General features: G+C 40.9%; 3 protein-coding genes and 4 long non-coding RNA genes across 20 annotated transcripts; 4 read left to right on the top strand and 3 right to left on the bottom strand.

Annotated features, from left to right (window-relative positions):
* Window positions 1–36,734: 36,734 nt before the first annotated feature.
* On the bottom strand, window positions 36,735–54,469 carry LOC310900986. Its single transcript, XR_014585501.1, has 3 exons — window positions 50,056–54,469; window positions 47,554–47,634; window positions 36,735–37,422 (listed from the first exon to the last, which is right to left on the bottom strand). It is a non-coding gene; the product is annotated as an uncharacterized lncRNA (long non-coding RNA).
* Window positions 54,470–59,691: 5,222 nt separating this feature from the next.
* LOC310900983 lies at window positions 59,692–72,608 on the bottom strand. Its single transcript, XR_014585498.1, has 4 exons — window positions 67,952–72,608; window positions 66,824–67,068; window positions 63,413–63,634; window positions 59,692–61,015 (listed from the first exon to the last, which is right to left on the bottom strand). It is a non-coding gene; the product is annotated as an uncharacterized lncRNA (long non-coding RNA).
* A 17-nt stretch (window positions 72,609–72,625) lies between these two features.
* LOC310900985 lies at window positions 72,626–90,525 on the top strand. The gene is made up of 3 exons (XR_014585500.1): window positions 72,626–72,838; window positions 72,945–73,011; window positions 88,708–90,525. It is a non-coding gene; the product is annotated as an uncharacterized lncRNA (long non-coding RNA).
* Window positions 90,526–94,693: 4,168 nt separating this feature from the next.
* DIO2 (iodothyronine deiodinase 2) lies at window positions 94,694–112,033 on the top strand. Of its 2 annotated transcripts, none has more exons than XM_083839795.1 (2): window positions 94,694–95,506; window positions 106,692–112,033. In XM_083839795.1, the coding sequence occupies exons 1-2, from the start codon at window positions 95,285–95,287 to the stop codon at window positions 107,307–107,309; spliced, it is 840 nt and encodes a 279-aa protein (XP_083695921.1). In that variant the 5' UTR covers window positions 94,694–95,284; the 3' UTR covers window positions 107,310–112,033. The 2 variants fall into 2 exon arrangements, with proteins under 2 accessions (XP_083695921.1, XP_083695922.1); XM_083839796.1 differs by having other exon boundaries at window positions 106,692–107,342.
* A 13,891-nt stretch (window positions 112,034–125,924) lies between these two features.
* LOC310900981 lies at window positions 125,925–141,123 on the top strand. Of its 2 annotated transcripts, XR_014585495.1 has the most exons (5): window positions 126,376–126,540; window positions 137,994–138,161; window positions 138,424–138,649; window positions 139,123–139,212; window positions 139,585–141,123. It is a non-coding gene; the product is annotated as an uncharacterized lncRNA (long non-coding RNA). The 2 variants fall into 2 exon arrangements; XR_014585494.1 differs by having other exon boundaries at window positions 125,925–126,540; window positions 137,994–138,649.
* A 50,829-nt stretch (window positions 141,124–191,952) lies between these two features.
* NRXN3 (neurexin 3) lies at window positions 191,953–1,132,370 on the bottom strand. 11 transcript variants are annotated; one of them, XM_083837468.1, is made up of 22 exons: window positions 1,131,098–1,132,370; window positions 1,100,728–1,100,745; window positions 1,090,740–1,090,769; window positions 1,088,449–1,088,460; window positions 924,268–924,569; window positions 917,498–917,659; window positions 882,801–883,239; window positions 877,004–877,387; window positions 843,958–844,161; window positions 836,656–836,682; window positions 756,179–756,298; window positions 747,056–747,437; window positions 745,503–745,693; window positions 744,231–744,404; window positions 729,102–729,221; window positions 449,140–449,321; window positions 329,419–329,590; window positions 307,794–307,883; window positions 302,872–302,931; window positions 301,262–301,569; window positions 229,792–229,876; window positions 193,201–195,573 (listed from the first exon to the last, which is right to left on the bottom strand). In XM_083837468.1, exons 1-22 carry the CDS (start codon window positions 1,131,804–1,131,806, stop codon window positions 194,648–194,650), a joined length of 5,097 nt encoding a protein of 1,698 aa, XP_083693594.1. In that variant the 5' UTR covers window positions 1,131,807–1,132,370; the 3' UTR covers window positions 193,201–194,647. The 11 variants fall into 11 exon arrangements, with proteins under 11 accessions (XP_083693593.1, XP_083693601.1, XP_083693594.1 ...); XM_083837465.1 differs by lacking the exon at window positions 1,088,449–1,088,460 and adding an exon at window positions 1,085,290–1,085,439 and having other exon boundaries at window positions 229,801–229,876; XM_083837469.1 differs by lacking the exon at window positions 1,088,449–1,088,460.
* Window positions 561,452–662,501, top strand: LOC310900096 (uncharacterized protein; the record flags this gene model as incomplete). Of its 2 annotated transcripts, XM_083837477.1 has the most annotated exons (3): window positions 561,452–561,692; window positions 643,699–643,776; window positions 656,035–662,501. In XM_083837477.1, 3 exons carry the CDS (start codon window positions 561,452–561,454, stop codon window positions 656,037–656,039), a joined length of 324 nt encoding a protein of 107 aa, XP_083693603.1. In that variant the 3' UTR covers window positions 656,040–662,501. The 2 variants fall into 2 exon arrangements, 1 of the variants encoding a protein (XP_083693603.1); XR_014584834.1 differs by lacking the exon at window positions 561,452–561,692 and having other exon boundaries at window positions 620,158–643,776; window positions 659,240–662,501.
* Window positions 1,132,371–1,136,496: the final 4,126 nt, after the last annotated feature.

Raw genomic sequence — 1,136,496 nt, 5'->3', positions numbered from 1 at the left:
CAGAAAGTGTAATATATCTTTCTACTGTTCATTTTTCAATTTTTTTTTTTTAAAGAAATGGCAAGAGGCTTGCAGAACCTTTATAAATTTTGCATTACTAATTTTGAGTCCATGTATATGAGCAATTGTGGGGCACAGCCATGCCAAGCACAGAGGAGAATTAGATGTGAATTAGGGAAGTAGGGAGTAAATCAGCACAGGAAGACTGTGAAATTAAATGCAAAAGTAATGGAAGGAAAACAGTACTTCAAAAGGCACAAGTCTGTGATTGGTTACAGCTGTCAGAAAACATCAGTCCTGCTCCCAATCTTCTTTGCTATTTAAGGAAAGAAAAGAAATATGAAGAATTTAATTTTAATTATATAAAATAACAAGCTGGGGAAGTTGAGCATGCCAGGGCCTACCCTGTATCTAAAGTTTCACATAATTTGCCTGGTGCCCTGGCTGGGAACTCCTATACATGCCTGTCACGTGAACTGCCATTCCTCAAGGCTTTGGGATTATTTTGTTTTTGTGCCACAACTCTCTGTTCTTGCTGCTTTAAACCTGATTAATGAATTGGAAGTTGTGTTGATTTAGTACTTCAGGTACCAGCATCCAATTAATGGTTGTAATAACTTTCTCAGATCCTAGTGCCCTACTCTTCCTGTTATCTTCAAAGAAAGGAGAAGAGCAGCAAGTTAAGTTTTAATATAACTTTGTTTCATTAAGCCCTAGAAACTCAGATGCAAATACAGGGAATGGAAACAGGGTGTGTTATCCCTCCCAATGAAGTCTCCAGGCAGTGTTAGAGCAGGTACATTAGCTTCAAAGACATGCAAAATTGTTTCTGTGTTTTGTTTGCCTTCCGGCTAGGAAAATGTTCTGTACCCCTTTAACAACAACAAAAATGTCAAAGGAACCACGAGGGTCTGCCCAAGTAAGAGCAAATACCTTTCTTATCCTCCTTGGTGCTGCCTGGCATGAGTGTAGTCGGGTGTCCCGATGCGCTGGAGGGAGTTCAGAGCATAATCCACAGCACAGCCTGGGAACAGGAAGCGGACCTGGGCTGCAGAGTGCTCCTGCTACTATGCCAAAGTGTCACAGAGTGCTACTGTGTTCTCCATGCCCCCAGCTCGAAGGGAAAGTTTTGTTCCATCAGTTCTGGCAGCCTCACAATTTCCCTTCTAAACCCCTGAAACTGAGCCATGGTTGTGTCACATGAGATTTGCTGTACAAGGAAAATGGCACAAAAATCCCAAAGCCAGAACACTACCTCTGACTTTAAACTTACCCATTGCATAGGAGCAGCAGATAAAACCAGTGTAGGAGCAGCAGATAAAACCAGTGATCAGGGAAAAAAAGACTGCTCTGACAGCACCAAAAATGTGCCATTGGGATAGATTGCCAGGAAGATCATCAGCCTCCTCTTGGGAGAGCTGTCCATGACCAAACCTACCCTACAACAATGGATACAAGGACAAGAAAGTTGCTTCCTCTGGAAATCAGACACACTTTTCTAACCTTTTCTACTCTTGACGTTCACTGCTGATAAAAGGAAAAGGCAACAGAGTGTAAAGTTCATTGGGGTGCAAGCTGATAAACTATATATTAATGGGCCAGAATCTATTTTGAATTTTCAAGGATAGCACTGGATTTTAGAGTGTGAGTCTCAGGTTACTGACGGCACAGTATTAATATGTCCTAAACCCTGGGTTTGTCATGCAGATTTAGTACATCTACTGAACGGAAATCACAATAACTAAACAAACCCAAACAATCCCATGGGTTTACGTAGGACGCTGTCTCAGCTTCAGATGTTTCAAACTTTGGGTGTTCATTTCCTTTAATGCAAGTCTCCAAAGGTCTGTAGTTCAAAGAGGAAACAAATGGAGCACTTTTGCTTAAATAACACTGTGTACTGTTTATTCTATTAGTGACGGTGATCCAGGCACTTGTATCATTCTTTGTATCAGACTTTGACACTTGGATGTCTATCGTTGGATTGGCTGTTAGTTACAAAAGGCTGTTGCTTCAGTCATTGCTTGAAACACTGGAACGAAGCCTGAGTGTCTTGGACATTTTAAGTAGCTGGTTTATTTGTCTTTCCAAAGCAATTTATCTAAATAGGCCAACACAATCAAATTACACGGGATTCTAAATATTGCCCAGTCTGACATCTTAATTAGAACTTTTAAAAAATAATGGTTACCTTTCAGCTCCCAAAATTTCACAAACCTTTCTTAAAAATTGGCCAGTGAATATCACTAACAGCCACACAAAGCTATTTGTTTTTCAGAGTTGATCAGACTTTCCATTGGCACATATCCTGAAAAAAAAAAAAAAAAAAAAAAGGCAAGGAGGAATACAATTTACACTAGTTTGAAAACACAAAAGCAGAGAATCACTGATAGTTCCAGTTATGATCTTTATCTTGCATAAAGCCTTTCTCATCCACATTTGTCTTTAAAGTAGTGCCTTATAAAAACATTTCTTTTCAGACATATCATAACCTAATTGGGTTACACAATATTGTGAGTAATTTAAAATACCATGATGATTGCATTGCCTTTTCCACACTGCTTCCAGCTGAACTTTGTTTCCACAGAGACTGTGAAAGTGGAAAAGTTGCTGCTAAGTGTAACTTTGACTTTTTCTGTATTCATATAGAAATTGCGTCATGTGCCTCAGAGTGAACTCTCATTTGAGGATGAATGACTAGAAATATTCCATGCTACTGGGAAACAGAAGACTTTGGAGTGTGTGAAAGACAGAGTATCAGAGCTAAGGGATGATGATTTAACAAGATGCTAATTAGTATTATTACCTCTTGCTTTTCTGTGGGTGATCAAAACTAAAAAAAAAAAAGAGATATACAGTCAGCTGTTTTGCACCAGACTTTAAAAATAAAATCTCAGAATTTCAGTATAGTTGTCAGAGTTACAAAAGGTTCTTTTAATATTTTGTTCTAGATGTGCGTGTTTGAGGGTCTAGATACTAAGTTTGAGAGAGGATGGGTATTTCCCTTCAGGACAGTTATAACTGACCACAAACTTATTTAGAAGTCTGCTGGTCAAGGTAAGGTCAGTACAACTTGCTAGAAATTAAAAGTTGTTAAATATTATTACACTTAACTTTTGTTTGTTTGTTTTGTTTGTTTGTTTTTTCATAAAAAACAAGGCTCCATATAGTGGAAACTAAATTAGAATTTTCACTCCAGCATGTTAAATGCACAGCAACCCCTACCAGAGACACCAGAAACAAGAGCTGGGCCTTCAGGCAACTTCAAACCATGTTCATGACCCCTTTCATTCTAGGTGACCAAAATGAACCTAGGCTGACTTAAATCCCTGAAAAGCAGACAGCTGAGGTGTAGGAGTCTTAGAACGAGCTGCTTTGATTCTGCTCTTGTATTGTGTCAGATTGCTCTGTTGAAACTTTTTCTTGAAAACCACTTTTACCCTCACAGATACTAGGCACTATTCAGCTGAAAACTATCTGAGTGAAAATAATGAGCATCAAAAGTTTGATGGTGTATATGTTGAGACCGTAACACAATCAGTTTCTGTATTCCTTATTTGCTTGTTACAATTCTGTGGTCATACTTCTTTTATTGCACTGGACGATCATACTCAGTTTCTACTACCACAGCTAGAGTTATGCTTAGTATTTTCCATTAAAGTTTCAGATTATTTTACAGGGTAAGACAGTATCATTTGAATCTTATGACAAATTAAGCAATGTACTTACAAAAGAAAAAAGGCCAGTGCTTTATATTTCTTTCTTGTAGTTTAAGCTTTCCTAAAAACGTTTAGGGAACGACTTCTCAAGTGTAGTTGTCACTGGTTTTGACTGGATCATATTCTATTCTTGCTTTTCTCATAATTCATTCCATACAGTTAGTCTCATCTGCTTTTCTGTCTCTGTATGGAGAGGCTAGAGTGCTGCTGCCAAAACCAAAGGACCCTTCTGTTCTCAAGCTGTTGCTCAGTGAAAGCAGGAGTCAAAGTTGACAGTGGGAAGAATGGGTGAATGAAAGTCCAGCAACCAGGATAAAGTTATCAAGTAATGAGGAATCTGTTTGGGAACCCGTATAAAACACAACAGAAGGAATGGGGAGAGTCAGAGACTTGTAAGCAGCAGAACTGTAGGAGAGAGATGGCAGCACAAGACCAGTTAAGGAGACTATGAAAACAAAATTCATGAAAAGCAGAGCAAGAAAATGATGCTAAATGAGGGAAGACAGAGAATGTGGAAGGATGAGTTGCCACCAGAGAAATTCAGCATGATCACCTAAGAACAATGGCAGCTCTGCATGCATAAATTGTCGTAAATTTATGCAGTAGATCTAGTAGCTGTTTTGTTTGCTGAGGAAATAATAGCCAGTTGGCAACTCCTGGAGAGGAATTTATAGATGGAAATGATGATATCAAAGAGGGATTGGACAAGATGACATCCAGAGGTCACTTCCAACCTCAACCATTATGATTCTGTGATCTTTATTTGCCTTCCTAAAAAGGTGAGAGGGCAATTAGGTTGAGATATAAAGAAATACTGCAAACATTTTCTTTACTGGTTAACAAGTAAGTGATAATGCAAGGTTATGACTACTAGGTCAATATAATTTGCAGGCTGCTCATGGTAAGATTTGTGAGAAATAACCCAAATTGTCCCTGGAAATGAAAACTGCACTGTTGTACATATTAAAACACCTTCTCTCATGCTCCTGAAGCAAGCTAGGCTTTTTCAGATTTATTCTAAGTAAAAGGAAAAGACAATGCTTTGCTAGCCTGAATGGCCTGACTTTCAGTTTATCCAGGATATATAGCTTGTCTTGAGGTCTGTACTTCCACAGCAGGACTTCCTTCCAAGTAGGCTAACTTAAAGCTTGTCTGAATTTCTCTTGTAGGATAGACTTTGCAGAATAGACTTGCCCACAGCTATTGAGTTGTTGGTAAAAGTAGTTCAACTTTTATTAATTGAATTGTTCATCTTAAATGGCACACATTAAATAAAAAATGAGACTGGGTCAAAACTTCTTCAACAATAGAAGCATACCAATTTGCACAGCTGAAAATATGAAACAGAAGAAAACAGAATTCTTCCAAACATTGAAGATTTTTTAAATCATTTTCTTTGGGAAGGCCAAACACCTTTGGAAATTTGTCAGCTTACTCTAACCTGGCAATGGATGATTGCACAGGTACTGAACAAACACCGCGCTGGAGAGATCTGTACATTATGTTCAGACACCAGTAAACACAAAATGTTGCCAAGCTGAGCAAATGTTAGTTTTCCAGTTGAGTGAACAAAACCTGATGTGCTTAATTCAAACTGTGCTTGAGCTTGAACTTTTATGTGACTTCTTTATTAAGGTAGTACTCTTGGCCAATATTTTAAACACCTACTAGTTCATTACTGAAATGCTGAAAGATAATTGACATATGTAAAAAGGAAGGGAAGTCTCACAGATCTAGATAAAAAGTAGAACTTCCACTTGTAAGCAAAAGTAGTTAGAAATGAGGCATCACTTATCTTAACCCTCTGCAGTGGAAATAAAGGCAAGACATCAAAGAATCAAAGTTCAGTTTCTGTCTGCTTAATGCAGACCATGGGTGAAATCCTGTCCCGGTACAAGCCCCTTGTACTTACATTGGTGGTATACTTACATTGGCTTGGTGTCCCAGCCCGTTGTACTTAAATTGCAAAATGTCCATCAATGTCAGGAAGAAAAATCAACTGGGATTCTCTTTCTTTTTCTTGACTATATCCCCTTTTCTTGTGACTTTAAGGAACCTTGCAATCTCCAGTCTTGATTCTCATAGGTATGGAACCACTGACAATGCTCATGTGCAGGATCCACAATACTGGGTCCCATCTTTGATCATATAGGCAAGATTTTGTTAAGTACCACAACAGTAAGATGAAATTCAAGTAATATTTCATGCTACAGACTGGAAGATATCACCAAATTACAAGACTCTCAGCTCTTTTCAAGTTTTGGCCATGCTAAAACTTTACAATGCTGGAACATGAAATCTTTTTGAATTCAGACATACCAGAGTTCCAATTCTTGCAAGTTGTTCAATAATATTAGTATACTCATTATTTTTATGTTTTTGGTTTATAGATATATATATAAACCCTGTAAAAATGAATTTACAGCTCTAACAAGCTTATACCTATAATAGAATGGATAATTCATTAACATGAGTGACTCAGTTTGCAGAATTGGTTATTGGTCTTTAGAGGCCTTCACATGAAAGCAGTAAAACTTTAATTTTATGTATAGCTCGAGGTATTCTAAATATTGTTATCAATTCTGTTTTACATTTGTCCTATAGTACAATTTATCATGAGTGCCACCACATGGTACATATTGGACAACCAAATGATCAGACCCGGTCAGCATGGGTTTATGAAAGCCCTGACTAATCTGATCCCCTTCTATGATAAGAAGATCCATTTAGTGGACAAGGGAAAGGCTGTGGATGTTGTTTACTTGGACTTTAGCAAGGCATTTGATAATATTTCCCACAGCCTTCTGAAGAAACTGGCTGCTCATGGCTTGGACAGATGTGCTGTTTGCTGGGTAAAATCTGGCCGGATGTCTGGGCCCAAAGGTTCGCTGTGAATGGAGTTAAAACTGTGTGGTGGCTGGTCATAAGTGGTGTTCCCCCGGGCTCAGTACTGGGGCCAGTTTTGTTTAACATATTTATCGATGGTCTTGATAAGGGGATCGAATGCACCCTCGGTAAGTTTGCAGATGAAACCAGGTTAGGCGAGAATGTTGATCAGCTTGAGGGTAGGAAGATTTGCAGAGGGAACTGGACAGGCTAGATCAGTGGGCCCTGTGAAACTCTATGGCACTCAACAAGGCTAAATGCTGGGTGCTGCACATGGGGCATAACAGCCCCATGCAGTGGTACAGGCTTGGGGAAGAGTGGCTGGGCAGTTGTCTGGCAGTAAAGGACCTGGGAGTGCTGGTTGACAGATAGCTGAACATGAGTCAGCAGTGTGCCCAGGTGGCCAAGAAGGTCAATAGCATTCTGGCTTGTATCAGAAATAGTGTGGCCAGCAGGACTAGGAAAGTGATTTTCACTTAGCATGCAACATTGGTGAGACCATATCTTAAATATTACATTCAGTTTTGGGCCCCTCACCACAAGAAGGGTATTCAGTTGCTCAAGCATGTGCAGTTAAGAGCAACAAAATCCTTGGTGAAGGGACTAGAAAACTAGACATATAAGGAGTGACTGAGGGAACTGGGAAGGGGAGTTTGAGAGGATACCTCATCACTTTGTACAACTAACTGAAAGGAGGTTGCAGTGAGGAGGTCTGTCTCTTTCCTATGGTGGCAAGTGATAGGATGCAAGGAAGCAACTTCAGGTTGTGCCAGAAAAGGTTTAGATTACATGTCAGGAAGAAATTTTTCACAGAGAGTGTGGCTAAGCATTGGAACAGGCTGCCCAGGGAAGTGGTGGAGTCCTCATCACTAGAGATATTCAAGAGATGTGTAGACATGGCACTATGGAACATGGTTTAGTGATGGGACTTGGTAAGTCAGGTTGATGGTTGTACTTGATCCTGAAGGTCTTTTCCAACTTAAACGATTCTATGATTCTCTAAATGCCAGGTTTTGTTTGCACTATGGAGTCGTTAGTTTTGAGGAATAGCTTGAAGGTAGATGAAAAAATTTCTACATATGGTTTAAATCAAAAACAGTCATCTGAAGGGAGAAGTAATAAGAAAATCAGCCAGCCAGCTAAGCAACAGAATAAAATTCCTGCTAAGTCTTTGGCACAGAAGTGCCCTCACAATGCCCCAAAGCATCAGGGGAATAAATATGACATTCAGAGCCTGACAGATGGTGAGAGCATCCTGCTTGTACTTACACTGTGCTGTATCTTTGCCAGCTGATTTTACCTGGTCTTTAATGGTCAGAATTGCACTTAAATGCAAAATTTTTTCAAGCATCTTAAAGTTGAGCTCATCTAGATGAATACAATATTGGGCAAATATAGTTTTGCTGGTTTTGATGAGAAACAGAACAATGGTTTTGTTATTAAAGCAAAACACCAGAGCCCTTAGAATGAAAGCTGAATGCTTCTCTCTGTGAAACTGTGTTCTTTTCAGATCCACACTCTTCTTTAAATCATCTTGTGTTAGCAACTGTGTGTTACTGAGATATTAACTCTTTCCCAGACAGATTTTTAATGGAGGATTTTTCTGGTCCTATTCCTTGTGGAGGGCAAACCAAAGCACCCTTGAAGTAGGCAACTTCTAAGTGGAGCCCCAAGAAATTTGGCTCCATGGACAGCAGTTGAATAGGTAAAAGAGGCATGTCTTTAAGGAGCAGCCAAACAGCTTTTCAGACTGCTGGCTTTTGCACATGGTGGTTAAAGGAACATGTATCATTCCTAGAGCTTGATCTGTAACAGGCAGGATACCCAAACGGTGTGAGTTCAGCTTTGCTCCAACCTTTGCTAGAATTTGGAGGGAAAGTTAAGTTATTATATTTCTAAAATACTTCTGTCAGTGAATTTTTATTTTGTAGGAAAGTTTTCTGAATACTGCAGAGAACTCTGAAGGCTCTCCACTTCCTCCTACAAATAAAATACATTGCATCTACAACTGCTTGTTAAGAGGAGAAAGGATTAAATTAATTGAAGGATTGAGGCAGATGCAGCTATGCCTAACAGCTGGAGGATGGACAAAGAATAAAAGATTTTGAGATGTTGGAAGCAAAGGGAGAGAACATACCCATGTGATATTATTTCTTTTAATAAGTAGCAGGAGCTGGGAAGTCCTGTCTCTTTGAGGGGTATATTTGATATGCTTTCTTGTCATTCCATGTGCCGTCTGAGAGGGAGGATTCCTGGGACCTCTGAATGTATCTGTCCTTTAGCATGTGATCTAGGACTAGGAACTTTGCATTTACTGCCATGGAAACATCTGAGCTACTGTGTTTGTCTTTGTGGGCCAAGAAATCCAAATAAAGTCAGATCTCCTTTACCCATGTGCTTATCAATTTCTTCAAAGAACTTCAACAGGGTTGTGAGCTGCAATTTCCTTTACCAAAGCTATCCTAATGTTTCCCTAGGATATCAGATTTATCCAAGTTTCCATCAGTTCTGTTCTCTGTTACAGATCCTATCAATACATCATTTACTGATCCATAGTTTTCCAGTTCTCCACTGGATTTTTTTATTTTTTTATTTTTTAATTGGCCTCAAACATGTCACCTTCCCATCCTTAGGTACCCAAACTGTATTAAGCTACAGTGTAACAGAGGTTACACAAGAGTGTTATTTTATTCACAGATTTTTTAGGACATTGTTGGTCCTGGTGACTGGTAATTTTTCATTTTGTTATTTGTCCTATAATATTTCCTATAGTTGTTTAAATTTCAAGCAGACCTCTGGACTCTGTGTTAAGGTAGATTCCTTCATGGGAATATTCCAAAAGTCTTCCATATTGGGCACATACGAAAAGTATTCATTTAGCATCTTTACTTATGGTTTTATTTTTTTCAGAGTTTGATGGCTTATTTGTTTGTTTTGTACAGATCATCTCTCAAACCTAAAGATTCTGACAGGCTTCCTAATTCTGATCTATTTAAAAAAATACTTATTATAATTTATTAAGCTTTTTGGAAATATGTTTCTAAAGTTCAGCTCTGAAGCATGGTGGTTTTGAACAGCAGAATCATAGTATTTTTAAAGTTAACTCATAAGAGCTAATGATATATTATTTATTTATTTGTTTATTAGTTTTGAATAAAAATACAGTTTTCTGAAACTACTAACTATGTCTCATATTTCTAGCTAGCCACATTGGTATTATTCTATTTCTTTGTAAGTTTTCTCAATATGTAGTATACATTCACCACATGCATCTAGTAGGGCATCTTTAGACGGGCTCCATACCTTGAATGGATTTAAGTCTCTCAGTTGTTTCTTGGACCTGTTTTTAAAGGATATATTCTCATTTTAATCTATTTCTCATTTTTGAAGGCGAATGCAACTGTGTTGTTTCTTGAGTTTTTTGTTTGTTTTCTAAGCATGTTAAAGTCAATGCCACAATTCTTTAATTGTAAAGTTTTTAAACCTGGTCCTGAGCACCACTCAGCAACAGGTCAAGGGCTGTTTTTGTTATGGGATCCATAATTGTCCACCCTATTAACCATTTGTTGATTGTACATCAAAATATAGTACCAGTGTCATATTCCAGTATGATGTCCATTCTATATACATGGAGCTCGTTGAAGTCTACAGTTAGCCTTGCAAGTAACTGTATTGAAGTAAGCATCACCATCTGAATCAGTAAAGTATATGCAATACTATAGTTTCATACTGATCTGGAATCTCAGTTGGTAGGGATTCTGTGTTATTTCTTGATGTGGTTTACCTCTTTAATCTTTTTTGACTTCAAATTTCTTTAACATACAATAATATTATATTACCAACACAGCTTACTGCTTTTTTCCTTGGGTATTTTGTATCCTGGTATTACAACGTCCCAGGGAGATTGCCTCTCTTTCACCAAGATTTGGATATGGCTATATTTTCTGTGACTTTTTTTTTTCTTTTTTTGGGGGGGAGAAGATGTACTAGTTTCTGTATTTAAATTTTCTGATTTCTAACATTCATATAGAAACTTCTGTACCACTGTTTTTCTTTTTCACATACCAGTGAACTGGCAGTCTTTTTCATCTGTCTTTTACCTCTGACTTGAATAGTCTTATTCTCTGCCCTATCATCTAATTGAGCGTGGAGAATTTCCTTGACTTTGCTCATAGTCATTGTACTGCCTCAAACTATGTTCTGTATCTGTAAATAATGTTGAATGTATTTGTTGGATATTGAAAAAATATCCAAAAATTGGACTTTGATGAAAATTTAATTCATTGTTGTATCTGTGGGGAGACCTGACAGACTACCCAATCTGAAAGGCCATCAAATGCTATAAATGTTGTTAATAGTACGTGTTTCAATGCTGTTTATTTTTATTTTTGTGCTATGAAATGGGGTGATGATCGGGAATAAATTTCTTTATATTGAAATGAGATGACTGACAAGGAGAAGGACCAACTAGTTTTCTGTCCACTGTCTGAAGCGACAATGTCTCCGCAGTCCCCTGATGCTTTTGGGGATTAGTTGTTACTGCTGAGGAAGCAGCTGATGCTTTACTTCTTTCAAAGAGCTAAACTGCCATTTATAGTTCATAAGAATGATGCTAATTCATGTTCACAGAAAACATTAAAAGCTTTACTTTGTAGATACAGAAAAGAAAGACTTCCAATATTTCTTTAACCTTGAGTAATTTCTTCATTGAACATGAATTGAAAATGTGTTCCGATCTCACTGCTGATATAAAACATCAAACATGATTTAGTTTATGATATTTGCAAGTAAATACCTTCCCAAGTATGTAGTTAATGAAAACTGGAACAAGGATTTTTATTTATTTATTTATGTGTTTTCAGGAGTTCCTCAGTCAGTTATTGGTTAAAATATGATACATTTCACTTCTAGTATTTTTACCTTTTTTTTTTTTTTTCTTTCTTTACCAGAACTCCACCAAAAGTTGAAGGACCTGTCCAAGCTTTTAACTAGTTGTGGTTAAAGGCATATTTTTGGTACGAAGTTGGGAACTAGAGCTGTTCTTGTCACCAGTGGTCATGCATAAGCAAATTTTACCGAAAACCAGCAAGTTTGTATCTGTAGAACTACTAACACATTTGATAATGGTCACTGATTTTGCTGACTCTCCCACAAACTACAAAAACTTTTCATATTTTATATTCTATGCAGAACTTTTCCTAAGTGTCTTAGATAGTATTATAATAGTACAATCTACTTCAAGATAGGAAAAAGAAAATTCTTCAACTGTAACTGTAAAACAGAAAAACTAAAAAATCAGAGATTTCAAGAGATTAACATCTGTATGGCAGAATCTGGATACATTTGCTTGTATTCTACAGAAGAAACTGATATCACAGCTTTTGATCTCCATCTACATTATTTTTAAAAAGTAAGAATGTGGAGAACAACCTCTGTCTTTTCATTGTTCTTTGTGTGGGAAAGCTTTAAATGAAATTACAGTTTGTTTTCCCTAACTTGTAGGCCAACCTCCATTACCATATAATACTACCTAAGCACACAACTGAAATGAAATTCTGAAGCCAAAACCAGCTTTTACAGTGTAGCTGGTAGAACAGATCATGCTTACGAGCTTTGTGTTTAATTTGCATTGTTTTACACTCTGTAATGGAAAGGAGTCAATAAGATCCTGGAATTCAGACCCCACTGTCTGCTTCCATTGTTGCAGAATTCAGTCCTGTGGAGGCAAATGCCGTTGTCATCTTTGCTTTAGTATTAGCCAGTGCTCCATACGGACATTTTAGAGCTGCGGGCACGATTTTGAGCTGTGAATGCAAATTGTTTCTTGGCTGGTAAAAATCACTAGGGAGGTGTTAGAGCCATTGTCTGAAGTTTATTTTTGAATGCCTTCCATCTAAAAGGCAAGATGCCAATTTCCTTTGGGTTCTTTTTTCTGGGTTTTCTTTGGCTTCCATAATGAAGAGCCATCTCCTGATGCTAACAAAAATCTCCAGCTTCTCTCTGTTTTGAAGCTTTCACTCTCGTTTCAGATATGGTGGAGGATCTCCAGTGACATGTGAGTTATACGCACACACACAATTACGTATTCTTCAGCGAGCGATCAGATTGTGTTCACTGATGAGCTCCTGATGAATTAGACTTATAATCATAGATTTAGCAAATGCCTTTAATATTGCTTACCTGAGATGCTATTGATGTTTATCCAGAGCTTGACAGGAGTGATTAGTGTCCACTCTATTCATTTCTTCCTGAATATTCACTGGGAGCAATAGCGCACAGCTGCCCCAGTGGGAATAATTACCTGTTTAAATAAGAAGTTCACAAAAATATTTTATCTGGCTGCTTCACTACCTTCTCTTCTGTACACTACGTTCCTTCCTAGGCTATAACCTCTGTGGTCCAGTACTGTCCTTGCAAAGATCTCTGTTATGTTGTGAATATAGTGAATCTCGGTACTGGCGGAGACCTCAGGAGGGTATACCAGTCAGTCTAAGTGCTAAATACTAATATACTAATGTATTAATAGCTATTAGTTATTTTTCCTAATATATATCCAAGGAAAAAAAAATGTTTAGTGTGATTTTAAACATTAGGAGAAAAAGTATAAATAATGTGTCCAGATTTGGAACTTTGGGGTCTTTTAACTAAGAAACAGATTTACTTACTAATGCAGTCAGTTTTTTTTGGTTTTTTTTTTTTTTTTTTTTTGCTAAAGTAATCTTAGCTTCTTTGCTTTCACCTTTACCTTGCAGATATTACTAAGTTCAGCATGAATCTGTTAACTTAACTGCTCTGTATGCTAGGAGTGCCCAGTCTAATAAATATTAATGACTGACATTTATAATGGCATCAATCTCAAACTGTGTTCTACCAAAGGTTACTTTACTAGTGAATCCATCCTTCACCTCCTTTCCCCACTGAAATGGAGTTAAAGACATCAGTCAATTACAGAAATGCCAGTGTAAGAACATATGAGCAGCCCTTTTGTGTCTAACTGCTGATCCATCCAGCTTACCAGCCTGTCTGTGATACTGTTCAGCAGAAGATTCTTAGAGAGGAAAGTATTGAGTGAACTCTATATTCAGTTTCCCTCAAGCAGTGGTTTAGAAACTGCATCCAGAGCACTGAGTTTTAGTCATGATAATAGACCTACTTTCCAATAGTCTATCTCCTGAACCTTTTTGTTTATTTAGTGCTGTCCTGGTTCCAGTTAGGTGAAGGATTGCTACATGTAGCAATGAATTCTTTTAACAGTGTGTCGAGGGAAAAGTTCTCTCTTGTTTTGGCCTTAAACCTTCTGCCAGATCATTTATTTTGCTGCCCCATCCCAGAATGCTGTTAAGAACAGCAGAATAGGATTTGAAGGATCTTATCCAGACCCAGTTTGTAAAAGGATGGAATGTCAAGACTGTAAATGGCCATGACTACCAGACTTTATTTTTATTGAAACATCTGTCAAGGCATTGAGAACCTCAGCCTTTTCCTTATCCTCAGTAGTCATGTTACCTTCTGTGTCCAGTAAAGGATGGAGATTCTCCTTGGCCCTCCTCTTACCCTTAATATATTTGTAAAAACATTTTTTGTTATCTTTTACCATAGTGGTTGGGTTGAGCTCATGCTGGGCTTTAGCCTTTCTGATTTTCTCTCTGAATATGCTAGTAAAAGTCTGCTATAAATATGCTAGCAGAAGTCTGATACTAGATGTCTCTTTGGAAAAGGATAGAGAGTCATAATTATTGCTGCCACTGCCCAGACAGAGACCTGAGAAATGTCCTTGTGCACTGCGTCCTACAACTTCTACTCACAAGCATCTTCAGCTACTTTTAGCCATTCCTGCCTGCAGAGACATGGCCAACAGGAGTGTGTCAAGCACAGCAGCAACTCCAGAAGGCTGTGAGAAATAGGGTATAGAAGAAGAAGGTGAGGAAGAGACTGGAGTTAGAAAAACAGGTAGTAGTGAATGTAAGAAAAGTCATGCTAAATCAGACCAAAGATCCATCTAACCCAGTGTCCTAACTCCACCAGGGCTCACTTACTAGGAAAAGAAGCAGAACTGATGTAGACCAGAACTGGTCATGAAGTGAATTGTTAGTGGAGCAGTGGTTCCCTCACATGGCCTTAGCCTTATTGCAGCAGGATCTTTGAGACAGGGATGTTCATGAAGCTAGGTAGGTGATGCTGGTGCTGGTCAGCTCATGCTCTCTGCATAGTAGACACAGTATGAAGTTTAACAAGAGCAAGTGCTGAATTCTGCACCTGGGAAGGGACAACCCAAGTGTTTCAATGTTTGAGAAGTCTTTGGACAATGATCTTAGATATATGGTTTAACCTCAGGATATTCTGTGATTCTATGATTTCAGTCTTCCTGGTTTGTGCTCCCTATCTTCAGTAATACTTGTCCTTTTTTGATATCTTTTCCAATTCTATCTTATTTCTTTTGGGAAACAAGTATCAGAGTGACTCACAATTTTCAAGATACCAATGCATCAGGGAGTTATGCAGTGGAATAATCCTGTCCTCATAAATTCTGATATTCCACATGCTTTATTGACTGTTACAAAGTATTAAAATTGTGTTTTAATTGAACTACTTAATAAAACCTCAAGTTTATCATCCTGCTTGGTAATAGCCCAAAGCAACTGTGTGTAAAGTTCAGGTTGTTTTTTCCCATGTGCATTTATCTAATCTGAATTTCATCTGCTCTTTCTTTGCCAAGTCACTCATTAACATGAGGCTTTTCTGAAACCGTCTCTCTTCTTTATTGCCTTAAATAGTTTAGTGTCATCAGTATTCTTTGTCACCTCAGTATTCTCTCCCCTTTAATTCATTTCTGAATATGCTGAGAAGCTTAGGTCCGAGCACAGAGTCCTATGGGATGTCATTGGCTTTTTATTCTTCGGCTCTGTTTCCGATCTTCTAAACAATTCTTTATCCATCCAAGGACCTTCCCATATTTTTTAGTATATTTAAGAGTCTTTGGTTGAAGAACATTACTGGATGCAGTTTGGAAATGCAAGTAGACCATATCAAAGGGATATTCCATGTCCACATAGTTAATTGCTTTTTCAGAGAAATTAAATAAATTCATGAGGCACAATTTTTCTTTAAAAACAAACAAACAAATCATGTTGACTTTTCTGTATTCATTTTTATCCATATGTCCTCTAACTTTATTATTCAGAATAATTTCCACTAACTTGCCCAGAGTATTGTGTGGCTCATTGATTAGGTCTTCCTTGCATCTGTCTGGAATTTCTGAAAAAAAAAATGGCACCTTGTTCTAGTACCAAAGCAATTTTAGGCAAGAAGTTTTATTCTACAAGTAGCACTTCTATATTTCATCTTGAGTTCCCTTAGAACTTTGGGGTGAACTGCAGTTGCTGATGACTCATTATTAGTTTCTTACATCTTCTGCAAGTTCCTTCCCACACTTTTTTTTTTTTTTGCCTGTCTTACTGTGCTTTTTTTCACTTAACATGCCAACACTTGAGTTTTATGAAGTGTTTTCTTGCTTTAGAATCTGACTTTATCCTGCTTTTTAGTCAGGCTGGCTTTCTTCTGGACCTTTTTCAGTCTTTCTCTATGTGTAGTACTAGTTTTTCCTGAGAATCCAGTAAATGGTGGCCATTCCAAGCTATGGGAGGATGCTGATAATGGTGGTGGTAGAACAGAACATAGCAAAGAGAAAGAAGGGGTGCAGAGGAAGGGAGTGTACTTCTTGTGATGGAGTCACTTGGCATGGCTGTAAAAGAGCAAGAAAGCATTACCTATACTTCACCAATGTATGATGGTTAAGGGTCATGGAATTTTGCTAAAAGGCATACAGGATGTTTGCTGTAGAGCAGAAAATTGAACTCAGATCTTTAGAGTTCAGGACTGTCACACAGCCAAAACACCAGATGGATCTCTCTTGTTCTTATAATAACTGCTATTGCTAGGATGATCTTGGTCCCATTAGCAAGTCAGCATTTTCACTAACACAGTGGCTTAAATAATATTACAAATTAACTATAAAGAAAATAAAATAAAAACAGAGATCATTGCCAATGGCTTTCAAAGGAGTCTGCTTCTTTCTCAAGCATTTGACTGGTTGCTTCAGGAGGCAGTTGTGGAGGAAAAGGAATAAATGCAGGAAATATGAGAGAGAGAACTGGGATGTGTGGGGTTTCTCTTGAGAAAGAAAACAGCAAAATTTGTGGATGTATGGGGAAGAAACAGCACTTTATTCTGCTAACTCCATATTTTAAGGAAGAAAGATCCATGAAATACTTTTATTATTATTATTATTATTTTGAAGATTTCATATGGCTAGTTGCAAATAGTAGAAAGTTGCAAATAGTAGAAAAAGACAGATATAGGATGAAGAGAAGAAAATACCAACATGCTCACTACCCAATGATTTTTTTTTTCTTAATGGAACTGAAAAACATTTCTTTAATATGTTAAAATATGGTTCATTTTAAAAGGTCAGACACTGAGAATTGCTTATCTGGAGATGTATTAATGTAATGCAGACCTGTTTCATAAATATGGCTATGTAATATAATGATAAAAAAGAGTGGTGCAGAAAAGAATACTTGGCTTCTACTCTTAGCTCAGGCACTGATTTCTTTGTAACCTCTAGCATGTGGCTTCACATGTGCTGTCTGTTGTTATAGTAAGTACTTATAATATGTTGACACTTAGATTATTGGTGTTATGAATTCTCAGCATATTCAGCTTTCAGTATGTGTGGTTTCTTTTTATTCTTAGTTTCCTTCTTTTCTTTCTAACAGAAGAAGCTATCTGGACACATTTTGACTTTCATAATCTATTTCTCCAGGAAGCAGAAGACATCTTTTTATTATTATTATTATTTACAGTAGTTGCATATGTACATTTCTGTTCATTTTGGTGTAAATAATATGCAATGTAGCTCTATTTTTAAAATATTTCATTAAAAATAAATAAAGGGCTTTAGAGTTATGTGCTATTATAAATGCTGTTTATACAATAAACTTTTAGTTTTAGTAGAGAACATTTTAAAATGCCTTGGATCAGTTGTTCAGTCTTGGATCTACAAATTTTTGCCTTGAGCCCCACTGAAGATTAGGGGGCATAGAATACAGTGCAGGAAAGAATAGGAAGCTTTGATACAGCTCTCTCTGATATAGAGAACTATATTTAAACCCTAGCTGCTTGTGCCATCTGGGCCTTTGCAGCACAGGGATCTGTAGTGGTGAAAGAAGATGTAAGAGAAAAAATAAGGTACTTCAGGTAGAATGGAGCATATTGAAGATTTATTTCTTATTTCCAGTTTTAGAAAAAGAAAAAAAAAGACACTATAACTATACTTCTTGATATTGATTCCTAATTGATACAGTAACTTTAAAATGATTAGTCAATTGTGAAATGGAGTTTATTTTGTAATGAAGCCAATTGACCTAGTTCTGGGTGGGGTTTTTTGTTTGCAACTTTAAATATACATCTCAGAAGCTCTTTCTTTTCTTTTTGATTATAGTTTGTTCCTGATTTTGTAGACTTTTTACGGCATTTTAAGTGCTATCAACCTTAGTATTCTGCATTTGTAGCCGTAATACCATTTATAAGATGCTTATATTCAAGCCATCAGAAGAATAGAAAATAATTTTACAATACCCATCAACATAGTATTACATATTCAGTGTTGTTTCCTTTATTTCCTTGCCCTGAACCTCACAAATATCTTTCTCTACTGATTACTTTATGATGATTTCATACCAGACCCCAAGTTTGTTAAATATGATCCTGGCCTCATGAATGTGATAAACGAGTACTGTGAAATTTTGAGATGTTCTAGCTTTTCCCAGATAAAAGATAAGACCTTCACCTCTTTCAGTGTTCAGAATACTAGTCTCTTTTGAATCTATTCCAGTAATGTAAAAATAAATAAAGAATCAATACTTCCTGGAACCTAGTACAAGATTTGGAAGAGCAATGGAGATAAGCTTTCCCTGTGTGAAATCCTTTCACCTTTGCAGTTTTTCCTTGCGTCATGGTTTTCCAGTGAAACGATTAGCAGGAACTGACATAACGTTCAGAATGAAACCAGGTGGATTCCCTTTCCCATTGTCGTTTCACATGCTGTTCTAATGGCTGTGCTCTTCTGCATACTGAAGATCATTAATAATATGGGGGTTGGAAGTGGGTGAGGGACAGTTCTGTAGTCTTAAAACTTTAAAGAGTTTGGAGAATAACATAACAGCTTCTGAAGTGCAAAACATGAGGGTGTTGTTTTTATTCTGTAGCATCTGACACAAGTCTTCTGGATTAGATAGACAGTGGACATGGTATGATATAGAAACTCTTAAAAGCAAAAAAAGGGAATACTGATGAAACAAAATGAAGACACAGAATAAATTTTCTAACATAACTACCATGAGTTGGAAGGCATTTTGCTGCTCGCTCTTTGGATAAGCTCCCAACAGAAAAGACTAATATTTAGTCTTGTCCATGGCTATCTATCAGGAAAATGTGTTGCATCATTTGTCTGCTGCTTCCAGGTGCTTAAAAAAGCTCAGTGGTTGCTCCCATTGAAACTTGAGTGCTGTCCAAATGTTAAAATAAGTCTCTAAAAAGCTCAGTTCATTATAGAAGGCCATGCCCTATGGGACAGGAACCAAAGCACCCACTGCCCTACTTTGTCACTATCATTGGCACTTTCCTCTCGGTTTTGCTGGCACAAGTCTTTGTGGGACCATGTGGTAAACTGGATCAAGGGCTGAAAAACACCCTTCTTTTCTGCTGGGTTGTTTTGAAGCAGGATCATTTCCCTAATTCATCTTAAGGTGTGATACCACAAATAGTTGTGCCAACACCAGTGATGGTATACTACACAGCTGACTAGAAATAAGTGGTAGAGTTGGGAATATCTTAAGCTGCATTATTATCAGTGGAAAATTTTATCTGATTTAGTCAATCTGATCTGCTGGTTAGATAAAGCTGTTGTACTACAGAGAGACCCCAGAGGGCATATAGGCACCGATATTTCATATGCATTGAAGTTCAGAGCCTAGAAAATTTTCCCAGAGAAAGGACACACTATGAAGTCTTTTGAAAGGCTGTGCATGTTAAGAATAGTTTGTGTTTGATTTTATTAGATTCTTTTCAGTTTCTATTCTTCTACCATACAAAAAAAGTCTTGTTACTTCCTTCCTAATTTCACTTAATCAGTATTTTTTTCATTTATTATACAAATAAGACAATTGGAATACATGATGGAAAAATTAAGTTACAAAAATATGTGTTCTAAATATGACAAGCTGTAAATACTTTATGGATATGTAAATAACGGTCCCTTCTCTGAAGACATTACAAAACAATTTGAAAGAACGCAAAATGAATGCAAAAATTGGAAGAAAGAGCACAAAGGAACAATAGTTTTCTGATCAGATTCTGATAAATTGTATCAGGTCACCATATGCATAATCCTTCAAAGAAGTAATTTCAAATGAAAGAACACTTCTTCATGAGGCATTCTCCTCAGTGTCTTGGTTGTGACTGGGTGCAAGTTTAACCATCATCTGCCACTGTTGGAAAATGAGCTTGTGACTACTGGGGATTCCTCCTGGTCAGTTGCAATCCATCCTTCAAGATCACACTACAGTTACAAGCTGGTCAGCAGACTCAGAAGACAGAAGGACCAGACCCCTGCTCCACCCAATGCAGTATCCTGCTTTAAAGAGAGGAAGCAATGCCAGTGCTCTGAAAAGAAGGTGCAAACACCAACCCGGGCTATATGAATGGTGGATGATGATTTTGAGAGATGGTGATGATGATATATACTATAAGTGTGTTTATCCCTTACATTTCTAATATGATCGTGCTTCTTATCTCTCAAAGTATCCAGCATTCTTCCAGGGCAAGGAACAATGGTAAGAGTCTGTGGGGGAAGCTTTCCTTTCAGCTTTCTGCTCTATACATGTTCTGTAAATAAATAAAACTTCCCTCCCTTAGCTTGACATTCACTGAGTCAATTTATTTCAGACCACTTAAACAGGTTTTTTTAAGTTCCATAGAGCAGAATATGTTTAAGGAAGTCATTATGAAACAGAACCTGGACTCATCTTGGGAGGGTTGGTCTCTCCCACCTTACCCTCGCTTCTAATTAGTACAGCTGGGGTGTGGCAGATAATCTCCCCCTCTGGCAGTACAGCTGAATGCTCTTAATCTTTCAAATTGTCTTTATTTTATCACCCTCGTTCCTCATTTTGTATACACTCCATTAGAAAAAGGAGTATATCCCTAGTGGAAAGAAAGCTTTTCTCAGCTAAGAGAATTGATCCCAGAGAAAAATGAGAAGTTGTGATGACATTGATTCATGTACCAGCTGAGGTATGAAATACAAGAAACTTGTTGCAGTTTTTTTTTTTCTTGGTTGCCTTTTTTTTTTTTTTCCCTTAGCAACCCTTTAAAAATGTTAAGGATAGCTCAAATTACTGGTGACTTAAGAACACTGAATGTAGTAGAACTTCACTCTGTCTTGGTTTTGTTTATGGCTTAGGTGTTGCTACGTGTGTAGCAGCAGGAGGAACCAGTCTGGTGTACCCATGCATACTAGAAGAGCCCCCCTTGCATGCAGACACACCTACCTGTGTAGTAGGGAAATGGCTCTCAACAGATAAGCATAGAGTAGGTGTAGTGAAGTAAAAACTGCTTCACAGTATTCTTTTTTCCTTCTTGTTCATCTTTGTATCTTCACTATACACGTGTAATTTTATCCTTCTTTCCCTCCTCCTTTCATATGCCATGTATTATTTTGATCCAGATCTAAAGTTCATTAAGTACTCTGAATTATCTCAATGTTAATAGTATGTTTAGAAGTATATCCTTAAACTTTAAATGCATCCTGCTCATGCAATGTGTAAGCTAGGGGTGTTCAGTTCTGACAGGTTTCTGGATGTACTATAAGGACTAGTTATTCTTGCAGAATAGTTCAATATATTCAGTTTTATTTTTATTGTTTTCCTTAGGGCTTTTTGTTTGTTTTCTTTATTCTGCTCAAATTCATCTAGGGTGAGGTATGTTCAGAGAAGCAGATTTATTAAATGTTAAAATGGGATTTTAAGATGGGAAAAAATAAGGCTCTTAGTCAGAAGTTTCCTAAATCTGAGGTCTTTACCACAACCATTCTACAGAGCTTGCATCTGACTGCCCTTACAACAACAACATCAATAAAAATTAAAGCTAGAGGGATATCAAAATGTTTTAAGAGGCTCAAAATATGAAAAAACAATTTGAAATTCTTCATGGTCTCATGCTTGCTTGCTTGAGTGGCATAATTAGCCTTAGTTTAAAAGATGAAAGTTTAACCACTTCATGTATTTTTTTAGTATAGACAAAGAGGCTAGGATTATATTAAAAATTTCACTGAAAATAATACAGATGCAAATGTAACTAACCTTCCCATTGGAATTTCCTGACTTTTGAAAGTGGTTTACCAGAGTTGGATCAGATTTTTGAAGCATTTGTACCTCTGTATAAATTTGTTTATACATGGATAAATTTAGTCATTAGATAAACGTCTGCAGGAACGTAAGAATGCACTCTAGTCTTGCAGTTAATTTTTTAGATTCTTTTTTTCTTAAAATGCTTGAAATTTCTCATTTAAAATTCTCCAAGTAATATTGCTGAGGGTGAGGGAGGTCAGTAGCTGGAGAACTGCTGAGACCAATTAGTCATTAGAAGCCCCTCAACATACTATGACCTGAAGCCACATGACTTTCCAACTCTTCCCTTGTCCTTTGCTCAGATTTTCTTGCCAGATATTAAGTAGTGAGAGATTAAGAGACCACTGAAAGAATGCTGTGGGGAGAGAGAAGGACTAGGGGCATTAAGAGTGTGAAGTGAAAATATTTTTGTCTACAGCTTGGTGGCTGTGAGGTCTGACCCTAAATGCACGCTGTATATGTTTTTAAGCTAGCACACTTGTATCTAATCATTGCAGCAGTAAATTTATAATTTAAGATGCTTTTTATTGAGAAAGGTATTTGATCAAGGTCATTTTTGAGCAGAATTCACCCAGCTCCATTATAGGGAGGTGCTAAAAAATTCTAACTTGTGGAGGAAAGCTGAAGGTGGTTCTAATACCCAATTAATTAAAGAAAATAATTTAAAAACAATATTTGAAAATTGGCATGAGTTTCATTTTCTCAATATGGCTAAAACCAAGTTGACATTTGTTACCTCAAGCAGTTGAGTTACATACTTTTTTTCCTTTAATATGTCTCTACTTTTTTTTTTTTTAATATGTCTCTAGTTTTCCTCTTTCATTCTTCCATCTATGAAGTATTTAGCTGCTGACTGTCAGCTTGATGCTCATGACTTAAAGTGCATCATGGGAAACTGAGAAACTTGTTCTAGAGCAACTGGGAGATCTGGATTACTTGTGAAAAAGATGCTTTCCATTCCTGTTCTGAGGAGAAAAAAATTCAAGCAGCTTTTCTCAAATGGGCTTATCAATTTCATATGAATTAAGATAAAAACAAACCCTTTCATATTTCAGCTAAAAATATGCTCTGAAGAAAAACTTATAGTCCTCCTTCTGTCTCCACAAAGGAATCCCTCTGGCAAAGATGGGAACATTTGAAGAAGCTGACTAAGAGTAAAAGGTTTTACAATTATATTCATGATGTACAGCAAAGCACATTGAAGGTCTGATTTTTCCAGTACTGGAAAAGGTATTTGGTGACATTCTCTTGTCTCAAAACTTCCTTTAACAAATTTCTTCCACATATTGGAAGATATATTTTCCCCTCACAGCAAGAATAGCAAAGGAAATTCAGTTCTTCCTCCTTTACAACTGTTGATGCAAGAAAAACAGACTTATTTTTTTGCTTTGGGATCCTTAGATGTCAGAATTACCCTTTGGAACTATTAGTAGCAGGTGTTAATTAGAACAGTCTCTTGGCTGCTGTGATATACTCCAGGGGCAAGCCATGATTTTAAAGCCATATGTACATATCCACTCCAATCCCCCTTCCTGAGCATTACAAAATGCTTCTTGGCCACAGCCCAAGATCTAGATCTGAATAATTAAAGCAGAAAGTTTGGCATTTCACATTTCAGCCTTTTTATCATGCTTTTGTCCTTGCACTGATTTTTAAATGTATGAATGGAGTTTGTGTTAACAGTTAGGGATCTTGGCCAGAACTCATGGTGTTCTTTTGCTTCAGGGTATTGCCGATAAGGAACAAGGAATGGTTTAATTTTCTATATCAACTAAGTTTCTTTAAAGCTACTCACAAAAAGCGTCCACCCTCATACATTTCCAACAAATCCGTATTTGTATCTTTTCAATGTAGTTTGGAGAAGATGGATGAGAAAAATGTTAAATGGGATTCACTTGGGCACTTACTTTCTCAAATATGTGACTTACTCTTAGCTCATTGTAGTTTCCTTGGCAGTTAGCACACACGTTTAAAACAGTATTTCCTCCTAATTCCAGTATATCTCATCATGCTTTCAGTACCTCTCTACTTGGTTTTGCTCTCTGACCTCGGATAATCAGAACATGCTGCATACACAGCAGTAGTAGGTGCATTCCCTTTGTGACCAAACCCAGAAAACATCCGAACATAGCTGTTCAGTGGCGATGCATTACTATTCTAATCTTAAAAAGTCATGTCTTAAACCCAGTCATACACTTTTCAAATTCTGTGCAAGCCTTACAGGGTGTTAAGAGAAAGCCAAGCAGTAACTTTTTAGCTACTGCCTTACATTTTATCCTGCGTGTAATGGAACTGAAAGTGCTTCTGTGTGATTTGAAACCTTCTGGCAGAGAGTGTGCAGATGCAATTCCAGGAATGCTCTTGCACCTTGTAGAGGAGGCACTGGGAATAAAATGCCACTGATAAGTATTTAGGCAAGGTTACGTTGGCGATGCTCTAATAATAAAGCAAAATACATCTTAATGCTGTATACCAAACACATGAGGAATGTGGTGGTGCAAATGCCTTGGGGTAATGGGAGTTTGGGCTGTTGCTGCGTGCCCGTGGTGCATGGTTCTGAGCTGGGAACTAGTGTGCGAAGATCCTCACACTGCTCTGCAGTGTTGCCACTGCGTTTTCTGACATCACTGAAAACACAGAGCCCATTGACATGTTGTTTGGCTTGGAAAACAGCGGAACAGCTTGTGGATATATTTTAAAAAGGAGATTTCACTTAAATGCCATTTCTACTGTAGGATAAGGGTCACAGGAAAAAAAAAAAAAGTTGAGCTAAAAGCCTTGCTTTAATTAGCGAGCATTAACTTGGACTGTAAGATATCCATAAATGTACTTAAGGCCCAGAATTGATATTTAAATATGAAATAGTTCCTTCCCCCCACGCCAGGGAGAACAGCTGATGTGAGGAGCCACGCTAGGCATGGAGCTCTCATCCTGACTCTGCTACAAATTTAGTTCAATTTCCCTTCATTCTAATTTCTCACCCTTTAGAATGGAGGTGAAGGGAAGATTATTTGCCATTAAGGTATTTTATGATTTTTTTAATGAATAAAGTATTTCCACCAAAATAATTTTTAAAAGATATTTCTTCATTTTATGTGAAAATGTTTTTTAACATCAAAACTAAAGAAACTGGAAAAGGCAAGCTTGAATTTAAAAAACTTTTGCCAAGTTCTTAAAGATTTGAGGATGAACACTTTTTCACCAAAAAGCTTTATTGAAATTTTTAAGTTTTGAGAAAATGTATTTTGAGGAAAAACCACAGAAAATGCTAACACTAAAGTATGCTTCTTGTGAAAACTTAATTTCAGTGGAAAAGATATATATATATATATATACACACACATAAATTATTGCCACTTTTTTTTTAGTCAGGATTTGCTGTAAGGCTAAATTCACTACTTCAGAATTATCCTTTTCTTATTAAATAAGAGAAATAACCATTTTCTTCTAGTACATTATGTTTGGGACTCTCTTGCTTTTTCTTTTCACTTAACATGTTTGCTACCAAACTCATGTTACAGATTGGAGGGACAGTGAGGTACAAATCCTGAATGCTAGGTGGATTTGCAGACTTGCTCTGCTAACTGGCCACCAATGTCTTTACTGTCCCTATACTTTCTAATTCTTTTAAATTCTTATTGGAGAAAGACTTTTCACTTCTTTGTGTGTGCCCATCCCTTCCCTGTCCCCCTACTTCCAAGATGATATTTGACTTGCAGAGCTGGAATATCTCACAGCAACAGTTCAAAAAGAGCTTTGAAATACACTTGACCATTTCCATTTGCTAAACTGTGCTAAGCTAGCATACACTTAAAATTTTGTCATGCTGAGAAATCATGACTCTCCTAAGTCCTGAGATCCTCAGCACATCAAATCCCTAGAGGACTGCAGAGTTGTAAAAGATTTATGATCATTTTTCATATGGCATGTTCTTGTTAACCCCAAGGGGCCATTTTTGCAGACTTCTGAGAGAATGTTGTGAGCTGGAGCTGTTGGTAACAATAAATACATCTGATATGCACAGAGGCTTGTTGGAGCTGGGGCTGGTCTCCCTTTCATTCCGTTTTCATTGCTGCTTTGTCAGGAAGAGGGTGGGAAGCGGTCAGGTTGCCTTGGGAGAGCAATCTTTTCTGTGTGCAGCTCCCTGTTACATATCGTCTTCCTATGTTATGCATTCCTGCAGCCTTACACGTGGAGATTATGGCAGCGTAGGGAAGGGAACCTGGCTGGATTGTGCTGCAGCAATTCCCAACCGACACTGGGCTTTGGCGAAGCAGCTGGTATAGATTAGAGCAGCTCTTGGAGTGCTTTCATCTATGGAAGGGCTGGGCTGGCAAAGAACTGGCCCCAGGATAAGAGAAATGTATTGGCTTTTTATGGACCTCATCCTCAGCCTCCTCCTTAGTTACATCTAATGAACAATGGCACAGCTGAGAATGAGGCCACACACAGTCTGGAGAGTTTCTTTTTGTAACTAGATCTTGGGAAAGATTTCCCTCTAATGCAGAATTTCATGGATTTCCTTTGTGTGAGTTGTGAAAATAAGCAAATAAACCTAGCCTTGCAGCTGGAATTTTCCTGACACGGTGAAATGAATTTGATTTCCCTGTGCGGCGGTGTCCCAGAGGCACTGCTCCTTATAGAGGGCCTTGTAACATGTGATATCTGAGCATGTCTGGGTGTGGCTCTTCCAGCCAAGCATCAAATATCTGGAGTGAATGCATACATTGAAGGTGAGATTATTTTGTTGTTGTTGGATGAATGAGAGTTTGGCCACCAGAGCTGCCTCACAGAGTCTGTCTGCAGGGTTGGTTGTCAGCTGTGCACCAAGGCCCTTCAGCTTCATGTGTCACAGTTTTCCTGCTGTCAGACTAGTACCAGGGGTTTTATGTAACCTGCCTATAACCAGCAGGAGGGTCGTGGAGCAGAAAGTATTGAAGAAAATTACAGGATGGATGTATTTGCAAAGAAAAACACAAGTAAGGTGAGATTCCATGAGAAACTCCTGAAGCTAAAGGGAAGAAAAGTGGAAAAAAAAAAATTGTATATATTTCCCAATCACAGAATGGAAAATCTCTACAAAACGTCAGAAAAGCTCTAGAGAAAAGACAAAGGAGGGGGTGGCACAATGCAAGTGTCTGTAGGGAGAAAAAAAGCTGGAGTTGTTACTTTCAGCATCAGTGCTCTATTACTTTGGCTTAAATATCCTCTGAAATCTCATGTAAGACCATATGAATATATTACAGATAACTGAATGCAAGTGCGGAACTATATTCCTTTTCCTGTTCATGTATACCCAGGTCTGGTCACATCTCTTTCCAGAGTGAAAAAAACAGCCAGCAACCACAACATTTAATCATGTAATGCCTTTGCAGGATGCCTGAAAGAATTTCCAGCTATGATAGCTGTGATTTGACCTTCATCTGTTTTCCATGGCTTGGTGAAAAGCATGATTTTCCAATACTTTCTCATTTTTATTTGTGGTCAAGCCAGCAAAAAGATTGCACCTTCAACTTCCTGTTTTAAAATTATTATTTTTAAATGTTTGGAATGTGATGTAATGTGGAGAACTGAAGCAGAGAACTTTTCTCAAGAACTTGAAAACCATACTGGATACCAGGAATACAACGTGTAAATTAAATACTGGTTTCAGGAGGCACTAGGGAATACCAGACAATAAAAGAGGATTAGTTTACTCATTTGCAAACATGTGTATATAGACTAGCACAAGGCATGAACTTCAGTGAAGCAACTCATTTTAGATCCCAATTTATTTGTACTGCAGTTTGCTGTTATCTAGTCTTAAAGCTGTCGCTGGGAAAATCAAATCACTGCTGTGGTTTAAAATTCTTATAGATGTGTTTAAAATGAATTCTATATCAATGTCCAACAAATAAATCACACAAGCCATAATTCATCCTGTTGCTGACATACTAGCTGCTAGTTGCCTGACTGTTTCTAGATGGTTGAGGGGTCCCTCTCTTATGTTTTTTAGATGACATGATACAGACAGCAGACTCTCTGACAATTTCACTGCCTATTATGACTGTTAGAGCTTTTTTTTTTGTTTAAAGCTGATGCTCACCAAAGAGGTCTGAGGCCTTTAATAAAGATGAAGTGTGACTGTATTGTTGTTTTAGAAGTTAATGTCACACTTGAGTGAAAGGTGGAAATGGAGAGACCCTTCTTCTCTTTCAGTTCTTATTCCTCATCAGTGCTATTCCTGTGAGTCCCACAAAATGTGTATAAATAAATACTTCATTCATAAGGTACTGAGATACTGATGCCTCCATGTTTCTGATGGGTACTGAAACAGAGAGGCAAATGGCTTCCTAAATAATGTCCAAGATGCAGACACTCTCCTGTTTTCTCCTTCTGTGATTTAACCCTGTGACCTGCAACAACTTTGCCAGTGTGCTAGCTGTTAAAGGTTTGAGGCAAATCCCATTAAAATCAGTGCGACTTGTTCTGCTGGCTCTTATCAGGCTCTCTGTTCTTTGGTGTTATGGAAACGGTGTGACCCACAGTTGACTTGTAATTATACACTTGAGGAGCAAAGAGAGTGATAAAATGAAGTTGATATTTTATTCCAGTAATAAGCTGACTGAATAGGGCAGGATTTACTGCAGCTGGCCAGGACTAATAGCTGTGAGTACTGTGGTGGCTGCAAGTTCTCTCTCTCGTCTGAATGGAAACTCTGAGGAAAATCTGACTCCACCAAGACTGAAACAGTCTTACTAGTGGGAATAAAAGGGATCACGTGATATGGGGATGTCTGTCTCCAGGCTGGAATGTTTCCAGGCAAGAGACAAGGAGCCAGCATATTGGAAGTTTGGGGTAGGACACACAAGCTGCTGCTGAAAGGGCCTGTCCACAGTCGTCTTCTGCACATCCAAACAGGGAATCTCCTCTAAGGGGGAGATGGTTTTCACCCATTCTGTTTTCCCATTGTTGGTTTTCTTCCAATTCTTTGATTAAGGGAGCAAAAAGTGGTCTTAGTTACATGCAATGGTTGCTCCAATGCTCTTTAGGTAGTGGGGTCCCCTATTAAAGCTCCCTGCAGTGCAAGTGCTCTGTCTGTCCTCTCCCATTGTGCTGGGTGGCTGCTAGCATGTACACCATCTGCACTTATTGCAAGGAGAAAATTAAATTGAAAGATATTTACCAAGAGTTACAAAGTTCTGGTGGGGATGAATACTGCTTTCCTCAACATCAAAACTTTCCTTGCCTTAGTACTGGGTGAAGTACAGAAGGATAGGGTAACTAAAAAACTTAATAAAACATCATTAAATGCTTAAGCCTCTGGTCTTCACCTTCATCCACTACATGTTCTCTATAACCAGCTGTGATTACCCAGTAACAATCTAAATTTCTAGTACAGTTTTCTCCCTTCTGATGAAGAAGTCAGTGACTTTAAGGCAGTAAACTTTGCTTGTAGATTTTCAGGTAAAATAGCATTTTTTGACATGTCAATCCACTTCTAAAACTTCAGAACACATGTGCCAAGTATTTCTTTTAAATATGTATCAGTATCACCTATTATATATATATATACACACATACATACTATACTAGGTGATACTCATACTATACTATACAGTATCACCTAGGAGTGCTAGGTCTTGTTGCCTGAGGTACTGTACCAACACAAAAGAGAGAGTCTGGGTGCTAGCAAGTTTACAAGCTGTTTAACTATGTTTATGGTACTTCTTGCTTGTATTCTGGCTCCAATCAAAAAATAACTTTATAGTGATCCAGGAGTATCGTGCTATTAGTTTCTTCTGTGAGAGGTGGAGGAGCAGGAGACAGAAAACCTTTATGTGTTCATACACATACACATATGGAGGTAAGCATACATGTACCTTGACAGACCAATATTTTGGAAGTATAACTTAGGGTAACAGCACCAAATAACCTAGAAGACATTTCCATTCCCTGTGCACTGCTGGAGTACCTCTATGAGGCACACGAATACCCAGAGGATAGAAATCTTCTCTGGGTGATTTGTTGTTTCTGTAAAAGTGCCAAAGGAGAAATCAGCCAAGTAGACATGTGCATGTCCATCATTACGAAAAGAAGAAAACTAATCTATTGCCTGAATCCAACAAAAATGAATATTTGGATTAGGACAGCTTGTATGATTCAGATAACTTTCTGAACTCCCACTTTGATTTTGAATGACGTTAGTTTTCATTGAAATGGTATTGTGTAATGATTCTTTCCCATCGTCTGAATTCCCCATAAATAAGAATCCTACTTAAAGCCAAATTCAACACTCATGAAACTCTAGAGATGATTTTGGCTCCTCATACTATAGACATTTATTGTTATATGAACTTTTAATCTGGTTTCTTCCTTTACTTTTTTTTTTTTCCTTCTGGTTGGGCTTTGCTCTTGGATACACTCTGCTTTATTATTCTATTGTTATAATTCAACTCCAGTTACCCTCTCAGAACTGCATTTGTTTCTTATTCTCCAGGACTAAATTCAGCAAAAGAATTTGACTTGGTATATTATGATTACTTTTGTCAGTAAATCTACTATATATTAACGCATACTTGACATGAAATAATAATAAAAAATTGTCACATACAGTATCAAAGTTGACTTCAGAAACAAATCAAAAAATAATCCCTATATTCATATAGCCCAAGATATTTCTTCCTTTAGAATACTCTGTAAGAAATCTGGCTTTAATTTTGACTTGTGGCTTTTGTTAGAGCTTGTTAACTTTATTAATCTTTCGTCTTACCCATGCAATACTTCCTCATTTTTGTGTTTAATACTAATATTTCAATTGCCAATAGATGAATGAAAATAGCCACTGCAGTATGAGCATTTCAGTTAGGAATTCTCTTTTATGTAGTAATGTATTCATTTTTAAAGTGAAAGGGAAAAAATATAGGGGAGTAGCACATTAGCAAGGTTCTTCCTGAGATCTCAGCAAGGTAATTCCCTTCTCTTTGAAGTGTCTCTTTCAAAGTCATCCTAAGGATGCTCTGCAGAGGTGGTTTAGGTTAGAAATTAGGAGATATTTCTTCTCAGAAAGAGCAGTCAGGCATTGGAATGGGTTGTCCAGGGAAGTGGTGGCATTGCCATCCCTGGAAGTGTTCAAGGAAAGATTGGACGTGGTGCTTAGAGACATGGTTTGGTGGGTGACATTGGTAGTAGGGGGATGGTTGGACCAGATGATCTTGGAGGTCTTTTCCAACCTTAGTGATTCTATGATCTTCTTCAGTCCTTGCTGTTTGTTTTATGGAAAAGTCATTAAGACCAATATGGATAGTATTCATTTTATCAGGATAGAATTGGCTTTTTAATTTGGGATAAGGGCCTCCTGTTGGAGAAACAATTACAGTAAACACAGATATTCGATATCATCTTTTGTGTTGTCTAATCTTATGGTGTTACTTCAGTTTTCCATGGAATACCCTTGGAAATTCCAAGGAACTGTCATTTTGCTTCCCATTTTACTGCTAATAGCTGCAGAATGGACATACAATGTACTTTCTCACAGAAATGATTTACTTTTCATTTACATTTTATTGACCCTATCTGAATAAAAGTCTTTTTTTAATTATTACTATGATTATTTTTAATTTTCTGTTAGCTACCTCTTGCTTAATCAATTTCCAACTAATTTACATTTCCCCCACATCCTCAGCCAACACATAGCATGTAGCCTTCAACACTCATCATTTCCCTTGGGACCTGTCTTACACATATTTTTAACTTCCTTTTTATGTTGCTGTAATATATGTTCCCCACTGAGTGGGGACATTTATTTTCCTGGCTTCACCTTTCCTCGGGGGGGGACAACACCCTAAAAACACCCTAAAAACACCCTCTAGAGGTCGAACACTTTCTCTAATGTCTACCCAATCACACAGGTCTACCCAAAAATCAGAATACAGACCATATGACTGAGAGCACAGTTCAAATGCTTCTTAAACTCTGACAGGCTTGGTGTCATGACTACATCCCTGGGGAGCCTGTTCCAGTGCATAACCACCCTTTTGGTGCAGAACCTTTTCCTGATATCCAGCCTGAGCCTCCCCTGTCGCAGCTTGACTCTGTTCCCTTAGGTCCTATTGCTGGTCACCAGAGAGAAGAGATTGGTGCCTGCCCCTCCACTCCCACTCGTGAGGAAGCTGTAAACTGTCATGAGTTTTATAGTTGCTGTATCAACATCACCTAGAGCAATGCATTTGGTCCTAATTGTGCAGGTGGTAATGGCCCTGTATAAGGTTGAACAAAGAATTTTCAAGTAAGACCCTCTAAATTATTCTGGCCTCTCTTTTGATTCTCTTAGTGCTACGTGAGTGATGTTAATTGCAGATCAGTAAGTAGATTGCACTCAATATAGCAATACAAGCTCATAAGGGTAGGTAAGAGATCAATCTATTGATGCTCCCAGGTGCACAGGAATTACGTTAATGTGGTGCAGAACTCAGTCTTTACTCAGGGCTTTATTTGGGTCAGAAATGTGCACCTAAGTAGGTGTATATCTTTGTACTGGATACATCAAGGGGAGGAAAGAGAGAAGCATCACATCAATTTATATCTTCCTTTACATTTCTTCTGGACCTGAGCTGTGGTTCTAAAAACATGAAGGCAAATTCAGTTTTCCAATGTATATTTCATGTAACTTCTCTGAAACTGGTAGAATTGCACTAGACTTACAGGAATGTACTTAAGGATAAAACTGGGCTGTTATCACTGAATATGTTCTAAGAGAATCTGTAATGTCACTTCCTGCAGTCCCCCTGAAACAGTAGCTGTAAAGAGTAAATTATTTTAATGGTGAAACTTCATTCCTTATATTTTATATTATGTTCTTTGGGCCTGGCTTATTGTGTTTGCACTTGGCGTGATTTTACAGTGTGATACAGAAAGTAAAATTTGTCCTAAAGTGTTTACAGGGGAGCAAAAGGTGAAAACAAACAACAAAGTTAGTAGTTGTGTAGTTCTTTATATTTTTGCCTTTTCCAGATCAGCATATGCTTTGCAGTTCAGAATCACTATCTGTTTAATTTAGTCAAATAATTTTAAATTCAGTATTTGTCTAAGGTCACACTACAGAATTGTTGCATAATTTTACTTTTTCAAAATTAAAATGTTTACTTGACTGTTCCAGAATAAAATTCTACTGTTTATCCTCTTTCCAAAACACATGCAACTAGATCCTCCCTAACTTATTTACTGAAGATGATGTAAGAACCAATGCTAAATGATATCCCACAGAAGATAGTTGCCATTATCTTTCCAGGGTATGCTGAATGTAGGTGGATAAATTTGCAGCTGTATGCGAGGACTATGTGGTCAGAAGGCTTGCCTAAAACAATAGGTGAAAATCTCTGGAGTCAGTTAAATCTGTGAGAACGCTCACTCGAGGAAATCTTGTAGCTGCCTCATCTGGTCTGTTCTGGTTTTCTGCCCATTGCTTAAGAGCCCTGTCCCACAGGAACATCCTCCACCACTCCTCAGTGAGGCTGTGGTACCTACTGCCTCAGATCTGTCACCGAATTTGGCCTTTTCAACCTCCTCACATGCAGAGGACTTGCTTGCCTAGTTGGTAAATGCTATGCAGGTATTGAGATGGGGACATGAGCTGTGCAGTTGTCACTGCTAAACATAGCAAGCCCTGAGTTTTGTGGGAGAAACCAGCACTTCTTAGATTCTTTGGTGTTGCTGTAGGCCTGTTAGAACCCTACTAAGCACTGGGAAAGGCTTAGCATGAAAAAGTCCCAAACAACCATGTCTTAAGTCTCCGCTAAAAAGAAGACGGGTTTCAGGTCCCACCCTTAAATGTGATCCAGGCCTCACTAGTAGAGCCAGGCTTCTTTTTAAAGATGAGTTAGCAAAAGCAACTCAGACAGGAAAAGTTCCTGCAGCTAGTTTGTTTGAGTGGTGACATTTATCTTTCTCCAAATGAAAATGAAACCTCTTCCTACGCTGCATGACCTCTGGTGAGGTTTAGTCAGTTGAATCACGATGAGACGATGTTATATATCAACATCTGTTTCCACTGTGTCTATTTCCCATACGTATCTTTCCATTTTATGAACTTTTCCTCTCTTTGTTTTTCTCTCTCTCATTGTGTTTTTATTTTATTTTATTTCTTATTACACCTCATCTATCTTCTGGCATTCATATTCAGTAGTGTAACAATGAGGAGAAAGCTGTCTGAATGTTCTGCTTTGTTCCCAGTTTCTCGGTCTTTTTCAGTTTAACTAGCTACCTTTGCTGGAAGGGACCTTTGTGATTTTGTGCTGACTTTGCCAGAGTGCAAGTAGTATAACGGACTCCAAATTGAATTAATTTTAAATGTTGGAGCAGAAGCATGGTGTTACATATGTTCCTGTTAGGAGTGGGTCAGGGAAGGACTTTTTAGATGCAGTTGGTAAGAATGTTGGCTAAGAAAACATCAACTCTCCACTGAGAATGAGGAAACTTTTAGAAGAAAGTAGCATGCCAAATTCAAGTCAGAAATTTGATATTTTTCCTGCATTATCTGCCTTAATCTAGTTCTTTAGTTAATTCTTCTTTCCAGTAGCTGTTTCTCTTGGAAAACATTTTGCTTGCAAAGTCTCTCTTTGTGTAAAGAACTGATTTCAGCTGTTATTTCTCTGATAGCTCTCTGGGATATAGAATCCTCAAAGTTAAACACATCATGCAGAATAAAAGCACAGCATGTATAAATTGAATCCAAGTCCTAAAAGTACAACTCACGGCAAATACTTAGTGATGCTGAATGATAGCATCATCATCACTTAACCTTTGTGATGTTCTATAATCTATGTCTTTGAAGCATCTTGACACTGTGCTGCTTCTTTATCTACAAAACTGTTTTCTCTGCAGGAGATTACTTCTTAGTTGTCATCTTGTTACCTCTTTTTCTTGCAGACAAGCTCCTTTTTTCAGTGATGATGTGGAGGCCTGTTAGCCTCCGCCCTGGCAATATCAGCTTCTATTCTAGAATCTGCCATCCAGTCATAACAAATTTCTGAATTTGGTTCTGGGAAGGCAGGGGAAAGAGATTCCATATCTGAACCAGAAGTGCTTTTCACTATTATTGAGAGAAGAAAGACAAGGACAGTGCTAGAGTACAGACGATTGCTTTGCTGTCCCTCCTGGACAAGGGCTGTCCATCTGCTTGTGTGGTACATGACACAGTAAAGCCCCAAGTCTGAGAGAGACTTTTGGCTCTAATATAAGATGAGCAGTTAATAGTAAATCTGCCATGGGGCATGACTCAGCTTTGGTAGTAAGATAAGCAGATGGAACAAAATAGGTCTCTTCTGTCTCAGGTTTATATATACTGCAGATTCTAAGCTGAATTCAGCCCTGAAGCGTGACATCCAAGCAAGAACATTTCACTGGATCAAAAGATTTATGAATCACAAGCAAGCCATATGAAACTGAAATTACTACCTACAAAAATTACTTCCTAAGAGTTGGAAAGAATCCTGTGAAGCACTGAGGTATATGGACAGATGTAACTTAGAGATAAGGTAATATGAAAGAAAATGCATTTATGATTACTTGAGTTAAGAAAACTGGATCTGGTAAGGGTTACCTGATATGTCTGAAGGCAGCCAGGAGCATAGACAATACTACAAACAATGGTGATGTATAGAGGGAACAGGATTCCAGTGCAGATACCAACTGGGAAAAAGTGAAGAGCTCTACAGGACTTCACCTGTAAGCCCACTTAACTCAAGGTGAATCCACTAACTACTCCTTTCTGGTAGCCTTTAGATTGGCTCTTTCTGGTGCTGTAAGAATAAGTTACAGCCATTTTAAAATGAAGGAGTACAAAAGCAGCTTTGCCTGTGGAAATGCTTACTCAGTTCCAAGAGCATGCAGCAGACAGAGCAAATGGGTGTGAAGGATAACTCCCTCTCTTTGCAGTTTTATGTTGACAGAAGCAGAGGAGAAACATGAAACAGACCGGTTTCATCCCTGCATATCTCTTTTACCTCAGGAAAATGTGCATGTCTGGTGAGAATTGTTGAGCACAGAGCTCTAAATGGACATGTTTCAAGTTATACAATCATCAGGAAGACCAAATAAGGGGATCCATATTACCCTTTTTCACACCCGTTTCCGAGACTGCATCCATCCAGATGATTTGTGTTGTTAGTGTTTCTCACAACTACCTTTTTTCTTTTTCCTCTCCCCCCCTTTCTTCTTTTCAAGAAGTGCTCTTCCCCACAGCAAGAGTACCTGTGGTTGAGCAGCTGCAAAGAGGTCTCAGCATGACGTAGAGTGCTGACACTGCAGTTTTATTCTCACAAAGCAGAAATGCCAATTCTTGCTACTCAAAAGGCTGTAAAAGGAAAACTGCTTAAAGTAGAAGTAGCGATGCTAGCAAACTTGGCTGTATTGTTATTAATATATGTGCACCTACTTTTGGAAGAGACTATATTGCATTTAGACTGATTGTAGATGCTTTTTTGAGGACCTAAGCCTGACCATGGTTTCTTGTGTTTGTTTTTTTATCTTTAAAACAAACAAACAAAAAGAGCAGCAGAAGATTTTAATCATGCCTCAGATTTCATACTTGGGAGAAATCACAAGATGTCCCTTCCTTAGTCTCCTGAAGAGCTAGAAAAACAATTAGGCTTAGCTGGTCTAGTGTTGGAAACTGTATGGAAGGATTTCCATCCAGAAAGCAAAGGTGCATTGGAATGAAGAGAAAATTCACATCTAAGGAGGAATTGGAAGAGAATTTTAATTTTCATCTCATATTTTTAAATTTTGTTCTCTGTTGGGTGAGATCCTGAAAACAAAGGATTAGAAAGCAAATGTTTTCACTCTTCATTTTCCCTATAGCAAGATTATATCAGAGTCCATGATGAGTTGTTAAAGTGATGAAATCCCCAAAGTTAGAGATGCCAAACTGCTTGCTGATGGCTATATTTGGTAGTTGTTAGTCTACCTTCATGTAGAGGATTTAGGATTAAACCAGAACATTTCATTTTTCTTTCTCCTTTGAATGAACAGCAACTCAGAGATTTATAGCGTACACGTTTGCCTCTCCTATAAGCTCAGTATCATCTTTTCATCTTTTCTTCCCATATGTCCACTCATCCGTGACAAAGGCATGAAAAAAGAATGAATGCTGTCTCTCTTCTATCCCACCCCCCTTAATACAGTTCTGCATCTTACTCAATACCAGAGATTGTGAAATTTCAAACAATGATCCATCAAGCTCATTCTGAATGCCTGAGGCTTCAGAGAAAGGCAGCACCCATGTCACTTCTCCGTGCCTCTGGTCCACAGTTCAGAGTTGTGGCTTCTTTAGAACACAGAACTGGATTTCATCACTGATCTTTGGTGATTTGCTGAAACGACAATTTATGACCAGTTATTAACCCTCTCTTAACATGTAGAATTACAGAAGCTGGTGGCATGAGTGTTTTCTTCATGGAAACCTGTTTCAAGTACTTCTGAATAGATCTGAAACAGCACATTGAACAACTAACTGTGTTATCAATCAGGAAAAGTTTCTCCTTTGCCCCCTTCATTTGGTATTTCACATATGCTTTTTTTTAGTAAGGAAGTTCACGCATGAGCATTTTTACATAAAGAAGTAAGAGTTGTTGAGAGGTAAGAGCTGTTCATTTAGATTCCCTAGTAGATAATTTGCAAAATATGCATACCTAGTGTAGTCCTACTGCTCTTGTCCAACTCTATCTCCACATAGCTCAGATTTTGGTATGGGGAGGCAGAGATGGGTCATAAAAAGGTTTTGCAGACACCAGCAGTTGCAGTGCCTGGGCAGAGGTGTGGGTGGGAGGCAAGATGTGACAAAATGACCCCCCCCAAAGTGATTCCCTCCATCTGAATGCTTGTATTGGAGACTTGCTCTTTCAGGGATCCAATCTGGGGGCCAACCTTGTGGTCTGCTTAGATCCCTTAAGGAGATGCAGTAGAACTCTGAATCTTCTTCTACATGAGAGCTGTTCTATATTTATACCCATTCCCCAATATTTTTGTTTCCCTTTTTATGTAAATGGAGATGTTGTCTTTAGCCATATGTACATTTCAGCCTGTTCTAAATCCTAGAAATCTCAGAGTACCTTATGTTACAGTTGTAATTTAAGCTGAGACCACTGGTCACAAAATTATTTTCTTGCTCTGAATTTGAGACGTGAATTTACATACTCCAAGAACATGTTGATGAGGGAAGGATCTTCTTCGTTTTGTATTGAATTTCTCAAATTCTGTTCCCTTAACACAATTTTTTTTGATGCAAAGCAGTGCCAGAATGAGAATAAATACATTTACCCCTCAGACTTCTAAGGATAAAAGTAAATAGAATTGCAAGTTTGAAAGTTTTCCTGGAACTTTCTGTCCTTCGTATTTTTTCTCTCTGCCAGTTTGCTGAACCCAGTCATGACGTAAAAGAGTGACTGGACATAACACGGTTTTTGTTTTGGCTTTTTGTTTGACCATATGACTCCACAAGAGTTGTTAACTTAAGCCCAGATAAATGGTGTTAATACACATTTAAAAAAATATAGGTGTAGCTGAAACTATTGGTTGAAGGAAAACACAATGGGAGAAAAGCAAAGCCAGTGAGAAGGTGGTAATAAAAGAGCTGTGATACTTGTTTCATAGCAGAAGCAATGGCAATAGCATGTTTAATGAAACTGCTTCATCTTTTTTATCTTTTATCCTTTGTCACATTTGTACTGTACTGTCCCAGAGGAATACACAATTTTTCTTTTGCAGGAAAGTTTGCTTTGTTTCTCTCTTCCAATCTTTTCCCTAAATACATTTAAAGAAGCTGTTCATGAGACATTCTATGTTGTCAATATATCCTTTATGTGTCAGACTAGATGTGAGGTATGATTAGCCTCCATGGGTTGTAAAGCACTTTTAGAGCTCAAGTTGGAGCTGGGAGGAATTTATGCAACCTAAATATGCAAAAGAAGGCAGCAATACAGAAAGGGTGGTTGGGAAGTTGGTCACTGAAGTCTAAACTGCAGGCTTAGGAGATCACTTGTGAGCTCCTAAACCCAGTCATATTTAGGGAAAGAATGAAGTGTACAACAGCCAGCTGCTTGTTTTGGCAAAGATAACATGCATGCATATAGCTTACAGCCCCTGTGAGGGGTACACTCGAAAACCAGGTTAGATCTAGACATGGACAACCTAATATAACAGAAGTATTGTTGCATTGTTATAGCAATGTTATCATGAGGTTTGTCCTCAGATGTGAGGTTGGTTTGTGTTAGACCATGTCACCTGATCTACCCATGCCTCAATCTACTTTTCTGAAAAGGAGATAGTGGTTTATGATCTTTCTCTTTAAAAATGCTTTGAAATCTGTAGTGGTGGGGTAAAAAGTGCTAGTGATGATTTCAGTAGAGACTGATGAACTGCAGTGAAGAACAACGTATTTTTTAAGTATCTGAAGAAATGGAGCACCGTGTTCTCACAGGGCATAAACGTAGAAAGGCTCCAACTGATGTCAATGGAGCTGTGTTGATCTACATCAGCTGAGGTCTGGCCCACTCTTTATGAAGACCATTTCATACTATTCTGTGTGTAAAGTGACCTACAAGGCCTCTGTCTCTGGCTGTCCTCTTATTGTTGGCCACTGGCTCAGTCCTTTCAGCACAAGATCTCCCTGCCAGAGGCACCTTGTGCTCCAGATGACAAATGGTATGTTGAGATTATGATAACCCAGTGTAATCAGAAGTCTGGCATCTGCAAAGCTGTAGTTTGCAGACTCTTCAGCCATTTTGCAATAATGTTTCAGGACTAGTGCACTAACAGGTTTAAATGTGCCTTAATCCACTTATGTAATTTAAGCTCCTCTGGAAGTGGTGGGCATTCATTAAATTATTTTTTTATGGTGGGAGTTCTATCATATTGAGCCAGATGCTGCTTTCCATGAGATATCCTATTGAGTCTGGCCCAAACTAAGCTGAATAACTCCATCAAATTCGATTAGGCTATAAAATAGGTCTCTGCTATGTATTAGAACGCATCAGAGCACATCCTTGGCTCCTCTAAGCACCTGAAAAGGTTTCCTGAATGTAACTTTATCAGCTATGCTACAGCTGACAGTTTTTCCCTTTCTTTCAATATTACTTTTGACTTTTTCTACATCATTACCTGTGCTACAGACAAATGCTCATAACGGCTGATTTAGTTGAGGAGGATAAATACATCGGTATGCAATGACTCAGGGGTCTCCTTTATTGCTTAATATTGCAGGAAGGTATCCAAATTAGAGCAAACTTCATTCTGAAGGGAACAAAGAATAATGATTCAAGACCATGTTCTACATTATTTACTCATTCACCATTTAGTGTATTAACACATTTCACAGCAAAATAGCTCTGCATGTTTTGCAAATGTAGATCCAGTCCTGTGTTTCTGCCATGCCCAGACTGCTCTTCATCTTGCAGGAGTTTGGAATTTGCTAGGAATGTGAGGGCAAACAGTCATATAAGGCACGTGCTCTCTTGACAGGAGTTACAGCTGAGATAAGGCCAGACCAGAAGCCCTATAGGTGTAAATAATGTATACAACAGCAGTATCATTGTTTTTTCAGTTCCTTTTTGAAACATTTTCTCTAAGCACTCTATTTTATTTATTTATAGTTGAAATTGTCGGCATCTCCTGGATAGGTCTGAAATATGTTTTCTGTCTTACTTTCTCTGTTGGCTCCCAGGGAGGGATAGTTGTGTGTGTTTGTACATCACCAAGCACTATTCCTCTGTGGCTTTTGTGCTCTGTAGTCTGTGCTTGGGCTCGTTCAGTTTGATTCTCTTGAACTGTCAGTTTAGATTGCAGCCAGTATGCTGACACTGCTTGATCTTTTGCTGCTCAGTTTTCTGGGACCTGCCTGGTGTTCTGCTTCCTGTCACGTTGCCCAAGTGCTGTATCGCCTCGTACAGTCACTGGGCAAGGCAGGACCTCATCAGTCGCACTCTGTCGAGCCAGGCTGAGACACTTATATCTGTGTCTCCGATGTCAACAGGCCTGGTTCCTGAAGGCTCTGGGTCTTATTCACATCCCTAGTGCTCCTTCCCATACTCCTTACACTTTCATTTATTCAAAAAGTAAAATAGACAAAAGACACCCTGTCCATGTCAGAAGTTGTGTTGCGCAATCACTGTTAAATAATATGCCCTACAAGAACTATGTGTAGATTTCTGTAGGTATCTGCAACTTCAAGAAGTGTTCGGTTTAAGTCCTATAAATCCTTTCTTGAAATAAACATATTTATGGTTTGAGCATAAGCCAGAGCTATATTCTTTTTTCTGAGTCAAAGAAATAAAAGTAAGTTCTTATGTCATATTTTGAAGATTACTCTTCTCAGCTTGCAGAAATTTAGGCATCTTTTGGAATATGAAATAATAAAATATTTTTTATGGAATGGGGAGGAAAACAAAAACCCACAAGAAACACGATAACCATGTATATCATCTGTGTAATAAACTAAAAAGTAAAAAAAAAAAAAAAAAAAATAGTTTGACTGGAAATTTGGCCAACTTCAGTGTTCCCAGCTGCAACTATCTGAACTGAAGCTGCAAACTGTCACAGAGCAACTCCTGAGACTCAAAAAATCCACCTGTAATTCCCGACAGGCTTAGCAAAAGTGAAGGCTGCTGGGATGTGGCCTACACCACTCCTTCTAGGCCTTGCAGCCAGGTCTTGTTTGATGAGGAGCTCTGGGGTTCAGCCCTGGCACAGGAGCTGGTGGGTCCCACTGACTGAAGTTTAGCTCTGTGCTGTCATGGACCCCTTCTGACCAATTTCAAAGTGGAGAACATGGGGAGAAAAAGCACGCCTGGAGGGAACCCAAGCTCCCTGGCACAGTGTTCTGGACCATGCGAGAGCGAGCTCCTTGACCTGTTTTCAAACCACAGACTGCTGCCTGTAAAAACAGGAACATGTGCTTAGTTCAGCACTGATCTTGTGCAGCTCCTGTGCCTTTTCTTGTCTCTGCACAGCAGCAATCTTTTATCATTTATACAGCTGGAATACAGACAAATGCTAAAAACAGCAGCAAAGTATGGTGCATAGAAGAATCTGTAAGCAACGTATAGATGACCTGGCATTAGACTTCAGTGGGTCCCCAAATGTAGTGGCTAGACTACACTTAGGCTATTATCTTATTAGATTATTATCCTCCTAAAAATGAAATAAATCACGCTGCTGGTGAGGTGAGAGCATCCCATACTGTTCTATGGCCTCTGAATGACAGTTTAAGCAGCACTATCTAAGGTAACTACAGTGTCAACTACGTTCTCTCAGAGCCAAACCTGTGAAAGTCAAGAAGTTAAATAAAAATGTTTTTATACACATGGAGTTTTATCACATGCATCTGGAGCCAATCAAACACTTCCCTAATGAAATGTGTAATGGCAAGCCAAGGACAAATTTTAAAAATACACATTTTAGGAAATGTCTTTGATGGAAAGTCAGTTTTCCAACCACTGGAGAGTGACAAACATTACATTGTTCTTAAAGGTGGCACACAATTTAGTAAATGATTTTAAAGAGAGTTCATCAGCTCTGAAGGAAATATTACCAGCAGTGTTACAAGACTTAATGAGAGTGGAAGGGAGGGATGTTACTGAAATGCCTAGCTCATTTAGGACTAAGAACAGTTAATGAGCTCCTGACATGGGAGGTCTTGTTCCAAGTAATTTCTCTGAATTCCTGGAGTGTATTAGCCCTGATCTTTTTCCATGGGAGTCAACGGGAATGCCACTACTATGCTGTGTGGGAGCAGGCCTGTCTTATTATTAGCTGCTTTATGGTAGCCAATGAAGACGTGGTATTTTGGGTTTCTTCTGTTTAGTTTGAGATTGCAGATGGAATGTTATGGGCTTTGTGTCTATTTTGCTTTTATTTCTTATGTCTACCAAAAGTACAACCAAAGGCAGATTGTAACATTCAAGATTCTATTTCTTAAATCTATCAGTAGGTAACTTGTCACGAATGCTTTTGCCCCCACTAAAAGGAGAAAAAAATTTTTTTGATTTTCTTTAACTTCGCTGATTATAACAGCTGAGATTTCTGAACAATGCTTAACTACTCATAGATGACTCAGATGGATACTATTCCACTGAAATTTTGTAAATATTATTTATATATTACCGTTTAGTCTGTTTTATTTATTTATTTATTTATTTATTTTTGTCCCAGATAATAGGCGTTAGGGTAAATCTAGATTCCTGAAAGGTATTTTCTTCTATTAGTTCTTCTCACGGTGAATTTTGTGGTAGTTACCAGCTCCACTTTGATTTCTCCTGAATGGAAATCCTTCGTAGCTGAAAAGCTATAACATGGTGTCAGTAGAATTAAGTGCTTCTTTCTTTATGAGAGTTTCCCATTTGGCCTCTGTCTGTTCAGCTGCTGAATGAAACACCAGTTTTCGTGAACCATTCCCTATCTATGCAAGCTGTGAAGTTCCTCTCTTGTGACATCTTGAAAAGACACATTATTTGGGAAAAGCTGAGTTGCTGTCCCTTGATAACCTAAGCCAATGTAAATGTGTGTTTTGAAGATCACCCAAATACCATCACCTATGTCTATCACTCAGTTCAGTTCATCCTGATGTTAAGTAACTCACTCTGATAAAATGGGTAATAGAAAAAAACAATTATAAAGCCTCCTCTGCTACTCAATAGACAGCTGTCTTTCCAAACATAGTTTTGGGTTTAAAATTTGTGTTATTAAAATACAGTGAATATGTTAAAATGTTAAGCAATTACATAAAAGATATACTGGAAGTTCTTACATGGAATAAGAACCCTGTTGCAAATTCTGGTGTGTGGCTGAGTAGTAGAACAGGCAAGCACATGCTGAGAAAGTGATGTGTGCCATTACAGAGTATGAAGCCTGGAGACAAAATACTAAAATGCAGAATCGCTTGCTAAAGCACATACGTGGTAGGAAAATATTTTATGAAGAAAATCTCAAAACTATTTACAGACTTTCTAACTGAGGAAAGTTATGTTGTAAGGGATTTGTAATGACGGGCTGGAAGGGTACAAATTACCTGACACAACACAGTTTTAGTGTAGAACAAAAATAGGGTCATTTAGGAGTGGTCCTAACTTCAAAGCTACTTCCAGAACTGGAAGAACAACTCAAATGGACCAAAATAGTCATGGATGATGAGGTCTGAATGGCAGACACACCTATTGACATTTTTCTATCTGCCAATTTTTATAACCTTATAAACAATCAGCAAGTGGGGCAAACACCACAGTTTCTTGCTTTCACCACCCACAGAAAAAAGTTGTTCTGTAGGAATCTCTGAGACCTAAGGAGCTCTGAGATTCTGGTGAACTTAGAATGAAGTACAAAACCAGAGTCCTGACCGTTTGTGGTCACCAACATTTTCATGGCACTTCTTGTGTGAGTAGGAGTTCTGGCACCAGTAGGCTGGCCAGAGCCAGAGGGGTCAGCACATTCTGGTGACCTGAAAGGACCCAGCACAGTTTCAGTCCTGTGTAGTGTGCTCACAGGTCAGAGACCTTTAGGTTGTGCTGTGTGCAGCTAAACAGCTGCAAAGTTCCACCTCTATGGCGGGTAAAGCAGGGACTGATGTGATTTAAATTTTTTAGATGTTTACCAAGGAGATACACATCAATGAGATAGATATATGTAAGAATTTTAATATAGATGCAAAGAACCTCAGGACTATATTGTGTCCATGACTTATGCAGTCTATATAGCTTTCTGGACCTCTTTCAACATGAGAAAGTCCAGTACACCTCTAGAAGGATATTCTGATGCAGATACTTGCTTTAAGAAGACAGAAAAGGAAAAAATGCAATGGAAAGTTGGACTGGCATCCTGGTTCCATTCATGTTAATGGCAAAGAGCCCTATGATTTAAATAATTTAGGATATTGCCTTAATTGGTTCTGGATACACAATCTTCTGTTAATGTCTTTCCTCCCACAGTTTCTCTGAAGGAATGTGCTCTAATGAGAAAATGTTCTGTCTATTTTATTAAGGACTGAGTGCTAGCCATGAAGACAGTTCCCATAAAAATCACCATGCAGAGGTGGATTAAATCATGAACTCCAGAGCCAAGGGCCCCAGCTGCTGGAGTCATGTGATTATCACAGAATTCAAGCTTCTGTCTTTTGTTTAGGGGAAGAAAAAAAAAAAAAAGATTTTAAAAACACAACTACTGTGTAACTGAGGAAGCAGTGTTTGAAAAACACAGAGAGCCCTGAGAGGTACAAACTGTATCTTAGTACAAAACCAATTCCAGATTCATTGGCTAGGTCAACACAACAAACCTCTTCATTTGCAAGAGCCTTAAAGCATTTTGTATGAAAAAAAATCTCAGAATTTAACTGAAGTGCTTCAGCCCAGGCCACCTATGGATATTGACCCAGAGGTTAGGAACAAAGTCCTCGTACTCCATTCTGCTCTGTGGACACAAGAAGTAGCCTTTATTTTTTTTTTTCTTTTTTTTTTTTTTCTCCTGACCAAGTGTGCCTCCTGATCACGCTTTGTACACCTGAAAGTCAGGCAGGCACGTGGCAGCTGTCACTGCTTGTCCTGGGCAAGGAATTAGACTGCCTGCAGAGATCCCTTGCAGCGAGCTCTCCTCCCTCCACACCCCAGCTTTAGAGCCTTGGCTCAGCACAGGCTGTGAGTGAAAGTAATTGCAGCCAGCAGCTCTGCTGCAACCCAGTCCAAGAGGATTTTTTTTTAAAGAGATTCGTTACTTTAGGATATTTTGTTTACATTTGTCCTCTTCTACTTGCAAAAGGGCATCAGGAAGTCTTGTTGGTAATTCAGAGTGAAGAGAGAAGGGAGAGGGAAATGGTTACACAGGGTTGTCGCTGGTGGTTCAGGCAGTCTTAAGATATAGTAAAATAGAAAGATTAACTAAAGGTTTGTGTTGCTTCATGTCAGAGCCTTGTTGCATCACTTAAGGGCTCATCTGTGGGAAGAGCCTGACTTGGATGCCAGTAGGAAAGGTGAAATGCAGAAGCTAGACAGTAAGTCATTTTGGGATGAGGGAATGAGTAGGGACAACCCCAGTGTCACTCAGGTAGAAAAGAATCCTCTGCCATTTTATCCCACTAGGAAAAGAAGACCATATACTGGCCTGGAAGGGACAGAGACCCTTTGCCAGTGTGCTTGCAAGAGAGGAGAAGAGAGCCTTCCCTGTCTTTTCTAGGGCACCGGGGTGTCCTCTCCCAGCCCTGCACTTTAGAACAGTGGTTCTCTTTTCCTAGACACAGCAAGAGGTTAAAGCACAAGCATGTTTATCTGCCTGTGAGGTGAATAACTTTACCTATTTCTTGGATGGGAAATGTGTCCTCACATCTGTGTACACGTGTCTTTTTTTTTTTTTTTTTTCATATAGCATGTGTGATGTTTTGCTGTGGAAATTAAAAAGTTAAAATGCCTGTATAGAATTTAAGAGTAACTGTTTTATCCAGGCACCTCTACCTTTTCTGCAAACTCTGCACATAATAGATTATAGTTAAGTGAGCTTTCAGTATGAATAATAATTTCAGCAACTTTCTTCAGCAAGCTGTAGCCACTGCATCTGCTTAATGGATTATTGATTATAAGGGTCCTTGAGATCTCTCTGCAGCCTATCTCTGGTGCATTTTAAGATATATCCTCTATGGGCCTTCATGTCAGTCTATTGGTACATATAGCCGTGTATAACCGTTTGCATGCTATATATGTGAACAGATATGCTTTTATGTCACTCGTCTGCATTTTCTCACGAATATATGCATTTCCTACCAAAAGCTATAAAGGCTTGGATGACCTTGTATTGTTTTTCCTTCAGAGCAGCAGGTTTGTTCTGAATGTTTCATCAAGTGAACATGGTTCTCTAATACTGTTTCTTGAAAATTGGATTAAAGGTTTCTATGTAAATCTCAAAATGTTAGCTGACACCTGAGCTTCTGAAAATTGGCAGTGAAGTTATTTCGCACTGCTTAAAAAATTGAAGCCACTTAGTTTCCAGTGAAGACTGGTTCTGATTGAAGTTTTCTGATTTCCTAATGTATAGCTCAGGAAGGCTCTTGCTTTTGCATATACTTTTGTAAGAAGTCAGAAGGAGGTCTGCTCCCCAGCATTACCTGAAGTTAGAGATCAGTGTGTTGGGTCTTGTGGCACTGCAGTGATTTTGCTATGGAAAAGTTTTGTCTGAAGTGACCATGTGAAACGAACTGTGGTACTGCACTGAAGAGGTGCCATGTGCAATCTTTTGCTAGGGATATGCAAATGCTTTCCTCCTGTTCAGGCATTCTGTGGTTGAATTTTTGTGTAAACATAGTGAAAGAATGAATGGTCAGTGGCACAGAGCAGGACTATGATATTGATTGGTGTCACCGTTGCATAACACATAGGGACCCTGGAAGAAGCAGGGACAAATCAATCTTTATGTGTTTAAATACCCAGAAAAAAAGTGGTGGAATTTTTTTTTGGAAAAAAATGATCAGATCTTACCTGAACATGATGTTCATTAAGCACTGAGCCAGACCAAACTCCCCTTGTCTTCAACAGTCATGATTTCACCAGTTGTTTTAGCTGAGGCAATGATAACAGATAATTAATATTGAAATCAGTGGAAATGCAAGGCAGTCTACATATCAAAATGTACTTCACAGATTTATATCTTCATTTACTGAAATTAATAGTGTGGGCCACATGCTTACAGCTTTTTGATGCAAGAATATATGGAATTCCAACATTTACGTCAAGGTAGAGCTGAAATCCCTAAAAATGTATATGTTTATATTGTTATGCTGAATGTACACATGGGAGTGTGAGGCACAGAGAGCATAAATGATTTGCTTAGAGCACCTGGCAGGTTCATGAGGAAAGTAGGCTATATTTTACTTGCCTTTATTCCCCATCCCAGGAACTACAAACATCCACTGCAGGCAGTGGGCAGATAGCAGAATGTGAGGCCCTCCTGTATCAGCTTTGTGTTAGAAGACTTTTATTGCTACATAAACACTCCTTCCACTTTGAAGTTCATGGCCCATTATTTTCACCTAAAAATGCCTTACACTGGGAAGTAATCTCTTTGGTATATCCCCTTACCCTGGGAAGTAACCCTTACCCTGGGAAGTAACCTCTTTGGTATATAATTTGTTTTTGAAGATGTTTTTACATGTGAAAGTATAGATTCCACTTGAGACTATTTTGGAGTGCAGCAACTAAAGCTTGTATGTTTACTGGCAATCTGTATGTTATACACAGATCAATAAATTAATTCTTTTGGGGGTGAGATTAGAACTTTAGTTTTAATTTAGATTCACACTCAGAATAAGCCTACAAAGTAAATTCTAGTTCTGTATCAAAATATCCTCAACATTGAACTAGGCTGAGATGTAACATTGTGGCTTCTGATTTATCTCCCCAGATTTTTCATTTTTTCATGATTCTTTTATGCTTTTCATTTTTTTTTTAATGAGAATAGTTTTTAATCTTGCCTATTGGCACATGAAACATTCAGCTGAGAGAAAGAATGTATTTCTCAAATAGCTAAGTAGTGCTGTTTTAAAATCAGCTTTGAGTCTGGAAAAAGCTGTTTTGTGAGGTTTCCAGAGGTTCCTGCCAAAATGCCATGAGACCATTTTTTCACATTTGCTTCCAGATTTATCTGGAACCCACAACTGCAGACACAACATAGAAGAACTGGAAGAAACAAGAGTTCACCAGCCATTTCTGAACTTTCAAAATGAATTATTTCTGGTTCAGCTTGAGAAAAACATAGAACTTTGTGCAGGGAGGAAGTTGACTTTATTTCTCAACACTTTTCTATTCTAAAGCAAATCCTCTTCAGATTAAAGATCAGTTTGATTAATTAGAAGATAATTATCCATTTGCTGACTAAACAATAGTTTCTTCTGTTGAAACTAAACAATAGTTTCTTCTGTTGAAGCCTATGCTTAAAACATGGTCCTATTCAGAAAAAAAAAAAGACAGAATAATTGCCATAGAAAGTTTCTATATTTATTTCTCACCAATACCAGAAAAATATGCTCTATTTTAGCGAAAACAAGAATAGAAGACAATACTCATAAAATAACTAGTATTTCAGTGAGCAGGACAAACTAGTGTGTACGTCAGGGTGACATTCAAGTGTTTGATCAGAGTCAGACAGGAAAGGGACTGAGTCCAAATACTTCTTGTGCTGTCTAAAAGCACTGCCTATCAGCCAGGTACCTATTTTGGGCCTATCCAATCTCTGGTTTTGATCAGAGTTGCTATCCTGGAAGGAAGCTTTTGTTGAAGCTGTTCTACTTTTAAGAAGAATTTCAGTTTCAACAAGCTGAGGTTTTCAGGCAAAACGAATTTCATAACAAACTGCATTTGATTAAACATTTGTTTTTAGGGAGTTGATTTTTTTTCCCCTTTCTTAGTATCATCCTTCATTAAAAGGAAAAGAAAAGAAAAGAAAAAAAAAAAAAGAGTGGTGTTCCTTCAGCCAAAGCCTGCAGAGTTAAACCAGTTCATACTTCAACTGGTCAAACTTCAGGTTAGTCTAACATCTGAGGGTACGTAAGCTACATTATCCAGTGGTGGCACACACATCTAGTGAAGCGCAGCACTAACTACAGGTCTGCCTGAACTTCAGGAGAGCATTTTGAAGATAACTACAGAGTTTTTGCACTGCCTGTGAAATTGCTTGAGGTATGTTCAAGGAATCATGACAAAATATTGCAATTCATCTGCTTGAGTTTCTCTTCAATATGTACATGTGTATGTATATGTGACTACGTGATACAGAAATAACAGTTTCTGCCAGTAACTCACTTATCATCTTGCACGTATTGGCAGCAGATCTTATGTGCATACTGAGGAAAAGGTTGACAGGTTACGTCCCTGTGGGAATGTGTGCATGTGGAGGAAAAAAAAACAGTCAAGTCTTACTGGAGAGGGGTGATTATAATGCTGTGCACATTCCTTCAGGTATATGCAAGTCAAATACCTACTGACCTGAAGCAGTCATGTTTCAGGCAGCCCAGCATGGCTTCCTGCCTGCTGTGACCTGGCATAGCCTAGGACAGCACGAGGTTCCTTGGCGAGTGGCTGGCAGCCACTGCTTCACTAGGAGTGGAAATTCAAAGGCTGGTGATAGAAGACAAGAACATTCTGCAATTAGCTTTCTGAAGTCATGAAATAGGCAAGTAAATTTATTCAAATTATTGCTTTTAGGTAGTGGTCATTCTTCCCTCCCTTCTGCTGGTGAGCTTTCCTGGGAGCTTTCCTGAGTAAAGGTCCAGACCTCAGTACTTCTCTAAATGCTCAGCAAAGACCACCCCCAATATGATACAAATGCAGTGGAAGAGATATTTGCTTTTGCCTACCTTGTTTGGACCTTCTTTGATTTTTTTTTTTTTCAGTGAGTTTTATTATAAGAAAACTGCTTTCTCTAAGATAAAGTACATTTTAATTTCTGGAAGGGAAGCCAGTTGAGACATACCTTCTTTTTTTTTTTCTTTTTTTCCCCACGTAAATTAACTTTTTGTTATTAACACAGCAGTAGACAAGCCTCAAGGAAATCCAAGTTGCTTTTCATAAAGCAGAACACAATAGCTTGGGTGCTTTTCTACACAGCTTGGTGCTCCTAAACTTAAGGATAGGTGTATGCCCAAATATACTAAAAAGGAAGCATTTCCTGGGGTAATTTGGTGCTCCTGTTTGGCTCTAGGTGGAACCAACAAATGTAGAATCCATTACAGACAGGAGAAATAGCTGCAATAGTTTGCATTTGTGCAGTGGTCCAGATACTAACAATAATGGGCTGTGGTTTGAGTGAGAATGGTAAAATGGCTCTGTTACAAGCACATTGCTTCAAATGAAGCAGTGAAGAGAAGGGAAAGACATTAATTATATTCAGGCTGGTATACTTTGATTAGAGGTATAGCTGCCTATGAAATTGATATGTCTGTTAATTCAACCACTGACATCCATTAACACAAAATAATGGATGTGTGACAATTTTTAAATAAAGGTAAGAGACTTTAATTACCTAGAACTTAGACTTGCTTGGGATTGCAGAAAAAAGGGATAGGTCATACATCATGCCTGGTGTAAAGGCAGGTCTCATTCTGCTTTACACATAGAGACAGTCAACATCAAGTAAAGGGTTTCAATAGGTTTAATTCATGTAGTGAATTCCTCTAGACAGTTTAACAACTCCTACTGTACCTAGGCATATTTCGCCCTCAGATACAAAAAGACCTAAATTTTCTTTAGTAAGTAAACATGACCATTTTTATATAATATAAGGGGAGCAGGGGAGGCCTGGAGTTGACTGGCATGATTTAGTCTGAAAAATGACCATGGACGTGAATGTTCATGGAGAGGAACAGATGCTTTTACTTGCATTGAGAATTCTTGACAGCAGTTACTGAATTTGATGGTATCTTTTTACATACATATTCTTGGACTACATGCACTCAGTCAGATAAAGTTTGGACTATGCACGTTGATTTGTTGTGCCAAATCCACAAACAACAGTTACTGCCCGTTCAAAACATCTGGTAATCTCAGACAATTACTGGGGTGACTGCATTTATAGTGTCAAAAATAAATAAATTTTTCTGATAACAGCAAGTGGGAACTCTTTCTAGTAACTTTTATTGCATAAGCACCAAATTAAGACAACCCAGGCTTAGGTGCTATCATATTAAATGCTAAAGAATACCCAAAGATATAGTTTGTGCCTTAAAAACTCTTGCAGAGTCAGTGGAAAATACAAGTTAGTGTTGACTTTTTAACAGCAGTATTATCCTTGCATCCCAGGAAAATCAAACAACAAATCACATTCATGCAGGACTCATCAGTAAAACACAAAGCTGAGCTGAACAACATTTACATGACATGAATCACAAACTGTAAAACGCCCAATAAAATTTCACAACATACCTGTGGAACAAGTTTTGCAATGTGCAAATAACACAGATTCCCCATTACCAGGAACTAAAAAAAAAGTCTACCAACGTACACAATACGAATTCTACAGCGTACATGAAAAACAAGTTTCACCGTATGTATGAGGGTTTGAAAAATAAATAGAATATCTTAATAGTTGCTTAAACCTGAAGTGACCTTTTTTTTTTTTTTTTTGTGGTCTTCTGTTGCCTCATGGTTTCATTTATGAAGGTGAATTAATGTGAGAATGGTCTTTAAATAAATTTTCATATCTGTGACCTGAAATACCAAAAAAAGGCTAGGTCTGGTCTTTCATCGGTCACATGGATTGGCCACTGACAGATTCATGAAAGCTTCTGCAAAGCAGAAATGCAGATAGAAAGGAATATGTCCATCCTGAAGCACAGATACAAAAACTCTGATCTATGTACATGTGCAACATACACACTGCAAATTCATGGCTGAACTCTGTGATAACCAGAGGAACGAGCTTCCAGCAAGAGGAAAGACAAAATGCACTATATATATTTACAAAACAAATGATGCAATGAATTCCACATATAGACTGGAGCTTGCCCCACATAATTTTAAGCACCTAAATGAGATGTGTCAGGCTCTTTTTAGCTTTTGCTCCTTCCATACTTGGTGAAGACTACAGACAGCAGTTGGCCTGCTTGGTAGTCAGCTCCTGTGGTATGTGCCAGTCTGCCATTCTCTCCCAACCTGCCAAGTCATTGCACACTACCCTCTTTGCAGGCTAGGCAAGAAGCAGCATCTTCTGAGGTTGCTTTGAAGATATACATGTGCAGGTCAGCTAGTTGTGTGGGTTGGCTGGCTACGTGGTTTGTCTCGCTTTGCGGGTTGGCTATCTTTGCAAGTTGGCGAGCTGTGCTGTTTGGTTAGCTATGCTGGTCAGCTAGTGTGTGGGTTGGCTAGCTGTGCTGGCTGGCTCGCTGTGTGGATCGGTGTGCCATCCTGGCACATCACGCAGAGCTCATAGCTATGATGCACACAGGGTAACATTCCCTTCAGGTAGCCTTTAGCTTGTGTCTTCCGTCTCTCTAGCTGCTGGGTTTTCACAAAATACGTGGAAATATCTTACTTCAGAAACCTCTAATCTGTGGTTGGTTTTGTGTGTAATAAATAAACAGATCACAGAAGTTACTGGGAGAGAGAGGGCAGACAGGTAGGCAGTAGCAGCATGCTATGGGAAGGTTTTTCTTCTTAGGAGACGAGATAAAATAGCACCACAACAATGAACAGAAGATGATAGGAGTAAATGTCCCTAAGCATAGAGACCTAGGGAAAACTAAAACAAAACAAAACAAATCATTAAACACATCTACAGATAACAGAAATAGCCTCAATTTTATGTTACTAGCTAAGGAATAGAAGACATATAAAGGAATCCACACTCCTAATATCAATATGTAAGCTAACTATCATTGCCTTTGAGTTAGAAAGATGCATCTCCTCTTTGTTAGTTTTTCCCAGTTAGATTTCTTTGAAGTACTTGGCCTTGCAGCTGTGGAGGCATATGAATGTTGCCCCAGCCATAGGAACCTCTAGACACAGAGAAGTTTAATGACAGTGTCCTAATAACAGCAGAAGCATGCAAGAACTCAAACTGAAGAAAGGAGATGTATATTTCTTTGGTTTTAACTGAAGCAAAAAGGAGTGATGGAAAAGAAGAGTAGAAAGAGAAGGCAAGCCTGGGTATGGAGAGAAGAACAGGAAAGAAAATTACAAAAATAAAGAAGTGGAGAAAGTAGAAAAAATAAAATTTACCAATCCCAGGCAATCTCTCAGGGAGAGTATTAAAACATGAAGAGCTTTATTCTAGTTCAGGAACATGTGCACAGTGGAGAAGTATCCCATTTGTCTACAGTTGTTGGAAGGGGTGTCTGTACTTTTCTTTCTGTTTCCTTGCAACAAATTATTTGGCCACATATTGTATAACTGGGGAAAGAACAAGCCCATGTGGTATCCAAACGGGCAGTACTGTGCATTAGGCTCTGTCAGTTCGGTACCCCAGCAATATTCTTTCCACTGATGCTGCTGATTACGGTGATGATGATACTCCTTTGCCTACTGGAACTCTTCTATATAAACTATAGTTTATCTTTGGAAAAGGGTGACAATTCATCAAAGAATGACAGGCTTTGTTCTTCTTGGGTTTCTGTGAGGCCTAGTCCACATGCATCCAACAGCTAACAGAAAATTATTAGATATACATTATCTTTTCAGTGCTGTTTAATATCAAATAAATTGGAAAATCTGGCAGTAAATGAATATTCATGCAATTAGGAGTCAGAATCTTGTATCTTATTCCTGCCTGATCATTCAGTTTTCCTTTGTGGCCTTAAAGTATACTCTCAGCTCTACTTGTTTGTTCCACTCAACAAAGGAGGCTCATATGTTTGAAGTAGGGCACCTACTTAAGTGTTTAGTTGGATTAGGGTCCTTCAGAGGATTTCCTCATCTCTGAAAAAAGAAAAGAAAAGAAAAAAAAAGATTAATTGTTTAAGCATTAGGCCCTTAAGGCCTAGCCTTCCAAGAAATTCATCTCTGAATCCTGGGCTAGGCTGACTGAACCGTTTTATAATGGCCAGACTTAGAATTTGTGCAGGTTTTTGTCTTCTGGGTGTTGGAGAGAGGGTGAAAACAGGAAGAGGGGAATGCTGAGCAAGTAAAATGGGACTTAACAACCAAAAGAAACAGTGGAAAGGAAAACAAGGGAAAGCATTCTACAATTACAGTTTAAAACTTCCTCAGGACATAGTTATGGCAGAGAAGATAATATCAGATTCTGTCTTCTCATTCAGTTATATCTTATCAGCATTCAAGATGAATAAAATCAGAGCTGTGATTACACTAAATTTTGAGATGTTGCAATTGACCACAAGGACCTGACCACATTACTGATAATGATACAGCTTTCCAAAAGTGCTGTGCCATGTAAGATAAATCAAAAAGAAACTTCAGAAATGTAACAATATTTGGAAGAAGGGTTAATGGTATGACAACTAGCAAAGCCCATTTTTTCCTATCTGAAAAGCATCCTTGTTTAACATGATGACATTTCTTTAACCTGAATAGGTGACCTGAAAACTATCAAAAGTTCCCATAGTCACCCTATGTCCTTGAAGACTTTTTTGCTCCTCTTACATGTCGCAAAAAAAAAGCTAAAATTACTTTCCTGCCACCTTGCACATACTTTGGATAATTTTAGCCAGTGATTGGTTTCCACGTAACCTAGTCCCTCGAAATGTCTTTTGTTCAGAGTTTGCCAAAGGGTTTACTAGAAATGTTATTTCTTACAAATCTCGCCTCACTTTGTTCTGACTAAGCCCTCCTGAAATGCTGTCTGTTCCACAGAGCATTCCTTCTACAGCAATCACATGCCACTGTGTTTGCTCTGCGCTCACTGAACTGCATTGTACTTGCGCATGCCCCTCAATTGTTTTTTCAAGAGAGAGTTTCTGTTCTGCCCTGTATTTTTTTTCCTTGGTTGTGAATAACTTATGGTACTCTATAAATGACAAAAAAGCTCATAACAATCTTAAATAGCAGAGGAGATCATCCAAGGCAAAAAGCGAATAATATAGCACTTCTCTGAGTGTTGATATAAACTTAAATGATGGTATGAAGCAAGTCAATAAATCACCTTGCAGTGCACTTCAAACACTTTTTTTTTTTGACACTGTGAGTAAATACACTTGCCGAGACAGGTCAGACCTGGGATATCACAGGGTTTTTCTAAGAACTGAAGTTTTCCCAGGTATGCAGGAGTACTTTGTAAGTTTAACCTGCTAATCCTCCTTCACCCTTACCACCTATTTCCCCCAGCTCTCCACATTTTAAATGAATTTTTACATTGTGTTCATGGAAATTCTAGAACAAAGATTACAGAGCTCTGAAATTTCAACCAAGGAGAAACTCTGCCAACAATGTTTACCTGGAAAAAGAATGCTTTTCAAAAAGAAAAGATAAGGGATAGTCTTTGTTTTAATCTAGAATTGCACAAATCAGTTGGCTACTCTGCGGCATAGTTGTTTGGCATAACGTGTGGCTTTGGGAGCTGTTTCCAGGTACTGTGCAGAGCAAATCAAGCCCTTTCTTGTTTCTGGGAGTTCCCTGTCCTTGCCATGGAATTGCATTAAGCAGTCAGATTGCTGTGGTCACTGGCATAATTGGGACTGGTCCCGGAAATGATGGGAATTAAGCCAAAGTCTCTGAGGGAGATAGAAAGGGCTCTGTAAACAGTTGTAATTGGGTCTGACTTTGAAAAAATCATTAATGGTGCTGTGTCTTTTAAAGTCCTAAAGGCACTTTTACACCCTAACCCACCCTTCAAATGTCTGCATTGTGTGCCTATTGTTATTCATGTATCTATATGGAAGACATAGAAGAGACAGGTTGGACTCTTGCTTTTTTTTCCCATGCTTTTTTATCTCTTCCCTCTGGTTTGAGAGACAGAAATACTGCTAGAAGGCAGAAGTAGTAAAGGTTTCTGCTACCCAGTGAGGCAGCCTCCTGTATGTAACAGGAGAACCATTGCAAGTTCTCATTCCTACCATCACAGCTGCAGTTGTATGTAACCCAGCTGATAAGCAGGTTCTTTGAGTACCCTGTCTCCTGAGTGATCTTTCAGCAAATACCTGAATTGGTTTCTGCAGAATCTAAAGGACAGAGGTACAGGGGCAAGATACCCAAAGGAAATCAATCATGTCAGATAATAGTGCTCTCTGTTGTGAAAGAACTAAATGTGAGACAGGAAGAACGGGTGGGTGGGTGGGAAAACAGCTAGAAGTTGGGAAAAGAATTGGATCTTTAGTGCCTCTTCTGCTAGAAAAGGCAGGAAAAAAATGTATATCCATACACCTTAAAGAAATTATTGGTGTATGAGAGAACAGGATGAATAAGGCTCATAGCTTTTTACATGAGGAACTTCTTGGTCAAGACAATGAAATCCCATTCTACAGCTGACTTTGTGTGGCATAAGGCAGGCTGGTCAATTTGCCTTTCTGTATTTCTCCAGCTCTAAGATGGTAAAACGATATTTGACATGTTTTCTGTTTTGGGCTCAGCAGGGTGGCAGTTGTAGGAACATGGAATGGTTTTCTTTAAAGGTCTTTCTTGCCTGTAAGAAATGATTGAGTCAGATCAAGTCCTCAATGTGAAAGAATAAAAAAAAATAGCTTAAAGAATGTTTTTTCCTGAAAGCTTGTCTGCTAGTTGATCTGACAAAATATATTGACTGTCTAGAAACATTGTTCTAGATAGAAATAAACTAGAGTCATGGTGTAAAATCTAATGTCAAGACAGGACTTTCTTCACTTGAAAAAATGGAAATGCAAAAACCAGAGTGTAACTGTATCCTGTCTGTATTGGCACTCCAGAATGGGGCTCTACTAGTGTAAGTTAACTAAGACACTTATGTTAGGATTGGTGTGTGATATATCTGATGATCAGGAAAGAGTAAATTGGATGTTCTCCCTGCAGGCATGGATCTACGCACAGAAAGACAGCTGTATTTTTCAGAAGTTGAGATTATCACTTAACTTGCACACAATGTGTGCGATTCATTAAAACTAGCACTGTTTTCTAACTAGTGAAGAATGGCAAAAATCTATGGAACTGAAATCATGTAATACTCTGAAAGCCAGCCCCATCTGTATTTAGGAGAAAAAATGCAGTAGACACAATGCGATCTGAGAACCATTTTTCTCAGATTGAGTTCTCATCCCAAAGTTCAGGGATGGACCTGTCTAGGTTTCTGCTTTTTTTGGCCTCATCTCAGCAACATCTGAATGTTTAATGGTGTTTGGGAATCTTCATGATGCCTCTGAGGTAGGAAAAGTATTCTTGTTTTCCTGTTGGTTTAAGGAGGAAAAGAAAGATATGTTAACTGAATTGCCAAAGGGCATGCTAATGTCTGTGCCAGAGCCAGAAATCAGCTGCAAATCTTCAGTGTACCAAGCCCAGTGCCTGAACCAGCAGATTTTTTTTCATTCATATCTATTTATGCACCATATGAATAGGTAGATGTGTTGTGTAAAGATATTGTACGATGTGCTTGCTCAAAGCATGGGTGTTTTATGTAATGGCTATGACATTATTGGAGCATTCCTTGGTTAAATACACACCGAACTCACTTCCTTGAAGACCATTTCAGGGTTCTGATACACAAGAAGTGGCCCTAATATCTTCCACCTTCTTGGCCCCTATTCAGGGTCAAGGGAATATTTCCAACAGTTGCTTTTTTCAACAAAGAATGTTCTGAAGCCCCAGGCTGTGTGAACTGAATAAGTGCTCAGAGCACACACATCTATAAGAAGCTTGCTTGCCTACTAAGCAATTCTCAGCAATGTCTTTGGCCGCTAGCTATTGTTATTTGTTTGTACTGTGGCAATGCCTAGAGGCTCCAGTCATGGATCAGGGACCCATTGTGCTAGGTATTGTAGAGACACAACAAAAAGGTCTTTGTCATACTCTTAAGGCAAATCTGAGGTGGGTCTGGGAAAAGAACTTTCCTGAATCCAAAGACCCAAGGCCAACTTCTAAGCAGTTTACTGTACTCCAGGCTTTGGTTTTATCCTTGGTTTTCTCATCTATACAGTTCATTCAACACAGATAATAAGTAAACTCTGAAAATATAATGAAAAATGCAAAAACCTGATGTAATTGCTTATATACTTCTCCCTGCCTTTTTAAACGAATATCCAGTCAGTGACTGATGGAGGTGCCTTGGGGACTCTGTTGCTGTTGGAGTCACCTATCTTTGTCTTTCTCTGTCCATAAAAGTGTTTTGCTGTGGTGACTAAAACATATTCTGAGGCAGAAATGAAACTTTCCAAAAGCAATCTTTTTTCTTTTTTCTTTTTTCTGTGCATGTCAGATGTGTGTATTTCATCTGCCTCGTGCATATGCCATTGCTGGGGGTATTTGCATGACAACAGGATTTTTGCTCCTCAGTCATTCATCATCTGCTGGCACTTGAAGTCACATTCCTTTCTGTACCAGATCACATTTAGTTGCTCTGGATACTGTTGTGATGCCACAAACAGAGGATTAAAGCTTGCTGTAGACCTTCCTCTCCTAGAACAAAAAGTTCTGCTTCTCAGTGTTGTACCTGCAGTACAGGCAAGAGGAGCAATGATGGCTGCTCTAGAGGGATGGTACTGAAGCTCCCTAAAATCTCCCACCTTTTGCCTGTGACAATGATATACATATCTCCCCAGAGGACCCTGGGTGAACAGAATAAAGAATGAAACTGATATCAAAACTATGAAAGTGCAGGTACCTATGATGTTATATCCCATATCTGTGCCATTCTGCTAAGTCTTACTTTTTTTTTTTTTTTTTTTCCCTTCTAGAAGTCCTATTTGCCTCTTCTCACAAACTAAGAATGGGAAGAAATTTTTTCCATATTGTGGATATATTGCTTATCTGGGGCACAGAATAGCTGGACACAATCACAGAAAATGGGTCTGGAAAGTCCCTTGCGGGGATTCATTATTCACTAGGGAAACATTGTGTAATGCAAGGGAAGAGAAGAAGGTCTGAGAATGTAGTTTATATATTTCTGACCCTCAAAAGCAGCTCCTTAATAAGTGATCCTATTTCAAAATCCACATTCAGCTAATGGAAATTAAAAAACAAACAAACAACGACAACTAAACCCAACCACAGTTAAGGGAAAATAATAATATTAAGGACCATGTAAATTCTCAAAATATTTCAACACTTAACACTGATAAGTCCTAGCTATTTTTATTTATATGCTGATTAGTTAAACACCTTTACAGCTCATTTTTAGATGAATTTTGCTGTAGTATTTTTATCCCTAAAATAAAAATGGAATTAATAGATTTAGCCACTGATGTTGGACATGATTCATTATCCTTCTCTGGCGTGGATTAAAACCTTTAGAGAACAAACATTTATCAGCTGGAATCAAGACTTTTCTTGGTTTCCTTTTTGTCTTCTGAGATGCATTCCAGACTTTCAAAGAAGCCACAATAAAGCTTTTGTTTTCTATTTATATGCTCATACATTATTTTCATTTGTGTATCTATAACCAGATTAACATTTTGCAAATTCACATGGAAGTATAATCACTTTGTTCTTCTTTTGGGATAATGACTCATAATTAAATACATGCAGCCGAAAGATGAAAATGTGGAGTTCAGACTGTAATGCTGGAGTAAGGGGAAAAAGATGGAGACAGAGGTTCTAAGGCCAGCATAGATGGTAAGAATGAAGGCTCAAAAAATTAAGTTCATATTTTGGTGCATCCACAAATACCCCTGTATTTACACCTGGTGTTTTATCCTTGGGCTTCAAAATGGACTTATTTTTCCTGTGTTAAGGGCTTTGTGGGGAATAACATTTAACAGTGACTGTAAAAAAATCAGACAGTGTGATAACACTCACTTAAGTATCAAGAGAAAGAAGGTTAATTAAAATCATACTAGAGACTGATATTCTGGTTAGAAAGTGCAGTAGAGTAGAGGTATTGAAGGCAGCCAAAATTCAACACTTTGCTGTTTACATAATGAGCTAACTCACAGTTAGTATTTGTTGTGAATTGCACAGTGAAAGAATTTCATTTAAAAATGCCTTTTTGTTGAGTCTTGAGTGTCTTGTCCAAAATGTCTCAGATTTAACAAACTTTCAGAGAATTTGAACCTGACCTGGATTCTGAACCTGGCCAGATGTAACACTGCCAGGCAGTGTCTCGCTCCAGCCGCCTGCAGATTCCAGTGTCTGCAGCTCTTGCTCAGGGAGCTGCAGGAACCTTTCCAGGGTAAGGCTGTGCACTCCAGGTCTGCAGCCCGACTGGACTTCACCACTCTGCTGGAAGGGGGCTCAGGCTCCTACCGTGGAGCCAAGACTGACAGCACTGGAAGTTTTGGAAAAGGCTTCCTAGATCTTCTGTGCAGACCTTTGCCACCACTCAAGCACAGGCTGTAGGCATGGTCTCCTCCATCCCACAGCAGTCTCTTCATGGCTTCTTGTAGTGGAGCCAGGCATGGAGGCAGAAAAAAAGGTGTTAGATTTGCTATTTTATAAGCCCCTGCCTAAATGCAAAATATGTCCCTCTTGGGGACAAATTGTCCCTTAAATAAAAGCACTGTATTTCTTACAAATTCTGCTGATGCTGCTGAAATGTCAGACATGATCACTGTAATCATTGTTTTTAAGGAGTCAGCAATGTTCATGGTCATATTAGAACAAAGTTTGGTCTGCTTCAAACTGACCACATGTAGTAAGGAACTACAACAGCATCTAAATTATTTTTGAAAAAAACTTTAGAGATGTCCTTGTTTAAAAATAGGTTTTACCCACACATTTTTAAGCAATTTAAACTCTTTACAGTTTGGGTCATAATAAATTATATTTATACTATTGAGTTTAATCACTTGTCTTTAGGTATAGGATAGGCAATTTCCCTGAGTTCTTTGAGGTCTTTCTACTAAAGTCTCATTTGTTCATGTGGTAATTTTCCATATGAAGCTTCAATTTTATTAGAAAGGAAACTTTCTTGACTCACTGTTTCCCTGCTACACGCTGCACTGCAAAGGAAAAATAGGTGTTTTCACAAGACATCTGAAGCAAGGTGATCTGCCTTTGCATGCAACTCTTGCAAATGCAGTGCTGCCACTTTTATAAAATATGATACCGTGAAATAGATATATCCTTGAGATATATTGTAGAGTATTAGGAAATTAAGATCTTAGCCAAACAGAAGGTGGATTCTTAAAGTATCTTGTATCATTCATGGCTTATGTAACATTTTTTATGTGGAAGATCTGCTTAGAATATAGCTAATGACCCATAAAGGGCAAAATATACCTGGTCGGAAATTGAAATGCAGGTAATTTTTTAGACATTTTACTTTCCTTAATCTTAAAATTTGCCTGTGTTACAGGCAAATTTTCATTAAATTTGACCATAATAGGTCCGACAGTTCTTGATTTTATGTGCCCAGTATATAGGCAGAGGAGCATATGACTGACTCTGGTAGGTTTCCCATGACTTCTAGATTCCCTCTCACTGGGCATCCCTGAAGGATGTTTCTAGGCTATTAGAATTAGAGCAACCCATCCATCTGGATCAGCCTGTGCCAGCTGATGACACTGCTCAGAATATCAATTTCATTCAGCAGCTGCAAGCTCAGGGAATATACTTTTGGAGGCTGCACAGAAAGTGTACATCCCAAAAAAATCATCTGGAATCTTGAGCTTGTGAAAAAACAAAGAAGATGCTGGTTTCAGTGTGGCTCAGGCAAACACTATATTTCCAAAATATGAGATTTTCATAGAATCATAAAATGGCTTGGATTGGAAGGGATCTTAAAGACAACCTAGTTAGCAACCCCCCTGCCATGGGCAGGGAAACCTTGCACAAGACCAGGTTGCGTTAAGGCCCATCCAGCCTGGCCTTGAACACCTCCAGGGATGGGGCATCCACAGCTTCTCTGGGCAACTTGTTCCAGCACCTCACCACCCTCTGAGTAAAGAACTTGTTCCTAATGCCTAATCTAAATCTGCCCTCTTTTAGTTTAAAAACATCTCCCTTTGTCCTAACACTATCTGCGGATGTAAAATATTGTTTTTTTTGCAAGTCTCCTGTAAGTACTGAAAGGACTTTTTCATTAATCCAAAGTCCTTCACTCTGGATAGATCTTGGTGAATTTGCATGTCATTGCACATGGCATTGTTATATCTTTGGATAGAACAGGAATGCTAAAAAACAAAACAAAACAAAACAGCTTGCTATTTAGATAGAGAGGATGGAGACCTTATTCTGAGGCATCAACAAGGATTGTTCCCCAGCCATTGTTGCTGCAATTTCAGAAGATAAACTGCCATTTTGTGTTTCATTTCAGCTGCTGTTCTGTGTATCCTCACTAAGTGAGGACAAGACCATCCCCTTCAGCCCTTGGCTCACATTGCAAGTTGGCCCCAGGGCCAACTGGGTATGGGTCAGTGCAGACAGCCACTGAATTCCTGGGTTGTTCTTGCCATAAGTAGACATGGTCCACACCTGAGAGGACAAGGGCTGAAATAAACAAATATAAGAAAAATGTTTATCTTATTATTTCCTGGGCTTCTTCAAAATTAAGAGAGCAGCTTACACTGGTAAGCTGTTCTTTGTTGTGAGCAGAATCTTGCTGGCTTTGTTCAAGGAGGAATTTCATTTTCTGGCCCTTTGCAGAGTTAAAGGAGTCTGGACATTTCCTAGAAGTCTGAAGATTTTTGGCTACTAGAAACACTAGAGATTTCCCCATCCTGAGAAAAACCACAGCCTTCTCCGATTACTAATATCATTGAAATCCACTGTTAGAAGTTACAATAAAATAACATTTCCTAGAGATCACTCTTCCCAAAGACAAGTTTAAACTTACAATCATTACTTGGAGAGGGGGAGGATGGGACTGAATTGTGACCAGTACCATTTCTGTGGATTATGCATTGCCATAAGTGAAAGAAACATTACATCCAACTTGGGCATACTGTTGAAATGTGAAGTAAAAGATTTGGAATAAGAAAGGCATTTCTCAAATGGCTTTTTCATCTTCTCCATCATTCAGTCCTGAAGCGTTCAAGAAACATTGTCATCTGTCAGACTTAAGAGATAAAGGAAAGCATTATTCAATTCTTGAAATATTTCAGTGCCCACACATCTTCAGTTCTCATGGCTTTTTTTTTTTTTTTTTTGTTCAGCCATTTGTGTCAACGATATTATGTATTCAGAGAAGCATGAGGCAATACTATAGAATGTTAAATTCTATAATGTCTTTCATTTCAAGTACTGCCCCAAACAAACACTTTAGTAAGTTAAACAACATAGCTAGAGAACTAAAATTGTCCAGAGGGAGAAAGGGGCAAGGAAAAAGCCAGTGTTTTCACCTGAAAGTGGGTAAATGACAACAAATGGCAATTTCTGAGGGCTGTTCTGGGATGCAAAAGAGGATACATGAGGTTCTTGTAATCTCATTGTCTGTATTTCAGGGTTTTTTAAGGGCAGGCTGCTCAAGTAGAATTTGGAAAAAGGAATTTCCTGCCTCTTCCAAATGCAGGAAGAGGCAGGAAAATGAGACAGAATGGCATTTTAGTTCTAGCCTAAAGCAGCTGAGATCCAACCTTCTCTCATATGTTTCTTTCAGGTTGAATTCAGTTGAACTTGAAGGGATACAGTTTTTCAGACTGGCATAAATTGATGTAACTCATTAATTTTGCAATGTAATGCGGGTTTATAGAAATTAGATGCCTGGTGTATCAAAGTGAAGATACTAAGGAGTTTGTGATTTTCTTTTAGCAGTGAGCTGAAACTTTACTCATTTGGCCTGTGAGATTTTTGGTACTGCAGGGTAAGATCTGATACTCTAGACAGGGTTTAGCTTCCAGCACAAATCTGAACTTCAGGTTCAGGTCTGAAGCTTCATGTTAACCCAGATCTGAATTCTCTGTCTTCAGTATGTTTCTCTCTCTTTAATTCTGTTCCTGCCATATGGATACAATATGCTGATATTGTCTCACTAATCTGTTCCTGATCACTGACGTGATAGATGTATATATGAAAGTAAATATAAAAACAGAATAAAGCCTAATTACATTGAAGTCAAATCTTTGGCAACTGGCTACTGAAAATAGTCACTAAGACAATTTTTAAGTCGGCATTGTGCTACCATAAATATCACTAGTAAGTGCCACAGCTTTATGCTTTCCACAGTATTCTCCTTACAACAATCAGATCAGTCAGTCAGTGATTTATGTGGGTAGATTTGTCATCCTCATGAGAGCCATCAGCTAAGCTTTTTCCTTTTGACATTTGGTGATCATTAACAAAGTACATCTTTCATATGCAAGATATGTATATGCTTGAATTTGATACTAATATGAAATTGTACTGGGAAATGCTATGAGCTCTTGATGCCTAATGAAAGAAAAATATATGTTTATAATCATCTAGACGTTATGGAGTTCAGATGAACAGGGTGTAAACTCTCCCCTCCTTGTGTATTGGAATGTATTTTCAGTGTTATACTATTAGCATCATTTTGTGAGTGAAGAATATAAAAGGTAGATGTAAAGTAGAAGAGTTCCATTTGCAAGAGACAGACTATTCTTTAACAGAATTTTTAAAATTGAAGAGATGGTAGAAATGAATATATTTGTTTATATTTAAATTAATGAAATTAATCTTCACATAATCCCAGTAGCAGACATGACATTCCTTAACAACATCTTCCAGTATTTAGGTTAACAAATACAGAACAGCAGTGTTTGTAATGGTATTTAAAAATTCTTAGCTATTGTTGGTTTTTGAAGTTCTGCAATTCTACCTCTGAATTTATGAATGTATTTGTCAAGCAGTTATATACTCTAATCAAAATCAAGTACTTTTGAATTAACAGTCTTGCTTTTGGACTTCAGTCAAAGCATTTCATTTCAGCATTTCAATGACTGTAGAAAAGTAATGACAGCAGCAGCTGGCATGAGTCTAAATGATACTTTTTAAAGGAAACTTTATGTGGGAAAGCCAGCTGGTCAGCAGATTGCATGACCTCACTTGAGCTGGCTGCTAGAGGAATATGCAACAGGAGGGTGAAACAAGGGAGTATTTCCTGCTGCTTTACCCTGTAGTATTTGCCACAAGTCCTGTTACCATAAACCCTTTATGTGTTCTTTATTCATCCCTGTGAACACTCTGCAAAGAAAGGTCAGGGAACTATAGAGCTAAGCTTAATACTGTTATTGAAATAGACTGCAAGCAGACCAGAATCCAACACATGAGAAGGTCTGATTATCTCCACTTATACAAACTACCATCATATCTAGTGACTCAAATTAGGTCCAGATGAACAGTTGGTTTCCTTAGGTGAATTAAGAGTTCTCTAAGGTATAAAGGGAAAGCTAATCCTCTGTCTTCTGAAACAAGTTGTGAATACCCCAAGGAATTGGAAAAAATGGACGGTCCTCTTCATGTATAATCTCATTTATTTGCCTTTTAGCATTCTCAGAAAATCTGAATCTGACACAGCTGCAGCAATTCTCAAAAGTGTGAGCTAAATACTCTGGGCTGTGCTGCTCAAGAGAAATACAAGGAAACCATTCACCCTCCTCCATATTATACACAATAACAACATTTTAAACTACAAATAAAATATTGTTAGCTTAATACCTGTTTAACAGAATCCTGTAGATTCAAGTCCTTCTAGTATTTTGCTCTACTGGTGTAACCATTTACAACCACTGATACTTTTGCACTGAGCATTCTAATGGCATCTCCTATAAGGGCTGGATTTGTTTAAGTGCTAACCATATGACTTAATTTTTGCAACTTGCTTTGTTTCTGAGAATGTTTCTTCTGCATAAAATATAATTCTGTTTATGTACATAATGATAACAATAGTTGATAAAACCAAAAGTCCAGCTAGCTTAAGGTCTTGCCCCTACAATTGTGGCTGTAAGAAGAATTTCAGAAAAGAGTACTACTATTTCTACATCACACTTTCCCAGCGTTCTGTATTTCAAATGCTTCCTAGGTCACCAATGATATTTCTTCAATAGAAATATAAATAAAGTATCCAGTATGTGGGCACCTGTCTTATAGAAAATAAATATATCAAGATTAGCCCAAGTGCACATAAGCGTGTTGTCAGAGTTTTAATATGTACATAGAGAGATACTTAGCATTCTAAATCAAAAGTGGATGCTTGATATACAGGTATGTAGACCATGGCAATATAGAGGCCTACTATATATCACTGTATATCTCCTTAAAAATGTTACTTACTGTCTACTCAGTATACCTTTGCCAGTTCCAAACATCCAGCCTTTGTGTATCAGTCCTCGAAACCACGATCAGTTGAAAAAACATGTAACTTCATCATTTAAAAAAATAATCTTTAAAAAAGTAGAAGGGATATTTTCATCATTTTATGAGTCCCAGGGATTCATCTGGGGCACATTTTTGACTTTTTTTTTCTTTTTTTTTAATAGGAATTAGTGTCCAGTTCATGAGGTATCATGTAGCCACATCTTCCAATAACCTGAGCTGTAAGGAAAGTACCAGATATAGTTATTCACACCAAGTCATTCTTTACGTAAAAAGCTTCAGTCAGCTTTCACAGCCACTAATACATTCCTTCTTTATGATGCTTTAGAAGTTCCAGACAGAAGAGGAAGTGCTGAAATACTCAGAGAAAGGCGCTTCTCTGCCCCAGGATGGAGTTCTGGCTGAAACTCGGTGTGAACTACTACCAGGGATAGGAGATCGTCCCTGGGTGGGACTGATTCTGGCTTCTGCAAACCTATGGCAGCTGAAGACTTCAGCTAAGACGCAGGGCAATAGAGTCTGACCTTTTGTGCACATTCTTCCTACAATAATACAATAAAAATGCAGACTGTTATTTCTGTTTTGCTAAGTATCAACTGCGAGCTTGAAACCGTCCAAGAGCAAGACTAAAACACTTTCCCTAACCTAAAAGCTAGACATTTAAAAAGTAGGCAAAACCCCACAAGTTGGAGATTAGGGATAGCAGTGTGTGCTACAAAAAGAGGCATGGTATTACAATACTGATGGGAATTGGTACTTGTGAGTTGGGTAGAAAATGGAAAATTTCCAAGAACTTCAAGGAGAAGGCAGTATGGTGTGTGGTTTGTGCTGTCAGAAAACTTTGACAGCTCTCGGGTGGAGATAGCCTTTGGGAAGGTCAGAGAATGGGCTGAAGGAAGAATCCAAAGAAGTCATTGCTGAATTTACACAAAGTGTGAAGTAAGACAGGTTAAGAAATAAGGACAGAAGCATAAAGGAACAGAAGTCTTTCTACTTACTGAAATGACATTTGCCAAATGAAGCATTGTTAATCAATGAGAACAAGTGAGAACAATTCCCGAGGAGACATCATGGAGCTCCTGCACATTTAATACTTGCTCACCTGTGTACTTATAAGATCAGAGTGGGAGAACAGTCCCTGTGTCAGGTCAGCAGATTTCTTTTTGGCATGAATCTGTGCTTCCCTTCCAGACCATCAGAGAAACTTCTGCTGAGCAGCAGGTTGTTGTGTTCAGTGACAGAGCAGAAGACATTGTAGCTCTTTTGGATATTTGTCCAGCTCTGTGCCTGCACCAAGCCACAGCTGTTCCTACTGAGATAGACAGGTAAAGCTCCATGTCATGCTTACCGAGCTTTTCCTATTCAGTACGAAACACTTACATGAAGTTAACCCAGAGCAGACTATCCATATTGTCAGGTATCCAGAAATTCAGTGGCCAGTTGTTTTGTGGGGTTCGTGGTCACCATGGTCCTTGCAAAACAGAACTGTAGTCTCAGCCCCTCCCTCTGGAGCACCCTCTGAAACGCGTGCACTGCCAATTGCCATTCATGCCACTTCATTCATTTCCTCTGTTTGCTTCTCAAAATATCTTGTACTTTCAAAAGGTTGTTTCTAAAAAGGCTGAATGGTGAACTTTGTCTCGTGGTCAATAGTAACCCAGATAAGAATGAACAGGCACGGCAGACTTTAAAGAGTTGGATTCAAGTCAAGTCTGCCAGCACAGCTCATTGGCATACCAAAAAGATCAAGATGTGAGTTATGATGTATCTCCTGAGTGTTGTAATTTTTGGAACATGGAATATTCAAGGAGAAATAGTAACGGTGGCTTCATTGTATTTCTGATGCAATTCTGATGTAATTCTGATGCATTATTTAGAAATCATACACAGTTTTGAAAAATTAACAAATGGAGACATGTTGTGCACTGTTGAAGAAATAATTTCTCTGAGAAATTTATTTGTTGTAATAAAAAGCTTTTGCAGAATTTTTCTACTTCCAGTTATAATTTTGTTAGGACACTGTAGTAAGTCTAGAATGGAGTTTTTAGTGAAGATGAAACGTCGTTGCAGAGCAGATGATAACTCAGTATGCAGAGCCTGATTCCAGTCACAAACCTTAATTAAAATCTCCAGCATCCTAGAAACTTTTATTGTTCTCTCTTTTCCTCTCTCTTCTTTTTCTTTTTGAAGGGCTTTGTTTCATGTTGTGTCGAAGCAAGTATCAGAACCTGGAAATTTCCATAAAATTAAATTCCTGTTCTCCGTTCAGCTTCAGTCATAACCAAGAATCATAGATTCCTTTGAGGACTTTTTTTTTCCTACAGAACCTGGTAATATTTAAGCCTATCATAGCCTAAAATAAATGTGCACAAAAAAATGAGATATGATTTTTCAAGTATTTTATGAGACAATAGAATTTAACCCATAAATTTACAGGCACAGCTGTGCCTTCTGCCAAGCCCAACAAAATTTATGGAAAGCAGTCATCTTATTTTTTGTCTTGGACATCTATCTTACATGCAAGTGTTACTATTCATGCTGAAAATAAATTCAACACTGAAAATAGAAAAAATCAGTATTTTAATAAGATTTTTCTGTGGTGACAGTCAAATCCAGAACTGTCCAATGATTTTGTGAAGGAAGTGATTATCTCCACAGAGAGTCTGAAGTGACTACAGACAGACTTGGAGAGAGCCAACAGAACTATAAGCAAAATTTGTGTCTATCCATAACGTTGATTTTGGCACAAAGGGAGATGACTGAGCAAGTGCAAGAATAGGAAATAGTTTGACTTTACATCAGCAATTTTTCAGTGTTTGGAAGAGGCCTGTGAATAAATCTGCTAAAGAGAAAATCCCCAGATGTCTCCACAAAATTACCTCTCAGCAGACAAAGGGTGGTGAACAGTGGCTTTCTGGGAGAGCAATGGCTACAGCTGTAAGCGGGCCATGCTTTAGGCAGGACCAGGGTACATTTTTGAAGGTGATCCAAGTAAGGAAAATAGGGAGATGATAGGAAGTGGGGAGAGTAACAGCAAAATGTAGAACAGCATTATCGGATTTATTAAATACCTTACTTTCTCTCCTGTGATAAATGAACATGCAAGGCCCAAGGGCACATGCTCTGGGCTTGGGACTTGTTTACTTTTCAGGCCAGAAATAGATCTCCTGAGTTTGTTTGGTGTTGTCCTTGAATTTGGCAATACTATCTCTTGCCAAGCAAGGGCAACCTTTTCGGTGCTGTTGCTACCTTCTCCATGTCCACCCATGGTGACAGGCTGAAAGGGCTGATTGAGTCAAGCAGAAATATTTCATATATTCTCTGTTTTTTGTTTTCTAGCTTTAAAGTTGCTCCCTCTTTGTACTGGAAAAGTATGGAAACAGCTTCTGGATTGCCATTTAATAGAATTCCCCCCTAAGATAAGCAGAGGATGGGCACTCATATGAGATCAGCTGTGCCTCTGTATTTTATTTTTTTTTCATTTACAATTTTGGCAAATGTGCTAAGATAACATACACAGATTTTTGCTTTCATTCTTGTCTTCACTATTTTAGGATTCGTTTCTTATAAGCGAGAACCCATTATCATTTGGAAATTTTAATTTTAGAACAAATATTTCAACATCTTGTAAACATAGGCCTGAATGTGTTTACAAAGCAGTTTTGGGGGTGGGGTAGAGAGTTGTGGCAACATGAAAATCTAGAATTTTTTTGCAGATAAGAAAAGACCTTAGTACCTTCTGTGAACATCACATCTTTGAGGGGGGAAAAAATCTCAAATGTTTTCCACCTTCCCTCGGGTATAATCTGAACAAATAGCTTCCTTCTACAAAACAGCTATGCTCCCTTTCACAATGAACTGTGTACTCATAATAATCTGGAAGAGATTTGTTGGTTTTTTTTTTGGCAGTAAAAGGGGGACAGTGATACTTGCAGTGGAGTGTATATCCTATCATATGGATGTAGGAGAGCTGCAAATAGAGCCTTTTTTTTTTTTTTTCTTCTACACAGAGGTATGCACTTGGGCTCAGTTCTTGCAGACACTACTCTACATGTGTTTATCTTCTGACACATGAATAATTCAACTGAAGTCAAACACATATGATTCCACGAACCCCTCTTGAGAAAATAGTTATTACTGCTGGGAATATTACATGGAGCTATATATATGCAGGCTACCTATATCGAGAACAAATGTAGACAGTGTTGCCAGGGAACCTCAGGACTTTTGAAGGCAAGAACAGACTGAAAGGGTCTGTCCTCTGCTGCTTACACTACAAAATTACACAGTGTGGATTATACTCTGCCCCGCGAGGTCTCCCTGCTTATTCTGCCTGCATTTCACTGCAAATCATTCTTCTCAGCTGGGTGCACGGCTGCAGGAACACCACAGGTCATTTAGGCTGAGCAAAGATGTCCTAACAACAACTTCTTTGACAAAACAGGGATGGCTTTATAACAAAAGTCATTCCTGAGCACCTAGAGTCCAGTACATCCTTATTTGTTTTGGTCTCAGATGTTTTTAAAGATTTGGCTACAGAATTAAAACTTGCCAGTTGGGTCAATAATGTTAACCAGGTACCTTCCTCCTCTCTTCTACCATACTCAAATATCATCCCTGCATATGGGCCAGAATATTGCTATTTATGTCTTTCCCTGCTGTTGCTTTTTGACCCTATCACCACTTGTTTTCTTCTTTCTCACAGCTGCTTAAAAATCAAGATTTGTCTTTGCCTTCAGGGCATTTCTTGATTTAAGTCTTTTACAGTCAGGGTGGCTGTAGCTGGTGTTGAGGAACATGGCCACAGAGCTCAGACGACCACTGCAAACTGTTTTCTGTTTGCACCCCATCTTGTTGTCGTGGTGTCACCTCTGCCTGACTTGTTTGTGCATTTTCACTCAACCTTTTCTTCACCTGCTTCTACACTACCATGTGGGATGTGTTTTCTGACTGAGCCAAAAGCCCACAATACCACAACTCTTCCATATTTGTCTTTTGCTGTGTACAAGATCTTAGTCAGCGGACACAGTTAAAGGTAACTGTATACACAAGGATTTGTAAATGTAATATATGTGTATGCTGGCAACTGTGCTGCTTAATTTTGTCTGTTGTGTGGTTAGCTCTTTAGGCAGACTTGTACTTTCCTTTGCATGGGGATTCTTTAGATGACACAACGAATATTTTTAAAAAAAAAAAAAAGGAACATGAATTCACACAGCTTTGGTCTGTTGCATCTGAAAATTGTAGGTACAATCTTAAGAACAAAGACAAAAACAAATAATTGATGCGGGTCAGGAAAACAGAACGCCTCTGTAGCTAATTTAAGGGCAAGAGGTGGAAATGAGGAGAAGTCAGAGTGCCTTAAGAGATTCCTCATTTGCCCATCAAGGCTCTGAGGTTTAATTCCTCTGTGCCAGTCTCCACCTTTTCATAGAACCTTAGAATCATAGAGCATCTTGGGTTGGAAGGGACCTTAAAGGTCATCTAGTTCATTATGTAACACAACAGTATTGCTTCACGGTGGTAGTTTAAAAATTAATTGGCCACTGTTTATGAAATTAGTTTCTAAATGGTAATGAGGAACAATACAATTTCCTCAAATTTGGCTGAGGAGAATTTTATACTACATTTTGACTCCATTTCAGTGAAAGTAATGATTTTCTATTTCAGTCCGGCTACTCAGTGAACAGGAAGTAGGTATACTAATGAATTCATTGAAAACGCTCGGTAGGGTAAATGCATGGAAGCAACTGGTGCAAAAACTAGCCAGGTGTTTTCAATTCTAGAATAAAAACTGATCTCCTCAGAGAAAGTAGGGAGCACACTCTCCTTTAATAGAGGTGATCTGTCTTAGGCAGTTGGTTTACTCTTTTTCAACTGTGCCGTTCAGATGGAGAGAGGGAGAGACTCACCTGTTTCTTTCTTCCAATGAGTTTGTTATTTCAGATTTAAAAAAAAAAAAAAAAAGGCAGTTCTATATTTAAAATAGGTATTCTGCCTGTCTTTGTTGCCCCCCCCCCCCCCCCCCCCCCGGTAGGATACTAGAGTAAAGTATGGATTTTTAGTGTGTCTCATCTTTATTTCAAAAACTTCAGTAACAGACTCCCTCAATAGGCAGTAAGCTGTAATACTGGATATGGCCTGATAACCTGAAGAATATGGGTAAGTGTAATATTTTTAAACGATATTAGACATAGAGGGTCAAATCTTACTTATTTTTTTCTCAGAATTTTGTTCTTTCATACAGAAGTAAGCCTTGAGTGAGATCCTGTGAGTGCTGGAATTTCATTCACCCACACAGTATTGTTCAAACGTTAATTGCTGTGGGAGACTTCTAATGTATGAGGGGCTGGTAACTGAAGAGTGTGTTTGTATAGCATGTTACAAAGTTCTTGGGGGGAGTGAGGAGGACAAGGAAGGTACCTGCATGCTATGGCTGTTTTTCATTGCATTTCCCAGTTCACTTTTTGTTGTTGTTGTTGTTATTTTCTGTGAGTAGAAGTTTAAATCTGTAAGAATACTGCTGCTGAAGAGCTTCTCCAGGTGCTAGTATTGTCCCTCTGGCCTTAGTAACTGTGTGTATTAAAAATGCATAGATTTCCAGCACCTTGATGACAAGAGAAGTGTGATTATCCCAGTTTTAAGGACTGGACTTGTGACACAGCGTGTCTGTGCAGCTTTCCAACAGGACATAGTCTCTGTGTGAAGATCAAAATTAAGTTCACAAGTGCTGGATCCCAGTTCAGCTCTGGCCTGATCTTCCACTGCATTGGAGATGGAGAAATGGGACCTTTCCTAATCCAGAATGAAGCTTCTTCTCTAGCACAGAAGTGCTGGTTAGTTTTTAACATATGAGCAACAACTATATGAATGCAGTGCAGGATAGATCCTTGGCTGATGTATGTTGGCCTGACTCCACTGGAGTAATATGAAACTATGAAAAGTGTCAGCAGCTGTGGATCTGCTGTGTTGTGTATGCTCACATTCATTACAAGAAATCATTCTCTCTATGAATGATGAACGAGCTCTTAGAAAAATCTTATTCATTCTAAAGACTGAATCTTTGGTCTCTCAGCTTTCCCCAAGTATTGAACACTGTGGCCCTTACCTCAGCTCTTTGAAGCTGCGCTGGAACGTAACCCTTCTTTTCTTTTTTACTTCTTTCCCTTGAACAGCCTCGCTATCAGAGCACTTGAGTGGGCCTCCAGAAATCTGTTCTTGCTACAGGCCCCCTTCAGCCGATACTTTAGACTTTCTAGTTTTAGTAGGCTACAGATTTACAACTGTGGCCTGCTGCATATGGGTGAAGAGACTTAATTTTTCAGTAGCTCCAGTACTACAATGATGCAACCATGACTAATCCTACAAATAACATGTGTGCATGTATATATGTGTGTATTTGTGTTTATATGTGTATATACACATGCTTTGAGTCTCACTCACGCTTGTGTCATGATTTGGGCACATGAAAAGAAAAATAATGATAAAGTGTAATAATTTAGGATTTGGCAGGCTGAAGGGTGCTATCTCTTTGTGCAATCTCACAAAATCATGATGAAGTGTCTAGGCAGGAAAGGGACAATGCCCCGAAGCTTATTTCTCCTGCATGCGTGTTTTTTCTTCTCCTCTGTATTTTCCTGTGCTTTTTACCACTGCAAAAATTCTTTTAAATCTTCCTGCCATCAATTGGTGCATATGCCAGTGATTTAATTTAAAGAAGTTCAATTATGCTGAAAACAAGAAATTAATAATGTTCATTAAAGTGATGATTGTTGTTCACATCAAAAAGACTTTTAGCAATATACAGACATATAAATTAAAAGCATGTACTGGTGTATATGCAATAACAAGCAGAGGCCCTTTCTCACAATATAAATATATCCTGACTGTCAGTCAAATCTCAAGCATTTCAGTTGAATCTGAAGAAATAAATCCAGTGAAAATTATGAAAGTTTAAACTGTACAAATGATTGCTGAGTCATATGGAGACACATTCACGTGTTGCTCACAGTGGCAGCTCTTGTACTAGATGGGTTCTCCTTTTGTGTTAGGTGCTGCACAAACACTGGGCTCAGTAGTGAAGAGAAATTAGATGTTAAGGTCTGTCCCATTAGACAAAGGCAGAGGAATCTCAGTGTCAGTGGCAAAAAAGAAAATTCCTTAGTGCAGCTCCAGAGATGAGGGAGGAATAGGAGGCAGAGTTATGGTGAAAGTCTTCCTATAAATGTGATTTAAAAAAAATAAAAAAAATCCAGTAGTTTATCTGAAGTAATCTTCCATTTTTTCACATGGGAAATTTAAGTAAATGAATGGGGGGGGCAAAAAACTAACAACAAAAAGCCCACAGTAAAATGCAAACTAAAGCCTGTTAAGGCCAGGATGAGACCTTACTTCTTGGGTCCTAGTTTCTTGCAGTAACTAGATCACACTGCATCCATCAGTGTCATTCATCATGTGTTTTGGTCGTCCCTCTTCTGACCAGTTTATTTGTTCAAAATGATTCATCAGCATAGATTGTCTTGAGTCAGTAGAAATAATATACTCAGTCTACAAAGTTCTCTCTCCCCTAAAAGTCTGCTGTTCCTAATTCCCAGATAAACAGGAAGACCTCCCGTAAACACGATCGTTATATGTTTTTGCATATTTAAGTGGTATCTCTTAGCCTGTGTGATCAATGCCTGGCTTGCTTGCCATTTGTAGAAGCCTGAGTGTTTAAAGAAAAGCCAGTGTTTCTGTACAGTACAAGAAAACAGACATTGTCTATGGATGGCAATTATTCAATTACTCCAAATATTTTTATTATGTTCAATGGCTCTGCTCTTTTACAGCAGATGGTGTCAGCTGCAGGTTGTTTTTTTTCACCATGGATGTTTCTTTATTTTTTTTTTTATTTTCCTAAAATCTACTCATTTTCTCCTTAGTGCCTCAGCCACTTTTGCCAAAAAGATTTTTTTTGTTTTTATTCCTTGCAATGGGACATAGAATGGTGTTGAAAGGTATTGTAGCTGGCATAGCCTGCAGGTGCTGTGAAGCTGGGTAGAATACTTCAGCTCTTTCTCACTCTTAATCTTGGCTTACATTCATACTGACTTATTAAAAACAAAATGGAAAAAAACCAACCCACCCAAATATTTCAGCTTGATTTTTATCATGAAAGAGCTTTTGTGCCAAGAAGACACCTGGCTGGTTTCAGAGTGCTGTTTTCTAATATGGCCAGATTTCCAGATTATTTATTTTTCCAAGTGCCATGGCAGTTTTTTGAGGTCTGAACATCAGTTACCTGTCCACAAACAAATCAAAAATATAGAAAGGCTTTCTAGAATCACCCCATCCAGAGATTGTGGTATGCTGACAGAGGGCACAGTTATATCAGCCAGATGAGATTTAGAATTTTCCTGTGTTATTATGACTTCACCTTTTCATCAGCGTACTCCAGGATCTTTATTTTCCTTATATTTCCAGTGTGGTTTCAGACTTCTGCCTAGTGTTTATCAGATCTTGCTTAGTTTATGACCTTGAACACTTGGAGACAAACTCCTGAACTTACTGATTCCAAACCATAGGATTATGGCAGTGATACAAGAAGTCAGGAGCCAACTGGAAATTCAGTTGCAGAAGTGAAATTCAGAACTACCAGTGTACTGTGAGTCCAAAGAGGTGTTTCCAGTGAGAAAGCTTGGAAGCTGTGATACTACCTTGCCAAGAAATGAAGCTGTGGCTGTCAGTTGCTGTTGTTATTGTCTAAAAAATGACAATCGGTGGCACTCAGGAGGTTCTTCCGTGATCTTGCAACAGGAAGTTTTAGTTGTGACCCACTGGAGTAAAAGGGCTATCAAGGATGTACTGAGTGGGCTCTGTGGCAGAATGAAACTGAAATAACTGCTCTTCAGTGTTATGCTTATGAAAGAATGCTTCTGAGGCGGGCTGTAGACTCCTTACTGGTAGTTCCTAGTGAACTCTGGACATATATTGTCTCAGGACTTCATATTTACAACAGCCCTATGGACATACCTACTTGCCCAGGCACGCTCTGGCTCTCCAGTCTTCTCTCTTTTGATAACATTGGTCCAAAAAGAAAGCTCTAGAGGCTCTCTACCAGTATTCTGATGTTGCCTACCATAAATTTGTTTGGGATTTGTAGTCTATTTGAGCTCAGACTGAGAGCATTTTTCTTTTTTTTTTTTGTAGCCTGGCTCAGTTATGGGAAAATCCAGTAATACAGAATACTCCTCAAGTGCTCAGTCACATACTGTGACTATGTAACCAAGAAGTATGTTTCTATAATATGTAATATAAATGAGGACCTTGGAGTACAACATTCTCTGTACTCTTTTGTTAGTTGTTCTTTTTATACTATGGAAACTTTTTATTTCACAAAGAAATTCACCCTGACCAGAATCAGGTGTCTATTGTCTCTGAACCATTTCATCATATGAGTACAATGTATTTTTTCATTATGCCATCCTAGATAATTTACTGTTTCATCTCAAAGACTAAGCAAGGTTGAGCCTGTGTGGTATCTGGATGAACGCCTTCCAAGAAAAAGTTAGTATCATACAGGAAATAGTGTTGGTGATTCATGACAGAATTATGACTGTTCAGATTTAAAGTACTTCAGAAATAATTACTCTTTTAGATTGTGAAGAGGTGAAAAAGTTGAATCATTCTCTTTACCATGAATCATAAAGTTTTTCTGGTGTCGTGGGTAACTTGTAATTTTTGCTTTTTATTCTTTTTTTTTTTTTCTTTTTGTGGGAAACTTCTCTCATGAATCATGCTATGCTGTTCTACAGTTGCCCCTTAGCAGCCTTAATCTACCTGATTCTCTCTCAGGTGTTTGTAAAGTAGAATGCATTTGGTCATAAATCCCTTGGCCTACCACTGCCACCCTTGCTGCCAAGGCAACCAATACATTACACTTCCTCCGTGGCATGGCAGGAGCAGAAAACTACATCATGTAGAACTAACTCACTGCTTAAGTGAGCTGAGTAGTAAAGGCAGATGGCTTTTTAATATGAATCACCTGTGTTGAAGAAAATTTTGCTGTCAAAAAAAAAAAAGGAAAAAGAAGAAAAACTTTATTAACTTTATTGAGAAAACTACTTGATAACTCCTAGCAGGAATTGAGGATATGGATCAGGATGGGTAGGATGCTCAGGGAATGAGATTTTAAAATCTAAAAGAAAATCAACTTTGCACTACCAGTTTTCCATTAAGATTATTGTCTCTCATCAGCTTTTATATTTGTGTCAAATGGGAGACATGAAGATGAGAGGCTTACTGACAGTCACAAAGTGAGCCGATGATCAGTGTGCATTATTTTCCTAGTTTCCTGGTTTTGCTGTACTTCTGAAATCTTTTTTTCCTTTTCTGTGTGATTTTAGGAGAAAGATTTTGTTTTTCTGAATTAAAAAATAAACTACATATCCCATTATATGAGTAAGATGCATCTCTACCAGCATAGACCCTCTCCTTGGTATAGGCTTTGCAAGGCCTGTCACAGCTGTCAAAGCCTTATCATGATCACTTTGTGCTAACAACGACACAAACTGGGCCAAACCGAGACTGATCTCAGAAATAATTTAGCTGAACTTGGATTACAGACTTGCTTGGTCCAATGCATATTTTTTGCCCAAAGAGGCAAAAAGGGGTTTGCCAAAGAGGCAAAATTCAGAGGGGGGTGATGCACCAGATGGTTGTGCTGCCATTCAGAGGCACATCAACAGGCTGGAGAAATATGCCTTCAGGAATCTTGTGATGTTCAACAATGGGAAATGCCAAGTCCTGCAACAGAGGAGGAATAACCACAGGCACCAGTGTATACTGGTGGCTGTCTGTCTGCAAAGCAGCTTGGAAGAAAGGGACCTGAGGGTCCTGATGGAGACAAAGTTGAACGTGAGCCAGCAGTGTGCCTTTGCAGCAAAGAAGGCTAACAGCCTCTTAGTCTGCATGAGGGAGAGCAGTGCCAGCAGGACAAGGGAGGTGATGCTTTCCCTCTACTCAGCAGTGCTGAGACCCTACCTGGGGTGTTGTAACAGGGATCCCAGCACTGGACACAAGAGAAGCATGGACCTACTAGAGTGAGTCCAGTGAGGGACCATGAAGTTGATTAGGGTACTGGAGCATCTCATATGAGGACAGGCTGAGAGAGCTGGACTGTTCACCCTGCAGAGGAGAAGGCTCAGGGGGTTCATGTATAATATCTGAGGGGGGAGGGGGGGATAAAGACGATGAGGCCAGACTCTTACTGGTGTTGCCCAGTGGTGAGACAATAGGAACAAGCAAACACTGGAAAGTACATTTTAGCAGAATAGCGGGGAAAAAAAAAAGCTGCTTAACTGGGAAGGTGGTCAGATACCAGAACAGGTTGCACTGAGAGGTTATGGAGTCTCCATCACGGAGATACTCAAAATCTGAATGGATAATGCCCTACTCTAGCTGACCCTGATTTGAGCAGGGGGCCTTGGACCTCTGAGGGTCTTGGTTAACCTCCACCACTCTTTGATTCTGCATAGCTCTCTATAGGTAACTGAACTGTCTAAGCACAGTGGGGAAAGCTAACTGCCATACTTTGCATTCCTCAGCAAAACTAAGGTCAGTGGAGTGACCTTTTGAGAAGAAAATGTAGAGATTGAAAACCTTTTGAGCTCTAGAAGTTGTTGGTTTGTCAAATCCTCTGCATGAGAGAAGTGGCAGAAGTCACATACCTTGAAACTTCTACCAGTTGAGACTATCTCTTCAGAATAATTGTAGAGATCAAGCCTCTTTTGGCATAAAGGTGGACTGCACAGGTCTCTGCCTGTGGAGGCAAATATCTGTGATTCAGATATTGCAACACAAAGGGACACGTTACTAAAGCAGTATATTACATGCATTATATGGAAGTAATAGTATATGACAGTAACTCAAAAATGCAGTTTAAATTTACTAGAAAAAAAATTCGTCAAGAGGAGGTGACTCACTTTGTAATGTTGTTACCTGGAACAGTTTGAGCTGACCCTCTTATGTTCTAGAGCATTTGAGTGATTTATCTGCATAATGCAAGTGGATGTCCTGGTTTGGTTGGAATAGATTTAATTTTCTTCATGGTAGCTTGTATATTAAGAATTTGTAAGGAAAATAGTGCTGATAACATAGAGATGATTTAGTTGCTGCTGAGTGGTGCTTACACAGAGTCAGGGACTTCTATGTTTCTCAAGCTGCCTGCTAGTGAATAGGCTGGGGGTGCACAAGAAGCTGGGAGGGAACACAGTCAGGAGAGCTAACCCAAGGTGACCAAAAGAATATATGCTGTACCATATGACATCGTGCTTAAACATAAAACTGAGGGGAGCTGCCTGGAGGGCTGCAGCTGGGCATTGGTCAATTTGTGGCAAGCAATTGTTCTGCATCACTCCTACCCCCCTCTGTCCTCTTCTGTTGTGTGTGTGTGTGTTCTCCCCCTATCCCCCATTCTTATTAAACTGTCTTTATTTCAACCCATGAGTATTTTAACCTTTGCCCTTCCAATTCTCTTCCCCCCATCCAGCTGGGGCTGGGAGGTGGAGTGAGCAAATGAGTGGCGGTGCAGTGCTTAGCTGCTTACCAGGGTTAAACCACAACCAGTGGGCACAGGAAAGTGAAATGCATGAAGCCAAGTTTGTTAGTCTAGCTGTGCTCTTCTGGAACGCTTATCAGTTCCTTACATATTTTTGTCTGTCTACAGAACCTGAAATTGGAGGTTTGTTGGTTTTGTTGTTCATACCTTCAAATATGTCTAAAACCTTTAGAGAAAGCTGGGACAGCAATGCCTTCCCAGCATACTGTGTGAATTCACCCAGCTACTGCAGCAGAAAAGGCATGGGCCTCGGATTTTACCAGGAAAAGTGTATTTCTGCTTACCTGCTGAAATAAAGAATTAGTTTTTATTGCATGGCCCCTCATTAATTTTTAATTAGTTGCTAGTTGGTTCCTTAACTCAATTCACTCTAATTAATTGATGTGATAAGATAGAATACCCTAATAGTTCTTGCTTACACACTTATTAATACAAATGAGTGGAATCAACATCATGCACCTGTTCTTGGTAATCTGTGCACATACTAGTGAATTATCACTGCCTCTCAGAAATAACATCCATAGTGATGTTTTGTTATTCCTTAATGCTGGCTGATAGAAGCTCATGTTATCACATTGCATAGGATGCTTTGGAAAATAGTCACTCACTGTGACTGTGAACTATGGCTGAACTTCATACATCCAGAAGACATAGCTTTAATTTACTCGCTACACCGAAAACATTTATCTAAATTCATGGCCTGAAATGCTGTAATTGGAAAGTGTCTTAGAAATATCAATATATTAAATATCACTAAGTTACAAAGCCAGAAAGCATAAAGTACATGAGCATCTTCCATTTTGCCCTTTTCTCACTCCCATTCTTTTTCTTGTTTTTTTTTTAAAAAAAAAAAAAGAAAGAAAAAAGATAAAAATATTTATCTTGTTTAAAACTTGTTTTCCAGAGCTTGAGCTTTGGCCCTCCAAAAATACTGTGCTAATGCTCAAGCTCAGAGTTGTGGCATTTTGCATGTGCTGGAATAGGCAAAACTGACATCCTGAGTGGTAGATTCTTATTTAGGCTGTGGACATTTGGAAACTACTCCTAAATGTACATAGATGAACTCTTCACATATAATGTTTTGCGTTGGAAGGGACTTTAAATACCATCTAATTCCAACACCCCTGCCATGGGCAGGGACATCTTCCACCAGATCAGGTTGCCCAGGGCCCTATCTAACCTGGCCTTGAACACCTCCAGGGATGGGGCATCTACAGCTTCTCTGGGCAACCTGTTCCAGTGCTTCACCACCCTCTGAGTGTAGAATTTTCTTTTAATATCTAATCCTACCTACTTTCTTTTAGTTTAAAACTGTTATTCCTTGTCCTATCACTACAATCCCTGACAAAGAGTCCCTCCCCAGCTTTTGTGTAGGCCCTCTTTAGATACCGCAAGGCTGCTATAAGGTCTCCCTGGAGCCTTCTGTTCCTTAGGCTGAACAGCTCGAACTCTCTCAGCCTCTGTTCACAGGAGAGGTGTTCCAGCCCTCTGGTTATCCTTGTGGCCCTCCTCTAGGCTCACTTCAACAAGTTCATGTCTTCCTTAAGCTGTGGGCCCCAGAGCTGAATGAAGTACTCTGGGTGGGGCTTGTGAGAGCAGAGTAGAGGGGGAGAATCCCCTCCCTTGACCTGCTGGTCACATTTCTTTTGATGCAAGTGCACATTGCTAGCTCGTGTCGAGCTCTTCATCCACCAGTACCCCCAAGTCCTTCTCCTCAGGGCTGCTCTGAGTCCATTCTCCACCCAGTCTGTGTTTGTCCTTAAGAGTGCTTGACTCACATGCAGGACCTTGTACTTAGCCTTGTTGAAGTGTATGAGGTTCACACAGGCCCAGCTCTCAAGCCTGTCAAGGTTCCTCTGGATGGCATCCCTTCCCTCCAGTGTGTCAACTGTACCACACAGCTTGGTGTCATCCACAAAATTCCTGAGGGTGCACTCAATCCCACTGTGATTGTCACCAACCAAAGTGTTAAATGATACTGGTCCCAACACAGACCCCTGAGGGACACCGCTTCCCAATGGTCTTTACCTGGGCATTGTGTCATTGACTGCAACTTTTATCCACCTTATCCGCCAAGTGGTCAGTCCATCAATTCCATGTCTCTTCAATTTAGAGACAAGGATGTTGTGCAGGATAGTATCAAATGCTTTACACAGGGCTGGGTAGATGTCAGTTGCTCCAAATCCTCTCACCCAGTTTTACCCAAATTCATAAATTACATATCTTGGCTTCCAAAGTAATCTGGAATTGCTGATTATTTCTGGTGCAACTGTTCCTCTATTGTTATGTGTTGTCCCTCTGATTTATACTTTACCCTTTTCTCCTGTACCTCCTCCTACAAAGAACATACACAAGTGGAACACTTCCCTGTCTTTTCTGTTGAGAAGTTTATAAGGACTTTGATGCAAGTAGCAGTGCCTTTTTCATTCTCATACAAATCTGCTGAGAGTGACCAGAAATCAGGACTTCATTGGTCTTACACACTTACAGACTGCCTGCTGTAGGCATGTTATGGTCTCAGGGAGTGACCTCTGGGAGCACGATATGAAGAAGCGCATACTGCTGAAACAGAAAGGATGTTTTATATATATTTAGTTAAAATGTTTATGGAATGGATTGCTGAAAGTTGTTAGGAGGACCAATGGATTTCCATAGCCAGAGGGATATTTTCCTGCTCTCAGCAGAGATAGCAGTGACTGGCTGGGCTTAATATTGCACTGAATGGATCAATTATGTACAAAATTATTTTTGCACTGTAAAAATGTTGGGGGGGGTGTTAATGTTATAAGGATCAAAATTTAGTATGCTCAAAAATGAAAAGCAAAATCGAGAGATGTATCACAAGTACATGTAGACCTCTTAGGATGAAGAAAGTGAGTCAGAAGAGAGAAGGATAGAAAGTCTTAGGGGAAGAGAGGCTGAAAATTTGTACGTCAGGTTGTATGGCATTTAGCCGTGAGAAGAAGCTGAAGGAAATGCTTGCTTGCTGCATGTGGCCTCGACATTTTGGCCGGTATAACAGGGAGAACAGCAGCTGCAACTGGTGTGCAACTGTCACTCTAGAGGAGCAGCTCCTACCAGATGTGAGCAAAGTAGAAAAAACCAAACAAGTAGAATGAGGATGTGAAAGTCAGTTGGTGCAGTGTATGGTGTTTCAGCCCTTTTACTGGCAATCTCCTTCTTATAAGGAGCAAAACAGGCCTCTGATAGGAACTGCAGCATTTTTCTCTATGACAGATGGCAGGAGTGCTGAGATCAAGCCTTGTTCTTAGAAATATAAAGGTGTGGTTTTGCACAAAAAAAAATAAATATTTTTTCATTTTATAGCTATGATAGATATGAGGACCACAGCTCACTTGTGAAATGGAACAACTCAAGATAAACAAAGGCTTTCTTAGAAAGCATATAAAAATTTCTAAGGGACTGCTCCTGGTGAAGTCAGAGAGACTTTTTCCCTGGTATGTAGAAAGGCTGAAATCTTAGAATAAAGAAAAAAGGAAAAAAAAAGTGGGGACAAATCATTGTAGGATTTGGTCTTACAGCTTTTACTCATGCAAGTAGCTTCACTGATTTCCAAAAGCTTATTCCATGTAGTTAAGCATTGTTTTTCCCAAAGCTTAGGTTGCAGTGTTAGTTTCTTAATCATTTTCAAACATAAAGGTATTTGGAGCCAGATCTTTCTGCTGTTGAGGTAATGAACAGCACTTCTTACTTATTTCAAGGGTCCTTTAATCTTTTCAAGGCCTTTTTAATTAAAATGAACTATTTAGTATTTGTACAGCACGTTGAAAGTACACAGCTGCGTAAGAGCTAAGAGCTGTTGTTGTTATTCACCTCATTATTATCTTTTACATTTCCTATAAAACTAGCTATGACTTAGCAGCTAAGCTCCTCAGTTCTCAAGGAAAATAGACATTAGAAAATGCTTTGACTTTTTTTAGTAAGCCACAGTAAATTAATACTGCTGATGATTACAACAGTGATGATATTGTATGAGTACCAACTGAATCAATATACACCATTGAGTTGCCATGCCGAACTGGATCACGATCCTGTTGTTTGCAAGCATGGGCACATAAAAATGATCTGTTCTCTTTACACTCACAAATGTTACACACCATGCATGTAAACTGATACACCCTTGGAAAATGATAACCTCATACCATACCAATGCTGGTGTCAATTGTCATAAGTATATAGGCAAGTTGACAGTCAAAAGTGGAAGTATCCTGCCAGATACTTCCATTATCCCTGTACATATGTGTTTCAAGGATGGAGCACTTCACATAACACTGTTATAGTAAATTGATCTATGTACAAATGCAAGATGCCAGTCGTATTTGAAAAGCAATTTGAAGTTTTTATGCTGAAGTGAAGAATCCTTGCTTAAAATCAGGTGTGTGTATACTTCAGTATTTCGGAAGGTATTTTGAGGGGGTTCTAGAAAAATTATCTGATTTTGTTTAAAGTAGGTGCAAGTTTAACTTCTTTTCTGTGAAATTAGAGTTCTGCTAGTTTCTGAAAACACACTGCCAAATTTCCTCTAGTATAGGTATAGTAGTAAGTATAAAAGTGTAACTCTAAATGTGTCTATAAATCTATCTTTTTATGATTGTATATACATACACTGTCTCGATGTTTTGATTTAAAAGAGTTTTATATAAGCAAATAATTTGAATTAATAATAAAAGCGGGATCAGATGATAGTGGCAGTGGAAATTGTATACCCCTAAAGTAAATGCTGCACAACATTATGTAAGCTACCACAATACTTGCCTAACTCTTAGTCATCTTTTGGTTTGGTTGTACCAGAAGGAATTTCTTTCATTATTTATTACGTGGCATACTGGGCAGTACAATACTTTAGCTCTCAGAGTTTTTAAAAAAAAATACATTGCAACGGATTGGATATAGTCTTTTTTTTTTCTTGATTTAACAATGTTAGTCCTACCTGTACGCTGTGAAGATGAGGGCCCTTTATTCACTTGTAATAAAACTTCGTAAAGAAAATCACATAAAATCTTGATAAGTTTCTTGGTACTTTGAGCATAAGGGAATAATAGACTGCTGCCTAGATAACTCACAAGAAATAGCACAAGATATTCCTATAATCAAACCTCACAGATGAATGGCATTAATTTGCATCTTGGCTGTGTTATTCTTATTACTGTTGTTAGTAATATTTTACTTATACAGAATATTTACTCTGAAAATATTAAAAAAAAAAACTTTAAAAAGCTCACTTAAGTTTCATGAAAACCTGTGTTTGCTTTAACTCTTTAGGTAAATATATATATATGGATCTTACATGTATATATGTATATGGAAGCCTTGGCAGAGCTTTTCAGTGGCTTATTTAAAAGCACACAGCAAGTTGCTTGTTGAATGGGGACAGGTTTTTTGACTCTTAATCTACTATTCTGTCTAAACTCACTTATTTCCACCTCCAACAGGATTCTTATGATATAAAGGGAATTATATTTATCTTTCTGAATCTCTGTTTCCTTTCATATGCCTGTTAAAATTTTGTTAGGAGAAAATGAAGACTAATGTTCTTGGATACGTGCTCACTGCTGTTATTGAAATGGCCTGTCATACTGAATGTCTGAACTAGCAGCTTTCATCATCTATAATGACTCTACCTTTCCCAAGAGGAGGCTAGTTGCTTGGAAATTTTTTGCTTCTTAAGGTTAGGAAGGTGGCATAATTGAGCAAACAACAAGTATTTAGGCAACTTTAAACAGCAAACCGTACCTATTCAGAGCAAAGGACATGATGAAGTGAAAAAAAACAACAAAAAGCCCAACACCTAAACCCTGTACCCGTGCTAAACTTCTCTTTAAGACAAAGTTGTGGGTTTTTTTTGTTGTTTGTTTCTTAGTTATGCTCATTGGATTATCCTACTTTATATGCTTGCTTTTCTGGGCTACTTTAATATTAAATTATTAAGATCTTTTTTTTTTCCCTGTCTTTGACCAACACTGATTGTGGCAGCATCAATGGAATAAAGACCCAATGATGATCAAACATATTATTTTTCTACTTGTTTCTGGTTTAAACGATTCTTAGACTTAATAAGATGTGTAGAGAGGTTGATGGAGATAAAACAACTATAGAACCCCAAATTCAAGTCCTTGCTGCTATATGACTGTGCGAATTGCTGAGTTCCTCTGGGATTCCACCCCTTTCTCCGATTCTTTCCTTTAGTCTTTTCTATTTAAATTGAAACCCTTCAAGGCAGGGATAGTCAATAATATCTACTAACACAACACTTAGTACAGTTTATTATATAATCTAAACACCATATTTACTATTTTAATGCACAGACCATAAAGGGCATGAATCATGATCCTAACTGGGAACTGTGGGAGGAAATAGATGGAACAGGTTGTTGGATAGTGCAGATTGTCACACAGTTCTGACCACGCAGAAATTGAACACCGAAAGAACTGCACTTCTACAAGGCTTCCTAGATCTAAATAATTTCTAAGTAACATAGGGTAATGGGGTTAAAATCAATTTAAAATGCCTCAGTCAGAATGAAGAAGTTAAATTTCACTGACTCAAAGCAAAGGTGTGAATAAAGCTACAATCTCAATGAGCTTGAAACATGTGCCAGGAGAGCAGAAGACAAACTATGCTTATATCTCACAGTACACAATTCTATTGTTCATATTTTTCAGTTAGTATCCCCTGTAGCACCATATTATCTATGGAAATACAGCTCAGAAATGTGAGGAGTACTGAGAAATGTGATGAGTGTTCCATGTAAAAATGAAATATTGTTGAAAAGAAAGGAATATTTTTAGAGCAATGACTGATTTCAAATACTTTCCTCAATTTCATGTCACCAGAGGTCTGGAAAGTACTCTAAGAAAAAAAAAAAGCACATAACTTTGTACATATTTGACATCTCACTATGGGAAACACTGAATGCTTCTTGCATTATCATCTAGATTGTTTTAGGATGATAGAATTATCTGTTTATAATACAGTAAAGAAAATGTTCTGTGTAGGCAGTTCTTCCAACTGGAGGAAAATGAGGGTGGTTGGGTGGGGGTACAGAGGAGAGACCATGACCAGATGTTCTGAGCAACTTAGGAAAAAGCTAGAGTCCTGGGGCTAGGGCAGACTTTGAACAATATTGTGCAAATATGTCCCATGTATGTTTAACAGTTTTTAATAAAAATGTGGGAAACTGAATGAGTTAATTAAAGAAACAACAGCCTTTAAATGGCCTGAAAGGAAACATAAAAGTAGTTTACAAGGAGCTTTGGACCACTGTAAAATGGTTTAATTCAAAGATCTGTAGTTTCTGTCATGAACACTGAAAATGTTCAAGTGAAAAATGAAGCCTTGGACTTCTGTCTTTGATATAAGTTGTTCCTTGTCCTTAATTAGGAAAGTGAAGCACCTATGAACTCCTTACTGCCTCAGCCGTGAAGGTCTAGGTATTTGGTCCCAAGGATGCAAAGACAAATATTTCATCTGCAAACTCATGATTTTTAAATGGAATGAAAATGACAATACTGGAGTATCAGACAAAACAGACACAAAGCTAGGCTGGAAATTTGAATCCTATTCAAAGAAACAAGCAAACAAAACCCACAAAACCAACCAACCAACCAAAAAAAAAAGTTTGAATTGTATTTAGCTGAGACACAGCTGAAAATGAGGCCCTGGTGAAAATGCTCATGGCTATCAACTGTGATAGTCATTCCACCACATTCCTGCCTGGCAAGACTGGTGTGTGTGTGTGAAATGGACAAAGGGGTGTGTAAGGGTGCTAGGGTGGTAGTTTGTGAGATATTAAATGTGTAACAGGATTAAAGATCTGATTTACAGACTAAGAAGCCTAGGAGATGTGCAGCTGATACTGACCTCAGAATGGGAATGGTATTCTCAAAAGTTTATTGCTTACATTTATAGTATTGACCAGGTCAAACTGACAATAAACCACACTGTCTATATGTTTTTAAGCCAGCAAGTTTAGTTAATTATTTTTACTGGTATGTTAAGCTGAAGAAAAAGATGGAGATAATGCCACTTCAATATCAAATTCTGAACAGGATGAAGATAAAATAACAGATTTCTAATGACTTCCACTTCAGAACCCACCACTTCCTGGATTTTGATTAATACTCAGAGCATCTGGTTTCTAAATTTACACACCTAAGTTGCTCCTCTTGAAAAGGAGCTGTCTTCTGAGAAAGGCAAACTGCTGCTATTGTAAAGCTTTTGATTTTTTTTGTGTGTTCCAGACAGCCCAGCATGTGGAATATTCCATTCCCTCCTGAAGCAAATCAATTTTTATGTTAGACCTTCCATAAGGAGGTACTGTGACCACCTTATTCTACTGGCTGGTTATCTTTTGATATAGATTGGCGTCCTCTGATCTCAGTACAAATAAGACCTGAACTTTCTAATTTTCTTGGTTTGGGAAGAAAGGGTTAGAGGTTGGAGAACGGTATTCAAGTTCAAGAAAATAAGATTCTTGGCAATTTCTGTTTCTGACTGAACTGGAAATATAAGAAGAACCTTTATTATGGTATTTCAACATTTCTACCTCCACTCCTGCACAGAAAATTATCCATGGAGGGTGGAACTTTAAAATGCCTCAGGATATGAAAGAGGGAGATGGAAAACTTGAGCTGTGTATAGCTATCATCAGCAACTGAAGTTCACATACAAATGTGGGACGAGAATGACAGGAGCACACACCTGATTTAGTTCTCCTGAAACACACTGGATTAGGAGGAGCTCTCCAGAGGAACACAGTGAAGAAGAGTGTCAATAGCTTGCCAGGAAAGAGGGAAATGGCCCCTTCTCAGCTGAGAATGCTGGGGCTGGAGGACTTTTCTAGAACTGAGTTTACCCTAAATTGGTTAGAAAACTGATTAGAAAGCCCTACAGAGATGTTACTAAAATTGTAGACTCTGGTGCTTCAGATGGCTAGGAATACATTATCACCATAATTTATGGAGAACCATATGAGACCCTCCTATACATATCCTTCAGCTGGAGAGTCACATGAGTGGAAGACTTCCAATCCTAGTCCCAGCATCTCTCAGGAGTTTGGGAGGTGATTTACAGAATCTTCAAGGAGATGAAGTTGTTCTGTTCTCATGTTCAATACATTTGAAGTCCTTTTTCTTCCTCTTGTGCAATGATCAGAGTGTTTGTGCTGATTGATTTCGCTTGTGACGAAGTCTTCTGATTGTTCTTATTCATAAATTAGCTTTCCTGTTTTTCTTAAGAGGAACTACCTTATCTTTTAGTGTGGGTAGGGTGTTTTGTTTTGTTCCAAAATTAAGTCTGACTCAGCCAGGTGTGTTTTAGCATCAGGTTTGTTCACTGTAGTTTATTGAAACAGGGAGATTATTTTTGTTTTGCATAGAAATTTGGGGTTCATTAGCCAAGGGATGCGGGGAATTTTTCAGGCCTCAAAGTTGTCACTATTACACACCCACACCCACGAGTCAATTATTTCACTTTGCTGTCATACAGTGAATGCAGGCTCTCAGAAGGTGCCAGACTGACAGCTTTGAAGTCTACAGAACAGGTTTCGCAGAGGCATCAGCAGTCCCAGTTCTCGTGCACTTCTGTCTTTTTGAACCATAGTGGTTTGACAGCCAGAGTTATACCCAGAATCTGTGTATAGCTTACAATTTCTTAAGATACTCTGTTCTTTCCTTATCCAGAGGTATCCAGTTATAAAGCCTTTTTCGTCCTTAATTCACTTGAATACTGTCTTAGTCTGGGATCTCTTGGATGGAATGACTTCCATTTGTAGTGCTGCCTTGTGGACTGAGCAGGCAGTGAGACTGGCTTCCTTTTCCTGCTCTGAGGGCTCCCCTCCAAATTGTCACGGTGAGCTGCTCTGTGTGGGTAGTTTGCATTCTCACTACCTGTACTCAGTCCCACTTCAGATAAGCTAGAGGCATCGGGTCTTCTGGGCTGTTATATCAGCACCTTTTTTAAACCCGCAGTTATGCGGCAAAATGGCAGTGGCAGAATAACCCAAATAAAACAAAACCAAGGCTGATAAAAAAGATAAATAAATTAGGCAGTAGAGATATGTTTAGTGCACTCACCTTTTGAAGGCTGGTAAATGGATTGCTGTGGAGAACAGAGGCAGCTTTAAGCAGGCAGAATGGGGCTGGGTGCCAGCGGGATGAACGTTGTTCCATTCCGACGTAGTGCTGCAGCCGGGAGTGATGGAGAAAGGCAGGGCCTGGTGATTCCACACCATGGGTAATCCGTCCAGGTATCACTGTGGCTTGCTTGTAAAATTTTATTTTTAATTGGAGACATTATTTCTTTAAGAAAATACTTTGCTGATCCTAATAAAAAAAAAATAGATACTCAGTCAATCAACACCCCAAGGCATTTTAAGTGAGGGAATTGTTGCTGAGACATGGGAGATTTTTCTTTTTTGGCAAAGGAGAAAATGCAGTTTTATAAGAGGGACAAATTCTTGTTTAGCTGTAATAAATTTTGCCCAGGGCCAGGGAGGCAAAGATATGGCTAAGCTAAACTATCTCCTCCCCATCTCAAGCCATATCACTCTGCAGCTGCACAATTCTCCAGTGATAAGCTCATGGACACACTAACTAGCCCTCAAACAAAAAGCTTCATTCTTTGATTTTGGCAGGGAAAGCAGTGGGAAGCAGCAAGACAGGCACACAGGTTATGTGGAATCCTTTGGGATGATTTCTCCCATGAACCTCCTGGGAGCCTGGGAGCAGGACTGGAGCAGCAGCCTTTTGCTTGCCTGTCACGACGTACCCTTTTACAGCTGTGCAGCAAAGAGTAACTGCATTCAAAATGGTCTTGTTTAGGCCAAGAAAAAAAGAATGAGTAATTAAAATATCAGTATACTCTGCTTGTTCTGGGGTTTAGGGTCTTGCATTTAAGTACCTAGATATGGCAGGACTGAGTTCTGTGGAATCTTAAACAGGGAGTTCAGCCATAAACACATGAAGACCTACACAACCAAGTGAAAACTGTTAAATACACCATCTGAGATGCAGAAAGTTCATGTAGTTCTTGTATAAAATGAGATCAGAGAAAGTGGCCTGAGCAGGAGTAACTCCACCTCAGATTTCCTGTGTCCAGGCACAGTTATCAAGAGAGTCGCAGTAAACAAACTTACTAGCTGCCTGTGTCCTAATCTTCACGCTACTGTGGTTGAAACTGGGAAGAAACATGAAGCTATGCATGGATATGGTTTTGATGGCACTGATTTCTATAAACATTACAGAATATGAACATCTATACCGATACTGTTGACTTTAGCCACATACAAGGTCTAGTAACAGTGAATGCTTTGATGTTGTTGGCTTTACTCATTCCACCTTGACAAATTATGGATGATATGTTTAATTTCCCATTACTGAACCTGACTGCTCCTTAGATTACGGGAGGACTTGTATTTTCTTTTGCTGATGGAGAACTGAGGTACATTGTAGGGCTGTGCCCAGATAATATAGGAAGGTATGGCAGAGCAGGTAACTGAAAGAATCTTTAAATGAAACCTATCTCAGTTCTTCCATGCATTATCTTTATCCCTGCCTAATTCTTCCTCACATATCAAATGCATCCAGTTTTCCTTCAAGAGAGCAAAAGTTCTCTCAATGCTTCTAGATCTGAAAGATCTAGCATTTCTTCCTTCCTTTGAGAAGGTCTGCAGGGAAATAGCAAGAGACTGTTGACTTCACCATTGAGTGTGTGCTGCAGATAACCTCTTGTACTTGTCTTTCAAAAAAGATGCAAAGTGGTCTACCCTGTATTTTTGGTGTCTGAGAGAAATAAGCACAGTGATGAGTTGTTTCAGCTTAGAAGGAGAGGAGTGATAACAATTATAAAAAGCAGGGATTAAGGTTTCATTCTCTGTTGAGGGCTGCCGTATTCCATCAAGCTGAGAAGCAGTGCTTGTGTCTGGCAGGGACGGACTGCTTCTGAAGACAGCAGTGGCAAAAAAGTGTCTTTTTGCATCTTTATTTAGTCAAAAATCTGCCTTACAGGCAAGGAAGGTTGACAGAATAAATATGAAATAGCACCTCACACTAGTGCTCCACGAGCTTCCTGCTCAGCTTCCGATGCACTTCAAAGCTCCATAGCTGTCTGGTCTCCAGCTGTCTTACAAACAACCTCTTCACCCACGAAGCACTCTGCGGGTAGGGGCAGTTTTTTCACAGGAACCCAGAATACATTGTGTTCCCAGCATAGGTTCTTGCCTGACTTTACCTCTAGGGAACAGGAAGAGCCTGAGCTGGACTGTCCTCAGTGCTGTTTGCAAACTGTTCTCAGAAACAATGGCTGATGATTCATCTGGCATCATCATCAACAATCCCCAAGCCTGCCTTTTAACAAACCTTCCCAAAATAAAGAAAGGAGACCTTCACAGACAGGATCATGTATGTTTTAGTGGTGGATCTACAGAAGAATAATCGAGGTTTATGAGTGCTTGTAATCAAGTGATTACGTATGCTTGCCTGAGGTCAGACAGTAAGCTAGTTTAGCAGCTCAGGGGACCCTTGTTCCTGTGTTGTACTCACATGACAAGAGCACACTGACTCATCCATGTGTTTGGGGATATATAAATGACTGCTTATAACATGTTTTTGCAAGTTTTAGTAATAAAGCCAAATCTGTGAGGTTGCAGTCCTATCTATGGCAACAGAACATAGTCATCACCAACATTTTGACTTAAAAGTTGTTATAGTTTGAGAAAGAAACTCAATTCCTTTTTTTGTTTATGCTAGTAATGCAAAAGGTCAGTGGTTTAATGTGCATAACCTTTTAAAGTTATTTCTGAGTAAACACTTGCTGGAAGTTATCCTGTCTGGGTGATATCTTTTGGAAATGCCTGGTACTGTCGCTCCCAAACAAACTTTTCTTTGGTGAACCCAAGACAAGACATGGGGTGCCTTTCTAGAGGTATGCATCCTTACGTAATGGCAGCCCAAGTGATATTACAACATATGAAAGTAAATTACCCAAGAATAGAGAAGATCGATGGTGTTTAACTTTTGCAGTTGCTAGCATTGGAAGGATGGTGATGACTGACAAAGACTAAGACATGTTAATGAAGGAAACTTGAACTACTCATCAGGGATGTGAGATGACAGAGGTTAGACATCATGCTGGCACCTGTGGGAATGAAATGTACCTGGTGGGGAGAGCCCACATAAGCACCTAGGGAAGACATTCACTCAAAAATAAAATTATGGATGTCTGCAACATGAAATAAATTAAATATTTACCTAAGCAAACTAAAACAATTTTTTTAAAAAAAAAAAAGTCTTCTCTAAAAAAAAAATCATCTGGGAAGAGGACTAAAATTTGGGGGGAAAAGTTGAAACAGATGAGTAAATGAACAAAAACCTTCAGCATGGGGCTGCAAGGAAAGCTTATGGTTGTTAAAGCACATGTGGATCTGCCAGGGCAAACTTTTTTTTTGGATAGACTTTTAAACAAAAATTACTTATTCTTATTTGACAAGTGGATGTAAATTTTTATTATAGGGGAATACTACAGTCCTTGAAGTTCAGCTGATTAACAGCATCTAAAGATGTAATGTTATTTTTAAGAGGAGTAATTCTGCTTAAAAACCCCAAGTCCTTCAAAAACTCCTTTCTCTCTCTTTCTTATCTTCTTCTCTTACACATCAGTAAATGAAGTCAATGCTGGGTGTTTACTTACGTTTCTTTAAGTACCTAGAAGACAACAAAAGATATTTAAACACTATACATGTTGTACCTAAAGGAGGTGGGAGGAAAATGTACATAAATATGCCCTTTCTTGGGATGTATCACCTCACACACCTTCCCGGAAAAGACAAAAGGGCAAAGAAAAAAAAAACAGCCATGAGAAAAAAAACATCCACAACAGAAGTCTGCGTTGCTGTGTCACCTTCCACGTCATATGAAAATACCTTTTCCAAAATTTGAAAGCATTTCTTAAGAGCAGTCAGAAGCGTATTGTTTTTTTTCTTCTTCCTTTTCAAAGCAAAGCAAAGTTCCACCCTTGCTGTCTGTCTCTCTTTTTTCTCCTCTCTTAAAAAAAAAAAAAAAAAAGTTTTGAGAATTTCACTTTTCTATTCACTGCAGTCCTGGCCAAAGTAAAGCCCTCTTTTACATTGACGTCAAGATCTTTACTAAGATTAGGGTTTCATTTCTCTATTGCAGCAATTAGCCAGGGAATGTATAAAAGGCTTCAGGGAAGCAAGCTGGGACTCCAGAGGGGAAAGCACTTTGCACCATAGGCAGATAGCAAGAGAGAGGGAGAGAGGAGGAAGGCAGGAACAGAGAGGGAGGGGGGGAAAGAGAGAAGGAGGGAGGGAGGGAGGGAGGAAGGAACAGAAAGTTTATGTACATAAACCTTTTTATAAAAATGTATTGTTGCACCTGGTAGCTAGCTTTCCTGACACAGAAATGAGAGGTCTGCTCAGTGCTTAAATAGCTGAGAAACAATGGGATAGTGCAGGAAAGTTAACAATTAACAATCTCAGCTTAAATTTTGTAACTGCAGGGAACTGGAAACACAGCTGCCTCTCTCTTCAACAAAATCAGAAGGTCTTCTGGTTAAGGGAAGAATTTCTGTTAACGTCTTAGTTTCTGAGAAATAAGCAGCTCCGAGTTGAATGACTATCATGCAGTTACACTTTTAACCAGCCTGCTCGTATTTAACCATCTCTGCTCGTTTTAAAGAAAGAGAGAGACAGAAAGGGGGCAACGAGGCTTTTAAAATGCTTTTTACTTCACTTTTCTAAATGAGGGCATAGGGCAAAAAAGGGAGCTGAAGTCATCCGGCAGAAGAGAAGCAGCGAGGAAGATGGGTCTGCTAAGTGTGGATTTGCTGATCACGCTTCAGATCTTGCCGGTCTTTTTCTCCAATTGCCTCTTCCTTGCACTCTATGACTCTGTGATCCTCCTGAAGCACATGGTGCTGTTCCTGAGCCGCTCCAAGGCTGCGCGCGGCGAGTGGCGGAGGATGCTCACCTCGGAGGGGCTGCGCTGCGTCTGGAACAGCTTCCTCCTGGACGCCTACAAGCAGGTGGGTGCCGGGCACCGGCACGGCCCCGGCCCCGGCCCCCGCACGGCCCCGGCGGGTGGGCGAGCGCTGGGGGCCGGCCGTGGCGCCGCCGCGGAGGGGAAGGAAGGGAAGGGAAGGGAAGGAAGGGAAGAGGATGAGCGTGTGCGCAGCACGGTGTCTCCTCTTCCAAGCTCAGCTGGGTGGGAGAGGGGGGCTAAGGGTTGGGGAGGCTGGAGAGCTGCGGGCTCTCTGCTCTACTGCTCGCACTCCGTGTTGTAGCCACGGCCGAGCCACTTTACAGCCGTGCCTCAGTTTCCCCACCGGTAGGAATAACCACGTTCATAAAGTACTTCAGGCTCTTCGTGTAAGAATAATTACACGATGCTCTCAGTGCTCTTAAAGTTGTCGTTTGTTTGCCACCTGAGATCCTCAGAGATTATGCAGCCTGCATCTTGAGACAGAGCTCTAGATACACAGATGTTATCTATGCGACACAGATAGAATTGTTTTAATTAGCGTAAAGGATAAAAATGAACCTTTGTCATTGCACTGGCATTTTCTCTTACTCATATGTTAATTTTTAGGTTGGAGGAAGCATCCATCTAGTAGTAAAACTGCATGGAGTGAAACAGTGAGCCTTTTTTCCTCATGAAAGCAGTGACAGAGGGACATGTCAGAGATTAAAAATGAACTTGACTAGCTGAGGGACAGCTGCCTGGTGATTTAAGTTAATAATGCTAATAGCAGTTATGCAACATGTACTTTTTTTTTTTTTTCCTTTTAAGTTATGTACAAACATTACCCAGTGGTGCTGCCCAGGTCTCAGGAGGTAGTTATAGTTCCCTTTTATAGATTGAAAAGGTGGACCCAAAAAGATGAAATTTCTTGCACAGGCCACCCAGTTAGCAAGTAGAAGAGCTGGATTCAGAGCCTTGTGGCTTCCAAAACAGTGCTTAGTCTGTTAATGTGTTGTCTTATTTAGACCATCTAATTTAACATACCTCATGTGATGTCATGAAGTCACAGGGATCCTATCCAAATGATAGCTCTGTGTCTTCTGAAATATTTCTTTTTGTGTCACCTTACCCCCCAGATCCCTTTCACCTCCCCTCAATGGCTTTTGTAATTTGCTCTTACCTAGAGATGTGAAGAGCTGGTGGTGGTGATTGCTGGCTTTGTGATGTGGAATACAAGCTGCTTAGCCTGAAACCAAAGCCACGGAGACATTAATTTTCAGTATAAGACAAATATAAATAACAGTAGTCTTTGCCAAATGGGTCAACCTCTTATTGCCACCCTAGGAATAAGTCAGCTGGCTACCCAAATGAAGTAATGATGAATACTGAAACTCACTATGCTCCTAACCCTTTTAGTTTCTGGTTTTGGTCTCTTCACAGGCATTAAGTAAGTTTTTCAGTGGCCTCATTAAATGGGCCACTGAACGTTATTGTTCCAGTTTTACAGACCAGGCAAGACAGGACAGTTAATGCATGACTTGGTCAAGACTCCAGTGGAAGTTGGTAGCACAGCTCTGAAACAGCCAAATTTCCGCTTCCCAAAACTTTAGCCTGTATACAGCCCAGGTTCTAGAGAAGGTATAGAGCTATAGAGAACCACATATCCATGGATTTTCTTCAATCTTATTTTACTTGGATAATATAAAATGATTTAAAATAAAGAAGGTGCATGCCATTCTATGCTTTCTAAAGTCAAACGTTACATTTCCCTCAGTACTGTCGATATCAGCTGCAGAAGATACAGGTAGGCTGTTTCTGTGTTATTTTTGGTGTTTGCAATGAAACACATAACTTGAACTTAGGTGTCTTCCTTATCACCAGTAAATGACCTAGGTTATTCAAGTCAATTAAGCTCTACAGTCCTTAGAATAAATTCTGGGCCTCAATGGACTCAGCAGAAAAATTCATAAAAACATAACCAGATTTTCTCACCTTGTTACAAAAAGGGGAAATAATCCATTTCTGCCGGCCTCAAGACAAAAGTAATTGACCAACAATTAGTTGGCTTCTTTTTCCTTTATGGAATTATGGACCATAAGGCTAGAAGATTATTGGAAAACCTTGATTGTCAAAGAGGTATATAAATGTAGAGATCAAACTATAGAGATGACAAGTAAGCTGAGGAGTAATATTAGCAGAAGGAGAGTCATCACATTGACAGTAGAGGAGAGTCTTCTGCTGATTCTTTAGGGAAGAGAGAAAAAAGTGTTCAGCTGGAAAACTACTGGTAGAATTGAAAAAAAATAATCAAATATACCCTGTGTTATAGCATAAAAGTTTAAAGAGCATGAGAAAATAGTGAAATGTATTAAATGTTTTCCTACAAAATATCTTTTTCCTCAAAAATATCTTTTTCTAAATGGGACCATCCAGTTGTCATATCTTAATCTTAGCCAATTAGTGAAGGTAGGAAATGAAAATACTGTATGGAATCAGGATACTGAATAGCAATACAAAATGCAGTCTATATCATAACCATGATTGCTTACTACTCCAGTTTTCTAAATAAAGTCAGGTATTAGCAAAGTACTTAGGCAGGTGCTTAAGCTCATTCCATTCAGGAGCATTTATGAGATAATCACCATTTTTCAGCTAGAATAGCAACATTGAAGATGGTTGAGGTAGACCAAAGTTTAGCAGAAGCTTTGCCAGTTAGCAGAAGACTGGATCCAGAGCAGTAACTATTCTTGGTTGTACAATGTTTGTCACTTACACAGAACTCTTTTTAGTACATTTCACAGCGTTTTACATAAAAGTACTTCAGGTACTATTTATATTCACAGGAAAATTTACTGGAAGCCATTCCAGAAAAACTCAATGGGTAAATACTAGGTTCTAGATTAAATGTGAATTTAAGAAAGGAGCTCTGCCTTGACAGCACACAGACTGTTCCAGAATTAAGGGAATTTTATTTCAAGACTAGTGTGTACAAGAGATGATCTGGGAATAGCTAAAGTAGAGTATATTTGAAATAAGTCATTCTGATGCACTTTCCCTTCTAGATTTTTTTTAATATCTTACCCAGATTTCAACTTCCTTTTGTTCTGCTTTTTGTTGTTATTAAGTATTGCTGCACATGACTTTTTTGTTAAGGCACTAATTTCACATGCAAGATTACCTAGCAACAGTTGAAGATTTTAATATCCTCAGTGGATAAGCAATGCACAGTCTGATGTATTGTATGTACAGTATTTTCCGTATTCTCTTTTATTGGCACATTTTATATTTGTTTTCTCCACATTTTATTGTTGTACTGGAATCAAAATGACTGGTATCTTGTTTATTTTCTTATGTAAATTTTATCAGAGATTAATATGTTTCTTTTTACTTCCTTAGCTTTGAGTTCAGTATCTGTTACACTCAGTGTTGGTATTGTCTACACTGCACCATATTTGTAATTTAAGGAACATCTTCCTCCTACTCTTTCCCAAGAGGCAAGCATATCTTCAACAAGGGAGTCTTTAGGACCAGATTAATTGTCACAAGAGAGATAGACACAGCTAGCAGACAAGCTACAGTAACTTTATATAATTGGAAGAGTACAACTGTTTTATTTAGATGTTATTTTTCTAATTTACTGCTGTGCTCTGTTTATCTACAGAAACAAGTGGATTGACTCCTGAAGAGCAAATCATGTATGTATATGTGTGTAGGTATTTACACATTCATATGTTTTTGTATGTATACAGTTACATACACATGTGTGTATCTGTCTATATATATGTACATAAATGTATGTGTATAAATGCAAAAATACACACACATAGGCATACATAACTTGCTCTTTAAAGAGTCAGTCCACTCTCATTTCTCTGTATTTGTATAAACACATACATGTGTAGATTGAATGCATGGACAGCACCAATAAGAGATTATAAACAAAAGAGATTTTGGGGAGGATATTAGTATGCCTTCTGCATGCTCTATATAGGCCCTCTATATGAATGCAGTGAAGCATCACAACATGGATGTTGAACATGTCGTGTATCTGACAGAAATCCAGAGAGAAAGTGAAAAAGCTAGAGAGGTTTTGAAGAAGTATTGTACTTCATTTGAAAATTTCCCCCTCCCCCCCCCCATAAGCTCCATGCTTCACCTCTAGTACAGGGACCAATTTCTAGGATTTCAAAGGTGAGAAACTGTTATCCTAAGGTTCTTTTAAAATGGGTACAAAAACATTTTTCCATAGCAGCACCCAGTGGTAAGGCCTTGTGCTGGGAGCATTTTCAGTGCCAGATATGAACTTTGTGTTTTGACAGCACAGTTTCTGCTCGTGGCCCCCTGCACAGATCTCTAAGACTACCCTAGAGGAAATCCTCCCTCTTCTCCAACCTAGTGTGTTTCTTTGGGAAAGATCTATGCCAGGTATTTTTTTCAATGTCATCTTTCTGACGCAGCCAAATGCTGAGCAGTCCACCTGTGGGCATACAAAGTACACGTGGATATACACGTGTGTGTGTAGATGTGCGTTAAAATCCTCAGAAGAATGCTGGTATTTCCACAGGGGCATAGTAATGGGTGTGTGCATGTAGTTGTACAGCTTTTGGCTGTCTTTGTAATGGGACAGCAGCAAGCTTTGGCATGACGAGCCCAGCAGAGAGGGAAGGTCTGGCACAGGGTCCCAGCTTCAGAGCCTGGGCCCACTTCTGGGCTCAGCAGCAAGTAGACTGGTTCAGTAACGCCAAGCGAGATCTTCCTGACACTGCGGGGATGCACACTCATTCTGCCTTTGGCTACTTCTGCCTGGCTAATGGACACATTTATACTTAAAAGTAAAAATCAGCATGCAAAGGAGGAAAACTGTCAGCTTTTCAGATGTTAAGTGTGTGCTACGCAACACTGTCACAAAGCAGTATATGAAGGTAATAGAAGAGCATGATGCTTTATATGCTTTTTGTCTGTCCAGTCTCTCTCTGCTTTTTGGTGACCTCCTTTAAAGATCAGAGAGAATGCTACATAGTTTCAGGGTTTAGAGCTAGACATTGTGTGGTATTAAAAGCTTTCATTGGTTTTACAAAGTTCAGAGTTAGCAGAATTGTTTTCATTGACATTTTCAAATAAAAACAATCATGAAAGGAATGAAAAAAAGCCCAAAACAAAACCACAATTAAAACCTTTCCTGCAGTGTTTGGAACGTAAATTCAACAGGATTTGGGTTTGTCATTGGCATTATTATTAAAACATTGTCATTTTTATTAATATATAATCATGTTTGTTGTAGCACTGTCTGGGGACCAACCTAGATCAGGAACCCATTGTGCTAGGCAATGTACTAAACAAGAGCAGCAGACAGTTTTTCCCAAGGAGCTTACAGTTTAAACAATCAAGGCAGACAAAGGGTAGGAAAAATAATATGGTGACTCCAGTTCTTGATGGGGTCTCAACCTGCCCGTTTCATTTTGAGGATTTACATTTCTTCTGCACTATCTCTGTGCAGTCTTCTGTTTTCACCCTTATGTAGGAAAAAAACCCTCTTGAACTGGTGGAAAGGACTGGTTGCCTTTTCATGAAACCCTTGTGAAACCCCACTTTGGCTGTAATAGCCACATGAAAATTAGCTAATGTGCACCATCCAGGAAAAGGATTGCACCCAGTCCTTGCACCTCAGTCCTGCCTCTCAAAAAAAAAAAAAAAAAAAAAAAGCACTGTGAATTTGCACAGTACTAAAGCTGAGGAAAAAGAATAAATAATCCTTCAGACTACTTTCAAGTGTGCCTCAAGTGTCCATTACCCAGGAGCTGGTGATTAATAGACTGGTGAAGGCCTCTGGCATCTGTAGGTAGGGTTCATGGTGACAGCCAGTGTCCCACAGGTCAGGGTGTCCCAAAAGCCACAGTGTCATAGACCATGCTCCCATCTTTAGGGAATCATGAGCTATAAGAAATGTTTCTACAGGCTCCCTGTAGATCGGAGGAAGTAAAATTGTCTTTTTTCTTTATAAGAGCGCAAGGCAAAAGGCTCCTTTATGTTTTCCCTCTGCCTTGCATGGTCATTTGTGGGACTGTCAGTTTTTAAATAAAGAGGGCAGCATATGACTAGTTATTTTTAACTGGACTGTGACCTTTTAATTTGTCTCCCACTTCCATTCCTCAGCTTCACACACCTGATCCTAAATAAAGACTCTGGAAGAACTCTAGCAAATTCCAATCTCTGCCCTCCAATTCGGGTACTTGAGTTTCTTAAAGCAAACTGCCACCTCCCCACGATAAATGAAGAGTTCCCATTCCTGTACACTACTCCTAAGACGAGCCTCCTGTAATTTTTATCCACTGCACAAATCTGGGATTTATAAAAACAGAAAACAAAAATAATAATATGTACACTTCTGCAGCCAGAGTCTGATTATGATTTGGATGAAGCACTGAGAAATATCAGGCTGTTTGGAGGCTATGTTTAGCTGAATGGAATCAAATCAAAGAAAAGCACGGAATTTGTAAAGGAGCAAAAGGCTCCAGGGACTCAGTTCATAACCAACTGCTGGACTCCAGTCCCGATCACAGCATGTCTGCATTTAAATAGCTAATATCACAGACTGCTAATTGTCTGGCAACACCTATTTTCTTTAGGGGGTTGACACAGCCTGATGGGTCTGCCAAACTGTTCGAAAATCTCTCATGCGGGGAATGAAAGCCATATTCCAGTGCACAGGATCCCAGGAGGGTTATGCTAAAGCTGATAAAAGCAAAGCAACAAAAAAGAAAAGGTAAATGAGGAGGCGATGTTTTGTCCATGAGGCTTTTCCTCGTCCTCATGTAGCATGTACAAAGTTAGCAGTATGCGCTATTTCTAGCCTGTAGTTTATGAATAGGGCTTTCTTTCCCACTCCTAAGTCTCCTTCGTTTTGCAGTCTGCATGCTAAAACATCAGCAGCCCTGCTCCCTTTTTGCTCTGTGTGCAGACTCAGAGGAGGAGATGCAGTACCAAGGCTGTCAAGCTGACACAGAATTCACTCAAACGATGCAAGTCAGTGCTTTATTGCCAGGCTGGCTCTTGCTCTTGCTGATGGCTGGGCTGGCTCACACGCGTGGTTGGCCTACCTTGTCTGGTTTCCACCTCAGCCTGCTGCCCAGAAGGCTGGCAGCCGAACGCCTGAATCTCCACAAACACACAAGTACGTGATTATAGAAATGCTGGATTGCGTGTGAGGGAAATTCTGCTGGTTTGTTTCTCAGAATATATATTTTGCCTGCCTTTGTGTAAGATTTCAAAAGTGGTTTGGCTGAATGCATGGTTTTTTTGTTCGTGTTGATTTTCTTTTCCAAGAGCTATTTTTTCTTTCAATAAATAACAACAAAGAAGACAGCCAAGGCCCACAATGCAGATGATCAGCAAGGATGATATTGTTCATCCTGTGTCAATCGGTTCCCGAGCCTGGTGAAATAAAGAGTCCCTTTGGGAACGTCAGCGCTTCATCAAGACCAATTAGTGGAGATGCCGCTGCTTATGTTTAAGCATTAACGACTGGGCAGGGCGGCTTTTTGGAGTGCCTGACACTGGCATGGAACAAGGCACCGACCTAATTACTCCTCTGCAAGAGCAGAAAATGCCTTGTGAATGCCCTCTTGGCAAGGATGTCTCATTAAGGGGGGAAAAAAAAACACAACACAAGCACTCCTAGAAACAAAAGTTAACGTGATAGGTAACCTGCGGCCATGAGACTTACTGTGTGGCTGTGGGAAATAAAGAGAAACTGCTATAAGGTGACATTGGGCGTAGTTGTACTTTATTTCTTAAATCCATCTGTTTCTTAGTCAATAGGAAGTACGAGAGAATACAAACTTGCGTCATTGGAGAATAGTGAAATGCATTGCCACCATTGGTATCAATGTTAAAATAGTACTTGAAAGGCATTCTCGTGCTGGTGTTCAATGGGAGTGCTTTTGTTAGTCTGTTCTTTCAGGGTTTGCAAACTTGCCTAGGAAAAGAAACATTTGGTAGATCCGAGCAAAGAGTTGGTAATGAGGAGCTTACGATATTTAGCCTCTTTCTGCATAAAGATGTTCAAGGAGCAGACTTGTGGTTTCTCAATTAAAGATTTTATTGTTGGTTAGAGTATTTCAGGCATAATACTGTTGTTAACTAAAGCCAGAAATGTCAGGGGAACAGCTGCTCAGACGTTTCTTGTCACCTGAGCAACTCCTGTTCATTGCTCTTATTTTTTTAGTTCTGTCCTTTTTACCTTTATTTTTTTTTCTCTGAATAGTGCCAGCAAATATCAGGAATTCAAAGTGTGTTGCTTAATTGTGATTTATGAGATAAATCACATGCCATTACTTCTTTTCCTTGACTGGTTGAGCACACGCTCCTAAATACTGAGGTCCATTATTCATCCAGTGAGTGGGTGCAGCACAGATACTTACATGTCAGGCTTTGCCCAAAAGACATATTTTGGGCAACTCAGCTCTGAAAAAGCAATCGCTTGGTAGTGCAAGAACAGTTAAGCTTTCTAGGTAAGGGGGGGCAGGATCTAGTGTTTGTGCAGATGTGCAGGTGTTGTGTTTTTTGGGATGTGCCTTTTTTTTTTTTTTGAAATTACCAGTTTAAATCTGCGGAGTTGTCTAGCTAGCTTTGGATTGAATGCAGCCCTCAGGATGATTGTATCACCTACAGATGATCATGACCTCTGTGTCTTTTGCTCATATCTGGACCTTTACCTTACTTCTGCTTTGCCTATCTTACTGCATAGAATGGCAGACAAAAATGAGATGTTCGACAGCTCTGCAAGCTCTGCAGAAGAGTACCTACTACCTGTAAAGGAGTAGGTGGCATGCAGCAGCACCTCTTAAATGCTACAAGGTGAATCTCTTGTAACATGGACAAATGTTATATCCTGAGCCTCTGAGCCTGCCTCTCTCCAGAGACATAATTTCTTCTCAATAACAAGGATACAGCATTTTTCCTTCCTTGAGTTCAATGGAAAGACCACACTCCCAGCAGGTCCTAACCTCAGCTATTTCAAACCTTGTTTCCTTCCAAAAGTAAATGAGCACGAGGCTTTTCCTTCCTCCCTCCCTCATTTCTCTTTCTCCCTCCCTTTCTCCCTTTCTCTCTTTCATTTTTTATTTTAAACTGTTACCAGGGCTCTAGCAGATAACACATGCTGCAGATGCAGGTTTACAGGGGCCATGGAGGGCTGTGCTTTCTTGGGGCAGCACTTGCTCCCCTTGCCTGTCATTACAGCTGTGTTGCTTTCAGTGGTGCCATCACTGCGTGTTCAGCCTGAAGAGATTCATGGGTCTCTCTTGGTCTTTCTTTCTGTGGTTCTCTCTCTTGCTGTTCTCTGAGTGAAGGGCACCACATTTTGTCTCAATGTGCCCCACAGAAAATAGCTGAAATGATGTTTATATCCTGTGCCAACACGCTGTGAGACCTTCTCATGCAACTCTGAAATCTGGCATCTTTAAGGAGAGGGTCTTACAAAATCTACTTTAGTTAGACTCCGTTTCTATGGGTATTCTGATGAAACAATGCTGAGTGATGATAACTGTAGATTTGTTCAGGGTAGTCAGGTTTCTGGAGGGAAATGGAAGATCCAGCATTTACAATATACTTGTCTCTGGAAATGTGTACAGCAGCAATCGCATCAGTTAACTATACAGCTGTTAATATATCTTCTTACTGTATCTGACTAATCAGAATACCCTAGCATGAAATGTAGATTAAAAATTTACTCCAAAATCAGTAATTTATTCACTTTTTACACAGTTCTAATTCATTGTTCACTTCTGTTGACTTCATTTGGAGTGTAGCTTGAGAAAGAAATGGACGAAATATGAAGGAATTCAGAATTTGGCCCTGTATGTGTCCATCAAAGCAACACTTCTGAACATAATCAAATAGACAGGAAACAGAGAGAGAGAGAAAGAGTTTGAGAAATATAAAAGGATAATTGCATAGTTGTACTAGAGCTTGATGTTAAAGGCAGATACATAGGAATTGCTGTGGCAGAGCTCATTAAACCTAATTGTCTTATGCAGTAATATTTTGTGGTTCTATAGCAGTTATCAGCTAAGGATCTTGGAGCCCTCTGCAGGCTCCACCTTATTCTGGCAGTCCCCTCTGTGAGATGTATATATTCTGCCTTCCTTCTGTAGGAAGGGAAATTGAAACAGTCAAGCAAAATGACTTTTCCATAATTGCCTGTTGGATCTGAGTTAGATCTGGGGGTTAGATCTGAGAACGGTTAACTTTTATTTCGTCATACTTCAGCTATCATATAAAGTTTCTCCTTTTCTTGCTGCTTTTGTCTCAGTTTTATAGAGAAGTATTCCAATAGAAGGAAATGTGTCACTCTAATCAAAGTACAGCAAAGTGGTTAGAAAACGCTTTGAGGAGCACAGTCATCAATGGTCCACAGAATGATGTACTGAGTGGGTGTCTGCAGAGATCTCTCTTGTGTTTGGTACTTGAGTATTTTCATCACTGGACTCTAGGATGGAAGAGAATACACACATGGAATCTGCAAACCTCTCAAAATTGAGAGGCACTGCATGTGTTGTGAAGGTCAGGAATACAATGCAGAATGATTTTGAAGAATTGGGAAAACGGCTTGGAAATGTGAGATGCTGCTCTATGGGGCCAAGTGCAAAGTGGCAGATTCAGGTTGGACTGGTGAAGTACACAAATCCATAATGGGGAGCAACTAGAAAGGCTGAAAAAAGGACTTAGGCATTATAACTGCTCACTAGCTAACTCCTAGTCAACTCCTAGTCCTAGACTATAGTTTTACCAAAGCAGTTATGATGCCTTGGGAAAAGCAAACATCTGGAATGCATAAACAGGTGTAGCTTATGAGACACAGGAAGTAACTGTCACAGAAAAAAAATGAGAAGAAATGGAAAGTAGTCTGCCTGAAAGCAACTTAGAGTCTGCAAATACATAAGGCTGACAGGGCTACGTGTGTGGTGGACAGGATAAGACAGGTTTTGGAACCACTTTTGTAACCCTAATGCAGTAGTATACCTGTCAGGAAGGCCGCATTTCCCTGCTCTGTGAGTGGGGATGCACAGGATGAACTTTTTGAGGCTACTGTTATTGATGATTTGCTCTATCTAGAATCCCTATGCTAGTGTCCACGTGGGCAGTTTGTATTTGAACATGTAACTATTGATTTGAATACAGTAATCATAAAGGATACTGGACAAGCAAGTCGCACTAACTTGCTATATTTTCATTTGTTCTGCTGTCAGGTCAAATTGGGAGGAGAAGCCCCAAACTCCAGTGTAATCCACATAGCCAAGGGCAGCGATGGCAGCAGTAGCAGCTGGAAGAGTGTTGGTGGCAAGTGTGGAACCAAATGCCACCTTCTGGATTTCGCCAACTCTGAGCGGCCACTGGTGGTCAACTTTGGTTCAGCTACCTGACCTCCATTCACAAGCCAGCTGTCAGCCTTCAGCAAGCTGGTGGAAGAGTTCTCTGGTGTGGCTGACTTTCTGTTGGTCTACATTGATGAGGCTCACCCGTCAGATGGCTGGGCTGCCCCTGGAATCTCTCCCTCTTCATTTGAAGTTAAGAAACACAGAAACCAGGAAGATCGATGCGCAGCTGCTCACCAACTCCTAGAGCGCTTCTCCTTGCCACCTCAGTGCCAGGTGGTGGCTGACTGCATGGACAACAATGCCAATGTGGCCTATGGGGTTTCATTTGAACGAGTATGCATTGTGCAGAGACAAAAAATCGCCTATCTAGGAGGCAAAGGCCCCTTTTTCTACAATCTGCAGGAGGTTCGGCTTTGGCTGGAACAAAATTTCAGCAAAAGATGAAATCCATTTCCGACAGAAGATATGTCAACAGGTGTGTCCTTTTAAGGTGATGTAAAAGGGAAAAAAAAAAAAAGAAAACATGCTGGTTTGAATAAGGCCTTTCAGATGACTGCAGGAGAACACATTTGATAAAAAGGTCAAATGAACATTAACTAGGAAAAGAAAACTGAAAAAAAATAAAGAACTAACTCCACAGAAACATTATTGTATGAAAAAAAATCCCACTCCTGCGCTCCCTATGGGACAGAAAAGGTGAAGAGGCTCCTCTGAAAAGGTGCTGCAGTTGAGCAGGAAGAGTGGTGAGATAAGAGCTGTCTCCCAGAGGAACCCATCTCATGAAGTGTCGGCCCTGGGGTGAGCTGGAAGCTCTGCTGCCTGGAAGACAATCTGCGGAAAGGCAATACCGTGCATTTCATCAGAAGCGCTTCTTTACCCTCCTGTGGCCAATGCAAGCAACTTTGGAGGAAACAGGGGCTTGCAATTACTTTGCATAGAAATGCAGTGCAGTATGGCAAGCGTCCTCTCCTGGTAGAGATTTTCTTGTTCAGAGACTACAGGAACCACCATGCAATGCATCATGCATGCAGAGGGCTGCTCAGATCAAGATGAAACATTGTATGCTGGTATTTGTACTCTCTATGGACACCTCTGCACAACATATTAACTATGTAATTCCATCTACATGTTTGCATCCAGTAGGTAGGCCTGTGCCTGCTGAGAAAAACGTTAAAATCTTTGAAGTCGTACCAAAAAGAGAAAGGTGATCAAATAAACCCATTACGATCCACTTCAAAAACTAAAAAACTTGGACTATTTGTAACAACACAACGAGAACCATCTAGAAGTGGTGTCATGAGACAAAACTCACCTGATGCCATCTCTCGGTTCTTACAGCAGCATGCGTTTATCAATATTCTCTGGTTTTCCTCCCTCTTCCTCCCTCCCCCCCCTGCCCTTGATCTCTTTCTGTCTAGCAATAGGCTTAAAGGTAATTTCATTTTTAGCTTTTAAAAAGTAACTTATTTCTCCTTTGTTTTTATTTTTTATTTGAGTTAACGACCATACAGATGCATTTTGGCGATGGGGAAACTTATACACAACATACTTTACCTCATTGAAATGGAAACCTATCCTATTATTTACTTTGTCAAATGTAGTCATGCTGATTTTTGCTGTCTTAGATTACCCGCAAATAGTTTATAGATTCAGCTAGATTAGTTTAGCTGAAAGTTAAGTGATTTGCAGCCTCAGAATTTCCGAGTTGCACTTCTGCTATCGGATGAGATGATAGTCTGTGTTTCACTCCTGTTCTCAACAGCCTTCTCAGAGAAACAGGGAGGACAAATAGTGTGAATCAACATGAATGAGTGTAAAAGATGACAGAATTTTCATAAGAATGGGTTTGAGGAATAATTTAAATTATCTTTAAAGAGATGCTGTCAATTCAGAGTAGACATTAAATTTAGATATTTTTAAAACAAAAATGATTTAATCAAGCCTGATGAAAGGGCATGTTTACAATGAGCTAACCTGATAGAGCTGAGAAGTGAAAACCCATAAGAGGAGATGGACTATCCAAGTTTTTTTCTCAGCTTTGGCAGAAACATGAAACAGATAAACGGGGTAAGTGGCAAAAATCAAATTAGCTCTTTTACTTTCTCATCCTGCCAGTTATCAAGAAAATATTAGTACTAACACAGGAAAGAACAGAAAATGCATACATAAATATTTTAATTTTCAAGATGTCCCCTTATTTTTTTTTTTCTTGGCTGTTGGTCAAGTTAGCCAATATACAAGATATTTGGAAATGTATTTTCAAGCACAGATCTAAAATTATGACAGTAACATGAGTGATTTCTATCATATTAAGGTTCATACTTCCCTTTCTTCTCATATTCTCCTCTGCACACTGTTAAGCATACACAAGTGCGCTTATCTCTGGTAAAGTCTGCCAGAAGAGGGGTGTAAAGAATGGCCTTCAGGCCTTCTGTTGACCCCTGTTTCTCAGAAAATGTGTGTGTGTGCTTATGTATGTATACGTATATATGAATATTGTATACATACACATGTGCATACGTATGCATACACACATAAGTGGTGTCTAAGGCCAATAATAATCACCATTCTGTCCTTCCATTCATTAATGTTACTGTAACTCATTGCTCATATGAAAGTTTGCTATACTTTTTCATGACTAACTGGGATATATAACTGAAAATTTTAAACCTAATATTGTAAAACCAGTAACATAGCCAAATTATATAGTTTATTTAATCCAGTATCCTGCCTCTGACTGTATCGGATGCTTCAGGGGAAGGTGCAATAATTTCTTCTGGATATTCATTTGTTTCAGCCCTTGCTATTTCTATCTTTTTTAATGTGATCACTGATGTTTCATCCCTATGAGATGCTGATCCAGAACTGTGAGACCTAAATATTTCTTGAGGTGATGAATTCTAAAGTAATAATTAAAAAAATGTTTAAAACCAAAGAAAAACAGAAAAACATTTTTTTTCAGATTTGAATTGGCTGCTCAGATGGCATTTTCATCTCTTGCTCTTGTACGCTAAAGCAGTACAAGCAGGAATGATCCCAGTTTTTCTTCTGTATATCAGTGCTGATATATTCTACATAGAATTTTACATAGCTCTTATTGTTTCTTAAGCCAAAACAATAATTCACATTCTTACACAGGTCCATATTCTGTGCCTATCTCTGAATCTCTTCTGTTTTCTACACTCTCCTTTTACTCAGGTGAGTAAAGCTGTGGACATTAGTCCAACTGAAAATATGCATTGGTGTACCCAGTACAACATCTTTTCCTTATTATATTCTATTCTTAGTCATTTGAAACTTCATAAATCCATAGCAACTCCATATCCATTGTAAAGCTTAAACTACTATGCCTTCTTTCTCTTTCTCCATCATACAGATTAAGTCTCAACTGTTTCATCTGGGATTTCCCAAATGCTAGCAAAATGTTTAGCACAGCTGTTGAAACATACCTTTAGCTCGGAGGAGGGAGTCTGAGTTAGTAATTCATTTAGTTAATACCCCTTTGTGTATCTAAAGTCACAGTTATTTTTCAAGTCTATTTTCTCCCTCCATTTGGATTTCCATTATTTTGTCTTAGTGCAGTACCTTGTTATTCATAGATGCCTGTCCATCACACAATATAAAGGGATTATAAAACTGGCGGCTCTAAATGGGAAATCCACAAGGATTTTCCACAAGAAAAAATACACAATAACTTAATTTCTTTCTTGGCAGAATGAATGCCTTACCCTGCCCAAAACTTAAAGATGGTTCAGCCTGACTGACTATCAAGACAGAAATAAGTTTTGTAAATCTTTAAATTTCCCCAGAAAATTTGCAGTCAGAAACGAGGGGAAATGTTCTGAAAAAGAAATAGGTTTAAAGCAAAAAATATCTTCTATAAGTGGATGACATACATACAAGCTCTTCAATTTTTTGTTGACAAAATTAAAACTTTTTAGAGGCAAGGTTTTAAATTAAACTTCATAAATTGTCTGTAGTTAATGTAAGAAGTGGAAGTATGTCAGATACCTGAAATTATCATATAACTGTGGGTTGTTTTGGGTCCAGGTAGAAATTTTGCTATCATTGTGTTTTGTGTTTTGCTATCATTGTGCTAGCATTGTGTTTCACAGTTGGTCTAATCTACTATGAGGCTAGATTTGCTTTTGTCTCTTACTCTCACTGTTCGAGGGCACTAAACCGTTTTACTTGAGGTGCTTCAGTGTGATGTACATATCGAGCAACAGCTCACAGAACAGGTGCCTGAAAGTGTTCTGGAAGGCTTGTGTACATAATAGAGACTCCAGTACTGTGCCTCAGCATTAGTATGGGAAGCTTCCAGTACTTTCTCATTCTGAGCAAGGTAAATAGCTATTCTGGGCTATCATTCTACATTGTTCTGTGCTTAGCATCATTATTTAGCACTGTATAAAATGAATGTAAAACATTTTGTACAGGTGAAAACGATAGCATTTTGCTGTTGCTTATGTAGACAATGACATAAATTTAAGGCAGCAGGAAAACATGCCCTATCCTTTAAAAAGAAGGAAAGATATTCCAAAATATATTGTTGAACAACTGTCTGAACACTTTGAAAATGCAGTCATTTTTATGAAGGTGATCTTGGTGAGAAAACTCACAGAGCTTCTCAAAAATGTATCAGTGATTCATTCAGGTATGCATGGGGATGGAGGTTATGTTTCTGTATGTGTGAAGGTGGCTTTTCTGTGGTGTGGAGTGTAGGTTTAAAGGTTTTTAAGACTTTCATTCAGTACTATAACCAAAGCAATAAGAGGTATCAGGTAGGGAATATTGGCCAGTTTTGTTCAACTCTACACCATGTCAATGATGGATACATATTCGGTGAGCTAGGGGCCCAGTTTGGAGGCTTCAAAGAAGAGGGGTGGGGTGAGACATGAATGCTTGTGTGTTTATGAAGAGCACTAACAAAAGAGTAATTAACTCAGTTGGTGTTCAGATGCCCTCACACTGGCATTCCTCTGTGCACCTTAGTGTTTCTGTATTTGGAAAGGGGTTCTCTTTGGAGCTGTTAATAAGTTTGCTGGGGTGTAGATGCCTGTGTGTACTGATTACGTGTGTGTCATTGTTTAAATGTCAAAATACACTTTGTAGGAGAGCCAGCAAAATTTTGTTACAATATGGTGCTCCATGAAATGTGCTTTTTAGATTTTTTTTTCCTTCTATTATAATAAAATATAAAGTAAAATACATCTCTTCTGTGCCTTTTTATTCTAACATTGGTTATTAATGTCCAATGGAATCTTGATAATAGACCAGGAAAACTTAATGGCATAGCCTATGCCACCCTGATTTGATCATAAGCAATACAAGCAAACCCCTTTATAAACGTTAAGACTTATGTTTTCCTTATTTAGTATCTGACTGCTGCTCAGCTTTTAAGAAAGAAAAGGGAGAGAAACTGAGCTAATAGGACATTTGAGTCTGCACAGAATAACTGTTTCCAAAAAAAAGCACATGCCTGAAGAAAACATACTACATCATACATAGCACACAAAACCTGGACAAATTGCTTGTGAATGCAACCATTATACATGCAGCTCCCATTTCAATTAACATACAAAAAAAAAATAACTGCACACATTATTTAAATGTATTAAAATTAAAAGCACAGCTGAATAGCTGTTACAGGTAAGAAAAATTCAAAAGCAACTTCTGAAACAAGCTCACTTTGTGATTTAGTTGTATTTAGAATTTTTTTCCTCTTTGTCATCCTGTGTTCCTGTGAGTTTTAAAGGACCATATTATCTGAAAACTACTTCTCAATATAGGTAAGAAAGGAAAAACCAAATCACCAAAAGGAAAGCCATCGAAGAAGTTACATGTCTGTTCTAAGCAGAAATGTTTGTTACGGTATGGTGGACATGCCTTTGGAACAACCAAACAAATAACACACTTTAGATTCAATCTCCAGTTCAGGTTGCGAAAATGACCATCAAAAGTACTTCAAGGAGAATTTTGATCTGTGTGAATACACCTTTAATCTGGCCAGATTATGACCTTTATATTAATTATTGCTATAAGGAATTAACTCAATAACCTGGAAGTATAAAAACACCATTCAGGGTTTGCTTCTTATTTGACATCTGTATAGACAGGTAAGGAGAGATGTGATGAAATAATAGTTTAATTAGAACAATAAGATCATTGATATACAACTTGTTACCAAAAATTAGACTCTGACAGAAATTTGTACTCCCCCCAAATTGTAAGAATATATATATATATTTTCTGGCTTGGATGGTGCCCATGGTAGAAGGAAAAAACAAAAGGGGGGGGGGTGGTATTTATAGAGCATTATAGAGCAGTATCTCAATGGGGTTGATTACTGCTTGAGATTTTACTTTCAAGAAGGGAATTCCTGAGGCGTAATGAACCTGTCCCAAACATTAGCTTCAAACAAAGGACCTAAATGTTGTTTAAAGACTTTGATCACAGACAAATCAAATTCAGCTAAAGTAGCCTGATTAATTGACTCACGTTATTCCAGTGTGCTTCTAATGTTCATGTTAATGAATCCACTGGCCTAAATGTGCCTTGAAGAGCTAATGTGTGACATTCTGGAAACACCTTGACTGAGCATCCTGTTCAATTCATTATGGCCTCAAAAATTTGCAAGCCTCATTCTGTTACTTGAGAGGAAACATTCATTCTAGGTCATACATATGAAACGTGTGAATACTTTGAACATTTTAGTTCCCGCTAAGATGTTGCCTAGTATATAGAATTAAAGAAGAGTTAGCAAGCAGGAAAAAACAAACCACCCTCTTTTTAAATCAGTATTTCTTGTATCTTCATATATATAGTCTTTGCTTTAACTTTAAAAAAAGCTCAGCAATTGGTGATTTAGCAATTGTTTAAATGTGCAGGTAATAGAAGGGGAAGTTTTCTCCAAAGCTTTATCTTCTTTAGGAACTAATCAGCCTTTGATGTCCTTTAATGCAGTTCCTTTTTCCTTATATCCTTCCTGCACCTGACTTCCCGACTCTTATTCTTCTTACCCTGTAATACTCTTGGTGATGATTTTCCCATCACAGCCTTAGGTTTTGTGGAGTCAAGGCTACAGATTAGCAGAGGACTTCACTTCGAGTACTTTTGAAAGGCTGCTAGATGTCAGAAGGTCAGATTAGGTGTGGGAGGACACAGCATTTTGTTCTATTAACTTTGGTAACCTCAGTGTATCACTGATTATCTGCACACAGGTTTGTTCTCACAGATAGTTTTCCACATGCCAGCCTAAAGAGATAAACACTGGGTTTCTGGGCAGGCAATAACAGCACAAACATGTATTTAGCTTCCTGCAGACTGGAAGGGAGTGAACATACAGATTTTAATCTAACCCTGGCTACCAGAGCTCCTCTCTCCCCATGTCTGTCAGCAGTTAGTAAAAACTTGTAAAGCCAACATTCCAGCCTTGCACAGGGTGAAGGTCTGAGCACTGGGAGTGCCATATGCTAGACCCGGCCAGATGTCTTATGAGGCAAATCTTTCTGAGGTTTGCTCAGAGACTCTCAGGAAATTAGATCAGTCCCTCCAAACCAGAAATTGGTGGACTGTGCTTGTAAATGTAAAGCACTTGCTTCATGAGAAGAGAGAGTCTTGTAGCTGCTGTCACTAGGGAAGGAACAGCAGATTTGTACCAGCTGCAGATGTTCTCTCTAGTGAGCCTTGCAGATCTTTACAGACTGACTGAATGGCACTGCGTGGGGCTTAGCAGTTCACAGTACTAAAACTGTCCACAGCAATTCACCTAAATACTGAACACATCTGATGGAAAACAGCGCCACTTTGCCAAGAGTGTTTCCAGAGCATCTAAAAGTACTTGAAAAGCCAGAAGTACAGCTCCACCATAGAATAGTTTGAAAACAGCAGGACTGGATGCAAAAATCGTAACTGTTATCTCAGGACATTTGTCGTGCCTGTCACCAACACCTGTATACCTCAGTATAATGATGCTCCTCTGTTGTACAATACCATGGCAAACTGTCCAGCATCACACCTAGTTCCTCTTGTGCAGATTGCAGTGACCCCTTTATTCATACTGCATGACACTGGTGCTGAGCTGATCGGAAGTTCAACTATCCTGTTTATTATTGGGACAGATATCTACGAAACAGTAGTTCAACAAGTTTTCCCAGTGCTTCTTTCAGCAGTAGAAGTATGACAATAGTTGAGTCTGGGAGAGAAAGTTCAACAGACCTTTTCTGTTCCAGTGGGACTAGCTTTTTGTTGTTTGTTGTAAGAGTTTTTCATTATATGTTTAGATATTTATGAAAATCTCCAGGAGACCTCCATTTCCATTTACTTGTACCTTCTACAGACCTTGGAGTATCTGAAACAGAATTTTACATGGCACAAATAATTTTCTTCAGGTTTTAGATTTTTTTTTTTTTTTAGTGACAAAACCAGGAGATGCTCCTTGTGGTTTATGACAGCTGTTTGGACTTAAGTTGTAAAAGAAAGGAGAAAAAACAGTCATTGTAAGCTTAGTATAACAGTCCATATCAATGTAAGGCAAAAGGCAGATTTTAAGGGCACCCAACTGTCCCTCGTAACACCATAAAGCCTCCATTACACTCATTTCCCTTGTTCTGAAAGCAGATCACCACTCCATGAGAAGAGGCATGCAAGGAGTGGCCCCTTGATGCTGTGAGACCTTTTTGCTTTAAAGGACAGAATTTCACCAGAACTGACCAGAGCAACAACAGAAAAACAAATGGACCATGAGAACTAGGTATGTTTCCATTCCCAAACTGGCTGCGGAGGAGGAAGATTTTCCTGTTGCATTTATGCTCTTTTAATCAATTTCATGTTTTCTCCCGCTGCAGAAATGAATGGGCTGCTTCAGTGATTTAAACATTTACAGTGCCAGATCAGCCTAAACCAATTGAATCATTTTAGCTTTTTTCCCCCTTTGTTTCAGGCCAGGTAAATAGATACTATAAGTCATTACAGAGATTGTGGCTGTCTGGATCATTACCCAGAATACCATCTGCGAGTATTTTGTCAAGCTTCCTTCTATTAAAATGTCATTAGATTGCTTCTGATGTTCATTTGTGGACAGTGGATAAATCAGTCCACTTGATAGATAAACAGGAACCCAAGTAACTATTTTTTAATTGGGTCTACTACCATATGTTGGCACTCAAGATATATTTAATCATTGATAAGAATTTGGTTAAGTATATCTTAAATCTATTTGATTTGTCAGTGGAATTAAAAAATAGCATCACTTGACAGGGCTTTTGAGTTAATTGTGGGCTTATTCTTACATTGACATACAACAAGGAATACAATTTTAAAATGCATACATTATACTAAAATGTAGCATGTATGCATGTTTACTAATATTTACAGAATGAGAACTATTGAGTCAAGTCAGTGGTTCTTGACTTTGGAATTGAAATTAAGTAGTAGTAGTATTTTTATTAATAAAAAGAACGTATTGTCTGAAAGCCTTTTTGTATGCTTTTGGGGGAATAACTAATTTGAATATAGTGGGCAACTAATTCTAAGATATAAGATACACCTTTTTAAGTGTATGTATACGCTTTTATTGTGTAGTTTTCAGTTTTAACAGAATGAAAAAAAACTTTACCTTCAAAACTTAGTCTGCTTTACGTCACGCTCTTTTTAGTTTTCATATCACAGTGAGTTTAAAAATGCTGTGGAGTGCCCTGAGGATAACTCTGCTGGAAATTCAATCACAGTTCATACAAGATCACACTGCTCAGCTTGCTTTCTCCATCCTGGCAGCCTGAACCAGAGATGCTCATGAGTCACCACAGAATGCAACAATCCGTGGCTCCTTCAGGGCATTATGTAAATTTACAAATAAGTCTGTCATGTGACTAGCATTTCTTAAGGATTTATGAGCTTAAAAATTTAAACGTGGTTAACCTAAATACAACTGATATGATAGAACTTCACAGTTCATACTTTCCATTATTCATCACTCCCTTTTGAAATATAATCTTCTGTGAATTTTTTTTCTGAAACATTCCAGGCATGAACTCATCCCAAAGTTGTTTTTTTTTTTTTTTTTTTTGTTATTGCTTTAATTTTCTGGTGGAAAATGTCAAGACATTTTACATAGGTTTTTCAGAAATGGTGAATAATGGAGATAGATCCACACACAGACACATGCACACAGACGTATGTTTTTCCCATGGAAGATAAGAAGATACATTATCACACCTACAAAAGAAGATGCCCATGCCAAGTATGATTGATGTTTGTCAACTGCATCAAAACAATTAAGTAGGACTCCCCAGGAAAAATAATACTCAGGTAAGTTGTTGAGAACTTGCAGGTGAGCATTTTGCTGTGGAACACAAACACATCATACTAACTGTGATAGTACTTGCCCCAGGCTAGAACTTTATCATCTCTCTAAGCATAAAGATGAAGGACTCATGGAGCAGATTATCTTGAGGGTCATCACGCGGCACTTGCAGGGCAAGCAGGCGATCAGGCCCAGTCAGCATGGGTTTATGAAAGGCAGGTCCTGCTTGACGAACCTGATCTCCTTCTATGACCAAGTGACGCGCTTGGTGGATGAGGGAAAGGCTGTGGACGTGGTCTACCTTGACCTCAGTAAGGCTTTTGACACCGTTCCCCACAACATTCTCCTCGAGAAACTGGCTGCTCGGGGCTTGGACTGGCGTACGCTTCGCTGGGTTAGAAACTGGCTGGATGGCCGGGCCCAGAGAGTTGTGGTGAATGGAGTCAAATCTGGTTGGAGGCCGGTCACTAGTGGAGTCCCCCAGGGCTCGGTACTGGGGCCGGTCCTCTTTAATATCTTTATTGATGATCTGGATGAGGGCGTCCAGTGCACCCTCAGTAAGTTTGCAGACGACACCAAGCTAAGTGCGTGTGTCGATCTGCTCGAGGGCAGGAAGGCTCTGCAGGAGGATCTGGATAGGCTGGAGCGATGGGCTGAGGTCAACTGCATGAAGTTCAACAAGGCCAAGTGCCGGGTCCTGCACCTGGGCTGCAACAACCCCAAGCAGAGCTACAGGCTGGGAGATGAGTGGCTGGAAAGCTGCCTGGCCGAGAAGGACCTGGGAGTATTGGTGGATAGTCGGCTGAATATGAGCCAGCAGTGTGCTCAGGTGGCCAAGAAGGCCAACAGCATCCTGGCCTGTATAAGAAGCAGTGTGGCCAGCAGGTCGAGGGAAGTGATTGTGCCCCTGTACTCGGCTCTGGTGAGGCCGCACCTCGAGTACTGTGTTCAGTTTTGGGCCCCTCGCTACAGGAAGGACATGGACGTGCTCGAGAGAGTCCAGAGAAGGGCGACCAAGCTGGTGAGGGGTCTGGAGAACAAGTCTTACGAGGAGCGGCTGAGGGAGCTGGGCTTGTTCAGCCTGGAGAAGAGGAGGCTCAGGGGCGACCTCATCGCTCTCTACAGTTACCTGAAAGGAGGCTGTAGAGAGGTGGGGGTTGGTCTATTCTCCCACGTGCCTAGTGACAGGATGAGGGGGAATGGGCTAAAGTTGCGACAGGGGAGTTTTAGGTTGGATGTTAGGAAGTACTTCTTTACCGAAAGGGTTATTAAGCATTGGAACGGGCTGCCCAGGGAGGTGGTGGAGTCACCATCCCTGGAGGTCTTTAAAAGACGCTTAGATGTAGAGCTTAGGGATATGGTTTAGTGGAGTACTTAGTGTTAGGTCGGAGGTTGGACTCGATGATCTTGAGGTCTCTTCCAACCTAGAGAAATCTGTGAATCTGTGAATCTGTGACTGGATCAGCATGGAGGACGACTTGTTTAAAGCAAGTTTTTAAAAGAAGTCAGGGCACATTAAACAAATACTATAGTAGAATATGTGCCACCAAACATGTCTCTATTTTCAGAAGACTTTGTTTCCATTGGTAAGAATCAGCCCCTTGTCCAGCCAAACTCTCATTATGACTATCTAGGTATTTCTGTGGAACATTGCTGAAACTTTTTTTTTGTTTTTTTTTTTGTGGGGTGGGGGTGAGGGTGGGGGAGTCTCTCTTCTTCTCTAAATAGGCAAATGTAACTTCACTGCTCTGGAGAAGCACATACTCTCATGAGCCTTTAGAGACACATATGCTTTCTTTCCCACTCATCTTATGTTGGCATGGGTGCTTTGCAGGTAATCTGTTTAGTGTGAAAGCCTATGCTTGTGTTTCTAGGGACATGCCAATCCAACCTGGTGTATACACATGGTCTGCATGCTCCTAAGAGCACATTCTGGTTGTGCCTGTAGTTGTGCTTGCTGGGGCAGATGCAGAAAGTTGGCAGATCTGGGCCACAGTATGGATACAGTCTTCTGTTCAGAAGGCCACATGTAATATATACGTTATTTACATATATCTTGCAGAAATATATAAATAACTTGCTTCATTTTCTTTCTTCTTCTGCATCAGTGTAAAGATGTTCTAGCTGTTCCTCTGCTGCTGTTGGTCATACCAATGGTCTGTTAGCAAGGAAAGTAGTAATATGGCACAGCTTAAACTCAGATCAAAGATCCAAAGACACCCAACACTAAACAAACTTCTTAGTCCACGTAAAATCTCCCTTATTCAATGGATCAGATTCATAGGAAAATTAGAAGGATAGGTTGAACATCACGAGTTTCTAGGGCCATTGAATAAGGAGACAGATGAGCTCTGAGGACTCCCTGCCATGCACCATTCCCGTTCATCAGGGCATAAGATGCTCAACAGTCTTTTTTATCAAGGACGGATGATCCCTCTGTAGATAGAAACCAAGTCACCTGGATGTTTTGCAGCAATTAAATTAGCTGTTAAATTCCTGTATTCAAATTCCTGTATTTTAATTCTACAAATTTCTCTATACTACTAAGTTGCTTATTGAGAAATATAGTCAATATTTACTTGAAAACTCCAAATGTTATGTGAATTTAAGCAATTTTTTAGACTCCATTTAATGGCATGATCTGCTATGATAAGATCTTAAATTCAGCTTATTTCTTTATGTAGCAAGAAAAGAAAAGTATCTCTGGCAGAAGAAATATATCAACAAGAAGGATATATTTATTCTATTTTTGAAAACTAAAGTGTGTCTTAAATGCCTAGATTTTCTTCCTTAAATTAATGTTCATATTATTCTCTAGAGATTGCTAATTTAATTGCTTTTCCTACTCATTTACAAGAGAGCTATTATTAGAAATCTCTTTTATTTTCTCATATTAACCTCAATTACCTTATTGTGTAAATATTAATGAGATTAGTGTGATGATTATTATTTATATTTTAATTTTTAATGATTATTACTTTTAATAATTATTAATTAATATTTTAATTATTTTTCCATGGCTTATTTGTAACATGATGCACAAGGTGCACCTGAAGGAAAAAAAAAAAAAAAAGAAGTGGAAAACCTAAATATATTTCTGTAAAACTCTCTGGAATTTTACCTTTCTCCAACATTCTCCTCTGCCTAGCTATCACTGGCCTGAGGTTTCAAGAACCTAATTCCATCACCAAAGTACAGTGCTACTGTGCTGTGAAGGTGCTGTCAGTTTTCACACACCACATTAAAACATGCTTTCAGCTGCTAACTGTCTTCTGTTATTTTCTGTGAAAGTCAAAGTGCTAGTTCTGGAGCCTGAAACAACTCCAGAATCCTCAAAGAAGACACGGGATGCCTTCAAGGTAATGTTGGGAAACATTATGTCATAGAATCATGGAATATCCTGAGCTGGAAGGGACCCACAAGGATCATTGGGTCCAACACCTGGTTCCATACAGGACAAACCCCAAATCAGACCACGTGTCAGAATGTTGTCTAAATGCTACTTGAACTCCAACAGGCTCCGTACCATGACTACTTCCCTGGGGAGCCTGTCCCAGTGCCCAAATGCCCTCTCAGTGAAGAACTTTTCCCTAACCCCCAGCCTGACCCTCCCCTGTCCCAGCTCCATGCCGTTCCCTCGGGTCCTGTCGCTGTCCCCAGAGAGCAGAGCTCAGCACCTGCCCCTCCGCTCCCCTCGTGAGGGAGCTGCAGGCCGCCATGAGGCCTCCCCTCAGCCTCCTCTGCTCTGGGCTGAACAAACCAAGGGGCCTCAGCCACACCTCATACATCTTGCTGTCTAGATCCTTCATCATCTTTGTAGCTCTCCTTTGGACACTCCAATAGTTTTATGTAATTCTTATATTGTGGATATTATATCCTCCAGAATAATGTCCTTATACTCCAATCCAGTTGCACCAGGCAATTTGATCCAGACAAAAAAGATCCAGAGAATCTGACAAACCTGATGTGAAAAATTATTTTTGTTCATTTCCTCATCACACTTTCTTTCATTGATCATATTTGTCCACAAAAGATTAAAGGTATGATAAATAACCAAAGGCATGCAGAAACCTAGAAACCTGTGTTAGCGACTGATTTGGAATATTTGCTGTAGATAAAAGCTTGTAGAAACTTTTATCATCTACTTATAAAGGTGATGGATACATTGACAGGCCAGCATCTTTAAAAGGTTGGCACCACTGGAGCTGAGTTTTCATCTTTTGACATTTCTTACGCATTAGAAAACTGAAAATTACAACTCATGTAACTTTAGAGAACAATGTCAAGGAAATGCAAGTTTTGCAGCAATATGAAGGAACAGGCAAAGACAGACTAAAAAAAAAATCCCGTGACTGAGGACCTCATTCAAGGAACTGAGAAGGGTTCAATGTGGAGATCCATAAGCATTATCTCTAGTAGTGTACAATAAACCTGTGAACTAACAAGGTTGTTACACAAAGTGGACACACCTTGAAAGCTATGTTTTTATGCTCTACGCACTCAAGGTGTAGTAGCCAGTTGAGCATAATATTTAGGTGCTGAGTGAGTGTAATATTTAAGCAGGAGGGTGATAATGGCTGTTAATTTTGACTTTTCAATCAAGAATAAATTTAGATAATAATTTATGGCAGAAAGTTAAGACAGGTAATCTCTAAAAGATAAAATTTTGAGAACAAACTGATCTGACATTCCATACTGATAAGGATAAGGATATCTCAAAAGAAAATTTCAAGTTTAAGAAATAATACCTAAGCAATAATATTTCAGCGATTAATCAACAGTATTCACAAGCCTGATTAGTAAGCTAGTATTAAGCAGTTGAAATTCAGCGTGATGTAAGAGACTTGGTTATTTTTATTGCTAAGTCTTACTGCAAAATAGTTTGCCTGAATCTTTAAATGACTTCCATTTAAAGGCTTAAATTCACTATGTGAAAATACTCTGAACTGAGGCACTAGATGAATCAGATTTAAGTTAAGCACCTGGTACTTCTTTGACTCCAGAGCTAGCACTCTCACATCTAAGACCGAGCCACGTCTGTACAACATGAACCATGTCTCAAAATCTAAGTCTTTTTGGCAAATGAATTAATACTGTAATGCTAACATAGTTTCTGCCAATATCAAATAGGCCCAGTAGTATTTTCCATATAGTGAAGTTGTGGGATTGACCTTTTATAGTTCTCAGGTAAAAAGGGCTTGCTGTGATATAAAATTATGATTATTGACCAGAAACAGAAGTCTCTCAAGCAAGGAGCAATAATTTATTGATGTCTTCATTCCTAAGTTTGCAAATAAAGCCAGATAGGTATCCTGGTAATACAGTCTCAAGGAGAATAAGAAGTGTGACAGAAGACTTGCCCGCTTCTACATGCTCCATTATGCAAGCTGAGAAACTTTCAGATATTTTTTTTTTAAACTGAAGTTATGAAAATATAAGCACAGGACTAATATTCAGGAAATAAAAAAGTAGTATGATTCACACCAGAAAACAGATCCACTCTATGTGCAGTGCTCACCACAAGGTCAGAGCTTCGCTTGACTTGGTCTTTTCTACAAACCTTTGGAGCTTGTGTTGATCTGCAGTTTAGAAAAGGAATGAACATCAAGATCAAAAAAGAGACACAGCCTTGAAATCAGCAGTGGAACAATAAAATATCTACTAAATTATCCCTTTCTTCACCTCAAATAATTGGATGTCTTTTTCCTGCAGACTTATTTATGAGTGTTGTATTGACTCTTTGGAGTCTCCTTTAAAAAAATAAAAAATAAAAAATAAAAAATGGTGCCTTTAGTTAACCTCTTGGGCACCTCTCCAAGCTTCAAAAGATCAGACCTTCGCATGCGTGCACACATGCACAGAAACAACAATATCTGAACTTGCCCTAGGTAGAATAATAATTATAAGTGTTATTAGGCCTCATGTGCTCTTGGATGAGCAGGTCTGGGAAAACCAGTATCAGCTAAAGAATGTTTTTAACTGTTTCCATAATAAATTGAAAGGATTTTGTTCAGATTTTTGTGAATCATTGTTTGGCATCAGTGACAGGACAAGAACACTTAGCTAGTCCCTGGTTGTCCCAGCACTTCTGCAATCACAAGTGGAAAAAGATCAACTATTTTGGATGTCCTGCTGTAAATTGGCACAGGACTGTCCCTTGCAGTTCATTTATCTAGTGCCTCCTCCATTTCAATTCTAAGACACAACTACTTTCCATAGCTATTTATAAGTTCAGTTACCTTCATATGAAGTTTTCTTTTTTCTTCTTTTTTCCTAACTGGAAGGATGAAGAATTATTTCCCTTTTCTGAATTTTCTGAGACATCCAATCTCCCTTGTTATTAACTGAAAATCATGCAAACAAACCACATACATTTATCCAGGCTGTCATCCAACCCAATTCTCCCAAGTTTCCTGTTTCTCAGCCGTTTGCTTTAAACCTTAGACCACATTGCCTAGTCCAAAATCTATTTAAAAAATCACTTATGTATAAATAAGGTTTAGAGTAGTTGTAGGATTCTGAAAATCCCAGGTATGAAAATCAATAGCCAACATTCTGTCTTGGTCTTTTGCAAATCTCAGAGCCATTTGCAAATATAATCCAGGTTTTGCTCATCCAATTTCTGCTTGGGATATGTACAAACAGGCATTTTGTGCTAGCTTGTCCTCTGTTTAAAGTAAGAAAAAAACAAGATGTGTTAAATTTGGCACTGTAGGTTTTTGGAAGAAATTGGTAGTTCAGACAGAATATTGTGTAGTAAATACTTATTGAATATCTTGTTATATTCTGGAAGTTACTTGGAGAATGTTGATATTGGTAATATTTACAGTAAGCATTCAGTCTTTCTGCCTTATTTCCATAAAAGAAGAGAATCTTTCCTTTCAGTCATCATTTTAATATTATGGAGGGAAGCATGAGAAACATGTCTGCTCCTTTGGATGACATTGTTATTTAGAAATAAATCTTTATTTCTTGCAACACTAGACACCTTCTTTTTTCATTACTGATTCTTCCAGATCTACCATCATTCCTGGACTATTCATTACACACTTAATGTAATTAGGGATCTCCACCTTTCATGCAATGCATATGTGGGGGCCTTATTTAATTCAGATCTGTGGGCATTTTTCTACGATTTTTTTTTCTTTTTTTTTTTTTTTTTTAGAAAAATGGGCGGATGTGGGAAGTCATGCTATCAGCAGCCTAACAGTTACAGCAGTGCTCTCTGAATTGGCTTTGGACTACAAATCCTCTAACACAGGTCTGGAGGCTGCTGCCAGGCCAGCCTCAATGACCCTTGGCACTACCGAATTTCTGTTAAGCTTGCACAAGAATGGTGGTATTTCCCCACTCTCTTTCAAAATATTAGTTTGCGCAAGTCACTTTTCCTTTCTTGTATTTGAGCAGCACTCTCTGGGCAGAGGATGCAGTCCTGCTGATCACGAGTTCAGTCCTGGCACTGTGGGCTTTCACGTGAAGCTCGGGCACGGGCCAGCTCTCACTGCATTTCTGTAGCAGGTGGCGAGAGGACAACTGCTGATACACTGGTTATCAGGGCTCGTTTGCTAATGCTGCGTCCAGAGCTGCCTGAGTGTCATGCTGCTGAGCTGTATGTGGAGGAGAGGTCTGCATACAGAGCAAGTGGCATTGGCATAACCCTGACCCAAACCGGGGTAAACAGTGCATTAAAATAGTTGCCAACCTAGAGAAGACCTACCACGTATATAGTCCATGGCATTAAAACAAGCAGTACTAACAGGACCTGTGATCACATATATTGACCAAATTGCTGCTGTTTATCTTGTGAGCCCTCTATTTGTAAGGACTACAGGTTTTGTTATTTTTATCTAACTCTTGTGAAACTGCCTGGTGGTGCTTCTTTTGTTTTTTAAATTCTGGGCACAACATACTCAACTGTTACATTCCTTTACTCCTTACCCTCAAACACACTTGCATACCCATACCCCCAAAGTTGTCTCGAGCTCTTCATACATGAAGGTACTGATTTTCAAAGTCATTCTGGTCCTATACAGGTAACTTCATAAATGACCAGATTTCTAGAAGAGCCTGAGTTGAAAGTTTTGTGAATTGGAAGTAAATGGGGCTGAGATTCTGACATAACAGATTTGGGGACTTACTGAGTCTGCAAGATCAGAGCGACTGGGAGCTTTGTTTATTGCTACATCAGACAGACACTAAACCACAATCCAAAAAAATTGGAAATCACATAAGAAGCTGTGGTTCAGGTGATGGGCATTAAAGAAAACTCCTTAGACTCTTCTTGTCTTCCTTAATATGGGCTAATGCTGCTCGCTTGGCTTTGAACTGCAGTAGGCTCTGGACCTGATCCTTTTCTTTTTAATGCACTGCCAGCCCTTTCTAGGCTTAGCAGTATCTCCTAAATTGCAGCTCAGGACATGTGGAAATCTCATCAGACATGTTTAATCCTTGCCTTCCAGTGGGGTTGTTACTCAGCGAATGACCCTCCTTTTGAGCTCTCCCTATCAGAACTAATTGCCTTGTTCGGAGCAGAAAAGTTGTTTTTCTTTTCTTAACTGAAGAGATGAGGTGAAGCTTACACCTAGCCAACAAAAAGAATTTGCTTGTATTAAACAGGATCTGACCTAAGTCTATCTTCTGCTGGTTTTAGTAAGTAAAAAGCCATGTGTACACATTCCTTCAATCAAATGAGACATCCCAAGGTAGAATCATAGAATACCTTAAGTTGGAATGGACCCACAAGGATCATCAAGTCCAGCTAGTACTATAGGGTTATTTTCAAGGTACTTGGGGTACTATTGCTAACAGGTTATTTTGTTAGGCTGAATAGCACTGGACTGCTCATCATGGAGGGGTACACTTCTTGTTGCTAGCCATCTTTGTATTCAAACAAGAAAAAAACCTGATCATCAAATGTTGCTGTTGGCTGGGCCAATTATGATATTTCAAGATACAAGGAAAGTTTTGAAAGAATGTGGATTTGCACAGTAAAATATCAACAACAACATTAACAAAGCTGAAAAGGAAGGCACTGAGACATCTTTGTAAATCAAAGCTCTAAAACTCTGAAAACCTACTCTGGTCTGTTTGGCACCCTACAAAGAAAGAAAAAACATGCTCAGTTCATCTAGAATTCATTTTTTCTCTTGTTTATTAATAGTCTTTTTTCAGAGGAACCTCTCCTGCCTTCCTTAAATTACCAACTAATTGCTAATTGCTAAATTAAACCAGAGGCAGGTGTAAATTTACACCACCCCTGACACAGCAGGCACAAAAGGACTCAGATTGCCATGTCAGGGCTTCCAGCACAGTATAGCTGAGGACCTGGCTGTGGAGCTGCCTACTCAGAGGCATACAAGAAGAGTCTTTATTTTTGAATATCTTCTTACGTAGAGATTCTGGATATGGTACAAGGTATGTGCTTTTAGCAGAGACCTGGGCTGTCCCTTAGGGAGAAGGAGGCAGTAGCGAATGTCTTTTAGGTCTGTGGTTTCTTCCAAAATCTGAAAGACTATACACTTATACCAGATCAATTATAGACATGCTGGTGTACTAGATGGTGACAAGAAATTTAAAGAGGGTAGAAATTTTTACTATCTTTCTTCATATATCTGTCCTCAGTATACTTCTGCTGCATTCTTAGAAGCATTATTTTAGCCTCTGGCTCAAGTAGTTTGGTACTTCCACTGCTGATGATCCCTTATGCACTGTAAAGGGAGCTAAAGTAAGTCTTAAAGAGAACATTTGGCATTCAAGAATAAAGAGACTTGTACTCCTTGGTGAAGATACTCACTTAGTATTCAGTGCTCCAGACATATTTTGATTGCCCTTAAAATTCTTCAGCTTAAAGCTGTGATGGTCAGGACTTGGGGTGTATCACAGACTTGCTGGCTTTGTCCTCAGGGTTATTGCAACAGTTGTGTTGTGCAGGAACAATGAGATGGTGGGAAAGGGCTCTTAGATCTGGGGTATGACTTCTTTGCAACTGGTACTTAAGTCTGGAAATCATGTCACGTGAGGAGGCCCTGTAATGTGGCTACAGTTAAATGAATGCTTTACCTCTTACATAATAAATCATAAGTGGGATACTCTGAGAAACAGTCCATGTGTTGGCTAAAGTTCCTGAAAGGCCTTCAGAAGTCTGGGTAATTCTTGTATTGAATTAACTAATATTCCCAGTATGTAAACAGGAAAAATAGGGCTTAGAATCTATCGCTAGGGACTTTGTCAAGGTTAAACAGTGAATTAGTTGTAGTGATTAATTACATCTCACCTCTTAATTCTTGAGCAATTACAGAAGCATACTGCCTTGCAGACTAATTCTCATGTCTTTCTTCTATTCTTCCATACTATTTCCCCACAAACAAAAGCCTAAGGCTGGACATGCTGTTCTCCAGCCTAGAGTCAAGGCCTGTGAAGATGTGAAGAGCCAGTTGTGCACTTGATTTTTTTTTTTCTCTCAGACAGCGGTTGTTCAGCCTGGAGAGCCAAATAGCTCTGGGGCAAAGTAATCAGTCTGCATGCATGGTTTTCAACTAATTGTAAAACAGAAGAAGCCTAGAGCATTGGATATCTCTTTCCAGTACTGTGATGCTCAAAGAAGTAAGATGTGTTTGAGACATGCCAGCTTCTTAACCCCCAAGAGTCTACATGATAAAAATGCTATTACAGGTTAGAACAGGCAAAGAAATCTCCTGCCTTCTCCTTATGGCACAGTGTTCTCATATTCACAGAGTGCCAAGTTGTAAATTACTGTTTCTCTCACTATATTTAGTGTTGGTGTGGCATCACCTTTAATGTAGTGTGCAGTTCTGGTCTGCACAATCTAAACAATATGTTAAGGCTCTTGAAAGCATTCAGAGGAGGGTAACAAAGCTGGTAAAAGGCATGGAAAGCATGTCCCATGAGGAGAGGCTGAGGACACTTGGATTGGAGAAGGAGAGGCTCAGGGGCTGCCTCATTGCTCTCTACAACTGCCTGAGGAGGAGTGGATAGGAAGGGGCTGGTCTCTTTTCCCTGGTAACCAATGGCAGGGCATGCAGGAACAGCACAATGCTGTGACAAGGGAGGTTCAGGTTGGGTATTAGGAAGAATCTCTTTACCATGAGAGTTAGCCAAACACTGGGACGGGCTTCCTAGAGAGGTGGTTGATTCCCATGGCTGTCAGTGTTCAAGAGGCATTTGGATAATGTCCACATTAATATGCTTTAACTTTTGGGTAGCCCTGAAGAGGTCAGGCAGTTGGATTGGGGTGATTTTTGAAGGTCTCTTCCACTGAACTACTCTATTACAGTATCACGTATCTGAATTAGGGAAGCAAAGTTATTTTCTGTGTTCTCCAAATGAAGTAAAAGAAGTCAGAGGGTTTAAAAAAAATAAAATTTGGGATTTCCATGCTCGAAGTGAAATTTCTGCATCATCTTCAGTGTGCTAAAACTTGGTGATGTGCTCTTTGGGGATTCTGAGCATTGGTTTATACATGAACACTTTCATGAGGGAGAAAGATGGTGTCTGTTTACTCTTCTTTCTCACTTGCCTTTTAAAGTACTTCTCATTGTAATAGCAGGAAGTGTGGTGGTGCTGGTGGGAGACTATGCTGAGACAGGTTAGTGGTCTGCATGGTCTGGGTGCCTGTTCCGAATGCAGCCTCTTCAGGAGGCTGGTTCTCTTCCCTTAGCAGATCTCTGAGCACATTGCAAGAAATCTTACCTATTTAACGTAGGGAAGCAAGTATTTAAAGTCTTTCTCCTCCTGCTTCCACTAAGCCAATATTTTCAGATAACCTTACAGCTATCTGGGCCTAAACTAGATTTTCAGTTTCCCAAGTTTATCGGGGCCTGAATGAAAGTGGCATCACTTCTTGCCTCTATGACATGTAGGAATCACTCTTAGATTATTATATTGCAAAGGTAAACATCCCTCATACTTTCCTTATGTGACTGCTAATCCAGATATATCTTTTACAGTGATGGGGGTTTGACTTCTCTGTGTTGTGGGGGCAATAGAACTTAAATTTTCTCTAATAGCAATGTGCTGTCTAATGTTTTTATTAATCCACTTGTCTTCAAAACAGTGGCTTTAAACACAGGACAGAAGGTAAATTTGGGTCCTTTCCAGCTGCGGATTGCCAGCAGATTTGCAAGACTTGTGTAATTTTTTTTATAGATTATTAAACTTGGCAGGCAGGATTCAACCATCACCAGGATTTCATTTAATATATCTATTCCCTTACACATTGCCATTTGCTAACAGCACATGGAGTAAATCCTAGGTGGCCCTGCTTTTGGAAGCTGCAGGCTGAATTAGTTGAAAAGGACTTGAGACACATTGCCTAAATGATTTTGTGAGGCTTTTTTTGGATAGTAAGTTATCCTGCAGCTTAAACTGGAAATGGATCCAGACAAGTATCCCTAAACTTGAGAGGAAATATGGATACAAACTTTGAAACTAATATTCTTCTCTACTGGAAAAGAACCCCCTAATTTTCTATTTATCCCATTCCTCCTTTCCCTAACAAAGCAGTATTTTTCAGATCACGTGAATTTTATTTACTGACTACCAAGTAATTACATGGTGAGTAATTGGATGGCTTCACAGGACTGGAAATGGAATAGTGATTGCTTAACCTGTAGGTGAGTATTTCAGCTCTGTGCTATCCTGGCAGTGAGCGTAGATGGGTCCCAAATGTCTGCTGTGTGCCATATGTTGGGGTTCAGCTCAGTTGTGTCAGGTGTCTGCATCACAAATAACCACCAGTACAAATAGTGGATATTGGCAGTCTTGGGATAGAAGTAAAACCAAAATGGGTCTTGAAGAATGCCCTTTTTTTTTTAATCTTTGTCTGGATGGACTGATTTGTGGGTATCCGGAGAACATGGAGGTGGTAATCCAAATCTCTCCTTGTTTGTGCTGAGTACCTGTGGAGCTCTCTTATCTTTGACACTAGATTAAAATTAAATATTTAATTTAGCTGCAGGGTTTTAAGTAACTGTCTTTATTGCTGCTGGAGAAGTAAATATGACTTTAAAAGAATCTTGTAGTACAGAAACTGCCAGAAGGAATCAGTACATGGCATGACTTTTGTTCAGATCAGGGGAACAACTCTTGCCATTTCACAGCAGTGGATCTTTTCTTTCTGATCCAGCAACAGTTGATTAGTTAGCCTGAGCAGTTGTAATCTGCACCAGGTCCTGCTAATATGTCTGGTTTTTCACTTAAGAAGGAATGGTGAAAAAATGTAGTCCAGCTGTTACAATATAGAAACTTACAACATGAGCAAAGCTTGTGAAAGGAAGCGCAGCAGGGAGAGCTTTTATTCATATGGATACAGTTTTTTTCATTCTATTTTTTTCCCAAAAAATCTCATGGAACTTTTTCCTCCTATAGGTTTTTGTAAATCTTCTTCCCCTTGTTGCTGGGAGATTTAAAACAAACAGCCAAACAACCAAGAGTATTTAATGAACTCTGAATTGCCTTGCTATAAACTGAGAGAATTTCTAGGTTTCCCACTTACCCAATTGGCCTAAAATCACAAAAATAACCTCATCTCATTATAATCCTATTTCACAACTCATTTTTCACGGCTCAATTCCATCCTAGACTGGTTTTTCTTTCTTCTTAGTTCTTGTTTTTCCCCTACCACACATGCATCCACTCTTTTCCTCTCTCACAAACAGGCTTGCTCACACACCCCCACACATCCACACTCACATACATTAGGAGCAGTTTACAGCTCAATTTGAAAGATAGTTCTTAAAAAAAAAAAGTTTCTGATGTGGAGAACAACTAACAAAACAAAGGAAACCAGAGTGGGCAGTAAAACCCTTGGGGTCTGCAAGCTTAGTTGTGGGAAATGTGGTGTTAATTTTTCTTATTTTGAAATTCACTAATGCCTCTCTCATAGAACTTGAAAGAACATTTTGTTTACTTAAAAATAATAAAAAAAAAATCTGGTGACTTTGTTATATGGGATTTATTTGGGTTCTTTCTTTTTCTTAACTAGGAAAGTTTGTAGGAAAACAGGATATTTGTCTCTGAAGAGGTTGTCTGCTACTTATTTCCCACATAAACTTCCTGCTGTTGCTACTTTGGAAATTACTGTCTAATCTGCTTGGGTCCCAGGCCTTTAACTCCATCACTGTGCACTAGGTTCCCAAATCCTATGCTTTCAAAGTGAATTTGTCCTCTCATATCACCCCTGCCTCTAATTTCTAAGGCATCAACTGCCTAAGGCATCTGTCAAGTTCACCCTCTCTCATCTTTCCCTTTAACAATCATTTTGTTCCTTTATCCCTCAAATTTCACTGCTTCCTCTCATTCTATTCTTCGTGGTACCTAAACTTGAACTGTCACCACCCTCTGTTGTAGCCTGTGGGATGGAGTTCCCTCCTTTTGTGGATCAAAACTTCAGCACTTTCCCACTGAACACAGTAAACACCCACAGGCTTGCAAATCTCCCTGGAAATTTGATTTCCTGTTTTTTCTTCAGCTTCATATTCAGTCCTTTCATCCTCGCATTAGCACACTCGCTATGACCCTCTTTTCTTTAGCTTAACTACTCTCTGCGGATTGTGGTATTACTCTGCCAAAACATTTTTTTGTAAATCTTAGTGGTGAAATGCCATTCTCTTCAATCAGGGCAGATTACACAGTCAGATGTGTATTAAAAGGTCAATGTACAAAAACCTCATAAAAGTATCGATCAGCCTGGAAGCCAGTGATATTTTTGTAATGTCCTGGGGCCACATTGATTAAACTGTTTAAACCATAAACGATGACATCCACTTCAGTCAGTCCAGCTCCTGGAATAGCCCTACAGTCCCTGTCTCCCAGTGTTCTGGATAAATGTGCTTGGACTTCATTGTAAAACACCGGGTCAATGAACGGCCGAGTACTCAAACAAACCCTTCTGACCATGTGCAAAGACAGCCCTCCAGCCTGTGCTGCTACAGGTGAACCCATGGCAGGGAAATGTGAGCAGTTGGCAGACTTACAGCAGATGCCATCTTAATTGGCCTGTGATGAAGGTGAGCTGTTCCCTCTCAATGGTAGCATGCTTTGCTCTCCTGCCTGGCAATATGACCGCTTACATAAGCTGTGCTTAAGATCTTTATTGTCCTGGGCAGGAGTTCAGTTTATGCTAATAACTCTGGCATCTGGATCTGGATTGAAAATATGTTAATGAGGCAAAACAGCACAGGGATGGCCCCAAACTGCTTTTTGTTTGTTTTTCCTTGAGATTTGCATTTTTTCTTTGCATTACAGCTGCAGTGACTTTTGCTTTTTTATGATTCTAATACCATATTGACTTGATGACCAGAGTGCAAGGTGGGGGAACAAACTCCACTGTAGGCTGAGGGAAGCCATATGGCAGTAGGGTTGAATGACAAGCATACCTCAACCATTGCATCTCAAAGTGAGGTGCAGTGAGAGGTGTCAATATTATGACATTTTTGAGTATAACAAGCCTTAGCTCTGGAGAAACTGAGGCCCAGTTTAGGCTGGGGAAGCTGAGGTGAAGAGTCTTACCCACTGTCACTGTACTGAGACACGGTTGTTATACAGGGCACCCAAGTCATGTCTCTACAGTTAGTAGTACTGAGGCAAGTCACTCTCAGCAAGAACCCAGCAATTGCTGTGTGTGTGTGTATATATATGTTTTGGCTGAATAACAGTGGCTAGGATAAAGGGGTTTTCTTTGTGCTAGGGAAACAAAGGCTGATGTTTCTCAAAAGATAGAGGCTGTATAGAGTATCTCCCTGTGTGCTTTTCACATAAGAAACCGCAGCAGCTTGGCAGACAAACAAGAAAGTTTACTTTTTTTTCAAAAAAAAAAAAAGGAAGAATTAGTTCTTATTATGCAGAGAGTCTCAGGTCTGACGTAATTTGATGTGGAAATATTTTCCAGCTAATTCTTGCTAGGAAATAATCTCAATGCAATGGCTTCAAAGAGCCTGAATGTGTCCGGCACTAACTACTGAGGCTATGCTAATGGCTCTGACAAATGAAGCTGAACTTTGGGACCATTTGGAGAGTGGAATGAGTGTAGGTGGTGGTGGTGGTAGCTTGCTTATTAAGTATTTCACACCAGCTTTCTGTGAGCTGGGGGGAGTGCCAGGACTCTGGGCCAACACTGTTTAGGGCCCTGATTACCTGAGAGATGCTCCTTGTTTGCAATGTCACAGACCCCGGGCTGGTGACGAGGGAGCTGGAGGGGGAATGCGTCAGGAAGACGTCTGTGGCAGTACACTCTGTATTGCAGCCTGCGTTGGCTAGCTTGCTAGGCAACCTCTGAACGCAGGCTTTCTCAAGTGTTTGGGAGGAGGTGAGCTGATCTCCTTTGAGCAGGATAGAACAGAGTGGCTCTGATCCTGAATCATTATTCCGCTGCTGATTAATTAACAATGGGAACAGTTTATTCATTAACTGAATTTGTCTCTCTTCTCTGCTTTAATTTGGGAAAAGCAATTAAGCACTAATGCTGTTGAACCAGAGTGTAAACACACAAACATCTAGCCACAAAGACCTATGGCTTTCTTTATAAAAGAAGGACATTAATGCACCTGTAATGTAAACTTCTGGCAACTCTCATGCTAGAGCTTGTAGGGATGAGGATATGGGGAGCGAGCAGTGTGGGTGCAGAGCTGGCACCTGCACTCTACAGAAGCTGGGCCCTCGGCCAAGACCAGCATGCAGATGAGGGCTGTGCATCAGGCCTGAATTTAGCAGTTGCTGTGCGTCCCTGCAACTAGCAGTGGTGCACAACCACCTGTGTTGAAGGACTTTCCTTCTCACTTTTTGCTTTTATTATGGCCCTCTTTGGAAGTGTAGCTACTTGTACATGCTGCAGTAGCAGAGAGGACTTGTTATGTATGTAAAGGTCACTAATCCATCACTTCTGGATGGAAAGCAGCAGCCTTTATTATCATCTCCTGTGGACTTTACAGTATTGCCCCTCTCCTTTTCTTAGTACTCAGCATAGATGAGAAAAACAGTCAGGTGAATCAGCAACCAGTGGGATCTTGCACAGGCACTACTTAAAGTTACATGTGATAAAAATCTGTAATGATCTCTGCCCTTCTAGGGATCAGTTGGCCAGCTATTAGCAAAAAGTGATTCTAGGTTTGAGAGGTCTTAGCAGCTGGAAGGATAAGCTGTTGAACGGTCATTTACTGATGCAGGCAGACAGTTGACTCTTAGAATCCCTAAAGCAAAAGGAAAAATAACTCTTGGGAAAGATATCTATTTTTCTTTAAATCTGTTCTTCCGCTACTGCTTCTTATCATGGCCCACTGATTTTGTAGTTAATTTTGTGGCAGAGTCTATATAGTTAACTTGCAAACTCAGGTCTCATTTTTCAAGGAGTGAGTTCAATCATTTAGACTTTGTCTCGGACTCTCATGTGGCAGATTAGGCACCTGCATTGTAATTACAACCAGGCGTTCTCTTTTCCCAAGGACTATTCTTGGCTCTTTCCCATTGATGCCAGGAAGAGTTTAGTAACAGCCAAGAGGAGTTAATGACTTAGCTACTAACTTGCTTTCTTCTTCAGTCCTTGGTGAAATGAGTTTGTGAAACTACAGATTTGTTTCACAAGTGTGGTAGCACCTAAAAGAGAGACTGAGAGTACAGCTCAGTTTCCAATGGTCAAATGCCCTCCTTGCTGGGCAATTAGCGTGTGACAAAAGGAAAGAATTGAGGCAGAGGTGGAAGTAGAGAGACAGCATCAATAACGGGGAAGATATTGAATAACCAGCTCTTCCAGGCTCATCCATAAGTCTTATCTTTCTCTTCAGATCTTTTAGAGAGGATCATGCTGACAATCAAATTGGAAGTGGGAGGTAAAGCCTGAGTGTTCAGGGGAATAAGATGGCAGCCCAAAACCTTGAGATACCTCTGTCATGTGGAGAAGAATTGCCACAGGACTCTTGACAAGGGGATGGATATGGGTTGGCCTCAGACAGGCTGTGAGGAATGTAGCAGGTAATAAAGGATCAGACTCTTGGTGACATTTCTGTCACTGACATAACTGAGAGGAAGACAGAACATTCAATTACAGCAGCTTTTGACTAGACATTGCACCAGCAACTCATGTAGTTAAAGGCCTGTATGGAATATGCCCTCCGATTTGTTGAGCTCACTTTCAAGACAAGTTACTACAGACAGTAGACATATGAATCAAAACTATGCTTGGCGAAGATGCACTACAAGGCATTTTGCTATTGAAAGTGAAGTTTGTAAGTGGGCAAATGAAGAACCGACTCTGTTTTATATGAGACCACCACCATGAGCTTGCTTGACTTGTGACAGCCATAAACTGAAGTAAAAGAATAAAATTAAACCTAACCCTGCAACCTGTGAATGCCTCTCTTCTGCCAGAAAAAAAAAAATGCTTTTAGGTCTCTGCTGAAGCAATTGGTTTGTGAAGAGCCTTTTTTTTTAAAAAAAAAAAAGTAAATAAAAATAGAAGCTAATGACATACCCCTTGCATAGGTGAATAAGATGTTCCTCTTCAGTTGGTTTTATGACTCCTCTTCCCATCCTCTATAGTGTTTGTTCAGCAGACAGCAGCAGAGCTGCCTGCTCACTCCTGCCCTGGAAACCCACTGCGTGGAATAAGCAGAAGGAATGAGCAAAGGGAAACTTGAGGTGTAACTGGGCGTTTGGACTTGAGGAAAAAATAAGAATAAATGTTTGTCATAGAGCCTGCATGTTAATGTCCAGCCAGAGTTCAGAAAATACGAAGCTCAACAGTCTGATTGAGCATGACAAACTCCCCTTTAGGAAGGGAATCCAAGGCCTTACTTTCTCAGGACCAGATCCAGAGTAGGAATTAGATATGACATTCAGTACAGCAATTCCTTCCCCAAATTCAAAAGCTTGGTTACAGTACAGGAATGCGCAGGGCTGACTTCTGATCATTACATAATGAATTTAGGTGTCTAAGAATAGCAGTCACACCAAATGGAGAAGATGAGAGAAAGTCTAATCCAGCCAACTGGCAATGCTGATGAGACAGAAGAATCTTATGCTCTCTGTATTGCCTAGATTTAGAGGGTGATCTCAGAGGTGGCATTTCTGGAACAGAGATTCAGGTTTTGAAACTGCTTCTGGCAGATAAGTGCCTGGCTTGCATTTTTGGGTAAACATTGTTATTTTTTCATGAAATTTGAGGAGGAGCTACCACCTTTCTTTCATGGCTAGATTACTCATTCGAGAAGTGTTAAAGATGAGTATAGACCTTCAGTCTGCAAAAAGGCCGTAAATAATTCCCATATGGGAAAACTTTCAGCGTTTCTGAAGGCTGGGTCAATATGCACAAGGTTGAAAAGCAAGTAGGAATACAATATGATTGACTAGTACAGTGAATGCAATGCTAGACTGTTTGTAGTTTTCAATGGTTTACTTGTTCCTCTTGAGAGGGCAGGGGTCGTCATACATTTGTACAACTTCACTTAAAAATATGAATGGCAAGCTCTGGCGTACCCATAGCTAACAAGTTCAAGATTACTTCTTCAGTGACAAGTTACCACTTTACTGTTCTTATCCTTCACTCTAATGTGTAGTTTTTCAACTTATAGCACTAATTAATGATTAGGCCACTAAAATATAAATATATATAAAATAAGACAGACTAAAGAGCAGATGACATGACATAAAATGGCATAGTTGTCTTTTCTTCAGAGCAGGCAATACGACAAAAGAAAATTCAATAGGAAAGCAGTAGACTGACATACATCTGGGTTGCAACAGTCACCTAGACTGAAAACCATCATACCCTTTATTATAAGTGTGTTACAGGCTGCTTTCTGTGCCCAAGGTTTACCAAGACATCTTAGAATTCTTTTGTATGTCCTCCCATCTTCTCACTTTCACCTGAGAGATGATACAGAAACATGATCATTATGATTTCCAATGACTCATGCTCAGCAGCACAAACTCAAATTGATTACCAAACCATCCTCCAGGAAATACTGGTGGGTATCCTCAGGAATTTAGGGTAGGTTCAGGTAAACATCTCTCACACTGGTTCTTCTGATGACTGGAGCAATTTGGTCCTTCCTGCTTTCTGTTTCTAACAACAAAGGCCCTGTTCTCAGTTAAATAAAAAAGTATATACTTGGTAATGTTAAAAAAAAAAAGAATAAAAAAACAAAACTTGCCACCAGAAAATATAATGATATACCAGAAGAACCATTTATGCATTAAAAGCCCTTCTCAATTTTCCAGAAGGCATCCGAAGCTCATTAAAAGAGGCTTTATTTTTGTGTGGTTGTGGTTTTCATTTTCTCTCTTAAAACAGTTTCTGTCATAGACAAATCACTTTCTCTGGCATTTTCAAGCACATATTTCCTAGCAGTCATGCTAATACTGTCACAGGAGGGAGGCATTTAACCATTGCTGTTTCACCTCTGCTTCAGCATTTAGCAGTTTTGTCATACAATTCCCATTGATTAGAACTTCTGCTGTAGGCAAATGTAGCCACAATACAGCCCTTCACTTAAATAATAAAAACAACCAAGTTATACAATGGTTAGTTCTTGGGCTATGCAAACCTATTCTTCCGCTTGGTTGAATTGGTGGAACACAGAGACCTCAGAGTCAAGTAATAATGATGGTCTCAAGCTGCAGCACGCAGACTTGGGATTGTGTTGCAGACCATGTTAAAGATCAGCCAGGGATAAGGGACAGATCCTTTACTTAGTGGTGGTGTGTTTGGGCCAAGCTTCTTTCATTATATCTACAATCTGTCTCCAGCCTCTGAGTGCCAATCTGAGGCAGGATTGTTTGCTATGGAATAGTCTTATCCAAAATGTTTTTAAGTCAACACAAGACTTCTCATTGCTTCTAATGGTTTTCTTTGTCAGGCCCTGATCTGAACATGCATGGAAAGCCTCAATTACAAGCTTCACCTCTCTGCTTTGAAAATGTGGTGTTGGCCACCCAGTATGAAGAAGGCTTCCTCAATGCCAACAGCTGGATTTTTATTGTTGTATCCTTTATGGTCATTGCTCAGTGAAGTCCTATTTAGTAAGGTACTTAAAACACTCTTAATTTTAAGTCAGCTTATGGGCCTGTGTAAATCAGAGACACTCCTCTGATACTTAAAGTCAGACAGGCTCTAACCTGAGTCCTAACAAATACAGACATTCAGAATAGTTGTACCCACATCTAGCAACCCTCCTTGTTACTGCCACTGTTAACTAATACTATAATACTGGGGAAAGAAGATGGGGTGCTTTTTACTCTGAGGTGTTCTGTTGAAGAGTTGAAACAAAGTACGCGCTTACTTGGCAGAAGAATAGAAGAGAAAGAAAGAGATGGCCTTGGAATAGGGAAGATGTGACAGGATTTATGTGGGGACAGTCACTGGCAGAAATAAGCCCATCAGTAGAGAGGAAATAGTTCAAGAGGACCAGCAGTCCCAGCACTAAGTACTGGAACATTAACCTCTGCCTGAGCTTTTGCTGTGGATGTGGAAAGTTGATAGGAGCGTGGAGCTGAGTTCTCTCCTGCTGCTAAGGCAAGCCTGTCCCAATGCTTGTGGAGGTGTCACACTTACTGCTTGCTTCATGGGTCTCCTGAGCTAAGAAGGTGAAATAGCACTGTCAATAGAGTATACCTGATTTAAATGGGCTTGGTGTGCTTTCTAGGCACGGTAGGGTGAGGTTTTGTAGAACACCAGAGGTGGCTTGCCATCTTGTCCCTTTTTGCAAGAGGTGAACTTGGTAATTACGTGCTGTATTATTAGCTTCATTTTTAGCTGGTTCATCAAGTTGAGTCAGCTCACAAATTAGATAAGCAACAGGATGAGTGCAAAGAAAAGGGCAACATTTTCAGCTATGGCAGAGGGAATGACTCTCTCTGCATCAGCAATTAAACAAGTGAAGCCACCTCTTGCAAAGTCATCACTTTTTGTACCTCTTTCCCCTGTAGCACGGCCTATAGTTTCAGAGCTCATTGATTTACCTTGGTTCATGTCATCCTCTTATGTAGGACAGTATTGCAGATGAAAAGGGATACTGAGGATTATTGTGCAGATGAAGGAAGATTGTTAGAGCAGCACTTTATATGGATCCTGACGAGGTATTGAGAAACAAGTAACTTCTCATTTACTCTGTCTTCTTATAGAGTCCTGACCAAGCCATTTTTTCTTCAAGAGCCCTTATTTTCCTATCTTTACAGGAAAACAATAGCTTTCTGCCTCGTCAAACTATGGCAAGGCTAAATTATTCACTTTCCAGAAAAAAGTAGTTGGTTTCAGCTTCAGACCTATCACTCATTCTCATGGTTGTTGTGCATATACTTATTTTTTTTTAAAAAAAGTACAGGAGATGAGAAGACTGGAGGGTAGTGCTCCAAAACAAATTTTAGTGGTTATTACTGTAGCAAATAGCTGGATTTGGTAAACATATGAACAAGACTTTTTTATTCTCAGCATTTTTTTTCTCCCCACAGAAGAATGTGAGCCACTCTTTATTAGGTGTAAATTGTGTATTACTGCATCAAGAGAATGATGTCGATTTACATGGAATCATGGCTTGGCTCACTCAAGCTCTGCTCCACTTCGCTGGACTCCTTTGGAACTGCAAAGTGGCATCCTACTGATTTCTTCTGCAACTCTATTCCTCACATCTCCCAGGCCCTGGCGTTTGTATTTCCTGATCTTAAAGCACAATGTCTTAATTATGGTCAGAGAAAAGACATAAGGAAAAGGAATGTCCTGACTTGTCTTTTAACTGCAGTTCTTACTGGTATTTATTTCAAAGTGCAATTACAGGAACGGAAATGACTATGCAAAAATGCCCTTTTCCTACTAACAATCTCAGCAGCTTGTGTACATTTGAGTAAAATCTTCAGACCTTTGTTGACATAAGTTTTAGTGCATGTCATATTTATTTTCTAGCCTGTATTACAAAATAGCCTTGCAGGAAAGTGTCTTCAGGGAGAGGAGAAGGGTAAAGAACCAGAGGGACCAGCGGTGCAGAAGTCACTTCTGTCAGTTGCTTCTCTTGAGTCAGGCAGCCTTAGCTGCCGAAACTGTTAGCTTCTCCTGCCCCCTCGTGCAGGCTTGTGAACACTGCCAGCGACTTTCTCTGGCAGAAATCTGCCAGAGAAACTGCAAAATAGAATAAACGAACACAAGACCTTCGGGATATAGCAGTTTTGTGAAGGAATCTCTTTGTTAGCCATGGGAAGACAGCTGTCTAGTCCTGCGCAGGAGAATCTCCCAGGCCATCAGAAAAGACAACATATTTCTTGAAACCTTGGTTTTCCAGGCTGTAGGAAGCAGAGGCCTCTAAAAACATGTTCAGATTTGAAGCTAAATGTTTCCAAACATGGAATCTGAGGAATGGTATCTTTGGTTTCCTCAGGAATTAAGTGTGGAACGGTCAGCTGAGCCTTCCTGCCTTCCTCCTTGTCTCTGCAGGGCAGCGGTGAGCAGCTCTCCCTTCCCTGCTCAGCATCTGTTTGCTGGCATCTGGCTGGGGTCCCGCTGTCACCTGATGCTCTTTATCCTATCATCTTGTATCCAGATGTCTCAGGCTAGACATCTGTTCTGCTGCCCTATGTCTCTCACTGTGCTGCGTTTTTATTTTTTTTTTGTGTGCCATTAATTGAAAAAAAATGTCAGGACAAGTATCAAACAGTGCCTCAGAAACAGCATGGTGGTCAAAGGGTGAGAGAAGCTGCAATACCTAGGTTTTGCACTGATATTTCAATGTACAGTTTTATGTATCTATACCAATCCTAGACCATGTTCAGAAGACTTTTGTTTTGTTTTTGGCAGTGCTAACTTAGGCAAAAGTTCACTAAGGTTAATGGGAGTTCATCTGACCAGAGAATGAATACCACTAAAATCAGGACTGTGATAATCGGTCTTCCCCCCCCCAGTACAATCAGGATCAGAGCGGATTGATCCATGTTCCAAAAATACCATAGCATAAAACAGTGAACAAAGCAGCTTCCTCACCTTGTTTTTGAGGGCCAAGCAGTTTTAGGACACAGACAGGTTAGATAACTAATGCTATCAAGCAAACACATAGCTATGTTTGATGCAGTCTTATATACATTTTGGGTGCACTTGAACTGCCTTGGAAAAAACAGCAGCAGTAATACTCAAGAAGAAATAGATAGGACAAGAGGAACAGTCAGGATTACAATTCTATGTCTTTTCTAGAGGTTTTGTAAGTTTGAGCCTTTTTCATCTTGCATTGTTTAGGAGCAGTCCAAAAAACCTCCCCCCGGGATGCAGAAAATGAAGGGAGGAAAGTGCTGCTGCTATTACTGAGAACAGACCCTTGAGAGCAGATATGTATGGTCCCAAATTCTCTAAACTGTCTTTGCTTAATGGAAAACCTAGCTGTAAGTTACAGGGTACCATCTTGTCGTGGGAAAAACTATAATAAAGAAAGGCCCACAAGAAAAATCTGCAAACAGTTGTTAAACACGAGAATACAGCCCTCTGTGTCAAGAAGTCCCTAAACTATGGATTTCTGAAGCCAATAACTTTCCCAGGGGAGGTATAACAGTAAGCTTGCTCTGCCACCCCTCTACCTAAGTGCCTACAACCACTGCTAGGAACTATGAAATCAGCTAGATGAATCTTTGATCTGATCTTGCAGTTCTGTTCTTATGGGGTCTCTTTATCTGAAACCCAATGGGAACAAATAAGCTGTGATCTAGAAGGAAAGGAATTAGGAATAGAGAGTAATTTACACACTTTTTCCAGCACTGAGTAGAGTTGGCTGCAAATGTACAAGTAGCTATGAAAGCAGAGAGTTTTTAAAAAAAAAAAAAAAGGAAGAAAAGCTAAGAATGGATTCATCAGATCCAAATTTTAAATAATTCAACCTAGAGCGATAGTGTTGTTGTTGTAGTGTTATTGCAACTTTTTTTAAGGCCTCAATTAAGCCTCGAGAAAGGGAGCCAATGCACCTTTAAAACTTTCTGCTTAATCAACTATAGTGAATGCTCATTTAATGATTGTCTTTTTGTACCAACAAGAAGTAACAATGCTTTTAGCAAAAGAAATGGAATGAGAGAGAAATTGCCTAATCAGCCCTACTCATGCAGTGCTTTGTGAGACAGATTATTGAATTTTCAGTCTCTGCAGAATTTTAATGAAGCTCCGTCTTGCTGGAAAATCCAGCCCTTTGTCAATAAAGTTCAATAACTCGACCACCCATGTAATAAGATGTACCGGCTGAAATCTTTCACTTGCCAAAGCCAGAACCCTGCTGGAATCTCCCTGAGAGTTAGAAGTACTTATTTGTGTTGTGTATTTTCCTACAGTGTGCTTGCAGTGGTATTTGTATTTACTGTAGTGAAAGTCAGTTTACAGTGAGGTAGAGAAGAAATTCGCATTTGTCTCAGTGTGCTGGTTGATATTCTAATAGGAATGTTGCCCCACTCAAAGGGAATGCAATCATCTTATGTTTAGGACTGCATCTGCCACACAAAGAGAACAGCAAAATGCTTTACTGATTTAAGAAATAAGTAAAAAGGTACTGAGAAAGACAGAACTATAAGCAGGGGGAGCTGAAAGGCACTTCAGTAAGATCTGAGGTGAAAAAATGGATGGGCAGATGGAAGTTCAGAAAGCCACTGAGTAGCAGAATACCCTTGAGCTACTGCTGATGGTAGGTATCTGAGGAACAGAGAGAACACATCTGCTAAATTGACTGGAACAGATTCAAAGGGATATTCACAAAAAATGAAAAAGTTAATTTGGCTGGATGGGTATGGAGTATCTCTTATGTATCTGCCAAACTTGAAGTTAAAATCAGAAAGCAAAGGGTTTTGAACAGGTGTTTCTCTTGAATAACTGGCCATACTGGGGGCCTCTCTGTGCAGCTAGTTTTGAATAGAAATTCCATTCTGGATATACAAGATCTCCTCTTGAAGAAAGTTTCATTGTGGCATTAGCCTGTTCCAGCGACACACTGGTATTTATTAATTGTCTTTTTCCAATGCAAAAACTTTTGCTGAAATAATTTCCAGGCTGATTCTGCTCTAACTCTGGACTGGTTTCTGAGAAGAGAAAGAAAGGAACAGAAAAATCTGAAGGGGAATTTGCATAAAGGAAAACTCATAGACACCAATAGGGAGGTGAGATTTGATGAAGCCAGTAGATGAAGGCTTGGTAGTTCAGATGAGAGGACAAAGGCACATGAAGAATGTTATCAGAAAACAATAGGATGGTATTCAGAGAATATCACAGTGTCAGATTTGCAGCGGCAGGAAAAAGTTCAGAATAAACCCTGACATCAAGGTTGTGACAGAAATGAAAAGAAGCCTACAGAATACACATCACAGAGAGCAGCAGGGTGTGAGAAGATTTTCTTGCCCAGGTTCCCATATATATCTTCCAGAAAACTGTTTAAATGAAACAAATGTAATAGCACAGTTAGATTGACAGAATAGACAGGAAAGTAATTAGAGATACCAAGAGGATGGAGAACAGGCAGTCAAAGAACAGTTATGCAATGGCTAGTGTCTGCTTTACGTAGACAGTAGCAGCCCAGAGAAGTTTAATGAAGATCCTGATAAGCTATGGGAATCTGTCAATCAAAATAGGATGAGTAGCTGGAATGTTGAAATCTGCTTTGGAGAAGCATGTTTGTCGGCTGCTTAACTCAAAGCCTTGTCGAGAGATGCCAAAAATGCATTAAAAGCTTCATAGTGATTGCCCGGGGGGGGGGGGGAGAGGGGGGGGAGTCTGATGAACCCTAGTTTTGGGTAGCAATACAATACAAAAAGAATGTGTTTCTAAGTTAGATAGGAGTCTGAAGTTCTTGCCACCCTGACCAATATGACTCACCAAGTCATCCAGATGAAAGATGTGGGTAACAAAGGAATCCTGTTCCAAAACTGGTTGCAGGTAGCATTATGGATCCTCTGGGAATCTTATGACATTCAGCTGAAAAAATGGAAAGAACCAAGAAAGAAATTAAATAATAAATATTCAGAACCACTGCTAAGGCTGTGGGGACTTGGCTCAATGAAAGAAGTAATTTGTGAGTGGAGGAAAGCAGGCAGAAATGGAAAGAGACTGGGAAAGAAAGAAATGATTCTGGAAGGAAATGGAGATGATGGCACCACTGAAGAGTCATTTAATGAAATAGATCTGTCTGCCATGTTGAAAGTTGATTTAGGTAGAAAGATTATTAAATACTTGTAGAATTGTTTTCATGTCAAGCCAAAGTAAAACTCAGAGATAAGAAGAACATGGTTTGAATTTTTAAAAGCAAGGCTTCTTTTTTGAGCATTAGCTGGGTAAGAGGCTATAGTTGGACTAGCAGAGAATGTATTGGAGAAAGGAAGTTTATAAATGGTGGAGAGAATAAACCTTAGAGACCTCAGGAATAGGCTGGTAAAATAGTGTGAAAGAAGCAGCTATTTTAAATGTTGTGCATACTAGTAAAGACCTAAGTGAACAAAGTCTGGAAAGAAAAAAAAAAGGAGAAAAACACCAGAGTAAGAAACACATGAAAGTTAATGCATGAGACATAAGACATGTCCTAATAGCAATGAAGACAGACGAAAGGATTGCCAGCAGACTAGAAGTCAGAGAGGGTGTGAAGAACAATGAGTTTGCATATACCAGTGTTTGTTTGCTGGAATCAGATAATTGCCAGAGCATTTGTGGTTTATGTCTTAGAACAAATGTCTGGGAAGTGTCCAGGCTTAGTCTTACTGAGTTCCTCTCTACTTGCCAGCTCTCTCAAAGGTGGGTGTAGTCACACAAACCTTTTTAAAGTCATGTGTTGTCTGTCTCATGAAGTTGTTCAGACAAGATAAAATGCGCTATTGAATGATACACCCTGGGTCAGTCACAAGACACGTTGCAGCATGCAGTTGTTGACAGGTAAGATTTTGTGCTTTTGTAGGAAGGAGCCAGAAAAGTCAATCTTAATGGTTCCTTTTAGTTTTACTCTTCATTAACACAAAGCATTACATCTCTTCTTCAAATGGAGGCATTCATTAGAAAACCACAGCCTGGTGCATTCTCTGTATCCAGAGTACATAGTATTTTCTCACAAGAAGATTTCTTACTGCACTCCTTTATATTAGCGTGAATCCTTAATTAATAAAAAGATATAATTTTAATCAGGTGAATGATTAATCTCTAGGTGGTAGAAAGTGATAGAACCTGAGCAACATGTATTGAGGGAACTGGATACCAAGCAGACAGGATGTGTTGGTGCCTGGACCAACAGTTTATTTGCCAGAACCAGTTTATTCAGTCCCTTAATACAAAGTGAGAATTAGCAATAAAGGGACAGCTAAGCAAGAGTGGAAGCCCATTGCATGTGAAATGTATGGCTTTCTAAGAAGCAGGAATCCCCACTATGGGATTACCAGTATTACCAAGACAGGGATTCAGTTGCAGCCTTGCAGATGACAGTTATGTAGGTCATTGTGACTAATTATATACCCGAGATTCTATTTTCTTTCCTGAAAAGGTGCAAATAAGCTGTGAATAGATGGATACCTTGCTGAGTTGAAATTGCAGGGGATATCAAGATTTAGTTACACTAAATGTAAGATATTGCAACCTTGTTAACAGCATGTCTGAAAGGTAAGAAGCATGAGTTTTATTCCTGTCTTTGCTAGAGCATTTCCTTCATTATTAGGAACTTGCATAGATCCAAACTTTGTTGAATTTACTCTTGCTGAGTAGTACTGCACTTAAGAACTTCGCAAAAAGCAATGCACCAGTCTATTGGTTAATCCTAGTTCTTTCTCTTCTGATAGGCATCATTTTATATCTGTAAATATGTTTTATGTCCCTGATCTCAGACACTAAAGAAATACAGTGATTAATAATACAATGAAAAACTGATGCTAATGAGTATGCAAAAGTAAATTCCACTCTGAAAATAAACACGCGGTAACCTATAACTGAGACATTAAAGATTATCTTTCATGTGAAATTGGGTAAAGCAGTATCAGTAGCCTATATAGTATAGACCAGTACAGTCTAGGAAGACGAGATTTTTGCACAGATATAATTCCATCAAAGAAGCAGCACCACTGGAAAAGTCAACACTGCAGGCAAGAGCCTGGGAATATAGTTGACCTTTATGAACTGATATTCTTTGCCTTGGGTTCATTTGCTTTCATCTCTAAAATAAAACTTCTTTCAGTTTAATGCAGCTTAAGTTGTACAATTAGAAAATGCTGAAAATCATATTATTCTTCTTAGCTGTTGCCTATAAATATAAATTTTCATTATCTACCACAAAAAACTATTTTGTGGTTATATGGCAAAAATACTGTGAGATACTTCTACCTACCTCCTCTCATGATATGCCCATGTTCTCCCTAAAAGGGGACACTTCAACATGCTAGCTAGCGCTCTCTCTTTGCAGTACAAGAACCAAATGAGTCAGGGAGGCTGGAAGAAAGCTCTTCATTTTTGAAGTTGGTAGAAGTGGTTTCAAGTACCAGCTAAGGGCTTGGATTATATAATAACTGCTGGCACACATCATCATAGGTATTTCACATCTTTCATTTCCTTCAGTTCTTTGAGTATCACAGATTTCAGAGTATAAAAAAGTGATGTGAGCTCTATTATGTGGACAAAAGTCCAAATCACAAAACTCATTCTTTCTCTCTGAATGCCACCCCCATCATCACCACATCGTATAAGGATATTTTCAAGACATAAAATAAAAGAGTGCTTAATACAACATTGTTACAGTTGGATACTATAACAATGACAAAAATCCTACTTGTGAATCTACTCCTTTAAAGTTTGCTTTCTCTCTTCTCTTTTATATTTAGCATATACATATCTCTAGTGTTGTTTAATGTCTCTCTATATGATTACCCTTCTCTAGACATGTGTGGGAGTGTTAGTTGCCTGGTGAAAGCAGATGGCAAGCGAGCTCAGGGTAGAATCCTGTTATCTTTTTTTGTATTATATCTCAACTTTTCTTGATTAATCCTGTGCTAAAGCTAGAGGAGGATCTTTTATTTGCTTGGCCTGACTTCCTCATCCTAAAAAGCACTTTGATTTGCATGGAAGGAATTGCAATGGAAAGATTACACAGAAAGGGATTTATATGAGGGAAAGCTGGTTGAGAAAGCTTCTTTTAAAAAGTCTGGTCCTTTTAGTTTTGTATTATACATTAACTTATTTCCTTACTCTTTTCTGCTATCCTTCTGTGCCACTGGTTTGAAGAAGAAAACGTAGCTTTTTAATATACCATAAAATCTCCAACACATCTCCCCCAGAAATCTGCAGTTTTAAACCTGAGGATAGATCCAAGGAGGAGTTAGATATCTCTGGTCCTGTTGAGAGCTGGGGAAAGGTTAGCAAGCCTGACCTCATTCCTGCTTCCCTCCTGGGGTTTAGCAGAGGACAGGAGGAGTGGAGTCTTTTTGTTGTTGTTTTAGGAAGAGTGTTTTGATGGGGGGTCTGAACTGGCACCAGGGGAATAATATGTAGAAGTAGATAGACCAAACTTTTATTAAAAAAAAAAAAAAAGATAAGCATTAATCATGAAATCAGATAAATCACCCTCAGATGGAAGAATCAAGGGTCATTTAGTACTCAGAGAAATTTTGGAAAGGCAATCCTATCCTCTTCGTTTCATTTCATTTACCTTTTTCATTTCATTTCAAAGGCAATCCTATCTTTTTCCAGTGTTTTTTGAGGCACTGGAACAGGTTGTCCAGAGAAACTGTGGATGCCTAATCCCTAGAGGTGTTCCTGACCGGGTTAGGCAAGGTCCTAGGCAACCTGATCTAGAGGGCAGTATCCTTGCCCGTGGCAGGGGGATTGGAACTCCATGATCTTTAAGGTCCCTTCCAACCCAAGCCGTTCTATGACTCTATGATTAATCATTAAAAATCCCATGTTAGGTAGTTTTGTTATCGGAGAAAAAAAAAATGCAGTTTTCCCTCTCTGCTGTTTTTAATGTTGTATTTTGTATGTGTAATGCCCAGAGACTTAGCTTGTCCTAATTCTTTCTCCAATGTCTGTTATTTCTGATGCTACTGTAAAATGATACTCCTGCACTCTCCAACTTTTTATTGTATATATGACAGAGGAAAGAACAGAAAAGGTGACGAAAGGAATCAAAAGCATTTTGTGTCACAGGTTTGCATAGTACTGAGTCTCGGATTTTGAGTCCTTGCAGCTAATAAAAAGCTACTTGCCACAGGAAGATGTTTTTGCTACTCCTGCGGGCCAGTGGTCTACCTCCAAGTTTATACACTTGGTGTCTTCCCCTAGCTGAGTAAAGTATATGTCACTCCATGAGTAAATAGATGTAACATGCATGTTTACACACTGATATGTTTTATGCCACTCCTGGGAAATGTGATTGTCATATTTGTGCCACTAACCTGAAATTCTACTTAATACTGGATATAATTCAATGATATAGTGAAACAGCAGTTTATTCTAGTAAAATGTGAAGAAAAGAAATTAGCTACTGCATGTGAAAATAGACAAGAAGATACAAACTTCATAATTATCTGAGACTTTCACTGAGCTTTAGAACTTCTCTGTTAGGTTCATTTGGCAGAGAGGAAAGGATAATTGTCAAAACTTGTGAGAACAGTGGCCCATTTCTTCCCAAAACAGAACGTCTGCCTAGAACTCTGTTCTCCCTCAGGTAACCTTTTCCTCAGTGGTGATAAATATACTTGCAAAGATTTCCGAACACTTCTAACTTTAATGAGCAGTTCAATCAAGATACTCAGTTATAACACAACATCTAATGAAGTAGACAGAACATTTTTGCACATACAATTGGGAGGTGTCTTTTCCTATAAACTGGTTAGTGAGAATAAGCATTTCTGAATTGTCAGAACAATTTCATCCAAGTCTATAAGCAGTTATAGCCTGGAATTTTAGAACAACTTAATTATGTGAACATTGCAATGGTAATAAGGAAGACTGCTTATTGCTAGCAGAGATAATACATGATAGGTAATGAGACAAAGCTGGCAGAAAGTAGTAAGCTTGGTCTAGCAAGTTCTGCACTCTGAATCTGCTGTATTTGGAGAAGTGTGGGCATGTAACTCTTTTCATGGTCCTGTGAATGTTTACAGATGGAAGCCATTCTGGGGGTTGCCAAATGGTGATAAAGTGAAGGGATATGCAGGATGCTTTGTGCATCTTCAGGGCAGGACACAAAAGCCATAATTCCTTAAACTGGCGTTTTCATAGAGTTATATTTGACTTAGCCACAGTATCTGTATGTACAGTCTCAAAGAAGTCACCCAGAGTTAAGCAGTGAGTCATCAGAAGCACCCACAGAGGGCAATGGAATTGTGCAGGCTTTTGGTAGAACCACATTTGATTCGTTGTCTGTCTCTTTGGCTTATTTCTCTTGTTTCCTATGCACGGCCATCCGCTGCTGTGAGAAATAAACGACTCAACATTCCTGCCTTCTTCCAAGTGGTTCAACATGGCACATGTAGTAATGCTCAGTAGTGAGCCTATTATTTTATTTGCATTCCTCTGCCCAGCTGCTGGTTCTGTACTCCAGGGTCACTGTCAGTGCACAGCCATTTGAATGTGTATGGCATAGCTGTGTTTTCAGCGTTTCTTTTCCTCAAAGTGGCCCTTTCTGACTGAAGTCACCAAATACCCCTTGAGCTTTGCACTCCTGGAGTGTGACATTGCCAGCCTCTTCAAAAAGTAACAGCTGTGCAATTTCTGTATCTGTAGATGGCTCTGCTTCAGAAGCATGTGTGAGAAATGGGTCTGACTGCCCTTATTTCATTCTGTCATTGTCTATTGCACTTTGGGAAGCAGACATATTCTTATGCCCTGTATAACATGTCACTGAGCCTATGATTTTCATATTTGTACTGCCCGATGTCACCTTTTCTTCAGTGGTTTTGGAGAGAAGGATGTGCAATGAAGGAAGACTGTCCATTCGTAAAATGATATTCTTGCTCGGAATCCACGTGAGCACTGTGCCTGTCACACTGGTTTACATGTTAAATGGAAGAAGATACGCTTTTTTCACATCTTTATTGTACCTTTCCGTTTTCATTTTTTCTGAGTTTTGATGGTGCTTAGATTAGCGTATGTTGTAAAACAGCAGTGAAATTCACTGTGCCATGGAGACCACCGTCCAAGAAGCATAATTCTAGACCCTAGCACTCTGACTTAGCATAAGCAGGTGGATACAGCTGCTGCCCACAGAAATGACAAACATCTTGAGAAATAATGCACAAAACTGAGCAAGAAGACAGTGCAACATACCATTATTCCTGCTAATGCCCAAACTCAGCAGTGGTGGCTGTGAAAGTATGCGGTGAACTGATTGAATCTGCCTGAATGTGTGCAATAGCACCCTTTGCTCATTCAGATGTGGTGATGAAAAACATTCAATTTTTTTCCTCCTTTCCTCCCTCCCTGCCTCCCTCCCTCCCCCTTTGCAGCGTACATTTTTCTGTGCCTTTGTCTTTGCAATTGGCCTTTGCCAAACGAAAACACCTCCCATAATGGTTACACTCAGAAATAATGTTGCAGGCTGTAATAGTCTTTCTATGCAAAAGTAAGCTAACGTTTTTGAAAACGTGTATTCTGCACAAGGCTGGGTAACATGCCAAGGCTTTTTGCCTCTTTGAAAGTGGAACTCTGTGTTATACCCACAGTGGCAAAGCAGCAACAGGTTACCACTGTGAACCAAATTCTCTATGCTTCTTTCAAACCATTTTTTTTTTTGGTACAAATGTTTCTTCCTGGTTATGTCAAACAAAGGTGTCCAGAACTGTGGAATGACTCTATGTGTATACTGCTGATGTGGAGGAGTTTGTTTTATTGTGTTTTACTCTGCTTCTAGTTTTTAAATTTCTTACAGTCAGTGCTCCCTTGCTGAGTTGCTTTATCTCTGAATTTTATAGATGTATCATTAAGGCTAACTTTAGATAGCTTTCTGGTCACACAGAACTGTCAACAGAAACCATCAGATGTATTGTTCAAATCTGCTTTGCTCAGAAAGTTCATCCTCATAACTGTCTGTATCAAAGAATTAATTAGGCTGAACCATGTCACATCTTGCAAATTGCAAATATGGAAATACCATGCAAATTGTACTTTTATAAGTACAGTTTGTATGAGCTATATCTGTGGGCTTCTTTCCCCAGCAAGTCACTGAGTTTGTCAGCCATTCCTCCTAATTTTTGTGCTATGGATTCACAGTATTTTTGGGTCTGGTGGGAATTTTCAGTCACTTCCCAAAATTCCAGATGGGATCATATGAGTCCTTTATTCACCCCTCCATTCCTTATTTGATACTTAGCACAGGACTGGCTGAAGATGCAGGTGAAACAGGTTATTACCTAGGTCTGGGGAAGCATCATAGACCTACTGTCTCCTTTTCCTGTGCCAGGACTCTGTAAAGCCAGACTTCTTGCTGCTGATGCCACTGGAAGATGGCTGTGATCTGTCATGTAGTAGATGTGAGTGTGTGAGGAAGGCAGTCTCCCCAGGGAGCAGATATTACCCTTCTTCACCCTCTCCCTACTTGGCTCTAGTAGGAAGTGTTCCTTCAACAGTGCTCGCCCCCAGTACTCCATCCTGGGGTCCCTGTTTCTGTCATCTCTCTTGGTGCCAAACAGCAGTCACCCAGCCCCATCCCTCCATCATGGGACTGCAGAGTCAGTGTCAGCAGTGCTGCCTGAACCCCCGAGCTTATCACTACGATGCTCTGCTCTTCTGTAACTGACCCACTTCTGGACTGTGGGCATGTCACATCCATTCTCCCTGACTCAGTTTCCCATGCGTAAAATGTGAAATACAGCCCTTTCCTTCTTGAGGGTGTAGTGAAGGCTGGTTAATATCTGATTAATGTTTTCAGAAACAGTGTTAATTATAACCTCTATTCACCCTTTCCCTCCTGTGACAGCACTGTGGAATGTAATCAGTAACAATCAATCACCTAGAAGTAAATAAGCCTAAAAAGCTAAAATGTAACTACTGTGGGTGCTAGAGGGTAAAAATATTAAGAGATGGAAGTGAACTAGTTTTTTTTTTTTGATGATACTAGTGGAAAAAATCATGGACTACAGGAATGTAAACCATAAATATAGCCCTTGGAAAAATAATTTGGGAAAAAAAACTCACAATGTCTATCTCTGGTGGTCCTAACAAGATGACAGTACAAGAGTGATGATGTAGGAAGGAGCTGAGGGGGAGACTGTTACTATCAGAATCAGGGCTGCTTCTGGAGGTGCAAACAGCATGCTGTTAGTCAAGGTCTAGTACCGTATTTCCAACTTCAAGATGAATCTTGCCCCTGAAGGAGGATTTATTTTTCAGTTCAGTAAAGAACATCTAAACTCATGGCAAATAAGTCTTAACTTAAGGAATCACAGTTCTTTTAAACCTCTCTTACTGTGTATGGACACGTATATTTGTGAATGCAAATACTTTGTCCCTGAAATGAATTTGGTATAAATAGCATGCTTAGGGGAAGTCAGCAGACATTTGCTTATGCAGCAGGGTTTTTGACAAGAAAATACTTCTAATGTGTTTGAAAGAATGTGAAATCCATTTGTCAGCTACTCAGTAAGGTGAGTGCTGGAGATACTAAATCTGATTTGATGGTGGTGTACATCTTCTAATTTATTGGAAGCTTACTTCTTTCATAAGGTAAATTATGTATCATTAATCTTGCTGGGAGGCTGGTGTCCTCAAGTTAATTTAGTGATTATTTTCTCAGATAATCTACCTGCTAGGAAAGTATGATTTGATCAATATAGGGAAGTAATCTGGCTATCAGTGATTTATGTACATGCACATGCAGTATGTAGCCCACCACACTTGACCTCTCCTCTCAAAGGCATTCACATTTGTTTTGGGAAGAGAAATATTTTATTTCACATCTTTTGGCACTAGATGTTGATAGCAGCTAAGATTTATAATGGCAAAGGGAATACATTGATTGATTTCCACACTCATCTACCTAAACATTTCTAAGATGTGGGAAATTAGCACTGATTCTTCAATAAGCTCCATGAAGCTAATGCCATGAAGCTAGTGCACTGCAAGAAGAGGGTTGTAATCAGTGTTGGAAGGACCAACTGATTCTTAATTCAGGAAAGCAATTAACCATATGCTTAACTTCAAGCATATTCTATGCCTATGGTAATCAGCTGCCACAAAACTCATGTGCCTTTATGGCAGAGCACTGGAGGCTGAGAGGAAGGTCCAGAGCCTGATCTACTCACCTGTAAATCATGAGGTTGCTGCAAGAAAGGCTGAAGTGGGCGGAAGGTAGTGGACTAAGCTGAGAGAGAGCTTGTGCCTGCCTACCTGCTAGATAACTGTGTTCAGGAGTGCTCCTGCAGTGCAGGGATGCCCTGGAGTTTCACTCAAGACTACTAGGTGGGATGCTGCAGTGTGTCTGGTCAGTGAACTTGGTCTCGGCTACAGCCTTGAGGCCCCTCATGAACACTACAAGGCCAGATACTCTGGTCTAAGGATGCAGCAAAGATGAGATTCGGTGTTTTCCTGTAATGAGTGGCTGCTGAATCAGACCCTGTCCAGCTGTCCCTCAGTCAGCTTCTGGCATTAGCAGTAACCTTCCTTCCAATATGGCTATGTTTCTAACCTGATGGTCCTGTTACGGTAATAAAAAAGGGAGACAGGATCTAGATGAGTTTGGTGGAAACTATAGCTTAAATGAGAAAGTAAAATGGTTTTGAGAAAGTATGGTTCTGCTTGTGTCTTTGCCCCAGCTGTAAGCTTTTGAAAAAGGCCGGGTAAATAAATGTATCTCTGATAAAGTCCATTTTTGCTGCCTTCTGTGAATTTGCTGGTTCCAATTGGAGCTTGGAAATAAAATTAGCAATACTTTCCAGCAGCAGATATTTCTATCATGTTTTTAAGTGAAAGGGATGTTTTGGTTGAAAGTCCCTTCTCAGGAGATTTGCTGCCTGATGAGACAGATAAATTGCTTGTGTAATGCTACGGAAATTAAAAGGCCAATACCTGCTCTCCATTACCTTCATTTATATCTCATAAATGACAGCAGAGCATGGTCTGTTTTCTTATGCCACAGAAGAGTATAGTCCAAAAGTTTAAAGAAATAACTGAACTTTGAATTGTCCATATGGAGTTGATTTTTGAACTTTTAAGGTTTACTTGTCACTGAAGCTAATGTGTTCCAGAAAAAGCTGCCTCCTTTGTGACCTTCTACTCATTTATAATGCCTAACTATTCTACTCTATTCCATTTTTTATTTCACACCTCTCACCTTCGTATTTGGATGCCATTGGGATGAACGCCTTGAAAAGTGATTGAATTCAAAAGACTCCAACTTTCTCCCTAACTTTAGTTTTATAGAAACCTATTTTTTGCTCCAGCTAGCTGGCCTCTTGGAGATTGCTTTCTGACTGTAACCTGGGAACACTGCAGCCTATTATCCTACAGGATCAAAGGACATGTTTTTTTTTGCAGTGGAGTCTTTTCTAATCTTATATCAACCATAGTATCTGAGAATCTGCACACAGAAGCTGAACCCACTGGGGCTTTATGATGCAAAGGGTTATTTCATTACTTTTTCACCTTAGAAGACCTTGCTTGAAAGATGGCTTGGGCTTGAGACATAACGGGATAAAAATGTGTATGTCACTTTGAGATATATAGACAACAGATGTTATACAGCCCCCTGCTTCCTACTGTAAGGAGCACGTAGAAAAGTCTTACATTCAAACAAATGCCTGAGTTACCTGGGTGCTTACAGGATCAGCTGGTGTTCACTTACATCCAAAACCCCTTTGATCCTCAAAACTCCTCTGTACTTGCTTTAGGCTCTTAAATTTTCCTCAACAAAGTTTTCTAGGAAACTAATATCTCCCAGCATGGTCATGCCTAGCAGTGCACTGAATGGAGGGTCACCTGTCCTGGGATCAGAAGTACAGCCGTTCCTTCACGTGACTGCTCTGTATGGTCTAACGCAAGAGGTATTCCTGGAATACAGTAAGCACGTGGATCCCTGCACCAAGGTGGATGTTTTACCCTGCATGCTTTTATCCAATGACTTAGTCATGAGAGCTGTCACTTCAGAGACAGAGAAAATTAATCTCAGTCTCCTATGCCTGGGAAGATGTGAAGCTGCATCTCCCACGCTAATTGTCCATCTATCAGTCTATCAAATATTGTGGGATGAATAATCTTTTTTTCCCTTGAAACTATACCAGTTCGTATAGCAAAATTATTGACTGTGAAAATCTGGATGGGAAAAAAGGAGGATATTACTTCCCCACAATTACAAAGCTACAAGGGAAATGTGAGAGATATTTTGCTTCAGTTAACCTTATGTGTATATTTACTGAAATTATACAGTCACTGGAACCCAGGTCTGCCCTTTGCCAGATGGGTGGCACAACCGTCTGTGTTTCTGTGCAGTCCCTCAGACAGCAAAAGCCCTAAAATGTTGGTGTTACAATGCTTGATTCTGGTTGCAAGGGCCAACTCCCTTTGAGAATTTAGCACTGACTTTTGCAATAGCTGGATGTTTTATAGTTAGTAATTATGGAAATTATCTATTATAATTTGCATTTCGATATACTCTATTCTCTTAGGTGAGTGATGATAGCTCAGGATTTAATTATCACAAATGCATAGCCTTCCTGCCTCCAATTTTAGTCTGTTCTGCTACACCTGTCTCTCATCTGCTATGCTCATCTCAGTTGCAATATGAATGGAATGTATTTGTCTTCTCTACCTTTTCATTCCTAAGATTTCTTTCCTTGGTGTCAGTGGCTGTTTTGTTCCCTGAGCTCTTTCAGTTTGTTACACCAGTCTGTAAAACTTCTTAGAAGCTACACATTTTTTTTTCCTTGATGTTGTTTTGCCTTAATTTAAAAATTTTAAAAAATATAAATAAATAAAACTATGTTAGCCTTATTTATTTTAAGCAATATCTCTTGCCTCCTGCGGCCTTTATTTTTATAAACCTTTTTTTTTATAAACCTTTTATATTTTTTTTATAAACCTTGGATGCAAAGCAAATGGAAAAGTAACCCTAAATGAGAAGCTGCCAACAACACAGGATGGAAATTCTTTGGTTTTGTGAGAAATTCTGAACTTGTACGCTTGCAGCTAGGTCAAATCTGGGGATGAAAAAAGTCTGTCATTGAAATATTTTTTGGCCCTCTATCTTGTTAAACCTCTCAACTCCATTTTCTTCTCAGCCTGGCAGTCCTACAAAGGCAATGTTTTGATTCTCTCCTGTTTGTTGCTCTTGTGCTTCGCTTAGTAGTGCTGATTGATGTACAATTTATGAAACATTTTTTAAAGTTTCAAACAGAGGCAATTCCAGCTCAAAATAGCTGGATGTTTGAAACTCTCCAAATACGTATTGAATTTTGTGATGTTGTCAGTACTTGCTGAATACCAATGGACTAATCAACCTCTGTGTTGCAGTGGTGAAAGAAACATTCTTGAGATCCTAAGGTAAACAAGTATTGGTTGCAACTGTTAAGCAATACGTGCAGTTCTTAGAGTGTGGCACAAAAGAAGGCAGTAACAACAATCATATTATTTGTGTCTACTTATATTCCTTTCCTAAACTGGAATACAGATAGGAAACCTGTTTGTAAGTGGCATCCTTAGCAGTTGCCAAAGAATAAAATTTTGAAGCTAAACTTCTTTGCTGAAATGACGTCCAAGACTAATTCATCTGTCACGTGGTGTCCTACTTCTTGACACAGCTGTTTATGGGAGACCCCTCAGGGGTACAGTCACTGGAAGTGATTAGTGTACAAAGGAAATCCTGGCATACTGTGGTTAGGAAATACAGTCTCTGTGTGGAAGTTCTTGCTGGGAGGCATATGTCTTATTCAAACTTGCTAGGCTATATATTGTGAAATCTGGAAAGGAACAGGAGTATGATTATGAAAAGGAAGCTGGATATCTAAGAACAAACAAGCAGCAATTTTCCTGGGATATGGCATTGTAAGTGCAGAGCACACAATGCTAGTCAGGTGAAAGGTGGTATTAGCTGTTTAAAATCAGCTGAATTTAATAAGTCAAACAGCACGTTTGTGGAAAAACATGATTTTCTTCTCAAATTAGGTTGGGCAGCAGGTTCCTCTGTAATGAATTCCAGAGCAATGCCAGCCTTCAGCCATTAGTGCTGGGCTGACGGATTTACCGCGTATTGCCATGTTGAGCCTTCTGTATTTACTGTGAATAATGCTTACAGTTTTCAGAGTCTGGGAAAATTTGGAGCTGTCTTACACCAGATGTGGAGGCACTGGTAATTTAAGTTAGTGTATGAGTCCAAGCTATAATATGTCTATGTAGTGGACAAGGAGTGGAAGGAATGAAAAAGTTCTCAGGGTGGTGGTGTAACATTGGTATCTTCCTCCACCCCTCTTCCTCTCTGAGCTGTTAATGTGGATGAATGGTAATAATATGAGCACTACACTGCTGGTTCAGATGCAACATCCTGTCTTGTCAGCAACCCTGCTGAGAGCAGTAGGCCGCTATGAGCACAGATGAATTCCCACTTTGTTAGGGTCTCATAAAAAATATTAGCAACCTTCACAGTCCCAATATCTATGATTTAATTTCAAGATGCTCAGTGGTCTGAGCCCAGGATATCCCAAAAGTCACCTAAAACTTTAGGATGAGGATAGTCAAAGGCTTCTTTCCTCTGCTATGAATAAATTTTCCTCAGCAAGAGTGAAACTTGCATGTATTGGAAGTAGAACTGTAGCTGGCTCAGACTGTGGTCATGGTGGATCTTAAAACCATCTCAAATATCAATACAATTCATACAGGTGTGCTGCTTGACTGCCTGTGGTGAGACAGCTGAAACACTGAGAACATACAATAAGTAACTAGAAAATAAAACAGCATGAAAACCTTATCTTCTCTGAAAACCATATCTTCTCTGAAGAGTAAAGCAAGAAACAGAATCTTATGTGATGGGTGGCAGTCATTACTTAAGATGCTTCTAGAGCACACTGCAAAGCTATGGTAGAAGAGGAAATTTAAGAATCTGAATGACATAATCTCTCGTTTCCCTTCCATTTCCATTTCCAGTGCTTAGTGTTAAAGTACGTTCTGATGGGAAGAAGACCACTTATTCGCTTTTATAAAATAAGGTATTCTTTTCTGGGATGATAGTTTTACTCCATCTCTTACTCTCTGGACTATGACTAAATGCCAGCTGGTAGTGGGTCTTTGCAGTGGTAACACTGCACTCCCACTGAACTGGGACTTCATGACTCCCAGTTCAGAAAATACTGCTTCCTAAACTAGACCGGGTGCAGAGAAAAAAATCATTCAAGAAAGCAGGATTCCGGAATCTGAGGAATTTGAGATTCCAAGCTATCTAATTCAGAGTCTGCAGAGGACAGACTCAGCCTTGAAAACACAGCCAATGTGCTCTTACACAAGTATGCAATGCAGCAAGAGCCTGAGCTGCTGCACAGCAAAGAGAATTGCACATGCAGAGGCTAGGAAAGCCTGAGGAAAATGGTAACTAATGAGTGTATCCCAGAAGAGAAGAATGAACCCATGCTAGGTTCTTTTCAGCTTGTAGTAGAGATATATAATCCAATATTTTCAGGAGATCTCTAATCCCATAAGATCACGGCTAGGTTAGACGAGATCCAAGCACAAAGGATATTGAATTAAAAGGAAATTGAAAAGAGAATGGAGGAAGCTGAAGCCAAAGCCTCAACAGAAACTGCTTTTGTTCTTGTACCCTTAGGCCAGAGTCAGTGCTCTTTCCTGATAATAAAAAGTAAACAAAATAAAATGTGACAAGGCTTTCCTCTTGACGGATGGGTGAAATTGAAATACATCCTACTTATGTTGCAGTTTCAAAGGAGCTAGAAGTCCTTTCCCTATTCCAGCCACCAAATCATTGTGAACTCTTAAGCATACATCTTTTCAGTTTTCCCACCTGTAAAATGGGGACAATTACATTCTTTTTACACATTTTTTTTTTAGCAGCTCATAAGAAGTGAAATTTCCTGTAGACCTTGCAATGGAGCAAATTGAATGTAAACACTTTTTTATGTTATTGAAGTTCTCACAAGGTTGATGGGATAAAGATAAGCACTATGCTTATGTTGCTAGTGAACAGAGACATACAAATTCTGTATGACTTTGCTTGGTATAAGAACTATGAAAGTCAGTCTCCCAGGGAAGGTTCAAACTGTCTCCAGGCACACTGTGGCCTGGGAGAGCTCCCTGAAAAGTGGACTCATGTTCTGTATCTGTCTAATTTTAAAGTATATCAATATTCAATGTTTCTACCCCATCTAGATAGAAGAAGTGTGTATCTATTGTCATGAACACTGAACTGAATTTCAAGCTAGGCAAACAGAGGTGAAAATACAGAAACAAACCTCAGTATATCTTACATCTGGTTAATCGCTGTAGAAAAGAAAGCCATGTCTCTGCAGCCTCTTCAGTCTGCTCCTCTGGCAGCATGAGGTTTCTCTATTTTTGCCATCTCCCTCACACTGGAGCTGATATTGCTCAGCTTAGAATAAGCCAACAGGCAAACTCCAGACTTGTAAAATAGCATTTACAGCAATGGCAGAAATACATTTAATAACAGCTGGTTTTGTAGTTATGCTAAGTTTTGGTATCCCGTGTCTGCTTCCGAGTAATGTCTGCAAGTCACCTAGAACTTTTTCTTTTTAAATCATGTTCAGCTATTAACTACCATGTCCTGATAATTATATCTCTTCCTGGAAAAATCTCAGAGAGCTTTACCTCCATGAAAAATGAAAGATCACATTTAAGCCATTCAACATGTAGCTTTGCTTTTATGTATTCAAACACAGCTAATGTCTGAATCAAAAACCAGATACTCAGTTTCCTTTTTGCTGTCATCACTTGCTCTAACGCATCCAGAACAGAATTTCAGTCCACTGCTATGCTGTTAAGACAATTAGACAATTTCTGCCAGAAAATAAAGATGCGTTGTTGTTGTTATGTCCTTTGTTTGGTGGTGTTTGTTTATTTTTTTTTATCTATGTGTGGTAAAAGAAACAGTCTTGATTTTTTTTTTCAGGGCAAATGGTATAATATGAATCTGCTTTTCTTTTTCAAAACTGCATCCATTTGTTTTGCTTTGTCATTAGCAAATCTTGCCTCAGAACTTCTAAGTATTGATTCAGTTTCTGTTAGTAGTGTCTGAGCCTGGTTGGCACACGAGGTGCTATTACAAAGTGAGATGAGAGAGATCCATTACAGAGTGAGACAAGTTGGGCTTCTCCAGCTTTTGTGACCTCAGAGAAGCATGGATGGATAGAACAGGATCGGACTTTCTGTACTACAGCAGTTGCTTCTTCACATCAAAAGCTGCAATATGTTACATTAGGGTAGTGCACAGGCAGCGTGATGCCATGAGGAATATTACTTTTTTTTTCTTTTTCTTTCAGAATTCCACTATGTGGCTTGTGGCACGACCTCTTACACGTCTCCTGCATTTCAGCTTACTGGTCTCCTTGGCACTCTGCTTGTCCCAGACAGAAAAACCCCAGATTCCTTTTGATCTTTCTGATGGATGAGGCATTCCAAGCATTATGAGCATTATTAAGGATACTGAATCAGTGGAAAAATTTCTTATTATTGATTTAAATACAATATCAGTTTCTGCATAATCCAAATATTCTGAAGAAAAAGCTGATTAAGACATTTTGTTCTGGCTTTGCTCATCTTCAAAGATATAAATTATAGTAATGTACAGGTAAATGATGTAATTATTGTAATGTATATTATATGCATGAAACATATTTTAAGTTTGTTCAGCAGGCCTAAATGGAATCATTTCAATACTTTCAACTGCACTTTTTATCACCTTTTGACAGTTGTGTCTTGTGTTGGACCTTTTAAATATGCACCTCTTCATGTCTGTTTGTGGCTGAGTAATCTGCACCTCACACCCTCCTCCTTTGGTTTGGGGAGCTGGATGTAAGTCCCCATGGGACTCTCTTGCTCCTATTACTAGGGCTGTGTAATGAACCTCTGGAAGGAGTTTTTCTGATTTTTTTGGATGTAAGTTTGTAAAATCTGCCTAAGCTCCATGCCACAGTAGTGGTGTCTTGGTACCCATTTCTACATTGCAAATTTGTTTATAGCCCAGCTATTTAAAATGGTGCACTATGTAAATGCTGTTGGTTGCTATCAGCATGTTTGGATGGATAACTAAAATGTTGAGAGTTGTATATTAAAAAGGTCCTGTTATGAGTTAGTTGGAACTGGTTGCAGTGTTGCAGAAGTGAATGACTTGCTGTACAAACCTGAGAGGGGAGCTGCTTTGAAGAAAGGAGACCTGTTAGACTTCTGGATTCTGGTGATTCCTGAACAGCGTACCCAAATCAAAATATACCAGGTCAGAAAAAAGGGGTGATATTCATAAATTCATTTATCTACACTGTGGGATAGTTATATAACTTTTATAAGTGTGGAAATCTCATCTATACGTGGAGCTTAGTATTCACTGCTAAACTCAAGGCTATTGGCAAACTTTGATCAGTCAGTCGTGGTGTAAACTCCATTAACTGTATTGACTAAATTTTCAGTGATTCCATTGAGGTTCCAAACAACAAAGCTGGAGTTATTAACATGTGGTCAGATAACTCTAAGCCCCTTTGTTTCTTAGAAGAGATGTATTGCATCTGCCAGATCATAAAATCCAGTGCTGCACAGATCCTTCAAACTTTCTTGAAGGTTGCTGCTTATATTCAGCAGAGGATTTCAAAGAACTTTATAGGCATGCATTGTGTGTAAAAATAATACCATTATAATATGACAGAGTAGTAACTGTAGTAGCACTAAGAGGTTGATATTATAACTGTTTCCATTGATGCAGTTGCTGGAAATGCACATATAAATGGTTGTAATTTTATGCATAAAGGAAAAGATATAAAATAGCCCAAATACTGCATGGAAATCAGAGCCTGAACCAATGAAATCTGAGTATTATGGTTGTTACGTTGCCAATGTTTGGCAGCTTGAGTGATATGCTATATGGGGGACCTGAGGCTAAAAACTGTTAGGGTTAAATTCTGCAAAGACTCTGTCAGGCAACCCTACTCATAGTTCCTTTTCTATTCTGTGGACTCGAAAGCACACAAGCAGATGTTCAGTTTCCTGGAATCTCATAGGTACTCAAGGTAGTAGATATATCTTGCAGACAAGTATATTTGCCATTTGCATGCTGCACTGTATCAGCTTTTCTTTCCTTGGTATGCACTATGCAAAAAATCCTCAGCTCTCAAAGATCAGAGAAGTTAATTTGCTTGAAGGAATGGAAAGAAATGGTGACAAAACTGAAAACATGGCTGGGAATCCAAGCCCTCGGACACCATCACAATAACTTTTTGATAGCATACCTTTCAGAAACAGCTCCAGTGCCACACGTTCTCCACTCTTTTTAGGAGAGAAGCTGTCTGCCAGGCTGAAAGAAGTTCAATTAAAAAGTAAAAACAATCAGCTCTTTATGATTTCTTTCAGGAAAGCTAACGACATATCTCAAATTTTCATACTTGTGTAGCTGAAACTGGTTAATTTTGCTCCATATAAAACAAGAAATCAAGAGCCTGACAGTAATGAAACATTCACTTTATTTATCTTTTTACAAGGCAGATAATTAGTAATTTTATGGTTGAAAAAGCTTATTCTTAAACCTTGCATGAGGATGTTATTGCTAGACCTATTCTGATGTCACCTTTATGAAAAAATGTGTAACTTGTTCTGAATCTGTTCCCTTCTGAAGGGGGAAGTATCCTTCAAAACAAACAAATTGGGAAACTTGTTTCATAAGATTTATAAGTCTTGTAAATTTGCTCCTTAAAGCTATCACCACAGCTAAAAACAAAAGGAAAGGAACTGCATAATCTCACAGTAAGTTTATGTTTCACATAACTGGCCCTTCTCTTAAAGTCCTGTACATCTTTTCCCTTTTGAGAAAAAAAATGTCCTGTCTTAACCATTCTCTCCAGTAGTAGCTCTTCCTGTAGCATGTTGCACAGAGAGTTCATTGCTACTGGTTTGGGTAGACTTGTTTGCAATGGAGTCCCAGCTCTTACACAAAGATACAGAAATGACTGTTCAGGTGAATCCCTTTTTTTCCAAATACAGCTCATGAGCCAGGTCCTGTCTGACAAAAAGAGTGCTAGAATTCACCTCTGTGAGTGTCTACTGAAAAGGCTTAAATAACTTTTATTTGTGACCTTCTCCCCTGTAATCTCTCCCTGAAACCTGAGAAACTGCATCCTCCAGGACTTCATGACAAGCCTTAATTTTCTCCTTTGTTTTTTTCCATGCCAAGGAAATAAGTCCAAGGGGATGCAACATAAAGTGTTATCAGAGGGGAAAAAAGGAATCAAAGTAAATAATCATGATAGGAAAATATGAATAAATTCCCACCAGGGGATCCTAAACTACAAAGAGTTGAAGGGGTATCTGGTTATTATTTTTCTCCCCTTAAGAGCTGGGTTTAAGAGCTGATGGTTTCAGCTTGGAGAACACCAACCTCTGAGCAAATTTTAATGCATATGCCATATTCAGAACCCAGTGCTTTTTGATATTTGAACAGCGGGCTGCTCAGGGGGAATCCAAGCTGCTTTGGAGCTGCTTGTTTTGTCTCTCAGCAGATGGTTGTGTTCTCCTTCCCAAACCAAACAGCTCTCTAGGATTTTTGAAAAGACAAATATTTAATGAAATTACATTTGCAAACTGAATGTAACTTAATAGCCTTGCAGATTTTGTTGACCTGTGCAACACATTTTTTCTTGCCAAAAAACGGAAGGTTTGCTAGTATGCCTACTGTCTGAATGCTTAGAGTGCCTACTGTCAGAGCTTGCTATGTTGGAAATGAGGGCTCAGTCACAGCCATAGAGGTGTTTCCTGTGGCTCTGTACTAACAAGGGCAAGTTCTACTTCTGGGGTTTAACTGAAAACTCTTTAATCTCAAAGTGGTAGTCTAATGCTTAAGCTGAAGGAGACTCTCCCTTAACTGCTTGCAGCCAGTAGTTTAAAGGCTAGGTTTTGATATCTATTATACCTGTGTACATCCAGTCCTTCAGTAGAATGACCCCATGAACAAAATCTCTTCCTCATCCCTCCTTTTGACATGATGCCTGGCCCTGAGCTTTTTGACATCAAGAGATGTTTGAGGATTGTTCTTTTAAATTTGTCTCCTCAGTGGTGTGCTTGCTCACAGGCACCAGCCCAGCCCAGCCTGTACGTGACAGATGTTGTGGCTGCAGGCTGTAAAGCACAAGCAGCACTATGATATGTAGATACCTTATTTTGATTAAGGCACTGAAACACTCACTCCTGCCAATTTGAATTGGAGATTATGTACTTGAAACTTTGTAGATCTGGGCCTGAAAGACAACTAATGGCCAACCCTGCAAACCCCAAAATGCGTGCAAAAGAGTAAAGTATTATTTCTTGCCAGCAACTTCTAATGCAGCTGTGCAGATCTATCACAGGCCACAGCACACCAAACTTGGTCAATTTCTTGTTCACAAGAATAATTTCTATGACGACCTCCATTAAACTGAATGGTGGAATGTTTCAGCTTTTCACAGCTTGGACATATCTTATAAATTACAGGAGTCAGGACCTGTTATATCATCATAACAGCTTTCCTGCAGGAAGAGGTTTGAAACAAATCTCTTCAATACAGTGGAGATCATTTTATGCTCCAGAATATCAGCATTAAGTAGACTCTTTAAAATGATACTATGACTTTAAAGATTTTTCCTTTGTCGTTTCCTTGTAGTGTTCCTCCAGTTGTTTTCCCAATGCCAAACTGCTATGCTCTACAAGGGCCACATGCTGCCCCTATGAGAGATGAAGTTTAGTGCTCCTGCTGCATATGCAACTAGCCTGTATTGAGGAATCTTCGATTTTGAGTTGAAAAGGACCCCTATTGCCTCCATGAACAATTAAACCTCAAAATCTGTTTGTCTCTCTCTCTCTCTCTCTCTCTCTCTCTCTCTCTCCCCCTTGTATCACCCCTAAGGAGAAAAATAACACTTCAGGGCTTTCCCATGCAAAACTCCCTATAAAAAACTCCCTATAATTAACTGAGTTGGTCCAAAATGGACAGGAATCTTTTTTATTTTTTTGTTTGTTTGTTTGTTTTGAGGATATATTCTTTTTTTGCTTAGAAGCCGTATCATGAGAAAAAAAAAATATGATAGCACTGAGTACCAAGGTCTGGCAACACTGACATTTGAAAGTCTTTGTATCTATACTGACTGAATGAGAATTTTGATTGTATTTAATATAATGTGGTACAAGCCCTAGTAGGGCATACAGAACCGTGTGTAATTTTCTGAATTAAGATATCCATTTTAAACAAAGCTTGTCTTAAATGAAATTTCATCAGAAGTTTGAGAATCAGCAATATAGCTACTCATACATGAGAAATAAAAGTTAAAGTAGAGTAGAAATTTGGGAAGTTGACTGAACAACATTAATTGTCACGCTGAGGAGTGTAAAAATGTAATGGCATAAGCGGAGACATGGAAGTTAGATTAAAAAATCTGACTGCTACCTTTGGTGCTTTTACGTGGTCATCAGCCATGACGTTCAGGTGCTATATCAATAGTTTGACAGATGTGAAAGACTGCCATTTCAGCAAAGAGTGGTATTTATAAACCTGGAATAGCTACACTGATTTTTCTGGATTTAATTCAAATTCACACCTGCTTTTCTCTATGAGCCAGTGTGAATACTTAAATCTTTTGAAGAGCATTGCTTTGGACTCCGGTCTTTGGCTACAACTGATCAAAGCAGCTTTCATGAGAAAGCACGTAGCACGTAAATGAAAGAGCCAAGAGTTTGTTGTATGGACTGGTGCATGCAGAAGCTCCCTGCTCTCAGAAAAACAGCCTGTGGCACTCTTGTTAAGTGACTACCAGTGCCAAGGTTCGTGACGGGTCCGTGGAGTACAAACTAATTATCTCCAACAATTGTGTCTGCTTATTTCTCGCATGAACGGATAACATCTTCAGTGGAACTGGTCACATATCATCGCTCAGGTTTAAGGGCTGTTGATTGGATAGTGGATGTTTTGTGGCTATTCATAAAGAGGAAGAGTAAAAATATGGCCAGTTTTGCATTTTATAACTGCGTCTGCAGTTCCAGGATAATTACCTACTAAATACACTCTGAAATCTCTTCTAGTTGCAGCAGGTGAGAAGTGCAAAGTGTGGAGGATACAGAATAAAGAAATGTCATAATGTTTACAGATGATTTAGGCACCTCTTCCCCAAATTAAAGCAGCTGCCTGTCAGCGTCTGTAAGGGTTTAGTCACACAAAATGCTAACTCTTACAGTTAGCTTTGCATCCTCTGCCTCCAGGCAGTTCAGTAGAGCCTGTATCTGCAAGGTACTGTGCTATCTTGGGTCCAGCTGACTCCACAGAGGTTTGAAGGAGCCTTCTAGAAAAAATGGTTTGTAAGTTTCTGGGCAGTGAGCATGGTCCAGATCCCCACATAAGCACGCACTGAGAAAGTATAGGCAGGAATGAAAGCAGCACCAGCTACAGCTGAGCCTGAGAGGTGGCTGCTGGTGGGCTCCTGTCTGTGTGCACTTGGAAGGAGCCTGGCATGAAAGGAGCAGCTGGTGCTCGGTTGCTGGAAGGCGATGGGAGGGAGGACAAGCAGAAGACAGAAGACGGGGGCAGGGTTCTGGATGCTAAAGTGTCTCTTTATAGCTCAGCAAGCATTGCAGGTAGAGCCAGCATGTTTTAATAGACTAGCTGATGTAGTTGCAAAAGAAAATGTATAAAAATAAACCAGGCAGGCTCTCAGGCCTCCAAGCTCTTCTCATAGGTTAGAAATGGAAACTACAGCTGTCAAAGCTAAACATAATCAAAAAAGAGACGTTTGGTATAGGACTAAATATGAATCAGTTATCCGGTGTCTAAAGCAAAAGGTAGATGGTATCTGTGAAATGCTGGGGTTTACTAAGGATGGGGAAGAGGGACAGTTGAATGGTTGTCTGTGTGGAAAGAGAGGGGAACTCTGCAGTCCAGGAAACCTGGGAGCTAAGGACTTTGCATATGCATATCCACACACATTTGTCTGCTTACTGAGGCTCTCCCTTTGGAGTAATGGCTAGAACTGAGAAATGGAGTGACTGGAGTGAGAAAAGCACTGCTGTTAATGAGGTATCACATCTAAAAAGCCAAAACAAAGCAGAAGGATGGCAGTTTTTCCTATTTGGCATGTACTGCTGCTGGGAAAATACAGATAATTATTTGACTTTTGTTTTTGTTTTTAAATTTATGCATCTGAGAGTTTTTTAAGAATGTATTACTGAAGTCGCTGTTGTTGAGATCATCAGGACCTAACTCAGAAGGCTGGTGAGAGCATAGAATAATTAGTGTGCATAGTAGGTTATTTAGGAAAATGGGCGAAAGAGAAAGAAATGCTTCTGCCAATGTTGACTTCATTTTAAAAGAGTAAAGCGCTTCAGTGAGCATTTCAGCACTGTAAACCTCCCTGTTTCAAACAGTCATTTCTCTCATCTTTCCCTCCCTTCTCTGTTTTTGCATGACAGCTCCCAAGAACATTGCACTAAATCATACGAAGGACATTTCTCAAGGTGTCTGCCTGTCTTTTTTTTTTTTTTTTTCACAGTAAAGTCATTCTTCTTTGGAGCTGCTGCTCTCCTGGAAGGAGAAACCAGGTTGTTTGAAGTAAGAAATCCTGATTGTGCTGGAGCCTGGGCTCCTCTGTGAACACCAAGATGCTCTGAACTAAACAGACATCTGGATGCTGGGATAGAGTCTGGGTTTGGCTGGTCCTGACTGCCAGCTGCTTTGGAGCCCCCTGCTTTTTCGATGCATTCTGTCCTCTACCCCTTCACTTGCATGCCCAGAGAAGTACTTAGATGTTTTTTGAGCACAAACAGCTGTTTTTTCCTTGCACAGGTCTCTGTTTTTATTCTGCAGGTGGCATTGATGGACGGTGCTGCCTGTTCATTTAGCTGGAGGACTCTGTGAATGCATGCCATGAGTGAAGGGGAGCAGTGAAAGCCCTGAAGCTTTGTAATGGAGAGGAAAATCATCAGGATTTTTCTCACTCCCACAGAACAAGCTGCTTATCAGAACACCATTATTTTCCTGGACTGTTCCTGATGTCTCCCCCAGCTTCAGCTCTGAAAATGATCTCTCTGAGTCACAGCAAATGACTCATCTGTATCTGTTAGGTCAGACCTTGGGACACAGGCGATGCAGAGGGAGAAGGAGACTCTTCCCTGGAGGAACTCTTGAGACTTCCGAATGCTTGACTCAGTTTGATAAGTGGCCTTGTGCAGCTATCGTGCCCTCTTTCCCTCACTCCTCCACCTGTGGCTTTTAGCACTGCCTCTCATCTCGGCAGTGACAATGCTGCCAATGGCAATGCAGTACGTGGGTTCTGTGCAGGGCATGATCCCTTCTGTACATAGGGAGCCTTGCTACAAAAAAGTCGTTATGCAAATGCAACGCTGACCTTGTATCATGGGGCAGGCACCAAGCCAAAGGCAGCTCCCAAAAGCAGGCTACTCGGAAGAGTTCATATGAAAGTAATGTGACTTATTTGACACTCTCTCTGGATGAGAAACCAACCAGAGCATAGTTGTAAAATGCTGAAGATCATTTGAAATGAACTGAGTTGAACTGAATGAAATATAAAGATGACACTAAACAGTTAGTACAATTTGCAAATACATAATTGTTCCAATATATAGTAAATATACAATAGAAATACACAAATGTGGGGGGGACCAAGCTGCCTATTTTGTAACTTTGTAAATGACACTTATGACAATCAGTGTTGCTACTACTGAGAATCTGCAGGAATTCTTTATGCTAACATGTACATTTGTGTCAAAGGTTGTATTATTTCAACAGCTATATGCTCCCTATTCACAGGGAACTGCTATTCACAGCTTGACAATGCCAAAGTGGTGTAGCCATTTTAGGAGCGTAAGATTTCTGATTTTCCATCAGAAAAGTTAATTATTGGACAGTGTTGAAGAAATAATCTGGGTCAAGGCTGGAAACTTGGACTCTTGGTGTTTTGTTGGGAAAATACAAATTTTACTAGAATAGATAGTCTGATGAAAGTGAAATTTCCAGACTGGAATTTGTTTCTCTCTCTCAATGACCTTTTATGTGACTTGTGGGAAATTAGTCACTGTGTTTCAATTACCCTGTCTCTACGGTGAGCAAAACATAATGTAGAACTTGAGCTCAGGTGCAAGAAATTATCTTGACTCTGATCCCTTATTTGAAGTCCTAATTTCCCAGTGAAATCAATCTGGTACACCTCAACAAGTCTCATATTCAAAATGATTTGCCCTCTTGTCTTCTAACAACTGAAGAGTGTTTTTTTTTTTTTTCTTTTTTTTTTTAAGGTATATAAAACTGAGTATTTAACTCCATTATTTCTGAAAATTTTGGTCACTATATTTATTGTACAAAATGACAAAGTGAAGCAGAGTGGGTGGCTGACTTGTCAAGGGCCACACACACAGTAAGTAGCAGAGTCAGAAGCCTGATTTTGAGTCCCCGGCTGAAAACACAAGATAAAAAATACTTATCTTTAAAAATAACTTGGAAAAGGGCTTACTAAAAAGAAAAAAAAGGAAAAAAGAAAAAAAGAAGAAAAAAGTCCAGGTCTGGCACATGTACTTGAAGTCCAAGGTCCTGTAAATGAGGGGGAAAGGGTGAAACATGAAAGATATTTATCTAGCTTTCTAAGGGTACAACAAAGACAGAGAAAAGAAGAGAAAAAAGATTGATCAGGAAAGTCAGTAGCTTGACATGAGGGTTAGGACTTGTGAAATGGATTAAAGATTAGCTTAGAGACTGATAGGACACAGGGGATGTCAGTGAAAGATAACAGTTAAGAGCTGGAAAAGGTAGCAAGTTGAGGACCACGCTTATCTTTCCCTTGAGTATAAGTGATCCAAACAGCCTGCCATTCTAAAGTCCTGAAACTTGCAGATGACTGAGAAATATGAGGACAGTGGGGAAAATTTGAGGAAAACAGGAGAGAACATAGGCCCAGATTTCTAATTCCTCAGAACTGCTTATGTTTATTGTAAAATACACAAATTAGGGGCCACCTGAGATATGCATCTTTGTTCAAGAGCATTTTGAAATAAATATACTTCCCTTGAGGGGGGGAATGTGACTGTAATAGGAACCAGGTAAGCTCTTAGAAAGGTTTTCTGCATCTGATCAGAACTGAGGATTTAGGTCTTACAACCACATATGTTGGAAGCAGAACAAGACACTGAAGTGACAAGTTTTATGGAAAGCACCACAAGTCAGCTAATGATTAAGCCTTTAAGGGTCTTACTGTCTGAAAAAAGGAGAAACTCTCAGTGTATTTGGGATAACAGTAACACAATTAAAATCAGGTAATTCACAATCAGGGCTCCCTCCAGTCCAGGCTGTCTAGGCAGCAAGGTTTGTGATCTCTACTCTTACATTGGGAAAAAGGGGTTATGGTTGGATGTAAGAGAACTCTGCCACAAGATTTTTCCATGGTTTCTCTTCAATAGCCTGCCCTGTCCAACAGGGCTGCTCTTCTGCCCTTTGCTGAAATGACAGATCTGCAGAGAAGGCCTGTCCAAGAGTATGATGCAGTTTTGTAAGAACTCTCTTATGTGTGCATTTGTTCTCAGTCACGCAGTTCTTCCACCCAGTGCCACCACCGTCTTGTTGTTCTGTGCATACTGAAAAGCCATTCCAATTTAAATGTACCCCTGTTGTGGTACCTCTATTACCCAAATTCACCTTGAGTGTGCGGAAAGGAATCACGATGGCTTTTTGGTTTTAAATGGAATCTGATCTCTGTCAAGACCTCTGCACAGGGCTTTAGTTAACAGATCGCAGTTTACTAACCAGTTCATCTCTTGAGCTTCAGGCATTAACCATTTATGCCTTAATGCTCGATAGGATCTTCTGCATGTCAGATTGCTATTGTTTGCTAAGAGTGAAAAGGCTGAGTTTGTTTAAGTTGGTGTCTGATGAGAGAACATATTGTTAGCACGGGAAATAAAAACAGCCATGCTGTAACATAACCACAGCCCATTTAGAGTTTGACAGCAGCCAGAGCTAAGTGCTTCGTCAGGAGGTGTAGAATTTCCTTGTATAAATAACCATAACCCTTTGTGCCAGAAGATTTCTTCCTTATCCAAACTTATGCTCATTCTGCGCCAGAAATCGTGAATACTAATAACCTTAACGTTCTTTGCAGTAACATTAATTAGGCTAACATTTTCCATCTACTAAATCAAAGCCAACATGGTACAGAACTTCACATGTTTAATAGGAAACTCAAACAGCCAGTGGGATACCAAGTCTCACCCCAACACAAAACACGGTTGGCAAGATTTTTGTGACTAGCACACAGGCAGTGCTCATTGAGCTGCGTTATTTAGATGGTGAAACAACCACTGCTGCAGAAACATCAGAGCTGCTCCTTTGCCTAACCTGCTTGTGGCTACCTTGGGTTGGTTAGCTCAGGGTTGTCTGAGGGACATGCTGTCTGCCTGTTGAACCAAGGTGGGTGTCTTTGTATTGACTTCTGCAATCTGAAGCTTGGGTGGAGACACACCAAAACATCTGTTTGTGGAGACAGCTTGCTTCCAGCAATAGTCCCTGCCAGTGTTAGTTTTGCTGCATCCAGTGATGCTCCTGAGGTGTCTCTGCAGCTTGCTGCTCCCTGACAGAGATCTGGCAGCACTTAAACAACTCAGGCACAGTCCATAAGTATCTGGCAGATTTTACACCTGAGCTCAAATGCTTCCCTGCACTTTAGATAAGGCTGTGCTGGGCCAGTGCTGAAGCTGTTCTAATAAGTCTGCCTGCACTCATGCTTCCTTAGAATTAGAAACCCCATAGAATTGAGATTTCCCCATAGCCCAGAAAATGGAGAACCACCGAAATATGTGGGATACTTTACAGGTAGGGAAAAGTTCAGAGGCCAGAAGTTATCCACACATCTTCAAGCCTTCTCCCCAGACTTCTTCTCTACCTATAGAGGCACCTGAAATCCTGCTGTGGAGTATTTCAGCCTCCTACATTGGCTGCATTGGAGAACTACTTAATACTCAGCCATCCAGTGCCTAACATCTTGCAGTGCCTCCTTTTTGAGTTCAATATACTCTGGGTACTTAAAAAAATGTTCAGAAGTGTCCAGTCTGGGACATATAGACTCCTGGTTCCTGTCTGAGTACCAGAGAAACTTGGAGAGGGACAATCATCTAAATATAGTCTTGGAGAAACATTTAAACACAGTCTCGAATCCTTTCAGTTATTCTCTGATGTAGCTAAAACACTCAGGCACAGAATAGGTTAAAGATATTTATTTTAAAACAGACCACTGGATGCAAAATCTTTTGTAAATCAGAAGCAGGATCACAACAATACAACGCACCATTCTTTATAGAGCCTAGAATTCTCCAACAGAGATATCTAGGCAGACATGGGGTAAAAATCCTTTTTAAGATTAGAATTTTAGCTGATAATGACTGACCTCTATGATGTATCTAAGGTGAGACTAGTTTAATCTAACACAACGCTAATCCTCCTCTCTTCTAAATTAGTATTAAAACCCCTAATAGCATCATGAACTGATAATTGAGTGGAGGTATCCCGTTTTATTTGTCAGTAACTGAGCCATTAAGATGTTAAAGAGTAGGATTTGCAATGTGCTGAGAGCTCACCCAACTTTTCTCCATATGAGATGTCTGAGAATTTTGCTGCTGCATTTGTCAGCACCAAAATGTTTCTGAAACCTCACTGGATTCTCTTAAATACACTCAGTAGATGCAGAGCACTCTGAAGTATTGTGTTTGCCTCCTCTGCTTGACCGCTGCATGTCCTCTGTCTCTCTGAGCACTCACTCCCCTGGGTCATACGGTGTCAAATACATCCTGAAGGAGATAGATAAAACAGTCTCTCCTACATTCATGAAACCCCTTTTTCTTCCCTCTCACCCCTCTCCATGTGTTCTATCTCCCCCACCCCAACCCCCCCCCCAAAAAAAAAAAAAAAAAAAAAGAGACTGTGAAACGGTAATCAGAAAGGACACAGACATACTTTAAGGGAGTTTTTTTGGTGTGTGTAAAATAGGACAAAGTAGATTGAATGTGGTTTTGAATAGAGGTCACTGAAAAATAGCAGCAGTGAACTGAGAAATGAGATTATTAATTAAATGAGAAATATAAAAGGAGAGAGAGGGAAGACTTGTTTAATAGAGTACATATGTGCTGATGCTGTGCTTTATCCAGTAGAAATGAATAGCTCCCTTGGAACCATAGCAATCCATTGCGGATAAATATATACTTCAACAATTTAAAAAATGTGTATTATTTACCTTGAGCAGTAACAAAGAATAAAGGCTGTGGAACAAAGCAGACCTTGTGGGGGGATATGTGTGTGTCCCTGAGTGGATGTGTGAGTGCTCATGCATCCTCAAAAGCAAACTCCTGCAGCAGTATATTCAGTCTGCAAAGCTAAGACACTGTTTCTTTTCTGTGAAACACAACTGCTGCTGGCACTGCCTCAGGCCTTTTGCATTTCTTCACATGTTCCCAGCCAAACGAGGCAAGAGTTCATCAATACTTAGGTGAGATGCAGCAGAAAAAAGGGGCTAATGAAGTGTATTCCACCCCAATCTTTCTTGAATCTAGTGGAGTAGAGCTCAGTTGAGCTAATTCCTAGGAACCACACAGACACAGAGGTCTTTTCCACCTTAAGTAAACTCATTTTTATGCAAAGAGTTCAGTGTCATATTAGGGCACCAGAGCTAGCGTGAACCATAAAGTACTCTTGCTGGAAGCCATACGTAATCCTGAATCAATGCACAACTCAAAACCTTCCTGCTTCATGAGCAGAACAGCATATGTTGTTTTACTGGAACTTTATTTTGGTTTCAGATTGAAATGGTCTGTGCAAATCACTTCATTGAAAATCATCATCTCCGCCTGCAATATCCGCTGGATCTAGCATAGTACTAGACCAAATATTACAGGCCTTTGTGACTTGGATGCAGATGAGGTTGGTGTTTGCCCTGTCCTGCTGGAAAAAGGAAAGGGACATTGCCTTCTCTGATCTTGCATAGAGATGATTCCACAGTGCACATGCAGCAGGCAGGTGGGAGAGTCTTGAACAGGGAAGGAGGGAGTTTGTGGGCATTGAATAACAAACTAGGCTTTTACAGCATATCAGTGCCAGACATTGCAGAGAGAAACAGGGAGCAGAGGCAGAGCCAGATTGAGCTCCAACCCTTAGTTGTTTTGGAGTCTGCTCTAGTCCTTGACTAAGATATGAAGGATTTGTACAGAAGAGCACCCAAGCAAAAATGGTCAGGCTGTACAACAGCCCATGACCCTCTGTGGCCACCTGGCTTGTCAAATTGGGCAAGAAGTACTGCATAATAAACCTGGTCATGCCAGAAATGCTCCTTTCCTTGGCCACTTCGCCAAGAATATTTGAAGTATCTCCATTGGTGGCATGACCAACTTGACAGCACAGAATTCAAGGTGGCAGAAAGGTGGGAGCCCTTCAGGGTGCTGCTTCATTTTGGTGCAGAGCTGGGAGGTGAGAGCTTGTTGCTGTTAGACAGCTGGCGGGGTGACTGAAGGGTTTTATCTTGCAGTGCTTTGTGAAAGCAAAACCTATTAAGGACTTGTGGCTATCAGATCAGTGAAACAATGAGTGCTGCACAGTCCTAGTGGTAACAAAAGGAGAAACATGGGAATGTGGTTCTATATATTTGGGATTCTTACCCCAAATGATTGAATTTGCTGCTGCATGTCTGTTGCCCTAACGAAGCTTGGACCACATCACATCTTTTTATTCTAATTTGTCACATTCTTTTTGCAGCGTTTATTCAATTATTTTTTCCATCAATTAAGAAGATGTATGAATATGTTTTCTATTATGTGATCATCTTTGTCAAGTAAATTATTCATTACTTTTCTCTCAGCCAGCAAATTATTTGTGAACCATCATTTTCCCTTTTGTTTTTTTAAACCTGCTTAGACTTCTAGAATGGTGACAGAGCTTATATGTTTGAGGAATGTGCATTGTTCTTACTCATAACTCTGTAAAATCCCCAAATACACTTTTTATAGGCTATAAGATTAATAGCTAATTCTGGCTGAACTTAATAATGGGCACATCGAAGACCCCAGCACATAATATGTTCTGCAAAGATGAAATATACTTTGATCCTGGGTAGCACGTTATAGTTCAGTGAGTGGTAGTCTAGCCTCAAGCATAGATAATTGAAACTCATCGGAGAAGGAGTGGACCTTAACTCTCACACTTGCCCAATAATCACCCTAACACCAGGCCACCTATCCAATTTGCATTTGATGGCTCCTCTCCCCAGAGTCCTAGATAGAGCAATGAGTAACAAAGGTTGAGAGAAATGGTCACCTGCAATGCTGTGGTAGTTAAGGTTACCTAGATGATTTCAGTTTACTCATTAGTTGCCATCTCATGCAAGTGGTGGAGCATCTGTCTTGTAGATGAATATCTAGTAGATATATCTATAAGATGACTATCATTGGATTTTTGGCAGCAGTGAACCAAGATGCCTGCCCCCAGGATGGTGTTTTGTACAATTGCAGATCTCCTAAGCAGCACTCAGCAGGGGAGGGCAAGAAGGGCAATACCTTGTTCGAGAATTGAGGCAGGGTTTGGGTGAAGCATACAGGAACCTAAAATAATGCGCGTATATGAATGTGCAGTATGGGAAAGAGAGATCTGAGACACAAAACTTTACAGAGAAACTTGAGAAATTGGTAGAGGCCCTGGCCCAGGTTCTGCTGCCACGGAGTGCTTAATATGATTAAACTGGACAACGGCGGATTAAGATGCAAAAGTATTCCCTGTGGCTTGGCTTTTTCCTATCACTGTGCTAGTTTTCTGGGTTACAGTAAAATGCAAGGCAAGGAAGGCTGGTTTTTATGTTATACTGGCTAATGGTATCTCTCTAGGGTGAAGCACCAGTGCTGAATTATCACTCTGCATTTCCCAGCCATGTCCACATCCCAGGTGGGTTGTAGGGAGAGGTGTTTTGGTGTCTGTGCCTCTCTGTTAGGGTCTCAGTGAGCAGGAGGGCATTGTCTGAGGGATAACTGTGCATGTCTGAGGGATAACTGTGCAATGTCTAAATCTGTTTTGCTTTGTCCATGTTGCAACTCATTCTCAGATCAAACTTGGTATTTCGTACCGTCTGTTATTTACCTGTAATCACCTGTGTAACGTTAGATATTGACCTCCTGTCAGGTCCCAGGAGACAGGTGCTTGGGTGACACAGAACGTGGGCATCACCAGAACCTCACTGCTGGCAGGCTAAACGCAGGGGCCAAATGGGGTGGCGGTGGTAACTTTGATTTGCCTTTGCCATTGATTGCTGAGCCCTTAGGGAGGTGGCATGGTGCTAACCTGCTGGCAGCAGGAAAAAAAACTGCCCTGTTTCGAGCAGGTTGGAAGTGGAGATGAAAGAAAATGGCTGGAGTCAGTCATGCCTACTCCGCATTTGATCTATACATAAAGCAAGCTGGAAGTCCCAAACGTTTTCAATAATTTAGCTGTTTCTATTGTTCTTTCTCCAGCTATTGTTTTTCTGTTCCTTCATGGTGATATTTTACGCTGGACTGAGACTGTTTTTAACCTCTACTGCTATGGAATTTATCTCCAGTGCTCATACGAGAATGTTAAAAGAGTACGACATGGGTGTGCATGTGAAAATCATCTGTAATCTTTAGCCTGCAATAGCAGAACTCTCTTATCTCAGGAAGAGGGAGGGGGGAATGAAATTGAATTTCTTGCTTCTCATGACAGTTTCTTTAGCTGCACTGTGGTAGCCCCATAGGGTGCAATACAACAGAGCTAACCTAAGCTGCTTTTCTAATTGGGGGCAGCTGCCAGTTTCTCTTCAAAATTGAGCAATGTGAACACATTATGTACAAAATCTGCACTTCCCTTTTCGGTTTATCATATCCTGACTTACCTTATGTCCTTATGTAAACTTTTCTCAATCTTTGTGTCTCAAAAGAATAAGCCCCAAGCAATTAAAAAAACAACCCCCACAGCTCTTCATGGGAACAATGCAAAGAGGTTTTATTGCAATTGTGACCTTAGATTTCATCTGGAGAGACAGATCAACAGCAGATGATACATTTGAAAATGACTGACTGAATTAACCGTGTACGGCATGTCTTGGAGGTGCCATAATGCATAACAGAGACTCTTAACACCCACACTCTCAATGACACGCGGAGTGCATTGGTATAATAGGAGCAATCAGATATTTGTAGAGGTGGCGCATGAGACAGAGAAGCAGGTTGCCACGTGTCATCCTGCTTGTTGGAGGTAGCCCTCAGCTTGGTGCAATCCACGAGGTTATTCTCTGCTGCTTCTTAAGGCAATGTCTTTGGGGGATTATAGTAGGGAGGGAGGAAAAAAGTGCAGTTCAGTCCAGATATATACCCTGAACTAACCTTTTCCCTTCCTTACTGCCTTTTCCTCAAATATTCCTGCTTTCAGTTGTGTGGGGTGATACTGAAACCTTTGGCTTATCCCTTCTGTCTCATGCTATTTATTGAGAGTGGGAGCCTTTCACCTTTTTACTGCTCTCTTCTGTTGCTATAGCAATGGTGAATCCCATCCTTGTTGTCTGGTTAAATGTACTTTTAATTGCTTCAATAAATGAGCTTTAAACATATACAGTGAATGTTAATGTTATAGTTACACTGCATCACATATAATAAGGGGAATAAAAAATAAATGTTAATAAAATCTGATCTTCAACTGCTTGTGAAGCTGGTGTTTTAGCTTTCAGCACTCTACCTTCCAGGTAGCAGCGGGGCTAATTGCTTAGGGTAAACACTTGTGTTCAGCTGAAACCATGGGCACATATGCTTGGAAAGGTCCACCAGAATTCAGAGCCTTACCATCACAGGTGACTGCATGACAGACATTTAGTCCAGAGTGATGCACAGAGCATATGGTTCACACGTTTTAGAACAACAGTCAGAATATGTTCCAAAATTCTCTAACAAAGTTAAAATCTTCATGTGCAGAGTGCTATTGGGAAGAAAACAGGAGATAGGAATATTGGTAATGTTCTGTATTTTCATGATTATACCATCCTACAGAGCACAGGGAAAGCATACAGCATGGCAATTTAATGTGTTTCTTTCTTTCTCAATGCTTAGACAGGGAAAAGGGTCTCTGGGAGAACGTTAGTGGCAACTGCTTTTGTTCTTTTCACACATGAATGGCGAAATATGAGTTGGAATAGGAAGATGATAGTTTCATCTTCTGACAAGACACTGATGAGACTGACAGTGGGCCAGTACACTCAGTCTGATACCCACTATTTTTTTATTAACAAACACCAAATTGTGGAAAGGGGCAGCAAAGAGCTGAAAAATTGGTTTGGAAATTAGAGAAAACATCCTGCAGTGAAAAAGCTACAGAATCAGCATGTTCAGATTTTTTTAAAAAACTTTAGAGAAAGCTAGGAAAGAGTGAATAAATATCTCCCTAAGGAGAAAACGACAGATGCTAACAGGCCCTTTTATTTAGTAGAGAGAGGACTTAAGATCAGGCATATTCAAATAGGAAATAAGACTCACAATTAAGCTTTTGGACAGGCTAATCAGGCGTAAAGAGAGCTTCCCTCAAGTCTTCAGATGAAAACTAGCACATTTCTAGAGAAGTTATTCTAGTCTAGAACAAAGGGGTGGGCAAAAAGTGGTACTGGAAGGGGAACTTCAACATTTTATATACAGATACCATCACCATGTTTGTGTGTGTTCACACACATATGCACATGAGGTTGAAGTGATGAATTCATGTATCTTTTTGGTGTTAGATTCTATGACAAGTCTCTGGCAGGATGAGGGTTATTGTTTATAAAATAATGTGTATATATTGTTTATAAAATAATTTGCATCTTGAACATAAGTGTATGGTGGTTTACTTTGATATGTGAAGGAAACATGGTATCCTGTAATAGAGCAATAACAGCAATTAAACCTGGCACTTCTGTTACGTGCTCAAGATATTTGCAAACTAGATCATACAAACACAGAACAGTTTGGGTGGGAAGGGACCTCAAAGATCATCTAATGCCAACCCCCTGCCATGGGCAGGGACACCTCCCACTAGACCAGGTTGCTCAAAGACTCATCCAGCCTGGCCTTGAACACTTCCAAATAAAGTAGATTAAGGATATGAAATACCAGACCAGTGGATATCGTGTTTAAATGCATATGTAAATCATATATGATGGAAAAAAGTGTTCAGAAAACTGTTTTCTAAAGAAATAAATTTCATATCTCTCTGTCATCTTGTTGCTAGCAAGTATTGCTAATAAGAGTTATATGAAGTTTGGTTGTGTGAGAAGTTTTGATTTATTATTTGTTATAAATAAACAACATTTTAAAAAAGTGATAAGCTTCATTTCTCTGAAGTGTTATTGCTCTGGTTTGGCCATGTCTGAATTTACTAGATGAAATGAAACAAAAATGTTAAACTTATTTTATTCTACAGAATTACAATGTTTCCTATGATAATTTAATCATTTTCATGATTTCCAAGGCCTTAGCGGTGTTAATCTTTAAAAATTCTTAGGGCCCAGTAATATGATAATGTAAAAGCAATGTTAACCAATCGAAAAAGGTTTAATGTGAAGGCATGCAGCATCTGTTGTACTAATTTAACCATTTTTACGTGACCAGTTAGAGGACGTGACTTAAGTAACGAGCAGTTTTGGGTGGCTTGCCAGCCCACAGCTGGGCCGTGCTCTCCCACAGTGCTGGCTGCAGCCTGGGCAGCGGTGCTGGCAGTGGCGTGCCTCCATGCTCTGCTCCTGCAGACAGCACAAGCCTCCTGGCAGTGCTGTGCTCCCCGGTAAGGGTTGGAACTGTCAAAAAGGAAGGACCATTTAGGACCCGCTCGGGGTGCCCAGCGTTTAAATAAATAAACAAAAAGGATGTATGTAAGGAGATCAATTTACATTAAAATAATGGCTGCAAGTAGCTAATGCTGTATTGAACAATGTTAATTTGATGAGTATGACTTGAGCTATTTAATTTGCAATGAATCATCTCCTTGCAGCCAGATTCTAACTCCTAAAAACAATGGGTATCTGATAAATCACAGGAGTTGAAGTGGCAGGTAAATCTGGTGGGTACCTTAGAATTCGCAGTACACCATAATCCTAACAAAACAATTCTGAAGCACGCTGAATAATTCACGGCACACGATACTGAGATACATTTTAGCTGTCTTTCAGTTAATACATAATCTATCAAAAGCTTGGGAGCTTTTTAGGCCTGTTATTACCAATTATTTCCTGAATCCTTTCTCTCAGTAATTGGACTGTCATACAGCAGGCAAAGATGAAATTGTCACTCCTTTGATGATCAATTCATGAGTAATAAAGGTATATGTGTATTAAAGTAAAGTATACATATAATGATGAACATCTTTTCCTGGTTAAACCTGTGCCATCCTCTGAATTATGTTCATCTACTTCATATTAATTTTGGAATTACTGCATGAATGAAAGTTAATAAAAAATCAATATAACATTTATCTAGGAGTAAAGGACACGGACAAAATCTGTGGATCACAGATCTGGGTCTAGACCTGCTTCTAATGCTACCTAACTATGGGAATGCATGAACCCCCCCCTTTTTTTTTTTAATGCCACTACTTCTCCATATGTCAGGTGAGAGCAGTGATGATACCAGCTTCTCTTGTGATTTGTCCCTGCAGCTGGTGCTTCACATCATAATCACCAGGACTAGATCATATGGATCAAATCTTTTCTGATGGCAGACTTTCCTTGCTACTGTTGGTGTGGCCAAGCCCAAGTTTGTAAACTGAAATTTGGAGCCTGGTAACAAACTTGCTTGTTCAGCCAGATTTCTATTTTGTGAGTTTCATGGGAAACACGAAGGTTTCTTGGTTAGAAAAATATACTTTATGTACTTCAGTGACTACATTTTTTTTGTAAGGCCTTATGATCCTTTGATTATAAGTGCACCAAGAGGATAATGACAGCGCAGTTATGCTTATGACAAAATTGTTCAGCAAATTGCACTTTTGACTGAGATTTGAGATGTTTACCTCTAAAGCAGAAAACAAGACTTGAGCACCTGGGTCCAGCTTCCTCAAAAGAGACTAGAGAAGACTGTTCTTTCTGTGGGGTTGTTAGGCATAATCAAATCAGACAGTCTTGCATGCAGCTGCTGGGGAATACTTTTGCAGAGCTGCTATCCTCCTGAAAAATGTTTATTCATCTAAGTATTCTGTCAAAGAAAACTGACAAATTCCATGCTAAAGGAATAGGTCTGGGAAAGTCTTCACAAGCCTTTGGCTGGCTGGGGTATGTGATCTTGTGAAACCCAGCTTGCTGCTGCCCTGTGTCACAAACATAAAGGTTACAAGCATTTGCTGTTTGCATGGCTAGGAGCCCCAGCATAGTCTATGAGGACTATGTGGGTGGTGGAAATTAAAGGTTATGGTCCCCTCCTTGTGTGGTCCAGGGGGTGGGGTGGGGGCAAGTGGGACAGGGAGGTGGGAGTCAATGCAGCCCGCACTGCTGTGCTTGCACTGAGAATAACCAGAGGAGTCTTGGCTCCAGGGTCATTACTCTGATACCATTCAGTGACATTACATTTACTTAAAGAAGAGGAAAAAAAAAATTAAAATTATATTAATCCATCACCACCTCAGTGCAATTTCACTTGACTATTGTCATGCATTTTAATGTGGTTCTGCTACACTTACTCTTCCGCTTCCTTTTCATTATAGCTAGTCACAGTTCAGCAATGATCCCGCTCTTAGCCCTGCGTGCCTCTCCCCTACCACACACACCCCCTGGAAAACAAGCAGCTCTTCTCTCCTCTTCTTTCCTGCTCTCCTATTTTAATAAGTAAACCGGTAGATAAAACATTGTTCTTAATTGGACTGGACAGTAATATCGTCTGATGCAAATTAGCACCTCCGAGTATGTGTGCGCCAGTCACACCACCACCAAACTGGGCAGTGGAGGCCTCTGTTGCTAAGTGGTGTTGCTAGGCTTACATGGGTGGAAGTACAGGCTCGGGGTGGGTGAGAAGGCCACGTGTGTGTGTCTGTGAGTCCATGTGTGTAGCTGTGCCCCCATGCATTGCTGTGGCTTATGGCCATGCCTATGTGTGCCTCTGCACATGTCCACAGCTCAGCGGCATGGCCAGCGTCTGGGTCCCAGCTCACTCTATGTGGTGCAAGAGAGACATATTATTTAAATTAGACGCATACTAATAGCCTGACAGGCTGAGCAGCCCTGGCACTGTTAGATGCAATCAGCACTTGATCGCAAAAGTTTTATCCCATTAGCCCTGGTTTCCCTCATCCTTTCACCAGTGTCTATACTTGAAAACAAAAATGAGAGAAGTAAAAATGTAAAAATAAAAAATCTTGACTACCTCCCTGTTACATTGTTAAATGGATTGTCTTTGGCTGAGCTCTGAGACTTGAGATCCAGACAAAAACATCTATTAAAATTCTGAAGGCACATTTGTTAACTGCAAAACTATTTAACTTGGTGCCTTGACTAAATTCTGCTTGTATGAATTACATTGTGTTTCCCTGATCACCCCAGGTACTTCACTCGGAAGACCTCTGTTTTTCCTGCAGCAAATCATCAGGCATTGTTTAGAAAAAAAAACACACCAAACTTGCTTTACTTTGGAAGATGTTGAATAGAAGTTCTGTATTTAAACCTCTTCTTGAGTCTACTGTGGGCCCTATGGTACCAGGACCAGGACCTAGTTTCCCTCTTAGGCTGTATTTGATAAGGTGGAAAACTGGTAAGATGGAGCAGCTGGTGTTTTTCTAGCACCTGAAGCACATTCAGACTGGATTTTGTTACTAACCTGGACCCCAGACTTGCATGTACATAGCATGGAGGTGTGGACGGCCTGCTCATTCCAAACATCACAGGATTACGTTAAACAGAGATAAGTCCTGCTCTGGAGATGTTGATGCAGACTGGTTTATATAGCTTGCAATATGTATCCTCCTGCAATATGCAGGCCTCTTCCCTGTGGGACCCTTGGATTCAGGCCAGGACAAGCTGTTCTGGGGATCCGCAGCCCCAAATCTGCTGCCCCCTCCTCCACAGGCCCCAGTGCTCCCTGCCTCTCTTCCTTCTCCCTGCTCTCTCCCCTTCCTGACAATCTCTTTCTACTTATGCATACGTAACTGAGATTCTTCAGGGTTATTAAGTTAATTTCAACACAAATCTCCAATTTATAGGCAAGAACTGAAGCACCAGGGCAGACCCTGCAATAATTAGCTTAGGTTTTAGTAGACTGATGAAGTTTTTTTTTTTTTTTTTTTTTTTTTTCTGGAGTGCTGTGTCCAGTTCTGTGCTCCTCAGTACAGAAGAGACACGGAGCTACTAGGGAAAGTCCAATGAAGGGACTGGAGCACCTGTCCTATGAGGAAAAGCTGAGAGAGCTGGGACTGTTTAGCCTGGAGAAGAGAAGGCTCAGGAGGGATCTCATCAATCTGTACAAATACCTGCAGGGAGGGTGCAAAGAAGACAGAGCCAGGCTCTTTTTAGTGGTGCCTATTGACAGGACAGGACAGGACAAAACAGTGTTGATTCTTCTGTGTTCAGATCATGCTTATCAGACTGTGCTCTGTAGGGTATTTAGTTGTGGAGGATCCTGTGCTGTGCCTCTCAGGCTCACACGAGCATATAGACAGGAAGAGCGTAATAGATGTGACACTGAGGCCAGCAAATATGGCTGAACCTAATCTCATTTTAAAGGGAACTTTAACTGCTGACAGCAAGAGGTTGGCTTGAAATTTATTTATTTTTATTTTTTGGAGGGGAGGTGGAATTTCCCCCCCATCCTCTTGGTTAGATGTACGTATTTATATACATCAGACAACTCAAAGAACATATAAATAACCTCAAATATTTCATACCTCTAAGGGAACGGTTGACATTTATTCAGAAAAGTATGTTCTAGGATAAGACACCAGATTTCCTTCCCTCCCAACCCTCAACTACTTTAATCATGAGATCATTCAGCTTCTCACCCATTTGTCACTATCCATCCCTGTTAAACAACCCTATAGCAAAAGTTTGGTGCTAATCACTGGCAGCAAGTGCTGACAATGCTTTAAAGGCTACACAGCCAAAGCAAGATGTCTTTGGAGATTTATCTTCGATATGGAAAATAGGATAGGCTGGGAATCCAGGCTAACCCATTTAGGGAATGGAAAAGAATTTGTGATTGAGAGATGCACATACAGGGATCTAAGCGTAGTTCTGTATTTTAATGCGAATGAGTAAACAGTCAGCACTATAATAAATCTCCAAGGCATTTGATCCCAATAAACCATCTTAATCCTTAGGGCTATTCTGGCAGTGAGAGATAACTGCACAGAAGCAGAAATGTTCTTAGCATAAAACTCATATATCTATGTTTATTCTGCGTGTTAGAGGTCTTCAGACTCTTTCCTCTTCCTCCCCAGCCCTGATGTGCACTTCATCAGCATAGTCTGTCAGCTCCTTGCTTCACTAATAAGATCCTTTTAATTTGGATTTTTGTTGTTACCAGCAAGGGCCAAGACAAAACAAAAAAAAAAAAAATCAAGCCACACAGTAATGCTTGGGCTGATGCTTCCCTAGTGGCATGCCCTCTGCTTCAATAGTGTCTCACTAGGGATAAGACTATTTTTTTTTTTTTTAAGTAGCCATATATGTGAGCCTGTGCTTTGTGGGAGGATGTATTTCCACATCTCTGTGTTTAAAAAGCCTCTGAGATGAATGTTTTTGTGGCTATTGTCTCCTGGTTGCTGCATTGTCTTCATTGTTGTCTGCATTGCAGACAAAAGGCTATGGATCAGAATTGCAGAGGCAATGAAGTGCTGAAACTTATTTAATTTGTTGCTTTGACTGAAGTCTGAATGACGCTTTTGAAAGATTGAGAGTATCCTACATCCAGAAATGGGTAGCGTGGTTTCAGGTTGTATTGCTACATCATATTTGCACCTCTCAACCAAAGATTCCGTTAAAGAGGATCACTGGTGGACTGCAGCCCACCTGCTATTCAAGGCTGAGACACATGCAAGGTGCTGTGATTTTTTTCTTTTTCTGACAGTCTTTAACCCAGCATTTGCTCCTCTACTATTTCAGTCCTGGTGCCTAAAGATACTTCAGCCATGCCCTGTAGCACCTGAGGACACTGTACGTCAGTATAGAAATATAATACCTGATGCTGCTGGTCTAGCACTAATGCTCTTCTGGCCTAAACTATGAGGCAGAAATAAAACTGGGACTACTATTTATAGTTCAGAAAGCTCCTAAATAAAGATTAAGATTGATCCATAAAATTTATTGGTCAGTAAGCTTGTGAAATCTTTCTTGGCTAGGAGTTTGAATGGCTGTTAGGTATCAGGCTTTAACTCAGTTCACAGTTGCTCACCATGTAAGTAAAAGCCCAGTGATGACCCTGACAAATGGACACTATGGGCAGGGGTATGAGTCTTGTTGCATAGTATGTTTTTTCTTCCTTTTTTTTTTAGAGTGATCATTGAGAAAAGTCAGTTACTCACATTCTCTTAACAGCCTATAATTTGAGGTGTTAGGACTCTTTAGTATGAATGTTACCATATAAATGTTATTAAAAATAATTCAAATGGATTTGTTTTGAAGAATCTAGTTATGTATTTGGTTTTGAGTGCTTCAAGGCTTGGAACTGGGATTTGAGTTCACCTCACAGTTACACAAATAACAGTGCTGAACATGACAGCAAAAACATTAACCTAGCTGGGAATTTCCTTAAGTGGGGCAAAACAACCATTTTGCATCCATTTTTCACTTTTAGTCTTTGCTCTATATTGTGTCTTTGGAACAAGCATCTCTAGTTCTGTTTCACATTGTTTGGAAAGGACTTGTAAGAATTTTAACTTACTTAAACAAAGCTTTGAGATGTAACTGCACAGGCAGCGCTGTGTTAAATGACCCTTAGCACGTGGGATATATTAGGTCATACTATTGATTGGGAAACTTGTGATGGAAAGTATGGATCCTTTAATTTATGTGAGGAAATCTAGGCATTAAATTGCCGTGGTAAAACCTGGAAGGGACAGCTGAAGTGCAATATTTCTGAAATAAAAGAATCATTTGGAAGGTAATATCATGATGAATGACAGGAAAAGGGACTGAAAGAGACTTACAAAAGGGTTGGAGAGTCTTAACTGGTCCTGTTTAAAGCTTTTCACTTAAAACTTCTTTTCAATTAGATGTTGACGATTGTCTTTAAAATTACTTTTTGTTTGTACTTTTTTTGTTTTTGTTTTTTGTGTGTGTGGTGAGTTTGTTCTGCAGCCATTGCACTGCTGAGATTCATTAAAATGTTGCTCCAGTGCTCTCTGAACACAGTGGCAAAGCATTTCTTGACTTCAGTAGTAAGTGCTCAAGCTGCAGTATGTCACAGTGCTAAATAGTAAAGTATTATGTCTGGTGTGTTCCCCCTGTATGTGTATGTTAAGTGCAACAGCCCATTATGTTTAGTGCAATGGCCCAGTTGAAGGACTGGGCTTGCTTTTACCCAAAGATGACAGATATGCAGTTTATTTTGTTCAATTGTTTGAGAAAAATAGCAATAGTTTCATGAGAAACTAATAAAACAAAGTGCTACCAGCTATGAAAAATAAGAATTTTAAATCCATTTACAGGTCCCATTCTTTAGAAGAAATCTTTACTTTATGGTCACTAAAAAATAAGTCCTGTTGAGGTACCAGAAATCTCAGGTGAACGGAGAATCCTAGGCTTTTGGCAGTTTACTAGCAAGGCAGTTGTTAGCAAGGCTTTGAGGTAGTAGAAACTGACCTCCAAAATTTTCCTTTTTACCAAGTAAGACTTTACAATGCTTAACATCACAATTTTTCTTCCTGATCATAATGCAGATAATATTTTTAAAAAATTAGTGAACACTAAGGTAAAGGAAAAAAGTCCATAGCATTTTAAAAGCAAAACTTTCAGAGGATTATGAAATGGGGGAAGCTTTGCTACCAGCTTCAAAGGAAGTAACATTAGGTTCTGACTGTTTGTAATAGCTATAACCCAATTTATCCAGATAACAAGATCTTCATTAGCTAAAATCTTGGCAACACTATGCATTTCAGTGCAGATTGGGAAAGATAACAATAACCTCAACTCCTGCTGACCCAGGAGTTGAAGGGCTGTAGTATGGCATTTAGTCTTAGCTCCTATAATTAGATGTAATAAAATTGTGTTGTCATTGATGTTATCATAAGTTATCATACGTTATCATAATTGGTATAAAATCTTGTTTATAGCAAAATATTACAGACTGGGGCAGTGATTTTCTGCAGGAATTTGCAGCTGGTAAAGAATACCGGCATACTAGAAGTTGCTTTGGGTATTCAACTGAATGCATGTGCACATGGTTTTACCAGTATGTATAAAAATAGGAGGCATTTTTAGTAAGCAGTTGGCAAACCAACACTTTCCATTTTAAAATGGTTCTTTCTTAGTTTAGAAGGGTATTATTCTCTTTTAAGAAGCTCCTGTACTTCTGTTACTTGCTCTGAGTCTTTGAAAACTGTCAGCCAGGTCTTGATTTAGAGAAGCTTAGGTTAATGTGAGGACTGGATGCATTCTACCTCTGGCAGCACCACAGTGTACTTTGGAGGCATGAGTAAAGAGAGGGGGAGTCCAGAAGCTCTGAGAGCTAATCTTGTTACAACCATGGATTTTAAATATAACAACAGGCAAGTCTCTTTGTCTTAGTTTCCATCCTTGCACAGAGGAGATACTAGCATCAGCTCACCAGGGAACGGTGGATGTAAATTAACATTTGTGACTCAGGAAACAGGCAGGAATGAATAAATCATCAAGCATTATACAATGCAGCAGAAGTGGCAGGGATCAAATACTTAGAGAGTCCAAATAGACCTACCGACAGAGTCCTGTTCTTTATGCATGGGTGTGGTTGGGATTCTGAGGGAGAAAGCAGCAATGCAAGTAAACTCTAGTCTATAATGCAGATGGACAAGAGGGCTTGATTTGAGTTACATAAACACTATTAGTGCTGGCACTTCTCAGCTCTTGCATTCTTGGCTTTGGAAATCAAAATCCCATTTTCACCTGCTGCTTTGGTAGGTGCCTGGTGGCATGCTGCATGTGTGTGTTTCCCTTCTCGTTTGCTCTTACAAATAGCCCTTAGAAACTGTTCTTCAGAATGGGGTTCCTGATCACTCTGTAAAAGATCCTCCCATTTACCTCTTTCTGTCACTCTACTGAAGACTTGCTCTTACCGCCACATGGTTATACTGGCTAAATTATTGCACCAAGCTGTAAGATTGAGAACTGTGAAGAACCATCTGAACTGAGGAAATATTTGGATATCATTACTGATGGTTTACAGAACCTTCATTTCTACCTTTTCCACTTTTGTGTTCATGGTGTGATTTGGTCACATTTTGTGGTTCAGTATTTTTTAACACTTTATGTAACTACTCTTGAAAGCGAAGTGAATATTTTTAGTGTTCCAAAGTCTTTGGCAGCATTGTTAAATATACCAATATTTTATTAAAAGTCTTTTCCAGTGAGTTTAATTTTTGTTGTGCTCCAGCCAAAGCTGTTAGGCATAGTGCCTGGCTTACAAACGATTGAAAAAAAAGCATGCCTAAGTTTTTCCCTGCTGCTTACTTGGAATTTCACCAGCTCCACATGGTCGTTGCTTCTTGTTCGTCTTCTGTGAACAGGTGGATGAAAGAGATGCATGGAGTGGTAGATGAAAACTACCAATCCATTGCTGAAGTTGAATGATTTCAAGTTGTGCTTGGTAGCAGGAGTACAGGTTTGTGCTTATGTTGGTTTTGTACAAGGCTTGGAATTGTGCAAATTTATCTATCTATCTATCTCTCTATCATCTATCTATTGTCCACTTCAAATGAATTTAAGGAAACAACATGCTCCTGTAGCTCTACCCTAGCATGTTGAAATGATTTTCTCTCCAGGTAATTTAGAGCAGACCTGAGCTACCTCTGAATTTGACTCCCAGTTTGAAAGCAGATGAGTTCTGTAAGCAATATGAAAAGCAGAGTCGGAGGTATCTTCTCCACCACTTGCCTACACTACTTGGCACAGGAAAAGCACAAGCAATTAACACTAGTTGATTTATATTATCTGACTATTAGAGTAAAATAGCCTCAATTTTTAAAGGTATTTATGTAGTTGATTTTCATTGTTTTCTATAAGAATTAGCCACTTTTTAATACCTTTAAGCGCTTTTTCAGCTGTATGCAGTCCAACATCTCTTGCATATGCACATTCTAGTCCTGCCTCATGCAATCCACATGACCAATTTATAAACATTGAATCCCTGCAGACTAAAATGTTTACCAGAATTTTACTTTGAATGGCACTATATTTGCTGGTCAGAGAAAGTCAATGTGAACAGGTTCTCTAGGGAATGGAGATTTTAGGGAACTTTTGGAGACAGAGAGAACATACTGCACTGTGCAATGTGCGTGATCTGAGGAGAAAGATTGAGGTAGTTTGCTTTATCTAATGCAGTGTTCCACCAAATTAGATAGCAGGTTTTAATTTTGTTTCTTAAATAACCCAACAAATGTTGTTTCTGGAAAACTTTCACCAACGAGGGAGTAAGACTCAGTCAGCCAAGACCTCCCACCCCAAACTCCTGCATTTATGGTGACACCCCTGGTTTTGCAATAATTTATTGCAACCAGGGCAAATGTGCTCTCAGACCCCTTCCAGGGAGCCGAGCAGCAGGCAATAGTCTTTCTTTTCTTGTGGGTGCTTCTGGTTACCCCAGGAATCTGAGCGATTCTGAGAGCTGGAAGGCAAGTCTTGTTTTCCTTCTCTATGTCATGGCTTGCATGTGCGGAGGAAAAGGTGGTGATTTGTTCTGCCATACAAGTACTATCTTCTATGGAGCAAAGCCAGCCTTGGCAGCTAGGGACTATCATGATAGAATAGGAACAGTAGCACATACTATTGATATGTTTTCACACATCACTCGACAGGACTTTGTGATCCTGCATGTTCCCTCCCCACTGTGTTTGATACAGTAAGTGGAATGCTGTTTTACCTGTAGAAAAATGCCAGGAAGAGAAGCAACTGCTGAGCCTTGGTCCTTGAAAAGAGCTATATCCCTAGGTCAGGGATCATGGTAAGGTTTCTGTGTCTGCTACAGATTTTTCAGATACCAGAGGAAGTCCAGCAAAGGGTCACAAAGATGGTGAGGAATTGGAGCATCTGTTGTACAAGGAGAGGCTGATATAGCCAGAACTGTTCAGCCCGGAGAAGAGAAGGTTCAGGGAGGGGATCTTTATCAATAAATAGCAGATGGGAGGTTAGAAAGAAGACAGAGACAGGACCTTCTCTGTGGTGCCCAGCAAAAGGATAGGAGGCAACGGGCACAAATCAAAACGTATTTGATCTGAACAGAACAAAAAAATTGCTTTCTGTGAGGTTGGTCAGACATTGGAACAGGTTACCCAGAGAGGCTGTGGAGTCTGCGGTGATATTTAAAACACAGTTGGACAAAGCCCTGGGCAACCTTCTGTAGCTGACCATGCTTTGGGGAGGTGGCGTCTGGAGTAGATGAACTCCAGAGGCCTTTTTCAGTCTCAACAATTCTGTGATTTTGTGTTCATCCAAAACCATGCAATAAGCATAAGCATTTAGGCAACAATGAAGACTCCTTTTTGACACTTTCATTTAGCCGAAGTAATAAAATGGTCATTACATGACAGAGAAAATAAAAAAGAGCGGCTATAGCCACAGGGTTAGGGCATTTCAGGCTGAATTTTCTTGCTTCAAATAACATTTCATAATGATATGAAGCTTCAAGAAAAGCACTGAGAAAAAATAAATCCTTTTCTCAGAATACCCACTGCTTGGTGATAAGTGAAATTTCTGCATGATGAGAAAGAGACCATTAAGTTCAGACCTCGATGTTCCACATGCCAGCTGACTGTTTCACTACTGGGAGTATTAGGTACCAGTCATCACTCTGGACTGTCATGATTTTAGGAGAGGGAAAAGTGTGGAAAGGAGTTTAGACCAGAACCTGTGGTTTAGAGCCTTGTAAGGGATCTATAAGGTGTTAGAACATAATTCACAAAAGAACTGAAAGCAGCTAAATGACAAGAAAATCCCACATTTATATACACATGCGTATTCTCACCCATGCAACAATGTGAGCAAAATAGCTAGCCAAAAAGGAAATACTGAGGATGGGCTAGGTCCAAACTCCTATCCCTCAAATACCTTGCACTGTTCTGTGGGAAAGCAGACCATTTTTGCCCTAAAGATCTACATCTACAGCTTCTTCTTGAAGGTAAAATGGCTGTGTTTCACTTTCAAATGCTGAGTAAGGTTTGATAATGATGATGATTATTATTATTATTTAATTTTCAACTATAGTTCTCTTTATCGTCTGCAGTCACAACAACCCATCTTCCAGAGTACTATTATTTTATGCACTGAGGTGGTCTTGGGAGGCAAGGAGTTGGGGGTGATATGAGGTAGGGCCCACTCTCTAGTACAGTTTATGTCCCTGCAAAGGAAAGATTTAAGATTCATTGGATGAAAGAAAGGATAGCAAACATGAACATGATTTGGTAATCTAGTGGTTAGACACTCCTGTGGGATATTTGTTTCGCAGACTACTTTTCACCTTTAAAGGGTTGGAACTTCCCTTAAGCCTTTTGGAAATAAAAACCCAGTAACATCCAGGGCTTTGGGAAGAACATTTTATTGCTAAGCATATCTTTAAACAAAATGCAAATAAGAAAAGAAAAAGAATCAAAAAGGAAGAAGAAAAAGAAGGGCAAAAAAAAGCAATAACATCACGATAACTCAAATAAAAATTCTTACGTTTTTCCATAAAGCAACAGGGATATGGTAGAAGCCCACATACAGAAATGCACATGTTCCCAAAAACTGTCCAATAGAAACTTACACAAAAAAAAGGAAAGTGTAATTATTTTTCCCCTTAACTTAAAAAGTAAAGCAAAAAGGAAAGGAAGAAAGAAAGCAGGAAATCATTTCACAAGACTCCAAGACTCCAAGAACAGCAATCTTTTACAGACATCAAGATATAATCAACTTTATATAGTTTCGGCCAGTTAAGTCATCTAAAATCGTGCTTTCATACCTTTTTAAAACCTGTCTTTTTTTTTTTCTTTTTAGTATAAAAAATAAAAAAGGAAAAAAAAGCTCAACCTCTCACGCACACGCACCACACACACGCACACATACACACATTGAAAATATTTGTTAACATGAAAGCATCTTCTCTAAATGTTTGAGAAGGCTGTTTTTCTTTTTTAAGTTCCCATGTGCGTGTGTGTATTTGATGACACTTCTTCAAAGTCAAATAATCATGCGACTTATAAACACCAGCAAGAGTAGATTTCTAAACCTAAACAGCTGATTAGTTTTCATCTGTATACAGAAAAAGTGTACATTTCTGATATTCCAGAGTTCTCAATCCATCTTGGCTTTTGTTGTTCTCCTCTCTGTCTCTCTCTCCCTCATTTGCTTTTTTTTTGCACATGACAGGCATAGCCATCAAACCACCTGGCTATTGTTCTGTACAGTAAGATAATCCTTTTCACAGTAATTGGGCAAATGTGGAAACCAACCAACCAAGTTAAATCACGTAAATAAAAACAAAAGATGTTCCCAATTTAACCATAAAACAGTATATACACCTTCAGGGTATCCATATAGAAATTATACTTGCAAAAAAAAAATAGTAGTAAAATATGTAAACAAAATTTCAGATTTTTTTTCTTTTTGACACAGATAACTGTGACAAAGCTAAAACACACACTCTCTTCACATTTTGTTTGCTTCTGTTGTCTGTTTCTTTTTACTTTGTTCTTCAAGAACATTCTCATTCCACGTTAAGACCATAACAGAACTTCTGTTCCAGTCGTCCCATCAAACATACCATGATAAATATATCTGTGTGTATATATATATATTATATTATTAAATTCCTTTTTCTTTATTATTTTGTGTGTCACAGCAGCTTTATTTTCTTTTATATAAAAGAGAAGGAAAAGGGAGAATAGGGCAAATGGAAAGACAGAGATGATCTGAAATGTCAAGCTACAAAATTAAAATATTACATATGAAAAACAGTTTCATGTCAAAAAAAACACTATGCATTTTTGCATTCTTTTACAAGTGTTTAGCTTTTCTGACATTTTATGTATCTTGTCACAAGTTGAACTCCAGTGGTGTCTTTCTGATATCTTTATTAAACTGATTTATTATTGTTGTTTTGCATGCTCTGCAATCAGTCACAGAACCAGAACCCGGAGGAAGGCTCCTTTGTTTTTGCATGGTATACTCAGCTCAGAATGGCTAACCATTTTTAAGCATTCTTTTTTGAATCTTCAAATCCCTTTAACCATAGTTTGGCTGTGCTAATGCATACTAAATGATATTCCCAAATAAAGCCAATGATTCTGATCAGAACAGACCCAAAACCATCTATTCTTCAGTTCAATTGCAAATACTGGAGCCAGATCCAAGGGGACCAGCTTTCCATGACAATTTTCTTCATCACCACCCATCACACACTTCACTGTGTTGTTAGCAACTTACTGCAAGACGACGGATTCTAGAGACAACACAACCAGATATGCAGAGTAAACACCATGGGTAGCTTTTGAGTTCATATATGGCAATAGTCTCTCTTTATTTATTATGGATTTTTTTTCCGAGATTTCTTCTCAGCTCATGTCCCAGTTCATGCTCCCTCCCCCCCGAAATAGTCCTCTCCACCCTTTCCTCCCACACCCAAAAGTAAACAAAAATCCAAAAAAAAAATAAAAAAAAAGCAACCCAGGAAACCAAACCAACCAAACCAAAATCCAACAATCTCCAAAATCATTTATTCCCCTCCTCCAATCTCGAAAAATTATATGTATGCTGGACATGGCCAGATCAGTTTGTTCGATATTTTTTGTTGTTTAATAATGTTTGCATTTTTTTTCTTTTTCCTTCCTTCCTTATTTTTTTTCTTTTAAATAAGTAAACTGAAAAATTATCGATACAGTCAGGGATCACGAACATTGTTAAAGACTCACTTGGAGATATGAAACAAGTAAGCCATGAAGTCTTCTACCTTTGCAGAAAGTTCAGCGGAGGAGGAGATTTGGAGACGTCCGAGTTCACTAACAGGGCAGAGCTGTATGCGCCATCTCCAGAACGCTAAGTGTGCTTTATAATACATTAGGGCAGAGTTTGCTGACTCCAAGTGATGACTGAGACATTAACAGTCACTGCTGAATTATTTTTTTCCCAATACTTTTTCCCATAAACGATATCTCCCAATCTCATTCGCTGCAATGGTTCTGATATTTCAGTTAAATCTCATTAAGTATTTATATATTTATATATAAATAAGTATTCTTTTTTACACATAATACTCTTTGTCCTTGTTTTTCTGTTTCTTGTGGCCACTCTTTGAACTCTGCTGCTTCTCCTTCACGAGCGTGCCGTTGCTCTGGGCTGAGTTGCTGATGTAGTTCCGCGTCTCGTCCACCTGATAGGACCCCTCGTCCCTGTTCCTGTACTTGTACATGGCGTACAGGAGGATGAGGATGCAGAGGGCAGCGGCAGCCACAATGCCGACGACCATCCCCGTTGTGCTGCTCGACTCGCGGACCACCTCTGAGGCCCCCGGAACCCGTCTGATTCCCGGCTCCGTGGGGTTTGCTGTGGGCACATTACGGAACATGGGGGAAGTGATTAGCGGGCTCTTCAGCTTTGTGCTGTCTAGCTCATAGGCAGTGGGCAACGGAAGCAAGACTATGTCAGGCTGGGGTTTGAGCTCACGGTTATTCATTTTGCCGGCTGGCAATTTGGGCACCATCCCAGTCGAGGACGAAGCTGTGGAGCGGATCAGCTCAGGGGACAAAGACGTGGTAGTAGTCCTACCAGTTTCGGAGACTTTGTTAGGTCTAAAGTCCTTGGATTCCCACTTGGGTGCGTGTGCTTTGTAGCCACCTTCGAAGATTGAAGTGGAAAGACTCTTATCTGTTACCAAGGAGAAGGTGGTGTAAAAATCTTCATCATCAGTAGGGGGTAGGTTAGAGTCAAAGGTTTCCCCTGAGCCATACCCAGATATCACCAAGCCATCATCATCACAACCATCGCTGCCTTGGTCCGACAAGCAAGGTAACCCCGCCTCAGAGGTCATGGACAGGGAATCTTTGGTGGTCTCAATAATGGTGAGGAGGGGGCGAAAGGTAGGGGGAAGTGTAATGAAAGGTGCACGAGTAGCAATAGGAGGGATATCTAAAGGGTCTTCTACAAGTAGAGGGATAACTAATTCACCTCCTGGGATGGAAAAGAGAAAAAACAGAAGATTAGTACATTTTACTGATACAATGCACCATTTTCAATTCACGTAACTCAAGGGCAGTACAAGGATTTGGGCATTACAAAAAAAGTGTCAGGGATCAGACTTGCTGCTCAGCTACACTACCAACATAATTTTCTGGGGGATCCTTTGATTCTTCCCTCCCGTCCTGTGTCTGACATAGATAAACTGCATGTTCCATTTCCTTTCTCTTTTAGCCTATGCTAGCTTCATACAGTGAAATGCTCTGAATTTTGGGGGGACCCAAATTTTTGCTTTTGAAGATACTCTCAAGTGACTCTGTGGACACCAATTTTTGGCAGTGATCTTCGTAGGCAATTGGTTACAAGACTGTTAAAATGAACTATTTCAGATCTCCATACAGCAATATTCTCTTAGAGGGATTTTACTGCTCATCTTAGTTTTCCCCGCTGATTCTTTTCATTGAAGACAACATTGTTATTTCTTCTCTGCCATTCAAGCCTGCTTTTCCTTCTGTAGCAGTTTCTAAAGCCTTTCCACAAGGCCTTTCCCATTCATCCATTTCTTCTTGATTGTTGTCTGGTTTTTAAATTGTGGGAAGGTTCATAAAAGTGAGGGATGGAATAAGAACCAAGTACTTACTGGGGTCCATGAAGGTACAGAGCTCTGCTCAAAGCTTGTTCATTTCTTTTTAATCTTTCTTTACCATTCTGTTCTACGTTAGACACGTCCCTTGCCTGTCATCTTCTTGGACTGCTAATGCCGTATCATTTTGACATTCTGTTCTTCTTGATATTCTTTTAGTATAATTTGATTAGAAATTAAGATAGACATAATTGCAATTGAGGATCTAACTAAATAACGCTCTGAAGACCCAAATTAGTACTTGAACCTGCATTGCAGAGGTTACCTCACACCTGCTGTTACTTCTTGATACACAGATAGCTGTGAACAGTGCTACTTTTTCCCAGCATGGTGGCTAAGTGCCTACAGGGGACTAAAAATGAGGCAGGCTTATAGCCTACTCCCGAAGTACAACAAAGCTACAGCTACAACTTCTATATCTTACCAGAGTACAGCTGAAGCAAGAAAACCGAGGTGTCATTTCTAAGATTTGGTTGCTGTGCTGCAATGTTGCTACTCTTAGTAGCAACACTTTGATTTGTCAATACATTGTAATATGACTGTATTTCTGCTTTTCAGTTTATGAGTAATTAACACTCCAGTGTTATACTCCAATGTGGAGGCTTAATTAATTTCTTTAATTCACTGAGTTCAGATCATATAGTCTTCTGCTAACATACAGGCTGCTGACACATTTTCGGGCATGCCATATTGCTTTTGAAAGTTTGTGTATAAATTTTCCCTTGCTCATTTTTATTTGGTTAGCCACTTAAGCTAGTTGATTTAAATATATACTGAAGATTTTATCTGACACCATGAGTAGTCATCCAGATCTGTTGGAAGGAGTGCAACTCACTATGAAGTATTCCTAATGCATAGGAAAATTTTAATTTATATTCACTGTTGCTTAAGGAAAGAGATGCAAAAGGGGTTTCAGATTCTAAAAAAAAATAACTCTGGCTTTTACTTATGTATTAGTAATAACTAATGAACAGTCTGGCATTGTTATGATGCTGAATGGCATTACGGTCAAATTTTTGCTCTCTTCAATCTGCACTATGTATTACATGAACTTGTTTTCTTCCTATTGAATGCTGCCAGTAATGTCCCTGGAATTTTTATAAATAATAAAATCAAAATCTGTTTTAAATATATTTGGAGAGCAATATGTTTGAACAAATCACATATTGAAGATAGCAATATACTGAAAAGGTACTTAACAGTTTGATTAAATCTAGATAGCAGAACTAGCAGTATGGCTTATTCTTATACTTAATGAGAAACTAAGTGCTGACAGTTTAATCAATTGAAACAGTTATATTTAACTCATAGGTAGTAGGGTAGAAATGAGGCCAAAATAAGGAACGTGGCACTTTACTTATTCTCTTAACATACTTTTATGTTAAGTGATTTTTTAAATTAAGATACAAAGGGCCAGTTGGAATATGCTGTTTCATTTTCTGGGCTTCCTTAGCATGTTCATGCCAATTCTCTTACTGAAGGTACGTAGAAGAAATAAGTATCATATGTGTATCAAAAAATATGGAAAAAGCTAAAAGTGTTGTCTGCCAAGTGACTGCACGGCATTTTGTGTTCATGTATCTGAGCTGTTTCTGTGCAATGTAGAAACTGGAGCATGTAATATGATTTAGATATGTCTAGAAGCCCTATCCATGTTTAGAATAGGGCATCTATAATCTAAGTAAGGTGTTCTCAGGACAAACTTGGAGTACACCTCAGAGGGAAATACCATCTGTGAGTCTGCAAAAAAATGAAGAAAAAAAAAAAGAAAAGAATTTAAGTGCACATTAAATCAAGTTGCATGCATGGGGAATTTAAGTTCCAAAAAGACATGGATAGCTAGTGTCCCTTTAAGCGTTTTTTTTTTTTTTTTTTTTAAGATCAGTGTTTTGCTGTTAAACAACAGTATTCATCTGTGAATTTCATGCACCATCTGTGACATCAATTGGAAAAAAAATCAGTTTGGCAGCTTTTAATGATTTGTCTAAAGCTTTGAAGTGCCTCTGTTATTAAAATCTATTATCCTAGCACATAGCATCAGTATGCAGTTCATCTGCTACCCACTGGGGCAATATTTTGGGCAGTTTTCTTCCAAAGAGGATTTTTTTGGTACTATTTGCAATTAGTTTCCTTGGAGGAATCTGAAACATATCACATTTAATTTGAAAAAAACTTTCTTTCACCCCAGTAAGCCTTGCCTTAAAAACAGGTAACGGCTCTACATTTTTTGTTGCTGTTGAGGCCTTGAGTCAATGATCAAGACTACTGCAACAATAAAACCATCACGGTCTTCCTGAAATGTCAAAGAACTTTGCTTGAGTTGCTATGTTAAATAAGGCTTCGCATAAGTGATGGAGAGCAGATCAGAATTTCTTGATTCCAGCAAGTCTGGTAGATGGAGGACAATTGGACAGAATCGGGAATGAGTTTTATGGAGTTTTAATCTCACTTCGGGTGCAAGAAGAGAAATGACTTTCATACCAGAAAGGCTGGATTAATTTTGACTTCCCCTACAATTAATCTCATCTCTAGTTTTATTCCAAAGTGTCAAATAAGCCATTCTATGTTTGCCTGTATACTACAGAAATAGACTGCTAAAGGTCCTTCTTTAGGAATCACTTCTCCATTAAGGAATTCATTTGTTATTTTAACTTAAAAAAAACCAACCAAACAAAAAACAAACAAAAAAAACTTTAGGGGAGTAGCAGGTAGCTGGCTTTAAGGATGGTAGTGACACTTCGAATGTTTGATTTTTCTTTCTGTCTGAAAGAAGCTGTAAGACTGAAAAAAAAGCCATGTGGGAGAAGGTAACTCAGAAAAAAGTACTCTAAATGTCAAATGTGACCTCAGTTTTATTGGCATATTAGGCATCTATGCAAAACACACAGCAAGATAGAAGTTATATGTCTAATAGTATGCACACACAATGAATACTTCTTGGGATATGTGATTTATAAAGGAGTTAAAACATCCTTTAAAACGACATGATAAAAATGCCACTCAGTCTAAAAGAAAAGTGTTATTTAAGGATGACAGGAAATGTAAATTCTGAAAAGCTCCCAGGAACGTGCGAGAAACATGATCACAATATCTATAGAGGAGAGCAAGTGCAAATTTTTATACCATCCCTCCAAACAACTGTGTTACTGCTACTACATTTCTACTTGTAAGAAACACAAGAGGGAGTCTGATGACAGGTAGCTGATAAGTGTGTGTGTAGTGGGGACCACCTTTCACAAAATGACAGCTGAGACAGTACGAAGCTGCATGTAGCGAGTGGTCCTTTGATGGAGAAGTGGTGCCTCTTGCCCAGGGCTCTGCATTGCTTTAAAGGTAAGCTCTGAAAGCTTTAAAAGACAAAGTGCAATGCCATTGCCAAGTCTCTTTGTACACGAGAGTCGGATCCTGAAAGGCAAGTGCTTTAAAGACTTGGATCTCTGGAAAAAGCTAAGGAGGAGCCTCTGAAAATCCATGGGTTTTCAATTGGGAAGGGAAATACATTTCAGGCAGGTTTCCTATTTTCATATTACTATCTGAAGTTTTGTTTTTCTCATAGTGTCTCCAAGCTTTTCAATCACTAAATTCATGCCTTGCAGTCTTGAATAAAGCTAACAGTTTCAATTTCCAAACTATTTCATGCTTAAAATAAAATGACAAGATTGCCACCCAGCTGGGCCCTGGTTTCAAAACAAATATTTATATGAGACTTTGATTCTGTCTGTGGATGGTATGGACTGTTTCCAGGTAGTTACAGCTTTCTTTCCCTCATTTTTTCTGCTGGCTGCTGAGCACCAGTTACCAGTGTTAACTCTCCCAAGCAGGGAATGGATAGTTCCCAAAAAGAAATATGTTTTTTAAAAAGCTTCTGTTGACAAGAATTAAATGGAAGGGAAACTGATAAAATGGTTTCCTCTACAGTGATACAGATACAAGACTAGTTTGCCCATTGGCAGTACAATTGCAAAAAAAAATAAAATACTGAAGAGCAAACTAGCAGCAGCACTGTGAGAACTGAGGTCTGTGACGTGGGAAACTTTGTACCAAGCAGCCCCATGCTCTGCTCGGCCTTCTCATTTTATGAAACAAACACAGCATGTATATTCCTTAAAAGTTAGCCCTTTAATCTAGTCCATACACTGTTTTCATAGAGTTGTGCATTTATTTAAACTACCAAGATCAGTGGGGATATAAAAGGTCTACTTTAGCCTTGAAGCTGCCCTGTTTTTAGCTGTATGAGTATATTTATAGATATATAATTCATACCTCTGGGGCTGATCTCCAGTAAGTTCTCTGCCACTGGAAAACACAGAGTATTAAAAATTTAATAGAAGCCTTATGAACTGTGAGGCTGCTGTGGGCGAGTCATGAATGCAGAGGGCATCCAAAAAAAAAAAAAAAAAGCAGCTGCCAGCTTTCATCTTCACAGCCATGTCTACTTCACTGGAGTCTCAGGCAGCAAACTGATAGAGGACAATAGGAGCACAAAGATGAAGCCTGGAAGATTCGCCTTATGGTGACCATAAGGGACACGCCCTTATCGTCTCTTTTCCAGCTTTTTTTGAAGAGATTTAAAAGGACATCCAAACTCTGCAACTAAAGTTTGTCATTTGTATTATATTCTTATGCTGTTCCTCTGAAGTTTGACTCCACATTTAGGATGAAATACTTGCCACAGAAAATAATTCCTTACCTTTTTCCCCTCTGTATGAACGCAGTAACTGCGAATAATTTCCTATTAAATGACTTGAGTTCATAAAGTTCTGTCTAATGGTGTTTTACTTAATTCTCCTTTGAGTCCTCTGAGGATGAGAAGGGGAAAAATATTCACAGGAAAAAATAATGCTAACATGAAGTCTAGTAGATGAACATCCTTAATATTTTCTACTCCTTGCAGTCTGATTTAATTGCAATTGACAGTCAGTAGTAGAGAGAAAAACATCTTTCCCACAATGGAATACTGCAGCATTTCATCTCAAAAATCTCATTTTCCTTTTGGAGAATATAGTGTCCTCAAAGTGATTAGATAAAACAGTACTTCTTGTGGTGGAGTTGGTTGAACAGCATTTCTTAAGCCCACAAAACTATATTAAAAGATGTTAGTTATTGCATTACTCAGGGCTCACGAGCAACAGGAAGGTACAGACTTTGAGAGGTCACAAAGACCGTATTAATGCTGGGCTGTGGTTCGTTGCTGCACGTTCTTGGTCATCTTCATGCAGTTTCAGTGAAACAGGTGTGAGGCATTGTGTTTGCAGGCAGGATTCTAGAGCAAAAACAAGTATTTTGGTACCAGACACTGAGCTGCTTTGAACCACCTGAAACATGCGCTTTTCCATCTCCCATCATTATTTTAAACTCTTATGATTAATTGGTGACAGCTTCCTATTCAGTGTGATGATTTGTTCTGTTTTCAGCATTAGCTGTTCAGGGGACTTGACAGTTGAACCTGAGATACCTACTAAGTACTTAGTACAGCACTGCCATGCAGGAAAGCTGAAAATATGCAATGCTTATAAGGGAATACAACTTTTTCTTACTTTTAACAAAAGCTCACTGTTTTTTAAAGAAATCAATGCAAACCTTGTTTGAATTTTTAGAAGGTCAGGACGTGAGTTTCAGTAGGGAAGTGTCTGCCACATGTAGGATTTCTGGAAGATACTGGCAAGCCTGATACTAGTCATAAAAAGATGGGTGAGTTTACTTGGTAAGAGTGCACTTGAGAGTATCATTTAGACAGGACATCAGGCAGATAATCAGCAATCAAGAAAAATAATAGAAATAAAACACTTTCACTAGAACAAAGTAGGAATGACGTAGAGCTGCAATAACAAGACCCTGAGAGCTACTGAAATGCTACAGAAGTCTAATCGTGTTTTACTTGAAGAAGGCTACAACACCAGGCTACATACAAAGTAGCATCAAAGAAAGTAGCACTACTGGTGGTTCATTGTGGGAAAGGGGAAAGAAAGATAGACAGAGACAGACCGATAAAAAATATGAGCAAACTACCAGACTTCTTCACCCCCTGCTATGCAGAACACAGTCCAGTAATTGACAATACACAAAGAGCACATAACATAAAAGCAAATACAAACTGATTCAAAAATAAATAAGTGAATTTACATACTTTTCCCAAAACAAAACCATATACTAGAAAATAAAAATGCCACAACAACAAGATCAGAGAAAGGAAAAACATAAGTCATTCACTTTATCAGCTAAAGAAAGATTAAAACCTACAAGAACTGAAAAAAAATGATGAAAATAATAATAAAAAATTCTTTAAAAAAGTAATCAAAAATACATAAAAATATTTAGAAAGCATACCACATTGATTTCATAACAGTCAACTTACATCAACAAATTGCCCGCATGTTTTTTGGCATGAAAGGAAAAATTTACAAAAGAAAGTTGTGTAAGAATGCTCTTGGACAAGTAGCATTGCCACATTCTTGTAACTTGCTTTGTTTCGCTGTTGTTTCTTAAAAACTTTTTTTAGCAAAATTTTTATTATTTCTTTTTAAATATAATTGTTTTACAACAAAGGGCGATACAGGGAGGCAACAACACATACATCCACACCACATAACATGAAAAGAAAAAAATCTTGCACCTTAACAAATTCAAACTTTTTTTTTCTGCTGTTTTTGGTTGTATTTTTTTTATCTTATGTAAAGTTGTTAGCATATTACAGTTGAAAAATCCTGTACATTTTATAGAATTTACTCTGCTTGTTTGCATATCTACATATATAATGTTTTTTTGAAAAGCAAAGTTTTCTTTTTTTTGCCTTTTTGGTCAATTTGATATATATTTTTTTAAACATTTTCTTTTTTTTTCTATAATTTTTGTGTGTGTGTTTTAAGGAATGGATGACTGCACATAAAATTTTAACAATGCTAAAGAAAGGGGTGGTAGAGGGGAACTTATGGGAAGAAAAAATGCCTAGGGTAGATGGAGTGGGAGTGTAAAAATCTATGAGTGTACTACACAGGAGATGAAGATGATGGGAGTGAATGTGTAAGTCAGTTGCCATGTCCATGTAAGGGCGGTACGGAGTGATCTAGCAGCATTAGAGCTTCTGGCTGTAAGGAAGGGATGGGCAATATACAAAAACAAATGAGCATATTCATGCCCATCAACAAAAAGAAAGAACAGAACTCTAACATTGACAATCTCACAAACCCTAAGCTGCAACTTCTTCAACATGCAAGTTACAAAAAATTAATAATTATAGTATTATTATTTACATTTTCATTAAAGGTTCTCAAATTATAAAAGCAGTTTAAACTTTTCCCTACTAAAAATAGCAGTAAAATACATAAACTAATAATAATAATAATAATAACCAGAGAGTAAAACAAAAAGAAAACAAGGAAACTAGTTTTATGCATTGGAATTAGAACAACTTCATCTGTAGCTACCCACAGCCTCCTTCTTCTAAGAATCATCTCTTCTGAAGTCCACCAAATTAATATCAATACTCTCAATAATTTGAGACAATCATATATTGAGCACATCAAATCCCTGTTTCAAATGTAATGACGGTGTTGGCACACCCCTTCCCCACTTTCAAATTAGATTGCTTTTATATTCAGATTCTCTGTAGAATGTCAAAAATACAGCTGTGGGATTCTGCCAGTGAAGTAGTTCCTTATTTAAAGAGGGAAGTAGAGGGAAAAATTGCAGAAAACAATTCATAACTCTTTTGTTTTGTTTGTTTCTTTTTCATTATTAGATTGGAACAAACCAAATCTAAGATAGAAATTCAACCATTGAAAAGAAATACATCAAAATATAGCTATGTAGAGATATACTAAAAAAAAAAGCAAAAATGAAAAAGCACTTTGTTCCCAATAAGAAGGGAGATAAGAACAATTGTGGGGTTTTTAAATTTTATTTTTTAAAGAAAATGTACTCCACACACTTTCAAATATGAACAAACCGGATGCACACATTGAAAAGGAACAGACAAAGCAGTCTAGGGACACTTTCATCATTTGGATATTTTTTTTTTTCCTTAAGAATTCTATTCCCTTCCCTCCCTCTCTCATTTAAATTTGTTTTCAATTGTTGGCCAAAAACCCCACCACCCTCCGGTGTTGCTTTTTTTTTTAATACATCTTTTTTTCATCACTTCTTTTTAAAATAAACATGGAGAGGAGAAAAAAAAAAAAAAGGACGTGCAGTCTGGATGTACGTCATAAATAGACATAGAAAAAGATAGAAGAAATTGGCTGAGATCGACAAATGGGTTATATAATAGCTTAATTTTACTGTAGGATGTTAATAATAATGCATGCTTAAAGTAAGTTGCATTTAGGGAAAGTAGAAAAACAGAACAGCAAGCAAGGAGTGGGGTGGGCGGAGGAGAGGGGCTAGCGGACAGGGGGGGATCATTCCATGCCTCTCCAGAAAGGGCAAAGCACATTCCAGCGGGTTCTCTGCATTTCTAGGAGAGGTCAGAAGGGGAAAAGGGTAAGGAGAAGTCATAAACTATACTGGGACATACTTTGCACCCTAACTATGATCTTGTATTTGGATGAAATGCACAGAACATGTAGAACCCCAGACACTTGCCCTTAAACTAGACCTAATTCTCTAGCATATTCCCAAAATATGATCAGTGCTGATCAGCTTGAGTAAAGGGTGAAGAATTAATTCTATTAATTCTCATAAATGTACTCTACTATGCTAGAAATCGCTGTTGCTGTAGTGAATATTTGTTCATGTTGGTGAGCAGTTATTCAGACATGCTGTCCACAACCACTTTGGGGAGCCCACCACTGCCACATTAGGATAGCAGAATTAAGGTCAACTGAGCTACTTATTGAGGTAAGCATCAGTTTGGTATGAACTGTCTGAAAGAACAAACCTGTCACTGGTGTAAGTGACAACTCAAAGTTGTAAACAATACAATTAGTAGAATTTGGTAATAAGACCGTATAATTTTGCATAGGCAAACCTTCCAATGTTACCATTAAAACTGTGAGACTAGTTCCTCCTGTGCTGCAAAAGAATTTATAGTTCAAGAAGATATTACTACTCAGTCCTATCAGTTACTTAAACGGCATGCCAAATACTCTTTGTTTTTGATGGGTCCTCAGATTCCTCTGAATTCTCCAGGTTTCACATGATGTCCATATTCTTCTTGAATGAAGACCATCATTCTGACATCAGAGTCCTTCTAAAAAGGAACTCAAGGTCCCAGCCTGTTTTTCTTAATGTTTTAGGAAAGGGAAAACATTATATATAAAGCTTTGAACCCTGTCCATGCTGAATCTTTCCATGAGGTAGGAAAAACATACTGTAAGCACTGCATGTACCCTAGGTTTCCATCAGGAATGCCAACATTTTTGCTTCATAACCATTCTTAAAGGTCATGCTACCACCAGTCAGTGGAAGTGTGTGACTATCTTGAATTTCTGGGAAGAATGGGGCTATCCACCTTGCAAATATTGTCAGTGGCTCTTTTGTATAAATTTGATAATAACAAACTGGTAGGATGTTTTGGTACTTATTAACGCGAGGGGAAATAGTACCTCTAAACCACTAAGAGTTCAGTATTAATTCTGGGGAACGTGGAATAAGAATAAATGACTAAAAAAAATAGCCCAGTTTGTTCTTAGATACATTACTGAAAAGTGTCCAGTTCTGAGAGGAGTTATATGGGAAGACCCTCAGCTCCTACTTCAGAAGTGATGAGGTTGTGCTGAATACTAGCACAGTGCTTCCATAGCTAGAACGTACTATGCCTGTGCTGGAAGACTGCACTGGAACTATCTACTACATCCCTCCAGAAAGCATGTTAGAAAGGGAAGTTGTTCAACCAAGGAAGAGGAAACCTGGTCAGGGTAGTCTCAGGGACAGAACGTGCAGGTTACAGGAAGCAAAATATTGGCCTACATAGGATATTTTTGGGCATTCATTTGTGGATCAGAAAAGACTGGCTATGAATAGAAAACAGTGACAGAAGTGAGGCCTCTGCAGACCTCACTGGGAATTTTTATTTGGTCACGTTTCAAGGTTAGTGTCCCTGGACACCACTCCCTACCAGGATTCTCAGCCTCTGGTTTAATTGTACTTTGGGAGTTTCACAATGAGGCATTTAAGCTTTGAATTTTAATCAGTATCTGTCGTGACTTGCAGCTGGATTTTCAGAGCAGTGAAATGTCCCCCTTCAGCACATTAGAACCGAGTGCCTTCTCTTTGATGCAAAACAGACCGGAAGGCATGGGGTCTGGTTGCCAACTGTGAAGTCTATGTCAGGCCACTTAAGTAAATACTTATGCCCTATTTGACAATAAATGCCTAACTCATTGCGTGAGGGCCTCGAAAAGCCTTCTACTGCCTGAAAGATCAAAAGGACTAAAGAACCACAACTGGAGCCAGAGACACTTAAAGAGATGACAAGATTTTGAGAAGGAAATCTTGATGTTTGTTAGGCTCTAAAGAGGATTTAAGAGTGCTAAGCAATTCTTTCCCCACTTGGTAAATGCATAGGTGCTTGAACAGAAACAGTGTGTTTTGGAAAATCTGGGTCCAGCAATTACTGCTGATTACAGAAAAAACCTCCCAAGTCTTTTCAAAATCTAGCCCTTATTAGCCAAAAGTAGATGTTCTAATTTGAGAACTGGAAGCCAAATGTTCCCACGTGAAGCTACACAGATAATATTTTATTACTTAACATTTACAAATTATTCCCCAGAAAAGCAAAGATTAAAAAAGTATAGCCACTGCAGCCTTTTTGTACTTTCAAACCTTCAAGCGGACAGGACTAGGAAGAGAGGCAGCTATGCTATCAAGGGTTATAGACTTTCTTGAAAGATTGGGCCATATTGCCAAATGTTTCAAATGAAAAACTACACAATTAAAAAAAAGAAGGTATTTTTTCAAAAAGTCCCTTGTTCATCAGACTTAATTATACAGTTGTATTTTCTCACTTTTTGTTTTTAAGTTGCATTTTGAAAGGCTTCTGCTGAAGGCAATGAATATTTCTCTGTGTTACGCAGCAAGATTATAGATGGTAAATTAGGATCTGCATTACTGTCTCTGGGTTCAGGCTAACATCTAGAACTGCAGTATCTTCTACCACTCTAGTCTTCAGGCTCCATCTCTTCCCTAACACAGTGAAACCTAAATTATTTGAGTACCGTGCACTGCAACACAACCCTATCAATATATCTCATTAACAACCGACAGTACCAGCTACTTCTTACCTAGCTGTCCAGCAACACTGTCAATACACTACAAATATCCAGGATTCCCTGATGGCCTATAAGCAGGAAATAATATGATCATAAGTTTTTCCTTATTCAGGGTATTTTCATTTCTTTCTATATTTTTAATTGCAGCAATTGCAGAAATAGGATGAGGCCAGAATATTTATTTAATTATTTATTGTACTTTGACCTAATTAGAATGGGACCCAAGACAGTGGCAAACAGGAACATACATTTCACCATTGTGTAATCCAGCCTTCCAAACTGCTGTTACTTTTGTAAGTTTACTTTGTACACCAGGCAGCACCCTCTTTGGGTCATTTAAAGCCATATGCTTTGAGCAAGGATGCTAATAACATACTTCTAAGCAGCTGATGCTATCAAAACATCAGTGAAAAGAAACAAATAGAGAATTTCCATCAAACTGAAAAGTGTTCACTTTTCTGTAAAACGTTTACAGAAATAGGGCTTTGTTAGCTATGCACCTGCTTTTAGCTTCAAGAGGTGTTGGCAGCATTTTCTGCTCTGGCTAGAATATTTTGGTAGCAGAAATATATGATAAACAGATAAGGGGAAAAAAGCTCTGCAAAAAATCCACACCTCATACATATATCTGTACATCAAGGAGGAGAAGAATCTTCCCAATTTCCAATGATTTCTCCACAAAAGAATACAAACACAGACGGAGACTGGTTAAGCACACTCTGTAGCTGTTTAAAAATTAGTGAATTTACCACTTCCTAATATAAACACTAGAAATGCTAGATCTATTAAAGTGGATCGAATTTGGGATCTAATTAGCCTAATATCCTATCTCTAACAGATGGAAAAGTGATTAGTGAAGAATATAAGAACAAGGAATCTATACAGCAGTGCTTCCCACATACAGTGCTTCCTTACCTTCTGACAGTCATCCTGTTTAGGCATTTTCTGGGATGAAGGTCACAGTAAAGACCACAACAATTACTAAGTGTGTACCCAATTTTCAACAATGCTTACATGTTGACTGAAGATCCAGCAAGAAACCCTAGGAGGTCTAGATGAAACATGGCTTTTCTGATTGTCCACAAGTCAGGCATTGTCAAAAAAAAAAAAAAAAAAAAGTTATCTGGTTTAAGGGGAAAATGGGAGAAAGTAGGCAGAAGAGGGGGAGGATTGTTCTCCAAGACAGGGTCCCAGTGAGAATATGGACTCCGGGGGATTCTGGCAGGAATCTGGGAAACGGTGTTTCTAGGTGGTGCTTCTTGCTGGTAGTAACTCCCAAAGCAACCTGTCACTTCTTGAACGCTTTTAACCTTTCTCAGAGTAATATTTTTCAGACATCGAGCCAAATAAATGCTTAATAGACCACAAATAACAAACAATTTGTAGGTTAATAGGAGTAAAATATTAATCTTTAAGGCAACTCCTCATCCCCAGCCCCCAATCAGACTAAAAATCTACTTGTGGGATTTTCATCTGCTACTTGCACCAATGTAAATTGCAACAGAAGAGTGCCAGCTTAGCTGGTCCAGTAAAAAAACACAGAGAAAGAGGCATTGCCTAAGAAGGGAAAGTAGTTGTATCACTTTCCTTTTACCAGCTCTTTGTACTAGCAAAATCCTTTCTCATCCTAAGCCTATGGATGCATAGGAACCTACAGAAATAAGTAATCTGTATTAACAATGCCTACATGGGCACCACTCACACAGTGCCACATACCACCTTGTTTGGTTTTGCATGTAAGAATTAATGGGGTTTCTTTATAGCAACGAGTAGCTAGAAAACTATAAAATATGAAAACACATTTACAGATATCAGAAGCTAAGGAAATAATAGGGCTAAACTGCCACAACTTTGAGGTAAAAGACTTTTTCAGGTGTTTGCCATAAGCTTATTATCTTTTCACATTCTGAACCAAAGAGCATTTTGATGCTTCCAGAGCTAAGCAGCCCATCCAATATCACTGACCTGAAAGCATTCTTTCTGTGCATCTCTACTCAACCGTCTCCTTCTCCTCTCAGAAGAAGCCGATATGTTTTTTTGAAAGTCTTAAGATTGACATTTGTAATCAGACCAGCTATGTTTTTTTTTCTTTTTATGTAAAACTAAACTTATTTAATCCTAAGAGTTAGTCACATGGGAAAAAATCTTTCTAAATCCTGAAGGACTTTGCAACCACTACCAGATCCTTGTACTGACAAACTAAGTAACAGAACTCTGTCCAATAATCTGAGTGGGAGCAGGAATAGTTTATTGTTTTTGGTCTAAACCCATACAGCAAATGTTTACTGTGTATTTATGGCATACTAAAATGTCCATATGTTTTTGCTTATCTACAAACAGAAAGCAGCACAGGTATTTCAGTGTCCCTTCCTTTCTTCAGCATATACAGCCACAAAACAGCTAGATAAAAATATCAGTTTGCCAGAATGCTAATGAATACTGTATGACTACCATATTCCTTTTTGGTACGTATAACCCAAGAAACCTTATACTGTCACACCATTTAATATTAATTTTTGGAATGTATCCAGGAAACAAATCAAGGCAACACTCAAGTATGCTGGCTAAGGGCTTGCTAGGTATGTTTGTATATGAAACTTGTGTCTTAGAAAAGTTACAGGAGATAATTACATGGAAAGATCGAAGAATTTAGGAAGTAATTTGAATGCCCAAATCCTAAAAGAGACCTGAAATGCATGTCTATGTATGGGGTGTGTGCCATACTGAGATATTTAATAAAAATAGTATCTACTTGGCTGTCATAAAAATATTCTCCTAGGTGCCGCTAAATTGTAACCACATAAAGGACTATTGACTCTACATTATCCTCTGTAGGAGTTGTACATACAAGTTTACCAATGACTAGCATTTATTCCTATGACCCCCTCCATTTATACATAATTACTCATAAACATATTTCCATATTTGGTTCTTTAACACGAAGACATTTCTGGTAAACTTCAGAGATGAGCAGGAGCCATTTCCAGTGCATTATTTTCATTCACTTGCATGCTAGGCTACATTCCCCATTTTTGTTCATCCCTCAGCTAGCGTAACTGTGTTACATTCTCAGGTTGTGCACCGTGTCCAGCCATAAGTGACTCAATGGATGGAGCTTCCTCCCTTGCTTTCTGAGAGGAGGATCCAAACCACAGAGGATTCACTGTTAAAAGGTTTCTCTTACAAACAATTGAAAAACTCTTCTGATTGTGGTGTGGTGATCCTGGTTCTCAAAATTCTCTCTTATTTTAGTATTTCTTGTTCCTCTTACAGACATAAATCAGTGCTGGGAAGAACCTGCATTTGCAGCTTGCATGCAGAGATAGTTCCTGTGCTTTTATCTTGGAGCAGTAAACAAAACAACACTAAACGAAACCAGACAAAGATGTCCACTTCTTGGATAGCTGAATAATTCAGGATCATCTCAGACACTACTTCTCTCTCTGGAAGACATTCAGGATCCAGAGATTTCACTTTTGAAGTGTCTTTGGTGAGGCAGCTGCAGCTTATTCTTGAGGATACGTGGGAAGCTATTACTACAGAGCTTTAACAAGTACCTTTAACAATGTACACACCAGACTAAGGAAATATTCTATAAGCCGTAGAAAAAAACAGGTACGTAAATGAATAAGGATAAATTGGGCAATCAGAAATGGTGATGAATTCCATCTAAAAACAATACATGATTTCCCTGGAAATGGTATCAAGTGAAATATTGCACTAACTGAGAAGAAACATTAAACTAGGTGTCCATTCAGCGCTGTGAACATCAGTCCCTGGTTAAATCTGGAGTGAAGAGAATTTACATTGTGATGGCTGAGGAGAAGCTCTCCACAGCAGGCTTTGAACAAGATTCATTTACATGTGCCTTCAAACCTAAACTTCTTTCACTAATGAATGGTACTGAAAAAGGCACATTATGTATCTGCATATTGTCTTCTATTAAGTTTGATCCCTTTCATATCCATTCCTATCCTTTATGATTCATTCAAAATCATATAGAAAAACTGTGATAAATCAGAGACTCAAAGCACATCTTCCCAATGATGGATTATCCAGTGGTATTGCCTTGCTTATAAAGTTACTCTACTTTGGCTACTGGATGTCAAAGTATGTTCTTTCTGCTGTGGATTGACTCGGAGTAATGTTATTCCCATATGAAAACTGAAAGAAAACAAGCCAAAAAATGGTAGTTTCCATAATGGAGGTTAAATCTTGAAAGTGCAAAATACTACCAGGGAATTAACTAGGCTGGACAAAGTTCTGAATAATGCTGAGAAAAATACTGTTGCCGCAGTTAAAATAAATTAGACAGAGGCTAGTAGAAATAGGCTAATAGAAAATTTTGATCTGTTATTTTCCTGCAAGAAGTCATTGGGACTCCAGAATTGAGGATAAGTCCTTCAATCTCCTCTTCAGTCAAATACAAGTCAAAATATTCCTCGTAATTAATATGAGGATTCAGCCCCACAGCCATGCTGAAAAGGCTAGACCAAATTCCCTATCAGTAAAATGAAGTGATGCCAGGTACACTAAGTCTTTGTGTAATACCTGGATACCTGTGGAGGAAAAATGATATGTTACTGTTATATGCTACGAAACTGTTACTGATGAGAAGATGACTACCAAACTGACTGCTAAGAGGTTCTACTAAAATACCACTGGGAAGTGGTAGAAAATCCTGGGTAGAAATGATGATACTGAGTAAGCTGAAATAAATACAACCACAATTCTTCCTCTGAAAAGCAAGAGAAGGGAACACCAACCTTTTGAGCAGTATGTTAGGTGTTGTTCTCTCACATCAGTTCAGAGAATGTGTGATTCTCTTCCCTTTTGATTGTACTAATGTTTGAATGCACCACAATCCCATTGAGACCTCAAGCAGAAGTATTTGGAGACAGAATGGCAATGATTATCAATCTGTGCTTTGAAGTCAGTTCCACTAGGCAGCACTTGTCACTGCATCAGAAATACAATAGAGCCAACTAATGTATGAACTATCTAGCTCTGAAACACTGCAGGGGAGCCCTTTGTAAAGTAGCTTTCAACATGTGAGCTAGTTCTGTCTATCACTTGGAAAAGACAAGAGGGGATATTACTGTGATCCAGGCATTTTGGGATGGATTTTTGGCAGGACTTTTTGTTTGTTTTTATGGGCAAGTTTAATACTGCTGGGAAGTGCAGGAGCATAAAGAGAGAGGGTCGTTTTTGCAGATTTCTTTTTGAAAGTTCAGGATTACAGTGGTGAAAGGCTGCTGCAGGCAAGTTTGAATCCTCTTTTTCAACACAGTGAATGACTGGAATAAACTCTACAGCGATTCAGGAGCCAAAGCTTTAAGCTGTTTATCAGAGGTTGCATTATAGCAAGAAAGTGGCTGGGAAGCGTATTTACTTTGCTTGCACAACGAATTGGATTAAAAGAGAAACACGTCACTGCAAAAGTTAACCTTATTTAATATTGATGATAATGATCATACTTCAGACTACTTTAGGACAGTAAAGATAGTATATCCATGAATAAAATTGAGGAGCTGGACACCAAAATTCTTCAGGCCCATTCAGACCCTAAGGGCTTTATGAACAAAATTCAGGATGACTGACTTCTGCTACTGATTAATTCTGCTCCGCACCGGCAAGCTAGGTGGCCTTGATATTCACTCTCCCTTATCTTCACGCCATGATAAGATAAAGTATATCACGCTATTACAAATGTTTAATTGTTTTCTTTGAGGCACTGGCGAAGCACTAACTTGCAAAACATTTTTATTTTTTTTAATAGAGCAGTTAATATTCATAGGCCAGTGGTGCAGGTCAGATTGCTGTTGAATCACTATTCAAACAGATATATAGTCATACACTTAAATGTATTTTCCATGTGACTACTTACTGTATTACCTGAAATATTTACATTTAAATTTTAAAGTCACTGTTAGAAAATCAGCTAAAACAAGACTTCGCATAGCTATTAACCATCATGTCTCAGCTTCATGGTTTGGTAATTCACAGGAGCATAACAATCATGAATACCTGTGAAATGAAAGTTAACTGCAAACCAAGCCTAATAGGATGAAATGTTAATTAAAAGAAGCTAAAAAAAACACCTTATCACATTAGGCCTTCCTCTGCTATGAAGTAAGACATTATACTGTTAGATTTTAATAGGGAAGTCTATTACTTTCTCATAGACTCTAATTTCCTTTATCTGTGCAAGCCACAAAATTTTCTCATACAGATTTTTTTTTTCCCAGCAAATTTATTATTCCTTTTCATATTCTTATTACACATGACGTTCTTAAGCACAATCAAAACAGTGATGGAATTGGAAATATTGTGTTAGAAGAACAAACACTTTATTTGGGTAATTCTGCTATTGGCAAAACCTGCAAATGTGAACTTTATGAGTGAATTAAAAAGCTGTTGAAATTCTAACCTTAGTGCCCTGAGGTTTACTGACATATTAGAGTAGTAGCGAACAACACTGTTTTGAAGTTAGAAGAAAAGTTCCACAATTCAAAAGACTCATTATAAATACTTGGACATGTATGGCTCCTTCCTTGCCTTTTGCAAAAGGACACTAAGCATGAGCAGGCACATGGACCAACAACATGCTGAAGAAAAACTGCTAGATTTGCCTGTCATTCCCAGTGCCTAAACAATGCGTGCCAGTCTTTAATGGCAAATTTAAGTGTTTAATGCAAGCTGGCTTCTTTTCATAACCTTCCATGGCACTAAGATATTCATCAAAATGGAGGCATGTCAGAAGTCAAATTATCAGCTGCTCGATTTCAACTACATGTTAAACAGGCACATGCATAAGATACTCTCCTTCTCAACATTTAATTATTTCAGATGTCTCACTCTTGCACATGTGGATGCCCCATGTTTTCAGACATTTGTCTTTGGCTGTTTATTGGCTAATGAATTCATACAAGGAACTCAGAAGTGCCATTACCACATTGTAGCTCCATCCCAATTTCATATTATTATCTTATTTTACTGTCAGGTAATTTAGAAGTGGTAACAATAGTATAAAAATATAGAAAAAGAGAACCAAGTGTCAATTCAAATATATAACTACAAAGAAAGGGAAGAATTCAGTGTGGAAGTACTAAGCTTCCCCCCCCCCCCCCCCAAAAAAAAAAGCTGCATGTGCTCTATCTTCATTGGAAGAGAGACAGTGCACAGGGTTAACTGGAAAAGTACTTCATTTCTGCTCTTTGCCCAGCTTTACTTTTCCCTTAGAAAAACACATTCCACTTTGAAAACCCTGCCACGGGGTTCCATGCTTATTATGTCTCAGTGGATGCATTTCCAACTTAAATTTTTGATCTATTTCCAGCTTAAAAATATTCTTCATACCAACTCTCTGCCAACTTAGTCTGGGATCTGAGTCAAGTTCAGGTCTCCTATCATCACCACTCATAAATAAAGACTGCAGGTCAAAGTATGCCCTCAACAACCTTGGAGCTACCCTATTGCCTTCAGTGGTGACACAGGAATATTACTGACTGAACTTGTAATTAGGATGTGGGTAGACGGCTCCACTGAAGAAGTGAGAAACAGACTGGAACCCAGCCTCCGTCCCAGCGCTGCATGGACTCTGCAGGGGCTAGCAGGATACAAAACCATTAAAGCCAGTGGACCAGACTCTAGAAGCAAACGCACATATAGATGGGAATGAGGAAAGACTTGATTGCTCATCTACAGCTTTGACATAAAGCTATATGTGAAATTGTTCCCTGTGTTTTAACAAATATGGATTTTTTGTAAGGAAAAAATCATTTTATTTAGAAACATTCCTTCCCCTTTGCTAGTGCAATTCTTCTTTTAACACCAGTAATACTTTTTTCCTCCTCCCTCCTATGCAACTTCTACATGTTCTACAAATCCTTTTCTCCATGCATCTGTACAACTTTCTCCATGTATCTCAACTAAAGCTTGTTAGTAAGACACTTAAGAAAACATCCTTCTAACTTCTCTGATTTCAGTATTTATAAAGCGGGGACAACAGTATTCATCTGCCTCATAATAGGTCTGTAAAGCTTCTTTCCAGTACCTGCAAAACATTTTCAGTTTGAGATAAACAATGTTACTGAAGTACTTACAGTCCATTTCTGGTCAAACACTGCACCAGCCATACAGGGCTCGGTGTTATCACAGAATCGTCTAGGTTGGAAGAGACCTCCAAGATCACCGAGTCCAACCTCTGACCTAACACTAACAAGTCCTCCACTAAGCCATATCACTAAGCGCTACATCTAAACGTCTCTTAAAGACCTCCAGGGATGGTGAGTCAACCACTTCCCTGGGCAGCCCATTCCAATGCCTAACAACCCTTTCAGTAAAGTTCTTCCTAATATCCAACCTAAACCTCCCCTGGCGCAACTTTAGCTCATTCCCCCTCGTCCTGTCACCAGGCACGTGGGAGAAGAGTCAGATCTGAATTTCAGATAAGACTGAGACGATCCGAAATATTATCAGATGATGAAAAAAATGGAAGTTGCAATGGCTGACTTCAAAGACAGTACATACTTTCTAAGCAAAAGCAGGCTTCATCTCTTATCTCTTCTAGAATATCAATGTGCAGAGAATAGATGCACCAACTGGGCTCAAAAAATTAAATACAACTCAGAAGCTGCCTGGTCTCAGAAAACCAACAGGCATGTCTCATATATTCAAACCATGTAGAATAAAGTAGAGCATTGTAATGAAATACAGTAAGAAACATGGTTGATATTTTTCTTTCTACTGACGCTTTCTACTTTCATTAACCCCAGTAAAAACCGAAGCCACTAAACATTTCACAGAATCTGGCTGTCAGCTTTTCCAGACATGTGGTTAATGAAATTAGTCATTATGCATGTGCATGCATACATACTGGAATTTTTTGAAATTTTGACCATGAAAATATTTAATTTGCATCCAGATTCTAAACTGCTATGGAGATCCAAGTGCTGACTACTTCCTTTTCCACAACAAAATCAACATCACATTCATAAATGCTCTGGACAAAAGTTTTGGAAGAGATTTATAAACAAGTGAGGAATGCAATGAAAAAGTTCTACTGTTACCATTTGATGCCAATTACCTAACTTAGTCTCTCAGGAATTCCTTCTGCATACGGATTTCTTTCATGCATGCAATGAATTTCATAATTCACTGTTTCTGATCTGAAATTTAGGTCTGGTAAACTACCCTATGTCTGAACTTAAGAGACTTATCTGCCACAGTTTTACACTGATAATAATGCTTCTATGCATTATTGCCAACTTACTTTGGCATTAGAGTAGAGCAAGGACATAATTTCTTACAGTAGACTCATAGACCTGAAATATGACATGCAGTCCATCTCCTAGGGACCAGTAGAGTGTATTACCAGCACTCCATTTTCATAGCTGAGATATTTGCTAGTTTGAAATCTGTCACCATATTCTGTGACTGAATAACGCTAACTTTTTTATATCTATGCTTACACACATATCTATATATACATGATCACACACATGTATTATATACACACATATATGCAAACATATGTATTTCCCTCAATTCCTATTTCCAGTACCTTTCCCACTGCTCCAGTTAGAGATGCAGAGCTCAAATGTTCTGGATTTTATAAAAACATACATTTTTATATAAAAAGGAAACTGCATTTGTCATCCCTTAATCCTCTGTTGCAGAGAATCTCTTTCCTCCACACCAGCTCCCTATGCTTATTAAGCTTTCCAACTATTTTCAGAACTCAGGCTGTATAAGCAGAGGCTTCACTGTAATGGAGCAGAGAGATAACAGTGCCTCTCTACACAGCTTTGTCACTGCTACCCCTGAAATGATGTGTAGAGCTCTATGCATTTCATTACCAGAAAAGAACAGCACAACACAAAACAAAAGAGAAAACTGATAGAGAACTGCTGTTCAACAAGGAACAATGATCATTGCTCTAAGCTCATGTCTGAAATCTTTAACTTCACACTAGATAGCTCATTTGTCTTGTTTTTCATTTGCTGAAATATCATTTGTATAAGAAAATTAATGTAATATGACATACCACAGTAAAAACTGTTGTTGCCCTAACATGACTGGATCCCCAGAAAAATGACCTCCTGGAGTGTGTATCTGACAAAAGGTTTAAGAAATCTGTAGGATCAAAATGCAACCTTTGTTTAAAAGTGAAGGACAGATTAAGTGGGGTTGGAATGTGAAAGAAGAATTAAGACTCTAAGGTCTTAAACCAAGTCTTGCCATTCACACGGTCCTTAAGGGCCCAGTGCACAAAAGGATTAACTATCTCTTGTCAGTGTATAAATCTAAAATTTAGATCTTTGAAGTAAGTGCTCAGCTGTACTAATATCCACAAAGCTCCTCTCAGATGCTGGATAAAATATGGTAATACAGCTATAAAATTGGACATTCACATGTGCAACCATTCCCAGGATCCAACTGCTAAAATTCTTTTTAAATAAACATGTTGAACGTGTAGCTTGCATCAGAAATTAAAAACCCCAAAATATAGGAAATAATTTTTTTTTTACAGAGGTTTTAAGGGAAAAGCAATAGGTATCAATACCCGCTGATATTCCATCATAGATCTGGGCCTTCACAAAATGTCTGTTTTAGGAGTACTAATGACTGTTGCCTCATTTGGTGCTCAGCTTCTTAATTGCTGACCTTTAGTGGAAACTAAGCAAATTTGCTATGGAAAAAGAAATAAAACAGCTCAAATTCCTCAGGACACTGTAAACATTTCTGTGTGAAGACAGTTTTCTCACACTAGGAACCCCTAGCCTGGCAGCTCCTACGACTTTCTTAAGCTATCTGAACTGGCAGCTTGTGTCTGGACACTTACCACCTACAAGACGGGCCAACAGAAAACTCGTAACTTCCCCATTGGGAAGGAAAGGTCATCTGGGAGGCAGAGAAAAAAAGTCCCCGGAAGAACAAGGAATCCACTAATTTGAGGTGCAGATGACTGAGACGTGTTTTTCCTATGGTATCACTTCTTTGTGTTTGTCACAGAAAGCACCACCCGAACCTACAGAGCAGCGTTTAAGCACCTTGGCAGAGAAAGCAAGAAGGCAAGCTACCTGAGCAGGTTCCCCCACTGTGGGGTGTGGAGGGAGCATTACTAGCAGAGTGAGCTAGACACACAAATGGCTGCTTTCATCTTTAAACGATTCTGCTATTAGAATAGAGGTGCTCTAGGCATAACATTTGCAGTTTGTTTTACCAGCTGTTTCTAAAAATACTGCGTTAGTGAAGGAGAGGTATTTTCTTCTCCCTCCAAAATCATTTTTGTTTGCCTTTCCTTTCCAAGGGAAAAGTGATAGATATGGAAAACAGCATATGCTGGAAAGATCACACAGCTTCAGGGATGGACTTTTACCAGTGCTGTTCAAAATATAATGACAAGCTATGAACGAAACAACTGAAGACGCAGAAACATACTAGCCCAACTCCTTTGATAAATTTAATTAATGGTTGTATCCATCTAATAAAATTGATGTAGAACTAGTGACAGATGGCACTATGTGGAAAAGTATAGGTTAATGTTCCGGAGAGCCAAACAAGGGAGAAAGGAAGTTGAAAAACTGAAAAGAATTAGTGAAAGAACTCCTAAGTTAATGAATGGTGAAGGTTTTTAGTCTTATTTTGGACATAAAAAAAAGAGACAAGCATACTGAAATCCCCACACAATGCTTATGACTATAAAACTTAATACATACATGTAGGATACAGGATACTACTTGGCAACCTCAGCAGTGAAGTGAGTGTGTCCTAGTTCATGTGAATGTAGCATGTTGTGTCAAAGCTCTATGAAAGAAGGGCATTAAAGATCTGGAAATAAAAATAGTTACTGAGTTAAAAACAAACCAACCAAACAAACCAAAAAAACCTTGCATTGTTCCCACTTGCTTGTGGGTAGTCATTTTACTTCACTTATTTATTTTCCAATTCACTCACAATTCTGAAAACCATAGAAAGAATGTTGTTCAGCAATATACATATGTATATTTTGTGAATTGTTTTTAGGATAAAAATACCGAAAAAGTTTATTTTGCAATGAGATACTTTGAAGGTGAACTTTGATTTTTTTTTTTTAAACAAATTTCAAAATGAAAGGAATTTTAAGATAAAAAGTTGAAAATTGCATTTTAGGGGTCATACGACATTTTCTGCAAATGAATTTGACAAAGAGGGTTCAGAATAAATTAGTTGGTGTCCCTGCAGTATTTTGCCAACATCAAATCCTCACATTTTACCAAAAAAGAATTAGGGCAAAATGTTTTCAACAACTCTTCCAGTCTCTGTATTCTGTTTGGGTTTATATGATGTGTTTAAGCACATGAAGTAAAGGGCTTCAGGCAAACCCCCAAAAGCTCTCAGTTATCTTATCAGAAAACAAAGCTCAAAAGTCCTTCATCATTTCATGCTCAGAGCTCGCTCACTCTCTGCTGTGCGGAGCATATCACAGTGCTTTGTTCATGGGAAGGCTAGCTATTAAATCCCACCTTCAGCCACTGGAACAAGGGCAAATCTGGTAGTATGTCCAACCCACTGTACCAAAAAAAAGTTCTTTTTTCCTTTGGATACACAGATATTCCTGCTACACCGCCAAGTCACTTGACTTTCTCTCCAGCTGTCAAACCCTCCCTAATCCTCCCCACAGCTCTCTGAGTGCCCCTAATTCCCTGGCAGAGATAAGTGACTCAAAACTTGGCCGGGGGCTGACCCTTCTTCTCCTCTCTGCTGCGAGTTCAGACGTGTGCCTGGGGTCCTCTACCACAGACGATGCTGAGCTCTCAAACCTGAGAGCCACACTTGCCCGTGCTCACAGAACGCCTCCCCTTTCTCACTGGGATGCACTGGTTGCTTTCAGAGATACACAGAAGTGGAAGACTTGAATTAACAGAACTTAATGGGAATATGAGAAAGAGGATTAGGCAAGATACAATCTATTTGTTCCCCATTTGCTTGTAAATCTCCTAAACAAGCTTATTCTGCTCTTCTATTTCTGTTCCCCCAAATGCGCCTTTTAGCCAGAAGAGAAAAATAGCATTGACAGATTTATATATATGTATATACGGAGAGAGAGAGTGCACACACATGATTTGCTATATATTAATGATCCACGTTTTGACACTAAAATAATTAGCAGACAGGAGAACTACAGATTCTGGGGGAAATACAGAAATACAAAAAATAAAATAAAATAAAATAAAATAAATCTCCAGGCACTCAATAGTAGACTTGTTGCTTCATGGAGAACAAGAAAGAGCAAGGAGAACATGGAGAGCAAGAAGAGAAAACTGAAATTATATTTTGATAGCCTGGAAAATACCTGGACTAATTACAGAGCATTTTTTTTTTTTCTTTTTGGTGTGTCACATACAAAGTTTATGAAGCCCCAGAGATTTTAGTAGAGAAGACATAGTCACTAAAACTAGTATCTAAAATCAGTTATACTTGTTATACTTGCTCAATGCAAGTATATACACTCAATGCAAGTATTGAGTATAATACAATTATTAATTATATTATACTCAATACTTAATACTTAATATTTAATACTCAATACATAATACTTAATAATTGAGTATATACACTCAATACAAGTATTAACACTTCACTTCACTCAAGAACTGGGATTCCCGGCTGCTTACAGTTGGGATAAAACACGGATTTCTAGCTCTTGTGATCAATAAATTGGAACTGAAAAAGGCAGAATGCAGGCAAAGTAGTAATCCCTTTGACCTGATTTGGTATCTTATGAACTACTTTGGTTGAAAATGGAAGGAGAATAGGTTGTCCTGCTCTGCTGAGGTGTCATTCCACTTGTTGTCACTCATGTGAACATCAGTACTTTCTAATACACAGGACACCACCTTCAGGTCTAGGCATGATGACCAGAGGAAATATAAATAAAAGCCTTTATGAGCAAAACTATATCTCTGTCCATAGTATTAGTAAATGCTCAGCATGTTTTCCCTTTAACAGAACGTTTCCCTAATCTTCTAAAAGACTCACGGATATTATTTGTCTTCCAGAAATCAGATAGTTCCTTCTTGTCTAGAGCTAACGAATCGGTTGCTATAGGCATTGAAGGGTCTAATACACATACATTTGCCTTTGAGGCAAAATCTTTCCCTGAGTCATGTGCTACCTATTCTCTTTCACTGAATGTGTCATTGCTTATTTTTTCTTTCTTTCCCATATATTTTATGAAGCTGAAAATCAAAGCTAACAGGGAGAAAAAGCAAGTCCCAGCAGGTTGAAAATATCATATCTTAGTATTTTAGACATGTGTCAGCTTGATAACAAAGGCACAGCACTAGAGGGATTGCCAGAATGTGACAGTGCACATGGCTTCGAGTTTAGAGAACACGCTTCTAAAAAAGTCTGGAAGGCAGCAAGGGCAAGGTAGCCAGACTGTGGGGCTGATCCTGATCTCCTCCCGATCCTAAATTGAAAGCCAGGGAACCTTACACCAGCTAAGTCATGCTGGAAAAACTGTGAAGTTTTTGAAGAAAACTTCAGGATACTTGAACAGTTATGGAAGTGCTGATAAAAAAGATCTGTATATTGTAGTCTACACATGGTATTAATTTACGGAGCCTGAACACGGTTCATTCCAATTGCATGCGTTAACGCTAGAGGAAAATGTGATATTTAATAAAAATGGTTCCACGCAGATATTCCGTGACATGGAAATATTTGTTTTTTGTATCCCTCACCTGCTCCCCATTGCATTTAATTTCAGGGAATTCTTGTTGCTTTTGTAGGTTTGTACCTATTTCATAATATACACAGTAATGTTACTTCCACAGCAAGTGAAGACAGTAATAAAACCTTAACAGTGACATTGTTTGCTTGTGCATTTTTAATAGTTAGCAGCATTTTACTGTATTGTATAGCAACCTGCACCTGGATATCAAAGCCCATTAAAATATCAATTACATCTCCCTCTTTCCCTTCATCTCCACCTCATTTGTCTAAGAAATATTTCATTTACCCTGCCTCGCAGGTAGGCAAATGAGCAAAAACAGAGAAGAAGCCAACAGCAGAGCTGGGAGAGGCACGCTGACATTGAGGCTTTTTATCATGGGTTTTAACAATTCACACCCCAGCTCTCCCTTGCAAAGTGACAAATGGCCCAAGAGCTGAAGCCAGCAGCCATCCCTGATACAGAAAACAAAAGTATGAACTATTTCAAGTGCCAGAAATCCCTATATAGGCTCAGTGGAATACAAGTGCAACAGCAACAGCACCTCCTGCCTTGGAAGGAACCTCTGGCTCTCTGCAGCGGATGGCCAGTGGCAGGGGGTGCTGTGGCTGCATCAGGAGAATAAAAGCAACCATTCAGCAGGACAAGGCAGCTCATCCACAGCCTGGAGCTTTGCATCCTGATGACCGGGCACTTGGTTAACTCATCACAATACCCGGACGTGGTTACCCTGAGCCTCATGATGCAGAGGGACTAAAACTCAGATTGTTCTGCTCTGATAACACCTGCTGCTTGAGTTTAAAAAAAAAAAAAATAATAAAATTCTTCCACTGTTAGCAATACAGGGCTCACAATACCCAGCTGGACTGTTCTGGTCTATCTGACAGAGGGCAGTATTACACAGAACCATGAACCTGTTGATTATACTGCAATTCTATAAGCAGCTGCTCTATTTAAGCAATTTCCAAGAAAAAGATTTAGATTTGGTAGGAATCAACAGATGTGGAAAGCACTGAGATATAAAACTTAAATCTAGCAAGCTTTAAATATTGATTCATTTTTGATATAATTAATATCAGCAATGTCTCTTGGATCATATATAAAGAAAACTGAACTGTGCCTAAGATGATAGGTTTTATTGGTAACAGAAAAGCTATTTTCTTTTCATCCTTGTGCAACTATACGACACATATCTATTGGGAAGTTAAATGAAATAATTAAATGAAATAATTCCATGTTGGAGATCTAAATATATCCCATTACTTCCCTCTTCTGGTAACTTTTAGATTAAACAGGTAAGTCTTATATCATTCTCTTGTGAAGAAAGTTCACAGATTTTGTCATCTTGTCCCCTCTGCAGAACAAACTAATTAGTGGAAAAACAACAACAAAAAAAAAATTAGCTAGGCTAAAGGTAAGTGTGAGTATGCTTTTCGTGATGTCCTGCACATCATCTACAAGGATACTGGCTGCCTCTTCCCCCATGAGCATGAGCTCAGGCCCCCACTGATGCTAGCTGAAGTACCCTAACACCCTAATGTGGCTCATTTGTTTAGTGGGAACAGAATTAAGTATTCTGGGGAATGCACCACTGTACAAAACAGGGGATTCTTTTTTTCTAAAAAAGGTTTCAAGTCTGAGCAGACACTTGGAAACTCATCTTTTTTTCTTCTGCCTTACACACTGCTGCACATTTATGCTGCCCATGGCAGAAGACACTCCAGTTGACTTTCCAGAATTGTGTTCAGCTTATACAGGCTAACAACAGCAAGGCAATTTTTACCAGCTTCGGTAAAGAGGCAGATACTACACAGTGACAGAGGGAAGGCTGAGCACCATTTTTAGAATCTTAAGCACATTCTACATTTTTGTGTCCTAAGTACAAGTCTATTATCAACTGTAGATGTTAGAAATACATTCACACAGATACAATTTCAGTTCTATGTGCACAGATATTCCCTTCCCAGGACTACCTTTTATGAAAAGACCTATGTACTTTCTATTTAGCAGACAGCCTGCACCATCCGTAGTGTTTCCTGGCACCCAAAGCACAGATAACAGGAATTCTACCTCTAAAATGTCAGCATGCACGTGCAAATTCCCTAACAACCAGACACATATAAGAAGTCACTTTAATGCCAACAAACCGTTTTTAAGAGTGAAATGGTAACAGTGTTTGAAAACCTTCCAGCTGCAAATTTATCTTTCTTAAGAAGCTGTATGGACACCTTGCTATATCCAGCCTGAAACCTCGGGATGCCACTCACGGCATCATTCAAAGCTTGCTGCCCCTTTGTGGACCCCCACCTCAGGAAAGTCGGGAGGGAAGGAGGGGAAAGGGAAGCGGGAGAGGGATGACAGAGCAGCGGGGAGCTTACGAACAGAGAACAGAATCACATAACAACACTGGACCAATGGACTCCAAGACACACCGACAAGACAGATGGACACAGACAAGACATAAGATTGCTACTGAGAAATAAATTTAAAAAAAAAAAGAGCAAAAACCCTGTAACGCAAAGTAGATATATAACACTGAGGCTGCAAGAAGCAGCCAATGGTATTGGCATAACTATTCCAAAAAGAAAAAATTATAATACAACTAAAAATGAAAATTAAAGCGATATCCCCCCAAATCATATACTACGGACTTGCTTGGTTAGCCTGAATGCGTAGCTCTGATGAAACACGAGATGGCGTCATCACAGGCCATGCACAGATTAATGAAGGCCATGGTTAGTTAAATCAGCTAAACTACAGCATGCCACAAAAATGATCTTGCACTGACCCAGAAATAAAAGATACAACAGATACTCTGCATTGCAATAAAATTCTTTTTATGCCATCTGCAGTTTGTAGGGTTTTTTTTGTTGTTGTTGGAGGAATTTTTCCTGGGAGAATGCAGGGGTAAAGGGGATTCTCTTTTTCCTTCTAGATAGTTTTTTCTCTGAACTCAATTTAAAAAAAAAAAAAAAAAAAAAAAAAGGGGAAGGAGGGGGAAGGGAAAAGACGGGATAGATTTTCAAAAGTTTTAAAAAAGATAGGGAAAAGAGAAAAGAATAGAAAGAAAGGCAGGGTAAGTATCTCCATTCTTTTGCACACAACTTTCTTGGGATGTCTAAAAATGTGGTTTTCTTAAGGATGGCAAGAAAAGATTTTGTTGCCTTTATTGGTTTGCAGATCTATATCTCTTTTTTTGAGATGATTAAAACATTATTTTGTTGGAAGAACTCCAAAAGTATAAATTAAAAAGTACAGCAATGATTTAAAAAATTAAAAAATAGCGGTATGGCACCATTAAATGCCAAAAAAAAAAAAAAGAAATAAAAAGAAACTAAAATATCAATCACCAAAAATTCATGCGGCACAAGATGAGGTGAAACGACAGAAAATGTTCTTCAAATATATACAATGTATATATCTATCTATATATACACGGAGCATGTGTGTATATATCGATGGATATACCTGTATAATTTTTTTATTCTCCCTGCCCCACCCTACCCCAAGGCTAATTGGTAGATGAAACTATTGATTACAATAAATAAATAAATAAATAAATAAATAAGAGGAAGAAAGAAAAAACTCCAACAAAAAAAGAAATTAACGTGCTTTGTTCACCAAGAAATAACAGTATCATGCATCTGTCCACGCCAGCGGATGCCAGGGTTAGATGAAGGCATGAATTTCTGTGTAAACGTGATTGGATGATAGGGGCTACTGCTGATATTGGTCATTTATTGCTTTAGTATATACGCTATATGCATATATATATATATATATACACACCTTATATGGTGCGTATATAGATAAAATATACTCATGGGTAGGGCCTTTGTAGTGTACATAGGAAAAAGGACCAATATGCTGAAAACCAAACTCAATATAAATTCCTAACACAAAAAAGAACAAAAGTTCCTGTAAGTTGTCTGCATGATTGATTAGTAAAACTTGTTCATCTGTTTTTGTTTTGGCTGTAAGACCATAGCTAGGAAATTCCATCAAATGAGAGATGCTTTTACCCACTGGCAAGTGCCCCAGGGCAATCTCCTTCCTTGGGGTTGGTGTGGTGTTCAGCCTGTGAGGTGGGAAGCCTACTTCTCAGCATACTCTGAGACACGCACCCAACTTTAAAGGGCATTCCTCATTCACAGCATGAGAAATGGAGCAGATTTCCTTCTGCTTGATACCAGGAGAGACTGAGGATAGCTGAGCACCATATTTATGGGGGATGTTTCTCCAAGGAGAGACAGGAAAATCCAGAGGGCAGTGAGGAAATTTCCTCTACACAATCTTCTTTTAAAGAGATGCAAGCATCCAGATGCAGATCATATGTTTACTGAGATTCAAGGCTTGGATCCAGCAGACAATCAGAGTTAAGTGCCAGTAAGATCTGGCAAATGGTTCTCATAAGAAATTTAGCCTCAAAGAGGACATGGTTTTATGTCTTCTAAACTATCTTTGGGTACACTGAAACCAAAGTCTTCAAATGGACTCTGCAGGGCAGTGGCTCTGATCCAGGATCAAGTCCAAAGTAATATATTTAGATCTTGGGATTTGATTCTGACCCATATGAAATCTGAAAGCTTTTGATTTACAGGGCGGCATCGCAGCTGCCCTTGTCTCAGTTATAGCACAGCAGGTTCACAGTGATGTATATCATATCTCACAGCTGCAGCAGTGAGTTCAGTAACCTTTGCGTTACTGGACCATAGCACTGAGGGTGATGGAAGGCCAAGTTCTGGTGTTTGGCAGAAACTCAAGAGCTTTAAAAGCTACACATTATCAGAGCAACAAAGAGGGGCCTGCGCTAGGTTGAGTCATTTCATTTTCAATTTGCTGCAAAAGCGATCGGGCAAGCCAGAAGGCAGCGTAAAATACACTGACCTGTCAACCGAACAGGAGGAAGCAACTTCAAATGGGCCTAATTAAAAAAAAAAAACACCACAAACTTGCACACTAGAAAATACAGGCAAAATGATCTGGTTCTTTTCTTTCCACACTGTATATATGTTTAAGTACCAGCCCTTGGCATATGGCCAGAATCCTGACTTGGCTGCTGAAGTGGAAAGGCAAACATATCTGCTCAGCCAAGCCAGCACCGCTGGATTTTGATAAGCCAGCTCAGATCACTTTAGCGTTTCACTGTGGCCTGGGTTGTGAGAGTGCTTCAGTACCGGGTGTATTGCAGACACAGTTCTATCTTCCCTGGATGCAGTGGGAATGGGGAGAAAAAGATAGACAAAGAAACCTAAATGAGGAGCTCCACGAACCTATCGCTGTTCCTTCTTATCGTGATGCAATGAGTGAAGTTTACACTTCTAGAAATAAAAAGGACCTGCGTGTCCCGCTGCCTTCTGGTGGCTTTGTACACCAGTGCCTCTGAGAGCAGTAAACCTCAAAATCTGGAAGTGTAAATCTCATCAGCAAGGACCATCTGGGAGACTGTTTTTTACATATAACCAGGCCAGCTTTTTTCTAAGTACCACAGTAACTCCCAGGGAAAGAATCCAAACTCAGTGGCTCAGGCAGACCCCCATGCTATGGAGGGGGAATAGAATGCAGTAAAGGAATGTCTAGTTGTTTAGGAGAGTACCTTCAGCAGATTTTCAGTGAATCATATTATTTTACACGGCAGATACTGAGATGTCTGTGGGCACTTATAGCTGCTGACTGTAACGCGTAGCAGGATTTTCAAAAGCATGTCATTTTATAAATCCAGTTTGTACCTGTCTGTAGCATTAGATATCTGTGTCAGGAGAGAGGTATTTTTAGTATGGAAATGTTGGCACTCTGAAATTTCATGCTAAACATCCTGTTTTACCAAATTTCTCCTCACACTTTGATTTTTCCACTGGCAGCATAAACTGAAAACATTGCTATTCCAACTTATAGCCATTGAAGTAAGTGTGATTTCTGCGTTGAAACATAAATGACAAAAATATACCATAGGAGGAGTCTGATAAAGACCCCATTTCCTCGTTTAATTGAAATGCTTGGCAATCAGGATAATAATAAAAAAAGAAGCTGAAGTATTGAAATGTTAGTGAAGCTTTAATGAAATGATTCTTACCCACTCATTTGCACATCACTTGTGGTACATTAGTCCTTTTAGCATGGTCCTGTAAAACTCATTCCTCACTTTCATTATAAACATTGTGCTGGTATTTCACTACTGCCTTTATTTCAAATCCCAGTACCCACACTGTTTAGGCTTTACAATTTGTATTACTTGGACTGCTCTTTTGCCAGGTGGGGAGTTAAAAACTCAGAGAGATTTGTGAAAAAAAGAGAAGGGAGTAGGCTGAGCTATCTGTTAGCACTGTGTCCCTGCCGTCCCTGACGACTCAAGGAAATCGAGAGTTTGAAGGCTGCTACATGGTGGAAGTTCCCAGCTACAAAGCATCGCCAAAATCAGGTTATTGCAGGACCAAGTTCTACCAAAAAATGCAGGCACAGAATGATGAACTCAAAACAAATGTGAAAGCACTAGCCTTGGGTGAATTTTAAAGTTATTATTGTATTAATCAAATGGCTTCAGGAAACTAGGAACATAACATTTATAATGCATTCTGGGGATTTTTTTAAAGCAAAAAAAAAAAAATCATCCCAAATAAATAATAAGACAAAGCAAAAAAACAAACAAAACAAAACAAAAAGCCTGAACTATTTATATGTTTCACTTTTAAGGACATAAGATTCTAACCAAACTCCTTTTTTTTTTTTTTTAAATGTACACAGAAATTCGATGATGTCTGTTCTCTATTATAGAAATGCTTAACTCATGACAAGCCTCAAAAAAGAAGACTTGAAAAAGCCTGTAAGAAATAAAATAGACTGCAGTTGCCTGCTGGATATCACTTCATATATCTCACCAGAAAGAAAAGCCATCAATTTATCAAAATGTATCTGAAAGGAAGAAGTTGAGTCAGTTCCATATGGCCAGTCCTTCTGACTCTTTAATGGATACATTTTGAAGCATCACAGCAGATAACATGGCAAGAATTACTACGAATTTTGTTATGTTGGAACTATGTTTTGATACTCCCCAATTTGTTTGGGCTCACAGAAAACAAAATTAGTATAAATACATTACCATGTTAACTGTATTAAAAATCCCATGGACAAATGTATCCTTGTACATTTTCATCTTCAGAGCAATTAATGAGGATTAAAGAACACTAATAAACCGCTACTGCTTCACTTTTGTTTCTCGTCTGTTTTTCAAACATTAACCCACCCCACTTCATAAATCTTTATTATTTACCATGTGCCACATTGATATTTTTGCTTTCCCTCTGTGTCAGTGAAATAACCGCTACAAACATGTAAACTATTAATTAGCTAGGATCGCTTTTGGGAAGTGTGGCTTTCTATGCAAACAACTTTATATTAACCAAACAGTGATGATTTTTTTTTTTTTTTTTTGCTGTTGCCAAGTCCATGGGATCCGATGCTTGGCTTGTATATTTTTTATTTTATATACAGTGTGCATATACATAAGTATATATATACACATATACACACACATATATATACATATATAATCATATATGTATACATACATTCACACACATATCCATATATGTATGCATTGTTTTTTGCAAATGAAGTAAGAAAGCAAGCAAAAGAAGACTGACCTGACTTACCTGTACTGGGTTCACAGTCAATGAAGTCTTCATCATCACTGGAACATTCGGCTGATGAAACAATGTCATCTGTTGTCTGGCGTGTGAAGGGAAGGAACAAAGGAAAAAGAACAGAGAAAAAAAATATGAGAGAGTTGCAAGCCAAGAGGCTGCTACTGAGGCAGCTAAGTACCCTAGGAAAAAATGTTTCAGAATGGTTAACTTTTAAAACATTTAATTTGCACCAAGCATTCCAGCTCTGCCTGTGTAAATGGCACCCAACGTGGAGCTGGATTCCCCTGTCAGAGGACTAGTGCTTTTACTGTGCTGTTGAATATTTCAGGTGGGCACAGGTGCGAGGTGCCTGCCGTGCTGTTTGGGCTAGCAGTGGCTGGCACTGTGCTGTCGAGCACAGTAGGTGCAGGGGGCTGCGACACCTGCTTGGCTGGCAAACGTTCCTCCGACAGCCAAGGTAGATGTGTCCAGTTGGAACACGCTGGGCTCCTTGATAAACATCAACACCATGCAGGGCCAGCCAGAAGGCACCCACTGACAGACTGAACAGATGAGGCATGTCCAGGCTGAACATGCTTTCTGCAAAGAAAAACATACAAGATAGACCCAGATAATATGCATCACCCAGGCAGCTAACAGTACTCTGCTGTGTTGCTGAATGCATCACTCTGAGGCAGAGGTAACTTCTGTTCTACTAATGTACCTCCTGGGCTGGGCATCTCTTATATTTTCCAAGCTAGGACATGCTTGCTGCATTGCGAAGAACTGCTTCGTGTTTCAGGTATGCCCAACCAACATGCAACTGCACCTGCTTGCCTGCCAAATGAACTGGGATCAGTCTGGCTGTGACTGGGCTGACAGGCTGGCAAGTCCAATTCTGAAAGGCTTAAGCCAAACTGTGACTGTTCATGGCCCTGACAAGTTTCATCGCATTTCTTTGCATTTTCAGCTGGTGATTATTTTTATATTATTATTATTTTTATTTTTGCTGCTGGTCTAATTAATGAACAGCATGTACCGCAGCATGTTAGAGAGAAGCGTACTGGCGTCTCTTCCCAGCAGCATCTCCTGCCTGTAATTGCTGCAATTAGTTGAATTAGTAATGCAGACCATTAGGGATAGAGTCTGTGGCAGCCTCTGGACACAGGTAGTAACAGTACTGCACACAGAACGAAATTACCCCAGCTCAGCAGCATCGGCTTAGACTACAGCTTCTGCTGAAATTGCCTCCCTTAACAACTTCTCCTTGCAGAAAGCTGCCTTTTCCGCTGAGCAGCAGGATCAGCGGGATGTCTCCTGAAACAAAACAAATGATATGTTCCTCACCAGGCAGGAAGTATTGCTTAAATCTCAGCTCTTCAGGAGCAGGAGGGCTGTACTGCAGTACGCTGTACTTCAGTACTCCAGGTGAATATTCCTGGCAATCTCACATCATGACAAACCTTCAAAATCCTTATTCTGGAAAAAAATTCTCCAGCTTTAATTAAGGTCTCTTTTACATTCACACGCCTGTTACGTTGCCTCCAAAATGCTGCATGTTCCTTCTTTTTACGTGAACAAAGTATTCTGAGATCCCAATCTTTTCTTCAGCCACCCGTGGTTCTAATGCCAACAAGTGCCTCTCTGTCTTTTGACAGGAGCTCCTCGCACCCCCCAACTTTTTCTTTTTTAATTTGAAAAAACAGAAAAAAAACGGAATTGAGCAGTCAGTCAGAAAGCTCAGATTCAACCTGACGTTCATTCACTCTTGATTTCAGTGAGCCAAGAAATAAAAATAGGACTGTTCATCTGTAAATTAAAATTATAAAAGCAGAGGATCTGTAAAAAAGCAGGCATGAACTAAGGAAATCCCTATCGTATGTGTTACTTACTCTTGCACCGGCAATGCTGTATGGCTACTATTTGTAGGATGCAATCTTGCAGTAATCTCATGCATAAATACTTTCATGGGGAGGCAAGATTAAAAAGAATAGAGGGTGGCATGTACAGAGTAATTTCCCATTTTATGTGTTAAGGTCATTTTTTGGTATCTTCTCTCAGTCATGGAAAATGGAAGAACTTGGTTGAAATCCTGGTACTGAATTCTCTCTGAAAATGAACTGGCTTTAAAAGTTTGTCTGCTCAGTGAGAGGTCAAGAAAGGAGGAATGCACAAAATATAAATTCACTTTCTATAATTCTGGCTCTGTCACATCTATTTTATGAAGCATTATTTATCCCAAAGGGCAGCAAACCTCTTTAAAACTTCTGCAAACAGTGATCACATCCTCCAACAGTGAAATGCAGCTGTCCCTGGGTAGAAAGATATCAGTCTTTAATAGTACCACTGTAAAGTAATTTAGCATAATAAGTCAACAAAATTATACTGAAAGAAAAATATTTAAGGAGGCAAAATGTATCTACTGAAAATGCAGGTGTCTAAAGCATCCATGTTAAGGGAGTGTTAAGGATAGTATTCTGAATAAAGAATAAATCATCCATCACTACTAGAAGGCCTTGCTTACACAGTACTGAGACCCTGGCGATTCTTTTGATTTCCAGGTTGGATTTAGAGCGTGTGAGTTTTGCCCCTAGTTGAAGATCTGACAATTCTCACATAGGGTTTTCATAGAAGAAAGCGATGATTTTCTTGAAGTAGGAAACGAACATAAAAGTTTTAACACTGTGTCATCACTTACCAACTGCTGTACCTATCTACTTGCCCACTTACTTGCTCACATCTAAGAGCTTCATGCAACATTAACTTGGAATCAGATCCAATTGAATTGACAATCTGATTCAGTATAGTAAAGAATAGGGAGTTCCTTTCTAATTTCTTTTTTTCCCTCAATTATTAGGGGCATCATATGAAACCTGAAAGGTAACAGTTTCAGAAAAAAAAAAACACAAAAAAAAAAACAACAAACACAAAACAAAACAAAAAAAAAACAAAACAGAGTTAGTATTTCTTCACATAATAAAAAATCTTTTAAAAATAGGGAATGCCTTGCAACAGAGTACTGTTAGGTGGTAAAGATTTGAATGCACTTTGAAAGTGATTGGTCAAATTAAGGGTAAAAACACCCATCCAGCACGATTAAACACACTGCATTCAGCACAGAAAGTCCCTGTGCCACAGACACTGAAGACCAAACAAGTATTCACTGCTTGCATTGTCCTGTTTGGAACTCTCCCTGAGGACCCTCACAGCAGGGTCAGAAGCAGGATGCTGAGTAAGGTGAGCCTTTGGGACGTCCCACCCAACCACGTGTGACAGATCCTGAACACCGGGAGATGCAGAATTTTGAAGCCAAGATGAGTGTTCTAAGCAGGACCTGAAAGGTCACGAAGCCTGATCCTTGTTTATCTTGGACAATTTCCTATATAATAAGCAGCTTAAAGATAGTAAATACAATCTACATATTATGCACTCTTAGATGCGTGTTCTAGTTTTTCTTCTATAAAACACTCCTGCAGCTTGCTTTGGTTCTGAACAGAGAAGGACACAGTCAGCCAGGCTTAGACAAAATTCAAGTGTGTGATGTGCAATACTCACCAAGCCTGACAACTCCAATCTGTACCTGCACTTTTTCATAAGTAGTTGCACGCTTGAGTCTATCAATTAATCTCTGTCCTTATCTCCCCACCTCCACTGCACGCTATTTCCCTTGATGCTCCAGTTTTCTTGCTCTGTGACTGCTGTTTGTCCCATGCTAGTGATTTTGTATGTATAAAAATGAGGGTTAGAAAAGGAGAAAAGCCTCCAGAAGCGGTGTTAGACTTAAGTCAAGGTCATTAATGAGATCTCTACAAACCACAGAAGAGATAAGTACACTAATCTGTCTTGCCATTTCCTATCTTGTATTTTTAATCTCAGTACTTTCCATCACAATTCATCACTAACTGATTTTCTAGTCCCATCACATATTGGTTTTCCATGCACCTTCCGCTCAGATACTAACATCTGAATCATCCCAGAGGAATAAAGCTATTTCAATGAGAAGCAGCAGGAAATTCCTGACCACAGAAACAGAGCTGGGGAAACCTCCAAAAGACCATAACTTCTTGTAACTGGAATCTGTAACTTTTAAAAGAGAATTTTCCCTGGATGTTTATTAATCTTCTGCATCTACCAGATGGGACAGGCTAGTGAGCTGCAACCTCAGGAATCTCTCCACCATCAATTTCTTATCAGAAACAGTTCACTGTAAGGGAATAAGCAAAACCAGCTATTCCATTTCTGGTTTGCTCTTAGCATTTTTGAAATTGGGCTGATTACGCTCATCCATTGGCCCAAGGTTAGGTAAATGGATTTGGTTTTTAGTGTCGGTCCAGTAATCTAAACAGCTTACCTTTCTCACATACAGGCAACATGACAGTAAAGAAAGTTCCCCGCATGCTATGATGGAACCAATTTGTTTTCACTGGAGACAACATGAGAGAGAAAATATTTTCCTATTCCATATATTAGCTAAATTCTATATTAAAAATAATAATTCATACTATACTATTTTAAAATATGTACTTCATTTTTAAAAAATCCCAGCTTTGAAATTACTTGGCCCTGTATTAAAGGACATAAAACTAAAGATAGGTATTATAATAACTTTCAATAAAATTTCTCTCTGGCAGGAACCCTTTTTATTTCTTCCTCTGTAAGATTTTTTATGGCATTTATATTATTATTTTTCCTCTCCCTCTCTCTAGTGTTTAATGAAATTGCCTTGGAATAAAACTGGGGCAGGAGAAAGTGCTAAACTCTGAGTCCACCCTAGAGGATTTATGGGTGTATTTACCTTCAAATTCTTTCAATTTCACTGAATTGGCTCCCCGTTCCCTTCAATGACTTATTAGTGCTGTAATCACCTCCTCCTAATTATTCATTCTAAGGGCCTCTTCAATCTTGCCACCGTGATACTTCTACATCTTTGTTCATTAAAGTGTACATACAGGTGTGGGATGCAAAGTGTAAGGGAAGTTGAGATGGCATGGCAAGACCTGCTCAAGATGACTCCATGCCTGTCCAATCTTTCCAAGTGCCCGAAGCCGCAATTTATGTGTCAGATCCCACACCTTTGCTCCTTTGTTCTACACAAAATGGCAGGTGCTGAATCTTCCCTTTTCCCAACCATAAAGTTTCTTTGACACCTTGCTCTTTGGGTGCACCATTATGTGAGAAAGATTAGGCATACTGGGTAAAATAAGTCCTGTCACAGAACAGCTTTATGAAATTATAAATAACACACCCTAGAATGATGGAGTCCTCACTTCTACTGAGAAAGAAAAGACAAGGACCCATAAATTCAAACCCTGCAAACAAATTCTTCCAGAACTATGTACTTGGCAGTTGCTTCAGTCTGTAAAGTAGGATTCAATTTTCCTACTTGCCTTTTGCTTGAAATTCTTCTGCACACACTACTTCCAATTCAGCATCATTATTTGAAAAGTGACACTTAATGCTTTGTTGCAAGAGAAGTGTAAATCTCTTTGCCACCAAGGAACCACAATTTACAGTTCTTCTTGAGATATGACCACCACAAAATGCCAGGTACAAATACCTTACCAACACCAGGGAAATTCAGCTGTATTTATCTGAGCAGTGCATTTGCATTTCACACCTAAAATGTACAGAAATGAAACTCAGCAAACTTTTAAAAAATCTGACCACTTGAATCCCTCCTCTGCTCCCATACTGCCTTATTTCCTAAATATTTCAAACTTACTATGGAATATGTACAACGTATAGTCTGCTGTGCATACCAGTACACAGTGTGAATGCTCCCCCAGAATGGCAAAGTGTTAGTGATGCTGTTCTGTCTTCTAGAAACCAAGACATTTCCTGGCTACAAGATAGAAGAGGAAGCGTCTCTCTCATTAGGTGTAATTTCTAGCTTGAATACCTCAAGTTTTTGTATTTTGATAACTGGTCTTTTCAAAGCATCTGTATTCTGTTCACATTATTTCAATTAAATGGAAATCCTTCATCTGTCCTTTATACATCTTTTGTTTCTTACTTTCTTTTTAATCCTTATTTGCAAAATACTCTGGAGTTCATTACAGTCTAGCAGGCCTGAGAGACTCCGCCTGGACAAATTCAAGCTACCACATACAGATAAAAAGAATCTGCATACAAACAGGAAAATACTAGAAATGTTCCACAAATTGTATTGAGGTATTTTAAAAGAAGTTGTAATTTGGGGCTGTATAAACTCTTAAAGACAGTCTTGAATCTCTTATCAGTATTAATCCTCTCCAACCTGTTAGAATTGGTAGTACTACAGGTACTTTCACATCACAACACAGCCACAGCCACAAAGCTGTTCAAGCCCTTTGTATTCCATCCTCTACACCCCGAGATACTACTAGGGTTGTGTCTGCCTCTGCAGAAGCAATGCATCAAAGAACATGAAACTAGTCATTTTTCTCCATATAGCTCTTCTGAGGTAAAAGCAAAGAGAAGAGGGCCAAATTCTCTGTTGTTTTAAATTGGCATTGATTTCAACTGGTCTACAACAATTTACACCAAGAAACCATAGCTCATTTCATTTGGTTTTGTGCAATTCAATGCCAAAAGACAGAGTAACTGAAAGCAACTTAGAGAAGAGCCACAGAAAAGATGAAAGGACTGAAGAGATGTATGAATGAGACAAGCTTAGCAAAAACTAAACATCAGAGCTTGAGCTTGATTTATCAAAGACTATAGGTGTGGTAAACATCTGCAGGTATTACAAGGGTTTAATAAATATTAGGAAAGAAGAGGAGCTATTTAGGGTGTTTCAGAAAAAGCAGTGGATAAAATTCAGCAAAAAAATAATAATTCTGACTTTCAGCAAGAAAAATCTCAGTAGTGATCTTTATAAATTATGGAGAAGTTTCCCCAGGGAAATACCAGAAAACACCAGCACTGAGATTAGCAGCTGCCCAAGCCATTCAGGTATGAATATTATCGGGGTAGGCCCTAGTGGGGAAGAGCTTGCCCCATTTATCTTCAGTCTGATCTAATTCAATCTAAATCAATCTGGTATTTGCACTCTCTCCATCACTATGTAATATAAGCACATCATTATGCATTTCTCTTTGTCATTCCAAAGCAGGCAGTAAAGCTATCCAGCACAGCTTTCAGCTAGTTGCACTCACACTAAGAAGGTGTCACCGCTGTAGACCTCTTCAGACCATGGGAACAAATCCATCCCCTTATGCTCCCAGGACCCTGCCTGGCTGGGAGCTGGTAGGTAACCAGGAAGCATGTACCCTTCAACAGTAGCCCAGCAAAGTGTGTTTCCTGCTTGTGTGATCCTGGCTGGACATAAAACCTGATTTGCTGTCAAATTATATCACTATGTAGGGATCATGAGAGAGCTACCCCCTAACAAAATCAGTCATTCGTCCATTACTACAGCAAGCAAGAGATTAAGTAACTAGTCAGTTAAGTGACAGAAAGCAAAAAATAATCCCCCCAATTGTGTGTCAATCCAGTCAGAGACAGACATGTTTAAAAAAAGCCTCGAAAGCTGAATTAGTTCTTTGCAAACTGAAAGCCTGTCTCAACAGAATCAATAGTTCATTAAGACTGCAAAGCCTGACTCTTCTTCACCAGGTTTGATGCCAGATTTCAGGGACTTTGTTCTGTTCCTAAGATGTGCAAAGACAATGGGAAAAAATCATGTTTCTGCCTTTTGTCTCTATCTGCTGGCAGTGGGAAGGGTGATGGTGTTGTGAAGGATGTGAGCAGAGACAGACAGGAGGGCAAACAGGGGAGAAAGAGAAGTGGGGAGGATTAATCTGACTGTTGTTAAAGGCACCCTAACAGGGGAAAGAGAAGTATTGAACCACAGCAGCTTAGGCCAACTTCAATGTACCTTCCCAAAAGCAGAAGGAATGTAATGCTACGTGCTGTTCTGCTGATAAGCAAATCCTTCTAAATCCTTTCAATTTATTTCTTGGCCTGAAGAAATTACATACTATTTAGGAGCTAAATAAATAAATAAAATTTCATCTCCAGGAATCTAGATTGGATGTTTATTGATTATGTATGCACACAGAGTCACTTGCTTTTCTGTTCCTTTCCTTTCCCAACAGACCAGCACTCCTCCCATCTTGATGTGGTAAAGGATCAACTGGCAGATCTTTTCCAAAATAATCAGTATAACTCTAAAGATTTCCAGGAGTTTTGGACGGGACTATAAAATATAAATTCTTGGCTCAAGTACAAAAGACACAGTGTTGGCATGAGAGGAGAGTCTTTCTTCCTCCTTATCAACCTATTGCTCCTTCCCACATTAATTTGCCTGCACCCAAAGAAGCACCTTGAAGACGAAAGTTGTGTGTCTATACACTGAAGTCATCTGAGTATAGTGTTTCTCAGATCTTAATTTAAGCTACTATAGCTGAAGACACAACTTTCTCTCTGAAATCAGTGAGCTGCTGAAAGGGCAGAACTGCTGAAATTCAGGCACTGCTCAGGAGTTTTTGGCTTTCTGAAAATCACATCGATCTACACAGTGCTGTTTTGCAATGTTTGTCAGGAGTTTACAAAAGGAAGACATTTTGACAAAAGCTGAATAAAGATTTTCGGACATATGTAGGTAAAAATCAACCTTTTGCCAGAATTTAGCATCCTCCCAGTATGGATCTTAGCCCTCTGATGCACACAGTCTGATGAACTAACTTAAACTGCCACAGAAATAATTTTATTAATATGTTGAGCCATGATCTATACTTGCGGAAGAACAAACACATTATCTACTCCACCAGCAGAAAGGCAGGGCAGACCTCCGGGGAGCAGTAACTTCTTAAATTGCCCCAGTCCAAATTGCCAAGGACATTGAATCTGAACCCTTGTGCTGCTTGATTTTATATTCCTGATACTGTCATAAATTCACTGTCTGACATCAGGAAAATTGCCTCCTTTCCTCATGCTTTTGTTTATACTGCTATAAAATAAGAAGAAAACAACTTTTCTGCTCACTAGGCGCACAATAAGAATTTTAGTAAACCTTTTACATTCTCAAAGCAAAGCCTAAATACGGAAAAATCCTTTACATTTACTACAGGGAAGCCTATGTCTCAGAAAGTGAGACTCAAATGATCTGAGATGAATCAGCTGCCCTTTGAAGACTCAGCCTCTAGTAAGAGTAAATGGGTTTTCTTTACGTGCTAGCTTGCACTTAATAACTGTGTCAGAAGAATATTTTTCATTTACACTTTGCTCCTTTCCTGGAAATCAATATGTCGTTTGCTGGCATTTTCTCCTGGACATCTTTATTTAGCTTGTCTTTTCTTCCTTGGAGGGGAGGGAGTTGTATTTGATTTTGTTCTGTTATTGATTGGATCACTCCAAGCAAGAAATAAATAAGTACATCACAGCAGCTTTAATGACTATCTCTTAAGCCTCAAAATCTGCACACCCTGTTGCACTCCCGTCTAACGCATGATTTAAATGAAAAAAACCAACCCTGTAAAGTGAGGTTACTATGTAGCAAAAACAAAGCAGCAGTGACATATGCTATTTAACTGGTATTTCTATTTATGTGCTCATTAATAAAACCACATAAGTCCTGTTTTTATTTTTAAAGCAGTATGCCTATTGCAGTAGTACTTAGTATTGGGATCTCATCATCTCTTACAAATGAGGCTTAACGAGAAATTAGATATGGGAGACCTTCTCCTAGCAGACATCTTACGTGCTAGAAAATCTGAGCACGTTCATGTATTTATCACTCATGGAAGTGACAGCACAGCCTAATATGTTGCACCCATTCTGCAAAAGCCTGGTCCTGCAAAAGGTGGTGGAGAGGCAGATGCTGTGTCCTGGCTGCACTGAAACTCCAGGAGGGCCCACAGCGTCCCTCCCCACATCAAACCACGATGGATAAGTGAACAAAACAACGTGCCACAGTAGGGAATGAATTCTACAGGAGATGCACCAGTACCATTAAAAAAATTAAAGACATCTGAACATTTTTTCAAAGAAGGTGTGGCCTGGATTTTTATTTAAACAAAAGCCAAGTACTTTTATCTGTTATAATTTTCCTGATAACTTCACTTCAGTATTCTTTGTCTTGTACTGGACCATGAGCTAGTGATGCTGTCCACCAGCAGATCCTACACCCTATTGCAGACACAGCTGCGTTGGGTTGGGGTGCACAGTAATCTCCACCATTTGTTTAAATTAGGGAGTCCTCCTCCCCTTGCTTGTCTTTTAATTTCTGCTGCTTATTATTATGTAGGCCACAGAAAGTCGGCATATGTAATGGTAAAATTCAAAAGGGAGAAAAAAACCCTTTCTATCGTCTAAACTGTGGCACTTAAATTCTAATGTGACAGGGTATGTTATTCGTAAAGTAACAATGAACATAATTACTCTGAATAAATGTGCCTTAAAACAGCTTCGGCAATTATTGTAAGTACCTCTGAGCCCAATAAGATAAACATCTATCTTTGAATATTCACATTAATGCATTAGACTACTCTTTCCAGGCAAATCTTCCTTTCTCTTCAAACATTAACACATGCTTAGAAAATGGCATTTAAATACTGCTACTCACAGGACACACATTTGCTCACCGGGGAAAGGGGGTTGCCACACACACTTAAACTCGGAATAAACGTAATGCAGCATAAATAACTGTAGAATAAACCCTTGCCCAGTAGGTACACATCAGCACCTGGAATTGCTCCCTGAATAACATTATATATACAGAGGAGTTAACAAAGGAAAATAGCCACTAAATACCAATATATAAGCATAAAACAGCATACCTATTAAAAAAAGACCATAAATAGTCCTAGATTATAAACAATAAGAAGGTTCATAAGCACAAAGAAGGTCACAAAAAAGACTATGCTATAACATAGATTTCCCAGGATCTGTGACAGGATGACTTAACCACAAGCCCATCCTTCTTCTAATATAAGTACCTGTCAGCAGATAGTATGGAAATATCTGCACACACAACAGACAGTATATATTAATGTTAATTTATTAACATACTAAGATATTAATGTTAGTAAGGTGAATTCAAATAAAAATGAAATTAAATAGCTCCAGACATTATTTCACCCAGGAATACCTCTGGTGCTTATATCTGATGCTTAAAAATCATGCTTTTCCAGCATTAGCACTTTTTTCTCTCTTTTTGATATGCAAATAGACTAACAGCTTTACTGAGGGGATAGGGACTGACTTCACACTACATATTAGTGAAAGACAACAAAAAAGTAAATAAGCAACTCAAGTCAGTGCCACCACCACCAAGAGTCACAGGGGAAAACTTACAAAAGTTAGAGACAGACAGGGTTTTTTACTGAGATTCTAAATGCTGGTACTCACAACCTACTGAAAGCAAATAGCACCTGAGGCAGATGGTTGTATAGCCATGTGGTACTCCTACCAAAAGCTTGTGTCTAGATCTCAAAATTGTACTGTTTAGTCAGCAAATTAACTGATTAAAAAAAAAAAACCAACAGAAAGTTTGTCCATTCCTCTCTAATGTTAAATAAGAGATCTACACAGTACTTCCATCAAACATTTACCCATCAGCTTAAACATATTTGGTCTATCAAGTATTGATGAAGCCAGGTAAACTTCAACCTCCTGAGCTGCTGAACATAACAAACGCCCCCTGGGATCCCATTAAATTTAAACTGAACTTCACTTAAATGCCACATCAAGTGGTCCAAGCTGCAAACAGTCGTCATGCAAGAAAATTCTGCATTGGGTAGGCACACTCCCATGCACAACAGGCATGGTGAACACTTATCCCCGCTGGGTTTCCCTGCAGCCCCCGCCTAATCAGAACATTTGCTCTCTGTGATGGATAAGAAGGCCATTTTCCTTGCTTATTTACTTAGCTCTCTATTGGGTTTGATTAACTGTAGTAAAGGCAAATCAATCTTTTGTGTTTGTGTAAAATAAAAAAAGGAACAAAGTTAGCTTTAATGGCCCAATAGATGCTCAGCTGGAATGCACTTACTGAGCGAGAGAGCTCGACAAAGGAATTCAGGCAGCTTTAAACACCACCGGGAACATGCTGAGCTCATCTATATTTCTACCTGTTTAAAGAAGAAAAGAAGAAGGGTGTGTGTGTGTGTGTGTGTGTGTGTGGAACCACAACACAAAACACCCCGCACCCATTGAATAAGCTTTCTGTGTCTCTGCAAACCTATTGAGGCAACAAGTACTGCCAGGCTTTTCTCTTGCACTATCCAGCTTTCCATGGCCAAATATGGGACCAACTAGGAAAACAGTATCCAAAGGAAGGGAGGACATGAAGCCCTGAAGCCAGGAGAAAACTTCCTACACTGCCAGGAAAGCTGCCTCTAAACTCAGCTTTGTTCTTTTCGGTAACATGTCTGGCATCAGTAACCTCCAGTAAGTTTTGCAAGGTAGCGTGAAATTCATGATGAATATGAAATGAAGAAGCTTGTGCGTTAATGAATTTGAGTGAGACACGTATTTCAAGACAGCACTCTAAGAAAGTCTTTCGTATAGCCTAATCATGGTGTTGACAGCAGTGAAAATCATGACAGAAATTATGCCTAATTTTATGCAATGCTCATTAAAAGCCTTTAGTAATATAAAGAAATATTCACTTCTTCTGGACTAGGGATAGACAAGTTTTAGCCTGCAGAAAACTTAACGTCAGTCATAGAAACACATAAAACAGGACATCTTGATCAGGGCAAGGGCCAAAATGTAGAGTGATGCATTTTTCCCTACATCCAAAGTACTCCAGTTCCTGCGTAGAGATACATGAGGGTGTGTGCATTGGTGTGTTGTATCTGCTGGGGCTGTTCAACAAGAAGGGGGAAAAAAAGCAGACAGACCATCCTTGCTTTAAGATGAAATTTGATGTTCTCTCTCTGAAACAGCTATAGAAATAGCTTTAGGATGATGGCATGCCTCTTCCTGGGAGGAAATTAGTTCACTTGTCTTTAAATTCCTTTCTGTGTGCTGTCATTATCGTAGCTTCACATGTGCTATCCAGAAACAAGTCACAGAAGCCACTAGCATTAAAAGGTAAAGCCTTCTGGCATTTTTACCACTTAATTTTCAGACTTAGGCCCTGTTCATGCCAAAGAGCTCTACTGGCATTACAGCCATGCTGTATCCAAGTTGGCAGAGTTGCTCACTTCAGATCCAGCAATGCAGACAGAAGGAGGGGTTTTGCCAACACACTTACACCACCTCTGAGTGTTGCTAGCTAAGCTGACAAAGTTGGCATACTGATATCCATACCAGGCTTCTGACTGGCAGCAGCATGTAAAATCAAAGCACGTGCATTTTGGCACTCTGGGATATTGCAGCGACGTTGGCTGAACTTAGTAGGATAACAGTATTACTTTGAAATGCTTTAGATGGCAAAACAGTTTTTTAAAAAGTCTCTTGTCTCCACAGGTGTTACTAGGCATATAGCTGCACTAAGAGAAGTTAGGAATTTGCAAGAAAAGGATTGCAGCCAATGCTTGTTGTTGGTGTTTTGTTTGTTTGTTTGACTCAGAGATCAGAATGCTCAGAAGGGACCATTACTTTCATCTACCATAATCTTCATTTAGACTAACACAGAAGAAAGAGCCTGATGCCAGGACACCTCTGCCACTGATTTGCAATGCCTCTTGACAGGGCAGCTAGCCTGCCAGCCCACCGTGGTTTCCCTGTTAAGACAGGGAAGCTGCACGTGCATCTTTTGGAAGCAAACACGTATAAGCTGTTCTGAGACTACTTGGAGGAGAGCGCTGTGCAAAGCACCAGACGGAAGGTACTGTGATTGTAACCAGTTTGTTGTATTCTGTGAGCTGGAAGACACGAAGTCCAAGTGGAACTCCCATAATTACCAGAACAAACTGTTAGGCACAGCTGAGATAGGAGGGACCTAAGACATAATCTTCTCTCTTTAGTGTTTCTGAAAGGAAATAAAATTCAGGAAAAGACTGCATATTCCTACAAATTGGGATTCCTGCATAAGAAGGAAAAGAACTTCCTTCAATTTCTCCTCAGTACAGAAAACCTGCAGTGCACATCTACAGAAATAAATGGCAGCAGAACTTAACACTATTCATCACCAAAGGCAAACGACTCAGAAAAACACCCCTACCACGGTGGACTACCAGTACACATCCAGTCAGAAAGCAAACCTTTATTTCAGAGGAAGCACAGCTTTTCCAACAGGTGCAGAGAAATGCTCTGTAACCTCTATACCACACAGCTTTGAATCTCTGCACCTCATAGGTAGTGGAACAAATTGCCTGGCTGGTCCCAGGGTATCCCTTGTACCTAAGTTTCCCACTTGCACACAATGTGCAAATGATCGAAACAAATGCTACAATCCGACACCATGGAGTTCTCGACAGCTGTCAACTCATTAAGTTCTATTCACTGGCTTCCCACCTCCTTGCCAATGTATTACATAAATTGCTTTTTAGCTGACAGACTTTCGTTTTGCCTAAAACCAGTTTGCACTGAGCATGTTTGAGTCTGTTGTTTGGAAAAAAAAAAAAAAAAAAAGCATTTATTCCCTTCCCTTTGGTGATTTGCCTTGCTTTGCAACAGTTTGAATGGGCTGCAGCATACTGTTTCGTTATCAAGCTGCAACTGGAAATGAATATTTTATAGCTGTTGAACAAAGGTTTGGCTGTAAATGACTATATCCTAATTAAACAAAACAGAAAGTGAGAAAGACAGAAAGAAAAAATGAATTTAATTAATGAAATATTGATGCAACTTACAGACAAAGGTCTTCCCATTTAGAAGGGGATTCCTGCCATGTGAATTTTTAAAAAATTATAGAAAGAGTTGGGGGCTTACTACTTTTTTTTTTTTTATCTAGTGATGTTTAAGTTATTTCATTTTTGCCTTTTCCAGCCTTTTTAAAATGCCTGAAGGTACCTTTGGGATCCATCAGTACAAAGTCACAGATGCAAGTGCTCTAAATGTAAATATATACTTATAACGACTGGGCATTAACAACATGCAAAAATAGAACCTAAGTGTAGTCATGCTAGCTCAGGCTCCATCTTCATTCTGCTTCTGGCATTAGCCAGTTATGTGTGTTTGTTCAAGAGATAGGATAAAGACAAGACGAACATGCAGAAGTACTTTTCTCTCTTCTTATATGCTTACTGAAGTGACACGCATCAGTGTAGCAAGTGGTTATACCTGCATCTTCATGCTCCACAGACTGTGTATTTCGTAGATCTTAATGGGCTTTCTACCACAAACTGGCATATTAGCTTTTGAAATTCATTTTTTATTTCTACAATATTCTGTGGCAGTGAGTTCACATTTTGAGTAAAAGTACTTCTTCCTGTTTGATCTCAGCCTAATATTACTTTATTTCTTCTTCATCTTTGTTGCATGAAAGACAGTGAATAGTTATCCCCTAGTCACAACTTCTCTTCACCCTTTTGATTGTAGAGCCCTCTACTATCCCTCTGTTTAGTTATCAATTTTTAGCCTGAAGAATGCCAGCCTATTTAACCTCTCCTCAGGTGGAAACCATTCCACCTCCTTCACTATCCCTGCTGATCTCTTTTCTAGGCATCACAGGTTGTTTTTTGAGAGGCAACAACCAAAACAGAGTGCAGCACAAAAGGCAAGGTACAACACAGATTTACACAGTGGCACAATGACATTTTCAATTTGTCTCTTTCCTAATAATTTCTAAATTCATTTTGCCTTTTTGAACATGAACACATGTCCAGAAGTTAGCAAATCTGGCCATTTGTCAGTATAAAAACCTCACTTTAAATGTTCAGTGTGGTTAAGCACATACATAAAACAGTGCCCAATAATGCATTTCTTCTGACATTTCTTCCTCATTTCCTGACATTTAAAAATTAAGTCCCTATTACAGGATGGAATGTATTGATTCTCAAGACACCTCAGAAGCATCCGTTGAAATGTATATGGCAGTGGGGCCTAGGAAGAAGCAATAAAGCATTTGGGAGGATGCTGGATTTCTCAGTCATTCTAAATCCTACAAGCTGGCACCTTTCTGATGTTGCAGAAGGCACCTGACTAAGCCCATGGGAAACCTGTCAAATCCATGTTCTCAGGAGGCAGAAGTAATATACTGCAATGTGGCTGGCCTCATTTGAAACAGACTGGAGTGATCCTCCTGATGCACACAAGATCAGTAATAGAGAGAAACCTCAGAATTCAAATTAGAAATGTGAAACATATATCTATACCTACCAATAGTGGGGCAGAAATGCTCTATAATTCATCCCATTTCCTTATTTCTTTTCCATTGTTGAAGTTCTTTAAATCTTGTATGCTGTAAAGTGAATCAGCTTAATATAAAGCTGAAATGCTGTCTGAATCTAATTAGTAGATGAGAATAGCCCTGAACTTTATAGAAAGACACAGATGTACTTTATGGCCCAACAGAGAATGGAAAAGGGAAAAACTATGGCATATGTTTGCCCACAATAATCTGTTCTCCTCATACCATTTGTATCACTGTGGGTGGTTGTGACATTTTACTCTGGAGTGGACTCTACTCTAAGAGTGCTTCATTTGGGATCACTGACAAAAGAGTTCTAAGGAACTGCTTTGGTTTAAAGTTAGTAAGTGCAAAGAGAAAAGAAACAAATAAGTGCACAACCACAGCCTCAGACAAAAGACACAACCGGGCTCTGTGTGGAATGGAGTCTTCGGAAACCCAGGACAGTAGCTATTGACTCTTGCCAGGCCATCCGTGATTTGACTAGCTGAATATCAGCAGAATATCTTTGCAGAAGGAAAATAAGTTATTGTCCTGAAATCATACAACCTATAATGTTCTACAGTCACAGTTTCTTTGAATCCTGTATGGCATGTAAAAGACATAAATGAAAACATGCAACTCCTATACAATTCCATGCCTTGACATTCACTTAATGGAAATACAATTTCTTATCCACTTTAGCAAAAGAGAGAAAAGTACATCTGAAGTGTAAGAATGAAGTAAATTCATAATAGGCAAGACAAGTTTGGAAGACAAGATACTATTCAAGCTTTGGAGACACATACTTCAGATGGATACACAGACTTCACTTACCTCTCTCCCTGTGCACCCTATGAGTTACTTTCTAGCTAAGATCTAAAGAGAAAGTGCTAAAGGGAGACTTCAGTCTCCAGTTCCCACTCAGAGTTCCCACCTTCAGCCCAGAGCTGTCAGAGCCTTCCTGCTCCCTGTATGCCTCTCACTCCTTGCAGTATTACTGAAGCTCATAGCCTTTGCTCTCCTACTTTCAGCAGTACTCCTGTTTTTCTCTGCCATCCCTTCTTCTTTTAGACTGTCAGGAAAGCTGAATGGCTCTTTAATACCTGTGAAGATACTGATCTTGACTCAAATACCGACTTTTAAATTTGCAGGAGAAAGACTTCTTTAAACTCCATATTACCAGAGAATATACAGCTTATATGTGAAGATACAATTGCTACTACCTGAATTTTAATAATAATGATAATACCCACAGCCTCTAATCAGATCAAGGTCCCAGTATTTAGATACTGCAGTATCAATGGGATGAAATAGACCCTGTTCCAAGTAGCACTGTTTAGGCAAACAAGCAACATATTTAGAACAGTTGACAGGGGAATAACAGCTAACTTTTATGATAAATTATAATGCTGAAACATTGGCTTTTGCTCTATGCTGGAACAAAACAAAACATCCTTTAAAATCTATTTCAGAAAAAGAATTGCACTGAAGCATCAGTTTTCAAATAACAATCTAACTTTTTTTAATTTGCACCTAAATGTGGGACATCCTATTTGGTATGTGCATGGCAGCAAAGCACCCAGAGGAGATGTCAGAAAGCGTTATCCATGTGAAAAGGATCCACACTTGACATCTATGATTCTCAATGGTTCACAGCAAGGGATTTCCTACTGGATCACTCTGCATCAGGAGCATATGAACAAGAACCTACAGCATCTCCTTCCCAGAGCAGCATCCAGACTGCAGCCTGTGGTAATGAGAGTGCCCCATGCAGATACCTTGCAGAGAGCATCACATAAGCACAGGGTAACGTGAACAAGAGCAAAAAGACAGCTTAAGGAAATATTGGTTATAGACAGCACTATTAATGGTGTGGGGGAAGTATGGGCAGCACAAGATTGTTTGCCTGAACATGGATTCTTTAATCTGGTCAGCCTGGGATATTTCTGAAGAAGCTACCGAAGGCTAAGCTAAGGAAAGCTGTTAGTGCAGCTTTAGCACTGAGTGAGACTATACCTTAATAATCTACAAAATAACGCTGCTAAAGATGATATTCTTATGCTAGCAGGGCCTTCTGACAAGAACAACTTCAGGAAAAATAAGGAGAGAAAGAGAGAGAACAAAAATGTAATTGCCTGCCTATCAGCTCCACTATCATAATTACTTTCAAACTCTGACATGGGTTGAATCAGATGAACACCAAATCAATTTTTGCAGCCAGCAATCAGTGCATTTTTAGCTCATAAATTAAAATGTCACTGGTAGAGTGAGTACAAAATAATGACTGTTTCACTACTTTCCACTGCAGAGAGAGCAACTTCCTTCTTTTTCCTTCTGTTTGATTCAATAGCCCAGTGAGTGTTGCTCGTATGTCCTAAAGCACTGTACAGTACATTACACTCGTCTAATTCAAAACAGAGCTTGCACAGCTGGATGCCACACATGAAAACAAAAGAAATTATACACTAGCTGTGGAGTGGGCTAAGTGTTACCCCCCTGGGTATCCAGAGCCCTATTCTAGATGTGGGGAGATGGCAGCGTGAGCATTTTTCCTGCATCTGCACTTTGTGCAATGTTGGGAATTTGCTGACTGCACACAGCTGAAGGGGAGGAAATGCCTTAAGGCTCCACTCCACTGTCATCTTTCCCTTCATCCCATTCTGACCCGCGGTGAACCTCCTCAGGCAGAAGTGAGCAGAAAGCTCTCCAACAAAATTTTCCCTCAAAACGTTTCAAGGCCAGAACCTAGTCATTGCTGTGATTTCTTAAGAACTCAAGTGATCTGATTAAACTGAAGAATTGATACTGTATGTTGAAACCCAACCCCTACTAATAAAGTGCTTAATTTCTTTTAACCTTCTGGACCTCATTTCTCAGGCTGAGAAGGAATAATGTCATGGGCCTTTCTGTGTCCAGAACCCTGCCTATTGCTTTTCACTCTCTCCTTTAAACCACAAACTCTGCCACTGACTGGCGCAGCACCAGGCTGTATGTAATTCATGTAACTGGAGTTGTCAAGCTATCTCATGCCTTTCTCCTTTTCAGGGGCTTTTGTACTTTATGTGTACTTTTTCACTTTAAGTGCAGTACCTAATCTTCACCTAATGATTGAGATAACTTGACTTCATCTGATGTCATCAGCCAAGCCCCATATTTACTGTGCTCTGACTAGCTCTAACATCATACTTACTTTCCAAAACAGAAAACTTCAAGCACCTTCCTCTCCCATCCAGCTGGAAAACAGGTTTGAAAGTCAATACAAACTCAAATTCAATCCAAAATTCTCCAACTTTCCAGCTCCAGATGTTCTCACTGAACAGGACATCCAGTTGTGCTAGAAAATCCAGCTTATCATTTTTAATGCAGTTCTGTAACAGGCAATGTCAGTACTGAGAGCATTGCCTCAAATGATAACTTGGAAGAGCTCAGGATTTCTCTTCTGCTCTTTCTAGCCTTCAGAAGCTGAGTTATAAACTTACTGAAACTTGAATATAAAATAGCGTCTTATATATTAAAAATAGGAGTGACTATCATTTCAACCCAACCAGAAGCCAGTATATAGGATTTATGGAGTGCTGAATTCAGGAGAAGTCTCTCTTGCAGTTGATTACTTCTCCGGTTAAGAAAGAAAATTTTCACTTTAAGTGGAATAGCTGGCTCTTTATCTAATGATTGGAGTAATTTTACCTCATGTGATGTGACTAGCCAAGCAAACAAAAGGTCTTATGTACTGTGCCTATCAATGAGTTGTCTGCAACCGTCTGCTGTGAGGAACTGTGCACTTTATTGTGAGAGCCTCTTGCTCAGCTGCACTGCCTAAGAGCTGACAACTCATCGCTGTGAAGCGCAGCAGAACTTTGAGACAGCAGTTCTCTATGTAGTATCTCTGTGATATTCTCATTGATATAGTACTAAAATGTCAGTAGGTGCAGACTCATCGTGTACACAAATCACATAAAAAAAAAAGAAGGAACCTCTGAAGTCTTAAGAGCTAATACTCAGCTACTTCAGGACCACATAATAAAGCTATAAATAAACTTATTCTCCTGCAACCCTTCCTCCAGAGGACTCCCCTTTTTGATAGGAACCCCTTTCTAATTACCACTCAGCGTATTCATAGCTAGGTAGTGGGTCGGTATTTGCCCTTGGGCCATACAACCCTTTAGTTTAAATAAATAAACTACCCTTTAGTGTAAATAAATATTTTTCCCACATCCTCTTTGTAAACATGATAGAGTTTCAGAGAACAATCATATCTCCTTTATTCCTTCAGTTTGCAAGCTAAAGAAACTAAATTCTAACAATGTCTTCTCCTAAGACAGATTCCCCATTCATGACTTCGGCCTAAAAACCCTCTTTGTACCTGCGCCAATTCCTAGTCATTCTTGGACATGAGCAGATATACTTTGAAATAGCACTGAGCAAATTCAGAGAGAGATTTAAAAAATATATTTTAGAGAACAATCCGGCTGTAGTAATATGGTAGGTATATCTGTGGAGAAACGGCTTAAGAGGTCCGTATTTCCACAGGTAAAGGAATGTAGCTAATTATGTTCTGCCAGATAGAAAGCCTGGATTGCTACCACTTTTAACTAGGTTGCTATTCAGAGACTACAAAAAAACCCTGAAACCAGTTCTTAAGGAAGGGATTTTGGAATGAGGCTTAAAGCTCAGCCACACATACCCTTGAATGAATTCAAAGCAGAGCATCTACAAAATGGTTGGAAACAGAAATGTATGCCTTGCATAAGTACAGAAGGAAGCAAAGAGATCAAGCTGGAGGAAAAAAAAAAAGGCAGTTAATTTTCTAACTGCCATCTTTTATCTCTGAAGAAACACAAGAAACAGAACTGATAACTGTCTCGATAAGTTATCAGTTATGATAACTACATTACAGAGATGCAATACAGAGCAAGTCCTTAGAATTTTCAAACTTTCAAATCAAATATAATGAATAACTGAGAAAGCCTCACTTTCCATTTCAATTCTGCTCTCCTTATCTGCCATGCTAATATTTAGAAAGTAATTATTGCTCTTGATGATTAGACTTTTTTTCCCCTCTTGAAATGACTGATTTTTCTTTTGAAGTCTGCATCACCCTGAAGGGAAAATCCATTTCTCAGCAGATTTTTTCTTTTTCCTTTTTGCCTTAAAAGTAAAGGGGATTAGGAAAAATAGAATAGAATGACAGTGAAAAGAAAGGGGGAATGGGAAGGAGTGAGCAAGGAATGGTTTTTCTTTCTTTATTTATTTTTGGTTGTATAAACTTCTTTAGGAATTCATGAAGAGGAAGAAGTGAAAAGTGATGAGCTCATCTCATAGGTTATGGAACCTTGGGCTGAAATCCAGAGTTCGTATACTGAAGTGAACGAGCACTGCTGACAGTTTATTGCTGGAGTGAGGTTAGAATGAGTTCAGCTTTAGCAGACCAGGCCCATCAGCACTTGGCATCTTCATCATACCAAATTACACACACAGTGTTTTGCAGAACCACTGCAGCTGGGTTAGTTTTCCAAAGTGAGCACAAATAAATCTTAACCTATAGTCTGACTAGCATGACCAAGTTAATCTTGCCTAGATGGAAAGGAATTCACACTGTAATGATGGAGGTGGATGAACCTAGATGTCTGAATACTTGTGTCAATATAAAAATATTAAATTATACAAGCTTAGCTATGCTTATGAGAGACTCATGCTTTTTTCTATAGTAAGTTTCATAATAAAAGGCAAAATTAATAAAAATTAATATACTATAGGAGATACCACAGACAAAATATAGATCTACATGATTGCTTGTTCTCCAAACTTCTCCAATTAAAGTGCTATAACACATCATTTTATGGGCCCTAAAGTATATGTGAAACAACAAAATTGAAAAACCTCTGAGAACCAAAGTCTGCACCTACTAATATACTTACGCCCAACTTGCCTCCTCCAAAAGAGTGGACAAAATGTCATATTTCATACACATTTCTTGGAAAACACTAAAGCCCAAACTATTCAGTGGTCATTTCTAAGACAAAAAAAAAAAAAAAAAGAAAAGAAAAAAAAAAACGGGGGAGATCCTATAAGAAGAAATACTGACCATAGCTCTCAGCTAAACTTTCTGACAGCCACTGAATGAAGCAGCTACTCAAGCCAGAATATATTTCACACAAACAAGCTGGCAGAGAGCCATCAATGGATGAAGTGATTGGCTTACTTCAGAATATGAAGTGTTTCTTCTTGACAGCAAGCCATGCTGACTGTCTTTGGGGAGATGCTATAAAGCAAGCTGAGAAGAAACCTTGATCAGAAGTAAGACGAAGCAGCAGTTTTGGGTTGTATAATGGATGACCATTCAACACCCTCGTATCTGCAAAGTAGCTTTCTCAGTAGAACCCAAAATAAAATAAAGGTCTCCATATGCTAAAGGGGCTAAGCATATAGATCTTGGACCTGTTGTTAGTGCTTGGTATAGAGCAAGTTTTGTCATTGACATCTTCTATATTTTAAACACACTGCTTTTGAAGTTAATAAAATGACTTGTTTCTCCCTTGTGCTAGGCCATTTGCATAATTATAAAGAGGGTTCATGGAAGAGAGTCTATCAGATAATTCCCACATGCAAATTAAAGATCTTTCAATTAACATGGCAGGACGTGTGTGAAAACTATGCTAATGTAGCAGAAGATATTCCTAGTGGCAGTTCAGCTCTCTGCCTGTATGCCAAGGTATCTTTTGTCTCACTTCACTTTCCCACTAGTGGCCTCTGCTTGGGCAAGAGAGGATGATGGAACAGGGCAAAACCAAAGGTTTATTAAAGATCTTTATTATAATGTTACTGGCAGGGTGTGTGTGGGGGGCCATTGCCTTGCTTTTAATCTTCTTTCAAGAAAAAAATCAACCTGGTTGATGAATCAACTGTGTCTCACCACATCAGAGCAAAATTGTGAGAATTCAATTTCTAGAAATTCCAAAAAGAATCTGATTTCCAGAAAGCTCTCTTTCACAGGTAACTTTGATTACAGTTCCCCAGCTGAAAGATGGTGTCTTTTGCCTATCTTCAGTAGTAATGCACACTCTCTTTTCATAAGGTTTTCCTTGCTTCTCCACCTGCAAGAAGTGGCCCCACAGAACAGCTTATGAAAAGCAGGTATGAGTAGAAAATGATGCCAGATACTTGGTAGTATATTAGGTTTTATCTGCTAAAAAACAAAGTCATCAGATCTTTAGATTTCATAGTTGGTGACCAACTTCAAAATGAGAATTTAATATTTCCACGAGTATAGAGATTAAATACACATTGACTGTTTATGAAAGTATTATATCTTTCCCTGAAGCATACAAAATGCTAAAGACTGTACACCAAAGGATCCCTGCTTTCTGCTATGGCACCCTGCTAGCTTTCTAATCGCTGAATGACTTTTCAAAAGCAGCTCTTGCACAGGAGAAATGGCATGTCTGCGTCTTCCAGCAAATGAAACCAAACTCTTTTATTTCAGGTGCCAGCCCTAGTTTGTTCCTGAACTGGAACCAAAAACAGGAGTCTGTAAGGCTGAAAAGTAAGAATCCCTAAGTAAAGATATCAGAACTCCCCCATTAAGGCATCTGCAGCTCCAGCAGCTCTGACAGCATCCCCAAGAAGCAGCAATACTTGTATCATCAAAAAGAACCCACTGATTGCTCCAGATAACCATTCATCAGAATATACATTTGGATGATGAAGGGATGTAATACTGTCAAAAAAAACCATGCTATTTTAAAGAAAAAGAGAAAAAGACCTTTTCTGAACATAATCAAAATCTATTTTAACACTCTTGAAAGCAATGAAATGAATACAACTTTCAGAAATAGGAGAAATCTTCTAACAGTTAATTGAGAGCATGAACTAGTACTGGTCTTGGTATTAGCATCTCTCCCTCAGTTATATTAATCCCATTACCAAACTACCTGATCAAATAATAACAGTATGGTCCTGGAAAGCTTAAAATGGATTTGTATGGGCTCCAACCAGCCCACTGTGTGGTCTTCCTAGAAGTAGTTCTGCTTCCTACTACTGAAGTAGCAGGGAGCTTAATTCCATGGACTAATTCCATGACCTAATTCCATGGACTAAGCACAAAACAGAATTGTGAACGGCTATCTTAAGGCCCATTACTTTTCCCTGGAGGTTATGGCAAGATTCTCACAGGGCAGACATAATCCATCTTTGTTTCATCTCTGCTTTTGGGGCAAATCATTTTATCATTCAGGTCTTAGTGGTCAAAACTCACAAGGGGATATTTTGGTGGATGAATCTAGCTGAGACGCACGCCAAAGAGAGCTGCTAAGTTTGCACAGGAAGTTTTCAGCTCCCATGTTGTGCATATAACCTTAAGGTACTTGGGGTTTCATCCACTTACTGGCATCTAAGAATAAAAATAATAATAATAATAATGAAAAACCTCTCTGTTTGTGTCCCTGTGCTTCTGGATCTGACCAGCTTACAGAGTGGTTTCAACCGATCAAAAGTTTTAAATGTTATATTTGTGGTAGCCAATAAGAAGCAGGAGTTCATTCTCAGCAGTCTATTAGCGGTATAATTATTATTAACACTAGTTGCTTTATTATGCGGCATTAGCAAAGTAAACTCAAGCTTTTTCAGCACATTTTAGCTTTAATGAAGCAATTACTTGAGTCAAAATCATTTATCATATTGAGCAACTCCTAGCAAGAATTATATTTCTGACTTCAAGTCTTTGTTTTTCAAATAGTAATGCATAATAACTTCTTGAGGAATTAGTAATCAATGTGTCACTCCTGTAAGTAATTATTTTACTTGAAACAAGTAATAAGTCTGTGTTACCATTTGAGGGCACAGGTAATTGTAATGTATTGTTAATTCTGTAGTCTTTTGTATAGAATGAATATTCAACCTTACTAATCATAGGAAACTATCAAACTATCTCTAGTGTATGTTCTCTTTAGAAAAAGACTAATAAAAGAGTTAGCATACTGAGTATCGTTTTAAGTTTCAAACTTCAGAAAATAACACAATTTATTGAAATGCATTCTGTGTGTGGTGTTTGTACGCATACTCAGCACGTCTTGTTTTTTCTTGTTTTGAAAGAAAGCCTAAACCTAGGAGAACTTGGAATGAGATGTGTTTGTTTCTTTATGCTTGTCTCTTTCATTGCATTCACTGTCAGACAAGGAGCATAGCACAAGGCTCTTCTCTGCCTCAGTTTCGCTCCCTTTAACATGAAAAACACTAAATCCATCTTAGGGGCACAGAATATTGTCGTCATGAGTTATTGTTTGTTAAGCACTTTAAGATCAGTAATAGAAGTTCTTAGAGAAGCATCGAGTATTACTTGTTTTTAAAAGAAAATAAATTAAAATGAAATATAATAAAATTTTCCAGCTGCAAGATACGTCTTAAGACAGTTTTATACCACATTAGACCATGAAGTCACATTTTCAAATGAATTAAACATTTCCACATAAAAAAAACAAACAGATATTTTACACTGTATATGAACACTATACCACAGTATGAGGCAGGACTTCCATCCTTGGAGGTGTTCAAGACTTGACTGAAAAAGTGAAAGCCTCAATCCAAACAAAGCACTTGGCAGCACATGGTGCAGACAGTCAAGCCTCTGCTTTGAGCCAGCGCTGGTCCCAAAGATGATTACACACATTACCTCATGACCATGCCTGTGCAAAGAAGTCTTGCCTCACAGCTGGACTTTTTATGTGGGCATTGTCCTGCGTTAATGCAGCCAGATGGCCTTTCTACCACAGCTAGCTCAGGGAGCGCACACAACTGTCTACACCTGACCACGTAGCACTGCCAATAATGTCTTCCACAACCACAGAAAAGCAACATTTATCCCAGGCTCCAAAAGCACAGGTGCCACTGTTGTGTCTCTGTCATCACCTCTTGCAGCCCAGTGCTTACAGCACCATGCTGGGGCTTTAATTAGCTCTTGACAGAAGAGAGAACAGTAGCTGCTCAGGCATTAGGGAGGTCTGGGATCACTCACGAAGCACCATCGCCACAAGTCCAAGATGAAACCAGGTCTCCAAACTGGACCAATGCTATTGCTCTTATTTTGTTTGTTTGTTTGAGCTTTAATGCCTGTGCTGTTAATTTGAGGGCGATAAATAACTTTTTGAGAAAAACTAATTTGTACACAGCTGCAATTAATCAGAGTGCATAGAAGAGTGCAGCAGAGCTGAACACCCTGCTGAAACAGATGGCTGTGCTGCTGCCACACACCCCTGCATTCCTGCGAAGGTTAAGCCAAATTGCAGAGCCCTGGGAATTGGAGCTCGCACACGTGCTGGCTCTCCCCGCATCAGGCCTGCTAGGGAAAAGCTTGAATGATTTTCACCTGGAACCCCCGTGGGGCTTGCTGCCGTTACTTGAGAAGTTTAATAACCACTGGCAGGGAGGAATAAAAGAAACAAACAACTCACTGAACTTTTCCAGCCACACAGCTGAATTTAGCATCTAGTCCCTTCCTCTGGCTGTATTTTGCATTCTGCCTGATCCTCAAAACTTTCTTGGTATGTGAGCAACAAAATATCAGCCAAATGGCAGCTGCTGTTTACAACAAAGCAACCCAAGAAGTCAGTAGTGCTAGTTGTTTCTACTGGTTTCCATTTGAATGCAATAACAAGTTAATATTCCCAAAGAAAGAGAAATTGGGGTGCACAGACAGAAGAGTGATGTTTTCCAGCTTCAGGATTACCGGGTGGCTCCCTGCAAGCCTTGGGGACAGACATGCAGCAGCAGCGAAAGGTGACATGCTGATTCAATTTGAAATGGTGAGAGCTGGTGCCAAACAGAATTTCTTTGCAATGAGAGAAAAATTTCACTGGGACACCCACCAGGGCACACAATGTCTTACAAGAGGGCTATTTATTAGGCTATTCACACCACTTGCTTGAGGTGCACTGAAGAGTCACCAGGAAGAGATTTAGCAATCACCTTAAAAATCTTGTTGTGATTTAAGGCAAACAACTGGCAAAATGTTGAAAGAGGGTTATGTCTAAAATCTGAGCTTCTTTTAAACACATGGATATATGGATGCTCCTCTACATAGTCACTAAAAGATGACTAATATCCTTAAGGTATTACCACTAAAGTGGATCTTAAATGCAAAAAAAACAGTGACTGTGCAAATGCCATATCTATTATGAGTGATTTTTCAAAGGTCAGAGTAAAAGGTCATCCCACGTGTGCCATTATATTAAAGATGACAGTCCCAAAAGAGACCAAGTAATCTCTGCTTTAATGTTGCTGATTTCAAAGCTGCTTGAATCAATTTTTGTGATTTGATTGAGAAACAAAAGGCAACACAGAAGCCAAGTCCTGACTGTATAGACTTGCTGCAGCCATGGGAAGAGGATTTAATTTTGCTCCCCGTTTTTCTTTCATGTGCAATGACAGACACTCCTGCAGCAATGCCATGAGTAAGGGAAGCACTTCAGCTGGGGATTAAAAAGAAGGTAGACTGAGGAGTTAAAACCTATCAAGCTCCCTCCAGTAAATCCACATCTGATAATTACTGTCAGTTTTCTACTTCTCTCTTCCTTGCTGACTCCTCAATGGCTTCAATATCTTGGCTATTATCTTGTAAAGGAGTGAAGAGAAAAAGGACGTTCACAAATGGTTGCTTAAAGATGTTAGCACTGCAGCAGACTTTTGGGGAATTCTAGTCACAGGGCAGAAAGATATCTGCATAGTTCTTTAAGGAGACTGAACTTGTGAACCTCAGAGTAGAAAAGCTTTTTATGATTCTGCACAAAATGGGTGTGCTTTTCCTTATGGCCAGGACCTTGCGTTCCTCAGATACAAAATGTAATTACAATGATGATTCCAACAAAATCACAGAGATTTTTGTTTCTCTCCAAGTACATGTAAATGTATTCAACAGGCTGGTATGGTTGGCAGTGGCTGCAGACAAGCAAAAGGAGTCACCATTCCAAGATGAATCATAACAGTGGTGATCAAAACAAAAGCAAGGCCCAGAGTATGATGACTGACACTTTTGAAGGTAAAGAGGGAGATTCAATTCTGGGATGAGAAACTGAGAGAATTTCCTTGTAGGCAATAATGGCTGCACATGCAACTTCAGGTGATAAACCAGGAGTTTAGCAGGAGCTCCCGTGGCACTCCAGCAGTGATAAAAAGCCAGGATGTTGCAGACCTTATAGAACAAAGGCATACTGTGCTCTGTTATCTAACTTTGCCAAAGACAAAGCTATAGATCAAATGTAATTTAGTTATTTCAGTCAGAGACAGAAGCCCAGATTTCTAGTTTCTGCTCCTGGCTCTGATATTAGACTTCACTTTATAGTGCCACCACTACCATAGCATCTGAACACTTTTTATGATTTATCCTCATAACTGATAGTAAAGATTACTAAACTCACTTTCAGGAGGAGAACCAAGGCACTGAAAGGATATCTTCCTTAAGATCATATGGGAAATTTGTAATGGGAATGAACTGACCCAATTCTCCAAAGACTCAAGCTTTAAATTTTCTTCTTAGCTCATATCCACTCAAATGGCCATGACCTCAGCTAACTTTGGATATAGTTGTATTTTTTCCAAGATGGGTAAGAAGGCACAATTTTAAAGATTTCTAGAATGAAAGGCACTGCAAAAAGCCCAGTGTACTATAATAATCATTGGCCTCATATCTTGCAGTGGTGACACTAAATGATAACATCTCTACAGCACATTATTCATTAGATAAAATGCTCTTATTATTTCTACTTTATTTATATTTCTGAAGTGCTCAACTCTAACATCTGAGCTCTCCTGTTTACTCTCCAAGCTCCATGTCACAGTTAAGAATTGCTCTGAAGCACCTTATAGCAAGTTTTGGGTGGGTACCTGACAGCTAACAGTTGCAATAAAACAAATCTCAAAATTTATTACTGTAGTACACCAGTTGTCTTTGCTCCTAAATGCACTGACCAAGTTTATATTTTGGCCAAAGATAAAAAGTGAAGGATATCCTACTGGGAGTTGTATACCAGCATTAGGAAGCAACCCGACCAATCCTACACAAACAAATCGGTGCACACTGTTCAGAATGAAAATGAGAAAGAAATGTAAGGCATAACATTAAGCAAAAATCAACAGCCTAATGGTGGCCAAACAGGTTTATCACTGCCTGCAACAGGACAGCTGATGCAGTTCAGCACTGCTCCTGGGATGCTCTGCTTTTCTGTGACAGTAGTTCCCTCAAGTGAACTAGCAGAAAAAAATCCCCCAGGCTAAGCTAGCAGGAGCATTGCTAACACCTATCTGAGATGTACTTTTACAATAATAGAAGACGACTGCTGCTACCAGCTTTTTAAACAGTTACGGGGAGCTAGCACATATCAGCCCAGCAGAACAAATTGCCTCATTAAGAGCTCTTTCCATTAAAGTAATCATCACCCTCTGCCTACAATTTACATGAGCTCTTCCTATCCACATCAGAGCTGAAAAGGAAATGGTGTGAAAGGGAAAAGCACTGATCTGAAATAAAAGTTGCACAGAAGTCCTAAATCGTATTCAAGTGCTTGCTGTTAGATCAATTCATGAGTCCCCATTGCCCCCGTTGTACAAAGCCCCCTTTATGTGGTTCATAATTTTTCTGCATTCTCCTACAAAAGACATTGAGATTTTCTGGAGATGATTCTTCTTCCTTCACTTGGAGATGATAGAAAGCTTTTTAAGGGCTATGCTAATGTGACCTGATTACACTTGTGTGCGTGCATGGCAAGCTGCGTCTACTACGTATGCTAAGTGTGAGCGTGGGCTCATGCATGTGTTTCTCAGTGCCTGCAGCTTGCTTAATGATATCACTGCTTGTGGGAAGGAGTTTGCTGTACCTGAGAGCACTGATATGTGTGGGTGAAGAAGATGACATGTAGGAGGGTGTAGTACACAGATACGAGCACACGTGTGGGTCTAAGAAATAGTTACAGCAGACGGAATGACATGACTGTGAACTTTTCTATCACTTTTTGGAGCAAGAGTGTCTGCTGTCTAGGCAAACTGCATGTGGTCATTTCAAGTTGTATTGTAAAGAAACACATGTGGCTACGTATAGACTTCCATGAATTTATTGAGTATCTCCAACCATACTTTAACCTTTGCCCTCTCCCCTAATATACAGTTACTACTGGCCAGTATGGGAGGGACTGATACATAATGTAAGTTTTTGTTATGCAACCAGATAGGCTACTCTGCTCTTCCCTTCCCTTCTCAGCCTTTTTACTCATCCACACGAGGCTGTTGAATACCTGTCCCTGCAATATGCTTGTCTGTGAAGCTTGTCTTTTTGGATATATTTCCCATCACGCATGTGGAACATGCAAGAAATGTGTAGTTCTATGGGAGGGTAAACTATGGGAAACTTTCACAACATCACCAAAGGTCTTCTCTTCCCTCCATAGGAAGAAAACAGGAAGCTGATAGGAGCCAGACCAGATGCCTGTACCTATTTCACATCAGATTAATTAATTAATTAAGCCTTCAGAGGCATACACACATGATTTGACTTACATTTCAAGAGATTTTAATACCGTATCCTTTACACTCCTGAAAGAAAGGTTGACTCTCCCTAGCACTTTGCTTGCCCTTCCTTTTAAAGTTGCTTGATCCTTGCAAACAGAAGCATGTGTAACGTCTCCTTGCTATGACTGGCATTTTTGGGGCAAATTCACCTGTGCAACTGAAATTCACCTTGCATTTACAAGCCAGAGAAGAGAAAAAGAGACTGGAGTGGAAAGGAACCTTTTCCAGCAGGGAGCAGAGCACCACAAGGAAATAAAAAGATGAATAAACCTGCCATAGGCTTTTTCTTTATGGAGCAGAGGCACAGTTATTAGGTACCCGCAAAGAAGGCATGCTGGATATATGACTGCTAATACATCGTCCATAATATAGCACGGTGCAGAAGGCATACTACTTTTCAAACCACTTGTCAGAGGCAGAAATAAATACAAGGCCTTAGTGGGAAAAAATGACCAAAAGGATTACAAGTGAGCATTTGGGTGGCTCAAGTAGGAGTCAGACAGCTGTCTCTGATAGCCTTTTTTCACACTTGCCACTTGTCAGAAACTGGAAAATTATTAAGTTTTTATTACTTTTCTCTTAATAATTTGGGTGACTTTTTTTACTGTTCATAAAATGTGACAGATTGATAGTGCTCACTAGAAAACAAAGACTGCAAACACAGGGCTCTGACAAGCATATCCTCATACACAACTGTGACACCCTCTTTACTAGAGACTGGGGTCACAACACCCCTTTGGAACTCTTGATTTGATTCACAGCTCCCTATCCTTAGTTATTCCAGACCTGAAGGCCACATAAAAACACTGCCCATTGTCCTCACTGCAAATGTGCAACATCCTATCTCTTCCTCTCTTCAATACTGATCTGCTGTTCCAACAAAGTATGGCAATCTAAACATATATTTCTCTTCAATATTTTAGGTCTGGGGTCATCTGCACACTCCATCGTGCTCTGTAGCATCCTATCTTATCACAATATTGATCTCCTAAAAACGATCCGCTAATGTGCTTTGTTAGTTTGCAAATATTTATGCTTTTTCATTCTCAGACAGATACAGAAAAATTAAGTTCAGTTTAATTTCCCTTTATATACTCAAGCATACTGCAAAACAATGAAGTGGTATGCTCATGAATCTTACAAAGTGCATAAAAGAAGTTAGACATCAGGGGTGGATACACTGAAAATATCTGAGAGATCAGGCAGAAAGCGCACAGGGTAATCTAAGACACACCAGTTGAGGTGGTATGTCCAAACTGAGTACATTTCCAGTAATTCATCTAGAATCTGAGTTTCCTTCAGCCTAGTGACTGTTGAGGTAGGAGACCACAACTCAACTCCATCCATTAGCACTGTAGAAAAAATTATGTTGGAGGGGACCTCAAAAGGTCTCTAGCCCAAAGCATGGACAACTTCAGAGATAAAGCTGCTCATGACCACATCCAGTTGAGTTTCCACAACCTCCGTGTGGGGAGATTCTTGCAAATACCTTTTGGGTACTTGGTCCACTACGCAAACATTCTTATCCTTATATTTTTTTTTCTTATTTCCCTGGAATTTCCCTTGCTACAGGTTGTGTTTGTTACTTTTTGTCCTTTCACCTGAATCTTTTGCAATCTTTGGATGTCTTTACAAACCCCTGTAAGTAGTGGAAGTCAACAATTAGATCCCTTTTTTTTCTTCTCTCTAGACTGAACAACGCCGGTTCCTCCGGTTCCTTCCTGTATTAGTGTACCTCCACTGGTCTATTCACAGTCTGTACGCACCCTTTGGAAGAAGCCAAAAACTGGACATAGCACTCCAAACACAGCCTCTCAGATACTGAGGGGACTAATCACCTTCTTCAACCTGCCAGAAGCGTCCTCATGGCTGCAGTTGACCGTGCAGTTAGATTTCATCCCTCCAAGGGCACACTGCTGACTCATGGACAACAAAAAAATCTTCCACCAGGATTTTCAGGTTCCTTGCTACAGAGCTGCTCCCTATCCAAGCAGTCCCTAGCCCATACTGGTATGGGGTTAAGTTCTACGTGCTGGACTTTCCATTTGTCTTTTCTGAACTTGATTAGGTTCCTGTGGCCCATTCCTCCAGCACATTGACCACTTCCCACCAGTTGGTGGCATCTGTGAATTTTATGAGGATGTATTCATCCCATCATTCAAGTTGATACAGCAATTAAACAAAATCAGCGTAATATCAACAACCCTGAAAAATACCGCTTGTAACTTGTGACTTGTCAGACTCTGAATGATGGAACCATATTCCTTAAGCCCAATAGTCCAGCCAGTTTGTCACTCACCTTGTTGTCCATCTATTAACTTCACATCTCCCCCAATGTGGCGGACAAAGAGGCCATGAATATCGTGTCGAAAGTTCTGCTACACTCTTCCCCATCTTTCAGGCGATCTGTTTTCATCCGTAGTACTTTGGCTATCCTGGGCAAGTCCTCTCTGCACCCCACTTGCTGGGTCTGTGCCATAGTGGAAAAAAGACTGCAGGTTTCACTGCAGCATTAGAGAGTATCAGCAGAACCACCACCTGCAGCGGTTATTACATTCTGCTAGGTATAGAAAAAAAGAAGAAAGGATCCTCAACACTGTTTCTTGCTCCCAGCACAGTTTGTGTAATTTATAAGATACAAGTCTTGGATGAAAACCAAGACTCTCCTTTCAACAGTGGAATGTCCTAATCCCCGAGCTATGCAATCACTGTAGCCTCTCTTGGTGCAATAATTTATGTGGTACATTGGCTTGGCTTCCTCCAGGTGATGGAGGGAAAGAATGCCTCCATCACACAGTTTTACCTATGTGGCTGTCTGCCTACTGCCATAGCATCCCAGACTTGGGGCGTTGGGGGAGAAGTATCAACATATACAGGTTAATTTGGGGCACACAGATATTGAAAATGGGTGTTTTAGGAATGTTCAGGTAAGAAATAGAAGTTTCTTCTGCTGTTACAAATATTGAGTGGGAGATGTTTTCTTCTGTAAATTTGTTCATTAATATTTTGAACTAAGTAACAGTCAAAATCTAAAATAAAAAAAAATAACTGCTAAAATGCCTGTACTATTTTTTTCTGGATAACATTCAAATATTATTAAGAATAAAAGTAATAAGTAATAAGTATAAGTATTATCTGACAACTATTGCCTTCATCACTGCATTAGGCCATGCTGTCTCCATGCTAAATAATAAGAATTGATTCTGAAATGAGAAACTTGAAGACCTTTTCTATCCTTTGTTCTCTAGTTTGCCATTTGACATATGGCAATTCACATAGGAACTACTTCACATCCTAGCCCAGATTTCTTTATAGGCAGCCTTATTTCAGACTCTGTCCTGAAAGAGAAAATACAGCGATTTACAATGATGGATGATCTCAATAGCAAAATTCCATCTGACCTACTGCTAAAAGCAAGAAGCATATTACTGACTTGAGATAGGTAAGTTGGTTAGGATCAAATATCATAAAACCCAGAGCCTTCAAACGAAACTGAACTTGCATGTGAATGAAACTTTTTTTTTTTTCTGAGATTTAGAAAAAAAACTTTTTTCTTTTCTGCATTGAGCAGTACATATCAGAGTTCTGGCTGAAACAAGTATCCTGTCACCAGCAAGATAAAACTGCTGACAATCAACCAAGATTGTCAATGCTTGTTCACTTTCACTGCCCTAACTATCTTTCATTCTCTCTCCTTTTCTGATTTCCTCCTCTGATCCTCTCCCTCCTGGCCTCACATCTTCCTCCCCCTCCACACAACCTTCTTCACTATTTCAATAAAACTATCGCATAACACAGTAACTCTTTCTTATATTACACTGACAAGTTATGAAAAAATACAAGTAACTTTCTATGCCCTGAAAGTAAGCAAGAAACTCATTTCTGACCCCAAGCATGGCAACTGGTGATCCCCAGATATGATTTTCAAAAAATAAAAATGATGTCCCAGCAGTAAAGTCTCAAATGATATCAAAATCACAAATCGCATTAGTTTCTGGCTGGCTTATAACCAAAACCAGGAACAGAACCTACTCAGTCTTAGAAAAATCAGTTCTTTCCTAACTGTGGAAAATTACATAAAAAAAAGACGTAAAATGGGACCAATTTTTTTATGCCAGCTCTTTTCTTTCCCATAGTGCTGCTTGGTAGCTGTCAGCCTCTTGCTTTGAGCAAAGGTCTTCCTTCCATTTCTTTCTTCAGTGCTCTGCCATACTCGGAAATGTATAAATCTGCAGATTAGCTTTATGGAAAAGGCCAGGGCATTGAAGCAGTGATTTGTTCTCTCAATAAGGGTGAGTGACATCTTCATATAATTAAGTCCTTCATTCCCTCTGCAGTTAAGCTTTATTCATCTCGTTTTTTAATGTAACATAAACAAGTTTTATGGGTCATTACTTAGACAGGTGTGCCACACACCAAGTCTCTTAGATTTGCAGGCCAGAAGAGTGGAAACTGAAATGGCAAAATTACTTGGCTGCAAACATTTAGGGAGTGCTGTGAAATGTTTAATGACACACAAGTTTCACATTTTATTTTCACAAAACTCTTTGAAGTTGAACATTACACTTCTTTACTCCTCACCCCTGTACTGCGTCTGGCTGGGATGGCGTTAACTTTCCCTGCAGCAGCCCATACAAGTGCTGTGCTCTGCACTTGTAGCTAGAACAGCACTGGTATCACACCGGTGTTGTGTCTATTGCTGAGCAGTGCTGGCACTGCACCAGGACTCCCTCCAAGCCCCCAAGAGCCAGGCTGGGGGTGGGCAAGAGGTGGGGAGGGGACATCACCAGGGCGGCTGACCTGAACCACCCATACCACATGGTGTCACACTCAGCAATAAAAGGTGGGGAAGGAGCAGAGGAGTTCTTGTTATGAAGATGTCTGTCCTCCCAAACAACCACTATACGTATTGAGACCCTGCTTCTTGGGATGTGGCCAAACATCAATCATTGATGGGAAGTACAGAGTAAATTTTTTTTTCTCTCTATGCTTCCACAATGCCTTTGCATGTTTTTTTCCCTCTTCCTTTTCCCTTTAATTAAATTATCCATATCTCAACCAGTGAGTCTTATTTTTTTTTTCTTTTCTTTCTGACATAATTTCTTCTCCCGTTTTCCCTTTGAGGAGGGGGAGTGAGAGTGCAGTTGTGGTGGAGCTCAGGTGCCCAGCTGTGTAAAACCTCCACAACCCCTTTCCTACCTTTTACACTCTACTGAAAGCATCAAGTAGGGATCAGACAATTCATTGCTTTCCTAACTTTATAAATGCTGCAAAAATAAAATATTCACTTCCCACAGAATTTAAAAATCTAATCCTGTTAATATGAATCCTTTACAACACAACACAATCTGCCGTTTACACCTGATGTGTAGTGCTTAGGGGAGGATGTTCCTCACACCACAGTGATGACTAGACCACTTCCTTGCTAATGCATAATCACATTTTAAAATATTATTAGTTGGGCTAATTCTAACCTCTAAGAGTTAAAATGAATGTGCTTTTGCAACTGCATTAAAATGATCTGAGAACTTTTTCTCCTTCAGCTTCTACATACTGCCAACAAACTCCTCCTGCTGCAGTAGCTATAATTTCCAGAGAGTTTCAATTCAAAATAAAAGCAGTTTCACATAATTATCCTCATTGATGGCTTTGATTAGTGTATTTTGTACTGCACTAGAAGCACTGACATAGTCAATTGCTATATCTCAACCAGGACTGGCAATGTCTGTCACCATGCAAACTGTTTTACACAATCACAACTACACCTTCAGCATCCTGTATCATCCGTCCTCTTTCTACATTGAAAATGGACAAAGACTTGAGTACTGATTACTAACTTGCAAAAATTTAACAGATGAAATCAAATAGATAAATAATTCGCTCTGCAAGGTGCCTGAAGATGTACCACACTATTCCATGACTGCTGTTAATGCCTCACATTCTTGTAAAACAATGAATCTTTCAACATTTATAGAGAAGTCTGACTAACATCTTTACTGGACAAGTACCTATAGAAGTCTGAACACGACATGCCCTTCCTTCTTTTGTTGCCTTTTCTCCCTCTCCATGGTCTGCATGAAAATGGGGATTAACAAATGCATCTTCAGGAATTAAGCGGATTTGCACCTGCTCAAATCTGTTCTAAAGTGTTGTGTGCTATTTCTGCACACAGCTTCTACACTCTGCAGAAGATAGCTGCATATGAGAAGTGAGGGTTTTCCCTGATGCCTGAAGAGACCAGAAAGACAAATATATAAACCTGTTAGGGATCTTTGCGCGAAAATGCTGAGTAAAAACAAGATTTTGTTGCTACTAATCTGCAATCCTTCTTGCACAATCAATATTTTATGCTAATAATTTACATTTAGCACTCTTTCATTCTCAAGAACTGTAAAAAAATAAAAAAACCAACAAACTTGAAACAAGAACATTTTGGGCAAGGTTGGCTTCCAGCTGTATCCCACTGTAGAGGAGAGAAAAACATCCACATACCTACATTTGTTAACTATTTCTCAATATCTATTGCAGGTTAAGAGATGCTTCTACAAACACAAATTATATATTATACATATATATATATATTTTTTTTTTTTCTCTAGCTCATAGAAACTTAGAGCAGATGGGATTCAGTGTTTTGACTTGCCTGAAAGACCTGGTTTCACTGCAACTGTAAAGAACAGACAACTTCCACTCAGGATTGTTTCTGCAGAGACCTGCCACTAATAGATTTAAAAGCTAAAAAGAACCAGAGAATCTCATCCACTTATGAAAACTGTTCCCATTCCCAAATCGGAATGTGGTCTTTTCACACCAAGAAGAAAACCCAAACTCTTCTGACAGAAAAAAAACCCACTTGTATTTCACTACCTAGGTAGAAGAGCTCTGCTATTAACGGATACAACTATGCTATGTTGAGTGCAACTATTTACATATTACAGCTTGAATGGAGGGGAAAACACAAGATCAGCTCAGACTTATCGCACGATTAAGTACATGGAGTTAATCGTAATTATAGTAAATTATGCCAGGCTTGACATAGATAATCACAGGACAAACAAATCCTAGTTCAATTAACAACAGAAATATATTTTTTTTTGTAAATTTTGAAACAATTTCTATTAAGGTTGACCAGGAGGAAAAATAAACTAGAGAACCACTATATAGAGAAATATACTAGAGAATATACTAGAGTACACAGTTTACTGTTTCAAAACTAGAATGAGAATAATTCCCTACCAGTTTTATATACTTGTGTATACAAGAAGGAGTATTCAGTTACTTTGAAGCTTGAAATAACAGAAGTGTACATGCAAAGTAAATGGTGTGTTAGAACAGTACGCGTATTCAAAGGACAAAGGTGCCTATTCATACAGACTGGTATCTTAGAATTTGAAAAACCTAATATGTGTAGTTAAGCTATATATCTTTCAACAAAGCTACAGAAAAATGTTGCAAATGAAATTTTCTAACTAGCTTTGAAAGACAACACTATTTTTCTTTCATCACTGAGAAACAGGACATAGCATTACAAATTGTTAGCAGGGGTTTTTGTAACACTCAGGTACCCAATCTTATACACAGAATGATGCAAAATTGCACAATCCAGTGCTTGGAAAAAAATAGTTGAACTCTGAGTGAGTAAATTTGGATACGAGAGGCAATAAAGCTATGCATACCACCTTTACCGCACCAATTTTCCCAGTTTCTCAACCATGCAACAAAACCTGCATGGAGCTCTGTGCTGCCATAGTTAAACTGCTCCTAATATCCATGCAAGCTTGTCTGGTGCTAACTTGCCTACCTCTGTACAGGACTACATCACTGTGCAGGTTTCACCAAGGGAAGGAGCAAGCTCAGAGGCCAAAAGGTGGAGTTAGCTGATGTATTGCTTATTAGACTTGTCTTTAATAGCAGTCAGCAATAGCTCAGAGCTAATGTTTTGCAGTGTAACAGAATTCAGTCTGAAGTGGGATGTGAAGGCAGAGAGAGCTTTGTGCTCTGTTGACTTGAGCGCTCAGCACCTGGCTTACTGCAGCTCTGAGCCACATGAACAATTCACAGAAAGCAAAGTCACTGAAACTAAAGACAGTAAAGCCACAATGCATGTTGGAGGTGGTCCCAGTTAGAACAAGCTCTTTGACAAAGGCTAAGGATGAAAGTTGTATACTGCAGATATCAGCAAGAATGCCAAGAAGAAATCACTCACAGAAAACAAGAAGAACGAAAGATAATCTGCTTCACATCTGCAACACGAAGCTTTAATTAACATTTCACAAGCCCTGGAACATTTGAAATGTCAGTTTCTATTCATTATGGGTCATCTGTGGGGTTTTGAACCACAGATATGGACATGACACAAAGAAGGGGCTACAACTAGGATACATTTGAAATAAAATCAAGCTGCCTCTCCTTGTGGCCATGTGAATCATGACAAAAATAGAAGCAGCTTTTACTGTTGGTTTGGTCACACTGGGGACAGCTGTTGCCGCTGGCATGAATAACTGGCTAGCTGCTAGCACTGCCATAGTGGTTTGGCTGGCACAGATCACCACTTTCCTCTCTGCAACAGCTTTATAAAAATATCATTGTTTGAAAATTTCCGGTTGGTTCAATTTCTTAACCAATTGCTTTCTTTAGAAATAAATATCCTAAGTGTTTTTGAGGACGAAGGCCCCTCATGACCCTTTTATACACAAACCAGATCCCAGACACCAGAAGTGGAAGGTATTTCTTTTTTTTTTTTTTTTTTGTCCTGTGAGCTAACCCAGTCTTGCCTGCTTCACAGCCAGCAAAAAACAGCCCACTACAGCATGTTCAGCTGTACTCCACACAATCCGGATCTAAGTTTGCTGATCAACAATGCATTCAGCTCTTCCCTACAGAGACTGTTCCACAGTTTAACAAGTCTTGCTCTTATGAAAGTGCTTCTGCTTTCAACTTGTATTTATCTGATCTTAATTTCAGTCCGATACTCCTATTTATATGCCCTCAATGCCTCACTCTGAACAATTTATACTCTTAAAATTTTTAATGTCTATTACCACATTGACTATCATTTAGCAAACTGCACATTTGTAATTTGCGTCATTTCTTGTCAGCTTGGATCATGTTTAAATTTTTTTTTTCTCTTCTATTTTGACATATAAAGTGGCATGCAGCAGCATCACAGGACAGATAATTCTGTTCAAAGCTGTTCTGAAACTCTTTGTTTGGTACTGGCAAGGTCTGCACATAGCCTATTTGTAGCATGGTCTGTTACATACCAGTATGGTTTCTTAGCTCACATAGGTTAGGAAAAGCCTTGTGTTTCTGACATCTTCTACAGCAGCGGCAGTCTTCTCAATGAAGCATCTCTATTTCTTTTTGCAGGTAACACTAGCTGGAGGCTCTAATTCAGCTACAGCTGTGCTAGACTTAAAGGGAATAGAAATAAATATTACTATGGCTACCTGTTACATGTTTTGACTTTTTGGTCTGTGTGACTCATGCCTGCCACTGCACTGTCTCTAAAACATTACTGTTCATTTCAGTGGCTTGTGGCTTACAGAACGAACCTCAGCAGTTAAGATTCAAGTAACTCTGCGTGGTCTCTGTAATGGACATTTTGGATGGCTAAATGCCCTGTTCCTCTGATAATGGTACACATGTGCTTTGTTTGAGATTTCTTCACATAAAATTGTTTCAGAGTTTCCAATATGCAAGGTGCCCAGAAAGACCCCTACCTTTTTTTAACTAGAACTGTCAAGACCATTGCCCTAGTGGTACAGCTGCAGGAGTTTCCATAAGAACTCAGCATGAAGTTTTGTGACCTGCAAGTTCAGGACACCGTAACTTCTAAGCTCTCTTACCATCGTTTCCAAGATAACAAAAACAAATTGTTTTAAAAGGTGTAGCAGGAAACAACACGGCAGCAAATTCCATTTTCACAGCATCAGAAGCAGCTGAATATTTGTACCAGTGCGTATACATATTATATATTCAAGTATCAGTCCAGGAATACACAGAGGGATTATTAGAAAGTGGAAATGGATTTTAGAGCATTAAATGTTGTAGATGTTTGATATGCTGAAGCTCTGCTACTTTAACTGACTGCAAGTCAATGAATATTAAATAACTGATTCAGAGAATACATGTAGAGGACCGCAATGAAGCTTCAGCCCTGTTTATGACTTTTAAACTAATTACACCTACTTTACTTCTATCTGATGCTTTTATCTTTTCATTCTTTGTGTGGGGATATTAGAATTTGTATTTACATGTAATGTATCTAATATAATTTTGTATGCCTGTGTGCATATATGTGTGAATAGCAAAGGAGTATGAAAAACTATGCATTTTGAGTATGTGTAAGGATAAACTCCTCCAATGCCAGTGAATGAACAGTCTACACATAAATGTGAGCAAGAGTAAGTGTGAGTAGGAGTGGGAATGTGTGTGTGCAAGGTGTAAAGCTAAATGAAAGATAGGCATGTGAGTTCGAGTATAGCAAATAGAGGCTTCCCATTTGAATTAAAATCTTAGGTAGGCAGAAGCTTAGAAAGGCCATGGAATTATGTTTTCTTTTGTTGAAATTCTTTTTCAAAACAGTCTCTTCAGTTTTGAATGGTAGGTTTGGGGCATTCTTTAAATATTCTGACTCTTCCACATACAGCAAAATATGTTCTCAAAAATGATAGCTATCTGTGAGCTCAGCAACTTCACTGACTAGAAAAACAGCTTTCAGCCCCACAGCCCATTTGGAGTGATAAAGAATTGCTGTGGTCTTGCACTGGAAAGGACTGACTTCATTATCACACTCAGTGATGGCTTTAACTTCATATTTCCACAGCTCTGCCTGAAGGAAGAATGATACCCCCGATAACCAAAGAACATTATTAAAGCTAGTTTCCCAAGGAGTTTAATGATAACTACATTATTTCTCCTTAAGAAAACTAAATTGTGAAGCTAGTTATGTTCAGTGTGCTTAAAATTGGGAGACTTTTTTCTATTGGGTGTTGAATAGCCAGCTGGTTTGATTTTTTATACATCAGTATGTTGGATTATTCCCTGGAAGGATTTTGCAGCATACTTTGAAGGTAAAAGTGCGGCATACCTTGTAAGTGATTTTTTAAAGAGTTTGTGGTCTTTTTTTTTCTTTCATGCCTATCAACAATAGAAATGACATCTGGATTTAATTATTCATTTGCTGTGTATTTCACTGTTTGATCACATTAGTGACTTCATGACAGTGACAACTTTTGTTGTACCACAGATAGCAACTCCTTATCTTTGGTGCCTACTATACAGCTGATCTCACTGCTATGTACAAGGTTGGCAAAATGTGCTATTTTTTTTCTTAAGCTAATGTGAACATGCTGAAGAGCCTTCACAAGCTCAAAATTTTCATAACTTGGTTTCTTCAAACAGAAGGTGATGAATTATATACAATAATTTGTTATTTACAATAAATCCTTGTATTCTAAGGGGTGTCAGGATGGATTCTGTTCCCAGTAACGTTTCAGTAGAATGGTAATTATACTGTGGTATACTACCGCTAATCATAGAATCATAAAGGTTGGAAAAGACCCCCAAGATCATCTGGTCCAACCGTCCCCCTAGCACCATTACCCACTAAACCATGTCCCTAAGTACCACATCTAACCTTTTCCTAAACACCCCCAGGGGACAGTGCATCTCTAACTGTACAAGATATACTACCATTAGCAATCTCTCAGTGCTAACAAAGGTCCTCTGACTTGACAAGTTCTCATTCTAAGCAAGATATTTCCATCTGAAAAAGCAAAACAAAAATCAATCTTTTGCAATATGCTTAATAATTTTTCATTTACTAAGTTTAATGTCATCCTTAAGAAGACAGCAATTACTCAACCAGATCAGATGACTAATCCATCCATCTAAACCAGCACGGTGTACTCCCCAGAGAGAAGAGAAGCTGCTGTCTCCAGAAACAGCCTATACTCACCATTTTATGCAGCAACATGGACCCACTGCTAGAGAATGTCTTTAATTCTATGGTGTCTTTCCATTAATGCCTTAAAACAAATTTAAATCTCTTTTAGGAAACCTACAAAATATTGCTTAGGATTTTCTCATTAGTATACACTTGCTTAATCCTCTTTTGAGCACTGATAAATTCTTTGGTTTAGGCTCTTTTTGTAATTAGTTTTACAGGTTAATTATCTTTTGAATACAACACATTTTCTTCTATCATCTTCAGATGTATCAACTTTCAAATCCATTGAAATCCTCCTGTTCTTGCAGTTTCAGAAAGGACAAGTAATATGGTTCAGTATTTCTTTCCCAAATTATTCAGGAATTTTCATCATGCCTTCCTTCCTTTTTCTGTGACAGTCAAAACCTCTTCAGTATTTCCTGATGCAATTTACTCTTGTATTTCTTGTCAACATTAGCAGCTGTTTTTTGAACTTGCTTTAGTTATGCTATTTTATGATACTATGTGCAGAAATGAATGCCACATCCTTGGTGAGGATGTACCACTGTTTTAAATAATGGCATGATCAGTAGAATTTTCAAGCCTATTATTTCGGTATCACAGTGTAGTATTTGCTTTTTTTGACTTCTGCTGTGCAATGAGCAGATGTTTTCACTGAGCTGCTGGCAATGTCCCCCAGGTTTATTTTTTTTTCTCCCTGAATGGTCACAGTTAATTTAGAATTCACTAATGTGTATGAACAATTCAAATTATTCCCTGCAATGGGCATTACTTTGTATTTGTCAACAATGGATTGCATATGATGCTCTACTGTCAATACCGCCTCCTTGATTAGGTGCCCCTGAAATTCCTCATGGTCTTCTCTAACACTGATTCCCATAAATAATTTTGCATTATCTGTAAATCTTGCAACATCACTGCCTACTCCCTTTTCTACATCACTGATTAAATGACAGTAGTCCTCAAACAGAAATTTGAGGCACCTTTCCATTAACCTTTATTCATTTTTCTATTAACCTGAAAATCTAGCATTTATTTCTCTTTTTGGTTTTCAGTCCTTTGCTAGATTCAAATCAATGACAGACATTTACCTCTTATTCTCTGACAGCTTTGTTTCCCTACCCTATTTGAAAAAGAATTTTTGAAAGACTGAATAAGTCCCATTTATTTGTTTCACTGTGTAGATGGCGCAGAATAAATACTAGCAGACTGGTCAAGTGCAAAGTTAACCTTGGGTACTCTCTCATAATATATTAACTTCAGTGCTGTTTTGTACATCAAACTCTTCTAATCACGATTTCAACCAGCCTTCCTAAAGTCAGTATTACTGAGCTATACAAAAACATATCAAAAATCACATACTGGATTTCTGTTTCTGTGCTACGGTAGTTTTGAAGAGTGTTTTTTTTTTTTTTTTTTTTTTTGGTGGTGGTGGTGTTTTTCATGCACTTGCTCATCCACTTTATCAGAAATCTTTTCTTGTTAATCCAAGCACCTCTCCCTTTTACTATTCTAATCTCTGTCTTCGTGGAAAAAGAAGGTTTGGGGCATACCAATGCTGTATTGCCAGAACAGAATTACTCAGCAACACTATAACACTCTTTACGAAGCAAAAATTTCCCCTTTACTTCTTCATTGTTGAGCTGACCCAAGGATTTTATATGGAATGAACATCCTGATTCTGATACTCTACCTATGACAATCATTATCCTATTACTGCAGACAGTTAACAAAGGATTTCCAAAGCAAATTACACATCCAGGTCAGAGATTCAGCTGGTAGGAGATATAGAAGCCCACCATCATGATTCTTTTTTATAACTTTTAGGTGGCATTAGCATTATCAACTTAAATTCTCAAGTATGGAAGAAGAAGAGAAACACATTCAAAATTCAAGTACTTGGAATATAACAAGAGGGTGAGTAACAGGACACCTGGATTTGTCAAAAACAAACTGCGTCACACCAGTCTGTTTTCTTTATGGATTGTTAACAGGTGTAAAAACAGAACACGTTATACCTTGAATATCCTTCAACGCAATCTCACATGCCACAGGAAAGCACATAAAATGGTGCAAAAACAATGGAAAAATCTTATTCTGAGAATACTTAGCAATAATTCACAATGAAAACAGAAGGTCATATTAAATAGGTTTGTCCTGGTTTTGGTATCAGTCATTAAGTTCTTTAGGACCTGGATGATGGAAGAAAAGGTGGGCTAACTTAAATTCTCAGGTTAAATTATATGGGAGCTTGAAACAAAGCTAAAAACGAAAATTACTTCAAATTGTTTCTGAAATAAGAAATATGAAAAAAAGATTGAAAATATAGGAAGTGCAATCCAATAAAGATATATATAAATTTCTACATCAGGTTAAAATAAAGCTGTCTGACTGCAGAACAGTGGGTGATCAGCTGGGCATGAGTTCTGAAGAGGATGACCTAGAGATAAGAGTACACCACAGGATACAAGCAAGTCAAAAAAGTAGACTAATGTTAAAATGGGGAAAAATAAACCAAGATGTATAAATAGAGCTATGGTTTATCTCACAAATACAAGCCAGAGCTGTTCTATTGTTTCCTGTTCAATGTATTCAACATTGGTAAAACTTTCTCTTGAGCACTGTGTTTGAGCACTACAAAGCCTGTTAATATACAGGGCAAACAGCTGGAGACTATCAAGGAGATAGCAACAAGAACAAGCAGAGCTCCAAAAAACAGAGACCAGAAGAAAGAAAAACCTGTTCTCTAGTCATGAAATTCTGGCCTGAACATGGCAGCAATATTAAAATATGTAAAAGTGTGCTGCAAAGAGCACTGCTTGTAATGTGGATGACAAGAATTCTGAGATTGATTTGAAGGTCTGGAGATATACGCTAGAATAAATTTCCTACAGATAAGGATGTATAAGCATTGGGAAGATTTTGGTAAAGGATATGCAGAATCTCCATTTTTAGGAGCTTTTTTTTTTTTTTTTTTTTTTAAGACGAACCAACCACACAAACATCTATTTAGATTGACCAGATGCTCTTATGAGTTTCTTCCCAGCCACATTGTATGCAATCCTAGTTAAAAGAAATAACAAAAACAAGAATCTTCAAGGAAAATGCTGAAGGTAACAGAATGCTCTTGTGCAAACAGGAATAGGACATGATACTGAGGAAATAAGGCAGCACTGTGCTAGTCAAAATACATGTTTTATTCCCCATTTTAAGCTGTGAGCATTAACTGAAATGACAGCATCCATCAGGGAGAGCATCGTGCAGTCACAGTAAGGGAACTGAGTCACATACTCCAGATTCATCCTCTAGCACTGACTCACTGTGCAGCCTTAGGCAAAATGTTTGAGCTTTCTGCATTTGCTTTCCTATCTATAAAAGAAAAGTACGTACCTCTACCTCAAAAACATGTCACAAGTGCAGCATTGTAGGAACCCTGCTTGGAAAGGTTTGTCATAAAGGAAACGGAGAAAAAACATGCTTCCCATAATACAGTTTCAGATAACTTAAGGGCCAAGGGCATTGTTCTCTGCTACCGTTTGAGATGCCTGCACAGTGCAGGGTGTTTTGATCCTTTCAGGCAGGCTGTCAAAACAGCTGAAATAGTTCCCAACAAATACACAGAAAGATCTCAGCAGATGGTCACCACTTACACTTTCAACCTATTTCTCTGCCTTTTGCTTGCCTTTACAGGCAGAACGATCGCAGCTCCTTGCACACTCCTACTGAAGGCATTTTATAACTTCCCTCAGTGGAACAAATAGTTTCAATCTAAGAAAAGGTTGTTCTACAAAACATTTTCTTCTGAGGTTCCTGGATGGTCCTAGCTCCTATGCCTCCTACCTGATATCCCACTACTGCAGAAGATCAGAAGCACAAAACCGTTCTTCTGTGCACTTACTTTTCATCCAATTTCAAGGTATTTTATGAATGTTAATTCAAGTGAGCAATATCCTATGAGAGAGGCATATTTACACTTTATGACTGGAAAGTTAGAGTTCCAGTAATTAATTCAAGACCGCAAAGCAGAACAGTGGCTGACCTGAAAACAGGTTCTGGTTAATTTGATTTCCAGTTCTGTGCTATGATAATCTATACATATATATCTGTGTGTATGTGTAAAGCAGTTGTCTGTTTATCTACAAATACAAGTAGAAGTGTATTATTCCAATTTCCTTTTGTAAAAATCAACTCCAAGCATCTTCAATGCCAAAATATGCAAGGGACAACTACATGTTTTAAACTATATATTATAAGGAATAACGAATGCTTTATCAGGATGGAGTCTCTGGAAGAAAAAGAGGAGAAAGTGTACAGGTTGGCTAAAGATATTCTGAATACTGTATGCCTTATTGAGAAAAACAAGTCTGATCTTCCTGTTTCTGGAGATCTTGCATTCTTAATTTTGATTGCTTCTCTCTGTGTTGACTACAGGACTGATCGCTTTGATTTTCATACATGACTTATCTAGTGTCTGTGTGTTTCATAGCTGTGCAGCCCGGAGGCATCTGTTCTGGCCTCAGTCCAAGACAGTCTTCAATACTTAGTGGCAACTGGGGACATGCATGCTAGAGAACACTCTTGGATTTCTTTATTTAAAGGAAAAGGGTGAATTGTCAGATACAAAAAATAAGATCTGTGACAAAGGCACAATGTAGAAGTCACTATATGGAAGAGAACAAAAAAAAAAGTGTGCCTTTTTGAAAGAATCCAATTGATAACTGACATTTCTCTTGCCTTGTGAAGCCTCCTCTTTCAATCTTCTACCAAGTGATTTGGAACAATTTATAGTAACACAGCATTTGCCAAAGCAGATCAGAGCTTTGGTCCCTCCAGTCACAACCCCTGTCCCATCACGTACCTGGAGAGAACACTATTTTCTCTAATCTCATATTCAGTATCCCATTATATTCAGAATGAGCACCCTAGACTCACAGCCAGCAATGACCATATAAAACTGCACTGTTACTCTGTTTATAGTCATTGTCTATATATTGCCTTAGGATCAGGGCAGTATGTCCGATATGAGAGAGCTCTTATACCACAATATTGCAAATCCCAAGTGCTTTACATCAGTATATTAAAGACAATGACTATATGGCTGAATCAATTGGTTTCTCTCATTTTATCAGCCTAACCTATTCACCTGGAAAACATTTTCTCTTAGCAGGGAGGAAGATCATGAGCTTCTGTCCTAGGCTGTTCTCTCACTGGAAGAGTGAGCCTGGGTCACTAGGAATAGAAAGGCAGGCTGGAGAGAAGCAGGAATAAGAAAGGTTTTGGAAGAAGAAATGACCACTAGCTATTAGAAGAAGTACTCTTTCCTCTTGCAGATCTGCATCATTTGCTAGAATGAGTGAGCAAGAGGTCAGGAAGCCAGAATCAGAGGAGGCGATATACAGATCCATGATTCAATGCAGATACAAAAGTGCCCTGCAACTCGTCTTGACAATATCCTGGTATAAATGCTGTTGATTCAATAGCTGATGGTATCTTACAGAAAAGAAGAGCACAAAATAGTGTTGCTTCAGGAATACATTACGGCTAAAATATGTACGTGAATTCATATGCAAATTAAATGTGGCTTTCTGCTTCTGGAACATTGCTGAGTATCCCCCAGTGTCACAGACTTTGGGAGTGCCTGTTATGCTAGTATCAACCTACACATCAAAGCTCAGCTATTTCTACAAGGGATAGGGAAGGAAGCAGCTCTTCCTTCCTTGCTGGTAATTAATCATTTTGTACTGCAGCAAAAGCCATACTCTGTAGGTTTCTGACTGGCAACAATACGAAAAACAGCAGGATGGCCATTCGACGGAAAATCATTCTCTCTCCTCTCCTGTGTATGACCACACTGACAGCTGCATAGAAGTACATGAACAACCTGTATGAGTCGCAGAGTTGAGCACATGTTTTCTTCAACTTAGCTTTCAGCAGCATCACCTCCAGCTCTGCAAATATTCTTTTAAAAACAACACTTTTGAGCCTTCAGATCATCTTTAATTGAAAACATCTGGCAAGAGTGAATTTCATCAGTGCTGAAGACCAAAGGCTTCTCATTGCAAGCAAACTTCCTTCAGAAAGTATGCCATAATCTTATTCTGCAGGAATCATATATTTTGTTAAGATGACTTCTTTCCCTAAAGCCATATAATCCCTGGCCTCTGGGATACTTGCCATTTAAAGGGAATGGTTGAATGCCTGCTCTGGTCACATTCTCAATATGTACACATATAGGAAATGAGAATATTTCAGTTATCAAGCTCAAGATTTTACTACTGTGAACAAGATTTCAGGGGTGATTTCACTTTTAAAGGTCTCCTTCTCAATCTAGACAGCTTTACAGGTTATAGTATATGTGTGTATATATATATATATATATATCTCTTTACTATCTATAGAATGGTTTAGGTTGGAAGGGACCTTAAAAGGTCATCTAATGCCATCTCCCCGCCACATACAGGGACATTTCCTAATAGACCAGGTTGCTTAAAGCGCCATCCAACCTGGCCTTGACCACCACCAGGGATGGGGCATCCACATCTTCTCTGGGCAACCTGTGCCAGTGCTTCACCACCCTCTGAGTGAAGAATTTCTTCCTTATACCTAATCTAACCCTATCCTCTTCTAGTTTAAAGCCATTAATCCTCATCCTATCACTCCACTCCCTGGCAAAGAGTCCCTCCCCAGCTTTCCTGTAGGCCCCCTTTAGGTACTGGAAGGCTGCTATAAGGGCTCCCTTTGGCCTTCTCTTCTCCAGGCTGAACAACCCAGCTCCCTGAGCCTGTCCTTCAGAGGAGGGGTGCTTCAGCACCTTGAGCCCCCTATGATGCTTACTGGAATCTTTCAGAAAAAGGACAGAAGTCATCCCTTCACTTTAATACATGAATATGCAGAAATACGATTGCTGGTGTAACATATTGTGTAGCTATGGAGAGCAATTTTTTCTTTTTTAACTCAGTGTACTGCAAGCAATGAATTAATAAAACTGCAGTTTTGGCATAGACTGGATCAATCATGATACTCTTTAATAAACTAAACCAAATAAACTAGATTACCTACTATGTCTATGATGCCCATATTATTTTGTTGAAAATACAAGATCAGTATCCAGAATATAGTGCTTTTCATTAGCATTCAGTTAACCATTAAATAGAATATTGCAAAAAAATCTCCCTTTAATGTTTCTATATCTATCTGATTAGAAAAGAAAAAAACAACACACTATGAAGGAACTTTGCCGTTCTCAGTTGTAAATGAAAAGGCCTTGCCTTACCGATGAAATGCATAAATTAGAGGGAGAGAGAAAGACAGCGACAGAGTGTGAAAGGAAAAGAGTGTGACTGACTGCAACACAATATATTAGCTTCAAAGGTCAAGGCAGCCAGTGTTTTCCCTGAATCTGATTACCTAGAGGCATTTGCAGTGCCTTGACCTGAAACAAACAAGTTGTTGTGGCAGTGCTTCCATATATTTATGTAATTCCAGAGCTAATGTGATCATTTCTTCAAGTTCTAGCGCAGCATGGCTAGCTCTGTTCAACCACTGGCCCTTGCTGAAAAGGCCAGGCAACAGACAGTAGCGCAGCACTGTCAAGTAAGTTTCTCCAGCCTTCATTTTCTCACCACTGGATCATCTTTTGCCTTGGGCTGCTCTGGTAGAAAACATCCTCCACAGGAGGAGATGGCAGCAAGGGGGTCTGTAGAGCTACTGCAGGGAAGCCACCAAGGAGCTCACCTGGTCACACAGCAAGAGCGTTCCCCCTGTAGTTATTCCTTCACCAGGGTACTTCAGATAGAATCTGGAATATTCACAAAAGCAACAACATAAAAGAATAAATAAATAAAAACTGGGTAACCAGGAGCTTTCCAACTGACTTCCTTTCAGCTGCACTTCCACTCGAATTTCCAAGCTTGTGACTCTTGGAAAGAATGACTCATCTAGTAAAGAAGGAAAGTTCAGGACAGTGGAGCTGTCCAGATCATTCCAATAAAATTTCCTATGGCAGTGGCTCAAATGTCAAGTCTAATGCCTATAGTGGAAGATGGCATCCTGGCTGATACAGCATATGTTATGAAGGACTGACTTTTATGTTTACCCCATTTTTTTCTATACGCATAGGAATAAGAGCTACATGAATTTTCTAGATTTAGAATACAGCTCTGAAATTCCTAGGAATTCTTTTCCTTAAGCCCTTTGAGAGCGATGAAGGTTGTCAGCCAGCCTCTGGCCTCTAAAGTTGGGTTACTGAGTCTCTTCTTGAGGGAACAACTCCTTGAAGAGAAGATGGTGCCAGAAGATGACACAAGTATTCTACTGTCCTGTCCTCATGCAGGTTTCCTCCAGAAATGGTTACATATCCAGCATTGGAAAAAATGATTCTAAAATGGAGAGGTGAGCTGTGAGCAATGCCTAGGGCTTTACATGAACAGAGGAAGAAAATGGCAGATAACATCCATACTCCTGTGCAGGTGAAGGGTACTACAGTGCCACACTTGACAAGTGAATGATCAATTCTATCAGGCTGTGGGTTAGTACTAATACCAGTTTCCACCAAATTATCCCCGTGTTGCTTCACACCTGAACCAGTGGTAGGTTTACTGCAGACTTCTACAGATGAAGAAGGAAAGCAGTTACAGCCAAGTGCACTATATAAGACATACATTATGGCATAATATAATACCTACGCACTCATTTCACATAAGCCATGGAAATCTTACAAAGGATAATCGCTCTCAACCACTACTGACTTACACTGGGTGTGTTCTGGAGATCTGGAAGCAGTAAATACTGTCTCTTTCTCATTCACGTGAATTATTCACAGGCTTTTTCATTTATTTCAAAAGTGGGTAAAACCTTTAGAGGATTAATAAAAAACTATATACTAGAAAAATGAATAATTTCTTTTTAAAATGTTCCTTCCATCTCAGTGAACATAGTATCACTAGTGCTTACACATGCCAGCAATGCAGAAGCTTGTCATATAATAATAACTGAAGAAGTATTCGAAGTTTCTGTGATGCTTAAAGTCTGAATCACCTTTAAGGTCCTTCCAGCTGGGGACAGTCTGTTTCTGAGACATGCAGCTCGACAGAGAGGGGAAAGACAACATTCCGACCTGGGGGTTCTTATATATTCAGCAGAAATTAAGAAATCAAGAGGAAAAACTGTCTTGAGAGCAGTGCTGTCAGGAGATGACAAAATTAGTTGGAGCTTTAGGTCTGCAGTGCTAAAGAAGAATCTTCTTTTAGCCTCTATATAAAATGAAGGCTTTATAGAGGGAACGTTTTACAGAAGCTAAGACACAAACAAATTATCCATGCATTAAAAAGTACTGCAAGTATTAATTTAAGAAAAGCAATAATCCTTTTCCTGTGCGGTGCAGATACCAGACATAAGAGCAGGCAGAGGCTGATAAGAGGTAACTGGAACAGTGACAGAAAGTCATTGTGAGACAGGAACAAATAGTGAAGTTAAGAAATGACATTGAGTGAAAATTCCCCCCCTTCCCATCAAAAGTTTCAATACGATATTTTAATCCAAACTGATAATATTCGGCAATATATCTTCATTTTTCAACACGAAGAGCAGTCCAACATTTATATTCAGTTTTGACAGTTGAAACAGCTACTAACAGCATTTGGTAGCTATTGGTAACCACCAGATACCATGGTAGTGGTATCAGCAATTATAGTTTTACATAACTCAGAGAAATAGCCTGAAGTATGTACTAGGAACAAAAAAAAAAAAAACCACAAAGGATCAGCTGGACACAGGCTCACTGAGTACTACTGCTAAAATTATGTGGCATGTTCACCTGTAAGAAAGCTCTTAGCGAATTCATTATCAAGAAGTATAAGTGTAAGTTCAGCAACATAGCCTGATTGAATGTAAAATGGGCCTAAAGAGAGTGATATCACATTTTGCTTGACAGCCTAAGTGCTCAAAATCTTTCCTAATTGTTCTTATCTCTGACCTGCAGCTCAGGCCACCTTTTCCTTTTTTAAACATCCTTTTCCCTTAATCTAGGACACTGCAGAATGGATGGAGGAAGGGACACAACTAGAGCTTTTTTACTGATGGCCAAGTGAATGCTTTTGAGAGAGATCAAAAAAGCTCAAATCTGAGACTAGTCACTGTAAGTTCAGACCAATACTCTTTCTGTGACTCCAGCCACAGGGAAGAGCCATCCAAGCTCCCTGCACTGGAATTATTGTGTCAGGCAAGACCCACTTGCTGAAGGTGCACCACCCAGTTTCTATTAAATATCTATGGTGTCCCTTGCTTTTTTTCGAGGTGTAAGTGGAGGCTTGTCCCAGAAATCCTAACAAGTTGTGCCCTGGAAGAAAAAGGCTGGACAGGACTAGAAGTCAGTATTCAGAAAAGAAAAGGAAAGTTATTTTTACACAGCTCAGAATAGAACGCACTGCATGCACAGCTTGTCATCTGCTGTGGTTAGCTTCAGTCCCAGCAGTGACAAATGCTGAGCTGTATGTTCATTTTCATTTATCTCTGCAGTACCAGGCTGAGGGAAAACAGCATCCATTTTACCATATGACCATGCTTGTGAGCTAAGACAAGTGTACGTTCAATTTGCAAGTTGGCAAACAGAGTCCTGTCAAGGGCAGCTTTCATTTCTGCGGTATCCCAAAAAGGAGCTCATTACTTCTGACTCTACCTCCGCTTGGTTTCTTGTGCTTTAAATAAATAAAAGTAATTCCAAAGAAGGGTATTTGATGTTGCCAATGTTCTCCATGATGATTTGTCAGCTAAGGGGAGGTGTCTTTAGGCTTTAGGAAGAAATGCATCAGACATAACCTAATAGTACTAATACAAGCAATTAATTGGTATTTTTTCAGCCACACATCTGAAAAAAGTTTACAAAAGAAGAAAATAGAAATATCAATGTCACTTTACATAAGGAAGTAAATATTAGGCACCCAGAAAGTTAAAGTGCCTAGGGTAACATTACACTGAAATGTCAGGCAAAGCCTGGGAACAAAATGTTATTGAAGAGACCATAGTAAATAGTGCCTGTAGTAGCGGAGGAATTTAACTCAGTGACTCATGTAGGCTTTTCCTATAATGGACTCCTATTATCATATAGTTCAGGCCTAGAGATTTTTTTCTTGTGTCCTATCTGGTGCACAGTACTAGACAGAGTACTAACTATCAGTAAGGCATATGTCAATTAAAGAATGCAACAGGATTGTTATCTCAGAAAAACTCCCAGAAAGGGGAAGGGTTGCACTTCATATCTTTGAATGGCAGCAGAAGCTGCCATGAAAATACAGACAGATAAGAAAGAAGATTTTGGCTCTCATGAAGGACAAGAGAAATGCTCCAAGGAAGGATTACTTCAGTGCTAGACAGCTGCAGATACAGCTAATTGACAACTTCCCCAACCAGCTGAAATACTGAATGAGTTTAGAAACATCCTTACTTTTAAATACATCTCATAATTACATTTTACTGTTAACACCTCTTTTTTATTTATGACTCCATTTCTAGGCTAATATTCAGAAAAATTTAAACCCATGCCTCTTGCTTTCCTCCTTATTTTGTCTGACGAGTGATCTCAGGCAATTCGGGGGCAGTAGAATTCTGGGTTTGATCTAGAAATGAGCAATCCGAATAAAGCTGTTGCAGAGAAGTCCCCTGGGCATCAGCAATCAAGAGTAAATGCAGGCCTTTCCCACCCCAGGTGCAAGCATCAGATCACAGCCTGTTGGTGTCAAGACCCACTAAGACAAGACTCCTCAGTAGAAAGGAAGTCCTCACCTGCCATGGGTAGGCACTGAAGGGAACAGCCACAATTCTCCTAATCCCAGATTATCATGCCTACCCATTTCTGCAGTAATCAAAGAATCCCAGATGAATTGACTTTACTTCGAGAATGAAATGAAGTCCTGCTTTACTGGCAGAAAAGAAACAGCCCTTGGACTGCACTGGGTAGCACATACAACATAATGCTGAGGTTGTTATAAAACTGTAGAAGATGGTCACAAACTGGACCTTGAGCTTGTCATTTCCCCTTAAAGGAGAGAGCATAAAAATAAAAGAAAGAGAGCTAGTATAAAGTAACAACTAGATTAGAAGCTTATTTTCTCAGTACTTTTCTTGTACGTGGTTATTTCTAATTCACATAATTTCAGTTTGAAAGAAAGAGTCAAGTTATTTTAATTTATAACTAGCTGAAGTCTTCACCTCTGTGCAGTCACTACGCTGACTACAGTGGAGTGAAGTTACATGACTCAGCTTTGAAGTTAACAGTTACACGGGAGTGAGAGCATTCTGCTTAGAGGCATGGAGTTTAATGAAGGCTGACTTAATCTGCTTCTCCGGTATCCACTGACTTTTCAGCTGCCACTGTTTATGGATTAGGATAGCTTAGTTTAGAAAATGAGAGAAAGACTGTATTATAGAATACATCAAATAACAGGTGTGGTTGACCAGAGGTCCCATTTATGCTGTGCTATAATACAAAACTAAGGCAAAAAAGCATCTGATTTTAAACAAGTAACTGTCAATACTTTATGTATTTTGTGAAATGTACTGCAATATTACCATGGCTAATTGAGTAACAAACATCCTGGGAGGATTAGGCGTTTTCATGAATAGTGCCTGCAGGAACCTCAGCCAGGATAATATTATAAGGCAGTCAATCCTCACATTCTGGGAATCAACAGCCAGGGACAGAATCCAAGAGAAATAGAGTGCACACATGCAACAGACATAAGCAGGTGCACTGGGCAGGTAATAGCATCCTCTGAAACCTCCTGCCTCTTTCAGGGTCTCAGCTACTGTCTGCTAAGCCTGTCAGTGAAAATAGGACTAGCCTTGCAAGGCAGATGCCTCCATCCTTCCCAGGGAATAGCTTCCTCCACTCTGTGCTCTGTGAACCTGCTAGAAGAGGGAAGGGCACACCTTGTTCAAAGGGGGCAAGGGTGTTGCAGGGCTCCTAGCATCTGTGGGACTCAGAAAAGAAATACCATGTCAGTGAGTTTATATCAGTGGATAAGGTTTGTATTCTGTTGAGATTATAATAAACAGAATGTGGAAGCACGGAAGAAGCATTGGGGGGTTGTGGTAGATCTGCGTAAGAAAGGAGAAAGTGTGATGTGATGTAATGGCACAAGATTGGAGAAGAAGAAAAAAAAAAAAGAGGGGGAGAAAAAAAGACGCAGGCTGAGACAGGAAAGGTTAAGTCAGAGCCCTGGCAGTCTAACAATGCTACTGCGAATTCTTTGGGGAGAGACAGCTGCCACTGACAGCACGTAAATGCTCCACAGCAGAGCAGCTTCAGAAAGCACAGCGGAGGTCATTCAGAAGTGCTCCACATCTCAGAAATCCTTTTTAAATTTAGAAGAAAAAATCCAGAGTTTGACATGAATGGTTTTTCTTTGATATGTTTTCCAGGTCTGAAGATAAAGACAACACAGTAAGGACTGGAAAGCACATGTGAGCTCATCTTTTTACAAAAGCCTTGAACAGCGCAGCAAGCAGCTCAGCCTTAGTGAGAGGACCATGCAGGTATGCCACTTGAGGTGTATTTTAATAAGAAACATCGCACTCCTGGGCAGGGAAATAATTAGGCTCACTTGACTTTTCTTTTTTAAAGAGAAAGAAATCCCTCAGAAGCCGTAAGATTTTAGCCTGGTGCAGAAGGAGCAATGAATAAACCATTCTCATGGGATGCCAACACAGGGAGAGAGATCTCCGTGTATGAGGCCAAAGCCACAGAACATTTTAATGAAAACCCTCGACAGCTAATGAAAATCTTTCACTGGTTTAAGACGGATTTCAAAGTGGCAGAGCTGTCACAGAAGGAACAGCAGCCCAGAAATAAGTTATTAGGTGAATACACCTAGGAAAAAGGATATTCTGTTGAAGCACGTACTGTGTCCCATTGAAAGCTTTGGATACGTATCTCCACTTAGCACTATGCAGAGAAGCTTCAACAAAGCATTCATTGCAAACGCATTGAAAAAGCTCGCCAGATTAAGAAATAGCCTTGTTTATAACAAAAAGTTCTGACAGACATTATTTTTGGCTCTTGCAGCAGTAATTTAAGATGTTAGCATCCCTAGCTCTCTGCTTCACCCACCAGTCAGAGGTTACTGCCTCTGCAGCAAGGGCAACCAGGAGGAATGTGTGCCTGTGCCTCCTCGGCTCCATTTCAGGAGCCAGCACACCGGGTAAGCTGCTCATCTGAAGGGGCTGGCATGGAGCACAGCCTGGGTGACCTGAAGCGGCAGCTCAGGCACAAGCGTTATGTCCTCCTGCTCTGCCAGGTCTGCCAGGAGGCAGCTTAAAGGGGTGGATGGAGACGTATGAATTATGACCTGTTAAACTGCAAAATTCAGTAAGGGAAGTCTTCGAGTCCCAGACATTTACATTTTGCTGTCTCTCTGATTCTGCTACTGAAGCTGGCCACTTGCACTGGGTACTCGTGCCAATCTTGAATCCCAGCTCTGCCTCTGAAAACACATGCAATATAACCACATAGCAATAAAATCATGTCAATCTGGAGTCACATGTGAAGTCGTTTGCCTGAGCTAACATCCCCTGCTTCTCAATAAGCAGTGTGGCAAATTAATATGGGGAATGCTTTCCACTGCCTATAATGAGTTAATTCAGATCTGGTTTGGACACTGCTTCACTGTTGTCCAGATCTACCTGCCTTTTCTTGGATGACAAAAAAAAAACAAATCCAACCAACCAACCAAAAAAAGAATTTACTTGCTGTCTCAGTGGAAAAAAACTGCTTGCACAGGTTAAGAAGATACACAAACACCACCATGAAATGCAGTGCTATAGGAAGGATTGTCTAATCAGTGCATGTAATTTTGCATGTTGGAAGGGGCCATTGCTGAGGTGAGAAAACAGTCTTAGTGAGATCATTTGACTATTCAACAACCTTTTTTTTATTAAAAAAAAATGTGATTTAGGGGTGGTGTCCTGAGGCCACAAAAACTGGGTTAATTATATGCTGTTTCTTTACGTTTTTTTGCTTCATGGCATCTTTAGCTGCCACCTGAAACCACTGCTGCTTCAGTTGTGCACTATTAAACAATAACTAGGTTCTATCCTACAATTAGCTATGTAGCTATGATGACAAAAACAATCCTCAGATTCAGTCTATATGGTGCTTTGGAAATATATTTTGTAAATTTCTGTTTTCATTACTGCTAGCATGTATACACAGTGCTCCAATAGGTGCCAGATCATCTCTCCCAGAGACTGAAGCCTTCAGTCAAGGGGATCTGAAGTCCACTCATTTCCTTTGCTACAGAACAAAGAATCACAGCCCTACCCAGACAGATTTGGCTACAGGGATTGCTTTAGACAACTCCCTCTACCTGGTGCTATGTCAAAGGCATCAACTGAATTACAAGTTTCCCTAAATTACACGCAAGAGGGAAAGTAAAAGCTGGGTCTATAACCAGTAATGACTGCATGACCATATGAATACCTGCATGTGGTTTGATGCCAAAGAAGGTCATTCAAGTTAAAACTGGCTTCACTGATGTTGCCATATAGGTTAAAGCCCAAATTTCACTGCTCTGTGCAAACAAGAATCAGGCCAGATGCATTAAAATGGAGCAGAAACAGCATCCGGAACAACATGATCCTGTTAGATAGCAATCATTATAAACAGTGACCAGAAAAAAAACAGTCCCACTATGGACTCCATGCCAGAGTTATAGAAGAGTCCATGTTTAACTGATCCATATCTCTTTCAGGGTATATATGAACAAGTTTCAGTAACAAGTGCTTATGAGTATACTCTTTTTCAGTTATGTGAACTTTTTGCTAAAATATTGCTTGGTGTTTTCAGAAGGAATAGCAATTTTCACAAACAGAAATATCTTTCCTGTTATTCTATAGCTTTTAGAACTGGTCACCTGCTTTTCTTACATGGAGGTTTTCATTAAAGAAAATTGGCTTCTAGGAACAATGAGCATGGCCATTCATGACCTCCGATACCTTTGACAATTTTGAAACCAAAATTCATATTGTGTTTTTTACCATAATTTTTATCCATACATCTCAAAAAAGCCTGAAAGTTGTGTTTTCTAAAGCCTACACTCAACATACAGTTCTACAGTAAAAGGAATTTGTCAGATCAATAAAATTTACTGATAGAAAGAAATGATTTCTGGCTTAAAGAGACATAACAAGTGAATTTCTGATTTCTTGGTAAAAGTACATAGGTGTTTTGAGTTAATAATTCACTTTTTCTCCTCAGAATCTTAGTCTGAATTTATAGACCACTGCAGGTAGGTGCTGCTGAAAGACTCACAGATGACAAGGCAATACACATGACAGGTACTGCAAATGTAACTTGAAAGATAGAGCTTAGCTGTATCCATGGATGATATTAATTACTCCTCTTATCTTCTCCATAATGCCCCATTGCAAGAAATAGGGTATGATTCTGTCTAACCACTGTCACCTGTCATTGTCACCACAGAAGTTGCCTCTCAGCTTCAAAAGGAAAAAAAAAAAAAAAAGGCAAGGGAAGAACAGCTAACAACAGGAAAAAAAAAAGAAGTTAAAACAAACAACAAAAAATCCCCAAATGCTCCTGACCTTCAGCTACTGCTGTCATTAAATGGGGTTTGTATAGAAGAAAAACAGTCAATAAATTCAAAGTGACCAAGCCTGACAGAAGCAGAGGGACAGCCAGTCTGTGCCATGCCCTCCCTCGGCCTCTAAAATGATTCTTGGTGTTGTAAAACTGTTATTTACACCCTCTGGTCTGTTTCATCTGCAATTCTCTGATGGAAGGTGATTACACTGCCCTCCTTTCACCCTATTTCTCCCCTCCCAGCAGAAGCTCTGGTGCCATTTAACTTCCTAATCCTCTGGCAGCCTCTGATGCCTAGTCTTCATCCCTGCAATAGTAAGCAGGAGAGCATAAATTCCTGCCAAGAGTTGCAGCAGAAAAGATTTCCAGGTCCCCCCAAAGAAAATCTGACATGGAAATGAGAGGCAATTCGGACTCAGAACCTTATCCAGGGACCTCGTAGGTACTGTACAACAAACTGTCATAAAAAGAGCAACACACAGACTGCAGAGCTGCAACTCACTCCAATTGCTACAGCATCTCCTAAGGCAAAGGCAAATATTGCAGACTGTGCTCCTTAGTAATCCACATCCAGGCCCTTGCCCTCCTTTACAACTTCTTCCTTGCCTCCCCCAGGAAGCACAGGGAGCAGGAGCTAACACCATTTCCATGGCTTAAGTTAAGAAAGGACAAAACAAACAACTTACGAGCATCACACATTAGCTGAGAGGCAGCCTGAGAGACACCAAGCCTTTTCACAGCAGATTGTAAGTGGTGCTTGCTTCTTGCCAGGGTAACAACTGCTACAGCCAAACAACCAGAAATTTCTCTGCTATGCTTGAGTCCACAAACAGAAGGACAATGTGTAATCAGCCATCTGAGCACCAAAGAATTATTCATCTTCAGGCAAGCAACAATGCCTCTCAATTAGTCAGATGTGAGGTGGGGGAAGAAGTCCTCTACAGGAGAGGCTCCCACCGCAGTTGTTCTTTCTGAGCCATACACACAACACACAAGTCTCCTCCACACAGCACACAACATACAAGCCCCTCCTTTTTCCTCCCATCTTTCTCTGCCCTTTCCACCTTGGCACCCTTATCCATGTTGAGCAGCTGGAAATCCTACCTGGTGTCCCCAGCACCCCCACACAACTCTTTCACAGGGCAGGGCTCTTTGAGGAAGCTCATAAGCTGTGTTGCACAGGTCCTTCTCTGGTGCTGGTAAAGCTGAATTCCTTCAGGGATTCCAGATGTGTAGGCTGTATATTCAGATCTGCACAGCATATCTACGTTTCTGAATTTAATTCCCAGAGATTCCTAAATTTCAAGATAAGACAAGCAGGTGACAACAGTAGTCACCTGAACCACCATTGCTCACCAGCTTAAAGACAACATTGGTTCGTCATGCAAGTACAGTTTAAAGTGTGACGGACTAAAGGGCAATGAATTAGGCAGTGACAGCTTAGGTAGTATATGTAAACTGGGAGACATATATGGGACTAGAATGAGTGAAGGAGTCGCATATACCAGGTGTACAGAATCAGTTTTCATTTGTTTTTCTATAAATGTCTCTAATGAGGTTATGTCCCCCACAATGAAACAAACACGGGCACTAGATACCCACGTGTTAATGTATATGTTAATACAAAGAGAGAGCATTGATTTAACAGAGAACAACTGGGTTAACTGCAGCCTAAATTGGAAGCTAAGATGATTGTGCTTAAGATCTGTACCCTAAACACATTTGCAAGTTTTAAGTCTACCCTGTGAAGACAGACAGCATTATGCCAATACACCCACAGAGAAGAGTAACAAAACAAAAAGCACTGATCATACAAAAATATGCTCCTATAGTAGAGCTACAGAGTCATTCTATTTGTCTAATTTCTTTTTTGATGTCCATCGGCACAGCAAGAATATATTTGGAAAAATGAGTGGTCACACTTGCTAAAACAGCCACAATGCTGAGATAAGAAGAAAGGAAACATGAACCCTAACCCAAACAAGTCTAATTGTTATTATAGGTGCTCCTTTCTGCTTTACTCTTTTGAAGGGAAACCAAAATAAAGTATGACCTTTTAATTACCGTATATGAAGCTTACAGAAAGCATATAGCAAAGCTATTCAGTATCATAGCAAAAATTATACATAGTGCTAGAGTTTAATACCCATACCTGGTTTGGGACATAGCTCATTCTTAAAGTCTGCTTTCTTAAGATCCTGAAGAAGCAAGACAATTAAAATCCATTCCTACTTACTTAGAAGACAGATGTCCTACTAAAATCTAAGTAATACCTAATTAAAACATCCAGTTTTGTTTTTACCACAGCACAGAAAAATTTTTCTGCTCTATGCTGTACAGATCTGTAGGATCAAAGCTGGAACTACAGGGTCATAGCACCACTATGAAACAACAGTGCCAAGGAGGCAGGAGGGTGAATACAACACTCGGGGGAATTTTCAAATTATTACCCATACTACCAGTATAGTGCCTGTAAACTTCGCTGCGAGACAGAACAAGGACCAATGCATCCTTATTTCACTATAGAGGGAAACTAAAGAACAATTTAGGGAGGAGGCTTGTCAACAACTCTCGAGTGAAAGAGATGGGCTTAGAAAACAGTAGTGCCTGGTTCAGGACTCTGTTCAGCCCACTACAGTCTCTTGGTTTTCTAGGTAAAATGCCAAAGTAGCTCAGCAGCTCACCACCTTCCTGCAAAATTCCACTTGCTGTGGTCTGTCCCATTCATCTTCCTGCCATCAAATCTGCTCTCACCTCTCCTGCTGTGTCAGTACATTAAGCTCTTCTAACAGGAGGAAAATAAATTAAAGGAATAATGATAACACTGATAACAATAGTCTAAGAAATACATATTTCTTTCTCCATATTTCCCCTCATTTGATTAGTCTCCCAGCAAGAGCCACATTAATCACTGGGCCAACAGATAAAAGATAAAGACCAATTTGAATTTTGCTGTGTGCTACTGAGTGCGTGTGTGCGTGCTCAGGCAGCAGGGAGGGAGGTAGCAGGATTATCTGTCAGTTTGTATATTTATGCTGTTAGAGTCGGTCAGGACTGGTTCTCCATTGTTACCACAGATTAAAATCATTCATGTCCTTACAGCTTCATTGGAGGTCATCTTTCAGAAAAAAAAAAAAAAAAGGACACTATGATCAAGTTGAATTCAAACTATCTGAGCAAATATCTGTATATGGCTTAGGCACTGATGGCTTTGCTTGAATATTAGAAGACAACAACATTTAGTTGTTTTTTCTCCTTACCTGACCTCTTTATACACTAAGAAAGAGTTTTCCTGCTCCAACACAGTTCCTGGAACACAGCTGTTGCAGGTGAGGGGAAGATGTGCTTTTCATATGGTCTTAATACAAGTGTGTGACAGTTCAACTCAGCACGACGCTGAGCTGCTATGGAAGAAGCTGTGGTTCCTCAGAGCTCACTGCCAACAGTCCTTCTACCGAAATAAGTTCCTGCCAACTTGGCAAAAAGGACTTCCCTTTATCCCTAAGGAAGATGGAGAGTGGTACAAAGCAGAAATTAAAAAGTAGAAGAGTGGCTGCTAAGCCATATGGGTAGGAGTTTCTCCTCCAAATCTTTGTTTATCCAAAACAGAATAGCTAAAAGCACAACTCCACCATTTCTAGGCATGTCATTCTCCATCTTTAAGTCATGATGTTTCCTTCCAGTATCTCTACAAGATAGATGTATCTTGTCCCCTGGACATAGCTTTCTTTTCTACACCTCAGTATTCATCCTTTCTCTACTCACTTTCATACATTTAGCCAATAGACCATTCCTAACATTCCCTACTCTCTGGTACATGCCTCCTAATAAACTACTGGTATGCCTAGAATTGTCCTTACCCACAACATTTCTTTTAGCACACCCAATCACAGACACAGCAAAAGAGACAGCACAGATACAGTGGAAAATTTCAGAGCAGTAAGAGCAAAGAGACAAAAGACCAATTTTTCTCCAAAACCATACTATTAGAAAGCACAACAGGGGCATCTGCATCCCACACAATACCAAGAGAACTGGAATCCAAGTCCTCACCACTTTGTCTTTATTTTTCTGTAGAAAAATTTTTGAAAACAAATTCTTATCTTTGACATTATAATAGAAGTAATTTTGCCATCAAAATGAACGACATACCAGTGGCTCACACACTATCTAAGGGAGGAGAGAAAGGATTGGTAGTAACATAGCTTGGCTTCTTAACAGCTACTTTTATAAGACTTACCATGACAGACGTATCTTGCAAATCAGTGACAACTCATCCTACGGATGAAACTAGCAGAATCCCTTATGTTTTTGCTGATTAACAACACTATCATTCCACAGAAAATCCAAGGCATTAATTAGGTGGTTTCAGAAAGTGGTTCTGTCACAACAGCTTAGATGCGTTTCTAACTTCTGCATATTCATCCAAAGATAAGCTAGAAAAGTAAGAGGTACCTTCCCACCCCTCAGCCAGCCTTGCAAAGACAAACAAACAAAAACACAACCAAACAAGCAAAAAAACCCATGGAACTATATGATCTGGAAGCATTCTGGCAATGTCTGCAGCTTCTAGGCATTTCCCTGAAGTATATATACAGCAAGCAAGCAAAGCAGATACACTCTAACAAAATGTGATCCAGTTCTACAACTGTATTTGAGCTATAACCATTGATTCTACTTCATTTATTTCTAAGCAGTTGCTTTTGCAGTATTGGAAGTCTTTACCACATATTGTTGCTGAACAACCACCCTAGTACAACATAATTTTTTCTATCCTTTCATTTGGCTTGTGATCAAATGTATGGTCAACTACAGTAGCTTTAGTTCCTGAGTATTGTATTAATCAGATTTTGAAAACAATGTGACTTAAAAAAAACCTTTCTGGCAGGGCAAATGACATGTCTAAGTACACAAAGGGATATTGCGCCTTGAAAAAAAAAGTACATGCTGATGTTATTAAGAGTACTTTCTGCGAAATTAATGTCTGCCTGTCTGAAGAAGGTCATTATCAGTTTACTACAGCTGTTATTCCAGCTTCCTACCATTTTATTACAGAAAATGGTGTGCTTTTTGGTCACCTGAAATCAAGGAAATATTTCAAGTAGTTCTTGATCAAGATAAAAAAAATTACCAGAGAAAAACTAAAAAAAGAGCTGAAATTACTAGAAAAGTGCAAGACCAGGCCCCATCTTTATATGGTAGGCCAAGTTTTCATTTCAAAAATTCACAGTACAACAGAACTGGGTATATGTTTCAAAAACACCAGATGAGATTTTGCTGCAAGTCCCAAATGATTGTTCAGATATGCAGATTAAAGGCAATGTAAACTCAATCCTTGTACAAATCAATCAGCTGATTTGGGCCCTTGGTGAACTATTAGCCTGAAAAAGTAGAAAGAAAATGTAGATCTCAACAGTACACCCATAGAAGTGGCTGAAGCGACATTACAAAGCCACTACATGAAAACAGGTTATCCAAAAGTAAGCTACATATTGAGAAACCATAGTCTGCATCAACTTGTGACACTGAGTTTGCTACACACATTCAAGCAAGTCCCTTCCCAGAGTCATGCAAAAGTTGTCTCCATTTGTTGCTCACAATGGTTTCCAAGTTTAACATTCATATATCACTGCTGATAACATAAACAGTTGACAGCATAACCCAGGATGTGCACGAGCTGTTTTACAAATGCAGTGGTATGTATTACTATTGGGCTTAGGAGAAATAGAGAACAAAGCTTATTCCCATCATGGGGGTACTTGTCAGCACTTGGGAGCATAGGTAACTCAAGAATATTCATAGAATCATGGAACCATTCAGGTTGGAAAAGACTTATAAATCATCTAGTCCAACCTTTAAGCTAGTAGTGGTAAGCTCTAAATCTACATATTTCTTGAAGACCTCCAGGCACGGTGATTCAACCACTTCGCTGGGCAGCCTATTCCAACGCTGCACAACTTTTTCAGTAAATAAATTTCTCCTAATATCCAACGTAAACCTCCCCTGGTGCAACTTGAAGTCATTTCCCCTCGTCTGATCACATGGATAATAGTACAGTAAAATCATGTTCTCTTTTTGGATTGAGCTTCTGGTTACAGAAGTGCAGCATATGTATCTTCTGCAGAAAGTGAATGAAATAATGAACATACCGGATTGTGTTTTAGATTATTTGAGCTTTACAGGTAATCTGAGCATCCCGATCACTACATCAATAAATATAATTTACATCCCCTCCCCAGAACAACATTACCACCTAATCACCACATCTCTTCAGAATAGATGTGACATTGAATAGGCAAGTGTCATTTTGTGGATTTGTCTGCAACAATGCAAATCCATGATCTCACTCAAAAGAACTATAGGGCAAGAGAAAAGATTCTACTCTGAAAGAAGGTACAAGTTGGATGTTCTGGTCTCTTTAAGAAAAAACGGTTCAGGAAGAAGCAGAAAGGGAGAGATGAAAGCCAGACTTCATAATTCTCAGCAGCACCAATAGGCCAACGAAGTCCATCTTTAAAGCAGACTCATCAAAAGCTCTTTTTTCATTAGAGCTTTGCAGTCTGGGATGAAAATGTCACTAGTGACTTATAAGAAGCAAAAAGTAAATTAAAGGCCAATTTCTGCCCCCCACCCCCCTCCCCCAAATTATTATCTATGAGAGTAAAAGAAAGTACCTAGGCAAGGCCAAGAGTGACACAACTATATCTGTCTTTGCTGACAGTGAAAGTCTAATTAGACTGACAAATCTTCTGTGCTATTTTCCTTTGTGAGATACACAGCAAGAAAGGATTTAGCCTGGAGCTGCACATTATGGAAAGACATTAATCAAGATTATTGGAACCTCCATCTAAAATAAAGTTAAAAGGCTGGAAAGCCCAATGGTTAAAACAAAAGGTTGAGAACCTTATTCTGAGCCATGCCAGTGAGCTGGACTCTATATTGATAATGGGCAGATACCCTCTTCTACTCTACATAAAATCATTCTGCATATTATATAACGTACACCATCATTCCACGGCTTTACAATAATAGCTGATAACATCCACAAGTAATTTATTCTTTTAAGCTCTAAGCTACAGTTTGAACAGTTTGGCAAGCATCATTATCCCCATCTTTAAGATCAAGAAATTGCGACATGCACTGGATCTGTGACAGAGTAAACATTTTCTTGTTCCTCATGGACAACATAATCCACCTATCCTCCCAGAAGGGTCCTGATCTCTTTTCCACAGAAAACTATCCGTGGTTCTGGTCTTGTGACCATAGCCATTCAATGCCATGGGGCAGAGATACTAGAAGCTTATCAGGAGCAGATCTGAAGGGTCCATACATCATCTGGAATGTATCTTGGATGCTCTGAATTGAAGGTGTTTTGGATGAAAGACTTATGTGTCACCATTCACGCTTTTCCAGACTACCTTGACTTAGTAACTGACTTCAAAGGTATCTTTACACAAATCATTTGAAAACTGAATAGCTCAGCTGTGAGCTGGACAGACATTGCCACCTGAGAGCATATGACATCTAAAATGCTTTGGGCAGCAGCTTACTGAAGAAATTCTGAGCATATAAGCAGCTGCCATAGAAGCAGAAGAAATAAATGTCACTAACCCATTTTCAGACAAGTCTCCCAAACACAGAAATCATGGAGCTACTTAACTAATAATTGAAACTGTGTTTTAAATAAAGAAATATGGACACACGGAATCCTAGGACCTTTAAAAACTGCTAATGAAGCAGCCCTCCTAGACACATGGCTGTCCTGAAAGAATACATGACACAGTACTTTAATAACTCATTTAGTAACAGCCTGCATGGCATGCTACTTAACCATACGCAAGAGCTAATGGCTTGTCTTTGTGGCCTTCATAAGGCAGAAGCCGAAGTCCCAGAGAAGGTGTTATTATTACAGAAGAGTTTGGTATGTCAGGGCCAGCAGAGATTGCCAGCAGTGATTTAATACAACGCATGTCACTTGTGTATAGACCATGCCTGAATCCAGGCATAAACCATGTGTAAAAAAGTCAAATAACCATTTCTATTCAGGGACAGCACAGCACAATCCCTGTTTTGAATTCACTGAAATAAACAGTAGTTTTTCTGTCTCATTTTCAGTTAACAGAAAAAGGTCAGCTCTTTTTATCTTCCTTCAGGGCCACCCTGAAGGATATTTGAATTACAGACATTTCTATCAGAGACTTTACTACTATACAGGCATACTTCTCACCCTTTTCTCACTCAAATCCTGCTTGTCCTCCACTGATCTGAGTTTCACTGCCTTGCAAAAATAAATTTAAATTATTAAATTAATTATTAAATATAAATTTTGAAGCATAATGAAGCTATAGTCATACAATCGCCATGTGATATTTCCAATAACATTCTCTCACTTTGTTTTGCTCTGGATGTTTGTCCAAGACTATATCTCATATTTGGGATCTTGACAAATTGAAAAGCATGTCACTGGTCAATGCAAATACTGTGTATTTTAGAGCATTTCATTTTCCCAGCTATTTTAGCCTAACTGTGCTCTAAAACACTTCTGATAGTATCCAAGCTAACTAATTGTAGGAGGTATCCTGGTGTACATTACAAACAGAAGAAATCTTTGCAGTTACCATGCTCTTTTACGCAGACAAGTGATGTGTAAGATCTAAACCCTACTGAAGTTCCCCTGGATTCTGTATCACTTTGGGATGACAGACACAGAATTCTGCACAAGCTTTATGTGCATTTCAACAAGGAGGAGTTTTAATTACTTACCTATGAAAATGAATAATACAAATAGCAAAGACTGTTTTAATACATTAAAATAATAATTCTCTATCCTGATTCTTGCCATTATACATTAGATGCTTTACTTTTCTTTGTAACATAGTTGGTATTTCTGCAATGGACTACCATCATTCCGTGCTGAGTAGTGTCCACATACAGAATAAACAGTACATTTTGAACCCCCAACGTGTGCGATTTAAGTATAAAACAAGATATCACACATGGATACAAACTGAGAATATGAAGATGAAAAATATGGTGGTATAGATCAGCTCAATAAACAGCTGCCTTAGAACATCATCAACCTGATGACTGACAACTTTGTGCATGCATCATATGATTGAAGGAGGATTTCAATGGCATTGGAAGCATAACCTGATCTTGCTTTGTGGATGGTAACAGGAAGTAGAAAGATTCTTATGATCAAATTTAACAAGCGAGCAAAAAAAATAAAAATGCTCTAATCATGTGCTGATCAGAATGGGAAAGGAAGAGGCTAAACTGTGAATGGTCTTGAAAGTGAAGAAAAATTGTTTACTTCTGAGAAGAGAAAGAGAAGAGAAAGCTGAAGCAAGGTAATAACTAACTGTATTTGTACTGTGCATAGCCTTAGGTGGCTATATTTTACGTTCCCCAAAGAACAAACTTGTTCTATTAGATTTTTCTACCACTTAGATCTAAAGTTGTAAGCAGGCCTGACAATGGTGCTGTCTAACACTAGCAAGATAACCATTCGGCATCTCAAAAACACAGCTGGAGATACTGCCAAAACGGAAAAAGACAATTTCTTCTAACTTTTACTGTACAAATAATGCAACTTAAGCTGACAGAATCAAATTCTACCAAGAGTAAGGAAGAAAGGAGAGCCATCTGTGCTGCGGCAGCAATAAAATGGCCTGCTATTGAAATGCAGAAAGTTGTAATGGAGGTACATATTGACTTTTATCTTTCTTTCAGTGGGCAGCATGAAGTGTCAAAGAGTTATTGCTTTAATATCATCTGAGATGAGGCCATTTGTTGTGGTGCATGTGTATCCAGGAAATCATTGCTCTAACCATGTTTTTAGAAGCACTTTGACACCTTATTAAATCTTCTTGTTGCGCTTTCAGCGCATAGTGGTCTTTACAGTCCCAGTGAACTGTCTTGTAGCTTTGGCAGGAAGCTTTCTGGAAGACTTCCTCATCAAGTAAGGCAGGGTGATTTCCAGCTTCATCCAGACCACAAAGGTCCAGTGCTACTCTCTGTTACTCCCTATAGCTAAACACAGTTCTGCTGCCTTTAAAAATTATAGAAAATCTCCAACAAACTACAGTAACGAGAGCAGGATCTGGACCACAGAATTTATTCTTCTGGAGATGTAATTGTACAAAGATTTTCTCTAAAATTAGAGCAAGCTACTGAGGACAAGGAACTGTAATTCTTTTACAATTTATGACAAACAGTGATGAAATCAGGGTTAATTTCCCCTCATTTGGCTGAAACTTTATAAATCACTTATTGGATGTTTGAGGCTAGTAGTTCAACTAATCCCAGTCCTGCTACCAACTGGATTTAGTGTCAAAGGGGCTGGGGCAATGCTAAACCTTGGCTTAGAATTAATTACTCTAATAGCTGTGAATTCTACTGCAGTAAGAAGTACCTCACAGGACTGCAGAGCAGTTGAGGTTAGAAGGGACCTCTGGAGGTCTCCTGGCCCTACCCCCGGCTCAAGCAGGGTCCCCTAGAGCAGGCTGCCCAGGACCATGTCTAGACAGCTTTTGACTATCTCCAAGAAGGGAGACTCTTGGCAACCTCTGCCAGTGCTCCGTCACCCTCACAGTGAGAAAGTGTTTCATGATGCTTAGATGGAACCTTCTGTGTTTCAGTTTGTGCCCACTGCCTCTTGTCCTGCCACTGGGCACTACTGAAAAGAGCCTGGCTCTTTTTGTTATATTCTTCCTTGCAGGTGTTTGTACACATTGATTAGATGATCCCCCTGAGCCTTGTCTTCTCCAGGATGAACGGTTCCAGCTCTCAGCCTTTACTTATAGGAGAGTTGCTCCAGTTCCTTAATTATCTTTGAGGCCCGTTTCTGGACTCTCTCCAGTAGCTCCATATTTCTTTTGTACTGGGGAGCCCAGAACTGGACACAGTGCTCTGGGTGTGGCCTCACCTCCTACACAGTTAAGAGGAGGATATTTGTATTTTCTTATCCTTAGTGACTAACAATGCTAGATTAAAAATAAAGAGAATGGCCATATATACAGAAACACACACAGTAACTATTAAGTCTTCTGAAGCAGGCTTCATCAGTTAGAAAGCAAGCATGCGACCTGCATGATTCCAGATTTCAAAGTCCTTTATTTCATTATGCTTTTCTGTCTCAAGCAACAGAAATGGTTTCATGGAAGGCGATGGAATCATTTACGCATTTCCTCTAAATAGACAAAAATACACCGTTCTCTGGGGATTTAGTGAAGGCCCTCTCTGACCAATAATCCCTAGCTAGTGTCTCAACCAGTGTACATAGGTATCAATGAAAGCATGTTATTCCTGTTTGTTGAAGTTCTGATGTAAATAAAGATCGTAAAACAAATATTTTATCCTAGTTGGTAACATGACAGTACACTACTGAAACAATTTCCAAATTCTAATCCACTGCTTAGAATTGGTTATTCGCCTTATTCTTTTACCTGCACACACAAGAAGAGACGATTTAAGGTGTTCATTTCTAATCAATACCATAGTCTGGCTTCCACACAAGTGGTTCCAAAACCACTACGTTTTTAGGACTGAAAATGCTACGTTGGCATAATTAAACTAGAACATCTGAAATTCACTTTTTGTAGGAATGAGTTTTACCAAAAATGTTGGAACTGCTCCATGTTGAAACAACTACATTTTGTAAGAAACTGATCTTGATAGCGTTCCCTTAAAATTTTCTAAGGGAACGCTATAAAAGGAAAATGAAAAATGGCTCAACCTGGAAGTAATGCTCCATTTTCTCTCCATTATGAACTTCACTGTTGCAGCAGTACATATTATGGTAATAATAAATAACCATACACCAACCCCCCATAAGGCTTTGTAACTCACTTAGCAATACATTTCACAGCATATCCAACCACAGAAACAGTTAAAACCTTGTTCTCATTTCCACTGGAGTAATCTTACTTACCTAAATGGGGTTGGACTAGAACAGGAGCAAAACCAGTTGTTATTATGCTATTACATACATGTACAATAATAATTCAACTAGTTTGATCACCAGCACAAGAGGGCAGCACATTTTGTGATGATTTATCTTTCACAATATTATTAAAATAAGTTATATGGAGCATCGTTCAGAGAACATGGCTCCAGTGAACTTAAAAGTGAGCAGCAAAACAAGAGGCTAAGAACCCAAGGAAACACAGAAGACAAACTGACTCACCTGGATGCTGGGTGGTGAACGATTTTTTCGGGTTGTAGTGGTGGCCATTGTAGTTGTGGTTTCCATGACGGTAGTAGACATTTCTGGTGGTACGGAGGTTGTGGGTGTTGTTCCCAAGATGGAAGGGACTTCCCCAACTAGTCGGACACTTCCATTGATTTTAATGTTGGGGTTGTTCTCTGCTGCCATGTTCAGCACTTTCAAGCCATTGTAATAGAGACCGGAGAGCTGGCCTTGGAAGAGACGCCCTCTGTCCTTCCCTCCTATGGCTATTTGCGCCTGGGTGTTGAAGATCGTTAACTGTCGTCCTAGTGAAGGGGGTGAATAACATTATTGCTAGACATTTCCTTCACATTGTATCTTACATTGAGTCCTGGCCAGAAATGACAGACAACAAAGAAGTAGATTCATTCTTGGTAGTGTTTATGAAGACTGCAGGGTAGAAATACAGCATGGAAATGTACTGCCTAAGACTTATTAATAATAAAGATTATCCTGAAAGCAAGAACAGCTGAACCTGAACCTCATACTTCCACATCCACTCATACATCAAAACTCTGGAGGACCTTTGATTCAGTCAGAAATTTGAGCTCTAGAGTCAGACCCATTTTAAACTACAGATAACGCTTTAATATGTGGCAATTTTTCTACTATCAATTCAGATCTCAGTACCTGTCAAGCTTTAGCCCATTAAAAACCCTTCTCTTTTCACTGGTCAAAGGATAGGATTATGTCATAAAGCCACTTTTACTAATGCAAAGGGGTGGCTTCAGGAGAGTAAAACATCAAAAAAAATTGACATTGATCAACTGGATTGTAAAGAAAACTTAAGGTAGGTCCAGTTACTATCTTCTACCTGGAAGTTCTGTGTTGTGAAGTCTCACAAAGCTAAAAGGTAAAACAAAAAAACACCAAATGCAAACATTGTGATGTCTCTGAAAGAGCAAAATTCTTGAAGCAGTAAGGACAACAAAGTGCTTCAGCTGACTAACCCCCAGAATGCTATACCTGTGAATACCCTCTTACAGATGGTGAAATTCAAGTGTAGGCAGGTTAAGTGGTTTCCTCAAGGTCACACTTTGAGTATTAGGAGGGGACTGATATCATATATAATTAGAAATATATTTATTAAAAATACATCCTTGTAACAACTGCTAATTCTAGTTTTTGCAGGCCACTTAAATCACGTTCAGCCTGGACTCTATAAATACCGCTTATGTCCTAGGCTGATTGGCTATGTTAAAAAGACAAATTGCTTCATGCCGTGAAAAGGCAGTGCCTGTAATTTCACTGCTCTTCAGAAGATTAGGGCCACGCCACCTGAAATCTGTTGAATTACCAGACATCCAGGCTGGGCAGAGCTCAGGAGTGGTATCAAAACAGCATCAAGTCTATCATCATTCAAATATTTGTGTTTTCCTATTTTTATCAAATTTGCACCATGTGTCCCCATCCCATTCCCTCTCTCCCCAGTTCTCACTCACTGCTTCCTGTCTCTAGTCCACCCTGACTAGAGCTGTAGCATGTGTAGCAAAGCACAGAGTATAACCCACTGCTCATTTCTTCACAGACAGTGGTTAAAGTAGATCAAAATACAATGGGGAGCTCACCAATTTTGGTGGTCGTCGTGGCAGGTCTCGAAGTCAAGTGGTGATGCGGTGTTGCATCATCTTATGGTGACAGGATGGACCATGGGGAAGAGAATGGGGACAAGAGAAGAAATGTATCTGAAAGGAGTTCCTGTCCCCAAAGACGGCCCTTGCTAACCAAGTAAAAGTGTATGGAGAGGTGCAAATTATGGATATATGGAGGTAGGCTGCACATCCTTTGTGCTCCTCACCCACAGGTTTGGAAATGAAACACTAGGACTTGATCAGGGTGAAGGAACTGCTTTGATGAAGAAATGAGAAATAAAAATGGAGGATATCCTACCCCTGGAAAGTGTTGAAACACTTGATGCAGTATTCTGCACCTTAGAAGGTTTTAAACTTACCAGAGGCAATTTAATTAAAACATCTAGAAACATGCACTGAAGCCACACATCCCTGGCCAAGTAAAATCAGGGCAGTTTCTCTCTTCTCCTGTCTATGAGGAAAATGCCCATCAAAACATTCAGCCTTCTCAGCCCAACTCCTCTCTAAGCCAGAGGAGGTTGCACTGTACACTGTAGAAGGCCATACTTGTCATATAACATGTTAGGTTGCTTTTCTTCCTGATAGCTCTGCCCTGTCGTGTCTTGGATTTTCTAATGGATATGCTGTCAGTTTCTGACTTCACCATGTTCTGTTCTCCTTGCATATTCCCTCCCCCTAACACTGTATTTCCCTCCATACTGTCCCTGCCCCTACATACCCAGAAATTTCATTTGCATCGTTCCCTCCTTCCCACCTTACTTATAATAGAGTGGCAGAAGACGGAGGTCAGATGTGTAAAGACCAGGGAATTATTTCACTAATCTTGAGATGTTATCCATGAAAATGCAGGGAAGGTACTAACAATTCAAAAACTTTCCAATTCCATTACTTTCTCCCCTTGAATCAATGCTGCCTCTTTCTATTGTCTTTTATCAAAGAGAAATGATGGGTGATGGTGAAAAATTTATACTGTTCCAGTGAGGAAAGCTCCCCAAGCTGGGAAATAAAAGGGGTTCCTTCACTTTCACTGGAGGATTATAGCACTCCTCAGGATGCCATCTACTCTAACTCAAGCTCATAGTACATGTCTGTCATATCTCTTGTTTTATTTTCAAAAATGAGTATTTAGGGCTGCAAAAAAATCACCTCTCCATTTCTAGGTCTTCCTCTGCATCTTCTAATCCTGAAAGAAAGCATACACCAGGGAGGTGGCCCCATTCCAGGTTAAAAAAAAAAGAAAAAAAGGAACTTTGATTATGAATTTTGGGGTTGTCCTTGTTTGGTAAGTGGTCTGCCAGTCCAGGAGAATTCATGCACTGCACCAAATGGTTAACACTGTAGACAGCACTGGTACTAGAACTGTTTGCTAAAAGAACAATCACTTGTTGGAGTTACCTACAACCTGTCATTCCTCGCTCTTCATGATGGTGTACACACATACGAATAAAGACAACAGGGAAAAGCATATGGAATGAGAGAAAATCATTGAGAAAATACACACAGTTCTGCCACCACAGACCTCTTCTAATAACTCTTTTGATGATGTGGTTCTGCAGCCCTTACTCCCCCTAAGTAAAATTTATTTGGCCACTGAATTTGATTGAGGAAATGTATTTGTAAATTCTACTAGCTGTGTGAGGGTTGCAAACTTATAGCCTGCCTTTTCCACAGAGAACTCTTCCTACTGCTTAGTGTCACAGTAGAAGAAAATGACAAGCATATTTTAAGTCTGAGGTGTTTTTGTAAATATTCTGCATAGTTCAAGCTCTCACTTCTTTGTTTGCTCTCCCATTGACTTTTTCATTCAAAAAATGAATACCAATTAAAAATATCATAGAGAAATCTTAATGAAATGTAACATTTTTGTAATGCTAGGAGAGATTTTGGGCCTGAATTTGCAAACCCTAATTCGCATTAATAGTTCTTGCTTCAAAAGTAGTCACTCACATCAACGAGACTCATCTAAGTATGAGAAATTTGCTGAATTAACTACTTCCAGGATCAGTCCCTCTGATGAGATGCTTCTAGGTCTTTATTAGCTCCTCCTATTGCAGAACAGGTTGTGCCTGAAACTTAGCAGGCACCAAGTATTCTACTAATGAAATCTCTTGGTTTTATGACATCTTCAAATAATCAATTTAGGACTAACGTTTCATTTTTTAACTCACATAATTGCAGCAAAGTTATTAGTGGTTGATGTTTTGCTTATTACTCATAAAATTCAAGATTGTAAATCTGTGCTTATCTTAAAACTATTGTACACAATTTATAAAATTTAGAAAAACAACACCACCAAAAACCCACCAAACAGTAATGATGCCACTTCAGAAAGATATTGTGTTATGTTTGTTTTCCAAGAATGAAGTATTTCATTATGAACAATATAACAGTGGTACCAAAATAATACCAAACCTATGCCATTAAAAATGTCAACTAAAAAGTGTTTAATCTCACCTCACTCAAGCCAAGAACTCATATGGGGAAGACAGCTATTCTATACTTTGTTTCACTGATGAATCTATCTATTCCTTCACCCATCAGTTCATCTTGTTCCATTTTGATAGTGAGCTATGCCTTCACTCATCATCTTTATAAAGTCTTCTGACAGAAGGCTTCCACGGTACAGTAAGTATTGGATGGATGAGCAGATGGATGAGCAGATTGGTGAATGGCTAGGTAAATTATTTATTCTTTTAATTTTTTAATTTGAGTGCTACCTAAGTTGCTGAAAAAGTAGTCTACCTACTTTGGAACGAAGGAACAAAGCTGTACTGTCTCAGGTGTTGCACTGCATGATGCCATTCCCTAGTACAGAGTGTGAAGACTGACTTTCCTTTCACTCTTGTAAAAAACACGGATACACATTTCTAGCCTAAATAAAAAACAGTGCTTTAAGAGTGTCTAAAATTCCCAAATATTGTCTTTCAGACCCCGCTGCATGTGTGATTGTCTTTTAACAAAGCATCAATATCCACAAAAGGTAGACTTCAGATCAAAACTTCAGGATGGCTTACAAATGAAAGTGCCTTGGCATGCTTATAAGCTCAAACTTGGAGAAGCAACAAAATAAAAGAATTATGGAAAACTAAAAAAAGGAAAAATAAAAAGAAAAAAATGGGGTTCTCAAGCACATGAATTGCATCAAGGAATTAGACATGCATTTGTTTTAATAAAGTTGAGGCAATCATTGTCTTTAGTGTTAAAGGGACTTTAGCAATTCAAACTTACCAAAATTATCCACTTTTTAGTGACAAACTTTATTTATTTATTTTAGTTTGATCTTGTAAATTAATAGGGCAGCCCACTGAGACTCAATAAGCATTTTCTGTATACCTTTATCTTAATATCTTCTTAGTAGTTGGCTGAAATTCGCTGTTCCATAAAACCATTATGGCTTTAGTTACACATGTAATTTCACTTACTTTCGCAAATATTTTAGCTTTTGTTACAAACATTACTCAGTTGTAGACCAAACCTGAAAAGCAGGCAACACTGTCAGCTCTCACTGAAGTCAATGGGAACTGAGTTTGCACAGCACTTTGCAGGATCAGATCCCTCATAAAAAATACTTTGACTGCAGCTGTCCACATTTTTTGTGGATTTAACATAATCTTTGCTAGCTAAATCAATTTGCTAATCCAGCTGCAGAAAGAAGTTAGCAGATAAATGATATTTTTCCCATCCTACAAAATACTTTTCCCTCTTGGAAAATGCAGTAACACTCATAGTCTATGTCAATACAGAAAATGCAAGATCTGAGTTCAAAGGTCACCCCTTTTTTTTTTTTTAATCAGCAGTACTTTCTTTAAAGGAAACCAGAGAAGATTGTGTTCTGCTTTTCCAAGACTTCAAGGAAATAAACTAGTTCCAGTGACTTTTTATTTTAAATAGCACAGGTAGTATAGATAAATAGTACCCCTATCTTACTCCCCACAGTTTAGCCCAGTCTAAACCCTGCTGAAATCAGTGAGAGTTATTCTGTTACCTTCAACCAGCTTTGGAATGGGCTCTACTTCCAAGATTTTATTTTTTCACTAAACTCTTGATAAAAGAACATTACTGTTCTGGTGCAAGTCCCATTTCAGCAGGTCACTGAAGTGTACGCTCAAGCCAATTGGACTTACGATGCATGTTGGTAAGTCTTTAGCTGAACTGAGGCCAATTACCCGATGCAAGCCCACAAAACTTAATAGCACTACCTGAGAATAATTTAGGGAAGAATTTGACCCATAACTTAGAAAAACGTGTCATTTGAGTGTTGCAACTGCACTTCAGATACAGAATAAAAGTGACAGAACAATCATCTTTCTCTGTCTCCTTCACTGTAGTTTAAAGGAAAACATTAAAAAATGTTTTCTTTACAAAATTTTTAAAAATTGTTTGATTATGTGAATACAATTAGAAAACACATAGCCATAGCGGCTAATGAAACTAATGAGAAAAAAAAAATAGAGGAAGTGGTTTAACAAGTAGGTTTGAAGTTTTGTTTTTTTTTTTTTAATGAAAACTTTGATAATAAAGATAGAAATGTAGTTTAAAAACAAACCAAAACAGGAAGATCATGCAGTGGTTAAATTGCCATAATACATGTTGTTGCTCTTCTCCTTTCTTCTTCTTCATTTTTTTTTTTAAATGCCTCCTGCTAAATTTTTTGCTTGTTTGTCATTACTGTGATAGCAAGCTCAGAATTTCGTCCCTTTAACTGCATTTTAATAGCAATGTATTATAGCATGATTTATCAACATATGGCAGGTGGAAGCTGACACAAATTATAATGAAAATTAAAACAGTCATTTATGCAGCAGGCGATTATCATTTAAGAAACATTTATTTGCAGGCTTTAAAAATGAGGGTTTAGAATCAAATGGGTTTAAAATGAAAGTTTTAATGACTATTACCTTTTTCCTGCAGCCACTCCTCTACGGGCCGGTTATATTTGAAGGGGATTTTCTGTTTTACCATTTGGAACCGTTCACTATCAGTGTTCCCTTTAAAGTTTAAAAAACAGCTTAAAAACAATCTGAAAAGTCAATGAAATGGTTAACACATCCTAGATTGATAGTTTATGACCTTATTTAGCTATAAATAAATAAGTGCGTGTGTGCGTACATATATATTAGAAAAGAAAGAGTTTTATCTTTAGTATGGTGGAGAATAGTTATACATCCAATTGCCTGAGGTTCTGGAAGGTCAAACAAGTTAAATCCCATGAATAACATCTCTCTTTAGTTCTCAGAGTATTTGTTTATCCAGATTGGTTAAAAGGCATGTATAATTTGTCCGGGACATGAGACCTTGAGTGAACTCAATGACATGAATTAAAACATTTTGATCAGACTCTAGATCTGATGACAAAAGAATATGGCAGAATATGTCAGTTACACAAACATATAAATAGTACTATTTTGATAAACCTTCTTGCAGTAGTAGGAGATATGTGTTAGGACTAGAAACCCAGTAAACAAAAAAAAAAAGTACTGAAGAAATTAGAAGAAATTAATATTGAAAAGATGTAACAGAAGCAGTTTAAAAAAAAATCGAAGAGTAGGAAGATAGAAAAAAAACTAAAATTAAAAAAAATGAAGAGTTGTTAATTAAAGATATATGAGGGCGTGTGTCTGTTTACCAAAGACTTGGGTCTTTTGCCGGAGGAAAACAAAAGCTTGGAAACTAAAATGAAAGTAGAATGATTACTCAAAATGTAAACTCTGGCAAATACAGTTCTATTGCTCCATGTTGATGGATAATAGCATTATTCAGTAAAGTGCATTTTGGAGGAAAACCCTCATCATTTCCACAGTGTACGATACAGATAGGAATAAGATTCATACAAAGTCATTGTCCAAATTCACTGGTTATTGAAAAAAAATCAGGTACCAATCAGAAGAGTTGGTCTAACCTTTAGTAGAAAGGAGCAGTTCAGTTTGATAGTGTTAGGAGTGACAGTAAACAAGTGCCATCATTCTGTTTTTCTTTTCTTCAGCTACAGTCACTTTATGACTCATTCTAGTATTTGCTTCATATATTATTTTTATAAAAGCTCTTTAGTCAGACAGGCATAAAAAGAGCGCTTCCTTTGGGGAAAATGAATAAAGATAATACTGAGAAAACTAGAAAACTAGAGTAAGCCCCCAGCTTACCACAGTAATACTACCACCAACAGAAGTCCTGCTAGTCAGCAGTGCTCCAATACGTGTGCAATAAATGGCAGTGCAAGAGTCACAACTGTTCTGCAGAATCTGCAGTGCATCTTTTGAAATCCCACAAATAAATAACCTAAAGGGGCTTCATATTTATTTGACTTTCTGAAAGAGATGCTGAAATCTTTTTTCAATGTAAAGACACGTCTAGAAAAAAATATAGAGATTATATATATATATATGACCAACTACTGGCAGGATGCTCTACCTGCCAACAGCAGACACTTACAAACTTCAAACACTACGACTGGTGAATTGTGTGTGCTCAATAATCCTTACTCTTTAACTGTTGTTCGGAAAATGCTGATAGTCTGTGTGAGGTACCTGCTGACTATCCCCTCCAGGATCAGTTTGTCACTTCTGATTTTCTGGAAGAGGTTGGAGGCATTACTGTGATATACTGGCAACATTCCTGCAAGGATTCACATTCGCTATAGCAGGGACTTAACATTCAGGGTATTTGTAAAAATCATCTTCACCTCTTTAACCTCCAATGTAACGCAGACAGTAAACTGGATTTGCCTTAATATCAATATCTATAACCATGAACATTCAGGAGTCTTGCTGCTTATTTGAGGCAACAGGCAAAACAATGTAAAAACTTCTAAGAAGGGCTTTACTGGTCTGACCCCTTATCACCTCCCTGGAAAGGTGTCTACTTTTTTTCTTCCATGTAACCAATCCATTGTGGGAAACTGCTATTCTCCACAGCAGAAAGATCTAATTAGGCACTAGCTGACGCATGCTGATGGTACCAGTTTCTCTGTCCCATGTCAGATGCCTGCTGTGTACAATTGGTTACTCTGATAAACTAGAAGGAAAAGATAAAATACTAGAAACACGCTCTGTTGGTCATGCACCAAATAACATCAAACAGTGTGGTGACTGGGAGTCATTCACAGACATTAGGTTACCTTTAAGTACATTCCCAGCTCTCGTAATTCATCACCACTACCAAAAGGTACCGATAGTCACTCCTGTACTTCTGTGAAGACAGATTCACAAACAGAAAACTTGAATCATGTTCAGTACAGGATCTACTCACAGGACAGGAAACATACCTAATTTGAGGAGAACTGAAACAAAAGTAATAAAGTCAAGCTTACTATGAAAATAATTTCTTTCTTATGAACAATTAGCAAGGCATTCTGCTTATCCATTAGGCCTTCTTACAACACACTAATCCACATATTTCTTCACCAAACCAGCCAAATCTGGTAAATGTAATCACAGAAATTCTGCATCTCTTTTAGGATATTTTTGTTTTCAGCAGGGATATTTTTCACTGTGTAAGAAAGGAGTACTAGGTTTTGAAAGACACTCGGGAGGTGTTTCAATGGGACTTAGAGTCCTAAATTTCTACATAAACTACTAAATTAGCCTGTCAACCCAGACTTGAACACTTATGAAGAATCTGCTACTACACCTGTATTGCATAGGATATAGTACAGTATAGTTTCAGTAGAAATGGATGTTATTCAACACTTCAGATTATATATTTTGAGTGAGGACTCCTGGTTAGATTAAATTGTACTGAAACGTCAATGTTGATGAGCAGGAACAATTTCTATGGGGCCAAAGAAATTTTATAGCACACTTTATTTGGAACAAAAAATCTCCACTGGCTTCACTCAATATATATGTAAGCAACCTTTTACCAGAGTCAATGAATTATTTTTCAGAATAAAGAATGATCCAGTGTTCATAGGAACACAAGCATCAGCCCAATGACTGGCATGGAGTGCTTCTTCTGTTTAGAGGGCTGACTGTAGAAGGGAAGAAATGTAGTCAATTTAAATTTCTCAGAAACAGAGCATCTCACAAGAACAGGCCAGCAAGACTGAGGTAAAAAGGAAATGGGACGATGAAAGAATGACAGATAAAATGGGTTTCTTGTAATACAGTCCTAGACCTTCAAGAAAGCCAGAAATGACAACTATTGCCCACCACATCTTTAAAGACTTTTTAAAAAAAATCAGGTTTAATTTAATTTTATAATTACTGTTATTAGGTAGATATATTCAACAAAATTAATATATGTATAAAAATCATACCTTTAAAATCTATGAAAAACTGGAGGACATTAGAAAATTCAAATAGATTTAAATTGCAATATTAGTACCTGAGCTATTTTTTTTTTTGTTTTGGCTTTGCTTTTATATTTTATTTCAGACATTAGTGAGAATGAGTTTTAAAAACACGTGCATGAGAACGTGTTCACTGATATACCCAGTTACAATATAGAGTTAAAAAACATGTTTTGCCTTGTTAAGAGCTAGGGATGTTAGGTAAATACCATTAAACACATACAATTATTAAATTAATTTTGACTTTGAGTTGTGCTTTAAAAAAATAAACACAGCACTTGATATGAGAATTCAAAAAGGAAATATGGTTTGCAAAACAATGTGACGTAAATTCAACGTGAAGTAAACTCATTGGCCCTCTCACAGCTGAGCTACATAATATGATTACGCAGGATTCTTGTCTGTCTTCATATACAGAAATTTTCAGTAAAGATCCTTTTGTGACCTCAGTGCAATGCCTTTCTAGAGCTAAATGACACATACGTTCACATGTTTGAAAAATCCCTTCAACTCACATAATCTGGACTCCTTTTTTTCCCTCTTTGAGTCCAGCTCAGATTCAAGGCCCTACTTCAGAAAAGAACGTGTAAATAAAAGGTCATTTTAGTTTAATTTAGAAAATACACTTAATCCCATAGTTCTTTTGCAATCAAAATCCATGTGGGTCTCAAAGGTCTGCAGGACATAATTTGTTATAATAAAGTTGTGTTAATTAGTTTTGCTACTTGTGATTGACTAAATATTTTTCCTCCCATAGGTAGTAGTTGTTTAAATACCAGTAGCAATAGCAACTGATCATTTAAAATAATCTCCATGCTTTTTCTTTCTTCCGCACAACAAATTCCTGTCTATTAATAACACTTACGATCTGCTTCATGACTCAGCTTCATCTAAAAAACCCTCAGAAATGCATTCCTTCACCTAGTTTTTCTCTTTTCTTATGCAAAATTCTGTAACACAGTCAAATCTAGATATGTGATGACTAGTATAAAACAATTGTTTTCCTTTTAATGCTCACATGTGCGATTAACAGAAATCCAGCTACATCTCCTAAGTAATTACATAGATATTGGAAACAGAGATATCTGAAAACCTCAGTTTTCCAACAAACTGCTAAGTATTGAGGTTCCTATGTCCTTCAGGATTCTAATGGTAGTATTTTGAAATCTTCTGGATCTCAGTCTTTTTTTAACCTGAATATTCAAAATATTTCAAGTACCACAGACGTTCCTGATGAAAGAATATTTTGGAGAGGAATCTGGCAGAAGAGACAGATCTGTTTGTTTGTTCCCCCTGCCACAAGAAAGCCTGGCAGCTAAATCATAAAAATCACAGCCTGCTGGTTAAATATGATCAGTTGCCAGCCTTCTGTTTTCTTTTCTGGAACCCTCAGTGTGCTCCTGCTCCACTGACTATACAGATAAATCAGATTCACTTCTAGCTTTAGCTCTTGATAATTTTCAAATTAGATCAAACTATAATGGGAAAAATCAACAGAACTTGCTTCTGCTAATCACTATTAGCAGTTCCCCCAGGAAATGCTTTTGATACAGCGTAACAGTCCAGAGGGAGATATTTTAAATTTACCCATGAGCAAAGCAGAATTTTCCTCCCAAACCCTACAACACTGGATGACATTTTGCTTGCTGTCTCATGGTTCCTTTAAGAAAACAATCAATCTTTATTGCATTACGCCTATTTCTAAACCAAAATGGATTCTTAAGCCAAAGAAAGTAAAAGAGCAATTGAAGCACTGAAAAATGTTTCTTCTTGGCCTAGATACCAATCACGATGATTTACTGCCTCTTTGGTAAGGAAGGGAAAAGCTGAAAGGTTCTAGCAAATTGCACTGGGCAGAAAGAAAGTGCCTGTTTCCAGGTGGAATATTAATACAACCTGATGTGTTGTCAAGTCTGTGAAGATGCTAAGAAGAATATCATAAGAAAACATTCATCTGTCCTAAATTAATGCCAAAGGCTGTTTCATGAAGAGAAAATACAGCAGCAATGTCTTCTTCTTTGATTATAAGTTTTTAAAAACAAGGAGACATATAATCTAATAAGCACTTATTAAATGAAAGGCTATATGGTGACACTAATGATTTAAGAAAATGTTACGAGATCAGTCCTCAACGTTTAAACTGATTCCATATCCCTTTTCCTTAATGTAGATGGAATTTCAGTGGGAGGACCAGTAAGTAGTTCGTGTTTGATAGCTTTATTCACCCAACAGCTTTTGATATGAGCTCCCTTTGAGCTTTATGGATGCCCATAATCTCAACATGATTTATATACAATTAATTGACATGAATATGGGAGAACGGCATGGTAGCCTGCAAAGTTGACCTTAAGAGTGCTAAATCCACTACTGACATAAACTGATTCAGTTCAGTTTAGCCCCCAAATTCCTCTAGAGCTGATGAAATGTGCTCTGGAAAAGGAGGCTCACATGTATCAAGGAGAAATGACCATTTCACTCTAATATTTAATAAAAGGCACAGACTTTGACAGCTTCAAAAGTTACGGAAGTACATTTGTGATAGACACACTGTACCTATTTAACCATTTCTGTTTGCAAGCAGATGCACTTAAAAACTTACAGTATACTGAATAGTCCCATTTTCTCATTTCTTTAAATACGTGTTTTGCTCTGAACACTATTAAGTAAAGCTATTATTTGTTATCACTTTACATTCAGCAGGGAAACTGACACAAGCCTATTAGTAAAGTTCATATTTACAACTTGAACCTTCCCTCTTCCATAAATCAGGAAGGAATAACGACACTATAGCTGGCACTAAAATAAAGCCTATTTTTGCATAGCTGTGTATTTTGCTGTATTACTGTAAGGCCATATTGTGGTTTATGTTATATAACACAGGGAGTGTTTGCATCAAAATCAAAACATGTAAAAAACGTCTACTCGCAGTGGTTTTTATAAAAACACTTGGAAAAAGTCCAAACTTGAAACCACAGATGTGACTTACACAGAAATGAAGTAAGACAGCCATGAAACTAAACAAAATAATTATAAGGTAGGTGATCTGGAATCTGTCTTTGCAACTACCACAAATTGTCCCTCTACAAATTCTTGCAAAGGTTCATTTTTGCCTTATGTAAGAAGATATTATGGAAGATTAATTGAAATTTGTGATTTTGTTTTGTTTAAGGAGACTGAAGAATAGCCAAGTCTTGACATTGTTTATTTTTGCTTCAGCTCTTGGATATTGTGTTTTCCCTTCTGTCTGCATTGTTAGATTAAGGTGCATCTTTTGTATTGAATTCTCATTTTATTTCCTGTTCTTGTTTTCCCTTTAGTCCTGGATGCCCTTGACTTTTATCTTTAATTCCCTCTGATCACTTTGTTTGCGGGGAGCCACACCTTTCCTTTCGTTCATCTCACTGTGGAATGGAGTTAAAAGATGACCTTCACACTGCAGCTCTCCTCAGCTCACTGCCCTCATGACAAAAGACAACGAGGTCTCTGTAGCATAAGTACTAAAAATAGGAAAGAGAATTATCTAGGAAGACTACAAAAACAAAAGCTACTCCCCTGATGGGGCATCTGAAGTGGTTTCTAAGTTTCTACTGCATCACCATGAGGTTTTTTGCTGTGGCCACTCTCTACTCTATTTCGATCTCTCCTGATGTTTACTTTTTCAAATCTACCATCTCTCTACTTCAGGTACTCAGATTCAGTATGCTAGCTACAAATTGTTTTTTAAACCATTTTAAACTAAATAATTCTGGATTTTAATGCAAAAAACGTAGGCGCTAAATTCAAAGCAAGGCAGCATGTAGGCCAAAATCACTGGGAAATTTGGAGGCAAACTAGGAGATTAGGGTTTAAATGTTAGTAACATTTTAAGCTCCCTAATGTTACTAACTAGTTAATGTCAGTTAACTAAATATTAGTAACATTTTAAGATTAATATTTCAGTCCTGTCTTATATGGCTGAGAAAATGAGTGCCTTGCCCCTGATAATCTAACCCAGAACCACAATAAAAGCAAAACTAAAAGAAAACTCAGACTAGCAAAGGTGGAAGTTAATCAAACTTTTTCAAGGGTGCAAAAGAAAAGTTAGTTTTGGAAAAATGTGGTCCAGATTTTATATGACAGATTATACTGAATCATCTCTGTCCTAAAGAAGCTGAGGTCATAGTCATGAGATATCAGTCTCCTTTAGTTCTCTTGATTTATATTAAAAAAGTGAACTAGGGTACAGTATAGAGAAGGAAGCCACCAGTTCAACCTTTTTTTTTTTTTTTTTTTTTACATATATGAAAAAAATTGAGTGTCTGTATTACCATATCCTTGGGACATTCTGTAAGTAATGTGTAAATTGTTTTTTCACTGTCCAGGTCCAAATTAAGCCCCATGTCAGGCAGCCAAAGCTAAAGTGACTATTAAAGAACAACCGAAACTAAACTACATATTGATCTTTCCAATTTAAACCAGAGCAAATTTCATTTTGTGGGAAGAGATATGAGACAGAGATCTGGGAATTGCTTAGCTAAGTTGTAGATATGCAAGTCAGGGTAGGGAAACACTGTAGTTTACACTGTAGGGAAAACTGTAGTTTACAGGTATTGGCTTAAACCTGGAGTTTCGTGAATGCAGCTGTATTGCTTTCAGGGTCAATACAAGATTGAAAACAGAACAATAGCCTTTTTGTGTTACAGAATCTCAGGTAAGAAAGCCTGTGGCCTTACTACACCTGCTTCATAAATGTCTCACTATCACACTCCTGAAAACAAGAGCATACAGTTAGACTACTAGCTTAGGTTTGACAAAGCCAACAGGGAGATAGGGCTAGAAAGTCCAGTCAAAGTTGAACCTCCTCGGGCTCCGTGTGCTGTGCTCCCTGCTCTTGATATTTACTGGCCATTACACCAAAAACAAGGCTCACTGTTGGAAGGTGCTGAAAGGCCCTCCAGTAGCTATGCAGGAACTGGCTCAGCTCCAGCAGAACTTCCCACTCTCTGCCCTGGTGCTGGCAGCGATGAAGCTGGGTTGCCTCCACCAGAAGCTTTCAGCTGTTTGTTTCTCATTTCCCTGTGCACCTATTATCAGGGAGATTATATGGGGAGCTGAATATACAACAAATGGAGAAAGCATGTTCAGTACCTTCCCAGGGCTACAGCTTGGAGAGGCTGCTCAGTCAGTGATGTTAATGAGAATGTTGACTACAAAAAGCATTTAGTCAAATATGCAGTGGGGACTGGAAAGCTGACCAGTGAGAAGTAACAGAAATGTAAAAATCCTATGGAAGGGAGGCAAGTTCCCTAGGGTAAGTGCCAGGAAATCACAGAATCATCTAGGTTGGAAGAGACCTCCAAGATCACCGAGTCCAACCTCTGACCTAACACTAACAAGTCCTCCACTAAACCATATCACTAAGGGCTACATCTAAACGTCTTTTAAAGACCTCCAGGGATGGCGACTCAACCACCTCCCTGGGCAGCCCATTCCAATGCCTAACAACCCTTTCAGTAAAGAAGTTCTTCCTAACATCCAACCCAAACCTCCCCCCTGGCGCAACTTTAGCCCATTCCCCCTTGTCCTGTCACCAGGCACGTGGGAGAATAGACCAACCCCCACCTCTCTACAGCCTCCTTTAAGGTACCTGTAGAGTGCGATAAGGTTGCCCCTGAGCCTCCTCTTCTAATAACTAAAAGCAAGTAAGAAACTGATGAAAGAAGTTTATTAAGAAGTACTTCCTATTAAGACTGCATATTACACAGTGCTAGTCTCCTCAGGGAAATTCTTGCATTATTTAAAATTATACTTGATAACGCCTCATAGAATATGGTGGGGGATATCAGTTGATTACGGAACAGAATAAACGGGACCAACCATGTTTTTTCCATCTCTGTTTGCTACAAATCTGCAAACTTTGCCTCCTCTTGAAATAATTTCTTCTGTTTGCACTGCCCTAGAAATAGCAAAGAATTCCAGGTCTCTGTAGTAACCCAGTAAGCCTTCTCAAAGAGAGGCGCAGTTCATAAAGCCAAGCCAAGAAACAGAGGCACAGGAAACATCCTGTGAAAAAATCATTACTGAATAACAGAGTGTTAGAAGTAAGGTGGACCTGTGGGAAAAGGTACTTGCAGTTTTTGTAGGTATGCTTTTTCCACTCTAACCTTTTAAATCAATTGCTTTCTTGGAAGTGACCTGAGCTGTGCAAACTGCTATGGAAAAGGTAGTAGTGAAGGGGCAAAATACTACTCAGTCTGCACATGTCAGACTGTTATGCAGAATGAATCTCACTATGAATTTGTGCAAGTTTCCATCTCCATAGTGCTCCAGGTACTTAGTGACTAATAGTGAAGACGTAGGTTGGCTGATCCAGAAAGGTTTTAATACTCAGTGCATTTTATAATATTTTATTTTGAATATAAGGTAAATTGAGGCTTTAACCCCACATTACCGATCAGAAAACTGTTGATTTTAGTAAGATCATTGCCCACCATCACAAAGAACGGCACTTATACAGCTAAGACTGGAGTTCAGGAACCTCTGGCTTCCAGTTCTGTCTGGTCCCTTTCATTTCTGACTACCCTTTCACACAGTTGCTCTGCTTCGGTCCTCAGTAACACCATTGAATTTCAATGACTTTCCGCTCTCCAGTGTCTTTTAGTGAGCAGGGAGAAGGCTGATGTGGATGCGTGAGCCCCTTCTGTCACTGCATGTCAGCTGTGTCAACCTGGGATTACAGCTGGCACTGTTCTTTCTGGAGGCAATAAGATCAGAAAAGCACAAAGTTGTTGTTCAAGCCCCTGATCCCCCAGGCAAGATGTTTGTTCTCTCTCACTCTGTGAGTGTATGTGTGTACGGCGGGGCTGTGTGTGTGTGTGTGTGTGTTTATATTACAGAGAGAGAGACAGGGACAGAAGTGGAGGGTGAGAAAAGACACAATATTATAGCAGCTCCATTTGACCACAAAAACTGAAACAGTACTAACCCAGGAGAGAAACGTAACTATATTAATGTCTGTGAGTTCACTGCACTGTGCTGTCTAGCAGAATTCCTACTTTCCAGCAATCTTATTTAGCCTGATTCTATATCTGAGAAATATTTCTCCGTCTTTCTCTGCACCACATTATACAGATACATTATATGTTTCTGCAGATAACTGAATCCATTATAATTCATCTTCCTTTAGCAAACAAGAAATCTATCAGAAATTTTTGATGATAGTGCTTATGCTTGGTACCTGGACATTCATACAGTCATGGACCAGTGGGCGCAAACAGGTAGAATCATTAAGGCTGAGAAAGACACAGTTCACCGCATTTGAATATTCAGTCAGGATTATCATGCTTATGTGAGCAGCCATGTACTTTAACCTGGAATTGTTAGCAAGACCAAGCTATCAGGACATAGCTACATCTCTTCAAGTGTAATGACTGTTCCTAGAAAATAGCATGGTGATGACTTTACCAAGAAGCGTGCTGGATGTCAAAGAGAGGCAAGAGAAAATAACATGGCCTGGATCCCTCTGGGAATGCAATACATCTGTTTTTCACCACAGTATCTCAGGGTCAGGGACTCAAAGGCCTGCAGTGACTGTAGGAATTTTATCCCAGTATTTAGGGAAATCCCTCAGCTCAGGGGGTTTACATCAGATGTGCGAAGGGAAAGAACACCTCCGCAGAAAGATGCATCAGTGCTCTATGGATGCTATATCTTGGCATACTTTAAGTCATTATTCTGACATATAGCATGTCTACAACTGGGGAAGTGTAAAGCTCATCTCCTCCCTAGTTATGCTGCATGCCATACTGCCACTGTCAAAGGTTAACATGGCCTTTTAGAAGCATTCATTCTGTGTTGGTAGAATTTCTCTTACAGGGAATAGTAGTCTGTAGAACTAAGCTTAGAGGAAAGAACTGCAATTTGAGAATCAAGATCATCAGTGGAAAAAGAATCAGAGATGGAGGAAAAGTTAGAAATGCGCCTTAACTGCCTAAGTTTTGTTTTGTGTTATATTCTGGAGCAATATTTTTACAATGTAGCACAGTAACTTCTATCAAATTCCAGCTGAAGAGGGAGCAGGAATATTTCCACATCATTGTGTCTCCCTGGATAAATTAATGAGGGAAAAAAGAAAGCATTTGCTTTCCTATGAAGTAATACAAATGCAATGACTGTAGACAAGATATAAACACGTATTGTTTATGTGACCTTGTGTTTCAGGTCACAAACTAAGCCCAAGGGTAGAATAAAACTTCTCAGAAGGACATCTTTCAAGGCACATTTTTATTGTTACCATGGTGGATTTACTATCGTTCTCTGAAGTATCAGCCACTTGTTTGTTCTCTGGCTCAAGAAGATGATTAGATGGACAAGCAGGCTCTGAGAGGACAGAATAGAAACTATTCTGAATCCAGAACCATTGCAGAGAAGTGTCATTTGGACCATTCTAGCAAATTTTCTTCTTTTGTATTTGGTATTCATCTATAGATTGGACTCTCTGGACATCTAGTCTGATGTTCAGTTTTAGTGCTTGCAGCAATATAATACATATGCCTGTTCTTTTGGACCACACTGACAAAAAGTTTCCTCAAATTGTCAGTGCTTTCTGACAGCAATTTCTTTACCCAAGGCTATAAACAAGAGAAAGTATTTTGGCTAACTGAAATCTAATACTGCCTCTGTGGCATATATTTAAATGTTAGGACAACCTTTTAGGTGGCTGTTATGCAGTAGTACTAAAAGACTGCTACGTAAACATATTTGTCATTCCTTCCCCCCTCTTTCCCATAGCTCAAGGACTCTCTGTGGGATCCTACATAGGAATTAGACAATCATGGCTACTTGCATGAAGGTACCATTCTATATGTACGCTTCCTTAGGTAAACTCTTTCTTCTTTTAGTCCTACTGCTGTTAAGTAATTCTGTACTATCTGTTCTGCCTAGTTAGCTCACACTCCTGTATAAGAAACCAAGCATCTCCGTCTTGCTTAATGCTAAGCTTACAGAAATGCTGGTGCTTGATAGACTACCACTCACGTGGGCTTGAGCTATTTGGTGAAGTTAAGGCTGCATCTCATGCAGAATGATTGAGTGCAGCATGTTGTAAAAGCCTGGACCAGTTTTAAGAAATGAAACTCTGACAGGAAGGATGAGTATTAAAAGTTGCAACATAGTCACTTTGTTCTTTTTTCCTCTGTCGTTCCTCTCCTTTTTCCTCAAAGACAAAATTCAGAAGACAGACAAGCCCTACCACACCTCCATGCAACTATTTGGGCATAAGGACAACATTGAAAAGAACCACAGCATTATTCTTGTGGGAAAGCAAAAGACAAAGTATACAAAAGTGAAACTGTGAGCGTAGTGGCAATATTTACATAACTTTTTTTTATCATGTGAGATTCTATCCCATCACTCTGTATGGATGTGCATGCATTAACATGTGTGCATGGGTGTTTCTGCACAAATTCCAAAGTACATTTTTTTGTTGGTGTCTTAGTATGTGTAAGTTTATATCTTAGTGGGTACAGGGTCCCAAAACTGAGTGCTCGTCTCACGTATCCATATTTATCTGTTTTTCTACCTTATAAATATGTTATAGATGTTATGGCCCTAGAGTGACAAGCTACAATCAACTCTTGATTTCATCAACTTGTCATGCTTTAATCATCCCTCTTGGCAGATCTTTCAACATATGTCACAGTACTCCCTTCAGAATGTGTTTTTCCAATGCTGTTTTATTAACCTTGTCTTTTTATATGTTTTAGCCTCATTATAAAACGCAGTAAATCTGTCAAAGGTACTTTACATGCTGTCTCTAATTCATGCTGATAGGAAGCATCTATGAGCTCATTTAAGTCCCACAAAATGAGTACGATATGAAAAATCAAAACCCACAAACAAGTGTATGACAGGAACTCTGGGGATCACATTCAACCCACAAGGCTAATCGAAATTCAGCGCTCTTGTTCTTAACTCATTACCCACTGACAGGGGCATTTGGATAGGAAAATATTAAAACCACAGCGGGATCTGGCAGTACCACAAAGACATCCCTTCAGCTTGCACATCAAACAATAGGATTTATTAATGACTGCAAGTGGTAATGTACAAGATCCACATGCTTCTTCATGGAAACAACTCGATTCAGCCAAGTTTCTTATTACCTTGGTTTCGGTATCAGTGAGAAGAGATCATAACAAGTCTAAAGAAGGGAAAGGAGAACTAAAGGGCACAAGAAGGCAGAAACTTGAGTTGGGGGTGGTAGAAAGTAGCTGCCAAAAAGAAGAGATGCTAAAATCACTTTGAAGCAGACAGGAGTTTGGGGGAGGAGGAGCCATGCTCTGCAAGGACAGAAAGCTACCTGTTTCCTCTAATAAGGCTCATCAACCAAATATTTGGAAATCATTCAAGTAATACAAGAGAAGCCGTGCAGAGGTACTCTGCAAGGATAATAAAAAACTTAGAAAGGAAGAACATTTTGCAGTGACTCAGACATCCCACTTAGTTCTGCTTTTGCGTTTTCCTCGTTAATGTCCCAATCAGCATCGGACTCGGCATTATTGAGCTCAAGAGAACTAATAATCACAGTATTTGCATATCATCTCCAATATCAGAGGACATATTAGCTGACGAATGAGCATGTAGTCTTCTCTTAAATCCTCCAGTGATGATACTATTAGACTATCCAAACCTCTCCACCTTCTTGGCTAATGCATTACAAATTAAATAAAGCAAAGGTGGGAGAGGTAATATCCCTTATTAGGCCAATTGATACATTTTGAAAATACAGAGAAGCTTTCAGAAACACAGGACCTTAAAGAAAGCTTCTTTGCAGAGGGAGAAAAAGAAAATGCCACTAATGAAAGAACTAGGGGAACCTGCATATCCAGAAGCAAGGCTGCTTTTTACTGTGGTACTGGACTGACTCATAAAGATCCTGTCTCCAGAAATCCTGCCTTGGCTATATTCAAAAACTATTACGGGTATAACACACTATTTCTCCATAATTAATTAAGGCATTTCTATTTCCTAAAAGATTAGTGTTATCTCTGGTTTGCATACAGGAGGGTTAAGTTACCTGAGTTCAGATGGTCAGTTGGTAACAAAAGCAGAGCTAGCTCAGACCCCTGCTCTACTCTCGGGAAATCTACCATGTCCCTGTATTCAGCATCAAGCCGGTGAGACATACCCAAGCCAGCATGCACGAGGCATCTGGATGTAACCTTGTGTGACCTCATGTTTCTAGGACAAGATGGGAACTAATATATAAAAATCGGCAGATATGCCTAGAAGCTGTTTCCTACTGCTCCGCTCCATGCTTCACATCAAACAAATCCCTGCTAAATTTTGTCCTTAACAACTACAACAATCACTGAATTATCTGAGGAAATTCCTCATCATAACAAGCTCTTGTATGTTTTGTGTAATTCCTTTACAAATAACCTTGAGCCTTGTGCATGTCCTCTTAATATCTCAAGAGAGGATCTCACTTTCTCCTCCTCTCTTCCTCTCCTGCCTGCCCTCCCCCAACCCCCCAAATTATCTCTTGCTGTCTTCTGGGTGGTTATGTTTAATCTCAGGATTAGGCAGCAGCCTGCAGTTTGCCTTGAACATCTTATCAGCTTCCAAGAGACATTTACAGGGAGAGAAAGACTCTGTTTTTGATAGCAGTAATTGTATTTAGCTTGTAAGATACAAGGCTATTTATCTCATGGCTGGGAAATCACAGAGGGAGAGAAAGAAATTGTTGCTGATAAAACCTAAATAAAACCAGAAAGAAAGAAGAGAAGAAAAGAAACAACACCCTCCTCAAAGTCCCTCAAGTGGAGGGATGAGGTGGAAAAGGGACTTCTTTGAATAAAAAGATCACGCCACTTTGGAAGGAGATTGAAAATATCAAGGGAAAGGTGATAAATGGCTCAAGTAGGACAAGAAATGACCTGTTTCAAAGCAGGCTATGAACTCTAGTTTGGCAGTCATGTAAAGCTCAAGGAATTTGATTTGTAGAGATGTGAATAACCGTTTTTAGAGATATTGAGTACTAATACTCCATTTAAAGACAGCTAAAGCTGTGAACAACCAGCATTTCTGACAATAAAGTCAGTTTTTATTTTTCACAGAAAATTCCAACTGCACCTATTATTGGACACAAGGTATCAATACAACACCTAATATTTAAACCAACCTCAGTCTGTTTGCTTATTAAGTGCCCTTCCCTTTTCACATTTAGAGTATTCAGCTTCCTCTCCCTGAAACAGCTCAATTCTCCTTTCCCCCCATCCTAAAAGCCCCGTTAAATTCCTGATGCTCACGTAACTCAAGTTCTATTTGGTCTACTGTACTGCTGCATGTTTTTTGCATTTTTAAAATCCCTACAATAATTTTGGGTAGGTATTAAGGAAAAAAAAAAAGTTATCATCCCATTACGACATACTTAGCACTTTGTTGAAGTATCCAATGGTCTTGGACCACTCCATCAGCAGGACCAAAAAACCCCCACATCTCCATCTGTATCTCTTTAGTCACAGAAGATGTTTAGTAACAGAAAGATAAGGTGGAATCATGCATATCATTGAATTGTATCAAAAGGGGATAATCAACATAAATATTTTACTTGTTTCCACCACTATAATTCCTTCTCTACAGTTAAAACAGATGAGAAGTAGTATCCATTAAATCAATACACAGATGTAATACATCATTTCAGCTGTCCCAAAACTAACCTTCTAGGTAATTTTCTCAAAGATGAAGGCGATAAGGTGAAAAATACTTTTAAAATGGGTAGTCACTAGATTTTTTTTCTAGAGCTTCTCCTTTCATTTAAACAAACACTGTAACCTTTGCCAAATATCTTCTGATATCACTGGAGTGGAACAATGTGCTGGAAAACTTCTTGAAAGATAGTGTAGGAACTCAGCCAATTTTCCTCTCTGCCTCACATCGCCTCCCTGGTACTAACAAGCAATTGCCAATCTTTCCACTGAGTAAATGAAAGTGAGTATTGTTGGAAGAAAAACTTCATGCCTTTCACATTTTAGGTTGGTAAGACAACCTAGAGCACTATCATTTTAATGTGTGCTTCTGGAAAGCAATTTGTTTTAGGCAGCGGCAAGTGAGAAAAAGATTTTTTTTTTCTCACAAACTCCTAAGGATGTAGTTCAGTAAAGACATTACACTGGCATAAAGCAGCCTTGCTGACAAAGGAAGTAATTTTATCTTTCACCATCTCCTGGCCACTCATTTTCACAACCATGTGGCCTCTTCTCCTGGGCCAGTTACAAGGGGGATAGCATTGGTGAAATGACCCAGCTGAAGAGAAGATGGGAGCAGAAATCATAAATTTGACTGTTTAAGCAGCATGAGTATGAGATGTAGTAATGAAAGAATGAGCTCCCTTGTCCAGCTCTAGCTCCTGAGGCATGCTCCTTTTCATCAGGAGCATGCCTCCGAGGTGTGCCTCCTAACACTCTCTACTTGCTACACTTTGGTTGACATACTGAAATGCTCTCAGGGAATGCAAACAGGATTCCTTTCAAATGAAATTAACACAGAAGATACACTCCAGCTGTTCAGGGACAATCAGTCCTTGAGACTGGAACTAGTCTGAAGAAAAACCTCAGCGCTGACATCAGGGGCCTCAGAACCAACTTTCTGTTTTAAAGATATATTCTTAGCAGGCCACAGAACTTGCCAGAACAGTCACAAAGTCCCTGAAGTTCTGTCATTGAGATCTAACTGTCCAGCTTCCTAAGATTCCTCACAAATGTGTACTTGAGACAGAGAATGAAGTAGGCGCACAGAAGACAAAATCTTTTTCTTTTATTCAGTGCCAATAGAACTGCAAATTAATGTCATTTGAAAGGGCAGAGACTCCTAGAAGACAGAGATCACTCAAGAGAATGATAAGAGGGAAAAATATAAAATCTGTATTGGGTGACTGAACTAATGAATTCAGATAAGGATCCAGTTGTTTAATGCTGTCCTATTTCTTTTCTTTCTTTCTTTCTTTAATGTGTGAATAAAATTCAGGGTACCATTCCCTCTCTAAAACATATATTTATTTAAATGACGGCATATTCCTGCCTCTTGCCTCCCCCCTTCCTTTAATCTTCTCCTTTTAAATATTACTCCAATGGAGGCTTTTTGTTTGTTTGTTTGTTTTTCACTCATACTTTCACAATTTAAAGCTTCTCTACGCCTAGTTTTGTTTCTTTTTCTACTGCAGAAGATGTAGTCATAGAGAATGGATGGAACAGTAGCATGGATGGATGGATGAAGGGGAACATCAGGCTCGTTTCAATGTATGCTACAAATTTGGCAACATACAAAGTAATTCTTTGCAAACAGAGTGGAGAGGGAAAAAAAACAACTCCCACCTCAGAACTAATGAAAACATGGGCACTGAAGTATCTGTGTCAAGGTAGAAGATTGGTTTTTAACCCTTCTGGTAATTGCTGACTCTTTGCCAAACCTCAGGATTCCTGATTTGAATCCTTCTCACCAAATTTGAGTGCCTCAAGTTTTATGGGTTTCACTGTAATCTGAAACAAAGTCATGTCAGAGGCTTCATCTGCTTTAACTAGCTTTCTTATCTTCCTTTTATCCCAAAACGACTCCGACTTCATCACCAAAAAGATTAATTTAGATTTAGAGAAGGCTCTCAGCAACAACATAAAAGAAAGAAAAACATCCACCAAGTACAATCTGTTATCCGGGACATACACCAGAAGTTGAGAGCATGTGAGACAGCAGAAGGGAGGCAGTCATTGAAAACTGCACTGTAGGGCACAGAAATTCATACATATTTGTTAAAAAGGGTTTACATACCCTGACTGAGAAATACGTTGTAATGATCGACTTCATGAATGAAGCATCAAGGAATTGGTTATCAATACAGCCTATGGATAAAGCCCATCTCCTTATTGCACACTTGAGGGAGAGAAGAGAGAGCAAAACTAACATAAATCATAAACAGCTCAACAGCTTTGCCTGAACTAAGTCACAACAGCTGAGCAGCAGACTGCAGTCCCACTGCAACTGCTGCTTGCTGTTTCCCACTTCTCAAGAGCTTCGTCTCAGATACCTGCACTGGGTCACTGTTCAGAGTCTTATTGCCCAGTAAGAGAGACTCTGGTAGACTTGGAATGGTACGAACATTGAGTGATCATCTTTAATGATTGGGATTATTTCAGACCCAAAGCTTAGCCAAATTTAGCTTCAAGTTAATTCCCTCCTAATTTACAATTTATCTCTAGCCCTTTTCGTCACAAGAAAGCATAAAGCTCATGTTGCAGGTGGCTGAGATGTCATTGAATGTTATAAAAAACAAAATGTCAGCTTCTGAATTGTAGGTTTGTTGCTTTTCTGTTTTCCTTCCACTTCCTTGTCTTTTATACGAAGTTGCAAAAATGCATCTTTGGAGTCTTTCAATCGCATTGGGGTAATTTCATTTAATTTCAATTTAACTGAAGACCACGCTTTAAGTAAAGCCAATATTCTCTCTCTCTGCTCATAATGAACATCAAACTTTTATTTGTACTTTCCATTGAGCAAGTAATTATGAGTCTAATGTACAATCCTTCAACAGCTAATAAAGCTCAGAGGTGAGCATAGAAAGACCATTAAGAATGCCACCCTGATGCCCAAAGTTAGCAGCATGTGTGATGACAAAGAAGATACTTTTATTATTTTGTCAAATTTGTGAACATTAGGCTGCAGCTCTGTTCAGGAAATTATGTACATGTGAAATTGTTCATATTACAAGACAACATGGCATGCCCAAACATGCATGTGCCAGAAGTTGTTTTTTAAACATTACATATAACAATATAGCCGTCTCTTCCAAAATTGAATTAATTCTACATGTAAAATACAGGATTCCTTAGATATTATTACACAAGTTTGATATGAATTGCAGTTTCAGCAGTCTCTAGCTGAAACATACTGGATTAGTCAACCCAACCACAAAGCTTGTTCCAAAGCTGAAATTCTGCTGAACACCAGTTTAATCTCTGTACAAAAAATATTAGGTGTATGTTTAGTCCGTGAAAGATAACAAAATATTCATTTCAAAAGCTCCTGTTCAGTTGTCTTTTAAGCCATTACTTCCCCAGAAAACTGAACTAATAAGGTTTGGTTTCCTGTCGCTATTGGCTTCTCTCACTGAAGTTTTTTGCAAAGCTGAGACATCCATAATGCCTTTTCATTATATGGATATTCTGTCATTTAACATGAATTGAGATCAAGACACAGATCTTTCCCCTGGGAGGGCTAGAATGTTGCACTCCTCCACTGGTTATTTTCGCTAGCCATGTAGGACCTTAATTTATTTTGTTTTTCAGACTTTTGTCCCCTCTGTCAAATTTGGCTAAAAATCCATTTGAAATCAGCTGGAAAAAATTAGAGACACATGCACACACAAAGTATGATCCCGAAGCCTTACTTTCACAGGGACAGGCTGAAAACCGTATTCCCTGCAAACAGACAGAAACTGAAATACACACATGGAAAGGAAAAGGTGTGGAATGTAAAGGTGTCCTTTTCCCTTGGGGTACAACAGCCTATGCTCTATACTGGCACAGAACGTAAGATTAATGCTAATACTATAAAACCATACATCTTTTAATGAAAAGACAGGACTATCTTAACCAAGGCAGAAGCAGAGGGTACTGAGGTATACTCTGAGTGTGATTTATTTTCCGTTTTTAAAAAGTCTCTAAAGCAATGAGATGAATATTTTGTTTCTTTACACCAGGGACTTACTACAGCAAGTAATACGAGAAGAAAATTTATTCATGGGGTTTTTACTGTCTATAATTGGCTGCCAACAGGATCAGAGGCACTTTACCACAAAATAATTGATGAAAGGAGCAGAAGAAAGATGCTCAGTTTGGGCCTCTCCTAGCCACCCTACCTTCTCTAACCAATAGAAAGCAGAGCTAGAATTTAACTCAGCATGCTTGTCATTGCTTTCTTGGAAAGCTATTATTTCACAAAAACAACGATAATTATTAAAACTTACTCTTTTGCATATACAGCATCAAAACACTGACAAAGTATCATATTGAATATGAAGTAGAAAGCACCATAGAATAGATCACTTGTATTAAAAACTTCCATGTGCACTTTCTGAGTAAGTGGAAGAGATGAAATTATCCCCTTAGAGTAATTTATTAGTGTCTGAGGTAAACAGTTAGGATATTTCTCATTATCTGAGGTTAAGTGGCTCATGGGCAACGCCTACACAACCAGCAAATTGCCTTATGTTTATCAGTAAATTCTTCCCTCCTCTATCCCAGGTCAGTTATGCATAACCTAGAAAGGAAGAACTGGAAGTTGCATAGACTTAATACTGGAAAGCAAAAAGATCGTCACTTGATCTTAGACAACCAAATGTTAATAAGAAGTATGTGGCTACCCTTGGAATTGTTTCCTTGTGCTCCTCCTACCTTTTGTAAACATCCACATCACCAAGACTCAGCTATCTTACGTACAGCAATCTGTTTTCCACTTGGGGTGAGTTTGACCTTTTAACATGGTGACATGGTATCATAAGGTTGTGTATCACCAGTGGTGGGAGAATATATGGGACAGTGATTCAAAAGCCACTTGTTCCCTACTCCTAGTGTACTTGGTGTGATGACTTCCACAGAGAAACTGAATTGCTCCCCTGTATTTTGACCCAAAGTCATCTAAGAGTTGACAGATTTGGCTAGATTTTATATAAATCTCTACACCTGCAAACCTTAAAGAGTGAAAAACAGATGAAGAAAAATTGAGGCAAGCGTAAGGTTCATTCAAATATTTGCAACTTAATCTCTCACATTACAGTTCACCTATATATCTATATAGTCTGTATCTTGTGACTGACTAGAGATGCCTCTCCTTTTCATAAGGTCCATTCAAAACTTTTCTCGCTTCAATAGTTAGAAAACATCACAAGTAGCAAAACCAAGTTTATTGTTGAATCAGGTTTTTGACTCTCTGCAGACCCAGGATTCACTTAGAGACCTCCAAAATAGCATGAGCTACGTGTATCATACCACATAGTTGTTGTGCTTTACTCTTCATATATATAAAAAAAAACATTACTGTGTTTTCTGAAAGACAGAATACGCACCACTAGGCTCTGGTCAATTTATTGCCGAGATGAAGCAACAAAGATTTATATAGTATCCGGTTGTTGTTAAACGTTAGTTTGTAGATATGGGCAGACAGAAAGAGAGACAAAAAAGACAAAAAGACAAAAAAGTATGTACCTGTCGGGTAGTGTTCATTCACTGGCCAGCTGTCAACCTGAAGAGTGGCGTTGCCACCGTTCCTGGTAAAGCGCACCACGTGGTATTTGCCATCATTTACAGGTGTGCTTTCCTCTTTAATAGAGATGTCCACTGTACCAATATTGAAGACCACACCAATCTTGCCTTGCTCCTGAAATGAAAGAAAAAAGAAAAAAATGTTTGCAAATTGCTGCATATTAGGAGAATGTTCCCGGCCTATAAATCTCTACTGGGTAATTGTGCCAGTAGATGGCACTACAGAATACACAGAAGCATCATTTTGAGCTTTGTCAGGATACATTTCATTGGCTCTGCTTCAATGCTAACATCGTCTTCTGCACTCTTCTTTACAGCTTTCACCTGAACATAGTGACTCATTTGCTCTCTTAAAACATCGCAGAGGACAGTTGAGAAATCAGGCAATAAAACCAAAGGGATGTGGATATATAGTTACTTGAGCAACAACTCCACTGATTAATTATTCTCCTGTTCAATTGCCATCTGAAATGCAGCCACAGGCAGGCTTTAACTCAACTGTTTCACAAACAGATTAACAGAACAGAACAGCCCTCACCCCCCAAAAAATAACCATGGGATCCAGCGGGGTGAACACAGGTACAAGGAGGAAAGAATTAGAAGGTAGCAAAAACATATTAACCAACTTTGACCACCTGAGGGAAGCTAATTACTCCTAAGCCAAATGGAAAACACTCCAGACTTTCAAAGGATGGGAGTGGCTGCAGTCTTTACCTTTTCTATATCACACACTTCAAGCAATGACTTACTAATAAAGCAGTCCCCTGCAGTGTTCTCCCAAAACTTTCCACCAGCCATTGACTGAATGGGAAGAGCAGACAGATGCAATTTTACTGGCCATAACACGTTTTCCTGCAGCTCGCCCCATCTAGTTCCAAGCAATAACCAGATTCAATGACTTGAGGTTGTAAAATGTGGACCCAAAGTACATCCAGGTTAGATACATAGAAGTATAAATATTGATTTAAAGGATATCAGAAATCCCCACCAGTGTACATATGGAAGCAACCAAAACACACCTTCAGGCCTTCAGCAAGGGAGGGCATCAGTGTGCTGACCATCCGTACCATAAAATCGGCATTAGCCTTATTAGCTGTTTTAACAGAGAAGTCAAGGAAGAAACAAAACCAGAGAGTGGATAGCTGTCTCATATCTAAATATAGCCTCTTCAAAACAGACCTGCAGTATAACTCAGACTTCTTTTTTTCTAATGCTATCCCCCCTATTCTTTGAACTACAATACTGTTATCAGTTCAAAAGGAAAACAGTCCTGCAGCTAAAGAGATCACTACAAAACTAGACTGTGCTTCAATTACTTGGAATTTGCACTGTAATAGTATGCACCCTAACATTACTTTCTTTCTCCTTATAATGATAAATTTTAGACTTTACTATGTACATACTGGATAGCAAGAGTCTCATGTTCATTCACACTACTGTGCTTTGGACTGACTTCTCTGCAAGATAACAATGATCCTTTTACCCCTGTAACAGAGGGTAAGTGGACTGATGCTCCCAGCAGATGCATGAACTCAGACATCATTTGAAAATAATCAAACTTTCCTCTCTTATGCTACCCCCAAAATACAGGAGTTTTCACTGAGCAGAGGTTTATTCCAGGTAAGGCTATTGCTGGCATAGCTTTACCATTTTTTGACTTATAAAGTGATCTTGTATCACTGTGAGTGAATCTCTTGTGTTAATAAAGTGTCTCCATAGTAATTAGCTAAGAACAAGCGATTACTTCTTCCTAGACAGCAGGACTCAAAGAATGTCTACTGACCAGGTCACTTGGTTACTGTCTCCATATATTTTCGCAAGGTGCTGCCTTATAAACAACCTCCCAGAGAAACTCTCATACTGCTTTTCGGTCACCCTCAGAACGTCAATCATGTTCTCCAAACTAGCACAGTGACCGCTTAGACAAGAGTCCACCCTGGTGAAGACTTAGCGTAAACATGTAACATGAAAAGCTACGCCATGTCTAGTGGAACAGATAGCTGCCACCACCACCACTGAGGAAGGGATTAAGAGGTATTCAGCAGAGAGAAAGATATGTATTTTCAAGCCCTACAGGCTGAATGAAGCAGAGATAAAAATTTGTAAATGGGGAAGGAGACAGTGAGAAGTTTAACTAATCTCCCCTGAAGAAGGAGAAAACATTTCTGATCTCCCCTTTGATGAAAATGAGATAGTACCTTTCACCATTCCCTTCCCCAGGCTTGAAGGACAAACCTAATTTAAAGAAGTAGTGAAAACCCATGGATAAGAGGATAAACTGCAATAGAGAAGATTCTGCAAGTGAAGGACTGCAAACTGCACCCCATCTTGGATTACTGCATCCTGGTCTGGGCCCCCAGCACAAGAAAGACACACACTTGTAGAGCAGGTCGAGAAGGGCCATGAGGATGACCAGAGGGCCAGAGCACCTCTCCTATTAAAGAAAGGCTGAGGGAGTTGGAGTTGTTCAGCCTCGAGAAGAGAAGGCTCCAGGGAGACCTCATGGAGGCCTTCCAGTACCTAGAGAGGCCTTATAAAAAAGACGGAGAATGATTTCTTACTTAGGCAGATAGTTACAGCACGGGGGGGACAGTTTTAAACTAAAAGGGGGAAGATCTATATCAGATGTTAGAAGGAAATTCTTCAGAAGGTGATGAGGCACTGGCACAGGCTGCCCAGAGAAGCTGTGGATGCCCCATCCCTGGAGGTGTTCAAGGCCAGGCTGGATGGGGCTTTAAGCAACCTGATCTAGTGGGTGGCATCCCTTCCCATGGCATGGGGGTTGGAACAAGGTGATCTTTAAGGTCCCTTCCAACCCCATCCATTCTGTGGTTCTATGAAATGGCCCCTCAAGCTGCTAGAGAAAGGAGGGAAATGAGCAAACTGGCACCCTCCCTACCCCAAACAGACTGCCACCCACTTTCACAGCCAAGGAAACATACCCCTGCTAAAAGCAGCACAACACTTGGTTGTAACTGAGAAACACCAAAATAAATGTGTAAAACAAATCATGGCCCTAATCGAAGGCCTCCTCCAGCTTTATTCAGTCCCTTCTTGGGCAGAGCTCCCCATGACTCTCTAAGTTTTGCAGGAGCAGGACATTAAGCCAGATTTTGATACTCTTACTCGGACTGAGTAGGAGTTTGTCATGAAAATGGTTCCTTTCCAATTACCAGGATAAAACACAATGTAACACAATTATCTAAAAGCAGGGCTATTGAAGCCATACTGCACACACAGACTTCAAGATACAGTTTATTCAAGGTATTTTATATCTCTAGGGCACCAGACTCTCTCTGGAGAAAGAAAAAAAAAAGACAAGAAAAAAAAGCAACAATTACTTTACTCATTCCTGTTAGAAAGAAGTAAAGCAAAGCAGAAAGAAAAACCTACAGCAAAGGACAATGACTGCGGACACAGGGCAAATTCAGGATTTATTTTCAAGATCTCTTCATTTCCACAGTTTCCTACACTACAACACCTCATTAAAAGCAGCTTTTATGAAGACTTTTTCCTTCCTTCTAAATTTGAAAGACAAACTTTACCATTAAAATTTAACATTTCATGATGGACATGACCTCTTTCGTTCAATTTTCAGTACAGATAGTAGCTTTTTTTTTTTTTCTTACCAGACACAGGTATTAACTAGACCAGCAAGTATACGTCAAAGAAAGATTTACCTTTGAACCACTATGTTTATTTTGTAGTTAGAGGAAAAAAAAATCTATCCATAAAGGAAGGGAAAGGATGAATACATAGCCGCACGGAGTATGTAAGTCACATGCTCCAGAAGGGCTCCAGAGAATTTTAATAGACAGTGTGTGTTTTTTCCTCTCTGCATCAGCATTCAACTGGGCTGCCACAAACACCTTCCATGAAAAGGTGATCATGTGTCCCCCAAAATTGCTGTCCTCAAAAGCCACGTTGCCTTCTCCTCACTTAATACCCTTTTTGGAGATATACTTCTGCCAAGACTTGAGGCAAATAATTATGATTACATAATTGAATGGTTGCAGATAAATTACATGAACAAAAGAAAGCAAAGTACTAAAAAGAATGTACAAGGCCTCACCTTGGTGTCTCTATTCTACGCCACCCTTCCACAAGCTCCTGGCAGCAGTTGGTTGTTATATACACTGCTCCCAAAACATTAAGAACATCATTACATAACACAGGGACTAATCTACAGCCTGGGATCTGGAATCTCACCCTTAAGTGTTATTATATTTTCAGCAGTGTTTTCTTTTACCTTTCCATGAAACAGATTCTTCATCTGTGAAAGATGGGTGACAGTCACATATCTTACCCTGCTTTACAAGCCCTGTAACCCAGACACATTTTACTTAAACACTAATGACATTATGATAATTTAAAGAGTAAATACATGTTGGAAATATGAACTGGGCAGGAGCTGATAATGGCCTCTTAAAGCACCAAGGGCAATGTCTGCATCTCACTTTGGTGGACAGAAAGCAACCTGACTGGAAGAATCTGGAGGGCACTGAAGGAGCATGATATTATCCTTTTAGTCCAGAGAGTACTATCCAACAGCTTCACAATGCACTAGTTTGAGACAGAGATTGTGAAATTCCAGCCTTTTGGCAATGAAATCCTAACCTTGCTACCTCCCCTCAACAGTCTCATCCCTGAAAACAGCTGCAATCCAAGTGGGGCAAGGTCCTAACCTTTTTTCAGCTTCTACCTTCAGCTCCTCTGAAACCCATTCCCTTCCTCTGAAGGGACCTCCAAAACATTTCTGAGGTCTGACATTTTCACAGGTAGGTTTTTTTTCTTTTTTCTTTTGTTTTCCCTAACCCAAGGAGGGCTAGAGCCTGTCTGCATGCAAATACTTCATGTGATGTATGTTGTTGTGTAACTGTCAGGTCTTCCCCCCACCCCCACCCCCCAAGTGTGCCATTGCATTTTAAAGGCACCTATATTTCTGTAGCAGATTAGGTGGAAAATCAAATGGGGGTGGCAGTAATTTTGTCAGATTAGCAGTTGGACTGTGGTAGAGATGGCACATACACTGATAGCCACATATACTGTGTACTCTCGAAAGGGCTTTATCTTTCATTCTTCTTTTTCTTAATCTAAAATTCACATCACCCAGACTGAAAGTATACAGCTGTTCCCTGTGTACAGAAAGGATTTCATTCCAAAAACCAAGAGAGAGAACCCCAGGCAATAGGACAAATCCTACTCTTGGCTGCATCGATATGAATCAATAGCAATTCTGCTGAAGAAACTCAGAATTCTTACTGATGCAAGCAGAAGCAGAGTTTATCCCAGTACCATTATGTTGTTTTGCTTCTTTTTCTGAAACTAAGTGTAAAAGAAAAAAATTAAAACATATCCTACGATTCTAGCAGGATTTCAAGTAACTGTGTTTTCTCACACTCATTTTACTTTATTATTTTTCACAAGTCACAAGTGTGCAGACTGCTTCCTCCCACCCTGGCAGGTTCCAGCATGAGTAGACCTCAGCCCAAACCTGGCAGACAATACTCCTAGTTACTACTTCCTGAAGACCACTCCTGATTGTGCTGCCCACATTTCCAAGTGACACATGTTCCTTCAGTAATACAACAAGCCTTTTGCCCTGTAGGAAGGTTTTGTAAACTTCCCCCTCCTAAATGCCTCATGCATATATTTTTAACTCTGCTACCTTTAAGTTCAGGAAAATTGTTTTTTTTCTTACAAGCTCAAGCACTGCTCTTCCTGGAATGGCTTCCTTCTGTGTAAGGCCCTCAGAATCGTAAAGAGGGGCAAAAGAGACTGAACGTTTATTTCTCCCTCTTTGGAGGGTTTTTTTTTTCCCCCTATTTATTCTTCAAGTCTGTCTTTGCTTGGTTTCCTTTTTTTATGGGAGGGGTTGTCTTTTTTTTTTTTTCTTTGCGAAAAAAAAGGATTCTGGATGTTAGCCCAGCTGTCAGATCACTCACTTTCTGTGGTTTGGTGGACTTTGCACAATAGTATTAAATGTAGTGAAGTATTCAGTAGAACTGAAGGCATAGATGTATACTCCTCAGAGGACATTCACTAGTTACTACAATGTCAAAGCACTTGATGTCAAAGTTCTTTACTGACTAGGAAGGGCGTGAAAACCAGCATTGCACTCAGAGTGCCCTTCTGAGCTGCAACTAGAAGGAAACGTGCGGCTGGACAGGCCTTTCTGGGATAAATATTTTCACTGGATTTAAGGAGAGACACTAGAGGCTGTATTCAGTGCAGACATTTCTTTTTTTTCACTCTGGTTATATTTAATACCATTTCTAATACTACTTGGAACTAATTCTGAAATTAGTTTAATACATACAAAACTCTACAGTTGGGTAAAGGGAGAGCTTACTGGCTGAAGTCTTCCTTTAACTAAATAAACAGCGATGGCAGGGAAGCCACGCTCAATGAGCAGCACAGCCATCTGGCAAACGTAAGAATCAAAAGTTGCAAATGTTGTTAAAGAAGTGATAGTCTCACTCAACTTGGAAGTTTTTGATCAAGGTTCCAGCACTTTATAGTTATCTTGAAACAAGAAAAAATGTTATTGAGGTGACAACATGTACACAGGACAGCTAATTTGGGGTGACTTTTGTGTGATATTCTAAGAAGCATTAGGTCATCTTTTGTTTTGTACTGCTTGTTGCTGCTGCTTTAAGATGTCAAACCAGATCCACTAAATCCCAGTTACAAATCTATTTATCAGAGAGAACAATATACATACAGGACAAAATAAATAGCAATTATTACTCTTAATGGCCATGTTTTTTAAAAGAACCAAATCTCACAAATACGTAATTTATAAGGCTAAAAAGATCATCTAGTCTGCTCTTAAATTTTACGAGACCATATATTGTGCCTGAACTGATTCTTTTTTGAACTACAGAATATATTTTTAGAACAACGCTCAATTGTGATTTGAACATTTACAGCTGAGGAAAGAATCATTACAGCTCAGAGTCATTGCATTTGCTTCTTTGATAAGATTGGCCTAGTGTTGAACACAGTCAAAAAGGCAAGTGGTATGTCAAAAATTATAAAGAAAAGGAACAGTAGACTAAAGGAAAATCTGTTATAATTAATGGTGTACCTTTGAGTTTAATTTCTGAATACAGTACGCAGATCTGTACACGCTCAATCAGCAAAGAAAATGAGGAAATATAAAAGGTTCAAAAACACCAAACTTGAAACTGTATATATAAAAACAAAAAAACCCAGATGTTTTCTTTTTAATAACTCAAATAACTACAAATACGTAATAAAATCATTTGGTAATAAAATTTAAGCAAAGGAAGTACATTTTGAGACAGTAAATAACTGAACTGGGCAACTCACTCTCACAGGGTATGTTGCATGCCTAAGATACATTCAAAAATAGACAAATTCATGGCAGGAAAGTCAATCAAGAGCTATTGAACACAACAGTGGGAATATAATCTTCTGCTCAGCGGGTCCTTAAAAGCAGATCATTACCATTTGTTTTAACTTTTACCTCTTGCATTAAAAAAAAAATAAATAAATAAAATTAAAATCTAATGTCTTACTTCCAGAAATTAATTGTAGGACTGTGATCAAGTCAAAAATTTTTGAAGGTTATTGCCATTTCTTATTCATTTTGTAAAGTGGTGAAATGCTGACACTGGCAAGGTTTAATGGGTATCTTTTTTACTGAAGGTTTTGAAAGCGTGGTTTAGATAAGGATCTGCCAGAGTCATGCTGGTGTATATAGTCCTGCCTTAGAGCAAGAAAAGTGCTAGAACAGATGACTTGAGATTCCAGGTTCATCTTTCTGTGACTGTAAACACTCCCCACAGCTTTCCAAGGCATAATAGAAACCTACTCAGTCCTCTGACTTTCTCATTGGAAAGCATGTCTTCCAGTCCTTACTTTATTCTTCCCATGACCCCTGAAACTCCTTCAGTTTAGTAATACCTATCTTCAAATGTAGCCAACAGAAATTTTCAACTTCAGTTCACAGAAATCACACAACCAGTTTGGTTTACACGTTCAAAGGCCATATTGTATCTTTTGGCTGCAATCTTACACTGGGGGCTCACCAGTTGAGCCTTATTCATCATGACCCCACAGCCTTGTACAGGAGTGCTCTCTGGGAGCGCCCCTTGTACTGAGAGATGGCCTCTAGCTGAAGTAAAATGCAACCATGCTCCTCACTAAGACCTCATCAAGATATTTGGAAAGCAATTTTATATTTTTGATTGCGTATTTGGGGCACAGACTATTAGATAATACTTTTGAATAGCCCATTCTACAAGAAATAATAGCACAGAAATAAAGCAATACCGAACCATGTTTTTTCTATTTTTTTCTTGAAAATTTTTTTTGACTAAACTCCCTGGCAACACCATAGGAATACTGAGTTACCAGTTGTCTGTGACAGTTCAGCTCTTTTAACAAATCATTCTTCCCAATTTACCATATGTCCTCTCCCTTCATCATTCCATCCTTCACTGTTTGCCTTTTTTCTAATAAAAGTTTGTTTTTAAAAAAATCCTGAAGTCAAGAAAAAACAAAGAAAAAAAACCACAAAACTGCCCCTCACAAAGGGCAGCCAAAGAACAGTATATATGTGATATAGAAGCTGCATTCCCTTTCCTGTCCCACCAACCCAGATATCTTGCAATTGATAAAAGCTTTATGCATCATTGCAGGTTTTCAGGTAACATTAATACACAATATCAACAGAATTAAACTTAGAAATTATTTTGGCACCAGAAGTTTCCTTATTTCTTGAAAGGGGATACTATTAATGCAGCTTGAGACCTTTTGAAATTTTAAGTCACTCATAGATGTAATCTCGTCTGGTTTGAGCACACTGCTGAAAGGCAGAAAAGATCTCTTTTCTGCTTTTACTGCTGCTCAGCTATACCTTAAACAAGCCACTCCACTTTGTCTTTTTAGACTATGAAGTCTCTGACTTACCATGCAGTGCATGTGTGTGGTACCTACCACAGTGGAGCCCTAGTAACCTGGGCGGCCTCAGGATGCTGTTGTTGTACAAATAATTAACACCGAGCAGAGCATCCTGATCTACAGTATCACAACATCATTACCATGACCAGGCGTGTACTAAGCTTGCCCTAGACCCATTTCCTCAAAATCAGGAGAACAATGTGGCATATCCGGTTGCTCTTACTTAAACCTGACACCCGCTGAGCAAAGCCGAGCAATCAGAAATGTTCTGGAGTCTTAAGAGGGAGGCTTGATTCTGTGCTATTCAGCACCTAGGATTACATGCCCAATTAAACTGTTTCTTCCTCTGACCTAACAAAGCAACAGTACACTGCCAGTTGATTACCAAGCAGTGAAATGTAATAAGAAATACACTCAGGTGTGTTTAGGCCACACAATTTGTGGAAAACAATTGTTGCTACACAGCTAGCAAATAAGACCAGCCATAAGACCGCTAATCCTTCTCATATAGGGACATCATAATGCAAATAAGGAAATAGAAATTAACAACACGCTGAAAATGGGGCATTACTTAGGCAAACAGGATGCAAAAAGAATTATGAAAGCGATACCTGTCCATCAGTTCACTGGCAAATACATTATTCAGATGGCTAATTTGTTCCCTCAGTTTACAATATGCGTCAGGTAAACCTGCCTTACATGATGGTATGAGCTTCAACTATAATTAGGACTAAACAGTCAGCCTTTTCAAAACATTAATAACATATCCTGGACATTTTTGAGAAATGATACTTTTTAGATATAATGCTGGACTAGGAAAAATACAGGAACCATTCTGAATGTTGATGTTAACTTCTATTTCTCTAAAGGACTGACACAATACACACCGTGTGTTGCATTTTAAGCTTAGAGCATCCCTAAAGTGTACCCTTCTCCTGTATTACAGAAGTCAGCTGATTAAAAGCAGCCCCTTCCACTTCTGTTCGTAAGTGCTGTCATGTAACTCACTCAGACAAAAATGTGACTAACTGCTAAAAATGCCACATCTGCTCAGTAAGGAAAAGGGTGCAATAACGTCAGATTTTAGAAGGACACAAGAACAAGCAACCTGCTTTCCAGGAGAAAGCATCTCCATCCATCTCAAAATGTCTCCACTGGAGTTTTAATCCACTGGGTAACGTTGCCAAAGATTTATGCTGACAGAAACTCAAGTGTCAGTTACACAAAATACAGTACCAGAGATCTGATACAGGCAGCACGAAATAAACGGCGTACCTTAACTAGTAGGCTTCCTTATCAAGAGAGCTGGTATAATTGCGTGATGTCTGTGGGCTGAAGGCGCAGCATGCATCATACGCACTGTAACAGCAATCAGAGCTGTCTGTCTCAACCCATAACCCATAGAAAAGTGAGCACTTGTCAGGAAAATGGCATTAAAAAAGGACACCGCTGCCTGACAGGAAAGGTGATCACAAATATCAGCTTGCCACCATCCAATTAACCCAGGCATAGCAGATACGGAAGTACAAGGGCTGAAGCTGCATTGGACAGAAGTAATCAATCTAAACTTTGTTTTGCCTAGAGTATGTTCGTAAAACCTATTCTACCCTTAGTCGTGCACAGTATTGTAGGGCTTCAGAGAGTTCAAAAAAATACATGTTCAAAATTATTTTATTACTAAGCACTATATATCACTATATTTCCTTTTTTCAGTATGTGTATTTATAGAATTCTAATAGAATTTAATGCATCAGAGTCTATGTTGCATGTTGCTTTTGAGATGAACATAACAGATTTCACAAACTATATATAAAATCAACAGTGTATTGTAAACACAGCAGTAAGTCGTCTTTACTAGACAAACGAGGCGTATGAGCTAAAGTTCAATAGGCCTCTCCAATCAGACAAGATAATGAGGAAAATATGAATATATGCAAACACAAACAGTGACTGGATTCTTTAACAGATTATTTCTAGCTTTTCAAACCTTACTTTTTTTAAACTGCTTTTTTTTTTCTCTCTCTCTCTCTAAAGGAAGCTTAATATGGCTTTTGAGATGTGGCTGCATTCCAGCAGAAGGCTTTTCCAGTCCTCAATTGGTTTCCTAAAACTTTGAATTGGAGTAAGAAATGCAGATAAAAATATGCGTGAACATGAACACTCTGAATATCACAGCATGGGAAACCTATACTCATATTTCTAATGAAAATTGCCCAAACTAATTTACTTATCTGCAGATTTTAATAACTTTCTATGACACAGCACTACTTAGTAAGGAACAGTGGAATATTAGACAGTGATGCTAAAAGATAAACACACTGCGTTTGAACACACAGCTCAAAGGAAACCACCAGCACCATTTCCGTTTTGAGCGTTAGAAAGCAGAGACAAAAGGAAATGCCAGAATCTCACAGGAAACAGAAGTGACAGGAACAGAAAAAATAGAGGTTTTTAGAGAAAAAATAATTTGAGTTATTACAAAATTACCACTGAGTATTTCAAATATTCACATTTTATGTATGCATAGGACCTCCTACTTAAATAAATTCACATAAAACCCTCCCATTTTCCCTGGCAACCTGTTTATCTAGCTCAATGTGTGCTTTTTCAAGATTCACTATTGGAGGATCTCTGCGTCTAGAATTTTCATTATTTCTAGGCCCTTCAACCTGAGTGCCTCTACTCCTGGAGGGGCATTTGGCTCTTTCCAAGGCCAAGGGAATTTTTGTGTTAATCTTAACCAAAAGTCAATAGTTGCTTCTGAACCTAGCAGGAAACATTATATTACATTCAGGTTGAATTTTTCTATAGATAAAAGACAGCAATTTTACTGAATCAAAATCTAGATGAGCCTCTGGGAAAAAAGTTATGACTTGCCTATTTTGTGTTGCGGAATTCACTTACTGTAAAGCTGCTTGGCAAGGATCTATCAGACAGACAGCCTTGCCAAGTTTGCAATATGTTGGTTAAATCGGAACTCCTGATGTCAAATTCAAACTTGATTATCGGGAAGGGATGTTGTACAGAAAGCTGAAGTATTTCCAGGACTCATTTTTGACATATTAGGTGTAGAAAAAGTAAAGAGAAGATTAATGTCAACTTCTGTACCTTTCTCTGATATTTTCTCCTCTCTACTATCTAGGAAAAAAAATTATCATGAGACATGATAGGACAACCAATAAATGAAATGAAACCGCTTTTGTAGGACTATGCTGAGCGCGCAACCCTATTGCAATTACAGCTGACCTTGATTCACTTCTTGATTCAGATTCCAACTCTGTATGGCTGATCAGTTGTTCACATTAGCTTTTGTGGGAAGAAGCTATGTTTCTTTAGGCCTGCAGGAAGAGATAAAGGACTACCTCTACAGATAACCCTTTATTCATAAATTTCTGTAGGTACCATTACGAACACCAGGGTAATGAAGTGTCAAGGGCATGGGAGGCAAGATCATTACAGATAGATTTAAATCATGGTTTGGGAAGCCTACTTCTTTGAATCAAGCTATTTCCCTGTATCTCATGGTGCAACAATAAGGCAGCTCACATCTGAAATAAAAATAGAGAAGGAATCAGAGAGATTCCTATGGCAGCAATGCTGGGCAAATGTTGGGAGAATGTGAGGTAACTGAATAGCTTACCTAGACAAGACACAAAGATCATAAAATGACTTTGTAGTGTGCTGTATAGGAACAGACCACAGATGTCTATTCCTTGATTAGGTCAGAGTTTTTATGAGCCAATGGAAACAGCCAATGGCATTGGCAACGGAACTGCTGCGACCTAGACTGTTTGTATTTACAACCTGGTAGTAGAAAATTTCTTGTCTGTGTCCAGCACTTCGTGATTTGGCCACTCAGTAAATATTACCGAAGTAGAAGAACAGAGTTTCTCCCCTCATTAGATATTTTGTCAGCATGCTATTGAAATTAATAGGTCAAACTCTGACATTTGCATTGAGGAGAAAGCCCTACAGAGGACCCAGATTTGGAGAAGAAAAAAAAAAAAGATTTGGCTTGATACTGTATGTTCAGCACAAAATATCATAGCCTTTAGAAATCAAATTTTCAAGAGTTGCCACTTAGCTTAGGGAAATAAAAGATGTGCCTTATTTCATCTTTTTTTCCAATATGACTGTTGCCCCACCCAGCCTTCCTCCTTTCTACACAAAAAACTCACCTGATGAGCTGATTGGGAGAGTCAGTTAAGTCCTAACAGGTTGATTGTGTGAAATAAAAAGTGAAGGAGAGATAAGGGTGATAGATGTCTCTGGCCAGCTATTACAGCTGTTGTCTGTGGGTGTGCTTCATGCAGATGAAGGGCTGTATTGGCAGCCTATGGCATGGGATTTGGGGCTTGGAAGGTAGAGCAGAAGCTGCCTGGGGGATAACAAGTCTGACAGATTGAACTGTTGACCACCTTCTTAGTTCCTTCACCTCTACACCTTACCAAGACCTCTAGGATCCCATCAACATTCCTACTGCTTGCCTTTCCTCTCTGCCTGTAAAGAGGGAGCCAGGAAGCCTCAGCTGGAAAGGGGCTAAAGCCAATAACCATTCCATTTGATACATCCAGGCAGTGGTCTGAGAAGGCTGGCTATCTGGATGGAAGTCTCAAAATGCTATAAATACTGCTTGCTCCTTGAAAGCCCAGGTAACCAAGTGCTTTAGACAATGGTCATTTGGACTCTTTGGTCGGTGTGATACATAGAAGCATAAGGTGATGGAGACCAGCAGCTGTCCTTCGAGTAAAATTCCTGTTACAGCTACGGTGATAAGGTACATAGGAATATGGCATCCCATGCCTTGGAGAATCACAGGATACCCTCTATGTCACAGAGTCATCCTGCCACTGAAGCCAAGAACTTAATCTCTTGCACTAACTGTGACCTAGGTTCCTGGGGAGTTATAGTTTATTCCTATTTCTTCTGAAAAAATACCCGACTGATTTTTAACACTAATTCTGGACAACATTTCTTCTCACACGGTCATACCAGTTTGGATTGTTTCTCCTCCTAGTAGATTCCCTGTTTCTTTCCTTTTGGCATCTTTAATCCTCTTCATGTAAAACCATTTAAACTATACTGTAAAACAGGAAGGGGCTTCTCTGAAGACTGGGAAAAATCTCAGAACGTTGACCAGACTCCTTGTGATACATTTTTTTTTAAACATTTAAATCAAAAGAGGGGAGGCTAGTTTTAATTGACCCTCCAAATATTGAATAGATCATTAAAAATGACCTGCTTTCTCAACATTATTGATGGGTCTACCTATGTCCATGCACAATAGTGTAAATGAGTCAGTAGCCAGATCCTTTCAATGTCTCTGCTATACCCACGCTATGGATAGACTATGGCCTTCAAGAACTTTTTAAAGAACAACTACCAGCCAGCTCAATAGAAACTTTAACATTGCCAATTCAAACATAAATGCATCAGAAATATCAGACATTTAACTCTTAGAGCACTGGCTTTCATAGACAAATGTCTGTGACACCTAAAGACAATAAACATCAGCATCCAAAAGATTATTCTGCAAATCAGTGTGCAATGCTGGTAACATATCCTTGTCAGGCTGCAACATAGACAAAGCTGTACCAAAAAAAAAAACCCAAAGCAGACAGAATGTGTACAGATATGGGAGCACATTAGAAAAAGAAAATAAGGAATGCTGGCATGGATTCTGTGTTTGTAGCTATCTCATGTTCTAGTTTTTCTCATGGTACAGCAACAAAGAGAGCAGAAACAGAAAATACAACAAAATAGGCTGTGTCTACTTCTTAAAATATTCCTATTCATCTCTGTGGAATCTCACTGCTCCTCTCAATAAACATCATTATTATCAAATTGCTTTCTACTTCATTAGAATGCTAAATCCTTGAAGACTCTCCTTCTGAAAATTGATAGTTTTTTTTCTAGGAGTTAGTAATATGAAGAAGTTCATGTTGATCCACCAAACATCAGTCATACTCTGGTACCAGACAAGAACATATTACATGACATAAGTGAAAGAAGCTCTAGGCAATACGAATAACATCAGCCCGCATGCAGGGATAACCTGTATTATAGCTTCGGGGCTGGATAAAACAAGCAGATTGTGACTCTGTATCATGATATTGTAATGTTCTTTTCTCACACTGCAACACAAGTTAACCCAATTACAGTCTCCTAAATAGATGGATACAAATGACAGCCTGAATGCACAGCAAATTCCTAAGGCAGGGCTCTGAAAGTTTCAGAATGGTTTACACAGCTTCACACCTTCAGGTCTCACACACTAACAGAGAAATGTCCCAGCGCATGAAAGGAAACCATCAATGAATGGCCAGAATACTTCAGGAAGCACAACAGATGGCTCAGTGTTTCAGTTTTGTAAGAAAAATATCAAGGATTTCAAAGAAAACACATTATTTTCTGTAGAAAAATGAAGGAGGCATAAAAAAGAAGCAATTTTATTTATATACCTAAATTTTGAATTTCTAGCCATATTACTCTTGCTTCCACTTGTCTTTACCTTCATCCTCCTCTTCTCTTTGAAGAAAAAAAAGGAAGCAGAAAAAATGAGAAAATGAGATGAAGAAATGTTCTTAACATTTATAAGACTAAAATTAAGATGTTCATTTTATCTGAAGACACAATTTTCTTTTCTAACAGAAACAAAAATCAATTTCAATGGAGAATATTCCAACTCTAAAAATATGTCCAATCACAAATTTTTATTTATATATCCTTTTTTTCACAGTGAAGGACATGGGTTTCTCAACTGGAATTACATGCAGAGCACAGCCACCTTGAACTGGTAACTAGTGGCTTCTACTATTATCTTAAAAAAGACGTGTCATAATCACCTATCTTAGTATAATGTATTTACTCAGAGCCCACATGGCTATTGCTAGAGAGGTTGGCTTTCCTTAATCTCCCTGCCAAACTTTAGGCAGTGTTATCTCAAGAGACCAATAAGAAGAATTATCAGGCATTTCATATCTATCAGAAGAGATAACATTGCTGGCCTTCTAATACGGACTCTTCTTGACATTGAAGCATGTGCTACGTGGTGGCAAAGGAAAGTTTGTTGGGTATGTTATATTCTGGAGTTTGTTCGAAACCAGTGGAAGTGCAAATAACACGTGCCTGGAAGAAAGAGCCTGGCTGCACTCCAAACGTGATATTAATTCTTCATAGGTTTAGTTAGGTTAGCAGGTTTAGAGAGATGCTTTCTGCTAGAATCCAACATTTTCATCTGCCATTAATATTTAAAAAATAGTTTTTTTAAAGTGAAGTTATTTGGATCTTACAGTGCCATTTTGGAGCATTTAAAAATACAGTTACTAATTCGCTTTTACCATGATACCTTCTTCTTTCACATGACCTCATCTTTATTTATTTTACTTTGTTTTCACTATTGCATGTTAAACACTAAAAGATGCCACCCTAATGAAATGGGTTCAGTATCACAGCCAGTAGTTAACAGCTCTGCAGCCTTCAAGGTGGTATTGGATGCATATACTTTCCCAGCCTTGAGTGATGCATTTCTTCCTTTCTTTGTGAAACTGGGTAGGTGGTTTCAAGAAGAAAAGGAAACATGAAAGCCTTGCCCTCTTTTCTAGCAAACGCTTCACAAACAGAATGATTTGAAATGGGAAAGAAGCTTGAAAGAGGCTTTATTGTTTTTCTGAGAGAGGTTAATGGCAATAACTGCGTTTAAGAAAGGGAAAAAAAAACCTGATGAGAGAATCAAAAAGCCAGCAGCTGTGTCTTGATCTGGATCAAAGCGATAGAGAAGGAGCTGTGCCAAGAATCTCCTGTAAGATGCCAAGTGTCTCCCCATTTTCCTGCATAATTTTACACTCATGCAAGATATGACACTCAATTAGGTATGTGGTTTTTTTTGTTTATTTTGTTTAAAACACAGCTGACTGTATGCAACAAACAGCCACTGAAACTCCAAACATGCCACCCTCACTAGCCAATGAACCTTCTAGGAGGGCTTATAAAAAAAGGAGTGGGATTCAAGCCCCACAAACCATTCCCTTTTCAGCCATTCAGGAAGTCACAGTGCATACTGAAGACAGTTTTGCAGTTCTCCAATCATTATCAACTGGGCCGAGACTCATAACTCATTTACTGGAGACTACCAAACAGCTACAGAAGAACTGCGATCGTCTTTTCTTACTTGTATGGACTGAATTCACGTGGTAGCTAGAAAGGAAAGGCATTGCTTAATACTGGCACCATCCCCTTGACTTCAGTGACATTTATCTGGAAACCCACTTGACTTGCCAACTGTTGCTCTAAATTGATGCTTGGACTCTTAACCCTGTTAACACCTGAGAATTGGGTATACTGCACTATTTTCCAAGGTTTACCTGTGGTTTATTTGAAAAAGACACCTTTCTATCACTGTATACACAGTATCCACACAAATGGAACCTGCACTTAACCCTGCCACATTTTCTAACTGAACACAAATCAAAGATTTCCACTCTTCATTGTCAAAGAGGTGAACTGTTTTCTGTCCAACCCAAACAGCTCTGGTACATCCAGATTAGTCATTTTCCAGAACTGATGTAAGCTGCAATATCAGGTCTTGACCACTAACACATCAGAACATTTCCTTGCCTTGACTATGGACGAGTTTGTGTGTAATTTTCTTGCTGTGACAATCAATTTTGGGAAAAACCATTCTGCTATTCCATTTGTATGTGCTACTTTCTCTTTCAGGGCTTTACGCAAGAGTAAGTTATAGCACAGTATAGGGCTTTTTGTCTTGTACACGAGGCTTGGAACAATGATCTGAATTTCTCCTTCCTGAAGAGCCTTTCATAAGGCTATGAAAAGGAAAAATGAGGAGAATAAAGGAGGAGGGAGACCCACAAAAGTATCAACACCACGTACCAAAATACTACTGCTAGCACAGATCAGCGCCTCCGCTGAGTGTCTGAGATGTCTCAAAAAGGGAACAGACGCAATGACTCGTGTTATGAGAGGTACAGAGCTGAGTTTCCTGGACTGTTAAATCAGCAACTTTCACAAGTACCGAATTAAATATGTTTTAAGTGGTATTTCAAAGTTACAGCTGGTTACATTTGGGCCTGCTGACCTTAAGAATGTCATGTTAAATATTTTCTTTTTAATTAAGGTAATGGCTAAGCTCTGAGGATGAGTATTGTTTTTTGCTTCATTAATTTTACTGTTAAATTGCAAAAAAGATATTGAAACAGATTAGCAAAGCAACAAGACAGAGGGGACATTTCAGGTGGTCTGAACTGTCACCACAGTACTTGTAGGTCCAGACTTTTAATGATAACCAAGCTCTGGGCACAGGAGCCCTGACCTCCGAATTGTTCAGCACCCATGGTTCCAAATTGACCTAACAGCTCACCCGGTCTGACGGTCATGCCAGCCTGACTCCTTGGTCTCCACACAACAGAGGACCTGCCTTTTAATAAATGTAGGCAACCCTGTTTGTAGAGGTAGCCAGCAGTTGGGCAAACTTCCTTTCTGGTGGCTGTTACAGTGTTAACAGTAGATATTCTTCCAACATGGTAAGGGAAAAGGTACATATGCTAGCAATAACTTATGCAACACAGACAGTGACCAAAACCACCTAAGTTTAACTAAATTATCATGTCATTATGCAACATTGCTATCACGTAACATAACTCTACATTTTCAAGGAAATCACTTCAACTTTATGAAAATGAGTAGAGCTATACAGAGCCCTTCAAAAGTCTCAAAAAACCTCAAAATACTTCAACTCGGGCAAGTTTTGAATGGGAAAGAAAATGAAAATACGTAGGAAAATGTACAAAGTCAGGCAATGATGTGCAACATGCAAGTCAGGCACTGATTCACCCTTTCTGATTAATAGACAGATAAAACTAAGATACTTTTTTTTTTCCTTAATGAAATTCCTGGTCATAATCTAGGCACATACTTGCTACAAAATGTTGAGACCATTGCATTAGGGATTAACATTCATACAAGTAACAAAAGTATCTAAGGATGCAATTTTCTTTTCGAGAAAACAAGAATGCATTCTCTCCTGCTCCAGCGTTTGATGAACTTACTGTGCTTAGAAAAAAGCTCTTGCAAAAGTCCAAATCTAGATACGCTTCCTCTTCTTGTGCTGACTTTCCTTGGTAAAAGTTACTGTCCCAGAAATTCTCTTCTGGAACGGGCTGATCATTTTTCTATTTTCAAAATTAGCATTACAGATAAGAGCCATTTATACATGCTTTCACCACAGATCGGGGCACTGCTTTCACAAGCAGTAAAGATTCAGCCTGATTTTTCAAAATCAGTTCCATACATCCCAACCAAAATGCACTGAAGTTTCTTTGCCCTTCGTAATTATTAGAGAAAAGTGTTAATTTACAGTAAGACAAGTAAACAGTTTCCCTCATGCTGTCATCATCACTCTTGCTCACAGGATTTATTACAGCTTAAGGGAACATTCTCCTTGGACCCACTCCTGAAAATACATGTAGCACATCACTGCCTTCTACTCACTAAGTAAAGGGGGACAACTGGAGGAGCATTTACTCTGGTGACTGTAAAACAGCTAGTCATCTGTTTTTGTGAGGGTAAATATGATTTAATAAATGACTTGCAGAGCTGCAGGTCAGAAGATCTTAATCCTACTCCTTATTCTAGAAGGGGCTTGCTGTGTTGGTTCCAGGAGGCATAATAGCGTTTTTGGCCCCATTACCTTCTCTTTGAAATGAGAACAACAATATTTTTATTAAATGGTTGTAGACTGCTCAGAGATCCCAGAATAGGAAAAGTCTAGACAACTGCTAACTTTGGCCAAGAAATTCTGAACTCTTACTGAAATGTTTGCAAATGTGCTCGCAGGCCAAACAGCTCCCGATCGCAGGATAGCTTGTTTCCCTGCTCAGTCCACCCATTCCGTCTGCAGCTGTTCTCAGGGGACACATATAATCATCACATTTGTCGCGATGGCAATGGTGATAATGATACCGTGTGCACTAATGAGAGGCAAGTACACATTTCACTTTCTGTAAGGCTTGGTGCTTGGGCAATACTGTCTGCCAGCTGTCTCTGTCCATAGCACAACCTGTAATTTTGTTAACAAAATGAGCCATTTCAGAGATCAATCATTATCCTGGCTGTCTTTATCCGTTTATTGTTGCAGCCTGCGATAAACATAGGAGATCTCACAAACAAGGTCTTTTCAGTTGGAGAGGATGGAGAAATAAACATTAAAAATATCTGATTTGCCCATTCAGAGCTAGCTATTTGTCAGCACTGGAAGTTCTGCTGCTTCTCACCTCTGAAGTTAAGCAAAAGCATCTTTGCATACATTTTTATTCTCATTTTTTGCATTTTCAAGTCCACCCCTTCACTACCAGCTTTTAAAGGATTCAGCACGGTATGCGTGGTCTGACTAGAAATTTTCACGTAAAACTGTTTCTGCTTTACAGCAGAAAGTTTTCACTGAGTTTTCAGATCCAGGTGGATGCTATGGTTCAGTTAGTTTCCCAGCCAGATGAACTTTTAGGGATCAAACAGCTTCAGTGGCCACAAAGAAACAAAGTTTGACGCTACTGATGTTTCACCGCCCATTTACGTGAAAGTTAAGGAAAGAAGTCACAACATTTAATTGATTTACCGTTTCTCTCTACTGATGGACTATGTATATCAGAACTGTGTGCTCACAGTTCAATAGTGCAGACTACCATTCTGAGCACAAATCATTCCACATCATGGTCTAAATCTTCAAGCTCCCCCTCAATTTCCCCTCAGTGTTTAGTTAACATTTGGTATTGCATGCTCCTTTAATTCAGTTTCCATTTATTCCACTCCCATGTCTCCAACAACCAAAGGGAACTTCTCTTTGAGAAGAATATGGACATCTCAAGGATGAGGTAGGAAGGAAGTTCTCCTTTAGCCCTGAGGGCTTCAGAGTAGTGGCAGAAGAGCCCTAACTCATTTTTTGAGAGGCTACTCAAGTCTCCCATTGTCACTGCTGGTTTGGAGCACCCACACTCCTTGCTCTGTGAAGGCAATCAGCTTAGGTTTAGAAGACTCTCCAGCTGATTTAAAATGTCTAGAGCCATAACCTCATCACACGGACTTTCCCCATTAGGTTTGTTGCTGAAAAGGGTAACTTGAAAAGAAAATTGAACCATCTTCAGTCTACAGTTCAAAGAAAGGTACTGAATTGGAACACAAGAGGTAGAAAAGGCATGTTACTGGGCCTGGCTTCTCCCTATTCATGCAACAAGAGTAATCATATGCTACCATCCCATGGGACTGTGGTGTAACTTACACCATAAATAGTTGCCAAGAGCTGTGATAGCTACTGAAAGATATATAAATAGTTGATATATATTATTCTTAGAATAAAATGCAAACTGTGACCCTAAAACAGTTACTTGTATATTTAATTGTTAAAAGCAAAGTTGATTTGCTAGCAAAATTATGAAACCTTTCATACATTGTAGTACAGAGTATAGACATTACAGTACTGGAAGGACACACGTACAATCTATTTCCTTCCTCCCCCTCCTCCTTTTTTTTTCCCAGGATATACATATATGTGATGCTCCTAAGAATTAGAGGTTTGCAAACCTTACCCCATTGCCAGGCAAATTAACAGAAGCTAATGTCATATATTATTAAAATATGATAATATAAAACCAATATTCATACTACATGTAATCAATTGTACAAGGATTATTTAGATTTACAAAGACATAGCAAAATACCAGATAAAAGAAAACAGGTGTCATCTAGAATTTCAAAAGGCCTTTTTAAAAAGCACTCAACCGAAACACACTATAAAAAATCATAATAGGAGAAAGTGCTGTAAAGAATTAGAAACTGATAAAAAAAGACAGTAAACAGTGGGAACAAAATTCTGTGGGTTGTTTATTTTTTTCCTTTTTTTCCCCCCTCCAATATGACAAAGAAAACAATGGAGAAGTTCTGCTTAAGGAGCCTTGTCTCACATAACTGTCAGTACTGTGGAAAAGGAGGTAGATAACAAAGAAACAAATCCGCAGCTGGCATAAAATTATTTAAGTTATTTCTTAGTAGGAGCCCTATGAAAATGGTTTAAACAATGGCAAATTAAATTTACTGTTGACAGATGCAAAGAAACGCATGCTGAAGATAACTAATAACTGCATATATGCTGCTGAGCTCCAAATTAACTGGAAGCACCAGAAAATGCCCCTGTGCTCATCTCTCAACCTGTCAAGGCCTGAACACGAGATACAATACGGGACAAAGTTCCTAAATGAGTGACACAGCAAAACCACTCAGGCAGAGAGGTTGAAACACTCTTGGATTTATTGTGGATAGTTGGTTTGTTTGTTTTGTAGTTTTTTGTTATTTTTTTTTAAACCTGTCCTCTCCTCCCCCCTCCCCTTGATATAAGCCAGTTTTTTACATTGAAATTTGGCAGACACTGAACAGAGGCAGAATCTTGGTTGATCTGGGACTAGAAAAAAGTGATATCCCTTAAATAGACAGAAAAAAATACGTCCACAGATGTGTCTGCACATGAAGAGGTCACTATAAGCATCATGTATCATGGAAACTGCAACAAGTCCGCATGGATGGTGGACCACTGTTCTGAAGAATAATAATCATACCTATGGTATTACAATGCAATCCAGTTTTACCCTTGATAGTGCTTTGTCAAAACATGCATAGGCAAGGTGCAAATTCAATCTTCTTTCATTTTTCATTTGATTACAAAGGAATCATTGCTCAGGCTCAACTTTTAGATTTCCCAGATTGTGACACATCTCTGAAGGGTGGATGATTCATGTCAAATGAACCAAAGCCATGCACAGGCTTACATCAGTGCTGGAAAGATGCTCAAAGCACTAGCCACGTTTGTTTAGCTCTCAGGGGATCCCATTCGCAGCAAGGCAAAAGAAAAGCCTGCTTGACTTTGTGGGAGACGCAAACAATGGAGGCAGTATTCACGTTGCATTAAGTGTTTTGTAACAACTTGTGAAGCAGAGAATGTGATCTGTCAGAGGAATGGAGGGCGTAGGAGGAATAAAAACCTTCAGAGTATTTTCCCAGCATAACCATGGGTTAAATATACAAGATGTAAGATGCAGAAAATGCATCTAAGGAATGGAAGCTACAAAAAAAAAAATTACTGCTCCCCCAACTCACGGGGCTCCCTACTGACACAATTACAGTGGAGGAAACAAAAACAAGAAAAAAAAAAAAACAGGCAAACAGGGCAGCAAACTCACTTTGGGATGGATGTGATCTCATTTAAGGAGACATTGGGCTTCCCAGAACTAAGGTAGACAAGAAAGCCAAAGGGGCTCCCATTTTTTCCTATCTTGCTCATGTACAAGCATTCGTAGTTGTGCAAACATACTCAATTTTAGAAGTTACTAGAGCAGGATCACTGCATTTCTATCTGCCCCTACTGGGATAAACATAAGGGCAAAGCATAACAGGCAGGAGTGATCTCAGCATGCAAAACAAAGGAATGTTAATAACAAAACAGTACTGAACCACACATGTCCTCTTGGTCCTGCACACTGAGAGAGGACAAAATTCAGATGTCAGAAAAAAATGAACAAAAGGAAAAGGAGGAAAGAAGGAGCTAAAAATACCCCTTTTTTCAGAGCAATAGCCATTTTCACATTCTTATTAATAGCCTAAGAGATGGGAGAACGGCAAGGGGGAGAGGATGAGCCAGCAGCCTAAATGTCCCTAATCTACTGCACCTCTATGTCTACTGATACGCTCCTTACACAACCCAGACCTGTTCAGAACGACCACACATTTGGGTGTTGTCTACCCGTCTCTGTCCCAGTCAGCAGAATGCACCATTCTAACCATGTGCATGGTTTAAACCCCCAAAGACCCGGTGGGCCTGGTGAAATCAGGATATGAAGAAATAGGCTTGGAAGAAAATATGACTGTGAATGAGTTTAGTGGAGAAAGTAAGCAAGAAACAGGACATCCAGCATATATCCGTATCAGAGAAAATGGGCTAATAGCAGACATTACCACCTCATCTTTTCTTCCCCTGCCTCCACAGCTTCATCCAAATAACTTGGATGTTATTAACTCCAATTAACATAACGGGAGAAGATATTTCACTTTTACTCCTTAAGATCAACCTGACATCTTGCCAGCTGTTTCTGTAACTCTTCTTCCCACAACGGCATGAGTAATCCAAAGCGCGTTCTCACTTTCTCTGCCAGCAGCACGGTTACCTGCTGTTCATTTCTCCTAGCCTGTTCCCTGAGCAGGGACGTACCATCTCTTGTTTCCCACTCACTTTGCAAGCCATAAGTTCTGATATATATAAGCACAGTTATTACCTCTAACTCATTCCACAAGTTCTTATGCCAGGAAAATAGTCTCCCACCTCTGACCTCTAACATCACTACCCTAAAGATACATTGGTTGTTTCTGGGTGCTATCCCAGTACCTGGACAAGTGCAAAGGGCATCGAGGGCCTGTAGGTCTTGTACTCTGAAAAAAATACTACAAGAAAATCACTACCTAGGACTAGAGCCAATCCTCGCAGATACTGGTAACTTATTTTGGGTTGTACCACATCACCCAAAGTCTGGAAGTCTGAAGAAACTACATTTAGTAACACAATCAATAGCTGGAAGGACACTTGAAAAACAGAATGACATATGCCCCAAAATCTCTGGTGTATCTTATGGGCTAACACTTGCCATGTCCCATTAAATCAGCTTGATGAAAGTTAAGGGACCAAAATGTGTGCAGCCTCATTCAACAGATTTTTTTTTTTTTTTTTTTTAGGATATTTTTCCTATTGCCTGTGCCATTCACTATTTTCCAAGTAATTGTGTCTGTGTAGGTAACAGGCCTGTGGGATTTGTTTGCCCTTCTGGCGAACCACACAGACACGTCCTAAAACAGAGAGCCAGACTTACAGTGTGTTTGCCAGTGTCATACAACTGGTCTTTTTGAATTGCTGCAAAGCAGAAAGAGAAACAAAGTAAGGGAGCTTGGCAGTGCTTGCCAAATGGCATCTTCTGTCATATGCAGACACTGGTCTGGATAGTCACTTGGGTGCAGAAGTGAAAAGCTATTAGCATCGGGATAGAAACAGGCATCCAATTTCCCCACCCACCCAGATGGAAGAAAATAGAGCACCTCACTGGTAATGGTTCTCAGAGAGAAAGGGATACAAAACAGGAAACGAAACAGGACAGACTCCAACAGCATTCTTTTTCAGCACGCAGTTTTGCCCTCTCTCTCTTTTAGTGTCTAATCCATAAAAGAATCTAAATCTCATCTGAAAAAACCACCTCTGTTCCTGGATACACTTTAGAGGCAAGGCAGTATAAAGAGAGGAAAGCACTGCAGTTAATAAAAAAGGACTTTCCTCTCTCATTCTCTGTAAGTATATAATATCTAGTACACCCAATAAATGGAGGTAGATCATAGAAAAGAACGAAGGCTGAGGATTCAAAATGTGTAGCATAGCTTTTGACTGTTTCTCTGGAGCTCCCTTGAAATAAGATGATAAAATCAACACTAATAATACTGGTAATGCTAACAATAATAGTTTATCCTGTGGCAGAGCAAGAAGGGGCCGTCAGGAAAGTGGCCCTGCTGCATTCAGTGATAGGACTGCAGTTGTAGCATAAAGGAGGTGATATGTGATACAAGTGAGTAACACAACGGGGTGCAGGAAAGGTAATGCTTAGCTTCTCTTCAAACAGGACTTTGTTAGCAGTGGATCAGATAGCGGAAGAATAATGGTGGAAGAGACAAGGAAACACAAAGTCTCAGAAGGAGGGAAGAAGTAGAAAGGACAGATTAAATCACCAATCAACAGAGATAGTAGGAAATTTTCAGCCTTTTTGTTCTCTTTATAAATTCTTTTAAGAAAACAGAGCTGTGGAATAATGTGCCAAAGCTCCAGTGAAGTCCATGATGCAGTACAGTCACTATTATTATTACCGTTTAATAAAACTTTCTATTCTATACAGACACAGCCCCAAGACCACTACAAACCATTCTGAAGCATTTTGAGACCATGACATGGCAAAATGGCTATCAGTTAAATGAAGGCACAGATGAAATTTGCAATAAAAAGTGTGGAGGCAATTTTGGGGCTGGGAATTAATTTGCTATCATGAAGTCAGTCCTCTCTAAAAAATACCGGGAAAAAGGCCATAATGGGAAGTACAGGTCTAAATTTCAGGTGCCAAGTGATTACAGTCCAATCTGAACCAGGCCAAGGAACCAGGGCTAGCACACCGTCTGCTGTGAAAAGCACACAGAGATATTTAAAGAACACAAGCATGGTTGGAATGTCAGTTCTACCATCTGTCCCAACATCATTTGAAAGCTTTTTTTTTTTTTTTTTTGGTCAACTCTGAGACCAAGACAGGGTTTTAGGTAACCAGTTTTAATGGATTTGAATGGTAGCTTCAGGATCTAGGTAGCTTCAGGTAGGTACAGCATCTAGAATTGTCCTTACTTGAGCTCCTTTCCAACTTACATACCTTGTTGGACTAAGCAAGATTGCAGCCAAAACCATATATGACACTCAATGATTCTAAGAGAATTTAACATGAGACTCACATTTATCTGCTTTTATTATTATTATTATTCAAGACCTGCCATAGAAAAGTTAGTCAGCATTTCACAAAAAAAAATAGTAGTTGTGATGGGAGAAATACAGGTGAAAACAATGCTAACAACAACCACAAATGGGCTGACATTTACACTTGCTCCACCCAGGTTTCAAAAGCTCATTTGATCTGAGCAGACAACTCATTACACAAATTCCATTCAGAGCCAGAATCACTACATACATCATATGACAGCTGAGCCAAATTTTAATGATCATACTTCTGAGAACATATCTATTCCTTTCAGAATCTGATTTTGATTTTAAATCAATGTTCCAAGATTTACCTTTGATAAGGCACAGTTAATGATTCCAATAAGCTCCAAGGCCATTTCGCATTTTTCTTATAGCACTTACTTTTAGCATAGATTAGATTCTCCATAGCTTTAACCAAGTGCAAATTTTAGAATTAAACAAAGCATCTCCCTTCACCTTCCCGAGAAGGGTAGCTGTGAGAAATGAGAACATACTGTAAGTATGGAGATGACAATCTGACTGATGCCAAGATTATTAAATTGTGGAGGTTGCTGTCAAATGAAAATACAACCCACTTTCAAAGAAACTGTTAATATGGACAATAAAGTCATCCATCTCCTTATATGGCTTCAGAAAACATAAAAAGTTCTCACTGTGCGTAGGAGTAAATCCTGTATGGGAAATATGCTGAGTACCAGAACCTCGCACCGTGAATTGTAAGTACCATACTAACAATATGTAAGCATGACTCACTGATCTATCTGTACAGATGAATTGCACTGTTACTTAAATGAGATGGAGCATTATAGTTCCTTCAGAGCACATAGAAATGTCAAATATCAGTTTTAAACAGGAAACACTTTTTTCTTTTAACCAAAGCAATATAGAAATTAAGTATAGCATAATCTAACCTATATGTTAGGCCAATACATTTTTTAGGGTTCTTGGCTTCCTAGCAATTCAGACTAGCACTCCAGCCTGAGACTCATTGATACACAATGTACCTGCACTTGATTTAGTTGCCCATGTGAACATAAAGCAACACAAACTCCCATTAGTTTTTGAAAAGTACCAATACCAAGATTGCAGACAGACACACGTCTACAATTGCACATATACTTCAGCGTGATATGGAAGAGAAATACAGAAGAATGGAGCACATCAGTAGTACATTGCTCTGAACAACCAGCTATCGACTACTATACAGGTCCTTCAAGACCTTCTTTGCATGGAAAGATAGGGTTTCACTCCCAGATTTAGCCACTGAAAATCAGACATCTACTCAAAGTTAGATATCCAGAATCCTTCCATATTCAGTACTGAATACTAATACTAACAGTTTCAAAGTGCAATTCAGACCATTTATCTTGGTGATATGATCTGCTCACTGGAACTGTTTATCCTTCTTCACTTGCTATAAACAGAACCCAGAAAACAATGCTAGGCTGAAAGCATAAAATCTCAGACAGCTTAGGTATGTAATCTGAATCTCACATTACAACTGAATTGTTTTTCTTTCTATAGCTCTTTCCCATTATTTTTATCCTTGGACTCCGTACCAAAACAAGTGTTACAGTCCAGCTGGTCTTCCGGCTTTTCAAAGAAAGATGAGATCTCATCGATGTATGTATACTGCCGGAAGGGAGGACACAATGAAGATCACAGAATCATAGAACAGCTTTGGTTGGAAGGGACCTTAAAGATTATCTAGTTCCAAATCCCCTGCTATGGGGGCAGGAAGATAGAGCCAGGCTCTTTCCAGCGGTGCCCAGTGCCAGGACAAGTGACAATGGGCACAAACTGGAACACAAGAGGTTCTGTCTAAATATCAGGAAGGAATATCTCTTCTTTACTGTGCAGGTGACAGAGTACTGGCACAGCTTGCCCAGAGATCTTCTTGGAGATCTTCAAATGCTGCCTGGACATAGTCCTGGGCAACCTGCTCTGGGTGGCCCTGCTTGAGCAGAGGGTTTGGATTAGATGACTTTCAGAGGTCCCTTCCAAATTCGGCCATTTAGTGATTCTGTGATCTCGAAATATTCCAAATCCTGCCATCCTTTGTTATCAGCTAACATTGCTTATTGACCTCAAGTGGCACCACTTAACATGCTCTCAAGTAATTATTGCAATTACTGCATTTGCCCGTATTTTTTTGCAATCATCTCAAATATAGACGGAAACACTCAGAGTAAGAGAGAGATAGTTAACATATAGATGATGTCACCAAATCTGCCACAGCTTTTTCTCCAAGCAAACAAGTCTTTGAATATATTGTGTATCACCTCCACCCTACATAAACAGGCATTACAGCACTCGCCTATTTTGTCATACTCAAAAACTAGAACAGAAAGATAATGAAATTGAGTAGTGTTATTGCTGGACTATTTTACTGCATTCATGTTTTTTAAATCCTGCTTTTCCATGAACCACATTCTCATTAGATTTTGATGCAGTTAGTATCAAATTCCAAATAGCAATACTGAATTTCTCATGAATTGTTTTGGCAAAACCTTCCTGGAATTGACTTTGAAAAAGCAAGATTTTTGTTAAACTTGATCATTGTCTTTTTTCTGACTTTGAAAACTGGCAGCATCACACACTTAGTCCTCTTCCACTTGTAAACGGAAACATACTTATAGCTAACTTCCTACCTCTTGTAGTTTGAAACTTCAAAAATCACCTTCCTAATATGTGCTTCTAATTAAATTTCAGTCCCTAACCACAGCTGCTGTGATTCATGCATACCCTGCAAGGTTCAGTGTTAATTAATGAGGGCTCTTTAAATTCTCTGAGCTGAGGTGTGGGAGGGAAGTAGGGCGTATGCAAGACACTAGGATTTCTCACAGTTGGTTGTGGTGTGTTGTGATGCCCCTCTGGGAGGGGGTTCAATTACTGAATGCATCCAAACAAGAATGAAAGAGGAGGTGGAGAACTGGGAACAAAAACCCACACAGTGTATTATTCATAAGCAAATACACAATTATGCAGTCTCATGAATTAGGGATCTCCACTTTTAAAGACGGAAAGACAAATATGTGTCAGAACGTTGCTTTGTGGTGTATTGGTTTGATATTCCCTTCTTCCTATGAAAATGTAGAGAAAAAGTGGGACATAATCAACAGAAGCCAGGGGCCTCCAGGCAATCCAGGGACAACTTCTGACAGGTTCAAGATGAGCTATTAATAAATTTCATGGAGTGCAGATTTCTACAAACTCTCTTGGGATTGCAAATCTAGGCCGCAAATGAGAGGACTCAGCATCTCCGCAGATAAGGATTTTCAAGGCAAGATCCATGAGCTTGTGATCATCAGGCTAAATAAGCAAAGCAGTCATTTCTGGCTTTCCTGCATGTGAGTTCATAAACATTCACAGTTATTAACTCATATTTGTGTTACACTTTGAGATGGCACAACTACCCTGTCATCGGTTAAATGGCTGCCAGTCTAAAACACAGCTACTTAATACAATTTGTCCAAAATATTGAACTGAAGAGGCTATAATTGGTTGCAGATAAAGATGAGCATTTCAGCTTTGTCATTTGTGCCTTAGTGTTGTTTTTTTTTTTTCTTCCGAACTGCAATAGCTTGCATCTTTAGAATGTCTTTCCTCCTTAATCCTCTAAGCAATGCAGAGGATACAGTACACAACAGCACAGTGTTAGGATCTGAAATTAAGTAGCACATAGCCAAATCAAACTTCAGAGGGGAAGTTAAGAACAGAGTGCAAATTCATGAGGAGGGATTTGTCCTAGATGTTCACAATAGCACCTCTTACAAAACATTTTTTGGGATATTTAACAGCCCTAAATAGTCATAGCCTCAGACTTTGTTTTACCCAAAGACTGATATTACAGATGCATTGAAAACTACAGTCTAACAGGTGATGAGTGTAGCGCTTGCAGGTGGGGTGGAAGCACATCCTTCCTTTTCTTTCACACCAAAGCTGGCAGTAAAGAAATTCAGCAAGCCTTCCCAGAATCAATTTCATGTTTGGTCCTCCAAAAATTTTAACCAATGGTGGATAGATGATAACCATAAAGTCCTTCAAAACATAGTATTTTTTCCTATTAATAGAAATACTGCATGGAAAAAAAGAAAAAGATTTTTAATGTAACAGGAAAAATTATATCAGTATCTATCCCAGCCTAGCGCTCACTGTTCCTTTGATGCTGATTTGGAAACCCCAACTCCAGGACACTCAACTACTTTTTCTTAACAAGTATGTAAGTACCAGATAATTTGATCATGACTTTTTCAAGCCTAGGGGTGGCTCTGATGGGCTAATCTGACCTACGTACTCGCTTTGCTCGGGGCAAACTGCAGCTGCTCACTGCATAAAAAAAGGCAGACTTTAAAAAAGACAGTCAGAAAGCAAAGCTGGATTGCTGTCATGGTCCAAGCAAAATTTATTTACTGGCTAGATCTAGTCCTGAGCCAACCTCACGAGGAGCCCTTGACAAACTTCTTCAAAATTTCCCCAAGGCAAAGGTGATTGCTCCATAAATATCCCCCAACAACTAGTTTTCCTTTCTGTAAAGCCTCTTTCAGGCTACAGGTTCTCAACTCTGATTAATATCTTTCGGATTTTAACACTTGGGCCTTGACTAATAAATCCAGAAACTGTAGATATACTGACACTAGAGCCTTTTTATTACTAGCAATGGCAAGTTGAAGCCAGCATGGTGTAAGGACAGATGTTGAAGCCAGAATGGTGTAAAGACTGATGTAAGGACAGAATGTTGTCTTCTGGCTATTTCTCTGCCTCTAAGAGGTGACGGATATCACCACCTCCTTCTAGGAGAATTTTGCCATTGGCAACCATTCTCCTCCCCCCCAAAGCAATTATAAACTGCCTAGTCTATTTTCTTAAAGATAGAAATGATTTATTTACACTTGGGTTTTAACATGGGAAAAGAAGATTTAACTTCTTTTCCTCAGTTTACTCAGAATGAGGTGCTCCCAGTCTGACCTCCTGGGAGAACAGGATTTCTGTCAGCTAGCTTGACAGAGGAGTCCAAAAACTGCATCAACACTAGTGATAAGAGGAATTGTTAGTCTACTCTGGTGAGCCCTAAACATTATAGCAAGAGACACTTCTCTTGGTGGAAGAAGAGGCCTAGTTTTGCAAGCCAGAAGGGCTCCCAATTCCCATATACACTTGATTTTACTGTGGATAGTTATGGGGCGCGCATGGGTGCATTGCTTTTTATTTTTTAAAATGCTTCTGGGACAAACTAAAATAAGCAAAGCAACTGTTATGCTAACAACTTAGCTGAGAAGTCTTGAATCTTTACTACCACAGTTTTGTACAATTCAGCTCTGTAATCTCACTTGCTAGATTTGTTGTTAAAATTTGATTCTGTTCTGATTTTAACCCAGATCATAAGCTGCACTACAAGATGAGGCTGCCATTCTCCAAAATCTCCCTCTAAAGGTTTAGATGCTACTATCAGATTGTAATATAGATGCATTCCTCTAGGTATCTATATGTCCTCCCTGTCTTTTGGCCAGTACAGACCCACTGCTTTTCCAACATTTGTTCATTTGTTTCTGAAAAGGTAATTGCTTAACCCAGCCACCTATTTCAGAGCTACAAGGATTCTGGAAAGACAACAAAGGTTAAGCAGAAAGAAAACTAGATTAAAAGCACTAGAGAACATACAATATTATTAAATCTGCATGAGTTGGCAGTTTTGCTTCATCTTCACACTTCTGAGTCTCTGAAACACTCTCAATTTTAAGCAGTGCAGATAAAACAACAAGTCATTTTCTCTACTGTGTTATCTAGGTCAGTTCTGTTTTTCAATACAAATGCAAAAATTTTGCTCTTTATAGCATGTAGGAGGGGGTTTCCTCGCACATGATTATGAGAACATACAAGACTATGATGGAAGCGGCATAACCTTGTTACATGGACACAGAGTAATACTGCTACTCATTCCAGAAAATTATGCAAAAGATTTGAAGTTTACGACAAAAAGCCAAAATCTCTGACTAGAGATGGAGAAAGTTGTTCTACCACAAACTGCCAAGTACCCATTCAGTCACTTCCTTTAGGACCACTAATATAGCATTTCACAGTGCTAGCATTTATTTCAAATAACTGGAAACCCATTTAAAATAAACTGTAGCACCCACAGACCTGAGTACATAACTCTGCATTCCCATGCGCTTTTCCACAGCACTTAGCAGCAAGCCACAAGTTGCTTCCTTCTTTCTTAAGAGAGCCTTCCCTTATCCTCCCACATCCCTTTGGTGTCACACAGCTTTTTTCACATGAAGGGGAAGTAACATCAACTCTGGTAGCTTTTTCTTCTGAGGCAATGAAGCCACTAAAAATGACAAATCCCCAGGAAAATGACAAATCCCCAGAAAAGAGCCCCCCAGGCAAATGCTCTATTATCCTCTAAGACAAAGACAACAAAGAACTGACAACTTCTTATATAATACAATTATTTCTACCTTTAAAGCCATATTAGGGTACCCTGTGCCACATTTCATCCAGCCATGAAATTTTCAGGACGTGAGACTGTTCTCTATTCTTCCCCAAGGATATGTCCCTCTCGCCTTATGTGATCAAATAGCCATTATGATTACAGAGGGAGACAAAAACATCGCAGATTAGAGACGTCTCTAGAAAAGCCTAGAAAGTGATCTAACACTTGTTGGAGGACAATCGTTGAAAAGAATGTTTGCAGTTCTTTCAATATTCTCCACGGTGCTGAGAACTAAAGAACTGCATGCCTGAAGAACTGAGAGAGCAAAGGCAATGTGTAACAAGCGAATTGAAGCCTCGGTGGCCTCACAAAAACGCCAACAGATAATGGAGTTTATTTTTGTTTCTGGAACACTGTCCTCGCAGTTTTTATATTTGGAGAAAGGTTTGCAGAAACATCACAAAGACTACCTAAGGAACAGAACAGGTGACTTCCCTCTCTAAATCACTAATGACACTTCTCTATTCAGATTTGAGATCATCGTGCTTATAAGGCCCTTACTGCAAAGCGGGATCAGGACTTCAGTCAAACCCTGCTTTCCAGAGCTCTGAAAGACCATGGCCACACTACCATGTGCAAAGACGTTAAAAGCAGAAGGGTAAAGTCTTCTCACCTTTAATCATAACAACATGTTTATTAACATATGCAGAATCAAGTGGAGTTACAGCTTCATCCCATTACAATTCCGTTTTTTTTTTTTCCTCCATCAAACCATAACGATTTGTAGTTTTATCAAGCTGCCACTTTTAGAACACCAAACAAGCATACATATGAGAAATGTAACAGGGTGGTACCTAAGCTACCAGGACATTTTAGTTCCATAATCAATATTTCAGCAGAACACCCTTTATGAACTGGATATTGTCTATTTATAATCCTTAGATAAAAGGATGTTCAAGACTTTGCAATGCATCTTCTGCAGCTGTTGATTATTATAATGATAACAGCCTTTTTTCTCTACAAGTTTTAAAGGTACCAAATAGCAAAGTTATCTATGCTTTCTCCATTATGACACTTATCCATAAACATTCAAAATCATTTATTTCTCACTTTTCAGTGAGTTGGAAAGAAATACACACACACACAGTGCATATGGTTGATACATTTTTATTTACAGTGTCATTCACCACTCTTTTAATCCATGCATACAATCCTCAATAGGTTGAAAAGCACCAGTTTTATATCTCATCTCTTTCTCCTAGGTTTCCATAATTTCAACTAAGTCAAATTATGCATATAAATGAGCAATTCAAAACCTTTTCACTTATTAGTCAGGTCCCTAATCTCTATGTACAGACTATTCAAAACATAAATTCCTTTCAGAGTCTTTGTTGAGAACAAAATTAATCAAAGCAATAACTAGATTCGGGCTGAAATTAATGTTCATTTATTCATCTCTTTTTTCACTCCTCTTCTGTTACAAGTCTATGATTATAGCCTGTCTTGCAAGGTCTCCACTGACTTTACTGAAAGCTATGCAAATCTTACAACCTTTTTACCCCTCAACCACTTATAAATAAACCCATTATTCCACCAAATCAAAAGCTTTTAGGAAACTAGCTGTTTCATTCATAAGACAGGAGAAAAATGAGAAAAATCATTTCGACTTTCTTCCCCTTCAGCTACTCAAGAGTTTTTTCCATGCAGACCAAAGAGTTATGCTGTGAAACGATGTTTTAACAGTTACTTTTGTAATCTGTCAGTTAGCTCTTGCCCAGTGACATCTGAAAAGAATACAAAAGTCACATTTTGCTTTTCAAGTTTTGATAAACAACGCACTCTTTTATTGTTTCTGTCAGCTGAACAATTTTTCCCCCATTATTTTTAATAAAACTAGCTGAATTGATTATGTATGTCTTTCTTGAATTTTTAGATATCTCTGATATAGCCAGCTGATCTTTCCAAGTAGGCAGAAAACCTATGTGCATGAATATCTCATGCCAATTTCTGTTCTATTTAACTGGGGAGATTTTTAAAATGCTATGCAGTAGCCACCTTGAGAACATAACAGCTAGCTGCCTTTAGTTGCATCAAATCTTTATGATCCCCTTCAGCCTTGTAGTAATAGCTTGCCCAGCTTCTTGATATTCCAACTATCTAAAGTGCTACATGGTTTGCTTTAATCTCAAATAGTTACAAAACAAACAACAACAACAACAAACATGTTTTTATAGCTTTCATTATTTCTGGTTGTTTCATAATATTTTCTATTTCTGTTGAATTTCAGATGGAAATACTGTCTACCTCTGGGTATGAGCCATGCTCTCTGCCTAGAGATGCAGGCTTCTCTAACCTAGTGTATTGGGAGCCTTGCTTCACAGAAGACATTGCATTTGAAGATTAGTGATGTTGTCCAGGCTATGTCTGCTCTACTGGGTGTGGTACTTAAGGCTTGAGAAGCCCATACATTAGCACGAGTACCCATTGCATCGGAATCTGTTGGAGTGTCCCATGCCGGCCTGTGGTGCCCGCTTGGTGGATGTTATGACAGAAATAACATCCCAGACTGTCAGAAGATGATATACAATTCTGTTTGCTACACAATAAAAGGCACTAAAAGATGGGAGGGAGATATGAGCCTGTGCACAGACAAGATCTGTGTAACATGTGAGAAAATCTTTCTGGGGTGCATCCAATGCTTCTGTGAAAACAGGCTTCCCAGGACCTGAACAGATCAATGATTGCCCACTTTATTCTATCTTATTGAAAAAAGCTATTTAAACCATTTGTTGTTGGGCCTTTCTTATTGAGATCCATAAAAAACCCTGCTCTCTCTGAGCTCACCCCACCTCCTTGTTGCAGAACACCTAGGCAGTCCAAAGGACCCCAGATCTTGCTGGAATAAAACACATACTTTGCCAAGTACTTTTACATTCACCCACAAGGTCAGCAAATACTCATCTAAAAGATCTATTGGTTCCTTGTACTAAAAGGATACTCCGCTAATTGACATGACAAATACCAAGAAGTATGGTCTGGGAAAACATATCATTAATCAATAAACATTGAAAGGACTTATAGAAATTGAAAGCCTTACATCAATTGACATTTATTTTATAGTTGTCACCTGTTGTTGTTCAGATGAGTGTTCTTAGGCAGTATCAATAACTACATATGTAAGTTACTACCAGAATGATCATAAACAAAATCATGAATGAGAGTAGATCACAACAGGGAAGCAAATAAATCATGTAGATATGTAAAATCCTGGACTTCAGGGTTGTGAATTTCAGATTGTTCGGGAAATCTGCTCAGCAGGATCCTACGGGAGACTGCACTAGAGGATGAAGGAGCCCAAAGACACAGAACCAGAGAACAGCAGGGGTTTGAAAAGACCTCTGGATATTGTCTAGTCCAAGACCCTTTATCAGAGCAGGGTCAGTTACAACAGACTGCTCAGGACCTTGTGTCCAGTCAGGTTTTGAATGTCTCCAGGAGTGGAGCCTCCACAATCTCTCTCGGACAATCTCTTCCAGTGCTCGTTCACCTTCACAGTAAAGGGTGAACTAAAACAAACAACAAAACAAAACACAAACAAAACCACAAAACAACCAACAAGCAAACAAACGACAAAACACCTTTGTATATTAATCAGGAAATAGAGTTTTCTGTGTTTCAATTTTAACCCATTGCTTCTTGTTCTTTCCTTAGGACACGATGAGAAAAAGTCTGGCTGTCTTCTTCACTACCCATATCAGATACCTGTACACATTGATAAAATTGCCCCTGAGCCTCCTCTTCTCCAGGCTGAACAGTCCCAGCTCTCTCACCCTTTCCTCATAGGACAGGTGCTCCAGTCCCTTAATCATCTTTGTGGTCCTCTGTGGGACCTGCTCCAGTATTTCTCTTTCTCCCCTACACTGAGGAACCCAGAACTCCATACAGGTTCTCATCAGTGCTGAGCAGAAGGAAAGGATCACCTCCCTTGACCTGCTAGCAACACTCCTAATGCAGCCCACAATGCCAAAACTGGCACAAAGGCACGTCTGGCTCAGGTTCAGCTTGCTGTCTAGCAGGACCCTCAAGGCCTTTTCTGCTAAGCTGCTCTCCAGCCAGTCAGCCCCCAGCCTGTATAGGTGGCATGGGGTTATGCCTCTCCAGGCATGGAACTTAGTATTCCCCTTTGCTGAACTTCGTGAGGTACTAGTGGAGCCATTTTTACAGCTTGCTAAGGTCCCTCTCAACGTCAGCACAACCATCTGATATATCAGGCATGCCTCCCACTTTTGTATCATCTGCACACTTGCTGCAAGTGCACTCCATCCTATCATCTAGACCATTATTGAACATGTTACACATTACCAACCCAACTACTGACCAATGGTCAGTGTGGCAGTGGTCTCCAAAGTGGGGTGTGTACACCCCAGAGAGAGCACAAGACAAACCACCGGGACATCTGAAAAAAAAAACACCAGAGCTTCTGTTTAGCTTTTACCTAAGAAAAATAAGGAAGAAAATAAGCTTGCTAAGATTTGATATTTAGTTGGACAGTGGTGCCCCACTCCATTGGTTCATATGTCAGAGGGTCCATTGTCATGAAGTGACCTGTGGGATGAATGAGTGCTCCGGAGCGTGGAGGAGTTGACTGCACCCTCACTAATTCATTCACTTTCAGCATATTTTGACTTTTTGCAATTGACGTGTGCCCGCTTAAGTGGATTTACAGATTATATTATCTAGTTTTAACTAAACTAGTCCTCACAAAACATGCAAGTGGATTAAAAAGATTCCCACAAAGAAATGGCAGACCAAAGGTTAGACTGATAATGCAAATACAAGTGAAAACAAAATGGCAGAGCTGACACTTCTAATCCTAGTACAAAAGCTCCTTATCTGCCTAATTATGAGGTGAAAACAGTGATATAAATCAGACCTGATGAGAATTTGGTCAAATTAAGATTATTTGAAATATACGTTTTCTTTCATGATCTCAATGACAAACCTTGCTTTGAGATATTAGCTAATGTTAGTATGAAACCACCACGATTAGCAAGACATTTAAAAACTAAGCATCCAGAACATGAAGACAAGCATCTATAATTTTTTTCAGCAATGTTTGAAGTCATGAGATATTAAATTCAGTACTTCACAAAACGTAATAGTAACTGTTTAGCAGCCTCTTCTGAGGTTTCTTACTTAATAGCAAAAGACAAAACCACATGACACCGTAGTAACACTTGTTCTTCCTGTCATGGTAAAAATGTCTGAAATACATGGAAAATACGAAGAACGAACTAAAATGCCTTCCTTTGTCAGCAAATACTGCTAGAAGATGTACAGAAAATGTTGCAAAAGATCTGAAGAAACGAGTATCAGAATGAATTACACAGTGTGGGAGGTCTGCTCTACAGCTGAGTGAAAGTACAGATGTTGCTAACATGTCTCGGCTTATGGGATTTGCCAGATTCTGTTTCAATAACGAAATGCAGGAATAACTTCTTTTTGTGAGCTACTATAGGAAAGATGTACTGGAAAAGATGCATTTTCAACAGTAAATGGCTTCTTTAATAAAAGCAATGTTTTATGGAAAAACTGCAAGTGTAACCACTCATGGTGGATGCTTTGACTGGAATAAAAAAGGGATTACAGGGTAAGGTTACAGAGATAGCACTGCACATGAAATTCATGTACTGGATCCCTGATAGGCAAGCTACTGAGGCCAGAAGTGGTCTAAGTGCTACAGAATGTCATCAATGTAGTTAATTTTATAAGAACAAGTCCTTTAAATAGTAGAGTCTTCACAATACTTTGTAATGAGATAGGGAGTGACTGTGAAAATCTTTCCTGTACCAGACAGAGGTTTCCTGGTTATTTCATGGCAAAGGGCTTAAAAGAGTTTTTGAACTGAACAATGAGTTAGATACTTTTCTTCTACAAAAAGACAAGTGCTCAAAATCTGTTGACCTCTTCTGTGATAACAAGTGGCTGTCAGTAGTACATTACATAGCAAATATTCTGGAAGAAATAAATACACAGTTTGTCCCTTCAAGGTAAAGGTGACGTTTTAAGAATGGGTGAGAAAGTAACTGCTTTTTGAAATTAACTCATGCTACAGAGAGCAACTTGAAAACAGTTGTTTGGAAATGTTCCTGTTACACGATTTATTTTTTGGTCCAAACCAATGTATTTCACCTAAAAAAAAAAATCTCTCTTATCCATGAACTTAAAAAAAAAAACACTTGGAAACAATTTTCTAACCCATTTAAAAATTGTCCAAAGAGCTCAGTGAGTTTTGAACCCACTCATTAAAAATATAAAAACATGATACTTTCCAAGTAGTTTGCAATAAAAGATGATTGACATCAGGGAAGATGAAAATTTACTAATCAAATTTCAACAAAAAAATCTCTGCATATTGGTGAATGAGACTGAAAAACAAGCATCATGATTTAGTAAGCACAGTTAGTGATGTACTTGTGTTTGGATCTAAGCATCTTTGTTCAGTATCTTTTTTTGATTGGTTATTAGAGTATGTGGAAATGCCATATAAAAATGCCCCCAAAAAGGAAGAACTGGAGACCACATAGACAGCTTGCAAGGAATAGGAATTGATTGAGCTGGTACAGCAGCTGAAAAACATCAGCCTGTGACTGAGCTGAGGAGTCTGGGTTAAAAGGCAGCAAGGACTGGGAGAGCAAAGCGAGTAGTAGCCTATGGCATGCGCCTTATGAATTTGGAACTACAAACATTCACACATCAGCTGCAAAATGCGGCTAAAGCTGTACTGCTTGTGATGAGATGCTGAAGTGCATTTCTATCAATGTCCTTTGCTTATGTGACACGATGGCTTTATCTCTGTATATAAATATTGCAGCTGCTGAAGGGGAAATAAAAAAGCAGCTTCTTTCTGGGAATCTGGAATCACATTTTTAAAGTGTACCATTGCCTCTTTGGTAGGTCCTTCTGAAAATGCTGAGGAATGATGACTGAGCTTAAAATACTTCATTGTATACTACAGAATTCCATCATTAAATCTATCAAAGTTTCACTCATCATTCATCCCACACTTGTAGTAATACTTATTACCAGAGATGGAAAGCTGCCACATTTCTTCCTCACAGCTACCTAGTACTTGTTGTCAAGAAATACAACTGCTCTTTACACACAATAGATCCCCTTAGCACAGTAAATGCACTCTTACTCACCTTGCCTTCAATGGTCTTCACCTTATCTCATCATTCAGAGAGGGCAAAATAGCAAAACTCTGTTTTTGTTGCAGTCCTAATGGGACTAAAATCCTATTCTGAATGCAGTATGTGCTTTGTACACCAGGTGGTATGAAACAAGATCCAAAAGTAGCCATAGGTTTTTAAGCTAATATTTTCTATGCAGTAAAAAGATCAGTAAACCCAGAACTAGACAACCTAAGATCTGAACACAGAGAATTCAGAAGACATGCTTGGAAGCTACCATAGTATTAGACTTTGTTTGAAGTTGCTATAAGCAACAAGGAGAAAACATAAGAACAATTGTATTCACGGCAATGTTAACTGAAAATATTACAGCCAAATACAATAATTGAAGGGATGAGGCAGCGGGGCACTTAGTTCTTTACTGCACTCTTTCACCAGCTACTGAGCTGCATATTCCTTTTCAACTCACTGGGACAGCAGCTTTCCCTTTGGAATTAAAGTTGCATTCCCCTCAGCAGGATTTTCACATCACACAAAAAGCTGGATAAAAGCAGTCTTTCTTGATTAGCACTGCCATGAGAGTCTGTTCCCTCCCGATTTGTTGTAGTCACTCCGTAGTACTGAACACCACCAAAATACAGGCAAAAAAACATACCTCAGAACAGACGAAACTGCTTTTGTCTTCTCGTAACTGTTTCCACTGGGGGGTGTTACTAGTCCGTACTTGGTCTAGCTTTGACCCTGCTCTTCAGTTCTATGGTAACACATTTGTGGCTACCTGGGACCTACTGGCTTGCCACCTTGCACACTGCTTATTTCCACCTCCTGGGTCAAAAGAAGAGTAAACTTCAGACTTGTCTCTCCAAAACCATACACCTTTCCCACTGGAGCTAAAAGAGCATTTCCATCAGCAGCACAGGGCTTACAGCTCACCGAGTTACCACCGGTCCACTCATAAAGGAGCGTTCATACCTACAGCAAAGCATCATCCCATTTCCTATCTTCTAGGTCTGTTAGAGAGACAGTACTAAGGAATTCCCTTGGCATGTCTCAGTTTGTTTCTCAGTGTTTCTCAAAGCATGGGTTGATTGACAGCTGCATAGATTCTGGATGCAGAAAGGGCTCATGTAGTTGCACATGGCCCAGTTTTATCACCTTTACAAGAGTTTTCCCTTTCCTATTGTTTGCAGTACCATGTTTGACCATTCAAACATCAAAACCATCCTGGTTTACTCAAAACCCTATACCTAAAGGCCAGAGGAGAGGAGATTGTTCTCTGAAATGAAAATGAAAGCACAATACTGTGCTTATACCTGTAAACTATTCCTCATAGTTAAATCTACTTCATCTACTCCAAGCAATCTTTCCTCGGTGTTTGCATTCTTCAAATGTCAATTGCAAGTTAACAGTCAATATTTCCAAGCTGTTAGTAGACCGAGCTTCTGAGGAATGACATTCTTCCTCTTGGGACAGGAAACAACACATCTCAAATGCCATAGTGGCGTAGTTGTAGGTAAATCGTACAAGATTACTGACAAGCATCTACTGGAAACATGGTTATCATGCCACTGTACTGCCTTAACTTCTTTTTTTCCAGAGATATACCTTTGTGAACACCACAAGAACCTATCAGTTGAATTATGTAAATTCTTTTCTTGTAAATGCCTAATAGCTATCTGAAGTGACTCTAATAGTTAAATTTCCCTGTTCAGTATTCAGCACATTAAAATTTCTGTTTTATGATTTGTTCATTAATGGCATTATAATAACTCAGCACCTCATCAGCTGCTCTAAACAACCATATTTTAACTAAATAAATAATTCATAAATATTTATAATTAATAAATTAGAGAGCAGAAAGATCAATTGTTGTGTATGCTGTATGAAAAGTATGTTCCATTAAGGCATCAGCAGTGCTGTTGGCTGGAATATTAAAGAAGAGAGAGTAGCTGTATATGAGTGGAAATGTAATGCCTTCAGTCTAGTCTCTTTTTGTATCATATTCTGCCTTAGTTTTGTACGTTATTTGTACTGATTCAAACCTACATTTCTACTAGTAAGTAGACCTTGCCTACTTACATTTCAACACAACCTCAGTCTAGCCTTCTGGCCAGCTTGTATACAACATTTAGCCTTCTCACAAAAGTCAGGGTGAAAGGTTTCTGAACAGTCCACTCAAGTGTAGTATGTCTGAAACGGAGCTCCTCAACTTAACCTCTCCAAATCTTTCCTTTCACCATCACTTATTCCTACATCCTTTCCTATCCCTTACAGGATTGTAAGGATCAGAAAGAAGTATTTCTTCTACTCTTTCTGCATCTCATTTGGCAATACTTCCCCCATTTCTCTTTGCACATTCTGCTAAAAGCTCCTTTCCTACTCAGTTAATACAACCCTTATTTCTTCTGCTTTTCTGGTAGACATTTTGGTCTTTTCCAAGGCAATACAAAATGCTTTTCTCAAGGTTATCTTTGTGGTCCCCATCCTAATCACATTCTCTTGCAAAGTTATGCTGCCAAGCCCTCCTTTCTTTCTGGAACCAAGACAACCCACGTCCCTGAAAGTTCTTCACCTTGAAGACTGTTCCTCAGGCTGTCCCATTTATTTCTTCTCATACTTGACAATACTCCTGGCTGTGTTTCATTTCTCCTCTTTTAACACCACTTGCCACTGTTTTATTATGTGTTTCTTATACATAACCTTATCTTCTCTGACATCCACCCCCCAAAAAACAAAGAACACAAATAATTATTATTGGCAGGAGTCCTAGTTGAGCCAAGTCATTAGCTGATTACTTGACCTGCTCAATGATCAGAAGTCTCCCATCCTGTACAGCAATAAACTGCATTAAATTCTGAACACACAGAATACTGCATAAAACACTAGCAAAAAGCCAAGATTGTTTTTCCTGTCATGAGAGTTTAACCTTACCACCCTGCACCAAACGGGAAATTATTTGGCTGTTTTCTACTTCACCTATCCAGTACCTAAACACTCTCTGCATGTGCAGTGTTATAGCACTGCTCATTCCCCAAGCCCTCAGATTTTTACATGTTACCACAGAGGAGTCCATCACTGAAATGGAGGCATCTCATAGATAATATATGACAGTTTTTCAATGGACTGCAACACAACATGCAGCAATTCAGGGCAGGGAGAGAAGAAAATTAATTTAACCAAATTCAGAGAGACAATGATATTACTACCAGGCACAGAATTATGGCATACCAAAAGTAATATCCTTTTATCTTGACAAATACGTTTGGATGACAACATAGGCAAGTAGGTCAGACAAAGCAGCAGTGCAATGCTTGTAGCCTACATTTCCATTTCCTAACATCTACCTCTCTTACCATCCTCCCGTAATCTCTGCTGCTAATGTATGAGGACAGAGGGAGGTGTTTCCTGATGCAATTCTGAAAGACCAAAGGAATTGAATTTCAAAGCAGAAAAATATTTTTTCTGATGTCTTTGTCATCAAGGAAATCAGGGGAAAAAAAAAAGAGATGCCTCCGATGTGTGAACAATCACCTGCCATCAGTCTCTAGCATGGATTTTCTTCTGTCCTTGATCCTTCTGATTGATTGTATTAAACTTAACCTATTAAATATTTAATTCTTATCTTTATTGGCTTCTGTACATCTTTAACTCACTTTGAAGACACCTGGTTTTGTACCATAAGATTAAGATCCTGTTCATTTTCTGTTCATTTTCTCATCTATCACATGCCAAAAATAATGTAGTGTGAAAATATATTTTTAAAAAAGATCCAACAACTCTATTTGCACCTCCTATATTTTGCTCAGAGAAACACAGGATGACAGTTGTCCTATTCCTCCCAGCTGACATCAGCACAAAGAAAAAAATAGTATAGTTTATTACAATTAATGGTCTTATTCTTTCCTCCCTTTTTTAAAGGGTTCACATTCTCTACTAACAGCACAGGGTGGTTTTATTACACTTTTGCAAGGCCTGTGAGAGCACAGCAAATCACAAACAATATTACACTCCATTAGGATGTCTCCCTAAGAACTGAGCAATGAATAGATGTGAACAACTGCTAGACAAAGCTACAGGGAGTCACACAACTGCGTGGCTGACTGTCTCTTTAAAGTACTTTGTCCAGCATCTGCTCCAGTCCTACCACTGAAGTATCCACAGCATGAAGTTACTACCAGGTGTGATCACCAGTACCTTTCCGAAAATGGGTTCATTGCACTATTTTCCTTGCCTCTTCTGCATTCCTCTAGCTCGCCAGTGCTGTCATGCTACTCAAATTTGTCCCTACCTCACAGACAGAATCAGACTTCTTCAAGGTTCATTTCACTGAATTTTAATAAGAGTACTTGGCAGCTTGGAGATTAGTTACAAGAAAGTACAAGCCAGAGCTGCAAGACCCAAGAACTGAGTAGCCTACCTGCTGAGTTCATTGGGAGACAGCTAAAGGGCCACATTCATGGAAATAATTATGTTCTTGTGATGAGTAGTGTCAACAACAGTAGAGGTAAGAGGACTATGAAATTAAGCATTTCGGGCTTGGCCTTTTGTCTTACAAAAAGAGTGACAAATTCCTTTCCTTTCCTCTTCAGCTACTACTATATTACATCACAAATATCAAGAGAGCAGGTGGCAACTTGCCAGGAAAAGTCATTCTTGGCATAACTGTTATTTCTTTGCTTTTTTGGCATAACAGTTATGCAGAATGATAGTTAATTCTTTTTATTTCTAGTTCTATTCATCAACAAGTCTCCTACAATTTTGATTTGAGAAATACTAATTGTATAGGCAAAGGACAGAGTGGAAACCAAAGAAGTAGGAAGGAAGCAGCTGTAAAGCTATTTCTCTTTAACAGCATGAAGAAGGAGCGTTTAAACCCCTTAGATATATAATGACTTTTTTTTTCCTTCCCATTTTTCTTCTGTGTTTGTTTTTCCTCTAGAACCTCAGGAAATAAGCTGTGTCATACAATCCCCTTCCCTCTTTCCAACACTCTTCTTTAATGCTGCCATATTTCCAGCAAACATCTGCATTTTTCTTACCTTTGCCACAACTTCATTACATTGTAAAAGCCTGCAGGCTGCAAAGACAGCTGATTCTTTACTAAAAGCTTGTGTACAGCTCACTTTCTATTCAGCAATGTGTGCCTTTCAACAGCATTCATAACAAAATGTATGCTACATATATGAATGACTTAATCCATGAAAAAAATGGGATGAGACTAGCTAGATAAGAGTTATATTGGGTAGTGGGTTTTTTTACTTTTTAAGTATATATTTGAAATTTCTTCAGAAGAGTATGAAAACAGGTTGCCAGTGTAGTTCCCAGTCAAGCATACTATGAGCACTGATAACTCCTGAGTATTTCAAGGGATGCTTATCAGAAATGCAGGGAGCAGAACAGGCCATACAATCTGTTAATTCCTGTTCCTTCCAAGAGTGTTTTCCACACTATGATTCTTCTCTCTCCCTTCAGTCCTTAACTGTGTAGCACATTTTTTTTCCTCCCTCCCTGCTTTCCTACTTATTAATGCAGTTAATTGTCAATTTTCTGTTTACAAACATGTGATAGCGATAACAAATATTCCAATTAAGTTCATGGCTCAATCTCTTCCTTGGGCTGTAGTGAGAGCAGTCCAACTGTCTTATACAGTGTACAACTAACAAAAACCTGAGGGCAATGTTATTTTCATCAGAGGTTGACTTCTTTTGCGAGATAGGTTCCAAGTTTGTCTCAGAGAAATTTGGACTGATGCTACACAGCAATATCGTAACAGGTGGGCAGTGAGTACATACTACTCAAAATATCTGTATTGTCATTTTGGACTGGATGTTTCTAAACATTACAGTAATACACAAATTCAATTTCATAGCAGTAAGTTTGCACATTTATGAAGTAACAAGTTGATGATAATACCCAAAGTTAATAGCATTCAGAGTTGCACTGCTCATATACTCACAGCATACACTTTTCAGTACGTAGTCAGTATAACATTGCAGCAGTAAATGTTACTTCCAACCCTGTCCCCAGAGTAGTCTGCTTGCAGGAGTATGTGAGGTGAATAGGAACCACTGAGGAGCACGCGTTGAGGAGCATGGCCATGTGCCCAATTTGACAAAAAGCACTTGGTTTCCAAACTTTGGATCCACTGTTGGTGTCAATCCTGCTCTGACTAGGAAGTTGGACTAGAAACTTCTACAGACCCTTCCCCCTGTAGTTTCAACCACCACATTTCTTTATCTCTTCTGAGTTCAAAAGACTCCATGACACTTTATAACAAGGAATAATTTTATCCTATCACAATAGCCTTCTTTACCTGACCAGTTGGTTCATCCCACCCCAAGACATCAAAACACAACAACAAATATATGGCAGGAATACATCCTTAGATAGAAGCGAAATAGCATTTCTAGGAAGGATAGATTTTGTTTACTGCAAATATGATGCTGCATGCCTTTGACCAAGAGAATCTTTTCATAGGATGAGATAGTAAGGACCTCTGGTCATTTTTGTCATTAAAAACAAAACAAAACAAACAAAAACAACAAAAAAAACATTTTTTGTGGTACAAAAAAAAGGAAGGAAAGAAGGAAAGGAAGGAAAGAATTTCATACGCTGGAGTCAAATTAATTGCTGCAGTGCCCTGGTGGTTGCTAAAGGAAAAATACAAGAACACTGACCAATTTCAGTGTTGGCTAGCTCTTGAGACAAGACCCTATCATTATTTGTGACAGTAGTGTCAAAAAGACCAAGTGGGAAACTAGGTTTCCTCATTTTTCTTTGGCCTAAGCCAGTACCTGTCAATTTAGCCCACAACCCTTCCCCAACCAATTATCACCTCTTCTTGTCCTTACACCGTGATGGGGTGCTTCGCACTTCATTTACAGCTCTAGGACCCTTACTAACAAACAGTGCCTTATTAGCAGAGATGTGGTCTATATAATACACAATTGCTGTATCACTTTTACCCTGGCCATAGCCTTATTCTATACTCCTCCCTCAATTTTTTCCTTCCTTCCCTTACCTGCAGCCACTCATGCATCACATAGTCCTTACTGGGAATTTGCCCTGGACAAAATGATTCAGATGCAACAAACAGAAGGAGAAACAGCCATATGACTGAATGCTAGAGATTTTAATACTAAAATCCCACCATTTTATTATGGAAATCGAATGCAATCTGGTTACTATTGCTGTTTAATGTAACATTTTAGTGGATACAGGAGAAGCAATTAGACTGCTGAAAACAGTGCTAACCACCCCTGGAATTCAATACTGACCATTATCAGCAATGCAGTTGTGTGATGCAACTGAAAATTTTGTATGCAATGTTGTAATAACACAGGAAAAGAACATTGAAGAGATTGGAGGAGAGACAGACGTGACACAGTAGTGTTGTGGGCTTGTCTGCACAAAACAAAGCAATGTTGCAGAGAAGCGACCAGCTTCATTTTATCCTGCACTATTTACCACAAAATGGTTCCAGTTTTGACAAAATATTGTTGGCATAATTATAGGCAACCTAATCACAACTGCACCAATACTGACACGTTCCAAGACTGAGACAAATGTATTCTCATCATTTTTCCCAGCAAAACTCCCAGGAAACGGGATTCTGGGCATTACAAAATGTGTGAGAATATGTCATGAAATGTAATTGGGAGAGAGCTATGGAAGAAAAATACCACACATAAAAACAGCTGAGATACATGCAGCTTCTAGCTCAAAATTATACATCATTTATACATTGTCCTAACTAAGTGAAACCAAACCATTACATCAAAGATATACCACCTCTGAATAATAAAAGTGCCAACAGTATCAATAGAAGGTGACCACAATATACACAAAGAATACAAACTTAAGGCCTTCCACGCAACAATGTGTTGTAGCATTAAAGAAAAAGGGCTAGTTGAAAAGGATGAGAATGCTGTAACAAATTCCATGTAATTACCCTGTAAGTCATACAGGATCTTACTATTGAAAGGTTGTGGAACAGCATATAGTAGAAGCAGTGGCCTTTCCACTTATAAATAAGTGGAAGTAGAACTGAACAAAAGACAAATCGGGAAAAAAACACAACCTCCAAACAACTACTTTGTGCTGCAAGAGAGGAACAAAAGCACAAAGAGTCATTTCTAGAGAAACTAGAAAACAACAAATACATTGGCTTAAGATTTGTCCAAAATATTGTGGCAGATTTGGACATAAATGGATGACATAACTAGGAAGGATTCAGTTCCCTAATGAAGGCAAGATGCTCAGGCTGAGAAACACTATGGCCTGAAGCCCATGGCCACTCTGTGCTCCAAACCTTTTCAAAGGTCTCTTTAATAATTGGTCTTTCTGTTTACACTCATAAATAAGTGAGCAGTTGCCCTTCCACAGACGGATCTTGTATACACACTTTCTCTCTGTGGCTTGCATTTGAGTGAAATATTTATTTCAAACAGCTCCACTGCATTTCTTCTATCTGAAGAAATACGAACAAGTCTGAAAGGTGAAAATTTGAAAGTTTCAAATGGGTTTCATTCAGCGACATAAGACAGACAGTTGTATACTCTTGTGAGACTCAATTCACAAAGCATATCAGAAAGCCATTAAATATAGTTATTAGACAGCTAACTTGTGATTTCATAAATACTATACAAAAAGACAAGGGACAATGAAGCATGGAGATAAGGAAGTATGTATAAACATCTGTTCATATTCATTGCATCCAGAACAAACCACTACATCTTTTTCAAAAATAAAAATTAAAGCAACTGCCTGTAATATCTTAGTTGATGGACTGTATTGGATGCATGTTAAGATAGAATTATATATTTTGCTCACATGTCAGGCACACACAAGCATTATTGAAAATGTAGCCCTGTGAGGGAACAACCAAATCATTTCATGGTGGTAATTCTAGTAATTGTTCCTATTTCATCACTTGTAGACCATTCCATTCTGAGGAACGTGCAAGAAAACTGCAATTAGTTATCCCTCCCCTGGGAATGCCTGTTTCTAACTGATCACTAGATTTTAGGTTAAGTTACCTTTCTCATCGTCTTCTCAGCCCCTGGCTAACATGAATAACTATTTAGGAAAGCAGTCAAAAAAAAGGATAACTTGAGCAATGACAATTTTCTGAACATACTGCATACATTCTCTCCTCCATGCACAGCCAGACGCTGGAGTTTGGTGCATTAACCATATCATGCAAGCTGGAAAGAAGAACTGGCAATCAGAAACACACGAAGAACCACAGACTTTCCATCCTTAACTGGGGCTTTGTATCATTCTGTATCGCTGTAGCTAGTAGCAAAGTTGCCATTGAATTCAAAAAGAACAGAACTTGTGACTATTTAGACTGGTATTATGAGCCCCTGGAATGGGAAAATAAACAAGGATGAAGCCCACTGAGACCCCACAGGCAACTTTCTCAAATGTCATTTCCTCTAGTCTTTCACTGTTTTTGTTTATTAACTTCTTTGGATGTGCTTTGTAAGGCCCACAGAACTACACATTTATTGGCCTCTCCCCTGACTGCAGGTGGTTCCCAAATTCTCTGAGCTTTCCTGCTTCTATGCACTAAGTGCAACTTTTGGCTTAAATATTCCTGTTTCAAGAATATGCTGTTTCAGGAACGACTGTGTACATTTTGTGGTTTAATGACTAAAGGAGCATTTGCTGACAAAAGTTTAATAGAAGCGTAGCAATTCCTTGTATTTACAGATTGTCCTTTGTCAAACATCTCAAAGCACTTTACAAATATTCATGACATAAGCCTTCCAACTGTATTTTGAAGGAGATATCAGGCCTACTATTCAGAAAGGAAAACTACAGCACAAAAAAATAATAAATTGAGAACTTCCCAGATAATATATTCAAAACCATAAACAAATTTTCTAATTTCTAAACCCTGTGTTTAATTACTAGCCCATTGTTCACTGACACATCAAACAGTTATGTTTCTGTGTCACCTCTTCTTAGAAAGGTTGCACTGGAGTAATTCAACCCAGTAACACTGAAACAGTATAACGTCCCCTCCTTAACCTTTCCCTTCTGCCTGTCTGCCACGGATTCATACATAATTTACTGATGTCTCTTTCTGGCTTTTGGCCTCCTGCCTGACAAGTTGGTGTAACCCATGATTTTAGCAGACAGACTGACAAGAAACAATGGGAATGATCAAATATGCTCACCCATATTTAATTAGCCTTCAACATGACTGCTTCACGTGAGAGCAAGGAAGGTTCATAAAACAGAACTAAAGCATCAAAATAATCTGCATTCTTATTTTACCACTGCCAGCGACATGAAGGCCAGGGGCAGGGATGAACAGCCCTGAACTTAAGGGTCATAACAGAACCTCAGAAATTAGGAATGAGTAGACTGTAAGTAGTCCATCATTCTGAAAGACCAAGTCATCTAATGTCCCCATCTCACTTTTTTTTTTTTTTAAGCTTTGTATCTCATAGCCTCAAATAACCTGGACTTATCCCACACTTCTGAAGAGCTGTTCATATTTACAGATGGGGAAACTAAAGCTGGGGAGAAGGCAGCTGTGAAATGCCCGGATGAACATATTTCAAAATAGTGACAAGATAGTCAGCTCAGGAACATTTACTTACAATCCTTGCTTTGACCACTGAACTTGAGTGGATTCCTCATAATAAAAAGGAGCAGAACTTAGGTACTACACTACATCAATGAAAAACACAAAAAAATAAGACTTGATAGTAAAATCTCCAGCTGCTGATGAATACGTGCCCTATTTCTAGGCTGGCCTAGAGAATAGATCAAAGCCAAAAACATTTCTGCATTAGGGCTCATTTAGTTTACGATGTATTCGAGTATCTTGCAAGTCTTCCACTAATCATTTTCCCACATTAGAAATAGATTTCCAGAATGATATAGATGGAGATTTTCCTGATGTCTGCAGCCGTAAGACCCACTGTTTAGAAAAACCTTGGATAATTTTCAAACCACTTCTCTTCCTCCCCCTTCAATTAGTCTTAATTTACCAGTGTCTTTCTTCCTTGTACTCCCACTCTTTTCGTTCCCCCACCAAAACTACTCTGGTGTTGATTAGATGGTGATGATGGAGAGAGTACGTTTCTGCATTTCAGCAAGACAATTTCGCTTCAGGTAACAAAAAGACATTTGTTAATTTCTCTCTTGAGTGGATCTTGGAGACTTTCCAAGACTCAAAGAAAGAAAGTCTCATTAACTACTTATACAGCATATAACTGTTACAAAGCTTCAGCTTAGAGTTCAGGGTATTTTTATTACCCAAATTAGGCAATTCTTCTATCAGCTTGCTGCGATCTGCCAGCAAGGACTCCTGAGCACGTTCTTATTGCACACCTCTTGTTCCGAGGTTTGATGTCATAGCTGGCATCCTCTCCTTCTCGTCAGTGCCTGCCAGCAACCCCCATGGTGCCCGCATGGCACCCTTCCATCGTTGCCCACCTGCCACAGAGCACACAGCAGCAGGCACACACACACCACAACCAGCCCTGACAAAACAAGGCCAGTGTGGGCACTGCTGCCCAGAAAGGGAGTGCTGTTGTCAGAGCAAAGAAGAAGCAAGCAACCAAAACAGCTGCTCCCTCAAGCTTCCTCCAGGCCACATTTGCTTCCACACATGCTTCCAGGATGCCGAACTTAAAGGAGTCGTATCATGGGCTCTGGCAGCGCTGCTGGGACATACATCACTGACATCCGTTCTATATTTGCCTGTCCTCGGCTCACTGAAGTCATCCAGCGGACCTCCTGACTGCGATGCGTGCTTCCTACCGACTGCAGTTAGATCCGAGTCGTGCCCCCGCTGAGCTGTATTACGGTGGCAGGCTTAAGAAGAGCAGTGACACAAGAGGTTTTACCTGAGATTGGTAAGTCTCATGTATGACGTGTAACGATGAGTATGCTGGGAGTTTAAGCTCTATTTTCACCTACGAGGACTGGCGCACAGTTCAAAGGATGTGCTGCAACAGCCAGCCTACAAAAAATCTCACACTGAAACGAATAAGAAACATATCTATTTAAATAATCACTGCCACCCAAGGATATCCTTTATCAAGGGTAAATACATCATTACTGCTAGTTTCCAGATAGGTTAATAGATGCACCACAAACATGGGAGCCAACTCACTGCCTGTACGAGAAAAAGATATTGTGTCACTAGCCCAGACAGATACAACTTTTGTAGTCTTAAATGAACCATTAAAAACTATCTTGGAAGGGAGAAAGTGACCTCAATTGAATTCTGTAAGGGGTAATACAGTAGCCAGAAGAGCTTGTCGCTCTTTGTTACAGAAATCATTTTACCTGCATATATAAACTTCTTTCATAGCAACATTAGATGCATCTGTTTCTAATTGATTGATATGGTTCCCTCCCTCAGCCACAACTCTAGGACTTAAGAGAGAAGTAGGATATGAAAAATTGGACTCTAGCTCTTCTTCACAACTGGACACCCTTCTCTCTTCCTTTCCTCCCTTGTCTTTTTTGTTAGCATGCATCAGCAATAGTAAATCTATCAGTTTTCCCGTACACTTTAGACGATTCATGTGCTTGGTTTGCGTAGGGTTTTTTTCCACTACAGAACAGGAATTTCTCGGCTTGTTAAACAGGTTCTTGGCAGTGTTGCAGAGAGGGAAGACTACTAACAGAGACACAGAACAGGTGAGTCCCGGGAACAGGAAGATGGTTCCATGACATATAGCCTTCTTACTAATAATTTGCCTCCTGATTTACACTGAAATAGGAGGAATGTAGTTTGTCTTTTTGCATTCTGCATCCAAGTCCTGCTTGAGGGGTCAACTGATTATCTTTTGAAACTTCCCATATACCTTCCAATTTAGATCACAACTCTAAAACGTTGATACCATGCCTGCTCATCTTTGCTTACAAACAAGACTTTACTAAATTACCTATTTTCTCTTATTATGCTCTTTTTCTATGGCTAGAAAGAAAACCAAAATATTAAGGGAGAAGGAAGAATTCCCAAAAAGGAGACAAGTCCAAATTTTTCTTTTCAGATCTCCAAACTAGAAGTACACAGGAATCCCTTAACCGTACCTGCTAGAGATGTGAGCAACATTCATACATTTCCTAAGCATAGAGAGGAATCAAAGTAACACTGAATGCTGAATCTCAGACCCTGACCATTATCAAACACAGTGCACGATATAGTGACCAAATTTTTGCCCTACTGCTTTGCAAAGCAAAACCACTAAGCTGTTTCTACATAGTAACGTCTAGTCACGTTTTCTAAACATTTTCTTCTTTTCAGATTCTACCCGTTGTATTCTTTACCAGCTTCACTTTGCCTTAAAGGAGGTACACCCTTTGAACCACAGCCTTTCAACCACGTGCACAAGGACTGAAAGTTCAGATACTTTTCACATACACTAGCTTCTAGACAGATGCCACACGTGGCCTTTGCTTGCAGAAGGAATCCAAACATACAGCTATTTTCCCTCAGCTTTGCTCTCAAAAATGGCTAACTTATTTGGATTGAACTCTTTCAAAATAACTCATCATTCTAAATTCTCCCCCGACACTAAAAAAATACTGAAAACAAGACCTTCAAATATTAGCCTATCACTTCACCTAGAACTGGTGCACTCCTTCCCCCACCCTTGATATGCCTCAAACACTGATAAACAAACAGATATTTATTTACTTATGAAGATGTTATCTTTATATTCTCATCAGCTTTGACCACACATACGAAAAATGTGGTTTTGACCTTGCAAGTCATGCCCTTTAGTCTCCTCCTTCCTCAGACCAGATATGTATCTCTGAAGATTAGCAGCAATTGTATTTGCCAAAATTTGATTCCTTTAAGATCATTACAATTGTGAAATGATTATTTCTTGAGCATGATTATTTGCTGTTCCTACGAGTTCACAGCATCTGAGAGTTAAGAGATAGCACTGCAAAAAGTTTCAGGAAACTAACATTGGAAGAACACTGACTACACTCAAAGTGAAATAATGTACAGGGAAATTCAAGTTATCTTTGTCAGGTGTCAAGTTTTTAAACTATGATGAACTAGAGGCAAGACAATATAATGCAGACTTTACAGAAGATACACAGCTATAGCATCTATACCTGTATCTCTCACAGGCACTTCAACATTCCTCAACAGTAGTAAATGACCCAAGTGTGAAAGAATATATAAAGACCACATTTTACCCAGTAACAGCATCTTACACTTCCAATGGAATTTTAACCGGAAACAAATTGACTGCTTTCTTTGTTCCTCTGAACAGGAAGGAACAAAGACCGAGTCTCCCAGAGGAATAATTTGGATACACAGAAACTAATGTAAGCCATTTATCACCACTCTGATGGCCCTTCCTAATGAGTGTACTCCAGGTACTGAAAAATACCATAACGTAACACATATTTTGCTACCTTAGTAAAAATGCCTCTGGCATCTTCTCTTTATCTTAACTGTAGGATACAGAGAAAGTTAAACCATGTAGAATCTTCTACAGAATGAAACAGATTTATTCGTATAAGATCTTCCAACAAAGAATACTTTATAGGAGTGAAATATCTGAAGAGAACAAAATATTAGATGCCTATAAGGAAAAGTATTGCAACTCCTAGCCTCTGGGTTACCCGTTCCAATTCTGTCTAGATAAAGAGAGGCTGAAAGTGACTGCTATCTATCAGATGTTCAGTGGACTGCATGAAACCAGTAGGTGGATTTTAGTTCAGTTGCCAGTGGGCAGATATGTCCATCTTACAGAATCAGTGAAGTGTGCAATAATCACTTCCCCTTGTTTTTGCTACTTTCAACAACAACCAAAATAAAATCCAATGGTGACTGTCTCATGGACCACCTGAAAGCAACCCTATCAGGTACAGAAAGTGAGGAATACAAGAACTTTCCAGAGATCACTCCTGTGATAACCACTAACCAAATGACAAGGGATCATCACTATTCTTTACACAGCTGTCACTCATTAAATTCGGCTAAAATACTAAGCAAAAATATATAATCATAAAGATAATGAAACGTTAAAGGAAACTCCATAAACTTTTCAGTTAATTTTGTCTATTAAAAAGGCATTTGATAATGATCTGTGAACATACAAAATTACCAATTAACTTTTTGTACTAATTTCTCATAATAAATATATAAAAATTAATATGTAAGTAAAAATCATAGTGTTTGATTTCTGCTATTATTTTGCCTATTACTGCATCAATTATTTGTGCATAAGTTTAATTCAGAATTGCACATTCACATACACACAGCAGCTTGAAGATTTCGATTCCTACTGTAATCCCCCACTTCCTGGCTGTACTGAGTGATGAAGCTGTCCAGCCATTCTGCAGTGCCGAAACAGTGATTCAGTAAGGAGGTGAAGGCATCAGATTTGATTTGTTAGCTTGCAGCATGGTTTCCAGAACCCATGAATCCTTCTTATTAAATAACCATCCATCGTGTTGGAAATGATTAAGTTCTGAAGAATTAAATCAGCATTGAATCTGCACTGCTATTAGTACAGTTAATTTTCTGTTTGATGGCTGATATGCCAGCTGTCCATTGTTCAGTGTAACTTAAAAAGTGAAAAAAAAATAATTGCACGCATATGTTTTTCTTATTTCAATAATACTCAGGATTCAATTTTGTTTTAAAGAGTGGGTGAGAGCAGTGGGAATTATAATAGCATTGACCTTCCCCTCTGTGGAGGATGCTAATGCTGCAAAACAATCAATATACTAAGAAGACAACCTAAAAAAATTAAGCCACATTTTTCTCTTTCCTCCTCTAAGATTTTTATACTGATTATGTGCCAGGAAACTCATATTACATTAGACCAATAACTCCTTCTACACAAAGTGAGTGCTACATTAGCAGTTGTAGGAGTCAAGAGAGCCCTTTTGAGAAGGGGGTAAAGAGAGAGAGGTTGGGGAACAAAGACTTTCACTTATTTCACGAAGACAAGAAAAAAGTTCCCAAGGCAATAGTTACCCATCACAAACAAATAACCTGATCACACAGCAATTCTCTGTCTTCCATTGCAAACACAGTGAGAAACCTATGTGCTACTTTGAAGGGAGGCAAAAAAACAGCCAAGAAATAAAACCACACACACCTGCCTGTCAGCTGAGCATTCTTCTGTCATTGCCAGTTCTTTCCGAGCAGTATATGAGGTTTATCTTTAGTTTTGCAGGCAATAGTCTCTCTGCTTGGCACAGAGTCAGAGCTAAATTTTTTATAACAAGGATTTAGGAAGTCAGCTTTTGCACAACAGGAGGTGGTTATCATATTGTGTACTCTTCTCATAAGAAAAATACTGTAGAAGTAGGACTTCTTGTTCATGCTTAATTGTTGGGCACAGAGATGAGGTATCAATAAAACAAGGCATCGAGTTTGCTGTAAGTACTGTGAATAGCAATCATAGGACACTCTGCAAAGCTAGGCATCTCTTCTACTTTGCATTCAGGAAATTTTTGATTATGTTACAGTTTTGCCTGCCTCACACAGCTAGCTAGGTAAGGTGATATAGATTAGCTGTTTTTAGGAGTCTACTTCCACCATGTTAAATGATCAACCCAACTACTGGTACCAAATGGGCACTTTCATTCAAATGATAAAAGAATTGATACCAGTCAGAAGATATGAGAAGCAACATGCAACAAGTAGCCAGTTTCCCCCCAAGACTGTAGCTCTCCTATAGTACCTAACTTCAGGAGCACTTGTCTCATGTCCACATACAGAGTATAAAATTAGCTGAGGTGCAGATTGGGCAGAGATGTGAAAAAGGGACAGATGAGGAAGGGGTCACACCATTGGCATACGCATTAACAGCAACAACCTGCCTGGTTATGACAACATAAACGCCAAGTATCTGACCTGTGGATGAGCATTGGCCACTGAGAGACATCACAGAATCACAAAACGGCCGAGGTTGGAAGGGACCTCTGAAGATCATCTAGTCCAACCTCCCTGCCGAACAGGATCACCCAGAGCACGTTGTGCAGGATGGCATCCACGCAGGGTTTGAGTATTTCCAGAAAAGGAGACTCCACAGCCTCTCTGGGTAACCTGTGCCAGCGCTCTGTCACCCTCACAGTAAAAAAAAAAAAAGCCCTCTTATATTCAGATGGAACCTCCTGTGCTTCAGTTTGCGCCCATTGCCTCTCATCCTATCGCTGGGCACAACTGAAAAGAGACTGGGTCCATCCTCTAAATGCCTCCCCCTTAGGTATTTATACACATTGGTGAGGTCTCCCCTCAGTCTTCTCTTTTCCAGGCTAAACAGGCCCAGCTCTCTCAGCCTGTCCTTGTACGACAGGTGCTCCAGTCCCTTCACCATCTTAGTATCATAGAATCATAAAGGTTGGAAAAGACCTCCAAGATCATCTGGTCCAACCACCTTCCTACCACCAATATCACCCACTAGACCATGTACTTAAGCGAGAAGTCCAACCTTTCCTTACACACCCCCAGGGACGGTGACACCACCACTTCCCTGGGCAACCTGTTCTGATGCCTGACTACTCTTTCTGAGAAGAAATGTCTCCTAATTTCTAACCTAAACCTCCCCTGGTACAACTTGAGGCCATTCCCTTGTGTCCTATCACTAGTTATCTGCGAGAAGAGGCCGACCCCCAGCTCCCCACCTCTTTGTTTCAGGTAGTTGTAGAGAGCAGTAAGGTCTCCCCTGAATCTCCTCTTCTCCAGACTAAACAACCCCACTTCCCTCAGCCGCTCCTCATAAGACTTGTGTTCTAGACCCTCCACTAGTAGCCCTCCTCTGGACACGATCCAGTCCCTCTTGCACTGGAGAGCCCAGAACTGGACACAATACTCCAGGTGAGGCCTCACCAGGGCTGAGCAGACGGGGAGGATCGCCTCCCTTGACCTGCTGGCAACACTCTTCTGAATGCACCCCAGGATACCTTTTGCCTTCTTAGCCACACGGGCACATTGCTGACTCATGGTCAGCCTTCTGTTCACCAGGACTCCCAGGCCCCTCTCTGCAGAGCTGCTCTCCAGCAGGTCAGCCCCCAGCCTGTACCGGTGCTTGGGGTTATTCCTCCCTAGGTGCAGGACCCTGCACTTGCCTTTGTTGAACTTCATGAAGTTCCTCTCAGCTCATCTCTCCAGCCTGTCAACGTCCATCTGAATGGTAGCACAGCCCCCTGGGGTATTAGCCACTCCTCCCCACTTTGTGTCATCAGCAAACCTGCAGAGCATGCGCTCTGTTCCATCATCCAGGTCACTGTGACATCCCCATCATCTTGGCAGCAAGCACCAGAAAGTTGAGCAAATGCAACCTGTCTGCAGCACGGGACTACCAACAGGAGGTAGAAAGACATCTTACACAGGCCCATTATCACTTCTTGAATATATGGATACAGTTGTTTAAAAATAAAACAGGAAAGAATATTTTTTAGAAGACAACTGGAGGAGCAAGTTGATGGGACAGCAAACATTAGTGTTTGCCATAACAACAAGTTTTTGTAGGTGTGTTTTTATCATGGTGATCCTTTATTAATTCAGTATTTAACTATTTAAGAACTTACAAGCTGTTCAGCTGTGTACTTAACCACACAATTGGTTCAGCTACTCCTTCCTTCTCCTATTTAATAAATTTATCAGATTTGGCATTGGCAAGTTGTCAGGGCTAGGGACTATGTTCTACTGTGTTTTAGTTACATACCAGCATAATTTGGCTTTACTGCTTCAGTATGTCTTATAGGCACTACAGTATTAGTGACAGAAGATTGGGAGAAACATTGTTATCTGTAAATCTTAGTTTATTCAAAGGGATCATAAAAGACCATATAGAAGAGGGTTTCAGAGAACAGATTCCTTGGCTTTATTATTATTTTCATTTACTATGACTAATTAGAAAAAAAGCCTAAGAAATTGTATACATGTAGTAGTTGGCCCCTCGATCTACTTTAAAAGCCAAATTCAAATTATCTTTCCTGAAAACAAAAATAGCCTTATAGCCAACATACCAACTTACCTATGCTAATGGAACCACTTGTTCTGTAAACCAGTCTGTCATTAACACACCAAATATTCAAGAGCATTTACTTGCTTTTTATTACAGCCTTCTGCCATGACATTGTTGTTATTTGACTGTACAGTTTTAGGCAGCCCATTTTTACCATCAGGGACTCATTAAGAGTGAGCAATTTGGTGCTTAATGAGTTGTTAACCCTGAGTAAATATATTAAAATAATAGAGTGATAAATTCAAATTGAATTGCATTGGGCTTTTTTTGTGTGTGTGTATGTTCAATAATGTCTCCTGTAGCAAGAGAAAGCAGCATTTAAAAAGCAATTTTTGATAAAATGTATTCCAGATTGCTCACACTTGACTTTTAACATACCATCCATCTTTCCTCTGCACGGTTCTCACCCTTTCATTTCCTGGGATTTCCTTTTGGTTTATATAGTTTCTTCTATACCATAGAAGTGTATATATATAGAAGTATATATACATAGAAGTATACATATACCATATATAGTTTCTTCTACCAGCCATGGTATTAGCTGTATGGTATTGAAGAGGGAAGGAACTTGGGCCTAGCCTCAAACACAGCTTTTAAGTTATTGAATTTAAATTATTTGAATAATAATCTTCCCTCTGCTGCAGTTTCACTCCATTCATTCCAAATTCCAATCTATTTGTCACATTTAAGAAGCACCTACACCTGTTTGTCACAGAATTTGGACATCATTTCCCTCTGTCATATATCACACTATGAAGAAAGCCAAATAGAATAAGAATTCCTTAAAACACTAATAGAACACAATACAAATACTCAGAATCATGTTCCATTGTACAGAAATGTTATTCAAATCTCCAAGGCATGATTCCAGCAGACTTGTGGTAGGTGATGAGACATTAATTTGTCATCTGTAATGAATTACCTACTTCTTAAATTTTCACTGTAGTGAGAAAGACTCAATAAAATGAAAGTGTCACACAGAACTGTAGACAAATTTAGGTCGTAAGGGAATCTGGATGTTTCTAACCCAGCTCAAAGCAGGGAAGGTTGCTCAGGCCTCTGTCCAACTGAGCCTAAGATTTGGAAAGAGCAGATTGCACACACTCATTGCAGCCAATGAGCTTGTGATTCAGCCAGTTTTTCACACAACGAATAAATGAAAGTATGAGTAGTATAGGTCTTTCCCCCCATGAACCAGATTCACCAGCAGGAGTATCTGGTACAGCTCTGCTGAAGAGGAATAAAATCTACTAAACGCACAGGTTTTTCTACGATGTACCTACTGAATTGACTGACAAAACTGGTACTGAAATCAGTAATTCAGGGAAGAGGTAGCTCCAAGACAATGACCCGGATTTTACTCTTCTTGTATATCAGACAGGTTCTGAATATGATGTCAGTTGGGCCAAATGGTGAAATCCTGACCCTACGTGAATCTTCAATATTGTTATTGGGATCTTCAGCTGAATGGGTCTTCAGTACCTAAAGGAAATAAATGTTGTTAAAGTTGTAAGAAAAGGTTAAAGATGACAGGCTGAAATGTGAAATCAAGCCTTCCAAGTAAACTGAAGGTTAAGTAATTTTTAACTGTTTTTATTTCTTAAACCTTTGTTAGCCTTTCAAATTATCAGAAACTTATTTACTTGGAAGCGTTAAAAAGGCTTCTTATTTATACAGAGTTCTGGCATTTGCGCCTAACAAGTTCTAAGTTCATATACCATTCTAAACAAGAAAAAGCAGAGGAAGCACAGATGCTTACAAGTCTTGAGGGGCAGAGCTTGAGTAAGATTTGCAATAGCATTTTTCCCCTTGTGCTCTACTTGACAGATGTCACATGAGAAAGACAAAAACCTGCAATTAAACACAAGCCAAAAGATGGTCTCTCAGAGTCAGAAGAAGAAGTGCGTTCAATTTAGCATTTGCATGTTGCTCAAAAATAATTTCCACAAAATAAATGAGATTTGATGAGTAAGTGAAGAGGGTGCCTTTTGGGTCTCTTGTGAACCATGGGTTGATCTCAGTTAAGTGTTATACTTCCCTTATGTAAAAGCAGCAAAGAAATTCTGGGATGAATACAGAAAGAGGAAAAAAATAGAAGACTGCAGTAAATTGTACTGGTGGAATTATTCACAATTTCTTAAGAAAAAACACTTCAACATTGTACATTTAATTTGAGGATGTGGCTTTGATTGTGCATATATATTTAATATTAGTTGAGAACTCAAAGCACTTAATTGAGTCTTGTAATAGTGCTATTTCTTGGATAGAACACAGCAACTGCTGAGTTCAGAAGAAGAGCAAATACCATATAAGTTATCCTGTAGAATCAAGGGAAGGACACACTGCGCACCCAATACAGAATTTGATGCAACACGAGCCTACCATCACAGATTCTGGAAAGAATTTTGAGTAATCTGACCAAATGCAAAACAAGGCTGCTGTTTTCCATGCACACTGAGTTGAACTGGGAGCTATTGCTTCAGTTTATTAAAGAACCGCTGCTACGGAATTCAGACATTTGCACTTACAGTTTCGACCATTTGTAATTTTAAAGTTCCTCACAGACCGTTCAGCAAATAAAATCCTAAAAAGACTTGCCATCATAATTGTGGCTTTGCAAAATCAGAACTTTGAGGATGTTCAGACATGCCAGCTGACTGACACAGATACTTCTCTAGAGCAGAAAATAGAGGGAAAAAAAATAGTTCCTTCACTGCTCTGGAAAACAATCAAATACAGTTACAAGAAGCAAGTGCAGCATCACACACTAAACTAACTGTTCTGACCTCGGACTGTTCTGTTCTCGCAGAATCAAACTCACTTATGAGAATAGATGAGTAAGTGAACAAGTGAAGGAACAGCCCACTATGGCAAATCCTTGCAGTGAAGACAACAAAAAAGCATTCCATTCTTCCTAAGTGGCATGCTAAACATGCAATCAATGAAAGGCAATCTCCTCAAACTGGCTGGGTTGGTGTAGGCTGTATAACAGAATTGGATGACCTAGTCTCAATCTGATGCAATGCAATGAGAGGCTCACTCGGACCCAGAGACAAAACAGAAAAGAGCACAGAAAGCATGCAGTTTCTGCCAGAAAATATTCATCTTTCCATTGTTATGTTCATTTAGGGAAGCCTGCTAATCTTATGAGAGGTTAAGGCCCATTCTCATTTTCTCTCATGAACAGAAAGGCCTTCATGCCAACTTTACATATTGGAACTGAAGAACAGGAATGTCTGAAGTCAATCTTTAGCATTAACATTTAACTCTGAAGACTTTGCTTACCTCCTTCTTCTGAAGTCATTCTTTTTGTTGAAATAAAAGGGTGTGTGTGGGAGACCAGCCTATTTCTTTAGCAATGAGAAGTCTATGCTCTGTCATAAGAACCAAGTCTTTTTACATTTTCCTTTCCTGCTCTATAAGGTAAGGTAACAGTGTTTTGATGTGTAACACTAGGCAAGGCACAGATTGGTAAAATATCAGTTTTTATGGGATAAAACCTATGCATTTACTTTCAATTCCTTCATTAAGTGGATTTAGGCCAGTACTATCTGATCAGTATTTAACAGTGTTTCTCACATAAAAAGAATCTGGGAGAGCAGAGAGAGAGAGAGAGAGAGAGAGAGAGAGAGAGAGAGAGAGAGAGAGATGTTTACATCTTATACGGCAAACTAAATCAAATGACAAGAAAACCAGAAACGAGGTAACTCGTGACAGCAGCATGTTTTACTTAAAATTTTACTTGCGTATTATTGTGAACAATCAGGTATGAAAAATGTTATAGACGTTTATTTAATCTTCCTCTCTCTCACTGCAGGATTGTCTAACTGCTCCTAGCACCTTAGCTTCTCCATTATTAAGACAGGATATCTGTTCCTCAGGGAAGGTATGATGCTTATGAAGTACTTTGTTTATGAAGCACTTGATACTCCTCAGGTGAAAGAGATAATAAAAATCTAGAACATCTTAATTATTTAGTTCATTTTCTAATGTTTTGTCCTGTTTTGTTTTATTGTATTCATATCATCAGCAATACAAAGGGAAGTGGCAAAAATCCCAAATCTATAGCACAAACACAAGGGAAACCACTGTAGCATTAAGGCTTTTACATTCCCCAATTTGCTGAATCTCGCTAGTAACAAGTTTCTACTCTTTAGCAGTATCTGTGTTTTCCTTTTCTTTAATTGCAATGCTTTCCTTCCTTGTACAACCTTTTGGTCACCCTACCAATTCTTTTCCCTTCTTGGTGGTTACACTCAAAATGGATTTTGAGAGAGGAGACTGGATGAATTTGTAACTTCAGTGGAGTTTTAATTTTAGAGACAGAAAGCAAGGATATTACAGTTATTTCTCTTATGATTTCAAAGATGCAAGTGGTTTTGTTTTTGTCTAAAATTCAATCCAAGTTTGCTTTTGCACTCTAAGCAATGAGAATGATAAGGAACTAATTTCTGAGTTGCTGGCCTCCCCTAACAGGCCTGCTTCTCCTGTAACAGTGCTGGTAATATGCCACAGCAGGCAAAGGTAAATTAGATGCTTAAAAACTCAGAGTACAAGTAACTATGTAATGACAGTAAGCAGTATTTGGACATCCATCAGTTTTTCCAGGGAATTGACTGCATCTTTATGATACCTTCACAGACTTTTGGCTGACATTACTTACAGTACACAGCGCTGCAATGATGTATCCTGGTTAATCCTTTCATCTCTCAACCCCCATCATAAACAGAGCAGCTGTCTCTCCACAAACACGAACAGTCAGTATAATAGTTTCATGAGAGCTATGCAACACACACTCACAGCCATCACGAGAATGGTTTATGGGCAAAGTGAAGTTCAAAGGAGAGCAAGTGCAGGGAAGTCAGCAATTTGAGACTGATGTTGAGGTGGAGAATCCAGACTGCTGTACTGTTGTCACTAAGTACTGTATTCTCTTCCAAAACAATTTTCACCTACCTCTTCCGCTTTTTAAAAGGATAGAGAGGAGTGATTTTTTTGCAGGTGAAAAGATTTGTATAAACAAAATATAGATAGTGCTGGCTACAGACAAACAGTGCATGAGTGCTGTGGCAAAACTGCAGGTATATGGTGCAACTTGGCAGTATCCTTTAGTTTTCAGCTCCGTCTGGCCCTTCAACATCACTCGTATAGCTTTTCTCAACTTACCATGCCTTATTTATTGCAACCCCACTATTGCTTCAACCTAAGGATTCGGGTGCTGCATTGTAATAATCCCTATTTGGTCCTGCTACTAGGCTCTGTTAATGCACTTGAGTCCTGACCTGCTATTCCAGTTCTTAGAAACATAGGATTTGTGTTGGAAGAGACCTTAACAATCACCCAGTTCCAACCTCCCTGCCATGGGCTGGGATGCCTCCCACTAGACCAGGTTACCCAAAGCCCCATCCAGCCTGGCCTTGAACACCTCCAGGGATGGGGCATCCACAGCTTCTCTGGGCAGCCTGTGCCAGTGCCTCACCACCCTCACAGGAAGAATTTTTTCCTACTGTCTAATCTAAATATACCCTCTTCCAGTTTAAAGCCATTATCCTTGTCCTGTCACTACATACCCCTTTCTAAAAGCATCTCTCTATCTTTCTTACAAGTCCCCTTTAGGTTTTAGAAGGTTGCAATAAGGTATCCCCGGATCCTTTCTCTTCTCCAGGCTGAACAACCCCAGCTCCCTCAGCCCGTCTTCAAGGAAGAGGTACTCCAGAACTCTAATCATCCTCACAGCACCCCTCTGAACTCACTACTTACATGGTCCATGTCCTTTTCTTGTGCTGGGCGCCCCAGAGCTGAACACCGTACTCTAGGCAGGGTCTAATGAGAGTGGAGTAGAAAGGGAGAATCCCCTCCCTCAACCTGCTGGTTCCGCTTTTTTTTGATGCGGCCCAGGATATGGCTGGCTTTCTTGGCTGCAACCACACACTGCCAGCTCACGTCCAATTTTTCATCCCGCAGTACACCCAAATCCTTCTCTGCATGACTGCTCTCAATCCATTCATCACCCAGTCCATTCATGCTTGGAATTGCCCCAACCCAGATGTAGCACCTAGCACTTGGCCTTGCCGAACTTGATGAGGTTCCTGTGGGTCCACTTCTCAAATCTGCCCAGGTCACTCTGGATGGCATCCCTTCCTTCCTACTTTATCATTCCTATCTCATTTTTAAGAAACCACCTCTGTTGTTTCAAAACTTCCTGCTAGAATACTTTATGTCGAGGGATATCCTAAACCAATTTGTTATGACTTATGTCCTGATCAGAAGACAGATGTGTAGTGAAGTTATAGACAGGAAATTTCTGCTTCATTTTATTGTGTTGGTGGCATTGAGGCCTGGCCTCACTATCAGCTTGAAAAATACTGCCTGTGCAAAGGAAGGAAATCCAAATAAAGGAAGAGCTCATTTCTCACACTATACCACTGAGGACCTCAGTGGATTGTGAGAAGTATCTACTCTGGTCAGACTGGCCAGGGAGCCCATGGTCCCCATGACACCTACAGATTGGGATATAAATGGGCTGACTACATGGAGACGAATATACTTCTTCCAAGTATTTTCTTAACTTTTGTCAGTTGGCTGTTTTCATAGCTACGCGTTGCCTCTGTGCATGAGGAAGTCCACATACATTACTCTGCAATATAAGTTTATCTCTTTATGGCTGTCTATTTTTCCACTATGTCTTCCCATTTGTGAGAAGTCAGATCATATGTCTACAGCAGCCATACGAGTACTATCTTTCCCCATGTAACTACTGCTCACGAGCTTTTAAATTCACTGGTTTGAATAAACTTCAAAGGAGGCCTTTAAGAAAATGAGTTTCTAAAGTAACTACATTTCTCTTTTCTTCCTTTCCCCCCTTCAGTCCAGATCATGAGTAGTGGCAGAGTAGGACAGGTCTTTTTCCAGCATTCCCAAACTGAAGCAATCCTACATGCCTTTGCTCCTTCGTTTGCAACTGTCCAGAAAAGACAAAAAAAAGTTTTTGCACTATTTCCTGCTGCACAGGTTTCTTCCCTCCTCTTTATTTCTGGCAAGAAAAGCAAGTCTCAGCTGGGGGCAGGGGTGGCAGAGGGGGGAGCAGCCTCGTTGACTGACCAGTTTCCCAGCAGAGAGCCTGTTGTGTGTGAATTACATCTTCCTGCTTGGATTGAGCATGTGATTAACTGACAGTATTTGCTAGTGACTGCAAATGGGAAGTCAGTCTTCCCATTTTTAATAGTCAAAAAGAGGTAGGATTTTTTTCCACAGGCATATTTATTCAAACCTTTATGCAGCTGGAAATATCTGCTAGGGATGACAATCAGAGCTGCTTATGTGGGCAGAAAAGATTAAGGATATTAAAAGCTTTCCTAGATGATGGAAAGAGACATGCAAAGTCTGAAAAAGTGTAGAGAAAGGATCCGCACCCATCATCTTCCCTCTCCCAGCCCAGTTCTGAGCTTTCTTTTTATATCTGTTCAGGTACATCCTCTCTCACTATTTTCAATTCATTGTCCCATACTCGAACATACTGTCTCCATGCATTGTCTGTCTACCAGCACAATTGGCTTTAGAGCACCAGGACTCCCAGGTCCCTCTCTGCAGCGCTGCTCTCCAGCAGGTCAGCCCCCAGCCCGTACTGGTGCTTGGGGTTATTCCTCCCTAGGTGCAGGACCCTGCATTTGCCCTTGTTGAGCTCCATAGAGGTTCCTCACCACCCAACTCTCATTTGGCAGTATGAAATGTTTCTTAGCAATGTATAATGGCCAGTTGGAAATCTTGGTCTGTATTTGATATTCTTTAGTTTTTGCTGTTCCAGACTCATCAATTTCCACAGCGGTCAGTCGCTTGTACTGACAATCCATCAGTTTATTTAAATACCAGAGCATGAGAAATGTCTTACTAGACACTCTGGACAGAAATGCAGGTCTGTAACCTTAAAATATACTCTTGGTGATATTAATATTGGAGTTTGATCTGTGCTAAAGCTCCTATAACCATGGCATGCCTATGCTGGAGAGAGAGCTAATGAAAGTTAAATTTAAATAAAAGATAAAAGATTGAAAATAACTGATGAAGACATAAAAGCATTAGAGTATAAAACCCATGCACGTTACAATGTTCCTCAGCTACTGCAGGACAAGCCAGACTTAGCATAGATCAAGATTTAAACAAACAAACAAAAACTAAAAAACAAAAACAAAAGAACAAAAACTATGCTTATGATACATTTTAGATTTTGCAGTCCTACTTTTTGTTGCCTTCCCCCATCTTTGGGCACAAAAGGGAGCTACAGTATAGCTACCAGCTGTAACTTTTAAGACTTTTTGAGTCTTCTGTTCACTTTGAAACAGTATGTCATGAACTGTGAACCTTTTACTTTAGACTTGATCACTGCACAGTGGAAATCACATTGTCATGCTTACAGCAAAGTCTTGTATTTGTTTAAGAACAAGGAGAACCATCTCAAAGACTTCAATGATCTCTAAATTTTCTGAATCTAAATTCACTCTTTTTAAATGACAACCTTCTGTTTTAAATGGAGGTAAGAGCAAAAACCAGTCTTACAGTAACTTTTGGTCTGACGATATAGTCGTTGCGAAGTGTAAGTATCTGCTCAGCTTGAGACATACACAAAATGTAAATCTGAAGTGAAAAAAGTTGCAAGAGTTATTTCATTGAGCAACTCTTTCTTTCCTCCCAACACTTCGATAACACCATGGCTAGCTGAAAAAAATCTCAGACAGTATCACAGCTCCTGTGAGAGTTTTAGGGTCTCCCCGACATTTTTTCGTGCTAAATTGTGGAGCACACATTAAGTTTTCATTAAAATGAAAAAAAAAAAAAGAAAAAGAAAAAAAGAGAACCATTTTTTCTTTTTAGTTTGGAATGAAATAGATGTCCAAATACAGCCAGATCTTGGGATGGTGTCCTGCTAATTCAATTTTAAAGCAAACTCTCTGCATGCAGACAATAGCAACCTATAAAATGGAACTCAACCATCATCTGTGCCATTAATTGTAATTATGGATTGTTTAAATGCTAGCATGACCAGAGAGAAATGTTCACTTAAAATAAACAAAAAACAAAAAATAACAAATGTAAAAAACATTTACACAGCATGGCTACACAATTAAAACACAAGAGAGAAAGAGGGAGGGAGAGGTAGTTGAGGGGTTGCGCACACTTTCCTAAAGTGTTATTAACATTGGTCTGTACCTAACATAAGTCAATTTAGTCTTCCCCAAAGAACAAGACTTAATTTTCAAGGCATAGAAGTTTCTACCTGTGCTAAGGGAAAGAGTGGGTGTTGTGAAAATCAGAAACCATTGCACAACAGGAAGACTGTTTCACCTATGTTACCCTAAATATTTAGCCAGGGCAATGAAATCTGAAAAGCTGTGTTTTTCCTCCCCAGAAATTTCTCTAGAATGAAGATGGACAGAGATAAAGAAAAGTAAAGAAAAAGGACAACAATGCCCTAAGAATCGGTTTCTACAAGGACTAAAACAAATGATGGGATACAAATTAAAAACTGTATCTCCTCATTAAAGGACTTGGGTTCTGCAGCACCTTTTCCAATAACACAGTAGAGTAAGAAATCCAATAAGTTAAGATGCAGAGTTTATTACTAATGAAACGAATTAAATTACACAGCTATTTGCAATAGCAATGGCTTGGTCTTGGTGACCCATGGGTCTTTTCCAGAGTCAAGGCCTGTATTCTAAAGGAATAAATGAAGCTATGGCAGTAAGAGAAGCTGTTTAGGCTGTCACCGTCTAGGTCACAGGAATGATGTTGTAATTGGGCATCCTGTAGTACTGATGTGTGTTCCTGCAGCCTTGGCGAGTGCTTCGGCAAGGAGCTGCCACCTGAAGACAGTCCCTTAAGGGCAGGACTATGCTCAGTGCTAATGCCAGGGCTCATTCCTGTGAGCTAATAGAAAGACACAGTCAAGGAACTAACTGGGAAGATTTACTGGAAAAGGGGAAGCACACTATGCCGTGCCATTTATTTGCTATGAAAACCCGTCAGCTGGCCTGGCAAGGTATAATCTTCCTAGACAACCCGAAGTAACAGCAGCCTGACAATACAGATTCCCTGTCAGAATAATCACTGTCGTGCTATTATATAGCAGGCCCTGCGAATGCATCTGTCTTCATACTGGTGGCAGCTCAAGATCCTGCTGTGGGAAACCCATTCTCTCTCTCACTCCCACCCGTGCTAAAAGCCATTATAAACCAGCATCTGCCTATTAATATCATTCCACTTGTACATTAAAAATGATGCTTATATTTAAATAACACCCTCAGTTACAGTGGGAGCAATTTGAGCTTTTTGATGAGACTGAAGATCAGTGGCAGATATTTCACTTTTTTCATGTAATGATGTGTTTTCCTCAGCCTCTGCTGCACACAGCGTATTTTGGAGATATGCTTCAAAGTTTCAGTTTGACTAAGTTTAATAAAAATTACCCTTTCAAGTTTTAATATCCTACCTGACTGAAACAGAGTACCTCCCAAGAACAGCAATGTCTACTCTAAGGAGAAAGACCTACTTAATAAACGTGAGACTGTGTGAAATGGAAGAAAATGTGAGAACACACAAGGGTTACACAGTAGGACAGCAAGGCTGCAGGACAGCTTGAACATGAGCATCTGGAAAAAATGTGATTGACAGTTTTGTTTCCTGGTTGCAAAAGCATTGGAGTAACAGTAAATACAAACTGTAGCTCCCCCTTATCACTGTACCTACCTGAAACCTGTCACCTGTTTCTACCACATGCTGCCATTCCAAGACACTAACAAAATTGAAATATGAAGAGTTGTCCACTTTGCGTCCCTTCCTCCTCAAAGCTTATCAGCTGTGGTTTTTTTTCTTTCCCTACCTGAAAGGTTTCAGTTCAGGCTGGATATTACTTGGTCCAAACTGAACTATAACGGGAAATGCTTACTGAACACTGAGAAGGAAAGGCTTCCATTTTATTAGCAGATGCTTGCATTCCTCCAGATTACTTGTGACACAAATGACACAGTGCAACGAAACAAAAACACTCTGGTCTCATTTAGTATTTCACGTAGCCAAGCGGACAATTTGCTCTGTCCATCCACATCTGAGCATGCATTACCTCACAGGGAGCATGGAGCCAGTTTCCCTACCTGCAGTTGTCCATGACACAGGAAGGAAATACTGTAGGAAGCAGCTTCAGCTGGAGAATGACACCTCAAAGTCTATCCAAGCCAACGTGTGAACATCACAATGTGGCATCCCCTGTGCTGTACAGAATGGGTACCCTCACCATCAAATCTTAATTTTTACCTAGTGAGATAGCCAAGTATTTTGTAAAACTGTTGCTTTCATAACAAATAAATCTTGGCAATACTGAATAGTTCCAAATCCCATGACCTCTGTAGAGCCTAAGAATGTCCTAGAAGATGACTGTGTCAAAGGAACACCCGTTATAATATTTGTTACTACATTGTATCAAAAACTTGAGAACAACAGTCCCTATTATGCAAGGCTTATAATTTAACTTTTCATTTGACATCTCTTTTGTATACCTCTGAACCAAACAGGCTGTCTTTTCTGAGCAGAACAACAGTTCTCATTTCATGTATCTCATTGAAGCAAGATCACAATAGAAGAGATGGGTCTCCTTTGCACTACACACTGTGAAAAGAAGTGTCATTTAAACAGGAGGCCTTTATTACAACTGCAAATGGAAAAATAACACCAGCATGGCTTTCTGATCCCAATAGAATCTTTGTCTGCTAGCTTCTACTTGTACACAGTTTCAGGATAAAAGTCTGAGGAAGAACAAAGAAGCAAGGAAAATCTTAGAAAAGTTGAAAGCCAAGACTTATCTCTTCCCCTCAACTCCAATCCTGTTAATTCTTCCCCTTAAGGTGAGATGGAAGATATTTATGGCTTGTGTAAGTGCACATGTGTATATGGACCCCTTGCATAGCTGTAGAAGAAAACTTAATTTCAGGAGCACAGCCAGCTGAACCAAGTTGAGCAAACAAACCATATTTGTACATAATCTCACAGTGCTCTCCACTCCCACAGTGTTTAATGGACATCTTCCCCTGGCAGCGCAACGTTTACAATCCCCCACCCTCTCTCTACTGCACAATTCAAGTAGAAAGCAAAACACCCTGCTTAAGCAATAGGTTTTTGTCTGGCTGCTGCATGATGCCATCTGGGCTACAATTTTTCTTCCCTAAGCTAGAAAGTCACGATGGCACGGAGTTATTTTGGGGGATGGCTACTGCATACCAGTCCCAATTTGAAGCCACTTTCTTCCATTGACAGAAATGAGAAAGATGCTCAAGAAATGCACTTTGTGGAACTGACTTTAGCTACCTAGCTCTACATGACTATAGTTTGCCTTCCAGTTAGGAAGGGGAGCAAAAAGGCATAATTAAATAATTATGTTCACAGGCTCATGACAGCTAGAAAACAAAAAAAAAACGTGGTAAGAATGAATTGATGTATGGCACTTTCTAGGTTCATGAGGGTAGGAAACCATAGCACTGACAAATGGTGCAATACCAAGAAAACGCTTCTGCCTGTCTGCTCTGAAGCAAATAAAAAAACACACAGATTAACTCAAAACATAACCCTATACTCCCAAAAACGATAAGCACAAACATTAACCTTATTCCAGCAAAAGGGAGCATGCATAAAAATAGTCTCTCTTCCAGACAAAAAACACAGACAACTATGGAGAAAGAGGGCTGAATTGCCAAGCATACTAAGATGCATAGGTGTCTTATGTCAGCTAATCTTCAAGGAAACATCCAGAGGAAACCCACAGTTCAGTGCACTTCTCATCAACCCTCCTTGCTCGAACCACACTAGCTTTTGCAACTGCATCAACCAACCATTAACAGGCCGTTGGATATGCAAAAGACTTGGGAAAAGATGACTGCCCTGTTAGATTAACTAAGGAACAGATTGAACGTTCAAACAACGCATGAAAAATTCTCTGAAAAAAAAAAAACACCTGTTTTTACTTAACAGAAACCAATGTTTCCAGGATTAGGACAATGCTGAAGGTAGAAGTCTGGAGAAGGGTTTGTCATAGCCAGATAGCCCCAAGGTTATGTGCTGGTTTATCACTAGAGAGGAGACAAGGGAGAGCGTAAAAGAATAGATAGATCAAATCCAAATTAGATTATGATGACAGCTTCCTGAGGAAATACATTCTGGTGAGATTTCTAGACTATGAATCTCTTACAGATCCTTATATGAGAGCTTTTAAAAGGCATTCACATAAGGCTCAATACTCCAAAGCCTTCTCAGTTGTCAATGCAGCAGGAGGACGGCACAGGAAAATACAGCCATAAGTCAGCTAGGGAGGAGAGACTGCTTTTTGCTACCAAATGACTATACTGGGACTGCAACCTTTGCTCTCTTGCAGCTGTGTTCACTTTCCCACACTACATGGCACCCACCTCCACAGAAGACAACCTGCCGTAGATTTCACTGTGCTAAATGCTACCAAGATCAATGGAGCTACTGACCTTTTTATTCCAGTAACATAGGCAATACCAAGATGACACAACAGGTGCAACAGACACCTACAGTTGAGATATTTTGTTTGTTTAAAGGACTTGAAGCCCTATATTCAGCCATATATGACAGAAGTACAAATACATATGAATAGGAACTCTTTTAGATCTAATGATCAGAGACTAACGCTCAGATGCTCAGGCTCCATCACATCCTTCTCATATCTCACAAATGAGCAGGTCGTAATGAGTGTACCACATCTTGCACGTAATATAACCAGGACAACGGTTCCTTCCATTACTATTTTCTTTCCCGTAATCTGGGAACTGTACTGGAGAAGAGATTTTTGTCAGTGGGAGAGCAAATCGTAGTGCTACTTTATCATACCTCCCAGCCGGGTATCCCTCCACTTCTCTCAATGCCCCGGGTAGCTCAGAACCCCATCATCTACCTTTATTTTTTACAAATATACAATGTTCTGTCTCTTTTCCCCCCTCTTACTCTCCTCCACATCTCACATTCCTTTTCTTATTTTATTTAAAACTAGTAAAGTTGTTATTCAGCAGCTGTGAGAAAAGAGGTTTGGTAAGACTCATCCATTGTTGAGACCATGCTGACCTGGATCTTTCACTCTTCTCTTTCTCTCCCCAATGAGCTGCAGTAATAAGAGCTCAGCAGCTCTAAAAGCAATCGATACAGAGATGACATGGGCAATTACCAGCCTGGACGACTCAGAGGACTTCCAGTAAAATAAATAAAGAATAAACAAAAAGGGTTTCTGAAGCTAAATTATCCTAACCAGAATCCTTTGTTGGGGTGAAGGGGCACAAGGGTTTGTGTGCGTTGGGGGGAACAACTCACACACCAAAAAAAAAAAAAGGGGGGCTAAGGCAGACAAAGAAGGCTACAATGAGGGCATGAGAACAGGTGAACTGACACAACAGAAAGACAAGGATGCAAAGAAACAAGGACCAGACCCAAGTTTGTTCCAGCAATTTGTCTGCACCATTATAACTACTGACTTAAGCGGAACAGAAACTGCTTAGGTTCAGGCTGTCTTCAGAGGAATGAGTAGGGAGCAATAGAAAGGCCAGCATATGGACTAAAAATATGATAATTCAAAATCACAAGAGTGCAGAGTGACACATGATTTTATATTTATTATGTGAATTCAAGCAGGACAAGAAGTGCCACTCTAACAGTATTTCCTTACAGGCAATTGTAATTCACAAGACAGAAATCCCAGACTGAGCCTTCTAGGATGCTTCAGTCTCTCCCTGTTGGACAGAAATGGCTTGTCTGCTGTTACGTTCAACTGTATAGCAGGACAGATAAGAGCCAGCCAGGCCTCAACAACTTGCAGCCTTTCTATCCTCAGTTACAAAGAAGTACTTTTAAGCAGCTGTGATCATTTCATAATGCAATGATATCAGGGAGCCTACAAAGACAGGTAAATTTGTGCACAGCCAGAAGATCTTGTCATGGATATCCGTTAGCATGCACAGCAGCCCTCAGATGTAGAGATGACCAAACCCACCTCTGAAGCAACTCTACCTAAGTTAGTCCACTCTCCTCATTTGAAATGTAGACAGACTGGAAGCAGAAGGTCACTCCATCAGTGCTGCACATGCTTGGAGCTCTTAGCATCAACGCTGTAGGCAACAGAGCAACACTGCCTTCCCAACCCAGGGGATTTCTGGTTGAGAACTCACCGCCAGGAAACACTGATTTCAAAGAGGAGGAGTGGGCTTTCTGTCTGCCAGTTATTTTTCTTGTACCCTTTCAGGACTGGAGCTGAGGGAATCGACAGCAGCCGACAAACAAGTAGGTCTCTGAGGTCACTACTCGGTATTTAGAGCAAAAGGAAGTAAATTGTTGCCTCTTCGCAGGAGCTGTGCCAGTCTCACTGCCAAAATCAAATGCCATCAATTAACATGGTATGTTTACAAACTCACAGCCATACTGAGACATACCTCAAGAACATATTAACACAGCCATTCCCCTCTCCATTTCAACCCCCACTCAGAAAGCCAGCAGCATCACAACAAGCAGCTCGTACTTCACTGCTGCCCTTTCTCAAAGGCCAAGACTAAATCTATTTCCCCGAGCAATGCTGAGAGGGAGAGCACCGCAGTTGTGGCAGCATCCCAGACTCTCCCATCACTCTTCAGGATGTTAATATAATCCTGGAGCGCTAGAAAGCTCAAAAAAATAAATAAAAAAAATCACCAAACCATATACATCATCTCACTAATGCTGTGCTTCCACCAGTCCCATTAACCTAAAATATTGCTTATTGAAAGGAATTTGTAATGGCTCCCTTTTTGCATACTGGCTGAAAGAAAAATTCTCCCAGATCAAACTATTTGCATTTGTTTTGCTTGACCAATTTCTTCGACTTTCCCATCTTCCCCTTTTATGTATGTATACACTCCTTATTCCTTCAACTAACTTCCTTCCCTCCCTCTGCAACCCCCATCTCCACCCACTGAACATTGGAGACATCTGAAACCTCTCCCTCTCCTATCAAGACTGTGCCAGCAGCAGCAAACAAGATGTCCTGAGACTGCCATGCAGCCCAGCGGAACCATCTCTCGTAACTCACGAAGCCATTTTGCCACATGGTGTTCTGCATCAAACAGCTCTGCGCTAACCTCCTGAACCCTCAGGGGCTTCGACCCAGGCTTCAGCAGCAGCAGGCAAGTCTAGAGAAAGCCTGACTCTTCAGTATTTACCGGGGGGTGGGGGGCTGGTGGAAGGAGCATAGATATTAGATATTTCTTGTCTGTCAGTGACAATAGAAAAGTGAAAAAACATGTGGCACCTGCTGCTAATGACAAACAATGAGCTCAGGTTCAGAAATGTTCATTCACATTATAGGCACATATGATGCACTATGACTCTGAAATCCTGAGCATCTTAAGACACTCACAACACCTGGATGAGGGAAAAGAGGAAGATGAACAGCGCAAAGCAGAGGGCACTGTGTGCTGGGTTCAGAACCTCCACCCCGGTGCAGCTTTCCCCTCTTCTCACAACTTGCATGAACTATCATACGGACTGCACACACATACTAGACACTCAGCTGTTGATAAGAGATCCCAATATTGTTTGAGACCTGTAAGGTTCAGAAAGCAGCAGCTAAAAGTGCAGACTGGCATGGTATTAATCAAAGGGCAGAGGTTGGGTCAGGATTAATCTAGGTCTACAGAGATAAATGGAGCCCTTAGCCATGGGAGCTCCAGTATTGACTTTTAAATGTGGGATTTCTGCCTATTCAGCAACATCCACATACAGTCCCTGCACTTCTGCTGTTATGGAATCACCTGTAGCCATTGATACCACCATGAAAACACCACGACCAAGTGCCTGTACTGGAGTTACTACAGCAATGTGATCCTCTGAGGGGGCAACTATCACATCCAGTTCTGCAACACGAACCCTTCTTCAGCAGCAACTGGGCTGATCCACTCACTCATTCATCACTTTTTCAAATGGATAGCCATTAGACAGATGGCCGTGAGATGGAAACGCTACAGCTCACTACACACAACGGCTTCGTTGGCAGCCTTTGGAGACTACGCATCATTACATAGATCATCTCCAATGCTTCCTGGAGACCGTTCAATGGACAACAATTTCTCCTACCTACGTTTCTTCCCTTTTGCTAAATCTTGGAGGCAAAAGCAGCATTTTTTTATTTTTTTTTTTTAAAGAAAGGAGTGAATCACAAAAGTGGAGCTTGCTGACTTAGGCTTGGATTATTGACAGAAAGGTTGATGAATAGTCCTGGCTTGAGTGATAAACTCGGATATCAGAGAGTAAATCTAGTGGAAAAGAAAATCTATCGGTCTTTCTTGGTCACAGCTTCAGAGGCTGAATTGGCAACTGGGATTTATTTTCTTAATTCTGAGCAACTTGGAGGCCTTCTGTGACCCCTTCTATCACCCCTCAGACCCCACAGACAATATACTAGAACATTTCATTGTAAAGCAAAAATGTTCACCTTGATTCACCATCGCTCCCAGCTGAGCAGCCTCATTTCAGACATCTGAAAGCAACAGTCTAGCAGTATTGGCCAACATCCAGGGATTTATGACACTTGAGGCTCTCACAACTCATTAACAGCCAGTAAATATATTGTATTTTCTTTCAAAACTTGCTAGCTCTCTCCCTTGGCTACCATCCTCAAGGTATTTGCTATAAAGACTACTCAATCATCTGACTCGAAGAAAAGTCACACTGACCCTACAAATCATTAAAAATGAATAAGAATGAGAAAAGTTCCTCCATTATGCATGTTATATAATGGTCTACTACAAAAGTGGTTTTGCTATGGCTGTGCTTACATTTACCATTTAAGCCAGCAATCGGAATTTTTCTTGTGCCTAAGGAATTTTGCGTGGTGCTAATCTTGCAGTGTCACGTAGAAGTGAATGTTCATTCACACAACGTAGGGGATGAGTCATCCAGATGTAAAGTAACAAGTCAGAATAAAAGCACAGGATAAAGAGACCAATCCCAACCTCCTTCTGCAAAGTGGGCTTCCCATCTACAGTAGTTCTATAGCGTGACCTAATAGGGAGTACTGAGTACACGGTGATTAGCAGTTAGAGCATGACTATAAAGAGAAACAAAAAGTTATTGTACATATCTACATTAAACTTTCCATTCAGGCAAGAAAGTGAAGTGGTGCAAGGTATGCATTTTGAAGTAAATCATCCGATTGTCCCCACTTATGAGGATTTGCTTCACATCAGAGTAACCGAGCTGAAAGATGAGCTCTAGAAGTGCACCTAATGTACTCCATTGACTGACATAGCACTCACTCCTCAGCAGGAAATTACAATTAGTCCAGAACAAGCCAATGTGGACACCGCGCCCTCAAAAACATCTTCTTCACTTTACTGACATTCTCCCACATGACTTGCTAACCAAGACAAAGCCATTGCTTATTCTTTTACACCACGAACCTACTACAGTTAAGCTGACGTAAAATTCCCCAGTCATGCACTAACTTCAAAAGTACTAGCGAAGGGGTTCGCCACCATTTCCCAAGAAAAGCCTGTTTTTTGGCATGCTGTAAGCCTCTCCTCCTGTAACTACTGCTGTTGTCAGCTTCCCCTTCCATAACACCATTAGCAAACTTCATCAAAAATCCAAGGCCTAGCCCTGATACAACCCAGCTGCAAACCTTGGATCAAACACCTAAGAAAGTTAGGAGAAAGACTGCAGAGAGACAGAAAAAGTAAAAGTTACAAGCAGAAGTAGGGCTAGCGAGATCAAATAAACTAAATCCTAATAACTAAAGGATTCAAGAGGGAAAACCCCAACATGCAAAGGTAAAAAATCCTGAAGACCAAAACAAATAAACAGAGAGGCTACTCAGGCCTGCTGCTCTAACTGGAGACCAGTTCCGAATCCGCACTCAGAGCAAAGATGCCCAACATCACCTCTCACAGCCCACTCCCTACAGACCCCAGCACTCCCTCCCTCTGCTTCTGAAGTATGCCCCAGTATTCGCAGGAGACTGCCAACTCTCACAGCACTAATGCACAAACAGTATCCCACACAGGTGCTGAAAGAGTCACTTAGTGGCAGAGGTAACAGACCCCATTACCTTCACAAACTATTTCCTATTTACTCTCATAATGGCTGCTGCCACCCCGTGTCTCTGCACACACGAAGCACACGCTTCATTCAGCTCCTGCCTCTTCCCTTATGCTTCCCATCACAAGTTCACTGAGGCAGGGAATTTCTCCCATTCTCTTTCCAGGGCAGACAATGAGCTCCTTGCTTCATTATTAGGGTTCCACCGCATTATAGGGCTATTGATGAAACTGAATAAAATTATCCGTGTGGCTCGGATGAGTCAGTGCTGCCTCATCACAAATTTTCCAATAAAAATAAAGTTAGGGCACCTTCACTGAAATGTAAAAACTGGCATGGAAGAAATACTTCCAAGACTCTAATAATCATCCTGAATGTCTTGCCAAGTGTATAAACCCAGAGCTGCACACACTATGCTAGATTGCACCCAATCCAAGATTTATTCAGATTGTATCCATTTTAAATGATGTTTTCATTTGCTTCTCTGCTTTCATCATATTTCAAACACAGTCACACCTTCCCTAATCATCTTCTGCTTCCTTTATTGACCTTTCTATCTTCTAAAATGATTCATTTCTGGCATAAAACCTGTTAGCTTTGTGTCTTGTTATGCAACAGTCCCGACAACAATCATTTCCACGAGCAGCTGTTAATGTTCACTGCCCATTATAGACTTACTTTTTCTGCCATTTCTTTGTGATCAACCCCCCAACACTCAAAGGTGCTCTAATTTTGCCAGCTGATTTTAAAGGGAAGACATTCAGGGGCCTATTATGACCCACAATCTTAGCACCCAAACTGAAATGGGGGCAAGGAAATTGCAGGATGAAACACACTGTGCACGTCCTCAAAGGACAAAGCACACTCCAAGGTCTTGTACTGCAGAACACTGTCATGGAGTAGGAGGTAAGAGAACAAAAATAACTGGAGAAATCACAAAGATCTGAACCAGCATTAGCCAGTTAATAATGACATTTCTGCAACATATGGAGAGGCTAATAGGAGGGGAAAGGTATGACAACATCAATAAGCTGAAAATGCTAGCGACAGCAGGGAATGAGCAAATCTGTTCTGACATAGCAAGAACGGATCTGAGCTTCTGCCACGTGATAACTGGGAGAAGCTTGGCAATTGGTTTCCGCCACCCCAGGGTGGGGGATGGCAAGTGAAAAAATAGGCTACATAATATTGGACAATATGGCTGGTATTTATTATTGGTAATTCTCTTGGAAAGACAGATTTGCTGAAATCATAAAGGTTGCAGTTTTATGTTTCCAAAAAAAAATAAAAATAAAATAAAATCAAGGGATAAGCATGCTTACTTTGTTGTCGTTATTGTTAAATATTTATACTGCTGTAACACAGAAAAGACCTCAGGTCAGGACACAACTGTGCTGTGCAAATATTACAAAAGACAGCCCAGACTCAAGGACATAACTGTAAAAGACAATAAAGAAAAAATAAGAACAAAAAAAGACAGACATAGAAGGAAGAGTCAGAGAAGAGACTGTGCTAAAAAAAAATCTTTGTGTTGTCTCCCTTTTCATGAATTCCTTCTCCCCTCCACCACTGCAGAGAAGGACTAATGTCCTGTTATCACAGAACGAGACTCCACTGAGGGAAAAACTTCAGAATCCCACTCATGCTACCTCATCCACAAGTTTGGCTTTTTAGCATGAATCCATTTATGCCCTCTGCCTGCATGGAGCTAAATTCAACTCTCCAGCCCAGTCTTCCAAGTCATCTGCCAGGGAAAGATCAAGAGTCACAACTGGCAGGAGGACAAAAGCAAGGAGTGAAAGGAAGGTGCTCAGAGCAGGGGAGAAGAGAGTCCTAAGGAGTCCTGGCTACTGCACACTTCTTCTGACACTTCTCTGGCTTGTACCACAGGGACTAGCTAGTTTAGATGATGTAAAACACCATAGACTCTTTGCATTCCAACAACAGACACATATTTACATGTTCATGTGAAAACACATGCACCACTACACTGTGATGTGCCCTGAAATCAGAAGAAAAGGTAATTTCATCTCTTGGTAGTGAGAAAATCGAGGTTAGGGGATAAGGAAGAAAAAAAAAAACATCCCTCACCATCACTTAAAAAAAACATTTTTGGAGAAATTAAAAGGTATTTTGCTTTAGAAGTACAAGCAAGTTCCTGGTGCAAAAAGTATTTTAGCTTCCTAAATAAAACATGCTTCTCATTTTCCCTGGATACTAAAAAAATGCAGAAGCCTCTCCCAAGCACCTCTTTATGTGAGCCTCTTGGATTTCATGGCACCAGAAACCCGAGCCTTGGGTGTCTGTGGATCTCCACGTTCCAAGTTCTCAGCTAGGCACTGTGCCAAGAAGAAACCATTATCCTATACCTCTGGGACATCTCCAGGCAGTTTGTTTAAAATACCAGAAAAGAAGGGAAAGGAGATAGTATGCAGTCTGTTGGATGGGCGCCTCTCAGGAGGCTAGACAGGTTTCCATGGCAAATCCATTTGGTTTCTTTCAAAGATTTCTCCAAACCAAAAGGCTCGTATGGAACGTTTTGCTCTTAGGGAATTAACTTTTCCAATTAGAAATCTCTTGACCCTGATCCAGGGCTCATTAATCAGTATGTATTACTGACCACAGAAGACTAATTCATCTGTGCGTATACAGGCATGCACTTCCTTTTCTCAAGCACTTTGAGGTCCAAAACAGTGGCCTACAATATTTTATAGAATCTCAGAATAACCTGGGCTGGAAGGGACCCACAAGGACCATCAGGTCCAGCTCCTGGCTCCCCATAGGACCACGGCACCATCTCAGAGATGTACACATGGCACACAGCCTCAGGCATACTGCACCTGCTGAAAGGGTTGGAGAACTGCCAAACATCTTGCTTTTGGAAAAAAGCATTTGCTTTAATATCTGCTAATTCCAGGAAGGAGGCTGTGCTGCTCTTGTTTAGCTCTGATTTTGCATCTGTAATGAACAAGACGAAAGGACAACACAATTGTTGTGCTTTAACCTGGCAGGCAGCTCAGTACCACGCAGCTCGCTCTCCCCAGGAGAGGTTGGGAAAAGAACCAGAAAGGTAAAAGTGCGAGAACTCGTGGGCTGAGATAAGGACAGCTCACCAGGTAAAGCAAAACCACACATGCAAGCAAAGCAAACCAAGGAATCCGTTTCACTGCTTCCCGCCAGCAGGCAGGTGCTCAGCCGCTCCCAGGACAGGAGGGCTCATCATGCGTGGTGGTTTCTTGGGAAGCCAAATGCCATCACCACCAATGTCCCTCCTTTTTTCCCCCTGGCTTTTATTACTCAGCACAGTGCCACATGACACAGGACACCCCTCTGGCCAGCCTGGGCCAGCTGTCCCGGCTCTGTTCCCTCCAGCTCCTGGGGCACCCCCAGCCTCCCCCCGCTGGCAGGGCAGCACCAGGAACAGGGAAGTCCTTGACCCGGTGTAAGCACTGCTCTGCGACAACTAAAACATTTGTGTGTTACTGATGCTTTTTTCTTCAAAGTTCCAAAACACAGCATCATACAGGCCATTACAGAGAAAATTAACTCTAACCCAGCCAAAACCGTGACAGCCACCATCTGTGGGCGGTTCATAGAAAAATAAGCCCCAGTGGACTCCCTATTACAGGAAGAAAAAGAAAAAGCATAAGAGGTAAAACAAGTTTAATGAAGCAACCCAAACCCCTGAGCTCACTTCCCTACAGAGGCCTTGTTTAAGCATTCCTGCCCATACAACCTGTGAAGCCTTTGAAATAAAATTTTAAAAAGCTTTCAGAAAATATTTACTTTTCCCTCTGTTTTGTTCCATCTAGTTCAGAGAAAGGGGATCCTACCCTTCCCTCACATTTCCATGGTCCAGAACAAAACACAGCTTGGGGATCTGTCAGACATCAGTGGTCAGACACATTAAAGGCATTTGCATTTGGTAGCTAAAGATGCTGAGAAGTATGTTGTGGGATTTTAATATAGTACATATGCATCTAGTTAGAAATATGTAATTGCTATTCTGTGATCAGATTCACTCTGCATCAACCCTAGAATTCATAATGTGAGATAAGCTGAATTTTGCAAGCCCCCTCCCTCCCCTCCATGTGTTATGCTGTCTCTGTGAACATAAACACCACAGTAAATATTAGCAGAAGATAGCATAGCCTTCCTCCAAATATGGTCTCACATCTCCTACTCTATCAGCATTTCAAGATGATTACTAGCTTGAGCCAAAATGTCATTTTTTTAGTAGAAAACTAAAGCTTCATACTAAAACAAAAGAGTGAATCAGCAAAAGAAAACTCAGCCTCCTCCCCCCATACTGAACAGCAAAGTAACAGCCTTCTCCCTGGAGGTTTCCAGTAATGAATTCTTGTTTTAATTGAAGCTGCAGCCAATGCAGGAACTCCAAATGGGCCTCCTTCTCTTTCTCTCTCTAGGTGATGCTGTGCAGGAAAGAGCTTTTAAATCAGTCAGTGAACATAATGAACTTCAATTTCCCTTTGACAGGGGCAAAATTACATACACACACTTCACTTCCAGACAATTAATTAATTTGTTTACACAATTTCTTTTCTTTGTTTTACTTTCACGATTTTTCCCTCCACTTCCTCAGGCTCTTTAACTCTCTAAGGTGTAGGATTAGCTTTTGACCACTCATCCTGTTCTCTCAGGCATGGAGAAATGAAACTGCAACAGAGCCGTTTGCAGAAGGGAAAAGACATCTGTGCAATTACCTTCAGACTGACTGCTAATGCCCAGTGACAACGTTAAAGCACACATGCCCATTTTGCAGGTGACAGCACTCACCCATCGTTAGCAAGGCGGACACAGTTGTTGCCATTTGGAAAGCGCTTGCCCACTTACCAGCATGAAAAGACCTGCTTCTCAAACTGCTCCTGTCTGTAAAAACAACAGCCTGACTTTTGGAGATTAACAGAAATGACTTCCAGGGACAAAATCCTCCCCTCACCAGTGGGACCAAAAAGCAGAAGACATCAAAGTAGTCAGCCAGCGCCAGCAACCACCAGTGCCGCACAAGAGCAAGCTCAGCGCTGACTCCCAGCACTGCGCTCCTGGGAGATCCGGAGGCCAACCCGAAAAGCGCCTGAGAGAAGCAGTGGTGGAGAAAAGTACAGTGGACTCAGTGGGGATAGAAGGGCTGATAGATTTGAAACAGTGAATATAAATTATTTTGTCCTATAGGGAGAATGTTTATTCTAGATAATGGCACAGACTAAATCCCTCTAGCAATATCAATACTGTCTACGTTACCACAGTGGTGCATGTTTAATTTCATTTCTGCTGCTACAAATATAGGCCAATAAATTTGACAACACATCTGTTATTTACTTGCACTCAACATGAAAGCATATTCATGACATTTACTTTGCCAGTTTCAAATTTAACAGCTTTCCTTTTATTTATATCTACTTAGCGTTAGTGAAAAGTGCTCTGGTGACTTTCCATATACATGCAGTAAGTACAGCACATGTAGCAACTGTAAAAGATTGCCTTGGCTATGTACCGTTACCACGCATATTTCTGATTACATAGAGCTAAGTACAGTTGGAAGTGGTGCAAGATCACTGTGGCCACTCATTTTGAACATAACTAGTGCCTTTCTACAGCTTAAACATGCCTGCAGTTGTCCCAACAGCTGCACAGAGACCCAGGAACTCGTCCAGTCAGGTCCTTCACAGATTTGGGCTTACACACAAACAAGCCACACTATGAAATATTGGCTCATAACCCCCAACTCCTCCACCCCCCCTCCATTTTATTATGCTGTTAGGCCTCCTGTTAGAACAAAATATGAGTAAGGGCATAAGAAGTTGTGACTGCAGATAAGGAAACATCTTTCAAAACTATTACGCAGCATGCACTTAGGAGCGGTGTGACTGCTTTGCAAAGGCACCAGAGAGAGGTGCAGAGCGCATCTCGGTCACTCCAGAAGGACGATCTTGGGAAAGGAGTGCTGACAGAGATTAGTGCCTTGTACACACTCATGCTGCTGACACAGGAGGAACGGGGGACGGGGATGTGACAAGAGAGCACAGCTAAATTGCCTTGCTGTTATACTACCCCTGAGGTAACTTATCCATCCCCTCGTGAGCATCCGTCTTCTGTCTCTAATACCATAAATCCTGTATTACAATTGTTAGGACCGTGTAAGTTCTTGAGCAGAGTTCGACAAATTACAGAAGCCCAATGAAGATGAAAATTCATAGAGCGGTACAATAGTGCAGACATATGAAATTACAGTACAAAGATGACTTTTTTTCTCTGACCTCCAGCTTTGCATTCTCTGCATTTTGACTGTACTGCAACCGGTACAAACAAGTTCATTCACATTTGAAAAACCTATACAATGACTACACATTCATGTGTAGTGGCCTTTTTCTTTTGCTATTACTTGTAGTTGTTAATTGCACTCAACTCACCTCTTTAAACAAAAGATCACAACGCCGTTAAAACAACTGAATAATTGTGCTACAGTCAACAACAAGCCTCGGCCAGCAGTCAGGCTTTACAGTTCCTTCAGACTCAGGTGTGGCATGTTACAACAAAAACACGCTCACAAATTGAAGACGATAATCTGCTGTTCTGAAATGAGGTGTACACAGAGCCACACACATGGATATACTTTTGAACAGCAGGTCTGGCGCAGACACAGCAGGGGGGTCTTTTAGAAGCTATTTTGTAGCTTTGCAGATATAACAGCTTTGTGGAGAGAAAGAATGAACAGTGCGGGGGAAACTGGTATTCATCTATCGAGGGGAAGTTCATACTGCAGCTAAACTGCACACCTGTGGGTGGAGGGGGAAGAATTCAAGAAACGCATTTGCTCCCCCCCCCTTTCAGCCTCCTAAATCTTCCTGTCCTGTACTGATCAGGTACCTATTTTCTAACTTCCAGAAACATCTTTAGCTCCAGCACGGGACACCCTTGCTCCAGCTTCACATTGCCACCATCAACAGTGTTTCTGCTGTTCCAGCTCCCAGATCTACCATGGTGATGTAGTCACCTCCAACCTGCTCTGGAAATTCTGCCAAATAAACAAATGTCCTCTAGTTTCTCAATCATGACTCATCAGTCTCATTTCACTCGAACTCTTAATACCTTACAAAAATTAAATGCATCTTCTATAAAGAGCACTCCTGTTTATAAAACACTATCTTGCACATGCCGAAGCGCACACGTTCAGAGCAGAACTGGCATAAACTACAGCTTATGCTGTTAAATGTCTGCTTCTGGCTTTGCAGCACTGCTGACTGAAAGATATTGGATAAGAACCTCTTTGATTAAGTGAACAACATTAGGTATCATTACAGTACCACCTTCATCCTTATTTCTTAGATAAGGCTTTTAGAATAAAACTCCAAATGAGAAAACATGATCAAGCTGCCCAAACCCTAACGTACTGCTGTGCACCAAAGAACTCCATGGACCATGCCATCAGCATGAGTTCCCCCCACTCCCCTCCCTACCCAAGCCACATTTTCCCTGCTTCCTAATCATGTTCAGGGAGAAGACCGAGCAGGATACAAAGGAATCCACACGAATTCCAGTTATAAACGGGCTTGCAAGGACTTTCCAAGAATGAATGATGGCTCTCTTCTACCTGCCCATACACTTACATACAAATTCCAGAGATGATCTACCACTAAATGTTTTCTAGGTGATTATCACTAAAAAGGCCAACTTGTTGCAGAATTTCTGGATTCTGAAATTACATTATCTGGCTACCTCCACTTACCACTGTTATCTCTCCTGCTCTAAAGAGAAAGCATAAGGAACTGTAAAACAACTCCACTCGTGGTTAGCTAGCCTTTGGCTTCACTATTAAAAAAAAGACATCTGAAGAAAGAGGACACCTTTGGCAAATTATACTGAGCTTCCATTCATGTTATTTTACAGCTCTTAAGCCAGGAAAGTATTTGTTGTGCTAGTCAGCATTGTAGAAGTCTGTCAACAGCCACAGATATTGTCACTGCTCTTTTCTCTGCATGATGAATCTCATTTGTCTCTCATCACACCATTTCATAGTAATGTGACTGTATGGCTTTAAGGTCAAGCTAATTTTGATTAAAATAGGACAAATCAATGCTTCTACAAAAACAGGTGTAGCTACAAAAAACAAGAACAAGTAATTGTGCCCCTTAATCATCAATTGTGCCCCTTAATCAACAACACACCCTCCTCCTTGCCAGAAGCATACCTCATAAAAAGTTGCATACATTGCACTGCAAACACTGGCATTTGTGTAGTAACACAACTCCTTTCCCTCATTCTTCCTTCTTTTTCACAACCAGCTGGTCTTTTTTTTTTTGTTTCCCTCTCCACTGTTCCCTTTCTCTTTCCTGAGATGAAATTCTAACAGCCCATTTCTCATTGTTTTGTACAGTGGTAACGACTATAGACTGTAAAACTTAACACCAGTAAAAGGAGGGGGGGAACACTGCCTGCATAGACAACGTATTAGATTTGCTCCTTAGCTAACAGCCCAAGAGCAATTTTGAAGAGTAGTCGAGGCAAGCTTGGAAGAAGAAATGCACAAATACAAAGAGCAGTTTAAGTCTCTGTCGTTAGCTGAATGTCGTTCACACACAAAGGGCTATTTCATTTAAATAATCTATCATTTTTAATTTGCCTTTCAAACTCAAAGCCGTTTTTCAGTTAAAATTGGATTCTGGCATGATGGAAACAGTCAGGGCATGTATTATAGAGCACATATGCAATCTGGAATTAGACATCATTACTAACTCAGCCTATTCTCTATGCCTTTCCCCTAGCTCTGCTCCAGCCACCTTAAACAACCCTCTGCATTGAGCCTAAGCACTTTCACAAGCTTCTCTCAAGCTTAGTTTGCTTCTTACGCAGAGTCTAGCCAAAAAGCTTTCATGAGCAAATATTTTTTGGTTTAACTCAGTGTTTGTTAGTGTGTCTGTTAACACAGATTGTTTCATTTTCTTGCAATCATGTCCACTTTGAGACAGATCTTTGAAACTAAAAAACTCCTGGAGGCACCAGGAGTCTCCCAACCCTTTTCTAGGAACCATGTTCTGATTCCCATAACATCCTGGTAAGATCCTCGTTAAGGTTCAGGGAAAAAGGCACAAGGCAACTATGAGCCAGCACCTTGAAGGCATAGGCCACTATACTCCACAGTATTTGTGATACACCATAGAAACTACCTTCAGGACAAGAAGATTCTATTAAGATCATTTTTTCCTAAATACATACGTGGGACACAGCTTCTTTCCACTCACTACAGATTGCATTTCTCCTAAGACTCTACAAGACAGAGTGAACCAGAAAGACACATGCTACTGGTAACAGGAGCAACCAGCACTCCGTTGAGCCTCGTTTAATGCCACTGGCACAAGAGAGAGCAGCCAGATGCCGTTCTCATTTTCACTTCTGTAAGTTCGGACTAAATCCTCTCATGTTACTGGAACCACTGAAAGTCTACGCTAGGTAAAACTCCAGGCCTACAACTCTGAATAACCATGTTTGAGATGCAAGGTACTTAGGTATTTAAAGTACACAAAATATGGTGCAAGCAACACTGAATGAGACTGTCAAATTTACATGACAGATAATATTTTTCTAACAGAGAATATTTAAAAAGTGTTTAAGATTATCCAAATATTCCTTCACATAAATGGAAGGAAGCTGGTTGTTATGAAGTTTTTCAGCACTACTGTTTGACCAGTTTTATTTCTGAACAGGAAACAGCCTGATGCTAGGACACACTTCAGAGAGTTCGAGACCACATTCTGTTCATTTCATTAAGGGCTCTTGACTGTGCACAAAACAACAGACAAGTCAAACAACTCAGAAGGAAGATGACTAATGGATAGTTTAATTTCCAGAAAACTAATATTCATGCTACTAGGTAAGTAGTTGAACAACAGTAGGTTACACACCTCTTGTAACTTTTATTATGAGTATGAGCTAGTCTGTGAAAGATACAAATTAAACAATGTCTTATTCTCTACGGCTGTGTACACTTCTCAAAACAGCAGAGCCATATTCAACTGATGATCAGCCTGCATTCCACCTTGCTGCACGCATTTAACTACTATTGTATTGGGGAGAAACCGTAACTGATTGAAGTTCTTTGGTAAGTGTTTGGTCAATCAACACAGAAAGGGACAGCCAACAGAAATTAGGACTCTCAATGCCATTTAGAAGCTCTCTACAAATCAGCAAGGCTTAAGGACTTACGAGAGATGCTCCCAAGTAGAATTTTCATTACACAAGGTAAACTACAGACTTCAATCAAGAAGACACTTCAACTTTGGGAAACCATGGGAGTTGGTGTGGCTTTAGGACCAGGGTAGGTCTTGTAGCTTTGCCATTGGGTTCACTGAAGATTAAAATGCAGGTTTTCAGCTCTCCACAGGTTCTGGAGATGAGGCTGTTGAACATCCATCCAAGTCAAGTAAAGAATTAATGATAACATGACAGGAGGAGAGGAAGGTTAAGGACATTGACTCCCTGTTCCAGTAACCCTTGCAGTAAAGTTCAGAGTTGTTTTTACCAGATATTGGGTGATACAGAACACACAAATAAGCAAGTTCTTATGCCCAGACCTATAAGCAGACAGAAGCAATACACACGTAACAATTATCAAGATGCATGCCGCTGACATGAGTCATCAGAAACAAATGCAGCTAATCTCAGCAATATATTTTCCTCAAGAAAAGATACTTATAACAAGAAAACAGAATAAATTAATACAGGCAGGCGTAAAAGGAAACGTGAAATTTCCCCCATCTTATAATTTCTACAATGAGCATGGGATCCAACCCATTTCAAAGCCCCCTGCTCACAACCATTAAACTGATTTTTTCTTCCTTCCCTATGCCATGCAGAAAGAAAGAGAAAGGTGAGCTGAGGCTATCCCCTTGCTCATTGAAAACCAAGCATCACTGTTTCAGAGTCTCAAAATAAGCTTTGAACACACAGAAATTTCAATCAGGTAACGCCTCAATCCGTCTGATTTACTTCTCTAGTCAGCTAATATAAGCATCACTTCTCCATGGTAATTCAAAAATTCCACTTTCCCCAAAACCACTGCCTGGCCCTGTATCTAAATCTAGAATTGACAACCTCTCTAATGCTCAGCAAAAAATCTCAGCAAACCTGAGCACTCCGTTGCTGCTTTAGATCTGCCTTGGGTATATGGACAAAACCAGAACCAAGACAACATTGTGTAATCTTGTCCTGTAGATACAAGTCTTATCCTCAGCTTCCCTCATACCTTTAATGTAAGTATAATTTACACTTAAATACATAACATTTTACATAACACTCATGCTCTCTCTACTTACTCCTCGGCCTCTCCCACTCCCTCCCACCCTGCCTTCCAACCCCCCAAAATATATACACACATATACATACACACACCCATGCATAGGTAGAAACACATACTATACACATATTCATGAATAAATACACATGTGAGTATGTGTATGGGTTTAATACAAATCTCAAAGGCCATTTGTGTGACAGGTATGGAAATAAATCATGAGCCTTGCTTCTAAGATGCTGCAGAGAAGAATAACTCAGAAAAGCTGCAAAGGCAACAAGCTATTGCTAAGAACTGCTGAAGCTCCAAGATTTCACAGGTTAGAGAGTAGCGTTATCAAAATGCCCATCTCTCCACAAGGGTGTTCCAGTTGAAAGACTACGCACATTCAGGAGTTTTTCCCTTCTCCACCAGACTACTTATTTGCAGCCAGCACCTATTAGAATATCATGTCATTTTAGCTTAAAAAGAACAACGTGGCAAAAGCCATTATAAATTGTCTGGGCTCCTACCTTTGACTAATGCATTGTGCTGCTGGCACAGCATGACTGCCTAAATGGCTCCTGCTCATGATGTGATGTTGATTTTACTGACACTGTAGGGGAAACAGTTTTGTCTGTAGTGACTATATTTGGTACTATACTGGGTACTACATAAAAAGAAAAAAACAAAACAAAAAAAACATGGTTTTATGCCTTTTAAAACCCAGATATTCCAAATCATTTCACAATACAGTCAATTTTTTTTTTTTTTTTGTAAGTTAAGTGACTGGGCATGATGAAAAAGCAGCAGACACTATGTATTTGAGAAAAGCTTGCTCAGACTCAGAGGTAAAAGCTGTTTTGGTACACATTGCACCGATACTTGTTTTCATATTGGTTAAAATACCAATATTGATCTGGGTATGCCAAGTGGGACTTCATGCCTTCTTTGGGTCTCAAGTAATTGATACTGCAGTCTTTAACAGAAAAATAAGAGAGTCGGGCTTGTTTCATCAATACCAAAAGCCAGTAAGTGCTGTGATCCCACAGTTGCCAACAAATTTATCAAATAAATGTACTTTTCTGTAGGCACTCAAGCAAGGGTGAAACAATTTTGCATCCAGCCTTATAAGCCTGAAAATTTGTGTTGCAGTATTTGGTTTTGCTCTCATTTGCTGATGTCACATGAAAATCTAGACTCCAACATCTTGACCTGGGAAGCAGTCTCCTGGTATGCGTGGTTTGCATTATTACACATATTGCATGTATTCTGTATAATTCTACCATATAATGTTGTTTAGAGTGTGTGTGTATATATATACACATATATAAAATGGTATTCTCTAGATACGCAGAGCATTAGTTACTTACATCTGTGTGATTCATACAATATACCGCTAAGATCTGGTAAAGATACTTTTCCCCCAAATGGTGAAGGCCAGCACTTTCTGGGAGAACGGTCTTCACCCTTACCATATACTGCTGTATTCAGTCTAACACCCATGATGTGTAGAAAATATACTAAACGTTGTTTGTCATGGGTCTGCTGACACAACTGTACGGTTTACTTAAGCATCTCAACTTGGTATCTATAGGTGAAAAAATTCTCTCATACAGTATAGCAAACTGGCCTGAGTGAAGTCAGAAGATGACCTTGATTTTGCTTGACTTTAGTCTATGTTTTGCTTCAGAATCTCATGTACCTTTGTAAACAAAAAGAAAAAATGCAGGATAAGAATAAACCATATCAGTTGATGAAATTCATCTGAATTTAAGAGCTCTTATTACAAAAGTTTAACAAGCCACTAACTTTTACAGTCCTTAGACAGCTGCAGATACAACACTAATCTCTGCTAACACTTCATAGCCATCTATAACTCTGCCACAAAGATTATTTTCCTAATCCGTCACTGAGACATGGTCACACGTCACAGTCACCCGAGCTCTGTGCTGCTCCACAGATTTCCCCTCCCTGCCCAACATACAGGAACAGTTTTTACTTTCACAGCCTAGCCTGCCTAATTTTTCTCTCTTATTAACAGGTCACCTCCAATGATCTATTGTGTCAGCCTCCACTCAAATTTGCATGCCGACATCTTTTTGCCAGTACTGTACCTCATACCTGGGAGAAGTTCCCAATTAAATATACACAGAAGTACCCTACTGTTCTCCTTCAATTTCTATTTAAAATTTTTCATCACTCGTGAAGTGTGGAGATCACCTCCTATACCTGTCTGTTACTCCTGTCTTATTCCTTATTCCCTTAATTTATATAAGCAGCTCTATCTGTTGTCTTTCCTGTTTCACTAGGTCAGTAGTGCAACACTATTAATAGGATAACATAGGCATTCTTTTACATGCAAATTCAGCTAATTTCTGAATATAAAATAGTTCCAAATTCTGAAATTCAATACCTTTTACTCATTTTCTTTCAAAGTTCTCTTCTACATAAAGTAACAGATGATAAGCACAGAAAGAAAAGCAAGAAACCGCTAGAGAAAACATGAACAAAAGGCAGCAGACAGTCATTTCTGAGCTAAGGGGACCTTCCTACCAATTACAATGAAGGATACCTTGAAATTACTAAATCGTCTTCCTCAAAGCCTACAGCCAACTAGATTGAGCAGATTCAACTTGCACATAAGTGAATAGACACACACAGCACAGATTCAACACTTAAAACCCCAGAAACCTCAGTTTTCTGCAAGCTAAGATTTCCCCCTCCACCCTTCTCCTCCTCTTCTGCAAGCATATGTACGTGTAGCCAGCCAGCCCACAAAGAAAAGAGCTGCATCCTCCCCAAGCTAGGGACTGTCCCTGCAGCTGTTAGCATAATATCTCCCCTGGGAGTCTTTCTGAAGCGCTAATAGTTCACTGTAACTTCCACACCACTTCTCTCACCATTTTTACCCAATTCCACTTAAGATATAAACTGTAAGATACACAAAGGGACAAATAGCTTCTACGTACAGACTTCTAGAATTCCCTTTGATGGAAACAGTTTCTCCTTCACAGTTTCTTCTGTCTTAGAAATCAAGCATGCTGAGAAGCATACACCCCAGATTTATTTTACAATTATATATATAAACCACTGTCCTGGTTCCAGTTAGGACAGAGTTAAGTAGCTCATAGTAGCTGGTAGGGTGCTATGTTTTGGATTAGGATGAGAAGAGCGCTGATAACATGCTGATGTTTTAATTGTTGCAGAGCAGTGTTTACACCAGGCCAAGGACTTTTCGGCTTCTTGCTCTGTCCTGCCAGCGAGCAGGCTGGGGGTGCAGCAGGAGCTGGGAGGGGACAGACCCAGGACAGCTGACCCAAACTGGCCAAAGGGGTATTCCATACCATCTGACGTCATGCTAAACAATATATAGGGGTGGCTGGCCGGGGTGGGGGGGCCGGCTGCTCGGGAATAGGCTGGGCATCGGTCAGCGGGTGGTGAGCAATTGCATTGTGCATCACTTGTTTTCTTACACATTATTATTGTTAATACTATTACCATTATCACTATTATTATTATTATTGTTATTATTATTTTCCTGTCTTAATAAACCGTCTTTATCTCAACTCACAGGCTTCACTTTCCCGTTTCTCTCCCCCCATCCCAGAGAGGGAGGGGGGAGGGTGAGCGAACGGCTGTGTGGTGTTTAGCTGCCAGCCGGGTTAAACCACAACACCACCTTTAACATGAATGTAAGCAAGCAAAACCACCTTAGGAATGGCTGGATTAGTTATAACAATGCCTCAGTTCGTAACAGCTGGGGACTCAGGAACACACAAACAGAAATGTGCAGGGGAATAGTCTCTCGGTTGTAGGCTACATTTAATTATTCTTTGCCACTCATCTATCATACTGCATAATCTCAGTATATAAGAAAAGACAATACCATCCTCAGCTGGCAACAAAACAAGTCTCAAGGGTTTCAATACAGGCTTTCAAGCCCTCTTCAAGCTGGCAGAGAAGAAAAGACTGGCTAGCCTAGCTGATTGACCCATGTTATGTAAACATGATTTTCCTGGAAACCTTTTAGCAGTGGCATTTTTCAGGCACACAGCAGGGTGGATTCAGATAAAGCAGCGCAGCAGCTAGGGTGACTCTGTTTGATACCATCGGGCTCCTTGAGTCCGTATCTGGCTCTACCAATGAAACCCTGTGTGACCTTGCTTTAGACAGCTCATGCATCTGAGATTCATTTGCCACATCTGTAAAACAGGTACAATAATGACCATCTAGCTATTCTATTACCCCTGCATTGAAACATTTTTTCTTTTTTCTTTTTAAGTATTACTGATTTTTTTTTTTTTAGTTTTAAAACACATTGCTCAGACCCTGAATTCATCCAGTGGGAGCATCACTTAAAGTGAAAAGCCCTAACTGCACATCCTGTAACTGCGTGGTTTCCAGATGGCCGTTCCTACTTAGGTTGCACTAAGCCAGAACTGCCGCAGTCTACGTTGCCAGTGGTGTGCTGTGAAATCTAAGGTAAATCACTTACCTCTCTGCCTCATTTTGCCCATACTTGTCGAATAGCAATATTATTGTTCTCCTGACAGTACCTGCAAGGCTGTTCTTAGGGTCAGCTAAATACAGCTGTTCAATACCCACAAGATCCTCAACAGTACCAAAACACCAAGCAGCCTATTCCAGTTGTATAGTGTGTTCAGCAAAAATGGATGTGTGATTGTTTGCTAAGAAAGAAGTGGTGACACTAGCTCTAGATAGTACCTTCTTTTAATAAATGCCAGGTATCTGTTACCAAGTGCATGTTTAAGGAAAGACTATTCATAATTAAACAAGGGCAGATGGAAGAACCCCCTTTTCTGAGTACAGAAAAGCCCTATCAAGCAGTAAATAAAAGCAAAGGGAATAGTTTTAACCCATATACTGACCTAAGTATGGCTGAAAGAAGAGGCTGATGAGTGATTATCAAAAGATTAGACGTTTATTGTAGATGAATGATAGCTTGGAGTATAACTTAAGGCAGAAATTCCCAGAAGTAACTGGACAGTCAGGGTGTAGTTATGGAATAGCCTACTGGGCACGAGGAATCTCCCTTTACTATGGGGTTCCCACGTTCTTTGAAAGAAAAAGGCAGCATTACAGAACTTTTGACTATGGGACATGACTAAAGGCATCACTGCAACATAGCAGAGACCTGAACTAAAGCTCATCTGCTGGAAGCAGTTAATGCACAGCATGTTAACGTGGGCTAGAAACCCCTTCTAAGCTTAAATACACCTGCATACTTTGATACCAAAGCACAATTGCCAGTAGCAGCTGTGTTAAAACTGACTTTTAGTGTTTATTCTATGACTGGCAATCACAACATTTATTGAAGGTGGAGACGTCACAAAGGGCATAAAATTATAGCTCCAATTTTTATTTATTTTTAAAACCTACTGTGAAGTATCTGAAGCTCCTGTGTACATGCCCTGGCTAAAAACAATTGTCTGAAAGTACCCAAGGAACAGATATCTTCCAGACTGAAGGCAAAAAAGAACATGCGATCTTATCCTGGCTGGTTCTGGAAACAGAAGGGATTTCAGGTAGTACTCTTGTGTATGGATGTTTTTTGAAGTTAGCTGTAGCTTTTTGTTGTTGTTGCTGCTGCTGTTGAGTACCCAGGAAGCTTTACTGTAAATTACAAGCAGCAGAGCCATTTAATTGTGTTGTTACATCCAGCCACAGGCTCAAATTTGCCTACAAACCACGTGAATCCCAATGCTGTTGTCCATCTCATTTTTTTAGTACAAAAAGATTTTTAAAGGAAAAAAACAAATGAGGAAACAAAGGTGGCAGGATATGCTACTAATATAAAAAAATAGAACTTGCCGTGATTTGAAAGGTGTGGCATTCAGCATCTGCTCCTCCTTCAGTAACAATTCTCCATGCATTTCAGGTATTGCTCATTGAGAGCTATACCAATTACCATAACTCTCTCTTTTTAACTATGCATAGAACAACATAATTATATGATAGAGCTTTTCTTCTTCCTTTTTTTTTTTCCCACTTCAAAATACATCTGATTTTTTTCACTTCACTTTCACTCTTTGTGCAATGGTAAAACTTCCCTTCATTGCTTTGTATTTCTCTCATCCCGAACATCTAAGGGACTATCTTGCACATGCTCCCTCACAGTATTCACAATCAGAAAGCCCATAACCAGGATTTTGAAACTACAAATTACAATTACAGAAAAGAATCTGGAACAATTTGCATAAAAATAATTGTTTCCTATTGAAAAACATATTTTTTTCTCTGAACTGCAAGACCTGTCTCGCAAATCTCTTCCCTTCCACTCATCCCTCTCCATCCTCAAAAGCCTCTGCGTAACAGCTTAAGCCAGGTTTTACATGTTCTTCCTTCTTAAAGTGATTAATTCAAAATTCACCTCAGGTGAATTACATAGTAGGAAATGGATGCATTTCAGCTTTTATGAAATATATTTGGGTCAAAGGATGGTTTCCTTTTGGTTCCTTATAAATAGCATCTGCACCACCTAAAAATCCATCAAAATTACCATTCTAGACAGAAACTGCTTCCTGTAATACAGCTGGTCCCTACAGCAAAAATAAATAAATAAAATAGAAATACTGGAGCCGACAAAACATCACAGTAAACCCTAGCTGCCTATCCATACAGCAATGTTGATAATACCTATGATTATCTTCATCATTAATCACTTTATAGAGACTTGCATACATTCTTTCCCACAAACAACTTGCCATCGTGTTCAGACAGATGCCCCTTTGAATGAAAGGTTGAGATATTGAACATAAAGCAATATATACGCAACAGAAAATGATCTGATTATGGCTACAGTTAGACTTCACACCCATACACATTGTTACATCCACAACGCTAGAGGGAAAAAAAAAGTGCTGAACAAACTCTCCTACTATCCAATTCTACCTACTTATAGTACAGTTTTCTCAAATACTTTTCAGCTATTCACCTGACCCATTTTGTTCTCCTATAAACTCTGTATGTCTTCTATTTTGTTAGCACACATTCCAAGCCAATGCAGACTTAAATGACAACACTACAGAGTTTTAAGGGCAAACTGACTAGTCCTATCATTTCATTTACAATAATAATAGAACATTCACAAAGATTGGTTTAATAAAACTTGGAGCATGGATTGAGTGCCTTAGAGCATCCAACATGAAGTGGTTTAACTTCTGATAAGGACATCTGCAATAGGAGTATTTAACATATATAGTTATAGGATGCATCTAGTTTTATACAAAATCACACACGCACCCCAAACAAATTCCAGCCAAAGCTAGTCATTACTCCTTGGCTGAAGTGCTTGCTTGCTGTGGGGAAAACAAGAGATACTTTGTGCCTATTCACTAATTCTAACTATGTATTTCTAACAGGGATTTCTGATATATTTCCAGATAACTTTTTAATCTATTATCAACATAAACTTGGATATACAGATATTTTTCTCTGTAGTGCCATAGAGACCTAAAGGCACACAGTCGCAATATAAAAATTCAACAGAGTAAAACTAAAACTGTAAAAAGAAAAAAAAAAGCTAGATATTGAAATTATTGTTATTGAAAATAATAGTTACACAACCTCAAGGAATAACCTAGCAGTTTAGCTTCAAAAACGTTCAACTAACCTCAGGCCATCTGTAAACATATTACTACTAAAGCCTCATTTAACTGCTCTGCCTCCTTTTTTAACACTGCTAATTACCAACATGAAGAAATATCCTCTCCATTCCTCCGTTTTGTCATTGTGCTGCCGAACTTGCCTGATTTATTTGATGGCATAATCCAGTGTTTGAGATATGACAAACGTTTCTGCAGTATGAAATTACAATATAAAATGATATTGTCAAGCAACCTCTGAATGAGCACTACGTTAATGAGAACCGAAGTCTGAATTGTGAGATAAGTCAAATAGAAACAACAGATCAACAGTCCTCTATTACAGAGGGGACTTCCTCCTAATAATGGTGTTTGACATTTCCCATTAAAATAACTTATTTCAAGCTATTATAACTGCAAAATTAAAATATTTATAAGTCTCCCATACTACACGTCTGCCTTAGGTTGTTTGTTTCATTACATTTTAGCTTCGAAAGAATCTCTGCTCCTTCGTTACTGTTCCTCTCTGGAGCCAAGTAGAGCCCCCACAACTTCCTGAACCACACCATTCTATACTTTAAACAAGTATTTATGAGTATGACTCATCCAGTTCATTTTCTCAACTCACTTTAGTGACTGCTTAACACAAAGAATAGCATTAACAACCTCGGGATGGTTTATGGAGCAAGGTAACACCTTTTATTAGACTAAACAGCAAGAAAAAAAAAAGCTTTGGGGACATATAAGTCCTTTCTTCGCATCCCAAAACAGGATAACATTGGTTTACTATGGTTTTCAAGAAGAAAACTTCATTTCCCCATCAGCTTGTTGGTCTACTGAAAGTTACCACTACCATACAAATCTTGCTTTGATCTTTCAGACATCACAGCTAAACAAAAATAACAGTATTCTCATGCTAGCTCAAGGAGGAAAAATAAGTGAAGTTATGGTTAAAATTCCAGTCCTGTTATGATCTGTATACATCCATACAATGCCACAAGACAGAATCTCAGGTTTGTTTGTTTTGGTTAAAGCCAAGGAATCTGAACAGAACACACAGAACAGTTAATTTTGCACAGTGAGTATTTACATGGTCAGGTACTCCAAACCACTGAACAGGATTAATTGACTATTCATTTTTACTTGCTAACTATAGACCCTAGGATATGATTTGTGGAAGTTTGAACAGTCACAGCTACAACTGAAAGCAACAGGAGTTTTGTCTGAACACATGAAATGCCAACCTGTGTTAAAACAGTTTCATAAGGATAGTAAATTTGTCCCCAAATCCATGGACACTTTAAAATTTCCTAGCCCTAATAACAGTCTTCCAATAGAATTGTGTGCACTGGTGGTGACAACAGAGATGGGTATGCAGTGGTAACAAGCAAGGGCTTGGCTCATTAGAATGAGAATATACTTGTGCCCTTGCAAATGTATCAGTATTTTGTGCTGATGACCTACTGATTAAACCATTTTACCAATGAAGAATATTTGAATGTCAGTACGTAAGAATGCTAACACATTATTCAGTCTATAATGTTGTATTAATAATTTACAAACAGGAACAAACTTTGCCCCAAACACGTGATAGTCTCCATAAAAATAAACTTTAACATCAGATAGCAGCATTATGTCAATATTCAAAGATAGTGGATCTCAACAGTGCTCTGCGATGTTTCACAGAATGACCTTGCATCACGCTTCTAAGTCAATAATGATGGCAATGGCACAGTAGGCATGAGACTGAACCCTAATGTTGAATCAATAATCGCTATGCCGGGTCACGGCACTCCATCAATCTGAGACAGTTTTGCATTATGATGTTGCATCAAGTTGCATGATACCACAAGGTCACTTTGCATCAGTTTAGTGGTACTATGCCATGAAGTTGCATGAATATACAGAGATACTTTCCTGTGACAGCAAATTAGTATAGCAGGATACTATGGCACAGAGTTGTCACGCATGACATTAATGTTGATGAGTGGTGACTCGTGTCACAGAGACAGTTAATTTTCTCTTTGCAGGACAAATTCAGGTGAGGGCAAGTTCTAACTGGGCAACATTTTGCTAAAAACAGCAAAGGCACCTCTTTTCCCAATACCGCCCTTCCACGTTTTATCTCCAGCCTTCATGGACAGCAGGTACTTCGTTCTACTACACTTTTTAACTGCTCAGCCATTTGACTGAATGTGATTGACCTCACTACAACCCGTGGAGAGTAACAAGATTCAAAAGGAAACCACTGTGACAGGGAAATGGCCCAATTATGCTGAGCCTAGCTTTTTCCCTGGCAAAACAGATTCAAAGCATAACACATCAAGACGCAGAAGGAGGCAGGCACCCAGTGATTGCTGTCGAAGAAAAAGAACAAAAAGATGGCAATTATTTTAATCATCTTCCAAGAGGTGGCAATAATGTTTCTTATAATTGCAAATAGAAGCAGAAATGTCAATAGTTTCAACCTGCCTTTCTTACTGAACGGAGCCTGAATCAGCTCTTCATTTAGGCTACTGAAGCATCATCTATTTCCCATTGAAGTATACTTGGGTCAGTCTGTTTCAGTCTCACTCAGCTTAGATGGAAGTTGAGAGTAATAATTGCTGTAAATTCACATCACTTTTCTGTGATGAATTTGTTTTGATTTGTTGGTATTGTTTCCCATGTATATTCCCTTATATTTCTTTATTATTGCCAGTGATGATTGCTGTTAAAGTAGATTTTTCTGATCTCCATTCCATTGGGTTCTATCTTTAAACCTAACAGAGGTTTATTTATATCAATAAAATAAAATATAGCAGGGCTGTTTTGAACAAAATGCAGAAACAGTCCAGTAAAATTAAATGGCAGCTGGCACAGCTGTTACTAGTTCTTTTGCCCTCATTTCAGTGGCACCTAGTAAAAAATATCCAAAGCTATCAGTATAGCCCCTGCTCCCTCTACTGGGGGGGGGGGGGGGGGGGGGAGGACATTGCGGGGCGGGGGGGTTGTATTGGGTTGGAATAAGTGTCTTCTAAGGTTTCAGTTTGAAACTGGAATGCAAGCTAGTCGTGGCACTAAAGGTTTAGAGTCATTGGATATCCTGAGGTGGAATAGAACCACAAGGATCACTGAGTTCAACTCCTGGCTCTACACAGGTCCACCCCAAAATCAGACCATGTGTTTTTGAGAATGTTGTCTAAACGCCTGCTTCCCTGTGGAGTCTTTTTCAGTGCCTGACCACCCCCTCATTGAAAAGCCTTCTCCTGATATCGAGCCTGACCCTCCCCATCCCATCTCCATGACCTTCTCTCCGTTCCTATCGCTGTCAGGACAGGAGAGAGCAGAGCTCAGCGCCTGCCCCTCCACTCCCCTCGTGAGGGAGCTGCAGGCCGCCATGAGGCCTCCCCTCAGCCTGCTCTGCTCAGGGCTGAACAAACCAAGGGACCTCAACCACTCCTTATGGATCTTCCCCCTAGACTCCTCATCATCTTCATAGCCCTCCTTTGAAGACTCTACCATAGTTTTATGTCCTTCTTATACTGTGGCACCCAAAACTACACACAGTACTTGAGGTGAGGCTGCTCCAGTGCAGAGCAAGGAGAGACAATCCCTTCCCTCCACTGATAAGCAATGCCAAGTTTGATGCATCTGAGGATATGACTGGCCCTTCTTGCTGTCAAGACACACTGTTGGCTCATATTCAACTTGCCATCAACCAAAACCCCCAACATCCCTTTCTGGACAGCTACTCTTTAGCCTCTCATCTCCCTAGTCTACCTATTTTCTAGGTTGCCCCATCCCAGGTGCAGAATGTGTCACTTGCTCTTGTTAAACTCCATATTGTTGGTGATTGCCCAGCCCTTTAATTTAATTTGTCAAGATCTCTCTGTATGGCCTCTCTACCCTCAGAGTCAGCAGCTCCTCGCTTTAATGATGAGGCTGCGTAAGTCAGGTTGGTGATCTTGAGAGTCTAAGCTAGATGACTCTTTGATTCTAGTCAATGTTTTGAGGAATACTCTCCTCAGCCAAAGAACAAAACCCAGCAAAACAGAGGCCTATGCAATATTCAAAGGCTGGAAAAGCAAGCTTAACTGAAAGGTTGGTGTGCAATATAAGCGTTACATGCCCTCTCATGTTGCATACAGAGATCTTGCACAAGGATTCCAGGATGAGTCATCTCCTTCCTTCTATCATTTACTCAACTGCTGTAGCATTACAGGTGGACTGATCCAAAAAGCTGATGTAATACAAGTGTGTGTAATGAAGTTGGCACACAACAGTGAATTTTAAATAGCACTTGTCTCAGGCTCCCAGTACTGTGCATAACCTGTAGTTCCCCGCACATCATTTCATCCTTCATTTTGACAGTTCAGCGTATCCCACCCCAAGTGCTTGACCTGAAAATGTAGACACGTTTCAGGTGAAACAGAAGGTTAATTACAAAGGCTGAAGCCATTAAATGAAGGCTATCAAATATTAATCAGTTTGTCGACTCTTCTCTTTTCCCATATCCAAAAGTATTATAAAGACAGTGACTAGTTTTTAGGGTTGATAACTCTTAGCAACTGTATTACTCTGGTTGTATGGTTAGACCCCACAAATAAAGAAAACATCAAATACATTTTTAGACAGGAGACTTCTTAAAAAAAATTCTAGGTGATGCAAAATGAAAGATGAACCCTTCAAAACCTTTCTGATTCTGGCATTGCAGTGGGTTCTGATCTTGCATCCAAATCACTGAGCATTGCCAAAAATGAAGCACCGAACCATGTGGCAGAGAAGGTTTTTACATAGGGTCTACATGGTCTATAAAAAAAAAAAGCAATATTTGATGAACGTTAAAGGGCATTAGTGAAAGCAACATGCACATGCTAAGATAGTAAAGAAACTGTCAGGACATTGCCAGACAGTTATTTTTGACTAATCACAGGCAGCTTTGAAAGATACCAGAATATTAGCAGGGAAAGTTATCTTCAGAAAAGCAAAACAGAGATTCTATTAACTGTCTTCACATATGTGAAATTTATTTCCCTTGAAAAACAAATCCCTCGTTGAGGAAAACGTTCAATTAAGTAGTATTAACAGAAACATGTCTTTTCAACAATTTATATTAAGAATTATTACCACATTAAAGATAAAAAGCCTACTCAGGTGTGAAATCATCACTTCTACAACATGGTCAAATCCTCATCACTTGTTAACAGTAGAGTTGGTGAAAAACTCTCAGGAAATGCAAAGCAATCTGTGCTGAGTAGAAATGAAGATTACATTGGACTTTTCTGACTTCTGTTGACATTTGGGACTATTTTACACCTTCATTCCCCTTTGTACAAACCCTCAGGAAGGCCTGGCCCATTTTAAATATTAACTCGCACCTTCTTGGCAGATTTTTCAGAAATGCACATATTCAGAAGTATGGCCTAAAACGGTGTGGTGTGCTTCTTCAGGCTAAGGTAAGTCTGTCACAGAAAGGACATTAGTAATACAGAAATCTAACAACAAAAACTACCAGGGTTGTTACTGAGACCATATCATTATCAAACCTTCAGACCTAATATTGATTTCAGAGAATATTCTCAAAATAATATTCTCTTCCTATCAAGAACAATCAAAGTGCATTCAGAAGAGTCACACTATGGAGTTTGGATTAGTACAATAAAACACCCTTTTACCTTCAAACAGGACTCCTACCACACCCTGCAAATTAATTCCAGCTCCTTTGATGGTTTCAAGATTCTTTCAAATCAACAAATAAGTACAGTTATGTTCTGTGGTCTCATCTGAATCGGCACAGAATCTGAAGGTTGGATTTCCTGTTCACCCTTATAACCACACATTTCCAGGCATATCACCTGTTTGTTAATAAACAGCTCTGACATGGAAAGGGTAGCAGGAATACAGATCATGAGAAAGAGAAAAAACAGCATGTGAGACAGTGACAAATCTTTGAAGACTAAGTTTACTGACTATGAGGTGTACACCTTTGGCTATCTTGGCCTATTTCCATCCTCATTAAAAAAAATAAATCTTTAGACTCAATGTGGTCTTTAGTGTCAAATTTAGTCAATGTCACATGGGGTGGGCTCAGCTCTATCAACAAGAGGATTAAAGGATTTTTACCCTCCCATTGCATAAAATTGTGCTGCTAATGCTTGGTGGTAGGTTGGCCCTAGTGGCAGTCAAACTCCCACCCAGCCACTCATTTCTCTCCCCCTCAGGAAACAAAGGACAAACAAGGAAGATCTGGAGTAGAAAAGCTCATGGACCAAGATAAGGACAGTCATAGGCAAAAAAGAAAAATAGACTCAACTTGGGGAACTCAGTTTATTACCAATTAACACATTTAATTACTGAATTGGTAACTGGGAAACAAAAAAGACCAAAGTTTAAACACAAAGGGAAAATCTCTCTTTCCCCTTTCCTAGGTTGAACTTCACTCCTTCATTGTAGACTCCTGTCCTCTGCCATTGCCTCTATCACAGGTTACACTCAGCATAGCTGTGCAAGGGTCAGGGCAGCTGGTTACTGTCCGTACACAGCAGTTTCAGCTGCTCTCTCCATCTCACCCTTTTCCTCTACTCTGGCATGGGCTCTCCAAAGGCCACGCTTCCTTTGGGAATACCTATCTGCTCCAGCACGGGGTCCTCCATGGGCCTTAGTGGGCACCTGCCCTGCCATGGAGCACCTCCTCCTCTGAGCTTGGAGTTTCCTCTCATGTTTATAACTTTCCCCATCCTTCTCTCTCTATAGCATATTCTGCCATTCTTTAAGCACTATCAGAGAAGCACTGCCAGACGGGCTATCAGTTCTGGCCATATCCAGCAGTGGGTCTGCTAGACCCAGTGTCTGGCACAGGGCAGCCCCTGGCCTCTCCTTAAAAGAGCCCATCCTGCTGCCAACCCCTCATTTACACCCAATTCGTGGTCCTATGTATCAATAACACTATCACATGGCTGCACAATTCCCTCTCTTGCCTCTCCCCATTGACCTTTAGACAAGTTGCATTCATGTCTATGGATGTGGCACATTTATGTCTGACTAACTTCACAGTGATCTGCCCACTTATACTAGTTTGTAATGCTTCCTCTCATCTCTAGACCTAATTTACACACTCAAGACAGTGCAGTTCGACAGTGAAAGGGACCACGGGCTCTTTAGTTCAGGCAATATAAGCCAAGAGTCCCAAAGTACCCAGGAACTTATTGTCTTTGTTCTGATCTTAAGCCACTGACAAGAACAACTGTTCTCCCTTTCACTCTTCTATTTGGCAAAAGCACAGTACAAGGGAAGACAGACAACAACACTGACCAGCTCACTAGATAAAGATAGAAAGCAACAATCCCTCCAGAGACCATAGCCCTGCAGATGAACTCATCCCACCCCATGTTCACCTGGTTCCAGAAACAAGCGGCCAGTTCCAATATGCAGAAGACACAAAGAATTTGTTGTAGGTGCACTGCAGCCCCCCCTCCTAACACATCAATATTAAAAATGAATGACTTATTAAAAAGCACTGAACAATAGTCAGCAGCTAAAGCTCTGAGCTCTGACTAGTTCAAACACATTGCTCTGACCTGGCTTTGCCCTGGCGATACAAGCGACCTCCAAGTCCCCCAGACAACTTCCTCCCATCAGCAGTTCCAGTGAAGGAGCAACACAACTCATCCTCCCAGGAGAAGGGTGGCTTTTGACACAGGAATACAAACAAATTATAAGAGGCAAGCAGCTTCTATAAGAACCTGAATACATTTTTTTCCCCCTTTGGAATCCAAGGAACCATCAGTGATGATTAATGATTAGCATCTAGTGTCACCTTCATGGGTAGGTCCAAATCAGGAACTTCTCAGTGAGCATTGGGGAACACGTATCATAAGCCAAATTCTCGCACAGCTCCAAGAACACTAATGGAGGGATCTTGCACTCATAATACCCCTGTTGAAATCAAAACTTGCCTTAACAATAACAACCTCAGCATATTTAACTCATTTAAAAACTAGAATTTTCTGCTTTTGCTGAAGATTGTGTTTTATTCAAAGCAGTACGAACCAGGAACCACATACATCTCACTGCAACATTATTAAGAAGTTTACTGGATTGTCATCAGATCTTCAGTTTCTCTGGTCACAACAACGTGTATCAGATTAAGAGAGTTACATGAAAAACAATACTGAAAGCACTAATGCAATATGTAAACGAAGTGGAAAGACAAGCTCCCAAATTTTACTTTTTGCCTATTTCTACATTTTAAAATGCGGAATACTTTCCTGTGCCTCTACAAAGCTATCATTTTCTTGGCTATCACAGCCAGTTCCATAACCTAATTTTTCATTAAGGAAATCGAATTATTCTGCCAATAAATAGTCCTTGCAATAGGAAGGAGATAGGAGCATGGCAAGTATGAAATACATTGGGCAGCCACTCAAGGGACGTTAAGACATGGCCAAACTGGATCAATATTGGGTGCACTGCTTCAGAATTGCATGTAACAAGGTATTATCCTCTGTCCCCAAAGAGCAGCAATCATCCTTCAGTGCAGCTGCTCACATTACAAGTGACGTCTTTTCAATTATCTCAAAGGCCAGATTTACCATGCTCTATTCCCAAGTTCACAAGCCCATTAATAACCATCTCGGGAATCAAGGCTCCAGACTACATATCACGTGATTTCCAGTCTGATATAGGTTTTATAAACTGAGCCAACATGTCAGCTAATGTGTCAAAATGCTTGTCATTTCCTGGGCCGACAATAAGAAACCAGAGGACAGCCCATCTCCTTTCTAACTCAGCATTATCATTTAACACAGCTGCCACTGAAAGCTGTAAAAATGAGTGATCAAATACAAGAATTATATATACAAAGCATTGAAGTTATGACACATGGCAACGCATTGGAAAGGAACCTAAAGCCTTCGGTTGAGAATGTTCTTTAAATTGATCACACTACTTCTGCAAAAGGATTCTGAAAGAAAGATGATTGGATGACATCTGCATGCAAATGCACTGAGCTGTGGTGGTTTCACAGACAGCAGCTAAACTCCACCACACCACTCTCTCACTCCTCTTCCTCAAAGGCAAAGGGGGAGAAAATACAGTGGAAAGGGCTCAATGCTTCAGATAAGGACAGGGAGATCACTCAACAAATACCATCACAGGCAGAACAGAACCAGCATAGGGAGATTAATATAATTTATTGCCTCTTATTAACAGAGTACAGCAGTGAGAAAATAAAAGCAAGGTGAAAACACTTTTGCCCACATCTACCCTCTTCTACCTCCCCCCCGCTCAAGTGGTGCAGGGGAATGGGGGCTGCGGTCAGTCCCTCACGCTTCACCTCCGCCGCGCCTTCACGGTCACTCTCTGCCCCTGCTCCATGTGGGGTCCCTCCCACGGGATGCCGTCCTTCCTGAACTGATCCTGTGGGGGCTGCCCACAGGCAGCAGCTCTTCAAGAACTGCTCCAACACGGCTCCGTACCACGGGGTCCATCCCCCAGGAGTAAACTGCTCCAGCACGGGTTCCCCACGGGCAGCAGCTCCCCCCCCAGACCCTGTGCTCCTGCGTGGGCTCCTCTCCACGGGCTGCAGCTCCGGCCCGGGGCCTGCTCCTGCGGGGGCTCTCCATGGGCCGCAGCCTCCTCCAGGCCACATCCACCTGCTCCACCGGGGGCTCCTCCACGGGCTGCAGCGTGGAGATCTGCTCCATGTGGGACCCATGGGCTGCAGGGGGACAGCCTGCTCCACCAGGGGCCTCTCCACAGGCCGCAGGGGAACTGCTGCTCTGTGCCTGGAGCACCTCCTGCCCTCCTGCTGCACTCACCTTGGGGTCTGCAGGGCTGGTTCTCACACCTTGCTCTCCTCCCAGCTGCTGTTGCACAGCAGTTTTTTCCCCTTTCTTAAATCTGCTCTCCCAGAAGTGCAACCAGTGTTACTCACTGACTTAGCTCTAGCCAGCAGCAAGTCAGTCCCTTTTGGAGGTGGCTAGAACTGGCTCCGATCTAACACGGGGCAGATTTTGGACTCTTCTCCCAGAAAACACTCCTGCACTCTCCCTTCTACCAGAACCTTGCCATGTAAGCCTGATACATAGCCAAACTTAGAACTAAATGTACAGCTCCAAGATACCCAAAGTAACTTGCACAGACCCAACTTGGGTCTTTGGTTTGAGCATCCTGTTCTGGTGGGAGGCATCCCTGCCCATGGCAGAGGGGTTGGACCTAGATGATCTTTAAGGTCCCTTCCAACCCAAACCATTCCATGATTCTATAACAAAGCAGCAATGCTTATCTAGTACTGTGTTTGACTAAGTCCTCCTGAACACAGCTGAATAGTTCAGCTGCAGAAGCAATGAAGTTTGTCTATAGCTGCAGATTGTAGACTTCTATGTTTGAATGAATATTAGTCCTGGGATATCTTGATGCCCCATTGTGCTATACAGATAGCCCAGAAAAGCCTGAAGGGGAATTGAGGGGGAGCCACTGATAGAAAGCACAGGCAATAGAATTACTTTCCATAAATGCAGCTGATGGATAAAGATCAAAAAACAGAGAGGAGCTGAATGACAATATTGGCACAAAACAAACGGAGATTAAACTGACATATATGAAGGCAAATAGATTGGAAAATAAGATAAACTTTAAAATCACAGGGGGAAAAAAAGATTTTTAGAACAGCATTTCAAGAGAAATAGCAGAAGGAGAAAATCAGAAGGGATGAAGTAAATCTGATAAGGCCAGAAAAGAGAAAGGTATGGTACAATCACCATCAAGTATAGGGTGATGATCTATCTAGGTCCCTTCATGACCTACATTGTTAAATTGAGATGCACAACCATCATCCTAAAAAACTTCATCCATTTGCGAAGCTCCAAAAGTAAATGATAGTTTTCCCTATCAGAAAGCCAGTAAACGTTTCTTACACGGGAAACAAATTCTAATCACAACACAAATCCATAAGCGTTTTAAAATCAGTTTCAAGCAAAACAGTTCAGGCTATCTTGTATTACAAAATTGTGTGTCTTTTTCTTACAGACTCCAATCAAAGTGGAGATCATTTCATTTAAAAACATTAAGGTAATTCACAGTAACCATTATAGAAGAGCTACATTTAATTTGGCTTCCCACAGGTTAAGACTTAAAGAAATATGAATGAGTAACCACAACCAACTTCTCTTCTGCACAGAAACAGAGGACAGAAGACAAGAATACAGTGCAAGGGCTTGAAAAATAACGCAAACAGTGAGAATCACATTTGTGTGTTAAAACAAATAGAGAAGTCTCACATAAGGACACATTCTTCAAAACAAGTACAAGAAGAGAATTATTCAGTATCACAAGAGGACAGAGTCATCAGTGCAGCTAGATTTTACCATATCACAGGAAAACCCTTTCAGCGTAACACAAAGGACTAAAATTGCTCTCGTAAACCCCTCCCAGTACCGTAAGGCTACAAAAACAAGCTAGGTCTTAGTGGTAATCCAACGTGATAGTTCTTTTATAGAACTACCTGTAGCGAGGTGGTGACAGTCCCACACTCCCCATGATGTTGGAAGCTGTCGAGTATTAACTTATATATTCAGCATGAGCAGACTTACTTGTTTAAATGACCGTTCCTGTCCCAACTCTTCAGTACACTCGTACAATACCATCCATAAAACAGGACTTTAAAGGAAGCCTTCTCTCTCCCTTGGAACCCCCCTAGCTTTAATACCTTTCAGCATGTCCTCAATTCTTTTGAAGCGGTGCCTAACTCGTTACCTGAGAAAGCCCAACAGTTACTACAGAAAGGCTGTGTCAACCTCTCATGTTTCAGAGATGCATTTACTTCGATCTGAATTGCTGCAGCACTTTCAGCCCACCTGAATTATGCCAGTGAGGGCATACTCTCTCTAAATATATTTGGGTTACAATATACTATCTACAAAAAGATAACCTACCAAAAATAAGAACATTCCTAAAAACTTAACAATGCATCCAAAGCAGCGTCCAAGAAAAAGTAGATCCTGCTCCCCTTAAAGAAGGGGAAATGCCTGTGGCGTTTGAGTCTCTTTCCTATCTCTAGTCTAAATTGCATACTAGAAGCATAATATGGTTCTCCACAGAACTGAATAATCCCACCATCTCTTTAAGGTTGAGCAGCACCACACTAAAGAGTTTTACGCTATCCAAAAGCTGAAATCCTGTACATGTTATTGGTCTCTGATAAGATTGTCTGAAAATAATAGGAGAAACATGGTAGAATAGCAGAAGAAGTTTGAGTGTATTTTTCTTTATCATACTGAATGGTTTATATTATCCAGCTTCTATGAACTGCACTCCTGACATCAGTAATTGACAAGAATAAAGAATAAGCCTACCAAGGACTGTGCGCACTGAAAGTAAGTTTGGACTTTCCGAGCTAGTAATGTACTTGGTTATCACGTACAGGCAAAAACATTCTCAGCTGATTCTTTACATTGGCCCAAATTATACCAGTTATGAGGCAGTCTCTGTAGGCTGCAAATTGCTTAAACAAAGCACCAAGAATTTAAATGTAGCAGAAAAAAAAAATACGAAGAAATTTAAGAGAGCTTTCACACTACATAAGATTTACTTCAACTGTTTTTCAGACTGTGTTTGCAGTCTCCCCCATCCTACTTCTTTTGCATAAGGAGATGGAAGAGGAAAATGCCTGTATCATGTATTTAACATAAAAGCTTTTCAAACCAGCAGGAAGCTCTCAGTTCAATCATGCTTTATGTACTGAAAGGTTAACTAATGGGAGAGGCTTATTAGCACAAATAATACCACTTCAGCCTACAATCCCAACAACACACAAGCTAAGCAAGTTCAGGACCCATCAGCATTTAAATGGAAACTAAAAAAAAGCAAAACAACAAAAAACCCACACCACACACCACCTCCTGCCATAAAAGAGGGGCACGTCTTGGGGTCCTCATATCTTGTGGGCAACAGCAGTAGTTCCAAGGACACTACCTCTCCCTGGCAGTTGGTATTGAACCACTCTTTCAGGGCACAAAAGGAAGCACTGGGAGACCTTACTGTTTTAAGAAAAGATGATCATTCAGAGCATACCACCTCTGATTCTGGCGCTATAGATTTAGTTACATCATTTCATCTCAGTTTTCTCATTTTATTAGGACATTGATGTGTACCTTTCAAAGGGATATTAAGATGTATCGTGATTGTGTACATCTTTTAAAATGAAATGCGTATGTTTTAACTATTATAACAACAGTTATAAGAACTGTTTTGAATAAAGAACTGTATCCCTCTCTTGCAAACTCAGAGAATATTTCATGAATAAGCTTGCAGGAACTTAGGTGCTGGAGTTCTAGCAAAACTCTAGTTCTGTATGCTTCTCTCCTCTAAATTGTCTCTGCCTTGTCTTTTTAGAATGGAAAAAGCAGCATCTTCATTCATTTCCCATGTAAAACTGTGAAGGATTAGTCTTCCACGTTCTACAGAAAAGTGAATTTTTACCCCAGAACCAGCTGTATGTTATTGATCATGTTGTCTTTTCTCTGCATTATATTTTGAAAACCTCAAAAATTAAAATCATGTTATAAACATGTACACATTGTTTGGATTAGATAAGATTTATATATTTTGTTAGTAAGATTCAATAATACGTTTTCATCTAAGACGTTCTTCCTAGAGGCATAACAGAGAAACAATTCATTTTGCTGTAACTGATGTAGTACCAAGCAGTTGTTAACCTTTGATGAGAAGGTTACATCAGATACCAAGTCAGGGGTAAATTAAACTGACGATTGCCCTTGTTTAATTGCTTTTGAGTAGTACTTGGTATGTTTGAATACACAGTGAGTTATTACCGTACCCTGCTGCTATCCATTAACACCAAGATCAAGAATTTTATTTTACTTTTTAAATGCAACCATAGAGAAGGTGATAAAGGCTTTAATTACAAACAGATTTAATTTAGAATCTATTAGTGCAACTTATCCATGCATACAGAAGGAAGATGTGTTGGTCTGAACAAACTTGTAGGTTCGGTGCTTCTTGTAAAGAAAAATACAGAGACTGCCAATTGTTAGTATAGAGTCTACAAATATAAGAGATGAACACTAAAAGACTCAGACTTATTTCCTTCAGGTCTTTGATATTTCAAGAAAAGAACTTCACTGGAGCTTGTCTGTATTTCTTTTTATTTTTTGAACCAGCTGAACAAACGAACAAAAAAACCCAAATTCACCATTTCACTACCTCGTATTTACTTCTTCAGAAAAACAACAACAGCAAAAATGTTAAGAGGCAAAATCTCTATTTTCTCAGCATCAGAAAGAGTCCCAATATTTCATGGTTTACTCAGTCACTGACAGACTATGTTCCAAAATGTGAAGATTCCAATTAGTTCTGAAATACTAAGAAAGTACTGCAAAGCAGTAAAGGCAGTTCAGCTCAAATTATACTGAAATTATAATATATCAAAGCCCTAGATGAAGTATTCCAACAAATACTATAATCACAGGAGACTCTAAAATAAATATTAAGCAATGCACAGTATGTTTATATAGTGTACAAGCAATAACATAACCTTTATTGTCATATAGGGTCTTTGGATAGACACTATGGAAGGCTCCGAGAACTGATCATTGAACAACTCTCAGTGATTTAAAGAACCACAGCAGAGCCCAAAACAGATATTCACAAATTAAACAGGTTTCAAGCTTCATTTTAAATAGAAGCTATATATCTAGGGATAAATCTTTCTCTCAACAGCAATCCCATTTAGATTTTTGCTTCTAATTAGGAGCATACTTTTTTTATTTCTGCACTTACACTGAAGTACTAGGGTCTGGCTTTGCTAGATGTACAACACTAAAATGAGCAGATTTGTATTTGGGGAGAGACGTAAAAAGCTGTTTGTTCTGTCCACTACACCAAATGACGATCTTATGAGTAGAAGCCAGCTTCCTTGATGAAACACACAAGGATGTGTTAAAGCACAGCAAAGCTCTCTCTTTTTATGGAAAAATGAGCAAAGATAGTGCGTTTAGTTATCCATATCTTTAAGGAAGGTTTCACAAAATTACCTATATAATTTGCCATAGATTCTTCCTCTATATTCTCCAGTTCTTAATTTTCCACTCTCCATTGTCCACCAGAAGTCAACCGGGCTGCGGAACTGAAGCCCCAAGATTATATTCAGACTTGTGGCTCTAATTAGGTTAATGTGTGGTCCTACTCATAACTTGACCATTCATGCTAACATAACCCTTCCAGCTCTTTATACTGTATCTCAAATCAGCTTCACAACCTTCAGTAACAGTGAAAGCACTAAGATCTATGCATAAACTGTTTCTGAGAGGAGAATTAATGAATCCCTGTATCAAAGCACTGAGTTTCCATGCTGCCTGAGTGCAACCAGGGATCTGAAATCCATCATCTTTAGCCGCAGGACATCAGTGCGCTATTTCCTGCACTATTGCATTCAGCTACATACATTCATTCATACACCTGGTGCAGCCACCAGCAACAAAGCAGGAACTGAACCTCAAAAGGTCATCAGGATAACTTGATGAGGCATACTGACAAGCTGTAGCAGCCATAAACAGGCATACTGGGGTGAGAAGCTCCTTAACCTCCAGAGGTTTACTCTCAACTCCTGATCTGCTTGCTACCAGAGATCTTCCCAAGAGCTAGTAGATTACAATAGATGGACCATTCCTATGCATAATGTGAACCAGATCAAATAAGTTAAAAGGGGATTTTAATCAACTTCTCAAAATAAAAGCAGAAGTAACAGCAGCACGTTTTAAAGCTGTAGGTCAATTCTCTTTCCTTCAAATTAATTTTCCTTCACTAACTTGTCTGTGCTCTAGGGAATAATCAATGAATGCAGCATGCACAAGCACATGGGACTCTGTAGACCCAGAGAGTTTAGAGGAGAACAAGATAAGGCTGAAGACATTTTGGGACAGTATCCCTAAGTGTTTCAATAAAACAGTTCCATAAAAAAGATCAGAATTGCTGGCAATTTTACACTAGCAGACAAAAGAGACACTGATGTGTATACCTAAAATTAGAAGCTCATTCAGACATAGCTTCTCAAGCAAACTAATGATGCTGAAGTCTAATGTGTTTGCCATGCTTTTTTCACTCCATAAGCCTGACATAACTGGCAAGCGGTTGTGCTCTGGTTTTTGTGCGCATGATCTGGGTATACATGCGTCTTTGTACACTTAAGTATTTTCCAAGTACTCAGTCAGGAAACAGAAACCTTCTTCCAGGTAAAAATCACATCTGTCAGGCTGACCCTGGCCAGCACAGATTACAAAGCAGGTCTTTGCTGATGTTACATATACTTTCTCCAACTCTTTTGCTCAGTAAGTTCCAATTTTGTGTGTCCTCTTAGGACACTAATAATGGAAAAAGGTACTTCAACTCAGATGTGGACATACCACCTTTAAGAACTTAAAGAACATTTAGCTGCTGTCGTGTCTCCTACATCTACATCTCTGTTTTCATTTGATCCAAAAGAAATAAAAACAACCTAAGTTCTCAGGACCAGGTTTAAAAGTAATCTATTTTCTTTAGTTGAAAACAGGTTTATGAGTTCATTGAGATTTGTCTTTAAAATTACCCTAAAGTCTAATGTGTAAGTTAATTACCTCCAGACAAGCATCTCCTATAATAAACCATGCCCACTGAGCATGTCATGATAGATGTGAAAAAACAGTTGTGATTTGTATGAAATACCACAAAATTCATCCCTACATTATGTACCACACCTCGTTACACAGAGACAGCAAATGATTTGCATCTCAACAAAATGCCTGTTATGACTTCGAATAGGCCTTTTTGTGTGAAGTAAATATCCACGTTACACATACATCAGTCTTCTGCCTGATTTCTTAGCTTTTAGTATTTAAATGATACATTAATATTATTTTTCTGCTCTCTTCCTCCTTGTCCAGACAAATCATAATGCTGGGCAATCTTATGTCCTCTTGCAAAGAAGTTCAAGTAAATTAAGAATTTACCAGTCACTAACAAGAAGTTACTTTTCCCTCTCAGGAAAAGTAGTAACTCACTGCAGATGATGTTAATCTCTCTCAGTGGTGATTAATACAGATGTACCTAAATCATCTTCTGTGATCAACATAAAGAAATGGAGTGTAATTAACAGTCAAGTCTCATCTGAAAATTACTGCCATCTAAGCAAAAAGGAAGATGTGACTTACAATTTAGTTTTAGCAATAATTATAGAGGGGAGGTAGACACTTGTGATGCATTCTGTGTGATCCTCAGAACATGTCTGCAATGCTCAACAAGCATTACAGAGTTTAAGGTACCCGTTGTTGCTAAGGGTCAATACACCCATCCCAGCCCTTATGATGACAGCACGCTACATGGTCCATGCGGATAACTTGAGGAGTTTATAAACTACAGCTACACACTTATAAAAAATATGTGAAGTGAAACTCCACTGAATCTTCATATGCTAACATAAATTATAACTGCTCTGACTCCTTCATTCAGCTCATTTGCCACCTTACCTGGAAAGTTAGCAGTCAAGCTTTTGAGTCTTCATACATATGTTAATCCCCAGGTTGCACCAATTCAGCAGTCTGCACTACAGAACTCACCCATAACAGAAAGCTGCATTCAGATATTTTTTGTATGAATAGTTACAGGAGACCTGCAGAGTATACCTTCAGACAGGTTGCTGGATTTTGTCCTGGTTGAAAACATCTTTAGACTTTTTTTTTTTTTTTTTTAAGACTTTCCAAGGATCCAGACAATATAATCTTTTGTTTGAAAACTCATTCTAATCCCCTCCCTTAACCAGTAGATGGTCCAGCTGTTCTCATGCACCAGTTGCTTCACTTCCTTGGCTATACAGATAAGCATTACACAAGATATTGCCTCCTGTATCTAGCCAGTCAGTAAACAACTCCTTGCTTCACTGAAGAAGGCCCTGCCCCACCTTACCTTTCGGCGATCTGCTGGCATGCTTCAGTATAAAACATCTACCCCTGATTTTAAATTTCATGCCAACCTGTAAGGGCTCACCAGTTGTTTAAACAGAAGAAATATACACAGGTCATTACTGATTCTTGAGTGAAAACAGAAATGATAAGCATTAAGCCTCAAGTGATAACACTTTTTGGAACACTAATATTCAATCACTTTCAGTATGCTATAAGAACTGTATCAAACAAAGACTTATTTTATACTGGTTTAAAGCTTGAAAAGGCAAGAACAGCAACGCTATACTGAACTCATCACTAAAAGTGAGGTTAAGATATGGTGAAGTTTTTGTATTCACAATAATTAATTTATTCTTACATTAAGTCTGAGTTGGTTAAAAAAATGAAGTCTAACACAGTGAAACATGCACTTTAAGAGAAAACTAACCATAAGGACAATGAAAGTAGCTAAAAAAACATGAAACAAGATAGGAGACTGAAGCAGATCACCTTTTTTTCTTCCTCCCCTCTCCACATGGTTTACAGCCTCTGCACGCCTAACGCCTGGAAAATGAAGCAAGCTACTCTTAAGTAAAACCCCTTCTTTCTACTCACTGGAGTAGAAAAACCTAACTCTCTTAATGTCTTCTCTGAATTTGGCCTAAGAAAGGCTGAAACATTTTGTATCAAGCTTATTTTGGTCACAGAAAAGAAAAACACCAATTGCTATTATTATTTTATTATTTATCATTTCTGCCTAGTCCTCAAGATACTCAGCTCATCATACACCTTCGGTGGTTATTCTTCTCCTGATACCAACTTTTTTTTTTTTTTTTACTGCTTCTGTCTCTTCTCAGATGACATACCTCAGCTGGGCACTGCAGTTTGGCAGAGAGTCTCCAGGGGACTTTTAGCAAAGAGGAGCCAGAGAAGCCCCTAGAGCCATAAACCCAAACACAGACTTAGGCCAATCAGTACAGGGCAAGAGTCTTTCCAACAACTGAAGAATAAATTTAGCAGCACGTACACCTACATTTTCTTCCTTATCTGCAGATTCTCATTTAGCAATGCTGTCTTTAACTTGAGGAAAACTGACTTTTTATTCGTATCTATCACTTGAGAATCAGAATATTCTATATCAAATCCTGTAGCCTTCATTTGCCACCTGGTGCTAAGTGATAGATATTCATTAACATAACGATTACTTAAGCAGTATTTCTTCCAAAATCACTAGCATTTTTTCTTCAACTTAGAGTTTACTTTCTACGAGCAATTAAGAAATTGGACTAGTATTACTACCAAGCCTTACTAGTCTTACAAGACCAGCCTGAGGAACCATAGGTAAAATGACATTTAACAAACAAATAAAAATGAAAAGCTGCAAAATAAAACAGCAGCACACATGGGTAGATGATTTGTCTCTCTGTAGTCATCAACAGAACGATATTCATCATAACCTGCAGCTGTTTTCCTCTCCTGGTTTGTTCTCTGTAAAGATTTTTGCATGTTGTAAAACCAAAAAGTAGAAGGTTTGGTAGTGTAAGGTGAATGATAGTATAGAAACACACAACCATAACTCAAATCTGCAGTAGATTGTAGAATGCAATTTTCTGGTACATGTTTGGACTTCATTCTTTGAATGAATCGACAGGAAAAAAAATCTTACAAGAAAGGATCTGATATTGTAACAACACTTTGATTCCAAATGCTACAGTTAGCTCTGTTCACACAAACACCTCATGCTTCATATATGACATTGATCTGGAAGGTATGCCATCCATTTTCCCAGGGCTGCCAACCTATGCTTCATTGTAAATCAGGAGAGAAAATAGTTTGAGGTTGTAATTTTTTCTCATATGAAACAGACACCTTAGCTAATGAATTTCCACAATGTCTGAAAGACTCAATTAAAAAATGAATCCAAACAGAACAACCATAAATTAAACAAGCAAATATGCAAGTCTTTAATAAAGATATGTTTTTTGGCTTTTAACCTCTTACAAATCAAAAGAGATTATAATGAACGCTCCAAAACATACATGGTGTTCAAAAAACATGGAAACTATTAGAAAGTCTCCTCAGAGCACAAGCCCCTCTCACAACCTTTAAAATGGTATCAGATCTTGATAAACCATAGGCTGTACAATGAATTTTGTATTAAATTTTAATCTAGTGATGCACAGTAGAAAATAATGATCACCAAATTGCTTTTGTGACCAGTCATCACCAACAGAGCACCCAGGGAAGAGCAAGAAGGCCTGAATTCAGTGGATAGCATCCTTAAAAAAATAAATAAAAGCATGACTGGAATACTCAGAAAGGTCCCCAAAGAAGACACCTCCCTAGCATTCATCCAGAAAAGTTTCACTTTTTTTTTTAAACAAAAATAAAACGAAAAACACAACTGCTCCTGAAAATTTAAATTGTTAAATATATATAAAATGAATTACCTTAACATCATTTTGCCTGTTTTAATACCTAGTTTAACTCTTCTTCCTACAGTTTACTTTGTGGTTTAACTAATTACCTTCTTCGAGTTTTATTTAATTATCAGTTTAATAAGCTTTTGCAACTGTCAGGATATGCAAATAAATTTCTCCTATACCTTTATTACCATTTGATCCATTGCCTTGTTTCTTTAGACACAGAAAAATTGCCTAATGGAAGAACAAGGCTTTGAAAAAAGGAAGATGGACAGCATCTTTGAACATGACAGCACACAGCATGTGGTAGATTTCAGTTAGTCAAAAAGACTGATCTCATGAAAACCTTGCATATATTTTGCAAAGTAAGAGGTCATATGGTCTCACATTTAAAGTGTCATTTCAAAAGGCTATTGTTGGTGATAGACATAAGCAGTAATACCAGGCCCAGGAGAGCACTGTAACTTAGCTTTGGATACTCACAAATAACTGGCAAATGCTCCTAAATCCATCCTGACCACAAAAGAATAAGAGAAACTGAACTAGTTCTGTATTTGCTGCTAGTGAACATCTTCAGGCATAAAATTAGCCAAACTACACCAGAAACAGTCAACAGAACTTTTAGTACTAATATCAACTGCAATTAATAGCTTAGCTTTACATATCTGATGTCTGTAGGTATCAGATAATGTTAGGAAAAAGTCAAAAAAGTTCCGTTGGACTCATTTGTAAGAAAAGAGTTGAAATATTCAAAACCAAGTTATAGAGAAAGACTATGTGCCTTCATTATTAATGCTGAGAAATTCCATTTTGGTATTTGTGTACATTTCCCCTCTTCCTTCCACTGAGCACCACCAAGAAGAGTCTAACTTCTCTTTCCTCTATTAACATCCCAGAAGGCAACCAAAAGCAACGAGATCCCATCTTAGACTTCTCTAAGACTGAACAAATTCATATATCTGTACTTCTCCTCACATGTTCTCCAGTTACTCGATAGCATTTTACAAATATGCTTTTTTACAACAGCTGAAGAATATATAGTGGCTTGTTCAATTATGTCCAACCACTTTTGCTTCACATGAGTTATGGAATTCTAACCCATTAGGCTTAACATATTGTTCATATTGACAGTATCTTCGGCTTTTCAGCCCTTTTATTGTTGTTGTTGTTTTTTAATGTTTGTTTTGAGAAAGCAAGAAAAATGTGGGGGGAAAACATAGTGCCGGGATTTTTAAAATGCTGACAATGAGTGCTAGCCTTAACCCTTGCTTCAGAGCCATCCTGCAGTACACCGAGTGCTTCCAGAAGACTCCAAACATTGTAAATTCTTCTGTAACTCAGCAGCAGACTAAGACGGTCAGTCATTCACATCAGGTCTGTATATTGGACCCTGACATTCCTCATGCTTACTTATACTTTCTCTAGGTTCCAATGAAATGTCAACAACTCCCCAGCTCATTCAAATCCTGCAAATGTCACATCCCTCTTTCACTATGAATTGATGCATAAGACATGGCAAACAAGAGCATTAAGCAACATGACCAGCTTCTACCTCTAGTAAATGTCTTGGCTACTTCATTTAGAAAGGAAAACAAGTGCTTCCTTCCCAGCCCCCTCACCACCACATCAGGAAAAAAAAAAAAAAAACTCTCCAAAAGTTTCCAGTCTTAGTCTCATTTTCTCAAATAATTCCACATTTTCACTAAAGCCACTTTCATCCAAACTTCCCTATTTGAATATTTGCTCTCACAAAGGAGAAGTTTATTTTCTTTTTCAAAGCTACGTTGTTTTGAACTAACTGATGCTTGCAATAGCAGATTAGATCAACTCTTCCTGCAGTAGGTGAGGATCTGGTCAGTTCTCACTTAACTTTCTCAGTGAGAAAAATTAATTATCACTCCATTTCATTCTTTGCCTTCTGAGAATAGCAATGTTACACCATAAGTTCAGTTGTATTCAGGACTATGCAGTTGTCAAGTAGATTAACTCTGCCATGATACGGAATCTTATGAGTGACCCCCCCGCCTCCCCTTCTTCTGGCACCACATCTTGGCTCCCTGTTCATCCCATTCAGTAAACATCATGAGTGCTGAAGACACAAAGTGCAGAGTATGACACATGTTATTTTATATTAATAGTATAGTATAGGGTCTATCTATACTCACTATGTGCAGTTGCAGAAAGTCACCAAGCCCAGGGGCACTGTCAATCCTCACAAGGATGCCATCCTTCACTGTTGTGCTGAAGCCCACAGCAAGACGGTCTGTCCTTGTGCTTGGTCTGTCGTTAGCTGGCCAGGTGTACAAGATGAGACCTCCACTCTTCCCAAATATATATGTGGCACCAGCTACAAAACAGAAAACAAAAGAAAAAATCATTAATTATTTGTTTCATTTATTTGTCAACTCTGGAAATAATTCTATGACTTCTGAAAAGGAATATATGCAAGCATATGCTTTCAGTAGTTAACATGGTAAAATCAAGGCCCCCTACTGGCCAGGCTACTGACAGCACACAGAGAAGACCAGGCAAGTCAATTTCAGCCGACAATGGAAATGTATTTTCCAGGCTCCGCTAGGTAATAGTGGAGGACAGCACACTAAAATACATTTTGTGACAAATGACATGGAGAGTCCTCTTGGATATTTATGACACGTGTTATAATGCACACAAAATGGCTATTCAGACTGCCCTCCCACATGCATTCCACTAGTTTTCCTTTGTGGAGCCACAACCCTAAAATGCTAGATGCTTTTCCTAACAGGAGGAGATAAGAAGGTGAAATAGCTTTTTAAATCTGACAAAATGCATCTGTTCCTCCACCATTAGCCTTGCACCATTAGACTCAATAACAAACAACATAATTTCTTCCTTATGGAAGAAATTTCATCCTTCAGATGAACATGGACTCAAGACTCCAAATACTTCCAGCATGTAATCTAAATGTGCATGTATGTTATTCAGAGCAGCCTCATGTTCCTACATTCATAACAGCAGGAGAACCACAAGCAAACAAACAAGCTTCCTCTTGAGGTATAAATCACTTAAGACTTCTCTGCTGTATGCAACCAGCTAAATTGTATCTCAGGCTTCCAACGTAAGTTATTTCAGTTCCTAAATAAAGGCAAGGAGCCTTTGAGATAAAGATAAGTGAAATGCTTATCAAGAATGAATGATTTCATTAGCGCTTAATGTCATCCCAGACAATGTCAGATAGCATAATGCTCCTTTTTTTCGGGGGGAGGGGAGGGAAGAGTTTAAAAAACAAAAGAGAAACACCAAAAGCCAACCAAACATCTGTTTCAGAAGACTGAATCCCTTAACCCATGCTTATTTGGGTATTCAAAGGAAATATTTGGCCTCTTTGAAGCTTGTCTTGTCTTCAGTTCAAGACTCCTCACAGTGAGAGACTATTTTTTCAACACTGCTTAAGACTTTTGGAAATCTAGTACATACATCTCCAGCAGAATTTGTCTTCACAATCAGCTTGGGAATTTGTTCCCTGACTCTTTGTTTTTGAAAAAGGACAATACCAAACCTCTCCAAACCTGGATGCTGTCCTCTCACATTTACAAGGGCCATCTCAGCTCAGTTAGACAGACACACAAGTGAGAAATCTACCATCACAGATGAATAAGCTGAGAAGCAGAAGTGTTCAGAGACCACTTTCTCACTTGTACTCAAGACTCAAAGTTAGGAAGATTTCTATAACTCATCAAAACAGTCTCTGAGCTTCTTGGAAAATGTGATTAAAATCGCCATTCCAGATCCAAATCTACAGGCAAGTCAGGAACATATATCTTAATGCCTCAGCCACTTACTGTACCTGAGTTTCTAAGTACTATTACAACAGATCACAAGCTACAAAATAATAAGCAAAAATATCCAGCTCCCATTTCAGCACCAGGGATGAGAAGGCATAGGCAGCATGGGACAACTAGGGTCTGAGTGAAACTACAACTAATGCTATTTCCACCCCCACCATGCATACCAACCAGCGATGCGTATCAAATAACCCTGAAAAGAATAAGAGTAACTAGATAAAGAAACAGGCTGAATCTTATATTGGTCACTTCAACACTTGCCTACAAAGCTGCAGCTCCAGTAAAGCTCTTCATGACCTGAATTCCAATTGAATAGTACATATTAGTGGAAATAATTGATACCCTTCACCCTAGTTTAAGAAGCTTCCTCTCAGCACATATTATCAAGACAGCAAAAACTCGGGCACATAGAAGGGAAATGATTTATAAGCAGCTGACTCAATGATAAGAGTGAAAATGTATCCATGTTCCCTACCTTCCAGGTTTCTCCATACCCGCCAGAACATACTCCCAGTAAATTCAAACAAACATGTCTGAAATCAGAGTTAGGTAGGAAATTCCACTTGTAAATGTGAGTTAACAGAAAAGCATGCTGACATACTGGAATTTTGAACACACATTGTTTCAGTTTCAGAAAGGTTAATTCTACAGACTGAACTACAACTGCTCATCAAGACAGAACATGCACAACTTGAAAAATATGTAGAGTATGTTTTTGTTTCTTTCCTTTTAAACACATCCCCAACCATATAAGTAAACTCTTCAAATCAGTTAGCAATGACTGGGTATTGAATCATCTATGGCTTTCACCATGGTTGGGAATAGGAACTGCCCACTATAAACTTCATTACAAATACATTCCTTTAGTTATTAGCTTGTTCTGAAAGCTGTGTGTATTTCATTACAGATTAAAACAAGACACAGCAGCGTGTTAAGTAAAGCAAGATGAGTTTATGTATTGTTAATGACTTCATGGATTAAAACCTGCTTTCCAAAACTATTCTCACTTGAACTGCAAGTTTGGTTGGTTTCCTTCCACCACCTCCCCCCTTGCCTTTTTTTTTTTTTTTTTTAAACTGGTTATCAGGCCCTTTATAAGGAAAGATGAACTTGGAAGAGTTCTTCACTATTTATAAGGACAGATGATTTCATTGCCTAAGAGCCATTTGGCTGCAGGTAGAGCATGTCAGAGCTCCTGTGAGCTCCAATTAGAACCAATTATGTCTTCATAGGCCTGTCATGGGACTTAACTGCTTAACAGAGCTCGTTTTTCCCTCGCAAAACACAGATTTTGCTTCTAGGCTTAACTTGAAGAAATTCAGTACTTTGAGTTTGTGCACAAAGCTCCATCAGATGAAACCACTAAAAGATCACTATCTAAAGTAACCTTTTAACACAAGCCTGATGGTCAGCAGTTGTTTCTTTGTTGTACAGGTCAAAATTACCTGCATAATAATAGACGGGCTGGTTGGTTCACCTGTGCATAACTGAATATACTATTATTTGTTGGGTATATAAGTGCCCCTTTCCTTTCCTTCCATTTTGAGGCTATACAGGATACACGTTGCCTTGTGTTGAAATCCATGTCACATTAACTTTATACAAATAAATTAGTTTTCCTCCTCAAGTATAAACAGAATAGTAACTCCAATCTAAAAACACAAGGTGCAGATATTAACTAAAAATTGAAGAGGAAGAATAACCAGAGTTACTACCACAAAGCAATCATATTAGAAAAGCAAACAAACAGAAATCCAAACAAACATTTGACTTGAGTGCTTCCGTTTGACTGCAGCAACCATGAGTTAGTTCACAGAGTTCGAAACTTAAGAGAACTGAACAAGATAAAAAGTAGGTTTTCCCTTCCTCCCAAGACAATTTCTATTTGAGACTGATGATGGATAGGACACTGTTAACGAGCAACTACTAGATGTTTAGTTTTTCCTCATTGTTCAAGGCTTAGTTGCATACCTCATTTAATAAACAACTCCAACCATGCCCTGGAAACAAGAAATTCTGAGGGACTGATTAATTCCATGGTATTTGTTGTTAATGTTCCACTACTTCCACTATATTACCCACACTTTGTAAAGACAACAAAGATACAAGTGCACAAAATCATTTCCCCCCTCAGCTGTGAGAAATCCCACTTCCCACAGTGCCCTGGGCCACCTTTACTGTACCAACGTGCGAAAACAAGCAGGAGCAGAATACGTTCAGCTGTTTTACTGGGACGCTGCATGCAGAATTTGGAGCTCAGAGAAGCCAAGAAGTATATGGTAAGGAAACACTCCGTAGAGATTTAAGCTACTAGGACACCACTACCCATTTCGCATACACAAGACTGCAATTTCTCAAAAATATAATTTAGCAAAATGGCAGTTGACTATTATAACTTTGGTATTTAGAGATGTAAAAAATCAGAGACTGACACGTCACAATACATGCGACAAGGCTGTTGTTCAGAGCCTGCCTACCTAGCTTAGGGAAGTTGTGTATTTTGCTAGCTACATTCATGGACAGAAATGTTAGATTATTTAGTTCCAGTCAAAATAGGATAGTTTAAGGCAAAATCCTCATCACAGAAAATTCCTAACAGAAAAGTTATCAGCGATGTTATAAGCCACAGCAAGTAAAACCTCACAGTGAGTTGTGCTAAGAAACATTTACTTGAAGTTGGCACCACCACCTATAATTTTAAATCAGTTATCGTTTTTTCTAATCATCGCCCAAAGTCCTCAAAATCTATCTTAAGGAAGAGTATTCTTCAATCAACGCTGAAGAACTGCAGCAGCTCTATCTTGCCTAGAACTAATCCTGTAAAGCAGTAGAGAACAAGTCTGCCACATTTACACAAGATATAACTTCTCTTGTCCCTTAGGGATTCTGCAAATCTCCTGATGTTAAATAAAAACATTCTCTATTTGCATCTACTAAGCCATTTTATCAACAGCCCATTTTGTCTTTGCTACACCACAACTCTAACAGACTCTTCTTCACTGCGGCCAGGAAAATGCCACATCTGACAGATATTACAGCCCATGAACATATACACATTGTTTACAGCAGCAGCTCCGCACTGGGATGAGTTTAATGTACTGTGAGCAGCACAGTTCAGATTTTTAAAACCAAAAACTGCCTTTAACATGAAAATTAGTAAGGATCTCAGGTAACAATTGTAGCTTTTAACCAGGCCTGAGTTAAAAGAACAAAATTTATGACCAGAATCCTACATTCCTTCATGACAACATTGACAAAACAATCTGAACTGAGGTAATCTCACATGGTTTTATTGACAGCTAACAAACTTTTGTTTTTATTCAGGGACTCATGCAACTTTTATTCATGCCACTCATGCAACTAGAAGTCTCCTGATCATGGTGGTAATTGACCACAAAATATTTAGGTTTATGTATCACAGTAACATCTCTCTACCTAAAATAACACGAGACACTGCACGTGCCTTTCCCTCAATTGTCGTCTTTGTTCTCTTGCACAGGATTCTAAACAAATAGTTTTACTTCACATCTGTGTAAAAGGACTGGAAGACTATTTTTATTTTCCTTAATAAGGGAAGAAATGGAACAATCACAATTTTAGAAGTTAGACTCATAAGTATAAAAACAAAACCACCCTATTATTTTTCTTACCCTACTGCTACTTTTTTTTGAATTTATTTTTTTTTCTTTTTGTGACTACTTCATGGTCCTACTATATTTCCTGATAGTCTATTTTTTTCCTGATGAGCCACCTATGGTACTTCATATGTTGCTGTAAAGGTCCTACCATGTTTACAAATAATCAAGGCACTAGTAAAGGAATGCAAGTTAGAATTCTGGCATGAAAGCAGGCAAGAAGAGTTCAGACATACAACTGCTGAAACTCAATAAGGAGATAATGCTTCCTGCAGCAGTAAATGTTATGTGGTCATGTAATGAAAAAAAACCAGCTCCCCAAAAAACAAGGTGGAGAGAGCTATTCTGCCCTAGCAAGTGGAGATGAACAAAACAACTAGGGAGAGTTGTACATCAATTTCTGCTCGGATTAATAGAAATCTCTGACCAAATAGAGTGGAGGTTTTGACTGAAATAGGTCTGAATGAAAACCTCAAACGAGTGTCCAGGTCTCTGCCCAACAGTTTTGAGTGTTTCAAATAAAAGTAATACAAATAGGTAAATCAGATTAACCAGATTACTAACCTCAAAAATTAAGGTCTCTCCCACATATTCACAGCTTAAGGTAAACTGCATATTTGACCACTCAGTTCACAAACAGGAAAAGAATGGCATAGCTCTTCATGGCTTTACTCAGTTCAACATCTTATTTGCACTAGTTACTCTCTTCAGGAAAAAACATACATAGACTGAGTAAAAATAAAGCTTCAGACAATTGTTTTTCCTGTTTATTCCTTCTGGTTTATCAAATAGGCCATGCATGTTGTGCAACTCTGAGTTTCCTCCAAATGAATTTCTTAGGAGTAAAAAATTAAAACAATGGTAAAAGAATGTTTTGAGGACAATGAGTGTCCATATCAATTAAGAGTAACAGTGATTAAAACAGGTAAAATTCTTACCTAATTTTGCAATGAACTCCTGAATAGCATGGATTTGACTGACTTCATAACTGGAAATCACCAGAACTGGGTCAACTCTAAATGTGCTGGAAGATCTATACTGCCTAGAGAGGACTTAATATGTGTTTCCCATTTCCAAGATAAACATTTAAGAATTATTCCTATGGGTGCTGTCCACTACACACACTGTATACAGGTACCATTATCAAATTAAGAACTGAGAGGGGGGTAAAAAAAAGATCAAGAAGCAGTTTGACTGAATTTAAGATTCATAAACGGTTTTAGGATTTAAGTAAGACAATAACAGCACTAATACCAAGAAGCTTGCTAACCCCCTTCCCTCTGTCGTTCCATATTTGCAAAAGCATCAGCCACACTTAATACCTTCTTAATAAGAAAGAACTAAAGGGAGGTTGAAAGTTTACAGGGGAGCTGGCCATCATTATCTGACTTGACTATTCCATCACAGGATCCTTCTTAGGAGAAAACAGGCAGACCTGATACTTTTTATGAAATGACTGGTGAAATGTCTATTTATTTAATCAAGAGTTTTAAATTGCCTAAGAATAAAGAAAATTTAAGGCCCTGAAGAACGCAAAGCTTCCTGTCTAATTCCCACAAAAACAAGCTTCTGTGCTTAAAAGGACTTCATATGAAGTAGCTCTTTTTCATTTCAGTACACTCTCCTCTTGACAATCCTCTGAGATGCAGATTGAACAACATTTTCTTCTCCCTTCTCAAAAAACATACATTGTTTGTTATGAAACTGCAATTCCTTTCCACCTATAAAATATGAAGAAGCTTATTCTACGCAAAAAGGAGGAGTTAGGAAATCTGCAGGACTAACTCAAAATGGAAGCAGCCATTTGGATCATGCCTTCTTTGTTTGTCTTTTTTAACGACAGCAAATTAATATGAGTCACTTTCCTCCTCGCATGTGTGCATCAGCCAACAATAGGATCAGACAGTATGCTGCTTCTTGTTAGTTACACTGCATTAAAAAGATTGGAAGAGTAAAAGGGGGAGAAGAAGGGAGTGTTCCTAGAACTACCAGACAGTCCAGGATAGTTTACACTTGAACTACGAATTTCCCTAAATCCAGTATACAGAGAACATCAATTTTTCTTTCTAATCTCAGTTAGTGATGGGGCACATTGGGGATGTTTGCTATCTTGGAAGGAATTTAGGGATTAGCTGCTAAATAAAATACACCCCAAATGACCAAAGACATACCAATTTAAACATAACAGATTACAGCCAGGAAATATTCTTTGTTAATATTTCCATTTACATAAAATGAATGTGTCAACTAATTCATTGTCATGTCTTTATCACTGATCTTAAGTGGGCACCCATAGAAAATGGGGAACAGAGCACGTGTTACTTCCTTAAAGTAGACACCCAGACTATGAACCTTTTTAGCCATTGCCTCAGTGTTATATGGTTCATTTATATAGTAATTCCAAACAGACCTAATTTCCAGGTACTTATCCAGTCTCCCCTTGAAAGCATTTAGAAGTTTTGCATTCACAATAATGGCTTACAAACCTTCAGCAATCACATACGTAACTGTCACTGACGTAGCTAGCTGAACAACAGCCAGCCATGTGCCTTAGCAAAGGCAACTGGCAGCATCCTGCGCTGTGTTAAGAGGATGACAGCCAGCGGTTCAAGTGATTATTCCTCTTTATTCAGTGCTTGTTAGACTACTTCTAGAGTAATGCATCCAATTTTGGGGACCCTAATACAAACAGACGTTGACAAACTGAAGTGAGTTCAGTGGAGGGCCACAAATACTGCCACAGGAGACCGAAGTGTCTGCCTTGTGAGGAAAGACCAAAGGAATTGGGCTTACTCAGCTTGGAGAAGACAACTTCAAGAGGACCTAAGGGCAATCTCACAGCACTTGCACAGAAGTTAATGAGAAGACAAAAGCCACGGTCTTCATTGATGAACTTGAGAACAAGCAGCAATGGACATGGTTTGAAATAAGAGATTCTGACTTCACAGGATTTAAAGTTTTTTTTTTTTTCCCCCCCCTCACAAAGACAGATATACAGTCAAACAGGTCATCCAAGGAGATTTGAGAGCCTCCACGCTTGGACTTCTCAATATCTGACTACATGAAACTCCAAGCAATCTGATCTGACCTCATAGCTGACCCTGCTCTGAGCAGGGGTTTGAAGCAGAGACTTTCTAAGGTCCCTCCCAGTACTCTATTAAGTGAAGATTCAACTTCATTTTTCATACTTGCTGTTGATAAATAGATATTCCCTAGTTCTTGTACTGGAAGACACAGTGATCTGTCCCTGCATCTATCCTCTCAGTGTCAACCTTGCCTCGTAGAGTGTTATTGTACCACCAGCCTCAGCCCTCAAGTCCTGTCTTTCAGTTGAATCATCAATTTCAGCCCCCACAACTTTAGGCAGACATATGACAGACATCAATCTAAAAGAGGTCCACAAGGACAATCCCTCCAGGACTTCTCTATGCACCACGGAAAAAGAAAAACATCTGACAAAGAAAACATGTACTGCTCGTAAAAAATATAGAACTTGCATTAGAGGAAGATACAAGTCTTAAAACCAAAATGCACCAGAAGCAGTCAAAAGAAATTACAAGTCCTGCAACTGAAATATGAAATTTGCTGAGTGTAAGTGCACAGAGAACAGTGCCCAGTTACTGTGACCCTTGCAGGACAGGTTTGGGAGCACAGATATCAGGGACAAAATGTTACCTGCCACCTGGTGGGAGACTTCATTAGGTAACTAAATTCAGTAAAAGCAGATGCAAGAGTTTCTTAGTTATGTTCATCTGCCAGAGAAGCTGGAATCTGAATGTGATTTCTTGTTTCTTGGCATTTCCTGATAGAACAGCCCACAGAGAGAATGTCCTTGGAGAAGCCCAGAAGGCAGCATGCCAGAGGAACTCAGAGACTACTGTTAGCAGACAAAAGCGCAGTAGGATTCATAGTACATTTGGGGCCTGGAGTGAGAATAGGGATGTTAGTTAACTAAAATAGTTTTTTCAGAATCCGAATGGTAACAAGATGGCCTAGACAGCTCAGAATGGATGGAGGCCAGAGAGCTATTATTGATCCCAGCCCGTTCAGCTCTTCTCTGAAAAAAAAATCTCTCTAGTTTTGATCCTTAAGCTATGGCTTACAGCATCAAAACAAATGAACTATCAGGAAAAAAAAATACAAATACAAGCACTGTTCTCTCACTTTCTTTTACTCACCTGTTGTTTAGAAGAAAGAACATACAGAATAAAAGGTTTTGCTTGTTTTAAACTGGCCACTCGGTAAGAGTAAATAGTTCTTTATTCTTCCTTAAATGTGTTCACATTTCTATAGTCTATGTAGTAAAAACGGTAAATACAGTTTACATTTATGGTCTCCACAGCAGGAGATCAAAGCCCAAACTTTCAGGCTTGAATGCAGAAGAGGGTTAGACTCAAAATACTAGCTACTAGATACTCCCCAGAGCCACAGAAGGTGGCTAAATCACACACCAAGTCTGCAGTTGAGCTACTCTGGCAGATTTTTAGAGATCTAACCTACTGGCCACAAGCATTTCAGAAGCATGCTATAAAAATAGCAAGTTTCATTCTGAAAACCTACTCTTTTGCTATTTATTACTGTAAACACAGAGTAGTCCTTTAGAATTAAGGAAGGCTGTTTTGGTCTGCCAAGAAAACATACACTACAAGTTCTGAGCTTTTTTACCGCACACCAAATACATCATCAGAACTACTGGAAGGCCAGCGATGAAAAGAAATACCTGTTCAGAAGCTTACCTTTCCAAAGACTCTCTAACCTTCCCCCCAAGGTCACATAGTGGGAATGCAAAAACAAAGCAATCCAGGGCTAATAGCATAGCATACAAACCCTCCATAAATGATATGCAGCTTTTCTTAGTTTTCTTCCCTTCTCACCACCACGAAAGGACAGTCACCGTTAGGAGAGGTGTACCGGTGTGAGCTTTATACAGGCTATCTGTTTAAAAGGTACTGTGCCAAAGTAAAAGACAAGTGTAATGGTTGTTTAATCATTCTCACCATGAAGTGCCAATTCTTTAGTCTCTTATGACATTCATGAATGATGCAGAGGGCTGGCATGATGAATGCAGAGCAATTCCGACTGACAGATACTTTCAGAGAATTTATATCCTTCCCGTACTCCCAGGACAAAAGGGCTCTTGAGCTGAGTTATCATTTGTTCCATGAGAGGATTTACAGTCTTGCCAGCAACTCCTTTTACCTTACTCTCTAAAGCGTTTATTTTGATATACTGATTGTGATCATTCAAGAACAACTGTATCTGAAGAAAGTCAGCTGAGGAGAGAAAAAGCACAGTGGTTCTGAATAACTCGCTCACCTTGACCCAGGACTTTCTTCCCCTCAGCCAGTTTGCTTTGTCTTTGGTATCAGTTCTTTCCTGGCATCCTCTGCTATCCCCATTACAATCGCAATATGACTCAAGGGAGACATCTAATCTCCCATGCCTGGCTACCCTTCTTTCAAGGCAAAATATGAAGTTTAGCAGAAAAGCACAGCCACCTCACACCTTTCTTATCATTCCACTAGAAAGCACCTTCTCCAGGAATCAGTTTTCACACCAGACTTGAGTGGCCTACGTCTTACAGCTACAAGCAGCAACAGCTCCTGACACAGGATTCAGTGGCAAAGCTGCACCTGTGCCTCATCTGGAAGAGCGGGCTGATACAAGGATCATGGAATATCCCGACTTGGAAGGGACCCATAAGGATCATCGAGTCCAACTCCTCATGTAACACCACAGACCCAACAGCACCAGGTGACCAAGATATTCCCATTGCTATTACAAACATCACCGACAAATCGCACAAGGCATGTTTGCCCACAAGAAGCCAACACTTCTCACCCCAGGCAGAGGCTACCACGGGCTCTTACGGCTTTGATATTCAGCCACTCTCCAAAAGTTCTTCTGATGCAAGTATACTGTCAGGAAATCAGCAGTTAAAAACTAGACTATAAAATGTATCATCATCTCAGAGACCCGGAGTGCATGGCCTTCGGTAGCATGGCGCAATACGCTCATTTGTGTGAGATATTTTATTGAAAGGGCTGTGGGCTGCCTGTGTTGATCTAATGATCACAGCAATTTCCCTACACTTCATTTTAAAAGTATTAGGTGACTTCAGGCACAGAAGCAATAAGTTTCTATGAATATTACAGATAATATCCATAACATTCTCACAGAGAAGGCTATTGTAATCTCTTACAAATTATAAATTATTGCTTTAACACTACATTTTTGCACCTGTATACAGCATTTGATCTTAAATGCCCTGGCATGTCCTGTTCTTGAAGAGGGCTTATATAAATTATCAGGAGGAATTTAACTGCTTGCCTTTGAAATGAACCTATCTTTATATTAAAAAGCAATGTACCCCATCACCACATAGTACTATGGTAGACTAGTTACAGCTGCTATCCAAACACCTACTTAGACAGGGAGAGGGGACTCAATTAACCATATAGCATTTAACAGGTATTACTAAGAGGTTTTAGATAGCATGTTTAAATTAATATGGCTAAGAAAACAGCTAAAATGGATAGAATATGGCCTCTTAACCCCACCCCCTACTCTAATTGATAAAGATTTCCTTCATTCATATCTTTCAAGTGCATCTTCATCTCCATGTCTTTGAGCACTGACCCTCAATATTTTGGTTTCAGCCTATAGCTTGATTGTCAATTGCCAGCTGCAGTCCTAATAAAACATTTAGTTGCTAGATCATTTCTTTGGCAGGTAGCATGGAGAAGAGTGCACTTTTGGTACACCTTCCAGGATGCCAAAGGCATACATTCTTCAGAAACCCCAGTTCTGTGCTTCCTAAAGATGGTGTGTGGGTGTGTGGAAGCAGAAGAAATCTCTCTCAAATAAGCTGGAAAAATAAATCCCAGTATATATCTTTTTTCTCTCCTGCACCATAAATGAAACTATTGATCTACCTTTCACTCTTTCATGCCTTTCACACGCTTCAATAATACAGAGGATTTTTTCTTCATCCTTTCATCTCTAGGTCTGGAATGCCCCTTAAGCCCCATGTTAAGGGTCACTCATTCTTCCTCAAACTGCAGCAATTGCATCCTCCAGAGCCCTACAGGTGCCAGCTAGAGCGCATGCAAATAGCACAATCACATCCTGACTTCTTTGGAGAGTGAGACAACTAGACAGATTTTTAAATTATTATTTAAATAAACCCTATGTTTTCAAACTTGAGATGACTTACATTTCGTCTTTTAGAAGCATCCTTCTAAATACAATATAACAAACAGGATTTGGCCCAGGATGACAAGTAACTTCCAAGAACTGCACCTTGCATTGAAGTTAAATTGGCAGTACGGAATAACTGATGGCTCAACCATCAGGAACCATAACTTCTTGCTCCTATTGAAAACAGAGAACACATCGGCCTATTTCCTACAATTGCCTAGAAACAAAGAACCACAGAATAATCAGAAGGAACCTCTCAAAGTCACACTGTTCCCCTCTTCTCCAACTCAAAGCAGGGCTGACAAGATCAGGTTCCTCAAGGACTTGTCCAGTTAAGTTTTGAATGCCAAAGGAAGGACATTCAATAGCTTCTCCAGGCAACTGCTTCCAGTGTTTGACCACCCTAGTATTTAAAACACTATTTTCCATATTCCATCTTGTATCCATTGCATCTTATATTATCACTGGGGGTCTCCAAGAAGAGTCTTCTCTGTGAACTCCTATTCTGGCAGTTCAAGGCAACAGTACTATTTCCTCCCTCTCCTCTTTTCTCTCAGACTTTCCTCATGTGTCACATTCTCCAGCACCTTCATCACCCTCTGCCAGATTTGCTCCATTATCAGTATCTGTCTCATACTGCAAAGCCAAAACCCAGGCACAGTACTCCAGGTGTGGTCTTACACAAGCGCTGACTAGAGGGGAAGAATCCATTCCCTCAGCCTGCTGGCTGCATCCTTGCTAAGGCAGATCACTGTGAAGTTGTACCCATTTGCCACAAGGGCACAGTGCTGATTCAAACTGTCACCCACCTCTTTCACAGAGCTGTTTTCCATTCCTTAACACCTGGCCTGGCCTGTTGCACAGCAATTCTCCATCCCAGGTGTAGGAGTTGACATTTACCTTTATCAAACTTCACAAGACTGATGACAGCCTAAACTCCAGCCTATTGAAGACCCTCTGAACTGCAGCTGCACCCTCCAGTTTATCAAACTTTGCCCACAATTTGGTATCATATGCAAGCTGGTTGAGAGTCACCTCTGTCCCATAACCAAGGCCATCACCACAGACATTAAATAGTACTGGCATCAGCACTGACCCGAGGGACACCACAGTCAAAAGCTGCCTGTTGGACTTTCTGCCACTGAACACAGCCTTTTGAGCCAGCAGTCAAGCCAACAATTTCCCACATGTATCTACTTACCCAGCCCACCTCTGCCAGTTTGATTACAAGGATACTGCTGGACACAGTGTCAAAACCTTGGTTGAAGCAACAAAAAACCATCTCCTGTACCCACTTTGTGCACAAAGCCAGTCTCACCGTAAAAGGCAGTGTGGTTGGTCAGGCATCGGAAATCCACGTGGGTTCTGTCAAGATAGCTTTTCTTTTTTTTTTTTTTTGCCTGCTTCTAGGCTAATCTGCTCTGTAGTCTCCTTAGGCTGGTCGGCCTGTATTTCTCCAGGAGCCTCCTTTTTGCCTTCCTTGAAGACAGATATGACATTTGTCTTTTTTTTTCCCCTCCCCCAGCCATAATATACTATTAATAACATTTTCATTTTTTTTTCCTACTTGCTTCCTTCTTCAAATATCTCCTCACTATGTTTATTAAAGATAAAAGCACCAAAGTGTGATGTAGCTCTTGGATCTTAATATTTCTCCTACCATAGGAACATTTTCCTCCCTTGAAACACGCTATCCTCAATAATCTCATTAAAAATAAATCTCCCTTTTGACAACTCAGGAAATCGCTTTCAGTATCAGGGTATACAAGCAAGTGTTACTTCATCTGTTAAAACGAAGAGAAGTCCCTGTTGCAAGACCACATACATAGCTCACCAAACAGCAAAAACCTGCTCCTGAACTTATGATTAGCTTTTTCATGCCATAGACCACGTGTTACCAGTGTTCCGTATATCGTAATGCCCTATATTCTTACAAATCCATAGAATTGTTTTCCTTATGGTGGGAATGTGCCTTGAACCCTAGTTAATTAATCTAATCTTTTCTCCTTCATTGTGACCAAGTCAAATGGTCTCTGTCACGTAGCAGACTGTAGTTAACGCAGTAACTGTAGTCATGCAGTAGACTGTAGTTAGACCAGCTCCTCAGATTTAGGTGTTCTGCTCCAGATCCACCTCACAGCTTTGTTCTACCTTTAGCAGAAAATAAGATTACTACAGGATTGTTTTTGCTTTTCCAAAGGAGAATGTTGTTACAAGATACTCACAAAGCCTGCGGGAGCTGTGGTTTCTTCAGGGGAGTCCTTCCAACATGTCATTCTGACAACTATATCTTCCTTTCAGTACTACTAAAACTATCAGGATGCATACTTATAACAAAAAGTAAACTCAATAAAAAGCCCATTTTCTTTCACTGGCCTAAGAAGTGCAGGCTGTTATATGGCCTTATTCTAATTTGTTCAAAGGCTCACTGGTGATCCCAAAAGGTATCTTCCATACAGGGTGAACTTTGAGTTACTGATTACATTTAAGCATTATTTCATTTCTTTTTACGTACAGTTTCCCTATCGCTTTTGCTAAATCTTAAAATGGTTTATATTTAAACAGGAGCCTCTGCCTTTTCCCTTGATTTGATCCTCCAGTAAAGTCATAAAATGCTGGATTGAAAAGGGCACAATAATTGGCACAGCAGAACAATGAAGTCAAAAACATGAGGAAGGGGAGTGACATTCTGACGTTGCAACAAATGTCAGTCTATAGCAATTCATATTTGGTCCATGACTTGAAAATGCAAATACATTTAATTATGAATGAAAACATGCCCAATTGCAGTACTTAAGACAGAATTCTACTTTCACCTTAATTCTTATTCAAATAGAATACTTTCTTTAACCTAATGAGGAAATACTGGTGAAAATAATTATTTGAAACCTGAAGTTACTGCTAATGAAGTTTTCTATCTATTACAGAACATATAAGAAATTCCTCCATCAGTTGCATTCTTCTCTAACATACTCCACAAGTGAGTTGAACAGATCTCTCTCTTTCAAGGAAATCTTCAAAAAACACTACAAGACCAGATTTATCCCCCACACAGTGGAACAGTGGAATAGACATTTGTCTGGTTATTTGGTTATTTTGGCATTAGGCATAGACTATTGGTAACCAATTCTTATCACAGTCAAGGAAGAGGGAATGATTTACATGGCAGCTAGACCACCCAGTGGAAAAAGCCTAGAAATCAAACACAATGCAAAAGATGTACAGTCCTATCTTGAGTTAAGTCAAGTGGGTATATGCTGCAAAAAAGTTAAAGACTGTCTCATGCAAGTTAATTTGCACTACTGTGGTTAGGGCTAAACTACCCCAAACAGTATGTATAAATAATGATTTACAGAAGAACAAACACAGATTGTGTGCTAGTGGATGTCAAAATAACCTTGTCTTATTTGTGTCTTCACTGAAAATAAAGCAATCCAGATATTGAGCAGCTATGACATTTCTGTATTCAGTCAGCAATGACTCACAAAATGGCAACTCTCTTAACCTCTGGTTAAAACAAGTTAGCCATCTCAAGAACATTAGTAACAAAAAAAAAGCATTGAATTTTTTTGACGTGACTTAAGATTAGTTTTGTAGAAACAAAGGAATCAAGATAAGCTGTAAGAACAACAACAAAATAGCAGCACAGAAAGAAAGAAACCAGAAGTTTGCCATATAAATTCCCAAAAGCACAAGTTTCAGGTCCCACAGCAGTGGTAACTACCCATGCACATGTAACAAAAAAAAAAAACAACCCCATGAACCATCACTCACACACACACTTTTTAAGAGTATACCATCTCCTTGCTTAAGAAGTTTATGGGAAAGCATCAATTTAAAACCATAGAATACACAAGTTTTAACAGACCCACGAGGATCATGGAGTCCAACTCCTCCAACAATTTCCAGCATCAGATTATCACTTAATCCTTAATTTCAGATGCATAAATTTGTATCATTAAGTAACATGTAACTGAAATGTTTCGTTTTACTTACAGTGAGCATATTGTTATAACCCTTTGGTTACATGGGGAAAGGCTAAAGAAGTGGCTTCCTTCAATAAGATTGCAAAATTACTTTTTACTTCAACAACATTAGTATCACACATTTTTGCACTCATGTTTATTCCTCCTTCCATACAACCCTTTGCATGCAGAAAGGAAGACTAATCCCAACATTCTTTCCTGTAGCTCTTCTCCAAGGACGTCCATCTTCAAGACCCATGAGAAGCAAGTTATGAAACGATGGCTAGGGTACGTAGCATTTAATCAGACAGAACAGTACCATTAAGTTCTTAGCTACATGTGCATACCACTTAAGATTGGTCACTGATTAGACTCTCTAGAGACTACTGCAATACAACCCAAAAGGTATTTCTCTCTTAAATTACATCCTTTCCAGCACTCTGAAATCAAGTTCTTCTTGCTTCCAGGCGCACAATCCTATTACTGCAGCTCCCATTATTCCTTTGATTTTCCTTGTGTTTCTTACTATATTCATTTGCCTCCATTTTGACATTCCAGAGTACTACCTCCTATGCAGCAACTAAGATTACTCATTGGTTTGTTCAGCGCTGGCCAAAAGGATCTTGATTTTTTACCTGCCACCTCTATACAAGCAAATAATCTGGTCAACACCAAGGTATCCATCAATAATGTTGAAATGTAGACATCTGAAAAGCACGCATTTTCCTCCATCCACTTGAACACAAATTATTAACCTAGTTAAATTTGCCAAGAAAAACAGATAAGAGTTCTGGGTAACTCCACCCTTTTTTGCTTATATATTCTTATTTAAGTTATCCAGGAGTAAAAGGACTAACTGATGAGATTTTAAAAAGCTGTTTACTATACATATAGCCCATTTAAAGACTGCTTGAAAGATGCATATAGCAAGAAAGGAGAAACTTTCAAAGCAACACCAAAAACAAATTGGCAGCAGTCATAAGAAACTGGGATGTGGTGGTGTAGGGAGAAAAGAAGAAGTAGCTGAGAACTGAAAAGAAAAAGTGGAAGTATTGATGAGTGCTCTCCATTGGAAGTACTTCCTTCCAGCTAAGTCCTGCCATGGCCCAACCAACTACTATGCAGTGCTTGCTGTTGTGAGAAAATAGTCTGCTTCTTGCCAGCAGTGAGACACAATGCTTGCTGCCTTGTGGTTCTGAAGCTGACCTTCACATGACCATCCTTCTTAGTATCTATGCCAATGATCAAATTCACTGTAATTTTCATATATGAAAAGTCTTTAATTTTTTCCAGTGGGGACACACAGAAATTGTCCTGCAGAAGTGCCTATGGGCCCTGAAAACCCAGTGCCCACACCACTGCTCCTGGTGACCAACACGCACTGCTGTGTAACTGCTGACATTTTTGTACAGAGCCCGTAACCATGGCATCCCAGCACCATTAGATGTGTGCTTACACGTGCCAGTTCAAAGCACATCACCACCAATATTTATTTCTCCGCACCCCTCCCCCACATACCCAGAACCTTTTGCTTGGGGGCTTTTGTTTGACATTGGGTTTGGTTTTACTGTCCCCCCCACCCGCCCCTGCTGATGTCTGCCAGAGGCATCACCATGGCAACTAAAAGACCTCCTGAGAGGATAACAAACCCTCAAAGTTTTCCTTCAGTGCAGCCTCCAGCTGTTGCAAACTTTATCCATTTATCTCTTCACAGCCTCAATTAGAGCAATTGCATCCTGGAACCGATTTCCTCCTCCCTCCTACTGAAAAGTCTTTGGTCCACCTGTCAATTGGCATCCTTGCTTCATTACTTGCTGACAGCTCACAGTACAGCTCCCTTCCCCTGGCAAATTGCTCCTAATCAATTCCTTCTCTAACATTATCTCCTCAGCTCTTCCACACACAGGCACATACCCTTGCACGCTGGGAAGGGGCTAGCTGCAACTGCTGCCTCCCTCTGGAAGTTCAGCAGATAAGGAGCTCAGTGCATGGGATGTGTTCCCAGGTTTGCTGCTGTCTTGTTCTGGGACAGCAGGCAAGTTTCAGAGCCTCCCTCTCCCCTTCTGCAAACTAGAAAAGAGAAATACTTCCATCTTCACAGGGTGCTTTGAGAGGTGGTGATAGAAGAGCGCTCGATTACTTGGGGCACAAACTCTTCTGGCAATGGGCAAGCAAATAAACAGCAGGCAGCATTAGCAAATGATGCAATATACTACGATTGACTGTTTGTCCCCAGTAAACCTCCTAATGGCAATTTCATAGATTTTAAATCAGCTGCCCTATCAGGCATCTGCTTTGCATTCACTCCTGTTCTCCATCCCTTTCCCTTACACTGATAAGCTGATATACCCACTACTGCAGAAAGAGAGCTACCCATTCTATATCTAAAGACAAAAATAAAAAAAAGTCTCCTTGATGCATCACCTGTGGAACTTTAATCACATAAAGTGAACCAGACTGCCTGATTCAGAGAAGACGGAAGACTCAAGTCATCATGAAGCACGACTTTTATCAACAAAGACTAACACATGCCTTTCTGACAGGTGGATAGTGTTGCATCCTGTTATTTCAATTTTTCTTAATATTGAGTCTACTTTGTGGTTCTGTGCTATTTCCCACACATCAGTTCAAAAGAAATGTGCTTTAAGGAGTTTTATGTATATATTTCTATGTAAGCGTCTCCTTTGGTTTGATGCTGTTGCCTCTAATGCTGCCAGGAAGGAAATATAATTAGCTGTGAAAACACAAGTTTTAAATAGTTTGTCAGAGTGCCAAAACACATTGAAAGTACCAGTGAATGTGGATTTAAACTCATCAACTGCTTCTAAAGGATGCAGAGCACACAAGGGCACGTTGCAGGGATTTTAAAGGTTTTTCTTTGCTAGTACATTTAGAACCGCTGAAATTTTTCTCAGTTGACACAGCTCTGAATTAAGGACATCTGCTCACAGGTTTATCATAGGGAGAAAAAGCCACAAAGGTTTTAACTGCACTGCCTCCAATACCACTGTTAGTGAGTCATGAATTGTTAGGGCTAGGAAGTAAAGTTAACCTTTGAACTGTTTTCCCTCCTGGCTGCCCCAGGTAGGGTTGCCAAAAAGATGAGCAGAGTCAAGAGCAATAATGAGAACTGCCAAATGGATCTCAGATACAGCAGCCTTTCCCTCTGGTCTGCAGACACAGCACTAAGCCAATAAGGGTTACTGCAACGTCATGGAGTAGTATATGTTCTGCCTTCTCATTAGCTGTAGGGAAGCGGTTTTCCCTCTGTCCTACAGAGCACAGAAACTCCGGGCTGAACACAAAGATCAGAATTGGGAAGAATTACTCTGTATTCATATTTTTCCATATGGAAGAAGAAGAAAACCACCATCTTACCTCTAAACAACAAGCTGCAACAACCTTTTTTTTTTTAAATTAAACTTTTTAAAGTACTTATTAGTGCAGAGGGTGTGCTTTTGTCGGTATTAGTAAGCACGTGACAAGTATAAAGGATTACTACAGGCGGACTGGATAAACCGTATGTCATTCAAACTTATAGCTGGGGAAATGGCATGCTTTGTACTAATATCCCCAGAGACATGAGCCTTCCTAGACAGCAAGTAACATCTCATTTGAAATTAAAGGGAAAAGGAAATAATACATTCCTTTTCAAATCTACGTTGGCACACAAAGAAATAGCCTAGAACTATTAATTAAAGGGCAGTAAATGACTCCCAGGAATCTGTAATAAAAAGCATGTTTAGAAACGGACCTGACCTTATAATTTAAGCAAAGTGTTTTTCCTCTCTCCTTCCTACTCAGAAAACAATTATCAGGAGAACATGATAATGAGATCTTATAATACAGGTTTTTCAAGATGTACGCTATCACAGACGTGTGCACACACAAGCCTTCAATAAGGTCATTGACAACTAACTCACAACAGACAAAAAGAATTTATTATTTCCTTTTGCAATCTGCTTGCACTGACTCCAGGCACCCAATCTACCACCGGGGGGCAAATTCCAGCACCCCCAACAAAGCTTTCATATAGGTTCAGCAACCTCCTTGCTCAGCCACTTTCTGTTAAAGTGAATTCTGACACAGCCTGGGAGCTCACCTTCCACTTCTTTATGAAGAACACCTGCACGACACTATCTTTATGAACTGTGATGATTATTTTCAACCTGTAATCATAACACTGTGCAATTGATATGCATTTTTTCATGTATTACAGTGCTTAGGAAAAATAATGTCTTCCTTTGACAGGGAAAAAAGATGGCAGCATTCCACACATCCAGAAAACCCTTCAATTCCCAGTACGTTATATCAGCAATAGCAGAAGCACAGCCCATCTTTAGCCCCACACGATATGCCAAGCACCACAAAGTCAGTGACACAGCAGAGAAAGAATTCAGGATTCCCAGACCCAGGATAGAGATCCCAGAAGTGGCCTAGGACTCCAATACAGGCCATGTAAAAGTGATCTGCAGAGAACCCTATTGCTGTCAGATTTGTTTCTGTTCAGAAGTTGTAAGCACTTTTTCTTCTGATAGCAATGCAATAGTCCAAAGTCAGAAAGCCAGAGAACCACGTCTGCTCCTTACGACATCTCAGCCATTTTGCTAGGAGCCTATTCTGATACCAGCATTACAGCTTCTGAGGAGAAGGAAGCACCAATAATAGAGGTGACAAATCCCTTTTCATGGAATTTAAGTTATAAGGAAGAATCCCTAGTAAGAAACAATTGGGAATGACAACTATTGAAAATCAAAGATGCAAAATCACTGTCATGCCTTCCTAAGTCTTCTCCTTCTGAACACATTCAATAGGACTTCTGCTGCTCTCTAACCTTGCTTAGAAGCGGCTATATCTCACAAGGAGAGAAAGATTTATCCCGACCTACCAGTGGCACATGAAATGTAAGCAAAGCTGATGTAGTAATTTGATGCTTATAGAGGTCTGTATTTGCTTAAAATACTGTAACAGCACCGTGATGTTTGTGCGTGTTTGCTTTCCTCCTCCTCCTCCTGAAAAAGGCACTCAATAGAAACTGGGCAGGGGGAGGAAATGACACCACACAAATACAGACAAAAAAGCAAAATACTTGCCCCATAAGATTCAGGGGCTATTACTTTGCCAATGCAGACCCCTAACCTCGGCTCCCTGCAGCTGGGACCAGGAGCCCTGAGGTGATTTTCCACTGAGGTGGTGCACACGGATCTTACCACATGGATCCCTGTTATGTTATCCTACAAGTGCAGTCTCGGCATAAGAATTAGTAGAAGCTACAAGCTACACAACAATTACAAAAATTAGTCAAAAATATGCTGATCAAGAGAAGAAAGGGTGCGTACAGAAGTGCACTGAACTGGAAACTATGCCGCAGAGCCCTGCAGCAGAACGGTCAGGAACATCTAATTAGCTGTTGCCAAACAGAAATTTATTTTAACTCAAAGTTTTCCTCTTGGACTCATTTGTAGAGATTTTTCACCAGAGAACAACAAAATTGTTTCCAAATCAGAACAGAAAATGAATTTGTGGTATGTTTGCAAGACATTAAATTCATACATCTGTAATACAACCAGAGTTGTCTATGTGGCTTCTTTCTGAAGACCAGTGCTAGAAGTTTTCCAAACACAAAGAAACTGCTGCTGCTGTCCTATTTTCTCCACCCAGGATGGAAATATCTAAACCTTATCTTTTGCCCAAACTGCAGAAATACAGACTATGGAATAACTGAAGAAAAGATTTCAGGCCAGAGAGCTTTGTGACAGTGAAATAGAATATAGCCCTACATTTTCCACATGGTTAGTGTAATTTCCTTCTGCTGGTCAAGCCTCTATTTGATAAGTCTCTAAGGGACGACAGACCACTTCTGTGTATATTGTCAGTTTATGGGGACAAAAAAAAAAAAACATTTGGAAATGTTTTCATTTTTAGGAAAACCATAGAAGAGATCACATTTATTACAAATCATCTACAATTGGTTTACAAATAAGGTTATTACTATAGCATGCAGGAATCTTATTACCAATAACAGTAGTAAACAGCATGTTCAACCGTTTGAACACATTACACGTACCTTCTGAGATAAGTATTTGCTTATCTAAGGTGGGAAGAAAGACACACCAAGCGTCATTCCATTTGATGGAAGCTTTCTGTGACCATGTAAATTATTCTGAGTTTCCCCTCCAGTTTTCAGACATGACTAGAACAATCAACCATGCAGCAGTGAAAGGCTTCTTTTGGCCTGACAAGGCATGAGCTGAGAGCTTTGGGTTTCTCCTGGCACAACAGACAGCATATGGAACCTCCCAAGGCAAGGAGGGAGCTCCTGCAGTACGCTGACTTGAAGATTAGTGATACTCTCCCCAGCTGAGAAAATCCTCAAGCTTACATCTAACAGAGGAACTGCATTAACTCTAACTAAATAGCTTAGCTTACTTAAAAAGCTGTGGAGCTTTGCATGTACGTACTAGAGAAAAAGCAGGAGTGTTTCCTATATTCATATCACTCTGGTCAGACCAAGACTTTAATAGTACAAGCATCCTTTGGAGCTTACCCTGGGGTCCTTTGCTGGGAATGTCAACAAAAAAAATTCTTGCAATATGGAGAGACAAGGGAAAGCTGATAGATTTAATTAATAATACATTTTCATGCATTATAGAATGAGCAGTTGAAAGCCAACTAATCTGTTAGAATGCTGAATCCCAGTCTTAGAAATAAGTATTCCTAAAGAGCATTCTCTTCAACTCTCATTGCAAATCTAATTGCAACATCACCTGCAAAAACACCCAGAATTAAAAACAAAGGTTTCCTTGTTTCTGGTAACAATGTAATGTTGTACTTACTAACATATTTACCACAAACAGGTGTAAAAGCTTGAAATGACAAGCTAAATACAGCTCTAAGCCATCCAGGATGCTTCCTACAATGTTCTTCCTTTGTTACCCAAGTAGAGTTTTGTTCCTGCTCATAACAAACACAGCTGCAGATCTTCCACAGCTCTTCAACACATCAAGAATAGGCACTTACTGTTTCTCAGTTGAGCCTTCATTAAGGTCAAAAAGGTAAGCATCTATCACATCTTCACTTTCCTTGCACATACTGCATTTTGAACATGCAAATTGAAACTCACGGCTTTTCCATACCTTTAAGTTCTAGACATGCAAGTCACAATAGTATTGAAGCTACAGTCTTCGTTTGATCCAAAACCTATTGAGATCAAAGGCTATGAAACAGGACCTTGTATGTTTGGAAGCGATCTCCAATAGAAGAACTTATTTTATTCTTGGAGCATTAATCTTCATGATGGAGTTATTTAAGGTATAACGGGACACATACTTGCAAAGCTCTGATGAACACTATATTGATATAGAAGGGCTCAAAGAATGTTTTTGGTTTTATCACCTGTAACTGCTAGTATTTCTCCCACCTTTAAGTAGCATCTGCTAATAGGAGATTTTAGCCAGAAGGATACAGCTGCTCAGGATATTCTGTGTTCAGCTCTCTCTTAATTGTATATTATCAACCATTCCCTGGTGATCACATTTAATAGATGATGAACCTGTTTCACAAACAAACTTTCTCAAGAGCACTGTGAGAATTGAAAGCCCTGACAGAGAGCAATGATGTGTATAACTTCATGTTCCTTGGGGAACACCACTGCTGTGTGAGCTCTCAACAAACGGGTGTGGGAAATTCATGGTAATTCTCAGAAAAAAAAAGTTAGTGAGCATTCATGGTGTTGGGCAGAAAAAGATAAACTTGTTGGCTCAGTACTATATATTTCAGTTTCTTGTAGATATTAAAGTATGCTACACTACATCCAGTGGCCATTTTCTCCTTATTCCCTTTTAGCTCACAATTCTGTGGTCTCCTGTACACTGAGACCTGTTGGGGTGTACACTGAGACTCCTGTTGGGGTGGAGGCACAGAACCTGAAAGCAGTCTACAATTTGAGAGGCAGGTGCAGCAGTCAGTGGTCACTTGTGAGCTGCAGTCACTGGTCTATACTCTGTGTAACTGCCCAGTATCCACAGGAGGGGATATGGAGGAGACACTGAAATGGAAGCAGTCCGTAACAGAAAATTGCTTCACTGTGGGTAGAGTACAGGAGGCATAACACTATACAGAGCATTTTTTCCTGCTATGTTTATGCAACATTTAGTTCTGCAACAACCTGATCCATTTATAGATAGATGACAGATTACAGACACTCAAGCACATGCTGAGGTATTTGGGGAAGGGAGTGTGTGCCGCAAAGCCTGTTCTTCAGGTGTACAGCAGTGTCCTGGACCATTACAGTTTTATAAACACAGGAGTGTATTAATTAGATTGTGACAAAACTAAAGTCTCCTTAAGAAAGTCTGTCAATACATTTAGATGAAAAACATGGCTGCAAAGCAAATATCTTGACCCACACATACATACATTTAAGTAAACTCCTAGATTAATGTTTGTGGGTTAAGCTCACTGTACACTCAGTAGCACATACTACATTTACCTGACAAATAGCAGGGCAAAGAGAAAGCTATGCAATAAGCCTAGACAGAAGGCTCAGTGAGCTAGTTTCAGAACAAGAAAGCCAGAAGGGAAAAAGCCCACAGCAGCCCACTGAAGAACTCACTGCAGCCAAGCATTTCTGCAAGCTCCCAGATCTCTTGTTGCATTCGAGAAGATATAAATAGAAGGATTTCTATTTCACTATGGGAGGATCTTCCAAGTGATTTTCCAGAAGAATTGGATATTACAAAGGTTCCACTTCTGACTTAATGCACTTCTTCCCTTCCTTACACTGTTTCCAAAAAAACAACGATACATAACACAAACTGAAGAAAACAAAACCCAAAACCACAAACTTGAAAACCCCAAAGGACCTTCCCATAGTCAAATGTGTCAAAGGCAAGTGTTTCTCTTCAGATCTACATTTAGCTTGTTTTAATGAAGTGGATAGCACCCCCTATAAAATATTGCTTTCTATCTATATATTTTTATCCAACTAGGAGAATCTAGAATCACTTGAAAATTCATTAACACTGACATTTAGACAACATAAAGCCATTTCAATTCAATTAAACAAACATAGTGTGCTAACCTTCAGCAAAAGAAGTAGCCGCACATTGTTATAGGCTGCTGTAAACAGATTTCTGGGCTTCAAAGCCAAGATCAATAAAGCTTCTGCAAACAATAATAATCTTACACACACTCCATCGACAGCTGCTCAGAAAATATAGCCTGATTCTAAAGGTCTTAGTGACTGGGTGCTTTCCCAGTCTTTTCTTCTTGCTCTCTAACATCACAGTGCAAATGCCAAGACCTTAGTGAATTCCTTTGCAGCAGCAGCTAAAAGGAGCTGCCCCCTCCCAGCGCAAGACTGCCTATTGTGAGAAAACCCAGAGGGGAAAACAAACAAAATCAACAACACACACACACAAAAAGCGAACCCACATGTTGTGCAGCTACCTAAATACTGATGAGGTACAAACTGCACAGCCTAAAACTACAAGACATCTTACTTCTATAAAGCAGGACACAGACAGATGAAGAATTAAAGATGTTGGATTAAAACTAATGAAAAACTTCCATTCCTCCACAGACTAGACACAAAGCAGTGTCCAGCTCCCTTCACGACTGTCTTGTCTTCTTTCATATAAAGTCACTAATAAATCTGAATTTCAGAATAGCAGCTCCAGAATTCCTTAGCCTGCAAAGGCTGCTGATGCAAAGCCCTACCTTATGTTCTCATCTACTCCATTAAACATGCTACTACTGCCTCCTTACATTCCCAACAGTTTTTCAACCCTTATTTCACCTTTAAAAAAAAAAAGAAACTTTTTCTTTTTAGGGACATAGACCATATCTTTAGTACTGCCATACTTAAAGCCCACTGATGTCTGATGATGGCCAACAAATAAAACAGGGCACTTTTTCAAGTGTGACTCAATTACCAACAGCAGACACCAAAACTGTTGCCTGATCAGGAAGCATACAAAATGCCAAGAGGCAGATGGCAACTAATCTTTGATCTTCCCAGCAGCATTAAGGATAATACTTTGGAATCTTGAAGTCACTTGACATCTCAGAAATTAATATTTAAACATTGAAAAGAAATTATGCTATAGTTACGCAACCACATATAGTCAGCATTAGGAGGATGATTCTACTATGGATAAGTCTTACGATCCTTACTCAGTTTTTACTTCTTAGCTAATTACCCTCTTTCCTGGGGAGAAGGGCACTTTAAGAACCGAAGTTTGGAGACTTCCTCCTATCTTCTCTTAGATGTTAGCGAAGAGTTGAGGCAACAACTCAAACTGTACTCTTTGACAGGTGAGATGAGGTTTCACTCAGGACTATGGATTAGATTGGTCAAGAGCAACTGAAAAGTCTTGTCATTGAATGGAAGCTTAGGGATAAACTGAATGGACACTGTGATGGATTTTGAGGGTTTTTGTGATTGGTCGATTAAGTTACTGCAGTTAAAAAAAAAGACGACTTCCCTAAATACCTACAGCACCGCACTGAGAAGTTGAGGTGCATCACGTGAAAAGGAAGATGTCACACGCATGTCTGTAAGGCACTGTATATCAACAAGTCACACACAATATAAGTTTCATTCTGTCAGTGCTAAGGATATCAGGCACAGCCACCTGATGCGGTGAGGTAAAGCATAGTTTAATCACAACGATCAGACACATCAAAGGAACTTAGAGGATATGTTGTCCATTTTACCGATGGAAAAAAAAAGCATTTCTGTACATGGTCATTTTGGAGTACCACTGATAAATTCAAAGTCACGCTACTTTCACATTGGTGAAAATTAGAATGGGACTGAACCTTCTGAGGGTTCTTACTGAGATGCACATGTCACCGTGCTGGCAAATAAGCAGCTTCCTAATCAATATGTATCACCCAATGAATATGTTAAGACTACTTGATACACAGATGACATGCTGCTGAACACCTGCAGCTTGCAAGTGGAATATGTTTGGTGCTTGCTGAATGCCTTTGGTTTGTATTTACTGCTTCTTCAGTCTAGTCCCAACAACTTATTTTCTATGCATGGAGGATCTCAACTCCTTATTTCCAGGAGTCCAACAGCAACTCATTATTTAACAGAAGAAACCACTGAACAAGTTGCTACAAAAACCAAATAGTAAGCCTGGTGGGATATATTCCTGTTTAGGTTGATTTCCAAATTACCTTGATAAAGGTTAAAAGAAATTCTGTGTACTATTTATTTAGGTCTCCTAGGTGTAAGCCTATAATATCTATAGCAACTATTTCTCCTTTCTCTATCTGATGCAAACTAGTGCTAGATTCAGTTTGCCACTTATCATGAATTTTACAAGGAATCCTGTAAGTATTCCAAACAGCGCTGCTGGAAATAGGGCACTACTCTGCACAGCTGGCAGTGTTATTTCTGCTTTTAAGGGCATTCACCAGAACAATATCAGCCACACTAAATATTAAAAACAAGTGTATCCACGCTAGTTAACAACCTTTGGATCACCTCATAACAGGCTGCAATAAGTTGTTGTGCATTTGTAAGCCTACTTGGTTCTGTCCACTTCTTTTCTTAGCCCTGAGTTTATGAATTTAGTTGACCTTTAGATATGAATACAACTTCTGAAACAAGCAAAAATGGATACATATAAATTCAGCAATAGCATAACTGTGAAGAGGTACCAATGGAATTTCAGGGAGTGGAAGAGAAACAGGTTGGGGTTACACAAATTTTCCCCGTCCTATTGCAGAGGACTCTCACCTACTGCTGAATACAGTTGACCAGCACAAGTGTACTGCCTAGTCAACTGGAAAGAAAGCAATAAGCTTACTTCTTCCAAAGGCACCACTTCACCGTGCCTCAACTTTAGAGGTTAAAGGTTTACCCAGACAAAGGAAGTTGTCAGGTAGTTTATCACATCTGGCCTAAATGGGGAAATCTGTTGGTGTGGAAGGACGTGCTTTATACCTCTCTCCACTCAAGACGCTGATTTTGACTGTTCATTTGGGAGCTCATGGGGCTGCCATTCTAAGTTTGCTCTCTCATTCCACATCGTAAGAACAGCATAATTTGATCCCTGATCCTGTGTGGACAGAGTACTTCTTGTCACGTATTTGTTCTTATATTATCTTCATTTATACCCACACTGGCATGAACAGCTGAATGAAATCTACATTTCAAAAAAAAAAAGTGATTAAAACATCTTACCTGCCACCCCATGAAATCATGTTAAAGATCAGAGACTAATCCACGTGAATCACATAACCTGACTCCTTAAGACATTCAGCTTGTCAAGTCACCCTTCACAGTTCTCAGCAATTTAACCAAAATACCAGCAAAGAAAGCCTCACAACTCCCCATGGTGTGGTCTGTGGGTGAAGTCATTATCTGTACATTATTCTTGGACAAAATGAAAAAGAAGATGAAGAGCCAAATTTCTGGCATAGCGTGTATATCTCAAAAAGCACATGAATATTACAAATCTATTCCATTCTTTTGTTCTACCCTCCCTACATTCTTTATTCTCCAAACATATGGTCAACGGGACATCAGCTCAAAACATGAGCACCAACTACTGAGTCAACATTTCAATGCAATGCCCTTTAGGAAGAAAGCATCTCTTCCTCCAGACACAGTCCAGGCCTAGACAGGTGATACTAACATATGTAAATAATAAATACCTACTTCCTGTTTAGAAATATATATATTCTTAAAGAAAAAACCATGCAAACAGAAGGCCTTTAAGATAATGCAGAATAATGAAAAAAGTGTGTAAAATAGGGAGAGGCATCAACCCTGATTCAAATAGCAGATTCCGATCTAAAGCTGCTATTAACAATATGCATATTTTTGCAGTTAGTGCTTTTAAAAAATAAAAAAAAACAACAGAAGTGTACAGACTTCTTAGTGATTTTCAAATTGTACCTTAAGAGTGGGAACCACTAAAGTTATCACAGCTGCTTTAACTCAATAGAATAAAAAGTACATTATGGATTATTTCCCATTTACTCTCCCCAAACATAATTTAACAGACTTGTTTTTCTCCAAATACATAATGTGAAAGCTACACAAAACAGATTTAATCACCTGAGACTTCTGCATTTCCTGTGATTTCAATTGATTTCAAACGTGACCCTGCACCAACAACGTACATACACATAAATAACAATTACCACGTTCCAGAGGGAAGGCATTCCAATTTCCTCCTCACAAAGTGCTGCTGTATTACACCCAGCAGTTCAGATCTTGCCTTCCTGAAAATATTTAGAGGTGTTATATGGCAGTAAAAGGACTTAACTAAACAAACTTTATTATCTACTTTTGGGATAGCAAAATGAACAGACAAGTGCTTGCTGTCACTTTGCCTATGTTACACGCAAACCAAATGAATCCAGTTCACATCACATTTTGAAGAGCATCCTCAGTGTACGCTAAACTAGGATCTAATATGGAAGGCTATTTGCAATATAGAGCATCTTGCTTTTGCATGGAAAAGACCACCCATGGTTTCCAGAGCTTTCTTTTTACCATCCCATGCAACTTTGTTAAAGAAAATAATAGCTTTTATATAATTTATCACATGGCATAAAAGACTTAGAAAAATGCTATAATTTTACCACATGGTTGCAGTGTTCCCATTTCCTTCATCGCATTGGCATTCATGTCACCAGCACTTAACTGATGTTCCAAACCTACACAGTTAATGATGCTTCTGCTCAAAAAAATAAAGTGCCCAAAACAGCAAGGATGCTAATCAGAACATGTTTCTCCAAGTTTTCATAGTAGAAATCTAAATCTGGAAATGCCTTCCTTCTTCCTTCCACACCGGAAGCACACATGCAAGGTGCTGGTGACAAAATGAAACATGGCACCTTAATTCATTTTGCGCCCCCATCTCCTTTTCAAATTACTCTGTTACAGCCTTCATTAGTGGAAATTAATACTACTGTTAATGAAGCACCATCCGCCTCGTGCTATGGTGCTGCCCCAGGACATCACAATGACATGTTCTCAAGACAAGTGCCAAAGGAAAATAAGTATACTCATCCAAATGGTACCACTCAGTGGCAGCACCAATGCCTCACACTGGCTGCAGCAAGTAGTTAGCAGGGCCAGCCAAGTGTATCAGCTTTGGAACAGCTTTGCTCCCGGAGGAGAACAGGGTACAGAAAGAGCAATAAACAACAGCAAAAGCACATAAAGACGACAGTGAAGAGCTGAGGGTGGAAAAAGAAGGTAGGACAGGAAAGACAATAAGATAAACGTAGGGTTGTGGGTTTTTTTTTTAGACACAGAGAGAGGCAAATAAAGGATGAAATTTTAGGAACACACAGACGCATTCTCCCACTCAGTTACTGCAATAGACCATGAAAATACTCTCTTCAGCAGCACCTGCCTGCCCTTCCCAAAGAGAGGTCATGCTCTGATCTTCTGAATTTACTAGAAACCTGAACAGAAAGTCCTTTAGAAATAATTATAGTTGTAAAAGGACCACCTAAAGCACAAAGAGAAAGTCATGGCCAAAGCACCCAGAGAAACAGTACTTCGGTGTGTTTAATGCCTCGTGGAAAAACTATTAAGTGTGAAAAGTCCATGCAGTGGGTTCGATGATTCACTAAGAGGCTGTGGTTTGTTTGTTTTTAAGAAGATCTCTGCTGATGCTGCATATGCTTTCACAAGCTGCTGCCCGAACGCAAAGCACACCCCACAGGCTGCAGGTTGTGAGATTGTCTTGCCAGCTCATACTCCTTCAGGCAAAATCCTCAGGGCTCTCCTATGTACTATACCGAGGAAAGCTCTCATGAAGGCAATGGATCAAACTTTCAAGCAGTTACAGTGACTATGACTGATAACAAAAACTGCTCAGACACTAAGACTCGAAGAAAGATTAAGGAAATTAGAATTCAGTTATTTCAGCTGTTTGCTTTATCCATCCATCTCTAAGCAACCTACTTGTAGATTAATCAATATCTAGATGGAAAATGACTTCATACACACAGTAACCTTGGAAAATATTCTGATAGGAAGAGAACTATTCAATTGGGCTCTTTGCACAAGAACAGGATTATTTGCTACAGACCCTGCGAATAGCAGGAGCATACAGCTGAGACAAGTATTAAAGCCACAGCAGCATTAATGCCTAACACAATCTACCTGCAAGATATCTGCTTCCATCCCCTTTGACAGGGGTGAGGGTTTACATCCTTGCCCCCGTTTCTGTCTCCATTGTGCTGATGCAGCTACTTGGAGTGAACCAAACCAAGAAGCTGTTTTCTTCATTTAGTTTTCAGCTGGATCAGTTCATTCTACCGGTTCACAACGTGAACTTGCACAATAGGGTCAACATCCTCCAGGCAAAAGCAAAGGCCTGAAGTGGGAGCGTTTGATCTGGCACTGCTACCAAAATCTACACATTAACCAATACTTAAAGGGACAATAGCGAACAACTGATGAATGTTTAATGATTTATTAAGTATTTTTAATCCCATGCAAAAAGTCACATTATTCTTGCAGAGAAAAGTGACCGGCTACATGCTAACATAACTCAGCATGTGGATCACCAATTGATCGCAGATCACAAGACATCAGAAAGTGATAGACACCAAAAATATAATTACTGCATCTCTCTCCCCTCTTTTTTAACATTAAAAAAAAATCCAAAAAAGTTGACTACAAATATTGAGATTACAATTCTCTATATAGACTTGTTTCTATACGGACACAAAAGTAGGTACTAAGCCGAAGTCCTGAAGAGTAAAATAGGAGACGGTTTATTTGGAATACCACCCCCCCCTTTGAACTTTAAAAAAATAAAATAAAAAACAAATAATGATTAAAGTTCAACAGTGACTCATCAGATGCCTCAAAAAACTCAATCTAGTGTTAGAATACATAAGTTCAGTAGGTAATTTTTGCTTTCCAACTCGCATCTTCAGCTGTTATTCAACCCACTTCAGCCTACCAAGATTGCATTTCTTTTCTTTCCTGCCCCCAAAGTGGTTTACCTGGGAGAAAGGTACTCTCAGCCCAGACACAAATGCTATGACTGCCTTATTAGAATTACCATTCTCCACAAAAAGCATTTTGTCTCAGTGAAAGGTAATATAACAAAATACACCCTTACTCAGTGCATCGGATCTGCCCTAACAATCACAGCTCCCACTGTTTCAGACTGACTGTATACAGTATTTTTAGATTACATCTGAGCTTTAACTTCAGAAAAACATGCCGTTAGGGAAAGCAGAGCCAGAAAGCTTAACTGCCGCATTACTGGCAGAAGCCACAGGTAGAAAAATCCACACCATCACAAAGATTTACACAGCATGTTCTGCAATAGCCACAAGCTGAAATTGTTCAAATAATAATCACAGGCACCTCAAACTTCATTAGGGAATGTATTCCCATTTCGGCAGCTGGCAAGAGGAATACATCTCAAGTATGAAATTAAGATCTGTTAGCAGCTTCTAAAGAAATGTTGAAATGGGTAGTAAGACAAAGAATTGGTATTTCACTGAGGAGTTATCAAGTTATAGTTCCTTAGCATATTAGTGGACATAAATTAAGTATTGACAAGTCATGTGCTAGAACTTTCCTTGGGTTTGGTTACGTCCCATGAACTGATTTTTCACAAGTTTCAACTTCAGGTTCAGATGCTTTGCATGCGTTTCATGTTTCAGCTGATCTTGGAACTCCTCAGCAAATTCTGAACGATCTGACAATGATCCATGCAATCTGGTGGTCATGACTATTCCTCTTGGAATTCTTGTAAAATTTTTCAACTCCCTTACTGCACCTATCACAGGCAATAAATGAAGTGACTGCTGGAAATTAACCAGGTTTAGCAACTCAGAGCTTTAAGTGCTATGAGATCTCTTGACACAAAAAGCTTGAAACCCATTCCTGATGCTGCTCCTTGAAGTGTATCAAGTGCCTGAGGAGCAGTGCACAAGAAATGCAATGGGGAAGAAGGGCAGAGCAGACAAACCCTAACAGCCTTCAAAAGCCACAGAGTACCTCAGACCTGGGCAAGATGCAGCAAAGTAAAGAATAACCAGCTGGTAACTTCCCACCCCATTGCTTGTGTCCAGCTAGGAATAGTTCTCTACCTGCAAGACCTCTCCTCTCAGCTGAAGGGGAATAAGTAGGAGGGCTTCGGGTGTTAGATGTGTGTGCCAGATAGGCTGCTAGACTTCTTTGCTATGAGTCACCATCACAATTTTATCACTTACCTCATTACAGGTGCTTGGTCTGCCAATGCCAATCCCTTTATAGCCTTCCTCTTAGGGAAACATTGGGCACAAAGATGTAAAGAAATACGTAAGAAGCAACAAAGGAGGCAGAAACTCATTGCAGTTAAGGATTCAAAGCTGGTAAGTGTGAGTTATTTTTAAACACTGCTGTGATATTGGAATGTGCTAAAGTGCCTAAAAGCCGCATCATAAAATACACTGCCTTGGATTCTGTAAAATGAAAGCACTTCCAACACGCTAGTCAACGTGTTAACAACAGAGCTTCGGTGTTTTTTTTTTGTTTTCCTTTTCCCCCTTAAATAGTATTCTAATATTCAAACAGGAATATTAATTACTTCATTGAAAAGAAGCGTCCTAGGGCTCTTCATCTCCTGTTCAGCACATTATCATCCACTACATGGATTAGATTGCACCAGCTGCTACTTTTACAACAGTGTTCACTCCGACCTTCTACATGTGTGCTATTACACAGGAATTGTCAAGCCAATTAGGACTAATGCAGCCTAAGCTCAAGTAGTGGTTGCTTGATTACCACTGGGATAAAGCTGAAGAAAGGATACGGGAGATACAACAGTTTTAAGGAAGAAGAAGAATTCTCCTAAGTACTTGACAGGCATTAGCCACAACTCTTTTTCTGAACACACAGTAATTTGCAACCCTGGTATTGATTTACTTGGTGACCTTGAATCGGTCCCTACAAATCTCACCAGGGATGTTACTGGATTTGAGAGTCTTGGCAAAGAGATACAAGATCCATACAAAATTAAGGCCTCTTTCTGGAACACAGGTGCCATGCTCTGTGAATTTGGTAAGAGACTAAAACTTGCATAGCACAGCCATCCCGCTCACAGCCCCACCACTCTCCCCCTGCCCTTCGACTCCTTATTTACCCCACAAACATATGCAAATTGACTCGCATTTGGGGGAAAAAAAAAAGTCAAGAAGCAAAAGCCTTCCAGATTTAAGACCTGACACTGAATGGATATTTATTAAGTACCCTAAGCAGACAGTGAGTGGCATTGGTTAGTCAGGTTCCACACATCCCTGCCCCTCCTCCATAGTTACTTTAAAGACAATAAACTTTATAATGAAGCATCGATAACATCTTCCCATTTAGGCTAACAGGCTTATCGTGTGCTCCACCACAGAGTATGCTGTTTTAATTAGCAAGATGGATCTCGGAGCTGATATGTTCTGTTGTGCTATAATTCCTGCCTTTACAGTAATTTTCTCCTGTTTTTCACACTATAATGTGCTATAAATCCTACTTAGGCTGCCGCGCTGGCCTGTTGCTACTCCGAGTCGATCTGCCAGGCCCCGCGTTTCCATGGCAACCCCACCACCCTGGTGGCAGGCCTGTCCTAGGCCCCTGGGGGACACCTGCGGTGCTCGGGGCCCCCAGACCTCCCACTCCCTTCAGCCACCCCTCTGCCTCCTCGGGTCCAGCCACCTACGGCTGCCCCCAGCCCTCTCCCCATTCCTCCTGGATGGGGATGCCAGGGAAATAACAGCTGCTCAGCTGGTTTAATGCCAAGTGAAGTGACCTCTCCTCCCACTCTGGTGCTTTTGCTTCCTTTTGTTGCTGTTTTTTTTTTGTTTGTTTGTTTCCTCCCCTCCTTCTTTTTCCTGTCTCCTCTGCTCCCATGCTCCGTCTCAGCACAGCCTAATGGCACATATCCTTAGCTGGTCTTAATTCCCAGCCTTCATCCTGTTGCCTCTCTCCTCATTTTTTTCCTCCCTATTTCATCTTGCTTCTTGTTCTTTTCTCCTCTCTTCTGCTCTTTTATATGCTCATTTCTACTTTTTTTCCCTCTGCAATTCTTTCTAAAGCACAGCTATGAGGATCCAGAAACCATTACAAGGTCATCCATCAACTGATCCATCTCCCCCAGGTCACACACCACATCCTACCAATACTTAATTAAATTCCAGTCACTGAAAAGACAAACAGGCCTTTTTTTTCCTTCCTATGGCCTTCCTTATTTACTTTTTCTTCAGTCTCATTTTGAGTTGTTAAACATTTATAACTTAGGAACAACTATCAATCTGTCTATGCTACTTCAAGGAGCGAAGGGAGCCTTGCTGAGCTAAAGGAGAACAACGCCTCTAGGTAGAAGGGCCACGTTATTAAACGGCATCTTCTCTGATGTCACTGGGGGAAGACGACAACTGCAAGCTAACAAACGTTTGCAGGCAGTGGGAAAATAGCTTCTCTCAGATTTTCTTCTGCATTGTCTATTTATTCTCCAAGCCTACTGCTGTTTCTGTGGACAAAATTCCCTACAAAGGGTATGCAACTGCTCACAGGAGATGCTACAGGGATATACACAGGACCTAATATAATCAAAAGCTCCTAGGTTTGCACCTTATGAACCAACAGGCCCTTACACATTATTTTTTTCCAGAACTTCAGCCTAGCCACCTAACTGAATGCCTAAGGTAGGCAGGGTGAAAAAGAAACCTCCTTTCAGAAGATCTTCCCTACAGCTTATTATTTCCCTAAAATTGACAGACATCTGCAATGTGGCAGGTTTTCATTTGTCTTCAGTTGAGTATGACACTCAGGCATCAATACCTAATCATACATATGCCACAGTTAAAACAAAGTGGCTTATACATGGAAATATGGGATCATTCCTGGCCTTTAGTCTCAGAAAGACGACACAGGAAGCTCTTCAAACCAACAAATGCAGACCACAGGCATAAGTCTATCTAATTTGAGAGCAAATGTATTATAGTATTGTAGCATCATATTGCTAGTAAAGCGTCTTATGACTTAGAATGTCTATGATCCTTAGATTTCAACTGCAGATCCAATTTCCAAAATTTTCAAGTGGCAATCCAGGCTTTGAAATACCTGCTGCCCTTCCAGTTCCAGAGCTAGCTCTTTAACAGAAACCTTCACAGAGAAGCAGAAAGCAAGTCACAGAAAAAAAAAATTGGATCAACTAGAAACACTTTCCTTAGGAAAGCCTCACTTTGCAGATTTTTCCACTAATTTTTTCCTTTTGTTGCTGGTTTACATTTAACAGACCTCATTACTAATGTTTAAAAAAAAAAAAAAGAAAAAAGCGTTTCCAAACAGCTTCAGTTTAATAAGCACCATTTTTTATTTGCCTGAATCTCTAGAGCAATGCGTCTTGTAACTTTAAATTCTGGATTTTTTTTTAATATCACTTCTTCTGAGAAGGCAGCTAAAAAAAATGTACTTCAGAAAGAGGGCTAAGCAAATATTAGAAAATCCAGAATTAATTTCTATTAAGGAAACTTACTTAGAATATTTTTCAGAACTTCAGTCACTGATGTCTCGAAGCAGATTTCTGGAATTTCCTGCTTACATTTGTCAGGATCTCCTTCCTTCTTGCATAGGACTCCAGAAGCTGAATAAAGCAATATTTGCCATAGTCTTCTCATATACAGTATTTCCTTACAGGAATTCAATCACTAAGTGCCTTATGCTGTACCCTTTATACAGGCCACTCAGTTTAATGCATCTGTGACACTCATCACAAGAATTTCAACACCTTCATGAAAATAAAGAACGAACCACACTTTGTCTGAACTGGACAGTATTGAACTGGTTCAGCTTGACCTTTTCTACTACTTCTTTACTCTCCAGTCTGTTTCTCATTTTAGAACCAGACTTCATACTCCCTGACACAAGGACCATCTTTGCTTTAATTCAGATAACAGATGAGGTTTCTGCAAGGTGTTATTTGAACTGCCACTCCTATAATACCCAAGTAATTATTAATGATAGTTTTAATTGGCACATATAAAGAAGGAGCATTCTGTGTCAGATTCACACTCCATCTATTCCAATGTTTCACCTTCGATGGCCATCAGTACCAGATACTTGGCCTACTGGTTAACTCCTACTAATAGGAATCCCTCTACTGAGATACAGCTCAATTTAAAATGTCCTTCATCTTATTAAAGAGAACCAGAACTGCTCAGATGTCTCAGATTCCATACCTCAAGCCACTGATTCACTTAAACATTAAATAACTTCTCCAGATCACATACATTAATATATTTGAGTGTACGTCTACAGATATGTTATCAGGGAGCTAGCTACTGTCTCAGGTATTCTAGTAAGGGCTTTCCATCCACATGATTGAAGGTCCATTCTGCTTTCAGCAGGACTACAAGAAGTCCTGAGAGCAAAGCTCATGAGGATGATGAAAGCTGAGATTTTAGTTCATTTTCCTCAAAAGGTACGAGTGTTTTTGCCATCAACACATACATTTTCCAAGCCCTATTTTAACATGAAACTCAAACTCAGAACACCTAAGGACATCTCCTAAACACCTTATGAAGGTGAAACATTTATCCTACAGTGGTATTGCACTGCATTGACAGTAGCTTTGTTCATGAGGGCAAGTGACAGAATAAGGCAGCCTGCAACCTTGATGAGCTCAAGATAGACAGGCAGCTGATAAGCTAGAAACTACATTCACAGAAAAAGGGTTCTTCACAGCTCTCAGTAGAATTAATAAGTAAATAAAGCTGTTCATTATTGTCACAAACTAGTTGTCTTCTTTTATAATACCAAGTCCCAACAATCAAACGTGAGGTTGACGTTCTCCAAAAGCATGAGCTAACTTTAACTGGAACTGTTGTGGTCTCCCTCTTCCTTCCATGGTGCAATCCTCATCTCTTCAGACTCCATGCTGTGGTTTGGCTCACAAGGCAAATAGTTCAGGAGTGCTGATCCAGCTGACTAAGAAAAGTCATTTTGGGGTGGGGGGGGTGTCTATATTCACTTCTGGCTGGTTAAGGTCATAGAGATGTCATTTTTTCACCCAAATTCCTAAAGTAACACCTGCACAAGGCCAGCAGCTTGTAGCTGCAGCCTTCACTTAAGGATGGGTTACATTATCTCAGAACAATATCCTTATGTTTTCAACAGCACAGTAGTGGGATTTAGCTCATTTTGAACTCAAAGGACACAATTTTATTCAACTGAAACATTGTATAAAGAGAATGAACTGAAGTGACTGTACTTGTTGTACAAGTCAAAAAAAAAAAGCTGCTTTCCTAGATGTAGCTGTACTTCAATGACTGGTTAAAACAACTCCCTCTAATTATGTACTGCAGATAGTAAAATAATTTTAGAACTTCCAGGTATATCAAAAAAAGTTAGAACACCATAGGCATGCATCTTACCTGTATTTTTCAAGAAAAAAAAAAAACAGCACACCAAATCCCCACACACACTTGGTCAGAAGCATTTCATATGTTTCAGACACCTGACAGCTCACACCACATCCTTGTCTTTGCTCAGGACAGTCCATCAGTGGTGAACTGACCCCAATCCAACAGTACTACACAATTCCAGTTCCCTAACACATACAAACCGTAGATATTCAAGGGTATGATTATGTGAAAAATTGCTCTAATGCTCCTCTGACAACACCCCAGCTGAGAAGACTCCCTGAGCAGCAAACAGTTGTGAGGGATTTACATCTCCTTATCTTGGAAATAGCTCCCAGTCTAAGCCAGCACTGCAAAAGGATGACATGCTAATGATTATCTGAGGCCTGGTTTATGTTTTCAAAAGTTATGCTATGCAGACTTGCAAAAAAAATATTTTGAGTTGCGTTGTGGAACTTGACACTTCGAAAATCGGAAGGCAAAAAAGGAAATTGTAAATCTATCTTTACAGACTGAACTACACAAATTTCTGTCCAGGTCTTCAGTGAAGGAAGCTTCCCTGCACAAAAACCTTCACTGCACTTTGCACTATTGCTGACCTTTCTGTAAGAGGCCAGACAATGCCCAGAGACAGGCATTCCTCCAAAGCCATTTGAAGGCAGCTGTGCATGCGTGGAATGAGAACGAGGGAAGCTGGCGGCCTCCTGAGCAAGAATTACCAAAGTGGTGTGGATAAACAACAGGTTCCTGACTCCTTTTCTGCCTGTTCAATATCTGTTAGTAACACATCAGGTCAATTAGTTTTTAAACTGGGAACAAAAACACAAATCCAGAAGTTAGTTACTTTTAATGCCAATTTGTTTTCCTGCATGGATATGTAATAGATATTGAAATAACTTGTATTTTTAAACAAGACTATCCTCATCATGAAGAGGCAACAAATTCAAGGAAAACAGAAGGAAATATTGCACTTATTTTAGCTGTATTATTAACCTCGGGAAGCTATTTACTTCAGCATACTCTTGTTCCAAGAGTTGAGTAATACCCCTGAGGAAAGCACACATTTCTAGTGGCAGGAGCAACCCAGTGATGATATTCGCTAGAAAAAAAATCAAAGATCAGCTTTCCTACTGTAGCATTACCCTATCTGGGTTTTAGAAGAAACATTTTTGCCCAATATTGTATGCCATGCATGCTGTAAACAACATTATTCATGGTAAGATACCAGTTAGCTGGAAGTCTATTCTAGTTGATAAGAGAGCTTACAATCTCCAGGCTGTATAAAAATCAGGCAATGAGTTTACGAGTTCTGTTCCACTGCATTTCCACAAAAAGATCCTGGTCTCCTGGCACACACACATGCACGGAGATGCAGTTTCTCCATACACAACTCTACTTGGCAGTACTGGGCCACACGAGGAGGATACGCTGCTGGGACCATATGCTGAAGTTCAAATTAGACTCCCCAGAGCACAGACATGGCAGCCACCTGAGGTCAGAATTGCAGCATTACAAAACAGAACATTAAAGTCTTTAACAGACTTGGACTTTTCTTTTTAAAGCCTGAGATAAAACTTTCCATAACAGATTCCACTGGTTCATCACTGTTATTCATTACCAGGTAAATAACAGTCGATTTCAATGTCCCCACACGCATACCAACTCAATAATCCATTTCTCCCCTGATGAGCTACAGCTGTCTCCAAGATAAATACCACCCAATTTTAAAACTCCATTAGATCACATCTACTTCAGCACAACTACTGCAGTTTCTGTTCTGTGACATAAGTTAAGTCAATGGATGTCGGCAACTGCTTTGGTTATGCAGCTAAATGTGCATGGTTTACTTTTCTCTGTATTAAGTTTTATGGTCAACTTTAGTATCCATAATAATACTTAGCACTTATAGGGCACTTCACATTTACAAACATTAACTAATCAAGAAATAAGAACTAGGAAGTACCAGAACAGTGCCAAGACGAGTTGGCCTTTTCTTCTGTATGGGCTACATGCCTATTACCTGAAGCATAGTGCATCTTTTTTGTTCCAGTCCAGTTTTCACCCTAAGCTGTCTTGCCTAAGTGCTTCAGCCCCAGAAGGCAGAGCTCCTCTTGATGTCCCCCATGCTCACCCAGCCCTGGTAGCACATCCCACCTCCCCTTTAGTCAGAAAGGATCCCTTTCTATCCCTGTTAGGGAATAGCACAAAGTGGAGGTTGTGAGGGGGTGGGGGGGAGCACCCACTCTAAAAAAAACCAACTAAATAAACAAACCACCAAATCTTATTCTTTTTGCAACATTATCAGCCATCTCCGCCTATGTTTACTTAGCCCTCTCTTTTTTCAGATGCCATCCCAAGACTCACACAGCTCATCTTCCTTGGCATCTTGTGCTCAGTTTTCCAGTCCAGCCCAACACACATTCTTGGGGTACATCACAACCCATCTGCCCCCACATTTAAAGAAAAAAAAAAAGAAAAAAACAACTCTTTTCTTCCTTATATCCATCAGCACTAGCCACCTGCACTTCTGTCTGCACTCTTGCTTTCCACCCTCTCTCCCTCTCAAGCTTGAGAGCACTGATGGCATCAAATTGTGCACGGTTACATTTAGTGGCTCAGTATCCACACAGGACAGGCTCCAGCCATTTGAAATCTCCATTTAAGCTCCCTGCTGAGCTTGCAGGCTTTCAGAGTCAAGGATGCACTGAAACTTAGGTGGACATTGTGCTACCAATGATTGCCTTATTTGTGTCAGCGCCTTGCACCAGGGGAATACTTCAGACGCGCAATCTGTGATGATTTTGTACCGAGCTGTGACACGACGTGCCGAGGCAGAGGATTAATGGTTCTTCTCCCCACCCCATCCATATACACAGATGTAAAATGCTAGGATAAGGTAGCTTCACAAGTAAATTATGCAACTGCTGACTCAGGAACTCATTTGTGCAAGGAACCAGTATCAACTAAAGAAACCTTCATTACCCTGGAGGTGAGAACTCCTCTGACATTCCATATTCTTTTACTAGACCAGATTGCACCAGCTCAGCCTCGGCGCCAGAGCAGCCCAGCGCTCCTCCATGCACAACTCGCTCCTGCTGGCTCGTGGTGGCTGCAGCCCACTTCTGCTTCCCTGCTTCTTCTCTAGTGCTGGCATAAGCTGCACTGCAAGCGCTCTGCAGCCTCCCTGCAGCAAGGTGACCAGTGGAAAAACAGGCAAGAGAAGGCTTTAGTTAATAACCCCTCCCAAGCCACACTTCTGGCTGAATCTTTATCCACCTAGATGGCTAGAGTTACCCAGCACAAACAGCATAAATGCCACTTTGCATCAATTACACAACTGATCTCAATATCCTCTGTAATACAAAAAACCTACAAAAGACAGAAATGCTGCAGATGATGAACTCTAATGGGCTGAACATATCCACACAGGGCTACACTGAACGATAAGCTGGATACATTTTTGAAGTCCTTTCCTGTGTGGTTGATGGAGTGTAGGATTTTTTCAGCAGTAAACAGGACAGACTATTTTTAAAGAAGTTATTGCACCAATCATCCTTGTGTAAGCTGTCCAAATCACCCTGACAGTGAGAGCAAGGGTACCTCTGAACAAGTGAAAACGGGTTTTTACCTGCTTGCTACTTAGCATACGTAAAGGTACCACTTTTACCCACAGAAACATTTGGTTCTCACAGGAGTTTTTAATCTGTAAATAGAAGAGCAACAGGCAAAGATAGGCCAAGTATCATTATGCTTATCATAGTCATACGAACACAGAGGCAAGGGGAAAAAAAAGGCATAGCTTGCACAAGATTGTGGCACAGGACAAAGAACACAGAGCATCAACAAACCTCAGGAAAGCAGAACGCTTGCCTCAGCACGCTGTGTATATAACCACTTGCAAAGACTTGGAGTGAGTAAAAACAAGGTCAAAGAATATCTTAACTCTAACACAGAAGAAATACGGGAGGGGAGGGAGAAGGGTAAAATTAGGCATAGAAAATTGTAGTTTGAATGCCAGAGTATTTCCTTTGGGGGATTTTTTTGTTGTTGTTAGTAATACATGATTAAAGAGGTTCAAGACAACATGCCAGAAATACATTGAAAAGAGTAATCCTTCCTGAAATGGCTACTCAACACGTTCTGACCAATAAACAAATAAATAAGCTTGCATAGTTTTTCTTTCTTCACCTTCAGCATCAGACAGATGCCAGAATAGCACTCAATATTAAGCAACAGCCTCACACTGGTACCTTTGGAAATGAGCTTCAAAGCCTTAATTAAGCCAATACATCTTTGGCAATGTCTATAACCCTTACATAGGCACAGCAGTAAGAATCGTGCAATCATGAAATTTAAGCAGGAAAACAGATGGTCTTAAATAAAATAAAAACTTCGCCTGCAATTTGTTTTGCAACATCGTGTGAGGTCTCCAACTTGATAAAAAAAATAAGGAGGAGCAATACTGAAGAGACCCTTGCCTCTGAGCTCTTGTGCTTAACTTCAGTTCATAGATTAAAATGAAACAGCAAAGATATAAAATCAAAGGCATCCAAGAACACATTGGTCTGTATCACAGAACTGAGATGCAGTTTAGTATGATGGAGAAAACTCTCAGAGGACAGCAATGCAATTATTTTCATTAGTGCATTTCATTTTCAGCAAGATGCAAGCAGCTGCAGATACAAGAAGGAAGCACCATGGGACTCTGCAGGGGCGGGCCACTAGCTCAGCTTGAAGCACACTAGCAAAGCTGGACGTGTCAGCAGTCAGGCTGCTCCAGGTCAGGACTGAAGCAGACTCCTACAGTTCGCTTAAGTAGCCCATGCTTCAAATTCTAGACTCGCAGAGCAAAACCATAAGGGACATGGAGCAGAGCCAAGGAGAGGGAGCAGTGTGTGTGCAGAGGGACACTTCACTGGGAGGTACACCTGGCAACGCGGAGCAGGATGGGGGTGGCAGGGAGAAGGAAAATAACACAAACAGATCACATTTATCTACCCCATGATACAGCTTCCAAACACGTATCAGCACATCATTTGTGCAAGCACTAAACTCCATCGATTTGGAAAAGAAAACAATTAATGGCAAAGCCAACATCTGTGACATCTCTAAATATGATACTGCAAACCACAGGAGTGTAACTTAATAGTTGAGCATTCTGAAACTCTGTAAGGTTTATTCAAGCACTACAGGAGGAACCTTTCAAATCTGAGAAAAAGTCATCCAGTGTACAGGCTGGTACTGTGATATGCACCTGGGCTGCTGTTATAGGAGTTGTCACACTGACGTGAACAAACATAAAAATTCTGATGTCTCAGGAGGGCGCATGCTATAAAATCCACTAGCAACTTGTGATTCATTCAACGCATGAAAAAAATTGAATCCACAGACCAAATGCAAATGAGACTAACAGGTAACTGCGTTTGTTCATCCTCAGCATATATAACAGTCTTGGTAACACACAGCTTCTGTCCAGCTTTACCTCCTCAAGCTCAACCAACTCTCCCTGCTTGGTTAACAGTGAGCTATCTTAGTTACGCCATCAAACCTGAAGCCGATGGAGCACAGTATCAGCCACAAATTGGCTCTGTTAAGTACTGACAGCACTGTAGCTATGGCAGCATCTGGGCTCTGTCTCTGACCAAGTCCAGTGCTTTTCATAGAAGTGCACAGCTGTGCATTCTCTTATTTCAGGCATCAGCTGTACATTTCTCTTAAAAAAAAGTCAGCAAAGGCATCTAAGTTATGCCTAATTTGACCTCCTAGTTTCAAGACCTAGATGGAATCCTTTCATAGGCTAGCATAAAACCTAGGGAGCTCCACACTATCAGACTCACGCTGCCAACAGCAGCATTAACTAGGCAAGGTGCACATACCAAAAACAAAATCTCACTTCAAAAATTGTGCAGAGATTATTATTTTTTGTTAAGAGCTCTGAAGATACTACTGGCACATCAAACAGGGACACAAAATAACCAAATTTAATCTTTCACCTTGAAAGCCTGCTGAGATGGGAGGAAGGGAGATTAGGCCTGCATAATGTGCTATGTGTTTGGTAACCAAAGCCTAAAAGGAAAGTACTCTCTCCAAAATGTCCAGACATAAGAAACATGAAGAAAAAAGAGAGCCATGGATATACAAGATAGATATGTTTATTCTGCTTATGTTCTCCTTACTGTTGGCAATCTTAAGAAAAAAAAAAAAGATGCAGAGCATGATGGAAGGCATAGAAACGTCCACCACTAAGATAACACATGGAAGTCTGTCTTCACAGTTAGTCATCCTAAATTGGTGGGTAGCTCAGAGCCTTTACATGAAAGCGTTATTGCCACTGAGGAGGAGGAAGGACAAAGGCAGGAAGTAAAGGAAGCCTGTATGCAGGTCAATGTGCTGCTATTATTTGTGTTCTGGAGCAGCAACAAAAGTAAGTAAAGCCACAAGGACCCACGACAGTGAGTCAAACCAAGATTGCTGAAATCCTGGAACAGCTTTCAGTGTCCAGCAAGAGAGGCCACAAAAGTGGGACCTCAAACCACCAGAGAGCAGCTGCTGAGTGGTGGGAAGCTGGTCAAGCAGCTGTGCCACCACAAAACAAGGTCTGGGGCCTTACCTCAGGGAAAAGGAACAGTTAGATATCACAGGTCGCTGAGTTTATTTACCTTGGAGAGTGGGGCTCCTTTCAATGCTTACTTCTTCCTTTTAAAGAAATACACAATTAAGCACAGAAAGTTAGCTCACTGCACCCCAGAAGCTCACTCTGAAGGAAGACAGTCAAACTCCGCTGGCCCAAGCCAGGCCATACGCAAGCCTACAGGATGCAGCAGACGGCACATACGTTTACATAATGGCTGAGGAGAAGCTAGCAAGGATGGTTTATATCCATTTAGATCCCTGGTAGATTCAGGATGGCAAAACTCTTTCACGTGGGCACATCTCCACCACACTTAAATAAGGTACCTTATTTGTGGAGGAGGAAGGAAGACTGTCATCTGGGGCCAATAGCAGGCTGCAAGGTGAAGGGATCAGGATGTTCCCGTCCTCACAGTGCAGCAAGCACAAGTGCTCCTTCCTCCTCCATCCCCAATTTCAAGAGCTGCTTTCTGTCAGAAACCCATGGCTGACAGCCTCTAGCTGACAAGGAGCCCCAGCACCACACCAGATTGCAATTTGACATGACTTGGTTTCAGCTTCTCTCCTGGCAAGGGGCCACACACAGAGGTCACCTACAACGACCATCTCTGGATTCAGCAAGCTGTCTGCTCTCTCATTCCTCCCACATTTGCCTCTGCACCCTTCCCAGTCTATACACATTAAGGACAAGGTAACTTGCTGCTTTTATGTACAGCAGATTAGAGAATTTCATCTGTGGGGGCTGTGATCGGCTCAGCTTTTTCATGTACTTCCAGAGCAGCTTGTATTGCAATCAAAAGCATCCCTAAAGAGTTAGGATGGCTAAACCAGAGCTAGAGGTCTGAGCACTGAATGACAGGAATGGTTTCAAACAAAATAAGTGAACTTGCAGCAGAGTCATTAATTATTCAGTGCTGAACCAAGTACCTGCCACCCCAACATCCACCCATTTCCACCTTCCTCTAGGGCAAGGAAACACCTCTCACTACTAAGAAACTTTTACCAGCTTTCCACAGTCAAGGCAAGGAGCCTCTTCTATCTGGTCCTTGTTTTAAGGACAAGCATAACTCTAAGTTACTCATAGACCATGTCTCTTTTAACCATGTTGTGCAAACGTCACCATCTAACATTAATTATTTTCCAGGAGAAAGGTTCAGAATGAAAACCTCCAAGTTCTGTTAAAAGTGTCAGTTGCACCAATCTACACACAACTTGAATGTTTTCAGCAGATACTTGGCCAGAATTAATCTTTGGTCTGCTGATTTCTGCATCATTCACTATTTATTCATCAAGGGATACTCTTTTTCCTTATTATGTGCAAGACTTTTTTCTGCTTACAAGATATATATGAATATTCTTAGTTCTTCTCTGAATACTATTAGTCTCTGCCCCTCTAGTTGCTCATTAGTGCCCAGAAGTAGATAAAAAAATGAATATTGAAGAGTGTTAAAAAAGTACAAGTGTTTTCTTCCTGTAGCCAGAGCACATTGCTTCTTGAAAGCCATCTTAAACCCTCCTTTGCAGAAATGTGATCCTCAAGCACGTCATCAGCAACCTTAAAGCAAGGCTGGCATACCTTTACTTGCTAAGTGTTCATTTCAAACATAGTCCTTCTGGAATGCCAAGAAGCAAATAATTTCTCACAGTTTCAATTGGATTTTCATATTATTAACTTACAGACTGACCATATGACTATATTAACTATATTGACTTATATTAACTATACTGATATACTATATGACCATATTAACTATGCTGACTATATTAACTTACAGACTGACTAACCCTGGAGGTCTTTAAAAAGACGTTTAGATGTAGCCCTTAGTGATATGGTTTAGTGGAGGACTTGTTAGTGTTAGGTTAGAGGTTGGACTCGGTGATCTTGGAGGTCTCTTCCAACCTAGATGATTCTGTGATTCTATATGTTGTATTGATACAACACATAAGTTGTTCCATCACTGACCTAAAGATCTGGGGAACTACATACAGACTAATTACTTATCATATACTTCTGTCAATCTGTACACTTGGGCTAATTTCTGAAGACAAGTTACAGAAAACTCACCCACAACCTCCTATAATATATATATACATAAATATGTTTTCACATCAGCTATTCTATCTACAGAGACCTCAACTCTAGACACACTGTACCTTTTATATGACCGCAAATTACATCATCTTAGATATCTTACCACAGCTTTGAATTTTTTTTTTTTTTTTTTTTTGTCTCCCTGAAGGGTCAAGAGACTAATGCTGGAAGACAGAGCATGTTTTTAAATGCCATTTCTCGTATTGAGCAGGCAGGTTGTACTAGATGACCTCCAGAGGTTCCTTCCAACCTAAATCATTCTGTGATTCTACAAAAAACGGAAGTAATTTTAGAAAGCAACTTTAAAGCTAAATCGAACTGGTAGAATATCAGCTTCGCTTCCATCCCTCTCATCCTTCTGTTCTTCCACTTAAACCAGAAGTACAATTGACACCAATTCATCAGCACCCGCATAAGCTCTTGAACCGGTCTGTGAGCACAAGCATAGCACCACACAAGCTACATAATAAGGTATGGGATCTCACACAAAAGAAGATAGAAAACTCTAACTTAAGGTAGAGTCCTGTTTATGTATTCTTCATTCTCAGTCTTGTGACCTCAGGACACAGAACAATTATTTTTTAAAGGTTAAAAAATTAGATCCCTTTCATGTCTGGCATTTACATGCAGCTATCACTTTTAGATAAACTGTACCTGCACATAGTAGGTCAAAAAAGCAAACAAAAACCAAAACACTTTTCTTGGACTTCACTTAAATAGTTCAAGCTACCTGTTGCTGTCTTCTTCCCCCCCAACACAGGTAAAACTGTGAAGTAAGTTTCCTCCAGCTGATACTTAAACACTTTACAGCTAGGAAGGAGAGGTAAAAATTGTAGCTTATGAGCAGCACTGACAGCAAACCGAACCTTTTGGACTAACATATTCATACTTCTCATACACAGCTCATCCATGCTGGGCAGTCAAATTATACTCCTGTGGTTCTGAGAGGCAGACACAGTCAAGATGCATTAATCACATCCACCTTAAATTAACACCGCTATTAAACCCCTCTTATCCACATCTTTCCAGAGCAGAGACCTCTCTTACCAACCTCTGCCCCATTGCTAGTCTAGGAACTACTTTCAGGTAAAGTTTAAGACTAGTTAAGCCAAGTTTGCCAGGCTGCCAGCAAACATTAAAAGTCTGTCTAAGGCTGTATTTATTGCCACTTAAGGTTGTTCTAGCAGAAGACTTCTGAGGGCTCATCAGTAGATGCAAGAAACAACTTGGAAGTTCCAGAAGAATCAGAAGTGACGTGGATCGTCAATTGCTTGTTGGTCTTGAGGGCTGGCTAGCACGTCCATAATGGCATTACCAATGCATGTGGGAGGGGCAAGGGGGAAGAACACCCTTTATTACACTTACGAATAAAATGAAACTCATGAGTTTCAGTGGTATGGAGGTGGAGGCACCAGAACACCAAAAGCACATAGGTTCAGATGCATAAAGTGTTTTACAAGAAACAGCACACCACAAAAGCACTGAAACTAAGTTTTGTTTTTCAAGTGAGTCCTAGTAACAGCAATACAGAAATAATTTAGGACCAACCATGTAATTATGTGCATTTATTTCAACCTTCCATTACTGGAGATAACAAGATGAATAGTGAAATGTGAACTTTAACAATCCTATAATTATAGCCACTGAACCGTATGTTATTGAAAGAATTGTGCAAAACCCAGATGCAAAAGAATCAATGGGGTATGTAAACAGAAATGAAACAGTAAAATAATCAAGTGATGATGAAGTAACGTGCAGCACTAAATAACTGCTTGGCATTTCTTGCTATGAAGTTTAACAAATACTTTGGTTGTTCTTCCCTCCTTCCCCCCAATGTTTGTTACCCTTTCCCCTACCATATATTGTTCATAGGTTATTATTACAAGTAGCCCAGTAGAAAATACTTTGATGACTGCTGACAACAATCACCTTCAAACAGAATTACGGTGATACTGTAGGGTCTTCTGAGCACACAGTTTATACAAACAAGAGAAATTTGAAGACATTATTACAATTGACCAGAAATAGCACCAGTTCTTACCAGAACACAGAAACCAGGCTGAGCCCTTGAGACGCAGCAGCTGTGTGACTTGCAGAGGCTGAGCTGTGGCACTCACACCAGCTCACAAGCCAGGGCACCTGAGGGGTGGACTGGCTGTAGGAGCCAAACTACAGACACCGAAGGAAGAAGACTATTCACCAGAGGCAAGTTACCTGGCACTGAAGTTTCTGTTAATACACAGCACTGCCGCATGATTAACACTCGTTTTCTTTAAGATGAGTAGAGACAAGGAAAACAGCTTTTTCTCCTCCCCCAGAAAAGCTACTTTGTGACATATGATAACCTGTATTTCAAGTAGTCTGAAGCTATTTTGGTCTATAGAAGAAGGAAAAAAACATTCAACTTGGATTTTAACACTTATTAAGGCATCTTAACCTCCTGTGAGTGTCCTCTACTCCATTTAACCTATTATTTGACTTCTGGTTGATGGCACAGACTAAGACTACTGAACTCTGCATTCCCAGGTGGGTCTCCCTTCTTCACAAACACCTCAAAAAAAGAAAGCAGGAAACTGAATTAGTGTCTAATACTGCAGCAAGAACCTTCTCCCAGCATTCAAAACCTTAAGTTCATTCCCATGCTTAGCCATTTAGTCAAGTTACTGCAGATCAGCAAAGGCAAACAGCCTCCAAGGTGGGGGATATGCAGGCTTACAGAAAAGAAGTCATAACCTCCTCGCTCCAGGAAACAAGACCATGACTCCGTCCATTGCAGGGGTTTAGGAGAAAATGGAAAAACCTCACAATAAACTAGATATTAATCAGTGCCACTGGCCCAACATTCACTCCAGGACCTACTTTACAGGTTAGCTCTTCCAGCACCTACAGTAGCTAGGAAAGCCTTCTTTTCTACAGCTCTCCATAGCTACAGTGTGCTACACGTAACAGCTCTTAATATCAAAAGCTACCATACAACATTCATTTCCCTACTCTTGCCCTTCAAGAATAGCATTTTACTTCATTGTTCCCCCCCACTGTTACAACTGACCAGGTTTGGCATAATAATCTTTTCGTTCATAGCCCTTTTTGCTAAGGCTATCCTTATAAATGTATTTGTTCAAGATTAAACCCCAAAGAGGAGACAATTAGGCAGCCCATCCTCACACCTTCCAAATCTCAGAAGCCACTGCTATATACCACCACCACATTTCTTACTCTAAAAGACAGAAAAATCCATAGCTCCCTCTTTAAGTTCCTTGCCTTAAGTTATGAAGTCTTCTTATCATTCACCAACATTCCAGGTATCTTTCCAGCTTCAAAATCCACACATTCCCCCTACCGAACAGGCTCACAGCTGTCCTTCTGCCCAGACTGCCCTCTTTTACAGTGGCCAGATCTATCTGGTCACTGAGTCCCAGCTGCAGGAAATAATGAAGCCATTCCTTAACCTTTACCAGGCTGCAGCTGTGATGTTCTGCCCTCCCCTCAAATCCTCCTACTAAAAAAGTTCCAGGCATTTGCTAAGTGGGGGGAGGAAAGGTTATATAAATGAATCATGTAAAAAGTTACATGTGCTGTATTTTAAATCATCAGTGTTTGGTGGGTTTTGCAGTCACATATTTCTACACCTGACTGATCTTTACAGTGCATCATTAAGATTCCTGCTGACTAAGCAGAGAACAGCACCAAGGACTTGTTCGCAATTTGTTTCACCAGGTTTTGTAAAGACTTAAGGAAAATTTTCATTCTACATGCTTTAAATGTTCTATAACAATTAGAAGCGTCTCCTTATTTGTCAAGTCTCCGAACTTTTGTTATCACTAAAAATACAGAGTCATCAGTGAGACACATCGAAACAAAATTCCAGTGAAAAACAAAAGTAATTTCTATCTGTTCTCCTCCTATATTTCCTACTGGTAAATTACTTATCACACGTTCAATTCAGCAGCACCTAATCAAAACACCCTCTGTGCACAGAGGTCAAAGACCACTGACTGTCCTTTTCTCCTTCCTACGGTACCCTTATGCTTACTTATCCCAACTGCCACTGAAGGAGCAATCTTGACTTCCCAAGAGTTGACAGAGATTAAATTCCTTCCATCTCCTATTAAAATATTTGAACATTTCTGTTTGATTGTAAACGCTGTTAATGATGCCAGGAAAGAAACTCAGACCTGTGTAATTAAATTGAAAAGATAGGGAGCTGAACTCCAGTCCCAATTCCCAGTTGGTTTGCCGTATCTGATGGTATACTACACTTGCAAGCAAAGGGCAAACTGTAAGCTCCTTAGACCCTTTTTCCCAGATTCAAGAAAACAGAAGGATAAATGCAAACTCTGTAAGACTAGAAGATCACAAATATAACTTGGTCTGTTTCTAAAATGTTATCATTAAATACTTACTAATTCACTGTTTGCCTCTGCCTTTAATCCTGGAGCAGATATGACATCAGTTACCTCTTTTATATACCTTAATACATACTTTTTCTAGTATTGGTGCAATAAGATAGCACTTGGTAACTTCTTTCCCCAAACACAGGGAGGGAGTTGATTTTCCACAACATCGAAGAGCTCAGAGCTGACCCTCTGTTATTTAGAGACCAAAAGTAGATGCATTAAGTGAACAGCATGGGAAGAGTCTCTCTGTGTGGACTTTCCAAACTCTTCTCCCACACCCTTAATCATGCAATTTTTACTACACCCCAGGAGCAAAACTAATGCAGAAGCAGTAGTAATCCTTTTCCCAGACTTCTTCAGCCAGGGTTGAAAAAGCATGCCACATCCCAATGTCCCCATGTTATTTTACATGAAGGTAACATCGAAAGCCCCATCTGAGAGAAACTCACTTCCCTTCAGCACAATTTGTTCAGTGGTGAAGTAGGCTGCAAACAACGCTAGGGCTTAAACAAAAGGAAACAAAGTTATGATCAAATGACCCCTAAGGGATGGACTTAAACCGACAGACTGTCAGAGGGAGAAGATAAAAGAAGATAAACAACCATGACATACATTAGGAAGCCAAGGTATTTCTACTGTATTTCTTTAGTCATTATTAAGTTCCAAAGAGAATTTCCAAGTGCTCAGAAGTTTAACATGGTACCAAAAACCTGCCTATGTTTTCTGCCATGTTTATACTTCTCTTTTGACCACCATAGCAGCAGACCCATTGTATAAATTGCACTTTGTTAATAATTCTAGTAGCAAATATCATTTAATACTTGATCTGTCCTGCACAGTAGGAATGCAACAGACATATGAACTACTGCCTAGCCAGGTGCTTGTGAGCTAATTAACACCTTCATTGTTGAACTAAGCTACCACAAGCTGCAAAGCACATATCTAAGAAGGGAAGGAAAGGGAAGAAAACACCTATGCACAGAGGGTAAGAAGAAAAAGATTAGATAAGGGCAGAAGAATAGCACAGCAAGCATTTTACAAATCTCTGCTAAAATCATTGCTTTGTTGGCTGGGTGAGAGGAGGTTAAGAGAAAGGCAGAACCTGTTTCTGAGCTCCTGTTTACTTCAGCAGATAAACAAGTTTGGATTAAAGGGGAAAAAAATTGAGATGTCAGCATACTTCAAAAGCAAAACATTTTACTCAGTACACTTTCCATTAGCTGGATTGCTTCTAGCTGTCTCTCTCTTGCTCTCTCTAATATTTTTCTCACTGATTTAGCTTACAATGGTGTCAATGACAAAATTGAAGTTACTGATAAAAGCATCGTGGAATCATTCTAATCCATAAAGCATAGACACACTCTTCCCTAATTACACCAAATATTACTGTTGGGTAATTTTCTGCACAATAACAGAAAAATAAAAAAAAGGCTTACTATCTCTCCCTGCCCCCCCCCCCCAATCTTCTTTCTAATCTGTCTTTTTGTAGCAGAAGGAAAAACTAACTATAGAACTATAGAAATTAATAGGGGGGGGATGGATACTGGAGGGAAAAAAAAAGAAGTTAAATCTAGTGTTTCCCAAGCAAACCTGAGACCAGATTCCCTTTTGGTGTAAAAAGCCACTAAAACATGAAAACCAAATCGATTAAGACCAGTAAATATTCTAAATATTTTATGACGACTGAGAGCTGTTCATCTTCATCTTTCTTTCTGCTCTTACTAACCTTCCCTTTTTCCCCATATACCCTTTTTTGGCCGTTGCTCTATCAGGAACAAACAGTGGAAGACATTGTAATAGCCTCCAAGTACCTGAAGGCTGCTCCAAAGAAAGAAATTAGCCATTCTCCTGGTCAAGGGTGGACAAGACAAGAAATAATGGCCTTAAACTGCAGCAAAAGAGATTCAAGTGAGATATAAGGAAAGACTTTCCATTACTTAAATATGGCATCCCTGGAATAGACTGCCTGGGGAGGTTGTTGTGTCTCTGTTACTGGGAGTCTCTACAAACAGCCTAGATCATCATCCATCAAGAATGACACAGGTACAGTTTATCCTGCCTTGAGGCAGGAGGACAAATGAGATGATTTCTTAAAGTTTTTTCTGATCCCGAGTTTCTGTGATCTCACAAACTAAAAAAGGGCTAGGTTGGGTCTGGTAGGTACTTGGAAGTCAGGTCATCTGAGAAATTAGCTATGGAATGATTTCTGAGAGTTCTCATCCCTCTAATCACCTAGTCAATGCCCCCACCAAAAATGCCAATGATTCTGTAAAAAAAAAAAAAGATTTATTTTTTTTTTACTGTTCCTTCACTTGATGGCACAGGGCTGTTAGGATGGTCCCTTTTGGAATAAGGCAATCAACAACATTTTTCTGTTTTTTTAGTTTATTTAGTTTGTTCCCTAGATCCTGACTCTAAATTGAAGAGTCAACCACACCTGTCTGTGATTTACCATCTCAGTAAGTCCTTAGATGCCAATTGCTTACAGCAGTTGTTTCAAGAGGCACACTGGGCAGAGATCATCACCTACTCAGGGTGCTTTGAAGTGGCCAGAGCTGATCAGTAGCACATGATGAAGGTGCAGTCCCAGATCCAGCAGAAGCTGGAAGCTTGATAACATCATATGGACGTGAAAATAAAGCAGACACAAATCCTTTAGGCAGAGAACAGATGAAGAGAGAAATATGGCAGCACTTGCTTGATTGTTTTTGTCCCAGTTCCCAGACTTGAGTTTTAAAGTCATATAACCCATAACCCTGGAAACTTTACTCAACCAGACAAATTTCGTTTGCAGTAGCTACTGACCAAAAAGCCGTAATGAAAGTCCAATGAGACAAAATAACACAATGAGTTTTTAAGTACAGGAACTCACTTTGCTTGCTTGCAGGCTATGCATTTCTACTGCATTAAGAAAGCTCTAATTACAGCTTGAAGCACCTGCTGGAGCAGCAAAAGGAGGAGATTCTCACCTCAGTGCAATCTTTCCTGTCTATGTACACTCATTTCATTTCTATATGCAACCCTGCTAATATAATGAAGCAAACAACTTAAAATTTTCACTTCAGATTTGGGAGACAGATCATCCTTAGCATCACAGAATCAAAATACTCCAATGCAAGCAGATCAAAGTCACCACAGACAAGAAGTTTGAAAGAAAAATGTCAAGGAATAAGTTAAAGAAAAATATGTTTTGTCTGCCATAATCATTCCCTCATTATTGTCACAGAGCACAATCTAATTTTGCACAGATATGTACAAACTATTCTAGAGATTACGTGTTATTCAGTTTTTGCTGAGTTCTAGCAAAAACACACATAGAAAACAGGAATTCCTGTGGTCCTCAGCCACCTTCATTAAATCCAAGTGCAGGTGCTAAGCAGACACAGCTAACCAGAATATTGCTGAGCACTCATACTCCAACAGCTATAGGTCCAAAGCTGCTCTCTTAAGCTGTAGTGCAGACAAACACATACATAATATTGCTCATACCAAGCACACTAGAATGCTAGGCACCATAGCAAAATAAAAACAGTTACTGGGTAGGAGCCGCCTCCTGCTTACACCAGTGCCAATAAAGATTATCTCCACTGCCTGCATGGGAATTATACAGGTGGAAAATCTGCGTGAGAAGAGAGTCTGAGGCAATCCTGCATTTGAGGACCTCAGGATGTTGATTGTTACCAAAGAGAATGGGGCTCACTCAGTGTTTCACAGGAATCAAGCTTCCCTGAAAGCCCTGACAGTATCAGCAGTACTGCAGGCTACTGCGGCAGGACAGGGTCACTTGCTAGATGAATACGGCTCCAGGAGCAGACTGCATCAAGACAGAACAGGACAGGGAGAGAGAGTTGGAATAAACATCACAAATACATCATGTTTTTCCACTCACATTTACAAAAGCTGCATAATTGGCAGATGAAAGAAGGAAGCGATCAATTAAGGGAACGAAACAACGAAGTCAGAAGGGAAGAGAATGCGCAACACAACCCCACAGAGAACAGAGCAACTGTAAGGCACCAAGTGGAGGCACTACAGAAAAAGAAAGGTAGAAATCTGATATTGCTTTTGATTTACAAAGGGTGACACACTTAAGAGTCTTCTAAGCGTTTTTTTCCAAAGCAGGAAAAAATAGTAGCACACTGATATTTTGCTTCCAGCAACAAAGTTTTAGTGCCTAGGAGGCCTGGACAGATGCATTACTGGGGATCCGAAATTGGTTGTGTCCTTACTGGTGCATTCATCAAGCTGCAGAGCTATGCATCTCCTGCTATAAACCACTCTGGAGAAACGGAGTACCTCATTCTTATTTATAGTAAGGACACATTACTCATTTAGTTTAAAGGATTCTTAAACATGTATTTTTTCTCAAGCACTTCTGTATTGCCTCTATATGTCTTCTATACCAGCACCACTTCCTAAAAAGGAATAAATGAGAATCATGTTTCTACGTTATAATCAATTATTGTTCTATATATTTTATTTTATTTTTTTTTTTTTTTACTGTGGATGTTATTTCACTTCATTACTGCCCTGTTTTCCAGAGAAGCCTATTGCCAATGACTGCAGTCAGAACATTACGTTAATTTTATTTTCACCCTGGACTTATCAGAAGCCTGTTTTACAGACAGCATAAGGAAAACTCAGGAGTCTAGCTAGAGCAACTCCCCCTCCCCTTGTTTATGGAACATAACTATAAGATCTATCTACATAAGGTGGCCATACACTGTCATGATGGATATAATAAATAAACTGAGATGTCTGTATGATACACAGGATAGCAATATACTAATTAACTAGAATTAGGTGAATAAGTTGCCAGGCTCCGTAAGTACAATCTACCAGTTAGAATACAAGCTGCACAGCTATTTGCATCTACTTGTAGCATGCTCTCAGTAAAGTACTAACCACCTCCTTAAATCCTTATTTTCATCAGAAAACACCATGAATTACTGTTCTTGCATCTCACATGCGGGACCACATCCTTCATTATAATTTGATTATACCTATTCTGGATCAGAACTCTGTAGTTCCATGATCTATACCATGGCCCCACAGTGCAGAATTAAGCAGACTTAATGCTGCTTGCAGGAGATACCACATAAAACCGTAATCTTGGAGCACAAGATGCATCTCCCCACTTTCTCCTCCAGGTTTCTCCCATTTTCACAAAGCCCCTGCATAGTTTTTTCCCCCACAGTGAAGATTTCCACATTTACCTTTCCAAACTCATTAATGTATGGAGTATGTTTTGGCTTGTCTGGTCCACAATTATTATTGAGAAAAGATAAGAAAACAGAAGAGAAAGAAAAAGGAAAAATAAATGTGTGCACGTGAAAAAAGGGAAAGTGTTAAAGATGGTGTGAGAAGAGTGAAAAAATAGAAAAATGAAAGATGAAAACATGTCAAAGCAAGTCTGCAAGAAAAAAAGAAGTTAAAAGGGGAAAGGAAGGAGAACAGATAAAACACATTTCCTACAAAATGATATATAAGAAGAGACACACGCACCCCATTAGAATCACACATTCTTCCTATTGACAATCCACTACAATACAACACCTCAAGTCTCTGTTATTCTTTTCAATCTGCTAAAGAGTAGATATCAAGATGAGAGATGCTGAAGTACAGTATCAACATTTCCCTACAGCCACAGAGCCTGCTATCAGCGCCGATAAACCTGTGCCAGGATACACTCCTTATCAGAATATGGGCAAAGAACAGTTTAAAATTGTGTTAGATTGAAAAGATCATCATTGTTGCAGCTCCCTTACAGCAATCAGAAGAGCATCACAAATATACGTCAGAATCAAAACACATTCTTTGCCTCTTACTAGTTGGGTACCAGTTCCACTCCAGGAATCAGCATTGAAAGGCTATTTCTCCTTGCTGACCTATGCCTGCTGAGACATTAGCTATAGGTTTAAAAAACAGTGCTCTGGCCCAGTCTTATCCTTTCTGGAACTCTAGGAATAGAGAGACAGGATTGTGCAAATTTTGTTAATCAAACTTTCTGAGGCCTGCAAATTATAACTAATGAGAAGTGCTTTGTTGTTTGCTCCTAGGAGAATAAATACCTGCTGTTGACAGCAAGAGATCTAATCTATGGCCAGCATTTCCACTCTGAAGAAAACATGGTTAATTATAGAGTTTTATTTGTTTGTGAAAAATTCAAGAGGAGCAATAAAAGGAAAATTAAGGTTCATTAGCAAAAAAACTTCTTGACGGTGAGCTCTATTTGGCTATGAAATTCTCTCTCAAAGGAAAACGGTAGATGCCTTAGTCTATTGGTCATTTTATCTGGAATGGATAAAAATCCTATAGAAGGTTACAGCCCTCAGTGAATTGCAGTGAGTCCTTGGGAAATTAATCCTAAATTCTCCTGAAGAGATATGGCCTTCGATGTAGGTTTCTACCAACCGTCTTAAAATCCCCAGAGAAAGATTATAATTCTAAATTTACAATAATCAATACACAGTACTTTTCCATACAGGACGTACCATATAAAATCATCATCAACACCGTATGTATTCACACACCACGCTTGACATGGTCTTTCTTATCACTAATTTACACACATTAATAGGGCCTTCTGGTTTAATATTTCATGTTCAGTAGCTGAAATACCATTAAAAATATTAATCTATATCAGTTTATACTGAACATTTATGAGTTTTGAATAATTTTGAGAAATACTAGTACAGTTTTCTGTAAATAATCACTTGGATTTGCTAACAAATTCCATGTTCTGTTATCATTATGATAATAATTATCTTTAGTTTTTGTACAAGTTTTGACATGTTTTTAGTTCTTTGTTAGTCCCTTATTTATTTATATTTATTTATTTTAAACTCCCATGGTTAATGTAAGTAGCCCACTAGGAACCAGGATATCTTAGTTATCAACTTATTATGTTTGTTCCCTGGGGCAAGTTTCATTATTTCCGTGTGCTGTGCTTTCACCTACTCACTGAATGTTGGCTGACTTATTTCAAAGAAAACTGACAGGCTTATTTACTATAATGCTGTCAGAAGGGGCAGATATAGAACAAGACTCAGGAGTTGAATTGCAAATTAGAACCTCTGACAAGATCCTCATTCCTTATCAGCTTAATTTTAACAAAATAAATGTATTCCCATTCTAAACAGGAATATACTCCATTCTAAATACCACCACAGGGTATGTTAAAAAAGCAGAGCAACAGATACAGACAGGTAGTTGTTGTGGTCAGGATTTCTTAAAGTATCCCTCCTTAGAAAGTGAATTCCTCTTTTTAGATACCTGAACCTCAAGGGACTGTGCCATAGCAAGGACATCTCTACTGCTTCATGGTACAACCTCTTAGCATGACCTTCCTACTTGTACTTTCACAAACACAACACAATGCTTGTGGTGGGAAGCTAGTGAAACTTATTAGAGGCCAAATGCACGAAGACCTTGTTATATAATCCAATCTTTTTGCAACTGAAAATCCCATTTCCTTATTATCTTGTCCCATAATTCCTGGGAGAAAATGCAGCCCCCACCATCTTACTACAAATCTGCCAATTTTTGACTATTTCATGCTCCTCTGGTTACGAAAAGCAGGAGATCTTCAACAGAGCATGAGTTACTAGATACTAGCTGCTGGCAACTTTGATGACTGACGATTTAAAGAGTGATGGTCAGCATATGAAACACAAGTATGGTTTTTGACCTGTCTCTTGAGAGAGACTTTCCTGCTCTGAACATTTGTAGAATCACACTTGATATTGTTATTTCAATTATAAATAATTGCTGCCTAATCAACGTTGCCATAAATGGCCAAGCAAGTACCACAGACTATACTGAAGTTCACTGGATGATAAGTTTTAATAGCCATGACTCATAATCACAATGAAATATCTTCCACTGATGTGTTGTGATTAACTGCAACATTTTCTCCTGGTGCTTATTTGTCACATATGAACACTGATAACCATTTACTACTTATTATAAATGAGACTAGGTAAAATATAAGGAAGAACGTGCTAAGGCTCTGAAGAGAGGAGCATTTTGTGCTCAGCAGGCCATCAGCTTCATGTTCTTGTACAGAAACATACATACACTCTCCTCTCCTTTGTCATGAAACAAAGAGACTGTTTACAAAACACGGTTGACTCTAAATAGATTATTACATACACTGTGACCCTGTAGGGGTGGGACAACTTTCAGAGTCTGATGAAATTGTTATGTACGTTGGTCTCTCTTAGTGGTCAGTCCCTTTCATTCTCTGCAAGAACAGCTCTTAGGGTTTCCCTGAAGGTGACTTCCACCCACAGGAGAAAAGTCAAGATACTTAATTTCTATATACTCCAGTTTAGTAAGCTTAGAATAAAAAAGGTGCATGCAGTAGAATAGCTGTGCTAGTGCCGCATACGGGCAAAATATTCTGCAAATGAATGCAGGCACTCATTTGAAAATTGGCATTTTCAATTACGGAAATTGATCAAAATATTACACAAGTTGCTGCACCTGATTCTTCCATTGAGGCTGATGTTATTATAAAAGAGTTATTCCCTAAACAAATGCAGTTATTTAAAATAAGTAACAAATCAAAGCGCTGCATTAAACATGCATTAGAATTCTTGTTTTCCTATTCTTTTTCTTGTCGGTCCCCTTCTTCCTCCTCCAAATCTCAAATATTATTTTTTTCTCCTATGAGGATTTGGGGAAATGCCATTTCATTTCCCTGTATTCCTTCTGATTTTCTATGACTTAAAGTTTAAGAGAATGTTTAAAACGTGGGCCCAAATATTGTTGTCTAATGAGGAAAAATGAAAGGTTTAGTCCACACGTGGAAGGGGAGATGACTCAAATCATAGGCTATTTGTTTCCTCTCTGAAAATAAATACAGCTTCCACAAAGCTACATGTATTAGTAACAAGTGAAAGCTGACATTCCCAAAAACCCAGCTATTCTAGTTAATCTCCAAGGCTTTCAAATCCGTGCACCATTTTTTTTTGTTCTGCTTATTCCACAAGACAATAGAGTTGGGGAACCTATAGGAAAATCTCCCTTTTTTTCCTTTAACCCACAAAAAGCCTACAGTGGTGAGCTGACAGGGGAAAAATAAAACAAAAGAAAAAAAAAACACACCTACCAAGGTCCAGTTCACTCTTGGCTATGGCATAATCCAAAGCCCTCTGAAATCCCAAGGTCCTGAATGAGGGCAGTGGGATGTGGATAAGCTTTTTCAAACTACATAGCTGAAGCTGCAGCAGAGCCTGCCGTGACAGACTGGTGTTTGCACGTATCAATATGCGAGCTGGGGTCTCTATCAGTGCCCATCAGGTGTGCACAGAGGTGCACTTCAGGTACACCTTTGAGCAATAGAGGGTAATCAGCAGTGCTTGAAATTGGCTGCCTTTTACTGATAAGCAGTACATTGAACTGCATATATTTCAAACGTGTACTAGTCCTTTCTGCAGAGGGAAAATGATCCTAGTAGAAGTCATAGCCACCTCCGAAAGATACAACAGAACCAGACAAAGTACAGGAAAGGGCAAAATGTGAACGGCTGATGTACAAGGAGAAATTAAATTGATGAAGATTCTTCGACTTGGAAGACATGATTAGGAAGATTTACGAGAGGAATAGACAATGCCATGAAAGGCACAGAGAAGACGAATAGGGAACAATTAGTCACTATTTCACAATAAGAAAGGGACATCAGAATAGCAAGCCAAAGCTTTATGAAAAATAAAAGGAAAGGCTTTTTCCACATAATTCTTAATTACAGTAGTGATACACATTTTTATAGGACAGAATCCAGTTTTCTACCACAAGTACAAATGGACTGAAAAAGTCATTAGACCAATTCACAAAAGAAAATTCCACTGATGATTTAAAACCAGAGATGTAAATAAAACTTCTGACCTTGGAAGATTTTTTTTTGGAACATAGGAGCGTATTTCAGGAAAATAATAACTATATTTCTGTGTTGTTTTTATACTTTCTCTTATTATTGTAATGTTTTAATTTCTATTTTGACAACTGACCATGACTAGAAATGATCAGGAGCATGCAGCTGTGTATTAGAGCTAATTAATGCTGACAAAGACGCTCCTTCAGCTCATGTAGCAGATGCACATATTTTTGGAGCAGAAGCTCTTCCATTGTTTCTTTAATGCTATTGTGGACTTCAAAGTAATCAGAATGTGGTAAAAACTTCAGCATAACACAAAATCCGAAATGCTTAGAGAGCCACAGTTCTGCAAGACATACCTCCTAAAAGACAATACAAATCCCATGACATCAGTGTCTGACACCATCAGAATTCTGACTTTGTTCTGCACTTGTGAACTGGCTCAGTTCCACTCACTGTACGTTTAAGAGTATCTAAGAGTTAAGAGTAAAGGACTACAGTGTGATAGTACAAGAGAATGCATTTTTTTGCAAGGCGCTGCCCATAACGCTAACAGCATATTACAAATATAAAAGCAAAGTCATCGCCATAAAAAGCTAAAAAGAAAATAGATTTGTGGCACAAAGCAGAAATGCCCTAGTTGTACCCTTTGTGCTCCACAGACCACAAGACATTTTTTGACTGTCTGGGGAGAATGGTTTCATCACAAAGTTCTTTCTCTGTCTCCTTATTTCCAATGACAGTTACGTTAAAAAGAAGGACACAAACATACACATTCCTAATCTCACTTTTCCTTGCAAGCAGTTTATATTGCTGCTACCAGGATGTTGTGGGTTGAGAATCAGTGAAGAGATGTCCCAAAAGAGAACGTATCTTTAAAATGTTTTGGAATCCCTGTCATAAATAATGTATATAACAGCATGTGAAATAATATGACTAAAATCTAAAAGGCACAGTTCAGGAGTTATCAGCTCAGCTGGATTCAAAGTTAAACCTTTAGACGTGAGTAACACAAACCGAGCTCCAGGTCTGAACATAGCTTCCTATATACAGTTCAAACAAGCTAATTCATTTTTAACCTAAGCACTTTCAGTGCTTTGTGAAAATGACTATCCAGTACGAGGTACGTCCATTCCAGGATAAATGCTGTAAAGAATGTGGCTTATGTAGTCTTCTGTGTGCCTACCCAATAATCATACCTTTTGAACACTGCTGCTATACAACTCTTGCATTTAGTGTTGCTTTTGTACTCCAAGAAAAATAATCAGTAGCTTTTCATAAACAAACAAGTTACAGATTAATAAATTTGTAGATAACTACTTACATGCATAATCGCTGTACATTTGGTAAAGTTAAGCTTCAACTCACCCACTCAATGTGAAAAATTCAGGTATGCAAAACAAACCACATTGTGTAAGCCTATACACCACTAAAAGAGCCTTTCAGCTTCACCACCTTTTCCAGAATCCCAAATTATGAATCCAAATCTGAATCAAAATCCCACACTTCGTTAGTGCAAAACCAGGCATAATTGACTTCTAATCAAAGATATACAGACAGTTAACAACCAGCAGGTCAACAGAATTGGAATTTAATTGTGTCTCCTTTCATTAGTCTCTTCATTCACCCATTATGCAGCTATCAGGGGCTATTCAGTGCAGAGGAGTTTGGCATGGGCCTGTGTGATCAGGACCTAACACTGCATAATAGCCATATTGATGTCTCAGACTGGCAGCCATAGCCCATAACTCACAGATCCCAGCATCTTTTCTCTCCGTTCCACAGTTTGTACAACTGCCTGCCTCTAAGAAGAGTTGTTTCCTGGCACAGACAGCTGCGTTTTCCAGGTGGGGATTAGCGGTGTTTATGATACCCTTCAAAACATCCAGTTGTAGGAACCACAGACATTGCAAAGGGTTTTAACAAATGCAGAGAACAGAGAACTCCCAGTTGTCTACATCCTATTAAAAGAGTGGCTCTGCACATAAGCAAATAAATAATAATATATTCACATAAATATAATGGATTTCTTTTTTTTTTTTTCCATCCATGGTTCTTTCCCTCCTGCAATTATTTCTGAGTGAAGTGAAATTGTAAATAGCTTTACCCACTAAATGATCTTGAGAAAATTATTTCCGAAGTGCCACAGTGCAGCTTGGGGGCTTTTCCTGATCATTCAGTGCTCAGATGATTTGCTCAGAGCAAATTTTTGCAACTATGCTCACCAGGGCAAAAACACGTTGCAAGGAATGAAGGCAGAATGTAAGTCACAATTGACTTTCAGCAGCAAAAGGCATTGGTCTAGGACTACAGAGATGCTGAAGGCCATGGCAGAAGTGCTTGCAAGAGCTGGGGTTGCGAACTGGAACAGTGAAAGCTGCAGTTGGCCATAATGGACTAGGAAATCTACAAACATCTCTTCAACTCGGGATAAAAACGCCAGCCTGGCCTGTGTGGAGGCCAAGGACAGCAGTAAAAATTGTATGTCAAAAACAAAGCACGTTGGAAATACTGCCAACCAAGCACAGGCTGGGACAGCACGGAAGAGAGAGCAGCCCTGGCAGAGCCATACCATACCTCTGCATGGTACCTGGATCTGGCCAGCAATGCTCAGCCTTTCCAGTCATGAAGAGACAAAAGCAAATCCATCAGTTTCACAGCTTCTTTAGAGGCTCTCCAAGGCCATTTATCTTTCCAACTGAGGCATCAAGGAAACAGAATGGTTAGCTACCTAGCTTGAATTAGTTCCTTCCAGAAGCTGGTAGGGAGCACATAAGAACCTTTGAAACACCTGTAAAAAAACACTCCTGTGGCTAAACTAATCTTCTGCTCTATTTCCAGTGGTCCTCCATAGAAATGCAACAACGAGGCTGATGTGACAAGAGAAAGGTGCTGCCTTGGTCAGATGGTGATTTTTTTTTTAACCCAGTATACTTCTATCAGATCTACCAATTCCCTCCCTGTCTGCTGTGAGCTTACATCTCATCGAACTCGGAAGCCACATGAAATCCGCTGTGCAGTCAGTATCTCGCTTGTTTTCATAACAAAGGGAATCGTTTGCACAATACATCACTTTGAAGAAAATTCATCACAAGCCATTCCACAGAAGGCAACATATGTTATTATTTATAATGAATTTCATTAGGATTTAACTTTACCTTTTCTTAAGACCGAGAAGCAGTTTTGATTTTTATAAGGTCCCAATCATTTCCATCTGGAAAGGACAACAATCTCCACATATAAAAGCAAGCAGGTGCTTCTACACAAGTCACATGAGCTATGAGATATATTGAAAACCACCCACAAGTGCAATAAATTGTTTCTGAAAATCTTTAAAGATATGCCAAAGACCATGATCTGCAGCTGGACTGAAAGACCAGAGTGCTTGTGAGTAGGCTGCATGAGCTTCTGTGGCCACTTCAGCAACAGCGTTCAGATCAAGAATTTTCTCTCCCTACATTTGTATGGATGTCAGCAGTGATGCCTCTACATGATATATACACTATGATGCTGCAGGATGGAGTCAGGAAAGGTTATTCAGAAATAACGAACCAGGTTCCATCAGGCTCCACATCACCTGAGATCAGAGTGTGAACATGCAAGAAAGAGGCAGAGAACAAGCGTGTCTGAATAAACAGAGTTTAACCCTGGTTCTCATCATCCTGTGGAGATATTCAGCTTCACTCTGTTAATAGGAAAGGACGTCTAGATGATTACCTAAGGTTGCTCGTTAGCAAATGACTGGGGTCATTCTGCTCTCCACTTCTTTCCTTCAGAACTTATACGCAATGCTGTGATAACTGCAGTAGGCAGGTCTGTACCCTGCAGCTGATTTATCCAATGCAAACATGGTTGTTTAGGAGGCTCAGTTACTGAGTTAAATCATCACCAAAGATAGCTACACATTGGAAATAAAAGATCTAGCCAATGATGCAAGAGGTGTTGCTCTTGCTCCTGTAACGGCACATGGTCACAAGGCAGTAGCTTACTAAACACACCCCACACTCCACATCTCAGCAACTGCTTGAAGAAGGTTGTTAGTTGAAGGCTAGGCTTACCCTAGCAGGACTGATGTGGCAGCCTCTCAAATGGACTTGGGGTACTTCCAAATCAAGGGACCAGAGAAAGCCTGTTCCAGGGGTACCCTGTTCCCAGAAGTTCTTTGTGACTGAAGAAACATCCTCATCTAGGTGTAGCCCCAGGTATCATGATGGAAAGAAATAAATGTAAGAAAGCCATAAATAGTCATTTTAACCTTCTATTTTAATAGAAGAATTAGCAAGTGGTAAGATTCAGTAGACAGTTTCTGTAAGAAACAGATAGTATAAGTGCACGTGTTAAAATGGATTTTTAAATGTACGTTGGCCTGAGGGAAACAGCTTTGCTCACATCTTTGTAAACAGCTATTCACTCTCTCCTTGCTTCTTGAAGTAGATGTTCATTGAACTGTGAGGGGGAAAAATACACACGTCTGGGATGTGTTAAAGATCTGCAGCCTCATCAAAAGGTTCAGGTACATCTTTTGTCACTGTGATGGGTACAGCTCATCTCAGCTTACAGTAAATTAAAGCTGATCCCAGCAGCTGAGACTACACTATGTCAAAGAACTAGGTGTGCAATAGAGCAGAAGATGCAATTGGAATAGCCATCATCACAACAACAACATGCCATCAGCTAACAAATGATTCCTCTGATCTTTGTCCTCATTGCTAGTTTATTGCAAGGCATCATCTATTGAGGAGTACCATTAGATGTCCTCTTGGATTTCATATTTCATACTCAAAACTAAATTTTAATTTTAGATCCATGCTGTGTGTTACAAACATCTAACAAGGGAGACCTTTCCTAATGCTTGAGCATGTTGTAGTGAGAAGAACAAAGCTCTGATATAGCTATGAAGGGATGTCTCATTTGCAACAGTACCTTCCCTTGTAAATTAGTAATGAATCAATGAAATTATGTGATAGTAGGAACAAGCCTATAGTGGTGTGCTGACGGGAAAAAACAAACAAAAACTACCAAGGTCCAGTTCACTCTTGGCTATGACATAATCCAAAGGCTTCTGAAATCCCAAGGTCCTGAATGAGGGCAGTGGGATGTGGATAAACTTTTTCAAACTGCATAGTGGAAGCTGCATCAGAGTCTGCCATGAAAGAACAGACAGTAGAAACACAATTCGTTCATTTTTATCTGGTCTCCAATTAGCACAAAATAAAATAGTAGGCATGCAACCACCTCTACTTCAAAACAATGCACTCCCATAAGCAAGCAGGGTGAAGGTACTTCAAGAAACTAAAGACATCTCTGTAAAAACCTCCTGGCAGAAAGAAAGAGAGAGAACTCCCTACTACTTTTGATATTTTTGTGTAAACCATCAATCACCTTCTCTATTAAAAATGTATCTAATTCTTCATTTGAATTCCTCTGGATTCAGCTTTTAGTTACTGTTTCTGGTTACACTTTCATCTGCAGATTAAAGATCCCTTTAGTGCTTGATACTCTCCTTCTGTGAACACACTTTTATGCTGCTACCAGGTCACCTCATTTTTCATTTACTAAGGTAGCGTTTTAATAGTGATGGAACAGTGTTGCAGATAATACACCTGGGGACACTTTCAGGCACTTATTTTATTCTGTACCTGATTTTTTTCCCCCTGAGATTTCAGATGCTCCAGGATCTGTGTATGCAAACACTGCATGTAAACTAATCAGGAATTTGCTGAAAGTATGAACCACAGATCTGCAGAGCTGCACTGCACTATCAAAATCAGAAAGGGTTTTACCTTGTGTCCTCCTCACATCCCACTTCAGAAGTAGCTACATAAGCCTAGGTTTTGAAAGGTTTCCTGAACATTGGAAGTTATTAGAGATTACCAGGGCTTTTTTTTTTTTTTTTAAGGAAAATTAAAGTGGTATGAAATTAATTACTTTATATTATAAAGTAAATATCTGCTAAGAAAAACACTGAAAATAAAAAAAGTCCAGGCTTTACTTTTGACCTTGACACTACAATTTGCATCTTATCCAGATCCACTGCAGCAATCTGAAACCACACGTGCTCTGCATTTAGCCATGCCAACAATGATGAGTCTGGCTATCAGAGGGAATACTTAAAGCTGTCAATTTGCATTAAAGCTATATTTGTCCTTCAAAACGCTAATGATAACTAATGATTTCTTCATAAAGTAAATAACCCCTTAAAAATGTAATAATAAAAAAAGAAGCAACAAGTTCAATTATTTATTTATCAAAAAGCATCTTCCACTCTTATCTTCTGTGTTGAGGTGAAGATAGTAGCACCATAGATGGGAATCTACGACTTCCAGATATATGGATCAAAATAACAGTCCCAGGGCTCCAATTCAACAAAGTCAATGAGCTCTAATCAAGTACAATACTGCACTGCAAGAGCTTTAAGCAGAGGCTTAAAGTTTGTCTTATGTTCATGCACTGTGCTTAATGGAGACATGCAGAAGAAAGGTCTTTCAGATACCATCAACATTTTCAGAGTAAAACTGGTTCTTCTCCAAGCCATCTTGTACTTCTTCCCATCTAGTCTACATGGTTGTAGCAATTAGGAGTCCACAACCCCCTTCCTCTAATCTACATCAGAATACCTCTTCCATCTCAATTCCTCTCACAGAACAGAGGAGAGCAGAGGAAGACACAAAGATAGCTGCATAGGTGCTTTTACTTCATAACTAAAGAAACAGAACGATTATGTTTATAATATTTGTGGCATTAAGGATGAGCAAATTACCAAGAACTGAAATAATTCTCTGTATTTGGAAACAACCACTTGCTTAAAGAACACATGGGTGATGTGGTCTTGACTAACGTGATTTGCAATAGAACTTGATCAAATTGCAGTGACATTAGCACTGGTACAGTGCTAGACTCTCACCCCAGAATATCAAGTCCACAGAACAGATACAGCTTGGATTATAAAGGAGGGATTAACAGTGATTCCTGCAAATGTGTTACATTGGGAAAGACATTTTCCAGTAAGGTCACAACATTTCCTTTGGTTTTTCAGCTGCTGTCATTAAGGATGTCAGCAAACTGTGTGCACGCTTTTTGAAGTGGGATAGGTACTAGTCTACAGACTAATACAATTTTTTCCACTAGAAACTGGAAAAAGTCAGCCAACCTCACAAAAAATAAATGACCACTTGATAATTACTACTACAGAAGTGGACTGGCGTTTACCTCTTTTCTTCTATGTTCTCCACTACTCCTTTCTTGGGTTTTAAATATTAGAAAAACCTGCTGAACACACATGTTATGGGAAAATAATGAATGAAGAGAATAATAATTACCTCCACGTGAAAACCTAAGGAACCAATATACATCAGGTTACAAGGTCGAAAATTACATCTATTAAGCCAAATAAATTACCTGTGTACTGTACTTGAGGTAATCCATAAAGTAATTTACTACTTCTGCCTTTGAGCCAATCTGTGTTAATTTAGATAATGATAATTGATGATTTGCCCCATTAAATGATTGAAATAAATCCATAAAGTTTTATCCTATCAATCAGCCCTTCTCAATTAAAGAAAGGACAGCATTAATCAAAGTCAAGTTTCCCTAGGAGAGCTTCTCTACCTACTATTGAACTGATAAGAGGGATCAAGAGGTCACCATCTGAAATCTACCTGGAGCTCTCAATAGAGCCGTTACCACTATTGCACCAACACAGTTGATATGGTTTAACTGTAGCTTGAACACTGCAAACATATCTTAGTAATACAATAACCTTGGCTTATTTCCATATGGTGGGTAATTGCCCTGTACTAAGTGATAAATTAAAAAGATTAACCAAAGTACTAACTACAATAAAGACAGCTAATTTAAGAATTTCAGCTCTATATTATCTTCTCTTTATTGAAATTGAACTTAAAAATCCTCCCTCTGCTTCAACTAATGATAAACCTTTAGATAAAGATAGGTTTCTTTATTCTATTTTGGTTGACAAATAACAATTTATCCTCTAATTATGCAGCTCAAATAGCATTTTCCTTATGGACTGCAATTCCACACTTGCATACAGATCTCAGCCTGCCTAAGCGTAGGACTGCCCCCACAGCAGTAGTTGTCAATCTCCTGCAGGTTAGAGATGCTGTCAGTACGTCAACAAAGGCAGAAGAAATTCCCAGTGTAATGTGGAAAAAGGGAAGAACAGAACATTAAGGCCCCATAAACACTCCGGAGTTTATAGAGCTTTTCCCATTATCTATAAGCCTTTCAAGACATATTCAAAAGCTATAATTAAACAATAATAAAAGCATCTTCAGTTAATGAACAACTCATCAAATTCTCTTCAAGCAATCTGTCTCTTCTGTACCCCTTCCTTAAACAAATGGCATGTGTAGATGGTCAACAGATTCAGGCTCTTTTGGTCCTGGAAGGCAGTGAGACTTCCAACACTGGGTTGGAAACCCAAAGCCCACACTGCCTGCCGCCTGGTCAAACCACTCCACCTCCCCAGCATTTCCCTTACTGCAGGTCGTGAATTCACCCACTACAATTTGGAGTGTGGGAAAGACAAAGAATGCAAGAACGTAGAGCTACACAGGATGTATACTCTTAGCTGGAGGTGGGCTTTAGAGGGAGACTGTGCAGTTACAACTCTATGAAATCCCAAACATGGATTCATAACATATCTTGATAAACACTGCAATTAGGGTTCCTTGCTACCATTCATGGGATGGTTTTTATGTTCGCTGCAAGAAGTCTTTAGCATCACACTCTAGCTTTCCATCTTTGTAGTACAAAAGCAGCACAAATGGCTTTTTGCCTCAGTTGTTTCTGCCAAACTCAAAGTGTGTCTATATAAAAAGACATAACTATGTCTTATGTCTGTGCTCAGTACTGGCTCAAAACGAACCAGCTGCAGATCTGCAGGTACATTACTGCGGTGCTGTGCCCAGGCTAACGCATCCTCCCACTCAACAGGTCTCATTATCTGGCTCGCAGTAGCAGACTATCACAGCCCTGCAACTTCTGGATCAGATCTTAGTCACGTCTGAACAACTTCAAGTTCAGGCAGAGTGATCTCATACCTTTCTCCATCTGTCCATTCTGTCCACAGCAACTCTGTTTGAAAAAGGGTTCAAGCTCCATCTCAAAAAAACACTCGTTTTTTTGACCCTTTTCTCCCTACTCAAATTTCTTTGGAAACTATCCAAAAAAAGCCAACACCAAAAGCAGTTTTAAGGGTTAAGAATTTCCCTCTTACCTCCAAATTCCATTTAACCATTTGTTGTGGTTTAACCCGGCTGGCAGCTAAACACCACACAGCCGTTCGCTCACCCTCCCCCCTCCCTCTCTGGGATGGGGGGAGAGAAACGGGAAAGTGAAGCCTGTGAGTTGAGATAAAGACGGTTTATTAAGACAGGAAAATAATAATAACAATAATAATAATAATAGTGATAATGGTAATAGTATTAACAATAATAATGTGTAAGAAAACAAGTGATGCACAATGCAATTGCTCACCACCCGCTGACCGATGCCCAGCCTATTCCCGAGCAGCCGGCCCCCCCACCCCGGCCAGCCACCCCTATATATTGTTTAGCATGACGTCAGATGGTATGGAATACCCCTTTGGCCAGTTTGGGTCAGCTGTCCTGGGTCTGTCCCCTCCCAGCTCCTGCTGCACCCCCAGCCTGCTCGCTGGCAGGACAGAGCAAGAAGCCGAAAAGTCCTTGGCCTGGTGTAAACACTGCTCTGCAACAATTAAAACATCAGCATGTTATCAGTGCTCTTCTCATCCTAATCCAAAACATAGCACCCTACCAGCTACTATGAGCTACTTAACTCTGTCCTAACTGGAACCAGGACACCATTTCAAATTTACACTCTTTTCTTCTTAGGGAAAACTTGCCTTTACAAGACCAAAGAGCATTTGTCTTTCTTGGTGCTCAACTGATTGATGTAGATGCACAGAGAGTTATCATATTCCCTACTGGCCTTTGTTATGCTAGGTTAAATAAATCAAACTCTTTGACAATCATTTTCTGTGAAGGACTTTCCATTCCCTCAATCAACCTAGGAGCTCTTCTCTTTATCTCTTCCAGAAGAAATTCATCTTTCATAAATAGGAGCGACCAGAAACACACACACTTCCTAAGAGAATTATCACGCGTGTTGTACGCAATAGCACTAATACTCCCTTACTTCTACTGGAAGTATGACAGTTCTGCTGATATATCCTGGGATGTAATTTGACATTTCCATCACCTTTTCACATTTGTTCAGAGTCCTTTGTTTCACTAAGCTGCATTTTAAATCCCAGAGGACTATATGTTCATTCACAACATTTCTAATGCCTCTTAATTCCAAGCAAAGACAAACTTAATCAAAAAAAGTTCAAGTTTTTATCTGGGCACATATACCTTGGAATGTATATTCAAACATGGTTTTTAATTGGATCCAGATTTTATTTGTAGTGAGCTAAAAAAAAAAAAGTGCCTACTGGGGGACTGGCATTTCCACTTTTGGTCTAATCCATCTTTTCTATTAATGCAAACATTCAAGGCAATTGAATAGCACAACTGCACCAAATACCAATAAAACAAACCAATAAAACAAACCCAGTTCTATTTCTGAACGAGCCAAACAGCCAAGAAAAGGAGAATATTCTCCATCTCTCTGGAATGGTTTACTCCTTCTTAACCACTCCTGTGCTCTTTCTGAGTAAATCAAACACTAGCATTTTGTTCTCAGAATCCCCTTCATGCTTTTTGCACTCCTGCTACAACGTATAAGATTATTGCAAAGCCAACGTGGTTTGTCAGCCAGGATCTGACACCAGCCTCTGTCTCTCTTCTCTCTAGTGGCTCTTGAAATTCAACATGAAGATGATTCAAGTGCTGCTGGAGGGAGAGAGGGTATAGCTATGCCATCCAAACCACATTCCAGATAATTGCTGAAGAGCCTACAACAAATGACACCAAATAATCTCTTCATTACAAGCTTTAACCAGCTCCTCTCTGAGACGTGATTAAGTTCCATCTTTATTAAAAAGACCCTGCCAGGTATTCTATATTGCTTTGAATTATTTTTCCTCTGAATGTCTTAAGACATTTCCTCTGCTGTGAAATAGAATCTGATTTTGAGCCAGGTTTTCAGCCAAGGTAAATCTGTGCAGCTCTGCTGAAGTCAGTTCACACCACCTGAAAATCGTTACTTCACCACACAGATTATTTTTTTATATCCGAATCATTTAAGCCAGAAAACAAACTCTTTATACTCTTTATACTGTTTATTTTTGTATTTGAGGTCAAATCCAGAGTACCAGCAGCAAACTATACAAGCTAATTCATTCTCTCTCCTGACAAGTTGGTTGCATTTGGAAAAAAAAAAAGGCAAACATTAAAAATGTGCAAGGCTGGTTATAAATTCCTTATTACTTATTAAAATACTGATAAAAAATAAATATTTTTTTCAGATTCAGCAGTATTTACATTTTTTTTTCTTCCCAAATAGAAAAGGAACGTGTTGGTGTGTGTGCATGTGTGTGTGGAATAAGAGCCCCGCTCTGTCAGATCAAGATGGGCGAAATGATGAACGAGCAGCTAAGGACACGGCGTAACCTATTGAACGATAACTTACGGGAGCTGACTGGTACTTGCAATGCCATCAGTGACACGCTTCATAGCTGTGAATGTTATCTCCTGTGCCTCAATTTGCCTATCTGCAAAGCAACAATACCGATTCAGATTTTGCTTAGTAATTTGAAATTCGGAAGTGAAAAATGAAACCTAAATACTGGGTATCAACATATGAATTTTTCACGTAAAACGCAGAAGAGTTCTTAATGGTTGTGGAAAAAAAAAAAACGACAACAACAAAAGCCACAAACGTGCATTGAAATTTTGGATTAGATTTTCACAGTGTTCCCATAAGGCTTTAATGCAGATCCTCCCCAAGCCTCCTTTCATCTCTGCTATATTTTGCATAGGTATTTTCTGTATTGATTCGTCTTTGCTTAGCTGGGTGGTGGTGTTTTTTTTTTTCAGAATGAGATTTTCCAGGTGTTCTGTACATTAACAAATGGCCTTTGAAGCAATCCAATATGATTTCAGCTATATTAATTCAATCTACTTGTTATCCTTGAAACTGTTTTTGACTTTGCAGAAACCAGCGTTTGCATCTAATGTAACAAGTACTGTAAATTGCCCTTAAGTGCTTAAAAATTAGTTCCAGACCGTATCTGGCATCCATTTGTCACATAAAGGCAGCAACTATAAGGCTTTTATCAGCAACATCCAACATTTGTATCTGAAAGCCAGTGAAGAACTGCCAAATGGTGACAAATTTTGTTTGATTCTAACAAATAGAAGAAAGTGAAAAAATTCAGTAGCCAGTTTACAATATAGCAAGCTAGACAGTTCCCATCACGTATATGGGAATCCATAACTGCTTTAAATTGCTCACTATTTTTATCTAGAATTTGTGGCATATATATATATGTATGTATGTATATCTTATACTTGGATAATGAGCCCCTAGTTCTTACCAAATTAATTTTTAAGACACTACAATCCCACCAGGTTAAGGTCAGGCCAGAGTTCTGTAATACAATGAACTAGCTAAATAGACACATACCACTGTTGTTTGTGCGCAGTACCGAAGTTTGAACTTTTGAACAGTTAAATTATGAATACTTCCACTGAAGTAAAAGGAACAATGTCAGAATAGTCCTAATGCATTCTACCTCCAAGTACAGGTGCCATCAGCCTCATTTGCTAGATGTAAAACCACTTAATTTTAAGCACTTACATCTAAATGAAATAATTTCTTAAAAGTCTGACTTTCGAGATAAAAGATATGTAACCCTTCCTGAAGATAATTATGTTTAAAGATGTTCAAACTTAGATTGTTAACGGTATTGAGGCACATAACTTGGTCTCTTAGTTTTTCACTTTCCTCAGTTAATGAATAAATATCTAAATAGGCGCTAGAAGTTGCTCCGTGAGAAATGAATGGAGAAAATGGTTCCATTCCTCTCCTTCAAATCCCACACTCTTTTTATGCTGCCACAGCATCAATAATGCCTATGACAGTTGAGGAATGCATGAGAAAGCCTCTTAATTCTTTTTTAGGGTCAATCCTTTCAGACTAGAATGACAATGTTTTCTGTATATGGTTCCTGCTGTCATTCTCCTATATTCATCTTGTTTCTTATTCCCAGTTCTCACAACTTTCTTCTCAGAAGAAAGGAAGGATTGTTTTCCTCCACCTTTCCTATACAGAATAATTTGGAGATAAGAGTTATCACGTTCTTTGCCTTCTAGAGGATTGCCTTTTGTAAAAAGGTATTGAAAGCTCTTTGAAAGAAATATCTTTTTCTTCACCCTAGAGTTGACACGGCAAGTAATGATATTCATTTGTGGGTAGGCAAAGCAGGAGTTAAGGCTCCCTGGTTCATTGAATGAACTTCATGTAATCACATTAGAAAACTGTACAGAAGCAGAATTAACCAGGAATGATTCTTCAGACAAACCTCTTGAAACTAAGCAATTATGTTAAAAATTAGCCCAAACCCTCTTCCATTTATGCCAATTTCACTCTGAGGCAAATTCACCAACTTCTGTAGCACTCCTTTCAGACCACAGGCACACTGAGGAAAGAACCAAACCCCGGGGCTCTTATTCCCAGGTCTTGAGCAACACAAATTCAGCCTGGGGTTTAGGAAATCACTTCCGTGCCACGTATCCCTCCATTCTTCCTCTGCCTCATTTGCTGAACAAATGAAAAAAATCACTTTCCGTGAAAAAGCAGCAGTAATGAAATTATAGCTGTGAAGGTAACCTTAGCCTGCTCTGACTCCACAGCAGAGCAGCCTGCGAGCTGCTGTCCCAGAGAGCAGCCCGCTGGGGTGGCCAGGTAGCAACCTCATTAATTTGGGCTTCCTGCAGCACCAGGACACCATCCTGTCTCACCTGGGCCTCCCTCGCATGCGTCTGTTACTTTTCTCCCCCTTCTACTCAGTGGGTATTAAACTGATGATGACATTCAATGATAGTATAAGGTCACGTGCACTGCTAGCTTTATAATTAATCCATCGTGCTTCTTTCTTTAATAAAAAAGAAAGATGTAAAAACAAAGGAAAATTCTGTCTCGGTGCTCCAGTGCACTTTTTCACCAAGCAATTGCACAGTTTAACGCTCTTATACTGTGCGGAATAATGTTGTCCCCTCCAAACTTCAGTGATAAAGCTGGAAGAAAAGCAATGAGAATGAGGAATCAAGAGACTTGTCTCTGTTAGGTTTTCTGGCTTCTGCTGTCCGTTCTGAGAGAGCATGTTGACTAATTATTACAACACAAACTGGGGATGGGGACTCTGTTTTCCCTACTTCTCGGTCATGCCTTTTTTTTTTTTTTTTTAATCTCCGTGCTGCTGGGAAAAGGGCTAACAATACTTCTACTTCAAGAGGCTCAGCTAGCCCCAGAGCTGCAGCCAAAAGGCTACACTGAATTTCCTTTGTTCTCTCTCCCTGCAGCTTCCACACGCACGGAAGCACGAACACACCTGGCTCTAAATCCTGTCCTTTCCTTGAAACTGAGGGGTTTGAAAGGAAGGCTCCCCTACCTGTCCTGCATACGCAGGTTTCAGTGTATTTGAATAACTACTGAAGCATGGCTCTGGGAACTACTCCTCATCTCTGCAAGGCTGCAGACAGAAGGATGAGCTCGGCGCAGCAGAGAAAATGCAAACACATATTACAACCAAAGACAGGCTCAGGCTTGAGTCAAGTCCTGCTCCGGATTTTAAACTCCCATCAGAATTTGGAGAGACTGCTTTTCAGGACTGAGAACCAGCTTGGAGAAAGGAATAACAACAGCAACACTATCAAGAACAGGGAGTGGAGGTGACTGTTTGCTATTTTCTCAGGACTTAAGAGGGAAAAGAACAAAATATCAACAAACGATTCTTCCAGATAGGAGAGAGGACAAGGCAGGCAGCAAACACTAGTCTGCTACAAAATGACCAGGAAGGCAAGACAGAAGAAAAAATCCTACAAAAAGATATTACACTGGCAGCAAGAAAGGGCTACCACAGAGGAGGTCAGCAAAGAGCCTGAAAATAAGGCCCTGAGATTTTAGATTTTAGAGAGAATAAGCATACATCTGGTCCTGGTATAGGAACAGGGTACCATGCCCAGTTCACACTAAACACCTGCAAGTTTTAACACTACTTTCATTGTCTTGATATTATTAGCAACAGAAGCTCTGCAAGAAAAAAAAAAGCTGAAACACATTGCATACACACAGTCCCCATCTTAAACACAACACAGGACAGGCTTCTGCCCAGGGGCTGCAATCCCAACTAAGAGTGGCTTGCATCAGAGATCTGGTGTAAAACAATCACACATTGTCACTCTCATGCCATCCATCCCTCCAGTTGTTACAAGAGAAATGATAATGCACAGGAAATGAGGGAGGGCTAAGGAGCTAAATGTTCCACCATGCTTCCAGGCAGTTATTAGGGCCCTACTGTCTTTGGGAGCTCTATAAACCACATCACACCCTAAGGATGTTTAACTTCCTCTACTTACTGCCTCTTTTTGCTGAGCCAGTCAAACGTGCGGTTGGCCTGCTTTCAGCATGTGAAAGTCCAAATTCAGACATAACTGGCCAAGTTCAAGTGAGGTATATGCCAAGCTTTGCAAAGAATAAGGTGATTTGAACTCAAGAAAATGTAAGTCGAGTCAACTTAAATCAAGGAAATATGGGAAGACACAACCTATGCTGTAGAAGTAAAAGGAAAAAAGTATTTTGAGCATACCTTTGAAAAAGTCTGGGACACATTCGTAATGGCATGATATCCCTTAAGGGCATTTTCTTAAAGGATACTCAGGCTGGCACTAGCCACAAAGCAGCAGGCTGAGGAAGACAGTGGGAGGTAGCAACAGAAATTTGGGACAAGAAAGGAGAATGCTCTAAAGCAGTCATGTGCTGGAAGGCTGAAAATAAATCACTTCACAAAGCTAGTATAGGTTGTTACGCAACGGTGCATGTGATGCACGAGCACCCTCAGATCTGGTCATTAATATCAGTAGCCAAGGCAAGAAAGAATTTTTTGGCATGAAACGTGGCAATTCATTACTGCAGCTGCTTATTGCATGTTACCTTAGGAGGAGACTGGAAATACAAACGTCCTCATATTTATTTACTTATTTAAATTATATAAAGGCAGCCTACATGTAAAGGAGTGAAGTACACTTTCACTATCCTTGAGCTTAATCCCATAACTTGTTTCAAATGTGGTCATAAGGGTCCTGGCTCTTTTCTAGCAATTGGCTGACACGCTGCACTGCAGCTGTGCTACTGGTTTCAGCAGTATGGTACAATTCGGTCTTAAAACATTTCTGTATTTTAGCTACCCTCATGGCAGACAAACCACAGCTCTGCTGTGCGCTGCATTTGCTCTCCTCAGAGAATGTCTCCTCAACAATGTGGAGAACCTCTTCAGTTGCCACATACGCTTTTGTTCAAGGAAACATTAATCAACATTCTTATTACGTTTCTTTCCCTGACGTATTTCCATTTTGCGCAGCTTATCAGGCTCCTCTCTGTCTCCAGCTGTCATTCCAGCTTCAGAATGTTTCTGGGACTGAGAAGAGAATCTGGAAACTTATCTCACCTAAGTTTAGATCCAAACGTGGCACAAAGGGGACAAGAAGTGGCCACATAGTGCTTCACTGCTAGACTGCTGGTCTTGAGCCGACCCAGGGCAGAATCGAAGGAAAGTGTATGCTGGTGGTTCAAGACCCTCCTGGCATGAGTTTCATAGATATTGATCCTGTCCCTAAAAATCAGACCAATGCAGCAAAAAACATAAGCGCATCACGTTTTCCTAGAAGCACCCTAAAAGCAAGGAGAAATGTAGTCCCTTGAGGAACACCTCAACAGAGAATACCAGGAACGAGTACGTAATGGAGATTCCCTTTTCAGCCAGATAAGCCAGCTCTCTAAGCCAGGCTAAACATACGTGGGGAGCTCACATGCCTGTCACTGTATAAATATGCTGTAAATAAAAGGAGGAAGCTGGCAGAAAGGCTGTCAGTCTAGTACTGTACCCATATTAAAATCAATTAAATAACACAGCAATTCAGCACTTTACCCAGCTGCACTACACACACACAAACTAACATGCCTGTGGTACAATTCCTCTAAGGGCTCTAGGTAAAGGGCCAGTTTCCCTCTAGGTGGAATCAGAGGTATGACAAGAAATTACATGTTGTTGGGTTTTTTATTACCAATTATGAGGGTAGTCATGCAGTGCTGCTTAAATATTATCTTCAAAAACTGATAAATGCAATGTAAAGGGGAATTCTTCAGAGAGCAGAAGACTAGACAATTAGAGCTCTTAATTACAAGGCAACACCCAAGAACATCAAAATAACACCCAGACTCAAAATTTCTGTTCTCTATACTGATGTTCATCCCCCATGTTCCTTAAAAAAAATAAAAAAAAAAGTCTACCCATCATAATTCTCTGTCATGTTTTTAAAGAATTTTAAGAACATTTCATGCACCAGTTAGTTCAAAGATACTGTGATACATTAAAAGTTCAAAGCCACAGCTTCTCTCCTTCCTTTTATACAGCATTTTAAGAAGCAAAAGTTAAGAGAAGGGAAAGTTGTGTGCAGTTTAATATGCCTCTTCTCCCAAGGTTTGTACTTGTTGCTCTTACCTCAACGCTGTCGGAGAATCGCCGAGGAGGAAAAAACCCAACAGAGTAGTGATGGCACAGTAACAGACAGAGATCACACGCTTGAGAGAACATGGGAAAATGCAAACCTAGAATGCTTTGCCCACAGAGGAGCGTAGGTCAAGTACCTCAGCCACCTGCAGGTGCTCCCAGTCAGCTACCAGCTGATACCTAGGCAGCATCCTCCCGGTGCGCTACCACCGCCGAGAGAAGGGGAGCAGGTGGTGCGGTACTACCTCTAATTCATCATCTTAACCAGTGACATATAAAAAGCAGTGAAACATAAAGTGCTATTAGACCTGAAAAGCTGCCATAATTGCAATAGTGCTGCTAACTAACCGTTCAGCCCCATGTTCTGAGTAATTAGGGCAATGGTTTATGACCAGCTCTCGGTGGCATTAGCAAAATGTAACAGGAGGTTGAGCATGACAGGTGGGTTGGTGAAGAGGAGGAGGAGGAGCTGTAAATTATAGCTTTAAGGAATCACCTGTTAAAAAACATGTGTCCTTCTAATCAAAAAAGAAAAAGCTCCTCACATCTAATGGGTAGGGAGAAGGGATTCGAGACAATGATAAGATGCTGGTGTTCTATGAGAATGGTTTTGACTTATTTTTTCATTTCACATATGGATTATGTGATTTCATTCCAACAAGTCAGCAGAAGAAAGAAAAGTTTAGCAGACAAGCTTCTGGAAGATAAATTCAGTCTGCTTAAATGATTTGAGCAATGTGTTAGCTTACTTCCTGTTAGGATGAAAAGGCTGATGCTGTAAGTCACCTACGCTGCAGTTTTGTACGCAGCAGGAGGAGGCTGGGGGATTTGGGCCAATGCAAAAAAACACCAGGGAGTGAGGAGAAGCCTTTACGTTATGCCATCAAGTGCTAGGCTTACAACAGTGCAGATTCTGCAGTAGATGTACGAGATGGATATTCATAACTTTTTTTTTCCCCTCAGCCATGAAGTAATCTGCTCTGAACTCCAGCACAACTCATGCTGCTTGACTTCTTCGTTTTAATTCCTATTTCAAGTCCAATAGCTGTGTCTGAACTATAGTATTCCCTTTTTTTAATCCTTTGGAGGGGGTGGGAAAGGGGATTTTTGACTGAAAATTGCCAGCGATGATGGCTTTCCCGCAATGTAGAAAACCATTCTATTATTACTTAATCCCCATTATTTAAAATGGGCAGGCTATTTCTAGTCTATATTTGTCAAGCTTAAACTTTCAGCTACATGATAATGTCATGCTTTTACTTCTAAGAATGTAAAAGCTCTCTATTATTAAATTGCTGTTTACCATTGTAAGTAACTGTAGATTATGATCATCACCCCTTTACCTTCTCTTTTTTCAGGTGGATACCTTTCAACTTTCACTAAAGGGCAAATTTTCCAATCGTTTAACAATTCTTGCATCTAATAATGAATGACCTCTAATATAATAACTGTTGTGAGCATAAGAAATGGATAGCAGTTACACTTACCAAAACTAGATATATTTATTCCTACTCACTGCTCTCCCGTTTACATAGCTAGGGAGTGATTTAGTTCTTTGGCCATGTTAACCTCAGAGCTCATATTCACCTAAGCAAAAGTCATAGCCCCGGAGTCTTTTGCAAAAATCACTGCTTCCTAAAATGCTCTGTAAGGGTGCCCTACTTTCTTTGTTTTAATGCTAATGCATTTCCACACAGTGTTTGTAACCGTATCTTGCTCAACCGCCCTCAATTTACAATACGATGCAGCCTAACGGTGGTGAGTCTTCTCTGAACGTTTGGACTACTCTGAGCAACTCAATGCCAGGCAGTCTGTGAAAAGGACTCGCAAGACACCGTTTACCTATACACATACATATGCTTTTCTTCTCCAAACAGCTGCTTGAGGCGTAACTGTACACCCTCATCCTTTCAGAGGAAGCTGCAATAGAGCTAGCAGTGACATTGTGAAGAGGAGAGAAAATAAGCCAACTCTGCTGGATAAGGCATAAAGAACGGTTCATGCTGGGAGACTGGCTCAGCAGAACGGAGCTGGCATATGTGGCATAGGAGGGAAGCAGGGATGGCCCTTCTCCATGTTCCACATAACCCACCAGTAGGCCTGGGTGCCTCCCTACATCCTAAACACCAAAATCCAAGTCTGTCATCACTGTCCCAGGGTTGGCACAGAGGCTACGTGGCAAGGGAGTGTTGATGGGGAGACATACATCAGACTGCCATCACGGGAGAAGCAATGGGCCTAAATAGATCGTAGTTTTCCTGATAGGAATTTGATTTTTTTTTTTGAAGAAAAAAAAACTAAATTAACAACCAGTTCACCCTTGGGGTTTTGGCAACAAAAGTTAGCAGATTTTGAAGAGGAAAAGTGGAAGCATTTTCCTGCTAAAGAACATATCTTTCTCTTATGGGGAGTATAAAAGCTTCTATAGCCTCATCTGACCTACCACACAGTGGTGCACGCCCCAGAACAGCACGCGTTGGGAAGCTAGCAAAGGTAGTGAGAACCCTTGAAGGTGGAAAACAAAAAAAGGCATTGAGTCCTTCCCCCTCTCTCTCAGCTGTCACAGTGCTGCGCTGCACCCATACAACAAGTCAGGGCCTCCTGAGAAGTCACAGCTCTGAGGGATCTCATTTCCATCCTCTGAGAGTTGGAGACCCAGAGGAAATACTGTGGCAAGCAAAACAGCAAGACTGGAAAGGGAAAAAGTGTGTTGCTGGATTTACAGCCATTTGTTCTGAGCCAACCAACAGAATCCCAAGTGGGAGGGTGAAGAACACAGGCAGCAAAATTAGTCTGCATTTAAATAACAGACATGTGGGTTTGGATTCCCCCCCACTTCTTGCTCTGTTTAAACAGCCCAGCGCTGCCTGCAAACAAAGCCTAAGAAGATTACGCTCTGTGAGGATAATCTCAGCTTTCTAGTGCTGCCTTGGCTTCAGAAGTACAGCATTCCAGTTTTCTCCCAGGGTCATTTCAATTCCTTTCCCATCAGCTCCTATATGCTTTTCCACCTACCCCTTGATTTCTGGGGTGAAATGTTTTTAATGTTATAACCATCACGGCTTCTTGGATTTTCCTGCCATTCAGGCTTGAGAGGGACGGATTCCCCACCTGAAGGCATCAGGATTAGGCAGCAAGTAACTTGCTCGGCAATCCAGGTACCCCTAGAGCAGAGCTGCAGTGGGAAGCCAGCAGCCCGGAGCGCTCCACTGCCCACCCAAATGCATTATCCCATCTCAGCAGTGAATTATGCAGAACATACTTCAGTACCTCAAATATTGAGCAAGTGGTAATGACGTTGTCACTTTGGCAGAAGGTGCAAGTGTCAGTGCAGATGGACAGCATTCGCAAAGGAGACGAGCGAGAGGAGGGAGGCCTGCTTTTATCTGCCCTGTGTAGCTCCAGTGCCAGCAGGGCGGCCTTGCCCGCTGAAGGCTCTCTGCTGTCCGCAGGCCATGGGACAGATGCTGCCGCCCTCGCCCACCTTTTCCAACTCGCAGGCAGATTTGCTTTCCTCCCCAGCTACAGGAAAGAAGGGCAGTGCAGAACAGCCTGCCCAGCAGGCGTGTGCGCCGAATTGAAGCACGCTGAAGCCAGAAGAGAAGCATCTGTTTGTGCTGGGCTCAACTCTGGCTCTGCGCCTGCTGGAACACTTGAGAACACGCTGTGGAGGGGTTTGGCTGGCTTTTAGCAGGCTGGATCTATATGTACATGAATGTCAGGGATATTTTACCTGTCTGAATATACTGTGCATAAAGTGCCTTGGCTACAGATATTGTGTGCGCATTTTTGGGTTCGTAGTGCCTAATTTATACCTAAATGGTTGCGTACAGAGGGTAGTGCAACTGTTGAAAACACTGATCAAAATGTGGGAGAAACGACTGAGAAAGAAGGCAACACAAGGCTCAACAGCATAAAAATTGCTAAGAGTTGTAGCCCTGTACTAAGATGGGGTCTGGGGTACCTGGGAGCCCACTGCACAGAACTGGTGCAAATCTCTTGACTTCCCTGTGACAAGAGCATGGGATAGATCTCGTCCAACTCCTGCACACCATAACCACATTAAATAGCCTGTGAATGCACCTTCTTCTTCCTCTGGTCCAACATAGGCTAGTCTATATCGTACTCGGTCTTTTTTATGCTACTTTTAGTCTTTTATTTGGGATGTAAACATGGAAATTTGCCAGAGACATGACAGCAACATGCCAAATACCCCACATCACATAAATATCCCAAATAACTGTAATTGTTCTTTGTGACACCAAGTCCTGCAGTGCTGACACTGAACAGGTGCCTTTGACTTCTACGGATGTTTGGCCTGAATATGGATTGACTGAATCAGCCTCCATACCACAAACTGAGGTGGAAGTAGAGTGATAGAAGAACAAAACCAACATACACAAACGTCAAGTTCACCCTCAGAATTCAGAGGGGCTGAGACCAGGCCCCCACTGATTTGGAGGTGCTGCGTCAAAAATTCCCAGTCTTTCATATTAGAGCCCAGGGTGGGAAATCCCAATTCCCAGTAAGGCCAAACAAATGCCAAAACTAAAAGAAACAAACGTTGCAATAAAACCACATATTCTAATGTAATTTCCTTTTCATTGACATGTTGCAAAGCACAACCAGCAGCACACCTTCCTACAGGAGCATCCCAAGGGCATTGTGTACGATTTCCCTCATTCCTGACAAAAATGGCCAAGAAATAATCTAGGTGTTAGAGTATCATTTCTTAAAACCTGTTGGAAAGCTCTGATGGATGGAATATAGTCTCTCTAGTCAATAGCTTTCAGCTCAAAGTACTCCATCAGGATATACGCACAGCACAACTGATCATAGCCTCCCTGAGGTGGCAGACAGCAGGTACACTCAGTACAAAGGAGTGAAAAGGAGACGAAATATTGACATGCTTCAGAAACGCTGTAAGAATACCTTATGCCCTTTCAGATCACATAGTTGCCCTGGGTGTTAAAACATGGACACAGTGAATCCTCCAGGCCCAGCTCCTGCTGGAAATCCAGTGTGCCAGGTGAGAAGCCAGCCAAACCACTCCTGTCCCAAGTCGCCCCAAGGGTTAGAAGAGCTGTTTTCCTGAGGCACAAGCTCCTGGTGGCAGTGATGCCTCCATCCTAGATAAGATCCCATTTGCAAGCCTTTCATTCCTTTCCCACAGCAACCAGCCTCCAAAGCTTCATGCCAGATATTAGAAACAATATTTCAACAGTGTGAAGTCTGGTGGCACTTGGTGATATATGACATGAGCACATGCATATGTGCATGTAATTCTGTGTATGTGCACATGTACCCTCAACTGCCTGTGTTTGCTGAGACTCGTGTCTCCCCAAAACCCCACAGACACAGCATCAAAGGAACACTGCCCCTGGCCAAGAAAGAAAAGAGGTACTAAAATGACAGCCACTTTGCATATTTTATGAGGTTTGTCTCCTACGTGTCTCTGTACATCCGCAAAAGCTTCTCACTGCTGCTTCAAAGACCATCTTGTTTCTCTCAGCTGATTAGGAAGTTTCATTCTTGTCTGTCTCCCGTCCTTCCTGTCTGTCCCTGTGCCCTTGGCATCACTATGTCCTGAAAGTGGAGTCTCTACGGCACTTTCCTATTATATTGTCTTTCCCAAACACCTCTACCACCACTAACTTCTTTGCATTGTCTGTTAACCACAAATATTTCTGCTCCTGCACTATCCTCTCCAGGCTGACAGGGAAGCCAGTCTTTGTCAGGCTCCCTGTTTCTCCCCATCCTGAGGGGAAGGAGTATGCACTACGCACTGGGGAGCTTCCATGCTCCAAAGTCCATCTTTGCACCCTAACTCTGTCCCAAATCCAAACTAGGGCAAAAACAAGGTACATGTCAGTCCTCCCACTTAACACCCTAGTTTTCATGAATGGAAAACCTGGAAAAATCAGATGGTGGGGAGGTGACACATGGTCTAATCCTGGCAGAAGATGCAGATGACTGTGAGAACAGAACTTCATGGGGCAACACAGTACATGTGTAGAGGTAAATTTAGCTATAACCTGATGGTATTGTTTTCCTGCTTGTAAACACAGATAATAACACTTCCTTAATTCATCACAGGTGTTGAGAATAAACATAAAAATTCTTGAAGCACATCCTACCCTAAGAACACAACTCACAGAGGCACAAAAGACCTACATAGGCCATGGCAAAGCTTTACTTAGCTTACAGAGGATGTGCTCATGGAAGGCTGATTGTTTCCCAAATGAAACAAAACCACCTTAAAGCCTTAAAACCTGCAGAGTACCTCTAACACTACTGGACAACCCTTTCTTCCACAAGCTCTTTTCACCCCTCTTCTTCCTCAACCAGTCATCCTAACACAATGCAGCAGCTAAGGTTGAGTAAAGAGCACTAATGCCAGGTTACCAAAGCCTTTGTTTCACTGGACTTCCTCAACACATGCACAGCTCAGTCTCTTCACTTCATCCCAGAATCCAAGGTTTAGATAACCCTCTGTGGCCAGCAAGGGTGAATGGCTTGACTATACATCAAATATTTCAGGAGTAGAATAAGTATTATGAACTACGAACTCTTCTTAGTCTCTTGGCCCGTTTGTTGTCCAAGCCTTTGACGGCCCAGTAAACTATTAAGTCTTGCCAGTTCCGATGCCAAAATCTTCGTTCCTACAAAACTGTCCAGGGGGTCAAAACAAAGCATGTGGTTACTCTTCAGGCACGACAAGTGAGGCCAACACAGCCAGTTTATTTAAATTCTGGTTATAAAGGATTGGTAATGTTGTAGCAAATGATGGTTTCTAATCTATGTAGCACTGTAGCCTCACAGCAAAGGAAAAGTCTTAGTGAGAAAGTTGAATCCTTCTGGCAGGTTTATTCACTCGTAAGGAATTCCTTTCATTATTTAGTACAAGTAAAGACCTACCTTTCTGAAAGGCTTCTGCTGCTCATGCTGCTCACATTCGTATCCGATAGCTGAACAGAGAGCTAGAGCCCTTTGCCAGTTCCATGCCAGTATGCAAGAGAGGTTCTTCTGTGAGACTGCTGATTTTTCAGAAGAACATTGGGTTTTCATACTGAATTGGACTGACGGTCCATCAAATCACGCCTCCTGCCTCTGAACTCCACTGAGGGAGAGAAAAGAGCTTGCAGCATGCTTGACTCATCCAGCAAACCCAGGCACCACAGGAAGATATGAGAGACCCCTTCCTGACCTCTACAGTGATTAGATAATGACTTGCAGCATGCAATTTGATTATCCCTCTGCTAGAGACAGAATATGCCTCTGAGACACTGTCCATGAGGGCACGGAGTGAACCACGACTTCAAACAGGAACTCTGACTCTCTCTACTCTAATTCTACCCCAAGTTAAGAAGGGAGTATCTATGAGACCCTATATATGCTTCCACTCTGCCCATCCCTGCTCTCCTAGGAACAGCTGCTCTTACAGCAGCACAAGCCTGCCACCATGCTCACAATCACCAAAAGGTTTGGAGTTAGGCTTCAAGAAAAAGAAGCAAGGGTTATGACATCTCTCCTCCTTCTCTATGAAGAAGGTTGAACACAATTTAGACTCTTACAGCAGCGAGTGTTACTACTTCAAGAGAATGTATGAACTGGGCCCTACTGCGCAGTGGCAGTAGATAGTATCAGGATGTAGGCTTTGTTCACAGAGCAAAATGATATTTCCTTCCACATCTCTGTTCTCTGTGTAACTGGTTGGACCTTAGGTGCCATCTTACTGAAGACTGAAAACTAGGTGCTGATCATTTGCTGCCTGATCCTTCAGTCCTTGCACTAACAGTTAAGTAGTCCAATTCATCTGCTTTCAAGCTTTCAATATCTCCACCACTTATAAACTTCAACAGTCAGTGAGTGTATCTTTCTCCCCAGATTTTGCCAATGCCAGGAAATTCCAAAGCAGCAGTGTGTGCTCTGATTATGTCCAAGCCAGAAACTGCAAGTGCAGAACTCACTAGGGGAAATCACTGCAAAATAAACAGATGATTAAGATACTCAACATTTTACAGCTCTATAAAGAGCTGGGCTAGAACAGAGGGGGCAGGAACTGAAGGGCTGAGTGCCAGGCAGGATAGCTGAGGGGTCTGTTAATTTATCCCCCAAAGATTTCCTCCTCCCTTAGGTTGTATCTAATAACACAAACTCCTATCTAATGCCACTAATGCTATTATGCTGGAAAGCCCAAACCTGAGGATGGAAAAGGCAGTGCGTGGCAGCAGATGCCAGCAATCAGCCAGGATCAGAAGCAGAGCTATACTCCTGGCTATATGTATGAGATAAATGTTGACTTCATTTCCATCTGTATCACCCATACCCTGCCCCCCTGAACCCTCCCAGTGTTTCCTCTTCCAAAACTCTCCTCTGTTCCTATCACAATGATAGTTGTTAATTTATTCCACTTTTCTGGTTGCCGTGCTAACCCAGAGCTTGTGCTGCCTGGTGTCTAAGCAGCTTGTCCTGGGGATATGGTTAAACCTGCCTTTGATCAGCATTTAATCCTTCAAGGTGCTCAAGGGGCTGGAGTTTAGTTTCTATGTGGAAGCAACTAGAAAAGATGGAAAGGAAGGAAGAGGACTCTCACACCTTTTTTTTTTCCATCTCTCCATCCCTCCCTACCTCTGAAAGAAGGGAATGAGAAACATTTATCATGGATTGGGGTGGCTGTTACAGTGGAAAGTGAAGCCGAAAGCAAATCAGATCTGAACCAGATCTGATTAACGTGAGAAGTGGGAACCCTGGCCATCAGAAGCCTAATCTGCCCAAGTAGCCCAAAGATCTGGGTTATTTTGTTCTTCATCTAAATATAAGCTGCTTGTTAGGGAGGGAGGCTTATCCTCCCTTCCCTCAAGGCTCCATCAGGGAGGACAAGCAGAGCTAGCATTTTTAACAGATGGAAGCCAAGTTCTCTAAGGGAGTCTTTCAAAATAAATAAATAAAAAGCAACTTGTAGTTCCTACACACAGCTAAATATGTCTGTCTAGATAAAGCCCTAACTGTGGGGTACAGCCATCTGCAAGGACACAGAAGCTGCAGATGGAAAAGAAGGGAAAGAGTTGGAGAAGAACTTGAGAAGGCAAAGCTAGACTGGATGAAAAAAGGTAACTAATGGCAAACATCCCAGAGAATGCTACTAAGAACAGGCCTCGGTTAATGCCCTGGGACAGTACCTTGTATTGGGTTTGCATGATAAGGTTTTGGTAGCAGGGGGCTGCAGGGGTGGCCTCTGTAAGAAGAATCTAGAAGCTGCCCCATGTTAAATAGGGACCAGTTTCAGACAGCTCCAAAGGGACCCACCACTGGCCAGAGCTGAGCCAATAAGTGATGTTGTCTGTGCCTGTATTAAAGCAGATTCAAGAAAGGGAAAAAAAAAAAATTCTGCTGCACTACAGTAGCTGGCAGAGTGAGGAGTGAGAACCAGCCCCGTAGGCACAAAGGTCAGTGCAGCAGGAGGGCAGGAGGTGCTCCAGGCAGGCAGCAGCAGTTCCCCTGCGGCCCATGGAGAGCCCCCACAGGAGCAGGCCCCAGGCCGGAGCTGCAGCCCGTGGAGAGGAGCCCACGCAGGAGCAGTTCTGGGAGGACTGCATCCCGTGGGAAGGGACCCACGCTGGACACCAAAAAGCACTGTGGTGGAGCTCAGCTTCCCAGCTGAGTAAAACCACCAGACACCTCTAGGAAAACTCCACACCTAAAATCATTGAAAATGAAAAGTGGTGCAAGGTCCACAACCAACGTACTGCCACTGCACAGGACTTTCTTCCCCCAAAGGAGAAAATGTATTAGTCCTTTTAGCAATTTACAAGAACTTGTCACTTTTCAAGCAAAGAGGGGCACTGCTGCTCAGCTACCACAGGCCCACTTGCCCTACTTATTTTTGGTCCAAGACTTACAGTGTAGAGGCTACAGAATGGCCATTCTTGGACTCTCTGTACTTGGAAGTTGTTCATCACAGTGATTTGGCATACACTTCTTTGTTAGGAAGTTAGATCCTGTCAGCCATGCTCTTGGTGTTACAGAAATAAAATATAATTCAGCTTCTTTATCTAGCTATGCTATTCCTAGAGTGCTGATCAACGTAGCTATCTAGGAAACATAACATCAGAATATTGAAGACGATTATTGATTATTGGTCTTCAAGTACTGTGGTGGCTTAGTCAATTGGAGCTTAAAAGTATAAATCTAAAAACGTCCAGAACCACAACATAAGAAGGAATTTGCCACCGTTACTACCTACATATGGCTCAGTACAGCAAACCAGGGACATGCTACAGCTCCTGGATTCTGCTTGTTCTGCAACAGAACAGTTCTGTGCACCTGGATGACATGCTTCTTTCCTCTAGGCCTCAGTGATCTTATGATAATTCGTTTCCTTATGAATCTCCATTTCTAAAGAACTGGAATTAATGACATTGTCCTATCTTTAGTATGATAGTTTTAGGTGGCTCTAGACATGTAAACAGCTGTGAAATTGCAAATAATAATTTATCTCATTTGCACATGCTTACAGTTGTAAAAGTTGTAACATTTTATACACTCTTACGTATGTCTGCTCTGTAACTGGAGACGGCAATTGGGATTTTAACCTGACACTAGTCACATAATAAAGTATGACTCACTCACCTCTTGCATCTAGAAAAAAATTCTAGCAACCATAGGTAATTTCAAAATACCAAATAATCTTCACTGCTTGACCTCAGTCTCACAAATCTTCACGCCATGACACCGTACTAAAGGATTGTCAGTTGAATAAGTAGCAAAGTAATGAAAATCCCTTAGCAGTTAAATGAGTTACTTGTTCGAATACCAGGTAGGAGAAACGTTTTTTATCTGGTGTGGTAGAAATGAGAAACATGTCATCCCCGTTTAGACAGTCACTAAACTCTGTGAAACATGCCTTTTATCACACCTAAGACATGGGGGAAATACTGATGACACAGGGTTAAACTGGTCTCACACAGAACTGAAACAGATTCCAGGGGTAACTCCGCAGACAGAAGCACCTCTGCTCTCGCACCTCCTGTCGTGCCCTGCTCCATGGCTCAGAGTTGCCCTGGAGCAGGCAAGGAGCCCCTTCCTTCCCTCTTCCCCTGCTCAGCTCACACAAGCCTTGCAGCCTTACAAGGACTCTTGCTTTCTCATCTCTTGTGTTGTACAGCTCTAAAGAAAACACTGCCTGTGCTTTCCCTCCTCTGCAAATACACAGAGCATTAAATTTGCTGCACAAAAATATCACTGCTACCCTAGGCATCCTAGCAGAAAAGTGAGAAACAGCTGAAAGAAAGAGTTAAATCAATTACAGAAGCATGTGTCCCCCTGTCCTCCCTCCCTTCTCCCTTACCTGAGCTTCAGCTTTCCTCACCCATTTTTCTCAGGCTTTTTCAATATGGAAGACAAATTGTGTAAAGGAAAAAAAAGAAGCAGCCAGCTGGCTCAGCAGGAGCTACATGCTGATTAGGAAAGTTTTGCTTTGGGGGTTCAGGGTTGGGGGTGGGAGGAAATGAAGCAAATAAATGGTATTAATCCTCTAAACCTGAGAGTTTTAGCTACTGCATTAAGGAGTTGGCAGTGGTATCTTCTAATCCCAAAGCCCAAGTGCAGCGTATTATCCAGCAGACTGCATTCCCACACTTGACACCTCCCTAAAAGCTTTCCTGCATGCGTGCCAGTTTTATCAGCTACCTGGAGGACTAAAAGAGAACTTGGTTACTAATTCCCAACATTAGAGCAACCCTGCTCTATTCCTTGAATAGCGGGGTGAATAGGGTACTATCTTTAGAAAAGCTTTGCTTGTTCAGTTCTAGCACCTTGCTTTGCTGTTAGCCCTGAATCAAACCAGTATTACTTAGTAGTTGTATCAAAGCATTCAGTGGTGGTGGTCTAATTCTGCTCTTCCTGCTTTGCTGCATGACTCTCTCTGCCATGGAGCCTGAAAGCAACTGAACAGTTCACAAAAGCAAGAGGAAACAGTGTAGGCCAAGAAATGATGAAAAAAAATCAGTATCTGAGTAAGTCTGCAGGAAGAATTTAAGGAGTCAGGATAAAAATAACAGAACTGGGACAGCCAGAAATGAGGACTAACACCCCAGAATCTTGAGAAAGCACTAGACAGCTTCAGGGGCAATGATTGATGCGGATTTCCAGTTACTTGTCTAATACCAAAAATGACTCCACAAGTGGCAACCTGCTCCCTAGCATCAAGAACGGTGAGCTCAGTGCTTAAATGCCAGAGCTGACATTTCAGATGAAATCTAGGTCAACGTAGACCAGTCAGTATGTGCCTATGACAGCAGCCATCTCTCAGTGAAAGGACACAGCAAAACCCGCCGTAAGAGACAACTGATATAGTTCAACAGAACTGATGTAGTTGGAGTAAGCAAACTTGATTTCAGCCGGATGTTAGAAAGCTAGCCTGTTATAGTCCAGTTATATCAGTTAATTTACTAACCTTGCTCCAGTATATGTTAAAACCATTGCAGCCACAACAACACTATTAACTGCAATCTGTTCTAGTCAGATTTGGGAAAACGTGCTCCTGCACTTCCTAGGTCTCATCCTCATTTCTAGGGATAAGCCTTGAAGCAGCAGGCTTATTGCTAGCAGTGAAGACCTGTCACGCTGCCTTGTCAATGGTCCCTGCACAGCACCACCTCCCAAACATCATGCTGAACCATCTCAGTCCTAAGTCAGAGGGAATACGGAAACACCCGTTTAAAGTAGAATTTGACAGCTTTAGTATACTTAATATTGATGCTTAATGATTCCAGATCCCCTGCTCCTTTGTGAGTTCATCCATAAATGCAAAATTTCTCCAGGTCTGCAAGGAACATTCTACCTGGCCTTTGATCTTTTTCTTTTTTGAGTTACAAAATAAGATTTCTTATTAAAATCTGGGGGAAGGGACAAACAGTGTAGCATTACAACGTACTGAATGTATTATTTTTTCCAAATCACAGCTTCCTTTGGATTCTGTCATGAAACGGCTGACACACCGGATGGACCAGGGAAGAAATTAGATCATACACAATCTGTTACTCTCTTTTTCTTTCTTTCTTTCTTTCTTTTTAAGACACCTGAAGCAGACAAAGAACAGAGAGAGAGCGTCAGAAGCTCTGTGGGTATTAAGCTGGCATAGCTCTCACATAGTCAATGAATAGAATGAGTCAATATATTGATACCTACTGAGAAGTTATCCTGTGTATCTTAAAATACTAACAGCAGAGTCAACAAAAAGCAAAAGGGAAAGGGTTTTTTCACCTCACCCATTCAGATCTTCATCCTATTGAATATACAACCTCCCTATCATGCATATGTGCTAAAAGGAGCCTGGCTGAGTCACAGAGGAACTGCAGCATCAGGCCGTCCCAGCTGGCCACCTTCCTCCTCCTGAGCACTCGCCTTCTGCCCTAGAGCACTCCCTGCCCTGTGGCCACACTGCCGTGTCAGGCGGTAAGTCCCCTGCACCAGAAGAGGAAATAAAGATAATAGTCTAAGCAGGCTTCTAAAAATCATTTATCTACCTGCATTGCTTTTTATTTACAAGTAAAATGGTCCACGTTCCACTGCTACTAATATCAACATAAATCTGCTAGATCGCTGTTAAAAACAGCAGAATAGTTCAAATTTACATCAATATAACTAGGATTAGAACCACTACGTTCCTGCTGTATCTGAATCAACAACATTTTGTGCTGTATTTAATGGGCTGTCTTGCTTTTTCTTGTGCACATTCATTTTACAGTACTAGATCATGAATTTATTATTTAACCTTGAGAAATATCACACCTTTTCTTCATTAATTATATTATCAACATTATTCTCTGTGAGGTCAGTCCATAGCTCTTTGATCAGACAGAAATATCCAAAAATCAGACTTGGAGAAAACCACAGTAAGAGGAACTTTGCCCGGCTGTTAGATGGTGAGAAAAATCCAATGGTATTTACACGTACGACAACTAAGAAGCAGAGCGTGCTGGGTGGCTGCAGAGGTACCTTATACAACTGTGTGTACAGCACTCTCTCTCCCAGCTGCAGGAACCAGTTATGGAGGCAATTTCCATGCTCTGAAAGGCTGGGGTTTGCTGCCTGAAATGGAGGCTGAAGAACAGTAGCAGCACTGTCCTCCTCAGATCCCAACATAAAGAACACACAGGAGGCAGGACCTGTGTGTTCCCCTCCCCTGTGGAGTGCAGCTTTCCAGTTGGGTCCATCAGACACCGTATTCGGCCTCTGAAACTCTCCCCAGCACCAACAGACATTTACAAACCTGATTGCAGAAACTTCGGGAATTCTTGGCTGTGTCACACAACAAGTGAAATAATCCAACAGATTGGACTCCCCTGGAAATCTTTGGCATGGGCATGGCTATCCCTCAAAACAGAAATGGACTGTAGTCAACAGCTGTTAGGGATTTACGCTGCTTGGGGAAGTTTAATAACCAGCCATGCTGGGCAAAGGATTAAAATGCTTCCGTATTACAGGTCAGTCAAACACAAGGTGATTCAACTCAATCCACTTAACGCTTTTGTGTTCCTCCCACACCTTCACATGCTATTGGCATCACCCAGGGAGATGACCTGCTTCTCTAGGATAAGCATTTTTCCCTTCCAGGGGAGGATCCCCATGGTTAGGTTTGAAGGAGCAGCCTGTTCCTCCTCCCCTCCCAGCCTCTGCTTCCTTTGGCAGCATTCTGGTGCAGATTTTCTTAGATAATACAGTTGCTTTAATGTCTCCAAACTAAAGGCTTCTTAAATTGAAAAAACGGTCTTTTAAAAACAGCAATATTTTACTTTTCAACATTTTTCATTTTTGCAACATTTTAAATGCTAATTCCTTTATCAAAAATACTATTGGAACTGTTATCAGGATGGTTATAACTGTAGCAAAAACCCTCAGAACATGAAAAACATCCATTCTGAACCATGAGAAACAGCAAAAGCATCAAAACCTCTATACTGAAAGGAGAAGTTGAAAAATGTTTTCCAGCCCAGTGCTGTACGAAAGGCAAGCAGTTAACCCTCTCCTTGCTGTGCTCTCTCCCTTTCCTTCTCTTCTATGCAAAGGCAAGCACTGAGGTGAGGCTGGCATTCATTCCCTTTCAGTACGGACACAACAGAGACTGAACTTCCCACAGGCTACCAACCTGCCAGCATACCTACCTACAAACCTACCAGCCAGCATTTCTCGGGGCTAGCTGTTCACATGTTCATAATTTCACATACGAATTATGAACTATACAGCTTAAGGACACTCTTAAGCTTTACTCAGGCACACTTTGCAAGAAAATGCACAGAACACTAAGTGGTTCTTACCACATGACTCAGGGATCCTACTTGCCTTTTACCTCTAACATGCCAGAACTACCGAACACCTGTATTGGAAATAAACAACTACAGAAGGGGAGAAAATAAAACCTTTCTTGAGACATGAATTTAGATCTTTTTAAATGTTGATGTAATGGTACACGGCTGTCACAAAAGCCACTACACTGTGATCCTTCCTCTCTCTCTTGTTTAAGTGCTCTCTGGGAGCACAGCCTCAGAGAGGTTCAGTGTAACAACTAAAAGGGTTGTCATGTTTAGAGGGGAGCCAATGATGGCTCTATCCTCTGTCAATCATTTGTGCTTGCCAGCGTGGTAAAGCTGAGCAACCCAAATCTCCAGGACAGTAGTGTTAATGGAATAAGTAAAAAAGTCAAGTGAGATGCTATCTGAGCTTGCCTGATGAGATTGCAGTTTGCAGACAACCCTGGCTTATCTCAGATGATGAACTATCGGGGATAAGCAGAATGCATCAAGTCTATTTCCCCAAGACCTTGACTTGCTGTTGGTAGGGGAATATGAATAACATCTAGGCAGCTCAGTATAGATTAAATGTGGAACTGGATAAGATCAGGTTGTTAATGAATATACACTTTAAAAATACCCTCAAATACCTAGTCCAATAACCACACAATGCAGAGGATTAAGTTTCTGGTATATGCTGTTTGAAGAAAGGCAAGTTAAGGGTAAAATCAAGGACTCTCTTCTAGATATAATGTGCATATGAAGACATAAGACATATATCATTCTTTCTATGTGTACACTTACAATTATACTTGACTTAGTCAAAAATTGCTATGCATCTCAAAAGGGTTTAAAAAGCTAGGTCACTATCACACTTCCCATACACAGGAGAAAATTACTTGACTAAAAACAGAAAATGGAAGATCCAGATCCAGATTCCCAGACCCTGCTGTCAAGCACACAGCTATGCATTAATGATGCTAGTCAAGAAACAGTTTTCTAAGAAAAATATAGACAGAAATCTTACAAAATGAAGGCTAAGTCATGTGCCACACATCTGTGATCCCACTGAAATTACATATTCTATTCTATAACTGCCGCGGAGAAACAAGTTTTAAAACATCTAGGTTAGGTGTGCATATCCGTAACGCGTAGATACATGCAAGGATTATTCATTTATGCAAATGTGACTCGTATTTGCCCAAATAAAGCATTGTAAAGTACTGCATTAACATATCATATTGTTTATCCTAAACAACATATTGCTTAAACAGTGAATTGTTTAGACTTTAAATTTATTTACGATTAACCACTAAAACATTATGGTATGGCATCTAGCAGCAAAGGTGGGACTGACCCATGATGCAGGCTTGCTCTAGTAGCCGGTTACAGGCTTGGGTTTCTTGGTGCAGAATTAGCACAGAAGTTCACAATGAAATACTCTCATAACAGAATCAACAACACTTGAAGATGTCCACAACCACAGACTGGAAAAACCTAAAGTTTACTTCACAGTGATGGTTAAAAAAATATCACGAACACATTACTGATGTACCACACTGCTCCATGGCCTTCGAATGCCCTTTTTTTTTTTTTTTTTTTTAAGAATTCCACTTATACCAAATTCAGTTTAAAAAAATCTCCTTCAATAAAATCCCAACATCAGAACCACTTTGCAACACACATCCGGTTTTAAAGCTAAAAACTTGAGAATGATTTAGAATATTCGCTTGCAGAGCCCCAGTCACCTACAGCAAATATCCACAAATATTTCTCATTCTTTCCACTGTTCAAGCCACACTGTATCAAGTAAGGGAGAAATAACAGCAACTATTTTGGGAGCCTTCTAAATGGATTAATGCTCATGTAACCCAGGCTCTCAGAATGGTTCTAATGGCATAGATGAGCGTTTATACTTGCATTTGTGTCCAAATCTTTTTATGACCAGCATTGGCTAAGAATTTTCCACTGGAAGGTAATTCATCAGAACTAAGCTATTTATAGGAATTGTTCTAAATCCAGTTTTTTAAAAGTTTAGGCATTTAACAACAAGGTTTCAAGTTTCATTAAAAATACGTGTTGTTTAGAAAGCTTAATTAATAAATACTTAATGAAGTTTAAAAATGTCAAAGATTGAAACTCTTGTAATGATGTTGTTATAAGTACGATGATCAAAGGATATAAATGAGCAAGGTTTGCCTTTAGTAGTCCAACTGGCATAGAAGAAGAAAATGCAAAACAATAATCAGATCTAAAAGAGCAACGGCAACATGCAAAGCTACATGCAGGTTTAGGTTATCCGCTCTGAACTGAACACGGTTACGTTAAGAAATGAGTTAATCTGAGAGAACAGGTCACTGCTACCTGTAGATCTGTGGGGAGTGGTACTAGCAAAGGACAGGTAATATGATCTGCCCCTCCGTTGGAGAGAGAGAGAACTAATTAATGTCTATAGGACATGAAGGAGTTCACAGGCAGCAGCATGTAAGAAGAAATATAACATACTGTAAATCAATATTACTATATCAAGCCCTTGATTTTTAGAGTCTAACAGAGTTACAAATTTTAGTTTCTAAGATCTTTTGAAACTGTTTTGAAGTACTCCCTTGAGGATCAGGGCTGATAGGTTAGAGTGGTTATTTGTGAAAAATGTTCTCCCACTATTAACTGGATATTTCTATTTACTGAAGCTCTGTGCGAGTTCACCATGGTACAGGGCAGGCTTTTGGTCCCATCAGCTTACATCCCATGAGGGCCTTTGCAGCACTGGATGAAGTATGCCACATCCTGGACTATCTGTTAAATCCATGGCTTTGGATGATTTTGTTATGACATTTTACTGTGGTGAATTTACAAACCAGGCTGTCTGTGCCTTGGTTTCACGGAATGAATTTTGTTTATGGTGATGAATTCAGTAAGGTTGTTGTGGAGGTAAACTGAGGGCTACAGGCATTTCAGTGAAGGAATGAGTTCTGGGAAAACAACTTCCAATTATTTTATTTTTTTTCCTATCATTTTCTGTTAAAGGTTCTGTATATGATTTTAAGTCATGAACAAATGTATATATACAATGGTGTATTTGTGAGGAAGGGTTATATTACAGTAATTTTGTGTGAGATGCTTGGATGTCTCACATAAAGATATGATCTATCTATGTTCTTTGAGCAGTAGCTGTTGAAAGCAGAAAATTGGACCCACCTTCTCTAAATTCCCTCGAATAGCCAGCTCAACATTTTCAACGTTTCAGAAGTTTGTCCTATTTCATAGAATCATAGAGTCACAGAACTTCCTGAGTTGGAAGGGACCCACAAGGATCATCGAGTCCAACTCACAGCTTCACAAAGGACCACCAAACAATGAGCCCATGTGTCTGAGAGCTTTGTCCAAACGCCTCCTGAACTCCAACAGGCTCGGTGCCGTGACCACTGCCCTGGGGAGCCTGTACCAGTGCCCGACCACCCTCTGGTGCAGAACCTTTCCCTAACCCCCAGCCTGACCCTCCCCTGTCCCAGCCCCATGCCGTTCCCTCGGGTCCTGTCGCTGTCCCCAGAGAGCAGAGCTCAGCGCCTGCCCCTCCGCTCCCCTCGTGAGGGAGCTGCAGGCCGCCATGAGGCCTCCCCTCAGCCTCCTCTGCTCTGGGCTGGACAAACCAAGGGGCCTCAGCCACACCTCATACATCTTGCCCTCCAGACCCTTCACCATCTTTGTTGCCCTCCTTTAGACACAGTGGACACATTTCACTGAGTGAAAAGAAAAAGAAATATTGAATATACTATATGGGACAGCCCTTCATTGTCTATACCCTACCCTACTCACTTCATAGGTTCCAACAACAGAATGAAGTCCTTTCTGCCCAGACCAGATGTTCCCTGGCATTCCTTTTCTGCTGCTGAGTCTGCCAATAGCTAGATAAATATAAAAGATCAATATTTTCATCTGTGGTTAGCACCATGTACGTGAACGCTCTGCACACTGCTACAGTTGAGGCTGAAACTGGGAACTACAGATGACAACTACTTCTTTGGCCATGTAGGTACAGACTGTGCCAGCGAGGGCACCTCTGGCCTCCCAGGAACACAATGCCAATACAATACATTCTGTCTTGATGCCAAATGTTTCCTGGTTTGTAATAAAAATAATAAATAATTTTTTAAAAAAAGTAAGATTGGGCTGATTATGGCTCCCAAACTTCTAGGAAATACACACATATTTCATCTCGACGCTACCACCTGTGAGTTTACGGCATGTAGAGGTGGAGCTCTGCTAGAGCTAGAGCAGAAAGCATGGTCAAAAGAGGAGTCATATTCAGAAGTTACTTCTGCATAGACCACTCTGCCTCTAGGATATTCTTACCTGAAAGTTGCTCTTTGGGAGGCTTACATTAGTTTAGAAGAAAACACGTAATAGAAAGGACTTAATTTTATGCACCATAGGCTGCAACTGAAACATTGTGAGTACATGGCAGCTGCTGTTTGAAAATGGACACAACAGGCTTGACTTTATACAGTTTGGAGGCAGAAAAAAAACATTTTTGCCAGCATTTAGCATGCCTGAAGTTTTTTTTTTTATTACACACAAATACACACAAATCCAGCTTTTCTGCAGAGCAATGTGTATTGCACTCTCACATGCAAATACCATGTATTTCCAATCCTCTGAACTCACTGATGTAAGTTTCTATTGGGAAGAGGAAGTATGGCTGCCATATGCACAGATTTTTCCCAAACACATCTTATGCCTCTACCTGGAAATTCTGACTGAGGAAGCTAAATGGTTGTGTACATGTGTCTGGCATTTCTGGACATCCAGTTTTCCTGTGCTCATTGCACAGCTCAATGCTACAATGCGTATGCAGTGAACCAAATTCTCCAAGACGACCCAATGCACACACATCGCACCAAAGACCTGCCCACAAACAATAATCACAAGTACCTGAGAGATGTTGGAGTCAAGGTTTATGTGTGGATTAATCAAGCAGTACACAGGTGACAGTCAACACTTCTTGGCAGCATGACACTAACTATGCATGTGCCTTCTTTCCCTGTGCACTTATTTCTGCAAGGAAATCCTGAACAGAAACAGCCACACCACAAAGTAAAAGCAATGTGAATGGTGCAGTGGACAAGACGTTACCAGTGCCAGGTTCTACTGTCAGGTTTGGCTCTGCACGGCCACATTCAGATAGCCTAAACTCTATTATCCACAAAAGCCTATTGATTAGGCACCCTGATGGTCTGAAGTCAAGTGACAAAAACCAGCAAACCCAGGGACTTCAGCAGAAATCAGGCTGTTTAAATGTGGCAACTGTTTCTGACTCAGCAAACTGCTTTCTTTCTCCATGCCCCATTTTCTCTTCTTAGAACAAGAAATACAAAAACTGGTTGCTTGCCCTCTATCAATCCTGTGATGCTCTAATAAGCTATATAAAATGCTTTGAGATAGCAATATAAAAATAGCTAAGCAAAAATTTATCATAAGAAATAAACTTAAGAATGGCGAGTGAAATTTTAATAACTAGGATAAAACTGCAGTAAGTCTTCTCTGCTCTTTACAACATAAGGTGATAATCATTCGTGAGGTCAAGGAAAAAAAAAAACACAACCCTCCCTTGGGATATACAATTAAACATATCAAAGAGGTTATTTGCGTCCATCTGTAGCATCTGGCACTGGCCACTGCCAGAGACAGAATACCAGACCAGATGGACCAATGTGTATGGCAATTCTTATCATCTTGTGTGATTAATTTCTTCCTTCAGGTTGGATATGTCTTTTCTAATTGCATATCAACATATAACCAAAATTGGTGCTGACATGTCATTGATTGTACTGTGAGTTTATCTGCAGCTCAGCATTCTGGGACATTTTAGTCCCTTGCTTAGTTCAATCCTAATGCAGGATTTCTTTATCAGTAAATTTCTACACTTACTCATACATTTTCCAAATCTCGTCCTCAGAGATTACCAACAGAATGCATGACTCAACTGTAATATAAACCAAAAATCTTTTTTAGTTCCTGAATCTCTGCTACTGAAAGACTATAACCTACAAGGCTGTAGACTGTAAGACTCCAAATAATCTTACAGCTGCAGTCTCGTCTGTGAATTTTTAGAGCCTAGACCTGCATGGCAGGATCCTAAAACCTTTCCACAAACTCTTTTGGAATGACTGCACAGTCCTGATCTTTCCTCAGCAAACTGTAGGGAATTCATCTTCCTTGCTTGAAGTATCTCAGAAAGAAACAGAGAAAAACAGAAATCTTATTTTATACAAGAGCCATCCATTGCACTGCATTGTTTTTTATATGAGGATCATATAAGTAATAATAACTATTTAATTTTATATTCTTAATAATTATTTTTTAAATAATTATAAACAGAAATCAGTAGCACTACACCATAAAATGATGATGATGCTTGTGGCATCACAGCAGGGACTCGCTTTCTATTGCCATATTTTAAGTTTCTTGACTAAATAGGACTTCTGTAAACACAGGCAAGTTCAGCTACATGAAGACCAGGGACTGAGGCAGCCTCTCTAGAAGGTGCCTTTGAATCCAACAGGAAATCTACAGAGGTTTTAGAAAAGGGTTGCTGTAGGATGGTCACTCGAGAGGTGAAATGGGATAAAAGAAGAAACAAATTGCTCCTGCAGATATGACTGCTTTGTCTTAACTCAGCGTTTGGGGGAAATATTCTATACACACAGCCCCTGGCCTTTTCTGGAATCTGTACACAGCTTCCCCATGGACATGAATTACGCATAATCCTAAACCTCAACAGAAACATAAAAACCAGACAGGGTTTCTGAAGTGAAGCAAGCTTCCCTGAGGAGAAATACTACAGATATCCCTACGTACACGTACTGAGGGGGGCAAAGAAAAATGCCCACTATTCAGACACTGCACTTGAACAGAACTGCTCTTGCCTGTACAAAACAGGAACACACACAGGGAAAGCACAGCCCAGGCATCACGGCACACCGCAGCGCAGCCCAGCCCCTACCTGGGCTTGTCCCAGCGACCCGCTCAGCAACACAGAGGAAGCATTTCATGGCTCTTCCCGTGCCAAGCAATAGCGGAAGCCGCCCCTTTTCTCTCCACAGAAAACACTTCTTTAGAAAGTGACTTGACTCTTTAGAAAAGTAGGTAATAAACCAAATGTATTAATGCCTCATTCTAGATATTGGCAATAAGACTTATAAGAACACAGGCAATGGTAAAAAATAAGAATTAAGCTAAGTAGGTGTTTCAATCATCATAATAAGCTGGATTTGTAAAAACTAATGGAACACTGTCAAATTTAGGTCCAAGGTAAAAAGAAAAAAAAAAAGTGACTAAAAGATGACATTATACCAAACATCAGCAGCACAGGGCTCTGGCGGGCAAGCTACAGACCCGAGAGCCTTCTGCAGAGCACCTTGAACATCCTCAGCTCAGACCAACAGGACAACCATGCTGCTGAGCTCTGAGACTCCCCTTCCATTTCCTTTTTCTTTACTTAGTCTGTTTTTCCTCCAGCTTCAAATGGTCCATGTCTTCTGTTGAGAACTACTTGGATCTTTAATTATCTTATCAAGGATTATCTTCTGATAATCCTTACCTCCTTTACTTCTGATTAAAGAGAAAGAAAGAATGGGAATTGTACCCTTGAGTGATTTACGCTTCATCTTAATTTCCATCTTCCTCCTCTTCTCTCCCTTCCCGTTCTCTCCCTTGCTAGCTGAAATCACCCAGATAATTTAGTTCACAATTTTTGTTAAAATGAACTGATTGAACAGTTGTAGACAAGACCTAACCAGTGACAGAAGAAATAGAGTGAATAGGGTACACTGAAAGTAAAGGGTGATGTGGACAGCTCTGTGGGTGTCTCCAAAAATTCCCCAACGTTCTGGAACCAGTGAAGGGAAATGCATGTCCATAGCGCTCCTTGCAGCAGTAAATGAAACACTCACTAAATGCTGAGAATCAGTTGTTCTCAGAAAGAAGTAACTGAAACAAAACACTGCATTTAACCACGCAGTGCAGGTACTTCCCATTTTTCAGACAACATATTCCTGGGATGAGGATTAATATTTCTTTGTAGACCTGGCTGCATGGAAAGTTACCTGTCCTTCTCAGGTCACCACTAGGATGAGCTGCCAGAACTTCATGCAAAGACAGGGCCATAACACTGTGATGTTCCCGAAATTCAAAGGACCAAGCAGCAGTGACAAAGTTTGAAAATATCCCTCCAATGTACTGTAAGAGCTAGGGAAAACATCTGGGGTTTTCTGTCCCCAGTTCTCCCTACTGCTGCTGCCCAGGAAAAACCTCTTCAGCGTTTCCCATTGCAAAGTGAAATTTGGCTTCACTGACATCAGTGGCAGAAGTGCTCAACAAGGATTCCCAAAGGGCTCATGATTCACCATTTCTGTAAATCAGCTATCGAGTACTAATCAGTTCAGTAGGGGAGGCGGCTCATTTTGCCAGCGTATATTTTCCTAATGAATGACCAGGAAAAGTAGCCTGAGTCTATGGCTTGTTAAGTAGAAAACAACCTGTCTGGAATAACAATTGTCTGAAATTAAATAAGCTTATACATACACACTATTGGCACTCATCTGAGCAGAATTTGCCACCTGGATCTTACTTATATGACATATCCTTTTCTTCCTAAGCCAATGAACATCCATTCTAGAGGATGGGCACCCCCGTTACCTTACTGTGTTCCAGGCTCCTGCAAGCCTGACTTGCTCGCAGTACCTAGTGTCAGAAAAGCAAATCACCAGGTAAAGGGATGCTTGCAGGGCACAGACATTTTTCTCTGTGATCATCCATGAACATCAGAAAAAAAGAATTTAAAAGAAAATAGTACGAATTTTATGCTCTGTTTCTCTTTTTCAAGCCCTTATAAGGTGCTGAATATGTTTCTCAAGGAAAATTAATTTCTTTGCCTTTTCCTTGCCTCTAATGAACTGCCTCTGAATGCATGAGGGCACAGGAAGGAGAGCAGACTCTGCGGTGAGATAATAAAAAGTGAAAAGGCATTCAAAGCCATCAGTATCTCGCAAACTTACACTGATAGAAATATGTTGGACTGCAGACAAGGGAGAAACATCAGGGAAACTTGGAATATCTTTGGCATTCGTTACCTAACTGCACAGAAAAGATGACACTGGGGGAGCAGCAGGTTACCCTGCAGTCCTACAGAGAGATAAGGAGGCAGATGACTAGATATTGGCCACATAAACTTCAGATTTCTCTAGGTCCTGTCCAGGCCCCCTGCATTCCTTAGCACTGTACTCAGTGGAAATGAAGAGTCCACAAACTCTTCTGTGAAAGCCTAGGACATCATAATTATCAGCAGAATAATCCAAATGTGAGAAAAGTGTAAGATTGGCTACCATTAGGTAAGTAAATCAATAAGAAAACACCTACTGTTTCCATTTTTACCTCACCAGGTATCAAAAGATCCAAAGCACTTGTAAGTCAGAAAATGTGTCTATATAACTGTGAGCTCAGGGCAGTTCCAGTAATCTTGGGAATGAAAGTGCCTTCACAACACTGTTCAGAAAATATTTATAATCAGCTGCTTTGCCCTCATAGTGTGGTTGGAAGCCTTCTCCAATGGTGGAGTACACGTTTGCACTGAAACATCTGGTAGCTGAAACAGCAAACCCAGATAGATGGAAACATTTCCAGACACATCGTCTCTGTAAGGTCTCCTCTGGCTGGGGTCATTAAGCAAACCAGATGGGGTGGAAGCAGAAGGCTGCTCTAACTGCAGGATCCAGCCACAACAGGGAGTCCTGAACACACTCACTAGGCGGTGCAGCAGGTGAGCAGGGAACCAAAGGGTTCGCCAAACAGGTCCAGCCAACTGGGGGATGTCATCCAGATTGATGATAAAGCTCAAACTGTTAGGGAAAAAAACAAACAAACAAACAAACAAAACACCCTTCTCCTCCTCTCCCCTTCCGATCATTTGATCTGCTTGATGTAGATATGCTGAATCCATTCTAAATTCAAAAAAAACATTTTCCAAGGAGAGAGCGGAGACTGATTTCCTCTGCAGTTGTTACATGGACCCTGGCCTGAGGATAAGCAGGCAAGTCAGCTTGATGGTACTCTTTTCCTGAACTTTCCAGAAAACAAAGTCTTCCCCAATTCTTTACTGTGCGGTATTTACAGAATAAGTGGAGGATCTTTTTTTAGCAGCATCTTACGTCTTTCTGATTCATTCACCTTGTCGCTTGAGCTTCTGCAACACATGGTCCTCTATAGTCTGTGAAATACTTCGTATCCTCCTCTTCTCCATCATCAAGAATGCAAACAGATGAAAGGTGCAAAAGTAGATGTTAAATAAACCTTAGCACTGGATCAATTTAGTAATGTCCTTTATCAGCCTGCTATTCATGCTTAGCAACCACTATAGCTCACACCAACTTCATTTTCATTTTAATATACCATACAGAAAAGTAGCCTAAATATACATCCCCAGATATAAAGCGTATAATCTGTAAACTACAGGAACAGGCAGATCATTTCCATTAGTTTCTTATGTAGCAAAAACCACAATTTACACCCAAAGCATATAATTATATTCAAATTCTAAAAGACAGTGTCGGAAGTACTTTAAATTCATAGTTTGGGGGAAAGTCACTCAGGGGTATACGTAGTTATGTTTTAATGTGCAAAATCAACACACATACAAAGAGAGTGCAAGAGAAGTAATTTGTGAGTGGTGAGGGAGCCGTGGTGAATTGCTGGCCCCTGGCTCAGGCAGCTGATTTCTTCAGGAACACCGGCGGTGGCACCAGCACTACAGCCTGTCCGGGCTTTTGAGCCAAGGGGAAGATGTGGCTGGGATCTACCTCCAGAACACGCAGATGTCTTGCTTGTCCTTCAAGCAGACATCAATGCATCTAAAGCACAAGGGGAATATCAGGATTTCTGTGGCTCCCTGCCAGAGATCTCAAAGCACACAGGTGCACCAGGACTGCTCACCTCACCTAGGAGAGAAATGGTTTTGCCTTTGTCTCACGACAAAGAAAACAAGCCAGAGAAAAAGGCAGTGTTTCAGCAAGGTCACACAGTAAGCCTGAGCCACTGGTCAACTGCCTGTAGTCTTGTGTGTAGAGGTTACACGGAAGACAGGAAAACCACCTTTTTCTCTTTAGTTCAAGTGATCTTTCACAGTTACCAAAGCCCTCCAGAACAACTGAAATGCAAAACCAAAGAATACCTGCCTACCAGCACAGGTCTACCATCCTGAGCAACTAGACAGGGTCCTCCTGGGTCACAGCACATGGAAATGGAGGGAATAAAAACCCATCACCCACCCTACTTCCCAGACAAAACTCACACTCTTTGCACTGAAAAACTCCAGTTCTTCACGCAGCCACCCTCTGAGGAACACACTGTGGAAGTGCCCCACCTCCAGCTGGGGACCATCATGTCCTTTGGGGTATTCCCACCTGAGATTACCCAGGTGCTTCCTCCTGCTTCTAGTAAGACTTGTGTGAAGAATTAGAAGCTTCCAAGAGCACAGTATGTAATATCCTGGTGACTATCATAGCACTATTCAAGCATATGTTTTCATGCTACAGCAAAAGAAGGGGAGGGGGAGGAAAACTAACCGGTATCTTTAAGAATATTTTCTTCCACTTTTTTTTTTCCCTAAGCGTGTGAATACTATTAAAAGTACCATTCTCATTTTGCAGTGTTCTGACTGTGGAGCTTGAGTCACATATCCCAATATTCTTTACAACTTCAATGTCTATACAGAGCATACAGCAGAATCCTTCATCTGTCTTTGAAATGCAGTCACCTCTGCAGCAGAGTGTGGCAGTTGCTTGACAAGTCAGGGCTATATTATCCAAAAGCAGAAATGATAAAGTGAAGAAGGAGCCTCTTTCCAGGCTAACTTGCAAAAAAAAATAAATACAGGGAGGAAAAAAGCCCTGATCTAATTCTGACTCAGGACTAACAATCCCACTTTCGCAAAATGTGCTACGAAATGTTGAGTAAACACAAAGTATCTATCAGAAGGGGTTTTTTTTGAAAGATTTCTTAAGAAACAGTACCTTCAGCAGCACAGTTCTGAACATGTTTCAAAGAACAGAGAGACATACATTAAATCAGTATGACAGGGTCCAACGGTAACATTAGGCTTCTCGTTCCACATTTCATAAAATCACTGAGATCTCACCGGATCAAGTAGCAGGTGAACAGACTTAAGCTGTGATTTTACAGATCAACACAAGCTGCTCCATATCGTGAACAGCGAATTGTGAGCACTCCATAGGATGGCAGAATGAGAAGTCAAAGCACCCTAGTAGAAACTGCTTTATGCTAATAATGCATAAAATAATAGTAACCTCATTTTGAGGAAGCAGCCTTTGTGTATACCAGAATTTTCCTGTGTGCAACTACCAAATCCTGCATTTTCTCAGAAGAGCTATGGAAACTCAGCACAGGGGAAAAAGGGAAGCTCAGCTGGAGACACTTAAGCGAAACTAAGGGGGACTAGTGAGTCTTGGTGCTTAAATTTCTGGATAACCAGCTTCAGACAATTTAAAGAGACCTCACCTTTCTTTAAAAATATTAGTTATTGTTAATGGCTCTGAGGAAGGAATCCGAACATCCAAGCATACAGTCACCAGTCTGCAGAAAATACAGGCTTCATTGTTGACAGAGACTAGACACGGAAAGTAGACAGACTTCTGGCTCTTCACTTTTGCAGAACTGAACTGCAACCCTAATTTAAGCTCTGAATGAAGTTAATTTTACTGGATCACTGACTGTTCTGTATAGGAAGACTTCTTCCCTTTTGTTAAAGCGCCAACCATTTCTCAAAGTAATCTCCTGGGTGAACAGCGAAGGTCCAGCTCGGTACTGGGGAATGGGCAGTGCCAGGGACGGGGAATTAGTTTTCTATTGTACAGAGAGGCTGGATCGGAATAACAAAGACACTTCAGACAAGGAAGAGGTCACACTGGAGGAACAACAAGAAGCAGAGCGTGTGTATTGTACAGAGGGCGCAGGGGCACAGCTCGCCACCGTGTGTGGCAAGCTTTGACATGGGTTTGCAGAGTGCTTGCCCATTTCATGGAAACACTCCCCGATTTGTCCAAGCATTCGTTCTCATGTGCTAATTTTAAGAATGACATTAGAGATAGAAAAGCTTCATATAAACGACAAGACTTCCGAGAATTGACGAAGACCTGGCAGTTACACCTGCAAGATCTGGTGACTGACTGCTCGGTGCCAGTCCTTGTGACAAACCTTCACGTTTTGCTGTGTCTTGTCCAACAGCCCGAACGAGCCTAGCCCCTGCAAGGTGAAAACCAAAAGAGAAATGCTCCCCCACATCCCCATTTCTCCCACAGCTGCCCCTGCTCAGCAGCATTGTGAGGGCTGAGGCAACCTGCACAATGCATCACACATCACCTCTGTGCACCCCTGTACCCCCACCCATTAAAGAGGGGCAGGAAATTACAGCCAGAAAACCAAAGTAATTAATTCATCACAAAGACAAAACATACACAAATCTCTTCATTTTATCTGTTAACCTGATCAGGCATGCATTATTTAGCAGCTGAGGTGACGAAGACATGGAAAGAGGGGCTGTGAAGCCAGTGCTGCAGGCTTGGTAAAGCAGCTGACCCAGCAGGGTGCTAAATAAGGGCGTGAAGAAGGATTCTGCACACGCGGATTTTCAGTAAACACAGTCCCAACTTTGTTCCATGGTTGGACATTTATCATCCCTCTGTCCCAAGAGCACTCGGTGAAACAAAGAGGCATCGTGCCTTTCCCTTCCTGCTGTTTGGGGAGCAAGATTGTGGCAGTCTGGAGAGCTCCTCATGTGCAAAAAAGGTTTCTTCTGCCTTGCAGAACACCCCTGCCGGTGCGGGTTTGCTCACCTGCTGACGGGGAGGTAAGCCTGTTACAAAGAGTTTCTCCTTGAGACGACGCGCTGTGCAAAGCAGTACATCTGCAGGTTGCAGCTCGACTACCGGCAAGCACCAGCCTGGTGTTTAGGATTAACTCTCCTTACACCAGTACTGTGAGGACTGCACAACCTGCACCTGGTCCTGCTGACGTTAAGCCACAGGAAGGGTTTTGACCGATTTCAAAGGAGCGCTGAACACAGGCTCCAAACAAGCGTTCATCGCTTGGGAGACGTTTACTTTTCCTCTGTTCTAGATACTAATAGACTACTTCAAACAGATTGAAATCTACTGGGATGCGTCAGAAAGAAAGCAAAACACAGTTAGATACAAAACTGAGCGCCGGCGGCCGGCACTGCGGGACTGGAAGGCGGCACGGCAGGGTGGTCGGGGTCCTGAACCCCTTCCTTCTGAAGTCAGTGAGCACGTAGCCACCGAGCAGGGCAGGAGTCAGATGGAATTTTTTATTTCCCTCCAGCACAGAAAAAAATCAAAATCCCAACAAGCACAGAGAGCGTACGACCTCCTAGGGATCTGAGTCCTCAGCACTGTCACAGATACAAATTCCTAGGGCCTCTGTCATGCAACAGAGAAAGAAAACACAAAAATAAACCATGTGTGTGTTTACAAGACCAGCTGTCTTTGTGGTCTCCTTTTCATCTCTCTCTCTCTCATACTCTTCCCCTTACTCTTGGCCAAAGGAGGGGGGGCCCAAGCCAGTTTTGCTACATGGCATGAGTAGGAGAGGAAAAAAAAAACAACTCATGCTGGCTTATGTGCTGGCCTGAGCTCCAAGAGCTCTCCATTTCCCTTGATTCCTTACTGCAATGAGGATACTGAAAAAAATGCCTGTCTCTCACTGAAGTTGATAACAGCTTTTGCACAGGGCTCTTAAATGAGGCTTTGCTGGGTTTTCAGGGCAGATGGAAAAGTCATCAGGGAGAAAAGAACTATCATTTCTTGACCAGGAAACAGACTATGGGCTCTCCCGCAGACTATCACCTGCATTTTATGTCAAGGCTAACCACTATCACATTTTGGAACATCCTTTTCTCCTTTCCTCACAAGTGACCTATGAGCCAGACTTCACTATCCCCTTCCATCACAGGAGCACTCAGTTAGCTAAAAAAGCATGCCTGAACAGGGTCAGAATAAGAAGAACTGGTGTCAGAAGGGAGGGAGAAGACAGGTTGGAAGGAGAGAAGGGAGGGGAGAGCCCCGGGACGGTAGGTTGAAATGCCGCATGACATGGCTGCAGTAGGTGCTAGGAGGATGTGCTGGCAGAGCTGCGCAGGGGTTACAGGGACACTGAAACCAGGAGTGTCACGGATAAGCCCTCGGATGAGCAGCAGAGCAGCATGAAGAGGTCAAATGGCACAGCAAGGGATGGCCCTCCAGTTAAGGCTATAGGAACATGGGCAGGGTTGTAGGAGCTTGGTACTGCAGGTCTGAGACGAGGCACAGTGGCGAGGGAATGGGCTCAGGAAGAAAGCCAGGAGGCAGATGCTGCGGGTCACAAGCGAGCTCCAGCAGAGCAGGGCTGCGATAGCAGGAGGTGCTTTGGCAGGGCTGCTGGAGGGTGCGGGAATAGGGTGGCAGGGAGTGCTGCAGGGCAGGTTGCAGGTGCTCTGGCGGCGTGGGAGGGGGCAGCCCGGGGCGCTGCAGAACAGCACCGTGCCGCAGAGGCGAGGGCTTGGGACTGAAGCGGTGCTGGGCAAAGCGGGTCGAGCCGGAGGTGCGCAGCCACTTCTTCCGACAGAAGTGATGGCATCCCGTCAACCTCACAATTTCCCACTTCCACTCCTAAGTTCACCTCCACCCCAAAGAGCGAGCAGAACACATTCAGGCCCCACATGGGAAGGGAACCAGTGCCATGCCAGACTGCAAGACCATCTGTTAAGTACCACCCATGTGAAACTCAGATTTCGGTTATTAATCACCGGCAGCAGGAGCCCTGGTGGTTGCAGCAGTGCTCAAGGACTGTGAGGCAGTCCCAGTTGTGCTGAAGTGAGGAACCAGCCTGTCCCAGCCCCAGAGGAGCTCCAGCTGGAGTAGCCCCGGGAGAAGCAAGCTGTGAGGGAGGAGAAGCACAGCGCTGGGTGTGACGGCAGACTTCAGTCACCTTTCCAGTCTGTCGCTCCCGCTGCCTTTGCCTTAGCCTTACAAAGCGGCTGAGCAGGGCTGCTGCAGGATCCTCGCTCTGGCTGGACCTGCCCCTGACCCGCAGCCCTGCAGGGAAAGGCACAGGCCCTGGCCTGCCTGCCTCGCCCGGCCACGGTGGCAGAAGGTGAGGGACACGGGACAGGGGGACAGTGGAAGGGGGAGGTGAGGGGAAGCCCCCAGGTCGGCCGGGCCCAGGCGAACTCCTCTCAGGCAGGCAGGCTCGGCAGAGCCGGGCACGGGCACTGCTGGTCCCGCTGCCGGGCGCTGCTCAGCATTTCAGAGGCACGATGCTGGCGGGTCCTTGGCATTCCTCACACCCCAATTCCCCTTGCTGCCGGGGCTGAAACCCACTCCCCTTATCTCCCACCACCAGCTTTTGGGGGAAGCCACCGGCATGCACCCAGCGGGGAGCCGGGGTAAGGAGACCGGCGGGTCCCTCCGTGCACCCCGAGTGGGAAGGATGAGAGCGGGCAGGACAGGGCAGGGCAGGGCAGGGCAGGAGCATCGCGGTGGGCGCCTTCCCCAGGTCCCCGGCAAGGCCCCGGGGCCGCCGTGACTACGGCCGGGACCCCCCGGCCCCCTCTGCCCGCCGCTGCCGCCAGCCCGAAGGGACCCGACCCGGCCCCCGGCGCCCACCCTCCCGGCCCGCTGGGAGCCCCCGGCCGGGACAGCTGGCCCTGGAAGCGGCCCGACCTCGGCACCCGGCTCGGCTCGGGGGGCCGGGGAGGGTCGGCGGGCAGGGGTCGGTGAGCGCCCCCCCATCCCCCGGAGTCCCGGGCATCGTGCGCGGGGCGCTCCCGGCTCCCCCGCCGCCGCTCCGGCTGCTCCGCGGAAAGGTTAGAAAGAAACGAGCGGGCACCCACCGTGTCCTCCTCGCAGGGAGACGGGGGAGCGGTAGATAGAGATAGGCACAGAGTGGTGCTTGCTGCCGTGGAAGTGATGCTCATACTGAGCCTGGGATACGGACGAGGAAGAGGAGGCAGAAGAAGCCACGTTAGAGGAACTCCACACAGAGCTGACGATACATCCCCAAAAGAGGGAGCACATCCACAGGGTCCAGGCGGGGCGGCGTCCCGGGCAGGTGCTGGGGTCTGTTCTCAGGTGCATGGTCAAGGCACGGGGCACCTACAGGCGGGCGGTCTGGATTCCAGCCGGGGAGAGAGGCCGAGGTTCATGATGCCAGGGGACCCATGCTAGCGGAGAGGACAGTCGCTTCCGAGGCTCTGGGGCGGGCGGGCGTGCGTGCAGGAGGCAAAGAGACGGCGTGTGGCTGGGCGAGAGAGCGTGTGCGGGGAGGGAAGGGGAGGGAGGGGGGAGGTTGGGAACCGCACACGCACCACGAGAAAGATGCGCCGCTTCCCGGGGCTGGAGCTACAGCGGCAGGAGCCCCGCGGCCGGTCCGAGCCTGCCGGGGAGCGGCGGAGAGCCGCACATGGCAGCGGGGGGCTCCGCTCCCCCGGCACCGTCCCCCGGGACGCTCGAGGACTTGGCCCGGCCCGCGATCCCTGCCTCGCACCGAGCTCGGAGGGGCTACTGAGCGCGGAAAAAAAGAAGAACAAGAAGAAGAAAAAAAAGCCAGAGACCCCAGGTAAATGGTGGATTTTTTTTTTTTTTTATCCCGGTTCCAGGGGGGTTCTGGTGCTTCTCCACTACACGCGTTGCAATGCAGAACTGCCGGGCGCGCACACACACACGGCTCGGGATTGTTATCCTCCGTCCTCCGGGTCCGGGCGGCCGAGGGCTGAAGCCGGTTAACCCTGTGCAGCCGGGGGGGGGCAGCGCCAGCTCTTCGGACCGGGCCGGGATGCCGGCGGGGCTGGGCTGTGCTGTGCGGCGCCGAGCCGAGCCGAGCCGAGCCGGGGGCGGGCAGCCGGCGGCCGGCGCGCCAAGTGCGGCCAACTCGGCGGCGCAGGTGAAGCGCAGCCGGGGGAGCGGCTCGGCCAATGGGCGAGCCGTATGCAAATGTACCGGCCGCGGCGAGCCAATGGGGGCGGCGGCAGCTCTCCGCAGAGGGACTGGCTGGCTCCGGGGGGAGGCGGGGCCGGGCGGGGATGGGCACGGCTCCGCCCACCGCATCTGCCCGCCGGGGCCGCGCGCAGGCGGCCGGCCCCGGCCCTGGCCCTGGCCTGGGCCTGTCAGTGCCTCCCCACCCCGGGCCTGTCAGCGCCCCCCGGCCCTGCCCCATGTGCCCCGGCAGCACCGGGCCGAGCCCCCCAGCGGCCCCCCGCTGCACCTCCCGTACACCTGCCGGTGGTTCCCCAGGGGCTGGCAGTGTAGGGGATCTAACCCGGTGGTGGTCGGTCGGGAATACTGCTGGGTCTGCCCAGCGGTTGTGGTGCCCAAGCTGGAAAGCGAGCTGTGGAAGTGTGTCCCACAGCTGCCACCCGAGATTCGGGGTGGTCTTTAAGATCTTTTAGGAACGAAGCCATTTGACCCCTTGAGGCATTGCTTTGCCTTCCTGCAGACCAGGACACAGGCTCAGAGCGGAAACCAACAGAACGGGCACATGGTTCTCCGTTCTCACTAGCACGTCCTGTTAGCACGTATGCTCGGGGAGCACGTTGCATGTTCTGGTGGCCACTTGTTCACCTGACCCGTGACTACCCAGAATTTTGCTGAGGAAATGAGTTGCTGCCTTGCATGTGGCAGGATGCTCAGAAGCATCATGTCTTCAACAAGAAGCCTCCCCATGCTCCTGGTTTTACCATTAAACTCTAACCCAGGAGAGGAGGGGAGATATAACCTGGCACAAAAGGCTGCTGACCCATCAGGATGCTGCTGACGTCCCCCTTTTGACAAAGACAAAAAACACGAGAAGGACATTCTTTGTTGACTGACCTATGGTAGCACACTTGGGCTCTCCATTCCCATTTAATGGTCTGACAGACCACATCCCCATCTTACTTTGGAGTTACCAAGCTCCAAAACAAGTCACTGCTCCTTCCCTCAGCTCTCCGCTCACCCTTCCCCACACAGAGGTACCGCCTTCACCCGCTCTGCCACCAGCTCTTCCTCACGTACCAAGGTACCAGTTCAGGAGCAGGGGGTGTACAAAGGAGATGGGCATCACTTCCAGCTGCCCTGGCCTAAGCCAGAAAACACCCGCTAGTCCCTGCACGGGAGAAACGGGGAGCTGCTGTGTGTCGTCCCTGTGCTGGGGAGCCCTCCCGTCCAAGCTCTGCCTACCAGCCTTCCTTTGCTACAAACCACTGGGTAAACTGCCTCAGGCAAAAAGGAGGAAGGCCAAGAGAGCCAATCTGTACAACATAAAAAAATAATATTAATAAAAAAAAAATAAAAAGGAAAAACTGTGAAGCTGGCTATAAATACATCACAGGGTTCTGGTGACACCATAAAGTACTGGAACTTCACTCTGCCTTGCTTTATGAGGTGCTGGTGGATGTATTTACTGCCCTGTAATTCACAAGTGACTCATTTATTTAGCAGCACCACTGCAGGAACAGGGCAGACTTCAACTCGATTTCCCCTCTTGGGTGGCAAGGGGAAGTTTAGAGGCAGAAGCACAGTTTGAACAACATTATTCCCAACGGATTTACTTCAAAAGAGGCATTGTTATTTTCCTATTAGGTTCATCTGGGTAAAGATACAATCTAAGTGTGCTGGTGTCTTCAGAACTGAGATGGGTGCCTTCAAGGATAACCTTGCTCCCTACAGATATGAGAAAAGTAGTTTTATTTCTTATATATGTTTCTTTTACTACAAGAGCAGAGGGCCAACATGTTCTGAGAGGTGAGAAATAATAAACCAAATGTTTCTGGGTTTTTAAAACCCTAGAAAGAGACCAAGATGGCATCAAGCTCTGGAAAACTGTGTAGTCTACCTTACTCATGTCAGCAAGTACAACTCTATAGATCATTATTTCACATTAAATCGTTGTTGTTAATTATTTTGCTGCATTCAGAACTGAAAAAGCTCTACTCTAAAAACACAGTTTTCTAAAACCAGATCCAAAGGGGAATCTCCATTAGCTTTTAGCAGTACGGGGTGACTGCCACAGAGATGGCAGCGCTGGCTCCACCCATCAGAGGCTAACTAGGTACAGCATTAGCCCGTGCATCACTACATGATAAGGTCAAGAGAGTAAAGTCAGCAAGGACAGGCTTTGACCCAAAAGCTTTTCCCTGACTTGCACTATTTCTCTCAAGATTCAGAATAGTTCCATTCTTTGCCTTCCCCCCCCCCCCCCCAAGAACAGGAAGGAGGGTGAGAGATGGTTCCTCTTACAATCCTAAAATAGAGGCTTAAATAAAATAAAATAAACCAGAGAAGACTGCCTGCTGTATAGAGCTTAGGACTGGTGTACAAGACACCTTTGTCTTTAGTGAGCTAGTTCAAATACTGCTGAGGACAGCAGTGACTGGGATACTGGTAGCTCCTCAGCACTGCTGGCAGAACGAAGTGCTCTGAGGCAGTCCCCAGCACCCCACTGCCCATGTCAGAGCTGCCTCTCTGGCAGTAAGAGCCAGCAGCACCAAGGAATTATCAGCGTCTGCTTATCCAGAGGGAGAGGGGAGAGGTGTGCCAGGACAGGGCTGAAGACCACGGACACAGCTGCTGCTGTGCAGTACCTTTTCTGTGCATCCCCAACCAGCTGCAGTCCCTCTAGCTCTCAGTTTTATTCTGTATCTCTGAAAAAAAAAAGAGCAATCTGTTCTCAGGGCTTCTGTGCTTTCGTTCAGCATCCAGTTAAGTTACCTACCAAAGCCGAGACATAAGCCTCGGTGTTACCAGTGACACAGGCAGGTCTAATTCTCTTTCCAGCTCAGCCCCAAGGGATTGTGGTTTGCCCCCAGCAACTAATACAGAAGCTCTGGAGCCTAGATTTGCTCTCATTTATGTCAGGGTGAGTAAACTCAACAGAGACAGTAGGACTGACATCAGTGAAGGGCAATCAGATGCTTGATACTGATTTGTGAGAGGAGAAATGCAAGCTGATTACAAGCAGTTAGGTTGGGCTAGCAGTAAGTTAGCCCAAAGCAATAGGAACCACGGGGAGCTCTGACAGAAGATGAGGGACACGAATTCAGTTCTGCCAACCGTCCAGTTTAAGGGTCAGAAATCTTGCAAAGTTCAGCCTTTTTTCTGAAGTTTCACGCCTACAGTCTTGTGTTAGTGGAAACAAGCAAGAACAAGCATGGGGGCAATAAATGCACCAATATATCACATTTTGGTAATCATTAATCAATTGTGATAGAGAAAGAGGCAACGTCAGAATTTGCTAACGCAAACTGACAATAACATGATAGAATTGGCCCTGTTCATTAGATTAATGTACAAAAGACAATCCAGTGTACTCAGTGCTGTGTAAACTTACAGAAGCTGAGTCCCTTTCCCAGAGAGTTTACAGACTTGCTTGGAAAGGCATGAGCCAACATATGTTGGGACAGCTTAATGAGCAAACAGTTCTTTCTTGGCTTAAATCTGCTAGTCTGTGAACCTAAGAGAATGAAAAGGTTCAGATATTGGCAGTAGTGACTTTACAAAGGAGTGACTAGTGCAACTGCCTTGAGCTTGTTAATCTCCTTTCTGTCTTCTCTGAGTATGCCTCAGAGATACCTCATCTGTCTCCATGGCCCCACCAAGCCTCCCTCCTCCTAAAGCTGCCTCAAAATGAGGATAAGATCCTTCTCACATTCTGGACCCTCTGCAAGATCATTAACTATGAATGTGCTTTGTGCTAAATGAAGGATATCTAGGTTTGGTTTCCTTCAGCCATCACAAGGATCTCTTCTGTCCAAGCACCTGCCATCTCCCCCTTTGTCTCACAAAGGCTTTAATCCCTGCACTCGGGGTATTTTACTGCAGTGGGCTACACGGGCTCTGGTCTGCCTGGCAGCAGTGTGCTGAATGCTCTCATCTCACGTGAGAAAACTGATCCTGTGTGGCTGCGGAGCTCTCTCCCCCAGGAAGACTGGAACAGCATCTATTCCTTTTACTCTCAGTACACGCTGGGTTCAGTGAGAGCTCTCAAATCTCACCAGGCCGAGAAACAGAAGCTACTTCTACCTCTTGTACCATTTAAAGCAATGTGCCTTTTTATCCAAGGTTTTACAAGCTCAGAAAGACTACAGAACTTAGAAGAATGACCAAGTTTGAAGAAATCGAGGTTGCCCACTGCTCAACCTTAGATAGCTATTCAATCACCAGTGTAAAAAAAGGAGCCTGATGGATTTCATTTCCTTAACTTTCTGTCACAGAGTTCATACCTGAGTACCACTACTACCTATGTTTCACTGAAGATACCAGAATAGAACGGCAGTGACCTGTAGCACGCGCTGAGAACCGCATTATCTATCATTCATAAGAGCCCCTCTTGCAGGCAGGCAACTCTGCAATTAGCCAGGTTTTATGCTGAGCCAAATTAATCTCTAGCATAACTCCTAGCAACTGATACTATGGATGCAAGTAGTTATTGTGTCTGTGGAAACAAAAATATACGTGTACCTTGCTCTCCCTATGCCTAGAATCAGCATTGGCAAGTTTCAGGTGAAGGCTACCAGCCTGTTCCCAGCCGAGGTGTGAGCCCTGCCTGGGATAACACGCTGCTGCAATCAGTCCCTCGCCACTAGTGAGCCTCACAGCAGCGAAAGGTTAGATACATAAGCAGAGCACAGGGGAGGAAGTGTGACCTACCGTTGTCTTGGCACTATCTATTCTGTAGATCTAGATTTAGGTGTCCAAGGTCTGCCAGCCCAGCACCTTACATGCTAGTGCTAAATATTAACGCTTCAGAATTAACATTTATGTCATGAATTTTTTAGGGTGGAAGAAAAGTGCAGGGAAATTATTTCTGAAAAGCTCTGAAATCTAAAACTCGAATGGTACCTGAAAGGCTGAATTAGAAAGAGACAGGGAATAGACGGAGTTAAAATAGCTGCTGTGATAGATAAGGAACTGTTTTAATTTTTACTCATGAGAACAGGAGGGAGACTTTTACACTCAAAGAAATCTTGTCTGATGCAGAAAGGAAAAGCTGGAAAAAACTGTTGCTTTTGCTCCTTTAAACTGGCTTCTGTGCTAATGAAAAACAAGCTCTCTAATAGACACTGCACAGGCTCCCCCCTCTGCTTCTCTTCTCCTTTCCACCTATCATCTTCCCTGGCTTTTGCCTGTAATCACCTGTTCATCTCGCAGCAATAACTGCCAGGTGACTGGTGTTTGCGGTAGTCTCCCGAATGCCAAAGAAAAAAAAAAAAAGAATTAAAAGAAAAGCAAAGAGAGATATAGGGGGAAAATCTTTCAATGACACAAGTGTCTCACCACCAGCCAGACAAAGAGTGAAGCGTCTCCTGCGGCCAAGCCTGCTCGTGTGGGAGCTGCTGATAGGTGTAATTTCCCAAGATGTATACCTTGTCAGTGTGCAGAAGATGAAGAGAAAAAGAAGGTCAGAGCAGCCAAAGCTAAAAAATTGGAAGGACAAAAGGAGACACTGTGGGGAATGATTCTTCAGCTTTTAACCCTGAAAGAGCCCATGCTGCACGGTCTGTGGCAAACCGACCTCCTGACTAGGGCACAGCAATCAGTCAGCCTGTTAGATGAACATCTCCTCACCCGGAGGAAGCAGCCATTTCTACCTACCGTGCCTGCGCCACACCACCTGCGTGGTGGTACACCACAACCCCAGTGTGGCACACAGAACATAGCCCGGCTGTTCTCAACCACGGCAGAAAAGAAATTTTCTCTCCAAGTAACTAGGCTGGTAATAGACAAAGCAGGCAGGGAGCCACAGGAGTCTACCGAGTCCATCTCTCTGCTCCAGGGTGGAATAAACTTCACCTATGACATTCCTGGTGATGTCTAACTTGCAGTGCTGAAGAATCAATGTCTCTGGAAGCTCTATATACACCAGTGCTCAGCTTTCTTTATCAGCAGATTTTTTTTTTCCTTTTCAGAAATTTGTTTTAAAGAAGTGGCTTCTGACATCTATAAATCAAAATGTTTTAAACTATAATTAATATCAGCGTTCCTTATGCCCAGAAGGAAATATATAATAATATTATAACAACATTATATAATATATTGCAATACTTCTACAATATATATAAGCATTTCACTGAGAATGTGAGCAACGTGACCACCAAAGGGGCAAACAACATATTTACTTGTTCATAGGAGGCATCCAAGTAATGGAAAGTTGCAACATGAAGGACAAGATAAGCATATGGGATGCAAATAGGCAGGACATCCTGCTAAAGGCACAAAAAGAATGGTGGGGTCGGAGGGAATGGAAAAAAGAACAAGAGAAACACCACTGTTAGCAGTTGAGGATCCCACGTCTGAGAGGGTGAAAGTAGCATTAAAACAATGGGCATGAAAAGAGAAGTTGGCTAAGACGACAAACCACCATTACTTCCAGCTTCTCTCATCCTCCTCTTCACCTTCTGCAACTAGACCATCCAGGGCGACAGCTGTCAGTGCCGACTGCAGGGAATTGGCTCTGCAGTACTGTGCAGTCACAGTTACTTCGGGCATAAGTGTTAGAGACTAACAGTTCTGTATACGAAGGAATAATTTATGATAGTGATTGATAATTAACCATTAGCATAAAGTGTGCTGTTAATGAATGAGTTTAGTGAAGTTTTGTTTTGAAGCTTAAAACTGTCCCAATTTATCAGTCTTCTAAGGATTCCCATCCTGGCAATCTGTAATGCCCTTAGACACACACACACACACACACACACAGTCACACTCACTTTTAATTGCAATACTACTGCCTGTTATTTCTTGCCCTCTCACAGAAGAATGATTATTTGCTTTCTCTTTACGGATACCCGTTATATATTTGAGGACTTCTGCTGTCTGTCTTCACTAGACAAAGAAATTTGTTTTACTCCTCCTTAGAGAACCAGGGCTGTTAGACTGTGATCATTATTGCTCGTTTCTTAGAGACTTTTCCTAAATATCTACATTTTTCTTGAAGTGCAACGCCACAGACTGGATGCAGTCCTCCAGATGAAGATTAGCACTGCATACAGAAGAACGTTACCTCTATCATCTCACTGATGATAGTCCTGTTTACATCACTTGTATGATTTTTGTCCCTCTTGCATAGAAGAAGGACCCTTATTCACACCCTGCCACCTATTTCTATTTTTATATTCTGTAATGTGGAAAATACGGCTGAGCCCTGACACTAGGCCTTTTTCACTGAGATTTTTAATAGGTTTTGCATCTCAGAAAATGCAGCTTAGGTCACCACAGCACTGCGCTGGGATGGGTGACAGTACAGTATCAACCACCTGTTCCCTGCCGGTGCATTTAATGCTGCTGAGGACAGGCCCCGGCAGCAAGCCCATGCCTCAAGGCATGCAGCACACCCACACAAGCAAATCAAAGATGTGGGAGCAAAATACACCGCAGGTCGTCTTATGGCAGCTGATCGGAGGATTTACTAGGACACCGGGTCTCCAGCAGAGAAGCTGAACAAAAGCACAATAGTGAGAATTAACGTAAGGCGCACAAACTGCTTTAAAAACACCTCTCTGTTAAAAGCACCTCACCCTCCTACCATTCCCCAGGGTCTCCAGCTCCACTCCACCCCCACGAGCTCCTCCAGCACTGCAGGTCTCCTGAGACACCAGCAGTTTCCTTGTCTTGTCAAATCCCCCATCCTGCCCGTGATTCAACGCGTGTGCGCTACTCACAGGGATGCAAGAAGCCTGCTTTCTCAAACTGAACGCTTCCCTTCACCTGGCACCCTCGTCTCTGAGCAACATGAGAAGGAATTAGTGGGGGGGGGGGAGCAGGGGGAGGCACCCAGCAGCAATAAATCCCGACCCGAGCTGCAAAGGCTAACACCAGAGCAAGTGCAGGCATCAGGAATACACAGGCTTTAACCACCAAGCAGCCGTGAAAATCGGGAAGAGGGAACAAAGAAGGGGAAGGAGCAGCACGCTCCCTTGCTGATAACCTGTATACAACAGATAAGTGTAAACTGCTCCGACACAGGTGTGCTATTTACTGGGCAGGACAGACAGACAACTCCAGCTACTCATTGTAAAGTGTAAAGGGAAGAGCTAATGACAGGAACACAGGGATTATGTTTAAATTAGTCAGATGCGTGCATGCACACGTGCATGCACACGTTACTTCTGCCCCTCTCTCTCCTTTGTAGCCCTTTATCTCTCCCTCAGACTGTCAACCAGGGATAACTACAGAAGATCCCAGAAAAGGGGAAAAATAAGGAAATTCCTATGGTGGAAGAGTCACACTTATTTCCATTCCTTATGAACTGCTGGTTGGTCACAGAAAAGCCACCCACACCCTGGACAAATCCATCCCTTAAATCATCCCTTAAGGTTATGTCTGCATAGTTATAACTAGATGCCACATTTCATCACATGTTTTCGTGTTCTCTTTTTATCAGTCACCAAAAATGAGCATTCAGGAAGGCAACACGCAGCCTGTCACTGACTCCTTCAGGGTACTGGCAGAAGTGTGGTGGCTATCCTGAGGATGAAAGAAAACTGAGTGGTCTTCGGGATGACTAACTCTGAATCATGTTGTCGCTGGCTTCATCTCTGCTTTCTCATCTCCTCCTGCACAGAAATCAGAACATAGCTATTCTGTGACAGCCCAAGCTACCAAAAAAAACCTAAAAGAGACAGTCAGCAGTGTGTGATGAACAAAATAAACAGATATACAGGTGCTTGGTATAACACCTTTTTTTGCACTGACACAGAGATGCTTCTTGCCCACTACCAGCCCCTACGCTGCACGTAATCCTCAGAAACTTAGTGGTAGGCAGATAAAAAGAGGACATCTGATATTCCTGGCTACCCAAAAAGAAGTTGTTCTACAGACAGCAGAACTACAGAAATAACTGAGTAGGAAACTTGGCATCGTGTGTCCCCTTTATCAGCAACCCCCCCCCCCATACTCACTGTAATAACCTCACCATACCACGCTCAGTTCCCCCCTCCTTTTCTCTCCCTCCCTCCTCTGACACGCTCAGATTTTTGTCATATTTCCTTATTTCCCCTTCCGCTTTCTCCTAGCTTCATGTCGTGTCCTGGCAGAGGAAGAGGCAGCCTGTGCTGTGCAGGTTCAGAGCCGTAAGCCTGCCAGCTGGTAGACCAGCCCTCAGCCTCAGCGGGGACGAGGAACAAATGCTGGAGGAATTCAGCGTCTCTGGGGCTTCTGCCCTTCTGTCAAACGTGGTGGTTGTTCGCCAGGCGACCAAAGAGGCAACGACCTTAGGGTGACTTCAGAAGTGTCATTTCCTTAGAAAACCAGACAAAAATAACACTGTGCTTCTGCTCAAGTACAGTATGGCCTCAAGTAGTGTGACTACTTAAGTTATAGTATGTCAGCTTCTCACTACAGGCTATATATTGAAAGAAACCTTTCTGTAAAAAGAATACCGGAGCCAAACAATATGCTATGAAAGACAGATAATTCGATGTCTTAGAGCTCTACTACATATATATGGTAATGAAGCACATTTTAGTTAAAGGACAACAGCAATAGCAGCAGCAGAAGGAAACCTTCAAAGGTGAGTAATTCTGTGCCACTTCAATCAAGCATTACTCTCCACTGGAAACAGAAGATTTCGTCTAGTGCTGGCAACAAGACCTAGCCTGCCTAGGACACAAATGCAGGGAGACTGCTGCTCCTTCCCCCTCCACAAACACTGCTTTGGTATCAGAGCCAGCCACTGAACTGAAATTGCATGGGGAAAGAGAAATAAATTATCTAATGCGGTCTGAGGCAGCAGGAAAGTATTTCACAAATGTTAACTTCAAAACTAGTGTGACAGTGCATCTCCAACTTCCGTTGGGGAAATAGGCCCAAAGAAAGTGCCAGAAGTCTCGCTGCTGTAGGATCAAAAAAATAACCGTATGGAACAATCTTGCTCTGGTGTGTATGAGATAGGATTCAAGACAACTTTTGTGTTTGCAGTATCACTGATCCCACAATCAATGTACCACTCCACTGTTTCATCCTTTGCATTGTTTCTTTACTGCTGATCAGTAGTAACGAGATGAAAACAGATCCTGTTTTTCAACATCACATACAAATCGGCTGGGAAGGGAAAGAAGTGCAGGGGCTATTATTTAGAGTAGGGGGAGCCAGAGATCCCCATCCTATTATCGGTGACATTTGATATTTGATTTTCAAAACACAAACTATCAATTTTGAAAGGAGGTGTGCTTTTCATTGCCAAGGAACTTCTAAAAATCCAGCTTTCCTTTTTCTTACCTCTGACTCAAGTGAGGACTGTATTGTACATAGGGTAAGCGAAAAGACAATTCCACTGCGTTAAGAAAATGGAGATTTTGATAGTTGTTTTCATTTAAAGTCAAGCTAATTCAAAACTAATACCTTTCAAGGAAAATCATGAACAGTGAGAATGGCCACAGCTAACCCCGGGGGACCCCCTACGTTAGGACTGACAGATGGCACACAGGCACACAATCTGGATCCTCTCTCATTCGGGCATTTCCGAGTTTCCCACTTTTCCAACAAAGCCCCTAACTGAGGCACTCTTTCTAGTTTAATCTCACCAGCTCAACCAATTCCACATTGTTAGAGAGCATGAAAACCTATGAACTACACATAGGGCAAGAAGGGATTGACCTGGTAGGCCTGAAACAAGGGTGTTCACTGGGAACACGTGCGATGCAGAACCAGATCCCTGGCAGGATTCAGCATTAGAGCCCAGATCTGTGCATCTGAGGGAACTCCCCAACCCATCCTTGGATTTGTGGGTTCTATGACACTCTTTGCTCCATTCCAGAAATACCAATGAGCTTTAGAGAACTTCTTAGGATTTTTTTTTTTTGTCTAAAGAAATAAGTTCCTGAAAAGCTTCGACTTTCAACAGAGAAAGGTCTAATTGTTTTGTTTTACTTTTTCACAGCAAGCTGTATTGCAACAAACAGCTCTCATTAGAGGGCTTTCTTAGGTTGCTAGTTACAGGCTGAAAATGATACATACCCAGATGTCGATACAGAGCCTAACCTGGCTTACATTACATATGTCATGGTGAAAAAAAGCTCGAAGGGTTAAAATCAGACTAGACAAAGCACTAAGACTACCCCAGGCAAAATCCCACACCATCCAAGTGAGACAGCTGGCATTTAGCAAGTATTTTTACCTCCAGCCATCTCCACTTTTCTCCCTTTCTGTCTCCCATTTTTGTAATTGCCCTTCCCATCCTGCACACGAACACACACAGGCTCACCCACTCACTCCCATTTCTCTTCTCGCCAAGAAGAGCATCCTGCGTGGGACTCAGTCATTTGTTGTCCACAGAACTTCTGGTGTGTGTCTCTCTAAATAGCTGACATCTGGAGGAGCTAGATGCTACTTATACCCTGCTTAGCATGATCAGATGCTGCTAAGGAATGTGAACAGAATGTCTCATTTTTAAAATACCTTACGTTACCCTCTCTACTCCTTCCTAACAGAGATTTTGAACTATCCAGGTGATTGGCCTTTCAAAGCCATTGTTCTCAGGGATATAAATAGACTAAAATAAAAGCATACACCAGTAACAACCCATTGCTCCTGCTTTTCAGGACTCACTTCTGCAACATATTCACTTGTTTCCAGGAAGAATGTGTCTCTAAAAACCTGTAGTAAAGACAGGAGTACAAGCCAGGTAGTCAAGGTGGAATTCAAGTTCTTTAATTATTAGATCCCCTCGTTCCTCTTCGTTATTCAACACACCCCTAATTTTTATAGTGACTAAAACAGGGGTTTCACAGGCTACAGTATTTTTATATTACATATATCACATTTATATATCACAGGCTACAGTATTTTCATATTACACAAACGTGTTTCAAACAATGATTGTTACTGCCTCACAAAGAAATCATGAGTCCACAATAACATGTAACTCCTGTAATTAAAGACTGAAAGAAATGTAGAAAGGGGAAGACGTAACATTTACTTGCAGCATGCCTCAACTTTGAATGCTTGATTTTGCAACAAAAACCAAAATCACTGAGAACAGGGCTGACGGTGGCTTTTTAAATGTTCTCTCATTCTTATCTATCTAAGTGCATGTATAATCTTTATTTCAGTGGAGTGTGCCTTCATTTAAAAAAATACAGATTGGACATATATGCCTGAAGTCACCCAGGCAAAAGAAATCCAACAAAGCCAACAAAGTGATGGGAACCACAGATGCACCTAAATTGATTAAATTGCTGTTGCTAGAACATGCACACTGCAATCTCTTTCCCTTTTGGTTTATCCAATGTACCCTGTCATTCTTCTCCAGTCCTTCCAAAGTGCTCTTGTTAGCACGTTGAGAGAATTAAGTTAAGTTGACTCACCAATATTAATAGGTCTAATTCAATAGTGGCATGTTCATAGAACGCCACCTGCCTTCTCTTTAAGCAAAAAATACTGAAACACAGCCAATACTTTGCCCAGCTGTTTCAAAAGCTAAAATTAGACACACCTGTTTTAACAGTTGTTTCAGCAGCTGGACACTGGGATGTGGATCAAAAAGATTTACTCACAGCTTTCTCCCCTCAGAGCCAACTGTGTGACTTTAGTGCCTCATCTTGCACTGAGAGAAATTTGTGTTGCAGGGAATAGCGTGCATGAATCAAAAGAGGTCAGGATGTTCTCCTTCTCCACTGCTGTACCTTGCTGGAGTGCAAGAAAAATTGCTTATTCAGTGGACTAGGTGATCAAGATATACTGGTCTCAATCTAGAAGTATATAGGGAGAAGATCTTGAACCACACATAAAGCAATGCAGTGATAAGCCTGCAGGTATCATAAAACTACAGGCTTGTGAGGTCTGTACCCTTCCATTCACTGCAATGAGTTGTTAAGCCTGACAGCTAAATCCAACAAGTCAATCCTGCCAACTTTTCTAGTAGTGGTCCTGGAGTAATCCAGCTAACATGTAAAAATCCTGCTTCCACAGCATCTACAGCTCAATGTTCACACCAGTTGTCTCCAGGCTCAGTGTGCACCTCCACTGCAGAGACCTACTGCTTGTTAGATATAGTAAACACTGAGATGTTAATAAAAGAATTAACTGTAAAGACAAAATAAGTTAAATCTTGGTTAGATTAGCTGGAGTTTCTATATCTGACCATGTTGATTGAGAATCCCAATACCTTATCCTAAAGGAAGTCCCCTTTCCCTAACGTTGCTGTATTTCACGATCGAATTGTTTGCCCTTTTCCTGGAGGCAAATCACTTTATACAGTGCTATCCAGAGCCACTTGCTCCCAAGCTGGTGGCAACCCCTCTGGTGTGACTGTGGGACCAAGTGGTAAACAGGATTAGTGAGATAATCTGTGTTAGGAACAAGTGTGCAAAACCAGAAACCCCATGCATTTATGTTGCAGCTGGGGAAAAGATACATGAGACAATCCTAAATTATAGCTCTCCCAGAAGCCTTAGAGAACCCATATAACCAGAAGCCATAAATCTGTAGATATGAACACACTGAATGCACAAAGTACTGTGCGCAATGTAAACATCTCCCAGAGTATGTGCTCAAAACACACTCCCCTGGGATGTGCACCTGAGTGTTTTCACAGAAGAGACACAAGTACATTCATCCATATGAATGCAGACAGGTGCACGCCCATCTACAGAGATATCTGCACTGTACAAAAATGCACGCGAGCGTACAACTGTGCCCACACACCTCTACAGCCAAGGGAGCAGATGCCTCAGAAGACACTGCACATCAGCCAGTTCCTATCAAACACACCTCAGATTTTCCCTTTCAAGCAGAAAGAGGCGGGGGGAGAGAGAGAGCACTTGGTTGTCAAACCCAGTTATAAATGCTTGTCAGGAGCATTTCTGATGGGATCTAAAGATCCTTAGAGAAGTGGGGCCATCGTGGTCAAACGGCACGGGTTGAACTCAAGAGCAGCGAAGACGGAGCGAGACAGTGACACAAAGACTTTTCCCCTCTGTCTTTCTGGGAAATAATGAACAAATCCTTCAGAGTGATTACTCTGTTACACCTGCTGGCCCTGCTCTCAAGTCTGTATTAGATGGAAGATGCTCCTATCTTCCTTCAGATTAAATGCACCTAGTAAAAAGCGGTCAGAGATTGGCACGATAATTATCTTTCCTCATTAGAAAGAAAGCCCTGGTCCTGGCTGAATATGACTCTGCTGTCAAGGCCCTTTGTGGGCTGTAATAGTACTCAGCCAACATCAACGGGCACAACGCTTCATGTGAACAAAACAAAGCAACATATCAAGTAATCTTGTCTTTTTATTTGCTTTTTCTCTTCTAAGCCTGCTGAGTGAGGTGGGAAGGTGCCAAATTCCTTTTTAACTTGTACAAATGCATCTAAATGTCACAGAAGAGCCTTGTTAAGTGAAAAGCTTTCCAAATGTTTTTCTCTCCCATATCTAAAATGGATTGCTCTTTTTTTCCCCCTTTTAATTTAAGAATTGCCCTCTGTCTCAGACCACTGCCCTTGACCGTTCCTGGGGCCAGCTGACTGCAGTGACCCACAGCACAGCTCGTGGTGTTCACCCGCAGCATCGTGCAGGATACGGCTCTGCCCAGGGAAGCAGGAGGGTGGGAAAACACATAGGGAAAGATGAGGCCGAAAATGTCTCCAGATGGGGCATGAGCAGACCTAAAGGGCCTTTCTCTCACAGAAGACTCCTCCATTTTAAAAATGCATTTGAAGCCTATTTATTGCTTTATTATTATTGTTGTTATTATTTAATTATTTATTATTACTATTAGCATGAGCTTGAAGGCAGTGACTAATCCCCTGGAGCTGTGACCCCGGCGCCTCCAGCACCTCCACAGACAAGGCAGCGCCGAGGCCTTTGAGAAACACCAGCCCTGCGGCAGACAGTGCAGCTGGGAAAACTTCACTTAAAAAGGGCTGAGTGGGAACAGCTCGAGCCTCCACACTGGTGCTCATCCAGGCATGGCTCTGGGAGCCATGACATCCTGAGAAAGATGGGTGGTGTAGTAAATTGTTATGAGAGCTGTGCAATAACAGACGAGGGCAGGCAGTGCTGACTGCTCTACAGACCAGAGAATTAGGGAGAGTTGCAGAGCCTGGCTGTGCTCGGTGGCCGCTCTGAATCACCTCCTTCCCTTTTAGTACAACCAACCACAGTTCTTCCATCATTCCAAAGGTAACTCCTAGCTGCTTGGTCCATCTCACTCCTCACTGCTCTCAGATTTTGAAAAAATGGCTCTGGACAATAGATTACATTTCTGATCTTACCGAAAAGATGTCAGGAGGAGCACCCAATTTTGTTCTGTAGACAACTCTAGGGCTCAGAGAAATGGTCATATCCTATGTTCAACATGTTCACGAACATATCCTATGTTCAACAAAACATGCTGCAAAATGGCATCACTGCACAGCAGCAGAAGCAGAACTGCATTAATGCATTTCTATATCCTGCACCACTGTCAAGTGAGATGTGTGGTCCCAAAATTTGATGGAATTTAATCAGACAAAACTTGTTCTTCAATTCATTATATAAGCTTTGAAAACTTGAAAGTTGAGAAGGGGAACCTCGGGATCACTGCGAAGCAGCCCTCTGCAAGAGGGCTTGCACATGAGTCTACTGCAGCCTGGGCCATCCCTGGGTCCGCTCAGACAGCCAGCTCAAGAGGGACCTTCTACTCTGGAAAAACGAAGTCTCACAAAGGTCATTTTCCTTGTTCACCACCCACCACAGTTGGCCCATTCCCAAGCAGAAATGGGGGCCACCCCACTGCAGACTGCAATCCTTGAGCCCAGGCTGATAAATCTACCGGTCTCTAAGGTCCCAAACTGGGAATTGTCCCCTCTAGTGCAAAAAGGGACGTACATAACATAGTAGCGTTTGTTTTATTTGCCTTTTCCTTTTGGCTTTGAGGAAGGGTAGAGGCAAACTGGGGGTGTTTTCATGTTTCTATCTGTAATAGCTAGACAATTTATATTCAGAAGAATTAAACGAGCAGATACACTGACACACCATGTACCTGCAGGAGCTCAGATTTTAAGATACACATCAGACACCAGTGGCCTCAAAATTAAATTATGCACTAGCAATAAAAAGACATCTCACATTTAAGACCCAACTAGAATCCTTGATCAGTGAGCACTTCAAAATCTCTTTTCTGCGGAGGCACATCCAGGTGTTTGCTAGGCAGATGTAACAGAATGCTACTTCACTGGAGCAGTGTTTAACTGCTTTGATCATTTAAATATGCATTTATTTGCCTTTGGAGTGAGGGAATAAAAAGCTAAAATTGGGTTGTTTTGGTTCCCCACTGCTAGTTACTAGCCTTCTTGTCTAGTTAAAGCTTAGCTAGGCAACAGCGTTCTCCCTTGCGTGCTGCCTTAGCTTTCCCAGAACTCGACTTTCCCTTGAGAATCTGAGATACTTCCTCTGTCTCCCCTCTCTGTGACCACCTGTCTTCCCTTTTCTTTCCTTCCTGTCTCCCTGTTCCATGGGCTAGAGTGGAACAAGGAGCAAGGCTAGCACATGCATATCCCATCTCTTTACCTTGTGGCATGCAGCGTTTCTTAATTCCAGGGACTATTCCCTTCTCACTATTGCCAGCTGGCACCTTATTTGCATAAGAAAGAACTATGCAGCCACGTTACCCCTCCTCTTCTGCAATACTACAGCGTGCTGATGAGCCTGAGTAGTTTTAAATAGGGTTATGCTTTCTCTCATACCCTCTTGCAAGCTTGGTGCTCTGCCAGACGGCTGCAGGACGGATGCACTGAATGCTGAATGTTCCCCGCGTAGCAGGCCGGCAGCAGCTCCGAGGTGGAGGCACATCCAAGCTCCTGCAGCTAGCGCCTGGCAAAAAGAATGAGCCTTCCCACTGCCTTGAAAATGATGGATGTACACAGATGCTTTTCACAGCCTACAGCCGTCTGATCCCCCACACTGTCCCCCGGAGCCCTGCACACAATACAAATTGCCACACAAAGAAACGTGCTCAACTGCACTGACCTTAATGGTACCTGGAACAAGAGGCAACGTAAAAGGCAACAGAACTCCACTGCACAGGATCAGCCTGTGCTTGCAGGGTGTGTTTATACGTAGAGCCTACATATTCATGTATTAGATTCACTGCTGGCACATTCAAGGGGACAGCAGGAGATAACCTGTCTTGTTCCTTTTGGATAGGATTAAAAGCTTTCAGATTGGTTGAGGGCTTCTTGAGAAACGAAACTGTTTCTCCCACAGACCTCAAAAGACAGTATGTTCTTGTCTCGCTAGAAACGGTGAGAGCAGTCCTTCGTTTGGTACTCCTGCTCTAAAAGGAATTCTGTAAAATCACACACATTTTCTCACCTTCTAGGAATTAACCAGATCAAAAATGTTTGACATTCTGATGAGAGAGAAGTGGCTTTCTGTTTTTGTTTTTGTTTTTTTTTTTTTTCTCCAAACTGTCAAGTCTGAGAGCTGAGAGGAAAGCTGAGGTCACATCTAGCAGGAAAGGCTACGTTACAAAGACTATGGAGTTCAACCTCGACAGTACCCTCGCAGAAGGAGCTCTAGGAACTCCTGGTCAGTGTGATCCCAGCAGACCGCATACATTTCACCTCTATTGTGTCCTCGAGCAAGGGGTGGGTATACAACTAGTCACATGCTAAGTACAGCTTGTGGCTTGCTAGAGCTGAGAAGGCGTGCTGCTAGCAAAGGTTAAGGAGCAGCACAGCTTCTTTGCACCAGTTGTGCAAGCCAGGCTGGTAAGTCTCTGCTTTTTCTGGGGAAACTGCCTGACAAGATTATACCATACCACAGACATCTTGTTTTCTCTATGCTCGCTAATTTGGCCCATTAACAAATTTCATTACAGTCACCTTGGTGATATTCAGCCAAGCTTTCAAGTTTTGCAAATCATTCATCAATTAAAGAAAAAATAGAGTTTGCATGTCAGATTCATACAAAACACCAAACTCTGCAGTGGTAGCAGGAAGAGACCTTGGAATATCCCGCTCCAGGGCTAGCACCTTCTGCATGGCAGCAGGCATGCTCGGGGCAGGTCTGAGTCCATTCGGTGCAGCAGCAGACCGCTCAGCTTTATTCTACAATGCATGCGCAATCCTGACAATATAAGAAAATAAGCTTCCAAAATACCATACGGCATCAAACTTTTCCACAGGAATTTAGTGCCATGAGAGATCAATGCTAATCACCTCCAATTAATGGAAAGTGGGGCTGAGGCACTGGGGGCAGAATAGACTTTGAGGGGGGAGCAGGCTCTGCCCAGACCCCGGCCGTTAGCCCTCCTCACCCAGCCCAGCTCACCAGTAGCAAGCATTATTATTTTTAACAGAAATGGAGGTTGATCTGCAGGCATAAATTCCTGCGTAACTCCAGCATAAAAGCAGTTCCCGGTTTTCGTGTGTGTATGTTTTGATACAGCCTGTAATTACGTGAGCGCGCACTACTCGTTTTGCCGTGACCTTTCCTTCACACAGAACGCAGGAACAACGCCTGTTGAACATGGAGTTATTTGATACCATGGTTTATCTTCATTGTTCAATTTGTGGCCCCTTCTCCCGCACACAAGTCTAATCCGGCTCTGAAGAGTAATTTATTTCCACGTGTGCTTTTCTGCGGTGCCACTCAGCGGAGCAGTGGACTGTTTTGCAAAAACTAATTACTTTGGACAGCACCTTCCTGAGGTGATAGGCTCACTTTACAAATGTAGAACTCAGGAACAGAGGAATTAAGTCAAAATGCCCACTAGTACTGAATGCGCAATTTCAGGTTGCAAATTCCGGTTACACAGAGCGCTTAGCACCTTATGGCACCTCGCACAACGGAAGCACGCTTAGTGCTGACCTGACTGCTGCTTTCAGGCACAATATTGTTCCCATCCAAGCTGTAGGATCTCCAGTTGAGGACCAGAACACAAGGAACTCATAATTCAGGGATGGCTTGGGAAAAAGACCTGATTTTTGTAACATATCCACCATCATACCGTGACCGTGGGGGAAAATGAGGGGCAGACAGAACGAGATGCCCCTTAGTGCTTTTTTACTCAGGAGACCTCCCTCCCTGGTGAGAATCCCCCGCCCCATCCACTACACATGCTGTTTCAGCACAACTGAAGCAGGCATCCTACGCACAAGGCAGTCCTTTTTAGAGCAAATCTCCAGTTAATGCCAGAAGCTCATTCTTGCTGTGCATAGCATGGGGAGAAAGTCATAGGGGGGAAATAACAATTAAAGACGTTAGCAAAGATCGCATCATAAAGCCTGTACCAAAGGAGCACAAGTGAGGTTCGCCAACACTGACTTTAAACTGCTTAATGTTCAATTCTCCCTGTTCCTTTCAGATTTGTTAAATATAGAACAGTTGCGAGTTTCAAAATATGTATTTATGTACTAATAGATATATTTGTAAATACACGCATACAAACGCATATACGTACACACAAAACCACACAGCCTTCTTTGAAACTTACTTAAACTTCCAGTGAGTTCCTTTTGATTTAAAGAGATGCTGCCATATCCACCAGCATTTCTGTTTTACATTTTTTATTGAACAAATCTAGAACTGAAAACTAGATTTCCTTCAAATTCCCCTACCTGCATGATGCAAGGAAATGAAAATGCCTGTCAGCAAAAGTAATGTGTTTAATACCATGCCAGCCCTAAACATCAGTAGAGATTTCTGTGTATTGCAGATAATTCTATCACCAAGCCATATTGCTCTGTGATGTGCTTTTATCTTTGCTGTAGGATAATATCAATATTTCAAGCATGAGCAAAAGAATGTTTTATGAGATTGATGTGGGAAAATACAGTGACAAGTACATAAAAAAGGGCAGAGAAAAATGCCAGGTAGTCATCATAAATGCCTTCCATTCCCACCAGAATTTGTCTAGTTTATCCAACTCTAATCAACAGGTTGAGGTCCACTGGGGTCCCAGTGACTTTGATTACATTTTCAGTGCTGAAGAAGAACAGCAAATGAAAGAGAGCACTGATAACGGGGTGAGGAGGCTGTCACCTACATCATAGGAGCCTGCACTACCTTTACAGGCCAGAAAGACATATTTCATTAAACTTTTAAATTAAAATAAGTGAATTATAAAAGAAGAAAATAGAATGGGAAAGAATTGTATTAAGCCATTCGTCGCATTGCGTATACGCACCCTGTAAGGGCAGGATCTCACGGGCTGTTGAGATGCACATATGCTCACAGGAACAACCTGTGCAAATCCAGGATGATGCCCCAAGCAGGCAGCTATGTGGGCACCCGAACAAGAAGTTCTCCCTGTCTGGCTCTGGTTGGGTGAATTATCCACCTTGTCTACCTCTGCAAAGGACACAGCTCTTCTGAGGAAAACCTCTGTGTTACAGATGCTATTACACTGACAAAAAGGTGTTTTTCCCCAGTACAGCTATCTCTGCCCCACACTGGCAGAAGATAGAAGCTTGTTGATATAAGCAGTGACTATAACTCTTCTGGCAAATTCTGTAACACAGACAATTTGTTATATTGTCTTTTTTCTCTGGGGCTTGCAATTCCTCCCTGTTTGACAACAGAACTGATGACTATTACTTAACCCCTTTCCAGATTAACACTGCAGCTGTTCAGCCAGACTGATGTTTTATGGCATGCAGTATGGTGTTAGGTACCTCAGTACTTGGGTGCTCAACTAGCGAACCCTTGCAGAAAGCTGAGTTTCAGGAGAAGAGTGATCGACACTTTCTGCAATCAGCTTTTAAACCCAGTTTCCAATCATGAAAATCAAGGTAACCAAACCCTCTAGTCACTTCTGTAAATCTTGACTTGTTTTGATTGGAAGCAAAAGCTAATCTTGCAGCCCAACGTTTCCTGAAGTGCCCTCCAACTCTGCCATCCCCTTATCTCCCTGACTCAACGTGCTGTCCCTGGGGACATTCTGATAGTTTTAGTCCATCTGGAACACTGCTCATTTCAAAGCCAATTTAAATGAAATGCCTAAAAATCTCTTAGAAAATAACTCTCATAATAAGCACTGTACCTTTTATGATGTTACATTATTACCGAACAGTAAATTCATTTGTTTCCCCAAATCCCTTACCGACATCTTTTAAATACATAAATAAAAACAGGGAATTTCAGTAGATATTATTTCACAATGTGTGGATCTGAGACATTTTAATAAGAAATGCACCTCCAGGCTAAGAGGTATGAATTGTACACCAAAGGGAATGGTTTAATACACTGTTTAATGCTATCATCAAAACTGATGATAGGATGATGGCTTTTATACATTTCAACATTTCTTTAGAGCTAGGAAAAATGAGTGAGAACCGTATTCGTATATTGGCTGAGTGTCAGAAGTGACACTGCACCAGCCAGACGGCATGCAGCTCCTACAACACTCCCTCTCGCTGACCACAAAATACTACCTGAACAGGGAGATCCAGGGATTTCCTCTAAGAGTGACCCTCTGGAGCTGACTCCTGCATCTCCTGTGTACCCCACTAGGTCATGCACAATGACCCTCACATACCACGTCCTCACACCACAGCCTACCCAACCACGTACAATGTGTATTTTCAGCAGCTTTGCCACCTAGTCAAGGTAGACCTGTTACCAGCATTTGAAACAGGAGCTAGATGGACAGGATACCCCATCAGCCAGGGAACAACCTGGAGCTGGTGGGAGCCCCGCATACCCTTTGCTGGGCAGCAGGACATGCTGGGCACACAGCACGTGCTTGGTTACGGTATTCCTATACACTCGGGTTGACCAGGTCACTTCTTAGTATTTGAGAAACTGTTGCTATTTGGGAGTGCTTTTAGACTTGTGAAATGCCATGTAAAAATAGAATCGGCCTTTTAGTGTTCTGTTGCAGGTCTGCTACCCAGTTTACTCCAACTGTGCAGGCCCTAGCAAAAAGTATTAGCCTGCACATAAATGTTTTATCTTGCTTTTTTATTTTTCCAATGAACAGAAAGTCCCTAGGGACCCGTTAACAGTGAATAATACAGACTATTTGCAGCTGTCCACAGAAAAAGGTTTTTACACCTAACAATAACGTATTAGAGCACTTCACAATGTGCATCTGTTCTTAGCTCTATACCCTTTAAGACGGACGCTAGCACTTTTAAACATTCGCTGGAGGTAAATGGAGAACACATGAAGACCTGTGCTCATTTTCTGGAGGAGGGGACCTTGCTCATTCCACGGCACACCATTATCTTCTTGAGGACCAAATAATCACTTTCAGATAATCAGGCAATGTTTTCCAAGTTAGCGTTCAGATATATCAAGTATATAGGACAACCGCCTAATTTACTTTTTGTTGAGTTCCTGTCAAAGCAGCAGTTCCCATTCTCCTCCTGGTCAAGACCCATAGTTTCATTTCCATGGCAGTGGAAGTTTTTCCACGTTGAAGTGAGCCTTCTCCCTTTAGTGAGCCTTCTCCTTTTTATAGCTTCACCTCCATTCACAGGTGAAAAGTCTTGACCAATTTTTTTTCATATGAAGGTATGATTGGTGAAAGGGTCAGGAAAGTCTAGCCCAAGGCATAGTGATCAAGACAAAAGAATTTCTAGGATTTTAGACAGTGGATTTTTTTTTTTTTGAACATACTAATTCTTATTTCTGAAACACACATGTGGAGGGGAAGAAAGTGAATTACACAGGTAATCAATCTGAGTTTCAGCCGGCTTTTCCCTGTATACAGCTTAGCCCTTCCTCCAGTGTTTCTGGGAGTTCTCACGAACTTGACTTCTCCCAGAAGTGACTTCCATTCACTCAAATGTGTACGCTAAATTGTGTAAATATACTTACCTCAATGTAAAAGTCTTCATGAGCTTTACAGAGACAGAATGTTCTTTTCCTCAAATATAAAAGCACAGAACATTTAGGGTTCATTTATTCTTTACCTCAATAATAAATAGCTGGCATTTTGGCATGATCTGGTTTTAAGTCAGCGTACAAAGACAGTACGCTATCAGGATCTAAAGCTGCTTCAGGAAATGAACATCTCAGGCATAGAAATACTTCTATTTTTTCATACCTCTGATAGGTTTCCCATTCCAACTTTTTGTAGCTTAAAAAAAAAAAAGTCAATAACATACAATTATTCCCTACCCAGGCAATATGAGCACTGCATCAAAGTTGCCTAAACAGCTATAGCTAGGAAAATTCACGAGGCAAGAGATTTTATTTATTTTTTTTTAAGAAACATAAGTTGATTTGGGTCTTAAAACTGTATCTATAATTAAACACCACACTTGTGGATTCTCTTTGAGTGCTGAACAGGCAGAGCGCTTCTCCTCAGCTCTGCATTGCTGCTCTGCGATTATGTCACAACTGATCTTTAACTGTTCCATCTGTGGGTTATTCATTGCCTCTCCTCATGCTCGTCTGCTGGCTATTTATAAATTAAACTCCACTATCACAGCATTCACTAGCTTCCTTGAAAGAGTGTCTAAATTTGCAGAATAAAATGCTGAAGTTGCACAAAGACTCCCTACATTGGGGAAAAAAAAAATAAAAATCCCATCTCAGAAACAGCAGAGTTACTGTGGATAATTGAAAGTATTTCCACTTGGGTCTATTCTAAGTACCTCTATTTGATGCAACCATTTTGGACTTTCAGGAGGCATGAGGGCACAAACTAGCTTACTGAGAAACATTTGCACATACGATGATAAAGTCCTAGCTTGCAATATATTGGAAAAAGCAATCACCACCAGTAGGTAGTTTAGCTTCCCACAGCTTCAGAAAGCCTGTGCATAAGTGACTGGAGACTGAAAATCCCCAGGCATCTTACAGCCATACATTTCCAGAAATAAGCCCTAGGGACCAGATCCTCAGGTATAAGTTGTCACATTCCCATTGCTTTTGGGAAGTCTTCTTATTTATACCAGCTGAAGAACCAGCTTTTATATGTGTAGGCTCCACAATTCTCTTCCTGTGAATAAAATGAGAATGGTAGGAGCTAAATGTGTATGAGGAGCTTGAAAAAGAAGCAAGTCTTTCTTTGTCTCACACTAGTAAAATCCTGAAAAATGCAGAGCTTGGAACAGTCCCTTCAGATGCACAGAGCAAAACCTGGCCAAGGCAACCTTCAGAACTAGGAGCACACATCTTGGTCCATTTTCTTCTCTCTGCCAAACTTTCTTCCTGACCTTGGGTAAGATGATTAACCTTTCTTTTCTAACTGTGGTATGACTCCATGCCTTCCGTAGAGGTTGTGGTGCTTAATTGGCCAATATCTCTAAAATACTTGAAGTGCTTTGGATGAAATATGTTGTGCAAGAGAAATAATTGAAGTCAATGGAGCTGTGACAACTGACACTAACTGAGGATCTTCCCCCCGGTGTTTAATAGGATCAGAAGGAGGCTCAGTTGAAATGACAGGAAGCTGGAGAGACATTTGGTGGTAATAAGATCATAAATGAGTCAAAGGGGTTACTATTTGCTGTGGTAATACTCAGCATTTTTCATCTTCCAGGCACTCTATCAGCATCCATTAATTCTGAGACCTCCCCTTAAAGAGAGGTCTGTAATATGTCCCCCATTATACAGATAAGAAAAATCAGGCAGACGGGTGATGTGACTTAGCCAACAGAACAAGATGCAAGAAATCAAATTTGAGCCCCTGGCTCCTAAGCCTATTCTCAGGACTCCCTTTTTCAGCACTCTTTTTTATTACATGTACATTTCCTTATCTTTCTCTTTCAATGATGAAAGCTCATCTATTGCTTCTTTTTCTGCAAGCATCCCTGCCTAATTCCCTGCCAGATAGTGCTCAGATGCTCTCCCATAAAATTCTCAAAGCCCACAGGCAGAAAGCGAAGCTGAGGAGAGTACTGCTGGGCTGAGCAGCTCTCCTTGTCTCAACAGCCCCGTTCCTCAAGTACCAAGAAAGAATTAACAGTATTTGCCCTTGCAAATATTTTTTATTGCTCACTGTCAATCCCACGCAGCACCTGGCTGCTCCCCTGCAACCTCCCGCCTCAGAAGCAGTTCTTCCTAGAACATGCCAGGACAGGGTCTGTCACTTCAAACTGCCTACTGCTCATCGCAGGAAGAGATTCGTGACCTGCTTAAGCCCGTAGGACAAATTATTGTCGTGGCTTCAGCTCTTGAAGGCGCCTGCCGTGAGAGGACGCGAGGCTGAGGTTATGTAACTGTGCTGGCCGAATCCAGCTGTTTTCAGGGAGCCCGAGCGCAGCTGCTCTGCTCTGCTCCCACCCCCATCTGCAATGGGTGCCAGGCCGGGCTTTTTTCATTCAGATGCTCAGTCTGAATAATGGCCTTAAGGGGAGTCTCCACAGATTAGTTTCTATGTAGAGAGAATAAATGTATTCGAATCAGTACCCTACTTCAAAATAGGAAAATATCACAGTGTGCCTAGATGCTGCTGTGCTAAAGTGCTGTGGCAGATGGAAGAGTAACATGAAATGGTACAAATTATTCAACTGTTATAATGTTATCAATCTGCAACAACCCCAAAGAATGCAGTTTACTTTATAATAAAGACTTCCACTGCTGCTTACAACAAGCGTGCTACAGCAATATTTGGGGTAATTACTCTTGAATGCTAGAGATTTTTATTTTTTTTTTAAGTGGCATGCCCTAGATTTACACTTAGAGATTGGAAAGCGGGTCTTTGGCTACATTAACTTTACTTAAACAGTAGCCCAAAACGGAATGAAGAAGAAAACGTAAAACACTACCCTATCAAACCTCAGCGCTTACTTTTGAAAACACCACAATGAGCCACACTTGCACGTTTTTTCCCCATTTAAAAACAAAAACATTTTAATTACAATAAAAGTAAACATTTTACTCCAAATTAAATTTGAGAGAATAAGGAACTAAAATGAGCGTGTGTGATTAGATAATCATTTTTCTTAATTTTCTGCAGAACAGAAAAGTAAAGAAGGATGCATATTTGCCCTTGTTGACACTTTTGTGCTTTGATGATGATATAACACTTCAGGTGCATCTGTATTGTATGTATTAGAGAAAAAATGCCAGGCAAACTGTAAAGTTCTTTCTATTCAGATGATATGGCAATAACACTCAGCCAAAAACTTCTGTGATGACATTGTTACTGGTGGCTCCTTCAGTGTTTTTTGTTTACTAAGAGGTATGTTCATTCCAGCAGATTGTCGTATTTCAAAAATTTTGATTTGCATATTAGGTTCTTAACACATATCATCTGTTACAACCCAAGTGAACTCCATAACAAAAGTTTAACTCAAAGCTAACAGATAGGGTTCAGCCAGAAGGGACTCTGACACTGATTCCCTGCATAACCTTGGGAAAATCTCTTATTTTTTGTATTCCTCTACTGGGAGCTATTAGGCTTGATTCATTAACATACATAAATGTGATTTAAGACCATCAAACAGAAGTTCTTAAAGAAAAAGCACCACCATCATAGACTCACATTAAATTATCTTAACAAAGTGAATGCTATGTTATCTTTAATTACAAGGTAGGAAATGCAGGCAGGCAGATTCACACTATCTGATAACTAATGTGATAGGGAAATCTGTGACAAGTATATGAACAGATTCACAACAGCTAAAACATCAGAGCCTTTGTGCAAAACTACAGGTGAAAGCAATGGCATGTTTCATTTAGAGGCTTGCTCAGAGCACATCTCCTAATGCTGTTTGTCTGAAAAAACAGAAGAGAGAAGGTAGCAATTACCATTGGGGAAAACATAAAAGATGACTGCTGTGCGTGTGCCAGGCATTGGGGAAAATTACTACTTTGTCTTTAGCACAGAGATTCTCCCTGCAGACAAACAGAAACTCCGCTGTAAATGCAAAGTCCAGCCCTATTCAACAAGGAAAGGTGATGAATTCAGCTGGATCAGAAATGGAGCCACTCGCCACCTATTTTGGGCAGAGGAGTTTTGCTAACAGTCTGGACAGCGTACCAGTTACCTAGAAGAGGTGATGGTGCCATCCCTGTTTGGGGAGAGGTAGCCGGATACTGACGGGAATTACTCGGGATGATGATGGGAAGCTGAGTGGTCATGAGCACAAGGGAGGCAATCGCAGTTGGTAGTTGGCTTTTTGGATGGGCTTAGATGAAAGATAGCTCTGTGCTGGCAAATGGACAGAGCGTACTTTCAAGTTTGGGAATAGATTCCGGGATTTTCCCTTCCCTTGGCAGCACTGATCTGGAATAGTGTGTAACGATACAGTAGGTATATCCCAAACACACTGATGAGGTACTAGGCATGTGAACTTTTCACACGTAGACCTGGATTTCTCTACGTGGCTGCTGGCTTAGAGAGAAAGACCTTGACTATCTAAATAAACAAATAAAAGAAAATGAAACCCAACACAAAAGCCCAAGGGAAATGGGGCTACACTGTAATGAGAAAAAGGAATAAATAAATGGGAAGCAATGTGCAAGCGGCACTTAAGTCTGTGAGAGGTTAACACTAACCACTTACTCCAAGCTAAATAAATGCTGCCTGGGGATTGCGATTAGAGCAGGCAGCTCGGGGGAGGCAAGGGCTCCTCAAAGCCAGGAGGAAGCCCAGGGAGCTTGGCAGAGTAGCATCCATTTCTGAGCAATACCCACATCTGCCCAAAGGAAAGATGATGATTGCAATACAGGTGTAAGCACTCCGCTCCCATACCACATCCATCTAATGCAGTGCCATCGTGCTGCCAGGCCGTGCAGAGATGTCATGTCTTTGTCACATCACCGTCTGGGAGTCTCAGCACGGCTGCAGCTGTCACGTGCCCTGCCCCAACTGACCACCCTGTGTAGACAACAGCTCGAAATGCCTCCTTATCGCTTTACAGTCCCAGCTCAGAGACAAATGAAGAGGCAGTCAAATGCAGATCAAAATCCTCTTCTGAATACTCTGCCTCTTGTAATACCGCTGCTTTTTCAGAAGCAGGTATTGGATAAGACTGCTCAGGCACAGCCCACAGACAGAAGCAGCAGCCAAATTATTCATTTACTTGTTCTGATTCTTATTACATTCTACCTCCAGGTACGTAATCAGGCTTTTATTCACCTAACTGCTTTATCCTCTAACAAGCTATTCATCTGAAGAGTTTGCGCTGCAGGATTTCCACTGTAAGGATCTTTCTTTGTTGTGTTAGAGATGGAATTCACTGCTTCAGTGCCGCGCTTCTGCTCATTAAAAATAATTTCCCAGTGAGTTTGGTTCCAGTAGCTCTTCAGTCTTATTAAAGGCCCTGTTGCAGCATTAGCTCCAGAGAGCGTGCTAAAGACCAGCAGGGAAAATGAAAGGGAGAGGAGAAGACAAGAAGCTGGAAGGGCAAGACAGATTGCTGGCAAATGATAAGCAAGCCCAGACGTGCTGCTGCCCGCTGGGTAGTGATTCTAGCACCCTGGGAAACGTGTTTCACTGTACAATCAGACTGTGTCCTCACCAGAACGTCTCCCCAGCCCCCAAACACACCTCTTTTTATTTTCTCTCCTGCCTCACCCTCTTCCCTGCTCCCTTCTGCCTTACACCTTCCTTGGATTTTCTCCTTTACTACCACATCTTCCATGCTCCCTAGAGATGCTTTGGAGCTTGTTTTCCAAGCACAGATTCTTTCCAATCCTTGGGGAAATTTGGTAGAGGGAAGGTCTGTGGCTTATAGCAGCAAAATCACTAGCAGGAGCACACGAGATGGCATGCGCAGCTGCCAGTCAGCTTGCTTCAGCTCCTTTGCTTTTGGAGCAGGCAGCTCCCGCATCAGGAAGTTTTGTGTGTGTGGTGTAGAGCCCACTTGCAGCAGCCTTCTATTTGCTACAATATGCAACATAAATTGACAACTTTCAGTGTAGCTCCCTGTTTCCACATAAATCAGAGAGGTAGCACAGTCTGGAGGTAAAGAAAAATTATTTCAAGATGCAAAGCATGTTAATCTCCCTCCTTTTGTGATTTAACCACACGTACCAGTCAATGATCTATTGCTAATATACCATGTAAATAATGAGTCACATTATTCAATGAAGCATCAGCTCAGGCAAATACAGGAAGAAGAAATGTACAGCTTCTCACTGAGTGGGCCAATTTCACCTCCAATGCAAGCCAAAAGCCTTCCTGAGACTTTTCCTCAGCTGAATACAGATTTATTAAAAATAAATAAATCACAGCAATTTAAGACTCCCTTAGTATAGAAGTGCTGATTGCTTCAGGGAATTCATGACAGTACAATGCCATCTACTTCTCTTCAACTAGTAGAACTGGAGAAGTGGGGCAGCCTCTTGTGGCACTCCTGGACATAGAAAAAATAATGTGACTGGCCACAGTTCAGCCTAAGGGAATCTACTAAAAGATCCAAAAAGAAACTGCTTTTCTTACTTAGAGAGAGAATATTGCTCTAGCCCTAAGTCAGTGTGCTGGAAACCTCAGTGCCTCAGGTGATACTAGCAGACATAAAACCACTGGGCTTATACTGCAGGGAGAGGCTCTCTAGACCTTCTCTATCTTTGATCTTATTGAAAAGAGCTGTCCCACGCCCTGTGACCATGTAATCTACTAGGTGGACAAGGGGATGTAAATTGGGGCTTCCAGGCTTGAGTGGCTCATGTCAGTATTCACTACTGACTGTCCGCTTTGTTCCTCCGCTGCACCACAAGAGTCCTTTGATTCACTTCTAGCTTCCTGCTATTCTAGCACTGCCAAGTGAGAAATGGCTCTTCCACCTGTGTTTAAGCCCTTGGGAAATACTGCAGTCTGTTTCATCTCCAGTATCTGTTGAACTGGTATAATTGGGTTGTTTCAGGATGGATGAGGCGGGACCTGAGAACTGGGTATCCAAAAGTGTTACTGAAATGAGAAAATGTAAACAAAACCTAAGACTTGAAGTTAAAGCCTTAGACACTCCCTTCTCTTCCAAAATCTCATCTGTAACCTGTCAGCACAACAGCTGGTACGGCAATACAAAACGTACTGGGAAAGTGCCTGTCCTCCTCACACTGGTCCAGGGGGCGGTGATGGTAAAGTTGGAGAGTATCTTTCACCTGAAGGGGGAAGTAGTAGTTTTTCCATTCAACAAAAGATGGAATTAAAGCAAAGAGAATGCGAAATGATGAAGCCAGCATCAAAGAGCAAGCAGAGGCAGAGCTGAGAGCGTAAACAGACCTTCTAGGTGCCCGGCCAGTACCCTCTCCCAGAAGGTGTGCTTCATAAAGCACTTAAAAGAAAAATCTGTATGCTGACAGATAGAACAGATATCCCCAAGGGACTGTGGAAAAAATTTCAGAGGGTACACACTGGAAACACTGTTTCCTAAACAATTAAGTAGTCCCAGCCCTTATAAATGCACGAATACCTGTAAAGAAATAACCATGAACTAGTAGCAAACGTATAACAGAAAGCCTCACAAGCCACTCGGTACTCTGTCACTCCTACCTGTTCTTTACTGGTTGCAATACGTGTCTTCTAGCTAGACTTGCCAAGGGCAGTTGCCAGCACATGGGGGTGACCGCTGGTCACTGGCCGAGGTTCGGACAGCCTGATTTTGGGACCCAAGGCAGCACAGTTACATCACGGGCGGCACGGCTGGGACTCTGCAGGTAGGCCTCTACCCCCGGGCAAGAGACAAGGGGGGCGTTTCCTAGGCTGAATTCATCTGGTATCATCTAGATGTCTGGGTTAGAGAAAGGGTAGATACTAAGCCCACGTGGCCCACAATGAAACATAGGCTGGAAATCCAAATTTGGATGCGTCAGCAGACAGATGAATATACATGCATAACAGAACTGTACCCCTGTCAACAGATGAGATTTGAGGATTCAGATAAATTCATGTAAAATTCAAGTAAGCAGAGCTAAAATGAAAGGTTACAAGAAGTGCCCTGTAGCTTAAAAATGGAACCTCGTGCCACAAAGACCAGCAATGATACCATGCTCCTTCAAATACATTCCCCTCTATCGCTGCGTGCTGCCAGGAGCAAGGTGGTACAGGATCCATACCATGCTCCACACCAGGCTGTTTGCCACCAAATCTAGAGCATGCACTGTGGATCTATTGCAACTGGTCAACAGTCATGGCTGGTCATGACAATAAAAATTATGACTGTAAATCCATATAAAGTCCAACAAGAGAATACTACAACTCCAGGACCAAGATTCAAGCCGTTATAAGTGAAATTTGATTCAGAGTGCAGGGGTTAGTTTGGCAAACCGAGTTCTTTCTCATGAATTCAATGAAGGGAAGGTAGTTAGCAATGACTAATCAGAACATTCTCTTAGGGAAATGTAGAGTTTAATTACCCTAGTGTACTATTCAGTGACTTCCCTAGACATACCACACACTGAAAGATACGTGACAATGTGGGTGCCGCAAAGTTTGTATCGTCACGAGCTCGGGACAGCCATGTTAGTCACGAGTTTGATTCCTGTCTCCCTCTTCCCCGAAGTGCATTAGCTGCTATGGAAACAGTGCCATTAGAATGGGCAGGGCATCCAAATGAAGGACATACTTATGCTAAATGATGCATCCTCTATTCAGAGCTCTAGCTAGGTCTAATAACAGCGTATTAACTAGTCCAGGTCCATCACACATGGTCTGAGGTGCGTTTCTACATGGAGGAGGTAATTCAGAGGAACATTATGGTTCATTTCTTTACTCTTGACTCATGGTAGGTTTCTTATACACTGTAATGTGATGAAGACAACAAATTGCACAGCACAAACAGCTGCAGTGATCAGCAATGTGCTATTTAGGAATACCTCCCTGCTCCTAAAATGTAAGACTAGGATCCCTCTGATGAATTACAGCAACAATTAAATTCATTTATTTATTTTTTATTATTTCTTGCAATTCTGCTTTTGAAGGGAGGCTGCAATAGATGCTACTTCAGCTGGATCAAGAGACACACAGAGAAGCCAGACTTTTACATCCTCTTGTGAAACACCACTTATCAAAAAAAAAAAAGGGGGGGCATCGAACTTTAACAAAACAAGACAAACAAATGAAAGAAGCAAACAAAACAAAAAGCTCTCTAATTTAGGGCCCTATCAAATTCTATATTTCTCAATGAAAATTTTTACAGAAGAACAATGAAACAAGAACTTCACTGCTTGATCCAATCAATGGCTCATCTGTTCCTGTATCTAAAAGTGACACCAGCCAAATGTTTGCAGCAAGGTGTAACCAGTTCCCTTTCGGCAGCTGCTACTCATTTCTAAACTCCTCCTGATCCCAGTCCCTGATCATAGACAGGACAATCGATTTGGTAAAGCTTAAAATGGTCTGAAATACTCACTAGACTTTAAAGCACTTTGAAAACTATGAAATAATACTAAAAACAACCATTGTAATACATAATGCTTTTCCAATACGAATATGTTTGTAATCTATTTAACTTCCACAGTCTTTTCTGCTCTGCAATTTTTTAATAACTAAAGCGTAAATTCTGAGCTATCACAAGGAAAGCAACAGTCTGGATCGCTCATGCAAGCCCTGAAGAGACTGAAATATCTTTTATTTAAGAACCAGTCCTACACTGTTGTGAAGACCCAAAAGACTTGGGAAACCTCAGTGAAGCTTCTAAGACAAGAAAACTGTAAAATTCAACTTATCACCTTATGCAGTAATAACTATTGGTCATAACACTCAATCTCCAGAAAGTCATTTTGTCTCTTTTTGCAAGAAGCAGCAAATGCCATCAGTATTTCAATGAAGTATATGCAAACCTCAGTTTCCCAATCCACTTTTAACAGAAACCTCCTGTGACGGAAGAAGCCAATTTCTTTTTTTCTCTGAAAGAGACCAATCAAATTAGATATTAGTAAATCGCTCATGGTAAATTTGACCTAACTAAAAGTCTACCACTCTGGGAAACTGAATGGAGGAACATCGTATGAATATAAACTTTTATCAAACTGAAGCCAGAGAAGTCAATATATATAACAACACCTGAGCTACACATCACAATGAAGCAGCAAGTTGAGGACTTGAAAAGATAAAGCCTTGGACTCCCCATTGCAATAAATAGTTGCAGTGCTCTGTGTTTGGAAAAAGGACACCAGCCACAGGAAATGGGCATGTGTACGTTTAGCTTTTTTCTTCTTAGATAGAAAACTTCAAATGCTGTCTCTGAAATTGCTAATAATCTGTCATGCTTTGACAAGGCTGTTCTGTCTGCTATTTGTTGTTAAACAGAACCAAAACGGAGCATGCCTGTGATGAGGATCTTACGCATCTTCAGTCTTCCTGGAAGAACACCAGTAACAGATGGGCTGTGAAGCCAAATAGTTCTTCAAAGACCAGTGGAGCTGCACTGCTCTGCATTGCACCCTAGTTGAATCTGATGGCTGAGTACAAAGAGTTAAAATCCCCCAAAGTCTGTATAAAGTCTAGAGGCAGAGCATTCCTGTGGAGCTATGACAGATAGTCACTACAGCCTTATCAACACATGTGCAGTTCTCAGTCACATCAGCAGATATTTTGTTTAACCTAGGACTTTTACAACTCAAAGGAAACAATGACACATTCTTCAGGAGACTGGGTGATCTAATTATAATGCTTTTCAACCTTTCCAGTTTGTACACACTTAACATTTTTTCAGACCTCTTTTGTAGATCTCTGTGCAGTTATTTTAAGCCAAATGACAATAGCTTTGCTTTTAATTACTTTTTATATAGCTCAGATGTAGTCCACCCACCTCTAAGTCAAAAACTAAAGACATTCCAGCAGATCTTTTCCACACCTTACTACCAAATCCACAAACTTAAATGAAAAAGCCAGTTAACTAGTAAACTTCTGTAGCAGTGATCCCTCTTTTGAAGATGCTTCCACATTCTTTAATCTCCAAGAGAAGAGCACCGTGCAACCACGTGGTAGTATTTGCATTTCACTCTGCATGGCTAAGACACTATCTTGATGTCTGGATGCTGCAGGTTCACCTTTCAAGACAGATAATCCTGAGCACCCCTGCAGCCAGTGTAGCATGAATGCATCTACTTCTGCCTGCATCTCTCGGTATGCTATTCCTATGTGGTGCTCACAGTTTTGAGAAAAAAGTCTGCAGAGATAATGACTGCAATTTGGAAGGGCTTCTCTTTGTTTCCCTTTCCAAGCCGGCTTGCTGAGGCGGCACTAATTGCAGAACAAGGCTTCAGCTCAGGGGGCCTCACAAGCAGAGCTGCCTCTTCCTGAAGCTTAATTCCCTGATTCTTGACCTTGGAACAGCAGGAACAGGGGAGAAGAGGGAACGTATCTGACAGTTGTTCCAGTGAGGATGGCAGAGCGGCCTCAGGGTTTAGGACATGGATCTTGTCCTCAGCTCTATTTTCTGCTGGATGTCAGCTGTGGACATCTCACAAAACCTTCCTTGGACTTAAGTTTCTTTGTCTCTTAATGGGGATGATCAACTGCTTTGAGATATTTGGAAGACAGGAAATGTGAAGAATTCTTGCAACATTTCATTATTAAATATAGGACTAGACAAACACCTCTGAATTTTGTTATTTTTCAGATAGATAAATATAGAGCTGGTTGCACTGAGTTCCTTCTGTGTTTTCCTTCTGTGAATATTATAGCAAGTGACATGCAATGTGGAATGAGAAAAAATGGAGAAAAAGGTAAAGGGAACAATTTTAAACTTGTAGGAGAAACTATTCACAGAAAATTAATTTTGACTGTGTTAGCTTATTTGCATTTGAGGCCTGACTTTAAGAGCTACATCTATCTTATAGAAAAAAACACAATGTGATTTTACAGTAAAAATAATAATAAAAAATGATTCTCAAGTCTGCTGAACTCTCCTATAGCCAAATCCCTGAGTAGCTTCTTCTTCTATGACATCTGAAGAACCTTTTTTCTCTTCAAGGAGTGAGTGTTCAGTGTAGCAATACAAAAATAAATCATATTGCACCATGCTTGCACAGGAAACTAAAAATAGGGATTTGCACCAAACGCACAATTACTGGCCCGGAGCCACTGCTAAGCTACAAACTGAGCAGGGCAGTCAAATCTCAAAAGCTTAAGGAAAGCAGTATTATCAGGTAAGAGGAGAGGGACTAACTGTCCACAAGGAAGGTGAGAAGGCAACACCTCTCCATAAGGGTAAGCAAGGAGTATTTCAGCTGACTAACTTAGCCTTTCAGCTGCACAGACCCTGAAACATGGGGCCAACAGAAGGGCTTCCTTCCTGCCATCAGTGTGTACCAAGGGCAGCTCCATCAGTTATACCACCATGACTGACCCACACCCAAGACAGTCCTGCTGGGCAGAAAAAGGCACAGAAGGCTCCACCTCTAGCGAAAACAAGGTCAAACTTCCAAGTGATGTTCTTTCAGTTTGGTCCCCTGAGCTTTATCTATTCTCCCTGCTTATGGCGCCCAGGTAAATGGATAAGCACATGGCTAATTTTCAGAGACTCAAACTAACTCCCAAAGATAGTAGTGCACCTTGTGGGGGTATCTTTGCTTACTCTTCACTAATGGCTTCAAAATTTCCCCACTAGGACTGACGGGAGATTTATGCTTACTTCACTGTATGCAAAAGGTGAACGTTCAAAGCAGTTTTACATCAGTGGAGGCAGATGGATAGAGGTGAAGAAACTGAGATGAGAGGATACTATGCTGAAATAACACAGAAGTACTTCCCAGTCTTACCTCTTTTCTTTCAGACTGCTTATGAACCTTACAGATACTAAAATAATGGCAATAGAAATGCAGAGAAGAGCACAGAAGAAAAAGACCAGTACAAAACATCATGTTGTACACAATAGCCAGACTATGACCAAGTGATCAGAAAAGAAAGCAGCATACAGAAGGACTCCTGATTTTTACGCCTGATCTGCCACAATCAGTTCATCCTCAGCACATCACTTACATGTCTTTTGTACACGTAAGGGGACAAAGATACTTTGAGGTGCTATGAGTTCTTCAGAAAAGAGGTGCTGCATGTGAGCAGGGTGTTATAATTATTCCATAGTGCTTACACTTAACAACAACGAAACCAAATCCATGAGCAAATGCTTATTACAATGTATTTCTGAGAATTTCTGAGAATAATTTCTGTACCACTTTTATCCTATGTAGCCACCGATGTAGAAACCCTTCACAGAAAGAGGAAGGGTGTAGACACCCTTTAACTTGCAAGAAAGGTGCTCTGAGAGCAAATGAACTGCTCTGAGAGCAAATGAACTGCAAATGCTCCTGAAATGACAGTTTGTTGGGTCACATTGGCATCTCACGACAACATTTTGCAATTTTATTCTTTACTGTATGTCACTTGACTAGAATGAGCCTTTGTAAACCCAAAGAGAAACAAGTTTATAGCAGTTAGTACTTCCAAATTAAACAAAACCCCTTCTCTCTTATTGACAAAGACATGTATATTTTTGTCTCCAAGTGTTTCCATTCTACAACTGTGACCAAGAAAAATCTGTAGCGTGACAATGCAGTCCTGGCAGCTGCTACTGAAAGAAGCCAATTCCTACCTGACATCCTCAATGACTATTAAAGGGCTCTTCCCAAGCATCTTCTAACATTTACATTATATGAAAATATATAACTATACATTATTATATAGTAACATAGAGTAGTATATAGCAATATAACAATATACAATTACATTAGAAATAAAAATAATACTAAAAGTTAGTAACTTTTGGTGCAGCATAAGAATCATTTGAAAATGTAGCATTATTGCAGAATACTGCAAGTCAGAATGTTTTGTATTAAGATGGTTAATACAGTGGAATGGAAAAGAAAAGCTCAGTACCAGAGCTACTTCCCATGGATAGATGGGGCTTCATGTAGTCAGCTAGAAAAGAACATTCCACTTCCGTACCCTCTCATAAACATATATTAGCAGTTGTGCTGGACGAGCACAGGCTTAACAAACTCACTGCACTGCTCTGGCTACACCAACTGCATGCTCAGAGCTGCTAGTATCAAGCACATCAAGCCTGTTCTGTACAACATAGATACTTCCTTCATCATTGCAGCTGCTGAGCATTTGAAGTGAAATGCTACTTTCTTCTTTTCTTACGTTTTTCTTTTGAATGCAAGGTTCTTTTCCAGATACTTGCTAACATAGCAAGTTTCCACAGACCAAGTGTTCATTATTGTCTCAGTTTCAGAAAGGCTGTAGTCACAGCATATCGTGTTGGTCAGAACTGTCACTTTTATCCATGCTGTCCCTGTCCATGGATCATCTCTGCCCATCATCTCTTCTTCTTTTTAAAATATAATCTCTTTGGGAAAGGGATTACCTCTTCATAACACGTTTACCCAGTGACATAAGTAGTATAAGAAGTGACCCAGTAGCATAAGATGACCTCAATACAAATAAACGGATTTCAAGAATGAACAGAAAGAAGCACAGAGGGCTTCACTGGCCATAGCAGTGATCTTTGAAACCCAAAGACACCTGGCTTGATGTATTGCACAGAGGGTTCCATTTCTCAATAATGAAGTTCACATTTTAGTTTGAAGAGTTTTGGAGCAAACATTGCTGGCGTTTGTCCATCTAGGAGGTACCAGCCACCATACTATATAAGGACCAAAGATAAAATTAGATTGAGAACAATGTGTGGCATCTTCTAGAGCACAATGACTCACATTCACACATGAGACTGTCAAGCTGGAACACAGTCACAGGGAATGTAGAAACAAGAGTGCAGTTGAAAGTACATCTCTATATTCTTTTGTTGAAAATATGGAGAAAACTTCAGAGCTAGGAACATGCTGGTGCTCTCCAGCTAATAAGTTCTACAGGCCACAGATATTCATAGACCATAACAGACAAATAATATCACCACCTCCTTCCCTACAATCTGCAAATCACCAAACAGAAAGAATTCGCAGGAAAAATGACATCAAAACACACATTAAATATCCCTAAGAGAAGTTTCAGGAGAACCTATTCAGAAGGTGAAACCTTCTGTAATGACATAGCAGCTTGCACAAACACTCCCTGCTGCTTTGATCATATATCCTAAGCTTAGCAGAAACTAGAAAATGTGGGGTTCTGTACAATTCTGCCACTCAGAAAAAGCATATTGTTCCCATCGTGGTACACGCAAAAGGAGAGAGGTGAGTAGATCTGTTTGTTTGCAACCATCCCTTCTCTTCCCTCACTTCAACTTCCCATGAAGTAAGCAATATTGTTGAACGCCATTTCGGCTCATTCTCTATCCCAATAATGGTTGCACAGCCTTGAACATCAACTAATGCAAACAGAGTAAGGAAAGACCACTTTTGCCTTCTAGTCTGATACTGTCAATTTGAGTCCACAACCACTCATGTTTTATAACTCATCAGAAAATGGTCCTTCAAACAATTGCTGGGTCCTGAATGATGTCAGTGCCTACAGCAAATATTGTCAGGAACCACACTCCAAGCCCTGTCAACACCTCTCAGTGAACATGTTCAAAAGATGCCTCCCAACTCCTGTTAAGAGCTATCAAAAGATGTGGTCTGATGCTAGCAACCAATTGCTATCACCTCACAACAGGTAGTCAAATCCACCTTCTGACTGCTGTTGGCTCCAGCCAGCCGAAGCACTCGTCTTTATTTATCATACAGTCAGATTCCATTTTTTTTTATTTATTTTTTTTACTTACATAACTGCTAAATATGTTATTTACAGATTCATCTCACAATCAGCAAACACGTTATTCTGTACCTTGGCCTAGGCAAGCGGGAAACCCCTTACAACACATAAGAGTCCTGGCACTGCATACCAATGAACAAGAATTATCCATCCATTTTGTCCAGGTCTCAATAAACAACTACTAAACCCATATCACCACTTACGCTTGGTGGATCTTACTGATATGAGATTTACCCTCTATCATATTCAGCTGAAGCTTCCTTTCTTAACATTTCTCTTTTCCCTTGTTGTACCTTTTTTTTTTTTTTTTTTAGCTATGGTTCAATATAAGCAACACTTCTCATTCCTTGATTTTCAATAATTATCTCATCCCTACTTAGTCACGAATTGACTCAAGTTGCACATATTTAGTTTGTTCACATAAATTCTCATGCAACTGTTTGACTCCCTTAGGAGATGTGAAAAGCAAACCGTGCTTTTAGTGAAAGGAGAAAAACGACAGATTGTCCCTCAATGTGTGTGTGTATATATATACACACATACACTGTATGTTCTGGCACATGGTAGGATGTATTTACTGTATGAGGCCATATGCTTGAAGAATTAGAACAGAGGAAAAAAGCCAATTTCTGGATGTTGTATGTCTACTTTACATATTGTCAAATAGATTCTAAATATATGGGAAACAGAGTTCAAGAGATTCACAATTTAATTCACACAGGACAGGCAAACATATATAAAGATCAGCAAGTGTTCAGGAGTCAGATTTACAAAGAAAGAAGGTGCAACACTTATTTGTATGAAGATGTTATTACTGCTTCTGTCTTTTCAACTTGCCAAAACACCTCTCTCTCAAAACATTGAATGAGCTAAATGCAACAGAAGCATTAACATAATCCTTGCATTATGTGGATTTACTGGACTAAGTTTCCATCAGCTCAGTGATCTCTGCACCATACTACATCACATATACAAATATGTCCACAGTGAACATGTAGATGCGTTCAATGGATTGAAACAGTGGGAGTTAACAGGCTTTTCAACCTAACAGAAAACAACATAAGAAGAATTGGCTGGGAGCTGCAAACTGAAGCCAGATAAATTCTGATGAAAAACAGGGCTCAATATCTTCCAGCCAGGTTGAATAATCATTTGAATAAATGATCACGGGAAGTGAAAGGTTTTCCAACCCTTAATATCTTAAAGTCCAGACCGGGTATCCTTCTGCAGGTTTTGCCTTACCAACACAAGCTTCAAGACGCAGTGTAAGGATCACTGGGTACAATTCCAGTGCCTGTTTTGTACAGAAAGAAGGTCAAACCACTTCTGGCCTTAAAGTTTAGGAATCTTAAAGCAATAGTGAATTTTATGACTTACAAAGTAGAAGAGTGCCTGTCCATGGGTTCCCTTAACATTTTTTCTTATTTTACTTGCATATGTCTGTTAAAAATAAATAAATAAAAAAGCATAGATCCAGTTGCCACTTGAAGGAACCTAAACTAATGGAAAAAAAATAACTGATTGACCATAAAAGAGAAACAATTAAAATTAACTGAAACAAAATACTGTGAAATACTAGGAAATACTGGGTACTGAGTGAACAAGACTTTTCTGTGAATTAACTCTCTGAAATCCAATCTCAGATTCTCCCCAACCCCAATTAAAAAAAAAAAAACACTAAATATTTTTCACAATTCTTAGTAATATTACAAAATGATCTGGCACCACAAAGGGCTTCTTTCAGTTTTAGAAAATATAGATTATGCTTGTAATCAGAAGAAATTTATATATTCAGAAAGACTAATTCATGTGGTTGCTTCCATACCCTTTGTTGCCTGCTGTTTTTTTGCATTAGAGACTTCTTTTATTCCCTTCTATTATTAGGGGGGAGAAATAGCCATGTTTCCTCCATTCCACCAGTGTTTAAGTGGACAGAGAGGAGATTAGTTCTTCAACAGCAGTAGTTAAAGTTAAAGGCCACACATAATACATTTGTGCCTATTTGTCTAAGTCAAGTCTTGCCTTGTGAATTCATCACTAAAATAAGAGTTGGGACAATGGTTTTTCTGCAGAAATTCTAGATGGAATTGGATCTCCTTTACTTAGGTGTATAGATAATAAGACATAATCTTTTGAGCTTATGCAGCATCTTCTCTGCAGCCTCCTAACTGGACTGCATAGTGCCATTGTGAAATGACCAGCTCTCTGATTTTGTAAAGTTATTCTATTAAATTAACTATTTTGAATAATTCAAATTACTAAAAGGTTTATGTTCCTTTCAGTCTAGCAAATAAATGACTTCACTGTGCATCAAATCATGATCTCCTCTTCAAAAATGTTCCAAAACTACAGATGACTTAATAAGTGACCTTAAAATTTAGGTTCTTCACAAGTAACAGATTAGAAACTCTGGTGCTTTCATAGAAAGCCATTCTAACACTGTGACGGCACTAGAGATAACATACACAATGTATTCCCTAATATTTCAGTTAGCTGCTGCCTACAGCATACTTTGGCAGAGAGACCAGAGACCTCTGAGGCCTCTCTTGAGAGACCAGACCTAACTTCCAATTCCTGACCAGCCACTGATTCTTCATGAAATATAAAATCTCTTCCAATTCCAGTACCTTAGTTTCCCTTACTTTTAACAATGAGTGTAACAATGTTGTCAGCTTCTACCTCAGAGGGCTTCTGAGAATTAATTCTCAGATGACTTGAAGTGCTTTGATATTCAGGTAGAAACTACTAGTGATTAGCAGATGTTATTACAATGACAACTTGTAACATTTAAAAATCTAACTTTTGTATGAAAGAAAAAAAACAAACAAAAAAAAAACACACCTCTTGGTTGAAGACTTTTACTTGATTTTAACCTTAAAGTTTCTTTTAAAATTTTATTGTGCAGGGAAAGAAGACTGAAAGCAGGGGCTGGAAAAGAATCAGAAATTCACACAAACTCTTCTCCATCTTACTTATTAATAGCCACATCAGACCTGTAGCACTGACCCCTATTAACCATTATTATGGTACTTTGCCCACTGGTTAGAGGAGCTTTTCTCCTACTGTGCAGAAGAACTACAGTGTCCAGCCAGCCCAAGCAGAAGTAGGACTCAACGCAAAATGTGAAACAAACAGCAACAATGACAGGACAAAAGGGCCTTTGACAGGGGAAGATCGATGGTGGCAAAGAGAGAAGTGTCACAAAGCCAACCTCACGCTTGCCAAACTCCAAAGCCACATTTGTCATCTGTGGCACTTTCTCTCTGGTGCAGGCTGCTTGTCAAAGGGACTAGTTCGAGTGTTCAGCAGGCGACGAGACGTGGAGGTGAAGAAGTGAAGACATCATTCCTCATTACTCACTTCAGAAAGGGGGAAAAGAAAATAAGAAAGAGTCGACCACAGTACAGTCTTGATTAATTACCAGAGTTGGCAGTGGCAGTGAAAGGAAGAGCTGGGCGAATTTTATTGCTATATACACTCAGCACAAACACAATTTCCCTGAGAACCATCAGCTAAATGAGGCAAGAATTAGCACCCAGCTAGGCCTGAAGGCTGAAAACACAGACCTGCAGAGACATCCAGCCCTTCTCCCCTCTGCACAGCTGCTCTGAGCCTCAGGCCTTTCCGATGGGCAAATCTCACGGACTACCGGTAACGTTAGCCTTACGGTAAGCAAGATCTTGCATATGGAGTTGTCAATGAACAAGTTGCACAGAGAAACAGTGAGAACAATTCTATTGAGTAAAAACAAAATGACTACAAAGAGGATTTAAAAACTTTCAAAGTGTTAATCACTTATAACTCTTATACTTTTTCTCTAGCTGATCTCTATCCTAAATTTGACAAAGACTTCGAAAAACCTACTTGTGTTGCCAAAATTGCCAATAACTGGTCTCTCCTTAGATGTTATTTAAAGCAATTTAGAGTGCAATTATGCTAGGAAAGCAACTCAGTTAAAATGCCATTATGGGTCTCATATCACGTGCACTTAGTCTTCAAGAAAAAAATGTTGTGGTTTTTTTTCCCTTTTCTAATTGCCAACCTTGTAAACTCAGCTTGTGATCTGAAGTTTACACCTCACCAGCTCATACATTATCTGAAATAAAGAATGCATTTTTGGACTTTTTAAACAATTATATAAAAATGCATAAATCATGAAGATGCATCTCTTTGCTCTCAAACTTGTGCTGACTTTAATGAGAGTGAAAAATATTTCGAATGCATCTTAATCTGTATATCCTTCAACTCGAAGTCTGCAGTCAGAATGGATAACAAATTGTTTCTGTTATTATTTGAGCAAATGGGTTTGAGATCGTATTCCCCCTGGTTCCAATCACAGTGGCAGCTACTGGAAACTACTTGTTCCATGTTCTTCAATAGTAAAATTGCTTTCATCAGTGGTGGAGTGGAGATCAGACCAACTGATGACAAGCACAGTTAAATGACTGGTCACTTTCCCAGTACATACACACCTAGAGGCCTAGGGCTGATGAAGGGCTCTCTCCAGTACCCTAAGTAAAGGGCTCAGAGACAGAAGACCTGGACCATGAGCAATGTATTTTCACAGCCCCTGGAAGCAGGAAAAATTTCTAAATTCAATGGTCTGAATAGGGGTGTGGGGGGGGGGGGGGGGGAGGTGTCTAAAAAGCATACCCACCAATATGGCCTCTCCTGTTCCTGCTGCTCCTATTTCCAAGATAGGCACAAGAGCATCCAAAAAGCCTGGACAACGGAAAACTACACAGGTATTCAATTCAGCTAAGTCAGCAACACTTCTGGGCGTATGCAGGAACAGAGTAAGATGCATTTTGGTGAAAAAACAGTAAAAGTAGATATATATGGTATGCCAGGCAGTTATGCTGCCTAAGCAGTTTTCGCTACCACCCAAAATGAACTTTATACACACCAAAGTGCTTTCGTGGATCCCGCTCACAATCTTTTGGAACCCAACATATCCATCTGCCTGGTAGCAGAAGATTTTACAACCTTCAATGTACACATCTTACCAAAACACAAAAGAGGCAAGAGCTATTACCATCACTTTCACATCTGGGAAGCTGAGGCCTACAACGCAGCCAGAAAGCAATGCAGCAGATGGAAGAGTATCCTTCAGAAGGACATGAACCAGCTGTAACCGAGTTACAACAGTCAGAAGCAGCACACCTGGAAAGCACTACATCCACATCAAATAGCTTTGTTGAGAGGCAGAGACCCACAGCTCTATGTGGATATCAAACACTGCTGTGAGCATAGCGTGTCTCTCTGCTCCGACCCGCCCTATACAGTATGAAGACACCAGTTGTGAGGGGCTGGAGCAACGCACCCTGCACCATGCCCCACTGCGCGGCACAGGAAGGCCAAGCATTGCTCAGGATCACCTTCCACGTCTGTGCCCAGCAGAAGTTACGGCAAATGCACAAAACCTAAATTCCTAAAAACAGCACCATTTTCACCTCGCTGTTTCACCCTCTATCCAGGTTATGTTAAAAATGGTCCTGTTTCTTCAATGCAGAAAGACTTTCACCCTCCAAGTACGTATGTTTTCTCAGGAAGAATGAGTCAGTTTCTGAGTAAAAGTAAACTTCCTCCCAAAGCTTTGTAAATCATTGCCCTCAGCACTGTTTTCATGCAAAACCACAATATCTGTTTTATCAGAACTTCTCACAAAGCAAGATCTGAGTAGGTGTGAAATCCAGAGAAGGAAAACTAAAGTTTTGTGCATTTAAAAAAAAAATAGTTTTAATTTCACCTGGTTCTAAATTTCAGCTTAAGGAGCAGAAAATACGTACAACATACTACCTGTCTTTTCCCTGACACACTTTATTCATTGATCCTATGCAACGAAAGCCAGCTGTTGAAAGACTGCTCTCCTTTGCATCCATTTTTCATGTTCACTGGTTCACAGAGTGCCTCCCTACAGCTGAGGCCTCAGTACAGCTCTGAAGATCTGTGCCGTCCCCTCCTCATCAATTCCACTCTGGAAGCGCCCAAATCTGCTCTCCGAAAAGGAAAAATGTACCTCCAAATCCTGAATGGATTTCCCCTTCACCCCGCCCTGCAGGTATCAGTAACATTGCCCTTTCCACATAAGTCTCCAAGTTATTGCCACTATCCCTCTTGCTGGCCTGCCAAGGAAGCCTGACAACACTTTCTCTTAATCACCTGAAGCCATCAGTCATTATGAGTGACATCCCGACTCACAGCTTGAACATATTACACCCACAGGAATCCCATCACTGTCTAGGCTATGCAGTGACAGCTCCTGAACAAGCACTCTAAAACCAGGCCTGGGCAAAAGATCTGAACAGAATAACACAACAGATCTGCAGCCACAAGGTTGGCACCCTCCTGCATCCTGTGGCCATCTCAGAGCTCCACAGCAACAGCAGGAACGAGATTTAGACCCTAAAACTGCTGAGGCAGAAACCATATATTTTGTCATGCACAAATTCAAAGCACCGTATGACATGTCTTTATCTTTATGCTTGAACTAACAGAGAATCGCCATCCATGGAGGTGGAGTTATGACACAGTTTGAGAAATTCTTGCTCCAGCTGGTAGTGGAAGCTATATGCAAGCGCACAGTTCACCAGACAAAGGAAGAACTTCCTACATCTTACCCCAGAGCTCAAACTGAATGCTCTAGATGTTGAAAAACATGCTGAGTTCCTCCATGTTTATTCTTCCACATTTGCTGCTAACCATAAAGGCATTCATGAAACTTAGAAACAAAAGAATGACCAAGAAACAAATTAAAAAAGCACTTCTTCAGTCATAAAAGCAAACATGAGCTAGAAATACTAGAACAGGTACAAGGGAAGTCCTTCCGCATCAGGAAAAAATACACATAAAGTTCTGCAAAAATGCTGAGTGGATCTTAGATATCACTGAGCCCATGCTTAAGCAGCACGATCTCTCCATACTACCCTACCCCACGGCTCTATCATGGGGAGCAGATGTAACTCTCACAGTTCTTTTCATGAGGTGTCAAACTCCAGGGCACATATACCAAAAGAGAAATGCATTCCCTAGGTTCAATACCTGCAAAAGCAACATCAGTCTTGTCATTTAGTGTGTGTTGAGATGTTTATCCCCGCTCTGCTTAGGCTGGTAAAAAGTATGGATCAGATGCTTAATGTTTTTAACAGCCACCTAACACTAGAATCGATACTGCCAAACACCAGGGGCTGTCCCTCATTAATGCCCTTACATTAGTGGTGTCTCTGATTTAACATGCTTTCAATGGCTTGCAACATTTGATCTATATACTTCGCTTGCCTAAACAGTAAGAAACGAACATCTCTTGACACACCTCACAAAATGTGCACAGGCTGTGCAACTAGAGAAGAAGCAAAGTAAGAACGCGGGGGTAGTGGCTATAGGTCAGTCATGCTCATCGCTGGTCCTGGCTCTTTAATTAACAGATAAAATTTCAAGATTACAGCAGAAAAGTGGTAGTAACAATTAGGAAATGTATCGTTTTGCAGACATCGGAAAAAGAGCACTGAAGAGAGTAACTTTTATGTCACTTCTCAAGTTTAAGGTGTACACACCTGTACTGTGTGTGTACAAATACTTGTATATACACATACATGCACACAAGATAAACAATCTCTTCTTAACCTCCAGAAACTAATTACAGCTGTGACAGGCTGGGTCTTGTATCCTAATAAATTGCATAGCCAAAACCTATAAGTAGTCTACAGAGATGCATCTCCGGATTTCTACACTTGTGGCCCCATCTCAGTGAAAAGCATCCTTCTTTAAAGGATGACAAACAGCATCCACTTGCTTTTTAGAGCTTTGCTATTACGACTGTATCCTAGCAGCTTATCATATGTTTCCATCCCTGGGGTCTCCAAGGAAATTCCTTTGCACCTGGTAACTGCTGGATTTTAGACTCCACGATGACAGAGACCAGCTTTACATTTCCACAGGGGCTCTGCCTTCTACCTTCACAACCAGCACAGACCTTACTCTATGAAATAACTCCAGCGGGCAGACGACAAGGCATTGCTCCCCCATGCATCTTGGCCTACCTATCACCTCATCTTAGCTCAAAAATTTTGTTGCAGCCTTATACTGCAGCTGCCACCCCTATAAATAAATATTTCACCTTCCACCTTTTTGTCATGAGCTATTCTGAAAATGTAATATTCCCTGCCCTGCAGAAACCAGAGGACAGGAACCTGGGAGCCCCTTGGCCCTAAGAGAGTGGCGCACCACTCTCAGAAATGCACATAGGGATTTTTTTTTTTTTTAACTTAGTATCATCTGTAACTCAGCTCATACTTCTGTTCCATCTCTGCCTCTGTCAGCCTCATTTCTTTCCAGTATGCACAGCTGTGCACATCTCCCTCAAGAGAAGAAGAATACAAGACAGGGCTGGTAGAGGGGAAGAGGAGGAAGACAGCCCATGCTGTCTGTTCGGTAATAGCAGGAGGAAGGTGTGCGGGGGATGGAGTAAGGCTAGAGCCATCATCCAATAATCACAGCTCAGGGAGAAAAGCTTGCACTGCAAAGCATGTGACATCTTTGGAATGTGTTTTTCACTTGATAACCAGATTTTCTTTTATATTCTCTTCCCTTCCCTGGTTTTCTCTCTCCAACCTGTAGCACATGGGAATATTTTACTTCTATTATTAAAGTGGAGTTTTTTTCTCTCCTGTTCTTGACAATGAAAGAAAAAAATAAATAAATCACAAAAAACAGCACTCTCTCTCTTCAAATCCAGATAGAGTAGCTCAGGAAAGCAACTAAGTTGGATCAAATATAGGAGATATAGACGGAGGGCTTCTGGCCTCACAGTTCCCTTGGGGATTTGCTATGTGGTCATGTTCTGCAACAAAAGTCCTAGGGAGAGCTTTCAGACTGCTGCTCTCCAGGCTTTGGAAGTAAGAACCTGGAGTATCTCTACTGCCTACCTGCATAATGCCCCTCCCTCATTTTAATGTTTCAAAGCCATCAGGACTCTATCATCAAGTGCTGTGTGCAAGGAAGCATGCTGTGCTAAAAAGGAGTCTTAAATGGTCAGTACAGTGGGCAAGTGCTTTGAACCAGGACACTGAGGCAGCAGCCCATTGCTGTACTGTGTAGAAGTTCATTGTCCTTCTCACCAAAGGGAGGTGAAGGAATAGGAAGCCCTGGTACCATCCATAAGAATGGAAAACATGGTCTGGTAGCACAGGGTCTAGACTAGAGGTTAGGAGGTCTGGGCTTATTCCCAGCCACGCTTCTGCTCCACAGTGAAGTACTGATCTTGTCACCTCTTCTCCAAAGTTCAATTTCTCCATCTGCGAAATGGGCACGTGTTGGCACTCTTCCACAAAGCACAAAGATCCACAGAAGACTGCCAGATAAGTGTTAATTACTGTCAAAAATATAATTCTGTCCTAACTCCTTCAGACACAGTAGCAGCAGCTTAGCAAGTGAAAAGCACAATCTCAATGATGATCATCCCAACAGCAGTAGTATGTTTAGCTCTGTATAAATCAGGCATGGCAGTTTGATGAGTTGCAAGGAAGGCGATATTACGTCTCAAGAGGAATGGACAAGTGCTGACAGCTCACCAAAACTTCCTCTGCACAGACATTAAGAAGCTTTCTGCAAATGCTCCAACTCCCGCGAGAGAAAAGAATGGTGGGGAGGAAGGGAAAGGAAAACATTTTGTAAACTTTTTTTCTCAATTGTTTTGACTTCTGCTGCTGCTCCATCTCCCTCCCTAACTCTTTTTATTACAAATTAAATAATTACTGGGCTGTAGCCCAAAACACTGAAGATTTCACATCTTGCTTGGTCTAATTATATCAGCCGACCTGACAAAATGGTTTCATCAATGGAATTGCATTGCAAGAGCTCTGGCTAATCAATTGTTTGACACTTAATTAAGAACTCTGCTGGTCTGTGAGGATTAAGGGAAGAGGGGGGAGAAGCTGGGCAGCAGAGTGTCTGGATATGCGATGTAGAGCGCAGGTTGTTAAAACTCCTGGCACAAATAGACCTCCGTTTCCCTCACTGCTCCTGCTCATCTTCCAGCTTAATATTACACCTCACACTTTACCCATCTCTCTAACCACTTGGTTCAGTTTTTTTTTTTTTTTTTTCCTTCTTTTCCTTATTGCTTTAATCTCAGCCCTGCCACCAGTAATGGCTTCAAAACCCCTCTAGGGCCTTAGATCTACTTTCAGACAGATGTTTCCAAAGCAGGCTGCAGCAGACAGGCTTGAAGCATAACACTTCAAGCAGAAAGTGCACTGGACCTCACACGCTAATCAGGCTGAAGTTCAGGCAGCATTTGGAGAGATCTCCACAGAAAACTCAGGCCACCGTGGTGAGAGGAACCGCAGAGAGGGTGCATGCACTTCCCCTGAGTCAGCAGCCACCCTCCCAGTGAGTGCAGTGCTTGTTGCAGATCCTCCCCAGCTGCGGAGCAAAGGCTTCCCTTTGAAAAACACTGCTGCAACCCGTGAGATGCAGCAATCAGCCAGCAGAATAACCTGCGATCTAGGTGTGCTGAAGCAGGTCGTTGAGTTTCTTTTGAATGACTAGTGCACACAATTCAGAGCTTAGGTTGGTTTTCATGGTTAGAGTGGCTTTCAGTTGGCTATGAGGGGACTGATGATACTTATTCTAGCATGAAGTTGGAAAAAAAAAAAACTATCTAGCACAAATCTTGCAATTTGCTGCAAAGATAACCCACTAACACTTTTAGAGTAACTCTACAACAGCAACGTAAGTTCAGTCTGTATCAGTGCATTGTATCATTTGGTGGCTGTGTGCTTTGATCTGGCCCCAGAGGAGAAAATAAAACCTGTGAGCTATTTAAAAACTACCATTTAAGAAAGTGGCGTTTAAAAATAAATAAAATCAAATAATAAGAACCAACCTGCTTATCAGGGTCTAAAGGTGGTTTATCAGAGTTTAAGGAAAACACATGGGAGTTGGACCCCGTGACACTGCAGTTGCTAAAGCTGCATCACCAACCCACCTACACAGCCCCCGCTTGCTGCTCCTGTCAGGGGAGGTCAGAGGTTGGCAACACCAGATTAGGCAAGAAATGTGAAAGCGGATAACCTGACAAACGTGTCATCTGTTGCTTTCAAGTAAGAAGATGGGAAACCAGAGTTAGACCATTCCCATAATTACAATGCCAGCATCCAAGAAAAGTGAAAAGAAAAAAAAAAAAAACAGTTTTCAAGACTTCCTGCTTCTGCACTGGGTAAAGCACGCTGCATGGAACACAGTGCCACGCAGTAACAGCCAGGGAAAGGAAAACGTAGCAGCACATAAGGAGGGCTCTTCCCAGCAGAGGTTGCAGAGGACCATGTGAGTAGTTAGTATCTTTCCACGCTGTACGCCCCTGAACTTTGCAGTTTAACTCAGAGGGCTTTGGATGAAAGACAAGCCTTAACCTTTTGAAGTTTAGCATTCAGATTTGAGGACTGCCGTTCAGGTTCCAATAATCAGACACTTATTAGGAAAGGATTCAACCAACAAAGTAACAGGAAATTAGAAAGTACGTTTTACCCACATTTTCTCTCAAACACAGTAGCTTGTAAACATAAATTCCTCTACTTGTTGGGTCCATTCCTGAAATGAAAAAGCCCACAAGAGTCCAAACAGTCAAAAGAATATCTACATTAAAAAATACATATGTGTGTATGTATATATATATATATATATATCCCACTGTTAGGGGAAACTTGTCTAACTTATCATTACCAGACAGCAGGACTGGTGCACATTTAGGAGGCTTTCTGAATCCATGGTCACAAAAGGAAATGCAAACAGGTAACAGTGGCAGAGTCAATACATGCATTCAATTCAAACCATCATGAAAGACCCTACGAAAGCCAGCCATGGTTCAGAACCAATGCAGAACTGGAAGAAAGAAAGCATCTCACTGTGGTTCTCAGCTTCTAAGAGGGTTAACTTCACCTAAGCAGCATCAAGAACAGCAGGCCTAATTTTCTCTTTGTCAGCTTTTGTCATTGTCTTTCTCCCAACCTCACCATTGTCAGTAGGAGATATTTTCCCTTTGCACCTCATGCCATCAGGAAATGCTTTTCTATATTCTCTTCTCACACTACTGTCAAGCTTTCAAATTCTTTTTTTTCCTCCTCCAAGAAAGCATTAGACCCTACACCTCTTCATTAGTTTTCCACTTCGTGTTTTCACTGTCATCACTGGAGGTGTGTAAATTTACAGAGCGGAAAACTTTCTTTATACTAGAAAATAAACAATACAAATGATGAAAATAATAATGGAGAAGTTCTCTCATCCACTGTTAAAACAGGTCTGAGCTTGTAGCTTGGAGCGAGTGGTGAGTTTTGAGAAGAACAGGCTGACTAGCTGAATCAGCTGGTAGCAAAAACCAGAACACAGGAGAGCAAACAGAACATGAAACTAGTGAAAATGGAAACCGGGAATTAATTAGGAACAGAATGATAAAGATTGAAAAAATGCTTTTCTGAAGCTCCATGTTGACTTCAGTCTTTTGGTGTTGACTGCCTGTCAGGAAGTTAATATTTTGCTACAAGGAATGTGCAAATCTTTCATATTTGTAATTTTTTATTTTTGGTGGTGGGTAAAAAAAAAAAAAAACATATGGAGAAAAAGGTCCATTTGCTTCTTCCCAGAGAAAATGATTTCAAATTTCAATTAAAATGAAATGAGCAGCGCGATTATCGCTATGGAGCAGGCGCCTGGTAGCAGCAATGGGCCCCTTTCAGTGCCATGGCAACCGGCTCTCATTGTCACGGCTACCTTGGCACCACGGGTAATTGTCGATGTGTGAGCCCGGCTGATAATATACAATCAATACCCCATAAGCAGCAAACATCATTTTCAGTCTGGAGGAAAGAAAAAAAAAAATGAAAAGAAAAAAAAGAATAAAAAAAGAAAAAGTAACACTTGCAAAAGAGAAGGAAAGAAGAGAAACAGGGAAAATGAGGAAAAGAAAGAGAGTGAGAGAGGGGAGGAAAGGGAGGCCTAACTCCAGAACACCTCCAGCAGTGAGGTTTGCTGCTTTCTTTGCATAAAACAGATAGCTGGAGAAATCCCACCAGCACATTTGAACACCTGCTAAGCCCTTCTAATAATATATTAACTAATTGTTTACACCAACATCACTAAGGCATTATCAAAACACCACATCAACCAAGAGAATGCTTTTGTATGTAATCAACAGTAATTCCAATAACGCCAAATTCTCAGGGAAGAGCTGGCACACTCCAGAGCGGGGAGCTGATTTTTCTGTAGGGATCATTGGGCTTGTGTCTCACTGAATTTAAAAAAAAAAAAAAAAAAAAAAAAAAAAAGCCCTAGGAACAAAAAAATCATGCAAGAGGTAAAAAGGGAGCTTCCTCTTCAAACACAGAGGAGAAAGTGAACCATGATTTCAGAGTGGAGGCAGGTGCTGGAGAAGGATAAATGGAGTAATAAAAAGTCTGCTCAGCATTCATACCCTAATGCTTTTGGTCACCTTGTGTTCTTCCCTGAATGCTGTGTCCTTTTACCTAATGTTCACATGCTGCGCAGTGCAATCATGCCCCATTACTAGTGTAACACAAATGTGAGTGGGAACAGAGAGTAAGAAAGGGCGCACAAAAGAGTACACACTCCAAAGTGGAAGGAAAGAAACGAAAAGAACAGAGCAGAAAGGGGAAAAAAGTGAGGGAAAAAGTTTGACACTTTTTTTTTTTTCATGTGTAGGCCCAGACTCAGCTATGTATATTTTAGGAATTACTATTTTTTTATTTTTTATTTTTTTATTTTTATTTATTTATTTATTTATTAGGTATAACTACTTTAGATAAAGACACAGTGATCTCAAAAACTCCTTAACGAGATCTAAACACTCTGCCAGGAAAAGCTGCAGACTCACCCAACCATGTGGAAGTGAGATGTTAGCATCTCAAACACCTGCACACCTGTGGATGCTATCAGGTGGTGCCAGGAGGGCTGAAGAGAGCTAAGAAGGATGTCTCTGTTCTGGTTCAGAACAGCACACAGAGGGAGTGGTCCATGTTCTCAAAACAGCTTCCAGACCATTTTATTTTCTTTAGTAGTTTTACATAATTCTATGAGAAACTCAAAAGATGTTTTTTACAGGTATAAAACAACAACTTTTGGGTTTCAGTGCAAAATGCAGGGGCAACTGATGGCACAACATGAAACTGATTAGCTTTGCATATTAATACTGAATGCACAATGGGAATGTCTTCCTAAATCCCATGAAAGAGAATAATCTGTAATAAATTAGCTACATCAGACACAGAGAAGAAAACCTTAGGTGGCTTGGATGAGCATGGGCAGATATGAAATCACCCCATTTCATGGTCTACCTTTTCTTAAACATCAGTATTGCATTCTGCTGAATCTGGACATGTACCTTTGTGTGCTTCTGGTGTGCTTCTCGGAGGTACCACATATGGCAACGTTAATTTAAAAACAACACACAATGAGTGTTCAAGTAAGACAGAGAAGTAAAAACGTGTTCCTGAATGGGTCTGTTTAGACAGAATTCCCCCAACCAGCTATATGATGGAGCTGCTGCTAAAAGTTAGCTTTCCTAAATAAACTACTCTTATAAATACTCTGCCAACTCCCAAATACAGTATCAATCAATTCTTGTGTGAAGAGTAAGTGTTATCATACAGATATCCTGAGTCCCTGAAGAATTCTGAAGTGGTACTGTAGCAATATACATTGCATTCCCATATAAAGAAACGGCCAAAGGAAAGTTACCTAAAGCAGCTTAAGCTCTTCCCTTTTTTATTCCGAATCTGAAAGAAAAATAATGAAGGATGTGAATCTGACCACACCTTATCTAAAGACAACCATGGTTGCATATCCTACAGCCCTGAATCTTTTGTGTGCCTTCATACTCCCTTTGCTCTTCTGAAACCATATGATAGCATCTTCATAAAACACAGACACTCTCAGCAAAGATTAACTGTAACTTGCACCTTTATGTGTCGAATTCACACTGCCTAATAGATAGGATAATTGGGCCCCAGTTGTCTAACGTTTATGGAGCAAACCTCTGATAACAACGGATTGACTGACAGCTCTAGTTGCAGAACACAAACAAAGTCTGTTGGATAGTAATGTTCTAACTGCTAATGCTAAAAGTAGAAGAGAAAAGTTAAATAACAATAAAGGACATACCTGCAACAAATGCAATGTCAGAAATTTCCCCCCTGGGGTTTCAGTGAGGTCTAAAAGCATTATTCTAAAATAAAACTTGAAGACTCTATAACTTACTGGTTTTACTAAGATTCCCTCAGGCTTGCCAGGGATGCCTCATATCATCTCCCACTACCTCAAAAACCACTTCCTAGATGCTTAGAAAGCTTTCATTTTCTCTTCCCTTTAAGGACTTGTGCTCCATCTTGCCTTCTACCTCTGCTCCTGACCGGTCCCACTCAATCACACGCTCTGAAAATGAATATAAACCCCCAGCTGACAGAGCCAGCAATCTGTTCAGTTTTGGCTCTCTGTCAGATTATCTGATCTATTCTGACTTTCAAGTTCTGTTTGAGACAATGTGTCAGCAGAAGCAATCAAAACCATTTTTGTTTACTGTATTCTTTTTAATAATTGCAGCCTTTTATCATTTTTCTAAAGACAAATGATTAACCAAGTCTAATTTGTTCTATAATTAGCAGGAAGAAAGAAATTAAACAGACTCTCTTTTCCTCCAAAAGTAATTTTAAGAATATCCATCACATATATTACATAAACTCAGAAGACACAGGTGATACATAATGATGCATAACGTGACCTTGCAGCTACCAAGGCCTGCAGATGTCGATGTCTCCTCTGAGAAGCTCACTGCAGGACTAAGGCCTGACGTACTGGAAAACATTCTCTGTCCTGAGAAAAATACCTGTGTGCTGCTTTTGGTGCTTGGTACTCGTACTGAAATACACCAAAAAACACAACATTCGTATTTTGCAAGTATTAGAAAAAAATATGAAGAGGAAATCTGTAATAATCAAAAGCTAATATCACTCCTGAGCCCTGGTGGGATGCACATGTGCAGTACAGGCAGACAACACAACCTGAGAGAACAGGATGCCGAGGGAACAGCGGTCTGACTGAAACACTAAAGCCTTTTCTGTGAACCACCTTGAGTTCCTGTCCTGAAATGAGATCCAGCCCCAACCTGGAATGGTTACAGCTACTTATTTACTGATTGTGCTACATAAGGTAAGAAGTGTAATAGCCGCACAGTGGAACTGTTAAGTTCCCTATAGGACAACGAGAATATTTTACCACTAATATTCACAGGCTAATAACAAAGCTCCAGCAAATCTCAGAGGCCAACAAAAGCCCCAACAAATCTCATAAATCATTTTCTATTGCAAAGCCTACCTCTTCCAAAGTGATCTAGCAGGCAGTTCATCTAAGCTGGCATGAACAACACCCACTTGAACAAAAGGAATCAGAGCCAGTGGGTGAGCGAGTCTGGCCTCCTTGGGTATATAATCCCTCTTATGCCTCATAACATTGACCCTGTCCTTACAGCTCTGGGTAAGTGACTCCGGCATCCAATGCAGGTAGTGATTTTAAGTCAGTGTTACAGCTCAAGCTGCTTGTAGCTGAAACTACAAGTGATTGCAGGGAATGTTTGACAAAACCTGCCTGATGCCTGGGAAGGCAAGCTTGCAGAAAACAGTCTGCTAAGGTAAATGTCTATGATGCTTTCAAAGGGCATGAAATGCAGAGACTGTAGTGAGGGAAGATAGAAGATGTGTAAAGAAGCAATTCTACTTTGCAATTCAGAAGAAAAAGACACAAAGGAACACGAAGGAGCAACGTTGAGATGCATTTCTGTTTGGCACTGAATCCCCTGGAACAGCCTTCACAGAGTGAATGTGGAATTTGCATGGCTTTAGTCATTTATAATTAGGCTGGATGTATCACTGGTGAAAATGATGTAACGAACAAGCCTGCAGTGAATGCCAAGGGAAGGACTGGATGGCACAGGTGTTTGCCATTTCTCATGGCTAAGGCATCTTTCACTTCATCCTTAAGTGCTTTCTAGTCTTTCTGTGTAAGCTTGTTAATCCCAATATCCTGGCAAAATTCCAATTTAGTAATTGGGTTCTGCCTACCTTAAATTTCTTCTTGTGGCTTTGATTTGTTAGAGCATTATCATATCTCCTCTTAACTGAAGTGTAATATTGTGCTGCCATGTTCCACTCCAGAAGTAGTTGCTAACACACACAGAAGGGGAATGTGGTGGCTGTTTAAAAGAGCTCAGCAAACATGAAAATGTATGACAGCAAGTGGAGGAGGAGATCGCAGCCAATACAAATCTGCTGCAGAAACTAAGCAGAAAATAGCTCCTCAAATTGGAACTAGACCAGAACCCTGGATTTAACATATCTGCAATTGTGAAAACTGACAGAAGATCTTTACAAACACCAACAGTCAGGAAATAGGCCTATGTTTTATCCCAAAAGGGCAGTGGAATCAGTACCACTTTGAAGGGCAAAAGACCATCTACTGAAGTCATCACTATTATTTCCTAAAAAAAAAAAAAAAAAAAAATTTATTGGCTTCTTGGTTTTGTTTGTTTGTTTGTTTTTGGAGATCTTCTCTCCAAGCCCTAAATAACTCTATGCGAAATCCAGTAAGGTCACAGCACAAGACAGTGAGGCTGCAGGAAGTCAACTGACTTCTTTTGTAGGCAATTCTCCTGTCCTGTTTTTTAGCACACACCAGTATTGGCAATCTCCGAAACAATATAAAAACCCACAAGTCACACACTTGAAAAACAACTGCAAACAAAAAATAAGATGTTGGGTTCTTTTCCTCTCTCCTTAATTACTCTGCAAAAATGTGGCAATTTAAGTTCCCAGTTGTTTTCTTTTTTTCCCCTCTTCTTATTCACCCACTGTAAAAGCACACAAGATTGCTTACTTTTAAAATGCAAATGTTCAGGAAAAACACATAGCAGAAAGAGGATTATTTCTTCTCTTTGTTCTTCCCAATGAAATAATTTGCGTGTATACCACATGCAGAAGTAATCCCCCAGGAACTGCACACTAGGATCTCAGGAGACATGGGAGAAGAACTAGAGATAACAGTATTTTCTGACATCCATTACAATTATTGTTCACTTTTTTGGAGAGGAGCACTGATACTGAAGAAATATGAAAGCTTTTTTTTTTTTTAACCGCAAAGCAAAAATAAATAAATAACTGCATTAGTTAAATCCATTCTCACATCTTGAGAGGTTATTTATTTTCTCTGAGGGCTGATAAAAGTTCCCAATGACATGCTTTCTAATTTTAAAATCGCTCTCACTTCACAGTTCTGAAAAAGCTGATGTCAGGGAGTGAGTGGGTGGGTCTGTTTTAAGTGTGATTCACACGTTAGATTCTCTTATCAGCTCATGCATATTCACAAGTGCTATCCACAGGCCACAGGGTTCACGAGGAGTCCAAGCAGGAGAGGGTCATTTTGAAGGAGCTAATTAAGATAGGGAAAAGAAAAAGAGGAAAGTTGTTACACCATTTTTTGTGTGTGCATGCCCGCATCGGGCAAGCAAATGATACAGGCCCTATCTGTGCTGCACCAGAATACTTCCCACTTGCAAAGCGGTTCTCCCTGTCTTCAGCCCTGCTTCTCCCCACCATCACTCACCTCTCAATAACGCAGAAGTAAATCCAAGTCTTTTGTGGCCTCACTTATAAATGGAACCATGTTTTCAAATATGCCTGGGACTGGAGCACAAGAACTATCTCCCAAGCCAAGGCTGATTTGCAGCGCAGCATTGGTGTAAGTCTTACGTTTACATGGCAGCCTGAAATAACAGGACGCTCTGCTAACATGCAGAGCAACTCTTCTGTATGCATTTTAAATACAATATGCTCCTAATATGCATCTGAACAGGGTCTCTCTTCCCCAAAGCAAATCCTTCTGTGAAGAAGAAAAGCCCCTCCTGAGACCTCAGTTACATCACGGGGAATAGGCACTATTGAAATATCTAAGTTGAGATACAACTGGATGATGTCAGCTGCCTAGATGAAACGCCAAAGTAAGCTGTAAGAGTCAAACTCTTACAGCGACTTGGCCTGTCTCTCTGATCACCAGACTAGCTAGAACTACATCTTTCTTTCTCCAAAGGCCTTTGCTAGGGAGAAGCATTTTGTCTCTTCCCTGGATGAAGAGGAGGACGCTATGGAATTTTGAGATGGAAAACCTCTGACATCATCACGGTAGAAAAGACAAGATTCACCCACGACAGCTATACAAGAAGATTCTGTATGATGGCTGCTGGACACAGACATGTCCCGCGGCACTACCCAGCTCCCTCATTCCTTAACATAGCCCACAATGAACAGCCCCATCACAAAGTCTCTGCAAATCCTGCATTAGCCTAAGCAGCTGCAACAGGTTCTGTTGTCTGCAACACACACACCTTGGTTTTCAGAAGCTAGTGAACACAGCTGAGGTGGGGGAGGTAGGAAGGAGGCTGGGTGGTAGGGAGGGAACGTATATGATACAGACACACACAACACTGTAATTAAGGGTAATTTCAGAAGCATTTACCTGTGTTTCAGTGTCTGACAACTTTTCACTTGTGAATGCTGCAAACGCTTCAGCTCTACAGACTGATCTTGTTTTTATGTTGCTGGGATGGGAGGAGCAGAAAAATGAGTTGTTCTCTGAATTAATTACCTCCTCTGATTTGAGCAACATGCTCGACTGAAATCCAGACAGTTTAACTCTTGCTCAAAAGGATTTAAGTGTGTACACTGAAACAGAACTGAAATGGAGCCATGCCTGGTGTGTACATACACAGAGGGACATAGAAGTTCTCCTACCTGCAGAGCACAACCAAGCAGGAATGTTGCCATGTGGAAAACTCAGTGGTTTTAAGGGACTACCTTGAAACTCTAACCTCACCTGATACAACCTCTAGCTAGCAAAGAAACCTCTCCTTTGCTCAGTCACCACCCCAGAAGCCACTGCTTGATTTCCATCTCTTGCTGTAATTCTGAGGTTCACCATCCCTTTTGTTGCAAAGTACTATGAAGGGATGGAGCTGGAAGTCAGAGTCAGTGTGGGGCACGTTACATCATTCTATTCCTGATTCCTACTTCCTAAAGCAGTAGCAGTATCTTTCATCCCTGTCAAGTGTTCTGAAAGCAAGAAATCAAAGGCACAATCTGAATAATGAGCACTTTGTAGAAGTCCAGGGTTAAAAAGTTGTCAGGAAAGTGGCATTTTAATAGAATCCTAAAGATCTGGTCAAACAAGCAGTACTCACTTCACTTTTTTTTATTTTCTTGTTTTTTAAATTAGCTTAACAACTATGCCCCAGGTCCTGACGCATGGTGTCAGTCTCTTTCATGTCAAGATATTTGACATATCAGGCTATGTCAAGATTGCACATGATACTGTATGACATAACAAAATACTCCACCCCAAGTCTGTGGTGATGTGACCATAAAAAAAAAGTTGAAAATTATTTTCTATTATTTAAGATAACAGTGCACTTTATCTATCTTTTTTCCCTACTTATGGAAAATATTTCCAGATCTTATAGCAGCGAACGACTGAAAGCATCAAGTTGAACTACACAAACTTTGGACAGGTGACATAATTTATTTTCTCAAACACTTCTGTCCTGACCCACAGCTCCACAGATAGTCGAGTGCTGGGCTCTAAAGTAATACTGCCACCCTCTTCAAAACTCATCCCCTTTTTCCCTTTAACCACAGCAATTAAGCCACAAGGTACCTCAACCAACTCCATCAATGGAGCGCTACTAACCTTTTCCAGTATTCCAAGAACTGGAAAAGTCCCCTATGGAGCTGGAAGCTATAGCAGAGGAGTCTGAGATCACTGGATTTACCTCATATTAACAGAGCTGAAATACCTGCAACTCATTCATCTATGCTTACCATTTTAATATAGTCTAAATCTCTTTTTCCAATTTTTTTTCTTTCTTGCTTTCACTGTACAAAATGAAGATTTTTTTGAGGAAGGCCAGAGAATACCTGCTTCATGCCAGCGTAGCAAGAAGATCACATGTACATACCATTTTTCTTACTTTACACATTTGTCTTTTGAATGTAATTTCCACTCCTCATTATTATTCCCCCCCCCCCACCCCCACCCCGAGGAGTAGAGAACAGTACAAAGCTGAACGAAACTTGCTGTAGCTCACACATGCTTTATGAGAACAAGCCTTAAAGTTATGACCACTGGTGATCCACCTGGGTAGGCCTAGGGACATTTATGGCCCCCACCTCATTGTATTCAAAAGCAGCAAAATCTTTCTGTACCAGAGCTAATTGACAGCTAATTGACAGCTTCAGTTTCATTGACAGCAGAAGGTACTGCGGTTGGCTCAGAAACCACAGAACAGATTCTGCTGAACTGTACAGCGGCAGCAATTAACTCTGGGTTATTGTGTGTCTGCTTCTGAGAAACAGCGTGACCGTGTCCCACTCTATCAGAAGATCCTTCAGCATTTCACCGACATCAGCGACCTCGATTAGGTGGCTCCCCCTCACTCACTACATGGTGCTGTCCCTTTGGGACACAGCGTTGTGCATACTCCCACAACTTTGTCAATCCCAGCAGTAAAGGAACAGTCGTGGCAATGGGCAGACCAGCACACAGAGGGAGGTGATGTGGGTCTGTGTGTGCTGGTGAACAGTAAACAAAGAGAGTTTACCATAAAGAGGATGCAAAATTCAGGATGGCCTCTCCTACTGAGCTGAAGCAAGCAATGACATAAGCTTTTGACATACCTTGAACTAAAACATACAAAAGAGGAGGAGGAAGTGGGAGGGGAAGCAGCATTAGTACTTTGCATTCACCTTCACTTCCATGGATTGACTTGACCACAGTTATGGAGGTAATATCATAGCAGGTGCTGCTCCTTCACTGAAAATCACTAATGACTGGAAAAATCCTTCCAAAGACTCTTTGGCAGAGTAAACCAAGTCCTGCACAGCATACCTGTCATAATGCTGCTTATCTGCTTCAGAGTTAGGGGCTGGGCTCAGACGTGCACTAGTCTTCTTTCTCAGCTTCTGTCACAAATCAGAGACATAATTGACCCTAACTAACCATAAGTGTTTGATAAAAGTGTCAGATCTTCAGATCTAGAAGCCACAGGACCAGCTATACCTCTCCAAGCTCAAGTACAGTACTACTACGCTGGCAAAGCTGCTCAGCATATCGAGGAGGGGAGGAGCAGGAATTCCTACTGTGTTTATAGGACCTAGCAGCCCTCTTCAGAAGGCGATTCAGGACGAGAGCCTGATACCAGTGCACTGCAGCTCTCCGAAGGATCTCATTTCTCTTCACAGACTGTACAGTGAGTCAAGGCGTTCTTGCCTCGCACTTCAGTTACTCAAAATTAGGTTGCATGAATACCCTCCAGCAGGCTCATGGATCAATCTCAGGCCCAACCTCCTCTGTGAGGAAAAGACTGCCAGTAAGAAAAGAGTAAATTGTACTCATTCTTCCCTGACTGATGGTTAATAATCAGTCCCCACTTGCCCTCCTGCATAGCCTCCCTGCTTACAGGGATACCCCTGTAACAGCCCCATGAACCTACCAAACGTCTCCTTACTGGAACAGGCCGCTGTCCCCAAGATGCTGACTCTGCTCCACTGACTGCTCTGGCTCTACAGAGAGCTCTCACAAAGCAGTCCTTTGAGGACAGACATCTTATGTAAAACCCTGGAGACAAACAAACGGTGAATGCAAAGGCAACAGCTGCCGAGATGGCTGGGTTTCTCTGGTACCACGGCAAGTATCACAGCCTCTTGCTGCTCTCTATTTGGAACCGAAACGACCATTTGTAAATCATTTTTAATTGTCATGTTAAAGAGCACAGGGTGCAGCAATCAGAGAAGTCGTGGTGTTGGAGGCCTGACATCGCCATCAGGCACGGATCAGCAGTCAGGATAATAGGAGGAAAAGCTGCAGGCTTACATAAGCAGGCGCAGGCAGGCAAGTAGAGAGCAGGAGAGGAGGGTGAGCGCGTGCCCTCTCCCCAGTTCCTTCTGGAGAGCAATTCATGTCAACTCCATGGCAATACAACTACTTATGCTGTGGATTAACCTGGTCCATTGCAAAGACACACCATTTAAAATCCTTGGGGGATTTTTCACAGTGAAATGCCCACGTTACTCATAAATTTTCTGTTTTTAAGCAATGGGAAATGGCATCTCTGGTTCCTAATAGTTAATCTCTACCTTGCCAAGAAAGGAACAAGATAGGGGTTACAGCTAAGGTTCAGTGGGCTCTAGCTAGCTATTCACCTCTGTGGTATTGTGTCTTTTCACCAGCTCTTAATTGAAATAGTTCCTAGAAAATCTCACCAAGCCAGCCATCCTTTTTCTGGAAGGCAGGGTTCTCCAGGAAAAAAAAAATATATAAAATCAGGCAGACCCAGTCCCTCTGGAAGCATCTTTTTGTCCAGTCTTATATTACATGGAGAAAGAACTTTTGTTGATCTAGAAACACAGGTCCAGTTTTGTTCCATTAAATTGTCTGCCCACGGGCATTAGTGAAACACCAAACATAGGCTTGGATCCTGTGTATACAAAGCACTAATACGTAATAACGGGTGTTCACTGACCTTCACAACCTTCTCACAACTGTTACTTGCAACAAAAGTCTCCACCGCACTTTAAACGGAGTTGAAACTAAATTACAGATACCAAATACCCTCAAACTCCTTGTTCACCTCTCTGTTCACTAGGTTATTGTGAGGTGTGGCAAAGCAAGGGCTGAAAGCAAAGATCCACCCTGCGTTCGCCACAGAGTAGCCAAGCTACTATAATAAGAAGTCTTGGGTGCAGCATCCCAGTAGGTATAATCATTATGCGAAACAGCAGGTAGCAGGAGAAAGGCAGAGAAGAGGGTTCTGCTTCACTGAGGATTCTTATTACTGCTTAAACACAGAAGATTAGATTTTCTTTCATTATTGCACCCCAGGAGGCCATGGGCCTTGCAGCTCTAGGATGCTTTAAAATCTGACATAAGGGACACCTGTTTGTCTCCAGCACACGGATTTCTCTTGGCAAACACCCCCCGGTTCTGCTGCGAGCAGAAGAGCTATGCTTAGCACAGCGTGAGGGTGGAAGGCAGAAATGGCTAGCTGCTGCCCTTCAGTCTCCAAGAAGTTGCTTTGATTGCAGTTAACCTATTTTTAGTTACATAAAGCTATTCTGGCAATCCGGAGTATTAAAAAGTTGAGAACAGGCATAGCCATGTCTACCTCTTCTGAGCACATCCCTGTTGCATCATTTTTGCTAATCTGAAATTAGCATTATAACAACGGAACTTCACAATAAATAAAAACACTAGATACATACCAAATTTATGTTATGAAAACAGCAGCAGAGAAATGCTCCAGATTTTGGTTCATTACCTTAAAGAACAAGTTCAAAGCAAAGCTCACCACTAGAGAATCAGGCTCGTCTTTTCTGATAGTCCAGCTGAAGCTTTCCTAGCCATAGGGAACAGAGCTGATGCACAGCAGCAATCACAGCCAGTTCCTTATGTCCATACATGATTTCAACAGCCTGGGGAAGGGAGCTCCTTTGTGTGTCAGGGAAACCCTTCCAGAAGCTTTGAACACTTGGCTTTACCTTGTTCTCTACACTTAAGTCCTTGGTTGCCCCTGTGCTCTCTCAACAAAAAAATAAGCAAGCTGTCAAGAAAGTGGAAAGTTGATCTCGATGAAAAAGGATTGGCTCTCATCTTCATTTTGAGCACAAACTGTTCTGTGTTTTTTTTTTTTTTTGTTTGTTTGTTTTTTAAGTTTTCAAAAATATTTTGGGGGGCTTGGTTCTTTTCAGTGCCATGGTACTATGTATTTCCTGACTCTACAGGTGGTAAATTGAGAAAGGTAGAAATAATAAGGAAAAGTCATCAGAACTGTTAAGAAAATCTGTCCCAGTGGCAGAGCTGACAGAGCCCACAGAGATGGGTAAGGATCAGCAGGCTATGAGAGGTGTGGGTTGTCCCCACACAGTTCTGCAGAACGTTGACACTGAAGTGTACAGGTGACAAGTTAAGTGTTAGCTTTGTGAATTATTTCACTTCTGATCGCATTAGCAGGAATATCTAATTGTTCTTAGACTTGAAGCAGAACCTGGGGATAACACCACCCACTTGCTATCCAACTTTGGCCCAAAGTTTCTGAAACATCACTCTGACAATATACCAAAACAAGAATAGCAAAAAATCTTAAAGAAGTATCCAGAGAACCTTCTCTCTTGCTGCAAGTTCCAGCTAAAAACAAACAAAACCAAAAAAAAAAAAAACCACATACAAAACCATAAGCAAACCAACTGACAGCTCTGACGAGTAAGCCTTGGCAAATTCAACTGAAGCAGTTTAAGACACTACTTTAAATACTTGTCTATCCCACTACTTCACTGGAGAGAACTTCCTCCAAAATTAGATGAACAATATGGGAAGTTTGTTCATGCCTTACTTGCTCCTGCTCACAGGAGAAGCATCTAACCAGCATCTTACCACAATCCCATCTTCCCTGATGGTTCCATGGAGGTTGCTAGACTGTGAATTTATCATGAAAATGCAGATACTCTGCATTCTGCCATCTCAGTGATCATCTCATCAGACCAGGATGATAACCACATGCACTGGGATAGAGTCCACCACTGAGAACTATAATGCTCAATACACCAAAGTCTGCCAAAGCCTACCTCTGAATGTGCTAGGATGATTCAGGCTATTCTGCCTTCAACATTTTACTCAATTCAAGGTCTTTCAGCAAAACTAGGGTGTGCAAACGTATCTACCAGGCCATTAAGTAACTCAACTGATATGTAGTTTGTCTTCCTTCCTTCCTAAACTTAAATTCTTTTGAAATGAACTGCCTGTAAAGCCACTGACAGTCTCTTCTCATCCAACCACTTCCCTCTGGAACTGCTGAAGAAGTTTCTTCCTACTGATGCTGTCCTTTCACAAAGAAGCAACATTTCACCAAGAAGCTCGATAGAAAAGCTACACCAATAGTTTTGCTGTCAGCACAATCAGTTTTGTGACTGCTGCTCTATGGTGAACATAAAATAAATACAAAGAGGAAAAAGCAAAAAAGAGGAACACAAACCAGCTCCCCACAGAAGGACTAACTACACAAGAAAACAAACAAACGAAGGGAGACTCAAGATGTTCTTCAGCTCACAATTTTTTAAAAACAGTGAATCTATTTCTTGGCTACCTTGATTTTCTGTAGGAAGTTGGGGGTTGGAGGTAGTGAATTTATGCTTCAGGGAAAAGGGGAGCGTTACCCCTCCCATTTGCAGTTTTCTTCAGTTCATTAAATGAAAGAAATTGATTTGGCGAAGCTAATTTTGTAATTAAAAAGCTTATCATGACTTTCTCTAATGAGCTAAGCAAACAGACAGTAATTCAGTGACAATATTTACACAGTGCACACTGGGGGACGTTTGTTTAGAAAATTAAATAATAGAGGAAAATGGAAGGAGGAGAGATAAGAAAGTAAGCAAAGGAGAAGAGGTCAACCCCAGATACAAGTTCATCCCAGGACGCTGGTCCTCTGATGACTTGTCCTGTTCCCTCTCCATCACGGCAATAAAAGGAAGAAAAGACTGTTAGTGACCTATGCTATCCACCCTGTGCTAGCGGGCTTTTCACTGACTGAATTTACTATGCTCTCATCTCCAGCTGGGACCATAGCCAGCTCTCTATTCAGGACTCCAGGAAACAGCTTTATATGCATACACAAGTAAGAACCACCTTTCTAGGATACACTTCCTCCCTCTACGGTGCCAGAGGCTTCATGCATGCTGGCTGAGGACAGAGCAAAGGAAGAGCAAACTCTTGAGAACCAGGGAAAAGCTTGACTCGCTTCAACAAGCTTTGCTCTTACAGCAGGAATGGTACTCAAAACACAAACAACTCCCTTCGCTCTTTCAGAAAGCAAGAAAACATCATGAAGAACCTCTCTCAAGAAAAGTTGTCTATTGCAGAGTGAAAGAGGAAACCCAGCAGTTCCCTAGAGATTTCTCTGCCCTTGGTCTATGCTGTTACGCAGAGGCACGTCACTCACATTCTAGGGGAAAGCTTCCAAGAGGAAGAAGAGGGAAGTCTCTTCTCCTTTGTCCCTGCTTTCCCCATCCTCCGTTCTGGTCTTCCACCATCTTTCCCTGCCCTATGTAATCACGTATGAAACCTCTGTCAGCTTAAAGGTGGAGAGGAAGTGAACTTATGAAGAATCCTTTTTAGTCTTCTGAATATTGCATGTTTACAAAGCTGTTCCTTCTATTCTTTAAAAAAGAACTGGTTCAGCAATAGGCAACAGCACAAATCAAGAGAAAAAGATGAATTCTAAAAAGGGTGAGCAGAAAATCAGCTAAATGCGAGCCAGTACAGAGACAGGAAAATGCTGCTGAGAGAAAGGTTAATAGTGGAAGTGAACTCAGAAAGCTTAAAAGACCAGAGAGAAAGAACAAAATGGGAATTTCAGTGGACAGAGCAAAGGAACCCATGCATCTAAAAATTTGTCACAATTCACCTCAGAAATGGCTGTATTCCAATACCTAGCGTATAATTTTAAAGCCATCTTTACAGCTATACGGGAGAGCAGGAAACAACTCATACTAATGAAGATGAAAATAAATCAGGTGTTTTGACTCTCAAACCTCCCTGATAAAGGACGAGGGGAATACATCCCTATGTACCATCAGAAGACAGCACAGCACTGTATCTCATCAATGTATATGAGTGGGGTGATAATGGTGAGACCTCCTTTCCTTAAGGATTACTCCAAAATATGACAACCTTCATTTCCAAACTGAGTCCAGCAGGACCCATTAGTACAGACTGAAGGGTTGAGATGAATCAGCACATCTCCCAGCACCACTTGGGACTCTGATACTAAAAGTTGAATTTCTGCATGCAACCTGATGAACTAAAGTTAACAGCTGACTTCAGTGGTGTAAAAGGTACCCACAACTTGCACAGGGTTGTAAAAAATCCTTGAGCTCAATCACGGTACCAAGCATACCTGGTGCTTTCCTACAGCAATGAAGGAAGCTCCCTGTTTCTTCTTCCCTCAGAGGCACCCTTTGCACATCCCACTTTCTCGCTGCTATGACATCACCTAAAGCATTCTGAGATCACAGAGCAGGCTCGGAAAACATGCAGGAACTGAAGTGGCTGCAGGAGCCGGATGTAGCCTGCTTACAGCCCTGAAAGCACTCTCTTATGATGGCTTGGGCTAGAGGATAAAATTTCTGACACAGACAGCACAGACACAGAGCAAAGCAAGACAGACAAAATCAGCAATAATATCTGTGTGCAGCTAGAACAGAGCCGAGCATCTTTAATAATCTGTAATCCCTTACCCTGAAAAGGAGACTTAAGTCACTTCTCTCCTACGTCTTATTTGACAAGAGGGCATGATTGCACAATCATTAATAGCTGATATCCACACTGCCTAACAGTACTAATTTGATGCAGATCAGGCAGCAGTCTGCAGCTGCACCTCTGTTAAATTAGCCAGAGAATATGACAGAGCATTTAGGCCATTGTAATACTAGCTAGGGGTGAATATAGCTGATCCAGAGATATCAGAGATGTGCAAATAGATAGTCCAAGAGCCAGCACAAACTCTACCGGTACACACCAAAATCCTTTGAACAAATCTGAAAGAGCAGAATAAATTTGTCAGTGCCACGTGGCCCGGTTATTTTGTTTTTTTATATCTCAGATGTCCTAAAGCTGCATCAACTATGTCATTGAAACACTCATTATGTTCAACTGTGTCATTGAAACATTGCCATTATGTTCAAGAGGCAGGGAGAGCCTCTTTGGGTACACAGGCATGGAGACAAAACTTGTTAAGATAGAGCCCGAATTGCCCTGATTGCCATGACTCACAGCCCACTGTGTCTAGGAGCTGCTGGTACTTAAGGTTTATGAACCTCACTGCCTTACTACTCAATCCCACAGGCTAACGAGCACCCCATGATTTAAAGGAGTTTGAGGGGTGCTCAGTTCACAACACTGAATAATTGGCTGCCAATGAAGTGAGTAATTGGTTGCCAGTGAGATTTCTCAACAATTGCTTTTTGTGTTATACTTTCCAGAATATAAATTATTTTCTTCTCCTTCATCCTTTCCCTCCCCTCATCCATATAACCCTTCCCTTCAGTGGTTTTGAGCCCAGGAGCATCCCCTTCAGGACAGGGAAGTTAGCCAGAAACGATTTGGTGACACAAAAGCAGACAAGAGCCCAAGATGCTGCCTAGTTCAGAGCTTCAGGCAGAGCTGTGCCGCGTCACTCGCTGGATGGAAACATGCAACTCCCCGCGGTGCTGCAGCAATGAATATGCAAGAAACGCTACCTTGGTACAGAACAGAAAAATCCGTGCAGGTTATACTGGTAGGTAACAATTCTGCTTTGTGCTCAGGTGAACAGACTAAATAGAATTTGGCAGGGCTTTTCCATCTCTTACCTCTGTAACCTAATACTCTCAGCAAAACAGCAACTACTTTTCTCTTTTTTTTCCTATTAAAAAAACCACACATACACACACAGTAATTGCTTTGCTCTTGGGAGACTGTGTGTTCCTGCCTCTATGGCTGCTCCCCCAGGATGGAAACGGAGCTGCTCCAGTAGGCAGCATATAGCATGTAGCATATAGCTTGGATACTTAGACAAAGAATACAAATATATAGCAGAGGGTCTCCTTCAGCTCCGCTGGTGACAATCTTGGAGTTTTGGAAGAAATGCACCAGGCATGTCCAACGCCACCGTGCTGTTCTGAAGGATCATTTTGTTTTTCTAGACTAGCAACAGCTGGGAGCTCACCCTGGATTATTTTTTTTTGACCTGAAAAAAACTTGTACCCGTGGACTCGCTACACAGAGAAAATTATTAGATAATGACTTAAACATCTGAGGGCCAAGCTGAAGAGAAAGGAACAGCAGGAGAGCTATTGAGATTAGCAGAACTGAAAAATGATCCACACATCTCCCACCTTACTCTTGCAACTCACCGTGTCCTTTTTTTTTTTTTTTTTTTTTTTTTAAGACTGTGGGAAGTGAGGCTGTCGTGATGAAGCGAGAATGAGGTGGCTGTGAGGTTTCTCCAAGGAGTCTTTAACTACCCCGTGGGTATATTAGCGCCTGCCTGCAACACGTGAAACACTTGAGTATTAGCTTAGCTCTCTTTCTCCAGTTAAAAGCATTAAATTGCAGATGCCAAGTGTTTTCTTCCCCTCATTCTCTTTCAAATTCCTGAAAGCTAAAGTAATTTTGTCATGACTCACATTATAAAAAGAACAAGTGATGTGACTGCTCCCACTTATCATGCACATGTACAAAACAAATATTCTCTGTCCGCTCTACCTTGACTTGCTGGTGCCTGCAGTCCCATCATCATAGCCATCTGTTTAAGCATTAATGCCAAGCTCTGCTCCATGAAGTCATTTTTTTAATTTTTTTTTTCCAGGGGGTGGAAATCTTTTTTTCCTCCCCCCCAGTTATTCTTATATCACTCCCACTAAATGCACTAGGCTCGATACATGAGCAGAAAGATTTGGCAATGGCATGAGTAAAAATCCTGTGTGTTGACAGAAAATACCCGTTCTTGGATCACCCAGATTGGACCCAAATCACAGTGATGAAACACAGGAGAAACTGAAAACAGGCACTTCTGCTTGTGGTTTATCCACAAGGACTTCTCTCCCAGAACATAGGACTGATGTCACCAGGCTTCTCCATGAATATCATTCATACAGCGAGACGATCTGACTGCTGGTATACTTTTTGTCTTCAGCAAACTCTTTCGTGGTGGAAACAATTACAATCATTAAACGTTTCTACATTAAAAATGCACTCTGAGACAACTGGTGAGGCTTTACATTAAGTTCACAAGCCAAATTCATTTTCTCAACTAAGAGATTAGCTTGTTTTTCTCCATACTGAGGAAAATTTAAGCTTCTGAAAAACAGGTTCCTTGTCAGTTTTCTTTTGGAAAAACATCCTTCCTCAGTTCCTTTCAGCTCCCATCTCACAAAGTTACCACTGCTGCAGTCACAAAGACATCCAAAGTATGTTCTGAACTAAAAACAATTTTGTGAACTCGTATGAAAACACAGGTGGTTAATTTTCACTTGAGTTCACCTTTCAAAAGTTACACCAATGAATGGAATTTAACCACGTAGAACAGGTATCATATTTGGGAGAAATACAGAACACAGTTTTCTGAACTTAGTAAAACAAATTCCTTAAACAGGTTTACAAGGTGGGAAAAAGTTCTTTAGCAAACCTCTTAAACACTACATGGATTGTGCAACCACGTGTATGATTTCTGCTCCTTGTTACAGGATCACAGAATCGTCTAGGTTGGAAGAGACCTCCAAGATCACTGAGTCCAACCTCTGACCTAACACTAACAAGTCCTCTACTAAACCATAACACTAAGCTCTAAATCTAAATGTCTTTTAAAAACCTCCAGGGAAACAAGAAAGTATTACGAATGCAACTCTGAATATATACAACATGGGTGAAACCAGGAAGCAAAGGAAACCCAGTGGAGCAGATTCTGGTAGCAAGCTTTCTGAGCAACACTGGTTCATGTGTGGTAACGATGAGCCTCTGATCTTCTGAATCCCCGCTACCAAATCCAAAGGGTTGGGGATCTATTCCTGTTGTCAATGTGTAAGCAGAAAGCAAATGCTGCCGAAGGCATCTACGCAGCTGTGTATTTATCATCACCAAATTTCGAACTCCAGCTGTCCCCATATTTCTGAGGGAGGGATAAATGGTTAAAAACCCGGATCATAACTTCATAGCCCAACTCTGTTGTTGGAACACACACCTCGATGCAGCCAGACTTTCCTCCTAGGACTACAAGGCTCTGATGCATGTGTGGAAACAAGCAACAGCACAACTCTGCCTTATCACTCACTCTTTCTTATGACTGGTTTTACACTCTGCTGAAGGTGTCATTTCTAACTTGCTTTTGTAAAGCCTTTTATTACCAGTACTATGTATAAAATATTAAATAATAATGGATACGGCTGGATAAATAATTCACTGCGAATAAAATTCAGCGCAGGTTTGGCCCTTTTTTATTCTTTGTGGACTGAACCAGATTTCTGTGAATGGATTTGTTATTCAGAAACAACCACCAAATAGTTCATCTGAGCACATTTCCGCCTCCAGAACATTTGCAAACTGCTCACTTCAATTATTCTCTATTCACAGTGCACAAGTGGTAGCATGGTATTGTTTCCAGTTCCTGACTAGAGGAATAAAACTTTTTAAATGGGGGAGTGATAAGTAGCAAATGCTAAATCGCTGTTCATAAATAGCATTCTAAGTTAGATGACTGCATGATTACACACTCACATTAATGTCTATTAAACTTACAAAATAGAGAAATGTTTTTATAAATACCTACAAGAAAAGGATAATCTGACCCCACATATAGCACTAGTCACATCCAGCGCTTTAATTTAAAAAGTATTTACAAATTGCTTATTGCATTAAGCAGCAAATTTTAATATCCAAGAGTGAGCTTTTAATCTCTCCAGCAGTAATACCATGCTGAAGAATTGGCTATTGTTTTTTAAATAGAAAGAACAGCCAAACAATTCTGTGTCCAAGAAAACCCAGTGACTTTAAAGCAGGTTCAACACCTTTGCTATTGGGTAACCAGCACCACTTCCTTTTCCTGGTTTGTATGCTATCTACATAGGTGACTGCAATGAAAATCTTCCTCTCAAAGCTGCGATGCTAACATCCCCTCCCTCCCCCATTTTCCTACTACCTGATAACTAATCACTGCAGAGATCTCTTTGATTACAGTGTGAGGCATAATCATAACCATGAAGGGAGATGGCCAAAAATTTGTTAGCATCAACCTCAATAGCTAAAGGTTGGTTATGCTATTTCTGTGGCAGCAGCAGGAGAGGTGCTATGCTATATAATTTAGTGAGCGGATAGCCGCGTGCTGCTGACACGGGTGAGTTGTAGTGTCACGATGTTTGCAGAGTGACATTTAGGTGGCTTGATCGATGGAGTGCTTCTGCAGCACTGAGTTGGATAGGGTGTGGCTGCGCTGTGACTTTGCCATAGGGACTTAGTTTGTTTAAGGCAAGGAATAGAGAAAGAAGCTGTCTGAGCTGGCAGAAGTCAGAAATGAAACAGATATAATAAGTACCACTCTAGCCATCTATAGTAACAGAATCTGTTCCTTCCGAGTCCTCTTTTCATTTTTATTTTGAACTTGCAGTAATAAACGTGAAAAATCTAATGCTGGAATTAATGTCAGAAGAAATCAGCCAAAATTCAAGACAGCAAAACGCAACAAACTTCCTACGTCTCTGTGAGCCTAGCTACCCTACCCACCTTGCTCCAAAAATCCTCCCTCTTGTTTGCCAATAAAGGACTTGCCCCCTCATTCTTGTCATCAATAGACACTTTTTTAAAAAACAAAAATAAAACCAAAAACATTGAATAGCTGACTGTGAATTCCAGGCCTGATGGAAACTTTGATTCAATGCTAACTTCAAAGGGAATGTGCTAGGTGCTTATACCCAAGTGACATGTCATCACTTCTCTTCCTGCACTCACTGTGCCCTGATGAATAATCACAGCAGCTTTTATAGAGACGCAAGGAATGCCGATCACAGTTTGTCTCTGAGTCAGTTGACATTTTTATTTTATATATAAAGCAAATGAGGGTGGGAGAGACAGACAGAGCAAGAGATAGGGCTATGTGCCAACCCTTTCAGATCTCATTTAGTCAATGCTACAAAGAAGCTAATCTTTACAATCCTGGATGCTAATAAGGGGCACATATTCCTCCTCTGACAAATTAAAAAATCTTGAGACAGCTTAGGGGAAGGACAAAAGAAAATTTACAGCCTTTGGTGTGGGCATGGGTGCCTCTGTACATGTGATGGGATTAGGAACTTGCAACACTGCTGAGAAGTGGGAGCAGGGGGGAGAGGGGAGAGTTCTTTCCATACGTTAGGAGTCATTCTAATATCTAGTAGCAATAACCTGGTTATTGCGCTGGATACAAGTAGTGAAAATGATAATCAAGCTTCCCCTGTAACAACTCTGGCACAGTGCTTGCAAAGCTCTGATATGCTTGTGATGGTCCCCACCATCCTTCTACTGCACCCGGGTTGTGTCCTGCAGCACCCACAGCCATTCAAATCTTGCACGAGAGCACATCAACCTTCTTTTTCATGAATTCAGAATTTTGCCGGGACTTAAACCACCTGCTCAAAATAACAAGGGGAAAAAATCTAATGGAAGAATCCCCACAGCAGTCACATTTTCCAAAATTAGCAATGAATCGGTCAATTATTTCAGTGAAAGGTACTGTAATTTTTCACATCAACTGCAGCAAAGAAGCATTAGATAGTGTCAGGCTCACACACCAAGTCACATTCTGTCTCCAGTTTCCTACCAGTAGGTGTAAGAAATCAGATCTCTGGAAGACGACTTGGATGTTCCCAAAACAGGCCAGCTTCCAGTCAGTACCAGTTGGCCTGCTCCCTATAAGCACCTCCAGCTGGTTCGAATAGACACTTCATAAACTGACATTGAAATAATGGATAAACTGCTATCAGAAGGGAATTCAGTACTGCACAGTAAGACCGAGAAGAAACAGATTAGTTCATTTTATTTTCTTGTACAAACAGAAACAAAGTCGTGCTTTCATGCTTCCCCATAACTTTATGAAGATCTCCTTTTTTAAACAAAGATCATTTTTGACCAAAGAATTTGGATTTAAGGCAGCAATGGGGAGTGCTACGCAGTGGGCTGACAGGGAGGTCAGATGGGGGCTGCCAGACCTGCTGGGAAGGTGCGATGTGCTACCACAGCGCCCCTGCTCGAGGCACATCAGGGCCATGGACACCCCGGTGGGACCTCGGAGCCCTCGGCCTGGCTGGGTGCCTGAGGGTACTATGACCACCAGCACCAATGCCCCCTTGTGGGATGTCTGCTGCCATAAGCACTTAATGACAGGCTCATTTTTCATAGCACAGTCAAGAAGAGGATGAAATCAAATGCCCAAGATACTTTCCACTGGGCCATCCTCTCCTGTATAAACTCTACAAACCATGTATGCTCTCCTCCATCATTTCCATCTCCTATGGCTCTGCTCAACCTAACCGACACGGGGCCTCAAAGAGAATAAAATTGAACAAAGTTTGATGGGAACAGAAATATTATTTTAGGAGAACAAGCAGACTTCTCCTCCAGAGATTAATAGTCTAAATTTGATATAAAGCTATTCATCAAATAGGTCTACAGCAAGATACTTCTCTGCAAGTCTGAAGGAAAATCTTGCTGATATAAATCAAACTGGTCAAGCTGAAATTAAAACTTCAAGTGTTGGACTAGCATATGTACAAGGTTCTTGCTGTTCAGCCTGCATCTATGAATGCACGAGGCAGGAAAGGTAAATGTAATGGTCTAAGAACTGAGACATCTCCCTCCTCAATCCCTAAAACGTCAGTTTTAGTAGATAATGGCAGATCTATCATCTCATCTGCACAGCAATTCCTGAGTAGAAAACGTCCAGATGAAACTAAAGCTGTGATGAGCAGTAACTGTGCAATTTGTGGGAGATCTTTCCTCCAGTGCTTGATTTGGAAGGGATCAAACTCCAAACCAGTGGTGCTCCTGAACCTCAGCCAGGTGCGTCCCTTCACGTCACTGGGAAATGAGCAGAAAGAAGCAGAGGCAATCCACTTGGCAGTTTGGGACACATACAAACCAAACTCCTTTCCACATTTAGCTTTTCCCTCAAGAGCTTCACATATGTTTAAAAAGCATTACAGGAAAGGGAAAAAAAAAAAAAACAACCACAAACAAAAAAAAACAACAGACAGATATTTCACAGGTGGCAAAACCGAAGTACAACATAGCAACAGCAGAGCAAGAAAAAGGACTCAGAAAAATCAGCCATGGCCTTTTAGCCATTTCCTGACACACTATTTGCTCTATTTTCACCTACCCCCAGGTCCGTTTGCTACCCATACCTCAGTCACTTTCCATACAACCTCTTGGGGAAGCTAAAGCCTATCTTCCTACAACGTTTCAAAGAAAAGCTAGGTTTTGATGGAGAGAGAGACCATCATCCACCACCAGGGAGACTGAGGATCCTTAGAGACACTGCAGAACAGCCCAGTGGTTTCACATTTTTGCCTGATACTGTCTGAGGTATGCTGTTAGAATACATATCTTTATTCTGTTAGATAAAAGGACTTTTTCTTACTAATCAACCTGCGCCAGGCCCAAGTTTCATCACCACAATAGCTACCTGCAGACTGACTAGCAATTTAGCACATTGCACCTATTAATATAAATTTAGCACCTACTGCCAGCAAATCCTCAATCTGCACAGTCCAGGCAGGCACTGCTGAGAAATGTTAAAAATATCACTTACTGCACATAGCAAAGGAGGAAGGGAACAGGGGGAAGGAAGTGGGAGAAGAAAAGTGCAATATACTGAAGAGGAAATAAAGGGTTAAAAAAATGGAATGCAGAAGCGTAAAAAAAAAAAAAAAGGAGAACAACAACAACAAGAAGTTGGAATGTGACTGAAGAAATACAAAGTAGCCTCCCGCTTCCTAGCTGCAGCCCAAACCACATGGCTCAGGTGCTGCCAAACATTTGGTGGTGGAAGTCTGCAGTCCAGATGATAGCACCTGCAGCCCAGCACCAGTCCTTCTCCGTTCCAGTACAGGCAAGGTGGCAGCAGGGCTTCTCTCTCTGTTACCACGCTCAACTGGCTTAGCTCATGAAGAAGCCGCCTCCTTGCACTGTTCTGGCTGCTGCTGCCAGAGTTTGTAGAAACCATCCTATGGTAAGCAACACTGGGGGCGTGAACTATGGCTTCATCTTGGTCTTTTCTCAGCCTGTTTGCCCCATGGCTTCACTTTCCTGACCAACAAGTTCCTTCCATTCGGTTTTTCTCCCAGCTTTTTCTTTCCACTCTACTTTCTTTGCCTCCTTCTTCTGCAGTCACAAGTCTCTATTACTAGATCATCTAAAAGGACTCCTATTTATTGCAATTATACTAAATGCCTTCTTTTACAGTCTCAGTTTTCTGAAAGTGAAATAGTTTACACTAATACCGAACCCAAATTCCCTGTTCAGGAAGGAGAGCTTAGTTCTTCTTTCCTCCTTGTAATCTCTCCTTATGGGATCCCTTCACTGCCCTGCAGATAAGTTTCCCTTATGTTATCTTAATTTTAAGCTGAACACAAACTTTAAACTGAATACATGCAATGCTTTCATAACCCACCTCATTTTCCACATCTTAGGCTCCTTATTGCATTTACACGATGACAAAGGAGTCAGTCTCGATTACGTGTCACTGTGCAGCGGAGTCAGATTTCAGATGGGTTTTAAAGGTATGTGACAAGCATCTGCCCTACCCTCCCGGGTATGGTCCCTGATCCATCCATCACTATGATGTCAGGCATTTCTAACATGCCTCGTTTTGAATTAGCTAGGTATTGGCATTCCACTATATAGCAACAGTTCTTAGCTCAAGTCCTTAAAGCTAATTCAAATCCTGTAGAAGGGTCATCACAGGACACAGACTGTAATCCAAATGATGCCTGCTACGGTACTGCATGGATTAAATTTAGCCCTACCTATGCACACAAAGGATACCACATTTCGATGCTTCATCATCAAGATATGAGATCACAACTAAATCCCACTAGCAGCCCATCACTATCAAAAGCATGGTTGGTAGCAATTAATAACCACAATTTTGGAACCACTTCACTGAGTACACTAAAAGGCATAAACATTCATTATGTGGGTTCACCCCTTCAGAATCAGAATGACCATGTAAAAATTCAGACATTTAGGACAAACCTGCCTTAATGTTCACTACTAACAGTTGTAAAATAACACATAAAACGTATCCTCTCTCTTTTCTTAAGAAATCAAGAGATGCCCCTTAGCGAGATAAATGCTTTGAGACTCCGGTCATGCAAATTCACGGCAATAGTGATAAAACAGGAAAGCCAAAACCAAAACATGACAATCTTAATCTGCTGATGGGCTAAGTACCATCTCCTGCAGACCTGCAGCTCCTTAGACTTGCATGGAACGTGCTGATGAGAGGCATTACAATTTGTGGTTCATTGCAGAAGTCACGGCCGTTTCTTGCTTTTTACTACAACACAAGGTAAATTTTTGGAAAGTCATGATCTCATCCATGCCTTCAAAAAATGCATGCCTGCCATTGCCTGAAGCAAAATCTTCATCAACTGATGAAGTGATATTGCAAAACTCATGCCAAACTTCATCAGAGTTTCACTCTGTTCTGTGAAACCAGATCACAATGTATTGAAGTAGGCTGCTTGAGGAAATTTAAGATATTTCCTACTTCCATGCAAGATTGAAAGATGACTTTTTTTTTGGTGACATTTCAGCATTTCTGATCTCAGGACTGCATGCACCAGCAGAAAAAAATGAAAAAATGAAGACTGTGTAAAATTTTGTACAATTAAGGAATTCCATCTTTTCTTTTTTTAGTCAAAGCATAGTTTAATTCCAATTTTTTCCTACCGAGACCATGCATCTCCAAGAAATATTTGCTCAGTAGAGTTATATGTTTGCACATTCAGCCTATGACATGAATGAACATGAGCTAAAAGAGGTGAACTGATAATTCAACTGATTAGTTTTCCTTTTAGTTAGATTATCAGTTTAATTAGAATACTGCTCTTTCATTCTTTTGTATTTTCTTTTGGTGCTCTAACTGAGTTAAACATATTCCAGAAGCACAATGCCACTTCAGCATCTCTGACTGCAAAGCTGAGGCTGTAGCTGTATTTTGGCAGCTTAATAGTAAGAATACTGGGCAGAAACACTTATATTGCCTCTCTCCTATCACTTGCTTGGCTTACTTGTTGGGGTAAAAGAAGCTGTCGGGATGGGAATGTGTTGGGAGATTTTTGAACTTTTCAACAGAAAAATGTTCTCATTAATTTTACTTGTTTGTTATAAAATGCTCCTATTCCATTTGCCTGCCTGTGTTGGGGTCTGTACAAGATTCAAATTCATCATCTTGTTTTATAAAGCACTTAATAAGTAAACACAACTGATATGAAATTTTCATGTTGTTTATCTCTACATCTGTACTTAGTACATTTTTTCTCACTCTCCTTTTTTCCCCATTTGTTGTATTCTTCTTGCTGTTTTCTTCTATTTGACTGTAAGTTCCTAAGGGTGTAAGTCATGCCATCATATACATTTACCCATGTACCACACACGAGGACCTTGATGCTGAGAGAGGATTTGGAAGCCAACAACAACCAAAAAAAAAGATAACCAAATAGTAATTTGAATTAAAAATTCTTTGCCATTTCCTGCATTAGTTTCTGGTAGGCAGCTGTGCATGTTTCACTTCAATACGGTTGAAGCAGCAACCAGAATGTTTACCTGCAGATACCTACTTAGACCAAAAGGTCCCCATAAAAATAAATTTTCTCATCTGCTCACTAATGATTTTGGCATTGGAAGAGGAAAGACTTTTTTTCCCTCCTAGTTTTCTAGGCAATTTATCATAGCTATCTGTATCTGTGGTGATCCCTGAATATCTGTTGGTTACTTTCCAGAAGGGTCCAAGCACAACACTGACATCCACACTGAGACAAAGGGGAAAAAATCAGATCCGATTTAGAGACTTCCCTCTTTCAACACACTAACATTATTTTCTGTTTCTTTACTTGACCTGTAGTTTACTCAGCCCTCAATCTACTGTAGAGACCTTTATAACTTCAACCATGAATTTATGATCATTCTAAAGATGCCTGGGTGAGGTACACTCTCCAGTTAAGGAAGGCAAAACCAAACCAAATTCACAAGGAGTAGAACTACTACTGCAAACAAAAATAATCCAGCTTTTCACCCCAAAATATAACAAGAAACAAGGGTATGAATACTGTTGTCAGGTGATCTGCAAATTTGGCAGGGATTATGTAGAAGAGTACACACATGTGTATCTCCTTCCTAGTGCAATTTCACACTCCAAGCAAGACAGTTGCTCTGTTCCAAGTACATTCAGTGCTCAAGGTCATGGGTGAAATTGTTCTGCTTCTACTGTCACCTCTGCTTACGGTGAGTCCTACCAGCATTCCTCCCTGATTTAATTTCAAGACACAAGAGGTTCAAAAACTCTCAAATACTGTGGATTGTTTTTTTTTTCCGTTTTTTTTTTTTTTATTTCTTTGCTGAAGCACAACACTATTTAAAGCACCGTGGCACGCTGAAAGGCTTGCCCTAGTGACCACCTTTCAAAGCAGGCTGAGCAGAGACCTGGGAGAACAAGCAGCACCAAGTGGAGCAGGACATGCCCCAGAGAGGGTTCCCCTCTGCCGCAGCACAGTAACAGGAGTTTCCCGTGACCTTCAAGTTGCCACTTCAGCTCCCTCCAAAGAGACTTAAGCAGCCTCTCTGCTATTAAGATGTTCCTTCATTTGTCAACAGAAAAGCTGCTAAATTGCTACCCTGAGCAAATTTACATAGAAATTACCAATGATACTGTGCAAACAGTGAGGAGAATTACAGCAGAGCCACCCAGCAGAAACACTCCAGGACACACAGCCTACAAACAGTCACCGCTCAGACAAAGAGAAGGAAAATATTAGGGGAAAATGCACGGGACTTGCATAGCTGTTCATACATGTGCATTCAGCACCGTGAGCTGTTTGGGCTCTGAGTGTACTAGAGCCTCAAGAACTTTCTTAGGGTAGGAGAAAGATGTTGCTAACATTTCCTCCCTGCCTGCCAAGTATTTCGAAGTTCCCTTCACCTGTCTGTCCTATACAGCTGCATCTTTGCATAAAGCCTGCAGACAAGACAGAAGCCTGCAAGGCAGCAAATTGCTGCCCTATCCAATTAGGGGATGCCTAGCTTTTCAGCCTGGCATTCAAACTTTTTCCTCGTGTCCCTGATCGAGAGGCCTTGCTGCCAGCCCTGGAAGCTCCTGGAGGAGAGCGCTCTCCCCAGCCACACTCCTCGGCCCCTCCATGCCCCCTGAGCCTTCTCAGGGCCCAGCCTTTGCCCTCACCCCTGGGCAGGAGCCCCTCTAGGTCACCTTACCTGCTCACACACTGCGGGCAAAGTAGGTGCCTGATTTGCCTGAAATTGCCGTTTCTTCATTTTGTAATTTCCTTTCTAGGGCTCTTGACGTGATCACAAGGGGCCTTTACTGGCAAAATTGCAGAGACGTGCAATCTTTCCGTAATTGTTCTGTCACGGCCTAGTTGTGGTAGCACGCAGCCTCCAAAGCCCCGTACGAGGGCTCAGGCAATCACCGATAAAACACCAATCTGCCCCAACTGCTAGCCCTGACCAGCAGCACAGCTGGGAACCCGGAGCATTTCTTTCACTGGCAGCATGTTTCCTGAGCTGCCCTGTGTCTTCTATAGCAACCAAAAGGCTTGGCACAGTGTCCTAGGCTTATAAATCTTCACATAAAAGTCCCAGAGACTTAAAAGTGGTCGTGCCTGAGGAAAAGTAACAGTACTGGGCCTTGTCTACCCAAAGAGGACCATTCTAGGAGCCAAATTAAGAGATAACAAGGAGCAAATCTACATTTTTTTTCAGTCACGACACTGCAGTAGAGACTCCTGGATCAGGGTTATGGACAAATAAAGAGACCAGCAGCAATAAACTGTCTGGAAAATAGTTTCCCCTGTGTAGGTATACACATACATGCAGGTGCATGGGTGTGTGTGCACATGCAAGAGAACAAAAAAACAGCTGGGTATTCAGCAAGACATGGGGTATCTTATGCTTATGTGGTCCTGACATGAAATGACTGTAGTGAGTGGAAGAAAAATGCCATTTCAAATAATGATCAAAGCCATCACAGGGGAATGAGTGGCTTCCACTTCTTAAAGCAAACAGCCAGCTAATATTTATTCCATAATATAGACAAAACTCTGCCTTCTGTCAAGGGGAAGGGAATAAATTGTTTTCCCATAATGGTGTTTTCTTTTCAATCAATTTCCCTTCAAGCTTGATTTAAGAGGATGCCATGTCAGAACCTCAGACAAATGGAAGAAATCTAAGACACTCCCCCATCAAAGGTGAAAATGATGATGCAGGCAAACTCACCGAGTTCAATCTGAACACCAATGCTGCACACCGGTGCAGTGGTGCACTCCTCTCCCTCCCTCCTCCTCGAGTAAAAGGTTTGCAGTAACAGGGACAGTGACAGTGAGGATGAAAAAGTTCAGAGCACAGGAAGTAATAGGAACAGATAGATTTTGGGGTGCTTAGGGACAGAGGTACAGCATCCCAAAGATACGATTCTCATGGGTCGTTTTGCTACACACACACACCTACTTATATGCTGTGTGTATAAATATATTTAAATCAAGAGCTCTGTAGATACTAATACGTTATTAACAGAGATGCACATAAGAAAGAAGAAGAGTTCTATTTGGAAGAACCCCTGCCTTCTCATAAAAGTTGTGGGGAGACAGAACGAAGAACAAGGCTGCTCCCATGGCACTGCAGGCACTTAGCTACTTGCAGAGTTAGTCAATCAGGGAACACCCTAGACTCCAAAATAATTTTGTCTTGTTAAAAACTGTGTATTTTCTGGGGTTACAGACAGTCCCTTGTGTTGGAAAAATCACAGTATTTCCTATTTCAGAATGAAATTGATGTTTCAGAAGCTTTGCCAGCTATTTCTTTTAAATGCAATCTGCTGGAAAGTGTTTCCAGGATGAAGGGAATTTAAAAAGAAAATACTTATTTTTAAATCTCTCAAAGATTTTGACAATTTGACCCACATATAGTATGAACATTCAGAACACTTCTGATAGTATCTGAAACAAAAAAAAGTCTCAAAATATCTATAGGGTTTTAACAGGTGCAGATCTGAAAGACAGAGGAACCCTTATTTTTTCTCTCAAAGTTCATCCCAGGATACAGCTCTCACTTAAATAAATCAGCTCTGGAAAAGTCACAGGACCCTTAGCGTAACACTTGAGGAAGGGGGGTTGAGATTTAAACAAGACAATTCCATCCTATTTTTTTTCCTGACAGATTTCATTTGGACTGTTCCTGTCTCCAGACAGAAGCACTTTGAATGTTCGAGTACACTGATTTCCTCATGGCAGTACAGTAAGTAAACAGCTAGCAAATGATTTGGGTGTTCAATGGACTTCGCAAGCAAGATTCTTAACAACAGTGTTAGTTAAGCAAAACCTAATGAACGCTTACTACAATGACATTCCCGTTTCCTGGCCCTAATTCTCTCTTTAGTTATCCACAGACACAAAATAATTGCAACCAGCATTAGCATCGCACCCTTTCAAAACCAGAAGCACAAAGGATGCCACGTTCACTGACAACAGCCCCAGAAACAGAGCTGTTGACTAAATCAGGGTAAGGGGCTGCAAGGCAGGACTGAGCTCACACCCAGCACAGCCAGACTGGGACTAGCAAGGAGAACGCGCTGGTGGTGCCAAGTGTTTATGCATGCACATGTGTATCTGCATATGCACCTGCACCAGGAAAGCTTTGTGGGAATCTTTTCATGACTAAGATTTTCTCCACAAATGTAGGCCAAGATTTTCAAAAATAGATGTCCAAAGTTAGGCTTTCCAAAATCTGTATTTAAGCATCTACAGAAGTGGCCTCATTCTCAGAATTGCTGAAATTGCCAAGAGCTGCATGATGTTCAAAACTTGAAAATCAGGCCACATCTTTAGGTGCTTGAAAACAGACTCAAGAGCCTAAGTTTAGGCATCTATATTCTTGACTGTAAAATATTATTACCCACACAAGAACTGCTATAATCCATCATAAATATATGGCACTGTTTAAAAAAAAAAAAAAAAAAGTACTGTGCTAATTGGCCCAGATTTTCAGTTGCAGCTGAAAAAGTGCACTGCCCAGCTCAGAGCAGGATCAGAAAAGCAACTACTGCCTTTCTTCACCAAATTCCTGGTGCTAATTTTGGCAGCAAATTACTGAGACTGCCAAAAGAACCCAGCAAACCACCGTGGCAGCTGACCTGGCCCATGTTCCCTTTAACTACTCTCAGTCTCCAGAAGAGAAAGGATGGCATCACTGTAAGGTTGCACTAGCCAAAGTAAGAGCTCCCTCTCTACCAGAGTACTCCTCCATGACTGCCTGTTTCAGTGTTTAAATCTATGCAACACAAGGGTAATAGGCTCTGTACTTTATCAGTGCCAACCAGATTTACTAAACGTGTGAACAGGGTATATTTGTTTTCTTAAACATTACCAAGTAGAATTCAGTAAAGTCTTTTGAAATTCGTGTAGGATCCTTCAGCTTAGGGAAGGTAAAGGGAAATGTGTGCACACAACTGTTTGGTATGCTGGAGTCTCAGTAGGGAAACAGTTTCTCCCTTTGCCAGATATAGTAGAAGCAGAGTAAAAGGATAGCCCAATATTTAAAGAGAAAAAACATATTAAAGAAAGGTTCATCACTGAAACTGCAACATATAGAATATATATATATATTTATGGCATCGATAAAACTTGTTTGCTTCCTCTGTACTCAAAATCATGACGTTATCTCCATGACATACTCTGTTACAAAATTCTTAGTATGAAACAAGGTCTTCAGGGGACTTCTCTGCATTTTTCAGCAGCTTTTTAAAATAATTGCTATATCCTGTAGCTTTGGTGCTAACAAACCACTAAAGACAACACATTCTACACACTGCACCTGTACACAACTACCCTGTCCCACACAGCTGGAAAGTGCTCTCTGATGAATGGGCATACTAGAATCACATGAAATTATCCTGAATGCGAGGTCATTCATCATATCTGGCAACATCTTACTAAAACTGCAATGAAAGGAACCCTACCTCTATAGCTTCTTTCATCCAAATAGTTTCTCATGCTTTCCCAACGGTTAGCTTTTTAATATATGCTGTCAGCACACCTGCAAAGGGTCAGGCTCTCGGATGTCCTGAAATGGTGGTATTCCATTAATAATAGAGCAAGTTAACGTTACCTTAAACAAGTAAAAATGTGATCACAAATTCCTTTCCTTAGAAATAAATTATAACCAATTCTGGGACAGGTTCAACCACTGTTTAATGGCACAAAAACAACACCATCCAAGACATTACAGCAGGAAATAAAGAACACCTGCTCACAGAGATACAGCAAGGGTTAACTAACAAAGGAAACAAAACTGTCCAAGACATTTAAATATATTGTTCCAACACTATCTCCAGGAGAACGATACACCTACCAGATGAGCATGAGCATAACTTAGCTTAACCCTCTACAGAACATCCAGACACAACTGGGAGCCATACAGGGATTGTAGTCAGCCCCGCTGTCCCACCAAACCTACCTGGTGAGTCCCTATTTCCTCTGGGAGCTACCCCCTTAAATCACGAGTGTTTCAACAGGGCTACGTCTGCTGCAGCATGTAGCAACATGCTTCTTCAATCCAAAGCATGGACTGCTTTACTTGCTGCTTCAACTTCTTCTAGAAGGTGAAGAGCTGCTAGGAAGCTAAAATTACTTGTTCAAACACAGGGCCAGATATATGGCATTCAGACCACCCTGTTTACTCACCAATCTGCCCGTATATAAAGCAATTACAAAATAGTTGTTTGTCAGCAGATGACCATGCAAATTTACCCTTTGGTCATGTGAATCTAAAACACTATAGTGTACAAAAGTAGCATCACTAAGCTCTTGATAGCAAAAATTCTTTTCCATCTGCTACATAGCCCAATGACTCATGAACTAGAAATAAATTCCCAAGGTATAATAAATGGGAAGCTATGCAGGCTCTAAACTCACTTTTTTGTCCAGAAAGTTCTCCCTTCACATGTGTTGCTACAGTTCTCTCTTCCCAAATGATTTAATCAGGAAGAAGAGCAGATCGGAAGGATCCTGCCAGGAAATATGTGAATGAGCTGAAAGTGCTGTTATCAGACACACACACACACAAAAAAAAAAAACAGGGCAAGACACAGCATTAATGCTAACTATCTGTTAAAGATGTAGGAATAGGAGAATGAAAAAAAAAAAGGAAAAGTAAGATACTGGAGTCTGAAAAGAGCTGGACAGGAATCACAGGAAGCATTTAGGCAGAAATGGAAGGAAGAAGGACTTGTGCAGAACCTTGGCTGACAAGTGATTTGAGTGCGAAACACAAAACAATTGGTAGTTCAGAAAGAGACGTGAATAGAGCGAGATGGGCACAAAACCAGAAACAGCTGCAGATTGCTACCTCAGCGGCCACTTGAATGAACTGCACTCAAGGAAATCCAAAGCAAGATGGTCATGCCATCAGTGCAAGACAAAGAAAAAAGTATAAACAAAGCTTTTAGCTTTTTAGTCAGGAAAACCAGATGTACTACAGGATGTGCCAGAACAAGAGCTGGATAAGTCACAGGTGCCCTGTTAACTTCTTCCTCTGATATGGGGCTCAGACCTAGTAAGGGGCCAAAGGAAATAAAGCATGTATAGCTACAGAGTCTGCTGCAGACCTCCTATCCATCGCTGATGAAGAATTCACACACTGTGGCTTGTAACTTTGAAGGAAAAAGTTGCCTGTGAAGTTCGGTGGTTCTGAATGGCACAAGTTCCTAGGATGCAGCCACTCAAACAGAAATGCCAGCTCCAGGTGTTTCATAAGCAAGTGTGCATGCTCAAAAACCTGGACACAATTTGGCAGAGTTCCACTCAGAAGAAACTCTCGTGAAAGCTGCATAGGAACCGCAAGGAAAGGCTCAATGTCAGAAGCAGTAGGTGTAACAGGGACGACAGCAAACCATTAGGGACTAAGGCTTAGATTCCTCTGCCATATATATTTCCATCTTTATATTTTAATAAACTAAATGTTTTTCTCACTAGGAAATGCATTCTCAGATCCCTGAGGACTACATCATCAGCTTTAAACCTCGTGTTTACAAAGCTCGTTTTAGCCTTTCATTAGCTCTTTATCATTCCCTCTGTGCTGCTGTAGGTATCTCTGCTGCTGAGAGAGCCAGAGGCTTGCAGCGGTCTCAGTCACAGTGGATTTGTGCTCTTCACCACAACCCTGTTAATCGCAATCCTGATAAACACTTTGCCCCTCCTGCTGCACCCTCAGAGTGCTGACTCCCTGTTCACAAACAGTTACAGTAGAAAGAAATACATATCTTTCACTGCATTACTTTGTAATTACACTATTAAAAAAAAATCAAAAAGACCTTTTTGCTAATATTACTTTCAGCAAATTCCATCAAAAGCACAGACAACTGTTAGCAGATCAGTGCTAGTGAGTACTGAAAACAAGTTTGAAATTTTGGTTAAGCTTTGGTTGGACCATGGTTCGCTAGCATCTGATGTTCAACTCTGCGTCATGGCCCATGACACAGAGAATGCACAGTTCCTGAGAAATATGCAGGAGAGGAGAAGAGAAGAATGAACAGATATTTTAGCTGCTAGCTGCATTACCAAGAGCGTGCTTTGGAGTTGCTGGTAACAGATGCTTCAGTACAAGAATACTTTCAGTAGTTAGTTACTGAATATCTGGCCTAAATACATATGTATTCCTTTCTTACTTGATGGCTTGATTATATTCTGAAGTATATTATATTCCGGAGTTATCATTTCTTCTAAGGTTTTTTTAACCACCTTTCATTATTGAGAGATTGCTTGTTATGTACATATAGTGTTCCATATAAAAATTCTAACACAAGACTTTTAACCTCCACAACACCAGTAAGCAGTGCAGCAGTACAACAAGCAGTACAACAAGCAGTACAGCAGTAAGTTCCAGGGGCTGGCTATGTACAGATTTCCTTAGGTGTCAACATGCAGTTTCTTTGGAAATCTCCTGGAAACGTGCACTAATTTGCTATATTGTAGTGTTTTGTTAGACAAGATGCTGTCTCCTTGCATTTGTGAAAGACATGTAATTAATAATAATAAAAAAAGCACATCTTATGGAGGTAGTAGAAATAGGAGTAAATCCACTGGCTTTCAAAGAAGCCCAGAGCACCTTGCAGCATGAAGCCAGCACTGTGATTTCAGTATCTAATTAGAGAAAGCTGTGTTCAATAACAAAGTGTGTTTCACTCCAGATTAACATCATTTACTATTAAAAATCTCCTTGCTTTCTTTAACTTAATCCCAGCTTGAAGGGCTAAAGATAAAACTTGGAGACAGGCTTTCATTGTTGGGTGTCTCAGCTCTCTAATTAGATACCGCACTCCATAAAGCATGCGCTGCAGAAAAGCAGCAGAGGGACTGGCAGATTGAGGCAGATTGAAAATGTCTTAATCCTTCTGACCTTTACCACAATTTTCTTTCCCCAACAGAATACACAGCTGACCTTTTCTACCCACTGACAGCACAGCTTATGGCACTTTTCCATTAACCAAAGTTCTCTAAGTTCACTGCAGCTACTGCTGGTAACCCAGCTCAGTCCTGCAAGGATATTATAAGGCATAATTCACTCAAACCTTAACTGTTAGCTGATAACTGTTCCAGAAATCCACAAAGGCTATGCTTCCATACCTGCCAGCCTTCCAGATGTGCACAGAGGCAAAATACCTGCAAGGCAGCCAAACATTACAGATGCACCCAGCAGAAACAGGACCGAAGTGTTGCCAGATGCACCAAACATGTTCATCTAGGTCACAAACTCCATTGGGCTGAGGGATGTCTCAATAATTTGGCTCCCTACCCAGCACACAGGAGACCTTCCCCTGACATGACACTGGGAAAGTCACTAGGCCCCCCTGTGGCTCCACTCTCTACCTGTGAAATTAGGGTGGATCGCCTTTCCTTACTCAGAGCGTTACGAAACCCTTGAAGACAGTGAATCATTTCCAGCTACTCTGGTAACAGGGTCCAGATGGAGAAATTTGCAGAATATTTTAGGTGCACAGTTTATCATTTAAATATGGAAAGACAACAAAATACGGTGGGATATGGTATAAAGGTTTTATTGGTACGCGTTGGATATGGGTATTATTCATGACTAGAAAAGCCCAGAGTGATTCATGCAGGTCATATCAACTGACTACCAGCAAAATCTTTATACCCAACTGTACCATCCTGGTCTCTGTAAATTTCACACTTTTATTAAGAAAACCAAATGTTTGTGATACTTTTATATTATTTTTTCCACATCTTTTTAATTGAACCTATTTTTATATAGCTCCAGCTGTAAAGCCAGACTCTCTCTCTAACCATGTGTCCAACTACAAAGCTCGCTGAGGGAGAGAAAACAAAAAATAAAGTAATATTTCTATTCCAAAAATAACCCAAACTCCTATGCTTGCTTTCTCTCTCTCTCTTTTTAAAATTAGATTCAATACAGACAGCTAAAGCCAAGACTCTTTTGAGTGCTTATCATATGTCTTGTTAGAGAACACCAGAAATGGAGCAGTTGGACACTTTAGATCTACATAGGGAGGTGTGCCTCTACAGTCAGCAAAGAAAAAGATGCCAGGGTCTCCTAAGGAGTCAAGCGCTATAAGAATCTACAGTAAAAGAAAAGTTTTCTTCTGGAAATCCAGGCAGCAACTGCAGAGATGGTGGGGGAACAATATCTGTGATTTGGAAATACTTTCCCACTCAGACTTGGCTTGGGATCTCCTGGGGGAGAGGGCTCCAGAAGGGAACCCCGGGGGATCCCACCCACTGCGGGTTCACAGGGAAGTGAGCACTCAGAGAGATGGACAAAGACCCAGACACGGAGATGAAGAAAACAAGAAAAGAGAAGGAGACAGGGATATTTAGAAGAACTGGAATGCAAACCAAGCTTTCTTAAATGCACGATCACTGAAGAAACTGTTTTGAAAATAAAAGCGGAACTAGGGAGATTTGAAGAGGGAACTTCAACCACCAGTAGAGACCTTCTTGAGGAATGACTTCAGAACAGCCAACCGTCCTAAATGCAGCACTCAAGAGCGATCACAAAGAAAAAAAAAAATAAAAATACATCCAATGTGTGTGATCTGGCATAAGTACAGCACAAGAATCCTGGTGGTCTCAAATCCTCATTGGGTGAATGTAGTCTTAATTCCCCCGCAAACCACATTCTTTCTTTTGCTGTGTTTTGCATTTGTATTCTGCTGCTTAGTGAAGCAGCCATAATGTTTTGTGCTGTGATGACAATACTGTTCCTAAGGTTTTGCAAGAGGCTTCCACAAAGTATAAAGCAAATGCACTCACTGAGCATGGCACTGCAGCGAAGTGCTATTCCAGATTTTAAGGCAACCAGAACTACTACATATTTCATGTTCATTTAATTTAGAATTCTACTGAGATTTTTAAATACTTTATTCTTCATTTAAATGAATTTACAGTATGGGTTACTATTAAAAATTGTCCCTTGCTTCGGACAGAGTGACTCAGATTGTGAACGAACAATGTGACTTATGATCAAAATATAAAACAAAACAAAATACTGTGTAAAATATATTACATATATGTTATAAATACAATTATATGTTGCACCCAGAGAGCACTAGTATATTTATTAGTAATTTTTCCTTATTATTTTTTCTCCATTTATTGCTCATACAGAGAAGCTATTTGAAAGAAAATTCCTGAAGGTAGAATTCATAATTTTGTCAGGAAGGAGTAAGGTTTAGAAATCTTACATTAAAGCCTGATTTCTCCATAGAACCCCAAATTTATTTTTTTTTTTCCTCAACATACAAAGCTTGGGAAATCATCTAAAGGACTGATCGTTTGTTTTTACTTGGCTAGTAGATTTTGCTCTGACATCTCCTCCTTCATTTTTCATCAGATTCCCTACCAAATATTGAAAGCTCCACTGGACAATGCTAAGCAGTAGCAGACACCAAGGAAATCTGTGATAATCTTTGATTTAGGAAAAGAGTTTCAAATTTTAATATGAAGATCCTCTGTACAAATGCTGACTAAGAAGAGAAATAAAAATCTAAAAAGAAGAGATGCATAAGAAAGAGGGAAAAGCCTAAGCAGAAAGATCAAACGCAAATTACAAGCAGGAAAAATTGTAATGAAGAGCATGGAAATCTTTCAGAAAGTGAGTAGATGCTATGGAATTATTATTATTCCCTATAATGTTTGTCATAGAAACTCAAGATTGGATCCCAAATACAAAGTAACAGTCTCATTTCTCAGAGGGTAAGAATCTCATCACTAAGGACACTTAAAAGAAGAATGGAAAAAGGAATTGAAAACAAACCTGTAGTGGGCCAACAGATACCCAGAGCAGCATAAAATAAGTTCTCATTTTCCAAAATCTGTAGTTGCAGCAGAAGACAACACGTGCATGGAGGGAAAAGGGCACTGCATTAGAGGGTCTTACATCTCTGCAGAAGGTAGTTTTATAGATGTATGAACTTCCATTATGAAAGCACATATTCAGGAAGGTAAGATAAAGCTTACAAACAAACTGCCAACAACAAACACGCTGAAATGTTGCCAGCGAATGCAGAGATGAGGTGACTTCGCTGAGCCAAGGTCACAGATTCAGGTTAAGATACATTTTGTTTTTCTTTGACAGTCATCTGAATATATTATCAAAATCTGAAGCATCACTAAATCATCTTTGCTGTTCTGTGTTCTTTACCCATTTTTCCACTGTTTCTAGAATACTCTTCAGTAACACAATGGCGAGATGCTTCCTCAGCCTCTCTCTCTCCAAGATTTCGTCTTCAACATCCAACTCTGGATTTGTCACAGTCAATTCTGTTATCTACTGGCAGAAACCTTAACACTTTGGGCTCACTGCATCACGGACAGAAGGTCCTTTCCAGTGTCTGCTGTTGACAGGAATTCACAGAATGGTTTGGGTTGGAAAGGACCTCAAAGACCATCTAATTCCAACCCTCCTGCCATGGTAGGGACACCTCCCACTACATCAGGTTGCTCAAAGTGCCAACCAACGTGGCCTTGAACACCTCCAGGGATGGGGCATCCACAGCTTCTCTGGGCAACCTATTCCAGTGCCTCACCACCCTCTGAGTAAAGAATTTCTTCCTAATGTCCAACCTAAATCTACCGTCTTTCAGTCTAAAGCCACTACCCCTTGTCCTATCGCCCTTATAAAAACCTGCTCCCCAGCTTTCTTGTAGGCTCTCTTTAGGGACTGGAAGGCCACTATTAAGTCTCCCTGGTGCCTTCTCTCCTCCAGGCTGACCAACCCCACCTCCATCAGCCTGTCTTCATAGGAGAGGTGCTCTCGCCCTTTGATCATCTTTTTGTCCCTCCTCTGGACTTATTCTAACACTTTTGTGTCCTTCTTGTACTGGTGGCCCAGAGCTGAAGGCAGTGCTCCAGGTGGAGTCTCACGAGAGCAGAGCAGAGGGGGAGAATCCCCTCCCTTGCCCTGCTGGCCACAATGCTTTTGATGCAGCCCAGGATGCCGTTGGCTTTCTGGGCTGCAAGTGCATGTTACCAGCTAATGTTGAGCTTCTCGTCAACCAACACCTCCAGGTCCTTCTCCTCAGGGCTGCTCTCAATCCATTCTCTGCCCGATATCTATGCTTGGGATTGCCCCAACCCAGATGCAGGACCTTGCACTTGGCCTTGTTGAACCTCAGGAGGTTCGCACAGGCCCACCTCTCAAGCCTGTCCAGGTCCATCTGGATGGCATCCCTTCCCTCCAGCGTGTCGACTGCACCACACAGCTTGGGGTCATCAGCAAACTCGCTGAGGGTGCACTCAGTCCCCTCTTCCAGTCAGTGGGAACTTCACTGAAAAACTCTCCTTTCCCACTGATCTTTCTTTAGCAAACATCAAATAATTGACCTTAACACCCCCCATTAGAGGTGAGAGAGATTGCCAGGTTAAGCACACCATTCTTTTCCCTGAAACCTCAGTGTCACTTCAATGTCTGTCCCTGGGAGGAGTCTTAAAATAAAGTAAAGCTGCAACTGTGAGAAGCTGGACAAATACATACATATATTTCCCAGAATATTTAGTTACAGATGACAGAAGTTTGCAAACATCTCCCACTTCCTCAGCAGTTTGGACATGTATCGAAGTCATGCTCTTAAAATAAAATCTCAAGAAAAAATATTATGATCTTTCCTTGGTTTTGCATCAAATGTCAACTTTACATCCTACAGAACTGTAACAATTGCAGCTTCCCCTATACAAATGCTCAGAAAACGGACACTTCAGGTAACATCAAGCTAAGATTTTTCCACACCGAAATCCAGGAGAAGTAAACAGAAGAGAAGAAAAAGAAGAGAGTAAACATCAGCTGTTTCTACCTGCACAGTATCATTGACCATCAAATCTTGCAGGGAGAGGTTAAAGCAGCAGCAGCCCAGTCTGCTTTCTTCTCCATCTTTTAAAGGGTTTGTCTGTACATGTTTGAGTGGAAAGAGAGCTAACAGGAAGGGAAGGGAAGGTTCCCTTTTAGGGATGAATGAGAAAATGAGAATTTTCAGCACCACTGAATGTCACCAACTACCTTGTTGCTTCTTTTGGCATTATGAAGAGCAATACTTATGTCCTTATCTGCCATATTTGCTTTATAGGGTGTGCCACATACAGGCATTCCTTTGCCACAGTGTGGCTCAGAAAATCTGGGGGTCTCTCTTTGCAGAGCTAATTAGGTTAAAGATTCCTATTTCACTCCAGTATCTCTATCAAATGCGTGCAAGTGCAGACACCAAAGCTCTTAATTGCGCTCATCCTTGCTCTGTATTTCCATCCAACAGAGACAAACACTCTAGGAAAAAAAAAAGAAAAAAACAAGAAAAAAAACACCACCACACGGGAAAATTGCTAGTTAGAGCAAGATAAACATTAAAAACGGAGTTTGTTTTTTTTTTTCTCTGTTTTAGCAGCATTAGTTAGAAATCAGTCGGCTGCTTGTTTGGCATTCAGGGCCAAAGCTAAGCACCAATCTCTCCCTCGATTTACATTAGTCTTGAGAACACAAACAATAAGCAAGCTGGGGCTTAATTAGCCTGGATGTGGGGTCAGTCTGGTGGAACAAAACAGGATGGTCATTTTTGGAGCCATCCCAGTTTGAAAGAGGAACTACAGAGGGAGATTATGAGCAACAGAGAACTAGGGGCCTGCACAGATACCTCATTGAAAGCATTTCACAGACAGCAACTCCCTCGTGGCTTCTTTACTCCAGCTGACTGTAAGATACTACTGCCCAAGTACCGGCACTGAGCTGCTGGTCCCAGTCAGCCTTTGGCAGAGCTGCAGTGGTGCATCTGGGCTGAGCCTCCCATCCAGGAAGGTACAAACGTCACTGGTCCTAGAGAGACTTGCTTCAAATAGAATGTGTACTACACAACACACAAAAGGAACTTACTCGAGACTGAAAAGCCACCTCCACAGCTCTAAACCCTTTCTGTAACTATTTTTGAACAACACATAATAGAATCTTCTACTAAACCCAAAGTGTATGAAAAGCACAGACTTTCACCATTACAGCTGAAAGTGAACCTCCTTAAACTGTCTCCTGCACGTGGAAGTGAACAGTTGCAGGTATGAACAACACTCCACCAAACAGGGAGTCAAGAAGAAACACGTGCTAGAGGAAACACAGTGCTGTGATATCTTCTTTATCCAACCACGCTTTTCCTTTCCTACCTCATACCACAGACATTCTGGAACACATTTCATATTCTCTTTGTTAGTCAATATCTTAACAGCCTTCTTTCATTTCCCCGGCCTCCACAGCACTGAAGAGCAAGGGAAATGATGGCCCATTAACCTGAGAGATACTCAGATATAAAGGCGATAGGCTGATAGAAAATACTAAAGACAGACTGGATTAGTGTCATATGTGTATCTTTGTGCCATTCAGAAGAGGAATATGCAATTATTCCAAGGAAATTTAATAAGCTTTTGAAAGTTTTACCTTGGCAACCCATTCCCCAAGATACAAAACAATGAACAGAGAAATCTGAACAGCAGACAAGCGAACGGTTAAAATCCTGCTTGTGATCTGCTGCAGACGCCTTCCCTGGGAATGTTTGAGCATAATAGTTCTGTGTAGGAAGAAAGGAACTGTTGATATTTTAGTCACCTCCATGTATTCTAGTTTGTTGGTGGTGGTGCGTTTTTTTTTTTTCTTAATAAAAAATAAAAAGGTATAGTTAATGATTATTCAGAAGTGGACTATTATAACCATTAAAAATAATATTCATGCAGATTGTCATCATCTTCGGTGTCTCTCAGCACGTGTGTGGGTTGAAGATGAGCACCGTGGCCAGTAGGCAGGGTCTTTTTTGGTACTGTTGGGGGTGTATATTAAAACTTTAAAAGTTATTCTGATTAATTCACATCAAGTCAGTGTAATTTTCCTAACCGTTTAATTATTCCAGCTGCTAAGATTCCCAAAAGGGAGTCAATTATGCTCTTGATCTTCAGGATTAGAGTAATGTCTTTTTTATTTATTTATTTTTTTAACTAGATTGAGACCCATGAACACAAAATGTGGCCAGGACTTTTTCACCAGCTGGTTGTCAGAGCAATAATCAGAAAGGTAATTTCATAACAAGACTCTGTCTCTCACTTCCTGAGCAGCTCTTTCCTTTTAGGTTACATAATTTTCATTCTACCTATATGCAATCTAAGTTCTTTTGGGCACCTTCTAAATCCTCCAGCTTTGGACGTAAATATTGAGGAAATTCCTTTGTAAAAGCTTTGTCCGTTGGCATAACACCAGAAAACAGGAGAGGTGGAAGACTTTTCCTCCCCAATTAGTTTTATCTGGGATGTTCAAGGAAAACCGTCCTTTCTTACAGGATCATTTGTCTCACGAACTTCTGACTAGGAAAGCAGCACCATGCTTTACGGAGCAGTCATGGCTCCTCCTTCGCAATTATCCTTCTCTAACTATACCATTCACTTCATTATTCTGCTAATGCTTTTAATTTTTCTAGGCTTTGCATCCACTCTAAATGCAATAACCCAATTACATTTCTTTCCTCCGGATGTTGAGAGGTGGTCATTGCAATCACAGCAGGAGTTTTCTGAACACATGGAGAATTGAAATAGGTCAGATATCTCTACGTTTTCTACTCTACTACAAAGAAAGAGCGTGTCCGTTCACATAATAACCCTTAATATGAGTATACCACATTTAATTGTATATTTCATTCACACAAAAACGCATATCCAATCTAATTGAAACTACTGCGAACAAGAATTATATTCAGAATACTCCAGCCAAAATAACGTTAAGTACAATCTGAAAAAGGTTACATGCATCGTGTTTCAAAAGACAGTCTTTACATTCTCATATAAAAGTGAAACCCTCAATTTCAAATTTGTTTAATTTTTAAGAAGTTAGTAAAAGTAACAACTAAACATTTCCTATACCACATATAGGAATACACTAAAGCATATTTTAATGATATAAGGGAGAGAAAATGAACAATGCTTGACTCCTTCCAACCGTCTGTTTTCTATTTCTATCAATAAATTATAAAATAGATTTTTTTTTCAATTCCATCCTGCATGTAATAATTAAAGCTTTCCAGATTTCTACTCATCTATTGAATCATTACAGCTACACCCATTTCACTTAGCTGCACTACCTTTGATGCCTGAAATATTATCCGCCATATGCATTTTGCTATCAGATCTCTTGAAGTGCCAGTCCAATATTACTTACACCACTCAACTGGCTGGGAAATACAGAGAGGCAGCGCGAATTACTGGTGGTCATGCAGAAGGGTTTAAAACCGATCTCTGCTGACTTAAATCACACTAACTGCTATACACCTTCCTCTATTTATTATGCTAAAGTGTCATGTGGAAATAAACGTTCATACTATTGAGAATACCGATATGTTTATATATGACCTACTCCACGAGCCGAGCTCTGATCTGACTTTCACAAACTGCTCTAACTGATCTCTAGTACCTTGGACCCATCCAGATCTGGGACCACACATAATCAGTCCTGTCAACATAGCAGTAGCACTTGCTACTACTAAAGAAAAGTCAGTTTTTTTTCTTAACATAATTAACATTCTGAACTATCACTGTGGTTTTATTAAGCACAGGATAGGTATTAGGCAGAAAGAGACCAACACATTCATTTTCTCCTATAATCAAGGGCTTAAGTGAACCTTGCTCTGCAGAGGTGAGAGGCTTCCAGACACTGAAATAATCCAGGATGGTAGCTTTTGTCAATTTAATTATTTTTACTGAGATTGGCACTCACAAAAACATCTCAGATTGACAGCCCTGGAGATGATGCCCTGTGTTATCTATAGAACAGACAGAGTCCAAGCAGCAGCAGCGCTTTGTCTGATTTATTCTCATTTCAGTCTTAAGTGTGTCCTTCGATTTTTAATTGACTATAGAGACATCACTCCCCACTAGCACCATCTTTATTTTTCTCTAGAATATAACCAAGGTAGTTCTTTCGGCTATATAGATTTTATTTCTAAACGTGAATAATTCTCCCTAAATACCAATTGTAGCTTCATAGATACTTTTATTATTGTGATTGCCAAAGAATCTACAGGTCACTTAATCAGTGATCTAGCTTTTAAATATGGAAATTAACTTCCATTTATATTAAATACAAACACCTTGGTAGTTATACTTCAACAGTTTTTTAATTTGTGGAAAAGATCACTCACTGAAACCAAAAGTACAGAAAAATAATGTGAGATTCAAAAATCAAGAAAAGTGAAAACAAAACAAGGAAATGACCATTTTAAGATGTTAGTTGTCATATGCTATTTCACTTGTTTATATACCACCAGCTCCACAGAGTAATGAAGCCACTTCTGAGACAGGAAAAGAAAAAAAAAGTAATAAGAGTAAAGGAACATTTACAACCAACATCTGCAGGAGGCAAAAGACAAGGAAGGAGAAAATGATCATCTAGTGAGTAGGCAACCAGCAATCTGCTCAAGCCTCAGGAGAGACGCACGCATAGAGGCTGGTGTGCTGCAGCAGCCTGGGTCACGAAGCAATAGTTGACAAGCCCCAGCCTCTGAGGCTAACATGCGGGGACTCTGCAGTAGGCAGCAATGAGGCAATCGTATCCTCACACAAAAGGTAACATCGTAATCTCTAAACTAGATCTAAAACACGAGGTTCGGTGCCCTTTCCAATTTCCCTGTTCCTGTTAACAAGAATATTCCAAGTTAGAGCAATTATTTACATAAAAGTCATCTGTCTGTATCTCTGTAAGCTCTTGGCCTTAATGACACGATGCATGATTTGCCAAAGAGTAAGACCTAAGTTCAAGTCCTTATCATATCACAGATTTCTTACATATTATATGTAAAATCAGCATTATTTTTTTAAAATAAACTTAAGCACATAACATCCTTTCAAATCTGTTGGATTCTGTTTTCATAAAAGAGATAACCACACCTTTCTGTATCTTACTTATCTTTACAACATCTCTAAGTTACAGACTGTAAAAGCCTTTACTACCTGAGTAATGAGTACACAGGTGTGTAAGGGACTGTGTACTTGCCTATTAAATTTGGTCAGCTGTTGCATAATGGCTAGTAATTGGCTCCTTCAACTTGAAAGAATCATTTTCTAAAGTCTGTTCTCTCGTTCTTTGCCCACTTCAGTTATAAGTAAGTAAAACATCAACACTGCCTCAGAAACGACATACACTATGATTTTCTTCCTTACAGGGTCCCTCCATTTTTATTGATTGCAGCAAATCTTTCACTCTGCTGACTTGTAAAGAGAAGCAAGACACCGTCATTATAGGACCATCACTATGACAGAGGATCCCTGAACTGCTCAAGGAGCTTTGCCTGGGACTAAACCAACAAAGCTGACAAGAAGACCCTCCAGGAAAAGGATGTGAACACAGACCCTACACAGTGAGCTCCTTTCGTTATGCCTTAGCCCAATCCTTCCCCTTCGTTACATATCACATTGCCCCTCCAGAGGCCTTTCCAGGTTATACTTGGAAGGTTTATTCCCTGTTGTAGCTGCTCTGACACAGACTTTCCCACAAAATCTTTAAGTAATTTCTGTACTTTAGAAAACCTGTATTATAAACGTTAGGTAAAAAGCATGAAATTTATATCACACTTGATAGGAGTCAGTATGACACCTATTATTCTAATGTTAACAAGGTCCACTGAAGCCCTAGTATCACCCCTGAGCATCTGCAGGAAGAGCATTGGATGGATGGAGGTAAGGAAGGAAAAGATGATGAACAAGGGTTGCAAACTGCTCTCTGTTATATTTTACTCGCCTGGTATCTTGACAAAGAGGTCCTAAAACCTAATGACAGACAGAAAGACTCAAGCTCAACATCCATTCAAAACACCACATTTTAAAATAGGGACAGAGAATGCCCTCATTTAAGATTCAAATTTAGCTCCCTCCTACTTGGACCCGTGTGTCATCTTGTGTGCTTCTTATGATAAATTATTTACATGAGAATTGCCAAGTCACCAAGAAAAGGGAGGAGAAATTGTTGTTTATGTCAAAGGAACAAAGCCTGCTGCACATTGGTATTTTCTTTATTTTTTTCAACAAAGCATTCTGCGACATGAGTCAGATAATACCGAGTGGGAGGATCGCACTCCAGCAGGCTGTGGTAGAGCAGGTGGAGCTGCAGAGACAGCCTGGGCTTACATGGCATGTGCGTTCTCCCTTCAAGGACCTGGAGAAACCAGTGCTACAAAAACTGCTTTTGCAAGGATATCTTGCTGCTAAAATGTATACTTCAAAAACACTGGGTTTTCTGAGCTCTTTTCCTGCGTCTACCAATTAATATTTTCCCTTTTTTTTTGATCAATTAACATTTTCCTTCTTTTTCCATATGGGAATAAACTCTAAATACTTTCCTCACAGGCTAGTTGGAAAACTACTTTTGAGAACAGGTGGCATAATTTACAAATGGAAAATACCAAGTGCAAAAGAGACAGTATTCCATAAGGGAGACTTAGTGTATGCAAGCTGGCTTATTTTCCATGGGTCCTAACTACTGACTTCATTCTGATTCCTTCCTGCTATTACATTCTAGGTTAAAGTAGTATCTTGTGGCAGGTATGAGCAGACTGACATGTAAACTCTAGACAATAGTTTCTACAAGGCTTTCTATTTTTCCACAGACTTCAGGAAGCTTTTTAATAGGGCAGAAAGTCCCTGGATTTAATCATCTGATTTATTCCATTTCCAGGATTACAGATAGCCTAAATCCGTTTGTTTGTCTTCTCAATTAAACTGGCATGAATAAACAATAATACCACTGATCTCAGGGAAGTCACTTTAGTGTGAAGGAAAACATCACGTCCATGGTGAGGAGACCAATGCTTGCATTAATGTAGCCCCTTCACTGGATGAGCAAATAATTTAAAATAAATAAATAATAGCAGCAAGAGAGAGCAAACCCCGATTTGAATAATGAGATCTTTGGGTTTGCTGCTGTTTGGAATATTATTCATACAAACAAACACTAGCCCCAGGTGCTTTCAAATAAGCCCTGCATATTCCCTAAAGGTTTGTTAGCTGACTGCCTGCCTGGGGGCCTCTGGATCACAGTTCTGCTGCTGCTTCCCGCTGAGGAAACCCTTCCTCAGAGACTCAAATCTGGTAGCAGGCTAGTCAGCGAGTATGCCAGGAGAACACCATGGAGACCCCAGTGAGACACGTGTTTACCGTGCCTAGCATGGGATGCCAGGCTTTTGACAGCACAGATCACATCTTGTTTGTAATGTGCACCAGGGGCTTTTAATCAAGGTGGAGGGAAGCGTCTTCTCTTCTTCCACGGCAAAGAGCTGAGGCTAGGCGCACAGCACTGCGCAACTGCGGTACCAGGGGATGCAGGAAGATCCTCGAGGGGAAGAGCAGTGATGAAATTGGCATGATTGCTAGTGGCTTCTTGAGGAGACGGAGCTAGCAATTCAGAAAAACAAGCTTGTTAGAGGAAAACAGGAATGGCACCAATCTGCTGTAACGAGCAGGCAGTGCCATGCTCCATTCCAGGTTTGCACCACGCGCTGTAAGGCTGGGGCCTCGCTGGATGTAAATGAACACAGCCTAATGATTGCTCCTCTCTCTTCAGTCTCCCCAAGAAAATATTAGTTTACAAAGGGAACCACAAAAGACAAAAGCAATGCAGCAAATTGTGGGCAGACTAGAACAAGCTTTCTATCAGCTACGCCATACAGACTTTAATCTGTCGGGGGAAAGGAAATGAATGACTGGATGCTTTAACCAACTATTTTGGTCTTGAGGTAAGGTAATAACTCACATGGGACGGGGAGTTTCCAGTCACCTCCAGTCTATGCACATTTTTAAAAATAATCACAACACCCCTGAATATCATCTAGCTATGAAAACACTGTTCAGGGAGTAAACCCTTGAGATGATGAAATATTCGTTTTACAAATGGGGACACAGAAGCACAGAGAGATTAAATAACTTGGCCAGTATTATAAAGTAAATCAGTGATAAAATATAGAAAAGAATCAGGTGTCCTGATGCTAACTTCTGTGCATAAATCACTAGACCATAATTTCTTCTGCAAGATCATCGTTTCCTCCTTTCACATGCTATCTTGCTGCCAGAGGAAGATTATTCTGCATGCCGCATGGAGTAACATTTTTCCAAGTCTAATTCAAAACCTGTCAAACCATGGAGTTTTTATTTTATTCCCTTGGGAAATGATTCCAAAGCTTGACAGTTCAAAGACACATCTCCATGACAGGAAGTTTTCCATAACACTTACCTTAAATTTTCCTATTCTCTACTTGTAGTCATCTAAATATCTTGTCTCCTTCCATAGTATTTACAATCCTCAACCACTAGCAAAGTTGTATTTACCCTTCTTTCTCCCAGCTACCACTTAATCAAACAGTATAAAACTAACTCCTTTGGTACTCCCCATAAAAACAATTGTTTCAACTCCTAAAACATTTTTCTTTTGTTCCCCTGACCTTTGTTTTCTTTTTCAATATCAGACACTCATTTCAGTCTTTCCACTGTGTGTTCTTTGACCATAACTTGTACTTCTGTTCTCTGCTGATGGGACAAACTGCAGGAAAAACACAGGATGATGGAAGAGCTGGGGTCTGGAGTGGGAAATCAAGACCTCTGTGGTTGCAAAGCCTCTAGGGCTAAGGAATTGCTGTCAAGTTTCTGGAGAAATGTTTCTACCCACCCATTGGAACTGGATCAAGTGGTAGATTTGCCATTAATGTTGGACAATTTAGTCAAAGGTGAAAGGCAGCACTTATCGTTTCCTCCCAAGTCATTTTACAACTTCAGCACATGAAGTCAGAAGAAACAGACCTTAAATCCCAATACTAAATAATAATAATAAAATTGCTAGTTTCACTGCCTGGCTAAATCAGACTAAAAAGGTAAGCGCCAGTACTGGAGACCCTTGCTGTTTCCTCTATGATCAGAATTAAGCTTCACAAAAATGGCTGTCTCAGCAAAAATATACAACCGAGAGGGGCTGCCACATTAACATAAAGCACAGCAGGCAGAAATTACTGCTGCCTCTAATCTCCAAACACTCAGGAGCTGAAACTGCGTTCAGCAGAATGACCTGTCCTCCATGATGCATTAGTGTTTGCACTCACTCTAACTCTCGTGCGCTTGCTCTCTTACACGCACATAGCCGGTCCCGTTTGGAGCACAGAGATTTATGCTTCCTGAGGGAAAACAAAGCAAACAAAACAACAACAACCAAAACCCCAAGCAGTATTTTAACCATGCCTGCCTGGTCCCTTCCCTCCTCTCTAATAATGTAATTAGCACTTGGCTTCTTGAGGACACTGGGACTTCTATTTTAGGACAGAGATCAAGAAACAGAAGAACCCAAAGCTTCAATCAGTGTTTTTCTATTGCTACTCCAAAAGATTCAATTTTCCTAATAGTTCTGCTATGAAAGCGAAGTGAAATAGTTAACAGCTTAAACAAGAAGCTATAAAGAACCCATGTGTAAATGTGCTTAGAGAATATCAAAAAAAACACACTACTAATTCCGTTTCCTTTGTGTTTATTACATCCCTCTCTCTGACCCATCCTCTCTATCCTGTTTCTTGCCCATCTATCTTACCTTTACTTCTTCAAAACATTACAGCTATGCCTATGAGCAAATCCTTCTAAAAGTAATCTAGGAGAAATCAATATCTAAAAGGTCTTACTTCTACCAAAGGTTGGCTTATTTTAATGACTAATTTTTTGTGTGTTCTAACAGCTCTTAGTTGCTTTTGGCTAAATTGATGAAAACCAGGTTTAAACCAAAATGAGTGCTTTGGTTTAACTGGGCTCATTGGAAACATTTATTTAACTGCTGCAACTGCCTTGGAAGTTGCGCGAGAGCAGAACACGTTCTCCATGTAGAGGCAGTGACAGGAACCCAGCTCAGGCTGAGCCGACCTGAAGCATAGTGTGGCTGTGGGACAAGGCTGCCGGGGAATGATGCCATATCAAGAGAATTAGTGCTCTGAGTGGGAGAAGGATTTTGAAGTTTTATATTTTATTGTTTGAGAACAGAGGACTTCATTTATGGACAAGAAATTAATTGGATGGAGTCAGATATCTTCAATGATTATTCTTAGTTATCTTAAAGGAACATATGAACTCCTACCCCCAAAATTTAGTCTAGCTGCTGTAATGAAAAGGAACACAGTTTTTAATAGAAAGGTAGTAGCGATAAATAATATAGCATCTATTACTGCAATAAGAGCATGCTGCTGACGGTGACTGACGGTTACTACTCTGAAATCATCCCAGATAAGTGGACAGATGAAATCAGCTCTAGCTCTTTGCATAAGACCACCTCCTCCATGCACTCAAATACTATGGTCTAATCACTGGCAACAGCAATCAGAACCCTTGGTGATGCCACCACATTACCTACAAACTTCTTCACCTTTACCTTACAGCTACCATAAACATAGAGGAAATGTTAATATTTAGGATCATTACTACCACAAGTCTAACAAATGAAAAACTTCTGGAAATCAGTAGTTATTCCTCATTAATAATCATACTTAGCACATTTCATTTAGGACTTAACATTAGCGAAGTCCTGCAACAGCAAAAAGAATTGGGTGTCAACAATTATTTCATTCAGACAACAGAAGTTCCAGGGCCAGCAGAGGCCCAAAAATGTTGCCTCAGAGAAATGTTTGTACCTGTTTTAATCGGCCCTTTTAGATATACAATCAACAACAGGGGATGAAATGTGCAAAGAAAATTGATGACATTCAACTCTGAGTCAGTGCAAAAGTTTCACATACTTCTATTTCAAACTCACCACGTGTTCCAGCCAAAATAATTGGCTGCAAGAGAGTGAATTATGGTTACATTTAAAGTTAACATCATTAACAGCTTTGGAGCTGTACTCCCTTGAAATAAACAGACACACTCCTAACATCCCTCGGAGATACTGCTTATAGGTTGTCCACAGCCTCACCCATCTGGTTAGCAAACATTTTGAAGGATCCATCCATGAGATACATGCCATTAAATCATGCCAGCAAGTATTTCAGGTACCACCCAGCTCTCCCCCCACATTTACACCACTCCTTTCGTGCAAGCAAACATGGCATTCTCAACCTTCAGGCCTTTTGGGTTATGTCAGAAACATAACTACTGTCCTTGTGTCTTCCATGTCAAAGATGTCCCTTTCTTCCTCCCTCTTCTTTCCCAGATCTAAGCCACTGAGCCTAGAAAGTTTGTCTACTTCTTTTATGCCTCAACTGAGAAATCGATAAATGCTCTCAGCCTTTCCAACTTTATGTTTTTATTTGACAACAGTATACAACAAGAACGATCTATGTGACATGGTTACAGCAGACTATTCTTAGGTGTACTATCACATTACTGCAATTGAACAAGACACCATAAAAGAGATTTACGCTAAGTTTTACCCTGCCTTTGCAATGAAGAGTGTGGAAACAGTTAATTACAGCAATTCAGCTAACACAATACAGGGTGATATAGTATCCAAATCCTTCACCAGTTGAACTTTAAGGCAGTACACTCAATGTAGTTAAAAAAAAAAAAAAAAAAGCATCCAACTCAGGGTGTTATCCTAGCTGGCACAGCTACTTTATTACCATTATTCAAGAACATGTTCCATTTTTCAAAAAGCACACATTTACAGTCCCTCCCATCCTTCCTCCCAGACTTTTCTATGTACCCCACGCAGTGCACTGACCTCTAGAGTTCCTGCCACAAAAACAGAGATAAGTAGGAAGGCAATGCAACACTTCTGCCCAGTTTGGGGGTACCTTACCCACCATTAGACCTTAGGGCTGGGCTGAGACTCACAATGCAGTTCACAGAAAGTACAAGACAACCATGAATACTTCTAGATAGTATTCATCAGGAACACTTTTTAAAATACAGTCCTCAGAGCTAAAGTGCGCCAGCCTTGCCACAAGCACATGGAAGTCCATGAGACTATGTTCTTTAAATGACTTTGTCTCCTTCATTTCCCCTCACTTCAAGAAAACACAAAACCAAAACAAACAAAAAAAGCAAAAGCCTCAATAAGTAAACACACAACAGAGATCATACAAACAACACTGAAATGGAAAAGCCCGAGACTCCTGTAAGAAACATTAAAAAAGCAAAGCTAAGCCAATCTAGCTGTGTCAAACCCAGGTAGCTTGGGCTGCCCAATGGGTCTCCTGTCCTGATAATTATGTATTTGGACTGCATTGCCATAACGCTGGCTTATGGCAATCTCTTTTCTTAAAAAAGAAAAGAAAAATCAATCAAAGTGAGCTATGGCTCGACAGGTCTGCAGTAAAGCCCAGTCATGTAGAAAATAGAGCAGCAGCTGCACTACAGGATCAAAAAAACAGGGTGAGCAAACTCCATCATCAGGCACAATCATCCCCATGAAGGAAAAAAAACAAAAACAACAACAACAAAAAACCAACACCCTCATCCCCCAGTGTCTAACGAAACCAAGAGATTTGAGTTTCTGATGCACGATACCCACTAACTTCCTTACAAGTCTATTATTGCCACCTCTCACCGTCCCCCTCCCCCCCACCCCCAAACATTTGGCTCTCGTTAGACTCAAGCATTTTCCAAAGGCAGGAGCAAAAAGCACACATAACAGTATGAACTCTAACCTGGGAGACTGCCCTTTGCTGCCACCGTCCACCCACAAGGTTTCTGGAGGGGTCATCATGCCAAATGTCAAGGCATAACAACTCACGGCGAGCTAAGGTCAGGTAAGCACATCACAGCATCAGCAAACAGCATCTAAATAATCATCTCACAGAAACAGGCCCAAAACAAATCTCCACAGACAACTACATTTTTAGAGTGTTTTGGGAAGTTCAAAATACACACAATACTTGTTCCTCTGTTTCCAGCGCATCAGAATAATATCTCCATTCAAAGACATTGCTAATATGCACATATACACTCTGATCAGTGGGCAAATCTTAGAGATTAAATTCTCACTACAAGTATTTCTCTGAATGTAGTAAATTAGCCAATAGAAAGTAATCTGTTTTCTACAATAAACCTACTCAATCCTTTGGAGAAAGGAGAACTACTTATGATGCCTGTGTGATTTCTGACAGTGTTACCAGTCAATAATAAGAAATTTAAATTTCTCATATACATTTAGATATTTTTTCCAACAGATATCACAAAATTACATAGTCATTTCATAACTTCCAACTTCCTAGTCCTTTTCTCACACCACATCCTGCTCACTTTTTCTACCTGTTTCAATAGCCTAAAGCCTGAAATCATAGGCCTAGAAAATGTCAAACCCTGATTTTATGGGACATGCCCACAAACTTTATGGCTGGAATGAATGCTATACAGCACTTAACTATCTGTTTATTCCTACATATTTATATTTATGACTTTTAAAAAAGCTTCCTCGATGCCTTAAGGAGCTACTTATAGGAGAGAAGTTACAGGAAATCATGTTAGCTCAAGGTGTTTCAGGGTCTGAGCAGTATAAATATACATGCTGTAAGTGGCTATGAGACAAGACAACCATGGGAAGTGAACAGCAGTGCAGCGCTCTGGATTTCTGGGCCTCCACTATATTCTTCTCTTCAGCAAAACGCTTTTCACTTGTCTCTAGTCCTTACGCACCTCTTTGGCCTTTTGGGATTGTCTGCATACACAAGAAGGGGGAGAAACAGCAACAAAGCCAACTACAAAGGACGAAGAAAAACTGAAGGTCAGCATAACAGAGGAGCAGTCAGACACCCTTTGCTACAGCTCCACACAGCAGAGAAATCAGACCCACAGCAGCAGCAGGCAAGTGTGAGGAGCAATCCAAGCTGTACGGGATATGGGACTATGGCTAGAGCCTGCAGGAAGAGTGTCCTCATGCTTAGGGACACTCAGTAAAAGCACCTCAGTCACGTAAAATGTTCACTGTCAGGTTTCCAGCCAAGAAGAGATCCCATTGAATCTAGTATCATTGGTGAGATGATCACAGCATAAAACAGTACAACCAAAACCTGTAGCTGCAGCAAAAATAGGTGCTAGGTAAAGATTAATAAAAAATTCAAGAGAAATTAAGTAATGTAAGGATTTTCATTTAATCCCCATTCTCCTATAATTAAGGCAACTCAGTTGCCCGTGACATTCTTATTTCAATACGCTGAAAGTATATTAGGATTGCGACACTTGAAGAACTGCTGATACATCACCAAAACACTATCACAAACTGGACTCCAAAGATACCTTCGATTTTATAAACACCTCCAGATTTCTCAGACAAACAGACAGCATTAGCTGGGCACTGCCCTGTTGTAGTAATGCCAAGAAAATAAAGAGTACCCTTTGGCATCGTTCAGCCTTCTCCTTCACAGAACCCCACTAAAGAGGGTCTGCAGCTGCTGTGCTGACACGCACGGGCACTAACGAGTCCTGTGGAAGCACTGGCAGACAGGTGGCATGGGGCCCACAGGAAGCCAGCGTTGTCCTCCTGTGGCCTCTCTTTCACACTCCAGCACACTTCAACTGAAGCAAAAGCCCATGTTAGCTGCACGTCAGCAAGCTGCGGACTCAACAAAGCAACAGGTACAGGGATAAATAATAGAAGCCAACACATTAGAGAGCAACTGGAAGAGAAAAAGAGTGGAGACAAAGCAAAGCAAACAGCAACATGATAAATAAAGTAGCTGGGCTGAATTCAAGTGTCACCCGCATGCATGAGGCCACTGCACACAAACATGGGACAACTGCGCACACTCTGTTTGAGCCATCCTCTAGGGGTACGGTGACATGACAAATTGTGATCTGCTTCTGGGAAAGCAATTCTCATAACTCCTCCTAAATTCCAGGACATAGGAGTAGATAAGAAATTTGTGGACATTTTATAGACATTTTCCTCCAAACAAAGTAGGTCTTTTCCAAGGTGAACAACTGCAGCAGAGAACTGAGGGTGGTCTGTACTGCTTCATCATATACCTTAATGCTCACCCTTGTAGTTAAGAATTTCTTTGGAATACCTAAACTAAATCTATACTCTTTTAGTTTAAAGCCATTACTCCTTGTCCTGTCACTACACATTACCCTGTGCTCACGTTCTTACTACACCTGTTTGTAGGAACCACGTGGGTGTTGGTGTAACAGATTTTTCAGATGAAAATCTACCACGACCAGGAGCAAAGGCTTAATTCACATTAACATATAACTCTACAGACAGGTTTTTTTAACCCTGATTTACCTCTTCTCTACCTACTGGATGAAAAGAAATTTCAAGGTCACCACTTCCAATCAGCATAGCTGCACAAAAGCATTACTAGTAAGAACTGCAGATCAGAATCATGTTTTTACTGCTGTATCATCCAATTCCTCTACTTTTCATCAGCATCCCATGTGATTTGGTTATTTTTGCAGCCTTTTTGCATTTGCAAATATTCTAGCAAATGGTATTAGAGGAATATTCCAGTCAGTGTTGAAAAGATGCACATTTCAAATAGCGTATTGCATAGATGGATGCAAATTTAGACAGGCGCAATGAAATGCAGAAAAGATGGGAAAGAACAGATTCACTAAGAAACATTTGCTGAAGAGGTTCCTGAAGAACACGGAATAATAAAAAAAAAAATTAAAAAAAAAACACTTTGTGCAGGAAAACAAAGAAGGGAATTGGATAAATGCATTGTTTATTCTGAACCATCTTTAAACCTCAGTGTTCACTTTATGACCTTGAAATGGAGTTTGAACCTAATCATAGTAAGTATCTGTACACAGTCCTATTTTGTCTATATTTTTTGTCATTTTGCTAAATATGGACAGAATCTGCTTAGATGGCCCTAAAATATCTTTGACATGTAGACAAAGGAATCCCACACTCATGAACTAGCTGAAAAGCTGAAAAACAGTGTGAAGGGATCATCATAAAAAAGACATCTCTTCAGAGGGACACGTGTTAATTTAGCACCTACAAATTACACCTGAAGCACATTCCCAAGCCAGCAACTTTGATGGTAAACCATAATACTCCCTGTGTGCATGCCATTTCCAAACCAGAGATGTCAAACTTTGACAATGTTAAATAAAATCTGTAAAAACCCTACCAAGTATAAAAGCATTAGTTTTTGTTTTCGCATTTGCATCAGGTTGTCATTCCTAGAGGAATCTGAGATGAAAACTTATGAATTCAGTTCAGGAATTCTGACCCTTATACATGGATACTTTGATTACTATATCACGCTACCTCTCAGCCCTCATCACTGTAGCCACCCATCCAGACTTGTAGTTCCCAGTTCTAACTATTTTCCCAAGTTCTTCTCTGAATACCACACAGTTTGCTGTCAATCTAGCACTGAGAGAAATACAACAGAACCATCGATGCTAGAGATAGCCCAGATAGCTTGGCATCTCTTCACGGCGTCGTTTAATGCTATCAGCTAGCTATTTCCCAAACAAAAAGCTGGAGTCTAATCCTGTTCTCCTAACTGAGTTTGCAAAAATTTTCTCCTGAGTTATCTCCCGAGAATTCTCTCTTGGGATTTTCTTGCCCAGTGGAACTAACTAAAAGGTAGTAGATAAGCTCAGAATTCACCAGAGCACTTGACATTTTCTTCAAGTGATGTTCTCATGAAGAATAAGGGGAATATTATGCAGAACAACTGCTTATGCCGCATAAGCGTAAGGCTTTTCAGCCTGAAAGGGGAACTAGTTCTTGGACTTGGAACACACTTCTATCTGGAACTAGCTAGAAGCAAGGTAAGGCAGAACAACTGGTGGACATCAGCCCAAGCTGCACATCACTGAAGAATGAAATGACCATGTTAACCAATACAAATTCCAAAATTTACACATGGAAAAAGAAAATATATGATTCAGGAGACTTCCACTCAAGTTCTTTCACTGCTGAACCACCAGATGCAATTTTACTCAACAAGGTGAGGAGCTAGCTAAAACTATCAGCCAAGCTGCAGCTTCTGATGGGACACCCATTTGCATCCCTCTCCCCAGACACATCATGAACAGCTCCCTATCATAGGAACCTTAGCAGAGGGTCCATGGTCTGTAAAGACTGGAAGAAATGAACTCTTTTCCATTTTAGAGGTGCAAGGCCAGAGCAAGAAAAACGGGAAAACTGGCATTGCTGCTGGTTCACAAAGGACTTGTTTCACAGATTATTATAAGATGTTAGCCTCCAGGTGTCTCAGCCCAATTTCTTTCCTAACACTCTGTAGTAAAAAGGATAGAATAAATATAAAACAATTGGAAAAGCATCTGAGGATTCATCACATTGTGTAAACACCTCATTTGCAACATGGTGTTTGTATTTACCTTTACATCCACCCTGATGTGAGCTGCTTTTGTAGTTCTCCATAGACTTACCACTAACCTCTCAGAGAAGAAAAAAACACTTTAGAAATTACTCAGAAACATATGAATATAATGAAGGAATATTATTCCCAACGTTGATTTTAGTTTCAGAGGTAAAACAGAAAGTACATTAAGGCTGGTCTGCATAAAATTTCTCATGAAGCCAGATTTTGGTGTGAACTAGGACAAAGACTGTTTGAACCCTTTATTGCTTGTATTTGCATTTTGAAACTGAAATTTCCCCTTGAAAGTCTCAATATGTTTCTGTTACCTTCAGGGAACAATAAGGGAGCCCTCCTGTGGATAATGCATCACATTTAAATTCCCATGACCAGCAAGTAAAGACTATGTAACCTAGGGGATAAAATGGCTCTATTTTAGAGCAAAGAGAGTGAGGTGGTAATCCACTGGAGGCTGTAGTTTAATTTAAATGGCTATTAACTTTGTTCCATTGGGGCAGTTATACTTTAATTCATATCACTTTTCTGAAGCAAAAGAAATCACAGAAAATAAAACATCCTAGGCTACAAAAATGTATCTTAACCAGACAAAAAAAAAAAACACTTATCTATCTATATAAAATAATTGTTAAATAAAATAAAAAAATTAATCACTTATGCTTCAAACTCTTGCATACCTGAGGCTTAACTTTAGGAATAATATTCACATGAGGGCAACCGTATTGTTCATATTAGTAAATTCAGGTACTTGTTCAAGACTTGCTCAGTCAGGAATCTCAGTGTTTCTTAGTACATCACTACTTTATGTAAGGCATAAAAAATAACATAATACTGGAAGTTTAACACTGAAAAAAATATCTAATTTCTACCCTAACCACTACCTGAATAAAAATATGTTTGCTTTAAAAGTTTTGTGTAATTTTGCATCACAGGCTACAGGTGTTGAGTTCAATTATATCTAATATAACTCGGAATTCCTCAGCACTCTTCAGGATGGAACCCGTGCTCTCAAGTTCTTAGCTGCTGAGTGCTTCCATTCTTCAGATTTATGCTTAGCAATGCTTAGCAATCCTTTGAGCTCAATCGACTTATGTCATATGTTGGCACCAAAGTGACCAAAGTGACTACCAAAGTGACTTTATTTCCAATAGTTAATGCCAGCATATATTTCCAAAGGAGTGGGAGCTAGTGAAAACCGTAAACGAGATCCATTAATGTCTCTTCAATGGTATTCTCAATCTAACTTAAAATATTTCCACTATTTCCTTAAAAATCTGCTCTTTAGAATCTGTTATGTCCATTCAAGAGCTCATGCGACAGCACTCAAAGATACCTCCTGGTATACTTGGATACTTAACCTTTCACATTCCTTATGAGATGCTTTGAAAATAATTACACACAGAAGCATGTCTACAACACAATTTTTCACACCTACTCTAGAGCATCACATCCTCACTGATATAACTTGCGATACAGGTCTTTGTAATCTCTAACCACACTGTAATAGCCTTATCAGAGGCTATTAAATAATTTCCTAAGTAATGTAGACTCAGCACTGCTGATGGCACTGAATGAACCAGCAGTATAATCATTTACAACTAGCAGCATCAAAGGGCTGCAAATACAACTTAGGTAGATGGTCAGCTTCTTCAGGGACTATTAAAGCCACAACCCAGTGCGTGATGGTCTGACTTCTGCTAGAATTCTGCACCTCTCTGCTACAACTGCTCAGGGTAGGCACGAACCTCCATGCTCTTCCTGGCATTTTAACATGTTTGTGACCTTGTGTTATCACTGCCAGGCACCAGCTGATCGCATTCTCTCTAGCCTGATCAGCCAAAATCCCATTCAAGTAACACCTTCTTCAAGGAGCACAGACTGCTAAATTAATCACAGAGGAACCGTTTAGACCGGAGAACAGGAGACAGACAAGGTCTTCCTACCGTACAGAACAGTGTAAAGACAGGCCACTTTACCAGTGGGAGAAACAGTTAAAAGCTCGTAGCAGGTTAGGGTTTATTTGTTTGCTTTACAAGCACTCTGGCAAGGAACTGAAGAATATCCAATGCAATTGAAACTGCAGGGAGAACGTAATTACTTGTAGTCTGATTTGGTCAGAACACAAACTAATGCTCTGGTCTAGCTAAACATACTGTGCAGTTCTTGTTGCCCACAACTAATCAAGGTTTGGCTTCTGCCTCCTGGTGAGGGAATTTTCTCAAACTTTTATAAAACTAGAGGTATAATTCAGCAATCTTTCCTATTATGAGACTCTTCTACAAACGGAGGGCATATAACCTACCGATGTTTTTGCTTTTGATCTGCTCTCAGAAAAACTGCACACGGTAGAGGATTTCTGCACCTCAGCAGACAAGCAAATAAGGAACAAAAGATGATAATGTGCCTTATTTCTCAGTTACCATAAAAGGTCCGATTTTCAAATTCATAGGTCTGAGTGGAAAGATTTCCATTTCATTTAACTAGGTTAGTATCATATTCATAACACAAGACATGGACTAAATGGTTACAAACTCAATACATAAACAGAGCTCTCAGAATTTGGTTTGTACAAGGCAAAGGAAATAATGACATCAGAAATTCAACAGCAACATCAGTTTAAGCATCACAATTCTGAAAAATGGTGCATTTTCAGGTATAAAATAGTCTCCTCTAATGATGAGTTTCACCAAAGTTAAGTGTACGAAGAGACATCAGACATCACTCACTGTCTAGATTAGAACATCTACATGGATCACGAGTCTGATCATTAGCAAGAAACAACTACATCCATCAAAAGAACAGTATCATGCATACGGCAAGAGAAGGAGCAATGGGCTTAACATTTCAGATTAGTAGTAACTCCTACACATAGGAAGAAATATCTTCTGTCAGAATATCCTTTTGAAATCCTAATGCACACAGGTATGTGCAATATTGCCTCTACCAAAAGCCACAAGGAAGGAAGATTTAAATCAAGCTAAGTAGAAGGATGCTTGAAGAAGCAAAGAAAATACTTTCAAGATAGGAGGAACAAGATACAAGTGAAGAAAGAAAATATTCTCTTTCTGGGAGAGGAGCTCTGTTACAGTATTAGGAAAGCCAATCAGTGACAGACTAAACAAATTATCTTGGAATCCACACACACTGAATAGCTGTATCCAGAAAGTAAGTATATCACAATGACAGGTCTCACAAGAATTTCTAACAATTCCCCTACTTTATGGTCAGCCAAAAGTTACAAACACCTCCACCTTTCTTATCAGTTTTCTGGAAAAAAATATAATGAAACAGAATTTCCAGAACTTCCCAAGCTCTTTCGATATTAAAAGGAAATAATTTCAAGTTTTGGGTTGAAATTTGAGTCTGGCCACATCGCAGCAACTGTGACTCATCAAAACTTACCCTAACACAGCACTGGAAAGGAGAAAAGAGAGGTAAAAAGGCACGATACCAAGCCCGTTTCAAAGAGCTTTGTGATTGAAGGCAGATTTCAGTGACTAGCTTTCATGATACCTCCAGCTCCCCCCCTTCACTGGAGTATGAGCCAGGGTCACCACAGTGCTAGAGATAAGGATACAGCAACACACAAGATAGAAAGGTTGGGGGAAAAAGAATAACAAGAAGATTCAAGGCTAAATTCGGAGTATTTGCAGAGTTTAATATATCTCCTTAGATATCTTAATTGCACATCAGTCTTCCTCAGATGGAGAATGACAGGTGAACATGCGATCCTCCAGCACAGCACCGAGGGCAAACTGGAGTAAAAAGAGGAGAAAAGAAGGACACGCTCAATCCAAACTGGATTTTCTCCCCTCTTACCACAAAAAGAGAAGCCTTTCCTTAGTGCTTGCCAACAAAGGGAAATTATTACAGAACAAATAACAATGTGACTTAACAGCATTCTGCCCATAATTCCCTTATTCTATACCTCAAATTCTTTTTGGCAGTTAAGCTTAATCCACTTGTAACCCACACAAAGGCACGTTCAGTGCAGGGTGCCCACACAAGGAATTAGTACAGAATAAGTATGCTAAGCTAACAAGACCTCAGCACAAAGTTTTTCATCAACCTTCACTGCCAATGTCATTCTTGTTATTCACAGAGACTTAAATTGCCAAGGTAGGAAAAAGAATTAGGCGAGAATATTTGCTTTCCAGTCCTATCTCTGGAAGACAGGCAAGAATTCTCCTCTGCTGGTACCAGTGCTGGCCACATCCAAGCTATCCAGTCACATTCAGAGTTGCATACCCAAGATAACCCAAGAAACGACTGAAGCCCAGCCTAGTTTGTGTTTTGATGGGCCAGACACCATTCTCTTTAATGGCTTTAAGATCTGCCTGATTTACTTGGTTTCAGACAAAGCATCTACATTTCATATACATCTTACAGCATGAGCAACTTATCTGTGCAAAGAAAACAAGAAAATTGTTGGTTTCAGTCCAGACTTAGCAGATACAGACTGGAGACTTATGTAATCACCAGACAGTTTATTAGTACATATGACCTTGTCTGCATTATCAAAATCCAAAATTAGTAAAGTCACTGGAGTTGAGATGAATGTCCCACACTCCAGTTCCCATGTTACCCTACTCTCAGAGTCCACATTCTTAGAAAAACAGGAACACAGAAATGCCACATAACATTATTCCCATCCGTACCGACAGTATTTTGTCCTAAGGACAGACTAAAATCAAACACGCACAGCATGCACCCCTGCCACCCCAAAGCAAACAAACAAGAATAAGTGATGAGCACTCCCATTCTATAATGCACAAGAGTCGTGCTTTAAGCTACGTGCTTTGTAACACTGTAGGCTTACGTCTCCCTTAAGGTTCAGGGATACCTAAAACCATCACAGACTTAAATGGAGACTATCAGGATTAAAATTATGGAGTACCCCTTGACAGACACACAATCATACACCTCCAGACCTTTTTAAACTGTCTTCCGCTAAATTACTCGTGAGAGACTATCAGAACACATTAGAAAAATCTAGTTTAGCTTCCCCTGTTGGTGTTATTGATTTTAAGAGACATGCACAAAGCAACAGATGAACTATGTGAATGCATTCCACTTTCTCCTTATGAACTACTCTTTCTTGCTTACTAACCCAGCTCTCTCACATCTGAATTCTGATTAACAAAAAATCAAGATGTCTCTCCTGCTTCCAAAAATAAGCGTGCTTGAGTTCTCTTTTTCTATAAATAAAAAAATACAACAGAATCTGAGAGTTCTTTGGGGGACAGAGAAGCCTTGCCAATTTTTAAAACCAAACCCACATTTTGAATCTAAGCAGTACATTTCACATTCCAGGGTCTGGTACCTCTACCATAATGTAAAACCTGCACTAGCAAAAAGATTAAGAAAAAGCACTTGTCTGCCCTGGAACTCTGCTGCCCTTAGGCATGAGCCAGAAATAATCCCAGAGGCAGGGTGCAAATGAAATGTCTCGTCAGCTCACAGGCCTTAATGCATTTTACCTTAAACATTTACATTAACAGATGGACCCCAGCAGTGCCATAAACTCGCTCCTGAGCTCATTTCCATGTCACTCCAGGCCCCACTCATCATTGGCCGAACAGCAGAATGTCACAAGGGGGCTGAGCCAGAACAGAGGAAAGAGACAAACGGCACAAAATGATTAGTGTCACCTACATATATGCATTTGACCTCCGTTAGAAAAGACAGAGATGGAGAAAAATTGAAGGTAATAGAAAAAGGAACGAAGGAAGATGATCAGACGACCCTGTACCACTAGGATTACAAAAAATAAATAAATAAAATCAACCAACACGTTGCTGACGATCCAATGCTACTTTTTTTTTTTTTAATTATATATATGCATATATTTTAAAGGGGGTGGGATGTGGTTGTGTGCTGTGAAAGTGGCCTAGGCTGGTTCATGCTGTTTAAGAGACGGAGACTGAGTGGCTCTTTGAGTTCAGGAAGTGGCCTGATACAGCCAGGCTACTCGTACCACACTGGCGAGAGATGTAAAACTCTCAGATCAGTCCTGTGGTCATGTATATGACTTCACCTTTTGATGAATTCCTAAGACAATCTCTAAATTCTCATCTCTGTCACAAAGTGATATTGGTTTAACCAAGGGAAGAAAAGAAATCTGAGCCCTGTTCTGGTAGGTTGAAAGATAACAGCTCCTGAGTTCTTCTGTGGATGGGGTTCCCTATAGCAAGGAAATAAATTTTAATTTGTTTGTGTCATTTTTTCTTGGCCAAATGTCAGAAAGAAATTGTCAGAACAGAGAGGCCTGCCAAAACAAAAATCTCAAGTGCAAGTGGAAAAACCACAAATCAATCTAGTTGAACTGAGTGAAGGATAAGAACACAAATGGATAAAAGCTGGCAGAAGCTGATACTTCTTTATTCAGGGGCTGAAGGAGACGAGCAGCAGAGGTTGATCTATATTCTCACCAGGCTCTTCCTCAGAAACCATAGGTGCTCAAACTGTCCCAGACGTATAATACACTGACTCATCTAAGAACATTCCTCTGAAGTGGACCAATATCAGCTCCATTTTACAAGAAACTGAAGCACAGCAGAGTCGAAGAAAATTGCCACCCCACAAAGAATGTCTATAGTCACAAAGAGAAGTGAACTGAGTCACTCAAATCTGAGGTTAGCGTCATTACCATTCAGCAATGCCCAGGCCGTGCAGCTCTCCCTCTTCCCAGTGCGAACAGGAGGCAGGTACTGGGATGAACTAGCAACGTGGTCTACTTGGCTTTGCTGCGATTGTAAGCCACAGCCAATCCACTCCCTCATTTGGGAGATGGTGGCTTTGCTTATTAAAAGAAAAGCTAATTTTACTTCTCTAAAATGCTTGAGGGAATATAATAAACTGCATTTCACGATGCTTCCAAGGATTTTATACCATAAATTTGGATACCAGACATACACTTTTAAATGAATGACAGTAAAGCTTCATCTTCATAAGAAAATCCCATTGTGTCAGATTACAAAATGATAGTATTCTCTTTAAATTAGACTAAGTTTGGCTACTCCCACAATCTTTATACAGTCTCTCAATCTGAGCCAAAACATTAGACAATTGTGAAAGATACCGTCTTCTACCCACAAGTAGTGCTACTATTTCACACAGGCTCTTCAGCAGCAGTTCACTATCACCCACTGACATCACAGGACTTGCACCAGCACATCCAGGTGTTTTGGAAAAACTTGCTCTTCAGCACAATTTAAGATGACATTCATAAAATGCAACTTTCTACTTACCACACTTCAATAGCACCTCAAGACATGCACAAGTTTTCTGTGCTCTCTGTAGTTTACAGGCTAGTTAATAAAAAGCCAAGCTTCATAAAACACAGAAACAGAAAAAATGAATTCTTCAAAAGGTCCAATACTTGGGATTTATGACAGTCACACATTCCTTTCTATCTCTAGACTTCAACAGTATCCGCCTTGAGGAAAATCTCTGCTCCTAAAATGAGTCAGCTGTATTCATGATAACCCATAATTTCTAACTTTCCCTTCATCTGTTTAGCTGAAAGCCCTGCTGGTACCTACCTAAGAGTCAAGGATAGTCACGCTTAAGAACAGATACAAGAGAGCTGCTGGACACCGTGCTAGGACAGAAGCCCTCACTCTCCCATCTTCAACCATTTTCAAGTATAATTGAGGGACAGCCTCGAGAGGGGAGGGACAGCCTTGTGGAAACGGCCAGTCAGATTACAGACAGCTATATTCTTTGAATATTAATAGCAATAATAAACTGGTTACAAATTATACAGATCAGTTTGGCTCAACAAAACCCAGCCATGACCTTTATCTTGAACATTTTCAAGTTCAATTAATCTGTTAATTATTGGGGTTTTTTTCTGAAGTCTCTCTCATTTAGGCTTTGACCAGGGCAGAAGAATGTTTGATTTTACACTTTCAGGCAGTACATAATGAGGAAACACTGGGAATACAGCAGTGAGACTGTTTCTTCAAACATGATAACAAAGCAAATTTGATCAATGACAATAAGAGGCATGAGCCTATAATTTCAGGATGCCACTGCTTAGATGTTGCACTCCAACAATATTCACTTCCAGCAGCTGAAATGCAAGACTGGATGTTGCCGCATTCCTCCTGCACTAGACTCAGTCAACATCTCACTGGGGTGCCATGGGCTGGCATTTGAGGTGCCTCCTTACCCTGAGGGCAGCCCTCAGAGCTCCTCTAACCTCACAGCCAGCACAGTCACTTGGCAAGTCAGCCAGCACGGCTGGCAGAAGCCACCTCTGGTTTCACACCAGGCTTCCCCTTCCCTTCCTATGTCTCCTTACCCTCTCAAACTAACAAGTCAGTGAAAGAACATGCCCTCATAGCTGCAGCCCTCATAGCTGCAGCACTAGGTAATTTATTATTTTAATTACATTTCTGTTTTCTGCTCATTAAACAAACAAAACAAAAACAACAAAAAAAAAAACAACAAAAAACACAAACAGGAGAATATATTCTACAAATTTTAGCAAACTGCATTTCTTAAACACACATGCCAGTCATCTTTGAACAGCCAGACTTTTCCAGTAATTACCAGCTAGGATAATATAGTCCTTTTCCATTAATTGTAGCCTGCACTTCGGATTGGTACAGGCATGACTGTACATGCTGCAGCACCTAGGGTACGGGCACTAGGCTTGTGTCTGGGCTATTTGTATACGTTCACAAAACACACACCAACACCAAACACTGCTGAAAACAACTTCTGTGCGTATATCCTGAGAGAACATGGCTGACTGCTATGGGGGCAGCTATCCTCATAACTCTTCTTGGAGCAAAGGGCTTCATAACAGGGATCACGTTAGATGTCTACATTCAAAGGTACTGGCCCTTGTAATGGTGACTACTGCATGCCCTCCACGGACTCCTCCCCTGAGCCATCCCGACGTGTCCCTGCCATAGAAATTCAAGTCCCAGAAGAAAACAAACATACGAGCACAGCTCTGTTCCTTGCAGAAGGTTTGTGCAAGGTCTTGGTCTCGTTTTTACATCATTTTGACTCCACTGGAAATGAAAAAAACTATGCCGTCTACTACTGGGTGAGATCACAGTAGTGAGTATTTCACTGCCAATGGGGCAAACTTTTGCTCATGAATCTTTTCTGCTCCTTCAGTGAGTGGCGATTTAAGCTCGTTACATTTATAGCACCGCTTCCACAGAGGGAGGGAGAGCGCTGTGAGCTAGGGCTGCAAGTGATGGGTCCCCCGGGAGCTAAAACACAGATGTCATAAAAAGCCATTGCAGAAATTGTACACAAAGACACAGCTGTGCAGTGGGAAGGAAAACAGGTGGCACCGGCATCAGGGGCTGGCAGAGCATGGAGATAAACACACTGCCTCGCGGTACGCTACAACATTGTCACAAGGTATCTTCCAAAAGGACCCCTTAAAAAGAGGCCTCTTGGAAAAGCCCCCTTTGCTCATTGCTTTTGGAGAAGACGCAGAGGTCAAGCAGCCCTCTTCAGACAAAGCATCCCCAGAGCACAGAGTGCATTTGTCCGTGATCTGGGAATTTACATAAAGCTACCAAAGACTTGTGAAGTCAGCTAGAGTTAAGAGCCCCTCAGCAATATACTAAATCAGTCCCAGTTCTACCCTGGAGTCCTCTACTTCGAAGCAGCTGCTTTTCTACTGCTTTTGTTCAGTTCTGCACCCTGAGGTTGAATAGGACAGTTATCCCCTCACTCAGAGGCAGAGAGTCAAGGTCAAGAGACAGCAGCTGAAGCAGCACAGGAGCCAGGAGCCATCTCGCTGCCACGTTCCAGTCTGCTCACAAGAGCAAGCTGCTTCCTTAATCCCTAATCTGGTATTTTGCAGACGTATTCTCTGTACAACAGATTTTGAAGACTTGCGCAGCTCTCTCCTCAGTGGCTAGACCAGGACAGCGTGATGCTATTAGGATGCGAGGTCATGCAATTTACTGCCATAAATCAGCCTCCTTGGTTGAGGTATCGAAGGTCAGAGTGGCTCCATCAGAGCAATATCGCAGACACAGCGGGGAGCTCCCCAGTTCATCGACATCTGACACCCTGCAGGATTTTTAAAGTATGTTCTGAAAAGCAACACCAATAAAAATGACAGAGCAGAGCTCCCTATTTATTCATCCTGTGATTCCAGATCAAACGGTCTGAACAGGCATTCAAAAGCCTAATGTACCCATCTGCACCATACGTTGTCTCTTATGTCACCATCCAAAGACCTTTCCTGTTTGGGGAGCACAGCTAGCAGGACTGGTGCCTTCACAATAAACACACTGGAAGGGCTACTCTGCCCCTTATGCTTTGCAAAGGTACTAAACCTAGTATTTTTCAGAACAACACAAGCATCATCCAAATAGGTAAACTGGAACCAGGTCTGTGGCATCTGTGCTTGTTTTCACACCAGCTTTTTTAATTCCTTCCATTCCAAAGAGCTGCAGAGTAATGGCATATGTTTATGTCTGACTCTGTCAGTCTGTAGAAAAGGGAGATTTGTGTGCCCAACTGATTCTCAAAATCACTGAGAAAGAGGTCAGCTTGGTCATACTTGAGACACCAGTAAAATGCAGTTAATTTATCACCATTAAAGAAGCATGTTAGGTATTTGTCTTTGTAATGAATAATGTCTTCCTCCACATTGTTTCCAAGGGCTCTGAGAGGTAGCCTAGCAGTACAAGGTGCAGCGGTGATGAAAGCCACCAAATTTCAACCCACAGCAATGCCACACAGAGCTGGTGTAAAGAAATCAGATTTAGAATAAAGAGCATTCAGGACAACTGTAGGTTGGGAAAAGTAATCTTGCAAAGAAAGCATGGACCCAGGAGAGTACCACAGCAATAATCTGTCTCTTTAGTAGGTTCTTCGAAACTTAGTCTTATTTACCTGCAAAGATAATTACAGATTTGTAAAACATCAATACATACAGGGTACAATTTGGATATCCCCAGTTTGCTTTCTGAGGGCAACATACAGTCTATTTCAAGTTAAGCACCTCAGCAGATCTATTATGAAAGGCACTGAGCACACAAATCTCTTTAGCATCAGTGGGAAACCAGATTCCTCACGGTGACTGCAGGGTTATCAAGGCAGCTGGATCAAGCTCCTCACCTCAGTGCATGAATTCATGTTCCTCATGTGTGAAAATCTTGTCCTTATATTTTGGGGGGAAAAATATGAGTAAAAAAAATAATAATGGGTAGTACCTAATTCTTCCTTGTCCACTGTGGCTTTGACTCAGCCCTGCTACAAATGTTTTTCACTCATTTAGCCACCTGTGGCCACAGTTCCATCTGCATTCAAAGATGCCTGGCTCTGCTAATTTCTACATCTCAAAGCAGTCCATCTCGGAGCACCCAGCAGGCTAAGCTCTAGCTATTGATTACTCCTTAGCAGAAATTGCTACGGCCCTGTTTGGCCACAGGCCAATGATATCAGATTTCCCCTGCCACCCCCTCATTCCTTCCCCAACTCCCCCCCCTTTTTTTTTTAATCATAAATTAGTTAAGTGCCTGGCAGGGCCAAGGCCCTTCCCCCTCCTACTCTCCCCACAACCTCCCCTCTGACTAACACACCAGAGCTCCAAAATGGCTCTTTGTAAATCTAATTGAAACAAATGCTATTGACCCAGACACATTTGCAAGTAAATCTGGTTGGACCTCAATCAGAGAGCATGTGTCTGACACCAAATTATGCTTAAGTGCTGCAGCAAGAAAAATGGGAACGCATGCTTTGGCAGATAGAGAGACAAAGGGAGGACTTAATTAAAGGACTGAAACATATGCCACCAAGCCCAGTAAATGAGATTCAGAGAGCTGAGAGGAGAAATGTAGGGCTGCCTCTTATTATAGGAATCTAGCACTAAGAAGATTTGTTGCCCTCTAAGAATGCTTGGGCACAGAGAAAGATCCTACGCTGCTGTGAAAAGGGCAACAATCACCGACAGAGGCAAAGAGAAAGTTAACTACATTGCAGAAGACCTGAAAATGTCACCTTATTTTGTGATTAGGGATTTTCAAGTCCAAAACTGAAGATGAGGAACGCACAGTCTGCAAACCCTGCTCCCAGGAGTTAACTTCAAAAAGGCCACAGCACCACTAAAGAAGTCAGTGCAGCTACCAGCCCTGTCCTCACCCAGAGGATAATCTGCCATGTATAACCGAACCATGAACTCCAGCAAAACCAAAAGCAGCAGACAGACAAATCTCCCATACAATAACCTCAGACAGCACAAGGGAAGATGATGTCCTGAGGGGAACGTACAATGCCATGCCAGGACTCCCTGAACCACAACACGTAACAATCAGTGCTTGCTACAATTCTAAAGAAATAAAAATATTATGATCTGCATCAACTTGGAGGTCAGAAAAAGATGGTATGAGATATTCCTTAAAATGACCTGGTCCATTCCCACTGCAAACAGGCCAAGGCAGCTTATGGGTTTTATTTAGCTATGCTCACTTGTGTGTGATACTTATGAAAGCAACTATGCCAATATAAAGCTTAATCTGAACATCATTCTGCATGTTGGCACAGGAACAATGGCAAAGACAAGGGTCTCGGATCCTTTTCAAGAACGACTACGTGCTGCGTAGCTTTCTATCATGATGAAACTGCTTTGTTCGTAACACAAACTGAAAGCGAAAAATTGTTTCTAACACCTGCTAGAGTACATGAGAGACTAGCAAAATACCTTCTTCCTGAAGGGTTAAATAAACCTGAAGAATGCACATCCAAACTTCTCAGGCCGGCATGTGCCGCTGAACTTTCCGAACCTAAATCCTCTGATCCAGCCCTCCTAGAAATCAGCACAGCCCCTGCTGCTGCCAGCTAGGCTCCCACTGAAGCGAGGCAGGCGGTCTCACAGATCAGTGGGCAAGTTGTGCCTCTGATGGGTTTGACTGTCACATAAACACAGCAAGCTATGCCAGCAGTGATGGCGAGGCGGGGGAGCGGGGGGGATTCGATACAGTTCACAGCCTGCACTGCACAACATCCATCAGAGCAACAAACCCAGCCCACAGCTCTCCAAGCCTGGCTTTCGCAGCAGGGGCCGGTGGCTGCCAGCGCTGTCCTCTGGCCTGCCTCTTCTGATTTTTCTTCGAGCCCCGAATCCCCAGAGCAGGTAAGAGCAGTGTCCCGTGGAAACAGCAACAACCGAAATAACAAATAAACAAAAGAACTGTTTTCAAGCACAGAACCACTCCACCGTCCTTGCGACCTACCGGAGCACATGGCTACACCTCTCCCATACAATTCCTTTCTTCCTTCGCTTGCCACTTCTCTCAGAAAAGTCCTGACAAATACAGACCGTCGAAGACGCTTTGAAAAGCGTCTGAGATGCCCTACCTCTTTCTCAAGGGAAGCTGAATTCCTAGCATGCCTCTGAAAAGAAATAATGACACAAGCTACATTTAATGCCCTAAACAAATATTCATCAGTTCCAAATAGGAATCACGGTACCTGGCAACAACTGTGGATAGGAATGAATCTCAGGTAAACATTTTGTGGGTTTCATTTGTTGTTGTTTTTGTTTGGGATTTTTTTTTTTTTGAAGTGGCACTAGAGTCCCAAGGAGAAGTGCGAGCTTAACCCCTTCACTCACTATTGTGAAAAACTCACAGGCATCAGTGGACTACTCGAAAGAGTAAGGGCTTATCTGCCAACAACCTCCATCCACCTACCATCTTCTCTTAGCACAACCAGTGCATATTCAAAAAGTGCATATTTCAGAAAAAAAAATCACTATGATACACCAATCAATTAAAAATATGCATACCTGGCAACTTTTCTCTCTCCTCTCACCAAAATGATGTACCTGTGACAGAACTGCAGTATTTAACCGTGCACTGATTTATACAAAAGTGACGAGGAATTCCATAATCAAACTGAAAAGAAAAAAAAAAAATCAGAAAAATAAAATATCATTACATAATTATAAATTGGGAAGGGCAAAAGATTGCTCTTGCCAAGAAATCTTCAGGAACTTTAAGCACCCCTGGAGACCAGGATGCCGGTTTCATGCTTGATGGGAAGCTGCAACCCCAGCAGCCCTCGGCTCGGCGCTGTCCTCGGGTCAGAGCTGATGGGGGGCAGCACGCCACCGACTGCGCCGCTCCTGCATTGTTTGGTCACCTCGGGCTGCACTGTGCGGTCACCCCAAACATCAGCCGAGATCATAACCCAGTGACTGTAACTAGGGACTCGCAGTTAAGAAGGGTGAAGGAAAAAAAAAAAAAGGAAAAAATTGAAAAGAGAAAGGAAATGAAGCTTGGGTACCTCGGCAGATACTGACAAAAATATGAAAAACCCAGCAAATGGGGGCCAATGCGTACCATGCAGACCTCATGCAGTGTCCACTCTCAGAGATGTCACAGCCCTGGTCAGCTTTGCTGCTGCAATATTCTGCAGGAGAGGAGAGCTTTGCTGACACCCCGCCCGTCATCCCAACTACTGACAACTTCAGGGAGCATACGAATGGGAAACTGATGCCTGCATTCAAAGGGTGCTGTCAAACCCAGATAATAAACCATGCTGCAAGGCAGCACTGCCTAAGTGTGTGTAAACACCTACAGGATCCATACGTACCCACACATTTACATATCCTCAGCTGTATCTGCTGTGATGAGGCTGCACGAATCAAGCCAGCCTGGGGTGGTATTGTAAGGCACAAAGCGAGCTTATCCACATGACAGCTGCACTAATCCCTTTGATCTGCAGTGACTGGGTTGCCTCTTTGCTATATTATATAATAATAGAAATTAAGATTAGCTACAGTAAACAGTAATACAGCATGAAATATAGTCAGGGCTTGTTCAGTGGACATTAGGAAGACAGACAGAAATAGCACAGCACCTGGAGAGAAAAAAGACTGCCCTGAGGTTTTAACATGAAATTACAAAGCCGGACCTACCTGACGCTGCTCATCCCTCACCCCCGAACTCTGATCACCTTGCACTGGTTTTGAACTGGCAGCAAAACCTGAGCCTCCACCATTCTTAACTCATCTCAAAGTTGGAGGATGCCAGCAATCCTTGGAGATTTTGCCCTAGTCAAAGCTACAGTATCAGTTTCCCACCAGAATTAAAGCAAGGGGGCACTTGCTTATCTACCACTTCCTCCATGCAAGTATACCCTAACCTTAAGGACAGAGCAAAAGTATTACTCCATATTACCAAGGGTGATTTAACTAATAGCAGTAAGAAAACTCCAGCAAAGAGAACGCAGTATGGCATTAAGGCATTTCAGTGTTCATATACATCAGTTTTAAAAAGTTTTCAGGCAAGATAGGCACTTGTTTAATTTCTTGGCAATATAACACTACTGAATATGCTTCTTTACCACTTGTCAGTGAGGATGGGGGCTACTCACTTTGAAAGATGCAGTTTGTTGTCACTGCAATATTGAAAGTACTTCTAAATTTTTAATTTCATCCAGTCTTCCTTTTTCCTCTTTTACCGAAGGAAAAGAAAAAGGATGAAAGACCGAAACCCTTTTTAATCCAATCCAGAGATTAATGTTTTATGAAGAAATCCAGTATGTGTAAATTCAGGGGTTTTGTTACTGTCGAGGGCATTACAGAAGCTGACAACCAAATTATCGATTTATGGGCTACACAGTGCTAACCCAGCTAAGCAGCAGTGTATTTCATACAGGACAGAGCTACTTAAACATACAACACTTGGGCTGTAACCTGGTCAGGCAGTGGTTTACCAAATATGAAAATAAGACCTCCTCCTCCCAGAAAAGTTGAGTATAATTTCCTCCGCTCAGGAAAGTGTTTCTCAGAGGGCATGTGGAGCAGTCACCTTCCCCACTACCAGCAGTCAGCCATTTCCCAGGTCACAAAGCCTGACGTGGAATTTCTAAAACAGATGCCAGACTCTTCCTACCAAGATAAAACAATACTTTTTAATCCAAATTCGGTCACGTACTAAAATAAATTTCACTAAGAACAGTGAAATCAGAAACTTTCCATTTAAGTCATTCTGACTGATGAATATGAGATGCTATCTCTGACTCAGTAAAGCCTTGGCAGTCTACACCATCACGTGGGCCGGGGCTTTAACTTCCTGGCTGAGCAGAAGACAAATCCTGAGTTACGTCCTGAGCAACATGCTGAGACAGCTGATGTCACAGCTAAACATAACTGGCTTTTGGAGGAGCAGAGCAAATTCACATCGCAAACTCATACATCAGCCAAACCACCTTGCTGAGATCACGGTGACTGACAGATGGTATTATGTCAATATTATGTCAACTCAGGAATTCCTCTACTGAGATTAGCATAGTAAATTTGTTACATCAGAAATGGTATAGTATAAATATTCACCTAAAGGACAACGCATAGGATTCCCATCCCTTGTTTTTCAGGGACTCCTAAAAATGTCTGATACACCTCCGTAAGAGAGCTGCCAGGGTTGTACACAGACACATGAAGCAGGTTACAGGATACATGCAGGCTAAGTGGCTTTCTGGCAGTTTATTTTGCCGTCACTATTGTTTTTAACAAAGCTGTTTTCTCTAGAGGAGGCTCTGAATGGCAGAGCAGTCCCTGCATCAAACTGGAGAAGAGGCAGCTAAAGAGTTCCAGGAAAGCCTGGCTAACTTCAAAGCCACAACTGACCCTGTTCAGAGACAAAGTACAGAATCAAGAGCCTAAAAAACTGAGTCCTCACCATTTCTCTTACAGAAATTGCTTGGGCTAGTTTCCAGACAGGGATGTGACAACAGAGGCCAAATCATAGCTGGGACTGGAAATGAAAGAATCTGCAAAGCAGCTAGAGAGGGAATGTGAAGAAAGAAACATAAGGAGACCTTGCTCCTTGGCCATAATAATGATGCTAATGCCTCTGACCTAATAAACCTCCTAGAACAACATACAGCACCCGTCCAAAGGAAAACCAAAATAGGAACTTTACAATACCTTCAGGTGCACTGTGTTCAACAGACCCTGGCTCAGTGCTGCCTTCAAAAGAGCAAGCACTCTTCCGCTCAGTGACAAGACTCCCCTTCATGTCCACTGTCCAACCTATGCCCCAAGAATCGCACAAAACATAGAAGGCATTACAGCTGCTACCAAAAAGCTGATACCTCTCCACAAAGCACAGTCGTCTTTGGAGCTGTCACCGAAGAGCTGACCCTGACCACCACGGCACAGAGGGGATCTCTGACTGCGTGGTCTAGCTGCTCTGCTAGGAAGAGGTATTACTGTCATATCCATTTACCTTTGCTAGCTCCTGGCAGCACTGGTAGGCTGTCAGGAGAAAGAAATGAGCTAATGCTCACCAGCAGCCCCTTGCCCGCTGCAGCTTTGTGGACATGACAAGCCCTGTCATTTCTCATATGCAAAAAATCAGAGTAATCATGCCTCTCCCCTCCAGGATGATATAATGGTATCTGCAAAGATGGAGAAGAGCAGCAGCATCTCTGGTGTTCAGTAGAGACTTCAGAATAACAATATAAAAAACAAAATAAAACTAGAACACTTTTTAAATACCATCTTGAAGGAAGAAGGATGTCATTAGCATTAGGATGTCAAGAAAGATGGAAATTAGCTTACCCTGTTATTGAGGAAAAAAACCCTTGAAGCTAGTCCCTCACTGTTGGTCCTTTCAATAGCTCTGCCTGCCCAATTTAGAATTCCCACACTTGGCACCTCCGTGTTTTTTCTATCTTTGAAGCTGGAAGGGGGAGCTGGTGCCCACAACGCCCATACCACAGATTTTTCCCTACTGCCAGAATTGCACAGACCACAGCCATAGAGAGAGATGCTTCTGCCACTCAGCACTGAGACTGGTGCTGATCTGCTCTACCAGCTGGGGAAGCTGGGGAAGGGGGAAACAACGTGGAAGGCTGGTACCCTGAAATCCTCCTGGCAAAAGGCTGATGTTCTTCTGCTCCCCCTCTACACTTTGCCACCTCCTGTCAACGAGACCTTTCCATCCAAAGAGCCATTGCCAAGTTCCTGCCCTCTCATGATTCATATTCCAAGACCTCACCCCCACTAGCATCTATGAGGAGTCAGACACTTGGCAGGACAAGCTATACGGCTGCTCAGAGAATAAAACCACAGAAGGCCACCACCTCTTACAGCCTGCATGCTCCCCATCTGTTAAGCCACTCCTGTCTTGACCAGGTAAGACTCTTACATATGTTGATGAACATAATCATCCAAATAACAACAGCAAGAAGAGAAGAGAAGACCCTCAACAGCTGGCTTAAGAAGATTCAGGCAGCACTTCACAAAAATTATGCTAAATTCTTCTGGACTGCCCTTTGTCACTACTGATTACTGAGAATCTTGTTCCTTGCTAATTTGACTTGCTACAGTCTAGTGCACAGGTCATCTCAACCAGCCACGAAAAGGGGTACTGTGATGCAATGAATAAATTGTGCAAAATCTCTGAATGGCTCTGACACATCCATGGAAACAATTGCACTAAGGGAGCTTCAGCTGACCCAGAAAGCCTTTCCATACATGCATACTTGTGTTTACACATTTGTAACACATATGTTTGTGTATACACATCTGCAGAAAAATATATATACAGGTCTAAACACTAGGACACACGGACTGAAAACAAACAAGATGACCTAGTAGGCCTAATTGTTGCAACCCAAGGCAAATGATGGAAGTTTATCAACTGAAAATTCAATTCCCGTCTTGGTCAAGAATCCAGAGCAAGGAGGGAGGGAAAAAAAAAAAATCTCAAACCCTAACACATAATCTCTATCCAGCTGAAGACGAAGGAAATCTTTTTCCACCATCAACACAACATGCCAAGATAATCCACATTAAAATTAGCCTGTGTTGTCACTTCTCTCTCTGCTGTCCTTCTGTTCAAATATACTATACACAAATGATTGCCCTCAAGGGGGCAATTTCATTTTGTTCATTTAAGAATTAGCACCATAAATAGCTATTATCATAAGGCCAATTTTCCCTGCAAGAATCCAGAAAAGCTGCAGTGTAGGAGCTTGTCTTCAGCTGGGTTCTTAAATCTGCAACAGCACACAAAGGAGATATAGAGTAAATGAAGAGGGGAAAAAATAGGACAGAAGGACTGTTGGACACAAAGTGGTCAGCAGATGAGCATCAGCAGAATAGAGAGGAAGAGAGGCAGGAAAAAAAGGAGGTAGAGGGGGGAAGGAAGAATGAAAGTACATTTTTATTGCAACATTACAAACCCTTTGATTGCTCTAATTACACCTTAAGGAAAACAAAACCCGTCTGCTGGTACCAAGTGCATGAATAATTAACTGGAAAGGAAGGAAGGCAGCAAAGCTACAAACCACCCAAACAATCTTAAGTTATGGGCACGTTCTCAGGGAAGCAAGAAAGCACGTCATTTCTGGTGCATGGTGGTATTTCTTCCATTTTTCTCCCTTCTTGTATCTCAAGTGGTCTCAAATGCCTTTTCCTTTCCTCTTTCCCCACCATTTCTGACCTACATTAGGTCTACCTCAGATTGTAATGCTTATACTTTCTGCCGCGCTGTAACATTTCCAGTGTTATCTGGCTCACTGCATAGAATATTTTGGTGAGAGTGCCTCCTAGGAAAATCAAATATGACTGACAGAAAATACATGCTATTTCTCTTTGGAAAGAGCAACCATGTAGCATAAGAAATGATTCAGGTGTACAGTAAAATCTGAGGCTTAAGCAGCCATTAAAAATGTAGTTATGTTGGTCAAATGTAGTGGTGTCCCCTCTCCCAGCTCCTCTAAACAGAAAGGAGTTTGGCCCCAATATTGTAATCTAACTCCAACCTTCACAAATCATTTATAAAGGAAAGTACAATGAAGTATTATAGAAAGATGATAGCTTTTTTTTTTTTTTTTTTTTAACCAGATTGTCCTTCTGTCCTGTAATTTCAGGAAAAACAAAATCAGTCCTCAGTAGTGTTCTTTTCTTGGAATATCAAGTGGAGCTACGGTGTTAGGCTAAGGAATTTATTTAGCCCACCTAACTAGCCAATGATGCAGGAAAGACTACAAAATGGTTTGAAGATGTACAATAGCGGAGTGCACTATTGCATAGCATAGATAACTGTGGATTCACTGTGCCATCTCTGGAATTATAAGCAGCAAATTAGCCAAAAAATGGTTGACTAAAGATAAGATCTTGTCTTCAGTAAAGCTTTTATGTCCAATATTAACAAAATCAAACAAAGCCTTCTTGAAATGTATGCAGAAAGTTGCAAAGAAACTAGAGGGGATATGAGGTGGGTAGGTTCATTGAATTATTAACTAGTACAGAGAGAACTTCAGATGATGAAGTATTAATCATTATTTCATCTATTTTGCTGAACCATCAAAAAAGAAAAAAATCAATTCCAACAGAAAGGTTTTAATAGGAACTAGCAAAGGTCCTACCTTTCCGACTTGAAGTGATGTCTTTGCTGATCCATAGGCATGAAAATATTTGCTTGCAATTAATCAAAGGATCAAGAAGTGATCTTGATTTTTATTTCCTGGCATGCCAGAATAATGCTGTTATCTGTCACTTGATGTCAGCAATGGGCTAAGGGCTAAATAAAGCAATTTTCAAATTATGGACATTTAACAAAATAAACAAAAATATCTATTACACAGCTGGCAAGGAGAAGGAAAAAACAAGATCTGGGAAGAGAGCTCCTTACAACTATTTATTTATTTATTTCATCTCCAGAAATAAAAGCTTTTTGGAGTGCAGAAATGCAATTGCTACATGTACCATGATGGATTAGCTCTGGTAAGCTGAAATAAATAGCCATTCATCTTACTGCACGCATCAGCACCAAGTGTACCGTGTACAGAACTAAGATGAAAAGCCTACAGACCTTAACCTGGGGCCACACACTAGGAACATTTACAAAACAATTCTGGTACCAGAGCTAACTCTGAATGGCCTTTTGGAGCCTCAAACCAGTTCTATTTCAATCAGCCACTCTACCTTTCTTCTCTCTCTGTATTGATAGTCACACAGCAAAATATGTCCGCAGTCAAGGCATTTCAGGTGTGCCTTTGTCTACTGCTGAAATACAGCAGCTTCGATGCTGCTACCATCAAATTCTGTGGCATCATCTTGCTTTTAAAGTCATCATCTTTCTGTGGCATCATCTAGCTTTTAAAGTCTCCTAATAATGAACACAGCAACAAACTTATTGTAACAGCAAATTACAAGCATCTAAGTCTCCCCTCACATACCTAGGTTTTATACTGCCTTAGTTTTACGGATTGAGGATATATTCCCAAAAGGAAAAACTGCACTTGATCATTTATGGCAAAAGAATGAAGAGGAGTAATTAGTCTTGCTGGGATCTGAACTGGTGGTTCCATTACAATTTCCATTTTGATGCTTAGAGCCCTGCGCAATGTGTCCAGCGCTTCATTTTCATCCTCTCTTGCAGATGAAAAGGCCTGAGAAGGCCCAGACCTTCAATAGCTTATTCCAAGGTCTTTAAAAAAAAAATTCAAGGACAGCATCATCACTAGCAGAGAAACAGGTGCACAAAAGAAGGGATTCAGCGTAACAGAAAGCTGAGTATGGATACTGAGCAACTCAACTGTAGCAACCCATTTTCTCTCTGGACCAGCCAGGAGTGACGTGCTATTCACCAAGCCAGACTCTCACTCTCACTTTCGTGACCCCTGAGAAGTGCAGCAAACACCCACTCCTACCGTCATCCTCAGCAGACATCATTAAACACCTTCAGGACAGAACTGGGTTTTTGTCAAAGCATCTCGTCCTCAATCTCACACTGGCTTTTTTATTGCTTAGGTGAAAGAAATTTAGTGATTTTTCAGCAGTGCAGTGATTATAATCTTGGTGGAGTCTCTACAGGCAGGAGGTTACTAACACCTGCGCAAATCTGATTCCAAACTGTATATCTCCATCCACCCAAAACAGATAAGAACTGCAATTGCCTCAGGGTATTGATTCTGTACTGTCTTGCATAGGTGGAAGAATATATTTCTCCTCCTCACCAGTGAGCGTTTGTCAGAAATTTTTCTTTCCTAAAATCCTTGTCTGCAGCACCGATGGTACAGGTGCAGTTTGTCCTGTCCTCCTTTCCCCGGCCCTCTGAGAAGAGGAGCTCAGATGCCACTATCAAGGGCTGTGGAAAGATATGGGGACTTGAGAAAGAGAAAACCTTCCTCCCTGAGTCTGTAAAAGCGCTACAAAAAGCCACATAGGGAAGCAGTAAAAGAGACCCTGTTTGACATGCAGAGTAATCAGAGAAAGGAGGGAGCTCTGCCTACAGAAAAAATTGGAGCTGAGAAATAGCCAGAGATGGTTCCACACACCGTTTGCTCTTAAACACCAAGTCTAGAGCCACAGGTGCTTCAGCAGCACTCAGAGGAGAAGCCTCCAGCCCACATCCCACAACTCCAGTCTCCTGTCAATCAAAAATCCAACAATCCACAGGGATGAACTACTCCTAACACATGTTATCCTAACATTCACCTGCTACCCCCCTCCTCCTCTGAAAAGAGACTTTCCAGCTGAGGTGACCTGAATAAAATGCAGACAACTGTTTACACGTAGAAACTCTGCTTAGGAGAGAGTTCCTGCTGAGCTTGATTAGTATTATTTTAACCTCCAGCTATACATTTGCTCAGAGGGTCCTGCTGTATATCAGCCTCACTTTGCATATTCACCTAGCTCTAACTCCATTAGCACCTTTCAGTGTTGGAAGGCAGCTCCTGTTAGACACGCCTCAATACCTGTACCACACATGCTTACAAAGGGAACGAGCTCCCACCCACCCACAAGCTGAACGGTCTGTGTAAAAAGGCTCCAGCAGACAAATTTCTACAACTTATCAGCCTTCGAACAGAACACATGCCCAGCTGCTGCACCTCTGCTAAGTACTCCGAGCACATATGCTTTTGCCCAAAGGTGGCTCTGGGCTCCCCCCAGGAGCCGGGATGTGCTGAGCAAACCTTAGTGAAACTTTCAGAAAGGAAATAATTGAAAGTGCCAAAGGACCATAAAATTTAATTTAACCTGTTTGTTCTTGGATTTTCTCTTTGGTTTAGATGCTCTTTTCAAAAGGGGGCAGCAATTACGTTTGGGTGAGCAATGATGATTTTCTGCCACTAGAACAACAGATCAGAGACCCTGATTTTGCCTCCAGGTGGATACACTACAGGAGGGCAATTTCCCAAAGAAAAGCCAGAGGCTTCCTCCACTTCTGACTTCCCTTCCAAGAAGGCAATGCTCATCCATCAGGTCTTTTGGAAAGGCAAAGTTAATTCTCCCTCACACACAAAAACCTGGCTACGTAACTCATAGATCTAACACTCAAAATACTTCAGCCATATCTTGCAATCATTTTCTCTCTCCCATCCCTGAAACCTCCTATCTTAGCAAAACGTCACTTCTATCCTGGCAAAGGAAACACTCCTGGCTTCCATATGCTGAGTCCAGTTCTGACCTCACCCCCGATGGGTGTAAGTACGATTAACTGAAGGGAAGCTGAGCTACAAGCAGGCTCCACCACGGTGCTTAGCAGGCAGAGCCAGGATTTACTATTATGGCAATATAACCCTCTTCTGTATGCAAAATTTTCCCCGAAGTTTATTGAGTCCACTGCATTTCAAAAAACATTTTCCCTGTATGTTTTATAACGATGAATTATTCTTACCTTGCTTAAAACCTGTACCATTATAAATTGTTCCTTCTTCATAATTTCACTATATTATAGCATCTGCTGCCTATTTCTCAAAAAAAAAAAAAATTGAAGCCTCTCTCCTCTACCTTCTACCTATCTTTTGTTACTAAAGCAACACTTTTTTTCTTCCACTTTTTTTTTAAATTAAAAATCAAAATTTCCACAATCTTGGAGATATACTCACCAGGACTTGGCTACTTTTTTTCCATTTTGCAATGATTCCCATATGAGTATGGTGAAAGTCACCACACAGATATATTTAGATTCTAGAGAACAAGATACAAAGTCAACAGCCAACACAAGTTTTAAAAAACTGTTTCATTATCAGGCTTACTATTTGAACATCAGCCTAAGCTAACAGTATCTGATTCAGATCTGCTGTTCTGCATTTGCACTCGGCTATGCCATTCAAAATACAAAGTAAAATAATGAAAACATCAGCAGAAGTTTCAAGATTTTCTATGAGTTTTCCACCCCCCCGCTTTCCTAATCTACAGGTCAACAGTTTAGGATCATATGGTACACAGAAACAAACAAAAAAAAAAAATCAGGGCTGGAGCTGCAGCAGGATGTCTGTCACAAACTATGTACATGTGCTGCACTCATACACAACATAATGGATAACTGATGGTGTCCATGTGGGCTAAAAAGAATCCCACAGCCAGAGTCTAGTCCTTCGTATAACAATAAGCCTCTCGTTCACCCAATAGCTCTTAATAATTACCCAACATTCATTTTATGCAATACCCATCTAGCTTTGTTGTGCACTGTCACACATCTGTCTTGCTTCAACCCAGAGGCAGATACACCGCTTGGGTACAGCTCATAAATCGCTACAGGCTTTCTTCCAGTAAAGGTGCTAGACAAATGAGAGCTGTTATTAGCATGGACAGTGCCAACCAGCAGCAGTTAAGGCTAGCACTTTTGCCTGTCAGAACAGGGTCCTCCCTCTACCACACTAATACCACATCCATCTTAACACAGGAACAACACATCAAGCCATCATGCTGCCAGAGAGAAACCCAATGGGATGACCGTTCAAAATGTTCACAGATTTTCCTGGGACCAAAAGCAACCACAAGCTACACTAAAGACACACAGGGCTACCTCATTAAAAGAAGGATGATCTCAGAAATATCAAATTGCCAGGCAAATGTCAGTGAACACAAACTGAAGGGTGGCCAGATTCTGCAAGCTGTCTCTAAAGCATCTGCTTAAGGTACAGGACACAACTTTAAGATGATAGCCACTGTAAGTAGCTAGTATGGCCCTGCAGCCTGAAAAGATAATGCTTTCCGTGGAAGTGCCTCCAAGTGTACAGTTCAGCTACTCAACAAATAAATGGTAACCCATAGGAGAAATACAGAGAAGCCTTCCAAGTCAAAGGCACAAAGGGAGGTCTACAAGAAGCTCTGTTTACAGAATATCTCTGCCACCAACCCCATGAAAACAACCTCTGCAGAACACCTATTAGTGTTACACCACGTAGCTTTTCTTTAGGTTGGATTTTGAATAGGCTCATGACTGGTCAACCTACTGCTCGAGATTTGGAGCACTTATTTAGCACCACATAACCCTTTTCGTCATATGAGCTGTCGTGGACCATCATATTCCTTTCCCTCACAAAGCACTTCAAAGAGCTTATAGTAGTATTATTCTCATATTACGACTATGAAAAATTGAAGATCAGATTACTGGTCCAATTTTCAGGGGAGCTAAAAAGGTACATTGTTCAAGTGACATAGGCAGGACATTGAAATGTAAACTGCAAGGAGGAAAAAGCCCTTCAACAAAAACACACTGTACTCTTATTGGACTTGTTCATCCATTGATTTCCAAGAAAATGACAAGAAATGGAAAGCACCATTATTCTGTACAATGGATAACCAGAAAAAAAGTAAATTGTTATTCCAAGATCACATACAAAGTAAATGGAAGTGCTGATAATAAGTGATATGTTCCCTAAAATTTTGTCTTGGACTCTGAATGGACCGTGTTGCCCTGTTTTGACTTAAATACAGAAACTCTATTTCTTTTTCCTGGATGAAACCCAAATAAGAACATGTACTTTGTATTTCAAGTAATAGTAGAGTAGATAAGACTTAAATCCGTGCTGTTGCAAACAAAATGGTTATTCAGTGATATATTGCAAGCCAAAGTGGCTGCATTTGAAGTGCATGGTTCATGTGCATTCTGTGATAAACCAGAAAATAAAGCTTCAAATTCTGATGTCTCCTGAACGAATTAATTTATTGTTTAGAAAGAGGCAAGCACAATAGAATCCTAACCAATGGAGGATGTTTTACATGTTTCACTTCTTACTGTTACTTTTTAATACCGTACTGCTCCATAATAAAGAACTGAGAACAACAAAGTACAGGGGTGAGCCACTGCAGCAGGGTGATGCCGCAACTGTGACTACTCCCCGGAATACATAATCTCAAAAGGAGACCTGCAGCCTTCCAGGTGCCTCCGGACTCCTGGAAGCATTCAGGAGACAGCGCTTCAACTCTGGAACACATCCAAGTGAGACACAAAAACAAAGCAGAAGGGGGAGGTAAAATTCAGGCAAAGTCCAACTTTGAGGTCTCCACTGTTAGTCATACAGTATTGTCTGCCAGGACATGATAAAACTAATAACTAAATGAAGTGACAGAAGCAAGGACAACCTAATATTCTTTATTGAAAACAAGAAAACAAAAAGATGCAGAGAATACTGTGCTCTGTAAAGCTTTCAGAGAGATGTTTTTCTACGTACAGAGAGCTTTCAAGTTCTGTAATGTTCATGTGTGTGTGCAGCTTGCCTTCAGATTTGAGGCAGCCTCATTCAGAGAACACAGACATGGCATGACCTCCTCCAAATACAATTTTACTTTTATTCTACCTAACTGCCATTACCCCCTTAATATTAGATTTAGGGTTAAGGAAGCAGTTGCACTCTACCACCTCACTCAAAAAGGAAAGAGGAACATCTGGCAAACCAGAACACTTCATGTAACCTCTAGCAGACTTAGTCTACTGCCTCTGGTAGGGAAACAAAGAAATAAAAGAACAAAATCCACTTTATTATTATTTTGGGGGGGGGGGGGGGGGGGGAGGGGATTGACTATTTCAAGCCTTCTTTGTAGCCTCATAAAGCCGTTTGTAGAAAAGCAAAATGAAGGTTGTAGTAGCTAAGATTCAAATTTATCTGCTGTATTTAAGAGTTGCCCTCCACTATAAATAAGGCAGCCTCTAATTTTTCACTTGACTCTGGGCAATAGGAACAAGGACAGCCAGCGGAGAACACCATTATATCTATACTCTTTCAAAGTTACTCTGGACCTGCAGGAAACGCCATGGATGTTTTAGCCTCTGTATTGCTTCCCCACACTTTCTCATTTTCAGTAGTTAACAAGGTTCATATCCCTCCCTAAGCCAATGCTTTCAGCCATTCAGGCCGTTAGCACCTGATTTGGAGAATCTCCTACTGGAGAGACTCCATGCTAATATACAAATGCCATCTTTCTGCAGAGAGGTTCAGTTTCTACATCAATGAGGAAAGCTCCACATAGGAGCTCACAATAATTTAGGGTATAAAGGGACCTCTGCAGATCATTATGTCTAACTCCCATACTAAAAGCAGGACCAACTCAAATCATGTCCAGTCAAGTTCTGAATTCTTCTAAGGATAGAAACTCCACAGTCTCTCTGAACAGCTTATTTCAGTATTTGACCACCCTCACTGTGAAAATTTTTTGTTATACCTAATTGGAATATCCTGTGTCACAGCTTGAGCCCATTGCCTAGCACCCTGGCACTGGGCAGTCTGAGAACAGTCCAGCTCTGTCTTTTTAAAATTCTCTCATTATGAAGCAAAGACAGCAATTAGACCCTTCTGTGTCCTTCCCTTCTTCAGAAGGAACATACCCAGTTCTCTGGCTGTCCTTTTTTCCCTAAATATCTTGGTAGCTCTCTACTAGACCCACTTCAGTATGTCAATGTCTTTCTTATAATTGGGAGTACTCCTAAGAGCACTGATCCCTTTAGAAGCGCCATTATCTTATGCACAAATACAGGCTTTTTCCTCTTTCATCTTATTGAAGAATTAGCTATGTGGGGAAGACCCACCAGTTCAGTAATGAAGAGAGAAACTGATTTGCTGAAGAGGTGAACCTGAGCATACTTTGCAGGAGGAAGAGCAGCACAGAACAGCTCCACTTTTTAAGTTTATTAGTTATCAGACGCCAATGTCAGTTGTCTCTGGCCACATACTCCTAAAAACTTAACAAAGCTTTTTCTGAAAAGGTAATGAGGAAATCTGGACTCTGACAGGAGCCATTAATTAGAGAGTTAATAAAAAGCTCCTACATTATTTATTCCGAGCTCTGCAGCAGGAATGCCCCTTTCCCAACCAGCCTGAATAGGCTTCTCCTTAAAGTGAACACTTGCAGTCATAATATACTTAATAGTATGAATAGAGGCTTTGCACTATTTTACATCTTTCAAAGGACATTAAAATGTATTTGGAAACATCACCAATCAAATATCCATGTGAGGTACAGTTCTAGTGTAATTGCAATTGTTGAAATTTAAGTATTTCTAGGGCTTAAATTGATACTTTAAATAGAGTGTTCACACCCAAATAACTGTTATTACATTCTGGTGACCATCTGATCCAGAAACATATTAAAAATCTGTAATTTGTATCTAATTAAAGCAGTTTATAATCAGACGACAAATCCTCACACTAACTTCATTTGAACAAATGATGAAAACAAAGAATTAATCACAGACTGACTTGGTTAATTACTGCCCTGCCTGTGGACTGTTTATACTGGGAAAGAAATTTCATCAAGCAGAAGCTTGATCAGATTACAGATTGGAGGTCTGAAAAGAATATGCAGAATCATTAAAAGAAAATAGAGTTTGTCTAATCTGAGAACCCTGCACTTGGGACACTGTTAGAGCTGGGCCACAGAACCAAGTCTCAACTCAGAATCAAGTCTGAGTTCAGAAATCTCCCTGCTGTGTATTAATCTAGCATTTGGTGGACCAGCAATTTGGGCTGCATGATGTGTTTCTTATATTGTATTCTTATTGCTCATGCATAGCAGGTGCTGTGGTTTTATTGTGTTATGCTTCTGCTCTCAGAAAAGCAGAAGCAATAAAACATGATTGATTGACATTGTGTCTCCATGCCACGACATCATGCCACCCGTCATGACTGCTGGCTACAGGAGACTGTTGAGCTCCTGAGCCCTGCACTAATGTTTCCTCCAATTATCCATGGCTCACTGGCCAAAGCCCTCTGCATTCTCAGTTCCACTAAGGAAAATCTCCTGCATAATTACACTAATGGGAAATGACAGATTAGGAGACTGCAAGATTTTCCAGCCTGAGCTCTAGCAAGAAGCACGCTGAACTGCTCTCAAGATCTGCTCTGTGCTTCCCTCACTGAGCCTTAAAAGGGATCTCAACCTGCATGCTGCAGGAAAGGCTCACACTTCAAGACTTCTTTGGCTCATGTGAGTACTCAGAAAAGAACAGTGATCACAATCCTGACCGTCATTTAGAGATGGACATAGGTGGGGGAAAGCCATGTGAAAAAAGAGGCTGATGAGAAAGATCTCTGCCTCAAAAGGGAAGGTTTGAGCAGATTTGCCTGTCAGGGTTTTGAAAAACATGTAACTGCTAATATATTGGACACAACAACAAAGAATTATGACCAGAAAGAATGTGTGCCACATGTGCCTGAGTAGAAAAGGAGATGGACAGATGTGGGGTTCCTGGCTTGCCTCCCAGTTCTGGTGAGCATCCCAAAGCGTCACCTCCTGCCCCGTGCTTCAGCTTCCCCAGCCAGAATTATGCGAGTTCTGACATTCAGCAATTTTCCAACAGTGTTAAGAAACATACTGAGCTAAGCAGAGAAGAGAAATATCTCCACATTGAGCTCCCTTGCAGAAGAACCAGGAATGGTTTCAGTCCTTGTGTCCTGTCACAACACCCATCACCAGCCCAAGGAGGCCTATGTCCCACAGGCCTCTGCCTGAACGGGCTGTACAGGGACATGCTCTGGACAGAGGGCATTAGATGTGCTGGCGCAGAGCAGCTTGCTTTCTTCAAAGCTGTAAAGGCCTGAACTGAAAGGCCTGATGGGCACCACAGAGCACCGAAAAGGAGTAAGAAGCTCAATGAGCAGCTGGGTACCAGCCACACACCAGGCACAGCCTGCAGAGCCAGCAGGAGCAGGTCATCCTTCTGTGCTGTCCCGGTCCTCAGCCCCTCTCTGTTAGAGACAGCGCAGCTCAGTGGGAACTACGGGCTCAGGCTCACTGGGGATGCAAAGGCAATGGTAAAAAGCAACACAAGGTATTCTGCTTCAGAAAAATGTAATTAAATTGTCCTCATCCTAAACACTTTTTCTTGAGCTCTGAATCCATTGTTCACTGACAAAGAAAAAATAATCTTAACACCATATTAAGTTTTATGTCCATAAAATTTTACCTGCAGAAAATAAACAGTTTGTCTGCTCTCTGCCTTTTCATAATGCATTTTTATGCCTCCAGGTCTCTGCCTGTTTAGACTCTAGAGGCTGTAAGAAGTATTCTGAACACCGTTACCTGGATAAACACCCTATAAATTACAACTGATATTTATCAGCCTCGTGGCAATTTCACTACAATAGATGCAATACAAGACTGTATTTAGATAGGTAGGATATAGGTAATGGATTAGTATACATAGATATCTAAGAAAATACACATTCTGCTGTTCTAGACAAAATACATATACGTGACTTTAATTAACTTGTCCTGCATTTAGAATTCCACCAGGACACGAAGCAAGCAGGATCATTAAACCCTATCATATTTTCCGCCCGGCCTGATATTTCACTAGAGCCATTCAAATCAATTTACCCAACAGAGACATTTGTCCCTGGCCTGTCACCGTAGCCCGTACTGAGCGTCCTGCACTTCTTTATCTTTTGGCAGGGCCATCATAAGCAAGCGACACCGAGGGTGATGTATGGCAACTCAAATAAGTCATAAATCCTCCATCCCTTCACCACCCATCAGCCTGAGTGAATTTACTCCAGCCAACACCGGCAAAGACTCCCTAGCTGCTCTCAGAAACAAGTCAGCTTTAAGACAACATGTTCTTCAAGGTAAAATCCTTCTTTGCTTTTAGGAAAAGACGGCACTGCGATGGGAAGGAAACACCAAACCACATTTCCCTGAAAGGTACTGTGATGGCCAGAAATACTAGTAGGCATCCTATGTATTTCAGATGCTTCTCAAACATTTAAAAAACAGAACTAAGAATCCCTCCCATTGAAAATTTAACAGAACACAGCTATTCCACTTGCACAATTTTGCTTGAAGAGACTTCCATCTTCAAACACCAAGAATGAAAACAGAAGAAAAAAATGTCCATTTGAACAGTGTACAACTGCCTCCGGTTCAGTGTAAATAGGAAAGACATTGTGATTTATATCACAAGTTTGGTGGAGGAGTGAAAGACACGCAGACTCTCCTTTCTTATAGCCGCTGCCTGAAGTTTCTTATAAGATCTTGTTGAACACCCTCTTGAGGATGGCACTGGTATACATTTCCTTTTCACACAGCAGAAAGGACAGCAATTGAAGAGCTGAGTAGCCACGCAGATGGCTAATGCAAGCACCTCTGAGTAGTGTGGCACACAGCTGGTCCAGACTAGTAGAGCCACTTCTTGGCTTAAAGCACTTCACATGCCAGCATCCTACATTTAACATACGTGCTCATGACATTCCTTCCTCCCTATTTACTATAATCACTGGAGGATATGTCTGCTGAAGGCAGCCACAAATAGTGCTTCACTATTTGACTGGCAGATATCACAACTGCTAAAAGCTCCTGGGCCTGAGCTGCTACTCTGCTCATTTTCAGCAAGCAGCAGCATGTACACCAGAACTCGAGCACCATTCAAGCGGACAGCTAGAAAAGGGGGCTTTGCCACAGCAGGTCAGCCTCTGGAAATGAACAGCTACATGCCTACAACCACCATCTGTTCCGCAGTCTCTTGGTAGACAAACCTCTCCGAAGGTGTATAGCAGTGAATCCAATAGCCCTGGCACTTTCCATGGCACAGGAAAATATACACATATACCGTTCAGGTGACGACTAGTTTTATTGTCTGTGAATGCAGATTTGATATTCAAAATACTCTGTTCTCCAATATATTTGTGATTTTAAAAAATCGTATAGATGTGGGTGGTATCCACACACCGCCATTTTCTTTACTTCAGGCACACAAGACTTTGGAGTAGTTATGGTAGGGGGAGAGGTTCAATTCTGAGACATGGCCGATCTGTTCCAGCCTGGACATCCACGCTATAAACATCACCCAGGATTTTCCAGTCATCAGCCTCACAGAAACAGCTTCCCAGACTTATTTCCACACAGTTGCAGTTCAAAGTGCAAAACATCAGTGCAATGTAACAAGCATTCCTCTCTGTTCAGATTAACAGTCGGGCAAAGCTTTAGTCTTTTAAAACCTAATTTCAGTTTGGAAAGAAGTTCAGGTCGGTATTTATGACCAAAGTCCCTTTTTCTCCTAACAAGTTCAGCTATAAGGCTTTCAAACAGTTATCATTCACCCTGTTCTGCTCTGCTGCCTGCCTCCCTCCCCTGCATCCCCTCTCAAAAGCGCATGTCCAGATGCACACAGACACACGTACGCACTCATCTCAGTCACTTGATACCATCATAAAAGCAGCAGTCTTTTCTTTCCCATACACGCATCTCATTATCCATCCTTAGTATACATCTTGAGTAATGCAATTTACTTCAATGTCACCAAAAGAAAGACACTCCTCTGGGACTGTCATTACCATAAACCACAATCTGCTGCTAATTTTTATGTCCTTATCCACCCCTTGCTTTAACTTCTTTATAAATGATGACAAAGTGTTCTGCACCCCTGGTCTCGCTTCATTTTTACATCTTCCAGAAGTCTTCTCACTGCTTTTCCTCTTCCCACCATACACTTTACCATTTTGTCGCCCTCTATATCCCAGTTATCTTCCAAGCCCCACATCAGAGCTGTTGCCCTGTTGGTGCACAAAACTGCTTTCCTGGCCTGTAACAAATAAACTGACCTTTCTAGTGCACGCTGAGCTCTCACCAGCATCCTCAGAGGGCCTCTTGCTGCTGCCATTTAAGAAGAGACCATCAGAAAGGGCCATCTGTGATCATAGCTGTCCTGTATGAATGAGCCATCTCAAACCATGATCCTGCAACAGCTCATCAGATGAATGTAGTTAAAGTTGTTCAGATTTTAAGATCTCTACAGCACGGACTGCTTTTGCTATTTACTTGTACAGTCCTCTGTCTCTTAAATAAACTAAGGTATCATAACAGGTTACGGGAAGAAGCATGAGTCTTAAAGAGAAGATCTGCAGAAATGGCCAACATTTATATTTTGCTAAAAAAATAATAAAAACTCGTAAGAAGGTACTAGAGGGAAGTAAAGAGATCTTCAGCTGTAGTCTTAATAAGACAGCTTCCAACCAAAGGTGCAGGAATCTAGATGTGGTCTCTGAGCTGTAGTTACATATCTGAAGAATGCCTCTTAACTGATGTTAGCGTACAACTATACCCTCTGTCTATTGGGAATAAAAATCTTATTTTTGGGGGGGAGGAACTTCAGAAAAACTGCTTGAAAAACAAGAACAGCAGCCCCTTATCAAAGTAGGCACTTCTGCATATAATAACAAATACATGGGGTTTCAAAATCCTAAGGAAACTTATCTAGACAGTAAATGAAGCTGGTCAGAAAGGCTAGGAGGATTATTTCATGGAATACAAGGAAACTTTCCCCTACTGTAGGTAAAGAAAAAAATCTTCCTAGCTTATGAGAAATATAGCTACATTTATGTTAAATGAGACACTTATTTGATTTGATGATGTTACTTCATGAGTTATAACGAGGTTTCTGTTTCACTAAGATTCCTACCCCTAGGTAATTTTGTGAAGATATTACTAAGGATCAGACTATCTTGCAACCTCTGAAAAGAGGTACCGAGAAACAGTCAAGAAGCTACTTCTGTCACTCAGTCAGGGAGCAGCCACATGCTCCAAACAAAGAATATTACCTCCAGGAGGCTGTGAATGAACCCAAACAAAGAGACCAGCAGTCCAGGTGGTGTGAAATAGGTGGTGCTAGTCACAGCACTGAACTGATCACTGATCAGCCAGTACTGGAGATACAGCACTCTAATACCATAACCACGCTTCTGAATGATCTTACGTTTGTGTGTTTCTGTCCCACGCTATTCACAATGGTTTGTTGGTGGAAAGGCTTTTAAAACATGTAATACAACAGCATGACTCCTTGCAGAACTACTGGGAACAAACAAGAGAATATATCCAGTTCAAGGGTGACCAAATATATTTTGCTTTCTACATTTCTTCTGTTTTCAGTAGGGCGTAGGATTTTCTTTCATCTGTTTCTTAAAACTGTGTGGATGGCAGAGCTACATGCTGTTAAAGAGCTGGCTGGCATATTCTATCCCAAATACATGGAGAATTATCCTGATATGTAACTAGTCCAAAAAACACTTCACAATGAAAAGCGCTACAGAAGCACAACTATCAATGATCACATTTTACTGAAAGACTCATGGACTCTTTCCAATGCTTTGCTCCTTGTAGTCATTTTCATAGACGTAAAATACGTCTGCTGCATTTTCATGAAGTTGTAATGTCTATTATCTCCCGCACATGTAAACGATATTGGAAGATCTTCAGGGAGACAGAATCAGGTCCTAGAGTGCATGCAATGATCCCACACTTTGGCTTGGCAAGGGGACTTGGGAATCTCATCTCTTAAGGGCAGAAAACCGCAGAAAGAGAAAGGCGCTGCAGAACAATAGCCTGGTCTGCTTACACCAACAGCTACCAGAGCAGAGACACGGTGCTGATTACTAGCTCCCTTCGCACAGAAAGGCCAAAAACATCACATGGTTCTGACATCAGGATTCGTATCATCCAAGAAGAACAGAATAACACCAAAGAGACTGCTAAAGGGGAAAAGCCGATGCTATAACTGTACTTGAAATGAGTCATTCTTTGTAGCAACTGATAAAATCACAATAGCATTAAAAATAAATCACAGTGACTTTTTTGCTCACTGATGACATTTGTCTGCATTTAACATTTCATTTAAATTGGGCTGAAAAACAAGAATGGTCCATTTTGCATCCTGGATCACACGTAACACAGCAGGGGAAAAGCCACACAGCTATAAACAGCTATGCAGCAAAGAAAAGGAACCCTAGAAAGGCGGTACATTGCAGGCAAAGAGATCATTTTGCTGCTTTGGGATTTCAGCAATGCTGTGGGAAAGTATACATATTAAAAAAACATTATTATTGACTTTTGCTAAGACTTATTGTTACGTCTTTTCCTTTTCCTTGTACTTATTTCTTGTACTTGTACTTCCTTATCACAGTATATAAAAACTAATCATGAGGTGTAAAAATGTTAGAATTACTTTATAAAGGGTTATACAGCTATACAGCCAATTCCACAAACAGCTCCTCAATTTCTCAAGAGCACTACACACAATAAATGGCCTCCTGTTCTTTAGATTGAGATCACAACGCCTATATTTTGGCATAAGACAACACTATCTATTCCCTTCAAAGCTCTAAAACCCCAAATATCCTGTGGACTTCACAACCTTTTTCCCCATCTAGGAGCCTGGTTATTCAGCAGATTTTCCCTACTAGGAAGGAATTATTTTTACACTTCAAAAACGATATGCTTAGCATTTGATGGGAGACTCATTTGGATAGGTTACAGACAAATAATAAAGAAATCAAGTGATATGCCCAGTCAGTTAGGCCCCCCTTTCCTTCAACAGTTCAGTGCTTCCCAACACTTCTTACTATCCTTACATATTCAGGACTTGAAAATCTTGGTAATTCTTTAAACTCATGTTGTGCATTGCTTACTTTTATTTGTCAATGTATTGGGTTTACATAGCAAGGTTTTGGTAGCAGGGGGCTGCAGGGGTGGCCTCTGTGAGAAGAGCCCAGAAGCTGCCCCATGTTAGATAAGGGACAGTTTCAGCCGCCTCCAAAAGGGACCCACCGCTGGCCAGAGCCACGCCAATAAGCGATGTTGTTTGTGCCTCTGGGAGAGCAGATTTAAGAAAGGGAAAAAAAACTGCTGTGCAACAGCAGCTGGGAGAGCAAAGTGTGAGAACCAGCCCTGCAGTCACTAAGGTGAGTGCAGCAGGAGGGCAGGAGGTGCTCCAGGCAGGCAGCAGCAGTTCCCCTGCGGCCTGTGGAGAGGCCCCTGGTGGAGCAGGCTGTCCCCCTGCAGCCCATGGGTCCCACACGGAGCAGATCTCCACGCTGCAGCCCGTGGAGGAGCCCCCGGTGGAGCAGGTGGATGTGGCCTGGAGGAGGCTGCGGCCCATGGAGAGCCCCCGCAGGAGCAGGCCCCGGGCCGGAGCTGCAGCCCGTGGAGAGGAGCCCACGCAGGAGCACAGGGTCTGGGGGGGGGGGGAGCTGCCAACCGTGGTACAGACACATGTTGGAGCAGTTCTTGAAGAGCTGCTGCCTGTGGGAAGCCCATGTATGATCAGTTTGGAAACGACAGCATCCCGTGGGAGGGACCCCACGTGGAGCAGGGGCAGAGTGACCATGAAAGAGGGACGGAGATGAAGTGTCAGGGACTGACTGCAGCCCCCCATTCCCCTGCGCTATTTAGGGGGGAGGAGATGGAAGAGGGTGGATGGGGAAAAGGCCTTTTCAGTTTGTCGTGATTTTTTTTTTTGGTTTCTCACAAAATAAATTTTATTACTCTCCCTGTGCTGAGTGTTTTACCTGTGATGATAATTGTTAAGTAATCTCCCTGTCCGTATCTAAACCCTTGAGCCCTTTTCATTGTATTTTCTCCCCCTTTGCCTTTGAGGAGGAGAAGTGAGAGAGTGGTGCGGTGGAGCTCACCTGCCCAGCTGGGTAAAACCACCACAGTCACTCCTCAAGTTCTACTCATTTACACCAACAAACAGTACATCAGCTACCAGACAGTTCCTGATAAGCCTTCCTTTTCATTAGGATCCACACTATCTGCTCAATAGATGAGGCTCCTGTAAGAGACTTCCCGTCTAATGAAGTGGCTGAACAAGTAACCTTAGTCTGTTTGTTCTGAAATGGTGCACATCGGCTTATTTCCTGGCTTGTTATCCTTCATCTGTCTCTCCCCAATCCCTTTAAAAAAATCATTTTGCTGTACTGCCAGGAAGAACTGGTTTGTATAGCAGACTGCTTCCATGGAATGAGTTCAGCATTAGAGTAAACGTCTGAGGCACTCTCCTTGTGTCAGATGTCACTATATGTCCTTTTGGAGTAGAGACAAGAGCCTCTAATATGCTGAATCCACTCTGTCTTGACTTACTACCAAACTTGCTAAGAGAAGTGGTAATCACTTCATCAGTTGTGGAGCGGTACATGAAAACAGTCTGAAGTGTTGGTGTACTACATAGAAGCTGAAACCCTGGATTTCACCAGGATGCCAAAGGACACACAGTCTAGGACCACATCGATACTGGAACCCTTCAATCCCTTCAACTGTTGCAGTTTTGATTTTTTTTTCTTCTTCTTCACCTTTTTTCTTTTAAGACACACCCTCAGCTTCCAACAGAGAGAGACTGAATACTCTTAGTTGCTGACAAAGATCAGATATTCTCACAAGAACTCAATTCAAACAGACTTTCATCTGTTCTCTCCTTTTCCCCACCTACCATACTTATAAAATTTCCCCAACTCCAATTGGGCCCACAGCCCTTTACAATTTTCCTTGCCACTTATCCAAAAGGCATGTAATTATCTCCACTTTGCTCATGTGCATTGGGGAAAACAGTACTAAGGTAGGTTTAATCAACTAACTCAACTCATCAACCTATAAGTGTGTTCATAAGTTTAGTCCATAAGCAATAGACAGGAACGAGCTCTAAGACTTTAATCGTAGTATTAGATGACTCAGACCCTGGAGGATTCTCTTGTTCTTCATTGACCATAAAGGGAATTTGACTAGCTCAAATGTGCCTATACTGCAAATGTCTAGGTGTCTGCATTAAGAGTAAGACTATAGCATAACAAAATCTGACAAGTTCCACCAAGGCTTGCTTAGCAGGAAACAGCTCCACCAGACCAGCCAGTCACCACAGGACACAGCTGTAACAGATCAGCAGAAGCAGCCTGCACATTCTCACTGAAACACTGGGAGAAATATCACATACTCTATGACTTAAAAACAAGAGTTCATTTAGTCTTGTGCCAGTGCTGGACAGACATTACCACCTTTATTTCCGCCTATTTCCCAAGCACTGAAAAAGGTAAAATACACCAGGAAAACCAGTAGCATAAACATAAGAGCTACCCTTGCAGGCAACCATCAGAAAAACTACAGAAACTTCTTCAAAAAGTCATGGCTATGCTTCTAAACATGAAAAAATGCCAATGCACGTACAATACTGGTCAAGAAAAATGAACTGAAACAGATGCAGAGAAAGACTACCAGGGGACTGACAAGCCTATCTGATAAAAGAATATTAAAAGAGCTTGGCTTGTTTAGCCCAGCTAAATAAATGTTGAGAGGGGATACATTTGCTGTGCACAAATACCCGGGAGTAGCAATAGCTGAGGAGTAGAAATGGCTATTTAACTAAAGGACAATACTGGTATGAGAACAGATGGTTATAAACTGCCAAAGAATAAATTTAGGCCAAAAATTAGACAAAGGTTTCTAATCATCAGAGCAATGAAGCTTTTAAACAGCCTTCACAGGGCACAGGGGCAAAAAGCTGCTTTAATTGAGGGATAAAGCTTCACATATTTCTGAAAGGTATTATGAAATATGATTCCCTATGAAAGAACAGCACTGAAGGCAATGACTCCCAAGCCCCTTTGCAGACTTCTGCTTCTTGGCCTTTTACACTAAAATTCATTCATAGCACTATCAACACATCAAAAGTACGGTCATGGAATACCTTGATTGGCCAGAACAACTACGTGGAGAATCATTCTGGCTGGACTCTGCTGAAGGGTGAAGCATAACAGCTTCTCATAGAGGGACTTGTACAGCAGGCAAGCCTGAGAAGGCCTGAGATTAATTTTTACATTACCTTATTAAGAAAGCCACAGAAAGGGGTCAAGTGTGGATAGTACATGCAGTCTCTTTCAGAGCTCATAAAACAAAACTCTTGAAAAATCTTAGCATCTCCTGGGCTCAGGAAAACTTCTCATCACACCACTACATGCCAGAAAGCCCTCCTAATGACCAGCAGTCATTGCAAGATGCTCTTTCCTCTTTTGGCCATGTAATACCTGTATCAACAGACCAATCATTTTCTCCCCTCATTTTTTTTCCTATTTTTTTTTTCCATAAAATCCAAGGATGGAGCTCAAGATGAAGAGCATGGTTAAGAATATAATTAACAAACACTGTCTTCATTGCTGTCTTCATTCCCAATGAATAGAATCACAGAATGGTTTGGGTTGGAAGGGACCTTAAAGATCACAAAGTTCCAACCCCCCTGGCCATGGGCAGGGACACCTCCCACCAGACCAGGTTTCTCAAAGCCCCATCCAACTTGTCCTTGGACACTTCCAGGGATGGAGCATCCACAGCTTCTATGGACAACCTGTTCAAGTACCTCACCACCTTCATAGTGAAGAATCGCCTCCGCCAAGCCACTGGCCATGCTCCTTTTGATGCAGCTCAGGATACAGTTGGCTTTCCAGGCTGCAAGTGCACATTGCCAGCTCATGTTGAGCTTCTCATCAACCAACAATAGGACCCAGTAAAGTCACTTGCAAGCTCATATAAATCTGTAAATGTTTGAACTTTCCAGTATATACGTGCACACCAAAAATGTTACTGCAGTAGAAAAAGTAATTTTCATTGACTCTGAGAAGTACCTGCCCCGTTTGCTTCATTCCTTAGAAATAACCCCAAACTGACTTGTTGTTTCACAGCACAGTACACAGGGAGACCCTATCCATTACTACTGTACTTCCTTCAACAGACAATGGGTAAGACCATTCTCGCTGTGACTCAATCTGCTGTTGATAGGAGATTTTCAACTGCATGCCTTATTAAACGCCACCTCCCAGAATTCTTGGATAACAGGAATTAAATTTTAATGCTCTTAATCTAGTCGATATTTTTTCATACATCCTTCCCCCCTCCCCTTTTCTTCCAAGTTATAAATGACCAATTACCTAATCTGAGGTAATGCAGGCTCTGGTCAAGGCTAATGAAGACACAGTGGGTGAGATCCTGTTTGCAGCACAGATTCCCATCAGGAAAGATTAATCACCTTCTAACTTAAAATCCCACGTTTTGGCTCCAAATAGTAAGAAGGCAGAGAAAGAGGCATCCATCACATTAAGCAAATAATACAGCAAATGGTTGGCAGTTGATCAGCAGCATGATGCTCTCCTGACAGGAACTGCGCGAACAAAGAGCAGCAGCTCTCCAAGGCTGCTCAGAGACAGAGATCCCCATACAAGGAAGTAGGGAAGGGAACTACCCACAGCTATGCTTCAGATTTGTAGTTCAGCAGAGAGGACTGCCTCAACACTGAGAAGGAAGCCCACCACACTATGTGTGATATTACCCTGTTAAAGAAGTAACAATATCATCAGTGCAACATACCTAACCAGCTGAAGAAAACTGGAGAACAATAGTCTTAACCTATGTAGAATGAGATAAACCACCAGCTACTTACTGTTATTGCATACTTGCAGAGCTTCAAGAACAGCTCAGGCAATTATACAGTACTACCGTATCTCTACATTTACACAATGTTCATCATTTGTCAATGTTCATCCACAAAATAACCTTTGTCTCCAGGGAAGTTAGAATGCGTGCACACCATAGAGCCAAAGGGTTTACTTGCTGCATCAACAAGGCCTAACCCTGAGTGGCTACACCTAGATAGCTCTAGAACTAACCTTCATGACAGAGTCACTCCCTTGCTAACTTCTTACTCGGAGATAGAATAACGAATTTCTTTTGTCAACTAAGGCAAAAAGGTGGATGGTGGCAGGAAAAGAGACAACCCTAGAACATTTGCCTTCTGATTCACTACTACAGACTAATGCCGTGTAGTTAATAGAAGCTGAAGCAGTAAAAGGGATAAGGGAAGAATCTGCACCTACTGCCTACCTACCCTCATCATCCCTCATCATCAGAAAGCATCATGCCATCACAAACACAGCAGACGCAGTTGGGTTTTTTTTGTGCACTTTGGTTTGTTTTTTCACTGCTGAATTATCTGGGGGTTGTTTTAGAATTCCATTATTCCTTGCTATTGTCAATGACCTTTAAATTTCATTCATTTGAACAGTGAAAATCCTTCCTTCTCATCCCAGAAAACCAAGAAATACCTTAATAGTGACATAGAAGGATTACTTCTTAACCCCCCTATTTATATATACCCATGCCTCCATTAACTTTCTTGGCTGAATCTTCTCATCTTTCAAGGTCCTTTAGCATCCTTGCCCACATAATAAGAATGGTATCCGATTCTTTGTAAGAAATAACTTAGAGTTAATTAATGCAAACAGGAAAAAGATCTTATGTCAGAGAAAAACTGAAATGGGATCCCCAGAAACCAGTAACACGTATGGTAAAAGACTGAAAACAAACATTTTCAGTTGTAGTTAGACATGATTGAGTTTAGTCTCTTCACTGTGTTGGAACAAGCTGACATCAGTGAGAACTTGATTTACTTTGCAAAGTAGAAAGATGTTCATATGCAATCTGAACATAACTTCTTCAACAATTTAAAGCCATCTTTAACAAGTTCTTCTCTAATTCTGATTGGTAAGTATACAAATGAAATGTTTTTAGGTTCACTTCTTCTAAAACAGGATGGCAGAGAAGACCAGCAAAAGAATTCTCTTCTTGGACTTTCTGGAGCAAAAATTCACACAGTGAACCTCTAAAGCTGCCTTCTAGAGAAGAAAATGCCTGCTTGAAATGCCATCAGCTCCAATAGCTAGGTGGCATATTGTGAAAAAAGTATGGAAGGAAAACGATACAAGGAGCTGAAGTGGCTGACATTTAAAATTAAGGTTGGCTGATCTCTTTGCAAATCTGAAGGCTGTATGTAAAACTAACATTACATGGAGGAGAACCAAAAACCTAATTCAGGAGTACGAAATAGCTTTTTGAGAGTTTTGAAAACAAACTTGTAAGTTGGGCTTCAAAAGCTCCTGTCCACCCCACAACTATTTTCAAATTCTTTTATAAATACTTAACTATTTTTTCTAACCAGAATAAACTTTTTTTTCTTCTTTTTCTTAAAGCCTTTCTCAAAGCCTAGTAATAAGCGTGGTGTCTAGATGAATTCACCAACAATGAACGTGCCGTTCTAAGGACTGGTGATCAACTTGCACTGTATGCACATCTAACTTCCAATATGTGCTTTTGGGTTCTCAAGCTATGTCTATCAAGACAGTTGCTGAAAGCATGCAAAAGTCTCAGAAGGGCCCAACACTGCACCTAGTTCGGATGCATACCAGTATAATTCAGCTGAGTCACGGACAGAGCAATGGACAAAGCAAAGACTAACACATTAATTTCAGCAGCCCAGGACAAAGTCCCTACAACACCCCATGACTACTAACAAAGGAAAATCTTAGTCAGAACTTGCTCCCTAAACGCTGCAGGACACAGGGCTCTGTAACTTCCATTCAGAAAAGGAGGAGTTAAACGGGTGCCAACAGTAACATCGCACCCAGTTCATATAAAAAGAGAAAGCTCCTGTTTCCTCAGAGAGTCCACTGGAACTCTGGCAGGAAAGATTTCCTGGATCAAAAGGGAGCAGACAGCTTTACTGCCCAGGTCAAGGCTTAGTAGGGTTGTGAGACTTGCTGTGCTCCACTTCTCCAGAGAAATGGTTATTTGATAGGTTTTTCTTTTTCTTTGGTGTGAAGAGTTCTCAGGTGGATACATCAGAGCTATTCAGAAATGTCTTTGGGGATTACTGCATTGTACTGGTTATTGCCTGAAATCATAGGATTTCTGGTGCCAAGAACCTTCCTACTGCCGTTAGAAAGAGATACTTCCACTGTCAGGTTTACAAGTGTCATTCTGAGAACTTAATGGTCTCAACTTATGTTTTCTGAGAGGACTAGAATTATCAAAACAACAACTGAGACTGCAAAGGGCAAATACTAGAAGAGCATGACCAGCAGCTCATTCAGTTTGCTGTTGGATTCCCAATAAAAAGAAGTTACAGTTTTCAGCATTCACTGAGTAATATTTACTTACCTGAGCAACATCAAAAGAAGCTTACTCTACTTTTGACCTCTCTACTGTGACCACAAGCCCTAATTAGAGCCAGAATCAAGGGAAATTGTTCTTATGTCAAAGCTTTCTCTCAAGAACTCTTCAAGATCTCCTCCCAATTTCCCAAAACATCCCCCAACATAAGCTACCTACTTGCCATCAAAGGATAATGCTTTTTTTCTCACAAGCTGAGTCAGATTTGAACCAGAGGAAAACACATAACTAATTCTAAACTAACTAGTCCCTGCCATCTTCCATCTGCCTTTTGAAAAGGAAGTTCCCTGTGACACGAAACAGTCTCACTGTCTGCTATAGTTAGCAGCTCCCACATTGAAAAGATGTACTGTGCCACAACCAGCAAATGCCAAAGGGGACTCAGAGCCATTTAAAAAAAAAAAAAAAAAAGGCAAATGAGGAACAAGGGAAACTTTGCTCAGTGCTTAAGAGTTTAAAAACTCTGTCCCTGGAGAATTCAATTCCTTCTGCTCTGATGTGTCCTTCTGCTGTTTAACTGAGCTCTGTGGACTCAGAACTGCTGCTCTGTGCAGGCCCAGGACTGTCTCCAGAAGCAAGCACGTGGAAAAGACAAATACTTTATCCCCCACTCAGAATAGCAAACCCTGAGTCAGATTGAAGACAGCAACACAGAAGGAAAGTCAGAAGTCTGAATTATACCAGTGATAACAGGGTAAGAACAAAGCTGTACTTAGCTGATGCTGCTCTCATTAGTTTGTGTTCTACCTTGCCCGTGCCTCCCCACTTTCATATCCAAAATGCCTTCAAGTTCCTGACACATCGTGATCCAGTCTGGACTTCAAAACTCACTGTAACCTATATCAAGTAGACGTGAGTCACTTAGGTGGAAGAATAAGAAGAGTTCAGCTATTTGCTAACATCCATATTTTTGAAGAGGGCAAAGGAAATGCCACACAGTAGCAGAAAAATCCTCACATCTAAAAAGTCTTGATCTTACTTTCCAACATCCTATGCCTTGAACGTGTAATTACTACACTGAGATAAGACATACCCAGGCAGAGTTCTGGAGAGGACTTACAGAGAGGAGGAAAAGAAAAAAAAGCAAGCAGCCCAGCTTACCTTTTACTTCTTTACTAGATTTCCATAGTTGCAGAAGTAGGTTGACAAGTGAAAAGAACAATCTCTGAGCTGAAAAATCTCTCGCTTTCTAGTGTACATCTGATCACACTCAGTAATGTTTCTTAAGTTCTAGATTGGTATTACATTTTATATGATAGATCAGTGAAGAACTTTGAGAATTTGAACACTTACTAGCAACTTCAAAACCGTTCTAGAGATACACAAATAAAAAGCTTCTCTTGCCCTGAAGAAGGTGCATTACATGGCATTTACATGCCTCAGCTCATGGGGATTAATAGCTCTTGGCAGGAATTCCAGCTTACATTCACAAAGTGTCCTGAGCCAAGGAAGTAATACAAGGAAGTGAAATGTAGCAGTTATGAGAATTGTAGGATGTGCATTAGGAGTCCTGCTGAAAGGTATTTGGAAGAGAGAACTGTTAGCAACTTGCCCTGGAGTTGTAGTTGTTCCAAATTAACCAGGACCAGCTATAAGGAGTTAAAAAGTGGGTGTGGGAAGTGGTGGTGGTGAGGGAAATTTGGTCACAGCCTCATTTAGGTACATCAGCATTCTGTACTTCATTTCTACTTGTCACCTCCCCACCACTCGTGGGGATTTGAGACTAGAAGTTACAAATCAGCAATCTACTCACAGTCAACAGAAAAATGGGAAAGTGCAAGTTCAAGTGCTTGGAAAATACTAAGAACAAAAGCAGGAGGACAAGTGAGGACAGGCTGTTTCTCTGCAGAACAAGGAGGCAATGAGAGGCAGAGCTGTGAAGACACTGAACACGCACCTACAGCACACAAAGCTGTGCACAGTAATCAGGAGGCAAAAATGGCAGGCTCCTCAACGGGTGAGGAAGCCGTTCACCCCAGGCACTATTTCTGTGAGGAAGGAAGCTGTTTTGCAGAACAAATGGAAGTTCTCTATCTATGACTTCCAAAATTGCCAATGAGCCATTTCCATCACTTTCAACATCGACATTATATGACTTTTAGCAACCTAAGGCAAGCTAATACCCTGGCCAGCTTGCAAAAATGTGACATCTCCTCTTATTCCCTACGAGCCCCTCTCTACCTGTAGCAGCAGGACAGTACAATCTCCAGCAGCCTTTTCAAACACCAGCAGCCAATGTTCATTCCTTTCTGAGGCAGTAGCCCCAGATCAGTATTTTTCTATTCCAAATCTAACTGAATAAAACACAAGAGCTCCCAAAACCACAACTCCCACATCAGTAGGAAAGCATGTGGTGGGAGAACTGCTAATGATTTTGTTTTAAGTAACATGATCAGATAATTGAAGTTTCCAGGGCTGAAGCAAAATATTTTCCACATGACCAAAATAAATAAATAAATGCAGAACTAGGCAGACTCCTGTAACACAAACATCTTCATCACTTAGCAGGCAGTGAAAGAGGAGTGACCACAGACAAAAAGATATCTCAGTTCCACTGCTGTTTAGTACGGCAGTTCCCAAACTATGGTGTCCTGAAGTAATCCCCTGTGTATTTCATAAACCCTCCTAAGTCATGGCAAAGCCACAGTAAACAGCAAGGAAGACGGAAACTGCAGAGGGCTATACAAAGTCTTAGGAAATTTTGAAAAATCTCTTTTTGGGATTAATTTGGAGAGTAGAAAAAGGCAACTGGATAGAGAGATATCCTTTCAGGTTTTTGCATTCCAAACACCCACCGAGGGCCTGGGAAAAGCCAAGGAAAACATGCCTGGGGTCTGGTGGGAACACAGCACCATCTCGTGGAGTGAAGAGAAGTAGTATAGGAAACAAGAAATAAGTATTTTAGCACTTGAGACATCTGCAGCTTGGCTTTTTGACAGCCTGCTCTTCTACCAGGTTAACAAATCTCTCTATCGAATTTGTGCTTTAAAAAAAAAGTTCACTGCAGATCTATAAAGAACAAATGAACAACAAACAACTCCCTATTTTTATCTCTCAAACTCATCACTGTTAACATAAACACTGGGGCCTCTTCATAAATAGAGACGTGTGGGCAGATAACCATCTGTACTGAATGCTATTTGCCAGCAGGCCGAGTGCAGCTGTGAGCACCCTTTTCTTGCAAGGCTGAATCTCCTATGCTGAAGGTGGGCAAAGAAAACAGGTCTCCAAAAAGCTAAACTTGCCAGGAGCTGAGACCTGTACTTCCCATGCATTCCGTGCTGGAAAAAGCAAAAAAGCCCTTTTCCATTTAGAAGAAAGGCTTGGAGGAAACTCACAAAGGAAGCTATTCCACTTTTTCCTCTATTTGCTCCCAGACAGGAAGGCATGCTTACAGAGCATCTAACAGCGACTCAAGTCACTCAGCTGGTTCACATCTTCAGCCTCATAAGGAAGAACTTCCTGGCACCAGTGAAGGTGATATGAAAGCTCAGACAGTTTCTCCTTCACTGGAAGGACTCAAATCATCTCCACAACAGAAAGCACCTAAGCGTCATGGCTTCTAAAGAAAGTAGGAAAACGCAGGGGTCTCTGTACAAGATGAAGTTGATCTTACTTTGCTGCATCCCAAGCATTGTGCTATACTTATCTCCAGTTCAGCAAACACTTCCCAGTGCATTCTTATTTCATCTTAGTCTTCAGCACGAAATTCGTTTAAAATACAGGAAGCATTATGATAAACTGCCTATCCATTTTGAATAACTCATATGAGTTTACTACAGGTCTCTCAAGTATGATATTTGGGCTGTGTTCTCTGGTGGGCCTAATTTAAGTTTAAATGACTTGGTCTTATAAATCTTTCACGTGCACAAGCCTTCAGTAGCAGTTCCATAGCATGCTGGGGACCTCTGTGAGGATGCTTCCCCTGAGACAAAGCTCCAGTTAATGTCCACAGCATCCATCACAATCATCTGTTTCAGCTGGAAGAGGTAAGGAATTTAAGCCTTCCGACTTTTCAAGCCAGAGTGAATGCTGATTAAATTCACTGCCAGTACTGAAGTGCAAAAATAGAGAAAATGGGCTATATATTTTCCTTTTTTTAACTTGCAGTACAAACAGTTAGCTCCTAAGATTTATGCTTCAACAACAGGAAGCACAGACCGATCTGCCTCACCTCAGTCTCAGCATGCAAGCAACTGGAACTGGAACAAGATGAGTTCTCAAGATATTCTTCAAGCTGCAGCACTATCTGCTGCACTTGTACATGGAGAAACCCAGGCTAATCCTGAACTTAAGGGTACAGGATTAACGTGGTGCCCTACCTGGTCTAACATACCATGCAAGTGTGTGCCACTCAGCAGTGCTTCAGACAGGTATTTCAGGTATCTGTGTACAGCAACTCAACTACCACACATTTATGCTGCACAGAGAACAGTACTGTTACTACAGATCAGCGTCATGCCCCACCACGTAACTTTGCATGTTTTCTGGAGTCAAACATTATGCCTGTGGACTTCTCTCACACGCTGCAGACCAGATTTTCTCCTACCCCTGATCAAGTAGGTAGAATGCCTACAACAGTTAGCCCGCAGCCAGATTCCCAATCACTGCCTCTGAGAAGATCTACTCAGTGACACCGACTGTGGGCTTGAAAGCCAGATCTGCTTCATTCTGCACTGGTAACACAACTAATCCCGTGTTAAAAAAGCAAAGCAGAAAACTGAGTCTTTTACTGATGTCAGCAATGCCTTCTGTAACATGTAGTTGGCTTAGATCCCTAATTTAAACCCTGGAACACAGGCACTTCTCATGACAGTCTGCATTTCCAGGTACAAGACACCTGACTGCTGAAGTCTCCAGTATAAAAAGAAATACCAGTATTAGACCTCTTCAGCTTCAGTCCTGGGAAGATCTGTGACAGATAAACTATTAAAGACACAGATGCTTCTATGGGACCTACAAACTGTATGATGGATGGCTGGTGATATTGCTATCTATCTTCATCATTTGCCTGAGATCAGCAGGGCAGAAATGTAACAGACAGAAGGTCATTTAGTGCAATCTGAGAAAGAAAAAAAAAAAAAGAAAAGAAAAGAAATATGACAGATAGTTATGGGAAGTCAGCAAACCTGACACCAGCTTTGCTGTGGCCAAGCACTGCAATTAGGTTTCAAAAAAAGAGACAAGAGGAGAAATAGAGCTTCAACCACACTTCCTTCAAAATCAACATGCTAGAGTCTCTTTGAAAGAAAAAACTGCTTATATTTGGCAGGTGTATTATTAAATTCAGAGTCTAGTCAAGTCACTCTGGTCTTGAGGTCAGTTATATTATCTGAGTCAGCTCCCCAGCGAACACAAGTACAACTGCTCTCAGGTTGAGGCTTGAGGCGTTTGGACAGAAGCACACCATGAAGATCAAATGTCTCTCTGCTTTCCTAGGGAAAGAGACATTTCCTGCTCTCCCTCCCATCCCACTCACAATTATGCTCGAGTGCCGTCGGCAACGGAGACGTCCTGAAAGGCATCTCCCAGACGAGAGAGGTCACCTGAAGCATGAGCCCCTGCTGCTCATCTCCAACACTGAGGTCTGGGAAGAGCCATAGGGATTCGCAGAGCAGCACTGTGATTAAATCATCCACCTCTACATAGGGGATGGTGAGCTAACTTAGGTCAACACCTTGAAACTGTCTTTCTTCTCAGGTATTTAAAGTTCTCTTTGATGACTTTCAAAACAAATTAATCATTTTGATGGAGCAATAAATCCTGAACTTCATTTTGAAAAGGATGAAATCAACCACATCTCACTTCTTTTTATTATTCCTTCTTCATTTTCATCTGTTCAGATCTATCTTAAGAATTTCACTAATACACAAACAGCTAACTGGAATCTCAGTTAACGCTTCCCTCTAACAGAAGTGCTGTCATTTGATTATTCTTCCTTTTTTTTTTTTTTTTTAAATTCAATTCTAAAAGGCTTTTCCCTTCCACTGTCAGATAAGTTCACTTGTGGACCCCAAATACTGAAAACAACACAAGGTAACTGCAATCAGCCCCATGTTCCACTCCCAGGTTTTGCACAGGCCTCAAATGTCAGCATGCAGCGAAACACCTCCACAAAAACAGTCAAATCCACCAAAAAACTGCTCCCCCTCACACAGCTTGTTTCACAGGTACCCAAGCAGCCAGTTTCAATCTGCCCCTCAGGGATCATTATTAAGATAACTGTAATTAAGGTTTTGCATCTAATCCCCAATGTTCCACAGCTGAGATTATTATACCAGCTCCTGGGTAACAAGATTGCAATGTAACAAAGATATGTCCCCAAACACAGCTAAACTCCACTGGAGATCAATAGGTAGCCTTCCTCCAATGACAGGCAATAATTAGTACATTAGGCAGACAGGATAATGAACAAGACCTTCAGGACCTCTCATTCCTCTGGCCTTTGTTTTTCTATCAATAATTTTCATTGAAAAAAATGGATAAGCATACAAGATTTCTCTTTTTCCCCACTCACACCTGCCTCCTGCCTTTTAAGCTCTAAAGCCTGCAAGAAGGAAAAAAAAAAAAAAAAAACTATCACTGCCTGCGTTCCTCTGCATGTTGGCTTTCTCTCAGCTGCTTATTCTCTGTAAATATTTTATGACATATTTATCCATGCTAATGACTGTAATCTTAACGGTAGCTTTCATCCTGAAGTATAAAACACTCACATATACATGTGTGTGTGTGTGTGTGTGTCTTTCTTAAAAGAAGTAGGCATATTTGATATATGGACTCAGGGAATCCCAAGCCAGACATTCATCTCAGCATCACTGACATAGACTTCAAGTTACCTCACTGAAGTCAAAAGAACTATTTTATATTTATAAAAGCATTACTACAAAGAAAATTTAGTCCATAAAATACAAAGACCACCTTCTATCTCCATCTCTCTGGTTCCCACCCATTAATACAGGCTCCTCTTCGCAAACTGTTTTCCAAGTAGGCAGCCTGGGAAATAAACAAGAATCACCTAGAGGACCCCACAGGGATAAGGAGGAGTTACAGTTTGTGCTCCAACAGAATCTCATGCTGTCCAGGAGAGCATTAAGAGAACCCCATCCCATCTCATTAACACCATTACATCTCTCTTATCACACTTACAGGAATGACTTAAAAGCACAGGCATCTAACTTGATTGGGTATTGCACAGACAGGAGAGCACACAAAACCCAGAAAATGAGGCAGAAAATGGAGTAGCCTACTGCAAGCCAGAGCTTCCACGCTGGAAATCAGGCCTAACTTGAGATTCAAATTCTCAGATGCTATAGCACCAGTCATGGCTGATTGATAGAGGAACGAAGAGGCAATGAAATAAAAGCCACCTGTGCTTTCACATGCTTTAGTGACTGGCATATACTGTTGCAGATCAACAGCAGAACAGCTGCAGGAAGATTAACAGGCTTTTGCAACTGTGTGGTTTTCTCTGCACAAGTTCAGGCATCACATGCTGCCCTGAAACTTGGTGTAAGATTCACCTGGAGTACTAGGCACTACAATTGAATATAAGTTTCACAGTGTTATATGGAAAAGAAGCCACTTAAAATAATGGTTACTTTTGCCTACTAAAGCCAACACTACATTTGCCATCAGCTTCCAAATTCAGTACTGTACCGTCTTCTATCAAAGAGCTGATCTAAGAAGAGAGTCTTTGAAAAGTTAAGTTGATGGTTGAAGCCTGTTTTGGTCTTTTCCTTGAGTTTTTACATTTACTGCTCCTTAAGCAAGTATGGACATACACGTGATATTAAAAGGAAAAAGCTACATTTAAAATTCATCAAATCCTTGTTATATTTGATAGTTTAGAACACTTCACTTATTAACTTACATTTAGCAGAAATATGTGCTTAGAGATTATCATCAGCAAACGCAGGTTGGGGTGGGATGACAGAACAGTCAGACTCCTATTTTGTTGTACCACTTCTCTGTTACTGCTGTCAGCTTACATCAGGGTTTTCTCAGAGATCATACAACCTGCAGGTGCCATTATTGAAGGAACAGTTTCTGAGACGAGCTCTTTCATGGGCCAAAATACCAAGTATCACTCACTCAGTTACTTGTAACACAAAAAGAGGTAATTAGTGCCACGACCACCAAGTATTAGATAAAAACACAACACATTATCACCAATGAGAGACATGACCAAAAAGGAGCCAAATTATGGCAAGATTCTTCTATGACATACCTAAGAGAATGGCATAGCTGCTGAGCAATGTTAGAAATGAATTAAGAAACTGCTTGAACTGCTCAGAGGTTGATACTGAAGCTGTTAACACTGCCACCTGTAAAAAGTCTCCCTCCTGTCCTGTTGAAGTTTGCAGCATGGCTGGGCCATAGCTTATGTGCTGACAGCAACCAGGTGTGCACAGATATCAATGACTGATTGCAGCTCTCATCCTAAATGCTCCTTCTGCCAAGCTGTTGAAGCAATTGTAATTAAATTGCTCACTAGAGACCTCACAGCATTTTGGGGATCACAAAAGGATAAAGTTGGCTAGCTTTCACATTTGAAAAAAATAAAAAAGAAACTTCTGTCAGGGCACCTTGAGGAGATGTTGAAAGGTGCAGAAGAAGCAATTCCAAAAAGCACCTGTCAATCAAATCCCCCTTTTCTCACCCAGAACAGGGACACCCAGGTTCCTCCCTGAAGTTAACGCTACCCTTCCTGGATGACTCCCAAAGGGCACATGGGGCAAACTCTTGATCTGCAGCCTGATCTGATCCTTTACAGCTATTACTCAAAGGCAGGGAAATGCCTTTCAGTACACAGAAAAGCATCAGGCATTCTTAAACCACCGAAATGTTAAAGCAATTACATAGTGGATTATTACCAAGCAACAGAAAAGTCCACGGTGCTTCAGTAAGAAGCAGAGACAGATCTCTGCCCTAAAGACGTTACAGTTCTTGGAGTAGCAGTGCAAATGAAAATAAACAGTGGTAAGAAGGGTAAAAGCAGGGTTCACAATCCAAATCACAATAGTACGATTTACATCATGTACTAAACTCTGAAGTTATATTTCCCTCCTCTTTTATACTAGCTCTGAGGATAAGGTCATTCAGAGACAGGGACAGAAGGTGCCAAAGGCTTAGGGTAGGGACTGCAAATGAGCCACCAGGCAGAAAATACTAGTTATAGTAGAGGGTACATAAAAGAGCACTGAGTAAGCAAGGGCAAAGCATGAGGAGGGAAGAAGTAGGCAGGGTGCCTGACCTGCTGTAACAAAGTATGATTCACTCGAGATAAATCAGAGGTGACTCTTGCTTCACGTAGGGTGGATGTCTCTGTAGTATCAAAGGCAAATCCCTAAGTGTGCTGATATTTAAACAGCTGACTGATTTAGCCATGCATGACTAAAGAAGTCTATGCAGATTTATTTTCTACACACTAGCAACCTCTTGCTCTCTGACTCACTAAGTGATAAGCTGGGCACATTACATATGAACGTGTGGTAATTAAACATGAACAATGAAAATGGTTTTTGCAAGTAAATCAAGCTGAGCATGCTGACATTGACAAAAATTGTCCCAGATGGTGGCAAACAAAAAACTATTGACAAGAGGGACCATCTCCCAGCTGGGGGTCTGAATTCCTCCCTAGAGATAACTGTAACCACTTAGTGACACAGGCAGCACAAGAGGGGAGCACGAATAGCTCCCAAGCACATCAGAATAAAGCTATCACCATAAAGTCATGCTTACTACTTCAGCCATTCTCCCTGTTAGCAGTCTCCTCCTCTCATGACTATTCTGCCATGCTATCTAAGCACGGATGAAGAAAGCTGGTTCTGCCACTGCCTCTTTGCAACCTCGCCTACAGAATATGCTCCACAAGCACCAATCCACTTGCACATTTATTCATTTACGTGGGGGTGAAGGGAAGGACAGTAGTGGAAGAGGGAAGGGTGTGCTCCAGCACCCCTGGCACCTCACCCACAACACACACGTGGCAGTGAGGCCAGCTTCAGTCTTCCTCATTCTATCCAAAATGTTGTATGCTTTAATCTCAAATATTGCTCTTAGATTTCATTTATTAATTTTTATATCCTTCCTTTAAAAATCAAGTGAAGAAAAGATTTTGGATACTAAGCCTCACTCACTATGATTACGGAACTGAAGTTCACAAAAGCTCTTGCTACAACAGTGCTAAGTCAATGAATGAAAGAGCAAAGTCACCAAGACTTTCTTTTCCTCTAATCCTTACCTCCTTCAAATGTGATTCACCAACAGACAGTAGAAGTATATAGGTTATGCATCACATGAAAAGGATTATTTGAAGAGAAATATAACTTATTATGCAAAAAGAACAACAGCCCTGAATATTGCCTCTCCCTCAGACAAAAAATAAACAAAACAAGCACTTCTTAGCAAAACAATCCCATTAAAAGGTTAGAAGATTGCTCTGTTTATCAACAGGCTCTTTCTCTGAAATGCATGCAGACTGGAAGCACACGAAGATATACATGCAAGATGATAAATTTGGGCTGCCTTTGCTTTTTACCAAACAAATTGAAAACTTGTTTTTAAACTGGGTATATATTAACACCCAGAGTTTATAAATAAATGAAAAAATACCCCCCAAAAAGCCAAATCAAGAGCCAGCAGATGGTCTTAACAACTGTTTCAACAATGATATAAAAAAGCTGTTTGTAAAAGTGCTTTATACACTCCTTGCGCTTGTCATTGCTGCAGGCTATTGATCTTTTACAGACAGCCTTCCCTAATACATACTCGTGTTAGTCTGGCAATTTCTCCTGCAAAGCCTGACCCTTGGTGTTACCCATCTGCATGAGGCACTGAGTAACAAGCAGTATTTTCTATGATCTAGTTTGACATACATATACCATTCCCAGTAGCTAGACCGCTGAAGGGTTTTTGTTTTTTTTATGCATTCTCTCTGTGCAAGGAAGAAAATGTCATTGTTTGTCCAGACAGATGAGAACAAGAATAAGGTACGGAATCTGTAAAGCTGTTTATGGAACAAGAGCTAAGCACATGCCACATCTCAGGTAAGAGTCTGTAACTACCATGTTTTCATGTGAGATCATGGTAAAAACCCACTTCAATTAAATTAGGTAGGCAGGATGGAGTTCCCCTCAGATGCAATGCATTTCATTAATATTGCAGGTTAACTTCCAACTCCAGTACCTTATCTGCTCGAAGTTACGCATTTGAACAGTTTATGCAATATACAACACTTTGGAACATAAAGGTTGTTCAATATCCATAAGTACCAACTGCAGTGTATTAATGGTGATTTCCTGCATCTTCGAGTAACAAACAAATCATGAGAATAGGCTGAAAGCCCAGATTTATTGAATGTGTTGCTAGACTGCTTAAAACATCTGTAAAGAGTAAGAAATGAGGAATTGCCTCAAAAAAAGGAAGAACACATCTTATATGGCAAGGAGAAATGAGGAATTGCTTCGAAAAAGGAAGAACGCATCTTAAATGGCAAGGAGAATGTAGCTAGCATTTCCCAAATAGTACCATTTCTTCTATTTACACCTTTCTTTATAGGTGTCAGTACTAGCCAGTACACAGGGCAGATGTTCAAATTCACTTTTTTGACCGTCTCAAACTGAGTTTTTGTTTTGTTTTAAACATTGGTGCAAAAAATTACCTAACTCGAAACACATTAAAACAAGTATATTTATGCTCACAGCTTCTATTGATTTCTTATCCTGAGGACTCTGGGTTCCTGCAGATTAAAGGACATCTAAAACAGAGCTACCCAACAGCTAGAAGTTAAGGTTGTATCATCATTTCCACTAGGCATTTAAATCCTCCTCTTGTTAAGCGACACCGATGAATGTGTATGGGCATCTATAGATGTACCTCCTGCATCTCTACCACCCTAGTTTATCTGTGCTTCTCCTTCGCCACTCAGAACCTGCAGTCCCAAGCCAGTTACATCTAAATTGGGAATCTTAGCGGCCCAGTCCTGGAACAAAAATTAAAGAGCAAACTGTCTCAACTAAACTTCCTTCCCGACTGATAACATTGAGCAACTTCGCAAAGCTTAAGGTAGCAAATAACAAATCACACTTATCAGTTGATAACTGGAGATGATCTAAAGAGATGATTAAGATTATTTTAAAAGAACACCAGGTATGTCATTTATCTCAGAGCTGCTAAAATATTCTGCAAACACGTGACAATACAAATTTCCTGGTGTGGATCCATGAGTTAACAGAAATGAAGAGATAATTATATTCACACTTAGTCTTACTTTTGCTACCATTTTCATTGTGTAAATCTAGACCTGTTCTATTGACTTCAATAATCTGATATACATTAATGGGAAATGACAATTTGTTTGTTCAAAAAAAAAAAAAAGGAGTAGCTATCCACCAAACTGACTTCTGTTTTTTTTAAAAATAAACAAAAAACACAACTAACAAAAAAAAAGAAAAAAACATTCTACCAAATAGTCTGGTACATTTCTAAACAATAGCAAGGCATAACATGGCTTCAGGTTACACAGAAGCTATCTCCCCCTGCCATCATTTACTATAAATCCAGTCTGAAGAACATGTAATTTAATTAACATACAAGTGCTTGCATTTCCATTAGACTTGGGGGGTATGCTAACAACAATATCTAATAGATAGGAACAGGAAGCAAGACTTCTCCCTCTCCACAGAGACTTCGTAAAATAATGAGGCAACCAGGAGCAGAAATCTCCCCTCCTGATACAAGGCAAAGACTAAAAAAACATATACAAAGAGGTTATACGCACGTTTTGAAGATCCTGGTCGAAGTCCTGTTGCGTTCCAGGAATCCACACGACTTACCTTTCTGGACCGTTTTCAAACCCACAACCTCCTGTGAGCATTTTTAAAACACCAGCCAGGCCTGACACTGGAAAGCTGGCTACTACCTCATCTTAGTTACCCCAACTCAAATCAAGCCATTGTCTCTGCTCTGCACGGTTTCCAGCCACTAGCTCTAAAAAGCAGCAAGGAATCCCCAATTACAGACACAGAAACCTGTCTTTTTGAATCTACAAAGCCTGCTCTAAGTCAGTAGCAACAGTATAACAAGAGCACTGTGACATTCTGGAGCGGTGAAGCCCAGCATATTAGAAACAAAGACAGTATCAATAACCTCTTCAGAGATTTCCATAGCATGTACTCAAATGCAACCCAACAGGCTCCAAAGCAGCATTTCTTTTACACAGATGTTTTTATAATGTGCTATGCTTAGCAAGACTAAGCCAAATGACTGAACAAGAGGAGTGTGGGAATGGAGAATTGGGTGTCCAATACAGCTTCCAATTTCCCCTTCTTACGTACCTCTTGTTTTAAGAAAATAAATAAAACAAAGCAGAAAATCAGAGCCGCATCTGGTTGCCCTGATATGAAATGTTTCTTCTAGTCCCAGTCGGGTCATTTTGGATTCCAAATCAACACAAAACCAGATCTGGCACTGAAGCCTCTAAATGTGTGCTCGTAGAACCCTTCATACCTGTAGTACGGTCAGTGTTGCAGAGCAGCGGTTGGCCTTTGCAATATTTGAGACAACTACACTGGGAGAAAGGGAGGAGCAGTTCAGGTAACACTGCACTTAGTGAATGACTCACAGAAAAGCAGGCTTTGGGGCCTTTGGCAGGAACCAACTGTCACCACTCATTAAGTAGTTAGTCATGTTTGCCATCAATTCAGCCACATCTCAAATTACCATGGGAAGAGGTGTAGATATGACAGTACTGTGGCACCAATATCACACACCTTGCTGTACCACTAACAAAGTCTCCCATAAAGACCCTTGATTAGAAGCAGCAGCTTGTGAGATGCAGGCAGAGTGGACTGCAAGAATCTTCCAGCCTTAAAATTTCAGCACACAATGAACCAAAGCATTGTAAACTACTGCTATAACTTACTACAGTGCTTATAATACATGCTCCTTTGTTCAACTCCTTGGAGCAGGGAGAGAAATGGGAACTAGCTGTCTGCTTAAATAACAGAAGTCAGGAGACAGTAGAGCTGAAGTGATCTGCTCCCTGGTGACAGGAGCAAAAGCCTTACCAGGATGAGCAGAGGGAACATCTGAAGGCTTATATCTCGCCCCAGAGGATGACTTTGGGCTTTTGTTCAATTATTTTATCAAAGATCTTAATATTCATTGGCCAATAACATAATATCCAACATTTTGAGAAGCAAATCAACATACCAGGAAGCACAACACTGGTGCTGTGTTTAATTCTCCATTCAGTTTTAACTGAAAACTCTACCAACCAGTTCCCATTTTTTTTCATTTTTGCATACAGCTAGTAACTCAACAGAAGCCAATCTAGAACAATGCTCATCAGTTTTATATGGATTTCGCATTTCTGCCACCAAAGTTTGAATGAAAACATCAAAGCGTAACTCAGTATACAAGATATTGCTAGTTGGTACCTATGTAAATAGTACACACAATTCATTCCTGTTTTCTCTAAACTAGGAATTCAATTAACATCAATTATCATCCTTGATCTGGTTGAGTTAGCTTTAAAAAAGAGGATAAAAAAGCACCATCCCCGCCCCCTCAATACCCACGTACCAAGTATATATTTTCATATTCTTGTTTTAACAATGAGAGAAATAACCCGGGGTATGGCTCAAGAAACCTTTCAAAGAATCAAAGCTTGGCTTTACCATTGGAAAGCTTTGTATTTCCACTAAGTAAAACTGTTTTCTCTGTGCTCTTTCAGAACTCTCATCCCTCTCTAATCCAGTGGAAAATGCTACTTACGGTCATTGCACTGGCTTCCAGAATACGAAGTCATGGAGCAATCACAGGTAAAACCTTCCCACTGCTGATTACAGATGCCCTGATTTGCACAGGAATCTTCCTGGCAGGTAGTGCTTGGTCCTGGAGATGGGATGACAAGAAAAGAATGAAACAAAGCTGAAAAAATTATTTTAGTGAGACCCACAACAATTCCAAGTCATCATTACCGTTACTATCAAGTTCTCATGCAGAACAGAGAAAGCACTAACCACTTTTCCATTCCTGAACGTGCAACAAACTCGAGTAAAAGAGCACATAGACAATTGTACATTCCACGACAAAACAGCAAACTGTAACAGACAGGAAGGAGGAAGAGTGAACAGCAAGATATTCCCTCTTAGGCAGGCTCAACTTATATGTTCAGCACTCATTCACAGAAGTTTATGATAAAATATGGTGTGATGCAAGGAAAACTGAAACACTGCCAGTTTGATGTGCTTCCCCTGAAGTTTGATCCCCTTTGTTTTAGGGCTGCAGACTAGAAAACAGGCCCATGAACAACGTTTCATCCTACCCAAAGAACCATTACATAGGTTCCTCTGGAAACACATCAGTGAAGTGCAAAACCGAAGAAAAAAAAAAAAAACACATGACATTACTCCATGAGGCTTTACTCTGGACAGGTTTCCACAGCTTTCGGGGGAAGCAGCCATTACTAACAGAACAGCCTTTCATGTCTCTTATTTGGAGCTAACTGTTGCTATCCCACCCAGATAACCTTGCAAAGACACAAATAACAGGCAAAAGAGTGATCTTCACATCAGAAGAACTCTGATAGTTACTATGTCATCCACAAGGAGGTAGCTGGATTCTGAATCAATTGAGAGCAGAACTGAAGCTTCAAGCTATATATTACAAACAAGATAAGCCTGGACATTACTTGCTAGAAAACATTTTATCTTCAGTAATCCAGACAGGTATACTGTTCCTATTGTGCAGTACTTCAAATGAAACTTACAACTATAGTTGCCATATCTGCTATTGTATATCCTACACTTAGTGGAAAAGAAAAAAGTAGAAGATAAGAAGCGTAGAAGATAACAGGCTAGGCTGCCGTAGATCAATCTCAAACATTTCCAGTCTAACCCTAAGGACAACAGCATAAGGATAAAGCGAACAATCATTCTACCCATTTCACCAACACTCATTAGTCTGTTAGCAACAGCAGTTCCATTAGGTTCATCCCACACTTAACCCTTATCTCTTCATTACATCAGAAGTACCACCTGTACTTTACAGATGAGATGGGAGGCATTAAAGTAGAGATACTATTTTCAAATATTTTAACTCAAAATGAAAAACCTCAGCCACCACCTACCAAGACCTACACTGGATCCCATGGTTGTATAGCATCTATGATATTCAGATTGTCCATCTAGACCCTTCCTTATTTACAAGCATTTTCAGCTCTTGCATCTAACTGGAAGCTACGCATCATGCCGTAATCCTCCCAACAACTCAAAGACCAAGCCAGGAACAGACACTCAGTTTTAGTGCACAGTTCCCCCTCTTCCCACCAGACCATTCATCCCTACTGTGAGAACAGAATGTATGAACTTCAGTCACTACTTCACTATCTTGGCTTCTTTACATCTCAGTGTCAGTGAGAAGGAGCACATGAAGATCAGTAGGCAGGCAGTTTAACTGAACATCAACGAAAACCTGAGTTTCTTCCATGATCTGTTATACTGTTTAAATAAATAAATAAATAAAACCCTTCTAAGTAGAAGCCTAAGTGCAGACAAGAAGAGCAGACAACAAAATCCCTGAAAAATTCACCTACTGTAAAGATGCAGCAGCAGCCACAGCAAAACAGTGTGTTTTTTCATACCAAAAGAAAGCCAAGCAGCATTTTTCAACACTTCCCCTCCTCCCACCCCCCAACTCATCTTCAGCTGTATGAATCCCAGTGGTCTCACTGGCACAGTGTGAAATTAACATACCACCCCTCTAGGTTTACAGCAGCACTGACAGACCGTAGGGTGTGAGCTGCTAGGTGTATGTACGGACACACTTCTCCCTTGCCCTTACACTTATAAAAAGACATGGATATAACCAGAGACAACATACAGGTGTCAGGCTGAGGTCGGACACTTCAGACTTACTCTGGCCCCAGAAAAGAAGGAATAAAATAGAATATTAGTCTGAAATAGAATATTAGTTGTCATTTTGTCTAAGATTTCCGAGTTATCCGAGGATAAGAATGGCTGAAGAAGCAAAGCAGAACAGCAATTTCAATGACGGTGTTCCTGCTCTACCTGCACTTTACTGAGAACACTTTGGTTAATCAGCAACTGGACTAAATAATGGGCATTACTGTGTTGGGGATAGCCTTTGTCCAGGATACTTACAGGAGGAAGTACTAGAACTCAACTCTAAAAAGAAGCTTGCATGAAGCCTAGTAACTGGAGCTTGAGGTGTTCTCAGCAGTGACAGGCCAGAGAGCCAAGGCGTTTGAATTATGCCCAGTATCATGGTTTCTGAATTGCATTTTACAACAAGCAACTGTGAAGATGGTAACAGTATTTTTAAAGCAGCAAGAGGAAAAAACATCACCCCTAAGCACCATCTGACAAGGAATTCTGAAATGCTGACAATAAAAAGAAGCTTGAAGCCTGATCGGCTGTCTTTAGAGTCAGTTGTGACGGCACAGCATAGATCCTGGGTATTACGCTTTGCCTCACCCCTTAGTACTATGGGCCATTTGCATGGTAAAAGCATCTTTGTCTCCAAGAGTTCGTCTATTCCCGCTGCTTACAGTCCTTGCCTGGTGTCATAATCCTCCATCTGTAGCAACAGAATTTTGTTCAGAGCAACTAACAGGGATGTCACAGGGGATTAGGATTTTAGATTAGGGAGCAAAGTGACAGAAGCACAGGAAGGTTTATAAAATGAAGACTCTGTTTCCCTGCACATGCCCTTTAGTGCTAATGAACTAGGAAAGGAAGACAAACTGAAGTTATATGAAGAGCAGTAGAAATGGTTCTAAAATACCAATGCCATCAGGCTTCAGGTCTATTTTTAATGTCAGTCCTTCGGCGACACTTTCAACATTCTAGAATTATTTTTAAAGCAAAGTTTCAGATCAAGCCTTCACATAGTCTGAGATACATCTGGTAAGTCACTCTACACAGTTAATTAAAAAAATATGCATTCTGACTTTAATGTTCTCTTTGAATTTGCAACATCCTGACAGCACTTGCTATTTCCCATGAGTGCATTTTTGTTCAAAGGCCTTGTTTTTTGTTATCTGTTTGTAGCTGGGCCTGACAAAGCTTCTTAACATACTTTCTGCTGGGCATGTGGCATGAGCGGGCAGTAGATACAGAAGTAGAAAACTCCCCAGTACAGGAAAGCATCCCTGCTAGCAGAAGTGAGACTTGCTCTGTCACCTCCTGTCCAGACTAAGCATATCAGCAGAGGAGGCTCACTGGGAATATGGGATGGCAAAGGAGAATTCCACAACCACAGCATTTAATCTTTATTTCTGCATCTCTGACTCTTACTGAAACACCTCAGGATCTGATGACTTGCAAGATCTGAGACTTTCTTGGGAATAAGTCCAGTATTGGACTTTTCTTCCAGACTACCTAGCTAGATGTATGGTTTATTATTTTTTACCACTAAACATTTGAAGAAAATCACCTTAGAAGAGCACAGTAGCCAGATGTCTCCTACGTAAACTGTTTGGAAAAATTAGTCTCCCTGACTCTTCCTCGAAGTTTCAGCTGTATGGTGGATTTCTCTGCCCTGAAACGGAAAAATTTGAGTTCTACTGCTGTGCATTGCTAAAACTGCCGTGTTTCATCTCACAGGGGGGCTCTCTTCTTCAGCAACAGAAGCCATTCCTGCTGTGTTATTTGAAAGCGCTTTGCAGCGAAAGGAACTTGAGAAATACAAGATACGATATTGTATTCACCATTCTTCTGAGTTACATGAGGAATTCAGTTTCCTTGATAGAACAGCTGCAGGATTATAACACAAATGCTTCATGCTTTGATCATAACTAGCAATAAGCTTTAAGCTAAAGGAAATCATTCTAGGACTTGTACATAACACCGTCTTCATACATTGAAAATTCATTCCTTTTGAAAGGAACCATTTGCGTTCACGTTATTTCCTCGGTAAGAAGGATCTTGCATATACTGTAACAAAGTGAAATCTTCACCACTGCCAGTCACACATGATGATCGGCAATTTATACCTATGATAAATTTAAAGATTACTTCTGCCAGCACCCTTCATTCATAACTGGTGATGTTCTGTTTTTCTGAACTCAAAATACAGGCCCAGTACAGCTCTGAGAGAGGCATCATGGCTTGGAAACCAGAAGCACTAGGCAGAATCCCATTCTGCTCTAGGACTCATTCCTAGTGCAGGTTAAGGAGGAATTGAATACAGATAAGATTTCCAATTTATATATATATATATATATATATGTGTGTGTGTGTGTGTGTGTACACACACACACACACATATATATATATAAAGATTTTTCTGAGTAAGAAGTGAGCAAAATTGAGACTGAATCCCATGGAACCATCACGTCATTGGATGGACCATACCTCATATGCTGTAACTGCAATATAGCAATGGGGGCATGCTGAATCAAGGCTCAGCGAAAGACTTAAAAAGTCAGATCCTGTATTTTGAATCATGGGTGGTAGAAAGCAGGAATATCACAAAGTGACTTTAATTTAGCACACTAGAACCAAAAAAAATCTAAGATATTTTCAAGGGTGGCAAAGCCAGCTCTTTGAGCTCTCTGAGTTCCTCATTTTGTTAAGAGCTCATCATCCCTTTCATCACCTAAATAAGGTTAGGCATCTGGCAGAATCCATATTTAAAGTTACCCACTGTCAGAAATAACTTAAAAGCCAGCATTCTGCAGTCTGAAAACACAGCTATTCATCCCAGTGCCTCAGTCGAACCTGACTTCTCCGTTCATTTGACGTCAGTTACAACACAACGTCCTTCTGTTCCAAGAACACAACTGATCTAAAAATTTCAGGAGCAAGGACTTAGTTAAGATAACGAATGTGTAAGTATCCCATGGAAAGCACATTTACCCCATGGTGACAGGAGAAGGGAATCAGCAGCAAGAATGGGAATCCACAGAGGATGGATCTACATGATTAAACTTGTCATATGCCTATCTCCCTCCCTCTTTGTCACCCTGCCTCTCTCCCTCTCTAAGCAACCTAGAAGACCTTGAGAAAAGCACTCGTACACATGCTGTTGAAGGAAGGAAAAAAACCACGAAGTCAGCTGCATAAAAGGGAGTATGCCTGGATCTGAGATATGGCAGGGGACAAGGAAATGCAAATGAAGCAGAGAAAGTAAACAACAATCAAACACAGAAAATAAAAGGAAGAAGGAAAGACTGAAAGTGCTGTATGTGAACAAGAAAAATACAGTTAATTGGAAAAACACCCTTCCCTACTGCAAATCACAGCAGTGGGAAAGTTGTGCAACCAGACCTCATGGTCTGGTAAGTTTCATGTTCTGAAATAGAAAGACTATTTAGCAAAGGTTGGTTTCCTGAAAAGCCAATAATCCACATAATGTACTCAAGAGAAACATTTCTCCTTAGGTGTACATATGGTCAGGTGTCTCCATCTGAAACGTAAATATTTTTATAAGGTTCTATGCCAATATGAACTTGAGTAGGAATGAATCTCAACAGCTGTGAAAAGCCTTTAGTTTCTGAGGACCCCTGGAAAATGAAAACAACAAACAAATCTGTTTGGCTACAACACCTCTTCTTCATGCTGCATCCATCTCACTGGACGTCAAAAATTGAACAGGAACTCCTGGGCGTGCATTCTGAAGACTGACGGGCAGTCAAACTTGTTGTCTGTTGGGTAAGAGGGTACCTCCTAATATGCTTCTGCCTATTCATGCCTGCTACACTGACAAAACAATTACCTATTAACATTTCCTTTGATTCCTCCATTTTTTTTCCCTTTTCTGTTAAGCCATAGAATGCCAGCTACACCAAAAAATGCAGATGACGTTCTGACACAAAGGTAATTGCTACCCGCCAACCCCTGGAATATGGAACAGGAATAGTTTAAATGGAAAATTACACCTGGTGCATTAGATAGGAACAGGAACATCGCCAGGTCATCACAGCTGCTGAACGGAAAAGGAGTTCATGAAGTTAAAGCCAAAAAAAAAGAAAACTTAATTCCATTGATATGTAAACTGTTGGGAAGTCTTGTTTCTATCTCAGATTGAAACAAGAACACTTTGTATTTTCTACCACAACAAAACCTGAGACTAAACCTGTGGCTTAGACACAAAATTTCAAGGTGATTAAGCTGATATCATAAGAGATATCATTTGTGGCTTCAGGACTATTGAACAGAGAGAAGTGTGAAGTGCTTCTGTCTTCTTACACGTAAGAGGGTTTACTCCTTTTCCACTGAAAAAAAGGAACTTTTTCTTAAGCTTCCACAAGATTCAGGAATAAATTATTTTGTATGCTGCAGTCTCTTCAGATGTTGGGAAACATACTCTCACTACGAAGTTTAAAGGGATAGACTTCTCAACACCATAGAAAATACCTCTCTAATACTGGTAGAATCAAAGATCTATTAATTTCTAATAAGCAGGTTTCCTTACTTACTTCCTGGGGATATAGAGCATTTGTATGTAATTGTACCATTAAGTTTTTCTTCATTATGTGTCGCCTAAGACCTAGCTTTCATTAAACTGATTTTCTGTTAGCATTGTTTAACCCACCACTTCTCTGTAATTCAAGCGGTATGTTCCCAATTACTATCTGGCCTCACCTCTTTGAGTCATTTTCCTGGGTTCTTCATAATTTTTCCTCCCTTTGCTACCAAAGCTATTCTCAGTCTCTTTAAAGATTTTCACTTGCATAGTTTTGATATTTTAACACCACCCGCATAGTCCTCAGCCTTTCAGCAGCCTCCAACATCGATTGCTCCCTTTTTACTTATGAAGTAATAGTAATAAAAAGATGTCAATAGCAATTTCATGTGTGGATCAACATCACAAAAGAGCCCTACCTGCTTTATAAAAATCAGAAACTATCCAGTAGAAGTTTCTGAAAAAGAGACCTACAAGAGGTATAAAAATTAGTATTTATAAAAGTACCTGCTAATCAGGCATGATCACTTCAGCCAGTACTCAAATTGGATCGATTTTGGCTTATAAAATGCCTAACTACTAAGGCACTTTGTAGTTTGATTTTTTTTTTTTTAGTTTAATTGAAATTCCAGAAAGACACTTTTTTTTTTTTTTTCCAAAGCCTAGGTTATAAAAACTAGTTTTCATCATCCAGTCTCACTCCTTAGTATTGACACTGAAGAATCCAAGTCAACTTTTCCGCCTTGTAAAGCTCTGAGGGTTTTCCATATCTCTATACACAACTGCTATTTGCTTGAAAGATCATTAACCATTTCAGGAAATCAACCTGCGCTCTTACAGATGTCCACAGAGATTGATACAGTCAAACCTCTCGGGTCAACAAAAACACCTTCATGGTTTGCCATGTCCTTCCTCAACCCAGACTTTCCCTCCAGAAGGACTGGGTTTTGTCATTCTCCTCAGTCCCAGAGGTGTGACTGCATCCAGTAAAAAGGCACCAAATGTTACATAAAGGCATCTTTCAGTCCAAAACAGTAATGGGAAGAAGAACCTTCTCTACCTTGCAGGTCAGCTTTGGTCAACTCAACTTTGTTAGCAAAAAAAAAAAAAAAAAAAACAAAGAAAAAAAAAGAAAAAGCAAAAACAATAAACAACAGGTTAGTATAAAGGCAGATAAACCAGGGTCACAACACTTTAAATAAACAAAAAGCAATTAGTATAACCATCACAGCCAATGTGCATAATAAACACATGCATGAAGGACAACACAGGGAACAAGGACACACAGGGACATGGCTACCTTAACCCATCACCACTGTAACAAAACAAAACTGATCAACAAATAACAAAACCACACGAGAGAGAGGCAACGTATTTCATTCACACACACAAGGTCACAATTTACAGAGTACAAAGAGAAAAATACCACATTCTTAACACCAATCCCTCAGCATTTACTGATAATTTGAGAGAGATTTTGTTTCATTTGAGAAATACTTAGAATCCATTTAAGTCAAAAATCTATTTGACTTTCAAATCATTAGTCAGGAATATTTTTGTTTCTACATGCAGACTCTGGAACTGAACATAAATCTCCCTTCACAAGAGCACAGATTGCCTTGAATCTTTGTCCACAGTGGATTTACTGCTAGAAAACCATAGGGGACTGACAATTCTGGAAGAAGATAACCTCTGTTCATTCCCAGAACTGAACTTGACACTGGATGGAAAGTGACAGTAAAAAAATTCCCCCTCACGAGCTGATATCTGCTCATGAATTTCAACACACTCTTAAGAAAGTCTGAATCAGCAGGCAAAGAGATAGCTCCTCAGGCTTCAGACCTGTGCAATCTTTGGCAATCTCATCAAAGCAATCAACAGAAATAACAGCAGTACAAGCTCATTCTTTCACCTCGGTGGGAATGATCTTTTTATTTGCATTCAAATCATAATCCACAAGGCAAAAAGAGAATCATAAAGCTACCAAGTCTGACTGACTGAAGACCAAAGTGAACGTGGTGAAAATTGAAAAGTATAAAAAAGCAAAGCAGAACAAAACAATACCACTAACGGTCTTCCATTTGGCACAGAAATATTTTTTTCCTTTTTTTTTTTTGTACACGGATAGTCCATTTTACAGGGAAGCCACATAGATTTTTGGTGTCTATACCTTGATTCTAAGTTTTCTTTTACAGCATGGAAAAAGCACAGGACAAAGATGGGAGTACAGGCAGCAGCTCCCAAATCCCTTGCCAACAAAGGTTACACATTTCTATTATACAGCACAATGGGAACAACAAAACACCAAATCACTGACCTCACTGATCAAAAGATGGATATTTAAGAAGTGCATACTCACCTTTGTAATGTTCTGTTCTTATAAAGTTCTAATATTAACTGCTGATACTGAAGAGAGATTGGTAGCTCTCCCTTTCACTCATTTTCTTACTTTACATTTACAACCCAATAAACCAGAACTGGCATTCCTGTACTTCCTATGAAGTTTAACGTTTTGAACCTTTGCTATTGTTTCACAGCCCATGAATGACTCAAGATTGCAATTACCTTCCCTCCTGAGCCAGACAGATTTTTCTTCCCACCTCTAGAGCTGCTCCACTACACAGAGCCATAAAATCCCCAGAGTTGTTTAAATAAAATGCAAAAACAAACAAGCAAACAACAACAAAAAGGGGAGGGGGGAGGGAATGAAATGTGGGAGAGGACAATTTTTCCCATTTCTCCATGCATCTTCCTTGACACGCGTTCTAAGAAAGTAATTTGTACATAAACAAGCACTTTTCCCAACTGCTCGGTTCCTTGTCTTCTTTGTAGCTGAGCAAGAACAAAGCCTGCATTTGTTCCATAATTCCAGTAACACTGTGACAATGGAATACAAAATCATAAAGAACAGTAGAGCTGTCAAACTATCATGGAGTAAATTAATGCTCCTCTCTTCAATGGACAAATTTTGATTCCACAGAGAAAAGTGAAGTATCACCATGTTGGAAGTTTCATTAATGAGTAGATGAAGGGTGAAATCCTTTTTGACACTATCCTGCTGTGAGATTTTAAGCGTGAGATTAGATTTTTTTTTTCCACACACTGCTTGGTATGCAAAATGTGTTTCAGATTATGCAGCCTGTGTCACTGACGCTTCTCATGCACTAGTGAATTCCAAAGGTTAACTATAATATTTCATGGAAAGTAGCACAAGATTATGATTTTAATGCAGGACCTGAAAGAGGATCAAATTATGAAAAAAAGTCCCCAAACATCTGGAGCAAAGTCACCACTTAGTTAAGTAATAATCACTCTCCTTTGTGAGATGTTATCAGCAGAACAGTTGAGGAAAGGCAAGGAGAGGAAGAAGCCATATCTCTACAGCACAAGAAGAAAAAATAAAATTCTTTAATCAGTGCTGTTAGGTGTGCTTGACTTTCTTTTGTGGGGAGAAAGGTGGAAATGAGAATATTTAGAAGGTGCACCTGAATTTCAGATAGCTCTAGTGCCTGTAGTAAGCCGCACAAGGCTCTCAATAAAAGAAAGAAAACATAAATGAACAAATGGGAAATTAGTAAAGAGGAGAAAACCCCAGCTGCAGTAAGTACTCACTAATATTTATCCACATTCAACCTTTTATGGAGTTTTCAAGATGTCTACATAGCTTCTTTCAGGACCAGTGAGGAAAAAGCAGTAAGTCACTGAGTCTTGACTTTTGTAGATGGAATAAATTCAAATTCATCCGTTCATTTAATAGGAAAACTAGGAATGAGATGCCTAGCAAAAGAAACTGATTTTAGGAATCTAGAATCAAGGAGGAGATGATTTGAAATTTCAATCGGTTTACTTTCTTGGAAGGAAAGAAGGTCACTTGGAACACCAACTTTTATCTTCCAACTTCCAGCATACATTCCACACAGTGCAGAAATCTTTTCTCTCAAGTTCTCCAGCATCACCCGTAATATTTGTCTGACAGAAATGGAAATAGCTTGTATTACTCAAACTCAACAGCTGCATAAGTATTGCCAACCACAACCTATAGGCTGCAGAGCTAGAGATTGAGAGAACCAAGTAGTGACAAAGGATTTGTCCTCAAATTGTAATGCTTAGCTCATGTCTAGGATCTTCCACCCACAGCTTAAATGTGCTCTGCAAGACACCGTTCAATTTCATACTTTCACAACATATAGATGAATATCATCTCTGTTTCATGGGTGGAGAGAGCAGTGCCCAAAGAAGGCAAAGTACACACTTGCATTTTCTAGTAGAAGTGGTTCACCAACACAAAGTCAGACTACTTCTTTGTCCTTTCTGAGAATTGACTTGTTCTCTTCAGAGTGCTCTGTAGCCTGAATTGCTCGTTTGCTGTTCTAGGGTAAACACTGAAGCCGGGATCATTTCAGTCTTAACTTCCCTACCTTTTGTACCTTTTCTGTCAGGCTCTCCCCACAACTCTTTTTTTTTTTGAGGTGGTGGCAGGGAAAAGGACCATCTTATACAAAAGACGGTGGTTAAATCTGCAATATCATGAGAGCTAAAGATACTCTATGTAAAAAAAAAATATTAAATAAATGTGGTGGTAAAATGTCAACCCAGAACAGATTTTACACAACAGGCAGCAAGAAGGTTTTTTGGCTTTGCTGAATATCTTCCAGGGAAACACAAGCTGCCATCATGGACATGACCAGACCTTCCCAAAAACAATGAAGAGCTGTCTGTTGTTCATGAGTAATCAGAAAGGAAGCAATTGCAAAAGAGCTGTAAAAACAGACTACCAAAAGAAAAAGCATGGGGTAGGATAGGCTTAAACTCCATGGACTCATTTGACATTTCAGACACTTTTGGATTTTTTCTCCCCTTCCGTCCTCAGGTAATCACCCATGAAATCCATTCTTTGCCAAAAAAGGTGGCCCTATACGACATCTCAACAAACAAAATAACAAAAAACACACTACACAGACAGTGTGGCAGCTATCATGTTGGCCAGCACACTGGTGACTGAGTGGTAGATTTCAAGATCTGAAAGCTCAAGTTTATACTGAACACAAGGAAACTGCATAGTGCGAAAGGAAGCTGACATTTCAGATAACAAACCTATGTCCTTTGTGGACAGGATAAAGAGGTCACTCAGCTGTGCTGCCGTAATCTAGTTCCATCATAGATAATTTCTTAATGAAATTGCAAGAGTAAAACTGGTAGGTGATAGACAGAAAGTAATTATTTTCTGTAGGTCTGAACTGTTCTTTTTGTTTGTTAAGCACTACTATACACTATTAAATACGAGACATTTTCAGTCTCCAGGATGCCTGCATTTCAGCTAATTACTCCTATACATTGCCTTACAATGCACTCGGATTCTCTAGATCCTAAAGAAATAACTCTCACATAAATATAATTTATCTTAAAAGTGCTTCCTGCTCCTGTTCAAATAAGAGCCCATCACTGGAACAGAGCAAACTGCAGAATGTGGTTCGCTTGTGCTTTGGCGCAGAGCAAGGCTGAATTATCCTCCTGCACATAACAGGAACAATGTAGCCAAGAAAGTTCAATGGCCTGCTCAAAAGCATGTAATGGGGATGGTGGTAGAACCTAGACAATAAACCACATTATTTTTCTGTAAGACTTCGGGAAATTTAATTGGAATAGGGTACACAAATACATGAATAGAGATAACAAATGCAAACAGGATGCAACGAGGTCACCCATTTGTAGTGGAGTACTCATGTTGGGTGGACAGTGCTATCTCCTGACCTACATCTCACATGCTTGTACTCCCTAGGTTTCTTTCCTCTGCAACAAAGCTGAGCATTAGCAGAATGCAAAGCTGCAACAGAATTTCAAAGCTGCAACAAAGACAAGCATTAGCAAAAATCTTTCTCATACCACATCTGGAAAGCAAGATTCACATGTGAGGATGGAAAAACATTCCTTTAATGCTGTACTCCTCATGTATGTTCTCCCCCACTGTCTTTCATGATGAAATAACATGTCCTACAATTAACACAGCATAACTATTGACCCAAAAGGCCTGCAACTGTTTATTCCAAACACATTTAACACGAGACAGCAGGAGCTGCTCAGAACTTCAGCCCTTCAGGATGTTAAGACTACACACCCAAGATCATTTCAGACAGAAATGAAATAATGAGACTTAAATAAGAATCCAACAGGCTTAAAGTTTTTCCTTCTTTAGAGGAAGGGGAGATAGATATGCTTTTCAGGGGCAACTGTTAGAACAGTCAGTGGCAGGCAGTAGTCAAGAGGTGAGATGAAGCCATGGGGACTGCTGTGATTCAAAACTCAAATGAAACAGCTTTCTGGTGACCTATTTCTCAGTTTTTAGTAATCCTAAATATGTTGGCAAAGAGAACGCCTTCTTCTTCAACATTTCGCTTGGCACTGAGCGTGGACCAGTCAAGGAAATAACATGGGCATTGCTTTACAAGAAAAGTTCTAGCAAAGCAGAATGAAGGCCATCATTGACCTTCCCATCCATTTTTTTTATATTTCTAGCTGCCTCCAACTTTGAATCTTGTTTCATGCACTTTAGAAGAGAAGGGAAATTCACATTCCTGGCATTTTTAAGAGTGAACTGATCTCCACGTTCAGACAGCAGCTCTGCAGGTACCAGATAGGTACACAGACAAAATAAGTGCCACATTACACATTCTGGGAGTGTCACTGATATTATGCAACCTGAATAATAGGACAGTAAAGCAAAGAACTGCACTGGGTACAAGGAGAAAGAAACCCAATAGCTCTAATAGTGGTGCCAAGTCTTCTGGGAAAACATCATCATTCTGTTCCAGAGGCACACACAGAACATGTTCATCTAATGAAATGTCCTCTGAAGGAGAAAGACTAGTAGAGATAATATGCAGGCTATACAGCCAGATTATGCTAGTTTTAAATAGAAGAATTACCAGAAATCACTAACATTAAAGGAGAGCTTTCAGTGCACTGAAGGTAATCAGAAATGATTTTCAAAAACCCCAAATGGTGTTGTTTTTTTTCCCTTGAACCTCATAAATAACTACACGGAAAAGATGCATTTCTTCTTTTAGCACTTTAGCTCAGCTACAAATGGGCAAAACCACAAGTTCTGTTATACTATGCTCACTTCCACAAGGAACAGTGTGGTTAACACACTCAAAAGCAGCAAAAAGGCAGAAAAAAGAACAGCCTAAAGCTATGCAGAACTTACCAATACTGTGAAATTGAAGTTGATACTGAGTGGGCTCTTATGACAAAATTCTCACAAACCAAAGCATTATTGTGGGAGTGCGGCAGTAGGGCTGAAACACAGGAGCTTCCAGCCAACCAGAGGACCCAGAGACAATGAAGGGGTTCGATTTAACTCAAGAACCAATCTGATGTTTTATGAGTACTCAAAGATGGCTCTAAGATGATACTTTCAGTCCTAGGAAGGGACAGTCTTGACAAGTGTCTATATTTCAAAGTGATGTAACCTGAAATCTTGACATGGTAAGGAAATAAGTAAATTCATTTCATGAAGTCCTCTCTGTGAGCACCAGTCAGGGACATGTGTCTTAGCAAACATGCACACCACACCCCTCTCCTGTTAAAACTATCTTCCTCTACTGACCAGTAGCAAACAAAGCAGATGGATATTCAGTTGAACTAGACATAATGGTCGCTTTCAGTTAACCCAACCAACAGAACCTTGATTTTTTTGGATGCCAAGTAATCCACACGCTATGGGAATTGGTAAGCATATTCCTGAGTTACTGCGGCTGATGTTGATGTTCTTTAAAAAAACAGGAACTAAACAAGAACAATAAATTATTTAAAGAAACATCAAGAAATCACTGCTATTTACATGCTTCAAGAAGGCACAGAGCACATCTGTTTCCATATCAGCCAGAAGAGAGAAAGTATGGAAAAAAAATAAAAAAAACTTTTCCAGACAGTAGAGATAACGCTGGAGGAATAGCCTCCAGTGCTTTCATTGAAAGCCCACTTCCTCAAAAATGAACTACTGTTATGGTCTGATCTTCAACTAGCAGTTACAAATTCCACCTTCCATTTCCCCTGCCTCTACTTGGTCTCAAAATAATTCTTTCTGCAAATGCCAAAAGAGCCCTCTGAAGCACTACTGAATTGCAGACTCAGAACATCTTTCAAAGCATTTAAAAAGTATTATGAAGTTAATGAACAGCTCTGAGAAAAGCACATATAAAGAGCTGTCCATCTCAGTACCATCCTTTCCACTACTGGAGGTACCACTTCATGGGTGATTGAATAGGCAAGAGAAAAACTGCTAATGATGAGGTCTACAGAGACAGAGGCTAGCTATCCTCAACTGCATTTGGGAGCACAGATTGCAGTGAAGGATGTCATGATGAAAGCCAACTAACAAAACAGACAATAAAGTGGATAACTAGATGCACAGGAGGCAGCAGTGAAGTAAGAGAGTACAGGAGAGAGGAACTTCTCTGAAATCGGTTGTACCTTCGCATCCACGCTCAATCTGCCCACTGCGGTGCAAAGCGTCATTGATTAGATCAGGCAGACGCCCGTTCAAGTCCACAGATGCTAGACAGCCCTGAAATCCATCACGTGAGGCCACTAGCTTTGGGAGGTTGCTATACATGCCTTGAGCTAGGCCAGCAATGTAGAGGTCACCTGGAGGAGAAAAGGTGAAACATAGAAGAAGAAAGTTACATACGTTTTAAACAGGCTTTTCCCCACATCCTACATGAATATAGTGAGCTGAACATCTGTTTAGGAAAGGTTAAAAGCAAAGTAGGTTATTTTACAGGCCCAGAAGTCATTTCTGACTCTTTACTGTGCAAAGATGATGTTTCAGTGGTGCCCTTAAACTACATCCAAGTACAACTGAAACTTAACCTAACCTAAAGCATCATTTTCTACTCTCATCCTTACAGAACTCTGTATGCAACATCACTTTAATGTAAAATAGTAGCAATTATGAACTTATTTCCCTTACAGGGTGTGCAAGTATTACTTAATCTGAGCTTGATCTCGGTTTTAAACTAAAAGAGGGTAGATTTGGATTAGAGGTTAGAAGGATGTTTTTCACTTAGGGTGGTGAGGCACTGGAACAGAGAGGTTGCCCAGAGAGGCTGTGGATGCCCCATCCCTGGAGGTGTTCAAGACCAGGTTAGATGAGGCCCCGAACAACCTGATCTAGTGGGTGGCGTCCCTGCCTAGGGCAGGGGGTTTGGAACTAGATGATCCTTGAGGTCCCTTCCAACCCAGGCCATTCTATTATTCTGAACCATATGTGGCCTGCTCATTGACTTTGCCAATGTGCTTTCCCATCAGCACTAGTGCCCTATATTCCACAGTCCTGGGCTTCCAACAGTTTTAACGTCTGCACACACAGACGCACACTGCCAATCATTGTAGCATCCTATTTCATCACCTATCACCCCTCAATGCAAGACACATGCTGTAAACAGCTGTACTTCTCCAGGATCTCCTCTGTTTCTAACAAAAACATAATTGTATCTTAACTAGAGAAAACTGTAGATTGACCAATTTGAGGAAAAAACAACAGCAAAAACAAAATATGACGACCTATTCTGCTACAGGAAGTTGCCAAACAGAAAAAGAGAAAAATGGAATTGAAATCCAAAAATCAGCAAATTCCAGATTTACTGTTCTGAAACCCATGATTTCTATTAGCTCTTTCGTGTACTGGTTAAGACTTGCCAGAATAAAGGGGATGAAGGAAAACATCCTTCTTTTTGAATTTACCTTTAAGATCCAGATTTTTGGCACCGTTGATAACCTGAGTGACCACCTTAGTATCCACCTTTAGGCTGTGTGTATTACTGTTATCTCTGGTGATGACAACATTGTGCCATTGGTTGTCATTGAGAGGACGGTCACTGTTGCCTTTGATAACATTAGGTCCATTTCCAAGGTCAAACACATAATGTATATACCTGTAAGCGTAGTAAAAAACAGTTAAAATTCTGTAACAAATCTAGCACTACTGATGAGGGCTAGAGATGATAAAAAATAGCCTAAGCAAGTCACGAAGTGAAGTGTCTCTGCATTAGAAAGTTCTAGTCAGCCAAAGTTTAAGCCACCGATTTGAAAAAGTACGGTTCTTTCTACAAAAAAAGTAGAAGAATTTGTATTTTGAGAAGATGACACTTGAAGTAATCAGATTCTAATAATAAAATATTCCTCTTTTTCATAAAGTTCTTGCAGATCCACAAGAACTTTTGACTATGCACATAATTATTTTTAAAAACAGGTAAGATCAATAGATGTAGCGAAGAACAACACTAGACACGCTTATTTAGGGCACCTATTCCCCAGATTCTGAGTTTTGAATAACCCCCTTAAAAAGTTAATTGGGAAACTCACTCAAAATACTGTACTAAAATTCACATGAGAGCATAGGCTTATTCAAACAGCTGCAAAACAATTAGCACATCTTTTGGCAAAATATAAAGACCCTAACAAAGACTGAAGTCATGAGAGTGTTACCCTGAATTATTTATACAGTTCAAACACAGAAATCCACCTGAGGACAGAGAGAAATATTCTTTTTAGAAAAGAAACAGCAAAATTAAACCCTCCACAGAGCCAGGAGCTCATGACTCTTTTTAAGTTATTACTCAATGTCCCAGAAACACATGCAAAGTTAAAAATGAAAAAATGAAACAAACTGAACATTAGTTCCTTAGTTATACTGAAATAAACAGGACTAGTAAAGCCTATTCATGGAATTCATGTTTGCTGTATCTAGATGAGTACAAGATAAACATTTATTCAACTAACAAAGGTGCTTTTGTTTTTAAAGCCATTGACCTTGCCAAAAGAATACAGTTGTTCAAAAGTAAGCTGAGTTTGCTTTTTCTTGAGCATCACCAGAAGAAAAACAAGAAAAATTTGGAAGCCCAGAAGATTTTTTTCCCCCTTCAGTGGAGGTGGCAGAAATGCACCAGGTCTGTTGCAGGGGAAGAGGGGAAGAAGAGGAAAAAAAAAGAAGACTCAGAACCCTGGGCACATTTCCTCCTCTGTGCTGCTCTGCAAGGTTAACAAGACAAAATGTTAGCATAACCAAATCTAAAGGAGTTGAAAGTTCAGTATTTCATGCTGTAAAAAGTGAATCTCCCTAAGTCACAGAGGGGAAGCCAATGGGGAGTCCCTTAAGCTACAGTGTTTACATCCAACTGCTTTGTCATAAACCTCAGCAAACAGAAAGTATGTGAGATGAATTTGTCTTCATGCAAGTATTTTAAGCTTATCTTTAACATGGAACCCTGGTAGAAAACAACGGAATGTTCACTTACCCCTTGACTAGTTCAACTGCAATGAAGTCATTTCCATCACCGCTGTTAAAGAGGATGAAACCATCAGCTGAAGTGGTCTTGAACTGAAAGAAGAGGTGCATCGATGTGTAAGCCTGCAAGGTGGCCAAGCTCAGGTAGCTACTCTTGGTCTTGAACGTCACAGGGTCAGCTATAATGTTGCGGAGACCAAAGCGTGCCTTCAGCTCACAATAGTCAATGTCACCATTCTTGCAGAGGTCAATGTAAAGCATCCCATTGAACATGAGGCTTTGGAGGTGGCCAATGAAGCTGGAAGGGATGACAGAGATGTAACGTTTCTCCGTCATGATCCCTGTCTCAATGTTGTGGAACTCCAAACGTGTGTGATCACCAACCATTGTGCCTGAAGAACAGAAACAAGGAACAGGCAGAAAGCCCAGAGATCAGTAACAGGTTATACAGAATCATAAATTCAGTTAGGTTGGAAAAGACCTCTAAGATCATCAAGTCCAACCATTAACATAAGGCTGACGACTCTACCACTAACCATATCCCTAAGCACCACATCTACATCTTTTGAATACCTCCAGTGATGGTGACTCAACTACTTCCTTGAGCAGCCTTGTTCCAATGACTCACAGCTCTTTCAGTGAAGAAATTTTTCCAAATATCTAACCTAAAAATCCCTTGGCACAACTTGAGGTCATTTTCTCTGTCCTATCACTTATTCTTTGGGAGAAGACACCAACCCCCACCTCACTACAACCCCCTTTCAGGTAGTTGTAGAGAGAAATAAGATCTCCCCTAAGCCTTCTTTCCTCTAGGCTAAATAACCTCAGTTCCCTCAGCTGCTCCCCATAAGACCTGTTTTCTAGACCCTTCACCAGCTTTGTTGCCCTTCTTTGGACGTGCTCCAGCACCTTGATGTCCTTCTTGTAGTGAGGGACACAGAACTGAACACAGTATTTGAGGTGCAGCCTCACCTGAGCCAAGTACAGGGGGACAATCGCTTCCCTAGTGCTGCCGGCCACGCTACTTCTGATAAAAGCAAGAATACCTTCTTGGCCACCTGAGTACACTGCTAGGTCAAATTCAGCTGACTATCAACCCAGACCCTCTTCCACCAGGCAGCTTTCCAGCCACTCTTCTCCCAGCCTGTTGTGTTGACCTCCAGTATCCAAACTAATAGCAGTACTAACGTAATCCTACATGAGAAAAATTGGACAGGAGTCTTGGTGGAAAGACTTGAGCGTACTAGCCACCAAAACCTGGCAGATGGGGTAAAACAGGACTGAAGGGCCATGGATAGTCAGCCCTGTATTTCTCCCTGTGCTACATAGGCTTCATTGCCTGCCAAGAAAAGTAGATCTCTCCCTTAAAGCCTGAAGTGACCTACCCAATCCAATGGTCCATCTGCCAAACAATTCAGACCCTTTTGAAATAACCCATACAAGTGCATTGTCTGAAAATACTCAATAAACAAAGATTAAGATTTAAAAAAGCAGAATAAGAATAGTCAATAAACCCAATAACACGTACTCTGTTGTCCTCCTGAAGCCTGATGTTATTTCTCTTGTTTTAAAGTTCCCTGCCCAGCAGTACAGCAGGAAGGAAACATGCAAGATTGCAACAGGTAAAAAGCCCGATAAATATTAAATCATCAATTTAGCTCCTGGGTTATTCATCATATTGTGATGGATTTTAGCCTCTCAGTTAAAACATTTGAGATAGCTTAACAAAACATCTCAGAGTACCATTGAAGCAGATTTAAATGCTTCAGTAAGCATGCTAGGCATCAGTACATACACAGAGCCCACACATACAGATGAAATACGAAGTATGCTAAAAGACTAGAGTACAAAGACAAGCTGAGTGACATCAGAATGAAAACCATGACAAACATAACGTTATTTCAGTACTCTGTACTTCTTCATTAAGGTAGTTTTAACCACTTGGTCACACAAACAAATATCCTTTCTACACAGACCTTGTGCCATTTAGCATACAACAAGAATAATATTCAAATCATCAACATTTACTCAACACTTAATTCTTTTCTCCACATTCAGTCTACGTCCATTATTCAGACTCTGCTACAAAGCAGAGTTATTTTTTCCATGAGAGTTCCTGTGGTGCGGTTCTGGGTTTACACGTCTAGCTGTCAGCAGCAGGGTCAGGGCTGAAGGGGCACCCACCATGAGGAGAAGCCAGAGGCCTCAGGCCAGACATGGCCGGCTCCAGACAGCTGCAACAAGCACCCCCAGCCCCACAAGACTCAGCTGAGCCAAGCTGGTGGCACCTCAGAGAAAAGATGCTTAAGAAAGGGCAAAATACCATATGCAAGCAAGGAGCAAGGAAAGAAAAGAGCAAGAAACAGCCCTGAAAACACCAAGGTCCAGGAAGAAGGAAGGGGATGAGGTGCTACAGGTGCTGGAGCAGATCGGCCTGCAGCCCATGAAGGGCCATGCCCGAGCACATGCCCACACAGCAGCCACAGGGACTCCACAAAGCAGCAGGTGGAGGCGCTCAGGGGGAACCACGACCTGTGGAGAACCCACACTGGAACAGATTTTCCTGTCAGCTAGAGAGGAGGACCCATACTGCAGCAGCTTGTGAAGGACTGCAGCCTGTGGGAAAGACCCACACGGGAGCAGGGGAAAAGTGCGAGGAGGAGGGAGCGGCAGAGAGGAACTGACCACAACCCCCGGTTACCAAGTCGGGAAGAAAGGAGTGAAGTTGAACCTGAGAAAAGGAGGGGGTGGGGGAAGGCATTCGAGTTTTGTCTCTTTCTCACCATCCAAGTAAATTTATAATTGGCAATAAATTAATTTCCCCCAAGTTAAGTCTGTTTTGCCCATGACAGTAATTGCTGATTTCCCTCTCTCTCGAACTACTCTCAGCCTGTTTTCTCCCATCCTGTCAAGGAGGGGGAATGAGAGCATGGCTGGGTGGGCGCCTGGCAGCTGGCCACAGCCAGCCCACCACAGGTGTTGAGCAGTACAGTGTGCAAGTTATACTCTAATAATCTTCTTTGAAAACTCCTGCAAGACTCAGGGATGTTATTTCCAATTTTATATACACAAAGCTGAGGAAGAGAGGTCAATATATAAATAGTTCTGGATCTCAGGAAATATGTTGCATCAAATTTGGTGGCATTCATAAGAACTTCACAGCTCTCATTGGTTATGAGGGTCACCACTTCTAGAAATAATGCCCGGAATCCCAAATGTTGAGTAACTTTTTGTAGCCTTCCATAGTAACTCTAAAGCAGACAGATCAACTCATCCAGGCAATATTCAGACACCTTACGTAGAGGTCCCTTCCCTCTTTTTACCATGCTGTCTCTTTCAATACTGACTTTTCAAAGTGGATCTTAAAAACAAGCCTCTCTTTTACTACAATAGCCCTACATCAATCCTTTTGCTATATTGTACTTTTCAATATCCGCAGGGAAGCAAAATTGGAAAAAGCACAGGAGCAAGTATGAAATTAGGTATTACCATAAAGCATACAAGCACAGATACACATGCTTTTAGCATTTCCTTCTTTTGCATATTTATCTGAGTAACTTTCTAACATTCTACTAACGTAATTAGCAAAGAACAGGTAGCAAAGAGCAGGTTCGAGACCGCCTGCTGAAACTGAACACGTAACAAGTCTATGGGGGCAGACGACATGCATCCCAGGGTCCTGAGGGAACTGGGCTAATGTAGCTGCGAAGCTTCTCTCCATATTTGAAAAGTCCTGGCAGTCAGGTGAAGTTCCTGGTGACTGGGAAAAGGGAAACATCACTCCCATTTTTAAAAAGGGTAGAAAGAAGGATCCAGGGAACTACAGACCGGTGAGACTCACCTCTGTGCCTGGAAAGATCACCGAACAAATCCTCCTGGAAGCAATGTCAAGGCACATGCCAGACAAGGAGGTGATCTGTGACAGCCATCATGGCTTCACCAAGGGTAAATCCTGTCAGACCCATCTGGTGGCCTTCTATGACAGAGTGACTGCATCAGCTGACAAGGGAAGACTGACCCATGTCATCTACCTGGATCTCTGCAAGGCCTTTGATATAGTCCCGTGTGACAACCCAATCTACAAATTGGAGAGAGATGGATTTGAAGGGTGGACCATTCAATAAAAAAGAAATTGGCTTGAAGGTCGCACCCTGAGAGTGGTGGTCAATGGCTCTGTGTCCGGGTGGAGGCCGGTGACAAGTGGTATCTGTCACAGGTCTGTCCTGGGACCAGTACTGCTATCAATGACATAGACATCTTCATCAATGACATAGACAATGGGACCAAGCACACCCTCAGCAAGTTTGCAGATGACACTAACCTGAGTGGTGCGGTTGATACAACAGAAGGAAAGGATGCCATCCAAAGGGACCTGGGCAAATTTGAGAAGTGCACCCATGTGAACCTGATGAGGTTCAACAAGTCCAAGTGAAAGGTGCTGCAGCTGGGCTGGAACAATCCCAAACAGAAGTACAGACTAGGAGAAGAGCTCACTGAGATCAGCCCTGCGGAGAAGTACTCGGGGGTTCTGGTGGATGAAAAGCTTGACATGAATCAGCAGTGTGCACTTCCAGCCCAGAAGGCCAACTGCATCCCATGCTGCATCAACAGAGGAGTGGCAGGCAGGTTGAGGGAGGTGATTGCCTCCCTGACTACAGCAGAGGGGTTGTAACAAGGTGATCTTGAAGGTCCCTTCCAACTGAAGCCATTCTATGATATGATTCTGTTCTATGGTTCTAATTACTGGACAGGTAACTTAATTTTAGAAGGTTTTCCAAAGGACACAAAGCTTAGGCAGCCACACTACCTGTTGGTGGTTCTCCTCCTCCAATAACATTTTAGCACTCTGGTGAAGTTCCACCAGGTTTAAGAAAAACAAAGTTCAAAAATATATAAGCACATACTAGTTTTGTGAAAAACTGACACAGATAAAGACCTGAATTAATGGTTCCAGTAGGCTACAGACAGGAAGAATTTATCAATAATATCCTGCATTATTGCATCTGCTGGTCAATTAGTGTATACACATAACTTGACTATTCACTGCAGGAGGTATATCCGAGTCACTGGGACTATACCTGAGTCTCACTGATCGCCATACCTCAGCTCTGGGAAAATTCTCTTTTTCATTTCCCCAAGACAGATCCACTGGGGTTTAGAAGTTCTCTCATCTTCTCTACTATCTCCTGAAGTCTCCTGCTGTTTCTTACCTAAATAGTTCCCAGGCATTAGAAATAAATAAATAATAAAAAAAAAAACACACCACCATACTGATAGGCCTTTTGTGAATTTTCCTGTTTGCAACATCTTTTTCCATTGAGGATAAAAGTAAAGCTGGAAATGTTTATAAGATACTTGGATGATACATCCTGAATTTTGGTATATAAAGAGTTAGATTAAGTGAACTGATAGTCTGTCTTGCTTAGGCCCTGTTGAACATTACATATTTAACTCGCCTCTCATGATCAAATACAAAGTGCATATATACTTGATACTTCACAAAAACTTGATCACATTTGGACAACGGCAGTGAAAAACAGTTATTAGAAAAAAATTTTTTCAAGCATCTACTCCAAATATGAAGATAAAATACTACATCAATTTATTTTTCACTTACTCACAATTTTAGCAGTAGATCTAAATATTATACAATTATACAAATTATACAGTGACCACTGACATGGAAAGCAACAACCTAAGCACATAAAACTGGACAAACTTATAAGTAAATGAAATCAGCTGCATATCTCTGATTATTCAGAAATCCAAATTGTAGTACTAATACAAATGTTTTTGAATCCAGAAAAAACAGTTCTTTACCAGAGATATTTTATTTTGAAAAATGTCAGTTCATAGGAACTGAAGCTGTGTATGGGAAAGTCTGTTTAGACGAACCATCTGAAATCCACTACTGTGATTATTACGGATTGTTTCAGTTTTAGTGTAATCAAAATTTTGATTTTTTCCAAGCCAAGAGAATTGTATATTCTTTCCAAAAAAAAAAAATCTTAAAAATAAACAAACCCTGCTTCCTTACTTCAAAAGGTTAGAAAACTAAAATGTAGAGATGGGGGGGGGGGGGGGGGGGGGGGGGAAGGAGGGGGAAAGGAGGGGTGCAGGAAGATGAAAGGGAGGGGTGTCAAACCTATGAGAGGTGGAATGCACCCAGACAAGAAACTGAAATATAGGAGGCATAAGAAATGGAGTGAGGGAGGGTGGAAAAGAAGAGCCTAGGCTTTTAAAGAAGGTAAAAAGTGACAATACTTGGACTGGCTTAAGAAAAATATAGGACAGCAGTGGCAGTGGTAGTACAGATAGAAGTTCAGCAAAAGGCTGAAAAGTGCATGATAACACAAGATCAGAATCAGGACAGAGATGTCTTTTCCTAAAGAATGATGGTGTGAAATCCACTGTCTGTCAGCCCCACATGCAGAGTTCACCTCTCATTCTCCCACCCTGGTCTGTACAGAGTATCGTAACTACTACCACAATCAGCAGCTTGTTAGCTCAAGTGGTAGCAGACAGAAGAAATTCCAGCCTCCGCTATAGAATTTGGGTGCTTGTAAGATGTAGGGAGGAACATGCCTGCTGTACTTATGTCTCATTTATCACTGATATTCTGAGGTTGGTTGTAGGGAGAAGGAGGGAGGGAATGTAGAAGGGTTTTACGATTAGACAGCAAAATGCTGTCCAGGAAAACTAGATGCTGTCTCTGCCTTAGGTTTCCTGCGGGAAGACACATAATTCACTTCATGACAAATTTATCACAGGTGGTCATTAATTGTCTAGACCTAGTTCTCCAAGTAGCACAGTTGAGCTAATAGGATCCTATTTACAGACACACTGAATATTTGTGCATGTAAATGACCAAAAATCACGTCAAATTGGTACCAAATACATCCATCTTTAATCTGGTGCACTGTTTCCAAACCTGTAAAATGTGGAAAAAAAAGCTACTCACTTCATGAAACAAACACAGGAATAAATCCAATTACAACTTCTTAGTTCTGTATAAACATATTGATGAGTGGCACACACACAAAAAAAGAAAATCGACAGCTCTATATTTAGACCAAAATTTAGTTGGTGTTCATTATTCCAAACCAGCAGTAAGAAAGAAGGTGGCAATCAAATAGGCTGTTTATTTTTACTGAGGGCTCAATTTAGACTTCTGATCTATGCCTAAAGACAGCATGAATCCAGTGGAAAAATCTATGTGACCACATCATTTAAGATCTACTCCAGGAAGTGGAACGCAGATTGAACAGCAAGTCTTAACTCTGGCTTCTCTGACTTTTGACTTCCCCACGATGGTATTCTTTTAACAGATATTTTTAGCTGTAATGCATCTTTAATTATGTAATTCATATACATGTACATATGCACATCCTATTTTAGTATAGGATTGTATCATTATTATTTATAAACTCAGGTTCATGAAAAATAGACTTCAAAAACAGATGGCATTTCTGGGGACTGAGTTGGTAATGTAGAGAGTGCCACCTCATGGTGCTTGCTAAAAAATCGTATCCAGAAGATCTGTTCTGTTAATATGCAAAAGTAAACAGGATGATGCATTTAGCAGCATATTTCACTAGTTCAGAGAGTTCCCCCTTAAATAAAATTTCTCGTTCCTCCAAGTTAGTGTAGATCAAGTTTCTGCCAATTCCTACATGGAGAAGGCATTTTTTTCTTTCATATTCTTCTCTGACTCTCTTGCAAATTTTCAGCCTAGAGCACAGAATATATTTACCTCAGAGGACAAGACATTTTCCTGTAAACCTACATCTTTGGGCTTATTTCAAAATCCTGCTCATAGCTTTCCAGATAATGTAATTAACACTTTACCTGCAATTAATTGCATTCACACAGTAGAAAAAAAAACTTTTTTTTTTTTTTTTCAGAGATAGGCAGCGCCAGAATCTTACGTCCTACGGCAGCCGTTCTTTCTCATTGTTTTTCAAGTAGAAGCTAGGAAAGAGGACCTGCAGCATCTGGCGAAACAGCATGGGTCACAACCAAATGAATATACTTATATCAGTGCCGCCTCCAGAGTTACCATTCTTTGTGTGATTCTATTATCAGCTTTCAGACTGCTGGTGTTTTCCTCAAACGCCCAGTTCCTGCAGTTATACACAGCTATGAGAATTTTAAACCACCATTCAAAAAGAAAAAGAAGTTTATGGCTTCTGTAGCTGTGGGGAAATGGACCAAAAATATCACCTCTAAAGCTCTGTAATGAAAATAGATCAGTATAAAGTACCTGGGTCATTTTAATGCAAATCTAACTTGAGACACACCCGCCTTTCTTAGTGACTGATCTTTTCTTCTCCCCCTTCAACTTCATCTCTCTACAAAAAGAATCATAAGCTCAAAAAGCTGTTAGCATATGCAAGAAAAAAAGTAAGACTGTCACATTCTGTACATTAGAATAAGATACGGAATCACAGAACAGTTTGGGTTGGAAGGGACCTTAAAGACCATCTAGTTCCAACCCCCCCTGCCGTGGGCAGGGACACCTTTTCCACCAGACCCATCCAAATCTCTGGTGAGTTAGGGTCCTCCCTAACCTCTCAAAGAAGGTTGGGAGCAAACTGCTCTATTTGCCTTTTCTTCTGGATGGCTCTGAGCCACAGACACAGGAAGTTGCAAAAGAACAGCGAGACAAATTTATATTCTCTAATATAGCTATCAAATGTGGTTTTACTGTTGAAGAAAAGTTTGTACAGAGAGAAGGTTTAGAGACCTCTAGCTCTCTTCCTATTGCACAGGAAGTTGCCACATTTGCAGCTCCGGAATGAGGTATACTCACAACATACTCCAAACAGAGCCTGGCACAAGAAACTGTGATGCTCAGCACCTTTGCACTCCTGGGCATGTGCAAGCTCCTCTATCCCATAATCACTTAATTCAGATATTATGATTGTCATAGAAGTTTCTGGAACAGGCTGGGCAGTTAGCCTCACACAGCTGAACATTAGTTTCAATATAGCCCTTATAAATATACAAGAAGCAACTGGGGCAGGAAAAAAAAAAGATACACAAGAACAGGGAAAATGTGTGTAAAGGAAGAGAAGAGACTGGGAACAGCAACATGAAGGTGATGACCAGAACTACCATACATTGCACTCACCCTCAGCAACATCGTCATCCACCATCAGCTTAAGGCTCTTTCCACGCCGAACGACTCGAACAGTGTGCCACTCGTTGTCATTGAGTTTCTGCCCAGCATAAAGAGTTTCAGGTCCCTTGCCTGGGGATGGTGATATGCAAGACAGTTAAAGTCAGACCCCAAATTAAGTTTAGTATTTGCCCAACTGGAAAGGTCACTAAAATCAACCTGGTGTGATACAGGCTAGGAGACCGTGTAGGTGTATTACAACCTGCAATCAACCCTCAGGTACACCTTCGCAGCTCTGAGGAGGTCAGGGTTAGGTTTACTCTTAGAAAAGCACCTTGGTCCTCAGAGCCCAGTGGTCACAGGCATCTTAAAAGGGGCAGAAATCTCTCTTGTGGCATGGTACTCATTTCCCAACATAACACTGTACAGGGCATTGCAGTATTAGAAAAACAAGCGGCTGACAGAAATAACTCTAGAGCAGAGCCAGCATTTTACACATTTTACATATTTTTTTCCTAAGAGCCTTCATTTACAACAGCTGCAAGGTGCTTAGGATTCTTTTCAAAGTTAATTGTACTGGTCTCCTAACACTTAGGTATAAACACCAGGCTGGTTTCAGTCTTTCAGTCCCACCCCCCCGCCCAAAAAAAAAAAAAACCACACCACCCAAACACAATAAAATAATAATAATAAAGACAGAAAGGCTTCCAAACACCACTCACCACCTGGCTGAATCCTCTAAGGTTGTTTCACAAAGCAGCCTGGCCATACCCACACAGGGTGCTTGCTGCGCCCCCTGAACTACATGTCACACAAGGGAAAGAGGAGCCCTTTGCTCTCCAAAAAGTAAAGCCACATAGTTGTCCTTGCAAGCAATGCTCCTGGGAGAACAGCATTGGCGCTACCCATATTTGTCCATTTTTGCTGCTTACCCATCACAGTTGACAGGTAATTACTTAAAACATTAATTGTTCAGATTACAGGACTGGAACACCTCGCTCCTGTCAAATGGTAAGTGAAGAATGGTGTGTGCTAAATTAAAACTGTCTATGCTCATTTCTGTACCATACTCAGCTGCCTTTTTTTTTTTTTTTTTTTTTTTTTGACATAGATATATCAGAGAAATCTCAGAGAAATGAAGCAGAAATTGTTGCTCACGGGTTTGGGCCCATTGCCCAAAATGGCAGAAGAGGAAACCAAGAAAGTAGAAGCACGACACATTGAACGCAGGAGGAACAGGACAGGGATGACATCGGGAGCTACTACAGCTCACCTTACTGCACTGGTAAAACCAAATGTCAGATATGCAGATTATTTTTCCATGTTTGTTCAACAAAAATCCATCTTTTTTATTCAGGTACTTTGAGCTGGTTACCACACAGTCCAACTTCACTGAAAGAGTAAAATGCACGCATTTCCAAGCCAAGCTCTGCACAAGGGAGATGTACCCACTCTGATCTGCGTTGTGGTGCTGGCTAACAAGTAAGAGTAGCATGTCACAGACTGAGACAGAACTGAAGGGGTAGAAATCATACCCAACGACAGTAGGCAGCCCACAGTATGCATGCTGCCTAATTAGTAACATTAGTGTAACTGCACCTTACTAAGGGGGGTGTGGGCAAAGAAAACGTCTCATTTAGCTAGTATATGGCATGGTAGGGAAACCTTACAGAATGAGATGACAGCAGAATGAATATTACATCTCTCAATAAGGGATCACGCAGTTCACATTAACAAAAAAGGAGCTCGATTCCCTTTCAAATAAAGCCATTTGCTAACCAATTCTACTACAGAGCAAGAGGAAAAAAACTCTTTGTAAAGTGACCTGAAAAATAAAAAAAAAAGTCACCCGTGGATTTAAAAGGATAGGGAGTCATACACTGTAACGACAGACAAGACCTCGTTGATAGGAGTCCCGTAACCTCCACAGTTTTCCCACCTGTGTGCTAAAGGCAGACTGCAAATGCAAACCTGACAGCTAGATCATAGCCACAAAGTTTAACTTGTCCATGTCAACAGAACTTAAACTCCATTTAATGGAGTCCAAGAAAGTTACGCTAGATTTACATCAGTGGGAGTAGATACTGTCCCTGAGAGCGTGTTACAGATGGATGCACCTGGACAGCCTGGAAAAGTAATGCCTACATGAGAGCACACCGCAGCGGTTACTGCAGTTACACACAGCCACTTCCTCGACCTAAATGAACTCCCCACCTGTGTGTTTTTGTAACACTACCTGACTTCAGGCAAACCGCAGGCAAAACAAGGGCAGCAAATGGCTTCACAGTGCCCTTTTCTACAGGATGATTGTGGCTGCTGGGGCTAAACCGAGAGAGACAGCCAGGTGGGCTGACTTGGCTGACCTGACAACACAACACTCTCTGTGCAGCAGCTCTGTGCTCACCGTGGTTCGGACACTCAAAGTGCTTGACCTTGTTGTTACCCCCTTTCAACCCCAGCCAAGAAGAGCTGCTTTGGCTTGCCATTACTAACTTGATGCCCACTGTAACACTTTCAAAAGAAAACTGACAGTAACAGAAGCTACCTGACTAGATTCACAGAAAACGCACATTAACCAATTCAGAAATAAATGAATGGAAAGTTTCAGGCTTTGCAACTGAGTAAGGTTGTCTACAAATGAGATTCCTATTTAGAAGTGGTTAATAGTTTGGGCTATTAAATTTGAAAATTAAGCACAGCAAATACAAACAATTCCATGCTTACTTGTCTACGTCTTGATCAATTTAATATTTAAACCGTCTCAAAAATTTGAAATACTTTTGTTTATGCACAAGCCTTCATTTTATATGGAATAACAGGCATAAGCTTCTTTTGGTAGAGTTACCCAAACAACGTGTATAAAAAAACATGCGTACATGGGAATGCTCAAGAGCATTCAGCAGGTATCAAATTCAGAAGAGCACTTCCAAACAATATTTTTACTGCATTCAAACTGTTTTGTTTTCAAATACTTTGAAGACATTTATGCAGCAGGTGGGTTGACCCAAAAACCAGCAAAATCGTGCCTGAGTTTTTCAGCTGACAGTGTACAAATGAATTGCTGCTCCCTGCATGAACTCCCACTGAACTCAAAGCAGTTCCAGCAACTGCATAGAGGGATTGCTACAGCTGGGTGCCAAGCCTCATCTCACGGAGCAGGATGACTTCATGTGCTGTTACCATACAGTCATATGCGGTCAGCTTTTAAAAAGAAGACTTGAAGACTTCTGATCCAACAGTTGTGGGTGCTGGGGAATAAAAACAAGTAGTCCATCTGTAGTGGTGAGGATCAAGTGCTCTCCCTGAACATGAGGTAAGGCATTTGTATGGTCTTACAGCTAAACACAGCAGCGAGTGTTTGGCCAAGGAAGAGAGATTCTCCCCCCTTCAAGCTGTCTTGCAACTATCTCACCCTTCATCTATAATGCAGGTATAGGAAGTGGCAAAGCAAAGGTTAGCTGGACAGAGAAGAAGTCAAAGATGTGAGTCTTTCCCTTCTGCAACAGTCTTTTATCATAAAAGACAAGGAACCAGAAAAAGAGACAGGAGTGTTAGAAGCTGGGTGCCTGGCAACACTTTCTATTTATAATACTTCTGATGAGATGGCAGCTGGGCATTAAGCAATTTTTGCATTTTATTTCATTTCTGAGTGAGAACAAGTAAGATGCAACGTAACACGAAAAAGAACGACAAAACTGCTACTTTCACAATAAATTAACTAATAAGCTAACAGAGTCTTGCCCACCCAGAGAACATGTGTCTCACTGGCCTTCTTGGTCATTCCACCTCCTTGTCTAATGACCTCTAATGAACGGTATATCACTCAAACAATCACTACCCTCTGGTTTTTAACCTCACGTGAGGCAGGCTACTGCGTATTTCTTCAGTGCAGTGGCAAACACTACCTTATCAGAAGTCCAGCTGCAGTTCAGGCTTCCTGAGCAGAGATTAGTTGACTCAGCTGCCACAACTCCTCCTTATGATCTCATAAATCCTTTGAAATCTAGTCAATAAGCATGCACATATAATTTATAACAAATAACTAGTATATGCTTTCAAACACGGAAAAACTCATTCCAGTCAGCCCAGCATGTCCAATTCTTTATTTCTCTAGCACAGGTACACTGTTGCTAATTAATAGCTTGGCCCCCAATAGACTATGGGAGTGGCAAAAATAGGCACGCTGAAGTATAAACAAACAAAAAGCAGTTCCTGCTCTCTGAAAATAAGTTGCTTTCCATCTGGCCCCAAGAACTTGCTCATTTAGAAAAAACAACTGGTCAGAGGGCTGCATTTAAAATCATAGCTCAGAAAACATCAGCTGTTTTGACTACCAGTACACAGAATTTCCCTACTCTCAAAGGCAAGGGAGAAAGAAGGCTAATCCTCTCACCGTTTTCTCACAGGTGGATCAAAGAGTGTGCCTTTACCCTCAGTGCATGCTGTCATTATCTGATCCATTTATATGACTAAAACAGACTTCATGAAACAAGGCTATCTTCATTATTGCACATCTTATCGAACATTACAGAAGAGGTCAAACATATCAGAAGACAACCAGAAAGGACATCGTCAGACTGATGAGAATGAGAAAGGCTCTTCCTCATTACAATTACAACAATAAATAATTCTGCAGTGGTAAACAATACTTTTTAGAGAAGACCCACAGTAATAATAAAAGGTCTTATCATTTTCTAAAAAATAATAATTTATTTTGGATGCTCAGCTGCTATCAAAGCTTTGTTCATTGGCAGGAGACATTTTTTTAAGTCTGTTTTTTACCGGGCAACATTGCTCAAGAATGCCATCAGCATCCCAAGGCAAGGACAATTTTTTGGTTTTTATTTTTTCCTCTTGCTCTGTCTTCTAGGGAGGGACATTAAGGTTGTTTTTACTCACATGTTAACATAACATGATTCACTGTGAAAAACTTGTGCACAGGTCTGTGAAACATGAGAATGAATCATGAGAGAAGCTGGACAGATTCCCTTGAAGCTTTCAGGAAACCAATCCACCCCAGTTAGACCTTATTCAGCTACTCCTTAAAGGATATTTAGATGTGGCTAGCAGAACTGCAGAGTGGTTGTCTTCTTTGCAGCCCCAAGAGTGTGACACAGAATGGTCATGTTACAAAGTCAAAAGCAAAGAACTGGAAAATTTTTACGAGAATAACGAACATTAGGCAGTCAGTTACCGTAACATCACTTGAAGATGCTACAGCAAGATGTCAAGCTCTATTTCTGTATACATTTTCCAATACAAAAATTCTCCACCTGTTTCTCATCCCAAATGATATTAACATTTTAAAGATATATGCCTTATATATGCTGAATATTTATTTAGCAATGTACATGAAATAATTATGCAGGATGTTACGCAGTATGGTAAATATTTTATGTAGATGTCATCCTGTAAAATACAAACTTTGTTTTCATTTATTATCTTTTCAAAAGATAGGCAAAAGATACTCAGCCACAATTTCTAGAGACAGGTTCAAATAAGGCAAAAAGGAATTGGAAGTGGGTGCAAGGACAAAGCAGCTGCCAAATGCTCTCACCCCTTTATGACTTCCTGAAATGTGAAGAGTTCCTAAAGAGGACAGGGCAAACATCCAAATACAAGCAGGGCCGAAAGGATATCTGGCAGCTGCTGTGGAAACCTTCAACACATTTTGGTCTTAGATGAATGTAAATCAATAGTGTGAATTTTTTTTTGTGTGTTTTCAGGTAGCAGTAGTATGGACAGGAAGTTTTAGGACGGTCTTTTTCTTTACTGGGATCTGCTGTCCAACTCAGGAGCATTGTTAATTGCTAGGAAACAACTGGCAACCCCAGACTCTGGGTATGTTGCAGACGTAAGTAGATAACCCGGTCAAATCAACACTTTCACATACATACACATTTGTTTTGCTCATATACAGGTTTTAGAATCCCCCTTTTTCAAGGCTGCCAACAAGGAATAAAGAGTTTCACTTCCCTACAGTACCTTCACCGGGCAACCTTACCTGCACCATGCTTTCCATTTCCTCAAGGAACACTATCATCTCCACGTATTAAAATAAGTTAAACAAAACATAACATACACTTAAAATACTTTTATCAGGGTTTACAGAGAAGTTATGTTCACAGCTGCACAGAGCAGCTTCATTGGGAAATCAATATAGTTGAACATGGCTTACACCAGTCTACCCAGAAACCACGTTTAATTACTTACATGTGTACAGCAATATAAAAGTGCATATATAAAAACCTTTAGACGTCCCCTGAATCAGTTATCCTCATAAGAGCAAATAATCCCAATCCCAGCAGCCAAACTAATTAAGTGCATGAAATTTATTCAGCAAATAAATCAAAAGCAGCAAGACTACTCTGCTAGTTCTTCCAGAAACATACCTCTGTGTCCCTAGAAACTTGATGAAAAATAAGTTAAGCTAGGTTTAATTCTTCAGATGCAATGTATTTTAAAAGGCCTTTACAGAAAAACCACAACACCCTAATTAAATATATACGTATACATACATATACGCAAGCACATACATGCATTCCTTGCATTTTTATAAATACTGGTAGCACCACTGTGGATGACTATTGCTTTCCTTTACAGGCATCCTAACCAATGCCTGTATTAAGACTCAGATGGATCCAAGCAGCATTTAACATGAGAACAGCTTGTTCAGAAGGCTCTTAAACAACACAGTGCAGAAATTACGTTGTGTGCCTTGCATTCAGTATGAATAAAGCTTGTAATTAAGAATGAAAAAACGAGACAGTCCAGTCACATACATGGTACAGGTCACATACCTGGCACAGACTGTGCTTGTGCCTTTTTCCATCAAGGGCAGTGCGTTATTCCCCTTATTTGCCTCAATTTCACTACTGCTGTATTTAACATTTCTAGAGACTTTGTAACTACTGCATGTGTCTATCAAAGAATATTTTTTAAAAAGACATCGAGAAAACATTTGTGTTAACCATCATTGGGAAGGATCAGTTTTCTGATTAAAGGGGAGACTACAATTTCCATGTAGTGACGTTTCAACTCTTCCAAAGAAGATTTTTTTGTGACTTAGAAAGTGGTCGATATGTTTAAAGTTATAGCTAAATGAAAAAAGTTTTCAATGTTATTTTTGTTTTAATTTTCTATGCAAGAAACTAATTTTTAATGATAGCAGATGGTTTCCCATTCTTAGTAGAAAAGTTATTTATTGGGGAGTTATTCCCACTTCTAAGGAAAGTGATTTATATTCCTAACCAGTGAGGTCAAAAAAGGATGTGTAAGTACAAGAAAAAAAATCAAGCATTCATACTTTTAAAATTAAGAATTACAACAGCTTAATTACATTAACTTCAAAGTGAGCTCAGTCAGACTGTCTTTACCTTCATCTTTAGTTAGGACTGTGGCACGAAGCACTCGAGCCACAACACAACATCCTTCTGCCCCCGACCGATGAGAGCAACTGAAGCGTCAGGGCCGGTGCAAAGAACTCGGCAGCTGCTATATCGTGACTGATCTGCAGTTTGCCTACGGAAATACTTGTATGTGCCATACCGGCAGAGAGCAAAGCTCAGGAGAGCTAGCTGTTGGTGCGTGGCAGGCAGCGAGGCAGCCAGGGAGCAGCTTCCAGCGCAGCCGCTGCGGAGCAGCCACCAGAGGGCAGCGCCCGGCCTCACGAAGTGCTAAGGCAGGACAGCACTGTAAGCCAACTATTGCAGCAGCGATTATGCACAGATTTTTGCAGACCACAACAGTAATAAAGAGGTAAAGGAATCCTGTTTTAAGCCAGCTTTACATTTGATTAGCTTTCCACTGATGCAGTGCTAGTCAAAGCAAGCCTTGGGCATAACAAGGACAGAGAGTGAATTCTTCTGTTTGCTCCTGAGCAGAAATAATAGTATGGGTACCCAAACCACACAGCTTCTCCCTAATCCCCTCAATTGGTTGCTCAGTTCATCCGTGTCTCAAACAGTAAGGTAATTACAGTCTCTCCTCATGTTTAGTTTCACATCTCCCCGCAAATGCTACAAAACAAGAATCAATGATAGTGAGAAAAAGATGCTGGAGGCGAGGCTGAGACAACTGGAGTGAGCCTCATCACATATCACACAGGCGTGCACATAAGTTTCAAACTACTCAGAGGGAAAAAAAAACATGAACGAAATATGTGAGCCTCTACAACAAGTATCCCCAAAAGCTCTTTGCTGCTGTTACATTAGTAAGGAACTCCATTACAAGAGGCTGGAGAAGCCTGTGTCATCTCATTTGGTGAGCCTTCTCATCATCTAATAGCTCTTATTACTTCATTGGAAGGAATTATTTGAATTTTGGAATCATCTGATGATTGTCAGAGTTTTTGTGTTTTTCTGTGTGTGGTGATTTTTTTTCCTAAGTATTATAGCAGCTACTTCTCATCTAAGTCTGAAAAGCAAGACAAAGCAGCTGAGATGGGGAAAAATACAGGAATAGCAGTACAGTGCCTCACAGTAATGGTACCTGTGTGTTTCAGCAAGGGATCAGAGACCACTTTAACAGCAGGATAGCATCTTTGTTCCCCTCTCTTAGAGCACAGAAAACAATGGCAAAGACAGGGGCTCCTCTTCCCAAGACACGGTTAAACAGACAGTTGAGTCAGATGGAAAAAAACAAGCAGGTCTTTGGAGCTCCAGTCCCAAACGTTACTTAAAGCTGTTTAGGGAACACTCTGACCCTCATTAGCAGTGTAGTATCAGAGCAGAAGACACTCCTGCCACAACGCACTTCATTATTCAAATACCAAGGGCAAAGACCAGGGGCATTGAACATACAAAGGACCTACATTTTCCACTTAAGGTGCCTCTGTGGCACCCGGCTGCCCGAGGCATTACACATGCATGCGAGTTTTCTCTGGTTGCTAGGACTATTACATGACCTAGCTTCAAGCCCCTCTAACAGCATAGCAGTCAACATCATTAAAGTTATGTCCACCTACAATTACAAAACCGTCAGGATTAATCATCTCCAGGCAGTGGAAAGCCTTGCATACACTCTTGAGGTTTAGTTCCCTTTTCACAGTGCTGCCTCCTTACTGAAGTCCGCCACTTATTTCAATCCATGGTGCCAACCAAACAGTTTTTAAATTCTCCTTTGGCTATTAGCCAGTATTTATGTCTGAGAACCCCAGACATACTGTGAGGTAGAACATCTTACTCATATAAATCATGCTAACAACCCAAAATTGCAAGTGGAGACCTTGCATTTTCAGATGTTAACATTAAACCACATGTTACTGATAGTTCACATTGGTCCCCTTTTCCTAACTGAGAAATTCTGGTGGAGAAGGATGGTAAGTGGCACTTAGACCTCCAGGCAAGAGACTCCTCCTTTTGCTTAAGGAGCTATCAGAGAAAGATCACGATCACTTGCTTCTAGAAAGCTGAGGGATCAGCAGTGCAAACTGAAGTGTTTAATGTGAAAGACATAAAGCCTATCTCAAAGAGTTATCTTCCACGTGAAATTGAATAGAGCCCTTAGCTGCTGTTATCTTTTGAAAAGTCATTGACTATTTTCCTGGCCCTTAAGTAGAAATGGTTAGTACAAGATAGTAACCACATGGCAACACATCTGACGCTATCCTACCTGAAATTATGTTGGTATTCCAGGCAGACAGAGCATTGCTATGTGCTTTATTATTTAAGGGAAACTGTTTCAGTAACGACCACATTTCCAGCTTACATACAAGTTAAGTATGACCCAATAAAAACGCAATGGGAAGATTTTACTAAATTGTCCAATACAGAGATATAGAACAGTCTCTCCAAAAGTCCCCTTGTCCTTTCTCTTCTTGAGCTGCAAGTAAAAGCCTTTTTTGGTTTGTTTTGCTGCTGTCCTCTGAGTCTTTCATTTACATCTTAATATTTATAGAGTTCCTCCTTTTTTTCAGGACACTACAATGTTAATGCATCCTCGAAATAAACCTGGGGGATACTGCTGACCATGTTTTATGAGGCAGAAAATGAGGCCAAGTTGTGGTGCCCAAAGTGTCACAGCAAGAGCTTGGATCCTCTTGAATAAATATTCTCCTTTCCCTTTCACACGCTTTGCGAAACTGTTATCAAACCTGATTGGAATTTGGAAGCCATATTTACACTTACCATTGACTTTAAGACTAAACACGTGCCAAGCAGCCATGAGAGAAGCTGGTTAGAAATCTACCTTCAAATAATACATTTCATGCTATTTAACCCTTTTGCTTCCAAAACCCTATCAGCAGGGGTCACAGTGCATACTCCCAAAAGAATTGGGACCTTGCTAGCAGAAAGCCACCCAAGTCATAGCAACAAGATCTGTATCACCAATGCAAATCCACCTCAGATACTTACAGATATCACCAATCTCCAGTCCACTGGTAGCATACACTTGTCCCCTTCACCTGAACTGAGAAACCCTGATGAGGAGACTGACAAGCAGTACTTAGACCTACAGGCAAGACGCTCTTGGTTTAGCTTAAGGAGCTATCAAGGAAGGATCATATGCTCCTGGAAAGCTGTGGGATCAGCAGTACAGACTGAAGGATAGTTGAGGATTTACAGATAAAGATGACATCTGAGGCAAGTATTGAGAAATCCTCTGAAATTCAGACTTTAAAGTCACAGCTTTCATGTCAGCTAAGGAGTGTGTAAAGGAAAAAATACCCTGGGGGAAGAGAAATGGATGGTAAAACTAAGCCTACGTGGCTTTAAACATCCACACGTCTCTGTCCCCAGAGCTCCCAATAACAAACAGTTTCTAATATCCAAAGCGATGCTATCCTTCTTCTCAAATATATCACACTTGAGTCACTTAATTTCATGCGTATGCCCTCATACAAACCTTATATATTTCATACTACATCCACGTGTAAGCCTGTTATCACTGGAATTAAATAGGATTGCATCCACCCACCAGACACTTAATTGGAAGGAAGCATCCTGAAACAGCTGAGGAAAGACAAGACAGAAGCCAGCAAATCTCTTCCCACCAGGAAGTAGACTGGTTCCTGGAAAGGTACCATTAGCATCTGGGGGTCTCCTTTTCTTGCCCAGCACACACAAGTTCACACTCATATTCAAAAGAGATCTTTGACAGAGAAAAAGATTCTTGTTTAATGCACAAGGGAAAGAAGTGATAAACTTCCTGAGATCAGCTGATACCTGGGTATGTTAGCTATTTCAGTTACAAGGTTTATTAATTCTTACGTACCACATTTAAAAGAGCAGTAGTACCCAGCACTGTAAAGATGCTGAAGGAAAAAAAAATCTAGTTGTGTTGGGATTACATATTAGTTCAAGCTGTTCCAGAGGCACTTAAGCAATAAGGTTGTTTGACTATCAAGCAATAGAATATGTTAGCCTCTGGCTAAGTTGTACAAAGAGGAGAATTTGATTAATGGCATAAGCTGGTCAAACATCTCTCTAGCACTTTCATTTCCCACTGAAAGCTTACTGACAAGTGTACTCAGTTTCAACTGTAAATTTGCAAAGACAGAATTTTACTCTGTGAAAAAGGTTACTTCTCTATGCTGCATTTTAAAAGGCACACACAAAAACACCACCACCACCTGCACAGCCTCTTTTTTTTCTTCATGCTGCTTTTTAGGAAAGGAGGTAGGGGTTATTACAGGGATGGGTACATTAGACATGCCTCTCCCCCATGTATTTTTCCCCTTGATGTCTATTTCTAGCCAGTGAACAGCTGGTGTCCTGCACTGTTGAACAAACCATTATTTCTTAGTTCTATCCTTCACAGGAGCACTTTGAAATCCATGCATTCATGAACAAGCCTCATGAAATTGTATAAAACCCGATTGGAATGAACTGATGTTGTAACACCACTACCATTTACATAGGCCACACCTTCAACAGACCCACGCTTGGAGAATGAAGATCAGACTTCAGAAGGTTCCTGTTCACAAATCTAGAAATGTACTTGTCCTTCAGGAGTCAGGTTTTGTAGAAGTAAAAACGCGAATCTGTAAGCATCACACCTGATCTCACCTAATTCTTCTAAAATCAAGCACTGTGTAATACTCTGCAGGACCATAGGCCAAGCTTTTCTTTTCTTCTTCAATAATATTGCTAATTAATGGTTTCAATCAATGGATCCTGAACTATTCTCTCACTAATTTGTGAATTCGTACCAAGTATAACATTTCCAGTTAGCAGTCTGATAAATATCTGGATTACCTGTATGAAACTGAGGGCCAAGAAATTTTCTCTACTCAACTGGGATTTATCACTTAATGGTTAGAGGAACCACAGAAGACTGCTTAGAAAATACTCATCTGAGTGCCCTACATCTGTGTGATACTCTCACAGACTGAGTCTTAACATCCTATTCTCTCTGTTTCACCTGCTGGTGACATATGCTGGCAAAGTACTTCAGCATCTGGAAGACAAATCATGATTTTAACATCTTCCCACCATCTATTTGGTCTACACCAAAAGAGGCAAGGGAAAGAAGGTAAAGAAAAGAAAAGTTTGAAACCAACATCATCTAGCTATTCTGTAAACAACAACAAAGAACCAAGCAAAAACCCCAAACCCCAAGCCAAGAAGAATACTTCTGACCGCTAAATAAAAATATTTCAACATCACACACATTGCTTTATTATTTGTTAATGCATAGGTCTAACCCCGATGCCCCATTGCTGCACACAGGGTATGTTGCATTTTACTGTTCCCTCCTAGGGCAGCTTCCAGCAGCACCTGCCTGGCAGATGGATGTCACCCCCTCCTTTCTATAGGAAAATAGGTTCCAGGGTTTGCCCCACTCCCACCTTTTCGGAGAGAGAAGAAAAATGAAGTTCTGACCCATTTTCACTGCAAAGATTAATTAATCTCAAATTGAGAGCAGCTCGGTTCTAATAAAATAAGCCTCAAAGTCAATGGTGGCTTGATTTTCAGAGGTGCTGAAGGAGAACAGTAAAGCACACTGCTCTTGAAAATTAGCAAAGTACATGCATTTAAATTCTCAGTAAATGACAGAGCACTGCTATATTTCATCTCCAACTTTATAGGAAACAAATGTTTACAGATACAGCTTTTATTCACTTTCAAGTCCAGTTTTAAAAGATAGCTAAGAATTTGTGTAATGAAGAGCATGCTTAAAACCAAATAGGTATAAGGAAGTTTTACCTATGAAACAAGCCGCTTGTACAACCCTGCAGGCAATTGGGTCACTTTTAACCTCACTTAATGCCATCATGGTCGTTTCAGGAAGGTAGAGTGTAGAAGAAGTGCCAAGAACTACCATGATGAGTTGGAAATAAGGGATTTCTAATTTCTCATTCAACATCACTAGCATCGCCAAGTAAAACAGCTTCTAGTTTATACCAAAACTGACTTTCAACGATGTGTCAAATGAGACATGGTTTCATGCAAAGAATAATGAAAAGAATATTTGTATCAGAACACCAATATTGGACAACCATCTGGATCAGCAGATTTACTTTTTTATATTTATAGTCAACTTAGCAAAAGCTACATCGTCAAAAATGCACAAAACATCTCTTCTCCCATTGACACAAGGAAATACTCCCTCAGCATACATAAAAATGGAATGTGAAAATGCAACTTCTCTGTGAATTTCTTCTTTGAGTCACATCTGGTTAGCTACTGCAGAATGCTAGCAGACAGAAAATAATGCCATATATATTTTTGATTATGACATTAAGGTGAATATGCAAACATATGCACAGAAGAGTTGGACCAGAGAGGTGCTGCCACAGCACAGATCACATTTGGCACTGAGGAACACAAAGAACAGGAGGCTGCTTTGGTTCAGTGAACAAATTGGAAACATCAGAGGAAGGAAAACAAAAATCACGTCAGGCCAATCTGAAAATGTCCTTGTTTTTTTTGATCAAAACTTGCCCCCTCAAAAGACAACTTCAGAAACACTTCTGCTTGGAGTTTATAGAAGTCAAAACTGAAAAGGGCTGAAGTAATCAGTCGCTGCCTTCTGTGCCGTGGTAGTCAGTGACAAGGTCTGCCCTCAGCCTTCCAAAGTTCCCGACATACATAAATTCACAGGATCAGAGAGGCTGCATCCAAATGTACCAAGGGATCCAGCTGCTGCCAATGCAAGAGCACCTCCTACCACCTTTGAAAGGCTGAAGTGATCGAAGGTCCAAAGTGACAATTATTCATTATTAATATATTATTTTTTTTTTAAGCTGGCCTTGTTTTGAGCCATGAGTTGGACTAGAGACTTCTGGAGATCCCTTTCCAACCCAAATTGTTTTATGAAAACATTTTGTTCCACTGGTAACCAAAAGTTGTATTTTCAATGACTGGGAAAAGAGATAATTTTGGAATACATTTAATTTTGAGACATTGTTAAAAATGAGAAGTCAACATATTTTTATATTAAATGTCATAATATTTATGTTTGCCATTTTCTTTTTCATAAACACTTGCCAACTCCAAACTAAATTCACAAATAGATCCAGTCAACATAAATCTGCACTTTTCAGCTAATAAACTGTTCAAATGAAAACACTTCATCTAGTTCTACTTGGCAGCTTCTTTCAGCAGTACTACTGCTGAGAAAAATACAGAATATTTTTTGAGAAAAAATTCTATTCAGAGAAGCTGCATACAAAGTTAACCATTTCAGGCAAAGCCTATGGACTAATGTCCTTATTTAGCAGTATCTATTCAGCTAATCTACCAAACACCACAAAAACGTACTTGGCATCAGACATCAAAACCAACACCACAAGCCTGTATTACGATCCAAGATGACTGATCCCATAAATTAAGGTCTATGAACTTCAGCTGACCAGTAGCCACCTTCTTTATCAAAATTTTTCTTTTGGAATGTATCCTTAAAAAGGTATGGGTCTTTACAGTGTAATACTGTATAGTGCAATCCCTACAGAAATGGGTCGTTTTTACCTATAAACATCAGTAAACAGAGGGAACTGACCCTTACCAAAATGACCTTGGTTCTTCTGGACTTCATACAGAGAGACTTGTCAAAGTGCTTCCCACACTCCCCATCCTCAGGGGACACCAACTCTCCCCTGAACAAGCAGTCCCACAAAGTTACCCACGTCGCCACTGGGTGCCACTCACCACAGGAGTGATTCAACTCGAGTCTTGCTCAGTCACAGTTATTAGACGTGAACCCTGCAATATATGCAGGGGCTCTCACTGGGAGGAAGCTTTAACATCTCCATTTCTCCACCAGCCCACATAAGGAGAAACAGGTTATATTGCCAGTGCACCTGACCTGTCAAGTTTCCTCTAAAAGAGAAAGCACAAGGGCACGTTTCCTCCACAGTCCTTTCATCCTGAGCAAATAGCGTTAACGACATATAAAGCACGCTTTGCAAGGCCATGCAGAGCAGTGGCTGAACCTCCTTACCACGACTTTGCCCGTACAAGTTCTCAATTTCCTTCTTCAAAGTGCCAACACGTTTATTAACATGACAAGATTTGGAAATGTGATCACAGCTAGAAATGAGGCATTTATTTTGTTATACCCAGACTTGACCTGCAGTCAAAGAACGATAAATTGTTCTGGCTGCCACATTGACACTAATGCTACACAATCACTTCCCTGGCTTTAGGCCAGAGACCTGCTATGCTGGTACCCTACATACTCTGTTTAATACTCAGTTTCACAAAAACTAAAACAGAGTAGGTTTTAGTCTGAGTAGGTGCAGTGCCTTTTGTCATTGGTATTTGGGGTAGAATTAGCATGAGGCTGGGTTTAGCCTGGCTTTCATTAATGCCAAGAAGGCTTTTGCTAGACACCACTCTGAAGCAAGTGAAGCACGTGCACGTAATGTGGGAAGGAAGGGAGGGGGAATGCAAAGTAAAAAGACAGGTAACTTTCCAAATGTGCTGATCCTGAAGTTTCACTGCCACCTCCTTCTTTATTTGCAGTTAATCTATATCCATGTGGGCAACATGCTGGATGTTCAACAGAACTACAACAGGCCACAATATAGTGAAGAGTCCAGTCCCACCATGCAGTCTGTCACTCATAAAATGCCCTCTGATTTTAGTTGTGAAGTCTTCAGAGACACAAGGGATAAAGCATCTCAGTAATGAGTACAGATTGGCAACACTCAGACAGGCCTTCATTCCATTATAAACACTAACGAAAATGGAAATACATGGGAGCAAAATATATATTTATAATACTTTACAGGTCTATGAAACTTAATCACAGCAAGTCTTAAGATGCAAAAGCATTTTCAAGAATTTCCTGGAAAGCGATGCAGACAAAAACTAGTATAAAGGAATACCCTGGAAATATCATAGGAAGGTATCAGTAAAATTGAAGCTGTTACATTTTCTTTCATGTCTAGGGACACTAAGATGATCCTACACAGAATATAGATCAGCTGGACATTACCCACTTGGACAGCTTAAATAGCATCCTAACTGTAGGCTAGGTGTATCAATGGAAAGGCACAAGTTACGATCAGTTATCTTCCAATTGAACAACTATCAGAAGCTATCAATTACCTTATGTCAGAATTCTTTCAGGATCTTCTCCACTCAGCTATCCCCCCAGAAGAATTCAATGCATGAAATGAGATTAAAAAAATAAAAAAGGAGCATTTCTGAAGGCTCAGAGGGAAACCTCAACATTGCAGACAGGCTGCATGAGCCCTTGGGAATTTGGAATTCTGAATACATGCAGAATTTATTCAAACTTGCAGAACTCAAACACAGAGTTAGTTCCAGCTGACACATTGCACTTCCCTGTCACTACAGATACATAACAGATATAAGAAGTGACCTCAAAGAGCTTTATACTTAGTCACAGACTAAATCAGAGGCATTCCTCTTCTGCTTACAGAGGTATTACAGAGCAGAGAGAAAGAAAAATCTCAAGTCCCCACACTCAAGTATCTCTGGATATATCAGGCAAAAATTTTTTTCCTGCATTACAGCAATATTTAGAAACTTCTTCCAAAATATTATGCCTCTCCCTTATAGGTGGTTAGCAAAGTTAAATGGTTGCTTATCATTATCATTAGTGATTTATTTCTCTAGCGCTGACAGTGTTATGTTTCCCTACAGATGATGGCTCCTAACCATGCCAAGGTATGAATAGGAGCCAATAAAACTAGCATGGCAAAGAAATAATGTATAAATATGTTGTGAGGTTCTAATACATTCTTAAGAGTTGACTGACCTGAGTTTGTTCTTTCTCAGTTTCCCTAGTTCCTGACAGTAATTGAGTAAAATGGGGAGCTGTGTGTACAAAATGCTTTCTCACATTACCCCTTTGCATCTCTGACTTCTAGGAGTTATTCCTCTGACTCTTTACCAAGATCCAGGAGGAATCACCAGTTTGATCATGCTAGGAATGCATGACCAGGCAAACTACTAATTGTAATGGTGCTACATTATCAGCATTAGTTCAGTACATGGTCAGCTCTTCAAGAGACAGGTTTGTCCTTAGCTCGCTTGTCACTGGAACTCAATTAATTCCAGCTATAATGTCTTTGTGATCCATGAGTGCCAATCTCATCTGGAAGCAGTAGATTAGCTCAGGACCCTAAGAACACACCGAAAAAAAGTTTTCCCAAAAGTAATTACAAGAATGGCCTACTCTGAAGCAACACAGGGGAACGGGTGGCAAATATGACCTGACTTACCTGACACTCCCCAGTTTCCAAATCTTCTTGTTAAAATTTCTTCGCATATTAACTAGAGCTGTAGTCAGACAGCCAGGTACTGTCAGCTTCTATATACAAAACAATCTCTTCCTGACAAAAATTACAGGTAGTGACAAAGAAGTGAATGCATCACCAATATTTTGTATACGCAATTTAAAAGTTTGTGACAATATAAACGCGTATTATAGACTTGTATTTGAAATTCCTAATCAGCTAGAAAATTAAAAGCCTTCTGCTACCACACCTGCTGCTTTTCATCTCCACCAGAAGACAGCTTGCATATAGAGAGAGTTATGCAAGATAGAACTGCTGTAAAACAAGCTCAGAAACTGATGGTATAACGAAGAGGAAGAACAGAATGACACCCCGATGTTAAGAAGACCCTATGTCCCCAAATCCTTTGCATTCAAGACAAGAACTATAATCTTGAGCACTTCCACAAGGTCCTAAGGTAAGAGGTACTCTCTTGAAGAGCCGGGATCTAACACCTGCAGATGTTTTAGGGTTGTACACTCAACTACATTTTGCAAGTAGATGGGAGTGCATTTGTAATGGTATTTAGGTACAGTGCACTTTTTGTAAGAAAAATAAAAAGATGAAGTGTCTTAATTGTATCATGTGGTATCACTATGAAGTTCATGCTGCACTTCCGTAGACATGAGGTTACCAGTTTAACTCACCATTGGTGCAAGCAACAGTGACCCAAAACAAACAGAAAGGCTTTAGCCTTTTGACCAAATGTTGGTGTGTTCTTTTTTTTTTTTTTTTTTTTTTTTTTTAAATCACTACATGGATAGCCATGAGAAACTGATAAGCTGCAAGCTGAAGGAACAGTTTGGAACAGCCAACTCCAACCATTGTTTTTTCTTCAGCCAGGCCACCCAACTTGATAAGGCTCAGGCAAATCCCTCTTGCTTAGCCCCTGATTCTGTCAGAACACAGGAATGAAAACCAGTTCTGCACACTATACCAACACAAAGTCAAGGTTTAAGTAAATCCTAGAACAAAGTCAAGGTTTAAATAAATCCTGAAGAGTACAATTGAGATTCCTACACTAAACAGACCTAACTTGGATACTTCGCATAAAATGAGTTTTATCTGGAGAAATGTGATCAAATATAACTAAGTATATAAAATATTTAAATATACAAATAAGTCTGCTAAAAGTGAGGCAAGTGGCCATTACTGCTCATAACTCACATGGGCTAAATATACTCATCTGTATTATTTAGAGATTTAATAAAAGCGCTGATAAAGGAAAACGCTTGGGATTTGGGCAAGTCAATCCATCATTCCATGAGTACTTAGAGTAAAATTCACACACACAAAAAAGATTCAAGCTGCCTACTCTTGCCAGAATTCAGTATCAGCATTCATAATGGACAAGGAATAAGTAAAGGTAAAATTTTCCCCTCTTTTATGGTTTGAATCATAGTCTTAAGAAGCTTCTGATTTGCAGATCTGAAGGCTGAAGCATGTACCTTCACTGAGAAAAATATCCAAAGACCAGCACATTTAATTTCCCTTTTGTTTCAGGCCCTTTTCTCACTTTTGGTTTGTATGCCCTAACAAGACTGCATAATTTTAGAAAAGCAAAGCATGCTTATGCTATGTTTAATCCAAACAAACATGAGAGCAGTAACGTGCTATTATGTTCCATAGTAACGTGCTATTACCATAGACATAGCACAGAAAAGCCAAAGTTCATAGCTTCTAAAAGGTTTGGTTCTAGTAGCCTATGATCATCAGTCCTTTTCAAGATATTCTCCTTGACAGTTCCTAGCAGCTTTTCATCATTTTTACTTGGTCTTTTCATCCAGTTTTCTTAATTTCATCCTTCACTTCATTATGTTTTGTTTTGATTTTTTATTATTATTATTTTTAATAGTAGTAGCAAGGTACTTACATAACTATTGTGTAAGCGTGATGAGCTCTTTATGAGAAAGCAAAACTGCAATAGTTTTACTGGCGCATGTACTTAAGGCATGTTCTCTCAGCTGCTTGTCACTAAAACCACAGCAATCATCTGAATGCTGTGGAAGATTCTGTTTGCAAGGCTTTGGCACTTCTTGCAAAGCTCCCTGCATGTAGTACATGATCTCCACACCATAGTGCCCAATGGTAAGACTTCCAAGACATGAAGACCTTTTGTGTGCCAACAAGGTGTCAAATAAGCTTATGATGATATAGAAATAGAGGTGGAGGTCTCAAGATGTCGGTCAAATATTTCACTGTATTCAAACTTCACTGGACAAGGCCCTGCAAACTGATCTAATGGAACTTACTTTGCTGAACTTACATCCTGGACTGAATGTCTCAGGATATCCCTTACAAGATAAATTATTCACGATGCCCTTATCTTGTCATCTGAAAGAACTTAATTTAAGATCCCATACAGGATACTCTCATTGTACTATATAAGAAGTCCAATAATGGAAATACTATTACCTAACACTGTCCTATACATAACCTTTGAAGAATACATGGCAATAAACATCGCTACTCCAGGCCAGAAGGTGTTTCAGAGAAGAAAGAAGAAAGGAAGAAAGAAGGAAATGAGATGGAGGAGTTAAGACCCAAGAAAAATCAAGCTGAAATGCCTTTCTCAGTGTCTGATTCCATGACTTTCAAGTTCATTAGAACATCTGGAAGGCTGCTGAACATTTTTGCCATGGGACCTAAACCTTCACTGATAAATTTAATAGGCGGGGAAAAAAGTAACACAACAGGGGGACAATCTTAAAAAAAATAAAAAAGCAAAAATAAAAAATTGCAACATCTCATAAGATGTACTATGAGTTCTGCCTGTACTGGCCTGGTTAGCACACCTACCAGTAGCAAAGCCTCTACACTGAAAAAATAACATGTAGTATCTGGAAGACAGATGAGAGGCTGCAAACCATGGCAGGCACTAGAAGTTAGCAGATATGCTGGTGAAAGATGAGAAGATATACTAGAACAGGAAGTGGGGCAGGATGACTTATTACGATGGAACAAAGGAGAGCCCACAGAGAGAACAATTACTGTAGGAAAGAAAGAGTAAGGATAGGCTGTGAGGGAGGAAGAACAAGATACAAAACAGGTGACAGGAAAGACTACATCATTTGACAAGACCCTTGGGAACAAAGAAGCTGAAGAAATAACTAAAAATAAATGCTTTGCTAGATATATAGTGCAAACATGATATTTGAAGATGAAAAACAGCGGTAGAAAATTGCTTTTTTAAAGAACAAAGCTGAGTAAGAACAACAAACTGCAGGCTTTCATGCTGAAATTAGCATTTGCAAGTGACCTGCTCTTCTTCAGAGGAAAATAACATTTCAGACTGCAGAACAACAAAGAAAAGAATGGCAAGCAGCATCCTGGGCTTTTCTGGAAGCACAGCTGAATGTTAAATAAGCTCTCAGCTGTCGGATTCAAATATAAGCCTGCCATTCACACAACATGCGTACAAGCCAGGTTACTGTCACCTTGTCACGTGTACAATAGCAGCCCAGGAACAATCAAATAATCAAAAATGTGCACTGTCGTGAAGATGTATGCATTTTTATTGGAGTAAGGAATGAACGTGAAGGTTTTACTGAGAATAATTTGCAGTTATAACCCTATAGTAACTACTGAACTTATCTCATACAGGGATTTATATACTTGGATATTTAGTGTCCAAGTTGCACACAGACATATTTGTACTCATAGGTATACACTTAATCAACAGAAGTAAAGCAAATGCAGTTGTGGTGGGGAGGTAACTCATTTGCCCTCCTGATTAAAAATCAGTCTGGAAAAGTGCCAGATTAAAAGTCAAAAAGATCCTTAAATTACCAAAAACATCTGTTACATTGCAGAACCATACTAATAAGACAACCTAATAGAATTCTAGAACAGGTTCTGACATACAGAATCTATAGTGTCCTGATTTGATTTTCCTAAAGTAAACACACCACTTTTTTCTGCAAACTAGCCAGTAATGAATTTATCTTGTGCATTCCACATGTATAACGAGCTATTTTACTGAACCATCCTGAAACACAGTATGCCTCTTCACAGCAGGCTAAGTGGAAATACCACACTGGAGCTGAAATCAGGCTCTGAGTAATTTTAGTGGAGTTGCATCCAGGATGAATTTGGCTCATTAGTTCTCTCAGAAAGACAACGATGAACTGGCACAGCAACTCCTGTCACTATAGTGTAGTGCCCTGGAGTAGCAAGCAGAAAATATCTTGCCCAGAAGTCCTCATCTGACCTGTTATTAATGTCCATGGCTGACTCTACTGGCTTTTTTTTAAGGGAAAGGCAGATGTGCTGATTTCTTGGGCCGCAACGATCTATGCAGTAAGAACCATCTTGATAAAACAGCATAGACTGCCATAATTCACCATTGATGCTTTTTATGTTTGACACATGGAAACCATACTGACTGAAACTTCAGAGCGGATCCAGCATGACACAGGTAAGTAAAATAAATTATGAGGAACAGAGAGCATGCTTGCTTGCTCAGTTTCCCTCACTGGTAAATATTTCATTACAACAAAACGTTCAGAGGCTTTCTTTAGAGTATTGAATTATTATACTTAGAGCTAAACTAATAATCATGTAAATTGGACTGTATTTTAGGAGACAGAAATAAATAATAATCGCTGCTGTGGGACGACTATAAAATTAACAGAAAGCCAACAATAATCACACTGAAATTAAACAGTGAACTGGTACTGTATTCTTGTAGAGGACTTACAATATCATGGTGTTGGAAATTAAATGAACAAGCTGATTTTGATTCAAAAGACTGTTCAGGGTCCAAAGTTTCTAATTCAGGTAAATGTCTTGGGAGTGCAACAAACAGTGACTATTCCACCATTTAGTTCCTCTAAAAGATGAGAGAGAAAAATCTAGCATCACAAAAAGTGTTGACATTTAAGGTGGAATGAGTCTCCACCCTTCTTCCTGGTTTGGCAAGTTCTTACACCAGTGCTGCTGCATGGTTTGAATCATAGAATCATGGAATATTCCAAGTTGAAAGGGACCCACAAGGATCATCAAGTCCAACTCCTAAAAAACTCCTGGTTTTGCTGAACACTGCCTTGTTAGGGTCAACAGCCTTCCAACCACTTTGCACTCGAGTTCATTCTCATGTAAAAGACTTCTTTACATCTTATAAAAGCAATAACAAAATGCAGACATGCCTGGCTTATTGTGAGGTAAACTAATGCTCAACCACGGCAAGTGTTACAGGCTCCCTTAAAGTCTGAAAATCATAGAATCATTTAGGTTAGAAAAGACTTCTAAGATCAAGTTCAACCATTAATCTAGCACTGCCAAGTCCACCATTAAACATGTCCCTAAGCACCATGCCTACACATCTTTTATGCGTGTCTTTAATGCCAAAACTGAAGGCAGAAACTAGGTTCAAATTAATCTAATTGTTGTGCTAGTGCTTCCTTGACAAGAAATAGTTTGAAAAAGAATAGATATTAGAAGAGTGTTCTCTAGTTTCTGAAAAATCAGGCCATTTTAAGTTAACATACAGGCTAAGATATCTTGAAATGCTAAGTAGCCCTTCTTTTAGCAGCCTGTCATCCTTAGCTATATACATTCTCATCCAACCAACAGGACTTGAAACAAAATTTGATTGCAATAAAAGTATTCCTTCAGAACTTAACGTTTTTACCCTTGACATTCTGACCATGATCTTGATTTGACAGTTACTTTTGAAAGACTTAAATGCTTGTTAAAAAAAAAGACTGGAAGTAGTTGTCATTTGTTTCCTGCTGACAAGAGTGACTTAACTGAGGATCGCATAGATGGTTGCAAGCAAATTCTACTCTATGTGTGACTGCACAATAATAGAATACATACCCCTAGAGTTTCTACTTCTGGAAGGCATTTCAAAATTGGAATACTGTTATTTACAAGGCTCACTTAGTGGGGAAAAAAAGGATTCTTGATCCAAAATTAATGTTTTGGGGGGAGAGAAGGGAAGAGATAAGAAGAAATCCTGAAGTCTACAGGTTCTATAGTACGTTCATTAGGTCTACCTTCTTTACCATTAACTTTTGGTGAAGAAAACTTTTGTTCAAAGTTACTTCACTGGAAAATCTGGAGAAGGCTGTTTTGAAATGGCAAAATAACAAACACAGCTACACTAAAAACAACCACTGGCACAAATCTCTATAACTACCAAATGTCTTATTCCTGGCCTTATCAGCAACTTTCTTGCTCTGCATATGCAGTTTAGGAATAGATGAAATGGTAACATCTCTGTAAATCTTTCATCAAAAACACTGTTAATTAAAGAAAGCTTAAAGAAAGATTTTCAGATATTTTTTCCTGCCAAACCAGTGCTTCCATCACTAAGACTGAAATTTAAGTACTTCATCTTTGAAAATTATGTTGGAAATCATCATGAAATTATTTGAAACTGTTTATTCCTGTAGATGCTGAAAATGCAACTGTTCTCTCCTCTACTATTCTACCCAGTCTATGGCAGAAGGCAGGGGAGGTAGGAGGACTCCTGCAAGACAAGACACAGCAGTCTGGGTTACCTCCCATACATCCTGCAACTGCAGGCTAATTACACATGCCCCTCCACGCTTCAGATCATCACGGGCAAGTTGTGAATAGCAGTACTCCCCAACTTCATTGAAGACTATAATTATAACTATGTAAAAAGATGGAGAGAGTGAGGAAACAGTCACCAAAATGTAACAGCATGTGGGGAACCTGTATGATGAGAGAGCAGACCTCAGGCTGGAATTAAGCAAACTCACTCTTTTCTCAAGACAGCCACAGACTCAGTCTGAGGATACAGATATCAGTGGATTATTTTTGTCTGTAAAATTTATGCAACTCTTAGTAGGCAAAGTAAAAGCTGTTTAAGTGCTCCCCATTTAGGTAAGTAAATATCAGATTAGATTATTTCCGTCTGGTAAGCGTGGATGAATATATCAGTATCAATCTATTACCCTAAATTCAAGTTTTGTAAAATTTGGTAAGGGAGAAGGAATTTGAGGGAGGATAATTCCCCAGTCTCTCTGACCACCCTTTGGCAAGATTATAGAGAACAAAACATTCTCTTGGATTCTGAAAAAATCTAACGCAAGAAGAGAAAAACGGTTTCATCACTTCCAGAATAAGAAAAAGCTTACTCACACTCTCACTATATGCTATCATCTCCTTATCACCATTTGCACTATTTACTAGATTTTCTGCACTCTCTTCTTAATCCTGAGGATATCTGTAGGAGGTAGCCTGCACCACAGTCAGGTCAATGATTAAGTAACAGAGGAACATTACATCTGTGTTCCCTTCCAAATCTAATTAAGTCCAGTCTTAAACAATTGTAAACATCTACACAATTGCTATTGCTAAGAATTCCAGAGCATGTCCTTCACCCTGATCTCCATAATATTTCCCCCAATATCCTGCAATAAATTTAAGTTTTCCTGTAAAGATCTTCTAATCTTTTATATCAATCTTTCCAGGCACATACTCAACATGGGCTTTTCTAAGTCTTGCACTTCATCATCTTCCTGGTATAGATTCACATTCAGAGTGGAATACAATATTTTACTGCAGATGCTAAGATGATCAAGGAAACTATAGAAATGAATTATCACTTCCATACACTGCAACAAAACATTTTCATGTTGAGTTCCAAATCCGAAAGGACAGCCACACTATAACAGAAACATAGACTTAGCACTTTCGACACTCACATGACAACACTTCTTTCAGAACTTGAGGGGAACTATCTCACTTCCCAAAGGGAAACTGTAAGTGGAGAGAAACATCACTGAAAGAGGGCCACTAGCGATGAACAAAGAAAAAAAAATCTTTAGTAAGTGGAGCTGCTTCGTACTTACACCTTTGGACACAGGATTTCTTCACTTCAAGTGCCTCATTACACGAGCCGCACCAGGAGTCAATAGAGTTGAAGAGCCTGAACAATACAAGTGCCTGGGCTTTACACAACTCTCCACTCAACTCCCGTGGTTGCTCTTTGAAAGCTCTTCAGCACTTTATCCTGTAAAACTCATTTACCTGTCAGCCTCCACATCCCTGGAATTCTCATGAGTCTTCACTGATAAAAAGCAACACATTCAGCTGCACACTGAGCAAGTATCCAGTCCTTCAGGACTCTGAATACATACCGAGCTTTGTAATCAGATATCAGTTCCTCTCTCCAGGGTACCTGGTAACACTACATCTGTTGTACTGATGGCACCTTTGAGGGGAAAAGAAGCCTGGTGTGAGCTAAACCAGTAGCACAACACCCTCAGAAAACAGTACTCATAGGAAACAGGTGTCCTTGGTTTTTTGATAGTCCATTTCCTTCAAACAGATTCCACAGAATTGATGGAAACCCACTTCTGGGCTGGACCCTCTCCCTGCTGTGGGAGGAAAATGGGGTTCTGAAAATGCACGATAGCCTTAGAAAGAGAGAAAGAAGCAAGCAAGGTGCAGTTCAGCTCATATTTGCTAGTTTGGGGCTGTAGTTATCCACCTTGACCAGTTCAAAGGATTATTTGCAAGGTGAAAAATCATTAAAAAGAAGATAATTTAGTGAAGCATTTATGGGAATACTGGAGAACAGCTATTTCTAAGTGCCTTGCAAGCAGTCAGTGAATGCTACGTAACAATTACTCTGAATTTTAAGAAATTGATAGCCTCAAATCACAACATTAAGTAATAATAGTTTTGAGAAAATACATAAACAGAAGTCTATCTCTAAAATTCAAGGGAAAATTAGAATGGATGTAAGAATTCCAGAGCAATTACAAACAAAACCAACCCTCAATAAACTATCATCCATTTTCTACAGGTAAAGAAATGAGAGTCCAAGGAGAGAGCCCCTGGGGAAAGGGAGAGGAGGATCACTAAGGTCGCTCAGCAGGTGAATTCCTCAGATGGAAAGGGAATGCAGTTTTTACAAGCTCACATTTTATCTCATTCCACAGTTGAAGTTATACAATAACTTTATTATAGAAGTTGGAGAAAGGAAATATAACAGCCCTATACTTCTGCTGGGTGGGTCTGTTGGTTTTGTTTTGGAGTTGTGGGGTTTTATTGTCTTCAAAAAATAATCTTACAGCAGCAAAGCCAGAAGTGCCTCATGCAGGTTACCCTGGTGAAGCATCAGCAGACCTTTACACAATGTATCAATACGTATTCTCAGCATGTCATGTTGCAAAAGTTACTTCAAGTATTGCAAGTAAGATTTAAAACCCTTAAACTTTTTTTTGTATTACACTCCACTGACTGTAAATCCATGCATCTTAGTCACACAATTCCATTTGTGCAAGGCTTAAAAAGGGCTATAAAACCAGCAGCAAACTTGACCTAAAAAATGTCACACCTTTAAAGCATAAAATCCCAGTCTATTTGGGGGTTAAATTTAGGGGGTAAGAAGCCAGAGATTAGGTATTTCCTCCCCTAAAGAATCAAGTCAGTATTCCTGACATTCTTGATGTTTGCTTGGTAACTACAGATTGGCAATTTAATAACTGGACATAGACATCTGGCATTTATACACAATCCCACCAATCCTTGGATGGTCCTCCTTTGAGAAATCTATTCCAACACTCACGCAGCGTACATAAACCCTTCAGCAAGAAAGAAGACAGGGAGATGTCAGTATGCTTCAGTTTGGGAAAGGCAGAATGGCCAAAGAGAGAAATCCTTGAAGAAACATGATCTAATTTTACATGACACTTCTCTGGGTGAATAACCAATAAGGTCTCCTTTGCTTGCCCATAAATTTGCTTAGTTCTAGGTGACCAAAGAGCTACCCACATTATATTACAAGGACCATATTAATGGAGCAGAGCATGTAAACTGCTACATTAACTTCCCAACCCAGAACAATGAAGAGGGCATTAAAATAAGCCTCTTGCTGGTACACTGATCTCAGTACTACCCCCATTAAAGCCACATTAATCAATCTTCTCAGCTGAATTCTTGGATTGATTTTTAGCACCTCGTAATGGAAACTGCTGGGCATAGCTGGGAAATGAGAGGTGGCAATGGGACTGAAGGGATTAAAGTCCTCTGGCTCTGTGAGATCTGATTTGCTTCTGCAATTATAGTCTTTTACTACTTTACCTGGAGACCTACTGGAAAAACTCTTAGGTAATTTTCACTCCATTTCCTATGTATGTAAAAATAGTTTGTGAAAAGAAACGATTAAGCTGCTTCCCAGCCCCTATCTGTACTCTTACTCTCTTTAAAGGAGACCCACAATCCCCAGTTCACACAAAGACTTTCCATGGCAATGAAAGGTACATTTCACACAGATCTCCCTTAACAGCACTACATTTACCCTATGCTTTATTATGATATGCAAGGAAGTAAACGCAGACAGACAGTTTAAATACATTTTTCATATGAAACCAACTGTAGTAGCATTAGAGCTAGGATGTGAATACTAATAACTACAGCAAAAAGTTCTGAAGAACCTCCAGAAGGTTTACCCTGAGACCACCAACATTACTGTGCTTTGAACTGGTATCAGTGCCCGCCTCTGACAGCAGTAAACTCTGAGTGGCTGGAAAAATGAGATCCTAATAGCAACCAGTTGCACATAGGAGACATAAAAGCCTGCTGAAAAAAAAAAAAAAGTAAGAGGCATGTAGCGGATGAAAGGAGAGTTTATGCAACCTGAGAAAGTAATCCCTCTGCACACTAAGCCACAACACACCCTAAATGAAGCCTAGCAGAATGCAAGATACATAGTAGACTGCATAACTCTGCAAAGCATTCCCCAGCTGTGCATTAACATTTCATCTAAAGTTTCTAAGTAGAAAGCTAAGTTTCTAGATGCAGAAAAACTCTTATGCCTACATCTTCTCTGAAGGAACACACAACTTTGGTCAAGATTAATACAGCCTCTAGAAACAAGGTAATATCTGTAGTAAGAACAGGAAGCCTCCCAATGACACTAGGCAGTCCCACACCATGGCGAGGAGACCTATCTTCTTTCGGTGAATTCTCAGTTTACTTGGAAGTGTCTCAGATGCCAGAGCAACTCCCCAGTTCAACACTGAGGCTGAGACACTGGAGAGACTACCCACAAATAGTCTATTAGTATTTAATACCGGAATAGACCAAGATAACCAGCATTATTGTCTCTTCAATTAACTTTCTCCTGCTCATGGAATTGCAAAAATAGTAAGAATACACTGTTATTAAAATTACTACAATGCTGCTTAGGGACCTGAAAGAAATTAACCTCTATGTGTGTACCACAACTCAAATGAGATAAGATTTCTAATTAATTTTATTTAAGCTGCAAAACATAAGCAGCAGCAAAATTCAAAAAATATTACAAATTGGTCTCATGCTTAAAAGTTATCATTTTGTGTTTCTCTGTAAATATTGATTTATACTTAAAAATCCAGGTACTTTCAATGTGATTTGAACAAAACGTGAGAACTCAATCAGTATTTTGTTCAAATAGTAGAAGAATTATTTTTTAAGTTTTAGTACAGTTATAATAATTATCAGTAATAATTGTTGACTTGCCTTGGTAACACTACGCAATAAGATAAAAATCTGTATTGGCAGTATGTTTCCCAATGGTATTATGTCAACAGGATGTTGTTCTGTAGAACATTCTCAACACGTACTAGATGGTCAATAGTTAAAGCTAAAGTCACAAGAGACTTGTGATCAGCTTGTTCTCTTTTACGTCTATTTAACTCAGTTCTACTTCTGACATATAGAACATTCTCCCCATGGAACTAAAAACTGAAAAAAAAAATACTAGATTAAGGAATTCACAAATGAGTTCAGAAGAATATAACATGAGATGACGACGTAGACACATTCGGGTAAGCAGCAGTTTGAATAGGTGGTAAAGTCTTACTTTTGCTTACTATCCAGATGTCAGTAACTTCAAAGGCTGACTAGCAAGCTTTGTAGGCAACATACAGCTGGCTGAAAGCAAACTGAGGTAAATCTGTACCAATAAAATAAAAGCCATCTGCATAACTCCCTAGAAAGGCTCCGTAATTCAACATGGACTTTATTTCACAGAGACTGTGTCGCTGCTGCCTAAAGACAAATCTCACCTACATTTCTGAAGACAACAATCATCGTCAATAAGCCAGTTTCTCCTCTGCTGTAGAAGGGCATGACTGGTATGGATCTTTTCCAAGCTGCTTGTATCTGCAATGTCAAGTTACAAATCATTCTTTATCCATATCTAGGACTTGTAATCTACTTGAGACACACAGAACACATTATCCTTTCAAGCTGTAGACTTGAAGAATCATAATGGAAGTGCTAGAAAACAAACAGAAAATTATAAAACAAGACCAAAACATCAGCCTCCAAAATCTTTATCTCCTTTTATATGTTTGACTTCTTATTAACAAGATAGGGTTCTTCAGTGTCAAAATATGTCAACCATCAGCATCTTATCATGATCTGTACATTTACATCAGAGACATCATGAGTCCACTGTGGTAACGGAGATCATCTGTTAATTTAAGCTGTACTTTCCCTGCAGTTCGTTACCGTTGTTAGAATGGTATGCTACTAGCATGCACAGAAGGATTCCATAAATACCAACCATTACAATACTCCATATCAAGTTTCTGTCCAAGGACTGAGGTTAAATATTTTCCCTAATATTAATTCAATTTACTTTTGTATACTCAAAAAAAAAAAAAAGGCATAGTCCATAGCCAGCATCATCCTTCTACAGCTGTAGGAGAGTATCATGGAGACTGCTTTTGGGCACAAATACATTCACCATCATTCTGGGACAAAATTAAAGAAGCCCTACCAATACAAATCTGCATGTTACTACTGCAACCCCATATCAAACTATAGAACACTAATATTGTTTCTGAGTTGTCATTGCATTTGGAAACAACAGGAGAAAGAAGACAAGATGTAGGCTTCCTATAGGAAACGTGCTTCACTAAGATATCAGCAGACACTTCTAAAAACCATTCAGAAGCACACCAGATTAGATATTAAAAGGGTATGCTCAAAGTACATTGGGTATTGGGTTTCTAGCCTAGCATCTGACTGCTCGGCTTCAGCTCAGCTGCTCAGTGTCACAGTCTTGCACATGATCTAGGACAACTGTGACATATCTGATACTTTGAGACAATAATATTGTATGATTTTCTTCTCAAAATTACCCTGATAGAGTGCTATTACTACTTCTACTTTGACAGCTCATGTTGATCAAATCAACATTTAAACGAATTCCAAACAAAACTTTCAACCTCAGGCACATCAGTTTTGTGAAGTGACACTTGAAAAGGTTTCCTTGGGAAAAACGTATTTTTAGTAGACAGGTTAAACTTCAAGGTAGGGATCACTGAGATACAGCATAAAATAGCAATGTGCAATTCTTGTCAGTATATTAGTACAAAAGACTTATCAAACATAAAATCCAGAGAATTTGCTCCACAATTCATTTTAATAGTTACGCAGTTAGAGGGAGAAGAGGAGCTACAGACAATTTTCACAAGCATTCACCACTCTGTGGCTGCTTAAAGAATACAGAATCACTGCTTTGCTTAACTCCTATCAGTGAAAAAAGCAATGACAGGACAGAGGAAAAGCAATTTTTTTTTTCTTTTGCACTATGAGCACATTGATAGTATAAAATGAATACATGGTCCAGTTTGATAGTCCAGTTGAACTTTTTGGGAAATATCAAGTTCATCATTATCCATTCATAATTAAGGTTTTACAACTTCTTTCCTAATGAAAATTAGCTCACAAGTTTCTCATTTAAATCTGTAATTTAATAATTGTAATAATATTGCCACTTGACCATGGGGAACAAGCTAACACACTTCTCAAGCCTTGCATAATTCTCTTCAGAGAAGAATCATAAATTGTCTTATCACTAAACCTGTGCCACCTTTGGAAGATGGAGTCCTACCACTTTTCCTATTACAAACACAGATTTCAGCCACATTTGACTGAGATTATCTCACTGCTATGAATGGGAACTCATCACTATCCCAAGTCCCATTTCAGTGCAATCTCCTTTTTCCTAACTTGCCTGTGTTAGGTTCTGAGGGGGGATTACAGGTCTTTGCATTGCCTGGTTTCCTGCAGCAGGGCCTGCAAGCAGCAAAGGCCAGGCACTTCATTCAAAAGCAACACAGCTCACAAGCATTATTTGGTAGGGGAATCATTGGAAAGAAAATGAAAAAGGAAAAAAAATGCAGGGAATCTAAAGAGGATAGTATCAGTGGACCTTATCACCAACAATCAAAACCCGTGATATTTAAAAGCATTTGTAACCAAATGAGTGTAACCTCACGAGTAGTTGAAGAAAAAACTGTCCCAGACCAGCTGTTGGTACATTGCAAGGATTTTTTTTTTTACTTATTGCTTCAAGTACCTATATAGTACCCTTATTTGCCTGTCAAGACATGGTTTCTTCAATATGTGTGAAAAGGACAGGTGAATTATCTCTATTACAATATGCAGGTGCTAATGACTACTTTGTGACCAAGGCAGACCTAGATGTTTGTCTGTGTGGCACTACGCACTAGTCTTCCAAATGTAAGCTATTTTGCAAAATATCAACACCACCACTGCATCAATAAAAATCACATAACTGCATAAACACACAGGAGTATCAGGTGAAAGGATGCCAGAGTCACCTGGGAATAAAACAGTTTTCCTATTGGGAAAAACACAGTTTGTCTCAACAGCCCAAGGGCAACACTTTCTCTGCCTGTCTATGCATAAATTTAACACCAGCATCACAAGTCTCGACTGTTTGTTGGAAGCTTCTCATTCACTTTAGACAGTATATTCTACAGAGAGGTGCACTAAGGACTGTGTATACATATATGTAACTATTTTCTGAATTTATTGCAAGTTCAAGAGACATCTTGGTACTCCCAACAACATAATAGTATCATTGCTGCCAGCTTCCAGAAAAAAAAGTTCAGGGACCGTTTCTCATTATTTAAGTAGTTTCATAGAGGATCCCCAAATACTTCAAAGACAAGAGACTGTTTATTTCTTCAGTTGTTCTGCGGGGTGGCACTTTACATCCACATGAAGACTTCTTGTGGATTAGTACCTTCTGCAAACACTGACAAAATTATCTCAGGTTAGTCATCACAAGCTCTTGCTCCAAGTTTTCAAGTTCCTTAAACACTTAGTTTGGGGAACTAGATGCGTGCAGTACTGTTTTATCACCACAGATTGATTACGTTCTTTGCACTAGCATTTCTGCTACTCAATCAGAATACTTTCCTGCTGAGACATTTGTACATATTTAAAAAAAACATTTTCTAATAACATCAGTTTTTGTTAATTTCTGAGTTCTTTACATCACTTTACATTATTTCCTTAAGCTTCTAGGATTCGTAACATTTTATAGAAGCCACTGCTGCCTCAGGCACGTCTGTTGGATTCCGTGACAAAAGTACCTAGATGTCGTCAACATATGGTGTATTTACTGTTTTATTGTTTCAATTGCCCACAGAGATCTTCTATGAAAGTAAACATGACACACACCCACTGAGCCAAGTGCCATATATAATACAAGGCACACGTGCACTGAGGGCTATACCCATACCCGTTCGTGCACACTTAATCTGGATGCAGTATTTCACTAAGCTGAATTAGGTACACATTCACTTATCAGTTACACAAAGTACTAAGGAAAGGTAGAAGAGATTTCTTCTTGCTTCTCTTTCAGCTTCAGCAATGAAATTACACTGAGTGGTTTCACAATCTGCTTCTCAGCAACTTGCCAGATACAGTGCACTTTAGAAGAACACAGAAAAACAGAATATAACCAATCTAATATAATAAGGCATAAAAAAATAAAAGCACTGCAGAGAAACTCAGCTTTATTACTGTCAATATCAACTGATTTCAGTAGTTACAAGTGGAAATGGGTTCCTAACTCACCATCTGTGCCACTACTTTCTCTCTCACTGTAATGCTACAAAGACATTTCATTACGTCAGACAGCAGCTAATCAATATTGTTACTTCTGCTCTCACTCTTCAGTTACATTCTTCGTGAGTATTTTACAAAAGCTCTGGCCTAAGTATTCATGACAGCTTTCTAAACGTCCAAACTGCTCAAACACAGTTACTTTTTGCAAATACTTAAGCAGTATACAGAGAATATCTAAATTCAATGAAATATCTGGACAACATCAACATGACTACTTAAGGATAAGAAAATTATACCTGCTATATTTTAAGTATCACATCAGATGAGTCCCTTAATACCGGTGACATATTTCATCTGAGCAAGTCATAACCTTTATACTACAGTTCAAATCAAATAAGGCAGAAAACAAACAAAAAAAAGCACTCCAAGTACTGAATAAAAACGTCACTTGATAGGGAAGGAAAAAAAAAAAGGAGTAAACAGATGCTTCACCTGACCCAAGGTTCCAAGTGCAAGTAAAAACAGAGCATCACTTAACAGCAATACAACACAAAGCCAACTTTTTCTTTTTTTTCCCCCCACTCTACAAACCTATAGCTGATTACATTTCCATATAGACTACAAAATATCTTTCCTATAAGCCAACATCACTTATTGCATCTACTGCAAAGGAATGTCATTACCTAGTGCAGCATTTGGACAATCTACACAGGCTTTTTTTTTTTGGAGGGTGGGGTGGGTGGGTTGCTTCATCCAAAAAAATCACACACTTTTCATTATTTAATTCAACCTAAGCATTTCCTTTCAATTAGCCCATGCAGACAGCACCAAAAGAGAGATACATTCATGAAAAGTGGTATACGTTGGAAAAAGAAATAACACAAACCCTTTATTATCATGCTTCTCTTAGAAGTGCCCCAATTATTGTATTCTGCAGTTATTTTGAATCCATTCCCATTATGTTTCATATTGGAAATAGACTTTGAATGGTCATAAAACATATACATAGAGGCAATTATTTTTTCCTATTCAGCCTTCCAAAGCAAATATTTATTAAAAGCTGACTATTAGTCCTTGTATAAAATAAGACTCGCAGGAGGCTAGGACAGTACTTGCAGTCCAGCCTTTTTGTTTTCTTTTCCGTAACCTCCATATGCAGCTTTCTTCAGACTATTCAGATGCCAACACAACCGCAAGACTTGTTGCATCTGCTTTTACCCTCAAGACACTTAGATATTTGTATATCTACAATGCAAATTAAGATCCTGAGACATTAATCTTGTAAAAAATAAAAATAAAAACAACAAAACACACAGAATAGCCCACGCTACATCAACATTGAAATCTGTCTGCATTAGTAAAATGCCAGTCAGACTTCTTTCAGGTATGAGGGAAACCTAAACAGTGAGTTTGGAGAGGTCTAAAAACAGATGCATAGTTCATGAGAATAGCTAGCTGTTTCATACCTGAACTCTCATTTATTTCCTCTCCCTCTGCCCAACCATTTACCAGACACATAAAAAGTAGCAGATGAACAATATGCAGCCAATGTAGTTTATTTTTAAGAATTGTTTGTGTGTTAGTGGACTATCACTCTGAACTTTTATTTTGTTTACATCACGATGATATATTGGCACCCAAGCTCAGATCTTAAAAGAAACTGCAATCCCATAATTGCTTCCCATGAGCAAAAGTGTTTCTCTCTCTTTCTCAAGGACCAACTTGTTTCATTTGGCAGAAGGTGCACTGGGGGGAGGAAGTAGATGGCCCTGGGAGGCTTGCACCCCTTAATTCCTTAAAGATACACTTCAAAGCTTTTCCTTTACAAATTCCAAAAAAAAAAAAAAAAAAAAAAAAAGGCTCAGCAAGAAACTCTGCATTAAACAAATCTTAAAAAGGGACTGATTAAGTATATTAACATAAAAAAGGGAATGGCCCAAAACTACACAAGATTAAGTTTGGATAACAGAAAGAAACAGCTTTTAAAAATGTAATGTCATTTTGAAAAATAAATTGCTAATTTAAAGTTATGAAAGGACCAACTAGGAATACTGACAGTGACATTAAGTAATACTTCCTGTGAAGCAATAGCAGAAGAGTCCACAGCAGTTTCACTGCAAGTCAAGCCCCTACCAACCCCTCAGTTTTATAGAAGAGAAATACAGAAGGAAAAGTGCCAGCATTGGGAAAAGCACCAGGTTAAACATCAGCACCTGTTTCTGTGGCAGATCTCTTCTCTAAATCATAGAACCATTTAGGTTGGAAGGAACCTTTTGAGTTTTTCTAATCCAACAGTTTTGTTTGAAGCAGGGTCAGCTTCTGCAAATCAGTCTTAGCTTTCCTAACCCTATTTCCAAAAGATCAGACAGCAAATTTATATTTCCCTGAGCTCACTAGTCCCTGAATCCACCTCTTGGAATTTTTTTTTTTTTTTAAATACCTGAGATCACCTGTGAGGTCCCTGCTAAGCTGTATAATCCTCCTGTTGCTTTTGCTTGTCTTCCTGCTTCCTGGGGTGGGCCTATTTCCTAGGGTGATCCTTGAAAATCAACCAGCCATTTCAAACATGCCTCTTCTCTCCAGGGCTGTATCCCATGAGACTCTTCCAAGCCCATCTCTGAAGAGGTTGAAACCTAATCTCAAGTTCAAGGCTGTGCTCCCTCCTCCTTGGATCCTGAACTCTGTCGTTTCATAGTCAGTGCAGCCAAGACTGCCTCTGAGTTTTAACATCCACAACCAGTTATTCCCTATTTCTAAGCATTAGGTCCAGCCGCGCTAATTCCTGTTGCTTCCTAGTTGGTTCTTCAGTTACTTGTGACAGGAAATTGTCAACATGGCACTCAAATCTCCTTCAGTCCTGCTGAACCATCCTTCCAGCAGATAGCGTTGCTACGAAGTGCCCCATGAGGGTCAGGGCCTATAAATGTGAGGCTTCTTTTACTGTTTGAAGAAGGCCTCATCTACTTCCTGGTCAGGAAGCTTATAGCAGATACCCGCTCTGTGCTGGTGGGCCCACTGATCTTCACTCAAACTCTTGACCAACCCCCGACCTGTCCCAAGGCAGATCTGCACACCTATCGGCCTCTCTCACATCTAGGGCAACTCCCTTTAGCCCTGTAACTGCACACAGACTTTTAACTCCTTTTGCTCTCAAGAAAATGTGCTGCATAACTGAAGCTCTTTCCACCTTCCCAGAAGTGGCAAGACACTGTCTAACGTAAAGTATACCCTAGTCAGGTATGAGGTGGAACAGAAAATACTTGTTTTATGCAACAGATATGACAAGATGTTACGACAATTTAAGAAAGTATTGTTCCTCCTTTAACAGATAAAGAATTGTATAGAATTGGATAGGTGTTTGCATGTGTCTCCTGTTAAACAGTGACAGCAGAATGTGGCACCTGAGAGAAGTTTCTGTTGCCCCCATGCAACAGCCGATCTCTTTTTCCTCCAAAGAACACTGATAACAATAGATTAAAAAGTATCAAAAATTGTAAACTTGAAAGGGAGAGCTGAAGCATTCTTTCACAGCAGATGGTGCATGGGATATAGATACCGTCTCTTCTAAGAACAATTTTAATTAAAATAAAAAAGGGGAAAAGGAGCTGTCTCTAGTTGATACAGTCTACAGAATTATTTAACTGTACCCTCCTACTGTCCAATCTCTGATGTCAGCTCTATGCAGAGGGCCTAGGAAATGGCTGTTGTGCTGCATGACAGGCTGTACATCAGATGGCTTTTCTCAAAATAGAAAGTTTTGCTTTGCATTTTTTAATTTCTCCCCTCTCAAGGTTATGTTTAGACTGCAGTTGCTGCTGTGATCATCACATCATGGCCACAACTATTACCACAAGTCTTGGCAATCATCTGGCATCTGCACAAGGGTGTTCAGTATAGACCAACTGCACACAAATGCCTGCCTTGCTTCTCAGTACCATTCTGAGCCTACTTTGCTGTTGTAGAAATATTCAGCCATACCCACCCATATTTGTATACTACCAATATCCAAACTAACCTGAAATGAGCTACTCTAAAAGCAGCTTGGGAACCACAGGTCATGCATACGCACACAGGTTGGGAGGGTCTTTGACTTTCAGCAGCTCCTGAGCTAAGTTATCCCTGCTGTTTTCTGTGCAGTTCATACGCTTGCTTAGATGGCCTTCAAGCTTACGAGGTAGAGAAAGACATCCTGCTGCAGCACAGCCTCTGCAGCTTTCCTCTCGCTCCCAGGCCAGAGTCTGAACGTTCAGCACAGGGAAGACAACAGGGATACCACAGTAAAAGGAGCAATGTTCTTGTATTAACGTAGTATTTGGCATGACTGACATGAAGAAATGTTTCTCCAACCCAACCTGGACTTCTGTGTTCTTGCTAACAGGCACACTGAAGTCAGCACAAATTGCTTTAAGGTAATAAACTTGCCTTTGCATGAGCAGCTGCCGGCACAGACCTCACGTTTCAGCCCTGCAAGTAAAGGTTTCAGTTAAGTGTGCTAAAAGATATGCTCTATTAATTATGAATAATGTATATCCTAGGACTCACAGTGGAGCTGCCTGAGACCAGCATACACATGAAAGAGTCAGACCTCTCTGACATTTATACTCTTGTTGCTTTTAGCCTGGCAATAGCAAATACCCTGATTCTCTAAAGACCAATTCCAGTTTCTGCTGAAGATCACTACATCTGTAATACAACATAATGGTAAACTAGAGGGAAAGACTTGAGTTGTTTTTGAAGTATCAAGTGATTATCAGTACTCATGTTGCTATAGACGGTAAAAACATGCATACAGAGTTGAATTATGAATTAATATGAATTATTTTTATCTCAAAAAAAATCTTCTTTGGTTAAGTGCTGGTAACCCATTAGAAAAAAGTACATGTAAAGATATGACTCATGCCTTCACAGAGACGGCTCACTTTTGTTTACATTTCCTTCCCATGAAGTGTCACGACGCTGCCCATTTAGGTCTATTTTAAAAACCCCAGCCAAGCAGAGACAAGACATGAATCAGACTTGTCCCTTGCACAAGGAGAACATGCGAGGTTCTGTGTCGCTAGATGGAGCTCATTACCTACCAAAGCCACAAAACATTACATGATTTCAAGAAAGCATGAGCTGAGAAACAATGCAAAGCAACTACATTCACATTCAGCCAAGCTATTTAGGTTGTTTGCTTTCTTGCTTCATTTTTTATAATGGTTCCATATGTTCTTAACAACAAATCACAACAGATTGATAGGATACAGAGAGAGGAAATGGAGACATAAAGGTAAGCTTCCTTTTCTACGCTGATTTTAGTTTATTCATATAATCCTCGTAGCTGACTGATCCCCGTGCAAGGACTTTCTGCCTTAAAAGCTTGTTTCTGGGAATAATCTCTTCCACTGGGGCAAATCTAAATTATACTTCTTACTTCACTAGATGAGAAAAATCTAGAAAGGTCAGGGCTAAATGTACAGTATATACACAATATATTCCAGATCAAACATGGAATGACACAACATTCACATCCTACAAAAAAAAAAAAAAAAAAACAACCTCAGGAGGCCAAATCTCCAAAAAAATGTAAATATTTCAATCAATTTAGTAGCAACCAAGTGTCTATAAGGTTTGAGATCTATACCTACATTATGCAAGTTTTACAGCTTTGCCAGTCTTGAGACTAAAACCAGATTTCTAGTCCTTGGCCTAAATCACAAAAAGACCTCTTCTTAATACCAAGAATAGTAAGTGGCTACTGAAATAATTCTTTTCGTCTTCCCAAATATAAGTTAACAGACCATGATGCAGTTTTGTAAAGTTTGTGGAAGCCAGGGACCCGTCTCCCCTCAACGTGTTTTATCAGAGAATGAGTGGAGAAAAATGCACAGTTGAAAAAGGGATTTCATACTATTTTGGACTGCAAAGAAATTGAAGTGCTGAGGGGAGAGAGGCTTCTATAAATAAGACAACTCTGCTTAACAAGTTGATGCTGTCGGAAAGGTTTGCAGAGAAGAGCATTTTGCTGTTAATGGACAGCTTTCAAAATATTCACATGGCCCTGCTTGCAGTTTATACATACTGAGTGTCCAACAGTCACCTGAATAAGATAAGAAACAACATGCTGCAAGAAGTCAGGGATGTTTTTGTGCCTCGCACATTGTTCCCACAGCAAGTAATTCCCCAAACGGCAGAAAGCATAACCCATGGACACTTTTGAGGCATTGGTTAGCCCTTTCTAAATCCGGCATCTGGATCTGGAATTTCAGACAGATCTGGGTTTGAGTAGAGAGGGGAAAGGTGAACAAATCCCAAAATCATGCCATAGTCAACTCTGTCCACATAGTGGACAAAGCCTATTACAAAAAAATATGCTGGATTCTTACTTGATACATGATCCAATAAAACTGTTCACAGCACCCTGTGCTTAAGAGCAGGAAATACAGAGTCCTGATGCAGGTACTAAGTAAAGTTGCTCTACGCAATCACAGAGGAATCTTTATATGAGAAATATCTTTCAAGCCCCTAGGATGGAAATGCTTGCATAAAAATTAATGAGTGCCAGTCTCATATCTCCTCTTTGTATATTCTATTCCATAAAAAGAAAATTATAACCTAATCCTAGATGCACTTCTATCCAGATGAATTTTCTATTAAAGAGCTGCAGTTAAGCTTTTTGCCTTGATGCTATCTTGTGCTAATGAGTTTCACTGGTTAGTTATGAAACATGACAAAAGCATCTTATCAAACACAGTTGAATCTGCTGCCTTTCAGTTTAAGTTCCGTGTACTGGGATTTTGTATTGCTTCAAGAGGAAAAGAGCACCATTCATTACTCTGAGAAGCTTTGTCATTGTCTGCCACTCACACTCCATGCATTCTCAGTCTTTCCTAGTACTATGGCTTTGTTGCCAACCTTTTACCATCACTCGCTTCTAAAAGAAAAATATATACTGTCAGAAGAAATTTTCCTGTTGTAGCTAAATTTTACTTGAAAAGGCAAATATATTTGTCCAAATACATATACCCAAAGTATTAAGTATGAAAAAGGAAGAATATTGGTTGCATCGAATGGAGAGAAACACCTCACTGCAAAATATATGACCAGTGAGTAGCAAAGTACAAATACTAAGCATGGGGAGAGTTTATGCCTTATCTGTAGTCAACCTGCAGTTAAAAAAATAAAACTCTCATCTGCTTAATCCGGTATCCTATTTTCGACTGGCCACTGCCAGCTATAGGAACCTCCATCAAGCAAGAGTGGCGCATCTCTGTTCTCTACATCATGTCTCTTTCCAAACTTTTTTTTGTTAGAGGTTGACTATGAGATGTGAGGTATAATAATCTCCTCAAGCCTCTATGATAAACAGCAAATCAAACCTAATCTTCTATGTAAAAGACTGATGCTTTCAAACCTCAATAAGTTTTCAAACTGAATGATTATAACAGCCTAATTAAATTGTACAAAGTGTTCTTTTATCAATTATATATATTCTACATTTCAATTTTTACCAGGATTTTATTAGATTTTTTTCTGTTTCATAAAGCTATATTTTCTGTATCACTCATTATTTTAAATATTTTGGTCCTTTCTTAGTTTCTGCCCAAAGATGGTTACAGCCTTAAAATTTGAAAAATGTTTTCACATCCTACCTTCACACTACTCCCCAACATGAAATGCCAAAATGAAATTTCTAGAAGTAAACTCAGATTTTCAGAAATCAAGAACTAAGTATTTGTAGAAGGCAAATTAAGTTCACAGAAACTACAAGTGCTAAATAACACTCAAATTTGTCAGAATTGTCCATTTTCTTTCCCCTCCTCATGAAGTAAGAATTCCAAGCAAATGGAAGTTTGTTCTGCAACCAGCTACAGCAAGAACAAAAAAATAGCCCTTAAAAAAAGGAATATTATGCTTCTAAATATCTTGCATCTCCCAGACACTGACAGTTTCAACATCAAAGCCTGAATTGCTGTGCATATTTAAACTCTAATAACTAGCTGGAGACTTGAAGTGGTATTTGTCCCTGTATTTTCTCCTCCCATGTTTAAAATGAAACCTGCAATGCTTTTCCAAAGAACAATTTTGATTACTATGGCCTCCAATGGACTTTTATTCCTTCTATTTCCTTTTCCTGAAGGCAGATAAAGGGCAGAGAATAAAGTGGCCTTTCTAATCCTTTATGTTTCAACTCAAAAGAAAAAGAAAAAAAAAGCACAGCATTAAAAAAAAAAAAAAGGCCCTGGAGTGCTGTGAAATTGAAAGAAAAATAAATAAAAATGGAAGAGAGGCAGTATAAAAGAAACAGGACTTAAGTTTCCTCCCCACTCCTTCCTCTTTCTTTCTGCATTAACTCTTCCAAGGAATAGGACATTAAATAATATTTGAATATTACTACATTTTAGCCTCACATCCAGTTCCCCTTCTCCAGTTGTCTTCTGCCTTAATTTATGCCAGAGGCACCAAAGGAGATATTCCATTCCATAAATCAAAAGGTGATTTCTAGACCAAGTTAACTGCAGTCCTCAGCCTGCAACTGGGGCTGTGTTTGACCACCAGCCATTGCTAGGCACAAAGATCTCTAGTAGCAGAGACTAAGGGGAGTATTCCAGACGAGCTTAACCTGCAGCATGTCATTCTTGTTCCAGAAAAGGATCTATTTAGATAAGAGGGTCCCTCAATTACTTGCAGGCTATGCCACAAGTCTAAGTTCAAGCTTTGTTTCCATCTCCAAGACGACTATATTCACCCAGAATAGTTACTGTTAGTCATCTAAATGAATTCCAGGGCGCTCATAATTCATTTGTTAAATAAGCAAATCATTTTGCATACTACCGAACAACATTCATCTCCTAGGTCAAGCATAACACAACACTACAGTGTAATGTAGCAAGTAAAGATTATCGCATTAAGAGTAGCTGAAGAAGAAGAAATTGCTGCAATACCCCTCAGCATTGCCATCCTCAGCGAGCAGACAGGTTTGCCTCTCTCAGGCTATGCAGGTATATTGAACCAGCAGAGTCACACAGTGTATCAGCATCACAGCACTGCTGCTCCAAATATGCACAGTATCAAACAAGTCTCTTACACACATAAGGAGAAAGACTAATTCATGAAGCCCTGGGATCCTAGAATCAGAACAACAAGACGCCTCTAACAACATCCAGACTAAGGCAGACAAGATATCAATTCAAGTTAGAACTCCTCATTTTACAGAACATGCTCTCCCAGGCTAAGATCCCAGTAACTGCGTGACAATACCTACTGGGGAAGCAGATGCTAACAAGAAGCTATCTGTAACAATTCATTCATTGACGCACCTTAGACTGAAATCTCAATGTAGAGTACACTGTCCAAATATTAATTTAACTGCATTGTTTTCCTCTTGTTCTGATTCCAAATTAATAAACAGCTCTAGGGGCTTTTAGTTCTGTTAACAACAATTGAAAAGATACAATACCTTTAAAGAAAACACAAACTGAAACTAAACATGAGAAAACAAAAGAGTGCATGTCAAAATCTCTTTTACCGTAACTGGAAGAAATTCAGATTTTGTCTAAATAACCAAACATTCCCTAAAAAAGAAATACTCTGCATGTCCACAAAAAAAAAAAAAAAAAAAAATCATGGACCACAGCATGGCAGGGACACAAAACTTTTCTGGACAAGTCTACCTCTCCCAAAGCCATGCAATGTACATATCCTAAATATCTCACCAACCAAGTTTGCACGAGAACACTGGATAAAGCCACAGCCATTGTCTGTAGCCCCCAAAATTGAGATGCACTGACAGGGGACATGGCTTGGTTCAGTATAACCTTGCATGTCTCTGCACCGTTCTCCATTCAATAGCAAAAATATCCCCTCAAAAGCCTGTTCTCCACCTCTCCAAGTACAGATCTTGACCGAGAGGTAAAAGATTTCACTCATAAAAGAATCCTTGGTGAAGGGAAGTCTAATGTAAATTTCTGAGAACAGAGCATGAAAAAAAAAAAATTTGATAAATACTCTCATCATTATCTTGGTGAGGAAACACAGCAAGGCAGTGGCTTTCATTTTGTGACTGTAAGGTACTGGTGACCCATTATTTCTATTCTAATGATAATGAAAAGAATGGCCATATGACGAAGGCAGTGGCTTCGGACACACATATCAGCCAGGTTCTTTCCTAAAGTCTTCTTCTTCATTGAACAGACAACAGAAATACAACTAGATAGATTTAATCTGTAGAACAGCAGTGACCCATTGCGATTAGGGCCAAGAGTACAGTGAGCATATTCAACCTTTACCCTGTCCCCTGTGATCGATGCATCTAGAATAAATTTTGCCTTAGGCTTTTGCTATAAACATAACCAACAAGCACAAATTGTTTTCAATAGCCAAAAGGCATAAACATCTACTAGGAACAAAGGAAGGAGGCAGCCTGTTTGTGGGAAGCAGAGCAACAAATACACAAGAGGAGAAACTTTGCTTCCAGACCACATATGCAACAGAAGAACTAAAACAGAAGTACTACTTGGCTTTAGCTATTTTTTTTTTCAATTAGATGTAACATTACATAAAAGAAGAAAAAAATCACCCGTTCTACACCAATTAACTCCAGAAATAAAGAGCCTGCAAGTCCTCTATATGCATCTCTATGTGACTCCAGGAAAAGAAACGCACAGGAAAGGGGTGAAATTACTTCATAGTTAGAAAACTCAATGATTCTTCCTTTCTCTAAGAGATAACAGAAGAAATAACAGAATCGATTCTTTGGGCCCCTAGGTCATATACCAGGAACTACATTTAGATGTTCAACATTCCTCATGTTAATCCATTTGCCATCTAAAATGAAATGAGGAAAAAAAAAAAACTCAAGTTATTCCATTTGTGACCCTGTGACAAATGACACTGAAGAAAAAAGACAAAAGAGAAGAAGAGAAGAAAAAAGAAAAAAGAGTACCATCTAAATGCCTCTTACCCGCGGACAAGCATGGGGCATCAACCACCTTGCTAGGAAGCCCATACTGGTGTTTGACCACCCTTAAAATAATGATTTTTTTTTCCTAATATCTAGTCTGAACCTAGTTTGACTTCTCATTTGAATAATATTTTTGGCATTACAGCCACTTTCCCAATTGTAACACAACAGAGATTGAGTATTAGCCACCAGAGAGGGGTAAAGAAGACTGAGTCAGACTCTTCTCATTACTGCCCAGTAGAAACAAAAGAGGCAAGAGGCACAAACTGGAATTCCATATGAATACGAAAAAAATGGAAAAAAGTGTCTATTGTGAAGGTGTTCAAACATGGGAATAGTTTGTCCAGAGGGGTTGTGGAGCCTCCATCCTTGAAGACATTCAAAACTCAACAGGACGTGGTCCTGGGCAACCAGCTCTAGCTGAACCTGCCTGAGCAGTGGGATTCAAATAGATGATCTCCAGAGGTTCCTTGCAAGCCCAGCTACTTTGTGATCATGTCATTTATTTTTAGTTACCATAATTTATTGGGTGTAGAAAAACAAAAATGTGACCAAGCCAAGTATATTTTTAATGAACTTTAGTGGAAACTAGGCACAGGAGAAGACTCTTCAGCAAAGCACATGTTCCTACCAGCACATTTCTTCCTCTAAGATGTAGTTAAAGTATAATATCTTAAATGTCTCTTCAACCCCCCTCCCACAAAAACAAAATTAATTACAAAACACGTTTTAAAGGTACCCTGTATGTGGGAGTAAAGGTTATTTTTTATAGCCCTTGGTTTAACAGCTACCTTGTTGCCCACCACATCTGTAACTGTCAGTCATTTTCCTCCCCTGATTACGTTATTCTTCATAATAACCAGACCACTCTTAACAAACATGCTGTTTTGTCTAATTATTCAGCTGCAGCCAGAACACCCCACATCCTCAATGTACCATCCAATGAATGCATACATAGAAATGGCTTTTTTAAAAAAAACTACACACACATTTTCAGTACTTTTTTTTGTTGTTGTTTTGTTTTAAATGTCTTCTAGATTTCACATGAAATGACAGAGTGACAAACGGGATTAAAAGCATTCTGCTTTTCCCATCTCTGAATAACTAGCAAGGAATGGCCAAAGAATAGGTCAGTACTTTTTGAATGAAATACGTATAGAAAATGGCTTAAAAGCTTTACAGGATCCAACAAGCCCTTTTGAGGCTTCCATTCACCTATATGTGCTGTAGGTATACAGGAGAATTACACTGGATGCACCCTGCTTGGTTTCAGATGTTAATAACGAGCTCAGGGTAGGGGGATTAGGGAATTCACCTTACCTTTTCCAGAAGCACCATCTGCTGATGTTTTTTCAAAAGCACTTTATATGGAGTTATTTAATTCTTCACCTTGGAATATTACTGAACACATACCTACTTTTGGTGCATACATCCAATTCCTGCATCACCTACCACAGGTCAGCTTCAGGAATATAACAAGGAACCAAGTATAAGACTTCTAACCAAAGTGGAGAACACATGGAAAAGGGAGAAGTTTGTTCAACAGGAATGGACAGGAACCAACATAAAAGGAGATTTTATATGGAAGATGATGCCTATACACATCCAGAGCAAGCCACCTTCCTCCTTATGGAGGCATTCTGACTCATCGTTATAGCTTGTAGTTTCTCCAAGCATGGCTTACCAGAACAACCTCAGCTGCTTGGAGCCTTGCTTCTTTTTGTTGGTGTTGGTGGGCTTTTTTTGTTTTATTTTGAAAGAAGTGAAAACAAAAGAAAACCATGCTACCCAGACATGCAAGATAAATTAATTCACAGCAGCACAAACTGTATTACTTAGTCAAAGGAATGTTCTAAACACCTGTTTATGAGCAAAACCAGTCATAAAAACAGCTGTAAGCAGCAAACAGGAGTGAACAACAACAATTTCCCATCCTTTTCCAGACACATAATGACATTTAAATCACATAGCACCACAGAAGAATTGTATAGAGCTGATCGTAATTGACGTAATTACTCGTATGCATTTCTCCACTACATAGTGCTGTGCTGTAAACCCAAGCGTGTTAAAAGTAAACAGAGCTTTTGAAATCTTAAAGCAATAGGAAGGCAGTCCCTGCTGGATCCTTTTAACCTGTAGATGGAAAGAAAATAACTACTTCAAAGTTTTAAGACTTGAAATACATAATTTAAACCTCAGGCAGAAACTGAAACAAAACTTTTCAAGTTCTTTTTTGTTAAGTGGGTTCAGATCACAATGGAGATAAGAGACAAACAGGTAACAAATGCTTATCTGATTCAAGATGACCAACAAAAAGAAACCAATAGGGAAAATATGCATAGCCATATATATATATGTGTGTATATATATATATACATATATTAAAGCAAAATCCTTCATCTACGTATCTCTGATGGACCAGAGCAGGGAAAAAACACATCCGTGAACCTGAGTCACAGAAAACACTCCTCCCTTGGGCATAATATAAGCATTGGCAAAAACATAAGGGAAGCAGTGAATAAGAACACACCAAAGTGATTCTTTCAGAGTGGATGGTTGTTTAGGAAGACTCCTAACTGAAGACAACTTTTACTAAGAAATCTTTGAATGCTACATATCTGCCACCAACATGCACCTTATATTTCTCTTTTGGGGTGGGAAGGGGAAATGACTACGTAGTCAAACGTGTCTCTAGTTTCACACAGATCTGTGGGTAAGCTAACAGCATGGAAAGAGAAATCCAGTTCACTTTGGCCACAGTCACGTACAAATACAGGTAAAAAACATGTCTGATGAAGAACTTAAGGGAGAAAAAATATCTCTTACGTAAATAATAGATACACAACTCTAGATTCTGAAGTTCAACAGGTTATACAGTAAGCCAACTCAGAGGTTTGTTATCATGGAATATCTTACATTAATCATGGAAGATACATAGAGAGGGCACAGCCTTCTCCACCCCTCCGTACACAATGAAAACAGGTTCCAAAGCTTCCTCTTCCTCCATGCAAATGCGCAATGATAAAAAATGTTTTCACTCCCCATTTGAGAGCTTTTTTGATTCAGAGTAAGTCACAGCAGCAAAAATCCTAATGGCCCTGACTGTAATAAGAACCTCCCTAAAAATACACTCAAATTTAGCAGTCTTGACCAATACTCTACGTAAGTGCGAAGGATGCAGTGACTGCTTTCAGAGCCACGACTGTTGAAAGATGGAAGGTGTCTCGTAGGTACTTTTTAAGGATTAAGACAATTGACTACTTTAATGTTCTACATAGCTCAACTTGAGCCACTTAACACATCTTACATCCTTTGAGTGATTAAACCTCCACCCTGATAGGAATTCATTGGGATGGCATGTAGGCTGAGATAACTTTGGTTTATCAGATGGAATTTGAACAGCTAAACAAATAACATGTTTCCTGCACATTTGTAAAATATCCTTTCGGCCCAGCACAACTAGTGATGTTGAAGCTGTACTAATGGGGCCCTATTTTTTTTCCTAGTCTTGAGATAGAAGGGAACCAGGCCACATGCCTCCAGAAGCCTTTGCAGGTTCTGCTCTCCTGTCACACACACATGGTCAGAAGAACAAAGTGCAAGAAATCCTGAAAGACTAAGTCAATGGAGTATAATGAGGGATAAGGGGCAGGAGGGCAGCAGCAAGGAATTATACAGAGTGTGGACTTGAAACTATGACTTGCACCAAAACTAGTCAGAAGAGCATATTTTCCTATACAAGAGGATCTTCTGCCTCTGCTTCCTCAGACTAATTTTTTTTTTCTTCCAAGATAACCTTATGTCCTAGCTACACTTTTAAAGTACCTTTAACTGTATAGTGTAAGGACAGCTGCTGTTCCCCACTTCTACTCAATCTAACATATACCTCAGATTCTTCTAAGGTGCTTTAACAGTCAAAATCAAGTTTATCTATTCAGCAGTGGAACAGGTGAATCCCCAAATTCCAAAACATTTCTATCTGCCTTGATCTTTACTTACCATGGCAGCCATTATGCTAGTGAAATAAGCTAATCTCCATGCATTAGAGTCTCGGTTATCAAGTGGATATTTACAGTATAGAAGCTCTGCTTATTTTAACCCATAGTTAGTTTGCATGCGCATTGCACATTCTGCTCAAGAAATTAGACAGATATACATCAACTCCTTCCAACATCCATCATTCTACAGTCAGGAAAAGTAATAAAAAGATGGATTATCAGTTACTTTCTAATGCTTTGTCAAGTTTTTTATGACTTGGTTTTAAGGGGTTTGTCTGTGACATTCCTGATTTTCAGTAGCATCAAGCACCCAATTGCTTCACTGAAGCCCAGGTCCTTAGCAACTCCCAACACTAAGCATATAAGATTTAGAACTGTGACATCCAAGATCAGGGATAATTTTTCACTATTATAATCAAATTATTTGTCCATAATGCCTCCCAGCAAGTGACAGCAGAGTAAGATGAAGCTGAGGCTCATATTTACATATTCAGCAATTCTGAACTAGAACTACATAATTTTAAAACCACAGTAGAACTAAATGCTACTTCTTCCTCAAGTATCTCAAAAACCCAAATACACAGACCAAGATGTGCACCATTTAGGCTACAAATGGACTAATGGAAGTATCAACCTTTTATTTCATGCTTTTTCCTCCAAAGTCAACCAAAACATCATAAAGATGATTATCTCAAATCCCCAGGCTTTTCCTATGCAAAGCTGTCCTCGCTCTCAAAGTTCCTGTTTTACATTGGCCAGCTGCAGGCCAGATGTTCAAAGCTGTATCCCTCTCCTTCCTGCATGACACACCACCTCACTGAATCCCTGAGCCTACAGAAGCCCTGGAACTCTCTCTCCTACGATCGGTGCATGACACTCTCCTACACTGTTAAGAAGCTAGTGTTGGACATCTCACACAATTAACCAATAATCTAGTGTCAGAAGGAAGTGTCCCTATTGTCCCTACACAGGCAGGTTGATCATTTGCATCATCTGTCTTTTCAATAAGAAGTTACATTGCTCTAATGGCAGTCCAACCACAGAAACGTACAGCAGCATTCATCACAGGGCACATCAATCACGTATCACTGGAACACTTCTGGGAGGACTGCATAAAGGAAAATCAAAGTGCTTTAAAGAAAACTCTCCTCCATGCCATGAAATCTCACATCAGTAGCGTACACGTCAGCTTCAAAATTATAAATATGCTTAAAAGTAAAGATTGGTTTCAGTTAATTTCCTCTTTCACTTATTTACCAAGACTCAAAACGTATCGACAATATTTTGTAATTCTATAAATCCTTCTCTAAAAGCAGTTCAAATAAATATTAATGAAGAACATAATCATTCCCATTTTACGGAAGAGGAAAATGAGGGTTTCTAATATGCATGTAAATTCTGAAGTATTGCTTGAGCTAAACAGAACTCAGCTTTGTTTTCTGACCTTTTGCTTCAACCATCAGATGTGTGTCTTCCTCTCTTATGAGCCCATAATTCAGAATTCTCCCAGAAGAGTCTGCTCTTCACAGAGCAACAGCTACCAGAAATTAAAGTTTTCCTGAGAAACAAGAGACTGTCTTCATGCATCTAAGAAACAAGTTCATGGAGCAACAAGTGATATTTGTGGATTATTTACCAACAACAAGAACTGGGAAATTACATGAAATTAGAAGATGACTCATAGCATGAACTCAGTGGGAAAGCTGTGCTTATCCTTTGGAAGCCATTCACACAAGTGCATGAAGGAGAGACAGTGTGCACCTCAGCACACTGAGCAAGATTCACAGCTCTTTAGATGGACATACCTTGAAGAAAAGGCACCGAAAGAAACTGGATCCATGGAAAAAGACTGAACTACCAAGTATAAGAAGCTGTTTCCTGTTCCTTGGACTAGCATACTGTAATACATTCACTTGAACTAGTACGAAGAATAAGGCAGAAGGACAGAACCGTATTACTCAAAGCATCAGTTAGAATTAATTTGAAAAGGTGTGGTGTGTGAGGACCCAGATGCAGCACTGCAGTAAAAGCTGCCACATGGTCTGTGGCACACAGACGGGGTGGTGGCAAGAGAAGAACGGCCTCTGTATAAGCCTGAGTCAACACTGCCCACCAGCTCAGCTCTCCACACACTCAGAAGTGCCAAATAGCGGTTGGTAAGTATTGGGGGGAAAACAAAAAAAAAAAATCTAAAGAGGAATATAAGCACTGAAAAACTCATGAGCATTACTGAACATCAATCTGTATGGTATTCATATGGGCACTTCTCTGTCAAAGTCGTACTGCACAACGGAGGAGAGTGGCAGAAAGAACAAGACAAACAAAAACAATTAAAGAATAGATGAGGAGGCCAATTACCTTAAATAACACAAGCATTCAAATACATGCAGACCCCTTCAAGACTGATCTCCAGCCACAGTTGCTGAGGTCAATACCTTAAAAATGCTCGTTCCCACTGATATTAATAACTTTCAAAAAGGAAGAGGAGACTGCAAGTATACCTGGTACCAGCTGTATCACTGCATTACAGGACAGCAGTGAAATGGCATCAGGTTAACCACCTTCTAAATCTCTCCTTAAAGGCTGATTATTACAGAGTAGAAGTATGAATGTACTGAAGTCTGGTTTATTAGAGGAAAGTTGAAAACTTTTCCCCTGTAATACTTCTGCTTCTCCAGAGATGCAGATTCAGCATCTAAGATACTTCACAAGCCCACTTTGCTAAATTAAACATTTGGTGGGATGGGGGTGGCAGAACATGAAGACTCTTAGAAAATCTTCCTAATAAAGAAAAAACATTTTTAAGTGCCAGATTTATGGTAAGCAATTAAGCACTATAAGCCTGAAAAAAAAAAATGCCCAGACTTCATATGAACCCATCCTACTCCTCAGCTTTTCTTTATCTTCCTGTTGTCATGGTCATCCTTACTCAGCCATTCAAATATCCTGCTACAGGAGTATGTTTTAACATAAAAGCATTTGTCAGGTGTCTGTTCAGTTTTGCACTGCCCACCAAATCTACAGAGCATGCATACATCCATTCCACACTCCCCATCCTCACCAATGTAGTTTGGCTAGGTAAGTAACAGGCTCAACTGGAAGGCATCTCTGTATCCCCGCTCTGTGATACCAGGAGCCTGAAAAGCTCTCATTCAAAATTTTGAGAAGTTCCTGGTATCAATAGGAACAAACTGGTTGATCGGACAAAAGCTTGGAAGAGGCAATGCCATACCCCAGGAAACAGAAGGGAAGAATAGGAAGATCTGTGGAGCACTTTTAAATGGCTTATTTAGCTTGTCTCTCAGCTGGAGTGCTTCAAAAGAACGGAGGAGATGCGTGCTACTTGCAAGACAGACAAATGTTGACATTAAAAGAATTGTCCAGTTACTAAACATTAAGGTGCTGACAGTGGACAACTCCCATTTGGCTTAGATACAGCCCAGCTAAGGGGAGCTTGTGTTCTCACCACATTCTAAATGCTCACAGAGGGAAAAATAAGGTAAATGTCAAAAGTTTAGCATAAAATAAAACTAATAATAAAAAAACTTGACAGTGTTTTAAAGAATGGATAAGTTAGGCCTAAAAGCCAAAGCAACAAAATGACTGGGTGTCAAAGCATCCATCATTCTGACCTTTGTTTTCAGCAAGTCCTGCTCTAAAAATAAAATCCTATATGCATCACCTCTAGCCAAATGTCCTAAGAAAAAAATATTTTAACTTTCTCTTCACTCAGTTTGGCACTAGCCATGTAGCTATGATGGATTCCTTCTCTACTGCATGAGAGGGGAGCAAGACATTAAAGTACCATGAGGGTACCACCCTTCTGCAAATAGCTGACGCAGCTCTGGACAAGGCTAGCATAGTAGTATAAAAGACACTTATCCCTGCTACATGCTTCTAAATTGCAGTAAAAGGAAGCACAATACTAAGATCCAAGCCTGGCAATCTGCACCTTCACCAAGAATCCTTTTATTTAAGGAAATTAATTTCAAGAAAACTAACGTGAGCAGTTTAGGGCTGCAGAGTTAGATCTGAGAGAACTTGACAGTAACCCACTGCACAACGTAAGAGTAGCAGCGGTATCGAGCAGTAACTCCTGGACACTGGAGCCTTCCATACTGAAAGGAGAAGTGCCAGTTCTGGAAAGGATTACAAAAGAACCTAGATATTACCTCCAAAATGAAATTCAGGACTTACAAAAGCACGGGAGCAGCACACAGACAGACTAATGATACATTTTCCTTCAATACAGAACACTGCGTTTCCAGTGCAGCTAATCCAGTTTTTGGCACAGGAGAGACTGTTTTAATTTGTATATGTAAATTGAACTATTTCTCAGCTGGGTGAAAAGCAGGTTTGTGCTCTGCGTGATGTGCAGAGAAGCACAATGATTGCAGATATTAAAAGCCTGCTAAAAATCAAATGACTGATTTTTTTTTTTTCCAGGGTTATTTACTTAAACTACAGAATATAGAAAGTTACTAGCTAAAACCACCTAATATTTTCTATACCTGAAATACTGTTGATGAATTTTGAGAAGGAGAACTAACACCAGCTACTGAAGCTGGACAGAGCTGATGAGTTCTGTGCCAGAGTTTTTAAACCCATCTCTGCCTTGCTAAAGCGATCTTGAACATTACACAGTGACATAGCCTGACTTAAAGCACCTTCTGACAACTAGATTTGCTTCTTGGAAGACTTGAGCAGTGGTTAAACACCAGAAGGGCACAGTGCTCATAACCCAGTATTCTCTTATTCATTCACTGTTGCTCTAAGATCATAAATTGTAGTTTAATACCATCACAGGGAGAATTACCACCTTCCCTTCTATCAGAAAACCCTGGACCCTGGCAGAACAAGTCTTCTTTCAAATGCTTACCACTACAGATATGCAGCCGAAAGCGATAAGAAAGTTGTGACTGACTGAATAAGGAGACTTATGTTGACTTGCTTTTTCAGCCTTGAAAAAGGCCTTACAGATTTTCAGCCTTACAGATTTCTTGTTAGCGAACCCATAACAGTACTCATATGCACCATTAATGTTGCTAAACTGTAATTAGAGTTAGCACATATCCAGGACAGCAAGAGAGAAGCACCAAATGATGCCAGCGTTCCCACCTCTCCCACAACCAGCCTGTGCTACAGGACAGCTAGGCAGTGGTGGACAGGATCTCCACACACAATTTCCTAAAACTTCAGGGCACACGTACTGCCCTACCAGCAAACAGGTCATGATTTCTAGTTCCATATATTCTCCTGACAGTATTTCTGCAGCCTTCACAGCCTGATTTTTTTTTATTATTATTATTTAAATTATCTAAGATGTTGTATCTTCAGGGAGGTAAATATCACTCATCCATTTACACATAAAAACATTAAGTTTGAACAAGGTCAGTTCCAGATGAGCCAGAAACAGATTAATACATTTTTCAGGGCAGAACGAGTATTATGATCATATGCACTGACCTCCTGCATAACACAGGCCACAGCACTTCAACCAGTGATTTGTACCCTGAGTCCATAACTCCAATTTGAGCTACAGCTTATCTTTTAGAGAGACATTCAGTCTTGATTTAGAGACTTCAGGTGATGGGAAATCCACTATCCAACTAGAAAAATTGTTCCAGTGATTAATCACCCACACCGTCAAAAAGATGGGTTCCTTATTTTAAGTCTCAATTTGCCTATCTTCCACTTCCAGTCATCAATCCTCATTATACATTTTCTGCTCCCAAAAGATTAAGCAAGCCTGCAATCAGAAATCTCTTCCCCAAGTGAGTATCAATAGGCTGTCATCAAGTCCCCTCTTAACCTTCACTTCTATAAACTCTATAGACAGAGTTTTCTTAGTGTCACTATGTAAGTTATGTTATGACATTCCTGAAGTACACATCCTTAGGTAGTAAGATCTCACATCATTTTTATAGCCTTGTTCTGAACCTTTTTCAATTTACAGAGAAGTGTTACTTTAGCTGCAAAGGAAAAGACTGAAATCCTTACTTGGCCAACAGTCTCCAACACCACACACAGGGTAATACCTCTCCCTGGGTACTCCACTGCTTTTCTTTCCCAGTTCTTTAAGCCACAAAATTAGAGGAAGCATATGGTCAACTGGCTGAACAAGTCCCCGATCCTTTTCACAACTTCTGCTTCCAAAGTAAGCAATACTTGTAGTTCCTCGAAGCACAGGTTTGCCACAGGCTGTGTTAAGAATTACCCAGATGAGCCCACCTAACCTGTTATTCAAACAAATTTAGGTTGTTTGATCTTCACACAGTACTGTTTCTCTCCATCAGCTTTTTGGAGCAGCAATACATTTAAACAGCTGTGTCTTTTATCTGCTCTTAACACTACGTTACTGTTTTAGCTTTCATGCTCTCAAACAAGTAACAAAGAAGCGTGCATATAACATACATCCACTCTTGGCATCTTCCCCCTTCCTCAACAGTGGCAGTGCAAGAGCTGTTAACTGATGCTCCAGCTTATTTTCAATAGTCCAGATTTTACTAGGAATCAGAAATGATGATTTTCAGATCAGTAGTTACATCTTTAAAACATACTTATGTAACAATTACTTGGTCCATGAAGGCTTAAAAATATATTAACAAACACATGGAAGTACTTTCTGATCATTGACACTGAACTATTTTGAGGTCACCAACTTGTACCTTTCCAGATAGAGTAATATATTTGCTGATTAACTTTGCTTTGTCTACACTGTAAGTGGTCACTTAAAATCTTCATCACTCAGCCTCCATTTCAAAATTTTCCTTTAATGTAGTTAACTAATTCCTTCTTCGAACTTTAAATTTATTCACCATCATGAAGTTTGTTTTTTCTTTTAAAGAACAAAAAACTATTCCTGTAGCTTCACTTCTTATTTGTCTGCTTTTTATTTGCTCAACCTTTCCCCCAAAAGGCAGACTGCATTTCCTAACTCTACTGTAGCACAGTGGTGTCACACAAAAAGCCACCAAGACTTTCATAACCTACACCACTCATAATTAATCTCAACTAACTCGCATGTCACCATCATTGTATGTCTCAGCCACATAAACCAGAGAAAAATAAAAACCATTCTTACAAACCCATTCCTTTAATGCAATGGGGAATGCTCACCGGTTTATAACGACAGACCCCAGACTCATTCTCTTCAAATAACTCAGCCCTTGACATACACAATGCTCCCTGTTATCAAGTTTTCTCCAGAAAGGAGTCCTTCAGCCTCCAAGTCAGGAGGAGGAACACCAGCAGCCCAAATACTTCACAGCTACCAGCGCATACGTTAAATCTTCCCCTGTGGGATGATCTCTTGGAATGCTGTCAAGTTTTAACTTTTTCTTGCTTATTGAACAAAAGCTTAATAAAGGTGGCAAAAAAAAAAAAGTCAGGTGTACAGACCCAGTTAGCAGCAGAACACCAGTCTCAGTACAGGAACTCGATGATTAGACGTTATTGCCATCAGTAACTTAAGAAAGCTACATGAAGTGCTTTTGTATTCTCTTCTACATCCAAACCCACTATCATATTTTGCATTGTTCCTGTGACATTTGCCTAGTCACAGTACCTGCAGAAAGCAAAGAGTCCTCGCTCCGAGATGGCAAGGAGCCATTTGAGCTTTCGAGGAAGAGCTCTCCTAACAGAAGCCAACTAACCATTACCTGCAATCAACTGGACCTAGAACAGCAGCTCACCACAAGGAAACAGCGAAGGTAAGTACAGTCTCCCTTAGTAGCAAACACTGAGGTTTACATTGCAGTTCATCAAATTTAAGATAGATTTTTGAACTCCAATACAGAAGAAAGACAAAAGTAAATAACTTCCCCCCCTTCAATTCCAGCGCTTCTTTTTCTATTTCTCACTTTCAGGAATCTGAACTGATCTATTAATTTTGACCTTTCATAGTTAATAATATTCTACATTGTTCACAGCTCACAAATTCCCTATTTCACAGGTCACAGAAGTCAGCATACAAAGAAGACACCTAGAGAATAGAATTTCTTCCAGAGCACCAGCCAGTGAGAAACTAGCCTAAAATCATAAATCAGGTTCCAAATCCCAGTTGCAGTTTTTCTTACTATTCATATAAGAATCTACACTTTTTTTTTTCCCCCCCAATATTTATTTCCCCAATAAGCTCAGTATTTCTGCCAGTGAAGCCCACTAGCTATGTTTTTCTTGGAAGTATTTTTCTTTACATAGGTAGAGAGCAAGATTCCTACATGTCTTCATAGTACCTTCCTTTCTTCTGGATTTTGGTCTCTATTTTCTGTGAGTTTTGTTTTTCCTGTGTTATACGCAGCTTTACCTCTTTCTTGGTGAAAAAGAAAGTTTCATATTCCCAATGACATAGCAGCTCCAGTGCTGCTAGTTCGCATCATCAGCCATAAGGAATACAGAGGTCTGAGAGCAAGCCTCACTGAACAGCCCCCTTGTACAAACTCAGAGAAAAAACTTTCTGCTGAGTTCAATGCACACCAATGACAAAACAGACAGCAGTGATACAGGAAAGCAGTCTGTACCTAGAGAGCCTTGAACTCACTGGGAAATCTTGATGAATTCAACTGAGAATACTGAGAGCAGATTCAGTTATACCCAAGACAAGCAACTACAAATATACCTCTGGAGTGCAGTATTAGAGATTAATAAAAGTAGGTAGCATTAGACAATATGAGCAAACACCACACTTCATCCATCTGGCATACTGGACTACTAAAGGTTTCTTATAACTATATCACAGGTAATATCAGCATAGGCTATAGCTCTGAACACAGGGTAGAGACTTCTAAGCCCTATCTCCACTCTCCATTCTGCCACTGGTCTTTAAAAACCTCCTCCCTTCCTAATATTTGAAGGAAGTCTGTCCCTGCCTTCCTAGAAGCTTACAACAGAGAACAAGGTTTCCATTTGGAAAGAAATACTTTATCTAAGGCAACAGATAACCTGCCTAAACTATAGAACATCAACATATTGTCCTCTCAGCCTGACTTACGCTACAGTTAAAATTCTCCAGAGACAAAAAAAGGAAAGGGGAAAGGACTGCACACAACAAGGAAAGTCACCCCCAAATACCATGCTCCCTACAATACTGGGCTGAGCCAGACACAAGCCCAAACTCACTGACCTGTTCCTATGCACAACCCAGCCACCCAGAGCTCCACTGCTGGAGAGATAAACCCTGTGGCTAGAAAGATGAGGCTGGCACCAGCAGAGTCCCCCAGGCAGATGGCAGCCCCTTTAGCACAACTCTCCTCAGCTGCTGCCCCCAGCAAGCCCCTGCTCCTACAATGCTCCAGCTCCAGCTGAACTTCAGGACTTCACAAGCTGCAGCTGTTGATTTTAAGAGCAGATGTGCACTGGTCCAGTAGATGCAGATCAGAAAGCCTCAGCCTATAAAAACTTTGGCAATGCAACATGCTGGAACAGTGTAAGGTTTTGCAACTGTTCAGGACATAGGGTAAAAAAAGCCAGAATATCACAAAGCAGAGACTGGGCAGAACCTATTGCAAGGCAGTCAACCACCACCAAAGAAACAGAAAAGGAAAAAAAAAAAGCCAGTACCTGAATAGCAAGGGAACAAAGCAAGTGTGCCACAGCACTGGGGGGAAAGGCCTTAAGCCTAGCAGACACAGGTGGATTGTGTCAGAATGTCAATCCAGTTACTTTTCCAGCTTCAAGGGTAGCAACTGGTGCTGGGGTTACACCTAGACAGCTTCTGTGCCCTGCCAGTATCAAGCAGAGAAACTTTGTGGATGGCCTGTCCATGCAAATGGTGCTAGGTCCTGCTCTGCCCCACTTCTACTTGATACTATTTCAGTATTACTACCAGAAGATCCAATAATGCCAACCAAGATGGAAAGGGCATAAGCCTTATTTTGATCACTGATTGATTACTTTGATCAAAGACAGAGGACTCAAAGAACCTGGGCTTCATTTGTGGCTTTGCTACCTATATTGGTTGTGTAACTGTTAAATGTCACTTATGATCTTAAGGGGCTTATAAATGCTTAGCTTAGATACATATTTTAAGACAAATGTGCTGAAGTCACTGAGGCATTCAGATATGATGTGTTTCTAAACAGATATTTCATAGCTCAGAGGGCAGTTATAAGCAGAAATGACTAAGTCTCATGTCAAACGGGAGGTCAGGCTAGATCATAATTGTGTCTTCTAGCCTCAAAACATACAATGCAAAGCAGATAATAATGCCTAAAGAGGTACCAGTAAAGTCAAACTCTTGAAAACAGACGACCTTAGATAATTCAGTGTCTGTGTGTTTCGCTCAAGATAGATGACTCAGTGGAAAACATGTTGTTTGTGAGCTGTCGGGCACTGAAGTGCATTGTATCATTTCTGTGGGCCACTGCCTCAACACTCCTAAGGCATCGCACTTGCTCCAGTACCTGGCACTACACTAACCACTGTTACCATGATTTAAAAATATAACTAAAAAAATGCTTCAACCTACCATTAAAGACTAGCTCCAAAGTATAACAACTGAATTTAAGTCTTGTTATTAGTCACACAGTCCCATCAGGACAATGCTGTTAGGAATTCAGTGTTAGCCAAGCATGTGAGTCATCGCTCTCTAATAACATTCTGTGAATAGCATTGCTAGAAAGAGGCCTTGAAGGTTTGGTGTTGGATAAAAAAGTCAAGAATGCTGAAACAAAAAAGAAAGAATGCAGAAGTATCCTTCCTTCCAAAAGGTATTCAGCTTGCTCCAATCTCCCCACAGACAAAGGTGAGAGTTATTTTCTTCAAAATACGGAAGCATTTGGATACTACTATCAACCTCATAAATGTGAGTCATCAGAGATTAATGCCACGAATTATTTTCATTTTGCTCCAAAAGGGGAGATCCAGTTGGGAAAGTACAATTTTGCTGCTCATTATTTTTGTCTCGATGTTTCTCTCAAGCCAATAATTCTTGAGTGTTTCATGAACAGAAAGTCTCACGGTACGTAGCACTAAACGGGACCAACTGACTACCTGCTGCTGATCAAAAGCCCACGAGCATCCCCTTCTCACTTGACAGATCTAATGCTGCTTACTTCACTCATTATAATAGTTCACCTGGTGACAATTCCTGGCACTCTGTTGCTTGCTAAACACCAAAGTGTGATGTCTGTCAGCATCTTCCCCTTCCTATGAATACTGAAAAAATAATCCGCAGGCTGAACTACTGCTGCTAAAAAATATTTATTCTCAGCAGGAATCTGGCTCTTTATTATGTACTGACACTGAATATTTAAATTACAACCTTCTAATCTTTCATTTACAACATCTAGAGGATGTTGAATAAATTAAAAATAAAATGCCACAGCAATCTGCCTTAACAGGGGATCTAACAAAGTACCAGCATTTTCAGAAATGTGGGTTTGGTTTTCCAGCATATGCAGCTCCCAACTTTGACTGATGTGCTACGTTCAATACTCCTAAGACCATATATGTCAAAAGCTAAATACCAGTTTTGAACATCTAAGCCTGTCTGAAAAAGCACCTAGGACAGTCTGCTGTCTCACACTTGAGATTTGATTGTGTCCCTCCACTAGAAGAGCATATGGATTGAGTACACAACTGTAGTGGGTTTACGTGGCAAGGTTTTGGTAGCAGGGGGCCATAGGGGTGGCTTCTGTGAGGAGGATCTAGAAGCTGCCCCATGTTTGGTAAGGGCCCCACTGCTGACCAGAGCTGAGCCAGTAAGTGATGTTGTTTTACGCCTCTGTGAGAGCATATTTAAGTCAGGGAAAAAAAAAAAAAAACCACGCTGCGCCACACAGCAGCTGGGAGATTGAGAGGAGTTGAGGAACAGCCTTGCAGGCGCCAAGGTCAGTGAAGAAGGAGGGGGAGAGGTGCTCCAGGCGCCGGAGCAGAAGTCCCCTGCGGCCTGTGGTGAGGACCATGGTGATGCAGGCTGTCCCCCTGCAGCCCATGGACTACCACGGTGGAGCAGGGTTCCACCCTGCAGCCTGTGGAGGAGACCACGGTGGAGCAGGTGGACCTGCACCGACGGAGACTGCGGCCTGCAGAAGACCCCTGCCGGAGCAGATTCCGGGCCGGACCTGTAGCCCGTGGAGAGGAGACCACGCAGGAGCAGGTGACCTGGCAGGAGCTGCTGCCCGTAGGGGATCCAGGTTGGAGCAGTTCGCTCCTGAGGGATGGACCCCGTGGTACGGACCCATATCTGGAGCAGTTCTTGAAGAGCTGCTGCCTGTGGGCAGCCCACGTCAGATCAGTTCAGCAAGGACTGCATCCCGTGGGAGGGACCCCACAGCACAGGGGACGAGAGTGACCAAGAAGGAGCAGCAGAGAAGCAGCGCTACAGACTGACCATAACCCCCATTCCCCCGCACCACTCGGGATGAGGAGGTGGAAGAGGGTGGATGGGGGGAAAGGTGCTTTTGGTTTCTTTCCTTTGTTTCTCACTTCTCTAGCTTGTTAGTAACAGGCAATAAATCTCACTATCTCCCTATGCTGAGTCTGTTTTGCCCGTCACAATAATTACTGCACGATCTCCCTGTCCTTATCTCAACCTTTGAGCCCTTTTCATCGTATTTTCTCCCCATTCCTCTTTCAGGAGGGGGAGTGAGAGAGCGGTTGTGGTGGAGCTCGGCCACCCACCCGAGTAAAACCACCACAACAATTTTGCTTATAAAGCCTGCCCGCTCTTAAAAATCCTCAGGAGCATTTCTGTAATGAAGTAGTGGCCAGATCTACAAGCCAGCAGGCATAGTCACAGTGCTGTTACTAGTCCAGCTTAAATGTGCTTGAGAAGTGGGTCTGTAAAGCATGGAGACATTGGCACCTCTCAGCACACAGCTGGAGGCTGAGCTCAGGGCTGAGTGCAGTCCCTCCACAGTGGCATGCCAGCCTTATGCCTAGCATAGAACAACATTAGCAAGAATAGAAAAATTAAACTAGGGTTCAAAGAGGTAGGAACCAGACTATTTGGTCCTTTCTTTTAAAAGCAAGCAAACTTCTTGCTTGTTACAGCTAAAGAAGGTAGTGTCCTTTAAACAATGGAAAGCAAAGATTTGGGGAAAGAGCCCTGGATACCAACGGTCATTGTACTGTCAGTCCTGTATCAGATCATGCTGCATCTGAGAGAGTATGCAGAACAGTAATAATCCTGGACAGCTTAGCTAGTAGGATCATACATGTCCTTATGTTCACTGCGACTCCACACCACTCATCTCTTCACGTGACTTGACATACCTCCTATGCCAGCACTTAGTTCCCTGCATCACCAGCCCAAGTTTTGTCTCCAACAGAGGTACAGCTTAAACTTCACTGACAATTTCAGTCCAATTCGCACCTCTCCTTAAGCAAAGAGCTGCTGAAGACACAGAAGAAGACAAGTACCTGGGAGAAGGCAAAGTCCAATGAGCAGTTCTAGGCACACACATATATAAAGGCTGGTGTTTATTTGGATTTAGGCTAATAAATACTTGCTCCTGATTAAAATTTCTAATGATTACTGCTGTGTTATTTCTGCACAATCAACCTGCTAGTTAATACTTTCCTTTCTATAGCCTTTTCCAGGGAAAGCAATAATCCAATTTAAAAGCATTTAGAACACTGTGAAACAACATATTTCTAAAATGACACTGCAAATTCAAAATGTTAGTGCTCCTGCATTCCTGTGAAACATTTTGCAGCACAGGATCAGGTGAGCAGACAAGGGAAAGCAAAATCAACCTCAGCATGAAAGAGACAAACAAAACAACCTCAGGTCAGCCACTATGAGCAAAGCTTCTTCAAAAAAAATTTAATGGAAGAGTTCTTGCTTCTTTAATAAACTTCAAAAAAATTCAATGGAAAAGAGTTCTTGGATATGTAATAAATTTCAATAAGCTAATTTCATGGCAAAAAAAAAAGCTCTCATTCATCAACTCTTGTGTCTAGCACCCTTCCTGAGAATTCCTGAGATATGCAAGGCCCCATGTTCATAAAAACAACAAACAAACAAAAAACACTTAGATTTTCTGGGCAACGCTTTCAAGTGGGAGCAGAAATACAGTCTTAATCCTGCTTTGAAAAAACAGGACATGTAAACTCAGCTGGCTTTTTCTGGCTGTTACAGAGTAGTTAAAAATGGCTTCTTTTTTTTCTGTACCCTTGGCATGAACACATCAATAAAATCATAAAAAGATTAGACAGACTGACAGGCCAAATGAATGACTGACTCACAAGACAGATAGATTTTGAAAAGACACAAAAACATACAGAACCATTAAGGCCAATACACCAATTGATAGATGCACTCACTGTACATGCACAGGCTGCACAAAAGAGCGCTCAGCAATTGCAGCAGAAAAATTCTAAAGACTGAATTTCTCCCAGAAGTCAGGAGGTAAAGAAAAATTGCTCCAATCTATACCAAAAATTACACACACACACACGCTGTGTTTTTGAGTATGATTCCCTCTTTTATATTCCAAAGCTGCTGCCTTACCAACGTGGCTTTGTATGTTCAGATCAAAGCAGCAGCTGCCAGAGCTCTGCTATTGTTTGGGGTTATTTACAGAAAGGCAGGGAACAATTATTCTCAAGGTACATGAGGGCTCCAAGACAAACGGGCTGAGACCGAGCTGAGCAAATTTGGAAGCCAATTTGCCACGTGTTACATATTATACACACAGATCAGAAGTGCAAGTCTTCATTCTCTCTTTTCTAACTTGAGACTTATTAACTTCAAAAAAAAAGACAAAAAAGTGTTTTATTCTCACAACCAAATCACCCTCTACTCTCATATACCTCTGATACTTCCCTAGTCTTTTCAAGATCCAGTGAAAAACTGATTGCTCTCCACTTTTAGATATTTAAAATTGACCTCCTCAAAACTACAGCTTCTTTCTTTATTTTTAGACCTTCCTCCTTCACTTCTTATTTAAGACTGGCTTCTTTTCAATCTTCTTCTGTCTCCTCACACATAATTTATTCTCTTCTGATACAAGATATTCTTCCTCTGCACTGCCTCCATGCCTCTTCTACCTAGCTAAGATGCCACATCTTTTCAAACCTCATCAAAGGAGAAATTTCGTTCCTTTATACAGGAGACCCCTTATGATTTTTCCCTGATAACAGCTGACTTTGTTCCCCTGATTCAAATTCCAAGGGAATATTGCCTTTTTGTCCCAGGAAGAAGCAGGATCAGATTCCCACTACATGGGTAGCGTTAGGCCCTATACACACACACGTCTGTACGTGTAATGAAATGCCACCAGTGAGAAATAGTTAAAACCTGTGAAATTTGGAGTGTATAGACAGAACCATGTGCTCATTCATGTGCAACACACCATAATACAAATAACAGAAAGAATACACTTCAGTGCCATCTAAAATTCCACAATGGGAACCTTACCAAAGCTGTGAGGTTTAACATTAATGGCATTTCACTGACCTCATGCTGCTTGCCAAGGAAAACAAGAGGCACAGGTCTAGATGTTTCACTGAGTGTGAAGAAGAAAGCCACCTGAAACGCCATTCAGTCACAGCTCAAATAACATTTCCCACTGTGTACACCAAAGGGAAACTACACGGATATAAAACTCAGCAGACCCTTCCACAGGGTAAGCAGATCATACTGTAGATTCCACTGTGGCTATGGCATAGTTAGCATCTCCACTCGGGTTTTATTTATAGATTTATTTTTTCCATACAAGCAAATTTTAGCTTGTCATTATATTTCTAAGTATTTCTCCTTACAGCAACTAGTCCCACTGAAACTCTTACAACCATAATTCAATCTCCCTTTTGCTCAAGAAATGTTCAAAACTGGGGTCAGAATGCTAGCACACCCAAGAAACACCCCACATCTATTTACATTGATTTTGTTCTGTCACATATTGCCTACTTTATCAAAAGTAAGAACAGCATTATATAAAAGGAGCATAGTAAAATAAGCATGATCACCATGAAAATGTGCTCTAAGTGTTATTGACACACCCAAGAAAGCAAACTTCAGCTTTTGCAGACTCAAACACCTTAAATTAAGTATTACTTCAGCAGCAGCAAAAAAACTTTGGTGCTGAAAAGATGCATTTAAAAGTTCAGAGCAGGATCAGAGTTTGCCATGTACATAAGGAAGCTAATTTACAGGAAGGTAACAGTATCACAAACCAGGTAACCTGTTACACAGTCTGCAGATTTTTCAGTCATCCAGAACATTGAGACATATAATCATGTGCAAAAGCAACATCATTTATAAATGACAACCACATTTTTCTGCCCTAATTATTCTGTCATTTTTATGGAAATTACTACTGAATCTGAAGTACAGTGCATAAATCCCAAGCCTATAAAACTGTACATGCGAACTGCGCTTTGAGCAGTCCAGTTGCTGGTGTAAGAGACTGAGCATTTGTTTCATTTTTATTTAAGAAGCAGACCCATCATTTCTCACTGTTCCTGATGACACAGTGGTGTAAGAAACACAGTTATCTTTTTCAATACAGTGTTATGGAAACTATCTAGAAATGCGGGCAATTTGGAGGAGAGGAGAAGAACAAACTGTTAATAATGTTTTCACATATAATGGTAAGGTTTGATCATCTACGGACAGAACATTGCACAGTTACTTCATTCTTGTAAATATGTCCATTTCTTCCTGCTCATTTAAGTTCATTTTCTTTATTTCAGTTTAAGCTATCTATTCTTTTACTGTTTGGAAGTATGGCATTTTATACTGAATTGATGGTACTGTATTTAAATAACTACATTAAAAATACATATAACCTATGGATATTGATATCTTTCAAGAAACTAATTGCCACAGATAAAAGGGAAAAAATTGCTTGCCGTGTTTCCACGGAATTGCTTCAGTGAGACAATTTGGCCTTTAATATTTTGGAAATCATTGCATCTTACAGGAGTTTATTAGTGTAATGTGGTGGGTAATAAACAGAAATTCATAATTCTTTCATAAGTGCTAAATTTGTTTGCAGAATACCTTTGAACTCATACTATCAAAGCCATTACAAACATTCATGAATGCAGATCCTGAAGCCTCCTGGCAAGCAGGTGACTATCATTAGCTACACATTACTGGAAATCTGAGCTACAGGTAAATAAATGACTTGCCCAAAGTCTTGCTACTGCTGAGTATTGTAGAGATTATTATTATCTGGAGGACCTTCTGGTGATGTCGATTTTAGAAGTCTGTCCATTACTCAATGAGAAATGTCATGGCAATGCTCGTGATGATCAGCCAGGAGGTGCAGGTGGTTCTGAATTGCCCACTGGAGGAGGCTGACTTAGCTCACAGCTCCAAACAATACTCTAGGACAGCTTAGTCCTCTCTCCACTGACTACAGAAAGACTAAGTCTCAACAGACTAAAACGCTGAGTAAATTTAATCACTAGACTAAATGTGGAAGCCCATACGTTCCCTCTGTGCCTTTTATTCTTGCATTCATTTGGATAATGAAATCTTCAGTGCAGATTCTGTCTCCAAGCCGTCCTGTAAAAATATATGTCTGCTTGCACAGGGATACCATTCTTATCAGCAAGAACCAAAACTAAGATTTTGTGGATCCAGAACAGAAGCGAAAACAGAAAAAGTAATACCCTTTGCTCTGAGGGCACCAAGGAAATGTGTTTATCAAGGCCAGGCTAGACTACATGCATGCTATGTCAACGTATTGGCACTTCCTGATGTTAGAACAGGTATCAGGCAGTAATTGGTTTCCTGATGTGTATTGGTTCACCTACCTAAACTGCCTCATCATTTCCTATTACAAATATTATAGTCTCTCCCATCTGTGACCATGTAAGAGCTGAGCATTACAATGCTATGGAAGCAATGCAGGACTGGGGAGTGATATCTAGGATGCTTGATGCAGTCTCTATCCATCGTGGAGATCTTAGAAGCTATAAAGAGAATTATCAATGCTCGCAAAAATAAGTTTGAAGTAGAGGATTCTCGGTACCATTTAGTTTTCCATTTTGACATTTTCTTCACTCATAGACAGTAAAAACAGACTCAAACTTCCACACAATCTTTGAAGCCTAGGAAATGAGTTTCAGATTTGTTTCTCCTCTGTTTTTGTAGCTGTGGAAATCATATCCTAACAACTTTGTTAGTGCTTCAGATAACTTTCTTCAGAAAAAGTTCATCTTAAGATTTCATTTCAATGTCTTTGGGATATCTCTTCTTAGATTCTCTTTCCTTCTTTCCTCAGAAAAGTCTGTCCAGGTTTCACTCAAGACCTATTAAAGTTTCAGGATGTTCCTGGAAGCAAAAGACCTGGAATTATTGTCATCTGAGGCAGAATTTGACGATATTTTTTTCCAGTACTGCTACAACTAATAGTGTTCACAGTTAATGAATATTGTTCTGTCCCAAACACCAATTTCAATTTTAATTGCAGTCTGAAAAGCAGCTAAGCATTTTGCTTTCAATCAATACGCAGCCTGCAAATTTCCAAAAAGTTGTTGGAAATAAACTTACATGCAGAATGCTTTTACACAAGTGCAGGGTGGATCCCTCCATATTCCAGCAGTGCAATAAGGTAACACAGTAAGAATGTGAGAATGTATAATCTTCGTCTGCACTCGTACTTCCATCTCTGCTAAAAATTGTAGAGTAGCACCGGAGCTGAATAGCTGCAACAAAGCTTCCCCTCAGTGTCAGAAGTGCTTAGATAATGGTGCTATGTAAGGGCAGGGCTGAAAGCCCATAATGTTGCTGCTACTGCTTCTGCATAAAATGACTTCACACTCTGTCCTTCAGCAATTCCATGGGGATAGCAATGCCACAACCACTGCAGTCTTCTAAGGACTAAATCATCAGCACAAATGAATACTCCAAAGATAAAAATATGCTTAAGAATTCCTAAGAAAGGATTCTTAATTTCATTCCACTGTGAAACAGAAGCAAATATCCTATCTGTGCTGTGACAAAAGAAGAATGCCAAAACTAAGCAATGCATTACCTTGCCCAACTACAAATAAAGCTAATGTTCCTCCCAAAAATGAGAGGCAGCTAAAATATTTCACTATACATTCCTCTTTTAATTTACTGCAGTTCTCTCGATCCTTCTTCTGCATTCCCAACACTACCAGGTAAAGGATGTTTCTGTTACATTTCTGGCCCAATCAGAAAAAACAAAAGCAGAAATCTCACATGAAAACACATTCATATTTGGTCGTTGAATATCAACATGATGCAGATCCCCAGAGATAAATGTTTGGTAAGCTAAAATGCACTTTTTTTTTTTGGATTCAAAGCAATGTAACTGAGCCTTCTCAAACTAATTAATTTTTCAGGTCATGGCAATTAAATCCCATGGAAAAACACGATCCATTAGGTACATTGCATTCTGCTTCGGCAAAAACCTCTGCCCACCTGCCCACATGAAGGCATGATATGCCCCAAGGGACTCGCACTTGGCTCATTTACCTCACAATGGGAAAAAAATGATACAGCATCTCTCTCACTTGTCATATTTTCAGTTCTGAATATTTCCCCTTATTATTGGTCAGTAGACCTATTAAAGGACAAGGGCCTTAAGATTTGATTTTTCACAAATGCTGAGCTTCTAAAACCCTCTGAAAGTCAACCAGAGTTGACTATGCTCAGTACCTCTGCGAATTACATCTAAAGCAGAAAAAAAGTCTTAACTGCCTACTGGAGTTGAGTACTAAATAACATAGTTTCAGCAATCAAGAAGGCAGAAAGCCTACCTCAGAGTCACTGTGTGAGGCTGTGAAACAAACAGATTTCTCAGGTTTACCTTGACTCAACTCAGACAATGTCAAACAGGATTAATGGTAAAGCAAAGCACAAGATCTTTCAGAGGTTTAAAAGTCATTTTTTGCTTATAAAACGAACATTAGATGCAATTATATTAGCTTAAAATGGACTACATCTCTATTTGCTTAATTACTCCTACTCTCTATTTCTCAGGTTTCAGCTGTTTCACTTGAGGCTTTGGGTTTAAAGTAACTTCATGTCTTCCAAGCGCCATCCTCAGCTTTTAACAACCTCTGTATTCACGCATGGCTCCTACAGCCCATTATGGTCAAGGCTGGGTTAATGTGCTTTTAAGGATTCCACCTGAAACCAAGGCATTTCAGCACTTAACCACTGTAACCCTTTTTGAATTCTTGCCTAACCAGCTCGGAGTGACTGAGTATCAGCTAAGCAAATATCATTTATGTTTTTTCAATAGCTGGGTTTATTAAATATTTTCCCTACCTTTCTAGCCTACCGACCTGTCAGCTGTCCCACAACCACTGTAGGCTGTTGCTATTGTGAGAGATTATGCATAGATTCATACAAATTATTAGAAAATATGCCAGTTATATATATGTGTATATATATATATATATATATATTCTGTGAAGCTTCCGAAATCAGAAGTTGTTACATTTTTCTATAGGTATTCCACATGATATATTTTAGTAAGGATGTTTTGGACATGCTGATACAAGCACGCTTTACTTACTACTTCAAGCCTGACCTTAGCTTTATCACTGGGAATGGAGTAGTGAAGTTAGGATGATCTGATTTGCTGCAGCTGTCCAAGACACAGCACTGTCAAGTTGCAAGCTGGCAGAGGCTGAGCAGTCTGCTCAGTCTCCTTTCTTGGGCTGTTCCTAGCACTTAAGACCCAAACCCTCAGCTCTGCAAGCATCAGCTGTTTTCATCCAAGAGGAAAAAGAGCAAGTGCAAGAAAGTGAAGCATGCTGTTGCTTTTCCGTGCTGATTAGCACTGTCCTGTGATACAGTCCACGCTTTGAAAAAGTTTCTTGCTGCCTATAAAGCATATTTGATATAGTAGCCCCGTGCTACAGTCAGGAACCAATTTGCATTCAAGACCTATTCACACAGAAATGCCTATGAACACAATCTTCCTCGTTATTACCTTCCACAGAGCGCCCTGAACATACCTCAGATACTTTCACAAATGGGAAAAAGCAACACAAAACAAACACAAAATGATTTGCTGCTGCTTTGTAGATGTATTAGGCTGCTCAGCACATAAACAGAGAAGAGACCAGAAAACCTCCAGCTGCACCACGAGGTGGTGCTCAGCTCCCTCTGTAACAGGCACAGCAGCGAGTGCCACGAGAGAAGGAAAGCTTGCTTGGGCTGGGAACCAGCACGGTCAGCCTGGGCACACACAGACATTTGGGGCCACAGATGATTCTCCCTACACAGCCCTGCTGGACACAGCATTTCCTGCAAAATACAGCTGGAGAAGTCACCACACAAGTGAGGAATTGTACCAAATATACTGAGTGAATCTGCCAAGCTGGAAGCTTGAGATCCTACTGCAACTGGGGGAAAAACCTTAAAGTCTAGATGAACTTTTCAGCTCTTTCAGGAAAACAAGCTGCATGAGAGCTATGCAAAATGAAAAATAAAAGAAAAAAGAAAACCTGTGCTTTCAAATAGTTTTCACACTGTTTTTTTTGTTGCATTTTAATATTTTTGAAATAACACAAAGTGTGACCAGTGAGAAATTAAAAATTTTTGCTGCAACAAAAACTTGTCAATTTTATTGACATTGCTTTCAGTAGCAATGATGACTTAGGAAGCAACTTACTTATAAATATTCCCCTTCATCTAGAATTATGCTAAGCAGAAAATATAAAGTAGTAAATTAGAAACTTCCTTTTTTCCTCCTTTTTTTTTTTTATTTTTTAGTATAAGAAAGCACGAAGCTAAACAAGGCTAGTTTTCTGCCCATAGCAAACAAAAGGGGCTGTGATATTGCCCAGACTTGTGGCATAAATATTTTGACAATCCTAAGACTGACCATGGTCAGTATTTTCATGAGAGAGAGCAAGGATGTGGCAGAACGTGCTGTGGTAGCAATGTAATTATGTTGTATGTGATCACTGTTGCACTGTAGTGGTAACTACCAGTATACAGCTTGGCCAACTGCATAATGACCACCAAAAATCTCAGTTGTCTTCTACAAATACGCTTTTTCCCTTCCTTTCTTGTATTAAAGTTGAAATATCAAACACATGAGAATTTTCCTAAATTCAGCTGAGAAACGTTTATGGTTTTGCATAGAAAATAACACTGTCCCTCCTCAGGAAGCTATAGTGAAACTCCACGAATTCATGAAGAGCACTGTCCTAGAAAGGATACTGCAACTTTGTTTAAATGTTTTAATACCATCAGATCATTTTTCACTAAAAAGTCCCAAAGATGATAATAGCTTGGTGGAGATAGCAACATTTCTAACTCTGAAAGATGCTGATATGAACCAAAAGCAGTGCCAGCTACATTTCTTTTCCCTATCAGTTTTAAATACTGGACTGAATAATTTCAAGTGAGATTTCCCTACAAAAATAAAGAAGAACACTAGTCCAAATGATGTTTGCATGCCAACAGTTTCTTAATATAAAATTAAACCCTTACCTGAACCTACTCTTGTGTTAATTAGTATAATTATTATTATTTTTTTTTGGTAAGCTTGCCAGTCATTATCCACTTCACATTCAGTAGCAAACCAAAATAGTAAGATACCCTTGGATAATTAAAACTGTAGCCAGTGATTGGGCCTCTAGTTCATGATCAGGCCTGGATGTGAAAGCCACCACGAGGAAAAAGCTGTTTTGCCACAATGAAGTGTGCACACATAACTATTTAATACAGCAGCCACTGAAGTGACACAAGTCAAAAGAGATTTAACTGCGAAAATGACTTGAGAATTTCTCTCAGGCTTTCTAACTTTTCACATTCAGAACAAAAACATTCAGCATATTCCATTTTTCACTAGCTAGAAAATGGTTTATGATGATATAAAAAATCTCAACCACTGTGTTTAACATCTGTGGCATCTTCACCAGGCTCCCTGTGGAATCAAAAGTCACGTTTTGTATTTCCTTTGCACAGGAGAGGAGAGGCAAGAAGTCCACAACTTCTTCCTTGGGCCTGAAAACCCAAAAGAATCAGCTTTTCGTAAGAGGACTAGAAGATAAGCAACTAGGAACGAAGACAGAGCTGCCAAAAGGTTTGCTAATGGCACGTTTTCAGAGAAGCTAGAGCAATACAATCATGCTAGATGCATCATACACCAGTGCGCATCAGCTCCAACCCTGGGAGAAGGGATCTTGTTCTCTGCCCCTCATTTAGTCCTGCACAGACAGCAAATATTTATAAGGTGCTTCTTTCACAGACAAGCTGTAAACCTACAGCTCATCTTTGCCCAGCTCTTTTCAGGGAGGACAATGGTCAAACACAGAAGCACTGAAGGGTAGTTTCAAGGTAACTGCAAGACAGTTCAGCAAAAGGCACTGCTGGTAGAAAATTTCTGTCAGGGAGCACAGTGCTTGGGGAGTAAGATGTAAGTTTACAGAATCACAGAATTCTCCACCTGCAAAACACAGGCAATGCGATAGGTCGTGGTAGCAGGCCAACAGCAGTCACTGCTTAAAAGGGGTGTGTGGCATGGGGACTGTTAGGTGTGGAAAATCTCCTGGCTGTGGAGAGGCAACTTCTGTCATTATCAATCCTCTCACCATTCATTCATGTAAACAGTATCCAGTATTTAGGTCCCAATACAGTCATTGTTTGATTTTAAGATAGTCAACAGCTTGACACGTCTTAATCCTGGAAGCAACACGTTTAGTACTGCCTACACAGCTCCCTGATATTGCCACTCACACAGCAAGTTTCCTCATACTCAGTGCCTTGAGTAGGAAAAGAAAAATCAATGGGAAAAAAATGGCCAAATGCTTGATGCCTGGAAACCTTTAGTCCTCTGTTTTAATTTAAGGCAGCCAAAGCATTGGCTTTTCAGGCCCTATAGCACAATACCCAGAAACTTGGACGACACCTGCATGTGTGGATCCAGTTCATGTACTGGATTACGTTCACATACAGTTCACACCAGCTGAGTGTACTGGATCTGGCTGGGAGGAAGTTAATTTTCTTCATAGCAGCACGTGTGGTGCTGACTTTTGGATTTGTGGCCAAAAGCATGTTGATAACACACCTGTGTTTTTGCTGAACAGTGTTTACAGAGTGTCAAGGCCTTCTCTACCTTTCTCGCTCTGCCCCACCGCAGTGAGGAGGCTAGCGTGACCGAAAGGCTGGGAGGGAACGCAGCCAGGACAGCTGACCCAAAGTGACCAAAGGGATACTCCGTACTGTATAACATACCATCATGCTCTGCCGTAACACTGCTGGCGGAGGGAGTTTGCCAGGGACTGGTTACCAGTGCTCGGGGACTGGCTGGGCATTGGCTGGCTGGTGGTGAATGATTGCTTTTGCATCAATTGTTGGTCTTTGTTTTGTGGTTTTCTTTCGTTTTGTGGTGTGGGGTTTTTTTTTTTCCATTTTTTTCTTTTTCACTTTTTAACTTCTCTTTATCTCAACCCACCAGTTTTCTCACTTTTGCTCTTCCAGTTCCCTCCCCCATCCTGCTAGGGAAGAGTGAGCGAGCGCCTGTGTGGTGCTCAGCTGCCTACCAGGGTTAACCCACAGCACTGAGGAAAATTCAAGTGATGACAGCTACTCTGAAAGGAACATACATCAGTTTACACAAATAAAGTAGCCAAAATAACAAACTGAGAAGTAGAGAAGTTTTTCTATCAAAGCCTTTTTTTCCCAAACGCCCTGGCTGAGACGCTGCAAATACTGCAACAAGAAGGAAACAAGTCTTCCTGCCTTCTCTACGCAGACATGACAAAGGAAGCTCAGAGTCTAACAACTGGTGGAGAAGAATAAACAGTGCTGACAAGCAACTAGTTAATGCATGCATCATTAAAACAAAACCCAGCCTCACAGGACTTCAAAACTTATCCTACCCCCAGAAGTCTTCCAAGGTTACTCCAAAAATCACTCAGTGCATCTTTCTCCTTCAGCAAAAATACAAATAGTAATACTAATAATAATAAATCTGCCCAACCACTGCCTACTTCATAATCTTTCTCTGTTATAGCACCCAGATTTTTTCTGGTATTTCCAGCACTAAGCAAAGAGTATCCAGCTTAGTGACTGACAAGGTGATTTTTTCAGATGTTTTGACTATACGACAGTTCTCATTTTGAGATGCAATCCCATGGAAGGGGTCAGAGGCTACAGGAATTGAGAAATTGTGTATATAAAAATGTACAACATGAAGACAACCTCAAGAAGCAGCAGAGAGTCAAGAAAACCTGCCATGGTGGGAACAATAATCAGCAAATTGCCGTAGCTGTTTCCCAAAATCTGGTCATTCGTTTCCAAGGTTAGTTTTCTTTCCTGTTAGGTCCCACCACCACAATCTAGTTAAAACTAACACAGAAAGCGTTCTAGCAAGCTCCACTCTAAACAATGCCACCTCTTCAAAGGGATGATCTCCAAAGATCAGCTGAAGTCCCTCCCTGAGCACTAGAAGGGCAGCGTCAGCCTAGAGCCTTTCAAAGGACACGGCGGTATTAGCTCCAAGACGAAGACTGACTGCTGCTAACTAGGAGCTGGGGCTCACTGAAACCTGATAACCATGGGCTGCCTTGTATTTGCAGCCCAAATGTGCAGCCTGCAAAATATTCTGGGATGCAGGGACCTTGTGGTACAGCAAATGCAGTTTAGGGCTCCAAAAATTAATTATGCCATAGCAAAACCTTGACCTTCATAGCACTGACTGAATGAGGATTAGAGACACAGTGAACACCTTTCTTTCATTACACACAGTGTTCTGCACCCAGTAATATAAATCACTAGAGCCTTTTTACCAGCCACTCCTTACCCAGCATCCACTGAACCTTAAGTCTCACTGAATTGCCTTAAAATGTACTGATAAGGTAGCACCCAAAATAGCAAGCAGTGCTTGTGCTGATTCATGTTTGCTTTTGTTTTTTTCTTTTTAACTATTCAAACTCTCATTAGAAATGCTCTCTCTGGGTTGTTCTCAGGCAAAGTAAATCACATATAAAATTCTCTCTTTCCCTCAGGTCCTAAAGCATGAGATTCCAGTTTTATGTCAATTTTCTTTGAATAAAAAAACAAAATGGATTTTGGGCAACTAATTACAGAATTTAATATACAGAAGACATATTGTCTAGACCACAGCAGAGCAGAGCAGCTTCTTATAAGCTCTTCACCTTTTGCCTCTGACCTAGGTGGAAGATGGCCATGTGGAACACAGCCCCAAAAGGCTTTTTTTTTTTTTTTTTTTTTTGTCCCCATTGCAATTAACTGCAGGGGCTCTGTTGGTACCACTTTAAAACCAGCTCAGGAGCACTGCTTCACTGTGGAGGGGTACCAAGCAACCTCTGTGCTGAGAACTTAAGAGGGTTTTTTGTCTTCTAGTGACTTGGAGTGGACTTGCATCGAGCAAGTTTGAGACAAAATACTTCAGTTTCTAGTAGCTGTCACAGGCAAGAGAAATTTGTTAGCTTATGTGACAAAGCTCATCTATGTACCCACGAAGAGAAACACCCACATCAGAGAGATGATGGCGTGAGGCGGGAACCCAAATTATACCCTGCCAGGCTAGATCCAGGCCCACCACAGGGGCCATCAGCCCATCAAAGACCCACCTGCACAAGTCCGGAGGAGCCCAGGGGCACAACTGCAGGTGAGAACCCAAATTAAGGACACCAAAGAGCAAACCCCCTGTCCCAGCTGAGCCACCAGCCCCACTGTGCAAGCATGAAATGAAACTCATCACTGCAAGTCACTAGAGCAGCTCTCTGGACCACTTTTCAGACTAAGGGGGTTGCTACCTAGGGATGAGTCATGTTATGGGATGCAGGGGAAAGCAGTTTGAGATTGCCCAGGACTTATTGCAGCATACTCGAGCAGCAATCAATGGCAGGACAAAGGGGGAGTTTAGGTGATTTGGGGAGGAACAAGAATGGAAAAAGAGTGAGGGGAGAAAAAGGGACATTCAGTTGGCTGGTGTGTGTGTGTGTGTGTGAAAATGCCTGGCTAAGCTGTACAGATGCAACAAATGCCAGGTTTGCTTTCACCACTACAATATGACATACTAATGGCTTGTCACTTTTCAGGCTGTATGAGCATTCATTTCTTCCTGATTACGTTTAAATGGCATTAGTAGATACTAAAGTCACAAATACGATGTGTCTGTTTAATCACACCTCTTCACTTTCCAAATAATGTTTTCACGTTAGAGTACTATTAAGCTTTTATTAAAATGACAGCAACATCCCTAAGAATCAGATAAGTGCACTTGTTTTTATAACATTTTGATTAGATTAGAGTTAGCATGGCTTCCTATTCACTTAAGAGGATATCGAAAAAAGAAAACTTAAAATCTCTCCCAGAGTTACACATCATAGGCTGGTATTTGCTGTTGTTACAGAAGCACTTAAACGAAACATTAACACTGCACTGAATGAAGGCACTAAGTACAGTAAGCATGGTAGCTGAAAAGGAAGAACAAATCCTATATTCTAGCTGTCTTCTTTCACTCTCTTCCATTTTTGCTTTTAGCAACAGGCAAGAGAAGAGGATCAGGATTTTCTGAAGCTTCATGAGGCACATGAAAATAGGTAAGGGCTTGTATGGCATGCTTTAGTGAGGAGAAGAGGCCTCGTTATGAAATACCAAGCGATAAGGTAGAAGTATTCACTGCCCCAAAGGCACTGAAAGTGACCCTTGGGAAGATCAAACCTCCCATAACCACAGTGTCAAACTATGTGACTGTGACTAATGCCATGCCACATAAACGGTTTGGGAAAAGGAGAGGGAACTGAACCAAGAAAGAGAACACAAACATTATCCTAGAAACAACACAAACTGAAGACACTCTACAAGACACTGAATCTGTAGCACATAGCCCTGTCCTCCATGCTTATTATTTGGTAGAATGCTGAAAACTATCCCCTTTGGACTGATATGAAGCAGGGGGGTCATCACTGAAAAGGGAATAAAGCAAATTAAGGATGAGATATTTTCAGAAAACTGGAGAAAAATCAGAGCACCAGACAGTATGACACAAATTATAAAACTATAACAGCAACCTTAACTTTCTTTAAAGTAAGCTATATATTTCAAGAACCAGTTTACAGGAGGTGGGCCAAGGAGCTACATTCTTTGGTAAGTTCTGTTTAAAAAAAAAAAATAAAAGGTATGTGTGCAAAAATATAAGGGTATTTAGTCTATGCATATTTTCCCCATAAATCCAGCAAACAAAATGTTGCTACCCATTATGTCTGCATTATGTTGAAGAATCTTTCAGTACATCTCCACATTCAATTTTGGGCCCCGATACTACTTTTGGTTGTGCTGATTTTACATTAAGAGGAAAATAGAGTTACTACTTAGTCAAATCTGTGTAAGCAACAGCACTGTTGGGTCCATCTAAATACAAGCTCTGTCAGCATGCAAAAACAAATAAGACCAGTTTATGTAACTACAGGAGTGAGGCATGGGGATGAAACGAGTAAAAAATATTCCTGTTGGAGGACATCATGTCAGTCTTCCGTTCCAGAACTGTGGGATATGACTGACTAAAAATAAAGACGGCAAGAAGAAATGACATGATGGAAAACAGCAGTTTCCAACAGATATATGGCATCCCAAAAATATGCAAACAAAAACCTCTCACTCTATCCAATGAAAACTAAGAGCAAGGATATTGAAAACTAAATGCTTACCTCTGACAATACACTGGACTCCTCTCGGATAGCATGAGCTTCAGTGCTTGCTGTGATCTTGCTAGTAGGCTCTTTAACCTAACACATTCCATGAGATCCCCAAAGTACAGTTCTGTTTACCTTTAAAACCACAAACCAGGTCCTTACATTCAGTTAGCAATGGTGACTGCTTGACCTGAAACTCTTCAGCTGACTGGGAATTCCATTTGTCAAGTTAATTTAAAACATTTCTACTGACTTTGACAGACCCATCTGCATATTAATAACTCCCTCTGCACAAGTAAATGTCTTGTGCCTGCAAGAATAGCTACAACGTTATTTGGTTTGTTCTTGCCTAGCCGTATTTTATTCATGCAAGGGTATACAGTTTTCCATCAATCAGTTCCCAGCAGGTTTTCTTCGAGAAAGCAGGACAGACGACCTGAGTCATTGCAACAGGCAGCAACGAAACAAGGTGTTGGAGGGACTAGGAAAGGGGTTGTTCATTTTAAGCAAAGCATCATAAAAAATAAATTAGGAAAATCCGAAGTATTTTTTTTTAATAAATAAATATCAACCTTCAAAAGAAGACTGTATTTAAAAATGCAGCAACCTCAACAATTAAAAATGCATGGAAGCAAAATGATTCAAGATGTTTTGATGCTTATGGAAAAGCTAACAAAAACACTCTGGATTCAGACTGTCTTCCCACCGATCTGATCTTAAGATTCTGGTTTTCTTTTTTTTGTTTTAAAAAATAAAAAAAATGTTTCTTCCAGTTACTGCTAAATTTTATTTTGTATGAAAACCACACCTTGCTACTAAAGCTGATTTCCCACCTGAAAAGTCCTCCACAGATGAGCCTCTAATAGCCATCTGTCATCAGAAGTTGAAGATGATGGCAACAACATCAGATGATACCAGAGAAACTGGTATGGATGCTCAAATGACACACATGAACAAGAAGTATGGTGCAAGCATCTACATAGAGTTGTGGGTGGCTAAGCATCAAAAACATATGAACTTTTCGGAAGTAGAAGATCCTATTTTTATGCAAATGCCCTCTGCTACTGCTGGGTGAAAACTGGCAATCTCATCAGAGGTTCAAGACAGTTTTCCTGATTGCCAGCTCCATCTTGAAATACAGTGTTCAAACTCAGATGAGCAAGAGGAATTCAACAAGAGCTGCCAGGTTTGAGTCATACAGGACTAATCTCACATAGCCCTGCAACAGGGCAGGAGGAGGAAGCAGTTCTCAAAGCTGTTGACTCACAATTAAGCCCCTGCAGCACACCAGGGCTCACAAATGGAATAATCACACATCAGTCAATGCTTTAGCTTCTTTCTCTGAATGCAGACTCCTAGGGACCATCTCCCAAGACCATGAAACTAATTGCTTCCACTTTCCTGAAAAGTAGGATCTGAATCTGGCAGTGACCCAGAAGGAAAGCTGATCTATTACTAGGAGGGGAACACACGACACAGACACACGACCATCTGCTGTCTAACAATACAAACATACTCTTAGTCCAAAACTATAGCACATATATTAAGAAAATGCTTTGCAACGATGTTCTCTTGCTCCCTCAGTGCTGCTACAACTATTTCTGTAGTGTGTTGCTCCACTTCTAATTGAAAGCTCTGCTTTTAGGGTTGCAACACACTTCTTTCCATTTTCCTGCTAGCTTGGATGGGGCTCTTTGGTAAATAAAAAGACCACAGCCTCTAGAAAACATATAGACTCATAGAATCACCTAGGTTGGAAAAGACCTTCAAGATCGAGTCCAACCATCAACCTGACCTACCAAGCGCCATCACTAACTCTCATCCCTTAGTGCCATACCCACACATCTCTTAAATACGTCCAGGGATGGGGACCCCACCACTTCCCTGGCCAGCTTGTTCTGTGCTTGACTGCCCGAGAAAAATTTTTTCCTAATATTCAAAGCAAAACCTCCCCTGGCACAACTTGAGACTGTTTTCCTTGCATCCTATCACTTGTTACCTGAGAAAAAAAGACTTACACCCACCTCCCTATAATCTCCTTTCAGGCATGTGTAGAAAGGGATACAGTCTCCCCTGAGCCTCCTCTTCTCCTGTTAACAACCCCAGTTCCCTCAGCCGCTCCTCATAAATCCTGTTTTCTAATCCCTTCACCAACTCCTTTGCTCTTCTCTGCACACGCTTGAGCAACTCAATATCTTTCTTGTATTGAGGGAACCAAAACCGAACACAATATTTGAGATGTAGTCTCATCAATGTTGCATACAAAGCAAAAATCCTTTCCCTAGTCCTGCTGGCCACACCACTTCTGATGCAGGCCAAGATGCCAGTGGCCTTCTCCACCACCTGGGCACGTGGCTGGCTCCTGTTCAACCAGCACCTCCAGGTCCTTTTCTGCTGGGCAGCTTTCTAGCCACTTTTCCCCAAGCCTACACCACACATGGACCAACCTCACCTCTTAATTCATTATAGCTCTTCCAAAGTGATGTTCAGTCTTCCATAAATCATCTAACACCCAGGATCTGTCAGTGCAGCAAGGAATCTGGTTTCAAGTAAGATACACCTTAAAGCCATACTTGAGATCTAAACAGCATTCTTTGGGAATAGTGTTTCAGTTTTAAGCCTACAGCAACTTCAAACAGCTCTTTGAAGTAAACAGAAAAGATTATTTCCTTTATCACAGACTAAAATTGGATATGGTCTTTTAATATTATTTTTCATGCAAGGGTATACAGTTTTCTATCAACCAGCATCTTTTTACAGCCACCTTCCCTACCTCAACAGACCGAAGGGAATCTTCAGTGAAACACAGACTCATCTGGACTTTTTTTATGGAACCTAAGAGTGGTAAATGCTATATAAAAGGCTCTCATATAACTCTGATAATATACTCAAAAACTAAGATCTAATTTTCTTTCTTCAATACCGCCCCCCCAAATGACTTTGAATAAGTATCAGGTTAAGATGTCACCATTCTGAAATAAAGTGAAAGTTTAAGACTTGCTTTTTTGTGTGTTTGTTTAAATATGCATGCTTTTTTTTTTTTTTTTTTTTTTGTAGTGGAGAAGTGCATACAGTACCTGTTGTTATTCTTATGTGGCTCTTTAAAAGTTTTCATAAAGACAACAGGTTACCAGTGAAATACAATATCAGCTCATCAGGTTCCTCAGGTGTTCTTCTGCAAAGCTATGAAATAACAGTTCATCTCCTCCTTGGAGAAACCTAACACAAAATTTTCACATACAATCACCATAAGGTCTTTCCTCCTCCCCTCAGCTTCATATCCCACCCAGCCTTTCAATTTCAGAGGATTTTTTAAAAAAAGAAACGAGAAAAATAAAATTAAAGAAAAAACAGCTTATAAAACAGCAAAGAAAATAAAGTTATTTTAATATATATAGAAAGAGAACAAAATGAAACTTGAGGGAAAACTTACTGGCGTTACAGTTTATCCTGATACAGTCTAGATGGGGAAAAATAAATGAAAGATGAAATTGCATCCTTCAAGGTAACAGCTGCAGACATCCAAAAACAATCAGTCCACCCTTCCGGGGACAGACACACGCAAAGAGATGTGGCCATTTTATATTTATATACAGTCTGTACAAGTTCAGGAGTGGGTGTATATGTACAGTATATTCTACGTAAATATCTGTTACATAAATATATATATACACACACAGATATATATATACACATATGTATAGAGATATACCAATGTACATATATATCCACGTGTTGACACAGAAAGCTATTTCTTTTTTATAGAAGCCTGTACATCTAAGAGTATCTTCTACTCCAGAACAAGAACTGATGTGAATTACAAGAAAAAATTGACAATTAAGGCACAAAAAGATCTCCCTTGAAATGCAAGTCATACGCCACCGTAATTTCTCTTTTTAAAAACCTTTAGCAATTTCTCTGAGAAGCTTGAAATTTCAAGTCAACCTTTACACTTGGTTTCTTTTTGAATTAATTCGTATTGTTATTGCATAAATACACCATCTGTCCAACACAGAATACCTGTAAAATCAGCCTATGAGATTTGTTGGTGCAATATTTAACCCTTCCCAGCTCTCCCAAAGACAGACCCTCGACTCATTTCCCCTCGTGCCAGCCCAGAACAATTTTTAGTATGTGCACGGGCACATTTGACACTGTCCATTCAGGCGTGGAAAGGGTTAATATACTGCCCGGTTGTGTCCTGTCATAAAATGGCCACTTGCAAACAGCTAACCGCACGAACGCCCAGCCCAGATTTCAGCTAGTTCCGGATGTTGGGAATACTTTTTTGGTTTTTTGTTTGCTTTGCAGGGACTACGGGGATTTCTTGCAAAGGTCCCCAGCCCTGCCAGTTCCTCCAAGCCCAGTTTCGCCTTGCTGTCCGAACGCTAAGACTGAACGGGGTGCTCCTAACGTTCAGGGAGAAGACGAAAGGGGCAGAGAAGTGGCAGGTCTGGGAACCTTTGCTGGCCCTGCATCATTCAGAGTTGACGGACAAGGGAGGGAGGAGAAGGGGTATATGGAAATTAAAATAGAATTATGGTTGTGGAGCCTAATAAATAGGAACTGCTCAAAAAAACAAAGTTGAGGTAGAGCAGCCTGAGCTAGAGGGCTTCTGAGCATTGTTTCTCTACTTTAACACACTCACGCTCAGCATATCTCAGGACATGACCCGTAAGAAGATTTTATACTTATAAATGCCTACTTACAGCCTCGTGAATATCTGTTACTGCGGTGTCCAGTGTGGGTGAACACTGTCATACCAGTGCTATTACATATTTTGGGACACGCTGACCTTCTCTCAGGAAACCAAGGCCAGGAATAATAGCACCATGCTACTGGACACCCTTGTCCGGACACTCTGCCAGGTAACTTGACCAGCAGAGATATTTATTTATATTTATTACAGAGATATGGCCGGACATCAAAGATTACACAAAATGGCAGAGAAACAGAAAGCAGTTTGCTGCTTTGGACTAATTTTGTATTTATTCAGGCAGATGTAGGAAAATTATTTCAGCAGCTGCAACTGAATGTTGTTCTTAAAAATAAAAGGTGAAAAAAGAGTAAGAGTCTACAAATAAAAAGTCATAATGGGTAGGGGTATACCAATTGGGAGCAGCATAGCCAGAGAGAGTCTGTTTTCAAGCAGAACTTCTCTTGAGAAAATCTGGGTTTGGTTTTGTGCGATTAGGTTTGTCATGTGTCGTCAACCGCAACAGAAAAGTGGGAGCAAACAGCCCTGGAGCAATTGGTACGATCACCATACAGTGGTGGCTGTATCCCTTGCAGGAGTTGGGTGGGGTAAGGGGAGCTCTTGAGTACCAGCTACCTGTGGAGCCAGCTACCCTTGCCTCTACAGCCTGAAAGAGAGCGAGAGAGACTCCAGTCTCACGGCAAGCAAGTGAGATCAAGGGAGCTGATACAGCTAGAACAACATGGGAATGTTTTATGGGCTAAGCAGTAAGTGTGCTGTAAAGGGAAATACGGCTGGTCCTTAGCAACATTCATCAAATTTAGAAATTAAAACAATAGCTGTGTATTTGATCTCTGCAGACAAGTTTTGCATTTTTAATTGTTTTGCAGCATTCCTGAAACAACTACATGTCCCAGGACTTCTTCCCAGTCGATGACTGCTCCAGGTGAATGGATCAATGTTTTACACTGAAAACGAACATAGCCCTTACACTGACTGGTAGATTTCTATTTCAAAGGATAATGACAGACCAGGCCACTGGGGCAGTGGCGCTGACAACTACCATGGCACTGTCTGATCTTCAGTCTCTGCAAGCATGACAGCTCTGCAATGCCACACCATGGGGTGCCAGGCAGAAATGCCCAAACTTCCTCCAGAAGAACCTGCTCCTAAACCAGACTAGGTCCAGTTGGGTCACAGTAGGGACCCCACTTGGCCCTAAACCTCTTGCATCTGCCTGTTTTGCTACACCAGCACCACCACGCTCTCCTGCATCTGGGCTAACATAACTGCACTCCGACACAAAGGTGCTCAGTCCACCATGCTATCTCTACAAAACACTTTGTTACATGCAGTAGATGTACTCTAAGATCCTATGCCTCCTTTTCTCTTTTACAAATGAAAGATAGACAAGGTGCTGTCTTCCAACACTATGGCAATTGCTGGAAGAGGAGAAACTAGAATGTCTAGGGAGCCATTTGGTTAACAGGCCTCCAAGATTTGGAAGTGTATTATAGAGAAAGACAAAAAATCTCACAGCACCAGTGTCAGGCAAGCTATGAAAGCCGCAGGTGCCCAGAAGCTCTGGGAAAATGAACTAAAAGGAACCTCAAGTCAGTCACTGGAAAGAGAGGCATCCAAAGCCAGAGGTGCTACATTCAAAGAACGAGCACAGTGCTTTTTATTTCTGTAATTCTGAGCCTTGCCCAAAACAAGCCCAAAAAAATATGTATTTTCCTCTAAACTAGTATACAACTCCAAAGCTGAGGATGCTTTCCCTGGCAGTACGTTGCAGGGTGCAAGTTTAGCCAGGTCTCTGTGCTCAAAACAGCAGCAGCTGCGGAATTCAGGAGCAATTAAGAAACTGCGTGGGAGATCCCCATCAGTGCAGTAAGACTTTCAGTAATTATCATCTAGGACTCTCAGCACTGTTACCAGCTTCTACTGATGTGATTTGCTTTGTTTAGATATGGCTGCATTCCTGACTCAAAAGAGGTTTCCCCTTGCTTTGAGTTTCAAAGACGAGTGTGCCTCAACAGCAGTTCTGCTGCTGAATGAGGTATTTGGAGGACAGCAGTAAAGTGACTTCATGGTCTGCAACTACACTGGGAGCAGGATGAGCTGGAAAGACCTTCTACAGTTACTTTCTCTCATTATTATTCCTAGTGTAGATCAGATGCTGTTTCCTTAACGCTTGGAAGCAAGGTTTTCCAGAGCACATCAAAAGAGGGCCAAAGACCCTCTCCTTCAGAAAGGTTAAACAGCTCTACTGCATCTAAGGAGCACTAAGAATTCACTGTTTGAATGGAGATATCTTTAGTAGCAGACAGAATTCTCTGGGCATTAGGCCTGGGTTTCTTACCATTTGTATCTTTGTACCACAGAATGGTGATATTTGAGTTACCTGGTATTGCTAAGGCCCCGGCCTGTTTTTTTCCTTGAATTAGTTGAGAGAGTCACCTTTGCTGGGTGAGGACAAAGTGTTTCCTCCTTTTGATGAGCATCCACATATGGTTATGGAAGAGCACTCCAAAGCAAGACTCACAGGTGAAATATAATCAGGGCCTGACTGCTCCTGCTCACTCTAGGTTATTTCCTGGGGGGAAACCAGATGAGGCCCTGTACATGCTCTTACCCCATCTTACAGTGTGGCTCCTTGCCTCTCTCCAACTTCTCAGACTATGCACCCACCTGTAACTGTTAGAGGGCATCTGAAAAATATTTTTTTCATGTCTATTATAATTTTAAAAATATATAAAAAATCAAGGGTCACTGTATGCATTTATTATTCAAAAAAGTTATTAATGAAAAAGTGTGAATAGGTATATACCTGCACATGAGTGCATGAACTGCATAAAAGAAAATTTGGTATAAAAGTTCACATACAGTCAAGAAAGAAAAATGGAAAATGTGTCTGCTGTGTTTGTATATCGGAATTATTAAAAAAAAAGAAAAAAGCCACAACATAATCGTACATTTTGGAAAGGCAAAGATGTCTTTGACAACTCTGAGAAGAAACCTTAAGAAAAGGTAGAAGAGCAGGATGGTTACACTTCCTTACAGGAGAACTGACTCAGATTAACAGGATGTAGGCAGAATTTTTTCTAGTCACAAGAGCCTTGAAGCTGAGCCTGGCCAGGATGAAATAAAACTGAAATATTCTTTATCAGAAGTCAGTGAAACTGTAATCTTTCCATTCACCCATGGGAGGAAAAAAATGTGAATGTGCATCTCCCTATCGGACCAGCCATTTCTTTCCCTTTATGCAAATCTCAGCATCTGAAGTGATTCCCAAGCATGTTCCAAGCCACGACTGGCTTCATCTCTCTCTCTCTCCCCCCTTCCACTCTAGACCCATTTCTTTAGAGTCCTTCTCAACAGAACTGGGATCTGCATCACATTTGGACTTCCTTATCTTCACACAACAAACACTCAAACTACTGTGAGAGCTGCTGTCAACATGCAGACTGCAGTGCCTCTGGCACTCATATGAGAAAGGTTGTTGCTTCTCTTACAGAGTTACTCCTCATTGTTCTTCTTATCCCTCCCATGTCCTACAGCGAGCCCCCGCCCACCCAAGCCCACCGAAGCCTGCTGTACTATGTATATCCCGTTTGGCTGGGTCGGTGCATGCTGAGGAGGCGGTGGGATAAGCCAGCCCCTGCAGGCTGCTCTGCACGCTCTGTTCTCAGGGCTGTTTGCTGTGCGGGCCGCAGGCTTCAGGCCTTTGAAGGGTTGAATACCATCTTTTGATTTACTATGGCTGATGGGGTATGGGAAAGCTTTACAACTGAAATACACAGAAGAGTTAAAAAGAAAAAAATAAAAATAATAATAATAAAGAAAGAAAAAAAATACAACACAGGAAAGACCTTAATAACCACATAAATGATAATTAGTAATCAAATGTAACAGATCAAAGGAGAAGAAAGAGACAGCTCTTCATAATAGTTTTAAATGACTTTTAAGAAAAGCACAATTATATAACTCACCACTCAAAACAGTCTTTTTTTTACACACATCTGTCATGGGTTAGATGCTCAGGGAGATGGTGACACAGATCTCGTCAGCACCGAGCGTGCTCAGGTCTTCAGCTGGTGCTCATGACCGCTTCTCACCAATAAGGGCATTTTGTCAGGGTCAAGTGATGAAGACTGTTCTCATTTGTGACATTTTGGCTATGATCAGTCTCCTTAAAGAGTTAGATGTGACTTCCTGTCACACAAAAATGGAATGGCTCTGTTAAGGTCATTCCTCCTCAAAATCTCTTTCTTCAACAGCAAGGTAACTTTGTTGGTTTGAAAGCAGGAAAGTCCCAACTGAAGGAAAATTTCTGAGGTTTGCAGGGTTTCTTTGGATAATGGCTCAAAAGAATTGCTGTTCAACATTCTTACAGTCAAAAGTAGATAAAGGCAGAGATTGGTATCATCAGAGTGCTGTTTCTGCTTGAGAAGTTACTGTCAAAGCTGAAGTTGATCTATTCTCTCTGCACTCTACCTGCTGATAGTTCACCAACTGCCCTATGTTAGGTGGTCACTCAATGGTGCTTTACAGTTTTCTAGTTGAACTAAGGAAAACATATGTATTCCAGACAGGAACCATGTCATATCACTTTTTTTTTTTTTTAAAGAATATGGACAAGTGTTTCTATGCCCTATAGATGGAGACTATTTTTGACATATGAATTTGCTTAAATGCACCTTATTCTTCTCATTCTCTTATCCCAAAAGCAGAGGTTATGGTCTGAATTCACATTTAAAGAAAAAAAAAGCTAGAAAACAATTTTTAAAATAAGCTGGTCACTTGCTGGTCAACATATTTCTCAGGTGAGAACGCAGAACCTTAAAACCATCACTTAAGCTCATCTATGGTACACAAAGACCTTGATAAACTTATCATATCTACCTAGAACAGGAGATGAAAACCAAAGCCATTACTATAGGTATGGGTGAATAACACTCTTGCTCCTGATATCATCATAGCAGGGCTTTGAAGATGATGTTAGCTCAGAGAAAAAAAAAGTGAAAGCTTGCTCCTGTGGGGTTTGGAATTTTGAAAACTGACACAAGCTTCTGCAGATCATGCACACATCTTCATATGAAACACCCTAGACGTTAGAAGAGGTTTAACATTTCCAATAATCATGATAGTTCTACTTCGATTAAAAATCTCTCAGTTATATTGCTGGATTCACATGAAGCAGTAAGTTGCATCAGTGTAAGTGAAAGAAAGCTTTACCTCCTGCATTTATGTTCTCTAAAAAGACTATTTGTCATTCAGTACAACATTTACAGACTGGCAAGAAAATGGATACAGGAGAATGAATTTCCCCCCACTTTTTCACTGTCATTATTCTTGGACTTTTTTCTAATGGTCTTTTATTATTTTCTAGGAAAGTGTAACTCTAAGGAGACAGAACACAACCTTCTGGGTTCCTTTTATTACTGTTGCCTTCATTTTAACAGCACAATCAAAAGATCTGTTGGTTCTTTTGTTTGTTTGTTTTACTAGACATAAAAAGCCCTAAAGGCTGAAAGATATACTAAGTATGAAATAGAAAAAATAAGCAAAATAGAATATTTAAGATCAAGTTGCATCAAACACTGTCCAATTCTTAAAAGGCTTGGGATTCATAGGACTTCTGCTTGCCACCATATCCATTTTGCTTAATTTCCATATTTGGCTTTGACTGTTTTGAGTGATGCTGGATGAATGAGGGATGTAACTGATCAAAAGATGGACCAAGCAGCATGTCTCACACAGAGCTCACCAGTCCCAGACCAAGAAAGGAAACTTAAGAACTTAAAGACTTAAAAACCAACACTGTCCATAACGAAGAACTGACAGCAAATCTCCATGCAGCAATGCAGGGAAGAATTTATCTCCACAAGAGAATATCATTATGAAGGTCTCAGCAGCTATTTTAGAAATCAATCCAATCAAACCAACAGAAATTAAACAATTTTTTTTTTAAAAAAAGACACTAATCACAAGCCCAAATTAAGAGTGAAGTGGCAGTGGGAGGTTTTCATACGATACCTAAATTGACCATAAGTTTGACACGGCCTCCGTCCAACTCCAGGCGCAGAGTATCAGCAGAATCTCGTGAGGTGGTTGCCATCAACAGCCCATAGGCACGCTGTGACATGAAACGGAAGGACACATCTTCTGCTTCTGTATGCATGACCATAGGCATGATGATCTTCATGTACATGCTGCCATCATAGCTCAAGATTGAGGCCTCTGCAAGGAATCAGTAAACAATTTCAAAAAATTAAAATAAGTTACACTTCCGCACAATCTCTATTTCTCACATCTTCCAGAAAATGTGATCTCCATTAGTCCAGCCTTCTCTACCACTAGCTGGAATGACTAGTTCAAATAACGCCTACAGCTCTTCTCCTAGAGTATCTAGTCTTGTTTTGAAATGCCCAGAGTTTCTATTTCTGATATGCTTGAGAGCTGTTGCTTATTCAGTGAGGAATTTCCTTTAAAGGAAAAGAAAAACTGCAAACAATCATGGTCTGTGACACCACTGTCCCTGAACAACCCCTCTTAAAACCAAACCGTGTACAATAAATGGCATCTAGAAAGGTGTTCATGGCCTAAAAAAGGCTGATTGGACAACAAGCATACAAAGGAAGCACGACAGAACTAAGTCCTATACTTGTTCCTTTGTTTCTGGTGGTTGAATTTCATTTATCAAATTAATTGGGCTAAGGCATTAAATGTGAATTGTCATTAATTTAGGACCTACAAAATTCTTTAAAGCATACGATTTATTTTAGAGATTCAGAAAACCACAATCAGAAGTAGCAGAATGAAAATGAACAGACTAAAGTAGGAAAGAAAAAACATGTCTCCAAAGCTGAAGTTAGTTACACTAATGAGAGCTTCCAGGGGTACACATTATTCAGAAATAATGAAAAGTTGGCTGTACAAATCCTTGGAAAAGGACACGGGAAATATTATTTAAAATTGAGTTAATAGATCCACTCTACTTGTAATCATTTCATCTTTTTCAGAGCTGTGTTGTAATGAAAGGGATACTTCAGCAGACAAACATCTATGAGTATGAAGCATGCTTCTTAACAGTTTGTTTTCCCCCACATCAGATTTGTGTTGTTTTGTGTTTTGTTTTTTTTTTCCCCCTCCTTACTAACAGTTAATGTTTCTGGAGCTCTGCTGACACAACTGGTGGCACTGCAATGCAAAAGAAGAAATCAAAATCCATGTCAAGTTCAAGTGTCATTCAAACACAGGAAATGGCAGGAGATGGAGGCACAACAAAAGCCAGGTGTATGGAAAAAAAAACAGAAAGGAAAGAAATTATATTTTTCTATCTTCTCTGAGGCTGTCAACGAAAATGGAGAGTTCAGGTGAGGAAAGGAGTTCAGGTACTTAACAGTCTCTATTTGTTCAAGGGGTTGCAAGCAGAAACTGATATTCTTCTCTAAGGGGGTAGAATTCAAGTCTTGTGATAGAGCTGCAGCAACCAGTATGGCATGGCAATTGCTGTTTCAGCCCATGAATATGCTCTAAAGCACTTTTATCAGCAAAATTTACAAATGTACATAAATGTTTTAATGTATTAAACAGAGCATCCCATCTCCACAGAGCCAACTCCTACAGAAGACAGAGATGTAGACTGCTCCATGTAGGACTTCTACCACAAAACCATGTATAAAAAGCCCAGAGGTCGAAAAAAGCTCCCTAGGCAGGTGGAAGGATTGCTCCGTAAAGCACTCTTACTTAGGATTCTCACCAACATCCCCACCACCACCAAAGGCTAACATCCCATCATTTGCAACAACAAATATTTGGAATCTAGATTTTCTTCTTAAATATTTCAGCCCGTTTTTTGTATTTTCCAGCAGAGCCCTTTTTGCTGACACAAGTGAAACTTCTGGAGGGAAACAGCAAGCTTAGCAGAGCCCATTATTATTGTCCTCTCAAGGCCTAAATGTTAGTGTGGTAATAAACATGCAAAAGAAGTGGTAAATAATGAATAAGTATCAAACTGATATAGTAATAGAGAAGATGTATATATGGGGATGAAACCTGTGACAGATATCACTGTGGCGGTGCTAGTGCTGCAACCCACCACTACTAGATGGTATGCAGCACCTCTCCGGTCACGGGACATACAAACACATTACCAAAAAAGCTTTTCTGTGAGCACCACTAAAATAAGATGGCCGTGAGCAGCACCCCGACTCATCAGTTTTCTTAGCTGCACTCCTCCCACACGGTCATGGTCTGCACACACAACGCGCCCCACACGCAACACCCACTCAGCCATACATACTCCTTCTGGGGACCAGCTGTCAGCGCTGCCCCGGGGACTCGCATCTTTGCTTGGGAAAGAAACAGAGAAGGAAAGCGAGATCTTTTTTCAAGGTGGGGGAATGGTTTCTTCTTTTCTAAGTGCAATTCTCTTCCCCCTCACGTCTGCAACTCTTTCTTGCCACCCACAGCTGCAAGCTGGAACCAAATGTACTGTATATTATACATACACTCAAAGGCAGGGCGTATGTACACACAAACCCTCCTTACCCTCCTCTCTCACTGCGGATTGTATTAGAAAATGCAGTCAAGCATGAAATGGCTCTTTTGACGCCTTCAGCTCAGATGTGCCTTGCATGAAACAGTTGCTTGCACTAGCACCTGAATAGCTGTGAGAAGGGGGTTGGAGAATATCAGGACTACGAGTGGGAGTAGCTGACACAAGCGGCCCAGCTCTGCTGCCTCCTTTCCCACAGAGCCACGCATTAGGTACTTTGGAAATTGGAGTTTCTCTGCAGACACTAGAAGACAACAAACCAAAACTGATAATAAGGAGTCTCTTCCCTTCTAATATAATCAATTTGTGTCCTTCAGCTCCACTGATCCCATGGACAGAAGATTACTATCCTTAGATAAGAAATGCCAACTATCGTTATTATACTTATGTAAGAAGAACATGCAAAACACCCAGAATTGCTGAAGATGGCACAAAAATCTAGAAATACATTTTTTGAACAGGGTTTCAGAATCAAAATCTGAATTCCAAAAAGTCTAGAAAATAATCCTCATTCCTAAATTACCCCCAGATTCAAATGCTGTAAATATGGCTTGTATTTGTAACGAGTAACACAGCGAGGGAGCCCCAAAGGGAAAGATAATGCTAGAGGCAAAAGAGATCTCATACTGAGCAAGATCTCTGTTTCCCATCTCCTGAGTATCTTGCTTGTTCTTCCAAGTAAATGCTGAAGCAAACCAGTAATGAGTTTGTGCACAGCAAAGCCTTTCCTAAGCTCTGCCCACAACATGCTGTTTAGGGGATGCAAAGAGGACCCAGTTCTCGGTGTAGTTCCAGTCACCATACAACAGCCATTCCAATTTAGAATTAATCAAAAGAGACCAACCAGACAGAAGAAAACTGGAAACAAACTTCCAGTTGGAAGGGATGATAAAATTTAATCTGAAAATCAAGACAGTGTTTCAGCTGATATCCAATAACAGCCTCAATCAGGCATTACCTCACAGTGTTTCTTACTGCCCCTTCTCTGGCCAGACTACTACAAACAGAACAATGAATCCTTGCAACAGCTCAGCAGATAAAATGAAATAGCCTGAAGTAGTTGAAACAGTCTCTGCTCAACCACAGGAGAAGATAAGTTTCTGTCCTTGTATGTGCTCTATGCTGACCTGAGCCTGCCCCAGTTCAGACCACCTTTGCACTTGGTATCTTTTAAAAATAAGAAATTTCACTCTCACCTTACAAGTCTTCACCACCTGAAGTATCTGGGAGCATTTTCAGCACATCTTCTTGTAAGCAGAGCTTTCCCTCTAGCTACAAAAATAGCCCTTCAGAGGGGGGTATTGCTTAGTAGCAGTCACAGAAATAAATCCTATCTCCTTGTCCTGACAATCAGTCCCTAAAACTCAAGGACTGCATGTTATTGCTGAGCAACACATACAGAAAATCTGCTCAGGGTTGAATGTAACCTGGCAACAACTAGGTGACCTCAGTCTCCTGTGCTGGCAACTTCTGCCTGAAAATAGGCATCCATTTGATTGTCCTCAGCCAACTGCAGCAACAGGACTGTAATACTTTTGTACAGTGCCATAAATACAGGCAGCAGCACGATTATTCAAGTTAAAATACATGCACGTTCCTTCCAACCCTTCTACTTTTAGGGTAGCTATTATATTTGGATGTTTCACAGACACGTGCATAGGAGCAATGTGTAGCACATGAGGTTTCACCCATGTTGCTGAGATGTCCAGATTTGTACAGACAAAAAGATCCAGAGCTGCATTTACTGGCGAACCCAAAGCCAGAAGCTTCATTGCCATTAGCTTGGAGATGGGAAGAGGAAGAAACCAGGTGCTGATTCAAAATGGACCTGACATAATGCCAGAGATCTGTGAAAATCAATATGTTATTAGGAGCGATTGGCTTCCCAATCTTGTGCTCTGAGACCCTGCCAGCTTTAATTTTACACTTAGCATCCAAAGGAGCAATTCACTGCTGCTTCCCCACAAAGCTCTGCATAAACCTCCTGGGGAGATGGCAACAGGCGTATTCTTAGAATACAGAGACAGAAAAATATTCAAGCCCTCTTATGCTCTTTCTCTTGCTTTCTAACCTTTTCTCTGTATTAGTCTTCATTCTTTTCCTTTTTCCTTTCTTCTCCCTTTTAGCTTTTCTGTAGCCTTTCTTTTCCCTGTCTCCCAGACTACAATATAGCTTGAAGTTTCCAGAAAGAGGACAGTGAAAGAAGAAGGAAAAAAAATATCTCCTCTTCATGAAAAGTTCATGACTTCATCAATGATAGTAGATCAGGGCATATTACGTATTCCCCATACAGTTACATTTGGGAGAGTTGGCCACCACCACTGGTCCCCGCTGAACAGGGCTTTTAGAGAAGAGCAGTACCAATTTGAGAGGCACAAGACACCTAGCAAACAGCAAGTGTGGAGAAAAGCAGGCATGCTAGTTCAAAACTACAGGAAATACAGACCAAGCACTCCGCCTGATTGCAAAAATTCAAATATCCTTCAAGATACTGACCTTATGAACACATGCCAGAGCTTTGTATCTACAAATCAGAAAAAACTCTCCTGTAGGCATACAGCACACCTCTTTCCATTACCATGCAAACATGCCAACTTTTCTTTTAGTATATCCACTAGCAGACACATGGCCACAAATAAAATCAGCCTTGATTGTTTGAAAACTAAAAGTACACTTAAAAACAAACAAACAAAACCCACGCAGATTTTAAAAAAGGCCTAAAAAAAGAAAAAAAATCCCATTCCTGTCCAAGTGGATTCCCCACAGAAGAGTTTCAACAACAGATGTCAGCCTGGCTCTTCGACCAAATGGATTTAAAGTACATTCTTGAATAACATCAAGGACACGTGTCCACCCCTGGCATAATTTGGACTAAACTTCACCAAAGTGTTTTTTTCACGTGGATTTTAAGATACAAGTAAAAAATGAGGAAATGAAAACATCTCTAAGTCTTTTATATACCATCATCTTTTCTGCTGTATTTCATAACAGATGCATGTTTTGCTTGGTCTTGCTTCTGCTGGCACTGCAGAACCAGGAGCACGAGGAGAGAATGGTTTTATCTGCATGGCTTACTACGAGTTATGCTTAAGTTGCCCTCCAGACTGGACTTAACTGCTATCCATACCTGCTGGTAAAAGCTGAGAAACATTTAGACAGAGTCTGTTTGCAAAGGCATACAGAGTGGGGTGTCCGTGAGCAGGCTCAGCGGACGGCTGTACCGCCACGCTCCTCAGCAAGCTCCCTGCAGGCTGCCTGTGAGGAAGCTGTGACTTTTGGAAGTCAATGGGTCATGAAGCAGGAATGCAGTTCTAGCTACTCATAACCACTCATCTCCAACTGGAGATGACAAAGCTGAAGAAAAAGCTAGCCAAGATGTGCTCCTATTTGCCCACGAACTTTTCTTTTAAACCCCAGTGGGTCTCATCTGTATCAACAGATGGAAAGGAAAGACCTCCAGAAGTATCCCCACACACCCACAGGAAATAGAGGAAGGTACAGAGATACCCCATGGACCTGACCCAGCTCCCCAAACACCACAAAAAGAACAAGACCAATTTTGAGTTAGTGTTGCAAAATACATTTTAAGTTGTATCTTATGAGCTTTAAGGATATTACATAAACTGATGCTCCCATTCAGGCAATAGCATAATAAGCTGCCATCATCCAAAACAACTGCCAATGTGCACAAAAAGCCAGGCTTGATCCCTGTGAGGTTTGTTTCCTCAAAAACTGAGTGCAGGAGCATGTTATAAGTGTGCCACCTTGCTGCACAATAGCTGATGAAGGAAAATGTAGCATTTTGCTTGCCTGTAAACAAAGGAAATTTGGGGAGTTAGGATGTAATTGTTCAGGCCAAAATCTGCCTATGGCCCAGGAGTCAATACTCCTATTTTTTGTGGAAAAAAAAAAAAAACGTAACTGGATTTTTAAAAACTCACAGGCAGTTATGACTTTGCATGTCAGGGAGCAGCAAGAGCAGAGTTTCTCTCTAGTGGCCGAGAGCGGCGGGGGCATGGCGCACCCACGTGAGGCAGGACAGGCCTGCAGACAGTGGCCAGGACCAACTGAGGCAGCATCATGGTGATGAGGAAGGTCCCAGGTCAAGCTGGGAAGTCAGCTGGCGGGTCAAGGCCAGCATCGGGTGCACTGACCCCCAGGCAGGGCTGGGATGGGGGGCCACGGGTAGGCCCAGCTCAGTGGGCCCATGGCTGGGAAGGGACAAGCTGCAGGGAGCTGGAGCCTGGCCCTGCTGAGGCCTCCCTGGGACAGGGCCTGACATCTTTGGGGTCTTGTGGGGCTCTGGGCTGGGTGTGAGGAGCCCTAGGAGGCTGAAAGTGCGCCACGGCAGGGTAGGGGAGGCAGCAGGGGCTGGCAAGGGCAGGTAGGCCTAGCAAGGGCAGCTAGGCCTGGTGTTGCCCTCATGGCCCTGGCAGCGTGGAGCTGGTGGTGCTCTGGCACTGCTCCCTCTGCTGACCCAGAAGAAAAACCCTCGTCTACTACATGCACTACGACACCTTTTGCAGCAAACTGAATTCTCCATGGACGTCTTCCACCCAAGTGACACCGGACCTCACTTTACCCAGCCTGTCAAATAGGAAGGAGTAACTAGAAGGGATGTAAATGTAATTCACCAGCATTTGCAACGACAGTAACGAAACAAAACGAAAAATCTTTAAATACCCACTTAAAGAGAACCATTAGAAATAAGATGGTGTTTTATTTGTCTAGCAAAATGCACTGCAAATAGTACCACTAATCAGCAACTGTAGGTTTATTGCACTAGCGAGAACAAAGCTGTTCTGCTTTAAAGACTTCAGCCCACCAACATATTAATAGCATTAGCTGTTGTGCACTGAAAATTTATGAAGATAAAACTGTGCAAATCTTATAGACACGACAGAATTTTAAGGAACCTGGGCTGTTTTTGCTGGTGCATAACTACCTCGCATATCAAAGTATTTTTGCAGCATTAATCCTAATTTTTTCTTCGCATCAAATTAAGGTGATGGGTTCTTTCCCTACTCCCAGTGGATATACATCCGCTCTACAAAAGGACTGAAGCTCAGCACACCATTACCCCAACTTCTTTACTCTGTTCTAGAGTAACTAAATCCCATTCGTTCAACAACCTTTAGGTTTTATTTTCTAAAAGTTGCCTGTTCAGTTTCTCACCTCTTGCTTATCTCTGATTTGTCTGCTACCTTCTTAAATTCAAATGCTCCAAATTTGAGAAGTGTACATCGGTTAAGACTAAATGAGCACTGAAAATAGAATAATTACATAAGACACCCTTATCAGTACAATGTGTACAAAACATTTCCAAATGAGCAGCAAACGAGAGAGATAATAGAGCAAGCTTCAAGGCATTCATCACATTTTTAGGGATGCAAGAATACTGGTGGAACAGTAAGAATCATTGTCACATGTAACTGTCACATGTCACACTCATTTGTCTATAGACAAAAAATGCTAGCAGATGTTTTCATAGGTCAGGTAACATCCGGATTAATATTTTTCATCAAATGTATATTTTAAAAACAGTGCAAAACTTATTGTATAGCATTATTTAAATAATTTCATGGCTTTCAACATACATTTAAGCCTGAAAATAGCCTAGAAATGGTGGTGGGTTCACATAAAATAAGAAGTTCCTGAAGAACACCTGAAGTGCCAACCACACCTATGTATTTATCTAGAATGTTAGAACAGAATAAATACCCTATTCACCGTTTCCCTTGCAATACCACCGTCTCCTCCCTGTTCCAGTATGTTATATATTTCCTAACTGTTTCCTATGTTGTTTTTTTTTTCAAACATAAGCAGAAACATCAAATTACTGCAGGAACAATTATTGCCTATGTATCAACAACATGGAAGACAAAAAAATCTAAGCAGAAAAGGTAAAAGAGGCCAATTAGCAGCCTCAGGCAACAAATCTGTATGAAGGTGGAGGGTTCAGCGTGAGTACTGTAATGTCCTTTCTCAGATAAAAATTTTAGCTTGATTCATAAAGTTAAGACATTGAAATGACTGCAACAGAACCAATTCTGAATTTATTTCAGAACTACCCACAAAGTTTTACATGAATCCAAAATGAACACCTTACTTTCCTAGTTCAGTATTAAAATGTTTATATAATACCCAAGTCCAGTAAACTGGTCTTGACAATGTTCAGCTCAAAGAGGGTAAAAGCTCAAGAAATTACGTAAATCTGTGAAGCAACCATTATAAATGAAAATCTCATCAGATTTCTGACCATCTACAACAAAAACTTTAATGGAGACATTCTAAATTTTAAACTGATCCAGAGAGGGTGCATTAGGATCCAGGATTATAAATCTCCCTGCATTAATAGACCTCACAAAGCTTTGCACTCTGGATTCTCACTTTTGTGTAAATTCCATAAAGAAGCAACCTTCCAGCTCCTGAGGCTAACTTGTGACTACTCTCTAGAGAAGGATATATCAGTTTCCATGCACATGAGGCTTGTTATACGCCTCGCCTCCTCCTGTCACCACCACCACACAGAAGAGGACAAGCTAATTAAGGGGGTGGGGCACTGGTCAGATAGGGAGGTTAAAAAAATAAAAATTAATCCATAATGAAAGGTAAATGTTATCTGATTATCTGATAAATTTCATATCTCCCTTCTTCAGGCTGTAACCATAAAAAAAAAAGTGGGCTAGGGAGGAGCTGTAACACCACTGAGCAGCATAGTGGAAATATTTGCAGACGGAGACTGTAGCTTGTAAATGTTACTATTAGCCCTGGGAGGTGAAGAGTGAGGTCGTATTGCTACACTGAAGCTTGGCAGAGAGGCTGGGGAACCAAGAAAGAGTACATGGGCTCTTCAACCTTAGTCCAAATGTCACCCTAACATTTACAGAGCTGTGTGCAACTATTTGGGAAGAAATCTCTGGCAAGAAGGTTAAGAACAGAAGAATTGCTCCTCAAAGCCTAGGAGTGAAATGGGGAAAGCATGGGGAAATCTGCTAAAATGATGGTCTGAGAGTTCACATTACACGTGTGTCAGGGTTTAGAGCTTTTGGAACTAAACAGAAGTCGCATCATTCTCTGTGTCCTCTTTAATGATAGTGTCAAGCTACGTGAAGCATGTGATCTTTTGTTTTCAGTAGTACATTCACCAAGAAAAGGGGATTATAGTGGACATGAATTGTGGCTCATCTCAGAGGTGCACAGTGTAAGGAAGAGGCAGCAGACACAATTTACAGTGAGGGGAATTCCAGGAAATTTAAAGGAAAAAATTACACAATGAGGGTGGTCAAACACTGGGGCAGACTGTGGAAACTCCATGTCTGGAAATTTTCAAAACTGAACTGGAGACCCAAACAACCTATTCAACTCTTGAGATTTGCCCCACTTTAAGCAGGCAGTTGCAATACGGTTCCAGAGATCCCTTTCAACCAGGACTATTCTATGACGAGTGCCATAATGCACTGATCTCACTGGACACTGCACCAGTAGCAAGTTGCTACTGATCTGAAATGGAAAAGATTTTGCCCTGTGTGTGATCATATTAATGGTAGTGCTGCTTATTGCATGTTGTCATGACTGAAGACACAGGAGATTCGCTCTCCTTACAGGAAGTGACTATGTCCTTGAGCAAATCTTTACTTCTACTGAATCATCTCATAACAATTACAGTTAGAAACATACTATGACATGGACTAATGACATCCACCTTGTGCCTTTGGTCCTTTTTGCCCACAAGCTGGTATGCTCTCATCGAACTGGTGCATCGCACGCTACCCAACATCTCCCAGTGGCTGCTGAATCTCAGGTGAAACTTATAAGGCTTTTTTTTTTTTCTATGACAATTCGAATGGTGGATCTCAGCACGAAAATTTGCTTGTTTCCCCAAATTTCTAGGAGGTGGGGGCTCTGCTGTAAAATCCACATAACTGGGAAAGCTAATAAAAGGCAGTTATCAACAGCCTACCATCTTTGGGAAAGGAAATCTATAGTATGAACTAAATTCATTACTTTGTGTAAAAGAACAGCCAACCTCCCCTCAGTTGTGTTTGTTTTTTCTTTTTGAAAACTGGAAAGAAAACCAGTAAACCATATTTTGCTATTGGCTGTTGGTTTAAGGAAGGTGCACAGCGTGGCCAAAACAACACTCAATTTCCTTTTTCTCATCTGAAGTCCTGGAAAGGGTGCTTTAATAGGATATGGAGCAGAGGGAAAAGATAGGTCTACAAGCAATAAGCTAAACTTGTCCACAAAAAATGTACATTGCAGTGTTTTTGAAAAAGTAAATTCTTCAACCTAGGACATCTCTGATTTAGGAGGCACCAGAAGTGATAGTTCAGAGACAGCCATGATGAACATACATAGCCAGAGGGTCAGGGTAGCTACTTATAACTGATGTAAGGCAAACAGCTTCATAGAAAGAGGAACATCACAACACTCAAAAGGACTGGCAAATCAGTCTTCTCTGGAGGAAGCTCAGTACAACAGAGTAGGTAGCTCTGTCAGGGCAGCAATGCCATGCTGCAAAAAAAATGCAGGATAACATTTAATTTGGGATTTCATACTACATCTTCGAAACCTAAAATATAAGACAAACTAAACAGCATTTATAATACTAGGAGCTGGGGGAAGGTCCTTTCAGAGCCTTTTCTTCTCCTATCACAGAGCTGCTGCTTTCCCTAAAAAAAATTTGTAAAACCACCAGTCTAGAGGTGGTGCCTGAGGGTAACGCTCGGTCAGTGCAGCACAGACAGCGCAGAAATAATGACACTAATTTCCAGGGGTCCCACAGGCTCTGTCCATTCTCATTCCTAATGAAGTCATCAGCAGAGATGCAATAGCCAGGGCTGCTCACCCAGCTAATTACAACCACTGGCCAATTACCTCAACCATGATAAAGAGGAAAACAGAAGCAGAAACTAGTAGCTGGCACAGGACGGCAGTTGATATTGCCAAGATCATGAGGGCCAAAGCAAGAGATACATGTTCAAGCATGTAAATTTCACCAGCAGATAAAAGGAATTTAGTCCTACTTCCAAGTCAGAAACAGGCACTGCTTTTTTAAAATATGATTGTCCTGCAGACTGCATTCCACTATATGACTCGTACCTGTAAACAAATACGTTTAAAGAATAAGAATTTTAGATTTTAAAAAAGGAAGGTAAAAAGAATTGAAATATGCATGTATGGTGCTTCTGTGCTAATGATAACCTAAACTACCCAGAATTTCCTTGTTTAGACAGTATGAGAAATGTCCATGAGACATCCCTCTCTGACTCCAAACATGAACAAGTGCAGTTTGCTCTTACAAAATCAGTATTTCTTGGTAAGGTCAGAGTTAACAATTTACAATCCAAAAAACACTGGCTATATTATGCAAATTCATGTATTTATTCAACTGTGTATAATCTCGAATGCCCAAGCACATGGTACAGGGTCTTCTAAGTGTATAGACTAGCATGCAATGGATGGCTCTACACAGAACAGCAGCCAGCCTAAGCCCTCTGTCCAAAACTCAAAGATTTATATTCATGGAGAATAGTTTGCCATTGACATTTTTCTCATCTGAGTTGCTAGAGCCTCCAATGACTGTAAAAGGTGATAAATTCTACTTCTTGGGGAAGCTGTGAAGGTTTAGTCAGTGTCTGCAAGTTCTTTGAGATCCTGCAGTCAAAAGGATTTTCAATGTGTAAATTACAACAGTAGCTGTGACCCTAAAACTGTCATCTTCACCCCTGTGCTGCCCATTTTATTCACTTTTAAGTTCAGGGCAGCTGTCAGAACACAATGAAGAGCATCATGCTCCACAAGCACCAGCCTGACACCACAGTTAAGTAAAGCTGAATCTTCTTTAGCTGTTACTATCAGTACACTGAGATAGTTCCTGAGGCCTGATGCTATTTTGACTCAAACCAAGACCAAATGTAGAAATCACCAGGTATGGTGACTGAAATGGAGTCAAACTAGGGAATCATACAGTACATTTATTCCCAGAAGATTCTCAGATCACCATCTACAGTATCTTTGACTTTTGCTGAAATGCTAAATCTCTCCTGCTCCTTTCTGAAATAGCAAACCAGTCAAAAATCCCCTCCATATCAAGACATTTGCATCCACTTACAGACAAGCTTTGGAAACATGCCCACACCCTTTATTCTTCTCTTTTACTCAGAGTTTTCTATAGTTTGAGAGAGTTTTGATGCTGAAGTACCCATTGTTTATCTTGTCTAACACACTTCTGTGCACTGTAATACAGTCCAAAGGGACATTTCCTCTCCAGATTGCTAGCAGCTAACCAGATGTGATGTATTTTGTTACAATATTTCTGACCCATTACATCAAATTATGCCAGATTAAATTCAGCCCATCAGGGAAAAGGGTTGCCACAGACCTGTAATTTGACTCAAACCAAAAATTCGGCATCTGCTTATCAGTGTCTGCACCTCCTGCATGACACTGCTTCATTTACCATGGTATTCTAAGGTTCTCTAGGTTCTTGAACAACTTCTTTACATGCTAAACCTAACAGTCACACAAACTATTAGCAAGAGTCATAGAATCATAAAGGCTGGAAAAGACTTCCAAGATCATCTGGTCCAACCATCAACCTACCAACAATGTCACCCATTAAACCCTGTCCCTAAGCACCAGGTCCAACCTTTCCTTAAACACCCCCAGGGACGGTGACTCCACCACTTCCCTGGACAACTCATTCCAATGCCTGACTAGAGAAAGAACTAATTCTCCCACCCAACCTGCATTAGCCCTCTCACTGTTCAGAAGAGCAGTAATAGGGACAATATTGTCAATATCCTCATCCCAAGGAAGATGCAGTGAATTCAAACAACATACACTTGCTCCTAAAGACCAGAGTTCAAAAATACCTTAGACGAGTGGTGGAGGAATAAAGCTACTGATCATGACACGTTTGCTAATTTCAGTGGCAGATGGGAAGTTCAATCTATAAGAATAGATCCTTGATCCTAAAAAAAAAGTGGGGTTTGTGGGTTTTTTTGTTGTTGTTGTGTGTTGTTTGTTTTTTTATAATGAAAAAAAAAAGGTAATAGCCACAGACAGCCACTGTGTAGAATGGAAAGAACAGTTTGTCTTCACCTAAAATGTCTCCTAAACTTTTATGTGCAGGAGACAGAGAACTAGTAGAGTAAATTGCAAAAAACCTCCCATTTAGCTGAGTGGGATCACAGGGAAGGTCAGGACAGCTAATCACTATCTATTTACTGGAAATTACCCACAAAGGTAATTAGATGCACAATTCTCTTATAGCAATTAGCTGTTGTTGATATGAAGTAGTTACAGAGGTTACTCTTACTAAGTAACAAGGTAGAAAGGAATGAATCAGAACAAGGAGAACACTGAAAGATGGAAGCCAAGGTAAGTTTGGGGGATGGACAGACACTCACGTGTGTGTCTGAAGGACTGGAGAACTGAAATGCTTTCACTCGTATTACTTGGCCAAACCTCTAAAGCGGTATCAGAGAAAGTGAGATTATAAGAACAGAGCCCAACACAATTTAACAAAGCATGGCAAAAGCAGATGAGAGCGTGGCTATCAGATTAACCTTGTGTAAAGGCTGTGGCAAATCCATCATGACGTTTTTCCAGGGTCTGAGATAGCCTGACTAGAACTGGCCCTACCAGCAAATTGTGTTTACTTCAGAATTGAAAATTTTTCTCTTCCTCATTATACAAGGCTGAAAAAGGGGCAGGGAGAGAGATTCTTACATTTTCCACTGTCTTAAACATTATTTCTCTATAGTGATAAAACTCATTAAACATTACCAACAAAAACTGAAGAAAAAAATAATTACAATCTCCAAAGGCAAAAAGTGATCTTGCAGCAAGCAGCTTTATTTTACTGCTTTCACTTTTTCAACAGCTAGCTGCTCTAGTGATATCTAAACCCTTCTTTTGGGTTTTCTGAGGTCTACGCCCCTACTGTTTCTGCACCCCTAGAAAGGAAAGAGAAAGCTGGGCTGTGGCTCTGGAGAGACAGCCTTCAGCTGTGGGGAGCAGCGGTCAGGGATTGCTCAGGCAAGCAGGGGCAGACCCGAGCTGTCTCACTTAGGTGATTCTCACACCTACCCACACTTTAAAGGAAGTAACACAACCCAATGCAAGGGACACCAGGCAGAGAAAACTCCCTGGTGAGGACAGACAGAGAGCAGTGCAGGAAGCCCACAGCTGTTATTTGGGCCTGTACAAAGAACAGCAAAACTGGCCAGCTACTTGCAGAAGACAAAACCCACCATGGCAGAAAATTCCTTTCTGTTAAACAGAAATCAAACCTCGTAATATTTTTCAAATCTCTTCTAATTTCCAACCAACTCTGGAAATCAACAAAATAGGATTTGCAGAGTGCTGCCAAACACACAATATCATTATCTTGGATGGGAGTTAAGGGGCTGACTATGCCATAACAGCAATTTTATCACGTAAGAACATTCTGCGTGATAGTAAAGCAACAAGAGTTGCATCTAGTCACATTATACCTGTCCTCCTGGGAAACACATGGCTACACCTGCAGCCACTTGCCCTTCCAGAGCTTATCACTTGCTCTGAGCACTGCATAAACACTCCTCTGGTGTCAGCTGGACTAAATACCACCTTCATGAAGGGAAGAACACAAGAGAAAAACATGCCAAAATGAAGAGCAAAGCTCTCAATTTTTTCAAGTGGAAAGCCAAGTTCTGAGCAACTAGGAATGTGACAGCTGTGGGGTTTGATCAACAGTACCAGTAACCAGGCAGAGTGAGATCTTTGCTGTGCACCAGCAGGTGCCGTTCTACTACGAAAATCCTACAAAACGCAAACCTTTTCAACAGTGTCTCGATCACGTGGCTTAACTGTGGCTTGGAGATACTGTACTTTGAGGCAAAGAACAGCCTTTGAGTCTTGTTCATTCCTTAGCATCTTGGATGCAATGGGAGCACTCTTAAACCAATGCTGAGGAAAAGCAGTCTCGCAATTCTAAGCCCTAAGTTCACAACAAGATCTGCATGTAATATTCATTGAGAGTTCAGCTACAGAAAGTTTAAAGGATCAGTCAAAACATTCCCAGGATGCAGTAACATTTTTTTATTTTGAAGCATTGGGATTGCAGCCATTGCTTTTGACCTCTTTGCCTAGCTTTAAAATGAGGTCTTTATGATACGCTCTTTGAAATAGCACCTCAGAGCTGTATTTGTTTCAAAGTCTAGCTACCCTCAGCTCTAGCAGAAGACTTCAAAAATAAATTTGTTTGCAGATTCTATTCCTACACTTTACTCCCAGCTACAGAGGAAGCCCAGACATTCAGTAAGATTGCAATAAGGAGAGGGGACAACTTAGTCAAGCCAAGAATGGAGAACTACTAACTGATTTTCCTCTGCCAAGGACTTGAGCATGCACATTTTCTGAAAAGAAGTTATAAAAGGGCAGAGGTAAGGATTCAAATATTGAAGAGAGTCCCCATTATATCATGTAACTGATGGATTCACACAGATCTAAACTTCCTCAGCATCACAAGTCATTCCTTTAATTACTAAATTACACTATTTATTTAAGATGAAATATTGATTTCCATATTTCTCGGGTTCTATGAAAGCAAAAAGCTACAGTAGCACAATGCTGGGTGATATTGTGAATTTCACAGAGGTGCCTATGGTGTGGAAACCAGAGGGAGTTAAGATTTCCTCAAGTTTGGAAGGAAAAGTGGCAATTCCTCAGAGAAGTATAACACACTGAGAAAAGACAAGAATACGTGAAACTGCCACCTAATGGTGAAACTACAACTCTGAAGCAGGATTAGTAGCCAGCACACACACACAAAAAAAACTACAAAAATGCTGCTTTGACCTACATCTTGAATGCGGATAGACATTTTTTTTCTTCAGCAACATTTAATTATATGCTGCTTTCTACAGCACTGGCTACAGATGAAGCAAACGTGTATGTTTTAAGTGACAATTTTAAGTGACAAAATGTGTCTTCATCAAGTATGTGGTTATTTTCTCAAACTGCCAGATTTGAGTCTCGGTTTTATGCCACAGATAAGAGACTGCACAATGAAGAATATAATAAAGCCAAAGTTCAGTCCTGGAGTTTTTGAGGACTGATAATGTCTTAATTTCTAATGAAATTAATAATGACTAATAATGCATGATGGATAATCCCCGTACGTCTAGAGAAAAGGGATGTTAAGCTCTCCAGCCGCAGGAGCAGACACACAGCTTCCCATGCACAAGAGCCACTTCTCTCTTTTTTCGGTATGAAGTGATTCACAGGCTCCAACCCCAGGCTCACCCATGTGCCGGAGAGCACACGGTATTTGCAGGGCACAGCATGCCTGCTGCAGGCTTCCCCCTAAGCATCTGTGGAGGGGCTGCAGGGCAGAGAGGGATCCCTGAGGGGTGGAAAGGCTGGGCGCATGCAAGCGCGTTCGGGAAACAGCATGCTCCAGTATATATTTCACGTCCGTTTGAAATTAAGGAGAGCGTAAAGCTTTTCCCCCAGGGGGTACCCATAGGCCTTTAGCGAGCAGGGCAGAGCGGGCGATGGGGCAGGAGGCCGTGGGCCCGGCGCTGCGGGCCGTGCTGGGGCGCTGAGGGAGGCGGCGCTGCCTGAGGCCGTGAGAGGGCGAAGGAGGCTGCGAACGACTCCGCTTCTGCCGGTGGTGCTGGGAACCGCTCGCCGCCTGTCTTGAGAGGGAGTTAGGGCAGCACTCTCTCCTCACGGGGTGAAGAAGGCGGCAGAGACACGGAGCACATCCCAGTGGCCCTCCTGCACAGCCTCTCCGCCCCGCCAGCTCTGCCCTCAGTGCCGCTCGCCAGGCAGGGACCCAAGTTCCTACCTGCACCGGTACCAGTGTAGGATGAGCAGGTATCGATTCGAGAGAAGCTTTTCCTCATTTGCACCTGGAAAAGCTAAAGATCACATCACAGAGAACACCCTGTTTTCTAAAATAAGCAGCTGAAATACTCTGTGACAAAACAGGGAAAAGGGTAGGTCTAATGGATTGGGTTTCTTGCCCACAAGTCTCTTTATATGAAATCTCCAGCACAATTTGAAAGCATTTAGGTGCCCGCGAGAATGCTTTTTGAAGCAGCTTTCTTTCACAGCAGAAACTGAGACAGAAATAGGAGCCAAGCTCCTCCGGTGTCACACTGCAGAACCTCGGTAGTGCAGGAGCACAACCCGACGCGCTGAGTTACCATTCCACCAGCTCCATGCCACTCTTCCACACCTTTTAGGATGCTCCAAGAGCTACCTGCCCCTCCTTGTCCCAGTCTTTGTCAGACAGGCACTGAAAAATTGTCAGAATATCAAGCTGAAATCAAAATAATGAGGAGGTCGATAGTTCCCTTGGAAACTGGAAAATAATTCAAAACCCTAAAAGAAATATCTAAATCTGTAAGGGAAAAAGGACAGCTCTTGACATCACTTGAAACATAGATGGTAAGACGCTATAGATATAACACCTGTTTCTCTTTCAAATTCTGCAGATAAAGAGAGAATCAAAAGGGGAGGAATTGAGGCACAAGACAGTTTTTTAAGATTTCAATTAGCCTTTTATTTGGACTAGGACTTATTTACTGCAGAGTTAAGCATCTTTCATAGTTACAGATTCTCTATTTATATCTGCTAACTGTGCAAATTTCCCGGTTCCCTGATTCCAGACCAGCTGCTGGGCACAGCTGTGCTCCAACAAATGCACCAAAACCAGCAGGGATTGCTGCAGGACTGTCATAACTCCCTGATTCCACCCACATCTGGAAGAGGAAATCATAGCGCTTTTCTCACTCAGTCCTGACACAGCTCAACAGAAAAACATCAATCATACATATATATAAATATATATGTGAAATACATATATATATATACATATACATACATATATATATATATATATATAAATAAAAGACAGGTCTGAGAAGGTCCCAAGATTTAACACCTTTTAAACACAACACTAGCACATCCACCACGAGGTACAAGGTTGCCAGCACAAAGGATACAGGATATAGGTGCACAGTCACTTGCAAAACACTTGGACAGAGCAGAGGACATCCTGGGAGCAATTAGATGTGTGGACAGATCAAGGTACAGAATTGCAAGCAGTTTACTATCCAGCACCAAAGTAACTTTCAGATTATCGGAAAGAAGGGGATGTAAAACAGAGCAACTACCAAAGTGCCTCAACACACTGCAGCTGTAAATCTTTAAGTAGGTTTCAGAGTGTAAATTTCATATTTGTGTGGGCATCAAGTTCAAGGAGAGCAAAGCTGTATCTGGGAGAGAGGACTCGGGCACAGCCTCTACCTGACACGCACTACCTAGATCCTATCCCTGCTGTCCCCCAGACAGTGCCAGTGCACTGGCTGTTGTGGGCATCATTCTCACCGTTACTGAACTCTTTGCTCTCTAGACATGTCGCTTATTTTAAGGGGATTTTACTCCAAGAGATCGTCCCCTAAACTCTACACAGGGCAACTCTGACCTTTGTCAGGATTTCTTGCTTTTATGCATCAGAACCCAAACTTTTTGTTTAAGATCAAACACAGCACATGACAGAGCAGGACTGTAATGCAAGTGAACTAAATGGCAGACTACTGCCCTTAGTGCTGCCCAAACTAGTCTCCCCATTCTCCTCCTCCCCCTTTTTCTTTCCTGATGAGCAATCTTTGGGAGCGCAGCTGGGCAGTCAGAAAACGCCTCCGTCCTCTGCCTGCCACAAAGGTGCATAGCAGTGAGCAGCACCAACCTCACCTGCTCCTGCTCAGACGCTGCCCACAGAGAACAATCCTTACAGTAGGCTCTCCTGTACCAGCACTTTACTGACAGACCCGGGGTACGCTACGCTTCCCATGTTTCCCTTCCTCATACCACTCTGCGTATACCTCTTCTAATTGGGATTTGAGTTTTTTCTGGCAACAGCTGCTCCTTACTCTGTATTTGGAAAGAAAGAAAACATCTTTAATAGCTTCCTTTTCTCCTCTGACAGCGTAACATGTCACATACTACTGTTTCCAATTTGCCCAAGCATAGAATTTGTTCCACAATTCTTTAATATGATCTAGCAAAGAAACTGAGGTATCAAAAGTGTTTGGTTTTTTTTATTATTTTTACATAATAAATTATTCTACCCTTCCTAATTCAGAATGATTTATTATAATAAGTAATTACATTAAGAATCAGACAAACTATACTTTGGGAATCAGTGTCTTGCATGTTTTATACATTTATTCGCTTTCTCACTAATTGGGAAAACATATCAAGTTATTAGCGGTATTTAGAAAGAAAAAGATCTTTTGAAGTTGGAAGACGTTTCCAAGTTTTCATTATTCAGAGGAATACATTTCAAAGATCCATCCAAGCTAGAAATAGAAGAGCTAGACAGATCATTCAGCTCCCTTCCCTTCCTTCCATCCTACAAAGCACATTACGTTAAGGAATATAGCAACCTGGCCATACTGTGATCTTGTAGCCACTTTAATTTCTAGTGTTTAACTGATGTGATTTCCATCCTTTCCCTGGGGTTTCAGTTACAGCAAAGTAAAACAAAATATCTAAAGCTTACTAACATGGTGTTTACTGTGATACTCATCACTTTCCTTTTTTAATTTAAGCCAGTATTCCACAGTTCCTGTGAACTTTCTTAAATAAGTCCCCTACTGCAGGAAGGCAGTCCTCCCATCAACGTGGATTAAATCATGCTCCCCTCAGGTTATCATTTAACCAAGTAATACACACTGAACTCTTCTAATCTTTCTCTGTAATTCCTCCCTTTGGTCTCCTGACTATATTTCGACTTTTTTTTTCTTCACATTTCCTTCACGTTGGTGGATTTTAGTCTAAGCTACTTGACAGGAGACTCCTTACCCTTTTTTTCTTTAATAGGAAGCAGGTATAGAAGCTTGTTAGGGGAATATACTTTTTATACTCACATTTCTTGAATATATATTTCTACCAACAAAACTACGAACTATTCTCACTAGCATGCCTGTAAGCTAAGTGTCCAACAGCACTTCATTAGTACACAATTTAACTGGTGAGCAGTTAATATTCAGGATTATTATCCTGACAAAGGTCAGTGGGTAAAAGTATTTAAGACTCCCTTCTTCTGTGCTCTGTAAATCTCGTATCACTATTGAGTTAAATATATTCAGCCAATCATTGACACCATACAAAATCTCATCATTTGTTTAGTGCTTCATAAAGGGCAATGAATAATTTTACCTTTTCAATGCCAAAGCAACTAGGAAGTTTTTCCCCTTGAGTGGCTCAAGTGCTACGACATTTGATCTACAAAAGGTTGTTTGTATGCCTCCAAAAAAAAATCCCAGAACTGTGCCTGAAAAACCACACAACGACTGCATTAGCATTGAAGGTATAGAAAAGTAGCACAAGATAGAAAGCCACTGCTGTTTTAAAAGGAAATCTCTATGACCTTTAAGGATTTTTAATAAATGCTGGTGGTCTGGGCAATATTGTCCCTTTGGGGATATAAACTCAAATTATTAATACACAAAACCAAAAACTGCACACACATCTGTACTGATGAGAAAAGTAAAATACTATGCATCGTCTAGCAATAATAAGAAAATGAGTTAGATAACACAAAAATAAATATCTATCACTAGGTCAGATTTTCTACCTGTTCCCATGCCAAGAGATGCATTAAGCTCAAGAAAAACTATGAAACTGAAATTCAAAGATTAACTAAAATCAGCATTTTGCTGGTGTTCAGCTTTTCCCATCCTAGCATCTGAAGCACTTAATGACTGATGATTTTTTCCCCTTGCAACCCTTCTATGACTTATGGAAGTCTCAAATATCTGCTTTTTGCAGCTGTGGAAGAAAAAGCACAAAAAAACCTAACTCGTCTGATGGTGCTGGTAAACCAGAAAGAGAATCAAAAGGCGTGTCTATATTGGGCATTTTTGTGAAGCTCTGAACTAGTTATATCCCGTATATGCCAAGGCTTGTTTTGCAAGAAGCCCTGACCAAATGTACCTAATATTCCAGCAGCAACATAGAATTTACATGACACAACCACCCGTGCTCACAAAGCTCACCTCCAGGTACTGCCAACGGAGCAGCAGTCTTGCAGAGCAAGCAGGACTGCGCACACCGTAGAGGTGGCTCTCTGTGCCGCGTGTACTGCGGCACACCTTCTGAACAGCACCTGTGAGGCAGCTTTGCAAAGATTTTGCAAGTAACAGCACAGTCATGGTTTTACCCACGGTCCTGGGGAGATCACTCTCTCTTCTCTCCCTGTCATGTAACATTTCCTGAATGTTTATTTAATCCTTAAGTTATAGTTTGTGCAACTTAAGTTTTGTCTTATAAGCATGTCTTTAATGACTTCCTACACATATTAGTTGTCCCTGAGTCCCCTGGATTCCGGCCAGGCACACAGGGATCGGCAGCTAAGTTAGTGCAATGCAGGATAAGAGAGAGGCTGGCCCATGGGGAGCTGCACGGTAATCAGCTTTTCATTACTGCTTGGCTGAAAGGCCTAAGTGATTCAGCAGTGCTCTTCTGAGTGGGAAAACAGACAAGGAGGAGATGAAGGAACTCAGGTTCTGATATGAATTATCTCCATCCTATCACAGTATAAAGGTATTTATCTCCAGGAACTGCTAATAAAATAACCAGAGACTATATCACCATGTCTGTAGAGGTCTGCAAGTGTTATTTTAGGGACCTCAGACAGCTTTTTCAAGGTGGAAAAAGTAGCTTAGTGACCTAGGAATCTAATGACTAAATTATCTGATATCTTAGATTCAGACATTTAAATCCCAATGAAGTAAATTCAACCCCCTCAGCCTGAATCTGTGGCTAATTACTTCTGTAATCTTGAGTGGGTACCTTAATTGTCTGTGTCTCAGTTTCCCAAAATGTAAAATGGTAATGATACCTATCTCTTTTTGAAAACACTCTGCTTATATGCTATTATAACACCCGTTTGTACAGGATCTTCACTTTGCATCCTTATGAACAGTTTAATGTGGGTGACACTTGTTTAGCTTATTCTGATAGCCCAAGGACAGGTAGAGAGGTCAGTAACTTACCAGCTTTCTCCCGGCTATGACCTTGCCTGTTCTCTGTAAGTCTGAAGGCTCTCCCATGGGTTATTTGTATGCAAGGGTATAAAAATTGACCCAAGCCCTGTCTCTGTCTTCCAGAGAGAGAGAGACAGAGAGGATAGTATTGTGATTTGGCAGGTCCCACATTACTGTGGCAGAGAAGACCGTAAAATCTGTCACCACTTTGCAACCACAGCCTCAGCACAAGTGTCACATGGGTTACATTTATTGCCTGAACGCTTCCATCTCACCTCAGTACCGAGCATGTCTCAGTCCCAAACACAAACAAGCTTAATGCCAGGCCCCCGTATCTTCCCTCCCAGTTGTATCAGGGTGGTTTCTCCTTCCTGCCCTGGAGTCCTCCTAAGTAGCCCTTACCCAGGAGTTGCTCAAGTGTGTAACCCAGGAACAGTGGTGAAGCAGGAAAAAAAAAAAAACCATACAGCCACTTGCAGGTGCCCAAACAGATGCTGAGCTCCATCTCCTGGCATGCAGCATCTCTTCTGTGCCTAACGCGTTATTCCCTTGCAAGGGATCCACATGGGAGAAGAGAGCTACGGGTGTCACACAGCTTTAACGGGGTTTTATTGGTCAGTGCTTTGATGGGGCACATTTATCTGGTAGATCTCCACAGCCCCCGGGCCAGCACACCTCCCTAACCTGAGTGATGGGGTGCCTGGGAAGAGCTGACTCACGGCAGAAGGGATGTGGCGGCTGTTTCAGAGCTCCGCCTGTAGAACTTACTGGCTGAGGCCTTGCTGGTGGTGCAGACCAAGGAATGAACTATAGGCAATACGCACACAAAGAAGGGTAAACAATCAACTTTTAACTTTTATGGTTTCTCTCAGAATAAAACGGTATAAAAGGCAATAGATTGGTTTAGCAAATAGTCACCAGCCAGAAGGAAAAGACAAAGGAAAAAAGAAATCACAGCGGTGTAAATCAACCTGGGGAGAAATGACTAAACGAGGGCACTGATTGCTAATCTACATCCTGTCACTCTGACTTTATAAGCAGGTTAGCTCAAGAGGCCATGTGTGAAAAAACAGCCCCATAAAAGCAGTGTCTTTCCTACTCTCATCTGTATTCACAGTGGACCGGGTTTTCATTTTATGGCTGGAATGTTCTTGTTTCTTCTGCAGGTCCATTAGCACTGTGCACGCTGCACAGTCAATACCAATTCCAGCCTACACTTTTCTGCCTTCTTTATTTGGATACAAGTCCTTCTGTCTGCTGGATCCACTACTCTTTGACATCGCTGTTTGTGGTGTTCATTTATGGTTTTTGTTTGCTTGTTTTTGTTTTAAGCAACCCAAGTAACTTTGACTTTAAGTAAAAATAAAAAATAAAAGCAAAACCCGAGTGAGCCACTTAAAATACAGCATGATAAAATATTTCTATTTCTTTTTACTCTAATCCCCTTAACCTGAAAGGGAGGCAGGCTATAAAACGACGCAAGAAAAATATACTAGCCTACACGCAGATTTGTGATGCTCCTTCAGGAATAAGGAGGATGACAGTCTGGGAGAAAAGCAAATCTCCCTGCTCAATCCTGGACAGTTTCCACCCCGTTCAACAAGGTGGCTAACGCCAGCTCCTCCACATCACTGAGGTTCTCCCTGCATCACGCCAGGACTCCTGCAAAGTAGACCGCCACCTATTACCTGTGCTTTTCTTTAGCCACATCCTCAGCACACCAACACTGTGTTCAACAAGAAGAACAGCTGGAGTTATTAAAAACACAGCAATTACCTTGGCTGCAGTGCTAAATCATCCTCTAGAAACGCCTGACAGGAAGGGAAAAGCTGAAACTCTGCACTGGTCAGTCCACAGAGAGGATAGAACAAATATATGCAAATGCAGAATAAAAGAGATTTGCACAAATTGAACAAGAGGGCTGACCACAGAAAATGGAGCAGCAGTGACTTTGGGGGCTTATATCAAAAAGAAACCACAACAGAAGAGAACATCACTTTGGAGTTGGTAACGAAATGGTGAAAACTTGTATGCGTCCCTAACCAGAAGCTGAGCTGTTAGCCTTCCATGTCTAGGAACCAGATCTCCTACGCTGAGGTTAGTGCAAGAACTCTACAGTTTTGTGAGATTGCTTTGTATCAGGAGAGTCTTTACATTCACCTCATTTTTCTCTTCAGTCACAAAGATTCATGCCAGAGGTTGTGTGGTTTTTTTTTTTTAAGTTATAAAATACTTGAGATGTTTTCTGTATTCTTGCATTTTTCCCACTATTTGGCAAGCATGCCTTTTGCCAGTCACTATTTCAGGGGTAAATCTCGTCCTAACACAGCAGGTGAGACATGCTCTGCTCCCTGGGCAGGGTGCACGAAGGTACCTCATGGCTCTGTCTTCAGCTTTTCTCTCGCAGTCACACAAGCAACAGAGGGGAAATCAGAGCTATAGAAGAGTTCTTCCTTTCACTACTCTACTTTGCAGCTCTACCAAAGACCCAGCAGGTCAGAAAGACTGACCTACCTTCTAATCTCTAATGCAAATACTCCTCTAAGAGAGGAATAAGGCATATAAAGGATAGCTACTCTGCATATATTTCTCATTCTGCGCACAAACATAGGACTCCCCAAGCTGTCAATCTAACATGCTTTTCAGCTGAGGGCTGAATTCTCATTTTTCATTTTTACTCAGTTAATGAAGGGTACCGGATAAAAATTCACTATTTAAAATACCGTATTTTTCTTTTCTCACCAGTTTGAAATGGGGCCTGTGGGTATTGGGGTAGCCAGACTTAAAAGTCCATTTTCACATGAATCCATTTGAATCCTAAACTCTACTGCTTTGATACAACTTCCAAGGGTAATCCCCTCCAACCAATCCTGTCCTTCTGCTCCCTTTAGCAATATTGCAACATAAAGGATTACAATTCTTCCTTCTTCAGGAATAGAAAAATGTTAAGTTGCTCAAAGGAACACAAGATTAGGATGGAAGGAAACCCGTACCCAGAGGGGTCTAGGCTGACCACAAGACGACCTTGTCTTACAGACACAACTTTACAAGTCAGTGCCTGCAGGCCATAAAAAATGGAAGCATCATGAAACTAACAGGACTTAGTATCAAGCTGCTTTTCTTGTACATTCTCCCTGCTTCCTTGCCTGTTCAGTGAGATGACTTTTGCACTAATGTGATGGATATGTCCCAAGTTTTAGGTTTTACCTACTCACCACGTGCAATCATCACAAAGTAGCTCTCAAACTCATATTGAGATTTCATTTTTCAGGATACAGCTTCCCTCTTCTGCACCTTACCTTACCCCCCAGTTTTAACCTTCTTGTTCTTGATTGCGTACCAAAAAAAATGAGGATGCTGGTAAGGACGCAAATAAAGGCAGTGAAAATCATCTTTCCTTTGTGTATTCTTAGGCCCTTTAGAAGAGTGAGTGAGAGTGGTTTAGTTCAAGAGTGTCATACCTTGAACTCTGGTACCTAGCAAGGGATTGACCAGGACCACCCTGTGACCTGGTCTGTTGATTAACTGCATTTGAGGAAAGGCAGAGAAACCAAGCAGATCTGATTGAGCCAATATACACTACCAAATACGACCTTTCCATGCTTGTGGTGATGTCTGTGCTTCTGAATATCCTTTCCATATCGCATAATAGCCTAATCCAATCAATCAGTGTCCAAGGGGTGACTGCCTATCTCCACATGGAGAGAGAGAGTCAATTAAGGGAGCATCATGAATGCCAAGTCCTTCCTCTCCCCCTGAGATGAATAAAGAAGAAATGAGAGAGAAAATGAGAGTGCTGTGCCAATGTCTGCCTTTCAGCTTGAAGGCTTCCACGGGGCAAAGCGCAGAGACAGAGAAAGCTAATTTCACAGATAACATCTCCAAGGCCTATACAGTCACTTTAAATACTGGAAATAATTTTTCATGACAAATGAATCTACTTCATCCTGGCCACTTCCATCAAGAAATGCCATTACTTGTAGGGACAACTGGTAGTCTCAGCAGAAACACAAACTGATCTGATGCAAGGGTATGAAAAGCAAAGGGGGTTTTGAAGCCACAGGGACTGAGACCAGCCACTGAGCAAAGACTCAAAGATACCATGCGGTCTGAAGCAACTCTTCCACAAGATGGCATCAGTTTATCTCCAGCTACCTGACCGGTCACAACAGACGTGGTGCATACTCAAAACAAGCAAGCCCATTCTGGGTCATACATCTGACATGTACAACATATGACTACCTGGGAGAGTTAGGATGAGAAGATGAAATAGTATTTCCTTTCTGCATGGTGACTTATCACTCCAGATGGTTCAAGATTTCCTAAGTTACGTTCGCTCAATACAGTCTGATTCAAGCAAAACACACCTGCTATGATAACCTTTCCTTTAACTTGAGAGTTATCTGAGCAGCATCGTGCCTTGAGTTATAGATGTGGTGCAATTTGTGGTTTGTATTAAGAAGCCATTGGTCTGAGCTGTCATTTATAAAACAGCAGATAAATATGCCACTACAGTATTAGTCCTGTAGAAGAGGCCTATACTAGCAAAAGTATAAGATGCTAAAAAGCATTAACTAAACATTCTTACTGATCCACCCATGTAACATCTGTTTTGTTGTTCCAGTGCCCTTTGTAGGAGCTGACGGTGGCACAAAATCTAATAGTTCTGGATGATTATATTTCTTCAATAGGAGGAGCTTGCAATAGCTACACTTAGCAATATACAGCCAGAAACATAGTTTAGAGAAAGATAGCAGAAATTATTTTTCTGTAGCATCAATTAACATATTAAGATGAAATAAAGAGCACCTGGCATACTAACAAATTCGCATGCAGCAAGGAAGGCAGACGTGTCCTTAAATATCAAGAGCATACAATGATGGAGATGGGATTAAGACAAAGGCAAGATAAAAATTCATAACCATATCATTGTAAAATATAGGAGAGAGAATCAGTTGATTTTTATATGGTCTCAGATTTTCCAACTGCTCAGCAGATGCTATTAGATATTGTCACGTCAATAAGATTCTTCAAAGTTCAAGTTCAACAGCCTGAAGACCATGAAATAATCTTTTCCCCAAAAGATGTAATCACCCTGACTGCAGAATTAACTGCACACTTCTGTACTGAGGATATCACAAAGGCATTACAAGGCCATCACTCGTCCTGGTGATATATATTCACAGTGGAGTAGAAAGGCTCACAATATGACTCCACGCAACTGGAAGACTGAAATTGTTTCTTAATATTGCTTCTCTTCCTTTACAAGGCCCACCTTGGCTGTGCTGTCCTTACTGGCTCTAGAGCAACATATCATGCATCTTTGGGAGCTGTTGGGATGTTAGAACAGAAATTACCCGATGGAAGGCAAGAAAAAGAGGCAAAGATGGAGACTACAAAATCTGTAGTTAGAAGTTGAGTTTGCATAAAGGCCTAAGCTTAATATAGTTGAGAAAAACAACAGTTAGAAAACCAAACAATAATCTTTTATACTAAGACAGACAGTCATTATGGAGAGATACAAGGGAGTTAAGTACTAAAAAAAAAAAAAAAAAAAGCACAGGCCTGCGTTTCTTGAGAACTGTGTACAGTGTATGCCACAGTAGTAGCTGCTTGGGCCAGCCACTGAGGGAAACAGCCATGTATTACAAACAGATTGATGGTAAGTGAGAAAATGAACTTCTCACACAAATGCCCTTAGCAAAGCTAACATGCCTCAGGTCATATTGAATAGAGACTTTACTATGAAATTAGTAAGGTGCAAATGCAAATGGGTGTGAAGGGATTACTTGAACTTTTTCCAATTTCAGATTGCATTTTTTTTCTGCTGTTTAGAGACATTCTGGCAAATTGTACAGCAGGGACCCACCTGGCACTAGTAAGTTAATGAAAAAATGAGTTGTAGAATAGACCTTCTGATCTCTAACATCTTGGATTTTATCTCATGAAATCACAGAAATTATTCTGATATTTTGACTTTCCTGAAGTCTTTGAATATTCGAGATCCAGCTGGGATTAAAAGCATTAAAACGCTGCAGCAAAGGCTTTTCTCCTGATACTTCCAGCACCCCTGGAAACCATCAGCCCTATAAGAAAATCTATTCTCTGCAGTTACCTAGCATAACACTGTAGACTTGGAAGAACTGGACTGTCTAAAAAGCATCAACATATTTGAGTTTTGTTTTGTTTTGTTTTGTTTTTTTTTTAACAAACCTTCAAATCTGTAATCATCATCAAATATCTTCACTAAAACAAAAATGAAATCTATGCTGCTACCTGTGCTTGAGACATCAACGGATGCAGCACTTAAACCATGTAGTAAATGATTTTGTAGCATTTCTTATTACCAGTAATTTTACAGCATCCCAGTTTATTGCATACATAATGGGCAGATGTTTGTTGTCATTAAACTGTTCTTAGCAAACATTGCCATAAAGGTACTAGGCAGATAATAAAACTGAATGTGTAGCCCTGTGCTCAACATCAGCATTGCCAACAGCAGGTACATTGCTGTTCACAAACAGTGTGATGCAAAACACAGAGAAAGCCTGGTTTGCTGCGGATTTAATTGCCCATCTGTGAGCAAACCCGAACAGGAAAGGACACTGGTTCCAGCCCTGGGGAGAACTGGAATGGGATATCTTTGTCTGCTGCAATAAACACTGGGTGCAGTTCAGCAAATGCAAAGAGCTGGAACAAGACTTTTCTTTGTTACCTGGAAAGGACTCCAGGTATGCCAGTTCTGAACAATTACCTTGAAAGGCTTAAAATCTAAACTTCAGTGTCCTTTATTTCAGTCTTAAATGGCTGGCAGTCTCCTATCAACCCGCATTTTCTAGTCTTATTAGTATACTCCTCGTAATAAAAGAAAGTCCAGCCGAGGCAATTAAGTAGGAACAAGCATTAAGAAGTGAGTGATGAACAACATTCAATTTTCACATTTTCACTAGCCTAACACTATCTGATTTTCAGTCTTTTTCTATATGACCTTGTTCCTGGGCTTTTGGCTTCTGCTAAGTTTAGGTAGAAGGAAAACATTGCAGGGAGCTTTCAGGATCAGCAGAACAGATCCCAATCACCCTTTGGAGCTCATGGCAACTTCACTGCAGCTACGGGAAATAGCTATGTGAATACAACACACATTCCTCTCCTCCTGCTTGTTTAACGCCAAAGCCTTGGGGTTCTTTTCAGAAAAAAAATCTGTGGGTTGTGAGGAGGTACTCTGTTATTACAGCAAGAAAGCACATCACGCTCCAAGAGCCAGACCTCAACTTCCATCTCGAGTACTTCCATTTAGTGCAATTAACAGGGGGCTGCTGTGACCTGATGCCATGGCTGATGTCGAGTACTAACAAATTAGAAACTAAAGAGCACAGAAGACACTAAGTACCTTAAACCACTAAAGAACCTTCACGGCAGCTGAACCATTCCACCTTTTCCCGTTCTCCTGCCCGTCTGTATCAGCCCTCCAGCCGTTCTTGCGGACAGACTTGCAACGCACCCTAATTTCTGCTGGGTTCAGTATGAGAAAGTATTTCACAAACAACAGGAGGAAACGTGCTACCCATTGCATTTGAGGATCCTTTTTTTCATCTCTCACAAAGTTCACCCTACGTCTGATGCCTTTATTCAAACTAACTAGCAATAAGGCAGACCTGAAGGAACAAGGTATTCTAAAATAGAGACTTCACTGCACTGTTCTCTGATATTCCTATTCCTTCTAAAACCCAAGTATGCAAGAACGACTAAATACTATGAGGAGTACAGCTCCAAGCTTTTTTTTTTTTTTCTAATGCCTGACACATCACAACCCAAGGCCTAGCAAACTAAGTACAATATATACTTGCAGTCATAATAACTTCTATCACATCCAATTCTCTGTGTCTGCCTTTTATTTCTGACAAACCAAAAAAAAACTCCTTTCATTTTAGGAGTTTCTGGCATGACTAAATCTTGCTCTACACCATGCTTACTTTAATCAGGTATAACAGGAGCTCGATGAGCAGGGTGAGGCAAGGAGATCATAACCACATACATCTCAGATGCAGGCGCAACGCCATGTGAGGACATGTTATTGGGAAGTCCAAGTGTCCTCATGAGAGGACATCTGGGCAAGGGTGGAAGAAGGGAAATTGTTCTGGGGAAAAAGATGGGCATTTGGCAGGAACAGAGAACTCTGTAATATGAGCATTCACAAACTAGGAAGAGTAGACTAGAAGGGACTCAAAGCATCATTTAGAGGAGGGCTTGTGTCCTATCTGTCAGCCTCCTTTCTATCTTCTTTGCTTTATGCCCCCCACCCAAAACAAGACATGATCTCTTTTGTCAATCTGGGAGCCTTGGCAGTTTGGCACTCAGTTCCTCCCTAGCACCTTCTGGAGTGCAGCAGTAGTGAATTATCAGACCAGGATCTCAACATAATCAATGAAAGGAGACAAGGCAAATCAACAAAAGGAGGCAAGCAGATCACATAATTGCTTTGGATTTCTCCTGAGAAGCAACTACCTCCTTCCTTCTGACTGCACAGGGAACTTCGGTATTTAGCACAAGTCCTCATTGCCAGGTCTCTACTTGTTTTTAATCTTAGAGTACTTATCAAAGCTATCTAAAGAAGGAGATCAGAACACTACTCTAATTGAGTTCATGCCACTTGCAAAGCCAGCAGTCATCCCACATCTTCTTTTCCAACCCTGTGCACAGCCACACCACCTTTCCCTTCCAACAGCTACTGGGGGATCTTTGACTTTGGAAACCTGTCCGAAGGCTGCAATGTTTATAGTGGTTCCAAAATGCTCTTCTCACATGATTTCCAAGATTGACACACTGATTTAGACCAGGCAGCAGAGAAGCATTACAGAATTATGATCGAGAATGGGAAGCTCACTTGCCACTGGCTACAGAGTCAGGCCAATACGATTCACAAGTCTGTGGCTGAGAAGACGTCTGTCTTCCAGAATCATCTAATCCAATGTAGTCTGTAAGAGAGAACTGCTGAGCTGACATTGGCATAGCCAATGCACATGAATCTTATGACACGATGTTTTCACCCATGTCCCCACAGCACGGATGGCAGTGTTGACGCTTCAGCTGTTTTAAGGACCACTGGCAATTAACTGCAATTGCTGCTTAGGGCAGCATGCTGCAAATTGCTGGCTGTGAGAAGCCTTATGAATGATCACAGATATTCTGCAGTAAAGCCTAAAAACCCTACCCAGTCTGTCAAAAGAATTCTACTCATTAATAAAAACTCCCTGCAAAGAAGAAAATCCTCTGGAGAGCAGATGAATTACAAAATCTCAAATCTGCCTAATATTTTGTGCGTAGCGCCTAACTTTCACAGTGTTTCTCTTGGGTCATACAGTACTGTGATCTACAATAAAAAAGGGGTAGTGGGGAACACTGAGTGGAAAAGTAGCTTCTTACATATTTATGGCAGAAACTTAAAAATATCCAAACTTCCAACTCTGAGACACATGCTATAACCATTATGCCATGGTGCCAAAAAGGTAGTAGAAAGAATGTGTTGAAAGCCCTAAGATTAATAGGGCTGATGGTTTATAGTTATTTCTTGGGTGTACTGTAAGGTCAGCTCAGCCAGAAAGAAGTGTTAATAAGCACCTATTGAACAGAAAATTTCGTTTCAATACCAGTAAACAGTCTATAGGAAGTATGTTATTTTTTAAGTGATCTTAGCACTGCATTTTTTTTAACTGTTCATTCCAAGGGTGTCACCAGTACACTAAGGACAACTATTAATGGAACCACCTGGTGTTCAGGAGCGTACAGCTCAGACATCTTACATTACTGAATTCACTTCCTTGTGGTCTAGAATATATACGTGTGCCTGCCTGTACCAGCCATACTCTTGCCTCACATCTCCAATCAGATGCCTTTACAATAACGTAATGATAAGGGGCAGAGACTCTCCCACCATCTCCTACAGATCTGATTTCATCAGAGGTGAACTTGGAAACATGTTGCTGTTAACACAATCCCATTAGCTAGTTCTACCAATAAACAGCCATCACAGAAATCCTACCATGTAAAAAAGAGGAATACTAGACAGAACTGGGTACGTCATGTTTCATGCAAGAAATATCACAATAATCCAAAATTACACTTGATAATGTTTCCAGTAATATGCCTGAAACTTGTCATATACAGCAGGATTGTCTGCCTTAGAAATCCAACTGTACTGAGCTGAAGTGACCGTAGAACCTGAAGAAAATGACTTAAGAGTTAGGGAGTGAAGTGGCAGATGAAGAAGGTAAGTTCATGAAATGAAAGTGGAAAAAGACTGAAAAGAAACCATCTGAGATGAGAGCTTTCTCAGTGTAGGGACCGGAACTCAGCACTGGGAAGACCAACATGGGCAGGGGAAAGTATGGTGGAACCACTGGATTTTGTTCTAGTACTCCTGCACGCCTTCAGCTCTGCATAACTGAGGTCAGAAAACTCAACTTACCTCGCTCACATGTTCTACCCCAATAGCCAGTGCCAGTGCAGTCACAAATGAAGCGGTTCCAGCCATCCTTGCAGACTGCATTATTCTTACACGGGTAGCTGTCGCATTGCTTGGTGCTCAGGCGGGAGCAGGAGGACTTAACTCCTGCTGCGTTCTGCGCCTCTGCCAGCTGCCGGATGTTCTTGCTTCGTCCGTCGATGAACAAGTCTCGGATACAGCCGACGTAGCCATAGTTCAGCATTGCTGTCCAGAGCTCTGTGGGAAGGATGAGTCCTGCCCGGTTCTCTGGCAGCCCGCCCAGGTACATGTCGCCTTCCAGATCTAGGATCTCACTCTCCCCACTAGCAGTGAATGGGGTACGTCTGCTGTTCACTGATATAGTACCTAAAAGAGGAGGATAAGGAGACATCAATCAATGCTTTAACTTACAGCCTCAGTCTAGTTCATTTCTTCCAATAAATAATTGAATGAGGTTTAAGGTTCAGTGGAAGAAAATAAAGATTCTTCCCTGCCCAAACACACTCCTAACAGAGACAGTGATTCTTACACAGCTCCCTGTCCTCTTTAACCCCAAGCCATAAGTGTTTCCATACAGTGACTGGGTCAGCATGTGTCTGTACACCACCTTGTAACATAACATCACAAGCTTAGCAATGCAACGGGTAAACAATAACATGTAAAACCTGAGCATTATTCAATGGTATTCATCCAGCAAAGCAAGGATGTACTGAGAACATACAGGAATCTGATGGTATCAGGACTAGAGAGGAAAAAAAAAGCAAAAGAATATTCAAAGTAGGTGATCTTCCCCTCTGCTCAGCTTTGGTGAGGCTGCACCTGGAGTACTGTGCCCAGTTCTGGGCTCCCCAGTATAAGAGACACGGAACTCCTGGAGAGAGTCCAGTGGAAGGCTACAAAGATAAGGGGACAGGAACATCTCTCTTATGAGAAAAGGCTGGGAGAGCTGGGCCTGTTTAGCCTGGAGAAGAGAAGGCTGAGAGGGGATCTTATCAATGCATATAAATATCTTAAGGGAGGGTGCCAAGACGATGGGGCCAGACTCTTTTCAGTGATAGGTTAAGAAGTAACGGGCACAAACTGAAAAATGGAATTTCCATCTGAGTAAGAGGAAAAACTTATTTACTGTGAAGTTGACAGAGCACTGGAACAGGTTGCCCAGAGAGACTGTGGAGTCTCCTTCTCTGCAGATGATCAAAATCTGCCTGAATGTGCAACATTTTCTAGGTGACCCTGCTTGATCAGGGAGGTTGGACTAGATGACCTCCACAAGTCCCCTCCAACCTCAACCATTCTGTGATTCTGTATTAATTCACATGACATAGCTGTCACAGTAAACATTTCATCAAAGCTGGACCTGGATGATAGGAAAAATAGACCCTCGTCAAGTGAGCAAATGACATAAAATTGGGAAGAAAGGTTGATGAACGGACAGACAGAACTACCAGTCAGAGAAACCTTTATAAGACGGAGAAAAGGCCTTATAAGAAATGTTTAATGTACAACTATAAATGCAAAGTCTTGCACCTGGAGAGGAATAACCCCACACATCAGTACAGGCTAGGGACCAGCTGGGTAGGGAGCAACTCTGCAGAGAAGGACATGCTGGACAACAACTTGAAAATGAGCCAGCAACATGCCCTTGGAGTGACAAGAGCCACGGATCATAGTTGCAGAAAAGGAAATTCCAACTCTCTGGAAAGGAACATTTTTCACCTTGAGAGTCACCAAACACTGGAAACAGGAACCTCAGAAAGGTTGTGGAATCACCATCCTTGAAGGTATTCAAAACACAGCCAGGCACAGCACTGAAGGAAACATGGATTTCAGCAGAGTTTAGGCTAGAAACCTCCAGAGGTTTGTTCCAAAATAAATTATCTATTGTTTTACAAAGAAAGTTAAGTATTCTAAATTCCATTTTACAAATGGGAAAATTGAAGTAGAGAAAGACAAAGGTTATCTCTGAAGAAAAATTACTAAAACTGTAGAGGTTTCCATATGTTCCAAGCAAGCTGTGGGCCTACTACACTGATGCCATTCACAGCACATAAATTAATCAGAACCTATAATACACAGATGTGATCAGAACATATGAAACAAGTTCGTAGAAGCCAAGTGACTTGTTTAAGATCAGATGTCTAAGGAAAAGCAGGGATCATCACACAGGTCTCTCTTGTCGCAAAGCAGCATACTCTTCAGAAGAGCACTCAGCAGCTTCTGTGATAGGGACATCTGCCCACAAGACTCTCAGAAAAAAAATCAGCAACTCACTCTTCCTAGCAATAAATCATCACATCCAATTGCCTTGCCATTAAGATAGCCTGTCCTCAGAGAGGCCTATCTATGCTTTAAGATTAATTCCACATCATTGCATTTTTATCATACACCCCTACGATAAGGTGGGAGAGTTTAGTTAATAGAGTTAGTTCTATTTTGTGTCTCTGTAAGAAAGTGCAGTCATGTACACATGCTCTTTCTTCAGCTGTAATAGGTGTCATCTTGGAGAACAGCACGTATGACACAGAGACAAGGTATTTCATGTGTGTGATTTTCAGTAATAACTTAGGAATAATGTCAGAGGCAGCAGAGTGCCAGAAGCAATAGAGGCGTTACAAATTAAAGGCTCACAGAGAACCAGGGTTATTTGATGAATCATTTTGTAAAAACCAGCTGCAGCACTGCAGACATTTTCCCTTTTACATTTTAAGAAAAAAGATGTGACAATACACCTACAGTTGTAACGGCAGCGTGTCACAGAGCCACAGGATCACAGCAACCTTTCTAGTGTCTGCACTGCCACTCCTCAAAAGCAGCACATCAAGTGCACATTACCCAAAAGACTAGAACAAGCTGAAACACTGGAAGGGCTAAGCTCCAGACAGCTGCTACTACAGAGAAAGCAAGCAACACCTGCAAAAGCAACAAATGTGAAGACCCCCCCCAAAAAAGAGAAGAAATACTGAATACCAAGGAGAAGCATAAAACCTGGAGAAAGAGAAGGAAATGATAAACGAAAACAGGCTAGACACCAGCCTAAATTTTCTGCCAGTATTTTGTACCCTACAACTAATTCTGTAAGGATGTGTTACTAGCTCCAGCGCACAGGACTTTTAAAGCCAAGCTGCTGAGATGAAAAAATTCTGAATTGACCCTACAAAGGAGGATTTAGATGGGCTAACATTTTTTTTTTTCTTTTTCCAAATCCCTGTATTCAAAGCACTGCACTACACTGATGAAGCTGTAGAAAGAACCTTCCAGGAAGGTTTTTAGAGTCTCAGCAGGTGGGATATCACGTGTTTTGTAGCCAAAGACCAACCAAAAACATGGTCTTGTGTAACATGCTCAGTGTTCTCCTGCTGGGGACTGTGGCAGGTTTTGTAGGAGCATTCTCAAAGGACAGAAAGGTTACAGGACACGAGGTGTCCATGTCCAGCCTGTCAGCTTCTGTCAGAGCACAGAGGAAAAACAGCTTTTGTTCCTCTGGCAGGCAGCACAGACCAAAGCATACACAAATCCTAAAGGGACTAGAGATGCCAGAGGTTATTTGAGCAAGACTTCTGTGCTTCCCCAGCGTTAGTGAATATTTGGACTTTAGGCTATTTTATAGACTCAGCAGAGCCTGAAGTTTTGGACTGTTCCTGAAATGGAAAGAAGTAAGGGAGATGACACCTAGCAAAGGACTGGCTGCTTTAGTAGTAAGAATCAGAACCTGTAGGTCACTAGCTCATTAAAACCAAATAGCTATATTATGGCCCACATTTGGTAAGTTCATTATTTCAGTTCAGTTTCTAGACACCACATATCTGCATTTAAAAAACAAAAACAAACCAACCAACCACAACAAAACAAAACAAACAAAAAAAACCACCACCCCTAAGATGTAGCTGTTCTTTTAGTCTGCACATGGAAGGAAAGCCAAGGACTAAACAAGAAGGGATGACCCTCACACCTACCAAAGCACCACACGATAAACGTGGTTGATGCTTGCTAAAGGTATGGTGTGGAAAACCAAATGCTGGTATCCTGGTTATCTGGGAGACACACCGTCAGTCACTAGGGTCATTAACCCAGCACTTGTCATCAGCAGAAAATGTATTTTTTAAAAAAGGAGAGAACATGCAAACGTGTTCATTCTTGTTGAGCTTGTTGCTTTTAATTCACAGCCTGTTATCTCTAATCAGTGTTCAGGGCATCACAGACCTTTCTGCTGAACAACCAGCAAGTCAGTCCTACAGTGTCATCCATGAAGTAGCAATCCTGTCTGTCACACCCTCCTAGATGAACAAACATGGGTACCTCTTGTCCCTTGGGTTTTTAGCAACTTCCTTAGCAGAGGGTTTAGTGTCATTTCTCTCTCCTCCTCCTGCAGCTGCCTCTTCAGGGACCAGACAGTCCCCAAGTGAGCAAGCAAAACTGAAGGCAGTACTGAATGCTAGTAATTGAGTTTATCCTTGGAAGTTAATTAAATTTTAGCAATTCTAAAGAAATCAAAGCTCAATTTATTTATTTATTTAGGGCTTCTTTTATAAAATGTTCCTATCGATGCCTTTCGGAGATAGCAATATATAACCTCACATATTAAGCCCTAGTAGAGCGCGATGCAAAATACAAAAAAAACTCCTTACATCATCAAAGGAAAAAACTAGCTTCAGGCAAAGACCTGTTCAAACAGCTAGGCTTTGCATACTATCTAAAAGTCAGCTCTTTTGAAAACTTAAGGCAAGCAAATTCTAGCGCTGTGTTCCCCTGTACCAAGGACATTCTGTGACTAGAAAAATAAACTTAGGGATCTACTACTATCATCTGAAGATCTCCAGACAAATCCCAAATCCACTTGCAAATGTAGGCAAAATTCCCTTTGAAGGGATATATGGCCTGGCTTTCAGATCCCACCAGTCCAGGAGGAATTCAAGTACAATTGCTCACATGTTCTCAAGATGAAGTTACGTTATTTATTTTGTTTCCTTACACAATTTCAGAGTCACCATGAGTATGCTAGCTTTATAAACAGCATTAGAAACAAACAAAATACCTCTCTGTAATCGCAAGATAAGTATATTATTGGAAGTAAACTAAAATACATTTTTGAAAATGAGAAGCTAAAAGGAAAAACATCCACTGAATGCTGACCCAGATACTTTAACTAGGATTGCTGCAGGCTTGGTATCCAGGCTGAGAGTGAAGAAGAAACCTGACTGAAAATTCTGAGATGCTAAAGGAAACAGAATAGGATGAAAATGTTGATTTGTTACCATTTATACACGTTAATTTTATTTTCCTTATGACAAAATCCAACCCCCATTCTTGAAAGATACAAGATCCAGAAGATGGTAATATCAGATCACAACAAAAAAGCTCATTTGATTTCTATTCAGTTCCTTTTTGAATAGAAATCCAAAATAAATCAATGAGAATGTCTCAAAACAAGGACTATATAATAATGATTCCGAAGGTTCTTAAACCGTACCATGCCCTTCAAAGGAGCCATCGCCATAATTACATATGAAATTGCTAAGATCGGTCCAGAGTATCAGAAGACTCAGAATAAATTTTAATAGATTGCCTCTGTGATGCACTATCTGAAGTTCACACTAGACATTTGATGAAAACCTGGTCATTCACATCTTTGTTTTGCTGGATAAAAATCATGGAGTAAGATTAAGTTTTTGTAAGAAGGTGACTTAAACCTAGCAGGTTTTGAAGGCTTCTTACGACCGATTTCTAACCCTAGGTCTAGATCTGAAAGATGAATCTACTTAAGAAAAAGTCACCACTCTACCTGATCTTCCATCTCGTTGAATATCCACATGATACCACTCTCCATCATTGGCTTTCTTCTGGGTGGCCTTGACTTTAATGGTCCCAGAGCCCATGTCCAGCAACAAGTAGAGGTTCCCATCTAGAAGCTCAACTGCAAAGAAGTCTACCTTTGTATTTTTCTGGCTCCTGGCGTCTTTCCTCTCCTGAGGCTTGCCATGGGTGAAAAGTATCAGCCCATTGGGTTCAGTGGTTCGGAAATCAAAGGAGATGGAGCCCATCCTTTTGGTATTCCATTTGGGCAGACTAATATAGGCCTCAGGTGTCTCAAAGCTGATGGGATCCAGTGTAGCCACATTCTCACATACAAACTTCACTTCCCCATAGATCTTCATCTTAGTATCACCAATCCGTGCCAAGCGAGACAGCTCCAGACGAATATCGTTATTCTTATAAACAACCTGTCAGACACAAGGAAAAATATCATACATCAATCCTGCATACAGTACAAATACCCCAATTACTTTCATCCGTGGGAGATAAACTTCTCCCAAAAGGCAGTGGGGAGCAGAAGGGAGACCATGCAAGAATCTGACATGATGACAGAAGGAGAGAGCAGAACCAGGAGCATGTATAGGAATGACAGCAATGGGCACTCTGTGATGACTATAGATCAGATAAGCAAGCAGAATAGAACACTTACTGAAGGACAGGGAGAACAATTAACTCTATCACAGATCCACTCTGCTGTAAAAGCTTTTGTATATAAAATACAGTGTGTGTCTGGCATCATGCTGTTGCATTTGCATAAATTCCATACAAAATACATAACCAAGTTTAACCTCCATGTCCATCTCTGCTAACCGCAGCAGGGAACTCTGTACTGCCACTGTCATTTCTCTATTATTCTTATAAGCCTGCTTTACTACTAGAAGAGAGATGTAAAATATTTAAACAAGTTGCTGAGAACTGTTGGTGATTGCCCTGTGGCTCCTAAGGAGCTACAAGAAAAAAATAAACAAAAGACTTATAATTTATCTTACCAAGATATCTTAAAACACAGTAGGCACAAACCTGCAATGGATATAATCTGTGTCACACATAAAAGCCTCTACATATTGAGTGCCTGGGCTCTTACACACTCTGGGCTGAGGACCAGAACTTTGAACTCTGCACAGTGCTACAGGCATGGAAAGTAGCCAAGGGCAGAGGCCCAAACAGCCAAAGACTCCCAAGCGTGCCTGGCTCAGGTGAAAGTCCTGCCCTTCTCTTTCTCACAGGTACAGAATTAAACTGCTGCAAAAGAGCACTTGTCTCTGCCCCATGCCATTCTCCCAGAGGTAGGGGCTGGAGAAAGCACAGAGCTGTAGTATTTCTAAAGAGCACTTCCGACTCAACAACCTTCTGTGCTTCCTGAACCCAGAACTGGCACAAACAACAAGCAAAAGCATTTCTGCAAATAGCATAATTTAAATTGAATTACTGTTCTGCAACACTACTGGAAACTCTGATTTCTTCAGAGGAGTCATTATTTTAAAATTCTTTGTGTCTACTACATATAGCATCATGCGCACACAGATTTGATTTCTTCTGCTTTTGAACTGCTAACAGAACGGGTTGTCAGCAATTTACTATGAAAAGAGAAAGGAAAGGAGATATGCACTGCTAATTCTACAAATATCATCTGATCTGGTGCATGGACAGGCTTAAAAACTTGCAGATGTAACGTTTGGACACACATTTGCAATACTCAATCTGCAGGCCCAGGGGCACTTTATGACCAAACAGTTAATGCTTCTTCACTGATATTCTCTAGGCTGTAAACCCACCAGCAGATTGAGCATCAGTAGATCAGAGAAGAATTTTTGCAGAATCAGACAGAAGTTCATAATCCCAGTAGCAACTCACAGAAATAAACTCTGGAACACCACACTAGCTCGCAGTCGGAGAAATAAATCTGCAGTAAATATTAAAAGGCAAATAACAGGGAGGATGGGAGGTAAGAGTCTGAAGTAGACGACTACAGGATGAAAAAGAAATGAAATCACAATTCAACACAGTTGTAGCATGTGAAGAATGTCCAGCTTTTGCGAAGCATTAAAGAAGAATTTCCTCAGTGCAGCCAGTACAGCATCAGATCTCCCTGTTGCAAAGGCAAAATGCCCTACATCAGAGTGAAATGGGAATCCAAGTGTTAATTCCCATTTGGAGTCATGGCACAGCACTGTAGTTCCTCCCAGCAGAGGACAGTATTGACCTGCAATAGCTTATTTTGCTCTAGTTCCCAGTAAAGCACTCTGCCCTTGCACAGACTCCAAACACATCAAGCCTGTTAATATCTGCAACAGGAATAAAATATATTTCCAATTTGTGGGCCTGTAGTAGTTTCATTCTGTGGATTAACCATGTCTAATACTCCGGCTAGACAGACCGTATACCTCCTTCCAGTAACTCAGCAGGCCTGTGCATTGCAGCCTCCCCCTCTTGACAGACAAACGGATGCAACTGAGCCAGAGAGAAGCCACAGCTACATCTGAGATGTACTGCATGCACATATACTCCTGGACTGCCCAGAACTTCTGCACATACTTTATGTGTGTGACAAGTCCAGTGCTTTCCACAGACACTAGCTCCGAGCACTGCATGCAATCCTGTCTCTGCATCTCATGGAAATGCTGGAGTTGAGGGTACAGAGAAAAATAAATAGAGCAATAAAGAGCATGGAGCAGCTGCTTTATGAGGACAAACTGAAAAGGCCAGGGCTGTCCTATTTAGAAGAGAATGAGAAAGTTGAGAAAGAATAACATCAAAACTTGCAGAAGACGGTGGAGAAGCTGAATGTAGAACTGCTCTACCAAATCCAGCAATAACAACTAGAGGCATTCATTGAAATTTGTAAGTTTGTTTAAATAAATTTAAAACAGATTCCTATACGTACTTATTTACACAGTAGCAACTTCTGGAATTTGCTATTGCAGGAATTTGCAGAAGCAGAGAAGAGAGCATCAGCAGGTTCAAAAAAAGAACCAAAAAGATAAATGGACAGCGGGTCCACAAATTGATATTAAAGGAAAAAGGAAGGGATGGGACCATCTGATAATCCTAATCAAATGACAGGGGATGTTGTGGGAGCGTAAGAGAAATGCAATGCTCACATGCTCTCCCTTAATAGCACTTCTACTACCACTGCTGGAGGCAGAACACTGGGTAAATAGACTGACGATTCTTCAGCCCTACTAGGGCTTTTCATGTATTCTTCAGGAATCTGTCTTTAGTAGGTTGTGTGCAGTTCACCCTTTAACCCACTGCAAGGACAGCCTGAGAAAGAGGACAATTGGAAATAGGTTCCTGTGGACAGAGTTCTTCTGACAGCACTTACCTATGGGATTCCTTAATGGTGCCACTTTGGTGCAACTCTGCATTGTTGGTTTCACCCTGCTATGGAGCTGCTTTGGTGAGCAAGAGAATGCCATGTCTGAATTAACTGTGTGTGACTTTAACCATCCCATCACAGGAAAACTGTTCTTATAGAATAGTGCTAACAGTTCCTCACACTGACTCTCCTCTAAAATGTACCACGGGAGAGGCTGAACCCAGCCTCTCCCCATGCAAGGAGAAGAAATGTAACACAGTACCTACATATGAGGGCCGGTAGCTGGAACACGCTTACACACACATGTAGCTTCCAGCTCTCTCCCCTTTTCATGTATTTGATACTTCAGTAACAGCTCCCATCTCCTTTGGGGAAAGGCAGAGTGTCCATTCCTGGGTTTATCCGGGGTTTGCTGCAGACTGCCATGCATTTCATTAGTTATACCAGTACCACCACTGAAAATCTTTGATATAGACAACTTTCAAAGGATCTAGAGAAAAATACACAGAATTACTTGTAGCTCAGAAAGTCACTAGTAATTGTGGATCTGAGAGCAAGTTTGGAGAAAAGACCAAACAAGCAACTACAAAGGAACACTTGCGGAAGAGATGTGAAAGGGTATGGAATAGATACAAGTGTTCTGAATTTGTTCTTTTCAAAGATTCACCCAGATCTGAACATCTGTCATTGAAACGTTTGTTGATCTACATTATTATTTTTTTTAATAAAAAGAAAAAAATTACAACCCAAACCTACCACATAGCCTGAGAAATTTTAAAAACACCTGTACATAAAGAAAAGTGCAACCCTATTCACATGGATGACTTTAGGTATCGATGACAGTCACATTTGGACATCCAGATCTTGACATATAATCAGGTACACCAGAACTTTCAGCACTGTAAAAAAAAAAAGACTAAGAATAATCCTTGAGTGTATTTGCCAGGTGAATCCTGACCATGAATAAAGAGCCAACAGCATCTCTGGCTTGGGCAGTGAAATGCTACGGCAGCTTCAAATATCTGCAGTTTTATTGCAAAAGGTTCAAGAATGAGAAAAGGGAATGTAATTAAAGGACTGGAATGCATGTCCCATAGCAAAAAACATTCAAATTCAGTCCGTTTAATAGGTAGAGGTTAAAGGGTGATCTGATCGCAATCTACAAGTACCTATGCAGAAAATGGAATTTGGCAATAGAGGGCTCTTCAATCCATGTGACAAAGGAATAATAGGATCCGGGGGCTAGAAATTGAAGTTCGAGAAATTCACATTTTAAAATATTATGACTTATTTTTACATGCAGGTAATTTGCTATTGAAATAAATTACTACAGGTTATGGCATGTTCTCAGCTACCGGCAAACTTTAAATTAAAATAGGATCTTGTTTTTTCTAAAAGACATAGTGAGATAGGAATTAATTATATAGCAAATCAGTCTAGATTATCATAATGGCTCTTTCTGGCCTCATAACCTACGAATCTTTGTATTTTAATGAAATCAACAGATGCTTCATTGCCGTTTTCCAGGACAGTTGAAACACATGCTTGCAAAATGTTAAAAATGGCTGGTAAAGGAAAAGAGGCTTGTGTTGATTCTGGTCTGACTTGCCACCAGTGCTTTCACTGAGTCTTCATTACATGTTTATGACTCCAGCTTGCAACCTATCATTAAAAGCGAAAGCAAGTAAAAAGCCTAAGGAATGAAACTAAAATCTGTAGTTCCAAAAATATGACCTTCAAGAGCTAGTTTGTTACAGTCAGCTGCTGCAAGCCAGGGAGGACAGATGTTCACTGAGGAAGTTATCAGCCAGCAGTATAACCTATCATCTCCAGAACACTTCCTGTCTCATAGTTTCATTTTACCTGAAATCTCTGACCTAACTTGCAGGGTATTGCAAAATACTGATTGAAACCTGCACCTCTTTAACTACAACTCAGGCCATGACTGACTCAGAGGGCTGTCCCTTGCTAGGACACAGCCTCCCAGTGCCATTCTGGGACGTGTCTTCCATGGCAACTCAGAGGTAAGCACAGCAATGAAAGTAGTGACCATTAATTTGTCCATATTTATCAGATGGCTTTCTGAACAAAGCTGATCATGTCTGCTTAAATAGAGAGCAGCCTGATTTTGTGCCATGTATCTGTATCAAAGAGGGTCAAGATGCGTTATGAGTCGAGGAGATGATTCCTGGTGCAGACACACACATCCTCTTTATAATTCTCCCTGGAAGTGAGGTAAAAAAAAAAAAATACAACTGGCAAAAGCTATGTACAGAGAGTTTGAAAAGTAATCTTTATTATACCAATCTCAAAAATCACTTTCTATTCTCAGAATGAAACTAGCATTTTTTTTTTCTTTTTCCATCAGGACTGGTTCTGAATATGGTTTAACAGAAGAATAATTGGATGGTTCAATCTATCTTTGCTTTACGAATTGGACTAATATAGAAGGATGGTCAGGGATTGGTAGTACAGATACACAGTCTCTGTAGAGAGTAGGAGAATTCCATGATAATCAGACATTTAGCAGGATAAAGAGTAGAAGATATACAGTAAATTAGCTTTCCTTTAAATCTGCTGAGAAGGAAGAGTTTGTTTTAAGCTGAACTAAAACAAATTGGCAATCTGGTTTTGAGGTTTCTTAAAAATGGCAACTTCACAATCCCAAAGCATTCAAGGAACTTCTCCATCTAAACTTATGATAAGTAGCTTCACTCATGGGTTAATGAGAGCTCTAATCAGATGGCTTTTCACAATGATGCAAAGTGTCTCTCTGCAATCAAGTGAAGATGCAGATAGAGAGTGAGCAACAAAAGTGAGGAAAAAATGATGTGCTAGGCTTGGCCAGCAGCCAATATTCAGCTCCTCTTGCAGTTGGTGCTAGTAAGCAGGAAATGGGCTTTGGTGCAGGCTGGACACAGGCAGGCAACAAAGGGGGGTGGCCACTGATAGCCTAGTGAGTTAGATGACAAACTATCATGACAAAAAGGTCAACCTGAAGGCTGCTTCAATTCAGCTGGCTAGGAAGACCACCTGGGAAGGTCAGCCAAGTTGTTTCCCTACTGCATCCTGTGTGTCATCAATCGCTTTTCTTCTGTCATGAGTTGCTCCCCTTCGTCAACTGCCTGCATCACTTGTCAGAACAGTAACTGAGAGACGTTCAGCCTAGAGGCTTTCTAAGGCTGCCTTAAAGGCACCTGCACCACAAGCGTTCTTGCAGCTTCATACATTACAGCCTAGCAGTGGGTTCACCGGAACTACCTGTTTCTAGCCCGCTTCAACTGGCAAATAAAAGCCAACGCACCAGCTGATAAGGGTTTACTTTGTATTTGGGACAGACTGTGTGTGCAGCAGTCCAAGGCTTCAGTGATGGATAACTAAAGCTGCTGCACTTATTTTACTGCACTTATTTTAAGTGTATTTATTATCTAAATGCGTTGTGCATACCTGGTCTAAACATATTTGATGGTTCAGTGGGATAACAACTGTATTCGGGTATTTATAGATAGACATCACCATTTACCACAATGAAAGGAGTTCATTTGCCTGGCAAAAAAACAATGCATTGAACATTGAGAATAAATAACTGAAACCAAACAAAAGAAATTCTGATACAATTTGTGCTACGTTGGCTAAAGTAACGCATTCCTGCAACTCATCTGGAAATACTTAACAAAGGACATGTGTTTACCTAGCTAAAAATAAGAATACGGGGAGCAGAACACCTAAACGATAAGGAAGGCATATTTCAAGGTTCCCTGATTTTTTTTCCACATTATAAATCTATTCTAGGTTCTGAATAACTTTAAGTAGAAAACTGCAAAAAAAAGGAAGAGAGAATATCTTGAGTTTCAGAAGAATTCTAGAAAGATGCAGGGAAGCACTCCATTTGGAAAGATACAAAGAAAAAGAAAAGGGATTCAAGGTGTGCATAAAAAATTCTGAAAAAAGTCAGGGGGAAATTCTTTCCACTGCTCTAATGAAAACACAGTGAAAAATCATTCAGAAAGGCTAATGCTGAAAAATAACACTTCCTTAACAGTTACTGAGGGAAGAGGAACCACTACTTTACTGTGGTCTCAACTACCCTTAAAGGGAAAAAATAAGCCTCTGCATCTCATAAGACTCCAGGACGTTTGAGTGTCTTCCCAGTTGTAGCAGAATGAACACCAACCCAAATCATTCACATGGTCTCCCAGAGAAAGCTTAAACAGATTAGGGAGTCCATCTTGCTGCCTTAACTTTCACCTGGGAATACATCAAGGTACAGACCAAATATTACTATATATGCTTTTCTAGAATAAAATCCAAGATATTTTTCCTTACAACCAAGTATCACAGAGAGAGATTCTAAACCAATAAGAAAAGGAAGAGAAGGGGGAAAAAAATAAAAAACAAGGGGAAAAAAAGCTACTCTGCAGTTATTTACTGACGTTCTAATATCTGTCTTGAGCTGTACAATACGATTTTGCATATACTGAGCCTGCCACTTGAGTTAGCTACAAATATTGCTAAGTGAATAAAACGTCAAATGCTCTACAGCCTTACTTATTCTTGGTATTGCATTGCAGCATCTGAGCTACAGAAGAGCACTGTGTTGTGAAATGACCTACTTCTTGGATTCCTTCCTTTGAATAGGTAGCAATAAGGATAGGATTTATTTTATCACATTCGTGGATTTCTGCATCCTCCATACTGGGATACCCTGTCTGCTAAATCATTTGGTCTATTGTTGAAGAAAAACTTCATCTCAAAGGGAATAACAGATAGTACAATTGCATCTTTGGACAGATAATGGGAACATGAGAAATTATATATATGCATTTGGGAAAAAAAAAAAAAAGACAGAACAGAAGGAGAAGAAGCCTATAAAGTTGAAGAGAAACGCTGCTGAAAGATTCTGTATTAGTCCCAGAGACTAAAGTTGTTTACTCAGCTACTGAAAAGGGACAGCCTAGGAAGCCGCAAGATTAAGAAGAATCAGTTGTAGCACAGACTATGATTTGCAGATGAATGCTCATTTGCAGTTAAAGTGTCAGGTATTGTTCCTTCCTTGTTGGAGAAACTTCCAAGTTCTGGAATGAGTGAAAAAAATATATAGTTTCTGGATTTCTTAAAATATCACCCTTCCACAGACTTTCTAAGGAACAGTGAGAAATGCACTTAAATCCAAATGTTTTCAAAATTATATTCTTCATAGCATGGTGGCTAACGTGGCCATGGGATTGGTTTTGCAAAATTGCTCATTAGGCAAAAGCTGTAAGTGAAGACGAGAGATTTTGTCTTGACTGCTAAGTGCTAACTGAAACACTGAAAAATTTGACTAAGATTTCTCAGTCTGTTCCTCAAAACTAGCTGTCATTATTTAGTTGTAAAAGTAACTGATGTTTGACAGTAGTAGAATTAACCTTTGTATCATGGCAAAGTATTTAAGGCATTTTACTGTGGATGCAGATGCATAAATCCGAACTTCCCTCCTGCTTCGTGTTCTGTTCAAACCTCCATTTGGCCTAGTAACAGAAAAGAATCAAAGCTGCAGGACACGGAAGCCCAAACAACCAGCTATGATACTCCTTGCTTCTGCCACAGGGCACAGACACAGGTGTACTTCATGCTAGCCCTGAAGAGCAAGTTCTACTTTGGACATGTATCTGGATATAAGAAGGGGACTGAGGAGGTATGTCAGTATTTTACTGACAATAGTCAGTATACAATAATGAGGAGATAGGTTCTACACCAAGCCTATATAGTGCAGAGGGAAAATAAGGAGAGTAGAAAGAAACACACAATAGCTACCCACAGAAAATCATTCACTAGGTGGACTGAAGGAAGCATCCTGAAATGTGAAGAGCACAGGCCTGAGAAATGTGAGAGAAGACAGTGCTGTGCTCTGCTGAAGACCATGCCCAGTTCAGAAAATTACACCTCAAGAAAAGAGTGGACCTATTCAAAATAATCCCAAGTAGAGCAATGAGAATAACCAGACATCTAGGAAATAAAAGAAAGATCGAAAGCATTGCTTCTTTTTACCATTAAAAAAAAAAAAGAAAAAAAAGAAAGGAGACTTCATAACACTGTTCCAATATAAAAAGGCTGCTACAAAGAGGAAAGGAACGATCTGTTTGTTGTATCCATGCTGAAAAGGACAAAAAATAATGGACAAAAATTACAGCAAGGAAGCGTTAGAACTGATGTTGGGAAAAGCTTTTTAAAGAACGGTGAAGCTCTGGAAGCGATTGCCTGAGGAGCAACCATCACTGAAGACCTTTAATTACAGGTTAAACAAATTGCTGTCAGGGCTCACATGGATGTCACTGATTTTGTCTTGGGACAGCAGAAGTGGAAAGGACTAAATAACCTCTCAAGGTTCCTTCCAGTCTTATTCTCTATGATTCTGTATTTTAGGGAACAAGAAAGGGCAAATTATGTAGTTAAAGACTTTGATAGTGTTCAATGCACAGAAAGGATTAACCTTTTAACAGAATTCTGATATCTCACAAAACTGAAGGGCTCAAGTTTACAAGTGAACTACCTAGCTAATAAAGGTTTGACTGTCTTTTTTTTTTAAGGGTTGAAACAAAACAGAACATCACAGAAGCTTATTTACAAGCATGCACTAGCTGATTTCGATTACATTCAGTTCTGTATTGAGCTTATAGAGATATTCGCTAGTTATACAATGCCCCGCTCTTTCCAAATTCATCCTGAAAACTCAGATTTGTCTAGCTAGCACAAGCTAAATCTGTCTAGCTTGGTTCAGTGATGAGTGTGTGAGGAAATGATTACTGTCAAGTACTTTAAGGATTTCATCTCAAAGGCAGAGAGGAAATATTTTAGGATGGCCCCACTGATCATTTAAGGTTTGAACCTTATTACACAAGACACTGAAAACTGCATCAGACAATGACTTAGCAAATAAACACTCAACTTACTGATTTTATTATATTTCAAATCCACCTAAGGTTGTGCAAATACAAAATACCTGTCTCAGGAAAATAGATACGTTTAGTATAGCTGGGTGAATGTTTCCATTGGGATGGCTTTCTAACAGAATTCCATTTTCCTAAAGGAGAATTAGCAATGAAATGTCTTACTTCAAGTTGTTGCAACCCAAAATGGCATATTTAGTTTTGTTAAACTTAACAGAAAATCTTTTATATGAACTTACAAAACTTTATTTTCCAGGCATTGCATTTACTTTCAGCAGTGGTCCCCATTTTCTTTTTTTTTTTTTTTTTTAACCTCTGTCTGTACTCCCCAGGGAAGCACTTTCACGTGATGCAATAGCAGTGTCCTACTTGACATCACAAGAGATGCATGACCATTTTTGCCATAAAGCAGCTTAACCAAAGATTCAGACCCCTATGGTAGAATGAAACACAAGGATCCTATGGTACAGCTACTATGTGGAACCTCTCTGGATAAGAAGATAAGCTCTTCTTGAACCAACTCGAAAGTATTTGGGGTCAGCTAAATTACTAATATGAAATACTTGATTCTAGGAGTATCAGAATATTATATATTAATTCAATACTGAAATTTGGGGGGATTTACATTAAAAAACAGTAGCAATGAAAATAAATGTAGGCTAGAAGAACTCCCTTTGGGACAGAAACTTTGCATTTAATTTCAGTGATAAAACATGCTGAACTGAGAACGCTGATGTTTAAAGTCTTTGAAAATACTGAATAGATATTGTTTGCTCATAGGTATGCAGTATTTCCCTGCTACTTATCTTCCCTAGCCTATATGCATTGAGCCTGCTTTGCAAGAACATCCCTGGCAGGTATATTCAGACCAGGCCAGTTTCCGTATGCCAATCAAGCATTATTCTCACTGCCTGGGCTTCCAATGTGTTAGGCATCTAGTGCCAACCGCAGTGGCATTTTCTATGTTTTTGTCACTTGTCCAGCAAGAAACAAATTGAAAACATTTGCTATTACATATGGGTGAGCACATGCTTAAAAGTGAGCACGGCTCAATTAATGATGCAGTTAGGACAACAGATGAACTATTTAGTGGATTTAGCATTGTGTAGACTTAGTCCACAAACTTAAAATGGTGTGTCACTATTTGAAGCAGAATGGTGTCACTGTCCATAGCAGGGCGATAACAGCTGGGGATGCAGCATCCCAACATTCATCTCCCTCTATTGGCCTGATCACAAAGGTCACAGGAGCATTGGCATTTCCCCTCCTATATGCAAAAGCAACCAAAGACAACCAAAGCATGTGTTCAGCCGGACTCTCCTCCTGTGATGGAGCAAAGATCCTTTGGGTCCACTGAAGAGGCGCCATCATCAAGATGGCATTGTCCTGTGGCTAACACTATTCATCGGGTTACCAGCTTAGTGCACTACGCAGGTTTAGATGGACTGAGGAGGAGGTCCTGCTTCCATTCATCTAGACCAAAATACTATGGGGTTTCCTTTTTTTTTTTTTTCCCCTCTTCACTTGTTGTCCTATGCAAAAACCTACCAGCGCTGGCACTTCGAGATCTCTTTGCTCACCTCTGCTCAAATTCCAGGGCATGGAACAAAAGTTAAAACCCTCAATAGGTAAGGCTCCCCAAACTTTCATCTGCACTGGGCCTTAAGTTGTGTGAAAACAGGGAGGGAATGAGCAAAATATTTGCTTGCATATTTGTTGGGGAGGGCAGAGAGCGTAATTAATTCTCCAACTACAAGTGGCATCAAGAGAAAAAGACTTTCATCACTCCACCTCTAGGAAGAGAACTAGAACCTCTTCTAGAACCTCTTTTACATTGTTCTCCTGCATGTACCCATGTATCTAAAAACTTGCACAGCTGAGAGACTCGGGTGCTGAAGAATGGAAGACAAAACAAATACACCTTCTGCTAGGCACTGAATCCCAGCTGCCACAATGGCAAGAAGTTTTGTCCATCTACTCATTTAGAAGCCACTCAGCTGCACTGGGCATGACACTAGCCCCCAGCACAACAGTGTCCAAGACCAATAAAGGGAGGCTATGAACGGGGTGTTCCCCTGACCCACCAGCATGGTCCCAAGCCTTCCTGACAAAGTTGTTTTCCCAGCCCCACTTTACAGGCTTCTAGCGGAACAGCATTAAAACAGCACAAGTGAAGAGCCCAGTGGCCCTGGGGAGCACACTTGGGCTGTCAGTCGGACTTCACCTTCCCGACTTGCTTTCACCTGGAAGCTGTGTGCATGGAGCACAAGTCCAGCTGCTGCCAGGGGATAACACAGGAGGGAAAAGCAGTCAGCTCTGCCAGCATGCTGCTGGTGCAGTGAAGGAGCATTAAGGAAAGCACATGAAAGGAGAAAAAAACAGAAGCAAAAAAGGGTGACATGTTCCAGCAGAAGCACTGAAATGGGAGACAGATTAGGGCCTAAGCACCCCATTCAGCACTAAGTTATGCTTCCTGCTCAAAGCAGGTAGGGCACTAAAATCAGGAGCTGGGAGAGCTCTTTGGTGAGGAGAGGGGTCAGGATTGGAGTCAGCACGGAGCTGCAGACAAAAAGGCAGCTGATCAGCTGGTTCCAGACACCCAGCACACTGGGCCTGATGCTGCAAAATGCAGAGCACTCTCAATACCTTTTGGCCTCTGGAGTGGGCCCCATCACTATGCTTTTTTTTTTTTCCTTTCTTTCTTAAAAGAAAAAAATAGAAAGAAAGATGCATCCCCACACACAGAGCTGGAAATAGTAGATCTCTCCATGCTAAAAAAGCTTTACGTAAGAAATCCCACAATATACATATGAAGTGAGAATAAACTTTTCCCTCAGCATGTTTACTTTTCCTACAATGCCATTTTAAATGTGTCCAGGCACAAGGTTCCCATCTCCTCTGCACGGAGCTTGTTTTTACATCTAAGGGAGACTGCTCTCCCATCTAAGAAAGCTTATTTGATATAAGCCCAATGTACAGTGTTATCTTACATTTCCTGTTTTGCTCAATACTATCCTGGTGCATAATTTCTTACGCAGATCTATAGCGTTTACATTGTTCAAACACTAAGAGGCAGAAAACAAAAGCTGCCTTAGTCATTTGTTTGGCCAGAATTCTCCATTTAAATCTTTTCATCACTTCTGGTCAACTGGACTGCCCATCCACTTTTGATGTTCAGGCCCCAACCACCTTTCCGTACTCTCAGTGGACACTGAGACACTACTGCAGCAGCAGCAAGCAGCCTCAAAACATGGTGAACTTCCCTCTCTGGGGCCAACTTCTTTGGAGGAGGAGGGAAGTGGGCTTTGCTCTGTTACCTGACCACAAGAAGGCATATGTATTCAGTAACAGCTATCCTTTTATCCTGAAAGTGGTTCAGGAAGCAGAACACCTTTTTTTATTCATTGCTCTCCAGTAAAGATGGAGTTACCACTTACTAGAGAAAAGACTAGCTGAGGTGAATTTACAACAGAGTCCTTGTGATTGCAAATTCAGCCTTCTCATATAGCTACCACCACTCCCCCCCCCCCCCCCCCCCCCCCCTTTCCCCTTCAGCAGCACATTTACAAGTGAGATTTCAGTTCAGAAGATGAGACTAACTTTTTTGGGCTTGGTACTGGACAATGTGATGAATGGGACTTAGTAGGAGCGAAGCAAGCTCCTTCACACATTTCTTTTCCTGTCATCCAGACATGGTCAAAGCTGAAAGGAAAACAGATGAGGGAGGAAGCAAAGAGTTAGCAGGGCCTTCTAAGCAGAGTATTTCTAGTGTGAACTATACTGCGGAGGCCATGTTCTTGCCTGGAGTCCTTTCTCAAGCCCAAATAACCCAATGTCAGCTCTGATATTTCTACTGTAATGCAGACAAACAAGCAAAACAAAATACAGTGCCCAGAATAAAAAAGCAGGTGCTGAAAAGCACATTGCTAGAGAATGTATGTTGAGCCCACAATGAGGCCCAGCATCACTGTTTTGCTGTTCCCAGGCAGGAATTGTTCTGCCTGGCTTATGTCCTTCATATGTAAGGCACTCAAAAGGAGTAGATTAGAGAAGATGACCAGCACATGCTGAAAGAGCTGTTGTTTTCTATATTGCACTATCTTCTTTTCCTCTTCTTCCTTTCCCTAGAGCACTGTACTTTCAAGGGCTGCATTTTTCAGCTACCCCATGCTTCTCTATTTTTTATTGGGAACAATGTAAACAGTAATAGAAACAGACAAATTATTTCCCTCTAACTCCCCAGTCACTCTGTCAATAGGGTCTGCATGGTTTTTATAATACAACCCCTTTGCCCTTGAAAGTACAAATATCTCACATTGTTCTGGCATCTGCAAGCCTAACACCTTTCTCTGCAAACCCATTCTTTCACATGCGGGCCAACTGATAGTATTTCTAATGGTAAGAATTATTTCTCAAGTGCTTCCAAAAGAAAAGGTGGATTACACAGATCTGTCCAAAATCCTGTTGGTCCCCGCAAAGCCACAGAGAAGCCAGAAGTTCTCATCCGGTATTTCTACCCTGCGCCACCACCAAGTTATGTCCCACTTAGGTTAACATGCATCTTAAAAGCAGGTCAAAAGAATCATAGAACAGCCCAGGTTAGAGGCTACCTCGAAAGATCCATCAACTTTTCATGGGAAAAAGAGAGCCTACATGTGATTACATAGCATTCTGAACAAATGGAGGAATTTGGATCATCAGCTTCTTGTGACATTTCTCCTTGCTTGTGCAGGAGTATATCCCAGAAGTTAAATACGTAAATTAGCTTGAAGCAAGGAAAGAAATAAAGCCCCTCTTGTTAATTGCACCTGGTAAATTTGGCATGCATAGTCATCTAAGAGACAAGATGTATATTAACTGTCTTCTAAAAACAAGCTTCATTTTCCCCAGGGTGAACATACGATGCTTGTAATGTTATTTCTATAACATTACTTTTATACAATTTTTATTATTTTTACTGTCATTACACATCAAAAGCACTGGAGGGGTCAGTGAAAACACGAGGTAGCAAGCAGCATTTGAAGGGATTTCTTTTGATACAGAGAGGCATAAAGGCCAAGCTGTGCCACTTCTCAAAAGCTTAGGACTGTAGGTTCATCCCTGTGTCCTAGGATACCTTGTTACAAGAAAAAAAATAAGGTCAGCAAGAGCAAATATGCACACATGAATGTTGAGCTCTAACCCTTGCTTTTAACTAAATGGAAGAAGTTTTATTAATCAAGCTTTCCCAGTGCCAGAGAGAGCGAGACCAAAGCAGGACACTGGGGAAAGGGCTGCTGCCCCAAGCTTCAATCCTAGCATGGCTAGCCAACTGAGTGACTTCCAGATGCTAGAAGGCAGTCTTGACACCTACAGTAGATTCTGCAAAAGCACAAGAAGATACCTAAAATGCAGTTTACTCATCACTTTGACATACATATAACCATACATACCCAGACATGTTCTCATTTCAGTACAGCCCAACACTATTATAGATTTAGGATCAAAGACTGTAAGTAACTCTCACACAATGGAAACCGTATCTAAGCCCTGTAAATAGTGACTATGAAAAGAGCGCATGTGCCTTGGTGCATAACCAATTGAACATGAAATGCCTTTGTAAAGCAGTTGCTAAGAGGGCTAATGTGATTCTTTAGCGTTTAAGTATGAAAATATTAAGAAATTACAGAGAAAAGATACTGACTGTATACAGTATTAGTGAAACCATTGAATAATACTGTGGTCAGTTACCTTGTCCATGATTTTAAAAAGATGTTAAAAAGTTTCAAAGAGCAAAGAAAATTGCTACAGTGGTTTCAAGTCTTGAAATCTTATGTTAGGTACACTAATAAGTTCCAACTATGTCACCAAAAGAGGCAGGTTCCAAGTTGGTCCAAACACGCTCCAGGAATCTGCACAGGGAGAAGTTTTCTGACAGAAGATGTCACCTTTAATTTAGGAGACAAAAGCATAATGAAGCATAATCATATACAGTGGCTAGTCAAATTACAACTATTCAGTCTGAAAGTAAAGTGGAATGTTTCACAGTGAGCTAATTAACCAGTGAATTCTTTAAATCATGACAGGATGCGTGAATAGCTTAAAATCAAAAAAGGTTATATCTTGATACAGAAGTCCATCAAAAATCCCATCACTGCAATGATTTATTTTAAAGGTTCAGCTTATAAAATTTATGAAGTATTCAACGTTTTTGCTCTGTCAGATATAAATACATGAAGAACATAAGTGCTTGCATCACAAGAGGATGACAAAGTATTTTGCAATCTACAAGAACAAAAGAGGATGTTGATCAGCTACCAGGAATAAACATGCTTTCTTCCTAATTTCACAGACCTGGGTCACTTGCTCCAAAGAGTCTTAAAAGAGCTGAATGAGGAGATTTCTGATCCACTAAGGTTTATTTTTAATCTTAAAATAACAGGAAGCTAATAGATGAACAAAGGAACGTTATGTTGTGTTCATGTTTTAAAAAGCCAAACAGAACAAGATGTATAACTGTAGAAGGGTTTAGCCTGCAGGAAACATCAACCCTGAAGGAAGTAAAACAAAAGCTTCTATCCAATGCGCTTAATAAAAATATTAAAGGATAAGAATACAATACTTAGTGTCATTAGACCTTCCTCTGTGTAAAATGAGTTTCTGCCAAATAAACCTGGTATCATATAAATCACAATGGTAATGGCATAGATGAAATGTTTTTAAAGACATTTGACTGAATATCACAAGACAGTTCAGCTTAAATTAACACTATACAAGAGCTAACCAGGACGTGATAGTAGATAGATGGTCTTACACTGACAGTCTTGAAAAGTAGTTGTCAGTAGGGCATCATTACTGAGAAGAGGCATTTCTCATGCACCATATGGATCTATATTTGGAGCACAAGTATTAAACATTTTATCAATTACTTAGACATAAATATAAAAAGCACTGAAGCTAATACTTGAAGGGAAGACCAAGTCTGACAGGGCGCTAAATACATGTAAAGACAGAGCAGTCATAAAGAGTCATCCATACAGCAGGGTAATCCCGGCCCTTCCAATCCAAACAATTTTTAAAACAGCTGAATATGAAAGCATAGGAGCTTATGGGCATGGAATATCAGCCATGACTACAGAAGCAGGAAAGAGAAGCTACGAGGGAGCTGCACTCTGCAAAGCAACAACTTTGAAAACAATTGAGGAAACATCGGAGGAGGAAGTGTGAGCTTCCACTAAGCACTACAACCAAAGGGGCCCATTCAGTTTCAGGATATAGGACAAGAACAAGCAATAGAAGGAATGGGATGTTACTTCATGTGGTATTGGTAAGATAAGCATTAGAACACTAGGTATAAACCTAATGTCTACATTTTCTTAAAGAAAAGACTCTAAAAACTTGCAAAGGATGCATCAAGTGGCTTCTACTTGATTTGAGAACTAGAATAAACTCCCTAGAGTAAGAGACAGACAAATCCGCCTGTTCAGTTTTTCAAGAGGCTTTTTTGTTCGTTTTTTTTTTCCAAGAGATAAACTTTTCAAAGTTTATCTAAAGAAGTGACTTAACTATTGTGAATAAGGGAAAAACACTGAATTTCTGAAACATTTTTGTTCCAATAGAAAACTTCATCACAAGAACCAGCATTTGGGAGCAACATATTGTCGGAAATTCCAAATGCATATAAAGCCCAGTCTTTTAAAAGCAGAGGGCAATTATACTTCACAGCAACTTACGAAAGAGAGCAACAGATTCTGTGTTTTAATGCTTTCACATCAAGGCCAGTTAAATACAGCTCTCAAAAAGAAGCCCCAAACTACTAGATTTAATGTAGGAGAAGCAGCAGAAATTAACACTTGATATTTCTTGCTTATGAACACTCTGACACTACGCAAAAAGTGGGGAAAATTATATATTGACTGAAGGCTGAGCTACCTGAGCACAGTGGTTCTTTCAAAGCCTCTGACTTTCTGAAACCCTTACCTGCCACTAATCGCTCGAGCAACAACAGGACAGATGAGTGCAGATTTACTTTGAGTAGTAGGTATTTGTTTTCTGCTGGGAAACAGAACAGGAGTTAGAGCTCCTGGTTTCTATTCCTGATCCTGCCACTTGTCTGTTGGACGATTTTTCAGTTTATCTCATAATCTCTTAGTTGAGGAATTCAGTAGTTAATTAACTAAATAGCAGCAATATCTCATTTTCCAAAGAAATGATCTGTGATTTTCCATGTTTTTTTTTTATTATTAAGTCTCTAGTACCCAAAATGCACAGAAACCCAGGTATGAGGACAAGCCTTACTTGTCCTTAAAACAACTTCAGCAGCCCCAAATGGCGCACAGAAAAAGACAAGTACAGTACCACTGAGAGTAGCTCTTTGCAGAAACATTTTTGAGTTAATACAGCAAAGGGAACAATGGCACTCCTGGCAGGAGAAGATGGACAAGGTGACCTAGTAGGTGTTTACTATTTCTAATATCTACGATTCTCTGGAGTTTGTCCCAGTAGGGTAGTCTCTTTTCCTCCCTTTTTTACACAGCACCAGTCCACCTTTTTGAGGCAGTAAAAAACGCTCCTTGGTTTTTAAGTTTCCCTTAAAGGACAACCCCACGTAGATTCAGCACTCAGAAAAATGGCCCAGTTGGGCAGTAATAAACCTTCTTAGCAGTTACTTCCACGGTTAGAGCCACAGGGAAAGCAATACACATAATCACAAAATTCGTGCTGGATGGAGAGATTCCCAAGCCCAAGCTGAAGTCTACAAGTTAGCTGTCTGCTGCTACCACAGCCCATGCTAATTTGGAGACATTTCCTTACTCTAACTGAATCTCCCTCCAAGGCTTTACACAATTCCTCATTCCATACAGGGAAAGATCGCTTGATACAGAAGGGCAGCCACCTCTGCAACAACGCTCAGAGGCAGTTTTACATCTCCACTTGTTAATATTCTCACTTGGGATCAATTACTTTGGGGATCTTAGCAATTACTAATGGCCAGAGGAACCTGAACAACCTTACCTTCCATTTCTTTGCAGTAGTTCAGTCTAGCCCTTCCTATTGCTCATTCCAGTTAAATCAACTTCCTCAAGTGAAGCCTGCCTGACATAGCCACGTGGACATTTTTTCTCATTCAAAGGGGCAGCATTACACCTCTGATCAACACGTGGCAGTCCGGTTTTCTTCAAACCCTTCTGTCTTTGTTCCTCCATACATCTACAAATTGCTGCTTCATCTCCCCAACCCTGCACGTCCTTATACCAAATTATCTCTCTGCTCCTCTGATGTCCCAGCACTCGGCTGCCTTCCCCAGCTGTGTGCAAGCCTGTGCAAGGAACATCGCTGTGGTGTATCATGGCCTCTGATGGATCAGTACACTCTAGTTAATGCAAGGCAAAGCAAGTGCAATATCTTCTTGAAAATACTACAGGGATCTTAGAAATGGAGAAATGGTGTAGCTGCACCAGCAAATATTTACACACAACAACCTCCATATTGAATATGGCCTGCACCCTATATCTGAAAATTGCCTCAAATACCCAGGCAAATCTAACAGAACAGGTGTGTAGTGATACTCCCCCAAAACTGTTTCACGGGCTCCAACAATTTGGGCCTAAGAGTTTATATGCGGGAGGCAATATCTTCATATCTTACAAAACATCTAGGGTTTTTCTTCCCCCCACAATAACACCCCACAGCAAGGATTTCTGTGACTTCACTGCACACCTGATTTGTTTTTGTTTGTTCTGAAGCCCACCCTGCCCTTTTCATTAGATGCCTCTATTTGATCTGAGAAGACACTGAACAGTTTGATTCGTCTCCCGTGCCATGCATGACTTTATGTCCCGCTAGCCTATCCTCTCACTCAATTCTGTTACGAAGAACTGTACAGTCTGTTTAGTCGTTCTGTGTACAGAAGTCTCTCCTGACCTTTGGTGATCCTTGTTGCCCTTCTCTCCAGTTTTACAGTGTATTTTTGAGATTAAAAGCGCAAAATGACATTGTCCAGCAGAAAGGTTTTATCTAATGACAATGTTTTCTATATTGTTCTCTATTCCCTTCCTAATACTTCACAATGCTATTTGACCAATATTAACCACTGAGCAAATATTTTCAAGGATTTTTTTTTTTAACTAAAACATCAGAATCAACCCAAAGTCCAACATCACATATGGAAAACTGATTATTGTCTCTCTCTTCTACTAATCACCTCATTTTGTTTTTACATGTACTTAATTTCACCTACCACATTTGTCCAGTTATTCAGCACAGCTATGCCAATCTCTGCAGTTCTACAGACAACCCTCACCCAAATACCATCATACTCTTAGCAAAATCTGTGCCTTCTCCACCCACGTTCCTTTCTATTTATTATTCCACAAATGAACCTTCAGACCTCAGCATGGATCCCAGAGTTCTCCCCAGTGAGGCCTTTCCATGGGAAAGCTGTTCGGCCCTACATTCTGTTTTTTGCCTTCCAACCAATTCTTCCTCTGTGCAAGGACCTTCTTTCTTTGCCCACTGCCTTTTTACTTCTTGAAAAGCCTTCTGGCAAAAAAAACCTCACCAAAACACTTTTGAAAGGTAGAACAGAATATTCCAAGTTGGAAGGGATCCACAAGGACCTTTAAGTCCAAATCCTGACTCCACACAGGACTACCTAAAAAATACACCATAGGTGTAAGAGTGTTTTCCAAACACTTCTTGAACTCTGGCAGGCTTGATGCCATGACTACTGCCATGGGGAACTATCCAGTGCCCAAAGGGTACATCCACCTCTAACACGTAGGGCACATCTTCCCAAACTCTCCAGTCCACGCACTTACTGATGGCTTCAGTAAATCCAAGGAATTCCCTGGTTGCCTCAGTTAAAATACAAAGCTGCAACCAGTCATAAATTCTTGGCAGCATTATCAAAGATAATCTGCTGCACTTCTTACCAAAAGGTGTCCTCATACAAACCAAGTCTTTCCATAAGCTTTAGTTGCAAAACCACGATCAAAAAGATTACTCTGAGGCAAAGGGAACACTAATGTTTATTTGCCCTCCTCTGCAGGGTGCACTGGCAAATCCAACATCTAGGAGGAATGGGGAAACAGAAATGGAACTGCATTTGAAAAAAAAATGCAGAAACCAGCTGCAGTTTCCACAGACCCAAAATTCCTAAGAAGGGACAGAAGTGATTTAGAAAATACATTCAATGTCAAAGCTGTCATCTGAATTATTAACGTGTAACGTATAGACTTTATGTGAAGCTCACAGTTGAGATGAAAGTTATTAACCTAATAACTTACATGCATAATTAATTTTTCTTGTGATATATGATTTGTGAAGTTCTAACAAAATGTGTCACAGAGGTTGTAAACAGGGAAACTAGCCTGAAGCCAGAAGAGCTAAGCATATGCTAATTAAGAGAACATACTAGAAATACATACTAAGGGAGACAATGCTACATTTCTACGTTATCCCTGATCCCACGGTAAGGAAGAATAGGAAGCATGCTCAGGCGAGGCAAGAGAAGCAGGTGCACCACGCCTGAGTAGAAGAGAAAGAAGGCATTTAGTGTTCTTGTCCACTCAGAAGAAGGCAACTTCAGGACAAATCAGCCCAGGAATACAAACTGAGAAAACAGAGGAAAGCGTTAAGCTGACAGCTTGCCTGGTTAGCTGTACAAAGCAGCAGAGGAAGAACCCTTTCTCCAGTAGAAGAACAACTTCTCAAGCTTTGCTTTACAACCAATTTCAATATTCCAGTTGTTTAACCCTTACCTGGACAGAATAAATTAACTGGATACAGCTTCTACCTAAGAAAGCTGGAAACACACAGCACTCTTGTCCTTTAGGAGCAACATGTCACAAAGATCATGGCTCAACAAACTCTGCAAAAGCTTTCACCTGTGCTACACGTGATTTTCTTCACAGTTGTTTACACCTTCAGAGATGGGTGATATGACTGTCCTTCATTTGGGAGTTAAGAGCACATACCATTGCCTAGAAGTGTCCCAGTGTCAAATTTTTCAGGATTTGCCACACTTTTAAGTCAGCAGGTAACAACGTGAGAGAAACCCTTTGTTTCCCCCATTTTGCTGCCCTCATCCTCTATGCTAGAATCTTCCCAGAAGTAGGGCAGCCAAAGATGGGGAAAAGGTTTTCGTTTCAGAGCCCGGTCAGGATTGTTCCAGTGGTTTGTCCAATCCTGCTCATAAACATGAAAACTTCTGCACTGCCCTCGTAGCATTTCACAGCAATGTTTTAGTCACCCCAAGCATTCTGAATTCCACTCCTGCATCTTTTCTCTGACAAAAGTTCAGAAATCAGCAGCGCACTTATCTTCACATCTGTTCAGGGCTTGAAATCCACTGGAGCACTTCACAACCAAAAACAAAATGAAGACGAATACTGGCAGGCAGCTGAGAAGCAGATCGGAATGGGGTGGACCTGATCAGCCTTCTAAAATCACTGGCTTCGTTCCCTGTTGCTGCTACCGCCTGATGATGGCAAGTGCATGAAAAGCAGATTGTCTGCCTACCTCCTGCCCCAATCAAGGGAACATCTTGCCTCTGGCTGGCATCTCACTGCATTCAGCTGTAGAAAAACAGGGAAATCTCAAGGACAACCAATCCAGCCAGGATGTTCTGCCAAGGCTGCTGTTCTTAGCTGAGGAAATGGTCCTCTCCATTTTCCTCAGCTAGAAAGAGGGAGAGAATATTCCCCCCCTCCAACATTATCCTAAAGCCCGCAGGTGCCAGCAATCCAAATAAACGTAGAGCAATTAACAGAATTAACACAGCTTTAAATAGCTTGGCTCACCAGATGCAGACTCCTAGCAGGGTTCTATAAAATGTAAAGTTATTACAGATAAAACCATTAATCATCTGTTCAGAGACTTGTTCTAGATGCAAAACCCATTCCACTTAAAATGGCTAATAACCAGAAAGGCACAGATTTAACGGGAATGATTACGCCATTCCCCAGCTCCATTTCTGAACAGCATTTTTCATCTCTGCCACCTTTCCCAAACCTCTGTGCTCCTTCTCCTTGCTAACACTGCTACAGTGAGAAACCTTCTCTGCTGGTATCACCACAGGTACCTCTCGGGGTGGTAAACCTAGACACAACCTCTCAGTCACCTCCAGCCTGGCCAGAGGAGCTTGGTGACTAGCACACCATGCACCACTGCTTTCCTAGATGCAGTTATTGTTCAGTTTTGTGTCATCAACCCCGTGCAGCTCACAGATAATTAATGCTCTCCTTCCAGTGCTAAGTGCTCAGCTGCTAGGATCTGTGCTTATGAATTAGAAGCATGAGTTTTCTCTCTTCTGCTGATGTGAAGTCACCAGTAGCCATGGTATGCTATACAGCAATCCTACTGACATCTCCCTAAGACCTAATAAAATGAACATATTCCTCTTTTTGTGGTATTACATCTATATCTTGCTAGCTACAAGGAGCAGGGGCAGGGGAGTTGACCTTAACTTATCTCTGAGCACTGAACTTAGCATTTCTAGCACCTCCACTTATGGAACTCACAGCTCAAAGAGTACAAAAACTTGTGGTAAGCAATTCAGAGCTTAAATTGCATCTTTCCATAGATCTGCATTATGCTCACTGATTTGCTTAGGGACCCAGATACATCCACGGTTCATTCTGAACTAAATCAATTCTGCTGGTACAGCTCGAAGGAGGAAGAAAGAACAATGCCAAACTACAGATATTCAGTGAAACAGACAACATCAATAGTAGAGCAGAGCCAGACAGCAGCAGTGACAAAGAATTAGAACAGAAAGAAAATCAGAGACAATACAAAATCTGGTTGTATCAGAAAGAGCTCGCTGCCTTTCCCATGCAGTTCATGTAACAAATGCTGCCCAATTATTGCTGCCTACATCCTCCTGTCTTACTCACACTTGACAGCTAGCTGGCTCCCTGCTACAAAGGGAGTGGTGGACCTGGGAGGAGGAGCCCAGCCCACCCAACTCAACATGCAAACCTCAGCAGCCTTTCTTGCCTCCCTTACTGGCAGCTGCTGCAGCTTGGCTTTTCAAGGCGGGCAGCAGCAGCTCAGTCTCTCCCTACTGCTCACAACACACACACGCGCGCGCACGTACACACATTTCATAGCAATAGCACAGCCTTCAGAGTCAGGCAAGGTTTGTTTAGTGGCTGCTGTTCCCAAAAACATAACACTTGTCAATTGAGAAATAAACTACTATAGCCAAAAAAGCCCACACACTAATGAAAGCTCTAAAAATCAAAACCCAGCTCTTGCATACCACAATTGAATGATCACAACCTACCTGAAAGCACAGCTAGAGTGTAATATTCACTGTTGGACACCTCTGTATTTGAAGATTGCAATAAAATGAAGACTCCAACAGGACTAAAAATAATTACCAAGAAGGCTGAGGACTTGCTAAGAGTTCCAAAAGCATACTGACATGGGGTTAAGTGAGAAGTTTTAGCCTTAAACCCAGTGGTACCTGGTCCTGCTGGTGAAGGCAGCAAATATTTTCAAAAGCAATATAACAAGCTTCATGAAAAGAAAGTGTGTTGGGCGATACAATTATAAAAGGAACGGAGTCCTTTTAACTCTTGAGTTTGGAGCAGCCACTCAAATACAGAAAAGTGTTTCTCTTATCACTATTACATCTCTGTCAAGAGTCGGAGGCCGTATCATAGCACTAGAGGATGTACTGAGCTCTGTATGCTCCATGTCATTAACTCTCTGCCTGCTGAGTTTTCAAACCCTAAGTGCCAAAAGAATAAGTACATTCTCTTTTTGCCTTCCTTGGTGATGAGCATCCGAGTCACTCTTAGGCTGACAGTGCCTATGTTATATACAAGTAATTAAACAATTTTGCAGCTGAAATTTTCAGCTGAGTTTGGTTTACAAATATTAGTTTATGGTAGGTCCTGCCTCTCCAAGCTACTTGTCTGTACTTCTATCTGACAGTATAAGATTCATCCTTAGCAATCTCTTCACTGCAACATAAAGAGTGACAAATAAAAGAGTGCCTCCTACTGTTTTTTCCTGACTTTTCTCACCAGAGCCAAGAGTCCTTTAAGCTCAATCAACTACCAAGCCAAGCAGGACAGGAGCAGCTCATTTTACTTTCATCCTATGCTGAGAAATCAGGCTTTGGACAGCTGAAGATAAGATCACAGCAGATAAGCACTGCCATCAACAAGGATAGGACCACATTTGGCTAATTTCCATAAGAAAAAGGCAGCCAGAAATCTTTTTCCACAGTAACCTCCATGACTATCATCCACTATTCTCCTGACCACTTTGGACTCAGCCATGTTTGTCCATCAAACAATTGTACCCTGTCTTAGTTTGCTAATTCCTGAATAGAGATGGATTAGACCACATAAATTTGTAAGGATTGTTGTTTGCATATCTCCATTCTGGGTTTCCAATTACCTTTATTACGTGCCCAAAGCACACGCTATATTGCTCCAATCCCCATCACATTTTCTAAATTTGCCTATACGAATACAGTTCTACACCTGTAAACACTCCCATTTTCTGCAGAACAGCACATGGCACATCCCTTGCAGGTACAGAAGCTCAGCAGGAGTCAAGTTCATTACGCAGGAAAGAAAAGCCTGCTCCTGATGGCCCTGCTGCAAAGCAAGCCCAGATGGCCCTAGCACCAGGACCAAGGGTCACGTGTGGATGGCTCAGTCAGGAGCCTCTAACTGCTGCTGGGTAGCGGTGTGGTAGTGGTGACACCAACCCTAGGTACCTAGGACAGTGCCATCTGGAGACAGAGCTGGTTAGAGCACACAATGTTCTAGCTCCATAGATTAGATTATGAGCTTGGTGGTAGGACACATTCAAACAGCCCTTCAAAAAGATGCCTCTTATGCCTTCTGCACAGAAAGTTCCAACATCTGTTGGCTTATCAATGCTTGCTTTAAAACGTATGCTCAATCTACATATGTACTTCAGTAATCAAAACATTTACAAAAGAAGTAAATGGCCAAAGAGTGATGTAACTTCAGGAACTCAACGCCACTGAACTGTTGACATTCTCTTTTAAATTAATCACCCAACAAAATGTATGCACTGGGACCGACCTAGAATACCTGAAAGCTGCTGTCTGCCTGCTGATAAGAGTTCCAGAGAATAAGACATTATATTATAACAAATGTGACCTTTAATAGAACCTTATTTGTTTAATGTGAAGAGAACCATCCTAAAAAAAAAAAAAAAAAAAAGTTTGTATTTCTAGGCTCACTGTCACTAGATTCTGGAGTCTTTGCTATGAATTCCATTCAAGAAAAAAATTAGGAGCTTAATGATTTTTTTCAGTACACGTGATAAAACAACATCTCCATCTCCTTTACCAAATTCAGCTGAAACTTCAGCTCCTTTCTTTACATCTCCCACGTCTTACTAAGCACAAAATTCCATCACCTCATTTTCATACTCCAATTCCTTCACTAAGGACTAATTTCACGAGGCAATTTCAATTGTTTTCCTGCTTAACAGTGCAGAGATACTCACTGAACCTTCATCTACCTTCTCTGTTTCCACTGTTGTTCTAGTACCAGCATCATCGTCACTGCTCTGAACTGCCTGCCATTAGAAGAGGAACCTTCTCTCTAGGTCTTGCTGAGTCAGACTTCCTGTATCCCATCTCATTTACAACAAAATAAATACCAGCCTTGCCTTTACTTAATTGTTTCTCTTCCCTTCACTGCCCCTGATTTTTTCACTCTGAGGTGCTGCTTGGTATAAATGATATGAAGCACTCAAACAAGAATGCTTCCGTGGCTGAGTAAATACTTTCCATGGATGTATGGGCAAGTCATGAGTACACTATTTTTTCGCTTCATACGTGGTCTGAAAGATCTGATGAAACAGTGTAGGGAAAAAGGTTGTCAGAAATAAACATGCAGTTTGATAGCGTCAGGTGAAGTGTAAGACCTCACAAGGGTTAGATAGCCACCAGCTTATTGATGACTACATTCCAGTCAGCACAGGGAGCCCCAGTAACCGCATGGAGGGTTGCAAGGGACACGTAGATGCTCAGATTAGTGGTCCAGTCAAGGCTCAGCTCAGGGACATCCTTGCCTCAACTTACCTACTTTTTCTTGTTGACAGCAGATCATATCACGCCTACAAGATCGTACATCGAACAATACAATACTGCAATACTTCGAAGCTAGGGCCACTGTGATCTGAGGATCATCATCTGGGCAGGATGTTCACTTCATGAACTGGGACTAAATCACAAAAAGAGTCATGTCCTTGACTCCTTGCCAATCTTCTGAGTCCTCTCCTTACAAACAGATTGAACAGTAATTGAGGATAGCTTGTCATTTTGCAACAAACCCTCATCCAATATCATTATTTCAGCAAAACACTTGCTGCAGATGCAAATAAGCCAAGCTGATGAAAATTCTCTCCTGTGTCATGCATGATGCAAGGCAATAATGCTGGTAAAAGCCTTTCTTCTGTAACACAGGCAAGAGCTAAGCTATGCAAAGAAAAGAACCTTTGAATACTTCCCTGGCTAAAGCAAATCTGCAGCACGCTCATACACCTGACAAGACTATTGATTTGAGTTCCTGTGGGCTGGGCCATTAATCCTTACTAAAAACGTGTCATGAGAATGTGAAATATTAACCTCTGGAAAGCACATACTTGAAGAGTCTCCCCAAATCCAGCAGAAGTTTAACTGGGTCCATAACTGGAAGGAGATCATTTCCCTTTCTGGTCAGACATGAAAGAAGTCTCCTAATATGCACTACACTTGTGATGCATTTCCTTCAGAACAAAACAGAGAAACTCCCATTAGACCTTGCTCAGGTTCAAAAAAATAGCTGCAAAGTCCACTGTTTGGACTGATCCTGATCAGAACTGATCTCTTTTCAACAGTCCCCAGCCTCAACACCTGTTGCTCTGATCACTTCAGAGTAGGATCTGTTCCGGATTTCTCCATTTCCTCACCTGAGCTGACCCTTAAGAGAAAATGAAGGGACATTTCATTGCCATCAGCATCAGTGCAGCTGGCTAGTTAAGATATACTTTTGCAATAACCCATATGCACCTTCTGCAAACTTCTCAATTTTTTTTTAAACACTCCTCCCTTTCTCATTTTCATAGGAATGCACAAAGACATCAAAGATTAAACAACAAGAAATTAGTAAGTGTTACTGGTAAAGATGAAAATTCCCCACAGGAACAAGGTTGCAGTAATTCCAGGAACATCTAGTATCCAGTAAGAACATCAGTCATTTGTGACTGTCAGTTCATTGTGCTGAAGATATACTCTGTTCCCGCCAGGAGGAAGTAAAGAGCAATGGAACAACAACAACAACAACAACAAAAAAAGGTAGGATGTCCTTGTTCTATCCATGGCTTTCCACCAGTGGCAAGATATATGATGTTGACCAAGGCATATCACATCTGTGCATCAAGCTGTAGGAACAGATGGGACCTATGAGCTAATACTGTTAATCATTATCAATTACAATTTCGGTGCAAGTATTTACTATGTAAATGGGCACAGTGCATCGAACTCTATACCACTGGATTTTCTGTGTGAGATCTTTGCCATTCACAAGGATCACAATTTAGAAAAGAAAGTTCATCAGACACTAAGCAAATACACTCCAAAATCAAAAATATGCTTTCTCCATACTCTATCTGCATCACAAAAACTCACCTCTGACCTTTGATCTCCCACAGACACTACCTAGAACTGCATCCTCTCTCTTCTTTGCTCCCTGGCTCACAGTATGGATGTAGGCTCTGTGTTGGAATGACTGCCTTGCCTTCATTTTACAGAACGAATGTTCCTCTTTTCTCCCATCCTTGCTAAATGATTCCCTAAAAAAGCCACTAGCAAAATTAACTGAATCAAATGCCTTCTCCAGAGAGGCTGACATTCATCACGCTGTTAAATGTAGCACTGGGACCATGAACCACCAGACATTTATGCCTGGTTTGAGTGGTATTATAGATCTTTTCCTACACTTGGTATGGGGTAAGTTTTACTCTAGTATTTATACGTGAGAAAAGAGGCTGGCATGACCCTATCTTTTATGGTTATAGGATGCTGTGTGCATGTAAGCATATAGGCAAGCAAAACAAGGGAGGCACAGTGCCACTCCTTCCTGGCAGCACAGCAGAGGTCAGGCAGGGCAACACACGTTCCTCTAGTATGACAAAAATGCGCTTTTAAAAACAACCCTCCTCAAAACACTTTCTTTTTCAGTGTTACCAAAGAGCCCAAGGATAGATGGGCAAGGAGCTTCAGCTCCCAGATGTCCAGTTCAGAGAGCATCTTGCCCACCTTGACTTCATGTCATGCCCCACACTCATACCAGAAAGCACAAGGTATTCTTTAATGCACACCGAAGTCTTGTAGGATTCATGCCCAGGAACGCAACATATGTTGGCAGCCATCAGGCAACCTGGGAAATATCCTATTGCCCAAATAAACAACAATATAGCCTTCCTGACTCTGAGCTAATAAACAAATACTAAATGCAAACCACCCTTGGAATTAAGCTTAGAAATATTATTTGATGAGAAAACATGTTTAACTCCCCACCCTCCCATTTTGGGGCTATTTAGAACACTCTCAGCTTCTTGCTTCCAAGTGCTTCCATTCCCACCTCTAAATTAAATCTTTCCAGCAGTGTGCTTTTTCTTAATCCACTAGCAAATTACAGCAGCAATTGCTCAAAATGTTGAGCATCTGTTGCATCTCCCAAGCCACTGTATTGATGTATTTCTACAACAAGGGTACTCAAAAACATGGTGAAGGTCTTGTTGCACTGGATGCTTGACGGGTGCACAGGGAGACACGATGCTTGATTCTTCACAGGCAAAGCCTAGAGGTCCAGCAGCACAGCAACCCACCACTGCAGGGGTAATGACACTGGAAATTAAGAGTGAGGAGCACCTAAAAACTTAACAGGCCACTGGATCTGGAAATTTAGGAATAAAGGCCATCATCATCAGGGCTGTTCGGGATGCCCTGGCCAGGAATAGTAATGGGAGATGAAGATTAAGGACAAGACTTATTCTGAGGAGATTAATCATATCCAGCCTTTGGCCATGCTTTGTCTGCCTCTACACAGTACCGTTAGCCTCCCCCCCCGCCTTTTTTTTTTTTTTTTTTTTTTTTTTAATACTAGACTCCCAAATACAGATAAGAAACAGATCGGTCCCAACACAATAGAGCAGCTGGAGCAACAGTGCCAGACCAACACATGTGGGCAATTGCCATCCACATCCTAACTGCCTCCGCAGCGCAGCAGTGAAATCCCTCACACTGGTATGTGCTGACTAACCACCTCCTTTTGTGCAAAACAACAAAAACAGACAGGCCCCTCCGGGGCTCTGTTAAACTGCTGCTCTGGAACAGGATCTTGGGCACCAGGTGCTTTTGGGCTATCTGGTCTCCCTCTTAGGGCAGGACTCATAACCAAAACTTCCTCTGTCTGCCCTCTTTACACTCAGGCTGTTTTTCTCAGCCTCCATTTTTTCAGCCCTCTTTCTATGTGCTCCTCCAACCTCCTCCCCAGGGTGACACTCCACATGGAAAAATTTGTGCCCTAAACAAAAATCATATCATCATTAACGTTACTCATGCAAATAGGACTGAAAAAAAAGACCTGGCTGGTAGATAGCATCCGAGATGTATATGCAGCAACCAGGCACACTCGTGAACCATTTCAAAATCTGGCTCCTGGCAGTCAAATTGCAGACAGAAATGATCTGAGCTTTCACAGCTTTCTCCCATCACAGCCAGATGGTGCCTGACCCCTGCAATCATTTCTGCCATATTCCACCCATATGCAAACCTCACTGCTTCCATCAAGCTGTTAGTACCAATAAACATTTTTTAGAATTGAGATTTTAATAAAGCATTGATAGAAAAATGTGAGTATTTCATAAATCGTCTCTCACACATCCATTCTTTAGGGACCACCTTAGGCTCTTCTAAACCACTTCCATCTGTACTAAGCACTGCTCCAAGTAAATCAGTCTGAATGGCTGGCTCCCTAATAGAGCCTTGGGAATATTCTGATTCTCTGCCTTCCCAAATGATCAGAGACTGAAATCCAGTTTTCCCTTTTTGCCTGCACCGTCAGACTTCCCATGCAGCCTCTCTCCATATCCACACCTGATTACCAGAGCCTCCTCCCTGAGACTTTCTAGTACAAACAAAACATAGCTGTCAGCATTGTGTTTCTTTTTCTACCTCGGTCTGCCCATCCAGGTGTTCTTAAATATTTAAGAATCAATGAGTGGAGTTTATGCACTCATTGATTCTTAAAGCACTGTCACTCCTTCCCCGACACCCACTGAGAAAACTGCTGCTGCCCATTTGGCTCAGACATGCCTCTGTACCTGCTCCTACCCCATCTCTATACCTGGTTTCCTCCATGAGAGGAAACATCAGATTCTCCCCAGAGTTCATCTAGAGTAATTTATCTTAAGACTGATGGTCCAGGAAGCCTTAGATTTTGCAAATACGAGGCAATGCCCATGTTTGATGTCTATGTACTGCACTATTTGCATATTCTGCCTTTTAAGTTTTAATGAAAAAAAGCTATTTTTTCCAGTCTTGCTCCCTCATTACAGTGCCAGGTACATTGCAACACTACCAGGATGGTTGCAGAGATCTGTAAAACACAGTATACCATACGATGGGACATATTTAATTTATATTAAAATGTTAAAAAAAAAACCTTCAAATTCAGTACATGGATTTATGATTTGGGTATACTGCAAGATATACTCTGTGGTGAAAAGAGGACACATTGGCTCACACAGTTCGAGAAGAACATGGTCACCTTCACCAGGGATTATCTGGATACTGCGGCCAGGGAGCTCTGAGGAACCTCTGAGTGGCCAGGCTCCTCCTAGTCAAGGTTTAGACTCGGGCCATATGAAGCAACCACCCTGACAGAGCTGCCCAGGCTTCTCCCAGCAACCCCAGTTGACTGGAGAAGCCCTACCCAGCTGCAAAGGGGCAGAGAGGATCACTACGCACTCTGCCCCATTGCATTTCAGCACCTGGATGAAGTGGGAAGACAATGCTCCACTCGAGGAGCCCTCTTAGCCACCCCTGTGAGCAGTTTGGTTGCTGTACTGGGTGGTTCACACAATCTACATGAAACAAGAGAGGTTATAGGGTGAGGACAGAAAGTTTCACCCCAAAGTCTGCATCAATTCTTTGCCTTCCTAGGAAAGCAAGATAGCCCAGGGACAATATTTGCTGTTATGGTCTATCCTACCAGCAGTATCAGTGCTAACTCATTCTGAGGCCTGAGGGCTCTGGAAGAACCATGGACTGGCAATGCAGTGTTCATTACAAACGTGGCTTTCTTTTGAAATGTTACATTTCTCCATTTATCCCATTTCCAAGTGTCTCCTCATCACAATCCTGCACTACACATTTATGTTTGGTGAATTACATATACTCTATGTCCTCAGAAGCCATTTTGCACATATTTTCACAGCAGCTGAAAGCACCAGTGGGCCACTACTAAGAACAGGTTGCTATTAAGCAGGCTGTAGCTCAAAACCAGCCAGCAACAGCCTGTCTGTAAGTCTAGACAGTTCCTCATACACTTCTCCTGTCACTGCCTAGTCAAGTGAAGATTACAAAGCACATTCTGATTATCTGCTTTCTCCCTCTTCCTCTCATTCTTAAGTGGTTGCTTGTTTTTTTTTCACACAGAGTATTATAAGACTGGGACGGCTATGTAAGCAGCTCTTAGCACATTGTGCAAGCTAATAGAATACAAATGATTATATAAATAATAAAGCCGCTGAAGATTTTCTTGTCACTGCTTTCTCTGCTCCATTGGCTTGACTTAAAGCACACATAAAACGGCCTCTGCTAAGTGTTATGTTCATAGCATCCATAAATAAAATTAAGATCCTGATTTAAAGAGACACTAAGAAGCTGTATCGCCTCTTGATTTCAATCTGGGATGCTCAGTGCCTATGAAAATCAGGCCCAAGGCTCTAAGGATGAAAACAGAAGGATTTGATGCCTGTATGACAGCTTGTATTCAGCAGGGCAGTTCCATTTCCTACGTAAGATGCTCACATGCTCATTTCCAGCATACATGCATCTCCCTAACTAATGCAGATGTCTGGCAGGACAGCAGCTCCACACCGACAGCCATCACTCACATCAGCAGACTGGCACAGGAGATACAACCCCTGACACCACAAGTCAAGCATCTGTAGGATGGTAACTTGTCAGGCAGTTACAGCCCTAGAACAACATCTAGCTCAGCACTGCTGTTTCCATGACTCCTGCATGAAAACTCGGCTCAGCCTCCCCTCCAATATTAAATGTTCACACCAAGAGATATTATGACAACCCTCCTGTCTGCATATAAAATGAGACCCACCCTGCCACACCCTGTAAAAACAGAATTACTATAAAATCACAACATAGGGAGTTTCTTGCAGCAAACTCTTATTCCAAACTAGCTAGGAAGCTGACCGACAGAAAACTTAAGCTGTTTTTTCAGTTAGCTTTCTATAGCACATTTTGGGGATGTTGACATACATATCACCATTAATGACAGCAATCATCACAAATTCTGATAAGAGAATTAGGAAAGATGACAAATGCGGACATCAGGCCACAACACCTGCACAGAGCATAACCCCAAACAACTGCACCAAGTTTCAGAATTTGGCTGTGGCTTTGTCATTTATTATTTTATTCTTGTTACTATTTTCAAGGAACACTAGTCTATTATTCTGGTTCCTGCTGCCAGCCAGGCGCTCCAATCTCTGTTACCCACGTGTGGATTTTCTCAAAGTTGTAGATTAACTACGTGACGGGGGCAACCAGCCAGTGTGAGACAACATGGCTTTAGAAGCCAGCTAACTATTCATGGCCAATGCAGTGGTGCTCTGCTGCATGGACTTACCAACACAGTATGCTTCAAGTCCACAGGTCGCATTATTGCTCTATCTGCATTATGCTCTCAAGTCGCAACTCTTTTCACCTAATTTGCATACACATTTTATATTATCTTCATCTTTCATTTTTCCAGTTTATCCTACCCATGTATCTTCCTGGAAAACTCACAACTGACTACATTCCTAGGTAAAGTCCAGGAGCTTAAAAATGATCCCAAATATACATCTAGTGATGATTTTCCACCCAAAAATCTGCTTTAAGCCTTTTTTGTTGTTGTTATTGTTATTTTTTATTTTTCTTATAATCCAAGCACCAGAATTTTTTTGACCATAAGCTCATGACTTTTGCAGCTGATGCCTTCTGTCCAGCTGAATGACAAGTTTATCCTTACATTGACATTGCAGTATCAGCGTGAAATTTATCATGACGGAAAGACATTGAGAGTGCAATGACAGGAGGGAAAAAGTAATGATTTTGAGAAAGAAAAAGCACAAAAACAATAATTCATTTGAAATACTTACCTCTTTGAGGCAACCCATGAAGTTGTTGCTTACTGGAGAGCCAGGTAAGTCAGCAGTACTGGGGCTCCCTCCCACGTAGAAGAAGTCATCTGAGCCCAGCATGGTGTAGTCCTCCTGTGTATAGCCCGTGGTGGTAAGGATGCCATCCACAGAGATGGTCACCTGTTCAAGGGACACAACGGACAAAAAAATCCAAGCAATGACCTTACAATCCTGAACAGACCAAGTCACCTCCCTTACATTTTTATGTTGGTTTTATTAAAGATTTTGTTGAGATTTGTTTTTTGTGGGTTTTTGAGAGGTTTTTTTTGTTGTTGTTGTTAGTTCAACCAAGCTCCATTTTCTGGTCTGCTTCACCCACAATGGAAATGCTTCACCATCTGCTTCTCCCTTTCTGCTATATCAGCACTTTCAGGCTGAGCCAGCAGTCTACCCATTGAGATGCTTGCAGTCTACTCAGGCCAGAAAATGGAACTGTCCTTGAAAAAGATTTCTCATATTAGTTGATTTTATGATTAATTAGTATTTATTTTAATGATTACAGTTAGTTATGGTTGTTAGTAAAAAAAGCACTAATGAAGACGAGGTTGGTATTTTTTATTTTTTATGTTTCTTTTGCTCACAGCACACTGACGGTCATGCATTCAGGGAGGGGTGGGGAGAGGATCTCACTTTCAATACATTATGGATGTGCATGCCATGTACCTAGAGACACAAACACCCACCACCCACCACAAAAATAAAATTAAAAGAAAAAATTATATTTTACAAACTAACTCAACCAAAATATAAGTACAAAAGAAATCAAAATAAAATAAATCACAATAAAATAAATCAACTGCACACCAATGAGAGAGAAAGAGAAAGAAGCAGAGATGAGAAAGAAAGAAAGAAAACACAAAGCATGCACATACTGCGCTCTGATATGTCATGCTATTATATCTGGAGCCCAGAAAGATGAGAGGAAAAAAAATATAGCACAGAGAGAGTGAGAGAGGAAAAACTATTTCACACTCGCATGCAACCAAAAATAAAAATACCAAACAAACCCCATAATAATCCAACAAACTCAAAAACAAACAGTAAAGTCCCCAAAACCTCTAACCCCAAACACATGGCGAGTGAAGGGGAACAGAAGGAGAGGGAGAGAGAGGAGCAAGTGAATTTGATGTGTTTTGCTTATATGTTGTTAGTGGTTTGAAGGGAAGATGGAGGAAAGTATATTGAGGCCAGTAGGAGACGGGCGAGTCACCAGACGTGGACATGCCATGCAGAGTGTGTACTGAAACAAACAACCGGCTGAGCTCCTTTCGGCCACGGCAGGTGGAAAGTCAGAGAGAGAGAGAAAGTGAGAGAGGCAGGAGGAGAGAAAGAGGAGGGAGGGAAGTGGGGGAAAGTGGGGAGAAAGAGGACAACTCCGGCCACTTTGCCTATAAGAGCCGTTGCCACAACAAAAGGATGAGAGAAAAAGAGAGCCTTCACCACCACGGACTAGAGGCCCTGCAATGGTTCTGATCCAGAAACCTTCAGAGTTTTTTTTTTTTAAAAATAAAAATCGAAAGGGGATAAAAAAAGAAGAAAAAAACAAGAGAGAAAGCTAAACTCAAGAGCAAAGAAGAAAAAAAAATATCACTGGAATACAAAAGATGAACTAAATAGGGAGGTGAGAAAACCAATGAGAGAAATGTCAAAACCCCATTTCCAGAATATTTGTGTTTATTGCTTGTTTTATTCATGTTTTTCCATTAAAAAATAATAATAAAGAAAAAGAAATGTGTTTTCAGTGAAATCAAAATAAAATTAAAGAAGTAAGTATAAAGGAGGGGGGATAAAGGGGAGTAGGGGAAGGAAAAGGCAGGTAACACACGGCAAACCCAAAAAAAGAGACAATAAGAATGATATCTACCAGACAATGTAGTTTGTTTACCATAGCGTGTCCAATGCCTGAGTGCTTTGCGGAAAAGGGGGAAGAAAGGAAATTAAAAAATCGTGAACAGAACGATTGTTAATTAAAATAACTAAAAGCAAAGATGAGTCGTTAGGGTGTTAGTACATTAGTTGGTTAGTAAAAATGACACATTGCATGAATGGTCTAGTGTTAGTCTTTCAAAAAAAGGCGTGGGGCACCTGACACACACAAAGTGAGAAAGAGGACAATATGACCAGGACTCTATGGGGAACCATGCCATCTACTCTGTAAAGAAGAAGGGTGCTGCCCAGTCTTCCCACCCTGGTATTAGTCATTAACTTCAACTCTTATATACATTATCCAGAACTAAAGCAAAATATACTTACCTTGCAGATACCCATGAAAGTGTTTCCCCCAACCTTTCCCTCAGAGTTGCGTACACTAGTTTTCCCCTCCAGCACAAATCCAACCATGACTCCCCTTCTTCCACCCACCATCATCTCTATATTCTTGTTTGTCTTTCAGGCCTCACTACTCTCACGTGTCATGGAGAACCAGAGGCAGGCCAATATTTCTTTGACTGGAGAATACAGCTGAAGACGAGTCCAAGACTGAGTCTGTCCTTACAAGTTTCTCAGTCTGCAGGTTTCTTTACAGCAGGTGAGTTTGTGACTTTTAGGAGAAGCATATAAAAATGTGTGCAGTTTGGTGTTTGTGTCACCTGAGCACATAGGGGTTGAACATCTCCTCTGTTAGGAAGAAATATGTTGAGAAATTGTGTAGGATGAATTCTGTCACTTGCATCAAGGTTGGAAAACAGAAGATTGATGGTATTTATTGTGTCTCTTGTTTTACTGCATCTATATTACAGAGCAAGGAGAATTCATCAACTAGTGCTTTAGTTTAGCACAGCTCTGCAGATGCTTTGTTAATCCCTCCAAAGGTACACAGATGCCAGCTTCTTCAACCTACACATTTCTTGCTCGCTTTTTAGCAGCTGAGGAGCTCAAGATCTCCATAGCAAATTTTGCAGGGTGACTAGCTTCAGTGCTAATATAGAAGTGCAGCCTATGGAGGCTCCAACTCCTTGTCACATTTGCAATCAAAGTTTGTAAGAATAACAGTAAGTTACACAAGGAAGATCTATGCTGCCTCGCATAAAAGCCATCTTGCAAATTTCAAAGAGTTGTGCATTGACATTACTGTGTTAGGAATCCCATTTTTACAAACAAGGAAGTTGGGATTTGGCATGGGGGGGAGGGGAAGAGCATGGTCAAAATGATGAGGAGCATCAGCAGCAGAGCTGAAGACAGGGTTGGGTAGCCTGACCTTCAGTCTCCTCTGCTCCTTCAAACCACACTGCCCCAAACACACTCTGAAAGTCCTGGTAAAATACAGCCATGATCCTATTTCTAGTAAAGGTTTCACACAGAGCAGAAACGGGGCTTAGTTTTAACTGAAATAATAAGATAAATAAACAAGGAGATTTGCTTTGACATTAACAATCACTACTCAAGGGAATCTGTGGGTTCACATGGTTTGTCTCTAAGGAGATTAACTGCTGTGATAGTCATTTGATCAAAAAAAGAGGAAGCACTTAGTACGCTACTAGATTAACTACAAAACATTTAACAATTCCAAAACGTACTGGGCAAAAGTCCAGCTATTTAAAGTTCTGTTCTAATTCCAGGAAAAGCCAAAAAATTATGCAAATCCCCCTCCCTTCTCTCGTCCCCAAAAAGAGCAGAGAAGACTAGATGGCATCTTAATGTTCCCAATAATCCATTTACCTGGAATTGTTTTAGCTTTGGATCATATTCTTGGAATTTCTAATTTATTTTAAAGTTTAAGCCTCAATATTCATGGGCAATTCTTAGGTGTTGGGTTTTTGTTTGGTTGTTTTCTTTGAGGAAACTTGGACATAGCTGGAAACAAGACTTCCAAGTGACCTACATAATGTTGCAAGTTTACAGGTCTATTTGTGTCAGTAAAGATGCAGAGTAGGTAATCTATTACATACAAAATTATATAGGATGTAATGAACAAAAAAGTATACAATTTTTTACCTTGTAAATAATCTATTTTGACTTTATTACATTTTCTATATGAAGAAATTAAAGGACTTCTCATAAATTAATAGATGAACGTTCATAGCCTTAAAAGGTCAATACAAAATGACCAATCTCAGATGTGTCCTGAAAAACGTCTATAGCAGATATTAACTAAATATCAATCAAACTTGTTTTCAAACTCTTTATCCTAGAGCTTGAATGGTTTTAAGACTTCTTCATCCCCGGTAATATCAATTAGCAGTAAGAATGCACAGAACCTAACAGGAAGGCTAAAGCGTTTAAGACTTGCCTTTATTGAAACCTCATGTTTAAACTTACCAATATTTTTTAGATGACAGCTTTCACGACTAGCAGGATTGCTTCTCCTCAAGGCCTCATCAGTTCCAATTTCTAGGTACTTTTAGATTCTGAGTATATGTCATCATTTTGAGACCAAACTTGGCCAAAAGTTAAAACAGAAGTATACAGGAAAAAATTCAAAAAAAAAAAAAAAAAGAAAAAATCCAGCCTTATTGACATTTTTGGGTTGAACTGCATTCTATCATACCTGTTGCTAGAACTGGACCACAAATTATCTCTGCTATTTATTTTTTATTTGTTTTTAAGATTGGTCTTCCTTTGGAAAGATCACAGCCATCTTATTAAAACATCGTCTCTTTTGCCAAGTCAAGTTGAACCCTTTTAAGAATTCTGGATCACAGGAAAACATTCATAGTCAATAGACCAGGAGGATTAGAAAATTCCAGCGCTGCTTAACTGGCAAGAGGCTCACCAAATTCCTTTTAATTGACAAAACACTGTCCTGATCTAATCAAAGACAAAGAGGCATAGACATATTTCTATTTAACCATGGACTCAAAAAATACGAAATCACTAGCTGAAAGATTAAGAAAGAGTGAGAGCTTCCCATCCACAGTTTTGTCTGGAATCCTTCCCCACTTTCTACTACTTCAAGATCCAAAGCAAACCTGTCATGAAGCAAGGATGCATTTTGCTTCAGGCTCATTTTCTCATTGAAAACTAATTTCTAACAAAAACAAAAGGCATGATTAACTAAAATGACCAGTAAACTACACTGAGATATTCAGAGACCAGCCATTCTGACACCATCTGAAAATAAGAAACACGTAAAATAAAGCAGTATTTTGGGCCCTTCCAGACTGACAGACCTCAACCAGTTGGTGTATCTCCCTGTACTAGACTGATGGGAGCATTTGCAAAAAATAGGATCATTAAGACCCATCCACTGCATTAGAAATTAAATCTGCATCTGCGTATAAACTAGTGAAAATAGACTAATCCTGCCATCAGCAAGAACCCTGCAGTCTCATGAAAGTTTGGCAACAGATTTGTCATCAAACCACCAAACATCCTGAAAATGTAGAAATATAGGAATTCACATAGGAAAGACCTTTACCCTCAAACCCAAATATTTAACAGACAGATGTAAAATAGCCACAACAGAAATTATCCACTAACATCTGTTGGTAAAGACTGTTTCTGGTCCCTGGCACTGATACTCACAGACAGACCTATACTCATACCTTTTTTTTTTTTTCCGCTACTGTAAAATGTTACCACAAAAGCTGTTTTCTCAGCAAAAGATGTTACATTAACTTGAATAAAACTATTAAAGGTTGTGTTAATATTCACATTAATGAGCAAATAGATCACTTCTTTGTCACAAATCGATTTTAAAATTTCAGTTTACAAGCTATTTCTGCTGCCTCTACCGATCAGCATGACACCAAATAACTCCTATCCACAGTGTAAACCCCATTTATCATGTGGAGTGACTTGATATATTCACTAACTTTCAGAGCAAGGTTATTTAATTTTATCTTATCTATTTATGTCGGAATTTATATTTCATAAGGAAGGCTTCAGGATTTTAAGGCTAGCCTACTACCAAATACGTCACCTGGTAGAGTTGTCTGCTTAGAAAGGCAGCATGCAAATGCGCAAAATTACAGTGGTAAAATCAGACAAAACTTTTCCAAAGTGGAATTGTAGGGTGTTGGATTGGTCTGGGTTTCATTGGCTTTTTTGATCCTTCCACTTTTCCAGTCCTCACAGCCAACAGAAGAGTCTCATAGGCAGAGACACAAGAAATAAAGTAGAATCTCATTATAGAAAGAATGGGAAAAATAAACAAGAAGAAAAGAAGAACAGAGAATCAAGAAGACTCAAAGACTCAGGCCAATTAATTCAAAAGCTATAAAGGTAAAATAATTACACACATACCCACCAGCCTGCATACCTGCACACTTGCATGCACACACAAAAGAAAAAAAAAGTAAAGGAAAAATAAAGATTTCCAGAATTAGAATTATGATGTCATGGCAATGGCTAGACAAATTAACAAAAATTAAAGAAAAAGGATAGAGGTGTAGAGCGTTGGCTGCTAGAAAAAAAAGATTCCATTCCCACAGTAATTAAACGCAACAAGAATATTACTGATAAGATTGAATCATAATTAAGGAAATAATAAAATAAAAAATGCAGAACAAAAATAGAGAAAAGAAAAAGGGAGATGAAAGTAAAGTTATGGCACAAGATTATTATTAAATCAAACCAAGAAAAACAGAAAATTAATAAAGTGGAAATGAAGATATCACATTGGGGATAAATTCCCATTAACTAACGTTTTTTTCATTGTCCTTTAGATATTGATATCCAGAGAAGGAGAAACTCCAGCAATCCCACCAAACATCCCCATTACTCCCCTCCACTTTGCCCCTGTCAAAATAGAACAGTTTTCCCCAGCATTTTCTCCCCATCACCATTACCTGCCGCAAGTTGCGCGTCACCTTAACGTCGTGCCACGCGTTGTCATTGAATTTGCCATTGACAGGCTCCACAATGGCCTCGAAGGCCCCAGACCCCAGGTTAATGACCAGCGAGACCGCGCCGTCTTTCAGGGCCAGGTTGACATAATCAGCAGACTTGCCGGTGTGCAGAATGAGCCCGTTGCGTTGCCACGTCTTGAAGGACAGAGTGATCTCATCGCTGCTGCTCTGGATGGGGTTTTGAGACAGGTCATAGCAAAGGTATTCGGAACCACGGAAAGTGGCCATGTTCTCATCTCGCGCTGGAAAAAGAAGGGAAACAGAAGAACTGTTTAGTCATTAGCCAAGGAAAGATTGAAGCCAGCTATGAAATTTCTGAGAATTCCCACAGCACTGTTAATGTTCTGTACAGCCATATATCATGACATGCTAATGACTGTACGGCTCCTGTTGCAGTATGGCTATCAAGAGAATTAACAGCAGGGTCCTCGGTACCCATAAATTTCAGTGCTATGTTTTCAGTTTCACTGCAGCACTGCCACCGCAGGGACCATTCACAAGTGTGCAGCAGAGCCTAGAATAAGTACATTTAAAGACACTGCTGAAAGACACTGTACATCCTTATCAGGAGAATGATAGAAAATTCTGATATTAACAACATGACCATCACGTGTTGTTCCAAGAGGAACCAAAGTCTCCCAAATACTGATATTTAGCTTCCTTGCTGAATTCAATGGTCTGTTTTTAACCTATCTGCTAGGCAATCTAAGATAGGCACCAAAATATAATCTCCACAGAACTTCCCCTTTCTTTCAACTTAATGAGATCAAGCAGACAATAAAGCCAAAGCGTCCTATAGTTTCCTTCTTTGAAAGTATGAGAGAAGTCACACAACACACATTTGTCCACAGCTGTAAGAAATAATATTGTTGGTAAACATGTCCCAGAACTTTGTCCGATCACCTTATCCAGAGAATCTTTACTAGGCATGCTTTTAATATAGCAAAAATAAACATGGGCGATTTTTCATAGCATGTGACATTAATTATTTCCTCGTTTTATAAAAATGAATAAACAGATTTCATTTATGTACCGTAGGGGAAACCACTGAATCCATCTCTTAGCAACCAGAGGCAGCATTTGAACACCCCAAAATTGTTGGCATGAGCTGGAAATCTACCTCCTGCTACCTGCGATTCCAGGGTCACTCAGAATCAGTTCCTCCACGATACTGCACTGGTGTGGCCCAAGTCAGCCAGGTACCCTCATCTTGCCTAGTGGAAGGAACAGGGGACTGTGATGGTAAAGCTTCCAGGAGGACTGTCTGTAGTCCCTTCCTACTCATGCAATCTAGTAGAAAATTGTATGTACAATGGAGTCTAGATAGACCTACAGATCTGCCCACTCCATATGCTTTCTGACTCCCAGCAACAAAAGCAATTCTGAGCATGAACTCTGAGCATGAATACGGTACAAGCAGTCAAACCATCATTGCTTACAATCCATGGCATAAGGCAAGTGCTGGTGGTATTGCCATTGACATTAGTAGTGTTTTTCTGCTTCATTTTGTCTCATTTAGTAATCCTAATACAGATTAGCCAGAATTTGTTAGTACAAGACTAAAGGGAAAATACTTGTCATAGCCTTTCTTGAAAAACAACTGTGTGATGAAATCTGTGCCCTCGCAGCATGAAACAGTACTGACAAAACAGCAGTGTTGCAACAAGAACATATATCATCCTCAAGTGATAGGGTTGTTTTAAGCACACACTTCTGCTATCTCAATTGAGGGTATCACAGAATAAACTCATTAAAAATCTGAGCACTTTGAAAGCAGCAGTAACGTGTGTTTGTGCTTATGAAAGTCTGTGTGTCTATACACCCCTGTGAGCAAACAGTAAGACAAACTACTCTACAACAGTACAAGTTGGGAGCCACCTGGCTCAACAGCAGCTTTATGGAGAAAGACCTGGGGGTCCTAGAGGACAAGCCGAACACAAGTCAGCTGTGTGCCCTTTCAGCAAAGATGATCAAGTGCATCCTGGGCTGGATTAGCAGCATGCAACCTGCAGGCCAGGGAGAGCAATCCTTCCTAAGAGACGTGTTAGATCCCATCAGGAGTCCTCTGCCCAGTATTGAGTTCCCCAGTATAAAAATAGCTTCAATATCCTGTGGTGCGTTCAGCACAGAGTTACCATAATGCTTAAGGTGCTGGAGAAGGTGATAGGTGTGGAGAGGCTGAGAGAGCTGGGTTTGTAAAGCTTTAAGGAGAGAGAGCTCAGGGGAAACCTTGGTGCTCTCTACAGCTACTTAACTGGGAGAGCAGAGAGAAGAGAGAGCCAAATTCATCTCAGAGGTGTGCAGAAGGAGGTCAAGAGGCAACTGACACAACTGGAACATGAGAAATTTTGATTCTATATGAAAAAAATGTTTCACCTTGAGGATGGCCCAACATTAGGAAAGACCTAGAAAAGCTCTGAAACCTTCATCCTTGAGAACACCAAAAACTTGACTGCACGTGCTCCTGAGCTGTCTGCTCTAATTGGACTTGCTCTAAGCAAGTGGTTGGGCCTTTGGAGGTCTCTTCCAAATTACTTGATTCAGTGATTCTATTCTGAATATGCTGAACTACCACCAAGGAGTGCAGTGCATATGCTTGTGTCAATGCACAACCAGCCTAAGCACAGGGCTGATATTGATTGCAATTCTGAAAGTCAGAGGCAAGAACTTAACAACACTCTCCACAATGATAATTCCCCTGCCTAGTCACTTCTGATGCATTGGAAGGAAATGTGTTACAATCAAGTCGGACACATGCTCTATACACCTGCAGGTAATTCTGATCAAAGAGCTGGCGTCTGAGGGCAGGAGTCAAACACAATCATTACGACTGAGCCATTTTCCCACAGCCACAGATCTGTGAGGCACTGAACACACATTTCATGTCTTTGGGGCAGGGGGGCACGGGTGGTTGCTTGTTCACTCACTACAAGACATATTAACAGGGCTCATTTACAGTTGCTCAACCACTTAGACAAAATCTCACTGGTCTACTCAGTACAAAGGAGGAGGCAAAGAGTAGATTAGAAATCTAAGTGGTAATTTAAGGCAACCACAGCAGACTCATCAAGCCAAGGCATAGAAAATTCAGAGAGATAACTCTTACATTCTTACTCTTACCAGTCGTTTTAATGTAAGGTACTATCAACCCACCCCTGTGTGCAACTACATCACCTGCCTGTTTCTTCCAGTCAGCTGTTGCTTACCACCATCAGAAATGGGACCCCACACCTGATCCATCTTTGCATCCTTATTCCCTGCAGGTATATCAAAGGGGTTTGGTAGAACATGACCTACTTCTGTTTTATATATTGTCGTAAGTTTCTTTCTTCCTCCCCAGGTTGCTCTGGATAAATATTCAAATTTGCAAATGACCACAACTCTCAGATCTCCCTGGGGCTCCCAGGCCGATCAGACTTCACAACTGTCCCCCTCCATGAGTACAACTCCCAAGGTCAATATACCCTGTAAAATACATTCTCTGAACCACTAATTCCTTAACTGCTGTCTGCGGACCTAAGCACATGGCCACATTAAAGGCTTTAGTGCACAGATTAGGCTCCAAGCTCCAAAGAGCTTGACTGCGTGTTCCTCCAAGCTACAGCACAGCAGCAGCCTGACACAGCTGTCATGCCCTGGCACATGAAAGGCTTTTATCAAGCACAACCTTTCCATGCTGGCCTGCATGTTAGGATGCTCTGATGTATGCAATGCCTGTGACCAGAAGGCACGTGAGAACCAACAGAGAGCAAGTGATGGGAAAACACGTATAGGTTCTCTTCACAATGTATTATTTAGAAGAAAAAAGCCCTGAGTGGGCTGCAGATCTCAGAGTATCTCCGTGTACTTTTGGGCACAGCCTGGTGATATCCGTAAGACCAAGGAGTTGTGAGCCATTTGTTAACTAGTGACCTTTGTGATCCACGTTTCTGAAGGCTCCACAGACTTTCCACAAAAAGGGGATCAGATGCTAAGGGCTCAAAGAATTATATCAAATTGCCCTGTAGTACTTATGGCTTTCATATTCCTTAAACAGTGCTATTGTACCAAAAGAGTTTCTGCAGCATATCAAGGCACCTAAACTAAAATAGCTAAATGTAAGACCCAAATCCGTGTCAACAGAAATCCCTGGTTTATATTACATGGAACAATAGAATAAACCCTGGTTTTGCTGGGATGCAACACTCTGCATACATAAATGACATTACCTTGAAGCAATGATCTAGCTGTTCAAGTGTGGTAATGCAGCTGTTTTCCACTGCATCAAAAATAAAGTTTATTTAAAACAGCATTTAGAATATGTTTGCAAACTCTTGACTTATATATAATTCTCAAGATTTAATTTTTAACTCACTTAATATTAGGTAGAAATACAAAAATCAGAATGTGAAAGTAGGTTACTTGGCAGATGTAAGCAATTAAATTTTCCATTTCATTTGTTAACATTAATCTAACCCTATTATTTATTTTAAAACACATTCATGACTAAATTCTCTGCAACAGCTGGGATTTGCAGACCTCTGAGACATGTATGAAACTTAACATTCAGACTTAACCCTTGGCATGTTCAAAGACTCTCAGAAATCACCAGAGTAGAACTGAAACCTAGGATCTTCAAAATGACCACCACGGACCTTTTCCTGGAATGAATGGAGTCATCCCTTGGCTTTGAGGAGGAGGAGAACATTAGCCTTTTCTGACTGATCACTAACACGCACAGCTAGCACATTAAGCAGTCACCACTACTACCCCACTGCAAAGCCTATTTATTTGGCAAGTCTCAGATCTATTCCTGTTCAAATACGCAGATCAGCTGCCATTACGTGCTACAGACTGATAGCAAGAGCAGAAACAAAAGCACGGCCAACAACTACCTGAGCCAAGCTGCTGGCTCTTCTCATCCCTACAGGAACTCCAGAGTTTGCCAAGTCTCAGCTCTCAGGACAGGTAAAGACCAGGGATCTTCCCATACTGTATATGGCCATATTGCCCACTCAGGAGAGCCAGCTAGTAGCTTTTAAATTCCTTGTTGTTTTGTTGTTGTTTGTTTTGTTTTCATGTGAAAAGCTGTTGCTGTGTGCTCTTATCAAAACTCTTCTTACAAAGGATGACTCAAATATTCAAAATTCACATCACTAAAAACTAGAGAAACCTTGACATTTTGACTCATGTATAAAAAAGGGAATGCACAGATTTTGACAGATTTACTCATAGCCAACAACAACAACAAAATCAGTAACAGAAGTAGTGTTTGAGTTCAGGACCTCCTAGCTCCCCGTCTTGGGCTCATTCGATACATTCTCGCATATTCGTGGAGGAAAAGCAAGTTCTCGTTTTTCCCAGTAGTGTCAGGAAGCCACCCCAGCAAAGACTGCAGAGCCTACAAAGTTTTGGAGGATACCTGAAAATAAATAGGCTCTTAAAGCTGGAAATAACAAGTCCAAGAAGCACTGACTCTGCCCATGGGTAGCAAGTTTAATACTCAACAAAAGCAGCATCTCATGTCACAGTTAGGATTTCTGGCCTCAGACAACTAGAAAATACTTAGAAAAACATAAAAAAGGGAGAGTAACTTTCTTGAAGTCTCCTAAAGAAAACTTCAGGTAGTTCTCTTAAAAACAGAAGGCAACTGCTCACCTGCTCACCTCCTCTCAAAGCCCACTGTACTGCAGGTGTACTCCGAGGCAGTCCCTGTCTCACTGGGCTCTGGTTTACAGCCAACATTGGAGCACGTCTTTTGTCAGCGAGAAGAGCAAACTCTCTGCACTGCTTCAGAATTAATAACCACTCCAGTGTTTGGTGGGATTTACCTTATCTGAGAGGTTTGCTGTGCTCTGCACTGAAAAGCTGGTGCTGTCTGATAATCTAGGGACGGCCTAACACTGCTAAGTGTCAGGCTTCTCTGCCAAAACCGAACATGTTATTGATGGAGGCAGCAGAACAGCTGGTTACTCCTTTGACCTTCTGTCAAACGAGTCCATATGTAAAACAGTTCTTACTGGGCCCTTTTCTCCCTGGCATGTAATGGTTCTCTGCGACTTGGGAAAATCCTACAGGTACAAAACTTACCTTATGAAAAATCTGCTTCCAAAGTTGGCCACTGACAACAGAACCATTACCATTACAATTCACTATGGCCTTCCACCATGGCAGACAGAAAAAAAAAAAATCTTCCAGTTAAACTGACCAGGAATCCAGACCACAAGAAAAAATACCCATGTGCTCAAAATATATTGTGGGTAGGTCACCAAGCCAGCACAACAAGAATATAACACAACGTTTTAAAACGCAGATATGCAGAAGGCCTAAATATGAAGAGGGAAAAGGAAAAAAAAAAAAAAAGCAGCATCTCCCACTGATGGCATTCGTCCTGCTGCTCGCAGGATGGGCCTTCCTCACCTGCGGATACGCTAGCAGCATCAGTGGGGTACTGCAGCAGAGCCACAGTACTCAGTGCCTATGAACTTAGGGCACTTGGGCATCAGCTGTGCTTTCAGCAGCATGGCAGGGAAACAATCTAATTTATTTCTGACCAGATGAACGGGTAAGATAATGATCCCAGCAAGTACAACTGAACTGGGAGCTTTGGGGGGAGAAATTTTGTGGCAATCTTCCTGTGCTGTTCACATTGCCAGGTATTCCTGCTTTGTCACTATATAGCTGGGTATGGACCTAACTAAATGTCACAGTGTCAGAGTATACATCTTTTCCCCTTTTCTATACTAATTCTTACTGACAACAATACCCCTAAAGTTTTAAAATTCTAACAGAGCTGAAAGAAATCTTTCGACCTGAGTCATAGTGAAGTCAGGAAAGAATAAATTCTAGCTACGAACAGTATGAAACAAGGAGAAAATAGACTTAGAAGCTGTTGTAGATGATGAGCTTTGAGAGATCACAGCATCACCTCCTCAAGGATGGGGTGGAATCCCAGCGTGGGCAAAACCCCGTGAAATCTGCTAAGAGGTAATTCTGTTCTGGGCAGAAGGGTTGCCCTGGGAGTCACCTATAATATCTACGATCCTCAAATATGTCGCAGAACAATGAAAGATTTATGCTCTCTGAGTCACTTTCACATGTATCTGATGTTCCCTTAGAGGTTAGGGGAGGAGAAATTGTACATCAAATGTCACAAAAAATAAGTCAGCTAGCACTTCTGAAGGACAAAAAAGGTGAACTATTTCCATCAGCCCTCTGAAAGAGCTGTCCAGTGTCTGAATGCTGAAATCCTAATGAAAGCCCTCAGAAGCGAAGCAGCTCATTCGGATTCACATTATTAAAACAAAGCTGGATTGTTTAATAATAATTAGACCGTTACTTTAAAGAGAGGGAGACAGACTCCAGGAACAGTTAAGCAGGAGATTATTGCATCCTCCACTAAATTGTCCAGGGCCTTTTATTGCATTCCTCTTGTCTAGCCTTTAAGCAGGAAAAGAAAATGTACCCAAACAGTTTGGGTTTTGTTTTTTTTTTTTCGTAGTCTGACTGTGCTTCACACCACCCAATAGAATCAGTGACACCACTTATCAAATCCTCTCAGAAGGTCCCGTGCCTGCTATCTCACACTTTTCTGTTCTCAGTAGTCAAAAGCAAATATTTGTTTGGAAAGTATTACAGAGCTTATTTAATTATTCATGTATATGAAAAATATTGAATCATTCTTCTATGTACAAAGCATCTTCTAAGCTTCACCCACAGTGATGCTAATATGTGCAAGCTTTGAGAGTCGTATCATATACTGCATTTATATTCCACAAACTGTAAAGTAGGACTATCTAAGTCATCTTAATGGCATAATGAGATGGTTAAACTGACTGAATTGGTAAAACCTTACTGAAAGAACATCACTTATAACTTCAAGGAAATTATTATGAATAATTTTTGAGAAGAAAAAGAATTTTTGCTTTTTGAAAATGTTGACTGTAAAATCATAGAATTATGTTAAAATGGAGAAAACTAAGTGCTGAGCTGGAGTGCCACAGTAAAAACAGTAGTTTCCTAAATGCTTACTAGGTTTAAACCATACTAGGTAATGTTTGATTTTCCTGAAATAGTGTTATTTATTGTTTCCTCAGTCCCCTCATTCTCACTTATAGTCTCCACATAATTAGGAATTTGGAAGCAGAGAAGAATCACAGTAACGACATCAGAAACTTTGTAGATAAGAATCAATGGAGGACATCTCTCACCACGTTTAAGAGATGTGAAGAACAACGTTAGCCTAGGAGCCCAATGCAATGGTGAGAGGCACTCAAGACTGGGCTCTCTGAGTGCTGATCCCCAATTTTGCACATGCTGTAGCAGCTCTGATCTTACCACTTTCATCTCACCAGTAAGAGCAAAGGAAGGATTAACTTACACCAGAGAACGCCAGCCGCCTGGCATGAGTCATGCATGCCCTCTTCTCCACTATCAGCTGCTTCACATATTACCCGTCAGGTCTAGATGAGAATGCTTGTGACAAGGTCCACAAACTGAAGCTCAGAAGAGATCAAGGAAACAATGATACAACGAATGCTCATCTTTCTGTCAAACCTGACTAATCTACTATTCATCTGAACTCTGGAGCTCTCAACGAAAACAGGAGTAAGAACTGCTTTCTCTGGAGATACTGTACTGGAGCTCCAGAGGCCCGGGCTCAATCTTTGTGTGCTACTGGCTGTGTCATTGGACAATGCCCTTTGGGCTGGCTCCAACAAAGAGGAGACTCTGACTCCCTGCACTGCAAAAGCTGCCTAAGATTCCCACAGCCAGCCCCACAAAGTGATTTACCTCTCCTGGCCAGTTTTGCCACCGAGCAGCAGAGACTGAAAGCAAAGAGAAATGACAGTGACTGTATCTATAACCCAAAGGAATCCCCTAGGCTTTTGATGAAAATGTATAAGCAGTTTCCACATATCACATTCTCATATCTATGACATAGCTAACAGCCTTTTTAGAAGGATGACAGCTTTAATTTTTTGGAGTATGCATCTATTGAAAGTACAGTTTCAGTTCACAGCCACCTAAACAAATCTGAATTCACACCAAAGAAAAGCTATTTTGCTCCTCAATCCTGGAAAACTCTTCTTTACTCAACAGTATATTAGTTATTTCAATGAAACCTCATCTGATAGGATAAACAGCATCAGATGTATCACAGGAAACCTCCTGACATACACAGATTATTTAAACCTAGATTCATCAATAAGATGAGTCTCACATCTGCTACTGCCCCTCTAAGTTACCTTTTCTGTCTGTTTCTGAAGGGAAGCAGAAGACAAAAGGGTCTCAGAAGAATCCGAACCTGCATGAATGAACCACTTGCTACAGAAATAAGCCATCAGCATCATTTGCTTCAATACCACACAAAATAGATTAAAAAAAAAAAAAAGCTTTCATAAAGCCTTTTAGCTAAAACGCTTTTACAACAAAAGTATTAGTACTACAATAATGGAAATGAATAAATAAGATGGCATATGCCTACAAAAGATTACAGCATATGGTTGGTAACATTATCTTTTTGAGCCATCTTTTAAATTGCCCACCAAAATTGCTCTAAATGACAAACTACAGGTGTAGGAGTCAGGACCTGAGCATTTTATCCCTGACTTTGCCACTGATTTAGTGTGCAACCTGAGGCACTTAATTAACCTCAACTGCCTCCATCTGTACGACAAAGATAACAAAAAATATAGGTTAAGTCCTTGAGATCTATGGGAAAAGAGTGCTCTGGAAGTTTAATAGAATTGGTCTTCAAAACAAGGAAAGTTCCACAGCTGTGAGGAGAAGCTGCATGTCCATTCAGAGTATTTGCAGTGTACAGAGTGTCCTGGGTATCCCTCTCTTCACGTATTTTCCATTGTCTGTTAAGTGTAGACAGCTCTACTGTTATCAATTTGCATGGCCTGTCATTTGCAAAGAAACAATAAACTTCAATTATCAGGCTAACTATGGCACTAACTGCTTAGAGCTGTACACATTATTTATATTCCGATCAACTGGCCAAAGAGACAAAAAACAAGTCTGTGACAATATCTTGCTTGACCCCAAGTGAAATGTAACGTTTTTGTTTTGCACTTCCTTAAATGCATTTCTTCAAAAAATGTAAAAAAGCAGAGCTCCATTTCACACTAAAAGCATGAAACACGTTTACTTTAAAAGTGGCGCTCAATAAATCAATTTAAAAAAATAATTTTCCTGAAACAATTTGATATATTCACATAAATTCTCAATTTCTTTTGGCTGAGTTAAGTACGCTTTTCTTTTTTAACCCTCTTCATTTCTCTGAACAATTTTGCTCCCCTCCCTTCCAAGCTCCTGTACATGGAAGAAAAGCAAGGCATTGTTACTGATTTTGTTAAGAGCTCAGACCCCACGACTATGTACTGGGCATAAGAACTTCTTTAGGTTCCTCACCACTGAGCATGGGTGAGGACAATTCCCACTACTGCTGTGTTTATTTTTTCCTATGTTTTTATTTTGCTCTGAATTTCTCCTAGTTTACCCTTCTCCTAGTGCACCATTGTGAAACATAACGATGCTAATCTTTGAAAGTAACACCCAGACGAAGTGTTTCCTCACAGACTGAACATTCAGCAAAATGCAAACTGACCAGAGAAGAGAACATCACAGCACCATGAACATAAAAGTCAAGATGTGACATTCACTAGCCTTACTCTTTGCACAGGTGTCACTACAGCAGGGCTGTTACACTGCCCCTCCGCTGTTATGCATGCAACATGCATGGCAGCACAAGGGGTAGGAGCATGCAAGGGTACAGCTGAGCTGTTCACTCACCATCTTTTTATCTCACATACTTTACTGACTAAAAATTTAGTTACATGGACCATGCTTTTTTTTTTTTTAAATAAAAAAGCGAAGTTTTCTGCCAACAAGCAACATGATATTAACCAGCTCAGAGAGATTTGTTATTCTTCAACAGTAATCCTAGTTGCAATCCCAAATTTCACACTACTGTTGCTCTTCTAGTCTATTAAAAAAAGAGTCAAACTCTAAAAACTTATCCTAATGGTAGGTATTTAGATCTGTTTCTTAATGGGTGCAGATGCAAGAGCACAAGTATTAATCTAACAAAACAGGATGTGTGTTTGGCATATTTTTTCTTTACCATACTGAAGATAAGGTCCTCTCCAAACTTTCTGACCTTGGTAAAAGCCATAACATTAGGGAAAGAAGTGTTAGAAACCTATAGCTGTCTTCCCTGAAGACAGGCTGAGGGAGTAGGGGTCATTCAGCCTGGAAAAGAGAAGGCTCCAGGGAGACCTTACAGAAGCCTTTCAGTGCCTAAAGGGGGCTACAGGAAAGCTGGGGAGGGACTCTTTGTCAGGGAGCGTAGAGATAGGACAAGGAGTAATGGCTTTAAACTAAGAAAGAGGGAGATTTAGATTAGATATTTTAGATTAGATATTAGGAGGAAATTCTTCCCTCAGAGGATGGTGAGGTACTGGCACAGGTTGCCCAGAGAAGCTGTGGCTGCCCCATCCCTGGAGGTGCTCAAGGCCAGGCTGGATGGGGCTTTGGGCAACCTGGTCTGGTGGGAGGTGTCCCTGCACATGGCAGGGGGTTGGAATAAGATGATCTTTAAGGTCCCTTCCAACCCCAACCATTCAGTGATTACCTGCACGCATAGCAGTGTCAGTCCTGCTTGGGAAAAAACACAGGAACAGCTGGTGGGAGCCTTCCAAAACTGACCACAGGAACAAACAAAAAAAGATTGAGACCAAGATAGAGAGAAAGGAAGCGCATTCAGGTCTTAACTGGATCCAAGCAGCATGGTGGGAAGAGAAACTCCTACTTCCTTGGAAGGGCATTATATTAGGAAACTAGTGGAAGATCTTAAAGTAAGGTGCTGGAAAGCCAGGAGCCGACAGGCATCAGTGCAAGAGGTGTGCACGCGTAGGCACACGCGCTTGTGTTGGCTGCAGCCTTCCAGCAGGCGTCACGCTTGCTGCTGAGCAGGGAGCCCTGTGGGCATCCTTCCAGCACGAAGTGTGAATAGATAAATAGTTAAAGCTAATCACTGTAATAACACGATAATGATCCTCAAAATTATCCTTTTTCAATACCAGAGAGCAGTATTGAAAGCCATGCCCGCAGGAAAGGGGAGATGAGAAGGAAGGTGAAAGCCAAGGTGAGGTGGGAAAAGACGCGGAGCTGGGCAGAGCCGTGCACATGACGGGCACCGCGGAGACTGCAGTAACACCAGCTCCTCGGGGCCTCAGCACCAACGAGCAGTGGGCACGCCTCAAACCCAGCACTGCCACGCTACCGAAACACATTGCCAAGCATCACCGCCACCCTTCGTTTATGTTCGTCGTGAGAAATCATTAAGAGCGTTTATGGAAGTAGCAGTCTCCAAACCCAATTTGAGGCACAATCATTCTTCTCAAAACAAAGCCACAGGCAAGGGACTGTTAACAAGCTGGCAGAGCAGCTTTGGCCAGTAATTATTTAGGGGCAAAAATATGTGCATTTGTATGCAATGGGAAACACATTAGGCTTCTGTTATATCTACGCAGCCTGTGTATGTATATGCAGATACAAGCAGTATGGCTGCACAGCACATTCACCCAGAAAAGCAGGAAAAACACATCCGAACAAACGTGACATATACATATATACATACATATATATATATACACACACAGAAAGAGCTTTACCCTTTGTTACAGCATGAAAGGAAGCACACATTAGTGGGAAGAGGTTTACAAGAGCGACAAGCACAAAACCAGGTTAGAGCAGCTGTACATGCACACATACAAAACGGGGCAGAACGAACACCCTCATACTCCTCACAGTGCCTGTACGAGGGCATGAACCACACCTCCCCACAGAGCTTCAGGGAGCCCACACTTGAGAACCTACACACCTGCATGTACACAGAGAAAACGAATACACCCTGAGTAGGTGTAACTGCAGGAGTGAACGTGTGCAGCGTCGGGGCACAAGCACACACACACGCAGGGTGCGTGCGGGGATGGAGGTGGTGGAAGCGCACCAAGCTCCTGCAGCGTGTCGGGGGCAAGGGGAGGGTGTGCCAGGGCATACAGGCGCATGCTCCAACTCCATCCTGGGCTTTTTCCCTTCCTGCTTGCCTTTTTTTTTTTTTCCCTTGCAGCAGAGCAGACTCCATGTCTACAGGGAGGGTGCTTAATGAGTCAAATCCAATCTCTCGAATGCCTTATCAGTTGTGGACAGGCTCGTTTCTGACAGCTGACCTTTCCCACCGCATGCCGCTGAAAAACCCCTACCCCACAACAATTAACACATGCTGAAAACATAATGCTGGAGGAAGGGAAGGCTAGACCATTGCCGACACCACTACAGGCAGAAGGGAAAGAGCGATGCACATAAAAGTAACAGAGCGCAGCTATACGGGGGTTTGATTCCACTTTATTTTGCCACGCACACGATTTATTACCTCCCTTACAGCTTGGCTGTAGCAAAGCTGTGCGCAAAACCAAGGCCCACGTGAGACAAAAAAGGAAAGCAAAGAGGACAGGGAACACTTGTGAGGTATTTAATGGTATTAAGCTCATGCACAAAGAAATATATGTCTATATAAATACATGCAAAGCTGACAGAAGCAGCAAGGAGCTTTAATAGAAAACAAAACTACACAGAGCAGAGAAGACAAAGACAAGCACCGCTCTGCCATCCTATACCTCTGCTGTTGTGGGACTAGCTCCTACCAGCACACAGATAATTACATTCATTAGAAGAACCAAACAGCATTCAGCTGAGTTAGGAACCTCAGCAATGATAAAACCTGTCAACAACTCTCCTCTACCAACAGGGAGGCTCACCCCATGAAGCGTGCAGCTGCAGTTCCAAGCAAGCAGGAGATGGCTTCTCCTGGGGGCAGGAGCACCTAGACATGAAGCAGATGGTATAGGCAGTGGTCCAGAGGAAGGCTCCCAGAAACCCTGCAACGTTCTCAGCTCAGGGTGAGACTAGGTCAAACCATTTAACTGGCATTTTCTGAAGTCTCTCTTCTTTAACATTACAGGAAATCTGTAATAGCTGCATGTCACCAACACGCTTGAAGATCAGACCAGCATATCTCAGATTTCAAGAGCAAACGCTAGGTACACAGAAACGACATACAAATTTGAACACAGCAATCTTTTTCATGATAGTCTCCTTGTATGTGCAAAAGACAGCTTTGCCCATCATTATCCAACGTTTGGGGTTTTGCTATTACTGCACTAAAAAGCCCCTGCTTGTCCATTTCAGTAGCTCCCTGGGTGTACAGAACTGGGGCTAGGCAACACTCAGGAAAGTTCAGAGGATAAAAATGTGACAGAAGCTCCACGAAACTCATCTGGACACAGCATCTTATTCACCTAGGCACTTGTGGAAAACATAAGCACGCTTCTGAAGATTTTACACGAAATTGAGACAAGACTGATAAACAGGAGTGGAGTAAGAGGTACAAAAGTCAGAGGGGGGAGAAGCTCAGCAGCAGTGCAGTAAACGCTCTGGTTTGGCAGTAACTAGTTCAGTTTAGCATCTCTATCTGGTAGAGATGCTAATGAGCAGAGAAGGTACTAAGGCAAAAAGCAGCTTAGCTAATTACTAGAAATATACAGAATCTTCTCTTCAAACCCCACCAAACCAAAAAGACTTTGAAAATAAATATTTCATTTTGGTTTGCTTTTGATTTTGTCTTTAACTGAACCAGTTGTATCAAGATTGGAATTATTTCTTGGCTCTTTTTATGTTGTATATACCTACAGATACATACATAATATACATGGCATATACATTGATATATAAATATTTATTTTAACACATTACAAATTCATGCTGCATATATACTGTAAATATCTTAGAGTAATTCTCAACTCACCTGTTTTCGTAAAATTCTGAAATGATCAACACTTCAGAATAATAATCACAGCTATTCTATTAGCTCATTCAAAATTTGTAGCTTCATGCCATCAATGAAACATCTTTCACCTTGATATGACTTAGCACCAAGAATAAGCCCAGCTGTTTTTGTTAGTTCAACCTACTGCAAAGAACACTCTTATTAAAACCATCTATAGTTTCTGATACTGGATGTCAATTAGAAAAAAATAAAAACCAGAGCTTCTCTTCAGTACTATAAGCCAAATCCTGATCCCACTGGCCTTAATAAAAATTCGGACTAATTTTATGGTAATCAGTGAAGGTATACCACTGGATGTAAGACAGCAACCATGCTGGTACCTGTGTTCATGTTATTTTCCTTAAGCCCATTGTTAGAAGGTCAGAACTGATGTAATTCTTACTCATACAAGCAATGCCCAGCTGCTGCAAAAATGACTTTTCAAATCTCCCTGCAGGAAGTGTGACACAACCCTTATGTTATAACTACTGTTGAAAAATGTGTTTCTCTGAGTCCAGAAAGGTGCTGCCATTATTTTCCTGGAGATGAGTTTGCCCTGAAGGGTCTTGATTTCTGTGGTTTTGTGGTGGGGATATATATATATATTTAATAGCAAAGACTCATTTTAATCTAAACACCAGGGGGACTTGTATACTTTATAAATATTTTCTAACCTTATTTTAGCAAAGTGTTGTCCCTCTTCTCCATGTTGCCACATTTTAACAACTCCATTAACCCACTGCCACTGGGGTCTTGCCATTTTCAAGCTGAAAGCTGGCCAGGGGGTTGGGGAAGGAGGGCGGGCAGTTTTGGTCAAGACCCCCAGGTCAAACCCTTGCATAATCTCGTGTATGGTCAGGGTTAAGGACCGTTTAAGCCCCTGCTGTGTGGAAAGGATCCCTATTTTTAAAATACAAGACAATTCTGAAAACTGACTTTGCCAAAGTAACCTCCCGAGCCTCCGGGTTAATTGTCTCTTGACAGCTATCTGATCAAATGTGCTCAGTTCAAATAAAAATAAGTGGGTGGGTTGTTGTTTGTTGTGTCCTCCTGTCCGTCCGTCCCCCCCCATAACTGCTAGGTCTGCTACCGCTTTGTGGAGTCACAGACGAGCCAGGATCTCTCTGCACACTATCTCTAGCAACAAAGACGTGGCAGACCAAGTTCTACTCATACCTTCCTAATGCCGTGACCTCCTAGGGGGCCACTGAAGGAGGACTGCTGGCAGAAGTGGCCTTGACATTACACTTTAAGAAGCTGTTCTGTTAATACATGTGTCAGAACAGAAGGTAACTTTTTTTTTTCCCCAGAATTGTGTTGGTTCTGCAGAGCTAAGAAAAATAAGAGGGAAGAAAATTATATATAATTACATAAATTTTTATAATTAGTCTATCTATATATACATATAGATGCAGTTTTATCCTTACACTCAGGCAATTAAAACTAAAAAACACATGGAAGTTCCGTTGAATATATATATTATTTTTTTCAATTTTACACAACTTTTTCTGGCTTGTAACTGCACTTTAACCCAAGAAACAAAGGGTAACTGTGCAACTTTACTCCAGGAAGACAACGCAGCAAGGGAGCTCACTGTGAACAGTCGATACCAACACCAAAGCTTTGTACATTTTCCTGACCTGTTTTACCATTAAGCTCCCTCACCTGCAGCACATGGAGAATCATAGTTGTTCCTGCTGCTGCGTATGCACATTTCTGGAAATTCACTTTCCTATTTTTGTGCAACAGTCTGCTACCCAGATTACAAATTTCTACAGTCTGCTTAGTCTGACCATAGTGTGATGCAGCATTCTTTATTATTATTATATATTATATGCAGAGCTGCTGCCTTCCTCACCAGCCACGCCTCCTTGAATGGCCTCTGCAAGGAACAGTTGTGAAAAAGAAAAGGTCTCAAGTAGATATGATCAGCAAGCAAATAGTTGTGCTGACCTAAAGACTTCATTGCATCCTGATATCACGAGCTCATTGGCCCCTAATATTCCATGTTTCTTCTCAGTGGAGGTGAATTAAGGACTCATTTCAAAGCTTTTAAGAGAATTGTAGCAACTTCCTAAAGTACCTCTAGTCCTGGGTGACTCAGTGTGTTTTATATGTGCACAACTCATTTCATTTCACAGAACTGAGGCTGACAGACCCCAAAAGACTAAAATGATCCTTGATGGCAATTTTAATCATGAAACAACTCCAATTTCTGATAGTTGTGCAAGTACCCTAGCAGTCTAGGAGGTTTCTGGAGAGCGTGGGAGATAGCTTCCTGACGCAGCTGGTCAGTGAACCTACCAGGGGTGGTGCCCCTCTAGACCTTCTCTTCACAAACAGAGAAGGACTGGTGGGAGATGTGGTGGTCGGAAACTGTCTTGGGCAGAGTGACCACGAAATGGTAGAGTTCTCTATTCTTGGCGAGGCCAGGAAGGGGACCAGTAAAACTGCTGTATTGGACTTCCGGAGGGCTGACTTTGAGCTGCTCAGGACGCTGGTTGGCCGAGTCCCTTGGGAGGCGGTTCTGAAGGGCAGAGGAGTCCAGGAAGGCTGGGCGCTCCTCAAGAAGGAAATCGTGATGGCACAGGAGCGGTCCGTCCCCACGTGCCCAAAGACGAGCCGGCGTGGAAGAAGACCGGCCTGGCTCAACAGAGAGTTGCGGCTTGTGCTTAGCAGAAAAAAGAGGGTTTATAATCTTTGGAAAAAAGGGCGGGCCACTGAGGAGGACTACAAGGATGTAGCGAGGCTGTGCAGGGAGAAAATTAGAAAGGCCAAAGCTCATCTGGAGCTCAACCTGGCTACTGCCGTTAAAGACAACAAAAAATCCTTTTACAAATATATCAACGCGAAACGGAGGACTAAGGAGAATCTCCATCCTTTACTGGATGCGAGGGGAAACCTAGTTACTAAGGATGAGGAAAAGGCTGAGGTGCTTAATGCCGCCTTTGCCTCAGTCTTTAGTGGCAATACCGGTTGTTCTCTGGATACCCAGTGCCTTGAGCTGGTGGAAGGGGATGGGGAGCAGGACGTGGCCTTCGCTATCCATGAGGAAATGGTTGGCGACCTGCTACGGAGCTTGGGTGTGCACAAGTCGATGGGGCCGGATGGGATGCACCCGAGGGTACTGAAAGAACTGGCGGAGGAGCTGGCCGAGCCGCTTTCCATCATTTATCGGCAGTCCTGGCTATCGGGGGAGGTCCCAGTCGACTGGCGGCTAGCCAATGTGACGCCCATCTATAAGAAGGGCCGCAGGGCAGAACCGGGGAACTATAGGCCTGTCAGTTTGACCTCAGTGCCAGGAAAGCTCATGGAGCAGATTATCTTGAGGGTCATCACGCGCCACTTGCAGGGCAAGCAGGCGATCAGGCCCAGTCAGCATGGGTTTATGAAAGGCAGGTCCTGCTTGACGAACCTGATCTCCTTCTATGACCAAGTGACGCGCTTGGTGGATGAGGGAAAGGCTGTGGATGTGGTTTACCTTGACCTCAGTAAGGCTTTTGACACCGTTCCCCACAACATTCTCCTCAAGAAACTGGCTGCTCGGGGCTTGGACTGGCGTACGCTTCGCTGGGTTAGAAACTGGCTGGATAGCCGGGCCCAGAGAGTTGTGGTGAATGGAGTCAAATCTGGTTGGAGGCCGGTCACTAGTGGTGTCCCCCAGGGCTCGGTACTGGGGCCGGCCCTCTTTATTATCTTTATCGATGATCTGGATGAGGGCGTCCAGTGCACCCTCAGTAAGTTTGCAGATGACACCAAGCTAAGTGCGTGTGTCGATCTGCTCGAGGGCAGGAATGCTCTGCAGGAGGATCTGGATAGGCTGGAGCGATGGGCTGAGGTCAACTGTATGAAGTTCAACAAGGCCAAGTGCCGGGTCCTGCACCTGGGGCGCAACAACCCCAAGCAGAGCTACAGGCTGGGAGATGAGTGGCTGGAAAGCTGCCTGGCCGAGAAGGACCTGGGAGTATTGGTTGATAGTCGGCTGAATATGAGCCAGCAGTGTGCCCAGGTGGCCAAGAAGGCCAACAGCATCCTAGCCTGCATAAGAAGCAGTGTGGCCAGCAGGTCTAGGGAAGTGATTGTGCCCCTGTACTCGGCTCTGGTGAGGCCGCACCTCGAGTACTGTGTTCAGTTTTGGGCCCCTCGCTACAGGAAGGACATGGACATGCTCGAGCGAGCCCAGAGAAGGGCGACAAGGCTGGTGAGGGGTCTGGAGAACAAGTCTTACGAGGAGCGGCTGAGGGAGCTGGGCTTGTTCAGCCTGGAGAAGAGGAGGCTCAGGGGCAACCTTATCGCTCTCTATAGGTACCTTAAAGGAGGCTGTAGCGAGGTGGGGGTTGGTCTGTTCTCCTACGTGCCTGGTGACAGGACGAGGGGGAATGGGCGAAAGTTGCGACAGGGGAGTTTTAGGTTGGATGTTAGGAAGTACTTCTTTACCGAAAGGGTTATTAAGCATTGGAACGGGCTGCCCAGGGAGGTGGTGGAGTCACCATCCCTGGAGGTCTTTAAAAGACGTTTAGATGTAGAGCTTAGGGATATGGTTTAGTGGAGTACTTAGTGTTAGGTCGGAGGTTGGACTCGATGATCTTGAGGTCTCTTCCAACCTAGAAATCTGTGATACTGTGATACCCCTCAGAACAGTCTGTGATGAAGGACACGGGCACCGTGGTCAGTTCTGCTTATCCTTCAAGGCCCTGCAGCCCTGCAGGCACCTCCATACTTCATGTGTGTCTGCTTTTTCAGCACTATAAACAGAAGAAATTGCTAAAACCAAAGCATAAACACAGCTCTTTCTAGAACAGACTGTATCTTGTGTGCATAGCGCTGCATTAACATTGCATAACCAGTGAGGACAAAATGCAGTTGGGTACATGATCCTTCCTAGCTGCAAGCGAAGTTTAAAGGGGCAGAAGGAAATCAGAGCAATGGGAGACTTGGCTTTGCATGGTAAGCAGGCATGGTCAGAGTGATCATGAGAGGCTGGACGTTCATGTTTCTGAGCAATAAGCAAGGGTGTAGAATACTGTGAAGCGTCTGATGTAGTCTTCCATAAGCAGTAAACGCAAGGCAGCTCATACTTTAATGGCAATATGCTAGATTAACTCACGTTCTCTTAGTGTACACATAAGTGTACACATGTGGTTATTCTGAATAGGTAAACTCAGAGTCTAGCTTGCCTTAGAGTGATTTGTTAATACGGCAACGGTCTGAGTCAGCTACCTCCCTTCCAGCATCACCCACATGATGTTATTTTTAATCCTTTCAGCATTCGCGTTTTTCACTAACACGTTCTGGGACTCTTCCCAATCTCCCTGGGTGGTACTAAAGACAAACTCATGGTTTCCTCATTTTAACTTCAAATGTCAATTGCTCCAGCCCTCTTTCACCCCCTTGGTTGCATCTTCTATGAATCATTAACTCATAAACACAATCCATAACCTGTAACATCTGAGTTTATCAGTTATTTCCCTGCTGCTGCATCTGCTGTCCTGAGCTTCCACTGGGATCAGCATACACTTCTGATAAAGGGATGTTTGCTAACTGCTTCGATATTGATGTGTTTACAGTGAACATCAGCACAAAGGGAAGGGGAATAATAGATTAGGAACCAGTTCAAGAAGGTTATTTTTATAACACTTACAAAATGCATGTGGTTACAAACAGGCTTCGTAGCGTTATTTCAACCAGAAAAACTACAACTGGCATAATTTTTATTATTATTTTTTTTACCATCTGGTATCACACCCCAGCAATCAGCTTTAAAGGCAGATACCAGAGAAATAACTCATACTTGATGTTCCTGCTTGACTCCAAATAAAAGTCAAAATGCCCTTGCAGACTGACCCAGAGAAGCTCAGATTATGAAATCAACAGATGACCACAAGAAAGGAGGCTTGTTAAGTACTAGCTCATCATCCTCAATTCCAGTTTTGCCAGTCAATTTCCTAGATGTTACTGCCAGTCTGCTAGAGCTCTCTGACTTTGCCTTCTGCTCACCAGCGTTCACGTGGATCACCTCTGTGGGGCAATCACACGTCTGCATGGGAGAAGAGCACTGGATAGGCTGTTATACACAGCGCACACACGACAAACTTGTACAGAAAACGAGCAATGCAACCCATTCAACAACTGCCTCAGCAGAAGCCATCAACTGAATTAACTGTATTACATTCCTGTCCTGAGCAACTTTCTGAACCGCACAAGGCTCTGATCTGTCAGCTGTCCGCAAGGCATTTCAATCCAAGGTGACTCTCCTAACCTTGGACTCCTATCTCACATCTAAGTGCTTTCTATTTAGACTGTTAGTGGTAAACAGGAGCATGAAAGGCAAACGGTGAAAGGGGCAGAAGAACAGAACAGAGATCCAAAACGCCAAAAATGAGCGTCTCCTCTTAAGAAATGCAGCCACAGGAAGGGCTCCCTTTAGAAGATGGGGTCTTCGCTGTTTCCTGGGTGAATCCACGACCTCACACGCGTAAGCACAGACACAGTCAGAGCCTCTGCCCTGGGGAAGCAGGCGGTGCCTCCCGGGCGGCTCTCGTTCCATCGGCACTACGGGCACACTGCCCGCTCGGCACAGCGGGCACGCACAAACATGCAAGGAGCCTACACACATGGGGGAATGAACCACCATTAAAGTGCATACGTTGGGTTTGGACCCACACGTGTAACATGTCTGTACATGCAAATAGATGCAGACATGACGACGTGCATGCTGGGTGTGAGTGCTTCTGTACATGTATGTGCAGGCAGGTGCCACACATTTGCATGAGCTGGGCAAGGTTCCTTTCTCTGCCTCTCTCTTTTTCTTCACTGAATGGGAAAAGGCTGTCAGCAATTTCCTTCTGTCAACAGCTGGGAGATGCTTTTCTGCAGTTAGCTGCAATTTGTTTCAATTATGTGTATTAATCATAGCCTGTTCCTGATGGTATTCTTCAAAAAAAAAAATCAGGGTTTTTCTTTTTAACAAGCCATTTCCTCTCTCACGATGGCACTTAATGACTGACTGCAGGTTTGTTGGGAGAGGAGAGGGGGAAAAAAAAGAAAGAAAAACCCAGACGCTTCCATCTTCGCTTATTTCATTAATAAGCGCCATGGCTCAAGAAGCCAGCAGGGAATGCAATTGGAGCAGGGGTCAGCGCACTGACATTTCAATTGTGGAGAGAAAGCTCTGAACAAGGTTTATATCTAAAAATCTCCTAGCTTAGGAGAGGTGGATGGAATGACAATGATAAAGGATTTTTGAACTCCAACTTGCTTCCACTGTAACCTAAAGCAGAAAAATCAGTAAACCCCATGTAAATTAATTTCTCACTTGTTTTGATATCCTAAAACAGAAGTCAATTTTAAAGATGCTGTGGAAAATGTTGAAAGACTGGGTAACTTGGCTGCCCAGTAGTTACTCCCACAGTCTGTTGGAACATAACCTCCTCATCAGTGAGGATGAATGGGATTTTACCAGGTGACTGCACATTAAGCTGTGATGTTTCAAAGTTTCCTGTTTCATGTGTGACTTCTAACAAGACTTCTAAGGAACAAGCTCTTAAAAAAAAAAAAAAAGGAAAGAAAATCAGGTATGTAGGGTGTATGCTGACACTGTGGAAATATTCTAATGAAATAAGCTTCTTTAAAGAAAGACGGTGGCATCCAAGGGCACAAGTCAAAAGGATCCTTACTTCCTCCCTTTTACCTCGTTTTCTCTACTGTTTTTAATCTTACCTGCTATTGTATTAAAGGCTCATCCCACTCATTTGTTATTAACCAAAGCAAGGGTCATCTAGCTCAGGGAACTTACGAGTCATAGTACAGATCTTACTCAGAGGTGTAAGTGTTTCTGGGAAACTGCTAAGATCCAAGCAATAGGTACTTACTGCCCAGCCCTGGAAATTTATAAAAGTGATCCAAGTACTGAGAACGCAGATGATTTCCAAGACAGGATCAATCTACTTTATCAACGGTTGGGTTAGAGGAACCCCAGACCCGTACTGCTTAAAACAGTGCTGCATTCAGTCACTGCAAGATTCACTTTCTAAGAATCTGCTTAGTAAGATTTGCTGACTCCATCACACTTAGGGAAAAGATGAATGATACTACTGTAGGTCCATATGGCACACTGTGTATAAATATATCACTTAGGTAATTTAGGCCTACTCTTACCTTAAGATATAATGGCACAGATACTCCAGTTGGGTATACAAAATAAAAGGAGATCTCCTGTAATCATCATATTGACAATGAAAAAAGCTTGAGTACAGATATTGTTATACTAGATGAAAATAGAACTTTGGTGGTAATAGTTTCTTTTGATAAGGTATTTAAGGCATAAGCTACACTAGCAAAAGAATTCATAAGGAAAACCTGTATTCAAAGGAGCTCTTTGCATGCTGTGTCTCTAGACCCCTCAGGCATGAGCCTCTGAGAGGTCCTGCATCACGCAGGTTTTCCAGGACCAACACCAGGCAGGGGTGAATCGACGTGATCCCTGACACAGCGACAATGTTAACTGCAGCACGAAGGGACTGGGCGGCTGCCAGAGCTCTGCCACATGGCGTGATTAGGAGCACATACCGCACAGATGGTGTACATTTTGTGGGAGGAGGAGATGCTACAGCTTCCTACTCTATAGCCATCAGATGCATGTCTGGACACCGACAGGCAGCAAAGGTCACTCGTATAGACGTGGCTATACCCACAGGAGTGCAAATCAGTGAGGATTTCATGTGTCTTTGTATGGAGACATGGAAATAAGCTGCACTGGAAAGACTATGCTTTTGCTCACATAAACTACATCCACACTGACAGTCCTTCCCCAACGTCACAACAGCTTTTTAATTGAAGCAATGAGTTTCACAGGCCTTGATTCATGCCCTCTAAAACGCAGGTACCTGAAAGTTCACAGCTCAGTTCAAAGCCCCTGCACCTCACCCAGCAATCAGACATGCCGTATGTCCATGGAGTTACTGTCCTCCTCTTACAAGACCCAAAAAGGGACCATTTGCCACCAGTGCACCTGGTTCTGTGGCATTCCAGATTCACAGAAGCAGGACTTTTAGAAAAATCACCCCATAGCAATCACAAAGTAAATTTAGCTGTGGATAATTAAGATGCAAAAGCGAGACAATGTTAGAAACAATTCAGAAACCAGCGCGATCCACAACCCCAATACTAACTGCTCCACCTCTGGGCACTCTGTAGCCAGTAAATAATGCACACAAATTCTGGTGCCAGAAGAGCAGGAGAACACCTCTTCCATTAACTCCATCCTCCACGCTTCCATCATAAACTTCAATTACGGTGTGTTGAACTTGTCAAACTAAAACATGGTCCACAGAAACATGTTGGCTGAAGGCTTGTCAAGCAAAGTTCATCCTTACCAGATTTATACTGACGTGCACACAGAGACATAGGTTTAAACTAGAAAGATAATGAGAAGCCTGAGAGGAGAAAAGAGCTTGGAGCTTCACAGAGCTCTTGGGCTTCGAACACAGCATGTCTCCAGCATCAGGAACAAGACACCCAAAAGAGATGGAGAACATGACAGGGGATGTAAGAGAGCAGAGGTGGGGGAAAGAGAAAAGCAAGGATGGAGGGAAATAAAGAAACAACAGGAAGTGAAGGAAGAAGGGATGAGAGCAGAGATAGACAGAAACAGGAAAAGGAGAGGGAGAAAAAGAAGAGGGAATGACAGAAGTGATAGACAGAAGGGGAGAGAAATCGCTGCTGGTACAGTAACAAATAAATCCCTGCAGCATGACAAGCGTCTGCTGAAGCATTTCATTTCCCCGCAGCATAATGGTGTGTTATTGCCCATTATCTTGTTCTGTCAGTGCCAGAGTCGATATTAAATGAGGGGCAGCTGCATTTAGCTGCCATTTTTCAGCTGTCTCGCCGTCACCATGGAGACCCGGTTGTTTTTTGATGAACCTGGCTGCAAGCAGGGGGGCGCGTGCATGCGGGGGGAGCGAAGGACAGAAAGCAGCAGTGGAGGAAGGGGGGCAGCCCCTCACAGCCCTGCAGGCACCGCCCGGCCAACGCTGCCAGTGCCCCATTAATATGCAGGGGGGTTGGTGACCAGCGTCTGCGTGGGGCTGTGACTTTCACAGGTGCTGGCGATTGTTCCTTCATCCTTCTGCCCTTCTCATTACCCTACACCCTCCTTGCTGTAGTGACAGCAATCCTCTCTTCCTCGCTCACAGCTCTGCAGCAGCACCTCCGAGGCTGTTGGAAGCCATGACAAGCCAAGCCTCTCCAAGACCACATAGCAGGGCGAGGAACTTTAGTATCCCTAAAATACTTATCAGGGAACTGAGGCACAATGAGAGAGGGCTTGATGCCCTCTCTGAGTGTGCGAGCGCCAGGAACCAGCAGGCCAGTTCTGACTCCAGTGTAAATATCTTCAGTTTGCCCACACTCACTGGAAGATGCTCATCTCTTCTTGAGGGTCTTGGTTTTTTGTTTTTTCTATTTTATATATATTTTTTTTTAGTTAAGGGTTTTAGAAATCTACTGGAGAGACTATCACAGTTTAAAAAAAAGTAGATTATATCTACCTTAAATTAAGTGGAGACTGGCTGCACTCCTTGACTTTTAAACATGGAGCTTGTAATTTTAAGCAATCAGAAGTCTCAAATATGATTCTCCTCACCTTAACTAGCTCACTTCCCACTGATTCCTGAGCATAGCTCAGTAATTACAATACGCCAGCGACCACTCCTAGTACCCAGTTTGCTCACGGCCACCTTGTTTTGAATGTCGGTGAGGACAGAGACAGACCATCCTGCCTCAGTGCCAGGCAACATGCCCAGCGACACTCAGCTGTCTCAGTAGAGACACCCAGGCAGTCCAGCCAGGGGAGAGCCAGGACAGTAGTACCAAACTACAATGACAAAGACCTTGCTGGCATTGCAATCCTAACTCCACCCATTCTAACTCTCCATCGAGGGCCCGATTTGCACAACTCTACTTATTAATCAAGTTGGATGCAGGAGCAGAACAAAGGCACCATACCTTGTCTGTAAGCCTGCGAATACTCATACCTCAGCCTGCTGAGATATATCCTCCTAAACAAGTAAACAGGAAAACAAGATCAATAATTTCACTCAAGCTGACAAGGATAATGGGATGCCCAAGAAGAAAATCATAGCCTGAAGACAAGTACCAAGAGCACTTCCAGGGTCTCACAATTCCCTAATGCTAGAGGTGGGGATATATTAATCATCTGCTGCCTTTTAGCTTAGATAGCCCTCTTCTCTTTGCTGTTTTTCTTCTCCTTTCCACTCCCTCTGCTTTCTCTGTGCTTTTCTTCATCTGACTGCTCATTTGTTCATGCTGTCCAGCGTCTCATAGCAAATACATTTCACAATATCCATGAACACATACCTAGAAAAAATCCTATAATTTCAAGAAATCAGTAGGGTGAAGTTCAGTCTCACGCTGCCTTCGTCACAAAGCCTTATCTTTAAAAGCCCCCTAAGAAACTTAAATCCAGGTCACTTCAACAAATGTGATTCCACTTGACATACAAAAGTATTCCTGAGACTTCCAGTCAATGGCAAGCACTGTAAGGAAGGCTATGGTTTGAAACTGCTCATAAGCAAGTCTCCCAATTTATCCACTTTCCACTATTTCTCAGAAAACTACTATTCCACAGCCAGAAAATCCACAAACAACTGTTGAAAGAGGTTCTCTATGGAGTTCATCTTTCCTCCACATTCTTCTACACCAAAAATCTAATATCAACCAGATAATTCAAAGCTCTATTGCTTCACAAATAAAGCTAATGCACGTTTGAGATGGTGCAATGCAATAAAAGGACATAAAATTCTTCTTCAATCCTACTGACCTGAAATAGTATATGAATTGAAACAGACAACCCTTTGTGCTACATTAAATATCAATAACTATAAAAAGTGCAGTCCATTACAATGACCCATTGCTTTCTCTTCCAGTGACCTGCTCGTGCAATTCTAGCATCTAAAGAGCAGCTTTTTTTTTCTAAACATGATTTAAAAAATCACTGTTGCTCAAGTCCTGCCCAAACCACCCATGCTCCATGTTAAGAGATGCAATAAAACTAAAGGGTCAAAGTGCTTCATTGTATTAATACTCAAGTCAGGTCTATGAATGTATCCATATCTTGGCATTTTCTCATCAGACCCTCTTACTGTTATTTTTGTGTGTAGAGTAACTAACATCACTACTTTGGGCCTTCTGAAACTTGAAAAAACTTTCAGAAGTACATTCTAAAGAAACCTCTTGAGTGACATTTAATTGACAATACTGCAGATCTTAGCCATGATCACTATCTACTACCATTCCACATCCCTATGATAGCCCTATGATAGTTCTCCAGCACAGCTCTTAAATGCATCTTTTCTTATCTTGCTGACTAGTGGTTTCTTCAAAATTTTTAACTGTGCTATGTTTAAAAGAATATTCTGCCTGAATTGCTTATATGCTAATCCTTCCTTTGGCTGCCCCCCACCATGACCTTTTGCTTTTGAATACAGAACTATCTTAAGCACCACACAGGGCACCAGACTGCCATCTGACTTTCCAGGATCTTGTATTTCCTCTGGGGAGGCCTAAGTTCAGAGTGTCTTCTTTATAGTGTAAGAGGATTTTGCAAACAGTTGTGGAAACAAACAGCTGATTCAGATGATTGAAAACATGAATGCTAATGAACATTTTAGCCTGTTGGGCCAATAACACTAGTGTTGGGTTCGGTAAGTCATGGAAGTCAAAGGGAAGAAAGAAATCTGCCATAAGATTAAAGAAGAGATTGTTTTAATGTATTCTTTGGTTAGCAAACGATTATGACCAGAATATAGATGAAGCAGTCTTTGAGACAAACTGGAAAGGGAGAGGGCAATTATGCTGCAGTGATCTCACAATCAACTTCGTGGTCATTTCAAGGAGTTTCCAGAGCTGTGGAGCCTGTGGTTGGACTCGGTTACAGGTACAAATAAGTTTGTTCTGGACCAGCTAGGTTGTCCCATTCACATTGCGAAATACATTCAGAAAAACAACGGAATTTGATTAAGTTCTGGAACAACATGTCCCACACCCAACTCCGTCAGCTATGAAACAGCACAAGGCAACAAAGCCATAAAAGCAACCTAATTGGTAGATACTACAGACAGATATTATGTATTCAGCAACAGTTTTTAAACTTAAGTATTGATTTCTAACACCCTAGAGGTGTTTTGTGGAAAGCTTCCTGGCAGATGAAATTAGTGCTTAAGTTTTGGGGAAAGAAAAAGACACCTAACTAACTTTTTATTTCTTTGCATCTTCGTTTCTCCGACTCTCTCTTCCCAAAATCTACAACAGATATCATCCTCCTTTCTACAGCCCACTGTCTTGAGCTAAGTCAATGAAAACTGGGCATGGCACGTTTGGCTCCATTTAATCATTTGCACATGTATGGTACAAGGCAACAGAGCTGAGGGCCAAATCAATGTTCCATAAGTCACCAAAGCCACTGGTATTTAACTGGAAGTGCTGGTCAACTGAAAAGAACTCATTAGAATGACAACCACTACCACGACTATCAGCATCCTTGGATACCGATATTTTTAAACCACTATAACCACTATTTATGGAAGGTGTCACTACCCATAGCAAAGAGGGTTGGAATTACATGATCTTTAAGGTCCCTTCCAACCCAAAGCATTCTGTGATTCTATACTACTTGACCCTGTGTATGCCTACTGCCACCCCCGTAACTCTTAGAATACTTTGAGTGTTGATTAAGCAGCAGAACCAGGATCAAGTGTACTAACATATTTTTTTTCCATTTTACAAGAAAGAATTTTGAGACCTAAAAAAGCTAAGTCCCTCATCTACAGAAATAAACATTTGAAAGCACATAGGGATGACTTTGTTTTTTCAATGTAAGAGAGAGATCCAAATACCCAGAGGAAGAGATGAGAGATGCTGTACTTTCAACACATGCCTTTGCAAAATGGCATTCCTTAAATTTCCCATGTTTAATACACAATGCAGTGCTAAGGAACAAACTCCCTTAACATCATCCTCCTGTATGCTGTTGTTAAACAGCACTGCACAGAGCTGTCCCTTCAGCTCCACCAACAGGGGCTTCTGCTTCTGATGATAATCCTAAATCTTATTGCTACTATTGATAGGGGAATGGTGTGTATTGCTCAAAACAGGTATTTTTTTCTGCACATCAAAAAAGGATCCAAGCTTGAATATTTCAAGTACTCTAAACACTCTGTGAAAGCTCAATCATCAGAAAACAGGTCTGAAGAAGAGACCTTTGAGAAAGATCCCCCTAACACAGTCAGCTTTCTATAAAAACTTGGCCTCAATTTCCACCATTCAGGAACAGATTTCCAGGCCATAATGACTCCAGTAGCAAGCATTTCTCATGCCTTGCCTGTTCAACAGTCATCAAGTCATTCTACAGCAGAACTTGGAAAAGGCGGCAGAGTCCTCTTGATGCAAGCCTTTGGCACCAAAGCTTCTCACTTCCTAATCAAAAATGTCCTGGGAAAGGATATTATGTTTTGCAGAGCACTAAAATGCAGTCACAAGGAAGCATAAGCAATGAAGCGAGCTTTCATGACACAAGACTTTATTAGCATAATTCCTAATTGGGACTGTTTAGAGGTCCCATAAGAGCAAGAATAATTATGTTTAACAGGCAGAGTGATAAAGAGAGATTAGTCAACTCTCCACCCCCCTTCTCAGACTGCTACATGATCTTCTCTCGTTTAGCGTTGAGGAGTCTTCTATGGTCAATGATCAAGGGAATATATTCTACAGGGAAGGAAAAAAAAATGGCCATTTCTAGTGTCCTCAGGAATCCTCTACTTGTGACTTCCTAAACTGAGTTGCCTAGAAAGGGACCTCATGCAAACCTCTGAGACAATGAAAGCAAAAAAAAAAAAAACAGTTTAGAACCTCACTAGAATACAGCCTATAACAGGAGGCAAAATGCAACTGAGACAACGTGTAGGAAAACCCAGAAGTACTACAATATGCTCCAGAACCACACACTGTGAAAGGAACCCTTTATTCAGGTACAACTTGAAATGCATTTTCCACTGCGATCAGGAAGAACACAGGAGACCGAAGCGTAGTTTGTACCTTCTCATGGACAATCTCTTCCTAGCCTGCACCACTGACCTGGAGTATACAGTGAGATTGAGCCCTCTGGTGCAAAACTGGTACGAAGGTGTTCCTGGGCTGCTGGACAGACTAGGGTACAAAGCATTTCTTCTCTTTTGCTTAGACAGCATAGGCATGCAATGAGGCCTTGCTAATGACTCGGTTATATGAGGGCTTAAGGACAAAGAGAGCTACTCGTTCTTGAATCTAATTCAGTTGCCCTAACACAGCGTAAGATCTTTAGGTGGTGGCTGGTACCATCCACAGCAAACAAAGAGTTGCTATCCAGACAAGTGCAAAATGATGCAGCTATTCCAGCTAGCAGGCTTCAGAATACTATTTTAATATGCATTGGCCATTTTCACTGCAGTCTAGGGACAGCTGAACTCGTTCACCCCTCTTCTTACGTCCTTTAAATTCTCAAATCTTTAAGAAAACCAAACACATTTTCAGACTGACTTATTCATTAATTTCATCCACTCCCACATCCACCTGCAGTTCCAGCTTCAGACCAGGTCCAAAACTGTCACTACAACACAAGGAAAATGCTTCTCATAGTTTAAACTGCACTTTACATAATCAGGAGATTAAAGCAGGCAGAGACTCTGGGGTTTAATTCAAATTCAGACTCTCAGGTGTGGTTCTGTGTTGCTGCAGGTATTTCAATATCCATTAGAGAGAGAAAAGGAACAAAATCTTACACGGTTTCATATGCATTTGTCTTGATTTTTATAGCTGGTGAAAAGGGCTATATTAATAGCACAGCAGGGGCTGAACTGAATCCAAAGACCTGGAAAATAAAATATTCTCAGTAACTATTATTTCAGTAATTGTGAATTCCAGCAAGAGAAGACTTCTGTATGTTCATCACAGAAAAGGGGAAAAAGCGTGGATGGATTAAAACTGATAAATAATAATACGTATTTACGGTAAATAAAGCAAATATATTTGCAAATTGCAAAAGCTATAGCCCTTGGAGTCCTCAGAGCTTCTAATGTATTGGAACAAAAAGTAGGCATGCCCAATTTAAACCCTCAAAGAAAAACTGGACATTTGCAATCTGATATGCAACTGCTGAAGACAGAGAAACCTAACACCTGGAGCAGAGCTCTGAAGACCCGACTCATGAATCCAAAACTGCAAGTTGAATTTTCAGAATGTCTGTTCACTGCGAACCTGCTGTATGAACATAGTTAGATCACTTCACCATCTCTTTCTGCACACAGGTATAAGGTATATATACCCTCTACAGATGTCTTGTAGCTAGAACAAGTTTGGTTCCTGTATGAGCCAACCCAGGGATAACGAGGGCTAATCACACTATATGACCATAATAAATATTATGCCTAGTTACAAGTACAGTTTTTCATAAGATTATGCTGCCAATTGACTGAGAAATCACAGTCTGTTTCTCTGTCAAATGACCAGTCAGTGATACAAGACTGTTTGATTTACAGCACGAGATAAACTGCACATTAACACTTCACTGTGATGTACAAATCTAAATGGGAATAAACGTGGCTGCAAGGCTCTCCTAGTTTAAGACCATTTTGTGTTTTGTTACCAAAAATATTCCACCAAGAGCTAATAAATCTTGCAAAAAAAGTTTTAAAATTAAATATTAATTAAGACCAACTCAAATTGAACAGCTATCCAACAACAATGAGAATTAACCTTTTAGAATAGCTCCTTTTCACCTCCAGGTAAAAACAACTCTGAACTGTTGTGGTCTCTTTGATTAAACAATTAAAGTCTCTGCTGTGAGAGCAGAACCATTTTTCAACTTTTAAATTGCTTCTACACCAAGACATACCCAGGTCACTAACAGCAGTATAAATTCTGCATATCTGTGCTGACCTGTCTACAAACTATACATAAACCAGGGCTTATTTGCTAAAGAGATTCATCAACAACTTCAAATCATCAGATTTCAACAGCATTACAATTAGTTTGCCAGCAGAAAAATGGAATGGCAAAATACAACGAATCAAGCATCCAGCTCGCCCATTGCCTCTGCTCCGGCTGGAGTGGTATGGGTTGAAGCTAGTAGAGAGTTCTCCAAAATCAAGTAGTAATAGTTCCCTGGCGGGGTTTGTGAATCAGTCCCCTCTCCTCTAACCCCTGCCCTTCGTACCACTTACTGTCTTTGCCACAGACAAGTCATTTTAGCTTTTAATTCAGTCTCTTCTTTTCTAAAATGGGCCTAATAGTGCTCACTTATCTACTTCACTAGGATGCTTCAAGGATTAAAATTGATGTGTCCCTGCTGGAGTAATGTGCTATAATTACCTTGTTAATGTGCCCTCTCTTGGCTAGAATGAAAATTGCTTAGCTCTGCGCCCCACGTCACGCACTGCCTCGGCTGCTGGGCGATCAGCCGGATGGAGGACGCTCCCTCGGGGCAGATGCTCTGGTGAAGGAAAAAGAAAATGGCGGCCCTGCGCCTGGGGGGTGCAGCAAGGGCTCTGCTTGACAGAGCAGGCTCAAAGCCACTGGTTACTAACTGTGGTGGGAGCCAAAGACTATCTTCTACCTATAGTTGGGAGACAAAAATAAACACAAAAACCTGCCAAGACTGTCCTTTTCCCGGAACAACATCCTGCCCTGATGACAGCAGTCAGTCAATCCCTCCTTGAACCACACCAGCAGCATGCACAGTCCACATGTGCTCTGACCACTTCTTCCTTCCTGCATAGTTCTTCCCATGTGTCCCTTCTGCCTCAGCTGCCCTAACTTGTAAAACTGAGGAGAAAGGTAAGAAATTATGCAACACTAAGAAGGGAGGCCTATTATTTCCCTATTTCTGAGACAAGTAGCTGGAAGAACCTCTATTCTAGATCTACCCCCAGTAAGCGCAAGCCCAGCTCTACTATCCAAATATGCACATAGCCCTGTCTGCTCCATTTGTCCACAGAAACAAGTGAGCACAGCCGGCAGGATGTGTCCTCACCCCTGCATCTCCCCGAGGGCTGCACAGCGTTACCTCACCGGCAGCCAATCCAGCCTTTCCACGCCTCGGCACCCTCCTCTCGCCGGACCCGCCACCGGAGAGCTGATTGCCATGGCGAGCACGGGGGAGCGGGAGACCTGTACGTGGCCTGGCAGTTAGTGCTCGTGGAGAGGCAGATACACACAGCGCAGCTTGAGAAGGGGCAGGCAAGAGCGTGACTGTGGTATCTTCTGCCTCCTAAACGTGAAGAAACACAGAGCAATGCTCGCACGTTGAATAGCAGCAAGTTCTCTCCTGATAAACACGTTTTCCTGATTTCACAGCCCGGTTAGATAACCAGGGATACGGTGACCCCCTTGTCTCAGGGGGAGCATTTCAGGGGAGCAGTTATGAACTGCAACACAAACAACACTGTCTCAGACACCAGGCCAGGACCTCTCAATTCACTACACAAGTGGGCACAGGCCAGAGCCGAACCACCCTCCATTGCGCTTATTCAGCTCAGAAATCTCCGATACCCAGACTCACGTGAGAGACTCCTTCCTAATCAATGCTATTTCAGAGATCCCCGTGTATTACCTTGGCACGAGTCTCAAAGGGCCTGCATTCGACGTAGATGTAATCTTACCTAAAGGGGTTTCTGCTCACGTACAGTGAGCACTGCTGTTGTTTTTCTTTAGAAAATACGGAAGCCATTATAAGACTTCATAAGGTATTCAGCACAAATACTGCGATCCCGTAGCAATGACTCCACATATTTGCAGTGTCCATGTATTGGTTAAAGCACTGCAGGCACTTAGGACTGTTTTTTTCTGTTGTTTTTAAAGGTAGCCAGAAAGACCGCAGGCCATACTAATGAGATGAAAGGCGCAGGAGCGTGGCTCGCTTGTCTGGAGGCACGGCTGGGCTGGGAGCAAGGGAGGCCCTGAGACTGAGCTCTGCAAAGAGCTGAAACCAGCCTCTGCTGAAATCAGCTCCAATATGGCCAGAGGAAAGTTCAGCTGACAGAACTGCTCTGACCTCTGTCCATCACAAAATCTGTACTTTACCAATGCCATCATAGAAGTTGCAAACTCACTGCAGCTTCCTGCTGTTTGCACGGGTATCTTTGCAGTCTGCCTCAATGCAAGCTGCCCTGACAAGCAGCCCATGCTGCAGGAGAGAACAAGGCTCACAAGGAGTTGCACATAGGATTATTTATCTCTGTGAAGATTTTATGTCTCTCTCCAAAAGTTGGAGCTGATTTTACACCTTGAACTGATTTTTTTTACAGACAAAAAACAAAACCAACAACAAAATTTTTCACGCATATACATAAAAATGCAGGATACGCATTATTTCTATGAGTATCTCGTTAAATTCACCAAGTTTTTCAGTTAAATTCAGCTATGTAGTAAGTTCCAACCCAATTATGCATTCATTGACATATAGGTATACATACCTATAGTACATATATGATGATATAACTATACATCATTTAGTATATATTTTACATATGCTTTTATCAGTTTTTAGGATCAAATGTAAATTTCAGAAGAAAGGTCTCCATTGTGTTTTCATATACATTTTCATGGCTTCCTTCCAGTCTTTTCAAACTCTTTACAAATGAGATTCGCATATGCAAATTGTTACATAATTTTATGCAACTTGAACAGACCTTAAACAGTTCAGACTCCAGGTTACTGTTCCCATTGACTAAAGACAAGTAAGCAGGTCACTCATCTATATCAGCACCAAAAAATCCAGTAACAAGGTAGTTCTTGGTTTGAGTTTTTGTACACTCTGGTTATGACTGAGGCTGACCACAACCATCCAGAAAAACTCCTTTTATTTTATTTTTAAATGCTTTGGTAGCAAATTCAAGGGCCAAATGCAGCTCTGTGTTTTTGATAGCACACTCAGTAAGGCTGAGGCCAGCAGAAATTAACACCTCCTCCAGCAGAGGCTAACACAGACTTCTGGTCATTCAGGCTGCCTCATCCAGAGCATTGAAGCAGGACTGTACATCCTCTCTTATGCTGACTCAGGAAAGGGATGGCTAATGGAGTTTGTGAGAACAGTAGGAGAAGGATTAAAAAAAAAGAGAGACACTGGGTGGCCACAAAAAAATCCCAGCAAAACAGTCTCTAAGGCTTGGGCTGCAGTTAACCAGTATCTCCAGCATTCCAGCAAGAGGCATGCACAAAGAGATCTGAAACAGATGAGTCCCAGGATGACTACATACAGAACAAACTGGCAAGTGGCTGGAGACAGAAGAGGAGCTTATCTCACCTCATGGTAGACAGAAAGGATTCTTACCTGTGCCTTCCAACAGCACATCCTCAGCCATACCCATTAGCCCATTAGAAGAAAAAGCTTCTATGGACACATGCAAAAAGTATGCATATTTAAATACAAACATATGTACGTACTGTGTATACAGCTACGTCAGTTTAGTTCATGCTGTACCACCAAACAGGGAAGCCAGGGACAACAGATATGCATGTTATTACCCTCCTCACCTCATGGACCATCCTCAAGAATGACAGCCTGTCACAGGCAGGCATTTATGCAGCCACTTCCCAGGCATTCACACTTTTCCTACTCCTTAGACCATATAAAAACATCTACCATCAGTCCCACTTCAGTTTTCCAAATTTAAGCTTTGTGACTTAACCAGAATAGTTCACTAGGTCATTAAACCTCTACCTGTAGGACTGCAGCTTCTCCAAGGCCAAGCACATGCAGTGAGACCCTCCCATTCCCTACCACTTCTCTGATCTACAAAGCCTGGAGGGAGGCAGCACTTACTGCTACTCCCATCCAAGCACTACTGCCTGCCCAATTTCCTTCAGCTGCCCAGTTCCCTGGGCTTCACTGGTGCACCACTCCAGGCAGCCTGTGCTGCTTGGGACTCTGGCTGGATAGACCCGAGAGCCTGCTCCATCACACCTTCATCTCGTAGCCCAGACATATCGCTGTCTGTGCTGTGACATATGGCTGCTCTTCTGCCTCCTCTAGCAAGTCTGGTACATTACAAAATTCCCTGTGTGCCAAGTGTTTAGTAAACACACATGTTGGCTGCCAGAATATTCCTGGAAAGGACATGTGTCTTGAGATGAAGCTGTGCCAACTGCTGCTGTGTCATAACATGGAAAGCACCCTGATATCCAAGATCAGCAGTGCAGGCACCGAGAATGACAGTCATCCAAAAACACAGAGCTGGAAAAATGCCATGGAAAACAATCAGATTAACAAATATATATATATTGAGCATATCTCCTCCTGAGCTATTTTCTGCTCTCTTATTTCACTTAAGAGATTTCCACTGACAGACACCTTGGAAACGTTCAGCCCAAGGTCAAACAAAGCAAGGGAAATGAGGCAAAGTAAGCCAAGTAATTGGCATAAGAATACTGAACTGCTGCCCAAAAGCCAAAAATGCTGGTATCAGACCATAGTTCAGTGACCATCATAGCATCTATATCTCAGTTATATAGAGAGCTTGTGGCAGCCTTTGAGTAGCTAAGAAGCTACGTCCGAGACAGCAGTTCTTTGGTAATAAAGGTGGGGAGAAAAAAAGACAATGTTTACAAAAACTGACAAATCTAATAAAGGAATATTTGGACTGCAAAGGGCATTCAGATATTAACCTAATGAGTACCATAGAAATAAAATAAATCCCAATCTCATCATCTGTGAATCTGATTTGTCTGGACTCTTGTTTCAAGGATCTTATATTCCCCTGTAAAGTTGACTTTCCTGGTATTTTGCAAATATTCTGAGAAATGTATACACCAACAAAACTGCAACAGCTAACGATCTCATTATTGTTTTATGCTACACACTGTGATCATTTGGAAACTTAGTGCAAGCGAGAGGGCAGAAATAACATCCATGGGTTTGAAAAGGGCAATTTTGTGACACTGCTTATGTAAAGGAAGCATCTCCCTAATAATCAGGACGGTTAAGGTACGCATGACTATTTGCAGCAACAACAAGATACAAGCATCAGCTAAATCTTTACAGCTTTATAACACAAATTATAGATAATATATGTTTATTTAGGTAAATGGGGAAAAGAGGAAAGAGGCAGCTGTGTGCTTGGGTTTTGTTTTGCATGAGGCAAAGTGTGGCAGGAATGATGTGCAGGCTACGTATAGTGGTTTTTCTTGGTAAAAGGGTAGAAGATACCTTCTCTCCTTACATAAATTTTGTTTTTTCTCTCCAGACATTTGCAGAGTTGAATTAAGTAGCTTATAACAAGCTAAACACTGCAACAAACATTTATCTGCACTTTCTGCCTGCCATTAGCTGAGTGACTGACAGCTCCTGTTTCCTGGATTTCAGCACATGCAGAAGCTGCTGAGTTTTAACTGAGGTATTTATTTTGAAAATCTGGGTGATAACTTCAAAAAGAACAAGAGAATAGGAGTTTCAAGGGTGACAGGCAGAGTTTATCCAAACCATCTTCGTCTTGGGTAAACAGCCACTTGTTGACTCGTGTCTCTCCAAAGGTTACAGCACGGTATTCTCCTTCCCTACTGTCACATGCAACAAACACCAGCCCTATCATCTCCCTCTCTGATCTCTCATGCCGTCCATTCCTAATTCTGTTATGACCACTGAGATTCTCTTAATTATAACTGCTGGAAGTTCTTGCCAAAGCTCTTCATGAAGCCTGTGAAGTTACTACTATTATGTACTTACTACTATTATGTACTATTGGTAAGACGGATTTCCAAGTTCCTTTGTGAAGTTACTAGGAACTCGGAAATCTGCCCTAGCAAAGTATGCTTAGTTTGCCAGAAGCCCACACGTAATGTGTGTGCCTTTATAACACAATTACAATTGCATTTCAGATTGAAACATTCATGCAAAACCCACCAGAATTATATTTCTCTAACAAAAGGAAGAAATTGCCTGATGGCTGAATTCACGACTAATACAAAAGCCTCCTGCTGGTATCATCTTCACCCAATGCATCTTAGGATGCTGCTTCTTTTACCACCTAAATTGCACTCTGCATCTCCCCCCTAAATAAAGATCATTAAACCTCACAAGAGAAATGCAGGTATTAATCATTTGTATTTTCCCATTCTTTTCACCATCTATGCAAGCTGATTTCTGCTGGCATTTCAATTGCAAGATCCATACTTTCAAATATTCCCCTAGAGCTAAAAGAACATTTCGAGCATGAAAACTCTTCTTAAAAAAAAAAAAAGGCTAAAGCTTTTACAGGAGCAGAGCAGCAAAAAAGGAGTAAACTACTTAATCTCACACAACAGATTATGAAGAGTTGGCTAATAGTGAACCCACTTTTTTCTATGGCAGTGTCTGCTTTTCTACAGCACCTTCCAACTGGAATAGTATATGTGCTTTAAAATATTCATTAATTTAGTTTCATACAATTTACACTACCCATGGATTATTGAACGTCAATAAAAATATTTGCAAATGAAGCAAGAGAAAGATACGGAGAGTGATTTGCCCAAAATCATAGAGACTTTTAGCCAGAAAAAAAAAAGCAAAATTTTCCATGCCTCAGAATTTGCCTTAACTACAAGACTATCCTCAAATGCAGCTTGGTCCTTCACAGCAAAGATTAATCAAATAATATCATATTTCATATATTAAATGTGCTTTGCTGCAGTGGAACTTCATTGCATATACATCCGAAGGTAGAGGCAAGTTATAAATAATTAATATGATTACATACAATACACTTATCAAGCCTGAAATAAATTATGTATGCCAGTCTCATACCACATCTGTTGGGATACTGTAATGTGATTTAGCAGATAAAACATAGTGTTTATTTTAAAGGGTTATCAAATTTTGAAGCTACCTTCAATTATACATTGAGGCATTGTGTTTGGGGGGTGCGCACATATTGCTACAGTTTGTGTATAAATCAATCAGATGTTAAGCCCTTGCATACGCACAACCTCGAGTAGTGGGCTGTGCAAGCAGGAAAAGCCTGACGAAGCACACAGACTGGGTTTCAGCACTCTCTTCTAGGCTCATCCTCAGGAACAGGGTGGATCACCACGGACATTTCCTGGGGAGAAACGCACAGCCCAGGAGCACATAATACACCAAGTCTGCTTAACTGCGATCTGAAATAGCAGCTCTGTGTCTGTGTGCACAGGCGTTCATCCTCCTGTGTCCTTCCCTTTTCTCCCACTGACTGACCACATCCCCTCCAGCAGATCAGGGGTTTGGCCTCCCTGACTGGTCTGAGCGGCTCTTCAGCTTGTAAGCCACGAGGCAATGGCCACTCAGGAAATAAGCATTTCGGACAACAATAACACAAACAGCACGGTGAGCACTTTCTCCCTGTGCTACCTATTTGTAGGTATTTCTGATCCCTATGGCACTTTACTAGGCCACACGAAGGCTCCTCACACACAGTCCTGGCCATCCCCCATGGTACTGACCTCCCATCCCAGTGCTGTTCCCTCTAGGGCGAGGGCTACGAGGAGAAATCTCATGGGTTTTCCGGTCTGTGCCAGCTGGGACTCAGCAACTTTTTATTTTTGGCTCGCAAACAAGATCTTCTGGATACTGGAGTCCTCTAACAAGAAAACATCTAACTCTGTAATACTGCATCTTTTATGTTGCTTGGTGTGTAAATGAACATTGGATCAGTTTGCACACAGTCAGTACAGAAAACAGAAACCCTTTCAGCCTGAGGGGAGTGCTCAAAATACTTCCTACAGGACAAGGGCCACATACAAGGCCAGTGGGACACACGCCCACAAAACCCTACCATAGTACCATGGGCTGACACATTTTTCTTCAGACCAATGTTCAGTATCTGGTCATTCAATTTTAAAAGTCATCAGGATACTTAGGAGAACGAGAAAAATATATATATATATATATGAGACAGGAGAGAATTTCTATACAGAAAATCTTAATTTACCCATGAAAATAAAGGCATGCAAAACAAAGAAGCATTATGTAGCAGCCATTATTCACATCTCACATAACAGGAGCAAGAAAACTAGGATATTTTTACATCCTGCATAACAATGCGGGGAACTCACTGCCACCGAACGACACCGAACCCACCAGGCACAGCCGTATGCAAAGTACGACAGGCATTTGGATACCGGGAACTGCTGCAGTCACAGCATGACCCTATTAAATGATAGTTAACCATTTCTAAATACACAGAAACTCTCTAAGATACTTACAGAGGTACTGAGAAAAGACAACAGTTAATTGAGTTGTGGTAGCTGGAGTGAGACCTGCCATCTTCAGCTCCCTTTTATAAGGAAATTGTGGCATCGTTAGCAGTACACTGGTTTGATAACCATCTGTCAGAAGCACCACATCCCATGGTCTTCATGCCAAATTGGAAACTGACATTTTTACTTCGTGAACGTTACCTTTACTACTGACATTTATTGCATGTTCCTCCATGTGACAAATGAGAATGTCAGGTCAGCAGCAGCACAGCAGTTTTGGCTCCCCGTTACTTACAGCCTTAAAGGATAGGCTCTCCTGCTAATTACTATGCAAAGTGAGTTCACGGAAAGATAACAACAAGCAATGCATAAATTGATATATTTAGCTTTTTTTTTACTGCACTGGGAGGGTCTGGCACTCTGGGTGGGTGCAGCAGAATTGCCGCTAACCATTTCTGCCATTTCCACTACAGATTTCTCTCCCCTTTTCTGCAAGTGTCCTGCTGATATCTCCATAGGTTTTCCTACATCATCATTACTTGCTCTGAAGGCAAATGCAAGCAGATATCACCTAGTCACTTCCAGACTGCCTATTTCATGGTAGGGATGTACAGATTGGGATGTCCACAATTTCATGTGACCAACCTGCCTTCCTCAGGGGGAGGGCTGCCCTCATCACTGCAGGACCTGGTAAGCAGAGATGATAGACTAGTTCTAGTTCTGCCACTGATCACTCCACCTCCAACTCCAACCATTAAAAGCTTTTATACATGTGCAGAAATGCTCAGACCATTCCCTCTCCAGTAATATAATTATCCCCAGCAGAAGTCCTGAAATCCCAGTTACCATTTTCTGTCTGACGTTTGTATGAACTTGATCTAACAGCAGCAGAGATCAGCATACTGTGAAAAACAGAAACTCCACTCAAAGGGATTGATTTGTCAGTGCCCCATTCCGTCAAAGGTGAGTGCAAAATGTTTTGTTTTTTTTTCTATCCCCTCCATAAGCTGCAGAAACCATTTGGTTCTGTATCTCAGCAGGGATCAAACCTCTGCCAAGGTTGGCCCAGCACAGCCATCTGTGGTCCTTCGTGCATCTACCTCCACAAAGCAGCATAAGATGCTACTACAGACCACAGTCAACAAGTCCTAAATAACTATGTTCGTCAGGATTAATACTCCTAAACATTCCTGAAAAGCAATTTTCACATTCATTCAGTTGTGAATTATCTTCCAGAGCTGCTAGATGGAGCTGGAGCAAATATAGGAGCAGAAGTAGTAATGTGGATTTAGGATAATACTTAATGGTGCTGTCAAAAATAAAATTAAGTCAAAAAAATGACTTCAGTAAAAGTTATAATATTGGCATATTTATATTACCAATCCCTGCTCGAGAAAATTGCTGGAAATCTGATCCTTAGAAATTCAGTCTCAGTGAAAGACTCCTGAAGCATTTATTTCATGATACAACACAATCTGTCCTCCAGGCCAGGCAGGTAGGGTGGGCATGGGGCCTCAGGGGGATGGCAGCCTGGCATCTAAGGGGATGAGGGAGAACATCGCAGGGAGAGCTAAGATAGGAAGCAACTTGAAAAGATGCACCTCTTGAGACACCGTCATGGCACATCCACACTACAATAACTACATTATTAAACAAAATAAATACATATTTTTAAGGAATTAGTTCAAAATTTTTATGAAAAATAGTTTCTGTACCTTTTTGACAAAAAAATATATTGGGTCAACAGTGAACATTTTCACATTTTTCCATTCTAAGTTTCTCTCTAAAATCTTGTTTGCCATTAGGCTCCAAGTTCCTGAAAATCTTTCTATTTATGGGGATACAACTGCTTTCTCCCACATTTAAGTGAGAGAGAATCAGCTGCTAGGTGTGAGCTGCTGACCTGCTGAACAGGCTGATGAATTGTTCTGGTGCAGAGCCATCTCTGGGTGCTGCCCTGCTCTTCAGTTCGTTTGTGGGTTTGTGCTTGCACAGGAGGAAAAAAATTAATTTGGTGAAGTTAAGAAAGAAGAGTTCCTTTCAGGAGGTTCTGGGAGCACTGTTGCTCAGGGCATGAGGAATGAATTGAGCAGAAGGAACACGGGCAATCCTAATGGCTCTACGTGGCACACACACACCTCCTTGCTGCTTGTACTGCCTTGCAACTCACATGCATGCTCCTTCCCAATGCCTCACAATGCAATGCCTCACACCAGGCACTGACGCTCTTCCTTTCCAACTACAGGGAAGGACATGGATTTTCCGTACCACCGAGGCCAGGCTTCCTGTCTCTTTTAAGAGCAAAGCTGCGTGCAGCGCTGAAGGTGGCCAGCAAGGTCTGTACCTCGTTGAAAGCACATCAACTACTGATAATTTGACCATCATACAAAATCAATCCAAAAAATTGTTGTTTTTTTTCGCCCCAATCTAAAGCATGGTCAAGTGAGGTAGTTAGTGCCCTCAGTTCCTTCCGATATTGTGTTTTTATACTAAACTCAAAACTAATTCCCTGTTTATTTGCAGTCATGGTATTTCAGTTTCTGTAGAGGTATGCAATAGGAATGAAGGGGGCTGAGCATCTCTGAGGATGTGTCTAGCTTCAGTCCTTTCAAGCTGCATAGGCAAGGATTGGGTGTCCTAATTCCTGTACCATGATGGGCAACCCCTGGGAGAACCAGAAAAATCAAATAAAATCCCACAAGAATAGTTAGTTTATGCTATCTTCTAAATAATAATCTGAAGACATCTGTATCTGTTCAATAATGGACCCAACCTTCACAGCTTTGTTCAAAACCAAGCTGACTTTTGGAAATGCTTGTTTTTAACCTGGAGTGCAGCTCTTGTGCTTTTCTTTGTATTTTAGTTGTACATTTTGTCCTACATCCTCTTTGCTGAAACATTGCCCACTATTACAGCAAAACTATACAAGTTCCTGTGGGTCAGTTGTCCAACACTGAAGGACAGAAAGAGAGAAGATGGCCCCAAATCCTCTTGAAACAAAGGTAATTTAAAGAGTTAGGAAAGCTTTATTCAGTGCCGGGCACTGAACACTGCATTTCTCTGCAGCTTCTTGCAAAAGTAGGACTTCTACTGAAGAAATTTAAACACAAGCATATTGTGCCCCTTATCTAATCTTGAAATATTTTTTGCACATAATCACAATTTGTGATCAACAATTTCACTGAAGACAGAAAATGTTATTTCTGAAGCCCAGAAAGGGAAAATAGCTTCCCTACAGTAATCCTAGAGGTCAGTGGCAAAGCCTGAAGCATACCGTACTTTACCAAAGCCCTGTCAGAGAGAAAGCTTTATTTTAATTCCCAGTACATGGCTGAGTTTTGCTTTGCTAACTAGTGGTAAAGCATTTGCTCTAATGAGACTGGAATCAGCGCAGGTTAAAGGCACTAAGTTCAAGCAGTCCCACCAGGCAGTGCTTTGGCACTTCTTTGGCAACCTCCACAAGCACGTAGTGTGCCAGGATCTACTCGATCTGATAGATCAGGCACAACCAGCATCTTCAAGAGTACAAGCAACGCAGGCAGTACCTCTTACCTGTACAAGAACTTTCTATCAGGAGACCAGAACAGAAATGCGTAGATGTGAACAGCTATGGAATAAAGTGAACCACCTTCAGGGGAGCTTCGTGAGTACAGCTCCATGTCAGGAGAAATAGCAGATGTGAAGTGTAATTACTTCCCCCCAAAAAAAAAAACACAGTTCATGTTTTACAAAACAGGACTGACATTTGAACAAAGAGACTGAAAAAATGCAGGCAGGAGCTATGCAAATAATGAGCAGTTCTGTTTTTATCACCACCGCTTGTTTGGAAACCCAGTCTACAACTAGCTGGAAAATGCAGGGGCAGCTAGACTGCGAGGCAGACCTGAATTAACAGTGAGAGCAATAGCTAAGACACCCTGCTCAGACATTTCATGTTTATTTACAGCTTGCATTTTTTTTTAAACAAAAAAATATACCTGTCAATGGAAACAAATGACAATACCCCATTATCCGTGTTGTTTTGCAACCAAAGGCCTCGTGGCATTTTACAGAAGAAAGCAGTGACATTAACTTCTTTTAACGAAGGACGAAACCTAAAGCATAACAATTTGTCTCACACCGGCAGTGGCACAGTTTAGTTCTGCTGCTCTACCCCATGTCCATGCTATCTTTCTCAAATCTCTCTCCCTCTTCCAAGCACAAAGAAAGCCAATTATTTCTTCAAGGCTTCAGTAGAATTGACTAAGAGATGAAAGCAATTTAACCTAAAGATGGCAGAACATAAGGCTTAGGGAAGCCAAACAAAATAGTCATCCATTTAGCCACTAAACCCTGAAGAGGTTTGTGGCAACACACAACAAAAGCAAAACATTATTTTAAATGTAATGCCATTTAAATATCATGCACTACATGCAGGATTCTTGTGCAGGTGAAATAACCACAGCAGTCACCACGCTGGATTCCCATGTAACTTCTAAAAAAACTATTTAACATTTCTAAGGAAATGATAAAACAGTCTTTGTACAAACATGACTCATCCCATTGAGAAAACTGTCACTGAGGCCTGCATAAAAATTGAACACGGCATTGAAGATGCTATCCCCAGCATTTGACCAGGATGGTGAAAAGAAACCGCAGCTGGCACAAGTGTGCGTATGCTGTGTTTCTGGAGAACACCAGCACAGATCACACAGGCCTGCCCTGTTTCCTCCCTCTCTCCTTGCCCGATTTGGACAGAAATAGCACGTCTCAGTGTGTGGGAGGTGTTTTGGCAGCTCCCTGAGCTGCTATTATCATCCAAGTTTTCATCCAGCCCCCGTAGCTTGGCTTTAGTGCGTTGCAAATCATGAGCTCACTGCTTACCTCTGTGAGCCCAGACAGCAGCTCAGGGAGGCAAAGGAATTACCAGCTCCCCAGGACTAAGGCTGCCCAATCCCTCGGGCTGCGAGGACCTGCTTTCAGTCATTTCTCAATTTGCCATTTCCTAGAGCCAAGCTATGCAAACACTGCTTCACACGTTGTGCTGCTTTCTGTGAAGGAGCTCAAAGACCTTCATGCTCTGGAACAACAACTTGAATTTAGCAGGGGCACAGCACGTGTACCCAGGATGCATCTTTTAGGTCAAGCTCTAGTATTAGAAGAAATACTTCAGTGAGCATTACAAGGATAATGCTATTAGCGTTCAGGAGCTGCGCTCTAGGATGAAACTCTAGCAGCCTTTCCTCTGGCAAAATTAGTTATTAAATATCTTCTGAGCGCAGAGAGAAAAATTAAGATACCACTTTGTGTAGACTGCTGCCAAAAATGATGGTTCAGTTGCTCCCTGCCAGTCTGGCCATACATCTCCACCTCTCTCCTCTGCACAGGAGCTGGCTGTCACAAGACTGCCATGAACTAATTAACCTCCAGATCCTGCTAAATGCAACATGAAATCCCACCGTGTTTCAGGTCCCATAGTTGGGATGCTCATTTGGTACAGAGCGGATTTATATCCGTCCTTTCTCTAAATCAGACAAGACTCCGGTGCCCTGCATGAGAGCCATTCCAACACAGGCCGCTGTTTGGAGGTGTGCACCATACATCTGTCTCGTTGCTTTTCTTCAGCATGGGCAAGCAGGTCTGCTCGTCTCTCGCTCGTCATGAAACATTTTATAAATTCTTCCTTTTGCAATACTACTAAATGGGAACATTTTTGCAATCTCAAACAAATTGAATGGAACAACAATCTTGCTTCCCACCTAGTTGTCAGCAGCATTGACAATGGAGAAGCTGGGGAAACAAATGTGGTATTTAAACAGCCAGATAAGTGAAAAACGGCAGAGACTAGGACGAAAATACATGGCAGATCATCTTGCTTTTGTGTACGTTGTTCTTGGTAGTAAGAGATAGGTGAAAGATACATACATTAAATGAAATTAGAAAAAAATCAAGAATGATGTTGCTGCATTCTTCCTGGTGCATACAGCAGCACTGTGCTGTGGATGAGATGCCCAGAGCTACATGTGTGCAGTTTTGTAATAATGCTTCCTGAGGCTATAGATCAGAAAGGGCCAGGCTCTCGACAAGCCACAGGCAGCCCTTCCTCGCACAACTGCCCTACTCTGTTCATCCCAGAGCCAGCTTCTCACTCTTCAAGAAGCTGCTTCATGTCTCATCCAAGGCTCCCTGCCTCCAGGACAGGGTGAGCCCGAAGGCAGCTAATGAACCGGCATCTCTCACACAAAGCCCTGGCAAAGGGCAGCTCCTCGTGCTCCTGCAGGGCTGCACTTCAGCATTCCCCATCCAGACCCCAAAAAGATCTTGGCTGTCCTCTTCAGAGAGGTAATATGATTAGCACAGGCCCTATTACAAGATCTAAAACAGACCCATCAGCCCAGTCAACTGCCAGCACCCACTGCCACCATCCTGCATCTTTAAGCCCTGGCCCCTCAGTGCCTGAAAATTCAGCACCCCCACCTCTGCCCAACCCTGTTTTCTCTGTCCCTCATTTAAAAGAGAGAGGTCTATGTTTCTGAATCCGACAGTGGAGTTCGGTTATATCTGTCTTGTTGACTTTATCACCCAAGCAGCCTCTGTACAAAGCAAGAAAAAACACACAGCAACATTTATGCTGCCACGAAAAATGCAAGGTATTGGAGTGCTTCGATGAAGAGGTAGCCTTAATAGCTTTCAAAGCTGAATGGCAAAGCATGGAAAAAGAAAACCTCTTCATTAAAATCACTTTGCTGTCAGTGCTAGCCCCAGAATTCTTCTCTCTCCCATTATTATTAAATTATTATTAATAATACAATTCTGATTAAGGGAGCAACTGCCATTCACTTGGCTTAGAAAAAAAAAACTGCAAGAAAGCACAGAGTATTTAAAACGCTGCTGCAACAGTAAATATCACCTCTGGCATATTTGTCCTGGAAGAACAGAGCACAATTTGGAATACCTAATTGAAATGTGCTACAGGAGATAAGGCTGGCTGCAGGGACTGACATTTAAAAGCAGGAGACACCAAACAAGACATGAAATATCACTGTTGCTGCCTCAAAGCGGAAAGCCACTTTCCCCGAACTGAAGCTTTCTCCTCGTCGCCCCTTCCCAGCTGCGAGAGGCACGGCAAGCAGTTAACCCCTTCCCTAATGCCAGGAACAGCAGCACCCCCACAAAAGCACCCAGGGTCGCTACCACTTCAGGGAGCCATTCCCTCCTGCAAGTCACACAGCGCTGCGTCAAGCAGCTTGTCCTCTTCCCACTGCCACAGCGCCAGGCCTCAGCTCCTTCCCTGCTGTGTGACCCGACTCGCCAAGCTCCAGCACGGGAGGTGCTGGAATCCAGCCTCTCCTCCTGCCTAACCTGGCATGGCAGCCCACGCACCCCGATCTCCTGCTGGCCCGTGAGGAGAGGAGTTTGGAAGCTCCTTCTAATGGGAAGAGAGCCTAGGGACGGTGCCAGAACACCAGATCAGAGGAAAAAACCCTTGGCACACAAGTAGAATTATTAAGTGTTTGGCTGCTCTGGGTTTTGCTGCCTTACTCAGAAGTGGCACTGGCGCCTTTGAGCCATCTGAGCTGGTCTAGTGGGTGAGCAGGGAAGTCAATCCAGCAGTTCCCATAAATGCACAGGTTACACCAACTGCATTCAAGCAGGGATGTAATTAGAAAGCTATAGGAACACCAATTAGTTATTTTAACTACATGGTTTTTTCTATTCAAGGACACCAGGGCAAAGACTGGGGTGTGTATCAGAGCCAGCACCTTGTGCTGCTCCGTGAAACATCCCGGGGTCTTTGAAAGAACAGCCCTGGTTAAAAGGTTATTTGGAAAAAGCTGTCAGGAATCATCCTCTGAAGTGGAGTTTGAGCCGTGAGGCTGTCCACCTCAGCAGAGCTATCAGCAGCCTTGATCAAAATGGGAAATCCTACCCCAAGAGCAGGGAGATATTTCTAGATCTAAGACTTAGATTTTAGGTTTCTAGTTGTCAACCAACACTTTCTGTACAGCTGTGGTTGCTACCTCCTTGCTTCCTCAAAGCAGGGTGCACTAAATAGGAAGGTTCCTTGCCCTCCAGGAGAAGGCCCCCAGCCCCCAAGGGCCTGCTGGTTAACCAGGGCCAGGCCTGCCTTCCTGAGCTGCCCTCATTGCTCCCAGGCAGGCAGAGAGGCACCGCACAGCACCTACAGCCACGTGGCAAGGTTCTGCTCGGCCTTTCATTATGAACATTAGACAGCTGTGACTTTACAGGAAGGCAGCTCGGAGATGGGTTTGTGGCATATATCCCACCCTCCATCAACAACAGTCAGCTGCAGGATCAAAACACAACTTGATGAAGGTTTGTCTGTCTGACGAGCTGCTTTCTCTCTTTATACCATCACTGAAGCCTAAGCTCTTTGGGGTAAGCTCTTGTCGCTGTTCTGTGTGCAGAACAAAGCACAAGGGATAGAGCATACAACTGGAGCTAACAGGAAATAGGGCGATACAAATAAAGCACAAAATCAACGGCAACAAATTTCATAAACGTACACTCAAATGGAGACATTTCAGATCCAGCCTTATTGCTCTAACTTCAGAGGAACGGGGAGAAAAGGCAACCGAAAGCAAATACACAAAGTTAACAGAGAGCCAAGAAGACCTTGCCCCCACAAGCTAATTATTCCACAACCAGTGCTCATTCTGTGGTGAGTGATCAGAAACCAACAGGGATCTGTTCTGAAGAAGGGGTGCAAGAACAGCACCGCAAGCTGATACCACCAGCTCAGAAAGAGGAACGTTACATGCACTAGTTGGACAGATGGGACCATCGCTGCTGCTGCTGCGCTCAGCTTGGAGAGCAGTCAGACCGCAGACCCAGCTGGCCTAATGTTGCTGTTCCCAGTGACCTATAAACAGGTGTCTAAGGAGGAATAAGAACAGGGTAAACAAAAATAATTGTTCCAAACCTCTGCTATTTCCAGCTTGTGGAGTTGCTATGCAGGGTGTTATTCCCTTGCATTTTGAAACACACGATGTTATTTCACTTCCATTAAAACCCTACAGCCCAATTCAGGCCATTAAACCTAATGCACAGGACAGGTGAACGCTATGGACTTTCAGCTTGTGCTTCCAGGTGGAAAGCTTGGTACACAACATCACTCAGAGGAGCAGCAATCAGAAGGCTCACTAACGCTTGGATCAAAGCACTTCAAATTGCGTGATAGAAATACTGCATCTCTCGCCTGATGAACCCTGGCCTCAAAATCAATAGTCTCGCAAACCAAGAGAGGTTTGTCTTGAGAAGGGCTTTCCTCTATCCCACGGAGACACACGGGGCGACTACATGCAGTCCAAAAGGCTGTTGGCAGCGTCACACACCGAAGGGGTACAATTCTTTTCACGAGTGGTTAAACAGTGCCTTAATGATTTGTAAGAGTGAATGAGTGGCCAAGATTTGCCTTTTTATTATTATTATTATTATTCTGTTCTTCAGAAATACAAGTCACAAGCTTCCAGTAGGAAATCCCACTCAAAATCCCTGAAGGCCAGCCCTGCCAGAAGCACCGCTCCCCTCCCGCCCCCTTCACGCTCCGAACTGAAACACTCCTGACCCAAAAATTCAGTCTCCACTCTCTGGTTCACAGCATTTGGATGTGCTGCCAGCACACAGTGTGTTAGATCAAAATCAGGGAAGGGTGATGGGACAGGGGATGTTCCACTTGTCCTAGTGCAATATTACAGCGTTTGAGATCTGTCAGAGGACAGAGACCTTGCCAGCACGAGGCTTCTCCTTCAATACCGATTTCTGCCACCATAACCTGACAGCACAAGGAACCTGCTCCAGGACTGCAAAGTATCTTTCCAAATACATTCAGCTCAAGATCCAAATGCAGGAATGATATTGATTACACAGGAAAATTGTCAGAGGACAGGAAAAAAATGAGTGCGGTAGCATCAGCCACATCAGGAGAGGGAATACTTCTCAGCTAACCCTGAGCCATTTACCTTGGCTGGCTCAGTACAGGAGCACAAGTACTAGGAGGTTCGCTAGCAGTCTTTCTCAGAGGGTCAGGTGTAGTTACAGAACTGGAAGACAAAGGATGAGAATGGGGTCCAAATTCAGTGATAAAGAGCCCTAAAATGTCCCCAGGGTAGCAGCAATACAGCAGGAACAAGACATTAGCACAGCAGGGTATGTAGGAGCCCAGGAAATAGTAAGCAAGGTGGGAAAACAGTGTATGAACATATGCGTGAGCATGACAGCCTATGTTTCCCCCACCTATAGTTAATGTTACAAGCTATTCATTTCTTCAAGTACTGAACTCAGCCAATTTGAAGTTGAAAAGCCTGTAGTCCAACACTGAGATACCACTGAAACTGCTGCCGGGGCTTTACTGAGGCACACGGTTATGTCCTCAGCACCCCCGTCCCAGCTCTCTGGGGCATCCTACAAACACTAATTTAATACAAAATGACACCTTATTCTCTTCATTCTCTTCTATTTATCCCTTCCCTTTGTTTCTCTCTTTTAATTAAATAAATAGAAGCTCTCTTGCCAGTCACTTTGCCAGAAATTACTTTTAATTTAGAAATGGCTTTGAAAGTTCCCACAAGGCAGGTGCTTCTGCAGGGACGTGAAGACAATCACAAATGTTAGGTAGCGGTTTCAAGTGTAACTTACTTTCTGCAGCCCCTGCCTGGTTCTACAGCTCCCAGGATCACTTCAAATTACGGTGGTCTCAGCAACTATTTCAGGCGCACGCTGCAGTGGGGCTGGTGAGAGAAATACCTCCTAGTTTTCATCTCCCTGCTAACTATGCTTGTGTGTAGAGAAGGGTGTTGAGTACAAAACATGTGTACTGTACAGTATAAACTTCTCCACCATGTTTTTCAGAAACTTCCAGTTCAACTTCTCAGTTGCTGTGACTGCTGATGAATTTAGAGAAAAATAAAATTTAGAGAAAAACAGAATTTATTCCATATGTGTGTATGTATATATATATATATGTATTATACAATATTTTACGTAATGTATATATTTCGCTCTCACTAACTGAAGTCCTCCCCAGTGAGACTATTTTAGCTTGACATGGCTCTAGAAATAGACTGGGCTACATATGGGTAATGGAACCAATCCCGTATTGTTTTAGGTCATCTTGATGTATAGGGATACTCACTTCTTCAATGGGATGAAGCTCCCTCTCCAGGAGGGCTGCTTTCTTCAAAGCACTTGGGCTTCTATTACTCATTAATTTCCCCCTGTTCCCACATACCTGTGCTTGTCTATTCCCTAAAATACCCTTACAGAGACTTCTCTTTCAGCACGCTTGACTAGTAGCGGCCCTTTCATCATCTTCACTTCACGGGATGTTGGAGATTCTCCCAGCTGTGCAGAATCATTTTAGGACTATGCAAAGCGCACCCTAGCAAATGAACGTTAAGTACATTCAGCAGATCGCTATGGGAGATCAATAATAGAAACTGCATCTGAGGAAGGAAGGGAACTAGGGAACCACCAGGCACCCGCTGTGTCTAAGCAGCATGCAAGTCCCATAGTATCAGACAGAAGGAACCAGGGGAAGCCACAATGGGACACTGCCAGAAACAATTGATAGTTTTGTTAAAAGGCTATGGGATAAGAATCAACCAGTATATTTCTGAATGAATCAACCTCACTATTATAAGGTATAGATTGTCCATCTCTTGCAGCCAGCAGCCCAACAGCCACCTGTAAGCAGAGATCAGCAGCACCTTCAGGCTGTACCACATCATTGTTATTTTAAGGAGTAAGAGGCAAGATTGGTTTTCCATTCTCTCCCATTGTGAGCTAAGAAGCATCAAAAAAAATCAGACCTGAGACAACCATGACATTAAGACTGTTCTGGCATGAGATGACCTTTCAGAAAAACACGTCGGAAACGCTGATACTCACTGAACACAAAATGCAATTACATGGTGCTGCCAGTCAGAATAAATAAGCGAGGGCACTGTACTGCAGCCGCAACTGCAGGTGAAGCAGAACAGACCCAGCCCAGGAGGCCGGGCATTAACCTCCTGCAGCTTCGGAGCTCATACCGTCATGCAGGCCCTCCTCCCACTCTGGAAGATTCAGGACAAGTTTGCTGATGTTGTAGGGATGTTCCTGTCCTCACCTTTAGGCTGGGCTTCTTTATCATATCTTCTTCTGCCCTGGGCCATGCCTATGGGTTTGCTTTTGCACACTGAGCTGTGCCTGTTAGAGTGTTATCATGCTGATGCTCAGGAACGGCTTAGCTCCTTACTGGGAGGATGACAGAGCTCCTGCTGGCCCAGTTCTCACCTCCACGTACTCACTTTAATAGACAACCATTGTCGTGCTGTCAGTAGCATCCATTATGGCCTGGCCCTAAATGTCAAGCCAAGAGGAACCTGCCTTTTACCAGGAGACAGAGACAGCAGCAGCAGGTAAAACAATGAGGAAACCATCAGCCGAGGCACTCTCCTACGTATTCCCACCCACGGGGATCTGCAAAGTAAACACCAGCTCACGCAGTCGTGACTACTGAGCCTAGCAGGTTATTCCTCCTCCTCCTCCCTCCACAGCCTCCTTCCCGACGTCCTTCTGTCTACAGGAGGAAGATTTGCAGAGCAAGCGAAGCTTTTGCCACTCACTGTGCATCATTCCCTCTACACCGCACAATTGTTCACCAAGTACTTGGCTAGATAGGGTCGTCCTGCCCTTGGCCTCTCACTGCCTCTCCCCTTCTACCACCTCCTGTTTCAGCTGCATATACTCACTGCAACTTTTTCTGCATTTTATGATCTTAGCAGAGCCTGTTAGTGAGCCAAAGCTCCCTGAAGTTAGGGAACCGTTGTGATCAGTTCAACACATTCAGATATTCTTTAATGGATGAGAGTTTCATGAAGCAAAGCACGGGACTGTCCCAACTGCAGTCTAGCAAGTAAGTTGTGCAGTGGCCTTTAAAGCACAGGGCTGGGTGTTAGGAAATGCGTTCTATTCCTGGCTTGGCTGAAGACACGTATGACAACATACCATCTAACCTCTCCCTATTTGCTTTTCCTGAATAATACTACAAAAACAAAAGTAATCAGCTGTGACTTCATGACTCAGCTGTACCTAGAGGGCAACTAAAGATTTCCAGGAACAGTGGGCACAGGACACCAGTCCCTGGGCTCCAAAAGGGCAGGACCCCAATTATCTGAGGGAAGTAGGAAACCTTATTGCCACAGACACTACAGAGATTCATGCATCAGCCGGCTCATCATTAGAGGCCCTCCTCACCAGTCACTGACATCTTTACAGTGCTCCCAACAGCATCGCGTAGATGACAAATATTATGTTTCCAGACTCATTTCCTACCCATAAATCTTCCTTAGGTCAAGAAAGGCCCAACGAACACCGTCAAATTAAGCTGTTCTGGGTGAGCTACCAACAGTGCAGCTAGACAGACAGGACCAAACGGCTTCCAGTAACAGGCATCCTGGCCATCAGGGGACAAGGTCTCCAGTAAAATCTGGGGACTTGAGAGAAATCCCAAAGTGAAGGTTAAAGTCTGTCCCCGAGTTGTGTCATACAACAGAAGCCAGAGCTGCTGAGAAATTACAAGTTTCTTCGGAGCCTCTTCTGAAGGCCCACATGCTTGTGCAGCAGTGTGAACACGCGTGTCAGCGCTTCCCTCTGGGAAAGCAGTGCCGCATTTTGTTGTTGTGTTGTTTCAGGTTTTGCTGACTTGACTGCCCAGAATAATAAACCAGATGGAAGCTCTGATTTTAGAGGACAAGAGCAGCGTGTGAAAGTGAACAGCAGAGGCAGAGAAGCGTGGCAGGGGAGAGAGAGAACTCACGGCATGACATTGGAGCACAGACTCCAGGCTGAATAGGAGGAAGAGGTGCCAGAACTTGCAGCACGTGGGGGGAACAGACCAGGTAACAGAGACGGGACGGTATGGGAGCACAACAAGGAACAGGGCAACGAAACAAAAAAATCTCTCTTGGTTCTTTCCAGTGTCAAGCACCTCTGATCAGCTTCGCAGCAAGACCACTTCCACATCCATTCAAGCAGCTACACCTCTCTCCGGGGCTGGGCACAGCTTCACCCAAGGGGTAGCTCAGGCCAGGTCTGGGTGGCCAGAGTGGGGCTCAGCAGGAAGCTGAGAAAGGACTTTGCAGGTCTCTCCTCTACAATTAGCATTAAGCATTCTTTTTAGCAAGAATCGTAGAACATCCTGAGTTGGAAGGGACCCATAAGGAACATTGAGTCCAGCTCCTGACTCCACATAAGAGTTAAACCCCACACCTAGGAGCGTTGTCCAAACACTTCTTGAACACCAACAGGCTAGGGGCCATGACCACTTCCCTGGGAAGCCTGCTCCAGTACCTGACCACACTGTCAGGGAAGAACTTTTTCCTAATATCTAATCTGAACCTTCCTAGTGCAGCGTTCAGCCATTCCCTTGCATCCTACACCAGTCACCAGAGCAAAGAAATCAGCAGAAAAAGATAGATAAACCTCCAATACTTTTCCATAATATTTGGGAGTAGGAAGGGTAACTAAAACCCCAGCCTTTCCTGTGAGCTGGATATTATACACAGATATGACAATTAGATATAAATTCTTTGCAATTCTATTCAAAAAGATCGGAACACCTGTCAGTTAATTCTACATAATTATTACATGTGGATTTTATAGAGACAGTAGCGTAACATAACACTACAGAAGAACAGGCGTAGGCCAAACGTTTTTAGACTAGGTGCCCACTCACAGAAATCTGAACAATTCTCAAAGGTCATCAATAAGCAAAGCTCCAGATGCTCCTACACCCTGAAAATCCTACTATAGTTGTCACTGCCTACTTACAGGATGCATAGCAATGCCGAAACAAAGAAAGCCTTAATACCTCCTTTTAGTCACTTCCACTTCCTTTCCCAATATTAACGAACGGCATGTCTACAAGACATCTTCAAAGAGGCTGAGATAGCACATGGAGCTCATTTAGTCTATGTAGGAGGAGGAAAGAACTTACTTTTCAATTAAATGATAAGACAAACATTTCAAGGAATCAACTCTTTTTCCCTTAAATTATAGCCCTAATTCACTTATTACACATAATTATTAAATTTGCTCAGAGTGATTAGATAGGCTTTACTTATAAAAGAGAAATAAATGGGACTGCCAACGTTTATATGCATCACTGTTATAAAAGCTCAGAAGTTGTACTTGGTGTGCAAGACTGTGGGTGCACGTTTCAACACACTGAATGGCTAACGGCAGGTGCCAGCTAACTGCACCCAACAGCTTTTGGTGGGTGCTCTCCACAAGGACTGTCCTGGGCAATGTAGCATACATCTGTGTCTAAATTAAAATAAATAAGAGGAAAATTTGGAGCAGTAATTTTTTTCAGTAAGCAAGATCAGCAATGCTACAGGCAATGCAACAGCACTGCAAAATGCTCTGGATAGAACGGACAACAGGGAAATTTCCAGAACTGATCAAGGCTCTTTATCAGTAAGGAAAAAAACTAGAGCAATTTTCATTCATTTTGAACTCTGCCACTAGGACACGGGCAGTAACAAATATATTGCCCTTATTGCGAACTATTTGCCTCAGTAGTGGAAACTACACTCACATGTGAAAGGTCTCATCTTGAGCACGTTGAAAATTCTGTTTACTAATTATAAGGAAAAATAAAACTCTTTCAAAATTCAACTTTCTCTTCTTTTACCAGAGCCATCAAACATGATGTACTTCAATGTGAAATATGATTTACTTCAACAGGTTTTTATAAAAGAAATAGAAAGAGCAGCTGAAGAAGGATAGTTCCTGTGAAATACGGTGAGTTAGGCAGGTCTTGCAAAACCAACAGATTCTTACATGTTCACTAACATGCTTACCACAAGTAGTGATAACTAAGAGCTGCACCTAGATACTCCTAAAGATCTCAAAGCCAGCATTAAACGCTACGTGGCCCTCCCGTACAGAAATAGCTCCTCCTGCTTTTGGAGAGGCACGGGGAGGTTGAAGCAATGAAGTGGTACACAGGATGGCAGGGCTGGAGGCAGTGCTGTCCGGCCGGCAATCATTTTGGGTCCCCAACGTGCGCCAAGTTAGGCTAGCTATTCCCACGTTGCACAAACTGCAGAGGTTGCTGACAAGTGACGGCAATAATCCTTGTTTATTAAGCAAGGCCACTTATCTGGAAGGGGCAATGCACCAAGGGATTGCCACAATTAATTGACGCATTAATTGACAAACCACTGCCTCTGGCTTGCTCGATGCCAGATGCTGACGGTCCTTGTGGACCCCTGGGCTACCTGCTGCCCACCAGCACAACATCCCAGTGTAGCTCACAAGCTGTCCTAGGGAGACGAGCGTTTTGCAGGAGGGCTCACCAGAGAACGTGCTTGTGTGACTATTTGTTTCAGCCCGTTGGTCATCAAACATCACATATAGCCCAGGACTGCAGGGGAAAAGCAGCCGGCTCCATTCAGAGCTCTGGGAAGGCAATATGGAGGCTCTACCGCAGCCAGGGACCAAGGGAGAATATTAAACACTCCATGCCTAATCGAGCATCTTTTCAAATTAGCCTGCCTGCCTTATTTGCTCTATTCAGACAGAACAAAGAGCTGAAATACTACAAAGCATCTGCAGCACTCAAGCCCACCAGGCACCCCCTCCTGCCAGGCGAGGCCAGCGCTCCCGCTGTCCCCTGGCGCTGAAGGCAGGAGGGCTCTGAGCACCCCCTGCACGTCCCCTGCCAGGGGGTGACAGTCCCTTCCCTGCCACGCACTGGTGTCCAGCAGAGCCACCCCCACCACAGCAGCCTTCTGTGGCTATGGTAAAGAGCCTTATTTATGAATAAGGCTTTTAATTCAAAACGAATTAGGCTTCTCTTCTTTTTAATCGAGAATGAGCCAAGATTTCCTCACCAGACAACCCACCTGTAAACATAAGACACACAATCGTGATTTTCAAATTAAAATAGGAACAAACGTGTTAGATGCATGGGGGAAATTTGGCTCAGGGATAAGCCAGTAAAAATCAACATGTTGTGCTATAGAGAAGTCAGGCTGGAACAATCTCAGCCCCTCTGGAGCGTTAAATCCATAATTTTGTCAAACACTTCTTCTCTGACAATTTACCTCTCCAACCCACACTTCTCACCCCGTTCAGTCACTGCGTGGCTGTCCTCAAACCAAACCACAGAAGCTGCTATTCGGAAGCAAACGGATAAGCTGCACTCCCCAGTCATCACCGGGCACATTCCTCCTCGTTCCACCGAAATGCAGGTGCTGGGACCCAGGGCAATTGAGCACAAACCAAAGGTGGGGCTTTCTACAGAAGAGCAGTAAGAACTTCATTGCAGATGAGGCAGGGAAGGGTGATGAGTTCAGAGCAAGCACTGTTAAAGAGGGCAGAACAAGACACCACAGCTTATTCAGCACACCAATCCCCCCAGAAGAACCCTACAGACCTGCGAGGATTTGGGCAGACACTTCAGCAGGGGGACATCACGCAACAAGAAAGGAGAAACAGAAGTGCATGTGGTGGAAAGGCCCAAGTGTAAGAGGCATAAAAGACACTTTCCGGAATACTGTACCCAGTGTGGGTAGGTAAGGGTAGTTTTCAAATCAGCACAGCCTTTCTCCCCATCTAAGTAAAACCCAAAAGCAGGTCATTAGCCTCTGCCAATTTTCAACAGGATACACCCACGAGCTTCAGCAATGAGGAAAAGTTAGCACCGCCTTTGACAATTAATCCATTAAAGGCTATTTAACCCCTAGTTTTGGTTCACCCCAAACCTGAAGAAACCCCTTTATGAAAAGCCTCCAGTCAGTAAGCTCAGCAAAATGTACACAAAGTGCAAGCCAAGGCACAACTCAGGTGTGATTCTCCCTTACCTGGCCGCCACACCACTTGGCCTGCTCTGAATTTCCCTCTCCTCCTGACCACCTGTCTTCCCAGAGCTGCTCTGGAAACCCGACTTTTGTTGTTGTTTATAACTCAGTTGACTTAAACGTATCTCGCTCCTGCTCCAAAAAGGAAGGTAGGAAGGACTACAAGTATCTATCAGGTTTACAAAAAATAAGCATGGATTTATTTAGACTGCCTTAGGTGTCTGTGTGAGGCAGAGCTGTTCGTTTACATCCCGCACGCCGCCTGGTCCCTAACCTAACAGCACCCAAATTGCTGCCCACACCGTAACAGCCTCAAGATCTCCACAGTGTATCATGCATTTGCCTTCAGAATTGCCACACACTGTCTCTAACAGCGGTATAATGATAATTTAAGAACTTAAATTAATCTGCTCAAGACCTTTGTTCAGTCACCTCTAAAAGGGTCTCAGCGTAACAATTGCCACAGTTTACTCGCAGCTAAAGCACTTTCTCCTTTAGAGTTTTCCTCTTTAAAAAAATTAGAACAAGTATCTCATTCACGTAAAACAACCCTGATGAGGTAAACATTTAGATCATTTCAGTGATTGTTACTTGGTGCATTCAGAAGGATTTGCGCCTTCAAATCCACATTTCAAAGCGTGCCTCCTGAAAGAGCTGTGGCAAGGTGTCTTGACAAAACCGTCAAGCTAGGAATTCACTTCATCCTTTCCTCACCCACCACATAACCAAATGTCTCCATTTTGGGCAGTAAGTCACCCATCTTCTCAAAGGAGTAAGTTAAGAATTAAGTTGACTTTGTGACTTTTCTGGGGTATTTTTTTGTATGAAATGAGTATTTCAGCTTTAAGAATAGACACGTGAGACAACCATGGGGGAGAACAAAGCAACGTTATCAAAAGTAAATTAAGGCTTTGATAGTTTCACATCATGAAGTACATACTGAGATGGACTCTCAATCAGCTATCAAGTTTACGTAAGATAAGTGAGAATCATTTCCAGATAAGAATCCCTGTTTGAAATAACATCCAGCACCCCGAGCTGACATTAAATCCCAGGAAATCTGATTTAATATGAAGTCACACACAGCTGTTGTTACATTGTACAATTTTGCATCTCAGACTGTTCTGTCACCTCAGTAAATAGAATAGCATCTGAAAGAACAAATCTCATCCTTTCTTGTTTGTGGTCCCAGAAGTCTACCACGAACACATGGCTAAAGCTCTTCTAGACTCTCTCACCTTCACCTGCGGCAAGGGACGGTGGCCAGACACAGCAGAGTATATAGCTTAAAAAGAAATCCCTGAAATAGTTTTGAATCCTCTGATATTCCTACCAACTTATCCCCTCAGCAGTAAGGCCGCGTTCAGTTCCCAGGGATCTGACCTAAGTCCCCATTCATGACAGGTAGCTCTCCATTGTCTGAATAAGAGACCTACTAAAACTGATTTATCCTTTTATTGCCTTCTGTTTGGTTAGTTATGATCCCATTTGGCTTGTTACAAGAAACACCTCGAGCTGCTTCCCAAACTCAAACATGCACAAGGCTGTCAAAAGAGACTGTGTTGTCAAACCCTTCGATACATTCGCTACAGAGCGGAGTCTCAGCAGATTTTGCTAGAACCAAACTGCATAGCAAATCAAGACTCGTTCAGACTTCTCATAGGCCTCCCCATATTATCACTAGATGTACAGCTATACACCAGTTCGAGCAGTCTTTGTTTCCGAGCTGTAAGAAAGGTAAGCGATGGAGACTGAATTCACAAGGCAGAAAAAAAAATAGCTCTTCCTTAGTTCATCAGCCTCCCCTATTATACTCTGAGGCACCCAGCCCGAAGAGCAGCCTCCTGAGCTGAACCCCACCTCATTCACCACCTAACATCTAAATAATCAAGCTCCAGCCTCCCATCGCTGCACAACCCCCTCCCTCCCCATGGGGCAGCTCAGCAACATCAGAGCTTACTGCCCCATATCAGCCACAGACTGAACGACGTCCTCGGGCTGCTCCAGGAGACCCAGGTTCATCCTTAGAGCCAGTGCTGCAGCTCCCATGGAAAACAAACCAACCCCCTCCTTAGCTCATGCATTTCTCCTGCTCTGACACTGTTACACCACATGCCAGTAGCAACCAAGGCTATAACAATTTATGGACCATTTTCATTTTTTATGTAAACAGCGGAGGTCAATACACGACCAAAGGCATTTGTATGGATTTTTTCCCTGTACAAAAAATCCTTTCTGTAACTTCAGTGACGCATTTCACATATGTTAGTGACACACCAACTCCTGGTAAGTAGAGGGATACCATTATTCTCATTCCACGGACACACAAGCCTGGGGACGCTAGGTGACCTTCCCAGGCAGACAGAGGAAGATGGCACGCTTCTATACATAAACGTGTGTTTATCTTCATTCACGTAGATAAATGGAAAGCAACGCACATGAAAAAAATAAGTACAACACCACATACAAAAACATAGCTTCTGAACTGCCTATCGCAGCTTTGGAACAGGTTTTCAGGCTACGACTGATAATCATTCATGACAAGTAATTCCACAACTCTGTTTAACTGAATAAATGGTAAGGGTCAAAACCACGTGTTAAGAATTATTTAGAAATGGAATATAGCTGAGTCACCAACCATCTTTATGCCAGTGAATAGAACTATGGCTATTTCTCATCTGAATACTGTGCACGGCTGTGATCTCTATCTCAAACTGGAGATGGGAGAAACGGAAAAAAAATCAAAGAGGGACAACAAGGAAAATCAGAAGTGTGCTAGGGCTTCCGGACAAATAAGAGCTAATTATGTTAGGTTCTCTAAATTTGGAAAAGATACAGCTTTGGAGGAATGTGACAGTAGTAGGAAGAAACAAACAGAGTGACTTTTAACTGTCTCTTCAAAAGTAAAAGTTTGGGAGCTTCAATAAAACACGTAAAGACAAGGATTCAAACAGAAAAGGTAGTTCTTCATACATTTGAAGCAACAGACCACCTTTCACAGGATGGTGCAGTTCAGTCCACAGATGTTCAAGGAGACAGTGGATAAGACCACGGAAGAGAAATCCACAGAATTACTAAGCAAGGAGAAACATCTGGCTTAAGATGTCCCTAGGGAGAAAACAGCTGGCTGGAGGATGAGAGAGTGCTGGACATGGAGTACCCTATGTCCTGCCTTATTTCTCTAGTCTTCCATAGACATTCATTTTTGGACACTGTTGGAGATAGGATACTTGCTCTAAGCCAGGAAAAGGCCACTGTTATGCTCATCTCATGATGGACAGCTGCCAGCAACTTTTCTCCTTTTTTAGGAAGGCTGATGCAATTCCCCACATGAAGCAGCGAGCACAAAAGGGAGCACAGCAGCTCCCCTTCTTCTGACCCAGGCCACCGAAATGACTAAAACTGCACGAGCTGCACACTGATCCTGTCTTGCATGGTGAGCTGCGACAGGAACATTACAACGCCAGCTCTGTAGTGCCTGGGGCTGAGAACAGACAATGGCTTCAGTACTGGAGGAAAATCCACCAAATGTTTGCGATCTCTGACCATTTTCAGTTCCAACCCCCTCCCAGCGTGGGGCTCCACACCATTTGTCACATTGAAGGAAACACAGCACTGCTCTAACTGGGCACACAGCGCATTCCTTCCCTTAGTCTCCAAGCACAGAGATCTTTGCTCTCCAGCTCTCTGCTTCCTACCTCCATTAAACAGCATTTTAAGCTGGGTGGTCTTGTCTAAGCCATTCTCATTAAGCTGTGTCAATGCTCGGCCTGACCAACCACTGCTTTCACGGCTGCACCAGCTGGTCACTAAAACCGATGTACAAAAGCAACCCAAAAGGAACTTGCCTCTCTGTGCAGAAGTTTGAGCTTATGGATAACAAAAATGCCTGAAAACTCATCCCTTTAAGTTTCCTGTCATAAGCATGTACACCTACGTGTACTGACAGCCACATTCTTCCACAAACAGCTCCGCACTCATGTAAACTCATGCAAATGAGCCCATCCATCCACACACTGACAGCTTTACTCGTTTTATGCACAACTTCACTTCCACATGGTATCACAAACCCGAAGTCACACATTTACACAAGCGGTCACGCAGACATGCTCTTAAACATCAATTCTGACACTTCCCTTTTTCTTCAACCAGACAGGCATGGGCACAAAATTTCCATATGTTTCCCTGAAGATCTTTTGGGGCTACAGCCACTGCGCAAGCTTCAGACAGTTTACGTATGTCCTAAAATGAACTATAAGGCGATGCCAAACTCAGAGAAAGCAATGAGCGCAGCTGTGGAAAAGATATTCAAATACATGTATTCTTTCATAATCAGAGCCATTCCTCGTTAAATTGGAAAAGACAAGAATTTGCAGAAGAACCGAAGCCGAGTACGAACCTTGCTGAAACAGTGATGACAACGGGTCCTGCAGGAGACCTCTTGGGTCTGAAGGAGTCAGACAATTGCCCAGGATTCAGCTTTAAAGCACATTGCCGTTAATTCTTATATAAATCTGACTAGGCAGAGGAAGCAGGAGCGTGCTAAATAAGTTTACTGACATTCAGGTAGGAGGTACTGTTAATACAAATGAGGAACAGACTATTTTAAGGATGGGCTGGATCACCGTCAGGACTGGAGGTAACAAGCAGGATGCCATGTAACACTGTGCTGCTCTGACAGCACACCACAGCCGGCTCCTTTTGGGATACCCTGTGAGCAGCAGCACCGACTCTCCAGAGAAGCCTGGCAGGCTGCAGCCCCTCTGCCCTAGACACTAAAGCGTTCCCTGGCCTTCAGCAAGGAAGCCTGCTACTGGAGTATCCTCAGGCTCTCCCAGATGCTAAAGTTGACTGTTTCCATGGCAACTTCACCCCCAAACCTGTAGTTTCCTGAGTGCCTAAAGAGCTGAACATGGAGCTCCACTGAAGAAGAAGAATCAAAGGTCAGGCAAGTTGCCCTTTGCTATTTCCACGGAGGTCACATCACCACAGTGAAGCTGGGTGCCTTTTCTTCCCCTTGTTTTACAGGGCCATAGATGAAAAAGTCTCTGATAGCAGGCTGTAACCAAAAGCTTAAGATTACCCCCGCATGTCCCTCAGCCCTTCCAAAAGGCAGCTTTATTTAACTTGCCATTCAGGCAGGAATTGCATTTTTCTCTGCGAGCTCCTTCCTTGCACCCAACCCCAAAAGAAAATGCTCTCAGTGCTGCCCGGCACCTCCAGGTCCAGCCCTCCTGCGCGGCACCAAGGAGGTGGTACCCTGCCCACCACCTCCAGGCCCCTGGGGAAATGCTGGGCCAAAACGCTGTGCACCACGAAGGACGGCAGAGCCCCGGGGTAGTCTCCCAGTTACACAGGCATGACCCCAAATCCTGACAACCCCCGAATGCATCACACCTCACTTCCTTGCTGTCTCTAGGGAACACACGGAGGCCCACGAAACCAACCCCTATGGAGCCAGCCCTGCCCGATCAGGTGTAGCACAGCACCAAGGGGACAACCCAGCATTGAGGGAGCTGTGCACAAAGGTGTTATCTTCCTTCCTTACACACCAAACTATTAACTCCTCCAGCCCAAGTGCCGGCACAAGGAGCCACTATCACCACATTATCCTTGAGGGAGCTCAGGCAGTGATTCAATACGCGATCTCCCGGGACAAGAGGAAAAATGGCCCAGGACAGCAACGGCCCCTTATCTCATCCTGATCACTTCTGCCAGTGCTTTGGCCACAACTCTCTCTTCAACACACAATTTGTCAAACAGCAGCTCCCAGTAATTTCTCTTGCCTGTATTTTTGCCCACGTTAGACCTCCTCATTAGCATATCCTTGTTTCTCAGCACCCTTCCTCTGCTCTGTGTCAGACAGGCCCCCTAACCTACTTCTGTGCCTTATCCACAGAGCGAAGACACCACCTGCTTCTCTAAGCAGCTCAGCTCATTCTCCATCCAGTCCTGCCCCAAACCAATTCTCACCAGCAGCAGGATTCAAAGGCAACAGAAAGGCAAGTACCACCCCTGGAACCACTGAGACTGTCCTCATGTTGTATCACCAGAAAGGAACTGAGAGAAACAAGTTTGAAGAAGAGGGATGGGTGAGTAGGGAGGCAAGGAACAACGGTTCTTCCATTTGATTAAACTTAGGAGACAAGGATTTTTATTATTATTATTAATTCTTGTCTTTCTCAAATATACAGAAGAGCAAAAAGGATAATCTGGAGCTGAGAGCTCTTTGAAAACCAAACGAGCTGCAAAAGAAATTAAAATGAGTTCAATATTTATACAGCGCAGTTCTAATTAAATTAACAGGCCCACAGATGTACTGGAGACAGATCAGCAACCTACCCCCTTCCCCTGAACCCTCATTGTGTTTTTTTTTTTTAATCACTGCAAAATTTTTTGCTAGTTACTGACACAATCACAGCTTCATTTAAAAAGAAAAAGGAAAACAGGAAAAATAAATAAACAGAAGTAGGACCTTCCGTCATTCCTAATGTGTGTGTCACCAACAAATATTTGAGAGCAGCATCCATCTCTACAAAAAGCTCAAGTTCCTATTCTCTTTAGGACCTACTGAAATGGGACCACCATGCAGTCCCTCATAAACCAGGGAATTTCTTCAGTTACAGTCAGTATCTGCGACCAAATCTCTCTTCCAACCATCCTCCCAAACAGTCAGGGTGATCCCAAGCAGGAGTGACAAATCCGGATAATTTTGTGTTGCAAATACTCACTCCTCAGCTCTTTGCCATGAGGTGGGAACAGCAACTCAGTTTGGCACTAAGCCTCCCAGGGATGTACAGGACCTTTCAGTGTCAAGGCACGATCTGCTGCATTTGGGTATTTATTAGATTCCTCTTCTTGGGGCAGGGGGGAAATAACAGAGTTCTGAGTCCTGCCCAGTGGGTATCCTAAACACTCAGCTGTAGAGAAACGTTTACACTTGTAAGCATACTGCCTCTCACTCTACCCTCAAACCCCATGAATATTTAATTATATCAAGCAGAGAAGAGACTTCAGCATCAGGCAGAGACTGTTATACCTTCCGTCGCTACAATATCTGCTGGCTACAGCAGACTGCGAAGTGCTATACAACCAGTGGCTCCCACCAGCAGGACGTGCATTGCACCCACCGGGATGCCAGACAAAAAGGGACATTCCCATCATTTCCACGTGCAGTCTGGCACTGCACTCTTAAGAGCAACTATTAGCCCAAGATCCCAGAAGACATGAGCTAGACACTGGTGCTGAGCAGCGCTGTCAGAGAAATACCTCTGCACAGACCTTCAGGCACTTCGGGAACTAGAAAACAGAAGCCTAATTACCTTCAGCATCAGGCAGTAGTGGAAAAGGCAGACTTGGGAAGATCTGGTGAGGACTTAAGCACCTGAGAGACAGTTAGATGGCACCAGAGCACACCAGTATCTTCTGTGAATGTAGCCCAAAGTCTTATTTGCTGGTATTTATCATCAGCTCCCAAACCATTTTATAGAACTGCCTCAGTGGATATCTCCCCAACACAGGGGTGTATGCTACACAAAAATTAATATGGTAATTCTTTCTAGGTGAGACACCTCTTACTTTAAAGCAATAAAACATACAACTCGTGCCAGTGTCCAGTGCAGTACACCTTCCTGTGTCCCACTTGCTCTCACCCTGGTGTTGCAAGAACAGAAGTTATCCCTTGAAACAGCACTACAGGGAATTCCCAGAGTAACACTTGGTGTAAGGCTAACCTACTCTCTGTAAGGTCTCTCCCCTTAACCCCATCTGAGATAACATGAAGTCGTGCTCAAATTCATACAGACAGTTACAGGTGAAATCAGGAACGGAACTGGTATCTTTTGAACCCTATTCTGGCCATCAGAAGCAATCTCTTCCTGCATCTTCACTTCTTTTTCTGACCCAAAATACCTATAAGCATCAAGTGCCAAAAATATCAGGATCACCTACTTGCTGAGAGACTATGGTGCTGATGTGCCATGAGCAATATTTGAGTTGTGCACAACATTTCTTAACACCTACAGGTTTAATTCAAGCAAGTATAAAACTACTTAGCAAGGAGAAAAAGAAATAAGGAAGCTTTGCAAATTTTTGCTTATAATACCAGGTTATCCCAAATCTTCCCCTTTTAACTCCACCTCTAGAGCCCGAGGATATTTCCACAGCTCTAGCAAAGGAAGCATCCACCAAGATCTCAAAAAGCCCTTGGATCACAGCAGAGACCTCTCTGTCGTGCACAAAAGGGTTAAGAAAGATTTTGCCCTATGCCACCATTGTCAGAAGAGATTTAAGGTGCACAGAGAATCCAACAGAAGAAAAAAGACTTCAAATGCATATAACAACAGAAAAATATTGGGGTAGCAAGATTCAGGAATAGGAACAAAGTTCAGCATTCTTCCATTGTCCATCTATCACAGCAAACAAAAAAAAAAAATTGCCTTTTGATCAGCTCCAAACTAAACTAGACACTCAAATCCCTCCCAAAAAACTAACTAGCACCTGTCAGCAAAGCCTTCCCACACTGCCCATCAGGGATAAAAGATCCAGAGGACCACAAATTACATGGAGAGATACCAAACAGCAAAAATAAGACAAGTAGAAAAATAAGGAGCAAGAAAAGGAAAGAATCTGAGAGAAAAATAAATTGAAACAAACATTCAAGCACAATTATAGGAAAGTAGAGACCAAGGGAAGGAGGGGAAGCAGAAGGAATATTTAAAAACAGACATGTCTGGAGATGGGGTGGATTTCTGGATCTCAAGCCCTTTACAATAGCACAAGTATGGCAGAGGCTGGCTTTGCCCTGGTTAAAGATTCCCAGCCCATCTCTTTGCTGATCTCTCCCTTTTTGTTTTGACTTTTCTTTTGACCAAAGAGCTTGTTTTCCTTCTTGTCATCATTGTGGGCTTTTGTCCCCTTTCTCCCTCAGAGCAGCTGTCACATTTGCTCAGCTCTCATGAACCACTGCGCTGCGTATGCATGTGATTAATTACACCGTTAGCCTTCATTAAGCCAGCGGATTGGCACTCCGGCAGAGAGGCAGCGGGACCAGAAGGAGAAGCTATTGAGAGCCAGCAGGATTTGAGTCCTGCAGTTTGTGTATGTGTTGGGCATGTGGGGCTTTTGTCCTCAAAAATAGCAATATCTGAGTAGGTTTTGTGTTGTTTGGCAAGTCACAAAGCTTCTGCCTCATTGCATGCAATGCTCAATTAAAACCAAAACAAAAAATAAAACAAAAACCACACAAGGTCCTGGAACTTTTTACTACTACCAAATATTTTGCTGTTGTAGACCATCTTGTTCAGAAGAGACAGATTAAGATCCATGTACTGACAAAGGCTTTGGTCCCCACTCAACTCTCCAAGAGTTAAACAGTTCCCAGAAGGTGCTGACTGCTTTCCGGCAGGATTAACCATTGTCTAGCAAAGCATACAGTTAAAATGCTTCTCTTTCCTCCTTCATGGAAACCATGTGTTCATTCTATCAACAACCTGGAAAAAGAGGCTGTATGGGAAGCATAAGCAGCAACTCAGTTTTGTTTGCAGAATAGAATTAGCCTCTCCCAGGCAAAAGTACAGAAGATGTTCTCTGATGCTCAAGAATCAAAAAGGCAGTTTTATGTATTCATTTAGGCTCTATATATTCCTCCCAGCTGTTTCTACCTGATCTTATCCTGCAATTGAGAAGGACATGTAAACACTGTAAAGGATACGATAACTGAAGCCTAAAGTCTCCAGGAGTTTGCTTATACTGTTCATTCTGTACAACCCAAAGGAATGCAGTTCCTGAAAGATATGACATAACCCCATTCTCTTTGGAGGGTCTACTGCAGGTGCTGTTGGAATTTCTTTCCAGCTCAAAAGTACAATTTTTAATATTGATGGTATCATGCTTTGCTACTCATTGAAGATCTTTAAGTATCTGCAAGATAACTCCAATGGGGGGAATAGGTAAGATCGACCACTCAAGTTACATCATGGGGATTAACAAACAGAAAGCCTAAAACAAGCCGATTCACTCCAAAGCTGTTGCTTGAGTTTTAGTCACCACTGAAAGATCAAACCCCAAACGATCCATTCTTCATCCTCATTCCCCCCAGTTGAAAGTCACCAAAATCTACTATACCCCAAAAGTAAGTTTACATTTCAGTAACAGCTACGAGCGCCACAGCTCCTATTGTCAGCACTGCACCAAATCTAGGGGGTTAAGACACGCCTTGGTTATACCTCAAAATGGTTTCAGACTAGACTCAAGGACTGCAGAATAAACAGTCTACTGACCCCATTTGGGCAAGAGGATACTAGGTAGCTCCCTAGAAAAGGGCCAAAAGTGACTCCAACATGGGAAGCTTAGCCAGATTGTTTGAGAGACAGAGCGATCAGATAAAAGTCCAATAGAGCAGATGCTGTAAGAGGATTAGAGCAAGCGGATTAGAAGCCTTGAGAATGCAAAGATCATCAGGCTCACAATTCCTTTTTAAACTTAATCAGGAACAACTATCCCAACTCTCCCTCCCCACTAACAGTACTTCATGTCCTTATTTCCTCTCTCCCTCGCTTTATGTTCTCATAATTAATGTCATGTGATAAACCTACATGAAGGTAAGTAGGGGAAGTCTGTAGAAATGCAGTAGGTTCATCTCACCAAGTTATACAATATTATTGTTCATTCCCCAGCCTTGAATTCATCCAATTTGGGCTGTACTGTCCTTACATATCAAAAACATTTATCCACAGAAATTTTCCGATGGTCTTCTAAGAGGATTTACACCTCTACAAATGTTGGGAGAAGATCTTAATGTAATCAGCACCAGCATCCAGAAGCTATCAGATATTTCCACAATGTATACATTCGCCATTTGCTTACCCTGTCAGTACAAACCCACAGATACGCAAACTCACCATAAAACATTATGCTATTCATCGGGCCTAGTCATGCTATGGATAGCACACTATAAGAGAACAACTGCGTACACCCTATCTATAGACAGAAATAAACTCAAACATCATATTTTCTAAACAATTGTGACCTTTATCTGTTATGAGCTGATTTGTATGCCATTCATCTGTTGTAAAAATGTCTGAATTCATCAGGTAATTTGATACACTATATAACAATCCACCCAAGTCCATCCAAAAGTAAATCATTCCCACATCAGCTTTACATGGCCCATGGAAAAAAGTCTAGAAGTGCTGGCACTTGACATTAACCAGAAAGTCAGCAATGACTCTCTAACTGTAAATACACACGTACACACAGGTGGCAAGTCACCTCAAGGTAATTCCACAGGTGGCAGACCTCTGACATACTAAGCCATAAACCTTGGAGCAGCAGGTTTCTATCTTCTAGAAAGCACTTGCATTTAGACACACCATACTTAGCTCTGTATACTGCCTCTGAACTTCTTGTGACCCCTCCTTATCATTCCAAATTCATCTGCAGTTCAGGTCATGCAAGGTCCTCCTCACGGTGTTCCTTCCAGGCCATTGTCTCTCCATGTTCTCTCCTGAAGCCTGCTTTTTGTGCATTGTGTTTGAAAACAAACTCAGGCCTATCTTTGTTTACATGCTCAGTGGAGGCTACAGTATAGCTAAAGTCATAAATCATCACCAAACCTTTCTTCTGCAGACATAGCACTTAAGAGCCAAGTACAGAAAGCAGCTTTGCCCGGGATCAGCACTAACAGCCACCTAAGTCCAGGACTGCCTGTAGCATCCATCTGCAGATTTAGTATCCCCAAATTGACACTGAGAACGTAATGATTAGTCCCAGTAAATGAAACCCAGGTGTTGGACTGTGAGGAGGGGAGGTAAAAAGGAAAGGGAAACTCTGCCTGACATAAATGATTCTATCAAGAACTTCAATTAAATTGATTGATACATGTTTGCCAGCAATCGGGAAGAGTGCCATGTACCTTCCTCAGCCTTGTTTAGACTCCAAATAGCAAAGTAAACCAATAATGCAAGGGAAGCTATAAATCTCACTAGGGCCTGGTGACAGGCACTGTGCAAAGCTATAAGAAAGGAAAGAGATTAACTTTCATATTCAATTCCTTCGTTTCTTGGTTCCTTCTCTTCCTGCTCCAAGGTCAGCACCTCCGTTACTCCCCCCACACATGTACTCTTTTCACCCTTTATTTCATAAGGCCAATGCTCGTGGTGTGGAGTGAGAGGCTGCAGCACCCAAGGACCGTAACAGAAGCTGGCCTAGAGGAAAGCACAGGACAGCCCCTGTTGCTTCCCTGAGAAGCCTCTGCCCTGAGAATCCAGTTGCTCTGGGAGTTTCTCACCTGCTCATTCCCAGGTTTCTCCACAGACCTCATCTACACAGGCCTGAGAAACTGTGGCTGGTTTCAGAGAAATGGGTTATGATACATTTGCTTGCTTCTGGAGGCAAAAGGCACATCAGAAAGTCTCTGCAATCATCAGCAGTCTTGGTCCAGGCCCACTCCACAGAGGAGCATGTTCATCTGTTTACCACGACAGCTTCAAACATATCTGTATCACCTCAGCTCTGTACATAACCTCTGCTTATTCCTACAACCACTACTGCTCAGCCTTTCCCTGCAGAATGAAAAATAACAAGGTGCCACAGACTTCCTCAATCAACCTTGTGGCCTGCTGGGATGTATTTTCTGTCCCAGCAGTGGCTGTGGTGTGGCTGTGTGCCTGCGAACCCTGGCTGGCCTTCCCCTCCAAGCCTTCAGGCCAGGCTGCAGTGGATTTGTCGTGACAGGCTGGACACCCAGCCACGGGGGCCGGAGAAATCCTGCCCACTGCAATTAGTGCTCCCAGCCAGACACAGCTTCTCCTCCAACATGCTGCAAGAGGAGTGGAGAAGACCCATCCCCTGCTACCGGTATACGTGCGTCCCCTCCCCACGATGGCCTGGATTTCCTCGCTGTCGTCACGCTACCATGTGCACCGAACCAGAACAGTCTTTATGCCACGCTGGGGGCTGGAGGAAGCAGCAGCGTTACCCGTACAAATCTGACCGAGGATGAGGAAGTCTTCTGCTCTAACACTATAGCAACTACCTTTGATACAAGTAATCACTGCAGCCTTATCCCACTCCCTCCTTCTCACAGAAGGGGGGCAGGGGGCAACAGGAAACAAAGACAACAGAAAATAAACTAGAAACAGATACAATAGCATACAATAGCTGGATGCAGTGAAAGTAAATTCAGCTCTCTAAATTTATTGTCTACACAAGAGTTCCTCCTGACTACCCAAGAAACTACTCCTTCTAATGGAAAAGTATAAATTAGAAGCATCTTTCCTTTAAGGCTGAAATCTGTGCTAAAAGCAGAGGCAACAGCAGCATTTTACCAGGCAGGGATGCCACGACGCTCTCAATGTAAAACTGCAACAGTCAATGTAAGCAGAATTTCTGAAGACTTGTCTTGGTAGGGCAGCTGATGGGGGACCAATTAGGTAAAAGTAACTGAGATCAGCACTGCAAAAGGTCATTTCATGTTGAACTTGGAACTCTGGAAACTACTCTGCCAATGCACCCCTATTGGACCCACTCCCTGAGCCTCTGATAATTACGCTCTCCCCTACACCCCTTAGTCTTGAACTTAACCATCCCTGCTGGGAGTGCAGGTCAGGCACCTGAAACCCGAGCATCCTTTGATTTCTGAACTACAGAGCAATGCACAAAACATCACAAGTGCAAACTTGCATTTAATGAACCGTCTCTGAAGCCTAGCACCTCAGAGACAAAGTACATTAGCTTATCAATATCTTTGCTGAGAATATGCTTTATATTGTCCAGAGAGATTTTTTTATTTAAAAGACAAAGGAACAATGCATTTGACAGAGGGGTATGGTTTCTGAACTCCACTAATGTAGAAGAGAGAACAAGACAGTAACTGGAAAACACAGGAAGGAAAACAGCCAGCCACTTTGATAATAAAAATGTTGTCTCCTTCTGTGACCTGCTATGATGAAAGGGAAATAAGTAGCCCTGCGACCCATCTGCACTCAGATGCTCTTAACCACCGTGGCAGGAGCTGTGCTGACAGACTCCCATCTGCTGGTGGATCAGATACCACAGAAGACAAATTGGAAAAAAGAAGTCTCCATTATTAGAAGGTTATGTATGGGTGTATGTACACAAGCACCCCATGTCTAAGGGGGCAGGTTGGCAAGCATTTCCTGGGAAATCCTCATCTGCCTCCACTACCGCTACTTTGCAGCTGTTACATGGAGGGCTTATTTACAGCTGAAGGGCAGAACTTCAACAAACAGATTAAAAATAACTGTAAAACAGCCTTCCTGAAGCAGGACCCCCAGGATCTACTCCTGAAACCAAGGTCACAATTATAACTGCACTTTCCTAGCAGCCAGGAGGGCCAACCCTACCCCCTGGGGTGCATCAGGCCCAGCACTGCCAGCCGGGTGAGGGTAGGGATTGTCCCGCTCTGCTCTACTCTGGTGTGGCCTCACCTCGAGCACTGCGTGCAGTTTGGGGCACCACAGTATTAGAAAGATAGAAAACTGCTAGAGAGTGTCCAAAGGAGGGCTACAAAGACGGTGAAGGGTCTGGAGGGCAAGATGTATGAGGTGTGGCTGAGGCCCCTTGGTTTGTTCAGCCCAGAGCAGAGGAGGCTGAGGGGAGGCCTCATGGCGGCCTGCAGCTCCCTCACGAGGGGAGCGGAGGGGCAGGCGCTGAGCTCTGCTCTCTGGGGACAGCGACAGGACCCAAGGGAACGGCATGGAGCTGGGACAGGGGAGGGTCAGGCTGGGTGTGAGGGAAAGGTTCTGCAGCCAGAGGGTGGTCGGGTACTGGGAGAGGCTCCCCAGGGCAGTGGTCACAGCATTGAGCCTGCTGGAGTTCAAGAAGCTCACAGGTGGATGGACAATGCTCCCATTCATACACATGGTCTGATTTTGGGGTGGTCCTTTGTGAAGCTGTGAGTTGGACTCAGTGATCCTCCTAGGTCCCTTCCAACTTGCGATATTCTGTGATTCTATCGTTTTTTTTTGTTGTTGTTGAGTTACTTGCATTGGAGTGAAATGCTTGCCACTTTATCAGTCTGTTGCTGAACTGCCCTTCCGTACACAGTTCTTATCTACAGAGTCTCTTCACCCTCAGTAGTTAAGTCCCTCAGTACCCTGCAGCCTCCGTTCCCATCAGTCAGGTTAATAAACCCCTTCAGAGGACAGCACCAAGTCTGGTTTGATAGCTCCCTCTGAGGCATGATGCACATATAAACTCTAAAGATTTTCCACGGGAGACCATGGTGGGAGATGGGCTTGCAGAGAGTGAGGGATTCTTTATTGCCCTGTTAAAGGCAGAAATCTGCGGCTGTAATTTATTGAACAGTACAACATGCAAGAAATAAAATTTGTCCAAACACAATGAACAGCAAACAACCCAATCTGAGCACCTATCAAGGGAAACGAAGACTTGAGCTCAACAGCTGTCGTGCCAGGACAGGAGTTATTACTGCTGATGAAAAGCAACCAGATCTTAATAAAAATACATCTTACACAGAGGGAATAGGGGAGAAGGAAGGACAGGAGAATCACGCTGGGACAAGCACTCATCTGGTATGGGCAAAGAGACTGGTGATAGACTGCAAATTATAAGGTAATTTGGGTACAGACAACAGGATCTGACAAACTAAAGCCTTCGACAAAATCCTAACCAAATCCCACAATTTATGTTCATCAATTGTCATTCTGCTTAGTAGTTTTTATTAAACTGAGGTAGCAGGACCCACTCTATGGGGCACAGAGGGGGGATGAGAGCATCCCGCAGCCATCCTGTGGCTCTGCAGGGAGATGCGGCTGGAGCAACCCCTCTCCCGTGCCTCAGTTTTACTGCCCAGAGCAAGCACACAGCACGCTTTATGAAGCCTTATTTTTTTTTTTTTTAACCATAGGAAGCTATGTCTCTTTATCCTCAAAGAGTTAAGAATTATTAGCCCTCGAGGTTTTCGTATCATAAGGTACTGTTTGGGCCTTTTCATTACCTAGCTTCTGAGCAGCAAAAGCAGAATAAATGCAGCGAGTGCTCGGCTTGCACAGAGAAAGATAGCTTCCACTGTGCAGGAGGACAAATTAAAAAACAGCATTTAGGGAAAATCCCGCTTGATCACAGCGATGCAAGCATCGCTCCTGGGGTGCTGTCACCGTGGCCAGGGCCCCCCAGGACCGGGGGGCGCAGGCAGGGGCTGAGCTGCTCAGAGGAGCGGGAGGCGAGCCTGGCCGCAGCCGGGAGGGGGCACTGGTAACACGCCATACCCAACCCTCACGCTACCGACCGCCAGAGTGACAGAGAGCTAATATTAAATGAAAATATGAACGCATATTGCCTTGATGCTACGGTAATTGGACGACTTGTAAGATTAAACGCTGCATTCTCTTAAGGTAACACAGGTAAGCCCTCCGCGCCTTAGGAGATCCAAGGGTACTCCCTGCCGGGGGACCTGCAAAAGCACGCGAGCACTACCAGGGCTGGTGCGTGGCCAGCTGTGAGCAGACCGACTGAGCCGTTAGCTGAAGGCATCGTGGGTGCTGCCCACGGGGCTCTCTGAGAGGTTCCGTGGGGGTTCCCCACACAAAAGCCAGCGCACGGCGATGCAAAGCTTTTCTGCGCTGTCTCCTGTAGCCACAAAACGCCTGCACGCTTCAACTAAAACATCGGGGGAAAAAACTGGCCATAGCAAGTACATTCACTTAGACCACCATGAGCTTCCACCTTTTACACAGCCGTATCTCCATGTGCTTTCCACTGGATGTACTCTGCCTGTGGATCTTTCTCCAAACTCCTCCTTGGCTCCTCATCCCTTACAGCTACTCTACCTGGGCTGTGACAAGCAAAGAAAGCATCAGGCCCTGAGAACACCTACAGGGTAGATTTCCAAGAGATAATGAAGCAAAAAGTGAATGCTTGCAAAAAGATGTGTCCTGGAGTTTAGGAGTAGAGACTTTTACCTGCAAGCTGTGGTTTATCTCGGAGACCTTTCTAGGTTCAGCTTTCTAGGGAGCTGTTGCTGCTCCTCTGTCTCCTTTCTTTCATGGAAGCTCACTCCAAGCCCCTCAGGCCAGAATCAGCTTGTCGCTTCCACAACATGGCCTGTAACATCAGGCTTTGGTCTGCAGGCAAAACTGGCTCATCCCAGCTCTGGATATGTCTTTTGTTCAGATCCTGCACTAAGCTAGCAATGAGTTAAGAGCGATCATCCGTGCAGCAGCTCACGTTTAAACTACATAAGCACAGTGTTAGCTCTTCCAAGAGATTGAGACATCTCACCCAAAAGTCCCTGACGAGATCCGAAAAGCAAGGCTGCTGCAGAAGATAACATTCAGGAGCCTCATCAGTTTGCACTGCTTTCAGCTGCTGTCATTTTTCAAACTTGGCCACTGAGGACCGGTTTCATTTGGAATCTCTGACGCAGCCCACGCAGCCCCACTTGCCAAATCTCACTCCAAGCAGCGCTAAGTCGCTCCCCTCACTGCACAAGAGCAATGCTACCCCTGAGAAATAAGTACAACTCCTCACATAACCTGAACTGCCAACACTCAAGGCACACCATGGTTGGATAGCAGCAGACGTGGAGCTGTTCAGGAGCTCACGTCTGGACGCCCCGGCCATTCGCTGCTTCTGTGAAAGGTGGGGACCGACGAGGCCCCAGACAGGAGCGAAAGGCGGTGATGGATCATCATCTTTCAGACACGTCGGGTTTGACACACAGGTGGGCAGTTTTAATTTCATCCAGTAGAGGGCAATACTGACATAGGAAAGAAAAAGTAAATTACAACGTTTCGTACCCTAAAAATAAAGAAGAAAAGGAACTAAAGGCCCCGATCTTGCAGCTAAGCACAGAACAAAGCACTTCGCTGGCCCATCAGCTCACTCCACCAGAAACACTTCCCCAGCGTGGCCCCATTTGGTGGCAGGTTGCCCAGCACTAAGTTTTCATATGCTTGTTTCAGGTAAGATTTTTACTGTTCCCATTTAGGTAGGGAAGAGATGGTGGAAGAGATGCTGGACTGCATCAGAAACAAACAAGCTTTCCTGCCGTTGTTCATTAGAAACAAACCCTTACACCCCACCCAACTTTAGTCTGCTCATTTGGTAACACCCAGAAGATCAATGCTTCACCTTTCTCCCCAGATCAGCCTATTTGGTATTAACCAGTTCTTCAAGATAAAGTGAAAAAATGCATCAACGTACAAACTTAAATGCAATGAAACTGCCTCATGCTTGTTGGGATCTGAAATTAACTTGCCATGACCAAAGGTGCCAGGTATGCACAGTCGTCACAGATCTCTAAAACTTGTGACAGTACTGTCACAAATGGTGCTCCAACAGCATCCTTCAAGAGTGAGTTTCAGAGAGTAACTCGACATATTGAAGTATTTTTTCCTCTGTTTTATAAATAAAAGCCTCTACTTCCATAACCTTTCCACCCCGTGGCTTCAAAATAATTTACAACATAATTGAGGGAAGTCTCCCAGTAAAGCTTTGCTGAAGTTCCACTCTGGCAAGCATCTCTCTTTAGTGACTGGGACGTTGAGGCACAGGAAGTGATAGCGGGTTTCCCGAAGATCATACCAGATGTAAGCAACATAATAAGGAAGATAAATTATTCTCTAACTCCAATCTCGTGCTTTAACCACATATCCATCCTATCGTTTGTGTTTACTAGAACAAGATGCTTTCATTCCTTCTCTAAATTCTCCCTTGTACTCAGATTATGGAGTTGGGAGATGGAGAGTAATTTCTTTCCTATTCACTGTGTTCCACTATTATATTTATTTTAGGATGCTAATAAACAAGACATTTTCTAACATTTTGCTCATTCTATTTATTTTTCCTTTCTCTAAACAAATATACCCATGACTATCTTTCCAAATTTACTTTTTTTAAAAATCAAATCTTCTCTATTTCTTCTTTTTGCCTAAGTACCAGGCAAGACAAGTCCCACTATGACTGGCCTCAGCATTAAAAAATAAAAATGGAGTATTGCATAGTGTAGTGCTAGCGGAGAGCAATCTACTGAAATCAGTGTAGAAAGGGCTGTTAAAAACAGAAAAAACAACTTCTGCACCTAATAAAATGTACTAAAAATAAAAAATACTAGCAATTTTGTGGGTATTGGCCCAGATGTCTACACAGATGCTGAGGCACCTAACTTTCATGGATGCCTTTCAGACTTCCGACACCTGGTAGGAGTAAGATGCCGGAGTAACTTTGTGGCTGTACGCCTCAGTTCTTCCTCCCCCTGCCCACAGCCAGGCGGGATGGATCCCACACACCACCATTGCACATATGAACACCATCTACTCTAACAGTGATTCTCTAAGCTAGCTATCAGCAAGTTCATGGTGATTTTCTCTTTAGGCAGAAATGAGACACCAATGCATCCACAGGGTTAGGTATAGTCATACACCTGATAGACCCACAGAGCCATGACTTAAAGCCTGTCATACAGGCAGAGTTATTGTCTCCCAGTTATACATCAACAGTGACAGCCTATTCACACCACTCATCCCAGGATCAAGACTGAAAGAACAATTTTACCATCTGTTGCCGTGGACGATTTTTAAGTTATTATCATGAGAGCATAAAAAAGAACATTGATGGCCTGGGAACAAGGAGGTCTGGTTTCCTTCCCATGTCTCTCCGTTATCCCCAGTCCTTGCCATGTCATCTCACCTCCGCTCTCTCATTTAGAAACTCGGGACAATGACATAACTGCCTTCCCCAGCAATGACACTCAGACTTGTGAAGACTCCAGTTTGTTACTGGTGACAACGTGTTATTCTATCAGAGCACAGCAAGGACAGGATTTATAGCTGTTAGAGTCAGAAGAGACCACTGGTCAGAAGGGACCGGTCAGGCTAACTTCTTTTGAAGTTCGACACGAGCTACTTTAAAGCATTACCACTTAAAACACTGGAAAATGTTCTGACCCCTATCCCAGCAGGGAACACTTTGACTCTAACAGATTGCTAGTGCAGGGATTTAGCAAATCATTGCTTGCTTGAGCGTAGCAAGTTTATTTATAATAAAATGGTATCTATTTAAATCAGGTATTTTCCTCCTATCACATAGGAAAAGAATCAACCCATCGCATTAACACATTAACTGCAAGGGAACTGAAGACCCCGTAAGCAAGGCTGTAAGCATGGGGTAGCTGCACTGCCCTGAGCAAGGGAGGCTGCGGGACAGCAAGGAGCTGGGCTGTAGAGAAAGAGGAGCAGCTCTGTGCCCCCCCATCCTCTCGAAGCTGACACGCTTGGTCACTGCCACCCCAAGAGACAGTGCCTGTGACTGTCCCCATTGTCACCCTCCAGCAGCAGAAAGCTGTTACTGCCTGAGCAACGACTCTAAGTTGGAAGGAGGCTCTGTCCACAGGGCCTGGAAGGTGTTGCACGCAACATATATAGGGGAGTTTCCCAACCTCTCACAAAAACAAGCCATCCTAATGCTACGTAAGGTGATTGCAGGGAACAAATGATCAAGCATACAGACATGCACGCCCCCAGTACCCCCAGCCCAGCAGCCGGACCACCCTACAGCTCTGTATCCTGCCTCCCAGCCCTTTCCCTCTAGTTCTCCTATCCCCTAAACATGCCAACATCTTTCCAACCTTCTTTTCCCTTATTTAACCATTTCCAACTACGCACTAGTTCAAAGACTGCTTCAAATTTCACTGTTCCATGACACATTGTGCAATTTGTGTCCTATTTGTACAAAATCTAATGCAAAAATTAGCATAATCAGACCCATATTGAGGAAGTCCACATTCACACGTTGCCAGGTGGCTGGGGCTTTAACAGGGCTTCTTAATGCTAACTATAAATATTAGCTACGAGTCTTGTTCTGAGGTTAAAATGTCAAATACACCCAAATTGTGGAGGTAACTTGTTCTGTTCAGCTTCCACATTGAAGGAACAGCACTGAGAATGAGTTAAAGCAGCAACTATGTTTATTCCCCCACCACAGACATGTATATACACACAGGCATAAATAACACAAGTACAGGATATATTGCCTTACTATGCTAAGACAAAACAATACCTTGAACAGCTACAGAAAATAGATCAACAACTGAATGAACCAGGAACAAAGGATAACTGTCCATTGCTAATGAAATACAAACCTTAAACAAACGCTGTGAAAGGCTCTTTGGGTAGCTTTTGTATTTTACTATTTTCTCTTTACATGGTCTATAAGGCTGAAAGGGACAAATGGCAGGGTATATTTAAAAAACATGATATATCTCCTTTTTAATTTTTAATTTCCCAGTAAAATTGACAGTGTTATCTCTAGAAACTCACTCGCTCAGGGGCATTTTTATAGTCTCCAGCTTTGCATAAATCCTCCCCAGAGATGGCAAGGTCCCCTGACTCTCATCTAAGCAAACATCTTACTAAACTGCCTATTAGACAATAATGCCCTCAAGCAAGAGAAAGCATGGTTCTGTGCTCCTGCTTCACCCTCCTCAATCCCCAACACGCTACAGACAAGGCTGCAAGAACAGCCTGGTTTGGGGGAAAAGAAATCAGTGGGTGAGGCACGACTTCACAGAGTTCAAGGTGGCTCAGTGGTACAGGGGGAAGCCTGCCTGAACAGGAATTTCACAGCTGTTTCCTTACAATTAAGCTGTTCTTTATTCCTCTCCAGCCAGCAGGGACAACGCAGACCACTGCAGGGTTAACTGTTTAGCTCCTGTAGCCCACGATGCACTCCACGAACTGTCAAATTCAAAATCCTCTAAAAGAGGCTGAAGATGACACAGCAAGAAACAATGTCAAAGATGCCCCGAAAACACGGAAACCGGTCCTGCATTCCTAGCATTAAATGTTTCCTGGCAAACGCGGCCTCACAAAGAGGATCCCTGCTGGCCTCTCATCTGCCAGGGCTTGTGCATCAGCACAGGGACCCAGCAGGAAAGAGTCAGGAGGTCTCTCCCCATCTTTCATCCTCCTGCAAAAAAACATTTCTCCAAAGGACCAAATGTTTTCAAGAGGAGCGAAAACCCTTGCAGAGACGAGGACAGCAGCACTGAATTTCACGCAGAGCTGTTGCCTCAGTAGCTATGCTTGGGGATTTACCTGCTGACAATTCCAGCACTTGCTTCCCAAATCACACTTACCATCAGCATTCCTGAGCAGCCTATTTTTCAGTGCATTTCCTCCCTGTGCAGCTACGCACCTTCCTTCACCTTCCTGAAGAGAAGTGCTCCCCTGAGAAGCTTCAAACAGAAGGCTTCCAAATGCAGAATGATCTCTGCCCTACCTTGATGGCGACCATCCAGGATTTACAGTTCTGGGGCTGTGTTCTTCTCTCTGAAGTAACAGCAGCGAGGATAAAGGAGCAAGCCCTGTAAAACAGAGCTCAGAATCGAGCCCCTGGCTTTCCCCGCCCTGGATCAGCCAGGGAGGTGAATGCTGCATGGAGAGCTGCTTTGCTCAAGGGAAAGAGAAAAGTGTGCTTCATGCAGCAGAAGCATCTCCAGCTGGTAATCTCCAAAACAAACAGTACTGGAGATGAAAGAACCATGCCCACTACGCTCCTCACAGTGCACACTTGCTGTAATCTTCCCAATGTGGGCTTCAACAAGGCTCTGCTCAAAGAAAAGCACTTAAGACATTTCAAACTTAACAAAACAAAATGCATTACGGAACAGCAGTGTGGGACTGAACTGGCAGTGAAATGGACTGACTGGATCGCTTAGAGTTATTTTATATCTGATTTCAATTATTTTGGTATGCACAGAGGTGAAGGTCACAGAACAATTTAGTGGCAGGGCTGCAGATGGATCCCAGGTGACTGACAGCCAACCCCTCCTCCCCTCCAGCCCCTGCCTATCTCTTAACCACCAAGCAGCACAGGAGTCCCTTATCAGCAAGTGACAGATGCAAGTGGGCCTCCAGGATGGAAAATGGAAAAAAAAAAAAGGGGGGGGGTCCCTCAGGATCTGATGGGGATGAGAGGTTGCTGGAGACATTGCTTCTTTCACCATCTACTATTACTATTTTTCATAAGATTCCTTAGATTACACAGACCAGATATCCGTGGCTACTAAGCAGAAAGACCCAAAAAGGACAAACTAATTCCTCATTTATCAACAGCGAATGCAATAACCATAAGGGGAAATCAGCATATTGCTCATGTACTAAAATGATCATTTCATAGACAAAACTGGGAATAAATCCAGGAATAAGGAATTAAAGCAGAAAGCCTGTGGTTGTAGTGGTGGGGGTCTACTCCGCAAAGGAATGTTATGGAGGGCGCTCTTAATTCAGTCACATGGAGGAGTACTGATGAGCATCACTGCAAAACAAAGTGTTTAGACTCACCATATAGCAGGGCTAACCCAGACCAAAGGTTTTCAGTCTTAATATCAATGAGAAGGCCATCACACGCTAGGGGTATGTGGACTAGGAACTGTTCAGATACAGCCTTTGAAGATACACTGCCTAATACAGAAGCCAAACATGAAAAACTGGAGCCTTAGCACGTACTTATCACGTGGATAAAGTAATAAAGAAATGCACGACAGATGGGTGATAGAATATTAATAACCAATAAACAAGAACATGATAACTGCTCCACTGTATACAGGGAAGGCAGTAACATAAAGCAGCACAGTAAAAGTAGAAAATGAGGCCCAGCTCATGGACATACGAGCTGAAAACCTAAATGCACAGCTTGACACCCATGTGTAAACAGTGCTGTGCTGTTATGTTTGCTATTTGCCATAACACCTAATGAAAGAAAAGAAGTGACAAGTCACATCTATGGTTAAAAGCAACTTTGATAAGACAGTACCCCTGGCTCACAAGAAATACAGAGCCTCAAAGCAAAAAGCATACTGATGCATCTCAAATTATGTCTGTAGCACTTTTGATCCAGAAGCTAACTGCATGAAATATCAAGTATAGGGTGGCAACCCCACCAGCACAGCCATGTCTTTCTCTAAAGAATCCTGTGTTGTCTATCATCAAAAGGAAAAAAAAAAACAAAACCTCTTACAAAAAGCAAAGCTGCTCCTTTAGGAAGGCAAATAAAACTCCATTTGGGTTGTGGAGAAAACACAGAACCATCTATGATCTATAAACACGGAGAATCATCTCAGAGAATCATCTGTGTACAAATGGTTATGCACACTTCTTCATCTGAAAGAAGTCCCAAATAATACAGATATGCAAACATCTTCCGCAAATACAGTATCAAATGGTAGAGAGGAACACACAAATCCTAACACAGTCGTTCCTCAGTAGCAATGCAGGGCATAGGCATTTTAGCCCTTCTGCCCAAAGATATCATATGGAAAGATAGACATTTCAGAAAATTTCTTCCTGCTTTAAGAAAGATAAGTAATAAAAAGAGTAGATTTTTATCACCATCAGCCTAGAAATTTCCGTAGGTTCTGTGAAGGTGGTGAACACCAGTTTTACTCCACTTTCATGGGAGGAAAGTGAATGCCAGGTTAAAGGGCTTGCCTGAGATCAGAGCGACCCCGTGGCAGAACCAGAGGCTCTGTCCAAGTCCTGCACTTTAAACACCATTGCACAAACTCCTTTCCTGATCCAGAAATAGGAAACTGGGTGACCTGCTTCTCAATTCACTGCTTCAATCACTAAAAGGCTTTTTAAAATGAAACAGAGAAAAAGGCAATTAGAGATTGCACAAACCTCTGATTAACATCTCAGATGTGAAAATGTACAGTTGAGATAGCCCAGCAGGCAAGATCCATTTGGGCCACATTTGCAATGATCTTGCTTCTCTCTCTCAGAAACACATCAAAAAGTGAAGAAATAGAAAGCATCAGGGGAAATCCACCTGGGCATCAAACTCCATCTCTGCTTTCCTGTCTGGGTCCTCCCAATAGCCCTTAATCCGCAGCCCAGGCTCCGCAACCTGTCCTCAGACCACATCTCCAGCAGCGCCGAATGCAATTACTGTAATTGATGTGCTGCTTTTGTTAAGACCATGGTATCAATAAACAGGAGTAAAACAGACTGCTAAAGAAGATGCAGGAAATTTATTAGAATGGATGCATGCAGTGGCTGGCATAATAACTGTTGATGGCCAATTCATAAATCACAGCTGGATTCTTTGGGAGACTTGTAACTCCCAGGCGGCTTCCCTCATAAAACAGCAACAGTACGAGGGAACAAATGAAAGGCTGCTGTTAAACTCAGTGCAAAGCCTCTGCTATGCCAGCCGTGGCCTCAAAAGCTAACAAGGATCCATCAGTCTAAGTGACCAGGCTCAGAAGCAGCTCGAGATCTGGCTGGAAGCATCGCGGCAGCAGGTTCCCTCACCCTCCTTTCCAGGAGCTGCGCCTCAGACGCGCTCTGACCTCTCTGAAAGCCTGCAGGCCTACAAAGTCACTCACTACGTACCGAAGTGGAGTCCACACTCCAGATACTACTATCCAGTCCCTCCAACATTATCACAGACCTAGCTAGTGCCTGACACGCCGCCCGAGGGCCACTAACGGAGTCATGGTGGCAAGCAGCAGCCCTGCAGGCCCTGGTGTGCTGTGACTGCACGCAGGCCAAGGCACAAGACCCGAAAGCATGGCTGAACAGCCCCACCAGCTGAAAGTCAGCCTGCTCTTGGGGTGGCAGGCCCTGGCCCACTCCCCCTGGCTCTCCAAGCCCCAGGGACATGCAGGGTCCGTGACCAGAAGGTAAGTGACTGCACAAAGGCCATCAAATGGATGAAGAGACAAACCAGGGCCTCGGTTTGGGCTGCTGCCTGCCCTGGCCTCTAGAGTCCGTACCTACCCCACATTCCTCCGCCACATCCATACCTGTGGTGTCTGATCCATGTCTGTGGCCATGTGAGCACAAGGAGGAAGAAAGAAGGGGGAGGATACAGATAACAAATGTTCCATGTAAATTTTTAATGGCAATAAATGCATTTTTATGATGATTTATTAATGTACTTATAACAAATGTATAGACTGGCCTGAGGCATCAGCCCATTCTATTAGAGGGTGTTGCTGTTTGCAGCTGGGGTGATAAATAAACCTCCTTTGCCAGGGACTCAGGAGACATCTTGCAATGCAAACAGTTTACCCTTTAGGGCACTGCACCGTGTTAGGGCCAGGACCACGTGCTGGGGCCTTGCAAGCTGGGAGGACCCAACACACCCACCATCAAACCCACCTCCTCTCCCGAGAGCACCACCAGGGAGATGTGGGAGTCGTGCTGTAGGCTGAGGCTGCCACGGCCAAACCCCGTGTTACTCCGTACTCACAGGCCAACCTCAGTCTTGAGCGCCCATTTCACACATCGCCCATCCTGCCCACTGGCTCCGTGAGGGCCACACGGCAGTTTGTGACTGTGACACCATCAGCCATATTGTGACACGTTAGCTCACACAGCTAGACGCGAACTCACTCAGGGCAGCCTGTTTCTCCAGCACGCGTTACAACAACCCTACCATTTGGCACCCCCAACTGCCTCTTCCACTCAGGAATCTCAGATGGCTTTTTAGCAGGATTATTATCCTCACATAAAAGACAGGAAAATGAGGCCACCGAGAGGTTAAGGGACTCAGAGTCACGCAGGGAAACACTCACAAAAAAAGGAGATGGTGCTGGGGAGAACCACTTGCCTATATCGCAAGGGATGTTTTCCTGCCATCAGTTTCTGAGGTACCATTCTAGTAATATTGCGACTTGAGCTTGGATTTGGCATTGAAAACAAGAGTTATCAATAGCAAAAGCTCCAAATGTTAAACTGAGGGACATTAGACATGCCTTACTCTGGTGTATGAAGACAAGTTCATAAGATGTTTGAAGTTCAGCTTTGAACTGGCAGGGGTTGGGGGAGCCCCAAGTTAATGGTCCATCTAGGAAGAAGTTTAGAAAAGCTGTCAAATACTGCACTGTATCATCATCCAGGGGCCTCTCCCAAGCTTGAAATGTTTCCTGAGTAAGTCTACTGCAAGTTAGAGAACCGCTGTGGAAAAAAAAAATGGAGTCTTGATCCAGGCACAGAGAATCCCAAACCAAAATCCAAGCCCTCTATAAGCAGCGTTCAGAATTGGAACAAGCCTGTGTTTTCCCAGAAGCTGAGCTTTCCAAACTGACATTCGAAAGAAGTCCTTCGCAGAAAGATGCCCAAGTCATAATATCCAGCTGTAAGGTTCCTCACAGAACCTCAAAGTTTTCCCGATTCTGAAAATCCTTTATAAATGTCTGCATCCTCCCACAGGAGCCATGCTTCACAGGGTTCGGAGTTTACAGACTGGCCAGATTCCCTGCTCCTGCAGAAGGATACGGTGCTACTCAGCAACATCACAGTGATGGTTTTCAGTGTTGTTCTTCTAAGTGCAGGGAAATTACGCACCTAAGTCCTAAAATACGTAAACCACAAAATGGCAACAGGAAGGAAAGGTTCTTCAGTTGCTCCACCATTTGGAGCTACAGGATTATTCCTTAATATTCCTTGCAGCCAGTAAAAACTGACAAGGTGCATTCTCTGAAGATCTCACAGCACTTAAACATTACAAACCTAATCCAGATTTATAAATCATTATTTATTACACTGTGGCAAAGGGATGCCAATTAGCCTGGCTCTGGTCCTACAACCATTTAGTGGCAGGATCATTTAGTTCACAAACATCCCACAGAAGACAAGCTACAGCTCTGTTGCTCTTGCTGTTAAAAAGGAGAAAAGTCAACGACAAGAAGCTCAAGAATAGATGCGAGCTGCTCTAATTCCTGTTCAACACACAGGCCATGAGATCATGCGTCTCCTGGCACATCTCTTACACATGAACCTTTTGTTATTATTATTTATCATTTCTGTAAGGTCATAATTGATATATTTGAGTTAGATATTTTAGTGCTATATTTCAGTTTTACCAGAAAGAAAAAGACCTCCTCACCAGATCAAGAACTTTCCACCTTTCATTAAAGCAAGAGCAATAGGAAACAACGCCAACAGAAATAACACAAAAAGGGCCACACCAAAGTACGATGCATGTGTGCCGACAGGACAAAAGCGGTGGTGGCCTGGGCTCCCCCCAGGCGCTTAGGACCGGGCAGCACTGGCACCTTCAGCGCCTGCTGCACACTCTGGACCTGCAGCGTGCGGCTCCGACCCAAAAGCTGAGGCTCCAGAGGCAGTGACCACAGCATTCAGTCTACCACTCAGCCCTGAACGTGCAACGAGCGCTAGTCAATACTAAATAACTGTAATAGATTTGAGGAGCTTGAAAGTGCTAGCTTTTTAAAACCATCCCAATTTAACTTCAACTCTAATCTCTGTTTTTGTTTTTTTTTGTATAATTTTTTTTTTTCTTTTCTTCCACACTGCTGGCTTTGATGTCAAAAGCGGAGGAATAAAGGTGGCCAGTACCACTGCCATCAAGGTAATAGATGTGATAGACTCAGGCTTACCACTGACTACCTTATTGATTAAAATTTGTCAGAAGATGCTTTGGAAAGGCTGCAAGAGGCTTCAAACAAACAAAAAAATGTAAAATGTATTTCACTCCCAGAAGTGTATTTCAAAAGATTGAAGGTCAATTATCCCAGCAATTTACAGCCAGTCTCAACAATTTGGCTGGATTAGAGAGCATAATACAATAGGGGAGGTCTCCTCCTCTCCCGCTCTCCCCACCCTCCCTTCTTTAGCAGCAGGTTTGGACATCAGAGATGGCACAAAGTGCGGGGCACCTATATTTGTGAATAAGGCAGCAAACAAGCATGTGTCAGTAAATCCTAGCAAGTGAAGACTTAAGAGAGCACATGCCAAACTAGCAAGCATTGCACAAGGGTTTAAAAGCCTGAAAAGACTGTGTTGGTGACAAACCAGCGAGCAGGAGATGGACACTATAATCACTGGGAAGGTCACTTGATTGGGGGGGATTATCAGTTATTGGAGGAAGATGCACAGATTTGGCAGTTGGAAAGTGGATTTGTATGGGAAAATTGACAGTTTTGCATAGTCTATTCATCCCCAACTACCTTCCTCTTCCCTTCAGCATGCACTAACCTCCAGAGCCACGAAGTGTGCCTTCCCTAGGCTCTGTCACTGCAGACAGAAAGTAGAGCCTTGGTCTTCTCCCAGTGCTGTGCCACACACCAGCCTGACACCCTCCTAGCCACCACCAGAACTCTATCTTTTTGCCCAGGAACAGGAATCTGATTGTTTTAACCTCTCACAAGGAGGGTATTTACCATAAATATCACAGTCTGGATGGGTAAAGCAAGGCTTGGTGTACCAGCAGCCATAAAGAAGTTGTGAGAAGATGTGTTATTTGTATCCAATGCCGGTGCCTTCCTGCTGCCCAGGCCAAGCATTCTAATAACCTGCGCAGACCTTGAAAAGACCAAAATATGTCTATCGTAAGAGACACGTCTACTGACTACTGTACAGTGACGCACAGAACGCCTCCCGTAGCAGTAAGGTTACAAACCCATTAGTTGTGCCTCTACCTGCCTGGGTGCTGAATGGGGTGTGAGTATTTTCTGCACATTTCTTCCTTCCATAGGTTATCAACTGCTCATTTCCTCTCCCTTCAGAGCAAACAAGAGCAACAAAATCTCCCTGACCCAGAGCACGGTGCTGTTTTATTTCATATTGTTTTAAGCTTCCATTCCCCCAAACGCACAAAGCTCTCCTCCTGCCAGGGGAGCAGAAGGGGTTAAAAGCCACCCTCATTCTCCTTGATGGATGCCATCCAGCCATCACCCTGGCTGAGTGGCAAACACATAGGAAGTAGATTATCAATAACTCTTTTTTTCTGCCTTCTTTCACCCTCTCTCTATACAACATCAATGAGCTGGAAAATGAAAGGAATAATGCAGGTTTAAGAGGCCAATAATTAGGTCACAGCTGATCTCGGTTCAGATCAGCTGACAGCTGGTGCCTATCCTGTCCTGGCGAGCAGGGTAGCTTTCAGGATTCGTAGGTTGAGGCCAGCCAGCCCTTCCCCCTGCACTTTACCTCTTTGTTCTCACACTCCCGAGAAACAAGATCAACAACCGTAATGCAGATCTGTTGGTTTCCGTCCAGAGGAGTTTATAGGGAGAAGTCACTTAGCTTTTCTCCTCAAACATCTCGAGCCCCCTTGCCTGCTGCCTCACCACCACCGCATCGGAGCCACAGCACAGCCCGGTTACTGCTCCCACCCTGTCCCTGTCCTCCCCCAGCTCCATCCCACCCATACCCCAAACATAATCCCAGTGTTTGCTTGTTTTAGCTTCCATAATCCTGTTGTCTTGCAAATCTCCTCACCATAATCCTGCTTTTGTCTGTCAATACAATTTGTTTGCTGTGGGGAGGAAGGGAAGTGAACCAGTAGCTGGGAATAGAGGATGCCTTCACTGCTGGTTTCCAAGGCTCTGCTCATTTTCACACACACCCTGAGAGAGCCAGCACCATGGCCTGCTTCAGACCTGAGCAGGGTGCACAGCCTCCAAAACGAAGAGCCCCCTGGCTCAAGCCAGGGGCTGCTGCAGAATTAACAGCACAGTAGTGAGGATGTGCAGCAGTGCTCGCACACGCTAGAGGGAGATGAGGCAAGAAAAGCAAAGCAGAGGAAGAGGAGAAGCTCCGTCCTCGCTCTGTGAAGAGCTTGTAGTCATTTTTACCTGTGCAAAGCAGGTGTAAGAGCAGAGGAGCCAGGCACTGCTGCCAGCAGCAGCGTACAAGGGAGGAAGGAACGCCTGCAGCACTTGCACACTAACCCAGCGGTGACAGGCAGACAGGCGAACTGGTAATTGATTGGTAGGAGCTGTGACAATTTGGTGTGTTTGCGTGAATAAAGAATCTGCTTAATCAGACTAATTCCTTCCAGTCAAAACACAACACGGGCTCCAGAACTCAAAGCAAAACCCTGCTGCACCAGCCAAGCTGCACACCAGAACAAAGGGCTGCAAATTCCACACAATTAGGATGCAAAACTGAGAGGCAGGCCAAGTGCCCAGAAAATACTTCTGAATTCAGACAGCAACTGGCTGCAAAAGGACCACAAATCACAGAACTAAGTGAAGATTATGTGATTTGGGGCTTCTCTGCAAACATTTCCAAGGAGGTACAGCACCTGAGCAAGCTGCTCCTTAGGTCTGTGGAAGGAGAGAGGGAACAAGGGAGCTGTGTGCCGTTCTAGGAGTGAAAGAAAGCCAGAAGCAATGCTTTCAAGAGATTATGAAGAGTAACATTAACACCCCTTTCCTCATGTCAGCTCTCCACCTAGGAAAGGAAGCATTAAAACGCTGCATTCAGAATATTCCTACCCCTTGGGGAAGTCTGGCTCAAGCTCTATGCAGAGAAAAGGGATTTGGGGATTTACACTGAGCTAATCTTGAGGCCCAAGTACTCGAGATGCTCAAAGCATGTTCAGATCAAGTTGCAGGCACTGGTCACTGTGTACTTCCCTTTGCAAGCCTCGCCCTATAAATGTTTTTGTCTGTTTTTCCCAAAGTACATCACCCGAAAGAGCATTCTAGGAAGCATTATTCAAGTTAGTAGCTTTCACTATTTATGTAACATTTGGATTTCTCTACATATGGCTTGTTTAGAACACTATGGCTTAAGTCAATTAACTAATTAATCTATTGGACATTTTAAGGTAGAGCAAATGTTCAGTACCCATAAATCAAATAGCCATCAAAGCCCAACAAGCATTATCAGAATAACTTCTGCATCCTTCAAAACAACATATTTCCAGCCTAAAGGTTGCAAATGCGTATTCTAGGAAAGGCATTACATTTTATGAAGAAGTTTATAAATTTACATGAACATGGTACAACAGGAGTATGTTCCTGTTACGGGAATCCACAGCCAAAACCGATATCTGCATAACCAGAGCTTTCAGGAAGGAGCTGGGACTTGGAGGAAAGAACTGGGTACACAGCTTGAAGACAGCTATTCCTGTGCTGCAGGAGTGGCCCCTTCCCACACTAATTTCAAGCAGATCAGGAACCCATCATCCACCAGTTCATTCTATAACATGTTGTTTTAGCTTTCTTGAAGTGGCAGATCCCTTCCCTTGCCCCCACTGCTGCCTTGCAGCTACAGATTAATATGTTCTCTTGCATTCCTCTGATAACCTTGCCCACCAAGGCTTCCAGAGATAACACAGCTTTTATCGGCACCTTTATCCCACTTTCATCCACCTGTCCTCACCTACCCAGGGCTGAATTCCTGGCATTTATCATCTCACCGAATTGTATCACACTCCATTTAATTTCTGAGCAGTCATCATCTAAAGATATGCAGCTCAGCGTTGTGTGTCTTGAATCGAATAGTGTACTTCCAGACAAGCTGCAATACTTCACACTTACTCGCTCCCAAGTCCTGTAGATGTTCTCCCACCTCCACTAGGTCAGCAGTATCACTGAGCCCATTGCATAGATGCGGACTGAGCCACAGAGCTGGAAGCATCTCCTCCTGTACCCACAGCAGAGCTGGTAACCAGCCGATAAGGAACTAGATGATCGCGGGCAGTGGTTTCTAGAAGCACCTGCAAGACTCTCTCTATACAGTCTTTAACCTGTGTCACTTAGATCACCTGGAAGGAAATACCCAGAGGTAACAGTGCTTGCATGACAAGCACGTCTCCCCTGCACACGAGGGGATAAACCACCGACACACCACGGGGTGCCACCCCGGGCAGGCAGAACAGCCTTGCCCTCTCCTCGAGGGTCCTGTATGTACAAAAGCAGCGATCTTGTGAAAGTACACTGGCCAAAACAAAGGGCTTCCTATACTGGATGGCACAAATTATGCTCCAAGAGACTAGGACAGAGTGGCTTGTTTTTTAAAAGGAGCAGCTCTTGGTCTAATGTCTACTTAATATTTAGGTTCTTCATCCTGGCTTACTGACCAACATCTTATCAACCAAAGAGCTGTAAGCACAGGCACCTTCCTCCAGCTCACACTTCACAACCTCTTTCCCACCACCTGGGATTCCAAGACAAGAAATTTGGCCAGTTCTAAAGAAGCTCAGCTTCTCTCTTCCACTTCTGCCCCCACAACAGACACCCACACCTGCTTTATATTTTCCCATAGCAGAAGTCTGTTTCAGAGGTTCATAATTTTCCCCCATGATAGGAAACAAAGGCAAAGCAAAGTCATAAGTCAGTCAGTGTTTGACGAACTTGCCATTCCCTCCCTTCCACCCAGAAGTACTTTATGGCAGAAGAAAGAGAGGATCATCCTGCAGACAGCTGATGAGGTGATGCTGACTCTTGAGCCCTTAGATCCCAGACACTCTCTACCAAACTCCAGATGTGCTGAATAACATGTTCTGCTTCATCTGACACAGATGCTGAGGAAAAATGTTTATACTTCTGTAACTGCTTTTATTCTGGTGGATTCTGTGCTATTTTGAAAGTGATGTAAAGCTTCAATATCACTAAATGCAACCTTTGCCACCTGCCATGAGACACAGTAGCTGCTCTGTGACACTGCACAAGAGTTTACAGCGAGTCAGAGAAGGGTTCTGCATCAAGCGGAGAACAAGGGCAGAAGGGCATCAAGAGAGGCAGGGGCAAAAGGTGCTTTTTTGGCTAGCATAGAGAAATAAATAACTGACTTTAAAAGTATCACCACTTCTTTAGTGGCAAAAAGCTTGATTTTATATTCAGGCTGAAAACAAGTCTCTAAAGACTTCCTGCCTCTGATAAGACATAAACATCGTACGTGAAAATTGTTTTTGCCTTGGTTTTTGATAGACATTTTTTAAGACTCAGTAACAGTGAAGCCCTTGATTCTGGCATGTCAAACGTCATGATCAGAATAAGATCTGCTCTTAAATCCTCATGTACCCCTTGGATTTTGTGTGATCTCTCTTAACAACCCATGTACCCAAGTTTACTTGTGTAATTGTTTAAAACAACAGCTGACACCTTTGACTAAAACCATCTTCAGTGTATCAGTGTGGCTCAGGACTCTCTAGCTCAAAAGACTTGACGCTGAAAGCCTGCACAGGCATCATCAGAAGCTGCTTCAGGTTCACTGCCGCATTAGACTGGCTATCATTTGCTCTGTAATCCACTTAACTAGGACATGCTTCCCCAAGGAAGCATGTTTACCTACTGGATTCCACAAGGACCTGATTTAAGCCAGCAAAACTTAATAGCAATAACTACCACTTAACAGAGACATTAATTCTGCTCAGGGGGGCCAAAATGCTTCTGCTTAGGAAACTTAGCTAAGATCTGGCTATACATAACTTTAACTCAAGACCTCAGCAGGCTCACATTACATTAAGCATCTTTCTAATTGGGACAAACAGTTGCTCTGGGTGCCACAGTCAAGTCCTCAGTTGTGCCAGAACTATACAAAACTTGCATTAAAGTAGAGAAGGATTTAGGTGGCCCACAGCTGCCAAGAAGCTCTCATGAATGAACTCTAATAATCATTTATCCCATTAGATTGCATTCTACTTCCCTGAAATTAGTGGCAGCTCAGATACTTGCTCCAATAGGAGAGAGCTAAAGCTTTTATTGTCCCTTATTTAACTCGTGTTCCCTTTTGAGACAGAAGAGATGCTGAGACAGTTTTAGCAAGTGTACATTACAATATCAATGCCATCGGCGTTGCTGGGAATTTTTTTCTTTCTGCACAGCTGTGAGGCTGAACATTTACCCCAAATTCTCTTTCATGCCATTTATGTTTTGGGCGCCTCTCACCCAGTTGGGAAACTGCCAGGGCAAACGGCACAGATGAACTGGATTGTGATGTCCTATCCTTACCTTATCAATCCCAACAGCAGCAAAGCGAAAATACAAGTGTAATTAGCAGACACCTAATTAGATGAGCGCACCTCATCCGTATGCTGCGGCATGGTGGGACAGGGGACAGACATATTAACAGTCCTGACACAGCTAGATCTGATCCAAATAGTGTTTCACTGTTTGCTTTTCCAGTTTCTTCTGCACTAATTCACAACCACTGTAACGTCAAGACAAGCTTCCATATGCTTCATTTACTGACAGTAATTAATTTCAGCCTCTCCCCACACAGACATACACACTCATTTTATCTGACAGGCAAGTCATGAAAAAAAGTCCACTCTCACCAAGAATACAGGTCAGCTATCAAAGGCTGCCTTACTTCAGAGCAGAGAACACCTAATTGCTGCACCTGCTGGACCACAGCCAGCCTTCGCACTCCCTGCACTTCGCCTGGCACCTTCTGCCCTCGCTCAGGTCTCTTCCTTCTCCCAGGCCTCCCCCTACACTAGAGAAAGGTTTTTAATACAAATACTTTCGTCCAGATGGAAAAGAAATAACTGGCTTGAGAAATGCCCAGGCACCTAACTCCCTGCCCAAATAATGAATCCATTAATGACCATGAGGAAAGGAATAAATGCATTAAGAGGCTTAGAAGATCACTGACAGAGAAGCACAGATTTTGCCCTCCTGCTCTTCCATGCTCAGTGATAGTTTAAACCACCGTAACAGTGCTACGAAATGAAAAAGGAAAGAAAAGGAAATACCAGGTAATTGATCCCACTTTACAATACTTCCTTTTATTAGAAAGGATTTTTTTTTCTGTGAAATCCACTTTTTGCTTATTCACTCCCTTGCCTCTTTCCAGCTGCTGCTCTAACTCTGTTATCATTCTATGTCTGTACTACTTATAACCTGTTCTCAAAAGTCAGCATTCTTCTGACAAAATTTGGTAACTATTTTTCATTCTCCAGCATCTCAGTACCGACGTGGAAGAGAGAAGAAACCCAATTCACAATACCAGTGATGGCTACAGAAGATCACAAAACTAAGATAGTAGTTAAAATCCACAGAGTGCTACTAGGGAGCTGAAGTCACCATTACCCAGTTCAAGCTTACCTTTGAAAAAAAAAAAACTCAAGTGGAAGCTCCGTAGCAGGCACATTTGACAAGAAGTGAGAGTAACAATAAGGGATTAAAAAAAAGTTAACCTACTTTTGCTATACTATCAGGCATTAGAGTTCCATTAGGATAATGCAGGTGGAAAGTTCAGATCTGAGAAGTCCCAAGGAAACACCATGATTCCTTAATTCTCAACAGACTAGTCACCTACCTAAAAAATAACAAATACTTCAACTTGCAATTCTGACAGACAGGAAAAACAACATACTTGCTGATAAACACTTTCCGCTTCCATTTATGATGAGTCAGGAAAGAGACATGCACTTACATGGTTTCGGGCCCTGTACATACTGTATTGAGAAGTTACAGGGGAGCCAAGTCTATTCCCCACCTCCCATCAGGCACTAGTTTGCATGGGTCCCTTTCTCTTGGGGAAGGAAGTGATAAAGCCTTCGTTTTGCTCCTTGAAGATCTTTCCCAGTCTTACTTCTATCTTGTGAGAGTACAGCCTTCTCTCTCCCCAATGAGCCATGACCAGATTTCTTCTCACACTAAACAATGTATCCAATTGTAACAGCAACCAACTATATTTACCCCAACCTTTAACTAGTCTTCTTAAGACACCTAGAAAACGCATCAGCTGAAGAGTCCTTCCTTTCACTGAACAGACGAAGAACTTCATTTTCCAGTGTAATGCTCACTTTAGATTCTTTGAATCATGAAATACAAGACAGCTGGGACTCAATTTTCACAGCACTCGAAATGAAAGAAACAGTAAGGAAAGAAAATTATGCATGAACCAAACATCAAGCCCAAACTAAATATCCAAAGTCACCAACTACTTCTGGTATAAGGTCCAGAAACAAGTCTGTGGAAAGACTAGGTACAGAGCTGAAGAGTGCTAAAGTTTTCATTACTGGCTTATTTGTAAAGATCATCCAATTTCTTGAGACACCTCCCATATCCTGCACCTTCCCCAATATTTTGATTTAACACAACAGTATCTACAGGATTTAACCTGTGGAAATGGCATTTTAGGTATGAGCTTATCTCTCCAACTCATATTTGACCATTTTATGAAGAAATAAAATTTGTCATTCAACAGTTTAAGATACAGTAATCCATCCTCACAAGAGCAGCAGCAGGGATGTGAGAATCAGAACCTAAGTAGCTACTCATCCAAAAAACGAATGCAAAAGTTAAATACGTCCAGCTGAGCCATTCACATAGAAATACAAAGCCAGCTGGGTAGCACATCATAGTCATGAATAAATTTCGGGTCCTTTTCCACCACATGCAATAGCTGACCTATGTGCATTCGTCTGCCCTGTTTCTGTTACTAGGGGCAAAATGGAAAAATGTTTTTAGCTGATCAATCTCTTAGCTCCACAGTCCAGTTCTAAGGAAAACGTACTTCTCTGTAGAGCGAATGGAGATAACACAAGGACTAAAGATAGAAGTCGACCTTAAGACAGAACTTCCTGCTTCCTTCTGGAAAACACCCATCAAGAAAAGGCTAAACCATGATGACTTAAGATTGCCGTACTTTGCCCACTTCTTAGTTAAAGCAGAGCATTAGTCTTTGACACTGGTAACTGAATCTTCTAATCATCATCAAGTTGTCTACTTAATGTAGACTTTCTACTTAATGTAGACTTTCTACTTTCTACTTACTTCTACTTAATGTCTACTTCAGTTGTCATGGCCTTCTGTACTCCAGTAGCAGGCCATGCTGGTAAGAGATCTTAAATGGCTGCTAACATGGATTTATTTCAAGTATGCAGGATCAGAATAGTGTCTTCTGGGGAAGAGGAGGTTGTGAAATGCCTGCTGAATAAATGGGACAAGAGATTTACCCCAACAGGCAGTGAAAGAGCTCTTGAAAATTACCTTGCTCATTTCCCAAAAAGGAGTCCATACTCACTTTCCTTCCTATTTTCTTCAACTTTTCTGTGCCCTCCTGCCCTACCTCAATTTCATCTGCTTGCCTATTCTTCATTTTCTCATCCTGTCCCCTCTCATAAAACTATTGCCCTCGTTTCTCTCCTTATTTACTCCCCAGCAAACGAACAGCAGCAGTCCCCACTTTGCAGGCTGCGACGACTCCTTTTCATCACTTCATTTTCCTCTCAGCTCAGGCTTGGTGGTTCCGCCTCAGCGCTGCTCCCCGGAGACTCCCACAGCAAGGAGCAGCCTTGGCTTTCACCTCTCCAGCTTCCATCAGGTAAGGAAGGGAGAGCCTGCGAGGGAGGCGAGCGGCCCCTGGAAGGGACGAAGCACGCAATACCTGCTGCCATCAGCCATTTTGAAGGTCACAGCGGAGAAGCCTTCCCCTCCGCCTGCCGACTTGGAGCTGTCACCAGCATCACAAAGTGAAAACCTCAGAGTGAGGGACTGATGTTCCCTGCAAGGCACTGTTTCCTTTAAATAGGACCCAGAGAATAAGCTCAGCAAGGAGAAAAAAAAGGTGAGAGGCACAGCCAGGCACTCAGCCAGCACCATGCTGACAGCGAGACACGGGAAGAGCAGACCAGCTACGTACTAAATATCTCATCACTTAAGTGCCTCACATCCCTAAAGAAACAACATGGTAAAGGAGAAGACCCTGTCAGCTCAGGTCTTTCCCCTCCCAGAGCCCACTGTGGAGACAACCCCTGTATGCCCTCATTGCAGAGAGGCCCGCACCACATGGCCGACAGCCACCTGGCGGTGCTGGCAGCAGCAGTGCTTGCTCAGACACCTATGTTTTGGGCACAACCACGGCCCACAGCCACAAGCCAGGTATCGCATAAACACAGCATATAAAGGCAGTCCCGGTTCCAAAGAACATGCAACCGAAATGTAAGGCAGGACACCAGAAAAATACGCGTAGGAAAGAAAGTACATCGCTGCATGATGCATTCTGTGTACAGTGGCTTACATTCCTGTCATTAATTCATCCTCATTATGAACAGTAATCAGCTGGAATAACAATAAAACTCACTGGCAATAAGATTATCTCCTTTACTCATAGATTTATTTTTAAAATGATCCTCCCTTGCAAATGGCACATGCAGCTCTTCCATTTAGGTACAATACCTACTGCTGACATGTATTTCCCTGCTCGCTCAAGCAGTTTTTGATGCCTATTTGTTGTAGTCTATGTTGACTTCACCGAGAAGTGCTGCTGCTTGACCTATCTTGGAAAAAAAAAATATCAGCTTCAAATACACCTTAATTTGAAGGCCAAAAACAGAAGCACTACCCGAAGTGACCCACCCAGTGCTCCTAACCAACAGCTGACACAGAGCTGGGATACCCAAGATCCGTCTCAGCTGTATCTTTATCCATACCAACTCTGACATAACGTAACAGGCTCTATATTCCAGTCAAACTCTGATCTCTCTATCACTTTGTCAGCTTCAAAAAGAACGATTTGGAGCCCACACTTGTGAGTTCCTCCATGATCCAAACCTTTCTCACACAAAGCAGAGCAACTCCAGAATATTAACTCCAAAGTAGCTCTGATCTCTAGCAAATTTCTGACATGAAGAAACTCAAACTGTTTTCCTGAATCACCATTTCCTACCCTGCTGCTGACCAAAATGGCATTCTCAGCATAAAGACCTGAAAAGACCCCACGGCAAAGTACATAGTGGCTAAGCTCATACTCAGTACCAACATTAACTAGCTGAGCAGCAATACTGACAAAACTTTGTCCCTCAAATGCAGGAGTCACCTTATCCTAAGAAAATTTAAACAAGAGAAAGAGAGATAAGCATGTAAGAGAAGGGAACAGAAAAAGGAACAGGGGGCAGCCCAAGCTTGCAATTTGTATGGAAAAAGGACAGTCTCAAACAAGGAGTAATTCAACCGTGTCGAACACCTTTTCTCCTAATCAGACAAGAACACCCTTGTTGGCTGGGGAGAAGGCACACAGCCAGCAGCAGCTCAGAGATAGCACAAGGTTAAAATACCAAAGCAGTCGAGACAGCTGCAGGTATTCAGGCATCTTTGGCCAAGTTTGCCACATATTACAGAAAGGTGGCCTTCGCAGAACTACAGATTCTCTCTTCATTATTTTGAAATGGTGAAATCCCTTCACACTTGTCATAAACTTGTCAAAACCTGAACTCAGGAACTTCAGTCTCAAGCACTCTCCTTACATCCTTTCACAGTGGTTTGGTAAAATTCCAACACTAGTGAACTCAAAGTTTTATTATAAAGGTCAGCAGAACTAAGATTTCACCCCTAGCACTTTTAGAAGTTTCTTACTATTATCACCTCCCTAAACTCTGTGAGAGCTGCTCCACCTTCTATCGTTATCTGGTCTGTAGCTGGCATAAACTGTATTTCCTTCCCTCTTGCACAGCGCTGACAGGCATCAGCAGAGCTCTGTGGGCACCTCAGAGCAGAATGGGAACGCTTAAGGTAGTGTTGCACTGGCAGAAATGCACATCCCATTGAACTCAAAACATCAGAAGTACTTATAAATCAAGACTGACATATGTTGACAGAGATGCAAATAATTGGGCTTGCAGACTCTGTACCTGGCCCACGGCAGATACTAAATGAATTTTCATGAAGAATTCACCAAGTTCTACTGGACACTAAAAAATAGCGGATGGGGGAAACATTGTTTATCAGACCTTTAAGCCCAGGAGGAGGATCACAGGCCTCTACCCTGTTGGGCTAGCCACCAGTCAAAGGAGAGTAAGAAAATGACCCTTCCCCCAAGAGAGTCCAATCTCTCAGTAATGTTTCTGGGGACATCTGGACTGCTTCTGAACACAGGCACAAAAAGTCTGATTAATCCCACTGCAACCCACGGAGAGTGCTACAATGAACTAGCCTAAGGCCTCTTAGTGCTACAGAGAAAACGTAAATTTGAAGGAGTTGAACAGTTTGTACCCCCAAGAAGTGGAAGGGCAGAAGGAACGGATGTGGACACAGGAATGAGCCCCACAAAGACTGGCCTGATGCTCTCACAGCCGCTACAAGCACTGAAGCAGAGGCTGAAGAGGACATGACTGCCGGCAAGGACCCCCTGCTGCAGCAGTAGCCCTCTTGCTCTCCCCACATGCTCCCAGTTTGCCCCAGCAGCAGCCAGCCTGGCTTTGAGTCACTGCCACAGCGCCCCAGGCTGCTGTGCACCCCACACCCCAGGGCTCACACTGCCCAACGCTTGGTTTTACCCCGTGCCCACAAACAGGAGCCGCTCCATGCTCAGGCACGGGTTTCGCACTTGCACAACACAATAACCAAATGTGTGCCAATTAGATAATGTGTGATGTCAAAAGCAAGAGTTCAGAGATGAGCAATGTGAAGGATGAATAGGCTGAAGGGACTGATTTATAGGAACATTAATCATGAGGTATTTTTATTGTTACTTAAATCTATCTGGAAAGTGGGATTACATAAACCAATAGCAGTATTTTTGCAGGGTACAGCTCGGACTTTCCTGTCCAAAATTACAGACCCAAGTTTTCAGAATTGCCCATGCAAAATTATTAAAGCTCTGTGTGCAAAAGACAGTTGAATAGCTTCGAAGTGATTTGTGCTGGCAATTACCGTGACTGTTAGGAGGAACTATTTGCCCATTCACAACACGAAAAACTAAATATTGACCTAAAAATACTCACAGATTTCACTCCAACATCCCCCCCCAATTATTTAGTTTCAAGTACCACCTTCATTAAGCACTGAAAGGTATAACACATTGGAATATGTGATTTTGTGTTGTAAATTCAGCCTCATTTAAATCTACTTGACCATATGCTGTTGATCAATTCACAGTTTTTTCCAGTTTTTGTTTCCTAGGGTTCTCTTTCAGATTTGAGACAGTTTAAAGTAACAAAAATTAATAAAAAAATCAACAAGACCAAGACAGACAACAGATTTCATTAATCAGAAGGACAAGTGGTTTTCTTCCAGTCTCCAAATTTTGACAGACTTGTTTTTTTCTTTAAATCAAGTTTCTTCAGAAATTGATCAGGTCAGGAAAAGGAGCTATTTTGCTTCTCAAATTTGTTACTGGTTTGAAGCAGCAGCAGAGATAATAACGTATGTCAAACACTGCTTTAAACTTTCCAGACAAAACCTTCATGTGTGTGAGTAGCATGAAATGAGCAGCGCTGATTTACACAGTGGAGTCTCTGGTCCGCAGGTTTGCTCATCAATAGTGGTTGTTCTGTATGGCCATACAGCAGGCAACAGATAAAAGAGCTGGGCTGTTGTTAATCAAAGATCCTACAGAGATACAAAGCACCGACGCTGTGTGGTTGCTTAAAACCAAGCCATTCAACTGTGCCTGGTGCATTTTCTCTCTCGCACTCAGCACCTCACGTGACGCTAAATGGATCTATGAAACAGGGGCCTGCTCGATCCGCTCCTCACACCAAGCCGAGAAGTAAAACCAGGGGCATGGCTGGGGCTGCATTACTATACACATGACTCAGGGTCCTCCCCCCTTCCTCCTTACATCATGTTAAATTGATCCAGGAGGCAGGGCATCCGAAAATAAAAAGAAATACCTACTGACTATTTGTTTCAACCCAACGGTTACTGGCAGATCCCCCACCTCCAGCAGCATGCAAGTGTCTCGGAACACAAAAGGCAGGGAAACTGAAATTGAAAATTGATCTTGCTGCAGCCACATAGACTGGAAGAGTGATTTCCTAGCTGCAATTTTAAATAACTCTTTCTCCTCTCCCCACCCACCCCCAATATAAATTCACATTTCTCCCCCCTTATTCTCCATCTTTTGTCAAAGAGGAACAAAGACTTCCACCATCTCTCTCTCTCCCCAGCCTTCTCATCAATATTCTATTACCAAACAGGGCTTTAGCTCCTTCTTTTTTTCCTTTAAATCAATAAGAAGCAAAGCAATGAAAGGGAAAAATTAAAAACTCTGGCAGATAAAGGAAAGGCTCTTTAAAAAAGCTAATCGCTGCTAAACACTGACAGCTTGCTGGACTGTCACACAAAGCTCCTGCTACAACCTATTTGGTCCCATATGGTCATGAAGGTAAGCTACCTGGGGCTGCCTGCCAATGACAACCAAGGCAGGAGAAAAAAAATAAAGCTTTTAGAATTGGTTCTCACATGTGCTTGTCACCTGGACACAGCGATCCGGAAGAGCAAGAGTTGGTAATGCCTGGCTTCTGGGTCAAGGTGGCACTGGGGAAACCCCACAGATCCCTGTTGTTGATACCTACCTAACTCCGTGCTGGAGGCAGAGGCAGCCAAGCATATTGATAGCTGTACTGCTAAGGAAAAGCTCCAGCACCTCTGCCTGGCCTAATTCCTCCCTGGCACATCCATACGTTTAGTGAGAGGGGCCCATCTGTGGTGCTATGTACACACCAAAAGGATGTCCATGGGATATGCCCATGAAATGGATTATCACGCATGGTACTAAGACCACCCTGAAATAATTTAGAACGACAGCAACAGGATGAACATAAATTATCACGAGACCTCCAGCCCCTTGGTAGGCCCCTAAATATAACTGAGCCCCAGACAAACCCACTGGCCCAAAAGCTAAAATGTCAGTGACATAAGTTCCAAATCCTTCCTGCGAGGCCCTGAATCCTGGGTTAGCCCATCATGGCTGCAGTCATCCAAAGCTGCAGCCAGCTACACCAGTTTCATTAGGAAGGTCACTGACTTAAGGGAATGGTCACAGCTGAAGGTTGATTTCACTCTTCCATCTTGCCACACTCTCCTTGTAAAGCAGTGGGGTTAAAAGGAAAAAGAACTTATGTTTTTATCTTTACTATTTTATTATTCCTTAAAGTAAACCAGTGCCATTATCCAGTGCAGAAGCCAAGGGGAGAGAGATGAAGTGATGCAGGTGTCTCTGATGCAAGACTGATGACGAGGAACAGCATTACTGCTAACAGCCATATCTGTTCTGTTATTGCTTATGTTTCTTTGCAATCAAAGGATCTTTGAGGAGACACAGCTGGAAAAACACTGGCAGTGGAATGAAATAGACAGCAGTCCTACCACAGTCAGCAGTGTATTTTATTCAGGGAGAGCATCTGAAACTAGAAAGTAGAATTAATTCCAAGATACATACGGCAAGGCAAATAGGAAACTCTTCAGGTTTGACTCAATGCAATTTTTCGTCTTGGGAGGAGAGCCTGTGCTGCTCCTCTTCTGCCTGCTAAGAAGCTCTCGTTACAGCTCATAAGCTGTGCACCTGCCAACGCAGAGCTGATACCTGTGTGCTGTGCCAGTGCCCTGTGGTACTGGAGAGCACTGGGCTGCCCGCTTTGTCAGAGGGTAAGCAAAGAAACTCCATCTTCTAGGCCTTTGCTTGGTACCCAGCTTCCTACATAGAGTACAAAGCAGCTCACGAGGGACTTGATGCATTCCTTTCCGATCTGCACCTATCACTATTACACAAGTCCCTTTTTCTTCATCAACCTTGAACACAGTCAAAATGTCCAGGACTCACAAAGCAGTGAGTGCGAAGGTGCTACCACCACCTCCAGGCAGTGCCGGAGTATTGTGATGGCACAGGAGATGGCCTTCCTGCTTAAACTGAAGTGTACAATCAAGTTCTCAACCACTTAAAGCAAACTAAAGTTTCTTCTCCCTGTGCACTGCTGCAGAGCAGTGTGTTCTTTCCACTCAGTGGTGGCATGGCCTTTCAGGTATGAAAGGACAACTCCTGCATAAATAACTTGTTAAATACTTGGGAACTGTGTGTGCCATAGAGGAAGAAATTATTACAGTCTTGAATTCTTGCTTTAAAAGATGCAGTGAATTTAATCTGTTTACCTGGGACAAAGAGATAAGGGGCACAAGAACGCTGAGGAAATGTGCACTTATTTCACCCTGTGTTTCTAGTCAAATCACCAAAGCTAGAAGAGTAATGAGTTTAAAGCCTCACCCCATCAACAAACAAATACCTTATTTGTTTCCTATTCTGTTTTTTTCCCCATAACTTCACCACTACTTTTGATGCAAGTCTTCTGCTCTTCCTCCCAAGTTGTCCCCTTTTGCGGCATTCACACTCCCCTCTGCTTTCCCATATAACTAAAGCAACGCAGGCGGGAGGAGAACACAAGTTGGAAAAATGTCAGGAAATGTTTACCAATGGTTAGGGCTACAAAACAAACTCCTCAGCTGAAGCCCTGAGTCTGTCACCGGACATTTCAGAGCAGTCCATGCTGTTCAGCAGCCCCAGCAGCAGCCATAAGCTTAGCGCACGCTGGCTCCAGCCCACGACTGCTGCCTTGCCAACAGGCCGTGGCCTTCCCAAAAGCCGCCTACAGCCATGCTGGCACCTAGGAGGCTCGGGCAGACACCCCCTGAGGTTTGTTCACAAAACTGCTTTCCACAGAGCAAGCAACTTGGGTTTCAAGAGTAAATCTGAGCCCACCACACGGAGACAGAAAGAATATCCTCAGAAGTGGGGCCCCCAAAAATCACAGGAAGGAACAGTCAGGCACAGGCAGAAAGTACGAATTTGAAGACTGCTAGGATTTGGTCTAGCAAATCTTTTGCCTTCTGGATCTACAGCCGCAAACATCTACAGCATGCAAACAAAGCGTCGAGTGGCTGGAGGTAGGCAGCCCCTCCAACACCTCTCAAAATAACAACCTGGGAGTAATCTGTGGCTCTGCCTGTGCAGGTCGCTGGGCAGTAGGAACCCCAAGCTGACAGGCCAGCTCCACGAGCAGAGCCCCAAGAGCAAGCCAACAGTGAGCCCTCAAAGCTTCTAAATGATGCAACACGCAGAAAATAAGTGAACAACCTGACACATTCAGAAGGAAAGAAATGTGGCAGAGAACAGAAATTCACGTTACAATTCCTCAACCAGATGGTGGGAAAGAAAACTCTCGTCTAAAGGAAAAGGACGGGAATGTGTTAAACACCTTAAGAGGTCCTTCATTTCAAAAAATCTCCTTTGGGAAGCCAAAATAAGCTCTGTCTGCCTATTCCACTGAAAGAAAAGCAAGGATTCAGATGCTGCTGTTTCTGATTGAGCAGGAGCTGCCAATTGATGAGATGTCTATATTTTCCCTGCTGAACAAGCATCCAACAAACCAGCCAGACAAAAGAAAGCATCCAGAAACTGAGCACACCAAAATCAAAGACCCAGAATTGGGCACACATCTCTCTGAGTCTCCAAACCTCATGGGAGCACAGGAGGAAAAAAAGGGGCCAGTAACCTGGGTAACCACTCTCTGGTTAATCTGAAATGGGGAGGGGAAAAACGCTTCTCAAGATTAATAGCTAAAGTACTTGGGGATTAGGGATTAAGAGGAGAATCCTGTTTGCTAGGATTAAGAGGGCTGGGTTCACATGAAAACCTCAACCAGTGAATTGCCTCCAGCAAAATAGTGGGGTTTATTATAATTATTTTATTCTCTTCCAATAAATGAAAAACATCAGCAGGAGGTCAGCAAAATCCATCAAAGGTTTAGAAAATAAAATCTCTGAGGGAAGGTTAAAGGAGCACACAGTGAAGATAGAAATCAGATATTAAAAACAAAAAATCAGCTCATGTTATTAGTAACATGGCAGATTATAAAGAATGAGAGATTTTAAAAATACAATCAACTTCACTTCCCAGATTTTGTGCTGTGGTCTTTTTTTTTTTTGCCCTTGGTTCAGCTAGAGGCAGGTGAGCTGCAAACATGGTAAAACTCACCCATTTTGCATGTGATTTTGAACACCTAATGGCTGGTATCTTCTGAGTGCTCACTCAGAGCTTCAGTCAGACATTCACTCTTGGTCCCTTGTCATTGACACATGACTGTGACACCTTCATAAATGGCAGAGAAGGGAACAGAAATGGAGAGAAGGGAACTACAGTGTATCAGATGGGACTAATAAACATCCAACATGTATCAAAGCAGACATGCAAAATTTTGGTTAAGCAGCTTGCCCAAGATACTTCTCAGCGGAGCCAGGAACCAACTCAGATCCACCATAGTGAACTTATCTGAACCAGGCCCTACCTCACTCAGCTGCATCCTTGTACAAATAAGAATATGCACATAGGAAGAGAGGATTACTTTCTCAAAAAAATACCCACAGAGAAGGATTTTAGAAGAACAATCTATTATTCCTCTGTAATCAAACAAACATAACAAAAAGTTACAGGCTGCAGTTCCATCAGGAAAAAACACACAACATAGGAATTGCCAGAGCAAGGACAGTGCTATTTAGCCATGTGCTATTGGAAAACCTAACTTCTCCCTTGCAGCCTGGCACCACAGGCCCCCACAAACTGCACACCCTGCGTAGACATGTGTCAAAAACACCTCTTCATGGGGCTTTGTAAAGGTCTTCCCAAGCACTGAGGAAGAAGTGGGAAATTCAGTTACTCCAGCACATTTGGCCTTTCAGGTACACAGGAGCTGCCAAATCACCATGCCAGTATGTAGGAGATCCTCCTGCCAGGAAAGCCCAGTAGCTTGCAGGTCATACAGGGCCATTTCCAACAGAAGCTGTAGGGAGAGACAGGGGTCATAACTGGACGGGCAATACTTAAACACAGACATTCTTATGTGAGAGATATTTCGCTGCAATACAGACCATGGTGGTCCTCAACCTGCTTTAACAGGGAGCTGCAAAGCTTTCTGAACACCTGCACCTTGAACGAGAGGCACAGAAAAACTGGCTCTACCTTCCACTGAGCAAGATCTCAGTGAGCAGCAGAATTGAAGCTTCTTCTGTTACAGGTCAGTTTGAAGTTTTTCTAACCTAGCTGTGTGAAGAAAAAAAACGCCTAAGCCTAACCCTTGCTTTGTCTGATGGCAGATGGCATCACACCCAGACCTTCTGGGCACCCCTGGCAAGGTTCTCCCAAGGGAGCAAATGCTCAGGAGGCTCAGGCACCATCCAGGCCAAGAAACCCATTTTCCATCACTTATTTCTCTGAAACAACCCTGGTCCTTTGGGACTCTGGAGGCTGGTACAGCAGCTGCAGGTAGAGAACAAGCTGATTCATGGGGGAAAAGGAAAAAGCAAGCACAGCGCAGGTGGACTGAATTTGTACTTGCAGATAGAACTTCATTAACATCCTGGAAGCACCGCTGCCTCCTCCACCTCGCCTGCAGCTGTGTCTCTCCTTTTCCCCTGCTATTTTGGGAAACTAGATGACTCAACTTCCCAATGAAGTCTAGTTGGCTCCAGGCCCTGACCCTTTTCTGTACCACAGCGGCTGGGAGCTGGAATTTGCTTGAACCCTTTTCCTCTGCACTCTGGCAGGCCAGCAGCGTCTGCACAGGACGACGGCAAGGCTGCTTGCCCAGCACCAGCAGCACTTGTATGAGCAAGGAATGCTAATTCGGAGATTCAAAAGGGCTGCGTGTCAGGCTCACAGCCTACCTGCTTGCTGCCCACTGAATGAGGAACACTCAAGGTTAACAGAAGATCTAGGAGGGAGCAAAGTGAAGATGAACCTGTAGAGCAATAAAGCAGGAAGAAAAAGGCAATGTGTGATGGATATATAAGCATCCAAGGCATACAGAAGTCCCTTTTGGTACTGACCAATGGCAAGTCCCACCTCATATACTCTAATGCTCTGGGCACCGTAAGTGACGGGGGGAAAAAAAAAGATACTGGGAAAGATCAGGAAACTGCAGGGATAAAAAACTCAGGAAATGTTAAAAAGAATCTTTAAAAGCTTAAAAGCAAACTAAAAACAAACAAAATAAGCCACTGAAATTAGGATGGATGTGTACATTTGTAGGGAAAAGGAACACTGAACCCGAGTTCCAAGCATGTTCCTTGGCTGAAACGCTCAAAGCTAGAAACTGTAAAACTTCAGTTGTCCAACATAGTGGTTATCTGTCCCAAATAACCCCATGTTCTCCTTTCTCTCAGCTTGCTGTCACACTAATTTCCATGCCAGTCCTACAAGCACAACCTCCCTGGTGCTACACGCTGCCACTGAGCCATGCCTGCCTTAACCCAGGCCCCCTTAACCCACATGGAGATACTCAGCCCCTACCCGTCCCCTCCTCCTTCCTTCACTAACACTCCTTCCCCTTTCTTTGCAATTTTCATCTCAAGTAAGGGTTAGAGATGAAGCTGTCCATTACAAGCTTATTTTTCCCATAAAATGCCATTTGTTAAAAAGCCCAAGCTGACTCTGCTCTCCTGTACAGGTGCTGACAGCCAAAACAGCTCTGCTCCCCTTCAGCCACCACGACAGGAGAACACAGGACTGCTTTCTTATCCAGGCTAAAGATCCACTGTTGGAGACTAATGGCTTCGAAGATTAAGACATGTGAGCTACTGGCACTCGGTCTTCAGTAGGGAATATGAGGTTTCGTATAAAGATGTTAGGGCTATGGAGAAAGCGTTCCACAAGCAGGCGGGACATTTCACAGCTTAGCAAGATTAAAATGAAAAAATGGATGCTGTACAGTGGCGTAAATGGTATTTATGCTCTCATTTAACACAAGCACATCGCTATGATGCCATCACTGGCATGGAGGCGCTGATCACCACCAAAACTTGATGTGTTGCCATTGCCCCTGGCAGAGCAGCGAGACAACGCAGCAGCGCACACAGGGCACTGGGGCTACTCACGGGCAAAGGTAAAGCGGTCCCAATATAGACTTGTGCTATAAAAGCACACGAGTCTTACAGTGAACGGGGAGCTGCCCTGTCCCCCCTAATCACAGAATTCAGCAAGAACAGGGAAGCTAAGAAAATGAGAATCTGTTCCTGACAAGAATAAACAAAGCATAAAAAAATAATACCGAAAACCCTGCCTTCAATTGAAATAATCTAAAGAGAAAGAGCAGCAGACAGCAGAGCTCAATGTGTTTGGCTGAGAAGAAAGTTATTTACAGCGAGGTCTGGCCTCTCGCTGCCACCATGTAATTCCAGGCAATTGCACTTTCAAATAGATCTTTTTGGAGAAAATCAACAGTGGCTTTGCTTTCAATCTAGTGGAAAATGAAGTCCTGCAAACGCGTTACGTAAGCGCACAGCAGCAGGAGCACCGCGCACACAGAAGCGAGCTGGTAGGCTGATGGCCTTGGGCTCGGTGCTGAACCCTGCCAGGGCCCTCCCCACATCGCCAGCCTCTCATCACACACCGACACGCTGCATTTCATGCGGCTAGACAGCGCCCCGCTGCTGCATCTGATACCACAGCGCTGGAAGCCTTCCTCAGGACGAGCCCTACCACCTACCCCAGCCCCACGTCCCCAGGCAGGAGAAGGGCCACACCGAGGCTCCACGCCACAGCCTCCTGAGCAAGGCCCTCACGCATGGACTGTACAGCCACATGAGCTCGTCCCAAAAGCCACCACTACGTCCCACAGGCACCTTCAGTCAACACCAGTGTACGCCCAAGTGCCTACAAGGCTGTCTCCAAGCCTCCAGCGACCAGCACCTCTGCAGCTCCGTGCTACTTGAAAAATTCTGTTCTACTGGCGCCTTGTTAAGCAACAGCTTTTGGATGTTTTATTTCACTGACAGCATATAGAAAAATTGTAGGAAACTGTCCCTGAAATCATTAACCCGATATTCAACCTCAGAAGAGCTTTAGGATGGTGACTGCTGAAAGCAGAAATATTATTAAATGTGAATTTATGACTTCATGGAGACAGGGCTAGAGGTTGCATCCCTGTCAGAAGTCAGCCCCATGGGTGCTACAGAAGTAGCACAGCCAAACTCCACAAACTCCTCCATTTCAACTCCAGCTTCACAGAACACCTCCAGCACATGAGCCCGAACATCGCAGGCCACAGAAGGCTTCCAGTACCTTCCGGCAGACATCACAGCCCAACACTGCAGCCCACAACCAGAATATGCAAGAGCAAAAGGGACTGAGCACACCACCACTAACCCCCAGCTCTCTTTTAAGCAGAGAACATGTTAAAGAGAGCCTCTTACAATCTCACGAAACAAACCGTGCTCATTTTCATAGTGGAAGGCCATTAACAAAACAAAGCCTGACAATCTGAACAGAAGAAATTGAATTTTCTCACCCCAAATCTGGCAATTGCTTTAATCCTGACATTGTGAACACGACAAGCAATCAGGCACCGGGGATAACGCAGTGACAATGGGAGCACCAACGTGCCCGGCACAGCCTGCAGACTATCTCTAGCTGAATCTAATCTGCAGCACTCCAGAGAAAGATGAAAAAATTAACAGCCCAAAGTCCATTTACACAAAGGTAGAATGCGTTCGCTGCCCTTTCTAGGCAACTGGACCAGTAAAGCTCCTTTATGGACTCGAACAAACCCACTAACTACAAAGCATTAGAATCCTTTTCCATTCCTCCTCAGTGCTGACACAAGTCTCTGCAAACTGCAAAGCACCCACAGCCACCGACACAGTCCGTTTCCTGGTTGTTTTCTTTCACCAGAGAGCAGAAAACAAAATAATTCATTTCAGTGAAATGAACAGAAAAGGAGTTTCAAGAGCCATCAAATACAGAAGCCTCTGCTAAGGAAGTAAACATTAAAAGTAAAATAAACAATACCAGCAATTTCACAATGATTTCAGACCTGCCTGCCATCTCAGTGCCACATAACATGGTCACTTAAGACTTCACAGGAACAGCAGGAAGGAAAATTCAGGATCTTCTCCAAAGTACGTAGCTACTTCTGCCACCCACACGTCTGGGGATGCACCACTACTTTTTATTTATGTATTTATTTTTAAGCTCTGTAAAGCTTAAGACTTGACATACATAACCTAGCCTTTCTGACAGCATCTGCTAGAGGACTTCCCTTTCCAGGAGCAATTAAATACACCATTAATCAGATTACACAGCAATAGAGGTTTCAAAGGAGTCCCTCTTCTCCCACCCTGAGCTTCCTACAGGTAGAAACAATACCAAACCCAACAGTGACATACCCTACACATGCACCTGTCCTCCCTGAACACAAACAATTTGCTTCATTAACTGACACACAGCCTGCGTTTCATGTGATTTACCAAAAACACCAGCAGACCAACCGAGGGAGGCTGACACTATAAAACGGATGAGATCAGAGCCCTTTCAGGAGCAACAGCAGGGAAGCGTGCCAAGCTCCTGGTAGACAGCTCTAACTCTCCCGGGCATTTCTTTGTGCTGATTTCTGATCTGTTCCTCTTGCCCTCCCCTCCTGCTGCCTGCGGGGGCTGCGTCCCCCCCCCCCGGAGCTGCAGGGGAGCACGGCCGTCCTGCAGCCCCGGGTCCTCATGGAGCAGGTCGCAGCCTTATCTCCTGAGCCACACGCCCTCCCGGGGCCTGTGCGCAGTGAGATAACATCCTCCCAGATCTGAGGGGTCCCCCTCTCAATCTTACAGCTTAATAGTCTCAAAATCACTTTTTGGAGAAGGCGTTTTAGGAGAAATTGATTTAAAATACGATTGGTGGCCATGGATTGAAGCGCTACATCACTGGACACGCAGGGGAGCACTAGTGCCTTGTTGGCCCCAAACAAGGACACTGACCCTTCACAGGGTACCGCGCTTCTCAGCATACCTCACACGCTGTTTCTAGAAGTAAAAGGAATAGTTACGTAGTCACCCGATGCATCACCACAGACAGAGGACCAAGCTTCTGTCCTAGATAGCGATAAAGCTGTGAGATTTAGAGCAGCCACAAGATCCACATGATCAGTTTGTACAGCAAGCTGTGTGAGCCTGCAATAATGTAAAATGAAAATGAGCAAGAGTAGCAATGAACAGAACACTATTTTTAAGAAGATTCTGCTAAGTGGATTCAAGGAGGCATAAATTAGAAGGCTAAAAATCAAATCACTATCCCTGCATCTCTCCCTCTCTAGCTCCCCCCTTCCCTAAACGAATGTCCAGAGACACTGCCTGAATATATTTGCATTTTATTCAGCATCCAGATTCAAGCCCCAGATAATCACCAAACTTAGTGTTTTTACAGAAAGCTTTAAACCTTAATGGCCTAAATCATCAGAGCATTACTTCACTCTGATGCTAGTGTAACTCTAATACTTTTAGCAGTTACACTGGTGGAAAACCAGAGTGATGTGATACCAGACTGAATGGCCTAAGCGTCTTACACAGCTGTTATCTCTAGTGTAGGGAAAGAGATACAGAAAGAGAAGGATGCAGAAAAACTCTACCACTGCTACCTGCTGACCCGCACAGAAAGCAGTCTTTTACCACCTCAGCACCAGCACTCCCTTTCAATACTGATGATCCATATCAGCCAAAAAAAAGAGAAACAATTAAAAATCCCCCTCTAGGTCCACCTTGCACTAACAGTGCTGCTAAGACAGCAGTCTGCATCTCACCCTGCTGCTCCCATCTCTGTAACATACCTGGATATGCATTACACTCTTGGGCACTCAACTTTACAACTAAACAAGGTCCAGACTCCCCATAAACTATGGGGATAGTAGTACGTGAGTGGCATTCCTGCTTCGGCTGACAAGTTGCTTGTTTCTGGCTGGGCACACCCCTAAGCCTTGGCTGCAATGGACAGGCGTGGTACTAGCAACATTCTTTTCATGTCTTTTCTTCATAACACAGGCTAGAAACTGTTTTATGTGATCCTTAAGTCTGTCAGCATGGTGAGCTTAAGGAGGGGTTACTTCACTTGGCAAGAGCAGTTCCGGATCCTGTAGATCTGCCAGGTAACACAGTGACAGGAGGAAGAGACTTGAAAAAAAGCATATAGACCAAAAGATGCAGAAACAACCACAAAAAAGCTCACTTGGCTCCAGTTGCCAAGCATAAGACAACTCACGAGCATTTGCTATCCTAGTGTTTCATCCAGACTCATTTTAGAAAGCAATGGTAGTGGGATTTCTTTCTCTCTTCCCTCAGAAAAGTTATCAAAGTTCAAAAAATTTTGGTGAAAGGAAGTTTTTTCACTTCAAGTGAAACTAAGCTGAGCATAATTTAAGAATGGGTGCATAACGCCTCTAAACCCTCTGATGAAAAAACTGCTATTGTGGATAAGCTTGCATTTTTCGTATGATTATGGATCTCAAGGGAAAGCAATTGCTTCTGAGTAATCCCCCAACATTTCTTTGTGCGTGTGGTTTTTGTTTGCTTTTAAGAATAAAATGAATGAAAATCTTGAGATTGTTTTTTAAATGCAAAAGTTAAGCGCACACAACTCAAAACCAGAATCCACGTACTTAGGAGTATTTGAAAAATACATGCCACTACTGTATTTAGCCACTGCAGCATATTCACATCAGGTTGTCTTGAGCTCCTGTTATCTTTGCTAACAGTGTGAAGCAAATCTTGCACTTTAAAAAAACAGCAGTCCTATCATCCACCTTCTCCTACAGTAAAGCAGTACATTAATGCAGAGCAGAAGAGTCGGGAGCCTTTAGTATCCACACAACTAAAACTTTTTATTAGAAGTAAGAACGTGCATCTTTGAAACGTGTCACCAAAATTTCCTCTAAAGCAAAATAAAAGGCAAAATGGGGCAAAAAGAGCCCCAACGCAATGTTAACTTCAACAAGGAAAGGATTTCAAATAATGATTCTTCCTGCAACCACATGTTCATCTCTATGCTGTTAGTTCTTTTACAACACTGTTGTGTTTCTCTACTATATATCATCCTAGCCTCAATTTTTATCTTACATATATTTATTCCTTTGCAGAGAAAAAAAAAACATTCTGGAAATAAAGGCACAATGTTTCTTTATGGCTCAAATTACTGTCTGCAAGGAGGAAAAGATTTGTCTCATGTATGGAAAAGTCACAACAGCAAAGAGACCGGCCGGCCTCTTTCTCTAAGCAGCAAGAGGCTGGTAGCGTTCCCTATCCTTGATAAATGCTTTCAGAAATGGATTTTCTTCAGAAAGCAGCCAAAGCACTAATCGAAGGACTGCCTTCACTTGGTTTCGATATTCTCCTTATGATTCATTCCCCAGTTTGGGGTCAGAAGCAAGATATTTCATGCCAAAGGTAATCTTAGATCATGGCCAGCAGGGATGGAGGCAGAGCAGACTGGATGTGCCCTGTACTCCTGACTATCTCCAAGTTCATCCGAACTACAACATTTCTTGATGCTTTAAGTTACCCACCAATAAAACAAGGCCATTTTAGCTCCCATTTTTAACATTCCTCAGAATCGACGGATTAAAACAACTCTGTGCTCACAGAAGAGTTCATATTAATGAGCCCATTGCCTTTTTATAAAATCTTAAGTGTAACTCTAGTATTATAACCACATTTCAGTTTAAATAATAATGCTACAATAGATTTTTCCATAACATGTCAAACGTATACATTCTTCCCTCTTCCATTTCATGTACTAAGCTATATGAAATGAACTTGAAGGTAATACAGGCAAGTGATTACAGACTCCTCTGCACAGATTGTGAGGTGTGTTGAGTACTTCGAATAGGTGTGTGAGATGACCTGCAAGTCATTTGTTCATTAATACAGCCATGATTTGCACCCTCCTGCTCCCAATTTTCTCTCAGACTGCTTTGCATCCTACATTACACCTTGCAACATATTTGTTAAGTGCAGCATTTTGCTCTCTAGAGTTGCACATCACATGCAGGACTCAGGTGACTTGCTCAAGACCACAGCCTCAGTCAGCATAAACTGCTTTGACAACGGAAAACTGCCTACGTCAGTGTCCTCTGCAGAACCTACCCACATTTCTCTGTGGATGCTGGTTTCATTAACAGTTCTACTATGTGCATCAGCAGGCAGATAAACCAAACGCTTGAGGTTTTACCTCGAGCTTATGAGGAAATGAAGTGGAAAGACTTAGATATGGTCACAGGTTTGAAAGCAAAAATCCCCACTGAGGTCAATGGGGATTTCACCTCTGATAGAAAATCATATGAACTGTTTATCATTATATTTTATGCACCAAATAGGCACCATATGAAATAGCTGTGAATATAGATGGTTTACATTAGCACAAATTACCTTAATTGCTTGCTTCATCCTTCCTCATCATCTATTTCACCGTTGCCTATGTACAGTTGAACCCTGTTGTTCACAGTAAGGCACAGGTGCACTGGACTCCTTCATCTCTGCCCCTCTGCAATAAGTAGTGACACGGGAGCTGATGACGTAGAAGCAGCCTTTATGACATTTTCTGGGTGTTGGTGCCATACTGCTTAAGGTAACTGCAGAACAAACATGTTGAGACTGACTTCCAGAAGTTGCAGAGTGTTTTACTTTCCACTTGGGACAAAGTTTCTTCCTATAAATAAAAGTTCTGTAGTCCAGTTAAGCTTGGTGCGCATTCTTTACATGCTACATGAAGCAACCCATCTGTGGGAGGGCGCTGCATGATCTGGATCTCATGATTTTGCAGCCAAGTCTCGCCAGTCAGCCAGCTGATGATGCCAGACCATTGGGTCACATCACTGCTCAACAGTTCGCTTATTTTGCGATCCCAAATACAAGCAACAAGACAGGACAGGAAGAATAAATTTAAAGGAAGACACAAGACAGAGAAGATGCACGCTCCCTGGATGCTGGGCAGTGGCATCTCTCCCCAGGCAAGCAACCGTGAGGCTGTGCCTCTACTGAGAAACACTGACAACTTCATCAGCCGCAAGTAAGGGAGCCCTTGAGGTTACCCTTGAAAGCTCCCCGTCGGAATCTGTATGTATGACATTGCTGCCTCTTTGTTATTTCTTAGGAGAGCAAAATGTGTCTATGCAAAAACCATGTCTGTTGCCATTACAGATCGGATTTAAACAAGCCCTGTCAGTCTAAGGATGGAAGAAATCCCAGAAAACTCCTGGCAGCTTGTTTGCTGTCTTCCCATATGTTAATATAATGTGGAAATCAGAGATTATTACATTTAAACATTTTAGAAAGAACAATTGGATCTCCAGCTTGGCAAAACTGCCTAAAGAATGCCAGATTTTATTAGGAGAGGAATGAAACAGAACGGAGTGGAGGCCCCATCACAGGCCAGTACTGCCTTATAGGAGGTTATCTGATGAGCTTCTGGTTGTGCGCTGCGGCAAGGTCTGACTGAATTACCCTGTGACTGGCAGAGATGTTTAGCGCATCTGAAAATACAGCTGCGGTCACCAGCAAAGTTCAGAGCAGTGCGGTTCTGCAGAGCAAAATCTGAGAGAGTTGGTGGTGAGGAATTTGTTCCTTCTTGCTTTCTTCTTTTTAAATACTAACCTACAGGGATGCCAAATGCAGCAGACCACGTGATAGTAATTTGGAAGCCACTGCCAAGTGTGCTAGAGCAGATGTCAGAGGAACCTGAGAGGGCACTGGCTTCAAATACTGCCTCTCCTCCATGGGCCCAGAGATCAATCACTCTTCCCTGAAGCTTCAGCTGTAAATGTCAACAACACTTCAGTAGTTCCAAGTCATTAACGAATCTGTCCTCATAAACAATTAGCCAGTGGGAACCTTTGCCCTCTGAGGACCGACTTCATCAGATCTTTCTAATAACTCACCAGATTTATGTGCAACAAATGCCATTTCATTTTGGTATTCTAGCTTTCCTTTTTGACTGGATTTAGACAGTATTTCTCCCACATGATTTAAGACTTAAGTCTGAGAACCATGTGACTTATGTGAACGATAGGATAAAACTTAGAACAGAATAGGGAAACAACTTGTTTCACCCAATTCCCTTCAAAAGGACAACCACGGAAATACCGGCTACAGGTACATATGTTAATACTGTTCTTGCATGGTTAGCCTCCAGAGCTTACTTGTCTGCAGAAAGAACCCCCAAAAAATCTAGATGCACTTTCTTCTGAATCAGTGATAAGACAACACCTCCGTACAGAAATACCTTGCTACAATTAAGTAATGCCGGTAAGTTGGTATTAGTTAATTCTCTGATCTTAAGGCACACTGATCATGGTTTGATACCAGAGGTCGCAACGTCACTGCAGAGGACACCCCTTGGAACAGATAAAGAGTGTGGGCTTTCCCCACATCTTCTTTTAAATATCTCAAGAACAAAGTTAGTTCAGATGTCCTGGCCACTTACCAACACCAGTAATTATCCCCTTCGAAGTTTCAATAAGATGGGGAATCTTTCTTCATTCCTGTCCTTAGCTGCGTAAGCTGAATTACAGTGTGCTGTTAAGTGACAAAACATCGGCTGTGAGCAAATAAATCCTCCAGTCCTCACAATTCTGAACGCACTTCGGGATCCTTCAAGATGAAAGACGCTCAAGAACAATTGTGGTATGTCCATTAAGGCACGGTTGCAACAAGTACTGCAATCTTTTCATTTATTCAATAATAAATTGATTTCTTCCCACAAGCTGATTTTTCCCCTTGCCACAGCCCATCTCTGATTTCCTTTCTTGATGTAGCAGTAAAAGATTAAATTGCTCTCAGTGCTCAGCTCCCAGGCACACAAGTTCTCTGAGGGTCGGACTTGAACATGTTATCATTTGGTTCGACAGTGCCTTTTTTTAAACTTGCGCTTAACTGGCAGAGACCTGAGACTGTACTTCTCCAGTTCAGCTCTAGAAGTAACTTTTCATTGCTTTTTAACATACCAGGGGTCTATAGAGTAACTCTCAGGGCTCCGATGGTGAGCAGAGGTTAATCTAATAGCTATGACACAGCAATAATTTGTTAACCAACATACTGAGAGAAAATAGCATTATCAACCTGCCTTATTTCAACAAATAAAAGAACTCTAAAGCACAGGGGAGATCCAATACAGAAGGATTTTTTTTTCCTCCCCCTTAAACATTTAACCTGTACTATAGCAAGCTCCTCCCCTATCCTTCCCTCGAAGCTTCAGAATACTGCTGCTTACTGTGACCTTCTTCCCTCCTGGTCCTTAACCTCCGCCTCCCACAAGCAGCCCTGTCCCTGGGGACACCTCAGACTTCGGAGGCAGCCTGCAGCAGCACGTGCCCTGCACAGGAGCCCTAGGGAGTCTTGCAGGGAGGCAGGCAGGTCTCCTTGCAGGCACGAAAGCAGTCACTGCAGTGCTGGAATCAGACACTTGTTCTCATACATCCCACTGAATAAGTCACTGCTTTCCCTGGAAAGAGTCTTCTGTCCCTCAAATGCTCACAAGAGACAGGGAAACAGCTGTACAGCTTGCATATAGAAGGTGGGCACATTACCCCTGCCTTTATACACACAAAACGAAACACTTCAACCCCACAGAAAGCAGCAATGTCTCTGTACCTGTGTACCACCGGGCTGCAACAAGGCGGCCAGAGCTAAGAACACACAAGGTGATGCCGAATTAGCATCTTCGCCTAGTAAAATACACTGTCGCTTCAAATACGCACTAGAAGTGATTTAAAAGAGCTGCAACGTGCTTCACTTGTCCCAAGTTCAGATTAATTAAGCAACAGCATTACCTCGGGGAATGAGCCCTTACTAATGCAAGAGGTCTCATGGCTTGCAAAGGTGTTGTGTTTTTTTCCTTTTTCTATATAACATTTAAATGAATATCCCTGTGCACAGTTTCATATTATTACATCTCATTACATCCTTCCAAGCCTTCAGGAACTTCATCAGAACATCTTTTTTTGCAGTAGTTGGGATTTCCTTAAAGGTCTCCCAGCAAGTAGCACCCTTCTTCGCTGACGGCATCTATCAGCTGCACATGCTGCGGTGATCTAGCTAAGGGAAACCAATTCCTGGAGGGCAGCATGTACCCCTTCTATTCATACGCCCTCCCCAGAAAGAGGGGATGGCTCACTTGTAAGTTCTGGGCTGAAATCCATTCAAAGACAGTTCAAATGGATTTCTCCTTCTGTTGTCACTACCAATAAGAAATTGGCAGTATCACATAAAGGACTCGGAGGACTGAACTAACGAGGCTGTCTTCTTCCCAGAGACCATGCCACAAGGAAAGACATAAGAGAGGAAACGACAACGCGTTCAGTCTCCAAGCCAGGTGATGACCCAATTCATCTCGTGAGTGGTTTAAATGAAACAAGTCTGGGGGCTAACAGTAGCTGTAGCCAGAGAGACAAATACTCCATCCCAAACCTCCATACCAGCTCTCTGTAAAATTCAAGTTTTGCCTGACTGTGTGGAGCTTTCACATCCTTGCTGCTCTCAGCAACGGAGGGGCAGAGGAAGGCTGAGGCTCCTCGGAGCAGTTGCCTCTTTGCATTAGCAGCAGCACATCTCAGTCCCTGCAGGAACACAGCTTCCTCCCTCCCCACTGGGAGAATTAACACTTGTGTTCTCTACAAGCAACTGCTTGTCTTGCAACTCTAAAATAAGCACCTTTGAGGTGCCTACGGGATACACATTGCCTCTGGTTCCCTGCACTCCTGTCAGGCGCTGGGGGTGATGCGAACTGCCAGCCACACGATGCCCTGACAGAGGAGGGAGCAACGTCAGTGCTCTCCACAGAGAGAGCAGGCTCCTGCAACTGCTTCTAAAGCAAATTCCAGCAGGCCTAGGGCAGGGCAGAGACAGGCACATGTCTGTACACACACACAGAGGACGTCTCATTCCTTTCAGCTTCTCCTGTGCAAGCTTACTGACCTCCTGCAGTATTAATGAATTCCTCTGTCACCTCCTTGTTCTGACATCTGCTCAGGAGAACGGATGAGTAAGCAGGTAATCCAACTGGGCAGGAGCACAGCAACGAGCCAGTTCTCCTGCACTACCCTACTGCTCTCGGCCAATGCCCGTCCCTAAGGGCCCAAGGCTCCCAAGAACAGCTTTGGGGCTTCCTGCCCTGAGGATGACTTAAGAGACCTTCTCCCACCTCCAGCTTATCTTACTTCCCAAATACAACATAGAAGGCTGACTTCCATGGTTTTCCAAAACCTCAACATTGAGACAGCAAAAACAAAGCCTTAATTTTCCATTATCTCCTCCTCTTTTTTTTAAAAAAAAGTAAATTAAATATAAACAATTTTTTGGGCTTGGAGAAGTCAGGCCAGACAGATCAGAAAATTCCCAAACGATAGAAACAAATCAGAGCCAAACTCTTTCAGTAAAATGAATTCTCAGGTATCTTTTAGAAAGCCAAAACAGGCAGTAAGGACAGAAGGTGTCCATGAGGTTGTTCCAGTCCCTGTCAGGGCTGGGAGAGGATTGTTCCACACACAATGCTTTCTCTAGGCTTGAATTTAAAGGCATTGAACAATCAAACTTCTAAACGCACCTTGGAAGGGGACTGGTAGATCCAAATCAATCTAAGAACCAAGACACTGCTCTCCTTCATATTCAGACAAACGCTTCTTTGCCCTGACACTCCTGTTACCCATTCTTCACTTTCAGTTGCACTGAAATCACTTTCTTCCCATGTTCCTGCGCTTGCCAGCATGCCTCTATCTGCCTTCCCCAATTTCACAGGCATTCAGTGCAGCACATCATTGTAGGAAGGACAGAGGTGATTTCCCCCCTCCCTGCCATCTCCCATTTGTGCCCTACCACTAAAGGATCTGCCAAAAATGAAGCTTCGGGACTTTCAAGGAAAAAAAAAAGCGAGAACGCAGACAGCCTTTTTTTTCCACCATGGGAATGTGCTCATCTCCGCGTGGCTGAAAATAGTATCTGACAAGAGTGAATCACACAAGTTCTGAAAAACTCCCAAGAAATAAGCTAAGAAATCTATAGCTGCCTCCCTCAATCTCATTCCCGCCTGCCTTCCTATTGACTTCTGCTGCCTGCATCGACAATTTGTAGCTACCTGTCTGCCTTCTCCTCCAGAAAGGTGTCTGCCAAAATAAAAGAAAGGAGCAGAGACAAGGTGAAGCCGTGAATTATAGCAAGGACCTCCCATGCCATCGCTTATGGGAGGGGCAAGGAGAGGTCAATGAGGAAATACATGGCACAGAGCTCTCCCACTTCCATCAGAAAGTGCTGCAGCAAACTCCTAGTAATAAAAAAGGAAAATAAAACAGAAATAAAAGAAATAAAACAGAAAAGATTTCACTATAGTTATATAAACGCTTACAACATCCCAAATACCTTTATCAGCCCAGCCCTTCGGGAAATGGAAGAGGAGGAGGGGAAGTTTAAAAACAAGTTCAACTCCTGAAGCTGATGTCCTCCCTAATCCTGGGAGTAAACACAGAGCATTGCATAGTCTGCTTACCTAGGATAACAAAAGCCCCCAGGGTTTGGGTGGGGAAGGAAGAAAATAACACTTTTGAGCAGATTATTAATCTCCGTTCTTCTATTAAATTACATTTTCAATCACTTTGTCAGCTACTTTTTTTCTTGCTCCCGTCTTCCCTCTCTTCCCCTAATGTGGGAATTATACCTACTGACAATTTTTAAGCACACAACTAAACAGACCAACCCGCAGCTGAGACACCAGCTGCATTTTTATGAACAGGGTGGAGGGGTGTGTGCTTCAAAGGATTGAAACCAGCCCTTTGGAAAGGCTACACCTATTAATTCCAAGTGACAAAGGATTGGTTTGAACTTAGCTCCCATTTCTTTCCCCGTCAATGAGAAGAGAGATGTACGTCCCCACCAAACATTTAACATTTTTTCACCTCATTCCTTTTCCTTCCCTTGACCCTTTCTATATCCTGTTGCTTACAAAAATCCCTCCTTCTGGGGGATATGACGTTGCTGAACAGCTGTACTTGATTTGAACAGGAAAATCAAGAGAAAAGTATCGGCTTTTGTGTGTATAGATACATATATGTGCGTTTTTGTATATACGTTATATATATGCAAATATATATATACAAATATATAAAATATATATAATACAAATATATGTATACAAATATATATATACACATATATTTTGTATACACGTACACATCTTTCTCTACATAAATGTGGATAAGGAAGCCCACCACACTTGAGAACTAATCACAGAATGACTATATATATATTTGTGTAGATATGCATTATGAATATATACACACTCTCACACCCTTTTACATATAGATTTAGTATTGACTGCAATCAGAATTAAATAAAAGTGCAGGAGGGAGCAGCAGGGCCAGCAGCCTTCTTGGCATTGCAGCTTTAGCCCTGCCTGAGCCCAGCAGCTTCTGCTCAGTGTAAAGCAAACCACGGGCTCCTGCTCCCCTTGCTTCACGATCAGCAAGTCCAGCAGTCACATCCCGACATGAATGCTGGACAGTGTCTCCAGCTTCACAGTGTGGAAGCCCAGGAGGAGTAAGGGGGTGAGTGGGGAGGGTGGAACAAATAAATCAAAGCAAATGTTAGAAATTATTAGAAAAGGATCTCTGCCAAAAACCAAGAGCATCATTATGCCACTGGATTTATTTTTACAGCAAAAAGATGAAATGCAAACACTCTGAGCAGTAGTACTACAGAACTGTTTGATCATACAGATTTTAAATTCAGCCAATATATAGCTACAAAAGAAAAACAAACAGATATAGTACTACTAAGCTAAATTTGCTCAGATTTCCCAGGAGACAGAAGGCAGGCTACAAGTAAGTCAAATTTCTTAGAGAGTATGCTTGAAACCCATTCAAAAAGTCTAAAGTTTCTCCAATTTAAAACACACAAAAATAAATACCTTGTGAAGGCTTAGGAAATACACAGTTTGTTCCTCATTTAACAACTTAAACTCTGTGGTTTATTCTCTTAGTTATATAGAGGATTTTTTAAAGTTAAATACATACTTTAGTTACTTTAGTATCGTGCTAACTATATCAGCTTTTTTAAACAGCAATGATGCTTTTTAATTCGGTTTTGTTACACAGATGAGTAAAGTCTTACATGGTTCAAGCACCACAGTCTGCAGTTATCACCAAACATCCCACCCAAAACACACAGCTTGCCTTCAAAGCCAACACAAATAAGCTGCACCCCTTTCTTACATAGACATCGTAGTATGGTTACAAGAATCTGGGGTTTGCTGTGTCATGATATTTTTCTACACACAGAAAAATCCAGAAGAGGACCTGAGCTTCAGAGTAAGGGTATCTTTGCTACCAAGAGACCTACTGAAGTAGAAAATCTTCCTAAAGAGAAGGGTTGAAATTCTGCTGCTTGGGTCACTTGAGACAGCACCAGAAAGCCCCCTGCACAGGCTGGGTGTAGCTGGGTGAATGGCATGCTCAGCCTTAAGTGTCTTCTGCTGTTCTTGTCTACAGCAGTCTGAAGCATCTGTCTTTCCCCCAAGCACAGGGGAGGAAGGAATCTTTTTTGCATAGAGATCCATCTTGAGGAACACACTGTAGTCAAATGAAGGCATTATGGTGTGACTCATCGACAAGAAAACTCAGACACATCGTTACTTCTTCCTACTATGACCCTGATTCCATTCATGCGAGAGCAAATGTTCCTGGAAGAAGCTGAAAGCCCGGGTATGTGGGAGGCAGAAGAAATAACCCACGCAGGCACTCACTGGTACGGTACTCCAGCACACGCGGTTACTCATCCAGTCCTCCAGAAGCCACAAGAGGGATTACAGAAAGGCCAGAACAAGCCAGTCTCATCTGAGAGCACAACACTAGCGAGCATATCCTCTGTTGCACAGCTCCAGCCCCAAGTGCACACTCGCAGCATCCACCCAGAGGCACGACTTCAGCAGGCCGCTTTGAAATATCAGCCAGCCACTGCTAAGATGGACAGAAACCGTAGCAGTAGGATCCTCTTGCCTGTTGGGAACTGGAAGGCTACTGTAAAGTCTCTCTGGGGGAAACCCAAAGTAACAGAGGGGAAAACAGGAGCTCTTCGCTGTTTTTTGTGAGTGCAACAGCCATCGGCCTGATCACACACCTTTCACCAGCTGAGACCAGTGCCCCTGGAAACACCAGCAGCAGGATTCAGCAGCAGCCAAAGAAGTGGTCAAATCAGCAGATAATAAACCAGTGAAGAGCTCGCTCATAAATCAGGCACTTGCTGGAACACAATTACAGGAAGATTCAATTGAAAGGTCTCAGAGTCACCTCACCCACATGATGGACGACAGAGACTCCTTTTTCCCAGTCCACCACGGCCCACTGGATGCCATTAACTCCCGTCCCCACAACCTTCCTAGGGCAGCGCTGCTTGGCTAACGTCTGCAAATGTCACCGCCTCGCCCAGATGTCAGCTTCTGCTCTGATACCTCAGGAAAAAAAACAGCAAGGAGCTCGGGACAGTAACCAATAAATCAGAGAGCCCATTCAACACCTACGTGCTTTCATATGTACACGATCCATTTCTTATCAGTCAAAAAGCTTTGGATGATAACTTTCTTACCAGAGATGCTTTGGGCCTTGTTTTCAGTTGGACTCTAACTCTTAGACCTTACAAGCCATGCCACAACTCCTCACAGCCAACCACTTGCTTAAACATGGGTCAGACTTGACTACACAATAGTACATGTCCCCAGCGGCCCAGTGAAATGAGAGCTGGATTGGAGTTGATCGAGTGCCCTAGAAGTGAAGGATCTTACAGTAATGAGATTTGTGAACAGACTGCAACATGAACAGTTCTCTTTCTTTCCTTAAAGTGTTTTATATCAAACAGCATAATGTGGTCCCTACCTCCCCTTCTTAACAATTTCTTTCCTACTTTGATCTAGGCAGGAGAGAATAGGATGATTATTCTTTTAACTGGAGATGCACCAAATCTCCATTTCCAGTATAAGAATGGAGCCATTAAAGAAAGAGATGGGTACATATGGAAAGCAAAGTGGAGGAAGACAGAGATGGTGGTCACAGCCCCACAGATCCACTCCTAGCACAGGATGTGTGATATTCAGAGTGGAATACTTTCCCTGAAAATTGCTTCACTCCCCACCCCTTCTTTTACTTCTTCTCTATTTAACTTTAGCAAGGGAAAGAAAGAGGGGGAAAAAATCAATTTTCAAGTTTGCTTCCAAAGTTACTCTGGCTTATTATTACTCTTGTGCTCCCTCAGACAATTTCAAGTATCTAGAAAGTATACATGGAACTTAAATCCTTTAGGTCCTTTCTTAAATTCTACATCTTGAAAGCCTCTAGAGATCTGAAGATGCAATTACAGGGTTGCATACTAACAAAGCAGGAGAAGAAATTAAAAAGAGAGCTGATATCAGAAAAGGTTTTAAGGCACAAGGAACATTTCAGCAATGCAAGAAATTTCTTTCAGATAAAACAGAACTTGTTTGGCTTTTGCTCTTACGCAAACAATGACCAGATCACGCGAAAACTTTGCAGCCACTATGATACTTAGAGAAAGCAATAGGTGGAAATTTTTACAACAAGATCATGTAACCCTAAAATGGATTATTGAAGGAAGAAGTTAGCTGGGAAGTTATTTGTCCACCCAAACATGTCTGACTGTTTCCTGTTGAGCCAGGAAAGGGAGCCCAAGCACAGCGATGTTCTGGGACTTGACCTCCGGATGGCAGTGGGAAGGCTAGTGCCACACATGGGGCACACTGGGGCTTGGGGAGCTAGGCAGTGGTGTACAAGGGAGACAGGAACCACACGAACGTACGTGATAATCAGAAAAGGAAAGAACAATCTCTGATAGTCATACACGTTGTGACAAAAAGGGCAGCACCAGGGAGATGTGGACCAATAGGACAGTATAAAACAACACCATGTAGTTTTCTATATTACCTAGACCTGGCTGCCTACCACATACCTGCTTCCTTCCTGCTTCTGTTCAGTTTACCATCAACAAGCATATGAAGCAGCGTTTTCACCTATCCATCTCTGGTCAAAGTGACATTTGTGTACTGACCCATTCCAAGAGTAAAGAGCCAGGTGGTTTCCAAAAGAAAGGCAAAGAGAAGTGAAGCACAGCACACCTCCAGCCCAGTCCCACACACAACACCCCTATGGGGTTATTTCTGATTCCCACTGTCAACTTCTTATCTGCGGATTATCTTATTCTGGCTGCATACAGCACCAAACTCTCATCCATGCATGACACCCTGAGCTTCCCCATGCTGTGTGTCATGAGAGCCCTACCGAAAGCCTGATGAAATCACTGACGGCAACGGGTGTTGAATTACCTGTACATTCTCCTTAATCAACAAAAAAGTCCTAAACCAAATCCCGACTATATTCACAATACCTGAATGTATCATGGCTCATGTCAGGCAAACTTAAATACCTTCCTTTCCAAACCAAATTAAATAAAAAATCCAAGTAATTACTTTATCTATATACTTCAAAATAAAATTTAACATTTTCAGAACCTCTGGAAAACTTCAAAACCACCCATCATAAAGGATAAATCAAAATACCACTACAAAAATGTGATTTTAATCACATCAAGGAAAAAATTTAAGAAGGAATTCCTTGAAAGAGAGAAACCAAACATACAGAGGACACAATGACTGTTCTGTGCTATTTGTTTTGATATCAATTCCATTCTTCAGTGCTATCCAAGTATTTTCCGTGTGTCTCGGATTTCTGAACTGACACCATGCAATTCCACCAAAGAAATTGAGTGGGAGCCAACTACGCTTTGGTAACTGCGCAGGTAACAGCAGCATCTTTTGGCAGTAGGGAGTCAGGGAGGTAATTTCAGATCATGGAATAAGCTTCTTCAGAGCAGGCCTTTCTGCTGAGATGGTCAGCAGTGGGAAGAACAATAGAACTGAACACTAAGCCATCTTTTTTAGGTCAGTCACTGGCCACACATGCCAGGCAGACCCACTCTTCTGAAAAGGACTCCCAGCCAGGCTACAGACACAGGCAGGCATCCTTTTGTTAGCTCTTCTCTGGCTCTTTTTAAGGGTGTCATCACTAACAGAAGGTTAGGAAAACCACAGCTAAATTTGTAGCTGGTTAAGCCAATAAGGCAAGGTTATGTCAATTTACATACGATGAGGAGAAAGACTTCTGCTAGTGCAAAGGAGCGAATGCTGGATTCAAAGTATAGAACAGGACGTATGAACTGCTGCTCTTCTGACTGGAAATGAAGGTTGCCTACTCACCACAGAAAGTAATCATTTCTCCCTAGGAGATGGTGGCTGCTAAACAAAGCTAAGCTCCCTCACCTTAGTGTCAAGGAGGCTTCCTCACAACAGTATCTCCCCTCATGGCCCCACAGCCAGCAGATGGTAGGATGGTTAGAGGTCCCATTCCCAAGCTCTAAACCCAAACCAGCAGAATTTAAAATTGGAATGAAAGCAAAAATAACAACTCAGTTTTAGGCAATCACCAACATTTTCTCCCCAGTTCATTCTGCGAGCCAAGTCAGGGATACAACAGTTCCCACAAATGAGATGGCCCCCTCTGGCAGACAGCCTCCAAAGTCTTACTTATCTATGGGCAAAAGCATTACCAGCATGACAAAATAACCTCCGTGTGCTTTTCCGTGGGGCTGCTTCCATCTGAGCACAGAACACATACCCTCAATTTCCTAGGTTTTACATAAGCTGCTAGAAAGCTAATAACTGTGTGTTTTCAGTTTTGTTTGCTTTTAATCCTGATGGAATTTTCTGGTTATGGCTCATAAACTTCTTTAAATGCGTGTGCTGTAAAATATGCCACAGTCTCAGCATGTTGTTATGGCAACTGGAATATTCAAAGTCACCAGGAATTAAATATCTATTTGTTAACTGATGTTGCTATTATTTTCTTATTAGGATATGACTGCATTCTCTTCCTCCCAACTCACTTTTTTCCTTTTGATCCCAAAAGGGCCAAGACAGGAGGAAAGAGGGTTGTCTGCACTCTTCTTCATCACACCTGTATAAACTTCCATGCCCAAGGATGATTAAGGAAGGGTTTAAACAAACATGGTTGAGAAAATACAAGGCCATCAGCAGCCCCAGAAATAACAAGACCTTCTCTCTTGGAAGAATGCATGCAGATGCAAATGGCACACAGTAGCCAAGGCAAGGAGGAGTTGGGACCTCTGTGTTCTGCTCCAAACTCTGAACTGGTTAGTGACCTTAGGCAAGTCACTGAGTCCAATATTTTAAATTTTTACTGTTTTCAAATGGCTTCATTTTGTCCTTCTGACTTGAACCACATTAGCCCTGATGCTTAGAGGCATTAAACACCAATATTCCAGCAGCTCAGTGAGAGATGATTGCTAGGTCACCGCACAAAAATCTCCCAAAGCAGCTCCATTGGTTGTGCTACAGTGGAGATGCAACTTTGCAGATGTTTTTGACAGTTGGCTTTAATCTCTCCATGCTTCAGATTCCCACCTCCAGAAGGGCCACTGACACCCACAATCCTAGCTGTACTTAACAAAACACATTTCCTTCAAGGTGTGGGAGCCAGAAGTCTCTCTCTCCCGTTCATATACTAAACCACGATCCAGGGCTAAGAATATCTACTAGTTGAGATCAGTTTCTACTTGACAAGGCTAACTCCTAATGACCCTAAGTCACTCTTCAAATTGAAGTCAAGCTGTAACTATACGCAATTGTAGCACCATTCAGCTTTCTAGTTAGTAAATGTACAATTACTCCTGTTTAACTTGTATCCCCACTTCATTCCAACCTTTCTTTGCTGCAAAACATGGTACATCTTTCTGAGTGTTTGATGCAGTGTCTTCTCTCACCTTAGCACTCCATTTCTCTTTCCATCCATCATGTTTTCTTCCTTCACTTCTGAATATGTCCCTATCCACTTTTCCACCAAATCTCTCCTCACCAAGTCTCCTCCTATTTGCTAATACCAGATACTCACTCAGCCATCAATCTCTGCAACCTCATGATTCACTCAAAGTCACTGAGAAACTTACCAAGACCTTCTAACTAGGAAACTAAATTTCAGTTCTGTACTGTAATCAAAATGCAGGAAAGAGCAAAAAGGAAAGAAGATAGCTTTGGTGTCTACAAGACACTCTCCTGCAAGTCTGCCCAAGAACCTATCAAACATGCTTCTTGGAAGACTTCCAGTTCTATGAAGAACACACTTATCAAGTAGAAGATCCCAAATGCTCTGAACTTCAGCCATGACTGGATTACAAGTGGCTGGAGGAAGGCAGATGCTCAGGAAAGTCTTCCCAGCTGTGTAACTCTCTCATGCAATCCTCTTCCTACGGCTGCCACCAAGTTAAAACTTTTCACTGCTTGATTCCATTTTATTCAGAAATAACTAAACAACTGCACAGGCAAAACCTAACTTTAAATGCAAGCATATTTCAAAAATCCAATGGTTTTTTTTAATCTACGAACGTTAAAAAACAAACTGTCCCGGCTTTGTAAGCTGCCAGTCTTGATTTTATCAAGCGCAGCTAGCTTGTCCTTTTTATTTTCTCACGTAGGCAATTGAATACAGGCAGGTATCCCAATCCTTTCTCTTATCGCTCCTATTCAGACAGTTCTGCAGAAACTGCGGACTATCTCATTTTCAGATTCCCTGCACATTCTTTGTCCCATTTGCTCACACTGTAATTCTCTAAAAACTGGATCACCAAATGAATAGCATTTATCTTGAGTGATCTTCCAAGAGGAAGCACAACGTAGGTTCCATCTCCGTTAACTATTGTGCTGTGTTGTTCTGCACATTAAAAGGTAACCAAATCATTTTGCCCCTCTATGAAAAGGGAATTTCACTGCTGAATTTCAAATTCAGGCAACATGCAGCCTGCTCACATAAGCCTTCAGGAGAGTCGATGTTCCTAAAAAAAACAATTATAATAAAACAATTAACCCCTTGTTTGCTTTCTGTTTACTTTTTTATTGATTACCCATGACTACTAGACTTGGAATCCTTACCTACTACAAATCCCACTGAGGAAACAAGTAAGTCTTTCTGCTAAGGAGAATTGTCCTTTCAGTTGTCCAAGAATATGACTAATATCATTTCTTGAAAGACCACAGAAAAGACTGGAGGAAAAGCATATTCAGAAAGAGATACAAGACTAAGTAGGGAAGGACAGAAACTGCATGTTAGAGTAGAAACTGAGCTATGCTTTAAGAATCTGGTCCAGAGATCTAGCTACACAATGGTCCTGTATGGACACGGCTTTGTTTTAACATGATGGACATATATCTAACAGGAGCAAGACACAGGTTGTAAAGTTACTGTGCTTGTAAATTAAGAAAGAAGGTAATAGTTGGGGTGAAAAAAACCACCATATTCATTCAGAATGCAAGCTATATCTGGACTTGCCTTTTTAGAGCTTCTGTGTCACCAGGCTGCCACCACAACAGTCTTTTCAGTACAAGAAAGCCAACAGCTAAGCACATGCAAGAGGACTGTGCGAGTTCAGAAAGTGCAGGCGCACAGTGTGTACCAGCGCTCGTTAGTGCTAAGTCAGGAAAATTACTGGTACCAAGCCACTCCTATCTGAGCAGAAAGATTCAGTGCCAATGCATAGAGCATGTATTTACAGATAAGCTTCCTGCAAGCTATCACTTACAGAATTCAATTGCTCGGAAGAGGGAGAGAGGCATTTCTACAAGAACAGCAGCAGAAGTGCAGGACACTGGCAAAAAATCCTTAATCCTCAGAAAGGCTCTTCACTGCGGACAAAGGGGTGCCACTGCAGCAATTACACAGCACAAGGCAGAGTAAATAGAAGCAGACAAAAACAGTGTCTCCAGTCGATCTCCCTTGTTAGGGGAGCTTCTTCTAATTAATCGAAGAGTGAACTGTTTAGTACCACTTTCCTTTAACATGGACACAAGACCAGTCTTCCACTCCACATCCATGACCACCTCCCTCTAACCAAGAGCCAGGAGGAAACAATGGGAGATGCCACTGGGAAAGACTTGGGATTAGACCTCCCCATTCTAGCTAGCCATCTCAGACATTAGTGTGCATAAAATGGCAGTAAAAACAAATAGACAAAAAGTGGCTGCCACCACCCATTAAGTGAGCAAAGACTGGTGGTGTGTTTGATGTGCTCTCCATCTCCATTGCAGTAAATAAGACCTTCTCAGCAGTTTCCCTCGGAGACTGTATGTGTACAGATGGACACTCAGCTAACAGCATAAGGGACAGCCAAACAGCTGGTGGCAGGGAGGAAAACAGCTGAAACTGCTGTTGGTTAGCCAAGTACAGCTCCATTCTCCTCCCACCCTTACTCTGCCTCTTCTCAGATTTCTATTCCAGGTAACCTCACACAACAAGACCAACGCACAGATAGGTAGAAAATTCAGCCCTAGGACTATCCAATCCAGCTGCCACTTATCTATTTTTATGCTTTTTATCAGAGTGACCAGCTGAATTGTGGCCTACATCCAGCACCATAGCAGTCTCTGTGAAGTTAGCTCTTTTATTATAACCAGATCCTCAAAAAACAGGTCTCCATTGCAAGACACCAATGATATTATCAGCTCCTTACTATTACTGTATTTGGTTTACATATTTCATGGTAGTTCTTAGAGCTGTCCATGGTAATCTCCATCTCCCAGGGCACAGGCGCAATATAAACACAAAAGGCACCTACCATCCCTCTAGTTTGCTATCTAATGAGATAGAATTCACAAGAGTTAAAGATAAGCAACTTACTCAAGGTCATATAGCAAACTGATAGCAAAACAAAGCCTGTACTTCAATTCCCTAGTTCCTACGTTGTTTCTTTGCTTAGTAGATGCCTTGAGCAACAAGAGTTCAGGAGTCAAGATATCTTTCTGAAGGTACACAAGTTTTAAAGTGTGAGTATAATTGACCTGTGAAGAGCCATACCACATATCACCAGCAAAAGCATATTCCTCAGGTCTTACTTACCCAGGTTTATGCTATTTCAACACCCCTTTGGCACTTTAAATTGGTATACACATACACGATATACAGTACACAATATATTCAGGTGTACACTGTCACACCTGATCCCAATAAAGCAAAGAGTAATTTTGGTCTTCTTTAGTATTACCAAATTAAAGTATTACCAAAGATCAAAGTAAACACCCAGAGATCAGCAAAAGTCAAGGATCCCAATAATCAGATACACACTTAGAAAGGCAAAGAGAAAGCTCTCCTAGGAAAATTGAAAGGAGGATTTTCTTATAGAAGAATATGCGGGGAAGAAATCTAACCTTAGGTACATGTACTTCTTGAGGTCAGTTTTGTCACTTTGAAACACCTCAGGAGAATATACTTGAAATTAAAAATTGCACAGGATGAGATAGTTCCTATCACTGAGATATTAAGTATTTACCAAAATCTGGTTCAGTTCATTTTAAATAGAAGATTGCATCAACCTTGTCCCTACAGTAAGATCTTTATTAAGGTTCTTCAATACCTCTTCATTTTTCTTAAGAAAACTATAAAGAATCACTTGAAAATCAGGGGGGAAAAAAAAACAACAGTTTAAGGATGCACATTTCACCCTACATTTCTTTACCCATCACTCTGTCAAATATTCTCTTACTATGCCCCAATATAGTTGCCAAAGAAGATGCAGGACAACAGAAGACTACTGGGTGACAGAAAGGCTTTCTTCACATTTTCAGTTTTAGGACTCAAAACAGTTCAGATGAAAGGGAAAAGGATTTTTTTTATGCCTTAAGCCTAATTTCAGGCCAGGAAGCCATTCAAAATCCAGTGCTATTCCTGGGTGGAGGAGAGCTTTGAACCTTAGCATTAACTACTCTAAAGACTGCAACAGTTCACAGAGTTAACCATAGCCATAGCTCATCAGCCCCAGTCTCAGTCTAGCCTAACAATACTTCCATACTTCCTGTCCTCAAGATTAAAACCAGTCTGGTATCTAAATAAAACAAAACAAAAAAAAAGGCCTCCTTCCACAAACAAAACAGCAGCTTGACAAGTATCCTGGCTGTGTATGCTCACCTGTTCCAGAAGATTCTTCCCAGGGTCCTAAACATAGAAATATCAGGAGAATCACTGCAGGAAATTGCTTGTACTCTACAGAACTCTTCAGACCAAAATCTAAAGATAGCCTGCATGACAGTTCAGAAAAGGTCCTCCAGAGCACTACTCTGGCTACTACAACAGTCCACAACAATACTTGTGGCTTCAAAAGCCTTCCAGATTACCATCTTCAGTTGACCCAGGAGAGCCCTGTAAGTCTCAAACCTATCCTTGACCTGCTATGAATCACAGCCCCAACCTAATCCCACAAAACCCTAAAGATGACAACTTTAACACGAAATCCAGGACTCCTGCAGATTCTAACTCAGCATCAGGGAGCACCAGCAGCCAGCTGTTCCCTGGGGGATGGGAGCTGAGAGGAATAACCTGACCAGCATGGCCGAGCCCTATCCCACAGTAACCAAGCACAACAAGAAAGCCTAACCTGGAGACAGCAGCAAGGTCCAGTTAGCAGTGCAGGTCCTCAGGTAGTATCACGGTGATGAGGCAGGTCCAGGGTTGAATGGCGAAGCTGATCCATAGGTCAGGGCTCGGACGACAGCCAGCAATTACTAGTCACTGCCACAGTGACAAAGCTGGGCCAAAAACCACGCTGAGCAACCAGTCTTCATGCTGAGGTCTGCATCAAGGGGCTCCATGGCCAGGCACACCACAGAGCAATGCTTCCTCAATGCAGCCCAAAGAGGAAATAAGGGCCCAGGGCTGAGCTTAAATAGAAACCCCAGGCCCACAGGTGCAGCACATCAGGCCTACTAGGGCTCATCACACCTGCTCCTCCGTCTTCAGTCTCAAGGGCAAAAACAAAATCCCAGCACCGAACTCTAAGTCCAACAGGCCCCCAAAAAGCTCCAAATTTCATCCAGTCTAGGATAACCTTCGGGGTTTCAGCACAGCCTTAGTCAAGACATGTGTAAAACCCAAACCTCTCCTTAGCGCAGAATGAAGACAGTGCCTTCTCACAGCTCCAGCAGCCCCCTTCCGTGGTGTGTGCCCCCTCCAGACATTCTGGGCCACCAGTTGGCCTCAAGCCCTGCTTGTTAGCAGCCGTCAGCCTCAGCAGCACACAGCCAAGCTATTTCACCATTTTTGCAGGATGCTGAGAGAAACCAACACAAACTGGGTCCCCTGGCATGCTTAACCAGACACACCACTATTTTTCACCCTCAATCCTGACCTACAATATTTTCTACAGCTTTCACTGCAGGCCACAGAAGCCTGTGTAATGGACAGCCCTTTGCTGTCTCATGAGAACATCCCAAACATCCCCAGATTCCTGTGTACCGGGGTCTGTACCAGGGTGCAGCAGGTGTAATTACCTCAGCAGAGACCTCAGCTGCAGCCTTTTTGGCAATCACTTACAGCACATACAGCAAGTACATAGGGAAGGCAAGAAAAGACTTCAGCATAATCTTACAGTCTGATATTTCCCATTTTCTCTAAAAACGAACAAGGCATGTGAAACAAGGATTGAGTTTGGACACCAGCCTCTAGGTTCTAGGGCTAGAACTGGTCCTCCTTGCAGGAGGGACAGCGTGCGACTGGCAGGGGACAGGGCCCATGCTCCCGATCAGGTCTAGACAGGGGTAACAATCTGCACACAGTTCAGTTAATCACACACCTTTTAGCAGTGCTTAATTCACATTATAATAAGAAAAAGGATGAATTCCAAGGTCAAAATAATGATGGACAAACTACAGTGGTGAGAGTGAACCACTGTAGAGAGAGAGGCCTTTACAGAGACATTACTGACTGCTACATCAATAGGCTAACAGCTCAGGCAGGGGGAAATCTTCCTAACTGTGAAAGCAGTGCTGTTTTATTCACCCAGAGCCACAACCCAAAAAGTTATCATTAGATCTTAAAAATGGAACATCTCTCCTACCAGAAAACCAAGCATTTTCCCAGTCCCCTGGAAGCTACGTGTTAAGTGTTCCTCAGAACACTGCCATTCACCTCAGAAATAAAGACCCCATCCAGGGAAATATGTGGGTTATGCATGGGAAAAATACATTAACATCTTTATTGGCTGTTCCATCCAACCGAGTCTTTCCCATAAAGAAAACAGTCCCCGTGACACTAATTTCCTCGCTTTGAGCTGAGTGTTTCATAAAAGTCTGTGGCTATCACAGCTGCACTGAAATGGAGCCACAGACGTATGGAGCCAGGCTTGCTGCCGGCCATGCTGCCAGGACAGGCTGGTCCCTATGTCCAGGTCTCAAAACAAGAAAAACCTAGCATCGTTCCCATGCCCCAGGAAAGAACTGCGGCAGCCCCTGAGTCCATTGGTCACGTTCTCATTGTTATTCTAGGCAGAAGACATCTCCTGGCTTCTTCACCTACATAGTATCTATCACATGTATCCTAAGTGGTGCCCTACTGCCAAACTTTTGAAACGGCTATCATTTAGGACTTGGTGACAGAACCAGATTTGGAGCTTTCAAGTAACATGTTTTAATTAAGAGGTGAGTCATGACAGTCATTAAAACAATGCAAGCACTATCCAAGAACTGGCTTCACCAATTTTCCTTTTCTGAAAGTAGACAGACATTTTTGAAGCAACAAAAGAGAAAAGAGAAGGAGTGGGCACTTTTTCTGTTCATGTAGCTGAAATCCCCTGTACTGTGCAGAAATCAGGCTGGGAATTTCCTGAAAACAGTCCTGATTAAAACAGGGGAAAATCCCTGAACTTGCTATAGCAAGTCAATTAAAACATACTAATGAAAAGTCTTTTTGGCTAGGATCCACACAGAGAATCAGTGATAGCAGAAAAGCATTCACATTCTCTTCTAGCCTCAGGAAGAATCTGAGCTGCATTTCAAGCTGAAGTTTCAATTTGGTTGGTTGGTGTTTTACTGTTGTGGGTTTTGTTTGTTTGTTAATACACCATATTAGCACACCATAACATGTTAGTAGTGTCCTGCAGCACTTGTTCCATTACATGTGTCAGTGATACACACATTGAGACTAAGGATGTTTGTCTGGAAAGGCGAATTTACCAAATTGAGTTTTAACCTATTTGGATCTTAGGTAGGTACTTCTGGTCTCTGGGACCAAGACAAAAATCTTCCTCGCTCTTCAGGTCCTTCAAACTCCCTCTAGCCCACTACCTAATCCTGTTCCCATTAATGAAAACAAGACCACTAAAATATAACTAAAGTCAAGCACTTACTCTAAGCAAGAAGGAAGCAGTAATTTCATTTTCTCCCTTATCAGGTAGCACTATTAAATTTAAGCCCACATCTTTGAGATTGATTTCTCGTATACTGCAACTACTTGAGTTACTATTGATGATCCTATGGAATACATACTTCTCCATAAAGACAGAGTTATAAAAAGCAGCAGAGACAAGACTGGAAAATCCCCGAAACCCTAGGCAACATGCTGATCTGTGGAGCGGTACATTACTTGTTCTTTCCTCATCATCTTCTCTGAAACAGACGAAGCCATGAAAGACTCATCAGAAGTGCAGGTATCATAGCAGGCATGTGAACAACACTTGGCAGCTCTGAATATATGAACTTCAATCATTTTTTGGTGTGTTTCTTTCATGCTGTTAAAACGAGCCTCTCAAAGCAGATGTGGGGAGAATTGCATCCCAAGATCTCAGAAAGCAACTACCTAACAGCTAACACTGGGTTCTGATACTATAATAATCAGTGAAATAACTGAGCCTGTAGAGAAAGAAAGATCGTAACCAGTGATCTCCCTTCCCTCTCATCTTTTAGATGCCTGTATATCTACTTGTCCCTGACACTTAAGGTTTCAACTTCCACACTGAAGTTTCAGAAGCCCACGAACAGTAACATTCATCTACATCCACCTTTATCAGAAATCTTTTTAAGATGCAAGCAAGCTGGATTTCTAATTCTTTACGGACCAGAGGGGCTGAAAAGCCAAAGGGCCCTGGCACCTGCATTCTCTGCCTGCTGGAATTCAGGTATGATCTTCTTCATGGGAGAAAGTTGCCCACATTAACACAGGCAGCAAAATGACATCAAGGAAACAGAGAGAGGAGTCTCTCCGATTTACTCCCAACAGCTCTCATTTAGCCACCTAGATTTCACCAAAAAAGTTAATAGAGACCAGCTTCTCCACTTCTTAAAAGTTTTTTAAACTTTTCTTTTAGTCTGTGTTGATTATCTATATCTACACTTTCAAAAGTATTACCAAGCACAAAAGGGAAGAAAAGCACTCCCGTCAAATCCTCTGTGACCTTCACCAGGGCTATTTGCTCATGAGCTTTACCTGGTATTTTCCAAGAAATGACTGCACATCAGCAATAACAGAAATAACTGTGTGTCAGGAATGACAGAAACGTGCAAACTCAAGTATCCCATCCCTACATAAAGATTTTTGTGATGGCTCACCCTCTCTGCAATGGCTTCCACTTTTTTTCCTTCATTTTTTATTCCCCATTAGACAAAAAAAATAGTTTTGAAGGTGTATCAATGCTTTCCTTGACTGGAAAACTGACGTCACCGCTGATAAGACCTCAGGGTGAATCGAGGCATCTACTCACCCAGATCTAGCCTCCTCTTCCTGGATTAATCAGTCAGCAAAAGAGACTGCTAAGTGTCAGCTAGCACGCTCCCATCACTCATACAAGGCAAACTCAGCTGTTAAAATCAATATTCGTTAGCAGGCAGAATGATCTACTTTTGAGAGTGTTCTAATTAGACAATAGAGATTATTACAAAACACCTGCGATGTTTGCAATCGTTTAAAATAATGAGAATCAATATTAGCTTCCAAAGGCACCATATGGTAAATGCTCATTCCAGGCAGGTGGTCCCTGATAGGATCTCAATGTCTCAAAAATGTTCATTAACTTTTCTTAATCTGAGTGAACTTGTTCTCGGTTAATGCATCGGCTGCTGGTTTGTCCTTCGCATGCTGACCGCACACAAAGCTGGGCTAATCTCAGTGCCTCCTCATTGCACGCTGCAGGACCGGAATTGGCTTCTTTGGGAAGCAAGCCCACCAAGAGAGCAACCTCCCCTCATTGTAAGGCCTTTAATCAAGAGTCTCGGAGGCCTTTCAAACAATTTCCAGCTAAAAAATGGTTTTCTAACTTAACATAGCAAATCTACAGCCATGCACACAATGCTGTACTTGCAAAAGATGCCCCACAGCAGTGGTGTCTCCAGGGGTGACAGCCAGGGCCACAGAGATGAGCCATGAAAGCCCTCTGCATGAGCAGCTCTGGTTCTACACATCGCTGGGGGCAGTATTTGAGTCTTCCCCTCCCAAACCCATGCCTATTTCTTTATAAATAAAAATAAAATAAAATTTTAAAAATTAAGTTTTCTACACATATTGCTTAATCTCAATGAAAACAAAGTATCTTTCCCATAAATCAAGATTTGTCTGAATGCAGTTTCAATGAGATGACGACTCTCTGAGACACCAAATTGTTTTTTTTAATTGCAAGAAAAGTAGATTGCACACCTGTAATATTGTAGACACAATATTATAATAACAAATATAAGTATTCCTATAAGGTAGCCTCTTTTGCAGAAGGGGAAACTGAGATACAATCCTTCTGTTCTGAGATGTATGTTATTATTTAAAAGGCCATAATCCGAAGAAAAATCTTCTTATGTTGGCCTCAATTTCCCTGCTAGGAACACTTGGTGACTGTAGAAGAAAAATAGGAAAATAAAGAAGATACTTCCTTAGCTTCTCCCTTTAGACTGGTCAGGGGGAAAAAAAAAAAAAAAGAAAAAAAAAGGAGAAAAAAAAACTTCCAAATAAATCTAAATATTTCATTTTACAAACTAAATAAAGCATTCATTAAAGGTTATCATGTACACTCTTTGCAAACACAACAGCTTTAGGATGCCAAAGAGAGAAACACATGAAACCCAGGGAAATAGGCAGAAACAAGTCTAAACTTAGATAATCTTAATAAGGCTCTTGTTACCAAACAGTAATTACACAGCATTACATTTACCTATCAACTTCAACACCAGGGATCTCCAAGCGTTTTATTTACAAACTCTTAAATCACTGCTCCCATCACTGATGTGCAGCCACTTCTGTTACAGAGCAGAGGCTGCTTAAAAGCACACTGCAGAATATTTAAGACAGGCGTAAAGACTGAATTGTAATCAATTGAAACAGTAGGGGAAAAGGAGAACAGCAATTGAATCACCTGAGTTAGAAATTAATTAAGACTCTGGGGGTGAAAACTCCAAGACGTAGAAAAAAATACCACTGGATTTTTCATGGTTTTAAGTGAAAATGTGTTCATTTGAAATATTTAGCCACCAGTTATATCGTACATTTAGCAGCAATGCTGGGCATTAGTTCTGAGTAAACTTGGAGAAGGAAAATGCCTAACAGATCACCAGGACAGATTCTGCCCTTGGTCTTGGGGCAGATCTTGCCATAGAAGTAGTAATTTTTTTGACCTTATTTTATTTAGTATTTCAAAAAATATCATAAATTCAGAGAAGTGTTTTGATCACTGAAACATATCAGGTGGCTTTGTGGGTGGCTAATAGAAGAATGAAATTAAGCATTTAAATGTATACTGCTAACAGATTTTTTTCAGGTTCCACTTCCCCTGAAAGAAATTGATTTTCATTAAAGAAATTTTTCAAAAATATATTTTGCAGAATATTTTGATCGCCTTTACTTTATGCTGCCCCTCTGTGAACTTCCCACTACACAGAGAGGAAAAGGTGGGGACAGGAGGCCTGGGGGATAGAAATGCTGCCCTTCCACAGGCTGTAGCGTGTGATACGCCACAGAAGGAAGAGATGAAGAGAGAGGACATGGCTCCTGCGTGGAACCACAATCAGCAGGCCACCCGAAGCGCAGCCGCAAGTGGACAGATCTAAGTTACACAAGAGCAGGCTTGCACCTCTCACTGCATGAGATGTTCCATCGGCTGGAGGCATAAAGTTGGTATAAAGCCATAATGACGCTTTCATGTACCACTCAGCGCCTTCCCAGTTGTTCCTCCCGAAGTTGTGACACTGATCTGGACCAATATTTTGTCACTAAGCTTTTCCCCCAAGGCTTTTACCTCTGTGTTTTCAGCTTAGTTGGAAATAATTGACCACACCACAGCACAAGGGATGACACCAGGAACTTTTGATTCATGAGACAGTAAAGCCACAGAACCCAGTAAGAAAACCTGAAGCAGATTTTATTACAAGGTATGTTCACCGGTGAGCAAATTCTCAGGGTTTTACAGACCACCTTCCTCGTTCCTTTTATTTTGAATATATATGGATTGCTGCTCTAAATTATTACGGTAGAACACTGCCTGCTGGAGAGGCTGTGATCAGAAACTCTCTGGGCACTGGCATTTGTCACCATGATTGTAATTCACAGCAACACACAAACTTTTTCAACATAACTGCAGGGGGTTAATAAAGCTGCTTTCCAGTCCTCTACCTCCTTCCATTGATAACTTATTCATATTGTAATTGCTTGTAATGTGCACCCTATATCACATTACTACTTGTGCTACATGTACGCTCTGAGGCAATCAATCACCCGTACCTCGTGGTAACGTCCTTGTTCTCACCCGGCGATGGAGGCAGGGTACCATTAGCAAATGGGGTTTTGTGCTAAACATTAACTGACGCCCTCCAACCCTGCCCGGCTCCCGGATTTATCATTTGGGATTTCTCTTATCTTCAAACCCAACTTAGTTCATTGCACTCAAATCCGCTCCTCAGCTGGCACTTCCAATAGACCTAGAGATGTTTCATACGGAGAACAGCATTGCTTGCCATTTTGTCTGCCCTCAAAAACTCAGAGACCGAGCTTCCTCTCATTCCAAGAGCGATTCTATCAGCTCTACCCCGCATTTCACAGATGTAGGCCACAGCAGACGGCCACCCTGGCCTGGGAGCGCAGAGAGCAGCACACTGCTTAAGGAGGTAGTGGTGTTCTTTCCTATCGCCAGGTAAAGCACTAAGCAAATCTGCCCCTTACTGGTAGATGTAAGGCACCTAAAATTGAAAGGCTAATACCATAAAGGCAGATGAACTGGGTAAGCTTCCTTGACCCACACCCCTATGCAGCACACTGCTGTACTTATTTGTAGCACACGATTTTATCTCTGTCATTAATTTTATAGCATCCAAAGTTATGGTAGGTGGTTCCTGAGCTATTTATGACTCTGAAGACTTTCCAAAACAAATTCAAATGAGATAGACGACGCTGACATCATGTAGAGGGGTGAGGAAAATCCAAGCCTGACTCAGACACGTGGCAGAAGTCTATGTGCTGCGTAAAGACAAAGCTCTGTTTCTCTGAAGCAAATAAGATGCTGAGCCTTTGAGGACATGGCCTCTTTCTGCTCTGCTCTTGAGCTCCATGCTTATCTCTGCAGAGGCTCTGTGATCTGACCCGCAGCTTTCAGGGCTACTCCAGGCTTGGATATCACAACAGTATTTTGATGCATCTTAACTGCAATATTTCACCTCCTGAATTTCTAGTGCTGGTTCTTCTTTAGGAGCAGGATGACAAGGAATGATAACACATATTATCATTTAAAACCAACAAGGTGCTTCAAAACACCAGGGTGTTTTGAAGTTTTGAAGAACCAACATGCTTCACCAAGGAAACAATTTGCTTACTGTTCTTTTTATGTATAGATGTTCACAGCTTTGCATAGGGCTTTTTAGAAGCAAATTAATCCTCAAAGCATCCCAGAGTGTATTTCTAGTCCCATCTTACAGGGAAAAAAAAAGGGGGGGGGGGGGGGGGGGGGAGGGTGATTGAGACATACCCAAAGCTATACAAAAAGTAGAAATAACAGATCTGGCATTATGATAACTCAGAAATATCTGATTCTAAGACCTACAACCAAAAGACACCTTAGCTGTCTCTCAAACTGTGGCCTCACCAGGAAGGGCAAAACCACTAGGAACTAAGGGCACATCCACCTGGTCAGCAGCAGGCAATTGTAAGCTGCCTCTGTGCATGCTTGGAGCTGACTGGATGGGAGCCAGTCCTGGACAAAAATAAAATAAAATAAAAAAAAAAAAAAAAAAAGTGTGGTCACCTTAATTCAGGTGTGGTGCTCCACTAAAAAGTCAAATGCAACTCATGCGCATCAAGTGTCAAGTCCTCTATCCTAAAACACTGGAGAAAATCTTCACATCTGGATGACTCATTAAGAAGGAAATGGCTGTATGGTTCACCAGAACATACAGCTATACCTCAGAAAAAAAAAATATATATATATATATATATATATCCTGAAATGCATGTGCTCTCAAATCTATTTGACTTCAGCAGAAGTTTTTTCTGTGGTCCACAGACAAAAGCTCGTTAAGCAACTGGGATACACTCTAGAACCAACAAGTTGGACCTCCTTTCTTTTCTGGATCTCCTACTGACCTATCTTTCCCCTCTTCCAACCTCTATTTGCTCTGTGGCTTTATAGTTTTTAGTTCAAGGATTGTCTCATACTGAGCAGATGGCTAGCACCTAGCTTAACTCATAAGTATTGCTGAAACATACATCATCATCATCATCTCCCCAGCTGAATATTGTGCCACAACATCTCTCATCCGCCAGTGACCTCTCACCAATGTGGCACAACTGAGTGCTATAATGTTATATTTGTTCTAAGAAATACTATACTGGATTTTCCACGGATATTCTCAGTCCTCTGAACGCATACTGAGCCAGCAGAGGTCCAAGCTACAAGTAAAATGCGGTGGGTCTAAGTCTAAGCACTGTATTATTTTTAGCTCATGGCTGATTAATTTAATGCATGTAAAGGAAAGAGATAAGCATTTAATTGTTACTAGAAGTGGGGAAGCTGATCAAGGCTGAATTAGTAGAATCAGTGGCCTAATTTCATCATTGTTTTAATGTTCTAAAAACTCAGAGCCTGAGCTTCTGCCAAGATAAGGTAGATTTCACTTCAGCCTGCCTTATGCAATTGATTGTACCTTCCTCTCCGTCTCAGACTTGATGTTTCTTCCAAACAGATACCCAGCCCACCAGCTTGTAATTACTTCTGTGCTACTCTAAGATACTCTGCCCGTTTTTGGGTTGTGTTTTTTTTTTTTTCTCCTCATGCCCTGCTTTTCATTAAAGACCCAATTCAGGCTCCACATTTTCTGATTCTGACAGTGGTACGATTGACAGCAGCTCCTACAATTGCCCTAGAATATGTGTACACACAAAGTGCATGCTAGTTACTGTATGCTATATATTCATACTATCTTATGGATGTATGCATTACCCTAAGGAGGTCTTCAGAAAAGTCAAGTTATAAGACCTTGGAACAAACCAAGCAAGGTGTAGGGCATAACGCTCAGATGTTCTAGCAGAAACAAACCCGGACTTCCATTTCTTGAAAGAAATTTTCTTCTGCAGCCTAGCTCTAAGTTATACTGCGGGACTTGCATAACTTTAGGGTAGTACCAATGCCTTTTACCCCAGAAAAAAAAACGTATTACCACCTCTTTCCCTGCTTAATTTCACTTTGGGAGATCTAGCTCTGCATGAAGCCAAAGGGAGGAACTTTTCTTCATCTCGCAAAAAATCTTTTTAGAGAGAATAAAAGGGGAAAGGAAGGGGGCAAGGGAGAACCATTTTGTCCTTGTTTCCTTTCCCTACCCGACTTCCACAGGGGAAAGCCTGTTCGGAAAGCATTTTTTGCAGGGGTTGGTTCAGCAGGAGACCAAGCACTCCAAGCCCTTTCTGACACCGGTGGAGTCGTGGGTGCTTATCTCCTCTCAGGATGAGGCCCTCGGTAAAAGAGTCTGAGTTATTATCTACCAGGGAAAGCAGTAACTGAAATTGGATCTCCCCCCACCTCCCATCACTTAAGACATCATTTATCTTCCTAGAGAGCATGAAGCATACCAAATTCCACAGACTGCCTCTCAAACAGGGGACTTAACCTTCCCAGGCAGGACTTCCTCAAAATGAGATCGTTTCCCCTTTGCAATTTACATTACCAGAGACTCTGTTATTAGCCTGATATTTTATCTCTGACACGGTGAGAAATATTGCTGCCATAAACCCTGCTGCCCTTAGTAAAAATGGAACTACTTGGAAAAAGCTAATAAAATGAGGAACAATGTTGGCAATTGCCAGTGAATACTTAAGCACCAAATGAGCCAACTGCCAACCCGTGCACGCACACACGCACACTCACACACACTCATTTCTTCTTTATACGATAACTATACCAATAGAAACGGTATTACAAGGAGAGTACTATTTTCACTTTATGCTGTACAAAGCAGAAGTGCACTGGCAGGGAGATGGATGAGGCGCTTCCACAGATCTTTAACTCCTATGATTCACAGTTCTCTTTACAAACTTAGTTTTGTATCTAGCTTACTTGTTAAATACTTCTGCTCTTTCCTGGATTCTTACCAAAGAAAACATATAGAGGAGATGGTGTATAAGATTTTATCAGTCCAACAAAACTTTCTGTTCTCTCTTTCATACCACCTCTACTCTGAAGAAAAGTTTTGAGTAATAAAATAAAACAGGTAGAGTTAAATCATGGTGAGGGGGAACAGGAAATTGAAACACTTAAGGCTGTTCCAAGCCCAGGAGCTGGTCAAGAAAATGCTCTTGTGCCAGCAGTTCTAGGACTGTCTGAAGAGGAGGAATGTCTGAGCTCTATCAGCAGAAGAAACAAAGATACAGGACTCACTAATTCTGCTGTGACATCACAGAGAGTTTGAAATAAGAGAAATTTTAAACCTCAAGGGATGTTATTCAAGGTTCCTGAGAAAAATCGCTCACTCTCCTCTTTCATTAACTTCTGCTGCCAGTCCCCAGTACCAAAACTTTGAGGAATTCACAAAGGATCCAATAGTCAATTCTAGAACTCACTCATCCAAAATCACTACAGCTGCACAAACCTAAAAGCCACTGTTGAGATCCACAGAGAGACGACTTTATAGAGACAGTGTCCAGATCTACTCCTACTTCTTGTAGGGTCTGCCTGGCAGGGCTCAAACAGGGGTACTTTGGGACATCTGACTACAAGACATCTTCGCATTCCAGTTATTTTCCCAGTTGCTAAGCCTGCAGCTCTTTGGCAGCAAACTCCATTTGCTGTTAGGAAAGGTGTTTAATATCACAACTACAAATTTTCTCCCATTTTTGGACCCTAAGGTACAGTAAGACAATAAACTCCTGTAACTACTTCTATTCTCTTACAACACTTTTGTTATCTGAAGAGCTGTGTGGCAGCACTGACACTCGTGGGAAGCTTTTTTTCTCCAGACAGTAAATCAGGAAAGTCTCTCTTCTCTAGACAGCAATTCAGGAGCATTTTGTCACCATTCTGAACTCTCCTCCTTTCTCCCTGCTCCCTGAAAAAGCTTTCTGATGATCAATCTCATTAAGCATGCTGCTAAGTTAACATCTCCACTGCATTTGGCTGTACCACACTTAAAACACTCTAAAGCCTCTTGTGACCAAGCTTTGGTCTGCGCCGTGAGAGAAATACCAATGCCTGCGTACAGATCAACTTCAGAGGCCTGCAGCAACATCCACCACCGTAGCACCCATTCACATATATACATAAGTCATCCACAGATCCTTATTCTTAATGTAATGTTCATTTTTTAAAGATTTCAGAGGAAAGGTTTGATGTGGTTTCCTCAAGCTGGAAGTTGCCTCTGTTTCATGGGCCAACCCTTGACTTCTCCAAGAGACCTAAATAAAAGGAGAAATGATAACTATGCAGTTCTGGAGCATCTCTAAAGTTACCACAGAGAAGGAAGCAAGGCCTTATGAGGAGGACACCTATCCCTTCTTGTTCACATCAGAACTAAAATTCACCACCTCGTTTTGCAGAGGTCACTAAAGAGCTGTTGGATGGAAGGCGCAATCAATGCCAGCCAGTAACTACAGTTGTAGTGATGGTCTGCATGACAAAGGGTAAAGATCCCATTTCTGTTCCCTCATCTAGCCAGATTCCTCTGTGTAAGCCTGCTGCCATAAAAAGATCAGACATTATTATGGTGATGAGGAGGGTATATGCAAGAACGTTGAGGCAGACGATTTCTCTACGGGCTCACAACCCTAAACTTAAGTACCAACCAGTTCATCAGTACTTATGGCCCTCCACGCCCTGACCTTCCCACCCTCCCTGCACTACCTGCTCCCCGCTCCATCCATCTGTCAAGCAGATTCTCCTTTGGCATGAATTAGCACAAGTCCCCTGAACTCCAAGAAAGTTGTCTCAATGCGCTCCACCACGGAGCACGGCCTCTGCGATTACGCACTCAGGTCCCAGTCAGCTCCTGTCCCAGGGCCTGAGATTTACACGCTGCCCAAGCTCCTCTCGGGGTGGCATTATCCGCTCTGCCAGTGGTCTGAGTCATTCCCTTTAGGACACCGTGGCCCCGAAGTGGCAATGACAGGCTGTGATGAAGAGGGGCTGAAGAAGGGGATAGATGCTCCCTTTATTCTGTCACTGCATTTACCCAAGCGCTGCAAGGGAAATGTTACCAGGAAGCTGTAAAAGGGCAACTTTTTCTGGAGTCACTGATACATCTACATGCGACATTTACTCTGCTAGGAATGATTTATCCCTTCAGAAAGGAAGGGCTGAGTCACAGCCCAGCAATAACAAGTAAATCACCTTCTGGAGGAAGATAATAGCTCTACCCATCATAGGGCTTTTTTCAACCTATTAGACCAAATTCTGCCCCATTCTTGATGAATAGTGAAATCTCAGAGTATGCATACAATTAATGCCCCCAAATAGGCAAGAGTGTCTGGGTTTCATTCCCTCCTGTGCTTCTAATTCTGTAAGGGACCCTCTTCATCCTCCTCCCCTTTGAAGACGAGGCACTAGTCATTCCCTAACCCACACAGCAATTGTGGGAACACAATCAATACTGGCAAAGAAATGTGACTCACAGAGGGGAGGTGCCACTGACAGAGCAAGGAGTACTGGCCTCACACCTTCATACAATTTCAGCTCAAACACAATAGAAGAGACAGGATTAGGAGAAAGAACTCATGTACTGAGAAACCCTTCCTACCACAAAACTCTTCCTAGCACAAGAGCCTGACAGATGAAGGGCAACAACAAAAAAACAGAAAAAATGATGGAACATAAAAGCAAGTGTTAATAAATAACACTCGCCACTAGGATGCTCTTTAACACCTTTCCCTATGATTTATCAGGTTACAGCAACTTATGTTCTGCCCCATGCCGCCTGCTGCTCACTGTAAGATTATTCTCCAGCTATGTATTCTCATTATTTAGCCTAATCCACTTTGAAGTGATTTGAGCTCCAGTTTCTTCACAGATTTAACTTTGATCACTTTAGACTGGAATCCTCCAGATATACACAACATTATGCAAGTACAAGGAAAAGACACTGAAGAAACACGGGGTCAGAGTTAAGCGTGTACTGGCAAAGCTCCACTGTGTGACCTAGAAAGAATTACTGGAGAAAAGGCAAGAGAGATTTATACCTGCTTACAAATTCTTCTGACTAGGAGTAATTTTCCCTTATTCTAAAACACTAAAATTTCCTATAAGGTTTACTTAAATAAAAGATGGAAAATGAGCCTTTGGCTGCAGCCACTTAAGCCTAGAAAATGATGACACGGAGTTAATGTCAGACGAGGTTAAAGGCAGAAGGGAAGTCCACCAGCTGTACCTCCACAGGGGAGCTCAGGTGAACAGAAAGTTTCTGTTGCAAAGAGCCAGAGTCACAGAAGACCAGCAGAGCCCGTGGTCAAATATCCTCACCTGCTGGGATGGCACGCAGGTGGTACATGGCGGCATGCACACACTGCTCTCAGTCAGAAGTCTCCTTCGAGTTACTATGGGACTCTGATGTGATCAGGGCTTAAAGGCTCATTCAGCAGTGAGCAGGACTACAGATGTTTTATGCTCAGAACCAAGCTGTTTTAGAACTTGAATTAGGCCTATTAAATTTTGGGGGATGGAGAAAATTAAAGCGAGGACATACAGCAGATTATTAAAAAGTTTCAAGTTACCTGCCTTGCCTTTGCTGGGGGGCTTTTCCTCCACCCTGTCTCAACACACAATTTAGCAATCTTCTGGATGCAGCACACCCTGCACAGCTCTAACAGGGTCTCTGGGAAAAAGTCTATCCTTCCACCACCTCTAGGACCTGGCTCTTTGTTTGCTCCTGCCAGTAGTCTGCCATGGCCACGCTGGGCTGCAGTCTATTGTGCTACTGAAGTCCTCTTCTGCCAGCCCCACTGCCCAGAGAAGGTCCTCTCCCTCCTGCCATTGCTCCAGCCCGCCAGTGAAACACATTTTCTGTCATTCTGGAAGGTATTTTCTGAGATCATCCCTTGAAGGAGAGAAGGATGGGGCATAGAAACCAGTACGACAAATCCCATCTGGCGCACAATCATTAAAAATTCTGCTTAAATAAGAGCTACTGGATGCAGCCCTGCAGTATGTGTCAGTATGGATGATTCCCTCTCTCTTCAGCAACAGCTGGACACTAACTGCACTGGTCTGTGAAAAGCCATTCTTTCTTTAAAGTGTCCCAAGGACTGCTAAAAGGTCAAGAATTAGATGAAAGCACACCTTCTTACTCTCAACCAAAACACATAGCCTGCAGTCAGCCAGATAAAGCGTTCCTTGCCTACCCTGTGAGATTGGCCCATCTGCAAATGAGACTTTTTACTGCAGGGGAGCAGTGCCTTGAGAAAGGAATGAAAAGAATTGATAGAAGAAAGTCACTACTTCTCAGCAAGTGATGCCACTCTGTCACTCGCTGCTAACGCATAGATAGATCACACAGGAGACACAAAACCTGTGTTGGGTAAGAAGGGAAAGAAGAGCACAAATGGGAAACACAACCAAATCCAAAAGGAGCCAGAAAATAATATGCAAAGTGGACTATTTGCCTATCCACAAGTGGAGCCATCATGTCCCTCTGCTCGGTGTTTGCTTTCGTACATAACTGGGGAGCTTTTATGGTCTTTTGGAAGACAATAACAAAAGGTGAGAGACTTTAGATCAATAAAGAATAATTCTTCAATGCTGAGACACTCTTCTTCCCCTCTTAAGAGTCAAAATCTGGCAGTATTTCTTTTGGGACATGCCTTTAGTTATTTTGACTGGGACAATCAGCTCCTTGAAGGACAATAAAGGAAGTCCTTGCACTTTCCTGATGAACATTTGTTCCAACATCACTAAACGGTTCAGAGGGCACATACAGACAACTATGACAGATATCTCTGCAGCAGAAATGTGCATTCTCACTACTAATGTTAGATGACATGAGTCAGAAAGTTTATTTTGATACATGATTTCACTCAGTCAATGAGATAGTATAGACGCTTTCATTCCCTTCTAAACTGGAAGGCTGTAAGGATTAGTACTTTACGATAATGGGTTCCACCACTACAACAAAACTGTTTGAGAAGCTCTTCTGTGATATTTGCAACCTGAGCAGATGCAGATGCTGGCACTATTGGAGGTCTCAGAATGAACCCACTTGCTCTTCGTGCTTTTTTTCCGTCATTGTTCACGTGAACATTTGAGGGTTTCCTTGTACTGATCCACCAAACTTTTCTCTCTTTGCCTTCTATCCCAAGCCCTTGGATGCTCCACAAATCCAATGTCCAGACTGTTTGCTCCATTGCACAGAAATGCCATCACGCTGAGAGTCATTTGGCAACACCTGCCAATGATGACTGTGTTTTATAACAGTCCATTAGCGCAAGGTTCTTAATGAAAATGAAAGCTGGTAATGAAGCCAAAAGGCAGCAGCAGCCTCCAGTCTGGGGAGGGTAATTAAGCTAGAAGGGATGGGGAGACTGAAGAACAAAATTAACACATGGATAAAGAAAAAAGAGAACTGGTAGTGCATTAGAACTAATGCAGTTATGGCAAAGCATCCAGTTTCCTTTATGAAAACATTCTGTTTGCATATGGTGGGCTATTTTTATATCACTAGCTGATACAACAACAGTTTATTGCTCCCGCAGAGATACAGACATCGACAAGTGCAACACACACAGGATTTCACTGTGGAGCAGACAAAGATCCTCAGAAAAATGAAGGGTACGTATCTTTAGTATGGTACATTTGAGCTCTGAAGAAGGGAAAAAACTGAAGTAGTGCACCTGTAAGTCGCTATCTCATCCACTAGATGGGGAAGAGAAAGTCTGGCTCTCAAGAACAAGAACTTCAGTTGTGGTTGTTTTATTTTTTAATCCAATTGTCAAAAACTCAGTGGCTTCGATCTTTTCACTTGGAAAATCGCTCTATAAGCTGAAGTTATAGTTCTCATTGTTAAGATCATTCTTGATACGGGACCTAAAACACATTTTACAACTGAGTGGCACCCCTTACAGTTAATTCTCCTGAGACAATACCGGGATAATTTTTTTCTTCTTTACATTTATGCTCTCTAGATGCTTAGTGATGGCTTTCATTCATATCTTGCCACTTTCTCAGTGTTAAGTTTAGCTGTACATACTAGGTCTTTCACTGTTCCCTCATAATCAAGCCTTGTACGATTTTAATCATCAAGCCCTTTCAAAATTCTTACAAACTGTTTGACATATCTCCACCCTACTGTATTTAAGGCCCTTAGCAGTTTAGTCTAGGTAGAGCTTATCAGATCTCTTTACAGATAAATTATCCACCTACTGCTTTATGAAGGATGTCACGGCACTTACGCGACATTTATGCTGTTTTCTATCCACACTGATGATTGCAATTCTTCTCATTCTAGTCAAATCTACACATTTCATTAATATGTCATTTCTTCCCCTTTTTGTAATCACCAAGAAAAGCACTAGACAGAAATGAGAGTAACTTCCAATTTGTCTAGCCTTCCCAGTTCATGAAAATGCTGTTGCATTTTGTATTGCTAATTTATTTTAGAAAACACTTCACGTGAAAGCCAAATTTTAATTGTTTTTTCTTTTCCAAGCAAGATTATATAGGGCTTTTTGTCAAATAACTCATTGAAGTCTAGATATATCACAACCACTGTCTTGCTTTCATCCATTAATTTTGTAACTCAGTCCAAAAGTAATCAAATGCCAGCTATGAATTTTGTTTATTAAATGCCGCTGATTATTGTTCATGGTTCTGTTACCCTGTATAGTTATAGATTCATTTTTCTTAATATTGCTTCCATTATTTTATTAGAGGCTTATAAGGCTTTTAAGAAATTGTTTGAAAGTTAATTCATGGAAGTGTTAGGGGAGGGATTACAATTTAGCTGTATTCAGAATCTAACTGTTTTAAAGCTGCCAGAGCTTTTTATTCTCCTCAGCATAATATGCAGAACCAGAAGAAACAAGAGCAGATGAGGACCAGAGGTTATGTTATAATGGGTACACTGTTGATAATATAGTTGAGGCATGCAAACAAGCAATCACAACTATTAGACAAACCCAGAAAGGTTTGGCTGCCTCACAGAACAACAGACTGCTGGGCCTGTGGATTTGGCTAATTTTTATATATTTCATTCTTGTATGTATGTCTATTTTTGCTATCATTTTGCAAGATTTTTTACCTAAATACCTGACCTATTTTATTGCTTCTCTTCAGAAATGCCTCTATGTCTTATACTAATATTTGGCATCACAACTAACATCAACAGCATGAGCTCTTCTGAGCAGGGTCTGTCCCCTTCCACATCATCCTATATGGCATGAAGAGATCTTGGGGGCTTCAGGGTTTCACACACCAGAAAATATAATAGGAGAGGTGGACTTATGCTTTGCAAGCTCATGCTTTGAAGTAATGCCAGCAAGGTAGGCGAAAGGGGTTGGAAAGGGAGGAGTACGAACACCTACGGTCCCGCAATAGAGCAAGAGGAATCGGCACTTTCCCTCCTTGAGCAGCCTGCAATGCCAACACCTGACAGTAAGGGGTATCCTGAGTGGATTAAAAAGGAGACTCTGAACCTCCCTGCCTCATCCCTGCTATGCCAACTCTCCCCAGCCCCTTTTGTTTTACCCCTGTTGAAAATTCATATTAATATTTCTAAATCTTTCTTGCAGCAGCAGTAATAACACCAGCAGAGAGCTCTGTCAGCTGGCAGGACAGCTTGCTGCCTGTTTTGGCTCTGACATTGTACCCAGGAAGCCTGGAGACTGACAATCTAACCTCTTTATGAGTGGATTGAATAACTGGCTCTATTTACAGCTGTTTATGTGGCATCCCAGAAGCCACCAGGTAAACACCTGAACCCAGGCAATCACTGACCTGTAACTAGAGCCTTGCCATGTAATAAATAGGCAGCTCAGTAAAAGGACACATAATCTTGTAATGAGAGACTCTTGAATCAGTCTTGTTCTTCCAGTGTTTCATCCCTTCCTCTAAAGCAGTCTGTTAACAAAGTGAAACCTCCATGTACGATGAAAGTTAATATCTCTGTTCCTTGGCAAGCCAGCGTTTCATCTGCAGCAGGAACTTTTTTATTAATATAATTTGCCTGTGAAAGACTAAGAAAATGCTATACAAGAAAATTTTGCTTGGCTCTTCACTATCTTCTTCCATTAAGTGGGAAATACTTAACGCTCTGAGTGACTACACAATACCTCCTATTCACAGCATTACCAATGTGTCTTGTTTCTAGCTTAGCTGTGCCACCAAGTTCTCGGTGCTGGAGTGAAGTGTGCCAGCCTGCTGAGGCCTGGCAGTGAAATGGCAACAATGCCCTAGATCAGGGTGCAGAGGGACCCAGGGCTGCGTTACTGGCGATGGAAAGTCAAGGCATGTCAAATTCAAGGTGTGTGTGTGTTGGAGCTGTGAGGCAATCCACTCAAGCAGGGTAACGTAAGCAAACACTATAAAAAGTGTTTGGCATAGGTATTTGAGATGGGAAGATACTGAGGGTTATTCTGATAAAAATATACTCGTAAGAAAATAGATTTTTGAATCACAACTATCCATCAACACAAACAAGGAAAACAACCTGATGTACTAAGAATAAATTCAGAATCAAAAATAAAACGGAAAATAATGATCACCAGCTGGAAAGAGAACAGAGGCTGAGGCAATCATCATGGAACAATAGTATAAGGATATTGAAATCCTCCTGGAAAATTGTTATTTATAACTTCCACAATTCATATTCTACATAACCAAAGCTCTGGGAACTCTCTGTTCCCATCCCCAAGATGCACAATCAGCCAAACACACTCCAATCAAAGCCAATAGATCTACATTATAAGAGGAAAAGATTTACAGTTAACTAATTTATGTGAAGGAGTACGGAACAAATAGCAGAAGAGCTCCAAAAAGCACGTGGGAATGCTCATGCAATAACTCCATCCAAATTCATTGTGTGGACTCAATAGTCCAAATTCATTGTGTGGACTCAATAGTGCACAATCCCATGGAAATGGATCTGGGGGTTCTGGTCGACATCAGCTGAACACGAGCCAGCAGCGTGCCCTGGCAGCCAGGAGGGCCAACTGCACCCTGGGGTGCAGCAGGCCCAGCACTGCCAGCCGGGCAAGGGTAGGGATTGTCCTGCCCTGCTCTACTCTGGTGTGGCCTCACCTCGAGCACTGTGTGCAGTTTGGGGCACCACAGTATTAGAAAGATAGAAAACTGCTAGAGAGTGTCCAAAGGAGGGCTACAAAGATGGTGAAGAGTCGGGAGGGCAAGATGTATGAGGAGCAGCTGAGGTCCCTTGGTTTGTTCAGCCCCGAGCAGAGCAGGCCAAGGGGAGGCCTCATGGCGGCCTGCAGCTCCCTCACGAGGGGAGCGGAGGGGCAGGCGCTGAGCTCTGCTCTCTGGGGACAGCGACAGGACCCGAGGGAACGGCATGGAGCTGGGACAGGGGAGGGTCAGGCTGGGGGTTAGGGAAAGGTTCTGCACCAGAGGGTGGTCGGGCACTGGGAGAGGCTCCCCAGGGCAGTGGTCACAGCATTGAGCCTGCTGGAGTTCAAGAAGCGCACAGCTGGATGGACAATGCTCCCATTCATACACATGGTCTGATTTTGGGGTGGTCTTTTGTGAAGCTGTGAGTTGGACTCGATCCTTGTGGGTCCCTTCCAACTTGGGATATTCTGTGATTCTAGGATTCTACTTGGTTTCTCTGCACTAAGCCACAACCTCTCACACTGCAAATTCAAGATGTACTGGAGACAGGAGAGCTGAAGACCAGGGCTGAAGGTGAATTACAGTCTCTGCCCAGGGCTGCAGCCCCAAGTCCACACTCCCATCAATGGTGACATCTGCCAGGCCCCATACAAGCACAGGCCACTCTGCAAATGAGGTACAGCATGGCCCAGCATGCAAACTGTGCTGTTCCTCTGGAGTCTGAGACACTTGGCCTGCCTGTCCCAAGGAGCAGTTCCTCTTCTCATCCCAAAAGAGGGCTGGGACCCCTGTTTGTACCAGCACGGTGTTGTTCCCATTTACTGCACAAAGATGGAATAGACGGCCAGGAATAACCTACCACCAGCAACATCTGACACCACTGCTGAATGTGCACCTACAGCATGGGTCACAAGAATCACACCCTATTCTATTCTTTTGTACTTTCTACCCCAAAGCCCAGCACACTTACAGACTAATTAATTTGGTTTGACGCAACATAAGACAGGAAAGCATCATTGCCTCCATTTCACATGTGGACAAGCTGAGCTTCACTGTGGGCAATCAAAACAGCCTGAAGCAAAACCAGAGCAACCAAGAATTGAACTGAGGACTCTAAATCTAGTGCCTTAACATTACCTTTCCTATCTCAGCATGACCTCCTCCCAAGCTGAGATGCTACTTTTCCATATTCAGGGGTATTACTTTCTTCCCTAGAGAGACCTGAAGGCTGAGCTGGAGTCTCTCTTCTTTCTCTTTGCTCATAGAGAGGAAAAAAAAAGCACATCCACAAACACACTCCAAAGGCACTCATATTTAATCCCAGTGTAATTCTCACTGCTCTTTCTTAATCCTTCCACCTGTGAGATAATTGCCAGCATTCTGGGAAGAACTCAATGCTAATCATAGACTTGCATACAAAGAGACAAAGAACCAGATAAAACAGACTAAAGGAAATCATGGGGCCTGAATTAGCCATGCACATACACATCTATTCCAGACACCCTGCTGAACTAGCCTCTTTCACTAACAGATGAAAGGCCCATTAATGGGGCTGGAGGAGAAGGCGGAGAAAAGCCAAGCCAGTAAATCAAGGATTTAGTCTTCTCCTGTATGCATTGTGTAATAAAATGCTACAAAAATCAAAGAACCTAAATAAGCTGCCTATCTGCCTAAAATTCAGCAAAAAATAAGGCATAGGACTATCTTCCCACCTCATTCGGTCCAGAAGACCAGTGTTCACGGCAGGTTCCTCTGCCACTGCTTTACCTGGGACACTCCTCCCAACCCATCTCTTTTGGTCCTCTGGAGCAGGCGCTCCTATGTTCCTCCTGCCCTTCCTTTGGCAGGGGAACATCCTGCCCATTCCATTTGTCCCTTCTTCCCACTGCAGATACCATACTTCCCTTCTTCTTCCTTATAACTGGGGAAAAACATTTCCAATCCTTGACTACTTAAAGTACCCTCTTTTTTTCCACTTGTCCTTCAAATTCATGCCTTTGAGGAGAAACCCACACTGTCTCTGTGCACTCATATGTACTTTCCAGCACACCCTTTAAGCAGTACACTGATGGCACCTCTGCATTATGGCTTTTTTTAATCCTGTTGATTTTTGTCACGGAGAATATGTGTTGTTCCCTTTGTAAAATATGATTGCTATTTATACGGTTGTGTACATGTTTATCAACAGATAAATACAGTTTTAATCTTCTTAGAGAATTGCTTTAACAAGTAGAATCTAATTGGCACAGTCCTTGGTAGAACAAGCAAGTTATTCAGTGGTTTATAAGATACACTGCTCCGGTGGTTACAGAAATGGGAATGGACAAGAGAACTCTGGCATTTATTGCCTGTTCTCCTCCAGCTCACTCCATCTCTCTGTGCTTCTGCTTATTCAACTGTAAAACAAGGAAAACAAATAATTAACCTTCTTACTGGATGGATATGAAGCTGAATGATAATGTTTGTACTCATTGTGTATTTTTTCCAGGGCACTTTGTAAGTGTCAATGCAGCAGCCTCCTTGAGCAGCAATGAAGGGCTTTTGTCCTCACTCCACCACTGCCAGGCAGAGGCACAAAGGCCATGACAATTCACAGGGGAGCCAGTTGGGAGCAAAGCACCCACCTCTCACTTCAGAGGCCTCTCCTTTAAGCACGATGCTGTTTAGGAATGTACTCTAAGCACTCAGAGACGCTTCTCAGGACAGTAGGTTGGTGGGATGTCAAAGCGCAGTGCGTGCGCTGCTGCTGACAAATAGTGAGCTCACAAGAAAGTATTTTTCAGGAGAATTACAGACAGACATGGCTGGAAATGGCATAAGAGAGAAAACCAGCTGCTCAAAAAAGAGGCAGTGATAACTCAGCATCTCTTAAAACGAACTGCTGAGAAATGACCCACCGGAAATCCCAACAAATAGAGCTGTAACGAGCTCAGGGCCGGAAAGAAGGGAATCAGTGCCTATCCACTGAGCACATCAATAGGAAAACTTGTAAGGAGGTTTCAAGCTCCCAAATCAGTCAGATGGGAGAAGAGTCAGAGAGAAAGTGAGTCCTGAAATAAATTTCTTTTTGGTTATTTTTGGAAAAGGAGACAAAAAGGAGGGAGGTCGGTACATTGGAAAGCCGACAAAAATCATTATTCTCTATAAATTGCTTTGACATTGTATAGGCAGTGACCTTCACAGCGCTACCAGTTTAATGGCATTTACTTCAGCAGTAGCTGATTTCACTATTAAACAGGGATGCATAGCACACGATTACACAACTAAATCACTCTTGTAAATATTTAATATGATTGCCTTTCTTTTTTCCCTTTTAACAAATCACTATCAAAGGCAGAGCGCACAGTAGAAAACACATTTATTTATTCTATCCTGGAAAAAGCTTAGTGCTCATGCATTTTATCTATCTAGTTCTCCAAATGACTTTGACACTTGAAAGCCCTTGTGATCAAAACAGTCTGAAGGAAGGCAATTTTGCAACCATTTAAGAACTGATTTCATGCACTGATCAACATTTACCAAACTTGCCTGATGGAATAGCACAAAGTTTAACCCAGCAGACTGTTAGCAAACACCTGAAAGAGAAAATTAGTAAAAAAAAAATACACTGGTTTAAATAGAACTACCTTAGGAGACAAAGAGAAAGAAAATCAGATATTATCTACCCCACCACCACCACCAAAAAAAAAAAAGAAATCAGTTTTTGGAAAGTAAAAGGGAACTGCCACTAATAGAAGTCATACTTCTGGCTGACAATACAATAAGTGCATCTACCACATAATGTATTCACTCTATTATGGACATACAGTGCAGCACAGCAGGAAATGAAGTGTCCACAGATTTCTCTTAAAATATATCTGTATTAAAGATGGAGTCAATAGATAGAACAAATAAAGTACAAAAACACACAAAAGAAAAATTACTAATGATGCCTCCGGTGATATCTAGTAAGAAAAAATTGAGAAATTGAAATGCTAAGTACGGAATTGAGTACCTTACGTACTTGAAGTTGTTTTTAAAGACAGCCTCACGATTTGTACTTTCTGATTTTTCCAACTTTAGAAAAAGAATTTTTCCACAGTCTGTCACATTTTGGTAAAAATGATATTCTGTTCAAACTGCAGATGACCAGTGCCAGCAAGTGCTCTTTATGAAAGTATTTCAGGAGTCTAGTAGCTAAAGGGATCAGTCTCTCCAGCAATTCAGCAACAGAGGAAAAGGAAGTCAATGGGTATTTAGGAACTAAACAAATTCTGGGGGAAAAAAAGAAAAAAATCATATCCTAAGAGACAAAAAACAGAGAGAGCAACTTGCCTACAGACTTCGTTGAGACTCTCTTTGGAGTAAGACCATTCCCAAGTGAGTATGTGTAGCTGGAAATGGTCAGATAAATGTGTTATTCGGATGACGCAGTTGGTCAGTCCTGCAAGGCACTGGCACACGGGATATGTGTGCCCTTTGTCAGAGCTGGGAAACGCAAATGCACAGCGATGCGAGGTGCTGCCCTGGGTTTTATAAAAGCTGCAACATCTTTAATGCAGAGCTGAGTGAGAGAGCCTGTAATCCCTGTGCCGTGATGCAGCAGCGTGCTCTCCCCTCGCAGGACAAACCAACAGCTATGCAAGATCCTTTTATCAACATTCACAGGGCTAGAAAATAACTGTTCACAGTTTGATTCCCGACATTACCGGGTGAACCAAGAATTGCTCAGAGAACTGGCAGCTGAATACACACGTAAAAGACAAAGGTTCTTCAGTGATATTTATTCTAGCCAAGTTTTAATATTTCAAGGCTTATAGCAACTAACTCTTTACATAATCAGCTGTAATTGTCTGATCCCAGCTGGTGATCAGCACATTCATCATCAACCTGGTCATTATTAATACACCAGTAATTAGGGGCAATAAAGGTGTGTGCTTTATAACGCTAGATTAATACAATTCCGCTGTACCTAATAAGACTACAGCTCCTTTTAAAATACAATTATTTTAACATTCAAATTATACATTGTTGTTACCACCACCAACAAGTAACAATCACAGAGCTGTATGATTTTAGAACAAATACTGATATGTTTTTAGAGTCTTCAGTAAAAAGAATTTGATCAATTAAAAGGAGCCTTATTTTGCTTTAGAAATAATCTGACCTATAAGCAGCTCCCAAATCAAACTGTGATTTGAGAGAAAAGCTCTATTAAAAGGCATGCAATTGACAGAATCGAATCGTAAACACTTACCTACATATACTACATACATTCTTCTTGCTCTACCGAAGGAGAGAAAGCGATATCTCAGGCACCACAGTGTGGTACTGCTTGGCAAATGCTGCTGACTTTTTTAATGGTGACAACTGTGTACACAAATTCTCAAAGTACCAGTTCTGCTTGAAGCCTTTCCCCACACAGCAGTGCTGGTAGAGGGCCATTTCTATTAAATGCTTTGCAGTCTTTGACTTTAACAAGAGCAAAAATAAGGCCATCATTTAGCAAGAATGATCCATAATCCCTCAGGTTATTGTCAGAACAGCCTCAGAGCCAGACTCTTCCCTGCACTATTGCTTTTACATCAGAGCAATTCCCCTGCTTTGATATCAGTTATACCACAATAAAAGTCTTGCAGTGCAGTGAAGAATATGGCTCCTGATACCCTTACATCAAACCTCTGGGTATATAAAGCATATATAGGATGAGACCAGCATCTCGCAGAAAACCCTACTAACGAAAATTGGGGACTTTGTCCTTGCATGTACACAACACATTCCTGGGTGCAAAACACCTTTAATATCCATGGGGTTCACTGGCTGTTCAGGGAACACACTACCATAAGCAAATCAACCTGCAGGATAAACTGTCTGTAGCATAAACTTCCAAACAAAACGGCTTTGAAAACAAATGAATACACTACAACTTGCAAGTGCTGGATTGTTTGGTCTCTGTGGTGGTATTTTCTATTATCTTCCCTTATTTCATAGCCTGTCTGTACCGATCTCTATTTGGATACGTACACTTGGAATTACCAAGGCTTTTGAAGCAAACGTGGCAATGAAAGCAAGCATGAGAAGGAGCTCTAGCTCCATGGAAGAGGTGAGCATGGCCAAACAAATGAGAGGTGCTGGGTGTCACAGATGCATCAGCACTTGGCAAGGGTGCAACGGAGTCAAAAACAGAATAGCAATTGTTGTTGTTGTTGTTAGATGTGGCGGAAATCACACACCATTAGACATGACTTAATAACTGAAACAGAAGATAACTGTGTGAGTTATATCAGATGGCTTGAGAAAGCATGACATTCTTCACAGTAATAGTTTTACAACCGTTTGTATGGCGTGTTATCCACTAATGTCTAGTCAAAATATTTACTATCTAGTAATGCACTGCAAATAACACTGCTGTTTCTAAGCGCTTACTTCTAATATATAAGATCCTGCTTACACGGTACATATTTTCTGAACTGTACCGTAATGTTATCACTGTAGTGCACAAAAGGCCACGATGAGCCTTAAAATGGGAAATTCCCCTCTTCCAGTGGGTTTCGTATTTTTGCAGGGACGTCTGATGTGTGTGACAGGGGTCTATTTCTGCTCCCGATGACATTATCACCATTTTGCTGCATTACCATAAAGCCCAGGAAATAAGCTATTACCTACCATCACTCCTCCCAAATGTTATCACAGAGAATCATGCATTCACAAAACAGCATTAACTGTGAGAATTAGAGTCCATTTAAACTGCAGCTGTTCCTTTATTCCTAAATAGGTTCTTAGATCAAAACTTCTCCCTGACTGGACTCATTATCAAATGTCCCTTTCAACTGGAAGAAGAAAAAGATCGTTTTAAAAAAAAAGAATACATGTTTTACAGATAAACTCCTTCCCTGAATTATGACAACCAGGTAAGTAATGTTAAAACAAATATTTTTTTCTAAAATTCAGCAGACTATTTATCTTTTAGAATTGTGAGTTTAAATTTTACCTTCAAGTCATCTCTGGCAACAGAAATGAACCTGTAATTTTTATTTTCTATTTCTAGTTTATTTCATTTTCAGAATCTCATGCCTCATTTATTTCAGGAAAAGACTTTCCTTTTTATTTTAATTTGAATGATAATACTAACTCTGAAGTAATGACTTTCTTTTAAATACAAAATCTAAACCCTGGATCTGATACACATGCTGGTGTCCCTTTCAGTTCTAAACCCATACCCTGGAAAACCCACAAACCTACATTCTGCTATTATCAAAGAAAACCGCTTATTATGTTCCATTTCCCTCTCTGCTTCTTTGCCTCTTTGTTACTGCCCGTTGGAAGGACTCCAGTCTGCAGGGAAAAGCCACTCTCCCACTGCAAAAACGAAATGCCAGGAAAAGGCACAATGTCTCTTTAAGAGTCAACAGTAAATTAACTTGCCCATAAGAGTGCAATAATTAGCAGTTAGTAGCTTATTAAAAGGATGGCAAAGGCCAAGCTGCCATCTGGGATCTCCAGTTTCTTGTGATTGTTATTATGTCAAGATGTGCAACTTGCATTAGCTTTCTTGTCACTGTGCTTGCCCTTACTTTACATGTAAATTTTAATGAAAGATACAGCACTTTAAAAATCAGACGTCCATCAAAAGCACTATTAGTCTGGCTTTTACCGAGCACATGGCCTGTTTCGCTGCCTCTGCATCTCTACACACCGCTGAATGCCTCCAATTTTAAAAAGAGGGGGAGAGAGAAAAAAAAAAAAAAAAAAAGCCTTTCAATGATATCAATTAAATAGCCTCTTGGGGCAGAGTGAAACCTGATCCCCATCAAACAGAGAAGACCGCACCACAGCACGAGAGGACAATATTTTAGCTCCTGTTTACACACAACACAGCCACAATGCCTTTAACTCTCCCGGGAATCATTCTTCTTCATAAAAATGAAAGCCAATCAAGAATCAGCTGTTTATTCACACGTTAGAAAGACACAGGCTTGAAATAAGGCAGCAAGAAAGCCTGTAAGAAAAAATAAATTACCTATAAACTACAAAATACTTAACGCATTATTAAATATTTTATGCATACACATTGTTTGTAAACACAAATATGCCCATATGCCCAAACAAAAAATAATCTACCAGAAATGTCCTATTTAGTGTCACATTTGTCTGCCTTCATAAGTCTATTATGGAGAGGTGTAAAAAAAAAAAATGTCTGAGACATCTATCTATTCCTTTCTGTTAGCTAGTATTCAATATTTTAGTGATTTTGTTCACCGAAGTCCTCAATTGTCATCAGTTCTGGAATACAAAGAAATAGGATGAATGTCCTGTTGAAGCATCCCCCAATATGAAATTCATCCACTATTAATCATCTCTAATTACAGCTAGAAGAATTACTTTAAAATAGTGGTTTTTTTCCTAAGTAAAACATGAAACCAGTAGCAAAGGTTTGCTAACAAAAAAAGATTCCAGAAAAATGAAGTCTACATTTAAGAGGCCTTCATTCTGTCAAAGAGGTTTTATGGACTGGGTATTCACTAGCCATAAAATAAAATGTTTTTTTTCTTAAGCAGTGATTAAAAGGTAACTTAAAACTGAAAATAGCCATCCTTATCAGAATGCAGGAATTTTTATTTTGAAGAGAAAAATAAACCCAAAACCACCCCCTTTGAAAGTATTAAAGAAAGGACTCTAAGTATAGAAACGAAAAACATACAACGAATTTAAAACCCAAATATTAAGATATTTTAAAGGGCAAACCAGAGTTTAAGAACCACTGCCAAGGCTGGCAAGATGAATGTAGTGTTGTTTTTCCCCTTGTATAATTAGATATTTAGAGAGCACAAATGATTTAATTTGTTACTGATGTTTCTCCTGAACATTTGCATAAACCCTTGGACACTCAGATGAACTTACTCACATGGCTCCGAAATCCTAATGGTATTACTCGCAAAGAAGAACTTGAAAGTATTTTCCAGATCAGTAAAGTCCAGTCCTTTCCTTCTGTCCAAGTCCACACATGTGATTTCGCTTTTTCTGTGCCATTACCTCCTGGTCAATATTATTGAACAATTCAAAGAAAAAACAACCTCACACAGCTCACTGAGAGCAATGCTGAACATTACAAGACTTGAAAGACTTACTTGGGTTAAGAGTAGTTAGGGCCAAGAGAGATAATCTGATCTTCCAGTGCTGAGAACTACACAGGGAATTTGCCATTAACCTCTGGTCTGTGCATCGTGCCTCAAAAAATGTCCCGTCCATGAAACAGGTGAGTGCTTTTTCATTTCCCTCTGAGAGTGGAAAAAAAAAATAGGGGGGAAAAACTGCTTCATGTTGAAAATCAGTGTGCAGCTGTGCAGTTATTCATCCTGAACACAGTTACTGATGGTGGGAAGGACCCAGTGCCTTAGAGGAGAACCTGAAAGCTGCACCAACGCTACAGAGGTGTGTGGTGCACACCCCGAAACCAGCTACGCTTCACTGTCATTCTTCGTGTCAGAAGGGACATTGGGGACTTTTGAGATTTTGGGTGAATCTTGGCCCTCTAAATTCAATGGAAATGTTGCTATTGCCTTTGAGAAGACTCAGGACTTCATTGATTAGGTGAAATTCATTCCTGAGAGAATGCCAGTGAAAAGAGGACGGTCCTATCTGGAATACGGCCAATTTCCTTTGGAGGCACCAACCTCAGTAGAAGCAAGATCCAAAACAAGAGTGGTGGTAAACCAAAAATCACTACATATATAGAGAATGGTGAATGGTAACAAAAATGCAAATTATCATTTCCTTAACAAAAGCTGTCAAGAGAACAAATGATATGGAAGAACATGACTACACATTACTTCCAGTTCAATAGCAAAAGAGAGTTGGATATTTATAATCTCCTTTGGTATCATTGTCTTGTTGGGGAGTGTTAGGGAAATAAGCTCAATATAATTGTTCCTTAATTGTCAGTTCCTCTCCAGAAGAGAAGCTGCATTCAGCAGTTCATGACAAACAAAATAAAAGTCCTTCCTGATCATCATACATTTACTTCATCCTTATGACCAGTTTTGTACACCTAATAAAAACACAAACAGTATATATATATTTAGTTCAGGTTAAAATAAAAGTGGTGCATTGATGCATTTCTCCTATCTGACTGCTCCAGCCATTACCCCAAAATACCTGCACTTCATCTTCTTCAGCTTTCCAGGCACTTATATAAATAAATAAATAAATAAATAAATAAAAATTTTAAAAGAATAGATGCAGAAGAAGCCTATTCACTATGGTGGAAGCAATTAATGAAAGACTTGTTCCAATTGATGAATGCAAGGTCACAGACTGCTATAGCTTGTGAAGAGGTTTTATGAAATCACATACATCATATCCTTTGGCTACATACATGGCATGAGACAGAGTGGCTGACAGTTTTTGCTAAAAACTACAAGAATGCCCCAAAAACACGAATCTTCTAGGTATGATCACTATGGTATCTGGTACCACCTTTTCTGTGAGCTGAAGGCCACGTGTGGGTTCAAAATTACACAGCTTTTTTCACAAAGAGCGATGGTTCTCTAATGAAATCCCTTGTTATAAGTAGAGCTAGAAACTACACATAGCTGGGAACTGAAACAATATTTTCACTTAATGACACAATAAATTGTTTCCGCGCATATAAATTAATTGTAGGCTATATGTTATAATCCTCATTTGTACAGGCTCAAATGGGAGTTTTCCGTCAAAAAGACTTTCTGCTTAGTCCTGCAGCATAAATGCCACCTGAGAAAAGAAGGGAGCAACACCAGCTAACATCACGCCGTACAAGACTTGCCCTGATCTACACTGACCCTTAAATCACACTAAGGCATACATCAGCCAACTCAATTATTGGCAGCTGTGTTGAGTCACAGTAACATTTTGTGTGGTGTGCTTACAGCTTTAGGTTCTCAATTTTTTTATGGTGTGTATATGTGATTATTAAGTTCATGTTCACTGCTTGCTAAGAAGATAGCTCTGAGTACAACTTACATGTTATCCTCTGCCCCCCAACTTTGGATAGAGTAGAAAAGCTGTGAAATAAATTAGTGGAATATTTTTTCAACTTCAAAACAGAACAAACAATATTAATTACATGATGCAGCCCATCACAGAGAATTCAGCAATACAAACTTGTTAGAAGAAGGCAAGACCTCATACAAAGAGAAAGTGTTTAACATGGCATCGTGCTCCCCAAAATTCGGGTATGAAGGGAGTAGCAATCACTGGGCAGAGCCTGCTTGTATCTCAAAAGAAAGCTAACATGAAAAAATCCTTTAAGCTATCATATTCTCCCAAATTCATAGTAGGGCAATTAGTCATGTCATCCCCTAATGTCCTATTGGCATGGACACAACCAACATCCTCCAATGTGTTCAAATCCTGCTGATTGATAGATCAGATTCTTCAGCAGTGTATTTGTTGAAGATGAGTAAGCCTCGGCATAATGAAACCTTTTAATCTCTCTATCTCATTGGAAAGTAGGACAAAGAAATGGATTTTACTCAAGCAGTGCTTATAATTTATCAATTAATCTTCTCCCTTCCCTCCACTCCAACCGGAGACCCACAGCAGGTTTGCAGCATTTTGCCTTTTTGACAGCTTTGATTAGGGATGGATGACTGCTCCCTGCATGCTAAAGATAGGTGTGAAATGCTGAAAAGCAAGCCGGAGCCCCACAGCAGCCTTTCCACTTCATGCTCTGTGCTGTACTGAGCTGCACAGAGAATGGTCCCTCTGTTTAGCAATGCTGATCATTCTTGTTTCCTCTGCAGCTCTTTGCAACTCAATTCCTCCTTGAAAAGCACCTTTTTGCTAACAGGCAGACAGAACAAAGCAGAGAGGAAGAAATGACTGCTGAAGAGACCTCCGTGGTTGAGAAGTGCTGGGCAAGCCCAGGTCCTGCTTCTACCAACACCGGTGTCAAACTTCCCAGCAGTGGCAGGGCTCCAGTGCAGGAGCCACCAGTACCAGCTTAGGCCTCTGGCCTCTGGCTCTGTCTTTGACTGAAGTGACTGTCGCCCTGTACCTCAGTGTCACCAGCTACTGAGGGCCTGGCAGTGCATGGCCCACACTTCAGTATGAATAGGGAGGAGATACCATCTGTTAAGCAACCCTCAAAGCATCCATATTAGTAATTTTCTTCCATAAAACAAAGCAAAATATGTTCAAAAGTAATGTCATTCAATTCCGATATAAGCCACGTTCATAAAAACACAATGTGTCCATTGACAAGCATTTTACAAGCAACAAAGTCTTAGAAAGAATGCAATGTCTACCTTTACTTCTACCTACAGACAGGAAGGTGTGCGTCCAGGCAAGAAGAGGAACAAGAGGGGTGTCCGTCACGGAGGAGGCAAAAGATAAGAAAGGAAGAAGCATAAAAAACAGAAAATGGTGTCACTGGCCATACTTAGAAAAGCAAGAAAATGAGCATATTTATATAGCAACCAAAGCCACCAAAACACAATGTCAAGAGAAAAACAAGAGTCACACCACAAGTAAAGCACAAAGAAAGGTTTAAACAACTGATGGCACAACCAGAAACTGCCTTTTTGCCTCAATTTGATTTTCCACTGAGAAATGCAAACCTTTCATGCAATAGCACGGCAGTGATATGCCTCATTCCACGTCAAATTCAAAACAGCAAAGGAAACAACAGAGTAGGACAGACAAAAATAAATCTCATGATAATATATTTGCTAAACACATTTCACCTACCAAAGCTAATGTGTTTGTATATAACATTGACATTGCATATTTACATACATATATACATTTACATATTTTATATCCATCGTATTTTTATAGAGAGTAAATATTTATCAAAAAGGTGCATCTCTGAGTTGCTTGGCAAGAAAAGAGGCCACTGTTCCCTGATGTATCATGGATAAATAAGGGTGGCTAACGTTGCCAGAAACCAATAGGTTTCACATTTTTTGCCAGACAAGAGAGTATAGAAAAAGCTGATGGCAATCACATAGTCTAGAATAGGTTGTGCGAGTCTTCGGGAGCCAGCTGGGTTGCAACTTGTAATTTAAATGGCCAAGTCCATCTGTTTAGACAATCCAGTGCTAAATCACAGACCACTATAAAGACATGTTCAGTGTTATTGAGATTGAAAGTAGCCATGAAAGTTCACTGTCCTGATCACTCCCAACATGCCATCACCCTTCTTCTGCCAATAGCTTGCCATATTCAGCTGCATCCTCAGCAACTAGAACATGCTGGAGGGACTTTTCTGCTGGACGATCCTTCACTAAGCACGATCGTTGAGCCATGAGCCCAGCTGAACAACAAGCAGGGGCAGAGAAGTAGCTCAGTGCTTCCCAGAACTCAGCCAGATGCTTCACATGCCAAACACCATGGTCTTGACATGCAGTCCTAAGGAGCTGACTTGCCTACCCCATGGGGATGCTAACTCCCTCAGCAGTGAGCCCCAGCTTCACTTCTGTTTCCCAAGCTGTCATGAACTCATAGCAGACATCTGCCTTGAACTACAGAATAAAAACTGCTTACGTCCTAACTGTTTCTAGATTTCATTGAGATATTATGTCCTTTTTATTCAAATACTTAATTTTGAGCATCTAGAGGCACTATATTCTTCAGGTTCACTTAATGGCAAGAATACAATTCTGTACGTCTAGTCTAGGAAGGCCTCATCAGGCTTTAGAGGCAACGCTCACATTTTCTCCCCGTGGACAAGCTGCTGGCCTGGTCTTTCTAGTGTTCTGGGTTCAAGTTGCCCTGTCCTGCTCACACATCTCTCTCCTCACACACTTTGCCTAAGACTTCATCGATTTGACAGTGTTATTCACAAGATCAGAGTGCTCCACCAATGCTGCTAACTCCTCCCCGTGCACTGTGTCAGCAAGACGCTGATGCTGTCCAAGGCAAACAGAATCACCCCTCTCCTGCCTCGCTTCTGCTCATCAGCTTCTCACTCCACACCCCCATATTGCAAAATGGGACTAATGATCCCATAATGTCACAACCAATAGATGAATAACACAATCCAGGCTGAGATATTAAAACATATACAGGCATAGACCCCATTTGTAGCCCAGCCTGAGGCTAGCCCTGGTATTTTTCTAAACCATTTTGCTCTTTGCATATTTGAATATTTTAAATTGCAGGCACAGGACTTACAGGCCATTATAGGCAATTTTCCTCGGGATTCATAATTAGTTAGGATCGTGCCACAAGGGCTATTAACATATTTTTTGTAATAATTGCACTCTTAAAGACCAACATTGAGCTTTACATTTACCAAGAAGGAGCGGGAGTCATTACAGCTGGCACAAGAAATGGGAATGCAGGTGGACTGCATAGAGGGGGAAAATATCCCTCCTTACCTCCAGAGGATCATTTTATGCTCCCTAGACTCTCCCCGCTGGATCCCAGGCTGACAAGTAGCCACATGGGACCCAGAGTGGCAAAAATGCAAATGGTTTGACTGGCACCAGTAAGCCCAGTTCCAGGCACCTCATGCAAAGCCCAGCTCAGAGAAGAAGCACAAAGCTCTTTCCACAGTCAGTGACTGAAAAAAAGAGAAAGGTGAAGGACTTACCTTGTTCACCCATCATCAGGTGTGAGAGGCCTTTGAAAGAGAGAGAGAAAAGAGAGGAAGTAAGAAGAAAAGAACAACCGAGAAAAGGCAGCAATATACATGCACGCTGATTGCTGTCCAATACCTCTCGGGATTGGAGCTCACATACTTGAGCTAGATCAAGTATGGGTGTAGCACACAGGGCACACACGAATGTTGCTTTCCACGCTGAGAGGAAAAGCTTCTGTCACAGCTAGGAAAACCTGCTGTTTGTGGCCTCAAACTGCATTTGAGGCTAATCACGTTCCCCGGGGAGTGACTCCGGAGGCATCGCACACCAGTACGGCTAATGGACAAGGAAAGCCCAGAGCTGCAATGGGGCTCCCCAGGGAGCACGGGCTCCTGTGGAGAGCTATAGAAATAGCTCCTCCCCTGCTACAGCTCCAAAATTCAAAGGTGTGATGGTCAGTGGAAGGGAGGCCATGATTCAACCCTATCTGCTTCAGAGGAAACTTCTGGGCTAAATGTATTTATACACACACACAAAGCTATCCTCACGCATAAATGTGGTGGCTTCAGCATGTATTTTTAGTTGATCAACACTCCTCACACACACCAGATCTGGCAAGGACTAAAAGAGGTACATCCAACCTGTTATTAATACTAATCCATTTCCTTTCTGGTAAGAACTTGAAATTCAAATTCTGAGGACAATTTGTTACTTCACAGCTCTATAGCTAAAGCCACTCTTGGGTTTCATAATTCGAGATATAAAGCAAGGAAGCAGCACAGCTCCTTTCAGCAGTGACGGCCACTGCCAGCTCTGTGGAGGGGACTGTGGTGGTCTCCAGGCCTGCTGCAGTCTCTGCCCAGCAACTCTTTCTGGCATAAACCTTGTTTGTCCCAATTACAACCTGTTTCCAGCCCCAATTTTCAAATATGTTTACTATACAGCTGTATTGATACAAATATCCTTTAGATACTATTAAAAATATATTTTCACCAAATCCATAAAACATCAGCTGACCCATCAGTTAATTTGGTGACACATGACATCACAGAAGTAACATATGTAAAAACCAAGCCCTACCCACTTGAACTATGAGTGAGCCCTTCCATACTTCGTTCCCTGACCTTCTTCCCATTAGCTTGTTCCTTTTCCACATCTCCTACCTCATGCAGCATTTATATGGCAGGGATTTTGATACTTACTTACGCGCACACACACACACACACACATCTCAACTCAGTTTATTGATCAAACAAAGCAATGATTTTTTTTAATTTCATGGAGACTGAGAGGTCAAATGAATGTATTAGAATGAGATTTTTCAACAAGCAGCATGCTGAGTTTGAATTTGTTTATTTATCTCTCTTTTATATTTTTTCCTTCGCGTCTGCTGGAGAAATCTAAAACCCAGATCATCCCAAGAATATGTTCACCCACAGAGAACTCCAAGCCAGATAAGGGGATTAATAATTGTACGGTCTAAGGAATGCAAATATCTTAATGTTCTTGAAGATTATTGTGGATTTAGAAAAGTAATCAGAAACACAACATAGGTTTAGATGGTTTTTAGTTTAGTTTTAGCTATAAATAAACATAACAGATTTGATATTGTAGGACATATTTCTGGTCTACATCACAAGATGTAATTTCACTGAATAGAATTTCTCTGCTAAGAGAGTGGGTTGAAATTGTGCCTGTATTTATGGCCACTGAGCCCATCATTCTTGATAGGCAAATCTTAGGTCTAGCAAACTGGGCACCTGAAAGTCACTGGAAAAGGCACTGGAAAAGGCCAGAAGAAGACAAAAGTGTAATTGTTAGGACCTACAAAGCACAGAGGCCCAGCAGCAACAGTGAAAAAGGAGAATCGGTGAGAAGGTGGCAGTATGGCATGTAGGTGAAGCGAGCCCAGCAGGGAGCTAACATCAGACCCCGAGCAGAGACAGGGCTCCCAGCCCCTCAGCCCCGGGTACCAGGGGGAAGGACAGCCTGGCTACGAGGCTCAGCACCAACAGGTGCAGCTGCCGGGGATGGCAGGAGCCTTGTGCGCTCGGGGACAAGTGCCACTGACAAAGAGAACCTCCAGAGAGGGTTCACAGCAGAAGCCTGCATTAAACACTCTGAATCACACCCTAAGTAACACCTCTTTCTCTCTCAACAAGCCACAGAGGAGCTATAAAGATCCCAAATGTCGGGAATTCTGCCCTTATCCCAGAAGGCCAGCGCTGTGTGCCCTGTCTGTCAGGGTGAGCACCTCTGAGGCACAGCCACCCTTTTGGCCCCTGCCTTGGCCCTGGTTCAAACACCAGCAGGATGAAATCTCCCTGAGAGTCTTCTGACTCCCCTGCTTCTCGTCAGATTTGAAATACAGAAGCTGGGGTACTGAGTGCTTCTCTTGATCTTCTAGTCCCAGCTGGGCAACAGAAGTGACAAGATTAAAGAAAAATAGTGTCCCCCCAAATGAAACCTTTTCCTTTTTAAATCAGGAAGGAAAAGGGGGGTGGACTTAGAGCAAAAAAATCCACAGTATTAGCTCTCATTTCATCCATTGATGCAGATCCTTATTTTAACTAACAGATCACCAACAGAATTCAAGATCCATTATTAGATATAATGATAATTTAATAATGAAAGAACATATCAATTTTCCTCATCTGAAAACTTTTCCCCCTTGCAATTTAAAATAGGAGTGAAAATGAGTGAATTTATCTCCAACGAAATGTCATTAACAACCAAAACCTTCAACTTCAGAGATCTAAAGTCTGTGACATTTGCAGCATGTGTAACGAAGGCCTCAAATTCGTCACAGTAAAATCAACACAGAAAATGTGAACTGGCATCATTGTTTCACCTTTACATCGGTTTCAAGATATGACAAGAAACTAAAACAATTTTCATATCATAAAAGTCAAAGTCATCTCAAGGTGGCATGGGGTAGCACTTGCTATTGGACTGCGAGGGCATCCAATAAACTAATGCAAGAGGTTTGAGAGGCGTGCAGACCTGAAAACTAGACCAGCTTTTGCCAGAACAGCGGGGACATCTATCACCATGCTATTTGGGCTTCTACCATAAAGGCCAGAAAAGCTTTCAGCTGACTTAGGACACCAAATGAACTCATCAGGCCCCAAAGCCTGTACATTTACATGTACAACCGTTGCTTGTGTCAATAGGCATCACATTCTGGGGGAAATCCTATAGGAAAATCTGAATTTCCATCTAAAATCAGTTGAAACATGCGCTGTTTCAGCTTTCCCTTTTAATCCTAGATTTTTTTCAACAAAAAAAAAAAAAAAAAATTGAAGCCTCAGGGCTGCAATCCCAGACAGCACAGATCTGGGAAGAGGTTGGCACAAACCTGCATGAACCACCATGGTCAAGGTGCTGCGTGGTTTTTCTAAGCAGATCTCGTCATTCCTACAATAATCTACTGGCTGGGCACAACTACCACCAAAAATGGTGGGTAGCTTTGGAAAAGCTTCAGGAAAAGCACAGAATAAACAGCTTATCTGCTGCAAAGAAACTCCATGTCAAAGCCAGGAAGCTGGAGACTTGCTGTTACTGAACATCAAATGTGAGCTACAGTAAGGACAAGCACGTGGCTTTGGAGGGAGGCTCTCAACAGGTTTCTTGGATAACGATAAGCATCTGCTTGTGCTCAGCCTCTGGAGTGCCAGCTTCTTCAGACTTTCAGCAGTAATGTGAAGAGAAAGTGGCCTGGTTCCTCAGAGCATAGGTTTGTTATTAAAATAATATCTCCATTGCTGAGGGCAGACAGACATCAACTCTGCTCTCTGGCCATGATCTCTGCCTGCCACAAATGACTTTTTCTGTTTAGATTTGGGAGGCTTTTTTGATATTTCTTTAACCTGCTACCAAATCAATATTATTTTCTTAAAGGTTAACATTAATCTCCCTTGATCTCAAAGTAATATTTAAAAGAACTACATTTAAAAAAAATATTGTGAACCATCTGATTTCCATATCAAAATAGTAGAATTAAGTGGCTCTAATTGTACAAGGTATCAAGGGCCAATGCTGGATTCTTATGAAGCCAAAAGGACACTTTTAGAAGTAACTTCAGAGTACAATATGAAAGAGCAATGTAATCAAGCAGACGACCTCAGCCTTAAGAATGTACTAGGTACAATTTGCAGGGTGGAGGAGGAAATGAAGAAAACCTTGGAGCCAGCTTGAAGCTTACCTCCCTTTCCCCCCAGCACCGCATTTGGGTACTTAACATTTCAAATGGAAAAATAAACCCACAAATCCTAAGAAAGTGTGGAGAGCACAAAACACAGCTGACAGTAACTACTGATTGCAGCAACAAAGGAAAATGGACTCCTTCGTCTAGTTAATTATAGCTTCTCCCACATTACTGGGCCCATGCTCTGGGGGTGTGCACGTGTGTGTGTGGGTGTGCGTGCACTGCTGAACTGCTCTGTTCAGGTGGGCAGCCTCGATATTTCCCTTTTAATGGCACTGCCAGAAGAATAGCCCAGAAGCTCTTTGGAAGGGAAAAGAGCTTGCCAGGCAGCAGCAGCAGACCAGCTCTCTGCAGGGGCAGGCTTGCCCCCCGAGGATCCTTTCCTGGGTATCAGGCTCCACGACCCATTCAGACAAAAACAGGACCAGCTGCAATATGTGTCTGAGCCAAGGCTTCAAGCCCTCTGGTCCAGGACACACATGCAAATCCCTTATGGTGGAGCTGAAGAAAGAAATTGTGCAAACCAGGGGTTCTTCCAAAAATAAAATGACACCTACTATAAAGGAGAGCACTCTAATGAGTGATGCGATCTGTTCTTTACATTTCCTTTCCTAATTTCCTAGACCTAGTACTTCCTTAAGAAATCGGCTTCTTTCCCCTCTGAGCCTCCTACCCGAGCTCCATCAGCAGCTCCCTCTTCTAGTTAAGGAGGAGAGCTAACAAGTTCCTCTTCTCCCTCGTGATATCTAAGATAAAATAGGTATCTTGAGGTTTTCTAAAACTCTGAGAGCAAGGAAACGTCCATAGGAGACCCCACATACCAAAACCAGGGCATTCCCAGTAAGCCCAAAGGACACGACTCATGCAAAACCCTTGTCTGGGGGGATTTGAAGAGACAGCTGAAAAATCATTCTGAGATCTAGTTCAAACCTTTTACCTGTTAGACAGGCCAGCTCTGCCAAGAGGATGACCTGATTTCTTGGCTGCTGGCATTCGTAGCACCCATTTTTTATACCTGGGCAAAGCAGTAGCACAGGCTGGGGAGCAGTCAGTTTTGTCTGATTCATCCACGCCGTGCTCAACAGCCAAGGGGCTCCTCGCAGGCCCCAGCAGTGAGGCCAGCCGGGAGTGCAGTTCTGTTATTGTAGCCGGAGGCCCACTTCCAATCCAATTACACACAACAGCTGTGCTAGCTCCTCTTTTCCACCCCCTTTGCTTCCTCTGCTATGCGATTCCAGGAGAGGTTTTGTCATTATCGGGGGCAGTAAGTCAGGGTGAGTGGCACCTAGTCTGGGTGATCAAAGGAAAAATAGCGCGGGATGGGAGCCAAAGAGAAAGTATTTTATCCCAACATCTATGGGCAGAGAGAGATCAAACCATACAATCATCTCCTTTCTCCCGTGGCAGAAACAGCACTCAGACATTGTACATGGCACATGCCTAGTGCAATGTTCACATGGGGAGGGTTAGGAGGATGATGGCGTTTGAAGCACAAAAATACACATGCAAGTGTTTGCAAAGATGACTGCATGCACAAGAGAACGTGTGCAGACGGCAAGAGCTGGGGGTGAATCATTTTATGCCTGGCAGATAAGAAGACGTGTATCAGTGGAAAACACAGCACCTGACCAAGTAGGTGCACAAGTGGGAAAGGGTTAAACGTAGAATAGGACTCCTCAGCTTGGAACAGAAATGTCTGACAATATATATGATAGAGTTAAAATCCTAAATAATACAGGGGAAGTGAACAGGGAATTTTTTTTTCTTATTTGTCAGAACACAAGGAGAAGGAGTCACTGAATGGTATTTTCAACTAACAACTGTAAAAACAAGTGAAATAAAGTACTTTCCACAGTTGCATAATTAAAAACAGGACTTGTTATCACAGGATACTGTGGAGGAAAAATATTTAAGTGGATTAAGAAAAATAAAAACTGGACATGACCAAAGAAAACAGGTCCATCCATGACTGTAAAACACTAGGCACAATGTCATCAGGTCAGAAAGTCATTAAAGCAGTGACAATCAGAAATCACAAAGGTATATCAGTGAAACACCAATGTTAATTTTGTTTCTTAAACTTGTTCCAAAGCATCTACTTGCATAAAAAGGAGGTTTCTGGGCCTGGAATTCTTGCTCTGAACCCAGCCATCACTACTGCCATGTTCTTGTAAATGGGTGTGCATGGAGCTGAAAAGCATTAACTTTTCAGTGAGAAGAATCCCATTTGTAGACAGTGCCTGTACAAAGGGCATGCAAGAATGAGAACAACTGTGGCACCTATGAAGAATGTATATACACAGAGGTTTCAACCACCTGCGTGAAGATACCTTGAAGATATGGCATGGGTGGTACAACTATCAGTTGCACTCTTACCTAGTAGCTTCTGCAAATAGGAAACTTCAAACAGGCAGCAACACAATTCACACGCACTCATGCCCAAAAAGCATAATTCAGCTTCAAGAAAGCAAAACTCAGCATACAGGTACTGCTTAAATGACCCAATGACATGGAGTTAGGAAGATGGATTAAAATATCAGCCCTCAGATGAAGAACGGAAAGGAGTATTAAAAGATAGAGGCTGAAAGATTGAAGACCTGAACGAAAAAAAAGTGCTTGTATGTTGTGCCTTCAAGAACCTCTGTATTCTTATGGAAGACTTGCTCAGGCAAACAGGGACTGATTTTTCCTCAGGGCCCCAGCTAACTAGGTCATTTCTACAGGATTGTGCCCATTCATTTACATGCAAGCTCTAGTCAGCAGTAAAATCATGACAGTAAAATGACCAGAACTTCATCTCTGAGCCTTCTCCTCTGGAACATCTGAAGATCTCTCCCAAAAAGGGGATAAACGTGGCATGGACAGGCAAAGCACTCCTTCAGGTTTGACACCCACCAGGTATCAGTGCCAGTCACCATAATATTAAGGACCCATATTTAGTCCTTTCTCCTTCATATATTCTTCCACTGAAAAATAAATAAATAAATAAGATGGGAGCACGTCACTAGCTGCTTGATCAACTGGTCTTTCCCCAGCAATTTGCCTTTCAGCACCTAAACCCCTGGCAAAGAGCAGAAGGTGCAAAGAAAGGGGCAGGTATTGTGCAGAGGTGACGGAGGCATCCGTTCTGGCCATGCTGCACACTGCTCCCCAGCTAAGGCTCTTGACCTCTGTAAAAAGACACTTAACTTCCATAACATTCAGCCTAAGATCTCTAAGCCTGTTGTGAAGATGAGATAAGGCTGTAGCTATAACCCCAGAGGGAAAACTGAAGTACTGAAAGAAGTTATTTCTCCCCTAAACAACACAGCGAGTCAGTGATCCAACTGAGCACAGATAGCAACGCTCCCAGCTCCAGGGCCCTGCTCTAAACACTCGATTTTGTTCCTTACAATGTGGTGTTATTTTGTGACCGGGACAAAACATCTATAGGGCAACTGGGCTAACACATGACCAACTCCTTTCATTTGTGAAATAAACCAGATGGGATCTTCAGCTGGCTCTGGAAAGTAGTGTAACACACCAGGCCCAGCTGCCAGAGTGCCCCTTCTTCACAAGCAGAGACCTCGCGACCGAGGAAGGCTCACACTATACATTTCCATTTACTTTGAACAAGACCAACATCTCTGCACCTTGCAGGAACTGCACCCAGCAGAGCCCCGTGCCTTGGTCCAGCCCCAGCCCATTCCCAGCTACCTTCTCTTAAGGGGAATTAGTTCTAACCACTCTATTTGACAAGAAAAAATATTCAGTTAATCAATGGCCTCCTTACTACCCTTCTGCTGCCTGTGGGGAAATAGCTACCAGTAGCTCATAAAATACTTAATTTATCTTGCAAACAGTGAACAGTTAAAGCAACCATCTCGGCAGGGGCCTGGGGCTCTGTTCTCACCACGCGGGTGTCTGGATGGCTGGACAGGGAGGGAGCCTCGGCCCAGCTGGGCAGAGGGGAGGCCCGCACCCAAACCCCCCCTGTGGTCCACGTCGCAGCCCGGGCCCGCAGCAGCGCCAATGTGCTCCCCGGGGGGCTGAGCAGAGGGGTTGGGTGTCTAGGAGCAATCAGGTGCGGAGCCCCGTAATGAGGGGAGGGTAACTGTCAGACTGAAAACACGCAGAGATGCCTGTGACAGCACGTGGAAAAGAGCATCCGAGTATGACTAGAAATCCACGTGAGAAAGTACGCAAGCAGTCCTGAGAACGAAAACATACGTATGTGAGCGATTGGGAGAACAAAAATGCACGTCCAGGCATATAAATAAGAAGAATAAGGCGGCAGTGGGGCAGAAGAGCTGTTCACTGCTGTGTGAGGCAATACTTATTCATGGCATATCACGGAAATAAAATATCCATGTATTGGTTGAGCCTACCAAGGTGATACCTTCCCAGTTCAACCATCCTCCTCTGCCACAGACACCAACAGCTGCAGGAGCTGGTGGAGAGACCTGTGACCCCGAGCCCTTGGTGCATGCCCTGTCAGATCCTGTCCGGTGACAGGAGACGGGAGCTCCTGGACACCTCAGCCTGGAGTAGAGAAGGTACATGTTCAGCCCTGCAGGTTATGGTGTACAGAGGCTTTCTTTCCAAGACATGCCAAGCAACGTTTGCCATTTGGCCACTTTCATCCCCATTACTGCCAGCTGAGATGCAGACAGAATGCAAGGGATCTCAGCAGAACAAAAAGGGGACTGATGAGACCAGCCAAAAGGGCTAAATATGCAAGGAAATTACCCGAGCCGCTGGCCCTCACTGCATTTCTCTGAAGTATTTCACAAAACCTGATTGTCCAACTGTAGAAAAGAAGCAAATTGAATGGAGAACTCATTCCAGGTCCAGGTCGGGTTTAGCCAAAGTTATGCACAAAGCTGAGAAGAAAAAAGCCTCGACTCGCCCGTCATCCCACCCCCAGCCATGGCAATGCCAGCTGCTTCCCTGGGCCCTCATTTCCATTTCACATAATGATAAACCAGGTGGAGAGCTGCCTGAGCGTGAGGTAAAAATTGGTTTCTTAAGCTCCAGTGGCAATAGGATGTGGACGGCAGAGTAAGGTGGTCTAGTCCAATTAACCCTTGTAGCTGAAGCTGGGGGAATCAGATCCTTTCAGCAATGAGAAAGCAACTCGGGGAGGGAGGCTTGGAGTTCTCTGTGGTAAAATGCTTCCTCCAGGAAGGACTCCCCAAATAAACAATGCATATGAAACACATACCCTTTTTTTTTTTTTTTTTAATTTTGAATGAATCTTTTCTGTACCATGGGGCATGAAAGTCTTGAGACGTAAATAAGATCATACATTCACATTCAGCCAGAAGCATACTCACTGTTTGTTTGTTTTTAAAACCTAACATAAAACAAGAACAATAAAACCCTTTGTTAGTGGAAATGAACCTGAGGAGGTTACCAGTGGGACTAGCAAATGAAGTGGACTACACTGGGATTAGGAAAATGACAAAACTAGATCTGTATGTCTACACATAGCCGTGTAAGAAATAAGCTGTATATTCTGCAATGTTCAATGCCAGCTTATTAGCAATACAAGCAACCATTTTAAATGCAATTTTCATTCAGAAAACATCCCTTTAACTGACCATCACATCTTAATCTCTGAAAAGTTTGTGACCTTTGCTACTATGAAATTCCCCTTTTATCAAAGACCTTGCAATCCAGACCCCGTGACGCCCAGTATGAGGATTTGTGCTGAACACTCTCAGGAGGCAGGTTGTGATTTCTGCCCCTGGTAACTGCCCACCACCACTCCTTACAGAGCAACCCTTCAGCTCAGCAAAGGTAACACTTACCTGGAATATGATTGACATCTGTCGAGGTGTTTTCATGGCAAGCAGAAGGGAGAGAAGGAAAAGAGAGAGAGAGAGAGAGAGAAAAGCCATTAGAGATTCACACAGAAACTCAGCATCCTTGCATGGAAATCAATTTCATGCAAAACCAGAAGTAATTAGGTTTGTTTGAAGGCCACCCATCTGCAGCCAAGCACCCAACCATGCAAGGGAGGAGGCTTTGTCTCCTTCTCCACTGTGCATGTAGAAGTAAATCCATCATCATATCTGTCCGGAGAGAGTTCCTGGAATCAGATAGATCCAAGCCACATCAGTTCCTGTAAGAATATTGGTTAAAATATTCTACTGTTTTTCACACACAAATGCAAGAGAAAGAACCAAAACCTACCTGCAGGTTACTACAGCACATAAATTCAAGCAAGTTTTCAGAAAAAAAGAAAAGAACCTGCTCCCCTTTTACAAGGGGCCATGTGAATTTATGACCAGGTGCAAGACACTCAGTCCAGAAATCCAGAGGAAAGCCCACTCCTTATCATTCCTCTTGCCCATCATTCTCAAAAAAAAAAAAAAAAAAAAAAACATCTTTCATTGCAGACAGCAGAGGGGGCGGGGGAGAAGGAGTGCCACAGGTTGGCACGTCCCACGTGTTGTCTTTTCACAAGATGCGGAAATCAGACCAAATTTCAATCAGTACTTTTTCAGCCATGACACAAGACTTCTTTAGGAATCAATCACATAAATCCCAGAATAAATTAGTCCTTTAAAAAACAGAGGAGCAAGGCTATGTAAGTGATGATATCGATCACAGAAAAGGCGTATCTTTGAATGTAGTATATGTTTTGGGCAGAGTCCATCAACCCCAGGGAATGTGCTTTTAAAACATGCCTCTCACATCTTTTTAGCATCGCAAGTTTAGTCTTGCTCTGAATAGCCCCATTTATCATAACACCATGAGGGAGGAAACCTCTGAAATCTCATGGGGTTAGACTAGATCGATACCTTCCTTGCCAGGCAGTCCTCCAAAGAGGAACATGAACTTGCTTCTGGAAACAGTGGGGCCAAGTCCCAATGTAGCAATCTTCCTGTACCTTGCTCATGAGCTATGCTGCTGCAGGCACCATCCTTCAGGTAAGGCTTCAAAGCAATACATTATCCCCTCAGGTTACTACAGGTCCCAGAGCATTTCTGCCATGAGTCCAGGAGCATGACATGCTGGGTGCTTTGGCTACACACTGAGGTTAAGAACGTATTCTCCTTCCCTGAGTATCCCCTCCCCTTTCCATCACCACTCTCCCTTTCCATCCAAACCGGCTATGTTCCCATGAAACCAGTGCCACTTGTCTTCCCAAGACACTTGCATTTCAGCGGTGAGTGACTGATTCCTGTGGATGTTGCTTTCTGTTTTTCACTTTCTGTTGCATTTTGTTTATCACTTTGTAATGGTTCCAGAATCATTTGAGGAGAAGTCCCTGTGGTACATCACACATATATCAAGCCATCCTTCGCTAAGGAAGTAATAACCCAAATAAAACAATGCACAAACAGGGGAGGGACTGCTGCACCAACTCATTTAATTTCCGTAGCTTCCACTAAATATGTATGTCAGATCTGATGAGTGTTATTTGTTGCCTTTCCTTTTTTAGCACATAATGGTATCTAAGATCTGGTGTCTTTGCATGTGAACCTGGAAGGACACCTAGCACTGAAAGTTTGCCTTGGAGTAATTATTTTTAGGCAGGAAAGGAAAACAAGTGTCAGGCAGCAATGCACGCACTGATGATAGAAAGCGAGAGCAGGGGCAGAAGGAAAGAGCAGACCCTTCATCGCCACTGCAGAATGTGAACACGATGCCAAAGAAACGAGTCCACAACAGAACTTGAATTGAGGTGTTTGCGGGGAAGTCAGAGTCACAGTCAGAGAAGATGATCACACATGTCAGAAGTAAAAGAGGAAGGAGTGAGCAGTGGAAGACGCCACACGTGCTACTGATAATCCAGCAGTTCCCCCAGTGCCTGTTCCAAACAGGTACAAAGCTCCAGACCCCTGCACCCTCTCAGCCTCGCTGCCCATGGGAGCAGGCAGGGCCACAGCCCGAGCTACAGCAGGGTGTCTGTGCTCCAGAAGGGAATCAGTGGTCTGTCTGGGGAATAAAGGGATCACCAGAAAGAAAGGGCAGAGAAAAGAGGGAACCAACAGTGAGCAAAGGATAAACGCATTAAGCAAATAAGAGGAGAGGCAGGCAGTAGGCTGTAACTGATCTACTGTGTTAAATAATACTTATTTAACTGTGCGTGAATTAAACAGGTCATGAAGTTGTTAAAAGGGGGAACAATTAAGTGTTAAAAGCTACAGAGCATCTCCAAAACATAGTTTTTCATTGGCAAGTAAGGGGGCAGCCAGCAAGGGGCTTTCTGTTTGTTTACCCATACGTTTTGTTCAGATGTCCCTAGGACCAGGCATCCCTGAGCCCGACCAGTTTTACTCTTAGCTTTCCTTTCCGTCTTTTCGCAATGTCTTCACCCAACACAACTTCTATATACACTGGTTGCATCAGAAAAGACACTGTTCACGTTTCTGTGAACTTCTGCAGTATTTACCTGTTTGGCAGCCAAAGTCATCAGTGCCACTTCCCTCCTATACTATACACTCCATTTCTTGTATTGCAGACACCCCCCCATGTGGTACCTGCTAGCAAATGCTGATTTTCAAATGGTGAAACTATTTGGGTTTTAGTTTAAAACACACACAAGAAAGCACTGCTTTCTTTGTTAAGACAAAAATTGCATGCAGCCAGTGAGCCCTCACAAAAGACCCTACAATAAATACACTGTGGCTTACAACTGAAATTGCGTGCCAGTCCTCACAGGAAACCCCATAACACCTCTGTGGTGCAGGGTGCCACTCACCTCTAGCGTGCAATTAAAAATGTGGTTGCATATACTGCAAAAGGAACCCTTAATCAAGTACACTCTGATGCTGTAGCTCATGCACAACTGGTGCCTCTGCAATTAGAAAAGAGGCTCAAGAACAGAGATGGCAAATGGCCACAGTGACCAGATCAGGGAGCTAACTTGAGTCTACTGGAGTTCCTGCCATCTGAGGCATTCTCTCAAATTCTCTTCATGCTTTTTCTGGTTCATTTTTAAAATGACTGTTTAAAAGATGTCCCCCCTTTCTTCCTCTTCCATAAGCCCTACCCTACTTCCACGACAGGGCTCTCCTACCTACATAGGGACTGAGGAGGCACAGCATTCCCCGATGAAACAGGGAGCACACAGAACTCATGGCTAACTCGTGGTCCCAGTGACCATGGCACTTACTGCCACTCAGAGGAAGGTTTCCCCACTTTCCCCATCTCAGAGCACTTCAGACAAGGAAAGTCCTGCCTCTTAACAAAACACAAGGCACGGTTTGCTTTATCCTATACACAAGAGTCCATTTATTGCTCCTTTGTAAAGGGCTGAGCCACAAGCCGGTGCTGTTTGCTTTTGTTCTTTGATGCTAATAGCTAGGTTGAAAGAGGGATCAGCGGGGTTGCTGCCTTTGTCTGGTGCAGCCCCAGCCAGCTGGGGGTGGGGGGAAAGGAGGAGGATGAAGGCGATTGTGAGGAACAAAGCAAATATTATTATAGATCACATCTCTCCGGTGTCTCTAACAGAAACATCTGAGGTTTTTTTTTTTATTATTCTAACATTTTTAATAAGAAGTTTAGCAATAATGGAAAGCGCCATGAAGTGCACTTTTCTCTCTACCTGGAGGACAGGGACAGCACACAAGCTGTCTGCACACAAGCCCTATCAATACACATCACCTTGACCTGAAGAGACCTGCTTTAGTTCCCATCCCTGTAGTCTACTCAGTCTTGTCCCCCTTTGATGGGCTGTTGACACCTGTCTTCTGTCAGCCAAACTGATAGCTACTGACTGAATCCTCTTGTCATAAAACAGCCATCAGACAGGAGCACCCTAGGCCAACTGGAAACAATAGCCTAGAAAAGAACGGCTCTGTCTTGTAGTGTCAGTCCCTCAAGCCCTGGGCATCCCCCTGCCTTTAGACAGGAAAATGACCTTTTTCTGAAGTTAACTCAGTTGCAGACACCTGAAAAAGCCTTTCTGAAGCAGCTTTGGCACTCACTGTGCTGCAAATACAATAGATACGGGTACAATTTCATTGGCAGAAGTATAGTTTGTTGGGAACTCTCAGTCACTTACTTTGACTTACTGATATATATGAAAGCAGTTCAGAGACTACAGATGGATGCATTTATGGCAGCCTTTGAAAATACTCAAAAGATATGTGATGGGCCAGTCTGGACTACTGTGGTGTGGTAGAAAGAGATGCTGGTGACTCAGAACCAGGTGACTTCCTCCTAACTGAGCTCTGATGCAACATTTTAATAATTGGATGAAGAATTGCATTTTGGCTGAGGTGGAAAACCCTCAAACTGCAATAAGCAAAGTCTTCATTAATTTGACACTTCATCAAACAAAGTGCTAATTACAGATGCTGATTTGTTGAGTAGTCTCATTTCATCCTAATCTGGTCTTTTAAAGGTAAATATATGGTCTTCCTTCACTTCCTGTATCAAACTGTTGGGCACCGTTGTTGGTGCAAAACCCTCCAGATTCCTTGTCTTTTTCTTCAGGAAACACTGGTTCAAAGCCAGCTGGGAGGCAGAAATAACACCTGCCTTGTATAATGAGCTGCAAACAACACTTTGCTTGGGTGAAGATGCTCTCTGTAATGAGACCAATTTCAAGACCACCATCCTACAAGGATGTGCCTGTGCTCCCACAGGGGATAGGCACCTTGTATACTGTTACATGTATGGCTAATGAAATTAAAATCTTGGCTCCGTTAAATTTATAAAAGAGTTGACAGTCACTGTGATAGCGTCATGATTTCAGTAGGCTCCGTCCCTGATATCTTTCTACCGATTCTGATAGAATTGCAACACAGATAAATGTAACCAATTCTATTTATTTTGTTGAACATTTATGATACTGAGACAAATCCAAGACCACTTGAGCCTATAATGTCTGTTACTGAGCAGCATGCTGGGATCACAAAGAACTTCACAGTACTAGCAGGTGTAGACCTTATTGTCTCACTCCAGAAGAACAGGACCCTGTAATTTGTGTTAATGGAGTGTTGAACACTTCTGATTTTATTCAGTAGAGACAAGTGGTGACACATACACAAACAAGTTCATTACAATCAATTACATTTCTCTGTGTCCTTTGTCCTATGGGATCTCTTAGGCTTCAGTCTCTTGGGAATAGTACTCACTTGATATGTTGCACAGAATTGCATACATTTGTGGTACTGTGTAAAGAGTGAATACTTGGGATCCCAAAGCACTTATTAGCTGTGAATATAAGAATCATTCATCCAATACTGAAGTGCAGTCAGCTCTGAAGTGAAAGAGACAGATGTTTAACGGCTTATAGGAACGCCAGCAGTTTAGCCTGTCAGAGTTACAACAAGAACTACTAAAAAGGCAACATGAAACCTTACTCTAACTTGGCTGATTTTACTAAAAGCACCATATGATTTTAAACCACTTTTGATTTTAATTAGGTGGAGGGATTGGATTTCAAATCTTATCTGAATGATCAACATTGGTTTGATGCCTCCATGCTGTTCTGCACACTCTGCATACTTCCACCATTATGAATGCCATGAGCACTCCACAGGGTCAGATGTGAGGTTGGCTGACATGTGCCCGAGTATGTCACCCTCTAAAGCATAAAAACTGTGAGTAGATTCTGTACCTACTAAAAAATAAATAAAATAAAAAAATCCTAATTTCAAGTGGCCAAGCTTTCTCCTCAAGGCAATACAACCAGAAATTAGATACTCAGTGCCGCCCAAACAATCTGTTGATCTTCACTTAAACTGACTAGCTGCATTGCCTGATCACTCCAGGATGAAGCTTCTGGTGTTTCATCCTAGAGGCCTGGACACGAAAGGAAAAAGAGGATTTCTCACTGTCATTTTGCACAGCACCTCCACACATCTCTGTTCAGTCACCTGTGCCCACAGTCCTGTGTTGCACACAAAGATACGTAACTGTAAAATTTCTGAAGGGCAGGAGGAAGCAGACGCAAATACTCTGCACTCTAAACTGACCATAGAGAGAATGAGAAGAAACTTACGGTGCAGCAAGTGAAGTTTAGGTTTAACGTTAGAAAAACATGGTAGCAATAGGGTAGTGAGGCCCTGGAATAGTGCGGCTACTGGGAGTTAGGTACCAGCACTGGAGACTATTAAGAAAAGACTATAGAATTATTTCTCATTAATTTTTCAGGTACACCTGATCTTGTCTTTAAAAGACTAGCTGGCCCTTGAGACCGCTTCCAATCCCATTTCTTACAATTTTATTATTCTAATTTAAAAAACAGTCTCCCCATGCAATCCCGTCAGTAGCAGCTGCCAGGTATCAGGAGTTAAGAGCTTCAGTAATGGAGCAGGGCAAACATCACAGCAAGGCTGAGCCTCTGACAGCAGCCAAGCACAGGTACTCAGGGAGGAGTGAAAGGAACTGAGAAAATTCACAGTAACCTTACTTGCAGCTTCCAGCAATAAGAGACTGCATCAAGATCAAAATGTTTAATAGTCCTTAATGGACTTTTCCCTCTGAATTTGTCTGGCCTCTTCCAGAACTAGAACTGATGTGGTGTGAAACTATTTTCATCTGTTCATTTAAAACCTGCAGCTGAATATATCATCTTGGGCATCCCCTACCTGTTGTTTTCTAGAAGATTATGGATAATCATTCGGCATTCAACACCACTGCAGCATACTTATTATTACGATCTACCTCATCCCCAGTTTTAGTCACTTCTGTTCTGAACTGCAGTGCCAGTCCATCAAGACCCTCTGCATATGGCTGCCATTCTGCGCCTGCAGTGAAAGACACCTAAGTTATCTACAGTAGGAAAAATTTTGAGTTTTACCCTGGGCTCAGTTGTACTGGGCAGTACGTTCATCTAGTCATTTTTAGCACAGATCTAAATCCATCAGAAGCCTGTCCGTCCCTGAGAGGCATATTCAATTGGGCCAAAAACCCAGTGAGAGCCAGGCAGTCCTTCTTGTCAGAAACACAGGCTGACAAGTTTATGAATAAGAAATACGGTCTGGGTTTTCAGACAAATCAGCCTAAGAGCACTCCACTTCTCTGAAGACCTTTGCTCCTCAGTAGGGACTGGTGCAGATCCACACCCCCGTCTTACCTTTCTGTTTACCAGTACTGCATACTGAGCCCTACAAAGAGTAGTCTTCTGCCCTAAAATTCACGTGCAACACTGGCACCAAGAAAAATCAATAGCTCCTGAGAAAAAGGACTAGATATCAGAGGACAAACAAATCATGTCAGAAAAACATGAATATACTCTGATAGCGTGTGCCCATGAAGTGCACATGAAATCTTCTTCACAGACTACAATTTGTCACCATTAAATGTTCCGTGCAAACAGCAAAAGCCACCATATGGTTCATCATGTTACATACCAGAAGTGCCAAAGCTTTTTCCACCTAAGTGGCCTTTCAGAAAGAAAAAAAAAAAAAAAAGACTAAATGACTTCCCTGCCTTTAGCTACAATGTTTGGAACCACTACTTCTAAACCATTCGTATGTTATGAGCAGTCACAGGGTTACAAAGAAAGGTTTATTTTTTTGCATTTTAATAGATCATCTTCAGTGGTAAGAAGAGGAAGATGATTTCTCTTTCCCTCTCAACAAGTTCCAGCTTGGATGAAACTAGAAACTAAGACCCTCTAAAATTACACAATATTTATACTTCTGCCTGTTTTATCACACTTCTGTAGCCTTACCTAGACATTTCTGTACCTGCTTTCATGCAGATACTTATGGCTGCATACTCCTACCATCATTCAGAAATCCCTTCAAGGTAGGAGAGCCTTAGACTTCACAAAGTCTTTCAAAACTTACTTGCAAGATCATGACATTTTTATGGACAGTTCCTCATGAGCGTCTTCATGTTCTAACTACAGTTGAAACTAGCTTCCCATTATAAGCCTAATTTTCTCTCCAATCTGGAGTTTAACATATACTAAATCAACCAGTGTGACACTTTAGTGGCTGCAGCACATCATAGAGATGTTCTTGTAAGCTGGACGTGACTCACACAACAGACCTTAGGGATACAGGGTCCAGTTTCTCTCCTATGACCTTCCTATTTTAATTGACTTGAGCAGCAGGAAGGGATGTGAATTGGATGAAGCTCCCTGTATTAAATGCCCTCCCCACAGGGAAGGCCTTCCCTGGATTCACCAACATAGCTACCTCTTCTAAGATCTAGCAAAAGCAGTAACGTTAGTTGGTTATCAGGACATAAAGATGACAAGGAACTTGCTGCTGATGGTGTGCAACAGCAAACATGCTGAACACCACAAAAATAACCTATTTTTTGAGCAGTTAGACTGAAGTGAACCAACCAAACCAAGAACCAACACAAGAAGCTAAATGTAGCTTCACTGCAGGCACTCTGCCATCTGCTCAAAGCACTTAAATTGGGCCCACGGTGTTTCACCCTTGTCTGCATCACCTGCAAGACAGGCACAGAGACTGGAAACCAAGGCATTACCCACGTATGCCACAGAAAGAGGGCACCTTCTGTCCTGCTGACCAAGACCCTGCACACATGCCAAATATTTTCAGCTTTGTCTTGTTCTCAGACTATCACCATGACAGCTACCAAACGCATTTACTACCCCCAAATCCATCACAAATTGTGCCATCTCCACTCCTCTCTTATAATCCAAAAAACGATGGACAGAAATGAACTTTGGGAATATCCCCTGTGACATATACAGCATTGAGGACATTCAATAAGTAGTAACACCAAGAACAACAAAGATACACAGGAAGAATTGGGGCGGGGGGGGGGGGGGAGTGATAAGTAAACACAGAAAAGGTTTGTTAAGCCTATGAAGTGGTCCAAGCTATAATCTATTTGCCGTACCCAGTCTTGGAATTTATAAAACAAATCCCTCGATAAGTCTGACGGAGTTGTTAGAGGATGCTAATATTCCCCCCAAAGCAATCTGAAGCAGCAGAGCTGGAGCCACAGAAGGCTGTGCCTAGCCTAGTCAGCAAGGGTGGAGGATCAGGAAGAGGGGACCCTTTTCCTAAGGCCTAGGTATCACTGTTGTCATTATAGCACTGAATCCAGCTCACACTGGAAATAAAACTCCATCTTGCTTTTTCAGTATTGATTATAACTAATACTGAATTAAATCTAGATTTGTTACAAGACTCAGCCTGGATGAATACGTAACTCTATGTTTTATTGGGAGCCTTGCAGAAGACACTGTATTCAAGTGGCTGGCGATCTTGACCAGTCCACATCTGCTCTGTTAGGCCTTGTACTTATGGCTTTAAAAGTCAGTTATGCTAACATATTTTAAATGTTAACATACTTTCAATATGCTAACATACTTTAAAGCATGAGTATTCGCAGTAAGGGAATCTGCTGGTGTGCCATGTGTTGCTCTGTGCTGCACACTGGTGAATGATATGACAGAGATAAAATCCCAACCTGTCAGGAGAAGATAGATGATTTTGTTTGTTACGTAAAATAAAAGGCACCACAGAATGGGAGGGAGAAGGAAAATCCATCTGTAGACCATATGATGCCACATAAAAGCAGGGTTCCCTGCATTTGCTAGGATATAAGATTTACTTGTTATCTATATTCTTCTTTTTATTCTATTTTATTAAAACCACTATTTTATTATTCCATTTTTGTCAGGCCTTTCTTCCTGAGGTCTGGAAAATCCTTGCCCCATCTCACTCTCACCCCCACCCGCTCCCCAGTGTGGAACAGCTCTAAGGGAAGGAGTCCTCAGAAAAGATTGCCATGGTGCTACTCAGTCACCTGGTGCCATCAGGTGCTAACATTCGTGCTTCAGTAGATCTCTCTGGCCAAGGAACTGCTCAGCCTCCTGCTTTAAACACTCTTCTTCCTGAATTGCCTAGTGATTTGAAAGTAAAGACCATGATCCTGAAATTTAGTTGGTATCCATAATGTGCTTAGCATGCCTCTGGGTTTGGTATAAGTAAGTATCAACTAATTATTGATGCATTCATTCCAATTCTAATTAGGATGGAATTCCAGTGTGCCTGTAAAGTGAAAACTCTATTTATTACACATAAAAATATATAGTGCATGCTCCTCCAATAATCACCCTAAATACAGCGTGAGTAATCAGAAGAAATGCATCTTCTTTTCCTCTTCCTCCTACACGTACATATCATTTTTAGAGTATATGTTAGTGGGTTTTATTTTCCATGTTATTGCTGTATTTGCTGCCACAATATATATATTTAAATTAAATAGAAGTCATCAAGAGGTTCTATTGGAAGCATTTGCTTTGTTTATTGTTGAAATTTGCTGCTTAGAAAAGAGTAACTGCTGACTTAAGTAAATGTGAAACATAATGATGAGAAACAGCTGCATTCTGCATCTCTCAAAATGCTAAATTTTCTTGTATAAAAGTCTAAATGTAGACCTCCAGCTTGTAGTGGGATCCATGCAGATGCAGACCCAAGTGTGTAATCACAGGTCAGGGCAGGACCTCATACCCACTGAATTGAGCAGATGTCTCTCTTCATTGAATGGACTAGGATCAAGCCCCTACAATTACTAGCACTTGCATGCAGAAGATGTTCCTCTTTTTCTCTTTTTTTTTTAAATGTACAGCACAAAATAATTTTGACTATTGTTAACATAGTACACATACGTCCCTATCCACAACAACAGAAAACAACTACAAAAGATGTAGGGGAAAGACTTTGACGTCTTCTTCATATTGAAAAAATATTCTAGAATTTCTACTCTTTCTTAAATCTGTGAAAAGAAGGAGTGTATGTAATAAATAGCTTCCATGCTCATTTTTCTCAGGTCTGTTATATAAAAGACACTGCTGAGCAGTATGAAGCTTTTCACTTCCAAGCCACTAATTCAAATCCACTGTATGTTGATAGAGATTCAAAGTTATTCCCAGCTAGCAGTCCTTCCATGACCTAAGTGAAACGAGATGAGTGCAGCCCTCAATTCATATCCTGGCTGATATCTGAATACAGAAAAGCCACCATCATAATTACTGACTTCCAGCAGTGCACTAACATGTTGAGCACTGCATAAACTGAGAAAGCAGAGCCCCACACCAAGGAGACTGCCAAACACACTGCCAAACATTGATACTAATTGATATCTTGCTGGGGTCTTAAGCGCAAAAAGAACACAATTTTGTCCCTTCTTTCTAAGTGCAGTATCTTTGCAGCTAAGCTGTGTCATAATATCAGAGCAGAAAAGGAAAAGTTCCACTGTATGCTTGTGGCATGACTAAACGCTAGTACCTCTCCCACATGAACTGATTCCTTGCAAGCCAGGGGTCCAGCTCTAAGTCTTAATGCACCAAAAGCGTGGAAAAATAAGGTGTTATGACCAGCAGCATACATCAGGCTGTCCTGGGGCGTTTGTACCTCCACATCTGAGATGAGGTCATGGAGAGCCACGGCCCTCTCCTATTTCCCAGACAATTCAAGGCCCATATGACAGCATGAACCAGTGAAAAATGTTCAGCCTATTCTGACCATATCTTACAGAGCCTCATTCACTGCAAGATGCGTTATCAGTCCCATAACAAAGAGCTAATAAAAACTTTCTTCACTAGGCATACACAGATCTGAGACAAAACAATAACTTTTAGGGAGCAGAGACACAATCATCTTTGGATTTCAATGATGGTCATTAGCACTTGTACTGTGAGGAGTTACTCCTCCTGGATGAGAACTTCCTGGTTTGTATGATAATCTCCTGAATGGGTAAGAAGCAAACCAGTAGTCTCCTTCAGTTGCTCACCTCCCATCTGTCATGAACAGCAGCTACTCAACTAGGAACATTACCTGCAGGTCATTCTGGTATACATCTACGTAAGATGGAACAAGTGTCAGGGATAGCTGGGTATCTACTCAGGTAACTGGGGAGAAATTGACCAGGAAAATCACAGCCTTCATATCCCACCTAATCTGGGATATTAGCCAGCATATATGGGAAGTAACAGCAATTAATGGGGAAGTAATACAAAACTACACTGTCATAAAATGAAGCTAATAAATATCTGGCAAGGAACTTGGACACAGGCAGTATATGGAGCAGCAGTTGAAGCACATGGTATTTTCCCTTATGGTAAACAAGTCTGTCATGGAAGATCTGTATTAATAGCACATATACAAGAACATTTATAAGGACTTTTTCAGCAACCACCAGTTGCTCAATATCAAAATTCTGCTGAGGAAACTTGCCAGCTTGGAGTAGTAGAGGAACAGGGTTATTTTGTGTTGATAACACTATATCCAGAGCCTGATGATTTCCCAGTGGGAGAATAATTGAGTACATCTCCCTAGCTGTTTATATAATGTAACATTATATGTACATATTGCCTGTTAGTCATGCCACAACAGAATTCTGTGAAGCAAGCAGAAAAACTATACAAACAAGCCTGACAGCTTTCTACTCAAGGACATTAAGGTAGTTTCATCTCCTTCTGCGAGCACATTACTCATCACTGCAAATAGCTCAAGAGGATATCCGTGCCTTACAGTAATATTGCGCTGGAATGGTCATGACCATTATCACTGTGGGGAGGACAATAAGGAACATCCTTTTTCTCCAGGATTAACCATACAAAACTGAGGTGGAAATGTGTGATCCTCTTGCTTTTTGGTGCCTAGACAGAATATATTGACCTCAGTCAAACTACAGAAGGCTAGAGGTGAAGCCTAACAAATACTACCAGTTCTGCACACCAGCATTTGAGGCACGGACTGCTTATTACCCGTGCAATACAGTTTAATCGCCACTCGTCAATGTCTAGAGAAAAAGAAACTATCCGAGAGGAGAATGATATTGCCTATCAGTCATAATATCCATGAACTTAATTGCTTTTTATGAGTGAAAGCTTAGTTGTAGCTTCTGTCTAATGGGGGAAGTAGAAGGCTCTTCTGCTTCTCCACATGCTAAGCGCTTGATGAACACCCCCAAAATAGCCTGAAGAGTCAGAAAAAAGAAACAAAGAAAAAAAAAAACAGGCCTTGTGTTAGGAACACAGAGACCAACAGTACCACACCAAGGTACATCCTACAGCCCAGGTGATGATATGCAAGAACTGTGAGCCTGTCTTGAGCTTGGAGATGTCAGTGATAAAGGTCCACTTTACTATCCTAAATTACAGACAAAAGATAATATATATATATATATCTGCTACATTTCTTCAACCTAGAAGAGGGCAACAACCTCCCTTATTAATGAGTGTAATGTAGCATGAGCAAAAGCTGCTTCTTCACTCCTACATAATCTCTTGTATGACTCTCAGAGGAATCAACGCCCACTTCTATTTGGGGCAAGCTTTCTTATGAGTGACACCCTGAAAAAGAACAGGGAAAAGGATATAAAAGATTAAACTGGACAGAATGCTACAGCCATACCATGTTTTACAAAAGAGGATGAGGCGGTCTCCAAAGATTTATTCACTGAACTCTGAAAGTGCTCCTAATCACCACTACAAATTTACAGGTGTATAATGTGAGTGGGCTGTATTATTAGGGAAGAAGAAGAGTGTTATTCTCCAATATCTCACTAAACTTCTTGGCGTGATACTCAGGTTGCTAAGAGAGTAAGATCTATTGATCTGAGACTTGTATTCACTGCAATTCGATGGCAGAATGCAAAACCCTAGAAAGCATCAGTTAGGCCTTCTGGTATTTCAGAACATGTAGTCCTGTCCTGTATTACAGCTACAAAGTCACAGTCCTGCCCTGCATTACAGCTGTAGTCTCAAAGTGAAAATATTCAGGCTTGGACTAAACCTCTTTAAACATCTAATATCTAATGTTCCATGGAAGCACCTTGCTGACATAGTAGCCATAAGCCATAGTGCTTGGGATATCCAGTGCTATCTGAAAGACCACCTTGGCCAATCCTCTCTTTAATAATTTCTGAACATGTCTCACTGTTAAAAATGTGGTATCTTTCAGTAGTTCTTCAAAGTCCCATTTGCTTTTGACTGTTCATTACAATTCTATGGCCTACACGATCTCCTTCAGGAAATGTGTGACTCTCTTATATAAAAAAAGCATGTTTCCAAAAGTAACGACTATATTCAGTCCCACAGGACGAACTGGTATCCCTTCTTCACTCATTTTGCACTGTGTTCCTCAGCTGATGCTGTATAGCTTCAGTATAGTCAGAGGCCTAATTTGTTACTACAGCAATTTCAGCTGGGCCACTTGTCATCCTCTAAGCTATCCTTGATGTCTTGATCTCCAGACCCTCTTACAAACAACTTCTGAGCACATTAATAAACCCTGTTCTTCATGATACTCCTTCACCAGATGAGAAGGATATGATCACTCCTTTGGTGGCGAGCATTAGTACTGCTTTGTCACTAGATCTTACTCTTCACAGTCTTTCTCTTACCAATGGGGAAAGACATTTTCCTTCACCCCAAATGCAGTGCAGACTCATTTCTTACAGACTCCAGATCACTCGGCAGTGCTCCATCTCATAAAATACAGATTATGATTGGTTTGCTGGACACTGGCCAACTTTGGGCCATTCCTGAGAAGGTTTGAGGCAGGACCTTGGCAATCACCTTCAAAATACAGGGCCTGCCTCCAGTATCAATGATGATTGAGACGGTCATGGTGTTGCCACCTCAGCAAATGAGTAACATCAGCTCTGGTAGTTTTCTGCTTGCTATCTTTTCCATACTGGTCTTTGCTTTCTTCTCTGCCACAGGAGGCCCTGGATGAAGCCACCATATTTGCCAGAAGGTGGCTGGAGCTTATCTCCAACAGGACCTTCAAAGACTGTTCCAGCAGATGGAGCTTTTACCTCATGTCTTGCAATTTACACATTCTTGTGGAAAATGACAATCAGGCATCTGTTTCTTTATGAGATTCCCACACAAGCAGAGATGCCTGGTGAGTCCATTCCTTGCAACGACTAACCCTGGAAAATACAGGGCACCTAAACCTGGCAGGCTCTGAATCCCAGAGGAATCAGTAGGAGAACTGTAGGAGTCAGCTCAGACAGACAGGGTCAATTTACAACAAATGGTCTAGAATGTAGCAAAGAGAGATGAAGATTTTCCTAGAAATGAGTTTAGCTTAAGCGTGTTAGACATGCTCCAGTTTCTAGCTCTCTGTCCTAGGGCCCAGAGGAAAATGAATGAAGGTCACAGCACCTTCAGGCCATCCCAGGAAAGGAAAAGGAGACTCAAAGCTCCTACATGTCTTCTAATTTCATGTATGTGGAATGTGTGGACCCAAGAGGATCCATAGTGACATCTGAAGACCTAGAAGACTTCCATCCCCAAGGCTAACTCCAAGAGCAGAGGAATGAGAAAATAAAAAGACTGTTGTAGAAAAAAAAGAGATGCCTGCATTGCTGTATTTTTCTTACACCTGGCAAGGTCCTCTGGACAACTTTGATGGCTAGGAAGGTGTGAGGAGCATCTCTCCTCTCATATCAAATGACCGATTCCAGCATGGAAATCCATCAACAGGAGGGATTTCTAGAGCCCTGCCAGCAGATACTCAGGAAACAGATCTTACTCAGGGAACAGATCTTGAGTATCATGCCAAGTGATATAGATGCTTCACTTAGATGATGACAAATAGTAGGATGCAAATGTGCAGCTTTACCTTACAACCAGGTGCCTTAAAGGCTGACCAGTTTTCCATGCTTGGGCACTTCCCACCTCAAACGCACAGAAATCGGGCTCTCCCTTGCTGACTTGCTTTCTTTTTCTCCAGTTGCAGAGCCCACCCCCTGTCCTGTAGCTTTGCCTCAGCGAGACTGCTTTGCCTCCCAGTGCCAGCATGCGAAAGCTGGCCTGGCCAGTCACAGCCGGGAGGCTCTTCCCCTGCCAACCGTGATCATCTTGACAGTTCTGCTTTCTCCTCACATCATCTGTCAACTCTCTCACTCCACCTCCCCTTCCTGAAATCAGCCTCCCCCATCTACCAGGGTTGGGGTCAAGAGGCTAGAGGCGCAGTGCCAAAGTCAGGGCACTCTCTGCTTCCATCCCATCCCAACAGAGTGAGGAGCCTGACAGAGCCAGGGTCGAGCCAGGATGGGACAATTAGGCTTGTGGGAAAGCAGTAGAGCCATAAGCAGCTACAAAAATCAACTCATCATACTTCTGCTCTGGGGAAGGAACACCTTGAGTGTCAGTGTTTAGGTGTGGTTTGACTCATGAAAGACTGACAAAAAGATTTAAGGAAAAGATCCATATAGTCACAGATCTGTGGACCACTCTCCAACTGCCTATAATGGAGCTAATAACTCTAGCAATACATCTCCGTCTGGACTGGCCACTCTCTTTTCTTTGACTAACTTGGGATCCACTTTGACAGCACTACCAACAAATGTCACTCCTGATCTTGGCATTGCCTGTTAGTTTAGATCTGTTTCCTTCTGGCCTAGTTCTGCTGATGAGCTTTATTATAGGCCTGAAGGAATTCCAGTGATGTGCTTCTTCCCAGCACCAACCAGTAAATTTCTGTTGTGCACTGTACTAAAACAACCCATAAGTAATGCTTACAGCTTCTACTAATATAAATGTAAACAGCTTCTGTAACAAATACCAGGTCAGAATATTAGTTAACCCTGAGCAGAGGAGTCCTACTCACACTCCTGTACCCCTTGTTGAAAAAGAGACTACCTGTCAGAGGACAGTATAGTTAAATGCAGCATGTCAGTACTACACAGAAATTAAGAGAGCACATTTGGGCTCAGGAGCCTCTGCTCAAGTCTTTCTGGTATGTTACAGTTTTCGCAATAAGCGAAAGGGCATCATGCCCCATCTGCCATCACCTTCATTCCATACAGGACTTCCTGCTCATTTGGGTAGCTGGTGTTTGTCAGGCAAATTTGTTTTCAAGGTTAGTATCAGAAACGGGACATACTGGAACCACTTTGAGCATCTAAAGAAGACACATTTGGGCAAGAAACACATTGAAGAAGGAACCCTTCTAAAATGTTCTTATTAGGCTGCTCAGAGAGAACCAAGAAAAAAAGCCAAGGTCTCTTCAGGAATTCTTTGTCCATACAACCTTCTCTCAAAGCAACCAAACCAAACAAAAGCCCAAACAAAAACTCTTCTGTTTTCGTCACCTATGAATAACCGTCTATAAAGTCAGATCTAGTTCAGATGGAAACCCAGCACAAAAAGAGTTCTGCCTGCAGTGGTTCATTGGAGTTACTGCACCGTGGAGTAAAGCTTCCAATAAAACTCAGTCTATACTGACTATGAACACTGGGCAGAAAGAGAGGGTTACATGAGAGAATCACCTTGGCCAGTTTGTAGAAATGCAGAGGGAAAGCAAAAGAGAAATCACCCCATTATGCTTCCTTCTGCCACCTTCCATCCAAGGTGATGTTCGGTAAAACATTCAAAGACTTGGAATTAGTGTTTCATTTTGTTGTTTTTGTATTGTTTTGTTTTGGTGAAATCATAAACATCTCTCTGCTGGAAACATTTAAAGAAACTGGCTTTTCTCTTTCCAGTTTTGACATTTTTATTCAGGAGCCTGTAAACCACAGATGGACAAAAGCAGTTGAAACTGCTTTAAATCTCCTGTTCCTCATTAGCAACTATAAACCTATACTAAACAGAAGAAAGCATAAAGCATAGCCAGACATAGCCTAAATAGTGCAACACGCTAGCAAGGGGTAAGGAACAAGCTGGTTCAAGATGGTTTCAGCTGACAGTTATATGACAACAGCCACAAAGGGCAGAGCTTATTGGATATGAACAATCCATTCCACCAGACAGAATAAAAAGAGATCTTTCTTTGAAATTTCAATCAATTGAAATTTTACACGAATCCCTAAAATCCAAAGCTCCATTTTTAGCTTCACATTCAATGTAAACCACAGTATTCTGTGGCTTTTCTAGCACACTCGGAAGAAACTAGATAAACTACTATATTGTTTAATACTTAGGATTTAGCATTCTGGATTCCAATCCCACCTCAGGCAGCTTCTGACACGATACCCTTCAATAAATCACATTCTGTTTGCCTCTCAGTTTTGCCATCAGTAAAATGGAGATAACATGCATTTCGCTGTGTGGTAGAGTGATGTGAAGGCTGACTGATTTATCAGTAGTTGTGAGATGCTTAGGAATACTCTGATGAAATGTGCCACATGTATGCACAATTTATTATTAACCTGACAGCATTTTAGCTCTTTTATTTTCCTGCCTTGCACACAATTCAAGTGCAGGATGCCTGAAGCACATTTGAATGGATGCCATGTGGCATTTTGATTGTAGCAGGTACTATCATTTAATTCTGAAATTCACAACCTTAGCACCACATTAAAGCAGGATTTTTGCAATTAATTTTCCTTTTTCACTCAGTTTTTAAAAGGAAAAATTTGAATGGTCTTGATTTTAGTTGGTGTCTTTTCATTAAAATTATTAAAGGCACACAGGCAAGGAAAGAATCTCAAGCAGAAAAATTGTTTAGGCCAAACCTCTAGAGGTGAAAAAGGATGGAAATAAATGCTATATGAAGGTTAAATGATCAAAATTACTATTTAGAAGCCCAAGTCAGTCTCAGAGCTCCAAGGTGCCTGGGTCACTTTTCAAACTGGGAATTAAAAGTAGCATTTTTTAAAAGAAGACCAACAAATCTAAGTAGATTTGGTTTAGTTCTTATTTCAGCACATCTTTCATCAGTATGAATGAAGGTTTTGCCTGGCTAACGAATACGTAGTGTATGAGGTTAATTTTAAGGTGAACACTATTAAGCATATAAAAAAAAAATCTGTACAATGGTCTATACATTTGATGTATTTTTCACATAACTGCTCATTAATGACACTGTATCTGCAAGTTCAAATAGCTGATGTACACACATTCTGCAGCAGAGTCAATCCTTCACAAGGAGAAAACAACTGGGCAGGCATATGCCTAGAAAATATAACAGATGAAACACACATTTTGTCTCACTCCCAGACCTGAAAAGTAGCTTAAATTATTTTAGTCTGCTTTCCACAGCAACATTTTGTCAAGTAAACAAGAAGAAACTTAGCAACTTCAGCTCCGGAGGAAAACTAGTGAAGACTGTTACAAATATCCCCAAATAGTGGAATATAGATTCATAGATGTTTAAAGCCAGAGGGAGCATTAAATAGACCTACATCAGAGCGGTGACCTCCACTGTAAGTGGTAGCAGGGCTATAATTAAACACCATTGACAAATGAGGTCTGAAATCACAGCCAATTGTTCTCCCGAGATAGAGGATCTGTTACTGAGTACTTTGGTTTAGATATCTTTTGCCTCAGGCAAACTGGGAGCCTCCACACTGGCAGTGGCAATGACAGGGAAAAACCTCCCAGAGCTCAAGAATGGCTGTCGTGCCATACAAGTGCAATTCCCAAGAGATCTTTGAAGGCAGAGACTTGCTCATCCAGCCCAAATCTCAGCTTGGGGTGGCTGCAATTCAAAAAAAAAAAAAATCTTGAATGGAGAGATATCTGTTATGCGCCTCTCTGGAAACGTCCACTGCCCAGCCATCAGGCCCAGCTACATTGCAAACTGCTTGGGTTCAATTCAACACACTAAAAAGCTAAAGACCAAACTGCTAACAATCCCAAATTCTCTAATCAGCAGTTGTGGCTCTTCCTTAATATAGGCAGCGTTGCCGCCTTCACTGTCCCTATTGAGAGACTGCACTATTCAGTTATACTGGGACATCTGAGCTGTCGTATGGGGAATAACCCACCCAAGTCCTGTCCACCCAAGATCATTCCTCAGGCCCTTCATTTAGTGGAGTTCTTGACAACCAGCAGTACCTACAGATCTGTCACCTTAAATGACGACATGGATTCACACCGCTCTTCCCTCCTGGGAGGTTTCAAAGGGCATCGGTGTGACTCATCACCACCCTACCTTTGCTCCAGGCTCCTCTCACTGAGAGCTGGAAATCCGTTCTCCTCTCTGGTCAAGTCTAACCTGTGCTAGGTTCTTTCCTTCTGCCTCCACTTCTGGGACTAACAGTTCCCACAGCTGTAGCAGAATGGGATTCGGTCCACAGGGTTTCATTAGAGCTTTTTAGTTGGTGTAGGAGCATATGTTTCTTCCTTAAAACACTTCCAATTTTTAGGAATATATCATTAGTGTGCTCACTAGGGACAATGATGCTATTAAGTTATAAAATAAGGTAGAAATATATGGACAATTGATACAGATTATATTTTATACAAAGTCAGAATCCAAAAATTCCATGAAATAAAAATGAATCTCTTTTTCTGCTATCATCAAAATGAGTATTTTTCTAAATATTTTGACTTGAATGAAAACACTATTTCTGTTGAGGAAAAACATTTCCAAGCTGTCTTATTCTGACATGCCTTAGCTGGTCTAAATGTTGCTTCACATGTCTTTCAGTAGAACATGCCACAGGATAAGGGCAGTCCAAAACCAGACTGCCTTACCTATAGATTTAACTGCAAGATGTGAAGTAAAGTGCATAGGTATGTATGCTCAGTATTTGTTTAAGCCCAGCAGCTGTTGGGGTTTGTTGTAGATGGGTTCATTGCTGCAGCTGAAGTGCAGCTGAGCATCTCAGCTGAAGTAACAAAAGAAAATAAAGAGTTTAGGAGGAAACAACTAAGACAGTAACCTAAATTACAATTTGATCTTCAAAGTCCTAATGTTTGTTGTTCTATTTTTAATTATTAAAAAAAAAAAAAACCAGCTCTCCAACAGTGCAATGCCCACTAGAGGAACTCTGAAAAGCGGATTTCGCCATTTTCTACAACATCCAATATTTTTCTCGGAAAACTTTCTTCTTCTACTCAGTAATAAACTTACAGCCATACCGCTATCACTACATGACTACCTTCCATGCTGCCATGATCACACAGCCACCAGTACCAGAGCTAGCAAATTTTAAGCTGGACACGCTCGCATTAGTCACGCCTCATCTTTGACACTAAAATAAATATACCTCTGACAGATGTAGCAAGGCTACTGCTTCCTGATGGCAACATATCCAATCTATACCTTTTTTTTTAATGTTTGTTTTTTTTTTTTTTTCATGTTCACTGATCTGCTGTTATTTTCCTTAAAGTCAAAACTATCTGAATAACAGGAACCTGCACAGATCCCCAGCTCCACCAAAGGTCTGTCCAGAATCGTGCAGGGCAGCCCCTTTGTGCAGCAAACCCCTTCCTACAGCCGCGAGTCCCAAGGCAGCTCTAGCAGGAGCCACAGAGGGAAGGGCAAAAGACAGAAGACAAAACACAGAAATTCTGGCTACTTCCCAAGCTTTGTCTTTCAGGTGGTCCTAGACAAGCAATTTAATCTCTCAGTTTTCTCTCCTTTCCTCTTCACCAGGCTCACTTTTTTGTTGGTGCTGGTTTTGTTTTGTTTTTAAGAGCAATTTATTACAAAATGATACCACAGGCTTCTTCCCCATATAAAAAAAATCTTGGGGGAATATAAGCAATATATTTTCAGCCACGTACAGAAAGGAGCTTAAGGAATTTAGCTGCAAACACCACTGAGCTATGAAATTCACAGATCACAACACAAGCTGCTCTCATCTCTGCTAGCCATCTCTGCTTCAGCTGTGGTTTCTGAGCAGCCTCAGCGGACAAACCTGCCTTGAGCTCCTCGGATTTCTCCTATATTGCCTTGAGGAGAAAGGTACTGAGAGGCACTCTGGCCCTGAAAGCTGAGCTGGCAGGATGGAAGCAGCAGGAAAGACCAGAAAATCAAACACGTGTGCAGAGACACACCAGAGGTTTGGAAAACTCAGAGAGTGTCATTTTTCTCGAGTACTAAGGCAACAAACTGAGAAGAAATGAAAATCCACCCATGGGACTTTGCAGTCTGAGAAAGGCTTCTGAATAAGCAGCAGCCAAGTAAGCTCTGGGGCATGCCAGCAGCTTTAGAGATTGAAGTCAGGTTTTAACCTACAATTTCTGCATCCACCAGCGAACTGTTTCTTCCGTTCTGATACAAGTCTGTCAAATACTCAGAGCCAACCCAGCCCATCATTTCACTCAGGTTACTTTGCTGGTTGGATTCCATGAGCAAGAAGAGGGAAATCACACCTGAAGAGTAAATCCTGATAACAAGGCACACCTTCCCTCCTTGGCCTACATAGCAAACTGCCGATCAGCTACAAATACACTGGCTACATCTCATAAGCAGTTAGACTTGCAATGGCGAGAGCTTACAGGAAGAGAAATACAGCAAGAAGATTTTACTTTCCTTTCCAGTGCCTAAGAAACACAAAACACTTGCCAGCTTTGCGCTAATTAAAGCACTCAGAAACTACGCAGAGTTCTTCTACTCTGTTGTCCTGCTTTTTATGCAATGATTTATGCAAGAACAGAAGAGCAAACTCTGCAATTCTGCTCTAGTGGCCTTTTATACCCTCCCTGCTTTCCCTGACAGCCCAAGGTCGAGTTGAGTTGAGCATGGAGAGCAAAAGGGGCCAGGCTGGAAGCAGCAGCTGTAGTAGGGATAGCACCAAGGCAGACAGGTAGGCAGAGGTGGGGCACTGCACAAGGAAAAGCATCTCATCAGCGCCTGGGGATCACGACAGACGGCATCTGGGGAGAGCCAGTGGAGCACATGGGACACATATGAAAAAAGTCGTAAGTTCTCCTTCTACCATCGCTCCTATCAGCACCCTGCAGTACAGCATCTGCTCGGTGTCACCCAAGAGCCTACACTGCTGCTGGGGCTCTGTCTTCAGCAGCGCAGCTGCAGCCTGGCCTGGGAAGGCTCCAAGCGCACATAGCATGACAGTGCACAAAGCTGCAGGAAACTGGGGGACTTCAGTCAAAAGGAAGGAAGAGGAACGCTCCTCAGACACGGTTTACTCAACAAGGAAAGCTACCTTAATTTTTAACTGCAAGCCAAGTCAGAAAACCATCAGTCAAACCAGGTCATTGTACTGGGTGCTCATGAATTACCACAATTTACCTGTCCTGCTATTTATATGGCTCTATCTTTGTCATACAGCATGGTGTGGGGTCCTTAATACCTAAGATAGGAAGACCCATTGGCTACATACTTCAGATATGGGAAATGAAGCACAGAGGGTAATTCGGTACATACCCCCTCTGAAGTAAGCTCAGGCGATTCAATCCTGAGTCCTTCAGTCTGCCAGCAAATCATCCTGGGGATACTGGAAGCCTGTGGCAGAACTGGAAATTAGTCTCAGGTGCTCAACTAATGCCTTAATGGCCACACCACCCTTTCCTGCCAAAGATAAAGTTCTGCTGCACCAATCCACTTCCTTTACACATTGCACCCTGGCCTCCTTTCAGGATAGCAGGGTGAACAACTGCATGTGTAGACGGGGTCTGGCCAGCTGAAACAGCACTACCAGCAACGCCATCAGCAACATAAAGTAAGAAACCAGTGTACACAGGTCCCAGCCCCATTTCAGAACAAATGCACTCAAATACAAAACGTATTCAAGTAGTGTGTGACACTCAGAGCCCTCCCTGCGTCGCACACCTACCTGCCTCAGCCCTTGGGCTGCTCTGCACCCAGCTGTCAGCTCCTGGACCCATTCACAGGTAGAGCGAGGGGAAATGCTTTGCCCTGCAGGGCGGGTTTACAAGGGCATTAAGCTTGTCTGCAATGAAGGATTGTGGGAGAGACACACGCATACACCCCAAAACCACCTTGCTGTCTCTGGACAGCAATAACATGGCAGTTGCCTTGTTTTCTAGAGGTGCAGAAAGAAGCTTTGCTATCCATCGAGTTCAAAGTGGGTCAGCAAAGGAACAAGAGGTGAAGTGAGATCAGGAGCCAGCCAGGACAGGTGGCTGCTCTACCATTTCGTCACGTGGATCACCACCTCCTCCCAGGCCAGGGAGCGCTCAGTGCCGAGGCCGACGTGCCGAGGCCCGTCTTCTGTCAGCAGTGCCAGAGCTTGCTGGACGGACGTCCTCCTCCGCTTCTTCCCCTGCAGCTTTCTCGTGTGGTTGCCAGCATCCTCAAGGTTTCCAGGAGGATTATTTCCCCCATTTTCCACCAGAACTTAACAAAAATTACCCTGTGGCAAATGACCTGCACGCCTCCATCCTGGAGTACAGATGAAAGCAAGGCTAGAGCATGTGCTGTCTTGCTTGGGGCTGTACTTACTGCTGATTGACCTCCGTGACAGGCTGCCTAGCTCAGCAGAAGCCTGGACAGTAATACTAGGCCAACGCTTTCTTTTTTTTCCTTTTTTTTTTTTCCAGGGAAAAACAAAGGAAAATAAACCTTCCTCCTGAAATCAAGTAATCTTCTCCACCCTTCCTTTCCCTAAGTTGGAAAGGGAAATTTTTGGCTCCACTCACTTTCATAATTATTATGAGTTCTTTTTATTTCTTTTAAATATTTTCTTACTAACACCCCAAAATTCAGTTTAGGTCATAGCTGTGCACAGGTTGGGAAGGAGCAGGAGCCACCAGGCTGGTCTGCAGGCTGACAGAGGGAGCTGGTATCTAAACTCCAGCCAGATTCAGTCTTCCAGAAGCTCACTCAGCCCATTCAGATCTCCTCTCAGAGCCAGCCTGGCACTGTTCTCTTACACCGTGCGGCAGGTAACACCAGGACTGAATAGCTGCTGGAAACAGCCTCTGTGAGCTATGGCTTACTCTTTCCAAAAGTAACATTTTCATCCTGTTTTTACCCCAGTCCCACCTCCTCCTCGCCTACAAACTGCTCTCACCCTTCACCAGCTCCCACCAAGCGGCGGTCTGATTCTGTACCAACTGCAGTTTGCCTCCTTTCAGCAAGGGCGATGCCCAGGCTTAGCCTGACTGAGGGCTTCAACTGGTCTGCTGCCTGAGGGCTGCAGCTGATCTGCAATCAAGCAGAAAAGGACCGTAGCCTCATGGTCATCTATAACACAGAAGAAGGAAACAAGAAGAATATAGCTGTCAGCATGTATTGCAGCGAGACCGAACCAGGGGCACGCCTCCTACAGGGGCCTGCCATCTCCCTGCGGCTCCCCTGCACCAAAAGCACCGGGCCAGGCCTGGAGCTGCCGCAGCCCCCGCTCGGCAGGGGAGGTGGGACCTGGGCCATTTCTGTGTAGGGGTGTGTTGGATCCCAACCGAAACGCTGTGGCTCCTGCTCACTTTTGGTGTTCATTATTAAGAGTAACAGACAACGCTTAAACTGCACTTTGGAGTTTCAAAGCACTTTGCAAACATTAATTAATATCTTAACACATCATCTTTCTCTGGTGCCCATCTGGCGTCGCATCAAAAAATTACAACCAGACTGGAAAAAAAAATACTGTTTTAAATAGAACCAAATGAACTTAATCCAAGAAGAACGATCAAGAGAAAGAGCTGGGAAAAAATAAACTTGCTGCTGCAGAGCTATGTCAGGAGCAGGGCTCTTCTTGGCGTTCTGCTCAATGGCCAGAGCTGGGGCATACGAAGTGTCATAAAAGAACAGCTTTGCCTCTTGCAACATTTACTCCACAGCCCTTGGAGACCATCAATTCTGGAGCTCTGCACTGGTGAGTGAAGATCTGGGCCCCCCAGAGCTGCCTGCTGTCCTGGAAGTGCAGAGCACAGGACCAAATGGAGGGTCTGCAGCTGTTTATTGCTGGTGAATCCACCGAAAACCAATTTATATTCATCTATCAAGGAATATGCAAGTGGAAGCAAATATTATGGTCATGTTCATTTGTTTCTGATTACAAAATGTATGTAAATGCATATGCAAATTAACTGCACCCATCAGGCTCATGGCAAAGCGCCAAATTAGCCCTTAGTGTTACAGAGTTCGGGGTGGCTCGCGGGGAGATACGGTGATTACAAGGAAGGCTCGGCCGTCCTTTTAGATGCAGCCAAAACTGGCTGCTCCAAAGGGGCAGGTGGAGGATAAATCCTGCAGTAACTTGTCTCTTTAAACGAAGCTGAGGGGCTATAGAAAAATCTGTTCCCGCTGCAGTTAAAAGTGTGATAATTACAGAGCAACGGGCTCCTCTGTCATTCAGCAGGCAGCATCCCCAGGAAATCTTGCTCTGTAATCAAGGGAAGAGGTGCAATCAGGCCCCTATTCAGGCTTCGTTTAGAAACAGCCCCTGCAGGCAACACAAAGGCTTCAGCATGGTGCTTTGTGAAGCTGGTGATCACATCAACGTCTTGGTTCTGCAACTACAAGCAGAGTTAATGTCACGTCTAAGCACATCTTCTGTTCACCTTCACCACAAAGTCCAGAAGAGGCCTAGGAGAGGGGCGAGGTCATGGGCCAAACCACTGCTGTACGTAGGATGCTGCACTCACTTTCTGCATCAGTGGACTCACCCTCCACACCTCGGTGGCAGAGGAAGAGAGAATTTCTAGCAGACTAAGCAAGGCGGCGTGGTCCTGAACAGGAGATGTGAGCACGCGCAGCTGGCTGCTGCAGCAGCACTGTGGGCAAAATTTGCGTAGGGAATGAGAACATTCTTGATTTGTGTTTTCTGGGTTGTTTTATTTTTTTTTTTCACTGACATGAATGTATCTATCTGTGCTGCTCAAATTCTACAGGAACCGCATTGTCTTGGCAGCCGCCTGATCTCACAGAGACTGATGAGGTTTATTAGAGAGGAAGGTGTCTCTGACTTCAGCTTTCATGTCTAATGCCACTATTGCCCAGAAACATACAAATTAATTGCTACTCAAATCAGCCATCCTTTGTACCCTACAGAGCTGTCAGATTCAATGAACCAGTTTACTCCAAGTGCAGTAAAAATAGTATCACGTTTTATTCAAAACGGCCGGATCTTCCGAAGTGTGCACACATTTGCACACCCATGGTATAAACTCAGGCACACAAATCGTAATTCTCAGTGACCAGCAATGATCAGCTCAGCTACCCATCTGGGCATGTAGCTACCTAGACATACACAATCCTGGCAACTCCGCATGCATAATAAGAGCTAAAAAGCGTTCTGCACACTGGGGCATGTTCTGGGCAGAATTTACAGTTTTGTCTCAGTGTGGAATGGTTGCTTTCTGCTGAGGTTCACTGTAACTTCACTTTGCATCACAATAACCCCTAATACTGCAAATGGAGCTTCGTTCCGTCACAGTACGTGATCAGGAGGTTCCACTCTCTATTTATTTTTTATTTCTTTGGCCACAGAATAGATGATTGTGCTGTGGTTTTACCATCTGCAGACATAGGTATCAGTCAATAGCCAAGTAATGGCCTAGACCCTGTCAAGAGAAGTCATTATGAAAAAGGTACATACTGCATTTAGCTGTTCAAACAGTTGTTATTGATTGGATCCCATCAGTTCCCAGTAAAAGAGCCAGAGAAAGACCAAATGAAAATACACACACAGACTGCAGACTAGTAAATACGGTAATGGAGTTGAAGATATCCCCAAAAAGGGAGTTGAAGTGCAGTTGAAAGAGCATGTCTCTTCCGAAAACGCAACTGAGAACAAAATACCATGTTGAACAGAATTCCTGCAAACATCCAGAGGCAGGATAAGGAAATAAAATAAAAGGCAATAGTTTCAGTGACAAACATTTCAATCTCTTGGAACAAAGCAAACAAAGAAAATACAAGATGCTTAATGGCCAATCAAGCCACAGGCAGGAAGAGCCTGCATCCAGTCCTGCTGTTCCTACCACATCCTACTGTTAATCAATGGAGGTCCTGCCACATTCAGGCAATTGCAAGACAATATCTTTGAAGTTTGCTAAGTTTGTCAAACTCAAACAAAAAGGTAGCTTTACTTCATTTGGTTCATTTTTAGTTTCCTTGCCACTTTTCTTTGTCTGCTTGTTTCCACTTACTGAACAGCTTTTCTTCTATTTTTCCCCTTCTCACAGTCTACACAGACACTGTAACATTTTTGGGCGACAGCATTTAACACACAGAAATCATCACTGTTGCAGAATAAAGGGGGCAGAAAACAAGGCTGATTATAAAATTTTAACATAAACCAAATAGACACCATGAAGTAATACAAGAAAAAACAGGCCTGGACAAAGTGGTAATTGTTTGTGGAAATCTACATTTGTTCCACCGGGAAAGTTCTCTGCACAGCATCGTATGTGTGAGCAAACAGAGCACAGCTAACAGTGAGTTAAAAATGTTTATTTAAAAAGGTACATCGTGACAAACTTCTCTGCTCACTCTTAATAGAAGGTTGGGCTGAAAACTGATGAATCACTAGAGGAAACAAACAGCAATGGTGACGCATGGCTTCAAAAGGTAACAATAGCACTGCTTGATCCGTGATCTCTACAGCAGAAATATCCCTGGTTTCATTAGAAGATGGATTTCATCTTGCTCCACCCACCCAGGAAATACAGAAATCCCACCAGCAAAGCCTTGAGATTGCCCCCACAGGTGTGTATACAGAAGCCTCACTCACAGTATTTTCTCCAGACATTTGATGAAAACCATACGCTGTTGATGTCTTGACCTGTGAAATCTTGATCCATCATCCCAGCAGCATAAAGAGGCTTATATCTTTACAATCCAGGCTCCACGTGCCTCTGTGGCTCTTGCAATCTTCCATCACCCAAAACTTGCATTTAGACAAGAGGTGTCTTTGCTCTGTAAGCATATGAGGATCAGGCCCTACAGCCCAGCTATTCAAGTGCTCAGTCACAACCAACAGTCTCACCAGCTCCACATGCTTCACGGTTCAAGCACAGGAAACAGTTCTGGCTCATTACTGATATGGACCAGATGAGTGCTGACCAAAAAAATGGGGAAAAAAACAGCTTTGGAGTATAAAAATACAAGTCTAGTTTGGAAAACTTGGAGAAAAATGGGGGGGAAAATCACTGTAGACAGTCCCTCACCAGTCATTCTGAAAGTGATTTTATTGTTGCACTTCGGTACTTTAAACTGTTATTTATAATTAATAAATGCATCAAATTCTATTACTGTACCTGAAAAATGCTGGAAACTGGCATTAGGGAGGTATTTCTCCATCAGAGTGTAGATCTCTATAGCACATACAGCTGATGTTTTCCCAGAAGGCATATTAGTCTTGTCTCTAAGATGGCTATTTTGGTCAAGAATGATGACTTATGTACAATGATAATGTATATTATTATTATATTTGTATATAAAGGCAAATTTTCTTCTATCATTAATAGCACCTTAAAATTAATGCAAATATAGATGTCATGTTTATTTTCCAAACTCTCTCTTCCTATAGAAACATGTTTGCTTCTCCACCACAGTATTTCTGTAGGGGTACTGACTGCCTTTATGTTTATCTATCAGCAGTATGTAGACATTACTTTCAGCACTTCTCACATTCCACTTACTAAATTCCAGTTAATTCACTTCCATTTCCAAAAGCAGTTAGGGAATGGTAGTTATGACATGTAAGATATTAATGCAAGTATTTCCATTTTGACAGTGTTTTTTTTTCCCTTCAGATTGGACTCTTCTTACCCAGTTTCATCTCTGTCTTAAGCTCAAACTGTTGTGTTTAAACTCAAATGTCAAAAAATGCTGTGATAAGATTCTTGAATTCACACTGTGATTTCCAGTCGACTTACTTAAGTCTCTTGCACATACAGAGTTAATTACCATGGCACTGCTAAACACCGAGGAAAGAACCCTGAAATACACTTCATTATGCAGTTTGCATTACTTAAGCCTTCTGGACTGAAATTTTAAAAAGTAGTATGAAACAATGGCTACAAATCCCTCTCCCTTTTGCAATATTAAAAGAGATCATTAAGCATGTCTCAAAGCAATTTAATCAAGGATGCTAAAACAATCAAGGTGCCATTCAGCAATTAGTATGCAAATAATTGAAAGGGAGAATGGGGCTTCCACAGAGAGCAACAGCTTACGCCAAAGGTGGCCTAACTTTTGCAGTGTCCTGTCAAGCAGTTACGTTAGCCATACACACATTGCTCATTTTTACCAACACTTCACTCAATTTACCAACACTCCATTCGGGGCCACCAAATTGCGGAATTAACCCAGATAGCTAAGATAATTTCTTACCTATGCTTTTATCAGCATCAACATAGGGTACTTGTGTGTTCACCGATTCACATTTTCTACCCTTATTAATAAGTTGCTGATGAAAATCTGCCCATGCTACAAATGCAGCATCCTTTCAAAAAGGCACTTTTTGCAATTGCTCATGCCCACCGTCTACTCCCATTTCATTATTTCCTGCTGGAAAAAGAACGGTGGAACTTTAATTCCTCTGATAGCCACCAGCAGGGATAAGAGCTCAGCCACAGCCTTGCTGAGTGACAAATTAACTCTTTGGATTGCACAAAGACCAATGGGAAGCACAAATGTATTTTCTTACCTTCAGAACACAGTTTGCCAGCATACCCAGTGGCTGAGCAGTCACAGTGTGGCTCGCCATCCAGAAGAAAGCAAGTGCCACCATTTTCACAGGGGTTTTCTGTGCAGAGCCCTTCCATTTCCAGTCGGACCCCTTGACTGCCCAGGAGCTGCGGCTCAGAGTTGCCGTATTTCAGATCCAGGATAAATCCTTGAAACGGAGGCTCACTCAGAACACCATCAAGGGTCAAGGCAGCAGGACGGATGTCCAATGGGACTCCACCCACAAAAAGGTCGCTGACGATATTCATATACTGGCGCTGGGGACGCACCTCGCCTGGCTTGGCTTCACCGTCCAGCACTAGCACTGTCCGAAGGTGATTGCGGCTGACCATCAGGAAGTGCCAGTTGCTGTCGTTGACCTGCTTGTCTGTGATAACTGTAGTCTCTGCACAGTCCACACTGAACTGCAGCTGGATGCGCCCATCGACAAGGGACAGACAGAGGAAGTCACAGACACCACCGTCATCAAAGTAGAGAAGCAGCCCAGCGGAGACGTTGGTCTTGAACTGGAAGCTGAGTTCACTCCTAGTGCTGGCATCCCAGCGGAGGTAGCGGGCCCACTGGTTGGGGATACCCATGAACTCCAGACCCAAACAGAGACCCAGCAAGGAACCCAGCAGCAAACTCACCTTCAAGGTGAAGTAGATGGAGTGGAGAGTGAAGCCCATTGTTTCAAGAATCTGCTCTTCACTAGGAGAAAAACAAAAGCCACGGTACTGTGAGGAGAACCCCAGCAGTCAACACTGAATCTGTTAAATCCAACGGGAAGAGAAGGAGAGCACAGATTGACAGAGGGAGGGAGAGCAGGTGGAAAGAGAGATAGCAAGGGCACGTGACTGAGAAGAAGTGTCTCCTCTCCAAGCAAAGATCTCAATTATCCTTTAGGATCCAGAGGCCTTTATCTCAGAAGTACAGGGTATATGAAGGTACTTCTCCAGCTGGTGTACTTTCATGAAGGGCAAAAGAACCCACGGTGGTTTGTTTTGGTAGAACACAAAGGTGACACTGGTTGTTCCTGGGAGGGAGGAAAGGCCGCGATAAAGCCCAAGCCTCAGATTCTGGTTTCCTAGAAGGGATGACAATACTGACGGAGGTGGCAGTGAGGTGGAAGAGAAAGTGAATTCATAAAGTACGTGATCCTTGGGAGGGCAAAAGTGAAGCCAATCTTCATGGTGAACTGCTGGCAATCCAGCCCATAATTCACTGCTTGGCACTCAGAGAGCTTGCAGGACCTGTGGGGTCAAGGGAAGAAAAAAAAAGAAAAGGTTGATCCCACTACTAGCCATACTTTTACCATGAAGCTTATTAAGGTCTTGTCCAGTAACTCATTTACATTTCTTGATATTCTGGCCACTTCTTCAGGCCTGCAGTTGGCTATACTGTCCTTCAAAGCACCAGGGACATCTACATCATCAAAACTAAGAGGACCAGATAGAGAACTCACCAAGGGATCTGCACAAACCACAACGCTGGGCAATGAAAAAATACACCAAAGGATTTTACCCCCTTGGATGAAGGCAATCTCAGTGACTTTACTGAGAGAAACATTGCTGAAGCTTCCTCATTAACAACTACCTCTCAGTGGAAATGCTTAGGGCAAAGACCACAATCCTTTAGAGTCTAAGAGCTGATGCACGGCAAGGAAGATATTAACCAAACTTCCCTTTCCATTGCTTTCATTATGCTTCCTAGCACACCAAGCAAGCATTAGAGAAGACAACCCCGCTGTCAGGCTGTCATGCAATAGCTGCTTTTACTTTACATGTCTTGCACACTTCAGAGGCTCTAACAGGGACCTTTGCAACCTGGAAACATGTGCTATGCAAATTATATATGGCAACCTGCAGCTTAGATGATAGGAAACTTGTAGCTTAGATGATAAGAACTGTCTAAGCACTTAACCACATATCCTGGTCTAATGGTTTGGCAAAAAGGCCAAATTCACCCCTAGCTAACAGCAAGCAATTCCAGCTGCCTTCAGCGAGCAGGAGCTACACCTGTTAGCACTGGGATATAATTCACTTCTGCCTATTTGCATGTGGGTGACTGTATGCCTAGGGTAGGAGGATGTTTAAAGATGACAAGTAATGACAGCACAAAGCTAGGCTCATTCTTTGAAAATCCTGCTTTAAAAAAAGTTTTCCATTAACAAAGGTGCTTGTTCACAGGCTGGGCATGAGAAAAGATCTGGGAACTGCTAACGCTAGCACAGATACAAAGCGGGAAAGAAGGTGATGAGAATCAAGGCCTTCAACCTCGCAGAAGACAGCACAAGCACGGATTTCACAAACTGGGTCACAGATATTGTGAGACAGCATTTTGCTTGGGACAGGTGTTTTGCATTGTGAATGATGAGCGTGGCTGGGGCTGTTGCTCCTAGCAGGTGACTTTCAACCCTGCCACCCACCTCGCTCCAAAGGAGGTGACCCCCAGACACTGCAGAAACGGGCAGTGCATTAAAAACTCTGCCTGGTAAGGGCAGAGCTTAAGCTGGAGGAGAATCACCAGGCAAAGGAGGGGACAGCTCGCCCAGTCACGGCCTCTACCTTACCTGCCCCAGGGACCTGCAGAAGCTGTATGTCTCCAGGGATGCCAATCTGGCAAATTTAGCCAGCACAAAAAGCAAGTCACTTACAAAACAAAACGGATCAATTAAAAGAAAACCTGCAAGCTAGAGAGTAACGTGAGCTTTCAGTGCCCAGTGGAAACCAGGCCTGTTCCCTGCAGCTGCCTGAGTGGAGCTTGTTAGCTAAACTGCTATAAACACAAATAAAATCAAGTCAAAACCAGAGGGAAGATAATTCCTTTTAATTGTTAACAGCTTGGCTCAGGAGAATAGAAAGAGGAAAAAGGAGGTGTTAGGAGAGGTGTAAAAGGGAGAAAAAGAAAAAACAGATCCAAATGCTAAAATCATCTGTCATCCCAATAATTACAGTGTTGGCTCAATTCATGTTTTTTTGCGGGGGGCTTTAAAAATCAACTGGAGGAAAAAGCATGTGGCTCTTGTCCATTCACCTTTCTCCTCTGTGCTCCCCAGTGGGTCCGCTAAAATAGCCCATGATTTATGGAGAAGGAGAATAGAGTGAGAGGGAGGGAAGAGAGAAAGTGATGACCCAAGCCCGGAATTATTGATGAGGTGGGAATAGGAATATAATAATGTGTGTAAATTAGCCAGCGATGTGCTCCCGGCAGCTCCCGGCTCCCCAGAACAGTTACCAGCACCGCAGCAGAACCCAGTGCTCCGTCAGCTGGCTCTGTGCTCAGCCCAGCGCGGCACCCGCCGCCCCCAGGGGCGCTCACAGCAGCTCCCGATGCCCCTGGGCAGGGCGGGTTGCAGCACCTGCACCAGTCGTAGCCCCCAGCCTGGCCACCCGGCTCTCCCTGTTTTAAAGGACTAACTCTTTGAGAACCAGTGGAACACGGCGCACATCCTAGCATCATGTGAACACTCCCCTGGCAGTCACAGATGAGATACAAATGCCCCAGTACGGCCCAAATGCCTGTACAGAATCCCACCTATGCCTCCCAACCCCAGGCTGTTTTACAGATGCACAGAAACCTCAGTCCCCACCGGATGCTTCAATCCTTGGGGTATTTCCAAGGAGCAGGAAAGGGAGCAGGGCTGCCTCTGCGGTACAGATCTCTGTAACACCGAGACGTGTTCATTAGGTGCCAACAAAGCCACAGTCAACAAGGGACACTTAAATCAGGCAGAAATGGTTAAAAAGGGACAGAACTGTTGACTGAGGGAATCCGGGGCAATCCCTCTCTATCTGTTTTGAAAGAAGACAGAGCCAGCGCTCTTTCGGTAGATGAAGACGACACAAAAATCATGAAATACAGGAGTAATTGGGGGTGCTTCACTGCCTTTTGGACATTGCGGCGCAGGCTTTGGGAAGGCTGCCCACACCCAGCCGCGAGCAGGCCAGGGCCATCTGAGGCTCCTGCAGAGCCGTGCTCCTCCTCGCCACACGGCAGCAGGCCTGCAAGGAACCCCAGCGCTCGTTTTAGCACCAGCCAGGACTCGAATCTGAACCTTGAGAGAGCAAATCCTGACACAACATACCTGTGCCTTACCCATTCCCCACAATGATCCTCCAAGACACACCGAGAACGAATAATTTTCTGCTCTTACCATTTTATTTTTAGCATAAATACTACCCTAGCCGCCTCACGCAGCACGCTGCTACCATAGCAATGCATTGCAATTTGGGACAATAACTATAGAATCCCATAGTATTTTCTTATATATATTATCTCTGAGAAATCTCAAACTTTGTCACAGTGTGAACACATCTGACAGAAAAAGACTTCATGATGGTCGCCGCCTCTTCCAGGCACGAAGCAGCAACACCCCTGTTCCAGCTCCACTTATTGATCAGATGGAAAAGCAACATAACAAGTATATGCTGGGTTATATTTTAGGCTTAATGTGAGCTAGCAGCACGAAACGAGAGCCAGGCTGATGCGATCAGCCCTTCAACAGACCAGTAGGCGAGGTCTTTGCAGAGCATTTTAGGCACTTGGTGCCCTGAAGGAATGAGGTAGCCACCAAGTCACCTCCACTGCACGCCAGCAGCCTGCACTTCCCCCGAGAGCTGAGCCATCGAGCAGCCCGCTCGCCCAACAGACGGCTCAGCACCTCGCACACGCGGGACCCGCTGTAGGAAACACACCCGCCTGCCCTATTCCAACTTCCCACTCGCGGGGCTGCTGCTGGGGCTGCACCACTTCCCGAGCAGGCTGCCAACCTCCGGGCCCCTTCCCAAGCTCGAGGGCAGCCGACCAACGCCAGGGGGTGGGAGCCACGCGCTCAGCAGCCCGGGGAGGGGGTCTCGCCCGCATCGGAGTGCCTCTCAACTGCTTAGCGGCTGTACACGGAGAGTGAGTGACATTATCTAATTGCCAACTAATTTCCATAATTACTGACTGGCACACTCTGGATGTGGGGTTAACATCTTCGCAAACGTCTCACGACGCACCTGCTTGGGAAATGGAGAGGGAAGCTGGGCATGCTGCGTATCTACCCGGCCGCGCGGAAAGGTTGCAGGAGATGGGTTTGTTGCTCCCTGCCCTCCCTCCTCTTCGCCAGCTCCCTCCCTGCCTGCTAATTGCTTGGGGATCGATTTTTTGGTTGTAAAAGCGTAATTTTCAGCAATTTCTAGTGCAGAAAGAATAATGGAGTTGGATGAAGCCAGGGACAGGCTGGCTTCCCTCGCAAACTCCTAGCACAGCAGCCCAGAGCGAGCCTGCGTGCATCCTGTCACTCAAGGATTCTGGACAAAACCCCACTGACACCGATCAGAGACGCTCAGTGTCCCCTGGTGCCACCCCCTTCCTCAGCCAAAACCACTCATT

This window comes from Anser anser (genome assembly GCF_964211835.1).
Source record: "Anser anser genome assembly, chromosome: 5".
NCBI classification, from domain to species: domain Eukaryota; kingdom Metazoa; phylum Chordata; class Aves; order Anseriformes; family Anatidae; genus Anser; species Anser anser.
The sequence above is the reverse complement of the archived record's forward strand: the minus strand, read 5'-3'. Positions and strand labels throughout refer to the sequence as shown.

Coding starts and splice junctions, on each gene's coding strand:
- NRXN3 (XM_083837465.1), bottom strand. CDS start 1,131,806: ATGGGCTTCACTCTCCACTCCATCTACTTCACCTTGAAGGTGAGTTTG. Junction 877,388..882,800: donor TCAACGAGATGGAAGATCAG/GTAGAGTGGTGA, acceptor CTCCTCTTTTAG/GTACTATATCAGTGAACAGC. Junction 745,694..747,055: donor GCAGTTGAACTAGTCAAGGG/GTAAGTGAACAT, acceptor CTACGCTTACAG/GTATATACATTATGTGTTTG.